Below are 1,107,305 nucleotides of genomic sequence, written 5' to 3'. Positions count from 1 at the left end.
CTTCTATGCCTTCTGAGGCTGGCCACTCGGCTCCCCCAACTCACTGTCCAAGGAACTTTCTGGTGAACGTCTATCTCTTGGGATTTGGAAGTGTCCAGAAGTCATTTTCTGGGACCTCTTCACCTGGCCCCAAACCCAAGTCCTATTAGAAGGTGGATGATCCACACTCTGAAAAGGCAGAGGGAGCCTCGCGGAGAAAGACCGAGTCCCACAGCCTCCGTCAGAAGCTTTTTGGCACAGAGTTCGCTCCGTGTTCACAGTGCGCCTGGGGCCTGTACTTCCATACTCCTTTCCTGGAGGAGGGATTGCCTCCAAGGGAAGCCAGGGGTGAGGAGAATCATGCCCCTGTCCCCTGCAGTCACTTCACCACCAAACAACAGGCCTGACCAATTCACCCCATACAGGTCGGGGAGCATATCGTAACCACCCGAGGCTGGCATGAGAAGTAAACTTGACCAGACTCCCGGCTAGACTACACCAGTCTCCCAGGTGCTCAAGGCAAGCGATGTATTCAGCCTTCAGTAAGACAGCGCTCAGGCTCATGTGTGAATTCACAGAGGTGCCAAGAACTCCACGGGTCCCGCAGAAATGGTCCTGGTCTGAGCGAGCCAAGACCCACCCTGCCTGGGTTGGCCGCCTTACCTGCTTTCCCTCCCTCCCAGCTTCCCAGTCCACAAACCACCGTCTGGCCTGCGTATTTTAATTATTTTGCTAATTGTGTCTCCCCCCAGTGGAATGCAGGCTCCACGAGGATGGGTAGTTCCTTTTGTTTTAATCGCCCGCTGTGTCCTCCAGGCTTAGCATGGTGCCTGGCACGTAGTGGGTGGAATAAAAGAAGTGGATTCAGTCTTGAATTCCCTCTTAGTAGTCAGCATCAAGGAGTGAGGCCCTTGGAGCCCAGCAGCCTGGATTTCTATCTCTGCTCACTTTGCAGCTTCCTCGAAGCTCCCCGGAGCCCCGAGCCCACAGGCCCGTTAAGGGTGTCCTCGCAGCAGGGTCTCTGTCCAAGGACTGTCCTCTCCCACTTTTCCCCCACCAAAGGCTCAATTCCACCTTTGCCCAGGGCGGGCCCCTCGCAGCGCGCTGGAGTGCAAGTGGCTGATGAGCACCTCCCCGCCTCCCATTCCTGTCTGCGGGCCTGGGCCCCAACCCTGGCCCCAAACAGAAGAGTCGGAGCCAAACACTTCCAGCATATACCACCATGGGTGATTTATTTAAGGGTCTCCAAATAATCACTTAAGTGTCACCATGGCAACCTGAAGAGTTGCCATGGAGATTGGAGCAGGAAACGTCCCCATGGAGACCCCTGGGAGACTCTCTAGGAAATCATTACCAGGTGGATGGGGCTTGAGAAGGGGGAGCTGGGCACATGAGGGAGCCCCACGGTTCTGTGTACTGGCAGGAGGAGGGGGTGAAAGGGCAGGGTGGGAAAGACCAGCCTGGGAAGGCAGGCAAGTTAATGATCTCCACCATGTCTAGGGTCCCGTGTGATAAAGAACTACCGTATGCACAGAATCCATCTGACGGGAAAGTCGGGAAACTAGAAACTTTGGTGGCCCCAAAGAAGGGGGTGAGGGAGAGAGACTTATTCGTCATGTGTGCTCCTTTGTGTCCTGTCGGACTTTGTTTTGTCAGGTATGTAAATATTAAATATTCCAAAACTAAAATTAAATAAGTTATTTACAGAGCATTTACTACATTCAATATTTATACCCTCAAAACAACTCCATAATGTTAGGTATCGATCCCACTACACAGATGGGCAAACTGGGGTTCAGAAAGCGGCCCACCATCACACAGATCAGTGGGAATTAAACCCAGGGCTCTCCAGCACCCCCAGCACATCTGAGTTCTTTGATCTGCCTCTGGCCCGCTGAGCACTGTTAGGTGACTGTCACACCCCTGGACCTCAGTGTCTTCCCCTGCAACAGTTGGGCGGTGGGGACTGGGTGAAAGCTAAAGTCCTGCTATAGCGCTGGCATCCTGTGACTGGGGGCTCTTTGGAAGGGTTTCTGAGAATGATCACCAGAGCCCTTCTCTTCCTCCCCCTTTCCCTCAGCCACTCTCCAGTCCCCATCCACAGCAGTGCATCTTCAGGGTTCCAAAGGAAACACTTCACTCAGAGAGCCAAGCCAGAAGGACCTTTGAAGAAGCTCTATATTCCCTCTTAGCAGAGGAGGAGGGTGTGGCCCAAGAGAGGGAAGGTGACCCACCAGGCAAATGCAAACCCAAACCGTGACCTATCTCCATGCACCCATTAGGGTGGTTATCATGGAAACAAAACAAAACAAACAAAAAAAAAGATGAACCAGGACAAGTGTCTGGAAAGATGTTGAGAAATTAGAACCTTCATACGCTACTAGTGGGGAGATTGGAACCTACATACACAGCTATCAAATGGTTCAGCTGTGTCTCAGCTCAGGCTGCTATAACAAAATCCCATTGACTGGGTAGTTTAAACAATAGACACTTAGGCGGCACCTGGGTGGCTCAGTCAGTTAAGTGTCCGACTTCGGCTCAGGTCATGATCTTATAGCTTGTGAGTTCGAGCCCTGCATCGGGCCCTGTGCTGACAGCCGGGAGCCTAGAGCCTGCTTCGCACTCTCTCTCTCAAAAACAAATAAACATTTAAAAATAATAATAACAAAATAAACAACACACACCTCTTTCTCACAGTTCTGGACACTGAGAAGTCCAAGATCAAAGTGCCACTATATTCAGTTCTTCATGAGGGCCCATGTACAGACAGCCACCTGCTTGAGGTATCCTCACATGGTGGAGGGAGAAGCTCGGGTGTCTCTTTTCTTCCTATAAGGGCTCGAATCCCATCATGGAGTTCCACCCTCATGGCCTCATCTAAATGTAATTACCTCCCCAGAGCCTCACCTCCTAATAGCATCACATTGGGGGTTATGGCTTCAACCATTAATTTAGTGGGGGGATGGACGCAAACATTCAGTCCATGAAAAAAATTCTAGAAAACAGTCTGGCAGTTGCTCAAAGGGTTAAACATAGGTATCACATGGCTCAGCAATTCTGCACCTAGGTGTATCCCCAAGAGGGTTCAAAACATGGGTTAATGCAAAAACAGGGACATGAATGTTCACGGCGCCATTCTACAAAATAGTCAAAAAGTGGAAAGGACCCAAATGTCCGTCAGTGGATGAGTGGATAAACAAAATGTGGCACATCCACAAATGGAATGTTATTTGGCCATAAAAGGGATCAAAGTATTGACCTACGCTACAATGCGGGTGATCCTTGAGAAGGTCATGCTAAGGGAAAGAAGCCATTCGCAAAGCACCACACAGAACCACATGCCATATATGTGATGGCACTTACATGAAACAGGGGTATCTGTCAAGACAGAAAGTAAGTTAGCGCCTGCTCGGGGCAGGGGGCGGGGGAGTGGGGTGGCGGGGAAGATTGGGTGGTGACTGCTAATGGGTGTGGGGTTTCTTCCGGGGTGGTGAAAATGTTCTCAAATTGACTGTGGTGATAGGTGCATGACTCTGAATATTCTAAAAGTCACTAAATTGTATACTTTAAGTGGGTACATTGTATGCTACGTGGATAATATCTCAATAAAGAGAGTGAGAGGGAAAGTACCAACCCAAGGTCACACAACCACTAGTGGCTGCTTTGGGGTCCCGGCTCCCGGCCAGCCTCCTCGCACCCGTTCTCTTTAGGAGGGCCAGTAGCGCTTCTCAGGCTGTTTCTGAAATGAGTGGGCGCCATGTGCTGGGGGCTTCAGATCGTGCCCTCCTCCCCATGGCCCTCAGCCAGACCATCATTCTTTAACAAATGGGACAACCTCAAGATTTCATTTAGAGAAAGGGGTCCACTGTCAAAAGGAAAGAAAAGTAAAAGTTTGAAAGCCACTGACCAGAGAAAGTATTAAGGAGGGATGGCAAAGTGATTAAGAACCTAGCCACTGGCCTTGTAGGAAGCCTGTCTTTTTATTCTGATGCTTTGATATGCTGGGGCCTTGCTGACCCTGGAGAGACTACCCCTTCCAGGACTAGCCAACTCCTGGAGATAAAGGGTTGTCCTGGGAGTGCACTTTTCATATGCAAACCAACTGATTTAGAGCCCATATCCCAATCACCCCCTTTTTTTTTTTAATACATATAAGTTTTTTGTGTTTTTTTTAGGTAATCTCTACACCCAACATGGGGCTTGAACTTGCAACCCTGAGATCCAGAGTCACATACTCCCATCAACTGAGCCTGCCAGGTACCCCAATAGCCTTGTTATTACACTCAGCCACTATTCCCCTGCCCTAATCACCCCAGGGCCAGGTACCAGACAACAAGGGACAGCTCCATGCCCCAGAGCCACTGACGCTATTCAAACTAGACAATCTTGAATGTGCTTACCCCACCTTGCCCATCCTTCCTGCAGAAACCACAACAAAGGGTCTCAGCCAAGTTTCCCCTTCCCCACCTGCCTTCTGGTGCTTCCCAGTGTGCCCCTGTATGGCACGTCCCCTCCTCTTGGGAACTGTGAGTAACATACTCTCTTTTCTTTTTACTGAGGAATAATTGACATATGCCATTATATTCGTTTCAGGTGCACAACATAATGATTCAATATTTGTCTACATGGAAAATGATCACCACATGGGGCGCCTGGGTGGCTCAGTTGGTTAAGCGTCCGACTTCGGCTCAGGTCACAATCTCACGGTCCATGAGTTCGAGCCCCGCGTCGGGCTCTGGGTTGATGGCTCAGAGCCTGGAGCCTGCTTCCTATTCTGTGTCTCCCTCTCTCTCTGCTCCTCCCTCGTTCATGCTCTGTCTCTCTCTGTCTCAAAAATGAATAAATGTTAAAAAAAAAAAAAAGAAAATGATCACCACAGTAAGTCTAGCTAACATCTGTCACCATGCATAATTATAAAACTTTTTTTCTACTTGTGATGAAAACTTTTAAAATCTACTCTCTTAGCAATTGTCAGACATACAGTACAATATTGTTAGCTACAGTCACCATGCTGGGCACACACACTACCTTTCCTAGGACAATTATCCCCCGATCTGTTGGCCTCACTATACCTAAATAAAAATGAGGTCTATGTTTTAAAGCAGGCCTCGTTCTGCTCTAAGTCTGCCTTGGCCCCCCGTGACCTCAGACAAAGTCCTCCACCTCTGTGTCTCCCTGTGCTCCTCCACAAACCCAGGTTACCAGCTGGGCCAGGCTCAGGATCCTCACAGACCGGTGTTGTGTTTATAATCCATTGTGGCTTACAAAAGAAGGCTGTGCCAAGGGCCCGAGTGGGCACTCCAGTCCAGCTCCTGCTCTGCTTTTCAAGCTATGGATGTTCCAGGAAAAAAGGGCATCGGTTCCTAATACATAAAAAGGCCCCGGTGGGTCAGCAGTGGCCCTCAGCCACCATATAGTGCTACTACCAGGACTGAAAGGGTTAAGAGTTGTGGAGTACCTAGAACAGCACCTAGCACGCCAGAAATAGTGTCATCATGGTCCCAGAAGACAGGACAGGGTTCCTAGATACCGTGATGGTATCAAGGAAGGGTTCCATTCTTAAATTTTTTTTTAATGTTTTTATTTATTTTTGAGAGAGAGAGAAACAGAGTGTGAGGGGAGGGGCAGAGAGAGAGGGAGACACAGAATCTGAAGCAGATTCCAGGCTCCAAGCTGTCAGCACAGAGCCCGATGCACATGGGCTCGAACTCACCAACTGTGAGATCATGACCTGAGCCGAAGTCCGGACGCTCAATCGACTGAGCCCCCCAGGTGCCCCAAGGAAGGGCTCCATTCTATTTTGCTTTTGGGGGATAAGGGGCCATGGGTGTACTTAAGCCGATGTCATTTAATTTTTTGAAAATTTTTGATGTTTATTTATTTTTGAGAGAGAGACAGAGTGTGAGTGGGGGAGGGGCAGAGAGGGAGACACAGAATCTGAAGCAGGCTCCAGGCTCCGAACTGTTAGCACAGAGCCCCACGCGGGGCTCAAACTCCCAAACCGTGAGTTCATGACCTGAGCCGAAGTCAGGACGCTTAACAGACTGAGCCCCCCAGGCGCCCCTAGCCGATGTCATTTAAATCTCAAAGGAAAATGAACTGAGCTGACGCCCAGTCTACAAATGAACACATATTTGCACACCCACATTCATAGCAGCATTATTCACAAGAGCCAAAATGTGGAAGCAACCCAAGTGCCTGTTGACAGATGAATAAACAAAATGTACACTATGAACACAATGGAATATTATTCAGCCTTAAAAAGGAAGGAAATTCTGACGCATGCTACAACCTAGATGAGGCTTGAGGACATTACACCAAGTGAAATAAGTCCGTCACCAAAAGACAGATCCTGTATAATTCTACTTATATTAGGTGCCTAGAAGAGTCAAATCCACAGACACAGAAGTAGAACGGTGGTTGCCAGGGGTTGAAGGGAGGGGGAAATGTGGAATTGTTGTTTAATGGTCACTGAGTTTCAGTTTTTACAGGATGAAAAAGTTCTGGAGATGGATGGTGTTGATGGCCACACAACAACGTGGATGTACTGAATGCCACCGAAGTATACACTTAAAAATAGTTTAAGTGATAGATTTTATGTAATGTGTATTTTACCACAATTTCATTTTAAAGGCACAGCCAAGTCATTTGCTAACAAATCCATACACAGGAGAGTAATGACCCTCGTCCTTTAGGAAAACTGCTCAGGGCAGTGGGGAGCGATCTTTAAAATGCTTCTCGACCATAGAGGAAGGGAAGGAAAAATAAGTTACCAACAGAGAGGGAGGGAGGCAAACCATAAGAGACTCTTAAATACAGAGAACAAACTGAAGGTTGATGGGGAGGTGGGGGGTTGGGGGCAGGAAAAATGGGTGATGGGCATTGAGGAGGGCACTTTTTGGGATGAGCACTGGGTGTTGTATATACAATGAACCATGGGAATCTACTCCCAAAGCCAAGACCACGCTGTATACACTGTATGTTAGCTAAGATAACAATAAATTATTAAAATAATTTTAAACCGAAGAAGGGAAAAATAAATAATAAGTAAGTAAATAAAGTGCTTCTCCACTAGGCAGGTGGTAACATTTGTTTGGACCCCTCAGAGCCCGCGGAGGCCGAGCTCTCTGTCCGTGAGGTGCCTGGAACGTGAGGTTTCCTGCTCACACCAGCTATTTTATGTTTTATTTTATTTCCTTTTTATTTGTATTCCAATATAGTTAACCTACAGTGTTGTATTAGTATGAGCTATTTTAAGTTAATCGCACGCACATAGATTCATGCTAATGTGACAGGAGAAAATGCTCTCTCTCTAATTTGCACTTGTCTGTTTTCTCCTGAGGTTCAACTTGTTGTTGACTGGTGGTTTTCATCTTTCACAAGTGGCCTGCTGTCAGTGCTCCTAGAACAACCAGAAACACAAGTGCTTCCTGGTCCCCCTGGCACCTCAAACGTCATTGCCCTGTTTTTGAGAAGTCGCTAGTCTTGGACGTCAGGTGTCTCAGTCAGATTTCCTAGTGACAAGAAATAGAAACCAAATCCAGCTCACGATGTGGAAAAGTTTTGTTGTGTTTGTTTTTGGAAACGTATCAGGCAGCCCACAGAGTCGTCGCAAAGGCTGGGAAGGCAGTGCAGGGATTCACGATGAGGAGATAAGCAAAACGCAAGGGCAAACAGCAGCAGAGAACCAACGGGGCCGCACCCCTGCATGGTCTGGTGAGGGCCCGGGGCGCCTTTCTGGGGGGCCTGGTGCCGCCTTGGCCCTACTGCTAAGACTCTCCATTTTCCCCTTGCAGGGCAACCGGTTGACCACACTGGCCACCAGGGACCAAGGGCAGGGGTAGTAAGGGTCTGTCATTCCTGTCCTGGGGAACAGGAGACAAGGAACTGCCTTCACTTGATGGAGGAAGGAGAGATTTAGATGCTGGGCCGTCCAGAAGATGAGAAACACCAAGTACTTTGTGTCCATAAGAGTAGCAATCAACAGCTGCTGTTTATCGGGTTTTGCTGATGCAGCAAGAACCCGGGTGAACATATCAAATGTTGTCATTAACTCTTCAAATGATCCTGTAACAGGTATGCTGTCCCTGTTTTGTAAGTGAAAAAACTGAGGCCCAGAGTGGTTCTTTCACTTTTCCAGGGCAGACATAAATGTTGGAACCAGAAAACAAACCCAGTTCCATCTGACTCTAAAGTCACCAGGCTTTCTACGTGGTTGACCAGTCACAACACCTGCCTCCCCAGGAGTGGCCAGAGGCCACCCAGAGAGCACATAGCAGAGTGTGACCCCGGAGCCTCCGGCTAGATCTGCTCTATCAGGATCTCTGGATGCTCTTCAAGGTCCGGGAAGGCTCCAAACACAACCACTCCCCACCTGATTGATGTAAGGAAGCTTTTGCCAGGGTGTTTTCTTCATGTTCTCTTATTTAGCCAGGAAAAAACGTATAGAATGTGTATTTAAAAAAAAATATTTTTGCCAAGGGGGTGGCGCCCGGGTGGCTCAGTCAGTTGAGTGCCCGACTTCAGCTCAGGTCATGATCTCCCTGCTTGTGAGTTCGAGCCCCACGTCAGCCTCTGTGCTCAGAGCCTGGAGCCTGCTTTGGATTCTGTGTCTCCCTCTCTCTGTCTGCCCCTTTCCCACTCACACTCTGTCTCTCTCAAAAATAAATAAACATTGAAAAAAAATTTTTTTAAATAATAAAATAAAATAAATATTTGGGGGGCACCTGGGTGGTTCAGTCTGGTTGAGCATTCAACTCTTTTTTTTTTTAACGCTTATTTATTTATTTTATTATTTTTTTTTCAACGTTTATTTATTTTTGCGACAGAGAGAGACAGAGCATGAACGGGGGAGGGGCAGAGAGAGAGGGAGACACAGAATCGGAAACAGGCTCCAGGCTCTGAGCCATCAGCACAGAGCCCGACGCGGGGCTTGAACTCACAGACCGCAAGATCATGACCTGAGCCGAAGTCGGACGCTTAACCGACAGAGCCACCCAGGCACCCCAGAGCATTCAACTCTTGATTTCAGTTAGGGTCACGATCTCATGGTTGGTGAGTTCCAGGCCCACGTCGGGCTCTGTACTGACACTACAGAGCCTGCTTGGAATTCTCTCTCTCCCTCTTTCTCTGTCTCTCCTACTTTCTTTTTCTCTCCCAAAAATAAATAAATAAACTTAAAAAAAAAAAGATATTATAAACTTCTGTTTCCAGGTATGATGGAATAGTTGGAATCACATGTATCCTTTCCTGCCCCTGGTGTAAGCAACTGTAGAAGTTGGACCAAGTATACGAAACAACTCTCTGCCCACATGAGACACCGAGTGTGGGGCTGTGCTTGTTAAGAGAAAGTTTGCCTCAGTGGTCACCTTGAGGACATTTTCTTTTTTTATTTTTCATTTTTTTAATCTTTATTTATTTTTGAGAAAGACAGAGACAAAGCATGAGCAGGGGAGGGGCAGAGAGAGAGGGAGACACAGAATCCAAAGCAGGCTCCAGGCTCTGAGCTGTCAGCACAGAGCCCGACGTGGGGCTCGAACTCACGGACCAAGAGATCCTGACCTGAGCCAAAGTTGGATGCTCAATGGACTGAGCCACCCAGGCGCCCTGAGGACATTTTCTAAACTGTGGAAAATAGTGTCCAAGGAGACAACGGCCGTCTCGTTTGGTGGGGAAAGCAGATCAGCGTGCAAGGCTGCCAAGGCAAGGGGTATGGTGAGGAGATACAGAAAAGGAGACTCTCCCCCGAAAATTTACATTACAATCCCCCTTGGGGGCATAGGAAGCTTTCTGAGGTGATGGGAATATTCTATATTTTGGTTGTGATGAAGGTCATACAGCTGTTTACATTTGTCAAGATTGTACTCTTAAACGAGCGAATGTTCTTGTAAGTAAATCAATATCTTGTATTTTAAATCAGTAGAGTTGATTATTTCAGAATCCCCCTTGAAGCTTGGCTGACCCCTAAACCAACCCACCCAGAGCGCCAGACTCGGGAACAGAGCAGAGAATCAGCCTCTGCAGCTGGACAGCTGAGTGGAGATTTCTAGCTGTCCAGCACCGGGACAGCTGGAGTCTGGCCCCAGCCACAGTAGACAGACCTTGGCAAAGACCTAAGCGGTCTTTCGGCTGAGACCCTACAAGGACCATGAACGTGTAGAAAGGGCCAGGCGTTAGGAATGGGAATGGAGCCTGGAGCCGGCAACACAACTCAGTTTTGGAAGCTGGAAAACTAATGAGTGGCAACGAATTCAGCAGATCCGTGAGGGCTGAATCCTAAATCGGCAGGGGGAGAAGCGAAAGGCAACTAGGTTTACTATGTGGAATCTCCAAAAGGCTCAGGAATCAGTGGCGCCAGAATTAGCAGTGAAGCTCGGGCTAAGAACAAGAGAATTGTTTGAGAATTTAAGAAGAGACTAGACGCCCCAAATACCCACTCCTATTCTACCATCTAAACTACTATGTAACACTAAAAGTTTATTTTCAGGAGAAAGTAAACCAGAGGGTCTCAGATTAGGAGATATTGGGTTAAACCAGGCGTGGGGTTCTGTACCTGAAGTGTGGGATTAAGCACGCTGACACTTTGGCTCAGGTCATGATCTCACAGCTCGTGAGTTTGAGCCCTGCATCAGGCTCACTGTTGACAGTGCAGAGGCCACTTTGGATCTTCTGTCTCCCTCTCTCTCTGCCCTCACCTGCTCGTGCTCTCTCTCTCAAAAATAAACACTAAAAAAAAAAATACTTGAAAGAATTTTCCCCAAATTGAAGGACATACAGGGGTGCCTGGGTGCCTCAGTAGGTTAAACACCCAACTTTGGTCCAGCTCATGACCACACAGTTCATGAGTGTGAGCTGTGCATCCGGCTATCTGCTGACAGCTCAGAGCCTCCTTCAGACCCTCGGTCCCCTCTCTCAGCTCCTCCCCCACTCTCTGTCTCTGTCAAAAATAAACATTTAAGAAAAAGGGGGGGGGGGGCCACAAAGGAGCACCCGGCCAGCTCAGTCAGTAGAACATGTGACTCTCGATCTTGGGGTTGTTGGATTCAAGTCCCACGTTGGGTGTTACTTAAAATAAGTTTTGTTTTGTTTGTTTGTGTTTTTAGAGCACAAGCTGGAGAGAGTGACGGGGGGGGGGGGGGGGAGAGAGAGAGAGAGAGAGAGAGAGAATCTTAAGCAGGTTTCATACTCAGTGTGGAACTGGATATGGGGCTAAATTCCACAACCCTGGGATCATGACCTGAGCTGAAGAGTTGAAGTGGGAGGCTCAACCGACTTAGCCACTGAAGTGCCCCCAAAATAAAATCTTTAAAAAATAAAAATAAATAACAAATAAGTGAAAAATAAAAGGACCTACCAAATACCTGACACAACGGATGAAAACAGAACCACATCAAGAAAAATCATCATAATCCAGAACACAGAAGACAAAAAGAAGGTTCTACAAATTTCCAAAGGGATAGAGGAACCGGTCAGATTTAAGAATGGCTTGGGGAACCTGAGTGACTCAGTCTGTTAAGTGTCTGACTTCAGCTCGCGTCATGATCTCACGGTTCGTGAGTTCGAGCCCCACATCAGGTTCTGTACTGACCACTCAGAGCCTGGAGCCTGCTTGGGATTCTTTGTCTCCTTCTCTCCCTGCCCCTCCTCTCACACTCTGTTTCTCTCCCTCGCTCAAAAATAAACATTGGGGCGCCTGGGTGGTGCAGTCAGTTAAGCGTCCGACTTCAGCCAGGTCACGATCTCGCGGTCCGTGAGTTCGAGCCCCGCGTCAGGCTCTGGGCTGATGGCTCAGAGCCTGGAGCCTCTTTCCGATTCTGTGTCTCCCTCTCTCTCTGCCCCTCCCCCGTTCATGCTCTGTCTCTCTCTCTCCCCCCAAAAATAAATAAACGTTGAAAAAAAAAATTAAAAAAAATAAAATAAATAAACATTAAATTTTGTTTTAAAAAAAGAAAGAAGAATGACTTGAATGTCTCAAAAGAAGCACCACAAGTCAGGAGACATGTAAGGAATGTTCTCAAAGTTCTGAACGTAAGTTATCTCCAACTTAAAATTTCATACCCAACCAAGTTATTAATCAAACTTGAAAGTAGAAAAAGGCATTTCCAGTCATTTAAGATCAAAAAAGCTTCTGGGGCTCCTGCGTGGCTCAGTCTGTTAAGCATCTGACTCTTGGTTTTGGCTCAGGTCATGATCTCATGATTCGTGAGTTCAAGCCCCGCACTGACCTTGTAGAGCCTGCTTGAGACTCTCTCTCTCTCTCTCTCTGCCTCTCCCCAGTTCATACTCTCTCCCTCTCTCTGTCTCAAAATAAATAAATAAACTTGAAAAAAAAATTTTAAAGATCAAAAAAGTTTTTTTTCTTTCCTGACAGGGCAAAGCCTGCTTGGGATCCTCTCCCTCTCTCTCTCCCTCCCTCCCTGCTTGTGCTCTCTCTCCTTCTTTTCCCTCTCTCAAAATAAATAAAAAAAAAAAAATTGTTCTCATGTACTTAGTTAGAAATGCTGCTGGAGGATATGTTTCACCAGAATAAGGCAATAAACCAAGAAAAAGACAACTGAGGGGAGCCCAGCTGGCTTAGTCAGTAAAGCATGCAACTCTTGATCTTGAGGTTGTGAGTTCAAGCCCCACATTGGGCCTAGAGATTGCTTTAAAAAAAAAAAAAAAAAAAAAGAGAGAGAGACAGACCAAGGAAACTAGGAATCTGACCCAGGAGAGAAGTGTAGAGAGAATCCCAGAGGATACTTCTGCAGGCAGCCTGACTACAGGAGGAAAGCAGTGTAACAGGCCTAGAGGGCAAACAGCCCAACTCAGGTTAAGTCAGAAAACTCCAGGAGAGATTTCATTAAGGAAATTAAACTGGGTGGGGGGTGGTGCGCCTGGGTGGTTCAGTCAGTTAAGCGTCCGACTCTTCATTTTGGCTCAAGTCATGATCTCACGGTTTGTGAGTTTGAGCCCACATGGGGCTCTGCACTGACAGTGAGGAGCCTGCTTGGGATTCTCTCCCTCCCCCTCTCTCTGCCCCTCCCCTGCTTGCTCTAGGTATCTTTCTCAAAATAAAAGCAAACTTTAAAGAAAAAAAAAACGGAAATGAAACTGGTAGACTATCATCTGAATTTAGTGAGGGAGATTTCAACAACTGATAGAGTTTGGCATTGAGTACAAAGAAAATGAAGCAAATGAGGGGGCAGGATGGATAATTATTCCCTCCAGGAAAAAATGAAAAACTTGTGCATGAAATGGGAAGTAATCACAGTCTATCCATAGCTCATGGTATAAACGCATGGGAATAGCGTTTATCTAGTACCAGTACCGTCAACACCTACTGCTGCTCTAACCGGATTAGCATATGGCGACGCTGGAAGAATGGGGGCCAAAAGAGTGAGTGGGTTGTTGGGAGTAAGAACGAGCCATAGAAATTGAAGGTGGCTTCGCCGATGAGGGAGAAGGCTCTTTTTCCTAAGTCTTGCGCCATCCTTTGACTCTTTGAGCTGTGTGAATGAATAACGTTACTAGAAATTAAAACCTTGCCCTGATTTTTATCTTGGAATATACAAGCTCAGGCAGGCCGGCCCAGGAAGCAATGCTAAGATATAAATGAAGAATCTAGGATCCTAAAAGAAACCTCTAGTGGTAGACAGGGACGGAAAGAGTACCTGCACGTAAAAGGAACAGTGGTGCTTCCAGATATGGACTCAGGGTAAAAGTGAGGCGTCCTTAGACGCACCCAGGAAGCTGGTACACAGAACATAATCTTTGAACTTGACCTTCAGGATGCAGCCCTGTTCTCTAGAGAATGTGGCACGGGATGCAAGGCGAAGCAGCCATGGCTCCCCACCCTTTCCTCCGCTCCTCTCCATCCTTCGCTCCACCCTCCGGCCCTGCTCCTGCCCCTCAAGACTGCCTGGAGGTGTTGACCTGTGCTCAGGCTTGCAGAGATCAGACCGGCTGTGGGGATCAGGATGTGCTTCAGAGCCAGCAGACAAACCTGGCTTTACTTTTGCCCCCCACCCCAACCCCCGCATGTTCTAACTCCCGTCATGGTCATGTCTACAATATCTGGGCACACCACTCAGCCGACCCACCTGCATAGCTTCACCAGACATTCCACACTCAGACAGTGGTGCCGGGAGTAAAGCTGCAGAGAAAGGGAAGGTATTAGGGAGAATTAAGGTGAGGAAGTGACTCAGCCCAGCAAAAGCCTGCAGGCACCCACAGGAGTTCTCGGGAGCAGAGAAGGCTGCCTATTTGGGCTTTCGAGTCAGCTTGGGAGTGTCCCTGAAATGTGGCTCTGCTCTGCCCCACTGAGCCCTGGGGTGGGAGGGTAGGGTGGGGGGCTCTTGCCCGTGCCCTCCCCTGGCCCCCAGAGCATCCCTGGTGGGCTGGGGGGCCATGGATTTGGCAAGCCTGCTGGTTTCTTTCTTCAGGATCTGTTTGCCTTGTGCAGAGTGGAGCCAGGTTGGGGAGATGACTCTAGGAGAGGCTGCTTCTCCCCACCACCTCCAGGAGCTGCTCCCCAAGAGGACTGAGGGTGGGCCTTTGGGCCTGGCAGGTGGAAACCAGCCTCTTGGGGCTCAGGGGAGAACCACTGTTGTATAGAGAATGTGTAGTCTTACAGTCAAACGATCCCAATTCAAGCTCTTGAGCTTAGAAAAGATATTAGCCTCTCGGAGACCTACTTCTTCATCAAACAAACCCTGGGAAACAAAACTACCTCATCCATTTGTGGTCAAATCCACTCATCCACTTGCTCCACAAACATTCTGATATGCCAGGGTCTGGACTCATTTAGCAAGAACTCTATAAAGGAAACCACCCCACACCCATCAGGATGGCCACTATTAAAAAAAGAACAACAGAAAATAAAAAGTGATCCAGCATTTTCTGAGTATATACCCGAAAGAATTGAAAGCAGGGTCTCATGTGGTGCCGGCATGGCTGACTCTTGGTTTTGGTTCGTGTCATGATCTCACGGTTCATGGGCTCAGTGCTGACAGCATGGAGCTTGCTTGGGATTCTCTCACTCCCTCTCTCTCTCTCTGCCCCTTCCCCACTCATGCTCTCCCTCTCGCTATCTCAAGGTGAGTAAATAAACTTAAAAAAAAAAAAAAAAGAAAGGAGGGTCTTGAAGAGATATTTGTACACCCTTTTTCATAGCAGCATTATTCATAATAGCCAAAAGGTGGAAACAACCCAAGTGTCTATTGATGGTTGAATTGATAAACGAAATGTGAAATGGGCGTATACTGGGATATTCAGCCTTAACGAGGATGGAAATTCAGACACATGATACAACATGGATGAAACTTAGGCACATTATGTTAAGTAAAATAAGCAAATTACAAAGAGACAAATATTGCATGATTCCAGTTATATGAAGTACTTAGAATAGTGAGTTCATAGTAACAAAAAGAATGGTGATGGCCAGGGGCTGAGGGGATGGGGAATGGGGAGTCGTCCTTTAAAAAGACACAATTCCTTCTACCAACATACCCAGATACAGCTGGGCAGAGAGATGGGAATATAGCTACACATAGGTACCGGTGACAGCTTTCTTGGAAAGTGCTGTAAAGAAGAATGCACACAGTATGAGCAAACACAGATGAGGAAGCATTTCATTTTGCTTGGGGGTGGAGATGGGGGGGTGGGTTCTGGGAGGAAAGGACATTTGAGCAACACCCTTTACAGGAAGTAGGGTTTGATCAGAACAGAAGATCCTGGTTATCTATCACACCAGTTTTAGGACTCTGGGAAAATTCCATGACTCCTTTGAGCCTCAGTTTCCTCATTCATTGTAAGGGTGCCATGAGGATTAAATGAGAGACTGTATATCAATAGTCTCACACAGGAATAGGCACAAAATACACAGTCATTTAATGGTAGCTTACAGTATCATTACTATTATCATCACCATTATTGTTATATTTTAATCCATGTTGGGAATGGTTGAAGATAAAGCCAAAACTTAGGTCAGGGTCAGATTAGGTCTTGAACAGCCTAGAAATTAGTCATATTTTCCCAGGAGTTAGGAGCCCTGGAAGGCTTTTGAGGAAGAGACGCTGTGGGATGTTAGAACTGAATTTGCTTGTAGCCAAGTTTATATATTTACCTTATATTTATCTGGGCTGGATGTGTGGGCTTCTAGGCCATCCCATCTGGGTTTCAGTGCCGTGTTTATGGATCGGAGAGGTTTTAAGTACCAGTTCCAGGAGGAGCCCAAGAGAAAAGCCCTAGGCTTTAAAAAAAAAATGTAGAAGACCTGGAGATGAGGGTGGTACAATTGTAACTGGGGAAGAGAACTTACTTTATTTTCACAGTGAAGCGAGGCTTTAATCAACGTTCTTGCAAGAGCGGGTGTCTGATGGACCGGCACACTGGGGCAGTCACAGCAGACAATTTATCTCCTAGCGCACAAGTCCCTGCCCTGGTTCCTCAATGGCTGAGTACTGCAGACACGACAGCCTTCCCTGGATGTTGCCTATGTCTGTGTAAGGCCAAAGTAGTCTGATTGGAATAAATGTACATTTCCTGAGGTGATGCAGACTTTCGGTCCCTCCTTTGTGCATTGGCACATGCCATTGCAAAGCCCACAAAAATAAGCCCTCAAAAAGGAGAGGGGAAGAAGAACCAGGAAGTGAACTCCATTATGCAGGGGTGGGGGTGGGTCATATATATTTCCAATAGGTTGTAAACCTACTGTTAACTAGACAGCACAGCTTTTATTTGGTAAGAAAACTTACTTTAAGGGGTGCCTGGGTGGCTCAGTCGGTTAAGCATCTGACTTTCACTCAGGTCATGATCTTGCGGTTCACGGGTTCGAGTCCCACATCAGGCTCTGTGCTGACAGCTCAGAGCCTGGAGCCTAATTCAGATTCTGTGTCTCCCTCTCTCTCTGTCCATCCCTTGCTCGCACTCTGTCTCTCAAAAATAAATGAAAACATTTAAAAAAATTAAAAAAAAAAAGAAAACTGGCCATGTGGGCACCACAGTTTCCTCAGTGAACAGATAGTATAGCTTGCAACATTTAAGAATGTGGCCTTGTTAAGTATGTAGTTTTCTCTCCAACATTTTATGTTGTGAAATATGTGTATGTGTGTATGTTTGTGTGGTAAGAACATTAGGCAGACCTGTTTGGAAGCGCTCTTCTGAGCAAGTACATCTTTGGAAGAGATTGTTCATTGTCCTACAAATGCATTCTCTCTCTTTTCTTATAGTTGGGCACATGGGCACAAAAATAAAGACTACGTTTCCTAGAATTACTTGCAGTTAGCCACTGGGATATGAGAGAAAGTATCTTGTGTCCCTTTCAGAAAGTATATTCAAAGAAAAAGGAGTGAAACGTTATTTTCCTTTCATCCTTGTTGGCTGGAATATAGATATGATGGCTGAGGTCACGCAGCCTCATGGGAGTTTAAGCACCTCAAGTCACGTGCAGAGGAGAGTGGAACAAGATAGAAGAAACCATGGAGCTTTATATCAACCTAGGTAGCTGATCTGTGGTCTTCATTTATGTGGGAGAGGAATATACTTGTAGCTTAATCTGCTATTATTTGTGGGGTTTTGTAACTTACAGCAAAACAATCTTTTTTGTTTGTTTACAGGGAGAAAGAGAGAGTGAGCAGGGGAAGGGGACAGGGATAGGGAGGGAGAGAATCCCAACTAGCCTCCACGCTGTCAGCACAGAGCCTCACACAGGGCTCAAACTCCTGAACCATGAGATCATGACCTGAGCCGAAATCAAGAGTCAGACACTTAACCAACTGAGCCACCCAGGTACTCCAGGGGGAGAGGGGCAGAGGGAGGGAAAGAAAGAATCTTAAGCAGGGTCCATGCTGTCAGTGCAGAGCCTGGCATAGGGCTCAATACCAGTACCCTGGAATCATGACCTGAGCAGAAATCAAGAGTCAGACACTCAACCGACTGAGCCACTCAGGAAAACACAGCAAAACAATCTTAACTGTCATAGCCAATAAACTCTGGGCTTATTCCCTTTGGTGGTCTTTCTGAACAATTTTTGCTTTTGACTTCCCTCAAACTCTCAGCCTGATGAAAGGAAATTCAATTGGTGTTACAGGCCCGTGTTAGAGAGACCACCCTGGTGTCAAGTGAGACGAACTCCAGATGAGATGCCTAGAAGCAGGTGAACCACTTCAGAAAACAGTTAGGCATTACCTGGTGAAGTTAAAACTCGCATACCCGTGACCCAGCAATTCCCCTGAAATATGTGAAAGAGATTTGTGCACATGTGCATCAGTCAGGAGTCACATCCAGCAGCCTTGTTAGCAATCACCAAAGACTGGACACAATCCAAATGACCATCAGCAGGAGGATGGCTGCGTAAATTGGGGTGTGTTCACACAATAGAATTGACCATGCAACAGGGAGAAAGAATGAACCACCTCAAGCATCGACATGGGAAAAACTCCAAAAAAATCATGTTGCAGAAAAGCAGTGGGCCACAGAAGAAAATGCACAATCCTAGAAAACCCAAAACCAGGCCATTCTAGACAATGTGTTGTTTAGTGGTATATATATAGTGGTGTATATATATATATGCACATATATAGGGCCAAACTTCAGAGAAGAGCCAAAAATGGTTCATACCAGATTCGGGATGGAGGTTGGAAGGGCAGAGAAGGGGTGATGGGCTGTCATGGAAGGAGCCCAGGAGGACTCTGAGGTCTGGTGAAATGCTATTTCTTGCCCTGAGGGGCAGGAGAGGGGGTGACTGTACGGGCATTTGCTCTGGCATGACACTGTAAACTATACACATACATTTTCTGCTCTCCTCTGAATGTGAGCGAGACAGGGAGGGAGGAAGAGTTAAGGCTTTATTTTGACAGCGCAGGGGAGAGAGGGTGAATGCCTTTCCCCTCTTCCTTCCCTGTCAGCAATAATGACTCATTCATTCCACCACCATTTAGCACTTACTCCATTCTGCTTGAATTACTCTGAGCTGTTAACACGTCTGTCTCCCTCTGTCATTAATTTATTCATTCAGCTGACAATTACTGAAAGTCCCCAAAGTGTCAGCAGGAGGGAGGGGGCGACAGGAGGGAGTCAGCCAATAAAGATGAACAAACCTGGCATCTGGAATCTGGCTGGGGACACACACAAGCCTCCAACAATGTGGCCATATTTGGCTCTGTGCCTTCAGGGCTGGGCTCCATAGAGGTGGCAGTGTTTGAGCTTGAAGGAGTGATCTACCTGAGAGGCTGGATGGGCCTTCCTGCAGCTCTGTGTCCCTCGCCTCCCAGCAAGGCCTCAGGGGCACTCCCAGCATTGGTCAGGGCCGGTGTGCAAGACAGTGTGAGGCTCTGTGAGCTTAGCCTGCACGATGCATTCAGAGAGTGCGGGTCCTGGGTTCTGTTTGCCAGACTGTGGTGAGATTCACCTGGTGTGCCGGTTAAAACGTCAGGTTGTCAGGCCGCTGCCCTGGAGGGCCTGGCCTTGCAGGTGTAGACTGGGGCTCCCGAGTCTGGATGTCAAACCCTCTCCTCTCTGTCCCATGTGTTGTCCAAAGAGACGTATGTTCTGCTTCCTTCCGAACGTAAGCTGCATTTCACCGCCTGGGAGGCCCTGAAGTGACTGGCAGGGCCATTAGCAGGGGGACCTCTTCATTCCCAGAAAGGTACTAGATCTCAGGTGGAGAAGGCCTTATTCACAACCGTCCTCTTGTTCTCTTTGGGGTTAAAGAGCGTGTGTGGAATCAAAATGATGGAAGAATGAATGAGACACAACCCAGCATATCTGTGAAACTAGAAGAATCCTGCTCCCAACTTCGGGAATCCCCCACAGGTGCTTCTGTTAGTATTTGTGTCCATGTGGAAACACGTAGAGGTGGTGCCGTGAGGTGCTGAAGGAGCTCGCCTCTTTGGATCTGGTTTCCATGGCTGTTCTACTTGCTAGTCAGTCATGTGACCTTGGACACCTCACTTGACCTCCTTGTGATTCAGTTTCCCCATTTGTGAAGTAGGCCCGCTAATAATGGCACACACTTCAGAGGGTTGTTCTGAGGATGAAGAGAGCTGATACATGGGAACCTGGTAAAATAGTTCACGCCCGGGGCTAAAAAAATGGTAACTATTGGGACGCCTGGGTGGCTCAGTCAGTTAAGCGTTCGACTCTTGATTTCGGCGCAGGTCATGATCTCACGGTTCACGAGTTGGAGCCCCTAGTCGGGCTCTGTGCTGCCTGTGTGGCCCTGCTTGGGATTCTCTCTCTCTCCCCCTCTCTCTCTGTCCCTCCCCCTCCTCAAAATGAATAAATAAGCTTTACAGAATGGTAACTGTTAATATTGTGCTCCTGTTGCTGCTGTCTTGTGGTGAGAAGCTGGGGCCAGCGGTGGGTGGAGCTGACCTCAAGAAAGGAAGAGGGACTCGGGAGTGAGTTACCTGAAGAAAAGAGGCTGAGAGAGGCTGGGTGGGGTGTCCCAAAACCAAGGAGGAAAATCCCCTCCATGTACAGGCCATGACTAGGCTTCCCTGGTTGGGAGGCTTCTACTAAGGCTCCTGGTAACTCACCCTTGGGTGCGTGGTTGCTCTCTTTAGCCTGCTTCACTTTCACCATAGGTAAAGGTTGACACCGGTGGAGTTCCTGCAAAGGCTCACGTGTTTGCTTTCACCTGGGGTAAGTAGGTACTTTCTCTCCCTGGGCTTCAAGGTCCTTCCTTGGGAAAGAAAAATGAGGGCCGTGGACAAGCGGATATGCCCAGGCGTGCTCAGAACAAGAGGGTAGTGGGTTATGTGCCTGCAGAATTGAGATCAGAGGTGACTTGGGGAGGGGGGAGTGTCAGGAGGTTCTCCCGGAACCCAAGGCAGTTTCTTCCCCAAAGATTCATACCCAGAATTATTATCCCATTTCACAGGTACGGGAGTCACAAAGCAACTAGGCAATGAAGAGATGTGGAAATAAATGAAGACCACCCAACTGAGGACAAGCAAAGGCCATCTACTCTGAGTGTGCAAGGGAGTCAGCCACCATCACCTGCTTTTTGGTGTGCGGAGAAGTGGTAAAGTTTTAGAGAGGAAATGGGGAAGACTTCAGGTACTACCATACCAGATTGGAGGCTTGGCAAGGGGAAGCCAGAGGCAGATTACCTAGAAGTGGAGTACCCTGTAGGACTGGCTAGGGGAGCACATTTGGCTTTCTCCAATTGGTCCTAAGCTGAAGCAGAGGCAGAAATTAGGGAAGCTGTCATTTCTGAAGTTCTGGCTGTTTGGGGCCTATGTGTTGCTTCAGGCAGTGAGGTGGCTGTTCAAACTGGTTGCTTCAGATTGAGGGTCAGAATTCTATTTTTATGTATGGTCTGGCCGTTGTCCATTTGTGTTTTTTTGTTTGTTCGTTTAAGTTTTTTTAAATGTTTATTTATTTTTGAGACAGAGAGAGACAGAGCATGAGCAGGGGAGGGTCAGAGAGAGGGAGACACAGAATCTGAAACAGGCTCCAGGCTCTGAGCTGTCAGCACAGAGCCCAACGCGGGGCTCGAACTCACGGACCGCGAGATCATGACCTGAGCTGAAGTCGGCCGCTTAACCGACTGAGCCACCAAGGCGCCCCTGTTCGTTTAATTTTTTAATGGTTATTATTTTTGAGAGACAGAGCGTGAGCAGGGGAAGGGGAGAGAGAGAGAGAGAGAGAGAGAGAGAGAGAGAGAGAGAAAGAGAGAGAGAGAGAGAGAGAGAATCTGAAGCAGGATTCCTGACCTTAACCGTAGTCAGTCGCTTAACCAACTGAGTCACCCAGGTGCCCCTGGCCATTGTCCATTTGCATATTCAGTCTCTTAGAGGTCTTCCTGGCTTTGCACTCCAGCGGCCACCTCTGCTGTGGCCCTGCTGCTGCAGATGCAGAAATGCCTGGGTGTGCATGCCTAATGAGGCCTCCCATGGAGGGACTTTCACCCCAGGGAACAACCCCAGGAAGGCTGCACGGAGCTGGATGCTTCCTGGCTGGAAACTGGAGGCCAGCGTTCCATCAGACAGCTGTTTCTTTAGCTGCTGCTTCTGCAACAAGGAGGTTCGCCCTGACGGCATGTTCCTAATGCCATCAGTGCTAACCCTGATTCTGTCGCGTTCTCCCATTGTGATCCTGAGCAGGCTGACTTCTCTGAGCCTCCATGTGGAGGAGAGGCACTGTTAACTGCCACGTGGCGGAAGGAGAGACAATGGAGAGAATGCGTGAAAGGATTCTGAATGCCCTAAAGGGACTGGCGCGCCCAAGTGGGTTTCTGATTTACCCAAACCAGAGTTCCCAAGCTGCACCGTCCCTCCTAGCACGCAGTTTCTGGCTTTGGTTCATTCTCACCACCTCCGAGAGAGAGTTCGCCAGGCTCGTGAGTCCATTTGCATTTGATGTACATATGTCTGCACAGCAGGACAGCTGTTGCTTTCTAGCCTGTTCTCTGGCAGTGGGGTTTCATTCCTTTGAAAGCAGGGGTAGTTTCCGGTGCATTTTCAAAAGCTCTTCTGAGACTTCTTGGCTGTTCCCTGGCAGTAGAGATTCTTTGCCCTACCAGATGAGAGACACACGCACACAGCTAGTAGGGCTGGGAAGGGTAGGAAACAAGACTCAGGCACCACACCTGTAGAATGGAGCTGATCGTGGTCCAGTACTGCCTGTGGGTGTAGTGGACAGGTATTGGGGGCTGGCAGGGAGACATTCAGTACAGTGCAGGGCATGTAAGGGGAACTGTCATAATGTCCTCTGTGGCTGGGGCTGTAGTAACCCCAGAGACCCTGATCCTCAGACTAGAATCTCTGGTCTAGACTAGGGAGACAGAAGTGCCCCCTAGGGAGTTCCTGAGCACAATTCCGGGCACCAGAAGCAGGTCATATCCTCACCTTCTCTAATTTGTTCTTCCTACACACAGTTCTGAGCCTCTATCATGCATCAGACTGGATGCTGGGGATACACAGGTGAGCCAGACAGGTGTTCCATGGAGCTTATAGTCCAGTGGGAGGCGGTCGCTAAGCACGGAGTCACATAAGAAATGATGTAAATTGTGAGGAGCGCCAGGAAGGGAAATTGCTGCTCAAAGGGGGTAGAACCCCATTTTGATAACTTGGGGAGATGCTGGGACTAGGTAGGCTTCTGCAGAAGTGACCTTTAAAATGCGATCTAAGGGGTTCCTGGGTGACTCTGTTGGTTGAGCGTCTGACTTTGGCTCTCAGGTCATGATCTCACAGTTCGTGGGTTCGAGCCTCTTGTCGGGCTCTCTGATGTCAGTGCAGAGCCCTGTTTGGATCCTCTGTCCCGCCCCCCCCCCCCCCCCCCGGCCCTTCCCCTGCTCTCTCTCTCTCAAAAAATAAACTTAAAAAAAAAAAACTGAGATCTAAAAGATAAAAATGTGCTTGCCCTGCTTTCCCTTGTCTGGGTTCTTTCAATCCTCAGGTCTTTCTGGGAAAGCCTTTTTTTTTTTTTTTTTTTTTAATATTTACTTATTTTTGAGAGACAGAGCACAAGTGGAGGAGGGGCAGAAAGAGGGGGACACAGAATTGGAAGCAGGATCCACGCTCTGAGCTGTCAGCACAGAGCCCGATGTGGGGCTCAAACTCACAAACTGTGAGCTGAAGTCGACGCTTAACCGACTGAGCCACGAGGTGCCCCAATCCTCAGCTCCTCTGAAGTGTCTACTGCAGGCCTCTACCTGCATAGGCCATATTGTGAAGGACTCTGAAAAGAGTAACAGTGCAAGGTCCCTGTCCCAGTGTGTTCAGGGTGGTGGAACTTACCCCCGGGAAAACATAAACAATGCAAGGCAGTGGATAATGGCCACTGGGGGAGAAGTGGTTCAAGGCATAAGCACCTCTGGACTTCTGGGGAGGGGGAGCGGGGGTCAGCAGGAAGCTTTCCTGGTCCTAAGGGATGGAAGGGGTTTGGACATGTAAAGAGGAGCCAGGAGGAGTGGGCTCCAAGGCGAGAGCAGAGAGGGTCAGTCACTGGAACATTGGGGGGTAAGGGTGGGTCTGGGATGATAGAGGAAATGAGGAGCCTTGGACGTCCAGCTAAGGAGGTACACTTGGTCCTGTAGGCCATGGGGAGCTAGTGAAGACTCTTGAGGAAGCGAAGAGGTAGCAGTGTTCTGAAGAGGGGAATCCTGCAGTTGTCGAAGCACGGATGGGAGACTAGGCAGCCAGTCCGGACCCACTGAGCTAAGGTTCATGAAGGTGACTGCTCACACCCGAGGCTCAGCAACATTGTTAAACTGACCATCCTTTGGGAAAAGTAACCAGAGGAAGATGCTATCACATGATATCAGAACCTTTCCAAATGTGGCTTTAAGCTGGTTTCTGTAGAAGGGACACACCCAGGAAGTGTTTTAATGCAGGGGAGGGATGAAGGGTGAGGAGCTGGGGCATGAGCCTTACAGGGTTGCTGCACACAAACTGTGTGGGTATGCAGAGGGACTAAAAAACTGGAGTGGAAGACTCCAGGGAGGGCGTGGACTAGTGCAGAAAGAGCGATGGATTTAGGTGATGAACTGGAATCTTTGCCCCAGTTCTGACAGTGTAGTTTAGGGCAAGCGACTTCCTGGCTCTTTATTTGCAAAATGAGGTGGGTAGCCTTAGGGCCTTAGCCTAGGGCATGGCACACAGTGAGCACTCAATAAATAGTTGCTAATTATTTATTTAATTGTTAATCATTAATTACTTCTTTCTAAGGTTCTCACATGCTTTGAATCTCTGATCTCAGAATTTTGCCTGGTCTCAGGTACCCTGGACAAGACTCATTATTAAATGAGACTCTCCCAGATTTCCTGCTTTAAAATTGCAGGAAATTTGCCCCTAGGCTATTCCTGAACTAAGAACGAAAGCCATCTGGAAGAAAAATGTCTTCATGATTTGAGAAGCTACCAAGAGCCTAGCTTAAGCTAATTTTTTTCCTAACAGGTATATAGTCCATTTCATTGCCATAGTATTCCGAAAAAAGTTGTGTGAAACATAGCATCATTATAAATAGAATTCCATTTTCAGCATCCTGGGGAAGTTCATTCTCTTCAAGAACTCTTCAAGGAAATCTAAATGTCACACCTCGGATGTAGGGCCACCTGCAATTTCGGGGGTGGGGGGCAGAGAAACTACTCTAGAAAGGGTTACTTCTCTAGTCACACACATCCAGGTGTTCATCCTAGTGCAGTTTGTACTCCCAGACACCCGCACTCACACCACAACAGTCCCGCACTGCCCTCACATTCTTGCTGTGCACACATGCGCACACACTGTCTCGCGTGCAGCCTCGTTTCCTGTCAAAGGAGCTGGGCACGTGGAGCAAAGCATCAGTCTCTGTTTCTCCAGGGAACAGCTGTTGCTTATCTATTAGAACATAAAATTCAGGGTCAGAAGCCTCTGGGGCCCCAGCTCACTCAGCCTGCAGACAAAGCTTCTAGGTTTCTTCATTTGAAAGCCTCCTCTCCAATTGTTGGTGGGGAACTGAATCTTGTTTTCATTAAAAAATTTTTTTTCATTAAAAATTTTTTAAAAATTTATTTATTTTGAGAGAGAGCACACACACACACACACACACACACACACACACACACGTGCAAGCGGGGGAGGGGCAAAGAGCAAGGGACAGAGAGAGAATTCCAGGCAGGCTCCCCATTGTCAGCATGGGAGCCTGATGTGGGCCTTGAACCCATGAACCTTGAGATCATGACCTGAGCCAAAATCAAGAATTGGATGCTCAACCGACTGAGCCACCCAGGTGCTCCTGGATTTTGTTTTTAAAAGATGGCATAAATAGGGGTGCCTGAGTGGCTCAGTCAGTTAAGCGTCCGACCTCGGCTCGGGTCATGATCTCATGGTTGGTGGGTTCGCGTGGACAGCATGGACCTTGAAGCTTGCTTGGGATTCTGTGTCTCCCTCTCTCTCTGCCCCTCCCCCACTTGCGCTCTGTCACTCTCTCTCTCAAAAATAAATAAACATTGGGGAAAAAAAATCTTAAAGATGCCATAAATGATTACCCCCAAACCAAGTCCTGCTGGAAGAGTAGTTTCCCATTCACTCATACATACAAGAGGGTTTGTTTTGAGTGCGTACCAAACAGCAGGCACCATGGTAAGTCCTGGGGGTTCAGCAGTGAACAAGAAGATATTGTTCCTGGGTCCACAGAGCTCAGAGTCTTTGGGGATTGTCAGTTTTCTGTTGCTGCCATAACAAAATTACCTCAAATGTAGGGATTTAAAACAACCTACATTTACGATCTCCTAACTCTGGAGGCCATAGGTCCAAGTGGGCTCAACTGTTTTCTACTCTCAGGGTCTCACAAGCCTAAAAATCAAGGTGTCAGCCAGCTGGGCCCTAACAGGGAGCCTGTTTGCTTGCTGACTGTCAGCTGGGGACCTTCCTTTGCTTTTAACAGCCCATCCTGGGTCTTTGCACTGGGACCTTACATCTCAGGGCCAGCAATGGCAAGTCAAGTCCTTCTTGTGCTTGGAATCTCTTGGACTTCCCCTTCTACTGCCTCCAGCCTGAGAAGATTCTTTGCTTTTAAGGGCTCATGTGATGAGACTGGACCCACCTGAATAATCCAGGCAGCTCTCCTGATCTTGAAGTCTGTAAATTCGATCACATCTGCACAGACCCTTTAGCCTTGTAACATAACATACTTCATGTTCACAGGCCCTGGGGACTAGACGTGGACGCGTTAGGGGGACCATTCTGCCTACCTACCGCAGATATATATAGGTAAGTAAACTGATAAGTTTAATACACACCCATAAATGTTAATAAGGGGGAGGTAAAAAGTTGCAAATGAGAGCACAGATCAGAGACACCTTTTGAGAGGTTGGTGAGGCATGTCTGGCTTCTTAAAGTAAATAACATCTGAGTTGAAATGTGAAGAACTGGCTCTGAATTGAAGGGTTAACACCCTCGGGGCAGGACTTAGTTTGCAGTCCTGAAGGGGAGCCTTGCCTTCAAGACTACCTTAGCTAGGGCATCTTCTTCTTCAGGGTCTGGTGGGTGGAGCTGGAAGCGGGGCGGGGGGAAGGGGAGGGGCAGACAGGAGAGGGTGGGAGGGGCTCAGCATCCAGGGGGTAGGAGGGCTCCGGAAGTGGGAGGAGTTCAGGCACCTGTACCCACTCAACCTGCTGCCCACTTCCGGGGATATCTCACTTTGCTTCCGAAGCTGCTCCTATTTAAGGCATTCTCCTTCCCATCTTTCTGTTTTCAGCAGAAATTATTTTTGAAATGTGGCCTCAACGCAAAACTCTTTAGTTGTTTATTCATTCATATGTTCACTGATTAATTAAAAAAGATCTATTGAGCACCTAACACATGCCAGGCGCCGTGTTAGGACAGTAAAGCAGAGAACAAGGTAAAAGGGGCCCCTGCCCCTTCCAGCTGAATACAAGTCAAGTGGAAGTCTTTAAGCCGGAGGCCACAACCTTCCTTCAGGAATCTGGAAACATCTGCTTCAAACCTGTCTCTACGTGCCTTGGAGAGTCTTTCAGACCTAAGAGAGAGTGGAAGCCAAAAGCACGGTGACATCTACTATTGAATGAGCACTCACTGTTATCGATATCCCTATATTAAAGATGAGGAAACCGAGTGTGTGCAGAGAGAGGTTTATCCAACAGCACCCAGCTAATAAGTTGCAAGGCTAATATTTAAATCAGGCCTTCTGACTGCAGAGTTGCCTGTTCAAGTGCTACACCAGGGAGGTTCTATGTCCACCAGACATCAAGCATTGTGCTAGGGCTTTGTATCAGCCCTATCTCTGAATCCTCCTAGCCCTGCCAAAGGGTGATGTTTCTTACCAATTTAGAAACGCAGAAATTGAGGCTCAGGAAAGTTAAGTAGCTAGCCCAGGGATACATAGCCAGCGAGTGTAGTGGGATCTCAGTGCATATTTCTGAGTGATTTCCCTTCAGGAGGGAAGGAGCTCGGGACACAAGAGGAAAGAAGGTGGTCAGCCGTGGGGAGAAAAGAGCCAGTGGGGGTGGGAGGGGTGGGGACAACAAGTTCTCAGAGTTGGGTGAAGCAGAGCAGAGTGGACACTGCAGGAGGTGTGAAGGAAGGGCCTAGGTGGCACCAGGACGTGAATGCCTGCCGGGAGAGAGCAGTTTTCTGTGGGGGGCTGTGCTCGGAAGGCGGATTGCAAAGCACCAACTAAGTAGTGAGTGGTCGATGAGCTTGTGGAGGTCTCTGTGTCTCCTGAGGACAGTAGAGAGGCAAAGGGGGCCTCTGAGAATGGGGAGACCTGCATCAGAGCAGAGGGAGACCGTGAGCACGCATGTGTGTTGAGAGTGTGGAGACTGTACCCAGAGCATGAAAGAAAGGGCTGTTTCCAAGGAGGAGGGAGCCCTCTGTTTCTAAGATCAGAAGAAAGAAGGAAAAATGGGTCCATCTACAGAGAAATTCCTAAGCAGTAGTAGTCAGGTGACAGGGTGACTTGTAAAATGGGGATGCCCAGCCTTGTCCTTCCAACCTCCCCCATCGTGATGGAACTGTGTTAGTTTCCTGGGGTTGCCAGAACAAGTTACCATAGACTGCAGGGCTTAAAACGACAGAAATTTAGTAATTCACAGTTTTGGAGTCCAGAAGTCCGAAATCAAGCTTCACAGGGCCGGTTTCTTCTGAGGGTTCTGAGGCAGAATCCATTCCAGGCCTCTTTACTAGCTTCTGGCAATCCTTGGTGTTCCTTGGCTGGTGGACCCATCACTCCAACCTCTGCTTCCATCTTTTTGGAGACAGAATACATAGTACATACACATTCCCTGTGTGTGTGTGTGTGTGTCTGTGTGTGTGTCTGTGTGTGTGTCTGTGTCCAAATTTCCCTCTTATAAGAACACCAGCCTTTGGATTAGGGCCCACCCTAATCCTATGTGACCTTATTTGAACTTGACTACCTCCTCAAAGGCCTTATTTTCAAATAAGGTCATGTTCATAGGTACTGAGAGTTAGGGTGTGAACATATCTCTTAGCAGGATACAATTCAACCCAGAAGAGGGCACAAAGGAAATAGTGTGTGAGAACGTGCCCTAAAGGGTATAAAATGCTACAGAAATACAAAGGCATTCGTTAAAGAAATGTTAAAGTTAAATATGTTTGTAAAGTAAACTATTTCCTCATAGGGATTTATATAGTGCATACAATGCTGTAGTTTCCAATAAAGGGTTTGCTGAAAGTAGTGTCTATCACTGGGAAATAATGCTCTTAGCAAATGAGCTTCCTCATTGCATCCCTTTTAGGGGGCACTGGGAGACTGGGTCTCCCTGCTGTCTCAGGCACCCTTTGGATCAGGACTTACTCCTACATGGTTCTAACCATAAGCCAAATTAGTCTCCAGCTTCTCCTCTCCCCTTCGTCTACCCCCTCCAACCCCTAGATTTCTAAGAACAAAGGGCCCATCCTTCAGGTGTGTCCTGAAGGATGCCTTTGTGGATAATTTAGTTTCTGCAGTTGCTGTGGAGGAGGTGGTGGCCAGAAGAGGGAACCATCTCTCAGGGGCAGGGGTGAAGGGACAGCTAGGGAGCCTGTCTAGACCCTGGCAGTGTGCAATAACCAGGCTTCTGCTACCCTAGAACCTTGCTTGGCTATCGAAGCTCAGAGTATCTGAGCAGGGAGTCTTCTTAAGAGTCTAGTTCTGCCATTTTTGGTCACGGAGGTCTCAAAGAATTTAATCAAAGTTATGGACCCCCGCCCCAGAGATACATACATGTGCACACAAAGTTTCAGATAATTTCAAAAGTTTCACTGACACCCTCCAGCTTATTTATGAACCCAAGGCCAATAACCCCTGATTAAAAACACCCTTCCCACCCTGTGTTTCTGAGGAGGAAAGTAAGATCATCCAGAGTAACTGATTTGCTCCCACACTGCACAGTTATTTAAAGGGAAATCCAAAAGAGAAGTGCAAATTCTGGTCTGCTCCTTTTTTTTTTTTTAAATTCTTTTTTCAATGTTTATTTATTTTTGGGACAGAGAGAGACAGAGCATGAACGGGGGAGGGTCAGAAAGAGAGGGAGACACAGAATCGGAAAGAGGCTCCAGGCTCTGAGCCATCAGCCCAGAGCCTGACGCGGGGCTTGAACTCACGGACCGCGAGATCGTGACCTGGCTGAAGTCGGACACTTAACCGACTGCGCCACCCAGGCACCCCTGGTCTGCTCATTCTAACCACTATGTATATATAGAGTTTGTTTCCATTAACTAAAAGTGACTCTTCCCTTAAAGAGGCAGAATTTGAAGAAAATTTTGCTTTTGGTGGGAGGAAAGGAAGTGGTTGGGGTAGGAGTGCAAGTCAGTAAGAAAAGCACCCTTGGCCCCAGGCGTTGGTAATTGAGATTCATTCACTCCAACACAGACTTTTGCAATGGTCCCAGGATCCCACTTTACACTAGTGCTGTGGGGTTACTGAGCCAACAGTTGGGATTCCAGCTTTAAGGACTTCCTCCTGCATTTGGGGGGTATGTGGAATGTGTCTGTGAAAGCCTATAAAGGAAGGCAGAAGAGTTCTTGGACTAGGAGTGGGACTGTAGATCCTCATTGAGTGCGTCAGGCTACAAGGTTTCTGTACCCGGTGATTTGCCTGGCTAGAATCTCGGGGTGACATCTAGGGGGTGCACCTCTCCTGTGAAAAACACCAAGGGCTCCACACCACAGAGCCCCCTCCTTCTTCATTTAGCAACACATCCCCTCCTCCAAAATCCAAACCCCTCTAAGACTCAGGGACCATCAACCCGTCTCAAATAGGGGTGAGGGGAAACATCCTGATGAAACCAGACTCAGGGGAGTCTACTGGGAAATTATCTAGGGGTTCCTGGGAGTGGGGGAAATCTCACATATTTAGAAGAGGTCTTAATTTTGAGACGTCCAAATTCAGGGGGCCCCCACCCCCTCATTTGTCTCCAGGCTTTATTTTGGAGTTCTCAGGTTGAAGACCCTGGATTGGGGACAGGGTTTTGTTTGAGGCCGGCTCCACCAGCCTGGGGGCTGGCCCTGTGCCTGGTCGAGGAGGGTAGGGGTAGCCTGCTACTTCCAGCGGGTTCTCTAACTCCGAGTCCCAACCCCGGCTGCGCTCGGGCCTCGGGGCCCCGGAGAGCGAGCGGGCGAGCGCGGCGTCCCCGCCTCCCGGGCGGGCCGGGGGCGGGGAGGCGGGGAGGCGGGGAGGCGGGGACCCCTCCCCTCCCCTTCGCCATCCCTTCGGGGCCGGCCTCCCGGGCGCACTGAGGGACCGCGGGGGAGGGGAGAGGGCGGAGGGACGGGAGGCGGCGGCGGCGGCGGGGCTCGGGCCTTGGCTGTCCCGGCGGCGGCGGCGGCGGCGGCGGCGGCGGCGGCGGGGCCCGGGTGAGCCGGGCCGGGGCGGCCGCCGAGCCGGGCCCGAGCCGTCGGGGGCCCGGCGAGCGCGGCGCCGGCGACTTTCCCCGCGGAGTTGTGGTCTAGTTTGGGGGGCGGCGCGGGGCCCCGGAGCCGGGGCGCGATCTCTCGCGGGGCCGGCGAGGGAGCGGCGGGCGGCGCGCGCGGAGGGGGCGGGGGAGCATGCCCGGCTGGAGCCCGGCCTCGGGGCGCGCCCCGGCCGCCGTCCCCTCCTCCGCCTCCTCCTTCTCCTCCTCCGTCTCCTCCTCCTCCTCCTCTTCCAGTCCCGCCGCCGCCGCAGCCAACATGGCTGCGCTCCTGAGCCCGGGAGGCGGCCGCTGCTGAGCGCTGCTCGCCGCCCGGGCCCCCAGCCCGCCAGGCTCCGGCCCATGGCCCCCGCGGCCCCGCGGCCCCGGGCGCGCTAGGGCTGCAACCGAGCGCCCGCCGCCCGAGGCCACTCGCCGCCGCCGTCCGCCCGCCCGCCCGCCGGCCTCGGGGAGCCGGAGCCGTCCGCGGGGCGGGGCGGGGCGGCCAGCCACCATGGAGCCCCAGCGCCGGGAGCTGCTCGCCCAGTGTCAGCAGAGCCTGGCCCAGGCCATGACCGAGGTGGAGGCCGTGCTCGGGCTGCTCGAGGCCGCGGGAGCGCTGAGTCCCGGCGAGCGGCGGCAGCTGGACGAGGAGGCGGGAGGCGCCAAGGCGGAGCTGCTGCTCAAGCTGCTGCTGGCCAAGGAGCGGGACCACTTCCAGGACCTGCGGGCGGCGCTGGAGAAGACGCAGCCTCACCTGCTGCCCATTCTCTACCTGAACGGCGTCGTCGGGCCGCCACAGCCCTCCGAGGGCGCCGGTGAGTGGCAGACCCCCGCGGCCCGGCCTCTCGGACCGTTTTCCACCATCTCTCTTTGCAGCTCTGAGTCGGGGGAACTCGCGAGGGCCACTCATCCACCTGGCGCCGGCCGCTCGGGTGGAGCCTTCCCTCCCTTAGCGGGTCTGGGGAGGGGGCCCCTGCGTGGTCCTCTACTTCGCACCTCCTCCCTCAGTCCCCGCCTGTCGTTGTGAACAATGCCCGGCACTGTGGGCCTTGACTCTCCGGGTGCCACGGCATCGGGGTGCTCCTGAGACCAGCAGGTCCAGCCGCGGGGCGACCTCGGAGGGATGTCGGGCAGTCTCTCCTAAGGCTCTTCATCATCCACCAGTCATTTTGGAGTCTCTGCTAGCTTTTAATCGGTGATACGGTCTAGAAGAATGGAAAGGGCCAGGACTGGTCCTCCTGAATTCTGGTCCCTGCCACCCCGTTTGATGATAACTGGTGCCGTTTCACTTTCTGGCTCTCTCTGCTCCCTTTGCCCAGAGCTCAGTCTGTTTGCTCGCCCAGACTTGTGCTTGATTATGCACAATGCCTGCTAGGTTTCTTTGGAAACTGTGGGCCTGGAAAAGTTGGGGAAGTTGCATTGCACCATGGGAAAATCCTAGTAGTGGCTGCTGGGGCTCAGATCCCTCCCTGGCGGTGCTGAGCTGCCTGAGGAGGGAAGGCTGGTGGCTGGTGCCCTTGGGTGATGGATTTGTGAGTATTCCTGTGTGTGTGTGGGGGGGGGGGGGGGGAGAGGGGGTACTGCTGGGTGTTTGTGATAAATGATAGGCCTGGCCTGGTTGGGGAATGTGGAAAGCCAGCCTTTTAGACAGAAACTCGAGGAAAAAGGCACAGCACTGAGGAAGGAAGAGAACCTGCATTTATTAGGCACCTACTGTTGTGGCAGGCACTCTGCCTAATTACATTTATTGTTACCATTCTGTGAGCTGTCTACTTATTACTTTGCCAGAAAACTCTGGCTTGGAGTGGTTAAAATGCTCACAGTATTAGGCACCAGGAGTTTTCAATTATGACCTATTGTTTTGTTTAACACGTTCAGAGCCCGAAAGTGGCAAATGCCACCTTTTCTATGTCTTGTCCTTGTTTTAAGAGTGAACGGAGAGGGCTGACAAAGCAGCCCTGAGTAACTGTAGGCCAGAGGCTGATGAAACCCATTTATTTGGCTGTTAAAAGCCTCACTTATTAAGGGGGTGATTTTATAAGCTGTTCCTGGTTAGAGCTGCAGTGTATATTGGCCATCTCAACCTCACATCTTGTAGTGGAGGAAACTGATATACAAGGAATAAGCTGCTGGTCACACAGTGTACATCATTTCATCGGTGGTCCTCTGTCTCCACTTTGGGATTTCTGACTCTAGCATTTATATCCCTCAAGCCTGCGTTCTGTCCCCCCGGTTTTGGTCGTATTTGAGTCGCTGGGCAAACCCAGTCTCCTGGGACGGTGGTTTGGAGGATGCTGAGGAGGGCTGTCCCATGTGTCCATGAGGATAAAGAGACAGGGAACTCTCACTGGGGTAATTGTTTTTCTCCTTAATTGCTTTCATCTTTCTATTTTTGAAGGAGAAAGTTTGTCAAGGAAGTGCATAAGTTAGAGTGCAGACCCACGTCCTCCCTGGGATGTGTTTGAATCAGTGCTAGCTTTAATCTCTGGAATAGTTGGACGGATTGCCATTAGTTAGTTCCCTCTGCTCTGTGCCTGGCAGAGGAGGTGGGGCCTCGCTTGGGCTGAGGTTGTAGGAGCTGGTCCTGACCTCTGAGGAAGGGATGGAATATGGTTTGGGTTTTCCTCCTGAGGGCAGTGATTGAAGACCCTAGTTTTACCACAGAGCAGAATTCTGTGGCTTTCCAGAGGGTCATGCAAGCCTCAGGAAAATAGTTGTCGGGGGGAAAGTTGTGTTCATTTTAGTTAACGCTTTAGAGAAAAATTAGGGCAGCATTTGGTATGGCAAAGTAGAGCTTCTGGGGAGGGGTGATGTGGTGTGCAAATAAACAGTAGCGTTGGGACCTTTGTAAAGGATGAGTTATTGTGCACTGGTTTTCCAACTTTTTTTTCTCTCTTTTAGCCATCGAGCTCTTCTTCTGGGGTAAAGCTCAGTACAGGGCTGGAGGCACCTTTCCGTAGGCACGCAGGTCCGTGGCTCTGCCTGTAGTCGGCCTCTGTGCAAGGCCCTTGCGAGAGCCCGAGAGACAAACCAGCTGCCTTCCAAGGATCCACAGCATCAAGGGGCAGCCAGTTTGTCATGTCTACTTTGCAGGTGCTGCCATCATCCAGTTAGGGACTTTCCTGGTGGTTTCCGCACCCTTTGTGGGCCCCTGGTCCAGAATGCCCATTCCCTGGCTGGCACCTGTGCACTGGGATTTTGGTCCACTGCAGGCAAATGATGGCTGGTAGCTCCCCACAAGGACCTGGAGCCCAGGGCGAAACTAGCCTGGGAGGTCCTGGGTAGGTGAGCCAACCACGGGCTCATGCTCAGAGCCCCAGACATTTATAACCCACCGTGCTCAGGCCTGGGGTATGAAGATGACTAACAAGCATACCATTTGTTTTATTTCGGGGGCATGGACATTCCTATTCCAGGGTTGATGGTACCTTGCTGCTCAGCATTTCGAATCTCACTGCATACTTCCATGTCTCACTTAATTCTGTAGCAACCCCAGGAAGATGGGGGTGGTGGTGCCTTATTTGCATTGCACTGGGTTCCGCACTCACATCTCTATGGTTTGAGGACAGGCCAGAAGTTGCAGAAAGGGGCAGAAAGGAGGCTGAGTCGAGACTAAGCTCAGTGCTCCTGGTTCCGTGTTGGGGTGTTTTTCCTGTCACCTGATTAGGCCCCCTCAGTACAATTTCAGGCCATCTCCTACATTCGGAAACTCTGGAATTATGAAGCCTTTCCTGTCCCAATACATGGATCTGTGAGGAAGAGGTGATCACCTTTGCCCCTGCTGGCAGTGGTAGTAAGAGGGAGGACTCTTGTTCTTGGAATGGCTCAGGTGTCTCATGTTTTTTCTGCAGGTGTACCAGGATCTTGTTTGGTCATTCAGAACCTGCTCGGTCCTTTGTCATTTGTTTCTCTTTGCTTCAGTTACTGACACCTAAGTTTTCTCGCTTGAAGACTTTGACTGCCTGTCCCTGGAGTGAGGGTCCTTTCCTGGCCGGAAGCCTCAATGTCTTCATCTGTGAGATGGGGCTAAGGGTGCTAGGCTGCCTGTCTCAGCCACTGGGAGGGAGGAATGTAATTGGGGAGGATGGAAGTGCCTGGTCCTGTGCTCTCCCCAGGTGGGGCTGCACTGCAGATGGAGACAGGGGTGGGTAGGATGTAATTCCAGCCCGCAGCTTGCCACCTAGTTGGGGGAATGGGTCACTCAGGAGAGTGACATTATGCGATAGATCAATTGAGTGATGTAGACACAGGTAGGCTTTTTCTTCCTTTTAAAACACTGATTAGCACATACTTTCCCTGAATACTCTCATCTACCTCTAGTGGCTCTAAGTACCACCCAAACGTGAAGGTCTTCTCAAACCACGTCACCCCAGGCGTCTCTTATGGGACAGAAGTGGCAGAACTTGGTAGCTGCTCCTGTGTGCTCAGAGATGCAAGTTTCCTTCTCATCCCCTCTATGTGCCTTCTCTGCAGCATCCTAGCGAGCTGCTGACTTGGCTTCCCCAGAGGCAAGAGACTGGAGACAGCGATGGCTGCTGGATGAAGGCCTTCGAGGAGGGACTGGGGCTCAAGCTGGGTGTCAGAGAGGCCGTGTGGACGTGCAGAGGCAAAGGAGGAGGACGTGCTGGTTCAGATTGTGGAAATGAGACCAGCCTGAGCAGAGGGCGGCCTAGGCTCTGGGTGGATAGGGGTGCAAAGGTGATCCGGAGGGACCGCGATGGCTAGGCTGAGCGAAGGGTTTGGATGGCAGTACAAATTTAGACACTGTGCACTTGTCAGAAGTTAAAGCTGGAGGAATTTTTTTTTTTTTTTTTTTTAAAGGATAACTTGCCAGGCTTTTCCAGCAGAATGAGAGCTGGTGACTGCCACTTGTCAGGTGTGGATTGTTTATTATTCATTAGAGATTTCCTGGGCCTTTTGTTCTCTATCTGCTCTCTTCAGGTACCAGTTACATCGTCTTCATCTACTCCAGCCTGGAGGGTCAGCAGGGACGGAGACATAAGTAAAAGTTCCAACCATTGTAGATTTTCTTTTGGTTCTTTTAACTGTGTTATTTGAGAGGAAGTGGTGGAGGAACTTGAAAGTAAGCAGAAAAGAGAAATTTATTGTATAGTATTCCAAGAGCTTGGGATGGATGTGAAAAACCAGCCTTGGGGTGATTGATCCCCGAATGTGATGCTTTTCCTGTGGGCCTGGAGCATGGTCTCAGGACCCCAAGGATTTCATCTTCATGGCCCCTGGCCGGAGACTAAAGGGAGCTCAATCTAATCAGCCCAGGCAGAACATCTTATGGAAGGGTTCTGCGTGGCCGGACTAGGGTCTCTGTCCATGTCAGGCCCAGTCACTGTGGCCAGGGCTAGGGGACTAAGACTGGCTCAGCAGCTGACACAATGAATAGAGTACGGTGATGGGATGCTGTCACTGGCAGCCCGTACAGTATCATGGTTCTTTCGACTGGGGGGAAGTGGTTCTCCAAAGGGAGGATGTTGGTGCGGCTAAAACATCAGATGAATATCCACCATAGGTGGTCCCATCTTTGTATGATGATGCAACTCGCAGGCGAGGTCATCACTGGAGTGGGGTGGAGCAAGGTGGCCATCTTTTACTAAGTTTTAGACTTTGAGCAGAACAGTTCAGCTTATCTCCTACTCTACAAAACAGTTGAAACAATAACTGCTTCAGTATGCTATTTGACAATCAGTAGCACGAAGTTATTTTGTTATTGTGGCGAGCAATATAGCCTGGAAGCAGCCTTAGGACCAGAAACCTGACATTCTCCTGATTTTTCTGAGAGCTCCTTGTAAACTGTGCTAGAGCTGCGTTTACCATGGCTGTGGGTCATCAAGAGTAGAATATAATCTCTCTGAATTCACTGTTGTATTCCTGATGCCTAGAATAGAGCCTAGCCCAGGATAGGTGTTTAGTAAATTTCTGTTGAATGGATGAGTGGTCTGCTGTGTGTAGAATGAATGGTGTCTCCTGCATAAGTCCAGGTTCTCTTCCGAAATGCGTTTATAAGTGGTGACTTCGCGGTGACAGAAGGTTGTGGGAGTGTAGGAAGGCTAGAGTGAGTCCCAGATGCACACACGGATGTCACTACCCACGGTACGTCTGTGATGGAAGCAGGTGGTGTGACATTGATGTCTGAAGTTCCCAAGGTTACCCATCAGGTATCAGCACGGTGGGGCTGGCTGCCAGGAGCCATGTGGAGTGCCCACATTGGCTGTTGAGGGATTGGAGAGACCTTTCCTTTTCACACTCAGAATTTGAATATCAGCTTGGTGTCCTCGAAAGAGACCTGGATAGGGATCTGCTTCTAACTGTGAGACATCTTGACCTTGGATGAGCTTCTTAGCCACCTGGTGCTTGGGGGTTTTTCCAATGTAGCAGTCAAACTAGAAGTTTAGCATTGACAAAGTAAGGGCTTGCTCAGTCCAGTGGGATTCTCAGCACTGCCAAGGTGGTATTAGGTCCAAGGAAACTTGGATTAGGAAACTAGATTCTGAGGCTTCTTCTAGGTCTGTACCATGGTTACTATTTTCTGATTTAGTGTTAGGGTTGAGTGATTTTTTTGATACTCTGGCTTTATATTTCCTGAAAAAGTGAGCAGACTAGGGGAAATGTTTGTCTTAGGTTTCTTTGGTTTTTTGCCCCCTACCTTGTTCCAGCCACTTATATATTCTGCAGACCAGTACAAGGGGCCTCTTCAATAAGTTCTGTAAACTTGGGAAGGCGTGAGCCACAGAAAAATTGGGCCTGGAGCAAGAGGGCTGAGCTGCTTATCAGTCTGCGCAGAGGGTGGCCCAGTCGGTTAAGCATCTGCCTTTGTAGCATCTGATGTTGTAGCAAATGTCAGAATTTCCTTCCTTTGTATGACTGAATAATATTTCATTGCATGGATAGACCACATTTTATTTATCCATTCATCTGTCAGTGGACATTTGAGTTGCTTCCACCCTTTGGCTTTGTGAATAAAGCTGCTATCAAAGTTGATGTACAAATACCTCTTGGAGTCGCTGCTTTCAGTCTTTTGGGGATATATATACTGGTAATTCTACATTTGATTGTTTTTTTTTTTGTTTTGTTTTGTTTTGGTTTTTTTTTGAGGAACTGTCCTGTTTGCTTTGAGTTTTAATTATGAAATCCATAAGGTCCAAGCATCTTGACTCAAGGATGAATGGCCTGGTTGGAGTCCAAGTTCCAACATTTTCTTTCCTTTTTTCTTCTAAAACTTGTAGATTTTTGCCTGCAGCTTACTTTGGAAAGTTCAGGACAGTTTCTTTGGACTTTAAAGAAAGATTTCAGTTTCAGTAGTTATGTCTGACTTTTGAGGCCAGAAGTTAACTACAATCCCAGCAACATTCACATCTGGCAGCTGAAGGGTGTTCACGCATCTCCGTCTCGTTTCCAGTACTAGTATCTCCATCCCCAAAGGCCTTGAAGTATGTTTGTTATTTCTGCTTTGTGCACACTTTCTCCTTACCCCACTCTGGGTTGGTTTAGTTTGCTTTCTCAGTCTTGGATCCAGGGTAATGGCTAGCAAGATTTTCTTTCAAAAGGCCTAGGTCAGCATTTCCCAAGGAAACGTCTTCTTAGCACTGGCCTGGTGGGATGTTAGTGGTGTTACTTGACGAGAGGGTTCTGTGGTCAAAGCATTTATTTGAGCAGTGCTGGTTTGAGCAGGTCATACAGGCTCCCTTACTGGGAGCCTCTTGAGAGCCCTAATAGGCCAGTGTGCTTGGAGATTTCACTGGAGTGGGTTCACCATGCAGTGTTTCCCGAACGGATTTGACCACAACATCTTTTTTCATTGAGCATCTTGCGACATCAGAATTCTGAGAAGTGTACTTTCTGGAAAATTTAGCATTAGTGCACGGAGCTGGAACATCAGTGTACGCCATCTTTTTTTTCAAACTTTCTCCCCGTTCTCTCTCTCTTGGGGTGCTGGACCTTGAACTTCCTCATCTCCTAAACTCCAGTACCAGCTGACGTAGGCATGTGCGATTCTGGGGCCAGATCTTTTGGATGTGTGGATAACTTAGATATGCCGTAGAATCTGGGACCAGAAGATGTTGAAGTGGTGTGAACCCTGACCTCTCTGGGCCTCCATTTCTCCAGTGTGGCTCGACAAGAATGAAGTTTGACTTCATGATGGCTGTTCTTTCAGGTGGTTAAACCTCTTGTGGTCATTGTCGTCTTTTTTTTTTTAAGTAAGTTCTATGCCCAATATGGGGCTTGAACTTACAACCTTGAGGCCAAGAGTCGCATGCTCCATCAGTTGAGCCAGCCAGGTGCCCCCCGTCTTGTGGTCTTCTTTAGGTCTGTTTTATTTTAAATATTTTTTTTTTAGTTTTTTTTTTTTTTTAACGACTATTCATTTTTGAGAGACAGAACATGAGTGGGGGCGGGGCAGAGAGAGAGGGAGACACAGAATCCAAAGCAGGCTCCAGGCTCTGAACTGACAGCACAGAGCCCAAAGCGGGGCTTGAACTCACGGACCGTGAGATCATGACCTGAGCCAAAGTCTGACGCTTAACCGACTGAGCCGCCCAGACGCTATTTTTGAATATTTTTGAATATTTTGAATATTTTTATTTTATTTTGAATATTTTTATTTTATTTTACTTTTTTCAATGGGCTCCACACACAACATGGGGCTTGAATTCATGACCCCGAGATCAAGAGTCACACGCTCCACTGACTGAGCTGGCCCAGCGCCCTGTCTTGTGGTCTTCTTTGGGTCTGAGTGAGTAGGCTTGGGCTTTGGTTCCCACTCAGGGTTTCCGGGGCCACCTGGTGAGCATGTGTGATCTGTCCTGGTGGTGTGACACCTGCAGGTCTGGGACTGGCTAACCGTTGGTATTGGACTGGGGAGCAGGAAGATAGTCTCTGCGCTGAGAGTGCTACGTCATTTCTGGGAAGACCGTTGACACAGAGGAATGAGCCAGGTGGCTCAAGCATTGGTGGTAGGTTTGGGGCCAGGGAGGGAGGCCATAAGACTGGAGATGGCTGGGTATCATGAACCGGTCTTGGGGCCTCCCACAGACTGGGATTTAAATCCTGGCTCTTCCATCTTAGGCTGTGGGACTTCAGCAAATTGCTTACCCTCTCTGGGTCTTCTTTCTCCTTACCTGTAAAAAGGCTAATAGTATTCTCCCAGGGCTTTGGTGAGGACTGAGGCGATTTATGTGAGATGAGGGCAAGCTACTGGAGCTGCTGCTGCTCTTGGGAGAGTCCTGTCCTTGAGAGGAGAGCCAGTGTCCCACCTGGGCTGGGAGTCAGGAGGTATCATAGGGCCCATGCCCTTCCTGGAGTCAGGGGAAGTCTAGAGTGTGCACGGACCAGGAGGCCCATCTCCTTGGGCTGCTCAGGACACACTTTCACGGTTGCTTTGGTCCTGGAGCCTACATTTGTTTTTAAAGTTTATTTATTTTATTTTTGAGAAAGAGAGAAAGCACAAGTCGGGGAGGGGCAAAGAGGGAGAGAGAGAGAATCCCAAGCAGGCGCCTCACTGACAACCCCAAGGCGGGGCTTGAACCCATGAACCATGAGATCATGACCTGAGCCGAAGTCAGACACTTAACCAGCTGAACCACCCAGGCGCCCCATGGAGCCTACATTTGGAGGAGGGCATTGCCACTGGCTTCACAAGGACTGTGGGAGTAGCTTATTTTGGAGGAAAGGAGACTTAGAGGGGCTTGGATACATGTTTTCAAATGGATACAGGGCAGTGGTGAGACCTGATTCTTCTGGACACCAGAGAGCTAAACATGGTCTGACAGGTTAAGGATATTGGGAAGTAGAACTGAGTTTGACGTAAGGAGGGACCTGCCCCCTTCCCTCCTTTCCTTTTAAACTTTATATTACACATCTTTCTTTTTCTAAAATTTTTAAGAGGTTTTTATTTTTAAGAGAGAGAGAGAGACAGAGTGTGAGCCGGGGAGGGGCAGAGAGAGAGGGAGACACAGAATCCCAAGCAGGCTCCAGGCCCTGAGCTGTCAGCACAGAGCTTGACACGGGGCTTGAACCCACAGACTGCGAAATCATGACCTGAGCTGAAGTCGGATACTTAACCAATTGAGCCATCCAGGTGCCCCCATATTACACATCTTTCAAACACACACAGGGACGGAGCGTGTAATGTAAAGTATGCTCCACTCTCCCAACAACTTTTGCTTTCCTCAGTAATGTAAAACAAACTCTAGACAGTGTACCACTTCCCTATAAATGCTCTAACAGATAATAAGGCTTTTAAAGAAACAACCAGAAGACCATTTTTACAACCAACAATATTCATGATAATTCAATGTTGTCTCCTACTCACTTGATACTCGGTTTTCCTTGTCTCAGAAACGCCTTTTTTGGGGCGCCTAGGTGGCTTAGTCGGTTGAGCATCCCACTCTTGATTTCGGCTCACATCACGACCTCAGGGTTCGTGGGATCGAGCCCCACATCGGGTTCTGCTCTGACAGTGCAGAGCCAGCTTGGGATTCTCTCTCTCCTGCTCTCTCCCCTCCCCTCCCCCACCCATACTCTTTCGCTCTCACGCTCTTGTGCTCTCTCTCAAATAAATAAACGTTAAAAGAAAAGAGAGATGCCTTTTTATGGATGGTTTGTTCAAGTGAGGATTTTAATAAGGTTCACACGTTGCATTTAGTTGATGTCTGCCTTCTGAGTCTCTTTCATAATCCCTGGCAGCTTCCCTGCCTCTGGTCTTTTGCTTAAGAAAGAGCCTGCCAGTGCCATCCAGCCATGGCATCGACTGTTCTAGATCTCTTCCCGGAGAGTCCACATAGGGTAACCACAGGGTGGTTACTAAGAGAATGGGCTGTGGAGTCCAACCATAAAGCTCTTTGGCCTCAGTTTCCTCATGGGGCTGTTACAAACAATTAAATGAAAACATAGGAAGTGTGAATGTTTATTATGACTTAAATTTTTAAAAAAAGTTTTATTTATTTATTTTGAGAGAGAGAGAGAGAACGAGCAGGGGAGGGGCTGAGAGAGAGGGAAACAGAGAATATGAAGCAGGCTCCACACCGTTAGTGTGGAACCTCAGGAACTGTGAGATCATGACCTGAGCCAAAACCAAGAGTTGGATGCTTAACGAATGGAGCCAGCCAGGTGCCCCTTAAATTTTGATTTTAAGCTGTAGGGTTCTTTTCATTGAGTGGACTTGTACGTGAAAGCCAGCTGTGTAAAGCAGACGAAAAGTGACGACAAAAGTGGTGAGTGTGCGTGGAGGCCTAGAGCGTGCCGGTTTTCCTTGTGGCCTCCCCGAGGCCCCTCTGCAGAGGTGCGTGAGGTTCTCCAGGGTTCACGGAACACAGCTTGAAAACCACTTGTTGGGATGCTTTTGTTTCAAGATGCTCCCCATGTGGAGAAAGAGAAGAGCCACCTTCCTTTGCCTCAGCTGAGCTGGGCTGGCGAGTCACAGCTGGGACCCAGAGGCTGCCATCAGTGACAGCTATGTTTCCAGGAGATACTCTTGTCTTTGTCTGCTTCCTCTGTTTACCTTTGTAGGTTTCCTTTTGGGATGACCCATGCTCTCAAAAATGACAAATGACCACAATGCGGCTGATAAAAAACAACAAAAAACAAACAAACCACGCTCTCTGCTATCCAAGACAGTACTGTGGTTAGGAGCACAGTGCAACCCCATCCGTTGGGGTCCCTTGTAGTGGGAAGTGAGTGCCGTTTTTGAAAAATTCTTATTCTTTTGTTTGCTTGTTCATTTATATTGTCACTAGCTGGCATTACCCCTACATTGCATAATAAGCCCCTGCTGATATGCATCCTGCAGGCGGAGTCCCTGCGCCCACCGCCTGTGTGTGAAGCAGCAGCTTCCGAGGTAATCAGCCACAACCCTGAGCTGCTGCCTTGGTGGCTGTCTCCAGCCAGTGCGTGTTCTCTCTGCCCACAGTGTTTTTCTAGGTGTGATGTGTCTCTCAGGCCTCTTTCTGAGTCAACCTCAGGTTGCTTGTCTGGATGGTACCTGTCTGACTCCTTAGGATGGCCTGGGATCCCCAGATGAGTCTTCTGAGACATCATTTTGACCGTTGTGAGTCTGCTGTCCACATGTGAAAATCTGTCCAGCCAATGGGGAGTGATGTGAGAACAATTGGAAAGAAAATTTTATTTTTATATTGTGATGTAAGAAGTCATGCTTTAAAAAGTTACAGTCACCTTTTTTTTTTTTTAATGTTTATTTCAAGAGAGGGAGAGCACGCGAGCGAGCTGGAGGGGGGAAGAGAAAGAGGGAGAGAGAGAGAATCCCAAGCAGGTCCCTTGCTGTCAGCATACAGCCCAATGTGGGCTTGATCTCATGAACTGTGAGATCGTGACCTGAGCCACAATCAAGAGTTGGATGCTTAACTGACTGAGCCACCCGGGCATCCCTGTAATGACCTTTTCAATATTCCCGATAATCTCTATTCTTACCCAGAGTAGCCTTTTTTTCTTATCTGACCAGAACTTTCTTTTTCTGTTTGTATTTCTTAAGCAGCTTATGATTGTTGAATGTCACAGTTGGGAAGGGTCTTGGAGACTACTTTGCCCAAACAGTAAATGAGCAACAGCAGTCCATAGACACAAAGGGACTCCACCAGGATCTTATAGCATGCCACTGGCAGAGCTGAACACAGGACCCAGATGTCCTCCCAGGTGGGGGCTCCTTCCAAGGCATCTCTGTCAGCCATAGGCTGGTTGGGGAGTTGAGGGAACCTTAGCTGGTTTTTCCTGATCTGGCCTGGCTTTGCAAGCACCGGCTTTCCAGCGAGGGAGAGCAAGAAGCAGGTGTCTCAGTTTGCGGAGCTGTGCTCTAGCTTCTCATTCCTGACCATTGAGAACAGCCTTTACCAGTCTGTGTGACTGATGTTTACGTTCTACAGATGGGCAGACTGGGCCAAGAGAGGCTCGCTGGCTTTGCTCCGGGCCACCAGCTGCTGCGAGGCTGGGCAGGCTTCGGAGTCCTTGTCAGTTTCTTTATAAAGACTGCATTTGTTGTGTGTACTCCAGCCCATCCGGTGCAGGTCCCCATTGAGTTGTCTGTGTCCTGAGCCTTGGACACTTCTTGCCGCAACACTCATTCATTCAGCACCTGTCACACGGGGGACTGTCTGGATGTAGACATAGGGCATGACATCTAAATTTAGTGCTGAGTCAGAGAATGGGTTTGGTATTGGCAGGAGATACCTCCTTGCCTCATTCTTTTTGTGACACAGCAAAAACCTCCAGTGCTGTAGCTTCTTATTGCTTAGTCACAGGACAGAGTTCAAGCAGGAAAATGACGCCACCGAGCCTCTTGCCCCAGAGGAGAAAGTTGTCAACAAAGATAAGAGGGTAGAGGCCTGTGGACGCTGAGTTGGGACCTACCTTCATGCCTAACATTGGTGGGAGCTGGATATAGGAAGAAGCAAGAAAGTAGATAAAACTAAAATGTGCTAGTTCTGGGTCTTTCGATGGAAAAAAATTCAGCTGAACCTGAAGCAGCTTAGAATTTAGGGGCTATGTGTGTGCGAGTATGTATATATGCCTTTCTGTTCACCTAGCTCATTTCTGATAGGAAATGGCGGACTGCCATTTTTTATAAATCAAATCCTGTCCTATTTTCTCTCCCATTTTATGAACCCAGCGGGAGGGAGCAAAGCAGTGAACAGTTGTCCTTACTTTCTGTGCCAGATTGTGGAATTTCGTGTAAGCTTGTTCTTCCATCAGCCCCCCTCATTTCAAGGCTTCTCGTGAAAACTCACTGGACGTGGCCACAGTGTCGTCTTGTGTGAGGTCACCTGGCTTTAGGGTGGAGCCCAGATTCAGACTCAGATTTTACCAGTGGGTCCATCCATCCATCTGCCCACCCATCATCCGTGCAGCATGTCCCTGGTCAGTGCTCTGCTAAGTGCTGAGTGTGAAAAGGTGAGAAAACCCTTAGCATCCTCCGTGAATGGCTCCACAGACTTGTACCAAACACTCCTTTTAGCTGCAGTATATATCCTATCGTTCATCGAAGGTTTTTCTTCTCTGTTGCTCTGTCATGGAGCTTTTAGGAATGCCAGAAAGTTATCAGCCCGGCTTATTGACTTCCTGTTCCTCACCTTCCATTTGGTGGTTTCAAGCAAATGGCATGGGTTTTTGTTTGTAAAAAGCTGTAAGATCCTCCGAATGATGAAGAAGATGGTTCCTGACCACTAGGAGTTTAGTGTCTCATTGGAGAGCCCCAGCGTGAGGGAGCAGCCGTCCAGCAGTTCACATCCCCCAGAGCAGATGAGGCTGCCTCAAGGAGAAGGGAGTGTACAGCGAGCTGGGTGTGGGCAGATGGCCGACAGGCTGGATGGGTGCTGGGGAGGCACAAGGAGGCGTGCGGGCCCCGTGAAGGCGGGACGCAGGGCAGGGGCAGGAGACTCAGAGGAGAATCCATTCTGTGAATGGTGGGTCTTTACGGGAATTCCGGGCTTCTGCTTGGGGTGTGCACTCAGCAGGCACTGGGAAGATGAGGCCAGGCCAACCAGGCCCTGGGAGGCACAAGGCAGGCCTGGTTGCTGCTTCCAGTCGTTCTTCCTGTGATCGGTTCTCCATGAGACGCCTTGAGCACGGGGCTGGAGAGAGAGGAATGGGTAGCGTTGGCCTGGGGTGGGAGGGTGCACTGCCAGAGGAGGATGGGGTGAGGGGAATAGGCCCAGCAGCCTTTGCAGAATCCCTGGAGATATGTGATTGGCTTTCTGTGATCTGTTAGCGGGACCGAAAAGTCAAATGTTTCCTAAGGTGCAAGTCTGAGAGTTAACGGCTGGGATATTTAGAAGTCAGCTCATGAGTAGTGTAGGGATTGCTGTCTCATGTGCTGGCCTGCTCTTTGGGGAGGAGACAGGGGTGATTAAGGAATGAGGTGGTTGAGGGTAATGAGTGACCACTGGTCTCTAGCTGTGCCCCCTGGCCTGTTCACATAGCCTCTCCAGGCCTCATCCTTGTCTGTCTGATGGGGTCCGTGACACCGCCTCCTTCTGAGAGCTGGTGCGAAAGTGTGCACATAGGTGGTTGTGTGCTGTGCAGATGGTTCACGTTTCTATTGCACAGGATGCTTTCTTATTTTTTATTGTCTCATTTCATCTCATTAGCAACCGCTTGTGGGGGGTGGTGCTTATGCCACCTGACAAATGAGGGAACAGGTTGGGGAGGCCATGTCCCTTTGGGAGTTAGTTCAGAAGAATGGTTAAGAGCCTGTATCTGAGCCAAGTATTGGGTTCAAACTCTGGGCAAGTCACTTTCCCTCTCTCTGCCTCCGTTTTCTCACCTGTGAAATGAGGATAGAAATCGTACCTTGTATAGTAAGGAGTAAAGGATTTACTGTTTGTAAATTGTTTAGAGTAGTGCCTGGCACACAGCCCTATGTAAGCAGCGGCTGTTCTTTACCTTGTTCTTAGTGACCCTGTCCCATGGCTGTTTAAGTGCCACCTTAAACTGACTTCCAGGGCAGGTTGGTTTGGTTTGTTTCCCCACACTATCCCACACTCAGGGTGTGGTCTCCAGACCAGTGCCGGTCTGTAAACTCTTGGTTCCTGATCTGTGATGAAGTTAGCATAGAGATCAGAATAAGTGTTTGGCAACCTTTAGAGCGATTTGACCTTGCCAAGACTCATTGAACAGGTATAGACTGCTTCAGGTGCTGTCAGATCACATGGGGAGTCACACGTGGGAGGAGCCGTGCATAAACGTCATCAGTAGTAGGACCGTGTGACTGCAGATAAAAAAGTGGAGTGTCGTGATAGTTGGGCTCTGTTGCTGCCCACTTCTGAACAGTTGGCTTCCTTGGGAGGAACCTCTGCCAACCGAGCAGACCAGGCGAATCCACAGCATTTTGTAAGCCAGTGCGTGATGTTTGTGCTTCGGCAGTCTGTGACAGCTCAAGGCAGTGAGGTCTCCCCGTGGAGATTTTTATTAATGAGCATTTGTTTCCATTCAGCGCCATTGACGCTCACAGTAGCAAATGCCTTTCTTGCTATTCTCTTAGCAAGTGTGGTTCTGGCAGGTTTGTTAAGAATCCACTGTGAACTCTGTCCCTTTCCACCTCTTAGGCTGGCAGCAACTAGAAAGCTGGATGCTGTCTGTGCACAGCAGAGTGTTGGGGGTGCAGGAGGTTACCCATGCTGATGTGGCCATCCTGAAACCTCCGGCAGGGCTCCCACAAAGCCGTGACCCTGCAGTTCCCCTCCTGGGTTGAGATCGCCCAGCTTCTCACACAGGTCCCTGAGGGGACAGGTTTAGATTCACTGCAGTGCCCTGTGGGGTGGCATCTGTCCTTGGGGGAGCTGGTGGGTGCAGCGGTGGGTCCTCTGCAGTAGTTGCAAATGGCTGGTGAGACACTCGTGGCAGTGGAATCGATCCTAAAGCATAGCATTCAATGAGAAAGAAATAGAGTAAGGTGGATGATGCGGTGCTATTATGTAAATTAATCATACAGATGATACCCATTTTGCAAGAACACAAGATAAACACAAAAGAACAGTTGCTTGTGGATGTGGGGGAGGAGAATGGGCAGGGAAATGGCAATAAGAGGAAATCAAGCGAGGGAGGAAAGAACATCACTTTTCCTCCAGGCTGCTGTCTTTGAGGGAAGGGCCTGTTGCCTGCTCTCTCGGCTGTGCTCGATTGCTCAGTTTCTGGTGGTGCAGCGTCTGTGTGTCTTCGTGGAGCTGGCAACCTCCAGCAGATGGTTCACCCAAAACTGGCCTCGGTGAAGAGTTATCCATCCTGGTACTGGGCCACCGGATAGGGGCGGCTGTTCATGGAACAGTGGACTCAGTAGGGACACAGGTGTTTTAATAATCATCTAGGTAATTGTGAGGAGTAAGAGGTGAACAATGCTTGCTTTAAACTTGGCATTGTGAACAATGCTTGCAAAACCCCACACTCTCATCTTGGTCATAGTGGGAAAGTATGGGCAGTTATCCTGTAAGTCAGTTCATTGAAAAACAGCTCTGTTCCATGTGTTTATTGATCATATGATGCCAGGTACTACCAACTGTATAGAGAGACTGGGGATTTTGGCTTTAGGAAGGTAGAATCCTGTTTAGGAATAACTTTTTAATTGCCAGAAGGTGCTGCTTTAGGGAAAGGGTTGACCTCCTGGCTGCTGGAAGTATTCCAAGTAGAACTTCAGGCAAGATAGAAAGAGTTCTGTCATGTTCATGGTTGGAATAGATGCTTCCTGCAGTCCTTCCTGTTCTGACTGAATGGGGCTTTAAATTTTAGGGCTCATGCTGATAATTAAAACAGAAAAGTTACTTGGTTAAAAAAATATAATTAGCCGTATGTATGGTCAAGAGTTTAGAAAAGGTAGATAATCAAAAGGAAAATAAGTTTATAGGTCACCTTACCAGCTGGACTTAACCTATGTACATTTTTTTCTTTTCTTTTTTTTTTAAATTGTTTTTTAATGTTTATTTTTGAGAGAGAGAGAGAGAGACAGACAGACATAGCACAAGCAGGGGAGGGGCAGAGAGAGAGGAAGACAGAAACCGAAGCAGGCTCCAGGCTCTGAGCTGTCAGCACAGAGCCCGACGTGGGGCTCAAACTCATAAACCGCAAGATCATGACCTGAGCCGAAGTCAGACGCTTAACCGACTGAGCCACCCAGGCGCCCCCTTTTTTTTCTTTTAAGAGTACGAAAGGAATCATCTTTAATGGTTGCAAGTATTATCCTATTACGAAGTGTATCACCAGTTCCCCCCGGCTGGAGATTCAGAGATTTCCCATTTTTCAGTATAAATCATGCTTTAGTGAATATCCCTATGCATAGATATTTGTGTACTTTTTTATTTCTTCAGGATAAGTTTCTGGAAGTGGTGACTCTTTTGGGTAAAAGGGTGTGGGTGTTTTGGGGGGCTGTTGATATACATTGGCAGGCTGATGGCACTGAGTCACTCCTAGGTTCTCTGGGTGTGGTTTTGGCTGTCTTCTTTAGAATCACCTGGGAAGCTCCTGAAAAATGAGACTCCAGGGCCCCACCCTAGGCCTCCTGAAACAGAATCTGGGAGTGGGCTGGTCTCCACATCTGTATGTTTCAACATACAGGAGACCCTTCCACTCAGTGCACGGCCAGGCCTCAGCCAGAAGAGCCAGTTCGAGGACCTACCTCTGGGCACCCTTTTCCTTACCTGTAAAGTGGGTGTCTCAGAGTGGTTTTGATGAGCCGAAATACTCTCTATGTGAATACATGTGTGAGTGTTTCTCTTACTGATGTCACAGGTGAGCAGGATCTTACTGGGCCAGGCCAGATCCGGGAAGGGAGCTCTGGGAAAAATGGGTCAGGACGCAGAGCTCCTCTTTCCGCCTCTTCCCCAAGGGGACCTGGGACTGATAAACTGTTGGAGCAGGGTGCTGCCAGCTGAGGCCCCCTCCAGGCACTGGTGTCTTTCTGTCCCGGTCGGCAGAGAGGAACCGCTTCTGCCCTTGGATTGCTGCCTCCTGTGTCCACTGGCAAGAGTGCCAAGAGGCCCAGGGCAGAGCCCCAGGGAGGATGGTGGTGGAGAAGACAGGGAGGTCACTCCCCAGCAGTGTGGCCCCAGGAGTCCCTGATGCTGCCTTTGACCACAGGGTCCCCATGTGGATGTGCTGCGTCCTAACACTGGAGTTGGCAGTCCCTATGGGGTTGCCCAAGCGGTCCCCAGCTAAGGATAAACTGCTTTGCCGTGTATAATCTCCAGCAGGTTACCCTAGACAGGCTGTTTACCAGTTGTCCCTGCAAAAGCCAGGTCCACCTCTGACTGCCCTCTGTTTCCTGGTCCGTAAATCTAGAAGGGAGATCATTCATTCACTTAAGCAAACACGCTGAGCTGTGGTGGTGTCAAAATAAATGATCTACGTTAGGAAGCAGGGAGCAACACTGCCAGCTTGGGGATTGCTAAGTTGTGCTCTAATGTGGTTAGAGACTGTGCTATGAAGCATAGCCAAGCAAGGGACTGATTTTGTCTGATGGAAGGGAGAGTCGGGCTGAGGGCCGTCTCATGGAGGACGTAACTAGACAGCTGGGCAAAAGAGCTGAGTAGAAGTTGTCAAATGTTGGATAGGTGCCTTCCAGGCAGGGGAAGAAAGAGCATCGAGTCAAGAAGGAGCCAGGCCTGCTGGGTAATCGTGGGCACCGTGGTGATTGGGTGGTCAGGGAGGGTCTGGAGGAGGCAGGGGCCAGGCCATGGACCTGGCCTGTAAGTCTGCTTCTGACGCTTCTCAGCTCTTTGGCTTAGGCAAGGTGCTTAATATTTTGGAGCCTTGACTTCCTCCCCTATGAGATGCAGTAATCAGACCAACCTTGGAGGAAATTATTAAGTGTGTAATACACATAAAGTATGTAGCCCAGAACTTGGCACAGGATCACATGCTCCATAAATGTTTATTTCCTTCCTTGCAATGCTAGGGTGAGACTTTTTGGCTTTATCCTAGTAGGCCAAAGGAGCCATGGAAGGTTGTGGAACACAAGGTTAATAAGATTATATCTGTTTACTTGGGTGTTTATGTGTTTTATTTTATTTTTTAAAGTTTCTTTATTTTGAGAGAATGTGTGCACGTGCGTGAACGAGTGGGGGAGGGGCAGAAAGAGAGAGAATCCCAAACAGGCTCTGAGATGCCAGCACAGAGCCCGACGAGGGGCTCAGTCTCACTAACCATGAGATCATGACCTGAGCTGAAATCAAGAATCAGACACTTAGCCAACCGAGCCACCCAGCCACCCTGTTTGTGTGTTACTCTGGTGGAGGATACTTTTGGGGTCTTGGGTGGTGAGGCTAGAGCCATGGGCCAAGACAAGGACGGGTGAGAAGAATCCTGCCCCACATGGTCTCCTGCTGAATTTCTTGTCTACCAGCTGCAGTGGGCTGCTGGGATGCCCTGCCCGAGCTCTGGGCAGAGACTTTGCCAGGAGAGGGTAGGGTTTGGAATGTGTCCCCAGGGAGCTGGTTAGCGCTAAGGGAAACTACAGAACTGGATACTTGGTGGGACTTGAGTCTGGTCATGAGAAAGTGGGATGAGTGTCCTAAGGCTGGGCTCGAGTCTGCAGAACAGGCCATGATAGTGATGGTTAGCATGGTGGCAACCATAGTATAGCCATAGTCGCATACACATTTACTGACCACTTTGGGTGTGTGATAGGGAGCTTATGGGCTCATCCCAACCACCAGATGAGGGGCTATTATTGTCCTCATTGTATTTTATTTTATTTTATTTTATTTTATTTTGTTTTGTTTTGTTTTATTTTATTTTATTTTATTTTATTTATTTTATTTTATTTTATTAAAATTAAGTTTATTTATTTTGAAAGAGGGAGAGAGAGGTGGGGGGGGAGAGAGAGAGAGAGCGAGAGCAGGGGAGGGGCAGAGAGAGTTGAGAGAGAGAATCTGCCAGCGCACAGAGCCTGATTCGGGGCTCAATCTCACGAATCGTGAGATCATGACCCAAGCCGAAATCCAGAGTCAGACGCTTAACCGACTGAGCCACCCAGGCGCGGCACGTCCTCATTTTGTAGATGAGGGAACTGAGGCAAAGAGAGGGGAAGTTACTTGCCCAGAGTCCCAGCAGGCTAGTGAGTCGGATTTCACCCCTGGTGGTTGGAATCTAGAGGGCATATCCACTGAGCTGTGGTGGGAACTGGAGCAGCTGTTAGGTTTGGAGTTTTTGGCTCCCAGTTCCTGGTGGTAGGTTGTAGTTGCCCACAAGGAAGCGCGCTGGGCACGAAGAGCTGGGCAGTGATGGGATGGTTACCTTTGGAGGTGGTATGCTCCCAAGTCCTAGAGGGCCTGGATGGCTGTGTGCCAGGGCCGCCGCACGCATGGGGGAAGGCGGGTCTGCACCTCCTAAGGAGAGGGGCTGCCCTACCCCCCCCCCCCCCCCCCCCGTCCCTGGCAGCCTCCAGACATCCGGATTGGTGTCCCCACCTCCCCCACACCTCCTTCCCCCACATCCTTCATAGACACAGGCACAGAGACAGCCCCTTGCATGGGGGTGGGAATAAACCCATCGTGTCTTAGTGTTGCTACCATATCCCAAATGACTGCAGGCCATGGGAAATCAGCCTTGCAGGTGGCACTAACTCCAGGCTGCTCCATGGGTTGTCAGAGTGCATGGAGGGGTGGCAGGTCTGGGGCGGTACCGAGTGGTCTTGCTGGCCGAGCCTGCCCACGGAATTCCTCTTGCCGTGAATCCCAGGCAGCCCGTCACAGCCCGCTGATAGCAGCTGTTCTTGCGCCGCAAACCTCGTTGCCACATCTGGATGGAAAGGAGATCCTAGGATCGCTGCCTCATCCCGGCATGATGCCAGCATGCTCATTGACCAGTGCCTTCCTTTGTTCAGTCTTTGCGTGTAGCGTTTGGTGACCTACAGAGTGCGGCAGCTTCCTGTACTTCCTCACCTACCGCCTCACCCTCCCAGGCGTGCACAGGCCTGTCAGCAGCCAGGCCTTGGAGGGGCAGGGGCCCTGCTTCCTCGGGAGCAAGGAGCAAGCCCCAGCCTGAAAGGAGAGACCCAGGGCCCAGCCTCGTGACTCGTGTGCCCTCAGGAGCTGCTCCTGGGCTGGTGCCAGATGGTGTCATCCGGGGGTTGGATTAAAAGATAACTCAGTTGGCAGGAGGAGCGGCCCCTTGCTGGCTTTAATCACCAGGCCCTGGTGAGCTCCGTGCAGGTGCTCCCAGCCCCTGCTGCTGGGTGCCTCTGCCTCTCCTTTTGCTCCCCTCTGGTCCTTTCCCTCCTGCTGCTGGGACTGCCCTCCTCAGATGGCACCTCTGCCCCCGTCTGCCTCTGGGGACGGGTCTTAAAATCCTAACGAGCAATTCAACAAGATTTGCTTTCCTTTGTCTCCCTTCCTCTCTGAGAAAAACAAAGTCCCCTGGAACTGCAGACAGAAGTGTGGTGGGGCAAGGTGGAGATGAGGAGACTGAGGCTAGGCTGGTGGGGGTGCCAGGTTGAGGGGGGAAGCGCAGGGCCACTGTGGCTGAGCTGGCAGCCGTGGCTCGACGTCACTGATGCAGGAGGCTGTTTGGCTCCTCGAGGACCTGTGAGTCTGGGGAGGTAGGTGCTGCTTCCCAGCTGGTGTGGCTGGGAGTGGGCTTGGGTGGGATCATGACCCTGGACCCCGGGGAGGTGGTCACAGGGCTCCTGAGGCTCTCTGGGCAACCCCAGGATGGCTGTACCACCTGTGGGCAGCGGAGAGGGAGAGGAGAGCCCTGCCTGGAGGTTCCGGAGCCTTCAGGTGACCCACAGGCAAGGGGTCCAGAATATTTTGGTAAAATATTACCAAGCTTCTTCCCCATGTCACCTGTCTTTGGACAGGCCCTCATTTTGGGAATCAAATCTTTTTTTCTTTCTTCTTTTTTTAATTCATTGTACTACTAAAAAATGGTATAATAGACTTATTTCTTTATGTATTATTTATTTGCTTAAACATTCATTTGTTAAGAGAAAAAATGCTCTCAGGGTATTTTCCCTCTGGGGTAGGTAAAACATAGCTGCGACACATGCAGCATTATCCACTTCTTTTTAAATCAGCGATTAAGTAGCAGTGATTTAAAAGTGTTGTGTAGGGGCGCCTGGGTGGCGCAGTTGGTTAAGCGTCCGACTTCAGCCAGGTCACGATCTCGCGGTCCGTGAGTTCGAGCCCCACGTCGGGCTCTGGGCTGATGGCTCAGAGCCTGGAGCCTGTTTCCGATTCTGTGTCTCCCTCTCTCTCTGCCCCTCCCCCGTTCATGCTCTGTCTCTCTTTGTCCCAAAAATAAATAAACGTTGAAAAAAAAAATAAAAAAAAATAAAAGTGTTGTGTAGGCAGTGGTCAGTGGCATCAAGAGGCATTTTATTTTTCTTCCTATTTTTCTGTGTGTGTGTGTGTGTGTGTGTGTGTGTGTGTGTGTGTTTTAAGTTTATTTTTGTGAGAGAGAGAGGGAGAGACAGACAGAGTGTGAGCACAGGAGGGGCAGAGAGCCAGGGAGACAGAACCTGAAGCAGGCTCCAGGCTCTGAGCTGTCAGCACAGAGCCCGATGCAGGGCTTGAACTCACAAACAGTGAAATCATGACCTGAGCCAAAGTCGGATACTCAACCGACTGAGCCACCCAGGTGCCCCAACCTATTTTTCTGTTTTAAAACAAATTTCTTAATGGTACTATTTTTACCCCCTGATACTTTGTTTTGCAAATTTTCTGATGCACGGAACAGTTGTGAGAACAGTACAATAAACATTTGTATGGTCTTCACCTAGATTCACCAGTGGGTAACAGCCTGCCGTCTTTGCTTTTTTCATTCTGTCACGTTCTATATTCAAGTACAATTTTTTTTTTTTACCGATTTGCTCGGACAAAAAATGGCGGGCATCAGGACACTTCACCCCGAAGCACTGACGCGTGTGTCATGTGTGAACCAGGCCATGCACCTACGTGACACATCACTATTACCAAACCTGAATTCCAGGCTGGCGTATATAGTATGTTCTACTACATGGTCTTTTCCAAGTCTTCCTGGTTGTCCTAAATATGCCTTTATCAATTTAAAAAAGTCTAGTCTCTAATAAACACGAATTTGGTTGTTAGGCTAGCGTTATTTAAAAAAACCCTGGATTATACACTTGATTATCCGTGATTGACATATGTTTGTTAGAACACAGTGCTGTACTGTGGATGTGTACATATACCATATTCATTGATATCCCCTAGGCGGTCTTAGAATTCTTGAAACTTGGGAGGGGCCCGGGAGAGATGCACCCTCTTCTTTTTTACAGAATCTGTGTCTGAACATCAGAGAGACCTTTCCGGTATCCCAATGTTGAGGTCTGCATATGTGTTCTGAATTTCTTTGGTTTATGAAATCTGACACCTCCGAGTCTGGACATTTTAAACTGTCCTGCTAAATTCTTTTAAGTACCCAGGGCTCAAATATACCATTGCCTGGAGGGTTATAGGTCATTTGACATAAAACAGAGAAAAACTGATAGTGTCTTCTACAAAGCTCAGAACCTCCTCCTCCCCTCTCCCCTTTTGGTGTGGGGTCACTGGCCTTCTTAGCTCTGGACACCCTCAGAAGGGTTGATTGCTGCAGTGGGGCTACCAAGGACCAAAGCCCAGCCAGGGGAGGAGGGAAATCCTGAAGAGGGAAGAGAAGGGATATGGGTGACAGGACGTGGAAGGGAGAGAGCAGAGAGAGGTGCCATGGTGGCCACTGTTGTTCTGCCCTTAAGGAGCTGGGCCACTCGGTTGACCCGAGGGTCTGTTAGCCGAGGGCCTGCTGTACGTCTCCCTTAGCACTGGGAATGAGTCCTTGGTTGGCATTGGTTGGACTGGTTTTAAGTCCAGCTGTGAGGCTGTTTCATTCCCTCCTTTCCCTGAACCCTTCATCCCCAGTCCATAGAGTTGTCATGAGGATCCGAGAGGAGATTTGGGTAAGTTCTTTGAAACTGCAATGGAAGGAGGTGGCTCTCCCTTCAAGACTGTCCATGGAGGAGGTGGGGGAGGATTGATAAGCTCATCCTCCTGGGGACTGTCAGAGACTGGTATAAGACCAGCTTGTGCTTGGGGGGCAAGTGCCAACGAGGAGGGGACAGAAGTGAGGACAGGTGGTGTTCCCGGAGAGGAAGGTTGCAGTGTGCGCCCACAGGAGGAGCTTCTGGCACAAGGTCAGGCCTGAGTCTTACTGGATGCGCTGGCTAGAGAAGAGGTACAGTGAGAGTCAGGGAGCAGAAAAGTCGGGGCCTGCCTTAGGCAGTAAGCTTCCTGCCCTAAAGAAGATCCTCCAGGGGCACCTGGATGGCTCAGTCGGTTAAGTGTCCGAACCTTGATTTTGGCTCAGGTCATGATCTCACAGTTCATGAGTTTGAACCCCGCATCGGGCTCTGTGCTGACTGCAGAGCCTGCTTGGGATTCTCTCTCCCCCTCTCTCTGCCCCTCCCTTGTGCACTTTCTCTTTCTCTCAACAACAACAACAACAAAAAAACCCCGCCCAAAAAAAAACAAACCCCCAAACATTAAGAAAAAAAAAAAAGATCCCCCCCCCCCCCCCAAACAGCCTGGCAATGAGAAGGCTGCTTTAGTACTGTGTGTTTCGAGGAAAGGGTTACTTGGGATTATGAGTTGTTCTTCCTACCCCATCTCAAAAAAAAAAAAAAACTTTATTCTTTGCTGACAATAAAGCATGCACATTCATGTAGAAAATTCAATTAATGAAGAAGAAAAAGGAAAGGCACACAGAATCCCAGAGGCAACCCTATTAACATTGTGCTGGGGGAAAATGGAGCTTTTATTGTATGCCAAGCATTGTGCCAAATGTTATCTCATTTCATCCTCACAAAAACCCTGGGAGGTAGGTACTTTTATTATCCCTCTTTTATGGGAGAGGAAAATGAGGCACAGAGAGGTTAACGAAGGTGCCCCGAGTCACTCAGACCGTGTTTGAGCTGGGATTCCCAGCAGGCAGGTGGGTCTGGAACTCATACTGCTAACCCCGCTGGGGTACTGACCGCCCCTGCACGTATCTGATCGCTGTGGATGTGCGCACATGTCCTTAGACACACAGCCTACGGTTCAGATTCGCAGTTTGTGAAGAGAGTTGCTAACCACCGTACAGAGGTGCGTATGGAGGGGCATCGCGGTTCTGTACCATCTTCCATCCCGTGGCTCCCTGTACAAAAGCCTTTGCTCAGCGGTCTGGGGTTTAGAAACGAAGGTTTTACCTACTTGGTCTAGTTGCCTGAGGGATAGGTAAATCAGTCCGTCGGTGGGAAGGACCCAAGATGGCCGTGTTGGGAAGAGGAGAACGAGGGGCTCCCCATCTCAGGCCTAGGGGCAGGTGGGGACTAAAGCTGTCCCCCTCCTCCCCCCATCTGCTGTTAATAATGTTCCTTCCAAGGAGAATTGGTAAACCAGGTAATGGTGTCTGCGGTGATTTCTAGGCTGTAGGGTGTGGTTCTTTTTTGGTTATTTTTTACTTGGCCATCTGAGCTTCTTTGGACTTCTGTCCTTCTGTCCCAAGGCATGGGATGGTCCACAGCTGGTACTTCCCTGTGGCATCCAGGGACTGGCTGTGGACTTGGCGGTTCACAGCCTAGAGTTGCCGCCCAGCGAGATGTGGGATGTGGGATTGGCCGCTGTTGCTTGCCTGGGGGCAGGAACTTCTGGAAACCTTCCCTGCCCCTGGGGCAGTTGTTCGAGCAGGAGCAATCACCCAGGCTTCCAGGGACACTGCAGGGACTGGAACAGCCTCTCAGTACCTCGTTTTCCCGAGGTGCAGTGGGCTGATGGTGTCTATTCTTGCTGCTTCCCAGAGCTATGGGAGAAATAATGAGCCGGGGGATCAGGGAGACGAGGCGTTGTTCAGGAGCTCAGTCCCACTGGTGCCTTGTCCTCAGCGCACGGGCACTTTCCTTCTCTCTCCTTGCTCTGGTACTGGCAGGCAGGCAAGGTGAGACTTGTTTCTCCTCCATTCAGAGTGGGCTGTTCATATGGTCACATGACCCATACACCAGTGTCAGAGGCAGGGCTGGAAGCAGGTGTGGCCTCCAGGCCAGTGCCCTAACCCTGCAGCACACAGCATACTGGTCTTGCCATTCTGAGTTTTGTGTTTCTTCACCCAGTTATCTAGCACTGCATTCAGTCCGAAGAGAGCGGGAAGCCAGGGGTCCAGACTCAGTCAGCTCTGTTTGCCCAACTCTGTGGCTCTGGGATACCTCTCTGGGTCACTTGTTCGTTCACTGGTTGTTCACTGAGCACAGATGCATGCCTCGTCCTGTGGGAGATGCTGGATCTGCAGACATGAAAGAGGTAACACCCTGGTCACAGGGAACTCACCGTCTGGTGTGGGTGACAGTTTGTAAATAGTCCATGCTAATACAGCAGGCAGGTGCAGTGTCCAAGCAGAGCAAGGTGGGACTCTGGGAGTACAGAAGTAGGTGGTTTGGACCCTTTTGGAGCCTCAGTTTCCCCATCTGTTAAATGGGTGCATTAGACTACTTGGTCTTTGGGGTCCCTCTGTCTTTTACATTCTGTGACTCTTTGTGAAAAGAGTGTAATCCTGAGGGTTAGAACACACCTAGCGTCAACCAAAATTTTATGTTAAAAGTGCTCCCGAGTCAGACGGAGAGAGAGGTGTCTCTTGGGTTCTGTATCTCTTTTCACAAACAATCGTGCATTCTCTGACGGGCCAAATACATTTGTTTTGTATGGCCAGGGAATGTTTTTCTCAGAAGTTGGTTTGGCTTATGGCTGTGTGTTGGTGCCAGCAGGCTGCTTATGGGTCACGGGGTAGAGAGGGATTGAGGGCACGTGTCAGATGTGCTACTGCGGATCTGAGCCAGGACTGGGTGTGATTCCATTGGCTGAGGTGTCCCAGGGAAGCAGCCGCCATCCCTGGTTCGTAAGGCCATGTCTGGCCCATGGGTGCGTCTGTCCTGAGTCTGGGGCTTGTGGGCGCCGCAAATACAGACTGTGAGCAGGGTGAGGTGGTCGGTGTGGCTCCGAGCCCCTGGACCAGGCTGCAGGAGGGGGGTGCTGGCTGGGGAGGTTTGGAGGGGCCCTGTCCTCCTGGGGCTCCTTTCTGGGCTTCATGCTAGGGAGCTGGGTCAAGGCTGTACAGTCAGCAAGGGGTAGAGCCGGATGACTCCTGAGTCCATGTTCCTGCGTCCTGAAGCTCCCCAGAGAATGAGCTTTTCAGCAAACCAGTGTCTCATTAAGATGAAGCCCCGAGATGCTACATCTTCAGTCGGGCCCAAAGAACTTTCTCATGGTTTCCCGTGGAGCGCTGTGTAGTAGGGACCAGAGGGGAATGTAGGTATAGAGAATGGGCTGAGGGGGATTGCTCCCTCCTCTGCTGTGTGAGTACTGGGGGCTGGGAGGGAGGGAGGTCAGCTTGCCATGTGCGAATGAGCTGCCCAGGATGGCAGGGATGTATGTTAGCTGTTCACACAGAGATACGCCCTTTCCTCCCTCACTGAATTCCCTGCTGTGTAACAGGTACTACTGTGTGCTGTGGGGAGTATAGAGGTTTGACAAAGCCTCTTCCTTGGGAAGTCGTCAGTAGAACTGGATACTTGATTTGTGGCCTGGTACAAATTGAAAATGTAGAGTCCCTGCTCATAAATCATTAAGAGTTTCAAGACGGTGACAGCAGAGCATGAAGCTAGGTGTGAAGTTCCTGAGACTGTACAGGCTGTGCTCCATGACACTGGTCCTGGTCCTCAGCCTCATGGGGAACCGTAGGGGAAGTACAAGCAAGATAATGGTAGAACAGTAATTTCCCGATGGAGGGATCTGGGAGGGCTCCTTGGAGAGGTCCCATTTAAAGCTGGAGCTGGGGGCACTTGAGTGGCTCAATCAATTGAGGGTCTGACTCTTGATTTTGGCCCAGGTCATGATCGTGAGATCGAGCCCCATGTCAGCCTCCACACTGAGCATGGAGCCTGCTTGGGATTCTTTCTCTCTCTCTATTTCTCTCTCTCTCTCCCTCCCTCCCTCCCTCCCTCCCTCTGCTGCTCCCCTGCTCACGTGTGCTCTTTCTCCCTCTAAAATAATAGTAATGGTAATACTAGTAAAGCTAGACCTGGAGGGATGGCTAGGACTGTGGTGGAGGTGGTGGTGAGGGTGGAGGCAGGGGCCCATGGGCATGGGCAGGGAGTGATGAACTCATGGCTCTGTAGCCCGGCTGGATGGCTGGGTGGTGGTGGGCGGCATTTGGGAGTGTGGACAGGCTGGGCTCAGCCCTCGAAGACCCTCAGGTGCCAGCCTCAAGGGAGGCTTTATTCTGCAACCGGCGACTGCTGGGAACTTGGAGATGGCACCGTGGGGCTCTGGGAAGCACTCTGGGGATTGGTCCTCGCTGATGTTCCAAAGCCTCGGAATGGCTCTGATGTCGATGCACTTTACACTTGTTCTCTCAGTCCTCCCAGGCTGGTGCAGATGGGGAAGTGGAGGTGCAGAGAGGTGTCACGAACCTTGCCTGCGGTCGTAGGCGGTAGAGTTGGGACCCTAGGGATGTGGAGGGGAATCGGGAGGCGGGCGAAACAGTTGAGCTGCCATGGGTACCAGGATGGTGGCAGGGGGGAGAGGTGACCAGGGTGAAAGGGGCTGCAGGTGGGTCAGGTGGACATGGGCACCCGAGCGCGTCTCAATGTCAGGAGTGCCCCGCAGCCGAAGATCTGCGGTCCTGGTGGGTGGCATCCTGCTGCAGCGGCAAGGGTGGGGGGGGTCCTGACTTTGAGAAGCTGCCTGTCTTTCTCATCGGTGGATCCTGCTGGTTGTTACCTCTTGGGTTTTGGCCCCAGTCTGTCTCTAAGTTTCTCCTTTTCCTCATCATCACCCTTTGGGCATGTAGAGACCACAGTCTGTTCCTCCAGAGCTTTTCTTTCTTTCTTTTTTGCAACCCCTGGTTCATTCCTCCCCTTCCTACGTTTGTTGTGGTTTTATGCTGCGTATGGTGGCTCAGGTGTGGTGAGCAGCTGGGATAGATGGGATTGACTTTCAGCACGTCTCAGCAGATGCTGTTGGGTTTTGGATCTTCCTGCACTTCTAAGATGTTCATTGTCTGTTGGCCTCCACCCACGGGGGGCTGGTGTGCCCCTTCCCATCATGTGTCTACTGAACCGTGTCCCCGCACATCTCCAAGCACCCCCTTGGACGACTATACTCTTCTACTTGGCACCCCAAGGCCTGCTGTGGTTATTCGTGTGACCTCTCCTTGTGAACACCTTTCTTCTGTCCCCAGTGTCGGAAGATCTGATGCTTAGTGTTGAGAGACGAGATGGAGATGAAATAGCCTGCAACTGACCCTGCCTGACCCTTCCTGGGTCTGGAAGCTGAGGCCTACCGTCTCCCAGCCTGGCAGGTGCTTGGTAACTTGACACTGCCTTGCTAATTGTCTGCTGAGATCACAGCGAGCCCTTGTCACCACCCATCTACAAGGACCACAGTCCCTGACTGGGCCAACTGGTTGAGCCACTGTTCTGGGCACTCATGGGAAACAAGTGGCCTTTGTGGTGAGCTGGTGGACAGAGTGGCCGTCAGCATGGGCGAGGTGGCTGCACACGCAGGCCTTCTGGGCTGGGTGGGGCCCGGGGCAGCCAGCTCTGAGCTGAGAGGCCCACAACGGGCCCCATTTTTCTTGATGTCGGGGGTGTGGGGTACAGAGTTGCCCGGACCACTTCTCTCCCCTTTGGGTTGCTATTGAAGACAGTATTTTCTAGTGGTTTTCTAGTGCCTATATGAAGAGACTTCATTGGTTCTTCTACCTGACATAGGCCTGGGAGGTCACCTGTGGGTTGTGACCCTTCTTCATGGCCGGGCTTTTACCATGTCTCCTTGAGATGCCAACAGAGGAGAAATGAGACTGTAGGAGGTTTGAATGTTTCAAATTTGGCAATTCTTGGCAGTCTCTGAGGGAATCTCTCTCTCACTCCCTTCCTCAACGCAAACCCCAAACATACCACACATTTCAAAAGACCACACACCTCAAGGGAACTCGGTAAGTAATAGGTGACGTGGTTTAATTAGCTTTAAATGATGAAACTCGAGAGGAAGATGTATTTAGTAACAGGGGCTGGGCTGGTCCTTACAGACGCTCTTGCCTCAGAATGCCACGTGCCCCACACGAGCTGATGGTGTAAAGGTGGCTTTGGGCACATGTCTGTCTGTGTGTTGAGACTGTTTGACGAGGCTCCAGTGAATGATCTGACAATGAAAAAGTGGCCGGCCCTTTAAAATGGTTCCGGAAGGGGCGCCTGGGTGGCTCAGTCAGTTGAGCGGCCGACTTCGGCTCAGGTCACGATCTCGCACTCCGTGAGTTCGAGCCCCGCGTCCGGCTCTGTGCTGACAGCTCGGAGCCTGGAGCCTGTTTCGGATTCTGTGTCTCCCTCTCTCTGACCCTCCCCCGTTCGTGCTCTGTCTCTCTCTGTCTCAAAAATAAATAAACGTTAAAAAAAATAATTAAAAAAAAAATAAAATAAAATGGTTCCAGAAGAATCAGTATCGTTAACAAAAACTACATTCAACAGTTTTGCCCGACCAACATGACTGATAGCTTTAAGCTGCTCGCCTAATCCTGTTCAGATGGGAATCCTGCTTTCCTCTGTCGTCCATCGTGGTATTGTCGCTGCTCCCCACCTTGAAACTTTTTTTTTTTTTTTTTGCCTGTTCTTTCACATTATTTTCCTCTCAAGTCATCTGGAGGCAAGATGTGCTAACACAGATGGGGACAGCCACACAGGAGCTGCTGAAGGACGGGCCCCGCGAGGTCATTTCTCTGTGACTGTGAGAGGCTGAGCAAAGGGGCTCCTGCTGCGTCTTTGCCTTCTAGTCATTCAGCCTGCTCTTCCTGCACTTTGCATTTGCTCTGCTGTGCTCCCAGCGCCCCCCCAACCCGCCTCTTTCATCTTTGATGTAGTCGCCTCGGACAGAGAGCTCAGAAAACGAAAGAACAAATTGTAGACTCACAATGTTTGCCCCCAAGGAAAGTGCATATTTGCACAAAATCCTGTCTGACGGTTTTCATTTTAGCTAAGAAGTTGGGGGCCCAGCAGGCTGTAGGAAATATGAAAACTGGCGCTTTATGGGCTGCATGCTGATGGTAGCTCCCTGTCGGAGCCCCGTCTGTCACTAGAGATCTGAATTTTTCAGATGAAAATCACTGGCTGGCCACGGGCGACCATCGCCTCGGCCGCAAGCACGCACACGTGCTGCGAGTGGCTTTGGAGCCTGCTTGTCTGCCCCTCAGGGTCTCCTCTTTGTTTTTCTGAAATGTGATGAAATGGAACGTGCTTTTAAAAATAGATATTTTCTGGGGATGATGTCCTGGCTGGGATTATTGGTTGTGGCGGTCTTCTTTCTGCCCCGTGAGTTCCTTATCTCATCTTGGCTGATAGGACACTGGCAATGGCTGCTTGTATCCCCCATACCCCCCTTTATTCTTTTTTTTTTAACATTTATTTATTTTTGAGAGAGAGAGAGAGAGCATGCACGCGAGCGCGAGTGGGGGAGGGCAGGAGAGACAGGGAGACACAGATCTGAAGCAGACTCCAGACTCTGAGCTGTCAGCACAGAGCCCTACGTGGGGCTTGAACCCCCCACTGTGAGATCATGACGTGAGCCGAAGTTGGACGCTCAACCATCTGAGCCACCCAGGCAACCCCCGCTTTTTATTCTTAATAGTCTTTACAAATATATTCCTTTTGATTACTTGTCTATTTGCACACAGGCCACAGATTCTATAGAATTCCTTAACTGTGTTACAGTGTTTTTCCTTAAGAATAATATATATATATATTTTCTGATTACCAAAGCAATGCTCATTAAAAAAAAAAAAATCAAGGAAAAGATTCCAGAACCATGTAACAAGATAGAAAGCCTGAGTTCCCTTAAACCTGAGTATCTGCTGGGGGCCAAAGGCTGGGGGAGAGGCTCAGTGGCCTCAGACGGTGGTCATCCAGGTGGACAGGGTGTTCTAGGGGATCATACTGTGACTGCTGGGTGGGTGAGGATGGGCAGAAGGGTTTGGTTTAGAGGCAGCTTAGCCATAGTTAAAGGTTCAGGGCTCGGAGGTGGGTGCTGCTGAGTCATCAAGGGCTTGTTCCTTAATTTCTCTGAGCTTCAGGGTCCTTGTCTATAAATAGGGGCTAATAACAGTACCTCTTTCCTGGAGTGCTGTGAGTTTTCAGTTACGATTTGATGGTTTTTCACAGCTGGCACTGTATTGAGTGTCTGTGTTAGAAAGGGCAGCACAGAGCCTGGCACGGTAGCAGCTGTATTAGTGCCGTGACAAAAAATGTTGATGTTGGGGGTGTGGGGCACAAAGTACCCAGGACAAGATGGCTCAAACCACAGCCATTTATTGTCTCACGGTTCTGGAGGCTGTGAGTCTCCGATCAAGGTGTCGGCAGGGTGATCTTGGGCCACTCTCCTTGGCCTGTAGATGACTGTCTTTGTGTCCTCATGTGTGTGTGCTCACGTCTGTGTCCAAATTTCCTCCTTTTATAAGGATCAGGGCCCATCCTACTGACCTCATATTAGTTGAATCACCTCTTGTTCCCTATCTCTAATGCAATCACATGCTGAGGTACTGGGAACTTAGGACTTAGACTCTGAATTTTGGAGGGGACACAATTCAGCCCTTCATAGCAGTTATTTCTATTATGCATGGTTCTGTAGTGATGAGGGGCCCGGAAGCTGGCCTTGGCACTGTCTCCAGCTCTCAGTGTGACCTGGCTCAGTCGTGCCTCATCTGGACATCTGCACAGCATCAGGGCCCGGCTGTACAGGGGTCCTTGTAAGCTCTGAGGCAGCTGAAGGTAACTGGGAAACGTGGATCTAACACTACTCTTCAGACTTTAACTGGGGACAGCAGGCAGAGTGACATAGGCTTGGGGGTGTCCTGTCCACTGGGAGGAGGCTGGGTGTGTTTGCTGTCGTGACGACCTGCAGATGGCCAGTAGACAAAGAGCTAGGAGAAGACTGTGACCTTTGGGGGCTGGTACATGCTGGTTTCATTTGTTGTACTCTGTGGTTGTGGATGTGGATTTTGGCTTTTTCTGCTTTGAAATATTTCCTCTCGTTACCCAAGATCTTGTTACTTTCTCTCCTGATGGCTGCCTGTGTGTGAAAGATAACCTACATCCCTGTGTGCATTAGAAATCCTCCTCTGATTTCTTCCCCCATTTCCTGGGGTTGACTTGGGGCACTTTGAAGACCCTGCGTGGCCAGATTTTGTCTTGGGTGGGTGGGGGGACTCTTCTTTCTGCGTTTGACGAAAGAATGACCATGGGCCTGTTTTCTGAACATGAGAATGTGAAATCGGTTATGCACTCAAGTTGAAGGTTAATGGGAGCACTAGATCCGCTGAAATAGGTGTGAAACTGGAATATGACGGAAGGGAGCCTTTGTTATGGGGTTTTTAGGGAGAAAGATGTTCGAGATGTTTCACCTTTATTTGATGGGATGTGGGGTGCCTGCCAAGGGGAACACTCACAGCCTGAATGTGTTGGTGCAGTGGGTCTGTAGCCCTAGGTGTGCCCTGCTCTGGGTGTGACAGAGGTGAGCATGTCATACCTGAGTGCGTTTCTGCAGGTGACTACGCGTAGCTGTCCCTTTTGTAATACAGTGTAAAAGGTCCCTGTGGTTTCAGGAATGGATTCTTTCCACCCACTTCTGGAGGTCACCTTTTCAAAATCCATACAAGGCGCTGTGAGAATAAGGAGTGAACCCTCCTGGACGGTGTCTCCTTATTCAAGAGGAAGTGTCTGGGGGCTCTTCTTGGACAGGAAAACCATCTGCTTTAGTCTGGGCTTCCTAGAACCCCTCTGAAAGGCCAAACCCTTCTTTAATGTTCTCTGTTTCTCAGGGCCTCAGAAGAAAAAAATACATAGAGGATCATTGTCCTTTTATTTTACTCTGAGGACCCTTTGGGTGGTCCTGGTCATTTAAAGAATCTTGGAGAAACAGATTGGATTATAGATTTAATTCCAACCAATAATCAATGATAGTAACCTTGCTAAGAGCTGAGCACCTTGTGTTTCTTGTTGGTGGACTTGCCCCTTAGGAACCACCCAGAGGGAGTGTGGTGCATGCCTTCCCTTCTCGGCAGACATAGATACATCCATCACGGGCTCCTTTTTCCACAAGCCCAGGTGTGGCCTCAAGCTCTTTTAGCACAGTACTTGGGGTAGTTCTAACAAGACTTGGCAGTTCTTTCAGGAAGGACCGAAGGACCGTTTGCCTTTTCTGGTCTAATCCCAGCACTTCCATTCTGATGGAGAAACCAGAGCCAGTCAGTTGCCTCACTTAGTTGGCAGAGCATTGTTGACCTCTGGATGATGAAATCAGATGTTTCTTTGCCTTCCATGTCCTACACCAGCATTTTGGTGCAGCAGGCCACCCCTCTGACCACTCTCAACCCCACTGCCATCTAGAAGATTCCATTCTCTGGCTTCTCTTGACTCCCTGAGTGGTCTCTGTCTCTTCCAGAAATTTTTATTCCTTCTCCTAGCCTCACAGAGTGTGCATGCCAGGATTTTGTCCTGTGTATGCCCAGAATAGTACTTTCTGTGTGGTTGCTCTATAGGAAGCGCTAGATCCCGCTCTCCCCGTTCCCTGGCTCCTTTCTTACCCAAGGGCTTCGCATTACCAGGTAGTGACCGTGGGCTTGTCACTTACGACCTCCAGTCCCAAGGGGACTGTGTTAGTCTGAAACTTCCCTCACTCCAGACTCCAGTTTCCCACCATCAACAGGCTGTGCGCACAGGGGTTTTCCTTAAGACATCAACTGCAGTACCTTCCCAGATACCCCAACCCAAACTCCTCGCAGCAACCTCCACTCCCCCTCCCCTCCCACATGGTCTCCTTCATCCCTTCCTCCCCACCCCTGCATTGTCCTCATGTTCCATCCCTGTCCATACCCTGTGAACACTGGTTCAGGGGAGCTCCTTGCGTGAGCATTCCAGCTGTTCGCCACACTTCCAGGCCCTTCTGCTTTATCTTCCTCATTCACAGTTGCTGGGGATGTTTCCTGAAGCTCATCCCTGCTCTCTTTTTCCTGTGCTCTAAAACAGGGGGTATCCTTAAGTTCCAGGGCTGAGGAGCTGGGGCCTTCGTTTGTAGGAACCAAGATTATTATAGGGTTGTGTGAAGCTAGGTGGGGTTTGGAGCACCCTGTAAGCCCAAAGAGTTTGGACAACTAACTGAGAGGGATATAAAGCCCTTGCCTTTTTTCCCCCTTCCTTTCTTTCTTTCTTTTTCTTTTTTTTTTCTGTGATTAAATACGTATAATGTAGCATTTGCCATCTTAACCATTTTTTAAAACAATGTTTATTCATTTTTGAGGGATAACATGAGTTGGGGGGGGGGCACAGACGGGGGACAGAGGATCCGAAGCAGGCTCCACGTTGACAGCGGTGAGTCCGATGTGGAGCTTGAACTCATGAACCACAAGACTGTGACCCTAGCTGAAGTCAGATGCTCAGCCGACTGAGCCACCCAGGCACCCCCTGTCTTAACCATTTTTTATTTTATTTTATTAAAAAAAATTTTTTTTTAACCTTTATTTATTTTTGAGACAGAGAGAGACAGAGCATGAACGGGGGAGGGGCAGAGAGAGAGGGAGACACAGAATCTGAAGCAGGCTCCAGGCTCTGAGCCATCAGCCCAGAGCCCGACGCGGGGCTCCAACTCACGGACCGCGAGATCATGACCTGAGCCGAAATCGGACGCTTAACCGACTGAGCCACCCAGGCGCCCCTTAACCATTTTTTAAATGTAGACTTCAGTGGTATTAAACACATTCATAATGTGCTACCACCCCCACCATTTATCTCCAGAACTCTTCAATCTTGCAAAATTGAAACTCTACCCGTTAAACAGTAATTCCCTATTTTTTCCTCCTTGCCCCAGCCCTTGACAACTGTCATTCTACTTTCTATGTCTATGATTTTGATTATTTTAAGTACTTCTATAAATGGCATCAAGCAATGTTTGTCTTTTTTGTGTGTGACTGGCTTATTTCACTTAGCGTGATGTCCTCAGAACTCATCTGTGTTGTAGAACATGTGTGGATTTCCTATTTTTTTAAGGCTAAGTAACATTCCGATGTATATATGCCCCACATTTTGCTTACCCATTCATCCAGCAATGGACACTTGTACTGCATTTTAGATATTATGAGATATTTAGATATTTAGTTGTGTTGTGTTTTAGATATTATGAGAAATGCTGTCAACATGGGTATTGGGATATTTCTTTGAGACCCTGCTTTCAGTTTTTTGGGGTATATTCCCAAAAGTGGACTTACTGAATCATGTGGTAATACTATTTTTACTTTTTTTTGGAGAAACCACCATACTAGTTACCATAGTGGCTATACCATTTTATATTCCCACCAACAGTGCACGAGGGTTCTCATTTCTCTACATTGTTTTTGTTTTTTGTTTTTGTTTGCTTTATTGGTAGTAGCCATCCCAAGGGGTCTGAGGTAGTATCTCATTGTGGTTTTGATTTGCATGTCTCTAAAGATGAGTGATGTTGAGCATCTTTTCATGTGCTTGTGGCTGTTTGTGCGTCTTCTTTGGAGAAATGTCTATTCAAGTCATTTGCCTATTTTTTTTAAAAGTATTTTTATTTATTTTGAGAGAGAGAGAGAGAGAGAGCGAGTGCAGAGGAGGGGCAGAGAGAGAAAATCTCAAGGAGGGTCTGCACTGTGCAGGGCTCGAACTCACAAACTCTGAGATCATGACCTGATTCAAAATCAAGAGTTGGAGGCTTAACCGACCAAGCCACTCAGGCACCCCATTTGCCTAATTTTGAATCAGCTTTAGAATTTTTTTAAATTTTTTATTTTGTTGTTTTAGGAGTTCTCTATGTATCTGGATATTAATCTTTTATCATATATGTGACTTGCAAATATTTTCTGCCTTTCTGTGGGTTGCATTTTTATTCTGTCAGTAGTGCCTTTCAGTACTCATTATGTCTTTCTCTTTTGTTGCCCATGCTTTTGGTGTTGTATCTAAGAAAATATTGCCAAGCTCAATGTCATGAAGCCCTATATTTTATTATAAGAGTTTTATAGTTTTAGCTCTGGGTTGGACTTGATGTTAGGACTTAGATTAATTTTGAGTTAATTTTTGTTTATGGTTTTAGGTAAGGGTCCAGATTCATTCTTTTGCATGTATATATCCAGTTTCCCCAGCATGTTTTGTTTTGTTTTGTTTTGTTTTGTTTGATTACATTTCATTTCATTTCACTTCATTTCATTTCATTTCATTTTATTTATTTTGGAGTGCATGCAAGCAGGGGAGGGGGCAGAGGGAGAGAGAGAGAATCTTAAGCAGGTTCCATGCTCAGTACAGAGCCCGATGTGGGGCTCAATCCTATGACCCTGGTGTTACGATCTGCTCTGAAATCAAGGATTGGATGCTCAACTGACGGAGCCACTCAGGTGCCCCTCCCAGCATCATTTCTTGAAAAGACTGTCCTTTCCTCATTGAATGGTCTTGGCACCTGTCAGGAGTATTTGAGCATTTATGGGAAGGTTTATTTGTGTTCCAAATTAGCTTTGAAATTAGGAAATATAACTCCTCCAGCTTTGTTCTTCTTTTTCATGATTGTTTTGGCTATTTGGGGTTCGTTGAGGCTCCATATTAATTTTAAGATGGGCTTTTCTGTTTCTGCAAAATAGGTCTTTGGGATTCTGATAGGGACTGCGTTGAGACTATAGATCATGTTGGCTGATGTTGGCATCTTAACAAAGCCCTTGCTTTTTTATTTATTTCCTTGTGTTTTGTTGCTGCAGTGTTGTGTTTTGAATAAGAGTACTGAAAAAGGAGTTTCCGGGAGAGGCCAGCAGTGAAGAGTAGGGGAGTTACGGCAGCTGGGGATGATGTACAGTGGAGTCAGGGAGCAGGGGGACTTGGATCTCCGGGGCAGGTTAGCATGTGTGAGCAGTTCCTGCCCAGTTACAAAGTACTTTCAGCATCTGTTACTTTATTTGCCCGGCACAATAATCAGTGAAATACAGATAAAGACTTTTTATAGCTCTGGCATATAGATGAGGAAACTGAGGCTCAGAAAAAATAATTTGCCCCTGGTCACCCATTAGGTGACCAAACCAAGGAGAGCCCAGGTCCATCCAGCTCCTGATCCTGTGCCCTTTGTCGTGTGTACTGTGCAGTCACTCTGTACCTCCCACCCCTGTGGCAGGGGTCTTGGTGGGTTCAAACTCAGCAGGAACATTGTGAGGAGGGAGAAGTTAGTGGTTCTCCATGGTCTCAGAGTCCTGGGGACCCAGGCTTGGTGGTCAGTAATCTTCAAGGTGCCCCGCAAAGCAGATGAGGAGGGTGCTGTTGATGCTGCTGAAGGAAGAGGGGCAGAAGTGGCAGCTCATTGCTGATGAGAGCAAGACCTTTCCTCTTTGCCCTTTGTGGACTGAACGTCCCTGACCTGTCCAGCTTGGGTCTCGTGTCCTTGCCTACTTTGCAGCTTAACGCCCTGAGACTTGGGCTGTTCCCAGAGCCATCATTTCCTCTGGCTGACTCCTCAGCCTACCTGATCTGAGATTAATGGAAAATGGCCATTTTGGGGGATGACGTAGCATTAAGGGGACGGTGGGAGGGAGACGTTTTGCAGTTCTTTTGCATTCAGTCTGAGCATTAGAATCATGAACAGGTTCCCCAAGCCCCATTGGTTCATTCTATTTCCTGCTGCCTTCTAAGCCAGGGTGGAAATACCTATCTGGCTTGCTCCAGAGAGGTCTCCCTTGGTGGGTCAGGATGAGCTGATGGCCAGAGGAGTGACAAGGTTGGAGGGGTCGAAGCCAGGAGCAGAGGACAAGGCTGGTAGCTGAGGTGTGGCAGAGATGACTAGAACCCATCTTTCTCTTGTTTCTCTTCTTCCTTCCCGCTGTTGGAAAGATAACCTTGGCCTCAGTGCCAAATGCTGGCGCATAAGCCACTTTTTGGCACAGCCCTGCCAGAGTTTCTAACCCATCAGTTGTGACTCCTCACCTGAGCATTGTCACTGAGTAGGGGGATGGCTGCTCACAGCCTCTGCTGTCTACTGGGGCGAGGAACTGGTGAGTTTTGTTTTTTTCTGATCTTATTGCAAAGGAAGTAATACAGGGCTGGTAGATAAGAGTCTTGTTTGAATCTGGATCCGCTTACTAGCTTTGTGGACGTGGGTGAGTTACTTGGCCTCTTTGAGCCTGTATTTTGCCATTTAGAAAATGAGGTGTTAATAGGCCATTTCTCATAGTGTTGTTGGGGTGATTAAATGAAATAATCCATATAAATAGTACTTATCTGCGAGAAGTACTTAATAAATGTTAGCTGCTATGAGTAGTCAGAACTCGGTGGTTAGTATATTCAAGAAAAGCTTGAGCCCAAACATGTAAGGTGGCAAGTGCTCGTTGGTAGCTCTCCCTGTCACCCTCTGACTCATGTCCATCGGTCTCTTTGATACCCAGGAAGTTCAGGCTGTAAGTGGAGTGCAGGTACAGTTTGCACTTGCTGTTTCTCTACTTGAAATAATCCTTCAGCATTCTGCACTTCCTTCAGGTCTCTGTTCAGATGTGACCTCAGAGAGACAACCCTCGCCCCGCCATTGTATCACAGTGCCTATCTCTTCACCACACCCCAGTCACCTTCCATTTTACTGTGTAGTATTTTTCTTGGTAGTACTTATTACCTGATGCAGTCTGCACTTGTTCATTAGTGAGGCTGTCCTCTTCCGCCCCCACTCCTGTGAGCTCTGTGTGAGCTCCATGAGCTCTCTCGTTCTCTGCTGCACCCCCAGGACTTCCTAGCACCGTGCTCACTGAGCATTTGGTGAATGAATGGGCTCCGTGCTCCCCCAGGGGCAGACGTGCCCGCCCACCAAGGGGTGGTGTCTGATGCAGAGTGCCCTCACTCCGTCTCTCTTGAGGTGAGCTGACCGGTGCCCGTGTGTAGGTAGGTGGTAGTGAGGACTGTGAGAAGGTTTGGGGCGGGCTGGAATGATGCCAAGCATGCAGAGAGCACTCTGGCTTGTTCCATGTGACTCAGAAACTAGAGACCCGCAAGGAAGGCCAGGGATGGATTGGAATTGGCCATGGCCAGGCACAGTGGTGGAAGAGGGGAAAAGAGGCCTCCTTATCCTACAGGCAAAGAAACAGGTGGAGTGTTAAGAGTTAGGGTTTATGGAGTGCGTGCCCTGTGCCTGGCTCTGTCCTCAGGGCTTTACCTCTCTTTACTCACTTAGTCCTCAAACCCATCATTCTTCCTGTTTTATTTTTTATTTTATTTTATTTTACTATTTGTTTTGTTTTTTTAAATTTTCTTTATTTTCGTTATCTCTACACCCAACATGGGGTTCGGACTCGCAACCCCGAGGTCAAGAGTCGCACCCTCCACCCGCTGAGCCAGCCGGGTGCCCCTTCCTGTTTTATGAACGAGGACGTGAGGCACAGAAGGTGGAAACAACTTGCCCAGGATCACACAGCGCAGGGGGCTTGCGCTGACACCCTGCAGTGGTGCAGGGCGGTGCCTCCTGGTTGTAGTCTGTGTAGAGGACGTGGCCTCTTCTCCCTTTACTGAGGAGTGGAGGGGGAGTCCTAGTTGAGAGCAGGAGGGAGCCTGCAGTGCCGGGTGCCTTGTGAGAGCTGCTTCCTGCCCACGGTTACTTAATTCTAGGGCAGATGTGCCACAGTGAGCTGTCCATCTGCAGCATCGTGGAGGCTCGGCTGCCCCTTAGGTGTTCGTGCTGTTCGTGCTGTGCTGTTCCCTCTTGCTGTGTCCTCTTGGCTGCTGTGCCAGGCAAATAAGCTGTCACAAGGGTAGCAGCCCTGAGCTGTGGTTTGGGGGATGCTGCTCAGGCTTGGTCACGTTCATTGGTGGAGAACATGCCCCTAGATCATTGTGTTTTTTTTAAAAAAAAAATTTATTTATTTATTTATATTTTTAAAATTTACACCCAAATTAGTTAGCATATAGTGCAACAGTGATTTCAGGAGTAGATTCCTTAGTGCCCCTTACCCATTTAGCCCATCCCCCCTCCCACAACCCCTCCGTAACCCTCAGTTCTCCATATTTAAGAGTCTCTTCTGTTTTGGCCCCCTCCCTGTTTTTATATTATTTTTGCTTCCCTTCCCTTATGTTCATCTGTTTTATATCTTTAAGTCCTCCTATGAGTGAATTGGTCTTTCTCTGACTGACTAATTTCACTTAGCATAATACCCTCTAGTTCCATCCACGTTGTTGCAAATGGCAAGATCTCATTTTTTTTGATTTCCGAGTAATACTCCATTGTATGTATGTGTGTATACATATATATATATATATATATATGTATGTATGTGTGTATACATATATATACATATATATATATGTATACACACACACACACACACACACATACCATATCCTGTTTATCCATTCATCCATCGATGGACATTTGGGCTCTTTCCATACTTTGGCTGTTGTTGATAGTGCTGCTATAAACATGGGGGTGCATGTGTCCCTTTGAAACAGCACACCTATATCCCTTGGATAAATGTCTAGTAGTGTAATTGCTGGGTCGTAGGGTAGTTCTATTTTTAGTTTTTTGAGGAACCTCCATACTGTTTTCCAGAGTGGCTGCACCAGCTTGCATTGCCACCAACAATGCAAAAGAGATCCTCTTTCTCCACATCCTCGCCAACATCTGTTGTTGCCTGCGTTGTTCATGTTAGCCATTCTGACAGGTGTGAGGTGGTATCTCATGGTGGTTTTGATTTGTATTTCCCTGATGATGAGTGATGTTGAGCATTTTTTCATGTGTCGGTTGGCCATCTGGATGTCTTCTTTGGAGAAGTGTCTATTCATGTCTTCTGTCTATGTCTTCGCTGGATTATTTTTTGGGTGTTGAGTTTGATAAGTTCCTTATAGATTTTGGATACTAACCCTTTATCTGATATGTCATTTGCAAATATCTTCTCCCATTCTGTCGGTTGCCTTTTAGTTTTGCTGATTGTTTCCTTCCCTGTGCAGAAGCTTTTTAGTCTGATGAGGTCCCAGTAGTTCATTTTTGCTTTTGTTTCCCTTGCCTCCGGAGACGTGTTGAGTAAGAAGTTGCTGCGGCCAAGATCAAAGAGGTTTTTGCCTGCTTTCTCCTTGAGGATTTGGATGGCTTCCTGTCTTACGTTTAGGTCTTTCATCCATTTTGAGTTTATTTTTGTGTATGGTGTAAGAAAGTGGTCCAGGTTCATTTTTCTGCATGTTGCTGTCCAGTTTTCCCAGCACCACTTGCTGAAGAGACTGTCTTCATTCCATTGAATATTCTTTTCTGCTTTGTCAGAGATTATTTGGCCGTACGTTTGTGGTTCCATTTCTGGGTTCCCTATTCTGTTCCATTGATCTGAGTGTCTGTTTTTGTGCCAGATCATTGCGTTTTAGTAGGAAACTCTTAACACCCATCCCAATCTCCCCCCTCCCCCCCATCCCTGCAGTGACAGCCTAGCCTCCTTCCCAGGGAGCCCACCAGACCCTGCTTTGGGCCACCATCTGTGCTTTCTAGGTTCAGAACTGTAACCCAGCCCAGCTGGGAGGTGACAGAAGAAAACAGGACTTTTTCTGTTGTTTTGGGTGACAGAAAGCCAGAAGCGAGGAGAAGTGTTCCCACCTGGTGCCAGGTTGATGGTCCCAGGTCCTCCCCCTGCTCCCATCCTGGAGCTTAGCCCCCCCCGACGGGAGATGACAAAGCCTCCAGGAGCCTTTTCCAGCTGATGAGGGGGAGCAAGCTTTCTGACTGCTGTTTTTAATCTCTGGAAAATCAACAAACTTCCATCTTCCTCTTGTGCCTTTGGGGCGGGGGAGGGGGGGGGACTCAAACGGTCCGACAGTGAGAGAAGCATCTTTACTTTAATCTTACTGAGTGATCAGTTCTGGGTGTGCATGTGTTGTTTTCCCTACCTGTTCATACTTTTGCTTTGGGGCATTTGTGGCAGGAGATGGAGGTGGGTCACAGATTACAACACTGACGTCTGAGTTTCCTCAGGATCAGGTAGTTCAGTTCCTTAGCTCCTTATCTCATGGATGATTCCAGAGTCCAGCGGGAGGGGGTTAAGGAGTGAGCCTCAAGCCCAGCAGGCATCCGTCTTCACACCCCCCATGCAGATCTCACCTGCACACTTGGATGTCAACCCTCCATTTAGCCAGGAAAGGAACACCCCCATTCACCTTTGAAAGAGGGGCTACTGGTTTTTATCATGACCCCAGGAAGGGAGAAGTAAGCATCCTTACTGTGATATCTTAGCGAGTTCATTATTCTTGTCCTAAACTTGGCAGAGAATACTACAGCTGTATCTCAGTGGGGAAAACTAAGTCTTCACTTACAAACCTGACACTTAGGGGGGTGGCTTATGTATACCAGAGGTACATCATCACTTGACCCATGACAGCAGGTCAGGGACAAGGTGAATTGCCTGTCCTGAGGCAGGCACGTGGGGTGCACGAAGCAGGACTTCCTTCACTGATAAGCCAGGCTCTGACTGCTCTATTCTGGGGCCTCTCTGACATATTGAGGCTTGCCAGCCTCTCACTTTGGGTCTCGGTATCCACAGCCTTGGGTCATATTTTTATTTTTTAAAGGAAAAGATTAAAAAAAAATTTTTAATGTTTATTTTTGAGACAGAGAGAGAGAGAGAGACAAAGCATGAGTGGGGGATGGGCAGAGAGAGTGGGAAACACAGAATCTGAAGCAGGCTCCAGGCTCTGAGCTGTCAGCACCCCCAACGTGGGGCTGGAACCCACGAACCACGAGATCATGACCTGAACTGAAGTCGGATGCTTAATTGACTGAGCCACCCAGGCACCCCACCTTGGCTCATATCTTTAAACGGAAGGAGAAGCTGAGGCCCTGGTGTGTGTGTGTGGGGGGGGCATTGCTGCACTGACCCGTGATTCTGCAAAAGGACTTCTCAGCAGCCAAAGTACCTCCCGCCAGCAACTCCTGAGGTCCTCAGAAGCAGGGGAGGTGTTCTCTGCACAGCACGAAGCACTTTTCGTGCTCTTGCCGCCTTCCTCATCTCTGCAGCTCACAGAGTTGGTGCCTCTTGAATGAGGGTGCCTCTGCTCTACGACCTGCCACGCACCCAGCACTGGCATGGCTGTTGGGGTGGACAGGAAGCAGCAGCACTTGTCAGGGCCGTGGAGCCATGACTCCTCTCACTCCCTTTCTTCCCAGTTTCAGTCCCCTCTCTGGCTTAGCTTACAGTGCCTGTTGAGTGTGTTCTTGGTGGGGGAAGGAAGGCAAGGAGGGGACAAGCCCACTGTAGGGGGCATCCAGGCAGTAAGGCCATGGGCAAGGCTGGCTCCACTCGGAGACTTTTCATTTGCACAGGAGGATAGGCTCTGCCTGTGTTGCTTCCAGGCTGAGTTGGTTTCTCAGGTGCTTGTCCAAGCTCACCATCCTCCAGGGCCAGCTCCAGGCTGCTTCCCCCATGAAGCCTCCCTTGACTGCCCTTCTACCTTCAGAGCCTGGCAGCAGTGTTGTGTGTAGGGATCAGGAGCACAGCCTTGGGGCTAGACTGGGTTTGTGTCCTGTTCATACCCTTACTCGTCCCTCTATCAGGACCTTAGGCAAATTTGTTAATTTTGCTAACCCTTAGTTTTCTACTCTGTAAAATGGGCCTAATGACAGCCTCAGGGTTGCTTTAGGAATTCCTAAAGTGCTTAGCACAGCTGGACACTAGTGCTCAGTGTGTATTGCTGCTATTATTATTGTTAGTGAGTACCATATAGTCTGGCAGTCTGTTCATCCTGCACTGTTTGACCTTGTCACTCTAGTACCGCTATGACTTTCAATAAGCAGAGGATTGAAAATGGCAGGGTTGGAAGGCCTGGTTTGACCACGGTGGCAGCAGCTGGCACTTTGAGCGCTGGCTGTGCCAGGTGCTGTCTCAAGTCCTTTTCATATTAACTCAGTAGATTCCTCTGTTAGGAAAGTAGTCCTCCTAGCCCATTTTACGGATAAGCACATGGAGGCAGGGAGAGCTGAGTGGCTTTCCCAAAGGCACACAGCGGCTAAGTGGCAGAGTTGGGAGTTCAGCCCAGGCAGGCTGGCACCGCTGTGGGTGTTCTAGTCAATACTGCCTTCATTTAAGGTCGAGGGACCCCGGCTCAGAGAGGGGAAGGGACTTCTGCACGGTTTCACAGCAGCTGAGTAGCCTCCTAAGCCCCTGGCTTGTCTTCTTTTCACCAGGCCTGGCCCAGGGCCTTGCAGGGCTCAGGTGTGCGTCAGGAACCTGGTGGACACATGCAAGCACAAGAGCGATTGGGTGCCCTCGGTCATCTGCCTGTGACCTGGGGGAGGGTTCCAGGACCTCCTGGCTAGAGCCCCCAGGAAGAGAGTGGCTCGCCTTCTCCCTCCCGCTTCCCAGGTGCTTGGGGGGGGCTGGTTGGCATGTCCTCCCAGCCTCTCCTCACCCTCCCGGAGCACAGGGAGGACTCTGTGTGCTGGCTCAAGGCTGGAACAAGTCCCTTCGGTGCCTACAGGTTTCTTGGGGAGGAAGCGTGAGTCACTGGGGCCTTTATGAGCTCCAGGTGAATGGAGGGGTGTATTAGGTGACAAGCTAAGCTTGTCTCTTTTGGGCCCCACAGGCTGCGGGAGGTGGCCTTGTTGGAGGGCTGGGGCATTCTGTTATCGCTTGGGTGATTTTACTGGAGGTTCTTTTGAAGTGGTCTCCCTGACCCAGTGGGGCTGAGTCACAGAGTAAACACAATTAGCAGGGACTGGGCTCTTGGGAAGGATGCAGACAATGCGTGGGTCCCACGGCTTGCTGGCTGCCTTTCGGGGCCTCTGCCACGGTTTGCATTGGTTTCCCATCCGATGACTCCGGTCATCCCTGCTGCCCTGCGTTTATTCTGTCTGTCGACCACATGCCCTTGGGGACTTGTTGGAAATGCAGAGTCTCAGGCCCCCGTCGTCTCCCCACATCAGAATCTACATTTTGCTCGGGTCCCCAGGTAGCCCCCATGGCAGGAAAGAGCTCCCTTGTGTCCCTCTGTGGTCTACATGTCCATGAAAAGCTGGGCTTATGCCCTGCTCTCCTTTCCTGGAAACGTTTCCAGACCATCGACTTCTGGGTCCTCTCAGTTTGTGGGGGTGCCCTGAGTGGTGGTGTCCTGCAGGGATGTGGGAGGGCACATGGGGAGGGAGTGGGGGCAGTGCCAGCGCGGGAGCCGGGTTGATTCTTCAGCCCTCACTGGCCTGGGCCTCTCTGCCAGGTTGGTGTATGCTTTAGGTTTCAGGGCAGGTGGGGTGTGAGTGCCTGCATGGAACTCCTGGGGGAATTGGGGGTGGCTGGGAGGCGTGTGCCTATGAGAGGAGGCTGCTGTTGGCCTCCAGATTCGATTGTGAAACCCCAGAGGTAGATGACGCCTGACACCCGCCCTTCAGAAGCCACCGGCTTTGAAAGGACACCGCGTGACTTTGGAGGAGAGTGACTCCTCTTGCCTTTTCCCGACATCCTGACCACACAGGCTTTTTAAGACAACAATAGCAGCAGAGACAAAGCATGACCAAGACAGCGTCGTCTTCGGGCCTTTTTTCCCTCTGAATGACGTCTAAGGCCCTGGGAACATTGTAAAAACTGGGCCCTGTCCAATTTTAATCACTCCCTGCCGGCCCCCAGCTCCTAGGAGCCCTGCCAGCTGACTCAGGGGTGGTGATGCCCAGAGATGCAGATAGAGATGTCACGCTGCCCCCAGGTCAGGCCCCAGAACCCCAGCAGGACTTTGGGGACAGAGAAGAGGGACAGAATGTGTTGGTTGGCCAGTTGACTCCCCCAGCCAGGGAGGGAGATGGGCGGAGAGAGACAAGGGCGTCTGCCAAGTTTAATTAACAGTGGAAACTGGCCGTGGAGGAGGAGGGAGGCAACTTGGTGAGGAGGGGAGCTTTACTGGAAGATGGGGCTCTGCCGATGCCAGTAGTGAGGAAGAGGCAAGGCGTTCCCGCGAGGAGTGGCTGCTGGAGCGCGGGGCCGTGCTGTTGCAAGCACGATCCAGCTCAGAGATCCGCAAGGTGTGAGTGGGAGAGTTTATTTGCGCCTGCTTTTCTGAGTGGGCATCTTTTGAAAACAGTCCACCAACATACCAGCTGGCTAGCCTTCCTCGTCCCCGTAAAGAAAAAAATAATTAAGAAATTGGCAATTGAGTTGAGAAAACAGGCATTGTGTTACGTTTATGTCCTTTGACATACCAGTGGATTGCCTGAATTGCATCTGACATTGCTTCGTGGATCCTTATGCAATGTTTGATGTTTATGGCGTGGGAAGAGAGATGATTTAAGAAACTTGTGGTGCTTGTTGTTTTGTTGGGACAAAAATGCAGAAACGTTGAATGGACAGCAAAATGAATTGTGTGGGTCGGACTTGAAATATGGGAGGTATTTCACTGAATGTTGCTACTCGTTTTTTGGTGGGATCAAGGAATTTCAGGGCTGAACAGGGTTTTCTAGTTCCTTTTCCCTTCAAGTGATGTGCAGAACCGTGCTGTGGTCTCCCTGCCAGGTGGGCACGGGACCTCCGTGAAGTGAACGCGTGTGTCGAGGGGGGCCCTGCCTTTCCTAGGTATCTGCAGACCGAGCCAGCCCTGTCCGTCAGGCGCCCCCACCCGCAGCTTTTCTTCGGCACCTACCTGCTGTGTCCATTTCTGGTGCCAGAAGCTGTGTTGAACAAACAGATCCCTTTGACAGTCCCATCTGAAGACAGAACATCTTCAATCCACCCTAAACACCTAAGGTCTTAAGAGAGTCTCAGAAAATTCGGTCACAAGGCCACTGGTCATCCTGGCCACTGTCCTAGTTCTTGCTATTATGAAAGTCCCTTTTCCTTGTGTTTTCTTTTTGCTCTCTGCTTTTGTCTCTTTTTCTGGTGGGCGTACCTGCCAGCTCTCCCGCCTACCATTATGCCAGGGCTGCTCGGCTGTCTGCCCTTCCTCTCCTCCCCCCAGGTTTTCCCGTCTGCTCAGGGTCATCTGTCACCCTGCTGGCCTCTCCCTTCCCCGCCCCCACGGGTCTCCTTCTTTCTCTCCCATGTTTACCCCCATCTCTTCATCCCTTTGCTGTCCCTTCGGGGAGTGTGCAGGTATCAGGTAGCTAGTCAAGAGTTGAGGTGGGAGATGGGGCGCCTGGGTGGCTCAGTCGGTTAAGCGGCCGACTTCGGCTCAGGTCATGATCTCGCGGTCCGTGAGTTCGAGCCCCGCGTCGGGCTCTGTGCTGACAGCTCAGAGCCTGGAGTCTGTTTCAGATTCTGTGTCTCCCTCTCTCTCTGCCCCTCCCCCGTTCATGCTCTGTCTCTCTCTGTCTCAAAAATAAATAAATGTTAAAAAAAAATTTTTTTAAAAAGAGTTGAGGTGGGAAAGAAGAAACTTTGACATCTGGCCCCCACGTTTCAGGTCCTGGAGCCCTAGATCTCATTAGTTCTTGGCTGCTTTCTCACATGGGAGCCCTGAGGCTTATGCAAAGGCTTTACTGCAAAAATCCCGTCTCTCGCTCACCTGCTCTGCCTGGTACACACACTTCTTCACTGTGTAGTTTTGTGCAGGACAAAACCCTGCATTCCTGCTGTTACCTTGTTTTCTTTGACCCACCGCCTGCGCATGGGTGCTTTTCTCAGCTCCCAAGGTAGTCTCGGTCGGCTTGCCCTCTTAACACTGTGTCCCCTGTAGCCATAAGCAAAGCACGCAGTCAGGGGGAACGTGTAATCCTGACATGGGACAGGGGAGAGGACCTCATAAGCTGTCTGGCTGAACCCCATCCTTGTTCAGGTCGGGAGCACAGTTCCAGGAAACAAGTGACTTGCTCAGTGGATGAGAGCTAGGTTCAGAAGCTGGGTTTCTTCACCCAGAGGTTTTACTGATGCCAGGCAGGTAACATCCTAGCCTTGGAAGCTGTGGTGTGGCAGTTGTGTGCCCACCTCAGGGGTTAACAACGTTAAGTGTTGGCCAAACAAAGGGCACGTACTGCTCCCTGGCTTTGGTGACCGTGTAATTGCTCAAAATTTTATAAGTAACTTTTAATAAGGGGGCAGGCACTGACTATATCATTAACGACTGAGCTTGAATATAGTCAGAACGCGAGAGCAGAACAGTCAGGCAAAAAGAACAAATAGTTCATAGATGTTTAGCTTCTCCTCTCTTGCTGTCTGCATGGAAGCCAGCGTCATATTGATAAAGATCTATAGGAAATCCCGAGACCCTATTTTAGCCTGGGGCATATGTTGCTCCCTTGCTAAGCTTTTCCCCAGATGTCTTAACAAGAAGACATCTGACTGGCTCCAAGTTCTCCTCTGTCTGTGCGTAGATAGGTCTCCAGGGCAGGAGGGTGGCGGAAAGGTGAGGTGGGACATCGGCAGAAATACCAGAGACTAGGCCCCGCTGACCACACCTCCCCTGCCCGCCCCTTAGATCCGATTTCTAGTCCCTGACGTGGTGTTGGTTCTCAGTTTGGCGTTGACTGAAGACCAGTTGGTCCGACAGTGGTTTGGGGTTAGTAACAAATGGTCTGTCCTTCTGTCCCCAGGCTCCACCTACAGCGTCTTGTCCATCATGCCCTCAGACTCAGAAAGCAGCAGCTCCCTCAGCAGTGTGGGTGAGTACCACCTGGACACCCTTCCTTCCTGGAGGGCACCGGGTAGGTGGGGGGTCTGGGTGGAGCTGAGGTAGCCCTGAGTCTATGGGATGGGAAATTGGCCTCCCCTGTCAGATCATTCATGGGGTCATCTCCTATTGACTCCATTCACATTTTCTCCATCAGCAATCTATCCTCTTCTTTAAAAAATTATTATTATTATTTTTTAATGTGTATTTATTTTGAGAGAGAGATGGCGCCATCAGGGGAGGGGCAGAGAGAGAAGAAGAGAGAATCCCAAGCAGGCTCTGCACCGTCAGCACAGAGCCCTATGTGGGACTTGATCTCATGCCCATGAGATCATGCCCATGAGATCATGACCTGAGCCAAAATCAAGAGTTGGACACTCAACCGACCTAGCTACCGGGTGCCCCAGCAATACATCCTCTTAACAGAGGAGGGCAGAAATCTGGATATGGTGTTAGAATGGAGGCGGGTGGTAGGGGAGGCTGTGCTTCACCATTTCTTCACTTTATCAGAGCGTGGGGCTTCTCAGTGAGCTGTTGTCCCCCTGACCCAGGCTTTGTACTTCAGTGACCACTGTCCATGAGAATGGCCCCTTTTGGGACTGTCCTTTGTAAGCAGGAACAGCCCTCTGGGCAGTGTACTGTCCTAGGGACAGGGGTAGCCAGTCCAAGTGTTTCCAGAAACCTTTACTTTACTGAAGATATCTCAGCAGGAAGGTTGTCATGGTCTCGTAGCCTTCCCACACCTCTGTTACCTGTTACTGTGTCATGTGCCCTCTGTTTAACACCCTCGTGCGGTTTCTGATGTCCTGATCTGACCTTGATGGATGCATACACCTTCAGTGGAGAGTCCTGGAGTTTCCGAGTCAGAAGGGCTCACGGAGGTCATCTGGTCCAATTATTTTATTTCTTCCACATAGACAGATGGGGAAATTGACACTGAGAGAGGGCAAGTCTCATGTCAGAGAGTCCAGACCCAGCCGGGGCAGACCTTTCATGTGTTAATTCGACTGACACTTACAGAACACCTCTGTAATGCCAGAAGTGGGCTTGGAATGCGGTGGTGAGTAAGGCAGACGGTGGTCCTAGTGCTTGTGGATCTTCGGGTCCAGGGGGAAGACGGTTTCATAAGTAAATACAACATGTGAGGTCAGTCCAGTAAGAGAGCTACAAGCAGGGAGGTACTGTATTCGTTTTCTAGGGCTGCCATAGCATAGTACAACAAACCGAGTGGCTTATGTAACCGAAGTGTATTCTCTCGTAGTTAGTCTGACGGCATCAGGCACGGTCAGTCCTAGGCACCTCTCCTTCCTTCTGCCCGGGTGCTGGCAATCCTTGGTGATCCTTAGCTTGTAGATGTATCATCCCAGTCTCTGCCTTTGTCTTCACATGGTGTTCTCCCTGTGTGCATGTCTGTCTTCAGATTTCTACTTTTTCAAGGGACACTAGTCCTACTCCAGGATGACCTTATCTTCAGTGTCTGACTGTATCTCTGATAAAGTCACATTCATATTTGCTGCCGTCAGGATTTCAACATTTTGGGGAGGACACAGAGCAGCCAATCAGTTTCCTTCCTCCCTGTCTGGGAGGACTCCTCCGGGACCACAGGACAGAACTTCAGTGTTTATTACTTTGTGCTGTCTGCTAGGAGTCCATCGACTCAATGAAGGGGTTGTTGGAATTTTGAACACGGGACTGGCTTCTGGGAATCCCGTGGGGTGGGGCAGTCAGGATGAATGGAACGCTGTCATGGGGCTTTTGTAAACCTGAGGGGGTTGAATCCTGAGTGCACCTCTCCTGCCTCATGCTCTGCTCTTTGGCTCCCTGTTCCCCTTGGAAACGAGGTGCAGTGATCTAACAGATACCTGACAAATTCGTTCACATCGACACTTCAGGGCTTACAGTGGTATCTTTCCTGGGAACATTTGCATCATTCTCTCCAAAGAGAGCGCGATTACTGAAACCACAGCAGTTATTGTTAGTAGTGGAATTTCAAGGAGGAGTAGGAGTAGGTATTTTTTATGCAGCCGGACTTCCGTAAACTCTGGAAGAAGCTTCATGTCACTGACCCGACCTTTGGTTCTATGCGTACCTGGAGCTGGTTCGGCCCTTGGGATGGAGGGGTGAACACTGTCCCCAGGTACTTGTTGACAAGCAGGCAGTGCTGTGCTGGATGTCCTGTGTAGGCTGAGCCTTGCTTGTTGGTGCCTGGATTTTGGATGCTGAAAGACCTGGTTGTATCCCTTTGGGTCAGACCCTCCTCAGTTCACCGGGACCCAAGTGTTGCTTTTCTTGTTCTTATGCCAGCAGTTGACATCATCCTTGGGGTGAGTGGCCCCATTTTTGTGCAGACTGTGTTAGCCTGGAGACCTTTGGCTGTAGAGGAGGGAATACCCTCTCACATTGCCTTAAACAGTAGAGAAATGTGTGATCTCACAGAAGCTGCTGAGGTTGGGCTGAGTACATCAGGATGTGGCTCTGTGATCCTCTCTGTGTGTGTCTTCCGCTCAGGCTGATGGCAGGGCATTTGTAGCAACAGTTCCAGCTGTCGCATCTAGACCTGGAAGTGTCCAGGGCTACAGTGTCCTTTATGGGAGCCACTAGCCACAGGTGGCTATTTACAGTTCAAATTAATTAAAATGAACTAAAATTAAAATTTGTAGTTTTTTTAGGTCTGTTTATTTTTGAGAGAGAGAGTGCGTGTGCACGTGTGGGAGGGGGCAGAGAGAGAGAGGGAGACAAAGAATCCCAAGCAGGCTCTACTCTCCCAGCTTGGAGCCAGATGCAGGGCTCAGTCCCACGAACAGTGAGATCATGACCTGAGGTGAAATCAAGAGTTGGACGCTCAACTGACTGAGCCACCCGGATACCCCTCTAGTTTCAACAGTAACACCAGCTACATTTCCTGTGCTCTCTGGCTACCTGCGTGGCTACTAGCTGCCATACGGGACAGAGGAGATAAAAGAACATCTCTGTCATCACATGGTCCAGAGGCTGAAGGGGGTTGTCTCCTCTACTGTCTCCTTGTCAGCAAAGAAGCCTTCTGCAGAAATTCCCTCGCAGGGTCTCCTCACACCGACTATAGTTGGGTAGCTTGTCTGTGCCCAAATCAGTGGCTCACACGGTATGGTCTCTGGACCAGCAGCGCTCAGGCACCGGCTAGAAATGCAGGTTCCTGAGCTTCACCCCATCCCTGTTACATCAGAAGCTATGAGGATGGGGCCCAGCATCTACATTTAACAGACTCCTGGTCTGACATGGGCTGACCTGACTTAGTCCCTGGCGAGGGCACTGGAGTGTCTGAGGCTGGCTTGGACCTGTCCCTTGGAGTGGAATGAGTGGTGGGGTTGGCCATGGGGACCACTGCTGTGCCTCCTGGAGGAGGAGGCTGGCCCGGCCTCACCTAATGACTGGCGGTGCTCTTTCCCTGCACCACAGCCCTGGCAGAAGGGGGCCGGTAGGTCAGATGGGGACTGGCTGTTTTGGTTTGTGCATGGTCTCTCTCCATGAACCTCAGGAAGGGCGAGGCAAGAGCAACGTCTTACGATAAAAATGTCACCTCCACTTTCCCACTCACGTCACAAACAACATTTGGGGAAAGAACGGCAAGTTACAGTCAGCAGAAGAGAAGACTGGTAGGGGAAGCCTTGCCTGTGGTGTCTTCTCTGTGACAGCTTGTGCCTGATCGGCTGCCCTGGCTAGCGTTCGATCTGCGGGTGGCCTGTCCCCTTCCAGCTCTCCAGCTGGACACTGCTGACAACTCCCCACACCCGTGCTAACCTTCAGGGTTAACAGCCCTAAGGATTGCAGAATTCTTCTGCAGAGGCCTTTTCAGGCAGTTTTCATCAGCTGAGCGCGTGTGGCTTCTCAGAGGCCTCCCCCATCCCATGCAGCCCGACGGTAGGTAACCTGCCTATCGGTAGGCCTCACGGATCTGCCCAGGGAACGCACATTCATGTCAGGCAGTGGATATTTTTCTTCCCCATTCACCCTGACCTAATTTCTCAGGTGCCTTTTATTTCTCACCTGGGACAGCTGGGGAGGTTTTAAGGCAAACAGACATCCTTGGGTAGCATGTATAAAATAAGCCTTAAATTTATGCAAATTGAAGCATAAAGGAGAAGTTTCTTCTTAAACAAAGAAGTCTCTTGGCTTGTCAGCAGGAGAAGCAGCCGGAGGGCTTCCTTCGTTTCCCAGAGAAGATTCCTTGAAAGTGCAGCTTCTGGGTTGGCACAGGAAGGTCGGGTGAGTCAGCCTGGAGGCCGGTTCTGCGTGCACCCTGACTCCTTGTGCCCTCTGACCCTTTCCTGGTCCTTCTGGAACAGGGGCCTATTTTCCCAGCTCATCTGCAGAATGTGGGCAGTTTCTTCTCTTGGAGTACGTGCTTGATGCTTGTGGGGGTCACAGAGAGCCCTGGCCCCTGATCTCACAGTCCAGCCAGATGTCCCAGTCTGTCCAAGCTGCCAAAGCAGAACACCACAGACCAGGCAGCTGGGAAACAAAGGATATTTATTTGTCACCGTTCTGGAGGTTGGGACTCCAAGATCAAGGCAGGTCCAGTGTCTGGTGAGGGCCCGCTTCAGGTTCATAGATGGCGTCTTCCTGCTGTGTCCTCACGTGCAGAAGGAGGGGAGAGCTCCCTGGGGTCCTTTTATAAGGACACTAGATCCATCCATGTGGGATCCATTCTTGTGGATCCCAAGATCGCCCCCTGAAGACCTCACCTCCTAATACCACACCTTGGGGGTTAGGATTTCATCATAGGGATTTGGTGGGGAGACACCAGCATTCAGACCATAGCATCAGAGAGTTAAGCGACTGGCCATTGTGCCCTGTGTAGAACTGAAGGAAACAAATAGCTCAAGGGGAGGAGCAGCTGTTTCTGATGGGGGGGTGTCAGAGCAAGTTTCAAGGAGGAGGTGGTCCTTATGTTGGGTCTTTTATGGATGGTGCTTTGGAAGTAGGAGCAGCTAGGAAACAATAGGCCATCACTGCCTCTCGTTTTGGGTTTCTGCAGAGCAGACCCTGAGTGAAGGATCTGCTCTGAGAGCAAGTGTTCTACCTAGGAGTTGGGCATGGCTGTAGCCGTTGCATTGTACTGTCAGTCCTGGGAGGAGCTGAGCTGCCGTGCAGTACTGACTGACCAAAGGGGGCATCCCCCTTGTTAGGGGAGGGCCCCTCCCTGCATGTTATCAGTGGGTGATGCCTTTAAATGGAGTGGCTCCCGGGCAGCCAGTAAAACAAGGGAGAAAAAAGCCACTCTGGCCAGCAAATGCAACTCCAGGCCAGAGGCTCTCAAACTTGATCAGGCATCAGAATCTTCTGGAGGGTTGTGCTGACTTCACTTTCTGGGTTTCTGACTTAGGAGGTCTGAGTGGGCCTGAGATGTGCATTTCTAACAAGTGTGTGACGCTAGGTGCTTTCAGAATCACTGGTTCACAACGTGGGACTGTGTCTCTCCTGATGGCGCTGGCTCTTCTGGGCTGGAGATCAGGATGGCTTGGTTTCACTTGCTGCTGCCTATGGTGACCATGTTCTGCTGCTGCTTTGATTCTCCCCCAACCGCCAGGGCCTGGGGGTAGCCAGGAAGTTTATCTGGGCATCGCCCCTCCACCCGGCAACTGCTGGCCCGTGCCAGTTTTCTCTTTGGCTCTGGCACCATGGATCCACGGAGCTCTGGAGCGGATTGTCATTTGTCTGGCTGTAAATAAGACATAGGGGGTGGCCTTCAGCTGGAGTGTGGTGGTGAGGGAGCTAAGGACAGAGGGTCTTCTGGCTAAGACCACCCAGCTGCTTAATTGCTCGCTGAGCCTGCAGAGGTGGCCGCACCGGCCATGGCGACTGGGAGGCAGAGCCAGGTCTTGTGGTGGTGAAAGGGGCCTGCCCAGTCTCCTGGCCAGACTCTGCTCCTGCCATCCCATTCACACCAAGGCCCGGTGAGTGAGGGCTCTTTGTCCAAAATCCAGGGCCTGTGCCTGCTCTCCTGGCATCTCCCAGCACCCCTGTTTTAGTACAGTCCAAATCCCTTATCCCTGGAGCCCCATTCTGGGCACAGAATGGAAGAAGGAAATCTGCCTTCCCCAGTGGTTCCCGATTTGGAAAGAGGAAGGAGCAAAGTTGGGGAGAGTGGACAGTTTTGCGTTTGAATCCAAAAAAACAGCTGTGCAGGGAGAGGAGAGCCAAGGGAAAGATGTGTGAGGTTTCTGTGGACAACTCACTTGATGTCAGTTTTTATTTTGCTTGTTCTTTATGATGTTTGCTGTTCCTGGGGTGACTGATGGGGTGGGGGTGCTGATGGTCCACAGGGCCACCAACCATGCCGCTGTTGGGACCCTGGCTTCAGTTTAGGGGCACCAAGGGTTTTGTTTTTGCTTAATTTTTTAGAAAGTCATGTCATTGAGATATAAATTGCCTACAGTAAAGTCTCTCCTTTTTATATCGTTAAGCGAGCTTTGACGACCACACGTTGTCCTGTAACCACCACCACAAGTAAGATACAGGACAGTTCCCTCACCCTGAAACATTCTCTTCTGTGACTTTGTACTTAGCCTTTCTTCCCTCGTCCCCCAGCCCCTGGCAGCCATTCATCTCTTTTCTGCCCTATATTTTCGCCTATTTCCAAATGTCTTATAAATGGAATCATATGGGGTATAGCCTTTTGAGTCTGGCTTCTTTCACTTAGCAGAGGGCTTTTAGATTCCCCGGCTGTCATGTGTCCTGGTGGTTTGTATCAGAGGCCTTTTCTTCCCGAGTAGTATTCTTTTGTGGGAAGGAAACGCTGCTGTTTATCCATTCGCCGTCTACCTTTAGTAGTTGTGTGTGGGTGTTGGTGTGCATGTACATTTTCTTTTGTCTTGTGTGAATACCTGGATGCGGGATTCCTGGGCGGTATGGCACGTGCATGTTTAACTTTGTAAAAGACGGACAGGGTGCCTGGCTGGCTCAGGCGGTCGGGCGTGTGACTCTCCATCTCGGGGTTGTACGTTGAGACCCCATACTGGGTGTAGAGATTACTTACGTAAAATAATAATAAACAAGCCCGCTAAAGTGTTTTCTAAAGTGGCCATGTTGCTTCATATTCCCACTGGTGATATTTGGGAATTCTGGTTTCTCTGTGCCCCTTGCCAGCATTTGGAGGTGGTGTTGTTTTAATTTTTTTCAAGTTTTTAAAAATTTTTAAAGTTTATTTATTTATTTTGAGACACCGAGAGAGAGAGAGAGAGAGAGAGAGAGAGAGAGAGAGAGAGAGATCGAGCACCAATGGGGGAAGGGCAGAGAGAGAGAGTCCCAAGCAGGCTCTGTGCTCGATCCTATGTACTGTGAGATCATGACCTGAGCCAAAATCAGGAGCTGGGTGATCAACCCACTGAGCCACCAGGCGCCCCAGTGTTGTCATGTTTTAATTAAGCTATTCTTTTTTTTTTTTTAAATTTTTTTTTTTTTCAACGTTTATTTATTTTTGGGACAGAGAGAGACAGAGCATGAATGGGGGAGGGGCAGAGAGAGAGGGAGACACAGAATCAGAAACAGGCTCCAGGCTCTGAGCCATCAGCCCAGAGCCTGATGCGGGGCTCGAACTCCCGGACCGCGAGATCGTGACCTGGCTGAAGTCGGACGCTTAACCGACTGCGCCACCCAGGTGCCCCAATTAAGCTATTCTGATAGTGATACAGGGACTTGGTAGTTGTCCTCAACACTTGCAAGTCTGTTGTGTAGAAGAGGAATTACAGTTGTATCGTGTGGCCCTTAGGAGTATATCTAGGTCATTGGGGGAAGTAGAGGGAGACAGATTTTAACTCTGTACAGAGCATAATTTTTATGGGGCAAGTTTGGCTGGGCTTTGCTGTAAAGTAGTGAGCTCCCTCACCAAACAGTCTTGGTGGCCATTTGGGGGATTCTGGCAATCATCTGGATGGAGGGGCTGTACCTCTTCAAAACATCTTTCAACCTTGAGGTGCAAGCAAAAAAAGAAAAACTTTATTTTTAATTGACTGGGGATGGAGAGGATTTTCTGCAACACTTGCCATTAATTTGGAACGTCCAGGCTTAGCATATCTTGGGAGTCTTCTTGAGGTGCCCTGTGGTCCTACTGTGCTTTCTACCTTCCTTATTGTGGAAGGATAGGCATTCAGGCAGCATTTTCCCCTGTTAGTCTGCTGTGTGTTGGCTTCTCAAGTCTGGGCAGCCTTATTTCTTGTGTGTTTCATGTATGTTCAAACCTTTGGAGCAGGAAAGGGATACTCCTGTCCGGAGACAGTGTAACGTAGTGGTTGAGGCCCTGGCTCTCCAGTTGGAGCCACGTTTACATGGAGGTGGACTGTTTTCCTGGCTGTACAGTCTTTGGGGATGTCACTTTCTCACGGGATGATCATAGCACATCCGTGGGAGGGCGCTCTGGGGGTTAATTGAGTAAAGACAGAGTGCACTTAGCACAGAACCCAGCACCTGGGTTGTGCAGTGTCCTCGCTCATTTCACTGTCTGTATGATTGGCTGTCCCTAGGTCCTCACATCTTCGAGCAAGTGTCCTCATTCTGCCGGAGGCTGGGACAGGCCGTAGCTGTGTGTGGTGACAGATCTGATGGCCTCTCTTTCTGTCCTGCTTCTCTCTCCAGCTTCCTCAGAAGCCAAGGAAGGGATACATTTTTCTGTTGCCTCGTTTACAAAATGGGGTGAAAATTCTTTACCTCCCGGGACGCAAGTTGCTGAGCCTGGTGGTACTTTTCATTTCCCAAACTCTAGATTTGCTGTTTCTGTGATACTTCTTGGACCTGATTATAGTACAGAGCACCTGTTCTCACATGGCATGGTGTCTCCGAGGCCCTTTCTGGGGGCCAGTGAGGTCAAAACTGTTTTCTTAATGATCGTAAGAAGCCACTTGCCTTTTCCACTGTCATTCCTCACACAGACTTTGCTGTAGGGCAGAGTTTTCTAGAGGCTCCATCCCTCGTGTGTGATATTACACAGAGAAAAGACTCTAGCCATCTCTATCAGGCCAGATGTCAACAGCATTGTAAAGATGCGATATCACTCTTCTTGCTACGTTTTTTGTTTTGTAATGGAAAGGGGCAGTTAACTTTTTCAGAAAGAAAATCTTATGTGAACACTTTTGCTTATTTTAAAATTAGATATTTAAAAATTCTTTCTTAGTTTTAATTTCTAATCTGGTAGACATCATCAGATAGATATAACCCATGTAAACAAAAGCTCTTGGGAGTTCTCAATCATTTTTAAGGTTGTAAAGAGGTCCTAAGATCAAAAGCTTTGTGGACTTTAAGGTTAAGACCTTGGGCTCTGGGGTCAGGTAGACAGAGGGAGGTCTAATTCTCAGTGGTGTCATTTATTGGCTCTGTGACCTGGACAATTTTTGTTTCCTGATGTGTGAAATGGGAATGACAGCAGTGTCTTCAGTAAGGGGATGGGATGCATCTCAAAAACTGCCAGGTACAAAGTAAGTGCTAGTCGTGGTGGTCCTGTGGGAGGCAGCGAGGCACGGAGGTGGAGAGGGCGTGCTCTGAATCCAGGTGCCTGGGCTCTCCTCCAGGGCATCACTTGCTCTTTGTGCAGGTTTGAGTCGGTTACCTAACCTTGCTGGGCCTCAGTTTTCTCAGCTCTGAAATGGGAATGATAATGTTAGTGCCCACCCAGGTTTGTTGGGAGATTACATTAATGCTTGGGACATCTGTGTTGGCTGCTCTTGTATGGGTTGGCGGTGGCCGTGAACATCGAAATTCCTCTCGCCCAGATGCTCCTTGTCTTTTTATCCCATTGTCTCGGGTTTGCCAGTCCTGCAGGGATCGTTGCCTGCTAAAGTTGTTTAGAGGGTTGGCTCATCGGCATCACTAGAAGAGGCATCAGACACGTGTCCAGAGGAAGCCCCACTTGTCAGAGAGCTGGCTGAGTTATTGCAGACTGGATGACAGTGTAGACCTGGCTCTGGGTTAAGGCTCATACAAGTGACTTCATTTGCCAGAAGAGGAAAAAGTTACAGCTTGCACAGCTGTAACCAGCTGATTTCTAAAACTCTGGGGACAGGGGTAAGGGTCCAGGGTCTTTTGGGGACAGGTGGGGGAAGGCTTCTTAGGCCGTGGAGTAGAACCATGTGGGGCAGGGGAAGTGCTCGTGGGAAATGCTGGTCCTGGGCCCCACCTCAGAGGGCATTCTGACCCAGAGGTCTGGCCTGGAGCACAGGAACCCCGGGTGTTATGGTGGTGATGGTTTTATAATAACATGCACTTTAGGGGGTACTACACTCAGGTGGTGGAGGTACCCACTTTGCATAATGCTGAACTGAGTGGTAGAGGCTCCTACCTCACACTGTGCTGTAGCCTGTCTCCCCAAAGTGTCGAAGTGCCCATCTTTTGTTGTGGGGGACACTTGGCTTGCATGAGCAGTCAGCCAACAAGGATCAGTCGGGGGCTGGTGGTCAAGATGGCACAGGGTCAGAAGACCTGCATCTTGCACTTTGCATGTTTCGGGGCTGCTGGGGAGACAGGCACTCTGTTCCCTGTGAATCACCCTCCCGGAGCACATCCATAAAATGAGATGGCTGCTGTGATTTCCCGTGACCCCACCTAGGATCTCGGAGGGGTAGTGGCTGTACTGGGGGAATATGTGGACAGAGTCGAAGACAGAAGCACCACTGACCTGTCTCTGTGTCTCTGACATTTGGGTGAGATGTTTTCTTCTTAGAAAAGGATTTGGATCTTGTCAGAGGTACTGGTGGTGGCCATTGCTGCGGCTGTTCCTTAGTAGTAGCATAAGGCATAGGATGCCCTTTGGGACACTCTCAGTCCTCGGCACAGGTGATGAGGGCCTGATATGAATGGACTGAGCAGCCAGAGGCCCCAGGACTTACCTGCAGCACATTACATTGACCTTAGTCGTGACCAGCTCTCTCTGAAAGCCTTCTAGGAGCCCATATACCTGGGCTGGTTGGGGCAGGTCCTTGGGGCATTTGGAGAGGTTGGAGAAGGAAGCTGTGCAGTGTTCGTTCAGCCCTTGTTGGGGGCAGGGACACAGACCTTGGGCCCCAGCCTCAGAGGCGGCTGCCTTGGGCCTCAGGAGCTTCTCTGGGTCCCTCCTGTCCCTCCTTCTGCAAGCCGTGTCTTCCATTCTGCTCAGGGCTCATGTTGGCGTCTCCATGCCCAGGCGTGGATAGCTGCTGTTTCCAGACTAGGCAAAGTTGTGCCAATCAGGCCCTAGAAGGGTTCTATCTTGGAGGTGTCAAAGCTGGGCTGGGAAGAGAGTGGGAATCCTCAGCAGGACCAGCAGAGTGGGTGGGTGATGCTTGGATTCTGGAGCAGACAGCCCGGGCTTGGGTCTCAGTTCCCCCTCTTACTCCCGACTCGGCGTTGTCATCTGAAAGGCAGATGCTAGCAGGACCACCTGGTAGGGTTGTTGGGCTTAGCTGACTCAGGCCAAGGGCTCAGAACAGTGCCTGGCAGACCCAGTGAGTGCTAAATGCAAGTTCACTTTGTTATTTTCCCCCTGCCAGGTACCACCGGGAAGGCGCCATCCCCTCCACCCCTCCTTCCTGACCGGCAAGTGAACGAGAAGGTGGAGAACCTCTCCATTCAGCTGCGGCTGATGACCCGAGAGAGGAACGAGCTGCGGAAGCGCCTGGCCTTCGCGACACATGGGACGACCTTTGACAAGAGGTGGTGATCAACACCTGCTCCCCTGCCCGGGCCCAATTGACAGGGGCTACTCTCCTGATGCCATCGTGCCCCCCCTTCCCCACCCTGCCCCCCACCGCATGCTCATCCTTAGCTCCCGGTGGTGCATATGGCATTGCCAGAGTGTCCCTTTGCCCCAGTCCCCACTGCACTTTGAAGCACTGTCCCCACAGCCCTGGGTGGGGGGGAGGGAACACAGGCTGCTTATACTTCCTCCAAGCCTGACTGGAGCTTGTGGCCTGAGTCACATACCACATGGAGATTGAGAAGTGTGGGCGTGTCTGTCATCTATCCGTCCTCTATTCGTCCTCTATTCATGATCATTTGATGGGTGGTTTTGGCAGCAGCTGGCGGGGCTGGGTCCCACTCTGGTGCCCCCTCACCGGTTTGTTAGGTGGTCTTGGGTTCATCACTGCCCCTCTCTAGGCCTCTGCCTTCCAGCACCAAGATGGTGTGCTTCCTCTCTATCTCTGTCTGCTGCTTGCATGCAGCCCCTGTCCTAATAGAGATAGTGATCCCATGGCTGAGCCCCCGACCAGTCCCAGCTACATGCATGCGTGTGTGTGCACGTGTGTGTGTGTGTGTGTGTGTCTGCATGTGCGTGTGCCGCTCCTCCTCACTGATACATGGGTCGTTATATGTTCACACATTAATTGTTCCCTGCCACATGTGTTTTAGGAGGGTATATTCCACCTGGCTTCTTTGTTGTTTTGAAGAAAATCTTTGCTTCTTTTGGGATTTAGAGGTAGATACCAAGGAAGGGTGGTCCATGGGGTGGGGCAGAGGGAGAGTCTTTACCCACCTGCACAGTCCAGGGGGGCTTCATAGAGGAGGAGGAGGGATACAGTGTGATTCATCCTTCCGGGAGATGCTGGTAGGGATTCTGAGGGGAGGGGGATTGCCCTTAGGGGCATCAGAGTTGTGTGCCTCTTCCTGAGGAAGGTTCCTCTGGGGTGACGTCAAGGCTGCAAAGCCTGTTCTTTCAGGCTGTGTTGATGACGATATGGTCCTCAGCACAAAGGGAGGGCCAGTGGAGACCCAGTGTGCTAGAGTCCATACTGTCCCTGGCTGCTTTCATGCTACCAAGGCAGAGCGGGTAGTTACACAGAGCTGTGTGGCTGGCAAAGCCTGAAGTATTTACTGCCTGGCCCTGTACGAGAAAGGTTACTGACGCCAGCTGTAGGGCAGGGGTTCTCGAATTTGTGCACTGGAATCACCAGAGGGCTTGTTAAAGCACCGCTTGCTGGTTAGCCCTCCCTCCCTTCCAGGTGCCTGATTCAGGGGTTCTGGGGCTGACCTGAGGTTTGCAGTTCTCACAGCATTAGGTGAAATGAACGCTGTAGGTCTGGGAACCCCACTCTGGGAAGCATTACTCCTGGCCAGTGTTCTCAATCGTGGCTGCACCCTGGAATCCCTGGGGGAGTTTAAAAAAAAATCCTGATATCTGGGTCACATCTCTAAGGATGCTGATGTATTTGGCCTGGGCCTTGGCATTTTAATGTGCACCCAGGATTGGCAGTCACTTTCCTAAAAAGAGGAGAAACTCCATCCTAGGTTTCTGGCGTGCCCACTGTGTGTGAAGGCCTGTTGCACGGTCTCCCGGGAGCTGCTAGAGAATAAGACAGCACCTTTTTAGCTCTCCAGGCTCAAGCAGGGAGCCCAGGCAACCAAGGCCCTCCATCCTAGGGGTCTTGTCGGTCTGGGGAGGCCAGGATGTCTGAGCAGAACAAACCCCAGGTGGTCGTGGTGTGTAGGAGCCAGTATCCGGGGACGCTGGGCTGGAGGTTTCCTGGGGCAGAGACCTTCCTTGGTCCGAGTGGTCCCGGAGCCCGTGTTCACTGTTGCTGTCTGGACCAGGCCCTACCACAGGCTGAATCCCGACTATGAGAGGCTGAAGATCCAGTGTGTGCGGGCCATGTCGGACCTTCAGAGCCTGCAGAAGCAGCACACCAATGCCTTGAAGCGGTGCGAGGAGGTGGCCAAGGAGACCGACTTCTACCAGTGAGTGGGCCTTCAGCAAGTGGGTTTGGGTCTTTGGGTCTCAAGTGGGTTTTTCTAAGTACAGGGCGAGGTGTGGAGCCTTCACACCATCTGGTGACAGCCTTGGAAGCGCAGCGGGCAGGAAAGGGATCAGGCCCGTCAGGTTGCTGTGCTCCTGGGTCACGGCCCAGGACCCAGCTATAGCTCCTGCAGTAGGAGAGGCAGATGGGCATGTTCCCCTTTGGTCTCCTGGGGCCCCTCTGAGACTGTTGGCTGGCCGTACCTGCCCATCTGCTGCCCTTTGCCCCGCCTCAGTACTCAGAGGTGCCGGGCTTGTACCAGGTAAGGGCTCAGCCCTCACCTTGGCCTTCATACGTGTGCCCTTTTTGGTGTCAGGTTTTTAAAAAGTGGTTTGGGTCCTCCTGGCATTTGGCTGATACCAAGCTTTGGCCTGCCTCTGAGTGCTGCTACCCTGGTTGCTGTGTGGGCTCCCACTGGGAGTCCTGGGACCTGGAGGGGCTGGAGAGGGTTGGAGGCTGGCTGGGGTTCACTGTGTGTGCGGGGATTATAGCACACTCCATAGCCGGCTCCTGAGCGACCAGACCCAGCTGAAGGATGATGTGGACATGCTGAGGCGGGAGAACGGACAGCTGTTGCGGGAACGTAACCTGCTGCAGCAGTCATGGGAGGACATGAAGCGGCTCCATGAGGAGGACCAGAAGGAGATTGGTGACCTCCGGGCCCAACAGCAGCAGGTACAGCCAGGCAGGGTGGCTGGGGGCAGATCGAGGTTGGGTAGCCTCCTACCCACTCGTTCATCCACTCATCCTCCATCTTCCCACCTATCATCTGTCTTCCCACCCACCCTCCATCATCCATCCTCCCTCCACCATCCATCCTCCCATCTCCCATGCATCTTCTCACTCATCAGCCATCCTCCCACTTATCAGCCATCCCCCTACCTCCCATCCACCCTCCCACTCATCCTCCATCCTCCATCCTTCCACCTCCCGTCCATCCTCCCACTCATCCTCCATCCTCCCATCTATCATCTGTCTTCCCACCCATCATCCATCCTCCATCCTCCCTCCATCATCCATCCTCCCTCCATCATCCATCCTCCCATCTCCCATGCATCTTCTCACTCATCATGCATCCTCCCACCTCCTGTCCATCCTCCCACCTCCTGTCCATCCTCCCACCTCCCGTCCATCCTCCCACCTCCCGTCCATCCTCGCACCTCTCGTCCATCCTCGCACCTCTCGTCCATCCCGTCCATCCTCGCACCTCTCGTCCATCCTCCCACCTCTCGTCCATCCTCCCACCTCTCATCCATCCTCCCACCTCTCATCCATCCTCCCACCTCTCATTCATCCTCCCACCTCTCCATCCTCCCACTCATCCTCCATCCTCCCACCTCCCGTCAATCCTCCCACTCATCATCCATCCTCCCACCTCCTGTCCATCCTCCCACCTCCCATCCATCCTCCCACTCATCCTCCATCCTCCCACCTCACATCCATCCGCCCACTCATCTTCCATCCTCCCTCCCTAATGTATCATCTGTCTTCCCACCCATCATCCATTCTCCTTCCATCATCCATCCTCCCTCCATCATCCATCTTCCCTCCATCATCCATCCTCCCATCTCCCATGCATCTTCTCACTCATTATCCATCCTCCCACCTCCTGTCCATCCTCCTACCTCCCATCCATCCTCCCACTCATCCTCCATCCTCACACCTCCCATCCATCCTCCCACCTCCCTTCATCCTCCCACTCATCCTCCATCCTCCACTTCCTGTCTATCCTCCCACCCCCTGTCTATCCTCCCACCTCCCGTCCATCCTCCCACTCATCCTCCATCCTCCCACCTCCCGTCCATCCTCCCACTCATCCTCTGTCCTTCCACCTCCCATCCATCCTCTCACCTCCCATCCATCCTCCCACTCATCCTCCATCCTCCCACCTTCTGTCCATCCTCCCACCTCCTGTCCATCGTCGCACTCATCCTCCATCCTCCACTTCCTGTCTATCCTCCCACCTCCTGTCTATCCTCCCACCTCCTGTCTATCCTCCCACCTCCCATCCATCCTCCCACTCATCCTCCATCCTCCTACCTCCCGTCCATCCTCCCACTCATCCTCTGTCCTTCCACCTGCCATCCATCCTCTCACCTCCCGTCCATCCTCCCACTCATCCTCTGTCCTTCCACCTCCCATCCATCCTCCCACCTCCCATCCATCCTCCCACTCATCCTCCATCCTCCCACCTTCTGTCCATCCTCCCACCTCCTGTCCATCGTCGCACTCATCCTCCATCCTCCACTTCCTGTCTATCCTCCCACCTCCTGTCTATCCTCCCACCTCCCATCCATCCTCCCACTCATCCTCCATCCTCCCACCTCCTGTCCATCCTCCCACTCATCCTCTGTCCTTCCACCTCCCATCCATCCTCCCACCTCCCATCCATCCTCCCACTCATCCTCCATCCTCCCACCTTCTGTCCATCCTCCCACCTCTTGTCCATTGTCGCACTCATCCTCCATCCTCCCACCTTCCGTCCATCCTTTCACCCATCATCCATCTTTCTACCCATCCCTTATTCTCCCAACGCCCCATCCACCCACCCATCATCCATCCTTCTACCCCCACCCCTTTCCATTCTTCCCCTGTATCCATGTGATCGTTTTGCAAGTATTTTTAAGGTGTCTGCCTAGTGTGAAGCACTGGGGTATCCGAGCAGACACTATACCCTTGCTCTGTTGAACTCTGCAGTCTAATGGGGGAGACTAAGGCTAGTCAAATAATCACACACATCTGTGTATCGCTGTCAATGGTACACATTGCAAGGGCTATCGAGGAGGTGCTGTGCAGTGCTGTTCATTGTGTAATAGGAATTTGACTTAGTAAGGGGACTTGGGGGTCTGTAGTTTCCTTCCTTTATATGGATCGTGTGAGAACACAGATAGAGAGAAGCTTGGAAATAGCGAAGCCCTATGCAGATTTGAGATGGAGTAGTTACTGTCATTACTTTTTGGTGGGAATGTGGCCTCTTCCTTTGCTGCTGGATTGCATTCCAAGTTAGTTTTTTCTCTTTGCTCAGCTCTTGTTGCACATGGGCGAAGGCATGAAGGGTGGGCCAGTCATTTCAGAAAACTGACTTGCTGTGAGTGATGTTGGCCAGTTCTTGTCTTGTAGCTTGTGGACTGGAGACTGGAATTGCTTGGTTTTATGGTAGGAGCCGAGGCCATGTTCTAGTCCATTGATGGTTGCATGTTTGGGGTTGGAAGGCAATCCTAGTGAGCGGCAGGGTGTCCTCTGAGCACTGTCACAGAACGCCCCGTCCCCATCAAAACCATTTATGGCTCCTGGAGTTAAAGCGGGACTGTTGGGGCTTGCTCGAGACAGAGCTCATATAGGATGATATGAACTCGTCTGATAATTTAGCATGACATTATCTTCTTCGCTTTTTTTTTCATTTACAATTAAAACTTTTTAAATTGTGAAACTGTCACAAACTTACAGGAGAGTTGCAAGTGTAGCACAAACAATTTTTCCTTCTTATTCCAGAACAAACTGCCAACCTGTGTGCTTTTCATGAACAAGGGTGTTCTCCTATATAACAGTAATACAAACATCAACGTCAGGAAGCCAACACTGATACATAATACCATCTAATCATCAGCCCCCATTTGAGTTTTCCCAGTCGTATACATAGTGTCTTTAATAGGAAGAGGATCCAGTCCAGAACAAAGCAGTGCATTTACTTTTCTGTCTCTTTGGTCTGCTTCAGTCTGGAAGGGCTCCTCAGGCTGTGACGTACGTAGCTGTGATGCTTTAGAAGATTACAGGCCAGTTACTTTGTAGCATGTCCCTCCACCTGGATTTGTCCAAGCTCCCGGTTGGATTCCATTTGTGTATCTTGGGACTGCCATAGAAGGGACACTGCCACCTTCTCCCTGTGTCTTAGAGACTGGGACTTGGCTGGATAGGAGCCATTACCAGTGATGTTTCCTTTGATCACTAAATGAAGGTGTGCTCTCTGGGCTTCACTGCAGAGTTACTTGTTTTCCCCTCGCCTGCCTGCCTGCCTGCCTGCCTGTCTCTCTCTGTGTGCACTCCTGAATCCCTGTTTTATTCGGTGTGTTGGGATTCATTGTGGCCAGTGGGAGCCTCTTTAGGACTGCTTCTCTTGTCTTTTTGACAGGTCCTTCCCACTCTTTGAGCACTTTTTTGTTCTTTGGCACAAGAAAATGTCCCAGGCTCATTTTATTTCCTGCCCCTGCCTTGGGAATCAACCATTTCTCCAAGGAGTCCTCATTCCTTTTAATAGAGGATGGCACTTAGAAGCAAGGTCTGAATGTTGGGTCTGCATGTAGCTACTGGGTATAGTGATAGTAGTATAGTGATACTACTGGGTATCACTGCTCCCAAGTCCTCTCAGTGGCCAGAGTAGGGAATATCTGAGTACTCCATCACCACCCCCCCCATTACATCTCCATTTCCATGACTCTCCCCCCCCCCCTTATATTCAATATGTAATATATATCTTGAAAATCTCACACTCCCAGTTATAGTCCAATACAACAATGTCCTAGGTTCATTGTACTTGCCTCCCTTTCTGTTTTTGCTAACTCCCTCTTATGGCAGTGTGAAACCACAGCAAGAGGCAGGGATGATAGCCCTGGATGAGGGTTTGGTGTGCCTTCTCTGCCCGGGGGCTGGGAGTGCTGGCCGCCCCAGTCTGAGGGCAGGCCGTCCCTCCCTGCCTTTACCTTTACCCCACTGTCTCCTTGCTCACTTATTTGTGGACATTTTCCCACCCTGGTTTAAATTTGGCTCAGTTAGCCTTTCACCTTGGGTTTGGCTTGGATTTTATTTTTCTGTGAGCGATTTCTCATTCCAGATGTGTTGCTGGCTCCATCTTAGCCTAAGGGGAAGCCCCATGGTCTTTCCAGAAAGTGGCAGAGGGGGACTTGTTCAGGGAGGCAGACCTCATCTCCTGTGGTCGTCTGTCCTGGAGGTTAGATGTTGCATATAAAGCAGTGGCACTGTGTACCTGCGTGTGTGAAGCTCTCCATGGATGCTTGCTATCGTCGCTTTTATTCTAGTCCCATCAGTGCTGGACTGCAGTCTCCTCTCGTGGAGGCTGTGGAGTAGTGGCCACGCCCCCATACACGGCTGGGCAGGATGTAAAAGGGGCCACTTTTGCCGTCAGCTTGGCAGCTCCTCAAAGTGTTAAACGTACAGTTCCCGTGTGACCCAGCAGTTCCACCTCGAGGTGTATACCCGAGAGAATTGAAAACACATGTTGACACAAAAACCGGTAATGGGAATGTCCATAGCGGCTTCGTTCGGAACAGCCAAGAAGTGGAAACAGTCCGGATGCCCACCGACTGATGCACGGGTAAATAAAACACAGTGTATTCTCTACAGTGGAATGTCATTCGGCATAAGAATGAATGACGTGCTGATACCTACTGCTCTACGGATGAACCTTGAAAACGTGGTGCTAAGTGAAAGAAGCCAGTCACAGAAAGACCACATGGTGTATGATTTCATTTATATGAAATGTCCGGAACAGGGGACCCCACAGGGACTGATCGTAGACGAGGAGTTGTCTGGGCCAGAGGATTGGGAGGAGGGAGGTGAGTGCTAATGGGCACGGGTTTCCTTTCGAGGGGATGACAGTGTTCTGGAATTACGTCACGGTCGTCACTACACAACCTTGTGGGTTTACGACGTTATGAATACACCAACTCCGCTGACTTGTGCACTTTAAAGGGTGAATTGTGCAGCATATGAATTACATCTTGAAAACAAGACTCCAGTTGCCACCTTGTCGTAAAAAAAATGTCTGCCCTCATGAGGCATAAAGTTTCATTGCCTCCCGTTCTCTGACTTTCCTGAGGACTTTTACAGCTTGAACAAACATCCGGACTGAGATTATTCTTTCCCTTCCTCCCCTTTCCTGTTCTTCCCGCAGATGACATGGGAAGGTTTTCTCCCTGACCCCTCCAGCCCATGTCTTGTTCTCTTGTCCTTTCCTACAGCTGTGACCCTTGCGGGGGGTGGAGGGGCAGTTTATTACAACAGTCAGTAGGTTTCCCCACTTCTGGCCAGCTGGACTGGGGTCCCTTGGCAAGTGCCACCTTGGGACCCCATCAGGAAAGGAGGCTGGCTGCCGTGGGGGTGGGGGTGAGGGGACATCTCTGAACTGCCAGGACCACCTGCTGTCCTCAGCCTGGGCTGCCTCACCTTCACCAGGACTGAGGCGAAGCTCATTCTTGGGTAGGCCAGCAGCTGAGGAAGTGGGGGAGCAAGGGACACGGGGGTGGCCACAGGTTTCCTCCCCACAGGGCCTGAGGGCAAAGGTTGACCTCGCTGGACAAGGCTGGTTTTGTTGCCTGGCTCCTCCCACGCCTTGTTAACTTGAAGAGGCCCTTGCGGGGTAAATGGTGCTGTTTGACTTGCGTGTTTGCTTGAGGGATTTGTGGGGCTCCCCAGCCCTCTGCATGATTTATCTCCGAGGAAATGAGGCAGGCCTGGCGGGGAGGGGCGGCACGGGCTCTCCCACTTTCCCTGTGCGCGTGCGTGTGTCCACATGCCTGTGTGTCGGGGGAGGCTTGCAGCCTGGCCGGCCCATCTCCAGGTGCCGCAGTCAGAATGCGCCATCTGGATTCTTCTTGGTTGCCCAAGAGATCCTGGGCAGAGGTTGCCAAGCCTTGGCTGGGGGAGCAGTGTCTGCTTTCTTTACTGCGGTGACACGCGCTCTTTGGTTAGAAAAGAAAAACTACAGACAGCAGTGAAGTCACTCCCCCCACCGCAGCTTTTGGTGACTCCTGAAAGTTGACTTCTTTTCTCAGATATCCCGAGAAAGGGGTATTTCTTAGTTTCTGATGGGCAGGCCTCACAGAAGCCCAGCAAAACTAGTGTTCCTGACCAGTGTAGAGATGAGGGCAGTTCTCTCATCGGCCTCCCTGTGGGGTGCAGCCCAGCGGCCTGGTCCTGCTGTGTGGATGGAACCAGACCCTGGCTTTGCCCCTCCCCTGGGCCACTTCCTCCCCGGTCCTCGAGGGCTGGGAGAGTCGCCTGCCTGAGACGAGAACATTCCTGCCCGTCTCATCTTAGAATGCTGGACTGAATTTAAGTATTCTCTCTCACTGGGAATTGCATTAGCCTTGCTGGGAAGCTAAGCACTGTGTGCGCAGGCGTGTACATAGGTCAAGCTATCTATCTAACAAGACCATAGTCTTCTGATTATAAAAAGGAAAAATTCTACACTAATAGATAGGATGGCTTTTCAAATTCTCTGGAGTTAACTGTGGCCATGATTTTTCCAAACTTCTTCAGAGGCTTTTGATCACATTCCCCCAGGCATGATTTTGAGCCTTGTTTGTAGAGGAAAGTTGAGAAGTATTTGGGGGCCCGCGAGCCTCTTTGAGTGGATGCTGTCTGTCGGGAAAGGAATTGTTCTACATGACTAGGGCTAGAACGAGAATGAGAGGGTAGAAGTCGAGGAAGGTGATTTCAGCTCATAATAAGCAAGATCTGGTCTTGCACAGTGGTCACCTGTGGTGCTGGGCCGCGGCTGAAACAACACAGCCTGGATCCCACCACTCAGGCTGGGAGTGAGCATCAGAAAGGATTCCGGGATCTGCTCGGGGTTTTCCCTGACTGACACCGTCTCTCTGGGAACTTGTGACCCATCCTGGCAGCCGGTTCACTGCACTGGACTGTCACACAGGCTCTCATCCAAGTTCCTTATGGTTAGGGCATTTGGGGGCTATTGCCCAAGGAAGAAAGGCCAAGCCACAGTGTCGACTCCAGATTCTGTTGCGGACCCGTGAAGATACCATGGCCCAAAACGAGGTCTTTGTGCTGTGCCAAGGCTGCCTTTAGAACTAGCTGCTTTCTTGAGGAGGTTTGGAGGACGAGGCAGCTGAGGAGAGCATGCTGCTGGTCTGCCCGGGGCTGCCACCTTGTGGGAAAGCCCAGGAATGGCAGCAGTGCCTTTGTTCGGCAGAAGCCACTGGATGCTTTTGGAGCCAGTGGGGTTCTCACCTGGCTGAGGGGATGTTGTGAGAGTAAAACGTTTGAAGTGATTTTTTTAAACTTTATTTTTTATTTTTTAAAATTTACATCCAAATTAGCATATAGTGAGGCAATGATTTCAGGAGTGGATTCCTTAGTGCCCCTTAACCATTTAGCCCATCCCCCCTCCCACAACCCCTCCAGCAACCCTCTGTTTGGTCTCCATATTTCTGAGTCTCTTCTCTTTTGTCCCCCTCCCTGTTTTTATATGATTTTTGTTTCCCTTCCCTTATGTTCATCTGTTTTGTCTCTTAAAGTCCTCATATGAGTGAAGTCATACGATTTTTGTCTTTCTCTGACTAATTTCACTTAGCATAATACCCTCCAGTTCCATCCACATAGTTGCAAATGGCAAGATTTCATTTTTTTTGATTGCCGAGTAATACTCCATTGTATATATATACCACATCTTCTTTATCTAGTCATCCATCAATGGACATTTGGGCTCTTTCCATACTTTGGCTTTTGTTGATAGTGCTGCTATAAACATGGGGGTGCACGTGTCCCTTCGAAACAGCACACCTGTATCCCTTAGATAAATGCCTAGTAGTGTAATTGCTGGGTCGTAGGGTAGTTCTATTTTTAGTTTTTTGAGGAACCTCCATACTGTTTTCCAGAGTGGCTGCACCAGCTTGCATTCCCACCAACAATGCAAAAGAGACCCTCTTTCTCTGCATCCTCGCCAACATCTGTTGTTGCCTGCGTTGTTCATGTTAGCCATTCTGACAGGTGTGAGGTGGTATCTCATGGTGGTTTTGATTTGTGTTTCCCTGATGATGAGTGATGTTGAGCATTTTTTCATGTGTCAGTTGGCCATCTGGATGTCTTGTTTGCAGAAGTGTCTATTCATATCTTTTGCTCATTTCTTCACTGGATTATTTGTTTTTTGGGTGTTGAGTTTGATAAGTGCTTTATAGATTTGGATACTAACCCTTTATCTGGTATGTCGTTTGCAAATATCTTCTCCCATTCTGTCGGTTGCCTTTTAGTTTTGCTGATTGTTTCCTTCACTGTGCAGAAGCTTCTTATTTTGATGAGGTCCCAGTAGTTCATTTTTGCTTTTGTTTCCCTTGCCTCTGGAGACATGTTGAGTAAGAAGTTGCTGCGGCCAAGATCAAAGAGGTTTTTGCCTGCTTTTTCCTCGAGGATTTGGATGGCTTCCTGTCTTACATTTAGTCTTTCATCCATTTTGAATTTATTTTCATGTATGGTGTAAGAAAGTGGTCCAGGTTCATTCTTCTGCATGTTGCTGTCCAGTTTTCCCAGCACCACTTGCTGAAGAGACTGTCTTCATTCCATTGAATATTCTTTTCTGCTTTGTCAAAGATTATTTGGCCATATATTTGTGGGTCCATTTCTGGGTTCTCTGTTCTGTTCCATTGATCTGAGTGTCTGTTCTTGTGCCACATTTGAAGTGATTTTTAATTGGAATGTTTGAGGTACTGTCCACAAGTCGGGACACTCCAGTCTAAAAGCTGGACCTTTTCCAGACACTGGTGGAGGCACTGATTGGCGCAGAAGTCAGAACTCTTCCTTTCTCTCTTTGTGTCCTGGGCCTGTGTGGGCATGAGTCCTGTGGGACATTTTTCTCACCCCTCACTTGTGGGCACCGCATTGGGTGATGTGCTTGGTGTCCTCCAGGCCTCACTGCCTGCACCTGGATACCTTCTGGTATCCTCAGTTTGTCCTGGACTCAGGGGCTCAGTTCTTATTTGGTGGCTTATGGAAAAGAATAATGTTATATCTCCATCTCACAATGTGCAGAAAAAAATTATTCCATGTAGTTGAAAGATTTAAATGTGAAAAGTAAAACTAAAACTTTTTAGTTAAAAATAATAGGAGAGTATCTTTGTGATCTCAAGGTAGGAAGGAGCTTCTTCAATAAAACAACCAAAGCCCAAACCATAGAGGAAATGATTGATAGATTTTACTGTATCAAAATGGGAAACTGTGGTATAACATAAGCCATATACTGGGAGATGATTTTGTAATAAATACAACTGGGAAAGAATTAGTGTCTGGAATTTAAAAATAAGTCCTACAAGAAGAGGAGAGAGGGGTGTGGGTGGGGAAGGAGGGAAGAAGGAAAATCAAAGATACAGACAGGCAGTTCATAGACAAGAAGATGTGTGTAGTCAGTAAGCAGGAGTCATAAGGAGAATTGCTCTGTCTTTCCAGTCATTTGGGGATGGGAGTTAAAAGAGCTCTTACTTGTCTATGAAATTAGCAATACTATAAAAAAATCTAACTTTCCCAATAGCCAAGAGGTAGAGACAACCCAAGTGTTTTTGACAAATGAATAGATAAACAAAATATAGTAAATATCTACCCTGGAATATTATCCACCTTTAAAAAGGAAGGAATCTCTGTCACATACTATGGCATGGATGAACCCTGAAGGCATTCTGCTAAAGGAAGTCAATCCATCACAAAAAGAGAAATACTACATGATTCCATTTGTATGAGGTGCTTAGAGTTGTCAGATTCAGAGAGAGAGAATACAGAAGGGAGGCTCCTGGGGCTGAGGGGAGAGGGGGATGGGGGGGGCTGTTGTTTAATGGGGATTGAGTTTCAGTTTTGCAAGATGAAAAAGTTGTGGAGGTGGGTCACACAACCGTATGGATATACGTAACACTCCTGAAATGGACACTTAAAAATGTAAGAAAATGGTGAAGACTGTTATGGCGGCCATGTAAACTTCCAACAAACAGGCAAAGAACGCAGATGTGTTCATGTAGTGAAATCCTACTTGCGTTGCTTGACCGCATCTCAAAAACAACATTGAATAAAAAGGAGAACACATGGTATGATACCATAAGAGATTTTTATGAATAATAGGGAGAATGAATAAAGTATTGTGCATGGAGATGGGTGGCAACAAATTTAGGGGAGTGATTGATTCAGGAGGGGAAGGGGGGGTGCTGGATAGAGGAAGAATGTGGTGGGGACTTTAGCAACACCCACAATGCTTTATTTCTTGGGAGAACAGTTCGAGACATGTGACAAGATAGCAGGATTAGAGCTGGGTGGTGAGTACTTTAAAATGGTGTTATATTAGGTGCTCTGCTTTTCTGTATGTTTGGAAGATATTCTGTTTTTTTTCACAAAAAAAGACTTGAGACAGTAGAGTGTGCTTAGGGGTTTTCTGAGTGGTTTAAGTGTGCAGCTCTTGTCTGCCACATTGAAGCATTTTTACAAAACAGTCAAGATTTTAACTGCCAGGGGCGCTTGGGTGGCTCAGTTGGTTAAGCGTCCGACTTCAGCTCAGGTCATGATCTCACGATTCATGGGTTTGAGCCCCGTGTCGGGCTCTGTGCTGACAGCTCAGAGCCTGGAGCCTGCTTCAGATTCTGTCTCCCCCTCTCTCTGCCCCTCCCCCACTCATGCTGTTTTTCTCTCTTCTCTCTCTCTCTCTCTCTAAAATAAATAAACATTAAAGTTAAAAGGGGCATGAATTCATGAGCTGTGAGATCATGACCTGAGCTAAAGTCAGATGCTCAACCAACTGAGCCACCCAGGCACCATCCCAATTTTTTTTTTTTTTTTAACATTTATTTATTTTTGAGACAGAGACAGAGCATGAATGGGGGAGGGTCAGAGAGAGAGGGAGACAGAGAATCATAAGCAGGCTCCAGGCTCCGAGCTGTCAGCACAGAGCCCGACGTGGGTCTTGAACTCACGAACTGAGAGATCATGACCTGAGCCGAAGTCAGAGGCTTAACCGACTGAGCTACCCAGGCGCCCCTATTACTGGTTTTTAAAAATGAGTTTGTATTTCAGTGTCCTTGCCTCGTGAGATTTCCTTTGCAGGAAAGAGTTTTGCTTGAAGAAGAAAAAAGGAAAGCCAACTAGGAAAAAAGGGAGCAACAAGAGTAACCGCCCCGAATGGGCAGATTTGTGGGGTGCCCTTCCTCTCTGATGTCTGTGATCCTGGGAGCTAGGGCTTACGTCTTAGGGGAACAGACTCACTTTCCTTGTCTCTGGGATTCTGACTTCTGGCTCTCATTTGTCATGTTTATTGAGAGTGGACATTCCCTTCCAAGGGAGTGTTCGGTATCTTAGCTTCTTCTGGTTCTTGGTGCTGCGAAAATCTGATAACCCTGGGTCCATGCTGAATAAGCAGATGACACCTGGTGTGTTGCAGTTGGAAGAGTTAAGCGAGCTTTTCTGGTTGAGTCCTATCATTGGAGGAGTAAGGAAACCGGAATCCAGAGATGTGGAGTGACCCACCCAAGGGCTCAGATCCCCTGTCGTGCTTAGCAGAAGTCAGAAGGCCCCTGGCAACTAATGAACTCATCTTGCTGTTTACTCTTTAGAGCAGCACCTCAATTGAACTTCAGTACCTGTAATTCAGAGTAGACCATCCTCTTGCTTACAAGCCTTGCATGGTTCCCATCTCGCTCAGGGTACAGTTTTTGCTTGCTGTGAGCTTTGGAGCTGTGCCCACTTCTGCAGCCTCTTTTCACTTCAGCCTTGTTTGTGGGGCTCTGACTGGAGCCCTGCCCTTCTCTTCTCTTTGTGCCTAGACCATGTGTGGTGGTCCCTGCCTCAGGGCCTTTGCACTTGTTCACCTCTGTGTGCTCTAGCTGCTGCTCTTCATTTGCATCTAAGCTCAGAAGTCACCTTCTTAGAGAGGCCTCCTTAAGCCTTAGCCCCTCTATATTTTCTTAGTAGCCCTGATTATTATCTGAAGTTATTTTAGTTATTATTTTTATAATAATAACTCTCTTTACCTCTCTACTTGTCTCTGTGTGTTTGTTTCTGCCCATGAGGATAAAAGGTCCCTAGGTCACAGTCTTTACATGACCTGTCCAGCATCACCGGCATCTAGGATATGTTAGGTACTTGTACTGGGGGTCCTCAACATCTCCCCCCAGGTTTGGTGATTTGCTAGGAGGATGTATAAGACTCAGCATATAATCACACCCAGGGCTAAAAATTTATTTCAGTGAAAGGATCCAAAGCAAAATCAACAAAGGGAAGAGGTGCATGGGACAAAGTCCAGAGGACTTTGCGAGTTTCTGAGAGTCCTCCCCTGTGGAGTCACATGGGACACCCTTAATTCTTCTATCATTGAATTGTGACCTACTCCCTGCCCCGGGGTTTTAGTGGGGTCTGGCCGTACAGGCACCCTCTGCCGAGCATGTACTGAAATTCTGGACTCCCAGGAGAAAACATGTGCTCAGCCTAAGCCACGCTCTGTCCAGTCCAGGCACGGGGAGCCCCTCTTACCGCCTTGAGGAACGTTTTACGTGAGTGTAGGGGACTGCTTGCCATTCAAGTTCCCAGCTGCCAGCCAAGGGTCAGCTTGTAAGCAGGTCTTTCTAAGGATAGACGTCTCGGGGCTGCAACAGTAACTCCTTTCTCCCTCTTCGGAAATATTTGTGAGTGAGTGAATTGGCCAGTGTGATTGAGAGGCCTGTGGAATCACATCTCGAGCCTCCCAAAGGCCAGAAGGTGTGGCCTCCCCTCGTTTGTCAGCAGTAATACCCCCGGACGGAGGACAGTGGCAAGCCCGCCCTTCCTTCTGTCCTCAGGTCCTTGGTAAGTGTGCCTCTCTGGTCCCCAGGTGTTGAAGCACAACGGGTCGTCAGAAATTCTCAATAAACTGTACGACACGGCCATGGACAAGCTGGAGGTGGTCAAGAAGGACTATGATGCCCTGCGGAAGAGGTACAGCGAGAAAGTTGCCATCCACAACTCTGACCTGAGCCGCCTGGAACAGCTGGAGGAGGAGAACCAGCGTCTGCTGAAGCAGACGGAGATGCTGACTCAGCAGAGGGACACGGCCATCCAGCTGCAGCACCAGTGTGCCCTCTCCCTGAGGAGGTAAGAGCCGCCCGTCCGCCCGTCTCCTGTGCGCAGAGAACGGCCAGAGGGCCAAGTGGGTCTTCTCTGCCTTGGGACCGCTCTCCTTTGTGGGCTTATTGTTATCTGCAAGGCTCTCAGCTGTTCCCAAGGAGTAAAAAAAAAAAAAAAAAAAAGGGAAGGCACAAGTGACTGTGCCTTTTCATTTGAAAAAAATTTTTTGGAATATTTTGGAAATGTTTTGTTGGCACTCACTGTGGCTTGGGAATTGCACTTTTTCCTCCCGTCTGAACAGCTCTGATGTGTTCTGACCACCTCGTTTCTTAGATCTCCTCATAAGCCTCTCCCTTCTGTGTCATCTACCCGCCCAGCATAGGAGAGTTATTCATCCTAGGCATTGTTCTAAAATTTCACTTTTTTAAAGGTATAAAATCTGTAGGGAAGTGACCCTTGCCCTCAAACACTGTTTCGTAAGGTACATTCCTGCAGAACGCCAGTTCTCTGGAGGGTTCACTGGTGTCCTATGCATGCTGTTCTCTGGATGTAAAAGGGATTAGGAGTTGCCAGGTTATACTTAGACAGGTTATACTTATACGGTTGCCAGGTTATACTTAGAAGTCTGTGGGACTTCTCAGAGCCTTCACTCTGATACTCTGTACTAGTCTCTCCAGGAGGGGGACACAGTGTTTCCCAATGTAAGGCCATCAGAGAACACACTTTTTTTTTTTTTTTTTTTTTGATGGCGCTTCATGAAGGATTGGCATTCTAAAGAACATGCATTCACAAATGCTTCTATAGAGCTGCAGGCTCTGATTTGCAGGGTTGCCTGTGTGGAAGGTGCCTCCTGGCCAGAAGGACTGAGCTGTGTCCTCACCCCAGTCACCCACACCCAGGCCTTATCATCTGTATCTGAAAAATGGGGTGGTCGGACTAAATGATCATTAAGTCCATGTTTACCTCTTATATGCTGCGATGCTAGCATCGTTTTGTTTTTATTTTTTAAAAATAATGTGGCTTGACTGTGGAAGAAATACACTGTTATTCCTAGTAGAGCAGAGGGCATGAAGTCCTCAGATCAACTTCTGGTATTTGTAAAGGCTGAGAAAAATTCCAGGTCCGGGGGCACCGGCACTCCGTGACTTTCCTCTGTCGGAGGTGCGGATGACCTCACTCGAAACTTCATGCTTGACTGTCCAGTACGGCGGCACGGCCTGGGCAGGTCCCCGCCCCCCGCATCCCAGCTGCCTCTCTCCCCCAGGTTTGAGGCCATCCACCACGAGCTGAACAAGGCCACAGCCCAGAACAAGGACCTGCAGTGGGAAATGGAGCTGCTGCAGTCGGAGATGACTGAGCTGAGGACCATGCAGTTAAAAATGGCAAAGGAGTCGGAGAAGTACAAGGAGGAGCGGGATGCCGTGTACAGCGAGTACAAGCTCATCATGAGCGAGCGCGACCAGGTCATCTCTGAGCTCGACAAGCTGCAGACCGAGGTGGAGCTGGCCGAGTCCAAGCTCAAGAGCAGCACGTCTGAGAAGAAGGCGGCCAGCGAGGAGATGGAGGCACTGAGACAGGTGGGTGTGGGGCGGCTGGCCTCCCGCCTCGGGGAAGGCAGGGCGATGGGGGCCACGGCATCCGCACTGGTAGCCTCCTCCTGTTTGGTCTGCGTGCTGGCTGAGTTATCGAATGCGGCCTGGGTAGCTGCTGAGCTCACACTTGGGGCCCGGCTCTAGCGTGCCGCAGAGCATGCAAAGGGAAGTCCGGCTGTGGTCCGGGCCTTGGAGCTTAGAGCATAGCAAGAAAGTCGCAGGACATGCACAGACAAGCGTGGGCTCCGCTCACAGGCACTCTCACACCCAAACCCTTGGTTAAGTGATTGTAGATCAGCCTTGTGTTGACGGTCAGTGTGTGTCTCAAAGATTTGCTCACTGAGAAGCAGGATCCCAAGGACAAGGGCTTAAAGCCATCCATACCTTTGGCCTTGTGAATTCAGGAGAGCACCCTCAAGGATTTTTTTCCCCTCTACATCTGAGGAGTCTGCTCTTTAAAGGGATCATCTGGACTCCGGCTGGGAAGATGTGATAGTAGGCTGAGCACAAGGCCCTTTTTTCTAAAGCCTTGCTCCCTGGGGCACATGGCCTCCAGGTTCAGCTGCTAGGGGTTGAGTAGCATCAGAACTGAGCCAGAAAGCTTGACTCCTGAGTGATCAGCAAGGAGTCTCTACATCTTTCCTACCTGAGCCACCTTGGCCTTGTTGCTAACACATTTTTCCCTCAGGTTCATGTGTGCGCTTCTGGGGCTTGTGTGGACTGGTGGACTCCTCCTATTTGAGATTCCCTTCCCATCCTGTTGGTTGATCTGCTTAGAGCCGCTGAAATTGATCACAGCAGACTTTTATCCCATTGAAATAATTCTCCATTCCTGCCTCTCCATTCTACTTGCTCTGCAGCTCTGTTAGAATGCAGTCTTTAAGACTGGTCTCTGAGAAGAGAAAAGCAAGGTGTTAAACGTCGGGCAAGTAGGCAGGGGCAGCATGCATTAGATCAGTGTACCCAGCGCCCTCCAGACTGAGCATGAGGCAGGGCTGATGCCTGAGGGGTGGGCCAAGGCCTGTGAGGGTCTCTGCGGACAGTGATGCCTCCTTATGCTCAGGCGGTGCGAGGGGCTGTGGGAATGCAAGGGACAGGGCCCTGTGCTTGGAGAGGGGCGCTCCTCAGTCATGGGACCTCCTACCTCTCTGGGCCTCAGTTTCCTCATCTACAAAATAGAGACAATAGCAGTGCCTCACAGGGTAGCTGTGACAGTCCAATGGATGCATGTGGAAAACACACTTAGAATGGTGCCCCGTAAAGTAGGAATGATTTGAGTGTTTACTTTATTGTTAAGATGATTATTATGCCTGTCTGGATCTTACTGCCTCTTGGGACTAGGGTGAGCACTATGAAGTTGTTTCTGTAGGCAAAAGTGGGCCAGATGGGAGCAATTTAGTATAAGGGGGGTGGGGGGTGGGCTGAGACTTATCCAGGCCGTGAGGACGAAAGCCTCATGAAAAGGAATATCTACTTTGATGAAATTTTTACAAGACCATGATGAAGGAATTTTTAATAAGCACAGATAACATATTAGGACTTGGGCATTGTGCCAGAGAAACCATCCCTTCGCTTTTTCATTCTGGTATCTGAGAGCTTAACTGTTGGGGGAAATGTGGATATTAAAGAAGGAAGACAAAACGATGAAGAAGGAAACTTTGGAAGTGACTCGTCAGTCACTGAACGAAAAGGTCCAGGAGAATGTGTAAAAGGCATGGAAGGTGGTAGGACAGCAGCCCCCTCGAGGGGTTTTCAAGGTTCTGGAGGTTAATGGTGCTCTTGTAGGGGTGTGATAGAGCTCCCAGTTTCCCGCGGTGCCAGCAGCTGGTGGCGGTCTGCCGTCCCCCCCCTTGCTCTCAGCACTCAGCATGCCCTTCAGCCTGGAGCCCAGTTTCTGGGCCTTCGCAGGGGGCATTGGCTGGATGCCAAGTCTGCCTGTCAGCTGAGGCAGGAATCTTTTCTAGGCACTGTTCCGAGTCAGCGGGCCGGACAGGAGAAGCTCTGCTCCCGCCCCGGCTGCTCCCAGAGCTGAAACGCTCTGTTCCTTCTCCAGTTTGTCTGGCTTCTCAGACAAGACCACTCCCCACCTGGCCAGAGGAGGCCGGGTCTGTGGCCTTGGCGGTCCTGGCCTTGAGGTGCCGTTGGGAGGGTCTTATCTCCCCCATGGTCTGATGAGGCCCCTTGGGATTGACCCCGTCTCTGTCCAGCAGCCGCCTCCTGGCAGGGTCAGCCAAGGTCGGCCCTCTAGCCAGGCTGCCTCCCTAATCTCGGAACTGTCTTCATTGTGCTCAGCCGAGGAGGGGGTTCCTTTTCTTTCTGACAGACTGTGTGTTCTCTACACTGTTCCTTTCTCTTTGTTCCTCCCTCTTCACTGACCCTCTTTCCTCACTCACCCCACCTCTGCCGTTCTACCCTCTTCTCTGGAGTGCATTTTGTGGTGAAAAGAGGGCTTTGGGGGGCCTGTTAGGGTCTTTGCCTGGCTCTGGATGCTGCCCTCTCTGCAGCTTCCCCCTCCCCGAATGGCCGTGTCCACAAGGGCCTCCCTGTCTAGGGCTGCTGCCCCAGCCTCTGGCCGCTGGCTGACCAGGTCCCGTGAAGGCTCGCTGCCCTCAGGATGGGAAGGAACTGCCTGGGGCAGCTGGTCCTTGCCACTGGGAAGCTGTGGGGCACCGCTGCCTATCACAGAGGTTCTTCTAGATGACAAGTTATGTCCCAAGACCAGCCTCTCTGGCAGAGCTCCTGTCCCATAGAAAGGCCAGCTTGGTCACTCAGGCTGGCAGTGGCTTCCCGTGTCCCTGCCTTCCTGCTGTACCTCTGACTTGCAGTATTGTGGAGCTGAGCTCGGTGCGGGGGGACAGAGTGGGAGCCGCGTGTGACGGGGGGAGGAAGTACCGTTGGACAGGGAGGACAAGCAGGGGAGCGGGAGGGCGTTCCAGGAACTTAGAGGCTGTCACGTGTTGCCCAAATAGAAGAGACCAGTGTGCTCAGGGCGGGCTGCCCGCTCGGGGAACATTGCCCTCTCCCTGGACCCTGGTGAGCCTCTGCTGGGTCTTTCTTGTTGGCTTCGTGCCTGGCCCCAGTGAGTGTCTCGTGAAAGCCAGTCCCTCTCCTCCTGAGCCTGTGGCCCCATGCTCCCCCAGGGCGGACAGGAGGTACGTGTTGGGGGTGCTGTGGCAGAGTAAGACCTGGCCCTGGCAGGCACAGCACGGTGCAGAGCAGGAAGCCCTGGAGTGGCCATGGGAAACCTGGGATGGAGTTCAGCTCCTGGCTGATGGGTGGGACCCGGGACCAGTCACTTCCTGGGCCCTGAGCACCCTCATCCGAATTATCCGGGGACCGGATGAAGGGACCTCAGCTCCCAGCTCTATTGCGCTTTTAAAATACTCCTTGTTCTTCTCCCCTCTCAGTAAAACCAAGTCTTGTGCTTCTTGTCTTTCTCACATGGACACGGTGTTTGGGGAGCGAATTCATTTTGGAGATGAACAATTGGGGGAGAGGGTGGGAGCTGCCTAACACCCGGGGCTGGCCTCCAGTGTGTCACCTCAGGCCAGAGTGCAAAGACCTTTCCGTGACACCATATGGAAACACACTTCTTATATCAAACTACTAACATATAAAACACCGAGTAAAGTGTTAATTTAAGTGTTCTCGTTAAACCTACTATTTATAATAAATTCTTGACATCTTTAATAGCAGTAACCAGTTTTCAAAAAAATGGCAAACTAGACAGACTCCCAACACTGCATGAAAGTGGGGAAAATCAAAACCGAAGTGCTTTGAACTGATGTTGGGAAATGTGAGGTCTGAGCACGAGCATACCAACCACCGTGTCACTCTGGGTTAAGGTGTACTTTCTGTGCAGACTTTTTTCCAGCTTCTCCTGGGTCTGTACTCGAGAGAGGAGGGGTGATTGTGAGATGACTCCGTGTACTTTCCTTTCTTTCCTCATCCTCGTCTGTCATCTGAACCTTTGGGATCTTTTTGAACGTGTCTATCAGGGGCTGCGCGTCCGGCTCCTCTGCGGAGGGTGAGCCGTGGAGTCCTCAGAGGCCTTCTTGCTGTGTTTGTCGTCTTTATTCTTTCTGCAAAGAGGGGAGGATTCCCGGCACAGACATCAGTGCCTGCCTCTTGTGTCCTGTTTGTACTTTGCTTCTGAAAGCCCTTGAGCCGAAGTGGGATTCCTCCTGCAGTAGATGCTCACTGTGTCCTTTGTCGTTTTCCCTGTGTTTTCTAAGGGTTAGAGAGACGCAGAGGGAGCTTTCTACACGAGAGCTTCCAGGCATTTGACTTGAAACTGTAGCAGAGCATGTAATGCTTTGAGGAGGTGTCAAGATGCAAATGTTTCAGATTTTGGCTTTTTAAACAAACTGAGAGACGCAGGATTTCACCAGCAAAGATGCTGGTATATGTTCAGATTTAAAAATAACTCCGTGTGCCGGAGCATAAAAACCAGTCTTGCAGACACAGAGGGTTGGGAATTATCATGATCGACGTCTACACCCTTCACTGCAGTCAGTCCTCGTGTCGTTATGTTTTGACAGGAGAGCTCTTGAGAGACACATGATGTGCGATGTGAGCCTTGCGAGTGGCAGGGGGGAGGAGCCTGGAGCAAGCACTCCAGGGGAGGCATTCCACCTGCGCCACTGAGACCTCGGCCACACCGCACAGGGGCTGGGGTTCTGGTCCAGGCTCTGCTCTGTGGGGCTGGGAGAGTTTGGACTGGACCCTACCTAATGTCACTAGGCGTCTTGAGTATGGCTGTGGGACATGGAGTCACCGGGGGTGCAGGTGCATGCAGGGGTGTGTTGGGATGGGCTCAGGCTAGGATCCCATGTTTCCCTCCATCCAGCTCCTGAGGGTTCAGCCCAGCCCCTACACCGGCTGGAGGGTGCTTCTCACCCGAAGGCTCACTAACTGCCCCGTCTGCTTGCCCCTTGACCCCACCAGATGAAAGACACGGTGACAATGGATGCTGGGAGAGCCAACAAGGAGGCTGAAATCCTTCGAAAGCAATGCAAGGCTCTGTGCCAGGAACTGAAGGAAGCCCTCCAGGAGGCGGATGTGGCCAAGTGCCGGCGGGACTGGGCCTTCCAGGAGCGGGATAAGATCGTGGCGGAACGGGACAGCATCCGGTACGGGGAGCCCCTGGGCTGGTGTGGGCTCTCATCTCTCCACCATGCTCTGGGTCTCTGGGGATGATCAGAGTCACTTGCCACATGTCCAGGTAAGGTGGGAGTGACCGTCGTTCCTCCCTTCTCACCTGAGGTGGTGCCCCAGCCTTGCTTCACAGCGTTAGAAGTGTCTGCTGCAACCTAGATGTCTGCATGTGCGTGGAGACTGGATGAGACCCTCCCCCTGCCATGAGGTGGCACAAAGACAGGGTTTTCTCTTAGGGGACTTCTGATGAAATGGACATATCAAAAATGCACTCTTTTAGTTGGTATTCTTTGGGCACCTGCTGTGTGCCAGGATGGTGGGTCCCTCATACAAGGACACCCTGGGACTCCCGGACAAGTGTGGTGCCCTTGAGGGGCCAGCGCTGTGGGGGCCACGGCAGCTTTGTCGGACAGGGCAGCAAGGGAGGGACACAGTTAGAATGGTAAATTCCAGGGTCACAGTTAGAACTGTGATGGGGGCTTGCAGGGCACTGGGGGAACTGGTGTGGAGTCTCCCCAGAAAGCATGAGCTTGAACTGAAGCTCGAGTGGAGGTTTTCCAGGTGGAGGAGGGGGATGGGTGTTACAACCTGAGGAAACATGAACAAAGGTGTGTGGTTTGCTCAGGGCAGGGATATGCTCGTGGACTTGGGGGAGTCCCAGGAGAGGTGGCTGATGGGGTTCCTGAGGACAGGCTGTAAGGGCCTCGAAAGGGAAGCCCAGGAGCGTAGCCTTAATTCTTGGCAGGGGTAGAGCCACGAGGGGCTGTGGTGGTGCTGGTGGTGATTTGGTCATTGAGAATTTGCGAACGATCCCTGCGGTTGGAGACTGACGTCTACCCAGGCTGCTCAGGAGATGAGGGTTCAGGATTGGAGGGATTGGGGGCCATGGAGAGATGGGGACCAGCCGTTAGGTGCCATCCTATGACAGGATGCAGTTCTGGAGGTGACCCAGAGCACGCGCTCCCTGGCTGCCAGGTCACCTATCCCTACCTTCTCTGAATGGCTGAGGTGGTGCTGGGGCCCCAGGAGCCACGCATCCTTTGGTGGGGGAGTTGTCAGGCCTGCACTTTGCACTCACCTGCACAGAGACTGCACAGGGCTGCAGAGACGATGGAGACATGATTGCTGTCCGAGTGGGGGGCTCAGTCTAGTTGTAGGGTGGGGGACAGCTCTAGCAAGGCCTGCATGGGGGTAGTTATGAGGCATGTGGTAGGTGATGGGATAGCAGGGCCTGCCCGGTGGGCTGCGGCTGGGGCTGGGGGTGGGCATTCACCCAGGCACGTTGAGGGCAAAGCAGTGGGAAGAGCAATGGATGTTCAGAACCCATTACCCAATAACTGCGGAGGTGTCTCCTTCCTGGTCCTCAGCGTCTTCTCTGTCCCTGGATGGGGTTGGCCTGGGTGGTCTCCTGTCCAGATTTTCCAGCACTCCTGTGCATTTGGAGGCAAGGCAGGCACCTGGGGTGTCTGGGGGATAGGCCGTGAATCCTCTGCACCCTTGCCCTCACGGTGACCTTGGCCTCTGCCCTGTCTGCCAGGACGCTCTGTGACAACCTAAGGCGGGAGCGGGACCGGGCGGTGAGCGAGCTGGCCGAGGCCCTGCGCAGCCTGGATGACACTCGCAAACAGAAGAATGACGTCAGCCGGGAGCTCAAGGAGCTCAAGTATGTTGGGGCAGGTGCCTGCGTGGGGGGACAGGGTGGGCACCTGCCTGGGGGTGTAGGGGCCCCTCTGCGGGCAGGGCAGGGCTGACTGTGCCTTACTCTGTCAGCCTGTAGAATGGGTCCGAATGCCACCTCCATGCTGAGAGGTGATTAGACATTCTTAGGCCATCACAGAAGATGGCAGCCCTTTTGTGAGCACACGGAGACAGACTTTGCACATCGTGTGCAAAGGTACATAGGAAGGAAACTCTCTGTTCAGAGGCAGTGCATTTGGGGACAGGCATGCATGTACTGTCCATTCATTCATTCATTTGTTCCCTTTCTACCTCATTCATTCACCACCTCTAGGATTTACTAAGCGCCTGCTGTGTATGGGCCAGGCCTGTGGGAGGCCCTGGGGGAGGCCCTGGGGGAGCGGAACAGAGGACCAGGTCTCCGTCTGTGGGGCTCACAGCACACAGGAGAGACAGACCACCATTCACTAGTCCGTTCTGCCTGTGTCGTGCAGATGCCCATGTGAGAGGGACTGGGGTGTCAGGCAGCCTCCCCTCGGTTATAGCACTGCACCCAGGGCTGTGATTCAGGACATGGTGACCCTGAGCAATGGACTGAAAATACAAAGATCAAAGTTAAAAGGAGAGATTGGCAGAACCCAGGAGCTGTCACTGTAGGGTAGAACGAGGCTGTCCTGAGAAGCAGTGGCTGTCTGTTCTGAGAAACTTGCTCAGCTGATAGAGCGGTATAGGGTGGTGAGGAGCATGAGTGTGAGTGTGCAAGCCTCGCTTGCTCGAGCAACGCCTTTCACACGGAGTGACAGCTTTCCCTCCCTCCCCATTCAGTAACCTCTAACATGAGCCAACAAGCTTTAGTTATTAGATGAAAACCCAGAACCTCTTGGGCTTGAGTACTCTAAAGAAAATCTCAGGGGCTAAGAGGCAAAGTGAAGCACTCTCTCCAGAGACCCACCTTGGGTCTAGCAAGTGATGGAATCAAATTAAGGTAAAGCCTGGCCCCTGGGGGCTTGAGCTCGGGAGAAAGTTTTGCATTTTAATTGCCTGGAGCTTCTAAGGAAGTCAAATTCCACTTGTTGTTCTGCACGTTTGAATTTGCACCTCCTCTTTGTTAAGCTTTCTAACTGGTGCTGCTGCTCAGGGACCCCCAGTCTGCAGAGGCAGCAGACATGCCCCGGCGGATGAGAGATGAGCAGGTGCAGTGAGCATTAAACACAGAGCTTCAGGCTGCACAGGGCTAGTGGGGGTCGTGTCCAGGGAAGAAGGCTTTGGGGCTCTGCCTTGAGGCTGGGTGGCATTCTGGAGCCGGCCAGTGAGAGCACAGCCCAGACAGAGATGTGGACCTGCAAGCCTGTCCATTTGAGAAGGAACCAGAAGGAGGTCATGAGTATGCCTCAGAGCCCAGTAGGCAGTACCGATGAACTGTAAAGGCTGGGTGTGGGTTTTAGGACAAAGGGTGTCAGGTGCAAGTTCCTGGGGGATAGTACAAAGTTTCTGAGTCTTTTTTCATCTCTTAACTGGGTCTTTCTTGGAGCTTAAGTGTTTGTATATTGGTCAAATCCAGCTTACTGATTTTTAATTTCTAATTTTTTAATTTTGTTGTTATGTTTTTATTTATTTTGAGAGAGAGAGAGAGTAGGAAAGGGGCAGAGAGAGAGGGGAAGAGAAAATGCCAAGCAGGCTCCACGCTGTCAGTGCTGAGCCAGACTCGGGGCTCAATCTCATGAACTGTGACATCATGACCTGAGTCGAAATCAAGGGTTGGATGCTTAACTGACTAAGCCACTCAGGTGCCCCAATTTTTAATTTTTAATTGAGTGTATGATGTCTAAGGACCCTTAATGCTTCATCTCAAAGATTTTCTCTTGTATTTTCCTTTTAAACGTGTTACAGCTTTATTTTATACATTTCAATGTGTGATACGTTTTGAGTTAATTTTTCTGTAAGATGTGATGTGTAGATTGGGGCTCAGTTTTTTTTGCCATGGGTGTGCAGGCGTTCCAGCGTCACTGATCAAACGCTTTCTTCTGCTGAAGTATTTTAGTACCTCTCATACTTTGTGGGGGTGTTTCTGGATTCTTCATTCTGTCCCAGTGATCTCTGTGTCTATCTTCCTGCAAATCTGCAATGTCTCAATTACTGTAGCTATAAAAAAAAGTCTTAAAATCGAGTAGAGTGATTCCTCCCACTTAATTTTTCATTTTCAGAATTGTTTCAGCTATTCTGATTCCTTACCTTTCTCTCCCTGTGTGTTTTAGAATAATCTTGTCTGTATCCACAAAAAAGTGTTGCTGGCATTTCTCAAGGAATTGCATTAAACCCTGGGTTAAGTTTGGGAAGACTTTGATTGTTTTTTGAGTAAACCTCCATGAAAATGCCTTGATAGCTAAGAAGCCTTGGCGTGTGGCTCCAGATTTATTGGGAAGCTGGCATGGAGTGTGAGAGGGAGAGGAACCTCCTTTGGCTCTCACGGTGGCCTTCCTGCCTTCTGAGCTGTGACTTGGGTGGGATGTGATGCCTCCCTGGGGACCATCGTCATAGCTCTTTCTGTTCCTAGGGAGCAGATGGAATCCCAGCTGGAGAAGGAGGCTCGGTTCCGGCAGCTGATGGCGCACAGCTCCCACGACTCGGCCATCGACACAGATTCCATGGAGTGGGAAACGGAAATTGTGGAGTTCGAAAGGGAGACGGTGAGCTGCCCTGATGTCTTTACTCCCTTTGAATGGGGGTGGGAGAGGATGCCCCCCTTGTGGGGTTCCCCCATTTCTCGGCTGTCAGTTTGGGGCTTCGGCTTTTCTTGCCAGGGTGCGTGCATCCTTTCCCTGCCCTTGTCCAAGCTGGGTTGTGACAGGTTGGTGTCCGTGGCCCCTCCAGCCACGGCTGGAGACAGTGCATGGAGGGCAGAGGGCAGAGCAGGGCTCTTCTGTAGGGACGTGTGTCTGCAGTAGCTGCAAGGGGCACATGGCAGCTGCTCCGGGCTTCATCCTGTGGTCCGAGTGCCCCATCAGACATGGTGAAGGAGCAGTCCTCACAGAGAAGCAAGTGGCTTGAGGTTTCAGAGTGAAATGTTTCTAATCACTGCTTTATAAAGTGTGTGGCTACTGCTCTTTTGACAGGAGGATATTGACTTGAAGGCACTTGGGTTCGATATGGCAGAAGGTGTGAATGAGCCTTGTTTGCCGGGGGACTGTGGGATATTTGTCACTAAAGTGGACAAAGGAAGCATTGCTGATGGCCGCTTACGGTAAGAGTGGAGGAGGCCCAGGCTCTGGAGGGAAGGGGGACCCTCTGACCCAATGCAAGGGACCCAGGGAGTCAGGTGGCTGTTAAGTGAGTGCACCCCAGGGTCTGGGGGACTCGAAGGCTCAACTGCTAACATTACCCTTAAAGGAGACTCTGTGACTCATGTGACTCTTGGGTCTGGCCTTTCCACAGGCCCCAGGTGCTGCCCTTCACTTTTCTAGGTAGGAAAAGGCTCAGGCAGTATGGGTGAGAGTTTAGGATGTGCGTTGCATGCCCATGCCATGAAATAGCAACGAGAATAAACTACCGTTTGCTAAGTGCTGGTTTAGGCCCCTTGTATAATCAATTCGTTAATTTTTAAAATCCAGTGAGGTAGGTCTGTACTCTGCTATTGGCCCCATTTTACAGATGAGGACACCGAGGTGTGGAGGCGCTAGGTCACACTGCTAGTAAGTGGTAGGGCCAGGATTGGCACCCAAGCAGCCTGGCCCCAGCATCTGTGAGTGTAGCCATTTGAGCCTGCTGAAGAGGAGATCTTTCTGAATGTGTGTGCGGGGCAACTGCTTTCTGGCACTCATCTCCTCAGACTAGAGCGGTGGGGCCTGCCCACTGGTCCCAAGGCCTAAGCAGGTGCTGACCTGGCTGTGCCCCTCCTCAGGGTCAATGACTGGCTGCTGAGAATCAACGATGTGGACCTCATCAACAAGGACAAGAAGCAGGCCATCAAGGCCCTCCTCAACGGGGAGGGGGCCATTAACATGGTCGTGCGGCGGAGGAAGTCCCTGGGCGGGAAGGTGGTCACACCACTGCACATCAACCTGAATGGACAGAAAGGTAGTGGGCCTGCCAAAGTGCACAGAGCACCTCAGATGGCGGGGCAGACCCCTTTTTTGTGCAGAGGGGATGTTTCTGAGTTACTGATGCCGTTAAATGCAGTGCATGTGCATCCCTGGCTGGGGGCCACCCGGGTCCTGGGTCTTGCCGGTCTCTGGGTGTTTGATTCACCAGACCAGACGTCACTGAGCTTCCGGGTGGTCTGACCTGGCCCGGGTGTTGGGACGGGCAGGTCGCAGTCTGCGAATGTTCCCTTCTGAAGGGAATGTTGCCTCCTGAAGACAAGGTGGGAGGACCAGAGGGCCCTGTGACCGGCGTGGGGGTTAACTGGATATTGCCCATGTCTGCCCTGTGGTTCACAGACAGCGGCATCTGTCTGGAGAATGGAGTATATGCTGCTGCCGTGATGCCTGGAAGCCCGGCTGCCAAAGAGGGGTCCCTCGCCGTGGGAGACAGGATTGTGGCGGTAAGCCTCAGGGCCGGGCTGTCTGCCCCACATGGAGAGTAGATGCGATTTGAGAGATTGAACAGGAAGTAACGAACAGAGATTTTATGTTAACCTTGTTCGTTAAATGGGAACAAACTTTTTTTTTTCTCATAGTGTGTTTCCATTGATAGTAGACAATCAGGAAATAGAAACTTTAGGAAGAAAATAAGAATCCTAATTGCTACCACCTATAGATAACCTTTATGAACATTTTAAATGTATTTTTCTGTAGCCTTTATTCTGCACATGAATCTGTATTTAGGTCAGTTTAAAGAAGATATCATCTGCGTGTGATTTTTTTTTTTTTTTTTAAATTTTTTTTTTTTTTCAACGTTTATTTATTTTTGGGGCAGAGAGAGACAGAGCATGAACGGGCGAAGGGCAGAGAGAGAGACACAGAATCGGAAACAGGCTCCAGGCTCTGAGCCAGCTCAGAGCCCGATGCGGGGCTCGAACTCACAGACCGTGAGATCGTGACCTGGCTGAAGTCGGACGCTTAACCGACTGCGCCACCCAGGCGCCCCATGCGTGTGATTTTTAAAAAAATCTTATTAAATATTATGTCCATTACTTTTTTTATTACCAAAGTAAGACTTATGTGCCATTAAATAAGCAATACAGAAATGTAGAAAGTGGTAGTCCCCTCTTTTCCTTTTAATCCTGCTCCTAGAGATATTCTTTGCCCCCACTTGCAAGATGTGCTCCCAGCAGACCGTATATCTCTTACAGATCTATATACACAGATAAAGATTTCTGGTGTTTGTTTGCTTTTTTTTTTTTTTTTTTTTAATTTTTAATGTTTATTTATTTTTGAGAGACTGAGAAACAGCACTAGTTGGGGAGGGGCAGAGAGGGAGACACAGAATCTGAAGCAGGCTCTAGGTTCCGTGCTGTTGGCACAGAACCCGACATGGGGCTTGAACTCATGAGCTGTGAGATCATGACCTGGGCTGAAGTCAGATGTTTAACCAACTGAGCCACCCAGGCACCCCAGGTTTTTGTTTGCTTTTTAAGCAAATCATTTTGCGATTCCACATCATGGATACCAAATTGATCCTCATTACTTTTATCTATCTCATGGTATTCAGTTGTGCGGTAGTTTAAAGCATGCCCCTGTTGTGGACAGATACATTGTTTTGAGTTTCTGCCATTGCAAACCACCCTGCCATGAACTTTACCTGTGTGCACAGACCTTTGGGGGACCCCCAGTGGCATCCCTGGTGGTCAAATCCCAGAATGCTGTAAGATTACGAAGTCTAATTTAGTATTTCTGACTAACTCATTAAGATCGAAGACACACACACACACAATCCCAGCTGTATAAAAGATGCATATGATGATAACATTTTTCTCTGGTTCTAGACTCCTCATCTACCAGTTCCCATTATTCTGTTTTCTTCCAGAAATATTCAAAACATTTATATCTCCCTCTTTTTTCTTTTGTTTTCTCTTTTGTTTTCTTCTCCTTTTTCTTTCTCTTCCCTTCCCTTCCCTTCCCTTCCCTTCCCTTCCCTTCCCTTCCCCTAACCCTAACCCTAACCCTAACCCTAACCCTAACCCTAACCCTTCTGTTCCCTCTTCCCAGGTGTGATCATAATATTCTCACTTGCTAACCTCATTTTTTGTTTCCCACAGCGTGCCCTGGAGATTCTTCTGCATTTACATCTTTAGATCTGCCTAGGTCATTTCAGTAACTGCATATTCCTTAGGGCCAGCTGCTCAAGCCATTAACCAGCAGACAGGACACCTTTGCAATGCAGCAAGGCTGTTGCTCCGTCCCTCCATGGGGGCCCATGGGGTGAATTCCTGGGTGGGGGATTGCCGGATCAGTGGGCATAAGCAGTTAGCATTTGACATGATCTTTTCCCATGTGGTCAAGGAGATCGTGGCCTTTTTGATCCCACCTGCAGTGTGTGGGGGAGTGCATTGCTTTGCATCTTTGCCAGTGTTTTTCAGATTTGGGGGGATGCCAGAATTTAAAAGCAAGATGGCCATTGTGAAAAATGATAAGATGTGGAAAAATTATGAAGAAAGAAACCAACCAAATTAATCCACCACTCCAAAATAATCACTCTGCCTATTTTTTTAACTTTTGATTTTGAAATGATTACAGAAATACTTCAGTTACGATATTAAATAAATAGTATTAAAAACTCAATAAAGTGGTGAAGATAGTGCAGGCGGGTCCTATGTATGCTTCATGCAGTTTTCCCTCATGGTTATGTTTTGCACGACTATATAATATCAAAACCAGGTGATTGATATTGGAACCGTGTGTGTTTATTTCCATGTCATTTTATTATCATGATTTAAGTGGCAAAAAATTTGAGCTACAGAGCTGTTCCACCGGAACAAAGATTTCCCTCCTGTTACCCCTTTATAGGAACATCCACAACCCTGCTCTCCACACCCCCCATACATAACACCTGGCAGTTAATTTGCTCTCCATCTGTATAATTCTGTCATCTCAAGGACATTATAGAAGTCAGTATGTGGCCTTTGAGATGGGCTGTTCCACCCAGCATGGTGCCATGAGATCCATCAGGTGGCTGGGGGCCCCGTCAGTGTGTCCCTGTTGTGCTGAGCAGTATCGCATGGTCTGGTGGCACCCCAGTCTAACCGTTCACGGTTGCACATACGTGTGTCTTAAAGATTGGGACACATCTGAGAGAAATGGGGTCAGAGGTTCAGGTCTAAGGGATTGTGAGAATCTTTGTGAACAGTTCACAAAGGCCTTTCACAGCATGATCTCATCTTCGGTCTCCTCCCGCCCTAGGGGGCAGGCATGTTCATCTTCCACTCTGTACGTGAAGGAGTTCTGAGCCGTGGTCCTTTGTCACACAGCAGGCAGCAGTGGAGCCTGGTTGATCCCCCAGGATGCTTGGTGTTCTGGTCCCAGTCAGACAAGCACGAGAGTGCTTGCCCCGAGCGCAATGCCCCGAAAGTGATTGTAAGGCTGCGTCTTTTCTTTGCCTCGGAAGCCGCTAAACTGGATTCCTCAGGCCTTCATCAGGGAGGGCCTGTCTCTCCTTTGCTGACTCCAGGCTTGGGCACCACTTGTATAGAATCAGGCCCACTGTCCAGAATGGGCTGGCAGAGACCCTGAGCTGGGGGTGGGCCTGACAAAGCTCTATGTTTGGCCCTAGATCAATGGCATTGCCCTGGACAACAAATCTCTGAATGAGTGTGAATCTCTGCTACGTAGCTGCCAGGACTCCCTGACCCTCTCCCTCCTGAAGGTAAGGGCCCCTGCCCCACACCAGCTGCTCTCATCGGCTGCGGGGCAGGCAAAACCTCAGCTCCATACACCCGAGCTGCTGCTCTGCATCCCTGAGATCCTTGTATAAAGGGTATTGATTTACAGAGTGCAGGATGTGCATGAACCCTGATCCTGGTCTCAAAACAAAAATGGGGCGACTGAGTGGCTGAGTCAGGCATCCAACTCTTGATTTCAGCTCAGGTCATGATCTCATGGTTTGTGGGTTCGAGTCCCGCATGGGGCTCTGTGCTGCAGCACAGAGCCTGCCTGGGATTCTCTCTCTCCCTCTCTCTGTGTCTCTTCTCTGTTCTCTCTCTCAAAATAAACTTAAAAAGAATTTTGTTAAACAAAAACAAAACAAGACAGCTATGAAGGACATTTTGAGGACAGTGGGGGACATTCAAATCTGGACTAAATAATTAGATGATCTTAGGAACTTGATTTTCCTGGGTACAGTGATGGCATTGGGGTTTATAGAGGCAAATGGCCTTATTTAGGGGACATGCTAAGGTTGTTAGGGGTGGGATGTCATATTTGTCACTTTCAAATGTTCTGCAGTATGGATAGATACAGTTTGGTAAAATACTATTGAATCTAAATGGTGGGTTTATGGACATTTGTTGTACTTTTCTCTCAACTTTTCTGCATCGTTGAAAAGATTTATAATAGAGATTGAGAAAAGTGGGCCCATCCACTTCACTGAGAGATGTTTTTAAAAATTAATTATCTTAAAATTAATAGACTTTTTTGGAGCAGTTTCAGGTTTATAGAAAAATTGAGCTAGTACAGAGAGTTCTCATATTCAACCCTTCTGCTTCCCCTGTTAGCATCTTGCATTAATGGGGTTCATTTGTTGCAATTGATGAATTATGATGAATTGATGTATATATGACATATATATTTTAAACGTTTATTTATTTTTTTGAGAAACAGAGTGAGTGGGGGAGGAGCAGAGAGACAGGGAGACACAGAATCTGAAGCAGGCTCCAGGCTCTGAGCTGTCAGCACAGAGCCCAATGCAGGGCTCAAACTCATGAACCATGAGATCATGACCTGAGCCGAAGTTGGACGCTTAACTGACTGAGCCACCCAGATGCCCCATCGATGAGCCAATATTAATATAATAGTATTTTTTTTAAGTTTATTTTTTTTTAGTAATCTCTACACCCAATGTGGGGCTGGAACTTATGACCCTGAGATCAAGAGTTACATGCTCCACCGACAGAGCCAGCCAGGCGCCTCTGTAATAGTATTAAAGTCCATAGCTGAAATGAGGAGTCACTCTTGGTGTTGTACATTCTGTGGGTTTGGACATGTGTGTCCACATCATAGTATCATAGAGAATAGTTTCACTGCCCTAAAAATCTTCTGTGTTCCTCCTAGTGCTCCCTTCCTTCCCACCCCGCCCCCCCCAGCCCAGCCCCTGCAACCACTGATTTTTATACCATCTCCGTAGTTTTGCCTTGTCCAGGATGTCATATTGCTGGAATCACACAGTATGTAGCCTCTTTGGATTGGCTTCTTCTGCTTAGTAATATGTATTTGAGTTTGCCCCATGTCTTCTCATGCCTTGGTAGCTCATTTCTTTTTATTGCTGAATAATTTAAAATCATGTGAATGTGCTACACAATATAGATTTTTAGTAACGAATCCTTTTTCATTTGACAATTAAAAGAGAAATACAGGCAGGGCACTGCGCAGGCAAACTGCAGATAGCGCTCCAAGTCCCTCTCTCCTGCGGGTTCACGGCCGGGCCAGGAGAGAGCGCCGGTCAGGGAGAGGTGTGCGTGTGCATGCGCCTGGCGCTAGCGGTCTCTGGGGTGTGTGTGGCCCCTGCGGGGACGGCGTTCGGTGGCAGCACCGGGCTCGGCGGTCTTACCCGCTATTTCTCACTCCCTGTAACCCCCACACAGGTGTTCCCTCAGAGCTCCTCGTGGAGTGGCCAGAACATCTTCGAGAACATCAAGGACTCTGATAAGATGCTGAGCATCCGAGCCCACGGCACTGAGGTACAGGCCCAGAATAAACGGAGTCTGTTGCAGCACAATAACTCCACGCAGACGGACATCTTCTATGCGGACAGGCTGGAGGAGAGAAGGGAGCCGGGCCCCCCAGGAGGCAGCAGCTCTTTCCTGCACAAGCCGTTCCCTGCGGGACCCTTTCCCGTCTCCCCCCAGGCCTGTCCCAGCGCGTCCGAGCGCAGCCTCAGCTCCTTCCGCTCAGACACCTCCGGGGAGCGTGGCTACGGGCTGGTGGATGTGCGCAGCCGGCGACCGCTGCTGCCCTTCGACACAGAGGGGGGCCCCTGCGAGGCGGCAGAGGCCCCCCTGGATAAGACAGAACCTGAGAGCTCCGGCAGCGGTGGGACCTGGCCCAAGGCTGTGCTCGGCTCCGCGGCAGGGCCCGAGAAGCTCTCTGTTTATAAGAAACCAAAGCAAAGAAAGTCTATCTTTGACCCTAACACTTTCAAACGCCCCCAGACTCCCCCCAAAATTGACTACCTGCTCCCAGGCCCTGGGTCTGCTCACTCTCCCCAGACCTCTAAGAGGGTGGGGCCTCTGACGCCCCCAAAACCTCCCAGGAGGAGCGACTCCATTAAGTTCCAGCACAGACTGGAAACCAGTTCAGAGTCTGAGGCTACTCTGGTCGGCAGCTCCCCGTCTGCCAGCCCCCCGAGCGCACTGCCCCCTGGCATGGACCCTGGGGAACTCACGCACACCTCACCCCCTCGCAAGGCCAGAGTCCGCATTGCTTCCAGCTACTACCCTGAAGGGGACGGGGACTCCTCCTATCTGCCTGCCAAGAAGTCCTGTGACGGGGACCTCACCTCCCAGAAGATGGACGAGCTGGGGCAGAAGCGCCGTCGTCCAAAGTCAGCTCCCAGCTTCCGGCCCAAGCTGGCTCCAGTAGTGATTCCTGCTCAGTTCCTGGAGGTAGAGCTCAATCCTGGGGTGGGGGTGAAGGCGTGGGGAGGGGCCCTGAACCGGTGTCCCCAGCTTCATGTTCAGCCCTGGCTCCTTTGCCTTTGTTCTAAGCACCTATTCCAGGATGGGGTGCCTGGTGGGTGCCATGAGAAGGAGCCCTCCTTAGGAGATTGGAAAGTAACGTAGGGGGCGTGCATGTTAGTGGCCATATGATGCCAAGACAGGAACACTTTCTTGGGTGTGGTGTTTGATTTGCTTTTCCAACAAGAAGCTTTTGAACTGCACAACAAAAGCGAGTGACATGGCCCTGCCTGGAAGGGTCTTGGGAGCCAAGACAGCACTTGTGAGTCTGTCGCCGGCAGCAGGAGGCGGTGGCCAGCTTCTTTGTGTGGGTATTGTAGTCATTTTCAGATGGGAGCGATTGCTGTGAGCTGGAGAACAGATCCATGCCACTCTCTGCGGACAAAGACCCTGGCACAGGCATGCATGTTTTGAGGAGCTGTCACATCTGTGCCAGAGGCACCTGTGCATTCCACCTCCTGCACATTATTTGTTTACTTGAGAGAATGGATTCTTTCTCTGGGGTTTTCTTCCAGTGTAGTTTTGAAGGAGGTTCTTCCCTTCTAGGTGTGTAAGGCAACATGAATGAGCAGTGACCTCTCCCAACTGTCCCATCATGTGTCCGAGTGGGAGAGCTAGTACGTAGGGGACAGACTTGCAGATGCCTGTACATTTCCATTTCCAGCCACTGTCTCTCATCTTTGGCCCTGTAGGAGCAGAAGTGTGTCCCGGCCGGTGGAGAACTCTGCCCAGAGCTTCAGGAATGGTCCCCTTACTCACCAGGGCACCCCAGCAGGCACAGCAACCCCCCATTCTACCCTGGCAGGGTGTCTGTGGGTGAGTTGTTGGGGCTGGGGAGGAGGGTCCATGGTGGGCTCGCAGGGCCCTGTATGAGATCTGTATGAGCATTCTCCCAGGGAGAGTGGAATCAGTCATGTCAAGATGCTGCTGTGTGTCCTCAGCCCTGAGGTCCAAAGATCTAGCAATGACTTCCCCTCTCTGAGATGTTTAATCTTCTATCAGGGACATTTCTTAGCTTTTCAGACCACCTCCCCATAGCAGCTTGGGAAATAGGAAGCCATAAAGTGAGTTCTCTCATTTTACAGATGCAGAAAGCCAATAGTTTGCACAGGTCTGGGGCAGGCTGGGTGCTTTGGGGCGATTGTTCTTACCCAGTCCATTTCTAGGTACTGTTCCCCGGAGTATGACCCCGAGCACCACTGTGAGCTCCATCCTGAGGAACCCCATCTACACTGTGCGTAGCCACAGGGTCGGCCCATGCAGCTCTCCGCCTGTGCCCAGAGAGGTTGGCCCCCAGGGTTTGCACCCCAGGTATGTGAAGTCACCCCCCACTTACCTGCACGCCAGCCGGCCAAATCTGTGTGCACAAAAAGCTACTGGTGCACAGAGTAGCCCATGGGCAGAGAAGCGTCCCTGCCAAGCTGAGAAGGGGCTGGTTAGAGCAGCGCTGGGACCCCAGGAGGAGTGAACTTTAAGGGTGCTCTCTTCATTCACCAACAAGAAGCTTGAAAAGACATTTAAAGGGCGCCTGTGTGGCTTAGTCAGTTAAGCATTCACCTTCCCCTCAGGTCGTAATCTCATGGTTCATGGGTTCAAGCCCCACATCGGGCTCTCTGCTGTCAGCACAGAGCCTGCTTTGGATCATCTGTACCCCCCTCTCTCTCTGCCCCTCCCCTGCTGGTTCTCTGTCTGGCTGTCTGTCTGTCTGTCTGTCTCTCTCTCTCTCTCTCTCTCTGTAAAAAAAAGAAAAGGCATTTAAAGAGAGAGTGATGGCAGCTGGTGCTTAAGTGCTCACATGCCAGGCACTGTGCCAGACCATTTAAACCTCGTCTCTTTTGGGGTGCCTGGGTGGCTCAGTAGGTTAGGCGTCCGACTTCAGCTCAGGTCATGATCTCACGGTTCATGAGTTCGAACCCCGCGTTGGGCTCTGTGCTGACAGCCCAGAGCCTGGAGCCTGCTTCGGATTCTGTGTCTCCCTGTCTTTCTGCCGTTCCCCCGCTCGCACTCTGTCTCTGTATCTCTCAAAAAGAAATAAACGTTAAAAAAAAAAATTAAAAAGAAAACAAACAAACCTCATCTCTTGTAATTGCCACAGTGACCTTGTGAGCTAAGGACTGTTGTTGTCTCTGGTGTATAGATGAGGAGACTGAGCCTTAAAAAGTGAATGGACTGGCTCAGGGTCACCCATTCCTTCATTCGGTTGTTTGACAGGTTTTAATTTTGCACCTACTATGTGGCATGGACTGTACTAGTTCCAGGAGACTATACAGTGGAGGACTAAACCAGTGAGCTTCTTTTCATGTGGCCTTTATGTTGGCGTGTGGGAGGCAGAGAGAAAAATGAACAGAGTGATACCAGGTGATGTTGAGTAGCTCTGAAGACTGCAAAACGGAGCGACCAGCTAGGCTGTGACTTGGAAGAGGGTGGACAGTTAGATTGGGTGGGTGGGAGGGCCCTGTGGTGGGGGCAGAGTGGGAATGCTACCGGGATCCAGAGGCTGAGATGAGGTCAGCTACATAAGACCTGGGTGGGGTCTCCAGGAAGGAGGGCCGTAGGAGCCACAGCCCAGGCACCTGGGAACAGTGCAGTAGGCTGGCACAGAGTGGGGAGCTTGGCACGGGTACAGTGAATCAGGAGAAGAGCACAGGTTATAGGGCACAGATCCTGTAGAGCCTGTAGCCATGATGCAACGTTTGGAGTTTTTCCTAGTTTAGGCTTTAGGCTGGAAAGAGAGATGGTCTCGTTACATAGCTAGAAAAGGACACTGTTGGGCCTGATTGGAGGCCCCTGATATGGGTGATACCTGGGCTCTCTGCCCTCCAGCGTCCTAGGCAGCTGTCCTGAGTGAGGTATATAGGTTCCTCTCCAAGGTCCTTGGTGCCCATCCAGCCTCCCCCACCCATCCTGGAGGAGAGACACCACTTCTCTGGGCACAGACAGGATTTTGAGCCTGTTTTTTCCCGGTAGAGCCCAGTCCTGGTCCAGGGCTAAAGTGAGTATGCCACTCCTCTACCTTCACAGCCCTTTCTCTGTAGGCAGGACCCTCGCTGGGTGCCGCCTCTGGGTATGGCAGTCTGTTGTCCCCAGCTAATGGCAGGTGGCTTCTGGGCCTCCCTTCTGTGGGCTCAGGGATGTGTTGGGCCAGGCCCGCTGCTTGTTTCTCCCCAGCGGCTGGGTCTGGTCCTGGTCTTCTCCTGATGCCTCACCTGTCTGCTTCTCTTGCAGCGTCCAGCACCAGGGACGCCTGAGCCTGGATCTGAGCCACAGGACTGGCAGCGACTACTCAGAGATGAGAACCTCTCATGGGTCCAACTCTCTGCCCTCCAGCGCCCGCCTTGGTAACTGTGCCACTGGAACCTTCTCACCTTAGTGGGGCCTGTTTTCCTCTCTGCCTGCATCCTTGTGGCCAGGCCTCCCGGTGGCCTGCCCCCATGGGCCCTTCTCTGCTCCTGGGGCTGAGGTTGGCTCCACATTGCACTCAGAGTCATCTCCCTTAGCCTTCTGTGTCTTTTAGGCCTTCCCTAGCAGCCACGTGGTTGTTCCAGGTGACCCATGGCCCACGAGCCTTGCTCTCTGTCCCTGAGCCTGTCAGCGATTCTGGGGGTTTGTATCACTGCTCACTTGTGGGAAATGGAACCCAGAGAGAGAGACTGGCAGTTCCCTCACATAGGCATTCCGGTGGTGTTGCTTCCAGCCATGTGGGGTGGAGACAAGCAGTCCCCTCTGTCACTTGGGTTACTGTCCTTGTCCAGGGCTAGGAGTGAGATTTGTGGGATTCTGCTCTGGAGCAGTCCAGGCCCGCAGTTTACTCAAATACTGGGTGTTAATATCTGCTTTCCTAGACCGTTTCACATTTAGCCACCCTCAGGGGTAAGTAGCAGGGCCTGCTTTGCATTTGTCCTGACTGTGCCTCTTTCCTAACTACTGAAGGGGTGGTGAAGGAGCAAGGGGTGGTGTTAAATCACAGCCCTGAAGTTTTGTCCCCTTGTGGAACCACAGGGTCTTCGAGCAACTTGCAGTTCAAGGCGGAACGCATTAAAATCCCTTCGACACCAAGATACCCACGGTCTGTTGTGGGCTCCGACAGAGGTGAGGACTCAGCATTCCCCTCCTCTCCTGCTAGCTGATTCCAGCCTCATTGTGTGCGATGTCTGGGTGCAGCGGGCAACCTCCTCCTCATCCCAGCCAGTGTGTGCATGCCTCAGGCCTGGTGACACGGGGGATAGAGAGGCCACGCAGAGCCCAGCACCTAAATTCGAGACCATGTGGTGTGGCCATGGTGTGGAGCCAACCATGTGCCTGGATCACGTCTCCCTCTTGGTCTCAGCTACAGGAGAACGGAGATGTGAGACTGCGGCCCGAATTACTTTGCACCTCTCCCGGCAGGTTCGTTGTCACATTCTGAGTGCAGCACGCCTCCCCAGTCACCCCTGAACATCGACACCCTGTCCTCATGTAGCCAGTCCCAGACCTCAGCCTCCACGTTGCCCAGGATTGCTGTCAACCCCGCGGCCCTCGGGGAACGGAGAAAGGACCGGTGAGTGGGACTGGGCATCCGTGCCATGGGCATGGCAGTGGGCGGTGTGTCCCCGCAGGGGGCGGGGCTTGTTGGGAGAGGCAGCAGGTGTGGGAGGGTTCTGACAGGGTCGATCCCAGGGCCAGGCTGCTTTGGGTCGCCTAGCATTCTCTGGTGTGTTGCCCCAAAGCTTCACCAGGAAGTCCTGCCACGGAGTGCCAAGAGCGGGCAGGTATGCGTAGGGGGCAAAGTGAGGGGCAGATAGGCTGCTTCCACTGAGTGTCCACAAGAGGTGGTAAGCTGCAGCAAGTGATACTGGACCACCTGGTGGTGATGATGCAGTGGCACCATTCACTGCTTCCCTGGCCCTTGATGAAACACTTCCGTGTCACAAGTCAGGAAATGCTCACAGTGACCCCATGAGCATCATTATCACCGTCGTCATCATTATTGGCTCTGTTTTACAGATAAGGAACTTGAGGCCAGAGGTTGGAGTGACGGGTCTGTGGTCACGTGATTGGTGGCCAGCCCACCTCTATTAGAATCAGGTCCCATCCTTACTCTTTGCTTTTTGGCCTCAGGACACACCTGCATCGCTTGCCCCCTCATTCCCAGGCTTTTTTTTTAAATTAAGTAATTAATTTATTTTGAGAGAGAGAGAGAGAGAGAGAGAAAGAGTGCTCATGCACATTTGAGCAGGGGAGGGGCAGAGGCAGAGGGAGAGAGAATCCCAAGCAGGCTCCGCACTGTCAGCGCAGAATCCGACTTGGGGCTCGATCTCACGAACTGTGTGAGATCATGACTTGAGCCGAAATCTAGAGTCAGACGCTTAACCGATTGAGCCACCGGGTGGCCCCCACTGAGCTTTTTATTGTGAAATAAAATATACACAGAAGAAAATATACATAAAGCACAGAAGTATAGCTTAGCCATTTATTGGTTTATTGTAAAATGCTGGCCAATCGGCTGAGGTTTCAGGTTAACTTAAGGCTGGTATCAGTCCAGACATGCTTCCTCTGAGGGGTCCCTCACTCCCCCCACAAGCTCTGCACACCTCACCCAACTCTCTTTTTCTTCACAGTAGAATTTACCAGGTCATACTTATAGTGAAGAGGTCCTATCCAGATCCTAAACCTTCAGAAGATCTGATCAAACTCAAACTTGGCTTTATTGAATCACTTAAAAGCAACAGAGCCACTCTCGTTCCCCTCAAATCCAAAATGCTGAGGGCGCTTGTCACTGTGAGCCTCGGAAGAGACCCTGCAGGGTGGGCCCAGCATTAGGAAAGTCCTTTGACTTGAAAATCTGAATTTGTAAGACAACCTAACAAGTAACCTAAGAACCTGGCACATACTAACTGGAGCACAGAAGTATACCTAAACGCCAACGCACCTCGGCCCACAGAAGAAGCATGTACGGTTCATGTGGGAGTGTCCCGCCCACATACACAGGAGTACTAACCTGCACTAAGTCCTGGGTCTGGTGGGTGGTTTTACCTAAGTCCAGCTTAGGTCACTGAGAAACTAGGTGACAACTGAAGTGAGTTCCCTGGAAGCAGAAAGGGCCTTGTCACCTGTAGTCGGGTATCCCCTCAGTTCCTGTAGCGTACGGAGAACTGGGCACTGCTCTGGGGAGAGAAAAGTGTCCACATTCCTGCCTGCACGGTGCTCTAGTTGGAGGCATGAGATTTAGCATGTGTAGCCTGACTGAAGAAAAAGCAGCCTCTTTCCCCTGATTCTAAAGTGCATTATCCTATAACTTCTTATTATAGAAAATGGGGAGAATAGAAAAGTGGAAGAGAAGTCACATATAATCTCCTCAACTGAAGATTCGGTTGCTGTTTCCCTTCTGTTAAGTGTGTGATGTACATTGTTTAAAGGCATGTTTTATTTGTATTTTCCATACAGAAATACTTGCTTCAAAGTATTTGTTATATCGTTAAGTATGCTTTGTTAATCTCTTTCACAACGCAGCCTTATTCTGAGAAAACTCTTGTGCCTACTGTAAGAAACTTAGATCATTAAGGGGATGAAAAAGTAAGGATCACCTCAAGTCCCTCACTTAGAGGTGCCATTGTTAGCATCTTGGTAGGGTCCTTCATAGAGACGTCTCCATGCGTGAGGAGACACGTGTACATGTACAGGTTTATGTAAATAGGATTACACCCACCTGTGTGCTCATGCAGTGTCTTCTCTGTCTTTCTGTGTCGGCAAATCCTGACTCATCGTTCATAATGGCTTTGTGCCTTCTGTTACATGGCTCTTACCTCCTGCTTTTTCGAGATAGAAGTATGTTTTGGAGGTGGAACACAGGAAGGGTGATCAGCAGGGGATGAGGAGCCCAGACCAGAAACGAGATCTGCCCGCACCTGCTGTGCTGTCCTCCGAGGCTGGCTGGGGGTGTGAGGATGGTGTGGTGGCTGCTGGATAAGGGTTCTTATAACTCCAGACTGCTGGTGCTCTGATATGTGTTGCGTCTGGAAGTGACCACGGGTGCAAGCCAGGGACTGAGGTGTCTGAGCTGCAGGGTCAGGGAGGGCATTGCGGCTGGGTGAGTTTGGGAGGAGGAGAGGGCAGGGAAGGTGAAGGGATGAGTCAAGAAGGATTGTGATCTCAGATCGCCAGAGGACTGAGCCCTGGGCCGTGGGGTCCCAGCCCGAGGCCCGCTGTGCTGGAGAGACTACTGTGCCTCTAGGTGGCAGGGGTAGGGTGGCTCAGTGGCCTGCCGGTCTGTCTGGCAGTCTGTCACGGTCTGTGAGTCTGCCCCCACCCACGTGCTCTGGAGGGGAGCCCAAGGACGTGGTTCTCCAGCTGGCTCCTCCCTGGACCTTTGGCTGCGGTTTTGTCCCGAGAGGAAGAGCTTAGGACAGCACAGTCCTCATGGGATGATTTGGCATCACCTGGCCATCTTTCTCTCTGTTAGGTTCCAGGCGTCTGTCATCCTTCTCTGAGCATCCCTCTTTTCTTTCTAACTTTTTGCACCTTCCAGATGTCTTCACCACCACAGATCCCTCCTGAGACTGCCCGTGGCCACCAGGCCCAGGTTTTCCTCCCTGAGGAGTCTGAGGTTGGCCTGACATGAGGCCCCCGCCTGAGCCCCCTCGTGCCCTTGGCACGGTGGACGGCTGCCCCCGGGCCAGCAAGTGCATGGTCACCGCCTTGCTCCGAGCCTCCCTGCTCCCTTTTTAATGGCTTGGGTTTGCCGCGGCTTAATTTCCATGGTCATTATACATCACCCGATACTGGTAAATATAAAAAGTGATACTTTATATTGTTTCTTCTGGGTGACTGTCATCACAGGAGCCATTTCTTTTCCTCCTGGGGCATCTTGGGACCCCACTGGGGTTTGTAAATTGCACATTCTGTTGAGGCAACTCACGTTATGAAACTTTGCGCCTTTTCCCTGCTATATCAGTGTTTATAATTCACATGGCCCATTCTTTGTGTCTTTGGGACTGGGTGCTTCTGTGTCCATTTGGGGGTGTCGTGCTTATATTGCATGAGGTTGTGGGAATGTGTATCACTGCCATACAAAGTGGGGTCATTGTGTTTTCATCCAGCTGCGTCATTATAGGAGCACCTGGCGATCCCTGGCCCTTTCTGCGTAGCCGATTGCATGCCTGACTTCAGATTTTCCCCATCCCTTTCCTTTGTGTTTGAGTCCCCACAACTGTTGGCTCTCTTCCAAGGCCCTATGTGGAGGAGCCACGCCACGTCAAGCTGCAGAAGGGCTCGGAGCCTCTGGGCATCTCCATCGTGAGTGGAGAGAAGGGCGGGGTCTACGTCTCCAAGGTGACTGGGGGAAGCATCGCCCACCAGGCTGGCCTCGAGTATGGGGATCAGTTACTTGAGGTAAGTGGGAGCTGGCCTTCTGCACTTTGTTCTTCCCTCCGCCTTTCATCCCCCGGTCCCCACCCCCCACCACATCACCAAGCGTGCTCTACATGTTTCCTAGTTCAATGGCATAAACCTGCGGAGTGCCACGGAGCAACAGGCCCGGCTCATCATTGGACAGCAGTGTGACACTATCACCATTCTGGCCCAGTACAACCCACATATGCACCAGCTCAGCTGCCACTCTCGGTCCAGGTGAGGGCCTGGCCTCTACGAGGGCCATCTGGGCTGGGGGAGGAGAGAGGGTGCAGCCAAGATGCTAGCTGTATGTTCTGGGCCGTTCAGTTGCCGTAAGAGGAGAGTTGGCCAGCCCTGGACTTGGGGAGAAGGACATATTGGGGGAGGATGTGAAGTAGGATACCCGAGGTGTGGGTTTGGAAGAATATGGCTGGGTCCCCCGGTGCAGCACGAAGCCCCACACAGGTGTGTGGTAGCCAGGAGCTGAGGCCCTGGAGGCGGGATTCTCATGCAGAGTGTTCTGGCCCTCAGTCCCCGAGCAGACGCTGCCTGTCTCTGCCCCCGAGCTGTGGGTTGCAGGGCACATGAGAGAAGGGGAGAACCTGCCCCTGCCATGCAGCACTGCGCAACTCAGCGAAGGGGGCAGGATGTACAAAAACAGTGAATGTGTGTTCCCCCAGGCCAACACCTTCAGAGAGGACCCCCTGGTTGAGGACGGGTGGGGAGGAGAAGACAGGCAGATCCTGTCGGGTGGATGACCCGAGTCCAAGCTCCCAGGAGAGCTACTCTTCTCAGGGCTCAGAGCCATGTGACCCAGTCTCTGTTCACAGCCCAGCCCTGGTCCCCGCCAGAGAGCGGGTGGCTGGGGACGGCTGAGGACTGTGTGCCTTTCCTTACTCTTCCTGACCTCGGTCCCCAGCTCCCACCTGGACCCTGTCGGCACTCACTCCACTCTCCAGGGCAGCAGTGCCACCAGCCCGGAGCATCCCTCTGTCATCGACCCGCTGATGGAGCAGGACGAGGGCCCTGGTGCCCCCCCGGCCAAGCAGAGCACCCCCAGTTCCAGGTCAGCAAATGTGTGCTGTTCCCGCATCTGCTCCCCGGCCCGGTGGGGTGGACAGGCAGCCATCGCTGTGGCCTGAGCGCATCCTGCCGGCGTCCCCCCGTGCCGCAGACCGCAGAGCAGCTTGTCAGGACCTGGGATGGGAAGCGTGCCATTCCTTCTTCCTCCCTCCGTCCCAACCTTTCCTCACTTTCTTGTTTTTCTCCTTTTTTCTCATTGACTTGTTCTTAGCTCTACCTCCTTTCCTTCCTCCTTTTTTCATCTACTCGTTTTCTGACTGTCTTTAGACAGAATTCCACAGTCAACACCCAACCAGGACCTGGGCTGTGGCCATCACCAGCAGTCGCCCCCAGGGAGCCGCAGGTTTAGAGGGTGACAGGCAGGTGTCCAGGCATGTGCAGCATGTGCTGGGAGAGCCACTATGGGCCATGACAGAGCAGTCAGTGAGAGTGTGACAGGGAGCTGTGACAGTTAAGTTGAAATGTTCAGGGTGAGCAGGGGTTAGCCACACAAGTGGTGGGCGTGGAGAGGGGTCAGTAGGAGGGTGTCAACTTTTGTGTAGCAGCAGGATCCAGAGGGAAGATGGGGAGAGGGCCACGGGGCCAGGGCACATGGCAGTCATGCTGTAGTTCTGGACAGAGCCATCCCCTTGACCAAGCCCCAGCCTCACCCAGGATGCAGCCACCTCTGTCCTCTGCCCTGGGTCTATCTCGCTGGAACCTGTCTGCAGTAATCACAGCCGGCCTGTCCCCTGGGGCCCCCTCATCGGTGACAGGCACTGTCGTGTTGCCTCCACTCAGTTTGCTGGCACTCAGTCTCCCTCCTACATTGTGAGTTCCTTGATGGCAAGGGGCCCTCTCTTCATGGTTTAGCATGGTCTCTGGGCAGAAACTGCTCAGTAAACATTGGTGAATGGTTTGTTTTGTGCCCTGAACCATGAGACTGGCTCTCAGTTCTGGCAGAACAAGGTCAGGAGAACACGTGCCGTCCAGGTGGGGAGAGACGCTGCCTATGGCGCTCGGCTGCCAGCTGGGCCAAGAAGTAGGGGTGTTGATTTCTACTCGATCCCCAGCTCGTTTTCTCAAGTGGGGCCACGTTTTCACCTCTACAAACCCCAGCAGCCGGCCTGTAAACCAAGTCACTAGAACCAGCACCCAGATGGGACCACCTGTCAGCTCCCAGTGGTTCTGAAACCTCATGGAGTGAGCGGAAAACTGTCCAGTCATTAGCCTGTTTGGTTGTTCATGCCCTGCTCCCCGCTGTGTACGATTGAGGAACTTTATTTTCCTAACCAAAAGGATGGTGGGAGAAGCCAACAAGAAGACCCCAGAGCCGAGACTTGTCTTCATCAAAAAGTCCCAGCTGGAGCTTGGCGTGCATTTATGTGGAGGGAACCTGCACGGGGTGTTTGTGGCTGAGGTGGAGGATGATAGTCCTGCCAAGGGCCCCGATGGCCTTGTGCCAGGAGACCTCATCCTTGAGGTGAGTTCTGGGCTGCCGAGCAGCAGGCCCGCCTTTCTCTGCCCACACTTCTGGACACTTGTGATCTCAAGTGGCCCAGGAGGCAGAGAGCACAGCTTCTTGTCTGGTGCCCCCTGTTGAATGCTTTGAGGATCCTCGGGGTGGGTCACAGGGATGTGGGCAGGGCCCTGGCTTGGGCGCTGGTGTCGGGAGGGAAGCAGGAGGCAGGATGCTCTGCTGTGTGAGCAGCAGGACTGTGGTCTGATGGAGTGTCTTCTCCCTCTGGCTGGGTCTCCCCTTTGATGGGGGAGAGGGCTCATAGGTGTTCAAAGACAGAAGTAGCACGAGTGAGATAAAGTGCCATGTTTTATAACCCTTACTTGCTGGGGAACTGGCACAGGGTCTCTCCTGGGAGAAGCTGTTGAGGGCAGGGCGGACACTGGCAGAGGACTGGCAGGTCCAGACTGCCTCTGGGCAGAGGACTAGGCCTTACCTGCAGAGGTGAGGCAGGCAGATTCCCAGTTGAGGGGATCTTAAATCTCTGCCTTGTCCCACAACTGCCCACTCATGGGTACCCAGGCCGTCCCGGCCCCTGTCCTCTGACCTCAATTCCCTGTCCTTGGTCAGTACGGCAGTCTGGACATGCGCGGCAAGACGGTGGAGGAGGTCTACGTGGAGATGCTGAAGCCCAAGGATGGTGTCCGTCTCAAGGTGCAGTACCGCCCTGAGGAGTTCACCAAGGTGAAGAGCCTGCCTGGTGACAGCTTCTACATCAGGTACGAGGGGCCAGGGCTTCTGGGGATTCAGGGCCAGGGGTGGGGCTTCCTGAGGAGACTGGTCCTGATGAGTGTCTCTGAAACACAGAGGGTGGGACCAGGGTCCTTGTTGCTTGGGTCCCAAACCACAAGTTCACGGTGAGATGCTTATGACTTAGGAAAATGCCTGAGGGTTTGCAGGACCACACAGGCTCCCTAGGGCTTGGGGCCTGGGAAATTTTGAGGCCACGGAACCCCATTTTCCAGTGGGCTGCACTCTTCTCCTGCCCTCCCCCCCGACCCAAGTCTGCACATTCATCTGCAGTGTGTGCCCAAAGTGCTTTATGACTTGTGTGTGGCTCAGACAGCAGGTGTTGTCTAGAAGGGGCTCACAGTTCCTTCATGTTCTTTAAGTTCTTAAGCCACAATGAATAAAAATGCCGATCAACTAACTGTGTACCATAAGGTACAGGTCTCTGTCTCTAGGACATCTTGCTTGGTGGGAGATGACATTTCCATCCTGAGGAGTTTCCATTCTATAGGAGCCATTGACCTTGACTCAGGGAAGAAAGTCCTTCCATTTGGAAGGGGCGATATGGTTTTCATCCTTGGCAACAAGATCTTTCTCTGATGGATGTGAGGCAGCCCTTGTCCCCAGGGAGCCCCCGGTCTCAGGGAGGCAAGGTGACTTTGTCCTGTTGTGTAAAGCCGGGGCTCCCTCCTTTGGGAATTGCCACCAGGAAGGGGAGAGGTGGGTCCTGATCGTGGCCTGGGGAAAGCTTAGAGCAGGGGGACTGTCCCAGGAGACTGGCTGCCAAGTTGTGTGGCTGGTCAGTCCTCCAGTAGTCAGCAGCTTCTGATCCCGGTCCTTCTGTCACCTGGTCCAGGGCCCTCTACGACCGGCTGGCCGAGGTGGAGCATGAGCTGAGCTTTAAGAAAGATGACATTCTCTACGTTGACGACACTTTGCCTCAGGGCACATTTGGGTCCTGGATGGCCTGGCAGCTGGACGAGAATGCCCAGAAGATCCAGCGCGGGCAGATCCCCAGCAAATACGTGTAAGTGTTCGTGTCTGGGCTTGGGGGTAGGGTGGGGCCCAACCTGGGGCTGTCCCACAGGATTGGGACGCATTCCGCATTGCACCCTGGCTCTGGTCTGTATGTTTTGCCCACACTGCTTGTCCAAAAAGCTGCTCCTAGCACAATTCAATGTTTGTAAGTCACTGCTATACGGAAGCACGGTGGCAACTCAGGAGACATAACTTTTTTATTTTTAACCGATTTATTGAGATATATTCATCCACCATGCAGTTCACCCCAAGTGTACGGGTTCAGTGGCTTTCAGTGTATTCACAGCCATGTGCCACTGTCCCCACCATCCATTTTAGAGCCTTTCCATCACCTCAGAAGCAGCCCTGTCCCCATTAGCTATTAGCTGCCTCCTGCCCCCGCTACCCGAGGTGGCCATGACTGTGCTTCCTGCCCCTGTTGAGTTCCCTGTTGTGGACTTTCATGCGAGTGTGGTCTTCCGAGACTGGGTGCTTGCTTGCACTTAGCATACCATTTTCAAGGTGCTTTCATGTTGCGGTGTGCGTGCGTGTCTCATTCCTTTTTTCGGCAGGAAGTGTAACTTGTCCTGTCACCAAGGGAGGGCTGTCCTAGCAGCTCCTTTTGACACTCACCTGAGTGTAGCAATTGTCCCGCTCTGAGAGCTCCCCCAGCACTGGGGTGTGTGTCGCCCCCACAGCAGTGGTCCCAAGGGGTCCTTGGTGGCATGGGTGGGTGATGTGGCCAAGGAACCTGGAGAGGAGTGTTGGAGGAGCCTGGAGTCCTGGCTCGCACCCTCTGCACGGGCAGGGCAGGATGGGCGGGCGGTGGTCCCTAGGCCCTTCCCAGCACCACTGTTCCCTGTGACCACAGGATGGACCAAGAATTCTCCAGGAGACTCAGCATGTCTGAAGTCAAAGACGACAACAACGCCACAAAGACGCTGTCGGCAGCTGCACGCAGATCCTTCTTCCGGAGGAAACATAAGCACAAACGCAGCGGGTCCAAAGATGGGAAGGACCTCCTGGCCTTGGACACCTTTTCCAATGACACCATTCCACTCTTTGAAGGCAAGGCTGAGCACACTTGCTCAGAATTAGGTTTGCCATTGACCGCAGAAACTGCACAGCAGTGACAGTGACTTAGACAAGATAGAGGCTTGCTCTGCTCCTGTGCAGAAGCAGTTGTCTGGGTTGGGGTGGCGGCGCTGCTGTCCCCAGGGCCTGCCCTCTGTGTGACATTACAGCTCCAGCCGTCACATCCGTGTCCAGGCAGCAGGAAGGAGGATGGGGCGAGAGTGTGCTGCAGCCGTGTGCGCCTCTTTAAACGGCTTACCTGGAAGTCCCACCGGGTGACTTCTGCTCACATCTCATTGGCTACTTGCATCGGCAAGAGACCCTGAAAAAGCAGGGTCTTAGCTGGCACTGTGCCGGCCTCGGTACCTAGTAAGGAAGAGAGGAAGGATAGGCATTGGATGGGCGGAAGCAACCTCTGCTCGATGCGTTGCTCCTGGTTTGTTTCGGGGTTATCATAGGCTGTTTGGTGTTAACCGAGAGCCACCAGTCTCTGTGGATCTTTGGCCTTTTCTGGCTTCACTCCTGTGTCCATTGATGATTCTTACAAGATCTTTCCAGGACCAGGCACCCAGCCAGGGCTGGAGTTGCATATTTGGGAGCGTCAGACATCCCCTGGCAGATTGCCCTTGTGGAAAGGGTGCACTTGTCCTGTAAAGCAGGAGGCCCTTGTGAATGCCGCTCCTGGGACCCGGGTGTGTGTCCAGTGTCCTAGAATGTCACCCTCACGGGCAGGCAGGCAGTGAAGGTGGCACTGAGCAGCAGCCAGTAGGATAGCTGGTTTCTTCCTTCCCTGCCTTCCTCCCCTCCTCCCTTTTTTATTTTTAAAATTAAGGCCTTAGGCACAGGGGGTTGAGTGAATCCCACCCTTGTTCATGGTCTCTGTCTCTCCCTGTCAGGACAGGGTTGGCAAACCCCAGTCAGTGGGCCACATCTGTTTTTCTGTGTCCTGGAGCTAAGAATGGATCTTTCTGTGTAGTCTTTTCTATTCTACTCTATTCTATTCTTTTATTTTATTCTTTTATTTATTATTTTGTTTTTATTTTTTTAATATTTACTTTTGAGAGAGAGAGAGAGAGACAGTGTGAGCAGGGGAGGGGCAGAGAGAGAGACACACACAATCTGAAGCAGGCTTCAGGCACTGCACTGTCAGCACAGAGCCCGATGCGGGGCCTGAACACAAACTGCGAGATCATGACCTGAGCCAAAGTCAAGCGATTAGCCCACTGAGCCACCCAGGCACCCTGATGTTTACGTGTTTAAATGTAAAATGTAAGAAAGACTATCTTTAGGTGCATGAACCTTTTGGCAAAAATCTTTGCTTGGTTTTGTTGATCTTTAGAGAAAAATCTGTTGATGTCTTAAAGCAAGGTTTTGTTCTTTAGTTTTTTTGTTTTTTTCCCCTTTCGTTTTTTTGATCTTTAGTTTCACATTCCCCCCTTTTCCCGTAGACACCATCTCTGGTGTCTTCCATGCGTGTCCTGGGGACGTCTTTGAAGAATAGAAATTTGTCCATTCTTCGTTTGGTTCTTCGGGGTTTTTACGTTACATATTTGGAAATTGTGTTTAGGCACACACACCTTTTGATTTATGATCCTTCCTTGGTAAATTGACCCTTTTGTTCATTATGAAATAATCTTCATCTCTATTAATGTTTCTTGCCTTAGAGTCTGTTTTGTCTGAATTGTGACACCCATTTTCTTTTTGCTAGTTTTTGCATAGTTCACCTTTCCTGTCCCTCTCCTTTAAACTGTTCCGTAGCTTTATATGTAAATGTCTCCTGTAAGCAGGTTGTAGGGTGTTTTTGTTTTTTTTTGTTTTTTGTTTTGTTTTGTTTTTTAACGTTTACATATTTTTGAGAGAGAGAGACAGACCATGAGCGGGGAGGGGCAGAGAGAGAGGGCGACACAGAATCCGAAGCAGGCTCCAGGCTCTGAGCTGTCAGCACAGAGCCTGACGCGGGGCTCAAACTCAGAGACCGTGAGATCATGACCTGAGCCAAAGTCAAATGCTTAGCCAAGTGAACCACTTAAGCACCCCTAGGGTTTTTTTGTTTTTTTGTTTTTTTTAAACCCACTGTGACAATTTGTCTTTTTTCATTTTTTGAAATATCATATATGTAAAGAAAGTGCACATACATTTACAGAACAGTGTACGACATGAGCTTTCACAGTCTGAGTGAACATACTTGTGGCAATCTTTATCATCTGATCAGAGTATTTAATTACCCCATTAAATATACTGGTAGGTTTGGATTTACTTTTACTTTCTTACCATTTGTTTTCTGTGGTTCTGCCTGTTTTATGTTTCTTTTGTTTCCTTGCTTACCTTTTTTTTTTTTTTTTGGCTGCATCAAGTATTTTCATTATTCTGTGTCCCCCAGTCTGTTCGTTTTCCTAATTGATTTTGTTCATTCCTTGGGGGGTTGCAGGAGGCCTCACGGCGTACGTGTCTGCCTCAGCACCAACATAAGTCATCACTCTGGCCATTTCCCTAAAAATTCTAAAACACGGGAACCCTCTGACTTCCAGGTACCTCCTCCCCGCCATTCCCATTACCACTTTCATTCGACGTGTATTTTGAGCCAGAGACCGTATCGTTGGTGTGCACGCCAGTCATTCACTTGTACGCGCCCTGCCTTCTGCTCTTCACGCCTGCCTGCAGCTCTGCCCCCCGCGCATGCTCCCTCCTTCCCGCCGAGCAGCTCCCTTTAGCGTCTCTTGTTTCCCTGCTTTCTTGAGATAGAGTCGACATGTAACCCTGTGTGGGTTTAAGGTCCACAACGTGATGATTTGTTACGTGTGTCGCGCAGTAGGTACCATAGTACCACAGCAAGGTGAGTTAACGTGTTACTTCACCTCACATAGTGGCTGTTTTGTTGTTGCTGTGGGGTGACCTTTAGCACTTCCTGTCATGCAGGATCCTGGGCGACACATTCTCTCCCTGTTTGCTTATGTGTTTTCCCATCATCTTTGGAGACTTTCACTCCAAATGGAGTGAAAAATGGATATGGATATTTTGGATATGGATATGCAAACGGATATGGAAGTTTAAACGGGCAGTCTTTTATTTCTGCGTTTTCAAGATACGGTCTTCTGGCTTTCGTGGGGCATTCATTTCCTAAGGCTGCGGTAGCAAATATCACAGGTGTTGTGGCTAACACAATGTACGTTTATTCTCTCACAGTCCTGGGAGCTTGAAATCCAAAATCTACCTTTGGGTCCAAAAAAAAAAAAAAAAGGCACGGCAGGCCCACACTCCCTCCAGGGCTCTAGGGGAGAATCTGTTTCTTACAGCTTCTGGTGGCTGCCAGCGTGCCTACACGTGTGGCCACATCACCAGCATCTTCACATCTCCCTGCTCCGTGTTCGTTCACCTTCTCCATGTTTGTCTGTCTCAGAACTCCCTCTGTCGCTCACAAGGGCCCACGTGATTGCGCTCGGGGCCCGGGCGATCCAGGATGAGCGCCTCCTCCGAAGATGCTTCACTCAGTTACTCTTCGCTCTGTAAGGGAACAGTCCCAGGTTCCGGCGCTGGGGGAGACTTGCTCTAGGGGGCGCGTTGCAGCCTCCCCCCACGTCGTTTCCGGTGAGAAGTCCTCTTTCACGTTGTTCTCAGTGCGGAAGGTAACGTGTGTCTGACCCTTCTCCATCCCCCCGGCTGTCTTGAAGATCTTCCTTGTCTGCGTTTCTCAGCAGTCCTACCATGAGGTACGAGGTGTGGTTTTATGTCTACTCGGCTGGGGCTTCGGTGGTGGCGGTGGGTGGTTCTTAGCGCTTCCGGAATCTGAGGCCGGACGTTTTCGTCAGTTTTGGAAAAGGACGGTCCGGTGTTTCTGGTAAGCTCCTTCTGTGCTGCTCTTCTCTCTCCTGTACGTCAGTTGTTTGGCAATGTCCCTTATGTTTTATATGCCTTTCCGTCTCTTTTTTTGTCTCCGTGCTTCAGCCCTGAGAGCCTGGATGTTTTCAGCAGACCTTTTTCTTGCTCAGTAATCCACATAACTTTATTATTATTTTTTTTTTTTTAATTTTTTTTTTTCAACATTTATTTATTTTTGGGACAGAGAGAGACAGAGCATGAACGGGGGAGGGGCAGAGAGAGAGGGAGACACAGAATCGGAAACAGGCTCCAGGCTCTGAGCCATCAGCCCAGAGCCCGACGCGGGGCTCGAACTCACGGACCGTGAGATCGTGACCTGGCTGAAGTCGGCCGCTTAACCGACTGCGCCACCCAGGCGCCCCTCCACATAACTTTAAATTTACCATCTTAACAGTTGTAAGTATGGTACAGTTGAGTAGTGTTAAGTGTATTTGCACCGTTGTGCCCAAGACCTCTAGAACTTTTTATCGGGCCGTACTGAAACCGTACCCACCAAACACTAATTTTCCCTCCCCCCCAATTCCCCACCTTGACACCCACGTCACCTTCTACTTCTGTTTCTATGATTTTTGACTACTTGAGACATTTCATATGAGTGGAATCATACAGCATTTGGCTTTTTATGATGGGCTTAATTGCTTAGCAAATATCCTGCAGTCTCATCCATGTTGTAGTATGACAGGATTTCTATGGATTTCTTTTTGTTTGTTTGTTTGTTTGTTTAAGGCTACATAGTATTCCATTGTGTATACCTACCCCAGTTTCTTTATTCATCTTGCAGTGAATTTGGGTTCCTTCTGCCTCTTGGCTATTATGAAGAAGGCTGGGTAAACATGGGTGTGCTAATATCTCTGCTTTGAATTCTTTTGGCTATATTACTGGAAGTGGGATTGCTTTATCGTATGGTTTCTATTTTTTTTTTTTAATGTTTATTTGTTTTTGAGACAGAGAGAGACAGAGCATGAACGGGGGAGGGTCAGAGAGAGAGGGAGACACAGAATCCGAAGCAGGCTCCAGGCTCCGAGCTGTCAGCACAGAGCCCGACACGGGGCTTGAGCCCACGGACCGTGAGATCATGACCTGAGCCAAAGTCGGATGCCCAACCGACTGAGCCACCCAGGCGCCCCTCTATTTTTAATTTTCTTGAAGGACCTCCATACTGTTTTCCATAATGGCTGCACTATTTTACATTTCCACCAACAGTGCACAAAGGTTCTGATTTATCTGCATTCTCGCCAACTTGTTATTTTCTGTTCTTTTCATGTGGCCATCCTAATGGGTGTAAAGGTCGTATCTGAGGGTAGTTTTTGATTTGCATCTCTCTTATAATTAGTGATGTAGAGCATTTTTTTAAAAAAATAAACTTGTTGGCCATTTGTATATCTTCTTTGAAGAATTGTCCGTTCTAATCCTTAGCCTGTTTTTAAAAATTATATGTCTTTTTGTTGTGGGTTGTAGAAATTCTTTATAAAAATAGAACTACCCTGTGATCCATCAGTTGCACCACTGGGTATTTACTGAAAGGATACAGAAATACTAATTAAAAGGGATACGTGCACCTTGATGTTTATAGCAGCATTATCAACAATAGCCAAATTATAGAAACAGCCCAAGTGTTCATCAACTGATGAAGGGATAAAGAAGATGTGGTATATATGTACAATGGAATATTACTCAGCCATCAAAAAGAATGAACTCTTGCTGTTTGCAACAACATGGATGGAGCTAGAGAGTATAATGCTAAGCCAAATAAATCAGTCAGAGAAAGCTACGTGTGCCATATTATTTCACTATGTGGAATTTAAGAAACAAAATAAATGATCATAGGGAAAAAAGAGAGGCAAACCAAAAAACAGTCTCTTAACTATACAGAACAGACTGAGGGTTACCAGAGTGGAGATGGGTGTGGCATGGGTGAAATAGGTGATGGGTATTAAGGAGGGCACCTATTGTGGTGAACATCAGGTGTTCTATGTAAGTGTTGAATCACTAAATTCGATTCCTGAAACTAATATCACATTGTATGTTAACTAACTGAAAATTTTTTTAAATATTTATTTATTTTTGAGAGAGAGAGAGAGAAGGAGCAGGGGGCTGAGAGAGAGGGTGACACAGAATCCGAAGCAGGCTCCAGGCTCTGAGCTGTCAGCACAGAGACTGATGCAGGACTCAAACTCAAAAACCGTGAGATCATGACCTGAGCCAAAGTCAGATGCTCAACCAACTGAGCCAACCAGGTGCCCCAACTAACTGAAATTTAAATAAACCCTCGAAAAATCAATTCCGGATGTTAGCATCAGATGTATGTTTTGCAGATATTATCTCCCATTTCAGAGGTTGCCTTTTCACTCTATTATTTGCTTTGATGCTCAGAAGTTTTAAAATCTGATGTAGTTCCATTTGTCTGTTTTGCTTTCATTGCCTGTGCTTTTTGTTCTGTTCAAGAAATCATTGCCCAGGGCGCCTGGGTGGCTCAGTTGGTTAAACATCTGACTCTTTTTTTTTTTTTTTTTTTTTAAATATAATTTATTGTCAGATTGGTTTCCATACAACACCCAGTGCTCATCCCAACAGGTGCCCTCCTCAATGCCCATCACCCACTTTCCCCTCTCCCCCACCCCCCATCAACCTTCAGTTTGTTCTCAGTATTTAAGTCTCTTATGGTTTGCCTCCCTCTCTCTCTGCAACTCTTTTTTCCTCCCTTCCCCACCCCCCCCATGGTTCTCTGTTAAGTTTCTCAGGATCTGCATATGAGTGAAAACATATGGTAACTATTTTTCTCTGCCTGACTTATTTCACTTAGCATAATACCTTCCAATTCCATCCACGTAGCTACAAATGGCCAGATTTCATTCTTTCTCATTACCAAGTAGTATTCCATACACATCTGACTCTTGATTTCAGCTCAGGTCGTGATCTCACGGTTGTGAGATTGAGCCCTGCTTTGGGCTTTGTGTTGAGTGTGGAGCCTGCTTAAGATTCTCTCTCTCTAGCTCTCTCTCTCTCTCTCTCTCTGCCACCCTGCCCCCCACTCTCGCCGGTGCTCTCTCTCTCAAATAATAATAAAAAGAAATCATTGCCCACACCAATGTCATGAAGGTTGTTCTCTGTTTTCTTCCCGGAGTTTTATGATCTTAGGTCTTCTGTTTGGATCTTAATTTCATTTTAAGTTAATTTTTGTTTATGGTGTAAGATAAAGGTCCAACCTCATTCTTTTGCATGTGGGTATCAGTTTTCCCAGCACCATTTGTTGAAGTCCTTTCCTGACTGTGTAATCTTGGCACTCTTTTCAAAAATCATGTAGCCATTATACAGGGTTTATTTTTGGGCTCTCTCTGTCTTCCACTGGTCAGTATATATGTCTTTACGCCAGGACCACACTGTCTGATAACTGTTGTTTCCTAGTACGTTTTGAAATCAGGAAGTGTGCGGCCTCCAACTTTGTTCTTTTTGGATTCTTTTGGCTATTCAGGGTCTCTTGAGATTCCATATGAATTTCAGGGTTTTTTTTTTCCTTTCTGCAAAAAATGCCATTGGGATTTTCAGAGGGATTGCATTGAATCTGTAGATTGATTTAGGTAGTGTGGACATTTTAACAATACTGAGTCTTTCAGTCCAGAGCATAGGATGTCTTTCCATGTATTTGTATCTTCTTTGATTTCTTTTTGCAATATTGTGTAGTTTGTAGTTTACAAGTCTTTCACCTCCTTGGTTAGGTTGGTTCCTAAGTATTTTTTCCTTTGTGATGCTCTAGTAAATGGGTTTGTTTTTTTAATTTCTTTTTCAGAATGGTCATTGTTAGCATATAGAAATGCAACTGATTTTTGTTATGTTGATTTTGTATTCTGAAACTGCTGAAATCATTAGTTGTAACAGGTTGTGTGTATGTGTGTGTGTGTGTGTTTGTGTGTGTATTCTCTAGAACTTGTTGCATAATTTTGTGTCATCTGTGAACAGATAATTTTAGTACTTGTTTTCTAACGTGGATGCTGTCTTTCTTTCCTGGTTTAATTGCCCTGGCTGGGATTCCCAGTAAACCTGTTGGATAATAGTGGCAAATGGGGGCATCTTTGCCTTTGTTTCTGCTCTTGGAGGGAGAGTTTTCCATCTTTTGCCATTGAATATGATGTTAGCTATGGACTTTTCATATGGCTTTTGTTATGTTGAAGTAGTTTCTGTCTGTTCTAGTTTGTTAAGTGTTTTTATCATGAGAGGGTATTGAGTTTTGTCGAATGCTTTTTCTGTGTTAATTGAGGTGATGTGGTTTTTGTCCTTCATTTTGTTAATACGGTGTATGACATTGATGGATTTTTGTATGTTGAGCCATCCTTGCATTCCAGGGATAAATCCCAGTTGGTCGTGGCATATGATGTGTTTTTTGATGTGTTGTTGAGTTCAGTCTGGTAGTATTTTGTTGAGGATTTTTGTGTCTATATTCATCAGGGATACTGGTCTGTAGTTTTCTTGTTGTGCCAAGGAATGAGTTTGGGAGTGCCCCTCCTCTTCAATTTTTGGAAGAGTGTGAAGAGACTGATACTAATTTTTTCAATTTTATTTTGGTAGAATTCTCTGCTGAAGAAGCCATCTTGTCCTGGGCTTTTTCTTGTTGGGAAGTTTTTTCTATTACTTGCAGTCTCCTTGTTATAGCTCTGTTCAGATTTTTAAAAATTACTTCATGACACAGTCATAATACATTCTATGTTTCTGGGAATTTATCATTTCTTCCAGGCTGTCCAGTTTGTTTACATATAATTATTCGTAGTAGTTTTCTATAATCCTTTTTATTTCTGTGAAATCAGTTATGTCCCTTTCTTCACTTACTACAGTTACGTTAGGCTTCCCCCTTTTGTTTTTCATTATCCTAGCTAAGAGTTTGTCAATTTTGTTGACCTTACTAAAAAGCCAAGTCTTGGTTTCATTGATTTTTTTTCTGGTTTTCTGTTCTCTGATTTATCTCTGCTCTCTATTTTTCCCTTCCTTCTGCTAAATTTGGGTTAGTTCTTTCTTTTCTCCCCCTGATTCCTCAAAACGTGAAGTTGGATTGTTGATTTCTTCTTTTTCAATGTCAGCATTTACTACCACAGATTTCCCTCTTACGACTGCTTTTCTGCATCCTGCAAGCGTCGGTATGCTGTGTTGTTTTCATTTGTCTCCAAAGTTTTCTAAATTCCTCTCTGATTTGTTTCTTTGACCCTTGGGTTAAGAGTGACTTGTTGCATTTCCAAGTATGGGTCTATTTTCCTTTTTTTTCTTTCTGCTGTTGATTTCTAGTTTCATTCCATTGTCAGAAAAGATATTTTATATAATTTCAGTCTTCTTAAATTAATTTTGTGCTCTATCCTGGAGAATGCTCCCTGTGTACTTGAGAAGAGTGTGTATTCTGCTGTTGCTGGTTGGAGTGTTCTGTGCCTGTCTGTTAGGTCCACGTGGTATGTAGTGCTTTGTGGTTCAGCTGCTCTTTCCTTATTTTCTGTCTGGCTGTTTTGTCCATAACAAAAGTGGGGCTTTGAAGTCCCTATGAATATTGTGTTGCTGGTTCTTCCTTCCGTTCTGTCAATGTTTGGGTCATGTATTTGAGAGTTCTGATGTTAGGTGCATGTGTGTTTATAATTGTTGTATCTTTCTGGAGAATTCACCCTTTTGTCATTATATGATGTCCTACTTTGTCTCTTGTGACATCGTCTGCCTGAGAGTCTGTGGAGGCTGCTAGAACATGACTACCTTGCTCTCTTTACATTCTCAATTGCACGAAATAGCTTTTCTCTGTTCTTTCCCTATTAGCCGGTGGGTATTCTTAGAACTAAAGTGAGTCTCCCAAACTGCATGTAGCTGGATCTTATTTATTTATCCATTCAGCCCATCCATTCACATGTAATTACTGATAGGGGAGGACTTATTTCCACTTGAATTGTTTTCTGTGTGTCTTATACCGTTTTTGTCCATCTCTTCCTCCCTTGCTGCCCGCTGTTGTATGCTTTGTGGGTTTTGGTTTTTTTTGTTTGCTTTTGGTAGTGACAGGTTTTGATTCCCTTCCCATTTCCCTTCATGTCTATTTTAAAGAGATTTTCTTTTTGGTTACCATTGAAATTACATAAAACCCCTTAAAGTCTTAAAGTTATAACAATCCATTTTAAACTGATAGTAACTTAATTTCAGTCTCCTGTAAAAATTCCATGTTACACCTCTGTGACCCCAACCCCATTTATGTTGTTGATGACACCTATTACCTCTTTTTCTATCAGTGTATAGATTAGCATAGATTTATAATTACTTTTATGCTTTCGTTTTTAAATATCTACACCAGATTTAGAGTGATTTACATGCCTACATCATGTTACTTCCAGATTCTCTATATGTATCTTTTCTCTTCCCAGGGAGTTTTATATTTTCTGTGGTTGGATTTAATGACTTGTGAGATGTTCTATAGCTCTCTGAATCTGTAATTGTGAGGACTCCCAACAAAGCAGATTATTCAGGGAGGAACAGGAATCTTCTAAATTGGTATCCCACTGTGTGGAATGTTCATAGTCATTAGGGTAGAATATGATTCTTGCTCAAATAAGTGAAGGCATAGTGAGTTGATGTCCATACACAGGGAAATGGAGGTGTAGACGCAGTGTATCCATGCATGGGAAGTTCAGAAGGAATGTGGGAGGGCAGTATGAATTTAACAGGGATGCCTTCCAGAAACATAACACTGACTGGAAGAGGGAGGTGCAGAATGTTTATAGTGTTGTGTCATTTGTGTTGGGCACATGCACACACACAGCATATTTACTAGTCTTTTTTGAGTATGTAAAAATCAACATGTGACAACAACAAACATCTGGAAGGATGTACTTCCAGCTCATAATAGTGGTTATGAGGAGGCTGGCGGGGACCAGGACTGGAGAATGGGTGTCAGAGCTGTTTTGCCCTACCTGTAATGTTCTGATTTTTAAAAGGGAAGATGTGTTCATCTTTTCGTGGAGGAGTTCCTTTGCCCCAGGACTCCTCAGAGGCTTTAGTCAGAAATGCATAGGAGTTCCCAGATGGTCATTGTGGCCACCAAACCCTCCCCTGCTGACCAGAACAGGTCAGCTGGTCACCAGGTTGAGAAATGCTCTATAGGAAGCCATGTAGATATACATGGATAATCTTCATGTATGGAGGTGTGGAGGTGTGGGTGAGGGAGGGGACAGACTTCCCCTCAATTCTGCCCGTGAGCTTGGTGTGCCCAGGACAAGGGGACTCTCCAGTACTGAACAGGCGAACCGTGCTGAGCTGCTCACTCCACCTGGCTCTGGATGTGTGGACTGAAGCGGGCAAAGCTGCCTGGGCTGAGAAAGGTCAGGGCAGCAGTGGGTCCCCGGCCTCTCTCCCTCCCTCTGCTCCAGGCACGGGCCTGTGACACTGCCCCTGTCTCCCACAGATTCGGTGAGCCTTGCCTATCAGCGGGTCCAGAAAGTAGACTGCACCTCCCTGAGGCCCGTCCTCATTCTGGGGCCCTTACTGGACGTGGTGAAGGAGATGCTGGTGAACGAGGCGCCCGGCAAGTTCTGCAGATGCCCCCTTGGTAAGGGGCACCCTCTGTGCCTACTGGGCTATGTCCACCTGTCCCCTGGGGCTGCGTTCCACAGTGTTTCTGAGTCCTCCTGACTTGGGTCACATTGCTGTGTGCCTTCCGGATCTTTCTCTGGAAGTAAGGATGGCAGAACTGCTCTTCTGCACAGTGTCCTTGCCCAGAATGTGCTGGGACAGCTCACCATGCCAGGGGGCATCCTCATTCCCGTGTCTGTGCTTTGCAGAGGTGATGAAGGCCTCCCAGCAGGCCATCGAGCGGGGCGTCAAAGACTGCCTGTTCGTCGACTATAAACGGAGGAGTGGCCATTTTGATGTGACCACGGTGGCTTCCATAAAGGAGATCACAGAAAAGGTACCTGTTGCCTCAGACCAAGGGTTAGGGTTTGAGCATTTGGGCTTGGATGCCTGGCCCTTTTGGATCTCTGCCTTGCGTGTTTCTTGGGCCTTCGGTGAACTTGCCTGTGTCCCTTTAGTCCAAGTTGCTCTCCTCGAGGGTTGCCCCCACTGCTTTTGTGTGCTTCCACGGTCACCAACAGGATGCTAGTCCCTGCGCACATGTCACCTCTGTCCCTCTGAGGGGATCTGATGGGAGCTTTGAACTCTAGGAAAGCCCCACACGGGGGATTCTACAGCAGGGTCCTGCATCTGCTCTGCTTATGTGCAGACGTGTTTATGTGTGCCTTACTCTGGGGACAGGGCGCCCAGCCTCCATCAGGGTCGCTGCCCCTGAAAGGATTAAGAGCCATTTCTGTGTGTCTTTAAGGCTCTTGAAGGTACTGGGGTTCGTTTGCCAGGCAGCATGAGGAAAAGTGGGGAAATCTGGAAGGGATATTGGAAAAGCAGCTGTTGAAGGTGTGGCTACTCCTTGGTGTCCTCCTCACTGAGTGAAGGAGATGGATGTGCTCCAGTTAGGGGTGCTCCAGGAAGGTGGAAAGCTGGCCGACGTTGGGCTCCCTCTCTGCAGCTTGCGGGCATCGGGGAGAGCCACGTGCAGAGGGCCCGTGGTCTTTCCTTGGCTCACACTCTGCCCGCAGGCTCAGGGAACCCCGGGGCACGTTTCAGTCACAGCCACTCAAAGACACGCACTCCCCTTCCCCGGGGCAGGCCCTGCTGAATCTCCATGTCTTCTTTTGCTCAGTCTGGCAGAAGTTAGGCTTCTGAGGCCCGGCTGCGGGTGGGCTTTAAGAAAGTTCCCTGTATCTGGGCAGAGGAAGGACAGAAGGTTTGGAAGTGGGCCGTCCAGACCCCACTCCACCCTGGCTCCGAGCCTTGACCACCATCAGAGTTGACAGCTTGTGGGGGAGAGATTTTCTGGGGTAAAGCTCCCCACGGTTTTTCCTACGTGGTCTTCGTGGAAGACTGGTCATGCTGCCTGGTTCACGGGTGAGACCTTCGTGTTTGTGTATGGAGTGAGGGAGAGCAGTGTGGGAGAGGTGGGACCCAGCAGTGGCAGAGAAAGGCAGGAGGTGTCCTCAGAAGGGTGTCAGTGTTTCTGAGGCCCAGCCCACCGCCCCCTGCCTGTCCCGGGGCACTTACTCTTCCCCCTCCCCCCCTCAGAACCGGCACTGTCTCCTGGACATCTCCCCCCATGCCATCGAGCGGCTGCACCACATGCACATCTACCCCATTGTCATCTTCATCCACTACAAGAGCGCCAAACACATCAAGTAGGTGCCCGGCTCGGCGGGGGCTCGGCAGGGGCCTTGCTGGGGATGGGGCTGCTGGCTCAAACGCTAGGCAGTGGGGGCGGACGTGGGAGAATGAGACGGGCAGTGTGTGTGGGACCCTCCCCGTCTCAACGCTCAGTCAGGCAGGGCTAACCAAGCACAGCCCTCCTCCCACTGCACCTTTGCCCTCTCTGGTTGCTGCCACGGTTCCCGGAGTATATGCGGCTTTGTCTGCTCTGCTTCCTGGGCGTCCCACCCCTCTTTGCCCTTCCGCCTCTCAGCTTGGTGCTCACGAGGACACGGTGACTAGCTGACCTGGGCTGGATCCAGGTCTGCTAGGAGCTGGCTTGGGTCATGGATGAGCCTTTGTTTTCACTGAGCTTTAGTTTTCACACTGGTTGGGCTGACAGCTCGTCAAGCCCTCCCCTCCATTTTGCTTTTCTGTGCTTCTAAGCTTCCGGTTCCTGCACCTAGGGACCAGCTGGGGGTCAGGGGGGTCTGTTCTCTGTGTGCCTGCAGTGGGGCGCCCACCTCCCCCCTACTGCCCAGAGCACTCCATGGGGCCTGCAGGCTGTCACTGTGCTTTACCAGAGGAGCGCATGGGGCCCTGTTGACAGAGGCCCTGTTACTCGGGAAGGCGGAGGGCCCGGGGAGGCAGGAGACTCAGCCTGCTTCTCTGGATGTCTGATAGGGAGCAGAGAGACCCCATCTACCTGAAGGACAAGGTGACTCAGAGGCATTCCAAAGAGCAGTTCGAGACGGCTCAGAAGATCGAACAGGAGTACAGTAGATACTTCACAGGTAGGTGTGGTCTGGCCTTGTCCACCCGGACTTTTACACAGGCAGCAACAAGCTCATCTCACAGCACAGGTGCCGAGCGTAGAGCTCTAGCATTCTAGTTGGTGGCTGTGGCCATCTGCCCTTCACACCCTCCGGGGCGCTCCACTCTTGCCGTACAGTTTGGCGAAGAAAAAGCTGCACTCTTACCAGCTTTGATCTTCGAAGCACCACAAACCGAAAGAAGCACTTCACTTTGTGGCTTTCAACCTCTGATGAAACCAGTCGTTTGTGGTGGGGTTAATGAACACTGGGCTCGCAGAGGCAAGGACCGTGATTCTAATTCACTTGTAGGGACTGTTGTGATCTGGTTTTGTGTTTCTTGTGCAAAACAGTGGGTCTCAAAAACCAGACTCGGAGCTTCTATGTATGTGTATGGGAGTTTCAATCTCCAATCTGTCACAGACCAGTATTTAGTCAAATATGTTAGTGATTACTAGAGAAATGAAAATTTAAAACTCCAAAACTTACAAAATATAACCTTTGACTTTCTTCTCTTAGTTTCAACAGACATAAAATTACTCTTGTCACAGTTCGACAGCAGTTTCTAAATGCTCCCTGTCTATTTCTGTCCATACCTGTGGGAAGTGGCCGGGGACCGTTTTGTCTACCGGTGCTGTTCCATGGAGCACACTGAGAGCTCTGGGCTAGTGTCTACGGGACCTCTGGTGTTGAAAGCCTGCAGGGCAGGGCTGGCCATAGCTGGGGACGTATCATCATCTTGCCTGGGAGTCTTCACTGGCCTATGGGGATGCCCCGGCTCCTTAAACTTATTCTTGTTTCTGGAGAATCCTGCTGCTGATTGAACCATCGCAACAGAGCCCCAAACTGCTTTCCCATGTGCCAGGCTCCACATTGCAAGACTAGGCAAGCCCCACCCAGGGCATGCGGTGAGAGTGTGCAGCTGGCGTGAGTGGGCAGATCCTGGTCATCCCTGTTACAGGGGCCCACGAAGCCTGGCAAAAGAAAAAAATTTTTTTAAAGTTTATTTATTTTGAGAGAGAGCGTGAGTGGGGGAGGGGCAGAGAGAGAGGGAGAGAGAGAGTATCCCAAGCAGGCTCTGCACTGTCAGCGCAGAGCCCAACGCGGAGCTCGAACCCACGAAACCGTGAGATCCTGACCTGAGCCAAAACCGAGAGTTGGACGCTTAACCAACTGAGCCACCCAGGCGCCCCTGAGCCTGGCAAAATTTGACACCAACCTTCATCTGAGCCCGCATTTTCAGCATCCTACTACTCAACAGCTGAGCAGAGGGACAGATAAAAAAACCAAAGTTATTTGCACTCAACTCTTTTCTTTCTCTTCCCCAATTTCTTGCTGATGGAAGAGAGCGAGGAAAGAAAACCAAGCAGCTCTAAACAGGCAGAAAACCAGAAAGAGTAAAAGATGTATTTATTTGCCACAAGCCTGGGGTCTCACTCACTCTGAACTCAATGATGTGTTTGGGGGCTCTCTTGCAGGGGTCATCCAGGGAGGAGCCCTGTCGAGCATTTGCACTCAGATCTTGGCAATGGTCAATCAAGAACAAAACAAAGTCCTGTGGATTCCAGCCTGCCCGCTGTAGAAGAATGCCACGCTAGAAGTCGCTGCGGCTTGTCTGCCGGCATAAACGTCTGGCCCAGCTCCTTCTCAGTGACTGAAAGTACAAGTCTATCTGTATATAAACATGGAGGGGAAGGACCTGTGCACATGGACTCCGGAAGCATCTCCTCTGTAGACCCAGGGCCACAAGTGAACAGGATCCGGGCCGGCCATTGGACTGCCTTCCTCTCACACATGTGCTTTAAGACGAAATAAAAAAACACAAAAGACTTTTCGATAGAGGGGTTCAACACCACCCTTTCTTTAGCCAGCCGATCAGAGATGCTGCAAAGACAACCTTTCAGATCACACGTTTACAAGCCTTTTCTAAGTATTGGTTGCTTATGTTTACTTGAACGGCTCCATGTTGTCGGTGCCCAGCCCTATCCCTCTGTCAGCCACCCCCCGTGTTGCTTTGGTGTTGGGTTTTGTTCCTGCTTTTAGCAAAATGACTCTGGAACCTCGCTGGGGCCCACTTTGCTCTGGGAGGTTCCTGTCGGTGGGACCAGAGCTTCAAGAAACTTCCCACTCCACGGTGGCACCTCTCCTGGAAGGGACACGGTGACTGCACAGGCTTAGCCGCTCTTGTGGCAGGACCAGTGCCTTTGTAGGGCCGAGTCACCAGCAGCCGTGTTCTCCCTTCCTGCGCCAGGAAGACCGCGTAGGCTTCCTGCACCCTCATTGCTCGGGCTTTCTGTCCTACCTTCCGTGTTCTCTCATTTCTTCTCCATCTGTGATTGTTGCGTCCGCATTCTACCTGGGGTCACCACCACACCGTAGTTCTGGGCAGGGTGTTAGTTAACCGAGGGCTGGTGTGTGCTACTGGGACCTCTTCAGCTTCTGTAAATAATGACCGCTTTATCAGTGCAATTTTTGCAGGGTAACTCTTAAACGCTGGGGGCTGGGGCAGGTACATCAGCTGTCTCTGATGTGAAGACACTCGTGTTTCAGACTTTGAACCCAGAGCGCTTAGGGGAAGCTTAATGCCGAGTGTCCTCACTGTCAGACATCTAGAGAGCGGCTGAGGACCTTCTTAGTCCCGGTGACCGTGTTCCCAGCATAAACACGACCCCACAAGAACGTCTTTGTTGGGGGTTTTGTTTTGGTTGGGTTTTCTTCTTTTCTTTTCTTTTTTCTTTTGGTTTTTGTTTTGTTTTGTTTTTTTTTTTTTTTGCACTTCTGATGCTGGATATCTCCGGCTGAAGATTTGATGTGGTTCCTCCTTAAACTGTGCGTCCTGTTAATAATAGGTACTGTACTGGGCTCCGTGGAAGTGTCACTGGGGTAGGACCTATATTTTAATACTATTCCTAACATTTCATTTTACTAGCAAGAAATCTTTGATTTCATTTTATTCTTTGTAATTCTAGACACTAGATTGTAGATTAGCCAAACTGACATTTTTTTAAAAAAAGGGATATATTTTCTTGCACAGTTGTTCAAAAAGAGACATGTGTCAGTCCTCAGTGCTGCCCTTTGTTTCACAGGTACGCGTCGTCTTCTAGCTCAGACAACCAAGACAGACGGTGGGCTGTCTGCGGTCCCACCTGGTGCCCTCTGGCTGTCTCTCTGGGTTGCGGCCCGAGTGGGACTGTGATGGTAGTGTGCACAGGTACTGTTCTGACAGACTGGGATTTTCTGTACTAAAACCTTACTTTGTATCAAAAGTTACACAGACTTTAGTACAATAAATAAAGGTCAATTTCCGTAACTTGTTGAAATGAAGATACCTGTTTTTTAAATTGGTTTTCCGTCTGTTCCCCGTCCTTTGGCTCTCTGCATGTAGCCGGAATTGTCTGGTGTGCGAGGTTCTCTCCAGCGCCTGTGATACTCAGGAGCCCCTTTGACCTGCTGCCTGCACCCTCAGCTGCTTACATTCAGAGCTGTGAAGAGCAAAGGAGATTTGAAGGACAGAGATCCCCTAATGTCCTCAGTAAGGGGAGGAGGCCCAGGTCAGGCCCGGGGCTAAAGAAGGCCGCGCCTGGTGTGGGGGCTGCACTGTGATAGGACCCAGCATTGCAGTACCACGTAGGGCTCTCTGGAGTTCTGGGGTGGGAGGAAGCCCAGACTGGCCTCATTAGATGCGCCAAGGTCTGGGTCAGAGCAGAGTCCTTCTCCTCTGCTCTTTTTGCCTGGAGGCCTGCAGGGGCACCGCACCATGCCGCTGCGGTGACCTGGCCAGCGGGGGCTGACTTGGTGTTGGTATCTCCTTGGTCCTTTCTTGCTGGGTGAAGTTCCATCGTGGACCTGCAGTCTTGGCCTCACCGGTGGCCACGAGAGTCACAGGGCTGTGTGGACTGTGGCAGCTGAGGTGTGGGGGTGGGGGGCTGGTGCGGCTGGCCGGGGCCCAGAGGGCCTCCTCTTTTTGTCCACGTGCACCCAGCCATCGGGCTGCCCGGAGCCAGGGTGAGAGCAGCAGCGGCTGCACAGATTTTGTCACCCACCTGGCAAATGGGGGCAACGGCCACTTGTTTTAGCAGTGGGTCTTTTAGACTTATCTGTATTTTCCAAATCTCCTATAGGAAACTTGGTTTTCTGTTATGATTACAAGGAAAAAAACTACTATGGCTTTTAACAGTGGAGGCCCGCTGAGTTGCTGAGAGCCCAGAGCGCTTGCTTCTGGATGCTACAAAGTACCACTGAGGGAATTGGTGCTCGCCTCTAAGCCATGCCGAGACTGGGGCAGCGAGGAGGGCTGCAGAGGCAGATGGGGCTCTGCCCCAAGCAGGTGTCTGTCTCGTGCAGGCTCAGATCCTTCTGGAAAGGCAGAGCTGACTTTCGTCCAGCCGTGAGGCCTTGGATGCATCACACTCGTGGCCTCAGCACCTGGGCCTTTGAAGACAATGCAGGCTACGTCATCTCTAAGACCCTTCCCGTGCTGACATCCGGGGTAAGTGTGGGAAATGGGGCTTCAGCAGAACCCCAGCTCCGGGTAGCCTTTTCGGAGGTCAGAGGAGCTGCTCGACACCTCGTGCTTACGAAACTGACAGGGTCTGGGCTAGGAGCCAGGCTCCTCCCCAGAGTCTTGGACCTCTCCTTGGCTGGAACAAAGGGTTTGGTGCAGGGAAACCGACCTGCTGCCCGCCTTAGATGGACAGGGCAGAGGGCCACCTGGATCAGATACCAAGGATGGAGAGAAATACAAGGACGTGCAGGGCGGGCCTCAGAGCAAGCCTATGCCACCGGGGAGCGTGTGGCTGGCATCAGAGGGCTGATCCTCTCACAGGGCCTGCGGTGGCACTGCCCCCTGCCACTGGTGTTCGAACTTGCAGGTTTCATTGACCTTGTTTCGTCTCTCTATATCCTCACCGGCTCGTACCTGCCCGAATTAGTCTCTGGCCCTTTGATGGCTCCCCTTGATGTTCTCTTTGCAATTATGCATCTGTCTATCTATCTATCTATCTATCCATCTATCTATCTATCTATCTACAAATATTTCAACTGTGAAGTGTATCCTACATATAGAATAGTGTGTGCAATGTAATCGTACAGCCTAAACAACAATAAAATGGGCAGGGTGTTTCTCTTCAGGGAACGCAACACTACCAATCCTTCAGAAGGCCTCTTAGGCCCAACATGGTCAAATTCTCTGCCTTTTCCACCAAAGGAAGCTGTGCCCTGACTTGTAGTTTAATAATTTCCTTGCTTTTCTGTTTTTATCCCTGACAGAGAGATCTTGAAAGAATATAGTTCAGTGTTGAAAACACCTGGCATCCAGTACCAACTTAGCTGTGTGGGGAGAGAACAATATTGCCGCCATTAGATGAAGTTGGCCAGGAAGAGTAATGTGATCTCTGGGTCAGAGTGACTCTCAGCCCCCCTGGGAATTTACCGGAGCCCCTTCTGGGGGAGTCAGCACACAAGGTCTAGAATGGGCCCAGGGGCGGGGGGGTCGGGGCCGCCAGTCAGGGCACGTGGCAGGGGTACCTTCCGTACACGAGGTCCTCACCGTCTGACAGAAATGTGATCAGAGGACTTGGGATGCTGCTGCTTGCGTGCTCACCACCGCCGTCTGGATTTTGCCAGCAGCTCAAAGAGAGACACTTCTGTGGGATGGAATGCTGATATCTCAAGGTGATCTGCAGGGCAGGAAGTTTGTCAGCTCATGTCAAGACAAGCCTAGTAGAAATGAGAATGTGCACCAGGGTCACCGGATGCACTGCTCTTAGCAAAGCCACGTAGAGAGAGAGACACTGGTGCTAACAGCCCTTCCCGTTTCTGTCTTGAGTCCCTGCCCCAAACCCGACTCGTTGCCCTTGAAGAAGTCTGGTGCCAGCTCTCGTGCCAAAATCTCTCCTCTGCTTTCCTGGGGATTTTCATCATTTCTTTCTTGGGCTCTCCTCTCTCTTGACGGATCTCTTGTTTCTGGTGCCACTTGTGAGAAGAAAAGGTCAATATTGGAATTCTTTCCAATATTGGAATATCGGAATATGCAGGGTGACTTTGTTTACCTTCTCCTGACACCGTCTTTTAGAAGAGTTCTGAATTAAAAAGAAGAAAAAAATAGAAGAGTTCTGAATTAAGAAAAGAGTAGCCAAGTCTGTATTCACCATTGTCTCCAGATCGGTACATCTGGGTCAGGAGGCCTGGGAGGCAGCACCTCGATGCTAAGAGCCCAAATAAGAAGGAACTGCATCGACAACTGGCATGGGGCCTCAGTTATTCGTGTGTCAGCTGTACTTGACTGAGTCTCTCCATTTCTGATCCCCTGTCAGTATATTTTGTCATTTTGCTGTTCTTTCACACAGATTTACTCAACTTTGTCAGTCGCTTCTAGTGAGTTCTCATCCTCGCCACCTTGCTTTTAATTTCCAAGAACTCTTTATTTTCTGAATGGTCTTTTATTTTTTTAATATTTATTTTTGGGAGAGTGCAAACTGGGGAGGGGCAGAGAGAAGGGGACAGAGGATCCGAAGTGGGCTCTTGGGCTGACGGGTTGACAGCAGCGAGCCCAATGTGAGGCTTGAACTCACGAACCACGAGATCATGATTTGAGCTGAAGTCGGATGCTCAACTGACTGAACCACCCAGGTGCCCCTGAACGTTCTTCTTTATGTCATTCTGGATTTGTCTCCTGGGTACAATATTCTGTCTGAAGATAGACTTTTTTCTTTTGTCTTTTCTCCTGAATCTAATTTCTCCATTTTTTTTTTTTCCTATTTGTCTTGGCCTCAGCCTTGCACCCCAGAGGATTTGACCTCAGGTGTCTGGGAATCCTTGGGTGTCTGCTGAGGATTATCATGGACTGGCTGTGCCACTCATTGGGCAGTGTCAGTGATGAGCCCCTTACGTCTGCAGGAGTTAGTCGGATTCCCCAGAGGAGTCATTTGGGCTCTGATTGGAAGGGCAGGCCTGGCAGCATGTGTGGCGGCACTTTGGCCGGGGAAGGCCGATACTTGACATTCAGCATTCAATATGGCAGCACACAGCCACGTACTCCTTTCGTTTTCAGTGTGCCGCCAATCCTCTGGTCTGTGCCTGCCATTCCCTTGTCCAGAAAACCTCTCTTACGTTCTTCAGGGAGAAAACTTGCTGACTTCTGCTGAGTTGAGGGAAGTGCAGGAGCCCTGGAGTTTGGAATCTAGGAATAAGTCTCTTTCTGGCCTTCCGAAATTCCTTGAGTCTTCTCTCCACCCCAGGTTCTAGAAGTAACAATACCTCGGTTCCTTGCATTCGAGAATTCCTTGTTTTCCCTTGTTGTTTTAGGATCGGGCATGCTTAGGTCTGCTACATAACTTGCCACTGGCCCATCTCCTTTTCATCTTCTCTTAAAACAATTTTTTTTTAATGTTTATTTATTTTTGACAGATGGAGAGCATGAGTGGGGGGGGGGGGGAAGGGGGAGGGGGGGAAGACACAGAATCCCAGGCAGGCTCCAGGCTCTGAGCTGTCAGCAAGCACAGAGCCTGACATGGGGCTCAAACGCACGAACTATGAGATCATGACCTGAGCCCAAGTCAGATGCTTAACCGACTGAGCCACCCAGGTGCCCCTCCTTTTCATTTTCTAAAGTGACTTGGTGGTGGCTATTTCTCTGCTCTCCCTGTGTTTCTGGATTTATAGTTTTTTAAAAAGAAATCCTTTTCCTATATTTACTTTGTTTTAATAGAGGAACAAAATGTAGTGTATGTATCATTCTGTTTTCTTATCCCAGAAGGCAGGCTTACACTTTTTCATGTTCCTTTACACTTCTTTTGATCTCACTGGGGGCCTGGAAGGACCTCAAATGCATGCCTTTCAACAGCAGTGTCTCTTCCAGTTGGGGGGTATGTCGTTCAAGCCTCGACAGGAGAGGCAGGGCCAGCAGGAACCAGACCGTGGGTGTGTGAACATGAACCTGTGACAAGATATGGGCTTATGGGAGAGTGAGTGCTGGCGAGCAAGCGTGAGGTCCACAGGGCTGGGGGTCCCGCCTGCAGGTCCCGGGCAGGTGGGGCTCCTGGGCAGGGGACTGACAGAGGGAAGAGTGGGCAGGTTAAACTCCTCAGGGGAGCGGACACTGTTGTCCACACATGCAGCTTCTTCCCTTATTCCAGGGAGGTCTCCCCTTTACAGGCCTTTCTGCTTCCAAGGTCTTTTGACTGAATCAGGCTCACCCAGACTATCCAGGAATACTCCCTTGCTGTTAATGTCAGCTGATTAGGGGCTTTAATCGCAAGTGAAAAATCCCTTCATGGCCATGCCTAGCTGGGTGTTTGAGTCATGGAGGACTGTGGCCTAGCCAAGTCGACACCTCCAAAAAACCATTACAGGGGCGTTTACCAATCATTTACCTAACCAGTTCCCCACAAATGGGTGTTCAGATTAAGTTTGTTGTTTGTTTATAGATTCACTTAATCTAATCTTCATAGAAGCTTCAGTGTGGAGTCTGTACCTCACAGATACGGACATCAGACATCGAGAGGCTTTATGCAGTTATAGGAGATTGCCTGAGCCCTTTTCTAACGCCAGGTTACCTTTGGGATAAAACCAGTCTCGTGCTTATTTTGGAGTTCTCTTTAGCTTCGTACAGATGCTACCCGCTCTGAGGATGTTAATCATCTAAGCCACTTCACGCCTGCTTGAGTCTGTGAAAGAGGGACAGAGGTTCTGAGAACCAAGTGCCTGTGAGGGTAAAGGAGGGACTGGCAGGGCCCCTGGGGTCCAGCCACAGACTGGGGCGTTCTGCCGCTCGCGGTGTGGCATGGCCAGCGTCTGAGAATACATTATGGTCAAACAGCAGAATCAGAAGGTCCTCTGAGTTCAGTGACAATGCATGCTGGTCTTCGTTCTCTATGGAAATAATGAAAGTAATGTATCTAAAATTGCAAGATATTTTACTGAAAACGGCGGTCTCTTGACAAACAGCTTACTTTGAAAGATTATCTGCTAATACTTAGCATGAAGGTAATTTATGTTTAACTTTTGCATTTTGCAAGTTTACGTGTCTCTTGAAGTACACTAACTTTTACATTTTTGTGTTTGGAATGTATTTTGATAGCATTGTATAATTTCTAAACAGTTCCCTTTGTTCTTAGAAATCAGTGTCTTTTGAAAGATTCCATTTTAATGGCATTCTCAATCTCTTTGCAGTGTTACAGGGTCTAGACTAAGCAAGCGCCTCTCTAAGGAGGCTGCTGCTTGAGGTCCTCTTTTGTGGGGAATACAGTTGTTTCTTTAGAACCAAAAATCTCAGAGTTGAATCTGAAAGGTGTGTGTCCATGTACATATCATTGAAGATCAGAAGGCAGGGCCCTTATTTGAGGTCAAAGCCCAGATAATTGGCCCTTAAGAATGCAGGGAAGGAGCCTCTCAAAATGTCTACAAATGCAAAAGAACATGGATGGAAGCCTAGCAGGAGGACTTCTCTGGGTCTTTAGGAGGCTGCTAACTTGTTTTCCCCAACAGTGCAAGGAGGAGGGCCCAGGCATGGGGGAACAGGAGCGTATTGGCCTTCGTGCCAAAGCAATGCCTCATCCTGACTGGAGTCCATCCTTCAATCCCGTAACAGCAGGCTTGATTTCCTATGCTGTGTAACAAGTGGATTATGTGACGCTCTTGACGATGGTGGTATTCATGAGAGGTCAAGGGCTACTGCTTACCATCCAGCCGCTCGGCCAGCAGAAGTCACTGTAGCAGGCGCTCTGCACAGGCTACTGCGATCAAAGTTGTGTCAATATGCACAAGTGTCCCTGGTACACTCTTTGGCATTGTGGCTGTGTGGAGAAGGTAACGCCGGTGCTGATCACCTTCAAAGAGGTTGAAGGCCTTTGTGGTGTCTGTCCATTAGCAGGAACTGAGTCTTTGATCTGATCACTTACAGTTCTCTGCGCCAAACACTGATTGGGCCAGTGTGCGGCCTTGGGTTGGATCCTCATGATGGCTGTCATCCTGAGGTCAATCAGGGAAGGAGTTAGCGGAGGAGCAAGTCAAGATATGTCTGAATGTGCCCAGATGACAGCAGCCATCACCATCGGGGGAGCCAAAACCAACATTGGGATTGCGGTCCGCCAAGTGGAAGCAGACATTCAGCCATTCCTGCTGCAGTAGAAGAGGTTAAGAAGGCTGACAAACAGGCTCCATCAGATACCCTGGAGGGGTTAAACTCTCACACAGAAGGCTTTCTGATGTCCCCACAGCAGCCAGTTGGTGATAGAGCACACACCATCATGTGCTGGGTTCAAAGCCTTAGAATGGACACCAGGAGCTACAGTCACAATACTCGGGCTTGTTACTACGTTAGCTGGCAGGATCAAACATGGGCTCTGACCTCGAAGACATCCTCTAGGATGCACTTGGTGTCCTCAGGCTAGTCGAAATAGTCCGGTATGACAGCCAATCTATGGGGGGAAAATGCAGGGATGAAAGGCCAGAGGCCCACAGTGGGGGAGGTGTATGTCCCCTTGTTGTGAGGCGGCCCATCTGTAGGAAGTGCTGGGGGGCGGGAAAGGCTTCTTGGACTCTTTGTTGTGGTTTTGCCCCTGCAGGCCTCACATGACCCCGGGGGACCAGGTGGAGATGTGAAAGAAAGGAAGTGGCCGGAAACACCTCGGGTGATGAGGTGGGATGGGTGAGTAAAGGATTTCAGGATTTCAGTGGGCGGGACTGGAGGTGCCCCCTTGGCTTAGAAGATCTCTCTCTGGAAGGATCTGTTGATCAGGGCTTCCTGGAGTATTTTTTATTTTTTGCTTCCAAAGTAGAAAAGATATAAAAATGTATATTTTTATACATGAGATGTCTCCTCTCAGGTTCATTCCACCCTTCGTCCCAGAAAGAGGACAGACTTTCATCCTTGTCCCTATGGCTTCTTAAAGCAGACACCAGCTAAAACAGATGAGCTTCCCCACCCGCCCCTCTCATCCAGAAGGAACACACCCTGTATTCCGTATCCTACTTTTTTCTGCATAACCCAAAACGCTGGTGTGGCCTTTTGCTCTATATTGCACACACTACAATGGCAGCAGATGGGGCTCTTGTAGTTGAGAATGCAAATGCAGGTGCCATCAGTAGAGGTGGGAAAGTACAAGCCCATGTAAAGTGGGCACAAGGTTCACATCCCACCACAGAGAGCCCATTTCCCTGACAATGCCCCTCCGAAGATGGGCCAGAGATTGGGGTGGTGTTCGGGGTGAGGGGCAGGTGTGTGGAGTGGGCATCCCTGGGGCTACCACTATCTCCTGTCTTTCTTAGGTAGTGGAGAACAGGGAATGTGGTTGAAAAAGAAAAAAAAAAAAAAGGTTTAAAGATGTTCCATGTCAAGCCAGACAAGAAGCTCTGCTCTGTGCCCACATGTTGGGGGTGGGGGTGCTAGGAGAAGTCTTGGCCCCTGCTTTAGGGTTTGTGGGTAGTAATTTCTGTGCTTGTAATAGCCCTGGGTTCCCTGGGGTCATGGGGGGGTGGAGGTTTTCTGCTAGCACTCAACAAGTTAGAGTGCCCGCCTTGCCTCACGCCCTTGATCCTTATAGAATATCCTGAGCCGGATGTGTCGTCTAGGACCTTGAGGCACGAATGAGGGACTTGGACCAAGGGACACTGAGTGTTCTTCAAGGGTCCCGGAAAGTGAGGAAATATGTGATGCTGTCCAGGGAGGAAAATGGTGCTGCACTTCCTTCCCACTGGGCACTAGGAGAGGTTGGTGGCCCTGTGGCAATGCCACCATGCCGTGGGGGTGGCAATGCGGTTATTAGGATGCACTGTGGATTGTGACCGAACATAACCTGACAGAAAAAAGGGCTGGTCATGAGCCATGTGCACCACCATGGCAATGGGCCCTAATATTGCAGGATACCAACTATGTGCCATGTGTTACACCAGGTGACTTTCAAAGGCTCTGTGCTCTACGTTTTTTCCAGGGTTAAAATTCTTTATTCTTTTTTAACAATCAGTATTTGTGGCATTCTTTTATTCAAATTAAACTAAACTCATTTTTAGGAGGTCAATTTAATTAACCACATGTCTAATGAAAAGAGGATGAAACCCTGTCATTTTAAAGCAACAGGACATTATTTTGCATTATTGAGCCAGATATGCAAGAGTTAAAATTGCCTAGTTGGAGGCACTTAGTTAAAAAGCAAAAAAACACAAACTTTCTTTTTTTAGTTTAAAAAATTAAATTGTAGAGAAAAAATTAAGCCATCTTTTTCTTGTAAATATTAACAGGCACGTGGCAAAAAATGCAAATGGTATAGTATTTGCAAGAATTGATGTTAGATTCCATTGTCGTTGACATTGTGAGAGGTCTGGCTGTTACCACATTAAATGTGATCCCACTTAGCATCAGTAACAATTGTGGAAATAAATAGGAGCTGCTCTGATGAGAACAAGCCAGGGCTACTCCCAGCTTGCCCTAGGAAGGGAGTCAGCCCCCAGCACTTGCCTTTGGTAGAGACTCAAAGGCAGGCAGGAGAGTGAGAAAGCTGTGTGGTGGAAAAGGAAAGGGTCAGGTGTGCTCTGATCAGTCTGTTGGCCTGGGAAGCTGGAGGCAGGCTAACTAGCAGGGGGGCATCCTGCGTGATCAGTTAGGGTGCTTATTCGGCTTTCTGTGGTTGGTTTTACTAAGCTAGATGCCGAGGCAAAAATTACAGAAGCTGGCAGGTATTGACCAACTCTTGACCATTTGGAGCCAACTGTTATAGAGGTTGTCTGGCCTGGTGGCTACAGATTGTGGGTCCAAGTCCTATTTTTATATATGTCCTGCTGTTGTCCATTAATATATTCAATCTCATAATGGAATCACCAGCTATTATGATGAGATGCAGTGTGAAGTAAGGACATAGCATCGCCTGTGAGGCGTTTGTGCCAAAAATGTTTCACCTGGATCACATCAAGCCATTAAATCCAGGCACTGGTTTACAGGAAGTTTAGGGAATGAAGAAATAATCAGATCTACGATGAGGAGTATTCCACAAGGTAATCACCTGGTCTCTTCAGTGCGAGGTATAGAAAAAGGTGTGTGTGGGGGGGCTGGTGCGGGCAGGGTGGATGGATGGAAGAAACTTTTAAATTCAAAGTGTCTTAAGGACATATAACCGACTATAAGAAAAAAAGTTATGAGACATTTGGGAAACTTGAGGTTTGGATATGGACGCTGAGTGAAATTATATTAGGGAATGGGTCAAGATGTTGGGGTGCTAGGGCAATGTGTTGTGGCAATGCTGTCTCAATTCTTCAGAGGCACGGCGCCTAGTGTCATTTCCTTTGAAGTGGTTCAGCAAGGTAAAGATGAGGCCACGTGGCAAAATGTAGTTTTAGATCTGGATGGTGAGTCCTGGGTTTTCATCACAGAAAAGTGCACTTGTCTGAACTTCTTCCTGTAATGCTTAGAAAAGAGTATTTTGACCTGCTCTCCGTTCTACTTCCTTTAAATAACCACAATTACAATTTATGTCTATACAAGGAAGAAACAGACTTGTGTTCTCCCTTATATGTTTACTTAAGTAAAACCATAACCTGGTCGCTTGATTTTTCCCCACCAATACCACGGAGACTTCTCCATATCAAAACATGTGAATCTGCCTCTTCTTTTTATGACAGTATTTATTTGCATGAATGAACCATCATTTATTTAATATTGGTACTTTTTATAAATAGTTTTTCTGCTGTTAGAAGCATTATCTAATTCTCTCAAAGAGGGAAAGAGGCCTGAAAGGAAACAGGCTTGTTGCTGTCCCGAAGACACATAGCCAAGTGAGAGAGAGAACCAGGCTTTGAAGCCAAGTTCATGTTTCTAGAGCCCTTGACACTGTGTTCATAAAACAAGTGCTTCTTCTAGCATCCCCCCCTTTTGGGACTGATTTGTCTTCGGCCTCTCAGAGACTGACCTGTCACCTGGTGTGTAATATGGGGGCATTTGATCAAGAGTCAAAAATACCTCAACTGATTTGTACCTAACAATGGATGCGTCACTTTAAGCGCTTATCTCTGATATTTAGTGTCCTTTTTTATAAATGGGCCTGCTACTTCCTTACAACCAATAAAATAATGCCTTTGAAGGATGAGGCACAAGCAGGGACCGCCCGGACCACTGCCTGGAAAGCTGAACATCCCCGTCGCTGCCATCAATAGAAGATGTTCCCCACACAGTACACTTCTAATTCAGGTTTCCTGTGACCGCTTCTGGTAGAGTCATCTGTCCGCACCCTAGCTGTAAGGGAGCCCAAGAAAGCAAATGTGGGTTTTTAGCTTGGGGAGGCAGGACCCCCTAACGTGAGGGATTTCCCATATGGAGGAAGGCTATTCAAAACGTGCTGGGCAGGGACACCTGGGTAGCTCAATCAGTTGAGCGGCCGACTGGGTCAGGTCATAATCTCACAGCTCGTGGGTTCGAGCCCTGCATTGGTCTCTGTGCTGACAGCTCAGAGCCTGGAGCCTGCTTCAGATTCTGTGACTCCCCCTCTCTCTCCCCCTCCCCCACTTACACTGTGTCTCTCTCAACATTAAAAAAAAAAAAGGTGCTGGGCAGCTTCAAGCAATAAATGTACAGCATGAGTCTAAATGCCTTAAGATAAATGTGGTGCATTCGTAACATGTAATATGCAGCCATTTCATAAGCCCCTTTTGAAGAACATTTAATGGCATGGAAAAATGCTCAAAATATAGTCAATGAAAAGATATAGAAAACCATTCATCGAGGGTGGTCTCATTATTTTTAAAAAGATGTGTAGGGGAAAAGCCTTGTAATATAGGTGCCCGTGTGGGTCCTCTGAGAAGCAGGTGCCAACATGGGATTAGACATACAAGAGGTTTATTGGGGAAACGCCTGTGAAGGGTAAAAGGGGAGGGAGTTGGCACGCAAAGAAGCCTTCAGCTGGCAGTGGGCCCGACTCCTGTGACAGAAAGAGGGAAGGAAGGACCGAGAAGGAAGAGCCTCAAACTGCAGTGCAATTCTGAGAAAATCTCAACCGGGCCAAAGGCCCCAAGCAAAGCTGCGTTTGGAAGGTGCTAGAAGAGCCCTGCATTTGGCAGGAGGGGGCCGGCATGACTACCTCTGCCTGGATAGCAGCCCAGGGGAAGCAGGGCCTCGGGGCTCGTGGGTGCAACAGCTGAAAGCGGTCAGTCTGGGGAGGAGATCTGCCCACAGCAGGTTCTCTTGAAGGAGAGTGGGTGATGCGTCTTCACGGCCACCACAACGTACTGACGAAATGAGGGGTGGCTTTTGAGCTGGATTCTTCGCACATAAGAAGTATGGAAAGCTACGGTTGTTAAAACTGCCCAAGTAACTCCTTTGCTGCTCTTTGAAATCCCTTACTACTGGGAAATGCCACCAGGCATGCAATGTACATCCAGCACAAATACATGTAACCAAGGTTCGGGTGGAGAGCCCAGCACTGCCAGCTCCGGTGGGGGGGGGGGGGGGGCACAGCCCCAAGCGGCCCCCTGGCTGGGCACGTGGAAGCCCCCGAGGAGGGGCCTGTAGCCGCTCTTTACAGCAGCTGACTCTGTGCTACCCGTCACGCTTTCCCACCCAAGTTTGTGCTTTTCCTCCACTTGCCACTTTTTAAAATGCAGTTTGCAACTTGGTTTTCCTGAAAATCAGCCTTAAAAGAGGATGCAGAAAACACCCAATTGTTTTCTTTCCTATCATTCTACAGTTTTGAGCTCTAAGTTTTGGTGCTTTTAGAAAAGTGAGGGTCCGTCATCTGGAAAACCAGCCCATATATGTGGAGAACTTCATTTCTATGATTTGGATGTCAGTCAACTCAGATTTTAAACCCTCCTATCTGCCAAGGGCGTCTTCTATTGGGCGTATTCCACGGTCCCTAAATTTAGTTTCGGCGGATTATAAAGACCCATGGGTATCTCAGGGACCCTTTTGAATAAGCCAGATCCTAAAATGTCAGTACTTAAAGAAAATTGGAGATTATCTGTTCCCAGCCTTATTGGTTCAGAGTGGGGAAACTGAGACTTGCCTGAAGGCTCAGCACCCTTCAGGGGCTTCTGCTGCCACGAAGATGCGCTCTCCCTGCCTCCCCGACATCAGCGTGACTGCAGGGTTAGTAACGTCAGCCTGCGGCCTCGAGGCCAGGGGCTGCCTCCCATCCCTGGTCAGCACTTCTCCCCCGAGACAAAAAGAAGTGGAAGAGAGCAGGGAACCTTGGTAAGGGTGGGTGAGTCTCTCCGGGCTGTAGGCGTCGAATGAGAGATTCTCAACTAGTTGTAAGCTCAACCGTGGGCAGCCGGAGGCGTGACGAACTATGATGTCCTGAGGCAGGCGGAGGAAAAACAGTAACGGTAATAGCTTGTGGCCCTTACTACATGCCACCCTTCCCTAGGTGCTTCATATATATTAACTTACAACACTGTTTGCTAGGTACCATTATCCCCATTTACAGATGGGGAAACTGAGGCACAGAGAAGTTGAAAAACTTATGCTTAAGGTCATAAACATGGCAATGCCAGACTCCATGCTCTTAACTCTTCCCCTAGAATGCCTGCCAGGCAATTGAGAAGGCGTTCATTCTCCTCCCAGATCTGGGCCACCCGGCCTAACCTGGGAGGAGGACCACTGTCTGCAGGAAATGGCAGGCATGCTGACCCAACAAGGCACATAGCTTTGCTAAGGGAAGTGGGAGCCAGAAGGAACGGGAACCCCCAGAGAACATGGAGCCTCTCCCCCATACTCAGCCAGTCCCAGTGAGGACCGTGGGCTCTGAAGTTATGCTTAGCTGCAGGACATCCTCAGGATAAAAACAGCTGCCTTTCTAGCCTCCTCATGCCCTACCTAGAGGGCATGTGAGCCCTTGGGGCTAATGCCATGGCTGGAGGCTCAAAACAGCCAGCCTTGCCACTGTCCACTTCAACGTAGAGGCAAGATTGGCATCGGCCATTAGGGCAGGACCAGAGAGGGGCTGTGGGACCCTTTACTACACTGTGACCCTAGGGACAGGTGTGGTTCAGTGTGTATTCCTTCGGAGAGGTAGGTTCCCTTGGAATTGTACTTAGCCTTAGCCTTTGCAGCTGAGGGCCACCCCAAAGAAAAGATACCCAGAGAGGCATTGTCATGGTGAGGAACCTGGTTGGCCCCATGGGAGAATCCTGAGGATGGGACAGAGCATCTGAGTGTATGTGGGATTGCAGCACCAGCTCGTGACATCAGTGGGGATCCGAACCATCGAGAACACCATCCTATTCGCAGGCAAGAGGGTGTCTCACTGTTTGGGGTCAGTGGTCAGCAGCAACACTGTCTAGAAGCAGCAGAAGCAATGCCAACAAAATACGGCTGCTGGTTCCTGGTGGTTGCCCCAGGCCAGAGGAACAGGCTGGGCAACTCCAGGGAGTCTCTGGCAGCTTAAGAAGTCCCCAGGACAGATCCTGGGCTGGCCTATTAATCTAGAAGGCAGAAGGTCAGGAGTAGGTCTACACGAAAATGATAGAAAACGTGCTGTCAATTTGGCCACTGGAGCAGGCAGAATGCTCACACAGACGTAAGATATGCAGTCAGATTCCCTGAGCCCCTGCGGCTGTCCCTGAAGGCGCTACACAGTCCAGCCCTGCAGCAAACCCTGAGGATGAATCCAAAAACATTTTAGGGGGAACGTGATGCCTGGCTTCAAATATCTGCAGGACTATCAGAACCAGGCCCAAGGACAGAAGTTCCCGGAGGGGGGTTACAGCTCAGTTTGGGGAAGAGCTTTCTGGCTACTGCTTCCATTGTGTGGTGTGATGGGGCACTGAGACACCAGGCAGGGCAAGTGACTTGTGGATTGTCTGGGCTCGTGTCCTCGATATTCCTCCCTTACTAACCCGGTCCCGTCCCAGGTTGCAGCTCCCTGCCTGCACGCAGAGCTAGTCTGGGGGTTCCCAAAGGATCCCTCCCCAGATGCTCCTGCATGGCTCTTTGCAGGTGGGCAGCCCCTCACCCTGCACGTGGAGCTCTTCCATCAGCTCTCTGGGCTGCCCAGTCCCTGGCTCAGGACTGCTTCCATTAGCAAACCCAGGAGGAGGCCAAGTTCAAGTTCTCTCTGCACTGACTCTTTGGAATGTATGTTTGGGTCCCTGTAGATGAACCCCGTTGGGAGGAGGTTGAGAATACAGCCTCTGATGGCCGATTTAACACCTACTTATTAAAAATGACAACCGAAACGACTTAACGAAGTCTCACTGACACTCCTCTCGGAACTAGAAGAAACAGCAGCACACGTCCGCTGAGACGTAGAATGACAGCTTCTGTCCCAGCTTCCGTAGAAAGCCTGACCAAACTGCTTGGATGTAGTTAGTGGGAATTCTGATCTGGCTTAGGGCATGTGCATTGAGTAAGCAAGCCATTTGAAGTTTCTTGTATGACGTGTTAAGTTCTTCTCCGAGTACAGAAATCTCTTCTAAGTGCCAGACTTTTTCTTTTTTTTTTTTTTTTCTTTTTCAAGCCAAGGGAGTCAGCATTAAAAGGGTCTGCCTCACTGTGACCTTGCCAGAGTTACCCAAGTTCTTTGGGTCTCAGTTTTCCCATCTGTAAAGATAGGTTTGGGAAAAGGCATTGTGGAGGATCCCCCTAGGAGAGCAGTCAGCCTCATAAGGAGTCCTCGACCTTGTGGTATTTGGGGAGGAGTCCGTGGCCACGCTGATGCAGGTTGCCCACCCTTTGGATAGGGCAGCTGGCACTAGATGATGCCTCTTGGCCTGGACTAGGATGGGTTGAATTGGGGTCATAGGAAAAGTTGCTCAGAAGTCGACTGCGTCTCAGAGTGTGGTCTGACCAAGCAGAGTTGAGTCTGCCTGTGGCTGTGGTACTCTGGGGCCGGACCTTCCTCCAGTGTCCCCTCTACTTGCCTCCCGAGAATTAGGGCAGGGCCAGCACCCCACTGCCTTCCTCCCCAGACCCTTTTTGCATTAGGGGAAAGGTTTCCACCCTATTGGCTAATTTTCTTCTAAGAGTGGGCTGAGTGAAAGTCTGATTATGACTCCTATACTTTGCGACTTAGACAAAATTTTGTCAAAATAAAACACTTCCCTGCCTAGGTCATACTGACCCATGCTGCATTTTGAGTCAAACATATTCCCCTGAACTCATAACAGTATGGCCTAAGCTTCAATTTGTCATTCTTTTAGACATTGGATTTTTAAATCACAGAGATAATATTTGCTTACTGTGGAGCATTCAACTAACACAGAAGCATATAGCATGAAGGAGGAAAGTCAGTCCCCTTTGTTCCCAGAACCTTTCAGCACATTCCTCTCCCACTGTGATTGTCGTAGGGTTTGGTGGCTACCTACCTGCCCAGGTCTTTCTCAGTACATTTACTGAGGAATGTAGTACATTTACTGAGGAATATATTGTATTACTTGCTGTTTAAAACACACACACACACACACACACACACACACACACACACACACACACTAAGTTTATGTGAATTCACTGCAGTAAGAAAGAACACTTTGACAATCTTAGCAGTGTCCCAGAAAGGGAAGTTTGGAAGTTGGATAATTTTGAAGCTTTGGATCTAGACTCGGGTGGTTTAAGGCAGACAGGAAACTGATTGAGATTAGCAAGTTTTAGGATACTATAATTTAGGATCGGTAACACTGAGGAGAGGGTCTTCTAGTGAGTCTTGATAAGTAAATTGTAAGTTGTTTACAACTGACTTGAATAAACTAACTTGCCAGAGTTTCCTTTATTTTCACCGTTTCTGGTGAAACTTTATGTTTCTTTGTGTAAATCCAAGTTTCCATCTGGTATCATACTCCTTCTGCCTGAAGAATTTTCTTTAGTATTTCTCAAAGTATAGGTCTGATGACAATGACTTTTTTTTCAGCTTTGGTGGTAAGAAAAATTCTTTCATATTTAAAAAAAAAATCAAGTGAATTTGTTATGTTTCCTTTGTAGTGATTTTAAAGCCAGCTGCTGTTTATTAATTAAGCTACCTTTGAGGGTGACTTTTCTATTGATTGCATGGCTATAGCTGTTTATAGAGTTCCACACCATACAGTGGAAGTGCCTGGACATAGTTAATTTAAAGCAGATAGTTATTTTTTGTCTGATTTTTTGGTGTCTTTTGTAAGAAATTGAGGTGAAATTCACATAACATAAAACCATTTTAGAATATCAGTTCAGTGGCATTCAGCATATTTAGACTGTGTGCAACCATCACCTCTGTCTAGTTCTAAAAGTGGTCCCCCCTCCCCTGTTCCTGCCACCCCCTGTAAACCACTAATCTGCTTTCCATTTCTATGGATTTACCTATTTTGGATATTTCATATAAGTGAGATGTTACAACATGTAGCATTTTGTTTCTGACTTCACTGGGCATGTTTTCAAGGTTCATCCAGATTGTAACATCTATCGTACTGCCTTCCTTTCGTGGCTGAATGATACTCTCTTGTATGGGTATACCACGTTTTGTTTATCCACTTATTCGTTGATGGAAATTTGGCTACTTCTTTTGTTTTGTTTTGTTTTGTTTTCTTTTCTCTTCTTTGTCTTGTCTTTTGTCTTTCTTTCTTTCTTTTTTAGAGAGAGAGAGAACAAGCGAGAGAGAGGCAGAGGGAGAAAGAGAAAATCTTGAGCAGACTCCATGGCTCAGTGCAAAGCCCGACATGGGGCTTGATCCCATGACCCTGGGATTATGACCTGAGCCTGAAATCAAGAGTTGGATGGATGCTCAACTGACTGAGCCACCCAGGCACCCCCAAATTTGATTGTTTCTACATTTTGGCTATTGTGAATATTGTTCCTATGAACATTCTTTTAACATGTTTGAATACCTGGTTTCAATTATTTTGGGTAGATATCTACTAAGAGAATGGAATTGCTGGTCATATACGGTAATTCTGCTTAACTTTTGATGAACTTCACCTTCAATTTTGAAAGATGCTTTCATTGTTATAAAATTCTGGGTTGACGATTTTGGTCTCCCCCCTACCCCCCTTTTAGTACTGTAAAGAAGTCATTCCATGGGGCGCCTGGGTGGCGCAGTCGGTTAAGCGTCCGACTTCAGCCAGGTCGCGATCTCGCGGTCTGTGAGTTCGAGCCCCGCGTCAGGCTCTGGGCTGATGGCTCAGAGCCTGGAGCCTGTTTCCGATTCTGTGTCTCCCTCTCTCTCTGCCCCTCCCCCGTTCATGCTGTGTCTCTCTCTGTCCCAAAAATAAATAAACGTTGAAAAAAAAATTAAAAAAATAAAAAAAGAAGTCATTCCATTTTCTTCTGAGGTACCTGGGTTTTTTTTGGGTGTATTGTTTATTGCCTTTAATTTTAGAAAATTCTTGACCATTAGTTCAAATATTTATTCTGCTTTCTATTTTGCAAGTCCATTTATTCTAGACTGATATTATCCCACAGATTTTGAATATTCTTTCTGGGTATTTTTTCTTTCACTCATTTCTCTTTGTGTTTCAATTTAGATAATTTCTATTGACCTGTTCTTTGAGCTCGGTGATTCTTTCATCAGGTGTGTATAGTTTGCTGATCAGCCTGTTAAAGTAATTCTTCATCTCTGACATCATGTTTTTTATATCGAGCATTTCCATTTGACTCTATTTTATAGTTTCCTTGTCTGCTGAAATTCCCCATCTACCTTTTCCTTTGGACTGTTTAATAGTTAAACTCTTTGATGGTTCCAAGATCTGGGTCATCTTTGAATAGAGTTGTGTTTATTCTTTATTTTTTGATAATAGATTATTTAACCTTGCTTTGTCTTGACATTTTTAAAATGTTTGTTTATTTATTTTTGAGACAGAGAGTGCAGGCAGGGGAGGGGCAGAGAGAAAGGGAGAGAGAGAATCTAAAGCAGGCTCCACGCTGCCCACACAGAGCCTGATGTGGGGCTTGAATTCACAAACTGAGATAATGACCTGAGCTGAAGTTGGGCACTTACCCAACCAAGCCACACAAACACCACCCCCCCCCCTTTTTAAATCTTATTTATTTTGAGAGAGGGACAGAGAGAGAGAGGGAGAGACAGAGAATCCCAAGCAGGCTCCACACTGTCAGCACAGAGCCCAATGTGGGGCTTGAACTTACGAACTGTAAGATCATGACCTGAGCCAAAATCAAGAGTCAGACATGCAGCCCACTAAGCCACCCAGTCAGTTGTCTTGACATTTTAAATTTAATGCTGGACATCATTTTGGAAAACTAGAAGAGACTAAGACATTCAGTATTTATGCCCAGAAATGAGCATGGCTCTTTTGTCAGGTTGTTAGTATAGAGGTGGAATCAATCTAGTCATGAGATGGTTAGTTTTTGATGTTTTTGATGTCATCACTCCAGAGCATCACAGACTTCAAATTCCTTTAGCAGTGGGTGGCTGTTAACTTGTGCTCAAAGTTGGGCCTGGGGGTGTCAAGAGGGTTTTTCTGTGTTCCTGATACACCACCAGCTTTCACAAGTGCACACTTATACCACAGAGAGGGTGTCTCTGCATGCTCTTGCCTCCCCTCCGGCAGTAGACTGTGGTGGCTTATTACTTGCTACTGCTCAGGTTGGGACTGGTAGGGGTTTTCCATCATTCTGGTCATCCTTAGACTTTGGCAGACTCTGTGTGTGTGGGTCTTGGGGCTGGGATTGTTTCAGCACTTCCTCTTCTCATGACAGCTAAATTCTGCCTTGTATTTCTGAAGTTGGGCCTTGGTGGAAAAGTGGTAACAGACCTGTGATTTGTATAGGCATAGCATCTGGAGTTCAAAAAATTTTGCTTTTTTGTTGCTGAATTCCAATAGTTTAGATGTGTCCTAATGTACTGTTTACTACTAATCTGTTCCCCTGCTGACGGTGGACATTTTTGCCGTAAAACCTCCTAAAAATGGTGCAAGTTACTTTATCTACATGTGAATGCTTTCCTAGGATAGATGCTCAGAATGGAATTTTTGGGTTGAATGGTGTACAATTTAAAGTTGTGATAAAAACCAACTTCCTTGATTTTTTTTTTCTTACTACATTGACCTTTCAAATTAGTAAAAAAAAAATTGTTATAGTAAAAGGTTCAAATAATAAAAAAAGACCTCTGATAAAAAAATTATTACATTATCAGTGTTTTGCAGTTGCCAAAAAATTGGGATTGCAGTTTGGAGAGGATTTTTGGGGGCAGATATACTAAGCCTAATATGAAAGCAGTAGACAGAAAAATCGCTGAAGAAGAGGGAGCAGTCTGCGTGATCTGGCCTAGCATAACCTATGGGGCGGGGGGCTCCTGCCACTTCTCCAAGCAATGCTCCCTTACCCTCTGGTGTGAGGATGTGCTGGTCGGGAAATCAGGACGGGGCAGCAGCATTCTGGAGCTTGCTTGGTCAGTGAGCACATGTGGCTGATTCTATTTGCTCTAACAGTGAATTGATGATGACCATATTGGATCTCTTCAGGGCCTACCATGTGCCAGTCAATTTACATGTATTATTTGTATCCTCACAATGACCTAGAAAAATAACTACTGAAATAATTAATTAATTTTAAGTAGGCTCCATGCCCAACATGGGGCTTGAACTCATGACCTTGTGATTAAGAGTTGCCTGCTCTACTGACTGAGCCAACCAGATGCCCGTAAAAAAAAATAACTACTTTTGACTCTCACTTAATAAATGAGGAAGCCCAGGATAGAAAGAGAAATAATTTGGCTCTAGATCTCATGACTACAAAGTAGTAAAGCTGGGATTTGAAGTGATGAGGCTCACCTTCTCTACCCTGCCCTTCACAGACAGATGTGGTAACCAGTACTGTAGGTGCCTTTTCCTTAAACAGGGAGTGGGGATCTATGGTAGGCCCATTTGCATTTGGGAGGCTCCCATTTGGGACCTTGCACCTGAGACAGAGGCCTGTGAGGCCCTTTGCTCGGGCAGTACAGTGACGCTTGCAGACTGCATAGCCCAGTCCAGTGCTGGCTGCTGTGGGGAGATGACGGAAGGGGAGATCGTGTTCTTCACCTCAGGAGTTTCTAGTTCAACTGTGGAAACAAGACACTCAAACAGAAAATAAAAGGAAGCACTGAATCCTTGGTTATTTTTTTTTGATGTTTTTTGTTTGTTTCCTGACATTTGTCCCATCTCCACATCTGAGTGGGCCATCTGGGCACCAGGCTCCAGGAGGTCAAAGGCAAGCTCCTTTTGTGAGGCAGAGGGAGTGGTGGTGTGAGGGAGCATAGGTAGGCTTCCCAGCCAAGGTGTGTTTGAAATAGGCCTTGACCTATGGGAAGGGCTCAGGTAAGAGCAGTGGGAGTGAGAGGCGGTCCCTGGAGACTATCAGAAGCCGGGTTCCTTCTGTTCAGTCTCTGAGATAGCCTGTCTTCATGTTGGGCTGGGTGGACCCAATTCTTCATTATCCCCTGAATCCCCCATTGCCCCTTTCAATGGAGGGAGAGCTCTAACTCAACTCCAGTTGAAGATGAAGGTTCATTCAGAGAAGTCCTTCCTCCTTAGGTGGCACCCTGACTGGTTTCTGGGTGGAACCATTTGTTTGCAGTTTCCATTCATTGCTTTTATTCATTTATTCATCGAGCAGCTGTGCATGCTGTGCACGGGGAAGCAAAGGTGAATAAGACATGGTCCCTGTCCCCAGGAGCTCACGGTCTTGTGGGGGACAGGCGTGCCAGGCGGCTGTGCATCGGTGCCTGGGTGCCATGGTGGAGCTCCATCCAGGCAGCTCCCTGCCCTCTTGCCTTCCCATGTGACAAGAGTTTTGTGTCCACTCCGTGGGGCTTAGAGTGCTTTGTCCCTTTCCTCAGCTGAATGTGGAGGATTGTTCCACTTCTGGCATTTTCCTGCTGTCCTCTTTATGCTGGACATGGGACAAGGCCCCGAAGGCCAAGGTGGCTTGTACCTGTGCATCTGGCACTAGAGGGTCTGCCACAAGCAGAGCATGGCGGTGGGGAACTCCTGGAACAAGGAGCCAGTGTGGCAGGAGGCAAGTGTTGGAGCTCTTCACTGCAGAGAGAGTCCTTCATGGCCAGCGCCATTTGAGGCGGTGGATGCTGTGGAGTTGGGAGAGTGCAGAGTGGGGATAAGATGGTGGATTGCTTGGCTGGGGAAAGGGATTCCTTGTGAGTTGGGTTAAGTCTTGGTCAAAACATAGTCAGCCATACTTAACATGAATCACCTTGAGAAATATATTTAATGCAACATCTTCCTTTTCTCTCTCTCTCTCTTTTTTTTTTTTGACATCTTCCTTTTAAGATAAGAACTCAAGAGGCTAAGAGCCCCAGGGCCCATGCTTAACCCCAACAGATACCCTTTACAGAAAGCTGAGGTCAAATTCCTCACTCAAAAATGTGCCAATATACTTTAACAGAGAGCAGCTGTAGGATTTGGAAGACAGTCACATGTGTAGCACCGGTATAGAGCAGGAAGATCGTTTAGATGCCAGCATCTGGTAGTGAGTCTTGGGTTTATTTCTCGTTTTGTTTTGCTTTGTTTTTGGTGTGCAAGCAGTATTCTAATGACAAAACTGGATTGGCCATAAGGAAATGTTTTCTAATAGAAATGATTGAAAATGGGGTAGGGGTTTTCGAGAGGTACTGAGCGTTTTGTCCTTATAGAGATTTAGATGGGAGTTCAAATGCTGGATGTGTAGGGAAATGACTACATTTCTCTGAGCTTCCCCAACCAAACAGGTTTAAAATTAAAACACTATAAAAAACAACCTTGAGAGGATACTAATTTTACCACTGTTAGAAAGGATTCCCTTTTTAGGATTATGTGCTGGAAGAGAACATGTTAATCACCCTCTGTTGAGGCAATGCATTCTCTACCTGATACATGGAGTTCTTCTTCTAGGAGTTACTTCTGAAAATAACCAAGCAGGAATATTTGCCCATTTTGTAAAGTAATATCACTATCAAATAATATTTATGAATGAAAAGTGCTGTGCTTGCTGTTGTACAGAAAGGAAAATCTGCTTTCTAGAAACTTGTGTTCTAAAACAAACCCTTTTGAAGATTGAGAAGTGTCATTTTTTTTCAGGTTCAAATGTGTACCAGAAAGCTAAGTTTCTGAAGGATAGAGCATGTACTGGTAGCTGTGGGTGAAGTGTTCAGAGCTTCCCCATCCCAGGTCTCTCTTCTCCTCCCCACTGACTGCCGGGAATGTGGGCTTGCCGAGCTGGGATTTGCAGGTTGTAGTGGGCCAGGGGAGTGGTGTCACTCATTACCTCTGGTCTGACCCTGCTCTGTGGCCCCGGTACTGCATCATCCCATTGACTTATTGATGGAGAGCTGACAGTGTGCCAGGTTCTCTTCTGAGTGCTCAGGATGGAAGGGCCCTGCCCTTAAGATCCTGACAACTATCTGGTTGGTGTTGGCAATAAGGGAGGGCCCATCACCTTCATACACAGAACGGTGGTGGGCACTCAGCTACTGCATAGTATTTTTCTCTTGGGCTTGTGGAAGAGTATCTAAAGATAAAGCTTCCCTTTGGGCTGTCCAATCAGGAGATCAGGAGGAATGTAGGAAAACAACCGATGCATAACTGAATGCATCTGCTTTTCTCCTTTAGGTCTGAGACCCTGCATCAGGAGCTAAATAGGGGCTCTGCCCAGACCCAGGTCCTGGAGCAGGGTATGGAGTCACTGGCGTTTGTGTACAAGAGTCTGGGGACCTATCTGGGTAAGACCCATCAAGGACAAGGAGAATCATAATGGAAATGGGGTGGTTTTTTGTGAACAGAGTTCAGACATCCCCAGCAGTGCACCTAGGTCCTAAATAGTCAGTGAAAGAAGCTTCAGCCAGAGAAGGCATTGTCTGGGTACCATCATGAAGAGCAATGTCTGTGAGCCTGAGGTCCACGGTGGGCAGGAGACTTTAAGATGGGTAGATGGGCTGTCTTGGGGCTTGGGATTGGGAAGTCTTTTAGCTTTCTTTTGCTTCTTACAAAAAGTCACTTGAGGCACCCAATGTGCCTTCAGTGAGGGGTATCTAAGCTCTGGGCTATATGCTGGCATGGGAGGAGCTAGGAATACAAAGATGAACAAGGCATAGTCTCTTCCCTAACTCCTTGGGTGAGGCAGATGTTACAAAACACGCAGAAATCACTAGCAGCATGAACAAAGCCCTGTGGAAGAGAAACTTCCAGGGAAAGTCTAACAAAGCTTCACAGAAGAAGTGACATTTGAGCTAAAACATGAAGAGTCAGATTTGGCCATTCAGAGCAGTGGAGGTGAGCCACCGGAGTGGCTGGTAGACAGAGCTAGTAGCATGGAGGGGCGGCCTGTGTTTTACAGTCAGGCCCACAGAGCTGGAACCAAGGGCCCAGGAGACAGGGGAGAGGATGAAGCCAGACACAGGATGTGATTCAGAAGTATATTACATTAGGAGATCATTTGGGAAGCTGTTGCAAATTTAAAATGAACATGGTGGCATCAGATTTTGGGAGGAGGAGTATTTCCCAATGGATTGGAGGTGAGGGACATTGGGTCAGAGGAAGGAACCGGTTAAGAAGGTACTGGTAAGACCTGCATAAATTGAGTGTTCCTAACGATGACACCTGAGGGCTGAACTTGTTTAGATGTGAAATTTCTTGTGGATTCAGGGTGGCTAGCAAATTTTCCTCCCTCCCTGGTTTCCTGGCAGTCCTCTTTCTCACCTATTTTCTCCTCCCCCCCTTTTTTAAAATATTTATTTTGAGAAAGAGAGAGTATAAGCAGGAGAGGGCCAAAGAGAAAGGGAGAGAAAGCAGGCTCTGCACTGTCGGCGTGGAGCCTGATGTGGGGCTCGGGCATAAGATCATGACCTGAACGAAATCAAGAGTCAGACACTTAACCGACTGAGCCACCCCGGCGCCCCTTTCCTTTATTTTTTTTCTTAATATTTCCTGATATATAAGCATTAAAAAAACTTCCTCTGAAAACTTCTTTCTTCTCACTTAAACTGATAGTATTTTTACTTTCAAAATAGTTGCTCATTGTATTCTTGATTTTGTTTATTGTTTTAGGAAAGACTTTAAGTCTTCCATTTCATAATTGTCATTTATCTTGTTTTGATGATGCTGGAACTTCAATTATTTATGACGAGGTCTGTGACTGTGGCCTGTAAAGATTTCTACATTTTGGAACGTCTGATTTTCTCTGTGGTTTGATATAGTTCTTTTATTTTTATTTATTTAATTATTTATTTTTTATAAATATGGATTTTTTTAACCTTTATTCATTTTTGATAGATACAGACAGAGCACAAGTGGGGTAGGGGCAGACAGAGAGGGAGAAACAGAATTGGAAGCAGGCTCCAGGCTCAGAGCTGTCAGCAGAGCCCGATGCAGGGATTGAACTCACAAAACATGAGATCATGACCTGAGCTGAAGTCGGATGCTCGACCGACTGAGTCACGCAGGCACCCCTGATATTATACTTATTTAAAAAAAAAATTGTGTGCATATGGTAAAAACCCAAACATTATGAAGAATATCCAGTTAAAGTAAGCTTCCCTCGGTTCCATGTGGTACCCAGCCCCACCCCTATCCCCCTCGCCAGAGACAGCCATGGCACCAGAACTGGTTACATTTCCAGGGAGTTCTTCCAGAGAGTACATGCAAAGAGCAACAAGCAGACATGTGCCCCGGTTTTTTTGGTTTGTTTGTTTTTTTGTTACTTAACTGTTGATTTTGTTTTGTTTGTTTCCTGACATTTGTCCCGTCTCCACACCTGAGTGGGCCATCTGGGCACCAGGCTCCAGGAGGTCAAAGGCAAGCTCCTTTTGTGAGGCAGAGGGAGTGGTGGTGTGAGGGAGCATAGGTAGGCTTCCCAGCCAAGGTGTGTTTGAAATAGGCCTTGACCTATGGGAAGGGCTCAGGTAAGAGCAGTGGGAGTGAGAGGCGGTCCCTGGAGACTATCAGAAGCCGGGTTCCTTCTGTTCAGTCTCTGAGATAGCCTGTCTTCATGTTGGGCTGGGTGGACCCAATTCTTCATTATCCCCTGAATCCCCCATTGCCCCTTTCAATGGAGGGAGAGCTCTAACTCAACTCCAGTTGAAGATGAAGGTTCATTCAGAGAAGTCCTTCCTCCTTAGGTGGCACCCTGACTGGTTTCTGAGTGGAACCATTTGTTTGCAGTTTCCATTCATTGCTTTTATTCATTTATTCATCGAGCAGCTGTGCATGCTGTGCACGGGGAAGCAAAGGTGAATAAGACATGGTCCCTGTCCCCAGGAGCTCACGGTCTTGTGGGGGACAGGCGTGCCAGGCGGCTGTGCATCGGTGCCTGGGTGCCGTGGTGGAGCTCCGTCCAGGCAGCTCCCTGCCCTCTTGCCTTCCCATGTGACAAGAGTTTTGTGTCCACTCCGTGGGGCTTAGAGTGCTTTGTCCCTTTCCTCAGCTGAATGTGGAGGATCGTCCCACTTCTGGCATTTTCCTGCTGTCCTCTTTATGCTGGACATGGGACAAGGCCCCGAAGGCCAAGGTGGCTTGTACCTGTGCATCTGGCACTAGAGGGTCTGCCACAAGCAGAAGATGGCAGTGGGGAACTCCTGGAACAAGGAGCCAGTGTGGCAGGAGGCAAGTGTTGGAGCTCTTCACTGCAGAGAGAGTCCTTCATGGCCAGCGCCATTTGAGGCGGTGGATGCTGTGGAGTTGGGAGAGCGCAGAGTGGGGATAAGATGGTGGATTGCTTGGCTGGGGAAAGGGATTCCTTGTGAGTTGGGTAAGTCATGGTCAGATGCACCCCTTTGAGACAGGCCTGTCTGCCCTGATGCCCTAGGGGAGGAGTCTCCCAAGGGCTCACAAGTCTTAGTGGTTTGTGTCTTTTCTTCAGTTTCTAAAAGTCACTTCAGGAACCTCCAAAGGACAAGAACTACAAATGGGGATGCTGACTGTGGTGACAGGAAATTACGTCCGTCTGACTGAGCCACCAGTAAAAGTCTTCCCAGGGGAGCTGCTACTTCCTGGGTGCGGGCAGCTCTGGTGGGAAGGGTGTGCTGTGCTGACAGGGCCCCCAGGCGAGGGTCAGTGAGGGCAGGACAGTGCCAGTGGAAGGTTAGGAAGGAGCAGAGTGGGTAAGGATGGCGGGACTGTGGGGTGTAGGAGGGAGAACGCAGGCTAATTAATGGTTGACAGAAATGTGGCTTTTTTCCTAGAAGTGAGTCTAAGGATTTCACGGTGGTGAGGGGGCTTCCACAGACTGGTGTTGTAGAAAAGCTCAGGCCAGGTTAGAGTTGATATTTAAGTTTGTTTCAGAACTCGGAAATACTGTCTCCTTCCCTCCCCAATTTCCTTCCTTTTGGCCTCACTCTCAGTAAACACTGTTTGGAAAGAGGCCGGGGTGTGCTGTGTGGCTGGGAGGGGCCGCTCCAAGGGCAATCACTCAGAGACTCAGTAGTCAGTGAGGGCTGTGGGACCCTGGCCAACAGTGTCTGGAATAGGGAGAGGCCCTGAACCCAAGCCAACAGGCCGGACTGCACTTGAGCCCACAGGCCCCTCCTGTCTCTCCAAGCACAGAGCATCATCATCTCAGTGATGGCCCAGTATCGTGGCAGTCAAAGTGGATCAGGGGAGGAGAAAGCTACAGGAGAGAAAGTTACAGCAGGTGCTGTCAAAGAGCTGGGGTAATTTGTAGAGAGTGGTGGGGACATGTGGGTCAGGAGAAGGGGCAGTGCTTTCAGTGTGATGGCTGTTCTAGGGTCTCCAGCTGGACTGCTGGCCCTGTAGCTCTGGGCCACAGCTGTAGAGTGTGGCCCTGTAGCTGTAGAGTTCAGAGCCTCCCACCTCCAGTCTCCCTTGCTTCTCCCACCTGCCTGCCTTGAATGTGTTGTCAGAAGAGTTGGGGATTTGCTGGTTATTATACTGGGCCAGGGGAGTGGCCTAATTCATCATCCAGTGAACTTTTTCATGGGCCCTGACAGGTGCCGTATATTGTTTTCTGAGTGCTCAAGATACAAAGATATTGAATCAGGCACGGCACGGACCCTGCCCTTGAAATGCTGACAACCATCTGGTGATGCTGATGCCAGAAGGGTCCCTCACCTTCCACATAGTCATGGGGAACACTGAGCCTCTGTCGGGACTCTGGGATGTGCACCTCATTTAGCAATGGGCTTCCAGCAAAACAGAGTCCTTGACTGATCCAGCCTCCCCTCCAGTCTTTCGACCGCCCCACCACCCCTGGGCTTTTCAGTGTCTGGGTGATTTAGTAGATCTTCATTGGTCATTTTTGATCACATGTGGCTTTATCCCCTCTTAATGGACTTCAACATGTGATCATGACACACCCCTCCCCAATTCTCTAGCCATGCTCTGGTGGACAGTCAAGTGACAATCATCCAATCAGAGATCATCTGTCTTGGAAATTGGTCACAGTTTTTAAAACAAACCAACTTCTCGGGTGCTTTCTCTCAAATATTGTTGGTGCATTATCAGAGAAATGAAGCGAGTTTTAATAATGCAAATATTGGCCGTAAGAAAGAGAGAAGCAAAATAGTGAATTGGAAAGAGTAGGAGCTCGGGAATCCATGGACCTGTATTCTACTCAATTCTGGCATGTGCTGATTCACACGCCTTTGTAATCGAGCATCATTTTCTTCATCCATAAGCTTGAGGTTGCAAACAAATATATGTATTACTTATGGACTCAGTGTAGTTTAAGATAATGCATGGGAATTATCAGGGATTTAGTGGTTGCTGTAAGGGAGGAAGGAACAAGATAGGGGAGGGGCACACAGTTCTTGGGCGTCATTTTGCTGCTAACAGGAACAGTATCATACAACAGGGGTGGCTTGTAGCTGAAAGGAATGGAGAAAAAAAATACAAGACAAGGGGAAAATTGTTCCCTTAAGCATTATTACCTCTGAACTCATCTTTAGAAGGGTTTTATCTGTGGGACCCCTGTGAGCCCTGGCTTGTGGGTGGGTCCTGTACAGAGATATTTCATTTGCTTATGCCAGGTAGCCAAAGGATATCACCAGCTCAGCGTCAATTTTTTTAGTTCCCCAAATATGAGTGGAGTGTATATTTAAACCCAGAAGCCAATGAGGCCTAGACATTGGTTAAGAATTCTCTGGGGAGACTTTTCTACCCAGAACTCAGACTCAGATAGACAAATTCCCTTGTCTTCCTGTGTGAACTTTTCTAATGTTCACTTTATCTGAGAGTTAAGTATTGCTTCTAGAAAGTTCCAACTTCGTCTGTGTGAGGAGTGTCTTACTTCCAATACCCCCTAACAAGGTCACAGTCTCTGCTCTGTGTGTGGGCATTGAAGACCAAGTCTGTGAAACATGGTCCCACACTCCCACACCCTCCTGCCTTAGGCAGCAACAGCAGCTGCTTATGGAGTTCCGTTCTCTTGCTGTTCTGGCCCAGGGGAGTTTCCCTTACCTTCTGCCAAGCTCCACTGTGCATTAAAATTCTCTTTGACAAGTTGTACCTAGTATTTTCTAGGTGTTTTGCTGCAGGAAGCCTTTCAGGTTATCCTGGTCTGCCCCGATGCCAGAACAGAAGCCCCATAGACATCAATCATATTTAACCTTCTTGAAAAAAGATCTGAACCAGCAAAGTAACATAGTAGGACTTGCTAAAGTTAGGTAGGGGGTATATGGGCATTCATCCTCAGTATTGTTCAGTTTGCTGAAATATTTCATGATCAGGGAACAAAGAGGTCTTTCTTGCTATCTAAGGTCCTTTCCATTTCCAGTTGGAAGGAGCTTTAAGTGTGAGCAAGTGTCTTCCTGCAGCGAGGAGGGTCGGATTCTTCCACGTGAGAACTTTGCAGGGGTCATGACAAGAAGCTTAGCTTCAGGGATACTGGCAGTTGAAGTTACAGGCAAAGCCCCTGGGGTTCGAGCCCCACCCCTTATCTCAGGTTGTGGGAGCGTGAGCTTATTCGGTACTTGGCGCAAATGGGAATGGGAGCCCCATTCCATCCGCAGAGAAGTGCCCAGCCTTCCTGCTACACGGGCCACTGGTCTGTCAGTATGGGGCTCCACCAGGGAGGGACTGCATGCCCTCATCACATTCGAAGCCTCAGCATCACATCATGGCAGGGCAGCTGAGCAGGAACAAGTGGCAAAATTAACTTGATTGCCACTTCTTCCTTTTTCTGATATTTCCTGTCTTCACTTTATTCATGGCAGGCAAAGAAAACTGGAGAGCAAAAGACAGCCAAGGAGACACAGAGTAATGATAGCTCACACATAGCATCTTTGGGGATACGACCATCTCTGAGGTATGTTCTGAAGGTGTGCAGTGAATGTTTTTTTCTTAATAGTGTGAGACGCACTGCTTGATTGCTAAGAGGGAAATCGAGCCCATGGATTTCAGATGGCCCTCAACAGTGGCCGTTTTGATCCGAGTTCCCTAAAGTCAATGTGTTACTTTTGAAATATGTATTGTACACATTCACATAGAATGCTCAAGAAAAGGCATAGTGAAGCAAGGAAAGTGAAACACACACACACTTTGGTGATAGAAGTTAGGGGGAAAAAAGCATCACCTATTCATTTTAAGGCACTGCAAAAATAGCTCTAGACAAGCTTGCTACCAAGAAGACATCTTCAGGTTCGAATTTGGGAGTTTACATGTACTTGACTGTCTTCGGGTTGTTGCCTAATTCCTCCCTGGACCTGGTGGCTCCTTCCGTCTGCCCACCTCTACTCATTTCCCCTTCTTTAGTTTCTTTCTTTCTTCTTTTTTTTAATGTTTATTTATTTTCGAGAGAGTGAGAAGAGGGGGACAGGGAGGGGCGGAGAGAGGGGGAGACACAGAACTCGAAGCAGGCTCCAGGCTCTGTCTGCACTGTCAGCACAGAGCCTGATGTGGGGCTCCAACTCATGAACCGAACCGCGACATCATGACCTGAGCCGAAGTTGGACGCTCAGCCGACTGAGCCACCCAGGCGCCCCTCCCCTTCTTTAGTTTCTGCCACTTGCTTCTTGGTGAAGCCATTCCAAATGGAGAGAAGAGCACAAGAGGAGTCAGGCAAGTGAGACCATGGAGATTATACCACCTTCGTAGGGGACATGGTCCCTGCTTTAACACGGCTGCCACGGGGAAGGCTGCTTCCTCCTCCTCCTAGCTGAGGTTTTACGGGTTAAAGAGGATTCGCCCAATACCAGGTGCTTCTTATTAGATGAATGAAGCCTTTTCTCTCTCAGGGCCAGGTCTTTTTCCCACTTCTCTTAGGCAAACCCCTCAACCTTTTGGGATTCAGATCCAGTATCACTGCCTCCAGAATCCAGGAGCGTGGCCTAACTGTCCCTCCTCTCCTAGGGATTTCTCCATCCTGTGAACTCCTCTCATTGTCTTTACCACCCATGTTACTCAAGGACCCTTGACCAGAGTATAGTTGTGGGCTCTGGGAACGTTGTTCTCATCAGACAAGTCTGCCTTCGGAACACATGTGGAGTTGGGGAGAAGTAGAGGGGTATCCACATGGTAAAGGCATCCACAAGTCAGTGGGGTCAACAGGGTGACTCGAGGTCACCTGTGGTAAAGGTATCCATAAGTCAGTGGAGTCAACAGGGAGACTTTCTGGGAATCAACAGGGTGACCGATGTCACAGCCAACTCCCCCACTTTTGGCTTGCTCATTCTATGCCCCACAGACCCTGCCTTACTCAACTGGTTTCCCCTCTGTCTCTTCTCTCTTGAGAGCCTACATTCAATTATGCAAAGGGAGGGAACACTTCATCTTTTACACCCTTCACACCCAACACAGGGCTGGTGTGCCAGAGGCTACCGACAAGTGCGTGTTAAATGAATGAATAAATGGATGCCCTGATTACCTAATGAGACTTCTCCATTCCTTACTTCGTAGGGGGTCAGATATCCATCTCAAAGTCCACAGGTCCTCCATCATCTCAAGTCTAAACATCTAAAATGTTCCTTCTATTCCCCCCCCCCCCCCCCCAGATCTGTCCCCGTTCTTGATCTTTGCATTCCCCTTCCTGGTACAGCCCTTCTCTAGCTAACACTCAGCAGAAGCTTTAGTCATCTTGGAATGCTTTCCCTCTTGGTCCCTAAACCACCACAGCCCATCAAGGTGGCTGTTTCCTTTTACTCCCTTCCACACAGCCACCAGCCCTTTTTCCCCAAACCTGGACTCTTATAATAAAACTCCCCCTGCTTCATTGCCTTAAAACAGCTGGGCCGGTCTTCCTAAAACATTTTATTCAGATCACTCAGGGGCATGTAAGAACAATGTCCGTGGCTCCTGTAGCCAGTGAAATACCAGTCAGGTCCCATGGTCTGCACTCAAGTTCTCCGCAGGCTGCCTTCCTTGTCTCTCCGCCTGTGCTTTGCAAAGTTCCTGTCCAGCTGGATGGGTCTGCCCCTGGCTCCCGAGCAGCTAGCTCTCTTGCATTCTTAAATCTCTGTTCATCCTGCCACACAGGCCTTTCCAAATCCTGCCTGTCCTTCGAGGTCCACCAAACTCAAATCCCATCTCATAAGCACCTGCACCAGCCACTTGCAAGACCACGGGCTATTTACCCTGAAGTTCTCAGATCTCCTGTTTTTGGAAACTTCCAGCCCACATAAAGCCTGCACCCCTCTCTGTTCCTGACTGTTGGTAACTCTCATTTGCTGCTTCACTGACGTGTGGGACTTGAGTGTGCTTACTAGTGTCTTATTACAATAGGACTGGAAATGCACTTGGAGTTTATTATTGGCTCCTGTGTTCTTTACTTCCATTCGGATCAAATCCCCAAGAGCATGTTGCCAGGTACTCTGCGCAAACCTTAGTAGGAGTTCCTGGATGGAGCAGAGAGATGTGGAGGATTTTAGCCTTGGCATCAAGGCACATATTACTGGGAGGATTAAGTCCAGAGGGCTGTGAAAGGAAGCACTTAGGTAAATGCCCCAAGAGAAGTAAGAGTGCTTCTGTGCCTGGCACTTAGCCCACTATCCCCGCATCCTAGCGGGGCATCCTGGTTATGCTGGGAGGGGAGAGAGCAGCAACCAGGCCTCAAGACTAACAGGAAGTGGGGGAGGCTAAGCTTAGTCCCGGTGGCTGACCCACCCTCCACCCTTGGACCCCTCCAATGAGGTATTTCTTGTGCTCCTGGTCCTGCCAGCCAGCTCTTCCTGTCTTCTCCAGTAATCTATGGTCTGAAAAGAGGTCCAGATGCTTCCCAGGCTAACTTTCCAACGTGCAGTGCTTTTAGGACAGCACTTAACTGCTTTTGCTTTTGTTTCTAATATAAATTTCCATCTGTGCCCACGAACCGATTTGAGTTTGTAAAATCAGTAAAAGCAGAAAATCAAATTTATACAATTTTCCCTAGATGGGCAGAAAAAAGGGAGAGAACTGGAGGAGAGGTCCTGTGAGTGTGGGGTCCTGAAACCAGGCTTCATTAGCTTCAAGGTAATAGCCTCCGGTCAACCTCCTCCTACCTTTTGAACTAAATCGTTCCTCCTTTGTCTTGATTTGGAACCCCTCACTGTCCTCTCTTTGAATGAAGAGTTTCCTTTGCTATGGATACTGAATCCCTATCTCAAGTGTAAGGAAATATGAGAAGCTCTGGCTTGCTGCCTTGCTCAAGAGTCAGGAAAGCAGTTTTCCTTCCTAAAAAAATCAGTACCGATGTGCCTTCCACTAGTCCAAGTGTCTGATGTCACCCATCTGCCCCCTTCTCCGTGTTTGCTGCTGAGAAGCTCAGAGCCACTTTCGTGCACAGTTACTCCGGCCTCTTGAGGCTGATTCTTTGGGATCATTATTTCTCTAACTCCCTCTCCACCACCTGACTCCCACCCTCCACCCCCCTTTTGTGCTAACAAGCTTTGGTTCTCTTGTATTTGAATATATCTGTATAGGTCCATTTGAAGCTTCTGCTCAACCTCCATTCTCCATTCCCCAGGACATTCCATCTGCTCTTCTGTGAGACACTGGGGCCCACCCCCCACCCCTCCCTGGGGACCCATGGTGGCAAAGCCTTCTTCCATTCAGGACTTTCTCCTTAGCGGTTGCCTCTGATGGCATCTCCTTCCCAGGCCTGGCAACAGCTCTGAGGCCTCCTTGTGACCCAACTTCTGAAAGACAGCTTCAGGAGGCTCCTGCATTTATGGGACTGTGTGCTAGAGCTCGGCTCCCTAAACCCTTGAAGGGACTGCTCCCCTTCACTTTCTCCTCAAGCCTTGTCCTGCCTCAGGGAGGGGAGCAGCACACCTGAGGGCTTCTGGGACATGGCCTGGTTGTCCTGGCAACATGGGCTGGGCTAAGCCTACCAACTGTCAACGCTGATGACAGTTATTCATAAAGGAACTTTCCGTTGGTCCTCACCAGCTGGAAAGGTTGACAGGGCAGCAAATATTTAACTGCATTTCTGAGACCAGGGGCGTGGCTTGATCCGTTGCTTAAGTTGGGGCTTAAGTTGGGATTAAAGCCCAGACATCCTATCTCGGAAGAGAGGATATCACACTCTCTGCCATGATAAGCTCCAGTGGCAATTCCAGCCCTCAACTGGAAATGCTTGTCGGGGGCGGGGGGGGGGGGGGGGGGGGGGCAGTTCAGGGCTTTTACCAGATTATCAAACATGGCATGATTCTGATCCAGAAGAAAAATCTACTGACATTTTGAGGACCACAGATACGGGGATTGTAATATATACAGTTAATTTTTAACGGTCAACTTTCTTGGGGCATCTGGGTGGCTCAGTCGGTTGAGCACCTGACTCTTGATTTCGGCCCGGGTCATGATCTTACAGTTTGTGAGTTAGAGCCCCCTGTGGGTCTCCATGCTAACAGCGTGAAGCCTGCTTCAGATTCTCTCTCTCTCCCCTTTTCTTTCTGCCTCTACCCACTTGTGCACTCTCTCTCTCGAAATAAATGAAGAAATAAAAACCTTCAAAATATAATTAAAAAAATCAACTTTATTGAGGTATAATTCACATACAATAAAATCTGCTCATTTAAAACCTGTAGTTCACGGGACGCCTGAGTGGCTCAGTAGGTTAAGCGTCTAACTTGGGATCAGGTCATAATCTCACAGTTCATGAGTTCAAGTCCTGTGTCGGGCTCTGTGCTGACAGCTTAGAGCCCGGAGCCTGCTTCAGATTGTGTCTCTGCCCACCCCGCCCCCCCCACTCTGTTCCAACCCTGCTTGTGCTCTGTCTCCCTGTCTCTCTTTACAAAAATAAATAAATAAATAAATAAATAAAATCTGTAGTTCGAAGAGCTTTGACAGAGGTTTATGTTTTTGTAATCATCACAGTCCAGATAAAGGACATTTTCCTCATGTCCCTTTGCAGTTAATGCCCACCAAGCAGCCCCAGCTGTACTGACCTGCTCTCTGATACAGTCAGTGAGCTTTAACCTTTTCTAGAGCTTCGTATAAATAGAATTATATGGTATGTTCTCTTTTGTGTCTGACTTCTTTTGCTCAGCATGATGGTCTTGAGTTTCACTTGTGTTGTTGCATTTACCACTAGTTCCTTTCTATTGCTGAGTAATAGTCCATTGTTTGGATACACAAGAATTTATCTGTTTACTTTGTTACCAAATTTTGGCTATTATGAGGAAAGTTGTTATAGACATTCTGTAATCTAGCCAAAGTTAATTTTTGGATGTGGTGTGAGGTAACAGTTGAGATTTTTTTTTTTTAACCCGACTACATAAGGGTATCTAGTTGTTACAGGATCATTTATTGAAAAGACTCCTCTTTCTTCCATTGAATTATCTTGGCATCTTTGTTGAAAGTCAGCTGACTTTCTGGACTTAATATTCCATCAATCTGCGTGGCTAACTTTAAGCCAATACCCCATTCTGCTGATTACTTTAGCTTTATGTTAAAACAAATTCAGGACCTATTATATGTCCTTTGCATTTCCATATAAATTTGAGTCAGCTTCTCCATTTCTACAAATGGGCTGCTGGGATAATGATAGGTATCACATTGGATCTGTAGATCAGTTTGGGGAAAATTGACATCTTAATAGTACTTAGTATTTTAAAAAAAATGTTTATTGGGCTGCCTGGGTGGGTCAGTAGGTTAAGTGTCTGACTTCAGCTTAGGACATGATCTTGCAGTTTGTGAGTTCCAGCCCTGCATTGGGCTCTGTGCTGGCAGCTCGGAGCCTGGAACCTGCTCCAGATTCTGGGTCTCCCTCTCTCTCTCCCCCTTCCCCACTTGCACTCTCTGTCTTCTCTCTCTCTCAAAAATAAACATTAAAAAAAAGATGTTTACTTGTTTTGAGAGAGAGAGAGCATGCGTGTGAACAAGGGAGATGCAGAGTGAGGGAGAGAGCGAATCCCAAGCAAGTTCTGCACTGTCAGTGCAGAGCTCAACATGGGGTTTGATCCCACAAACCATGAAATCATGACCTGAGCCAAAATCAAGAGTCAGATGTTTAACCGCCTGAACCAACCAGGCACCACTAGTGTTTAGTCTTTTAGTCCGTAAATATGATATATCTCTTCAAGTCTTTTTTAGGAATGTTTTGTAGGTTTTTAGTGTTTAGATCTTGCCTAATTTTAATGTATTCCTAAATATTTCATTTTTCTGCCACACTCTTGTGTCATTTTCCAGTTGTTTGTTGCTGATATGTAATATATGGAAATACAATATATTTTGTATGTTGATCTTGTATCTTGCAACCCTGTGAAACTCATTAATTCCAGTAGATTTGTGATACATTCTTAGGGATTTTCTGTGTGCTAATGATGCTAATGATGAATAAAGACAATTCTTCCTCTCTAATCTGTATATCTTCTTATTTTTCTTATCTTATTGTAATGAATAGGGTATTCAATAAAATGTTGAATAAAACTGGTAAGGACATTCTGCTGATCTTAAAGGAGAAATCATCTGATCTTTCACCATTCTGTGTGATGATGGCTCTGAGACTTTTGTAACATCTCACATAACCACAGCACAATGATCTAAACCAGGAAACTAACATCGATTCAGTATTATTTATGAATCTACAGACCTTATTCAAATTTTGCCAATTACCCCCTCTAAAGTTATGTTTTTGGTCCACGATCCAATCCGGGATCCCAATTTGCATTCCCCTATCATGTTTCCTTAGTCTCTTCCAATTTGAGACAGCTTATGACTTTGACACTTATCAGGCTTTGTCTGATATTTTCTTATGATTAGGGTTGAAGTTATGTAGCTTGGCGACAACACCACAGAAATCATGTTGTGCCCTCTGCCTGTATTTTTTCAAAGAGGTACAAGATATCAATATGTCTTACTACTCATAGTGTTAACTTTTAGCATTCACCCACTGATTTTAACATTCACTAAAAATTCTTGCCAATAATTATTACTGTGATATTTCCCAAGTGGTGATTTTTTTAATTTCCGTAATTTCTTCTACATTTACAAATTGGAATTTGAAGACAGGAAGAGCCAACCTTTCTCTTCTATTTATTCATTTATGCTAGTGTGGAATCATGGATATTTATTTTAGTCTATATGTTGTAATCCATCGCTATCATTATATTGTTTAAATTGATCCTGACCTAGTCACTGGGTTCTTCTTCAAGTTGGGTCTTAATCACTTTGATATGCTCCCATCATATATGTGATTTGGATTTTTTTTTTCCTCACTAGCTTCCTCCCCCCCCCCCCCCCCACCCCAGTTATGGGTAGCACTTTCTTTCCTTTTTATACCCAGTAATTTTTTATTGGGCAGGATATTTTTCATCTTACATTTGTTGTGCTATATTTTGTTGTATTGGATTTAAGAGTGTTGGCTTTGTTCTGGAAGGCAGTTAAGATACTGATGGTTGAGGGGTACCTAGGTGGCTCAGTCAGTTAAGCATCTGACTTCAGCTCAGGTCATGATCTCATGGTTCACAAGTTCAGGCCCCACATTGGTCTCTGTGATGATAGCTCAGAGCCTGGAGCTTGCTTCGGATTCTGTGTCTCCCTCTCTCTCTGCCCCTCCCCAACTCATTCTCTGTCTCTCTCTCCCTCAAAAATAAATAAAAACTTCTTATAGAAGTCTTTAGAAGTTTTACAGTTTTACATTTAAATCTATGACCCAATTGGAGTTAATTTTTATATAAGGTTTGATGTTCAGGTCAAAGGTTGTTTTTTTGTTTTTGTTTTTTTCTTTCTTTTTTTTTCTTTGTTTTTGCCTCTGGGTGTCAAGTTGTTCTACAATTTGTTGAAAAGACCATCATTCCTGCATTGGATTCCTTTTTTACTTAAAAAAAATTCAATTGGCTGTACTTATATGGGGCTATTTCTGGGTCCTCTGTTCTGTTGCACTGATCTATTGTGTCTCTCATTCTCAATATCACACAGTCTTGATTACCATAGGTATGTAGTAAGTCTTGGAATTGAGTAGTGACTTCTTCTACTTTTTTCTCATTTTCAAAACTGTTTTAGCAATTCCAATTTTATTTTGTCTTTCCATATAAATTTTAGAATAATCTTGCCTATATCTGAAAAAAAAAATCTTTCTGGGATTTTGATAGGAATTGCAGTAAACATATATATGTACTGACATTATGTTGAGTGTACTAATCCAGGAATATCTCTGCATTTAGTTCGAACTTCCTTAATTTTTTTCATCAGCATTTTGTCATGTTTTGCATTCAGTCCTGTACACATTTTGTTATATTTACACCTAAGTGAAACTTTCCCCAACTACAAATGGTACTATATTTTTATTTCACTTCCCACGGTTATATAGTAATGCAATTAATTTTCATATATATGGAACTTTTATCTTATAACCTTAATATCAGTTCTCAGAGTTGGGTATTATTTTTTGTTTTGTTTTGTTTTGGTGTATTCCTTGGGGTTTTCTTTAAGGTTTATTATGTCATCTGCAAATACGACAAATTTCTGTCTTAAAAAAAATCTTTTGGGGTGCCTGGGTGGCTCAGTTGGTTAAGCACCCAACTCGTGGTTTTGGCTCAGGTCATGATCTTGCAGTTAGTGAGTTTGAGTCCCACATCAGGTTCTGTGTTGGTGGCACAAAGCCTGCTTGGGATTCTCTCTGCTCCTCTCTGACCCCTCCCCCCACTCACACACACTCTCTCAAAATAAATAAATAAACTTAAAAAATTTTTAAACAATCTTTGTCTTTTATTTCCTTTTCTTTATGCTATTACACTGGCTAGAACTTCTAGCATTATGTTGACTGTCAGTGGTGAAAGCAGACATTTTTGTCCTGTGCCTGAACTTAGGGAAAAACAATCAATCTTTCATAGTTTTTCTTTTTTAGGTATTCTTTTATTTTTCAGCTTTATTGAGTATAATTGACAACTAAAATTGTATATATTTAAAGTATGCAATGTGATGATTTGACATATGTAAGCTTTGTGAAGTGATTGACACATCAAGTTAACACATCCATCACCTCACAGTTACCTTTTGTGTGTGTGTGTGTGTGTGTGTGTGTGTGTGTGTGTGTGTGTGTGGTAAGAACACCTAAGATCTTCTCTCCTAGCAAATTTCAAGTACATAACACAGTATATTAACTATAGTCACAATGCTGTGTATTAGATCCTCCGAGCTTATGCATCTTATAACTGAAGTCTTGTAAATTTGACTCAATATTTTCCCATCTCCCCCACTTTTCAGCCCCTAGTAACCACCATTTTACAACCTGTTTCTATAGGTTTGACTTCTATTTTTGTATTTTTAAGATTCCACATGTATGAGTTCGTACAGTATTTTTCTTTCTCTGGCCCATTAAGTCCTCTAGATTCATTCATCTTGTTGCAAATGGTAAAATCTCCTCCTTTCTCATGGGTAAATAATAGTCCATCATATAAAATCTCATATCTCTTTTTTCTGGTTCATCCCTTGATGGACAGAGAATTTCCACATCTTGGCTATTGTGCGTAATATTGCAATGGACATGGGAGTGCATATATCTCCTTAAGATACTGATTTTGTTTCCTTCAAGTACATACCTAGAAGTGGAATTGCTGGACCATATGGTAGTTTTGGTTTTTTGGAATCTTCATACTATTTTTGTCATGGCGGTACAAATTTAAATTCCTACCAGCAGTACCCAAGGTTTCCTTTTTATCCATATCCTCCCTAACACTTATCTCTTGTCATTTTGGTAAATGCCATCCTAATGGACGTGAGGTGATATCTCATTGGTGGTTTTGATTTGCATTTCTGTGATTAGTGATGTTGAGCACCTTTTTTGTGTCTGCTAGCCATTTGTATATCTTCTTTGGAAAAATGTCTATTCAGGGCCTTTGCCCATTTTAAAATTAGATTATTTGAGCTTTTTTGCTATTGAATTCTTTATATATTTTGGATACTAACCCTTCTCAGATATGTAGTCTGCAAATTCTCTCATCCATAGTTGCCTTTTGATTTTGTTGATTATTTTCTTTGCTGTGTGGAAGCTTTTTAATGTTTGTTTATTTTTGAGAGAGAGAGAGAGAGAGAGACAGAGCAAGCAGCAAGCAGGGGACGGGCAGAGAGAGAGGGAGATACAGAATCTGAAGCAGACTCCAGGCTCTGAGCTGTCAGCACAGAGCCTGACCCAGGGCTTGAACTCATGAGCCATGGGATCATGACCTGAGCCAAAATTGGACACTTAACTGACCGAGCCACCCAGGGGCCCTGTGGAAGCTTTTTAGTTAGATGTAGTCCCACTTGCTTATCTTTGCTTTTGTTATCTTTGCTTTTGACTTCATATCCAAAAAATCATTGCCAAGGCAATGCCAGGGAGTTTTTCCTTATGTTCTAGGAGTTTTACAGCTTCAGGCTGTATGCTTAAGTCTTTAATCCATTTCAAGTTAATTTTTGTGTATGGTGTAAGACAGGGATTTGGTTTAATTCTTTTGCATGTGGATAACCAGTTTTTCCAACACCATTTGTTGAAGAGATTATTCTCTCATTGTGCATTTTTGGTGTACTTTTCAAAGATCAGTTAACCGTATATACAGTTGGGTTTGTATCTGGGTTCTCTATTCTGTTTCACTGGCCTATGTGTACTATACTGTTTTGATTACTATAGCTTTGTAATATAGCTTGAAGTCAGGAAGTGTGATGCCTCTGGCTTTGCTTTTTTTCTCAAAATTGCTTTGGCTATTTGGGGTCTCTTGTGGTTTCACACACATTTGAGAATTATTTTTTCTATTTTTGTGAAAAATGCTTGTGGAATTTTGATAGGGGTTGCATTGAATCTGTGGATTGCTTTGGTTAGTATGTATATTTTAACAATATTAACTCTGCCAATCCATGAATGTAGGATATCTTTCCATTTATTTGTGTCTTACTTGATTTCTTTCATCAATGTCTTCTAGTTTTCTTAGGTCTTATAGTATATGTCTTTTACCTTCTTGTTTAAATTTGTCCCTAATTATTATTTTTATGCTATTATAAATGAGCGTATTTACTTAGTTTCTTTTTTCCAGTAGTGCATTCTTAGTGTATAGAAATGCAGCTGATTTTCTATATTTATTTTGTATCCTACAATTTTACTGGATTTATTCTAAAAATTTTTTCATAGATCCTTTTCATAGATACTTTTTTGGAAATTATAATGTTGCTGGATTTAGCTAACATTTTTTCATAGGTATATATTTTAAATATATATAATGGAAATTTCATTTATTTCTGCTATTACTATGATAGGGCAAGATAGGACTCAGTAAGCAGAAAGGGAGAGGCTAAGGCCTGAAGATCCCTGGGTGGGGAAAAACACATATTTTAAAACATTTCTTCTGGGAATGTCAGACTTGGAGCAAACTCCTTCAGGCGTAAAGTTCTTCTTAAGAATGTGAGAGCACCTACTCCCCCTCAGGTTTCCCTCAGGAATTTGACCAAAGACCTGACTAAAAAATATGTAGCAGACCATAAAAGGTAGGACCCACAAGGAATGGCCATAGACCACCCCTCATACAATGGAAATGAGCCAATCAAAAAGGAACGACTAGGCATTTAGAATTTCCTAGCCAGTAAGGGTAGAACCTGAGAAGAACCAAGGGAGAAGGGAGGGGACCCACCCAAACCCTATAAAACAAAAGCCCCTTGCCTATTGTTGCGGACATTCACTTTCGAATGCGCCCTCTCTGTAAAGAGAGCTTTCATACTATTCTTACTTTCTGATCTTATACTCTAATAAACTTTTGCCTGCTGCTCATTTTATTTTGTGTCCTTCTCTTCACTCTTCAAAGCTTCAAGACAACAAATCCTGGGCATTGAGGTGAAAAACATTCTTTTCCTAGTTTCCTATTGTGGGACATCAGACTATTGTATTGATTTGAAGCTTTTCCTCTTTTTCCCTATTAGTATGATAGGAAAAAAAATAGGATAAAATAGGCAGAGAAGGAAAGGATTAGGACCTGATGTCCCTGGGTGGGGAAAGATATATTATGGAACAGTGTTGGGAGTGTCTGACCACAGCAAACCCCCTCAGGTGACTCCCCCCCAGGTTTCCTTCAGGAATTTGACAAAAGACGTGACTAAAAATAAGTAGGCTGTAAAACCTATGACCCATGAGGAACTGGTATGGTCATAGACCACCCCTCATACAATAGAAACGAGCCAATCAGGAATGGACAACCCAGCACCTAGAGTTATCCAGCCAATACAGATAAAACCTGAGAAGGAACAAGGGGGAAGGGAAGGGTTAGGGTGACCAGAACCTTATCAAACAAAGGCCTTGCCTGTTGTCGGCAGGTGTTCACTTTTGAATGTCCCCTCTATGTAAAGAGAGCTCTCCTACTATCCTTCCTTCCTAATCTTATACTCTAATAAGCTTTTGCCTGCTGCTCATTTTGTGTCCACTTCTTCATTCTTCGAAGTGGCAAGACAACGAATCCCGGGTATTGTGGTAAAAAATCCTGCAACATTAGCACTGCTTTAGCTGCAGAACACAAATTCAGTTATGTTTTTCATTGTATTTTCATTGTAATTCAGCCTAGATGTTTATCCTTTGGATCAGAGACCAGCAAACTTTGCATAGGGCCAGATACTAAATACTTTAGGCTTTGTGGAATGTATAAGGTCTATATCATTTGTTCTCTTTTTTCTTCTTCTTTATAACATTTAAAAGGAGACTATTTTTTAGAGTGTTTTAGGTTCACAGCAAAATGGAGCAGAAAGTACAGAGATTTTCCGTAGATCATCTGTGTATCCACATGTGCATAGCCTCCCCCATTATCAGCATACCCCACCAGAATGGTACATTTGAGACGACTGATGAACCTACAATGGTAAATCATAATCACCCAAAGTCCATAGTTTACATTAGGGCTCACTCTTGGTGTCTTACATTCTATGGGTTTGGACAAACGTATAATGACCTGTATGCACCATTATGTTACCACACAGACTAGTTGCTCTGCCCTCAAAAGCTTCTGTGCTTCACCTATTCATTATTCCCTCCCCACTAACCCTCGGAAACCACTGATCTTTTTACTGTCTCCATAGTTTTGCCTCTCCCATAAGGTCATACAGTTGGAAGCATAGAATATGTAACCTTTCAGACTGGCTTCTTTAAGTTAGTAATATTCATTTAAGTTTTCCTCCATGTCTGTTCATAGTTGAATAGCTCATTTCTCTTTAGCACTAAATAATATCCTTTTGCTAGATGTACCACAGTTTATTTATCCATTCATCTACTGAAAGACATCTTGGTTGCTTCCAAGCTTTGGCAATTATGAATAAAGCTGCTGTAAATATCTGTGTGCAGGGTTTTGTGTGAACATAAGTTTTCAACTCCTTTGGTAGGAGTGTCATTGCTGGATCATATAGTATGAGTATGTTTCATTTTGTTGGAAACCACCAAACTGTCTTCCAAGGTGGCTATACCATTTGGCATTCCTTCCAGCAAGAATGAGAGTTCCTGTTGCTTCACATCCTCACCAGCATTCGGTATTGTCAGTTTTTGCGTGCGTACACACACACACACACACACACACACACACACACACACACACAATGGCTTGTGGGACTATAGCTTGCCAAGCCCTGCCTTAGACCTATTTCCTACCTTCCGTAGTCTTGACTGTGTGTCTCTAGGCTTGCATGCTGCATGTCCTAGCTGAGCGTTTGTACTTCAACACACACTCACACAATTAAAGCTTTCCCTCTTCTGCAAGTTTGTCCACAACCTTCTCCTTTTCCAGGACTCACTTCAGTTGTTATTACCACCTCCATGAAATTTGTTGTGTCCCATTCATTCTACCCCTGTCTCTTTTTCTGAAAACTTACTGCTTGTAATTTTGATAACACCATTTTGTGCTAAATGCAGACCATCATGGTTTGCTACTTTCACTGCTTCATGTATTTTGATTTGTTTCTGCAACTGGATTGTAGGGTTGTGGAGAGCTGACATTTAGCTTAACAACTACAATGATAACTGTGCTTTGTTTTAAAACAACTCTTTTGGAGTTATCAAGAGTTTGCATGGGCTTTTTGTTTTTAGTTCATTAGGAGAACCCTGTGAAGTAGTCTGGGCAAGGAATTTTATCTCAGGTTGACAAACTGAGGCTCAGACAATTATCATGGACCAAGGCAACATGGACGAAGGCTCTGGGACTTGTAAATGATGAAATCAGATTCAGACCCCCAGGGCTGGCCTGTTGCAGCTTCAGTATCCTGATATTTGTAGTGCATGGTCACTACGCCCTTGGCCCAGCTGGTTGAAAGGATGCCTGATGCTGAGAAGGTCCATGTGCGTTTCCCCGGCTGTGTTGTCTAGTCCCGTGTCCATACCCCCACTTCTTCCCCTGACTGTATGCACTGTTTTTCTGCTGCATGCTGCCGTTATTTTAGGGAGAACTTGGGCTATTACCCTTTCAGAAGACGTGCACCTCCATCCTTTCACATCTGGAAAATCTTTCTGCAGAGAAAGAGGACTCTGCCTGAAAATGTACTCATTTCCTGGAGCTGTTTTTGGCTGGAAAGGCCACGTTGCAGGGGGAGGACTTATCCCTCTGGAAGTCTAACACCTGTCCTGAGGAGAGACTATTCCCCACCATTGCTGTGTCCTCCTCTGTGGAAGCAGTGAGCCCGGGGGCCCAGGCCTGTTGAACTCTGGCATAGGAAACTGCCTCTTTTGTAGTGCTGTCTCTGTGTTAGTAGAGGAAGTGTTGGTGGAGAAACTAGGGCTAGGATTTTCATAGCCTCAGCAAGCATCATCGGGAAACACAGGAGTAAGTGCGGGCCCGTCCGTGGCTACTGTGGAACCAATAGCCCCTTCCTGTCCTCTCAGTGAGTCCAGGAATGTTACACTTTAGAGGAAGATCTTGGGCCTGACCTGGGATGTCAGAGTGGCCATCCTCCCTCTGGCCTCCCTAAGCCCAAGCCTAGACCCTGCCTGGTATGTGCTGGCCAGTGGCACTTGCTCTCTCCGCACAGGCAAGGCTCTCACAGGATTGCCCACTCCACCCGCACTCTGGAGCTGGATGCCTGGCACAGACACATGCCCAAAGTTGTCACTTTAAAGGAGAAATTTGGCTGGGTTCAGGCTAGGAGACTCCCTGGAGCACGTGACAGGGACACCCAGGTTCTTGGAGAGCCCTTTCTGTGGGGCTCAGCTCTCATTAATTCAAGGATAACACAGCCCTCCTGTCTAGAGAAACTCATTTTCCTTTAAGGCCCCTTCCTTGACCCAGTGCTCTACAATCAGTAGTTTTGTCATTCATTCAAGTCTTCATGAGTACCTGGTCCTGGGAAGTGATTGAGGGTTGGATACTTTGGGGAAGATGAATACTTGGTAACATTATGTACGCACCGCTCCTCATTAACTTACAGCAGCTTCATAAGGCAGATACTCTAGGGTCTGGAATTCAAAGAGGAGGAGACCTAGTTGCTTGCCAAACCGCACACGGTTTGGTGGGGCAGGAGCCCAGAGTTTGAGCTCAGGTGTGCGCTCTTTGACCTCTGCGTTCTCTTGTGTCTCCAGTTTGGACATTGGTCAGGAGTTTCAGTGCAGACGTAGGAACTGTCCCTGGCTGGGGTAATCAGAAGATGGATTTCTGAAGCGGTCAAAGATGGCTCACGAAATCTCGGAGAAGGTGGATTCCGGCTGGACGCTGCCCATCTCATTTCTTGTTCTCCGCCTACAGGAAGGCGAAGTTTCTCCGCTCACCTTTCAGTCAGGCCAGTGGAACATGGCAGGAAATGATATCTGGCATTTCCAGGCCCGGCTCTAAAATTTTGTGCCCGATCCTTGGCTTTTACTCTCATGTGAAAGAGGAGGAATCGGAGATGGTTAGAGCCACACCAGTGAAGCTGCCCGGCCTTGCGTCCCCACCTGGAGCTGTCCTGCTCAGGCCAGCTGTCCAGCCTGCATGGGCCTGCCTGTGACTGGGAAGTAAAGCTTGCTGCAGTTAGCTGATGAGATGTTGGGTTTGTTTGCTGGAATGGCCTAGGCTATTCTGACCAATAAAGCCAGAAAACTAGGCTTGGTGGCTCCAAACTCAGGCCCAATGCCCTGAATCATGTGCTCAGACTGCTTCGTCGGGACACCAGTGCTAGTACTGCTGACACAGGTGGCAAGGTCTGCCTCACCATCACTGCGACGCCAGGCGGCAGACACTGGGGATCGAGCCTCTGCTGAACTGTCTCTGGAAGGTGGGAGCTGGAGCCATGCCAGCTCCAGTAGGCTCTGGAGACTAAAAGATTAAAATATGGATCCTAGCGGCGCTGGGTGGCTCAGTCGGTTAAGCGTCTGACTTCGGCTCAGGTCATGATCTCGCAGTTCGTGGATTTGAGCCCCGCATCGGGCTCTGTGCTGACAGCTCAGAGCCTGGAGCCTGCTTCGGATTCTGTGTCTCCCCCCTCTCTCTGTCCCTCCCACATTCGTGCTCTGTCTCTTTCTCTCAAAAAAAAAAAAAAAAAAAAACAGTAAAAAAAAATATATGGATCCTACCCTTAAAGTGTTACCCATCCATTTGGAGGAGTGAAAAGCCATGAAAGGTCATTATAATGGAACAGAAAGTGGTAAGTGTGTTGGAAAAGGATGGGTACTGGACTCGGATTCCTGGAAGAAGTGAGGCATTTAGGTCAGGATTAGTTGCCTATGTGTGCTCGGGCTCTGGGTATAAGGTCTAAGGCTAGATTCAATTGTGTTACTATCTTTTGCAATTCAAGAACTTAAGGAAAAGTGTTGAAGATAAAGGTGGACATAGAATTTATTAACAACAACGAAACAATCCTACAACCCCAAAACATACACTCAGTGTATATGTACTTATGGATACATACGCTCATACCCTGCACCAGACTCTTGGCTCATAGTTAACTCTCTCTCCTTCCGGTATAGCCTTATTTGGCAGTGAAGTGAAAGGCAACTTTATTTGTTGTTTTAACTCTTAAGACATTGCATTTTTTGGGTCTTTTATTTATGAACCCAAAGTTCTACTCTTTCTATCACTACTTTCATTAATGTCTCAATAATAACACCACTAGTGGCTCTACTTCTACTCTTGATTGTTATTTATTGGGTTCAACGTCTCACACAGTTCTGAAAAAATAATCCCATTGTGTTAAAATGCTTTTTCACAGCCATTTAATGGTTAAGACACAGGGCTGCTAACATTGACCTTCCCATACACAGCCTTGTTTTTTTGTAACCATCAATCATTCATTTGCAAGTCTATAACCTACAATTTTGCATTCATTAGTCGTCATTTAACATATAACTCCTGACAAAATTATTGATGTATTAACATCATATTTTTATTATATGCTTAGGTTCCCAAATCATCCTGAGTCCCTTGAAGGCTGCTATTCTGCTCGTCTTAATAAAGTACAGCAAAAGATTGGAAATAAGCCAAATATGTGTAAAACAGAAACTACTTAAATAAGTCATGACACATCTCTCCATGGGATATTACACAGTTGTAAAGAATAATGAGGAGGCACTTCATGTCCTGTTATGCAGTGATCACCAAGACATGTTGTTAAGACAGCCAAATGCAGAGCCCAATGTAGAGAATGTTCCCACTTTCGGTATAAAGGAGACGTTAAAATGTGTGGGCTAACAAAGGCATGAAATACCTCTGGGAGGACATACCCAGAAGCGAGATAACATTTGTTACCATTTGGGAGGGAAATCATGTGGCTGAAAGGCTGGGTTAAGGGGGGAAAGTTTTCAATGTATATGTTTTGCTTTGTACCCTCAGATACTTCAAATAGGAAATACTGTATTTCCCAAGTGTGAGGATATTCTCGTACGTAACCACGGTGCAATGATCACAATCTGCCAATTTAACGTGAATGTACCATCATCTGATCCACAGTCCGTCTTGTAATTTCAGTTCTCAGTAATGACTCAATAGTCTTCCCCCCCCAACCCCCCCATCTAAGACTCAACTCAGGATCACATGTCATATTAGCTGTCACGTATTTTAGTCTCCTTTACCTCAGAATGAGTCCTACATGTTTCTTTGTCTTTCTTTCTGTCAATGGCAGCAATGATGAAGCCTCTTTAAGTGGCTTCTCGGGCAGTAGATGTAGACAGGAGGGAACTGGAAGAGGAGAGCCAAGGCATGGAGGCCTTAGGGATGGCTGTCAGCTTCAGCCTTACTTGTGGTCTAATACGTGGAACCCTTTTGAGGACTTGGTGGAATAATGGCATTTTGGCGAGGGTGAGAACGTGCTCCTAGGCTGCAGGGATGGGTGGGTGGGTCTCACAGTCATAAGTTGGGTCTACATAGAAATTTTGTAGGCTTATTTTGAAGGCTGGTGAGGCCAGGTGACATTACATTCTTAGGTACATTTATAAGGGGAGGTTGTCTGTAGCTTTCATCAGAATTTTTTAAGGCTTTTAATTCAAAGTTTTAAACACATGCAAAAGCAGAGAGTGTTTAACGAACCCCCATGTACTCTCTACAGTGGTTTTGCTGGCTGGTCAGGGACTTGGGAAGGCACAATTAAAAACTGGTCACAAGGCATTCTGGGGAAGAGGTGTGTGGCTGGACCTCTCTAAATGGCCACAGAATGTGAAGATCTGCATCCCAATGGTCACTCAAGAGTAGTTGCAGCCAAGAAGGGTTTTCATAATCAGATGAAATGATCCATTCTCTGGGTCAGTTAGCTTCTTTTCCAGGCATCTCTGTTCTTGCCCAAAGGCCTCAGAGATCAAAGTGGCCAAGACAGCAGTGACAGAGATGGTGCATCAGCTCAACATCATGGACTGTCCACTTCCTAAAGCCTAATCTCCAACAGCAGAGACCGACCCTGAGCCCCCCATGTAGCACTACCCTTTGGGAAAACAAGTGAGCTCCCACAACATACAAAGGATAGGATTTTGATGTCACTGACATAGATACTCTGGATATGGATTTGCTTTTCTTGTCTGCAGTACTTCTTCCAAAACTATTATGCGTGTGCTGACAGAATATCTTAGTCACCATGATGGTATTACGCCTTGCATCACTTCTGACCAAGGGACTCATTTTACAGCAAATGAGGTACAGCAACGAGCCCACGTTCATGGGAATCAGTGGTCTACCATATTATCCTGATTACTGTAGCTTTATAGGAAGTCCTGAAATCAGGTAGTGTATGTTCTACTTTGTTATTCTTTTTACAGTTGTTCTGGCTATTCTAGATTCTTGGCATTCTCTTGTAAACATTTAGAATAATCTTGTCATTTCCTACCAAAGAAACCTTCTAGGATTTGAATGGGATTGTGTTGAATCAGGAGATAAATTTGGAGAGAACTGACATCTTCACTACACTGAGGCTTTCAACTCCGAACATGGCATATCCCTTTGTTTATTTAAGTCTTCTTTACTTTCATTAGCAATGTCTTTTTGTGCACAGGTCTTGTGGTCCTGTTTTGTTAAATTCTTTCCAAATTATTATATGGTCTGTGATGCTACTGTGTAAATCGCATGTTTTAAATTTTAGTTTTCTGGTAACTTATTGTCAATATTTAGGAATACAATTCGTATGTTGACTTTGTACTTTTTTAAGGTTTATTTATCTATTTTGAGGGAGGGGAGGGGCAGAGAGAAAGGGAGAGAATCCCAAGCAGGCTCTGCATTGTCAGCACAGAGCTCGACATGGGGCTTCAACCTATGCACTGTGAGATCGTGACCTGAGCCGAAACCAAGTTATACACCCAACCAACCGAGCCACCCAGACACCCTGACTTTGTATTTTAGAATTTTTTTGTGAATTTTCTTATTTTAGTAATTTCATAGTATGTTTCTTAGAATTTTTTACATATATACATACATTATTATGTCTTCTGTAAATGGTTTTACTTCTTCTAATCCATAACTTTCTAATTTATTTCTTTCTATTTTGTTTTGTCATGTGGCACTCTAGTACAATACTGAATAGAATTATGAGATAGACAATTTTACCTTTTTCTTGATCTTATCATTAACTGTAATGGTAGCTCTGTGTTTTGTATTTTTTTCCTTAAGTTCACTGAAAACTATTATTGTGATTTTAAAAACGGCCTAATGGGTTTGTAATGAATTCGGCATATCATTCTGTTGATATTTTAGAACTGATACTGACTTTTGCTAGAGAATTAAAAAAATTCAAAAGTGAAAATTGTGTAATAAACTCCATCCCTGGCAAAACCTGCCATGTCACATGGTCACAACTCACTGTTCTGTACAAAAGTTTGTATTAATAAAGCTGTGATATAAAAATCAAATAACAAGCAGTGGTGTTTTAAGTGTAGACAGGTTTTCCATTTGTTCCATTACTTATAAGGCTTGAATCTCTCTTTAACAATGTAACATTAAATTCAGTATGATGACTTAAGTCAATTAAAAAAAACCCCATCCTTTTATACTCTGAAGGATTTCTTTCTTTCTTTCTTTCTTTTCTTTTCTTTTTTTTTCTTTCTTTCTTTTCTTTCTTTTTTTTTTTTTTTTTTTTTTTTTTGGTCATCTTTCCTCTTTTCCTTTTCTTTATCTTTGCTCTTTGACTTCTTTTTCTGTTTTGTGTGTGTGTTTGACTTTTTTTTCAATTTTACCTTAGTGTCCGCGTGCTTATTCATTTTTAAAAAAATGTTTCTTGTGTTTGTTGTTCTTGTTGTCCTGACGTCCTGCTGGGCTGGCACTGCCACTGTGCCTTCAGCCTTGGCTTCCAGGACTATGGCTTCCACGTGGGCTGCCCAGGACAGCTTGACTCTGGCTCCTGCTAAGCCCGTCTGGCCGATGGCTGCTGTGTCCAGGCCCTTTTGCTTCCTTCGTTACTGTGTTGTTCAGTTCCTTAGACATTTTGCTGAATTTTTTCTCTTCTTTTACAGATAGGTTTCTTTCGCTATCACCTTCTTTAGAGTCTGGTGCAAAGCAGGTTTATCACTTCCTTAGTTAAGTCAGAGGAAGGTCGAAAGGCGTAGTTAGCAGGGGTTTAGGCTGGCCAGCATCCTTATCATTTGCTCTTTTTTCTATCTGTGTGTCTAGTGGAGTAAGAATATAAATTGTTGCCACTCGATTCTTTGTTGCTCCTTGCTTCTAAGATGAGTGGCTCATGATCCTTACAAGGATTTTTGTCTGCCACTTAGTCTCCTCGCTGGAGCACGTGTTATCCTAAGTGGCTTTGTGATCATGGGAGTTTTTGATCTCTTGTGGTACTTGACCTACCTTTTTGGGGGAATGTCCTGTTTATTTTTTTGGCAACTCTCTCTTCCCTCAGCTTATTTTTCTGTTCAGATGCAGAAGCTGTAAGTTTTTTTGTAGACTCTTTTTATTAGGTTGAGGAAATCCTCGTCTATTTTCAGTGTTTTGCTGAGAGGGTTGGTTGTTGTTGTCTTTTCTCATAACCAGTTCTTTAATTTTTTTTTTCTGTGTCTCTCATGATGATTATAATTTGCCTCTTTTATTCTGTTAATGTTGAGGAATACAGTAAGTTTTCGAATGTTAAGTCAACTATGCATATTCCTGGGATAAACCCCACTAAGTCACATGTATTATCTTTTTTAATATTGCTGGATTCAACTTACTAATGTTCTGTTCAAGATTTGTGTTCAGGAGAGATAGCCGTCTGTAATTGTCTTGTAATAACTTTGTTTTTCTCATCAGGATAATGTTGCATTATAAAATAATGTGAGAAGTGTTCCTTTCACCTCTTTTCTGGAAGTTTTCGTGTTAAGACTGGTATTATTTCCTCTTTAAATGTTTGATAGACTTCAGCAGTGAAGCCATCTGGTATGGCATCTTCTTTGTGAAAAGGGTTTTTTTTTTTTAATGTTTATTTGTGTGTGTGTGTGTGTGTGTGTGTGTGTGTGTGTGAGAGAAAGAGAGAGAGAGAGAGAGAGAGAGAGAGAGAGAGAGAGGAGTAGAGAGAGAGGGATAGAGAGAATCCCAAGCAAGCACCATGCTCAGTGAAGAGCCCAATGTGGGGCCCGATCTCATAACCATAAGATCAGTACCTGAGCCAATATCAAGAGTTAGACGTTTAAACCAACTGATCCACCCAGGCGCCCCTGTGAAAAGGGTTTTTAAGAAGTTGTTATGAATTCAATTTCTTTCATAGATATAATATCATTTAAATGATTTCTCTCTCTTTTTTGACTTTACAAATTTGTAATTTGTATGATTTATTTTCTCATTTTATTTTATTTTATTTTATTTTTTTTTTCAACGTTTATTTATTTTTGGGACAGAGAGAGACAGAGCATGAACGGGGGAGGGGCAGAGAGAGAGGGAGACACAGAATCGGAAACAGGCTCCAGGCTCTGAGCCATCAGCCCAGAGCCTGACGCGGGGCTCGAACTCACGGACCGCGAGATCGTGACCTGGCTGAAGTCGGACGCTTAACCGACTGCGCCACCCAGGCGCCCCTATTTTCTCATTTTAAACAAACTTACTTTTGTACTTAATTCTGTATTAAACATCTATTTTTTCTATTTTTAATTAATTAATTAATTTTTAGTTCACATCCAAGGTAGTTAGCATATAGTACAATAATGATTTCAGGAGTAGATTCCAGTGATTCATCTCCTATGCATAACACCCAGTGCTCATGCCAACAAGTATCCTCCTTAGTGCCCCTTACCCATTTAGCCCATCCCCCCACCCGCAGTCCCTCCAGCAACCCTCAGTTTGTTCTCTGTATTTAAGAGTCTCTTATGTTTTGTCCCCCTCCCTGTTTTTATATTATTTTTGCTTCCCTTCCCATATATTCATCTGTTTTGTATCTTAAATTCCACATATGAGTGAAGTCACATGATATTTGTCTTTCTCTGACTTATTTCACTTAGCATAATACCCTCTAGTTCCATCCATGTTGTTGCAAATGGCAAGATTTCATTTTTTTTGATCACTGAGCAATATTCCATTGTATATATACATATATATACCACATCTTCTTTACCCATTCATTGTCAATGTATATTTGGGCTCTTTCCATACTTTGACTATTGTCAATAGTGCTACTATAAACATTGGGGTGCATGTACCCCTTTGAAACAGCATACCTGTATCCCTTGGATAAATACTTAGTAGTGCAATTGCTGGGTCATAGGGTAGTTCTATTTTTAACTTTTTGAGGAACCTCCATACTGTTTTCCAGAGTGACTGCACCAGTTTGCATTCCCACCAACAGTGCAAAAGAGATCCTCTTTCTCTGCATGCTTCCCAACATCTGTTGTTGCCTGAGTTGTTTCAGCCATTCCAAAATGAGGTGGTATTAGATGGTATTAAATGATTTCTCTTTTTATGTCAGTTTTTGTAATTTTCCTTTTTTTAAGGAATAGGTAGTTTCATTATGTTGATGAATGTACTGGAATAAATTTGCATATATTGTTAGTCTATCATTTTAGTGTTTGTAGGACCTGTAGTTATGTTTCCTCTTTAACTCCTGATATTGGTAATTTGTGTTTTTTTCTTGATAACTGTAGAGGTTTATCAAATGCATTACATTTTTAAAAGATACAGCTATGGTTTAATTGGTTTCTCTGTACTGTTTGTCCATTTTCTATTTCATTATTTTTTTAAGTTTATTTATTTATTTTGAGAGAGAGAGAGAGAGAGAGAGAGAGAGAGAGAGAGAGAGAGAGCATGAGCAGGGGAGGGGCAGAGAGAGAGAGAGGGAGAGAGAGAATCTCAAGCAGGCTCTGCACTGCCAGTGCAGAGCCTGACCCAGGGCTCTATCACAGGAACTGTGAGATTATGACCTGAGCTGAAACCAAGAATCAGAAGCTTAACCGACTGAGCCACCAGGCAAACCCTCATTATTCTTATTGTTGCCTTCATGTTTCTCTTCTGTTTTCGGATTAAGCTACTCTTTTCTTTCTGCTTTCTTAATGTACAAGTTTAGATGATTGCCGCAACAAAGATCCTCTCCTGTCAGCCCCCTTGTTTATTTTTCTTTGTGTGAAAATGCATACATTCTAGTTATACTGCAGTTTCTTTGGCAAGCATAAACTATCTTTTCAGACTCAGCAGGTATGTTAGAGAAACTGGCTTCTGAATTTGGTACCAGTCCAGCATGGATTAAGAAGAAGAAATCTACTGAAATGAGGATAAAGAGGATTTTAAATGATAACAGAAATTCTATTTGGTAAAATTGGAGTAAATTCTCTTTTATGTCATTTCCCCCAAATTCCATTTTAAAACAGGTGGCCTTTTAAAGACAGATGTTTCTGTTGTACTGGGCCTTGGATACATTAGCTGTCCTGGGCTTTCTCAGTAGAGATACGGACCTGACATGTGACCTGGGAGTGTTTTCCCTGAATCCAGTCAGTGTTAATTGGTTCCAGATATGGAGGGGAGATGGGTAATCTCATAGTCTACAGATGTCAGAAGCTTCTTCTTACCCTGTCTTTTCATATTTTCAATTAATAAGCCTTTTTGAAAAACATTTGGACTTCCGCTCACCTGGACTTCCAGGTGAGTTCTAGAAAGTTGTAAGAGACCATTTCTCTCACTGTAACAATGTGAGTAAGCTGTATAAGCTACAAAATCATAGTGGTTAAAAACCTACCAGAGAGCTGAAGATGCAATGAATTTAAAATGACCTAATTTACAAACTGAGGGTTGATGGGGGGTGGGAGGGAGAGGAGGGTAGGTGATGGGTATTGAAGAGGGCATCTTTTGGGATGAGCACTGGGTGTTGTATGGAAACCAATTTGACAATAAATTTCATATATTAAAAAAAAGGTACAGATAATATAAAAAAATAAAAATAAAATGACCTAATTCCAGTGTAAAGAGCCTTTTTTAGGAGAGTGATACATGAGGCTGCTTTCACATAGGAATATTGTGGATGGAGGAGGAATCCCTACCATAGATAGGGGATTTGGGAGATGCAATGAGAAACTAGCTGAACTGGCTGAAATTTGGATGAGCTGGTATGATGTAGTAAGATTCCAAAAGACCTAAATGCAAACGGCACCCACCTGCAAATTCTCATCCATAAGGCTCCACCAATGCATGGCTCTTGTCTGTCCCTGAAGGACAGGGAATGAGTGTGGAGAGAGATTTTCCTAGGAGCACTCACAGGTCGCTTTTTCTACCTGAGTCTCCACTGAGTACATAGCAACAGCACAGACAAGAAAGGATAGAGACCCCTTCAAGTCACACGTGCCCACCGATCCTTTCCAAATGAATACATAGTCAAAGATAGAAGACATGTAAAAAAGCAGGAAAATGTGACCCATAACCAAGACAAAAAAATGGCCAATAGAAACAGAACCAGAAATGACCCAGATGTTGGACCCAGCAGACAAAAGTTTTAAGGTAACTCTATTATTGTGTTTCGTGGAAAATATTGGAAAAATAAGTAAAAATAGGGGAAACTGCAGCAGAGAATCTGAAATTCCATAAATGAATAAGATGGAAATTCTAGAACTGATATGAAAATTTCATTTGAAGGATTTAACAGCAGAACTTGAAGACAGGTTAATAAAATTAATCCACATTTATGCATAAGGAGAGAAAAATTAAAATTAAAAAGGTACAACAGCCTCTCAGAGAATTGTAGGATAATATAAAACACTATAATGTATGTATATTGGAGTCCCTATGAAAGAGACAAAAGGAAATGCAGCACAGGGAATATTTGAAGGGATTAGACTTGAGAATTTTCAAAAATTAATAAAAAAATATCAATTCACGGATGTTAGAAGCTCAGGAAAAGCCAATTAGAATAGATACCAAAAAAAAACCATATCAAGGCACATCATAGTCAAAATACTGAAAATTAAAATTAAAGAGAATATATTAAGCACAGCCAGAGAAAAGTGGCACATAGGTTAATGATACAATAATAAGAATGACAACTAACTTCTCACCAAAAACTCTAGACTCCAGAACACAGTGGAATAGCTTCTTTAAAATGCTGAAATTAAAAAAAAAATCAATCAAAATACATACTTAAAGAATGAAAGAAAAAAAAAAGACATTTGCCCTCAGAAAAAAGCTAAAAGCACTTGACTCTGGTAGACTTTCATTACAAGAAATAAGTTCTTCAGGCTAAAGGGAAAAGGTATCAGATGACGCCCAGATCAATAGGAAAGAACACTAGAAAAGGGCAAATCCGTGGGAAGGGGTGGTGTGTGAAGATGTAATCATCACTTTTTATTTACCCAATAGGTATTTAGATTTACCCTAATTTCAGTAAACTCTTTGCTCCATATTAAAGAGTGAACACTGGTATATATGGTGGTGAACGCTCTCAGGTTTCATTTGTTGAATGTTATCTTTATTTCATGTTTATGGTCAATGGTTTTTCCTCTCTTGAGTAAAGTATTTTATGTTGAGGGTTATTTTCTTTCCGCATATGAAGATGGTCATTCCACTGTCTCTTAGGTTCCATTGTTTCTTGATTTTTGTTTTTTTTGTTCTGTTTTGTTTTTTTTGAGGATTCAGCTGTCAGAATAAATGATACACTCAAAAGATGTGGATTTCTTTTTAACACTCTCCCTGGGACTTATTTGGCTATATATATATATTTGTATTTATATATATATATTTATAGACACACACACATATATACACATATATATGTATGTATATACATTTTATATATATATACACATATATATGTACGTATATACATTATATATATATATATATATATATATATATATATATATAATTTATTGTCAAATTGGTTTCCATACAACACCCAGTGCTCATCCCAACAGGTGCCCTCCTCAATGCCCATCACCCACTTTCCCTCCCTCCCACCCCCCCATCAACCCTCAGTTTGTTCTCAGTATTTAAGAGTCTCTGATGGTTTGCCTCCTTCCCTCTCTGTAACTTTTTTTTTCCCCTTCCCCTCCACCCTGGTCTTCTGTTAAGTTTCTCAGAATCCATACATGAGTGAAAACATATGGTATCTGTCTTTCTCTGCCTGACTTATTTCACTTAGCATAACACTCTCCAGTTCCATCCACGTTGCTACAAATGGCCAGATTTCATTCTTTCTCATTGTTTATTTGGCTTTTTAAAGATGTGGTTTGGTATGTGTCTTAGTCTGTTTAGGTTGCTATAACCAAATACCACATACTAAGTAGCTTATAAGCAACAGACATTCCCCTCTCATAGACATGGAGGCTGGAAGTCCAAGGATCATGATGGCCCAGCGTGATGGGGTAAGGGCCCTCTTTGTGGTTGAGAGATGGCGTCTTCTTGCTGTGTCCTTACATGGTGGAAGGGGCTAGGGAGCTTTCTGGAGCCTCTTCAAAAAGGACTACTCCCATTCATGAGGCTTCTAATCTTCCTGGACTCAGCACTTCCCAAAGGCCTCATATCCTGATATCATCATTTTTGAGGGTTAGGATTGTAACATATGAATTTGGTGGGGGGCATATTCAGACCCTAGCAACATCTTTTATTGGTTCTGGATACTTCTCAGTCACCATTTCTTCACATGTTCCTCTGTTCCTATTCTCTTTTCTTCTGGGACACCAATAAAACATATGTGTTAGACCTCCTCACAATATGTTCTATGTCTATATCTGTTAGGAAGTGAATATTTCCATATCTCTGCATAGCGAGGACTTTCTGGATAAATGTTATTGATACCTGAGGGGAAGGCAGTTAGAACTGAAGCCACCTGTTCCCATTCAAAGGGTAAAAAAACTTATCTTCTCTGAACCCCCCACCTCCCCAAGCCAAATACTTATATTCTGGAGTGGGGACTTCCCTGTTTTGCTTATTAGGTTTTTTTTAAATATAATTTATTGTCAAATTGGCTAACATACAGTGTGTAAAGTGTGCTCTTGGTTTTTGGGGTAGATTCCCATGATTCATTGCTTACATACAACATCCAGTGCTTATCCCAATAAGTCCCCTCCTCAAGGCCCATCACCTGTTTTCCCCTCTCTCCTGCCCGCCCATCCACCCTCAGTTTGTTCTCTGTATTCAATAATCTCTTATGGTTTGCCTCATTCCCTCTCTGTAACTATTTTTCCCTCTTCCCTCCCCCAATGGTTTTCTGATAAATTTCTCAAGATCCAAATATGAGTGAAAACATATCTGTCCTTCTCTGACTGACTTATTTCACTCAGTATAATACCTTCCAGTTCCATCCATGCTGCTGCAAATGGCATGGTTTCATTATTTCTCATTGCCAAGTAGTATTCCATTGTATATATAACCCACATCTTCTTTATCCATTCGTCAGTTGAAGGATATTTGGGCTCTTTTCATAATTTGGCTATTGTTGAAAGTGCTGTTATAAACATTGGGGTGCATGTGCCCCTATGAATCAGCACTCTTGTATCCCTTCGATAAATTCCTAGCAGTGCTATTGTTGGGTCATAGGGTAGTTCTATTTTTAATTTTTTGAGGAACCTCCACAGTTTTCCAGAGTGGCTGCACCATTTTGCATTCCCACCAACAGTGCAAGAGGGATCCCATTTCTCCACATCCTTGCCAACTCTGTAGTTTCCTGATTTGTTCATTTTAGCCACTCTGACTGGTGTGAGGTCTTATCTCAGTGTGTTTAAAAAAATTTTTTTAATGTTCATTTTATTTTTGAGAGAGAGAGAGGGACAGCACGAGTCGGGGAGGGGCAGAGAGAGGGAGACACAGGATCGTAAATAGGCTCCAGGCTCTGAACTGTTGGCACAGAGCCTAACTCAGGACTCAAACTCACGGACTGCGAGATCATGACCTGAGTCTAAGTCAGCACTCAACTGATTGAGCCACCCAGGCACCCCAAGTGTGGTTTTGATTTGTATTTCCCTGATGATGAGTGATGTTGAGCATCATTTCATGTGTCTGTTGGCCATCTGGATGTCTTCTTTGGAAAAGTACTATTCATGTCTTCTGCCCATTTCTTTACTGTATTATTTGTTTTTCGGGTGTGGAGTTTGGTAAGTTCTTTATAGATTTTGGATACTAGCCCTTTATCTGATATGTCATTTGCAACTATTTTCCCATTACGTTGGTTGCCTTTTAGTTTTGTTGATTGTTTCCTTTGCAGTGCAGAAGCTTTTAATCTTGATGAGGTCCCAATAGTTCATTTTTGCTTCTAATTCCCTTAATTCTTAATTCTTAATTCTTTGGAGATGTGTTGAAGCAAGAAATTGCTGCGGCTGAGGTCAAAGAGGTAATGTTGCCTGCTTTCTCCTCTAGGGTTTTGATGGTTTCCTGTCTCATATTTAGGTCTTTCATCCATGTTGAGTTTATTTTTGTGGATGGTGTAAGAAAGTGGTATAGTTTCATTCTTCTGCGTGTTGCTTTCCAGTTCTCCCAGCACCATTTGCTAAAGAGACCGTCTTTTTTCCATTGGATACTCTTTCCTGTTTTGTCAAAGATTAGTTGGCCATGTTTGTGAGTCCAATTTTGGGTTCTGTATTCTATTCCATTGGTCTATGTGTCTGTTTTTGTGCCAATACCATACTGTCTTGATGATTACAGCTTTGTAGTAGAGGTAAAGTCTGGGATTGTGATGCTTCCCACTTTGGTTTTTTTCAATATTACTTTGCCTATTTGGGGTCTTTTGTGGTTCCATACAAATTTTAGGATTGTTTGTTCTAGCTTTGAGAAGAATGCCAGTGCAGTTTTGATTGGGATTGCATTGAATGTGTAGATTGCTTTGGGTAGTATTGACATTTTAACAATATTTATTCTTCCAATCCATGAGCATGGAATGTTTTTCATTTATTTGTGTTTTCTTCAATTTCCTTCATAAGTTTTCTATAGTTTTCAGCATACAGATCTTTTACTGTTTTACTTCTTAGTTAATTCATTTACATTTCAGAGGGGGATAAAACCTGGAATCGTGGAGACATTTGTTTACATTCCAAATGATAGTCAACTAGATAGTTAATTAGATACTAGATAACTATCTAGTAAACTAGATAGTAAACGTGTGACTAAAGTAAATGGTTCTCTCCCTCCCTACTCTCTCTTAGGAAGAGAGTGTGCTAGCTGGACATTGTGCAACCTATATAAACTGCTAGATTCATAATTTCAGGGTTTCTCTCCTGCGGTGTGAAAAACTCTTGGCTCATGCAGGTGTAACCTCTGGTTCTCATTGTGTGACCCTGAGGCAGAAGAAGTTGGATATAGGGAACGATACAGTTACTGCTGTAAATTATAATCTGCCTTCTCCCCAACTTAATGATTTTAGTCAGGATAACAGACATAAATAAAACCATTTAAAACTTATCACTTAGATTTTCTGCCTCATTTCCCATCTTCTTGTCTTGACTGTTCTTTGCATAGTTTCTTCCTACATTTTCATTCACAAATTCTCTCTTAGCTTTTGTAATCTACCATTGAGCCATTCATCAAAATGTTTTGGGGGTAATGGAAATGCTTTGTTTTTCTATTGTGGTGGTGGTTGCACAAGTACAGTTCACTAAAGTATGTACTTTGCATAAATGGATTTTATTTTATGTAAATTATACCTCAGTAATGTTAAAAAGATAAAAAAGGAAGATAGACCAGAAAAAATCTTATTCTTAATTTTCATATTATCATATTTTACAGTTTAAAAAATTCTATTTTGTTCCCTTACATATCTATTATGTGACTTTTTTAAATTTTTATTTTTTATTTTTTAAAATTTACACCCAAATTAGTTAGCATACAGTGCAACACTGATTTCAGGAGTAGATTCCTTTAGTGCCCCTTACCCATTTAGCCCATCCCCCCTCCCACAACCCCTCCAGCCACCCTCAGTTTGTTCTCCATATTTATGAGTCTCTTCTGTTTTGTCCCCCTCCCTCTTTTTATATGATTTTTGTTTCCCTTCCCTTATGTTCGTCTGTTTTGTCTCTTAAAGTCCTCCTATGAGTGAAGTCATATGATTTTTGTCTTTCTCTGACTGACTAATTTCACTTAGTGTAATACCCTCCAGTTCCATCCATGTAGTTGCAAATGGCAGGATCTCATTCTTTTTGATTGCCAAGTAATACTCCATTGTATATATATACCACATCTTCTTTATCCCTTCATCTATCGATGGACATTTGGGCTCCTTCCATACTTTGGCTATTGTTGATAGTGCTGCTATAAACATGGGGGTGCATGTATCCCTTCGAAACAGCACATGTGTATCCCGTGGATAAATGCCTAGTAGTGCAATTGCTGGGTCGTAGGGTAGTTCTATTTTTAGTTTTTTGAAGAAGCTGCATTCTGTTTTCCACAGTGGCTGCACCAGCTTGCATTCCCACCAACAATGCAAAAGAGATCCTCTTTCTCCGCATCCTCGCCAGCATCTGTTGTTGCCTGAGTTGTTAACGTTAGCCATTCTGACAGGTGTGTGGTGGTATCTCATGGTGGTTTTGATTTGTGTTTCCCTGATGATGAGTGATGTTGAGCATTTTTTCATGTGTCAGTTGGCCATCTGGATGTCTTCTTTGGAGAAGCGTCTATTCATGTCTTTTGCCCATTTCTTTACTGCATTATTTGTTTTTTGGGTGTTGATTTTGATCAGTTCTTTATAGATTTTGGATACTAACCCTTTATCTGATATGTCATTTGCAAATATCTTCTCCCATTCTGTCGGTTGCCTTTTAGTTTTGCTGATTATTTCCTTCGCTGTGCAGAAAGAAGCTTTTTATTTTGATGAGGTCCCAGTAGTTCATTTTTGCTTTTGTTTCCCTTGCCTCTGGAGATGTGTTGAGTAAGAAGTTCCTGCGGCCAAGATCAAAGAGGTTTTTGCCTGCTTTCTTCTTGAGGATTTGGATGGTTTCCTGTCTTAAAGTTCCTGTCTTGAGTTTATTTTTGTGTATGGTGTAAGAAAGTGGTCCAGGTTCATTCTTCTGCATGTCGCTGTCCACTTTTCCCAGCACCACTTGCTGAAGAAACTGTCTTCATTCCATTGGATATTATTTCCTGCTTTGTCAAAGATTAGTTGGCCATACGTTTGTGGGTCCATATGTTTCTGGGTTCTCTATTCTGTTCCATTGATCTGAGTGTCTGTTCTTGTGCCAGTACCATACTGTCTTGATGATTACAGCTTTGTAGTATAGCTTGTGTAGTATAGCTTGAAGTCTGGGATTGTGATGCCTCCTGCTTTGGTTTTCTTTTTCAAGATTGCTTTGGCTATTTGGGGTCTTTTCTGGTTCCATACAAATATTGGGATTATTTATTCTAGCTCTGTGAAGAATGCTGGTGTTATTTTGATAGGGATTGCATTGAATATGTAGATTGCTTTGGGTAGTATCGACATTTTAACAATATTTGTTCTTCCTATCCAGGAGCATGGAATCTTTTCCCATTTTTTTGTGTGTGTCTTCAATTTCTTTCATAAGCTTTCTATAGTTTTCAGTGTATAGATTTTTCACCTCTTTGGTTAGATTTATTCCTAGGTATTTTATGTTTTTTTCGTGCAACTATATGGGATTGATTCCTTGATTTCTCTTTCTGTTGCTTCATTGTTGGTGTATAGGAATGCAACCGATTTCTGTGCATTGATTTTATATCCTGCAACTTTGCTGAATTCATGAATCAATTCTAGCAGTTTTTTGGTGGAATCTTTTGGGCTTTCCATGTAGAGTATCATGTCATCTGTGAAGAGTGAAAGTTTCACCTCCTCCTGGCTGCTTTGGATGCCTTCTATTTCTTTGTGTTGTCTGATTGCAGAGGCTAAGACTTCCAATACTATGTTGAATAACAGTGGCAAGAGTGGACATCCCTGTCTTGTTCCTGACCTTAGGGGGAAAGCTCTCAGTTTTTCCCCATTGAGGATAATATTACTGTTGGGTCGTCCATATATGGCTTTTATGCTCTCGAGGCATGCTCCTTCTATCCCTACTTTCTTGAGGGTTTTTTTTTTTTTTATCAGGAAAGGATGTATTTTGTCAAATGCTTTCTCTGCATCTATTGGATCACATGGTTCTTGTCCTTTCTTTTACTGTTGTGATGAATCACATTAATTGTTTTGCAGATATTGAACCAGCCCTGCATCCCAGGTATAAATCCCACTTGGTTGTGGTGAATAATTTTTTTAATGTATCGTTGGAGCCAGTTGGCTAATATCTTGTTGAGGATTTTTGGATCCATGTCCATCAGGGAAATTTGTCTATAGTTCTCCTTTTTAGTGGGGTCTCTGTCTGGGTTTGGAATCAAGGTAATGCTGGCTTCTTAGAAAGAGTTTGGAAGTTTTCCTTCCATTTCTATTTTTTGGAACAGCTTCAAGAGAATAGGTGTTAACTCTTCCTTAAATGTTTGGTAGAATTCCCTTGGAAAGCCATCTGGCCCTGGACTCTTGTTTTTTGGCAGATTTTTAATTACTAATTTGATACTGGTTATGGGTCTGTTCAAATTCTCTATTTCTTCCTGTTTCAGTTTTGGTAGTGTATATGTTTCTAGGAATTTGTCCATTTCTTTCAGATTGCCCATTTTTTTGGCATATAATTGCTCATAATATTCTCTTATTATGGTTTTTATTTCTGCTGTGTTGGTTGTGATCTCTCCTCTTTTATTCTTGATTTTATTTATTTGGGTCGTTTCCTTTTTCTTTTTGATCAAACTGGCTAGTGGTTTATCAACTTTGTTAACTTTTTCAAAGAACCAGCTTCTGGTTTCATTGATCTGTTCTACTGGTTTTTTGTCTGTTTGTTTGTTTTGTTTTGTTTTGTTTTGTTTTTGGTTTCGATAGCATTAATTTCTGATCTAATCTTTGTTATTTCCTGTCTTCTGCTGGTTTTGGGTTTTATTTGCTGTTCTTTTTCTAGCTCCTTAAGGTGTAAGGTTAGGTTGTGTATCTGAGATCTTTCTTCCTTCTTTAGGAAGGCCTGGATTGCTATATACTTTCCTCTTATGACCGCCTTTCCTGCGTCCCAGAGGTTTTGGGTTGTGGTGTTATCATTGACTTCCATATACGTTTTAGTTTCCTCTTTAACTGCTTGGTTAGCCCATTCATTCTTTAGTAGGATGGTCTTCAGTCTCCAAGTATTTGTTACCTTTCCAAATTTTTTCTTGTGGTTGATTTCGAGTTTCATAATGTGGTCTGAAAATATGCATGGTATGATCTCGATCTTTTTGTAGTTACTTAGGACTGATTTGTGTCCCAGTATATGGTCTATTCTGGAGAACGTTCCATATGCACTGGAGAAGAATGCATATTCTGCTGCTTTAGGATGAAATGTTCTGAATATATCTGTTAAGTCCATCTGGTCCAGTGTGTCATTCAAAGCCATTGTTTCCTTGTTGAATTTTTGATTGGATGATCTGTCCATTGCTGTGAGTGGGGTGTTGAAGTCTCTTACTATTATGGTATTACTACTGATGAATTTCTTTATATTTGTGATTAGTTGATTTATATATTTGGGTACTTCCACATTTGGCGCATAAATGTTTACAATTGTTAGGTCTTCTTGGTGGATAGACTCCTTGATTATGATATAATGCCCTTCTGCATCTCTTGATACAGTCTTTATTTTAAAGTCTAGATTGTCTGATATAAGTATGGCTACTCCGGCTTTCTTTTGTTGACCATTAGCATGATAGATGGCTCCATTCCCTTATTTTCAATCTGAAGGTGACTTTAGGTCTCAAGTGGGTCTCTTGTGAACAGCATATAGATGGATCTTGTTTTCTTATCAATTCTGTTACCCTGTGTCTTTTGATTGGAGCATTGAGTCCATTGACATTTAGAGTAAGTACTGAAAGATATGAATTTATTGCCATTATGATGCTTGTAGAGTTGGAGTTTCTGGTGGTGTTCTCTGGTCCTTTCTAATCTTTGTTGCTTTATATATATATATATATATATATGATATATATATATATATATGATATATATGTTTTTTATAAGATATCTATATAAATGATATATATACCTTTTATAAGATATATATATCTTTTATAAGATATATATATAAAAGATATATATATCTTTTATAAGATATATCTTATAAAAGATATATATATATATCTTTTATAAGATATATATATATACATATATATGTGTGTGTGTGTGTGTGTGTGTGTGTGTGTGTGTATATATATATATATATATATATATCTTTTCTCCCCTCAGAGAGTCCCTCTTAAAATTTCTTGCAGGGCTGGTTTAGTGGTCACAAACTCCTTTAGTTTTTGTTTGTCTGGGAAACTTTTAATCTCTCCTTCTATTTTGAATGACAACCTTGCTGGATAAAGAATTCTTGGCTGCATATTTTTCTGATTCAGTATACTGAATATATCCTGCCACTCCTTTCTGGCCTGCCAAGTTTCTGTGGTTAGGTCTGCTGCAAACCTGATCTGTCTTCCCTTGTAGATCAGGGACTTTTTTTCCCTTGCTGCTTTCATGATTCTCTCCTTGCCTGAGAGTTTTGTGAATTTGGCTATGATATGCCTTGTTGATGGTCGGTTTTTGTTGAATCTAATGGGGGTCCTCGGTCCTTCCTGGATTTTGATATCTGTATCTTTCCCCAGGTTAGGAAAGATTTCTGCTATGATTTGCTCACATAACCCTTCTACCCCTCTCTCTCTCTTCTTCTTCTTCTGGGACCCCTTGATTCTGATGTTCCTTTTTAATGAGTCACTGATTTCTCTAATTCTTAAATCAGGCTCTTTTGCCTTAATCTCCCTCTTTTTTTCTGCTTCATTATTCTCCATAAGTTTGTCCTGTATATCGCTGATTCTCTGTTCTGCCTCGTCCATCCTTGCCACCGCTGCATCCATCTGTGATTGCAGCTGAGTTATAGCATTTTTAATTTCATTCTGGCTATTTTTTACTTCTTTTATCTCTGCAGAAGGGGATTCTAAACTATTTTTGACTCCAGCTAGTATTCTTATTATTGTGATTCTAAATTCTGGTTCAGACATCTTGCTTGTATCTGTGTTGGTTAAATCCCTGGCTGTCGTTTCTTTGTGCTCTTTCTTTTGAGGTGAATTCCTTCATTTTGTCAATTTTAAGGGAGAAAATGAATTAATGAGGTAGAAAAATTAAAATTAAAAAAACATTAAAATTAACATTAACACACACACACACACACACACACACAAATCGAATAAATGATGCTAGATCCTAGGTGTGTTTTGGTCTGGGTGTTGAAAGTAGTTTGACAGATTAGAGAAAAAAAAAGGGGGGGGGAGAAAAAAAAAAGGAAATCGTTTGAGAATTTGAAAAAATGAATACACTGAAGCAGACTAAAATGAGATGATGGAAGTAAAATAGAATTTGAAAAAATACACACGAAAGTAAAGAATATAGTAGAAAAAAATTAAAACTATTTTTAATAAAAACTAAAAATAAAAATGCATTTTCCTTTTTATATATTCAAGAAAAAGAAAAGAAACGAAAAAGAGAAAAATGAGAAAAATAAAATCGTTTGAAAATTTGAAAAAGTGAATACACTGTAGTAGACTAAAATGAAATGATAAAAGTAAAATAGATTTTGAAAAAAATTACATAAAAGCAAAAAATATAGTAAAAAAATTAAAGAAAAATATTGTTAATAGAAATTGAAAATAAAAATGAAGTTTTTCTCTTTCTGTATCCAAGAAAAAGAAACAAAAAAGAGAAAAAAGAAAAAGAAGGAAACAAAAGGAAATTGTTTGAAAATTTGAAAAGGTGAATACACTGAAGTAGAGTAAAATAAAATTATGGAAGCAAAGTAGAATTTGAAAAAATTTACAAAAGAGTAAAGAATATAGTAATAAAAATTAAATATTTTTTTAATAAAAATTGAAAATAATAATGAATTTTTTCTCTTTCTGTATTCAAGAAAAAGAAAAGAATTGTAAAAGAGAAAAAGAAAAAAAAAAGAAAATTGAATAGATGAACCTGCTAACACATGAAAGTAGGACTGAAATTGCTTCGTTTTCCCCTAGAAGTCAGTCTATGTAGCTCTTTATAGTCCTTAAATGAAGCCTGCGGTGAGACTTGTGTTCTTGAAGAGCGAAGTTGGCCCAGTTGGGTGGGGCTCAGTGTAATGGCTCCATTCTCCACTAGATGGCGCTGCGAGCCTACTGGGGTGGATTGTTGCAGGGCTCGTAGGTGCGTATGCGCATGCGCGGGAGGGTGAAAATGGCACTACCCAGTTACCCAGTCTGTTCTCCCAGATCAGCAATCGTGCACCCGTCCTCTGTCTTCAGCTCTCATCCACTCGCTGCTTTTTCACTCTCTGTGACCAGGCTCCAGGCAGTACCTCTCTCCCAAGTTTTGTCTCCGACGCGGCTGTTTTCCCCGGCCCCTTACTTCCGAAGGACTGTGGCTTTGACCTGTTCCGCCCCTCTGCGGGAGGGTCTCACCGAGCAACGGCCGAATGAGCAATGGCCGAATATTGGCTGCACCCAGGAACCCCCGCTGGACCCTGTTGTTGCCGGTGCCCCGAGACTGTGGCCAGGTGCCAGCCCATCCCAGAAAATGTTCGCGAGACAGTGTAGCAGCAGCGTTTCAGGGACTATGGAAAATCACAACACTCATCTGGCACCAGGCTTCGCCCTTAACAACCTTGTTCCAGCACCAGCGAATGCGGCCGTTCTCTGGGGTCTGCTGGGCCCAGGTTGCCTCAAGCCTCTACCAAATGTCCTTCCAGCAGTGGAACCGCTTTTCCCCGTGTGGCCCAAGAACCTCCCGGACCCCACTCTGCTCCTGGGGATTCGCCCTTCCCACCAGAGCACCGCCAGGTATGGAGCTGTGGAATTGCAGACTCTGTGCTCGCCCTGTTTACAGTTTTAATGGAGTTTAAACCCTCTCCTTTCTCCTTTCTGCCTTTTCAGTTTAGTCCCTGCAGCTGTTTCCAATTTTCTGCTTTCTCTCCAGCTGCTTTTGGGGAGAGGTGCTTTTCCCATATTCTCCCCCCAGCCAGTCTCCGTCCTCTCTCTGCTCACAAAAGCACCTCCCTGTGCCTTCTTGCTCCCCAAGTTCACCTCTCTGCGCCACGTACCTGCTGAATTCTGTGGTTCAGTTGTACAGATTGTTGTGTCAATCCTCCAGTCAGTTTTCTAGGTGTGTAGGATGGTTTAGTGTTGGTCTGGCTGTATTTCATGGACGCGAGACACACAAAAAGCTTCCATGCTGTTCCGCCATCTAGGCTCCTCCCTTATTATGTCACTTTTTATAGTTTCTAGTTTTCTGTACAAATTGTTTAGATTGGATTTATCTCCTTGAGATAAAATAAATAGTAAACCTTTATTTGTTTATTTATTTAAAATAGCAAACCTATTTATTTTATAGTCTCAGCTGACAATTCCATTATTTGAAATCCCTGTGGGTTGTTTCTTTGTGTTTTTTCTGCTTATTTTTATTTATAATATCTTCACATGTGCCTCGTTATCTTTGACTGTGTGTTAGACATTGTCATGGGAAAACTAATGTCTGGGATGTGTTCCATATTTTTCTGAGAGTGGGTTTTCTATTGCTTTATCCGGGTGACTGGGGAAACTACCAATCCAGGGTCTCCTTCATACCAAGTTCAGGCCTTGTTATTTTCTCAGGCACCCAAATTACCTGGAGCCAGATTTTCATCTGTGTAAGGCCCAGTCTACTTTTGGTTACTCTTACTTCTCGTGTGCAGCTTTTGGGGACCATAGCCCAAAGTCAGAAGTCATATATTGGGTCTCATACTTTGAGAGCTCTGGACTCCAACATTTTCGCCCACAGTTCCTTGAGGCCATCAAAAGCCCCAAATTGTAGCTTAGCTTCAGGTAGTAGAGCCCAGACTATCTCACTAGTCTCTCTGGTTTCCAGGGCTTTCTAGGATTTTGGACAGATAATTTTTTATTATCTTTTGAGCTCTGTGATACTTTCAAGAAGATTTAAAAAATGTTTTGTTCATCCTTTTAGCTATATTTGGTAAGAGTTTGGTCTGAATTACCTAGTCTGCAATTAGGGGAAGTAAGTCATAACACTGACATTTAAAATAAATATTTTATTTAAGTAGAGAAACACCGACTTCCCTAGTTAATAAAAGTTAAGCCTGCTTATTGTATTGAATTTTGAAAACTCAGAGAAATAAAAATGGGGAAATGTATGCCCTAGGAATACTATGAGATATATGTTAATGTTGTGGTGTATTTATTTCATTTCACTCTTCCCCCCCCACCCCCCGTATATTAAAGTATAATAATTCTAACACATATACATTTTTAGGGGTGCCTGGGTGGCATCTGACTTTGGCTCAGTTCATGATCTCGTAGTTCATGAATTTGAGCCCCCCATCAAGTTCTTTGCTGACAGCTCAGAGCCTGGAGCCTGCTTTGGATTCTGTGTCTCCCACTCTGTCCGCCTCTCCCTTTCTCACACTCTGTCTCTGTCTCTCTCTCAAAACTAAACACTAATGTGTATACATTTTTATATACTTTTTTCTTTCTCAAATTTTTATTTATTTAGTTTTTTAATGTTTATTTTTCAGAGAAAGAGAGAGAGGGAACGAGTGGGGGAGGGGCAGAAAGAGAGAGAGGGAGACACAGAATCTGAAGCAGGCTCCAGCCTCTGAGGTGTCAGCACAGAGCCTGACGTGGGGCTTGAACTCACCAACTGCAAGATCATGACCTGAGCCAAAGTTGGACACTTAACCGACTGAACCACCCAGGCTCCCCATCTCAAATTTTTATTCAAATTCTATTTCGTTAACATACAGTACATACAATATTGGTTTCAGGAATAGAATTCAGTGATTCATCACTTACATACAACACCCAGAGCTTATCCTAACAAGTGCCCTTCTGAATACCCATCAGCCATCCCCCACCCATCTGCCTCCACCAACCCTCAGTCTGTTCTCTATCTTTAAGAGTCTCTCATGGTTGGGCACCTGGGTGGCTCAGTCAGTTAAGCATCTGACTCTTGGTTTTGGCTCAGGTCATGATCTCATAGATCATGGGATAAAGCCCTTAGCACAGAGCCCACTTGGGATTCTGTCTCTCCCTCTGTCTCTACCCCTCCCCCATTTGTGCTCTCTCTCTCTCTCTCTCTCTCTCTCTCTCAAAATAAATAAATAAACATTAAAAAGAGTTTTTTAATTAACTCTTAAATTCCACATATGAGTGAAATCATATGGTATTTGTCTTTCTCTGACTATTTCCCTTAGCATAATAGATTCGACCTCCATTCACATCATTGCAAATGGCAGTATTTCAGTCTTTTTGATGGCTGAGTAATATCACATTGTATATATAAATATATACCACATCTTCTTTATCCATTCATCAGTTGGTGGACATTTGGACTCTTTCCATAGTTTGGCTATTGTTGATAGCGTTGCTATAAACATTGGGGTGCATCTCCTTGATCTCCAGATGCACCCTCCTTGAATCTGTATTTTTTATCCTTTGGGTAAATACCTAGTAGTGCAATTGCTGGATTGTAGGGTAGTTCTATCTTCTTCTTTTTTTTTAAGTAGACTCCACACCCAGCATGGAGCCCAATGCAGGGCTTGAACTCACGACCATGATGAGATCAAGATCCAAGACCTGGTCTTTGATCAAGAGTCATATGTTTAACTGACTGAGCCACCCAGGCACCTCTAATTTTAACTTTTTGAGGAACCTCCATACTATTTTCCAGAGTGGCTGCACCCGTTTGCATTCCCACTAACAGTGTAAGAGGGCTCCCATTTCTCCACACCCTTGCCAACACCTATTTTTTCTTGTGTGGTTAATTCCAGCCATTCTGACAGGTGTGAGGTGGTATTTCATTATGGTTTTGATTTGTATTTCCATGATGATGAGTGATGTTGAGTATCTTTTCATGTGTCTGTTAGCCATCTAGATGTCTTTTTTGGAAAAATGTCTATTCATGTCTTCTCCCCATTTCTTAACTGGATTATTTGTTTTTTAGGTGTTGAGGTTGATAATTTCTTTATAGATTTTGGATAGTAACCCTTTATCAGATGCATTGGCAAATACCTTCTCCCATTCCATTGGTTGCCTTATAGTTTTGCTGATTGTTTCTTCACTGTGCAAAAGCTTTTTATCTTGATGAGGTCCCAGTAGTTCATTTTTGGTTTTGTTTCCCTTGCCTCCGGAGATGTGCTGAGCAAGAAGTTGCTGCAGCTGAGGTCAAAGAGGTTTTTGCCTGCTTTCTCCTCTAGGATGTCTTACATTTAGGTCTTTCATCCATGTTGAATTTATTTTCATGTATGGTGTAAGAAAGTGGTCCGGTTCCATTTTCTGCATGTCGCTGTCCAGTTTTCCCAACGCCATTTGTTGAGGAGACTGTCTTTATTCCATTGGATATTCTTCCTGTTTTGTCGAAGATTAGTTGACCATATAATTGTGGGTCCATTTCTGGGTTTTCTATTCTTTTCCACTGATCTGTGTATCTGTTTTTGTGCCAGTACCATACTGTCTTCAATGACTATAGCTTTGTAATATAGCTTGAAGTTCAGAATTGTGATACCTCCTCTTTTCTTTTTCAGGATCGCTTTGGCCATTTGTGGTCTTTTGTGGTTCCATACAAATTTTAGGATTGTTTGTTCCAGCTTGGTGAAAAATGCTGATAGTATTTTTATAGGATTGCATTAAATGTGTAGGTTGCTTTGGGTACTAGTATAGACATTTTAACAACGTTTGTTCTTCTAATCCATGAGCATGGAATGCTTTTCCATTTCTTTCTGACCTCTTCAGTTTCCTTCATAAGTGTTCCATAGTTTTTAGAGTACAGATCTTTTACCTCTTTGGTTAGGTTTATTTCTAGGTATCTTATGGTTTTTGGTGCAATTGTGGATGGGGTCAATTCCTTGATTTATTTTTCTGCTGCTTCATTATTGGTGCATAGAAATGCAACAGATTTCTGTACATTGATTTTGTATCCTGCAATTTTGCTGAATTCATGTATTCTAGCAATTTTTTTGGTAGAATCTTTCAGGTTTTTTACATAGAGTATCATGTCACCTGCAAATAGTGAAAGTTTGACTTCTTTCTTGACGATTTGCATTTCTTTTATTTCTTTTTGTTGTCTGATTGCTGAGGCTAAGACCTACAGTAGTATGTTAAATAGTTATGGTGAGAATGAATATCCCTATCTTGTTCCTGACCGTAGAGGAAAAGCTCTGTTTTTCCCCATCAAGGATGTATATCCTGCTTCTGTTTCTTAAAATAATATTGCCAGTATGTTCACTAATAAATATTTTGTGAGAAAAATGGTTTTACTGCTTTGTCATACCCCAACATAAGCATATCAAAATTTATTTAGCCATTTTCCTATTGTTGGAGTTTTACAGAAATTATAATTTTCCTCATTTTTATAGTTTGATTAGCATCTTTTCATATAAATATTTTCCTGGACTTCTGAATATTTCCCTAAGATTTTTTCTCTAATTTGGAATTACTCGGACAAAGAGTATGACTAGAAATGTTATTTTGATAACAACAAGAAGGAACATCTGGGTGGCTCAGTCGGTTGAGTGTCCAACTCTTGGTTAAGCAACTGACTCTTGATTTTGGCTCTATGCTACAGCACAGAGCTTGCCTGGGATTTTCTCTCTCTCTCTCTCTCTCTCTCTCTCTCTCTCTCTCTCTCTCTCAAAAATAAATAAATATTAAAGAAATTTAAGGAAACAGAGTTGCAGAGAAAGTGCATCAGTCTTATTTCCTCTACCACTTCAGAAAAATGTTCTGCTGAATAGGCAGAAACAGACAATTCTTCACTTGAAGAAGGTACTCCTTAACCCCAGGTGCATTTTAGAATACCCTCTGGACAGTTTGATATGAATCCCCGGGGAAAACATGGGCATTTATATATCTATGTTTGTAATCCCTCAGCTAGTTTCCATGTGTAGTCAGGCTTAGGAACCGCTTCTTAAAAGTGAAAGTTTAGTCAGTGTGTAGTAGACAAATGAATTTTAACTATCAACTTCTTAGAATACCTTTGACCTTTGCTTGTTTAAGATGTGGGTTTGCTTCTGATCATGGCTGTACTTCAGAACTAGGGTTGATGGATAAAATACAGGATGCTTAGTGAAATTTGTATTTCAGATAAATAACCAAGAATGTTTTAGAGAGTGTATGTCCCAAATATTGCAAGCAATATGCTCATTCTAAAAATTACCCCTTTTACAATCTGAAATTCAAATTTAACTTAACTGGATATCCTGTGCTTTTATGTGCTAAACCTGGCTGCACCAATTATGGTTATACTTGAGGATGCATGTGATTTCCCACAGCATTCTCCTTCTCTTGCTGAGGATTGGTATTGGGACCATCTGTTTTATGAAGAGGTTTGGGTTTATAGTCAATTACAGCCTCCGATTCTCTCTGCCTGGGACCAAAAACTGCCTTCATCAGCCTTCTGAAATAACTCCACGAAGACACTGTCATGACACCCCATAAGGTTTTGGTGATTCCTTAGCCTGTCCTAATGTCTGTTGTGGGAAGCTTTTACTTGGTATACAAAAGGGTTTCTAATAGCCATAAAGTATATAATAGCTTCTTTAGACATAGTTGGAGAAAGAAGCTTCTAGCATTTCTGTATGTCAGTGAACAGAACTGTATACTGTGAAGTAAGCTTTTGTTCAGATAGCAGTCATTTGAGCCCCTGTTAGCTATGCATGGGTAAGGGGAGTTGACACCCATTATCATGGAAAAAAGGTACAACACACATGGTGTGTGTGTGTGTGTGTGTGTGTGTGTGTGTGTGTGTGTGTGTAGAAAATGCTTCATCTCTTTAGTAGTCAGTCTCAGAGGGGGTAAGCCAATTTGTACAAGTTGCCCAGGGGGTCTCGTGTGTGTAAATGCACTTAGACCACAAGTTCAGTCTCTCCTGAAACTTGAAGTTAAGGGGAACTGATGAGCTCAATTGACATGGCCCTGCCCATGGTATTCTGGTAGGAAAGAGCCCCAAAGGATCCAAAGGGAACCCGCTGGAAAGGAAAGGGGGGTTCTGAGTTAGTGGGGCTGAACCAGTAAGGAACCAGAAGCCCTGTTGGATTCAGAGTCCCCACCCCTAGCATGATTTGAGGAACAATATCTCAGCACGTGGTGAGAACTACAGAAAAAGTGAAGCCTCAGCTCCAGTGTAAGACACCCCTGTAGCTTAGCCCAGAACCTGAGCCAGTAAGGGCATCCCACCAGCAGACCTCCGGAATGAACCTTGCTGGATTGCCTTTCAATAGCGACACCTTGTGGCAGCATCTTACAATGGCAGCAGAAAGTTCAGCTTGTTCTTTATCTGCCTTGTTTGAGGAAGCAGGACCAAAGGAGAGGGATTCTTGAACCATACAGGGGAGGTGGGGGGCTCAGAGGGGAGAGCCTGGGCTTCCTGTGCATAAGGGTAGGTACATGCTTAGGCAGTTATGAGAGGGGGCTCTACTGACTTCACATCTTTGCTCTGTCCTAGCCTGTGAGAAGTTGACAAGTTACTGAATCTCTTTCTGCCTCAGCTTCTCTATCTGCACAATGAAGCTGACAATAGTACCTGTCTCCCTAAGGTGGTCGTGGAGACTCAGTGAGTTAATGCACGTTAGAATAGTACCTGGCACGTAGCAGGTGCTCAGTGAATGGTGGAGGCTGATGTCATTGTAAGGAGAGGTAAAAAGGGATGAGACAATATTGCCTGAACGTGAGCCACGGTCATAATGAGCTCAGAGGTAGATGTGGGTACATGTGGTGATTCTCACTTTGCAAATGATGTGACCTGCATTAGGAGAATGCAAGTGACTTGCACAAAAGCACAAGGGCATGATCTGAATGCTAGTCTTCTTTAAAATGAGGTTTTTTTAATGTTTATTTTGGAGAGAGAGACAGAGCACGAGTGGGGGAGGGGCAGAGAGAGAGGGAGACACAGAATCCGAAGCAGGCTCCAGGCTGCGAGCTGTCAGCACAGAGCCCTACGCGGGGCTCGAACTCACGAACCGTGAGATCATGACCTGAGCCAAAGTTGGACGCTTAACCGACTAAGCCACCCCAGGGCCCCTGAACGTTAGTCTTCTGATCAGACTTGTGTTTCCTGTCCTTGTGTTGAAATGACCTAATCTACCACCTGGGTCTCTGTGATTCTTCAGCCATGATCAGAGTTGTATCCAAAGCTATTTTCATGGCAAATGAACCTGCGGCCTAAGTGAACCCCACAGGGGAAAAAAGCCCTATTCACATCACCTCCGATTTCCCCCCTCAAATCCATCGTCTCTTTTCCAATATCAGTGCCTCTGCCTTGATCTAACCCTCTTCTCCTGCCCGAACCCCACACTCATCTCCTAGCTGGTTGTCCTCCTCCTGGTCCTTCACCCCTTCAGTCTCCTGTCCATGCAGCTAGAAGGGTGATCTTTCTAAAACACATCCCCGCTTTGAGGCTTCCAGTATCTCCCTGTCTCCTGTGAGACTGTCCAGCCTGGCTAGCTGTGTACAATCAGACCTCTGTCCCCAAGTGAGCCTCTCTTCCTGCTGTTCTCCCAAGAGCTGGGTTCTCTTTCTCTTCCCGAAGTATTTGGATACTTGCTGTACCACTCACCATGTTTAACTGTCCTTTGCACTCAATCTCTCCGGGAGATTGAATTCATTGAAGGCATTGAAGAGATCGTATGTGACCCACTGGTGTCTCCTTGGTGACTAGCAAGGCACCAGGCTAGGAAGCGTTGATACATGGGACAGATCATCCTGGGGCTCATTTAAGATAAGGAGGTGGCCAGTCCTTGGACTGAGGGTCAATGCAACTCTTCATTGCATCATGGGTAGTAAGAAACAAATGGGAAGGGAACAATTGGCCATTACACACGGTACCGATGTGCCAGTTCTCTGTCTCGTAAGAAAGCTAAAATATTGCAGACTGGCTATCCATAAGAGCTCTCTAATGAACAAGCAAAAGAAAAAAAAGTATTATTGCCAGAACTTATTAAGTACTTTGTGTCGGTATCAGCAGGAAATGGTTCAAGTTGGAAAGTTTAGTCAGGTCCCGAATGACAGTCAGAAGCCAGAGTCCTGAGGTACTCTGAAGATTGATACGGGCACGTTGGGGGGATATCTGCAGCCACGTGTCAATTCACCTGATCGAAGGTGGCACAGAGGAGAGCTTAGGCACTGCCAACCAGACTTCCTGGATTCAATTGTGACTGAGCTGCCAAGCTGTGTGACCTAGGACAACTTCCTTAAGCCTTGCTGTGACAAAATCGACTCTTATGTAAACTGAGGACAGGAGAGCACCCCTCCCTTATAGTGTTATTGTGAGAAGCTAATACCTACTCAGTGCTTAGAACCGTGTCTGGCAAACAGTAAGCACTACACGTGTATTAGCTCTTATCGTTACTGACTCAGGAAGTCCGTCCTCATTTTCTGAAAACAGCACCGTGAAATCGGGCGTTCCAGGAAAGCAGTGTCTTCCTTTCACCCACCCAGCTGCTGCACACCCACACCCCCTCTGTAGTTCTTTTGCACACACCTGTGTAGCTCTGGCTTGGAAAAGAGACAGTCCTCATTGCCCTTCCTCTGTAGAGCTGGTTAACAAGCCACCTTTCCTGTCAGAGTAATTGAATCTGAACCATCTGACCAATAGATCACCTTAATGCATTTGGCCCCAGTGCCCTGTCTCCTGAGGACTAGGTCCCTGGAGTCTGTCGCTGTTTGTCTCCTCTCCTTAGCATTGCACACTTAAAAACAAAAGCTTTCTGAGCTCCTGAGTTATATCTGCCCATTGTTTCTGAAGAATGTGCTGTCTCAGGCTCTTCCATTTCAAGCACTGAAGGTTTCCCCTGATGTATTGCTTACATCACATCATTTGCTTAATGACATATGTATAGAGTGCGTTGTCTGGCACTTTTTCTATTAGAGTCTCCTGAGGGCACTAGTTCATGAGCAAAATGTATCCTCTTTTCTCTCTCTCTCTATCCCTTGCCTCACCCACCTCTGCTTCTGGTGGTATAATGGACACAGCACTGGGTTTTATGGCAGAGGGAAGCTGGGTTCTGGATCCCAAATGCCCTCTACTAATTACGTGAACTTACTTCTTGGGGTCCAGGGTCTTCTGTTAAATGAGATGCGGACTAAGGTCATCGGTAAGGATGCTGCCAGCTCAGGGCTCTTTGATGCTTCAACTCTTCCTGCACTCCTGATTTACAGCTGACCATTCATAAACCCCTTTAGGGGAGTGGCAGGGGGAGCCCCCATCTGCTTCAGTTGGGGGAGGATCAAGCAGGGTGCCAGGATGTATATTGCACCATAGAGATACGATGCCAGATTGTGCAGCCTGTGTCTCCTACCTCCCAATACGGGCTATACTGAGACAGGGGATCCAAGTGTTCCTAATGGGATAGGTAATGATGACTCTTTGGGTGTCCAATTTGAGATCTGGAGATCTTGTCCAGTTGCCAGTTAACCAGCCTTTCATTAAGATGCTGGCAGCTCCTAAGGGGCTGAGACTGGCCTCTTGCTTCTCTTGCACCCGTGACACCCAGCACAGGGCTGGGTGCCCTAGAAATACTCACTAAATAATTTTGAATAATGACAATAAGTCAATGGTATGATGTGGCTGCTGAGAAACATAATGTCATCTCAGGCTGCATTAATAGAAGCACGTTAACTAGAATAAGGGAGGTGATATTGACAGCCTCACTGTTGCATGCTGTAGGAGACCTTATCTGTAGAACTGTTTCATTTTCATTTCATTACCCAGGAAAGCTCCATGAGAGTTGGGACAGTGTTTGCCTCGTTTGCTACTGTATTGCCAATAAACACATTGAACTGGTCAGATACCAAGCTTGCAAAAACATGTTGTCTGCCTGACCGAGAGCTTGTTCTCCTTCAAGGTTACAAGGAGGGTTATCAGCATACCTTGTGAAGAGCAGCAGAAGTACCTGGGGGTTATTTGAACCAACCCAGGGAAGCCTGAGAGTCTTCCCCAAATATTTAATGGTACACATCTGTGGTTTTTCCTGCCTCACTAACATCCATTCCCCTTTCAGTCATAGCATTTTGATTTTGTTTTGGAAATCCCACTGAGCACAGCCCTGTGGGACTTGCTGAATACAGCCCTGGAGGGACTGCTTCTCAAGGTGCCCCAGGATCCCCAGCTTAGAGAGGCACACAACCCAAGTGTGTGGCCAAGCCAAGGGCTGGCTCTCAAAGGATGGTCCCCACACCAGCAACACCAGCATTGCCTTAAAACCTGTCAGAGATGCAAAACTCCAGACACCTAACTCAGAGTCAGAATCTCTGGGTGTGGGGCCCAACAATCTACATTTTAGTAACCCCTGCAGGTGATTCTTAGGCCAGAGTGGGTCCCATTATTATCTGAGGGTTTGTTGATTCCTCCAAAACATTGAACACAACCGACACCTGATTGCCTACTGGGGGTGGAGGGGGAGCAGTTAAGAAGGCCCAAGGGGGTGACCCTCAGGAGACCGCCCAGAGATTCTTGCTCCAAAGGTCCCTGGGGTCTGTCCTATCAGGGACCCAGGTCTTCAGCTTTTCTTCAGTTATATAGGCTTCCCATCTTCCTCAAATTCTTTTTTTCAATTCAATTACATTAAAGTTTATTTAATTAAATAATTAAATCTAACTTAAATAAAAACATTAAATAAAATTTAATTAAAGTTTATTTTGAGAGAGAGAGAGAGAGCACATGCATGAGTTGGGGAGGGGCAGAGAAGGAGGAACAGGGAGAGAATCCCAAGCAGGCTCCACACTGTCAGCATGGAGCCCCATGTGGGGCTTGAACCCTTTGAACCATGAGATAATGACCTGAGCCTAAGTTGGATGTCTAGCCATCTGAGTTACCCAGGCACCCCTCTTCTTCAAATTCTTTAAAATTTTTAAAGAATTTTTTCTGGGGTGCCTGGGTGGCTCAGTCAGTTGTGCATCCGACTTTGGCTCAGGTCATGATCTCAAGGTTTGTGGGTTTGAGCCCCACATCGGGTTCTCTGCTGTCAGCACAGAGCCCACTTTGGATCCCCCGTCCGCACCCCCCCCCCCCCGGCACTCTTTCAAACTAAATACAAATTAAAGAAAAAAAAGGAAAAAAAAATGTCTTCAGTTAGCTAGAGTCAATTTCTGTTTCTTAGAATCAAAGAGCCCACCAACACTGGATGGGAAGGATTTGGTCAGATGACCTGTAAGGTCTCTTCCAGCCTGCACACTGTGAACGAGGCTCAGTACGTGACGGATGGATGGATGGATGGATGGATGGATGGATGGATGGAATGAAATGAAACCAGATCTCCTTGAGTTTGAGCTCTGAGAGAAAGTAAAATTGAGCAGGGGAGAAAAAGAAGGTGAGGAATATGGCCAGATTCTGACTCCAGGATGACTGGAGTTCTGGCTGGATTAGAATGAGCACCAGGAAACTTGTCTCCAGGGAGAGTTTCCTGGTTGACTTGTAACCTCCCTAGGCCCCATTTTTTTCTCTCTAAAGGAAGGATTATTCTGTGCTCTTAGCTCATCCCCCCTCTGTAGCTAAATTAAAATGCACGCATGACCAACAGCAGCCTTGGGGTGCCCCGCATGGGGTGCTGCCTGTTGGGTTGTGTGCGTTTAGATGAACAAGGCTTAATCTTGGTTCCTTGGGCCAGATGCTTCTGCATAGACCCTGCTGACGCACCACCAGCTCTGCCTTCCTGAGGGCTGGGCTGGGGGTCAGCTCCCAGCTAATACCATCTGCCTTCCCAGAAGCGCCCTGCTAAGATGGTGCAGTGGAGTAGGGGGCAGGGGGGCAGGCATTTTGGGAGAGCATGCAGGGGTTCTGAAGGACGGGGAGTGTTTTGTAGCCAGTATGAAGATGCATGGGAAGGGAGCCCTTTCTACGGAGAAATTGGTATAGATGAATGTCTACACGTGGAATTCAGAGGGCTGTGAAACTCACATGCATTTGGAACAGGAAATGTTCAGAAGTGCCAGCTCATGTTGTTTTTAGGCTGTTTTGGGACAGCCTGGGGACAGGAGAACCAAGCTCAGGAGCTGTGTAGTGCGAAGGCTGTGGCAGGCTGGGCCAGTAGCCCTCTCTAGCTCTGTGCCCCTCGTAGCTCTTCTGCCTCTCTTGGCTCCTCTTTGCCTCTCAGACAGTCTTCCTGGTCCCCCCATCTTCTGCTTTCAGCTTCTTGTTTCTCCATGTTGCCTTCTACGCAAGAACCCGTGTGGGTTGCAAGTGACTGACACCAACTCATCAACAACTTGGGGACCAGGGGGGCTTTATTGGCTTGTGGAATCAAATCCTGAATTTGAACGACCAGATCTTTGAAGGGAAGGGGTGCTGCTGGACTCCAGAACCAGGGCTCGAATCAGCTGGCAGAAGCACCACTTTGCTTCTCCCCATGTGATGGTTTCGCGGTCTCTCACCACACAGGAGCTTCTGGCACACGTGGGAACACGGCTACCGACAGAGCCCTCACTTTGCTGTTCACAGTTCCTACCACCAGAGAGGGGCTGGCTTTTACTTTCTGGGTTCCAGGTTGAATTAGAACACTCACGTGACTACAACTCGCAGCTCAGAATCATGACTGCCCTGGCTCGGCCAATGACTGCCTGTGCGACCTTGCAAAAGTGACTTTACCTCTTTGAACCTAGTTTTCTCATCTGAACAATGGGGATGAAGGCAGTGCCCAGATCAGAGAGGCAGCTTTTGTCTAGCAGTTGAGAGGAGGGGTTGTGGGGCCCGGCTGCCCCGCTGCAACCTCAGGTTTGCTACTTAGAAGCAGTGTGACCTTGGGTGTCCCAGCCTCCTCACCTCTAGAATAGGGGTAATAATAGCACCTGCCTGCAGGGGAGTGTTGCAAAGAGTAAATGAGATTGTGAATGCATCTCCCAAGCAATCGGCGCCAGCATTTATTCCCTGCTCTCTCCACAGCTTGTGATGTCATTTCTACAGGGTCTCTGCCTGGCTGCAGCATCGATAAAATAGACGGTGAGCTGCGGGCCATTCCCTCCTCAGCTGGTGGCCACTCTGCTCCTTCTGCTTAAGAATGCGAGTAGGAACCAAGAGGGTTCTTGTAGGAATGAACTTGAATCTGTTTTAATTTATGGTTTTTTTTTTTTAAATAAGCATTCTCAAGCCTTGGTTCCCTGTTATTAATGGATTGCTTTTAAGAATAGATTCTATTCTGAGCACTGTATCAAGTGCTCCGCATCCCGTATTTAATGTAATTGTTCCATCAACACAGCACGGCAAGTGTTCGTAACCCTCTTTCGCAGATTAAGGAAATGTGCCCCCGAGAAGAACAATGATTCACAAGGGATCACGCACCTGGTGAACGGAGGCGGAAGCGTGGGTATTTAAACCCCAGCTCGCCTGGCCCCAAAGCCCACACACTTGGCGCCTGTCTTCGAGATATCTTCTGCTGGAGGCTGAGCCTGTGTTGGGCTTGCGGATCCTGAAGATCTCAGCCAAGCCTTCCCGTGTGTGTGTCTCTCTCTTCCCCCTGAGTCAAGCGGGCCTGTTTGCCTGTAAGCTTCTCCTCTGCCGGCTGGTGTTTCAGCTTGTTCACCGTTGTGCTCCTCTGGGGGGACGTGTTTCACCCAGTTGTGTGGTGGACGTTGTGCCTGAACATCACAGCCAGCACTCTGGAAAAATCCCCGCGACTCTGGAGATTTTGGGGGAAGAGGGATGGAAAGGAGCGCATCAGTCCCGCTCCCCACCAGGCGGTGGCGCCAGTTTGCAGGCCGGGCCAGGCTCCCTGAGTGGCTGTGGCTGGGCAACTGACCATGCAGCCTCAGGCCTCCTCAGGACCTCCACCTGGAGAAGCACCAGTTACTGGCCGTTACCTGCAGAGCCTGTGGGAAGGAGAGGCCGCAGCCAGGAGTGTGGCCATTCATGAGTCCCGCCCTGAGGTGACCTGAGGGCTCAGGGGTCCTGCTTTCCCAGGGACAGCAGGATGGCCATGTGGCCCCCACCCTGCAGGACTCACAGAGCTGGGCCAGCCTGGGCTGGACATCCAGGCTTCTCTGAGCCCGAGATGCCCTGAGCACCGCCTGCACCCTGAATGTGGTAGAAATAATAGCTGAGGCCTATCACAGCCTGGGGCTGGGGATGTGTGGGGGTGGGGAGAGGGCCTTGGACCCGGCCACCCAATCACATAGGGCCTCAAACTTCCACTTGGGACATCACCTCCAAATTAGGGTAGGTGTGTGGTGAGGGAGGTCCCCTGACAGGGTACCCAACCCAAGGCCAGAACAGCTCCAGTTGTTAAATGTGAACATGTAAGAAGGACCATCATTTTTGCAAGCCAGAAATGCAAGCCATTTTGCATTTCTTCATTTTTGTACACGCCGGGGCTCTCAGATGAAAGAAGAGGTCTGCCCACCCCCCACCCCCACCCCCGCCCCCCATCCCCCAGCCCCGGGTCTCAGAGCCCAGTTCCACAAAAGGAAACCGGAGGCCTTGGGCCCTGGCCAGATTGGTCTGGGACGGCAGCTTCTCCCCTTGCCTGCAAACTGGCAGGAGCAAGCAGAGTGACCCCAAGCTCCTCTGTTGCTCTACTGCTTAAAAAATAAAATGTACAACCGTCCTCAGAGATGCGGGGCATCTGGGAGCCACCTAACTTAGGCTACTATTCATTCATTCACTCATTCATTCATTCACTGAGGATTGACCAATTTCCACCATGGGCCAGGGCCCCTAGCAGGCTGCCAAAGGCAGGGTCAAGAGACCCCGCAGACACAGCCCACTGCCTCAGTGAGATCTGAGGTTTAGTTCAGGGAAACAATTAAAGAGGCAGTTGCTAAACTGTGAGAAGTGGACATGGAAGATCAAGGAGAACTTCCCGGAGGAAGAGGCCCCTAAGCAAAGGCCTAAAGGTGAGGGGAGTTAGGGGCTCGAGAAGTGAGGAGTGGAGTTGGACACTGGGCCTCAAAACCTCATTGTTTTTCAGGAGGAGGGCCTGGCTCTACCGCCTCCCTTCCTGGCCACTCCCACTGCAGGCACCCATGACCCGGTGAGGCAGGAAGTCTTTCTATCTGTCCAAGTGAACTACAGTGTCCTCCGCAGAGGATTAAAAATCTGTTGAGAGCTATCAGCCTTCTTCACGGGAAAAATATATCTGTGTGGGTCTGCTCCCGTTATGCCCACAACTGCAGGGCTTCGTGGGTGTGCAGAGGGGCCCGGGGTGAGAGTCCACGGATTAGAGGCAGAAGAGGGGCGCCATGCACCCTTTTAGGAAGTGTCTCCCTTCCTGAGCCACAGCCCCCCAGCTGCTCCTGTCGTTCTGACTCTGAGAGGCCCTCCTGCTGACTTTGAACAAGGTGGGGAGGGAGCTGGAAGAGCCTGGCAGGGTGGGCCCTGCCCTGACTTCTCTCCTTGCTCCCCCCTTGTGTGGCTCTGCTGGGGTGGGCCTACTCCTCTCCACGATGCACTTGTGTTGTTGCTGGGGACCGACAAGCCCCATCTTCGGCCCACAATAAGCACCCACAGTGAAACACCACTTGCAAAATGCAGTGAACCCCATGGGGCATGGCCCTGCCGGCTTTCTCGAGCGGCGTGGCGTGAGCTGTGCCTGAGTGGGTCAGCATCCCTGCCTTCTTCATTCAGAGACTCCGATGGCCTCTCTGTCAAGAACAAGTGGCAGGACGGGTTCCCAGCACTCACATCTCCTGGACTTTCTCTCTCTGTTGGGCTGTTTGGAGGCCTGGCAGTTCATCTTGGCAGAGTGCTGAGGATGACCGTGGGTCTTCTTAGTTGTTGTTGTTTATTTTTATTTATTGTGAGAGACAGAGCAGGAGTGAGGGAGGGGCAGAGAGAGAGGGAGGGAGAGAATCCCACGCAGACTTCACGACGTGGGGCTTGAGAAATGAACCGTGAGATCATGACCTGAGCTGCGATCGAGACTTGGATGGGTGCTTAACCGACTGAACCACTCAGGTGCCTCAAAGTGGGTCTTAATAGCAGAGAGTCACAGTCGTCACTGCCAGGCCAGCGCCACATCCTCTCAGGGTCCGTGTCCCACCCCAGAGGACGGTGGGAGGCAGCACCTTGGAGTCTGGGGTGCCGGCCCCGCTGTGCTGTTACTAACTGCAGGGTTTGGGGAAAGTCCTCCAGAGGACCGTGTGAATCTACTTAGCTCTTGTAAAACAAGGTGCTAACACCCACCGTGACTTGGAGCTGGTGTGAAGATAGGAGATGGGAAGCAATAACAGCAGTAAGGATAGCGAGTCCTTGTCAGTGTGTTCCATGCCAGCTTCTGTGGTCAGGGCTTCCCATACGTGAACCGGGCACAGGATATGTGTGTGCTTTGTGAGCTGCCTACGTATAGCAGAGTACGCGGGCATGGGGGATGATAACTGTCCTGGGCTCCTCCGACCCGGGTGAGCCACACAGCCATCCCAAGCCTCATGCATGTGCGAATCTGGATGAGCCCGTGTCCCTTCTGGTCCTCTGTGCTTTGTCAGTGATCAGGTGGGGCCAGATGAGCCTAAGGGTCCATCCAGTGAAGCAGCCTGTGGAGATGCTGAGGGCAGAGGATACAGGAGAGCAAGGAGCTGGTTGGAGATGATGGGGGAGGACAGGCGCCTAATGGACCAAGATCTGACTTCCTGAGGAGCCCAAATCCCACAGATCCTCCTTGTCAATGCTTCTTAGCCCCACAGAGAGTGTGGTCCTTAGTGGTGAAGGGGCTTTTGCAAATGAGCACACTCTCCTCCAGTTGGTGGTGGGGACACTGCCTTCGGGAGTCAGCCACAGGGAGCAGAGGCAGTGAAGGTAGACGGCAGCCCCAGACTCTGTGAAAGCTCCGGAAAATCTCTTGATCCAATTGGGAAAGGCTTTGTAAGCAGTTCGTCTGCCCAGACCTACGTCTGGTGACCATTTCCTCAGTGTTGACAATGGTGTTATTAATGTTCACAAAATGCCCATGTGATCTTCCCTATCCACAATTTGCATTTTACTTGTCTACAATATTTCTCATCTCCTGTCCATGCCCCTGACCCAAGATCAGTAGAAATAAGGGCCACCATTTAATAAGCACTCTCTACGTGCCAGGCACTGTTTCAAGTGCTGTATATGTATTGTTGTATGTGATTCTCCCTGAAGAGCTCTGTAAGGCTGTGTGGTGAGTGTCATTTCTCTTTATAAATGAGGAATCTGCAACACAGAGAGTTTAAGTAGCTTCTGTGAGGTCACACTTAGGGAGTGGCAGAGCTCAGAGGCAGAAACCAGAGCTGTTGGATTCCACGGATCTTTGTTCTACAATGTAAGGAGAGATGTTTGGTTTTCGTTTCCTTATTGTTCCTCGTATTGATCTGATGCGGCCAGTGTTGTTCGCCAACTTCAGGTTGACGGTGATGTCCTCCCCAGGAGACTGGCAGCTCACATTCTGTTCCTTCTGCTCCTGCCCTTCCACCTAATGAAACTTGGGAATGTCCCCAGGAGACCCAACGGCATGCGAACTGCTTGTGGCATCCACCTTTGGCCCAGGGCCAGTGCCTTCTGATAACAGCAGGACTTAGCCCACCCCGCACCTGACATCAAATCAGACAGTGGGATGAAAGAAAGAGACTGAGGACAACAGGCCGAGATGGAAATGTTTCTTCCTGTTGGCATTTTTTTCTCCTCGGTGGTGGGGGAAGACCAGTGGGAGGAGAAGGAGTAATTCCTTGTAGCATCAGACCAGTTTAGTGGGCTCGTTCGCCTCTTCCCCGGGCCCACAGTGATTGTCCTGTTCCTGGTCAGACAAGAGGAAGGTCCAAGGACACCCGGAGAGCAGGTGTTCCCAATGCCGTGGAGACATAACGTTTGGGGATTCCCTCCTGTCTTGCCTAGGACTCACCCTCCGTGTCTTTCAGGAAAGGAGTGGTAGCCTGGTCACAATGAAGAGTAAGTGACTGTCGATGCTTAATAGCTCACTACTCCCCAGAGGTGCTGAGGGGTGAGATGGGAATTGAGGGAATGTCATATGTCAGTGAGTGGCCTGGGGGAGGGGTACCCAGAGGCTGGCCGCTGCTGCTGCTGTTCTCAGAATGGATTTTTTAGCTTTTTAGTTTAACTTACAAATGTCTACCTTCAGGCTCATATCAGTGGACTCTCAGCAGACTCCCACCCAATTTCCTTGATCACTGGGATCCCTGTGCCCTGGAAATACCTCCTTGCTTCCTTCAGGAGTCTCTCCATTCACAAGCACGATCCCCATCCAGATCCCCATTGTTGAGGGCTCAGTTTTGAGGGCCACCCACTTTGAGATCCCATGTCTGATGGGGATGGACGAGGGTGACTTGGGGAGACTGTGGCCACTGCCCTCTTTGATGTCAGCCCCAGAGTCTGGTTGTGGCCCTACTATGACACCTGTAGTGGAGACAAGCCTGCTGGGTGCTCAGAACACCTGCCAGGCTGCCTGCACGGGTGGTGTGGTCCAGCAGAAAGCTCGCTGAGCTTAGAGTAGGGACCCCTGGGTGTGCGTTCCATCCCTGCCTGTCACTTTTCCACCCTGTGACCTTGAGCACGTCATTTTACATTTGTGGCCATTTCCTCATCTCCTGTAACTCTGGACCACTGGGAGAGGATCAAATGATATAGATACAAGTAAAAGCACTTTTTATTGCTTTGAGAGGGAGGGGGAGGGACAGCGTAAGCGAGCAAGAGGAAGAGAGAGAGGGAGAGAGAAGTGGGGCTCACCTGGAGTGGGGCTCAAGCTCACCTGCTGCGGAACATGAACTCAAACTCACCATCATGACCTGAGCCAAAGTCAGATGCTTAACTGACTGAGCCACCCAGGCGCCCCAAGTAAAAGTACTTTTAAACGGAATAGAGATTGTGTCTGCTGGGATGATGTCAGCGAACAGGTAAAAGAGGGCAAACCCCTACCTGGCTGAAGCAATAAAGGATGTGTACTGGTTCCTGTAACCAGGCAGAGGCACTGGCACCTGGGTTTTCCTGTGCTTCTCTTAGCTCCACCTTCCTCCCGCGCGGTTTCTTCTGAGGCTTGGCTCAGGTGGCTGCAGGATGCACATATTCTCACCACAGCCACAGTAGAAGATTCTTGAGGAGGGAAATTTCCCCCGAGTCATTCGCCAAACCTGCTGCTGTATCTCACAGGTCTGAATGGGGCCAGGTAACCATGATGGTCTCTGAGGGGGCTCCAGTAAAGGCTCTCATGTCTCTGAGTTATAAAAAAATGTGATACATGAAACAAAAGAGGAAAATAGTACCTTTACCTTACTACTGTTGGAGACTGTTACTTAGGGCGAGAACACAGTGAGCCTTCTTCCAGAACCCCCCAGTTAGGACAGCCTGCTCACCCAGTTGGGGTCTCCCCGTGCGGGAAAACTGCCAGGTGAGTAAGCCTCCTGCTACGGAGAAGTGGAGGTGACTGTGTGCTCTCCGCACACACACTTCCTGAGGCTCTCTTCGATGGGAAGAAAAGCTGAGCTGGGCTGAACATGGCCAGTTTATTCTTCTCTGGTTTTCACTTAGAGGGATTACTGCGCCTCTGTGAGTAAAGGGGTAGTGAGAGGTCAGAAACCACATTATATGGATTTTCTAAGGGAAGGAAACATTAGGAGAGGGGAAGACACATTCCCCTCCCCCTTGCCCCTCAAGTCTCCATTCCAGAACTATCCGTTTGGCCAAGAGAATATCATGCACTAATTAGCTTAGCCCTGGTTTAACTGAACTAATCAGTATGGCCCAGGGTGTGGGGCTTGGAATCACATGAAATGGTTTGAAAGAATATGAAACACAGGGGAGCCCGGGTGGCTCAGTCGATTAAGCGTCCTACTTCAGCTCAGGTCATGATCTCGCAGTCCGTGAGTTCGAGCCCCGCATCGGGCTCTGTGCTGACGGCTCAGAGCCTGGAGCCCGTTTCAGATTCTGTGTCTCCCTCTCTCTCTGCCCTTCCCCCACTCATTCTCTGTCTCCCTCTCTCTCTCAAAAATAAATAAACGTTCAAAAAAATTATGAAACACAGCCAGTGTGAAGCTATAGCCGAGGTGACGTCTCCCCTCCCCTCTATCCTGTGGGTACCGGACGATGGGAATCTGATACAAGAGGTATTGAGAAGATCATGTTTGGCTCAGTAATACATAAAATAGTAACTTAATAACTATGATTTGTTTAGTGTTTATTACAGCCAAGCACAATGACAAGCTGGTTTAATCTCGAAAATCAAATAAACGAGATTTCCACTTCTGGCCGTGATAGAATAATTATACCAGAGTAACCCTCCTTCTATAAATAACTACAAAACTAGAAAAAATATATGAAAATAAGAGTTTTCAGACATTGGACAATAGACAGTGGAGCCCTGTGATCACCCTGGCTTTCTGCCTGGAGGCACTTAGCAGAACCCAGCACAAGGAAGGTTTCCAAGGGAGCTCAGCAGTCTCACTGAGCTGGGCACACAGAGTCTTGAGTACAGGGAGGCTGAGGCATCTGGAACTTGTGGGGCAGAATATTAGAGAGGAGAAGGCTCCAGAAATCTCCTGAAGGATCCCCATGCAGTGGTGAAAATGTCTTGGAGTTAGATGGTGGTGATAGTTACACGATCTTGTGAATATATTAAAAACCAGTGCTTTAAAAGGGTGGATTTTATGGTACGTGAATTACATCTCAATAAAGAAAAAGTGGGGGTAGGGGTGCCTGGGTGGCTCAGTCGGTTGGGCATCCGACTCTTGGTTTTGGCTCAGGTGCCGAGCTCGTGGTTTCATGGGTTTGAGGCCCGCACTGGGCTCTGCACTGGCAGCTCGGAGCCTGCTTAGGATTCTCTCTTTCCCTCTATCTCCATCCCTCCCCCGCTTGCATGGTCTCTGTCTCTCTAAAAATAAATAAATAAACTTAAAAAGAAAATTTTAAAAAGTTGGCGGCAAAGAGGATCCCCTTAAGTTTTTGGCTGAATATTAAGCTGCACATATGTAGGGTGATATCCCAGAGGGCCAGACAAAAAAACAAATACTTGGGAATGAACAAAAAAAAACCAAGGACCTACCCAAGCACATACAATATTGGAAGACTTTTGAGTTCTGACTGACCAGAACAGAGAAGGCTTCATGAACACAGGGAGCTCAAGGGTTAAACCATCCCTAAAACAAAGGCCATCCTAGATGTACTTTGACCAAGCTTTAAAAAAAAATTGCGTTGACAGTGGTGAGCAGATCCACAAGTAACTGTCAGAACACAACAACATTTTTAAAGGAAGACAACAAATTCTAAACATACCAATCATATTGTCCAGCATCTAATAAATTTTTTTAATCAAAAAGAAAAAAATACGGTTGATAGAAACAGACCTAGGAATGGCCAAGATGGTAGGTAGAAATAGCAGGTCAGAACTGCAAATAGCTTTTATTTGAAGAGTTACTGACTGAAAGTTCTGCAAATAGGATGAAAAATATATACAGATAGGAAAATTTCAACAAATGACAAGCAGAATAGACACAAAACCATACCAGGCACATCAGAGAATGGCTGAAAACTAATGATAGAGAAAAAAAAATCTTAAAAGCAGCCAGAGGAAAAGAAATTGCATATAGTGGAATGAAAATCAGGATGGCTATGACTTCTCATCAGAAACAACTAAAGCCAGAGATAATGGAAAAACCTAACCAATCTTCTTTCTGTAGACAAGGGAATTGTGGCTCACAGAGATGAAGATATGTACCTAAGTCATACTGGAGAGTGGAATTTAAACTCTGGTCTTTTGACTCTGAAGTCTGATTTTTTTTTCTTTTTCCCAGTTTGCCTCTTTTTAACTTATGAGAATTTCAGCAAAGTTTTTGTAAGAATTACCAGGTTGATTGTCAAAAATCAACATACTAAAGTGCTGAGAAGTAAGTAAAAACCTGAAGCTCCCCCACCCAGGATAAATCATTCATACACTGGTAAATATCTCCTAGTCATAACAATGCACAGGTACACATGCATGTGTATAATGTAGCGGTCATGGATCACACTCTGTGTAACTAAGACTGATAATCGCCTGCCATATATATATATATTCTCCTCCCTTGGTAATAGGGCTCTGGGCAACATGCCCGGTTTTCCAGGCTCCCTGGCTGAGAGGAGTGGCCAGGTGATGTGGTGTGGTAGGGCTTCTGGGAAAGTTATTATGGCCCCTTTCCAGGATTCCCAGATAATGGGAATGATGGCTGAAGCTCCAGTAGTCCTATTGTGGCCTTGAGGGTAGATGCCACCTTCCAAGCATGGCAGAACAGAAGGACTGAAGGATCCATAGCCTCTGATGATTTCAAGGAACTGTCACACCAGCTTGGACTGTGTGTCCCTAGCTTCTTTTATGTAAGAGAATAAGCCATTAGTCTCTTTAAGCCATTGGGCTTAGAGAACCATGTACCCCTGTGTAGATTTTTAAGTTGACATCTAAAATTTCTTTAAGGGTTTAAATAGTTGCAAAGAATGAACTCTGACTTATTGAAACTGTTAACATTCTAAAACTGTCATATCACTTTATTTATTTAAAAAAAAATTTTTTTTAACGTTTATTTATTTTTGAGACAGAGAGAGACAGAGCATGAACGGGGGAGGGTCAGAGAGAGAGGGAGACACAGAATCTGAAACAGGCTCCAGGCTCTGAGCAGTCAGCACAGAGCCCGACGCGGGGCTCGAACTCACATACCGTGAGATCGTGACCTGAGCCGAAGTCGGACGCTTAACCGACTGAGCCACCCAGGCGCCCCATGTCATATCACTTTAAACTGTATTTAAAGAAATAAAAACTTCATGGTAATCTAAGACCATCATTTATTTTTTTTTTTTATTTAAAAATTTTTTTTTCAACGTTTATTTATTTTTGGGACAGAGAGAGACAGAGCATGAACGGGGAGGGGCAGAGAGAGAGGGAGACACAGAATCGGAAACAGGCTCCAGACTCTGAGCCATCAGCCCAGAGCCTGACGCGGGGCTCGAACTCCCGGACCGCGAGATCGTGACCTGGCTGAAGTCGGAAGCTTAACCGACTGCATCACCCAGGCGCCCCTCTAATACCATCATTTAAAAAAATACATGAATAAATGTGATAGAGGTACACAATGGAATATTACACAGCCATAAAACAAGATGAGATTGTGCCATTTGTGACAGCATGGATGGATCTAGAGGGTATTATGCTATGTGAAATAAATCAGACCGAGAAAGACAGATACCAAATGATTCCACTTATGAGTGGACAAAAACAAACAAACACATAAATAAACAAAGATCAGAATCAGATCTATAAATACAGAGAACAAATTGATGGTTGCCAGAGGGAAGGGGGATGAAGGTGGGGCCAAATGGGTGAAGGGGAGTCGGAGATACAGGCTTCCTTATGGAATGAATAAGTGACAGGAATAAAAGGCACAGCATAAGGAATATGGTCAATGACATTGTAATAGTGATGTAACAGGACAGGTGGTAGCTATACTTGTGGTGAGCATAATGTTTACCCTTGTTAAATTACTAATATAACTTTGCATGTCAACTATAATCAAAAAAATCCATAAACAAATATTTAACAGTCAAATTTAGCTCATTCATTTTTTTTCTTGATCTCTTATTTCCATTCTGTGTCTCTTACAGAATTTCATCCTAACATGTTTTTTTTTTAACGTTTATTTATTTTTGAGACAGAGAGAGACAGAGCATGAACGGGGGAGGGTCAGAGAGAGGGAGACACAGAATCTGAAACAGGCTCCAGGCTCTGAGCTGTCAGCACAGAGCCCGATGCGGGGCTCGAACTCACGGACTGCGAGATCATGACCTGAGCTGAAGTTGGCCGCTCAACCGACTGAGCCACCCAGGCACCCCCATCCTAACATGTTTTTTATGCACGTGTTTTTTTATGCTTGAAAGTCTTTTATAGATTACTTTGTCTTTTTTTTTTTAATTTATTTATTTTGAGACAGAGAGCACTAGCAGGGGAGGAGCAGAGAGAGAGAGAGAGAGAGAGAGAGAGAGAGGGTGAGAGAGAGGATCCCAAGCAGGCTCTGTGCTGGCAACTTGAACTTGGAACTTGAACTCACAAACTGTAAGATCATGACCTGAACTGAAATTAAGAGTAGGGCACTTAACTGACTGAGCCACCCAGGCTTTTTTTTCCTTTTTTCTTTAAAAAAATGTTTTTTAATGTTTGTTTATATTTGAGATAGAGATAGAGCATGAGCAGTGGAGGGGCAGAGAGAGAGGGAGACACAGAATCCAAAACAGGCTCTAGGCTCTGAGCTGTCAGCACAGAGCCTGACGCGGGGCTCGAACCCATGAACTGTGAAATCATGACCTGAGCCAAAGTTGGAAGCTTAACCGACTGAGCCACCCAGGCGCCCCCCCCCTTTTTTTTCAATGTTTATTTTTGAGAGAGAGCACACATGTGAGTGGGGGAGGAGCAGAAAGAGAGGAGACAGAATCCCAAGCAGGCTCTGCACTGTTATCATGGAGCCAAATGCGGGGCTCAGTCCCATGTACCATGAGATCATGACCTGAGCTGAAGTCAAGAGTCAGGTGCTTAACCGACTGGGCCACCCAGGTGCCCCAGATTACTTTATCTTGTGTCTCTGCAATAAGATCACACACACACACACACACACACACACACACACACACACACTAAAATTGTGTAACCATGTATTTCTAGAGGTTGAAAATCTGACCTGGATTGAGCTATGTTGCAATCTTAATGAATATACAACTAGACAAAACAATATAAATTAAAATTTTTATAAATAATAAACATATAACTAAAGAATTGTAAATCCATTTCTTAATAACACGAATTGAGCATTTAAAAATTAATTGGTTCATTTATGGTTGAGTATCATTTATCTATGGGTGGGTATTATTATTATTAGCCAGTTTCTCTTCCTATTGATGGTTTTTGTAGCGTTAGACACTAGGAAACCTTGTTCACATAAGTAAATAAAAATGGAACAGGTTTTATTATAGCACTGTCATATAATTCTTTGAACTTTTTATGAGTTATATGCTAAAAATCACAATGATATACTATCAAAAACCATTTTTAACATTCTATCAGCTAATAGTTTGACTAAGCCCTTCTTTAGTTTTGTTGAGAGCAAAGAATTAGAAACCATTGATTTGCAAAGGATAGAGTAATTCACATTCTCAATTTCTGGGAAGTATATTATGAAGGCTTTGTACCAAGTCCTATGGAATGACTCTTAATTGAGAGGTAATCCATTAACTCTCATTCCTTTCCAGAGCAACATTTGTGTAAATTGACAGTCACAAAAAGAGTTGGGAAAATCCAAACGCATATTTCAATTTGCCCTTATCAACACAATATTTTTGATGAAATGCTTTTGTTTTAGTGCAAGCTTTAAACATATTTTCATCCAAACTTTGGAAAATGTCCACTAAATATCTGAGATGGCAAAGCTAGTTCTTATTGCCAAATCAGTTAGCCAAGTTTAAGTTTATTTACTTTGAAATATGACACACATGCAGAAAAGTCTACTAAGCAAAACTTTATGGGTCAATAAATCATAAAAAAGAAAATGCACGTAATTATCACTCTTTGACAGCATCTTCCAAGGCTTGCCACGTTCCTTTTCCCACTGACATCTCCCTCTTTTTCTCATAGAGGATAATGGGGCATCTAGCTGGCTCAGTCAGTAGAGCATGTGACTCTTGATCTCAGGGTTGTGAGCTCAAGCCCCATAATTGGGCATAGAGGTTACTTTAAAAATACTATCGGGGCGCCTGGGTGGCTCAGTCGGTTGAGTGTCTGGCTTCGGCTCAGGTCACGATCTCGCAGTCTGTGAGTTTGAGCACCACATCAGGCTCTGTGCTGACAGCTCAGAGCCTGGAGCCAGTTTCAGATTCTGTGTCTCCCTATCTCTCTCTCTGCTCCTCCCCCGCTCGTGCTTTCTCTCTCTCTCTCTCTCTCTCTCTCTCTCTCTCTCAAAAATAAATAAATAAATAAATAAATAAATAAATAAATAAATAAATAAATAAATAAACTATCTCTGCCTTTCTCCTAGAGGATACCACTGTCCCGACTTTTATGGTAGCTATACTTTTCTTTATAATTTTGCCATATGTATACTCATTCCTAAACAGTGCAGTTTTGCCTAAGTTTGAATTTTTATATATAGAATCTTACTGTGTGCGTTTTTTTTGAAATGTGTATCTTAACACTGAGAAATTCACTCATATACTTGTATGTAGCAGTAATGTGCTTCGATTTCATTTCGTTATAGTTGACCACTGTGCGAAATTACCACAATACGTTTATCCATCTTGTTATTAATAGACATTTGAGTAATTTCCAGTTTGGGACTATAAGAATCACGTTGCTATGGATATGTGTTTTGTTCCATGTAGAAGTGGAATCGCTGAATTCTAGTGTAAGCCGATCTTCAGTCACAGTACGTGGTGCCAAGCTGTTTTCCAAAGTGATCATACCAAAATTACACTACTCTCGATAGGAGAGCTCCCATTGCTTCCCAGCCTCACCCACCCTTGGATTCATCAGTTCAAACAGTGTGCACTGGTACATTTTTGTAACTCCCATATATTTGTCAGCCTTTGTACGTTTGTACTTCCTGGTACACTCTGGTGGACATATAGCACTATCTCACTGTGATTTTAATTTGAATTTCTCTGATAATAAATGGGGCTAGGTTCCTCCTGTGAATTGTTTGTTCAAGACTCTTGGCATTTTTCTCTTGAACCGTTTATTTCTTGCTGTTTTGGAGGAGTTCTTTTTATATTTTGCGTATGATCCCATCCTCAGTTATATGTGTTGAAAAGATCTGCTCCCACTCTGTGGTTTGTCTTTTCAACCTTTCAGTGCTTGTTTTTGGATGAACATGAAGTTCTTAATTTAATGGGGTCCAAGTAATATTCTTTTCCTTAATGGTTAGCCTTTTGTGCTTTGATTAGGAAGATTTTTTTTTTCTACACTAGGGCCATGAAGATAGTTTCGCATATTAACTTCTAGAAGCTTTATTCTTTTCTTGTAGATTCAGGTTTACAATATACCTGGAATTAGTTGTTGTGTGAAGTGTGAAATGGTTTCATTTTCTCACCATACAGATATCCAGTATTCCACTTTATTTATTAAAATACAGTCTCTTTTCCACTCTGTTGGAGCCACATTTGTTAAATTGTGAGTGTGTATGTGTGTTTGTGTCTAGTTGTATGTGTACACAGCCTCGTGCATTGCAAGGTTTCTGGGCCTTCCATTCTTTGGGTCTATTTGTCCAACCCGGTGTCAGAACAACACTGTTTTAATTATGATGCTTTATTAACAAGTATTGATATTAAGTCAGGCATGTAACCCCAACTTCTTATTGAACATCTTGGCTATTGTGCTAGTCTGGGTCCTCCAACGATCGGACACCAAGGTAGCACTAAAAATTAATAAATAAGGGTACCTGGGTGGCTCAGTCAGTTATGCACCTGGCTCAGGTAGTGATCTCATGGTTTGTGAAATAGAGCCCTGCGTGGGGCTCTGCACTGACAGGGTAGGGCTTGCTTGGGATTCTTTCTCCCTCTCTCTTTGCCTCTCCCCTGCTCATGCTCTCTCTCAAAATAAATAAATAAACATTAAAAAGTCAAATAAATTTAATTAAGGGGCGCCTGGGTGGCTCAGGTGGTTGAGCATCTGACTCCTGATTTCAGCTCAGGTCATGATCTCAAGTTTCATTGTGTAGGGCTCTGCACTGACGGTATGGAGCCCGAATGGGATTCTCTCTCTCCCTATCTGCCCCTCCCCCACTCATGTTCTTCCCTCTCTCTCTCTGTCTCTCTCTCCCTCCCTCTCTCCTTCTCTCTCACTCAAAATAAATAAATAAACACTAAAAACCAAATTTCATTAAGGGAATGGTTATGTGAGAGGAAATAGGGAGGGAGCTTGCTAAGGCTGGGAGAGCTGTCAGACTGAACAGCACAAGTCTGCTTACAAGTAAAGGGGAGAAGAGAAAATTGGGTGGAATTGTTCTAGGCAACTGTGTAGTCAAAGAAAGGTTTGAAAAGATTATTGGAAATTCTGGTGCCAAAGCTGGCTGTCAGAAGAGTCTCTTGTCTCCCAAGAACAGGTCTGCTTTAGTATCTCTAAATGCATTCAGTCACTGGGGTCCTTGGTCAGTTTTTCTCCTTATAGTTGGAGGTCGGCAAGACACTCTCATGGCTACCATAGTCTACCCTGTGGTGGGAAGTTTTACTTCTCCACACAGATTTGGAAAGCAGCTCTTATAAGATTCCTTATTAGGATTTGATCAAGATTACATTAAATATACAGATCAATTTGGGAGGAATTGTCATCTTTACTTTTTTAACTTATTTTAATTTTATTTTATTTTTTTACCGTTTATTTATTTTCAGAGACAGAGACAGAGCATGAGCAGGGGAGGGGCAGAGAGAGAGGGAGACAACAGAATCCCAAGCAGGCCCCAGGCTCCAAGCTGTCAGCACAGAGCCCGATGCAGGGCTCGAACTTAAAAACTGCGAGATCATGACCTGAAGTCAGATGCTTAATCGATTGAGCCACCCAGATGCCCCTAGAATTGTTATCTTTAAAATATAGGTCTCCTGGGGCACCTGAGTGCCTCAGTTAGTTAAATGTCTGACTCTTGATTTTGGCTCAGGTCATGATCTCATGGTTCATGGGACCAAGCCTCACTTGGGGCTTTGAGCTGACAGTGCAGAGCATGCTTGGGATTCTCTGTCTCCTTCTGTCTCTACTCCTCTCCCACTCTCACACTGTCTCTCAAAATAAATAAACATTTTTTTAAAAATTAATAAAATATCGGTCTCACATCCATGAAACTGGTATATATCTTTGTTTATTTTATATCTTCTCTTATTTATCTTCTTAGTCTTTCATTGTTTTCTGAGAGGTCTTATAGTTAGATTAATTCCTAGGTATGGCTTTTTTCTTTTTTTGCTATTGCTAGTATACATGAATACAATTGATTCTTATCTATTGACATTTTATTGAACAACCTAAACTTATTATTAATTCTGACATTAAAAAAAAATGTTTATCCAGAGAGAGAGAGAGAGAGAGAGAGAGCGAGCATGAGCAGGGGAGGGGCAGAGAGGGAGAGAATCCCCACATTGTCAGTGCAGAAGCTGATGTAGGGCTTGAACCCATGAACCATGAGATCATGACCTGAATCAAAACCAAGAGCCAGATGTTTGAGCCACCCAGGTGCCCCATTAATTCTGACATTTTATTTGCACATTATTTTGGATATTTTCTTTCTTTCTTTTTATTTTATTTTATTTTTTTAGTTTACATCCAAATTAGTTAACATATAGTGCAACAATAATTTCAGGAGTAGATTCCTTAGTGCCCCTTAACCATTTAGCCCATCCCCTCTCCCACAACCCCTTCAGCCACCCTCAGTTTGTTCTCCATATTTATGAGTCTCTTCTGTTTTGTCCCCCTCCCTCTTTTTATATGATTTTTGTTTCCCTTCCCTTATGTTCATCTGTTTTGTCTCTTAAAGTCCTCATATGAGTGAAGTCATATGATTTTTGTCTTTCTCTGGCTGACTAATTTCACTTAGCATAATACTATCCAGTTCCATCCACGTAGTTGCAAATGGCAAGATTTCATTCTTTTTGATTGCCAAGTAATACTCCATTGTGTATGTATATGTGTGTGTGTGTATGTATGTGTGTGTGTGTATATATATGTATATATGTGTGTATATATATATATATATATATATATACACACATACACACACCACATCTTCTTTATCCATTCATCCATTGATGGACATTTGGACTCTTTCCATACTTTGGCTATTGTTGATAGCGCTTCCATAAACATTGGGGTGCATGTGCTCCTTCGAAACAGTATACCTGTATCACTTGGATAAATACTTAGTAGTGCAATTGCTGGGTCGTAGGGTAGTTCTATGTTTAATTTTTTGAGGAACCTCCATACTGTTTTCCAGAGTGGCTGTACCAGTTTGCATTCCCACCAGCAGTGCAAAAGAGATCCTCTTTCTCCACATCCTCGCCAACATCTGTTGTTGCGTGGGTTGTTAATGTTAGCCATTCTGACAGGTGTGAGGTGGTATCTCATGGTGGTTTTGATTTGTGTTTCCCTGATGATGAGTGATGTTGAGCATTTTTTCATGTGTCAGTTGGCCATCTGGATGTCTTCTTTGGAGAAGTGTCTATTCATGTCTTTTGCCCATTTCTTCGCGGATTATTTGTTTTTTGGGTGTTGATTTTGATCAGTTCTTTATAGATTTTGGGTACTATTTATCTGCTTTGTCATTTGCAAATATCTTCTCCCATTCCATTGGTTGCCTTTTAGTTTGCTGATTGTTTCCTTCGCTGTGTAGAAGCTTTTTATTTTGATGAGGTCCCAGTAGTTCATTTTTGCTTTTGTTTCCCTTGCCTCTGGAGATGTGTTGAATAAGAAGTTGCTATGGCCAAGGTCAAAGATGTTTTGCCTGCTTTCTTCTCGAGGATTTTGATGGCTTCCTGTCTTACATTTAGGTCTTTCATCCATTTTGAGTTTATTTTCGTGTATGGTTTAAGAAAGTAGTCCAGGTTCATTTTTCTGCATGTCGCTCTCCAGTTTTCCCAGCACCACTTGCTGAAGAGACTGTCTTCATTCCATTGGATATTCTTTCCTGCTTTGTCAAGATTAGTTGGCCGTATGTTTGTGGGTCCATTTCTGGGTTCTCTATTTTGTTCCATTGATCTGAGTGTCTCTTTTTCTGCCGGTACCATACTGTCTTGATGATTACAACTTTGTAATTCGTCTTGAAGTCTGGGATTGTGATGCCTCCAGTTTAGGTTTTCTTTTTCAAGACTACTTTGGCTATTCCAGGTCTTTTCTGGTTCCATACAAATTTTAGGATTGTTTGTTTTAGCTCTGTGAGGAATGGTGGTGTTATTTTGATAGGGATTACAGATTTTCACACTTCTAGCCTCTGTTCATCTGTATTTTAACAAAGAGAAAACTGGGCTTCAGGCAGATAGTCTCTGGTTAATGTTTCATAAATTATTTGTTTTTCTCTTTGTGTGTTTTAAGTTATTTATTTATTTATTTGTTTGTTTGTTTGTTTGTTTATTTTGAGAGAAAGAAGAGAGAGGGGGAAGGGGCAGAGAGAGACAGAGAGAGAGAGAGAGAGAGAGAGAGAGAGTGAGAGAGTCCAAGCAGGCTCTGTGCTATTAGCACAAAGCCTGACATGGGGCTCGAATTCACAAACTATGAGATCATGACCTGAGCCAAAGTCAAACACTCAACTGACCGAGCCACCCAGGCGCCCCTCTTTGTGTGTTTTTTTGTAGTTATCTTCTACTTATGGCAAGGGATATGCCGTAAGTAGTAGCTAACATGTTCCAAGCAGTGTTATGAATGCTTTTTGATTAGTAGCTCATTTTATCTTCATGAGAACTCTGTGAGAAGGGTTCTAGTACCCCATTTTTCAGATCTAGAAACTGAGACGAGAGGGTTCTAGTACCCCACTTTTCAGATCTAGAAACTGAGACGAGAGGGTTCTAGTACCCCACTTTTCAGATCTAGAAACTGAGGTTCAGAGAATTTTAGTAAACCAAGAGAGTCACAAGTTGGAAAGGGCCAAGCTTGGCTTCAATCCAGAGCCCATATTCTTAGGAGTTGTCTCTTTTAGGATGGTGATACTTTACATTTAAATTTTTTTTTTAATTATTTAAGGGGCCCCTAGGTGGCTCAGTTGGTTTAGAGGCTGGCTCTTGGTTTTGGCTCAGGTCACGGTCTCAGTTTGTGGGTTGGAGCCCCACATTGTGAATGCAGAACCTGCTTGTGATTCTCTCTCTTCCTCTCTCTCTGCACCACCCCCTGCTCATGCACACACACACACACGCTCTCTCTCTCTCTCAAAATAAATGAATAAACTTAAAAAAATAAAAATAAAAAATATTTAAAGTGAGCTAATTTATTTTTAATTTTTAAAAGTTTTTAAAAATGTTTTTTATTTATTCTTGAGAGGCAGGGGAGGGGGAGAGAGAGAGGGGGACAGAGGATCCAAAGCAGGATCTAAAGTGGGCTCTGTGCTGACAGTAGCGAGCTGGAGGCAGGGCTTGAATTCATGAATTGAGATCATGACCTGAACTCAGGGCACCCAGGTGCCCTAAAGTGAGCTAATTTAAAGATAAATATTAGGTAAAGAATTAAAAAGTATAAGTACTATGTGAGTGGGACAAAAATTGGGTCCTTGAAAGATCCATGTTTGAGAAGCATCAGCTTAGCCTAGGCTCCATGCAAGTGTTCAGCTCTGTTCTGGGCCATGGGGGGGTGGGGGGGCAGTGGAGAGCCAGCCACTGGAGGAGAGAGCAGGGCACCATCTGGTTTCTATTTAGAAGCTGTTGCAGGACAGCTTGCCCTGGGTACAGCCTGACTTATATCCTTGTATCCTTTTGTATTTTTTACCGTGAAATTGTATTACTGATTCACACAATATGATGTGATATAACAATATAAACTAGGGCTTTTCCCAGCAAACCTAGCATGTGGTTAAGAGCCGTCATGAGTATGAGTGTGTTAACACATGACAGTATTTAGAACAGGCCTCACACTGCATCAGTGTGCTTACAGGGGGGTTGGGGGTGGGGATGGGTAAAGAGAGATGAGATGAGATTGTGCTGAGGGCTAGGGAGAGGGGGCTTCGAAGCAGTCCTGGAAGAAGCAAACCCTTAATGAGCTTCTATCTGAGGCAGCTCAACATCGATCTGCCTGATGTGTCTCAGGACTTGCTTCGTTTCAGGCAGTTGCACAGACCTGCCAGAGCCAGCCGGGAATACCAAACGTTCCGCCTGGGTGCCTGGAGAAGCAGTGTCTGATCTGGGCCCGCCAGGCATCACTAGTGGCAGGATTCTATTGCTACAGGGGTAGAACATTAATGGGTTCCCGTGTCAACATTCATCAAAACCCTGCCCTATGTTGAGGGCTGCAAAAAGCTGGCTGATGAATCAGGAAGTGTATGTTGCAGAGATGGGCACCATCAGGGAGAAGTGGGCTTTTAAAGCTGGACATGGGTTCTTCTATACCTCTGAGTCAGTGAGCTCAAGACCAAGAGAACAGGATTAGCCAGGAAACCAGGCTAACCCGTGAGACCAGGTGCTAGGAGCTGGGACACGTTTCCAGTCCTCTGCTGGGCCCTTGCCTTCTGCAGAGCTCTACAGTCTATAGGGCACCCACAGGGCCTTGTATAGAATGGTTGTGGGCATGCCACTTATTCCTTGTCTAACCCTGCACAAATCATTTGTCTCTCTGAGCCTCAGCTTCCTCATCTGTAAAATGCAGGCTGCAATAGTACCTACCTTCCAAGGTTGTTGTGTGTATCAAGTTAGATAAGGGAGGGATGTGGGAATGGTGGTTGCACATAGCAAGTGATCAGTCAGTGATACAGCTATCTGTTATGGTGTCCTCTCTGCTGAGCTGTGGAGGGCGGGGTTCTAGAGTCTAAGTGACAGATGTGGCTAGGCTGCAGGGGAGTGAAGGGACTACCCCAGAATTCACAGCTGCTCAATCACAGAGCCCCATTTCAAGCCTCAGGGCCCTCTACCTTAGGTGATATGTCCTGGGCACAGCATGACATCCAGTGTAGGGGCCCTCTGAACTGGCCACAAAGCGGAACAATGAAGTTCAAGACCTAGATTTCAGTCTTGGAGCCCTGTATGCTCAGATGGACCAAGATTTGGCTTATTTGATTTATGCCACCACTATGGACAAAGATGTGGGCAAAGTCTTCAGCTGGGGGTCAACAGAAGATTAGTAAACTGAGTAAAGAGGAACTTTATTTACACCTTTGTGGCTAAAGCTGATCAGAAGTGGGATATTTCACTTGGTGTGTGCTGTGTCTTTTGTAGCAAGAGACCTACACGGACAGTTCAGCGTGAGGCTCTAGAATTATACTGCTTGGGTTCAAGTCCTGGCACCACCACTCAGGAGCTGAGTTGGTGGCTTTCTGGCAAGTCTCAGCTTCCTCATGTTTAAGACTCTGGTAATAAGGGTGTCTATTTCACAAGGTATCTATCAGTTAAGGTGAGGTTTAATTGAGACTGTTCTATATATGGCACTTAGCACAGGACCTGGCAAAGAGGAGGTTCTCCCTAATGATAGCTATTACCATAATTAAGACACAGAATGTCACTTAAACTTACAAAGCATTATCTTTGCAGCCAAATATCAACAGATTTTTCTCTCCAGTTGCAGATGTGAATGATAGCTCAGGCTGGAGCCCTGGTGTCTAAGCAACTAGACGCCTATTACCTTTGCGAGCCTGGCCTCTGCATCATCTGTTACCACCTACCCCACCCCCAGCCTGCCGCAAGCACAGTGCTTAGCAGAGAGGTTCTCCATAATGGTCTGCCCACCAGAAGTGAATATGCCACCTATCAGCTGGGGGAACTTGTTCCTGAGGGGCGGCACAATGGCAATGCCTGGGTGTGGGGCCAGGGAAAATGAAGCCAGGAAGACCCCCTGTTGGACAGACTCAGCGATGCCCGTTCTGATTACAGGTGGTTCTTTCAGGGAACTTCCCAGACATGTAATAATTGATAGGATGCTGGTAATGATGCAGCTGATCGTTTGGCCCCTCACCCACTCCCGTTTGCGTTTGCATCTCAAAACCAAGAATAAAAAATACCTGCCCTTCTAGGATTTTATAACTATGTGATACTCTGCAAATGGACTCTCTCACACAGGTACATGCTCCTGCACATAGTTTACCAGTGATGGTTTTGCCCATCTTCCCACCCTGACGGGCTGATGGAAAGATGGAAGGGCCCAGAAGTCCCTTTTTTCTGCATTAATTTGATCCTGTAAACCTCCCCTCTTGACTGCAGCCTCCAGAGAGAAGGGCCAGGGTGCTGCCTGCTGGGCAGCAGGAGATGGACCACTAACTATGGTGGTGATGGTCCTAGTGATTCATCACCCCGGTTGGCTCAAGAAGAGCCATTTTTCAGGTGGGAGATTCACAAGCAAAAGGTAATTCCTCTCTAAGGGCAGACACTTCAGAGCCAAATGCAGCTCAGGTGTTTGCTCTGGGAGGGGAGAGAGGGTGCTGGAGACGCCATCCCCCCTCCTGTGGAGTCTGGACGGCTCTGCACCAACTCTGATGTGCAGGGCTCTGCCCTCCTCCTCCGGGCTTCTGAGCTGGCCCCTGGGGCCACCTGCGTTGCCAACACCGTCGTTTAAAGTGCGTGATGAACAGCAGCCGCGGCAGCAATGACAATGACAACGATGAGGGGTTCGGGTGGATTGTGGCATTTTGTTCTCGTGGCATCCAGCCAGGCATGTATTATTATCATTCTGATTTTACAGGTTGGGAAACTGAGGCACAGAGTGGCTAAGATGTGCCATGCCACAGATTCTTGTGCCTGGTAAACTGGAATGCCAATCCTGGCAGTCTCACTCAGAGTTTAAACACCTTATTTGCTGCCCATCACTTGGCTGGAAGGGAGGGAGGAAGGAGGGAAGGGGGAAGGGAGAATGGGTGTCTTCCAGGTTGTGAGGATGAAATGAGGGACTGTGTGTGAAGGCATACCATACAATTTAAAGTGTCAGCATGGACTTGAGTTTGTCACTGTTGGACCAGAAGTTGTCCCCAGAAGAAAGAAGCTTATGCTCTGAGGGTTAGGACTTCAGGTGCCTCTGGCTTCTGGCTGAGACTCCTAGGGTTTTCCCTCCACCCTTGGTGCTCCCCCCACCCCCACTCTGAGCCCTCAATGCTCTCCCTATCCAAGCCCCTGAACCCTCAATGCTCCCCCCCCACCCTTGACTCTGAGCCGTCAGTGCCCCCCCCACCCTCAACTCTGAGGTTGTTCTCTTCCTTTGAGATGCCAGGATACAAAATGTACACCTCAGAGACTTACAGCTCTCTGCCCTTGACCAGCTCATTGCTGCCTATGAATGACCTTGGGTGAGGCTGACCTTGTCTGTAATAAGGTGGTCCTGCCCTGGCTGGCCCAGGGGCTGTGAGGGCCCATGACAGCCCATGTACCCCAGCCCCCAATTCAGTTGCCTGATTTCAAGCGCTGCACAGCCACGGTGACGGGTGGGGACCGTGCTGGATGACACAGATACAGAACATTTCCTCCCCCTTGGAATGTTCTATGAGACAGCATTGCTTGAGAGTTTGGTATTTGTTTACAGTTCTTTTCTTTTGAGGGAAAACTTGCATACAATGAATCTTAACACCCTAGAAAGTTCCTTCATGCCTCATCTCCGTCAGTCTCCACCCCCCAACCTCAGAGGTAACTGCTATTTTGATTGTTTTTGAAAACTGTGAATTAGTCTTGCCTGTTCATAAAAGACTTGGGTTGTCCCCTGAAAACTTGCCCCATTTTTCTGTCCTCTCAGGAGAATGAGAGAGTCTTGAGACTGACGATTCCTGTCTTCCCTCCTCCTGGCTTCCTTGGCTTCTCCTACATGTGATAGACAACGTGGACTAGAGCCTGTCTTTGGGAACTTGCAGATGGCCTGCCTTCAGCTTCAGGGACCCTGCACCATTCCACCTGCCTCTGTTTATAGTTGACCGTGGGGACTGGGCTGTGTCCCTTTCTAGGCACACCTGACTGTCCTTCCCACTGGGGGCTTCTGCCACCATCGGCAGGACTGCTGGGCAGATGGGAGTGGGCAAGGAAGCAGAGGCTGTCACCTTCTAAGGACTGGCAGACAGGAGGTTGGCCTAGAGGACATTGGTCCAAGTGACACCACCTAGCCTGGCTGGCCGCTAGTGGCCCTGATCCCGTAGTGGGGGATTACAAGAGATTTGAGTCAACTTAGAGCTAGAAAGTGGGAAATTACTTTTGGCTTAGAATTCTGGGTAAGGAAACACATTTTACCTTTTCGCTTCAGCTTGGTTGAAGAAAGTCTCAAGTAGGAGAAGCCAAATCCATCTCTTTGCATTGATGTTGTCACCAAGGCTTGGAAAATTCCCAGGTGTTCACAGCCAGCCCCTGGGCCAGCCTCTCCCGGTGACTACCATCTGGCCAGGGAGGGCATCTGTGTGCTGAGAGCCAGCTAGAAGGACAGGAACTGTGATTCCAGGGACTCCTGCGCTGGTGCAGAATGACCTTAATTAACTTTTCCTGGGTGAGGGAAGGACCCCCCACTGGAGCAGAGGCGGGGGGAGGGATAAATGTCACAGCACAACGCTGGAGACTTCCTGCGCCATTAGAGGGGATGCGGGCTGGCTCTAGCACCCAGCAGGAGGGGCCTCTCTGCAAAGCCCAGAAACATCACCTCCTGCTGTCTGTTGGTCTGCTCACTTCTCACTTCTGTGTGCTGATTGGCAGCTGTGCCAGGATGAAAGAAAGGGGACTTGCGACCTGGATCACCGGAGGGGGAGGGAGGGCAGCTGAGGACACTGGGGCAGGGAAGGAAATCTGGAAGGTTGTGTCTGGGAACTGCCTGAGGAGGCGCTGGAGGCAACACATCCCTGAAGCCCACGGGAAGGAAGCAGGCGTAGGATGGTGAGGCGCCGGGGGATTTGCCTGGCCACAGGACCACGGTATCCCTGAAGACACACGGTGGCCAGGCCACAGAATGATGGGCCAGGAGTCATGTGAAAGGGAGACCTTTTTTGCTTCCTGGGCAGGGCCCCTGAAACGACTGTGTGTCTGTGTGCAAGTACGTGTGTGGCATGAGAACCTCGGAGGCTGATCATGGGCTTTAAGGTACCTCTGCATCAGGGGTGTCCACAGAAAAATCAGGAAGTCCTAGAAGTCTGTGTTTAGTGGGGTCCCATCCTCTCCTTCCTTCCCTCTCTATGGCTCCAGAATTCACAGCACTGCGTGTAAGGTCTGTCCATCCAGGGGTCACCTGGCCTGCTCGGTGCTTTCCCTTCCCTCCACCCAAGCACAGACTCATAGGAAATAAGGTTCTTTCCCTCCAGCTGGGACCTCAAGGTTATCAAGCAACTGTCACCAAACTTGAGACTGAAACCTGTATTGGGCACCAGTCACCCACAGACCTCAGCCCTAGGTCTGCCAGCCAGGATGGCCAAATCCTATCCATTCAATGAGGAGCAGCAATGGGGCTAGAGGAGGGCATTGTTATGTTGGGAATTATTAAATAAATGCTTTCTCATTAAAAAAAAAATTTTAATGTTTATTTATTTTTGAGAGAGAGAGAGAGAGACAGAGTGTGAGCAGGGGAGGAGCAGAGGGAGAGGGACACAGAATCCAAAGCAGGCTCCAGGCTCTGAGTTGTCAGCACAGAGCCTGATGTGGGGCTTGAACCCACAAACTGTGAGATCATGACCTGAGCTGAAGTTGGACACTTAGCCACCCAGGTGCCCCAACACTTTCTTATTTTGAATATGGAGTTGTCTGATACTCAATAGAAATGTAGTGAGCTCTCCATCACTGGCGATATTCAAACTGAGACTGGATAAGCACTTCCCAGGGATCGTGTATGTGTGTGTGTGTTTTTCAATGAGGAATGGCAATTTACATGATTGTAACTTTGCACTGGATGAATACTTCCCATTCATGTGCCATCTTACAGATTTTGGATATATCTGTGTCCTGTTTATTTATATACCATTTCTTTCTTTAAACAATTTACTCTTTGGTACATAAATGTATGTTTAAAGAAAACTTGAAATCCATATCATAAAGGAAAGCCAGAACTGCATGTTATAAATAGAAAAGAATGCTTAAAAATTCACCACCGCCACCACCACAAACTAAAGCAGTGTTACCAAATCCTAGCTGGATGCTGTTGCCTGCCATGTTGCCTACATGCAGATCGAGACAGCAAGGTAGACCTGCTTCCGTTAAGGCTTTCTCCTTGAGATCATCAGAACGGTTGGGAATGAATTGGAAAGTGAATAGCCACCTCCCTGGGTGATTCCATTTCATGCTCGCTCCCTCGACCTCACTCCCAATCACCCAGACCAAGTGCCCCTTGGCCATTTCCTAACCCCAGGCAGGCTCACATGGCCTAGGGAAGATACCCCTACCCTTGTTCCACCATGTGTGAAACAAGGTGTTTGATTGGAGAACAATTGCTAGGGTCCTTTGCAGCTCTAGTATTCCTTGAAGCTTCACTTTTAAGGATTTTCCACTCCTGTATGGTTTTTTAGAGGGCTTTCATGAGCCATTGCCCTGGGAAGGATATGGGGTCAGGGCCACCTTGGCTCCTCTGTGGTTCCACCAGAACCACCTGCCAGCCCAGCAGGAAAAACTTGCTTTGCTGTTGGGCTCCTGCTCCAAACACTCCTCAGAGCCTCTCTGAGCCCTCACCTCCCATCCTCCCTGCTTCCACGTCTGCTTCGCTTGGGCTAAATGTCGGTTTGAAAAATAGGATTCCATTAAAAGATTATTGTCTGCCTCCTAACTCAGGCCTCTGAGATGCAGCCTGTCCTCACTTGATTTGGTTCAGGGGCACTTTCAAAAGAGGGGTGGCAGGGGGTGGGAGGGAGCCAATTTATCATGGAGAGTTAGACATCGAGAGAAGAGGGTTTCATTTGGAACTTTGCTTATACTTGGAAAAGTGCTTCGAAATATTTTCACCAGCAGGCGGTCAGCAGGCGATGCCCTGTTAAGCACAACAACACCTGGCTTGAAGCAAGTTCACCACTTGAAAATTAGGCCAAAGGAAGGAAAGGTAAATTAGTAGGTAATTAGGCACTTTACACAGGACGAATTTCCTTAAGGAACCCTTTAAACAGGCATTCCCTGGTGACTTAAAAACATTTTTTTTTAAATTTAAATTTTAGTTAACATACAGTGCAATATTGGTTTTAGGAGTAGAATTCAGTGATTCTCACTTAGGTACAACACCTAGTGCTCATCACAAGTGCCCTCCTTAAAACCCATCACCTATTTAGCCCATCCCCCCACCCACCTCCCTCCAACAACCCTCAGTTTGGGTGTGGTAAAGACTTCCTAAGATGACCATGTTTCAACTAGATGCATTTTGGGGATGGAGTTCCTCCTGGAAACCACTAATCTGCTTTCTGTCTCCATGGACTTGCCTCTTCTGGGCATATCACAGAAATGGAATCCTATAATAAATATGTGGCCTCTTGTATCTGGCTTCTTTCACTTAGCATGTTCTAAGGTCCATCCTTGTTGTAGTGTGTATGAGAATTTCATTACTTTTTTTGGCCGAAGAGGAATATTCCATTGTGTGGCTATACCAGGTTTTATTCATCCACCCATCTTTTGATTGGCATTTCGATTGTTTCCACTTTTGGGCTATTGTGGATAATGCTGTTATGAACATTTGTGTATGGATGTTTTCACTTGTCTTGGGTATACTCCTAGGGTGAAATTGTCAAGTCATATGGTAAGTCTAAGTTTAATTTTTTGTTTGTTTAAGGTTTTATTTATTTATTTTGAGAGAGAGAGAGAGAGAGAGAGAGAGAGAGAGAGAATGAATCTCAAGCAGGCTCTATGATCCTTGCAGAGCCTGACACAGGGCTCAATCTCATGACCATGAGATCATGACCTGAGCCAAAATCAAGGAGTAGGACACTTAACTGACTGAGCCACCCAGGCGCCCCATTAAGTTTAACTTTTTGAGGATCTGTCACACTGTTTTCCATAGCAGCTGTGCCATTTTCCATTCTCACTAGCAGTATATGAGGGTTTCAGCTTCTCCATGTCTCTACCCACACTCATCACTGTCTTTGTTTTAGCTACCCTAGTGGGTGTGAAGTGGAATCTCCTTGTGATTTTGTTTTTTCCTTTATTTAATTTTTTTTTCAACGTTTATTTATTTTTGGGACAGAGAGAGACAGAGCATGAACGGGGGAGGGGCAGAGAGAGAGGGAGACACAGAATCGGAAACAGGCTCCAGGCTCCGAGCTATCAGCCCAGAGCCTGACGCGGGGCTCGAACTCCCGGACCGCGAGATCGTGACCTGGCTGAAGTCGGACGCTTAACCGACTGCGCCACCCAGGTGCCCCAATTTAAATTTTTTTTTTAATGTTCAGTGAGAGAGAGAGAGCATGCAAGATGGGAAGGGGCAGAGAGAGAGGGAGACACAGAATCGGAAGCAGGCTCCAGGCTCTAAACTGTCAGCACAGAGCCCAGCGCAAGGCTTGAACTCATGAACCGTGAGATCATGACCTGAGCTGAAGTCAGACACTTAACCGACTGAGCCACCCAGGTTCCCCTTTCCTTCTGATTTTGATTTGCATTTCCCAACTGCACATCTGGGACTTGAACCCAAGTCTCTTAATTCCCAAGTCACTGCTTGACCCACAATACCAAAGGACAAAGAGAAAGAGCAATGACTGGGGGAAGAAAACACCTTTTTCCACCATTCCTTCCTACTGTGTCTAAGGGAGATAGTTTTGTTCAAGCCCTCGGTATGAAGACTATATTGAACATAATATGAGGATGGGACAGTCTTAGATGATACATAAAGCTCAGAGCCAAATAGCCTTAAGAAGGTGAGGTCAGAGAGGACTCCATGGAAACATGGAACCAGTTTATTTAAGATGTAAGAGTAAAAGACAAAACAAAACCCGTAATGGTACCCAATGGACAATAGACACTGGTACCACCAACGGAGTAAACAAGCACAGTGATTCTCAAGGGTGTGAGTCCTCCACTCCTTCCCTTCCTCCCGTCCTCCCCCAGAGGCTTCCTGAGCTGTAACGCTCCCATCTCCACTTGGGCTGGGTCCCCTGGAGATGCTAGGGCCAAATCACTGCCTACAACCACTGCTCTTGTGGCTGGTATGTCACAGGGTAATGCATTTTATCACTTTACAAGTGAATTACCAGTCCACTTAAGTCTTTTCCAAAGGCTGATTACCATAGTTTTTAACCTTTGAATCCTCAGCGCCTGACATATACTAGGCTTTCCATAAATGTTTGTTGAAGTCATTCATCCATCCATTTAACAAATATTTATTCAGCATACTTTGTCCCAGGTACCGTTCTAGGCTTCGAGGATACGGCAGTGAATGAAACAATTAGGAATTCCTTGCCCTCATGAGGGTTACATTCTAGGGGATGAATAAATCAAGTGTACAGATTTGTGTTTGAGACAATGAATGTGAAGGGAATTTATAGTTTATACATGCTACATACAGTAAAGGATTATATTCATGAAGCAATGGTAATATACTAGCAACACAACAGTTATGTGATGCATTGGCCATGTGCCAGTCACTGCTCTAAATTACATTTGAAGATTATGTAAAATATACATGAGGGTTATATACATAATAATATGAAGATTATGTACATGAGTATTAAATGGAATTTTAGATGTACACAGACACACACAGTGTAAAAATCCATTAATCCTTAGAACAACCCTACAAGGTAGAAGTGATTACTGTCATTTCCATTGTACAGATGAGAAAACCAAGGGACAGAGAGGTTAAGTAACTTGCCCAGGGTCACAGTGAGTAGGTGAGAAGGCCAGATCTTGAACCCAGGCACGTGGCCACAGCACCTGTGTGCCTGACCGCCATACTACGGCCCCTTGCACTGGGCAGGAAGCAGATGTGAATTTGGCATGAGCTGGCTTCCTGTGCTTTGAGGACTGGATGCCACCATTTCTTTTCATTGATGTGGGCCTGGGATGTTTGGGTTGGTAGCAAGCTAGCCAGGCCACCAGAATGGAGGCAAGTCCTTAGGACACACTCTACCACCTCAGCCTGTGTGGCCCATGACCTCATGCCCCGGAAGGTGACCCTCCCGGAGTTTGCTCCTTCTAGCCCTCTTGCCGCCCTTCTCCTAGGTGTCCGTGTGGGAACCTGTACTCATTCCCGGCAACTGCTGAGTGACCTCACGGCTGTGGCAAAGGGCTAAGAGTCGGAAAGTTTACTTCCTGTGCTTTGCCTGGTTAGTGTCCCCAGGCAGGGCAGAGAGCCTCCAGGAAACTGCAGGAGGGAGGAGGGCGGGGAGCTGGGGGACTAACAGGTTCGCTCACATTTTCTCTCTGATGGGGTGAGCTGTGAGCATCCGGTGGGTTTCTCCCTGTAAAGGGTGGGTGGTCTGTCAAAGACTCCTCTCAACACCTTTGGTTTTGTCATTTAAAGACGGATGCTGGAAGTACCTCTGAGCACAGAGTCCGGGATGGAGGGACACACCAAGGTCCCTCCCCCTCCAAGAGCCTAGGCTGCAAGAGCTTTCTGCTAAGCGGCAAGCAGGTAGGGTCTGCCGAGTCCTGTTCACTGCTACACTCCACGGCCTGGGCCACTTGGCACACAGTAGGCGCTCAGGGAGTGTTGAATGAAAGGGCTGGAAAGGAAAATGAATCTACCGGGTTCAACCCTCTCATTTTATAGGCAGGAAACTGAGGCCCAGAAAGGGAAAGTGACTCAGCAAGCCAATATTTATAGCCACCAGGCCACCAGCTGTGCGCTTCAGAAGAGGTGTTCTTTCCATGACACCAGGGGGCCCAGGTCTGCAGATGCCTCTCCTAGAGGGAGAGAGCCTGCGCAGGAGTCCCCGCCTCTCCTCTCCCCCACACTCCCTCTGATCTCCAGGAACATCTGCTCATTAGCAGCCTGAACTGGAAAGCCAGGAGGCAGGGAGGAGCCAGTTAACCTTTGCAGTTGGAAGTATCCTCCTGGGAGGAGGGGAAGGAAGGTGAGTGGGAAAAAGGGAATAACGACTATAACAGTGTTGACCATAACTTACTGAAGACCTACTATGGGCCAGGTAGTATGAGCAGGACCTTTTTGTGTGTATTATTTTTAATTCTTTGACATTCCTAAAATATATTATTGCCCACAGTCAGATGGTCCTGGTGGCTACTTGCTTTTTTTTTTTTTTTTTAACTGTTTATTTATTTTTGAGAGGCAGAGAGACAGAGCACGAACAGGGGAGGGGCAGAGAAAGGAGACACAGAATCTGAAGCAGGCTCCAGTCTCTGAGCTGTCAGCACAGAGCCTGATATGGGACTCGGACTCACAAACTGCAAGATCATGACCTGAGCTGAAGTCAGATGCTTAACTGACTGAGCCACCCAGGCACCCTGGTCCTGGTGGCTACTTAAAGCAGAGCAAATGATGGAAACTTTCTAAACGGAATGGGAAAACAGTATGCATGGGCCCAGGTTCTACAGACAAGTGCTCAGGGGTCTTGTGTTCAACCTAGCAGAGGGCAAAAGCTCCCACTTCATGAGTTGTGGGCTGTCTGTGGTCTTGGGGCCTGCAGCCACAGGGTCTTGGGTTCCAATCCCAGACCCACCGCATGCAACTGAGTGGGGCCTTTCACATTGTAAAAGTAAGTGGAAAAGAATACCTACCTCCCAACAGTGTAGAGAGGATAAAATATATGTGATGAAAAGGATCTTGAGTCCATGGTATGGCATACAGTAGGAGTTTTGTAATTGTTAGTTCTCTTTTCTCTCCCACCTGCAAACCAATGTCTACTTCCAAGAAAGATGATGGCCTTGTGTCCTTTTCTAGGGAATCAGCATTTTAACTGATGATTTTTAGAAACCACAGGGTCTGGAAGCTCAAAGAAGTACATTTCAAATTAAAAAAAATTTTGTTTTTAATGTTTATTTGCTTTTGAGAGAGAGATAGGGACAGAGAGAACGAGTAGGGAAGGGACAGAGAGAGAGAGAAAGCGAGAATCCCAAGCAGGCTTTGTGCCATCAGCACAGAGCTCGATGAGGGGCTCGAATTCATGAAATGTGACATCATGACATGTGCCGAAAATCAAGAGTCGGACGCTGAACCAACTGAGCCACCCAATTTGGCTCACCCAATTTGAGTGCCCCAATTTCAGTTTTTTAAAATGTTTTAGTTATTCTTGAGAGAGAGAGAGAGAGAGAGAGAGAGAGAGAGAGAGAGAAAGAGAGAGAGAGAGAGGCAGAGAGAGAGAGAGGGAAACACAGAATCTGAAGCAGACTCCAGACTCTGAGCTGTCAGCACAGAGCCCGATGTGGGGCTTGAACTCATGAACCCTGAGATCATGACCTGAGCTGAAATCAGACACTTAACTGACTAAGCCACCCAGGCACCCCTCAAAGAAGTGCATCTAAAAAATAATTGGGAACATCATAAAAACTACTGACTTGTGTACAGTTAAGAAGAATTGAAATGTTGTGACATTTTTCGGCTAATATATATGAAAGAAACTTAATAGAAGTTTCTCCACATTTGGTAACAATTCTGAAGAATTGCCAATAATAAGTTGTGAAGCTGAAAAGGTCTTTAAAACTGTCAATGATAAAAAAAAAACACCCCAAATTTGGTTACAAAGGAAAAGTAACTGAGAGAGGCAGCAGGGGTGGAGAGGCTTCCCCCAGGTAGTCCCTGAAGGGCCTTAGAGCCCCGGTCCTGGGCTGCCTTTCTCTGCACAGGGAGAACGAGGTCTGGGGATCCCTGAGCAGCAGTTGGACAGGAGTCCCTCAGTGCTTGGAACACCCCCTGCAGGCTGGGGACAGAAGACATGGGTGTTGGGGGCTGCTATTTGGGAGCTGGAATTGAGGAAGGACACTGGTGACCTCGGGCACCAGGAAAAGGGAGTAGGGTCTGCTGCTTTAAGAGTCTTGCCATGTCTCATCACCATCTCGAAGATGTGGGGAGGGTTACAACAATCACTGGCTTCCCTTGATGGGATGAGGAGAAGTCCCAGAATGCCTGAGATTTACATTTTTATTACCTCTGTGGAGTAGGGACTCAGAACAGATTAAGTTTGGTTTCAGAAAAGCACTAAAAAAAAAAAAAAAAAATTGTTTCTTGCTCCTGAGTTTTGGGGCAAAATTTAAATATGCTACAGATGTATATTACCAGCATATTTAAATGTAATGTGATAATACTGGATCTATACCTTTTTACTTTTCCCCTATTGATAGAGCCAAAGCCCCCTTATCGGGTGCCATCACTTCTGGTTAAAGAGCAGATTAAGAGAATGGTTATAAAAATTTTATATACGTACTTTAAACATTTTATTCTAATTTATAAACATGAATATATATTAATCTGGTATTTTAAAACTTAGGGAAAATTCTAAATGTAGAATTTAGAATTCTAAAATAATATGCAAAATTAATAATCAAAATAGGCAGACTAGTATAATGAACCCTCGTGTGCCCATAATCCAACTTCAAAAATTATTGAATCACGGCCAAGCTTGTTTGGTCTATATCCTCCCAATGTACTGTTACTTTGAAGCAGATCCTAGGTGTAATTTTGCTTAATCCATGATATTTTAATCCGCATCTGCTATGGACTGAACTGTGTCCCTACAAAATTCTTATGTGGAAGACCTAGCCCCCAAAGTGATGGTTTTTAGAGATGGGGCGTTTGGAGAATATTCGGGTCAGATGAGGTGAGGAGGGTGGGGCCCTCATGATGGGATCAGCGCCCCTATGGGAAGAGACACTGGAGAACTTGTTCACTGTCTCTCTCTACCCACATCCACGGAGGAAAGGCCACGTAAGGACACGGTGAAAAGGTGGCCGTCTGCAACCCAAGAAGGGAGCTTTCACCAGGCACCCACCTTGCTGGCACCTTGAGCTTAGACTTTCAGTCTCCTGAACTGTGAGGAATAAATTCCTGTTGTGTAAGCCACCAGGTCTGTGGTATTTTGTTTTGGCAGCTTATACTGACACACCATCTTTAAAAGACAAAGATTCTTTAAAACAAGCAAATTGAAAAATAACATTGCAGCACCTACAAACTGGACCATTGACTCCTTCAGAGTGAACTTCAGATATGGGGCTAGGGCTCTTCTCTTGAGAGCACGTTAGCTCCCTGGAGGCCCATGTTGCCTTTCAGTGAAAACCGCATCCCTCATGCATGATCTACAGCTTGGAGCTTCAGTTTTTTATTGCGGGATGAGAACTTAGAGATACGTTGGGACATATGGTAACAGAATCCTTCCAGGTAGTTCTTACTGTCTCCTGCCATCTTTGATAGTTGCCTCACTCACACCTTTTTTTTAATAAACTCCCTTTCATTGAGCATGTCCAAAGCATTCACCTTAATTTTCATAGAAATGACTCTCATTTTCATCCTCATACTTACTTGGTATTGTGTAGTATTCAGTTATGAATTAACAATAACAACTGGCATAGATCGGTTTGGGAACACACACAACCGGTTCCTGCTGAGGATCCTACTCAGCTTGTGGGAGAAGGGCCTTGGAACGCTGGAGAGGGCCATGGTCATCCAATGGTGTGCTTACAGAGGACAAAGAGCATCACATGAGTCGGTCAGTCAGTCAGGCAGAGACTGATTAACCGAGCTTCTTCTGGCTTTTTCGGAAATCGTTTTATTTTAGTGCGTGTGGCTCCATATCGTTCTTTTTATATACTGCATCGTAACCACCGCAGGGTTGTGTCATATGCCTTAACTTACAGGCTTCTTGGTGGTAGATGTGGAAGTTGTCTCTAGTTCTTGTCTGCTCACTTTACTTTTTTGCTACTAATGAAACGCTTCAGTGAGCCTCCTTGCACGTATACTGGGATGTGCTTTAACCATTATATCTACAGGATGCGTTTCTTAGTGTGGAACTCTTGTCAAACAAAACATATATATGTCTATCTAAAATTTTTATCGATACCGCAAATTGTTCTCCAAAATTGTTTCACTGATTTATACTCCTACCAACAGTATGTAAAAGTGTGTATTACACACCCACTCACCAACCATTACCAACCTTTTTCATCTTTACCGGTCTGATAAACAAAAGGCGCTATCTTGCTGTCGATTTATTTTATTTTATTTTATTTTATTTTATTTTATTTTATTTTATTTTTTGCTTTGTTTTATTTATTTATAGTAGGCTTTAGTTTTTTTTTTCTTGTGTTTGATGGGTATTTGCACTTATTTTTCTATGAACTGTGAGCTCATATCTTTTGCTCTGCTTGTCTTTTTGAATAGCTTTGAGACTCTAACAGTACTTACCTTTTCCTTGTCTTTGTGTGACGTAAATTCACGGTGAAGGTTGGATGACTGTTCATCAAAGATGTGTGCTCTCTTCTGCTGTGTGGCGTTGTCTCTGGGAAGAGGTTGCCCAGCTACGGACTTCCCTTGGGAGCCCTTTCCAGCGGGTCAGGTGGAACCACGTGACTGAGTTCTAACCAATGGCTGAGAGCGTGGATGCCATCGGCCGGCAGCTGGTTAGAATTTCTCACTGATCCTTCACCATAATCCAAAGGTCAAAGTTGGCAAGGCTTCTGCCAGCCTAGTCTCTGGATGATGTAGAGGAGGAGTGTTAATTGAAACCACTGGTTAATTGAACCATTATGCATTTTATGGCTTATCTTTTTTAAAATAGTAGCCAGTCCCCTCTAACAAGTACACAAAACTCAGAGTAAGTAGCCTATTCTAACTTATGTATCAAATATGTGTAGTGTTTGTTTTTTGACCCTTTCTATGCTATTTATTTTAATAATACAGATCTATAATTTTTTTACATGGTTGTTTTTAAAAATGATGCTTGCATTTTGTGTTATGCTTGGAGAGAGGCTTTCTACCTCAAGATTATTTTTTAAGTCATTTATATATCTTTCTAGAACATTTAGAGTTTACATTTTTCATTAAAATTTTTTGCTTCATCTGTAAGTTATCTTAGTGTAAGATATAATGTGGGTTTCCATCTTAGAAACCGGCCCCCCCCCCCCCTTAAATGGTTAGGAATTTGTTCGAATTTGTTCCCATTCCATTTATTGAATAATCTTTTAAAAAATTTTTTTTAACGTTTATTTATTATTGAGAGACAGAGAGACACAGAGCATGAGCAGGGGAGGGGTAGAGAGAGGGGGAGACACAGAATCTGAAGCAGGCTCCAGGCTCTGAGCGGTCAGCACAGAGCCCAACGCAGGGCTCAAACTCACAAACTGTGAGATCATCATCTGAGCCGAAGTCGGTTGCCTAACCAACTGAGCCACCCAGGCGCCCCTATTGAATAATCTTTTAATCACTGATTTGAATCACACTTTTGTCATTTACCAAGCTCCAATATGTGATTGGGCTTACATAAGGATTCTCTCCTGTTTCATGAATTTGTTTATTAATGCATTGTGCCAAAGTATTTTCATTGCTGCAGATTTATAATAAATAGTTTAATATACCTAGTAAGGAAGTCTATCTTCATTTTCCCCTATCATTTTCCTCTTGGCTAACCTTATATTTATTTGCTTTTCCAGATAAACCTCAGAATAAGTTTGTCTAGTTGAAAGAAATTATATTTGATGCTTTAACTGGAATTTCTCTGAATGAGGAAAACTGAAATTTTTACAAAACTAAAATTTTGTCTTAAAAAATATATGTCTTTTGGGACACCTAAATGTCTCAGTAAGCTAAGCGTCCAACTCTTGATCTCAGCTCAAGTCTTGATCTTAGGGTGGTGAGTTCAAGTTTTGCATTAGGCTCTGCTCTGGGCATGAGGCCAACATTAAGAGAAAAAAAAAGAATATATGTCTTTTGATTTATTCAAATAATATTAAAATTCCTCATTGGAGGGTTAAAGCTTTTTTTATACAGATCCTGCACGGTTGTTGTAAAATTTACTCTCAGGTGCTTTAGGGACCTTTCCTTTGAGCGTATTCTCTAACTGGCTTGTTGTTTGAATAAGAAGAAACCATCCAAATCAGTTCTCTATGTTTTTAAAGTTTTTCAATTGATTTGGATATATGATCATATTATCTTCAAATCATATTAAATCTGCCCCCTCCTTTTGAATATACTGTATTTCCGTCTTATTTTGTTTTTTTTTTTCTTGTCTAATGGCACTGGCTTGTACTTCCAGAACAATGTTTAGCAATGCTGTTGGTGGCAAATTCCTGCTCCTGAACACCCTTAGAGGATGGTCTGTTGCTGTCGATTGGCTAAAATCCAGCTCTCTCAGAGGAAGCAGGGGGAGTTTGCTAGGAGATTTGGCAATGGCCCTTGCTAGAAAGGTCCTCCCTGACCTGCTCTATTCAGGACTAACCCTGGCTACCTCTGCCCACCCTAAGCCCCTAAGCTCCCTAAGCCCACCTGCTCCGTGCCCCTAGCACGGATTGCATGGCATAGGATACATACACTGTCTTCTCAACTAGAATGGAAGCTTTCCCAGGGCAGAAACAGGTTCTTTGGATCACTGCGGTTTCCCTGCAGCCTAGTGCCCTGCCTGTCACATAGGAAATACACAATCAATATGTGGCCAATGAAATGACACAATCAGATAGACTTTTGCTGTGTCCTATAAAAAATGCCCTTCCTAATAACTGCCCATCACATTTTTATAGCCTTTTCTATTAACAAAGCCCTTTCGAATACATTATCTTGCTTTACTCTCTCATTAAAAACCCTGGGCATTTTCCCTTTATTTATTTATTAATTTATAATTTTAAAATTTTTATTTATTTATTTTTTAACGTTTATTCATTTCTGAGAGATGGAGAGAGACAGAGCATGAATGAGGGGAGGGCAGAGAGAGAGAGGGAGACATAGAATCCGAAGTGGGCTCCAGGCTCTGAGCTGTCAGCACAGAGCCTAAGGCGGGGCTTGAAACCCACGAACCGAGAGATCATGACCTGAGCTGAAGTCGGACACTTAACCAACTGAGCCACCCATGTGCCCCACGTTTTTCCTTTAAAAATTTTTTTTTTAATGCTTATTTATTTTTGAGAGAGAGAGACAGAGAGAGAGAGAGAGAGTGGGAGAGGGGCAGAGAGAGAGGGAGACACAGAATCCAAAGCAGGCTCCAGGCTCTGAGCTGTCAGCACAGAGCCATTTTTCCTCCTTTCACAGATATGGAAAAGAGGTTCAGAGAAGTTAAGTGACTGGCTCAAGAATTGCTCAGCTAATGAATGGCAGAGCAGGATTCCGTCCTAGCCTCCTGGTTCTTTCCACTGGGCTGTGCTGCCGCTCAGTTGACCATCCTTTGGAAAGCAGCTCTGAAGATTTTCCATCTTGATAATGAAAAGTGACTTTTTTAAAGCTGTTGGCTTAGGAGGAAGAAGGGAGTGAGTGAGGGAAGTAGTGGCCCCCCAGAAGCTGCTACTAATTTTACCCTTGTCAGCAAAGGGTAGGTTTATGTGGGTGTCTGGCAAGGTGCGTGGGGCTGAGGGTGGTGAGGGTGGTGGGGGGTGGTGGCCGGCATATTCCTCAGCTCATTGTCCCTTGGCCTCAGCTGCAGTGTCTCAGAGCCGCAGCGCTGGCCCTTTGGGGCCGAGTCCCGTCCTCTCACTTGGTGGTCCCATGGAGGGTAATGCAGACCTCTGGGCCTTGGCTACTGGGTACTCGGCAGCCCTTTCTGCACACACAATCCTGTCTGAGCCACTTTGGGATGGTCCACAGGGGAGAACGAGAGCACCCAGTCCTTACCCTTACAGGCCCATGCTTTGAAGGGAGAGAAATAATTTAGACCTCCCGCATGCCAGGCCAGATGCTGGCCAGGCTCCCATATACCACACTTCACTTAGTCCTCCCTACAACTCAAGAGTGAGCTGTAATGATGTCCTTAAACAGAGTCTCAGAGAGTGCCCCAGCTCACCAGTGTCACGGCTGCAATTCCAGCCCCGAGGGACTCCAACACCCATGCACATTCTGTGGCACCTCCCACAGGGTTGCGTGGTCTAATGCCAAGGGACAAGTCCCTGGTGACACAGCTGGGTCCCACCAGGGGGCGGAATCAAGGACCCTGCCCGGAGGGTGAGTCTCCTTTGGCTTGTGAACAGCCTCAGGGGAAGGCAGAAAAGAGGTGGTAGCGGGCTCTGAGAGGGAAGAGCCAACAGTTTGGTCTGGCAGTAAGGAGAGACAAGAGGGATTAAACTCCGGCTCTGCATTAAAGGGTAACGTCTGAGTCAGCCATACTGAAGGCCATGTTCCCCTGAAGGGATGACCTTGGTGAAATGGTGAGGTCAGTAAGTTTCACTGACTTTTTCACCCCTTCCCCTGGCCTGGACTGCTTGCGACTCCATGAGGGGCCTTTCAATTGGCTACAGATCAACCCTCCACCACCTACCGCACCCCATCCTTCCCCCATCCCCCATGTCAAGATCCCCTCCTGTGCCTCTGTGGATATTTATACTACATAGAGGTTCCCAGAAACCTGAAATCCTCCCAGGCTGTCTGTGGAGAAGCAGCTGCTACTGTTGGCTATTTGGGTGGCCTACAGGCTGGCAGGAGGGTGTCCTGGCACCCCTCACTGTCGGGGGACCACCCTTTGCCTGTTCCACACATGTGTCCGTGGGTTCAGGAAGTTGGAGGGCTCAGTGAACACCTTCCTGTCCCATGTCGATGCTGACTTGGTGAGAAGTGCCACTGGTGGCTTGGCCTTGCCTGGCCCTCAGGTGGCATTGACTCCCCTCTACCCAAGCAAAGTGGAGCAGCAATCCCAGTGGCCGCCCATCCTTTGCGACTCGATTTCACTATCAGGATGGAAAATCTCCAGGGGCTATTATTTTCCAGAGGGCTGGCCACCTCCATTAGTGGCTCCTTAAAAGGCAATCCAATATCGTGGTGAATATCACTTTGAAACCAAATCTGGTGTCCTTGCCTTAATCCCCATAAGCTTCCTGCCCATCACTCAGAGCTGACCCAGCACTGGCCCCCCACGGCTAGATCCTAAAATGACTTGGCTTGAGAGGCAGGGGTGGAATAGAAGTGTCAGCTCATACTTACGGGGTGGATAATGAGGGGCAAAGTCTGAGGCCACTGCCCTTGGAAATTTGGACTCCCTTAAACAGTCAGTGACAAGTGATCCACAAATATATACACCTTCAGCAAGCATGAAAAATCCTCAGTCCAAAATAATATTGACATGTAAGGGTCTTGCCGTATTGGAAGGTGGGGTTGTAAGTTATAACACACGATTGTGGGAGCCAGTTTCCTTTAAACTTTCCTGAGGCTAAGGGCATCCTTCCCTGTCTGTTTACCCCCAACACTTTGGCCGAAAGAACAAGAACATCAGATTAGCGCTATGAAGACCTATCAGGTTTCTAGTCGAGATTTTCACACACACACACACACACACACTCACATATGCGCACACATGCACACGCACTCTTATCTCTCACTTTCCCAGTTACTTCTTAAAGGAAATTAAGATCCTGTGAGGTTAAACTAACTTGGTGAAGTTTCTTGGAAAGAACAGGGTTTTAAAGAATCTGTAAACAGCTCCTGGATTGACCTTCAAAAATACTTTAACTCCTGTCATCACTTTTATTACTCTTTGCTTAAGAGCCTAAAACGGCATCCCCATCTCTCAGTCCACATCTTATCTAATATTCAAGATCATTCTCTGGGCCTTCACTGCTTTGTAATCCTCCCCACCCCTGCCTCCTGTCTAGTGCTTGCCCACACACCCAAACACACACACACACACACACACACACACACACACACACACACACACCCTTCCTCCACACACAACCTTCCTCCTTGCTTCTCCCCCAAACCTGTGTGCCTAGTCTGGCCCATCCCTCCAGGCTCAGTCTGGCTTCTACTTCTGCTTCTCAGAATACTGGGAGCATTTAGGATATGATTCTAACCTTATTTTCCGCCTGCTGTCACTTTTTTAGCTTCTTGTGTTGTAGGCACTGAGCCTTTCTCCTTAACAAGATTAAAAAACTCCAGGAGGACATGAATTCTTGTCTACTCCCTCTTCCCTGTGCCTATAGCAGGTGCAGCACACAGTAGGCCCTTTGGGAAATATTGAATAATTGAATATTAAATAATTGAGAATTTTGGTTTCCTATCTCAAGGAATAATTCCTAGTTCCTTTAAAAAAAAACAAAAAAAAATGAAGCAGAAGAAATGTAATAAGGAAGCATTTGGACATTTTTCACAAGATGTTTTGAGAGTGCCTGCTTCTGTGTACGTGTGCACGTGCGTGTGTGTGCATGCATGGGTGTGTGCATACATGGGTGTGTTTGCCCTCATAGGTATACATGTGGTAGTTTGGCTCCAAGGCAAAATTAGGCTCATTAAGAAGATGCTTGCTGACCACCTGCATGTGGGTGGGTCCCCATAGTCCTTAAATTGTCCTCATTTGCCTTTTTCTTTGCACATTGTAACAAGCCCTCGGTAATGACAGGGGCTAAGGCTGGAATGCCTAATGAGCTTTGGATTAAGAAATGACGAGATAGCATCTTGCTGATTGTAATTAACACAAGGCCTCTATTGTGTCGTATCGGCACTGCATCTTCTCGCTGACAAGTAATTCCCCCAAATAATCACTTGTCTTTCAACATCTCGATGTGTGGACTAATTGTAAAGAGCTCCTGCCTGGAAAGGCCACCCAGAGCAATTTGGGGACAATTACACGGGCGCTAGTGGCTGCTGGGCACAATTACCTGGACTGGAAGACATGGTGAGTGAGACCCAGTGAGGGGAATGAAGCTTTGGCCGGGCGCTCAGACAGCATCTGCCCATGGTCGCTGGCTGCACAATGAGCTTTCAACAGAGCTAACATGCTGCCCCAGAATACGAGAATAAAGTGCTCATTGGGAATACCTGAAGGGACTTGGGTCATGTTTTGTCCCTTAAATGATACTAGTCATGATTATCTGTAGAAAAAAAAAACCCCAGAAAATATAGACAACAAAACCACTACCAACATCTTGGTGAGTTTAGTCATTATAATCACCGACACCACCATCATCACCATCATCCTCAGTATCTTCATCATCAAAGTGGCTACCATGTAGGAACAGATACTTCATTCCACATACTTTGGTAGGCACTTTAAATAGATCATCTCTAGATCTTATAAAAATCTTGCAAGGTGGGTCACTGTAATTCCGTTTTATAGATGGGAAAACCGAGACACGTACCCGTCTCCGCTCACGCAAAGCAATAGTTGTTGGAGGTGGAATTTCAATCTGGGTCTGTGTGTCTAAAATCTGTGTATACGCTGTTTCTCTACTTGTCTTTCAGACAGGATGGTGACCCTTTCTCTCCTGACTGCCATAAATAGTTGCTATGAATGTTGAGTAAGATACTGGATATGAAAGCTTTGCAAACTGTAAAGTCCTGAATAGACTCAGGACTTATTAGGCAGTGCCTGGCATCTATTCAGACATCATACCCAGCTGCCAAGTAAGTAAGAATATTCATTGAATGGCGTTTAATTAGGTTTCATTGAAAAGCTGAGACTGGGCAGGTCTGTGCAGTTTGGGTAAGGGGAAGGAGGGATTGGAGAAACTCTAGGTACATGGGCATGAACATCGTGAATTGAAGGGGAAGAGAATGATCCCATCAACTGGAGTGGGCATGGTGCTGGGCGGGGGATGCGCTCTCACTCCCATCGGCCACCTCAAACCATACTTCTTCAAAATCAAAATGGCATGATTATTACCTAATGGTAGCCTTAGAACAAGCTCCTAGCCCCCTTCCAACAAGATTGTCAAGTTCTTATATGAAAATTCTAGAGCCACCGGTTGATGTTGGGGAGCAGGAAAGGCAAGAGTTCAAAGATGTGAGGTCAGCTTGGGCAGGGGTCTGAGTACGAGGTGGGCCACAGCCAGACTAGTTACCAAGTTCTCTCTGCTTCTGTCTCTGCCTACCTCACCACCTCTCTCATCTCTTGTTCATTCTGACTCTTGACTTTGGGAAATAATGTGGAATTCTAAAGCTTTGTCCCTACTGCGTGTGTGTGTGTGTGTCCGTGCACATGTATTGGAATTAGGGACTATTCTCCTATTAAAAGGCAGAAGTTAAGAGTCTCCAGCATCCTAAATGTCCACCCAGGACGCCAGCCAAGTGCCCTGCCAGGCTTGGACGCTGAACTCCCCTCCCATGTTGGAGGTCCTGATGGCAACCTGAGAAATTAATTGAAGTTCTGTTGGGCAACTCTCCGCGAGGGCAACTCTCCAGCACCCTGTGGCTTCTGCATTTGTCTTGGAAGATGACCAAGCCAGGAGTGGAGTTTGACCAAAAGTAGGTGGAATTGACTTAGAAGAGCTAACTCGGGCCGTTGCTACCATCCAAAAAAGAAAAGAGAAGGTGGCTGGGATGGAAATCGGGCGGCGTCAATGAGGGGATGCTATTTTGCCAGCAACAACTTGCAGCCGCAGCCTGGGAGGGGGCAAGGCTGCCTACGTGCAGCCACACACAATCCTCCGCCTGGGGCCAAGGCAAGAACCGAGCCTGCACTTGACCTCCATATCCATGCACGGTGAAGGTGAATCCTCTCAGTCCCCTTGTGCCCTGTCATGCAGAAGTAACCAGGCTGGGAGACTCTTCGTAATGGTCACACTGACCAGGCATCTTGCAACTGACCGCATGACCCTGTCATCAGTGAACTGGGGAAAGTAGAGAGCCAGTGATCGCTATTCTGTTCGTGTTTGTGTGGTGGCACCCTTACAGGGGACACCAGTGACCATGAACTTTCTTTCCTGGAGTTGTGTTCTGTGGATCAAAGGCCACTTCTGCCTTCATTCTTGAAATTGCTGTTGGGCTTCATAGACAAGCAGATAAAGGAGATTTTCTCATCGGAAAGGAAGGAACAACTGTGTAAGAAGTTAAGCTATAAAGTTGCTGCAGTGAACAAGTTACTTGAATAATTTGAGCTGAAAAATCACATCGGACTGAAAAAGATGTGCATATACATACAACCTAATTGGAGTTCAACGCCTGGGTCTGCCTGCCTAGGAACTGCTTTCTGTTGGTAGGTCTTGTTGCTGATGCCATCGCTGCCCCACGGGCTCTGGAGTCCACAGGCATCTCTAGGGGAAGAGGGCAAAGCTGTCCCATGTGTCCTTCCCACCCTACAGCATGCAGCTCTTCTACTGTGTCTTGTGCTGCCACTAGGTTGATCACTGGGAACTGAGAGAGATCCTCCGGTCAAAGTGGTGCTTGACTCCTGAAACATGGAGTTCGGAGTTGTCGTATCACAGCTAATTCTACACCTAAAGATGGAGAAGGCGGCTTTTAGAGGGCATTGGGAACCTCCCTAATACCCTCTTTAGATGGGCCAAACCTCAGAAATACTAATCAGATGGAGCCCTGTCATGTCCTGGCGTCCCCTGGCCCAGGGCTAACTGAGCTGGTGGTCCAGTATTGGTGCCTCATGGATCTTCAGTCTGCAGTGAGACCTGAGGAACCACTCGTTTGAGCCTCTGATCCAGGGAGATCCTCATTTTTTGTCTTGTTTTCTCAGTCTCTGGGTCCATACAATTTTACCTGCTCCTTAGCTGCGCTCCATCTTCCTTGCATGGGATAGGACCACTCCCTCCTAGCCTTCCTTGCTTCAGTTTGTCAGAAAGCTTGATGAGACTCCAGCTACCAAGTTCTATAAAAGATATCTGAAGAATGATGGGATATTCAGGTTGGAGAAGAGGAGATCAGAAAGAACCACAGTCCCTCTGTTTAATTCACTGGCCCGAGTGTATATATCTGGAAGAATAGTCAGATTTTGGATAGCCCAAGAGGTGGAATTCAGATCCATGAATGAAAGCCGGAGGGGGACAGAGTCCAGGTCAGAATAAGGAAGTTAGTAGCTGCAGTAGTTAGGAGCTGAACCACCATTCAAGCAGCTGATACTGGAGGAAGCTTGTCCATTATCAACACAATCCCCATCATCATCTGCATCCTCATCACCATTTACTGAGCGCTCTGCCAAGCTCTTCACGGACATGGTCTCAGTTGGTATCTCTGCCATTTACTGCCACTTCCTTTTCTCTTGGAGGCTCATTCTCCCCACCTCTGAGCCCTCTGGCTTGTGGTCCTCGGTGGTTTACAGCTTAGAATGAAGAATCTTGACGAGGCTGTAGAGTCTGGAAAAGCGTGGTCCCGGTAGAGAGGTGCCCACCGGACCACAGGGCTTAGAAAACAAAGCACTTGCCTGATGCGAGCATGAATTCGCCCCTCTGTATCTGACAAGTAGGCGTTATTCTTGGTGGGTAAGCAGAAACACAACCTTCCTTTGTGAGCCTGTTCCCCACACCATGAGCACCCCCCCCACCCCACCTTGCATGGAAAGATTCATATAGAAATGAATCATTCCCAAGTTAATGTGAAATTTAAAGATTTTGCTTTCCTCTTCCAGGGCAATTTTTGATGTCAGGCTGATCTCTCTCCCAGTACAATGAAAATCTTTGTTCTCTTAACACTAAAGGAATGTTATGATTCTGAAAGCATGTAGGAGTATCTCAGGAGGCTTGGTTCGCCTCAAACCAGGCTACATGGACAGATAAAGATGGATAGAAGGTGGATTGGGAGTTACTGTTTAATGGGGACAGAGCTTTGGTTTGTGCTGTTGATAAAATCCTGGTGCTGGATAGTAATGGTGGTTGCCTGATATTGTGAGTGTACTTAATGCCATTGAATTGTGCATTTAAAAATGGTTACAGTGGGAAACGAAACAAGAAACAGTGGTTAGGCATGTTTGGAGACATGCGTGGGGAGAAGTGAGGAGGGGGGGTAGCTAGCAAAGAAACAGTGAAAAGAATTGAAAGGGAATGCTTCCTCTTGTACGTTGCTGGAGGGGGTGCCCAGTGGCACAGTCCCAATGGGGAGCAATTGGCCGTGTTGACCAGAATCACAGATGCCCATGCTCTTTGAGTCTGTGATCTCACTACTATTCAAAGGGTGTGCCTGCTTTTGTGCAAAATGATGGTGGGCGAGTGTCTTTACTGTAGTGGTGTCAGGACCAATACAAGACCGTCATTGGAAACACCTAGAGGGGCTGGCTAGACAAAGTATGGCAGAGCCACACCATGGAATACAATGCAGCTGTGAGAGGGAGAAAAGAGGGAAGAGAGAGAGAGAGAGAGAGAGAGAATGAGCTTCCTAGATACTAATGTAGAAAGGTCTCCAGGGGGACCCATCCACAGTAAAGATTTATTGTAAGGTAAACACATCAAAGACCAGAGTAGTGCAAATAGAATGCTACCTTCATGTAAGAAAAGGGAACATTCTGAATATATACGGACTGTGTGTGTAGAAGAATACTGGAGGATACACAAACTAAACAAAGTGGTTGCTGAAGGGGCCTCAGGTGTGAGGAAGGGACGGAGTGGACAGACACAGGCTGTATTTTGTATATTGTTTTGATTTTTTTTAAGTTTATTTATTTTAGAGAGAGAACGGGAGCAAGCGGGGGAAGGGCAGAGAGAGGGCAGGGAGAGAGAATCCCAAGCAGGCTCCACACGGTCAGCACAGAGCCTGATGTGGGGCTCGAACTCATGAACCATGAGATCATGACTTGAGCTGAAATCAAGAGTTGGATGCCTAACCAGCAGAGCCACCCAGGTGCCCCTGTTTTGATTTTTTTAATTGTATGAATAAATTACTTAGTCTAATTTTCTAGGAAGGAAGGAAGGAAGGGAGGGAGGGAGGGAGGGAGGGAGGAAGAAAGGCTAGGAAGGCCCTTTACAAACTCCAAAACATTCTACAGATATAAGCGCTTAATAATGAGAAAGCAATTATGATCATAATACTCTAACAGCTACCATTTCTCAAGTGTTTACCAGACACTGCATGAAATACTTTGTATCTATGATCTTCTTTGATCCTGACCACACAATGGTTTTTATTTTTATAAATGGGAAAACTGGCAATTGGAGGAATTAGATTGTCCAAGGCCACACTTCCGGAAAGGCACAGGGCTGGGATTTGAACCCAGATCCGTCTGCTGTTACACGTGGCTCTTGACTGTGCCATACTCCCATAGGTGCCATTGCCCTGCAATGGTAGACTTTCTTATGGGGAGGGGGCTTCTTTATTTCCCAACCTGCCAGAGCAGCCCCTGATACTGACATAGGCATTTTCCAGGGAAAGCTGGAAACCTTAGTAGGCTAGGTGCCGTTCTTGGAAAAACGGGACACCTTGACAGCGCCCGTCTGCCCCCGGCCATGTGGTCATCCTGTCTTCAGGAGGTATTTTTGGTCGCAGTTTTCCTACAGTATCCGGTTGAGTGCCGTGATGAGGCACAACACGTCTCTGCGGTTGCTCCTGGCCTTCCTGAAATATCCATCCAAGACCATGTTGGCTCCACCGCCTTGGATGGAGCCCAGAAGAAGGTTTTTATGGAACATGTCTTTAAAACTGGTTAATGATTTACGAATAGCTTGGCAACGAAGGCAACGTATGCCCAACAAAACCTTTTCCTGTGTTCAGGCAACCTCAGGGCCGCGTGGTTAAACCTGTAAGGAGTCCCAGAGGAGACCCAACAGTCAAACGAAAGTTTGATTGTAAAAATAATTAGATCACAGGATATTTAAAAATAAGGTCCAGAGGTGGAGCTCGAGCTCCATCCTGTTTGACTTCAGAGAAGGGCCCCCAAGTGGAAAGTAAGCTGAGAAGCAAAAGTACCAGTGTTTGGCAGATTGAAATTCTGGATTTCATGTCTCAGGGCCCGGCTCTGCGGCTGGTGGGATTGCCTGGTGGAAGGAGGAGCTTTTCAGTCACAATAATCCTGCCTCGGATAAACCTCATTGGCTATGATATGGCCACCATGCAAAGCTAGGAGGCGTTTTCTCAGAAGATTCCACTGGGGAAGTGTGCGGCCTGCGGGTTTCCTGTGTGTTTCCATAGGTGAATTGCACACCACCCTTTTCCTGGCACCATGCAGGATGACCTGTCCCTCCCACAACGCTTGATCCATTTTCTAAGTTAAAGGTGCTTGGTGCCCAGAGAGTGAGGCAACTGACGTGCAAGTGTTTCCCTAAAGGGGTGAGTGATGGGGTGTCCTGTGGAAAGGGGATCGCCAGTTTGTTTCAGGATAAATGGCCTCATTGTATTCTGTTCTTCCTTCCTTCCTTCCTTCCTTCCTTCCTTCCTTCCTTTCTTTCTTTCTTTCTCTCTCTCTCTCTCTCTCTCTCTCTTTCTCCCTCCCTCCCTCCCTCCCTCCCTCCCTCCCTCCCTCCCTCTCTTTCTTTCTCCTTCCTTCCTTCCTTCCTTCCTTCCTTCCTTCCTTCCTTCCTGTTTTTCTTACCTCAGTTGATTTCCCACAGCCAGCCTAGCACATTTAGGTGTAACGCTGGGGTAGGAAGAAAGTAGTGTTTGTTTTGTGTTTAAAGTTTATTTATTTTGACAGAGAGAGAGAGAGAGAGAGAGAGAGAGAGAGAGAGAGAATATGAGTGGGGGAAGGGCAGAGAGAGAGAGAGAGAGAGAGAGGGACAGAGAATCCCAGGCAGGCTTCACACTGTCAGTGTGTGGAGCCTGATTTGGGGCTCGAACCTACGAACTGTGAGATCATGACCCGAGCCAAAATTGGATGCTTAACTAACTGAGCCACCCAGGCACCCATCGTTTTTGTTTTTTGCCACGACCAGCAGCCAAGGTATCTTAGAAAATCACCTCCCCTCAGGCTATGTCATGGGGATCTGAGCAGGGGGTTATAGTTCAAGTCTCCCTGGCTAAATCCAGTTTCCTCTCAGGGTTTCTAGGCCTCTTCCTGGTAAAATTTGTTGATGGGAAGTTGGCTTTCGCCTTGGTGATGGATACATTGAACACAGTGATGCTTTCTACAGAAGTGTCAAGGGTGGCTATGTGGGGAGAAGGAACTCTGATGAATCAATAGGTCCCCGAAACTAGACTGTCTGGTCATCCCATAGGGGTTTGCATCAGAAACATAGGAAGTGCTGTCTCGTATGCTGCCCCAGCTATGGGCTGTCAGCAAGGCCTGGAGGTGTCCCCTGGTTAGTGACACATTTGGTAGTGGTTGTTCCCATTGGTCATGACATGGAAAGCTTCTCTTTCCTGTGGAAGCCTTCAGAGGCATCTCAGCAAGATGCTGCATGTGGAAATTCACAGGAAGAGTAGGAATAATGTATACAGAGTAGTTAGCATGATGCCTGGCACCAAGATGCTCAGAATATACATTTTAAAAAATAACAGAACATAACAGTACAATTAAGAATTTCTCTTTCCTCCTTATTTGAATTTGGGCCACTGAAATTTGCTAGGCACACTCTCCCTTTGTGTCTTTGCTCATGCAGTTCTGTCTGCCGTCAATGGCTTCCCTTCTTCCCCCGCCATTACATGTATGTCACTTCTGCTTATTGTCACCTTAAATTCTATATTGTCTGACCATAGAACAGCAACATGGTTTTCTTTTCATGAGAATTTATCCGGTGTATATTTCCCCAGTCCTTTACTTTAAACTTTTCTGGGTTCTTAAATTACAGATGTGTTTCTGGGACATACGCATTTTAAACAATTTAAATACAGTAATTCTTTTAATCGGTTAGTTGAATCTGTTTACATTTACTGTAATTTTAAATATGTTTGAATGCATTCCACCATTTTCTTTTTTTTTTAAATTGAGATACAGTTGACATATAACATTATATTACTTTCCCATGTAGAACATAAGGATTTGATATATTTATATATTATGAAATGACCACCACAATAATGGTTAACATCCATCACCACACATAGTTACAGAATTTCTTTTTCTTGTGATGAGGACTTTTAAGATCTACTCTCTTAGCAACTTTCAAATGCACAATACAATATTATTGACTACAGTTGTCATGCTGTATATTATATTCCCATGACTTGTTTTATAATTGCAAGTTTGTATCTTTGTCTCACTCCACCCATTTCACCCCCCCCACACCTCCAGCCTCTCATCATCACTAATCTGTTCTCTGATATTCTGTTTTTACAATTTCTTGTCATTTTAGATTCCACATATGAGTGAAATCATAGGGTATTTGTCTTTCTCCGCCTGACTTATCTCACTTAGCAGAATACACTCTAGCTCCCTCCATGTTGCGGCACGTGGCAAGATTTCATTCTTTTTTATGGTTGACCAGTATTCCATGGCATATGTATACCACATCTTCTTTGCCCATTAATCCTCCGATGGACACTTAGGTTGTTTCCATGTCTTGGCTATTGTAAATGATGCTGTAGTCAACATGGGGGTGCAGATATCTTTTTGAGTTAATGTTTTTGTTTTCTTTGGATACATACCCAGTAGTGAGATTGCTGGATCATATGGTGATTTTATTTTTCATTTTTTGAGGAACATCCACACTGTTTTCCAGAGTGGCTGCGCCAGTTTGCGGTCCCACCAACGGTGCACGGGGGTTCCCTTTTCTCCCATCCTTGCCAACGCCTGCTATTTCTTGTCTTTTTGATCATAGCTACCATTTTCTTCTATTATTTCTGTTTACCCTACTTTATGCTACTCCTCCTCCTTATTTCTGCCTTTCTTGCTTCCCTTTTCATCTTTTTTTGTTTTGGGAACTAGCTGTCCATTCCATTTTCATTCCTTCGATGGTTATCCCTAAATTATCTCTAAACTTAACAGGTTTACTTGATGTCACAATCTCAAGTTAATTTATATCTCCACCCTCTTACAAACAACTTGGAGAATATCGATATGCTTAAGACTAATGCCCTAACATGTTATTGTGTTTAGTATTTGGGTTCCATTTTGTTTGGTACCGCCCAGATGTCCTTAATATTATTGTTGTTGTTTTATAAATCAAGCTTGTTTAGTATTCCCCATCTGGCAATTGGTATATTTGCTCATCAATGCTTTTTTTTTTTTAATTTTTTTTTAACGTTTATTTATTTTTGAGACAGAGAGAGACAGAGCATGAACGCGGGAGGGTCAGAGAGAGAGGGAGACACAGAATCTGAAACAGGCTCCAGGCTCTGAGCAGTCAGCACAGAGCCCAACGCGGGGCTCAAACTCACGGGCCGCGAGATCGTGACCTGAGCCGAAGTCGGACGCTCAACTGACTGAGCCACCCAGGCGCCCCATCAATGCTTTTTTATTACTTTCTTCTGGGTTTGCTTCCTCACCCCCTGAAATTTATCCTTTAGAAATTCTTTCTGGGAGAGTCTATTGGTGACAGATTCTCTTAGTTTTCATTTATCTAAAAACATTTTATTTGAACCTCACATTTGAGTTAAAATGTCATTTGGCAAAAAATTCTAGATTGAAAGCTATTTTCATTCAGTCTTTTGAGGACTGCTGTCTGTGGTCTCAGTTTTGCTGTCGAGAAGTCTGCTAATTGTCACTCCTCTGTAGGTAATTTCTCTTTTCCCTCTTGTTGCTTTGACTATTTTCCTCTTTGACTTTGGCGAACTACCGTTTCTCTACAAGGCATCTACAGGTGGGATTTTATTTATTATCTTGCTTAGAACTTGTGCTTTCTGAATTTGTGAATTCTTGTTTTTCATCAATTTTCAGCCATCATCTCTTTGAATATTATCGATTCCCTTCCCTGTGATCCTTTTCTGGAACTCTCATTAGATACACTACAGGACAGACATTCCTCTTCCATCTGCTGTGCCTGCTGGGTCCACGCTCTTCCTTCTTTCTATTTTCTTTTCATACACTGCATTCTGGTTTATCTCTCAGATCTGTTTTTCTGTGACTAAATCTTCTTTTTTAATGTTTTTATTTATTTTTGAGAAAGAGACAGAGAGCAAGTGGGAGAGGAGCAGAGAGAGAGGGGGACAGAGGATCTGAAGTGGGCTCTGGGCTGACAGCAGCGAGGCTGATGTGGGGCTCGAACTCACGAACCGGGGGATCATGACCTGAGCTGAAGTTGGACGCTTAACTCACTGAGCCACCCAGGTGCCCCATTACTTGCCTAATTCTTAGAGTCCAACAAGTCTAATCTATTTAATTTATGCTACTCACTGAATTTTTTTTTTCAAGAGAGAGAAAGAGAGCGAGAAAGCACATGGAAGGGGCAGAAAGAGAATCTCAAAAAGGATTCACGCTGTAGCCTGGAACCTGATGTGGAGCTGGAACTCACAAACCGTGAGATCATCATCTGAGCCAAAGTCAGACACTTAACCACCTGAGCCACCCAGGCGCCCTGCTACTCACTGAATTTTAAAAGTTCAGTGACCATTAAAAAAAAAATTCCCATAAGCTCTTTTTGGTTCTTTTCCAAATCCACCTTTTTTGTTCTATTGTGGTTGTTCCATTTTTAGTTTTTTTTTTTCATTTTGTTTCTTTATACTTTTAATAATTTAAAGTCTTTACTTTTATGGTCTCCATCATGTTATTCACTTATCTAAAGTTCTGCAGTCTTATCTGATCTTGGCTTCCTTCTATCTATTGACATTATTAGCTCATGATGTGATTCTTTTCATGGGTTTTGAAATTTTTGGATGGTGAGTTCATTCTCAATGTGGCTTTATCTTTGGGAATCCTTCCCAGTCAGTTGAGGATGTGTATTTTTTCCCCCAGCAATTAATACACTTTCATGTGCATATTAGGTGCCCAACAAACATTCATCTTTGCTGATGATATGGACAAGCTACAAAAAGATAACTAAATCTCTTTACCCCTTTATTGGAAGGGGACATATTTCTTTTCCATGTGTTCCCTCCAAGCTTGTCTGCTTGTGAGTGTGTGAGATTTTCATTGTTGTTGAGACATATATTCTTGGGCCCAGAGAATGTTAGCTAGCCTTGGGATAAGAGAAATGAGCAAAAATTCTGGAAAGGGACATGGAACAATTCTTTAGTCACAGGAGGAGAGGCACCGTTGAGCAGCAAACAAAGATGGGTAAACAGGACACCATCATTCCTGGCTTGAGACAGGAGTGCAAAGACATGGTAACATGGCGATAGATCAGAATCTCATTTGTGTGCTTCAGAGTGTGGATGGAGCCTCTGAGAAAGTGGGAGTAGGCTTACGTAACCACTTTCTTGCTTTTATTAATAATAGCAAAGGACAGGGGCTCCTGGGGCGCTCCGTCTGTTGAGAGTCCGGCTCTTGATTTTGGCTCAGGTCACGATCCCAGGGTCGTGGGCTCGAGCCCCACATCTAGTTCCATGCTGAGTGTGGAGCCTGCTTAAGATTCTCTTTTTCTCCCTCTGCCTCTCCCCTTCTTGCTCATGCTTGCTCTTTCTCTCTCTCTCAAAAAAAAAAAAAAAAAAAAAAAGCAAATGACAGTAAAGGGTCAAGATATACCCTGTGCCAGGTACTGGGCTAAGAAGAGCTTTATCTGCGTTCTTTCATTTGATCCTTATAAGAACTCATGGAGGAGGCACTCCCGCCCACCCCCAACTATACAGATGACGTCACTGAAATTTGAGAAGCTGAGAAACTTTACCCAGACCCCATAGCCAGGGAGAGGAACAGAGCTGAAATTTGAACCCAGCTCTGTCAACTCCAGAGCAGGCACATGTAGCCACTGCAGGGCTGGACTAGCATTCCCACTGGGTTATGATATAAAATACTTTAATACATGTGGTAGGCCCTCCAGGGATTCTTCATGTGGTGGTGGGAGAGCTGCTATGCACAGGAAGACCCAAGTTATTGAAACTGTCAACAGCATACAGTGCATGGTATATGGTGGGTGCTTAATAAATATTTACCCAATAAATAAATAATGTTTTTTCCTTTGAAGAGTTAGGGAGCTGAGCCCTGGAGAAGTGGACTAGGGCAATTAGATTGAGACTGTTCCCTCTCTGGCTTCACCTTTGGCTTTAAAGTACTGCATAGTCAGCCAGAGAAACCAGTGTCCTGATCACTTTTCCTGACAAGGAGGCTGGGCTGGGTGGGATTCTTTAGAAACGTGTCACAGGGGCGCCTGGGTGGCACAGTCGGTTAAGCGTCCGACTTCAGCCAGGTCACGATCTCGCGGTCCGTGAGTTCGAGCCCCGCGTCGGGCTCTGGGCTGACGGCTCAGAGCCTGGAGCCTGTTTCTGATTCTGTGTCTCCCTCTCTCTCTGCCCCTCCCCTGTTCATGCTCTGTCTCTCTCTGTCCCCCCAAAAAAATAAATAAACGTTGAAAAAAAAATTTAGAAACGTGTCACATTACAAGTCAATAATGGTGATGGGGAGTCACAGCCTGGCTATTTGGAGCTTCTCTTGGCTGGGTGGCAGTTTCTAGATATTCATCCTGCTGAGTCTTACTGTCAGTCCTCATCTTGGTAAGGGCAACAGCATACATAATGAAGGGATTCCTTCCTTGGCTCACCTCCTACACACGCAGCCCAGACCCACCCCAGCAAACCAGGAGACTTTATAGAGCTGCAGGGTCTCCCTGGACCTATGCCCTGCAGGCAGACCCAGCATCTCAAGTATCTCTTCTCCTGGACAATGAGACAGCCCTGCCCAGAGTGAGGGAGGTTGGGGGGTTGGAGGGGACAGGAAGGTTCACCTGCTGAGATTTGCTACCAGGATCCTGCATATCATTCCTTTCTAGGGGAAATGACTTGTTTCTCACCGCTGAAGCTTTGGAGCTTTGGAAACCCCCTGTATTACAGCCACAACTGGCTGTGCTTTGCCAGGGAAGTGGAGCCCCCGGAAGAGCAACCGGCCCCAGGCAACTGTGTGTCTTGATGTCTTCTTTGTGTCTTGGGTCTCCTTTCTCTGTCTTTCTAGTTCTCTCTGACTTTGTCTCTGTCTCTCTCCCTGTTTTCATGTCCTTTCTTCCCTCTCCTTCTCACCTCCAAGTTCCTCTCCCAGGCCTCACACTTTTGTCCCTGTGAACTTCTGCACAGCTCTGCCCCCCTAACGCCTTCTTTCTGTCCCCAGGGACCCCTGTTCCTGCTCTCTGTCTTCACCCCTACTGGCCCCCCTGTGGCCTTGAAAGGTCCTGGCTTGCCTGCAACCGCAGGGCTCATCCCACAGAGGCTCTTCAGTGCTCTCATCTTGGCCTCAGGCTGTGTTTGGCCTCCAGCAAGAGGCCCAGGAGCTAGGCTGCCAGACACACCTGCCGAGTTTAAAGTCTCCCACTGGGAAGCATTTGCTGAGCTAACTAGGATGCCCAGCCCCTGCACGGTGTGTGGAGGCCCAGATGCCATGGGGGTGAACTTCTTGGTGCCAGTCACCAGCCTAGGGGACTTCTGAAGTCCTCTGTGCTGACCCACAGCAGGGGCTCTCTGGGCCAGTGGGCTCTCCATGGGATAAAGGGCCTCATGGAGCTCAGAGACCTAGATTAGCATTTTAAAGAAAGGTTGGCAAGAAGGAATTTCTGAGACTTGCTGGGAGCAGAAGGGGTGATGGTGAGGAAAGTTTACCACCCCCCAGTCCCCAACAGGCTGACCAGATGGCATTGGAGAGGGGCAGAGAAGGCATCATTGGAGAAGGGCAGACTTGGATTCGAACTTCAACTCAGCCACTGGTGAGCAAAGAGTTTGGGCAGGTTACTTAATACCTCCAAGCCTCCTGTCCTCCCTTCTCAAAAGAAAAAGACAAAAAGAGCTCTGAAGTCCTCCCAGCTCTACCATGATGATGGTCCAGGGGAGAGGTCAGGGGCTGGATGACCACCAAGGCTGCTGTTGTCCCCTGACCTGTAGAAAAGCCTCAACAAATACTAGCTTTTTGTGTGACTTCAGATGAGGTACTTAAACTCTCTGAGCCTCAGTTTCCACATCTACATGGTGAGGGTAATTCTTGCTTTGTACGATCCTGTAAGAAATACATCCAGCAGGAATGTACAGCGTGTCTCAAAGGCTGAGCGGTGTGGCCCCAGGCGGTGCAAAGGAGGATTTTAGCTCATACTCGATCCTGGCACTCAACGAGAAAGTCATACCCTGATCAATTCTTTCTTAAACCTAGTTGCCACGGAGACAGTTGGCATGTCTCTACCACCTCAGTAACACTCATCCGTTTCTGTATTTAGCAAAGGGAGTCCAGGCCTCGGGGTGAGGGCCTTCAGTTGACAGCCCTAACCTCTGATTTGATAACATCGTTTTTATTCATTATGTCTATTTTTGTACTTTCCTCTTATTCATTATTTGTATCCATATATTTTTATCTCATTTGTGGTTTTCATGATCATTTATTTACCTTCTATTTATGGCAATGCTAGTGTTCCACAAAGCTAGGGTTACAAAATTTCCTTTTGCAATAAATTTGAATAAATAATAGGAGTCAACTGGAGACAGATGTTAAATACTAGTAAAGGTAGCATGGTGATATAGTGAAATTGTGAAGATGACCTAAGAATAGGAGAAATGCTTGTATTAAATGTGGGGATGTGTCATGTGGCAATCATGGGGATAATCGTGACTGTTACTGCCTTAGAAGGAGGGGGCATGGGCTGCCTACATGCCATTTCTCTGCTTGTCATCTCAGCTCCCAGGTAGTGCAGGTGACGCCAGTCTCCCTGGAAGACCCATGGATGAAAGAGCAGAGTGAACCCTCTGGGCGGTGCAGTGTGAGAATAAATTCCTTCAGTCTCCAGATTGGTTCTGACTTAAATGGTCTCCCCCATTGAATTGAACAGGAAGCCATTTAAATAGCCACCAGATTGTGAACCATTGAACTTCTACAATAATGACAGAGGGGCTGGACTTCCCATCTGAGCCATTGTACTTTAAACAGAATATGTGCTGCCTTCTGAAATAAAAGCCACTTATGCATCCCAGCCAATCTGTCTCAGTAGAGTGCCACCAAGACAGATCTTGATAGAAGAGCCAAGAGCAAGTCAAATAAAAAGCTTTAAGTCCATGACTATCCATCACCCAGGGAGTTCCCAGGACTGTTAGGGCAGCTTGTGGGTTACTTTGTTCAACGCATAGCTTTCAATTTTGTTATAGGGAGGGAAGAGCGAAATGAGATTGATAGATAACCAAAAGGATGTTTTTGTAAGCCTCTGATTCAGTGTGGCACCTTGCAGGAAATTCATTTAGCACAGTGTCCGGATGCTCCTGGAGGCTTTCTGAAAGCAAAGACACAGCCACGTACCTGGCAGCATCTGCCTCTAACAGTCTGCTCCGTTCCAGCTACACAGTGCAAGGTGTTTTTCCAGGAGTATCTAAAGTATCTAAAGTTTGTGCTCATATAAGCCCATGTCAGAGGTCCCCAGAAAGAAGGAGCTGGTAAAGCACCCACGGGATGTTTGCAAACAGCAGTGGCTTCAGCACCTGGAAAAACCAGAGGTCACTCCTCTCTGGGTTTGGATTTGCTGGGATGGCCAGGCAATTGGCACTGCTTTCCTGGATTAGAACGGCCATGCAGAGTCCGCTGGAAAAACTTCCCTAGGTGGCGGACTCAAGGACTCAGGTTCTGGCCAATGGTGAGGATCTGCCTCTCCTTCTTATACTCAGGCTATATTTCTAGAATAGTGTTTCATAAATTCTGGAAATCTGTGTTCTTCTGCTGAAACATGGCAAGCCCCTTCCATAAATACCTAAAATAATTTGTCTCATATTTATTTATTTTGGAGAGAGAGACAGACAGACAGACAGTATGGAGGGGGGACAGAGAGAGGGGGAGACACAGACTCTGAAGTAGCTCCAGGCCCAGCTGTCAGCACAGAGCTCGACGCGGGGCTCAACCCACAAACCGCAAGATCATGACCTGAGCCGAAGTCAGATGCTTAACCACTTAACCCACTGAGCAACCCAGGCGCCCCCCCATAAAGACTTCTAATAAACTTTCCTCTTTCACTCAGTGGCTAGTTTATTGGTCTGTTGCCTTTATGTCTCATTCTTCTTCAACTCCCAGGGTATTGCTAGGTTGGGTTTTTGTCGAGTCTTGTTTGATTTTTGCAAAAATATTGCAGAAGCAGGATTTCTTGATTTCATACAGGTAGCTTTACCTCTTATAAAAATATCACCGTTTACAATTTTTGAAGCCATGAAATCATTCTCTCATCTTTGGGGAAGTAGAAAGCTTGACAACTGTGGGATAGATACTAAAGCTGACGAAGGGACGTGACCTCCAGGGAGGCCAGGTGTCAGTGTGAAAGGAAGGGATGGACCCTGCTCTGGATAATGTTGTGCCCAAAGTGGACACCGAAGGAGCAGTCGGAATTAGAAGTCAATGAAACCCACAGATATCTGACTTTCGACTCGTCTTTCCTTATTCTCAAGAGGGCTTCTGAGTGGGATGGATGGTCTCAGCATTGTCCTTGCGTGCCAATGTGACACAAACTTCCAGGCAGAGGCAGGAGGGAAGCCCTCAGCTCATCTGCACAGTCCCTTTTATGGTGCAGTCATTAGAGCGCCTTTTAGCATGAGAGATGAGTTCCGTGCTAGATTGCCCAGATCTTGAACCACTGTTTCTACAAAGACAAAATCAGGGACCTTCTCACAAAAGGATTAGAAAGTCTCTTGGTTTGGTTTGGGGCACCTGCCTGGCTGGCTCAGTCTATAGAGTATGTGACTCCTGATCTCAGGGTCGTGAGGTTAAGCCCCATGGTGGGTGTGCAGTCTACTTAACACAAAAACCAAAATCCTCTCTTGGTCTGGAAGTAGGAACGAGTTGGGTCGTATCGAGGAGTCATCTCTTCACTTTTGGCTCCTTCTTTCCCCACCAGAAAAATGGGTGGACTAGTTTTTGCCCTGCCTACTTCCCAGAAGCAAGGCCTGTAGTCCTGGCCTTCTGGTCTGGTGAGCACTGATCACAGAATGAAAGGGAAATGGGAATTTGCAGAATTGTTATCCGGAAACTCGGGAAGAATGCAGGTGGGAGTTGAATTCAAACCACGCCTCGGCCCCTGAGTTAGGTGTACTGGGACCCAGCCAAGGATGCAGTTTAGGGGAATGAAGACTATATTCTTGCAAGTTTGTATCTTGGCTGGCCCTGGGGACAATGACAGAGGAAGATATGACACTATTCTTCACATTCTTCACTCAGCATTGGCTGATATGAGGCCAGCAGTACAATGCAAGGCTGGGAGGTGTCCCACAGTTGGGTTGGCCCACACATGCACTCTCCCTGGAAGACAGGTACTGACTGGATCTAGGATGTACAGATATTAATGGCAATCTTCTTCAGGACATCTTTTTGGCTACTATGGATCATTTACACATAAGTTCTAGGACTTATTTAAAAAGATGTTACATTTCAGAATATGCCATCTACTGAAATATTAATCAATTATTTTAAAAAGCATGTTTTTTTGGTGATATTTCATGACATGGAGAAAAATACTCACAATTTAATTTTAAGGGAAAATAGGATAAAAACTAGATGTTCAATCTAACCCTTAGTTTTTCAAAAATACACCCCTGTTAAGGACATAATGTGAAAGAAATATATGAAAATATCAATCATGGTGGGGTGCCTGGGTGGCTCAGTAGGTTAAGGGTCGACTTCAGCTCAGGTCATGATCTCACAGTTTGTGATTTTGAGCCCTGTGTTGTCAGGCTCTGTGCTGACAGCTGAGAGCCTGGAGCCTGCTTCAAGTTCTGTGTCTTCCGTTCTCTCTGCCCCTCCCCCGCTCACACTTGGTCTGTCTCTGTCAAAAATAAATAAACATTAAAATGTAAAAAAAATCAATCATGGTTATTGGTAGGTTGTGGGATTCTATTCTTTTATGAAACATTTATTTTCCAAATTCTTTTAGTCTGAATTATTCTCATAAGCAGAAATAAACATAAAATAAATATTTATTATAAATAAATCCCTCCAAGCTTGTTCTCTGAGTCCCTCTCTCCATCCTGGGGACCAATGCTTCCTTCTGGACCTCAGAGGCTTTTGGGCATGGTTTCAGGGGTGGACTCTTGTTCATTTTAAGTCACAAAGAGAGACGTTGCTCCAAAGGTAAGGTGCTCTTGTCATGCCCAGTAACTTGACAGATCTAAGACTCAGTTTCTTACCTGTAAAATGGGAGAATGGCTACTGTCCTTTCTTATGGCACAAAGAGATTATAAAGAATGAAGGAAACAAGGAAGGGGAGAGTACTTTAACCATTTAGAACAAACCACAATGGTATTTTAAGAAGTGGTAAGTTGCCAAGGGTAGTTACAGCTTAGAAGATCTGACATCAAAGCATGGTAACAATATCAACCCTGTTAACCGCCTTTATCACAGTACTTTTATATGTTGGTAGGGCTGGAAATTGGGTAATTAATATTATTGCGGCTGCAGGATTTTTCAGGACTTTCTTCTTTGGAATTTTCACACCAAATTTCTGACTATTTTAATAGGTCCCCTTTGCATTCACCAAATAATGTCAAGTACCAGAAATGGTCACCAGAGGGTGCTAGATCACTTACGGTGTCCCCCTGGCTTCCGCATAACAAAATCATGATTTATTACGTGGAGTATTGGAACTGGGTCTAGGCAGGAAAAAGGTGAAATCTATACATTAACTATGATGTTGAGCCAACATTTCAGTAAATAAGCTTCTTTTTTCCTCCTTGGCTATTACTTTAGTTGCTCTGCTTTTTTCATTTGTATGTTAATGTACTTTTATTTATTTCTTTTAAATCAGTTGAGATAGTTCAGATTAGAATACTTTACAAACTTGAAACCCTGGTTTGCTTTGAAAGCCGAGATAGGCACATGTTCACATGGTAAAGAGGCTGCCCTCCCCCCTGAGAAGCTTATAAATGTATTTAGAAATAAATAAATGGCCTGTATTGTTTTTAGGAGAGGGGGGGGGTTGAAGTTTCTATTTGTGGTTAGCCTTTGAGTTCTTGTGCAGTGGCCCTCAGTTCCCAGCCTGCAGACACACCTACAAGAGGGGACACACACTGGGGCTGTTTGGAAGTGCTTCTCTATACTTTGCCCTGGAGTCCATCTGGGGACTGGCTGTGGGGCCCTCCAGGTCGTAGTGTTAATCGCTGCAGCAGAGAGCGGGAACGCTTTGCCTCAGTTCTCATCCCAACTGAGGGGACTTGTGGGGTGCGGAACAGCAAAGCAGGGGGCAGGGAGATAGTCCTATCTGGACCCCTCTCCCCCATGGCCTGGTGCATGTACACACACATTAAGTACTGGGTTGGGGTCAGAACATCTGGTCAGAGTTTGGCTATTTTTTGGGTCACAGCCAAGATCTGTATAATGTTTTCTTTTTCCCCTTACGAATAACCAATGTTATTTGTGGGTAAGTGGGTAGAGCAGTTCCTGTTTATATTCCAATTTTATGAACGAGGAAGCAGGCACCTAAGTTTCCTTTGAAGTTTGAGGTTCCATTCCATCTGTATATAACTTTTTCCTCAATTAGTGGGGCCAGGGGCAGGTTTTCCGAACCTGGTGCTGAAGTTGGTGGATGATAAGGAGGTAGCAGGAGAGGTGGGCAGGTGAGCCTGGTGGATGGTGGCACTCTTGCATTCGCTGCCTACCGGTCGGGCCATCCTGGGAGGTGGTGTGAGACTGGGGTTGTAGGATTGGTAGGGTATACCGCAGCGAGGGACCCTGAGGAATCCCAACTCAGCCTGGGTTTTGTATGACACAGAAGTTGCTAAAAGCTTCAACCAGCACAGGCAGAGGTGTGCAGAGAGCAGGAGATAGGGCCTCCCAGCACCCTGTGGAAGGATGATGGGGTGGTGGAGGTGACAGTGGAGGAGATACACTGGTGGGGATCCTGCAGTTGGGGTGACCGAAGTCATGGCAACCGGTGGCTTCTTGCTAATATCCCCAGACTGTTGTAGGGGAACTCAGGCTGTGGGGGCTGTTCAGGAAGGCCTGGAGGGGATTCACTGGTTTGCGGAAGCTCAGTTGTAGGAGGGAGGAAATCCATTCTGGGGGTTCCACACCCCCTTGGGCAAACAATCCTATCCTTCTCTGCTCTTTTTATGCTATGGGTGTTTTATTTTCAAAATTTAAATCTTGTACTTGCTTTAAGGGAAGTCCTTAGCGTTCCTGGCATATGCTGAGGCCCAAAGGTAGCAAAGTACAGCTGTTTAGAAGGCTAACAAATCAAAGGAATCTCAAGGTCACGGTTTACCTTCTTGCACATCTTCACGGCACTTCCGGGCCTGACCCCTAACCCAGTGCTGGGAAGAACCCAGGGCCTTTGCATGGACTGAGGCAGCACAGATATATTGTGTGGCTGCTGAGCACGAAGGAGGAGGTTTAACACTGTTTTTTGAGTACCAAATATTCAAGAGCTCTTACTCATTCTGTTTCCCCCTTTGATGCTGGCCTTGACCCTTTTCTAATGAGTGTGTGTCTTGAGCCCAGTGAACATATTCTGAATGTGTCTGGAGAAGCTGCAAACGTTCCCTTCAGCTTCTCTGTCCAGCTGGGCCTCCCTTCCCAGGTCCTCCCCAGCATCCTCCAAGGGCGGGTGGGGTGGTCCTCTGGCTCAGGCAGAAGCAGCACTTGCCTGCCTACACAGTTAAGGTTGCTAACTTGGCCCTCACCACAGGAAGGGCTGAAAGGAACCTGATAATTCCAATTAGGCTTAAACTAATGAGCCGGAAACTTTGGGGAAACCACTGAAGGGAGAATGTGACCATCTTCCTTCTAATTAGCACTGGAAAACCTTGTGGTCCAACTGGTAGCCAAGAGCTCTGAAGGGCAGTGTACAGAGGGAGCAAAATTTCCCAGAGCTTTGGAAGAGGTATTCCCCTGTGGTGTAGGGATAGAGGCTGCTGAGGGGGGAAGACCCTAACTGGGGAAAAGCAGGCTTGGATGGCGCCTAGAGTGCCCCTTCTCCCAGTGGCTCTCCTCCCACGATGAGGCTTGGGGCTAGATAAGAAGGGGAAGGAACACTTTGGGGAACTCTACTGTCTGTTGAAGCCTGCACCATCCCTGAGGCCAGGTCCCCACCCTGCTCATCTCTCCTCTCAGGCAGCCTCTGTCGCTTAAAAACAGGCAGAAAAACCACCTGCTGCTGTCAGGGGCCACAGACCACCCTCCAGCCTCCAGCCGTGTGTGGGGCACTGGGGCACCTAGGAAGAGGGGAGGGAAGAACGAATTAGAGGCCCGAGGTGGGGGGGGGGTCGAACTAGGGTGTCCTGGAGAAGGGTCCTCCTCACTCCCGAGGCCCGAGGATTTGGAGGTGTCCGGCCGTGTGTCGACAGCTGGTCACTCCTTCGCTCCCCACCGGGGGCTCCTTTGGTAAAAACAGCCTGCCATGGGTGCCCCGCCATCCTCCTCGGGGCCCCGCGGGTCGCTCGGGTGGGGGCGCAGCACCTTGGAGAGAGGCGCCCGATCCCGCGCCCTGACTTGGGGCGCTCTCCCTTGCTCTCGGGGGGTCAGGGGCGCGCGCCCGGCGGCCGCCGAGGGATCAGCCTGCCCCCTGCCCGGCCTCGAGCCGAGGCAAGCCGGCGCTGCGAGCCTCCTCCCCTCCCGCCTCGGGCGGCCTGAGCCCGCGCCCGCTCCAGTTGCTGCAGCTGCTGCTGCTGGCGGCTGCGGGGAGCGCGGGGAGCGCGCCGAAGAGGCTCGGGCGGCGAGGACGGGGACGAGGAGGAGCCGGAGGAGGCGAGGAGGAAGAGCGAGGGGAGGCCGAGGAGGCTCAGCGGCGTGGCAACGCGGCTCGGGGATCCCTGGGGGCATGGGCTAGCGGCCGCGGCGGCCTGGCAGCGGGACGCAGTGGACCTTCCGTGGCCCGGCGCGTGCAGGGGCGGCGAGCCGGAGCCGAGCGCAGCCGGGGACGGCGGGCTGGCGCGGGGGTGTCCCGGCGGAGGGGGCTGATTACCCGTTATTAACTAGTTGCCACCTAATAAGCCAGGAGCGGCGGGTGAGCGGCGCGGGCTGCGCGCGCGGAGGGTCCCGGGCCGGAGCGCAGCGCACTCGCGTGGCGCACGGCGGGCCGGCGCGCAGAGCCGGGGCGGGCCCGGGGGCGGCGCAGACCCCGGGCGCGGGCGGCCCGCGGCGCCCCCTCGCTCTCCGCGCTCGGGGCCGGCGCAGCCCCGGGCGAGCGGGGCGCGGGCCGGGGCGGGGAGCTGCCCGCGCGCTCCATCCCCTCCCCCCCCGGGCGGGCGGCCGGGGGGAGGGCGGGCGGCGGCGGCCCGCCGTATATATCTCGGCGCACCCCGCCAGGTCGCGCACAGCGCCCCGAGCCCAGGCGCCTCCCCGCCCCCTCCCCGCGCTCCGCGGCGGCGGCGGCGGCGGCAGCAGTAGCAGCAATATGGCTGTTGATGGGTGTTCGGGGTGGCGCTGGCGGCGGGAGGAGCTCCCCCGAGCCCCTGCGCCGGCTGCCCGTTGCTAGCTATGGCAAATGGTGGCGGCGGCGGCGGCGGCAGCAGCGGCGGCGGCGGCGGCGGCGGAGGCAGCAGTCTTAGAATGAGTAGCAATATCCACGCGAACCATCTCAGCCTAGACGCGTCCTCCTCCTCCTCCTCTTCCTCCTCCTCCTCTTCTTCCTCCTCCTCCTCTTCCTCCTCGTCCTCGGTCCACGAGCCCAAGATGGATGCGCTCATCATCCCGGTGACCATGGAGGTGCCGTGCGACAGCCGGGGCCAGCGCATGTGGTGGGCTTTCCTGGCCTCCTCCATGGTGACTTTCTTCGGGGGCCTCTTCATCATCTTGCTCTGGCGGACGCTCAAGTACCTGTGGACCGTTTGCTGCCACTGCGGGGGCAAGACGAAGGTAACGCGTGCCCCGGGCGCCCGCCCCCTGCGCCAGCCCACCTCCTCGCTCCTCACCGCGCCTTGCCGCCCTCCATCCCTGCCTGCCTTCCCCGCGTCGCCTGCCCTTCCCTCCGCTCTCCCCGCGCCCCGCTCGGCGCGGCGGGCGGTGCGCCCGGGCAGAGGAGTTGCCCCCAGCCGGTGCGCCCCGGGACGCGGACGCCCGGTCCCGCGTCCCCTTGTTTACGGTGGGGTCGCCGGCGACCGCGGTTGGGGCCGGGCGGGGGACGCGCGCCGCTCGGTTGCCGGGTGCGGGGTGGGGAGAGCCGAGCCCGCGGGCCCCGAGGCCCCGGGGGGCCGCCGGGTGCGTGTGCCGGGTGCGGCGGCCGCGTTCCTGGTGGTGGGCGAGGGGGAGCCCGGCAGCCCGCACTCTAGAAACCTGTTGGGGACAGGAGTTCGCGGAGTCAGAAGGAAGGGGGAAAGCCTTTGGACAGGGGAGAAAATCTTTTGGACTAGGGAATCCCAGGGGAGGAACCTGGCCAGAGGCAGTGGGGGATCTCGGGGACAGAGAGGGAAAGTTGGGGAGATGCATCCCAGTTTCGGAGGCAGCCCGCGGAGGCTGCCACTTTAGGAATGTGGCAAGGGCGCACATCTGATGTCACCTTCCTCTCCATCCCTTGGATATTCTTCTGGAATATACCCCCACCCCAAGTTCTTCAGCCTGTGTATTCTCGACCCCCAAGCCACCCCCTTTAGGTGCCCGGAAATGCCGCCAGCAGCGGGGAGCAGGAGCAGGAGGTCCGCCCGAGAGCCTCCGAGGCCGCGGTTTCGCGCGGAGCCTCCTCCCCAGCGCTTTTGAGGTGGCTGGATGTCGGCTTAAGCTATTCCTGGCGCATAGACGCCCACCAGCACCGAAGCTCACTACACCTTAAGCATGGTTGCTAGGCTGACTGCCTGGTCTGTCGCCGTGTCCCTAGAGATGTCCTCTGCCCTCCTCCTCCCCCCCCTTCCCCCCCCATCCTCCCAATGGCTGAAGGTGAGGGGCTGGAGTAGTTTTTCACAGAAAACTGAATAAGAGAGAGAGAGAGAGAGAGAGAGAGAGAGAGAGAGAGAGAACGAACTGGAAAAAAGAGGGACCGAGCTGCTTTGTGTTTGAGTAAGTCCCACCCTAGGGGACTTCACAGCGCTAACATTTTCGGAGGGAGGGGAGATCGAGGGGAATTGGCGAACAGTGCGAAGTGGAGGCAGATCTTGGTCGGGATATTTCACACCTCTTTTCTAGCAAAGTGAATCCCAGGACCCCTCAAACTTCCATAGGACTCGGCAACTTGTCGCAGTCTCCTTAGTTGCTATGGGAAGTAGGGAAGCCGGGGGCTCTGGGTGAAATACCGAGGACGAACCCAGGCTCCCTCTCCTGATCATTAATTATACACGGCGCTGGGTGCTGGAGATCAGCTGAGTTTTGTGGCAGGCACATTTGTGTTTTGGAAAATACTGGTGTGTTGGACATAAGGGAGAAAAATAAAAGCCATCTCTGTCTTTTCTCCTCCCACTTCTCGGGAGGCTTCCAGATGTTGGCCAGCCAGCTTTCTTTGGAGTTACCTCCTCTGCCATGGGGGTTCTCCTTCCTTGTCCAGGTGAGAAATCTCCCACATTCCTGAGAAGCAAACAGGTTAAGCAAAATCTGAACCACAAGACCCTGAGATGGTGCTTCCTGCCTTAGCCTTTCTCTTACCTGTGTCTTTTTTTTTTTTTTTTTTTTTTTTAGTATTTATTTTTGGGAGAGTGCAAGTGGGGGAGGGGCAGAGAGAGGGGGACAGAGGATCCAAAGTGGCCTCTGAGCTCACAGCAACAAGCCCGATTATGGGGCTTGAACTCACAAACCACAAGATCATGACCTGAGCCGAAGTCGGAGGCTCAACCGACTGAGCCACCCAGGTGCCGCTTACCTGTTTCTTCAACATCTTGACCACACATTCCCTCGTCTCCTCCTTCTGTCGCAGTCTTTCGTCTTGGAGGGTTTTTTTGTTTGTTTGTTTGTTTTTTCCTTTACTGAGGGTCAGTGTCTGCCCTTAGGGGAGAGAGAACTCCTGGATTTGTGCATCTAAAATGTTCTCTAGACTAAGTGGTTTTGGTGAAGTTTTTTTTGTTTTTTGTTTTGTTTTTTTAAATTTCTTTTTAACGTTTATTTATTTTTGAGACAGAGAGAGACAGAGCATGAACGGGGGAGGGTCAGAGAGAGGGAGACACAGAATCTGAAACATGCTCCAGGCTCTGAGCTGTCAGCACAGAGCCCGACGCGGGGCTCGAACTCACGGACCGCGAGATCATGACCTGAGCCGAAGTCGGACGCTTAACCGACCGAGCCACCCAGGCGCCCCATGTTTTGGTGAAGTTTTGAACAGCCTCCTCATGCTTAAGAAATGGGGCCTTCTTGATCGTAGTGAAAACTTTTTCAGCGAGTCAAAATAAGTTTTGGTATTTTTGTGATCCTGGGGTTTTAAACACGGCTTCCGAGTCCTTTTACTCTAGGGGTTCATGGATGCCACTGCAGTACCTCTGATGAAATGCTAATTGGATGGCTCACGTAGAGAATCTCTTTCATAAATGATGACCAAGCATAACTTCTGTCGGTCTTCTTAAGTAAATAGGTTTTTGGCAACAATCATGAGAAAAAATAATCCCTATATATTTTAGGCTTTATTTTGTAGCTCCAAGACCTGCTGAGTTGACGTCACTGCAAGTTTCTACAAAAAAATCAACCTGGGATGAGAGACACTTGCAGTTGGAGGGAGGATGTGAGGCCAACGTAGCACGAGGTCGGGTCACTTTTGATCTCATTAGAGTCCACTTTAAAACATTCCCAGAGTTACTTAATAACTGCCCCTTGATTTGCTCACTTAAACCATGTGTAGCTGGCTCATTACACCCATTAATAGTAACTTAGGCCCCTTCTAAGCTTTACTTTCTACCCCTGAGGTCTGTATTTTTACTGCCATCCTGGTTTTTTGTCTTATATTCTTTTTGTTTTCCAAGTATTTGCTAGTTGTTGAGATGCGGTACAGAAGAATGCATTTGGCCTAAGTTTGGAATAATTATTCCAGTGCTGGGCTTCCCAAGCAAACGTAGACTGCTGAGGCATAGAATTCTGTCGGCCCTCAGATGTGCCCACCCTCACCCTCATTCAGTCCCAAGACGGTTTGACCAGCAGCTGGGGTCCCATGGAGGCCTGGTTTTTTAGCATCTGAAATTCCATGGGAACTAAATTTCATCAGGGCACTGTGACATCACAAGTATTTGGCCCCTAGGACGGCATCTCCCTTTTTGATCAAAGGAACCCAATCTTCCTTTTTGATCAAAGGAACCCGAGACTATGGACGTGCCTCCCGGGGCATCTCAGCATTAGTACCTTTGGCCTCTGAATTGTAAATGGTGAGTGACTTTACTACTTTGAAAAGAATGGCGAGTGGACTTTTTTTTTTTTTCAGGAAATGAGAGAACTAATCACATTGCCCCCTGTTGGGAACTTGGGCACAATCATCCGGTACTGTGTTCTTTGCTATACTTTTTCACGTCATTGTTTTTTTCTCTGTTGGGTTTCATCAGAGCTCTGTGTTCACCAGGCTGTGATGTTTTGAGGTCTGATCCAGTTGTGAACTGTAGTGAACAGCGAGCAGCTCAGGCAGCCTGGATAAGGCCATGACCTTGAAGAAGTCATTTAACATCTCTGGTCTCTTTTTCCTTGTGTTTAAAATGTGGAGATTGAATTCTCTGACTTCTGATGCCCCTTCCTGCCCCGTGACTCAGTGTCAGAGGTTGGGAGGAGTTGAGAAACTATGGGTAAAGTTTCTAGCTCAGAGTGTGTTTTGTAATTTTCTGGCAAATTCTTTAGGAATTCAGCCTTGGAGTGCCTCTGTGTGTTTCCTCTTCCAACACACAAGCTGCTTCTCTTTAGATTAGCCTGGGGAAACTGAGTCCAGCTTTCAATGGAGCTGTGGCTCACTGGGGGACCTGCATGTGGCCAGGCATAGGCTCTCGCCTGCTCTCAGTTTGAGCTGTCCTCCCTGTAGAAGTTGTGCTTGATCGAACCTGGTCTGCATGTAATGAATTATTGAGGTATTGTCTCCATGGTTGTGTCTGAGAAAACAACACATTTTCTCTGTCAGGTTCGTGACTAATATAAACATCAGATCCCGTTATGGCTTGGTAATTACCCAGGGTCTGGCCCGATGCATCCAATCAGGACTGGAGCTCCAGTGCCTCAGAATTCTTGATTCCAGATCAGACCTGCAGCCTCATCTCGTCTTGGGGATTGCCTGCATTGGATGACCTTCAGATAATTCTCTTTGATCAGGTCACTTAGGGTGGCCTTGGAGAAGCTCTCAGGTCCCAGTCATAGGGGAGTTAGAGCTGACCTTCCCTCGTGCAGAGAGATTTTTGCTGCTCATTCCTGGCTCTCTTTGTGCAAATGCACACTTCAGTAGAGATTCAGCAGTCAGACCCAAGTGCAAATCCTGGATCTTATTAGCAGGGTATCTTTGGCTGTTAGCCATATTGCACCTTGGTTTCTTCATCCTTAAAAAGAGCATAATGATGCTTACTTTGTAGGATGCTTATGAGGAGTAGCAATAATGGGTATACAGGACCCAGCAAATGCCTGGCACTAAGCAGGCTTCCTGTAAATAGCTCACAAAGTGGTGAGTTTGTTTTCTCTTTGATTCCTTGCGTGTTTGGCCCCAGACGGGCACAGACGACAACAAATAGAACTTTTGAACCCAAAGCAACCTCTATACTCTGAAGTCTACCGTCTTTGGGTCAAACAACCAGCTAGGGTGACACTGAGACTTGGGCTCATGGCTCTTGATTGTGGCAAGGCTGGAAGATTGGGGAGGGGCAGCCAGGGAAGTGTCCGTGGATGGGGGCCTGCCAGGACAGCTGTCGTTTTGATGGTGGGGACATCAGTGGACTAGCGTTGACCAGTGTTAACGCTGTGGGGCTCTGGGAATGATAGACCGAGAGGGTGTGAAATGTTTGGTAGGAGAGCAGGGCTGGCCAACGTCATACCATTGAGAAGGGAGGACTTTCATCCCGTTACCCCAGTCCAGAGCTCGTAGACCTGTTCCCCTGACAATGCCACAGTTTCCTGGGCAGTGTTCTCTGTAACAGGACCAGCTTTCCTCCCAGTGCTGTTTCCCAAAGTGCGTTCCGTGGAGCACTTGTCCTTGCACTTACCTTGCGGAAAATGTTGTGAGTCTTGGCATACCTGAGCACCCCCTTGAAGAGTCGGATCACAGGTGGGGAGAAACCCTGTAGTAGAGAAATTGGTCAAACTGCTCTTAACCGGGCTCACTTCGAGCAGCCTTGCCTTGCTGTCAAGACTGCTGTGTAGTACCTGAGTCCGCCTGTGACCTTGGGCAAGGACTTCACTGCTCTGCACCTCAGTTTCCCCATCTGCAAATTGGGGATTGTAACAGAGCACAGCCCTGTGGGGTAGGTTCTCTCTCTAGCCCTATTTTGTAGACTTTCCTAGGAGGACACTGGTGACCTAAAGCCTTGGGCTGACTCTGTATCCAGGTGCCCTGGGGACTTATCCAAACATGTGTCAGGAGGAGAGGAAGAGCTGCCCTATCACGTGGTCTGGGGCAGAGAGAATTCCAAGGCCAAGGCCGAGTGGGCCCCTTCTTTGCCTTGCTCCTGTCCTTTTTCCTGGAGGGGAACATTCATTGGGTGTCTCGTAGCACGGAGTAAGTCCTTGCTTTGGGTCCCTCTCTCTGTCTCACCGGGGCAGGAGAAACGTGCTGCTGAAACCGCCTGGCACTGGATTGCAATGCCGGGACCTCTTTCCCAAACTGGGCAGCAGGGGGGCCCCAGCTCACAGTGGCAGTGGCCATATGCTAACTTTTGAAACACAGCAGGCAACACCACCATCTTGGGACTTCAGAGCTGTGGAGTCCCTGGAGGGGTGCCCCTGTGCCTCCAGTGGAAAGGGCTGTGTCTGTGCAGTGATTCCGAGCTGCTGGGCTGTGCGGGAAATACTGGCCTTCATGGACCCGTGTCTGGGGGTCAGGCAAGGCCAGGCCTCCTGCAGCACCTCTGAGATTCCACAGCCTTTCAGTGCATGGCAGGGAGCAGATCAAAAGTGCTTCCTTTTTTGAAATGCTACTTAAGTAGGTGGAATCCTGGCCCTGGGCACACAGAGAAGGACTCTCCCCCTCCCAGGCAGAGGTGTCTTAGCATTCTGGGTAGAAGTCTCAAGGAATGTTCAGTTGGGATATCAGATCTCTGCTTCAGAGGGCTGGAGAGAGTGTTTGTCTGGTCCCGGGGCTTGTCACGTGTTAATATGCATAAGAATCACCTGGGGTAGCCATTAAAAATGCAGCTTGTGATTCCGACAGCAGGTCCAGGGTCGGGTCTGAGATTCTGCACATCTGACAAGACACGGGGGAGGGCGGGTGCCTATGTTGTGCAGGCCACACTTAGAGTAGCAAAGATCTGGATCATTCCCACCCTCCAGTCAGTCCCTCCCTGAAAAAAAAAAAAAGCCTATTTTTTTTTTTTTTGCTTTAATTTAATTTTTTTAAATTTACATCCAAATTAGTTAGCATATAGTGCAACACTGATTTCAGGACTAGATTCCTTAGTGCCCCTTACCCGTTTAGCCCATCCCCCCTCCCAAAACCCCTCCAGTAATCCTCTGTTTGTTCTCCATATTTAAGTCTCTTATGTTTTCTCTTCTTCCCTGTTTTTATATTATTTTTGTCTCCCTTTCCTTATGTTCATCTGTTTTGTCTCTTAAAGTCCTCCTATGAGTGAAGTCATATGATATTTGTCTTTCTCTGACTAATTTCACTTAGCATAATACCCTCCAGTTCCATCCATGTTGTTGCAAATGGCAAGGTTTCCTTCTTTTTGATTGCCGAGTAATACTCCATTGTATATATATGCCACATCTTCTTTATCTAGTCATCCATCAATGGACATTTGGGCTCTTTCCATACTTTGGCTGTTGTGGATAGTGCTGCTATAAACATGGGGGTGCAGGTGTCCCTTCGAAACAGCACACCTGTATCCCTTGGATAGATGCCTAGTAGTGCCATTGCTGGGTCGTAGGGTAGTTCTATTTTTAGTTTTTTGAGGAACCTCCATACTGTTTTCCAGAGTGGCTGTACCAGCTTGCATTCCCAAAAAGCCTATTTTTAAATATGGAAATTCCCAGCTCTTCAGCAGTGGGGAGGGATCCTGTGCCAGGACAGCCAGGTCGGGACGACTCCGCACAAGCCCCTTGGAGCCTCTGCGGTTCAGACTGGGCCCTGACTGCTAACACCCAATGTTCGGGTGCCTGCTCCCAAGGAACCCACAAGAGCTGTTGGTGGAGGGTTGGGTTGTGGTGGCCAGAGCAGTGGTCTGCAGAGATACAGGGTGGGGTGTGTGCGTTCCCTGCCCATCAATATGCGGGTTCCCCCTCTCGCCAGTTGGTCACACTGCAAGGGGGTAGGCTTCTCGAGGTCCAGGATGGCAAGTCTGCCAAACCAACTTCTTGCAAAATTAAAGGCTGGTGGCGTAGCCAGGCCTGCGCCGTGGTGATGCTCCAGGAAGCCAGCTGCTGGCCATTCCCTCTGGAGTGTTTGAAGTCCGCGGACAGCAAGACCACCAGCCCGATTTTCCACAGGGACCTGGGTGGGTCTTCCCAGATGGAGGGTTCAGCTTAAAAGGGTTGGACTCAAGACCGATGCTGAGTGTGGGGAGATGGGTGGCGCAGCACGGTGCTGGGCCCCCTCAGCTGCTCTTCTCAGGGGTTCTGTCAGGGGAAGTTGAAAGTCGTTCTTTTGTCACCCTAGCGTATTAGGGTTGTTTGCAACTCACACCGCCAGGGACCCTGTCCTGGAGCTGTGCTGTTGATGTGGTTGCACTGCCAACGAGGAGCAGTCAGACCAAGCTTTGAGCCCTGAGCGTCTTCAGCGGCCGGAAGGAGGAAGGGCTTAGTGCAGTGGCAAGCACACAGTAGGTCCTCCGTTGAACGTTATGGTTACGATTGTTGTTGATTTTGCTTTTACCACCTGGTGAGTACATACTCTGTGCGCAAACCAGGCTGGGTGCTAGGGGAAGAATAAGACCCAGTTGTGACTTTGTTTTTAATGTATATTTTTGAGAGAGAGAGAGACAGAGCATGAATGGGGAGGGGCAGAGGGAGACACACACACACACACACACACACACACACACACACACACACACACACACAGAATCTGAAGCAGGCTCCAGGCTCTGGAGCCCGACACGGGGCTTGAACCCATGAACTGCGAGATCATGACCTGAGCCGAAGTTGGATGCTTAACCGACTGAGCCACCCAGGGACCCCTTTTAATGTTTATTTTTGAGATACAGACACAGAGTGTGAATGGGGGAGGGGCAGAGAAAGACACACACACACACACACACACACACAGAATCTGAAGCAGTCTCCAGACTCTGAGTTGTCAGCCCAGAGACAGATGTGGGGTTCGAACTCATGAACCATGAGATCATGACCTGAGCTGAAGTCAGATGCTTAACCTACTGAGCCACTCAGGTGCCCCCCGGTACCCCCCCACCTGCCCCACTTGTGACTTTCATCTGATAGGACGAGAGGGAAAAAAACAGTTATCTTCTCATGGGGTGTGCAGTGTCTGGTCTTGGAGTTGCCTGTGAGCCCCTCCCTCAAGGGCAGGAATTGAGTCATTTAAATACATGTTGGAAGGGCCCTTTCCATCACAGTTAGCTGGGGGCCGGGTGGGAGTGTAGTAGGTGCAAATATGTTTTGCTCTTTTTTTCTGGGTAATTTGTTAGGAGCTGTGGAGAAAGTCTGGGTGAAAGGGATGGGCTTGATTTGGTGACATGATGTTTGAGTCATTCCTGGCTTTCAATTATTCACGCCACCCAGGTCTCTCTTGGCCAGCGGATAACAAGGATTTAGTTCATGACGAGTAGCTGTCTGCGAGGTGGGTGAGTCAGGCAGGGGACAGGAGGGGAGCTTCAAAAGAATGGAAATGGAATTTGGTTTGTTTTCAGCATTATTTGGTGATTGTCTTTGTCTCATTGCCAATTTGGAAATGTAATTGACACTCCAGGTCCTGAATGGATGTACTTAACATCCTCATCTCCCTGTAAGATCTCATTACCTGTATGACTAATGCTTCTTTACCTGGCCAAACGCGAAATTATTTAAGACATCTCATTTACTTTCTGTTCTCTGTGCTGTTTCACTGGGCTCCCTACCATGTTTTCTGAGGGACCCAGATCTGGCTTACTCTGGACATGTGAAAGCTAATCAGCAGACATGCCTGTATTCCTTTCTTCGTGCCTTCCTTCTGCTTTTCACCCTTTACTTCTTTTCTTCCTTCTGTAGTGACTTTTGCTAAGTCTGGGAGCAGAGAGACTGAAGTTGGCAGGTTAGTGGACAACAAACAGGAACTTGGTCTCACTAGTTGAGAAGCACGTGGTATTATGAAGTCACAGAGGTGGAAGGGAGATTTGGGCCTGGATTCTACTTACTCCCCGGTGCCGGTGCTGGGAGCCCTGTGCCCCATCATCATTGGGGATGGGGGTGTTCATGATCTCCTGAGGCCACTGTTTCATGGAGGACAAGCCCACCTTAGAATGAGTGGAGAGAAAGAGTTTTCTCCTTGCACTAGCCCCTCTTTGCTTCTGGTCTGTTTCCATGACACCCAGAGCCAATCTCAGTGGAGAGTAGATTTCAGATTCTAAATCCAGCCCAGGGAGGCCAAGAGCTGGGTGGTGGTTAATGGCAGCAATGTTGTGGAGGGGTAGAATGCCCATAAGGGTGTTGCTCCTGTGCAGGCCACTTTCTTTTTCTCTTAATGACTTCCTGGTATCCTTCACCTGAGGTAGTGAGAGTTTTCCTTGTCCTATGCTCCGAAGTTGGGAAGGTGGCCCATTCTGGCCCTTGGTTCTGATAGTTTGCCCTCCAGGATGTGTCTGGTCTTGTTAGACGCTGCGGGTGGAGGTTTTGGCTGTCCCCGGGCTATCGCGTCACCTCTTTGTCAATGGTACATGCACTGTGTTCCAAACTTCAGCTTCCTTCATAGTTTAGTGCTGGTCTTGGCTGGGAGCAGATGTGAATCAGGGGCCATGCCAAGAATCCAGATGTAGAGTGTGGATCCTTTGTTAAGAAGCCGGAGGCGGACTCTGCTTTCTAGGTGTCGGCTCTTCCCAAAGGGCAGAGAGCAGATAGTGATCTGGGGCCTCTTTTTGTACCATTTAAGGACCGCTGCTCCCTAGAATCAAGGCTTGTCCCTCCCAACTGCTCATCTTACGCCTCTTCTCTGGGCTTCCATATACTACTTCTGCCATTTCCCCTGGTCCGTGGAACAGAAGGAAACCAGAAAAGGAAGGAGAACATGCAAGAGGAGAAGGTGAGGGAGAGTAGGGGGGAGAAGGAGATGTTCACACCAAGAAGAATATAATTTCTTTTCTGGGAGCTAGAGGTTGGGTAAATATATAATTGGGTGGATTTTGTTTTTAGTTCCTTCACCTTTGTCTTAACGAATAAGTCATGACAAGTGACCTCACCCCCAAAGAGAGAAATGTTATATAAAGACCGGTAGAAAGAGTGTTTTCACTGTGGGAAGATTTTGGCTTCTCCAGTGAAAAGCATTGTCTGGTTAACTGATAGCATGGGGCCCCGGGTGGCCTGTGGCCCAGATCCTGGGAGTCACGGGGCTCCGTGGGGGTCTTTTCTATGTACACGTTACACAGGAGCAGAGTTCTGCCCCTCTTCAGGAGCAGTTGCTGCATTGATTTATTTTCCCTTCATGTGACTTTGGAGTATAGACCCTTTATAGCTCTGGAAGGGGAAAAAGTGGGCGTCTAATGATGATCAAGTGGAAAACTCAGAGAAAGGACTCTCAGGCTTGGAGGAAGGTTTGGAAGATGACAGGGTTTATCCAAGTGCTGGGGAGTTTCGTGACCAGTATTAGCTGGCTACAGCTTTATATACATTTTTTTTTCTTTTCTTTTTGCATCTGGGAGCATTTTCCTCATAGTGTTTAAAGGAATTGTTTTAGCTACCCATGCATTATGGCCTTTTGTCCTGTGGATTGTGTCAGCCACAACTGATCAGGTGTAAGATTCTCAACGGGTATAGGAATGGTGTCTTTAGCTGAACCTACAAGAGAAGTCAGTGGTTTGCCTCAGTATTAAAAATGGCATCCTTTCCTTAAGCTCGGGTGCAACCCTATTTTCCTTGTAAGATTTCTTTTTTTTTTAAACTAATATAGTATTATATTAGTTTCATATATACAACATAATAATTTGATTTTTGTATATATTGTGAAACAATCACAATAAGCCTAGTTAATATCTGTCACCTTACAGAGTTAGAGATTATTTTCTCTTGTTCTGAGACCTTTTAAGATCTACTCTTTTAACAACTTTTGAATATGCAATACAGTATTATTGATTATAGTTGCTTTGCTACACATTATCCCCCCATGACTTATTGAGGTTATAAGTGGAAGTTTGTATCTTTTGATTCCCTTTACATCATTTCATACACCCTGCATTCCCAGCCTTTGGCAACCACCAGTCTGTTCTCTATATTTTTGAGCTTGGTTTTCTTTCTTTTTTTTTTTTTTTCCCTTTCTTTTTGGTTTCCACATATAAGTGAAATCATATGGTATTTCTTTTTCTCTGTCTGACTTATTTTACTTAGCATAGTACCCTCAATAACATCCATGTTGTGGCAGATGGCAAGATTTCATTCTTTTTTTATGACTAAATGATACTCCATTGTCTGTGTTTTCTTTCTTTCTTTCTTTCTTTCTTTCTTTCTTTCTTTCTTTCTTTCCTTCTTTCTCTCTCTCTCTCTCTCTCTCTCTCTCTCTCTCTGTCTAAAATCACATTTTCTTTATCCGTTCCTCCATTGATGGACACTTAGGTTGTTTCTATATATTGTGTCTTGTAATTAATACTGCAGTGAATATGGGGGTGCAGATATCTTTTTGAGTTAGTGTTTTTGGTTTCTTTGGAGAAATTCCCCAAAGTCGAAATGCTGCATCATGTAAAATGTAAAAATAGTAGCTCTATTTTTAATTTTTTGAGGACTCTCCATACTGTCCCCACAGCGGCTGCACCAGTTTACATTCTTACCAATAGTGCACGAGGACTCCCTTTTCTCCACATTCTCGCCAGCATTTTTATTTCTTGTCCTTTTGATAATAGCCATTCTGACAGGTATGAGGTGGTATCCCATTGTGGCTTTGATTTGTATTTCCCTGATGATGAGTGATGCTGAGCATCTTTTCATGTACCTGTTGGCCATCTGGATGCCTTCTTTGGGGAAGTGTCTATTCAGATCTGCTGCCCATTTTTTAAATTGCATTGTTTTTGTTTTCTTTTGTTATTGGGTTATATAAGTTCTTTATGTACTTTGGATATTAACTTCTTATAAAATACATGATTTGCAAATATTTTCTCCCATTCAGCAGATTGCCTTTTTATTTTGTTGATAGTTTCCTTTGTTGTACAAAGGTTTTTTTTTTTTTTTTTTTTTTTTTTTTTTTTTTTTTTTTTTAGCTTGGTGTAGTTCCACTTGTTTATTTTTGTTTTTGTCGCCTTTGTTTTTAGTGTCAAATCTGATACATCACGACCAGGACCGATTTCAAGGAGCTGACTGCCTGGGTTTTATGGTTTCAAGTCTTATATTCAAGTCTTTTATCCATCCATAAGATTCCTTTTTTAACTTCAGTGTTTTATACTTTTGTCCTTAATCCTAAAGGCAATGTATGTTCATTGTAGAAATGCACAGAGAGGCATTAGGAAAAAGAAAAAAAAAGGAGACCTCACACCTACTAGGATGCCTACTATAAAAAAAAAAAACAAACAGAAAATAACCAGTGTTGGCTAAGCTTTGAAGATTTGGAATCCTTGTACACTGTTGATGGAAATATAAAATGATGCAGTCACTGTGGAAAAAAGTATTTGTGGTTCCTCAAAAAAAAAAAAATCAAAAATTGGACTGCCATACGATTCAGCAATTCCACTTCTGGAGACCCATGTTCATAGCAGCATAAAAGGCAAAAGGTGGAAGCCGCCCACATGTTGATTGACAGATGAGTGAGTGAACACAATGTGGTCTGTACATGCAGTGGAGAACCACGCAGCCTTATAAAGGAAGGACATTCTAAAGCATGCTACAACGTGGATGAGCCTGGAGGATGTTACGCCAAGTGAAAGGGGCCAGACACAAAAGGACAAATACCATATGATTCTACTTTATGAAGTACCCAGAATAGTCAAAGTCATAAAGACAGAAGTAGAATGGTGGTTACCAGAGGCTTTAGGAAGGAGAGCAGTGCGGGCAATGGGGCGTTGTTTAATGGGTACCAAGTTTCAGTTTTGCAAGATGAAAGCATTCTGCACAACAATGTGAATGTACTTAATACTACTGACCTGTACACTTAAAAATGGTTAAGATGGTTAAGTTCTATGTTAGGACTATTTTACCACACAGGAAAAAAAAGAAAACAAAAGGAAAAAGAAATTGCTCCAAATCCTCCCTCCTGGAGATGACCCCCCATTATCTTCAGGTACATTTTCCTCCCAGACACATTCTCCACCGTGGTGCTTGTGTTTGTCATTGGGGCAGCTAGTAATTTTCCTCTAAGGGTTGGTAAGTGGGAGTCCCCTGAGAAGTGCCCAGCCTGGCCTTTTTTGCTTGAGGTGCTGTCCACACTGACAGCAGAGCAGACAAGACAACTGTCCCTCTGCTGGCGGAGTCTGATTTGATGGTATCTGTTCTGAGTGTGAAATTTTTTTTATTAAAAAATTTTTTTAGGGGCGCCTGGGTGGCGCAGTCGGTTGGGCGTCCGACTTCAGCCAGGTCATGATCTCGCGGTCCGTGAGTTTGAGCCCCGCGTCGGGCTCTGGGCTGATGGCTCGGAGCCTGGAGCCTGTTTCCGATTCTGTGTCTCCCTCTCTCTCTGCCCCTCCCCCGTTCATGCTCTGTCTCTCTCTGTCCCAAAAATAAATAAACGTTGAAAAAAAAAAAATTAAAAAAAAAAAAATTTTTTTTAATGTTTATTTATTTTTGAGAGACAGAGAGAGACAGAGCAGGAGCAGAGCAGGGTCAGAGAGAGAAGGAGACACAGAATCCAAAACAGGCTCCGGGCTCTGAGCTGTCAGCACAGAGCCTGATGTGGGGCTCGAACCCACGAACCATGAGATCACGACTTGAGCCGAAGTCAGATGCTCAACTGACTGAGCCACCCAGGCGCCTCTGGATTTTTGATTTTAACACACGAGTGGCTCTGGTGTCTTAGGCAAGTCATTGTCCCTGGGCCTCAGTTTTCACTGTGTAACATGTTCTCAGATTCAGTGATTTCAAGAGATAGCCATTTCTTCAGTCAGATTCTTTATCATTTGTGCCTGATAAAGAACCCAGTGGTAAATCATTCAAGGTAAATGGGCAGTTCTGGTTCTATTATAAATCACAAGATTGAAATCTGACTGATGTGTCCCCAAAACATTAATATTGACTTCGATGAGATGGCATATTTGAGAATTACAATCTGAGGACAGAGGCCCTTTTGGAAATATCATCAAACTTGTCATTAAAAAAAAAGTCTCAGAAATAGTATTTTGTGACTCTGCTATTACTTCGAAGGAAATAGCCACATCACTATTGAGGTTTTAGTTTTAATTTTGGGGGTGGAGGCCAGGTTGAAAACATCTTAGATTATAGACTGTAAGTGGTGTGCCATGATAGGCTGGCTTGGTTGAGGTTAGGCATAAAAAGAAACATCTCATTAAAGAGGAGGTCACACAAATCAACCTACTTTGATGCTTTTCTTTGACTTGCCCCAGAAGACAACCCCAGGGTGAGAATGTTCATCTGGGCTCTGTTCCATGGAGCATTTCAGCCACGAGAAGTGGGAGGAGATGCCCAGAGCTTCTGTGGCAAAGGAGCGAGTGTCTGAAAGGATGATCCCCACATCCCAATGATTTCTGAAATAAAATCCTCCCCACCCCCAAATCGTAAACAACCAGCACATCAGAACGTACTGAATAGTCTTAGGTTACATAACATCAATTAGATCATGCTACAGGGGCCATGTATTACATTTTAACTCGTCACAGATACATTACGTTAGCACTTCACAGATCCACAGGGTCCCAGGCAGCTTTGGGGTATTATTGAGTGAATTGGTGATTGTGTAGGACTTGACGAAGCCCAGACAAAAATACTTCTTTAGATTTTTCCGTATTGTCGTTACACTCTTATTAGGGGGTGCAGACATCCTGCAAATATTTCTTACAGAATAAGCTAAAAATTTAGACAGTGGTTATTGTATCGGTTGTACTGAATGGTTGATTTATGGCTGTGAACCAGATACGACAGATTTTTAAAACTCCGGGAACCTTTACATTTTCCAGTGACAGGCAGTGCAAGCACTATATTTTTAATTGGTCCCTTCTTTTAAGTCAGGAGCTGAAATGTTATCATGCAAATCTCTCCTGAGTTGCATGGAAACTAATAAAATCACAAAGGTTTCTATTTGTACGCTATGAACACAGACTGTAATGAAGCCGAAACAGCGATCTCTAGGGGATGATGCTATTTAAATGCTAGGCAGGGCTTTGAAACGATTCTAATGGTGAAGAGAGAAACCAGCAAGGGAGTGGGTCCCGTTCTTTCCTCCCCACCTCTCAGTGCCTGTTCACCCACGCTCCTCTTTACTTCCTGACCTCAGAAAGAATTAACTTAGAACAAAGACCTCTAATCTCTAGTACATCCTGTCTGTTACCTGTTGTAGCAAACAGCAGTGAATTCTCAGACATTCTCTCTTAGCCACTTTCTCTTCCTCCTTAGTCATTGCATTGATCCTACACTTAGTGGTGCTTTTGTTTTGGTAAGTCTATGTGAACTGGAGTAATTGACTTCTTAGGGGAAAAAAAAATGGTAACAAACTTTTTTTTTTTTTTTTGAGTAGTTACTATGCATCAAGCACTGTCTTAAGCTCCTTATGTTTATTATGTTATTTAACTTTGAAAACACTCCTATGGGGGCACTCAGTTGGTTGAATGCCTGACTCTTGAATTCTGGTCAGGTCATGGTCTCATGGTTTGTGAGATCGAGTCCTGTTGTTGGGCTCTGCACTGAGCATGGAGCCTACTTGGGATTCTCTCTCCCCCACCCTCTCCCTCTCCCTCTCCCTCTCCCTCTCCCTCTCCCTCTCCCTCTCCCTCTCCCTCTGCTCCTCCCTGCCTCATGCTCTTGTGCTGATTCTCTCTCAAAATAAACTTAAAAAAACAGTCGTATGGAGTAAGCACGTTTATAATCCCCGTTTTGTACATCAGAACAGTGAAGCATAGAGAATATGTGTGAATTTGGATAATAGATTTTGAGTCCTTACTATGTGTCTGATGGTTTCTAAGCCCTGCGGGCATTATCTTATTTTAATCCTCACAACACCCCAGTGAAGTAGGTGGTGTTATCAGATTAGGAAACTGAGGCATGGAAAGTAGAGTAATTTTCCCTGGGTCACACAGTAGTGAGGGGCCAAGCCAGGTGTAAGTCCTGGTGGGCAGGCAGTGGACCTTGCACATCTGACCCTTGCACTGTCCACATGCAGGTGTACCACCTGTAGTGGTAGATTGGCTCTGCTTAGCTCATCTGTGCCACAGAGTGAGGGAAAACATTAGGGCATAGATAGATAGGACTGAAGAGAAGGGTTGGTGTGTGGAGACTCATGTACCATCCCTAGATGAGGTGTGAGACCCCTTGCACAAATTCCAAGAATTCTGTACTATGACTAGAAATGAACCTTAAAGATTATCTAGTCCTTCTAATCTTTCTAACTCTTGCTTTTCTTTGCTGGAACAAAGTCAGGTATGCTGTGTGCAGTTGTACAGGTTGCTCACTGCACAACTCTAGGGCTGCTATGAGATTCATATCAGATAATACATAATTAGACTTTTAACTATGGCCCATGTGCCATACATCTCTCTATGTTGGGGGGTATTTGGAGGCACAGAATAAATATGGGGCATTTTTCTGAGTATCAGTCTTCCTTTAAGTTTTGAATAAAACCACTTTTTTTTTTTTTTTTTTTTTTTTTCCCCTGAGGTAGGCTCCACAACCAATGTTGAGCTGGTGCAGGGCTTGATCTCACAACTGTGAGATCATGACCTGAGCTGAAATCAAGAATCAGACACTTAACTGACTGGTCCACCCAGGTGCCCCCAAAACCACTATTTTTAATATTTACACATACATGGGAGATATCAGGACTAGGATGCAGAATTCAGGCATATTTTTAAAAGCTCGAGGTGTGTGTGGCGTGTGTGTATTTGTGCGTGCATGTGCAGGAGGGCACGGAGGGTGGAAGAGTCTGACACCCGCAGTAAAGCCTGATCATTAGACTATGAACCTGAGCGTCGTGATGTGGAATGAGTCCCTATTCTTCCCACATACAGTTTGCTCATATCTCAAACTCTGAAACTGTGTTATTAAAAGAATGGGACTTCTATGAAAAGCACGTAACTATATCTGAATTCCCTGATCTGTTATAAATAAAGTGCATTTCAGATGTCGGTGGGGCAGAGAATTTAATCTGTGCACTCAGAAGAAGGTAGTGCTAACTCATTCAGTGGTTATGAATCTTCCCTTGCCTTAGAAAGATCGATTCCTTGCCGCTCTCCACCTCCAAAGCCTGGAAATACATTATTGTATCACAACATGGATTTCTTTCTAGACCATGGGGTATTGTGGCCTTGCGTCTGCCAGACCCTGTGCACGATATCTGGAAGCAGGAGACGAGCTGGTCAGTCTGTGAATCTTTATTATCCTGGCTATCCTCTTCCCAGGGATACAGATTTGCATAAGGCATTGTTTCCTCTCGGGCAACGCCAATAGCCACGTTGTGTGATTCCAGGGCCGCCATCCACATCATAAGTGTGAACAATGCCCCTGGAATTGTGCAGTGTGCGCCTCACATGTCCATACATGTGACTTTTCTAAGTGTCTAGCTGGGCTGGTATACACTTACATAAGAAATGAAGAACAGGGTAAGGCCCATAATTCTTAATGGCCAAATAAGTAAGAGAAACATTAAGAGCTTGAGATCCAGAAAAGGTGGAGAACACTGATGATTGGTCAGAGAGGAGGTGGCCAGACAGGGACCACTGGGGGGATGTGGGGGTGTGAAGGTGAACCCAGCCTTCCGATCCCTAGGCCCAGCTCCCGGGACAGGCTGTTGCCATGACTTCTGACGACGGTGCAGCTCCTGACGTGATGTAGGAAGGCTCCCAGGCCCCCACGTTCGTTCTCAGCACGAGCCTTTGAGAAGAGTGAATGCTTGGGTGCCAGCCCGTGTGTGCCCCTAGGGCCTGTGCACGAGGAATAACAGGACCCAGAGGATGTGGAAAAGGCCTCTCCAGTGCCAGCTGTGCTATTTTTAGCTCCCTCCCACGGCCCCTGCTGTCCCCAGGTGTTTGTCAGCAGAGCATCCGCACCTATATGGAAAATGGCAGTCGGAGCCCAGGCTGGCCCGGTAGGCCGCGGCAGTCTTGCTCCTGGGCCCAGGCGGCCAGGCCGGATCTCTGGGGCTGGCAGGCTGCTGTGAGGGTGGTTGCATAACTGGCCTTTCTGCCGGTCGTGGTGCCTGCTGGTTCTGGGTGAGGAGGTCGGGCCAGAGTAAACAGGTCTACACTCCATTGCCCCTCCCTGAGCACTGGTGCACTGGACAGGCTCACGGGCCTGGTGATGAGCTGGCATAGTCAGTGGCTGCTTTGGCTCTGGAGAGCTGCCTGACCCTTGCCACCGAGTGCCCAGGGCTGAGCGGCATGCCTGGACTGGGAAGTGTGCAGACGGCCTGGTCTGGTCCAAGGGCGGTCCAGGTGTGGTGGAAGGCTGGGTGTGACCTCAGGGATGGCCCACTCCTTCCCTTTTAACTCTCCACGTTGCCTCCCCCATGCTTCGAGGCGCGCGGTGCACTTGCCGGCTGTGTCAGCTTCCTGCCAAGCCTTCCTCGCTCAGCGAGCCAGGCCTCGCTCTGCCTCTGACACTCTCCGCCGTTTGTCCTCCCTGTCCTGTGTGACCACCACCCATCTGATGTTTCTTGTGGATGGGGCTGGGGGTTCTCCTTTTTCGACCTCCTGTGCCTCTTCTGGGCGGTCCTGGATTGTGGGCGGTGAGCGTTGGCCCATCAGTAATGGTGTGGTGGCTTGTCCTCTAGCAAGGTCCTTGACAAACCAAGGCTCCTGGTATTCATGTTCTTGGGTGTTCCCTTGCTTTGAATCTGGACCGTGACTTGCTCATCACCAGTAGAATGAGGTGGGGATGACTATGACTTCTGAGATTAGGTCAGAAGAACCCTTCCAGCTTCCCTCTTGGTCCCTCGGAACACTGGCTTTTGAGAAGGCAGCCATCGGGTATAAGACATCTGATTGTCCTGAGACCACCGTGCTGTGAGGAGTCCGGGCCACAAGGAGAGGCCTGAAGGCTGAGATGCTACATGGAGGTGGGGACGGGATGGAGAGACAGACTCTCCAAGGAGCACCAAGGCACCAGATGTGGTGGGAAGAATCCGTCCTGGAAATGGGTAGTTGAACCCCAACTGACATAATCAGAGATGAACCAGCTAGCTCATTCCTCCCTGAATTCCTGACTTAAAAAATTATAAACAAAATAAAACAATTGTTTTAAACCACTACATGTTGAAGTGATTTGTTATGCAGCAATAACTAGAACAAATAGCGACCATTTAGGGTGGTCCTTCTGCGAGATCCAGTTCATAGTGCTTTCTCTGGGTTCCTCTTAGCCTCTCTTCCCCAGCCTCTGCTGGCCAGCCACACAGGACTTCCTGCATGTCAAGGATGACCTCCGCTCCGCCTGGAATTCTCTTTCCTTGTCCCTCCTCTCCTGTTCCATTTATCTGGCACCTGTTATCCAGAGATGTGCTGGTAAGTGTTTAATCTCTAGGAAGAAACCCCTGTTTGTAGCATTTGTCCATTCCTGTGGTGTAAATACACCCACCGTGGCCGTTTTCAAGATACCAGCGTGATGTCGCAGGACACGGAGGCAGGCGTCGTCGCCCCCATTTTGCAGGTGTGAAACTGAAGCTCAGAGGGTTTTCCTTTCCTAGAAGTCGTGGCAGGCATGGGTCCTGGGGTCCTGGCCTCAAAGACCATGCTGTTTCCAGTGCCCTATGCTGTTCTCGTGAAGAGCCTGTGCTTGACCCTGAGCCCAGGTAGCATTGCTGCTGGGCTGTCTGGTGTCTTTTAGACTAGTGGTCCTTCCACTACTTGTCGTGAGCTGCTGCTCGCTTTTCCTCATGCTTACCACGCCAAACCAGTCACAGCCGCCAATTTCTCTCTTCAGCCATATTATCACATCTAGACTCTGTGATGCAGGCAGTGGTCATGGAAGCAGTGAGCTAACAGGGACCTGGGAGTCCACCTTGGGGGCTTGGTTACTTGTGTGCATTTGTCAGGCGAGGCCAGCTATGGGGTGTGTGGGGTGGGAAGAGGTGGGGGCTTGTTTCACACAGTCGTTCAGAGACCTTGGCTCCTTGCACCCGTGGATGGCCCTGCCGTCTTCTAGGGCACTCTGACAGTCTCTGCTGAATCCCCTGTATCCAACTGACAGCTGGGGAGTGAGAAGTGAGGATCCTGAGGTGTGGCTTTGTGGGAGCAGTCCTGGAAGCCGTTCACATCACTTCTGCCCACATAGTCCGTTGACCAGAACTCAGTCACATGGTACCCTAACACCTTACCAGCGAGAGATCCTGAGAATTGCAGCAGGGCACCCAGGAGGAGTGGGAAGTAGATCTGGAGAATATCCAGACCGCAGAAGGGGCTCCAGAGTGCCGTGCTGGGGGGGAACTGGGGCAAGGGCTTCTAGAACTTACTAATCACACTGGATGTTTCCTGGTGCTGCTAAGGGTCACGAATGGTGTTAAGCACGCCACATGCTTTATGTCACTTATTCCTCTCAAAAAGCCCATGTTGTGGGTATTATCCCATCCCCCTCATCCCCGTTTTATAGGTGAGCAAACACCGAGCCGTGCAGTGGTTACGGCACTTGGCCGAGGGGTGTCACTGAAGAAGTGGCAGGGCTCCATTCCAACCCAGGGATTTCTGGCTCCAGAAAACCTTCTTGTCCCTGCCATCAGCTTGCGAGCCACTCTCCTTCTTACACACTAGAGCAGAGGAGCCAAGGGGCTAGAGTGCCCCATCTCTCCCCCTTCCAAAGAGGACAGAGAGCTCAAAGGCATCTTGGCTGTTGCCAGATGAAGTTATACCTTATTCTCTGCCGTGGTGACGTGGAGCATTGACAGCGGTGGCCTGTGCTCTGCCCTGTGACCCGGAAGCACCGTCTGCCCCTCAGTTCTCTTCCACTTGGAGTATTACTCTGAGTGGCTCTGTGCCTGGGACATCCAGAGTGTAATGGAGGCAGAGGCTGGTTCCCAGGTCCCTCATCGTCCCCCCCCTGCAGTGAAGTGCTTCACCCTTGGAAATGTCTCTTCCCTTTAGCCCATTCCACACAGTTCAGATTTCGTGTTTTAGCAGAGTGAGTTCAAGTTCAAGAGTTCACTGCCAAGACAACAGGGGATCGGACGTGAGTAATAAGGAGAGTAATGTGGCTGCTTTTCTCAAACCCAGTGGACCAGAGTGTACATGTCCACAGGAGCATCTCTCATTCCACTAAGTGCAATGTTGTCGTCAACATCATGCCCTCTGGAGCCAGACTGCTTGGCCTCAAATCATAGTTCTGCCACTTGATGACTTTTAGACCTTTGGTAAGTTCCTGAATCTCTCCGCACCTCAGTTTACTCGCCTGGAAAGTGGGACTAATCATAGTAACCACTTTGTGGATTTGTTAGGAGGATATGATATGTGTTAATTGCTTACAGTAGCACCTGCTATGTGACAGGTGCCATATAAGCGTTCATTGTGATTGTTACTTCGCTTTGGTTACCTTTGGAGGCTGTTTTCCTAGCATGGACCAGGACAGTAGCTTATGCAGTCACTCTGTCTTCCGTAGTTCTCCACTCTAGGGGACCCAGCTTCCAGAGGGATAGCTGGCATGTCGGGCCACCTGCTAGAATGTAGCCTTCCTGAAGTCTGGCACTGTATGTCCATCTTTGCATCCATAGTATTTGGGGCACTGGAAGGCTTCTGCAAAAGTTGCCTGAGATATTGTCCCCATGCTGAGAACTCCAAGACAGGCAACTTTTTATGTTTATCCCTGTTTCCTTAGCAACCTGCAACACTGTCCAGCATCACAAAATGCTTTTTGAATAAATGCAGGACTGGAAGAACAAACGGTTTCATTCTTACTTGGAAAATGAGGGTCTGTCTTTGGCAACAGGCTTGTTGATAGCATCCGTGCATTCTTTTGAATGTTACTGGGGTGACATCTCTTGGCATTTGAAAGTCAATATGATTTTAGGAAGCTGAGGTAGTTTGCAGGCGAGTATAATGAATAAGAGAGGACGCCAATGTGGATAATGTATTTCTGGTCCCCCAAATGTGTAATTATGTTGTACTGAATCTCAAAGTTCTGGGTGGCATGTAATTGACCTCTGTAGGTGACTTCCAAAGAAAAGTTCCAAAAATGCCTCGAGTTTTGGCAGCATTGGAGTAAATGTGTGATCCCTCCTCCCCTCTCCCCACCCCAGAGGGGCAATACTCACGCTGCATGTTAACTTTCCTCTCTTAAATTTAGGCTTGTGAGCGTTATAGCCTAGCCTTGGAGTAGGACAAAGCCAGGCTTGAATTCCCGCATTACTTTGCACTAGTTTGGTGGGTTTGGACAGTTCACTTAACCTTGCCAGGCTCACTTTCTTCATCGGTAAAATATGAATACTAAAAATATCTGCTTCATAGAATTTTTGTGTGAGTAAAATAAGGTGGTCATTATGAGCACCTAGCACCTCCTAGATGCCCAATAGATGCCTTCTGTTCAGTTGGGGTTGAGTTATTTTTGACCTCTCTCCTCCATCAATAGCCACAGTGAGGATGCTACTGAGGTAGGAGGCAGGGATTCCTTGAGGGAACATGGTAGCCAGGGGCCAGCGGAGTACCAAGATGGTATCTCAATGGTGAGGTGGTGACATTTCCTTTGGATACTACATATGATGGTAGAGCTTAGGGTGGAAGAAAGGTTATTTTCCCACAATCACTGAGTTAAGCAAATATTTTTATCATTAGCAAGTTGTTCCACATTGGGCCAGGCTGTGAAGAGGATCCCAGGGACATTAGTCATGGTGGGACTTCCTTGGGGGAGCCCCCAGTTGAGTTGGGACTGGGCGAGGGGCAGACATGGGTGTTCTTTCCTCTGCTTGCCGGGTGACATGGAGGGGTATGGGATATGGGGCACGAAGATCTGGGCTTAGCTCTCACTAAGTAAGTGGTCCTGGGCAAGTGGTCTACCCTCCCCAAGCCTCAGCTTTCCTTGCCTGTGGGATGCAGACCACAGAGAAAGTTCTACCTAGCACATGAGAGATACTCAGTATATAAAGGCCACCATTTTTTTTTTTTTTACAGAGCGAGGTGGAATTATACTATTTAGCAGAAGTAGATCTATTCAAGTCTTCCGTTGAGCCCTCCTTATACGAAGTACTATGTTAGGTAGAGGGTAGAGATGAGCTCTGGAGGATTCCACATTGCTTCACTTGCCCAGCTCTCTGGCTAGAGTGTCAGCTCCTAATAACGGATCCTTTAGGCCTGGGCAAACTGTGGGCCTCATGGTAATCCTCTGTATCCCCAGAACCAAGCATGCGGCATGACGCAAGAGAGCCACCTGGTAGACATTGGTGAATGAGTGAACAGATGGGCGTTAAACTCTTGCTGATGAGCTGACTAATATTCCACACTGGCTAAAATTGTATTTTGGGCACTGAATCTCTTTCTTGTCTGTGGCTTCTTGAGCACTGAGGGTATTTAATTATCTCTGGAAGCTGGGATGGAGCCTTCCAGGCCACCTTCCCCAGGCCCTGAGCAGACAGGACGCCCATCCAGTCTGGGCGGTGGCAGGGTGTGGGTGCCTGCAAAGGTAGCCTCTCCCTGCTCTGTTTGCCAGCGGCTTGGCCAGCTTCCCCTAAAGAAAGGGCATTTTGTATGCTTTGTTTGTGTAAGTGTTGGACAGCAGCTTCCCACCTGCAGACAGTCTTTGCCTGTGTTTGATAAAATGACAGATTTGTGCTTTTCTTCTGCCCGCTTTCCCCCGTCCATCTCTTTCTTTCATTCCCTGTGGGAAGGGGACTCTGTCGGGCCAGCCACCAGCCATCAAGAGAGGAGCCAAGTCCCTCATCCCACAGTGCTGAACCGAATTGCAGCAAATTGGGTGGAGGAGGCAATTTTAGCTCAAATGCAAACATCCTGTCAAAGAACAGAACGGTTATAGTTTTTGCTGCACACAGGGAATAACAGCACAGAGGTGAATCTCGGCATCTGTTTATTGCTAATTAACCCCTTGGTGCACACTTGCGTTCCGTGTGAACCGGCCTGCAGCCTGGACGACCTCCTCTGAGGAAGGCCCCTTGGCAGCCAAACTCACTTGGCCAAGGTATCTTCATGGGCTTCTTGTTTTACATGCTACCCCCTTTGGCTCTGACTTCAGACAAAAGCATTGTTTTGGGACCAGATAGCTTTGAGTTGTTTAACAAGGCACAGGGTGTATTGGAAAGAGGCACAGAGTACCCCCAAGGGTGGGGCTGGTCAGTTCCAGTGAACCAGAATTTATTGGGATCCTGGAAGTTTTAAACCTTGTACTGTGATGGGGCTGGGGGGAGGTTGGGGCAGAAGGGCTGCCATTTACTGAGAGCTTAGAATGTGTCTGCAGTGTGTCATATTTCTGAGCTGGCCACTTTGCGTTGCAGCTGGTAAAATTCTCACAGCAGCCCTGAAGGGCAGGTGTTTGGGAGGAGAGACCCAGAGAGGTTAAGTAACTGCCCCAGGGTCACATAGGCAGCCCAGGCGGTAGAAGACACAGAGTTTGAGAACTTACAGTCCTATCGTATGGGCAGAAGTCCCAGGTTGTAACTTAATTCCTGCAATAAACAATAATTAGGCACCTATTGTATACCTGGGCACAGGGCAGGGGATCCAGAAATAAGTCAGCCTCTGCTTTGTCTTCTGGGATGGTCTCTAGAGAACTCCTTGAAGGATAAGAAGAAATCTGCCAGTCTTTGGACTTTCAATTTCTAAACTGAGGTCTAAATACATATAGGGCATACACAGAACTTAGTGTAGAGGTTGGTGTTTTTTTTTTTTTTTTTTACATATGTATGCACCTTTCTAACCACCAGTCCTTGGAGGCAGGAACCCCACATTACGTTCTGTGTTCAGGCAGAGCGATGAGATACAGACCTTGGGCGCTCTGAGGGATTCAGAGGAAATGGAGCTCAATGCACCCGCACAAATTTGGTTTCTATCATAAGGGGAAGGAAGATGAATATTCATGTATCTTGATCTCTTTTTGCATCATTACATCTTGCTTTCTCTGGATTTGAGGCTCCCCACCTGCCCCTGGGTTCTGTGGAATAAGTGTTTTATGCATCACATCTCTACTGCATTGGGAAGAAAAGAAACTGGGGGAAGAGGAACTGACTGAATCCTTGAGTAGTTTAGCCAGCTTGCTGTGCATGACCGGGAATGGGTCTGGGTCTCTGGCCATGTACGTGGAATATGGACATGAACTTTGGCATTTGTAGGAGCGAGGCAAGGCCTGGGGCTGGGCTCTGGTGTGCTGTTTAGTCTGTACGTTCTTGGATGGCGGAGGGAGTGTGTTTGGATCTGCGTAGGCCCCTGTGTGGGAGCAGAGGGGGCCAGGAGACACTAGAAAGCCACCAAGACTGTCATCTCTTTTTCCCTCAAACTCTTTAAGCTTTCACTTTGAATTGCTTAAATCATATAAGGAGGCAAATACAGGCTTTACTGTCTTGTGGCCCTGGCTCTTGCCTTCCAGATTAGGTTATAAACTCCTCTGTCAGCTTATAACCATGGTGCCTTGTTCTTACACCTTCCTCTTGCCTACCTTGTCTTGTCTGAGCACACAGTAAACCACCTCATGAATAATTGTTGTGTGCATTGATTTTAGGGTCTTTGAGGGAGTTGTCTATGGCTTGCCATCAACAGGGATGTGGAATTGAATTATAAGGTTATAAGCCGGTATCTGCTTATAAGCTGGTAGTGTTCATCTTTAGACATCAGGATGAATAGCATTGACCTTGGTGAATAGCATAGGAGAAGTTTGGAAAAAAAGTCACAATAGCTCACACGTTTAGGGAACCATGTGCCAGGCCCAGAGGGAAGGACTTTATGTAACTGAATGAGTTGTGATGCTTTTGATAGTAAGTGGAAGGAATCCTGACTTTAACTATCTTAAACATGAAAGGGACTTCATTAGTTCATGTAACTGAAAGGGTGGGTGACTTCAGGTGATGCTTGATCCAGTGGCTCAGTGTCTCCAAGGACTCAGTTTCTTTCTGCCTCTCCGGTCTACTTTCCTTACAGGTGGCCTCATCCTGAGGCTGCATTGCCTCTGGGTTCCCAGATGGCTTCCACAGTTTTGGAGGGCACGTGCTCTTATGTTCACACCTGCAGGAAATAGAACACCTTTGTCCCAGAATTCCTTGCACTGGTCCTGAGGGTCACTCTCACTGGTCAGGCTAAGGCAAGGCTGTGTGGTCAGTGTCCCTAGAACCTTGATGACCTCTAAATGGAAAACAGGGTCTGCTAGGAAGGGAGAAGACAGACATTGGGAAAGCAGTCAACCAAAGTTTTCTACAAGTGATGGTCGAATTTCATCCTTACAACACCTTTTTGAGGCTGGCACAGTTATTACCCCCATCTACACATAGGGAAACCAATGTACAGAGAGACCAAGGAATTTGCTTGAGTCCATACAGCCCGTGGCTCAAGCCAGGAATGAGGCTGGGCAGTCTGACTCCAGAACCTGCAGTTCTGACCACTCCATTGCATTATTCCATGGGTCTTCTCTTTTTTTAGTTGAGATAAAATGTATCCTTTTAGGGCGTACAATTCAGTAGTTTTTAGTATATTCACAAAGTTGTGCAACCGTCACCACTATTTGATCTCAGAACATTTTCATCACCCTAAAAGGAAGCCCTGTACCCATTCAACAGGCACTCCCCCATCCCCTCCTCCCTCTACGTCATCTACTTTGTAGCTCTGTGGGTGTGTCTAATCTGGGCATTTCATATACATGGAATCACAGAATGTGTGGCCGTTTGTGTCTGGCTTTTTTCACTTAGCCAGTGAGTTGTTTTTGACTGGGACCTGCTGTGCTTGACCTTAAGGATTCTCCATTCCCATCTTTTCTGTCTTGAAGTGGATGGGGCTGTTGGCCGGGGAAGAAAGAGATTCTGTGCTAGTGAGAGGCTCTCACTCTGCAGGTGGGCTCTTTTGGGGGAGCCACCAGACTAGGGTTTTGTGAGGACAGTAGTGGGCCTTTGTATCCCTGCGTCTCCTGGATATGCACAGTGAGGGTTCATTCTGCATTCTTGAGCACCCCCATGTGCCAGGCACTGTGTGAAGCCCACCCAAGGAGAACAGCAAGGAAAAGGGCTGGGGAGGTGGGGAGCAGGGTGGGGGGGTGGGTCAGATAATCAACAATCAGTCAATAAATGAATGAGATCATTTCTATGGCACAGTGGAGAAAACAGAAGAGGGCGATGGGGTTGAGGGTGTTTGAGGGGCCCCCTTAGTTGGTGACAGGGAAGGCCTTTCTGAGGAGGCACTCACTGAGCTGTGACCTGCCTTAGGGGAGAGGTGGCCATGCAGGATTGGGGCAGCGTGCCCTAGGTCCAAGGGGTTGGGGCCTAGCCCAAGGGTGGGGACGTGGGTGGCAGTCAGGCTAATTGGAAATGATGGTGACTGCCACCTCATTTCTGCTTTTCCTGAATGGTTCCTCCCTCTTTGGGACCTTTTCCCTGCAGCTTCTGCCCTGGAAGGGTTTGATCACTGTCTAAAGGTCATGGCGACATTCATCCTTGGAAGGCTTTGGAATCTGGGGCTTTAAGCCCCTTCTGTGTCACTGAAACTTGAGCCCAGACTTCCTCCTGTTTCCGACTCAGGCCTGAGAGTGCTGATCACCTGTCTTTTTTTTCCTTTTTTTAAACAATTTTGATTATTCAAAGACCTTCATGCTCTTTTTAAACGTCGTATCCGCCAAATTTCAGGGACCATAGACCTAGTCCAGATGGACGCTGTCACTTGCGGACGGGAGCCTGGTAGGCTAGTGTTTGTTGAGTCTGCTCTGGTGAGAGTGCAGGTAGGTAGGAAGACAGATCATTGCCCCCTTGGACGCACATGTGCACACGCGTGTGCGTACACGGGAGTCCAGAGTGTGATGATAGTCCGCGGAAGAGGGCAGGGCTCGCGGAAGGCTTCTCTGCAGAAGGAAAGCCTGAAGGAGAGCAGTATTAGTCAGGCCTGGGCGGGTGAGGGGTGTGCCCGAGGGCCCAGTGCCGTGAAGCCTCTGTGGCCCCAGCAAAGCTGCTTGGAGGCAGTGGACTGGAAGGGAAAGGGACGGGGAGACTCTGAGAGGCAGATGGCAATGTACTCCAGGCCCTGGGGCCCCAGGAGGAAAGATGGAAGAGGAGGAGAGAGTAACTAGAAGCTCTAGGAGGCCAGGCATATGTCTGTTTTGTTCATTTCTTAGCCTGTGGCCAGCATGGTGCTGAGCAAGGAGAGTACGTCCTGACTTCTCAGATGGGGGGAGTGTGTTTCCGTTTCCGATCGCCACTGTGATAGATTACTGCAAACTTTGTGGCTCAGGACACCGGTGATTATTCTCCCACAGCTCTGGGGGCCAGAAATTTATAATTGGTTTCACTGGGGCTAATCTCAAGGCATCCCCTGGGCTGGTTCCTTCTGGAGGCTCTGAGCTGGGGGGGCCTCCTTCCCTTGCCTTTTGTAGCATCCAGTGGCCAGTCATGGTCCTTGTCTTGTGGCCTGTGCCCCATCTTCAGAGCCCATCACTGTGGTCGCTGTTTCCACCACCATATCTCCTACGTTCTCATCTGCAGTCAGATCTCCCTCTGCCTCCCTCTTCTCCGGACCCTTGTGTTCACATCTAGGGATAATCCAGGACACTTACCCCATCTCAAAATCTATCGCTTAATGATACCTGTGGGACCCCGTTGGTCACATAAGACATTCTCACGGGTCCTGGGGATTAGGACGTGGACATGGTGGGGCCATGTCCAGTGTGTCCGCCAATCAGCGTGTCCACAAATGGTGTTCTTAAGGGGTATTGAGGGTAGGGGAGTCCATAAGTACATTCAGCAGGGTAGCCGCGGGGAAGGCTGTCCTTTGCTTGGCTGGTGCGACTCTGCAGTACAACCCTTCGTCCTGTGTGGCCACTCCTGATATCCCCCAAGAGTGACATGAGGTTCCTCAGTCTCGCACATTCCACTCACACCCTTCCCTGACTTCCGTTCCTTCCCTAGCTGGCAGCTCCTCTTCTCATCCCAGGTCTGGCATGGCACACGTCCCTCCTGCCCCATCCGCCTAGCTGAGTCAGAACCCCAGGCCTGGCCAGGGTGAGTCACTGTAAGCACACAGTCATGGGGAGGGAGAACAGAGCAAGGCCACTGCCAAGGTGGGGAGAGGATCTCTGGAAGATCCGCTTCCCCTAGAGGTCTTGTAGGGTCTTCCCCATGGTCAAGGTGCCCAAGGTGGCTCTGAACAACCAAGATGGCGCCCTGTAAGGGTTTGTTGGCTGAACGTGGTGAATCCCTGATGGCTCTGCCTGCTTCAGGAAGGGGGTTCCATGTCATCAAGAGAGAGCTAGTGATGGGGCAATACTGCCTGCTTAGCACCCCTTGGGGCTTAGGAAGAAGGGACTGCCAGGTGCAAACATCTTTCTTGACTCTAGGTTGGGGTGCTGTTTTAAAGACCTTTGGGGTTTGGGTGTTTCTCTGGAGGAGGTACTTGTACCTGGCTGACCCATCCCTCCTTCCAATTGGAAGTGGGATGAGGGGCAGGGCTGGGTGACCCTAAGCTTAGAACCAACCTGAACTTTCAGCAGCCTTACCTGCAAAGGGCCTAGGGCACAGGGAGTCAAGAAAGGCCAGGGGATTTGAGGGAGGGTGGAAGGTGGAGTTTGAGGAGAGGATCCAGGTTGCAGCCATTTGTGTGTCTGGGAATATGGTGGCCAAGTGGACACCTCTGTGGATGTGATCCCCGAGAGGTGAGGCGGTATGGTGAGGACTGAAGATTCACTCCCAGTTCTGCCATCTGTAGCTGCATGACCTTGGACAAGTTGTGTAGCTACCATAAACCTCCATTTTCTATAAAAGGGCACTTGCCTCGTGGAGTGTCTGCATCCATGCAGGGACCTAATGTGGGTAAGGTACTTACACGGCACTTAGGAAGCACCTACTAAAGGTGAACTACTCCTGTCATTGTTACCATGTGTTGGCAGCCCGAGGGCCTGCGACATGGCAAACCTTCCCAGAAGCGGGAGTAGGAGATGGTACCCACCCCTGCCCCCAGCCGTGGCTGATATGGGAGGCTGCTTGGGCCTGCTCCCTGAGACACCACTGGGGACTGTCCCAGCAGATATGGGAGGGCGCCCTGGAAGCCCACGTGCCCAGAGTCTGGAGGCTGCTTAGCCGGGAACCCCCAGACCTCCTCTAGCATCTCTGGCAGCCTGTCCCCCGGTCCCTCCAGGAGCAGCTGAGAAAGGGAGGTGGGCAGAACCCATGTTTGGAGATAGACCTGGCCCGGACCCAGTGCGGTCACTTCCTGGTTGTGCAACTTCTCAGAGCCTCGGTTTCCTCGTCTGGAGGACAGGAATCATGCCCAACTTGCTGGGCACTTCTGGTCTTAGGAGAGATGAAGGGTACTATTTACGGAGTCCTTGGCTGCAGGCGGGGTGCCGGCTCTTTCCTGCATTATCTACTTGACCTCCTTCGGGGAGGGCATCCAATGCAGTCCCCGGCAGCTAGTGAGCACTCTGTGAAATGCCTCTTCTGCCAGGTGGCTTCCGAGGATCTTACAATCCTGTGTCCCGGGGCTGCAGCTGGGTGGAGTGCTGGGGAGGGAACATCCCTCTGCGGTTCACAGGGAGCCCAGCAGCTGGCTTCTTTGCTCCGGCCGCGGGGTGTCTGCTGTTACAACTGTGGGTTTTATGGCTGTTCCTGGTGCTCAGCCTTGAGGCTGTTTTATGGGCCACTGTGTTCTTGGAGCCACACCTCAGACACGGTCAGGCCTTGAGATCTCCCAGATCCTCTGTGGGCCACAGTGGCCTGTGATAGGTACCACAAGCTGCCTGTGAAAGGGAGGGGCTAGGGGAGTGCTGGGCTGTGAGGCCAGGACCTGGGGTTTCCGGTGACCCCAAGACCTTCAGAGGAAAGTGTTGGCTTTCTGGTTGTCCACTTCTTTTTTTTTTTTTTTTAATTTTTTAATGTTTATTTATTTTTGAGACACAGAGAGAGAGAGAGACAGAGTGTGAGTGGGGAGGAGCAGAGAGATAGGGAGACACAGAATCTGAAACAGGCTCCAGACCCTGAGCTGTCAGCACAGAGCCCCACTCGGGGCTCGAACCCATGAACCACGAGATCGTGACCTGAGCCCAAGTCGGACGCTTAACCAACTGAGCCAACCGGGCGCCCCAGTCTGGTTGTCCACTTCTGACGAGAGCTGTCTGCTCATCTTTAGGAAGGGAATGACAGCCTGGTTTCTGTGCTGTGGCATAAGAGACTCTCAAAAGACCTGAAGAGGAGAATTTGGTAACTTAAAAATGAATAAATGCCATGCCTTCTGATTGCTTTATTTTGTTTTATTTTTTTCAGTCCTATTTCTTTGTTGTCTGCTGTCCTTGAGGAGAAAGGGTTTTTTTTTTCTTTTTTGTGCCCAGCATGGGCTTCAGAGGAGGCTGCTTCGTGTCAGTGGTTAAAGGTACAGGCTTAGGGTACACAAATGTTGGTTCAAACCCTGTCCTCACTGCTCATCCATTTTGACGGTCACCTGGCTGGAGAAGCACTGCCAGCCTTTGCTTCCAGGGCCCGGAACAGTCCATGTCCTGCCACGTTGAGGCAGCCCTAGACAGGTAGGATCTGCCCTTCCCCCAATGCCAGTGGGTTCCCTGGAGAGATTGTTAGTGGCTCCCCAGTGATGTCCTGCATTTATTGTATGCCTTTTTGCGTCAGGCAGTATTGTAAGAGCTTCACATGAACCCTGTTCATGTGTTTCAGCTAGGAAACATTATTATCCTTGTTCTAGAGGTGGAGAGCTGAGGATCAGTAACTTGTCCAGGGTCCCGCTGCTGCAGGGTAGGGCAGGGATGGGAACGAAAGCAGCCGATGCACAGTCCGCACTCATGACCACCCAGCCTTCTTGCTCCTGAGGCTGCTGTGTCTCTGAGAAACTACGGTTCTGCGTGAGTTTGGGGCAGCCCTGGGGGTGGGAGTGGGGGTCTGTGGAAGGAGCCAGAGGGGACACCTCCTGCCATGTAACAGGAGGGAGTTGGTGTGGGCGCAGGCTGACATATTGCCCCAGCTGTCCCCCTGTTTGCACACTTAAAACAATTTTTTTCAATGTTTATTTATTTTTGAGAACGAGCGAGACAGAGTGTGAGCAGGGGTGGGGCAGAGAGACAGGGAGACACAGAATCTGAGGCAGGCTCCAGCCTCTGAGCTGTCAGCACAGAGCCCGACGCGGGGCTTGAACTCATGGACCGCAAGATCATGACCTGAGCTGAAGTCAGACGCTTAACGGACTGAGCCCCCCGGGCGCCCCTGCCTGCACATTTTTTGTTCCTTCCCCTAAACACCTGCCAGAATACTGGGGGGGGGGGGTGGGGTGGACGTGGGCTGTCCCATTATTGAATGGATCTGTTCCCTTACCCCCACTGACACACATGCCCACACCGTATTCTCTTGAAGGGGTGTAGCACCTGTCCACATGTTCGGTTCTCAAGCCCTGGTGCACATCCTTGAATTGGGACATCAGAAGGAAGTCTGTCCCAGCCTTATTTCTGTCAGTCCTGGACTCCCCCCACCCCCGTGCTATAGCAATCCATGGTGAGGTGGAGGAGAAGGGGAGGCAAGGAAAACTGAAGGAAGCCCAGAGGGAGGCCGGCCCTGTCGGGCCTCCTGAGAACTCTGGCATCACAAATACCAGGGCCCGTAGCTTTATTTTTAGCAGTATGAGGGGCCCTGAGGGCAACAGGGGGGATGTGGGAATCCTATTTTTTGCTCTGTCTTGCTAATGGAACCTCTAGCAGTTTTTATGCCTGATTTGCTTTCCTCTGAAGTCTGTCACGCTTGCAGCCCCAAAGTGTACTTCTCCTTCGATGCAGCTTGGAGTAACACGGCGACGGTGTGGACTGTCGGGTGCGTCGCTTCCTCCCTGCCAGCCCCAGCTTCCCGAGAAGGGAGGTGGCGGTCTGTCTGGTTTCACATCCCTTCCTCATCCTGGGCTCGGTTTTCTGAAAGCAGCCGGCTTCCCTACCAGATGAATGAATATTCCCAGAGGTGTTTCCTGTTTCCTGGGAATGTTCTGAGAATGTTCCCATGCCAGCCTTGGTTGCTTAGAACCCTTGAGTGTCTGGGGGGTTGGGGGGGTGGGGGCTGTCACTTGGTGGAAGGGGCCTGTCTGCTGAGGGCTGGTCGATGGAAGGGCAATGTGTGGGGTGCTGGTCCCAGTGCTGTAGGGCTGCTAGGAGTGCTTAGGATACGAGGACCCCTATCAGTGCAGGAGGAACAAATGGGAAGATGTTGGAGGGGAAGAACCTCCTATTTGGTACTTTCGGATTCTCTCTCCCCACCAACAAAATTAAAAAAAAAAAGCTTTATTGAGATATCACTCTCATACCATAAAGTTTATCCTTTCAATAAAGTCTTTAACGGGGCACCTGGGTGGCTCAGTCGATTGAGTGTCTGACTTCGGCTCAGGTCATGATCTCACAGTTTGTGGGTTCGAGCCCCACGTCGGGCTTTGTGCTGACGGCTCAGAGCCTGGACGTTGCTTCGGGTTCTGTGTCTCCCTCTCTCTCTGCCCGCCCCCCCTTGCACTCTGTCTCTCTCTCAAACATAAACGTTAAAAAAAAATTAAAATAGTCTTTAGTGTATTCACCGAGTTGATGGTGAATCCATCGCTATTATCTAATTCTAGAATGTTTTCATTACCCCAAAATAGGCTCCTTACAGCCGAGCAGTCACTCCCCACCCCCTCCCCCAGGCCTGGCAGTCACTGACCTGTTTTTGGTCTCTGTGATTTGCCTGTGCTGGCCATTTCATATAAACGAGATCATAAAATACATTATGATCTCCATGTCATGCTATGAGAGTGAATCTCTGTCCTTTTCTCTGAGCACTTTTGTCTACAATGGATGCAGGAGTCACCCGAGTCTGAAAAGTTACCACCGCGAGGGTGTCTCTCTCAGCCTCGGTGCCTGGGTGGAGATGGGAAGCCTGGGTTGTGTGCCATCCAGTTTTGATGTCAATCATTGGTAGATTTCTTGTGCCCTGGAAGTAGGAGCAAAATCAGAAGGCCGCTCCCATTATCTGGGGTGGTGATAGGTGTAAGGGATGGCCTCATTTTCAGTGCCCTTTAGTATAGTACAGTTTTGGTGAGAAGCAAGGTTAGTTTCTTAGGTTCAAAAGGGTCTCCTTGTAAGCAGAGGAGCAAAGGGGGTGCATCTATTAAACCGCTTGCTCAGAACTCAACATTTCCTGGAACTGAACATTAGCATGGTCTGTGCCACCTGCTTTGGGTTTTGGTCCAAGTAGTTTGCTACATCCCTTGACCAGCTTGACTTTGGCCAGGTCCTTGAGGGCCAGGAGGATGCCTTGGGGTCCACATGGTTTCTGGTTGAATCATTAGCAAATAAATTGGCCTTGATGCTTACCAGGACCCGGGGGACAGGAAGGCACCATGGTGATGACCTCTGATGGTAAACAGACCATTGGAACTGGACTGTGTCCTCCAAGGGCTTGCTGCCTTCTGTGTTGGGATCAAATGCAGGAGCTTTTTCATCCTGGGGCTGGTGGGAGGGAGCTGCTGATAGATATTTTGGCTCCCAGATTTTGAAAGGAGAACAAATGTATGTGCCAAGGCTGTAAAGGTCATATGGTCTGAGCCTAAGGCAATGGCGTTATCTGTGCTCGATTGGCCAGATCATGGGCTTACTGCTTCCTCATTCATGTCACCGAAGAGCTATGGAGTGCATATCACACTCTAATCGACATCACAAATTGGGATGTGAACATAGGTTTAATTGTAGCTCTGCCTTTAATACAGTTTATGAGATTGCCCTGTGTTTTCATCTGAGAGGCTTTGGTTGGGATGGAGATAAGGATGGTCTCTGGTGTCTCTGGACCTGAGCATGATGGTCCAGCCATGGGACCTATGGGACCTGCAGCAGAACTTCTCATGTGAGCCTCGGCGACCTCTGTCAAGTCCCTGCCTCTCAGAGCTGTGAAGCTCAGATGAAAGCATGTGCCTGAATATGTTTTGAAAAAGTGGGCTGGCCATAAAAGCCACACAGTCAGACCTTCCTGTGCACGAAGGGCCAGGATGCGGTCTCCCCTTTGCTTCGTAAATGAGAAAATGGCCCTTGCTGGGTGGCAGGCACCTTCCGGCATCTCCACCTGGGGGGAATCGTTTAGTGCCCATTATGTGGCTGTCACTGTGTTAGGCAGTTTAACAAGAAGATTCATGCCCTGTAGGGAGGCAGAGTAGTGTAGTGGAGGGAGCATAAGGGGCCCCTGGTGTATCCCTGGGCCCTGTCACATGCTGGCTCTGTTACCTTGAACAAGGTGTGTGTGTATGTGTGTATCCTGGTGCAGAAAAGCTCTAGTGAGGACTAAGTGAGGAAATGTGTGTAAAGTGCTAGGAAATGCTCAATATATCCTACTTGCTGCTCAGCCCTCTGGGCCACCACCGCCTGCCTTCTCCCCCTCCTCCTTTTCCTTTGAACTGGTCTGTCACCCTCATTTTACAGATGAGGAGATGTGGGCCACTTTTTATCTTGTGTGGAAAAGCCTTCTGTAACAATATCATGGGAGGCATTCCCACCTCTGTTTACATACCCCCAGGAGCGGGGAGCTCACTACTCCTGAGGCATACATTTTGTTCCATTTTGGAATAGTTTCATGTGAATCTTAGAATGTGCCAGGGGGGATCATGAACTATTTACATCAAAATGATGTGCTGTTCATCTTGAGAAAATGGTAGAATCAGCCTATATCCCACAGTATAGCCTAGGGATGATTTTTCTTGACATGAAGATAGGTTGGCAGTGACTTTCTCTTGAACCCCCCCCCCCCCCGACACACACACACACAGGTGAAGGCCAGTGGTGTTTGAGGGATTAGTGAGGTGGAGATTAGCCCAGAAAGTTATAGGGTTGAAGAGTGGAGTGGACCATCAGGACAGCTCTGGTTGCTGGTTGTTGAGGTAGGATGATACCATTATGTCCAGGGTCACAGGACTTGTTGCCCCTGACCTTGAAAGTCAGCATTGGGGTGGCTATCTAGTGCTGAGTAGTACTCTATTAAAACAGATGGGGGTGGGGGGACAAATATGATGATCTCTGTAGTTGCAGAAAAAATATTCAAGTGGATATTTCATGAGAAAACATCCCAAACTTGGCACAGAAGGGGACTTCCTTATTTGATAACAGATAGGAGCTAGAATCTGTAGCAAATCTCATTTTTAATAGACAGACATGAGATGCATTCTCTTAAAGTTAAGAACATGACAGGAATGTCCATGATCACTTCTCTTGTTCAACATTGAACCCTAGGTCCAAGCCAGTGCAGTAAGACAAGAGAAAGGCAAGAGAGACATAGCATTGGACAGAAAGAGAGAACAGTGTCATTATTTGCTGGTGATCCAGTCATCTGGCTAAAGGAGATCCTAGACTCTGAATCTATAAATTATTAGAAGTAACAGAATTCAGACAGGGGACCAAAGGTCAAGTACAGAATGCATAGCTTCTCGTAGACCACGAGCAACTGACTAACTGGAAGCAAAGGCGAGAAAACCTAGGGTCTCTGTATGGAGGCTCCGGGCATTATCCCATGTGGCATCCACAGCGGTGATGTCTCCTAACGAATATTTGTGCAGTGTGGCAAAGCACTGTCACACGCATCCAGCCCACCAGGGCAAGACGGGTAACTTTAGTTTGGATTTTACATGGGAGGAACCAGTGGCTCAGAGAGGTTCCAGGGGCCTTGCTCAGCATCCCTAAGGGAGCAGGAGGAGAGCAAAGGCTCCTTGCTTTCTGCTTCTCTCCACCTGCCTTCTTCAGACCTTACTGTCTCCAGCACTTGCTCTTGTCCTTTGTTACTCATTTCCAGGAGCAGCAGAGCTTGGTGGGAAGGGCGTTCTGGGCGCATTTATGTTGGGGTGAGAATGTACACTAGGATTGCTTTTATGAGCAACAGCTTGTCCTCGCACACTCGTGCCTGTGATGTTGGGACGAGCTGGCTTTCTTCTGAGGGCAGCTGGCCTGAGATGTGATGAGGCGAGAGAGGGTTTAGTGGTTGTTGGGCATGGTCTAGGCTCCCTCTCTCTTCATTTTGGCCCACTTCCTTTTAGTCTGATTTCCATCTTTCCCTTTTTGTTTTATCAAATGCCTCTTTAACAATTCTAACAGTAACACGCGTTCACCGCAATTGGTGGAATAATGACATCGCAGACAGTGTAGTTGCAGAAAGTTGATAACTTTCTGCTGCAACGTACTTCTCTCCTTTGGTCTCACCCACCAGTGAGTGGTAAGAGCCCAGTGTAGACTCTTCCACTCATTTCCCCAGGCACACAGCAAGATGTGCAAATGGGTTTTCTGCTGATTTGGCAAGAATTTATAGGCATTGTGCTAGGTGCTGGGGGTACCACAGTGAACAGGAGATAAAAATCCCTGCTCTCATGGGGCTTACAGTCTAGAAAGTTGAAGTATCCAATAACAAAATGTCTAAAGTGCCAGCCAGTGATAAGTTCTATAGAGGAAAATAAAGCAGGGGAAAGCTCCCACCCACCCCCCATTTCATAATTTTGAATCAAGAGGTCACAGCAGAATTTACTAGAAGGTGAATTTTGTACAGAGACCTAAAGGACATGTGAGGGAACGCCGTGAGATCTCTGGGAGTAACTTTGAGGCTGAGGGCAAGTGCAAAGGCCCTGTGGCAGAGTTGTGCCTGGTAATATGCTCTGTCAACTGGAGTAGGGCGTAAGATGGGAAAAGAGGTAGGAAATGAAGTCGTGGAGGGAAGAGGAAGGAACTGGATGAGGGAAGATTGCTTAGGGCCCTTTGGGCGTTGGATAGGGCTTTACAGTTGTGTCATGAAAAGGGGATCTCGTCATATTTTTTTCCCTTGAAACTTGCTTCTCTTGTTTAGTAATACATCATAGACACTCCTCCGTGTCCATAGATAGAGATCTCGTTTTCAAAAATATTTGCAACATACTCATGTACCATAATTGATTCAGTCATTCTTTTTTGATGGACTTCTAGGTTGCTTTTTTTTTTTTTTTTTTTTTTTTGCCCGACTACATCAGTGCTCTAATAAATATCCTTGTATTATGTTGCCTTCCATACTGGTGCTTTTATTTTACATGTTGGAGCGTGGGATCTCAAGGGATGTGCGTATATTTAATTTTAATAGGTATTGTTAGATTTCTCTCCAGAAAGATTTTTTTTTCTCTTCATGATTGAACCCTTCCTCAGTCTCAGATGGCTGGCTTTGTCCCTGAGTTGCTAAAGAGCTACCCTGCAGAGAGGGGAAGTCACACCTACAAACAAGGACAGCTGTGGAATCCTTCAGCTGGTGGGAAGGTGTGTGGCCTTTTGGGGTGTGCTGCCGGGAACAATGTCATTAGCTCTTTTTTGGAGCTTGTATTTGATGCTGGTGACGTCAAGATAGCCCAGAAGATGAAAACACAGCTGCTGCTGTGTTGTTTGCATTACGGCTGATTTTCCGTCTACTTAAAATAAGCACAACAGCGAGGAGCCGCCCGGATGGAGATTCACACCTTGTCAGATATTGAAGCGTGTTCCTGTAGCATCCGAAGGATGAGGCTTCGTCCCAGCACCGGGTCTTGGGAGCTTTGGGAACGCCGGTAGAATGGCGGTGGGCATGTGCTTGCCTGGCCCCCCTTCCCCCACGACATTCCAAAGTGGGATGTCGTCAACTTTGAGGCCGATTCTCATCTGTTTAATAGCCTGTATGTACTTGTGTGATTTGTACTGTTGGACATTTAGGCTGTTTCCCATCTGTTGCAATTCAAACAATGAATAATCTTGTGCATGAGTCTTTTTGCACATGTATGGGGATATCTGTTGGGTAGATTCCTGAACTGAAAGGGATCTGCTGCTTAGGTGGTGATAGATACTGTCAAAATGACCTCCCTTGGGAGAGGGACCAGTGTCCCCATCCCCAGGTAGTGCAAGAAAGCGCCCTCTCCCCAAACCCCCTGCGACACGGGGTCTTGTCACACATTTTGATTTTTGCCAGTCGGCTGGGTGAGTTGAATCCCATTTCTATTACGTATTTATTTCGTGTTGTATTTATTTCTCATGTGTGGAGACGAGCTCCCCTTCAGATGTTCAAGGGCTATTTCTGTTTTATGTTTATGGGCTTTCTTGCAAATCCTTTGCACTTTTTTATTTTCCTGTTGGATTATTTAGTCCCTTATCTGGCCTCCTCCAGTGTGGTCTGCCCACGCTGTGAAGACATTTGACACTGATCAGATAACCTAACCTGTCTGACTAGTTACAGGTCGAGGCGCACTGTCTTTATTTTCAGGGGTGAAGGTCTAGGTGTTGGAGAAAAAGAAGTAAGCCTCAAAAACAAACTGTAGATCACAGCTGTGTTTTGACAAATGTGTTACACTGACTGTTCCTCAAACAGCTTAAACTCAGATATAACAGAACTGTGGGGCCGGGGAGTCCATCGGCCTGGGCACATCTTTTATATGGTCTCATTTTTATCCCATCATTGGTTTGAGGAAATATGAAGAAACTTAGCCATCTGCTACTATAATTTCTCCCTTTGCTTGAATTTACAACCCCACTGTGGGAATTTTCAAAGCAAGGACTGCCCTGGGTCATTATGCTTGTCCAGGTAGCCTAACAGCTCCTGGCCTTATAGCACAACATCCAACTTCAATAACCTCACACAATACAAGGGTTACAGCCAACATGGGTGTTCCTCACGGGGCAGGCTCCTAGGTGTCCAGTGAAGGATCCAGGCTTCTTTTGTCTGTGGCTCTGCACTTTCCAGGTCCCAGAGGCCTCCTCTGGGTCCTCAGCTAGCAGAAGGGATGGGAGAAAAGAGGATTATGTGTGAGAGGGCTTCATGGGCTGGAGGCTGTGCCCATGCTCCTCTGGCCAGAACTTGGTCTTGTGTCCCATCTAACTCAAGGGAGGCTGGGCGGTGGAGGCCAGTCTTGACTCCAGGAACTTGCTGCACCATAGTCTCTTAGCGCCGTGTGGAACTTGTAAGTTTTAAGTGTCTTCTTTTTTTTTTTTTTTTTTTTTTTAACGTTTATTTATTTTTGAGACAGAGAGAGACAGAGCATGAATGGGGGAGGGGCAGAGAGAGGGAGACACAGAATCTGAAACAGGCTCCAGGCTCTGAGCTGTCAGCACAGAGCCCGACGCGGGGCTCGAACTCACGGACTGAGAGATCATGACCTGAGCCGAAGTCGGCCGCTTAACCGACTGAGCCACCCAGGCGCCCCTTAAGTGTCTTCTTAAGTGTGATCTCACTCCGTTGTTTGACAGCTCTGTGAAAGAGAGGTATGATGAATGCGTTTACCCCTCATTTGGATCCGAGGAGGCTAGGGCCCAGGGAAGTCAGTATCCTATGCAAGGTGAGGCACTCAGGTATGGACATAGGTGCCTGTGGAGAAACCTTGAGAACAAAGCTCTCACCTGGCCTGCCCTTTCTAACGTAATACAAGAGCACTCACCCACTCTGGGCATGCCTGGGTGAACCTCTGCATGTGGGAGAACAGGCTGTTTGGTTAGGGGACGGTAGAGGCTGGTCAGAGCGCATCCTCTACTCTTGAGAGTGTCTCTTGCCCTTTATAAATAGTACCCAAATGGCGAAGGGTGGCGGTTCTCTTGCTGGTAGGAAGGTTGGCCAAGGTGTCCTACGTAGGACAGACTCGCCATAAACCTGCACCTTCCAGGGGAGCTGTTCCTCGCCTTGACTTTGGCCATCATACCTTTCTTGTCATTTGCATGGGACACTAGCATTGAAATCGGGGCTTTTTTCTTCATGCTCCCATTTCCCTTTATTTAATGAGTTGAAAGCATCTGATGTTGCAGCGAGATCAACATGTGAACTGTGATATCTCATCTGTTCTATTTCGAGCGGCAGGGAGACAAGTGTGGGATGCTCTCACCCACCCTCTGCCTAAGGACTGTTTCTCCGAGAGCCCATTATTAGATGGGTGGAGCCAAGGCAGCTCTTGGCACACTTTGGATGCTTTCCCCTCCAGGGTGGACACCTGGGTTTCCTTTTAGTGAGAATGCCTTCAACTAACCTAGTCAAAGCCTACAGAGACAGAATCATAGGTGATTGCATGGGTTGTTGTGGTAGCAAAGTCAGCACCGAGCAGCAGAAGGAAGAGGCATCCACAGGCCATTGGTCAGGGCTCCGGACTGTCACTTCTAATTGCATGGCTGCAGCACTCGGTTTTCTCACTTGTGCGACAGAAAAAACATCTTTCTTACCACTCCCACTGGGCTCTTCTGAGGATCACACAAGATAACGTGTATGAAAGTGCTTTGTAAATAGGAAAGCACTCTGCAGTATAAGGCATTATTATATTAATAGTAACAACTGTCGTTTGCAACCCTGGTGATTCATTTGGGGCAGGAAACCATAGATGTCATCACTGCTACCATTGCTACCCCATGTGGTACTCCAAAGCTGCAATTACCATGGGCAGTTTCACTTGATACTTAATGATCATGTAATGTTAGTTCTGGAAATAATTTGGGGGATTAGCTAATCCAGCCCTATCGGTTTATAGATGGTGAAGCAGACACCTCGAGTGGAGAGACTTACCTGAAGTCCTTAGAACCCAGGACTGCAGACTCTGAAGTTCCTGAGAGTGGGTTGTTTTGCTTTTTGGGTTATGATGGCCTGTGCTTCTGAAAACGCTAGAAACCAGGAGGTTGGGTGGGACGCTTAGCCTTAGTCATTAGGTGGAGTAGCAGCTCTGACTCATGTCTGCTCGCTCACACTGACCCCACTCTGAGCTCTACTGCACAAGGTTCTGGGCAAATTTGGACAGTGCTCAGAGAAGCTCAGATACTTGGGCACAAGGTCCAGGAGAGCAGAGAGTAGGGACTGAAGTAGTTTGCTAGCAAGCAAAGGAGACGAAGGTAGTTCCAGAACTCCAGAAGGCAGAGGTGCCCCTGCTCCTGAGCCTGGCCCTCGTCAGGCCCCACCCCTTGTGCACCCTCTGACTGCCCTCCCCAGGAGGCGCCAGCTACCAGGGCCCCTGCAGCTGTAGGACTCCCAGGGCCCTCTGGAGAGAAGGCCGGGGGCATCCAGTGATGCTTTAGGTATTCAGAGGGCTATCAGGCTTGCTCCAGGTAGAAGAGGGACTAGTGAGTAGAAGTCCGGGAAAGGCTGACTTTGGCCTTCTATTCATTCACACCTCTGGTCAACCCTTTACCTGCCTCGGGTCTTGCTCACATGTCACTTTCTAGATAGGTCTACAGGAACCTCTCTATTTGAACATGTGACTTGCGTGCCCTCCTCCCCCCGGAATATGTTGACCCCCTATTTCTGGACTGGATTCACCATCCAACATATACAAAAAGTTGCACCTTAGTTCAGGGAGTTCCTGTCTGCCCTCTGCCCAGCTTCGCCTCGTGTGCACACCTCAGGTAACCACGGGCTGGGAGGGCTAGAACCTGAGCAATGAACCTGGTATACTGCCACTCCCTAACCACGGACCTTTGGATGTCACCAGCTCTTCCACTAATGTCCTTTTTCTTTTGCAGGATACTGTCCAGGATCACACATCGCATTAACGGTCTTGTCTCCTTGGTCCCCCCTCCAGTCTCCAACAAGGCTTTATCTTTCATGACTTTAACATTCGTGAAGAGCAGACTGTTTAGTTGTTTTTGTAGAATATTCACCAGTTTAGATTTGCTTGATATCTTCTAATGGTCAATGTGTATTGATTTTATTTGCTGTTGATTGGGTCTATCTATCCCAGCACTGGATTGTGGGCTCCTTCAGAGCAAGTGTCCTCATCCACCTGGTTCACTGACGTTCCCCAGGCCCACACATGTGCTCAGTCAGTGTTTGCTGAGCGAGCGGATAAGGCTCAACACTGCCCAGCATTAGCAGAGCGTCTGACCTGAAGTAAGAGAGAACCAGAGCAGCTGGGTAGTGCTGAGCCTTGGTAGGTGGCTGGGCTGGATGGACCCTTAAGCCTCTTCCAATATTCAGATTCCAGGATAACATACCAGATGGTGGTATATGAGCTCAAACTCACATTCCAGTGTTAGCTGAACGTGTGCTTGCTGTGGAGCTCTGTGCTGGGTACCTGGGATCCAGGCTCTGAAATGGGTTTATTTTCCTTGTAGACCAAGAGTCCAGGGAAATGCGTGGGAAGAGCCGGTGGCCATGCTACAGACAGTCAGTCGAGCATCTGGACTCTAGATCAGTGGTTTCCAAACTCCAGTCTATATCATAATCACCCAGTGGACTTGGTTAAAGCACAGATTATTGGGTGTCACCGACAAGGTTTCTGATCCACTTGGTCTGGGGTGGGGCCCAAGAATTCCCAGATGCTGCTGCAGCTGCTGCTACAGTGGCCCTCCTTTGAGAGCTACTTCTCTAGATGTTCAGAGGAGAAAGAGGCCACTGCCAATTAACACAGGCCAGGAAGCCTTCATGGAGGAAAAGGACAGGCTTGAATGGGGCAGGGTTTACACAGGTTGGGGTGGGGCTTGAATACACAGCTCCCTTGCTGCTGCCATATGTAATCTGTGGTTGCCTTTTGCCTGCCTTTGCCACGTTGGCCTCTGGCCTCACTGTGGACTTGTTCAATCCTCTTGGTAGCATGAACCGTTTTGACCAGGGGAGCCTGAGCCCCCAGAAGAGGAGGCTGACTAAGCCTGTGACAGGAGTTGACCTTGGCTGGCTTGGATGAAGTCACTCTGAGGCCTGGATGTGTCCGTATTGCACAGGCTGCCTGAATGTGTTTATTTGCCTGGGCCTAGCTCTCTGCCTGCTGGCACCGTGCGAGGTGTTGCTGTTGAGCTCCGTGGCTCTATTTCTGTTTTCCTGTCTGGCACCAGCTCAGCGGGGGCAGATGAGGTATGTGGCCACCCTTGCTTTCTTCCTGGCTCCATGTTCTTCTTGAGGGCAGCATTTGGTCAAGTCGAACATCTGAGTCTCACTGGAGTGTCTGCTGGGGACGGATTCTTTTCAGGAGAGAGACATTCTCTGATGGAGAGACGAAACCTTTCGGGAGATAGATGATTGAATTATGTTTGGACTTAACACACGGCGGTGGTAGGAATATTTACACGTGTGCATAGGTGCTTAAACTTCCAGGTTCATTTAGAAGTTTTTATTCCTTTAAGTGGCCTTCCATAATCGGTGTTAGAGGGGAGCCGGGAGGGATTAGCAAGCTTGGGAGAAGCGGGGCATTGTTTGCGCGGCTGGAAGACCCCGGGCAGGGGGGCAGTGTGTCATTCAAGTCACACAACGTTGGAAGGAGAGGGACATCGGTGAGCTTCTGGTTCAACCCCTTCATTTTAACTGAGACCTTCAGAGGCTAAGTGACTTGCCCTACTCAGATGTCACCTCCTCAACCGTCTCAGGCCACACCAAATTGCTCTCTTGTTCCTTTCCGTTCCCAAGTTGTTCTATCTGTAACACATCTCTCTTGTTTTATAAGTAGTCATGTGTGGGTTTGTTTGACCCTCTAGATAAAGAATCAGCAAATTACAGGCTGCAGGGTCCGATCTGGCCCACTGCCTGTTTTTGTAAATAAAATTTTATTGGAACACAGCTGTGCCCATTTGTTTATCTATCGGCCATGGCCGCTTTTGCATTACCGTGGCAGAGCTGAGCAGTTGTTACAGAGACCAAATGGCCTAAATGACCTAAAATATTGACCATCTGGCCCTTTACAGAAGAAGTTTGCCAGCTGCGGCAATAGAAGGTGCATTCTTTAAGGGCAGGAGAGGAGTTTCATTTATCTGTGCATCTTCCGTTTCTTGCTTATAGTAAGCGCTTCATAAATATATGTTGGCCAGACTCGAAGTGCAATGGGCCCAGTTGTCAGAGATTAAGTGTGTGGGGCCGGAGCCACCACCTGGCTGTCCTGGCTTCCCTAGCTTTCATCCCCTCTGTTGGACCTCTCTGTGACACAGTTTTTTCTATAGAAAGATGATAGTATTGTCTGCCTCCATCAATATGTGGTGAGGTTAGAACAGGATATTGAAATATCTTAATAGAACCTCAGGCCTAGATTCTTGTGTTCCTGATCATTCTAAACCAGCTTGGCACTGGATTTCTCTTTCTGAATCTCGGCGGCTCCCCTGCCACTCGCCATTCTCTGTGGCTCCCTCTTGCCTACAGGCTATGGTATGCACTTGGCCTGTCATTCACCACTCTCCTTATTTTGGCCACTACTTACCTGTCTTTCACTTCTCCAGTGCAACCTATTGTTGCATCCAGAATCTTCTGCATGGTGTCTCCTACATATTGCCTGGGACCCTGCGTCCCACCCTGATCTTTACTTTTCCTGCTTCTCTGCTGCCTGCCCTTGTGGGTCCCCCTTGTGTCTGACCTTGCTGGAGTCTTTGGACCTTGGCCAACATGAGTGACTGTCTCATTTGCCACTCAGGGTAGTGTTTTGGTTGCTATTTTTTAATCCTCGTGGAGACTTGTTAAAAACAAAACAAAACAAAACCAGAAACCTAGACCCCAGACCCGTGGAAGTAGAATCTCCAAGGATGGGGCCGGGTCTCTTTGGTTTTTAACAAGCTCCTCATGTGGTTCTGATTTTGACCAAAGTTTGAGGAACATTAAGTAAAAACAAGGTACTTTGCAGTAGTATTTATCTTTTTATGAGACTCTTCTTATCTCTTCCAATAAACTGGAAACATTTTGAGGGCAGATCATTTTTTTCAGAGTAGCACACATATACATGAAGATTAAGTCTGTGAGATGATTAGCTCCTGCATCTGGTAAGCGCTCAGAAAATGTTTGCTCATTGATCGGTACAAGATATGACAGTGCCCGGGAAAGCAAAACAGGATCTGTGAGGCAAGGGATTATTATCGGGAGCAAGTCCGACTTGTGCCTTTCTGCTAAAGACGTCCTCCAGCTCTAGACATAGAAAGTCACACCCCCCTGAGAAACGCTCACCACGCAGATATCCTGTGCTTCTCCAGAACTCTTTTCTTTACTCTGATGTCTCTGGGCTTATGCAAAAAGGCTCCTTTTTCCTTCGCCTTTGGTTTATCCCAATAATGCAAAGCTGTAAGAAGCGCATGCTGCCGGGGAGAAGTTTGTTTGGATACCTGGGAATGTAGAAGATGTTTAGCTTGTATAATGAGTTTGGCGTTCCCATTGAACACGCTCAAAGAGAAGTGCAGTGTTTCATCTCTGCCTAGTGAGTTATATCGCCTGTTTACACAACAAGCCTGTACTCTGCGGCCTCGGAAGGGGCTCCTTGCCTTCTTCAGGGTGTGATGGTACCAGCTTGGTGTTGTCTCTGGGCAGACACTGTGCTTGGGCCTCGTGTCTTTTATCCTGTTGCACGGTGGTAAGATTGTCTTTCAGAAGAAATAATTTCAAGCAGCGCTTTGTTTAGAACCATTGTGCGAGGTTATTCAGAGCACGAGCGTACCATCATTGAATTGGTGCATTTACTGAGTGGGGAAAAGAGAATGGTGAGTAGACCACCCATCAAGGTTGTCAGCCTGGGTTCTGGTCAGGGCGCTCCCTAACTGGAGTAGAAAATTCTCAGTCTGTAATGGAAAGAGATAAAATAACAAAGGGAAGAGAAAACATAAAAACGGAGGTAGGTTAGTAGTGAGGGCTGATTTAGGAAAATTCTCTGTGTTTTCTTAGAAATTTTCAGCCATCTAAGCCTAAATGGGAACCTTGGCTTTGGCAAATGAGTGCTCCAGTTATTTGAAGAATAAAAACTTCTCTCTCTTGTTTCATTAGCAGCACGTTGTATACGGGGGAAAAAATGTAGGTTCTAGAACTTACTCCTCTCCTCCCTCATGATTTCACTAATTCATTAATATTAGGCCTAATTATTCCAATTTATTATATTAGAGGCTTCTTGCATAATGTAAAAATTGAATGGATTATTAGCTTTTTATTAAACAATAACATTTACTATCTACTGTGAGAATTCTAATCATTTAATTGATGACTGCACCTCTGTTTGTTCCCGAAATGGAGCAAAAACTGTTACCTATCCCAAACTGGATTTGTTGACCATGAATGTGGACAGTGGGAGGTGGCCCGCACAGGATTCAGAGCGTTCTCCCATGGAGCACGAGGAGAGGCTGTCAGACATGAGACAGTGCAGCCTCTGTCTACCTGCTAGAATCAGTTTTCCTCCGTTGTCCCCAGAGTCAAGAGCATGGGTGGGACTAGCTCAGTAGAGGGATTGTGTGGTCCTGTGTAACAAACGAAGATAGATCTGGCGTTGTCTCTCAGCAGCGATGACTGTGAAACCAGCTGGTTTCAGATTTGGAAATGGACAGTGTTACCTACAACGTCAGATTAAATTGGGGCCCTTTGCTATATAGAGGATAGAAGGCGTGTGTTGTAAATACACTGTTTGGTTTGGATGTCCAATTTCATTGTGATATTAAGCGTGGTGGGTCAAATTGGCTTCTATTTCTGATAAAAATGAGGTTCCGGAAGGCCATTCTGGCCTATGTGCTTATGAGAAAGAGGCCTCAGAAGGGAGTTTAGGTGTGCTCCCCCCCACAGAAATAGCACTGCTGTAATTATTCTGTCACTAGAGGCTTGGCACTGGAGAATGAAAGCATGAGTGAACTCAGTCTTCTCCTGATGGAGCTTGCGGACTGGTGGGAGGACACGGCACCCCTGCAGAGAAGGCCGTAACTAAATGCAGGTGAGGACCTGCATTCCTGATTGCCAAGGAGATCCCAAAACAGGGCAGGGAAGCTGTTCACTTGGGGACTCACGAAGCACATAAGCCTACTTACGGAGGAGACATGGAGCTCACCCTTGAAGACTATATATTTTACAAACAAAGAGAGATGGAAGAGGTAAAGGGAATGGAGGAAGGCGATAAGGTGCGGAGCTCGTTCACGGCAGGTTAATGCACCTTTTTCAGAGCCTTCTCTCATCAATGGAGCTCCCATCCGGTGAAGGGAATCAGGTAAGAGCTTGGTACAAAACCAAGCAATATTCCTTGCGCTTATCTTCACTCCTTACAGTAAGGGATTGTTGAGTGTAATAATCATCTTCAGTTGTAGTAACTCGTTTAATCATGAGCGCAGCTCAATGAAGTAGGAGTCATCATCGTTTTCAAATTCTGGAAGAGGAAACCGAGATGCATGTAGTTAAGTGATTCGCCTGAAGCGTGCGCAGTTAGTATGTCAGGGAGCAGAAACTCCCACCTGCTGGTTGGACCCTGGAGCTCGTGCTCTTGGCTGTGGCACCACACATGGTCACTTCTCACCCTGCGCGGCAGGGAGCCACCTCTCTGCCCCCTCCCCCAGCCACGCGCATGCAGGTTGTGAGCAGGGGTACATCTCACCCCTCAACCCGCTCATCCAGCCAACTGTTGGCCTGTGGTCTGAGCACTCGAGATTTGTTGTGGGGGCTTCAGGACGGGAGTGATCACATCTTCTGGGTTTTGAGGGACAGTCTAGAGAAGGCGAGGGAGGGCACTTCAGGGTGAGAGAAGAGCGTGAGCCAAGTGCCGCAGTGGGTGAGTGGCTGGTGGGGGGAGAAAGTGGTGTCCCCCGGGCGGGAGTGTGGGGTGCATCTAGGAAGCTGGAGGTGACCTGGGAGGTGGGGTGCGGGTGGTGGGTACCGGTGAATGCTGGCTCGGCTGCGGGACTTCTCAGGGTCTGAAGGATTGGGTTGGACCTTGGGCCTCCCAGGGGATATCAGATGACCAGGCTGTCCCCCAGCTCACCGTTTGGTGTCTGTATCAGAGACAGAGTGTGGGACTGAACGACCCATGGCCTGGATTCCAAGGAGCATTTCCTTGGCTAAAAACACGTATTGAACAACTTCCACGTACCACATTCTGTGGCTAGCGGGACAGATAAGGGTTGCTCATAGGCTAATGCTCTTATCTGTATGTTGGGCTCTTGGTGATTGTTGTCAGGGAAGAACTGGGTGGGTGGTAAGACCAAGGCCTGACCCAAGGGAGTGGGGGCTTAGCAAGGAGCCAGGACTGTGGCCTGACAGAGTTTCTCTGACCCTGAGTTGCTGACTAGCAGGGTACCCAAGTCCTGCTCTCTAAGTTTTGGTAACTGGACTAAGCAACTGAAGGAGTCAGCAAATCGTCACCAGGTCAGGTCCTGGATAAGGTATGATAAAGCATGACATATGAAGGAGACAGAGGGTAATCATCCCCCACCCCCACCTCAGACCCCCGAAATTGCATCATTTATGAATGAGATTTTACTTTTCAGAAATGGAAAATTCCTTTTAAGTGAATGTATGGCTATTCCTCCTTAGTGTCTCCTGCCTGGGCATGATCAGGGCTTGGGGCTGGAGACCAGGCCTTTAGGAAGTGAGTCTGGACATGGCAGTCTTTCCTCCTGAGCCAGCACTGAGGCTGAGTGTGAGAGGTGGATGAAAGGATGGGTGGTCTCGGGGAAAGCCCCAAAGCCATAAGGAGTCAACACCCCATCTTCTCTTCTCTTCTGCCACAGAACCAAAGGTGTTACCCCAAACCCAGGACAAACTTTGACCCTGCTCTGCCTGTATGGAAAGTTAGGTCACTGATCGGAGAAGGGTGGACAAGTTTCCCTCAAGGATGGACTTTTTGTCATGAAGCTGATTGTGATGTTACTCAGATTTCAGGTCTCAGAAAACTGTAGCAGCATAGGCTCCAAGGGCTAAATGTTTTCCAATCATTTCTTCTTGCGATTAGACTCTCCCAGGTGTTAGACCAGTCCCTGGACGTATCGTCTCCTGAACTGGTGCCCCTGTGTGAGAAATGATTCCCGCCCAGGCTCTGTCAAGCCTGTGTTTGCCAGGACCTGGATTCCAGTAGCCATTTCTCTCCCCATCCATCTTTCTGTGAAACTGGGCCAGTGATACATTGACCTGATTTCTGATGATCTTCAGTTGCTCAGAGTGGAATTAGCTGTGGTCAGGGCCGGGATGGGTCTCACCTGGAAGATGTCCAACCTGGGAGTCCAGGGAGCAGAGGCAAAGGGTCAGGACCAAGGAGGAGTGGGCAGAACCCCAAGGGCCAGGCTCTGAGTGTCAGAGGTCAGCGAAAGCAGCCCTGCTTATGAGTTTGGCACAGAGGTATGCAATAGCCATGACAGTCCTGGACGTGTGAGCAATATTTGTAGCCAAAAGAAGGTTGGAGGCCCACAGTGCTGCTGACTGAAGCAGGAGGGGTGGAGATGCTGGAATTATCTCACCTCGCCCGAGTCAGCTTTGCCCTGCAAATTGGCACATGGGGCCGGTCGGTGGCTGGTTATGGGTGCAGACAAATCACACAGGAAGTGGGGCCTCCCTTGCTGGCTGCTTGCCCTATGCTTTGGGTCCATGCCCATAGCTAAGCAGTCACATATCTCTTAAATAAAGTCGGCTGAAAGTTTCATCTGGAAGCTAATATGGAACCAAACACCTGGGTGTCTGCCAAGGCCTCAACTGCTCAGGTCAGGAAGGCCCCCAGGGGGGCATGGCTCTGGGAGCTGCTGGGGACAGGCGCTTCCTTGCAGCTGGTCAAGAGAGGGCAATACCGCTTGTTTGTCTTAGAGATTCTGGAGGTGAGAGACTTAGCAGAGGCTGCTTCCTGATGTGTGAGCATTTCTTCGGGGTCTTAAATTCCAGCTGGAAGATGATGTTACAAATACGAATTGCTAGCAATTGTTACACTCTTATTTCACATGCATTAACGTGTGCATGCCCCATGTCAGCCCTGTGTGGCAATAACCCATTGTTACTTGTTTTATAGAGGAGGAAGTCGAGGTGCAAGGAGGTTAAGTGACTCACCAAGGCCAACCAGCCAGTGAGTGTCAGGGCCAGGGATTCGACCCCTGGCCCACTAGTTCCGAGCTGGGCTTAGTGTCAGTCACGGCGTCTGGACTCTGATCTTTCCCCACTGGGGCTGGGGTGACATGCATTTGATCTTGCCGGAGAAATCGCCAATCTTATCAACCCTTAGAAAGTTTGAGAAGTAGAACCTCAAAGCTGTATCCCAAGGGCATGTCTTCTGGTTTGCTGAATTTTTAAGAGAGATTTTACTTTCTTTTTTACAGCAGGCTTTCTTGCTTAGTTATGGGAAACTGATAACTGCTTGTAGAACCGCCTCTGTCCTGACTCTCCCATCCCTTGAAGTCCTCTTTGACTGTCAAGGGGCACGTGCATCTGTAGTCAGAGCCAGACAGCAGGGCTGGGCCAGGCAAAGCAGGGTGGCTCTTCTGAGGCCAGTCCCCATGCAGCGCCCGTCACCAGCCCAAGGCTGCTGTGTGGTAAATGGAGACGGCCGGCCCTGTATTCCCCAAGGAGGGAGAGAGTGGCAGGAGATGGTAAACTGTGCTCAGGCTGATTGGCCCAGGCCACCGAATCTTTGTCCTGCCTGGATTAAAAGTCCAAACTTGGGTGTCAAACAAATCCTGGTGTCTCGCCTGGCTTTGCCTCTTAAGAGCCTGGAATCAAGGAGGCACTTCATGAATGTAATTTCTGACCGTGTTGTGGTTAGGAGGGCCGGTGCTGGAGGCTGACGGCCTGGGCTCACTGGCGAGCCATGTGATCTAGGCCACTTTCAGCAGGACTGGCTACCTAACTTGCGGGGGCCCGTGCCAAGCGAAAATTCGAGGTCTCTTGTTCAAACATTATTAAGGATTTTAAGGTGGTGGCATCAGGGCATTAAACCAAGCCTGGGGACCTGTGGGCCTGCACGGTTTGTACGTCAAGCCTCAGTTTGCTCATCTGCAACATGGAGATAATAGTAGTATGTCCTTCTGGGGCTTGTCATGAAGTTTAAGCCTTAGGCCACAGGGTAAGGGTTCGATAAATGTCAGCTTTGATAAGTGCCATGCCAGAAATTTACAGCCTCGTTTTGGGCCATTGGCAAAGGGCCATAAGGCAGCATGGGCGTGGACTCTCAGTAATGGCACAGCTTCAGGAACATTTTGGGCTTTGTCCTCTGCTCTCACCTGCTTGTGGGTCAGGACTTTCACCTTTGCCGAGCACAGATGTCTCCTCTGGGGGAGCAGGCCGTGTCCTGGATTCCCCAAGCTGTGGGCTGGAGGACGACAGGAGAAATGGATGCTGTTTTCCTGTATTCACTTTTATTTCCTAAAAAAAGTCAATCACTGACATCACAGAATTTCATCCCAAAGATTGTCCTATTCCTCTCTGAAAAATAAAGGCATTTTTCTGTTTTTTAGATTAAAAAAATTTTTTTTAAGTAACCTCTATGCCCATCATGGGGCTTCAACTCATGACCCCGAGATCACGAGTCGCATGCTCTACCGGGTGAGCCAGCCAGGTGCCCCTAAGGGCCATTTTCCTATACGTGCACAGTAACATTATTATAGACATCAAGGTTTGTTTGTTTGTTTGTTTGTTTGTTTTTAGCAGCATTTTATGCAAAGTTTAGCTGGGTGTGTGTGGGGAGCTAAAGCGATTAGTGTAGATTTGCTTTGCTAGGATGAAGGGCTGTTATCCAGATTCAAACTCAGCATGCTTGTTTACGTTTAACTGCCATTCATAGAAGGCAGTGGCTCACTGTTTTGGTAAGAAAGATCCTGGGACACCTGCCTCACAGCCTCAGTGGGTGAGTATAAAGACTACTGTCCAGGAGGAGGCTTTATGTCTCATTTCCTCTGCTGGGTTCTTTTATCTTTCACCTAACCCATACCAGGGGCCTCCTGAAGGGTCTCTTAGCCTTTGGAAAAACACCCCCATTGGCTCATCCTCCACAAACCAGGAGAGAGATTGAAGATGTCACCATCTTCACGCAAGGTCCAGCTGACATTCTCATTCGCTTAACTAAAACTTTTCAACACCGCCCCCCCGCCCCGCCCCCATGGCTGGCCACGTCTGTCTGTATGGCCCATGAGCTGAGGATGGTTTATATATCTTTCAGTGGTTGGAAAAAAACAAAAGAAGGATATTATTTTTTGACACATGAAAATTCCGAGAAATTCAAATCTCAATGTGTATACATAAAGTTTTATTAGAACGTAGCCATGTGCATTCATTTACATATCTTCTGTGGCTGCTTTTATGCAACAGTGGCGGTTGAGCAGTTGCACATATCATTAAAGAAAAGGTTGACAGCGCGGCGTGCTGAGAAGTCACAGCAGGCTCTCAGGTCAGAGCCCTCCCTTGTGGGTGGCCTGCACCTTCCCTAGGCCCTTCTCTACAGCCTCCTGGGATCTATCTCAGCCCCAGGACAGCAGCAGCGGTGGCCACTTGACATATGCAAAATGCCCCGGAGGGACTTCAGAAATGGACTTGTCCTGGCCTCTGCGTTTCAAGAGGCAAAACTGAAAGCCAGACAAGTGGAGTCTCTTGGCCACTGGGCTGATCAGAGGCAGAGCCGGGACCAGAATCCTGGCTTCCCGACCCTCAAAGAGAGGGATTACTCATCTACTTTTGACTTTATTAGGGGGTACCAGGAGAAATCAGCCCCCAGAATTGAGATCAGGCCACTAGAGGCCATTGGGAAACCCTTGGATCAAGGCACCATCCAAGAGAAAGGCCACTGGCTGGGACTCCTGTGCAGCACCAGTGCTCTTTGCTGGAGGTGTCCAGAGGTGCTGTGCGAGGCTGTTGCTTCTAATCCCACCGGTTTAATTTAGCCACGGTCCTGAGGGAGGCTGTGCTAATTATAGCCAGTTGGCCATGCTGGGAGCTATAAATAGTGCAGGAGGCACCTGTTTGTTCATTAGTAGGCATTTATCAAGGCACCTACAAAGGATTCGGCGTCGGGGCTGGGCATGGTGTGGGCATAGAGAGCACCTAGAAGCCTCGAACTGTGCTCTGAATTTGTAGTTGAGTCAGAGGAAGCCAGTGTGAGCAGTGGAGTGGGGCGTCAGGAGGATGACTTGGGAACAAAGCTGTCAGGGTTCAAATCCTGGCTTTTCACAGCTGTGAGCCCCTGGGGAAGTTGCATGAACTCTTTTCATTCACTTTCTCATTTGGAAAAGAGAGAACTTAGTATCTGCCTAATGAGGATGTTGTAAGACTAGAGATACATGGGCACATATGTATACTCATTTTATATATTTATGTATTACAATGACATATTCTGTTATACAGTATAACCATATATTAACATGTGTAAGTAATTAATCTGTATATATGTATGCATTATTTAGAGTAGTCTAGTATCTTGAGTAAAATGAAATGGTTAGTTATTACTGCATGGAATGGCATGAGGACAGCTCCAAAAGCAACCTGCCCTTGCGTGACCATCTTTCAAGGAACACTTGATCTTGGAAGAGTGCTGAGTCTAAGGCGTCTCCCAGCCTTCGATGTGGCAGTTAAGAGTGTAGCTTTTTCAACCTGGAGTTAAATTTTAGCTCTCTAACTTCCTGGTAGCCAGGTTACCTCCTCATCCTGTCTCCGTTCCTCCTCTGTAAAATGGCATACCATGGTGCTGAGCATTTCTTGGGGTTCTGGGAGGAGTAAAGAGATAGGATGTATAGAGCACTTGAGAACACGATGCCAAGCCCGTGGTAACTGTGAAACAACCTAAGTCATTACTGTTAACCCTCTTCTTCTTGTCCGCCTCTGGCAGCACCTTCCAGGCTGATGTTGTCCTATCTGGAGAATGGGGCCGGTGCCTCAGAGGGCAGGGGGCTGGCCCTGAGACGTCCTGGCCTCAAGACGGGCGGCTGAGGCTTCTTCCCTTGCAGTCCTCTGGTTCCAGCTCTTAGTGTCCCTTCTCTTGAGGCCTGTGGCACCCCCTCTTACGATGGTGTTTCTTCCTGTGTCTCTGTCCTTATGCCCCAGACACGGCACGGCACACAGTGGGCTCCTAGGAAGCACTCTGCTAGTGGAGAGCGGTGTTTGCCATGACAGTGGAAGAAGAGAAGAGGGGGTGGGGTTTGTTAGATTTGTATGGAGAGAGGTTGAGAGTCAGAGGGAGGGACAGGATACCTAGGGGGTCTTCTGGAGGAGAGGCATATTCCCTCTATCCCGTGTCATAGGGCAGGGACGTCAGAATGGAAGTTTCAGGAAGACACATCTCTGTTAGGGAAAGGCCGAGTTGCCTGGCCCTAAACCTGCCTGAAGTGAGAAGCATGGGAAGAACATGGAAGTCAGGCACGCTGGTCTGGGCTTGCTGCTCCCAGTTTAGTTGTAGGACCTGGAGCATGGGTCCTACCCCAGATCTGCCGAGCCCAGGCCTGGAGTTGAGCAAGATTTCCCAGGCGTACGAATGGAAATCTGGGGAGCTCAGCTCCAGACCAGAGCTTCTTAAGCCAGGAGTCATTCTTCCCAACCCACAACTGAGAAAACTGAGGCTATCCCTGGGCCTCACGCACTGATTCTCGAAGTTCCGCTTCTCTCCCTGGACCACCAGGGAAGCACTAGGTCTTTCCTTGGACCAGCGGCGTCAGAAACAGAAATTGTCAGGGTGCGCTCCGGAGCCAGTGAGTCAGGACCTGTGGGGTGGGGGCCTCCAGGTGGCTCTGAAGCACGGGTGAGATCGATAACTAGGAGCCAGAGCACTGGCCCGCAGTGCTGGCTGCACAGTGGAATCACTCGGGAAGATAAACAAAGGATCACTGCAGAGCACGTGCATGTGGCAGGGCCACTGGGAAAGTCACAAGCTCCCCAGGCGATTCTTTTTTTTTTTTTTGAACGTTTATTTATTTTTGGGACAGAGAGAGACAGAGCACGAACGGGGGAGGGGCAGAGAGAGAGGGAGACACAGAATCGGAAACAGGCTCCAGGCTCTGAGCCATCAGCCCAGAGCCTGACGCAGGGCTCGAACTCACGGACCGCGAGATCGTGACCTGGCTGAAGTCGGATGCTTAACCGACTGCGCCACCCAGGCGCCCCTCCCCAGGCGATTCTAATGTGCAGACAGCGTTGGGAACCAGCGCTTTAGCCCCATGGAAAAATAGACCTCAGTTTTCTCAGCTGTACATCAGGGGGAATTGGGTAGAATAACTCCTGTTTGCCTGCCAGGTAAAGGAAAGTGCCTTCGGCCTTTCATTTAGTTCCCTGGGGCCTGGAAAAGTGCATCGGGAGGCGGCTTCCACCTGTCAGAAAGGTGCATCGAGATTCCTGTGCCTGTAGAGGTGGGGTTGGATACCTGCTATGGGCTGAGGGGTGGAATTATAATGCAGTGGCTCACAGATCCAAGTACTAAGTGTTATAAGGAAGATATGCTGCTGTGTTCCGGGGAAGGCAGTCACTAGCTCCTTGCGAGCCTGGTTCAGGAATTCTCCTTGCCCTCCCTCTGCCACCAGTGCTTCATGCTGGAGCTCACCCTTAGTGGGGCCCTTTGCTCTGTGTTGTGAGATAATGAAGTCTGCAGCATCCCAGGCTCCCTTGGGTTAGAATCGGGGGTTGTTGGGAGCCTGGCCCCCTCGCCCTGAACACCGGTGGTGGCAAGAATGACGTTTAGGGAAATATTTACCCAAAGTAATCCCTCTGCTATGCCACTGCCCGTCTCCCAGGAGGCTGGGTAACAAATACAGAGTTCTGGTCATCATTTATCGAGGGGTTGAGCTGAGCCTTCCGTGGGCTAAGATGAGGCAGGAAAGAGGGTGGTGGTTATGGTCTCCAGACCCAGGCTCTACAGCGGCCAGCATTTAGGGCCTCTGAAAGTAGCCATTTGTACCAATCACGGGGTGACGCTGAATGTGCATCATAAATGCTGGGTTCAGAAGTGTCAGGAAACACTGTATGTAGAAAGTGATCATAATTTAATCTTACAAACGAAATTATATGGCACTTACCAAGTGCCCGAGGCACTATTCCTCATGGGATCCTCATGACCCATGATGTGTATAGCATTGTCTGGGAGGAGGCTGAAGCTTTGCCTCACATTGCGTGTCTCTTAGTCGCAAATCTGAGACTCGAATCCAACTGTATTGATTGCCACCATCCACCCTGCCCCAGCTTGACTTATTGAACCTGAGACTTTGCTAGGGACCTTTTGGGGCCATTTCATGACATGTTCTGTGGTTTTGTGCCTACAAAGCCGTGGCTTCCGGGCCTGGCCAGGCTCTCTCTGGCCATCACCCATCTCAATGCTTTCTCTTCTGGTCACTGTTCTTTTTTTCTTCCTCTTCTGAGAACCAGAACATGGATTTTGCAACTGAGTCCTAAGGACTTTTGGACTGGGGATCTAAGTGTGAGGGATTTTGAGAGAGAACTCATTGATCTGAGTCCACAACTCCTTGCTTATAATTCCAAAATCCCTAAAGCTCCAGAAAGTGAGGGTTTTCACCGAACTCATTGGGGAGGGAGGCAATCCTTCCCCAAACTTATGTGAGGCTGCTGATGGTCTTGATTCATCTAGCTTAGTCTGGAGAATCATATGTGAGTGTCCCTGAAGAAACTGTAGTGTGTGTGACAGTGATTTGTGGCCCAAACCCCATAGATTCACCTAATTAATTTTCTAAATCTGAAACAGTTGGAATTCTAAAACACATCTGGCTCCACAGTTTTGAGTAAGGGGTTTTGGACCTGCAGATAAAAATTGAAGTGTGTGTGTGTGAGTGTGTTATTGATTTAGTCAGTGGATGTCTTTTGAGAGGAAAGAGTGGTAGATGGAGGAAAGTGGGGAAGACTAGTTATTAGAGAGTTGTCAGCAACCTGTGAACAACAGAGGTTTTTTTTTTGTGGGGATGATGTAGGTGAAGGGTTTGACAGTGATAGAACTGTTGTGGTCTGTACCTATATCAGGGGTTTCGTGTGGCCTGGTTTCTTTAGAAAATTGAATTGTAGAGGTGGCTGGGTGGCTCAGTCGGTTAAGCGTCCGACTTCAACTCAGGTCATCATCTCATAGCCTGTGAGTTCGAGCCCTGCATCGGGCTCTGTGCTGACAGCTCAGAGCCTGGAGCCTGTTTGAGATTCTGTGTCCCTCCCTCTCTCTCTGCCGCTTCCCAACTTGTGCTCTGTCTCTGTCTCTCTCTCAAAAGTAAATAAATTAAAAAAAAAAAAAAAGCATCTGACTTCAGTTCAGGTCATGATCTCACAGTCCATGAGTTCGAGCCCTGCATCGGGCTTTGTGCTGACAGCTCAGAGCCTGGAGCCTGCTTTGGATTCCGTGTCTTTTTGCCCCTCCTCTCTTTTTGCCCCTTCTCCACTTGTGCTCTCTCTCTCTTTCTCAAAAATAAATAAAGATTAAAAAAATTAGAAAACTGAATTGTAGTCTCTAATGATGCACTTATTTCCAGCTTTAACAAAGGCCCATGTCGTGTGTGTGTGTGTGTGTGTGTGTGTGTGCATGCACAGAAAAGGTGTCACTGTTATTTTGCTGTGCCACAGATGAGGAATAACCAAGCAAAATAAAAAGACAGGAATGTCTCTGCATTCTTTGTATATTCCTTTCACATCTACTTGGCTCTGTTCTAATATTTCGTTCTTCTTCTTTGTTCTCTCTTCTTTAGAAGAGTTCAGATGCCCCTTAATAGAAACTGCTGACTTCACAGTGGAATGCACTTTTCTTCATTACTATTAGCTGTTGTAGGTCATTAAAACCTTGCTGTGGCTGCTTTTTTTTTTTTTTTTCCTAGTAAAGGCTTTAAAATTTTAAAGTTTTTAAAGCTTCTGCCGTAGAGGGCTCTGGGAACTGTGGGCTCCTGAGACAAGAGAAAGTCATTCCCAGCCTTCAGTTAAGTACAGGAGAGGACACAGATGCAGGCCCTGAGAGATACTTTGATATGTCTAAAAAGAATCATTCTAAAGGAGTGTCAGACTTTAAGCCAGGATTGAAAGCATGGGCTTTATGAAGGCCCAGGAGACCAGACCTTGGGCCCTTGCCAGGTGGGAAGTTGGAAATGAGATTCCTGCATAAAGCCTGACTTTGGGGGGGGGGTGGTGGCTACATCCTCAGGGAACAGGTGATCCAGCAAACATTTAGGAGGGGGTGGGGGGACAGCAGGGGCAGTGCAAAGGGAACAGACAGGGGACTTTACCTGTTTCACCTTTGGCTTGGTTGAAGGAGGGTGAAACAATGTTTTCTGTAAGAATTTATGGTCATAGATCTGCCTTCATGAGGGTTCAGGTTTGAATTTATACTACCTGCATGACCCAGGACACCCCAAGCTTTGAAATTAACCTGATGTAGTTTTGGGTTGATAACACTCCATAGCATCTGTCAGAATCAAATGACAAATTCCCTCTAGAGGGACATTCTCATAGCTCGAGCATTGAAAGGTTCCTGTAGGTAAAACCCTTCAGACATGAGCTTTACCCTTAAATAATGAAACAGGGAAACTAGTCACCATGAGTGAGAGCACAAACAGATACAAGAATCGGATCCAAGGACTTCACGTATAAGACCAATTGGATACATAATGTATTTCAAATGTTATAAAAATAAGTTGTTGGAAAAAATGAGCAAGAAGCACTATACTAATTTAAAAAGTACAGACATTTGAAGAAAAAGAAATAGAACTTCCAGAAATGAAAAATGTAACCGCTGAAATTGAAAATATGATCTTTAGTGTTAGGCTTGCGCTTTTACAGGCTATTTTTATTAGAAACATTAAGATAGCAATTCCGAATAAGGGTACATCAAAGATAACATTAAAAAATGTGCAGTTTTGCAGGACTGAATGCATTATAATGTATTAGAAAAACCACATGGGACCCAGGCATGCTTTCATTTTTTGGCTATGTAACCTTGGGTTACTTCTTAACCTCTCAGATGCAGTTTGATCTTATGTAATCAGACTCCACAGATTTGCTCTGAAGGTTCTATTAGGTAGTTTTTGAATAGGTCTTGATTTCCCTTTTCCCTTTATTTCTCTTGCTTCTGAAGAATACATAGTCTCTCCCATTTCCTTCTCCTTTGGGAAGGGTCCTATAATTTAATAATTATAATTGCAACCAGGATGACTGCAAGGCAGGCTACCAGTCAGAAGAGCTGGTCTCAGGTAGCGAGGCTCTGGTCAGGCCTCCCATCCTGAGGTGGGAGTGGATGGTGGGGTCCTGACTTTGAGAGGGGCCTGAATGTGGTTAATATGGCGACAGATATAGATCTTGGTCAGGCAAAGCCTACAAATCCTATTCCCAGTTAATCCAATCCCAACCCTTGGGAAATCTGAATTTTGCATTGAGCTTGGACTCTATTTTGGGGTTGGGCCCAATCTGTTACATTGCTCTGCAGACATTGTGCACCCTGTCCTCTTGGTCAGCTCTACAGGACAGGACCTGAGTTCCTGAACAGTGGGGAGGAGGAGGGGGATGGGAGGTACCTGTAGAGGAGCTCAGAGGCAAAAATAGCCTCACATACAGATCCTCTCCCCCTCTTTCTTCCGCTTCCCACCTTCATTTTCTCCATGTCCATTCTTCTCCTTTGACTTTCACTCCTTTTTAAAAAAAGTGTATTTCTTTTGAGACAGAGAGAGAGAGAGAGACAGAGATAGATAGAGAAAGAGAGAGAGAGAGAGCAGAAGAGGGGCATAGAGAGAGACACACACAGAATCCCAAGCAGGCTCTGTGCTGCCAGTGTAGAGCCTGACTGCAGGGCTTGAACTCACGTACTGTGAGATCATAACCTGAGCTGAGGTCAAGAGTCAGATGCTTAACTGACTGAGCCACCCAGGCACCCAACTCCTTTTTTTCCCTTTCCCTTTTTATCTCTGTATTTTCTCCTTCTCTCTAGCAGAGGAACACAGCTCATTCTTTTTTTCTTTCTGTGAAATGAGTACAGTGAGAATTTGGGGAGCAGGTCTCCTCTGGACTTGCCTGGACCCACAACAATGCTTGGCATATACTAAGATTTTAGAAACTGTCTAATGGGGTTGTCCCGGACCTTGGAATAGCTTCTGGACCTTTCCTGGTGTGGATCCAAGTCATGACAATGGAATTCTCCCCAGGAAGGGAAGCAGTGAGCCTGAGTAGAGCTGGCTTTCAGGAGGAAATGGCAGGTTCCCCCTCCCCAGTGACATGGGCCCAGCCCAGCCTTGGAACTCAGCACTGTCAGGCCTGCAGATGACGTCACTGGCCTTCCATGGGACAGCTGCAGCCAGCAGCAGGACACTCCAGAAATGCCAGCAGTAATTGGAAACTTTATTTTCAAATGCTTCCCACAGCATTCATGCATGGTGAGAGGTGCTCGTGCTGCTAGGCTATTCAGGTGGCCACCCTGAGCTGGGCCCTGGGGGATCAGGAAGACCTGAAGCTAACCTCCATCTTCTCTGGGGCAGGGCTCTGGGGGCGTGGGGTGTGGGGATATTCCCCAGAGGGTTGCAGCTTCTTGTGGAAGGGATTCCGTTCATATAAGCCTCCAGAACCGATGGGATGCAAATCATTTTCAAAGCCCCCCCCCCTTTTTTTGCTATTCCATCTAAAAAACATTTTCTTCTTATTTAGCTATCTCTGATGCCTCATCTTCTCTGTGCCGCAGGTGAATGTTAAGAGAAATGAAAGAGGAGAAAAACACAAAGATCTTTGGGAAGGGACTATTTTGTGGAGACACAGCAGCCGCCTTCCCGTGTCTGAAGGTCTGTGATGGGGAAGAGGCGTCAGCCTGTTCTGTGTGCCCCCTGATAAGAGAACCAGGTTGTGGGGAGGCACGTGTCGTCCTGGAATTCCGGTGAGAGCAGGGAGCTCACAATGAGGCACCTGCTACAGGACATCACAGTGCAGGGGGCTTGCTCCTAAGCCATGGGAATCAGAGCCAGTTTGTGCTGGGGAGCCGGCCTCTGGCACAGTACCCGCCCCCGGCCTCCCCATCAGCCGCGTTACTGGCCCACTTATCAATCACAGACCAGCGCCAAGTACTGATCAACCATTCAGTTCTCACTCCTGCCCCAGTGGGTGGGAGCTATCATTAACGTCATTTTACAGATGGGAAACTGACTCACAGAGTCCATGTTCCCAAGGTCACAGGCTAGGAAGCGGCAGGGGCTGGATTGGAATCAAGGCAGTCTGTCATCAGAGCCCACTCCCACCCCATACCTCCCGCCCCAGCTCTTAACCAGCAGGATTTACCTCTCATCGTGGTTTTAATGTGGCTTGAACCCTCCAGTACTTTCTTTCATACTTTTTTCTCCACCTCCTTTTTATCGTAGTCTTCAGTGTCATGTCAACATAGTGCCTTATGAAATCGTTGGGAAGATACCTCTTTGGGACAGTGCGCTCAGCCGTGGAAGCTCTCTCCCTGCGCCCCCACCCCCCACCCCGCCTCATCCCTGTTTATCTCCTTTAAGGGAGAGTGTACTATGGGAGCTGTCATCTAAAAATGGACTGGCTCAGCCCTGGCGGGATCCAGGAGGGGGAAGGTGGCCACTTGCAGGAAACCGGTGCCGGGCATAGCCAGCACCGGCTGTCAGGCGGGAGGACTGGTGGACATTGGAGGTGCAGTCTAATGGGGACAGTCGCCGAGTGTTGCCCTTGATGGCGCTCCCGCTGTCGTAGAGACGGTGGCTGCCAGAAGCGTGATTCTGCCTGGGAGGCAGTGGCTCGCCGGCCCCTCTCACCACCTGCTTGAATTATTGCAGTTGCCTCCTGGCCGCTCTGCCAGGTCTCCTGTGCTCCCTTCCCCAGCCAGTCCTGCGTGCAGCTGCCAGAGTTATCTCCCCAAATACTGATTTTATGACATCACTCTGAACTCCCTTTGCTCCTCCATGTGCTCAGAAGCCTGACCTCCTCCTGCACCCCGCGGTCGAGGCCTCTGCCCTCAGACCCCAGCCCGCCTTTCCAACCTCCCCTTCCTCATCTGCCCTCTGTGAGCCTCACTGCACCCAAACTGGTCTGCGGTGTGCCCCGAACAAGCCTTCACAACCTGCCTGTTCTTATCTGGGACTCCCTCCTCTTCCTCCCAGGTGTCCGAGTTCCTAGTTCGTTCAGGCTTCCCTTCACTCAACACCCATCTACTATGAAGTGACTTAGTGCCAGGGAGAGGCTGGGAAAACTGAGACATATGAGAGAGGTGCCCTGCCCTTGAAGAGCTGTTCGTCTTTGATCAGCGTGGTGAGAGCCACTCCAGGTTTGGTAGAAAGGCTCCTCTTCCAGGAACCCTTCACTGATGGCTTGTCACTGTGAACTTGCCCTTAGCAGGAGCCCTATAGATCCCAGTCTGTGTTCTTCTCTTTTAGTGCCTTGTTTTCTGCCTGGTGTTTTTCACTTAATGTCAGTATCTGTTGGACTTTATTCTAAAGGAACATACCACACTCTACTGCACTATGTTTCTATTGATAGGAATACACGTTTATGTCGAGGGCTGAGTCCAAAGTGCGCCCACTTCCGTGATTCCCCGAGATTCTCATAACAACACTATGGGGCAGGCAGGACAGATGTGATCAGGGCCAGTTTGCAGAGTGGATGCGACTTGCTCACAGGCACACAGTTAATAAGTGGCAGAGGCAGGACTCGGCCCTAGGGTCTTGCCAAGTGTATGGCACACAGCAACCCTCCCCCCCCCCCCCCAACGGAAGGGTAGATGGAGGCAACCCCATCACTGTGGGCTCTCCCCTGGGCCTGTAGTTGTGTATGTTAGGGTAGGATGAGAGAGTAGAGAGAAGAATCTTGTGGCTGAAATCCAGGGGATTCATCAAGGAGAGGGAAGGTACATGGGGTTATGGGGCTGGTTGGATAAAGGGTGGTTTGTTCCCCTAATGCTTCTCATGCAGGTGTTCTACCTTCCTCTTCCTCCATGGAGATGGGAGTAGCTGGATGGAACTCGAGGAGAAGGAACAGTGTGGGAGGGGGCTACAGTGGATAGGATGGATGGGAAGAGGGCAGGGGAGCAAGGTCTGGGGACAGAGGCAGTCAGGTGACCTATCCCTTATCATCCAGGAAGAGCTTCAGGCTCAGACACCCAGCTAAAATATTTCAGAATTCTACATCGTTCTTGAAGTATTTAGTAGAACTGGGGACAAGGTATACAGAAAGTGGAATCCCAGCTCCCTGTTACGCTGGCTATTGATTTTTGGCTTTGCAATTATAGCAAACGTGCTATCACTGTGAACACTAGCTAGTTGGGATGCTTGGGCATTTGAAGCTCAGTTGTTTGAGCTACTTAGGTGTTAAAAAAAATCTTACCTTGCTTTAACAAGAACAAAGTGTGTTTCTTTAGCCCAGGCATGAATCAAAAATAGTTGAACTTTTTTTTTTTTTTTGCTTAAGTTTAAAAATAAAAGAGTCACCTTTGGGCTGAGATCAAGAATGGAAAATTTCAGGGCATAAGAGTAATTTTTTTTCCCCATCTGTTCTGGTAAGGGACAATAAGGTGTTTTGATGGAAGGTTGCATGTCAACGTGGACTCTGGGTCCCTCTGCAATGTTGCTTTGCAGGGTCTACATGGTTAAGATGTTTTCAATGAAAGGCCCCTCCCTGTCCCGGCCCCTCCCTCTCCTGAATATGCAGAGGCCAGGGGAGCCACGTAATTGAATATAAGCAACGAATCAGAATAGACAAAGGGGGTGGTGATTAAAATGAACAGGCTCTTCAGCTCCTGCAAAGGTGGTATTGTCACAGAATGTGCAGGTTGGCATGCCAGATGATCAATTACTAAAGCTCTAGATTGGATAGTGGCAGGTATGTGGTGATGGCTGCCAGGCCTAGGGAACTGTACTGGCAAGTGAGAGTAAGGATGGGGACTCTTGTGGCTTTTCATTAAAAACAAATCTGGATAGTCCTTGACTACTGTGGTTAATTTTGAAGGGCATTGTGGTTAAAGCGTTGTTTGTTGGAGATACTTTATTTTTACAGTTCAGTATTATTAAGGTATGAAGAAACTGTTTTATGTATGTCAACTTTACTGTTTCTGACGTCTTCTGAGGAAGTATACATTCGTGCAATAGACTGCCTGGGATGTTCATTCTATATTTAGAAGCCGCCTCCAATGGGTACTGAAATCAGTCACACAGAATTCAGGTGCTTACTCAAAAAATCTACATATGCATGAGACTGGCATCATCACTGGTGGAAATTTGGGCAGCCGAGCCTGTGTCTTAGGATCCCGGGATTGTCAGGGTGTGCCCTGTCAGCTGTGGGCTGGGCTCATGACATGTGTGTTAGTGAGTATGTATTGAGCAGAGTCAGCATGGATGGAGAAAGGACAAGCCACCATAGATAAACCCTGAAAGCTCCAGTTCAGGAGCCCTAGGTTTTCATCTGGACCCTGTCACTTACTAGCTGTGTGACCTTGGGCATGACACTTCACATAGCAGCCCTGGTTTCCTCATCAGTCAAAGTCGGGGATTGAATCATCCCCAAGCCTGTAATTGACAACACAGAATTCAAAGATTCCAGTAAGAACTTTAGTTCTCTTTTATCTGGGCTGTTTGTAGTAGTGAAAAGTGATAACATAATTAAAAACTTCCCTTCTGGTTAAATATCCATAGTCAAATAGGGTCAGTGTTGTAGTAGTTTTACGTGGGGACAGGTGGTAGCTACCCTTGTGGTGAGCACAGCCTCACACACAGAGAAGCTGGACCACTGAGTTTCACACCTGGAACTACTGTAACATTGTGTGTCAACTATTCTCAAATAAAATCACATTTTAAACGTGAAGTAAAATGGCCTTTGTGCTAAGTTGTGTGAGTATCTTTGTCATTCTGGCTTTTTCCCTGAAAGCCTCTGGACCTTCTCAGGAGGCAGCTATTAACGACTCAAGGTTTGGCACCGAGAGGGGCTTCAGCCTAGGCCCTTGTCCATCCTGATGTTCATGGTCCTGCCTTACCTGCTGTTAAAAATGTTGGACATTTCCCTGGCTTATGGGCAGTCTCTGGGTGGAGTCAACATAATGATCGAACTTCTCTGGGTCTCTGTTTCTGCACCTGGAAATGGAGCTAATCATGAACAGTAGAAGTAGTTATGAGGGTGGGCTCTGAAGCCTGACCACCTGGGTCCAAGTCTCAGCTCTGTCATCCGTTAGCTGTGTGATCTTGGGCAAGTCATGTAGCCTCTCTTACCTCAAATCACTGCCTGCAAAATGGGGACTAGAATAGCACCTAGTGTATAGAGCTGAGGCTGACATTAAACAATATGCATGAAATGCTTAGAATAGAACAGTCATAGTGAAAATGATGGCACTATGTATGTGTGAGATATTAACATACAGGGCTTTATCATATGCCAAGTGAGATAAAGTAATTATACATGGAGGGAGAGGATGCGTGTAAGCCCCTTACAAAATAGTTGCCAAATAGTTAACTTTTAGTCATTGTTAGCTGTTATCTAACCAGGTCCTATTGGAAAAAGAAGTTTTTTTTATTAAATATAATTTATTGTCAAATTGGTTTCCATACAACACCGAGTGCTCATCCCAACAGGTGCCCTCCTCTGTGCCCATCACCTACTTTCCCCTCTACCTCTCACCCCCCATCAACCCCCAGTTTGTTCTCAGTATTTAAGAGTCTCTTATGGTTTGCCTTCCTCCCTCTCTGTAACTTTTTTCCCCTTCCCCTCCCCCACGGTCTTCTGTTAAATTTCTTAGGATCCACATATGAGTGAAAACATGGTATCTGTCTTTCTTTGCCTGACTTATTTCACTAGCCATAATACCCTCCAGTTCCATCCACGTTGCTGCAAATGGCATGATTTCATTCTTTCTCATTGGCAAGTAGTATTCCATTGTATATATAAACCACATCTTCTTTATCCCTTTGTCATTTGATGGACATTTAGGCTCTTTCCATCATTTGGCTATTGTTGAAAGCGCTGCTATAGATGACATGATATTATACATGGAAAACCCGATAGACTCCACCAAAAGTCTGCTAGAACTGATACATGAATTCAGCAAAGCCGCAGGATACAAAATTAATGTACAGAAATCAGTTGCATTCTTATACACTAATAACGGAGCAACAGAAAGACAAAGAAAGTGATCCCATTCACAGTTGCATCAAGATCATAAAATACCTAGGAATAAACCTAACCAAAGATGTAAAAGATCTGTATGCTGAAAACTATAGAAAGCTTATGAAGGAAATTGAAGAAGATACAAAGAAATGGAAAAGCATTCCATGCTCATGGGTTGGAATAATAAATATTGTTAAAATGTTGATACTACCCAAAGCAATCTACACGTTCAATGCAATCCCAATCAAAATTGCACCAGCATTCTTCTCGAAGCTAGAACAAGCAATTCTAAAATTTGTATGGAACCACAAAAGACCCCGAATAGCCAAAGTAATATTGAAGAAGAAGACCAAAGGAGGAGGCATCACAACACCAGACTTTAGCCTCCACTACAAAGCTGTAATCACAAGACAGCATGGTATTGGCACAAAAACAGACATGTAGACCAATGGAATAGAAGAGAGGCTCCAGAATTGGACCCACAAAAGTATGGCTGACTAATCTTTGACAAAGCAGGAAAGAACATCCAATGGAAAAAAGACAGTCTCTTTAACAAATGGTGCTGGGAGAACTGGATGGCAACATGCAGAAGAATGAAACTAGACCACTTTCTCACACCATACACAAAAATAAACTCAAAATGGATGAAGGACCTGAATGTGAGACAGGAAACCATCAAAACCCTAGAGGAGAAAGCAGGCAACAACCTCTTTGACATCAGCCACAGCAATTTCTTACTCGACACATCTCCAAAGGCAAGGGAATTAAAAGCAAAAATGAACTATTCGGACCTCATCAAGATAAAAAGCTTCTGCACCGCAAAGGAAACAATCAACAAAACTAAAAGGCAACCGACGGAATGGGAAAAGATATTTGCAAATGACATATCGGACAAAGGGCTAGTATCCAAAATCTATAAAGAACTCACCCAACTCCACACCCGAAAAACAAATAATCCAATGAAGAAATGGGCAGAAGACATGAACAGACACTTTTCTAAAGAAGACATCCAGATGGCCAACGGTCACATGAAAAGATGCTCAACGTCACTCCTCATCAGGGAAATATAAATCAAAATCACACTGAGATGTCACCTCATGTGGGCCAGAGTGGCTAAAATGAACAAATCAGGAGACTGTAGATGCTGGCGAGGATGTGGAGAAACGGGAACCCTCTTGCACTGTTGGTGGGAATGCAACCTGGTGCAGCCGCCCTGGAAAACAGTGTGGAGGTTCCTCAAAAAATTAAAAATAGAACCACCCTATGACCCAACAATAGCACTGCTAGGAATTTACCCAAGAGATACAGGAGTGCTGATGCATAGGGACACTTGTACCCCAATGTTTATAGCAGCACTTTCTTTTTTTTAATATGAAATTTATTATCAAATTGGTTTCCATGCAACACCCAGTGCTCATCCCAACAGGTGCCCTCCTCAATGCCCATCACCCACTTTCCCCTCCCTCTCACTCCCCATCAGCCCTCAGTTTGTTCTCAGTTTTTAAGAGTCTCTTATGGCTTGGCTCCCTCCCTCTCTAACTTTTTTTTTCCTTCCCCTCCCCCATGGTCTTCTGTTAAGTTTCTTAGGATCCATATAAGAGTGAAAACATATGGTATCTGTCTTTCTCTCTATGACTTATTTCACCTAGCATAACTTTCCCCAGTTCCATCCACATTGCTACAAAAGGCCACATTTCATTCTTTCTCATTGCCACGTAGTATTCCATTGTGTATATAAACCACAATTTCTTTATCCATTCATCAGTTGATGGACATTTAAGCTCTTTCCATAATTTGGTTATTGTTGAAAGTGCTGCTATAAACATTGGGGTACAAGTGCCCCTATGCGTCAGCACTCCTGTATCTCTTGGGTAAATTCCTAGCAGTGCTATTGTTGGGTCATAGGGTGGTTCTATTTTTAATTTTTTGAGGAACCTCCACACTGTTTTCCAGAGCGGCTGCACCAGGTTGCATTCCCACCAACAGTGCAAGAGGGTTCCCGTTTCTCCACATCCTCGCCAGCATCTACAGTCTCCTGATTTGTTCATTTTAGCCACTCTGGCCCGCATGAGGTGACATCTCAGTGTGATTTTGATTTATATTTCCCTGATGAGGAGTGACGTTGAGCATCTTTTCATGTGACCGTTGGCCATCTGGATGTCTTCTTTAGAAAAGTGTCTGTTCATGTCTTCTGCCCATTTCTTCATTGGATTATTTGTTTTTCGGGTGTGGAGTTGGGTGAGTTCTTTATAGATTTTGGATACTAGCCCTTTGTCCGATATGTTATTTGCAAATATCTTTTCCCATTCCGTCGGTTGCCTTTTAGTTTTGTTGATTGTTTCCTTTGCGGTGCAGAAGCTTTTTATCTTGATGAGGTCCGAATAGTTCATTTTTGCTTTTAATTCCCTTGCCTTTGGAGATGTGTCGAGTAAGAAATTGCTGTGGCTGATGTCAAAGAGGTTGTTGCCTGCTTTCTCCTCTAGGGTTTTGATGGTTTCCTGTCTCACATTCAGGTCCTTCATCCATTTTGAGTTTATTTTTGTGTATGGTGTGAAAAGTGGTCTAGTTTCATTCTTCTGCATGTTGCCATCCAGTTCTCCCAGCACCATTTGTTAAAGAGACTGTCTTTTTTCCATTGGATGTTCTTTCCTGCTTTGTCAAAGATTAGTCAGCCATACTTTTGTGGGTCCAATTCTGGAGCCTCTCTTCTATTCCATTGGTCTACATGTCTGTTTTTGTGCCAATACCATGCTGTCTTGTGATTACAGCTTTGTAGTGGAGGCTAAAGTCTGGTGTTGTGATGCCTCCTCCTTTGGTCTTCTTCTTCAATATTACTTTGGCTATTCGGGGTCTTTTGTGGTTCCATACAAATTTTAGAATTGCTTGTTCTAGCTTCGAGAAGAATGCTGGTGCAATTTTGATTGGGATTGCACTGAATGTGTCAGGAGGTCAGGTGCTAAGGTTTAGTCTTCTTTTGAAAGTCACAGCCACACTAGAGACCACTTAAGTGCAGCTCTTGGGGGCTGAAGAGCCTGGCTCCTTAGCATCCAGGAAACCTGATATCAGGTTCCAGAGCCAGAGTCACCTCCAAGAGAAGTGAAGGCTGCAGGCCACGTGGACTGTCAGTCACCTCCATGTGCCACGCTCTCCAGTGGCTTTCCTTGCATGGGTCAGTTTCCTCATCAGCAGTAGGGTGGAATTAGCTAGATTGGGGCTTTCAAACTCTATTTTTTTCCCTTGAGACCCCAGGAAGATGTGTTTCCTCTCTCAATTCAATATCTACATCTGTGAAGATAATTAAGCAAAAGTTCCACATAACGGCACCTTTCTGTAGGCATACTTTCTGTTTTCTGTGCTGTTACATGCTTTTCTATTTATTGACAAATGCCAGTTGTGAACCATGAAGTTGGTTCTGTGAGCTGCTAATGGGTCATGACATGCACTTAAAACACATGAGGCTGAATGATAGCTGAGGGCCCGTGTGGGCTGTTGTGTCGTGATTCTGCTGGGACAGTACTGGGGGGACATGTGGCTTCTTTCCTCATGGGCCAGAGATGGTGTGAAATACCAGCCAGATTTTCAATTCCAGAGGTGGAGCCAGCTGCTGGTCCTTTTTTTTTTTTTTTTTCCCTTTCCTCGAAATCAAGTGGATATTTCCATAAACTCACAGGTATGAATTAGAACACATGTGGGACTATAGTTCCTTCCCTAGCCTCCAGTCCCAGTGGGAAGGAAGGGAGGCCTATCGCCATATGGAGGACAACAGACAGTGGTTTCAAATGGTTCTTGGCATAGCGGGGTCCTCTCGCCCTTCTGCCAGGGGAGCGCAGTGGGTCAGGCTGAGCCCCGCCGACAGCGTACGTGGGGAGGGTGTTCACCTCATGTGGAAATTGCACAGCCCGAGCCCACGTGCAGTCCCGGAGTAGCACCCACCTGCTGCTCCAGGTGCTAACTCTTGAGCTGCAGGATCCTGAGGAGGTCTGGGGTCCTGGGGTGGGGGTGGGTGGGCAGTGTGATGGTGGCGGCGGGCACGCCAGAGTTTGGAGGAGCGGCTACATACTAGCATGTACAAAGTCGTTCCATAATTTCACGCCTGTGGAACTGCACCAATCTTAGCCTGATTGCGGCTGTCCCTGAGAGGCCACCAGTAGGCCGGCATGCATGTTGCCGGGCAACAGGGGCTGGGCTGACCAAAGGCAAGGGGAGGAGCTAGCCTCTGAGGCTGACATAACCATCAGGCCTTTTCCAGCATATGGCCGGAAGTCAGGCCCTCGCCTTCCCCGGGTAGCATTGGAGCCTAAATGTCCCCCGCTGCATTATGATGAAGTTATCTTGTGGGCTCGCCACCTAAGGCTTTTGGGCCACAGTGGTTTTAAGAGCACTCATTAGAAAGGGGTGTTGCTTGGAGAGGCCTTGAGGCCCAGCAGCTAGTGACTCTGCCAGGGGTTCTACGGTCCAGATGCCTGGCGTGATGCTTACTTCCAAGCCTCTGCTTCATGGCTTTATTTTGTGCCTGTGCCCTTTTCCATCTGGACAAGCAGAGACCTTACTGGAATTTCAGGACTGCTGTTGAGGCCTTTCTTGAGATGCAGCAGCGTTTCTGACTAGTGGAGGCAGGACTGTGGACAAAAGGTGCATAATTGATAGCAAATTTATTGTAGGAACCTATCTCCTTGGGACTCTTCTTCCTTAGGACACCTGTTATCCAAGGTCCTTCCTGGAACTGCATTTATGCTGGTGAACCACGGGCCAGAGTGCTCAGTTCCTTCTGTGTGGGCCTCGGCTTTCCCTCTCTGCCCTTCCCTCCCCTAGTGTCACCCTGGTCAAATAGTTCTTATGAAATAGTTTTCTACTCAGGCTCTGCTCCTGCAAGTCTGCACTCTGAATGTGGTGCCTCTTCGGTGTCACCTGACTCACGATGCGTGTCCTGACATCTGTGTTCTTATTTTTCTAAGACCAGAATTATGAACATTCCAGGAGTCATCTGGGGGGAATCTGGAGAAGCAAGAACCCACTTTGTGAGCCTTTTTCTTATCGGTACCAGGGGGATAAGAATGCGTGCTTCACTGGTTTGCTGTGAAGATCATATGAGATAGAACTTTGCAAGTTATTCAGCTCAAGGTGAAAGAAAGAATTATTAATTAATATATCGCTATTATTAAGAATTTCCTAGAATTTGTACACTCAGTTGCTTTATTTGGTGCAATCTTTCTACAGCTGTAGATTGGGATATTAGTTTCCTTGCATACAGAATGGTGTAAATAGAAACAAAATCACTCTTCCCTGGCAGTCTGAATTTCTTAACTTGGCAAGACAGCTTAAAGTTTTTTGTAAATGCTGGGGAGGGGGACCCAGAATCACCCAGCCCCCCTGCTAATAGCACATTATTACTGTGTTTTCTGTATCTCCTGTTTATCTCTGGAAACCCTAAAGAGCATGAGAATTATATTCTCTGTCACTGCTCAAGAGTCTCCTATGAACCATATAAACGGTATTGAACTGCACACTTGTTTCTCATAAACCCAGTTGGGCTAATATTGTAGACCGTTTCTGTCACCTCTGGCTGTCTGGCTGTATTTGTACTTAGCCACACATCCTTCACGCCCAGGGCACATGCTGGGTAGGAGAAGCCTGTGTCCTCCCAGCTGGAGGGTACTCATAACTCATGAACTCAACATTGAATGGCTAACCATGGGCCGTGACTCATAGTGTTCCTGAATGCTTTGGGGCAAGATTAAACTGCCTTTTGGCAGTGATTGACAGCTGCCAAGATTGAACTAATGAGCCCGGAGCCCCTGACTCCCTGCAAACTACTCTGGAGTCGATTTCTTTGCATATAGCTCTCCCTACCTTTCAGAAACCTGCCTCTGTAGCTCCTCTGTGCTCAGTATATGTCACATCCATCTCCTGCTGTTTTGCCAGACTTAATTGCCAGAATTATCTGAGTGAGTTATTTGTATTAGTCTCCAACCAACCAGTAATTACAGCTAGAGGACCAACAAATAGAACACATGCTTGTCTTCCCTGGTGACTTTCGGTCTCGGTCCTCGCAGGGCCCGTAGAGATGAGTTTGAGGCATTGGGGTGTGATTGTATCTGTGGTTGATGGGGGGCTGGAGCTGGGGAAATGCCCCAGTGATTGCATTCTCCTCGTGTGTTTTTGGCTCACAGGTGTGCATCACCATGGCATGACCATTGGGTGTCAATGAAAGATGGTTCTCTGGTGGTGAGCAGGAGGCACTTGGTTGGGTGTGTTCGTGACCCTGGGATCCATGCTCATTGTGATCCTCGGTTTTGGATGGATCTGGTTTATATCTCCAGGGTCCTGGATTCTTCCTGGTGCAGCGTGATCATGGCTTTGAGATGTATGAGCAGTGGCCTTGTTCTATCACTGTCTTCACCATCATCTACAGCACTGACACTTCTGTAGGAGCACGTCAGAGGTGACAGAGGTCTGTCACCTGAATTAGGACCTTCAGTTTCTCCCAATCACTTTGAAAAACTATACTTCCACTTTTGAAAGATGAAGAAACCGACTCAGCAAGGTTGGGTGACTTGTCCCAAATCCCCCAGATGGTAGGTAGTAGAAAGGGGCTTAGTACCTCTGTCTGAAGCCCAAGCTCTTTCTCTCTGGTCACACTATGTGTCTTTTGGAGAGGAGCAAAGAATGCTTTTTGAAAACCTGCATTTTGCTTTTGCTGCTTATAGAATGTCAGTGTTTGCCTAAGTTAGTTCTTAGGTAGTGGTGACCAAGAATCTTATTGCTCATTGGGATTTGCCTAGTTGACTCCAGCACAGAACCAGAGGCCCCAAAACACAACCAAGCTTCCTGGCTTCTCCAGCACTAACTTCATCTTGAGATGCCACCGGTGTGAGGTCTCTGCTGTGTGCAAGGGGATGGCGGGGGTGGGGGAGCTAAGTTTGGATCCCTGTACTGTTCCCTTTTCATCTGTTTAGTTTAACCTCCAAAGTCTTGTACCATGCTGTCTGTGCCAAATGGAAAATGATGTTTTTATATTGCCTCATACATCATTCTTACTCTGGCGTGGGGGCTGGGATCTTGGAACACTTCAATATACTCAGCATAGGACTCTGCTTAAAGCTACGAGAAGCTGTTAGATTTTTTTGTCGTGAGGTTGGCTGAACCTGAATTTTACAACTAGTTTTTATGTTCTGTTCAGAAAGACAAGGTTGAAAAAAACAGGTGACACTGAGGTATCATTTGAGTAAATGATTTTTGTCTTCTCCTAGAAGGGAGGTTGGCTATTCCTTGATTCTAATTTTCAGGTTATTTCTCCCAAGATATATAGTTCTTTTTTTTCCCCCTGACCTATGGGATCTTCATCCCTTGTAATAGTCAGAAATGGCCCTTGGTCCACGGGTTTATTTGGGCTCAAATCAAGTCTCCAGAAGCACAAAAGGCCTGTGACTTTGTCATATAATCACCCTGGCCTGTGAGGAAGGGCCCTGCTGATCTCTTTCCTGAAGTACCTCAGACACATGTGTCCATCTCTCTGTTCCCCCAGCTACCCTTCCTGAGAATGAATGTCCCCCTCTTCCTGATAAGGGGAGTTCTTTGTCTGCTCCATGTTTCTATGGTGCACACCTGTGTGCATGTGTGTGTGTGTGCAGACGTGTGTGTCGGAGAGAAGAAAGGGTGAGGGAAGAGGTGTTGAAGATGAAGTCCTTGTTAGCGGATGTTTTTTCTCAGAAGAGATCACCTTCACAGGATGTGGGGAGCTAGTAAAATGTCATCACCAACCCCACTCAACCCCCCTTGTGATCAACACTTCCTGCATCTTCCTTGTTTCTCACTGTCCCCAAGTCCCCCAGGAACTGCTGGTCCAAGAGGATGCACCGTGGTGGTTGACTGTGGGCTTTGTGCCATGACCGTGAAGTTAGGGCCTGTCAAGGCCTGCCATCTTTGCAGATGGCAACGTTTCCGGGAACAGGAGGGCCTTGGAAAGTATGTGTGCTCGTTAGATGGAGGCAAAGACTCGCTTGGAATCTTCCGTGGAGTTTTCCTCACCTCATCAGAGAGGACTTGGTTCTCAGGAAACGTCCTCAGGGCGCCTGTGACAGTTTTTCTGTTGGGCTTTCAGAGGGTTAAAGAAATAGCACACTCACCCCCAGTTGTGCAAAATCCGGCTCTGAGGATTGCTGGGGAGATTGCTCAGCTTGCTTTGAGAAGCTTGTGTTCATGCAGAGGGCTCTTGTGGGCTTCTCTTCCTGGTGTCTGTAGTGAGTGGCCCAGGCCAGTGCTTCCTGGTCGTGGCCACAAGGATCACCTGTTAGAACCTAAAAAAATAAATAAAACCCCACTCCAGAACTACTGAATTGAAACATCCAGGAGTGGAATATGAAATGTGTGTTACTTAGACCAGCCCTACAGGGAATTCTGATGACCTTCCATGCTTCAGAAACCACCAGACTCTTTACCCGTCCACTAGACAGTGGGGGAGGGCAGGAGGAGGGGTGAGGTGACACTCAGATGAGACCTTGTGTCTCTGTGGTTGCCTTGAGCTCACATCCTGGACACCCACCTTCGTGGTAACAGCCTGCTGCTGACATTGGGCCCTGGGAGTGAGGTCAGCAGGACACCCTGGTCCCCAGCGTGGGCATTTCCCTGGGAACAGCCCCGAGACAGAAGCTGCTTTCTAGGAGTGGGGTGTACCTGAGACATCACAGGTGGGCTCACTGCTGAACAATTCAGTGGTTCCTCCCGGCCACAGGGACACTCAGGCTCTGGGTAGGTGTGTGTCATGGACGAAGGGCTTGACTCGCAGTGCAGGGGGCCTGGAAAGGGCCCAGCCGGAGGCAGGCACACCACCGGACAGGTGCTCACCCTGCACCCAGTGGGGGGAGCTTTCATTCGACTGGGGAGTGCCATCCTGCCCTTGTCCTCTGTCACCTCATCCCCCAAGGGCCCCTTTCTTCAGTGTAGGGGGAGGGGTAAGCTTGGGCATGGGAAGAACCATTTATTTGTGAGGGCAGATTCAGGAACATTTAAAAGATTGATGGGCCGCATTTTCAAGAAATTCAAAGCAGAAGTAGTTTTATGGAGACCCAAGGGGCAAAAAAATGAAAAAAAAAAACCATTTAGATTTCATCTTTCACTCAGTAATGGAACTCTATTGAGAAAATTGACCTCGCCTTTTTGTCACTAAAATGTTAATGTGTGTGCTGTTTGGGGAGGAGTAATGATGCAGAGGCTGCTTTCTAACTTTTTGCCTTCTTAAGCGAACTCAAGGGCTGCATGGTGGCCTGCCGGTGGTGTTCATGACAAGAGAAAATCGTGCACAGCATGGCTCATTCAGGAAGAGTAAAACTACGCCCTCGGGAGTGTCTGATCTCAGCACTTCTTGGTGGAAGTCCTGTCACAGTGGATGCATACATCAAATCACTATAACGCACACCTAAATATCTTAGAATTTTATTTGTCAATTACATCTCAAGGAAGCCGCAAAAAACAAAAGCAATTGTGAATACCCACATATGTTCCTAAAGAAAACTCCTAGGGCACCTGGGTGGTGCAGTTGGTTAAGCATCTGACTCTTGGTTTCAGCTTTCAGGTCAGGATTTCATGGTTCATGAGTTCGAGCCCCACACTGGGCTCTGTACTGACAGCGCAGAGCCTGCTTGGGATTCTCTCTCTCCCCCTCTCTCTCTGCCCCTCCCCAGAGTATGCACTGCTTTATCTTTATTTATTTATTTTAAATAAATTAAAATTTTTTTTATTTTTTATTATTTATTTGTTTTTTCAATATATGAAATTTATTGTCAAATTGGTTTCCATACAACACCCAGTGCTCATCCCAAAAGGTGCCCTCCTCAATACCCATCACCCACCCTCCCCTCCCTCCCACCCCCCATCAACCCTCAGTTTGTTCTCAGTTTTTAAGAGTCTCTTATGCTTTGGCTCTCTCCCACTCTAACCTCTTTTTTTTTTTTCCCTTCCCCTCCCCCATGGGTTTCTGTTAAGTTTCTCAAGATCCACATAAGAGTGAAACCATATGGTATCTGTCTTTCTCTGTATGGCTTATTTCACTTAGCATCACACTCTCCAGTTCCATCCACGTTGCTACAAAGGGCCATATTTCATTCTTTCTCATTGCCAAGTAGTATTCCATCGTATACATAAACCACAACTTCTTTATCCATTCGTCAGTTGATGGACATTTAGGCTCTTTCCATAGTTTGGCTATTGTTGAAAGTGCTGCTATAAACATTGGGGTACAAGTGCCCCTGTGCATCAGCACTCCTGTATCCCTTGGGTAAACTCCTAAGCAGTGCTATTGCTGGGTCATAGGGTAGGTCTATTTTTAAATTAAAATTTTTTTAACTGAATTTTTTAAAATCTAAATTTAAAAAATTTTAATGAACTTTTAAAATTATTTATTTTAAATAAACTCAAGAACCTCCCCCCCCGCCCCCCCCAGTACTTGATATTTCAAACATAGAAGGGGAGCGGAGAGCTGTAGCATGGGTATACATGGGCTGTCTGCCTGCCCGGTAGACAGAGGCCTCCATGGGGACTTGTTAGAGCTGCCACCTAGAGAGTGCCCAGTGCTCAGCCTGTATCCTCCTTCCCCTCCTCCCTGTACCCATGCTATTTGTACACAGTTATTGTCTGTTCTCTGGTGAAGAAACCGACCCCTATTGCAGTCACATAGCTGGTAAGTGGAGGAGGTTGGATTCAAGCCTGGAGGTCCCTGGGCTAACCACCACGTGCAGAGGCTAACTAGGGTCCCATCCTACACGGTGCTGTCTGCTTTCCTGCCCCACTTTGTCCTGGCAGGGCTCTCTGCTCCTAGGACATTGCTGTCTCTTTGAATGCAGTGTCTCTAGCCTTCTGAGTCCAAACCCTCTTCTTTTTCTTCCGGGTTTCAGAAATGCCTGGAAATTGCAGATTTGTCCAGAGCGTGTTTTCCCACTGAGGCTCCAGGAGGCTTGCGCTTCTGTCGCTGACAATTGACTTCCTCCTTGCCGCTTGTGGCCACTTTGGTGGACTGTGCAGGTATCTATCATGTTAGAATTGTGGAGGGTCCCTTTGCAGAATTAACTTCCCGGAATCTCTAGAAGGAGAGGGTGACTTCTGGGTCCCCTTCTGTCATCTTAGCGATGGCTGGAATAGACGTGCTGGCCAGGCTGGACGGTAGGGACTCTGTTCTACATACACTGTGCTCAGGGGAGAAAGGGTTTTACCTGAAAGATCAAGTCTATAGCATCAGCTGAACCCTGGGTGGTATCTCAGAGCATCCCAGGGCTCAGCAGAACTATTTAGTTAAGGATGCAACTTTGTAGCATGCTGTGCCAGTCACAGGGCAGGATGAATTACATTGGAAACAGTTCCTGGCCTCCTGGTGGGGCCCCGTAAGGTTGCTCGATACTTTCCTGGAAAGAGCGTTTGATTGATTATGGGGTTCAGGGGCTTCGGATTCCCGTTGGTTTCTGTTTTTTGTTTTTTTTTGTTCTGGGTCTCAGTTTTCTCATCTGTAAAATGGGGCATTAGAAACTGAGTACATAAGGTGATACTTTATTTACTTTTTTAAAGTGTATTTATTTATTTTGAGAGAGAGAGAGAGAGAGAGAGAGAGAGAGCGAGCAGGGGAGAGGCAGAGAGAGAGAGAGGGAGAGAATCCCAAGTAGGCTTTGCACTGCCAGCACAGAGCCCGAGGCGGTGCTCAAATTCATTACCCGTGAAATTGTGACCTGAGCTGAAATCGCGAGTCTGACGTTTACCTGACTGAGCCACCCAGGCGCCCCCTAAGGTGATAGTTTAAACTCACACAATGTTATATGTCAATTATATCTCAGTAAAGCTGGGGGGAAAAAAAAAACTTAGTGCATTTGAGAATTTTCTACTGAAATTCTTTAATTTTTTAAATCTTTATTTTTGAGAGAGAGAGGGAGAGAGAGTGAGAGAAAGTGCTAGCGGAGGAGGAACAGAGAGGGAGACAGAGGATCCAAAACAGGCTCTAAGCTCTGAGCTGTCAACCCAGAGCCCGATGCAGGGCTTGAACTCACAAACCATGAGATCATGATCTGGGCCGAAGTCAGACACCTAACCGACTGAGCCACCCAGTGGCCCCTCTACTGAAATTCTTTAAGGGGAGAAATGAATAAAGGTGAATGGGCTCCTCCTCTGTTACTATATAGGAGCATAATCTGAAGTCACCCTCCATGCACATGTTTACTTGATAAAGTTGTGCAGATTTTCCCGGTCATTATGTGATGTTTGTTTTTTATTTAATATGTAAATAGTATTCTCCCTACAACTTTGAATCAATTATGCTCCATTCGTAAATTCCCTGAGTGGTTTTATGTGCCCTAACACCTTAAGTCTGGGAGGCAAAGCTCAGGGAGCAGGCTTGTGTCGTGCTCAGGTTGGGGGGCAGCATATGAAAGTGGTGCCCCACATGCACCACATTTTCTGCTCATCTCAGGGTCGTATTCTCACACTGCTTCTAGCATCTTTTCTTCACATGGAATTAGTGACGATGTCAACATCTTACCTTACAAATGCTCCCCTGTTGCAACTGTGCTCAGAAGATGCACACCCGGCCCTCACCAGTCCCCAGCCTTGCCTCTGCCTAGACGCAGCCCGGTTTCCGGGGGAGAGAGGCGTGCCTGGGTCTGAGATGCTTGCTTGGGAATGTTTTCCAAGGCCCCTTCCAGCTCTTATGTTCTGTGCATCTGCATGAGGTCACAAAGCTCAGATGGGCAGGCTGACACCCACATCGACATCACAGCAATATGTTAATCCAGGAGATAAAAGAGAAATCGAGGCAGGAGAGAGCAGTGTGAAATCCCAGAGGGAGCCCGAGGCCCCAGGGAATTCCCATGGCTTCCAGCGGCAGAATGAAGATAGCTCTGGGTGCTGGCACCTCTCGGGACCAGACAGCCCCAGGTCTACACTACAGGTGTTGAGAGAGAGGCAGCTCCAGCCAGAACCAGTATCAGATGGAGCCTCTGAGGAACCATGCTCCCATCTGGCCTGGGAAGTCTTCTGTCTTGATGCTTTATCCTCCCACCTGGATGTACCAGGACTCACCGAAGAGGGGGCCCTGTCTCTGCCTTCATTTCCTTTCTAGTCTGCTCCACCGTGGCCCTGGTGGTGAGCACACCAGACATGAGCATTATTGCGAGGCTCAGGAGAGTCTCTTAGATGGGTGGGGGGGGGGGGGGGGGCGGGGGGGAGGGAATCCTTGCACAGTCCCTGAACCTCACACCTTTCCCTCATCTTCCATTCTCTGCCCCTCTTAGCATCCTCCTCTTCCAAAAAGGGAGCTATTATTTGCCCAAGTTACCTAGGACTTTCATCCTACACATCGGCAGTGGAGAAAAACTCCACGTGGCCAAAGGGTAGCTCATCCTGACTTTCTCCAATTTTTACCTTTCTCTTGAGGAATTTCTCATCTGTCAGTACTTTCATAAGATACTAGTTTTAAAGGGGCACCATTTTCCTCTAACCACAGTGGCCCCAGCTTGTGTACATGGCTTCTCAGCCTTTCCTTAAATTCCTCGTGTTGCTGGACATCTGGCCTGGGACACTGAAATGGGACTTGATGGAAAACTTGGGGCTGACACTAGGGAAATAAACAGAGGGTCACAGAGCCAGGGGACTGCCTTACAGGGTATAACGTATCCCCGCCAGCGTCCTAGTCTGGGCCTCCTCCTCCATGCACAGGGGTCACTGCTCTCACTGCAGCCCACAACTAGATATCTGCCCTTCTGGAGATCCCTGGCCGGGAGGTGGCCCAGAATGGGAGATGCAGGGACCAACTCCTTGTCAGTTGAAGGCCTGTGTCCTGGGTGCAGCTGTCCTCCCCCATCGTCTAGGAGACGAAAGCTTCCTTTCCTCCTTCTGGGGCACTCCTGCTGGCATAGAGCAGCATGGCCTCACTCCTCTAGGTCATGATGGGAGAATCCAACATAGAAAGTTCAACACCTCCAGCCTGCACAGGAGCTATCAAAAGGGGTGGCCACTTGATTTCCTTCTCAGTACAAGCAAGACGACGTAGTGGTTATTAGATATGTACGTCCTCAGCATCAGAATGCCTGCATTTTAATCCTGTCTCTGCCTTTTACTGGTTGTGTTATCCTGAAAAAAACAAAAAACAAAAAACAAAACAAAACAAAAAACCCCAACCAACCAACCAAACAAAAAAAAACGGCTTCGCTTCTCTGGGCCCCAACTTGCTTGTTTGTGGAGTGTGGGTATTTATAGTGTCTTCTTCCTTGGTGTTGGGGCTGCTTGTGATTGTAGGGTTACTACATGCAAATGCCTGTGGTCAGTGACTGATTCCCAGCAGGTCTGCTGTGTGTGTGAGTCCGGTCCATAGTTGGCCCGGAGCGGAGGATATCTCCATCCATGCTGCAAGTGTGGCAAACATGGTTTTTCAACCCATTCCTGCATGCATTCGTATTAGGTTCTGTCCCAACCCTACAGGGTACACTCCATGAGGAAGGGCTTTTGCCTGTCTTGTTTGCCACTGTATCTCAGGTGCGTCTTGAGTCAATGTCTTGCCAGTAGTAGATGCTCATTAATTGCTTGCTGAATGACTGAGCTCTGTGAGTTAGGCATAGCAGGTAGTATTAGTCCATTTGACAGGAGGACAGGCTGAGGCCCTGAGATAGGACATGACTGACTCTTCTGAGGCTGTATGAGGCATTAGCAGCAGAGTCGGGGCGGGACCCCAGTCTCCTGAGTCCTGGTTCCGTGCACTTGCCCCCGTGTGCTGTTGCCTTAACTAGGAGTAGGTTGCCTGGAACAGGAGCGAAATAGAAGGTGGGTAGCTTTCAGGTCAACTTCCTGGATCCCCGTCCATGCCGCTGCCTGGGGCCCCTCTGTGTGCACTTACATGTGCGTATCCTGCACGTCGAAAGCTCTGGAGCTTGTAGGCCAGTGGTATCTGCTGCATGGAATCCTGATGACGGACAGCTTCTGCCCCTAGCTGATTGGGGTGGTGCAGATGACCGCTTGCTTTCCGGAAGCAGGCCTTACCTACGTGAGGCTTCAGGCTCTGCATGTGGGCGCAGGGGGAGGCTTTGTGGTTGCACCGGGCATGTCAACCTGGCTTCCCAAAGGTGGTGCAAAGATTGCCCTTCTGTAAGTAGGATGTCTTGTCATGTGAGGCACTGGGTACCAGGCATCTTGTGTCTTTTTTGGCTTCCTATGGGGCTGCTCGGGCCCTCCAGGGCTATTTTTTCCATCCTTTCACCTCCATGCAAGACTGTACCAAATATATTCTAGAGATGTTTTGCTTTTAAAGGGACTCAGGAAGCAGGCCCAACTACTTCTGAAAGTTTTTCTAAATTGAGGGTTGCAATTTTTTTTTCTTGTAAAGGGCCAGGTAGTAAATGTTTTAGGTTTTATGGGCCATGCTGTTGCAACTACTCAAGTATGCCTTTGTAGCATGGAATCAGCAATAGGCAATACTTAGCAGATTAGCATGGGTTAGTTCCAATAAAACTTTATTTACAAAAACAAATGTCAGGCCAGATTTGGCCCGTCGGCTGTTAGTTTGGCAACCCTTGTTCTAAATGATCATCTTTAGGGTCGGCCCATTTCCTTCGGTCTTGCTGGTCCTGGGTACTGCCTGAGTCAGATAATCCAAAGGGAAGGCAATTCCATGTTGATTTCACTTCTCAGTCTCTGCTTCCAAACCCTTCTCAGAATACCTGCCCAGGAGAGGTCCTGGAAACATGTGCCTTCCATGCAGAAGGCTTACTGCGTCTGGAAAGCCTGGCTCTCACCCCAAATTCCAGTTGATCTGGAAAAGCCACACAGGGGTGGGCCTGGATGGGGGGTCCAGTCTGGGGTGAGGATGGATTGCTGTAAATGCTCAGACACTTGGGTTGTTCGTTCCATACCTCCTCACTGCCTTCCTAAAGCCAAGAAAAATGAAAGGCAAGGGCTCTGTGATCTTGGGCATAATATTTAGGGTTTAATGGGTAGGGTGAAATGTAACTGACCAGTTCTTTTCCTTTAGCCAAGCCCTGCATGGTTCCTTAATAGTTCATGGTGGGGATTGCAGGTTGGTGGGGAAGCAGTGGGGCTCTTCGGTGGTCTTGGGATAGAAGTCTGGATTCCAGGAGGTACTGGCTTATAAGAGGCAAATTCAGCATGATTTTTTCAACACATCTTTGCACAGGGAGATTTTTATGGAAATTCGAACACTCCCAGCTAAATATCCCTGCTATTAGCATCTTTCATTTTGACAGAGGAGTTTTCTTCTTCTGCCCTGATGGATTATTCAGGCCGGGCTGGGTTCCTGTGTGGAGTTATGGGCACTCTTTAGGGGAAACATTTGGTGTGGTAGGAAGATCATGGTTTCTGGGATTAGATTTATGTCTTGGCCGTGTGCCATTACTTGTAATGGCCTCAGGCAAGTTCCTTAACCTCTCTGAGCTGCAGACCTCACCTGCACGAGGGCGTGATGATCCTATACCCAGTGCTGCTGGAAGACTGAGGACCAATGTGCAATGTACCGAGTACAGTGCCTGACACATAGTAGGTGCCCTATAAAGGAAAACAAAAATTCACTTGTAATGAGGTTGGCTTCAACTATCCAGGTCTGGTTCAACATCTTTGAGGTTGTCCATGTGCTACCCTGAGTAGCCACCCAGTAGTAATGTTTTAAAGTATAGAGGAGGCCCTGAAAGGACAGTCTACTCCCTGGTGAACATCCATTTCTGAGAGTACGACCGTCCTTTCCTCCACCCATTGGAAATACTCAGCCAGTATGGGGCCAGGCAGCACCAAGGCGAAGGGGGCACATGTCTTTGCATCTTGGGAAATAATCTTCTTGTGTGAACTTTTCCAGAAGAAGGAGACAGGGGTGGCCTGGGACCCTGGATATTTCATGCTATCTTGTCTTGCCTCTCTCCTTGTCCTGGTGTTATTGTAGATTTGTTGAGGCTGGAATGTTCCTGCATGGTTCCTTTATACGAGGCACCCTCTGCCCAAGCATAGTCTAGCCCTGCTGCTTCCTGCGTGCCATGTATCCATGCTGGGCAGTGGTGGTACTCTTTCCTGCTGGGTGGGCCAGAGCTGTCTGCAGGTTCTTGTCAGAGCTGGGTGCCCTTAGCACACTGTGAGTTAGGGGGAGGCAGTAAGCTGGGAACTCAGTGGAGGAGGGAGGCCTTGAAGGTACAGAGAGGGGACAGGACAGGGAGCAGAAAAAAAGAGGAGGAGGAGGAGGCTGTGGAGATGGCTCTCTCATTTACGGCAGGGAGTGTGTGATCACAGCCAGCCCTATGCAGACTTCCCTTCAAACGAGAAGGGAGTGAGAAAATGTAATTTTAGTGTCTGGCTTTTGACTGATTCCCTGCGGAGGTTCCTTCTGGGCTGCGGTATTGGGTGTCTCCCCTCCCCTGCAAGGGACAGACGGGCTATGATAAGTGAGTTCAGATTTTGCCTGGGGAAAAGCCATGGGGAGGAAGAAGAGAGCAATGCACATGCCCAAGGGGCCTGGGGGGCTTGGCTTTGGGGACCGGGAGGTGAAATTAAGGACACAGCAGGAGAGGATTTAGGGACAGGCTAGTGGGGTCAGCAGCTCCACTCAGTCTGGGCTGAGCTATATTGGGTCTCTGTTCCTACGCCGAGGCATGAAGCCATGTTTTCCAGGCCCTGTTCCATGGCCCCACTGCCAACACAGGTGTGCATTTTGGTGGAGGCCTGCCGACCTCTGTGCAAAACCAAGGCAGCAGAGTCTTCCCCTGGAACAAGGTCCTGCTGAGAAGTGTGTGTTCTGGGCAGGGCCCAGGGGGAGCCCCTGTGCCCAGCTGCCCCATGGCCCCTGGCGTGGAGATGCGGCTGGTGGATCTGCGTGTGAAAATCAGACCTGGGGAGATTATCAGCCGGTGACAGCTCTCCACCCCAACCCTACGGCCCCCTCCCAGCCCAGAGAGTTCTCAGCCAGGGCATAGGGAAGGTTCACACGTGGTGGAAAATCTTAACATTTTCATCCCGCTGTCCCTCCCCTCACTGCCAGTCTGTGTGTGTTAGGGGAGCAGAAACTCATTTAAATACGAGTCTATGAAAAAAATATAATTAGGAAGATAGATTGAAAAATGCATATAATATGCTTCCGTGCAAGATATAAATTACTTTACCCACACCACTACACCCATCCATTAAACTGCAGAGTGGGGAGTTGTCTGTGGTATGAAAGTCTCCTGGGAGATTCTCCCAGGGAACCCAACTATTAGGAACTCCTTAAAAGTGGAACTTGAATGATAGCATATAGATAAGAGCATCTTGGAAGCTTCATGGTTCCATTTTAATTCATCATGCAGTGGAAAAAAATAAATAAATTCATCATTCAGTGACTGCATCATAGGTAAGAAAGAATGTGGTTTCTTTTTTTTTGCCCGTATCATTTGCACCTGGTGAGGGATCACCTGGGGAGGAAGAAGGCTGGGCAGATGAGGGTCATGGGATTTTTGTCTTCCTCTATTGGAAGGCCGTGCCATATGGGAAGCGGCTAGCCTTTTTTGGTGAGTCCCCAGAGGGCAGATTTTTTAAAAAAATTTTTTAACGTTTATTTATTTTTGAGACAGACAGAGACAGAGCATGAACGGTGGAGGGGCAGAGAGAGGGGGAGACACAGGATCGGAAGCAGGCTCCAGGCTCTGAGCCATCAGCCCAGAGCCCGACGCGGGGCTCGAACTCGCGGACCATGAGATCGTGACCTGAGCTGAAGTCGGACGCTTAACCGACTGAGCCACCCAGGCGCCCCTCCAGAGGGCAGATTTAAGTGCCATTTGTCAGAAGTTATAGAAAGATGGGTCTTGGATCAATGTGAGGGAGCACTTTCTAGAAAAGCATTTTGGTTCAAAACACGGACTTTGGAGTTATGGAGCCCAGACCTACCAGCTCCTGGTCGTGGGGCCTCAGGAAAATTCACTTCTCCAGGGCTCCATCTGTCCTGCACGAAATGGGGAAAACTCATGAAACCTGTAACCTCATAAGGTTGCTTTGAGGATTAAAGGAGAAAGAAGAAGGGTATGAGTAGCTCATAGTGAGGGCAATTTCATAAAAAGTAGGTATTCTTGCCGGAAGACATGACCACCAGGGTGTAGTGGCAGTGAGAAAATTAGCTGTGCTGGGCAGTGATGGTGGCTGCATTCAGTGGTCCTCAGATTTGGCAGTGATCATTTCAACCACCTGGGAGTTTCTTCCTCTGCAAATAACGGCAATTGTTTTTGGAAATAATCACTGCAAAAAACTCAGAGAGAGATTTTGAAAATAAGTCCAAATCTCACCACCTCGGAATAATCGTCTTCAACAGTAGGAGGAAATCATTAAAGAATCTCTCTATGGATATATACAGCTGGGAGGATACATAGACCATAGATTGACAGGAATACTTTTAGAATAATAGGATCACACTCTCTGTTCTAATTTTAACAAAGAGTATTCACTTACTTTGCTTGATTTTCTAAGAGGAAGCATCTGAAGGAAGCGCTGAGCTCTGGATTAATATTCCTTCCTTGAAACATAGTTTCTAAAAGATCTCACCGAGGTTAAGAAAAATATTAAGAGGCTGTAGTCATTGCTTTCTGTTAACAACTGATTTTAATTTTAGACTTGTAAGTGCATGCTATAAAAGATGCAGAAAGATGCGCTCATACTTTCTCCTACCACCTGTCTCTGCCTTATTTTAGTGCTTACCATTGTTTGTACATTGTTAAGGTTGATGATTTCTAGTAAGTCCCAGAGCTGTCTGGCCTCAAGCCTTTCCCCTACGTAGGAATTCAGTTTTCACTAGTATTCTTTCTGTCTCCAAATTGTGCAGCCCTCTGAAATGCTGTCATTTTGGTCTTTAGTTTGTTTTCTTTGCTCTCACTTCCTGGTAATCTAACTTTTCTTGTTGTATTGAATATATATTCTGATTCGTTTCTCCTATACATTGAGCACTTGTAAAAAACTTCCTCTGTTTCTTTGGTTCCGTTTTCTTCAAGACGGAGCTCTTCATGGTCTGTACGCGGTGTTCCTTATATTTCCCTCTGTTCGTGTATGTATGCAAGTACCATGGCATGCTGACCTTGGGTAGCTTTGTCTGGTCCTTCCACTCCGATATTGGGCAAAGGCTCTTTTAAAATGTCTTTTCATGCTTTTTTGAAATGACTCTTTTTGTAGCTTATTCAAAACCACTGCTTTGGAATCTGAACTGCGGTTTGAGGTGATTTCTGATGCCTGAGAGCATTGTAGGGAACTTGGGGATGAGGGAAGGTCGGAGCTCAGAGCTGTGTGTTCCTTTGGTAGGACTGTGTGCTGCTCTCCCTAGATTTTGTCCAACGTCCCGTTCCAAGTTCATGCCGCCCATGGTGAATGTGTTGTCTTCTGTGAGGGGATGCCCTTAGACGATCCCTTGAGTTAAGCACTGGGTCTCAGAGCCTATGCTCATCTGAGAGGAAGGCGGGAGGGGGACCCCGAGTTATTGAAACCATGGCTTTATAGCTGCCTTCTAGCAGTTTCCAGTTTATCCTTTCGACAATTTCCCATCAAGTCAGAAAAGGGGAAAAAATAATAATGCAACTATGGTCCACTTTTTTCTAAAGAGTAGGAATAGTAGTATAATGATGGAAGTATGATTAGTAGAAAGTGTGAGGATTGTGGCCTCACCAATAGTGCTTCCAGGGTGGGGATAGGAGATTTACAAGGCACACTGAATCCTACTCCCCTACCCTCACCCCAGGACTTCTCCTTTAGATGTTGATAGCGTTCCTTGTTTTTTTGTTTTGTTTTGTTTTGTTTTTTTAAAAAATTTTTAATGTTTATTTATTTTTGAGAGAGAGAGAGAGACAGAGCACGAATGGGGGAGGGGCAGAGAGAGAGGGAGACACAGAATCTGGAGCAGGCTCCAGACTCTGAGCTGTCAGCACAGAGCCCGATGCGGGGCTCAAACCCACGAACCATGAGATCATGACCTGAGCCAAAATTGGACGCTTAACCAACTGAGCCACCCAGGCGCTCTGATAGCGTTCCTTGTTTAATCACTGCTGCCCCCCCCCCCACCCCCGCCGTCTTTTTTGAGGGAGGTACGTGTTTTGTTTTGTTTAATTAATGTGTTGGGACATGGAGGTGTGTGACATGTGGCTTCACTCCACTGTCTTTCTCCAAAAGCCTCTCTGAGTATCTTTTAAAAAATAATTGTTTCTCAGTCTTGAGCCATGTACATGGAATCTCACTCCCCTATGAGTGGGACACAGAGATCTTTAGTGGACCCTCGAACAGTGCAGGGTTAAGGGATGCCAACCTCCAGTGCAGTCAAAAGTCCAGAATAACCTTTAACCCCTCCAAAACTTAGCTGCTAATAGCCTACCATTGACCAGAAGCCTTACCAATAACACAAATAGTTGATTGACACATATTTTGTATGTTATACGTATTATATACTATATTCTTACCATTAAGTAAGCTGGAGAAAACATTATTTTTTTTTTTTTTTAATTTTTTTTTTTTTCAAAGTTTATTTATTTTTGGGACAGAGAGAGACAGAGCATGAACGGGGGAGGGGCAGAGAGAGAGGGAGACACAGAATCGGAAACAGGCTCCAGGCTCTGAGCCATCAGCCCAGAGCCTGACGCGGGGCTCAAACTCCCGGACCGCGAGATCGTGACCTGGCTGAAGTCGGACGCTTAACCGACTGCGCCACCCAGGCGCCCCTGGAGAAAACATTATTAAGAAACTCATGAGAAGAGGAAATACATTTACAGTACATGATGTAAAATATCTGCATGTAAGTGGACCAAAGCATTCAGACCCATGTTGTTCAAATGTCAACTGTATATTTTTATGAAGTTCCCAAGGCAGTTCTAACAGTTGGCCAAGTCTAGGATCCATTTTAAGTTTCCTGTAAGATTCTTTCCACCCCTAAGATTCTGTGATTCATTCTGTTCTCTTTAAGAAGGAAGGAGGGTGTATTAGTACAGGGATTCTATCAGCTCTTTCCCCAGATATCCCCAGATGTGGTTTCCCTCATCATGTGGTTTCCCTCATCAAGAAGGAGTCATGCATCTCTCCTTGTTCTGATCGTTTCTTTTTTGAACTATGTATGTTGGAGGGATGAGGTTGAAGGCTTATCTAATCTTTGCTTTCCACAGTGACTTGAAAGTACCCTCTTTTAGTAGGCTTGTCCTTGAGTTTGTGTAGATAGATTGTTCTCAACCCTTTCTGTGTGTTACAGCGCCTCTGGAAGATTTTTGAATACTCATGCCTGGGCCTCACCCCTGGAGATGCTGTGTTAATGGGGCCCAAATCACTAGCCTTTCTTAGAGCTCCCTAGATGTTCTAGCTAATCTACTTCCATGGTTGAAAACCAGTAGATTGTTCTTTCTTCTTAACGTTTATTTATTTTTGAGAGACGAGTGTGAACAGGGGAGGGTCAGAGAGAGAGAGGGAGACACAGAATCCGAAGCAGGCTCCAGGCTCTGAGCTGTCAGCACAGAGCCTGATGTGGGGCTCTAATTCGCAAACTGAGATCATGACCTTTTTCTTATTTCTTTAGTGACTCATGATCCTTTCCCCATTTCCTTTACTCGTATTCCAACCCTTGGTTATGGAACACGTATTTTCCGCTCACTAAATAAGATAACGTTACTTAGAACAATATAGTGTGTTGTGGTAGCGAGCATGGACTTTCGAATGATAGAAACCTGAATGTGGATCCTCTTTCTGTCCCTGCTGCTTGGGTGACCTTGGGCAAGTAACCTAACTTCTCTGTTCCTCAGTTTTTCTCGTGCAAAATAGGGATTTCATATCTAGTTTGCACAGTTGTGAAGGCTGTTTTGAGGACCTGTAGTAGTTTTGAATGACATTAATTACATGTTACACCAGTTTTCTTTTTGTTACTGTTTGCCTGATAATATTCTTTTCTGACCCTTTATTCTCAATCTTTTAATAAGATTTTGTTTTAGATATATCTCATGTAATCACAACACAATTGAATTTTGTTCAATGTTTTAAACAAATTTGGTAATTTCTGTCTTTTAGTAGGTAAGTTTAATCCATTTATGGTTATTATAATCACTGGTATAATTTCTGAGTTTTTTCTCTACTTTTTTCTTTTCGGTTTCTTTTTTACCATTCCTTTTTCTTGCTCCTTTTTTCCCTTTTCTATGTTGATGGATATTTCCACATCCCCTCCTTTTTTTCCTTTGCTGGTTCACTATTTATAGATCATATTCTATTCTCTTAGTGGTTATTCTTAATATTTTAAACATACAGACATACCTTGTTTTCTTGCACTTTGATTTATTGTGCTTTGTAGACACTGTACTTTTTTTTAATGTTTATTTATTTTTGAACTAGAGAGAGCACAAGTGGGGAAGGGACAGAGAGAGAGAGAGAGAGAGAGAGAGAGAGAGAGAGAGAGACAGAGACAGAGACAGAAGATCTGAAGTGGGCTCTGCACTGACAGCAGAGAGCTTGATGTGGGGCTCAAACTCACAAACCATGATATGACCTGAGCCAAAGTCAGATGCTTAACTGACTGAGCCACCCAGGTGCCCCTGTTTTTTGTTTTTGTTTTTGTTTTGTTTTGTTTTGTTTTTCCAAATTGAAGGTTTGTGGCAACCCTGGGTAGAGTAAGTCTATTGGCTTCATTTTCTCAACATCATTTGTTTGCTTTGTGTTTTCATGTCATAAATTGGTAATCCTCACAATATTTCAAACTTTTTCATTATTATTATATTTGCTATGTTTATCTGTGATCAGTGATTACAACTCACTGAAAGCTCAGATGCTGGACAGCATTTTTTAGCAATAAAGTACTTGTAAATTAAGGTGTGTACATTGTTTTTTAGATAATGTTATCGCACACTTGATAGACTGCAGTATTGTATGCATATAACTTTTATATGCACTGGAAACCAGAAAAGTTCATGACTTGCTTTATTGTGATATTGACCTTATTGTGCTGGTCTGAAACCAAACTTGCATTATCTCCAAGGTATGCCTGTACGTACGTAGCCAAAAAATGTTTCTGGCAACATTGAAAGTGATACAGGATTATTAATAAATACTATATGTAAAGTATCCAACATAGTGTCTAATAGTCGTTAAAATGCATAATAATTTCCAGTTACTAGTGCTTCTCTTACTACTGCCAGCACTAAAATTAATATTAATTCCATCATTTTACCCAGAGAGCTGCTAAGCAGTAGTTTTACCCGTGAGTATGTTATCAAGAAGCTGACTATTGTGAAAATTATGCAGAAAATCTGTTAGTCTGAGTAGTGACAGTTTTTCCCAAAGGAGGGCCTGCCTGTTAGGAAAGATAGCATTGTGTCCTGGTGTCTTTTGTCCCTGGGTTCATGACTGCATCTTTTTACAGGACTTTTCTTATTTGTAAAATGTTGCACTAAGTATTCAATGAGATACATTTTGCAAAGCACTTAGCACAGAGTAGGTGTTCAATAATTGGTAGCGTTTATATGGGCGCACAGCTGAACTTCCCCTTTCCAACACACTAGCCTTGATGCATTACCCTGCCTCATTTCCCTGAAAGCCAGTTCTTGGTGTGGATCCCTCTGGCTCTGACCTCCTGACCCCACAGCTCCAGTGGGTTGAGCACGGATGTAACCGCTCAGCTCCACCTGCTTCGGGCACAGCCAGGCAGGAGGCAGCCCAGCACTGTGAAATCAATCATGATGATTCTAGGAGGAATTATTGGTGAATTAGTGGAATGCTACGAGGGACGGGCCAGATGGAGGTAGGTGTAAAGCAGCACTTTGCTGGATGGAGATGTTTTTGCACAACATATTGATCTCCTTGGGGTGGGAGAAAAAAGAAACAGCAGCTCCTCGACACCCTCCCAGAGTGGCGGGTGGGAGAGGACAGGTGGGAGTCTGTGGGCCCCCTCAGCTGGCTTTTTTTGGATGTACCATCAGGTACTGGAGCTGTATTCCCACTGCTCCCCCGGCAATGCAAAGGGCAGATTACTAAGCAGGGCTGGGCTGGCAGCGAGCTATGCTTTGTTTTCCCTTCACGGCTGCAGTGTTCCTGGAGGTAGGTGGTGCAGATACTCTGGGAGGGGGTGATGCTCATGCCTGGTGCCACAGGCTGAGCTCAGAACAGAGAAGTCTGCCTGAGAGTCCAGCCCCTGGTGCTCCTCTGATGGTCCCGGGAATAGCAGGGGCCACGAGTAGGGTAAGCCGGGACGGCTGAGCACGAGGGACCCTGTCAAAGCTGGGTCCCATCCTTGAAGGTGTCTTCCAGATCCACCCTTGACAGGACACGGTTCTGCCTCAAGTATCGGTTTTGCTTCCCTGCCACAATCCATTATCTTGCCAATCCTAGGCCACTTGTTCCCCACCTGGACGTCTGTTTCCCAACCAGTAAAATTAGAATTGCAGGTGTTTTAGCGGAAGGGGTCAGAAGATGAACCTAGGTTTTAATTCCATCACCATCACCACGTGATCTCGGACATCTGGCTTGGGTGATTGACGGCGTGATCTTGGACTTCTGACTTGGGCGATTGACCATCTGTAAAATGCCCTTGCTTCCTCTTGGGAGCTGGGAGGTATGAATGAAAGAGTGGCCTAGTGGGCTCTGGAGAGGAGAGAGAGTTAAGAGAAGGGTTCCTTGGGGACATCTGCTTCTTTCATAGGGCAGGGGAGCTGGTGTATGAATGGTATAAGTCTCGGGGTCCCCAGCCCCTTCCAGGGGGCCTCCTGGACCAACCAGCCTATACTGGAATCTTTTTAGTCCCACGGGTAGATGCAGGACCGAGACTGGCGGCATGAGGGGAACAGGTCACTGCTCAGCAGGAGGAGGGACCTGATCTCGGAGCAGCCCAGGCTTGGAGGTAAACTTGTACTAAGCAGGGACTCTGTGCCAGGTCCCGTGCAAACCACTCCCCCTATATTAGCCCACTTACTCCATGCCTTCACGACAGGCCCCTCACAGGTGTTGACCAATCAGATTGGGTGTTTTTTATGGAGCTGTAACAGGATCCTCCTGGGTTCAGACTTTAACCTCTTAGTCATTAGGTTGTGGAAGATCCAGGGGGCTCTATGGTGGGGGGGCAGTTTGGGGGGTACCGGGGGGTTGATAGACTTGGGACTCATGATCTGGCTGAGCTGTTGAGGATGGCTTCATAACTAGCTCTGGAGTTTGTGGTACTGCCACTCTCCAGGACACAGGAGGAAGTGGAGGTCCAGAGCACTTAAGTGACTTTGCCAAGGCCACGCAGCTTGTAAGCTGGGATCTGAACTCAGGTCTTCTGGCTAACTAAGGAGTCCAGGTAGGGGTAATGATACCAATGAAGGCTCTAGAGTTGGAAAGGGTGAGAGGAAAGGGCTCATGGGGCTGCTTCAGTGGCCAAAGAGCTTGGCAGGTTGTCCTGACCCATAAGACCACCATTGGGGTTCCTGGGTGTTGGGGGCAAGAGTGAGAGCGTGAGTGTGTGTGTGCACGTGTAGGATGTAGGGTGTGGGATGCAGTATACATACAGAGTAGGTAGGGGCGAGGAGGCTGCAGAATGTCGCTTGTGTATAGTGTGGGTGAGTACATATGCAGGGTGGGGACTGTGCGTGTGGGGAGCTGGTGTGAGTATGTGTGTGTAGAGTATATGGGTGTGTGCGTGTGTGTGTAGAGTATATGAGTATATCTGTGTGAGTGTGTGTGTGTAAAGTGCCTCCTCAAAGGCCCCACTCTGCTAGCAGCCAGCTCATCCATCATCATAACAGAAGTCTGTTGCGTTCCTGCTGAGCCCCGCCAAAAAAAATTAGGGGGAAGGAGAGTCATAAAGAATGTCCGGGCCAACGGGGGGACATGGGCACTTTATGGTCTGAATGGCCCATTGTGATGAATTGGGTGACAGTGGGGCCAGCGTTGCCACTGGGACTCATAATGGCTCCTTAGGAGCGGCTATATTCTTAATAACAGATTGTTCCCAGTTTCTCATGTTAGGTCATTTATTTTTCTTTCTTCTTAAAATTATTTCTTCTTTTACAGGCAGAATAGAAAGAGGAAGAGGGGGATACGAACAGCAAGAGAGACGGAAAGATTTCAGGGATCATCGAGTAAATTCTGACACTCTAAGCCAGAAGAAAGAATTCTGAGTGATTTTTATTTTTTTGCCCTCCTGGGAGGGATCTTAACATGGAAGGGACTCTCCAAGCCAGTTCACATGTCTCAGACTGTGGAAAAGCCCTTCTGGGGCTCTCTTCTGGAAATTATCTGCAGTTTGGGGAAGGTGGGCTGGGGGAAGTTGGTGAGGATGAGAGTTCTCCTGTAGCATGGCTTGGGCACTGCAGACTCACCTTGATTCTGCTGAGTGAGTGGCTCTTGTGGCAGAAAAGTATGTCCCTTGAGCTGGCATCTGATGAGGAGTGGTTTAGGATGGGCCAAAAGGAAGGCATTTCCTGCCAGTGAAGTTAGAGGGAAGTCCTTGGTTCTAGAGAGAATTCAAAGATCTTGTGGGGGTTGGCGTTAGAGGACCCGGTCCCTCCCAGCCCTGGGGTTCTGTGTGTTCCTTTGGAGATTTTAGAATCAGTGATACCTAGTGTTGAGTGCTGTCTCTTGGAAACAAACATGAACATAAAATAAGAGGGGGTGCCTTTGGAGGAAATGAATGGAGGGTCAGGAAGCCTTTTGGATTTCCTGCTCTGTGCCAGGATTTCTACTGGGTTGTGCAATGGCTCTGAGATGAATAAGACAGCCTTTGCCCCTAGGACCTCACTCTTTATGTAGTGAACTGTGACTTTTGTTTTGTATTTCCCTGTCATTGACTGTGTTGAATTATGCATCCTTTCTGTATCTAACAGGAAGCACCATCATGATGGCTGTTGAGTGAAAGGTACAGAATTTGGCATGCTGGGAGGAAATAACAATGCTACTATTTATTAAGATGAAGATCTACTGTGGTATTTTAGATAGTTGGCTTTTGAAGTCCAGAGGATGAACGTGTCAAGTGGGCATTTTTTTCCCCCTCCAATTGACAGATATTTTAGAGTAAATGATAAGAGCATAGGGGACAGATCACCTAGTTTTAATCTACTACTGCCAATTAGCCATAGGACCCTGAGAAAGTTACCTACCTCTCTGTGCCTCTACTTCCTTATCCCTAGGATGGGGGTGATATAATAGTATCTATTGCTCTTCTCATAGTAGTGCTGTTGCAAGGAATAGGTGAGTTCTTAGATGCAAGCTTTAGTATCTAGTACATACTCAGAGCTGAAAAATGTTGGTATTTCTATTACCAGTGAGGAGATTGAAGCTTGGTGAGGTGACGTGACTTGTCCGTGGTCACTTACCTGTACCTGGTGGGGCTGGAAGTCAAATCCAGTCTCAGAGGGAGGCAGAGGGTGGGGGTCACACACTAGCCTTGGCTTCCACCTTTTGTGATCTTATCAACTAGATAAGGGAGAGGAGTAGAGTTCTTGACTTTTGAAGTGATATCTGCTAGAGAGAGAAGAGGCCCTTTGTCTTAGGGGACTCTTGAGTCTTGGTCACAGTGTCTTCGCTGAGAAGAAAGACCCCAGCAGGATGTAGCCCTCTGGGAAATCCTGTGCTCTCTGAGCCCAAGAAAGGGTTCTGGCTTCCTTCTGCCCCTAGATGCCCACTACTATGCCCTCACCTGGGGGAAAATTCTAAACCATTGTTTCTAGGCCAAGAGTAGTTGGGAACCAAATAATTACACAAAATGTACCTGCCAGTATGTTTCCTTTTTTTTCTTTGCCCCCCCTTTTTTTGAAAGCCTGAATTAAACCTTCTTCTATGTGTACTTTTCAACAGGATGATAAACTCTTTGAATCAAATTTGTTAGGCCTTGAGAAGTATTGGGTAGGTGAACAGGAGTCACATGGTATCCATTTTGACTTTGAGCCCTGATAAGAATTTTCTGGTGTGTTAGTGTTTCCTCCTGGAATTAAGACCCACCTAGTGAACTGATATGTTGTTGATACTGTAGTGTGTATATGAGTGTTGATGTCAAGAAATCCTAATTGTTTTATGCCTTACCTTCCTATAACATCTTCATGTGAAGACTGGCACTTGGGTGAACCCCACAACTCTGACAGCAACCCTGTAGGTTGCAGATTGAGGCTGTAGGTGGAGGTGTTGTGCGGGTATAGTTTGTAGATGTAGTTTATAAGTGTAGGTTGTAGATATGAGTTGTAGGTTATAGGCATAGTGTGTAGGTTGTAGGTATAAGTTGTAAGTTACTCAGTGAGAGCATGTAAACAAGAAATAGAAACAAAGGGCTTTTCACTTCACAAGGTCACATGCCATTGGAAACAGCCCTGGACCTAGAACCCGGATCTTTTGGGGCCAGGATCCCTGGTCTTTCTGAGTATATATTCCTCCATGGAAATGATGACTCTTTGCCCCTCCCCTGCTCATGCTCTGTCTCTCTCTCTCTCAAAAATAAATAAACATTAAAAAAATTAAAAAGTGGGCACCTGGGTGCCTCAGTTGGCTAAGCGTCTGACTTTAGCTCAGGTCACGATCTCACAGTTTGTGAGTTTGAGCCCTGCATCAGGCTCTGTGCCGACAGCTCAGAGCCTGGAGCCTGCTTCGGATTCTGTGTCTCCCTCTCTCTCTGCCCCTCCCTGCTCATGCTCTCTCTCTCTTTCAAAAATAAATAAACATTTAAAAAAATTAATAAATGATAAGGTGTATTTCAAAAGTATTGTTTATATTTTGCTATTATAAATATACATAAACATAGACAGAGGAGTCACCTTGTCTCTGGTCTCTTTACCTAGAGATACTCATTGGTTACCATTTGATACATTTCCTGTAACCCTCTTTACTTTGTACAGATTTACAAATTATTTCAATTTCCTTAGCCATGATTGTACTCTATCTAATTTTGTATGCCTACCCCCAATTACTGTAATAAACATTTTTTGTGCTGTTATCAGTCTGTAAACATTTTTATGACTGCATGTTATTCAGTATGGCTATACCACCATTTCTTTGTTAGCCTTTCTCCAGTGTGGGATATTTAGGCTGTTTGTAGTGTTTGGCTTATCACTAAGATAACAACAATCATCTTTAAAAAAATTTTTTTTAATGTTTAGTTTTAAGAGAGAGAGAGAGAGAAAGACAAAGCACAAGTTGGGGGTGGGGGGACAGAGAGAGAGAGAGAGGGAGACACAGAATCCGCAGCAGGCTCCAGGCTCTGAGCTGTCAGCACAGAGCCCAACCCAGGGCTCCAACCCACAAGAGCTGCAAGATCATGACCTGAGCTGATGTCAGGTGCTTAACTGACTGAGCCATCCACGTGCCCATCAACAGTCATCTTTGAGCTAAGTTTTCTTGAAGATGATATCGTTAGGTTTCCAGGGGAATGTGGGGCTGGGTGTTTTCCACACTCAGGAGAGGCTGGGGGAAGCCTAGTTAGTCCCTGGTGGGAAGTCTGGCCTGGGGTTACACGGCTGCCTGGCTCAAGTGTTCCCTTGGCAAGGGGCTGCCTGGCCCAGAGGCCAGCACTGGGCAGTGTAGTGTATATAGAGGGAAGTGTTCTGCTTTCTTTAGACACGAGTAGGATATGCAGGTACAGAGCTAAGGAAAATGGATGCCTTTCAGAGACTTGGGTTTATAGAGCCAGTGGAGATGGGCATGGGGTGGGAAGGGGGAGCCATACTCCTCTGGCATTTCTGCCCTGAGTTGTCAATAAACAATAGGCAGTTTTCTCCCACAACCAAAGCCTAAGCAGGGAACAGTTGACCCTCCTTTGTCAGGGCTTGGGAAATGCTACTAGGTAATCCTCAGAGGGATCTTGGAAGGTCAGTGGCTGGAGGAGTGGCCAGGGAGTGGCATAGGGTTGGGTGAATCTTGCAAGGGGAGGGGTGGTAGAGGGGAGAGAGAGGGGCAGAGTCTGGCATGAAGACCCAAGGGTAGGGTGGATATGGAAGAAAGACTGGCCCCTTCATTTAAGGAGGTTATGTTCCTTGGGAGCCCTTCTTCTAGCCCTGGATGTCCCCAGCTTTGGGATGCTTTCCTCCTTTTGTTTGTGTTGTTTTTGCAAATGAAACAGTCAAGTCTTGGAGAAGTTAAAATATTTGCCCAGGGCTGGGTAGCCATTGAATGGGGATGGGAAGCTAGACCAGAGAGCTCCAGCTTTCCTAGTGACCCATCCACTGTGTGATGTAGCCCCTTACATGTATGGGCTTGTATTCGCTTGGGCTCTCTGCTCCTTGGGGGTCAGGGTATTGAATCATGTGTGATATGCCCTTGTTAAGACTCAGTGGACATGTTAGCAACCCTGAGTGGTTAGCAACTGCAAGGGCCTCTCACAATGTGGATGGTCAGCCTGTGTTTGGTGACTGTTCATCCATCCATCAGAAACGCACATGCATTCGTTCTACAAATATTTTTAAGTACTTACTTTGTCTGTTCTGAGCATAGCAGTAGACCTTCTATTCCTGCAGAGGACAAAGTTGTCACCAAGAGTTAGAGAATTAATTAATTACAAATGGTAGGAGAGCCAAGGAAGAGAGTGGTTTCAGGTTGCCAAGAGAATGTATGTAGAGGGGGCACACCAGAGTTTGGGAAGACACCTTTCAGCATCACCCAGATGCCCTGCCCAGAAGGCAGGGTCCCGTAGGGCCAGAAGAGGGTTCTGTTAAAATAACTAGATTTTTTCCGCTTGGACTTTGGTTTTGTTCTACTATGGACCAGCTGGGTTACTTTAAAAAAACCATTTGCCTTTTTACATCTTGTTTGCTTTATCTATAAGCAAGCGTATATGAATGAAGAGATTGTAAAATTCTGCTATAAATAATCAAGCCACCTTCTCGCCTCAACCACCACCAGCATGGTAGAAACACACCGAGGAAATCCTAACCCTATCTTAAAAATAGTCAGTACATGTAATATTTTAGTGTTTGTGTTTTCTCTTTTGAGTGGAGTTTGGTCACTGGCTGGTTCCTGGTGGGTAAGATTTGGAGGGAAGCGTTTTCCAGGCTTAAATGCATTAAAAAAAAAAAAGATCTGGGAAGAAATATACTAACCCTTGCTCCTTCTTACTCAGTGAGAGCACGTTTTCCACCTCCTTCATTTTGGTCCCTCATCCGCTGGCAGCCTCTTGCCTTCTTTGCTTGGTCAGATGATGTTCCAGAGAGCCCAGTGCCCAGCAGGGGGGAATCTGCCCCTTTTGCACATATCATGGGGAGGCTCGAAGGCATCTTGTTGGACTCAAATGACATGTTATCACATGCCTGCTTGGAGGATCCTTCTGCATTTGACATATTGCATGACACTCAGGGGGTTTTGCATCACGCTGAAATGCGTGGCAGGCCTCCTCTCCCTCTGAGCACCAATTTAGTGCATTTCCTCCCCTGTTGCTGCTTTTTGTAGGAGATTATTTCTGACGCATATTGACTTGTTAGTGGAAAATGCTTCAGAGGGATAATGAGCTGGGTAGTTTGCCTCTTCATTTTTCTTTGTTATTGTTGTTGAATTCATACGGGCTCTCCACTTACACTTTATTGATTCCTGAGTTTAGGGGATGGCCCTGTAATTGACAATTTCCTCCAGAGCAGAGAGAAGGGCTGTATCTGTGGATGCTGATTCCACCAGAAGCAGTATGCTTCCAGGACCGAGGTTCTTGCCTGAGATAGGGGCACTTCTGTCCAGCCCTGGCCTGACACAGCTCAGTGCCCTTGGGCAAGTCCCTTGCTGTCTCTTTCTTGGCTCTGGTGTTTCCTTGCCATCCTACCAGGGATCAGACCAGATGACAATGGGTGCTGGCCATCCCAGTTCTCACATTTGCCAGACTAGAATGGAAGCCCTTTTCTCTGGTGGTTTAGTGTTTGAAGACCTGGGCTTTCCTGCATTCATGGATGACACCGCTGACCCCATGTGCTCTTGCCATTGGTTCCCCAGGAGGCCTGATGAATGTGTGCTGAGTCACACACACGCACAGCCAGAGTCCCTTGTGACTAAGCTGTGCATTTTCAGGAGGGCTGGCAGGGCCAGTCGTGCAGCCTTTGGACTGGGACAGCCTGAACTCAGTGTTGCCCAGATGGGGAATAACCATGACCTTGGTGGTGTGGGGGAGGGGCACCTGCCCATGGAGCTGACCAGTCTGGGCTTGTGCGTTGCTCTCTCTATCCCAGTACTCTGGCTGTCAGCTTTGCTTCTGCATAGATGAATTACTCTTGTTTCAGACTCTCATGGAAAATCTTACTGTCAAGTTCTTAGGACAGGATTAAGGAGAATAGGTGATAAAGGTCATCAGCATTATTTACAATCTCTTGACTTTTATTCACCTCCGTGGCCTGTAGACAAGCTGAGTGCTTACATGAGTGGCAGAGACTTGGGATTTGGAACCAGGCACACCCGAGTTTGAAGCTGGCAGTGGGGCTTTTGGCCGTGTCACCTTGGAAACCAGCCTCCCGAGCCACGGTTTACCTTCTCTAACATGGGAGAAGGCGGCATTGACCTAAGCGGTTGGCTGGTAAAGACTAAATCAGTGGAGGCTGTGTTTTGCAGCACCCCCACACTGGTGGGATGCTTTTAGGTGGGACACAGACGGATTTCTTATTATAAAAATAGAATGAGCACATCAGAGCTTGTGCTTTCGCAGATACAATTGCTCAGGACAATGCTAATTTTAAAGAAGTGAGACAAGTTGAAGTTGACTCAAAGAACAATGTGCAGTGAATTTTAGTGCAGGACATGCAGACGTGGCAGAAATCAGGAAGGTGGGTGAGTAGGACAGAAATTTCTGGGCACGACGGAGCTATGTTGTCCTAAAAATCTCAGACAGAATAAATACGTGGTGGGAGCAGGGTCAGTCAGTGTGTCTTTGCTTTCTTGTCTGGTACTGGTGTGGGGAGGGCGAAGGGTGCTGGCTCTGGTGTGAGGAAGGCATAGGGTGCTGGCGGAAGAAGCTCAAAAGAGAAAAGTTGTTGGTAACGCAACTTTGTGCATTGACTCCACCTGATTGGATGCTGTCCTCTCCCAGCTCCCAGCTGTGAATTCCACTAAGTGATTCTGGATGAGATGACCACTCTTCCAGATTTTTCCAGGGCAAGTGTTAGTCATTTCAGAATGAGAGCCCTCCAGCTAAAGGAGATCTTGGCGACAATCTACTCCATTTTATATGAGACTCACGTGATTTCTTTAAAAAAATGATTTTATATAAACAAAAGAGAACACAGAGAAGTATAGAGTTACTCAGGGACACACAAATCGCACAGTGGCTGGGACAAATCTTTACATGTCTTTCCCTGAAGATCTTTCTTTCCGCTCTCCTGCTGCCCATCATGGGCATAAGCCTCATTATTTGGAGTGTGTGTTCTGAGAACAGAACCCACCAGGCCTCAGGTGGGTAAGCCCAGAGGGTCTGCTCTTCAGCATCGCCTGTGTTTCTGTGTTTCTCCTGTTGGAGAGACTCTGTGCGAAGAAGAGGAAATGACTTTTAAAATTTTGGTTTTTGTGTTTGCACTGTTGCAAGCTGTGTGGCTTGGGCCTGCAGCCGACCTCCCAGGGCCTGAGTTTCTTCCTGTATAAGGTGCTTTGATGTCTGTAGGTTTAAACGAGATAAGAGATGTGAGAGGCCTAGTGCTTGGCGCCCCAGGTAAATGTGGTTGGAGCTGGGGTCAGGCTGTTCACTAAACTAAGCCCCCAGCTCATGGCCTTCCTCAAAGGGGCTCCTTCTGGTGCCTTGAACTGGCCTGGTCACTCTGCCAGCTTGGGTGCTCATGCTTCTTCATCCTGTAGAGCTTTTGGTGTGGGGGGTGGGGTTAGAATATCTAGGAATCAAATCTCCCTTTTTTAAAAAATTTTTTAATGTTTATTTTTGAGAGAGAGAGAGAGAGAGAGAAAGAGAGAGAGAGAGAGAGAGAAAGCAAGCAGGGGAGGGGCAGAGAGAGAGGGAGACACAGAATCCGAAGCAGGTTCCCAGCTCCGAGCTGTCAGCATAGAGCCGGATGTGGGGCTCCAGCTCACGAACTGCGAGATCATGACCTGAGCCAAAGTCTGACGCATAAACAACTGAGCCACCCAGACATCCCTTCCTTCTTTACACTTCTTATTTCCTTTTTCATGATTTCTAGATCGTCGTCTGTAATTTTATGTCATGTAGTTATTCTGTGCTAGGTTCTACGGATCCACGAGTGAATTAGATATAACCCTTGCTTGGAACAAAGTGACAGTCATATGGGGGAGCTGTGTTGGGAATGCATAGAACACTGCTTGAGAAGGGTGAGTGTAGCATGCCAGGTGAGATCCCAGAGGAGGAGGCCCCCTGACCCAGTCTAGGAAGGGGCAGCTGGAGGGAGAGGCTTACACAGTAGATAGTACCTGAGCTGGGTCCCAGGACATGCGGGGAGTTAGTTAGGCAGCATCCTTGGCGGGGGGGGTGGGGGGGGTGGGGGTGGGAGGCAGGGGTGCAATCCTGGTGGAGAAAATAGTATGAGAAATGTCCGGGGTGGATAGGCAGCATGGCCCATGTGAGAAACTAGGCAGTGTGGTGTGGGGAATGAGGGGGCAAGAGCACAGGGCTGGAACTCTGCATGTAACAGCAGCCCCCCGCCTTCTGACCCTGGTCCCTCTGTCCTCCCAAACCCCTTCCAGGTGAGAGGTCTCGGCGGAGAAGGGTCTGTGTGCTCTGCCTTTTCTGGGTCCTTTTTTTGGTGTGTGGTAAATTATATATACCATAAAATTGACCATTTGAACGATTTTGAAATATATGCTCACAGTGTTGTGCAGCCATCACCACCACCTGGTCCCAGAACTTCCCCATCACCCCAAACAGAAACCCCATACCCTTTAGTGGTCACTCCCCACCTCCTCCTTCCTCCAGCCCCCGGAACCACAGATCTACTTTCTGCTTTCTGTGGATTGGCCTGTTTTGATATTTCATAGAAGTGCAATCATACAGTATGTGACCTTTCGTATTTGGCTTCTTTCATTGAGCATAATGTTTTAAGGTTCATCCAAGTAGCACTGTCTCATTCCTTGCTCTGGCTAAAGAATCCTCCATTGTATGGGTATTCCACCTTGTGTTGATCTGTTCATCTGCTGATGGACGTTTGGGCTGTGAATGATGCTCCTGTGAACATTTGTGTGCAAATGGTTGTTTGAGCGCCTGTTTTTAATTCTTTTGGGTACATGCCTCGGAGTGAAATTGCTGGGTTACAATGGTAATTCTGCATTTAACACGTGGAGGAAATTGCTGGATTCTTGAGAGTACATTTAAAAATTTTTTTAATGTTTATTTTCATTTTTGAGAGAGAGAGAGAGACAGAGTGTGAGCAGGGGAGGAGCAGAGAGAGGGAGACACAGAATCTGAAGCAGGCTTCAGGCTCCGAGCTGTCAGCACAGAGCCCGACGCGGGGCTCTAATCCACGAACTGCGAGATGATGACCTGAGCCGAAGTCGGACGCTTACCTGACTGAGCCCACCCAGGCGCCCCCAGGGAGTTCATTTTAGCTCCACCCTGTGCTTAGAGCCAGGCCCTTCTCATGTGTGCTGTTGGGCACCAGCTCTGGAAAATGCACTGAATAGTTACCAGGTGCCAGGCATGGTTTTGCATCCTTACCAGCAATCCCAGGCGATGGGCACTATCCTTGTTCCCAGATTTCTGATGAGGAGACTGAGGTGCGGAGTGGTTAAGCATGATACCCAAGGTCACACAGCTTGTGAGTAGTGGACTGGGGATTTGAAGCTAGACAGACAGTCTCCAGAGCCTGGTGTTTCTCTGATATACCACAGGATGCCTCAGAGAGGCCTAGGAGTGGTCTGGGAGTGTTCACAGACGAGGCTGCAGGCTGAGCCTGGGAAGCCTCCTGATGTGCGGTGGGAGGCTGTGTGTGCAGCATGGAGCCCACATTTGCCCTCGGGGCCCCTCAGCTGCACCCCCACCCTTTGGTTCTTTTTTCTACCTTGCCTCTCCCCACCACCCCACCGCAGCCACCAGCCTCTACTCTTTCTCTTTCCATAAAGGAGAAAAGTTGATGGGCTCTTCTAGAAATAATACCATAGAGAGACCCTGCCCTCTGGTTAGCCGTGGGGAAGGTCCAGGAGAGAGTGCTCCTTCAGCTGATCTGAGGGGAACCCACGGGACCATCCAGCCCAGGGGTTTTCATGGGGCTTGCGGGTTGCAGAGATGACCCTGAGTTGGGCTCAGGCTCAGGTGGCTAAGGGCACCCCCCGCTTGTGACTGCCACAGGCTGGTCTATGTCATCTGCTGTGGTGTAAGCCGCACCCACAGAGGACGCTTCATACTGGGCTGCTAGCTGCCTGTGGAAGAGCCTGTGTATGTTCCCTTGGCTGAGGCTGAAGGTGGGGAACCTTTGGGAAGGGGTGGCTGGGCCTTGGGGAGTGGGAAGGCCCTCCTGGAAGTTGAAGATGGAGCCCCAAACCAGTTTGTCCTGTGGGAGCTGGCCCAGATGATGGTTTACAATGCAAATTTGGGAGCATGCCAGGGCCATATTAATACCGCATGAGGCAGTAAGGGGACCGCAGACTTGAAACCGGAGCTCTGCCCTAGAATGGAACTGAACAGTGGGCCTTGTCTTAAAGGGACATGACGTGCTCCCAGAAGTATGTGCAGCATTATTTCCCTCTAATGCTGTATACTATATTTGCACACAATGCCCCCGAAGGGTTTAAAAAGGAAATGGCATTGTAAGATGGGAGACGTTTTTTATTGCACATGGTGGCACCATTTAATGCTCACTGACTTTAATTATTGTTTCTTTTGTTACCTTGGTGAGAGGTGGGGGGGAGTGGAGAGGGAGATGGAGAGACAGAGACAGAGACAGAGAGAAAGAGAGAGAGAGAGAGAGAGAGAGAGAGAGAGAGGACAGACCGTAAGTCTTTCCCTGATATCGTGCTAAAATCTATCTCAGCTAGTAAGCAGGTGGAGAAATCTGGGACTCTTTCACAGGTAAAGCAAAATGAATACTAACACTTTGAAAGCTTAGGATCACTAATGACACATAATTCTGCCTTCAAGGTGCCAATTTTGATTCTTCTGCTCTTGGGGTTGAGTTCATGGCTGTGCTCATTGTTTCCATGGAGAAGGGCAAGTCCGTGCTGTTTCCTGTTGGAATGTGTGGGCCACTTGCATTTGTCTGGAAACCAAGCAACTCCAAAGTGTCAGTATCTGGATGCCATTGGCTTAAGAGGAAGAAATGGAAGAGATGTCAGGAATCTGTCTGAAAGGGTAGCCTCCGTTCAGATGGTGGCCTAGAGCGTTTTTTCCTTGACATGAAAGGAAGAGCTAGCTCTGTGTGGTCTAGTATCAGTGTTAAGCGTGTTTCAGAATATTTTCAGAAATACTGCATTTCACCAATCTTTTCAGAGTCGTGGTCTGCTACAGTAGCTATCATGCTTTTGGATGCAGGTGATGGGAAACACGGACTCAAGTTGGCTTATGTAAGGAAACATACCTGTGGCAAGTAGGACAGAGATGGCTGGGGTGGGGGTGGGAGCTCTCAGGTGTGGATGGTTCTGGCTGAGTGATATCTGAGGCCTTGGCTCCTCCTGTTTCTTTACTCTATGGCCCTTGGTGACAGCTTCATCCTAAATCTGGTTCCTCTCATGGCTATGAAATGGCTGTGGCAGTTTTGGGCATCACATCCGGTCATGGCAATGGCCAGAGGCATGGTGGGATCATCTCTTCCAGTGAAGACTTTATGGAGAGAGGAACGTTTCCCAAGGCCCCCAGCAAATTCTCTATCTGTCCTGTTGACGAGAACTAGGCCAATTGCCCTGTACAAGTATCCAGTAGAAGAGAAATGACCTTAGACTGGGCAGGACTCAGGAGCTGGCAAGGGAATGGGCCCAGCTTACTTGAGGCCCAAGGCAGTATAGAAGAGAGGTAGGAACCTGAACAAAATGAGGCTGTGCTATGAACGAGGAAGGGGGTGATGTCTAGCTGTCGCTTGCATTCACAAATAGCAAAGGGCAGCCCCCATGTACTTGGGTGCACAAGGCATTAAGGAATGCTTGAACCTGGGAGAGAAATCAGAGGTGAGCTGCTCCAGTCTCTTCATTTCACAGATGAACAAACTGAGCCCTGGGAGTGGGGGCGACTTGCCCAAAGCCAGCTGATCCACCCTGGAACCCGGCTCCAACTGTGTGGGCATGGCTGGCGCTTGGGGGGTTCTGGCTGATGTTACACAGCTTATGGAAGAGTACCGGAACCCAGGGTGGGAGGATGTTGTCAGGACTTCTAGAAACCATTTGTAGGGCCTGTTATATTCCTTTACAAAATGTATCAATCGACCACTGTGTCTCTAAGCCTGCCCTTGCTGGGTGTTATGAGTGTAAATGCAGTAAAGAAGTCTCAAGGCATCCACAAGAGGACAAAGTTCCAACCCATGAAGGCATAGTCAAAGCTGGGTATGTGTTCTCTTCTGGGGAGAGTCCTCATTTTTCGTATTTCACTGCCTATTCCAAGGACTTACAACAGTGTCTGGAACACAGCTGTTAACCCCACAGATAAATGTCAAATTGCATTGATGAAAAATGCATGAGGCCATGAAAATGTTAATTTTGCATTATTTTAACCTGATGAGGTGGGTATAAAATTAAGTCATGCTAGTGATTCTCTAGACCGGATTGTCCAAAGAAAAATATGCTCTCCTGACAGCAAACATGTCTGGCCTTATTTAAGGAGTGTGGTCTTGATGGTTGGGTATTGATTTGGTGAGGGAATCAGGCGGTGATGGTGGCACAACCCACTGGTGCTGAGGGAAGCTGGAGGTCGTGTCCATGCGGGTCATTCGTGACTGCCCTGGGCTGCAGGGCCAGAGCGAGTATATCCTCTCCTGCCTCCTGCACAGCCCTCGGGACACTTCCTGGAGCCTTGTCTTACCATCAGGGTGGCTCTGGTTGTCTATTATGGTCTGATGTCAACTGCCAAAAATGTGGGTGGGGAGTAGTTTGTGGACAACTAGACCCAGATCCCTTGGTCCCTAGATGCCACCCTAAATAAAGCCAAATGAGTGGCCTACAGTGTATCAGTGTGCCTGGCATTTTTGTTTTCTCCCCCAGAACCGAGTCACCAGGGCTGTAAATCATTCAGAACTCAGAACACCACACACACCATGTCGAAGTTTCTAAAATCAGGCTCTGTTTCCTGTGCCATCTTGAGAGTGTCAGAAACTCCAACACATTTGAAGGTTCCCAGAAGAGAAAGGAATAGCCTTCTTATTATTCTCAGAGAGTACAATGTGCACATTCTTGGCTTCCTCAACATTTGGATTCTTGAGCCCGTTTGGCGTGGGGACAGAGAGCAAACTCCACCAAATCTTCTCCTCTTGTCATGCCGATGGAAAGTTCTCCATATCTGTTTTATTACTCAAGCATTCCATGTCCCCTTTCGACATCTCCTATACCCTTCCTGCTTGCCTTTGTGCACTGGAGACTTATCTTACTTTGTAGGTGGTTACAGTGGAGTTCTCTGCAGAGTGAATTTTTGTAAAGCAAATCCTATTCTTGCATTGACTTCACTTGGGCCGTGAAGATAAGTTTCCAGGAGGAAATATTTTAATAATTTCTTTTCTACTTTTTAATGGAACTATACTATGGTACGGAAAAGTGAACATACCATAAAGTCTATGCATCTATGCAAACTGAACCCACCCATGTAACCAATAGCCAAATCAAGAAACAGAGCATCTCCATAATTTCTTGAAATAAACCCTTCACTAGAGGTATGTTCTTTCGGTAGCATTTCTGCACTCAGTATCTCCCCTCTGACACCCCTCTGAAACATCACCAAACTGAGGGAGTTTCTCTCCCTTGCAGGGGTTACCTGGGTTTTGTATTTCTTATGTGTTAGCTTTGGTCTTTGTTTTTATTTTTTATTTTTTATTTTTTTATTTTTTTCAACGTTTATTTATTTTTGGGACAGAGAGAGACAGAGCATGAACGGGGGAGGGACAGAGAGAGAAGGAGACACAGAATCGGAAACAGGCTCCAGGCTCTGAGCCATCAGCCCAGAGCCCGACGCGGGGCTCGAACTCACGGACCGCGAGATCGTGACCTGGCTGAAGTCGGACGCTTAACCAACTGCGCCACCCAGGCGCCCCTGGTCTTTGTTTTTATTTTTTAATGAGTATCTACCTCCATGTTAAATACACCCAACCTGTGAACAGCCATATTTACCAATGAGACCAACTGGGGACAATCTTATTTAACACTTTCGTTGTTTAACCCTTTTGCTGTTTTCTTTTCTTACATATTTGCTGCTTTCTTTTTTACTGTTCCTACTTGATTGTTCCTTCAATTGGGTCAGCTCTCCTTTTGCATTTATAAAGTGACCCACCTTAACAACCCATAACTATTCATCAAGCTCCTACTACGCGCCAGACTTTCTGGAAGACAGTGTGTGTGTGTGCAGTGGAAATAAGATCCAAGGCTGAGTCATGACTTCTCTTCTCAAAGATGTGCTAGTCTTGGGGTGGGAGTGGGGGCACAGATGTGTGCTAGCCTGACCATGAACTTGCCACATCAGTGAGATATCAAAGAGGCTGAGAGATTTGGGGGGGGGTGGTCACCCCCATCTGAGGGTGGGGAGGAGGATTCAGGAGGACTGTGTGAAGGAAGGGACATTTTACATTGCCTCTTGGAGACATGATGCCTCTTGATGGGACCCATGCTCACAGTTATGATGTGAGCGACAGGGAAAGGGATCTTATTGTGCTTTGATAGTAGGTCCCGCTATGTAATGCATGAAGCTGACTCAAAGGGAAGATTTTGGGTTTATTAAAGGAAATTAGAGTTCTCTGTGCTACCAGTTCTGTAAGTTCAAAATGCCATCCAATGGGTTTGCTTAAACAGTTGGTTGCCCTGAGACTTGTTTCTGGTTCACTTGGCAGCTGGGCAGAGCTGGAACCTTTGAAGGTTGCCCTCCGAAGGTAGAGGCCAGAAGCAGACCCTGAGCCAGGCACCCCAAACTGCCCTTACCTGTCCCACTGTCTTGCCAGCTTTGCTGGAACCCTGCTCTTGGGCAGCGACAGCTGGGAGGTGTGGGTGAGGGGCTGTTGCTAAGAAAATGATTCCAGCTTGCCTTGTGTGGCGTGTGTGTTTAAATTAGCATCTTTAACTGCAGTTCCCAGCAGTTACTCAATTTTGAAACTACTGGGGGTTTGGGGATGGGGGGGGTGGTGTTGAGGGGGAGGAGAGGTGATTTGAAAAGGCAAAACATTTGGAGGTGTTTTTTTTTTTATGAAGTTAAATAGAAGAATATCAGCTGGGTGAGTGCAAGTCACAGGCATGGTTACAGAAGTCCTCTGTGGGTCACAGAGTCCCCCTACTCTTCCCCAAGAAATTGAAGGTGGCCCCATGGAGCCGTTTGGAATGGCTCTTGGTCCTAAGTCCTCTTAGGGTCCCCAGAAATCATGGTATTGGGTGAGGATGTGGGGTGGGCACATCTGATTGATACCCAACCCCAAGGCAGGGGGGCTCGGGCATTTGGGAACGACGTCCTGGTGTGGGTGTCATCCACCCACCCAGTCATCTCTCACAAGGGGCCGGGTGGAGAAGGGGAATCTAATAATAAAAATGAAGATGTTAAAAACAGGCAGTGATAGTGCTCAGGTTTATTGGGTGCCTCCCATGTGTGAGGGACTGAGCTGAGAGCTTCACATCCTCTGACTTGTCTGATCCTTACAGTGCCTCAGAATTGGCTCCCTGTTATCCATGGTTTGCACATAATGGAACTGAGGCATGGAGAGGTCAAGTAGCCTGCCCCAAATCACTGAAGCAGTAAGTGGCAGAGCTGGGGTAGAAATCCTAGCTTTCTGGCACTAGTGTGTAGGCCTCTAACCTTGCGTTTTGCTGCCCTAGGAATTAGGAACCAGGAAACTGAGGAAATGAGGTGAGAGCAAGAATGTGTAAGTAGAAGACAAGAGAGGGGACTCAGAGATTTGCTGGGTTGAAAGTAGTGCCTCCCGTGGCTTTTTAAAGGTTGCTTTTGGATGAGGGTGACACAAAGATGTCAGTCTCTCTTGACCTCAGGGCCTTTGCATGTGCTATCCTCTGTGGCTAGGATCATTGTCTTGCCTGCTTGTTGTACGCCGGCTCCTTCTCATTTGTCAGGTCTTAGCTTAAAGTCATTGGAGCAGAGAAGACTTCCTGATCATCCAGTAACACTCACTCAGCAAGTATTTATTTTGTGTCCGTACACACCATTCTAGGCATACTGCACAGCTAGTGAACAGACATAAAACGCTGCCGGTGAGGAGCTTAATTCTATTTGGGAGAGGGAGAAAATACACAATAAACACAGCATATAAGGACAGTTTTGTACTGTGTGATTTTGTAATTCTCTGTTTCAGCATTCTGCTTCTTTCAAAGCCCTTACCACAATTTATAATGATTTTCTTTGTTTCCTTGATCATCGTCTGCCTTGAGTGTCTTGGTCAGCACTGTGTCCCAAGCACCCAGCCCAGAGCCTGACACAAAGTCGATGCTCAGCAAGTGTTTGCTGAAAACATGAGTGAGAAGTAAAGCTCTTGGACTTTGGGGGAATATCTAGACTGAGAAGTTTGGAAGAATTTTCTGCAGTTGAGCCTTTTGAGATGTCTTCCAAAGGCCAGTGTTGCTGGGAAAGATGGTGCCCACGTCAACACAGGGACCCTGGCTGAGCCGCTTTCCATGCCTTTCCCCCAAGGCAGTCTTTGAGAAAGTCTCTTGGATGCCTCGCCGCTGTCTCTTTAAAATAGGGAGGGCGGTGCCCTTTCCTCTCTGTGGCAGACGGGAGGGAGGGCGAGGGATGAGCTGGCTGCCAGAAGCAGTGGACTGTGTGGTACGGGGTGACCCGAGGCCTGCCCCGGGTGCCGCACATACGCAGGCTGAGGGACAGTAGAGGACACGCCATTCCCGTCTCCATACCTGGGTCCCCCCCTGATGTGGGGACCAAAGAGAACACATCATTATCATGAACAATTAGGATTAGAATAGGAGCTAACATTTAGGGAGCACTGCTATGGGCAGACTCCTTGCCAAGCCTTTTAAGGGCGCCCTGTTGTTCAGTCTTTACGGGTCCCTGTGTGATGTTGGGAACGTGCTGGGGGAGTGACTTGCCCAAGGTCACAGGGCTGGTGGAGCTGGGAACCCCACCCAAGCGAGCCCCAGACCTCACACTGTACAACCTCAGACAAGTCCATTTGTTCATCGTTAGTGTCACCACGCAGAAAGCTCTTACATGGTCAGAAGATTCCTAGCTTGAGCCCTAGAAAACATTTTCCACTCTGCTTTTCACCAAGCGAGGCCTTCACTGTGGAGGTACTTGCAGACTTCATGTACTTCGTAAGCACTGGTGTTATTTATTGTTCTTGCTATTATTAATGAAAGCCAAACTAACTCAGTCTTTGGGCTCCAGAGGCAGCAAGAGGGAGCTGAGTGACCTTGGTTGGGATGTTGATACTCTTTTGCAGTCTCCTCTCGATTATCCAGGCTAATGGAATGGGAAGCCGTGCCCACAAATAGTCATAAAACAAGAAAATCAATTATCTGCTCACTGGGGTGTTGACTGACAAGTAGGTACTAAGCCTTTTATGAGGCTGGCCTTCAAACATGACTCCCCTCTCCGGTGAGCTTTTAGAAAGTGCGAGCTGGGAAGTAGTCCGTGCTTTGCAAAACAGGGATGGAGACACAGCTTTTGCTCTGGCCTTTGATCTCTGGGTAGAGATAGTGTGTGGATAGCGTCAGCAGCCAAGGTGGGGCTAGTGATGTTTTCCCCTTTCCTAAAGCAACTTGGGTGATGGAGCAAGTTTTGTTAATCCCCGCTGAGCATTTCTCTGGCTGGTGCAGCCGCATGGAAAATGTCAGCGTGCTGTCCGAGCCAGGCACAGGCCAAGGCCGGCGTGTCTTAGAGCTCTGCGGGGCTGACGTGGCGTGCAGCTGGAAGGGAATGGAAAGGTCACAGAGGCCTGGGACAAGGGAGTGGACGGAGCCAATGGCACTGTCCGGTAACATTATATGGAAGATGAAATTGTAGCGTGGAGTGGAGCGATGCCGGGCTGGGGAACGAAACCTCAGCATTTTCCATGATTAACTTTCTAATAGTAACCGTGTGTGTACAGCCGGTGCTTAGCAACGGGGAGATGATCTTCACTGAGTGTGCATTAATACAAGGGCACGTGGCTTCTCACCATTGTTGGGTTTTCCCCACTTTGTTTCTGCCACCGTCCTGTGGAGAGCCATCTGGGAGGCCAGCCCGCAGACCTGTTGTCCTTGATGGCAGAGCGCGGAGGCCGTTGAATTTGTGTCCTTTCCCCATTGATCTGTCCCTCCCGCTGGAATCCCAGGCCTCAGGTGACCACATACTGCCTCTCAGCTGCAAGTCAGGAAGGGACGGATGCTTAGCAAGATTCACCCAGAAGCTGGGGCAGGGCTGGGTACCAGCACTTCTGTCCTGTGCTCTGGAAAGCAGTTCTGTGCTCTCAACTTTCTTTCCTCAGTCCCCTCCCTCAAAATCAACACTACATCTTAGATTTGTAAGCACACCCGAGAGGGAAATGGCGGGTTCACATCAGCGTCGATGACTTCCTGTGTTACCACCCAGGAACCCCCCCCCCCCCGCCACCCGCCCGGAGAACTTAAGAAAAGGTGCCTGGGGAGGGCATTGCTTATCCCAAAGGAAAGCTGGATGGCAGAATTTCAGGCCCTGTGTGGCCTGCTGGGTGTTGGGTGTTGTAGGTGTAGGTGCTGGGGATAGAGTGGTGACACAGACCCAAATCTTCTCTCCTTTTGGACCTTAAATTCCAGTTGGGGAGGCAGGAACGTCATAGGTGGATAATTCTTTAACCTTAGATAAGTGGTTTAAAAATATGAAGCAGGCTAAGGGGTAGTGAGTGGTATGAGTGTGAAGGGGCATCTGCTTTACATAGGTGGCCATGTAGAGGCATGATGTGTCCAAGGAAGTGGCTTTCACAGGGAACCAGAGGGACCTGCCTGGAAAAGGAAGCATAGGGGACCTGTGGGGGAATAGTGCTTCAGGCATGTGGAACAGCAGCTGTGAAGTCTCTGGGGAGGGAGTGAGCCCAGCTGCTGGAGAGATCCCCTCACTACTCTAAGTGCCTCCTTTCCTGCCTCTCTCCCCAGCTATATCTCTTCCAGAGAGCTTGTCACCATCCAACGTATCTTGTATTTATTCCTTGCTTTGTTGCTGTGGCTTCTTGTCTGCTTCTCCAACTGCAGTGTCCCTGGTACCCATAAGAGTGCCTGGGAGGTACTGATACTCAGTACCTTCTTGCCAGATGAGGAACGGATGGAAGCCCGTGTTTGGAGCCAGTGAGCAAGGTGGACGGTGGGAGGAGATGTGACCGGCGAGGTAGGCACGTAGGGATGAGGAGGAGAGGCTGGGAACACCCCTTAGGTATTTGTATTCTTGTCTTACAGCCTGCTGGATGGGGTGGTCAGGGAACAGACCTTCTTGCCCCATGAGCCCTAGCTCAGCAGAAAGACCGGCGGGTCACCGTACCTCCGAGCCCCCTGTTCCCAGAAGCTGAGATGTTCATTAAGTGTGTAGCTAATGAAAAAAGTGCCAATACTGCAGTGATGCCTCTGTTGCGTTCCGGAGTCTCCAGGGAATCCAGATCTACACGTTCAGCCATGGTGCAAAATCACCAGGAGCCTGGGCTCCTTCTGAGGGATGCCGGTGACCCCATCCCCAGGGACCCTGAGGCATCCGTGCTCGGTGCTGGCTTGTGTTTTCCAGGGGCTGCTTTGATTGTCTGGTTGCTGCTGTGTAATTGCCTTCTGGTCCGTTAATGGAGGAGGCCTGGGTTCCCATTACGTTGTGTCCTTCCCATGCAGTCTGACATAGGCCAGGCAGCAGGCAGCAGAGGGAGCGATTCTTGCTGAAGACCCAAGGGCAGTGCCCACCTGGTCCCCATCTCTGCCTCTGCAGCTGGAGTTTGCCCTTGGGAGAGGAGGCACCAGCGCCTTCTCCCAGCAGCACGCTTTCCCTGCGTTCACACGCATGCAAATGCACCCAGGTGAGCACGTGCATACGCCCACCCTGGCATGCCCGCCTCCCCTCACCCTCGCCTGTTTTTACACATCCCCATGAACTCCCTCACCCCTCACCCACCCACTCAGGCCCACACGCTTCCACTCCCCCATCCGACACATTTGCTCACACACCTGTAGCTCCCCACACACGCCTCCATGGGTGGACCCTCTCCACCCCTCAGTCTACCTCTGTGCACTCAGGATGCTCACCCCACATCACCTCCCCTGGCACCCCCTCATCAGATCCTCTTACATTTAAACAGGGGGGTTCTTGACTTGCTTTGTGGCATCGGAGCCACAGAAACGTGATGAGGTGTGAGGAGTGGAAAGTTCTGCAGGTGTCCTGCTTACTGATAGCAAAGGAGGAGGAGGAGGAGGAGGAGGAGGAGGAGGAGGAGGAGGAGGAGGAGAAGGAGGAGGAAGGGGTCCCAGCTGCCTCTTGGGTACAGAAGGGGCTCAGTGCAGGCCTTTGGGGAAGGATCTTACTTTCTCCTTCTCAAATTCATTCACTTAGCCAGCATTTATTGTGCCTGTTGGTACATCAAGCACTGTTCTAGGCAGCAGGAATACACCAGAGAACAGAGCAGACACAGGCTCTGCTCTCTCGGGCTACATTCTAGAGGTAGAGCAGATCACAGACAGGATAATGAAGTAGACAGGGTCAGTCAGATAGTGTGGGGGCAATAGGACAAATAAAGGAGGGAAACAGGAAAGGAATGATGAGGAGGGCACACTTTCATACGGGGCAGTGAGACAAGCTCTTCCAGAAGCTGAGTTTTGGGCAGGTGTCTGTTCAGAGCACAGCCGGAGGGACGAACAGCACTTGCAGAAGTGTGGAGGGGTGGCGGGGGGGTGGGGGGCTGCAGTGGAGAAAGGCCAACAGCGTAGCCATGAGCGGGGATAACAGGGAGTGGTGGGGAGTCCCTCCGATGGAAGCTTCTTAACATCGGTCACCCCCAAAAAGATTGTGATGCCCAAAATCCCCTGGATGCATGGAACTCATCTCAGTGGTCTTGTGTGTTCCTCTCATGGTGCCTGGCACCGATCCATCCCCAGAAAATACTTGCCCCTCAACACATTGCTTTGTTCAGTTCTACACAGAATTTCTTCTGTGTTATGAGATATCTGCGCTGGCTGCTAGGGATGACAGGATGGAATGAGCCAGCCTTCCCTTCGAGGGGCTCCCAGCCGGCGAGGCGGGCAGCTGGACAGATGCGTGAATATTAAGTGCCCTGAGAGGGATGTGCCAGGGCTCTTTGTGCCAGGCCCCTGTGCCAGGGATGTGCCAGGGCTGGTGAGGGGACCCCGTGTAGGGGACAGCTCTTTGGAAAAGCTGATTCCTGAGCAGAATCCTCAGGAAGGAGAGGAATTAGCCTAGAGTGAGAGGGAGGAGTTGGAAAGAGACATTGCAGGCAGAGAGGTGAGCTACAAGGATTAGGGAAGTGATGCCTGGAGAATATATGCAAGCGGACTCCCGGCAGTTAGGGGCTCGAGGAGTGCCGTCTGCTCTTGCCTTCATGCTCTGTTTGTGCTGGGCCAGGAAGGAAGCAAGACGGGTCCCAAACACTTCACCCTTGCGTTGATGCTGTCATGGGGGTGAGCCCTGTGGCCGTGTGCCCCCCTCCCCAATCCCTATGGCTGAGAGTACCTGAGTCACCTGTTCCCTGTGCCTCGTGGTCATCCTCCTACTTCCCCCCTTAAAGTGGCAGGAGCCAAATTTCCTGGCTTATCAGTCAAGCCTCACCTTCTGGCTGGTGCTGCTGTTTGAGGGGCAGGCCAGGAGGGCCTCCCTGGGGAGAAGCAGAGAAGGAAGAGGTCCTTTGAACATGTTGCCCAGAATCCAGTCACTGCACCCTCCCTTTCAGAGGGAACAGACAGACTGGTGGTCTGCAAGTGTGTTTGGATTGGCCTGCATGCTTTAAAGTTTTGTCTTGTGTGTGTGTGTTTTTGTTTTTGATTTTGTTTTTGATTTTTGTCTTTGTTTTGCATTTACTGCCTACATTTACAAAGTGGGAGGTTTGGGATTTAAAAAATGGGTTTTGGGGTACCGGGGTGGCTCAGTCGGTTGGGCATCCACCTCTTGGTTTCGGCTCAAGTCATGGTCTCCTGGTTTGTGGGATTGAGCCCCGTATCGGGTTCTGCGCTGACAGTGAGGAGTCTACTTGGGATTCTCTCTCTCCCTCTCTCTCTGCCCTTCCCCCCACTCGTGCCATCTCTGTCTCTCTCAGAATAAATCAATAAACTGAAAAAAAAAATGGGTTTCTAGTTTTTCTTGAAGAAAAGCTTGTGGGCCTGAGTACCATCATGGTCATGACTGGCTGGGCAGAGTTGTGGCCCTTGCTGTGCACAGGCCCTTACTTACCATAGCAGCCTGGTTCCCACGGGCATGTAAGCTTGGACCCCTTCTTTTGCGTGTAGGAAACAAACACAGTTTTGTGTTTCTGGAAGTTCTTGGGGATGGCTTTTGAGTCCTTAAGCTCTTCTGGGTCATTCTCATTTCTCAACTACAAGCCAGTAGGTGGGAGCCCCCTCTCTGTTTTCATTTGCTCCAGGACAGCTCGGCGTCACTGTATGTCAGAAATAATGGGGGATATTGTTGGAAGACACAGGTCACATCACCCGGCGTCTGTAAAAATGGTGTGTCCAGATGTGGGTGAAGAGGTAGAAGGTCTGAAGTTCTTTGGAAATCTCAAAGGCTGAACATGGAGAGCTCATGGGTGCAGAGGACAGGGACATGGCCAGGGACTCCTTTTCTGTGCCCTCACTCCCCAATTTCCCTGTCACCCAGGCTACTCACTGAGCCAGCTCCTTAGTGAGTCTTTATAGAAAGAAAGAAGACATGACTGATGTGGTCAGGGTCTAATTAGATGGTGACCCCTTCCCCACACCCCATAACACCGTGTCCCCTTCAGCCCCTGGGATTCACACATGGTCATTTCCGGAAAGCGGGAAGCCTTGGGGCAGGCTGGGAGGAGGCACTGGGAATTTGCCTCTCGAGGCTTTGCCGAAGTAGGGAGTCACGTTCTGTTGTCTCACTTCTGGTCTGTGCTCCGAGGAGACTGAGCTTACACCACCTGGGCGAGCTGCTTTGATGGGGCCACACGTCGATTAGGATCGGATGACCACCTGGGGAATGTGCCAGCGGGGGCAGCCAGGACACAGAGTGGTTTGCTTCCCTTTGCCAGTACTTTCCAAGGCCTGGTGCTTGCCCGCGGCTACTGGAGAGGCCTGGCCTACCTCTGAGGGCAGGTCAGCGCACCCTTGGGCTCACAGGTCTGCGAGGCGGCACTGCCGGGGGCGGCATCAAGGCCCGATGCGCCAGGCGGGGGGGAAGCCACATGCCGCCAGCCACTGATGGTAGTGGGGAGGCTCCAGGCCCAGGTGCCGGGCGGGTAGATTGAGTTTTCAGCCTGCGGAACTTCTAAAGATAGGCCTGGGTGGCGCTCTGGTGGCAGCGGGAGTGATGGGCCATCTGTGTGAATCACAGGCCCGCCCGTCGCAGTGAGAAGGGCCCAGATGCAGGAGGGGGAGGGCCAGTGCAATGAGGGCGACTCAGTCCCGGCCACCCTCAAGGAGGGGCTTTTGCTGCCTGGCTCCTGGAGGGCTGCAGCTGCCTGTCCTGTTTGTGGTTTCCCGTGGGGTGTGGGAGCAGGTAAAGCACGAGTGGAGTGTAGACGAATCGTCAGTGTGATCTGTGCTTCTCTGGCCTTGCAAGCCTCACATCGTGAAGCACATGGGTTGCTTGGTTTCTTTCTTTCTTTCTTTTTTTTTAAATGTTTATTTCCTTTTGAGAGGGAGACAGAGACGTGAGCAGGGGAGGGCCACAGAGAGAGGGAGACACAGAATCCGAAGCAGGCTCCAGGCTCTGAGCTGTCAGCACAGAGCCCGATGCGGGGCTCGAACTCACAAACTGTGAGATCTTGACCTGAGCTGAAGTCGGCTGCCTAACCGTCTGAGCCACCCAAGTGCCCCTTGGTTTACTTCTTACATCACCACTGGGAGTCCCTCCATGTTCACCACTGCGCCCCCCGCTCCCCGCCCCAGCCCCTGTTTTCTTTGAATTATTTGGCTGGCTCTTCGGGGTACTTGTGACACTTTCTCACATTCCTGCAGCACTCTACAGTTTGCAAAGCAGGTGACCCATATTTCTTGAGCTCCTTCCAGGTGCTAGACCAGCGCTGGGGAAGCAGCAGTGAAGGGGCAGGAGTGGTGCCCGCTCTCAGGGACGCAGGAGACGCTGATGCTCTCCTCTAGGAAGATAATAGTGTGAAGTGCTCCCATAGGCTTCTTTGTGAGAAGGAGAAAGGCCTCTCTGAGGAGGAGACATTTAACCCAAGAGGAAGGGAGCTGGGCAGAGATTTGGGGGAAGATCATTCCAGGAAGTGGAACAGCTACTGCGTAGCCCCTGAGGCAGGAATAAGCTGGTCTGAAATAGCAACAGAGCCACTCTGAACAGAGTGTAGGGTGCGGCGGGGGGTGGGGGGGTCGGGTAAAGTGCTATGACAGGAGGTTGGCAGGGCCGTATCTTGGGGGGCGTGGTAGGCAACGGCGTAGAGTCTGGATTTCCTCCTCAGTGTGACGGAGTGTTATTGGAGGGCTTTAGGCAGCCGAGCGTGTGATGCGATGAACATTTTTAAAAGCCTGCTCTTGCAGCAGCGAGGCCAGGAAGCGGGAGGCAGGAACAGAAGCAGTAGGGCCTGTTAGGAGGCCACTGCATTTTTCCTGGTGAGAGCTAAGGGTGCAAGTGTGGCTCGGGCTCCAAAGCGTAGATCAGTTATGCTGCTTCTAAGCTTAGAGCATCCGCGTTAGAGACAGAGGGAGACACGGAGGTTCGGAAGGTGCTGATGGCTCGTCCCATGGCCGGCAAGCAGCAGGGCTGACAGCTGCAGCCAGAGCCCCGGTTTCAGGACTTAGGCACTCCCCCCACCTCAGCTGTGGTGTCTGAGGAGGCCGCCTGCCTCTCTTGCATGGTGTGATGCTGGCATGTGAGGTGAGGGTGGTCCCTGTGGGTCCTTGTATCCGCCTGCTCCGGCTGCTGTAACAAATACCCTGGACTGGGGCGGGGGCGGGGGGCAGGGCTGAACATTTTCTCACGAGTCTGGAGGCTAGAAGTGTGAGATCGAGGTGTTTGGCAGGGTTGGTTCCTTCTTCTTCTTTTTTTTTTTTTTCTTAAGTTTATTTGTTTATTTTGAGAGAGACTGAGAGTGGGGGAGGGGAAGAGACAGAGAGGGGGTCAGAGAGAGAATCCCAAACGGGCTCCGTGCTGCCAGCACAGAGCCTGACGCAGGGCTTGAACTCCCCAAACCGTGAGATCATGGCGTGAGCCAAAATCAAGAGTCAGACGCTTAACTGACCGAGCCACCCAGGTGCCCCTAGGGTTGGTTCCTGCTGAGGCCCCACTCCCTGGCTTGTAGCTGGCCGCCTTCTCCCTGTGTCCTCACAGGGTGTTCCCTCTGTACCTGGCTATATCCTAATCTCTATATCTCTGAGGGCACTGGCCATATAGGTGTCTAATGACCTCATTTTTAACTTAATCACCTCTCGAAGGCCCTATCGCCACTCACAGTCACCTTCTGAGGTGCTGGGGGTTAGGACCTCATATACGAATTTTACGGGGGACACAGCCCTACCAGCCTGTTTCCTCACAGGCCAGCACGGTGGGTGGCATGCAGTTACTGCATGGTGCTGACCTCCTTTGAACACTTGGGACCCACACTTGGCTTGTCTCCAGGACGATGGGCAGTGGTAACAGATATTTGCAGGTGGCCGTGTGCAAGAGTTCAGCCCCAGTGCCACGAGTGCGCGGGGGCCTTGGAGGTCCACTGAGAGAGCAAGTGCACTTTGTGCGAGGCGGTGGGTGGAAGAAGGAGTGACAATAGCATCTGTCCTAGCCACTGACTTTATGGTGCCACCTGAAAGCACACAGACGATGGGCTGTTGGCCAGATCAGGTGGTTAAATAACAGAGTAATTGAAAAGAGTGACCAGTATTTATTGAGCACTTACTAAGTGCCAGGCATTCTCCATAGCATCCCGCCTGCTGGGATGCAGGCTTTTGGCATAACAGAAATTCTGTGAACTAGAAGATGAGGAAGCTACATCTTAGAAAGTTTCAGTAACTTGTCTGTGCTTGTTCCAGGCACTGGTGGAGCTGGGATTTGCAGACGTGCTCCTTCTGATTCCAAAGTCTGGTTATCCACCATAAAATGCTTCCTTTAAGAATGTGTCCCAGAAGAGAATGGCTGTTTCAAGTTCTGAATGAGACTTGATTTCTTTGGTGTTGCAGGAAGGGCAGTTGACCCTAGATCCATGTGAAGGTTTGGATGCCAGCCGTCCCTGCCTCAGTCAAAAATCCATGCATAGCTTCTGACTTACCCCAAACTTAATACTAATAGCTTACCAGAAGGCTTACTGGTAACATGAACAGTTGATTAACACAGTTGATTGTGTATGTTATATGTATTATTTGCTGTATTCTTACCATAAAGTAAGCTAGAGAAAAGGAAATGTTATTAAGAAAATCATAAGGAAGAGAAAATACATTTACAGCATCGTACTATAAAAAATCTATGTATAAGTTCAAAGCCATGCTGTTCAAGACTCAACTATATACAGCTTTCATCTGTGTCCCGTGTTAAACTTGTATGTAAGGAGTCTTTTACTGTTTATGTCAGTGGTTATAAAGGTGGGGTCCCTAGATCAGCAGTATCTCCTAGGAATCTGTGAGACATGCAGGTCCTACCTTGGATCTCCTCAATTGGAAACTGGGGCTGCTGTCAGTTTCCTGATATGCTCACGGGGAGTTTGCACTGGGAAATCCAGGGCTGAATGTCTTCAGGAGCCAGATTTCAAGGCTGTACGTGAGATGAGGAACAACACAGCATCTCTCAGAGCCAGTCCCATGTGACGCTGACAGGTGTTATGCCAAAAAGGTGTCGGTGGTCGATAGGCTTCTTTATTGTGGATCTTTAATACGGTGATTATTCTTTCACTCTTTTTGGAGATGGCGATATTTGTATTTCCCAATCTTACTTGACTGTTAAATGCCTTTTGTGGGGAGCAAACAGCAGGACTAATGTTTGTGAAACATGACACTCCATAGGGGTTTCGGGGGGAGATACAAATGATCGAATTGGGATCTTCACAACGAGTTTTTATCAATTAAGTTGTATTTACTAAGAGGTATGCAGTGTTCCTTCCTGTGGCAGAAGCTATGAACAATGCCAGAAATGAACAGGGATCATTATTTATCAGATGCCTTTTTTGTGGCGGGCACAGTGCAAGGCCCTACAACCTTAACGGGTTGATAGCCTGAGTCCCAGTTAGCAGATGAAAAATGGAGGCGCAGAAAGGTAAAATTGCAGGGAGTACAGTGGGTAGGTGGTGGAGCTGGGATCATACTCCAGGATTGTGTGAGCCCCAGATCTCTTCTCTTTCTATTTCTGCATCACCTCCTGGAGCTTGGGGAGGGAGACAGGGAGCACTCGTGGAACAGAGGACCAGACCTGCAAGTTGCACTGTGAGATGATGCTCTGCAGTGCTTAGGGCTGGAAGAAGGCATGAGCCATTCCCCAGCTCAGTTTTAAAATGACAACAATGACGACGACCACAGCAACATTGTTTCTCAATGACAACGACCACAGCAACATTGTTTCTCTGAGTATACACATAACAGGAAACTCTGAAAATAGGTAAAAGTATAAAAATGCATACCCGTTAAGATGGGTAACAAGTAACAAGTGTCAAGGGAGGATGTAGAGAAGTTGGAACCTGTGTGCATTGCTGGTGGGAAAGTGAAACGGTACAACCTCTGAGGAACACGGTATGGCAGTTGCTCGAAAAATTAAACATAGAGTTACCGTACGATCCTGCCCTTTCCCTACTGGCTGTATACCCCGAAGAAATGCAGACAGGGACTTGAACAGATATTGGTACGCCCATATTCATGGCAGCTTGATTCACAACAGCCAAAAGGAGGAATCCTCCCAGGTGTTCACTGACAGAAGAATAGAGAAACATACACCCTGGGATATTATTCAGCTCTGAAAAGGAAGGAAATTCTGACACGTGCTACCACACAGGCGAACCTTGACTGACGATAGTGTGCTCAGTGAAAGAAGCCAGTTACAAAATACTGTTACGGTCCTACTTTGAAGAGAGGCCTAGAGTACTCACATTCAGAGAGACAGAAAGGAGAAGTGTGGCTGCCTGGCGTGGTGTGCAGAGATGCTGGGAGGTGTGGGGAGACTTTAATGGGAGCACTGTGTCAGTCTGGAAAGATGAGAAAGTGCTTGAGATGGATGGTGGTGAACCGTGCACAACCACGTGAAGACACTTAGTTACGCCACAGAAACGTACACTTAAAAAGAGTTACAATGGTAAATTTCATGTTATGTGTATCTCAGAACACTTAAAAATAGCTACAGTGGTAAAGTTCATGTTGTGTGTATCTCACCGCAGTTTTTAAGAAAGTATAAAAAATGAAAGCAACTGTTAACATCTCAGAGATGATTGCTGTGGATGTTTGGGTATATTGCATATCAATTGTTTCTCGATGCGTTTAGGTGCACGTATGGATCTTTTCCCATGCCATCAACAATTCGTTGAAAATATACTTTTTAGTATATCATATAGAGTATATCACATAGAGTTACCGTACAACCCTGCCCTTTCCCTACTGGCTGTATACCCAGTGCACCCGTGTATACAAATGTGCATCACATTTGTTTGTCAAGTAGATGTGCTGCAGTCTGTTTAACCATCTCCCTGGTGTTGCTTCTGGAAGTTATTTCCAGTTTTTCACTGTTTCAGGCTGTGCTATCGTTAAGGTCTGTGTATGTCCATTTTTATTCACACCACAGATTGTTTCCTTAGGACAGGCTCCTAGAAGTGGAATTTGCTGGGCCAGAATGCGCATGTTTTTAAGATTCTCTGTACACATTGCCAAGTTGCTTTCCAGAAAGGTCATGCAGCTTTCATGCAATCTCACCAGAAGTGTGTAAAGAAAGGGTGTCTTTTTCCATTACCTTCCCTAAAGGGAGCCTAGAGGATGCAGAGAGAGAAAGAGAGAGGTAGCCTGGTCGCTTTGGATGCCAGAGCTGGGTCTCAGCCTGTGCATTTTTCTTTCGGGCAGTAAGTGGGCGCCTGCTTAGCCAGCCAGGACAGCACTGATTTGTGCTCTGGCCAGCCAAGGGTTCGGAGCCTGCCTGCAGGAGAGAACAGCCAGTTCAGGGATAATCCCTTGATATTGGTGCTCTGGTTCCAGTCTGGAGATTTTTATCAGGGCTGATTGCCAGTCCAGCACTGGGCTGGGGCAGCCAGCAGTCTGCTGAGCTGCCCAGGCAGGGTTCACTGAGCTTCCTGATTGGGCCCTCAGACCTCATTTCAGGGGGGAAAACGCTCGAGAGTCTCTGTGTTGCTTTCTTCCAGTATACCCTGATAGAACAGGTGGCCGCTTTCTAACAGGCATTTTCCTGTTCAATGGGGAATGGAACTAAGTTGGAAGAATATATACTTCCCTGTGGGCTCCATATAGCCATTTACCTTTTGAATGAAAAAAAAAAAATTTAGAGGCCGCAAAGCATTTTCTGTTTTTAAAAGTTGTTTATTTTTTTGTGGATCGTAGAAACAAATGTTTGCTTGTTCTTGCCCATTTGGGAAATAGTGTGCTGCTCTTTATTCTGAGCTGACGGCATAAACACAGGTCTGGAATGAATGGCCTATTCCTCCGGAATTAAGCTCCACCGGTGGTGGGAGGGGCTTACAGCTCTGAGCCTGGGACTCCCCTGAAGGCTTCAGAGGAAGCCATCTCTCTTTCTGTTTCCCTCTCCTTTTTTTTTTCTCTCTCTCTCACTCCACATTTAAAAGCTTTCCCTCCGTGTCCGTCTGTCTGTCTTTCTCTCTCTCTCTCACACACATGTGCACACATGCTGCTTGGGAACCTCCATGTCCGTCTGTCTGTCTGTCTGTCTGTCTCTCTCTCACGTGCACACATGCTGCTTGGGAACATCTACTGATGTGTTCTTGGTTTCTCTCTGGTGTTGTAGGAAGCCCTGATAAGGTTCCCTGAAGATTCCTACTGATTTTGGACTGTTCTTGAAAGGACACGTTTCCTGGTTCTCACCATTCCCAGGGGAGTGGGGCTCTCTTGAGCTGTACCCCTTGGGTGTGGAGGTGATAGGAAGAAACAGTTATGGGCCTGATGGTGAGGGTCTGACTGAGGAGGCTCACTGTTGATGGTTCCAGAACTTTCAGAAGAAAGTCTGATTAGCTCTACACATGAACCCGTGGGGTTCAATTCACCAAAGAGGGATGGGGGAGCCGTGCTACAATTCCCTGAGAGGAGAAAGAGTGTGTCTTTCAACAGGGACTATGGTTTCAGGGACCGGCTTTCCCTGCACCTGTTCTAGTCTGTTGCCAAATGCTAGTGATTCTCTCTCAGTCATTGCCTGCATGCACCCCCCTTCTCCATTGCGGCTGCCTCATGGCTTGTCTAGTGCGGGCTTCCATTGCCGTTTGCTTTGGACCATTGCAGTGGTCTTCCAGTGGGCCGCACAACTCTCTCATTTCTGATTAGTCATACATCTGGCTGCCCAGTTAAACATTCTAAATGTTAGCTGATTATTTCACTTTCCTCATCAAATACCCTTTCATGGCTTCTCATTAGTTGAAAGGAAAACAAAAAGTCCAAATATTTTTTTCTTGGTGATCAGAGAACTCCCTATTTCTTCCCTGTCTTCTCTCCCCTTTATGTCTCTGGGTACCAGCCCACAAAATTACTCCCTGCCCCTGCCTCACGTGGTAGTTCATTTTATCCTTTCTGCTTCCTTGTCTATGCACTCGTAGGTCCCAGTAATTCTTTATAGCCTGGGGCTAAATCCTTCTCTTCCAGGATGCCCCAAACTAGAAGTAATCCCTCTCTCTCCTCTACCCAGTACCCTCCTCCCCCATTCCCTCTCCTAAAGCACTGAATTTTTGTACTTTCTGTTAGAGTTTCTTGACTGCTAGTCATATGTCCACAGTCTTTGTAAGACTCTGATTTGCTGTTGAGTGCCCACCTTTCCAGGGTTTGGCGTCTTGCACATTCACATGGCAAATACGCGGCCATATCTGGTGAATAAAATGAACAAACGACCCGGGGTGTTCAGTGGTGTTGGGCCTGTCTTTTCACCCTGCTCTGTTTGCCCTCCCCTCCCCTGCACTGGTTCCTGCTGGTGAGCAACTCGCAGCCCAGGGACCACTTCACTTAAGCACTCTCATTTATTTCCAGGCACGTAGCAAGGGGGCAGCAGGTTAGTGATTCATGAGTAGGTGGAGAAGGTGAGCGCCTTGAGAGCTGCTGACTCAGCCACCAGCCGCCAACCTGGGGCTCCTCTGGGCGATGAATCAATGAGTGGATGGTATGAATGAACAGATGGTCACGGAGTCTCAGGGGACCTGGGTCTCCTGGATCTGTGCTTCCCAGCTTTACAAGTGCATGGCCCGGAGCCTCATGGGGAGTGCTGGAAGCCTCTGTATAAACATGGCATGTTTTCCTGGAGAACCAGTTCTTTCTGAAGGTTTGGGAATAAATGTTCTTTAATATTCAATCACAGTTATCATGGGAGAAATGCAAATGTATTAAGAGATAAAATGTAACACTTTAAAGCAGCTTCCTGCCTGCTGAAGGCTTGCTTGAGGTCCCAACCCAGGATCCCCTTGGAAAGTGGGAGGTTGGTGCCTGCTCTTCTCGCCTTCAGGGGCTGTGCTGGAAAGTTTGCAAGGATCCGGGCTAGTTCAGTACCCCCCACCCCACCTGTTGCTAGTTTCCCATCACTGCCTCCTCACCCTATGGCTGATCTGAAGCAGGGTGTAGACTGTTTCTTGGAATTGCACAGAGCTGGGTTCAAATCCCTTCTGCTGTGTTGACATTGTATCCAGAGGGCGATGGGGGAAGGGATGCTCCCATTCTGTCTTTGCAGAGGAGAGATGTGAGTGCTAGAAACCATAAGACTGAACAGTACGTGTGGAATAAGGTGAAGTGTAAGCCCCTGGGGATCAGTGTGAGAAACACACTCTTTCAGGCAGGAGTATAACCAAAACAGGGGACATTTGGGAGCACTCCCACTGATGATGCTACCTGGCTGTACCCCCTTGTGGAGTGACCCTGCAGTGCACACCCCAGCAACCTGTGTTCCTGCCCCTCCCTGCAACATGCCCCCTTTCATCAGGATGAACATGGTTTAGCTGTGTGACCTTGGGCAAGTCATGTGTTGTCTCCCTCAGTGCCTGACTTTTTTTTTTTTAATTTTTTAAATGTTTTTTTTTTTTTTTTTGAGAGAGAGAGAGAAAGAGAGAGCATGAGCAGGGAAGGGGCAGAGAGAGGCAGACACAGAATCTGAAGCTCACTCTAGGCTCTGAGCTGTCAACACAGAGTCCGACATGGGGCTCGAACTCACGGACCATGAGATCATGACCTGAGCTGAAGTCGGACGCTTAACTGACGGAGCCACCCAGGCACCCCTGTGCCTGACTTGTTACATGAGGAAATGACATGCTCCAGAAGGTTGTTGTAATGACAACTCCTGTAAGATGGGTTGCAAAGATTTTGGGTCTGATGCTTTGTGACCAATATGGCAAGGACTCCATTCTGCACTAGAGAATACAACAGCATTTTTGCAGTTCAAACATGGGAGTGGCCAGTTACTTGCTCCCTAGGGTTTCCAGAGAAGTAGTTTAAAGAATGCCAGCCCCATGCAGGCACGGACGTGCCTGACTTGCCCTCATCTCCTTACCTGCTGGAATGGTGCTGGTACTTAGTAGGTCTTGGACCAGTGCCGGATGGCTGGATGCAGGAGGTAGATCCATTAAACACCTGACAGCAGACAAGCACCGGAGGATGTGCTCAGAATCTCTGAGAATGTTAGTTGCTAAAATATTGTGAATTTAAGGACCTCTTCAACTTGAAGTAAAGCTACCAGGCTTTTCTGGATCTTTCTTTAGGAGCCTAGAACTAAACTCTGGGTCACATGGAACGCCCCGGCTGGGTGGCATATGGATATGTCTAAGATATAAGTGAAGTGACCTTTCTCTCCAAGTCACTGGTGCTAGAGGCGAGGTTGGTGTACTGTCTCTTTAAGGGATTGAACTGACTCTTTGAGCCTTGGAAGAAAGAAAGGGAAAACCTTGACGTGTATTAAAACAGTGTTTGAGGGGATTGAGAAGTCAGTCTGTGGGAAGCCTGCCATGATTCTTCTCCAGGTAGATTGCTTTACCTGGGCCAGTAATTAGTCTTAGTTATGAGGTCTTCCCCTGTTTACTAGTGAATTACTGTCACACAAGTTGTACATTGCCTTTGCTATGTTTTGCTCATATGGCTTGAGCATACTTCTCCAACAGACTTAACACCCCTAGATATGACGTGTCTCTTGTGCCTTTGTGTAAACTGTATATTCATTGCTTCAAAAAAAAAAAAAATAGACATTGATTCCTAAGATGAAGAGGTGATAGTTTGACCTTTAAAGTACCCTCGTATACTTCTCAGGGATTCTTGAGGTGGCGAGGTTAGTTTTTGTTTGGAAGGTGGATTTTATTATTACACCTTTAAACCAAGAAGTTTGGGGGCGCCTGGGTGGCGCAGTCGGTTAAGCGTCCGACTTCAGCCAGGTCACGATCTCGCGGTCCCTGAGTTCGAGCCCCGCGTCAGGCTCTGGGCTGATGGCTTGGAGCCTGGAGCCTGTTTCCGATTCTGTGTCTCCCTCTCTCTGCCCCTCCCCTGTTCATGCTCTGTCTCTCTCTGTCCCAAAAATAAATAAAAACATTGGAAAAAAAAATTTAAACCAAGAAGTTTGTTACCACCCCACTCTCCATCTCTGACCTAGAGGGTTTAGAGTTACTGTATCTGCAACATTTTTGCCCCAAAGCGTATGATTTATCTGCATTTCTTTGACAGTGTTACCAAGTGGTCTCGGACAAATCAAACTAAATTGAACAGTGTTTATTATGCACTAATACTATTTACCATCAACATTATCATTTTTTTATTATAGGGACTTCAATTTGGTATCTGTTGGGGATACTTGGAACTTTACACAAGTAACCTCATTCAATCCTTGCAAGAACCTAGGAGGAAGGTGTCATTGCTATTTTAGCTTAGAGGGTTCAAGTGGCTGTCCACAGGTGGGTGAGTGGGAGTGGTGACATTTGACCTCGGCGAGGTGAGAGTTCAGGCTTTGCCATCAGACAGCCCAAGTCCTTCTAGAAGCATAGGGGGTGGTGCTGTCTCCTAGACCAGATAGAGCTGGGAGTTTGAGGACCAGCCAGATGGTCTATAGTAAGCCGGAAACTGATTCCTCTAGGGCTAAGATGAAGTTCCGAGGGATGGCGTCCTGGAGGAGAGCGCCCTGGAGGGGCCCGATGTGGAAGCTTTGGGGCAGGAGGAGGGGCAGGTGTGTAGGGTGAAAGAAGTAACCTGAGAAACGATTCAGAGGTAATTGGTTCAGTGTTCTGGCCTCAGTCTCCCCACCGTCCTGGGCACATTTAACTGTGAATGAAGCAAGGCAAGATTCATCGTCTCCATGTAAGACAAGTGCTGGAGAGAAGAGGCATTCCTGGTATCAGGAGCACAATTCTCAGTGGAGTATCAAGTAGAAACTGCTTTTTCTGTGATTTTTTTCTCTCTTCCCAGTTACTGTGGCTGCTGTGTTTCATGGCAACTTGATGTCGTAGAAAGATTCTTTTGGTGCCCTCAGATGTCCTCAGTGTGTTTTCGTCCTTTCTGCTAGGTTTTCTGCTCTCTGACCTTGGGGTTGCCCCAAGCTTCCCTGTGCCTCATGAATCTCACCTGGCAGAGGAGGGGTTACACCGGTTGATTTCCTTGGGCACTTGTAGCTCTAAAGCGCTTGAGCATATGATCTAATCATGATGACACATAGAACAGTGGAATTACTGCCACATCTCAAATTTGAACGACATCTTTATGAGTGAAGAAATTGTCTCCTGCCTCCTGGGACATTTTCACTTCACTGGGACACACCTGACTCCAATCTGCCTAGGGATACAGAGAATTTGCTACGTGGCCCAAGGCCTCTGCCTGCTCCTGCTCCCTCCTGCCCGGGGTAGCGGTGCCTGTTTGGTACCTGAAGGCCGCGTCCTGGGACATGCCTGGGGCTCCCCTGTGTGCTGGCTTTCTCTCCTCTGCAGAGACTAGGGCCTGGGGTCTGCATCTGCCTCTGCCCAGCTCTGCAGACTCTCCAGGAGGGGGAGGTGGAATAGGGCCCAGAGGCAGGGAGGGAGGGTGGTGTGGGCGGGGGGGGGGGGGGGGGGGGGAAGAGGCCCCGAATGACAGGCTCAGTGACTCACAGAGCCTCTGCTCCAGCCCAAGGGAGAGAGAGAGAGAGAGAGAGAGAGTCGGGGAGGGGTTTGTGGCAGTGCCTCATGCAGCTGGGTAGGAACCAACCCCGAGATGCATAGATTCATTGTCAGGGGTGGCAGTCCTCCCTGGGCACAGGAGTGGACACCGAGCTGGGGTGGGGGGCAAAGAGCAGCGCGGTCCGAGGTGGGACCTGCTGTGCATCCCTGGATCAAAGTGAGAGCCGTCCACGAGTGCTTAGGCCGCAGGCACTGTGGGTGCCTTACAGGAGTGATCTCATTCTCTCCTCACAGCCCTACCAAGAGGGAGGCATTCTTCTTCTTCTCAGTTGGTGGATGATGAATCTGAGGCCCAGAGGGGTTAAGCATCTTGTCTGAAGTCACCCAGCAATGACTAACCAGGGTCTTGGGAGCCTATGGGCTGAATCACTGCATCCTTGGCATGGAACCTGCCTCAGAATCACCTGCAGGGCTGGGCCCCACCCCCTAGTTTCTGATTCTGGTTAGGTCTGGGATGGGCCTGAGAATGTGCATTTCTATTCCGTTCCCTGGTGATGCTGATGCGGGGGCAGGGGGGGGGGGCAGAGCCATACTTTGAGAACCACTGTTCTATCCTCACATCTCCCCCCATCCCAGGCTCCTCCCCCATGAAACAAGAGGGATGGAGTCTCCTGCCACGAATGCCGTTCTTCTAATTACTCCTAATTATGGTTAGTTTTGGCCAATTTAATTTCTGAAAGAGCAGTGCCGTTTGACAAACTTTTGCTACTGTGTTTCTGTCCTTGTCTCTTTTTATTTTTGAAAATTTGCCGCTGGGGCGCCTGGCTGGCTCAGTCAGTGGAGCATGTGACTCTTGATCTCAGGGTTGTGAGTTCAAGCCCTACACTGGGCACAGAGATTACTTAGAAAGAAAACCAAAAGAAAATTTGCTGCCCTCTGTTTTGAGCTGCTATCTTAGTGCATAAAGCCCTTGACTTTTAGATATCTACTTTGGATTGCACTCCTTAGCAACACAAAATCTCCTGAATTGTCCGATGTCTTTCATCTTGACTTTCTCTTGATCTGGATACCAATGCCTCCAACCCGGCATCATCTCTACTGTGTGTATGTGTGTTACATGTATATGCATTTGTTATTCTGAAAGCAAATGTATTTTGACCCTCTGGCTTTCTTCTGCTTTTTATGTTTCTTGGCAGTCTCTTTTGTCTTGCGATGATGAACCATTTTCAAATTTAATTTTATATTTTCCTCTGATACATCAGAAGGTTAGCTCTATCGTTGTTGCTTCTCAGGTATTTAAAATATTCTTCATCCTTGGGGCGCCTGGGTGGCTCAGTCGGTTGAACGTCCGACTTCGGCTCAGGTCATGATCTCGTGGTTTGTGGGTTCGAGCCTCGTGTCGGGCTCTGTGCTGATGGCTCAGAGCCTGGAGCCTGCTTGGGATTCTGTGTCTCCCTCTCTCTGTGCCCCTCCCCTGCTCATGCTCTGTCTCACTCTGTCTCTCAAAAATAAATAAATGTTAAAATTTTTTTTAAATATTCTTCATCCATCTTTTGCTGATGGTTAATGTACAGAGTGAAACAGCAGCTCTTGGCTCTCTACCACGTAAGGTAAGTGACAGTAAGTCTTCCCTCTTCTCATTCCTCTACTCCTATAATAGTACAATCATATTTTTATTATATCTTCTGGTATTTTAAGCCTCTACTTAATTTATTACTGCATTACTACTCTACTAAATGTATTACTGCATTTTATCGTTTTTACATTGTATCTTCTCTTTAGAAAAGTTTAATTTTTAATTTTTATTTTAATTTTGATATGTCCCAATTATAACAATTATTGAGACCTAATGGGTCTTCATGTTCATTGCCAGATGTTTATTACCAGGGGCCTTCCCTATTATTGAATTCTTTACTTTGATTAATGTCTTTCCTGTAAATATGAAAAGCCTAACACCTATAGAAGCTTTCTGAAACATCTGTTCTGACTTATTGCACTTTGTTTCTCCTAATGTCAAGGACAGCTTGGCCCTGTTGGCTGAGTTTTGCCGGGGAGCAGTCGGCGACCAGCCTGAGTTTTCTCCCTTCCGTGGGTCATCTGCCACCTTCTTCACCGTGAAATAAATAAATACATATGTATCCATTTGGTCATCAGTGAGCCTTTTGATCTTCAGACGTGGGTGTGTCTTCGGTGTTGGAAACTTTTCTTGGCTTTTCATAATTTTTCAGTTATTTTTTTTCTGAACTGGCGGCCTGCCCTCGCTAACTGTTATCTTTTTGTATAGCCCAAGGTCTTAGATGTCACAGCATTTGTGCTTGTGTCTTTCTTCCTCTTCATTTTGGGAGTGCTTTTTAAATTTGTCCTTCACAACACACCTTGTTTCAGAGATAAGGTTTCTTGGCTTTGATTGCAGACAAGGAGTAGATGAGTAGATGGTGTCTCGGTGCTTCAGCTATCCTCAGAGTTCTCTTTTAGTGAGCATGTGCTGTGCTGTAGGCACTGTGCTAAGCATTTTGTGTGCATTACCTCTGAGGAGCCTTAGAACAAGTCTGAGAGGCCTGTGGTTTGAATGTCTTCAGTCTACAGATTGAGAAGCAGGTGCTGAGGGCGACTGAGCTCTACTCAGCCTCACCCAGATAGTGAGCGCTGGGGCCAGGGTTCAGGGCCAGTGCTTTCACAACAGAGCCCATGCCCTTGGCCATGATGATAACGCTGTCTTTCCAAGCCGTGATTCTTTTCCAATCTCTTCTTCACTTTGAGGGCTGTATTCTCTACTTTCTGTGTTTAAGAACGCTTCCACAGGTCTGGTGGGAGGTTTATTATGCTTTTCATCTGTGAATGTGGATAGTGTTTGCCTATAAACAGGAAGGATCAGTTCTTCCGGGTCCCCATGCCATCCACTGCACTGCTCATAGAATGCTCCTCCTCCTGGCTCTTACAGCAGATCATTGGTTGATGAAACGAAGTCTTACATGACCCAGCAAACTGTAAGGCAGGGCAAGTGAGCTCCTACCATGAGGACTTCCAGAAGGGAAACTTAATCCCCATGATATTTCTTCCCTGAGTTTGGTGAACCCATTGCACCGTGAGCCAACTGTTTGCATCTGGCTGGCTGTTTGACCTGGCCACCATGCCAGGTACAAACTGTGCTTGGATCTGCCCTTCCTGGAGCTGCCACCTGCCGCATCAGGGACAAGTTCCTGCCCCCAGCCAGTTTTCTTCTTGGTGTACCTGCCATGTGATTCCTGGGGCTTCCCGTGGCGGCTGCTGACACACGCTGTTGTCGCTTCCCGGTGACAAGAGGGAGCCAGGTGTGCTCAGCATCTCTGCCCCATGCTGGGCTCACTGTCCCGTTCTGTCCTCCTGATCTTGGTGGCTCTGACGTGCAGCTCCTCTGCGACCTCCATTTCTTATTGTGTGTTCTTCCTGCCACTTCTCACAAAGCAAGGCTCTCCCAGGGGCCTCATGGCCTTCTCTCTGTCTTCATCATATTTTCTTCAGACATTCTTTTAGGTCGCTGGCACAGGAATGGCACCTGTTCCTAGCTTCCCACTGCAGGTTTGCCAGGCCTGCTGTACTCGTTTGCTTGCGACAATAGGAATCCAGGCAGGAAGTTGTTACAAGGCTGTGCGCATGTCACCATGGTGACTTATAAATGGACAGATCCCTCCAAAGCCAGTGGCAGGACTTTTGTCTCTCCACTGCCCAGGCTCCTGAGTGTGGGGGTGGGGGTAACTCACCACCTCTTCCTGCTGGTGGTACCTCCCACTTTCTACATTTCTCCCCACCTCAGATCTCAAGTCTTAGCAGGGGAGGACTGGGGCCCCTGGATTTGACATTGAGTTGGATGAGCCATTGCAGCTTCAGACTCTAATGACTCTGGTGGCCCAGGTCAGGTTTCTAAACTAAGCTCTCAGGAGATGAGAGACTTTGTAATACAGAGTGGGTCCTCTACTACTGTAATCCTTATTCATCACATGGTTTCAGGCTGGGAACTCAGGTTTTAGAAGACTGTCTGGAGGTCTGGAACTCAGAGGTGGACACAATAATGTGGCACTGATTCACTGTCAGAAGGTGAGAGACGCAGTGTCAGGGATAGGTTGGGTATGTGAGCTCACTCACCCTCAACCAGCGTGGACTCAGGGTATCACTTCCAAGTCCATCTGTGTCTGGTGCTAGGCACAGTCACATCCTTGAAGTTTACATGATGGACAGTCACTAAGGTAGTTGACACTCTAGAGGCATCAAATGTGGTTTGCAAACTAACGTTACTCCCAGGCTAAGAATGATGATCCCATTGGACTTTGATTATTCATAAATGACAGTTGATAATAAGGCACGCTCTGTTTCAGAAAACTCATTAAGGGGGGGCGGGTCACAGAGTTTTTCCAATGAGAGCTAGGATGGAAAACCAAGAGAGGACACATTCAGATGAGTGGTTAATCCCCCAGGCGAGTGTGAGGTTTGCTTCCTGAGATGTTGCTTGCTCCCATGCATTGGCTTCTACAAAGACCTTGGAGGACACTGATGTTTTCATCCGCATTGCCAGTGGAGTAGATGGTGATTTCCTAGTGAGAGTACAGGAAGAGCAAGGTTGGGTGGGAGGCTGGTGAGGGAGGGGGGCAGGAAGCGTGAGGAGGGGAGGACAAGGAGTTGAACTTTGGAGAGGTTGGGTTTGAGGTACTCATGGGATACTGGGTAAAGACAGCCAGTAGACTGTAGGGGTGGAGAGAATATTTCCATGGTGTTGCAGGGGGTGGCAGCAGGCCTCTGCTTAGCTCTGTGTCTTGGGAAACTCACTTAACCTTTCGGAGCTTCAGTTACCTTACCTATAAAATTGGGATGTTCGTAACTTACTCATGGTGCTGTTGTGAAATCAAGTAAGTCAATAAGGGTGGTGTTGCTGGTCTGACAGGGTAGTCAAAATCTCTTCCTAGAAGGGTGCTTTTTCTGGAACATTCTGTGTAGCATTCATGAGGTGCTCTCCTATCTGGAAGGCCTGTCCCCTGGTGAGGAGGGCCTTGATTAGAAAGATGACAGTTGGATAGGATTTTCTTGTCAGTGAGGTGGTAAGGAAGGGTCTGGAGTCCAGGATGGTACTGAAGGCTGGCCAGGGTGTGCAGTGAGATGATTCGAGGGCCCTGGGGTCAAGGAAGAAGAGGTGGGTAAGAGAGTCCTCAGGCAATCTTCGTTGGAGATGAAGAGTGTCCACACCCGTGGAAGCCTTCTGCCTCCTTCTGAGGCTGGGGCTTTTCTGCCTCCAGAGAGTGCTCTGCTTCTTTATCAGACTGATTTTCACTGAGGACCTCTGGCCACCTTGGTGCAAGTGCGTGTCGCAGGCAGGATGACTTCCAGAGACTGGCAGCCTTCTGTGAGAAACCACAGGGAGTGAGGCAGAGGCCGCTCGGGAAGATGTCTGTCTCCAGTCTGAGGGTATCCTTTTTGCCTCTGCAGAGTGTAGGGCTCCTTTGCTCTTGTGCCCACCCCTTGGGCCTGGGGCCAGAGCACTGCCACCTGTGTCCACGTGTGCCAGCCTCTGAAACAGCAGCCTTGTCTTGGGCTCCAAGCATGCTTCCTTGCCGGTGTCTCAGGGGGACATTCCAGGAACGATGCTTGGGGAGTTTGCATTTTCTCCTTTCATGAATGTGACAATGGCCTGAGAAGTCAAGGAAGTTCAGCTAACTTTCTCACTGGTGCACATCATCAGGGGTGCAGAGGGCAGCGGGATGGGCCACATTCTGTTTTCTGGGGCTATAGAGCAGGATAGGTCTTGTTAGGGATGACACTTGATGCTAGGGTTCAAGGTCGGGCTGCAGCATGCTGGAGGGGCAGTGAAGGGAGCCTGACCTTAGTTAGACCAACTGTAAAGGAGTCCATCTCAGTGAATGGAGACACGAGGCACAAAGGCTGGGGCTGGGCTGGAGCCAGGAAGTCCTTTCAGATGTCTAGCCTACTTCTCGGGACTCTGCCCCAGTATAGGAGCAATGCTAGGAATTCCAACTTGACTGTTTTTTTTTTAATTTTAATCAAAAAACTTTTAATGTTTATTTATTTTTGAGAGAGGTAGAGGGAGAATGCAAGCAGGGGAGAGGGCAGAGAGAGAGGGAGACACAGAATCTGAAGCAGGGTCCAGGCTCTGAGCCATCAGCACAGAGCCTGATGCGGGGCTCGAACTCATGAACCGTGAAATCATGACCTGAGACGAAGTCGGACGCTTAACTGACTGAGCCACCCAGGTGCCCCCCAACTTGGCTTTCTTAAAAAAAAAACTTGTTTTTTCTTTGCGGAACCCAAGTATTATAGGTTGAATTATGTCCCCTGAAACAATACTGAAATACTAGCCCCATGTCTCTATAAATGTGACGTATTTAGGAAATAGCATCTGCAGATGATCAAGGTGAGGTGAGGTCATTGGGGCTGGCCCTACTTCAATATGACTGGTGTCCTTATAAAAAGGGGAAATTTGAACGCAGATGGGCACACAGGGAGGACGCCGTGTGAAGACGATGGCGGAGGTTGGGGTGAGGCATCCATAAAGCTAAGGAATGCCGAGGACTGCCAGCAAACCACCGGCAGCTAAGGGGGAGGCACAGAACACATCCTCTCTCACAGCCCTTAGAAGCATCTGACACTGTTGACACCTTGATCTCAGACTCTGGCCCCCAGAACTGTGAGACACTATGTTTCTGTGGTTTAAGACCCCTAGTTTGTGATACTTTGTCATGATAGCTCTTGGCAAATGAGTATACCACACTTTCCAGATCCCATTTTCCCACTTCCTGGAAAACTGCTCCCACTGATGTCAAAGGACTGTGTGTATGACCATCTGAGCCCGAGGAGGTCACCAGTGGTAAGTGCAAGCTGCTCTCTGATCTGCAGAGAATCCAGTGAGCTCCTGTGTTCACAGGCTGCCTCTGGGACTTTGTTCCCCATTTCCTCCCCATGCACCTGCCTGGCCAGCCCCTGCTGCACCCCCTGTGGGGCCGGGTAGCAGTCGGAGCTGCCCCTGCCAGGGAATGTGTGTGTCGAGCCCAACCAGGCAGCCGGGATGGACTCCTTCTGCACAGCCCCACTGAGGAATTTCCCCAGCACCCATCCTGCCCGTGGCCCTAAGCCCTAAGGGTAAGGAAGACGAGGTCCTTGTCATTGGGTCGCTCACGGTCTGTTTGGTGAGACGCGCAGACTGAACAGAAACCACCTTTCATTTATTTATTTTTTATTTTAATTTTTTTAAAAATAATTTACATCCAAATTAGTTACCATATAGTGCAACAATGATTTCAGGAGTAGATTCCTTAGTGCCCCTTACCCATTTAGCCCATGCCCCCTCCCAAAACCCCTCCAGTAACCCTCAGTTTGTTCTCCATATTTATGACTCTCTTCTCTTTTGTCCCCCTCCCTGTTTTTATATGATTTTTGTTTCCCTTCTCTTATGTTCATCTGTTCTGTCTCTTAAAATCCTCATATGAGTGAAGTCATATGATATTTGTCTTTCTCTGACTGACTAATTTCACTTAGCATAATACTCTCCAGTTCCATCCATGTAGTTGCAAATGGCAAGATTTCATTCTTTTTGATTGGCGAGTAATACTCCATTTGTGTGTGTGTGTGTGTGTGTGTGTGTGTGTATACACACACACCACATCTTCTTTATCCATTCATCCATCAATGGACATTTGGGCTCTTTCCATACTTTGGCTGTTGTGGATAGTGCTGCTATAAACATGGGGGTGCACGTGTCCCTTCGAAACAGCACACCTGTATGGATAGATACCTAGTAGTGCAATTGCTGGGTCGTAGGGTAGTTCTATTTTCAGTTTTTTGAGGGACCTCCATACTGTTTTCCAGAGTGGCTGCACCAGCTTGCATTCCTACCAACAATGCAAAAGAGATCCTCTTTCTCCGCATCCTCGCCAACATCTGTTGTTGCCTGGGTTGTTCATGTTAGCCATTCTGACAGGTGTAAGGTGGTATCTCATTGTGGTTTTGATTTGTATTTCTCTGATGAGTGATGTTGAGCATTTTTTCATGTGTTGGTCGGCCCTCTGGATGTCTTCTTTGGAGAAGTGTCTATTCGTGTCTTTTGCCCATTTCTTCACTGGATTATTTGTTTTTTGGGTGTTGAGTTTGATACATTCTTTATAGATTTTGGATACTAACCCTTTATCTGATATGTCGTTTGCAAATATCTTCTCCCATTCTGTCGGTTGCCTTTTAGTGTTGCTGATTGTTTCCTTCGCTGTGCAGAAGCTTTTTATTTTGATGAGGTCCCAGTAGTTCATTTTTGCTTTTGTTTCCTTTGCCTCCGGAGACGTGTTGAGTAAAAAGTTGCTGCAGCTAAGATCAAAGAAGAAATCACCTTTTAAAGTCAAGTGCTGTGTGGTGAGTTTCTGCGGTGTTCAGAGTCCTCTGCAATGGTTATCCTGTTTCACTGAGTGGCACGGTCAGTTGTAGATTTACCCCCCGGCCAGTGGTTATTACCTTTGGAATGTTTGAGTCCACCCCCTTCATATTACTTCCAACTCCCAGAAGGTGAAGACCTCTCCCTGTCCTGTTCACCTGGCGTGGGGGAAGCCAGCCTTTGCCTAGGGCTTGTCATTTTTGGCCGCATTCAGCAGGCCTGCGTGGGATGTTCCATCAGTTCATCCTTATTATGCGGGGGAGGAAACCAAGACTCTGGAGTGGAGTGATTTGCTCAATGCTACACAAGCAGAGCTAGACCAGGGGTCCCCTGGCACATGGTAGGGCCATAGGAAGTATGGTAACTTCACAGACACCATATCAGCGTTCTGTGTTTAATGGCACCTTCAGTGTTCCGTAGGGGCCAATCTTGTGTCTTCAGCTAAGACAGTGAGCCATCCGGGACAGGGATCACCTCTTTCCTGCAGCCCCCGGGCTCTCAGCCCCAGCTTGGGCACACATTCCCCTCCTGTGCTGATTGACGAGCATGGTGTTAAACGTGTGGCCTTTTGCGGGCAACTCGAGGAGGGCGATGAGCTTTATAAATCTGCCTGGTGCCTAAAATTGAACCACACACATAATTCACTGACACGTACTTTGCTCATTCGGGCTTGCATTCTCTCTGCCATCCTGCCTCCAGCTCACGCTTGACGCCTTATGGTTTTGGACTTCGCCAGCACACAGTGGCACGTCTGGCTTGTCCCAGATTCCTGACCTTTAGGCCTTGGGTCCGCATGGGCAGCTTACTGCTATCCGAACACCAGGGCCTGGCCCTCAGTGAGGCTTCATCAAGTGTTCTGCTGCTTTTCCTCTGCTTTCGAAGCACCGTGCCTGCCTGGGGGTGGGTGGAAATGGGGGTGATAAACTAGGGCACCCTGGGATGGGGAAGGGCTCCTGATCTGCAGCCAGGGTTCCCCATTTAGAGAGACTTGCCAGAAACCTGGAGTTGTTATTGAGTCCATTTAAAGGGCCTGATCCAGGGCCAGGAACTTCGGGGAATGTGAAGACACAATCACTGTTTCCAGAGGCTAGACAAGCAGCAGAGGATTCTAGTTAAAACTTGGATTTGTGTTTAACTACCAGTTCAGATCCCCAGTTACTAGCTTTGACCTTAGGCAAATGATTTCATTTTTCTTAATTTAATTTCTTTGTAAACTTCTATGCGGTTTTCATGAGCATTAATGTAGTGCATGACACGTTTCAGGTACCCAGTAAATATTAGCTTAAAACACTGGCCCCTCCACCTCCGCTGTATTGAGAAGAACTGACCCGCAGACCGTGCCTCCTGTGAACCGCCTGGGAGGCACTTTACTGGCATTAGCAGATTTCATCTTCTCAGGATCTGGGAAAGACTGAGGCACAGACTGTTGCAGGGAGCTGTTTGAAGTTCAAGGTATAGAGCTGGGGTTTGGTGTAGGCAGTCCAGCCCCTGATCTGTACCTTTAATTGCCATGCTACATGGCCTTGCTTAGACCCACTTATGAAATCTTGGACCACTTCCAGGTACCTCAGTTTCCTTGTCTTTAGAATTGGAATGATGAGGGTGCCAGCTAGGACCCTTAGGAGAATCCCTTGAGCTTTGTGAAGGGCTTAGCAGGCAGGATGCCTGGCACATCATAAATAGTCAGTCAATGACAGCAATTTCTTGATAGGGAACACATGTGCACAGGTGACCAACAGTGCAAGCTACACGAGGCAGAATGCCAACAAGGCTATACAGCTCTTTTATTATAGGTGTTTAGAGTGTAGAGCTCAGCATGGGCTGATTAGGAGAGATGGGGAGGGGGTGGCCCAAGGGAGGAGGGCAGTTTGGACAATGGGGAGGAGGTGGGAAAGTGGAGGGTGAGGAGGCTGGGTGCCAGCATGGTTGGGACAGTTGGGGATGTTAGGTGTGAGGTTTGACCTGTGGGCGGTAGGGAGACACTGAGGGACGGCAGGCTCACGGGGATTGCTTCAGAGTCTTCTGGCCTGTTAGAGGCGTGGCTGTCACAGACAGGAGGGACCTCTCATTCATTCGAATCCAGCTGCCCATCCCTGGTAAACAGAGCAGTAGTCACAAAGGAAGGGACCAGCTGGACACACAGGATGCTTGCCCAGTCCTTCCATCTGCTATCCCAGGGGGCTAGCCCTGGACCCTGCACAAATCCAAGGCCCCGAGTTTATTGACTTTCAGCTGCTGTTTGTGTCACAAATGCCTGTCCCACAAGGGGCATTAAAAATAACCCAGTGGCTAATAGCATTTCTCAAAATAACTGCTTGCAGAGTGCGTTGCTAGAGCGAATGGCTACTAAAATTAGACTCCTGGAGCGTGTGTGTGTGTGTGTGTGTGTGTGTGTGTGTGTGTGTGTGTATGCATGTGCATGTGCATTAGTGTGACTTTTAGACCCATCTCCCCCAAGGTGAGGTCCACAGTTTGTGCCTTTTTGTTCTCTGGCTCCTTCTGTCGTCATTGGGTGTCCCAGGGCTGTGGTTACCTCTCATCCTTGCAATGCCCTGTTCTATCCCCCAATCCTTGGCAAATTGGGGCAGCTGCTGCCCTACATTGCCCAGTTGTGCTGCCCCAAAGAGCAGGATTTTGAAGAATCTTGGGGGGTGGGGTGGCCTCATTGTCGCAGTGGCCTCATTCCTTGGTGTGCCAGGTAATAATAGCACGCCGTGGGGGGAATCTCACTCAGCCTGCTGTCCAAGGGGGAAACTGGGCCATGGAGCAGTGAGGCAGCCCCACTCAAGGTGCCCTAGTAACTGAGGGCACGGACACATGATTTGCCAGCCCTCGTTCCAGGTCGAGTCTCTAGAATTCTTCAGTGGTCTTCTGTGACAGTCCGTTGGGCCACCAGACAACTGGGTCAGTCAAGCCCAATCAATTCTCCATTCACTCATAACAGAAAAGGGAATGTGGGGATCCTTAGAACAAGTTGCAAAAACAAAGTGAGTCAGCACTGGAGGGGGTAGGGAATTTGGATGCAGGACAAACAGAATCTGAGAGCCAGAATTTGATTTTCCCTTAGGTAATGACTCGCACAGAAAGAGGTGGGCCCCAGCGTCCCCATCTTTGACATGGAGGAACATCCAGTGATTCATTAGCGTGTGTTTATTGAGCAGCTACTGTGGGGCTGACTCTGTCGTAGGCTCTGGAGTTACAGTGAGAGGTGCAAGGTAAGAGCAAGCTCAGGACGCACAAGCCAGTGGTGACCCCCGAGGGCCTGGTGTTCTGTGTGGCCCAAGGGAAGAAATGCGTCCTCTGTACGTTAGCTACATCCCTTTGCCTATTGGCCTTGAATTGCCCCTAGAGATTTAGGTTCTGGAGAGGAAAGCCTGTGAATTTTTTTACCTGCAATGGAGGCCCAGGAAGAAGTGAATTTCCCATTCTCTGGGGGACCTGCATGTGGCGGAAGGTGTGTATAGTGGAAAGATCATAGGCCCTGGAGTCAAGTGGACTCTGTGACCTTTGACAAATTGCTTACCCTCTCTGAGCCTGTTTCGTCAGCTGCTAAATGTGAATCAGCGTGGCACGGACATCCAAGGGCTGTTGTGAAAATTAAAAGGCATAATCGATCCAATCCAAAGTGCCTAGTGTTGCATCAGTATTAAATTAATAAAAACTGTGTTTGCCTGGGAAGTTTCAGTAGTCATTGCTTTCAGTCAGGGTGACGGTGATTTCATTTTTGAGTATTAGTAAGTCATTGCTGTCTGTATGGCCATCAAAAACCTAGAGTCACTTGCTGGAAACCAGTTAGGCCAATTTCTTTTCTTTCTTTTTTTAATCTTTATTTATTTTTGAGAGAGAGACAGAGCGTGAGCAGGGGAGGAGCAGAGAGAGAGGGAGACACAGAATCCCAAGCAGGCTCCAGGCCCCGAGCTGTCAGCACAGAGCCCGACGCGGGGCTCGAACCCGTGAACCGCGAGATCATGACCTGAGCCGAAGTCGGATGCTCAACCGACTGAGCCACCCAGGCGCCCCAAGTGAGGCCAATTTCTAATGCTAGAGTCAGGGTGAGGGGGGGATACAGTTTGAAAAGTTTACATGTATTCAGACCTTGATAAGTCACATTCTATGGCACATTCTTTTTGGGCACTGAGTGTTCAAGAAGAATCTTTTCCTCAACCCCCCATGTAAAGTTGGACCCTAGACATCAGGCCAGACTGTCTTCTAACCCAGTGATTCTTGGCCAGGCATGGCTTGCCCCTCCCCTGGGATGTTACTAGTATCTGGTAGGCGGAGGGCAGGGGTGCTGCTAAATATCCTATAATGCACCAGATGCCCCCACAACAAAGAACTGTCTAGATCTAGTCAGGGCTGTGAAGCCCTCATCTGAAGGTGAGGAAACTGAGCTCTGGTTGGGGAATTGACTTGCTAAGGTCACCTGCACATCCAAGCTAGAGCCGGGACCCAAAACTGAGTTGACTGATCAGAGATCAGGCCCTTTTCTAATGTACCTTGGTGCCTTCATCTCATTGTGTGAAGCAAATCATTAACTTTAGTCGCGTTACTGAGCTCTTATTCTACGCTTGATCACTTTCAAGGCACTTTGTCTTGTCATCTCCTGAGTTCTGCTCTGGGAAAGCCAGGTTTTCCTATTCCAGGCTTGCGGATACAGAGGGTTGTTAGATTTGGCAAATAGAAATAGAGGATACCCAGTTACGTTTGAATTTCAGATAAATAAGACATAGTTTTTAAGTTTAAGTATGGCCTCTGCAATATTTGGGGCATGCTATTTCAATACATTATTTCTTGCTCATCTGAAATTCAGATGGAACGGGGCATCCTGCTTTTGACCCTGCAACCTTTTAGTCTCTACCTGCTGCCCTGAGATCACACACAGGCCATGGGACCTTTCCGCTCCTACTCGAGGCTTCCGGCATTACTCATAGGCCCTCTGCCTGGAGGGCAAAGGTAGAAAGGGGCAGGTGGCTCTGAGAGTTGAGCAGGCATCCCTAACTCCTGGTCCACAGGTGTCTGGGAGAGACTGGCCATCCATTCTGGGTTAAAGAGCCCATAAGCTGAGAGGGTGGTCGAGCTGTCCCTTTTTTATAACTTCAGCTGAAGTGTCAACAAGTGAGCTATGTCCCTGGAACACCAGGTTTGGGGAGAGGTCTGGCAACTTTGCCGCTAAATTAGGAGCAGTGTCCTTTCCATCTCGCTGGCCTCCAGAGAATACTGCTACCTGGGCCTGAGGAGCACCTGGGCTGCAGCTATGCTCCAGCACCTTCCAGGACTAAGTACTGTCCCTGCATGGTCCCTGGCTCTGGGCCTGCCCTTGGGGCTGGGGCTGGGCAGCTGCAGTTAACTCATGGGGAGAGGACGAGGGCAGGGGATGATGCACCCACAGCACTGCCTCTGAGCCAGTGGGCCTGGCCACTGGAAACCCCTTTGTTAACAAGCGAGGCGAGAAGGGGATGCTGGCCTGGCTGCTCTGCCCTCTGAGCCTCACCCTGACCTGCCCCCTTTGGCAGCCTGCTACTTTGTTAGTCTGGACACGGGGTCCAGAGCGGTTCGAAGTCAGGTGCTGACAGCCCATGTGGAGGGTGGTGCTGTCGCCCTGCCCCACTCCTTCCACGAAGCTCACCCCCCGCCAAGGTCCAGGCTTGTTCCTGGGTGTGAGGATGCCATCTGTCCCCTCTCCCCAGAGCGGCTTCTTGCTGGGGGAGCTCCTCCCCACAGTACTTCCTGAAGGGCACTCAGCTGGCCAGTGCCTCAGCACGGTGGCCTTTCTTCACGTGGACTGGGAATAGCTTTTGAGGGTCTTCGGGGGTAACTGCTTAGGGAATTTTCCACATTGCCTGCCATCTTGTGGACATCCGTGGGCCACCAGAGAACCAGTGAATATACCTGGCCTTTGCTGTATGTATCTGTGCATAATAATGCGTTTTGAGTGAATACATGAAAGAGAAGAGAGGGGTAGTTCTGTTTTGTAGAAGGTGTCTGATGATAAAGGCTGAGGCCACTGCTTCTCAAACTTGAGCGGGCATCAGCATCACCTAGTGGCCTTGTTAAGCCAGAGACCAGCCCCAGCCTCGGGATTCGTGGCTCTGTAGGTCTGGGTAGGGACCAAGCCGTTGCATTTCTAACAAGTTCCCAGATAATGCTTCTAGTCTGGGGTCACGCTTTGAGAACCACTGGCTTAAATTATTGCCTTTCGCAAATGCCTTGTTGCATTTCAATGTTACTTTTATTAAAATAATCATTCATTCATGAATTACACATGTCTTTATCGAATACTTACTATGGCCCATAGTAAGGGCATAAGGTGGGGGCATAAAAGGATAAAAAAGGCCTCAGGAAACTCACCGTGCAGTGAGAGAACTGGACGCTGAAAACAATGGTGAACGGATGTAAGTGCTTTTACTGGGGTACTGTGTCCAGAGTGCAAGAAGTGAATGCCTGTTGGTGGAATTCAGGCCCAAGGATTTGTGAGAGTCTTACTGATTTGGATTCCATTACATATGCCTGCTTCTTGGGCTGCCTGGATGGATTCTTTACATATGCCTACTTCTAGGGCCGTCCTGGATGGAGACCCTCCTTGGATAGAGACTATCTTAAGCAGGAGAGCACCCTTCCGGGTCCCTAGTGTCAACTTGCTGCCTGAGTTTGTGGGAAATGCTGCTGACATTTACCTCCAGGGATTCTTGGAATCTGCCATGCTCTTAGAAAGCTAATTTCCAAGAGTCTGAAGCGGTCCTGAGCTGATGCTTAGCCAGGGACTTGTCATGGCCCAAGGAGACATGTCCTTGCAGCAGGGGGAAGAGGCCTGGGTACCTTTCTTCAGAAGTTGGGGGGTTGAGGAGGGAGGGAAGCCCCCCACCATGGTGACTGACTGCTCAGGGCTACGAGCTCCAACAAGAAACTGAGGAAGGAAAATGTGCTGCCGTTACTATCATTAGTAACAAGAGTATTCGGGACAGCTCATACTACTGGATTGTCTGCTGTGTGCAGAGCACTGTTCTGTACAAATACCTTGGATTCGTAACAGACTGAAAGGGTCGAACGGTTAAGAATAGTCAGTGCTGGTGGAGCACACACCCTCAGTGTTCTGAAGCACTCTGCACGCATTACTTCATTCAGTCCTTGAAACAGTCCTCAGAAAGGGGGCTTTCACTGACTCCATTTTAAATGAAAGAATACTGAGGCGTGGAGACAGTGAGCCCCCGGAGCCTAGGCTGATTGCACTGCTCTCCTGCTCGAGCTGATGGTGGTGAGGGGTGGGAGGAAGGTGAAGGTGAGGGTGAGGGAAGGGCATATTTCCGCTTGTACTATTAACTCTGTCTAGGTGAGATTGCAAAGCCCTTGAGAGCAGGGACGGGCCTCAGACACCTTCCTGCTCTCCCAAGATACCTTACAGGGTGTCTGATGAAAGACACAGCCTCACCCAGAACTGCTGTCTGGTCTACACCTGGGGTGACCAACCGTCCCGGTTTGCTTGGGACTGCCCTGGTTGTAGCACTGCAGGTCTGGCATTCTGGGAAGCCTCGTAGTTAAACTGGGCTGACTGGGATGGTTGGTCACCGTATCCCTTATATGATAGGCAAGGCCACTGGTGCCAGCGGGGAATGCCATGTGCTCCGAGCCTCAGCCTTGGTCATTGGTGGAGACGGATCCTGGGCCTGCTCTCTGCTCACAGTGCAGTGCTCTCTTCTCCCACAGCCTGTAGAAATGAGGCTTGGTCCGTTCTGTGCCCGGGAGGTGCAGTGTGGGTAGGTAGCCTCTGTCTTCTCTCTGGGTTCCTAGGTGCTTCTCAGCCTCTGTTGGAGAAAGGACTCTCATTATCAAGAGGCTTTGGCTCAAGGCTCCTTATGGGGCACTCATGCTCGGTTGGGAGTTATTAGGGTAACTCTTTGAGGGGCAGTGTCTGCCCTAGGGGCTTACAGTCAGTGAAACGGAACATGCTTTTCCTGAACAAGAGCACAGCCATTCTTTAGTGGGAACGGGGGTGGGGGGGGGTGGTGGAGGGGCAGAGCAAGTGACAAGTTCCCAGCATCAGATGTTGAAACTGGGATCCCTTCCCGTGTTTGGTGGGGACACTGAATTCTAGACCCGCGGTCTTCAAAGCGGTATGCACAAAACCATTTTTTTTTTTTGGAATACAGGAAGAAAATATTAAAACATCAATTTTACTTACTTTTTATCATCCTTTTAAGTGGCTATTTCTGTGTGTATTTTATAGCATATCGTGATAAACGCAGTATCGCACCTGATATAAACATACATGTACACGTGTGGGGGTGCACGTGGATGGGGGCTGCTCATGTGGAAGTCTCTCTCTGCCTCTGAGGAAGAGGTATTTTAATGATAATGGGATCTCTTGGCTGGAGGAGAGATGTTAGAATCACTTTCCGCAGGGGGAGGTCCAGATGAAGAGCAGAATGAGTTTTAGTGGAAATTGGCTTAGAATATCCCTTGGTTGATGTTCAACTGGTGCAGACGGCACTTAAGAGTCTCTGTGGATGATGTGTGCTCTACTTGTGGTATCAAGTGTCAGGAGAGCGGTCCCTGCACTGGGGAGCTGGCTTCCTGCAGTCACGTTCTGCCCACCTTATTTTATCACGTCTCTAGCAGGATGGACGTGTCAGCTGATGAGTGACAGGAGGCAGTGTTAGATCAGCGGTTCTTAGAGTGGGGTTCCTGGACCAGCAGCAGGAGCACCACCTGGCAACTTGTGGGAGAGCACCGCCTGGCAACAACACTGTTTTGCTTCATCCCAGACCCTGGGAATCAGAGAGTCTGGGCTGGGGGCCCAGCGTGCCTTGGCTTAACCAGCCCTCCAGTGATTCTGATGTCCAGGGGAAACTGAGAACCACTGAGATACAATGGAGTTTGAGTCTTGGTTCTGTCCTTGCTGCTTCTGTGGCCTTGGGCAAATTACTAACACCCGGAGCCTTGGTTTCTCCATCTGATTAAATGAGGACTCTAACCTCTCTCTCGCAACTTCAATATGAGGATCAAGAGAGGAGATGCAAAGTGTTTACCACAAAGCAAAGCATATAGTGCCAGTTAATTGTTTTGCTCATTAATTGCATTGTGATGGGGCAGCAGTAACTTCTGTAATGGGGGAGGGATGGAAATGTCTGACTCCCCATTCCTTCACGCACTAGCGCTGTGACCTTGAACAGACCGGTCTCCTTGTCTGTAAAGTGTGACCCAACTAACAGGATCAAATGAGACGAGTTGCCTCAAGTGCTTTGTAATTTGTAAGCTACCAGGCAAATATGAGAAATTTCCGCATAGTTGTTGACTGAGGTGGCTTGTACTTTGTCCCCTTGGAAAATATTTTTTCTCCTCCCAAATAGTAAAAGAAAGTCAGGAATCCCACCATGCCAGACCTCCACTCTAGGCTGGGTCACACAAGGATTTTATTGCCCCAGGAATCATTATTGCTCTATGCCATCTCGTTCCCTCCTACTCTGACCTTCTTAGGCCAGATCTTGTCCTCAGCTTGCTTCCCCCTGTGGTCTTATGTTGATCCTTTATTAAAACGTCAACTGCAAGTCATGAAAACTGCCTGGTTTCCTGGAGGAGGTGAAGGTGGTGGTGACTGTCCAGCGTGCCCTTTTGTCATTATGATAATTGCTTGGGTGGCCATGCCAAGACATCAGATAAATTGCCTCCTCCCCTTAAATGCCTCAGTGCTGTTTTTGCAACATGAATTTTCCAAGTGTAAAGATAAGCTTTGCTAGTAATTTCACCAGATTCTTAAACGAGGGAAATGGGCAAACAGCTTTCCTTTCTCCACACTCTCCCACTTTTTCCATGGCGGTGTCCAATGACAACACATCCATCACTAGAGAGGCCCCGGGGCCAGCCAGCACTGGCTGCTGGAAGGCTCCCGTCTTCCCAGAGAGTACTGAGGGCCCCGGGGAGGGGGGGTCTGCAGAGCAGAGATAGAGCCGGAGGGCCCGGGGGGAAGAGAGCCCTCACCCTGTTATTTACCATCAGCAGGTCTTGTCTCTGGGAGGAGAGGCACACCTCTTCCCTCCTCCTGGCCTGCCTCAGTGAGCCACACACTGATGAAGTGAAAGTATATGTCACAACCACGTGTCCTCATTAGAGGCTGCTGATGAATAGGGATGGCAGGAAAAATGAGTCGAGCTCTGCTGGGGCATTTCTTCACTTTTCTAGCAAACTGCCAGGATGTCCTTCCCCTGTAAGAGTGAAGGGAGCGGAGGAGAGAAGAAGGGTCAGAGCAGAGAGACTTCTGATATGCTTTTAGTGGTGCAGCCAATTAAAAAGAAATTAAAACAGAAATCTCTGATGGCTGCTGGAATGCAAAAGTCTTCTCTCTTGGCCTCTTTAAACCCTTGAACAAATTAATTGGATGGATGTTGACTGGGTACCAGCTGAAGGCTTAGGTACCAGTTCTTTCTGTGGTGGGTAGAGAGGAGTGTGTGTGTGTGTGTGTGTGTGTGTGTGTGTGTGTGTGTGTGAGAGAGAGAGAGAGAGAGAGAGAGAGAGAGAGAGAGAGAAATGGAGGGAGGGACTCAGGGGTTGTGGGGCAATTTGGGGATTGAAAGCATGCTGCATGTGATTTGAGCATTTTGGTATATAGGAGACAAAATCTGCTGAAGTTTCATTTTAAAGATAATCAGAGGACTGGGAGAAAGACCTTCTCTAGCCTTGGAGAAAACAGTTGGAAACTGTGAAGACTCTTGCTTCCAAATGCTGCTTTTTCCCCTGTAGACACTAAACCTTGCGAGGGCTCCGGTGAGCTGTAAGGAAGACCCATGTGGCCGGGTGTTGCTGGGACGGGCAGTGGAAGGTGTGGGGTGGCCCCATGGTGCTAGCAGTTGGCCAGGGGTCGGATGGGATGACTTTACCCCTATGCTGACATACACTTGTCTAGAAACTTTTTCCGCTGTGCGGTTGGGTGGTCTTGGAAAGAGACAGGAGGATGCTGCCTCCCCTTCCCGGGACCTGGACATTTGGGGTCACCCAGGTTCCTCCCTGACCTTGTAAGGTCCTCAGCCCTGCCTTCTCCACAACTTCTCTTTCCTTTTTGCACAGTCTGCTTAAGAACTTAGAAAATGGTGACTGTGGCCCTTTGACCCAGAGATCCGGAATGGTTGTCTTACCGTGGTCAGGGCAGACGTGCAGGGATGGAGCAGAGCCCCATTGTGCCTCTGTTTCTGGCCCCTGGGCCATCTCTGCTCCATTGCAGGGACAGGGTTGGCATCCCTGGGAATGGTTCCCACCACACACTGAGCCATAAAAAATTAATCTACAGGGCTATCAAATATTTAGTCGGTCTGGTGAATGAACACTTGCAGATTCTTATGAATTCTTTGCTTTGATTAAATAAAATTGAAGGATGGGAGTTGTCTTTTTCAGCACGTTAGCAAAAGGCAAGTCATGGCCGTTACTCTCTGCCCGGGATCCGGTGCCTGGGAGCAACTGGAATCCGGCAGAACCCACCTGCTTCATGTTTTAGCCCTGACTCTCTGTGCTCCAGAGTTTTGGACTCACCCCAGTTGTGGCCAAGAAGGGTAGTGCTAAGACCAGCGAGCGGCCCTTTACACTTTATGAGGCATTATCCCAGCAGATCCCAAGTTCAATATTCTCAACCTTGGGTAGCCCTCTGATCTTCACAAAATGGGAATCATAATAATAATTGATAATGCTGCCTTACTTATGAGATTATTGTGTGAGATGTATATCAAGGTCCTTGTACCTAGCACCTAGTAGGTTCACAGAAAGTATCACTATCATTATTGCTTTATTTCTACAATACTGTGATTGAGTCGCATCACTCCTTGGATTTGGGAAGGCACGATTTGAGGGGAGGATGTACCTCTGGAGGCTGCAGCCAGCAATTTCTTGGAGTTATAAACTGACCATTTTGTTAACGAGCCTACTTGTTCATCTGTTCATTTATTCAAGGCTGTTGGCTCATGCTAGATACAGGAGGTGTAAGCCATCAGACCCCGCTCTTAAGGAAAATATGCTTCCACTGGGGGGAAATCACATGTACACGCTAGGTATGTATGTACGTGTTTGTGTCTTAATATGTTCATCATACAGGGAGAAAAAGGTTCCTAAAAATCAGGATTATTATGGGTAGGGTTCTTAGGGAGAGCTTTCTCAAGAGGTAAAATCTATGCCCGGGAAGGGGTGAAGAAGCCTATGGCAGTCCCTGGGGTTTCAGAAGAGCTCAGAGGGGGCTCTGAATGCTCAGCATGTCTGGGGCGAATTTAGGCTTAAAGGATGCAATTGCTCCAGGAGAGGGGACTGTCTCCTTATTTGCCTGGCTGCTTTAATAGTAAAGGAAAAGTAAGCGTGGCCCTGTTTGAGTGCCTTTGGCTCAGCCTGAGGAAGAACCACCCTGCTGCAGTTTAGTGGGGGGCACTGTGGATTGGGTCTCATCAGACCAGAGTTGTACAACTGTGATCTGCCTGCTGGAGCCCTGGGTCACTGCTGGAACCTGGAACTGGACCCCTGCGGCTGGATGGGAGGCAGGCTGAGCCAGCCCTTCCCTGTCAGCCCTGTAGCTAGCCCAGGTCTGGTGGGAAGCGAGGGACACGTCCTGATGTCTGGATGACCTGTGGCGTATTGCTCAGTGGCTCGCACTCGCGGGGGCAGATACCAACGTCACAGTCGACATGTGTTGAGACATCCTGGTGGGTGAAGTCGGCAGGTCCTGAAGGAAATGCACCAGCTTCTGTCTTGGTTGAAGGCCGAGGTGCCCCATGGGACCATTCTTCTCTTTAACCTATCCACTTAGTCAGTCGATGAGCAAGGATTTCCTGAGATTTGAGGTGTCAAATATTGAAAAAATCCCTAGACTTGGCTCTGTAGGGGTGCATGGAATTGTAGCAGAGCAGGGACTCCCTCCTCTGCCCAAGGAGCTCCCAGTGCAATGGAGGCAAGCAAGAGAGAGACACACACGAAAGGTTAACAACTTGTACTAGCCTCAGAGACAAGACCGTGGGCAGGAGTTCAGGAGATGTCCTAAGACAGCATCTACTCAGTGACACGAATGTCTGGGGTGGGGAGTGACTGCTGGGCACGGTGGGGAGAGCTGCCTCCTTGGTCGGCCTCTGTGTCTTTCTGCTTCATGAACTTGTCTACGTGAAAAGAGAGAAATTCCATTTCTCTCCAAACTCCAACGAGGATGAAGAATACCTCTGGACATTCTTTTCTATTTCTCAGTCCCCCTCTACTGCTTATGAAAGTCCTTTGGACACACGGTAAAATATTTGCAAAGAACAGAAGCCTGCAAAGAAGCAGAAATAAATTCACCTGTAATCACATCAGAAACATTGCTACTAGTCATGTTTTGCTTTATTTTCTTCCAATAGCATTATTGTACATTTTTTCTTCACAGTGCTGAGGTCACAGAGCGCTTGCAATTTAGTGTTCTGCTTTCTTCTTTAACGTTGTCATATTATCGGTATTTCCACATGTTATTGGGATCCGTAAACATATTTTTAAATGACTCATGTCCCATAATATGGATACTCACCTCTTTTCTTTCATTTCCCCTCCTTTTTAAATTACAAATAGAAATGCACTGAATATCTTTTTTCATAATTATATATATTACCTCATTTGTTCATTTACTTTAGAAGCCTTGAATCCCTGCAATGTGCAAGACAATGTGCATTGAGCCCTGAGAAGGAAAAGGCTTTTAGGCATAGGTAATTGAGAATGTCATAGGACAACTTAGGAGGACACCATCTGGAATCACAAAACATATCACACAATCACACAAATCACAAAACGTATCACACAGTTTTGTGATGTTGTCTGTAGCCAGTTCCTGGTTTGCCCTAGCACCATGGGCAGGTTGATTGTTCTGGGCCTCAGTTTCCATATCTGTAGTCACTAGATGGGTTTGAAGCTCCTTCCTGCCTCCAATAATCTGTGATTCTAACTGCAAATGTAAGATCACGCAGGGGTACCTCTTCCCTGAGGACTCACTGAGGCCTGGTGCACAGGTGCTGCTGTGGGGCCTGTTTTCTTCCCCTCTCGGTCATGATCATGGTGTCCATTTGCCCAGCTCTTCTTCTGCACAGTAGTTGAGGGCTTGACTGCAGCCTGGATCTGTTTGGAATTAGCACGGACATAATAGAATTTTATAAAACTGTGAGCAGAGCAACCAAGGAAGGAAGACTCTTGACCAAATGCTGACATGCCCAGAGAGGTCCCCTTTGAAACTTGAGCAGGATAAATGGGAGGGATTCTTACCCCATCAAGCCCATGATAATATCAGAGAAAGTATTGTCCTGAGAAGTGTTGAAGGCGGAACACTGCAAAGACTTTGGAAACATGCCATAGAATGAAAGGCCAGAGGATAGCTGGTACCTGCAGGGTATCCTAGCCCGGTGATTGGGTGTGGCAGTGCCCCAGTTCCGCAGACCCCAGATAATGGCATTCAAATTCATGACCTCTTATTCTCAGTTTATACATAACATAGATTGAGACAAGCCAGCACATTTGGATGGGGACTGAGAGACCAGCTCATTTATTAAGGATAGCAGTTTCTTGCTGGGGTCAAGCCTTTAGCTTTGCTGCCTCAATGAACTTAATGTTAACAATTCATGCAGAAGGAAACAGGTTCAGAGAATTGACCACTACTCAGCTAATTCTTTAATGCCTGGGGGTACAACTATAAAGGTGGGCAACAAGGAGTGTGGGGGGGGGGAGGGAGTATCATCCATCTAAGTGATAAATGACAAAGTGCCACCTCCTGTCCCTTACTCATGACAGACATCCTCAATCTCTCAGGATATTCTTTCCACATCAAGGTGGCTTGATAAGTTGCTGTTCTGAACTCTAGGGATGTTTGTTCAAAGAACTGGGTACCATCTTGAGTAAAAGCAGTGAATGTGGAAAAACACAGATCTCCCTCGTATTGTCAGCCTCCAGAATGAAGATTGGTTCATGTTATGATAGCGAGTTCTGTTGTAGGCATTTCCCAAAGGACTTGTCTCTGTGCTTTGTCGTGTGTTCTCCATAGCAACACCTGTGGGACGGGCACGCTTGGTATTATTTCCATGGAACAGATGATAGAGGCTCAAGGAACATAAATGGTCTGCATGAGGCAAGTCCTGCAGCTGGGACTTCCCCTGGAAACCTGGTGTCCCTGCCTCCAGGCAGCAGTTTCTTGGGTGTTCCTTTTTAAAAAAAAATTAAGTTTTTTTTTAACCTTTTGAGTTTGCACTAACATGAATTCCTCTAGGGTAGGGTCATGTCTTACTTATTGCTGTATCTTTGACTACTTTTCCTCCTCAATCTCAAGTACTGTGACTAACACAGGAAGTGATTAAGAAAGTATTTATGACATACAAGTCAGCAGAAAGCTCGCTTCCTTCCTTCCTTCCTTCCTTCCTTCCTTCCTTCCTTCCTTCCTTCCTTCCTTCCTTCCTTCCTCCCTCCCTCCCTCTAGTAAGAAACCTGTTCCCTCCCTCCCATTCTGGCCTTTCCCACTCTGGGGGTAGGGGAGTGCCCTGAGCTTTAATCACAAGAGCGGCTCTGGCTGTGAGGCTACCCGGGGAACAACCACACCTGTGCAGCAGATAATGACATTATCACTCCGCTGGGGCTTTCTTTCCCACAAACAGGCTAGTCATTAAACCCTTATTTGCAGCCCTGACAGCAGGAGCCACAAGCCTCTAACCAGCTTAAGACTGGGGGCGGGGGGGTGGGGGGTCCTCAGTAGAGGGATCCCTGTGCAGAAAGCCTTCCAGGACAGTGGCAGTACCTACGTTGCAAAAGGTGGAGGGCTCAGGGAGCAGGTGGCCCCATGGGTGAGCTCCGGGCAAGGCAGCAGGAGAGAGGCCTGAGCTAGGAGGAAGTGGGGCTTGGAGGGTGGGAAGTAGATTGGATTTAGGGCTGTAGGGAGAGGCGGGAGGCCGAATAGCCTAGCTCCCCAGTCCCCCTCTGGACCATCTTTGTTTTCTGATTTATCATGTGTCCCCTTTGGGGATGGCCTTTTGACATGTGCTAATTATAAGCTGTCCTTCGGTGCATTCTGAGAGTTCTAATAATTAGAAATTCTAATTCCAGTCCTTTGAGCTACTCCCAGCAGCCTTATCCGGTGAGAGGAGCACTTGACACATTTGCTCTCCTGCTCAAAGTCACTGCAGGAGGCCAGCAGCGGGCTGCCTGGAGGAAGGATGCAGATTTGGGGAGTAAGGATGGAAACTTCTCTCCATAACCCAATGTCTCAGAAGAACATCTCTATGTGGTTTGTTCGTTTTTAAAGAGGAATATTTTCAAGGCAAACGGGACGGGGCCCCCCTGGGTTCTGATCTTAGCCTGGTGGAGCCTCACTGTGGGACCCTGGACAGGACACTCTTGGATCTCAGTATCCTCGCCTGTATACCGAGGGGATCAGATCTGTGATTGCCCAGGGCCCTTCCAGTGCTGAGATTATTTGAATCCATGAAATGTGGTGATAGTGTGTTCGGGGGTGAAGCCCCTGGCTCCCCCAGGGCCAGCTACAGGACTTCATTTGCATGTCGTTTGATAATAAGATATTAAATAACTTCATTCAAGGTCAAAGTAAGGGCCCAAGCCCCGTGTTTTTTTCTGCCTTACCACACTGTCTGCTTAATCTCCCCTAGCCTTGGTTTCTTCATCTGTAAAATGGGGACGATACTACCTGGGAGATGGTACCGGTGAATCTCTGTGTAAAGTGCAAAGCACTGACCGTGGGGAGGGATCTCCATATGGTCACCCTAGCCTTGCATAGATCCTTTGGAAGAGGTGCACCGTGGTTTCTTCACGGCCTCATCCCACACAGGGTCACAATCTGAGAGCATCTCCGGGGCCTTGTAGCAGTATGGCGCCCAGGACTATGGTAGGGAGAAGATGGGCACTCCAGCTCCAACTTGGACCGAAGACTCCCCCTCCCTTGCTGGGGAGTCACCCTGTGGGACTGATAGAGGTGGACGTCAGTCCTCGGGGTCCACCCTTCCGTCTTGTCCACTAGTGACGGTGAGTGTGCTTGGTGTGGTAGGATGTGTTACTGGTGCACAGAGTGTACACTCACGTTGTTTCTTCACAAGTGCAGGGTGGGCGGAGGGGGCTGCTCAAGGTCTTGCAGCTAGGGGACTGAGGAACGCGACAGGGGCAGGGAAGGAACTGAAGCTTTGAGCTCCAAGAATCAGCCCCACTGCCACACCACAGCCCCCCTACCCCTGTGAGCTTCTCCCACGGTTTTGTCTCACTCTGCCATCCAGAACCTCCCTGTCTGGGCTTGGGCCCCAAAGCTGTCCCTTGCTAGTGGGCATCCTCAAGCCTTAGAACTTAGTGCTGGAGAGACCCTTGGATGTCATCAGGTCTGACTGTTTTAGTTAGTTGGTGCTGGAGTGGGGGTAAGATGATTGAGTAGTTCCCAAGGCCACATAGCTTGTTAAAGCAGTCTGAGATGACCATCTCTCCCCACCAGGAACACAGTGCCCTTTACCCCCCACCCTACTGCCTTTCTTGTCCTGAAGTTCCACCAGCGGGTTGTATACTGGTGTAGTGAGGCCCAGGGTTTCATTTTATTTAGCCGATCTTTGAGAGAGAGGGAAAAACAGAATGTAAAGCCTCTGCGTGTGCCCCGTTCTCCCTGTATTTGTCAGCTCAGGCTGCAGCAGCAAATACCCCGGACCTGGGGGCTAGATGACAGACATTTACTGTCTCACAGTTCTGGAGACTGGAAGTCTGAGATCAAGGTTTCTGTAGGGTTGGTTCCTTCTGAGGCCTCTCTGCTTGGTCGTCTTCTCCCTGGGTCTTCATGTGGTCTTCCTGTGTGTGTGTCTGTGTCCTCCCATCCTCTTTTTATAAGGACACCTGTCAGATTGGCGTAGGGCCCACCCTAGGACCTTATTTTAGCCAATCACCTCTTTGAAGACCCTGTCTCCCAACACGGTCACCATCTCAGGTACTGGCAGTTAACACTTCAACATATGGCTTTGGGAGGGTGGGGGGACTCGCCAGCCCCTGACATTCCCCCTCATGTCACCTTGTGTCTGTTTGGCCCCTGTGGGCATTTGCGTTCCCAACTCTATCTTCTACTGGGAGCCTTGGTGAATGATCAGGAGAGACTCCAGAATGGAAGGAATGTCCCGGAAATGCTAAAGAGGGGGAAGCAGAGGGGCTGCCTGTGGCCACCCCCCACATTCACCCCACAATGGCTGCTCCCCAGACTTGCCTGGAGTAAGGGTAGGAGGACCAAGCCTACTCAGAAAACATTCAGGGCCGAAGAGGGGGGAGGTAGTTCTAGGGAGTGTAACCGATTAAAATAATCATATCAACCGGCTCTCAAAGAGACATATTTATAGCCATGGTGACACATTTTTGAGAATCCAATTTAGATCAGACTCCAGGAGTCTTATTTTTAGGCCCAGAGGAGATCCCTGTAGGCAGGTGACCTGGTCTCCTGTGGCTTTGTGTCCATTCTGTCCAATTGGAGACTCTCAAAGCTGGAAGACATTTGGAAGGTCCTATCAGCCCAGCCTTCTACCTGACGCCTGTATCACTGTTCCCGTGGTCCCCCTGAGGGACCATTCCACCTCTCTCAGATGCTTCTAGTGCCAGGGAACACCTTTGTATCCAAGGGGCCCATCCTATCCTAGGAAAGTCAGAAGGAACTTTCTTCTTTCTAAATCTTCTATCTGCTGGTCGGGTCCACCTTTGGGGTTAGAATGTGTCTAACCATTGGGCAGCTCTTCACAGGTCTTGAAGACAGGGCTGATGGCCTGTTGGCCTTCCCTGCTCCAGGCTATGGGCCCCAGTTTCTCCGTCAGCAGCTCCTCTCAGGATTTCATTCTACCCTGTTTTCTGATGAATGTGGATGTTCAGTTCTGGGGTGTAGTACCTTCCTCAGTGCCCTCCTCATGGGGCCGGCTGTCATTCTGGGTCCAGATAAAACTTGGCCAATTGTCGTCAACTGGTCTTTGATGAGAAATTGTAGGAAAACAGAGTACTTCTCAAAAGGAATCACTCAACAGACAGCTGTGCTATCAGTTTGGCCAGGAGAAAGGTAGAGGCTGAGTATTGATAGAGGGAATCTGCCCTATGTGAGGGGTGGCACTATGCCCCTCTGGGGACCCAGGTCAGGCCACAGGATGGGGGGATAAGCTAGAGGACGCTGGTCAGTGGTCCTGCTGGGAAATGAACTTTTGGGTATCTTTGGTTTGCATACCCTACCCTGCCAGGCCTGAGAATGGGGTGGGGTCCTTCCAGCCCCATCTGTGGGTGCCCTGGACAGGGAGAGCTTGGGGGGGGGTCCCTTGTGCAGGGCCATGTCCCCTGGCTCACAGAAGGCACACCTTCAGTGTCACACTGAATGGAACATGTACATCCAAGACTCAGCTCTGTGGCTGACCTACCCCTTGTGAGACCTCGAGCAAAGGTCCCCACTTCCCTTATCTTCAGATTCTATCTGCCTCCTTTGCTGTTCTGAGGATGAAATGGGGTGACGCCTGGGAAAGAACACAAGCCCCAAAGCTCTCCACAAGTGTCACAGGTGAATGGTTAGGCAGCTGCCTCCACCTACACAGATATTTATATCATAGTGCCCAACACCAACAACAGAACAGAAAGAAGTAAGTTAGTTTTGAGAGGTGGAAAAACTCATACTTTAGAAGGTACTTCACTGGAGCTGTTAGAGTAAGATTGGCCTGATTGTCCAAATACCAGTTTTTAAAAAAAAATTTTTTTTAACATTTATTTATTTTTGAGACAGGGAGAGACAGAGCATGAACGGGGGGGGGGGGCAGAGAGAGAGGGAGACACAGAATCTGAAATGGGCTCCAGGCTCTGAGCTGTCAGCACAGAGCCCGACGCGGGGCTCGAACTCACGGACCGTGAGATCATGACCTGACCTGAAGTCGGACGCCTAACCGACTGAGCCACCCAGGTGCCCCTCCAAATACCAGTTTTTATGTTTCCTTCTAAAACTCTATTTTCTGTTAAAGGCAAGAATACAGTGTGCGTGTGTGTACATGTGAGTGTGTGTTTTTATTCTTTGGACAAATGAGGGGTGTTCCTCTGTGAACGGGGATGCCCACATAACGTCTCCCCCTCCCTGCCCGAGTCTGCCCCTGCTCACCTCCTCAGCTGGCATAGTTGTGTTTATATTACCTAAAGGAACACAACAGAAGAATCCAGTTAAGCGTCTGATTTCAGCTCAGGTCATGATCTTGCAGTTTGTGAGTTTGAGCCCCACGTCAGGCTCTGTGCTGACAGACAGCTCAGAGCCTGGAGCCTGCTTTGGATTGTGTCTCCCTCTCTCTGTGCCCCTACCCTGCTCGTGCTGTCTCCCTCTCTCTCAAAAATAAACATTAAAAACATATATATATATATATATATATATATATATATATATATAAACATTAAAAAAAGAAAAGAATCCAAGTTTGGGGACAAACAAATGCCTAGAAATTACACCTCTCAGGGAAATCACTTGCTGACTCTTCTAGAGAAACCCTCGTTGCTTGAAACAAGATGAGAATTTCCCAGATTAGACCCTGCAAGATGGCAGATTCTGTGGGCAGGCTTTTAAAAATGATGAAATTACTTGTTCACTGTGATCAGGATTATAGTCGAGTGGCTTATTTCTACTCTTCTGCCTGGCTTGCAGCTAAAAATAAGATTCGGGAATTGGGTTTTTCTCTTTTGTCCTCACCACAGAGCAACCTCTGTGAGCACTGGCATTATGCAGAGGCCTCATGTAGTGACCAAGCTCTCAGGCTCTGGGCGCTCAGGAGAACGTGTATGGCCTTTGGTTTATGTTTCTGGAGGATCCCTTCTCCTGACTCACCATTTCTCCGTGTGGATACTCCATCTGGTGTCTTCATCCCACGTCTTCCCTTTGTAGTGTCCAGGGAGGGACCTTAAAGGCATAATTCTGTGGCATCACCTCCTTGGTATGCTCAGTCAGAATCACTGCTGGACTGTAAACCCCATGAGGGCAGGGACTGGGTCCATCTTGGCCTTCAGAGTAGCCGTGGCATTGTGTAGGCAGTCCATAATCATTTGTGGGATAAGTGAATAGATTTCCATTTCTAGGATCCTTTCCAGAACTGGCACGGGGACAGAGAACTTCACTTGCTTCTCTTTCCCAGTTCCCTCCAAACAGTGGGCGACTAGTGGAGAAGCTGGCTCCGGGTGTTTCTGCCCCAGGCCCCAAATCCTGTGCCTCTCCAAATGAGGCTCAGAGAGCAGAGAGCCAGAGGCACAAGTAGGCATCCAACCTTTGCCTCCTTGCTCTCACTGTGACTGATGGGATTAAAGAAGTCTGGCAGCATTTTTAGGTCTTCATCTGCTATTAGCTGATTAAAATGAAAAAAAAAAAAAAAGAAAGAAAAAGAAAAAGAAAAATCTGCATCCTGGGACCTCCTGTTCTCGAAGCAGCTGAAGAAAGACTAAGGAGCTATCAATGACTTCCTGGCTTATGTGGCCCTATTTTTGGCCTCAAACCCATTGTGAATTGCTATCTTTCCCCCCAATCGTCAGCAGGAAAATCCATCAACAAATTAAAATTCCCTTCAGAGTCAGAACGGCTTTGGTTTCTGGGTTTCTAAATGACCTTAATTTTAATCACCAATGCCATGCAGGTTTGGAAGCAACCACAGCCACTGAACCTCTTGCTACTTGCTGAGGCAGCAACGTGCTGGGGTTTTCACAGTCTGCAAGCTTCTGGGTTCATGGGTGATCCCTCTGGAAGCCTTATCGATTTCTAAAGAGCTTCGTGCCCCTGCTTTCATTGGCCTGACCCAAGCGGTTCTCGTGCAGCTTTTATAGCTAAAGTCACACACCCATGGCAAGTTTTCCACCACCTTCCAGTGAACTTGTCCTAGGCCCTCAGAGGACCCCTTCTGGCGGCTGTTGCATGCAGGGGCCCTTTGCAAGACAAACCAAGAACCAGACACAGGTCTCAGGCTGCCACGATAGGCTGGGTTATCCTGGGGTGGCCGGGAGCCCTGTCCAGCACCATGTCAGCTCTCCAGCTCATTTTGAAGTAGGCCGTCTTGACCAGGAATCCTCGGTCTCCAATAAACCAAAATGGAGGCCTCTGCTTCCCATAATGTGGGGATTCTGATAGCCTGTAGATGTTTTTCTGTCATTGCCATTTTCTGGAGCCACATCCTATGTTGTCTAGACATTGATAAACTGGAGGAGAACCAGGCTTCCTACTTAGGCCTTCGGAGGTGTTGGTGGGGAGAACGTGGCGATTGACAGGCAGGGCCCTGAAACAGAGATGAGCAGGAGAGGCAGCCGGATGAATGGGAGGAACGCAAGTGGACCGAGTGCAGGTCTGGGAGTTTGGACTGGTCTGCTGTGAGGTCCTTGGGGTGAGGGGGGGGGGCCGTGAAGAGATTGGGCTTGCCTGCAGAGTTTAGAGCTATGTGTGTTCATTGTATGCCCCTTTGCTCACACAGTAAGGTAATCAGTTTGCCAAGACTGGGTTGGGTTAATGCTACTTGTTAGTAATAAGAAGTGTAAGAAACATTTACTGGGCACTTACTGAGTGCGAGGAACAGGGCACTCGTCACAGCTGTGTGAGGAAAGGACTATTACTCTCCGCATTTTCCTGATGAGGGAAGCCAAGCTGGCCAAAGTGTCATAACAAGTACCACACGCTGGGGTTGGGCGGGGGAGCTTAAAACTACAGACATTTGTTTTCCTACTGTTTTGGAGGCTGTCCGAAGTCAGGCAGGGTTGGTTCCTTCTGGGGGCTGTGAGGGCCTTAGCCTCTAGAAGGTCGTCTTCTCCCCGGATCTTCACGTCATCTGCCCTCTGTACCTGTGTCCGGATTTCTTCTTCTTGTAAGGACATCGGTCATATTGGATTGGAGCCCACCCTAACAGCCTCATTTTAAAGACCTTATCTCCAAATACATTCTGAGTTACTAGAGATTAGGAATGCAACATGAGTTTTTTTGAGGGGTGACACAGTTCAGCCCGTAACAGGCACAGAGGGGCTAGGTAACTTGCCTGAGGTTGCACAGCTACAGGATCAGAAGTCAGGGGTCTGTCTCCAGAATCCCCTGGTGTTGCACATACTGAAAAAAATAATGAAGAAACGCCAAAGCAAGGTAACGCAATTGTGCACAAATGCACGTTGCATTTAAAACAAATATTTTAAGTTTAGATGAATTAAATAAAGGAGCTCTTTTAAAAAGAAAAAGAATCAAATACATTATGATTCTGCCATTCAGAGGACAATTACTTAATATGTGAACTTAATGTTAATTCTTTGTGTACCACCGGGGATGAGATCTGGTAACAGGATCAAAGTGGAGACTTGGTGGAAAGTGGGATCTCTTCCCATTCTGTGTGGCATCTCTGTGGAGGTGTACATAACCCCGTCAAGGATCGCTTTGAGGTCTAATTCTGGGTTCTCTGTGAATGTAGACTTGGCTAGTGGGCCCTTGCTCCTCCCTGCCTCCTTGGGGTAGCCTTTCTGAAACTTTGGGGCTACCCAGTCTCTAGTCTTGGACTACTGTGCTCCACTTCCTCCCAAGTCTGGATACCTGGGTTCTGAACTCTCCAGGGAAAAGTGGTGACCTTGGGAAGGTCATATACCTTGAGCTTACCTTCCCTGTCTCAAATGGAGGTGTTGTAATAAAAGGTGACCTTTATGGGTCCCAGCAGATCCAAATGTCCCCACAATTTTGATGCTGTGACTGAGAGCTCTTTCTCCCGATTCTGTGGCTGAATGTTGTGCTAAATGAAATTGTAGTGCCTGGAACCCTGTTGGATTGTACCCGATGGCACCCAGATGCCATCAGGGACAATCAGGGTCTTCTGATCGCCTGGCATTACATCCGCTGAATGCTGCTCCCCCAACATCGTTGCAGATGACCGTGTGGCAGGGTGCCGTTCCATGGTGAGGGACTGCAATCAGGAAGGAGGAGATGATTGAAGTGTGGTCGTTTGAGCTAATGTGGAGCCTGCTCAGTCCTACCCATAGTGTAGCCATGGCCTCTGCAATATAAAATTGGTTTTAACAGATGGATCTGTAAGGCCAGGAGCTATGGGAGGTGATGCGTGTCAAAGTGAGGTGGCAATAGCTTTGTAACACGGTGTCCTTCACCGTCTGGCCTAGAAGTCACCCTGAGATCTTGGGACAGGCTCTGTGTTCTTCCAGCTGTGTGTTCCCAGCACAGCTTTCTAGCTTTCTTTTTCTTTCCCTCCCCTTCCCTTTTATTCCTCTTTTCTCTATCTCCCTCTCCTTCTTTCCTTCCTTTTTTCTTTTTAAAACTTAAAAAAAATTTTTTAAGTTTATTTATTTTGAGAGAGAGAGAGAGAGAGCGCACAAGCAGAGGAAGGGCAGAGGGAGAAGGGAGAGAGAGAATCGCAAGCAGGCTCCGCACTGCCAGTGCAGAGCCTGACATGGGGCTTGATCTCACAAACGTGAGATCAAGAGTTGGACACTTAACCAACTGAGCCACCCAGGCGCCCTTTTCCTTTTTTCTTTTAAGTACTGTTGATCAGAGCTTTCAGATCAAAGGTGATAGTTTGCCTCCTGTGGGCATTGCCATTCTGTGTGACATAACATGCATGCCCTTGGTTCTGTGAATGGGCACCAAAGTGCACGTAGAAGGGTTATTTGCCCATAGTCTTTCCTTTCTCTTATCTTTCTGACCCCTTACTATCTTGCCACAGCTAGATTCAGCCCACCTCGTGCATTATTATTTCTCTGACTATTGAAGCCTCCAGTGACAGGTTGTAAAATGTAATGACTCTTTTCTTGGAAGTTGTCACAACTTAACATACCCGTGCTATAAATAATAGGTGTGCGTAATTGATTTGCTTTGTGTCTCACTGGAGGATAAGCTCTTTGAGGACAGGGACCCTGTCTGCTTTCACTGTAGTACTCTCAGAGCTTAGCACACTGTGTGGATTGCAGTAGGTCTCAATGCTTGTTTGTTGAGTGAATGAGGGAGGTGGGGGGTTGGATAAGTCTTCCTTTGGGGCTGAAGAAATGGGTTCAAGCAGGTAGTTGGTTTGCCCAAACATCTCTGGTTGCCATCAGATGACATAGACCTGGGCTCTGCCATTGCAATCTGTTCAAGGGGACCACAGCCACACCCATTACTCTCCTGCCTATGGGGAGCCTACTGTCTAGTTGGAGAAGCCAGGGGAAGGTGGGGGAGGGTCATGCAAGGAAGTGTGCTAGGCTGTATGACAGGTGAGACACAGGCAGCCAGGATCCAAGAGTCAGGGAGCTCTGAGCTAGGGATGGGTGGGTCACCCTGAGCCACACAGCTGGTCTTGGCCTCCACCTTCAGCAGCTGTGGTTGGCTCCTGATGTTCCTGCCAAGGGTGTGCCTTTGCTGGACTTCTCACCTCCTTCCAGCTGTGCTCCTGCCAGGAGCACTTTCTGGGGGTGGTCCCGTTCCCTGCCAGGGTGGATTTGGGTCTGTCTTTTCCCTCCCAGCATCCCATGGGCATCTCCATAGACTGAGGAAGGGTGTGGACTATCTAGCCCCAGGGCCACAATATGGGCAGGGCTCTGCTGTAGTTGTTTGGTGGCTAAGGTATGGAACTGGGAATCTGGGAGGGCCTGGCTCACTCTCGATATAATATATGAGGGAAGAGCTCGTTCTCCAGAAGGGCCCATCCCTGAACAGTTTTTGTTTGTTTTACCTTGGAGGAAGGTGTAAACAGTCATTAGATGCCTGTGTTTGCCAGGTGCTAACAGGATGCCCTATATATGGTGTCTTATATAATCTTCCCTACAGCTCTCTGAAGGTGGTATTGTTATTATCCCCATTTTACAGATGAGAAAGCTGAGGTTCAATGTGTTTAAGTGGCTTACCTAAGGTGGGCACAGCTAGTGAATAGAGAGTCCAGATTCAATCTCTGGCTCCCCAACGCCGCCTCCCAAGTATTTCTGTGTTGCCGTGATGAATTCTAAGACCCAGGTAGAGCCAGGGAGCTCCAGAGACAGGTGCCATAGAATGGAAGACCTAGCCAGGACACCTTTCTTTCCTGCAGACTGCCTGGTGCCCCTGGGTCAGGGGCCCTTCCCAGTGCCTGGAAGGCCAGGGAGTTTGCTCTTGGCGCTCTCAGGAGTCAGCAGTGGGCAGGGAGCCCGGCTTCTGCTGAGGTCTCCCTGCTACTCCCAGCCTCACCAGAGACTGTGACTGGGCCCCAGGTGAGGGCTCAGGAGGACCCAGACCTGGCCTTCTCAGAGCAGACCATCTGGATTATTGGTGTGTGCATGTGTTCCATTTTGGGTGTACTGAAGTCTCTCATCTGTTTTTGGTTTAGAATTTGAGCCCTGTCTCTTTGTTACCACCCCTGTAGATTTATACACAACCATAGTCCCGTGTAGAAGACAGGTGCTTGGCCGTCTGAGGCCCTGGAGCTGATGGAAGGAAGCAATGACTTTGATGAAACAAGATAAGCAACAATTTAGAAACTTTCTATCTAAGCTCTGTGATGTAATTTCCTCTCATGGCAGATTTATCTCCTCAATTCTGTGCAACTCAGACCAGTACTGGAATGGCTTCCCCCTTCCTGTCTGCACACCCGTCTGAGTTGACTGTCAAGGACACGGGTGCCCTGAAGCCGTGAAGAGAGTTTGCCTTAGAAGGCAGGGAGCCAGGCTCTGGATTCTGGCCCTGCCTGTCATTGGTTGCATGACTCTGACCGACACACTTAGCCTCTCTGAGCCTAGGAAGCCTCGTGTCTCAGAGGAGAATTCAGTGGTGATACCTGAATTACCTTAAGGCAAGGGATGGTGCCAGACTGGGGATTTCTGGGTGCAATTCTCTGCCTTACTTAGCATGCCTCAGATTTGCTGCTTTCCCATTAGCAAGAGGCAGTACCTTTTTCTTTTCTTTTCTTTTTTTTTTTAATTTTTGTTTTTGTTTTGGAATTGAGAGCCATTAAGGTTAAAGTGGAATTAAGAGACCATCTTCCTGGCCTCATTGTGTCCTTCAGGGATCACCTCCCCACCTTCCTATCTGTGCACTAATGGCCTAAAAAAAAGGGAGGGGAGCATAGCCGGGTAAGAATGGAATCAGTTTATTTGTAGAGACCCTCCCCCTTCTCCAAGGGCTTGAAGACGGAGTCTGACTTGAGCCTCCTGGAACTTATGAGAAGGAAACGAGGCTCACTGGCCCAATAGCCCAGATGAGGAAACTCCAGCACCCAGAAAGGTCAGGTAGTTCTCAGAAAGTCACACAGCAATTTGAAGGCAATAGAACTCAGGGATTTTGACTCCCATCCAGTGTTTCTCAAACTTTATTATGCACAAGAATCTCCTGGGAATCTTGTGAAAATGCAGATCAGGAGATCTGGGGTGGGGCCTGGACATTCAGTATTTCTGACAAGGGCCCAGGTGTTGCTGATGCTGCTGGTCTGGGGACCTTGCCAGGAATAGCAGGGGGCTCGCTGAAGCTAGGAGGCTGGGGTCTTTGCAGTCTGGGCGAGTGGGAGTGAGCCCTCTGTCCTGTGTGAAATCTCTCCTACCTCCTTACTGATGTGTGTGCCCCCAGCTTTTCCTAAGTTTTCTTTTTCTTGTGCCGTCAAGGCCTGGGCTGCTGCTGGGGTGCTTCCCCGGCCCATTTTCTCCTGTCTCATCCTGCTCTGTGTTTGAAGTAGACGTCACATCTTCGCTGGTTTCTGCGAGGCCCCCGGCTTACAAGTCTGCTCTAGGCTCATAGTCCCCGTTCCAGGGAGACTCGAATGCCTGAATTAACTCCCTCTGGAGCACTAAACTGCCCTGAGTGCTAACCCAGTTTGTATTTTTAGAGTGTGCTCCATCAATTACCTCACTCGCAGAGCCGCTCTCTCTGCTCGACAGGGAGGGGCAGCAGAGTTCGTCCTCAGGCTTTCCTGAGTTGCCCCTCCTGGTCCTCATCCCTCATGAAGTCATCCTTTTCCTCTCGGCACTGTATCCTTAGTGCTCAGGATGGAGAGATTATCCACCCCATTTGGTAGATGTGGCGGAAACGCAGGCCCAGAGCAAGTGACAGTCCCCAGGATTAGGGCCCCTACGCCCTTCACCTTCCTGCTCGGGCGAGGTCATGGAAAAGGGCCATTCTCCCATGTCAAGCAGGGCTGGGGACTCTCTCTGAGCCACTGTTTTGCAAGAGGCTGATCTGAAGGGAAGCCAGGTGGGGGGCCATGACCCATGCCACCCTCTGGTGGACTGGTCTTTATTTATAAAGTTCAGCTGGAAAATCCTCATGCCAGAAAAGACGGCCAGGGCCACTACGCTCCTGCCCCCCCACCCCGGGGACACCTTTGACCCGGGCCCCAGACAAGTCTTGCCAAATGACTGGGTTTGTGTTTCAACCCATTTTCTCCCACCTGTGGCCAAGGCGTTAAAGAGCAGTGCTGCCCCCAAGCTGGGCCGGGTAGGACAGGGCCTCTCCAGGTCGGGGGGGGGGGGGGGGGGGGGGGAGAGGGGGAGGGGGAGGGCTGCTTCGAAATTCAGGGTGACACAGTGGCTGGCACTTCTTAACCAAGCTCTGTCTCTGGACCCAAGGCCTGTGGATTGGCAAGTTCATGACTTCTTCCACCAATTAAATGTGAGCGCCGGCTGTGGTCAAGGCCCCAGGTGGGGCTGCCCAAGGGCTCAGAGCCAGAGGGGAGTGAACAGAACACAGTCCCTTTCTCAAGGACCTTGGACCTCTTCCTGGGAAAGCATGCTGTATACATCTGTAAAAGTGAAAGCTGAAAGCACCAGGAAGTGTGAGAGTGTGTGTGTGTGTGTGTGTGTGTGTGTGTGTGTGTGCCTGTGTCTATGCCAGTGTGTGGCACACGAATCTATGTGTGCTTGTCCGTGTGTTTATATGTGTATATCTGTATGAGTATGTATGTGAGTATGTGTTTGACTTTGTGTGTCTGTGAGTGTGCTTTAGGCTGTGACTCTTTGAAGTCCACCTTCAGTGGGGAGCAGGCAGACAGCCTCAGGACCTGGCTGCTCTGGAGTGTGGCCCTGAAGCCCAGCATCGTGGATGGGACAGGGACATGTTCCCTGTGGAATATCTCTGTTTGGCTCTATCCTGGATGTTCCTCCTGCCCAGAAGACAGTGGGCAGCACTCATAGTGAAGGGAGGGGAACAAAAAGGAAGGACTAATTCCACTTCATTCAGCACGTGCCTGGCCCCCCGCTGGGTGACAGACTCAGAAGTGCACCAGATTTGCTCTAGTGTGGGGGACAGTCCTCGCCTGTGCTCTGCCTGGAGGGAAACTGAGCAGGAAGTGAAGAGCCTTTGGAGGACCGGTAGCCGAGCCGAGTCCTAGGTGGAGGTTAGAGTGGCTCCTGGAAGTGAGGAATCTATGCCCTCTTGCCTTCACTGCTGCAGCCTTGGTAAGCCGAAGACTACACTGAACTGAGATTCAGGATACCCAGTGTCTTGTCCTGATCCTTGCCGTGTGATCTTGAGAAAGTCACTTGGCCTCTCTGGGCCTCGCTTCCCCACCTGTGGAACGAAGACCCTGGATCATCTCATCTTACAGGAGTTATTAGATTCTGCAGCTGAATGAGTCACTCCACAAAATGCAGTCTGAGCTATTTGGCCCGCAGAGCCTAAGATACTTACTATTTGGCCCTTTACAGAAGAAGCTTGCCACCTGTGTTATAAGTGCTTTATAAATATGGACTTATTTAATCCTCATAACAGCCCTATTGAGATGGTATTGTTATTTATTATTATTATTTAAAAAATTTTACATCCAAGTTCGTTAACATATAGTGAGAAGGTATTATTATTGTGCCCACTTTATGGATGAGGAAACTCAAGCGCAGAGATATCAGATACCGTGCTTAAGGCCACACAGTTAGGAAGTAGGAGATCACACATGAACCCAAGCAGTGGGGCCCAGAGGGCTGGAGCTCTGGCCACCCCGTAGTACCGAGAAAGGACCCTCGGAGGGAGGATGGGCTGAGAAGATTGAGGTGCTGACCTTGCCAGGCTTTTGTCCGGAGTAGTGATGTGTCAATGCTCTGCTTCAGAAATTGTCATAACGCGGATGTCTGGGGACCACCCTGCCTCTGGGGATCCTCAGTCTCCAAACTGTTTCTCTTAAGCTCTAGATAGTTCTTAGAGGCAACACCTGCATGTCATTAGCTGGGCCCTGCTCACAAGAGCTTCTCCATAAAGACTTCCTAATTTAGATTATTGGTCAGTGTTTGTACAGTTGCCACGTGCTGTGGTCTGTGTCCTAGCTGCCTGCTCTAGCTCATAAATGCTTGGAAGGCCTGGGTTGTGTTTTGCACGGTGTATTGTTCAGGACAGAATGGCGTCTCGTCAGGCCAGAGGATTCTGGGGCCACAGTGCTATCAGAAGGGAGCTGTCAAATTGCCTGCACCTCGAAGAGGGTTCGACCAAAGCCAAGAGTTATGTGCAGGGAGGATCAGTGATGTAGCAGGTGCTGTCCGCGCCCCGTCCCCCCCCCCCCCCCCCCCCAGTGCTCTCCATTCCTATCCTGTGCTCCCGGTCAGTGCCCGCCCTTCCTCCTCACTTCTCAGAGCCAGAGTGAGCCCAGAAAGAGTCAGTGCCTGCAGGAACAACCCCAGCCACAGACCCCCCAGCATCTGGCCCCTCAAGTGGCACAGCCACAAGGCATGTTCTACACCAAAGCTTCTCACAGAACTTTCTATGATGATGGAAATGCTCTACACCTGTGCTGTCCAATATGGTAGCCACTGGCTCATGAAATGTGGTGAGACTGAGGAACTGAATCTTCAGTTTTAATTTAAATGCCAGTAGCCAGTTGTGGTTGGTGCCTGCCATGTTGAGCAGGGCCATTCTGCCGTTTCCTGGAGGTCCCCAGCAGGACTGAGCCTGGCTCCGTTGCCGTTAGCTGTGTCCTCACTGTTAACAAACCCTGCGTTGAATTCCTCACCTTCTCCACTCCCCAGCTGATTCTTCCCTGGAATTGCCATCCAAATAAACTATTCATTCCAGCCATATGAAATTGCCATTTTTTTTACATCAAAAAATTGTTGAATGTTAGTACTTTCATATGATTTAGTTTGCACCGAAATCCCCAGCTTGGGTCTGCTCTCTGGGTGAACCCAACCTCATGAGGTATTGAGGTTTGTATTGATTTGTGTGCATAAGCTAGGGGAGGGAGGTTTGAAATCATTCCCTGCTCAGGCTAGATTCTAATCCCAACTGTGCCTCAAAGTGGCTGTGTGGCCTCGAGCAAGCCACGAACCCTGTCTGTGCCTCAGTCTTCAGTGAAGATAATCCTGCCTGCACCTTGGCCCGGTTCCTGCCCTTACCTGCCTTGCAGGCTGGTTGGAAGGAACAAGGGAGCTTGGAGACGGGACTAGTCATAACAACGGAGCACAGTGAGGATGAAAGGTGCCTTTCCAAGATGCACTGCCCTGGCTGCACCCTCTTTCTGGCTGCAGGGATGCTTGCTCATGGCTGATGGAAACCGGACTGCATGTGTCTTTGATAATAGGATGGGCGTTCCTGGCTGCCCTGGATGCCAGTGTCCTGAAGCTGTCTTTGCATACTCTGGTCTTCTTGGCAGGGTGAAGTTAGCCTCTAGCATGAGCTCCTGAGCAGGAACACTGGAAAAACTCACCCTGGCTGCCATTTGATCAGAGCAAGAGCATGATTTAATGAATGGCTGCCGAGGGCCTCACATTTGTTTCCCTTGTCCACAAAGTGGCAGTAAACAGTTTAGGTGGTGACTTGAAGGCTTATCCTTTTTAGATTTTTCCTGGAGTGGAACTATTGGAATGGACGGGCTGGGAGCCTTGCACTTGTAGTCAATGTGGATTTTCCTAGTTCCCTCGATCTTCTTGAACTTCCTAGAGGTTTGTTCTTTCAGCTTGGGTTGGCCTTTTCCAGAAGCTCAGAGCCCCCCAGAATATGCTGGAGGGAGGCTGGTCCATCAAGAGACCGTTCAGGAAACCAGGGCTCATGCTAACAAGTGCAGTAGGAGTTTATATGGGGAACTAAGTACAGAGGTAGTGGAAGAGATAACAAGCTGAGCATATGATGGGGAGATGACCCCCAGAACAGCAGTAGCAGGAAGCTGCTAGCATCCCTAGGGCTGGGGAAACAGGGAGAGCTGGTTTCCTGGAGCTCAGAATCCAGTAGCATCTGGGGATGTTGGAATTTTGGAAGGCCTGCTGGGTGGAGCAAGATCACAGAGGAAGTGACTCCTTGGGGATCCAGGGGACCCAGAGGGGGTAGAACCACTGTGGAGACACCACCCAACACACAGAGAGAGGGAGAAGTGTCCTGGTGTCTCTTCTCCTTTTTGCAGGAAGAAAAACAGTCTTCTGCCTGTATTCCTATTGGCCAGATCTGCCAGCAGGCAGAGGGCAAGAGAGTGGGGTGGGGGAGGGGGAAGTGCGGTTTGTAGAGGGGGAGTCAGGAGTGGGTCAGCATGGGGGCCTAAGAGAGCCTTCAGAAGAGAGGTTCTAATCCTGGAGCCTGTGAATGAGCTTCAGGGAGGCCAAGCACCTCTGGGGAGTGTAGGCTCTGTTTTGTGTCCATGTATATACACCCGTTTTCTAGAAAGAGAGCCAGCATCCTTCTTCGGATTCTCAAGTTGTCCTGCGCCCACCGAAAGATCTAGCACCACTGATAACACCACCTTGTCTTACTCATGGGAAATCTATGCATGCAGAGAAATACACTTGACCTCGTGGACTAGGGTCCCTTCTGCTAACTGGCTATTGTCCTTCAGTTGTCCTGGTCGCGTGAGGATGTTAGGAACGTCCCCTGTCTGCTCTCTGCCTCTCCAGAACTAGCTGTGTGTCTCTGCTTGCCGGTCGGCCTTCCTGATCTCAGGCCCACAAAACCGCTCCATCTAGCATGTTCCTGCAGCTGTGGCATCCATGCCATTGATCTAGATCCTGGTCTAGGTGCACCACACAGTGAATGAGGCAGGCAGAGCTGGCACTGGGAACAGACTCCAGTTCTCCTTCATTCAGTCTCCCTCATTCAATAATGAGGATGGACCTTGCACCTACCATGTGCCAGGCATTTTGCTGACCATGGGGGAGACAGCGCCAATCAAGATAAATGATGACCCTGCTGTCATGGAAGTGGAGGTGGCATTAGAAAACAAACAAGGGAACAAAGACACAAACAAGATAATTTCCGACCGTGATCAGTGCCAAGAAGATAACAGAATGGGGAAATGGGATAGAGTAATGATGGTTGAGTATGAGAGTTATTTTTGATGGAGAAGGCCTCTCCTAGGAGGACAGGTTTAAGTAGAGATGTGAGAGATAAGGAGTCAGCTCTCTGAGAGAAAAAGCATGGCGGATGAGGGCAAGAGCCCATGCAAAGGCCCTGGGGTGGGAATGAGGACTCCAAAAACAAAAACAAAAATACACTGTGCCCATGTGGCTGAAGCCAAATTAGAGCTCCTGCCATGACAGTCTGATTCTTCGGACTAGCTCCGCCAGGCCTCCTGCACGCTCTTCTTGCTTTAGTGGGTGAATGGGCGGCAAAGTGCCCCTTCCTTCGCCATGCTCTATTCTCAGCAGGGTGTGTGGCAGGTGGCTGGAAGCTGGCGTTCTGCTCCCCAGAACAGTGGCTGAATGTTTTGGTGTCTCTGAGATGTCAGGAGGATGGCAGATTGTTTCTCTTCAGTCCATCAGTCACACAAAAGCCCAGGGAGCAAAGAGCACAGGCTTAATTTATTTTGTTTATTTTGCAGAGGAAATAGCACTTCCTTGGAGTGAAAGCTCTGAAGACTAAAAGCTGAATGGAGAGGGGGAGTCTGGATTAAATGAATGGGCTGACCAGCTCTGACCCACTTTCTACCCAACACAGCAGTGATGGAGAGGAAATTGCATTCTGGCTCTCTCTGCACTGGCCCAGGGGCCGGTCACTTCTCTAGCCTGCCCTTCCACAGGGGACGGGGCTTCTGTGCAAGTCGGGCTTCCTGGAAGTGTTCTTGAAGGTAGCTCATGAGGGGACGGGAGGGTTACAATGTGCAGCGGCCTCATGCCCTGCCTGAGTTCATCTTGCACCCTTCGAGCCTGCCTGATATTACTCCATCACCTCAGCCGTGAGGGCAGGTGTACATTTAGGTGAAGGTCATTTTAATGGTTCTGTGATGTAAATGAACTGGGAGGGAGAAATCGCTGCTCTTCTGGACTCCAAAGGAGTGATCAAAATGAGGAGTTCTGAGGAGGTCTGGAGCAGGCTGGGCAGGGAGGGCAGGGGACATTCCAGCTCATCTCTGCGAACTAGTGCTGTGATTGCAGTGAGCAAAAGGTGTCCATGAAGGGCTTGCTGCAAGGACTCCTGGGTTCACATTCCTGGCTCCACATTTCATTATTTGTGTGGTCACAGCAGGTTCCTAAGTCTGTTTTAGAGGCCGCAGCTTCCTTACCTCTAAAATGGAGGTGTTGATACTTGTCTGTCCCACCTCTCAAGGTTGGTGTGGGGCTCCAAAGGGAGGTAGGATTTGAAAGTGCTGCCAGGCACATAGTAGGTACTTAGTAAATATAGTTTGTTTAATTGCAGGAATACATGAATAACTGAAAGAGACCAAAGCTGGTATATTACCTGGAACTTTACGACTATAAAGAGCGAGCATTGAAAAACCAGTGATGGGGGTGCCTGGGTGGCTCAGTCAGTTAAGCATCCGACTTTGCCTCAGGTCATGATCTCATGGTTTGTGAGTTTGAGCCCCTCATCGGGCTCTGTGCTGACAGCTCAGAGCCTGGAGCCTGCTTCAGATTCTGTGTCTCCCTCTCTCTCTGCCCCACCCCTGTTCATGCTCTGTCTGTCTCTCTCTCAAAAATAATAAATAAGTGTTAAAAAATAAATATAATGAAACAACAGTGACAAAGAGGAAGTTAAGGTGGACTTTTGCAAATCATCCATGAAGCTCCATCATCCCAGGGGCCTGGCCAGCTCTATCAAGTACCCTCATTGCAGGAAGAACAGTGCTCTGGACATAATGCAGGTTGTCCTGCTCTCATCGGATCGATGACCACAAATCACAACCCTGTTCTTGGGCCTGTTTATGGACTTCATTCTCCTCAAGGTTGCTTTAGACAGCTGGTCGTATGAAGATCTTAAAAGGGAATAGAGCCCAAGAGTGAGGGAAGGCTCTCACTGTGGCATTTTGAGGGTGCTTCACTAGTGAAATAATCCCCAAATGAAGAAGGAAAGGTGAAGGCATCAAAGAAAGAGCACGTGTGCATATGCAGTGATCACTGACAAACTCTGATTTTAACAGACCCTTATGAAGAGGAATGAAGAGTCATCTTACTTAGGACTGATCAAAAGAGGTTTGGGAGGGCTGAAACACAGAATGAACTAAAGCTAGTAAAAAGAGCTAAAGATAGCCACAGGCCTTTGTAAAATAATAGCCCCAGAGTTAGAACGTGAAGGAGACAGGATAGTATCACTACTCTGGAAAAGTGATACTGTTAGCAGACAGAGGAACAAAATAGAAAAGTGAGCATTCTGTTTTTTCTCTCTGTCTTCTCCACCTGGAATGAACTCTCTTTGGAAGAAAGTGTCTTGCAAGGAACTGGAGAGTCATTTTAAAATGCATTTCTAGGATCAAGTGGGTTCTATAGCAGGGCCTTCACATGCACTTTGGATGTGACTGCAGAGTTGTGAGGCAGACTCTTTCGATTGATTATTATTTTTATTATGGATTGTATTTTCCTGCTTCTTTGCATGCCTGGTAATTTTTGATTGGATGCTAGACAGTGAATTTTACCTTGTTGGGTGCTGCGTATTTTACTACTACTATAAATATTCTTGAGCTTCGTTCTGGGACATGATTAAGTTCCACAGAAACAGTTTGATCCTTTTGGGTCTTGCTTTTCAGCTTTATTAAGTGGGACCAGAGCTGTCTTAATGTAGGGCTAATTTTTCCCCACCGTAGAGGCAATACCATTCTGAGTACCTGTATTAGTTTGCTGGGGCTGCTATAAGAAAACACCACAGACTGGGTAGTTTACAACAAATTTATTTGCTCACAGTTCTGGAGGCTGGAAATCTGAAATCAAGGTGTTGGTAGGATTTTATTTTTCTTCTGAGGCCTCTCTGTTTGGCTTGCAGATGGCCATGTTCTCTCTATGTCCTCACATGGTCCCTCTGTCTGTGTGGTCTGTATCCTAATCTTTTCTTAAAAGGACACCAGTCATACTGGATGAGGCTCCTGCCTAAGGACCACATTTTGGTTTAATTACCTTATTAAAGACTCTGTCTCCAAACAGTCACATTCAGAGGTTCTGGGGGTTAGCATTTCACCAGAGGAATGTTGAGGGGACACAATTCAGTCCATAACCTGGTGACTCATGAATTTTGAGGTTTTCTGTTCTGGCTGATTGGACATGACCTATTTTCAGCCCTATGTGAGCTCCAGGCTGTTCTCCGTGTCCCTTCAAGATGTTTCTCTCCTCCACCTTGGGCAGTTTCCTCACAGGCCTGTGCTGATCAATACTTAGCTGAAGACTCAGGAGGCCCCTCTGCGGATCTCTGGAGTGTTGTCTTGGCAGCTTTCTCCTCTCTGATGCCTTGCTCTGTGAATTCTAGCCGCTTTGGCCTCCCTGGTATCCCAGCTCATCTCCTCAACTCATTGAGAGTCCTGGGCTCTTCCTCAGTCCCCTTCTCTGTGCTGTGGCCTGGACACTCTCCAGGTGGCTGGCCGGGGCCATCGTGGGCTCCTCTCATTTGTCTCTGCCTGAACTCCAATGTCTGCAAACCCTTGTTTCCAATGTTGCTTCTGGTTTTTTGTAGTTGTTTTGAGGAGGGGGTTGTTAAATCTGGCTCCTCTTACTTCCTTTGGAGAGTGTTTGAAGAGTGGGGAATACCCCTGGTGTTCTGGAACTTCTTGTCCTTGCTAGTATTTCTCAGTGTGTGTTAGAAGATGGGTTCTGGAATCTCCATTCTAATGATGCTGTGGCTTATCCTTGGGAATATTTTTTTTATTGGATTATTAAGCTGAGTGCTTGTGAGCCCTTAGAGATGCAGGTGGTGGTCACATTGGGCTCCATTCATGCTGGAACCACCAGTTGTTAAAGAACTGATGTCAACCCATAGGGCTTCCTTCACCGTGACTTAACCTTACTTGGTCATGTCAGTGAGTTCTTGCTGCACACCAAGATTTCCTTTTGTCCTCATAGCAACCCTCTCAGGCGGGTTCTATCATCCCTGTTTTCCAGATGGGAAAACCACAGAGAGGTTAAGGAAATTTCCCAAATCTAGAGTTTGAACTTAGTTCTGCTGGCCCTTAAATGAGATGCTATGTTGTCCAATATCTTCATCAGCATTTTGATTCAGGAGGCTCCAAGAGCTGGAATTTCAACTCAATCAGCAAAACAAAAACAACAGATTAGATGCAAGAGGAAGGATGCTTCCTGATCCCTGCTTTGAGATAAGAAAAGATCCCCAGAAGCGGATGGAGGCTAAAACTTATTCCTGCAAAAGGCCTCAGTTTTAGAAGGGAACTTTGACATTATTCAGTCCCCAGGTTACAGCTGGTGTTAGTGGTGGCCAGTGGCCAATCACTTTTGTGATAATATCACACTCACAAGTAGACAGGAAGCTTCCGGGCAGGACTTTCCCTTAATTGCCCCAGTCTCTGCTGTGTGAAGGGCTTTTCCTCATGCATTTCTCAAGTGTACCATTATTTCTGGATAATTGGATAGATGAATACAACCTTGGATGGGTACAACCTTGTTAATTGTAAATAAATCATCACCTCACCTCTCCATCACCATCAAAATGTCTTTCATGCTCCAATTAAATTAACCTACTTACTTCATTCTCTAATGAACTTTTCCAAAAGATAACCCTCTGACTCCATCTAGAGAAGAACTCTGGTTAGATGTCAACTACACTTTGCTCCCTTGGGTGCCCACCTCGTTCTCCCATTCGAGTGTGGCTTCCTCCATGTGATCATCAGTAGGTAGCAGGGAGGGGACAGTCTTGATGAATTTGGTTAAAAGAGTGTTTTGCTGGGGCACCTGGGACCTCAGTCAGTTAAGCATCCAACTCTTGATTTTGGCTTGGGTCATGATCTCACAGTTTGTGAGTTCGAGCCCTATGTTGGGCTCTGTGCTGACAGCATGGAGCCTGCTTGGGATTCGCTTTCTCCCTCTCTCTCTGCCCCTCCCCTGTGCATGCTCTCTCTCTCAAAATAAATAAACTCATAAATAAAAAATGAGTACTTTATTGTCTTGGAATGCCAGCCTGTGTCCAGAGCAGTGATCAAATATAGGATCTGTACTTTTATTTCCACTGCTGTTAGCAAAGCTTTGGTGGGAAGGAGGCTCTGGGGGAAGGGGTTCAGTCAGACCCAGAAATACTTGTCAAGCCTAGTTTCCTGTGGCAAAAAAAAAAAATTTTGTGGATTTCAAAAGCGTTATGTGAACATCCGCAAACTTTTATTTACTGTGGGCTTGGAATTGAGTGAGAAAAAAAAAAAACCCAAGCACATGGGTCCTGGAACATACAGGTGCCCCACATGGGGATGGCTGGTGGCCTTGCCCATAAACAGGAGGGGCAATCACTAGAGCATGTGGTCCACACACTGTGGAGACTGACCACACCCGGGTCAGGTGGACACCCGGCCTCTATTTGAATACACCCAGATTTCTTTTCTTTCTTTTCTTTCTCTTTTGGCCAAAACAACAGAAATTTTATTTTCCACAGTTTGGGAGGCGGGGAAGTCCAGGATCAAGGTGCTGGCCAGTTTGGTTCCTGGTGAGAGCCCTCTTCCTGGCTTGTTAGATGGCCACCATCTCATCACATCTTCACGTGGCCTTTTCTCTGAGTGCACACAGAGAGAAGAAGATCTCTGGTGTTTCTTCTTATAAGGGTGCCAACCCTATCAGATTAGGGATCTGCCCTATGACATCACTTAACCTTTATCACCTCATCATGGGCTCTCTCTCCAAATACAGTCACACTGGCGACTGAAGCTTCTACAGTGAATTTTGGGAGGATGCAAACATTCAGTCCAGGACAAAGGGCAATAACAGTAACAATAGTAAATTGACAACTTAGATGTTGTAGCACTTTACAGTTTGCAAATACTTGCAAACTGTTTTCGTTTTAACCTCTCAGCAGAAGGTAAGCCGTGAAAGGATTATTACATCACATTTGCAGATAAAAAAGTCTTGAATATGCCCAGATTTCTAACCCACGTCCCATGTCACCTCTACAAGAAGCCACCCCTGTACCCTAGCTGGAAGTGAGCTTCCCCCTCTGAGCCCCAGTTGCCCTTGACCCATATTTCTGCTGTTAGGGCTCTGGTCACTTTCTGTCTGGGATTTGAGTTAGTTTCTTACCTTCTTACTTCCTCAGCTGGACTGCACCCTCCTTGGAGGCCAGGGTCTGGGTCCGAGTTAGCTTTGTGACCCCTTCAGTGCTTTGCACAGAGCAGATGTGACGTCTCATTAGTGGTTCCTTTTGATCTGCCTAATCTTCTGCAGCCCAGTGTATTGCGCAGGGTGAAAATTAAGGAAGGTTCTTCCCCTATTTAATTCAGGGCTACCTCTGGGTCCACCTGCCCTTGTATTTCAGGGACTCAGGGGTTCAGAGCTGGTAGGAAGTGGCTTCAGCTGGGAATCAGGCTAAACTGTTCAGAGTTTGGGTCTGCTACATTAGCTGACCTGTTGTCCTGGGTCTCCTGCCGCTCCTTCCCTCTCCTGGACTCAGGACAGGGTGACCCTTTGGGTGGGTCCGAGGCAGGCCATGACTGGTGAAACTCTGAATTCTCTAAGATTTTTATCCTCTTGCTAACTGGATACCTTAAAGTTTAAAAAAGAGGTTTTTTTTATGAAAGTGACTTTATGTTTTTATGGTAGAAAACTTGGGAAATAACAGAAAGTTATAAAGAGCAAGCAATTTCTTCTAATTTTACAGCGTAGCAATCATATTTTGGTGTATTTTATTATTACAGTGAAATGTTATTCTGAAACAAGGATTGGGTCATAATATATATAAAGCTTTAAAAATATTGCTTTTTGGGGCACCTAGGTGGCTCAGTCAGTTGAGCATCTGACTTTGGCTGAGGTCATGATCTTATGGTTTGTGAGTTCAAGCCCCGCAGTGGGCTCCGTGCTGACAGCTCAGAGCCTGGAGCCTGCTTCGGACTCTGTGTCTCCCTTTCTCTCTGCCCCTCCCCTGCTCATGTTCTCTATTTCTCTCTCTCAAAAATAAATAAACAACAAAAATTTTTTTAAATATTGCTTTTTAAAACTAAAAGTAACATCTGTGGTATTCAAATAATTCATAAAGAGAAAATGAAAAATATAAGCTTTCTGCTAATCCACCCTCCCTGATCCCTGAAACCTCTCTCCAAAGGTACCTACTCTTCAAAAATTCTTTTGTTTCTCCCAGGGGTAGTGGTGGTGGGGAGGAGAACACATATACTACCTTTCATATGCATGACTAGTTAGGCTTAGAGGCTAGAAACAGGTAATGAGCATTTCCTCCTTGCTAGTGATATTTCAAAGATATTTAAAATTTTTTTAATGTTTATTTATTTTTGAGAGAGACAGAGACAGAATGTGAGTGGGTTAGGGGCAGAGAGAGAGGGAGACACAGAATCCGAAGCAGGCTCCAGGCTCTGAGCTGTCAGCACAGAGCCTGACGCGGGGCTCGAACTCACAAACTACGAGTTCATGACCTGAGCCGAAGTCAGACGCTCAACGGACTGAGCCACCCAGGCGCCCCTCAAAAAATAGTTTAAAGGGCACCATTCCAGTCTGTCATGAAGCTGTCTCATCTTCCCATCTCTATTCTCTGTTGGGCATTTAGCTTCTTTCCAGTTTGTTATTAAAAGTAATACTTTAAAATAAAAACACTTTTTACGTATAAGTTTGCCCCCCCGCTTATTTTTTCTCAGGACAGAATTCCAGAAATGGAATTCTTGTAGCAAAGGACAGAAACTTATGGCTGTTGGTAGATACTGTCAAATTGTGATACATTTCTTCTATGGAAATAGGACCATTTCTCTTGCCCATAAATTATTTTTGCTGCTTTGAAGATTAAAAAAAGTAGTACAAGAAGACCCGCTCTTTATAAAAAATTCAAACAATGTGGAAGTACATGGAGTGAAAAGTAAAAGGGGCACCCTCTTCCACCTCCCTCTTTAACTCGGAAATAAGCCCCGTTAGAGCCGGACCAGGCTTGGACAGACCTGAATTCGAATTTGGATGTTGCCGCGTGATGGTGGGCTAGTTATGCAGTTGCCGGGCCTTGGTTTCCTCATCTGTAAAATGGGTGTGCCAAGAATCACCTCGCTGGACTGTGAGGATGAAGTGGGCATGTGCAGGGGGCCTGGCCAATGGTAGGCACTGTTACAAGCGTCGGCTTTGTTGAATGGCTGACGGATGCTGGCCCTTCTCTGTGAGACTGCTTTCAGCCTGGCCTGGTAGAATCACAGTGCTGGGAGCTATGCTAGCAGGAGGCAGAGAGTTTCCAGCAGCGGCTACACTGAGCTTATGTCCTAGTTTGTTCGTCTAGGCTCTTTGGGGAGCGGGATATCATCATCCCTTTATTAGGATGGACACACCCTGGATTACTTTTCCTGAGAACTCTGACATTGAGGAGAGAAGAATCAGGCAAGAGAAGCCCCAGCTTGGATGGGCATTGACTGAGTGTCCCCTTGGAATGTCAGCCTGCTCGAAATTGTAGGCATGACACCATAAACCGTCCTATTTATATTGCACTAAACTCTGCAAATATCTTTAGTAACACTAAGCCTTGGGTTGTTTTAACAGCATCTCTAATTATAACCTTTTTCACATTTACCACACTGTCACACCACCCCGATTAAAGCAAGGCTGTTCGCACCCAGTGGCAGCATTGCTGATGAGAAGGTGCCACTAAAGCTGACCTTCCAGGAAAAAAGGCTGAGCCATCACTTAGAACGCTAAGGACCCAGTGAGCTGTTGTTCTGGATCCTGGGCTCTGAAATGTTCCAGATGGAGCATCTCCCGGTGGTCCTCAGGCTGCATGTGAAAGATGGAAGGGAGCAGGTGTGCTATGCGAGTTTCAGGGAGCCAAAGGGACTTTCCTAAGGTGGTGGTCTGTGTTTCTGGCCTCAGCAGCCTTTAGTTTACCTGCCAAACAGCCTGGAGGAGGGGCTGTCTGTGTGGGAGGTTGGTCAACAAGTTGGGCATTAAGTGGTTCTGTGTTTGTCAAACATTCATGGGATATCTTTGACGGGAGGAACCCAGGTTGTACTGATAATGGCCAACCAGTGAGTACTAAGAGGGGATGGGCACTGGTGCAGACTGGCTTTTCTGGAAACAGACCTAAGTTTGGCCATAGGATGTTTGCTGGGGATCGATACCTGTGAAAGGAGGGGCGGAGGCAGGCAGCAGTGGCCACAGGGACAAGTGGAGGGCTGGTGCAGGCCCCACCAAGCCCCCACCGGCCCAGCCGGGAGTTCAGGGTAAATATTGCCCAACAGAATTGATTTCTTGTGGCTGCAAGGGCTGGGCCTCTATACCCCACCTCAGGCACTCACCAGATGCTGACTAGCCCGGGAATGGTGTGACCTTGGCTGAAGCCACCCCCTGCAGCTGAGGCTGAGCCTGATGGAGCCAGCTGGAGGCCGCCTGCTTCACTCCATGAAGCTCCCCTGAAGGGCATGCCCATAGGCAGGCACAGCTTGATGAAGGAGCCGGAGCTCCTCCTGAATCCTGAAGGATACCTCAGGCTTTGGTAGTCACAGAGGAACAGGGAGGGCTTCCAGGTGAGCACAACAGTGTGAGCAAAGGTGTGGAGGTACAATGATAGGGTGTCATAACCAAGAGCCAGAATGCACAGCATCAAAGTTTCCGGCCATTGAGAAGCAGCCCAGGGGGCCACCCGTGTGAGTGACCCGCCTTGTTGTTTGCCTTCTACCCCTGCCCTGAAGCCCGTTTTTCCCGTCACCGTTAGGGAAGCCAAGCCAAACGGGTGATGTGTCTTCCCGTGTGACCCAAAGTGGCCTTTCCTCTGTGTCCTCCAGCCTCTTCACCTTGGGTGACTGGGGAGATTATCTGCTTCTTCCTGCACAAAGCCTGGATTTCCAGGGCTCATCTCGATGAAGGTGGAGGGGACTTCTAGGGCAGCTGACCAGAGCCTTGAGAACCTCCTTGAGCCAGGTCACCCCGTTCTCATTACAGGCTCTTCTGAGGGGGGTGCAGGGATAGAGCATCCCAGCTCCCAAGTGTAGGGGCCATCGTTGGCCTCTTACCAGCATCTGGGAAGGTGGCAGCCAGGCAACATATATTTACTGGGCATCTTGGAGCCCCTCTGATGAAGAAAGGCTGGTCTTTGGCCTGACAGCTTATCTGTTTAGATTCCTGAGCTAGCCCCTGAGGCCAGGGAATTTTCATAGGCAGTGACTCTGTTCAGCTTCACTGGTGGTCTCTGTGTGTGTGTGTGTGTGTGTGTGTAGCAGGGGGGTCTCCTTAGCCAGGTGTATATGACAGCAGGAGTTCTATGAGAAGAACACAGAAACAGAAACATCATCCCCAGGAAGGCAGGTTACCTGGGTCCAGCCAGCTCTCCCCCGACACCTGCCCTACCCATCAGCATTTCCCTCTTTTCACATGTGCTGTTCCAGTCCCCTGCCTTCCTCTGCTGCCACTTGCCCAACATGGGCCACACCTTGAACATCAGTCCCTTGAAGTTGGATTCCCTCTCGAGTACTCTCAGAGGCCCCCACTTGGGTGTTGTCCTGGTATTTTGGAATTTGACAACAGAGCAGAGCTAGAATGGCCTCGTGGCCTATTTGGGTAACCTCCCTCGGCCTTGACTAATGACGGCAGTGACATCTGTGGACAGTAGGCAGGTCCCTGGTGCAACCCTGTGTGATTGAGTTTCCTGAGTTATTCCATATCAGCAGTCCAGCAGCCAGATCGCTGGCTGCTGATTGTGCTCGCTCGTACCTGGTGCGGAGTTTGGGTTTCAGGTCCCTCCCACTCAGTACCGAGTCGATTAGGAAATACTGCATGGCTGAAGTAACAAGTACTCTACAAGTATAGTGATAGAAGTGTCCGAAGGTTAATTAGAAATTTTCATTAAAGGAGCTTGTTGAAATTGGTCACTCGTCAGTATCGTTCTCATCTGCAAATTAACCATAGGGACCTGTGTGTATTTTTATTTTCCCACATGTGCTTGCATTGTGTGTGTGTATGTGTGTGTGTGAGAGAGAGAGAGGAAGAGAGAGAGAGAGAGAGAGAGAGAGAATGTTTCTGCAGAAGATCTAGAGGTTTGTTGTTCACTCTAACCTCCCTAGCAGAGCAGAGGGCCTGCACCAGTTCAGCACACAAGATATTCTTGGAGTTTGCCTTGATAGAAGGCTAAGATAGCAGCCACATTTTCCTGCTGTGGTTTTCTTGGGCTTTTCTGAATGCAGACAGATGCTGCTGGGCTGTATCGGATGTTGGGATTCCAGCATTCCCACCCTGTTTGGGGCAAGCCTTGGGTCTCTCCTAGTTGTGTAGCTATAGTTGGTTGCTATGGAAACCAAGTCTCACAGTATGGCATAGAGTCTGTTTATTTCTCCACGTCCTGCCCCTGACCTGGGAGATAATGGTGATGGTGACACTTCTGTTCGTGGCCCGTTGGGAATTCCCTATGCCACCAGCGAGGCTTTTCCAGGCCCCGCCTGTGGCAACCACAGGGAGAAGCTGGTGATTCTTGGAGGGGTGGCTTTTCCCTTGTGCGGGGCAGGTCTTTACCTTTGGACGGGCTGCCCAGCTGCTCCCGCAGGCTCCACAGTGCTCGCTGGGGCAGGGGGGCCTTGGGCCTTTGGGAATTACTGGGAAGTGCCCAGGATAACCTCTGGAGTGTCCGGGAACAGCCTCTGCCTCTTAGCATGGAGACACCCAAGGCAGATTGCGTGGCATTTTACATCTCACGGATCAGCCGATAGGATAGTGGATATAATTGCCTTGTGGCAAGTTAAAGTGGCTCCAAGTCAGCTAACAGGTGCCTTTTCATTATTAATTCTCATCAAGGACATTAGTTGCTATTTAAGGATCTAGCTGCTTGGCCACCTACACCATACTTCCTCTGGATGCCTGCAGTTTTTGAAGAAGAGAGAGAAAAAGTCTTTTTCTTTTCCTTGCTACTCATCCTTGGAGAATTCACTTTGGTGAAATGTCAGGTGATTCTCAGGACTGTCTTTTCTCCAAGCAGAAGGAGTCTGGAAGTCACCACAAGAATTCTTTGTGCTGGGAAGTCTCAGTTCCATTAAGCAAGCTCCTACTGTGTGCCTGTTACCCTTTGAAATTACATCCTGGTGCTTCTCAAGAGTGCCTTGCAGAAGGCATTTTTAAAATTCTCCTTTCTTTGATGAGGAAATTGAGGCTCAGAGAGGTTAAATGTATCACCAGATTCGCCTAGCTAGGAAGTGGGACAGCTAAGTTTTGGCCCTGGCCTCTGATTCTGTGTTCCACCTGAGTCAGTGCAGGGCCAGGTGAGCCTGGTTCATCATGTGCTGCGGTCTCTGCACTTCACGAGGGCTGTTATTTTCTCTGACGAGTAGATGTTTCACCCTGTCCTCTATTGTCCCCAGAGGCCCAGCCCAGATCAGCCTCCCTAAGGAATTTTCCAAGCCATGACCACAACCCATAAGTGGCTCTGAATGCACATGAAGCACGAATGTCATGGGGCTTAGTGATGGATCTGATGAAGGTTGGTGTCTGTGGCAGACTCCGTGAATGCAGTGGCTTCGAGACCAAGAACATCTGGGCCCCTGTGTGTAGGAGTGTCCCGGAAGCCTGCTGGGACCATCAAGAAGACCATTCTTTGGGGAAAACATTCATGTAGAAGCAGTCTGGCCCCTCAGTGGGAGACCGGTGGCCTCTAGGGGCTTTTTCTGTCACCCAGGTTCTCATCTGTTGTGTGTACCCACCCACTCCTGGATCTTGGACAGCCTTGGGCTGTCACCATGGTATTCGTGCCGCTGAGCAAACACGTTCTTTGAAAAGCAAACATGTGTTAGGCAGGAGGACTCTCCTTGCACCTTGGTCACCTGTGTGGAGTGAGGGCCCCCTAGCTAGGACAGGAGGAAGGATGGTGACAGAGGGTAAGCTGTAGGTGTCAGACACGTATGAAAACATGTTCAGATTCACACTGGCCGGGATCAGGAGTCCCAACTACAGGAGCTGAATGTGTAGACTCCTGTTGTCACCTGGCCTTTTGCTGGGGTGTGAATGGGGAAAAGGGGAAGGGCAGAACCCAGCCATTTATGGAATGCTTGCTGAGTCTGATGCATGCTGGGGCTGGCGACTGGGTTTTGGTAAAAGCAGCCCAGTGACACTCCTGTAGGGAGCATTGCCATGTGCTAGGCTCCAGGTGAAACCCTCTACATGCTCTCTCTTGCTAGTCCTTGTAAGCATCCTGGGAGATCAGTACCATTGTTGTGCCCACTGTACCGTTGAGCCAAGGCATTGAGTGTTTCAGCCCCTTGACCAAGTTCTTACAACTAGTAAGGTAGCAGATCCAGAAGGCAAAGCCAGGCTTATCTGACTTCAAATTTGGATGCCCACTGTGGTTTCAGGGTTGGGAGGACAACTGAAGAGTTAGTTGGGGCAAGAGAAGGCTCATGTGCAGGGCACAGGAAGTCCACTTGGAAGGGGAGGAGACCAGTGGGCAGGACTGATGGCTGATGACAGGTTTCAGTGTGGCAGAGGTCTAAGTGTCAAGGGAAGGGGGGCTGCTGGGGTGTCAGGCTTCCTCTCGTGGGCACCAAGAATCCAGAACAGGTGTTCCTGCCCTTGAGTTATTCGCTGAGCTCACCTCCTGGTTCTGGGTCCTGAGAGTCCAGTCCTTGGGGCATTTCCTATAGCTGGGAGTGCAGTGGGGCTTGAGTGATGGCTGCACATAGGCACAGTGGGTGGTAAGGTAGGAAAGGCTCTGGCTGACTGGAGCTAGGTCAAGGAGACACCTCAAAACAGACCTTTTGAGTCTTCTGGATGGTCTCTCTCCTGACCCCGTGGCCCCTTCTAAGAACTGTGAGTGGTCACGCAATCTCCATGTCTGGCTCTGCTGGGAGAGGCAGGTCCCCAGCAGACCTAGGGCCTTTTTGAAGCTGCCTTCGGCTTTCTGGCTCACACAGAGGGCAAATGGCAGGGATCGAGTGTGTGAAACCCTCACCCTCCTCAGTCTGCCGCTTGGTGGCCCTTTCTTTGCTTGTAAGACAGAAAAGGTCTCTGCTTATTGTCCAACCCTTCTATTTATAGTCACCAAATGATTAAGCAGATCAACGTGTCTGGGATCAGAAGGGGCTGCCTGGCTGGTGGGCCATATGGTGAGTCTGCAGGGTCGCCGTGTGGCTAATAGGAGGAGAGAGGGGAGTTTGGAGAGCCTCTTGTCGATGTTCATGCTTCATTTCTTCCCAGTGTGTTTCTGGTCAACAGAAGGATTAAAAATAGCATTAAAAAAATTCTGTTCACTGGATGTGATCCTCGGGGGGCTCTTTGGATCACATTAATCACTTCCCTGATGACACAGTGTGCTAAATTCTGAACAGCCCGGGGAAGACTTCCGATGTCCCCCTACCTGGTCAGTGTCAGACGTGTGTCATGACCTTTCCTTTGTCAACACCTGTGACAATTCACCAGGTTCACCCCTTGGCACCCCCTAGTGTATCCAGTGGGTCACCTGTAGACACTTTGGTCATGATACGTCTCTACCCTCATTCCAGTTCTTCCATGGCTCCCTGTTACCTACGGGGTAAAGTTTAGGCTTCTTTGCCTAGTGTTTGAGGCCTCTGAGGCCTGGCCTTAGCCCATCTTTCTAGCTCTGTACCCTGTTCTCCTGAGCCACCGTCAGTCTTTTAGGGCTCCTTTCCTCTCCAAATATGGGGGCTGCCTCTTTGAACTTTGACTCTTGCTAGAATGTTTCCTCTTTGCCTGTTTAAATTTTCCTCACCCTGCAAAAGCCAGTTCACATTCAGTCTCCAGGGCTCCCGACAATCTCAGAATGATCTCACACTTTTTTTTTTTTCTGGACCTTTAGAGCAATTCTGTCTGAACGCTTTCATTTGGCAATTAATCATGTTCTGCCTAGCAGTGTCTTTCCCACTATTATCTCAAAGAGTTATTTAAATATTTCATCAGCATTTAAGTCTTGATATTTGTCCTGCCACCTCAACCAGACTGAGTGTCATTGGAGGACAGAGGGAGGGTCTTAACGTCGGCTTCCGCAGCAGGCGGTGATGTGTGGTGGTCACCCGCACAGGCTCCAGAGGCTGCCTCTGCCTTTCATTCTCGCTCTGCCTCTTACTAACCACATGACCTTGGGAAAGTCTCAGCATCTCCGTGCCTCAGTTTCCCTACCTGTAAAATGTATATTAAAATCACACTTGCCTCAGAAATGTCCTAAGGATTTAGCGAGTCAATACTTTCAGAGAAAAGGCCTAGAGCAGGGCTCCGTGGTGCCTGCTGAGATGCCTATACTTGCCGTCCACCCAGCCCCTGGCCCCTGCCTTGGACACAGTACATGGGCCAGATTTGCTTATTCTGTTCATTTGGTATAACATCATTTGTACAGATGGGAAAGCTCTGGCCTGGAGGGGGTGAGAATGTTTCCTGTGGTCACACAGCAGGAAGTGGTGGAGAGCCAAAGGGGGCAGGACTGGGATCTCAGGGCTCCAGGAGCCCCAGGGCCTTTCTTTTCATATGCTTTCCCATTGAGGGTCTTTACTATGCCAGGGGCACAGAGACAATTTTTTTTTTAAATGATTGAGCATCTTTTCCAAGGAGCAGATGCCATGGGGGCGTGGCATGGAAGTCGTGGCCCTGCAGCAATTCCAGGGAACCATTCACATTTAGTTCTTTGGGATTGGCCTTCCCTCGAGGTGCACAAAAGGGCCTTGGGATGGGAGGTTTCCCTGACAACCTTCCCATCTCACTCCTGGGCCTGGTGATGGAGCCTTGAGGCCACCTGCAGCCGGAAAACACAAAAGCGTCAGAGCCAAGTGTGCTTTTGAACCCTGCTTGAACAGGTTGAAGGCCTCTGAAGGTAGGTACATCTGCCCCTGCTGTATGCTGCCCCTCCTGCTGTCTCCTGGCCACGTTGCGAAAGACCCCTCAGGGTTCGGGAGGAGGGGTGTCGAGGACCTATTTACTCTCCCTCCCCGTTTCGTGCCAGGGGAGAAGTCGTTTTGTCTGGGACACGTGTTGTGATGATGTGCACGGGTGTTCCAAGATCAGTGCTTCCCTTCTTGCCTGCCCCAACCCACCCCTAGTCCGGGAAGAGGGGAGGGGTGAATGGCCAGAAAATGCCAAATGATTTCTAATTCAGAAATGGTAACATCTGACCTGAGCCTCCAAAGTGCCTTCCAGGCTGCTTTTCAGATAGAATCAAAGGTGACAACCTTTGGACAGGTTTGTGATAAAACAAAATAGTAAAATGTAATAATGTTCATGTAGAATCTAGGTGATGAATATTCATGTGTTCTCTGTGAAATTCTTTCAGCCTTGCTGTATGTTTGAATTTTTTTATAATACAATATGGTGGGGGGAAGGAGTGAAGACTTTGCAGCTGACTGCCGGGGTAGTCAGTCCCAGCTTTGCCCCTGTCTAGCTGTGTGACTTTGGAGAAGTTACTTAACTTCTCTGAGCCTCAGTTTCCTCATCTGCAAAAATGGGGGATAATCATAGAACATATCATAGGTGGTAAGATAATGCATTTGAAGTCCTTCTTAGGCAAGGGCTTGAGACAGTGTGTGATACACTTATCTAATTGATAAGCACCAGCTATCATTATTATCACTTGTTTGGATAGGGTCTTAGAAGAGGACATTGAATTAGGCAATGAGAAGGCCATTAGTAATGTGAAAGAATTATTCTAGGACTGTGGTCTGGTACGGAGGAGAAGCTGATAAAGGGGTTTAAACAGACAGGGGGTAGGTGGAGAAGTCAGAAGTCTTGTTAGAAATACGAGGACAGGGGAGGGAACCGGGGGGATGGAGGAGACTTGTCTGTGGGGCACAGGTGGAGAGAAGGGGCGGGAGGGAGGAAAGTGCCGCCTAGCTCCTCAGAGTGTGCCCCGATGAGGGCAACGCTGTGTCACCTGGCAGTTCGTCTGAGAAGCAGAATGCTTGCCCTCAGTGACGTCGGAGAAGTGTGGGGCTGGAATCCCCAGTCCAACTTCAGGACCGGAAGGGCCCCGCCAGCCTCCGGCAACATGCCCAGAGGCACAGTCACACAGCCTGTGTCCGGAGGCAGAGGCAAATGGTCCAGCCAGGCACGTTGTCGCCTTCCCCTGAGGTCAGGGAGCCTTAGATGGGACCCCAGCTGGACTTTGGCAGAAGCTCTTCCTTGCTCTAGTGACTGAATTGGTTAGTTCCACCCGGCAGCTTTCTGTCACCCTTCCTCTTGTCCATCTCCTCTGACCGGTGGTGTCTTGTAGGAGCCACGGGGCCAGTGAGGCCAGTGCTGGATGGTAATGAAGCAGGGGCCACACAGCAGGCCTACTGCACACCCTACGATCAAGGGAATTTCTGGACTCTGTTAACCCAGAGAACACGTCCAGGTTCTGTGTCACCCTCGGGGTGTTTACATTTTTGAAAAATTAGATGCCAGCAAAATATTAAGGGTCCACATGAAGGTGTAGATTTCTAGCTTCTCTTGAACAGCAAAAATCGACTGATCAGTCAGCCTGGGACCTAGCAGTTACCTGGGTTTGAGTGGCAGGTGCCTGTGATCTCTAGGTCACCACAGTCCCTGGTGGCCCTTTCAGTCTTACATTCCAGCCTGACTCTTCAGACCATTTGAGTTTGTCACCCTGGTCTAATGCAGGAAGTGGACACTGGCCAGCCAGATTAAGGGATTTGCCTGAAGCCGTCTATTTTGTCCACAGAGCAGGCCCCTGGCTCCCAGGGCAGGTCTCACACCTCTGTATGGGTGGTCCCTCTCTCTGTAGCCCTCTCATTAGAAGCCTCATTGAGACTCTGAGAAATCCCGTAAGCCTGGTCCAGTGTTGTTTCTGGCTCTCAGGTGGCCCCGGGGCAGCGCGGTGGGGGGGGAATGAGATAACTGTAGTAATAATAAAATAATTTATAAAATTATCACAAACCAAGCTCCCCTTGGTGAGTCGTTTTGAATTTTCTACCCATGAATGTTCTTAATACCTTTTCACCCCAAAATTTTAGCTGGTATAAAAACTATATAATAAGAACTTGAAAAGACATTTAGGAAACCAGTCATGATCTCACCAGCATAGCCCAGCAGCAATCTCTGTCTTTGATATTTAAAAATGCTTTAAATCACGGAAAAAAAAATTCTTATTCTTATCTTATGCCACTGACAATAATTTTAACCACCCTCCCTTCCTCTGTTCCACCTCCTCTGTTCTACCTCCCCTCCCTGTCTTTTCTTTTCCCTTTCCTTCTATTCTTTCCCACCTGATAACTGCAAGGTAACACAATGCTTCTATGTCCAGAGTTTATCACCTGACAGAGAATACAGTCGCCCAGTCCCGCTCAGTCAGCTGCCTACGCCCACCCTTGGTAAAGGAGTTCTCTGCTGTCTGCTGTCTGGCTGGCCAGATAAGTTCCAGATCCCGGGATGCAGGAGGGGAAAGCTAGGCAGGCATCATGGAGAAGCCGGAAAAGCCTCACTAGCCCTTGCTTTTCCATCTACTAAAGTAGAACATTTTGGCCGGAGGTTAGTGTGTGTGCGTGCACTTGTGTGCGTGTGTAAAGAGGTAGGGCTGGAATGGTAGACTTTTAGGCACCAGGAATCCTCTCCCTTTCTAGCCCGGTACACTCAGATCTTTTGATGCCTCTGACCGGTAGTAAGTTTGAAGCTTGATACTGTCATCTTTGTTGTGCCTGACTTTCTTGGCATTTATGTGTATTCAAAGAGTGGAGCATGTTTCAGTGTCTGGTGATACCAAAATATCAATGGTACTTCCCTGGGAAGACTATGCCGAATGCTGCTGGTAACAGCCCGGGCTTTTGGTGCCATAGTAGCTGTGTGACCTTGGGTCAGTTACTTTACTTCTCTGTGCCCAGGTTTCTTTTCTATAAAATGGAGATGATCATTCCTAACCCTGCCGGGAGAATTAATTTAATGAGATACTGTATGTAAAGCACTTAGCAGAAAGCCTGGCAAACAAACAGAGCAGGGATTCCTGTTCCCTCCCCCTTCCTTTCCCTGCTAATTTTCTTTAGAGCTTGAGAACCTGCCAAGGAGTTAATAATCTGTTAACAAACACTAATGTGTTCCAGGGAAACTCAGACTACAGCGGATTGCTTTTGGAGAGTCAAGAATATTCGTGTAGTGTAAATAGTCAACTCCAGTTTAGGTCTAACTTTGGTGAGCCTCTAGTGTTGCCTGTTTAGGGTTTTGTTGCTCAGCTGTACCTGGGATTCTGAGAACTCTGTTCTCACCTCGCTCACCCTGCCAGCTGGGTGACCTGGGCACATTCTCTCCCCTCTCTGGTCTTTGATGTCCTTGTTTGTAACCTGAAGACCGTAGGATATATTTAACCTTGGGGGAGGACGGGGCAGAAACTTGGGAACCTAATTCAGCCAGCGGCCCAACGTTGTTTGAGCATTGTCTGTTTCCCTTGTGCCTGATTTCTTTGGCATAAGCCACGTGCTTATGCTGTTACAGAATCTGGACATGGACAGAAACGCTACAGTTAGGTTGAGCTTTAGGGTTTCCCCAAGGGTGGGAAGCACACCGTGGGGAATGTGCCAGAGAACTTCTAGTTATATGCTCACAAGACCTTGAGTCTCCAGGAGGAAGTTAGTTCCTTTTCAGCTTTCTTCCAGTTCTTCTGGTTACCTGAGGGAAAAGTCTCCTTGAGGTATTTTGAGCACCTCTCCACCCTCACCCTTGTCCCTTTGGAACAAAGGCACAGCCACCCTCAGGCGAGAGCCTTTGTCAGCTGTAGCAGCTAGTTGGCATCATGTGACCCGGTTGTGTTTTGCATTGTGTTTATTTTGAAGGCTATCTTCTAGGTCTCTTTTATAAGTAATACCAGCTTTTTACATATGCCAGTGTTACACAGTTTCATTAAAAATACTTACCTAGGGGTGCCTGGGTGGCGCAGTCGGTTGGGCGTCCGACTTCAGCCAGGTCACGATCTCGTGGTCCGGGAGTTCTAGCCCCGCGTCAGGCTCTGGGCTGATGGCTCAGAGCCTGGAGCCAGTTTCCGATTCTGTGTCTCCCTCTCTCTCTGCCCCTCCCCCGTTCATGCTCTGTCTCTCTCTGTCCCAAAAATGAATAAACGTTGAAAAAAAAATTTTAAAAATACTTACCTAATATGAGTCCACTTAAAGAAACAGCCTGGGGCGCCTGGGTGGCTCAGTTGGTTTAGTGTCCGACTTCGGCTCAGATCATAATCTTGCAGTCTGTGAGTTCGAGCCCCGCGTCAGGCTCTGTGCTGGCAGCTCAGAACTTGGAGCCTGCTTAGGCTTCTGTGTCTCCCTCTCTTTCTGCCCCTCCCCTGCTTGCTCCCTCTCTCTCTCAAAAATAAATAAACGTTAAAAAGAAAGAAAGAAAAATCTAGGTCATTAATAGTGTGGGTGGCATGTGAATAGGGCAGAGGTTGTGAGGGGGCTGTGAATAGTACTGACTGAGTCAGTCTTCTGGATTAGCCCCCTTGACTCCATTGCTGACCTTGAGTCCATTTCTGATCTCAACATTGACAAATAACATGGGCGTCTTCTACCAGCCTACCAGTTCCTTGAAGTCAAGGGCAGCATCTTTTTCATCCTTGTTGTCCACGCATGACATAGAGACGTGCCACATTACTATTTTTCGTCTGCTTAACACACATATTGGTGGACTGCCTGATTTCCAGCAGTCTTGCGGTGGGCCCTGGGGTCTGGGAATGGGGGCCAACATGCCCCAGTCTCTCGGGGTTCTGAAGACACAGGTAGATGCAGTTGTCGAATATGGAATGTCTTCGTATGAAAGAATTCACCTTCGTTATGACTCAAAACCCCACCTCACGCAGACACATTGGCCTGTCACCGAGAAGAGGGTTGAGCTGGCATCCCAAGGTTGGCATCAAGATGTGTGTGTAGAGAGCAGTTCCAGTAATGGCCGCTTCTCCAGAGAATGCTATTTCTCAGTTCTTCTCATAGGCAACTCTATTCCACACTGTCCAGAATCAGGATCCTTGCCCGGGAGCCCGCCGTGCTCCCCGAACCTGGCGGGAAGGATACTTGGTCTGGTGCAGCGCAGTTTCCTAGTGGTCAGCACTTCTGTAGGGGAAATGGCCCAGATGGTAAGAGATGTGCCCTGTGGCAGATGTTAGAGAGCATGCTTAAGAATATGCTGCCCCAACCGTGGCCACCACGGCTCGATGACTAGCCTTTGTGTGTTCCTTCCAAGAGGCAAGTGTATGGTTGGGGGAACAGAAGGAAACTCGAAGCCAGCTGGTGATGGTGGGGAGAAGAGTCCCGTGCTGGGTGAGAGAGGGATACCTCTGAGGCGATGGCATGTTGGTGCCAGAGGAAGTGTAGCTGACCTTAGCTAGTAGGAGGCATTCTGTGGCTGGATGTGGCTCTGACTGCATTGCTCTTAACGTTGTAGTCTGGGCTTCGGGTTTGGGGTGATTAAGACATTGTGCTACGCTCTGCTTGCTGCCACTGTGTAGACTGGGATGTCAAAACGATCTGTCAAAAAGTGAAATCACTTTTTTATGAACAGTAAAACAGATCTAATGATTGTGGCCTGATTTCCCAGCACTTGGCCTTCCTTAGTTTTGAAATATGAAATATCGTCACTTCTTTCTTATCACGAACAGACTTTGCTGACCTTTTCTCAGCCCAGCACTACCCCATCCTTGACCTTGACCCCTCCGTGACCCTAGCTAATCCCCTGCCTCACACCTTTCTTGGTCCTCTTCTCTTTCTCACCTCACTCTTCGTTCCTCTGTGTCTCTCCCACCAGGTATAGAATAGCAAAGTCAGTTTTGCATCTTGCTTGGTAATTTAAAAATTGTTGAAACTTTACGAATTTGTTCTTTAAATTGTATCAGAATGTTCCAGCTTTAAAATGACAGGGCAGAGAAAATTCTGGTTTGAAAATGGGGGCCTTTGAGGCGCCTGGGTGGCTCAGTCGGTTAAGCATCCGACTTCGGCTCAGGTCATGATCTGGTGGTCCAGTCCGTGGATTCGAGCCCCACTTCAGGCTCTGTGCGTAGAGCTGAGAGTCTGGAGCCTGCTTCAAATTTTGTCTCCTTCTCTCTCTGTCCCTCTCCTATTCTCGCTCTCTCTCTCTTAAAAATAAATAAACATTAAAAAAAATTAGAAAGTGGGGGCCTTTTGGGTTTTCTGCCTCCTGGGCTTGGCTCAGCCACCACCTCCCCACGTGATGATACCTTTCACTTTCCCGGGACTCCTTTTTCTCATTGGCCGCCAAAGGGATTTGGGCCAGATGAGCGGGTCTCTTTATTTCTGGATGTCAGTCTGCTCCTTGGTGTGACAGTGACGCCCAAGCTAATCTCCAAGCCCTCTTCTCATTTTGATGTTCTGTGTCTGACCCTTGATGACCGTACTTGAAACCACTTGTGGGACTAGGAAGTGAAATTAGGACACCTGCTTGTTTTAGATGCACTTTTTAGGGATGGCATCATAATAGAAGAAGATCAACAACTGAGCAGAGCCCTTCTCTGTCTTGTTCACCACCCTCCACCCGGTGCCTGGACTAGTGTGAGTAAAAATGGGTTGAGTGAAAGAACACGAGGCAGTTGTGCGTTTTGTTCAAGGCGATAAATAAGGCTCCAGAAGGCAAAGTCCCTTTGGCTTCACCTTAAGCGTTACCATACTGCAGTAACTTGACGGTGCTGGGAAGGGGAGAGAAGGAGTGAAGGTGTGGCTTTCAGAGTCTGGAATCCTGCACGTGGGAGAGACCTGCCATGTGCTTTCCCCATCCCGAGGGCCCCAGCCTCTGAGTCCTTTGCTGTCAGTTTTCTAACAGCACAGACTCCAGGCAGAGCTGCAGACATCTAGCAGTTGCTGCTGCATTCATGTTGCAGCTGTTGGCTGCAGCCGCCCTGTGGCTGAGCTCAGTGGCCTGCGGTCACCTTTGTATTCTTCAGACTGCCTGGAGCCGAGGTAAACCCAGAGAGGGGCCCCAGGCATGCCCTCCGGCTTAGACCCTTCCCCATTCCCATATACTTAGGCTCTTCTGCTTGGAAAGTCACAAAGAAAGTCTTCTGCTCCCCAGGGCTGAAAGAGTATCCCTGGGACACCAGAGGCTTAGGGGTGGGATTCTATTTCAGTCCTCATGCAGAATTATAGAATGTCACACCATCAACACTTTCCTTCTGGATATTATTTTGATTGTTTTGCAATCTGAGAACGGGAGCTGGTCTTTGGCTCCTCCAGTGCTTGGTCTTGGCAGCTGAGCCCATCAGGGGAGTGAATGATCACTCATTGCGTGTGGTTGGGCCCACAGTGACAGGAAACTGGTACCTTGACATGCTGCTTCTAGGAGAGTCACTGGACCAGCTGATCTGAGCTGGGAATTGATCTCTTATCTCTTGGAACTGATGTTAAGTGCAGAGATGGACAGTGGACACTTCACTGGAGATCGAAGTTGCTGTTCCTAAAAAGAGTAGTTCTCTGCTGTCTGGAAAGGCCAGGGTGGAATATGACCCAAGAAAATCATGAGACAGGATAGAGGGGAGAGTGGAGAGTCTTTACTATGCTATTGACGATCTGTGAATTTTAATCAAGGCATGGCAACAGTGGAGGCCTTGGCTTTTCTTCGCTAACATATTCCTCCCATCAGCCTTCATCGAGGCCCACTCTGTGCCAGCCACGATACAAAGGTGCACTGTGATACAGAGATGGGTTGATACAGAGATGAGTTACATCGAGCGACGCTAATGGGGATTGCACTTTGATGGGCTGGCAGGGTTCACGGATGTGATGTTGCATGGATGGCACCTCCCTGCACCCTCCTGTGGTTATCACCAACGTGAGGTCCTTCTCTATCTGCCTGCAGAAAGTACTTGCTTTGTTTGCTCTCCTGGGGGATGTTCATGCTAGTATTTGACTAGCTCTGGCTTCCCAGGTGGATGTTCTGAATGTTGGTGTAGAACCACATTGTCCCATGATCGTGAGAAGATGGACTCCAGTCTTGTAAATAACATCCAAGGCATTTATGCAGGAGGCAGTAGACTGGGGCTCGGGACTCCAGACTTCTAGACGTGGCCCTGCCACTCATCTGTTAATGATACTTAGAAACATGACTGGCTTATTGCCTCCATTCATCTGGTCAATGGGGTGGATAGTTGCCCCTGCACACGTACACATTAGCACATTTATAAAAATCTCACAATATAGTCTTTGAAACATTACTCTGGAAGATGCAAATAGATAATAAAGGAGTTTGTTTGAGAAAGTTTGCAAAATACTAGATTAAACGAAATTGTCCCATGGGTTTTTTGCTACTGCAGAAAATTTCAGGGTGTTTAATATACTAATATGGGGAATCACCACCCCTGGGGGGGTATAGTATGCAGTGATTCCCAATCTTAGTTGACCATGCAATACTTGTGTTATAGGGGAGCTTACTGAACTAATGTTCCTTGGAATCTACTTTGGAAATTGCTAGCCTAGATCGGTGGTTCTCAACTGGTGGTAATTTTGCCCCCTTGAGGACATTTGGCAATGTCAGGAGATATTTTAATGGTCACAACTAGGGAGGGAGGCAGAGTGTCACCAGCATCCAGTGGAGAGAGGCTGGGGATGTTGCTAAGCATTCTACAGCACACAGGACAGATGCCCACCATAAAGGCTTATCCGGCCCAAATGTCATAGTATGGGGTTGGGAAACCCTGGCCTAGGGGGTCCCTAAACCACCCCCCACTCCTCCCAGCTCTAACACTTTAGGGGATTGGCTGGTTTGGTGACAGTCTCCAATGTGGTACACCAGTTTATCTGGAGGGATCTTTGGCCCTTGAATGCCATTGCTCTCTGGAAGGCAGAAGAGGTGAGGCCATTCTGCCTTATCCTTGTAGATACTTGCACACTGCTGGCTCAGGAGCTGCATATCCGTGTATCCATATGTTCAGTAACCATGGTCTGGCATTTCTGGCAGCTCAGAGGCTGGTGGCGAGGTGAGAAGAACACGAAGTCTCCCTTTCCTGGGTCTTGTTTTCACCCTCAGTGGCCAAGCTGGGGGAGCTCACTTTGCTCTGTTGCCCAAGAAACTTGGATTTCAAAACCTGCTGCCTGCCAGGAGCTGTTCCCGCAGATGGAGCTGAGATTCCAAGAAGAGTCTCTAGCTCACACAGATTCATCATCTTTATGAAGTTTTAAAATCACAGATGGTTTTTATGGATACTCAAGGTATTCCAGCTTTTTATGCTTTCTCTTGACCCCCTTCCCCCGCTTCTCCAAACACACATTTTTCTCCAGTAACCAAAACACAGTAAGTAACGGAAATTCCATCACAGGCTGGCCCACAGAGACCTGAATGGGACCAGTGCAATTATATCTGAAGCAAGGCACTGTCATGACTAATTAGCCTCTTACAGAAGTGAATTTTCCTATGGACAACGTCAGGGAATCAGCCTGCCATGTCCTGAGGTACACTCTTTGTAAGCTTCCCTTCCTCTCCAGGCTTCGGAGGTACATGGTCTCTGAGGACTCTCTGCCATTCCTGCACCATGTGAATGGTCCAACCCAAGGTGGAAACTCATTACCCCCCTGCCCTTCGCCCCATCAACCATGCGCTTGTTCTCATAACAGTGGACCTCGTCATCATTAGGGGTATGAGCCATGTTTGGAGAACTTGCTGCTTCATCAGAAGGCAACGTAGGCCCTGATGAGTGGGCTCACAACCCCAGCTCTGTCACCAACGGTAATCTAGGAGGCCTTGGGGAAACCGTGTTGGGATTTGCCATCTATGTCTTTCCCGTCTGTAGCAAGTAGAGCATTATCCTGTGTCCAGAGATATCAGATGAGATTGAATGAGTGAAATTTAGGCAACAAACTTTATTAACCACTGGCCCCAGAGGGGATTGTATGAAACACGTTTTTCAAAAGGACACTCCGTGATGGATGACTTATTGGGGGAAACTCCAGACCTTTGCTTACTTGGTTCAGATATTTATTGAATGGTAACCATGTGCTAGAGAGTGCTGCTCTTTGTTCTGAAGGTTGCAGAATCTGTAAAATATGGAGACACAGAGAAGGGCAGAGAAAGCCCTTGTGGGGTTTTGGGTCAGGCTTAAGACAGAGCAACAAAGACCTCCTACTGCTGGTCAGCACTGATTTAGTATTATGAGTCCTGGAACTTTGCCGAGTGCTTTTGGCGTCTCTGCTGACCCTCATGACCTCCCTCTGTGGTGGATATTAATAGTCCCCTTTCCAGGTGAGGGAACTGAGGCTCCTGGGAGGTTAAGAACCCATCCAAGTTATTAACTAGAAGAGTTGGGATTTGAACTAATTTCCAGCAGATTCTAAAGCTGTGCTGTTACTTTCTTGCCTCCCATGAGTTTTGAATCTTGAATCTTGAGTCCTTAGCTTCTAGCTGGTACCCAGACTCCATGCCCTAGTGCCCCAGTCAGGCTCCAAGTTCTAGGGGAGGGTCTGAGGGACCATCCAGGCTGTGATAGCACCATGGTGCTCACATGCAGTAGATGAGCTGTCTAGCTCTTCCTTTGGAAAGAATTGCTGTGCACTGTGCTCAGAAATCTCATGTACTACGTGTTAGAGCTGAACTCCCCCAAGAAGAATTTACCAAATCCTGGCTGCAACTCATAGGTAGACTATAAAGTCAATTTAGCAGGTTACAACCAATGCTTACAAAAAAAAAAAGATATAAAAGTACATCCCTGGTAAAAAGGATGACTTCTTTGCTGCAATCACTTATGTACTAGATATGTATGGGTCATGATGTAAAACGTCTTTCTCACTTTGGGTGAAGGTCACGGGTTTGAAAGTACTGCCCTGGAGGGTTATCGGGGATGCAGCAGACACTCCAGAGGGAGGTTTGCTGTGTTTGCTGTGGGTCTTTGCTCGGGGGATGGGTTGAAGGAGCAGGTCATGACAGGTTGGTCAGTGGGGGTTGGCTGAGAGCCCACTCTGAGCCGGGCTCTGTTAGGTGCTTTGGGAGCTTCAGGCATGCTGGAGAGGAGGCCCCTGCTGATCCTCAATCTTCTTCCTTTCTGTCCAGAGAACAGACGTCTGCCCAACCAGACAGAAGAGGTAACAGTCAACACCTAAAGAATAATAACTGAGCTGTGCCGCGTAGCCATAGTTAAGAGCCTGAACTCCAGAACAGCTGGCCCAGGCCTAAATCTTAGGCCATCTCACTGCTTATAGCTCCCTGACCTAGGGTGGATCACCTTACTTCTCTATGCTTCAGTTTTCTCATCTGTAAGATGGGCACAACAATGGTCCACACTGGGCAACATTGTTGTGTGGATTGAGTTAGTATTTGCAGAATGCTCAGATCAATGCCTGGCACAAGGCCACCAACATACCTACACTTATGTACTATATACCTAGTTTGCCATATGAGCTTTATTGGAGTGCCTAACAGAAGGCTTTACCAAGATAAGACCTGAAGCAGGCTTGAAGCTCACCGCATTTAATATCCTTTTTCTCATCATGATCATCATAACTGCTCTTTTTCATCATAAATATATTCCAGACACTGAATAGAGTCCTGCAACCCAATGGAGTGGGAATCATTATGCCCATCTTACAGATGGGGGAAATGAGTGTTTAAAGAGGAGCCACGCCAGGCCCCAGACCCAGGTTGGTCTGGCTCTGAAGCCTGTGCTCTTGAACCACTGGACACATTCTTTCCTTGACCTGCTGCCACTGCTTCCTTTGAATATGTGGCAGATTAGGTCCTTTCCTGGTCCTGAGAAAGGGTAGCATCCTCTCCACTGGGCAGAGGGAGGGTTGGAAGCCCGGTGTTCCTGGGGAGTGCTCAGGTCTGCCCTGAGAGGCAACTCAGACATTCACTACCAAGACTTGGTTTCCTGATGGCTCCTGCAGCTACTTAGCCTCCAGATGGCTTTGTCTGGTTGTGCTGATATCAGAGATGTGTCTCATGCCCCATGCCTGGCTCATCTTCTCTCAGTCTCAAGAGCCAAGGCCCTGACGGGACAAAGAGCCCGTGACAAACGCTGGCCCCTATTTGAAGTGCTGTGTTAAAGAGGGTTCCAAACAGGATGCACGGCCCTGCAGGGACTCATGCATTTTTAAACGCCCCCCCACCCTGCCTTCGGAAACTACCGGAATCATTAGGGCTCTTAGTCATCCGGTTCAGCACTGGGGAACTAAGGATCTTGGCTCTGTTCTCAGCAGGAGAAGTCCTTCCACCTGGGAAAGGCAGAAGGGCAGCCTACCCTGCCTCGCCAAGTGAACCCACCTGAGGACCCATGCTTCTTGGTGGGTGTGGGCTGATTGGCAGCTGACCGATGGCAATAAGTGAGGACAGTGACAATGGCTCTCAGCTACAGGCCATTGATGGACTTAGACTTAGCACCCCTTGGATGTCCAGGTCTTTCCCAAACACTGTGGACAAATATGAAGGAGGAGGCAGGGCTGGGGAGACACCCAGCCCACAAGCCAAAACCTGAATACTGTGGGAACTGGAGGAGAGGGGGCTAGGAGAACTGTCATGGTCTTGAAAACTTCCCACAGGAGAGGAAACTCGGGTGAGGGGAACCAAGGGTTTGGAATTACTACATAGGTAGGTAGGTCTGGGCATTGTCTTTACACATAACATTTACTCCTTCAGGAAGCAACCCCCAGCCCTCCAACACTTACCCATTCATTCATTCGTTCGTTCATTCATTCATTCATTTGTTCTTCAACAAATATCTCTTAATGTGCCTGCTGTGGTCCATGCCTTGGCTATACCATGGTGCACACTCTCCTCCTGGGCTCGTGGTCTAATGAGGGACTTCTGTGTTAAACAAATAAATCTGCAAACATCTGTGAAATTAAACCTATAGAGAGTCTGACAGAGGAAACCAATGGGATGTTGAGAGGCGAATAAGGGGGACCCCACTGAGACTCAGACGTGCTGCGTGTGCCTGTCATAGCTGTGCCCACCCATCAAGGCCAAGCAGAAGCCCTCTGCCTTCATGACATCAGCCTCTTCTATGAAAATTATCTCCCACCGTTTCACAGGCTTCTGCCATGCTCTGTCTTCCACTCCGGTGTCATATTCTACCTTTATTTAATTTCGGGCACTTGTCTTTTTTGCCATGCTGTGTCTTCAGCTCCTGGAAGGAGAGGCTATGTTTTATTGGATGAGAACCTACTGTGAGAAGTCCCTCTATGAGTGTTGTACAGGTAGATTGTTGTTGAATGAATGAATATGGGCCTCCATTCCTATCCCAGAGACGCCCTAGGGGATGTGTCAGGGCCCTGTGATGAGAGCACAGGTTCCATAGCCATCCTGCCTGGGTTTGGCTCAGCTGCTTACTGGCTGTGTGCCCTTGTCAGGTACCTTGACCTCACTATCCTGCTGGAGTCTCATCTGTAGAATGGGCAATGTTAGCAAGGTTGTAATGATGAAAAATGTTATGACATGTGTGCTGCTTAGATTCGTCCTTGGCCACACTCAGTGCTTTAGAAGTTAGTAGTAGTGTTCCAGAAACGTCCAGCATCTCACAAAGTTCTCGTAACCTCCTTGCAAAGCATTTATTATTTTTATTTTATAGCCCAGAAACCTGAGGTTTTGAAAGTTTGACTAACCTGCAGCAGTTTGTGTGGCAAATGAGATTTTATTTTATTTTATTTTTTTTTTTAATTTTTTTTCAACGTTTATTTATTTTTGGGACAGAGAGAGACAGAGCATGAACGGGCGAGGGGCAGAGAGAGAGGGAGACACAGAATCGGAAACAGGCTCCAGGCTCTGAGCCATCAGCCCAGAGCCCGACGCGGGGCTCGAACTCACGGACCGCGAGATCGTGACCTGGCTAAGTCGGACGCTTAACCGACTGCGCCACCCAGGCGCCCCGCAAATGAGATTTTAATACAAAACAAAACAAATGTAAAAATGAGGCAAACTTGCAAGAAGACTTTTGTCTTCTACGACAGCGTACTATTTATCTAACTGGCTTAATTCTTAACACTAGTTGGAGGCTGAGATGTAGATGTTCCAGAAGTCTGCTCTCCTGGCCAAAGACAAATGTGCTGTTCATGGACCAGCTGGATACTTGAAATTAGATGCTATCCTTGGAAAGGATGAAGGAAGGAATACTTAACTTCTGGTTAAGTGTGTGTGTGTGTGTGTGTGTGTGTGTGTGTGTGTGTGTCTGCTCCACCCTGTCTCAGAATCAGACCCTTCTCTTATTTTTCAGGGACCTTGAGGTGGGAGACAGCATCCCGAAAATCTCATGATCTGTTGTGGCAGAAAACATGGCCTTGGCCCATCTCTAAAACATTCAAAGTCCTTCAAGTTCACACAGACTCCATGTGAGCAGTCAACCCTGGGTTGGCATGAGTTGGAGAGGCAAGGAAAGTGATTAGTTCTGATTTTTCATTCTGTGGCTTCTGAGCTTGTGGAGTCTCCATCCCTTGGTCCTCTTTCTCTCCATCAGCAATGACAAGCTGTATCTACATTCCCTTTCTTGGCTCCCTTAAATGCTCCTTGGGCACATAACTGTGTCTGCCTCTTTTGAGAATAAACATTATGGCCCTTATTTTTTCAAAAGGAGAGGGGTATAATTTGTGGCTAAAACCAGGGCACTCAGGCTGTGAAAATATCTACTGCTTAGTTGTTTTCATGTTGATGAGAGAAGGCATTTCTAGCTCAGACCTGGAGGAAAAGAAGCTCTTTGTCATTGAGAAGCTCTTTGCAAGTGTCTCTCAATGAGAAACAGGACCAGTGGAACCAGGATGGGGGAAAGCCAAGTCTCCTTAATTTATTCATTGACTTTTTTTTTTTAAACTAAAAAATAATCACACGCTTTTTGCCACAACAAGCCCTGGGGCAGGAATCCAATAGAATATCATACCAATACTAATTAGATAATCTAATTTCCAAAGAGAGACCCCAGCTCAAGCTCCTAACAGCTCGCAGTGATGCAGAGGTGGCCACCAGGATCAGAGAGCTGAGGCCCGTTGTTCCCCTGAAGTTCTGTGCACATCCACCAAGGTTAGGGCTTGGCCAGAGTTTCATATGTATGTGTGTGTGTGACTCTCATAATCTGTGATGGCAAGAAACACCCTATTTGTGGGAAAGATTGCTACATAGTGGGTGGTTTGAAACAAACAAATTTATTCTTTCATAGTTCTAGAGGCCAGAAGTCCCAAATCAGGGATTTGCAGGGCTGAGCTGCCTCTGGAACCTGTAGGGTGGAATCTGCCCTGCTTCTTCCGAGCTTCTGGTGGTGGCTGTCCATCCTTGGCATTCTTTGCCTTGCAGCTGTAGCACATCAGTCTCTGCCTCCGCTGTCATTTGCCCTTTTCCCTGTATCTCTGTGCTCACATGGCCTTCTCCTCCCTTGGTCTCTTTCTCCTCCTCTTGTAAGGACACCGGTGATCCTGATCACTTGATTACATCTGCAAAGACCCTGTTTCCAAAGAAAGTCACATTCACAGGCACTGACGGTTAGGAGGACTTAAACATATTGGGGGGGTGGGGGACACAGTGCAACCCATTATGTGCTCCTTGCACTGATGCTGGGAAGATGGTTCAGGGTTTCCTGTACCAGTGTGAGCAAGTGGGCGGTTCTTGGGAATCAGGTCCTTGGAATGAGGAGGAAACCTCAGGTGGAGGATTTATGCCTTGAAGGTCTTTTTTTCCCAGATCAGTGTTTCTCAGAGTGGGGACCCTCAGCATCAGCTGAGCACTAGTGAGAAATGTAGACTCCAGACCTCCTGAAGCAGTGACTCAGGCAGGGGCCTGCAATCTCTGCTTTAACAGGTCTTCCGGGAGATTCTGATGCACCGTGAAGTCTGAGGACTATTCTAAGTTCTTACCTTTTGTCCTCACTGTCGTACTTTCTAATGGGGTTGTCCATGGACAGTGTTAAGTATTTTGGGTTAAAGTGGAAAGTTCTTTGGTCAAGTGAGTTTAGGAAGTACTGTATTGGTCTAAGCCAAGCAAGTTCCTTGACTAGTTCTGAGCTTTTGATATGCTTTACGCACTAGACCTTGCAAATTTCCAGGAAGAGGAACAGTGGCATTTCCAAATTTCATTGGTGAAAGAATTATCCTCCCTTGAATGGAGTATCCCATTGGACTGGCATTCTGCAGAGTACACACTGGGAAAAACTGCTCTCATCCACATATCAAGGCATTCAACACATTTTTATGAATCACCTTCTAGGAATCAGGCCCTGTGCTAGGGGAATACGTCCATGAACAAGACATAGTTTCTCTCTCCATGGAACTTATAGTTGCATGCAGGAGCTGGCAAACTACAGGCTGTGGGCCAAGTCTGGCCTGCCATCTGTTTCTGTATGGCCTGCGAGCTAAGAATGGTTTTTGCATTTTTTAAATAGTTGAAAAATTTTTAAATGAAGGATATTTTATTTATTTTAAATATGAAATTATATGAAATTCAAATTTCAATGTCCATAAATAAAATTTTATGGGAACACAACCACTCTTTGTTTACATATTGTCCATGGCCACTTTTGCTCTATAATGACAGTTGAGTAGTTGCCATAGAGACCGCACCACGTATGGCCCACAAAACCTAAAATATTTACTGTCTAATCCTTTGCAGAAACAGTTGGCCAACCCCTAGCTGAGTGAAGCAAAGAGGCTCTGAACAAACATTTGCAGGTGCCTTGAGTGTTACAGAGGACTACACAGAGATGGAGGTGGATGGTGCAGTAGGGAAGGCTCTCTGGAGAAAGATCTTGAGGATGAGTAGAAAGCCTAGAATATGACCAGGCAGAGAGGGTTGATATAAGAAACTGTACCTGCAAATCCAAGAATCAGAAAAGAGGACCACCCACTGAAGGAGTGGAAGGAAGTCCAGTATGGCTGGAACATAAGGAAGGTGAGCCAAGAGTGGTTCCATATGTGACCAGATGGATGCCAGGCAAAGGCCAGACATACGAGAGCATCTGTGAACGTCATGCTGAGGATTTTGAGTGTTACCCTAAGAACAATGGGAATGAATTGGAGAGTTTAAGCACTGGAATGATATGAGCGATCTAAACTTTGCGAGGTCTCTCTGGCTTCGATGTGGGGAACGGATGGGGACTGTAACAAGAGTGGCAGTATGCAGATAATTATGAAGTTTGACTGTCCATCACGGGAGAGAGAATGGGGCTGGAGAGAAGCGGATTTGGGATGTGACGGCTCTTTATGACATCTATGACATTTACCCTCCCTCCTGCAGGTTCTGTGCTCTCCTTGACAACCTAAAGAAACTGTCTCCTTGGTTCTGGGCCTGCCTCCTCTTAAAGCCTTTTTATTAATCACCATGGATTATTTGTTGCACACCTACTACATATGTATCTGGCATGGTGCCAGAGATAGAATAAGAATATATATATATATGTACATATATATATGTGTATATATATGTACACACTATATACACATATATACATATGTATATATATATATATACACTTACTATAGAATATGTCCTACAGATAATATAACTATATTCTATATCTATAAGAATTAATAAGGTCAGGTTTCTGACCTCAAGATTCTTAGCTGGGAGAATGATGGATGTATCCACAGTGCTTGAATGTAGCGAGGGCTCATAACCAGGGGAGCAAGTAGTTCTCTTAGGGAGCAGAGAGTAAGTGTTGAGTGAACACTCATGGCAGATATTAATTTTAATTAAGAGATCTGGAGAGGCTTCATGGTGGAGGTGGCATTTAAACTGAGTCTCGAAGAACTTGTAGGAATTGGGAAGGAGGCGAGGGATAATGAATCCAACACGAGCGAAGTGATGGGTTTGTGATGGTATGAGGTGTGTACAGGGAAGGGCTGGGGGAGCAGTGCAGGGTGGTGGAAGGCTCACTCTTTGTCTGATGGCTAGGGCCCTGCCTACGTCATTTCATGACCTTCTGAAGCAAGTACAACTCATAAAACACACCCTTCCTCCCCATGACCTTGTTTATAGGCACAGCCTTTAACCTGAGCCAATAGCAACTGTTGTATCAGCAAATCCTCTTGGAGGGTTCTAGCCCTTCCCTCCTATGGCTATTTCTGATTGCCTTTGACCTCTGCTTCTACTTCTTTCTTCTGGCTGGTGCCTGGCCCCTGGCTGTACCCCAAGACCAGTGACTTTCAATGCAGTTTGCTTGGTTCTCGGTTCTGTTGTCCCAGGCTGTGACACAGAGTCATTTGTAATCTGGTCTTCTGTCCTTTGCCAAAAGATACTTAATAAATGAGGGTGATGATGATGGGTCCCTTAAGAACAGTTTGGCTGATTTATTTTTAAAGTCTTAAAAATAGTGAAATGTAACAAATATACAGAAAAGTGTAGAAACATAAAAGTACAAAATAGTGAATAATCATTACAAAATAGTTATAACCAACTTGGTCCAGAAGTAGAATACTGCCAAGTATCTCCAGAAGCTTCTCTATGTCCCTTCTCCTTGGCCAGCTTCTCACCTCTGATGTGTCAATGCTAAGAAATACTAACAGCTACCTCTGTCAGGCTCCTGGTCAGAAAAGCAGCTGTAGAAGGAGAAGAAAACCAGAGACTTGGGATTCAGACAACAATACGACCTTCCTTCCAGAGCTGCCCACACAAAGGAGGTCCCCTCTCAGGGAGTTGTAGGGGCTGGACTGACAGTTGCTATGGAAACGTGGGGCTCACAGGATGCCTGGTCAGGTGAGGACCACAGCGCTCAGGCAGGGGCCCCTGTCCTCATTGCTGTAGTTAGATCTGTACAGTAACAAACTTGGGAGATATAAAAGAAGCTTCCCTTTCGTGTTATCTTCGTCCCCATGCCTGCCTGATATGACATACTGTCTCCTGAGCACGGTAGATGGAGCGGAGCACTAATGGAAGGAAGGCATGTTTCTTTTTGTCCAAGGGAGATTGTGGGTCCTCAGGGGAGAATGTGCAGAACTAACAACACTTCAGTAGTAGTTCATTAGCAAACCTGACATTCAGGTTACAGACATTTTTGCAGACTGCATTTTCTAACAATTGTCTTGGGCCCCCCTCTGGTTACAGTCTTATTTATAGAAGGAGGCTAGTCTGAACAGGCAAGAGAGGAAAAACCATTTCCATTGGAAGAGAAGGCTAAATGAGTTTGCCCTCTCTACCGAGAGAAAGGTGTGTGCCTTTTGAGATTTCAGTTGTTGAATCACCTTCCCCATTAGCTCCTCAATATTTATACTGGGTGCATTGCAACCAGATTTGCAAATTAAGAATAGCGGGGTGGGGGGGGGAAGGGAGGGATGCTGTAGGGAGGGAGCCCCTGTGTATGCAAGTGTGTGAGCAAGACCTTTCAGCTTCCTGTTCACTTGTTTCCTATATCTAATTTCATCTTTGGGCTGGACCTGCCACTTTCTCAACTGTGCCCTGCTGACTGAGGTCGGGAGACAGGGAAAGGGTGTGGGTGCCCCCAGGGGTAGTGAGCTGCCGTGTCCAGACACTCGGTGTTCTCTGTCTGGGTGGAAAACCTCATCTGAAGCCAGACTGAATCACACCAGTTTCTAAGACATTCCTCAACCATGTTAGGCAAAAGAGTCCCCCGCTGACAAGCTGGGGTAGAAGGAAACCTGATATAATTTTGGAAAAACCTTCTTTGAGAAAGAAGGTTCTCACAGCTGCTGAGCCTCTCTCCGCCGTCCAGGGTTGGAGGGGTCCCAGGCCACAGCGAGGAAGGAGATTGATGGACCTAGGGGTGCCAAGTAGAGAGCTGAGGCTTTGCAGTGCTGGGGTGCTCACCAGTCCTCACTCCCATCAGGGATCTAGGAGAAATAGTCATCTGAACTGGTTAGAAATAGAAGTCCGCTTGCTTCTCCCCTGGCTGTGAGTTATTGCTGTTATTTCACATTAGCAGCTGGTCCAGACTCTCTTGTATTTGGCTGCCGTGTTGGAAACCTAGATCCAGACTTGGGTTGTGGGAACTCAGGAGCATAGGAGGTTGAGGTTTCGGAGTCCAGCCCAGCTTCCTGAGGTGGGTGCCGAATCAAAGCATGAGGTGACCGGCAGCTGTGCAGAGCCCTGGACGTCTGAGCCCGGGCGGCCACACTGGGCAGCCGATTACATCGCGAGGTCCAGAGTGCATGGTGTGCCTGGTAACCTGGCCATCTGTCTGCCTCCCGAGGCCTTTCTGACCTGCTCAGCCTTGGTTTCCTGAATGAGGGTCATGCGATGCATTGGGAAAGGCAGTGGGGCGACCTAACTGGGACTGCTCTTTTGACCTGAAGCCAAACCCCATCCCAAGTTCTGCAGATGGAAGAGGCAGAAAGATGTTTAGTCGGTGAGAGGTCCATAGGCACAGGCTGGATTAACTCCTAAATCATGGTGGAAATTTTCCTGGACTGGGACAAATCCTTTTGTAAACAAGAACATTCATCTTTTTTTTTGACTGACGTGTCTGGTGAGGCAAGTGCCTCTCAGAAGCCCCATGACATCTGATCTTGTTTGGGATTTGGTGTTTGTATTTGAAAGTGTAGCTGCACTGGGGAGCAGCAATTCTGGAGGCAGGACTCAGTGCTGGCCTCAAGTTGGGGAGACCGGCCTGGTTTAGCCAGGATATCAGTGGTGCCCAGAAAAGGGCTTGCTTTTCCAGTACCTACTAAGCGGCGTTTTAATTTACTCAATCATTACATACCTATTAATCGCTTGCTGTATGCCTAACACTCGGCCTTGACTTCAAGTTGCTTTCAGGCTAATGGGGGCGATGGGACATACATGGATAAAAAGACAACTATGGCTCCCAGCCTGTGTCTGTCCAGTGACAAGTGAGAGGAATGGATAGTGAGCCTTGCATTTGGGACAGGGGGAGCTGTGGGGGTTGTAGGCAGTAGAGGACCTCACTGGGCCCCTGGATTTGATTGACGGGGATGAAACCGACTGGAGAGCAATGGACTAGGTGTCCCAGGAGTGGGAACAGCTAGCACAGAGATTGGCACTAAGGAGGACCAAGTTCTCTCAGAGAAATCCAGTGAGAAAGCAAGCTCAGTAAACAGCAGGAAGGGCAGCAGACAAGCCTGAAGAGCAGGCCTTGAGGGATAACTCAAACCCCTCAAGTTCTGTGCAGCGGGCAGTGGAGATGGGGGAGGATTTTGAGATTCCAGAAAATATGAACAGAGGGAAAACAAACACAACAAAACCAAAACCAGCATTTGCCCAATAATTCTTTCAGCACATCGTTAAGTCCCCTCTGTGTGCTAGGCAGGTCCCGGGCTCTGAGGATGTGTGAACAAGTTGAGCCAAGACCCGGGCCTCTAGGAGCTCATGCTGTCGTGGAGGCTGATAGAGAGCGAGCCCACTCGTGCACAATGTTAGGTAGTGGCAGGCGTGAGGAGGAAAAGTGGGTCAAGCCAAGGGGATGGAGGTGGTCTGTCCCATTCGGGACATTGGACTGTCCCTTGGAGTGTTCACAAGTTAATTCACTTTGTCACCTCATGTTGCTTCTGTCTGTTGACTTAGAGAACAATGTTCAGCCACAAGCAGTTCCTCCCACCTGCAGTCTGCAGGTAAACTTCTTCTCCCCACTTGGCCCCTGAATGGTGGCGTGGGGCCCTGGCTACGGCTGCGCTGGTAGTTTTGTGCACTTCTTCCTATAGTCGTAGTGAAGCCTTCAGAAGTGGTTCAGGACCCTTCAGTATGGCCCTGAGCCCTGAAAACGAACGCATTCCCTTCTCTTCCTGCTCTCGTGACCAACCGGCACTGGCTGAGCTGAGGGACATTGTCTCTGTCCCTTGGGCCCTACATTTCCTGGCCCTGAGGCTGTCCCTGATGGGCGTGACGGACACACCCTAAGCTCCATGTAGGGGACTGCGGCCATTATGAGCAGGGCCTCTCTGGGCCTTAACTTCCCATCTGTAGAATCAGGAGTAAGTGAGTGGTTCCTAGACTTTCCATGGGATACTCAATTAAACTTAAAAACATAGAGAATATATCACAGGGTTGCCAGGTTTTTATTTTGAGAAGCAAGGACATAAAAAAGAAACTGTCAAATGCCAGCTCTACCATCATTGTCATTTCATTAAAAGGGCATATTAATACCCAACAAAGGAGTGATGACATAATGTCAAAGAAAAGGACACTTCTTCCCTGGAGAAGAATGTTGGCTGTCTTTCACTGACATACATCATTACATTGTGCTGTTGCTTTTTATTTTCAAACTCCCTCCTGGAGCAGCACAGTCATGGGCCCAACATGTGGGGACCTTGGAACCAGAGGGCCTATGAGCCAACCTCCCAGCATCCTTTGCTGTGGAGAAGGAGACCCCATACAGCCAGATCCACAGGTGGCAGTGGGCTCCCTTCCTTCTCCCCTCTCAACCCTCTACTGTTTCCCTCTCAGTACCTCCTTTGTGGAAGTAGGGACATTCCAAATGGTCTCGGGCTGCCTTTCAGAAGCCGGGTGAAGGTGAGAGACAGGAAGAGTCCATGACCTCACTGACCAGGTGAACCGGTCCCTCCAACATCTAAACTCCTTGTCTTTGGGAAGCATTCATTTTTTCCCCAACCATGTCCATATCCGTGTTTTGATTCACTTGTCTTCCTCTCCCCCTCCCCAATTAACCTTAGTCATAAAAGTTAACTTGACTGTGATGTGGAGATTTCTGCCTTCTTTTATGAAAATGAGCGTTTGGGATTTCCTGTGGGTCTTAGTTATGCATCGCCAGTCTGTCTTGACTAGAAACTGGATTTGGCCTCCACTTTGGTGACGTGAACAGGAATGAGGTTTGCGGTTTAGAAAATATGGATTCACATTCTGATCAGCTCTATTAGCTGTGGGACCTTGAACAGGTCGTTGGGCACTTAGCTAATAATAATAGCTGCTGTTTACTGAGCCCTCACCAACTGTGTAGCATTTATCTTGATGGCTGATCCTTACAGGTGTTCTCTTGTGGCAGGTATTTGTAAGCCTGTTTTTCCAATGAGGAAACTGAGGCTAGGATGAGGTTCCAGGTTGCAGAGTGGTAAGAGGGGAAGGCTGGAGTCAGACTCTGGCTCTCAGACAACAACACTCGTGCTTCCCACACTTCTCATGCCCTCTCTCAGCCACGTGGGGTTCTACATAGTCTCTTATATGAGCAGGCTTTGGGGGTGCCTGGGTGGCTCAGTCAGTTAAGCATCCGACTTCGGCTCAGGTCATGATCTCATGGTTCGTGGGGTTGAGTGCCGCGTCGGGCCCTGTGCTGACCAGCTCAGAGCCTAGAGCCTGCTTCGGATTCTGTGTCTCCCTCTCCCTCTGCCCCTCCCTCACTGGCACTCTGTCTCTCTCAAAAATAAATACACATTAAAAAACAATTTTGAATAGGCTGTTTCCTTGAAAAGGCCCTCCTCCTTCCATGACCCTAGACACTTCCTTTCTGAAGAGAAGGAATCAGACTGCACAAGTTATGAAGTTGCTTGCAACCTTGACCTCTGTAACCCTGAGATTCATTTCATTAAAAAAAAGTTTTTTTGAAGGGTTTGAGTACTCTCCTTGAAGAAAGAAGTCATGCTAGATTGCCTTCCTATAAAATGCAAGATTCTTCCTACAAAAAAAAAAAGAAAAGGATTTATATTGAGCTCATGGTCCTCACTGGGATTTGTAAGGTTGTCGTGCTAACCTCAGACCTTCAGAGAGCTTCAGTGCCTCAGTTTCTCATTTTCTTTCTTCTTCTTCTTCTTCTTTTTTTTTTAACATTTATTTATTTTTGAGAGACAGAGAGACAGAACATGAGTGGGGGAGAGGCAGAGAGGGAGGCACAGAATCCCAAGCAGGCTCCAGGCTCTGAACTGTCAGCACAGGGCCTGACGTGGGGCTCGAACCCACAAACCGTGAGATCATGACCTGAGCCGAAGTCAGACGCTTAACTGACAGAGCCACCCAGGTGCCCCTCAGTTTCTCATTTTCAAAATGGGGATAATAGTGTCTAACCTGCAATCATGTTAATAGGATTAACCAAGACACTACCTTCAGAAAATTACCTTTATTATTAATCCTTCTGAACTTCTAGCCCTGCCTCAGACTTTCTGGGTGTGATTACAAATTATTCCTCAACTAAACACGTGTCATTTTTGTCTTCCGACTGGGCCCCTGTGACGATTTTCTTGTCTGGATGGTGCATGAGCCATTCTCCCATTCTGCCTTGCAGACCAGAAGTCCGGTGGCCATGTCTTTGCAGGTGAATGCACTGACTTGGGCCCAGCCTGGGTCAGTCTGGCTGAGGGATCAGAGCTGGGGTCTCTGCTAACACAATTCCAAGTCTCTGAGGTCCCAGTAGCGAACTCTGGGCTATCACATATGTTGTCATTTTGTTAAGCTAATTGAAGGAGAAGGAGATCGTTAGTCTGCATGTATGGTGTAGTGGCTGAGATATAGTTAGGGGTTGACTTACTGATTTTTAAGCAGCTAGTGTGGCCATTTGAGAACATATCACACCATGGGACATTATGTCTAATGGGTCCTTCTGTTCCCAGGTTGGAACCCCCTTCTCTGGGCCATTTCTCCAACTCCCTATCCGTATATGGCATGACCAGATTTAGATGTCTGAGCTACAAAATTTTGTTAGTTAGAAGCCACCGGGTGTAAGATGATAGTTTCAGTAGTAGTAATAAACAGCATTTTAGGAGGAGATCCCATCTCTTTGTACATTTTGCCTATCTTGAGGCAACAAAGAGTAGAGAAAAAACATGGCTTTTAGTCTTAGAGTGAACTGGATTTAAATTTCCGTGCTGCCACTTAGGAGATGAGTGATCTTGGAAATTACTCAACCTCTCTAAGTCTTATGACATTCCTACCTTGCAGGCTTATTGTGAGAATTAAATAAGATGGCGTAAAACCGTCAGTAGAGAACACGGCCTGTAGATGCAGGAGGGAACCAAGGACTTCCTGAGGGCCAGCTGAGCCCCCTCAGTGCCTGGGAGACTAGCGAGCATTACAGTGTTCTCCTGACAGGAGCCAGCAAGGGCCCCAGGCTCCCCCAGCACTTCATATTCAGGGACTCATGCAAGGGAGGGGCTGACAATCCAGACCTCAAGGTCAGGCGGTTTGCAAGAAGACAGAGCCTCGGGGAGTGTTTACACAGCCCCTTTGAATTCGAGACAAAGAAACCTGAGGCACAAAGATGGCAAGTGCCTTGTTAAAGGTCACCTAGCCTTTTTCTTCTGTCACCTTTTTCTCCCACAAAGACCTATGAAGAGCAGTTATTCACACACAGCCCAGGGGACTCCTAGGAGTGAGAAACTGGACAGTGCACCCGGGAAGCAGTAGCTAAAAATGCCCGTGATGAACAAGTGTCTTATGACCAGCAGAGAGACCCAGTAAACTCGGATGGTTTTCTGACATCTCAGAGCACTTGGCTTTGTCCAGCCTTCTTTTTAAGCTCCTGTGGCCTGCGTCCGTGGGCGCTGTATGCCTTCCCTAGAGGTGTAGCCTGTCGTTAGCAAGTGTAATAGCTCCTGGGTAGGCTCATCTGGCATGGGTGTGGGTCCTCCTGCCCCTGTGGGCTCCCGGGGGATGGATGGGGAGGCTGTGAGGTGCGGGACGCTCTGAGCTGCAAGGGAGGGGTGTGATAATTGGAACTTCTCCAGGGTAGACACCAGTCTCGCTGCCTCCTCACACCAGCTCCAGGTGGGGCCCAGATCCTCTGCTGCCCTGTTGCCCCCACCCCTACGTGTCGGGGCTACCCCCTCTCTGTGCTGCAGAGCAGTGCGCTCCTCCTTTTCCTTTCTCTGCAGAGCTCTCACCATGAAAATCCCAGCTGGTGGTGCCCACATTATGCTTTATTTGCCTGAGCTGCTTTAGGTAATCGGCCTAATCCCTAATACATAGGATTATCAGTACCTGAGAGAATCCCTTGCTGGGCCACACACCCAGGATGTAAAGGAGGCTGCTGGAGGGATTTCCTGTGGGCCTGTTTGGAACAAGCAGGGGTGTCTGGAGGACCGTTCCCCAATGTTTAGGCCTGAGGCAGAGGAGCTAGTAGCCTGCATGGAGGTACCGCTAGCCCTGTGGGTTTACAGATACTAAAGTTCAAGCATTTCTGGGTCTTAGGCCAAACTGTGCCCCGGAATGTCATAATCATCGCCACAAAATAAAGCATTTTTTAAAAGCTAAAATGGGCCTATGGACTTTGACTCAGTGGATTTCAAACTTTTTTTTTTTTCCCCACAGAAAACCACTTCATTCAGACCCAGTCTAGCACGGGACCTTACTTGGTGAAAACGGCTCAATGCAGAGATGCTTGGATTTTCACGGGGGGCCGTAGCCTTGCCTCCTCTACCCTCCTTTGCTAACCTTCTAAGGCGTGTCACAGATTATGCGATGCTGGGCCCCAACGAACAGAAAACTATGGGCTTAACCCATTGCTCCCTCTCATTTCTCATTTGAGGGCTCTGCTCAGAGAGGTTGGATGACTGGCCAAGGCCACACAGCCTATTCCTGGAAAAGCTGGGGCTAGAATGCCAGCTTCCTAACTTGCAGCCCAGAGCTCTTCGCCTGCCACCACTCCTCTAGTGAGAGAGAAAGACTCTTGTGTTCAGCTGAGGGCAGCTGCATGCAGGGCTGCTGGGTCAGTTTTGAGGACAAGAGGGTGCAGGAGAGGTGGGGAGCTGCCACTGGAGAGGGGGTGAGGGTTGGGGTTCCAGGTGGATGAAAGGGATAGTTCAGGAGCAGAATCCTTCAGTATAGGCTCTGGGAAATGGGTTTCTGACGATGACCAGGGAAACGTGAAGAAGAGTGGGACTCAGAGTGAGACCCAGAGAGAGGACAGACGGAGGTTTCTGGATCCTTTCTTCCCCCACAGCCCTGTGGAAGTTGAACATCCAGGAAATAGCCTGTGGCTCAAGACTCTGGGCAGGGGGCGCAGCTATGGGACTTCGAGGGATGGGGCTGGCTCCCGTCCCTGCGGTGTCTCCCGATTCCCTGTCACACCCCAGAGGTGCCTCAGGCCTTGCGGGACTCCTTGAGGATTTGCCCGCTGAGGCCCTCCAAGGATGCAGAAGCACCTGGGAAGCTTTATCTCCACCTTCAGCCACATCTGCATAGGACACCTTAGTGCTTAGGAGGAAGGCTTCACGGCCTGTCAGCTGGCCATGTTCATTTCCAGTTGGATGCATTGCTCTGTGAAGGGTGATTTATGTCTCCAAGCTGGTTCTTGGCCAAGAAAGGAACCATGTTTCTCTGTCCTTGATTTCATCACCCTCTCGAGGCATGGGGACCTTGAAGAAGGGTCTCTGCGGTACCCGTGGTACCCGGAAGTGGGGTGAATCGAGTGCTCAGAGTGGTAATAAACCCTTCATGGGCACTTTGCAGTAGTTCATAACCCTTCTGCACACATCATCCCCTTCACTTCTCACGCTGTCCCTGGAAGGATGTCAGGACAGGTACTCGCCTCTTTGTGGTGTCAGACAGCCGGGTTACAATTCTGACTGTGTCTTCCTGGGCCAGCCACTCATCCCCTCCTCTGCTGCCAGTGCATTCCTGCCTGCGCCATAGAGTTACTGCAGTGGCGCTCAGCCGCAGTGGCCCGTGTTAGTGTCGTTACCCCTCGTTAGTAATACCACCCGTTCCAGATGCTATGCGGGCCTGGAGCCGACTTCCCATTTGCTGCAGCTGTCCTTCTTCCCTCCCTCTTCCCTTCCTTCCTGAACCCTTGGCTCCTGTCTCTCACCCACATGGAGCAGGTGCTTACTCAGAGCTCACAATGCTCCACCGTTGAGGACAGGGCAGTGGACAAAAGAAATGTGAAGTGTTTCCCTTGTGGAGCTTATAGACCATAAGGGACGATCGAAGTCGGCAGGCTAGCAGATAGCATATAAACGCTCTGAGGAGGAATAGAGCAAGGGTGGGGGTGGTCAGGGTGGGGAGGGTGTCATTTTCAGTAATTACCTCTCAGTAATAAGGTGACAATGACCTGAGAATGGCGAGGGAAGCAGCCAAGGGGCTATCTAGGCCAGGGGGAGCAGCCTGGAACATTCTGGAAGCACAAGGAGGCTGACTGGGCTGGAGTGAGTGAGTGAGTGGGAGACTAGGAGGGTGGTGGGAGGCGCGGACAGATTGGGTGCGTTGGACTGTGTTAGGCTGTGACTTATCCTCCCAAGTGGGACGAGGAGCCACAGGAGGGTGTCGGCACAGCCGCAACATAATCTGACTTACATTTTTAAGAGTAGTTTTCCTACCAGATGATCACCGTTTAAGCAACTTCCCAGATCTGGGATGAGGAGCCTGTGTCCAAAGAACCCAGATGAAATCAAACTCGAGACAGATGTGGGCCTACTGGGGGCAGTCCCAGCAGGAGCAGGAAGGGAACTCTGGATTCTTCCCAGCAGCTGACCCCCATCCCTTCTGTAGTCATGCAGCAGGTGCGATGCCCAGGGTGGCCTCACCTGGCTCTGCCTGACAGGTGTGGGTACGAGTGTACCTGGGGTGAGTGAGCCTGGCCAGGTGGGAGCAGGTGTGATGTGTCTCACAGGAGGGTGTGGCCAGCACAGTGGGCCACCTGGCAGCACCTGGCAATTGCAACATCCTATTGGGGCTCAGAGAGATAATGGGGGCCCTGCCCTGCAAGATGCAGCTGGGTGGGGATCTGATAGCTGAGCCATGGGCTCTGTGAGGCCTGGCTTTGGGGTCTGGAACCCCTTTCTCCAGAGCAGCATTGCTTCCTGCCCAGGAGCAGAGAACAGTGATGCCACCATTGCCCATCCTACTCGGTGCTTTCAGAAAGTGCTATGCTCCACCTTATCAGATTGCAAGGCAGCACTCCTTGCTGTTTACAGAAGAGGCTCTTAGAAATGGACTGACTTGTCCAAGGCCATCCAGAAAAACCGGACTTGGATTTGAGTATTTTGATCCTCGGAGCTCTTCCTACCACACCACAAACCCAAAGTTTGCAGTATACTGGGTCCAATTCAGGAAGGAGGAGAGACACAGAGGAGACCTAGATTTGAGGACTGGGGGCTGTGGGATCCTGGGATTAGAACAGGCTTATTCTCCAGTGAGGGGCCAGGGCTGCCCCCATTGCTGGGGAAAGCCAGGCCCTTCGAAGACAAGAAAGGTTGCTTCCTACCATGGCCCCTGACTCAAAGCCTGGACCAGTCGTTTCTGCCAGTGCCAGGAACACCTGAACGCCAAGCTGCAGGCTGGTGCATCAGAGGGGTGTGCTAGGGAGTGGCTGGTTCCTTTAGGCTACACTTGGGAGGAAGAATCATCTTGTCCAGGAGGCAACAAGCATGAGAGCCACAGAGCCGCTGGGGCTTCACTTTTGGCTGGGCTGGGTGGGACTGGGCATGTGGCTTCCTCTCCAGCCACCCCCCACCCCTGTGTTCCCATCTGTATAGTGAGCGGGGTTGGCATCCGAAGGGATTGCCGAGGTCCCTTCTCAGGTTTCCGTCTTTGATCGTATGATTCAGAGGCAATGCCTAAATATCCAGCAGATGTGTGTTCTGTATAGTGAGCACCAGGGGCCTGCGGTCCAGTCAGGCCCTTGGCCACAGGTGACACAGGAGGTGTGAGACCCGTGAGAGGCTGCCTGTGTGAGCAGGCGGGAGGAGGGGACTGCCGGCCATTGTGCTCTCCAGTGTACCCCCAGACCCCTGGACCTGCACTCTTGCCCGGCAGCCCTCTTCGTCCTCCGGGCTGGGCACTGAGATTAGATGTTGTCCTGTGCTGTCTGCAGGAGGTAGCGTGGCTTATTTTACGTAAGACTCTGGTGGAGACAGAAGGCAGGGCTGGAGGGAAGAGTGGCCTCCAAAGCAAGACTGAACTCCTTTCTCAAGGGGTTGGCTGTTGCTGGATCTGTAGCTTTCAGGACATGCTCACAGGCCCTACCCACTCGCAGTCTCTTCAGAAAATCTATGGTGTCCTGTCTGAGGCAAGGGTAGCTGGAGCCTGTAACTTGTGGGGTCTCTTTCTCTCTCTCTGTCTCTGTCTCTGTCTCTGTCTGTCTCTCTCTCTCTCTCTGTCTCTGTCTCTCTCTCTCACACACACACACACACACACACACACACACACACACACACACACACACACCCAGGGGTGCACACACACAGAATGAGTGGGGATCAGGGTCAGATTGCTCCTGATGCTCAGGGAAGCCTGCCTGACCCTGCTCAGGTGTCTTCCCTGAAGGGTAGCTGGGTCCTTCTCTGCAGTGGGAAGTGGAAGGTTTGATGGATGCCCACTTTGCCATTCAGAACAAAGGGCTGCCTGCCCCCCCCCCCACACCAGCAATGTCCTGGGGGCATTGGAGAGAGAATGATGTCCTGGGACCCAAGCGGCAGCCTCCTTCTGGCCCCCAGTCTCCTCATCTCCAATGGGAGGCTGATCTGAAGGAGTTCAGAATCAGAAGGGATCTAAGAATCTAAGAGGTCACTTGGTCCAGGGCTCACTCTATGTAGGAATCCCTGCCCCTGCTGCCCTGGGGGGACGCCACACAACTCCTGATGGAACCCCTCCAGAAGTCATGCTGCCTTCCTTCCCAGGGGCCCATCGCCTCATTGAATAGTCATAGCTGTTAGAACCTACATGCGTTTATCCTCCGTTCTGTAATTATTTGTTAAAGTTCCTCTCTGGGTCAGTGTCCCCGCCTAGTGGGTTATTAGCGTCCCTCTCAGGGCCACCAAACAATGAAGTGGTGCCATTTTAGCTGAATATCCTTAGAGGCCAGTCCCATCCGTGGATGCTGTCTGGGCAACGGTTACTGCCTGGCACCATACCACGTGCTGTGTATTGTCTGTCTCACGTAAGCTTTGCCACCACCTGGATGGGGCCAGTGTGCCTGTCCCCATTGTATATGGAAGCGGCAAGGTTCATGAGTTACCATGCCCATGGTAGCCAGCTTGTAAGTGGCAGAGCTGATCAAGTCCTCTCAAGCTCTGTGTCTTCCGCTAAGAAATACCTGCTCTCAGTTACCCTGTCTGTAAAATGGGGATATTTCACCTGCCTGTTGGATTTATTATAAACCCTAAGCAAATTGTATATGGAAAGCACTAAAGTTTTAGTTGCTGGCACCCAGTTCTGGCTTGATAAATGGTGGCCAGTGACTATGATACTGGGCACTGTCCCTTCCTGTTCCTTCCCTGCTGTGTGTCTCCACAAGGATACAGCCTCCTCCCTGGGCCTCTACCCTCTTTTCTCCAGAGCATGGGGCCGTACCTGCTCCCAGCAAGGAATGTTTTGGCCAAAGTAAGGTCAGAGGTGGCGGGGGCCTTTCCCCCAGGCCAAGCATGGCTAACCTGGACGGCTGGTAGTGTCTTTGAAGAGCTGCAGCGTCCTCGCTGTCCTGCCACTGCCCTAGTCCTGCCTCCCACACGTGGTAATTAAGCCCACAGCATCTAGTGTAAGCAAATAATAACAAGGGCATTATCTTTCTTTAGTCTCTGTTTGTCCTTGCCTATCATAAAGTAATTAAAATAATGAATGCCTTGTAAAACAATAGTTAAGAGGGCTGGCAAAGGGCATCATGTGCAATATATGTCTTGTGCTCTGAATTATTGATGCGTTGAAACCACTGTGACTGGGGAAGACTCCCTGCCTGCCGGCCCTTTTCCCGCAGGTTCTCTCTGCCAAGGTCCGAAGGCCTGCGGGGTGGCTGTGGGCCCTGAGCCTCCAGGGCTGAGAAGTAGCCTGTGGCCATGGACCAGCTTTGATACATTGCCGGGGGGGGGGGGGGTGTTCGCTGCTCAGAGGGAGACTCAGGAGCCTCTGATTGGAGGGCTTTTCCCTGTCCTGACCTCTCCCTTGTCCACCCACATTCTCCAGTTCTGAAAGAAGCAGGTGGTTCTGTCCTGGGTGAAGGGGAAGGCTGGGAAAGATCCATGTCCCATTTTAGATCAGGGCAGGGATGATTAAGCCATGCCGGCACGATTAGGAACAGTGGTTCTCCAAGTGGGGTTCCCAGAGTGGGGTGCCAGACTGGCAGCATCAGTGTTCTCTGGGAACTTTTTAGAAATGCAGGTTCTGGCGTGGGGCCCAGCACTCTGTTTTAACAAGGCTTCCAGGTGGTTCTGATGCCCACTTGAACTTGAGAAGCACTGCTTTAGAGTGTCGTGGCTCAAGGACAGGCGGGAGGTGGTAGGACTAATGAACTGAAAGTGCGTTGGGTGCATCTATGGGGCAGGCCCTCTTGTCCCCATCTTACGGGGGGGGGGTCCCATGCGCAGGAGAGCTGAAACTACACCTTCGGTTACTAAGGCTTTTAGTGAGGGCCCCTGGGTCAGGACCATTGTCATTTCCAGAACACCCACTTGTGCAGAATTTCCACATAGTCAAGACATAGGGTCCTAACAGGCCACTGAGATTGGCTCAGGCAGCAGACTCCACAGATGTCAGTAGGTGGCCCCAAATATGCCTACCCTGTGACTCCCTTACCACAGCCTCCTCTTAGACGATTCTAGCTCCCTGGGGCCGAATATACTTGGAAATGCAACATGAGCACCCAGTGGTGCTGATGCTTCTTCTGGCTTCCCGCTTCCCTGAGCCACGGGAGGCCGGAAGGGGAGAACCCTGTGTCAGGAGCAGCTTCCTGCCTGCCTGCAAGTCCCCAAGAGGATGAGTCATCCCATGCCTCTCAGCTCTCCTTTCCTCACTCGCCCCATCCTCACTCATTGCAGCCAAAGGTTTTCACCTCTGCTGTGGTTTCTCTCCTGTGCTGTAACTCACAATGTCCCCAGGGTCTGTTTGCCTTCAAGATTAATTCCGTTTTTAAATTTTATAAAAGTTTATTTTTTATTTATTTATTTATTTATTTATTTATTTAGAGAGTGGGCAGTGGGGATGGGCAGAGAGAGGAAGAGAGAGGGAGAGAGAAAGAATCCCAAATGCATGGAGCCCGATTCAGGCTCAAACTCACGTTCTGTGAGATCGATCATAACATGAGCCAAAATCAAGAGTCAGACGCTTAACCAACTGAGCCACCCAGGCGCCTCTTGAAAATTAATTCAAAGGTTTTAAATGGTGAATATAATTTGCTGGTATCTTTTTATACATCCGTACCTGCAGAAATGATATCAGTGGGTATTTGAGCAGGGGGGCCCACTTAAATTTAAATTTAAAATTTATATAACGAATGTGTTTAGTATAACCATGTGCCATGTAAAAAATATGTTGTCTATCTGAAATTCAAATTTCTCTAGGTGTCCTGTATTTTGTTTGGTAGCCCTAAGCACATTGAAGGGCTGGCTCTTATAACCCTTTTTATTTATTCATTCATGTTTATAGAGCCACCTATATACAAGGCACACTTTTAGGCACTCAAGGTACAGCATTTGGTAGGGGAGGCAGACTGTAAGTAAAAAATAAAACTGAAAGGTGGTGCTGTTGGAAGGAAGGTTGGAATTAAAATTTTTTTTAATGTTCATTTATTTTTGAAGGAGAGAGGGAGAGGGGGAGAGAGAGAGAGAGAGAGAGAGAGAGAGAGAGAGAGAGAGCGAGCTAGTGGGGGAGGGGCAGAGAGAGAGAGAGAATCTGAAGCAGGCTCTAGGCTCTGAGCTATCAGCACAGAGCCTGATGAGGGGCTCAAACCCACCAGCTGTGAGATCATGACCTGAGCCGAAGTTGGATGCTTAACAGACTGAGCCACCAGGTGCCCCATAGGGTTGGAATTTTCAAAGGGTTGCCAGAGAAGATTTCACTGAAAGGTGGTATTTGAGCAAAGACTTGAGGGAAGTGAGGGAGTAAGCCGTGACCTTCTGTGGGAGAAGAGTGTTTTAGGCAAAGGCACATTGTGTACAAAAGTGTGCAGTTTAGGGCCCCATGTGGGGCTCGGTTATCTGAAGAGGTCAGCCTTGTTTCCTCAAGCATGTTTTTAGCCATGAAGGGAGATTTATTCTCTTTTGTAATTAAAAAGGTCTGCGGGCACCTGGGTGGCTCAGTCAGTTGAGCGTCCGACTTTGGCTTAGGTCATGATCTCGCGGTTTGTGAGTTCGAGCTCCACATCGGGCTCACTGCTGTCAGTGAGGAGCCTGCTTTGGGTCCTCTGTCCCCCTCTCTCTCTGCCCTTCCCCCACTTGTGCTCTCTCAGAAATAAATAAAACATTTAAAAAAGTTATTGAAAAAGGTCTTATGTGGATTTCAGACACAGCTGGATTCAGGTGTTCCAATGATGACACCAGTATTCTATCACTTCTCCTAGGTTCCTCTGTGGTGGCTTCATTCTCAGGGAAGGGTTGCCTTTCCTGTTCTTTACAGCAAAAGTCCCAGGCTTGAATTGTATTGGGTTGGCATGGGTCATGTGACCGTCACTGGCTCAATCTCTGTTTCCTGAGGGATGGGATGGAGTCTCCATTCCTGGGACAAGTGTGGGCCTTCAGTTCCTTTTGAACTATATGGATCGAGATGAGCAAATGGAGATTTCCTTCAGAAAGACAGGGTGCTCCTGTGAGGACGGTATGAATGGTGGGCGGCATGCCAACCTTGCCTCCTTGTAGTCACTCCATGACCCTAGACAGGATGGATGCTCTCCCTACTGAACTTAGTGTTTGCTTTCTTTAAAGGGGAAAAAGAATAATTTCATTCTTCTTTCTTTCACAAAGATATTTTAAAAGGAAATAAAGAAAAGATTCTTTTAAAAAAGATAAAAAAGAAAACCAAAGCCATAGTCTATCCCACCTCCTCGCCCCTTGTACCTTCAAGCCGGCATCCACGTCAGCCAGGACCTTTCCAACTTTGATTCTTTTGGGTAGGTTGTGTTTACTAAATCCAGTTGGTTCCTGTTCTCAACCCTGTTCTCTCTGTTGCCAGGAGGCCCAGAAGATTAACAATGGCTCGAGCCAGGCGGATGGCACTCTCAAGCCAGTGGACGAAAAAGAGGAGGCAGTGGCAGCCGAGGTCGGCTGGATGACCTCTGTGAAGGACTGGGCGGGGGTGATGATATCTGCCCAGACACTGACTGGCAGAGTCCTGGTGAGTCCCCAACACCTTCCTCCTCAGGGAGGCCTGCTGTCTGGTCCATGATTGTACCATGTTTCCCAAGTCTTCTCTAAGCTACCCATTATTGGGGAATGGGGGTGAACAGCGGGTCATGGAGTAGAGGCTGGTTCTCTGTGCATGTAAGCCAGAGGTATGAGGGAGGATCTGTAGAGTGGGCCAGTACCTGGGGTGAACGGGGTATGTTGGGGAGGATGTAGGGCATTTCCTCTGCCAGCAGAGTAGGTGTGTGCATGCACACATACACCATGTGCACACACACATACATACACACACACATACACACCTTGATAATCCTGGAGAGGAGAAAGGAGTCAAAGAAATTTGTGCTCAAAATTCCACAGAGAACCCATAAATGATAAATGCCAGGATCCATAGAGTTCTCGGCACGTGTCCATTGGCTCTGTCGGGTCTGCTCTGGGTCAGAAGTTTCCCTGAGAAGGATGCTGCATTCCAAATGATTTCTTATTACGATTCTGGAAGCTGTTTTGTACGGGCTGGCCTTCCTGGGCCTGAAGCTGGGGCTTGGTCAAGACTAATTTGACTCAAAGAATGAATGGGAGTGTCCTGACAGCTAGGTGAACCAAAGATAAGGCAGGGCCATTGGAAAATAGGTGCCACACCCAAGGTGTTTCATGGTGAGAGCTCGGTGAGGAGGTGACATTAGATGTGGGGAGATGGTAGAAGTTTCACCCGTCAGAATCCTTCTTGGGGACAACTCTACGTCATGTTTGGGATGACTATGCCACAAACTGCTTGAGGGAGGGACTATGACACTGAATGTCATGCTCGCATCACAAAGGTGGTGGCCAAACAGCCGTCAAGGAGGACAGGGTTCTGTTAACTGAGGGAGCTTTCGGGAGCAGAGCTTTCTGGAAAGTCCAGAAGCTGTGGTTGATGTTGATTGCTGGCACCATAGAAATGGGAGAGGTTTAAAGCTGTGGTTCTGGAGAGGAGGAGAGGGAAACTGACGAGGCCAGATGCGGCATGGAGGAGGACCTCCCGGGTCGGTGGGACCCAGGAGAGACCGGGTGGCGCGGAGCGTCTAATGTGAGATTGTAGGTCGCTTGCCGCAGGCTCTGCTCCGTTACCAGCCTCCTCACCTCCCTGCACAGTCTTCTTCAGCAAAGGCTCCATTGCTGTTTCGTGCTTGTGTATGAGTGGATTCTGTGTGGGAAGCTGACGGAGGGTGAGTTCTGGGTCTGGGCATTCATGGGGAAAGAAATGCAGGCAGTGCGTGCTATACCTGTGGTGGTGATGGTGGGTGAGGAACAGCAGACAATTTGGTTGCACAAATGTGACGCCTGTCGCTTCTGCATGGCCACTGTCGACAGCTCTGATTTTCTCCATCGGCATCAGCCGAGAGTTACCAGAATGACTTGGCTAGGCATTTTTTGCGGCCCTGTGGAAAACAAGGGATGATCTACTTCCATTGCACCGTGGATGGAAGTTATTGAAGGAATGTGTGGAGGAGAAATGCTGAGTACGAGCATCGTGTGGGTGTGCGTAGGGGGCGCTGAGTGTGGGGACACAGGGGCCATCAAGAAAGCCTCGTGGCGCTTCACCGGGTGGAGCCTTTGAGCTAAAACTTCCATTTCAAGATGAACTGAGCACATGCTTGATGACAGAGAAGATATCAGAGATGGAAGCATCCCTGAGCTTGAAAATAAGAAAGGGACCACTTAGTGGGCCAGAAGCGGAGAAGAATACCTAAATAATGCATAATAAAACAGAGAACATTTGAGATGAGCATTGAACTGTGAGCTAGCATCATGAATGTTCACACAGTAGAGGGGGTCATCCCAGAGTGAGGGAACAGTGGCGGCAGAGAAAGGGCGCGGAGCGTGGAGGGAGCGAGGCCCGGGCGGCGAACAAGGAGGCACCTGAGGGGATAGAAGACCCGGAAGATGGGCTGGTGGCAGCTTGTCAGATCTTTAAATGCCCAGCCAAAGAATGCGGACTGAATTTTGTAGGAAAAGGAGATTTTGAGGGAGGGGCATCACGACTGGTGGTTGTGCCGAGAGAAACACAAGGAGACAAAGTAGGGAGCAGATTGGTGAGGCGGGAGCGCGACGTGCTAGGATCCGTCAGGACAGTGAGCTACCCCGCTGGGACAGGCCGTGAGCAGATGACCACAGGGGACCCGCCGCAGCCAGGCCTGAATGAGCACCACGCGGTGCAGGCAGGTGGGTGGATGTGGGTGGTGCTAGGGAAGCAGAACTAAGAGGCCAAGGGCACCAGTAGCCATGTTGATGCTACCGCTCATGGTAACGTTATCAAGAGCCTCCCGTGAGCCAGGCACTGTGTGAGGCGCTATGCATTACGATCAGGTTGAAGGGCAAGGGCCGTGTTGTATTTGTTCCGTCTCTCCCATTTTGCTGTTGTGTTGTCGGGGTTCATTACAAGGAAGCAAGCAAGCGGGTCTTATCGATGAATTTGTCTCCAGTTTGCAGTTGAGGAACCTAAAGCATAGGAAGGGCAGTAACTCGCCGAAGAGCATGCAGCCTTGAGTGACACAGCCAGGCTCGTACCTGCAGGCCTCTGGACTCCCCGTCTAGTGCTCTTTCTGTGTCATTACTTCCCAGGCGAAGATAATGCCTCTTCTTTTTCTAAGCCACTGTCAGCTGTCGCTTTGGCTGTGACATTTTGACATTACTGTCTGAGCCAGTTAGATCCTGAGGCTGTTTGGCCTGATTCTCTTAACATTTGCATGGACAAGCACAGTCTGCCTACGCCTCTTTGCCCCTGATGCCAGCTGCCCTCTGAAGGTCTCCTTGGAGAAAATCCTGCCCGGGCTGTTCTGGCTCCATCATAGCAGGCCTGGTCCCGCTGCACAAAGAGAGCAGGCGTCTTGGTGCCTTCGGAACAGGCCTCTCCTTGAGGAGAAGGCGGGTGTCTGCTCTGAGTAGGGAGCAGATTTCACATAGAAGTTTCAGTGTGCACGAGAAAGCATCTCTGTCTGTTCCGAACCCAAAGCTGTGTTTGTCTTGAGCTGTCCAAATGTTTATCCTTGCAACAATGGGATTAAAGCAAGACTAGACACCCAGCTGTTCAGAGTTTCCCTATTTAATGTTTAATTTTTTTTGACACCTGGCACAGGAGCTTGGCTGCCACACCTGGGCCCCTTTCTTACCTGTCTCATTGTCACAGGTGAGAGTCTCAAAGCTAGGCATTTGTGGGTAAGGCCCAGGTTGGGGAAGATTCTCCAGACGACCCCAGCACATCTATTGACTCACCTGCTATCTGAGATCTCTCAGACAAGCACACCATTCATTCAGTGAGTGCTTATTTCTGACCTGCCCCAGACACTATTCTAGGCCCTGGGCATAGGGGATGAGTAACAGAGATCTAGGGGGTGAACTATTTGTATCGATAGACTAGGTATAAAGTTGTTGAGCTCAGTGTGAATAAGAATAAATGATAGTCACCACTCCCCAATGCTTTTTATGGTTCACACCTGGAGCTTCAGCATTGGGGCTCGGAATAGCCTGCCTGGTTCTCCTGCCATGGTAGTCAGGCTTAGCTTCATAAAAATAGCAAGACTGGACAGAGTCTTGGAGCACATGGCTGAGGGGTTCTGCATCAAAGTGGACACCAGGCTGGCAAGGGTTACTGCTTCCTTTATCTTTCAAATTTTTTTAAATGTTTATTTTTGAGAGAGAGACAGAGACAGAGACAGAGAGCAAGCAAGGGAGGGGCAGAGGGAGAGGGAGACACAGAATCCAAAGCAGGCTCCAGGCTCTGAGCTGTCAGCACAGAGCCCAACGCGGGGCTCGAACTCACCAACTGTGAGATCATGACCTGAGCCAAAGTTGGACGCTTAACCGACTGAGCCACCCAAGTGCCTCTCCTTTATCTTTTTTAAAAATTAAAAATATTTATTATTTTCTGGCTATAAAAAGGATGCATGCTTATTTCAGAACTGGGGAGTATATTGGAAGAATTGGTGACAAAGTCCACTTTGGGACTTGGGGTTGGCCCACACTGAGGGACATTTCAGGGGCAGTAAACGCCATGGAGATAACTCCTAGCTGTTTGGGCGTTGCTGGGACTTTGTTCACTCCATGGCATGTTTTCCCTTGTATGCACAGACTCCGGGGATAAGTGGTTCTCTGTGCCAGGGATTGCTGTGGTCTTCCTGCGGACCTTCAGTGAACACGAAGTCGGGAAAGGGATGATGGCCCTCTCCTTGTAGTGGCTGCTGCGAGTCACGTTCGTGGCCCACTGAAAACACACAGCATCTCAGGATTTACATGCCACGTGTTCACATCCCCTGGACTTCACGTCTGTGTCTCTTTGCTCATTTCCCCTTTGTCCTGATTTCCTTATTCTCTCCTATTCAGACTTTACAGGTATGTGGCTATGTACTCCATTACAGTTTTGGGAGCTAAATGAAATCTTTCTAAGAATAAGGCAGTACATTTAAGTAAAGAGGGCAAGAAACAGAGTAGGCTTTTGTATTGTTTGGTTGTACTTTATAAAATCATTCGCAAAAATCAATATTAGAGACAGTCTACTTCAGGGTTGGTAAGGTGTTCAGTCAAGGGCCAGATAGTAAAGATTTTAGGCTTTGCAGACCATAGGGACTCTGTCCCAGCTACTCAACTCTGCCATTGTAATTTGAAAGCAGCTATGGACAATACATGAGTGTGACTGTGTTCCAATGAAACTTTACAAAAACAGGCGGTGGGCCAGATCCTTTTTCATAGTCACAGGTTTCCGATCATGGTCTATTCAATTCCTTATTTAATAAATAAAGAAATTGAAAGGCAGAAATTGGAAGAACTTCCTTAGGAAGGAATTTTCCAAGGTAATACAGCACAGGACTGACAGTCCCAGAGAACCCATTTGTAATGAGAAAAGTTACAGACACACAGATACACCCATGGCTAAATGTGGACACACACATACACTCACCCCACCTCTGTTAAACATCTTGTTTCCGAATATTCATATTAATTTCTACATTGATCTCAGAGAGGCTATCTCCCAAAGAAAAAACTATGCGTCATGGCCAAGCATGGCCTCACCTCTAGGTGTGAGTCGTAGTATCTACGTTGCCTGCACCGGACCTCAGTCCCTTTACACGGTCACTGCTTTGTGCTTCTCTTTAAAGACTACTTTTGCCCATACAATCATCAGCTCCTTGGGCAAAGATAGAACTCTTAGAATTCACTCTGTTTGGCTATTTTCCCCCTATTTCCCATGCCACTACATTTAAATATTCCTCCGGGAAACATGTAAATCGAATCCATGAACTGAGAAGATAGGCTGTACTTGCTTTACCGTCTTTGGGATGATTTATTGAAGAAAGAGAAAGAAAAACACCAGTCTTTTCCTTTATCTTCCCCCAAACATCGCATGTGTGGCATTTTACATTAACATTATATACGTAGGCTGGGCCGTCCATCTTTATCTCCTAGAGCCCAAAAGAAAATATGTATCAACTACATCTTTCAAATAGAAATAATCCTATTGGCTTAATAGAGTTAAATAGACACGTTCTCTGCGGTGCCATTTGCACATGAAATTGGACTAGTTGAACAAAATGGGGGTGCGCATGGGCATACGCTTAATCGGATATGTGACATTTATTGCCTTCATTTCTCCCTTTAGGTGACTCACAGTGCTGCTGACACATCTCATCAGCATCTTCTCCTTTTCCGTTGCAGGGCTGCCTGGTGGCAAATTCACGCACAGCTCACATTTCCATCTCTGTCTTCCTCTCATTCATGCCCCCTCCCCCTTTTTATTGCATTTTAAGCAAATCTGCATAAAATTTTTCTATCACCTACAAATGTCCTATGTGGCGGAAAGACCTGAGGTGTCATGGGCCTGCATTCTTAGTAAGAATGTTCTCATAGTAAATAGATAGACCCCACTGTCTGTACACTTGGAGGTAAATTGGGATTTTGTTTGAGGTTTTTTTTTTTTTTAAACTCCCCTAAGTGAGGCTTCTTTTAAAGGAAATGCATGGCAGTCCCTCTTTGGGACTTGATAATGGCTCTTCATTTTATCCTGTGCAAAGAGTTTATATTTTGGATATGAATCAATAAGTCAAGGAAGGTGTGCTTTCTTTATATCATTAAACATGAAATGTTGTCTTCACCTGTTGAAAGATGCACTGGCTTGCCCTAGATTTGTTGCTGGTGATGCCGCACCATTGGGTGAGAAAACGTGAGTCACAGAAGTCACTGAATCCAACAGGCACTCATGATAGGTGGTGAGCTGCCTGTCACCGGAGATGTTCAAAGAGAGGCAGGATCACATTTGGTGCCGTTTGTGACAGTTGGTCGGACTTCATCCTCACTGCTTTAATTAGGTTCTACAGAAAACTGGATCTAGGAGATGCTCTAGGATAAAAATGGTTCCCTGGAACTTGGACAGACTTCATTGCTCTCCCCTTCGTGAGATTGTCAATGCATAGCAACGTGTAAAGCTCAAAGAAGTCCTGCAGTAAGAAGGCAGACTTTGCTTTGCCCAGCGTTCCCCTTTCCTGTTTCACCAGGGAACCCTTTCCTCGTGAAACACCTGTAAGGCATCATAAAGAACGCACTTTGGGAAACACTTAAATAGCCCAGGGATTGGCAAACTCCAACCCATGGGCCAAATCTAGCTCACTGCCTGTTTTGTACAGCTCACAAGCTAAGGGTGGTTTTTACATTTTTAATGGTGTTTTAAAAAATCAAGAGAAGAATATTTTGTGACATGTGGAATTATATGAAATTCAAATTTCAGTGTTCATAAACAAAGCTTTATTGGGACACAGCCATGCTCACTCATTTACATATCGTCTGTGGCTGCTTTTGCAACGTGCTGCAACGGCGGAATTGAGTAGTATCCACAGAGTCCAAAATACCCGCCAGCCTAAAATAGTTACTGTCTGGCCCTGTACAGAAAAAGCTTGCCAGTCCCTGAACTAGATCATTAAGTTCCCCTCTGCTCCAGGACTGTCTCCAAGTAGTCAGCGAGACTTGCCCTATGGTTCCTCAGAGCACAACGGATAAGGGGTACCATCTAGCCCCTCAGGGAGACATTTATTTCACAGTCTAAACCAAATGATGTGGTAGAGATGGGGAGACGGAGGCCAGAGCCAGGTGGGCCTCAAAGCTCTACAGCAGGTTCCCAGCTGGCTCAGTTTATGGATTTCCCCTTCCCAAGGTCAGTGGGGCGTGTCTGGGAATTCTGTGGCAGGGCCACTCCCTGTAACTCCACCTGCCTTCATTCCCCTGCAGTCGAGCCCACCCCAGCCCCTGCCCAGCAGCCCGGAGTCCGGTTCCTACCATGCAGGACACCCCCAGTTCTGGCCTGCGGGCCAGGTGCCTCGGCCACACTACACTGGCTGCTCGTATGCACTGCTGGTCTGTGGGCCACGTGATCCGTGAGCCGGCCTCTCCAGTGCATTCTGTAAGGAGCAGCTGTTAATTTTACTAGCTGGTGTGTTGGCTCCTCTGGCCTCCCCTGTGAAAATGAAGGAGAGTTTCAGAAGTGAATCCTCAGACGGCTCTGGGAAGAGGAAGAGCCTTCTGGCCCAGGAGCAGCCTGCTTCGTCCTGGCTGTTTATCTCTGACTCCCAGGGGCCTCTGGGCTCTGGTGGGAAGCACTTCTGCCCCACTGCCTCTCTCCTCTGGAGTTTCTTGCGGGCAGTGGGTACCCATGTAGTCCTCCCGCATTATCTGTCCATTCCCTCATCTGTATCCCTTCATCCGTCTGTCCTGTCCAAGACCTCTATTGGTGTTCCCAAGCACATGGGATTGAATGCAGCACAAAGTGGGTGTCTGGTGAACAAGGCAGGGCACTGCAGGACTTTCCCTTGCTAGTCGCCCTTGCTTCTGCTCTTTCTGTTTCAGCCTCCGTGTCTGGGCTGGGAGACAGGAGCCCCGCCCCTTTGCTAAGCCAGCATTATCTGACCTGGGGCTCCTACTCTCTTTTGATCTCCATCTGGCTCTTTGTGTCTTTTTCTCATTTGATTGGAACCAACAAGGAGGACATGTAGAGCACTCAGCATCCCCAGCATTTCCACCTCCTGCCTTCCTCCCTTCCTGGGACATGCATCCTCAGGAAAGGATGCTGAGGGCTGTTGTGTGTGGTAGGAACCCAGCCTCTGCGGCCATTCTACTGAGTCCCAGATCTGCCACTCTCTAGGGCTTTTACCCTGGGCTGGTTGCTTCCATTTTGGTGCCTCAGTTTCCAGTGGGTGTCATAATAGTCCCTGCTTCTTAATGTTGTAAGAATTTGATGCATCAGTGCATATTTGATGTTTAGAAGAGTGGCTATTATGTGGTGGGTGCTTACTAAGCATTAGCTATTATTGTTTTGGTCATTGTTGTGTAAGCCCAGTGACATGCCATGGAGGAAATGGGCTGGTGTTGGAGACACACGGGGTTGGAGAGTGGAGGATAAATCCTTTCCTGCAACAGACATGGAGCAGCTTTCGGCTCTCACCAGAGTCAGATGTCCTCTCAGGATGCCGAGCCAGCTCTGGGCATGGTCGTTTGAAAGGGGTCTGAGAATCCCAGGCAGGCCCTGGTTTGGGTCCAGCCAGCTGATGATGTTTGCTCCACGCACACAAATTCAGGCCCTGTCATTTCTGAAGCCGGCTCATGGCAGCCTGACTCACTAATGTCAAGTCGGCCAGGAAATTCTCACTTCGTGTGGCCTCCCGGAGCTGGCTGGGGTCTGGAGGGCAGGCTGGGCCCACCCTGGGATCCATACATTATAGGTGTATGTGCCATAGGAAATGCCTTGGTAGGATGACACATAGGTCTTGTGAAAAGAGGGTCAAGTACACTCACTGCGGTCCCCATGTCTGGTCCTTCCTGGATGTGAGGCGAGGCTGCCAGACACAGAGCTGGTTTCAGAGAACACATCAGCCCCAGTATGTGGGGAGGTGTCTTCCACATTCACTTTGTCGGGCAGCGACCACAAATCTATTGAAAGGGTGTAGAGAAGTGTGCTGTCACCAGGAGAGGACACAGATTCTGCTGTACATGCAAGGCATCTCCTTTGAGCTATTCATTCATTCCTTCAAACATTCCTGGAGGATCTGCTAGGTGTCAGATGTTATTTAAGGCGCTGGACACATGTCGGTTCTTCTAGCAAAGCTTGCAAAGTGAAATCATCCAAAGTGTTGAAAGTGCAAATGTTATGTCTGCATTTTGCTACAATGCTCTGGGTGGCAAGATTTTTGAAGTAGTTTGGTCATAAATCAGAGCCCATGACCTCTCCATCAGTCCTTGGACAAGCCTGGGAGCCCCACACTTCTGGTCCCGATCACACATCCTGTGCTGGACCCAAGGGGCCTGAGCAAATGTGTTTCTATGACTAATGTTAAACTAGCTTCTCCTTTCCCAACCGGTAAAAGCTGGCACCCCCTGGAGGCTTTGTCGGAAATGGAATGTCTGTATTTGGAGCCCACCATCTTGTGCTGGGAGAGTTTTCTCACTTGGCTCTTCTCCCAGGGCCTTTGGAGGATGCCAATGGTTTAGCAGACCCTATTTGCCAGAAAAATACCCCAGTGGACTGAGACTCTCCTTGGAGCCTCCCTGTCAGCTGTGCGGAAGTTCGTTCAGCAGGGAGGCCCCAAAATAGAGATGATGCTGATGACAAAGTCGCCAGCCGTTGTCGTTGCTGGGGGCACGTGCTTGGAAAGTCACACTCAGGACCACACGCAAGCTGATGCTTCCAAGTTTAGTTTACTAGGCTATGTTTAGGAGGACGCAGACTGACTCGTGCCTACAGGCCCCACACATCCCAATTTGGTGCGCTAGAAGCCCCATTTTTAGGGTGTGGGTCCAGAATGAGGCTTTCCTCAGAAAAACAACTACGTCAGGGGAATGACAACAACAGAAACCCACCATTTACCCTAAAATTTTATTGCAAAATATGTCCTCTAGAACTTGAGTAGTGAGGGAACTAGGGCAGGACATTTGCTTGTCCTTCTTTCTTAAGGAATCAGGCCAGTCGAAAACTCCATTAAGTGCACCCAGGCCCATCTCTTTGCTCATCCAGTTAATTTTAATTCATAAAATTGGCCTGATGCTGATGTGGAAGATCACGACTAAGCTGGGAGGCTGGGGGCCTGTCTGAAGGGAAGCTTGGTTCCCAGTTCCCAAGCCTGACGGGACACAGGTCTTCCCCTCGGGCACCAGAGTTTACCTGTCAATTATATGTGCCTCCTCCCTGGGCAAGCAGACCTCTGAGCCTTCGTTGTTCGTTGCACATGGGTGAATCCAGAAGTGAATGGACTGGTCATACTGGTTTCTTGCACCTGTGGAGAATCCGGGGTCTAGTGGATTCCTCTGAAGGGTTGAGAAAGCCTCAGCTTCCTAGAACTATTCCCAGCCAGCCTTAGCAAAGAGGCTGAATTTTGACCTTTCCCCATTTCTCTTTTTAGCTTTTTTCTTTCCTTCTTCTTCCCTCCCTCCCTTCTTTCTTTCTTTCTTTCTTTCTTTCTTTCTTTCTTTCTTTCTCTTTCTTTCTTTCTTTCTTTCTTTTTCTTTCTTTTCCTTCCTTCCTTCCTTCCTTCCTTCCTTCCTTCCTTCCTTCCTTTTGGCTCTTGGTGAAGTGGCTGTCCTATGGGAAACGGAGAGCAACTCATTGAAAGAGGGAGAAGAAGAAAAGGCCCTGTTCCCACACTACCTTCCCTCAAATTCAGGCTTCACTTAACATTAAAAATAGCTTGAGACAGAGGCTGAATCACAATAGGGTGGCGTTTCAGAGGCCAGTCTGCTGGCTTCCCGGCTGCCACATGAACCTGCTAGGCTTGTCGGTCTCTGGGCCCTGACTTGCACAGGAAGGCGTGGGGTTTGGAATCCCACTGGGAGGGATCCAGACCATTCTCCTTGTGTGTCATGCTAGATCTATCTGGAGCTAATTATATCCGCTGGGCGCTCACAGAGCCTTCTCTCTGCGATTGTGCCCTGGGGTGGAAAAGAACTTCCTGCAAAGGAAAGGGGCTGTTTTCAGGGGCTGTCACATCCCACAGGCACCATGTGGGCTCCTGGGGAAGCTGCCATGAGGTTATTGTCTCTCTCTGAGCTGTGAGGTGGGCAACTTGGTGACCTTAGACCTGTCCAGGAGGAAAGCTTGGATCATTAGAAAAAAAGGCAAACAGTTTGCTCCCCTAGGTTCATGTGGTGTGTGTCTCTGGGCTTTGGGGGCCATTGATAGTGTTGGAGATCAATTTGAGAAATAAGAGGAGAGGTTGCAATCACTTTCTTTCATCTGAGGAACTGTGGTCAGTGGAAAACTAACTGAGTTCTTATCCTGGCTCTGCCGTAACCTTCCTGGTGACCTTGGGCAAGTCAATTCCCTTTTAAGGTCTTGGCGTCTCCATGAACAAAACAAGAGGGTAGCAATAGTTTATTCCCTTGCAGCCCCAAATGTTTCTATGTTTTCTCATTCCCTCTACTGTCCTTCCATCCATAAAGGCAGCGAGGGTTGGCCTCAGACCTTTAGTGCACCTGGCAACGTGCTAGGCACTGAGAGCTTCAAAAGGAGAAAGAAGCATAGTCTTTTTCTCATCGGCTGGAGTAAGTGAAGAGAAGCAAGAGATAGTCCAGCAGCGTGGTGTCCCCATGTGGCCCTTCCCTGGCTTTGTGTTTTGTTTATTTATTTATTAGTTTATTTACTTATTTTGAGAGAGAGAGAGAGAGAGACAGAGAGAGAGAGAGAGAGAGAGAGAGAGAGAGAGAGAGAACGCACAAGCTGGGGAGGGGCAGAGAAAGGGAGAGAGAGAATCCCAAGCAGGCTCCGTGCCATTGGCTCAGAGCCCGATGCGGGGCCTGAACTCACAAACTATGAGATGGTGACCCGAGCCATGCTCAAGAGGCAGACACTTAACCAACGGAGCCTCTCAGGCGCCTGTCGTTTAAGATAAAAATCTAAAACTCTTCCTTTGTGATAAGGCTTCTGCCTCACACTCACCTAAGGTTCTTTTCTTTCTGGACTTCTTTCCAGGTGGATGTCTGTGTGCATAAAGGGAGGCTTCTGGCCTGTGAGTGTGGAGTCAGGTGGGAGGAACAATGCAGTGGGAACAGGGGTCACATCCTGAAGGCTGGGCCCTCCCAGGGGAAGTGCAGGCTTCTTTTAAACCATTTCAGTCTTGGATCCTCCTTGAGTTAGCTTTAAACAGTCGGAAACCCCTGAGGGGATCATGTTCCGACTTGGTAACCACACTAGCACCAAAACTGACTTTAAGAAAAGCCTTCTTTCCGACTGAGCAGCCTCTGGTTGGGAGACCTTGAGTGAGATGCAGCCTCCGTCCTTTGCTTTGGCAGAACTGCTGCGGAAGAAGTCACCGTGTTCCTGGAAGTCTGTTCCTCTTCTGGAGGTAGAAGTGCTACCTATAAACAGAAGAGGCACATTTATTTAAAGTGGTTAGTGGCAGAGACACCCAGGAGGGGCTGAGCAGTAGGGAAGATTACTGTGGTGAAAATCATTGTTTTATTTCTGGAGCAAGGTGGTGCACCCCGGGGGCTGAAGGGAGCCGCCAGGCTAATCCCCAGATTCATAGCAAGGGTGTCAACGCTATGGGTGGTCGATGGACTTGACATGGTGCGAGTTCCCCAAATGAAGCTTCATTTTAGGTGAACTTCAGTGAACTTACAAAACAACCACAGCAAACCCTCAGCTGACTATTCCAAGTATTCCTGATATAATTAACATGATTGAAGCAAAGACTGTCTGAATCCTTGGGAGTAAGGACTAAGCAGTTTCCTAGAGGCTAAGTTATAAAACACCACTGTTCCTCTGACCTGTGCCCACTTTGCAAACCAGTGGGTTTGTCTGGTGGTTTTTCCAGAAATTTCAGTGCTAAAGCAGGTTTCCATAGCATCCTGGCCCAGAGGGAGTTGCTGTACTGGGGGATCAGGGACATCTCCAGCAAGCAAACCTTGTGGAAGCAGCTAGGTAAGCCATCCTTCCAGCCCCCAAAGATACAATTCCTCTTCCCTGGGGCTTGATAGAGAGATCCAGATAGAGAGACCAGAAATAAATAAGAAACTAGATTCTCTTTCATTTAACTTTCTTTCAGACACAGCCTCTGGTGCTAATTATTTCTGCAGTAGATTTTGTCAGGCCTCGAATCCCTTTCCTTTTGCCATAGGTGGTGTAGAGATGCAAAATGACACGAGAAACAATCCGCTTTCCTGAAAGATAATTTTGTGTACATTAAACAGACACATTAAGCCATTTATAAGTGAGCTGTTTGTTCTTAGGGAGCTGGAGGAAATCTGAATTTCTAATTCCATGCTCTTTTAATAATTTTCAAAAGAACCAACGGTAATAATTAAATGTCTTTGAACTTCCCTAGGCTGTCTTCTATTCCATGATCTCAAAGCATATGAAAAGAAATAGAATTCTCTACCTTGATGAACTCCTTAAGAGGGTGGAGGGGATGTTGGCCCTGGAAAGAGCTTTTTAGCAGAATTGGGGGGGGGGGGGGATTTAAGGTAAAGAGGCTCAAGGGAAAGGCCCAAGGTCACTCTGAGAGCTTCAGGCATGAAGTGAGGACCTAGAAGCCAGTGTTTTCTTAGTAGCCTTGTTTGCCCAGACTTGGAGCAGGGCAAGGAGAGAGAGCTAGAACTTAGTTAAGGGTATTTATAATGAGAATATGTGTGACATGGAACATTTTTTGGCTTTGGTGTTCAAGGATTAGAAGAGATCTGATCCAGGGGTTGGTGAACATGTCAGTTCCTGGGCCTGCTCTGATTAATTGGTAGTGGTTCCGAGAATGCTTTGCTGAGGATTCAAGGCTCAGCAGCAAAGCCTAATTGGGGCTCTGCTCTCCAGAATGCTGTGATTGATTAGTGATTTCTGCCATGAGCAGTGACTGGGAGGGGGTGGGGGTGGGGTGGGGGGTGCAGTACCAGTGTTATTTACACCTTACTATGCCTTAGCTGTCTCTGTTCTAGATCATTTTCCCTAAAGTTCACTTCATGTGTGATTAAAGTGAGGCTTGTCCAAGATCACACAGTCAGTCCCAAGCAGCATATGGACAAGAGCCCATGTTTCCTGACTATGTCTAGCATTTGATACCCCAGCTCCATTGGTTAGATCTCAGAGAAGCAGAAACTTGTCAGCTTCCTGTAAGAGCCTTCTTTTTCTTTTCCTTTTTTTCATGTTGTAGCCTGATTTTAGTTTCTTCCATCTGGAGACTTGCTTTAGTGTTTGGAGAAGAAGAGGGGGTGGATTTCAGGTCCACAGTGATTCTACGGATAAATAGAAATGCAAGCACAATTTTCCCATTTGTTGGGACCATTCTCAAAACTCTCTTAAGCACAGAGTATGTGCCGGTCGCAGCCTTTCTCACTTCAAAACTTTGCCCTTGACGCACTCCTGGGTTCCGCTCTCCCAATCTCTGAGGATGCCCGACCCCTGCTCCACTCTCTGGCACTCTGTGAAACGCTTTCAGTGAGGGCTGGTGCGTCATCATTCCTTCTCTTGCTTCAGAAGCCTTACCTTCTGTTTCTTCCTGTCTTCCTGTTTTCTCCCTCACTGTTTTATCTCTTCAGGTATTCATGCTCACATCTTAATGGTTGCGATTACAAAGATAAATACATTTTGCCTCTGACCAAGAGCAGTTTCTGCCCAGACTTGAACTTAAAAGTCTGCAAGAGTGGCTGGATGGGAGCAAGGGTAGAGTCCTCAGCTGTATCCTGGGAGCCATAAAAGTTTGATAAGATCTTATTGCCTCCATAAAGAAGAAAATAGGATTCCAAGGTTTCAAATATGATAGATAAATAATAAGGAAAACTCCAGCTTTTGTCAAAGCAAAGTTCTCTTTACTAGGTTTATGAGTCTTCCTATTGTGGCTGCACCTTGGAGCCTATTTCATTCTGATGCCAGACAGAACTTTCTTCAGGAATTTATGCAAAACTGGGGCCGGATAGAGGATTTCAGACAATTGGTAAAACTCGGAAGAAGGCGATAAATTGTGCTCACGGGCCATAATTCACTCCTAAACTCATCCATTCCTCAATTCTTCTTCCTCCCCTTCCAGCCTAATGGGGATTGGAATAGAGTGCTGCATTAGCTGTGAGATCCAGGCGGGGATTGGATTCTGGGGTTGTGATCGACAGGGCAGTATAACAAACAGGCCTGCGGTTGCCTGTGCCAGACAATCTTTCATGCTTGGGGTGGCTGGGATCTTTTGTCAGTGTTGAATTTTGTCTTCAGTGCCTACCTGGGCACAACTGCAGAAGGCTTAACTTCACATTTCCATGCACTGCTCAAGAGATCCCCACGTCTCGCCTTCTTTAGAACCAGATGCCGTGTTGGGTGGCTAAGAAAGCACCCTGTGAGTGCTACCTAGAACATGTTTCTGATTTGGGTGCTTGGCGGGAAACTGATACACACACCTTACATCCTGGCAGTAGCAGAGTTCTTTGGACTTGCCCGCGACACTCCTGCCTCCATGTCCTGGTTGAAGCCCTGTGACCTTCCTTCCTCCATTATAGCAGCTTCTGTGTCACTCTCCTCTTTTGGCCCACCCCCTCCCTTTGGCCTACCTTGCATGCTGTTCCCAGATGCCATTTGCATCCTTAAAGCCAGCTTTGCTTTGGTTCCCCCATGGCTCAGGGACCATTAGTAGCTTCTCATGTCCTAAAACCCAGACTCCTTATGCAGATGGTCAGGGCTCACCCTCCGCGGGCTCCCGCTGACTTACCTGCCAGGCTTCCCACTTTTCTCCTCCATGTGCTCCATGTGTTCAAATCCTGTTCACCTTCATGGTGCATTGCAGGGTCCTTCCTCCTGTGTAACCCACTGCTCTTGTACACCATTCACTTACACTTGTGCATGTGACCCGTGTGCCCTATTAAAGACAGCAGCCAAATGGCTAAGGGCACTGGCTGTAGAGCCAACCTGGCTGAGTCTGACTTTTGCTTTGCCATGTACTTGTGTGACCTAGAACCAGTGACGGGGCCAATAATAGTACCTACCTCATAGGGTTATTTTGAGGATTAAATAAGCTAATATTTATAAAGGGCTTAGAACAGTGGTTGGCACAGACCAAATATTATATAAATTGTTTGTTAAATAAATACCGTAAACCTCAAATTCCTTGAGAACAGGAAACACGGATTTTAATAATCACCTTTGTCTTATACTGAGCTAAAATAATCCTGAACCAGATTGATGTGAGGATGAAATTTAAGGGGGATAAAGACAGAGAGAGAGAGAGAGAGGGAGAGAGAGAGAGGTGGAGAGAGAATGAATATGTGTGAAAGCACTGTCATGTCTTCGTTCAACTGATATTATTGAGTATCTGTGCTCATATTATTGATCGGTGCTGATATTATTGATATTATTGAGGCTCTGTGCTCAGTAGTTGTTAATGATCAAAATGGAATGAGATATGTCTTCAGTATTCAAGGAGCTCACAGTCTAGGGAAAAGGACAGAGATGTAAGTCTGTATCTAAACTTGTTGGCTCTAACTATATGGAAAACAAGTAGCAGGTATTATTTTGATCTCAGCCCCATGTTATAGATGCGAAAACCAAGGCACAGAGATTTTTTTAGTAAGTTAGATAAGACCACACATCCAGTAAGCATCAGAATTGGGATTTAAACGTAGGTTCCTGTGACTCAATGGCTCAGGCTCTTTCAACTCTACTATGGTGCTTCTCATTCAAGAACAAGTGAAGGAGGAATGCCTAAAATACAAAACACAGCAAACAACAGGTGTTGGCAAGGATGTAGAGAAAAAGGAACCCTCGTGCACTGTTGGTGGGAATGTAAATTGTTGTAGCACTCTGGAAATAGTATGGAGGTTCCTCAAAAAATTAAAAACAGGACTGCCACATGATCTGTAATTCTTCTACTGAGTATTTAGAAAACACTAATTCAAAATGATATATGTACCCATATGTTTATTACAGCATCATTTACAATAGCCATGATAAAGAAGCAACACAAGTATCCATCAATAGGTGAATGGATAACGAAGATGTCACACACACACACACACACACACACACACACACACACACTGGAATATTACTCAGCCATAAAAAAGAATGAACTCTTGCCATTTGCAACAACATGCATGTACCTAGAGGGTATAATACTAAGTGAAATAAGTCAATCAGAGAAAGACAAATAGCATATAATGTCACTCATATGTGGAATTTAAGTAACAAAACAAATGAATAAACAAAGTAAAAAAAAGAGAGACAAAAAAGCAAACTCTTAAATACAGAGAGCAAACTGGAGGTTGTTAGTGAGTGCTGAGGGGTGAAATAGGTAAGGAGGATTATGGGTACACTTATCTTGATGAGCACTGAGACATGTGTAGAATTCTTGAATCATGATATTATATACCTGAAACTATAATACTGTATGTTTGTTATACTTCAATTAAAAAAAAAAAAGGATGAGTGAAGGAATGAACAAAGGTGTGAAAGAATGAATTGGAAGATCCCAAAGACATGGCTCCAGGAAGAGAAGATCAAACCAGGGATTTGCCGTGTGTCCCATGTCAGGTTGGGCAGGTAGTAAGCCCCTGAAGCCATAACCAGTTGCCCAGTCAAGCATTTACTACGGTGGACAGGCGGGACAGTTTCATTGCTTCCTTTTTGGGGGCCACCTCACCCCTTTTGTCATACCTTGATGCCCTTTAGCCATTTCTCTCTGAGGAACAGGTGGTTTTATTTCCTTCTCCTTTGGGTAATACTGAGGACAAGAAGTGGATGTGATGATGGATGGAAAAAGTACTTAACTCTTCACTCTTCGGTCTACTTTCATCATAATGGGCCCATTTGGAAGGCTTCCATAGGTACGGGGACAATGTTCACTGGGCTTCATCAGCCACTGAATGATCAAGGCATCAGAGAAGTCTGGAGTGAGGCTGGCCGGTTTCCATGGAAACTGCTGCTTGCCTCAGCCCCACACACACGCTTTTCTTTCCACGTAGGCATGTGTTTATTTATTATTGGCTCAACACGGGAGTGCCGAGTGGCCGTGTAGGTGCTGTCTGCACCTCCATTGCTGAGGTCACTCTCTCAGTTTGGAGATGGACCCACAGGTTGGGGGGTAGAGGCACAAGATTTGTCCCAGCAGGAAGAGCTCTCCTTTAGGACCCTGAGCTCCCGCTGTCTGTAAGCATGATGACGGAGATCCCTGGGGTGGGGACATTAGAGATATGTATCTAGAACTGTTACAGTCAGACACTGTGTAGGGTCCTGCAGTAAATCCCAGACTACCCTGGAGAGCTCATGGTGACGCACATACCTTTCATAAACAGATTGCTTGCTGCTCTGTCCTGGGGATGCCCGTGATCTGGCTGAGTGTGCCCAGGCTTGACAAGCTCTAGACCTAGGCCCTGTCCAACATGGGGGTCAGTAACCTCAGGCGGCCACTGAGCACCTGAAATATGGCCAGTCCAAACTGAGATGTGCTATAAGTATAAAACTTAGCATGAAAAGAAAGATGGCAAAATATTATGAATACTTAATAATTTTTGCCTTGTTTGCATCTTGAAATGATAACATTTCGCACAATCTATCTAGAACCTAATTTAGGTTAAATAAACTTCCTTATTAAAGTTAATCTCACCTGTTTCTTGTCATTTTTAAAAATATACCCCTTAGGTGGACAGTGGTGAGGATTGTACAATGCAAATGTACTGAATGCCACTGAACTGTTACTTAAAATGACAAGTCTTACATTATTTATATTTTACCACAATTGAAAGAAAGCAAAAAGCAAAAAAAAAAAAAAAAAAAAAAAAAAAGTCTGATGGGAAAAGAACCATCTCTTCCAGGCTTCTTTCTTAGGAGTCTGGATCACTTTCCCAGAAGCCCCCGGGACACTTCCCTATTTATCTTATGGGTCAGGACTGAGTTCCCTACAGGCTTGGTCCTAAGCCAATTACTCACAAAAGAATGACACCACTCAGTTGTCTCAGATTAACTAAGTCTACACAGCAGTGAGGCCAGGGTCTCTTGTGATGAGGTACCCGTATCCTAGAACAAAACCAAGGCTCTCTGAAGACGAGAGGGGGAAATGGCAGCCAACACTGCAACCTTAAAGGAAAATGTATGAGCAAATCGATGTATCTGAACATTAGGTGAAAGCAGTTTGAAGATTTCCTCCCCCACTTGGAATATTACCGTCTTTAAATCTGCTTATGGTTGTAAATAACTCAGTTAAGCATCAAACAGATGTGCCTCCTAGGAAATTTTAAATTACATATGTGGCTTGTATTAGATTTCTTTTGACAGTGCTGCTCTGTAGTATTAGTGGTGAAACGCAGGGTCTGGGATATTCTCTCCCACTTAAAACTTTGTGCTGCGTTACTATGTCTTAATTGCTGTATCTGTATAATGTGAATAACACCTACTTCATAGGGCTATGGGTTGAGGTGACACATGTAGGGCACTTACAATTGTGGGCACGTAGGAAGAATGTAATGACGATCAGAGCTTCCAGACCCTCCCCAGCCTGCACACCACTGCTTCTCTGGCAGGCCGAATGCCGACTCAGAGACACAGAGGAATCACCCCAAAGGGAGCTTTTAATCAGATGTGGTGGTGAGTGCTTGTTGGATGGGTTTCTTTCTCTGGATGGTCCCAAGATGACTTTTCCTAGATAAATGGCCATCTCCTGAGGCTTGTATCAGCTCCACTAGAAATAAAGAGGGAATAAAAGTTCCACAAATAGGAAACCCTTTGTTGGGTGCCACCTCATTAGGGCGGATCTGACTTAATTGAACTCACGCCTGCTGTGCTCACGTGTGTGGCTCTAGGAGAAGCGGGTGTTTGAAGCCAGGTTGCCCAGCACCCTTGCTCTCAGAGCCCCACTATATGCCCCTCTGTAGGGGTTTGTGCCTATCAGCAGGGTGTCTTGAGCTTATCTGAGGGGAACAAAGGCCTGGATTTAAAGTTGTTTCTAAGTCAACAGTTGAGGAAAATAAAATCACAAGTGAATTCCTGATTGTCTTCACAATTATTTGGGACCAAAGGCACCCGTGCAGGATTTGTGGGGATCTCCGGGGGATGTGGGATGTTCTTTGTGTCATTGAACCTTAGATTGCAATCATTAGATCTTGGCAGACTCTCGTCTCCATTGCCATCGCTGCCTTTTGCTTAGGGAAGTGCAGTGTCAGTGCTAGGAGGTGGCTTAGGGGGGTGATGAGCCTGAGCACTGAGCAGGGGAGGTGCCCAGGTTTGCATAGCAAATTAGCGCCAAGTGTCACGCTTTTTCTGAAGGAGGCTTCCTTGTATTTTCTGTAACTTTCAATAATTTCTTAGCAAATTTTCTCCCTAATTTAAATTACTCCTATTTTCCTATTTTCTTTTTTCCTTGTAACGTTCATCATTCTCTAATATAGTATATACTCTGCTTATTCATCTTATTTATTAGGTATCTTCTCCCATCCCCACTAGAATCCATACTAGCTCTGTAAAAGCAGGGATTTTTTTTTTTGTCTCTTTGGGCCACTGGTGTATCATTAGCATCTAGTTGCTGGAATAGAGTAGGTGCTGACCGAATGAATGTTGAATAAGTGGATGAGAGCCTAATCGGGTCTCAAGATCCATCCTGGCGTAAGTCAGCTTTCCTTCGGTTGTCTAATTCAGAGTCCCTTAGAGAGAAATATGAAAACCGTTTCCACCCCAGTGGAACTCTAAGGTCAGAAAAGCATAGAGTTGCTCAGGACTAAGCTATGAATGTTGACTTTCTAAGAGGTCATAAGGTTTGGGACTTAGTGCCTTCAAGCCATCATGTCATCGTGCCCACTATGCTGCTTGAAATAAACAGACAGGGTGGATACTTGGTGCAGCCTTCCTTCCAGATGAAGTCATCTTTAAAGTTGTTTTTTTTTTTTGTTTTTTGTTTTTTGTTTTTTGTTTTTTCGAGAGAGAAAGTGAGCTGGGGAGGGGCAGAGAGAATCCCAAGCAGGGTCTACAATGTCAGCACAGAGCCCGATGTGAGACTCGAACCCATAAACTGTAAGATTATGACCTGAGCCGAAACCAGGAGTCAGACGCTCAACTGACGGAACCACCTGGGCTCCCCAAATGAAGGCATCTTTAATATGAAGTACCAGCAGGGTCTCGCTAGGCTAAGGCGGGAGAGGAGCAGGCGTTCCAAACGAACGGACTGCCGGAAGCAAAGTTGTGAAGGCAGACATGATCCTTCATTCCGCTGACAATCGTCTTGAGTACACCTTAGTACACGCTAGGCTCTGGCTGGATGTGGCTCTGTGGCTTGGTTGTGAGCACGTTTGACGGAAGGAGCAATCGGGAGTAGGCCACTAAGGGAGAGAAGGATGCACATTTTCCGCCTGTTCCTGAAATGTGCCTTCATTCTTCGGTGAGGTAGGCTGAATAAGAAAGTAATGCAGGAAGACAGTCTCTTCAAAGGAGCTGTGCCTAGGGGCTCCAGATGAAAGGACTCCTTTGTGAGGGAAATGAAGGAAGGAAACAGAAGTGATTCTGTGGTTGAACCGTGGGCTGAATGAAGACCTGAAATACGGGAAATGCTTTAAAATTAGATTCCAGGCTGGGCTTTCAGAAGAAGACGCGTAAGGGGGGGGGGGGTGGTCCACCGAGACGGAGGGCTCAGTGCGGAAACCCAGAGGTGGGAAGGAGATGCCGTGTGTAGATCTTTGGTAGAGATCGGAGAATGTTTTTTTGTATCGGGTATGAGAAGAGCATGGTGCTGGGTATGATGCCTTTCACCTGATAAAGAAAGAACTTTCAGGTGATAGTATCAGATTTCCAAATAGTTTTGTTTATACACACATTCTTTTTCTCCGTCCGTCTGTAACCCCAGCCAATAACAGATGGCAGTATTTAGTAAGGATTTACTAAGTGCCACCTGTGGTGCCAGGTGCTCTCCCTACATTACCTGTAATCCTCACATTCCTGCGGTGGCGTGGGCACCGTGTTCATCCCGAGTCTAAGGACTCTTCCAGGTGAGGAAATTGCCCTGGTACGTGGCAGGCCTGATGGAAATGTTGGCTCTTGTAGACGTCAAACGTTTTCTGTTGAAATATAACGTAGCATGGTGTTCTGGGGCAGGGATGAGGGGCCGCTGGCCCGAGCACTGGATGTGATGGTGATGTGATTTTACCACATTAAGGAAGCAGACAGCAAGAGGTTCCATACCCTTTAACTCCTGTAATCGTAAATCTGTAACATAGCTTTAAAAGCTTTTAGTGATAATCTGCCAAATCAGAGGTCACTTTAGGGCGGTTTCTCTTTGTTTCTCATTTTATGGTTGTTGTTTGGTTGGTTGACTGTTTTCTGCCCATGTCTGGTTTTCTCTTCGTCTCTACCTCCTAGATGTCTTTCCTACCCATTCTCTCTCTTTTCCAGCACTCTTGTTTTCTCTGCCTATATATGTATTCATCTGCTTTTTTTTTTTACTTTTCCTTTTTTCTCTGTACCTATTAGTATTCCTTAAATGCCCACCAGAAAGAATTCTTGTGTTCTTATTGCTTATTAGAGGAGAATTTTATGCTTTACTTTAAAAATTGTGGATGATTTTAATACTTCTTTCTTTAAAATGTCATAACTTTAAGTTGCTTTTTTACTTCGTTACTATCAAAAGGATATTCTGATTCTCTATTGGACAGTGGTCCCTGGTGGGGGTGGGTGGATTGCAATTCTCTGTTAATCACTTGTGTCGAGGAATTCTTCTTTGGTCTGTTGTCTCTCTTGGTTATTTATTACTCAGTTTAACATAGAAATCATTAAACAGACAGAGTTTTCTATCTACAGTGTCAGGGGAAAGCCTTGTCATTCCCCAAACATCAAATGAAACAATGCTTATGAACCAAGAACTTCTCAATAGAAATCAATTACCAAGGTTGTCATCTGCACCTCATCTTGGTGTTTGTAATTGAACAATGAAAATGAAGGTACATGTAGGGGCTTTTAATTTGAATCAGAGGATGGGGCCAAGAACTGTCATTTACAACATTACACAAATAGTCCTACAATAAATAATAATTCTGTCTTGAAATTACTTTCTTCCATCCTTCCTGCCAAGTGATCACCATAGATTAGTTGGTTTATAATGAGGATAATAGTGCCTTGAATCTGCATAGAGTGCTTTTCAGTTGTCAACATGCTCTCTCATAATGCTATCTTTTTTAGCATTTGAAGATCTCAAATATCCTAAAAGTAATGAGACCTGGAACTAAGATCTTTCCTTACAATTGTGGAAGCTGGGGATCAGAGAGGTAATGTTAGTTGCCTTTTGACACACAGCATACCAGTAGTGACAGTTGACCTAATCTACATCTCTAGATTCCAGAGCCAGGATTTTTTTCCTGAGTGCCTATGGCCAGAGGGAGACATCATGATATCCATTGTACTGAAGGCAGAAAAGGGAGAACTTGGCAGAGTGAGCTCTCCAGCTTGGTGGCCCTCACCTTACTTGCTGAAGAGTCAAGACAAAGGCAAACTTTTCGTAGCTAAGCCTTTGCCCCAAACATTGTGAGGTGAGGGTGGTGCCATAAGGAAATGCAAACATGTGGTCCACAGAAAAGCAGCAGCCTCACCACCTCGCCAAGGTCCTTGTGACACCCTTCCAACTGGAGGGGCGAGTCAGTGCCTTTTATTTTCCCGGCTCATTGGCTTCTGGGCACCCTGGGACTGTGCTGACCAGTGTTGCTTCAGGTGGATAAAGACGGAGCGCTTTCAGAACAGTTTCTTTTCTCAGACTTTAAGCGGTTTTAAACACTGGGGACTTCTTTAAATTTAGGAAAAGAAATAAAGCTCCACTGCCTTTGTACCCTAGAGTTGACTGGAAGCTCACCTTCTGCTTCAGGCACTAAGAAGGGCAAATGCTCATTTAAAGCAAATTTTATATGCCACCAGTGACTTCTTCACATTTGTTGAGAACTGACTGTGAGCCAGGTATGGGGTGAAGTGCTTAGTGGGCCTCTTTTAACCCTTACACCCAGACTACGAGGTAGACACTGTTATAATCGCTGTTTTATGCCAGGTTCAGAGTGGTAACTTGCTGATGGTTGCACAGTCACTGAGTGGTCTGACTTATAGCCTCTGCTGCCCAGGATCTCCAGTAAGGGAGATAGTTTAAGGCCATTGCTTTCATACTTGTAAAGGCTCAGAACTCTGTGTAAATTGACAAAAACCTAGCCGCTTTGATGACAGGGTGGGGGAGACTGGTGCTCACCTGTGCCCCCTTCTCTGGAAACCCAGGCTGGCCCGTCTCAGTCAATGCTGCATGTCAGGCCTCCGTGTGCCTTCCCATCTTCTAGGTGGGGAAGACCAGCAGCCATTGGCCTACCTCTCTCTCTCTTTTTTTTTTTTGCAACAGGAATTGCAGAGGGATTGTCTTTGTCTTTGGAAGTGGGAAAGGGAGTAGGCCTTCTTGATGAGGCTGCAGATGAGGGTGCTGGAGATACGGGTCCTTCTCAGCAAGCCCCTTGCTCAGAAGAAAGCCCAGGTGGGAATGGGGCAAAGCAGAAAATGCTGTTCTCCCCTGGTGGCTGCAGGCTGGGAACAGGTGAGCTGGGACTTCTAAGGCAAGGTGGCTCTGACCAGACGTAAGCCAAGGAGGCTGCCCTGAGGGCATTGTGGACAGACATGTCTACATCTCACTCGTGCCCCCTTTTCCAGGCACCTCTCTGTGCCTGCCGGCTCTGAGCAGGCCTGAGGGCCTGTGGGCTCAGCCAGCTCCCGCTCTTCTTCACCTCACTGCCAAAAAGAACTTACCGGTATTTTAAATGTACATGTTCCAACTCATTTAAAAAGTGAAGCATTTCATGTTTAGGTTTTTTTTTAATTTATTTTAATTTATTTTTTTTATTTCTTTATTTTTCCATATGATCATATGTTTATTTTTTTTTAATATGAAATTTATTGTCAGGTTGGTTTCCATACAACACCCAGTGCTCCTCCCAACAGGTGCCACCCTCAATGCCCATCACCCACTTTCCCCTCCCTCCCACCCCCTATCAACCCTCAGTTTATTCTCAGTTTTTAAGAGTCTCTTATGGTTTGCCTCCCTCCCTCTCTAACTTTTTTTTCCCTTCCCCTCTCCCATGGTCTTCTGTGAAGTTTCTCAGGATCCACATAAGAGTGAAAACATATGGTATCTGTCTTTCTCTGTATGACTTATTTCACTTAGCGTAACACTCTCTAGTTCCATCCACGTGGCTACAAAAGGCCATATTTCATTCTTTCTCATTGCCAAGTAGTATTCCATTGTGTATGTAAACCACAATGTCTTTATTTTTTAAATTGAAACTTACACAGCATTGATAAAATAATTATTTTCAAATTGACCATTTATCTTCTAGCAAAAAAAAATGTTTCTGGTTCTTTTGCTATTGGAAAGAGCTTCCTTTTCCCTCAGGGTGACCTTCCAGATAATGCCTTGAAGCGACCAGCCTTCATCATTTATGTTTATGTTTATCCTTCATCATTTATGTTTATTTATGTTTATGTTTACTCATATTTATGTTTATGCCCTCAGGGACTCTGTGGATAAAAAAGTGGGCGCCGTCCCATTGCAGGGTCCCCTTGGCATGTTTTATTGCTTTATTTGCCTCCTTGTGTGGGACCGACTGTTCCAGCTATGTGGGGAGAGTGAATCTTGTGGCTTTTGGAGTGGAGAAGGTCTACAGAAACCCTCCCTCTACCTGAAGCTTCCTAGACCCTGTTGGAAGACAGGCATCTGATTTTCTGATTTTGCTGGAAGGGGGAATTGCCCTTTGTAAGTGTGGCCATCGGGGTGGCCACAGCCTACCACATGCCATTTTGCTCACCCTGGTCTCTTGACCATGCCAGCAGCAAAAGTGCCTCGGACATACAGGGGCCAGGACCACAGCCCGGCTGGGTACATGGGACCTGGGGAACACTCTGGATTTAGTAGGCAGGGAGTCTTGTTTTCGGACATTTATTCAGTCAACAAATACAGGGTTTTCTGCAGGTAGGGTTCTTGGGAAGCAGACTCTGAGGCAGAGTCGAGTGTGTGCAGGATGTTGATTCCAGAGTATCCACGGGACCAATGCCCACGCAAGGGGTGGAAGGAACCACATTGCACGGAGGGTGAGCAGTGATGCAGCTCCATGAAGATTTCCCCCTATTGCAGCCTCGGCCAAACCTATGGAGAGAGCTGGATCTAAGATGGTCTGCCAGTGTCGTCCTGGGATGAGCTGGAATGGGCCTCTGTTCCCTAGCCCCACTCCACACAGCCCCACAACCGCAGGGAGTGGGCTGCCCCCCAGAGGGCGTGACCTTGGGCCCAGCAGTTCTCTGCGGCTGCGCACGCCTTAAAGAACTGCAGACAGTTCTCCCAGCAGCTGGGCGGTAAGTCACTCCTGCGATTATCATGGTTTTCTCACAGCTGAGGCACTATGTTAAGGCACTTAAGATAGAGTCAAAAGGATTGTTCCCTATCTTTAAAGTGCCTGCAGCCTTGTGGCCCAGACTCTAGTGTGACGGGTGCAGGGGTGGAGGGCTGCACCTGGGACTGTTCAGCAACCCCAGCTGGTCTTCCACAGCCTCAGAACTCCCCTTGGTACCGCTAGGAGGTATATGCCAGCACCCTGTTTGCGGATGAGGAAAGCAGCTGTTGAGTACCTTGCTGGGTAGCTTGCTGCTTGAGACAGCCAGTAGGGAGACACCAGGATCCAAACTCAGGTCCAACTCTGAAAGCTGTGTGCTTTTCTTTATTCAAATTTGCCTCTGATGTGCGGAGCAGGGCCAACAGGAGCGATGTGACTGTGGGAGATCAGTCCCCTCTTGCTAGCCTTGCCCGTGCCCCGTCTCACCTCTGTGCCTTTGCTCCTGCGGTTCCCCCACCTGTGATGCCATTTTTCCATACTTCCTCCATGAAGATTTCCCCCTTCTCCGCCCACATGGCTTCCTCCTCACCTTGACTTTTTGCAGTTGGCCCTAGTTATGTTGTCTAGTCGCTGCACTGGAAGAGAGACCGCACACTTCCAAAGGGCAGGGCTGTTGTATGTGTGCTGATGTAGGACTTCTGTGAGATTTCTGTGCTCGTGGTCTAGGAAGTTTGGTGTGGGTGGCTTCCTTCTCCCAACAGAGACACTCTAACCCTCCTCTCTGGGAATCAGAGTGTTGTAAAATGCTGGCAGCCACTCAGCCCTAAGGGTCGTGGGGGAAGCCAACCAGCTTTCCCACCAGAAGCCCAGCTGGCAAAAATTCTCACATCTGTGCCATCTTGAGGGGGTCTGTACCTGTCCTACCTCATGTATTATGAGAGGAGGTGCAGGGGAGGCCAGGGTGTCAGCAAGTCTGAAGGACGGACTCTGACAATCCCCATGTTTGCTGAAGGGGGAGGCTGGCACAGAAGCCATCCAAAAGCAGGTTTGGACAAAACCCAAAGGTTCCAAGCCCTTGACATCCAGCCCCTGTGACCTAACACTCAATCAGATGGCCAGGGATGTGTTAAGTGGGAGAAATCTGTAAATGTTTACAGAGCAATGGGTTGCGAGCTGTAAATGGCCTTGGCATATTTATAAGAAGTGAGCAGGCCAGAAAAGAAACCCCAATAGCTTTCCCGCCCCCCTTGGATACAATTACCAAACTGATGGATGGAGGGAGTATTCTGGTTGTTAAATATTTGGGCCTCAGGAGTCTTTTGATGTAGCTTCGTATGACAACTGCTTGCAAAGTGAGCTCAGACTAGCTGAAATTAGCTCAGGGCCATGTGTTGGGAAAGAGAGGCTAGTGGTTGGAGTAGATTCCCTCCATGATTGTTTGCAAGTCTGCTAAGAGTTCGGGACTCTGGTTTGTCTCTGCTCATTTACTACCACACTTGGGTCTGGGTGAGTGCATAGAAGCATCAGGTCAAGGAAGATTATCATGATTCTCAGTCAGGTATTGATACACATTAAGACCAATCAGTCTGTCTCTCCATTTCCATCTGCTGCCCTCTGCCCTTCCCATAGCCTTCTCAGCAGCCCACCACAACTGCTCCCACGTTGCTGTGCATGACCCCCTCCCTCCTGCTTCTGGTCCTTTCTGCTGCCCACCCACAGTTCCTTCAGCTCACATGACCTCTTTCTAAATAGCTCTGCTTGAACCTTCAGGAACAAGCTCAAAATGGCATCTCTGCCACCAAGTCTTCCTGGACGCCATAGCTAGAAGCAACCGCTGCCTCGTCTAAATGTCATTTTAGCCAGTTCCACAGATCTAAAGTGAAAGTGGGAGCCATCTTTGTTTTGTGTTAGCTAGCTGGCTGAGGAGATAGGGAAGAGACGAATGGAAGGGAACGTGGATGGAGGGATGAATGTAGTGTCTTTCAGTTAAAAAACACTATGCTTCAGCTTGCTTAACCTCCTCTGTGAGACTAGTGGTGCCAGCACCTACCTCAATGATGTGTGAATTAGATGGAATAGTGCATGATACCTGGGGCTGGAGACATGTTGGCTGCTGTTATCGTTGCCATTGTTTTTGGAAATAACTCCGGAAGATGGTCAACCCTTTGAGGAGAATATTTGAGGATTCTGTATTAAACTCAAAGATTCCCAGGGCTTGTAGTTAACCATCTGGGCCCACTTCCTTGTATTACTGACAAGGAAACTGAGCCTGAAAGAGGAATGGGAGAGACTTGCCCACATTGTCAGAGTTGGTGGCAGGTTGGTGTCAAAGTAGAATCTTCTGGAAGCTAAAAATGTGACTCAGACAAATATAGAATGTGCACATGTCAAAAATTGCATTTAGCTCCTTAATGAGGGAATCCACAGGATAATCAAGTGCAGTTACATAGGCACTGGAGAATTTTGGGATGAGATTGCTAGATTAGATACAGATCTAATTAATGTTTTATAGGGCAGTAAAATCTTAACTGGTATTTTTTTTTCTACTGAACAGAAATCATTTGTCTTCTTACTGGGAAAACCCCACACATGGACATGCACCTTCACTGATTCTGAGCTTTTTAACAAGCCAAGCAAAGGTGCTCTCCTCTAGATAATGAAACATCCCCTGGGAGTGCTGTCAACCCACACCCCACCTGTGACGTTGAAAGCATGTGCTGCCCTTCTGGTGCCTCAGTCCTGACAATAGCACCAAGTCTTCCCACCAAACTCATCACCTTCCTACCTCTTTCGTACACATGCATGGAGCATGGGTCCTTGCTTCCATTCCCTCATTGGTGATGTGAGGATCACACCACCTCCCTCGTGGGCTGGGGGTGCCAACTTATGGTTTGGTGCCGGGCAGGCAGGAGGTCTCATGATCCTGGCAGTCGAGGAACTTGATGTCTACTGGAGAGGCAGACTTGTACAAGTAACTATGCCACCATTTGGTAATGGCTGTGAGGCAAGAGCAAAAGGCTGCAGGAGCCTATGCAGAGGGGTGCCTTGGCAGAGTAAGGGAAGAGACAGGAATGTTAGGGAATCTCCAAGCCCCACAGAATGGAGTCATTGGTGGAAAGGAGAAGGGCACAGGGCAAGCTTGGCTAAGTAAGCAGCATATGCAAAGATGTAAGGAATAAAATGTAAGATGGTTGTCATTTAATGTGTATTTGTTGAGCTTCTGTCATGTGCCAAGTTCTGTGCTTGGTCTTGGGATATGTGTAGGGATTGGAGGACATGGAGACATCCATTCATGGAGCAGAAGACAAGCCCTAGTCCTTTTAGGGGTGTTTTGAGGAGACTGGGGTCTTAGGTACATTTGGGAGGAGGAGAAGGGGAACCCAGCAGAGTGGATACAAATGAGGCCAAAAGAAGTGGGAGAGCCCAGCCGTTAGCTGACTGATGATATGGATGACAACACTTGACCATGCAATTCATCTTTGTCCAGAGCCTTCTCTATGCAAAGCCTGTGGCTGCCCCCTGGGCAAGGCAAACAAGTGTAGTCACCTGGTGAACTCTTCAAGAAGCTTATGATTTGGCTGGGAAGACAGGCCACACTCACCAGAAGAGCTAACCATATGCAGTGGTGGATAAGATAACTGTTTGCTCAAGGCTTTGGGAGAAGGAGAGCTCTTTGTGGCTTGGGTGGTCAGGAGGAATTTGTGGAGAGGAGTCACTCAATCAAGAGTTGAGTAAACAAAAGAGCAGAGAGAGCATTCTAAGCAGTAGAGTAGCTCCCAGCAGAGGCCTGGAATCAGGGAGATTTTCTGCAGTTCCTGGGAGAAGAGTTTGAATAGGTGCAGTGGGCCAGGTGGTGAAGCACCTTAAGTGTCCAGCTGAGAAACTGGAAGTCCATATTGTACCAGGGATTGAATGCTCAGATGCTCACAGGGGCTAGGAAGCTCATGCAGTGAGGGGAGAGGGCTTGGTTGGGGGAGCTTGGTCAGCACAGTGAGAGTCTTCCTAGCTAAGGGAAACTGCCTTGGAGCTGTGGCTGACTGTGGCTATTTGGAAAGTTGCTGTTGTGATATTTCAAGGGAAATCAGAAATCTTCATTTGTGTGAAGTCTGCTGGTTTTTTACATGTTGTCAGTAAAAAAAATTACTCCATGGGTCAAGAAACAGACATGTGACTTCTCTGTAGGCAGTGTGGTCACTGAAGGTCCTTCCAGGCTTGGGCATCACAGGACAGATGGCAGAGGGAAGGTGAGGGTGTTCACCTGGAGAACTGAGCAAGGAGTGGGCAGCATCATAGTCAGGCTCTTGTGCAATTATGGCCAGGGATAACAATTAATGCTGAGCAGGGCTCACCCTCACCAAGAACCAAAGACCTAGAACAGAAGAGTACCTAAAGGAAAGGGAGCAGGGTTGGGTTCAGGGTTTGGTGGACAGTACAAATCCAGTTTCTTACTTGCTGTCTTTAAAGAAGCCTGGGTGTTGTAAATAATGCTGCAATAAACAGGGGTGAATATATCTTTTTGAATTAGAGTCTATATATTCTTTGGGTAAATGCCTAGTAGTGGAAGTACCAGATCATATGGTAATTCTATTTTTAACTTTTTGAGGAACCTCCATACTGTTTTCCAGTGTGGCTGTACCAATTCACATTCCCAGCAACAGTGCATGAGGGCTCCTTTTTCTCCACATCCTCGCCAACACTTGTTGTTTCTTGTGTTTTGATTTTAGCCATTCTCACAGGCTTAAGACGATATCTCATTGTAGTTTTGATTTTCATTTCCCTAATGATAAGTGATTTTGGACATCTTTTCATTATTGACAATAGCCAAGATATGGAAGCAACCCAAGTGTCCATCAATAGATGAACAGATAAAGAAAATGTATGCATATGCAACGGAATATTACTCAACAATAAAAAATGAGATCTTGCCATTTGCAGCAACATGGATAGACTCAGAGGGTGTGATGCTAAGTGAAGTAAGTCAGTCAGAGAAAGGCAAATACCATATGATGTCACTCATATGTGGAATTTAAGAAACAAAACAAATGATCAAAGGAAAAGGAGACAAAAAATTGGGCTCTTAAATATAGAAAACAAACTCATGGTTGCCAGTGGTGGGTGGTGGTTGAGGGGAGGGGTAACATAGATAAAGGCAATTAAAATCATTGTTGAATCATTATATTGTATACCCAAAACCAATATAACACTGTATATTAATTATACTTCAACTAAGAAAAAGGAAGTATGGGTGATGCTGGCCTGTACTTGTGAGGAAGACAGGGAAGTTAACCCTTAGCCTAAGTGGGCTTCCTGGAATGGCTCAGGGTCTTCATATGGTGGGACTGAAAAGCACACTGGCCTGGGATTCGGGAGATCAGGCTCATAGAAGTCACTGCTATTTACTGAGTACCGTCTGTGTGTCAGGCACATTATGCACATTCTCATTAATTCTGCTAATTCTCCAAGCTGCCCTGTGAAGTAGAGAACACTGGGACTCCACTTGTTGGTGGCTCCTTGTTTGATAAAGCTGGTCAGTGGCAAGGCTGGTGTTGGAACCCAGGTCAGTTGAATTCCAAAGGCCAAGTTCTTTCTCATGGACCCTACTACTGCTGCGGCCTATACTGAATTCCTCCTTGAGCTCCAAGTCTAACCCATTGTGTGACCTTGGATAGGTCACGTCCATCTACTCACAGAAGAGCAAGAGAGGAAACCTAGGGCTTGTCTGCAGCATGTTGTGGTTCTGCAACTTGAGGCATTTGCCTTTTGGAATGTTATGATTCCAAAGGTCTTTGAATGTTTAACTTCAAAGAGTTAGGAATCAGAGATGTGTCATCCCCAGATAGTTAGGGGCAGCAGGGTTGAGAATGAATTTGGCAGAGTTGTGGGAAAGGATGCATTCTCATCATTCTTGGAAGGGCTTTGTGTATGAAATAGGCACATGGATGTGTAAAAAATAGTCATTCTAGCATGTTTGTCACTGAGGCCCCCAACCTAGAGGCCTAGAATGCAGCTTTTTCTGTTTTCACGTATTTCTGCCCTTCTATCCTCTATGAATGTTCACAGTCCCCCCACCCCCAGGACCTGCAGCTTCAAAGAGAAATATTATTGATGCACTGAGTCTATTTTTGGCTGGCTGGGGTTGGTGCACATCCAAAATGGAAGCATTAAGTTTTACATCCATTTTTATCTACATCTGCTCCTCTCTCCCCCAAATCCATCAAAAGATAACAGAAACAGAACTTTCCTCACACCACATTCAATTGGTTCATATTTTGGGGGCCAATATGTCATGCCCCACCTTGCTGTAACTGAGAAATGCATTTAACATTTCCAAGGAGCCACAGAGAAAGAGAGAGGAAAACTTCCATTTGCCCTTAGAGATTAGAGGAGGGCTTTTCTCTTGGAGCTGTTATATATGGAGCTGTTTTTTCTGACTCAGCAGGGAAAGGAGGTGGTTATGAAAGCAGATGTTCCCTTGCCATGAAGCAAGTATTTTGGGTCATGAATCTTATTGATCAGACCTATGCGATTGAATATTTCTCTTATGCACACACATATTTTCTGTTTCCTCTGTCTTGTGCTGTTTCAGTAACTTCCTGAGAGACTTCTGAAGACTAGAGACAGCCAGAATGTGGGCTTCTGGAATATTGCTCCTATTCTTGGGTTAGGTGGGGAAAGGCAATCCTCAAGTTTAAGAGATGTGTTGGACAGACAGAGAGAGTTTGGTAAATCTGTTAATCAAAATTCCTCCTTGAAAATTCTCAGTGAAATCACCCCTGTCCTTGGGTGATTATAATGTGCAATGGGATTGGGAAGCAATGAATCTATGCCCTTAAGCAGACTGATGCAGGGGGCCAGAGTCATGGGAGCCCAGATTCTTATAAGCCTTTGTATGAGTCTAGAGTAGGGGTTCACACCTGACTGCCACTTAGAATCACATGAAGAATTAATGGTACCTTAGCCCAGCTTCAGAGATTCTTTTTCAGTTGGTCTAGGTGGAACCCAGGCATCCATATTTTATAAATCTTCCCAGATGACTTCCTATGATTTCCACTTTAGAGAAGAATACTTCTCAAACTCTGATGTTCAGGGAAGTTATCTAGACATGTTAACATAATAATTCTGAAGACCTGAATGAATAGAGGGACATACTATGTTCATGGACTAGAAGACTCATCTATAAAGATGTCAGTGCTCCTCAGATTTCTGTATAGATTTAGTACAATTCCAACTAAGATCAAAGCAGGACTTTTTAAGTCAATTTCTAAAATGCATGTGGAAAGCCAAAGTAACTAAAATAGTTAAAATAATTTGGAAAGAATATATTTGGAAGAATCACACTCACTACCTGATTTTGAGACTTACTATAAAACTATAGTCATCAAGACAATGTGGTGTTGGCAGAGGAATAGACACAGGTCAATGGGACAGAATAGAGATTCCAGAAATAGACTCACAGCAAATATGGCCAAATTGTTTTTTGACAGAGGTGCAAGGGCAGTTCAATGGAGAAAGGACAGTGTTTTCTATAAATGGAGTTGAAGCAATTGGATATTCAAAAGCAAAACAAAACAAAACAAAACAAAACAAAAAGCTTGACTTAAACATCACACTCATGCAGAAATATATTCAAAACGGACCACAGAAACAAAGTAAGAATGTAAAACTTTTAGAAGAAAACAGAAGACAAAATCTCTGTGACCCGTGGCTAGGCAAAGCATTTTTAGGCATGACACCAAAAAGATGATCCATGAAAGAAAAATGGATCAACTGGACTTCATCAGAATTAAAAACTTTTGCTCTGTGAGAGACACTATTTGGGAATGAAAAGACAAACTACATAGTGTGAGAAAGTGCCTAAAATTCACATGTCACACAAAGGACTTTGTATAGCCAGGATATATAAAGAACTCTCTAAATTCAACAGCAAGAAAACAACTCAAGTGAAAAATGAGCAAAAGACTTGAACAAACACTTCAACGGTTGTTGGTGCCTGACAGTCTGAAAAGGGCTTCCTTGGAACTACAGAAATTAGGAGGGTCTTAAGGAAGATACACTGAATTATTCACCTCAGCCCAGTCTGCCAGTTTTATTCTTTTCTCCAAGAGCTTATGGATTAATGTTATTTTTTTAGATACTGTACATTTATGTGGGATCCTAGGCAGGGATTATTCTCCTTTCTTGCAGGTAATATCACTGACACCCCGGGAGGTTATGGTTATAGAGTGTGTTAGCGAAAGAACAAGGAGGAGGCTGATTTCTTACCCACCAGAGTGACCAAGATTCCCCACAAGAGTCAGGTCAAATGGCCAGAGCAATCACGGAGCGCCAAACATGGGAATTAGGTTCTCAGGACTCTTTTGGGGAGTGGGCTGCAAGCTCACACACCAAGGTGAGGACGGCAGAATAAAATACTGTATGGAGGTACAGTAAAAAGCAAGGGGAGGGAAAAGAAGAGAGAAAATAAAACCATGACTGTCAAGTATAGTTTTAAATACACAGTGAAGGACTGAAGGGTGCATCTTTGTCAAATGGTGGGTCTGTGGGAAACCATACTATCACTTACTCCTAATTACTTTTTCTCCTCCCCCAACCAGAGGAGGTAGTGCATGAACATTCCAGTGTTGAGAGTCTTTTTAGGGTCAGAACACTTGGGCTTCAGTTGGCTTCTGCTGACACCTCGGTTATTGAGAGATCTTAAACAAGTCAATGAAACCCGGGTCTCCGGAAGGTCCCAGGAAAGGGTATCTCGGTTGCTCAAGGTTTGGGAGTGGAAGAAGATGTCTGTGAATGATGCTTCAGTGAGTTGTGGTGCCTTTGAGTGAGGCAGTGAGAGGAACCAAAAGACAATGCCTAGGTTGGGCTGTTGGGATGTGAGGTTGTGACATCTCTGTCATTTGTTTCAGGCACCCCTACCCTCAGTTGTGCTTTGTTTGATAACCTTAGTTATTCTTCTATGCAGATGGCTCTTAAACCTCAATTTTCCTGGCAATTACCCCCTCGACAGTACCTTCCCTACTGCATACAACTTCAATTAATCCTCAGTTACAATGCCACAGAGACTGAAAGGCTTTTTTTCCCTTGTTCCCCTTTTTTCCTTCTGAGCAGATTGGATTTTGTGCAGCTCCATTGGAAGAGGAGTCAGTTTTGAAAACAGGTTCAGATTCTAGCCCAGTTCCTATTTATTTATAGCCCAAGTTATTTCGGCAACTGCTGTCAAGTAAAAACTCTGTTTAATCGGAGGCAGGTAAACATGCCAGTTCCATTTCATTGCCTAAGCTGCCCTCTCTGCTGGGGTGGGGGAATGAGGCCATGATGAGTCTGACCTTGGCTGCCAGAGGGTTGAGGACCAGAGGGTTGAGGAGCTGCTCCCCATTCAGACCTGGGCACCCGGTTTATTGCCACTTCTGTCATTTGGTAGAAAAAAACAAGAGCTTAGGAGCCATTCTGGTCTGGCCACTTGCTGACTCCATGACTTATAAAAGTTACTTAGCTTCTTGGGGTCAGGATTTACTCATTTTAAAATGGCAATGTTACTAACTACAAATAAAAATGAGCTAATATAAGCCTCCAGTATGGTGCTTGGTAGACAGTGGTTTCTTACTTCCTGGCTCATGGAAGCTCTTTGAATGAATGAAATCAGACATTGGGAAATTGAATGAATAAATGAGCACATTTGTTCAGCAAAGATTTGTTGAGAATCTGCTAGGCATCAGACATTATGCAAGCTGGTGGGGACAGTAAGATATTGTCCCTGGCTTCACAGAGCTTATGTGGTAGAGAAAGAGAGGGCAATGTGCACAGAAATGTATACTCGTGCACATTAATAAGTTTGTTTTTAAAAGATCTAGAAGAGAGAGGAGGTTGGGAATAACTTGCACTGGAGAGCTGAGACCAGAATGGGAGGCAGGAATTCACTGGGCAAAGAGAAGGAAAAGCATGTGTCCAGTCCTGAGGCAAGAGAGAGAGCTTCACATATTCAAGGAAGGAAAAATAAGGCCAGGGAGGCGGAAGTGTGGTAAGCAAGGAGGGGTCTGGCTGAAGGAGGCTGCAGAGGAGGGCAAGAGGCCTTACAGGCCACAGGAAGTGTTTTGCATCTTTTCTGGGCACCAGGGAAAGCCATAGAAGGGCTTTGAGCAAGGAATTAATGCAATTCTATTTATTAGGACCAGATGAGGTTGAAATGAACACAAGGTTACTGAGAACACAGATGCCATTTTTATGGGAAGAGCTTATTCACTCAGCGCTGAAGGCTGGCATAAGGCAAGGGTAGCTGTTGATGGTCATTTTTGTTTCTTTCTGATTCTGGTCCCTGCTGTAGAGTGGGAGACAGGCTGATAGATGCTACAGTCTCTAGAGTCAGCGGGGTTCTGCCTGCCTGAAGCCATAGACTTTCCCATGACCCACTCCCATTATGCCTTTGGGTATGAGAATCCCCAGGAGTGGGAATCCAGAAAATGTCAGCTGTGTGGCCTGATCTGGAATTCCAACTTGATTTAAATCCACTATTGTTTGGAAGAGAAACAAGGAAGCTGTGGTATCGGTTGGAATAAACTGGATTGAGGAAGCCCCCCATGTATTTTCCAGGAAAAAAAGTTCTTAAGAATCTCAAACTACTCTCAATATTGTAAGTCACCTTGGCAGCACAAGGATTCAATTTGTCTACTGCTTGTCCTAGCCACCTTGGTGCTCTTGGGCACGGAGATAGTTCAAGCGAAGCCAACCATGTCTCTCTCTTTCCACTGACAGGAGGACCATAAAAACTTGAAAAGGGGACATCTGTCCCTTGTCCCCACTTCTGCCTGACCTGGAGAATGGCAGGAACCCTTCATAGCATTCCTCCTCTATATAAACAAGTAGCCTGGGGAGAGATTTGTCAGAGGCCCGCTTGACTGATGCATGTATTTTAAAAGCTAACCATCCAGGGGAGAGTCTTTCTAAGAGGGCCATGGCAGAGAAAGCTAATGGAAACTCAGGCAAACAGACTGAGGCTCCCATGTCCTGCTGCCCTGTGAGCTGGGTGGCCAGGTCTGAGGCAGGGTGTAAGGCAAGGTCCATCCAAAGAGCATCTCGAATTTATCGAGAGTCTGCTATCTTTGGAGCTCTGCCTTTTCCACATGCCATGCCATTTACCCTTTCCAGTGATGCTCTATGTATTCAGATGAAGCAACTGAGGCCCAGAGTGGTTACGTAAAGTACCCAAAAGCAGACGGGCAATAAGTGGTTGATATAGACTGAATGTTTGTGTCCCCTCTCAAATTCATATGTTGAAATCTAACCCCTAATGTGCAGATGTTTGGAGGTGGGACTTCTTAGAAGTGATTGGGTAATGAAAGGGGAGCCCTCATGGGGTTCATACCCATATGAAAGGCCCCAGAGAGCTCCCTCACCCCTTCTGCCATGTGAGGGCACAAAGAGAAGATTACTGTATGTGAACCAGGAAGTGGGTCCTCACAAGACACCGAAGCTGCCAGTGCCTTAAGCTTAGACTTCCCAGCCTCCAGAACTGTGAGAAATAAATGTGTGTTGTTTAAGCCATTCCGTTTGTGGTACTCTGTTGGAGTGGCTCAAATGGGACTAAGACACAGGTAGAGCTGGCTCTGAATGCAAATCTTTCTGGCTCTTTCCACGTTGTCTCACAGCCTGCCCCAGCTTTCTGCATGCCCGTGCATGTCAGGAAGAGGGTCAGTGATGCCCTTCTCCGAAGCATGTCTCCTGGTGCTAAGTCATTGTCCTTGGTGGGGGTGCAATGAAGGGTCACTGGCTAGGGCATGTCCCAGCATGGACTTGTCAGCAGGCCATTATTTTCTCCTCTGTGAAGCAGGGTCAGGCTGCCCGCCTTGCAGGGCTGCCCTCTGCCAGCCTACCGGGAGCCTGAGTGAGATAATGGGTGTGAAAGGTCTTTAGGGAAGGGAGAGCACAGGAGAGGAGGCTGAAGTGCTAATGGGCAGCCAAGACCACTGGTAGCCTGCTGAGAGAGACCTTGGGCTTGTTTTGGCTACATATGTGCTGAGCTCCCAGGGAACAGAGAACTGGGCCATGGTTTGCCCAGGCTGGGTCAGAAACAGTGTTTCCTGAGCCCACGTCACCAGCCTCCTTTTGCATGGTTGAGGAGGTGCCTGGGCGTCCTGTTCCCTGCCTGGCTGCATGTGTGGGCCCTCTCATCCTGCTGCTTGGAGCCCAGTGTTAGCCAGGAGCAGCTCTTGGCCCACAAGGTAGACCATGCAGGCTAGCTGTGGGCAGTGGTCACCTGTCCCACCTGGCCACAGAAAGCCAGTGCTCCTCTTTGTAGCTGGTGGCCTGGACCACCAGCTCCCCCAGCCCTGCCCCTACTTCTGTCTCACCTCGTCTCTGCAGTTACCCTGCAGTTGCAGTGGGAGGTGTTGGAGCAATCAGGTGGAAACATCCTTCCTGCTGCCTAGAATCTTTGAGCTCTTGGAATCTTGTTAGTTCCTGTGATCTTCTCTCTGCCTTCCTGTCCTTTGCTAAGAGCAAATCCAAGGGCCAGGCACCTTGTTTCTGGGGGGCAGATGGAATCTCTGGCAAGTGGCCTCCCTGGGAGGAAGGTCTCCTGGCTACAGGTGCACACTGTGACTTCTCTAGGCCTGTTCTACTTCTGGGCCCACTTTCTCATTCTTGTCTGCTAGAACAGAGAGGGCTCTGGATGCAGACTTAGGAAGACTGGGGCCTGGTCTGAGATATGTCTAATCTTGCTGATGGTGGTACTAACGGTAATAATAGTTAAAATTGGAATTTACCAAATGCCAATTTGCACCAGAAGTCATTTAGACCTGCAAGACACATATTATAGTCATCTTACAGATGAGAAAATTAATGTTCAGAGAGGTTGAGTGACTTTTCCAGAGTCAAACAGCTGGAAGGTTACTGAGCTGAGGTTTGTGTCCACGTCTTGGTGACTCCAAAGCCCAGCTCTGTTCACCAGGTGCCCTGACACATGACTTTGTGAGCCCTGGGGTCACTCACTCAGAAACCCCCCAGAGCTGTCAGGGTTCCAGATCATTTTGTCACCCTGGCGATGAGGGGGTTCAGGCCCCTGACTGCACTAGCACCTTGGTTCCTTAGTCCCTCCCACCCACCCAACTCTAAAATTGCCATGGCTGGCCTGGGTGCTTTGGAAAGTGCCGGGTAGGAAGAAAATTCAAAGTGGCTTGACTCAGTCTCTCCCCTGAGTTTCCCTTTGGAGCCCTGAGAAACACATCTGAAAAATGAATGGGAATATGAAAAGAAGAAAGCAGAATAGGAAAAAGCAGAATAGGAAAAAGAAGGCTGAAGACCTCATATATGAGGAGGGTGCCCATCTCCCTAAGCACTTAGGCATGCATTTGTCTGGAGAGTGGCCTGGCATCACAGAGGTCAAGGTGGCGTGAGACCCTGCTAGTCTTGATGCTCTACTTCCCTGAGACAATCAGAGAACAAAGCAAGGAGGGCTTCCCCAGCCTGAAACCTCATGCTCCAACAGGGGCTGGCCTCCCCAACCCTGGCAGGGCTGGGAAGCCCAGTGGCTATCTGTGCCTAGGTTCGCAGAGGAGACAGTTATTGGAAGCTCTCCTGTCTTTCCTCATTGGTTATCCTGCTTCTTCCTAGGCTCCCATCCTTTCTCCAAGGCTGACATTGACACCTCCTGTAGGAGGTCTTCTTTGGCTGCCCCAGAATCAGGGCTCCACACCTCATTCTAGAACAGCTATTGCATTGTGGTCTAAATGCTTTATATGTTTCTCTTCCTTTTCTGCAAGATAAGTCCACAAGCTCTTTGCAGCCTGGGGTGGTCTCCTTTCTGGATAGCCAGTTCCATGAAATATTTAAAATACTGCTGGCATAATTTAGCATGCACAGTGAGTTTATACTCTTGGGTATTTAGATCATTTCCCTTTTCTTTGTAGTTGATATTGTTAATTATTCTTATTATCACTTTGCTCTACTTAGGTTTTTTTTTTTTTTTTTTTTTTTTTTTTTTTTTTAATTTTTTTTTCAACGTTTATTTATTTTGGGGACAGAGAGAGACAGAGCTTGAACGGGGGAGGGGCAGAGAGAGAGGGAGACACAGAATCGGAAACAGGCTCCAGGCTCTGAGCCATCAGCCCAGAGCCCGACGCGGGGCTCGAACTCCCGGACCGCGAGATCGTGACCTGGCTGAAGTCGGACGTTTAACCGACTGCGCCACCCAGGCGCCCCTGGTTTTTTTTTTTTTTTAACAGCTTTGCTTTCCACTACTTTTTCCTATCTTGGCATTTATTTACTCATTCACCAAATAGTCATTGAGTACCTACTATGTGTCAGACAGTCTTCTAGGTACTGGGGGTACAGAGGTGAATGACATATTTATTGGCTTATGCAATTGAAAGACACAGGATTAGGATTCACTTAGGCTCAACAGTATCACCCCTGGAGCTCACATCCTGTGGGAGCTGACTTTGTGGGTTGAGTATCTGGGGACCCTTTCCTGGACATGCCTCAGGTCATTTTTGAATGAGTATTTCATCTGGCAATGAATGAGGCCACCCAGGCTCACACACACTTGTTCCTGGAGTTGGAGCTACTCTCCAAGGTTTCATAATGAGAACACGCTTTTTTTAGGGGAACAGGTGTGTGGTAGATTCTGGACTCCTACGCGGCTGTCTTCTGATTATTCCCGGAGAACTGCACCTCTCTGATCTGGTTTGGCTGAAGCTGTTTTTGTCACCCCCACAGGGCTGTGTTGCTTGTTCCTAGAGCAGAGAGACATCTGTCATCCTCACTGAGCCTTGACAGATGCCACAGTCAAATAAGCAGCACCCGTTTAAACACACACAGCAACAGTAGTTCTGTCGTTGCCACACTGGCTCAGACTCCGCACCTCATTTCCGTATTCTGTGGCCTGCCTGTCCTCCTGCTGGGCACTCCTTCCTGCACCTCCCTGGCAGCCCGTGTGCCCACATGGCAGGTACAGAACCACCAGTACCTGTGCACATTATGACACCCAGCAGACCTGAGCAAGAGGGTTTGAGCCAATGAGATGTGAAGGAGGGTCTCACTGCAGACTTCCAGGTTGTAAGCACCTGCTAGACAGTGAGCATCTCTCGGCCTCTGGGTTGGAACAGGGGTTGGATGCTTGATCGTGAGCATGATGGGGAAAGCAGATAGGACCTCACCTCCTCTGGGATATGGACGAATCTTCCTTGGGAAGTGCCACACTTGGCCCCTGTTTGCTTCAGGAGTGAGAGGTTGGGGAAGTGGTGTGGGCACAAACCAACAATGGGGCTTGCTCCTATTATCAAGGGGAAACTGAGGATGCTCCACCTGTATTATAAGAAAGAGAAGGCTTGACCAAGGATGGCTTCTAAAAAGAGACCCAGAGAGATGAGGGAAGACTGGGGGTGGTGGGTTGAGAAGCCAAGGAAGAGCCAGGCACGAAGTCTGTGTAGTTGTACGAAGGCCTGGCATGTATTTTACCACGATGTAGAACATTTCCTCTTACTTTATAAAATTGCCCTAGCTTTTGTTACTTTCTCTCTCCCTCCCTGTGGGTCCTAGCAGTGTAATCCTGAAAGATTTGTGGACTTGTTTTGGAGAAGGCTGTGTTAAGAAATGTAGAGGTGGCAGGGAATATCCTTCTTTTTGGCAGGTTCCTGTAGGGAGCGGGTGGCCTGGGGAAGGATGCTGGAGGGCCAGGACCCTGGGGCCTGTAGAGAAGATGAGCTCAGCGGTGTCCTGGGGATGGACAGGGGGACAATCAGTGGTTAGGTTCTAAGCAGTGTCCTGGTGCCGTGTCCCAGATGGGAGCATAGATAGATACCATCCTGCTCTGTGGTTAGACTTGGGAAAGTGGGGCAGGAGACTGTTCTGTATATTTAACAAGATCTACTAGAGACAAGCCAATACGATAAGTCCTACTTTTTACTATGTATGCTTATAATAGACCACTAGCTGAAAAAGACTGGTCCAGTCCTGGAAGCTTCCCGGAAGGACTTCTGCTAGTGCAGCCCCAGCTAAGCTAGAGGTGTGAGGCTCTGGGTGCTGGAGAATGGGGCGGCAGAAGACCAGGTCTGGGGCCACCAGCTGGGCCGCAGGCAGTCCTGGGGGTGGTTCTCAGTTGACCCTCACTGCTCCTTCTCAAACCTCCCTCTTTGAAAAAGCAATTCTTGTTTTTCCGACTGGCTCAGTTGGTTAAGTGCCTGATTCTTGATGTCAGCTCAGGTCTTGATCTTGGGGTTGTGAGTTCAGGCGTCATGTTGGGCATGAAGCCTACAAAAAAAGAAGAAAGAAAAAGAAAAGAAAAAGTACTTCTACTTTTATATTGTGCTTGTGCTTAAATATTGTATTTGGAGAAAGGCATCAAGAGCTGAAATGTTTCTCTGTACCCTGAATCTGATCATCTGCAGCTCCCTTGGACTCTAAGCTGATTTTGTGATGTGGTGTTCCAGAGACCCCAGCCCACTTCACTTCATCTTGCTTTTTGTTTTTAAGCTACTCATTCTTTCTTAAGCTGACATTTGAAATCTTAGGTTGTTCTTTTGGGATTTTCCCAGATTATATTTGTGACTGATCCTTCTCATGATGTTTTAAGTGATGAAGAGAACCTGACTCCAGCAGTAAAACCAAAGGCCTTCGTCATAACTGTAGAAGTTTCTGGAGCGTATAAAATATCGGTCTAAGAAAGACAAGCTTTTCCCTTAACTGAAATGACTACATCTCATGGGAAATTTAATTTTTAAAATAAATCCCACATTCCAATAAAGAGGAAAGCCCTGCTAGATAAACAATGAACATGTTTGCTCAGAAAACGGTTCTTTATTCAACTAGGGAGGAACCATGGGAATAGAGAAAGATACAAAGTGCTGAATCAAATCTAGAGGATTGGATTTTGAAATCAAGGCTGAATTTATCATCTCTCTTTTTCAGTGGGATCTACCTAGGCAGAACCAAGCAGATTTTCTCCAGATGCGTCCTGTCCTGGTTCTAGGACCACGAGAAGATGCTGCCAGAAAGGCTGTCCCAAAGTCCATGAGTGTCAGGGAGCAAAGACAGGGTCTGTTACCTGATAGAAAGCCTCACCAGTGTGACTGCATGTATCATCCAGGATTTTATGTATACACATGGGAGAGATCTGGTTCCAGCTACCTAAGCAAAAAAAAAAAAAAAAAAAAAAAAGTGGGTGTGGGGTTTGATGGCTCCAGTAACCAGAAAGCCCAACGGTTAGGTTTGGCTTTCGAGGTAGCTGACTCCAGGCACTTAAATGATGTCCTAAGGTCTCTTGCTGTCACTGTTTCGCTCATTTCTCCTTCTGTCTCATACTTCTGCTTTCTTCTGTGTGGGTTTTCCACCCAGGAAGGCTTCCTCCTCAAATGCATATCCTATTTGCTCCTTACCTTGAGCTCCAGTGGAAAAATGACTTCCGTTTTGCGTACAGAAGTTCCAGCAAAAGCCCAGAATCAACTCCCATTGAAACAGGTTGGTTCACATGCTTGTTCCTGAGCCAATCACCATAGCCAGGTAGATGGGTCTGATGCTCTTACTGGGGAAGCCTGGCAGGACCTGCTCCCAGAGCTAGAAGGTGGGGTCGGGGTCCTTCTTGAACCAGATGGAATGAGAGTGAGGGAGTTTTGTTACTAAAGGGGCAATATATACTAAGCAGATAAAGATAATAGGTCTCCATTGTGATGTGGTTTGGTCAGGTGGATTTGAGGGACCAGCCTCGGGGTGGACCCATGTTTGCCAGATGATCTTCTTAGGTGATTTCTTCTTTGGTTTCCTATAAAGTACCTCAGTTGTTTGAATGGTCCTTTTGCCATCTTGTTCCTTGACACTGAAAGGGTGTGCAGAGGCTAATTTACCACCTTGGACCTGCTCTAGAAGACAAGGCAAAAGCTCTGTGCCCACACTTCTTCCCCGACTACAGATTTGAGAAATCCTTCCACCCTCTAGGCTTGCTATTAATTTCTGGCCATCAATTGAGAGCTGATAGCTATTGGAGATTGAAAAAAAATCTTTGTCTCTCTCTTTCTCCCTCTCTCCCTCTTTCTTTGTAATTTTACTATTGGAACTATTTAATTTTATTAATTGAACAAGTTTTTGTTAAATATCTGTATCTATCTGTTATTAAGTACTTACTACGTACCAGGCAGTTGCATGCTTTATAAATATTAAGTCACATGTTGGCAGGAACCCTGTGAGATATATTATGAGTCCTCTTTTGCAGGAAAGGAAGCAGGGTCAGGGTGTTATGTGACTTATCAGAGGCCATGTAACCTGGAGCATCCTACACACTTATGTGGTTGTGCTGGGTTTAGTGCATATAGGGATGTGTAAGGCATGTTCTGTGCCCTTGAACAGTATGTAATTGCTGTGTGTTTACAGTTACATAAAAGAATGAGTAATACGTTTCAATGGGAATAAATGATACACCAGAAGGAAGTGATTAATTTTCCTTGAGTATAGTCTCGGGGGCAGGAAGGGACATTTGAGCTAGGCCTTCATGAGTGAGTAGGAGTTTCCAACGTGGGTATGGTGCAGAGGGAATTTGTTCTTTAACTGAGTAATACATGAGTTTTTTTTTTTTTATTGTGATGGAGTTGCCACCCCCAGAAGATGTAATATCACTTTGTACTCTGCCTTCTCATTTTACTGGATGGCCAAAGTGATTCTATTTAGTTCAGATGCTTTCATTTGCAAAGAATGGAAACCCTAGCACAAGCTGGTTCAAATAATAAAGGGGGTTTATTGTTTCATCTAATTGAAAAGCACTGAATTAGGGCTGGTTTAGAGTAAGGCTTAATCCATTGGGTCACTGATATTGCCAGGGGTCTGGTTTCTTTCCATCCCTCTCTTGTGTCTTAGGCAATGGTCTTATCATCCAAGGCTGGCTCCTTTTAGGGTGTTAAGATGGCTGACACCCTCCTTTGCCATGCTCATCAGGAAAGAAAGGTGGCTTCATCCCAGGATTCTCAGCCCAAAACCCAAGGCACTCTGACTCTAGATGGAAGGGAGAAGTGGACAGTGGATGCTGGGAAGGCATTAAAGAAATGTTACCACAGCATTTAGGTTTGTATATTCCTTTTGTCTTTAGCAGTAAAGGTGGCTTATACCTACTGCATATAACCTTTGATGCTCAGTCTGGGGTACCTCAAACTCCAAGCTTGACCTTGGGTAATCCAGCCATTGAACCTTTTTTCTCCATGTTGTCTCTTCCTAGTTTGTCTCCTGGACCAGCTTGCTTTGACTTTGTTTGAGAACACCCAGAACACCTACTCTCTAGTAGTATATGGTAAATTTTGTGGATAGACCAGGATACTCTGGGCATAATGACAAAGTACCACACAGGATGGTCTAGAACTTGATAGCAGCTAATCTCTTAGGCCTTTTACAGAGCTGCTTCAAAGAGGGTAAAAAATCTGACACACGGTGCCTGGGTGGCTCAGTCGGTTGAGCATCTGACTCTTGATTTCAGCTCAAATCATGATCCCACAGTTGGTGAGATTGAGCCCCACATTGGGCTCTGTGTAGACTGTGCAAATCTTGTGGATTCTGCTTGGGATTCTCTCCCTTTTTCTATCTGTCCTTCCCCTGCTCACACACACATTCTCTCTCAAAATAAATAAATAAGCTTTAAAAAATCTGTCAAAGTATTTTCTAAAACTCTTACCACATTCTAAGACCACTACTTTCTCCATTCTACTGAGATACCTAAATTTATCCTCAGTCATGGAATAGCAAAAAAAAAAAAAAAAAAAAAAAAAAAGCTTCCCAAGATGTCCTGCACTGATGAGAGGAAGAAATACCCAAGGCTGTTATTAGCCAGAGCTGGTCAATCGTATGTGGATTGTAACAACAGCAGGATGGCTCTAGGAAAGGCTGACTATTTGGAAGTGGGTAGTCCTGGGTTTCAAATTCTGATGCTGTCACTTTTGAAGAGGCAATGTGTCATGAGGATGAAGAATACAGGCTGTCATCAGACTGCCTTGAGTCTAAATCCTGGCTTTTAGGATTTTGTTTACAAGCTGTGCCTGGGTTCCTGTCCCAGCTTTCTCATATATTAGACCTGGATCAGGAAATAGGCACCAGGTCCTAATCTTCCATTCAGGGGATTGTTTTCTGATGTGTTGTCTTGTCATCCGACCTTCCAATTTAGTTGGGAGGGTGATGACTGTCGCTTTATGTCTGTGGTCTCAGTGCTTCATTGGTAAAATATGGATACAAGTAATAGCCGCATTATAGGGTTGTTGTGAGAATTAAGTGAGTTAATATATGGTAAACAGTTGACCTGGCATCGTGTAAGCACCAACAGTATGGATAATTAGATATATCTTGTAGTATTGCTCTAAGCCCTAGAGACATTGCATATATGCTCTCTGGTGTATTGCAGACACCTGATAAATGTTAGCTATTATTAATGATAATTATTTTGATCGAGCTGCTTAATAATAATGTGAGTCATCTGAGTAGAGCTTTATCATTGCCAGAGTGCCTGCTGCCAGCTTTGTCCCCCCTGGACCTCACAGCTGCTCAGTGATGGGGCCCCTTCTTCTGGCCAGTGGGTCCCAGAGGAGGGTTGAATGCCTTCCCAGGGTGTCCTGGCCAGGTGGTCACTCTCAGGATGAGGACAGGACCCATTGTGAGGAGCTTCCTTGTCCAGGGCTCCTACCACATCCCCTCTCTCTCCATCCTGGAGGCTTCCCAGCCATTTGTCACAGCCTCTTTTGAAATGCATGCAGTTCTCATCAGTAATATCCTGATTGCCCCATTAATCTCCTTTAAGCTTCATGAAAAATACAAAGGGCTGGATCAGGAAATAGTCACCCAGTTCTAATTCCGCATTCAGGGGATTGTTTTCCGTGGACGTGAAGAGACTGATGTTTCCCATTTGGCAGTTGGATTTCCAACTAAGTCGGAGAGAACTGTCACCTTCTAAATTATCAACCAGTTTACAAGGTTGCATCTATATTTTGCCCCTAACGTGTCTGTACTTTTTGTTGTGTCTCTATCTGCATGTGCTTTTCTTCCTAATGGATGTTTTTCTATATGCCCAGAGGGAGTGCTAAGGAAATTTCTTTTGATAAGACCTTAGAGAAGCGAGACGTCTGAAACTTCCACTCACCTCCCTGTGCATATTCCTTAGACTCTGACCATAGAGCATTGTTCACTATGGAAGGAGCAGTGTTTGCTTGGTTAAAATGTGCTCATACACACACACACACACACACACACACACACACATACATTACACACACATATATATACACACATACTCAGATACATATACACATGGGCACACATACACACACAGACATAGACACACACATACACATATTACACACACATAGACACATTATATACACACACACACACAAATGCAGACACACATATATGTACAGAGGCACACATACACACACATAGACACACACATATTACACATACATATACACATGATACACACACACATACTCAGACACACATACACACAGACATAGACACACACAGACACACACACATTCCACACTTGATATTAGCCAAAAGGCCGAGAAGTGATCACACACACATTCCAGGGCCCTGAATTCTACACTCCTTTGCTGTTTAATGTGGTAGCGACTCACCACATGTGGCTTTTAAAATTTCAATGAAGTGACCAGTTTAGCTCTTCACTCTCATTAGCCACATTTCAAGTGTTCAGTAGCTACATGTGGCAAGTGGCTACTGTATTGGACAGCATTTCCATTCATGCAGAAAGTTGTGCTAGACAGCCTTTGGTGTAAAGGAGAAAAGGAGAGGGGACTAGCCCATGAGTGTCAGCATTAGTGACATAGTGCCCCAGACCAACAAATATTAAAATATTCCTCTTTCTTCACTCTGTGTGTATTTCTCTTGTGATTCCAAGGACACTTACAACCAGGAGAAATAAGAGCCTATATTGTTCTTCGATCGAACACATTCAACGAAAGCATTCACTGAAAATTGAGTTATTTTAATCTTATGGAGAAATATAAATGCCTATTTTGTTACTTCATATGAACAATGAACTTGGACAGCACATTATGTATGTTTCATCCCTTTGGTGACTGGCAAGGGGGTGGCCAATGTAGTTAATACCTTGTTTGTCTTGGAGACAGTGGGGTTCAGGAAGACTGTTTTTGAACATTGCTTGGCAGGTCTTGAACTGGCCCAAGACTTTTAAATACTCCTGTCCAATTTGAACTTTAACATTTCTGGCTGGGGATTACTCTGGGGGTACAAATCCACTTAGGAATAATCGAGCCTACTCGTTTGTCTCCAGACACCAGACATCAGAAATGACTGCAAGAACACACTTGCTTTTGATAATATCAGAATGGCGTCTGCTGTTGTTTTGTTGTTAAATATCAGTAGGTTGCCCAGTAGTACCATCCAAAGAGATGAGCATCACTGCATGAATATTGCAAAAACGTGTGGACCTCGTGGGGGCCGCCCAGACCTGGTTTTGAGAATGACTAATTTAATCAGATTGCAGAGTTTAATTCACATACGGGACAAAGGTTCTGAATCCTTCAGTCCTTTGTGTGGCGTGGGTGGGGGTGCAGGGAGGGGAAGAAAAGCAGAGAGTGGTCACTGGCTGTCTGAGCTAACAGGAAAGGTTGGAGAGGCTGCCCCCAAGATCTGAGGTCTGATTGACAGAGCATGTGTGGGAAGGGGTTGACGTGCCTGCCTGAGATGGGCTTATCCAGCAGCATCCTAAGCCTCTGGTGAGTATGGGGGGCAGGGGGGGTGCAGGTCATTGTGTTCCAAATTGTGGGCAGCTGGCTTACCAAACAGGCTGGAGAATATCTGTAGTATTTTCGAAAGACCAGAAGTCCCAGGACAAGAGGATGCTCTTCCCCAAATATCTTTGCAGTCTTTTAAGATTTTTTTTTTTTTTGCGAGAGAGACAGAGACACAGAGAAAGAGAAAGAGAGAGAGAGAGAGCGCATGTGTGGGGGTGAGGTGGGGGTGGGGGAGGAGAGGAGGGAGGGAGGGGGAGAAAGAGAGAATGAGAGAATCTCAAGCAGGCTCCACAATCAGCACAGAGCATGCTGCAGGGCTTGATCATGACCTGAGCTGAAATCAAGAGTCGGACACTTAACCTGCTGAGCCATCCAAGTACCCCTGTCCTTATAGTCTTAATAATGGCATCCTGGGAATTTCAACCCATGTTAGGGGTCATCTTTTTGGTGCCCTTTGACCTTTAGTTCCTTCAGAGTTGACTGGTGACATTGAGAATTTTTTAACTCCTGTCACTGATAAAAATATTAGAAGATTTATAATACTCTAAACATATCACAGTAATAAGTGTAATAATACCTCTTTACATTTCTGTACCCTTTTGAATAAAGCCCCCTGGAAGCATCATCCTAGCCATTCTAGCCATCGTTCCTTGGCTAGAATCCACCAGGCAGTCCAGATATAAGTGGAGCGGTGACTGAGGGGAGAGAAAAGGTGGAGCACAGCTCACTGAACCTGTGCCCCCCATACCCTCCATCAGTCTTTGAGCCAGCCCCTTGGTCACCAGTATGCCACCTCAGAGCATCACCCACCAAGCCTTGCCAGTGTGTCTTCTGATCACAACAGCAACCCCGTGCTACCCCTGGAGTTAGGGTGGCAGCCAGAGAGAGGAGAGTGGCCCCTACACCACTTGGCCCAGTTCAAGGAGGGTCTATAGTGACGGATGCAGGGGGAAGGGACTCATCCAAAGTCACTGGCAGGGTAGGGACTGGATTCTTCGCAGGCTGGATTGCTTATTTATTTGTTTGTTTGTTTGTTTATTTACATTTACATCCAAGTTAGTTAGCATATAGTGCAACAATGATTTTGGGAGTAGATTCCTTAATGCCTCTTGCCTATTTATTTATTTTTTATTTTTTAATTATTTATTTATTTATTTATTTATTTTTCCGGATCAACAAATACCATTTTATTTTTTTAAATATTTTTTTAAAATTTAACTTTATTTTTTATTTTTTTAAATTTACATCCCAATTAGTTAGTATATAGTGAAACAATGGTTTCAGGAGTAGATTCCTTAATGCCCCTTACCCATTTAGCCCATCCCCCCTCCCACAACCCCTCCAGCAACCCTCAGTTTATTCTCCATATTTCTGAGTCTCTTTTGTCCCCCTCCCTGTTTTTATATGATTTTTGTTTCCCTTCCCTTATGTTCATCTGTTTTGTCTCTTAAAGTCCTCATATGAGTGAAGTCATATGATTTTTGTCTTTCTCTGACTAATTTCACTTAGCATAATACCCTCCAGTTCCATCCACTTAGTTGCAAATGGCAAGATTTCATTCTTTTTGATTGCCGAGTAATAGTCCATTGTATATATGTACCACATCTTCTTTATCCATTCATCCATCGATGGACATTTGGGCTCTTTCCATACTTTGGCTGTTGTTGATAGTGCTGCTATAAACATGGGGGTGCACGTGTCCCTTCGAAACAGCACACCTGTATCCCGTGGATAAATGCCTAGTAGTGCAATTGCTGGGTCGTAGGGTAGTTCTATTTTTAGTTTTTTGAGGAACCTCAATACTGTTTTCCAGAGTGGCTGCACCAGCTTGCATTCCCACCAACAATGCAAAAGAGATCCTCTTTCTCCGCATCCTCGCCAACATCTGTTGTTGCCTGAGTTCCTTAATGCCCCTTGCCCATTTAGCCCATCCCCCCTCCCACAACCCCTCCAGCCACCCTCTGTTTGTTCTCCATATTTAAGAGTCTCTTATGTTTTGTCTCCCTCCCTGTTTTTATATTATTTTTGCTTCCCTTCCCTTATGTTCATCTGTTTCGTACCCTAAAGTCCAGGCTCTTTTCTAGAGTAGCACATATCCTCATAGAACTTGGCTCATGGTTTCCCAGGCAAAGCTGGGGATTTTGAGCACTGGCCTCCATGTAGCCTGTCTTCACGGTGACTGTGTGCTCCACTCAGGGATTCTGCTGGGAAGACCCTGAGGAGGGTTTTCAACTTAGCTCAAACTCTGGGTTGATCCAGTTTCTCTTGCTTTGCAAACTCAGGTGAGGGCACCCGGAAGTCCTGCTGTGGTCTCCACCCCAGGCTCATGAGACCCATTGTGCTCATTCTGCCTTGCAGACTGTCACCTGTAATAAAACAGCTACAGAGTGTCCACAGATGCAATTGATTCTTATACACGGATGAACGAGCACTTGTCCTCCACGGACTCTTGTCTCTACCTATTGGCACGTGCCCAATGCCTCAGTATTCTTGCCTGCAACATGGGCACATAAATAGATCTACATAAGACTCACTAGAAGATTAAAGCTCCTAAACACTTGGCTAATGGCAAATTTTCCCAAATAAATGTTGGTTGTAGGACCAGAGAGTAGGAATAGTTGGCCTTCATCTCAGAGACTGTTACTTCCATGCTCCATAAAATTTCATTACTCTTCTTGTTCTGAAAGCAAAGAAACTAAAGCTGTGGCTTCTTGTCTACCCTTTGCTAATGGTTTTCAAATTGACTCTATATGCAGAACTGCTGATCATTTTCTTATAGGGGAAAGCAGATGATAGGGAGAAAAGGAACTGAATGTATTTTCTAAACTTGGTTTCTATGCTGACTCACCCAGTGGGTTGGGAGCAACTTTCTACGTGTCTGCATCCACCATAGAGATGGGGGAGATGTTACCCTTTTGCCCAAGGGAGGGGGGTGGATGGAGAGAATTCCAAGGACTGCATTAAGAAAGGGAGCTTGCAGAGCAAAGAACTCCTCTTCAAAGGTCAATACAATCTTAGTAATCTTATGAAAAACCTTCCTGGCTTTAGAATTAGCTCCAAGGAATCTGGCACCAGATTTTAGATTTGCTCAGAGAGCGAGAGGGAAGGAGATGCCGCCTTTGTCTGGAACTGCCGTACCTTCCTCTGCAAGGCCAGTATTGCAGAGATATACCCCCAAAGAACAGTGGCAGCTTATAGTTGGGACGGAAGCACTTAATTTGTTTTAATCGTAGCAATTTCTAGGAGTCACTGGGAAATTCAGCAGCTAATGAACGTGCCCCTGTTCTGTCAGATCCCTATTATAATATTCAATATTCTCTTTTTCATACTTATCAGCTAGGGGAAGTACAGAAATATATCTCTGGAGCCTGCTGGGGATAAAAGCAGGGATGTAAAAACCTCCTTCCTTCCCACCAGATGGGTCCCAGTAGCCCAGGTGAATGTCACACCTGTGTTAAAAAGGCCATTGATTGATTCCTAGCAGGCTCCGACCAGAGCCTCCACTTTCCAGGAGGGTGCCAAGTTGACATCTTTTCCCTTGTCCTACCCCTTGCTGGAGTCCTTGAGGACCTTCCATTCAGTGTGTGGATGTCCAGGTCTGGAGGCAGACACACTTCAGATCTGGACAAGAGGACAAAAGACATAGGATGAGGGACTATTCATTTTTGGGCTGTTCGCTTTTTTCTTCTCTCCCTCTGCCCATACAGTAGTCCCGCTTCTCTGCAGGGACTAGTTCCAAGACCCACAGTAACTGTCTGAAACTGTGGATAGTGCCCAACCCTACAGATACTATGTTTTTTCCTGCACACACATATACCTGTGATAAAGTTTAGTTTACAAATTGGGCACAAGAAAAGATTAACAATGATAAAACTAGCACAGATTTCTTTTTCCCGTTTTACAGTTTCACGGAAAGAAGATTTGTTCATATTGTAGATCTTAGCAGCCTCAGCACATGATTTTTACCCTCATTAAGTTGAGAAGTTCTACCTTTTCACTTAAAGGAAGCACTTTAGGGCTTCACTTTGGCATCTGCAAATCGCCAGCAACACTAGCCTTGTGTTTGGGGGGGCATTATTAAGTAAAATAAGGGTTACTTGAACTTAAGCACTGTGATACCACAAGAGTAGATCTGATGCCTGAGGTTGCTGCTACATTACTAGTGGGCAGGCAGTGTATAAAGCATGGATATGCTGGGCAAAGGGATGATCCACATCCCTGGTGGGATGGAGCAGGATGGCACGAGATTTCATCACACTACTCAGAATGGTGCCTGATTTAAAATGTATGAATTGTTTATTTCTGAAATTTTCCATTTAATATTTTTGGACTGTGGTTGACCGTGGGTAGCTGAAACCATGGATAAGTACTACTGTACTTAGTGTTTCCAACAGCTGATGGGAGGCTGTTCTGTCTAGAGTAAATGACTCAGGAGTGGTATTTATGAAATCATATTTCAGGACATACTGGCATCCCTCAAATTTGGAAGAAGCTTGCATACTCTGTCTCCCACTTGATGATTTCCATGCATATTTACATATTAAAGACCATGGAAGTCTTATAGTAAAGTGACCTGGACAAGCTTGCCTCTGTTTATCCTGTGAGACCAGGATGCTGATATTCTGCAGGGCACAGTGTACATGTGCTGCTTACCTGGACTGATTCATCCTTTGAATGAAGTTTGGATGCAGCCAGATGAATAGCAAGGCGGTAAGTTTTCAGCATCTAGTTCCGTGCCCTGGTGCAAGTTACCTGTTTCATGCCTCCATTTCCTCATCTGTAAAAGGAGATAATAAAAAGTACCCACTTCATAGCATTGTCATGAGGGTTAAATGCTTTAGTGAAGCTTTTAGCACAAATTCTGAAATATAATGTGTTCTATATGTTAGCTATTGTTATTACTGATATCTTTAATTATGGTTTACTGAAAGCTTTTGTGCTAAGTTGTGTTAATGTCTCCTCCTCATGTTGTAGAGCACAGGATAGTACACTACCTTGGATGAAAGATTACAAGGCACCCTTGTTTTATTAAGCCTCATGACAATCTTAGAAGAAAAATGTTGCTGTCCCTCTTTTATGCTGGAGGACGGTGAGGCATACGTGAGTGGTGAAGAGACTAGTCCCAAGTCCCCCAACACATAGAGGGCACAGTGCAAAGCAGGCTTGCTGACTCCATGCCCGTAATCCCCAAGCACCTCTAACTACCTGTCAATCAGACCCTGATAGAAACCCACAGACATGGACCTGGTGTCAGCTCTGGTAGGAGGCACCCTCCCCTAGATCCTGGTTTCGAATCTTAATTCCACCCCTCTCTAGTTCCTTGCCTTTGTGCAGGTCACTTGACTTCTCTGATCTTCAGTCTTCTCTGCTGTAAAATAAAAATGGGAATACCCATATCTGATGGACACAACAGGGCTAATGATACAGTGAATGTGAAGGTCAAGCATAAAGCCTGTCATATGGCTAGTGCCCAATAAGTCTTAGATCATAGTGATGCTGTACATCAGCCTTTGTGCCAGGTTGCTTCACATGCATGATCTCCTGTAATCCTCACAACTCCAGCAGGAGATCTGGACTCTTCATTTTTCAGATGGGGAAACTGAGGCTCTGTGTAGGTAAGTGACCTGCCCAAGGTCATAAAGCCACAGACTGTGAAGTTGAGGTTCAAGCCCTGGCAGCCTTCCTCCATGGAAACACCTTTCCCGTTCCTCTTCTGCAGAGCCATGTGCTGGGATATATGCAGGATTTGTGCATGACCATGTTACTTGGTCTGCCCAGTAGTCTGGCAGTGGACATTTTAGCCATGTCTCTGTAGGATAGTACTGTCATTTGGGCTTGAGGACAGTGTTCCTGAGCCAGGAGAATCAGGCAGAAGTTTAGTGCAGTTTCACCAGGAGGGATGTACCAACTCCAGTCTTGGGTCCAGCAGTCACCTCAGAGATGGTGGCCCATTCATATGTGCATGCTTGGCTGGGGTTAGAGTCTATGCCATGGCATAGGACACACTGACCCCAATGAGTCCAGTTACCTACTTAACCGTTCAGGTGACCAGAAGAGATGATTTCCTGCAAGATGAACCGAGAGAATACCCAGCCAGTTTTCCAGCTGATTGGGGGATGAAATCCAATGCATTGCAGGACAACAGAGTGTTTGCATCTTCCAGATAAATTCTAGTTAACAATTTCAAAATACCCATCAGCCTGAGGGACAAGAGCAAAACAAAGGACCCAAGGTACCAGATGCAAGACACTAGAATAGGGGGAGGAAAGGAAGGCAAGGGAGAGTCCAAGATTTTCCTATCATGCTTTTCCTATTCAGTTGGCATTGAGAGTCCAGGAGAAGAGCCAGGATGGGTCTTCAATACTAAGGAGTGTTAATTTTGATGTGCTGAGCAGGTGGAATGTTTTTGTTCCCAGGACATGAAAATGCACTTGGTTTTGCATGATTTCATTTAAGTTTTCAGTGGAACATTACTTGGCCTTGGCCCAGGTCTACAAAATCCCACAGTTTGGAAGGACAGTCACTGCAGCACTATTACACTTCAGGGTTGTTCATGGGGAATAATAGCAGGTTCCACTGTTCAATTGCAGCACATTTCCCAGGATATCCCTATTTTTCCTTCCTTGGCTCAGGGTCCTGTAAGCATCAATGTGGGGGAAAGGGAGGGTGTGTCCATCCAAGGTTGGTGGCCAGTACATGAATATGCCCAACACTTGGGTTCAAGAGAATGGGTCCAGGTGTAGCTGGGCAGTCTGGGAGTGGAGATAAAGGCAGGTCCAAGGCAGGGAGGACATTAGGATCCTTCATTCAGTCACCCAGTCAACATTGACTGAGCACCTGCTGTGTGCCAGGCATTGTGCCAGGCAAGGGCATAAAGCTGTGATTGGTGCAGCCAAGCACAACCACACACAGTCATGTCACAGACAGTGTGGGCAATGGGGCCAACATGGTGGAGATGGGAGCACTGGATTGGGAGTTGGTCTGTGCTGTATGGTGATGCTTCCTTACTAACCTACCTTATTAGTTCTTCTCCACTCTCAGTCAGGACCAACTTAGTAGGAACAACACTTTACTTTCCTCCTCCCCCCCACCCCCATTCCTAGCATCTCACAATTGATACTCAGCTATTTATTTTGCCTTTGTCCCGCAGGCTGAAAGGTGAACATAGATATGAGGTCCATAACTTCATCTCTCTGGGATTCACTTTCTGGACAGAGGGAGAGGGTCTTCTGAACCGGCTAAACTCTGCCACATGCTTCTCAGGGGAAATACCTCCTCCTGAATCTTTAGTTTGGTTTTTTTTTTGAAGGAACTGAGTCCATGATTTCATATCAGGAAGGTACCACCTGGCAAAGGGGGAGATGATAGACCTGATGGGGACAATGAGATGTGGTTCAAAGTTCAAAGACTTGGGGGAAGGTGTCAGGGAGAGCCGGCTAGATGTGAGGATTCAACCAGACAATATGAATAGAGAATTTAGGACCATGCCTGCTACGTAGGGGGTCCAGTAAAGTCCCAAATAAGCCTGGGAAGGAAAGCAGGGAGGCAGCCATTCACCCAATCTACAAATATTTTTAAAGTATCTGCGTCCAAAGTGCATGGATTCTGGAGCCAAACTACCTGGGTTCAAATCTTGGCTGTTTTATTTACTACCTTTGTAACCTGAGCAAGTTAGATAATTATTCTCTGTGCCTCAGTTTCCTCATTTATCATATGAGAATAATCAATAATAGCAAATGGAGGTTTTTTGAGGACTATAAGAGATTAAGAGCTCCATGTATTCATTATAAGTATCTTTTTGTTTATTTATTCAATGGCTATTCATTGGTTGTGTTAAGATCAAGGCAGTGGAGACTAGCAAGTTCTCTGCTTTGCCCATTTTATATTCCAGTGGAAGAGCCAGATTATTCAAAAAGCCAATAAACAAACTGACAAATGATGCATCTTAAGGTAGTGATAAGTGCTCTGAAGGAGACAAGAGAGAACACCAGGAAGTGAGGGAGTAGAGTGAGGACCAGTAATACAGGGAGGACGGGGAGAGGGAAACAGGCATTGCACACAGAGATCATTCTGAAATAAATTCTTTGGAATTTACCAAAAAAAGAAGGTGGGGGGAGCACTCTTTGAGTTTCCAAGAGAGGCAAACAGGATAAGCAACCAAAAATAAATATAGTTAAATAAAGATTGATTCTGGGGCCAAACAAGCTTCAAGATAATTATTTTACCCTGGAGTGAATCATTATGGCTCACAAATGAATTCATCTTTTCGTGTTTTCAGTACCAAAGGTCCTTGATAGATGGATTAATCCTCCTTTTCACCTGGCTTCCTTCACCTGGTCCCCTTACTTCATTGAATTGAAATTAAGGGCCATTCATTTGGAAAAACCTATTAACTCCCTGCTCCTCGATGGCTCACTATCCAGTCAGCCTGGCTGAGTTCCATCTCTTAGGGCATGAGTCCTCGTGCATCTCTGCTATCTCCATTAATGTCCCCTTTGGGCCTGTGGCTGAGGCAGTTAGGCTCATTGAATATTCTAGTCTCTTCTGTATACTTCCCAGCTCCTACGGTTAGGCAGGACACAGGAACCCAGGAGATGGGCATCACTTCTGGTCTGAGGCAGGGAGTCCCCATGTGGGGTACTCCAGCACTCCCTTCCCTGTGATGGCACCCCACCACAGGTTGGGTGCTTTTGATGGTGTGATGCAAGATGGCAGAACTTCCATTAGCTCCAGCCCTGGAATGGGTGGGCGAACCCTCACTGTCTGTCGTCATGGGTCTCTGACTTCTGGCTTCATAAGGGCCTCAATGACTGCTTGTTCCCTGTATTTTGTAGACATGTGCAAACCTCTACCCAATGAATTTATTCAGCTTCAGCTAGGCCTGCTTCTGCTTCTATTAAAGTTAAATTTACCTCCTCTAAGATCACTTCCACACCTCTTCCTGCCCTAGTCACTCTATCTGACTGTCCTGTGTTATTTCTTTATTGTATTTGCCATTCTGTGACATTATCTTATTTATGTTTATATATTATCTGTGTCTTTTCACTAGACTATAACCTCTCGTCTGCTTATACTCCGCTATACCGTCAGTGCCTATAGCAGTGCCTGGTGCAAAGAAGGTACCTGATAAAAATGTGAATGAACGAATGCCAGTCACCAGGGAGGCACCTCCTCTCCTTCTCCATAACTTCTTCCATCTGCTCTCCCCTCCCTCAGGGCCTGCTGAAAGGTTGACTCATTGAGGCTGTAGAATGTCTGATTAAAATGATGAACATCAGACCCAGCCTGTCTGGGCTTAAATACAACATATGTGTGACCTTGGGCAAGTTCATCTATGCCTCACCTTCCTCATCTATAATCTGGACAGTAGCACTCCTTTTTGCATAGGATTATTTTTCAGATTAAATGAGTTAATATTTGTAAAACTCAGGAAAATTCCTGACTCCTATGAAGAAGCATGTAAGAATTACCTTGTTGTCAGTTGTTGGGAGAGGGGAGGGGTCTATTCCCTATGTGGCCTCCTAGGCATCCCCTCAGCAACCTGCAGACTTGACCTTGCAGGTCACCTAAGGTCCCCTGGGGTCCATTCAACAAGGAGGTTCAGCCCAGTTTTTATGCCCAAGATACATAAACCCACCCAGCCCAGAGGAGGGGTCCCTGAGGAAAATGGCTGACGGGGTGAGGATGGAAGGTCCTTTTCTCAAGGTTGAAGCTCCGAAGGCTTCATGAGGTCCCGTCCTCAAGGCTCTGTCCTTCCCAAAGTCCTTCAGCAAGATTTCCATAATGTTATTAAAAAGCCACATATGCTGGCCAGATGAGTGACACTTCCCAGTGATGGGGCTTTGCTCTGCTCCTCTGGGCACGAAGAACTTGTTCAATTATGTGCCACCCCCATGATGGGCCCAATCACGAGTGCACACATTAGCTTCTGATTATACCCTTGTTGAGTTTCTCTTGACAGGAGGGAAATGAATTTACCTCGTGTCACCTCTGTAGTTTGCAAACAGCCTTGGCTTCTGTGATAATAGCACTTTTTGAATTTTGTGAGATGAAGGAGGAAACATTCATTTGGTGACCAGTCCTTAATGACCCACATGTTCAAGCCTGGAGGTGGCTTGAGCTCATCCATCTCCAGGATGATTGCCCCTGGGCTTGCATGGAGAGCAGAGCCCCAAATTCACACTCTTAGGGTCTTGAATCACTGAGGCCGGAGGCAAATGATAACCCTCCACTTCCTTTTGTAAAATAAGCATAATGCTAGTAGTTATTTCGCAGGGTTGGTATGAGATTAAATAAGCCAATACACATAAGCATGTAGAACAGTGCTTGGCATATGGTAAATGCTACATAGGTTTGTCTTTTGTTAAAAATTATTTTAGGGGCACCTGGGTGGCTCAGTTTGTTGAGTGTCCAACCTTGGCTCAGGTCATGATCTCACGGTTTGTGCGTTCAAGCCCCGCATCGGGCTTGCTGATGTCAGTACTGGAGCCTGCTTTGGATCTTCTGTCCCTCTCCCTCTCCCCCTCCCCTCCCCACTCTCTCTCTCAAACATAAATAATCATTAAAAACAATTATTTTAAAAAATAGTTTTGCCCTTGTTACTATTATTATCATCATTGTGAAAAAGCCACCCCCAGAGTTCGAATACATCTCTGCCATTTAGTAGCTGTGTGGCCTTGGACACATCTCTTATCCCTGTGGGTCTTCATCTCCCCATTTGTAAATGAGAAAAGAGTAATGCGTTCCTCAGTAACTGTGAGCCGTTCAGTGAGGGAGTGCATGGAGAGCATTGAGGACAAACACTGCCGGCACAGAGAAGTGCTTAGTGAATATTAGCCATTGCCAGTTGTCACTGGTGATTTGCCTCCCTCACCAAGGGGGAGGTTGCATGCTGTGCAAGCCAGAAGGGGCAAGGGAGAGGCGACTCCGCACGGTAGCTTGGTATTATGTACTGAGGTCTTGCTTCCACTTGGGGCAGTGAGCTTCTTGAGAGAAGGAATTGCCCCAACCCTAAGCTTGAGTTCTGCTGAGGGATCCTGGGACAGGCGCCAAAGGGTGATGGGAGTTGTCTGTGGATCCGTGATTCCAGCTCTCAGACTGGGCTGGTCAGTGCCACCTTGAAACAGTGCAGTTCCGGTGAGGGGCAGCAGACCCCTCTCTTACAGCCCCATCCCCTCTCCCTTAAGAGCCCTGACTCTTCAGGAGCCCATCCCTGCAGAAAGCCACCCCCTGCCCAATCACTGGGGAGCATGAAGTCCCTAGGGACTCACCTCTGAGTGCCTGGGAAGGGCTTCTCCTGCATCTGGGACAGGACATCTAAAAAATTAACTAACAACCTTTCCTCAACCATTCCCTGGGAGTTGTTTGTGGTTTGATCTCTTAAGTTGACACTTTTCCTGTCCCTAAGGAATTCCCAGTGGCACAGTTGTTTGCTGGGGAGAGCCCCTGTGTGGATGAGGCCCTGAGGTCCCTGAAAGCACTGACATTGTGGTCTGATCTGAGGTTCCAGGGCTTAGTAGGGCACCACCTCTGGGTTCTTTTCTGCCCTTCATGGCTGCCCTTGCTCACCTCCCAGAACATGAGGCTCAGCAGCAAAGCTTCATTCTCAAAGGGAGGCCATTGTGGCCTCATTGAGGTTCAGGGTCCAAAGTCTGGGGCTTTCACCCTGCTCCCCGAGCCCACAGCCTCAGCCAAACCAAGTAGCTGTAACGAGAGTCCCTTTTTCCAGAGGAGCCTGGGCCTGTGATGTGCGGGGACCTGGTGCTACGTCTGCCTGGGATGAGCTCTTCAGAATCATGGGCCAATGAGGCAAATTGCACATGCCTCCACTGTGAAAATGAATGGGATGGGGGAGAAGGGAGAAGAAGCCAGAGACAGTCAGAGTCACTGCAGGGCACTGGAGAAGGACAGGACCAGAGTGAGACTGGGAAGTGAGAAAACTCTTGGAAACATAAGGGAAAGTAGAAAATTGTCATGAGAACAATCCAGCACTGAGAACCTAGTGTGTACCAGGCACTGAGCTATGCACTTTGCATCTCATTTAATCTTCCCAACCCGAGTATGACGTAAGTATTATTCTCAACTTTGTTTTATAGTGGAAACAACTGACATTTGAAAGGGCCAGGCATCTTATCTAAGATACACAACTTTTGGTGGAGAGTCAGGACTGGAACCCAGGCCCAGGCGACTGCAGAGTGCATGTGCTTATCCTCTGCAGAGAGCCAGCACCCCACAAGTGTGGCAGTGTGGCAGAACACCCCTGGGCCCCCCTACATGCCCAGACACTGAGAGGCACAGGCCTTCTCTTTGTAGTTGAGATGAATTTGCCAAGAGACCTCAGGAAAAGCAGATGAGTGTTATGCATCTCACCCTCGGCTCCTGTGTTACTTAGGGTGCTTTTGGCTAATAACAGAGAAAAGCATTTTTTTCTGCACAAAAAGAAATCCAGGCACGGGTGGTTGCTGGTGCTAGTTCAGGTGCTCTATCATGTCAAGGTTGACCTCTCTCAGATGCCAAGATTCCCTTGTCTTTTTGCTCGTGGCTACAAAACAAATGGGCAGCTTCAGATTTTGTGTGTCTTTTGAGGTAGGAAGAAAAGGGGAAGAGGCAACATCAGGTGATGCTTGTTCGCTCCTCCTTCTTGGACTTCCTGCCATGCAGACTTCGTGACATGGCCATCCATAATGGCAAGAGGAGCTAGGAGGGATTTTTCAGCTGTACAGCCTCTAGCACGGGCAGCCTGGGAATCCACCTTGGGTAAGCCAAACTGTGGGGCCGGCCCCACGTTAACAAAGCAGCCAAAGCTCAAACCCACCAGGGACCCTCATCCCCGGGGCAAGGCCATTTAGTTCTCTGGACGACACAGGCAGGCCTTGACCATTTTGAGTGGAGCAGAGGGGTGGACGGCACGAAGAGGAAGGGGCGCCCAGCTCCCTTCTGCCTTGTGGCTGCTGCAGGTGGCGACGAACACAGTCACGTCTGTGGTGTCTGCAAAACCCAGCCCGGAGTCTCTCAGCTCTTTAGTGCCTGCTTTCTCTGCAGCCAGCTGCACCGCTCACGTCCCCGGAGAGGCGACAGATTAGATCAGTGGAGCAGTGGAGAGGCTGGGGAGGGGGTGGAGGAGGAATGAATGTGGATTCGACAGAATTTTCTAAAATATCATATTATTGATTTGGGAGAGACACAAGAGAGGAAATGTAAGAGACGGGTGCTAAGAGGCTCAGCCGAGATGGGCATGAGAGAGGATGCCTGTTTTCTGATTGGAGGTGACATTAGACCAGTGATTCTCAACCAACTTCTTATTAGGGCCTGTTTGTGGAGCCTTTTTACACATTTTTTTCCCTAATCATCCCCCCACCCACCCATGAAATTTTAATATCACAGATGTCTGTTTATGTGCTGTATGGATACCTGTGCTTATCTATAAAAGGAGTAACATTGTTTAGATCCCCCAAATATCAGTTGTGCCCCCTCAGAGGAGTTATTGATAATACATGCGTTAGACAAATCTCTGGGGGGCACATCTGGGCTTCTCTGGGGAGGGGAGTAGCTGGCCCTGCTCAGACCTTTTTATAAAGATGGGAGCTAGGAGGAATCTCACATTTCTTGAGCACCTGCCATGTGCCGGGCACAAAAACAGGCACTTTAAACACATCATCTCACCCGATGGGAGGTCAGAACTGTGACCCCATCTCATAAATAGGGGCATCAAGTTTCAGAGGCTCATCCCTCCTTTGAAGAGACCGACTTTGTCCAGATGAACGAGGTGACACTGTTTCTATGGTAGGGTATGACTGTGCGTCGAATGGGTTCAGAGCTGGTGGGATTAGGAGAACAGAATGGGCTTAGTTCATGGTGGTACTTTCTGGAGGGGAGTGGATGGGAACAGGCTTTGAAGACCCAGAAATGAGAAGGGGGAGGCAGCCCAGGAAGTGGGGACAGGAGCTTTGAAGGCTTAGGACTTGTATGGGGCCCTTCCTGAAAGCCGAGGATTGGGAGCTGAGGGAGATGTGGGTGGAGCCATCAGGTCACCAGAAGAAGCCACCGGGAAGCCTGTCACTCTCTGGGCTCTAGTTAGAGTGTGGTATTGAGTGAGTGACCCAGCCCGGATACTTTGCCCAATTGCCATGGGGCACAAAGACATTTTCTTCACAGGTTAGGGAAGGAGATGGGGTTCCTAACTCATGGGCTTTTGGAAATTGAGCAGTCTTTCCAGAGTGTCTGGAGGGAATCTCTGAAAGAAAGTAGCAGAGTGTATGACCAAAGAGAGACTAGAATCTTGTTTTCTTTTCACTCCCAAGACCTTTGTGTCTCCCTCACTCCTTCCCTGACAGGTACTTTGCTGGAGCTGGACCTCCTATGGACATGACTGTATCAATGAAAACAGACTCTAGTAGCAAATGGCCCCCAAATCTCAGTAGGGCAGTGCAACAGTGGTGTGTTTCCTACTCAGGCTTCCTGCTTTTCATGCTTCATATTGGAACCCAGGCTTCTGGAGCCTGCATTTCCCCCACCCCTTCATTTTTGCATGTGCTCCCACTATGGCTATAGCAGGGCATGATGACGTGAGGAACTCTGTACAGCTCCTAAAGTTTCTGCCAAGATGTGACTCATACCACTTCTTTTGACATTTCATTGGCCATTGTAGGTTACATGGCTTAGCCTAACTTCAAAGGGAGCAGAGAAATGTAATCCCGTCATGTGCCCCGGATGTGAAGAGCAGGAGATACTTGTGAACAGCTTTAAAGATGACCACAAAGATAATAATAAATGATGAAGATATGAAATTGATTTTTCAAGATCAAGTAGAAATCTCTTTCCTCTGTTCTGTGTAGCTCTCTGAGTATCTCTCCATTAGTGCTCATAGTATGCTGTTTGGTAAATATTTATTTGTTGCCCCAACTAACGTCAAAACTCCTAAGGGCAAGAAATATGTTGAATGAGAGACCTACAAATACTTATTGAGGACCCACATACTATATACCAGGCACAATGCTGGTACACCGAACAAAATCCCAGTCTTCCAGAGTGGTGGATCGGGGCTGGGGGGGGCGGTGCTTTGCATTGCTTGTGACTTCCAGAACACCCTGGACATGCCTCCATCCTGGCACTGACTAGTCCAATGGCTTGTTGATTGACTAAGTTAGAAATGGGAGAGGTGGTGGAAGAAGCTTCCAGAAGGAGGTGGTTTGTGAGTGATGACCTCGCCCAGGCTCCACATGGGGCAGGTATATCATACATACTTGGCCTTCATCATATACTTTGCTTTTAACAATGGTTCATTTATCCTCTCATCCCATTTGTTCCTTTAGGTGGACAGATATCATTGCTCCCATTTGACAGATGCGCAAGCGTTCTCAGAGTTGGCCCTTCAACCTGATCTGCTTAGTTCCTTATGGATGAGAGCTCATCTCCTCTCTGGCTGTGTTAACTGAGCTGGACCTGCCGAGTTTAGGCTTCCCATCATTCAGCTCCCATCATCATCAATCAAACATTCTCAGATTGGTGGAGCTTAAACATGACAGCCATTTGAAATTGAGTACAATTCAGTATTATTAAAATAGCATTCTAAATTTTAATCTTGTGCATCGACTTTTTAATAGCTTCTACTTTCACTAAAAATTATGAGCCATGCTCACGACATTCAATTTAAATACTGTCAGGCACGACTGATTTCTCTTCCAGTATTACCAGATTCCTTCCTTCCTTCCGTCCTTCCTTCCTTCCTTCCTTCCTTCCTTCCTTCCTTCCTTATTTCTCTCTTTCTCTCTCTCTCTCTTTCTTTTTTTCTTTCTTTCTTTCTTATCCCTACCTCCCCCTCTCTTCCTTCCTTCCTTCCTTCCTTCCTTCCTTCCTTCCTTCCACACACTCTCTCTCCTTCTCCTTTTCTCTCTCTTTGCTCTTTTATTCCTTTTATAAATTAAAGTACTGAGTTAATTTGTTACTACTTGGTGATTTTACAAGGTAAGAACTCTAAGAAAGAGGGCGTGTCTTTGCTTATGGCTTGATTATTCTTACTCTTCTATTGTTTGGCCTTCTTTCTGGTCTAGCCATTGATAAGGGAAGACAGGCTCCTCCATTGTGGAAACTGGATAATGTTTACTTTTTTCTGGGGCATCTCTTCTTCTTATTATCTCATTGTCATGATACCAAACAAGTGTACTCAATATTGGTACCCTCCCCCATGTGCTCTTTCAGTACTCAATCTCTTCAGGACTTGCAAGTCTCCCAGGGCCGTAGTACCCTCTGTTATGCATCTGCTACTAGTTTTCTCTCCTGCCACCAACCGTCTCCTGCCTGGTTATCTTCATCCTCTCATCGCCATCCCAGTTTCTCACCTTGAACCGAGACTGGTGTAGGGGAGATGGGGAGCAGGATTGATAACGAGGACAGGCATGGATGGATAAGAAGAGATGAGAGTGGCTTTTGGAGTCAGACCTGGTCTGGATTTCTTTTCTTGCCAATTGCTAACTGCCTGACCTTGGAAAAGCACTTAGCCTCTCAGAGCCTCAGTTTCCTTACCTGTAGAATGGGGTTAGTGATACCTCTCTCATGGGGTGATAGTATGGATTCAATGAGAAAATGTACACAAAGCCCAATGCTCAGCGTTGTGAGCTATGACATCGATAGCTAACAGGCCATTCTTCCCTGTCCTCCACCCCAACCCACTGCTTCTCAGTTAAAGATACACATTAGAATCACCTAGGAACCTTTAAAAGGTGCCCAAATCCCCAGGCTTCACTCCAGACCAATTAAATCAGAATCTGGGGGTATATGCTTATAGCATCTTCACTTTAAAAATTCTTTCCAGGTAAGTCTGATGCATGCGAGGGCTGAGAACAACCCTAAGTCCCCAGGGTTGCCTAAAGCCTGAATATACTTTTCTTTTGAGATCAGAGGAAACTTATTTTCGTGCTTGCGGGCAAAGACCCAGATCTCTCATTAACACTGGAATGGGGTTGTACTTTTTCTGACTGTGCCTGAGAGAATAAAGAGAAGAGGTGGCGTGGAGTAGGGTGGGGATTCTCAGTGGGTGAGACTAGGCACACCCTTTACTTGTTTTCTTTTGGGGGTGCCTATGTTGTGCCTGTAGCCATCACTCTTGATTCTGAGAGGTGGGCAGAGGGGGAGGGGAGGAAAAGGAGGGAGGAGGGTGACCCTCATGGAGTCTTCTCCAGACTCCTCTTCCCACTAAGGTACTCCTCTCGTATATACTCTAAAAACTTTTGGTCTAACTGCCAGCTGTCCAGTATGGTGGCCACTAGCTACGTAAGTCTGTTAGACACTTGAAATATAGCTAGTCTGAGTTGAGATGTGCTGTGTCATATACATATTCAAAGAATAACTATAAAAAGATAATGTAAAATAGCTTATTGACAAAATTATTTTAAATATTGGGTATATGTTGAAATGATAATACACAAATTTTTAAAAAATATTGGGTATGTGTTGAAATGATAATATTTTAGATATGTTGGGTTGCATAAAATATTACTGAAATTAATTTAGCCTATTCCTTTTTACCTTTCCATATGGCTACTAGAAAAATTTAAGTTCCCTAGGTAGTTTGCATTATTATATTTCTATCAGATGGCACTGACTTAACCTCTCATTTTCCACTCAGTATATGTTTCATATATAAATATGTCTTGATGTTTCCATCAGACAGACAGTCTGAGGACAGAGACCTCAACATCCTATTTGTTTTATGTCCCCCAAACACCTATTATCAAAACACCCTGTACTCAGCAGGCAGTGACAAATGTTTTCTGTAATTGTTGACGATGGGGATGGTGTTGATGGTTGTGGTGGTGAGGGTGTTAATAAAGCTCAAATGGTCTTTTGGGGCCAAATTGCAAAGATTTTTGAAAAAGCGTGCAAGGTGAAATGGTTATATTGTTTAGAATAAGGGTCCTCAAATGTATCTAAATTGTTTGATTAATTTACACATATAAAGATCCTTAGTACTTGGAGCAGAAAAATCTTCAGTCATTTCTGTTTAGACCTGGAGTACTTCTTAAAAGTCTAATGATCAAAACTCTCCTAAAATGTTTAGTGAACTGTACTAGGTGATGGGGATATAGCAGTAAATGAATGGGCTAAAAATCCCTGCTCTTTGGAAATTCCTTGCATGTATGCAAGTAAAATAAACACATTTCCAATAAAATGTTTATAGGTTGGATGATATAATTAGCAGCCTGGAGAAAAGTAACACAAGGCAAAGGCAAGGGGGTATGGTGGGTCAGGTGGGTGACCTGTGAATCTTCCATGGGAGCCTCATCAAGAAAATAACGATCAAAAGTCTGGAGAAGGTGAGCAAATCTCTTGAGGTTCACTTTATCGTATTGTTTCAGCAATTCACCTCACATCGTGTTTCTTTCACTCTTATTCATTCAGTACATATGTGGATTGAAATTCTTTTATGTTCTTTGGGCATTGGTGAGATGAGGAAGTAGGTTCTGCCTCCTAAGCTCACAGCTTAGTCTCAGAAGTATGGAAAATGTGCCAATTATACATCACACTTGCATCCTCTTCAAAGTCGATCCTCAATTAGACAGCCCTCCAGCAGCTGCAGTCACTGTATGGTATTCTCAGGTAACAGAAGTACACCTCATCTGAAGTATCATCTGATGCAGGATATGCCGGGGCTGTAGCCTGGGAAGATCCCTCTCAAGGAACCTGGGTCCTGCAAGCAAATGCTATGAGGCTCTGGCTGGCATTCTGAACCCAAAATGAGTTGAAATGCTGCAATTTCGTTGCAGTGTGGTAGTGTGAATTTAGGCACAAAATTTGTTTTGAATTTGATTCTAATCATGGGGCTGGTTTGTGGTGATGTGGTTTGAGAGGACTGTGGGCTATTTGCCAGGCCATTCTTGATACATGCTGTGTCTCACCTGTTTAGTCTATTAAGACCAGAGCCAACAGGGAAGTCCAAGATACTGTGACTCACATCCTGCTTTATACCATCTATGCCATTGCTGGTTTAGCTTCTGGAATTGGCTGGCAGGATTGAGACCTATCTTGACCTTGTGAGGTCATCGTGGAGCTCCAGGCAAAAAGCAGAATGAAAACTTGTATTTATCTTATTCATGGCTGATGAGTCTCTCTGTTGTAAGGGCCCCCAACTTGGTGAAAGAGAAGAATCTCCTTTTTGTAAATTTCATCTTTGAAAAAGGTTAACATATAGACTACATTTGCTAAGTGAGTCCAGTATCTCTCTGAGTTTGAAGTTTAGAAGCTGAGCTGAGGCTGATTGAATGATTTCCTTGAAAGTCACGTGTTTCTGTTATTTCCATTTCTGTCCTTTTGATTGCTAACCTGTCTTTGCTGGCTTCCTTGCTGCATCCCACGGATGTGTTCATAGTTCCCTATCACTCCAAAAGTCTGCTACCTCCTCCTGGTGACCCCACAAATCCCCAGTGTTCCATGTTCAGTGCTCTGGGGAGGGAAGCAGATGGCAAGACTGTCCATTCCGCCACCCAGGGAGGCAGGTGGAAGGATGGCTAGGGTTACAGCAACAGGTGGGGAATTGAGGTTTCAGGGCTGAGCCTGAAGGAGACACTGAATCATCCATGACCCCTGGGCAGCTCAGCTCACCTGGAGCCAGCCCTGCTGGCAGAAGGTGGCAGCAGGTGGGAGTTGTTTCAGCTCTTGAACAAGTGAAGAACAATGTTGGGTGGGTGACTGGGAACTACTGCCTTTATGGATGATCACTTGCCACTCACCACCTGGGTGCAGTGGCTGCACTGAGGTCCCCAGGTTCTGTGACAAATGGGTTTTTGCTCCAGTGTTTTCTGATCCCAGGCAACATCCTCCTGTTTCCCCTCTCTCTTCCCTCTCCTACCCTGCCCCCCTTTAGTTCCCAGCTCTGAGCTAAATGCCTCCAGTTCAGGGAAAGTGCCCTTCCTCTATGCTCCCCCAGCACCAAGGACTTGGTCCACTGCACGGCTTTGTAATTGCTTCTACAAGCTGTTTCCCACACTAGGTGGTGGCTGGGATTGCGTCTTGACCCACAATGTATTTCCAGGGCCCAGAAAATTATACCCGTGCTACAGTCTGGAGTCAATGCCATCTGTGTGCATAGCATCATTTAATCTATTAGAGACATCTCTTGATTATCCACTGAATGAAAAAAAAAACTAGCAGCGTAGAAAAGCCAGAAGAAGACTTAATCCAAAATTTTCTATTTTTAAGGCTTTGCAGTGCTCCATAGGGCAATTTGGGGGAAGGAAACAGATATGGTAGCTTCTTGATCATTTTTACATTTATTAAATAAAAATGAGGATTTTGGTAGTGTTTGAATATTGATAGTATAAAATGCCTTTCACTGACTCCCTCTTCAGCATTGTTTCATCCTTATTGGTTCTACCTAGTGAAGACAGGAATAATTGTTTATGGAAATGGATATGTTTCATCGACCCACTGTTGTCCTGATGGTGTATATCATAAAGTTGTATTGTATAAATTGAACATAAGCTTGAACAGGGTTTTCTAAGTTATTAGTTATTATATTCCTCATGCTCAGACCTGCTGTCAGTCATTGTTAGGAGCCTGGGGGTATGCCAAGTGGGGTGAGCCAAGCCAGTGTAGGATTTACAAGTTTTCCAGATAAGCCACATGTGATAACTGAGCTCTCTGTAGTTCAGGCATGTGACTGGCAAGTACATCAGAGAGGGTGGGTGGGGAGGGGACAGTAGGACACTGGCATTTGTTTGAAGCCAGTATATGTTACGGCCTCCTTTAATTCAGATTCTGTGTGTCTTTGCACATTGGAAAGAGACTTGGCTGGACACTGACAATAATGACAAGTGTCTTCTTATTTAACCCCATCTCTATGCCAGACAGTAGGCTCAGTGTTTTGCTCACCCTCCCTCCCACATCCTGAATGGAAGATACTATTTCCATTTTACAGATGAAGAAAGTGAGTCTTCAGAAGTTAAGGTCACCTTCACCAAGTCAATCAGCTAGTAAGTGGTGAAACTTGTTTTCAGATTTCTCTCTGGCTGCCTTTCCATGCTTTTATCACAAAACCTTCCTGCCTGAAGAGCCAGCCTGGCTGTCTTGAATTTTCCATTCACTAGTAGCTATATGACTTTTACCAAAACACATCAGTTCCCAGACTTAAGCTACCTTTTCTGTATAGTGGGGATAACACTAAGTGCCTGCTCTGGAAGGATATGAAGAAGATTGAAGGAAGTAAGATACATGGAAGTATTTAGGAAAGTATTGTGAGTTCAATATCAGATGGGTTCATTATCATTGTTTGTCTTCCATCATGACTGCTAGAGTTTTGGGGTCATGGGCTGGGAATGTTGAGTTAGCATTGGCCATTCCTCAAAGAAGCCATGCAACTGGGGCCTTGGTTTTGGTGATCTACACAGCTTGTGTCAGCCCTGTGAGCCTGCTGGGCTCCTCTGGAAGCTGACAGACTGATGGAGAAACAAGTGGATGGTGGCCTCAAACATGGGTGAGCAAGGGGTGGAGAGTGGCTCTCTTGTAATATGGACTTGGCTCTCCATTGCTTTTAGGGGAATTGTGGCATTTGTGTTTTTATGTCTCCCATTTTAAGGAATGTCTGAGTTCTCTTTATGTTGAGTTCAGGGGATGGGTGAGTAACCTTTCCTTATTTCTTTCTTACTTGATCTGTCTCCAGAGTTTGCTCAGCAACAGGACAGAAGAACAGGATAGCAGTTAATAGGAAAGAGAGAAAGAAGGGCATCCATGCAAACCAAGATGTAGGAGGAAAAAAGAAGGCTTCATCTTTGTTAAGTCTGATTTGAAACAGTAATGACAATAAACACTATGATAATAATAACAATGATAATTATACTTAACTCAGTTCTTACATGCCCTTTCTAAGTAATTTAGAGCATTATCTTAATTTTAAAAATAACTTTATGAGCTGAGGACTATTTTTGTGATTGTTTTTATAGATGAATGAGCTGAGACATGAGGAGGTGAAGGAACTTGCCCAATGTCGCCTCCTGATAAATGAGGAGTTAGGATTGGAATCTAGGCAGTCTGCTTCCAGAGCCTCACTCTCGATAATGTTCTCTGCCACCTCTTTGCAGTAGGTAAATTAGAGAATAGAAGAATTAACTCATTTCAGGATAGAAGATCCATGTTGTTCAATTTCTTATTATTCAGGCCAACAGAGGGGAGCCAATGACTCCCCAAGTAATTTATGTTAGCTCTGGTCTGCATTATGAGGGTTTTTTTGAATGATATGTTTAGAATCAGGAGCACAATAGGTGAGGAAGCTCAATTGCTAAGCTGAAACACATTTATTCTGAATAATTGTTTTTATTTGAATGATTCTAAAGAGTCTCTCTCTATCCTCCTTGGCAATTTCTTAGAAGTCATGACTCCCATCAGCCTTTGTCCACTTGTCTATTTCAGTACCATGGACAGGGTCCTGGGTGCTGGAGTGGGCAAACATTTTAGTTAGATTATGCCTGTGTTTTTGACTCAGTTTATTTTCCATCTTCCATAAGACACATTTCTAAGCATTGTAGTAAGTCACACTAGCATTGTCTGAATACACACATGCTGACATCAGAGTGTATAATGCTTCAAACATTCTGCAGAGTTGGTACTGGTCCTTTTTTGCTTTCTCTGACCTTATTGGGACTTCATAGGCTTGACAGTTTGTTTTCAGTACAGCCTGCCTATCTGAAATTTTGGTCCCTTAGTGTGGTTGGTGCCAAAATAAAGAAATTCATTTACCTGTTCTTCAGTATCATTACATGATAATGACATCATGGGTGATGACAATACATATTTATTGAGTGCTTATTTTGAGCCAGCCTCTGCCCTGAGTGCTTTGCATGTATTGTTTTATCTAATCTCTCACAACCAAAACAGTCCTAGGCAATGTACTGTAGTTTTACAGAGGAAGAAAATAGGACACAGAGAGACTAAATTGCTCAAGATAACCCAGTTAGGTCATAATTAGTGGAGCAGAGCCCACACTCTGAACTTCACGGTAATCCTGTATCCACTCACAAGGGGTCCTCAGGGTGGAAAGAGAGGGATAACCTTTTCCGAACAGAGATGTAGGAGATTTGGTTGGCATTTGATAGGATTTGATGCTCAGTCCCTTATTCTGCTTATGATCCAAGCTTGTTTAGACAAGAGGGTAGTGATACTCTAGAAGCCAGAGATGGCAAGTGAAGCTTCCTTAGGAGTCATAAAGTGTGGGCTCAGAAGTAAAAATGGGTGTGCTTTGCAGAAGGGATAATAAGCATCTACAGTCTGGATCATTTTGTCACAACATCTGCTGCTAACCCACTGCTGGGAGGAGGAATGTCAACCATGATGCTGTCTGGAGTAACCTTTAAAACAGAAAGCATTTGCATGTCCTGTGAGCACTGGTGTTCTGTTGCTTGTCTGACATAAATCCCAGTTTCTTCCATCTCCCCACTGGTAATCTTGCATTTGTGTATCAAGTCATATTGGGTAAGGATGACCATAGAGATGGAGGGCAGGCTTGCTTTGTTGTCAACTAATCTCATTAATGACCACATCATTGCAATATCATCACTAGACTGAACCTCAGATCCTTATAGAAAACACATTCTTATATAGCAGAGGACACTGAGACCCAGAGTAGGAAAGCAGAACTAAAATTCAATATTTGACCCCTAATCCAATGCTTTCTTTGTGACTCTATGCTGCCAAACTGCAAACATGATGAATATTAACAACGAAATATTTTCAGTAGTATTAATATTATTGATAAAGCTTCTACCAAGGGTAAAGCATTGGGATTAAGATTTGAAGTTTGTCAAGACAAAGTAAGCAATTGTCTTTCCCCTGAAAGAGGGGATTGACAGCCTGGGATTTGAAATATAAAAACAGATATTGCTATCATCATCACCATCACTGTCACCATTTTCACAGAAACCCATTGTGAGCACTTACTATGTGCCAGGCACTGTACTACATGCTTTATGTTATGTCTTAATTTAAAATGTATGGCAAAGCTATTATTAAGCATGCTTACAGATTAGGTTCTGAGGTGTTAAAATAACTATTACAAAGTCTTCTATTATGAAGCTCCATATGGGGGACACAGCTAATCAGGTACAATAGAAGCTTAGAAAAAACCAGAACAGTATAGAGGCTTCATGGAGAATGTGAGACTTTCAGGGGGCCTTGAGCTAAGCTGCAAAGAGAGATAAGGACAGTGAAGGTGAACGGATGGGGAGGACACCTGAATGGTTTTGGAACGAAGAAGGTGGGAGATTAGAAGAGAACAATGTGTAGAGTGGTCTGAAGAATAAATGAATGACCTTCTAATTTTCTGAGCACATTCTCTGTTCCAGGCCCCATGCAAAGTGGCACTGGGCATGCAGAGGTGAGGGACACAGACCCCGCACTAATGAGTAGGGGAGAAGACCCCAAAATAGGCAACCATTATTGTGGATAATAGGGTTGGGCAAGGGACCATGTGAGTTCAGTGTAATGGGGCCAACCTCTCCTCTATTTGGGGGTATACTACTGATACTGTCAAGAGTAGCCTGGAGACAAAGAGACCTGGGGCAGTTCAGATGAACACATGGTTCCAGCTGGTAACTGGCCTTGAAGGTCATCTTCTCTCCTTGCCTGCCTATTCCCTGCCTGTGAGCAGGACGGGGGGAACTTCTGTTAGTGCCACTCCCTGGCATGGTCAGCTGCCAGAGCTGCACCCTGAAGCCCAGAGCTGCCCACAGCCAGAGCTTGGGGCTGTCAGAGGATATCACTCCACACAAAGGCTGTTTCCCCTCTGCTGCTGGACTGGGCATGTTTGTGTTTACTGTGCCAGCCACTCCTGCCCTCCTCAATTCCCAGTGCTGAGGCTGGGCGGCTGCCGAAGGGCGGGCTTCCGGGAGGCCAAGCTTGCTATGGGGGGAAGGAGGGGGAGGAACGCAGCTGGTGCCAAGAGAAATATTAACTTGACATTTAGCGAAAGGGTGAATCCATTTATTGCACTGCAACAACGAGGTGTTTACATCCTGAGTTGCCTTCTGTTTTCCTATTGTCTTTCCTCCTCAGTGGTCTGGCCAGGCCCTAGTCTTGGCAGTTTAAATCAACACAGTAATGAAGGGAAGCCTCCTGGTCAGTTTAAAGTCAGTCTCTTTGTGTCTGTCTCTGTCTCTGCTTCTCTCTCTCTCTCTCTCTCTCTCTCTCTCTCTCTCTCTCTCACACACACACACACACACACACACACACACACGTGTGCAGAGTCCCTAGAGCTGTACTGATTGTTCAGAAGTCTGTTTCTCCTTGGTTCCTTCCTTGCTAACCCTACAGCTGCAGCTTCAGTCCAGACAACTTGGGCACTTTGAAATGCCTCCATCCTGGCCTGCCTTTCCAGCTACTGACAAAAACCATTTCCAGACAGGATGAAACATGGATCAAACTCTTGCTATGTACATTCAGGAATGCTAAGAACATGACAAAAATTCCTTACATAGCCACAAGGATGTTAGTATTTATAGGGCTCTTGCCTTTTTATCATCACCAGTGTCATGGTGAGATGGGCAGGGTTGGTGCCATTCTAGGTGAGGAAGCTAAAACTTAGGCTCTTGTAGGGGCGCCTGGGTGGCTCAGTCGGTTAAGCGTCAGACTTGGGCTCAGGTCATGATCTCACAGTCCGTGAGTTCGAGCCCTGCCTCGGGCTCTGTGCTGACAGCTCAGAGCCTGGAGCCTGCTTTGGATTCTGTGTCTCCCTCTCTGTCTGACCCTCCCCAGTTCATGCTCTGATTCTCTCTGTCTCAAAAATAAATAAACGTTAAAAAAATTAAAAAAAAAAAAAACAAACTTAGGCTCTTGTATACTTACAATATGCCAGGCTTGGTACTGGACTCTTTAACTGCATTACATCATTTAACTCTCACCAGTGGGATGGGTCTAGTTGTCCCATTTTATTGATGAGGGGACTAGAAGGTTTGAGAATTTTTCAGCTGGGAAGCAGCCATATAAACCTGACCTTAAAGCCACCACACTGCTACTTTAGGGGGCATGGGTCAGTTTGGAAGGTGGGCAGGGTCCAGTGGGCACTACACCATTTGGTTTTCTTTCACTCCCGTAGCCTGTAGTGGTCTGAGATGGGATCACAGGTGTTCTAGAGAACCATTTCTTTTGCTTCATTGTTCACCTTGCCCCCAGAATCTCCAGAAGAGACACTGCTTTTACCCTCTTGTCTTGTCCAAACAAGATCCAGTAACTCAACATCTGAATATCTAACCCAGGACAACTCAGAAGTTCATAGAATGTTCTCTCCAGAAATGTCCTTCAGGTCTCACCCATAACAGCCCTAAAACTACAGGATGGTACTATTGCTTTGAGCCCAATCTCAGCTCTGAAACACTCTTATCCTTCAATCCCCTTTCCATGAATTTACTTGCCCCAGGCCCTTCATTCTATATCAGGAGGGAGATCCCACTGGCCTGACATGATAACTTGACCTCTAAAATTTATAGTGATACATAAAGCATGAGAGAGAAGTGGAAAACACATATAAATACATCTACTATTTATTATGCAACTTTTCTTCAATTGCTAAGTTAACATGCTCAGCTCACTCAAGCTATCTATGTGTTCATATTACCCCTCTCACAGCTCAGTAGGTATGACAAATCTCTTGCCACAAAATTATGCTCTTTTATAGTGATGGGCCTGACCACATTTGGGGAGGGGAAACCCATTGATCCAGAACGAAATTCTTTTCTTTTAGACCCATCTATGTGCCTGTGTCCCAGTAGTTCCCAAACTGACATGGAATGGAAAAGCCAGTGCTTACCATTGACAAAGGCTTTATTCCCATCTCAAACCATTCTTCCAAGCCTATAAACATTCTTCTAGGGAGTTCCATTTGTCTCTAAGAGCCTTGTTTCCAAATGAGAGGACCAATCACTTTTTTGATGTTCTAGTCTGTTCTCCAGTGAAGACCCGCCTCAGCCCTTTTGCCATCTATCAGATATTGAATGGAGCCCAGTGGTCTGCTGATCTCGGTTGGTTTCAAATCAATTACTTGGTCTTGGCTCTCATTTTAAGACTGAGTAAGTCAATCCTGGTGCTAGGGAAACCTTATATTTTTCTCCAGGGCAATAGCTGTCAAATATGGCTATGTATCACATGACCTGGGGCTGTTTGTTAATAGGCAGATTCCTAGGTTCCACACTAGATTGACCAAATTAGAATTTCTTGACTGTAATTTTTAACAGCCAGTCCTCCTTCCAGTGTTTGGGAACAACAATCTCATTTATCTACCAGTTCCCAGGCAGAGGAATATTTCCCAGTGTGGATGCTCTTGTCTAGTCTTCATTCCCTTCTCCACCCTGATAGCTTTTATTCTGCTTTTGAGGAACAGAGCTATCATCAAAAGCTCAAGGTGACCCTGCTCTGGTCCATTCTTCTCTTGCCAAAGCACAGGAAGTAGTTCCATCTGGCATACTCAGAGGACAAAAAGAAGAAAACGTTGGGTTCTAATAAACATACCTGTGCCACATACCCAGTGAACTGCACAGTATTCTGTATCCTTTTGTCACCTCTGCTGATGATTTCATGATGAACTTGGAGCACAAATTTTAAGGGCTGGAATTCCAAAATTGCTAAGTAGATTAAGTGTCCCAGCACTGCACACTGATAACCAGTGAAAAGACATTCAGTTACCACCAAATAACCATGGACTCTCTCACTCCTCCAAGTGGACTATGAACAGAAATGACAATGTGTCCCTTCCAGCTTGAGTCAGTTAAAAGCCCCTGTCTACTTCCACGTACTCTTCCTTGCCCTGTCATGGTGATCACAGAGACCATGTGTTGAGATGGTAGAACCATGAGGTAAAACCAGCCTGGATGTCATCTTTTTAAAACAAGTTACCTTGGAGAGCCACCAGACCCAATATGACTTTTAATGAGTGGGAAATAAATGATGAAATATTAAGTCTTTGGAATTTTAGGGTTTCTTTGTTACTGCAGCATAACCTTGTATATCCTGAAAAATGAGGTTGATACAGTCCTGAAGCAGACTTTCCTGTGCATGAAACTTCTAGTTCTTGGCATTTGTAGCTTGCTTCACCTCTTAAAGACTGAATGAAACTAGAACTTTCTAGGAACCCTTTCAAACTGCAGTAGTGATTTACTGAAGCAGAAAGAACATGGTTATTTTGAGTCCCAGAAGAAGAAGAAAACAAAACAAAACAAACTTAGAGCTGTTGTCTTCCTCCCAGAAAGGAATTAAAAATAGAGGCATATTGACATGGGCAAAATACAACACTGCCTGATGTCGTGTGGACGTGTTCTTTGAAAGTATTAATTACATACTCATACCATTTAAAAATATTAATTTAAATGCACACAGTTTGCAAATCTCTTCTCTGCTGGATGACTTGGGACAAAGCTAGCTGAGAATTAATTGATTAATAACAGGCTGAAGCCTGTGTGTGTTTTCACTGACAATATCCTCAGGACTTGGGTTTCTTAGAGTTGCTTTTCTGTCTGTGGGAGAAGTGATTTCTTCTTTAGTGGACTTTTACCACTCAGCAGAATTAGCTAATCTGATCCTTTCTCTTCTGTCAATGGCAAAAGTCACTTATTTGAGAATGGACACTTATGTCGTATTTTCCTAGTTGTGTGTAAGAGGCTTATGTGGCATTTATGATATATAGAATGACAAAGAGGGTGCGTACTCAGGAAAAGGTCTTTTGTCCATCATGACATCAAAAGGGTCTTCTGTCCATGGTGACTCACTGTGTACTGAAAAATTCCATTATGAGTAATATATGCCTTTCCATTAAAGATGTCATCCCAGAAATGGTTTGATTGAATATATATTCCTTCGTAGGGAGGGAAAAGTAGTAAGTCATTAACAGCATAAATATGACTTCCTTAGAAAATCCTTGAGAGAACGTGACATTAGTCAGATACATTTTGATGGGACGTGTGAAGTAGAGAGATGAGCCACTTAGGACAGAGGATGGCAGGGTGAGTGTGGGCAGTATGATGTGGCAGAGGACCTGGGTGGCCCAAGAGCTCTGACCCTACATGTGGACAATGAACCGGGTTTGGGTGGTAAAAGGTCAGCATTTGTTCAGGGTTGGTCATGAGTGCCTGCATTGGTATGTCCTGTGGGGCTGATTTCTTTCACATTAAACACAGGCTTCCTGAACGTTTTAATTGTGTTTGGGTTTTTTCCTGTAACTCTTAGGTTGGAGTCATGTCCTATCATATATAGGTCAAGTGATCTGTCTGCCAACCTCTGATGTGGTGGGGTTGGCAAGTGTGAATGAGAGAGAAGTGAGGGAGGGTCCAAATCAGGAAATACCTACCTACCTTTATGCATCTTGGCCTGGGGAGTGGGCTGAGAGGCAGGCAGGAGTGGATGGGCCTGCAAAGGCTCTGACACTTGTATGGTGAGGAGGGTTCAGCCCAAGGATGCAGGGCCCTGAAAGCCACTGGAATTCCTTCTTCTTTCTTCAAATTTGCCTGGAGTCTCAGCCTCAGCTTTAGCCTTTGGAGCCATGTACACATTTGATTAAGGAATTGTTCCCTTTTTTTTCTTTCAGAACAGCCTTCATGAGGATTTGGAGGATATCACCTCCCTCATGACACCCACCTTTCTAATAGCACTTAACAGAACATATTTCTTTTGCACCAGTTAGAAGGTCCTTCTCCAGAATTCCTCTTGGAGTCTCCACCATTTCGTTCAGGAAATATATATATACATGTATATATATATACACACATATATATACATGTATATATATATATACACATATATATGTATATATAAAAATGTCTTTTATATGTATAAATTTTATATATTTTATATATTTATAAATGTCATATATATATATATATATATATATATATATATATATATATGTCTTTTAAGGGCAAAGGGTGAGATCTCAAGGAGAATGTTCAAGCTATCAAAAGATGTCATAAACTATCTTTTGCCAAATGTGGATTCGCTTACCTGGAGGATCTATTTTGTTTGGTGAGTGACATCATTAGTTGCATAGAACAGTTTACCTGGAGATCAGGGCAAAGCTGAATTGTTCTGCATCAAGCAGGCTCTATCAGGTTAGGCCATATTATGCTATAGTAACAAGCAACCCTGACAGTGACATAACACAAGAAAAGTTTATTCATGCTCCATACATATATAATATCAGTCAGAAAAGGCAGGGAGTTGGAAAGAGGGAGGCTCTTCATTAAAGTCAGGCAGTGAGCCAAACTGATAGAAGAAGTTCCATCTTGGCATTTCCTTCCAACGTCATCCTGGCCCAACACAATGGTGCACCTCTCTGGCTGAAAGCTTCCATCTGGAAATGGCACACATCACTTTGCTTCTGATTCATTGGCCAGAGCAAACCACTTGGTCACACCTAATTTCAAAAGAGATAGGAAATTATTCTACCAATTTCCCAGAAAGAGGAAAGAATTGGGATAGTTGTGAATATCCCCTGTGATGTCCATAGGGGTGAATATGCTTACTCTAGTGGGAGGGTCAGGGTCAAGGGGCTTTTTCAGGGAGAGTGAGGGATTTTGGCTTATCAGGACTATGTTTCTACATGGAGGGGCTGTGAGGGGAAAGGTCAGGAGCCTTGGTTGTACCATGGCCAGAAGGAACTGAGGTGAACTCAGAATGTCCTATTAGATCCATTTGTGCAACTTATATCCCTTTTCCGCCTTACCTGTGAAATCTTCAACAGTTTGTGTTGTTCCTTATTTGCCTGTATCTGGGAACATGGGTGGAGGTGGGGGCAGGCGGGAGGGTCTCAGACAAGCACCACATTCAGGGTATAAATCATTCAGGGCAAAATCAGAGGCAGAATATCTTGGCCTAGGTGCTGAATGAGCCAGAGATGGCCAACCTCTGAGGTACTATACCTGTTATTTTTCCTCCTAGATCATAAATTCCTCATGGTCAAGTACTGTCTCTTATTTATATGTATGTCCTCTGCAGAGCACAGAACTATTCTGGTCTCAGTAGGTGCCCAATTGCCTGAGGCATGTTTGTGGGTGAAGGAATAAATGAGTGAGTACATTTCTGCCTCTTCTGCCTTGTGCTGGGAAGCCTCGTGGTGGGCAAGTAGCCAGGGGAGGGGAGGGGTGGGCCAGCACTGTCTTTGCTCAGAAAAGAAACTCTCCTCACTCTGCATCCAGCATTGACTTCCAAGCCTGTTAGAGGAACAGAGGCTCCAAGGGCTCTCAAAGTAGGATGTGGAAAGTTTCCTTGACCATTTTCACTTGTGCTGATGAACCATTGGCCCTGGAGAGTAGCCCCACCAATATGCCCAAAGGCAGATGGCAGCACAGGAGCCCTGGACCAGGAGATGGTGGGGGGATGGCAGGCAGGGGAGTGAAACACCTGTGAGGACTGAGGAGTGGGTGTTGTGTGCAATGGACTGCACACCAGCCTTGGAATACCTTCACTTGCCCACTCATTCATTGGTTGACTCACTCCTTCACTTATTTACTTGGGACTTCATTCATTTCCTCTGTCATCCACAGTGACAAAACAGAGTGTGTATGGAGCTCCTGATACAATGCCTGGCACATAATTAGTGCTGAGTTAATGTGTTTGCTCACTCATTCCACAGCAATATTTTTTGAGTGCCTGCTTTGTACCAGGCACTCTACCAGATGCTGGGATAAAGCAGAGAAGAGACTAAGGTCGCTGCTCTCATGGAGCTTGCATTCACGTGGATGAATGGGAGTTGTTATTATTACTTTGGCATATTTATGACGTTCTGGGAATCCATAGAAATTGACAATATGGTCTTACTCCTTGGGGAGATGAAAAACTAGTGGGAGACACAATACACATACGTGTAAAATAAACACAATGAGGCAGTCTGTGTGGGGTGGGTTTGGGGAAAACAAGGGCTATATATTGGGCCATCAGGCCCCAAGTGAGGGGGTGCTCTGGCGGGGCAGGAAGAGAGGGAAGACTCTGACGGGGTGGGTTGGAGGTGAGGGATTGAAGGGGATGGATGTGACTGCAGACTACTCTACTTCTTGCTAGCTTTGTGACTGTGGACGAGTTACCTAACCTCTCTGTGCTCCTTTTCCTCCTCTGTAAAACCTCATAAGGCTGGTGAGAATTAACATCTTGTGAAGCTCTTGGAACATTACCAGCAACAGATAACTATTATGTACTGGTTTGTTGTGTCAATACATGAATAAAAAAGGAGGGTTGGAGGATCCATACTAGAAGGTGTGGCTGGCCATGTGAATGAGAGCCCTGAATAGCACAGAAAGGTTATGAGTAGACTGGAGCCTGTAAGGTTGCCCCTCCCCGAGGAGACACTTAATTTCCTCCATTTATGGCTGTCTTTCTTTCTCCTCCATCTTTTTCTCTTTCTCCCCAGCTATGTGCAGTGTCTGATTTGCCTCTGCACCCCCAGCGCCTAGCACAGTGCCAGGAAGACAGATGCCATGTATATATTGTTCAGTGAACCAATGGGTATTCATTTCTCAGTGCCATTGGAGTTCATGAGGTTTTATTCAGGAACTGACCTCTGACTTTCAGGTCCCTAAACTCTCACATGGGACCTTGAAGAGGCTGGCAGCCTAGAAATCCTTATATTCCCAGACTCCTCCATCTCCCAAATGTCCTCTCATCATTGACCTTCAGCTGTTGGTCTTTCCTCTGAGCCTCCCCCAGGGACCAGAAGGGAGGCAGGTCTGTCCTCAGCAGGACTCCTATGGCATCAGTCACTGCAGGTAGGGGGTGGGAGGTGGGCTGAGCTGCTGAGCAAGAAGGGGTGTCCATCAGCTCTTGCCTTCATTATCCTTGGATTGTTTCAGTCTTCTTTCTTGTCCTCCTGAGTCCAGCAGTAGAATAGTAATCGTCGTCATCATGACAGCAAATAACACTATTCCAAGTCCTTAACCTGCAGTGAAGCAGAAGTTCCCAGTGCCCCACCCATATCTCCATGGCCAATCCCTGAGGTTACTTGAAGGTGGATCCTGACCGTGGACCTCATCATATAGATGGCTTCCTGCATCTCCCTCCTGAGGGTGTTCTCTGTCTTCATAGGGCCAGAGCTGAAATGCCAGGGAAACCCCTAGTAGTGACCCTCTAGCAATGATGGGCGGGTTGGCAGAACAGATAGCCCACCTTCCTCACCCTCACCCTCTTGGAGAGCCCCATTTGCTCACAGTGGAAGTAACCTACTCATCAGTGCACCTGTAACTGGTTTCCTCCTTTCCCTGTCTCACTTCTCCATGGGTTATGGTGTTTCCCTGAATATCTTCCAAATAAATTTCTTGCACCAGGTTTTGGCCTTCAGGCCTGCCTATAGGAAGAACTCAGCTGAAGACTCATGTCATCATCCCCATTTTATACATGAAGTTAAAGAAGTAACTTGCCAAGGTGGCACAGCTGGTAAGTGGTTCAGCCAGGACTGAACCCGCCTGTTTCCAGAGCCCCTGACTCTAATGACTTTCAGTCCCCCCTCTCCCCTTGACCGTGACTTTTAAGTTAGGTGCTGCAGTCTGTTTGCTCCAAGTCTTGGGGGCTGAGAACAGACCCCATTGCCCCCACATCCCTAGCATGGTATCCTTGGGAACAGCCAGGGCAGTAACACTCTGCCTGGTTCAGGCCAAAGCTCTGCCCCCTCCCTTTTTTTTTTTGTCAAGGAGCTGCCAACCCCTTTCCCCTTAGTATTTGTTGGCAAGACACAGTAAAAGCATTCCTGAATTAAAGGCACAGTGAAATGACACTTGAATTCTCTGGGGAACAATTCTGCTATGATGGATAAACATGTTAATTACTCAGAATTTAACCTCCAGCTGCTGCATATGTCATGCTTTTTCCTCTCAGCCTGAGCTTGGGGCCTGGGGCGGTGGACTCTCAGAGATCTCTGTCTGGCCCAGGAGAGCTTCCCCATCCCTGCACACAACCAATATCTGGGGTGGGGGGGGGGAGCAGTAAGTGAAGAGGTCGAGATCACAGGCTCTTGTGCTAAATGGCTCAGGTTCGAATCCCAGCTCTACCACTCATGACCTGTAGGCCCTTGAGCAAGTACTTCAACCCTGCTATGGCTTACTTTTTCTATCTGTAAAAGGGTTGGCATGAAGATTAAATATGTTAACAACTGTAAAGGACATAAAGGACTTAGACATGTCTGTGCTATTACTATTATTACAAGCCCTGTGCAGATGGCCACCTGGGTGCTCAGCTCTCCCCTCCACAGGATTTTTTTGGGTTCCTTTCTCTTTATTGTCCCTGCTGCCTTGTTCTAAGGTCTCTTAGTGAACTTTGCAACTCACTTTTTTTCTGAGCCTAATTTTAGCTCTCCCAAAGGAGAGTGGAGTGAGGCACATTTGTAAAGCCTTCTAGGACATGAGTGGGGACTGCCTATCCATTGATTTATATACAGAAAACTTAAAGAATGCCTACCATGTGCCAGGCCCTCTACCAAAAGCTGGTGCTACTGTCTCCAGTGAGATGTGGCCAATAACTCGGGTGGCTTTCCTGTGGGAAGGCAGGCAGAACCACAGGCAAGCCATGTGCATCAGCATGGAGCAGTGATAGGATGAGAGGCTAGAGGGTCCCCTCTGGTGCTGTCCCCTACACACCCCCTGTAATGAGGGTAGCACGTGGCAGCATGGCTTTCAGAATCCAAAGACATGGAATCCAATACAGGCTAAGCATCTTTGCTGTGTGACCTTGAGCAATACATTTAACTTCTCTAAGCCTTCAGTGCCAACTCGGAAATGGGGATAGCAGCAGTGTGTAACTGGCAGTATTGTTGTGAGGATGCAGGCAAAATCCTAAGTTCGGTCACCTAGAAAGCATGCAGTAGGTGTGAGGCATTACAATGATTGGCCTATATTGCTAATGATAACGTCTTCAAGTTGGAGTGTCCTCACCTAAAAATAGTACCTCCCTCACTGAGCTTAAGAAAATTGAATGAGATGATTGATACAAAACCCTCAGCACTCTCTGGATACAAAATAATGAGGGCGACATTTACTCATGGCTTTTGTCAGTGCCTCTCCTCCCTCAGCTCCTGGTTCACCTGGGTGCATGGGGGAGCCCCCTCTATGTTTGGGGCTCTATGAGCCCCAGTAGGGCTCAAGATTCCCCAAGGAGCCAAGCAAGGAGATTCCAGCCTTCAGGCTGCCTGCTACAGAATTGTAAACTTCTCGACTCCTCATGCTGGAAATGTCTGGCTGCTGATGGGATCATTAAGAGTGCCAGCCAGATCTGATCTCCACATCAGAAGTTTATTAATAACACCTCGAATTTATCTTCCTTGGTGGGGAAATTTTGCCAATATCTGATAAAAGCAAAATGCACGGTGGCCTTGTGTGTGCCAACAAGAGTCCTCTCCCTGTCATCAGCTGTTAGCAGAAAGCTAGCACAGCAGGCTGAGATGGGACTAATGAAAGTACAGAGGGGGGAAGTGAGTTTTGTATCTTCAATTCAGAGTTTGGGCTTCAGATGTCCTTCTGAGACCCCTTTCCCCCACACGGGGTTGTGAAAATAAATTTCAGACCTGCCTCTTCCTCTGAGAGTGTGTGCCCCATCTTCCAATACCCATCTGAACACAGTGCTATCAGCGAAACCAGTCTCGTCATCTCTGAACTTCCATGAGTCCCACTTATCTTTCAGTTGAGAATGCAAGCACAAAAGAATATCAAGGAGTGGTGTAAGTGGAGCTGGCTGCAAATGAGAGAAAACATTGTGGTGGCATGATAGGGCTTTAGAAACCAGAATCCTGGGTTAGACTGTTGAGGAACTAGACCCCTTAGTTTATGTTAGCTGAGTTAAGGAGGGTACAGCTAAGTGGAAGGACCCTCCAGGACAGAGGATTCAGGCCGTGATTCTGAGCAGTCTGAAAACATCCTGCAGGAGACCTGGCAGTGGGAAGCCTGAGGAGCAGGGAGTGTTTGGGGAGGCTGGCCTGATGTATGGTGCTGAGTGGTAGGCGAGGAGCAAAGGGCTTTGGAAGCTTCTAGCTCAAAAGGCACCCTCAGTCCATTATAAAATGTCCAATGCGCTGATTTTACTAATGAGGACATGAAGCCTAGGGAGGGGAAGCCATTTGCCCAGGATCCCACAGCAGTGGTGGCAGGGCCAGAACTGGAATGGATGTCTGGCTTCCCCGTCCAGCAGTCTTTCCACCAGACCTTTCTTCCTTGTGTGGTTAACTTTAATTGAGCCCTTTCTATCTGCCAAGCACCCTGCTAAGCAACGGATATTCTGTGTTGACTTTCACAACAACCTTGTGAGAAAGATGCTCTTGGTGCTTTCATTGGACACCTCGAGCCATTGGCTGGGAGAGTTTAAAGGACTTACTTCAAGTTACAGACTATTAAGTGGTGGGTTCAGCGTTCCAACGTAGACAGCTTGCTCCAGAACCCTGCTTGTAATGAGAAGTCTAAACCAGTGCTTCTCAAAGTGGGGTGCCTGGAGAAGCAGCATCACCCAGGGAACTTGTTCAGAGATGCAGATTCCCGAATCAGAAACTCTGGGAGTGGGGCTAGCTTTCTGTGTTTGTAGAAGTTCAAGTTGGTCTAAGCCACAAATCTATCAGCTTTAAAGCGAGTCTTTATTTCCATGCTTTGTAAACCAAATTGTTGGCTTCTCATGCCTCAGGAAATTTACAAGGTCATTGCTACTTCTCAGCATCCCAGCTTCTGGTGGCCTCTTTTAACAGTGGGATTCTTCAGGAAGCCTGAGATTGGCACAGGTTTTCCTATAGCCAGAGGGGTTAAGTGTGTCTCTGAGCTTGAAGACAGCAAAATTGGCATGGCCGAACCTTCTGTTGGCCAGAGGGGATTTTGAGAGTCCTGACTGCTTTCATGTGAACTTGGACAATTTGGTTCAGTCAAGTGGAAAATTAACAAACCAGAAAGGAAGGGGACATGATTTGAGACCAAATGTTCTTTGCAACCAGGGTGCTGCCAGACTTCTAAGCATTGCTCTCGTGAAGCCTTGATGAATCCCACACTGGAGATATTTTCTCCTTGATTCAACAGATATTTATCCTGCACCCACCAAATGCCAGGCACTTTGCTTAGGAGTGGGAATAGAAAGATGAAGGGATGTGATCAGCCCATAGGAAACCCACAGTCTATTGTGATTATCTAGTGATGGGATTCTCCATTGGGGAAAATACAGTGGCTTTTAGTTGATGCAGTTGATGATGTCTGGTTAATAGAATGTCATAAAAATAAATCCCCCGATTATCCCATTGGCGATCAGTGACACTGCATACTAATGAAGGCAGCACTTCTTTGGTGGTATGGGGTAAAAGAATTGCAGCCCAGTGAAGGAGAGTCTGATGAAGACTTCATTATTTAATGAACCATGTCCTTATGAACAGCTGTGGTGTTAACTAGCCAGGACAATTATGCAAGTTGGATTATGTCTCCAGTAAATTGATTCTACTTTATTTGATTAGGTTGGTTCTCCAAAGACAGATTCTTCCAAGTTTGGTTGGGGGAGGGGGGGGAAACACATCATTTAAACTTTGCTTCTAACTTTTAATCTTTGAAATGCTTTTGCTGACCAATCTTAAGAGGAAACCCATGATAGCTACTGTGTTGTCATAAGCAAGAGAACCAAGAATAATCATGCATTTACAGTAGCTCTTAGCGTGCTCTGTACAAGACTCATGCAGGCTTCTCTCAATGATCTTGTCCACAGGGGCAATAAGAGACAGGCAGAAGCTGTGACTTCTCCTTTGTGAGCCCCCAAAGTAGCCGGGCTTTAGTTCACCAAGCACTCATCTTCCTTAGCACATAGCCAATTGTAGGCACACAGCTGAACATAATGAGAAGAAATGGGATTGATGTGAAAATTTTCCTAAAGCCTCACCTTGCCATTTTCAGATTATTAGGCACCATCCAGTCCAGTGTTACTGTGGGCCATGATGTATTAGCAGCTTGTAAAAATCTATTTAATGGGTTATCACCAACATAACTAAAAAATGAAATAGAATAAAATATAGTGCATCTTATTATGTGTAGTAAGTATTGCCTCATGAAACAGTGCTTTGGTTTGGTGTATATACATGTATGAGTGTGTGTCTGTGGTGTGTCCTGAACCGTGTTGCTATTCCACAGCCAGACAGTCTCTGAGTAGACAGACTTCTCCTGGATGAAAGTCATTTCCTATAACAAGAAGAGGCTGGAAACTGGAAAATCACCTTCTCCCAGATGTGGTCTCTGAGGTCGTGAAATAACTGGATGAAAGTTGGATTCATCAGTATCTTTTGGACTTGTTAGGACAGGGTACATCCAGCACACACACCCCTACCCCACAAACACATGTCTGGCTGGTCTATACTGACCCTTACTACATGTGATACATTCTGATCTATTCTATCCCGTTCTTCTGTACTCTGTTCTATTGTACTCTGCTGAACTCTACTGAACTCTTCCATTCCATTCCATTCCATCCCATTCCATTCCATTCCATCCCATTATTCCTTCCCATCCCATCTCATCCCATCCCATCCCATCCCATCCCATCCCATCCCATCCCATCCCATATATCCCATTCATTCCATTCCCATTTCATTTTTAAAATGATGGCCAGGACTTATTAGGTGGATCCATTTCATGATCCATTAATGGGCTGCATTAAAAAGTAGCACTATATTAGGTTATATTCAAATTCCCTTTTAACACCCAAATTCTGTGTATGCAATGTAAATCACCACCATAACATTAGGATGCAAATTCTGTGTATAGCAGACTCCCATATAGAGTTGTTGAGTGACTGAAAACCATCTGATTAATCACTCATTGATTCACTTGCTCATTCATTCTATTCATCACTTAACATGTACCTGGTACTGTCTAGGCTACAGTGATGTATAGTAGATAATACACAAACCCTGCCCTGGAAGAGTGCCTACTTATAGGGATCCCGATTAGGCTTCCTGGGTTTATGAGAGTCTCAGCAGTTCCCTCTCTTGGGAGGGAGGGACCTTGGAACTTCATTTCCACACATTCTCCTTGGTCTTTCTGGGTGAAGTATATAGCCCTAAAGTCTTAGTCCAATAGCAGAGAATTTAACATGCTGCAGTTAATAAACACCAAACTCAAAATGAACTTATGCTACAAAAAAAGGCCAGTGGAGCTGTGGTGGCCCTGTCTTCTCTTGGACATTGTCACAGGTGTTAGGAGCCCTAATTACTTGTTGTGTATTGATTAGTGTCCCATATAGACTACTAATCCAGTGGACCGATTTGCAGGGACTAATAAATGAGATTGCTCAGTGTTGGGAGCTAATCATATTTTTTATGCTTAGACCAGCTTTTTGCGGGGGTTTAAGGAAGTTTCTGACTCAAGTCCCAGAAATGCTCTGTTTGACCACAGAGGTTAGAGGTAAACTGGGCCCAAGGGAGTACAAGGGGCTAGATGTTCCTTAAGTCTCCCCTATAATGAGAAGTTTTCATTCAGTGTTGATTCTTCCTGAGCTACTGGACTTCTGAGGACATAGGGAGGGTGGCCACATGACAGTTTAGTATGATGCGCTGATTTTTCATTATGATTTAATTTGCTCCCCAGCTAGATTGTGTACTCTTGGGAATGGAGCAGCTGGCTGATAGGACCAGTCACTCCATAGCTCTGAGTTGCTCTTTCTTCATGCATAAAACAGAATAAGTATGTCCCCCAGCAGGCCTGTGGGAAGGGCTAAGTGAAAATCTGGCCCTCATAAGGGCACTTGCCTTCTTTTCCAGTCCCCCCGCTACTCCCCAAAGCCAGTACTGAGCAATGGCTTGTACCTCCAACCCAAGACCCCCTGTTCTACCCTCAATCCAGCCCTAGAAATACCACCATGTCATTAAACCTCCTGATACTCTTCATCCGTGTTTCTATCCTTCCCTCCTACACTCACATCATGCTACACCCTCCATTCCACTTTACCCAATCAGCCAGAATTATAAATACTTCCCCAAACCTGAGGGGCTATTGGACTGACAGCTCCCTACTTCTGCTCATAGTTTACCCTTTGCCTGGGGACCTTCCCTTACACCCTCGACAGTCACCCCGTCCAGCACTGTCTACGCCAGATAGAATGACCTCTTAGGGTATTCTTCTGTCTTGAGTTTCTTTACTTGAGCATCATAACAGGGACCAGAACCTAGTAAGCTGTGCACACTGGAATTTGAAGCTTGAACCCGTGATGTCAGTGAGGTGGGATGCAAGTTGCTGGCTGGGGGACCGTGACATTCTGACTCACCTGCTGTACCGTGGCTTAAGTGAACCCCCAGAGGCCTGTGCACCCTCAGGAATGTGTGATAATGTGTGTGTGCACTCTCAGGAATGTTTCACGGAGATGGTTTCTTCCAGAGCAGATCCTTAAAGGAAAGGCAGCATGGCTTGGAGAATGAATAAGGTGTGGTTTCTAAGTGAGGAAAATGGATTCCAGTTCTACGAAATGCCACACTTCTTTGTATCTTTTACACTGAGGCCTGCAAAGATGAGGCAAGGCCATTCCCAGTGACTGGTCTGGTGAGACGAGCCACTGGATCCTGGGTCTTTGGAGTTGAAAAGGTTATGCTGATCCTCTCTTGTCTAGTTCTCTCCTTTTACACCTGAACAAACTGAGGTCCAGAGCTGGGTCATGGCTTGCCTGAAGTCAATGAGAGCTATAACTGCCAACACGTGGGGTGACAGTTGCCTGAGCTACAAGGAAAGGGGGCCCGTTGCTACTTCTCCTCATCCTGGTTGCCACTGTCATCTCTTGGGTGTCCTTGTCTTTCCCTGAAGCCAAGAGACAGGGAGGAAGGAGCATCCATTGCCATGGAAACCAGAGAGCGGGCTGCTCTCCCCACTGACTATAGCTCCTCTCACAAGACTGCTGCTGGTTCTGCTGCTGGGCCTTGATGGTGGCGCTGGGACCAGTCACCTTATTTGCCAGGAGAGAAAGCTGGAGGAACAGCAGACATCTTCTAACACCAGTTGCACAGGCTTAGCAAAGAGGGCCTACGAGTACATTGCGGCCATCCTCTTTGCTTTCTCACATGACTTTCTCCCCTGCCAGAGACTCCAACAGAATTTAAGAATCTTTTTCAGAAAGAGATCCGTCTTGAGCAGACTCTGGTCTTCAGATGCCAGAACTAAGCTTTTGAACTGACAGCAGCTCTGGCTGAAAAGGTTCTGTTTGTCAGACCTGCCAGAAGAAAATCTAAAATGAAGAGCTGGAGTCGGGAAAAAGAGGCAAAAGAGGACATTTGTTTTGCTTTCAGACATATTTCAGTCTCCTCAATCCTCCAGGAGGTAAATTGGGACTTTAAAAATCAATAGGCTTTCCTGTTCATATAGGACCAAGGAGTTCGGGGGTTGGGAAGGGCCTTATTAGGCCATCTCATCCATCCCTCGGCCCCCAGCCTATTCTAATCCCTCTTGTTTATAAAACTCTCTGGAGGAGGTGATTGCATAAGCTCCCACAATAATTTGTTCCACTGTCTAACAAATCTTGATCTTAAAACCATCTTCCTTATAGCAGGGCCAAATTCCTCCTGCTGCCTCCAAAGCTTGTCTGTCTATGGGTCCAGGCTGCTCAGGGCCAGCGAGGGTTTTATGAAATGAGCAAGGACTTGGTCCTATCATCAGTGTTCAAGTCTTGCCATTTCCACTCATCGGCAAAATGACCTTGGACAAGTCGCTTAACTGTTCCAAGACTGTTTCTTAATCTGAAGGGGCTGATGTGAAGGTTATAGGAAGTAGTAAGTGTCAACGTGTCCAACATGGTACCTGACACTTAGTGATGTTTAACAATGCGTCATGTTGCTCTAGGTTGGCCTAGGGGTACCATGGTATGGGCACCTATTTGATCAAGACCTCAGGCATTGACCTTTTAGTTCTTGGATCTTGGGGTTGTTGGAGGGATGGGAGACTGGAGCAGCAGGAGCAGCCAAGGGGCCACTCATGTGGGCTTGGCCATTGCCTGTTTGCCAACCAGTACAAAAGGTTTCACTATTTTAGAAACCTATTTGGCTGTATCAGCGCATATTGTCTAAAGTATCAGCCCTAGTGGTTCCTTCAAAAATGCCAAGCAAATCCCTACCTCCATGTCTTTGTTTGTGCCACTTGACCCTCCATGTTTTACTGACTTTTCCAATCTTGCCCACCAATAAGATCCAGCTCAAACCCAACCTCATACAACACCATGATCCAGCCCTGAACCTCATGCCCTGTATTTTTTATCCAGAAGAGAAGAAAGAGGATGAAATTTTTTCCTGCATGGTCAGTTGAGCCATTGACTGAGTTCATCACAGAGAATTCACCCTGAGAAACATAGATGAGGAAACAGGTCAGAGAAGGGCAGTGACTTGCCCTAGGCCATCGCAGTCATCAAGAACAGGTCTAGAACTTCAGTCTCCTGACTCACTGCCCAGGCTTCTTGTCCAGTACCCCATGACTGAGGCTGTTCCTTGAGCTTGGCATTAGATCAGAGTCAGCCCCCACCCTGCACAGCACCCCTCCTACCCTTGCACATGCTTGCTGAGTCATTCTGAAGGGAGGTGGGTAGGGGGAAAACACACTTTTTTTTTTGGAGATGGCATCCACCAGTTGGGAAAACTGAAGCCGGAAAGTCAGTGTGAGTGAGGTCTCCTATCTAGGTCCCCATCCCAGAACACACACCAGGGTAGGAGTTCTGGGGAAATGGAAAACATTTGTGTCTTTCTTTCTTCCTTTCTTTCTTTCTTCCTCCCCTCCCTCCCTCCCTCCCTCCCTCCCTCTTTCTTTCTTTCTTTCTTTCTTTCTTTCTTTCTTTCTTCATGTTTGTTTATTTTTGAGAGAGAGAGAGAGAGAGAGACAGAGAGACAGAGTGCGAGCAGGGGAGGAGCAGAGAGAGAGGGAGACACAGAATCTGAAATAGGCTCCAGGCTCTGAGCTGTCAGCACAGAGCCCGACATGGGGCTCAAACTCACAAACGGTGAGATTGTGACCTGTGCTGAAGTTGAACACTCAACCAACTGAGCCACCCAGGTGCCCCACATTTGTGTCTTTCTTACCCACCTGGTGTTGGGCAGGGGGACAGCTAACTTTAAGCCATGTGCTGGGAGGGTGACGTTTTACTATTGATACCTTGCTTGGCTTAGCTTTTACAGGACTTGCTTTCAAATGGAAATTCCTTAGTCAGACTTGTTCCACTGTCAGGGAGATGCTGGCCAGCCTCTAAAGCACCTGGGTTATAGAAACATCTGGAGGGGTCATTTAGGCCAAGAAGCTATGAGGTAAATGTTTGTGTGTTTGTGCATGCATGTGTGTCTATGACCCCCTTTGCTGGCACATTCTGTCATTGCATCATGGAAAATTCCTTCCTAAGTAAAGAAAGTAGCAGGTGCAAAGATGCTGATGTTGGATCCATTGAGAAAACACAGTTTTCGTCACAAAAATGGTATTTATGCATTGGGTTGGCACGTGGTTGGCCCAGATGGGGAAAATAGTGTTAAGATGGCCAGGCTCCTTTGGGTAAGGGACTTAGAGTGGCACCCAGAGGAGTAGGGAACAATGTAGGATAGGGAAGCATGGTGCTTTGGAGTTTATAGGACCAGAGTTCAAATCCTGACTTTGCTGCCTTCCAGCTAAGGGGCCTTATACAGCTCTCCACCACTTGGGGCGGTTTTGTGGGGAGGGGCTCCATGTTAATTCCAGGGTCCTTTTCACAGGGCTTTCACGATAACTGCAATGGATGTCTTAGAGGCTGCTGACTTTAGGCATCAATGTGTTTTGAGTCTGCTGGCTTTAGGCATCAGCGTGGACTCAGGTCATGAAAGTCATGTATGGTGACGAAGAGACCCACACACGAGATGACCCCATGGGCTGCCATTTTAGCCACATTTCAGTGTTAGAAAGCTGCCAGCTGGCCTGCTTCATTTCCTGAGCACTGACAGGGGAGCAGCTGGAGTCATCTTCTTTGCTGGTATCTGGAACAGCTGCTGGGATTTAATAGTGCACTTAGAGGAATTACCTGGAATCACGGCAGGCATTAAGAAATGGGAATGCATTTCTGTAAGCCAAGCTAATGTTTGAGAGTAAGGGAGCAAGGTCTTTCCTTCCGTAGTGGTGAGACACGGAAAGGCCTGGCCTGTGATTACGCTCTAACTACAGGCAGTAATTTCATCTGGGTTGTACTCAGCATGGGACGCAGGTTGGATAGTGTGTGAAAATGAAGGACTGGCTCATTCTGGGGGACCTCTTTTCAGATCAAATGCTCAAGGAAGCCACCATCTCTGGGCACCTAGGGGGTGACAGCTGTCTTGGCCAGTACATGAGGACAACTGGGGATAGCGCAGCACTCTGAGCCCGTTCCCCTCCTTGCTCCCCCCTGTTTATCTGGCTGCATGATTGTCCCATGAAATATCTTCTTCCAGACCCAGCTGTTCTTCTCTCAAGTCAGCTGGTTCCATATCCTGATATTTAGTTGGCACTCCCATGAGGTAGCACGCTGCTGGGTATACTGTGCTTATTTTCTAGTGGTTTATAGTCTTCTTGGGAATTGTGATGAATGAACATGCAATTATTAGACAACAGTAAAGACAGTACAAATTATGGTTTTAAATGGAGTCTAAGCAAGATAGATATGTTTAGGGCCAATCTAAATGTCCTTGGAGCTTACAAGGTAGAGAAGCTCCAGAAAGCTGAAAGAGTTTGGCTTCGGATGAGCCTTATGGGGCCAGAGCCCTGCACAGCCTATTGGGAAATGTACCCACTGCAGGGACCCATGCCCTCTCCGTTGACTCCCCATTTGGGCCTGAGGCAATAGCAGAGCCTGGGTAAAATAGAAGGAAGAGAGTTCTGCCTCATGTGTCCTTTTGCAAGCTAAGAGTTTTGTCTAGCTTGGGGACCACTTGGGGTTGCCGTACATCTGCCATGGTGGCCAGGATAAATGGTCACTTGACTTAGTACCAACACTGGTTGATGAGTGGCTTCCAGCTGTGACCCTGGCTAATGAGATTGGACTCAAAGAATGTTGCAAATACCGAGTCAGTAAATGACCTCCATTTAGCTCTTGTGCACCTCCTTAGTGCCCTGCCCTGTGTCATGCTGAGCACCAGCAAAGCCCCAGCCAGTCTGACCTGCTAGGTGTTGCTGTGGTCCCTTTGCTTCTTACCCAGTTCAGGCAGCCATCACTTCTTGCACAGACAACTGCAACTGTGGTCTAAAAATCTACTGATATTCCCTCCAAGCCACACCCTCCCCATCAAATCCATTCTTCCAACAGTGGCCAGGGGGGGCCTTTCTAAAATGGTTTTCTGATCATGGTAATTCCATTTCAAAAGCTCATTGCTTGCCTCCATGGTACATAGAAGAAAATCTGATCTCATCATGGATTGTCTGGTCCTGAACTTTTCTTGTTCTGTAAGTGCTATTTATAATGCAACTTAAAAACAACAACAACAACAACAACAACAACAACAACAACAACAAACAACTAGCCTCTACCCATGTGGATTCCTCTCCTGGGGATGTCTTCCCTCTCCATTCATGTGTCCCACTTGGGCCTCGCTCCCTCCTATTTGCTCTTTGTGGACATCATCTCTTACCAGACCGGGATGGCTGCTCCAGTTCCATACTTCACAGCTTGCTGTGATTTTTCTTTGAAGCACCTTTTGAATTACCATATTATCTGTGCAGGGTTTTTTGCTGGTGTTTGATGTTTGACGTCTGTCTTTCCTCCAGGCATTCACAAGGTTCCCAAGGGCAGGGAGCCACCACCCCCATCTTGTTGGCTACTGCACAAGACCTAGCACAGGGCCTACAATTCAGCAGGATTCAGGACATGTTTGCAGAGGTCGTAGGCCTTCTAGGTTTCCAAAGCTTCCTCAGGGTTTCCTGTCGGGTGTCCTACTGACCAGGGAACCACTGGGGGTGAAAGGAGCTTCAGGCAACTCAGCCAGATGTTTCCGTCTTTAGATGTGCTTTAGATGCCCAGGCGTGTAGCAGAAGAAACTATTATGACTCATAAACAGAGCAAATTTATAGTGGAAATCAGTGGGAGAGAATAAATATGAATCCCCATGATGTCATTTTATGGGCTGCTTTATAGATTGTAATCACCCATTTAGAGTTTGCAGGCTATTAATTTTGTTTGTGGAGAGCCAGGACTCTTGGGGACAGAATTTACAGGGCTGTGGTGTCAGACACGTGGATCTAGGCCTTCAACCCCTGAAAGGTTTTGGAAAGAGAAGGATAAACAGTCTTTTGAGTGGTTAGAGACTCGGGAGACTTGCCTCTAGCTCTCCTCTTGAACCACAATTTTTAAAATATTTTTACAAATATTTGTTTACTGTTTTATTATCTTAATTTTACCCTGGTCTCCAGGCCCCTCCTTCCTGTAAACGAAGTGACCATGTAGAATTTTGCATTCCGCATTTGGCAGAGAGAACCCCGCCCCCTTCTTAGAGTTTGAGGAGGCCTAACAAGGAGCAGTTTGGGGGCAGGGGAGGGGTGCCTGGGTGGCTCAGTTGGTTAAGTGTCCAACTTCAGCTCAGGTCATGATCTCACAGCTTATGAGTTCGAGCCCCGCATTGGAATCTGTGCTGACAGACAGACCTGGAGCCTGCTTTGGATTCTGTGTCTCCCTCTCTCTCTGCCCCTCTCCTGCTCCTGCTCTCTGTCTCTCAAAAATAAATAAACATTAAAAAAAAAAAAAAAAAAAGGAGCAGCTTGGGTTGGACAGAGCATTGTGGACTCCAGCTCTACCCCTTAGCTTGCAATCTTGAGCTGAGTTTTGTTGTTGTTAATTTCTTGATCCTTCCTTTTTTCCTCTATAAATCGTGACTACTGTCCCTAACCTGAAAGGGTGGGTCTAAAGACAAAGGAAATGAAATAGAAAAAGCACTTGGTACTCAAAAGAATTGTAGGTAATAAAATGATAATTTAATTGCTGTTTTACTGTAAGTCTGGTATGGGGGGGGGGGGGCAAAGTAAAAACTAAGAATCAGGACACTTCTGCCACTGACATGCTGGGTGACTTTGAAAAAATTAGTCAGCTTTTCTGGTCCCAGATTCTATGTTAGTGAAACGAGAGGTTTAGCTCAAATGATCTCAATGGTGGTGCTACTCAAAGTATGGTCTGTGGACCATCATCATGGGGGAACTTGTTAGAAATACAGATTTTCAGTCTCCACTCCAGGCCCCCAACTCAGAAACCCTGGGGGTAGGGTCCAACCATCTGCATTTTAACACATCATGTCCATAGCCCTAACATCATGTCTGATGTTGGTGCCCTAAGCAGTAGGCATCCCTGGAGCCTTCCTCCTCAGGGTCTTGGACCCTTTGGCAAGAGGAGAATGCAGTGAAATAGAAGAATGAGCACAGGATCCTAAATCAAGACTCAGTTGGGATTTGAACCCATTCAGGGTGATACAGTATTTGTGTGTAGAGCCACTACTTGGTCACCTCTCAGTAGTATGGATCTGCCTCATCCTTGCCTAGTGACCTTGACCAAGTTATTCAAACTCAGGCTCTTTTTCCTTATCTGTAAATGGGGAGGATGCTAGGACCTATGCTAATAGGGTCATTGTGGGGATTTCATGAGTTACATGAGAAAAGTGCCTGTAGGGCCTGCATGTGACCAGTATGGCAGGTGTTAGCTGCTAATGTCACATTAGTGTCCTTGTCATTCTCATGGTCCCAAATGTGACTACATGGGACTTAGAATAAAATGGAAAATGAGGGACCAGAACTCAAGTTTCCTAATTTGCTCTGTGACCTTGAGCAACCCGTTTAAGCTTAGAGAGGTAAAATTTCCTCATTTCTAAAATGGGAGTGTTTATTTATTTATTTTTTTCTGCTGGTATTTATTCGAATGTCTATAATGCGCTGACATTGGGCAAGCCCTGACGGTGCATCGTGAGGAAGGCAGACGCAGTCCCTACCCTCCCTCTACCCACTTGCTCTGAACCCTGGGCTCATTTTGGGATTTGATGAGATAATACATGAGTAGGCCTATCGTGGTTGTTAATTATCATCATTTTACTGACACAGATGTCTGCAAAGTATGTTGTGGGGTTAAACAGTGTTGACCGTTCTTGTGCTGAATGTTTTGGAGATTTCTTCCTATAAGTCAGGCCCTAATAAACCCATCAGAGAGAGGAGGAGGCCTTGCCTGGACAGCGCTAGATGCCTGCTTCCTGATAGCCTGACCGACTGCTGTGCCCTCCAAGGGGAGGGCTCCCCCTCCGTGTTAGGGGCAGTCATTCGACATATCCCTCAAACAGCTGATGTGGAGGTAAGCCCACCTCTGCCTTTACCAGGTCTTTTTTGAAGTTCTTATTGTCTGTCTGCACGTGCTGTATCCTGGAGGGTTTTTTTTTTTTTTTTTTTTTTTTTGAGACCCAATTAGGTACATCTGGAGACTTTGTATCAGGCAGGAAGTTGGAACTGCAGAGGGAGAGGGGATGGGTGGGCAGGTCTTTTAGGGTGGTGTTGGTTGGATTGGTCTCTGAGAAGTTGCTTTGAATATTTACTGTGAAAATTGCACTTGGCCCTCAGCCTGACTATATGCAGATGAGGTCTGCCTGTGGTTTAAGTCGGGGCAGCTAGGAAGCAAAGGTAATGATAGTCCTCCAGAGCTGCATATGAGCTGCAGCAATACTCCCAGTCTCGGGGGTCCTTGAGAGCCCAGCTCTGTCTGGGGAGAGGGGCGTGACTGTCATAGCTCCTCTGCCCCAGCTCCCCTTCCAAAGAGCACCTTCTGCCTTCAACTTTGGACTCCGTGCTCTGAGTAGTGGTCTGTTCCTTCCATCAACCTAGGGCTTAGTGGATGTCTCTTGCAGGCCCAGCCTCCTGCCAGGCGGAGGGGAAGACAGAATGATGTCTCTGCTTCCTGGGAATTTGCTCTCTGGCTGCTGAGGTGAATCTAAGTCACAGGAAAATGCCACTGTTTACCGGAGGTAGAATGTAATTTATGATTTGAGAGGCACAGGCAGACGTGAGAGGAGAGAACCGTGAGAGCTGGGTATAAGGGAGGACTCTGTGGAAGTCGTGGCACTGTGGCGGGGGCCTTGAGGACGGAAGGACGAATGAGTGGGCTTTTTGAGGAGGAAGGATACTTGGACAGACACTCAGGCAGACGCGGTGGTTGGTTAATGCACAGCTACATAGCACTTGTAGTGGGTGACTCGGTTCACAAACCTGCGTGTGCTAACAGTGTCATCTTTACTTTTTAATCTTCTAATGAACCAAAATCTGACTCCTGAGTTTTCATGTTTTGGGGGGATATTTTTCCCTACTCAGGGCTGTGCATAGCTGTTGTGTCTAAGAAAGAGCCCAGCCACAGGTTTCTGGCCACTAATGATGTGTGCACCTGGTCCCTGCTGAGATGCTTGTTGTGTGACATCCGGGTCATGCTGAACACAGAGCATGGGAGTCCCACAGGAGGCAGGAAGTCTACACTGGTGGTGGTCGTCCCCAGGACATGCAGCCACCCCCTCTGAGGTCTTGCCCTCTTACTGGTACTGGGAGCGTGTGACTTGCTCATAAGCCCAGCCTCCTACTTCTCTTCAGTCTGGAGAAAATCTCTCCCTTTCTCCTTTGGTGTCCCGCAAAGGCCATCCCTAGCACCCATCTCTCCCATGAACCCCACAGTGTGAACCAGATGAGGAGCCTTTGTTTTCCTGTCTGCAGAAATCCCCTCATTTAGGGGTACCTGCGTGGCTCGCTCAGTTAAGTGTCCGACTTCGGCTCAGGTCATGATCTCACAGCTCGGTCGTGAGTTCAAGCCCCACGTCGGGCTCTGTGCTAACAGCTCAGAAACCTGGAGCCTGCTTCGGATTCGGTGTCTTCCTCTGTCTCTTCCCTCCCCTGCTTGTGCTCTGTCTGTCTCTCCTTCTCTCAAAAATAAAATAAAAACATAAAAAAATTTTTTTAAATCCCCTCATTTAGACAACCTGGTTGGTATGAGCCACCCACAGTGGGGACAGACATAAATCGGTGTTTCTGGAAACTAGCTCACCATGTATTTTAGAACCAGCAGAACAGGAGTAACATTTTTAAGTAGCTGAAGTCCATCTTGCCCTTTGGGCACCTATTAACTGGTTGCTCAGGGCTGTACTGGATTTAAATACTGTGTTACTCAGGGGCCAGGAAGGACCAAAATCAGGCAGCTGGCAACCAGTGACTCGCCTCTGGGTGACTTAACACAAAAGCAAACATTTCTTTGACCATTCACCCCAAAATGCTCTCCCCATGCCATTTCACCATAACAAAACACGTTGGCCCTGGAAGTCCCATTCTCCAGAACCAGGCAAATAAGAGAGCCCTCTTCCATTTGCTATCAGAGTTCCTTGCTCCTGGCCTCCGGGACTGACTGCTGACATCTGAAGGACCAGGCCAGAGAGTAGGTGGGGACCCTGATGCCCAGGGTAAGTGCTGTGACTCCTAGTGGATGGGGACTTCGGAGGGATCATCTCTGGAAAACCCAGAACCTCTAAGGTATGCTTATTGGCTATTACTAAGCAATAACAGATGGCAAGATAATATTCTTTTCCCAAGTCCCTTGCTAATAAACATTCAATCATTCTCAAAGACCTTCCCTATTGAAGAAGATACCTGCAGGGTGAAGATCATGGCCTCATTTTTTCTTTTTTCCATTTCCCTCTACTTTTTTTCTTTTTTCCATTTCCCTCTACCTTTTTTCCATTTTTCCCTTCATGTATTTCTGGAAGGTAAGTTGGTCCAGCTTCATGAACAGAAAACTGGGCAGCTGGGGTGTGATTTGAGGGATCCATTATGGCCCTGTGGACCATCATCATGTTCCATTGATTCCTTAGCATTGGCCTGAAATGTCCATGTTTGTCACTTCTTTGGGTCAAGGCTTGAAGACATCTGTCAAACTACCAGTCTTATCTCAGATATGGAAGATAAGAAGCGATGGTTAACTAATTGAATAGGAAAGGCTGATCATGTTTTCGTCAATAACCAGGGCTGGAAATGAGTTGTAATCCTCCATTTTATTGCTGATAAAAAGAAACAGCATAGTTTACTGCACAGTCTTTGGAGCAAAGCTCATGGGCTCCATGTCTGAAATTTGCTGAATTGGACACGTTACTTAGCCTCTTTGTGTCTTAGTTTTTTCACATATAAAATGTGGACAATATTAGTACTTATATCTTAGGGTTGTTAATAGTTAAAATTCTTGGGTTAACATGTACTTAGAACAGTTCCTGGAACATAGATCCTGCAGGGGTGTTTGCTAGAATTCTTATTCCCCAAGGTTACAAGATCTGGCTTTGAAAGTTCTAAAGCCAGAACTGTGCATGTTGCTAGGACCACACAGATTTTCAGGTGACTGAGATATGAAGGAATGTGACCAAGACCTTTTGATGGGTCAGTGAGGACCAAAGATGGCTAGGTGAGAAAGGTCTCTATCCATGTGCACTAGAACACTTAGGGAAACTTTTAAAACCCCAATGCCTGCATCCCTCCTTCCCCCATCAATTAAATCAGAATTTCTAGGAGTGGGACCTGATCCTTAGTATTTTTTTTTTAAGTAGGCTTCAAGCCCAACACAGGGCTCGAACTCACAACCTTGACACTTACAGTCACATGCTTTACCAACTGAGCCAGCCAGCTGTCCCTGCTCCTTAGTATTTTAAAAATCTGTCCTGGGTGATTGCAGTGTGCAGGGTGTTGAACTAGTGGTTGACAGCTTCATGACTCTTCTAAAAATTATCCCATAATCTTGTTCAAATAGCTTCCTGCCTCAGTCCCAGCTGTTTAGATTCCATAGTTGGGGCCTAAGAATTGACATTTCTAGCCAGCTCCCGGGTGCTGATGCCCCTCATCTGCAGGCTGCACCCACTTAGTGGCGAGAGTAGAGCATAGCAAGGGAGGGAATGTGCTACTTTGGGTCCACACTGCATAGTTGTGGAGGCCAAGAGGTAACATGGGATTTAGCCTACTTACATCACTTATGGATTCTTCTGTAATGGGCGTTACAGGTGGGGGAGTGGGTGGCCAGGGTAAGTAGTAGAAGTTTGTCAGAAGTTCCTTCAGTTTAGGACAATCCCATTAGTAGTCTTCAGAATCCATGATGAGACAATGATCAGTATGCATTTGCAGTGAGCTAGGCCTGGGGGGATGAAAGAAAAACAAGACTTGCCCTGAAAGGGTTTCTAAGACACGCACCCTCCAAAAGGAAGATAATGGAACTGTGAGAGACATGTAGGTATTATGAGTTCCATCTCATCCGTCTCAAAGATGAAGAAACTGGGGCCAGAGAGGTTGCCCAAGGTTGCACACCTTATAAGTGGTGGGATAGGGACTCGAACCCAGGATTGGTCATAGGGCAGCATTACCTAAGTGCTTAAGGAGTGGTATAGAGGTGGCGGGGGTTGGGGGGCACTGATACAAAGATGCAAAAAGTAGAATTCTCAGTCATGAACTTCTGGAATTGAGAGAAACATCCTGTTACCCAGGTCTGGATCCATGGGTTGGGAGTAAGTTGCTCTGCCTTTTGGTGGAAGGGGGCTTGGAAGTCAGAGGGATCAAGGCTGAATCACGGGTCTGCTGTTTATTATCACTATGACCTTGCAGGAGCCTGAATATAATCTCCACCTCCCTATGACTGTGAGAAGGACTTTAAATGAGATAGTACACGTGAAGGACCCAACCCGATTTCTGGCATTCGGTGCGCCCTCAAAACTCGGTAGCTCTTCTCCATGTGGACAGTTGTGACTCTGCTCCCAGACCCTGGAGCCCAGGCCGAGAGCTCATCCTATCTGCCTTCAATTGTCTTTGATTTGCCACCATGCTCCTAGGTTCACTGAGAATCTGCCTTTCGATGGGTTGAAAACATCAAGCCGTGGTGAGATGTCCCCATTATTGTGATTCAAAAGCATCTTGGATACTTAGTGTAGCTTTTGCCAATTTCTTAGAGAATTAAACATTTAGTGCCCAACTGGATAGTTTCCAGTGCTGAGTACAGGTGGAAATGTATGTGCACCCCTCTAGGGGGTCCATTAAAGTCCAGTTGAAACTAACACTAATTCTCCACATATTTGTGGTAGGCAAAATAAGGAATGTGTGTAATCTGGTGGAGTTCAGCTCCAAAAGTAGAAGGTGGAGGGCAATAGAGGTCTGCAAGAAAGAGAAAAGCTTGGCATGGTTGCATGAGAAAAAGCAAGGGGGAAAAATACCTCAAAGGTGATTCTAGTTTACTTAGAAACAGATCTGGTTAACATGTTAGAAGAAATTTTCTTCTGACGCTTATTCTCACCATTTGCCATTTCTTGTGGAATCAAGCCAGCATAGAAGTTATTTCTCATTCTCAGCATGATTGGCTTTGAGAATTAGATCATTTGTAAGTCAAAAGATTTCTACAAAATTCAAAATAGGTGACTATCCAGGTATCTGAGTTTAGCCGGCTAGGAAGAAGGGATCAAATTAAGGTAGGTTTCCTTATTTCCCTGCTTAAAATTGCCTTTCAGGTCTCACCCCTGTCTCAAAATAACAAAGGCCCTGGCTGGGGAAGAACCTCTCCTTTTTCATGGTGTTCTATGACCTAAGTTAGTAAGGGCTGAGATTCTGCTGGAACTCAAGTGGAGGCTGCCAGCTACTTGTAAGCTGCTGGGCTGGAGGGGAATTCAGACAGGGGAATGAGACAAGACTGGCTGGGGCCGTAGTTCTCAATCCTGGCATCACATTATAATTCCCTGGGGAGCTTCCAAAAATCCGATGTCCGTGCAGCATCTCTGGGGGTGGCCCGGGTCCCTAGGATCCCAGGAAGCAGTCAGGGCTGAGAAACCTGGCCCTCCAGGAGGGCTCCTTAGAGTTTGGGTTTGAGAGACAGGAAAGAGTTAGAGCTGCCCGGGGAAGAAGGAGATGTTGGCTTGAATGGACCTACAACCCCAGGGGTGGTCGTAGTGAGGAAGCTGCAAAATTCTCTGAGAAGAAGGGTATTGTGAACATTGCATTTGTTGCTGTACATGAAAGGGTTAATTCAAAATTATATTTTATTGATTCTAAAATACATCGATTACGGGGAGCCTGGGTAGCTCAGTCGGTTAAGCGTTTGACTTTGGCTCAGGTCATGACCTCGCAGTTTGTAAGTTCAAGTCCCACATCAGGCTCTGTGCTGACAGCTCAGAGCCTGGAGTCTGCTTCGGATTCTGTGTCTCCGTCTCTCTCTGCCCCTCCCCTGGTCATGCTCTGTCTCTTTCTGCCTCTCAAAAATAAATAAACAGTAAAAAAAAATAAAATAAAACATTTAAAAAATACATTGATTAGTAAGATGCAATGTTTCTTTGGAACATAGGGACAAGAAAAAAACCCTATATTAAATGTTTTAAAATATGCATTGATTGTAAGATATCTTTTAACTTCAAACTTATATGTTGGAAAATGTGACTCTTCGAATTGATCTAGTAACATAATGATACAGTGCTTTACATAAATGTGCTCATTTAATCCTCACAAGATTAAATGGTTGCTACTGTTGTCCCCATTTTATGGGGGTCTCAGGGATTGAAAGCACAGAGAGGTTGAATAATCTGTCCAGTGCCACAGAGCTGGTCAGCAATAGAACTGGAACTTGAAGTTGCTTTTCAGCAGTAACCCAGGAAATGTAGTGAGAACCTGGGCTGTGTTTTCTCAGAGCCCAGGAAGGTGGCTTTCCCATAACCAGGGTCCTGATTCCCCCAAGAACAGGGACATCTTGTACAGTTGCTTCTGTTGAATACTGCACAAGGGTGCCTGGCCGAGGAAATGAGCGGGGATGAAATCCCACTTGAGACCCTCACCAGGTCCCGAACTCGAGCGGTTGCTCCTTCTAATTCCACAAAAGCTCCATGTAAGCTGGTGGAGCCCTGTCAGAGGGACCAGAGGCAAGGTGACATGGCTGAGGAGAGATCACAGAGCAGTCAGCAGGCCTCCCCACCACTTCCAAGTGTTTCTCTGACCTCTTGTGCATGGCTTCATGAGGAACCATTGTAGGGGACCTGTTGGTGAGGGAGGATGGGGAGAAGGAATCTGAGCGCCCTGTAGCTCTGGGGCCTCTGATGCTTTTCAGGACCCACGTCTATGCTTTACATTATAGTTTGGTCCAACCAGCCAGCTGAAAATGGGAGAGGGGAGGGTGGACCGAGCAGGAACCACAGAAGGTGACCTCTCTGAATTCCTGAACCCAGCCTCGCTTGTGCTTGTGCAGGTTCCCCCTCCTGTTTTTCCTTTCTCGGGCTCCTTGACGGGAAGGCCGGCTGCACCTCTCAGGCGCTGCATTCCAGAACAACCCGGGTAATGGAAAGTACAGAAACAACTTTAACTGCTTTCCAAAGCCTGATGGGCTACACCGACTTCTCAGAAAGCATCCACTTGGACCCGGAATGAGAACTAACGTTTCGTGGCTCCCTGGAGGAAAGCCAGGGTTCCGCGGCTCCGGGCAGGGGCCAGATGGGAAATCCAGACGCTGGCCTGGGGAAGGAGGTCCTTTCTGCTGCTCCTCTGGGCTGTCAAAGCAGCAGCCTCCTTAGGACCCTCACCGCAAGCCTTAAAATATTGCTCCGTGGGGAGGCTTTCAGATGGGAGGAAAGGTGTAATAAGTAGACAGCACATAGCTGGCGTTAGAATGACGGCTGTTTAGAAGAGGGGCATACGTGGGTGGCAGCAGTAAGTCAGGTGCGGTGGGGGCGTGAGGGGCTTAGGCTGTGGTCTGTAACTCTTCCTCTCTATCACATTCCAAAGGCCAATTCCATTTCAGCACGCAGTCTAAATTAATAGTCTGCTGGCTCCGCAAATGGATGTTCAGAAAGCCCCCGAGCGTCCCGTGCAGTAAGATCGCGTGACTGTAGAGCCAGCGCTGGTAAACGTATGTGTGCGGAAAGAGCAGCAACAAAATCACTTGTTCCAAAGATGGACTCATTATTCCATGAGCAGAGAGGCCCGTCTGACACTTGGGGTGCAGATTCCTTGAGTGCCTGTAGGGTGGGTGTCCAGGATTGTCTGTGCGCAGGCCAGCCCCTGCCTCAGCCTCTGCAGGAAAGACCTCCTACGCTCTCCTCCCTGCCTCACATGCAGTAGGAGCCCGGTCAGGCTGTGGGGCTAGTGACCACCACTCCACTGGCCCTGGAGAGGACACTGCTAGAGGCTGAGGGCCATTCCTCTCTGCACTTGCTGGCTTTCAGGCAGGGGGTGGCAGGGAGCCTCAAATTGGGAGACCTTTGGGAAGTCACCCTGTCATGGTAGAGAATAAACTCGGCGGGTAGTAGAATCATCTTGGGATTTTTTTTCACTAGAGCACACCCTCTTTTCCATTATGGCAGGTTTGCCATGGAGCCCAAACATCCATTTTTAATAAGCTCCTTGGATGTTTCTGGTGGTTCTAGTTAACGCTCAGGTAAACCCCTTCCCCCTGACTCCCCCTGTGGGTAAACCCCTTCCCCCCTGAGCCACAAATAGCATTTGTGGCTATTCTGTTCTTGTTGACAAGCTTTGTCTCGTTCAGCAGAGCCTGCTAGGGTACAGTTATTGTTGAATCCTTGCGACTCAATTCATGATGCAGGTTTGGATATACAAGTAGAGGCTGCTAGTTTCTTGACAACTTCAAGGGCCTGCCTTAGGAGGAAATGGTAAGCTGAAAGCCTTTGGGATGGATACCAATTGCTGCCCTGAGGGTTATCAGCATTGTTTGGTGTTGCTACTGAAAACACAATGTGCACTCATTTGGGGGCCAGTTAATGCACAGATCTCTTCATTGGAGTTTTCCTCTCGGAACCCAGGAAGGAGGAACTAACCAGGGAATGTAACGCATCTTCCTTTCTCCCCGCCTGTGATGTTCAGATCTTGGGAATAAAGAGGCTCAGGCATGAGAGAGCAGATATTACCTGGCTGCAGAAGGAAGTGTGTTTTATTTTTTTCTCTCCCCTTCCTCTCATAGGTAAAGGCTGTCTCTTTTGTACCATCTGTCTTAGAATGCAGCCAAATTAATTATGTGTGTATTTAGAGCTTTACTAGCCTTGCCACCAGACGTGTGTAGCACCTTACAGTTTACAAAATGGGTTCACATACTGATCTCCTTTGACTTAATGAGATGATGATTCAATGGGTTATAAATCACCAGAGCAGCGCCACGCACCATGCATGACAACCACAGAGCTAGGACGAAGCTGTCACTTCAGTGAAAGAGAATGATAGAGGCTTGTGTTCCCCAAGCAGAGGGAAATAGCTGTAAAGTTCCATTGAGGTCCTTGCGATTCTGTCTTTAGCTCTTTAATAACTTCTTGTTTTCTCGTTTGAGATACCAGGAATTTTCGCAACAACATCCTATAGATGAAATGTGCGTTGAGACAATTGATTTGGGCTCCACGTTGCATAACGTTGGGTGTGGTAGGGCCACCTGGTTTGGCTCTGTTCTTGCCACAAGAGACGATGGCATTCTCTTGGTTTTGCGGCTCTCCAGAAGCCAGAGGAAGGCCCTGATTATAGACCTCACCTCTCACAGTTTGTTCTGTATCTCACCAGAGCCTTCTTCATGGGGACTAGGTCTTCTGTCTTTGTAGTGGGGGATGGTCTTAACTTCTGGGGCAATGAGACAAGTCTACATCCTCCTCAGATGTCTTGGGCACAATCAGGTGAATGGTTCAAAGGCAGAGGGAAGTTCAGGCTCACAGTGGGGCTTTTCCAAAGCCCCAGAAAGAGCTTTGTCCCTCTCTACATCAGCTTCCTAGACATCCTCTTACACTTTATAGTCCCCATTAAGCAGGTTGGCAGGTAGGGCCTCTCATCTGTTCCCTTCCTATTGCCATGTCACCTGCCTGAACAAATGGGACTGACACATGCTAGAATAGAGATGCCATTCTGTTCAGAGAGTAGCAGTTAGGCCAGATGGATGCTGAGTCCATCCCAGCATGGGGCTGGGCGGGTGGCTCTGTTGCTATCAGACCAACCAAGGGAGAAGTTTGTCATTTGTCAGATATTATTGTAAGGGGAAGTGTTATGGAAAATCTGTGTGTCTCCAGCAGAATTTTCAGTCAGGGCTGATGAGCCATAATTTGAGGCAAACCTACCTGATTGTTCCCCTTCTGAAACATGAATGAGACTGTTTCAAAGATGTGCTCCTGTGTGAATCTCCAATTGCAGCTATAACAAATTACCACAGTCTTAGTGGCTTAAAACAGCACAATCACATTGTCTTACCATTCCGGAGGTTATAAGTCTGATCAGTCTCACTAGGGTAAAGATTTGGTGTTGGCAGGACTGAGCCTCTGGGGTAGAATCCATGTTCTTGCCTTTTTGTCCTTCTAGAAGCCAGTGCATTCCTTGACTCCTGGCCTCTTCCTCACATCACTCTGACCTCTGCTTCTGTTGTGACATCGCCACTGATTCTGACCCTCCTGCTTCTATTAAAGACCCTGTGATTATATTTAGGACCCACCTAGATAATCCAGGATAATCTCCCCATCTCAAGGCCCTGAATCACATCAACAACATTTCTCTTGCCATGTAAGGTAACATTTACAGGTTCTGGGGATAAAGGTGTGGTCCTCTTTGGGGAATGGTTGGTCTTCCAATGAGTGATTTCTCCTTCCCTCTCTTTCCTCCTCCTCCTTCTTTCTTCTTTCTTCTTCTCCTTCTTCTTCTTCTTCCTCTTCTTTTGAGAGAGAGAGAATCTGAAGCAGGCTCTGTGCCCAGTGTGGAGCCTGACACAGGGCTCAATTCCACCCATGACCATGAGATCATGACCTAAGCTGAAATCAAGAGTCAGATGTACAACTGACTGAGCCACCCAGGTGCCCCTCATTTCTCTGTTTGATTCGCCAAAGCCTCGGGGAGCATCACATTTGCTCATTAAAAAAAAAAAATTAATAGGGAAAATATACATTTGCAAAAAAAAAAAAAGAAGAAAGAAAAAGAAAAAAAGAAAAGAAAAGAAATAACCTGTACAAAAACAGAATTTTAAATGTTTCTTCACCCTTGATTTCTAGTGCTTTGTTCCCCTCCCTAGAGAGGAAAACTATGTTCATTAACACTTTCTGGTGTATCCTTCCAATCAGAATCCATGCATAGACAAGCATATATACACACATGTGTATATGTATACAACTGTCCCGTTTTTTAAAATAAATGATAGCTAATTTTTACAGAACTATGTTTGTTAGTAATCTGTTTATATCAAGATTTATATACATGTGCCGTTTTTAACAGCTACATAGTACTAGTTCCATTGCATTGCTCTATCAGAATATATGTAACCAGCCCTTTATTCAGAGAGCCTATCATTATTGCTAATCTTTTGCTGGAACGAACAGGTGCAATGGCAAGCTTCTTCTCGCATTTGTCTTTTCACACATGTGCCAGTGTATCTATGGGGTAAACTCCTCTGGGTGGCATTGTCCAGTCTCAGGTTTTGTGCTTCTTAAACCTGGAGAGTTATTGCCACATTGCCTCCCAAGAAGAATATATCAGCAAGCACTTGGAGACTTCGCTCACCAGAGCTCTGCCATGTTACTCACTGATCACCCCTGGGGCACCTCATCATCGCCCCGTCTCTCACCACATCTACCTTCACTATGAGGGGGTTAAGTCAAGGATTATAAGTCCCCCCCTGCTGGGTGAGCCACTGCAGTCCTGGACCCAGAGTTGCAACCAGGACAGACATGTTCACTCAAAAGGATGTTCATGAATCATCACATTCCAAGATCCTGTGTCAAATGCTGGAGATTCGATAGTGTGTTTCTCCTTGAAAACCACAGATTCCTTTTGTCTCCCCAAGTTATTGGAGGCAGAGAGTGTCGAGACTTTGACCCGAGTACCGTGGTGGCAGGCTGTTTTGGGAGGGATGGGTCTGAAAGATGCATTGCATTTGCCAGAGATGGCAGCCGTGCTGGCCGGGACCAGAGTGCCTGGATGTGACAGCTATTGTTTGTGAAAGAGATTTGATGCTTCATCAGAGAAAAACTGTGTACAGAATCCTGGCAGAGATTTCTTAATGGCATTCTGATTAAAGGAGCAAACAACCTAAATGCCAGATTAGTAGCATTTGGGGGAAGAATGCACGATGGGGAGTGCGTGTCTATTTTCTCCTTTCCCTCAGCCTTGCTTGGCAGTATACATTTGTCACTTTGAGGAAATGAGAAAGGGCCGGCTGACATAGCAGAGAAATAACTGGAAGCAAAGCATGATACTCACAGCTCTCTGGTCGTCCAAGGGCACAGGTGGGAGAATCTGACTCCTAGAGTCCTGAAATAAAAGTCTGGGTAGCCCAGTGGACCACCTCAGAATGCAAAGCTATGCTGGTATGCACTGGACGTTCCACCAGGAACCTTCTTGAGTGGTGGAGGATGGGACCACCAGGGCCTTTGAGTGATGGAGCTGTCATGCGCAGGAGTGGTTACCTCTCTTCTCCTTTGGCCTTAGAACATGGTGGAACTGTTATCAAGGGAACCAAGCCATCTCCCCAAAGCCATGCTTCAGGAGCTGTGGTTGTCCCCTCTGTCCATCTTTGAGCAAGTTGATTAGGGAGATGGTTAGTTCCCTCTTAACCCTTTAAAGTGAGGTGACATGTGGACAGGGATGCGATTTTGGGGAGGGGCATTGAGAACTTTTTTCTCTGTGGACAAAAGGAAAATTCCCTATACATTGGCTCAAGTGATTTTTTTCAAGTGTAAATCAGGTCAGTTACAGAGTCTAAACTCCTTCTCATGACTCCCAAGGACGGCCATGGTCTGGCCCTTGACTGCACGTCCAGTTTCATTGTTTACCACTTGCTCATATGGCCCAACCACACTGGCCTTCTTGTGGCACCTTAAACACACCTAAGGTAGTTCTTGTCTGTTCCCACTGCCTGGAATTCTCTTCCCCTGGCCCTCATAGTTGGATACACTTGTATGCTTCGGCTCTTGGGGGAGACATCCCCTTGCCCTCTGACGCAGTCAGCGACCCCCCGCTCCTGCCACTTTGCTGCTGATTTCCTTCATAATCCTTAATATGGCCAGGAACGAGTATTTGTTTGTTTATTTGATTGCTTTCTTGCCCTTTAGATTTCTCCCCACTAGAATGTAAATTCTAAAAGGGCAGAGATCTGGTTAGCCATCTTCAGTGGCTGTAGGGGTCAGAGTTCAATCAGGAAAGCAGGGGTTTCAAGAGAGGGAATTCAGCATAGCGAGCTAGTCCCTGGGCTTAGGAAGAGTGGAGGGGCCAAACAGGCCACTGCAGGGCAACCCAGAGGTTAGGAAAAGAAAGGAACCAAAGGCAAAGGGACGAGGTGGTGTTATGGAGTTCTCATCACTGCTGGAGGCACCACCTGAGGAAGAGAGAGGGCAGAGAGCGACAGAAGAGCAGTCCCCCTAGCTCTCCCCCTCCTTCACCCTGCAGCCTCCCCCAGTGTTCCCATTGGTGGAATCCAGCAGTGACCCACTTGCAAGTGTGCTGCCTGTGAGGGTTAGCCTCCGTAACCAAGAACAGAGCAGAGGTGGGGAACAGGTGTTAGAACAAGCAGGTGACTGGCGCCTTGCTCTGTGCCCAGCATCTCCATGGTCCTTGGCATGTAATAGGTCCACAGTAAGTAATTATTGAATGGATGTATGAATACACCATTCCACACAAGTCCGTTCCAAAGTCACTTCTAAAGGGACCGACTCCTGTTAAAATAGTGGGACCTGATGGAGAGGAGCTCTGGGCCTGGGCTGGGCCATCACGCCCTGTGACCCCTGGCAGGTTCTGACTCTGGTGTGTCCTCTCTCTGCCACCTAACCCCTGGGGAAGGGAGAAGGATTCTTATTTCTGAAAAGAACATTCTTACACGATCCCTTTAATCTGAGCTTGCTGTCGATTTTATATGTGTGGGGTTACATTGCTTGAGGAATTCCTTTGAAGACAATATTAAACCTCCATTTCTTCATTCAGTTTTAAAATTTGTAGTGTTTGGGACCCTTCCCAGGACCCTGGATTTTATTCGTGGCCTTGGGGTGCTAAGGAACTGGAGCTGAATTCCACATTCTTTATGGCCTGTATCTGGTGACCTAGGAGAATTGATTCAGTATATTGGAGCCTCTATTTGTCTGTAAGGTGGAGTTATGAACACCTTGGAGGGAACGTGAAATGGTGAAAAAAAAACAACCCAAAATAAAGCACCAGCACATTTGAGGCCTGATGATGTCGAATGCTTTCCTATAACTTTCCCCAAACGCTGGCAGGTGGCTCAGATGTCCCTTATCCCTGCTCCCACCCAGGGCTCAATGCAGCCCCCCCTGTGGATTTTCAGGTTCCCTCCTGCTGATTACCTTCCATGGAAGAGTGTGGTTGTGGCAGAGGTGGGTAATAAGTTGGCCACTTATGACTACATCTCCTCATTTTGACATTTTGTCCTGTTAAAGGAGTAAATGCAGGTTTACTATAAATTTTCCCTTACAGGTTGGCTGTGTTAAAACACAAAATTGTAGTCTGCCTGGACTGATTTATTTGAGTAATTATGGAGTACCTGTTTCTCTTTTTTCTTTTTTTTTCTTCTTTTCCTTTCTTTTTTGCTGCCTTGTCCCCAGAGTTTTGCTCCAGGGTTGAATTTTGAGCTGCAATGGTTTTTCCCATTTCAGTGTTAGGGTTGACTGCTGCTTTGTCAAAGCTGTACCTTGTATTATTGGAAATCTCAGCAGGTTCGAAGCCAGGGACTTCTATTTAAACCTCTAATGTAACAGTGACACCGACCTGTTATTAAACATTTCTGGAAGTTACTTCAACTGAATTGCAGAAAGGAAGGTAATAGCCCGTGGGGGGCTGGTGCTAAATCCTGGGGAAGAAATGCTTGGGCAGCTGTGGGTGTGGTGGTGCGTTTTGGGGGGGGTGGCGCACGCATGCTCACTTCCCAAGATTTCTGTCTGAGTTGTTAATACGACGGTAGGTGAAGGGCGCCTTTCAGAAAACACCGCGTGTCTGGTGAACATCCTGTATATCGAATGTCCTGGTCTTCTATCCACTGCCCCTCCCTGTCAGCCACATGAGACACGGAAGAAAAATATTCTGCCAGTTTCCAAACAGTTACCCTCTTCCCTATCATTTCACAGAACTGGGCTTAGTCAAGCTTGTGATGACATAGAATTTTCCTTGCTTTGAAAAGTACTGGTTAAGTCTTTTTTGCTCCTGCTGTTCAAAAGTGGAGTCATTGTGTTTTTCTTCTTCGGAGGCACCGTCAGGCTGTCAGAAAGTGGAATTTCCCCCAAGACCAGAATTCCATCAGCCTTCATTCATGACCTTAGTACTTTCAGTTTTGAAGGACAAACGTGCCCTGTTTTGAGTGTTGAAGGAAAGCAGCCAGCTCCCAAGGATGGGTCTGTGCACTTCAGTAATTGTGTGGTGGATTTGACATGCACGAAGAGACGGTCCCCCTTGAGGTGCCCCCTTCAGGTGTCCCCTTCTCACACATGAGGAAAGTGAAGTTCTGAGGACAGAGGCCGGAGTCTGAGTGGGGGCGGGGCTCAGACCCTTGTCTGGGACAGGGTCAGAAAGCCTGATTTGACTTCTTTCTCTAATCACTACCTCTCCCCTTCTATATTCCATGCTCTTTTTATTTTAAGAGCACTCTCATGTGTTACTTACTTAATATCCACTGCAACTATATCCACTTTAAGTTTTTATTAGATACTCCATAATATTCTCAGTATGATCCAGTTTTTAAAAACTAAGAAAGGGGAGCCGGAGTGGCTCAGTCAGTTGAGCTTCTGACTCTTGATTTCAGCTCAGGTCATGATCTCACAGTTTGTGGGTTCGAGCCCTGCATGGGGCTCTGCCCTGACAGCATGGGATTCTCTCTCTCCCTTTCTCTTTCTCTACCCCTCCCCCTGCTTGTTCTCTCTGTCTCTCTCTCAAAATAAAAAAAAAAAAATGAAGAAAAGTCACCTTCTGTAGAAAAATCTACTCATGGGCCTTTAAACATGTTTACTTTTTTTTTTTTTTAATTTTTTTTTCCAACGTTTATTTATTTTTGGGACAGAGAGAGACAGAGCATGAACGGGGAAGGGGCAGAGAGAGAGGGAGACACAGAATCGGAAACAGGCTCCAGGCTCTGAGCCATCAGCCCAGAGCCCGACGCGGGGCTCGAACTCACGGACCACAAGATCGTGACCTGGCTGAAGTTGGACACTTAACCGATTGCGCCACCCAGGCGCCCCTAAACATGTTTACTTTTTAAGTTATTGTACAGTAAAATAGACTTTCTTTCCCTTTTGTATATAGTTCTATAAATTTTAGCCCATGTATATAGATGCATGTAACCACCATCATAATCAGGATACAGAACTGTCCCTCACCCCATAAAACTCCTGCCCTCCACCTATAACCCCTGGCAACCACTGGCCTGTTTTCCATCACTATAATTTTGTCATTTTGAGAATGTCAGATGTATAGAACCTGCAGTATGTGACCTTTTGAGAAAGACTTTTCTTGTGGATCTTTTTTGATAGAAGCAGATATTCCTCCTTTGGAGTCATCTGTATTATTTCATTATTTACTCCTTTTGTACATGCTTGGAAGAGTTTGAATGGTTCCTTAAAAGAGAACTTACCTCAAGGAAATTGGTGGCAGGGACTCAGGGGCAGCTTTGAGACCTTCATTTCTGTCCCAGACACGGACACCTAGTAGTGTCTGGTAACTTCCGGCGGCTGTCCGTTTCCTGTACATAAATGCAGGTGTAGGTTGTGTGCCTGCCGAGGGGCTGGCTAGAATTCCAGATGCCTGCTGCTAATCAGAATATTACCCTCCCCACCAAGTGTGCCGGCACCGCGGGGCCCTCTCAAACACTGACTGAACACGGTTGTGGTGGCAGGAATCACGTCACGTCCTCGGGAGCCCCAAGCTTCTGGGGCTGGGCCCTATGAGAAGAATGGGGCTGCTTGCAGGGGGGCAAGAGCTTGCTTGGTTCAAGGTGGGAAAGGAAGTGCTCCAGTGTAATTCACCCGCCAAGGAGGTAATTGGGAAAATCGGTTTGGTGATCTCCATCTGACAACCCACAGGAGACATCCCAAGGAGCTGGAGAGATAAGCCTGTCAGGATCCTCTCTGCTGTTTTAGGTCCAGGATTGTCACTGCTGCGAGGCAGGGCTTTGGCCTACCAGAAGGGGAGCCAGTAAGATGCAACATTTTTCTCAAAGCACCAAGGGATCACAAACCCCATAAATAAGCTGCATGGAACCAACCACGGCAGTTGTCTGGTCAACCTTTCTTCTCGTCTAGCCGGTGGGTGGCATTCACTTTTGAGAGGCCTCAGGTTGTGTTATGTTGTTCTATCCCTTTGTCTTTCAAAAAAAGCATGTTGAAATGGGGGGTGAGGATATGCTTTTAAAAAAACTTTTTTTTAACGTTTATTTATTTTGAGAGAGAGAGACAGAGAGACAGAGTGCGTGCAGGGAAGGGGCAGAGAGAGAGGGAGAATCTGAAGCAGGTTCCAGGCTTTGAGCTGTCAGCACTGAGCCTGATGCAGGGGCCAAACCCATGAACCCTGTGATCATGACCTGAGCCGAAATCAGAGGCTTAACCGACTGAGCCACCCAAGCACCCAGAGAATATGCTTTTTAACTTAAGCCTCCCCTCTTCTCTGATCAGCCACTTGTCAGTTGATTGGCTAGAACTGATAGCTGTTATTTACCATTACTGAGAAGCATTATCGTGGAGTAGGTAACAGCAGAGCCCTGGAGCCAGACCACAGGGATTTCAGGTCCCACCCTTGCCTCTGGCTGGGTGGGGGACCCTTGGACAAGTTGTTGACCTTTCTGAGCCTCAGTTTCCCCATTTGTAAAGTGCGGATGACAAGACTGTCGCCTTCACAGGATTGGTGTGAAGCTCAAATTAGTTGATACATATAAAGCAACTACCAAATAAATACCAGCTTTTCATTGTAAGTTAATTTTCAGGGCTCCACAGGTAGACTCTTCCACTAGTGTGTTACCCGTCCAGTTTGATCACTGTTGATTAGTCTATTAGTCTCACTTTACGGAGAAGAAAGCCGAAGTCTACAAACACTTAGTGCCTGCTGTGCCTCGTGGCAGAACCAGGGCTAGAGATCTCCCTTGGCTCTTAATCCCCTTGTTGTCGTGCTGCAAAGCAGACAGCAGATGATCTGTATAAACTGTTTGCTATTGGGCACTTTATTAACTGGAGGTCTCTAGTAACTCGGACCCCCATGCCTTGTCAAGACCATTGTAACTAATTTGCAGATCAACAAACCCAAGTCACTGGAGAAAGATGTCGCTTCCTGCAGTAGAGTTTTAGTGTTATGCATATTTTTGCAGTGCTTATTTATTGGCATCATGACCACCTTCTGTGGTACGTGGAGTAGTCTGTGGTGACCCAGAATGGTTGCTGAGCAAGAATCTCTCGTTCGTGGACCAGGAGAGATAACGAAGCTTATTGCTGCCTGATCTTGGCTAGCCCATCTGGGTCAACTTGTTTCTCTTTGGTGTTCGCTCTTTCCATCAAAGTGTTCCAGTGAGTAACAACCCAGTTTAGTGATGACAAGTTTGTTAATAGCAGAGCTCAAGATAAGGCACTGTTAACTCCCAGTGCCCTGAGAGTTTGCTGCCTGCCTGTTGAGTGATCCAGGGACTTGTCAGCCCTTTGAGCTGACGTGTTAGGTGCTGGGAGTGGAGAGAAGCCCTTGGTGTGCTTTCAGCTTGCACATGTGTCCCTGTGCTCAGCCCTTAGCCTGCCATCACCCCACCCCTTTCAAGAGCACTCCCTTTCTCCTTACAGGTGATCCTCATGCCAACTCCCATCTAGAAAACATGCCTTTGATTTAGAAATACATTTTCTTAGATGTGCAGAAGGTGTTTCAAGCTTTTGGTTTTGCTCAGGCCACAAATCAGACGACTCCCATTGTCTGTCGGAATGACCTGTGGTCAAATTTAAGATCCTAAGTTGGGATTTCCTGTCGCTGATTGAGCTTCTGGACTAGGCAACATCCTCTGTCATGATTCATTCACCTCAATGTGACAGGTAAGAGAGGATGAGCCAGCACTGGTTCGGAGCCTCTCTGTGTGGGTGTGTCGTGTGCACTTTCCTGGTACAGGCTCCCTGAAGGCGAGGATTGTTTGTGGGGTGCTTCTGAATTATCTGTGCAATACATCCACTCTTTCAAGTGCAAGGAAGCCCAGGTTGATTGTACCCAATCTAAAGGGACTCCCTCCATGTGTACGTCTTTGCTTTTCCATTCATCTTATTAGAGTGGCACACATCCTGAAGTGTGAGTTAGCTGGGTCTGTGGCTGAACGAGTTCAGATTTGCTGAGCAGGGGGATTCAGGAAACCACCCACAATGGTGCTGCCGTTTATGGTGTGCAGACACCCGTCCTAAGTGAATGTGGCATTTGTATTGGATGAAGGCCGTAGCTCAGTATGAAACGTGATTACATGTCTACTCTAATCCTCAACAGGCAATGCTTTCCACTTAAGGTGTTTTAAGAGCCCTATGCACCGGTGGACTCACATAATATTTGGGTCAAAGGCATTAACAGACAGAGTTGGAAGATATGAACCATCAGCTTGGAAGCCTAACCCCAGGACAGTAGGGGTCTGACTGCAGCTGCATAAAGTTTAAGTAGCACCCCTATGCATATAGATATGTGGACATGTATGCATAGATGTATACACACACACACACACACACACACACACACACACACACACCATCTCCAGTCAAATTTGCAAAGGCTTACTGATGAGCTAATTACGTTGTTGCATGCCAGGGGAATTCACAGGTCTACAAATTCCATGAATTCTAATGTATCACTCTGCACTTTTAGAAATGAATAGGCTAGAATTCATTGGGAACCTTCCTTTCAAGGGGATATTGGAAGTATTCTTCACTGCCGTGGAGCACTGTTTATCCATAAACCCCCACAAATTGCAACAGGAGTCACTGTAGATGACATTGTGAGAGACGGGTATTAACAGGACTTTAGATGATGGGCTGACCCAGCATCAGATGATACAGGATACAGACTCATGTGGTGAGAGGGTTATGTTGCCTTTTATATTCCATGTACCACAGGGAGAAAGTCTCTGCTTGGTTCTACCATGTCTTTAACACCTCTGTAAACTGTGGTAATCAGCCTTTAAGCCTCAGACTCTTGAGTCTTTGCTGGAGTAACAGTATCCAGGTAGAATCTACGTTATCTGGGTTTTCTTTTTGGTCGTATAGGATTACTTTCTAGTTATGGCAAGTGAGACGGGCTTTCCATTTCTGGTGATAATATAAAGTTCCATTTAAGAAAACCATTTGGAAGGATGCAGTTTAAAGGAAAAAAAAAACCACTACATAATTAATTGTGCAGGTGGAACCCAGTTAAAACATGTAGTCTATGGGGACAGGACAAGTTAGGAGACCCTGGGGTAGGGGATGGTAAGTGCTCTGACTGTGGGGAGGCAGTAAGGCTGGGTTCCTCCTTCACTTTGTAAATCCTGCCATCATTTCCGACAGAGCAACGCAGATTGCTAACCTTTAGAGACTAAGCAAGTACCTTTCGTACGCCTCCTATAATCATCCAAACGATTCACAAAACGTGTATTCTTATAATCCCTTTGTTAAAAGATGTGGAAACTTAGGGGTGGTGGCTGGCATTTCCAAGGGCACTGGACTGGCAAGAGGCAGCACCAGCATTTGACCACAGGCAACCTGACTCCAGAGACTGGCACTTCCCACTTATGCCACATTCCATTTCACACCTAATAACGTCCCCCGGCAAATGACCAAGGAAACAGAATAAGAGAAAACTGTGCACATTCCAGTTTACTAACTGTTGGCAAGTTGAAATTCTACTGAGGAAAAAGAAACACACATTTTTTAAAAAGAGAGCGAGAGAAGACACCAACCTAAATGTAGGCAGTTGAGACCTGTGTGTAATCCCCATGTGACACTGTAATTGTCACCTCTGTTTTGCTGTCCACCCTCTGCTTCCCTCAAGCTGACGGCCATTGAAGATCCATGGATGTTCTTAACATCCCTATTGGGCTCATTAATGATTAGATTTTGTGATTCTTTCTCTCACAATCTGGATCACCAAAGCCTCTGGATTTGCAATGCGGATTTGGCTGTATGCCAATATTTATACACTGATATGAAGGTTTTTTTACATTAAAGGAGGGATCCGTTTGCAACTAGACTTGATTTAGAGTCCATCTAGGACTCTAACAGTAGTATTCTTAGCACGACCACTGTAGCATAATAGATGCTGTCTGTAAGTACGTATGACGTTCAGCTCAGCTGAATGCATTTACTCCTTGTTTGTAAGTTTTCTGGGTAAATTTCAAGACCATCAGGATATTCCTTAAGTTGGTAGATTTTATTAAACCTCCGAGAACACAATTAACTCATTTTACAAATTGTTAGTGCTTACAGAAACTCATGATAAATGAGACACGTAGTGCCGTTTCGGGAGAAAACAGGAAAAGGCAGTTTGTTAATGCTGGTCCCATTCTCTGATCTTGTGAGATATGAATGAATGTTTATCACTAGCTGTTATACCCTTCATTTGAGAATTATTTAAAAGGCAATCACATATATTTGCAGAGAAAAAAAAGGGCCGTTTAGTGCACTGTGTTCAGCTTCACAGAGTCTCCCTTGAAAGAGAATTACAAAACGGTGCCAGGTGAGAGGTGGTTCTGCTCTAATTTTAACATTTTACTATGCCTGTATCACTTTTAAGAAATGAGACAAATAGAGCCGTGCTCAGTCTCCACCCCTGTTCAGTGGCTGTTGGTTCCGTTCGGCAGGAGGCCTGCAGAATCTTGTTCTAGGTACTTTGGTTGTAGTGGCTTACTGGGGGGTCCATCTCCAGCACAGCGTACCTGTTCCTTCCGATCCCACCCCGTAAGCAGCCACCCCTCCACAGCCGTCAGGAACTGTGCCCCGAGTTTCACTCTCCGCCTCCAAGTCTGGGCTCCAGTCCTGTAGGTTCTGTCTCATCCCCCGACGTCCGGAGTCTTTCTCGTCACCGGCTTTGCGTATGCTGTGGCCTCTGCTGGGATACTCCTTCCTCCTCCGGTCTCCCTTCCCCGGCATTGCACGTCTTTCACCCGGATGGTATCTACTTGCCCTTCAGACGTCCACTCACGTGCTACTTCCTCCGGAAGCTTCCCCTCACCCTGTACCTCTGCCTGCAGCTCCCCCGGAGTCCCGTTCCGTCCTTCCACGCTCTTCTTTCAGTTTCGGTTTCCTCGTTCGCTGGGGGTGACTGACTGTGGGACGAGTGTCTGCCTCCTTGATAAATTGTGACGTTCCCTGAAAGCAGCTGCCACCTGCAACATTTGCTACAGTTATATCCTCAGCGTCCGCCTCTGTGCCCGGCACCAGAGCACTCGGTGAAGTATTTGTGGCAGACCCACACGGACGGAAGCATTCGCACACCTCCATGTTCTGCAACTCTGCCCTCGATGCCGAGAAACCCGGCACTCCACCACCCTTCTTGAATTCTCACTGACGTGGCCTCCGATTCTGACCCCACACGACAAGTGCGTGAAGGGATCAGAGACTTCCTGGCATTGGTGGAATCTATCAGGAACCTGATAGAGAGGTCTGCCGGCTCCCCTGGTGCTGTCAGTATGCACATGCGCACATCACTTTTCCTGATAAGCGCGGTCGGAGCAAGCTGGGGTGGGGCCGCCAGGGTTTCTTTACGGGCAGCAGGACTTCCAGGCTGCAGTGCACTGGCCGATCTGGAAATGAAACAGGTGGCATTAAGTTCTATTTAGACAGCCTGGACACTCGAAGAAGAGGGAATAGTCTTGTAGAAATGATTGACAGACAAAGAAGTTGCAGGTGAAGAAAGAAAACGGACATTTATTGACTACTCGCTGTGCTGCAGGCACTGTGCCGTGTCACACGTATACATACCCATTGTCTCCTCCTTGCGTTCCTCCATCACCACAGACCAGGAAACTGAGGCACCAACATATAGGGAAAGGGCTGGTGGGGGAACCTAAGCCTGTTTGGCTCCAAGGCCTATATTTTCCACCACGATGTGCTTCCACAAAGGATCTTTGGCCCTTCCTGGTCTGACTCCAAAAGTAGGGAAGCTCATCCTGCCAGAGGTGGGAATATATTTGGCCTCAGGAGCCTGAGCCACGCAGCCGCTTGTGTTTCTCATCAGGCCATCTAGCTGTCTGCTGAGGCTGGGCCACACAGGCGATTGTCATGCTGCCAGAGGGCAGAATGGATGCAAACCTATTCCATAGAAGACGTCTGTCTTCCACGGATTCCCTGGGCATCGTTTAGTCAATAGAATCCTGCAATCGTAAACTGAACTTACAGGACTCAGATACACGTGCCTGTGTGCACACGCACGTGAGAAGTGTTGCTGTGAGCACCAATAGATTGAAGGTGAGAAACGGCTTTTGGGAGTAATACTTGGCTTGACTCCGAAGGATGCATGAGAGTCGTCCGTTGGAAGAGGCTTAGATGGAGGAGGGTCAGTGAGAATGTTCCAGACAGAGGAAGTAGCATTTGCAAAGGTCTAGTGGGGGGATGGAGGAAGGCACATCCGTGTCACTCTGAGGAAAGGCCAGTAGGGCTGGAGCTGGTAGAGGGGGAGGAGCCTGATGCCACATGTCAGAACAACAACAGGGATTGAGTCTGTTGCCTTTTTCTAACCCAAAACTTCGTCAGGGGTTCTGGCAGCTTTTTGGTTGGCATTCTGCCCTGTTTTCGGCACTTGTCAGAGAGCTGTATTGACAAGATAGAGGATCAAATTACAGATGTTTTCTAACGTGTGGATTTGTGCCCGTTAGAAAATTGTTCCCTACCTTGTGTTCAGAGATCTACAGCTCTACCATGAGCAAGGGCAATTTTCACATTTTCTGTTTTCTCCATCAGGTCTCTTCTGAGTTCTAGCATCTCTTGCTGTTCCCATCTGTGTTTCTGTCTTTGGGATAGAGCATTTCTGAGGTTGAACTGGTGTTAAAAATCAATTTTCACGAAAAGGGTAGAATCATGAATATCAGATATCAGAATGACCATGTGGTAAAGATTTTACTCTCCTTAATCAGTGAGGGGATCATTTGGAAAGAGCACACATCTATAGACCAGGAATCGTAGAAGAAATGTGCCAGTGGAAGCAGAGCTGTTTGCTCCACAAGGGGAGGGGGAACTCAGTCGAACCTGTCTTGGACAGGGCAGAGTTTATGTGTCCATAGACAAGAATTATTTGCGTTGCTATCACATATCTACAGTTTACAGAATGGTGAAATCGTTTCCATACAGTCAGAATCAGGTAGCCTAAAGAAGTATTCTTGAGTCTGACAGTGCAACTTTTTCTATGAAACCACACATTTACTCCTACGCTGGTGATCAGTGGTGTCTCTAGCACATTAGTGAATAAGGTATTGTTGTTCCAGTTGAAATTGCAATATGAGAGAAGGATTTTCAAGGGTCTTTGATATGCGATGTCCTCTACTGGAGGAACAAGAATCTGGACATTTTCAGACACCGTAGTTGGTTGAAATAGCAAAGGTGAGATGCACTCGGTGGGGGCGGGGGGGGGGGGCTTGAAGGGAGGAGCCTGTTAGACCAGAAACTGGGGGAATAAGGTCTGAATGTTATTCTTCAAATCATTACACACTTTCTGTGTGACCTTTGGGCTTGCCATTGAGATGGGAAATAAGTGTTATTTGTAAACTGTGTTGAGGTTCCCTGATGAAAGGTACCAGTTAACTCTGAGTGGTGTTATTAATTTGTTCAGCTTTGCCCTTTGTATTCCTGCTGGGATCTTGATGTCCTGGGTAGATTTGTCTTCCATTTCTTTGCTCTTCCCACCATTAGTTTCCACTGGAGCAGCTGGGTCCCCCACCATGAGACTAAGCATTTTCAATGGCTGCTTTGGGATATTTCAATTTACTCTGAAAATATCTGTTATATAAAAAAAAAAAAGCCTAAAATATCCACCCCAGTTTCTATCCTTTCCTTTAAAATGTATAAGTAAATAGTTAATGGGATAATTATTCTAAATGTAGTAGAGCATCACGTTGTCTTATAAAACTTGCTATAAATTTAAAATTAGTCTTGTCAGAGCCTCACGGAAATCTTTGGCTGTGCCAGGCACGGCTCCAGTGACCCAGTGTTGCAGGTGGTGGAAAAGAAAATGCTGGAGCTTCCAGAAATTAAAAAATAAAAAAGTATGGGAACATTTCTGAGATCTGTATATCTAGAATTGACTCTATTCCCATTAATCATGAGGGGGGTCTTCAGGAATATTTTCACTCTATGAAAAAAAGCCATTTATATAGGAATTTCGCTAACATTTACAATGTAATACATTGTGTGACTGCTCAGCTTTTCTTCTCAAAACTGACTGGCCGTGGGAACGCACATAGTGGCTGGAAGACTTATTTTTCCTTTTAGCTGTGACATCTTAATGACTGCACTATCCCTCTGTTTCTCCCCTGAGCTGAGATAATATTCTTCTACAAAATAAGACATGCAATTCTTAACTTCTACTACACCAAATCCTCCATCCCTTGCTTCAACTGTTGAGTTGCTTTGGGTGACCCAGTATAGCAGGGAAGATTATTTTTGTCTTCACCGTCATGACAAGTTTCTATAATACTCACACAAGGCTGGGTTTTGGAGACTGCTTTGTTATTTCGAGACAAATGCAGGAGCGGGGAACAGCAGCAGCTTTTCAGTCCTGGGCACTAAATATTTGTTGCTTTTCGGGATGCAGTGCTAGGACTCAATTACACTTCACACATTTATCATTCCACTTACTTTTGATACATTTTTTCCCCAGCCATTCTAGCCACACGGATCTTCTGCTTCTCCATTCCTAAGGTTTTTATTATCTGTCCTACTGATAGCTCCATTTAGCCATAACAATCTGATATGATTGTCAGTCTATTTGTTGGGTATTCCTTTTGTCTCCCCACAGGACATACGTTTTTGTTAAAAGAGAAAATCCTTTTTTTGCGTTTCTCTTTTGTCCTCTGTAACACCGAGCAGGTGGCCAGAGTCACTGTAGGTGCTGAGCAAATTCTTTCCACTTTCCTAAATGCAAATGGCATTGACTAGACTTGAACTAAGTTGCGTAGATAGTCACAAAGATCTAAACAGAGCACGCTGATTATATACATATAACCAGCAGGACTGACTTGAGGATGGGGGTGAGCACAGTGTGATCTAGCTGGATGGGCAGCCCCTGGCATTGATTAATGGAAGGGTATATCCCTTCAATTGGTTGGAAGGGACACATCTCTAGCATTCTTTTCCCCCTTGGATGAACTATTAGAAACTGAAAGATCTAAATAGTCCGTTTCCCTGGGGATAACTGTAGACTTTTCAGGTAGCTTTGAACACCAGCACCCCGCCCCCCGCCCCTTGACCCGTGGTGCTTCAGGTCAAGTGTTGAAGCAAGGAGACGAGTTAGAACGATGGTGTAATAATCTGGTGGAAGATGATGGTGCCTTGGACATGGTTTGGTGCTATGTGAGTTTTGAGAAGAGTGGCCTGCTGAGTCCATTTAGAAGGCAGAGTCAGTTCTATGGATAAAGTATCAGGACCCTTCTAGTGATTCCAGAAAGTCCAGAGAATGAGTCCCAGGAGGAATGCCACTCAATTTTGGAGACACTTCCTGTCCCTGGAGGTGAGCTCTCAGAGGTGGATCTTGGGCACTGGTATCTCTGTTATGGTCTGTGCCAGCTTCTCTGATGGGTTGGCATTAGGACCATGTGATCCTTTTAGCTAATTCCTCTCCCTGGCGAGGCAGCATCAGTCATTCAGAAGTTGGAAAAATGCGTCCGGTGTCTGGACAGGCCCCCCATCCTGGCCCTGGCACATCATGGAGAAGCTATCTGGGGGTAGCCTCTGCCTCTTGCATTAGTGGGCCTCTTTATTGTGAGGGGCCCCAGAATCTGAACCACAACGGGCACAGGTCCAGGGGGGTGCTCCTTCTTGCCAGGATTTGGCCTGGAGCTCAGCCCCGAAAACACTGCCAATGGAATGGGCTGTGCCAGTAGCTCCTCACCCCTCCTGTCCTTCCCTGCATGAGGGAGGGATTTTTCCAGGGCGAGGCAAGGATCTCTATAAGGCAAGGATGGCTTGCTGAGAAGATCTCAGCAGGTCCCAGGGCAGAGACAACAAAGAGAAGGGATAAACCGGGCAGCCACCAGATATCTCAGGAAGGAGTGGCAGTTGGAAGATTCCCAGCTCTGTGCCATTAACTGCTGTGGGAAGTTGGGCAAATGACCCAGTAGCCCTGGGCCTCAGGTTCCTCAGCTATAAAATGGGGATAATAGTAACAATAGCTATTTTTTGTGGGGATTAAATATGTTATTGTAAGTGAAGTATTTAGGATAGTTCCTGGCACAAAATGTGTACCATATACATGTTCGCTGCTATTAACATTATATTATTAATTTGTTATATAATATGTTATATATTATATTAAGTTATTATATAGTTATTATGTTATAAGTATCCTCCCAAGCCAGGGCCAGTCAATAGCTTTTTGATTCCCGCCTGCTTTGGATTTGGTTCAGGTGAGTTGCTGGATCAGCCTGTCCGAATCCTGCATAGACCTCACTCCTAATTCAAACATCTTGAACTGAGTACCCACTAAGCCTGGATCTGTGCAGGGAACTTCACACACACGAGCCACAAGCCTGCGACGTATGTTTCAGAGGTGAAGAAACTGAGGCCCAGAGGATTAAACTCTCATGGGACCAGACGGGTCGGGTTAAAATCAGGTTCCCTGAGTGTAAGCCCAGAGTCCTCTCCATGACCAGTGTAGACAGTGCCAGGTTGGCAAGTTCTCCCTCATGTCTGCTGTATATACCCGTTGCTGTGGGAGGCACTCCCAGACAGTTATTCTTGACCTGGATCAAGAGTCTGAGTTTGCAGGTCTGGGGCCAGACTGGGTTTGTGCATGTCACCAGGCGCCTCTGAGAGCTTCCGGTATGGCAGGTGTACAAAGGGTGACTGCTGAGGGGTCTTATTATGGAGGTGATTATCAAATTAAATCAGAGTGCATAGTAGGCACCAATTCTGTGCATGTCTGCTATGCCCACTCTGAGCAGCAGCCCGGTTAACCATGAGACCCATGATACACATGTTGCCCGTAGGGACAGGAGTGGCTGGGACAAGCTGGCAGGATTTGTGACTGTGGAGAAGAGTGAGGATGGAGCATGGAGGGGCACCATTTGAGGAGGCGCAGAGGTGGAAAGGGTAGCACGTGGCAGGGATGGTAAGGACTCCCACGGGCACTTTCCCCACTTTCTGTGCAGAACTGAGGGCCTTTTCCTGCAAAACCAGTGGCTTTTCCACGGTGCATTCTCAGCTTTCACCAAGGGACCCTTGGAGGGGACATGGGAGGTGGCATAACTTTTGGTAAGACACGTGGGAGAAAGGGGATTGTATGAATGGGTGGGACGTTTGTGGGCGCCATTCTCTTTCTCCTGGTGGCAATGTTGCCCATTCCTCTCACCTCCTTCTTGCCCTTCTGCCGAGTGATGATGGCTGTCAGCAGTATAGCCTGCTGAGAACTTCCTGCAGGAGTGGCTGATGTCCATCTGCTTCAGGGATTTTTTTGTGGTTTTATAAGTCTTGGGCTTGTGAGTAGCTTGGCCAGCTGTGCCCTCTTTGAGGGAACAGCCACTGGGACTATGACAAGTTGAAGGCAAGCCCTTGGGCTTTTCCTTCCCTCCTTGTCATCCAGTCTCCATATTTTGCCTTTGCCTCTGCTTATAGTCGGGCCTTGGGCAAGTGATTTCCTCTCTGGGTCCCTAAATGCAAGCCCAGTGCTAGATGTCCTTGATGATTCCTTCCCAGAATAGCATTCAATGACTTTTTGGAGTTCTTGGAACCATCCTTGGTGTTCAGTTCTCTTGGCTTTAATACCTTCACTATTAGGTACTATCAGAGCTCACTGTCTGAGCAAGGGCCCAGATTCCTGGGTTCATTCCCCTTTGAACCTTTGAACCTCCTGCTAAACTGGAGCTAGTCCCAAAGTCAAGAAGGGAATCCTGATGCCTGTAACCATTCTCAAACATCTGTTTATGAACTTTCCATTGGTAAAGGCTCTCTGAGGTCAAACCCTTCCAAATAGGAAGAACCCACTGTCTACGTAGTTGACCATCCATTAACCACCCATGAAGGAGATTCTCAGATGATAAACCCTTCCGTACACCTGATAATCATTGCCAAGGTTTTTCACTGAAGCACATATCTGAACAGGGACCTTAGGGTTAATCACTGGGTGTTGGGGCACCTGGGTGGCTCAGTAGGTTAAGCAGCCAACTCTTGATTTCGGCTCAGGGCATGATCTCACAGTTTGTGGGTTCGAGCCCCACATTGGGCTTTGTGCTCACAATGCTGAGCCTGCTTTGGATCCGCTGTCTTCCTGTCTCTGCCCCTTCCCTATTTCTGTGCTCTCTCTCTCAAAAATAAATAAATGTTAAAAAAATAACAACAACAACACTGGGCGTGAACTGAAGAAAAAGCAACAAACATCACCCTTTCATGTAGAGGGAGACAGTTTCCTGGGACGGTGGACACTGTGGCAAAAGCCAAGGCCACTGCTATCTCTATCTCTATCACTTCTTGTCTCAGCTTCTCTCCCTACAAAGCTCCCCATGAGCTTGCTTGTAGCAGTGAGGTTTACCATCCAGTAGAAAAGAAACCCTAGGTCATTTGGTTAATAGACCAAACTTAGCTCCATTTCCTCTGATAATCAGTAATTATCAATCACCTGCATTCTCCCCAAAGCTGTATACAGTCCTTTCTTTTGTATCTCTGGGACAGCAGATGAAACCAGGATTAGCCAGCCAAGGTTTGTGATGCCTGGTATGCTTGCGTTTGTGTTTTTGGCTCACAGGCTGCCTTTGCTGGGATGAAATTGTGGGCCTTCCGCTGGGCATGGCTCAGCAAGTCTGCTAGTGTCTGTGCTTTATTGGGCAATAAATTAATACAGAGCACTGCCAAGGAAAGAGATAAATGGATAGGACAGCAAACACATTTTTAACAAGGAAAATGGCTTTGTTTCTCAGTAGCATCATTTAAATGATTAGCTCAGTAATTGTGCAGGTTCCTTGATTGGGAGTGGGGGAGGGGATCCTGATTGAACGCATCTCTGGGAGGAACTGTGCGGGCATCCTCACTGCCTGTGGGGTTTTGCGGAGAGGAGGAGGTTCCTGGGTCCTGGGAGAAGCTTGCATTTTCGTCACGAGTGACACAAATTCTGCCTGGGTTTTCAGCCTATAAATAGCATGTGGTTCACGGAGGGCTGTACCTGCAGGCTATAATCAGGATAGTCACACTTGAAGGAGTTAGGAGAAATCTTTTATGATTTGTCATGGTCATTAACTGCATCCTATGGTTAATAATGGCGAGAGGGAAGGAGCAAGGAAAAGATAGACCCTGAGAGAGGAGGCTTCTTGTTTGCAACAAAGATCTCACAAAGCCCGGAGAAATTCTAGATTTCAGCATAAGGCAAGACCCTCAAGACTCAAGTGAAAGGCAACAGAAAAGAGAGAGTAAACCCCTCCCTTTCCTGTACGTACATGTAAGCACCAGATTGTACATGTCTTGTCATAACTAATGTCTAGGAAGGGTGTTCTCCCCACCAGGACATCAACTGCACAAAGGGTCTTTGTGCCTTGTTCTCTGCAATTTCCCTTGTGCTGGGAATGTCGCCCAGCTTATAGTAGGAGATCAATAAACATGTGTGAACAAAATAAATTATAAGTGGACTGTTTTCCACCCTCCATATTCTACCCATTATTCCTTCACAGCTTAATTATACTTCAATCATCTCCTTCCCGACAGCCCCGGCCTGAATGGCCATTCTCTCCTCTGCTTACTTGATTAACAGTACTTTTCTTTTTGGAAAAAAAAAAAGAGTTGGAAATTGAGTCCTAGGTTTGGGCCATCTTTTCTATTGTCTCAATTTGGTATTAAACTCTTACGGTATTGATCTTTTTTATATCCATTTCACAAACCTTTTCAGGTTGCTATAAAATTTTTATCTGCATTTCTCTAGGAATAGATGAGTTGCATAAATGTGAATTCAATTTATCTTGCAAGGATAATAGCTTATCATAATAGACCCTTCATGTAATAAGTACATCAGAAAATAATTTTTGCCTTTATAGGATTTTTTTTCCCACTTCAAATGATTGGTCTATATGCTTAATCGCTCAAGAACTCAGCTTTCTGTAGAAATTGAATTTATGTTTGCATGTGACCAACCTGCTAATTTTTGTTTTAGAAAGACAGGGAGAGAAAAAGAATGGGAAGGAGGCAGAGGAAGAGGACAAAAGAGAGAAAGAAAATATGGATGTATACTGATGCCCATAGCTTACTTTATTGTGAGTTTTGAGGGCTTACTTACAGCTATCTTATAGAAAATATTTACAAAAAGTAAGTGCCATACGATGTAAATTGGAGAAGAGGGAAGACAAATTTAATGCTTCTTCTGCCTTAGGGGGTATATCTTGGTGACTTCTGATAAAGGGAACTTTTCAAGCTTTTCCGTCTCTGGCGCTTATAATGTTTCCATGTATCTCTTCTTGGTAGGGGGTTTAGAAGAAATGGCAGCTCTTTGCCAAGGAATTGCTTTATTGGAACAAATCATTTGCAATAGTAATGTGTTTACTAAGATAAGTGCCATTTTAAATGTAGCATGCTGTACCCCTGGCAAAGAATCTTAAAGATGACTCAAAGCTTTTTTGAAACACTGCCATATAATTAAAGACAACCAACTTAATGATCTAACATTTAGCGTTGTTTTTTACAATTTTACTCCTAGACTGGAAAATAGTTACAAAAATAGCTTCATTTAATTAGAAGGAGAAATATGACACACATATAGATGCAGGTATATGTATGTATTTACTTCATTTTAGAAATGATTATTTGTAGAAATAGTCCACTATGTGTGACCAAGTAAACTAATTTAGGGACTCTGATTTATACTTCCCATTAATTCATCAACAAGTATTCATTGAGGATGTGCCTCATGCTGGGCATTAAGAAGGAGAACGTAACATTCAGGACATAACCTCCAGGGGTTAGTAGTCTAGTTGAGGAGACAAGACATATACACAAAAATAGTTAACCATATGTATCAAGTACTATGGAATGGAGTGTCCTCAAAATATGAAAAACGAAATGTGCTTTGGAATACCAAGCAGAGAGAAGTGGGGAATATATACATTAAGGAGGCCATTCACTCGTTTGTTCATTCATTCAGCAATTCCATGTAAAGCATTTGCTATGTTCCAGCCACCGACCTAGGTGTTGGGGTTATAGCAAACACAAAACAGACCAGGCCTCTGTCCATACAGTTTATCTGATCTTGAGGTTGGACAAGCAATAAACAAGTAACAGGAAATAAGCAAAGTGATTCCAAGGAATGATAAGCCAATGAAGGAAATGAGGTTGTGCTAGGGGACAGGCCAGCGCTGTGTGCACCTGTGTGCACACATGCACGCTCACTTGCACACCCATGACGCAGCTTCAATAAGGATAGTCAGGGAAGGCTTCTATGAGGAGCTGGCCTGAGATCAGGCCTGAAGAAGGAAAGGGAGCTTGCGAATGGGGTGCGAATTCTATCCTTGCCTTGAAGAACCAGGAAATATGATTTGGAGGATGGGAAAGGGATAGACATTGCAGAACATTTCAGAATATCTGAGCTCCTTTTTCCCTAAGGTCTGGGGTTGCAGTCCTCTGCAAGGTAAGGACTCAGTGAATATTTCTCAAGTGTATCTGCGAATGACTCTGGTAGTCAGAAAGTTGGTAGCCATTGACGGGCAAGTGATATATGTGTGTGTGTGTGTGTGTGTGTGTGTGTGTGTGTGTATGTATGTATGTATATATGTATATTCATCTTTCAGTAAGATCATTCTGGAATAAGAGATATCAGTGTGCTAAGTGCCAATTGGCAGGCATCCTGCTGGAAATGTACTTATTTAACATTTATTTATAGAGCACTTACCACATACAAGACACTGTCGAGTGCTTTACAAATATTAATTTATTTAGTCTTTAGAACTCTTTGAAGTAGCCACTCTTGTTACCTCCTTTGACAGATATGGGGACCAAGCTATAGAGAGTGGTCTACTCAAGGTCACATGGTTGATAAGTGTCTGGGTACACAGTCTAGCCCTTAACCACTGTGCTTCCTTTCCATAAGAGGAGGGGCTACCCACATCACTGAGAACATTTCAAAGTGTCCTCATCCTGGATTGGTAAAAAGAGAGGTGGGACCTTTTCAGTTGGTTAAGGGCCCTAGAGCAATACTGCCCAGAAGAACTCTCTGTACAAAGATAAGAATGTTCTCGCTGTGCTATCCGGTACAGTAGCCAGTAGCCTGTGTCTGTCGAGCACTTGAAGTGTGGCTAGTGTGACTGAAGAACTAAGTTTTCCAATTTTATTCAGTTTTGGTTCATTTCAATGTGAACCTCAAAACTGAAGCAATCTGAACTATTTTTCTGTTAAACACAGCTATGTTGTTTCACTAGGACTAATTTTCACCGAATGCCACAACCATTGCATCACATAAGACACTGTTGTGTTGTAGTAGGTGTGGTGGGTGCACAGGGTGTTTCTAGAAGCCCCTTAATAACATTCAACCTTGACTGCATTGTTGACATTAAAGTATTTTGCCCCTGTGGGGTTAAATGTGAAATATATTAAGCATAAATATCACCTACTTTTTAATTTTTTTAATATGTGGCTACTAGGCAATTTAAAACGACAAATATATGTTATATGGAAACCAATTTGACAATAAATTTCATATAAAAAAAAAGCAAATGTAGTCATTTCTATTGGATGCCACTGGCCTGAAGTTCACCCTCAGGCCACTGGATCAGGTGCTCAGTCAAAGGGAAGTACCTATTATGTTTTCGGTGGATACTGAGCCATTGTCCCGATGGCTAGTTCTCCATGGACCCCTGGGCCCTCACATCTTCATTCCATTTCCCAGGGACCAATGGGTGCTGTTGTATAGGTTTTGCAGATGGAGTGCCAGGAGACAGAGGTTTGTGGGAGCTCATACATTGCATGTGGCCCCCATTTTGCTAAAAAAGATGTGGATTTGGTTGGAGTTGCAGGATCTTTGAACCAGATCCTACTCCTGCTGTTCTGCTCTTGCCTGTTTCTTTAGCTGGGACGGAGGACTGCATTGCCACTGGCAGGAAGCAGCTGTCCGCCCCTTCCCTCGCGTGAGGGCCCAATGCTGCACCTGGACCCAGAGGTGCCAAGGAGCAGGGGTGAGGTGGCTGTGCTTGCAGGAAGCCACTGCCAAAGCACTTGGGCTACTGAAATGCAGGCAGCAGCAAATGTTCCCATCAGTGAGGGCCTCTGGCTCAGGCCCAGCCCCTGCATGCCATCTGTGTCCCTAGAGGTCTGGCATGCAGCAGCCTCCCCGTTAGCCTTGGTGTCCAGGAAGGTTGTGGGTGTGTGTGAGAGAAGTGGGGGTCCTCAGCAACTGGGTTAACTGAGGACCACTCTTCTAAGGTCATCCAAGTGGAGATTTTGGAGAACTGGGTAGTTTCTCCCTTTGCCAACACAGAACCCTGACTCTCTGTGTTGGGCTTCCATTTACCCAGCCTCCTGACTGGTGCATATTCTTCCCCAATATCTTAAGATCCTTCCAAACCACTGTTGAGGTTACTGCAGTTCTCATATACATGTAATGAGTGCTTTTACCCAGGCTGCACATTGGAATTACCTGAGGAACTTTATTTTATAATATATCGGAAAAATACTGATGCTTTGTCCTACCTCCCAGAGATGCTGGTGTCATTGCTCTGGGGTATAACTTGGTGATCTGGGTTTTAAAAATTCTTAAGTTCTCCTTTTCACAAAGGAACTGATGTATTAAATGGACCTTTCTCAGAATGTGTCAGAATTTACAGGGAAGGGGGTACAGTGTGTTTGTTGAAAATGCAGATTTCTGAGTCATCTCTTAAGCCTTTGGAATAAGAATATTTAGAGAATTTTAAACAAATGTTTAACAAAAACAGAATTTTTGACAAATAGCCCCAATGCATCACAGGTACACTGTGTTGTCAACATCACTATATTAAATCATTAACAACTTCATATGGATTTTTTTGTTATCCCTTGTGCATTTTAAAAGGGCCAAGAAAGAAGGTTAATGCAAAATTCAAAGGAAGTAATCTCTAATGATTCTCACTGTTAAATTTAGACTTCATAAAAGAATTTTCCATTATGGGGGATAAGACTGGAAAATATGCCAATAATGTATACATAAAGCAGTAAACATACAGTTTCCTTGGGGATGGGAGAGAGGGTTGCTTATGGTTTGGGGAACAAATGGGATTAGTGCTTACCTTTTGTGTCCCGGTTGGCGGCAGGGGTGGGGGGCGGGGGTTCTGCCATCAAAGCTATCCAAGAAAACCTTCCAGCCTTGATGCTTCTTCACCAAGGAACTCCAAGAAAGCTGATGGAACCCCACAAAGTTCCACCAGGGGAAGGTTTGGCAGTTGCTGACAGCCTCATAACCTGAAATTCAGAAACTTGCTTTGGTATCATGGATTAAAAGAACAAAGGTAGAGAGTCAAGCCTGGATTTGAGACCCAGCTCTGCCTCTTGCAGAAGACATTTAAATTCCCTGTGACTCAGTTCCTCTATCTTCAGAAAAGAGCTACCTCTTCCTGCTTGAGAATAGCGGGTCCTCATTCAGTTCAACTCAGTCAGTGTTTAACCCTGCCTGCACTCTGCCCTGTCACAGTGAGTGCATAACAGCACCTTGGTCCCCCCATCCACTCAGGAAATGTTAGTGGGACAATGGTTAAGAAGCTTTGGATGTGCTGTTTTCTGTGTGTAAAATGCTTGTCGTCTTCTAGTTAACTCCTTCTTATCCTTCTTCCCTGGGGAAGCCTCCTTGGACCCCACAGTTGACAAAGCTCTCCATTCCTTCTTTTCAGAGTCCTCTTTGCCATGTACAGTTTTTACTCTGTAGTGTGACCATTGGTGGAGTGTCTTTCTTTCCTCTAGGTTGTAAGGTTCATGAGGGCAAGGGTCCTCTTTGGTTCTCTGCTACATATTCAGGCCTAGCACAAAGCTTCGCATGCAGTAGTTACCCAAATAAGTGTTTGTAGAATGAATGAATGAATGAATGAATGAAAGGTGGAGACACAGACACACTTTCTGCCCTCAAGGAGATCATGGACAAGAGGCTGAGAAGAAAACTGACGACTACAGTCAGGAATGTGAGACATGATTTGATAAAGTCTGCTCAGAGTCTTTTAGGAGTTGCCTTCAGTGAAGCATCAGATGAAGTTAGGGAATGCTGAGAGTTGTTACCTTGCCTGCTTCTCAATGGTTTGATTTTTCAATAGAATAAATGGAAGGAAGGAAGCGAAGGAGGGAGGGAGGGAGGGAGGAAGGAAGGAAAAAGAAACAAGGCTTTAAAAAAATCCAATCACCCTGTGTAGTTGAAATAACATTTGAAACAAAATGTGGAATGGCAATGTAAAATGACAATTGTGGCTGCTTCCGGAGAGAACGTGTCAAGAGAACGTGTCAAGCAGACCTGCATTCTTAGGAAGGTCAGTCAGCCCAGAGCACACAGGGAAGCCAAATTAGTGCCAGACGTTTCTTGCAGGGAGCTGGAGCTTGAACCAAGGGAGTTGGTTTGCCTTCCCTCTGTCTTAGACACATCTGGGGGAAATGGTCAGAAGCCTTATCTTTGGTTCCATTGATTTCAGAAGCTTTGTGGGCAACTAGTCTTTAACGCTGCTTCATTACAACAGTAAAGGAAATAGTTTATTGATAAGCTCCTGTGTTCCATTTGTGGGACTTGTGGATTACTTTGTCTAGAAACAAGTCTTCTCAGCCACATGGTTACAAGTCCTAGTTGAAGCACGTCTTCAGAAATCTAAGCTTGCATATTGGAAGTGGGGGCTTTATTAGTTTTATTAGCAGTAGTGGTATATCTAAATTCTTGGGATTCCTTTCTATGGAGAGGATTCATCAACTTAGTTAAAAACAGCAAACGTGTTGCTGGCATTATTGGGTGCATTTAACTAGAGTATGAAAATTATTTTGAATAATATTTCAAGATAGAGTTATCTCCAGTTTTCTCCCTTTTGGAAGGCTTCAAAATTTATAGATATTTTAAAGGAATTTTGTCCATATAGCACGTCCCCAAAGCAATTTAAAGTGTTTTTACAGCCATCTTCAAAGAAGACAGAATGTCTTCAGAAGAGTGACTTTTAAATTTTTTTCTGATGGTTTAAAGCAATGATTCTTAAAATATGGCCCCTGAACCAGCCACATCAGCCTCTGCTGGAAGATGTTACAGATGCAAATTCTCAGGCTCCCCCAGACTTATTGAACTGGAATCTCTGGGATGGGACTCAGCAACGTGTGTTTTAACATGCCCGGCAGATAATCTGATCCATGCTCCTATTTGACAACCACTGTTCAGCTGCCACACAAATGTCTCGAAAGGCTTTTGATGCTGGGAGCCTCATCTCGGCACTGTCATCCTACTTTGCACAAAAGTCAAAGCTAGAGTTTACATTTGATAAAGCAAATTTGACCATTGTCTCCTACTCTGTACCCCATTCCAGCTCAACCCTGAGTCTGTAGTGGGCACTTGGCAACCACGTGCAATGATGAACGAATGGATAGCCATAGAATGGTGCAGGACATTCAGAGGAATGAGTACTTGTGCAGGAAGATCTTATAATGGAGCGGACAAGGAGGGGAATTTGGTGATCAGGCTGAGGCAGTGCTGAAATGCGTGGCCGGATTGTGGCAAGAGCTCCCAAAACCCTGAGAAGGTGTTGGTACTCCCCCAGGTATAAATTGAAAAGTTGGAAAACCCGTACGAAGACTCAAGGACATCCACCTTGATTCTGATTTCTCCTTCATAACTGTGTCAAAGCTCTTAAAAATAGGAAATAAAGGGGCGCCTGGGTGGCGCAGTCGGTTAAGCGTCCGACTTCAGCCAGGTCACGATCTCGCGGCCCGTGAGTTCGAGCCCCGCGTCAGGCTCTGGGCTGATGGCTCAGAGCCTGGAGCCTGTTTCCGATTCTGTGTCTCCCTCTCTCTCTGCCCCTCCCCCGTTCGTGCTCTGTCTCTCTCTGTCCCAAAAATAAATAAATGTTGAAAAAAAAATTAAAAAAAAAATAGGAAATAAAAAGTTCTTCCCATGTTTTCTGGCTCCTGCCTTGCTGAGGACAGACTGTGTGCCTGGTCTGTCTGTAGAGAGACTGAAGTATGAAGGAGACCTGAACATCATACACATGCTCATCCTCTTTTTTTTTTTTTTAAGTTTGTATTTATTTATTTTGAGAGAGAAAGTGTACACGCGAGAGAGGGCAGAGTGGGGGGGGCGGTGGTCGGAGAGAGAGAATCCCTAGCAGAATCTGCACCATTAGTGCAGAGCCCGATGCAGAGCTTGAACCCACAAACGAGACCATGACCCGAGCTGAAACCAAGAGTTGGATGCTTAACAGATTTGAGCCATCTAGTCACCCACTCTTCCCCTTTTTAAATGGCCTTGAAAAGACAGTAAATGGCATTACATAGACAGTCCTCTTTCTCCTCTTTTGTATCTAAACTAAGTGTGAGGCTGAGAGAGGCAGGAAAGCTATATTACCTGATCATGCTCCCATCCCTCCATCCCTAACATGTGCCCCATGGGAGGGGAACTTGCGGTTTTCTGATTGTTGGTGTCCTGTAAGCCAGAGCCGCAGTTATGCTGTGTGCAGTATTAGCACCTGATCATCACTGGGTAACAGGGAGATGCATGAGATGTTGCAGGAAGTAGGGCGATAGCTGGGGCTGTGGTCCAGCCTTTCTAAATTAACAGCGATGCAGTGTTTGGTGGGGCATCCACCCCCATGCAGGGCAACCATAATTACATATGGTGACATTTGTACTGGTGACCCTTGCCTTCTGATCTTCCATGCTGTTGGGGTGGGAATTTGTGAGTGTGAGGAATGCTATCTTGTGAAGATTCCTACTTCTTTCAGGATAGGTAACTTCTTTGTAAGAATACAATAGTACTTTAAATATATATATTATATATATATTTATAGTATAATATAGTATATATACTATATATAGTATAACAGTATGTTATATATATAAATATATATTTCTTTTTTTTTCAATATGAGGTGAGGGAAGGAGGGAGATATATCAGAGGTGGACAGGCTAGAACCTTCTCTTTGGAGACTTGGGTCTCAACCCACTATAAACCTTAGTAAAAGGGGCCTTGCTGGTTTCATTCTCATCTAGATGGCATTTGCCAAAGCCAACCCCTTTGTTATGGTCCCAAAAGAGGAAATGGAGTGCTTTTGGAACCAAGTACATGAACATGAAACTTCATGGTCAGGCCCAGTGTGGGGTGGGTGACTGATTCTGAAGCCTGGCCAATGTTGGTGTCAATGTTTTATTGTCAATTGAATGGTTATTTATCATCTTTGGCCAACTTTCTTGATGTGGAGGGCTTTTGCTGGCCTTGCTTTCTAGGGTGCATTGACAATCCTTTTTAAAACAGCACTTTGGTGGCAATATCATAATTGTAAAAGATGGCAATTTTAGGTTGTTCTGGGATGACTTTAAGGTCCTACTAAGGACCTTCCCTTTTGTGGTAAAGAGCAAATTCTTTTAAAACTCCCAGTCATATCTGGGACTTTAGCTACAGTTACCAAAAGACAAAGTTGGTTCTGGCTCTAGTTAGAAACTCTGATCCCTGAGAAATTCTTAGCCCCCTTTTTGTATCAGTACTAGATGAGTCTGGAAGTGGGAAGAGAAGGTAGGTAGGAACCCATGTAAGTTCTCTGTGGCTAAATGGCAATAGATTCTGGAACTAAGGGAGAAATTCCAGCTTACTAAGGGATAAGAGCAAACATCCCAGAGAGGTAAGAGTCACCTGCACATAATACAAGTTTCTCAGAGGTACCCTCTGCCATTGAAAGGAGAGATATTAGTATCCCTCTGGAAAGGTGATTATGTTTGAATTTTGACATTTAAATATACTGCTGGATTCTGCTCGCAGATTCTCAGAATTTTCCTTCTATTTTTATTGTGATTAAATTTATTGTGTGTAAAGTTTGCAATTTTAGCCATCTGTAAGTGTACAATTCAGTAGCGTAAGTACATTCACAGTGGTGCACAACCATCACCACTCTCCATTTCCAGAAATTTTTGATCAGTCTAAACAGAAACTCTATACATATTAAACAATAACTCCCTGTTCCCTCCCCCGGGCCTGGCAACCACCATTGTACTTTGTGTCTCCTTGAACTTGATGACTCAAGGGGCGGCATGCAAGTGAAATCATGCAATAATGGTCCTTTTGTGTCTGGAATATTTCACTTAGCATAATATCTTTAAGGTTCACCCATGCTGTAGCATGTGTCAGGATTTTTTTCCTTTTCAAGGCTGGTTTCCCATTGTACATATAGATCACATTTTGTTTATCTGTCATCTATCAATGGGCACTTGGGTTGCCTCCAAAGCTGTTAGGAACTTGGGTGTACAAGTATGTTTCAGTCCCTGCTTTTGCTTCCATTTTTTGCCTTTAATATAAGAATGGAAGGATTTGAGAAGTAGGGCAAAGGTGGCCATAAATGTAGTCCTTGGTGATGGTAAGTGGCAACTGGTGACCTGACAATGCTCCAGAAGTTTTCTCATCTTGTGAAACTAATTAAATTAAAAATCCGGTTGGCCAGCCCCACATGCACTTAAGCCGGGACAATTTCCCCCAAAGCTCATTAGCTGCAAAGTTGGGAGCTTCACCAGCAATTGGAACTTTTTCCCCTGGATTTTTCAGTAATTAGACAGGAAAGGTCTCTCAAACTTCGACCTCGAATGGAACATTTTATCTTGCTTGCCAGTGCGCCAGTTTAATGCTGTTGGTAAAAATATGTGAAAATCAACCTTTTAAGTTTTGTGATGCAATGATATAAGATTTCAGTGTCATTAAAGTTCGATTCTCAGGAAGGTCACAGGCTTTAGGGAAAGTTTTCTGACTCAGTGTTACAATGGCTTTCCATCATTTCGGTTTTTTGTTTCAGTTATTTATAATAAGTTGAGACCTTCAGAGGAGCACATTTGAGCTCTTCTGTATTTTGTGTTGTGCAAAGTGAAATGAACATGGTCAACAGAACCCAAGATGTAAGATAGTTGACAGCTTCATGGCATTTGGGAAACACTGACCTGCAAAAATTCACACAACCTGTGCCCTGGAGTTATATCAACATGAGCCCCCACGAGGCAAGAGATTGGGCAACTGACTTATAATTAATGCCCCTGATTCTTCTTTGGGGGGGGGGGAGAAAGAAGGACCCAGACCCTTTTTATCTATTCCATACTAGTCAAATTCTTCTCTGCCTTCTGCAAGAAGCTCATTATTGTACTTAGTTTGTCTATATACAAGCAGGCATATGATTTACACTAAGATTGTCCTTAGTAGCTTACATTAAGGAGCCCTATTATTTTCCAAGGTTTCTTTTTATCTACGGTCATTTTGAAATTAGCTAGCTTGGAAATGGACAGAGACACATTACTAGGAATGTAGTTGGTTAATAAATATTAATAGAGACCCAGTATTTGTGATTAATTAGTGGAGTATAGGTTTATCTCCATGTTCCTTACAGCATGTATTATGTATACATATACATCATACAGATATTCATGTACTACTTATACACTTATCTTTACATTAGTGTGTGTCTCACCTCCTAATGACATGTACTTCATTGTGTCCCCACACATTCCTGGTCCTGACCCTAATTTAAATTCTCAACTTCTTCATGTAGCATTCCTGACATCCACCACCTTAATTGAACCTGTTATTCACAAAGACATGGTTTCCCTCTCTTCTCTCATGTGGATGGCTTATTTCTTCACAGTCCAGGGACCCCCTAGACACTCTGATCCTCCATAGCCTCTTCCATCTTTGTGTAAAGCCTTTTCTCTTGAGGCTCCTGCTGTACAACTGAACCCTCACCCTGTCTGCTCTCCCTCATGCAGGCTCCAACCCACAGGCTCCTCTGCCATTCAGGGTGGTTCCATCCCCGTCCCTTCTCCCTGCCGCAGCCCCAGCCATCCTTGCTGGGCCTGTGCACATGATTCTCCTCGCTAGCCCCCGTGCATCCTAGATCCTTAATTTCTTCAACCATGATGCTGTCTAGCCCCGCTCCACTCCAGCCACGTGTCCCTTGAATCCTGCCTTCACAGGAAACTATACCTCACCTTCTTCTGGGGTTTGAAACTCCACAAAGTCTCACTCAGTGAAGGTCCATGTCTTTCCAGCTTTCTTTTGCTTTCAGTAGACCTGTTCCCCAAACTTATTCTCCAGTCTTTTCTCCAAATACACATTTATTTGACAAATATTGATTGAGACACTTTGCCAGCTTCTGGGAGTTTAATGATGAATAAAAATGGACACGTACCCTGTCTTCATAGAACTTGCAGTCCAGCAGAGGAGAGAGAAATTGATCAAATGATTGCACACAAAAAATGTAAAATGGTTGCTGTGCTAAGTGCTACAAAGTACCCACTGTGCTTATGGGGGACCTTCTTGCATTAAGTGACAAGAAAGTGGCAGCAGAACTGAGATCTGGAGGATGAAAAGTATATGACCTGAGGTAAGACTTCCAGGAAGAAGAAAATGCTTGTGCAAAGGCCCTGTGGTAGTTGGGAGTAGGGAGGCACACATGGTGAATAAGAAGAACTAAAATTTCTGTTAATTGGAATTTATAGCAGAGGAAAGAGGCCAGAGTTTTCAGAGTCTTTTAAGCTGTGTTAGAGATTTTCTTTTTCTTCATACTAAAAGCCATGGAAGTCATTTGAAGCAATATAAGGGGGGAGGGCCCTCTCTAATTTTTTTATCTTGTGTCCTAAAAATCCAGTCCATTCTATGGTGAGTATGGTTTTAAATATTGTATTTTTGGAAGGACCAGATTTAAAAATGCCCCCAAAGGCATCGACATTTTCACTAGGCTTCCTAACATTTGAATAAAACACAGTTTTCTATTATCTGGAAGTCCTATATGTATTTTATAATTCTAAATACTGACTACTGAAAGCACTTCTTTCTTCTTCCTTTCTTTCATCTTGAATACATCTGTACTTAAACTGTTGTTTGGAGTCTTGGCTTTCAGTGAATCAATTTACCGCATTTTTTGGTAAGCACTTCATAAGTCAAAAGTATTGTGCCAGAATGTTATTTTGGAAACTTAGGGGACCTTTGGATGTTTAAACGACACTGTCAAAATATTGGTTTTATATTTTACAAATCTTTTGTTATTTAGGATAACAAAAATATCTTGAGAGATTACATCTCTCAAGATTACATCTTCTCTTGAGAGTGATTTAAGGGTGAGGCAAACATTACTGACCAGATTGCAAAGAAAAAAAAAATATCCTTCTTTTTTTTCCCTTAAGAAAACACTGATACTCAGAGTGTGAGTTTCTCTGGGCAAAACCTACAGAAACATAGGCTTTTCGAAGAATCATAGGGGCAGGAGGAGAGGAGACTGGGTGAGACCACCCCTCAATTCCGTGTAGCAATAGCAGAAAGAAGCACAGAGCCAGGAGAGAGCTAGTCCGCGGCCCCTCCAGATTTTGTTGTAGTTTTGTGGGATGGCAGGCTGCACGAGCGATTGATTGTGCTCCTGGAAACACAAAACTATGAATCCAAGTGTCCATGGTATTCCCACTTGTGATTATCTGAAAGAAACATGCCCTCTGACACGGATTAGTGACACACATAATGGCCATCAGGCTGAATTACAGTTATGCACGAATGGCATCCCACTGACTTCAAAGAGCTCTGCCTTTTCAAGCCAAACCTTTTTTAGTTCTTTTGCTGTGTGCCATGACCTGGCAAGGTCCTGATCTGATAATCACCTGTTCCAATTCCCCATTTCACAGATTGGGAAGCTGAGTCCTGGAGATGTTCTGTGATGTGCTCAAGAGCACACTGCTCTCTAAAAACAAAAAAATTAAAAAAAAAAAAAAAAAAAGCGCGCCTGGGTGGCTCAGTCGGTTGAGCGTCCAACTTCGGCTCAGGTCACGATCTCGCAGTCCGTGAGTTCGAGCCCTGTGTCGGGCTCTGGGCTGATGGCTCAGAGCCTGGAGCCTGCTTCCGATTCTGTGTCTCCCTCTTCCTCTGACCCTCCCCTGTTCATGCTCTCTCTCTCTCTGTCTCAAAAATGAATAAACGTTAAAAAAAAAAAAAGAGCATACTGCTCTCTGCAGCGGAGTCAGGATTCAAATCCAGGCAGGCCTCCTGATGGGAGGTCTGCGCCCTCTGTGCCACGAGTCTGTCTGCCAGTGCACCTGGCACCTGTCCTTCACGGCAACAGACAGGTGGAGCCGGGGTGTTGGGCATTTCTTTTCTTCTCCTTTGGTTTTCCATTCTCCTCTTCCCCTTCCACTTTGGGCATTTGTGATGGTGGTTCTGTTCCTTCTGCATCCTCTCCTTCCTTGGACATCCCAGAAGTGTTGGTTTATATGTGTGGCATTTAGCAAAGCCACGGGGGACTCCTGAGTAATTTAAACTTCTGGATTCCTTGCTTGTTGAGAGCAAAGACCAGGCCTGACTTTGCTCTTTAAGTTTCCTATTTCCCTCTCTCTCCCTCCGGGCTTTGCACATAGGAGTCCAGTAAATGTTTGTCGGAGTTGTTAAATTCACCAGACCAAACATTCTAATTTGGATGCTGGAATGATGTGATCACTCATCAACAAAATGTCCCCACGTTGTTTTGCCTTGGGAATTCTTGGGTCTATTGTTTTTATATAGTGAATTTTATTGTATATAAATGGTACCTCAATAAAAAAAAAAAGTGATGTGCCCTAGGGATTCTGTGTAGAAAATGGTCCATTTTCGGAGGGGCGGCTGCTGCCAGTAGCTGGCGACAGCCCCAGTCAAACATGCAGAATCATTAATTAGGGTCATTTGTTCGGCTGTGAGCTGAGCAGAATGTATAAAACCTGCCCAGGAGAGAATTGATTCATCCCCCTCTCTGTACTTTTCGGAGTACTTCTAACACGATCCTCAAAGCCTGCAGGCCTCATACATATGTTCTAATGGGCTAATTGTTAAGGCGACATTTGTAAATTAATCCCTGACTTGAGCTAAGTGGTTTCCCCTAATGGCTTTAATTCAGTGACTCCCATTCTTGGCCATACATCAGATTCACTGGAGGAGCTTGTGAAAAATAGAGGTGCCCGGCTTCCCCCTCCCCCGAGCTCACCGTTCTCTGGTTCCAGGGCAGGACGGGGGCATCTGTTTTTTTTTGTTTTGTTTTGTTTTCTTTTTTTTAGAAAAGCTGCTCAAGTGTTAGGATTGTGGTGGTAGCCACCTTTATGAGCCTCTGCTCCAGTGTCTGGAGGCCCTCGCAGACTTGCGTCGACTGGAAGCACTTGGGTCCAACTCAATGACTTGGGACCAGTTTCCAGAACAGGCAACGTGCCTAAGAGCCCCCCTTCCTGATTCGTTCACTCTGTGTCCACCACACTGGGACTGTCCTTTCCTTGACGAGCTCCAGTGACCTGAGGGGAGCTATTCTGTGCGTTGCTATCCTGTTTCCCGTTTTTTGAACTTTTGAGACATTTGGAAGATCTTCGGGGCCTGCTGCAATGTCCATCATGAAAATACCTGTGAATACCCCCTCTCTGTTCTCCATTTATCATCACGTTCCTGGTGCCAGCCAGATGTTAAGGACAGACTTATTTCTTTTACATTTTCTGCCTCTGTGTCTCTGTGTGTCCGTGTTCCTGGCATTCTCCTGTGCAAACACATGTCATGTTTGATCTTGAAGTTTTGAAAAGCAATGATGCAAGGGCACCATTGTTTCAATTATATTTGTCAAATTGCTTTTGTTTTTAGGTATCTGGCACTCTGTAACTATCACAACGTACTTTGTATCAGCACACAACATGTGGGTATTTTCAGTAAACCTAAAAATACGGCAGTTAGCACCATCCCCGGTAGCCAAGGTGATTTGGTGAACCCGGCCTAGGAAAGCTAGAAAGCCTCTGGGAAAGGTCAGCACGCAATGTGCCCTGAGAGGGAATGCTCATACGTCCCACATGTCACACTGTGCTTACAAGATCTTGTTTGCGACAGTGCTTTGTAAAGTGCTTGCTTGTTATAATATGTCTTCTGTGACCCAGCTGCTGGAGGGCTAGTGTTTTTCTGTCTTAGGAATTATGCTTTTCTTGGCCTCTTCTTACCATGTCCCTTGGGCTTCAATGTCCCTTATTCCTGGGACCATCGAAGCACATGGAAGGACTCCCAGTGGCCTTCCCCCTTACTGAAGGGATATTAGAGTAGCCGTTACGTGTAGGAAGAAGGAGCACTTTGAGGACAAAAAGTGTATTGAGACAAGAGCCCCTGTTGTTCTGCCTGTCCCTAGCTTCTTCTCCCATTTATATCTCCACCCAGTCAATACCTTATTGCATATTGACCATACCTATGCCATACAGTTGAGCACTGATTGCATAATAGCATAGCATTCATCTATGTAAGGATCACTCTACAGAAGAGTGTATTTCATGACTGTAAGTGGACTTCTTTCATTTTTCCTAGGGCCTTAGGAGATGTGACATAAATACTTAAGATAATTATTTGGGGGTACTCTATAACATAACCGTCATAGCATTTAGGCAAAAAAAAAAATCTAATCATTTTGTGTAGTTGGATTGAATTTTTTCATATTTAAGCAGAGTTCTCAGACAATGGGGGATTTGTCAGAGAGGGAGAGGTAAGAGATGGAGAGAACAAGAGAGAACTAGTCCTTGGCCAAGGCCCTCTAGAAGACAAGTCCTTGTTGAATCCTTATTTTCATGGCCTAATTCAAAGGGTTGATTCCTTTTCTGCAGCACCTGGATCCAGGGTGACAATGTAATCAAGCCTGACATGATAAAGAGCCATGTGGCAAGTTTCAAAATCACATGCACAGCTGCCTTAATACTGAGAAGCAGGTACCCCCCGCCCCCCACCATTGATCATTTTATTCCTGGAGGCAGGTGGGTGGAAGAGTTTGGACACCCTGAACCTCCTCATGAGAAAGCCTTCCAGTGGAACATGTGGACCCGAGAATAGGTGCACCCAACAGCTTCAGTTCTTGGGAGCTTTGGAGGTCATTTTCCTCCTGGATTTCTTCCCTCCCTTACCCTCTCAGAGAGATGCCGCTATTTGAGTTTGCATCGTGAGAAGATAGCAGGAGTCCTCTCCTCCTGTCACTGGCCGATTTGCTTAAATAAGCTGCACATTATTCCCTGTCACAGAGGCCGAGCGAAGGCAGCTGGGACAAATTAGTGTCAGCTACTTCGTCTGGCCCCCCAATGCTGGGAAACCCTCGCCATTGCTGGAGAGCTTAGATTTTGAGCTCATTTCATAATGATGTAGATGCCATTTTCAAGGACTTCCATCCTTTTTCCTCTCCTCTCCCCTCTGTCCCTGCCCTCCCCTCACTGGCCTGGATAGCCAGCTCTGACCAAAGCTCAGCATTCTCACACACACACACACACACACACACACACACACACACACACCAGCTGACAGAGATTACTCTTGGGTCAGCTGTTTATGAATGAAGAAGAGGTCCTTTTCCTGTGTCCTGGCCACGCCCCTTCTCTTTGCAGCATTTTGAGAATGAGGTCGGGGCGGGGATCTAACTGCTTATGTCTCAGAAATAGCAACACAGATAAAAATTAATCTTAAGCTATTTGTTTTGCTGCCTCATTCGGATAATGGAAGGAAAAGCTGAGGCCTGTTTATGCTTTTGTTTGTTTGTTTTTGTGCATAACTTTGCAACGAATGAATGAGTGAGTGTGTGTGAGGGGAGAGCCTGGGGTGAGCCTGTCAGGGGGATTAGCACCCGGTGGAAGGTACTTGCTAGCAGACTGCATGCAGGGTTTCCTTGCATTCAGCTGCAGCGTGGTTTAGTTTTTGAGACAAAATGGAAGAATAAAATAAGCCCCAGTGGTGTACTGTTTTACCACTTCCTTTTGTAAAGATAATCTGTCAGGTGCTATGAGGCTGTGTCTTCCTTCCACAGTGTCCGGCAGTTTGTAACTGTCAGTGTTTACTGTGTGGTCCGCTCTCTGTCCCAGGAGCTCTGTGGGGTTCTGCAATGTTTTGAATGAATACCGTATGCAGATTTCACTTCCTATTGGCCACTTTGGTGCACACACACAGTACAGCATGATCCTCTCTCTCTCTCTCTCTCTCTCACACACACACACACACACACACACGCACACACACACACAGCTCGACCATGCCCAGCCATTACATAAACTGAGATTCATCTCTATTCACCAGCCAATGCCACAGTGATGTCAATATGTAGATACTATGAGGAGGCTGACGCTTCTCTCTGTCTATAGACCCTTTAGAATATTAGCATGTCTGAAGGTATTTGTTGAGCCCTGGCACTGTGTGTGGTCGTGGTGTTTACTTTTGTTTTCATTCTTAATTATTGGCTCTCCACGTCTTTATTTTTGAGACCATTAAGTTGCCCTCCCGGTCTCCTCTGTCAGACTAAATAAACTAGGATGTGGAGTGGGGACACAAGTGTTGGTATTGGCCTCCGCTGCTACATGTGCATTGGATGGACTTCAGTGTGACAGGTATCCTTTGAAGGAGATGCCAAACTGTCTTTCAAATCAGTGGTGATTAATTTTGAGTGAAGAGTGTAAAGATGAACAAGGATTCTTGTGTAGCTGGCCTAATGTATTACCTAATTTGGCTTCCTGCACTTGAACTATTTCCAGAACACTGAGAAGTGTTGTAACCACACACAAACCCACACACACACGCATACACACACACATGCACAAATGTATGTACACACATTTGTACAAGCAGAAAATTTATGTTTTTCAAATTGATGTTTCTGGTATGGGGACAGGAAGTAAATCAGGGGTTGTATAGGGCTGGGGGTAGGAACGAGGATTAACTGTTCATGGGCGTGAGGGCTCTTACCGGGATGATGAAAATGTTCTGGTACTAGAAGATCATAGTGATGGCTGTACCACTTGGTCAATTTACTTGAAGTCATCGATTGAATTGTACACTTACGATGGGCGAATTTTATGGTATGTAAGTTATATCTTGGCAGAGCTGCGAAAAATGGATATTCCCATATCTGAGTTCCTCCAGGCCCAGATTACACATAAGATGACCAATTGTATCACCCGGAATTTTTAAAAAAATTTTTTTTTCAACATTTATTTATTTTTGGGACAGAGAGAGACAGAGCATGAACGGGGGAGGGGCAGAGAGAGAGGGAGACACAGAATCGGAAACAGGCTCCAGGCTCTGAGCCATCAGCCCAGAGCCTGACGCGGGGCTTGAACTCACGAACCGCGAGATCGTGACCTGGCTGAAGTCGGACGCTTAACCGACTGCGCCACCCAGGCGCCCCTCACCCGGAATTTTTATTCACTCTTCCCATTGGAGTGTGCTGACTTCATTGCAGAGAACCGGGACCCTGTGCTAATAGGGCTAGATGAGACCCAAAGCCATAGATATAAAAGTCTACCCTGACCCCTGTTGGCCATCAGTGAGGTTGCTGCCTGCTGCAAGGTGCGGAGTCAGCATCAGGGTATCCTGGGGAGTGGGGTGGGGCAGAGTGGGCGGCAGCTCGAGGGGCTGAGATTCCCAAGCGGGCCCCAGAAAGCAGTTGGAACCCTGCTTCCCAGCTGCTGCTGCACCTGTGTCAAAAAAACCCCGAAGCTTCCCAGTGTCGGCTCTTAAGTGATGGCATTTTCCTCTTCTTTTGCAGGTTGTCTTAGTCTTTGCTCTCAGCATTGGTGCACTTGTAATATACTTCATAGATTCGTCAAAGTGAGTATTCAAATACATTGTCTTGCCCTCTTTCCTAAAAACAATCATGAGCCTCTACATTGATCAGTTTATTGACTTTAACACCAAAATTTGCAAGAGTCTTTTGAGTGTGGAAGGCTTTCAGAGGACGGCAGGGCTACTCTGTGCTGGTTTTCTGAATGGGAAAACAAGTTCTCACAAGGAAGGTTACTTTGATTCTGCTGGCCTGAGAGGAGGGGAGAGGTATGTGAGGGTGTTATTTTTGTTTGCTGGGTATTATTTATTTTGAAATAGCTGTTTCCCGTTGAAGTATTTGCACTGAAGATGTCAAGAGGTTAAGAGGGCTTTGGTGTGAATGTCCAACCACTGGGAGGGCTACAGGTATCCAGCCAGTGAGGGTCTGAACTATTCTTGCCATGGTGGTAAGGTCTTCTTCTCATTAGGGTTTCGGATGCTTTAACCTTATTGGAGGTTAGATTAGGAAGCACGGCTCTATCCTTTGCAGCTACCAAGCAGAATATTCAGCAGAAGCATTGCTCGCTGGTGCTTCTTCACTTGTGAAGGTCACAGATGGGACGGAGGAGTTCGTGATGACTCCCAGAGGTGGAGACCCATGGCCATCTAGGATTTCCTAGAGTGGACATTTGTGCAGACCCCTAAGGTGCCAGTTGAGCGAACTGGTGCTCTAGGGTGACCCTGAGGTGGGGTGTTGCGACGTTGTAAAGGCTTCATAGGAGGCAGGAGAGGTCACTGAGCAGAGCTGCTAGGTGGCAGCCAGCTCTGCTCTGGTTCCTGCAGGTGTCACCCTGGTGGGTGGTGGGGGAGGAAGGGGGTCATTTATTCCAACTATTCTATTGCGAGTTTGAGGCTGACAGCATCTGGGAAACTGGAGCTGAGCTGGTCTGACACGCCTTTTTGTGGCAACATGTACTTGAAAACTGGGCAGTGGACTTGAGCTCTTTTCCTACATAGTCTACTGTGAGAGTGTTTTCAACTCTTTGAACTCCATCCCTGGTATGGCCGTCTGCTAGAGTTTGATTCCAGGAAACCTGCTTTGTGTCCTTGTTGGAGCAGACCCTGGGGTGCCTGAATTCTGAGCCTAGTGCTCTTTTCCTGTGGCTGAGGATGGTAGCAATGTCATGCACGCCTGAATTCTGAATTTCTCAGAGGCATCTGGTCACCAGCCAAAGGATTTTGTGCAATTGGGTGCTGATGTGCAATTGGGTACTGAGGCCAAGATGCCATGTCAGGGAAAATAAAGAAAACGTCCCCTTTAATCACTTGTCTCTGGGCGTCAGCCAAGTCTGAGAGTATCAGAGGTGCTTCTGCCCATTGCCACATATGAGGCTGGACTGCCTTCACCTGTCTCAGGTGGAGGAGGGTCCTTTAAAAGTCCTCCAGGAGACAAGATTCCACACACTCCCTCCATCAGCTCTTCCTGGCCAAGAAAGAGAAGAGCTTTTTAAGTCTGGAAAATTCCAGCTGGTATGTCATTGAAGGTAAGCCTCTTTTAAGTATCTATTCTTCATAATTCTGGACCATATTTGAATTGAACCAAAGATCTCCTAAAGCCCTGGTCTTATTTCTCCATTCCCTTTCAGGAGTGAGGAGTGTTCTCACATGTCAGGGGATGCATAGCCTGTCAGCTTCCATGGCAGGCTCAGGAAATGGGTTTGGGCATGCATTTGTGTGCCCCAGACAGAGCAAACCCTTACATGAAGGTGAGTGTGGTGATCAGTTAGGAGAGATGCCTCGGCACCTTCTTTCCCTTACCCACCCTTTCTGCTCCTCTGTATTTCTCAGAAATAAAATACTCTTGTTAGATGGATTTGACTTGTGTCCTTTTTTACAGTGTTTATTAAGAGGCAATCTTTCATCCTGGTGTTCTTGGCTCCATGTGAGAGGATGGAGAGGAATGAAATTCTCTAAGACAAAAGAGCCTCTTCCCTGGATACCCTGCACCATCTCAGCACCCTAGATTCAGTTATGATTTTGCTAAGCCTTGGGAAATCCAGCGTTGGGAGCCCTCTCTGGTTCTGGTTTCTTTTATGGACTTGCAAAGAGTCTATTCCATAGATGGACAGGCGACCCTGTTCTCCACTTTTTTTCAGCAAAAATGCCAAAAATCTTAGAACCAAGCTTGCCTCCACTCTCCCTGGAGACTGTCCTAGCTCAGTCCTTCTTTGTCCCTCAAACCCACACATGGTTGGGCAAAGCGAGACTTGGTTTATTTATGTAGGCCCTTCCATTTCTCATTTGCATTACTACCTTTGGTTCTAAAGCCATCTCCCAAGGTTCTGTACTGTGGGTGACCTGATCGGCACAGCCAATACCAAGAAGGCTTCCATCTTCCTGGGGAAAGACCAGCAGAGCATGTGCATATCAAGCAAGGGGAAGAAGTAAGGTTGAGTCTGTAGAGTAACCTTTATGGCAAGTCCACAGATTCCCAGGAATAAACAAAGAACCTGTTAGACATTGTAATCAAGCACAGTAAACAAGAGAAAATGAAGTTCTGTCCACACATATGATGCAAATGGAAAATGTGTAAGAAAGCAGGATGTAAATTCCCCAAATCCATCTATTCACTCAAGATTCTCATCGATTGTACACACTGGTGGTTTGGCTGGCCATTTGGGCATCTTGGAATGAGAGCTTTAGACTTCTCTTGGAAGTTATACTATATCATCACCCAGTACTGGGAAAAAAACACCTAGTATTCTTCCAATGAATTTTAGTTAACATTTATGCCCTTTGAATAAATCAATCTGTAGGCTTTCCCTTGCATGAGCCTAATTGGGCAGACATTGTCGTGAAGTGGCTTGTCTCAGTGAATTTTGATCAGAGCTGGCCTCCCTCACAATGGTGGGGGATACTCCAGCAGCACAAGCTCAAGATGTGAGGCTCTCTGCACCCAGCCCCTTGCAGAGTGGGAGGAATGCAGATCAATATATGAGGTAAGCTCCTGGGTCTGCCCTGCTGGCTCAGTGTCAGGCAGGCCCGTCCAGGCTGTGCGAATGGGCAACAGGTGGGGAAGGCAGTTCAGATAAATGTCGTGAAGGGTGGTTGTCTGATCTTTTTAACCTTTCAAAGCTGAGTTTAGTATCAAGGCAGTGGGTAAGTCATTTCCAAACACAGCCTCTCCTATGCATCTTTCCTTTCCCATTGTTAGGCCAAGATTGATCCCCAAGCAGCTCTTTTTCATTCAAGGGTTTGAGGAGCCCTTCTTTGGGTCTTAGTTTTCCTAGAGTGATCGCCGCAGAAGAATCACTCGTGCAGCCTCAAGTGATTGCTGTCTAGCTAAGACAGATTGTGCTCAGAGCTCCTGGAGTTGAAAGCCAAAGAGGGACATTAAACTGTGTTAAAATTATGCTTCATCATCCCAGCAGTAGACTCTCTAGAAACACCCAAGCAGAAGGAGTTGTTCTACCAAGTCTTTGGATAGGCACAAGTGCCGATTCCTTGCAGACACAGAGGAGCACTAAGTCCTCCAAAGACAGTCATCCCGTCCCTCAAAAGATATTAAATTAGCCACATGAGGCAGACATTGTTCAAAAGAACTCCATTTTTTTTCATCCCTTTGAAAGATGTTCTGCCCAATTTAAGGCATCTGCCACTCCAGCTCCTAATTCTGATGTCTCTTGATGTCTATTCCAAGCCATTCCTCCCACACACTCTGATACTCTGTGAAGCAAAGATTTTTAAAAAATTGTACAACCAAGTCAAAAGTGCCCCAGACACCCTGTGGGTGATAATGTCACCATTGCTGGTTCCATCCCTGTCTATTTTCTGTCTTTGACATAGGAACAGTAATTCTTCTCTAACAGATAAGAAAAAAAAAAAAAGACCCAACGATGTCAGTGTGAGGGCAGGATTCATGGATTGCATAATGCAGCAGTTCCTGCTGCTTCTAGAATTTCAAGAGAAAGTTGGAAGAGACAGAGGCTCCAGGCCCTGGGTATTTGCATTTTTTTCCAGGGGCATTCTTGGAAAGGATGACTCACCTGTGGGGAGATATTTATTCCTTTGATTCATGTTTAAACTCAGCTGCTTCTTATGCTACAGTTCTGTGGGTGATGAATATTTAATACTGCGTATACTGAAAATGAAGGTCAAGTTCTGCTTACTGGTGACTTCAGTGCAGGCTCATGTCTCTGCAAGGCAAGCTACCTGCTGTTACCAGAGTAAAGCTGAAAGGTTATACATTGTTAAAATTTTCCTTAATGACTTTATCTGCTCCAAAATTGCTGGCACACAGTGGGGACACCCGCTGATTTCACCAGCCTTTGCTCTTGGCTTCTCATACCAGCAGTGAAGCTTTGGGGATATGGACATTAGCAAGGAGGAGGGAAGAGTGGTGCAAAATTTGGAGAGCATTTAATCCAAGGGCTGGATTCCAGGATAATGGTGGTATTATGATGTGGAAATGGCCTTCCCCTGGTCTTTAACATTCATTTAACAATTTATGTTTGTATTCATGGATTCATTCATCTTGTATTCATTCACTCATCTGGGACCTCTTCGGTGTGATAACGTGGAAGATTTTTTACACTGTAAAATTGCTTAGGGTTAGGTATGGTTCAGGAAGGTTATCTTGAAGACTGCAGTAGAAATAGACCAGACTGTTTCCATAGTTTCTGAAAATAAAACTGGTACCCTTTATATGATGGGGATACCCACAGCCTTCGCAGAACTGGCCAATCACGAGCTATTTTTCCTGCTGAGTGTTCACACAAGCCAGACCTCTCGTCCCTCAGCCTAGAAGTTCTCTTGAACAAGGGAGAGACAGGCAGGTGGCCAGGAGAACTAACATTCCCTGATCATAGACTTGTGTGAGGTATAGTGTCAAGCACATTACAATACACACCACATGGGACCTCACTAGATTCCCCCAACAACCTGATTGGGTGGTCTTATCACCTTTCCCACTGTACAGGTGAGGAGGCTGAAGATGCAACATTGGTCCCAAACCATGTTGCTCATGAGTCGGAGCCAGGATTTGAACCCAGCGTTATCTAAAGGCATCTCTCTCCCAAGTATCTAGAAGTGAAATTCCAGGTTGTAGAAGTGACCAAATGGGTTAAGTGACATGTCACCAGAACGAGATATGGCTTAGCCTCCTTAGCCAGCTCCTCTGTCCTGTTTTCTCTTTTGTTCTCCATCTTCCCATTTCCTACCTTTGGGGCCAGGCCTGCAAGTCAGCAGGGGCCCTATCACAGCTTCCTTCCTAGGACATGAGAGACATGGTACATGTCTGTGGGACATGTGCTGTTTGATGTCTGGTTATGTCTTGATTCATTTTCTCCTACATTATAGCTTAATAAGACTCCCTTCTCTTTTATCTCAACGGACGGGCAGCATTTGGTGATGGAAGAGGGTCATGTTTGCAAAGAACAAGGGAAGTTGATTGTTTCTCAATGGCTTCTCCCAGTTAAGGGATTCATTCCCAGTAGAAAGACCCTTTCCCCACCCCACCCCCCCCATCCCCTTGCTTACCTCCCCCTCTGCGCCTATCATTTGGCACACTAGAGTAGATAATGAGAGAAGCCCTGCTTCTCCATTAGACAGATTCTTTTATCTCTTATCTCTTTAGAAAGTTGTACAATTTAGTTAATTTGTTATAATTTTGCATGATGTGCTAGAAAGTTAGTATTACTGGTGGACTTTAGGAGAATTTGGTCCACGAGAGGTTTCTGTGGAGGTCTTTGTAACAATGTAAGATATCCCGATCGCCTCCTCTAGTCTTGTTCTTGCTGGCCATGAGCACAGGTGTCGACCCAGTGCTTCACACGTGGCAGCTTTGTAGCAGGTGCCTGGCAGAGCTGTGAGGACAACATCACCCCCTCCATGGAAGCTCATCGTAGACTGTGAAGTACCATGAAGTACTATGGAGTACCTGAATGTGCCCCCTGCCTCACAGCAAGAAGAGCTGGGTGACCCATGGTATAGGGAAGGAAGCTCATCACCTTCCCTTGTGCTCAGCTCTATGGAACGTGGCCTTTCTAGCTGGCGTTCTGAGAAATTCACTGCCGTTCCCTGCCTTGATGCCCTTTTTGAGGAGTCACGGTATGCATTTAGCCTTTGTTGAAGAAGTCAACACAAATCACTGTCTGTGCAAAGCATCCTCCTATTCTTTTTTTTTTCCTTTTTACATACTCCCCCCAATTTTCTCTGTCCCTCACTGACATTTTTATTGCCAGGCTTTGGTCTGGAAAATTATGGGTAGGGAAAGTTCAAGGGCAGGATGTTCAGAACAGCACTGCACATCTGTGAAGGGGAGCACAACAGGAGCGCCTGCAGCTGTTGAAAGAATGGAATGTCAGATGGTGGAGGAGCTGGGCCCACTGAGGGGTGGGGGAGGGGGGTGCCTTCAGGGCAAAGAGTCTGTAAATAACTCCCAATGAGAAGTCCTTGTCCCCTTTCAGGATTTAACCTTTAATGGCAACACTCAATTCTCCTATGTGGGAACAACCCTAACTCAACTGTGCTACTTGGTCTAGCTTTCTGAAATGCCATTTTTTCATCAGGTGGCGCATAAACCTGGCAGAGAAGACAGGTGGAGGAGGTGCCCACAGGGTAACCTTCCCCCTTCCATCTGGGTGAGGCGGTCTTGGCTTCCTCACTTATTTCTCATTGTGCAGGTGATGCCTAGGTACCACACGTGACAGCAGCTGGAAGCATCAGGATGAGCTGCTCATCTTTGGCATTTCCTTGGGAAAAATCAGGGACTGTGTTAGGAGTGGGAGGGAAGAGACAGCTAGACCTACTTCCGGGTTTGCGGCAAGGGACAACTGGAGAGAATAAAATGTTAGAACTTGGAGAGATTTCAGAGTCCACTTGGTGCCACTGTTCCCTGTGCCTCAGCATTCTCCCCTGCCTGATGAGGGTTAAGTGACCTTCTCAAGAACACCCAACTTGCCAGGGGCTGAATTGAAGACAGAGCAATCAATGCTCCCCCATCCAGGGCCCTTTCTCCTTGATCTCTTGGGTTCTTTCTACCACATACAAAATCAACAAAGATGTGATGGCAAATATTATCCATTGAAGAGCAAAGCAAATAGTGGTTTTTATGCCCATTTTGGAGTTTTAGTCTATCATCATGGGGGCAACTTTAGGGTCATGGATAAGAACAAAGATAATGCCAGATAGATGCTTGGGATTCCTTTATTTCATCCCCCTTGGCAGGGAGGCCCTGAATTCCTTGATTTTATGATCCTTTTTTTTTTCTTTTCCTTTTTTTTCTGTACTATTTCAGAAGGGGAGTAAGAGTTCAACTGTGTTGTGGAAGGTGAACAAGGCCGAATGCTTTGGTTTGGCCTGTTTGGAATTTGTTATGCATGACCTTTGAGGACACGTTGCCCAATGGCTCATTTGTTTCCCTGTGAAAACCCTATCCGACAACTATGTCTATAAATCCACATTTACTTTCCTCTCCAAAAATTATAATGAATTATTTCTTCTTTCCTCACCACTCTCCAGAATTTCAAAAGAAAACTTTAGATTCTCTGACGCATTGAAAAGAATGCTTATTTCAGGGAAAATAAAGAAAATGCATTCCCGTGGAGGTTCAGTTAATGTGTATGTCTTCTGCAATTAGCGTGTGTTTATGTTGCACGAGGGCCGGATCTTCTCCCTGTTGCACAGCAATGGTCTTCTACCTGATGTCCCAGGCAGACATGCATGCAAAACTCTCAAGGGATTGGGGTAGGAGCCAGCTGGAGAGAAGGTTAGCACTCAGGGCGGTATAATCCAAACAGAAGGGCAGGGCTTGTGCTTAACACAACCTGGATTGTGCTGAGCTTGGTGGAGACGGTTACAGCTTTATGATGGGTTTTATGGGCTTCAGATGAGGATGGAGATGTGACCTCTGTCTTTGCTTTTTGTCCCCCCTGTCCTTCTTCCTGACAGCCTGACAAATTGTAGCTTTGGGGAGACCCTGGTCAGTGATGAGTCATTTGTGTTTTAAAAATAGAACTTCTTACAGCAAGGATGCCCTTGGGACTTTTTTTTTTTTTCAACGTTTATTTATTTTTGGGACAGAGAGAGACAGAGCATGAACGGGGGAGGGGCAGAGAGAGAGGGAGACACAGAATCGGAAACAGGCTCCAGGCTCTGAGCCATCAGCCCAGAGCCCGATGCAGGGCTCGAACTCACGGACCACGAGATCGTGACCTGGCTGAAGTCGGACGCTTAACCGACTGCGCCACCCAGGCGCCCCTACCCCTTCGGACTTTATAATGCACTTGTGACTACTCATAGAATTTGGGAGTGTGTGTGTGTAGGGGACAATCCCTGTCCCACCTCTAGATTGATGGGAAAGTATAGCATGGGAGGACTGGCCACCAATCTTACCATAACAACAGAGATGAAGCTGAGAGCCATGCACCCATGACCTTAAAGGTATCAGTCAGGTAAGAGATCCCTGTTAAGTACTGACTGTGTGTAAGACATTTGCAAGGTATGGAAGGTTTACAATACTATGTGTAAGACTCAATCTTTTTCATTAAGACTTTAAAGTTATAGATATTTTTACAAGGGTCAGGAAGTCTAGCCATCATATGGGAAATAGACGGAAAATGAACATAAACATAGGAAAAAGAAAAAAGATACAGGAAAATGGAGGCAATAAAACAAGGTACCAAGGAAGATTTCAGTATATCATCAGTCTCTAATATAAGCATTGCTAAGGATAAGGGCTGAAGTTAGAAAAGCCAAGCAGACAGCTGGATCTTGGGAGTGTTGGCAGTCTGGGGAGGTTTTGAGTTGAGGAGAGAGAAAACTCAGTCTCCCATTAATTCTAAGAATCCACAAGAGGGGACTCCCATTCTGGCCTGTGCTGTGTCCTCTGGCTTTTATTTTCAGTACGTGCTGAGTCCAGCAAAGCCCCGCCTTGAAATGAGCCGCCGAGATAAAGGACTGAGATTGCTCCAGAGGTGGCCTAACAGAACCAGAAAAGCAAACTCTCCCTGTTGGCGGTAATGCCTGTTCTACACTTGCACACAACAAAAATCTTTGGAGACTTCTCTTTGGAAAATTCCAGAAGTGGCTGACCGAAAGGCATCCACTCCATCTTTCTGAGGCCAAAGTCAGGGTGTAACGTGCCTTTCAGAGGCCTAGTTTATGAACTTGCCACATGCGGAACGTCCCGCGATGTGGTGGGGAGGAAAGTTATGGCTAAGGGAGGCAGTGCTCTACTGACAAAGCGGTCCCCACACGTTCCAGGATGTTTGTCTGGAGACCATGGTTGGCCTGTAGGGACACACGATGATTTTTGTGGGTATAGGTCCTTATGCCTTCTTGGGTCCCTTTCCCTGTACAGAATATTAAAAGTCACATTTTGCGACTACATTCACATAAAGATAAATATAATCCAGGCTGGATTCATTTTTACGTGTTCGTTATTATTATATTTACATTTTTTCTTCTGATTTTAAAGAAATGAAAAGTAAGACATTTTTGCAGGTCGCTAGAAGTCTGGTGGGCCATAGACACAGTGTCTGCTGTTCCTGATGGAAAGCTGGCTCTGTTTCCTCCCTTCCTGTCAGCCCCATCCATCTGGAAATTTTCACAGATAAGAAAACATGCCCAGAGACAGAAGCCTAATATCCCATTCCTCCCAGCATCATCTAATTGTTTCTGATGAGGGTATTTAAAAAACAAAACAAAACAAAAAAACCAAAACAACAACAAAAAAAACACATTCCATTTCAAACCATGTGTTTTGACTTGGCTTTGGGAAATGAGAACTTCAACAGCCCAGCCTTAAAAAGAGTGGCACCTATAGATAAGTCCAATTTTGTCAGAAAACCTAATAATCTTCTGATGAGTTTTAGAGAGAAATGTGTGCTTTGTCTGTCCTTATATCTGAAAAGAAGCCTCGCCAGTTTAGGAGATCTGCTCACTAGGAGCACCATAGTGAAAGATAACATTCCCTACAGCAAGGTCTGCAGCAGACGGGGTACAAGGCTCTAGTAGACGGGGGCGGTTGGCCAGATGTTAGGAAGGAGGGCTGGAGGTCTGGTGAGGACTGAGCTGAGCTGAGAGCTCAAGCCCTCCTGAAGTGACTGCCCAGCTCCAGCTGCTCATCCCCAGGCAGAGTGCAGGCGCATGTGGCCAGATCTTCCTGTGTTTCAGAGAGAGGAGAGGCAAACCAGGCTTGATGTTGAATCTCCAGGTTTAAAATACTGCCCACGGCTCCAGATCTTTTAAAGCAGTCTGCAGGCCAAACAAAACACTTCTGCAGGCCAGATTTGGGCCTCCCGTTTTCAGTCTTTATTCTAAACCGTCTCTCTTTCTGGTCTTGAATTAGCTCTGCTCTCTGAGTGCCAGAAAAATCTTCTTAACTCTTGATTTTCCGTCTCCCAGAAAGGGCCCCTTCACTCTCCAAAGTGACGAGACCCTGGTCTTCAGGTTCTCTGTCTTGTTTCCCATCTAACACACTTGCAAATGCTGCTTTAGGTAAGTTTCCACTTTTCTCTAGGCATATACTGTATGTCACAGTAATAAATTACCCGTAACTTACTGTAAATCCCTAAAGCTACATATCAAAAACTCTACGTCATCCCTGAAAATAACGTCGTTAGGACCTCATAAACATACGCTCTGTTTGTTTAAGAACTGCTAGAGCTTTTTAAACATGGTTGCTAAGTCACAAGAGTGTATTTTCCAGGACATAAATGGAAGTGAACACAACCCCCTTAAATTGTCAGATTCTTTATAAGAAAAGAGGCCCAAGTCTGTCTGTTCTGCTGGTGTATTAACTTGACCAAAACCGAGTTGATTATACTGAGCATGTGTGTTGATCATTGTTGGGATCTATCCTCTCACTTGTCTAAATGAACACATTATGGGGCGCCTGAGTGGCTCAGTGGTTAAGCGTCCGACTTCAGCTCACATCACGATCTCGCGGTCTGTGAGTTCGAGCCCCGCGTCGGGCTCTGGGCTGCTGGCTCAGAGCCTGGAGCCTGCTTCCGATTTTGTGTCTCCCTCTCTCTCTGCCCCTCCCCCATTCACGCTCTGTCTCTCTCTGTCTCAAAAATAAATAAAACGTTAAAAAAATGTTTAAAAAAAAATAAATGGACACATTATATGAAACTTGGTTTAATTTCTAGCATATGTGGGTATAAAAGCATGGGTTAACATAGATAAATCTTGGCTGTATTTTTTATCAACTTTAAAGTTTGCAATTTGCTGAGCATTCAGTTCAACACTTAGTGATGAAATTCTTATGCGATGGCCCCTTTAAAAACAAAATCCGAAGCATCTCTGGACCTTTCTTCCTAGATATGGTCCCAAGTCTCAGCTATATCTTCATCCCCTCATCTTTCACTTTTTACATGGAACCTTGGCAGTTAATGTTAAGGTAGTGCTATGAGGCTGTCCTTGAATATAGAGGGCTCAAATATTTTCAGAGCTATGAAAAAGATGGCCGTTCTATTTGATAACCCTGATTCCAGTAGAGCTGCTTCATCAGTCTGGTTTCCAAATGGAAAATACCACCTTTCACTTATCATGATACTCTCAGGAAGAAAATGGAGGTAGGACTGTAGGGCCTACCAGTTAGATGTTGGAATCTACTATAAGGCACTTGTCCTTCTTAAAGATATTCAATCCATGTTCCTATTTATGCCCAGGCAGAGAGCCCCCATCTCTTCCTTTGAGAACTGGTATTTTCACCTTTCTCTCTCTACCTCCCCCTACCTCCCACCCGGAAATGAACCTATGGCCCAGTTTGAGATACAATTGATCTTGATGTCTTAGAGGGAACTGCAGGGACTGTATGTAGAGAAAGATGAAGGACAAGGGTGCCATTGGATGACTCTGCCTGGCATATGCTTTTCCTCTAGCATCAGGAAGAAGGGTGGGGAGTGCATGAAGGATTTTTCCCTCTTCATAATAACATGAACAGGAATGATAAGACAAGGTCTATAAAGAGCAGCAGTAATAATTGAGATGTGCTCCAGGCAGCCATGCAGTCTGTCAGTGCCTTGGAGCACAATCTGTTATCAAGTACTTAGTGAGGCTGGGGAGTAGACAAGGATGGAGCATTTGGTGGCTGTGTGTCTGTGTGCACTCATATGCATATGCTCAGAGGAGGCATGCATGAGTAAGAGCTGGTACCTAGAGCAAGTAAAATTATGGAAGGCAGTGTGCATGATTACTATGTGCAGTGGTGGTGGTTCTCCTGTGGGTCAGGCACCCCTTTGGGAATTTGATGAACGCTATGGGAATTTTGCTTGCCAGGGACCCTAAAGTTGGTCCATGTACCCCAAGTTAAGGATTCCCGCTCTGTAGGGTGGGTTCATCTGCCCACACATGGTTGTTTCTTCTGCCATGAAGATCACGTGACAGACAGAGGGCAGTCCTCATACCCAAGGGCTAAGCAGAGATTGACTGACAACCCTCCCCTCCTGGCATATAAAACACATCCAAGGGCAAGTCTCTCTGTAGTGTGTTTTCTCATCTCAAGCAGTCATACATACCTTTTTCCCCCCACTGCATTTGAAATCTTGAAAATGGAGGGGCAGTGCTAACAAAACCAGGGAAAGGAGGCCCCTACCCAGGAAGTACGTAAGGTGAGATGGGTCTACAGGGCAGAACTAAACACTCTTTCTTTTCTGCTTCTCTTATACACTGTCGGTTAGCACCTATATTTAGAGGGAAATCTTCTCCCTGGGTTGCAATCCAGGGATACAAACCATCTCCAGCCAAGAGCATTTCATCTGAGACACAGCTCTGGCGCACCAGAACCTGGGCATCTGTGGGGTGCCCAAACAGACGCAAGCAGCTGCCACTTCTCCAGAAGGCTGAGTCTTTCACCTATGGCTGCAGAGTCTCTGGGGAACCTCTGTGGGCTCATCTGACCAGTTTTCAGACCAGTTTGACAGAAAACTGAAGAGCAGCTTCCCAGAGAAGCCCCATCTCTCCTGAATTCCCTGCTTCCTTCGGATTTCTTCCTGCTTGCACCTGTCTCCAACCCAGCCAACTGAGACAGTTTAATTGGTGCAAGGTGGGGGAAGCAGTCAGGGGTGACTGACGTTCCGGAAGAAGGAGACTCCCCTGAGATGAGTGAGGGGAACCGTGACAGACAGGCCTGGCAGTGCTGTGTAGGGGCAGGAGGTCAGTGACCCTTGCTTGGAAAGAGTGCTGGCTGGCAGAAACGTTTGCCAGCTTCTTCCACCCTGAGTTGCTTGGCCAGTTTTATGTATTCGTGTGTGTTGTTGCTGCCTTGTCCATGGAGGGCAAAGAGGTCTCTGGGGGGCTCTGGCCCAGCATGAGAATGGGTAGAAGGGAATGGGCAGCACCACCCAATAGTTAGCAGCAGGGTTTGGACTCAGGCCCTCCTGGGCTTATCCTGCTCTACACTCCGTAGTCCTTGTATTTGGGTGAGCTAGTTAACCTTTCCAGGCTGTAAGGTCTTTTGTGTGGAGTGGGGTGAAAATGGTGATGAGGGACAGCGATAATACCTACCTTGTGGCCGTGTGTACAAGGCATCGGATCATGCCTGTAAAAGCTCTTAGTAAAGTGCCCAGCATGAACGTGGCCCCCCAAATTTATTTATTTATTTTTTATTTTTTTAATATATGAAGTTTATTGTCAAATTGGTTTCCATACAACACCCAGTGCTCATCCCAAAAGGTGCCCTCCTCAATACCCATCACCCACCCTCCCCTCCCTCCCACCCCCCATCAACCCTTAGTTTGTTCTCAGTTTTTAAGAGTCTCTTATGCTTTGGCTCTCTCCCACTCAAACCTCTTTTTTTTTTCCCCTTCCCCTCCCCCATGGGTTTCTGTTAAGTTTCTCAGGATCCACATAAGAGTGAAACCATATGGTATCTGTCTTTCTCTGTATGGCTTATTTCACTTAGCATCACACTCTCCAGTTCCATCCATGTTGCTACAAAGGGCCATATTTCATTCTTTCTCATTGCCACGTAGTACTCCATTGTGTATATAAACCACAATTTCTTTATCCATTCATCAGTTGATGGACATTTAGGCTCTTTCCATAATTTGGCTATTGTTGAGAGTGCTGCTATAAACATTGGGGTACAAGTGCCCCTATGCATCAGTACTCCTGTATCCCTTGAGTAAATTCCTAGCAGTGCTATTGCTGGGTCATAGGGTAGATCTATTTTTAATTTTCTGAGGAACCTCCACACTGTTTTCCAGAGTGGCTGCACCAATTTGCATTCCCGTGGCCCCCCAAATTTAGATATTTCTGTTGTCCTTTTGAAGTTTGTTTTGAATCAGGTCTTTAGAGGGACAACATGTGAACACATTCAAATTAGGAAACAAAACAAGAAGTTGCAAAACAGGGATATGGTTAATTATCGAGGTGGTGCAAACTACAACCCTCAACTCATTAATGGTTTGGGAAGGCAATAGAGTGGGTCACAATAAGCACTTTTAAAAGATGAGATTGAATAGCCTTTGGTGAAAATACTGCTCCGGAAGGCCACTGTGATTTGATGAAAATTTGTCTTGGTTATGTACGTAGAGCTGTGTGTACTATGTAAATGTATGTCTGTACTGGCTTGTGATGTAAAATCTGTATCTTACTATGTATGGGTTTTGTGAAAAAGTAGTCTGAGCAATGCTAGCTCTGAGTCCAGAAGAGAGCATGTTCTCTGAGCTGCAGTAATTTAGGGCACCAGGGAGGTGGGGTCCAGGCATGGGTGGAATTTAGATAGTATGGAAGGAGGGGATAGGGTGAACAGTCCACAAGATCACCCTTACTTCCCACACCAGCCCCAAGCTCAAAGAGCTCCCCAAATTACCCCCAGCTTTGATAATTCACTAGAAGGACAAAACGATTCATCAAAAGCTGTTAGGTTCAAAGACAGTTTCCTTCAGGGAAAAAATACAGATTAAACTCAGACAAGGAAAGAGGCACAGAGTACCATGAAAGTACCAAACATGGAACTTCCATTGTTCTCTCCCTGGGGAGTCATGGGCAGTGTTACTTTTCCAGCATTCATATCTGACAATACACAAAGAATATTGCCAGTGGGGGAAGCTCACCAAGGTAGATGTTCAGAGTGTCTTGGGGGCTCCGACACACAAACTTGAGTGACTGTCCATATGGCTGACCTCCCAGTCTCCAGCCTTTTTGGAAGCTGCAAATACCACATGACCCCGAGCCCCCGCTATACATCACAATGTGAGACTTTCTGGTATGGTTAGCCACTCCTCTCCATCTTGCCAATCTCGTTGTTACTCTCCGGGCTGACACAAGACACTCTGGCAAAGACTTTTAATTGGGCATGACCCCCCAAAGGCTTAGAGATTGCCTCCCAAAAGCTGAGGGCCAAGGCCAGCCTTCTTTCTGGGCAAGGTTAACATCTTTATACCAGAGTCAGTGAGGGAACTAGGCTGGCTGGAGGAGGGGTCTCTCCTGGAAAGAACTGGGGGTGGGTCCTTTGATCACATGCATGAATAGCAGGGGAGAGGGAAATGCTAATTCACAAAGTCTAGTGTTTACAGGGTCTGTTAATGTCAGTAAATTACTGTTGAGTACAACAGGATTTATCTATCCCCATGTACATCTAAGCTGAATAGCTTAACAGGTGAGCCTGCTGTTGTTAAGGTAAAGCTGGGCACAGGGGACAGGAAAGGGGCCGCCTGGATGCATGCTCCCCATGTGAGTGAGTTGCCCTGTGCACAGTGGGCTTTTGGTTCAACCCCATTGCTGCCATTTCTAGGTGACCAGGACTCTTCTTGTGCCCTGTTCCTTTGCAAACCCAACGGATGGGCCTCCAGGTGCCCTCGACAGCTTTGGTAAGGAGAACATCTGCCCCCTGCTCCAGTTTAACTTCCCCACAGTAAGGCTTGATGAAGTCAAAACCAGAAAATGCCGAGGCCTCAAGCTGGGGATAAAATGCAGATCCAGCATGCCATCAGGCCATGCTGCCCCCTTGCCACCTGACAAATGAAACCATGTCCAGCCAGGGACAGTTTGTAATTGTGCAATCAAATTAACTTGGATTTCAGCTTAATGAAGTGCTTAATGTCCTGAATGAGGCCGAATCCTAATATTTAGAGAAGCAAGCTAGACCCTAGGAAAGGAAAGAACAGACTTTGGTGGATAGCTGCTAGTATTAATTGTACTTGCAAAGTTATCCTTTTCAGAAATTCATCCTTTTATGTGAGGCAATCTGTTAGCACCCAGTTCTGCTATAGTTTTGCTAAGGGGTTTCCCTGCTATGGCTTATAAACAGGACAGTGGAAAGAACGCTTTACTGGAAATCTCTGCTGAACTCTATGTCCCAGGGCATATTTCTTCACAGGATCTCAGCTTTCTCAATTTAACAATAAGAAAAATCTCTTTTTTCTCTGAAATTCCGCCCCCTCCCCCGCCTCTTTTTTTTTTCTTTCCTAGAATTGTTTTGTTGCAGTTAAAAACTGAGGCAAGTAGACCTGGTTATAAGTGCTGATGCTGTCGCTTACTAGCTGTGTGCCCTTGGCAAGAAATTATCCTCTCTGAGACTTAATATCCACAACTGTAAATATGGATCATAATGATTTCTGCTCCTTGGTACTGAGAACCGTAAATGAATACTCCACATAACCGTAAATGAATACTTCACATACTCCACATAAAGTATAGGGCATAGACTGTATTGCCATTTATTAAATCTGATGGTATGAATATGAAATTATTTTTGGTGTGAATTGTACATCACTAACTTGGTACCAGTAGTTTTCATTTTTATTAAGCTGATGGTTTAGCTCCTGTTTAGAAAAATGACTGATGATTTAGTAATTAGCTTAATAAATATTTATTGAATGGTAGTTATGTGCCAGGCACTATTTTTAAGCACCAGGCACTTACCAATTGTAGTGTCAGAGGAAGACTGATAATAAACACATCAACAAATGAATAAATAAGATAATTTCAGTTGATGATCAGTGCTGGGAAGAAAATAAAACTGGTAATGGGAAAAGCAGAGTTTCTTAACATTTTTGTGCTGAGGACTTCTTTGGCAGTCTAGTGGAGACTATTACTCCCTTTTGAGAATATTTATAAATGCATAATGTAAAAACACTGGATTATAAGAAAACCAGTTATATTGAGATATAGTTATCAGAATACAAAAAAACAAATTCATGATAATGCATGCTTCTTTATTCATATGTTATTATCAAGATCAAGTGCAACAGTTCTAATACACGCTTTAATTTTAAAGTAGGATTAAAGTAAATGATATCTTGAGGTATCTGTGTCAATTATAATCTTATATATAAATATCTGATACGTTTATTGCTGATAGAGTCAGAAGGTTCATTAATTCTATCATAGTTTGTTGCCCACATTTATAATTAAAGAACATGCTGATTGGAGTTAGAGGCTGATAAAAGTAAAGATGTAATTTTTCTCATCTAAGGTCATGGAATCCCTGAATATTGTCCCTGAATCTGTGCCACCAAGTAAAAACCCTTGGAATAGAGAGTGACTTGTGCTGGGAGTTGAGCTGTTTTACTGAGGGATGAATAATGTGATTTCTACTTTAAAAAATCCATTGTGGACATAACAGATTAGTGGAGTAGAATTGGGAGTCCAGGTATAAACCCATATGTCTGTGGTTGACTGGTTTTTGATAAGGGTGCTAGGATCATTCAATGGGGAAAGAATAACATTTTCAAAAGATGGTGCTGGGAAAACTGGATGAGTCACATGCAAAATAATGAAGTTGGACCCCTACCTCACACTATATGCAAAATTGACTCAAAATAGATCATAGACTTAAATGTAAGAGCCGAATCTATTAAACTTTTAGGAGAAAACATAGGAATAAACTTTTTTGACATTGGATTTGGCAGTTAATTCTTGGATATGATGCCAAAGCATAAGCAACAAAAGAAACAATACATAAATTAGACCTCATCAAAATTGAAAATTTTTGTGTTTCAAAGGACACCACTAAGAAGTGAAAAGAGTCTACACAATGGGAGAAAATATTTGCATATCATATATCTGATAATAGACTTGTATCTGGAATATATAAAGAACTCTGAGTACTCAGTGATAAAAAAGAACAACTCAATTAAAAATGAGCAAAGGATGGATATTCATCAACACATTCATCATAAGGGAAGTACAAATTAAGACCACAATGAAATACCACTTCACACTCATTACTATGGTTACACTAAAAGACACTTCATAACAAGTGTCAGCAAGAATGGAAATATCAACAGATTGAAACCCTGTACATTACTGGTGGGAATGTAGAATGGTGCAGCAGCCTTGGAAGGCAGTCTGGCAATTCCTCAAAAAGTTAATCATGGAGTTACCATAAGACACAACTATTCCACTTCTAGGAATATAACCAAGAGTAATGAAAGCTTATACCCATATGTTCATAGCATCATTATTCATAACCACCAAAAAATGGCAACAACCTAAATGCCTATCAATGGACAGTTGGATCAAGAAAATGTGGTATATCCACTGAGGGAATATTATTTGGCCTTAAAAAGGAACAAAGTACTGATATATGTCACAAATGGATGAACCATGAAAAAGTTATGCTAAGTGAAAGAAGCCAGTCACAAAAGATTACATATTATATGGCTCCATTTATACGAAATATCTAGAATAGGCAATACGGAAAGACAGAATAGATGAGTGGTTGCCTAGGGCTTGTCAGAGAGAGAAGATTGAGGAAGATGGCTAAAAGGTACAGGGTTTCTTTCTAAGGTGATCAAAATATTCTAAAATTTACTGTGGTGATGGTTGTGCAACTTTGTGAACGTACTAAATACCAAATGAATCATATACTTTAAGGGGGTGAATTGTAGGATATATGAATCATAACTCAATGAAGCTGTTACCAGAAAGTCACTCTGATGTGATGTGAAGAAGAGAGTGTGGGCTGCAAGATTAAAGGAAAAAAACACTTGGGAGGCTGTGTCATTAGTCCAGTTGAGAGAATGATGCCTTGGGCTGGGATGGAGGCAGTGGAGGGGGCGAACACACACTGGAGGTACCGTAGACAGACCATGCTGTTTAGTTGAAAATAGAGAAAAATGAAGAGTGACTTCTGGGTTGTTGACCTTAATAACTGGTATTTTCTTCCTAGAAGACTTGAGTTTTAGTTACAATCTACAGAAGTGTTGAGAGGATTTTTGATAGACCTAAACACGACACAATCTTTGGAGAGTTGGATCTCAACATGTCATGATTATCAATTTCATTGGAGCTTTTAACAGAGAAAAATGATCATTATACACGTGTATATGTGCACACACTCACCGCATTTTCATGCACACTTTCATGCATGCAAAGAAAGAGCATAAAAACCACATGCTTTGGAAAGCCAAGCCAAGGGAGAAAGAATGAATCCCCAGCCTCATGACTTCTCATGCCAATGCTGAATTTGTTCTGTAGAAAGAGAGATCTGTGATCAGAGCAAGTAGGAAAGAATCTATTCAAGAATTTATGTTTCTTAAACATGTCCATCAAGCATAATTTTCTCCTAGTCACATGTACAAATAGTAAGGGAGAGGAAAATGTCACTTTAGGGCCTTGAGTATTACAGGATTTTGATACTGTTAGCAAAATAATGGATAAAATAACTGATTGCTTCAGTCACCAGGTCCCAACTGAAGCCCAGGCAAAGTAAATTGTCAGTCCGGGTGTGTTAAAATCCTTGTTACTTAAGGCCTTTCTCTGGGGACAGTGTGGCTTCAGTAATGAATGAGCTCTGGAAATTAAAGAAATAATCAGATTGTTAATTGAGGTTATTTGCTTCACCCCAAGCAGAAGCAAATGGAACAGACTCCTGAACGTGTTGTGGGGAGTCAAGGATTTTCCATGATGCTGAGTTCTTTATGGCTCATGTTCACATGAAACAGAAGGCATTTTCCCTAGGGTGGGGGTAGAGGAAGACTTCCCAGGAACCTTAGCCTTGAGCCAGAGAGGCAGGAGTTGATATACACTCAGTTATGCTCAAGGAAGATCTGTTTCCCTCCATATTTTTTCCTCTTCCTCCAGTGCCCCTTGGGAGCCCGGACGTCCAACTCCATGAAATTAATTGACAGAGGGCTCATTTCTAATCTTGACTGCGCCGAAAGAACTTGACTTTTTGATGTGTAACTCTAGGCTAGATGGACTCACGGGCTTAGTGTTCTCATCTATAGAGGATAGAGTTGAATAGAGAACTTGTAAAATCATTTTCTATACTTTACACCCTTGGTTGTTTTTTCAACTTGGGGTAAAATTCACATAGCACAGGATTAACCATAAGCCACATTAAAGGGTACAATTCAATGGCATTTAATATATTCATCGTGTTAGGCAACAATTACCTCTTTCCAGTTCCAAGACACTTTTATGACCCCTAAAAGAAACCTCATACCCATAAGCAGTCACTTCCCTGCCCCTGGCAACCAACAGTCTGCTCTCTGTCTCTAAAGATTTGCCTTTTGTGGATGTTTCATATAAATGGAATCATATACCTGTGTCTGGCTTCTTTCACAGGGCATTCTGTTTTCAAGGTTCATCCCTGTTGGAGTATGTATCATTACTTCATTCCTTTTTATCACTGAATAATATGCCGTCATATGGATTTGTCACATTTTGTTTATCCATCCGTCAGTTGATGCGCATTTGGGTTGTTTCTACTTTTTGGCTATTTTTAATAATGCTGCTGTGAACATTTCTGCACAAGAATTTGTTTGAATCCTGCTTTCAGTTGTTTTATACCTAGGAGTAGAATTGCTGGGTCATCTTATTATTCTGTTTAACTTTTTGAGGAATCACCAAATTGTTTCCCATGGACTTCGGACTCAGAGTTGGGATTCAAATCTAGGTCTGCATCTTTCTAGGAACGTAACCTGTTATAATATGTGTGAACCTTTCATCTGTACAATAGCCATGATACCACCTACCTTAACACTGGGGTGAAGGGATGAGCAACTTCCCAGTACATTCCTGGCAGGTCCTAGGCTGAAAATTGTGTTGTTCTTCCTTCTCAATGGTGTAGACAAGCAGAGTGAAAGAGCTGGATTTTAAACAACCTGCTTTGAAATTCTTCTTATTGTTTTATTTTTGCTATTGGACCTTATCATAGAGTGTTTTCTTTGCAGTGGACTTCCTGCCAAAGTACACTTGATTAAATTATTATTTTGTTTTATACATGAAGTATTTATTAAATTTATCAATTTATTTTACACATAAAATATTTGTATTATTTATAAATTTATTTTCTACATATATGCCAGTTGATGGGGGCATGGGAAATGCCAAATCCGGAAGATAAACTGGGCTAACTCTTGATCTTGAGATTTCGCAGGTGGATGATGCATTGTGTCCATGTTTGAGGATGGACTTGGTTATTGGAGTGGTTATTGATCTCTGTGTTCCTTCCATAACATGGCCTTCTTATCATTTAAAAAAATGAGCATCTATTGGCCACAAATTACTTCATTAACTTTGGAGGAGACAACAGCTCTTTATATTACTTATGATGTAATATGATCCCTACATTCAAAGCTCAACCACATCTCCCGAATAACACCCACTGGTAAGTCACAGTGGTGCAGTTTTCATGATGAGTTGTTTCTTTCTTGGTCTCAAGCACTGTAGGTCCTCAGACAGTGAACACTGAGGACCACTCCTCCCTTGGGGTTTGGCCCCAATGATAGTGAGGGTTTGGGGCTGGTCCCATGGGAAGTGACTCATGAGGGGTCACTGTGTGACTACAGGTGGTCTGAGTTGGAATTTCTGCTCGCTAGAGGTGGTTAAATAATGGTTGAGAATGAGAAAAACCGTGAGAGAATGGTAGACCAAGGAGATGCATAGGCTGGCTAATAATTTTGCATCCCTTCAAATTGGTTTTCTTTACATATTTATTAACTATTTAGTGGAGAGACTGAGCCTTGTGTGAGCAAAGAGAAAGAGGAGGAGGAAGAAAATGATGATAGAGGTGTGTCAGAGGCCCTGGCCAGCTGCCTTGGCAATTCAGAGAGCCTCTGGTCTTCAAATTTGCCCTTATAGAGTCTTACCTCCTCACAAGTGGCTTTTCCAAATATTCACTTCCTGATCATGTGTAATAATGATTCTCCATGAAAATCCCATTTTTCCAAATCTTGTTACTTTTCCAGTGATCTCTTGAGCACCTTATAGATGGACACCCAGGAAATTGCCCAGCTGGGTCATTCCCTCATTCACCTGTGGCTGAGAGTTTAACAAACAATTTGAATTAAATACTCACTCTGTGACAGGCATTGTGCTGAGCCCCTTGTATTACCTCATTTGTTCCTCGCAACAGTTCATAAGGTATGCACCTGTCCCATCCTCATGGAACAGGCAAGGAAACCAACACACTGGGTGATGATAGTGGCTTACATAAGGTGACAGCTAGGAGGTGGCAGAGGAGGATTTGAGCCCATACCTTTAACTTTAACCCCTACATTTTTCTTGGGCAAAATCACCTATTATTTCTTCTAAAGTCAGACCCCCTGATAATGACAGTGAAATGAAAGCCGTGTGGGGATCATTTGATACTAAAATATCACATGTACCAATGCTTGTGAATTATCTAAGAATCAAAATTGTTATAAGCATGATGTATAAGGATCTGCAATGTGAATCTTTCTGAGAACTGGAAGGAGCTGCCCATCTAGGAAGGTGGTTCTGTATAGCGTTTATGCCGTAACTTGCATTTGGCAGTAACTTCCAAGACACTGACGGGCCAGAGCTTTAGAATGATGGAACTTTGGAGTTCACAGGCATTTTCTGGGGCCTGGTGAACCTCAGAACCAGAACCTGGGTTTAGTCAGACACTCAGTAAGGAAAGTGATTGATCACTTTTCCTATCTGTAACTAATTGCAAAAAAATGCCCAGAACTTAACAGGGAAATTTTTCCGTCTTCTGCTTTTCTCCATGGGCCTCAAATTGCTTGATATTCTGGCTGTTTCCAGAGTATTGACGTCAGTGGAAACGGCATGCACAGAATAATTATCTAACATGCCATAAACTCCATGCTATGGTCTGGCAAAGGAAACACTGCTCCAGGCAAAGGGGAACTTGGATTGTATAAAATAGCAGTAAGTCTTTCCTCCATTACTCCTGAGAAAGGAGAATTCTGGCTTCTAGGATGGACTGAAAAATACAAAAAGAACATATTTTGTAATGGGGGAGGTGCACCTCTCTCTCAGAGTACCGAGGTTATTTTTTCTGGACGTTGGCTGTTAGTAAAATGGAGACCATAAAAAGTGTCCAGCGACACACCCTGGAGTGTGTGTGGTGGTCCTGATGGCTCCTCCTTTTACCTGAAGCCCCTGCTTGCAGGGTGAACAGGTTTCCTTAGAGCTGATGTGATTTATTCCTCTTCTCTCCTCAAAGCATCCAGTCCTGGGCTGGGCGAGGCAAAGATAAATGAGTCCCAGTGGCCGTGTTGTAGATTACTTAGTGCCAGTTGTCAGTTCTTTTTTCCCTGGGAAGGGTTTGAAATGAGATTGTTTTCGACAGACTGTCCATGATAAATGATTTTCCGAGTAAGAAATTGCTTTCAGTGCTGAACCTCACCAAATCACGCTGACAAATGTTTATGGTGGCAGGGGGCCTTCTCCTTGCCACTTCATGCTCAGGGAGGGGTTGGGGGGGTATGGGAGGCTGAGATGGGTCAGACCGGGTGTCTCCTGGATGCAGACAAAGAGAGGTGGGGGGGGGGGGTCTCTGTTTCTGGGCTCTGCATTTGTTCAACTCCTTTCAGCCATTGCTGAAAGTCCAGAATATTCCAGATCTGAGGGAGGAAGTAGGTAGGGGAAAGGGCTGTGTACATCTGTTAAGTCCTGGATTACTGTGTTGTTTCCATGTGTAACTGTTAGGGTGAGGCGACTGATGCCAGTTATAAATAGAGCAGTGATATGTACACACAGCAGGGGCAGAAACCCTTCAGGCCATGTTCCCAAACTCTTACTGGTTCATGACCCCTCTGAAAAAATCATAAAAATAGCATTCCCTCTTTCAATATTATTTGGCATTTCAAAAGAGATTAAATACCATGTCTGAAGTCACAAAGGACTGTTAGAACACACCTTTTCCAGCTGTACAGGGCCCCCTTCCTCCTCTAGATTCCAGGAGAGCGGGGGCTTCCTGCCTGGCAGACATATAGGGCTTGGTGACGGAGGCCTCCAGGGCATCGGCAAGAAGATACTTCTTGAGCCGGAATCTGGAGGCTGGGCCTGCGTCACAGGATTGTTTAGTCAGAGCCCAGGTAAGGTAACGGGCCTGCAAGAGGGGCCCACAATGCTGTCTGAGCTGCAGATGGGACCTCAGCAGTCCCAGTTTCAAAGGCCATTGTTACTCTCATGCATTTGGGCATGTGGCCACTACGGCTCCTTGGCTGCCTGCCAGGTCCCAGCCCCTGCCTCCTCTCAGGGTCACAGGAGGAAAGCCACAAATGCCTCTTCAGTGATGGTTACCCAGGGGCCAACAGCCCAGGCCAGCTCTGTGGGTTGCCTGTGAGCAGCCGCAGGAGTGTCACAGACTTCCTGCCACGTGGATTCAGAGAGAGGCAGGGCGTGACACCGCCCAGGGCCTGTGATGGGGAGAAACTGGCTCTTACGTTGGTGACAGGAGCACTGGCCAACCCTGGACAATTACTGGGGACACCAGTTGGCTTCTGCTATGACTTCAGAAGCAGGGTCTGTTGAGAGCTTGCTGGTTTTCCTAGTCATGGTGGAGTCTCCTGGGACAGGTGGAGATAGATGGGTCATGCTCTCCCTCCCCACCTTGTTCTTCCTGAAATAATGACCCAACCTTCCTAACAGTTTCAGCCTGTTTAGGCACACCATTGAATGGACTGAGGCCTGAGAGCAGACACACGTGCCCACGAACACCCAGTTGGCCAACGTTAAGGCTTGTCTGTTTTGCTGCCACGTTCATCCCCTCCGTCTGTCTTCACCTCACTCAGATCCTGTCTGTCTGGTGTACTCCATGACATCCTCCCTTCACTCAGGATACTGCAGAGAAGGACTCAGTGGGGCAACCGTGGTCTCATAAAACTGAGTGTCAGTGGTCCAGCACAGCCTACTGGATTGACATCATTTATTCATCCATCAAACATTTAGTGAACCTGTGTACCATGCTTTGTGCTGGGTATTGGGGGCCGCAGATGGAAACAGGAAAAGCTTTCTGCCCTCAGGAGCTCACAGTCTCATGTGGAATCTGACAAATAGTAGTGGTGGTAACAATAGCAGCTTACTATGTTCTAGTATGTTCTAGTCCACGTTCTAAGCTTTTTCTTCTTTCTAACTCATCTGAGCCTTACTACTATCATCATCCTCATTTCATAGATGAGACAGGCCTTCACACAAGCAAGGGAGCTCCCCCAGAGTCACATAGGAAATGATCTGAATCCCTGGAGCTAGAGCTCTAGATAGATGCTCTAAATTAATGCTACAGTGAGGTGAGTCTAGGGCAGTGTGGATGTGAGGGAAGGGAGTGGTCAGCACTTCAGTGGGCTAAGGGAAAGCCTCTCTAGGGAGCTGATGCTTGAGCTGGGTCCTGACTCTTCTCAAGGCATCCTGGTCTTCAGCATTGGTGAGAGTAGCCATGCTTTCCTGATCTCTGGGCTCAGTCTCCAGGTGTTAGGACTATCCTACAACCCTTTCTTGTAGTGTGAGGACCTTTGCAAAGGAGGCAAGCTCACCAGTGCTCTTCATTTGGATCCAGGGACTTGGGAGCTATATGCAAAGGGGCGAAGGTATGTACATAGATCGATGTGCTCAGCTCCATCTTCAGATGGAGCTTCAGCTTTCAAAGTTACAGTCATGTGGGATAGAAAGCCTATTAGGAACTGTGCAGAAGGAATGTGGTTCCTCTCCCAATTTGGGTCTATGAGCCATGGGCCCAGGCCATGCCTTGTTGGTTAGAGCAGAAATTAGAATAATTAACTCTCTATTTTGGGAGCAGACACATCTAAGGCTAATTAGATCAGCCAAACTCCAGGTGCGTCTAGGTCCATGGAACTGTAACATCCCAGATATTCAGCAAATTTGGCAAAAGGAAAGAGATAGAGGCAGGGATTAAGATCAATGGACTCATGGAAAACACCCTTTCTTTGTGCCCTGACTTCAGCAGCAAGCCAATAGCAGCACCATGGCAGGGAAATTCCCAGCCCTTCTGTAGCCATCAAATTCATGCTGAGAGAGGCACAGTCGGCTTGCTCAAGGACTGCTCTGTTCTGGAACTTCTCTGATGTCAGGCAATATTCCAAGTAGTGGAGACTCCCACACACTTCCTTACTGCCCCAGATCTCTGGTTCATTGGGCTCTTTGGTTCTGCAAGTGAGCCAGCATCAATGCGGCTTTTCACCTCCCTCTACATATCACTCACGACCTCTGCTAGGTGATCATGTTTGTGGCCTGAGCTTACCCTCCTTGAACCTGTGGTATCTGAAACTGTGTTGTCCAGAGGAGCTATCCTTGGTTAGGGGACTGGAAAGAGAAGAAGACATGACAACCAGTCAGAACAAGGAGAAAGGGCAGAACACCCACATTTGAGAAAATGGACTTGTAGCCTAGGGATCTTCATTAGCCATGACAGTGGCTCTTGAAACCATCAGCCCAACCCTCTTCCCTTCCCTTTCCCGCCACTGCGTCTGCAAGTCCAATCAAGAAGGTATCCCAACAAAGCCTCCACTGTTATGAGGTTCTCCTTTTTGGTTCATCCTAGTCATGTTCTAATTTTTTTGTGCTTTCTTTTAAATTTGCTTTGGGTACAAATAGCTTCTCTAACTGGGGAGTGAGGCTGATAGTAAGAATTGTAAGGATGACAGTACAGATGGGCAAAGATCACCTGAGAAGGCCAAGATGAGCAAGTGGCTGGGTCAATGTCATCTGAAAAACCAACACATTCTGTGTTACAACATAGTCTGATGAGAAAAAACTATGATCGCTCTAAATGGCCTCCAAATTATAGTTCTTTAAAGCTGAAGAGCAATGGCATAATTATTTAAGTGCAGTTCAGTCCTGCAGTAGGATACCACACAGTCCAATTCATAATGAAAAATCAGTTATCTAGAGAATGGCTATCAGCTCCAATCCCTGACCTAGTCTCAGCTAATTAGGCTAAAGTTCTTTTTTTTTTTTTTTTTTTTTTTTTTTTACTGGGGGTTGGGGCAGCTTTGCCTTGGGAAGCAGAAATTCAGAAGGTGGGAATCCTATTTTCTTCAGTGTTTTCCTGGCTCTATCTCCCTGAAATCTGGAATTTGGCCAATAAAACAGGAGCCAACTAATCAAGATGTTCCTGGGATCATTACTGCTGTCCTGGAAGTCCCAGCAGCCAAAGCTTCTAGAGTCATCCCATTGGTATTTACCCCAGAGCAGCCCACTGGCCCAGGTAGAACCAGGCTGCTAACTGGGATAGAGAAAATGTGGGTCTTGCAGCAGGACCCCTGGTGGCTGACTGTGTAGGCTCCCTCAGGTCATTTTAGTGCCCTTATAGTGATGCAACTCCACATTTTACGTGATTGAAATATTTAGACCTCACTTTTCATGTTACGTTGGGGGTAGTGGACAGTGGGTAAAGTGGGTGGGGAAGCAGAGTGTTGGAGGTTTAATTTAATTTAATTAATTTTTTTAATGTTTATTTTTTGAGAGAGAGAGAGAACGTGAGCGGAGGAGGGGCAGAAAGAGAGGGGGACAGAGGATCCAAAGTGGGCCCCCTCCTGACAGCAGAAAGCCTGATGCAGGGCTCAAACTCATGAACTGTGAAATCACGACCTGAGCCAAGATCAAGAGTTGGACACTTAACTGACTGAGCCACCCAGGTGCCCCCAATTTAATTTTATTTAATTCAGATTGGACATTTCAATATGATGCTCAAAAAAAGTGCTCCTACTATCTAATTCTTGTGGATTTCCCGGAGACCATACCAACCTGATTGTCTTTGTAGAACCCTGAGCTTCACTAACAAAGCCTAAGATGCACCTCCGAAAGATCAGGGAGCAAGTCCATTACTAATGAGTCTATATCTACCTTTCTGTCTTTCCTGTAGAGACGACTTTCATGTTGCCCCTTTCGTATATGAATGCTATGTGCTTTCATGTATATTTTGTTTAATCGCCAATAATCCTGTAATGAAGTTGTTTTTAGGATCATCATGGTACACATGAGGAAACAGGGGCTCAGGGAAGTTAAGACACTTGTCTAAATTCATATAGCATGTCAGTGACAGAGCTGGGATTTGAACCTGAGTCTGTTTGGCTCTGAGGTCCAGACTCTCCCACTCTGCATCATAAATGTCCTTATGATGCAGTGGTTAGGCAGGTATGGATTGGTTTTTTAATTTATAATGCTCTTTTTTTGGAGGGTGGTGGAAGATGCAGACCTCTTTGAGAATTTTATGAAAACTGTGCCCCTCTGGGTGGGCAGAGAGGCAGGGACACCCCAACTTCACAATTCTGCATACAACTTCTAAGGGTCCATGGGGTCTCTGAAGCCCATCTGGGGATTATTTAGGCCTAGGAGAATCTTGGATCCTAGGTTAAGCTAGTTAGGATCTTGGGAAGATTTATTATAAGTAAAAGAGTCATTAAAATTTTTTATTTTTTTATTTTATTTAATTTTTTATTTAATTTTTTTTTTCAACGTTTTATTTATTTTTGGGACAGAAAGAGACAGAGCATGAACGGGGGAGGGGCAGAGAGAGAGGGAGACACAGAATCGGAAACAGGCTCCAGGCTCTGAGCCATCAGCCCAGAGCCCGATGCGGGGCTCGAACTCACGGACCGCGAGATCGTGACCTGGCTGAAGTCGGACGCTTAACCGACTGCGCCACCCAGGCGCCCCTCATTAAAAATTTTTAAAGAGGTGTGTCTGGGTGACTCAGTCGGTTAAGCGTCTGACTCTTGATCTTGGCTCAGGTCATTATCGTGTTTCATGAGTTCTAGCCTCATGTTGGGCTTTGTGCTGACAGCATGGAGACTGCTTGGGATTCTTTCTCTCCCTGTCTCTGCCCCTTCTCCTCTCTCTCTCTCTCTCTCTCTCTCTCTCTCAAAATAAGTAAATAAGCTTACAAAAATTTTTTTAAGAAAAAGATAGGGTGATTGGAAGGCCATTTCCAGAAATTTCTGGAATTTCTTCTGGCTCTTCAGGAATAAAGAACAGGGATGAGGATGGGAAGATGGAGAGGAGAGGAGTGAGAAGAGGAAGCAGGATGGAAGGCATTAAGGAATTATACAGCAAGCAGTAAAAGCAATTTGCATTGTGAATAATTAAGGCTGTTCAGACCCTACGGACTTGGTTGAAGCACTATTCACAAGCATTTTCTTTTCACGTTAAAATTAATTGGAGTGTTGGTTTATTTATCTTTTCCCTTGGTGAACCAAATGACTCATCCTGATTTATAAACCTTCCACCTATCCACTCTCTATTAAGATCAGTGGGGGTGAGTGATTGACAATCTTACTGAGCTCCCTGGGGCCATTATTAGTAAAACCCAGATGCTGGTGGCCAGGTCAGTGGCTGCTAGAGACTTCTCAAGAGCCCCTCCCCCCCCCCCCCCCCCGAATCTTCAGCTTCTACGAAAAGAAAAAACAGGTAGCCTCATGAAGGTGGGCGTGATTTCTGTCCTCAGGTAGACTTTTAAAAAAGAAACTGGAATACATGGCTAAGTGGGCAAGGAGGATTAGATCCAAGAGCTTGGGGATCTTTCTATTTCAAAACTAGATGGAGTTTCAAACCCACCAGCAAGAATACCTGATACAAGTTCCAGCTCCTTCTGTTTAAAAAATACCCCCTGAGACCACTGTATATGCACAAGAATGACCCAGAATTCTTTCATGTGGCTTATCTCCTCTGCTAGACGTTTTTAATCTCCTGAGATTTCAGAAAAAAATAATATAAGGAAACATTTTTCCCAGCCTAGCTCTGAGGTAGCTAGAACATCCATCCTAGACCCTGTCGGCCAGTCTTTGGAGACACTGCAGAGGCCAGAGCCCATGGCTACTCCTCTGACTCTAGATTGTGACCACACCAGGCATGCTTCCAGCCCCGATCTTGAGCACTGGTGTGACCTTGAGCAAGTCAGCCTAGAGGTTAAAGCACAGTTTTGGTGTCAGAGTGCCTGCCATGTTAGAGGATTAGAACAGCGCCTTCAGGAATAGTTACGATTATTCTTTAGGCTCTGAGCTTCAGGCGCTCCATTTGTAGAAAAGAGCTGCAAATGCAGGGTTGTCATGAGGATAATGAGGTGCTGCAGCGAATGTGCTTAAAACAGTGCGGGGAAGATCGCGCATGCTCAGCCAGTGTTCGGCGGCAGTAGGTCATAGCTGGAAGGACAGGAAACAGACCTGGGGGATCTTGGCAGTTTCCACATGGATTGAGGTTGCTGAGAAACCTCAGAGTGGGTAGGAGCTTCAAAAATGCTGCTCTTCGCCTGCAATGCCCCATGTAGCTTCCGTCAGTGTCAAAGCATAAGAGGCCCAGAGCAGCACATCACTTGGTACCCAAGCGGTACCTACTTGGCAGGCCTGCCTGGATTTGGGATTTGTCCCCCTCTCATGGCTCCCCATGTGAGCACAGTGAACCTGAGCACCTGTGCCTTTATGTATTGAGTTTCTGGTTCCAATTTACTGCTAATAGTGCTTCGAAGAAATGAAAGTATTAGGCTCTTCTTAGAAGGATGGCATCAACATTGTATTATGCTAATGGAAAGCAGAAAAAACAATCAGTGCTTCTCTCTAGGCCCTATGGACTAAAAGGGTAAAATTAATGCATTAAGAACGTCTGTGGAGCAAAAGCTCTGGAAGCGTGACTCCAGCGCTGATTCTGGGGACGGCAGTGATAATAGAGTCCTGATTCTCACTGGACAGAGTGAACCAGGCAGGCAGACACTTTAAGACCAGAGGATCTAAAAGAATTTGGGGTGGATCTAAAAAAAAATTAATACATTTTTTTGTAAAAAAGGAAAAAGAAATGGTCTCATAAACGTTGAAAACGGACATGATGGTAGATACAGGTCCTGCGTAGTGCGTGGGATTGAGTGAGAGTGGAACTGCTTCTGGTCTGATGTGGTTGGACCACGTGGTGGGGATTTAACTCTGAAGGGTCTCCCTCGGGGGTTCAAGCGAAAATGCCCACAGGAGCCAGGCTGGACGCAATGCAACAAGGAGTAGTAGAGCCTGGGGAGACTGGTCCGTAGGTCAACTCTAAAGAATTATTCCCCAGTGGGAACATGGAACAGGTCCTCCAGAAATTCTGGAAATTGAATTTCTGTTTTAATGTGACACTTCTGATTTTAAAGAACCGTGTGGGTGGCTATTTTGCAACCTTTGACCTTAGAAGAAGACCAGGGAGATACTTGCTCGGTATGTGCAAGGAGACCAGAGGGGTCCTCTGGCATCGGGGTGCTGGACTCCTTCAACTCTGGTCACCTTCCTCCAGCTGTCAAGAGAGAAGGTCTCACAGCTTTTGGGGACTTGAGGGGTATACTCTTCTCCTCTAAGCCTTCTGTCTCCCCTTCCAAGTCTAGGTGGCCCTAGAATTCCATTCCTGAGCTTACACTTCTTCATCTCTTCCAGAAAGCATCTTCCAGCTCTCCCGTTGTGTTGAAATATACATTTAAGATGAGCATTGTAAATATGGTAGAATCCAGGCATATTTTTAAAGTCTTCAAGCAATCTTTTTGTCTCATGACATTCCTGTCCACCAGAGGTCCAAGGGGGTTATGGCATGTATGTTAGGTGGGTCCCACGTGAAAAGAAAAAAAAAGAAAACTGAATTTCAAACAGAGATTGGGAATTGACTGCTCTCAGCACAAAATGAGTTTTCTCATTATAAAAGTTCCATTGCAAGGTTTCATCACAGTGCTCTTGTTGAATTTACAATAGGATTTAGTTTATAAATCAATTTGATCTACACATAATTTTCAGGAAAACATCAGCAGCATAAATTGAGGAGCACCTGCTCTTCATATCATTTTTTTTCTCATTGTGTTTTTCATTTTCCACCTTGTTCTGTCTGTGTCATCTTTAAGTATCTCTGTGTTTTCATTTCTGCAGCTCTTGGAGACTCCACAGCAAGCCCACTTATTGAAGGTAGGGAGCTCAAGAGTGGCCCCAAACACTCTCCATAAATGGATAATAATTCCTATTCCTTTAATATATACCAGTTGATGTTGAGAGGAGGTGACCAAGAAAAAGTGGGGGATGATGGGATGGATCTGGGTGTCTACATCTGTATAGCTGATGCAGATGAATCAGCTGGAAAAAATAGAGTTCGTTTTTAAAAAACCATAATGAAATCCTCCAGTCACCAGGTTTTCTCATCTGAGCTTTTCATCCATAACGTGGCAGAGTGAGAGACATGCCTTAGAGTCCTGGCCCTGCTGCTCACTAACTGTGGGACCTTTCTGAAGCCCATTCCCTTGTCTATAAAATGGGAGCATCATGCTGGTCTAGATAGTCGTTGAAGACTAAATGAATGATGTATGCAAAGCCAAAGTCACACACACATGCAGCCAATACCTACTTCATAGTACTTGTTTGATAAATGTTAGTTCTTTTTTTGTTTTTTAATAAGTCAGTTCACAGTTGAAGGAATTCTTTTTTTTTTTTTTTAATTTTTTTTTTTTCAACGTTTATTTATTTTTGGGACAGAGAGAGACAGAGCATGAACGGGGGAGGGGCAGAGAGAGAGGGAGACACAGAATCGGAAACAGGCTCCAGGCTCCGAGCCATCAGCCCAGAGCCTGACGCGGGGCTCGAACTCACGGACCGCGAGATCGTGACCTGGCTGAAGTCGGACGCTCAACCGACTGCACCACCCAGGCGCCCCTGAAGGAATTCTTTTAAAGAAGTAATTCGTGGGGCACCTGGATGGGTCAGTTGGTTAAGCGCCCGACTCCGGCTCAGGTCATGATCTCACGGTTAGTGAGTTTGAGCCCCGCGCCGGGCTCTGTGCTGACAGCTTGGAGCCTGGAGGCTGTTTCGGATTCTGTGTCTCCCTCTCTCTCTGCCTCTCCCCTGCTCACACTCTGTCTCTCTCTCTCTTCCTCAAAGATAAATAAACCTGAAAAAAAAAGTAATTCCTATTTAGAAGGCACTGGGAGCTGATGCTTAGAACATAAGAAAGCTACTATATTTCGTTTTAAGATACAAAACTTAAATCAATATTTTAACATTTCCAAAATTAAGAAGAGTCTTTACAGTTGATGGCTTCATAAGGCTATAATTGGCATTATTTGTTTTCCTTCTTGGCAGTACATAAAACAGTGGTCCTTCTTATTGATGGCAACTTAGATTCAATAAACTGGAGTATTTATATTTTTAAAGGTGAGCCTACTAGACATTACATGTGTAATGCATAACTTCTCCTCCTTCTCTTTTCTCTTCTTCCTTATCTTCCTTCTTTCTTTTCTTCTTCCTCTTTTTGTTCTGATTAACAGCTTTTTTAAGGCATATTTCATATACCATACAGTTTACCTGTTTAAATGGTTCATTGGTTTTTGGTATATTCACAGAGTTGTACAACCATCACCACAATCTAATTCTAGAACATTTTCACCTCCCCCCCAAAGAAACCCTGTATCCATCATCAGTCACTCCCCATCTCCTGCCCTCAATCCGCCCAACCCAAGGCAACTGTCAATCTACTTTCTCCATGGATTCGCCTGTTCTGGACATTTCACATAAATAGAATCTTAGAATACGTGGCCTTCTGTGACTGGCTTCTTTCATTTAGCATAATGTTTTCAAGGTTCATCCATGTAATAGCATGTATTAGTGCCTCATCCAAATAATAGTCCAGTCTACGGATATGCCAAATTTTGTTTTCCCATTCATCAGTTGATGGGCATTTAAGTTAATTACACTTTTTGTCTATTATGGATTATGTTTCTATGAAAATTTGTGTTTAGGATTTTGTGTGGATGTATGATTTTCATTTGAGTATATATCCTATAGCGGAATTGCTGGATCATATGATGTTTTAGTCAGCATGGGCTGCCATAACAAAATACGCTGGATGGGTTAAATAGCACATCTATTGCTTCTATTTCTGGATGCTGGGAAGTCCAAGATCAAAGTGCTAACATGGTGGGCTTTTAGTGAGAGTCCCCTTCTTGGTTTGCAGACCTTCTCCCTGTGTTCTCATGTGGCAAACTCTCTTGTGTCTGTTTTTATAAAGGCACTAATCCCATAGTGACAGCTCCACCCTCATAGCATCAGCTAAAGCTAATTATCTCCCAAAGGCCCCATCCAAACACCATCACATTGGAGCTTAGGACTTCAACATAACAGTTTTGGAGATTCACAATTCAGTCTATGGTATGGTATCTCTGTGTTTAACATTTGGAATAACTTTTGGCTTCTTTTGTTACGAGCTCTGTTTTGGGCCCAGCTTTTCTAGTGATCCTTATGAGTTTATTATGAGGCAGTGACTCTGCAGCTATGCAAACACTGTGGCCATTCATTTATTCATTCAATGGAAACTTAATTACCTGATCAGTGCTGGCTGCTGTAAATCAGCAAGCCAGTAAATGTAATCAGGGGGCATTTATAATCTAGTAGGGGAGAGAGGCAAAAAATAAAAAGCAAAATAAAACAGATGAATATTAAAAGCCAATTTTAATCTATAATCATGCTCTGAAGTGAAGAGAGGACGCCAGTCACAGATAGTGGTGACTTGACTGAATGGGTGGTAAAGGAGAGAAATTAATGAGAAAGATATTTTGAGCAGGACTCATTGGTGAGCTAGATGTGGAGTGAAGGGAAAGAAGGAATCCTGGACCTTGTGGGTGTTTGGTTTGAATAACAGGTTGAGGGTGCTGCTACTTCCTGAGAAAGGAAGGGCTGCACTGGAAGGTAAGTTGGGTGAGAAATTAGGATTTCATGGATGTGTTAAATTTGAGAAGTCTGTGAGACATGGAAGAAGAGATGTCAAGAGGAAGTTAGAAAGTACAGAACTTGGAAGAGAGTCTGGGCTGGTGTTAAGTTTCGTCAAATGTAAAGATGATTTTGAACTCATGGGAAAGGATTGCATTATCTAGGGGAAAGAGTTTGAGAAAGTGACCAGGGCAGAGGGAGGAACATCCCCAACATGTAGAGGCTGGGTAAAGTAGGAGCGGCCATGGGAGACAGAAGGTGCAATCAAGATAGCTGGCAAGTGGTCCAGTAGTGGGGGAGAGCCGGCAAGAGCCACAGAGATAGGAGAGAGCTGACAGAGCATCTATGAAGGCCATGGCCTTTTGTGGGAGGAGGAAAACCGGCCCTGAAGAATGGAGGCACTGAGGAGGGGCCCATGCAGGCTTGGAGGGCTGGTGGGAGGAAAAAGGGTGGAACTCGATTTGACTTCACATGGGATTCTTTCTGATAACATTATGAAGCAAGTCCACGGGCCGAGCGTGATGGTGCACAAAGGGCGTGGAAGGTTAGAGGAGAAGAGAAGCTATGAAATACTGGCCTTGGGGAATTGGAAAGCAAATAAATTCAAGAAAAATAGCAGCTGGCCAGTCAGCCTTGAGTGTCAGTTTGCAGTGTGAGATCATGAATTTAGAGTAAGAGTGGTCGTTTCAGTTGTGTGATTTTATCCAGGGGTTGTTGCTACTCAGGGACCAGGAGGGAGCAGGGGAAGAGGAGGAAGAGTCCAGTCCATCATGGGGAGGCCTTTGTTAGGGATGGAGGATGGTGACAGAGGGTGGTGATAATGCTGGGCTGGGGGAGTCAGGCTGGACAGGGAGGGTTGGGAGATGAGGCAGGGAGCAGATGATGGCTTAGTGGGGTGGTTGACGATTTGGAGGTTTCCTGGAGGCCGAAGAATGATGCCAGAGGGGAACTCTTGAGCAGGTGAGCCCATAGGGTAAGAGGCTGTGGTTGAAGAGCCGGCTCTTTGAGGTGGAGATAGCAGATACTTTGCAGTTGCTGGGGCTGACCAGGTCCAGGGCATGACCCTGGGAGCGGTGGGTGGCATGCAGTGGGGGGATGGGTCACGGACAACGAACAGAGCAAGAAACCAAGAGTGCAGCATTCCCTTGGTTCATCAATGTGACAATTACCGAAAGATGATAGGAGGTGGAGAGCCTAGGCAAGACTGTGAACTGGGAGCTGGGGCCCCAGCCATAATCTAATGATTATGGCCCACTTGGTATTGTGTGCATGGTTCTTGTGTCGTGGTTACAATTTTGAATTCGAAATTTACATGTGGGAATGAAAGTGTCAGAGATTCAAGACTGTCCCTTGCAGCTCCTGCTTTATGTTTTAAGGATGATTGTTTCGGTGACCTGGTTCTTGAAGATGTGGGTGTTTCTGTTCTCACAAGTACCTTCTTCATTTATCCTCTGCTGCTGCCTTCAATTAGCACAGAGCATAGGCATGGGGGGTAGATTAATGCAATAAAGATGAATAAGAAGTCCAAGCCTTGATGCTGACAGCCACTTCCCAGGTCTTGAACCTTAGCTGCCTTTCCCACATGCAGAACGAAAGCTGTTCTCCCTCTTCACAGGGTACCCTGTGAATTATACCGCATGGTGACACATCATAATTGTATCATTGCACGTCATAACAATGGGATTTCAACAGTTATTACTGCACATTCTAATTATGTGATTACTCAGTCTTTCACCAATTATGTAATTAGATTTAATTATACCAATTGCACAAATAAACCATCGTCAACTACGAATTACTTAAAATAAAATCCAGAACTATGCATACGTTGGCAATTGCCCTGAAAACAAGAACACAAAACAAGAAAGGAGGAAGGCTTAGGAAACCAATTAGCAAGTGAAAGGAACAATATGATCCGGACAGATCTTTAAGGATCATGGCAGGGGATCTGGAAGTTTCCTGTCAGTTTTCTGTCCAACAGAGCATGGTGGTAGGAATTGAGGTTGTCAAAGTCAAGGATACTGATGCACCGTTGTCATGCTTGGAAGAGCAGATGGCTTTTATTTCCTTAATAAAGAAGGGGAGAGAGAAGGAGTGAGAAAAAAACAAGGGACATAGATGAGAGAGGGAGGGAGGGAAAAAGGGATGGGGAGAGAGGGCGTGGAGAGAGGAGGAGAGAGGGGAGGGGAGGGAGATAGCCAGAAGAGGGCAGGAAGAGAACAAGTTTGATATTTAGTAATTATAAGTAGTACAGTTATCACTTAATGTGGAGCGTAGAATCCATGTTAAGAGATTTCAGATTTTTTGTTTGAACTTTAGTCCTTATCTGATCCACTCTGACTTTTTCTTTCTTTACATTTTTAAAAGTTTGTTTGTTTGAGAGAAAGACGGGGGTGGGGGGGGTGGGCGGGAGGATGAGTGGGGGCGGGGTAGAGAGAGGAGACACAGAATTCAAAGCAGGCTCCAGACTTTGAGCTGTCAGCACAGAGCCCAAAGTGGGGTCCAACTCATGAACAGTGAGATCATGACATGAGCTGAAGTCAGACGCTTAACCGACTGAGCCACCCAGGTGCCCCTCTGACTTTTTCTTTCCTTCACCCCTGGTTTAGTTCCCCACACTCCTTCTGAGTTGTTATTTGAAACTAGAACTTTAGGACCAGGCACCTGTCACGCTCAAGACTAAATTTACAAGACCAAACTTAATAGGAGAGAAACACAGCCTTCGGAACAGGGAACAAATGCCATCTTCATCATGGTTCTTCATGTGCATTGTCCTTGGTTGTTGGATGATTGTGAATTGGGGTGCCTGTGAGAACTTGGGGCTGTATCACAGGAACCAGTTGTTTCTATGGAGACATCCCAGAGGGGCGGTCTTGTTTGGGAGCAGGTTTTCTCCAACTCATGTCTCAGAACCAGAATTGAAAACAGTGGTAACTGCACCCGTCACAGTTTTCTCGACTCTTCTGTGCCTGGGAGAAGGGCTACCCTAATGTTTCTGGAGAGGGGAGGCAGAGAGCCCTCTGGGGAGGTGGGACCATGCATGCATCTGGGGGAGTGGGTCCACCGCATTTGTGCTCTTACAAAGAGATATAATTGGTAGGTGCCATTTAAGCACATATATACTTAGGGAAAATTACCTGCTGGGCTTGGCTGAGGAACCACTGAGCACCAGAATTGCTCAGCATCTGCCCCAGGATCCTACACCAGTTGACAGGATGAGGATTACTTTAAAAGTACACATAATGGTTGGTGTGAGTACTTAACACTGCTATAAAAATAAGTCTCTGTGCTGTTGAGGGTCAGGTTGGGGGTTCAGTGTACTTGGTTAGCTTTTGCCTGTACATTAAAAATGAACAAAGTGCATTGCTGCAATAAACAAATGAGAGCAAATGTGCTTTTAAATGTAAAACGAAGGCATATTCCCTTCTCCTGTGGGTTTGCCTATAGAAGCCCCTGAGATGGACAGTGGAAGCTAACGGACCTTAGCCTATATGCACCTGTCTTTTGGTTTCTCCATGGCTCCAGGGCTGTGTTTCACTTTTTACTCTGCTATCATGGGTATTCATTCCTGCACGGAGGTTTAATGCATATTGTGGCTAAACCACAGCTATCGAAGGGGGTGCCTAAAGTAGGGTGGTCCAGTCATGATGGGAATTTGAGCGAGGGAATCCTGTGAAATTGGAACTAAGAGAGGGGAGTTGGGCTGGAACTCTGTAGCCCAAATCTCTCTTTCCTCATCTCCCCAAGTCCACCAGATTGAGTAAGGTTAAACCGATGCTTATTAGCAGGTTTGCCACAGCACCGAATTTCACTCTCCACTTCTCTTGTCAGAAACTTGGAGCATGTAAAACGGAAGATGTGCTGGTCATTAAGCAGCCAGAGCTGTTTTCTACATGAGCGCAAAAGAAGCCTAAGCAGTTTACACAAACAAGTCAACTCGCTGAGCTGCTATAATCTGCATTCCAGATTCTTAGCGCAGAGCTGGCCACTCCTGACTTGCTCTTCTAAACAAAATGCCAATGCGAAGATTAAAGTGGAATGTACTTATGTATAAAGGCATAAGCTGGAACTGGCATCACAGTCTTACAGGGGCGCTTCCCCACTTAAGCATCTCCGGTATGCGTGCAGTCCTGGTTATAATGGGCTCAAGGAAAGAGATTCTACAAAATGCATCTCATAAGTGTACGGAGCACCACACAACTTGAATAGTTGTCAGCAAAGGTGGTAGGGGAGGGCTGCCACGTGGCCGGTCACCAGGAAGCAGCCATTCATTCAGCCAATATTTATCAGATGTTCACGAGGTCAGGGCCTGGCTCAGCTAGCTATTAGTAAGGGATTCTGGCTTTAGTCCTGGTTTGCTCTCTCTAGGCTTATAAGCAGTTTCTATATTTATTGAGAACTTACTATGTGCAAAGATAAGCCCTTTACAAACCTATCTTATTATTCTAATCAGTTGCACTACTGTGTTTTTCTCCATTTGACTGATGAAGAAAGGGAGCCTCAGAAAGTTTAAAGAACTTGCCTGAGGTCACACGGTTACTAATTGGGATCAGAATTTAAGCCCCTGGTCTGAATCCAGAGTCTTTTTTTTTTAACTCCAGAATTATACATCCTGCCATATGCCAATATGTGTGAAGTCCTGAACCATTTCCTCCTTGTCAGCACACTTGAAGTGTGGGAGATTTGCATAATGGGGCTCAAATTTATTTAGGGGCATTCCTTTATTAATATACATAATAAGGAGAGCTTTGGATTAACATGAAACAGGCTGTCAGTTTCTTATTCACATGACCCAGAAAAGCAATTGACAAGAAAATGTTCTGTTTTGCCTTCAAGTGTGATTGGAAGTATATGGCTAAGTGTAAGTCAAAAATTAGATGTTAAACATCCTTCCAGGTTGTTTGCAGAATATATTATAGAATATTAACTTATTATAGAATATTAAATTATCAAGGGACTCCTGTTGGAGTAAGAGATGAAAATCCTTTGATGTGGGTATGTAAGTCATATATATGTAGGAACTGAGGTGGGAGCAACCTCATGCTAATGATCATGGTTTGATGAGAGAAACATGGCAAACTAGGTCCTTGTTTGCTTTTATTCTCTCCCTTGATCCTTCATTTATTTTTAAATTTCATTTAGCAAAGATTATTGAGTACCTACCATGTCCCAGGCCCCAGGTTAGGCTCTGGTGAAGCAATAAACAAGACACGTGGGTTTTCTGCTTTCATAGAACTTGCATGCCAGGGGAGATGGACAAACACTTGGGATTTGGAGGAAGAGAAAGGTGAGTGTGGTTGGAGTTTTGTGGCAAGAGGGAGAGTGATGTGCAGAACAGAAAACTTCCCTAGAAGCAGAAGAGATCCAGTTTTCAGTGAGACTTACCCAAGAGCAGACAGGAGCTTGGTTTGTGGTGTTACATTTAACAACAATATCAGCAGGTAGCAGTTAATGAGCCCTTACTAGGTGCCAGCAACCTAAGCATTTGTCGTACTTTAACTCATTTAAACATCACAACTCCACTCCAGGAATTTTAAAACACCTCTACTAAGTCGAAAAACAATGAATTCACTGTCAGGTTGATCATTCTAAAAACTCTTTAACTATTCCGTGAGTTAGGACACAATGACATTAAATTATTTTTTTCCAGTTTCAGTGATGCTGTTGTTCTAATGTAACTGCATTAGCACTAATAGGTAACTTTTTAACTGAGGAAAAGTATTTTTATATTTGATGGGATTGTTTTTAAGCTTTAAATTTAACTGGTGTTGTCCCTCCTTTTGTTGAAACTGGCTCATTAGCAAATGGGTCCACTGAATGGCTTTATTTTGCTCTGTTCACACGGTGATATCACGTTGTTCATAGCTTCATCTGAGTAAAAGCGGTGTTTTGATGCATACAATTTTGTTGCTACTCATAATAAACAAATATTATTACATCTTTGCTTCTCTACTATTAGTTAGCTCACACAGAACTACAGATAGTCTTTTTAGAATTGTTTACACAGAGCGTGGTGTTTTAGAAACTAGTGGCAACTTAGAAAATTATTATAATATCATGCCATTTTAGAAAATAATACTGATTTTTTTTATCCACTTAATATTTAGGGAGAATGATGACTAGAAGGAGCTGTCCATCAAAATATGTGCTGATTTGAGAGGACAAATTAAAGGGAAGTCAATGTTACGTGATTTATTTATTTATTTATTTAAATTTTTTTTAACGTTTATTTATTTTTGAGACAGAGAGAGACAGAGCATGAACGGGGGAGGGGCAGAGAGAGAGGGAGACACAGAATCGGAAGCAGGCTCCAGGCTCTGAGCCATCAGCCCAGAGCCCAACTTGGGGCTCGAACTCACAGACCGTGAGATCGTGACCTGAGCTGAAGTAGGAGGCTTAACCGACTGAGCCACCCAGGTGCCCCAATGTTACATGATTTAAATGTTTGGTTTAGAGATGGTCTCGAACGGAACCTTCATCACATGTGCAACATAGGGTAAAAACTGTGATAGAACCCGTCTTTACCTATGTAAGATTGCATTAAACATTACTGTATTTTTTGGAAGGTTAGAATGTATTATATTCAGCATTACTTGAACAGTGGAGCATGTTGGTTCATATCTAGTAAGACTGGTCTGTTTATAAGCAGAACTTTTAGGTTCAAATGCTCATCTAAACTCCTGCCTCCTGTGTTTTTATGGGGACCCTCTAATTTGTTGCTTTCCATTATTACTTCAACACTTGATTCTCTGGGTTGGTTCCTGGAGAAGTGGATCAGCAAGAGAGAGCCAAATTTACGTCCTAATATCTGATCCGGAGAGATCTCTAGAGTTTCAGTTTATGCTGCTTATATGCTTCATGTCAAGTTCAGATTAAGCTTTCTGATCTACAGTACAAAAATATATTATTTGAAGAGAAGAGAGAAGAATGAATTGTGACTCCAGTCATCTGTATGTATTATTTCCATCCTGGCCTCCCAGTGGTAGAAGATAACCCTCACATAAAGAAAAAAATGACACATCCATTACTTTAAGAGAAATGAGTTTTAATTTGGCTTTACACATTTAGTTTTGTGATGTCTAATGACACAGAGGAATCAAATGCCCGGGTGGAGATTCCCCTATTATAGGATTCAACTTCTCCCATAACCCTCTGAGGGCTTTGGCTTTTCATGGGTAGAGGTCAGGTGGCTTCACCAAATGTGACACTTGCTATCTCTGAGACCCCCATTTAAGGCTTAGAACTTTCTCGCAGGTGAGAATTCCATCTAGATGAGATCACCTGTAACTCTCCTGGGACACAAGAGGAGTCCATAAATCCATCCACTGAAGACACTGCATCCTTTAGAGATTGTAGTATTATCATAGCAGATGTAATTGTCATAATGATTTAAGTTCTCAATCTGTAAAGGACCCTGGGATCATTTAAAGTTATGTCAGAAGATGGTATTTCTCTCATAGGGTTGGCCCCTCATCTTGATGCTGTTGGATTATAATCAGTTTTCCCTAGATTCTTCCATTTCCTCCCTCCATCCATTTATTTCTCTCCTCTTCCCGAAACATTTGTTGAAGACCTCTTGCACAGGCACAGTACTAGTGGAGACAGATGTAAAGAACAAAGTACATCCCCTTAGGGAGCTCGAAGTCTAGCAGGGAAGGGAGGGCGACTAGCAAACAGATAAATGACCACTGCATGAATGCTAAGTGCCACAACAGAAGCACTCATAAAGAAAGGGAAAACCCAGAAAAGGGCTCAGGTACCCCTAGGTGAGGGGAGGATCAGGGAAGTCTTCCTGGAGGAGGTAGCCACTGAGCTGGGTGTTCAAAGGTAGATGAGTAAGTTTTTGAAGGAATAGCATGGGTGTGAAACATAAGAGTGAGTTCAGCAGCCCGTTCTTGCTTTGCTGGTGTTCATTCTTATGGATGCCATATATTTCTGTGAGTCTTTGTCTTCCTCTGGTTAAGAAATACCTAAAAAAAATATTGCAGTCAGGATAGGATCCTTCTTCAGAGTAGGATTTTCCCAGCTCTTTGGGAAAGAGGTTTGAATAACTTATTTTTTTCCAGTGTGAGCTGATCTGCTTGTTTATCCTTTAAACAGCTAGAGAAAGGTGGAGGTTCCAGAATCCTTACAACCCCAAACCACCTGCAGGTAATGACAGTGTTGAGTTAACGGCAGTGCCACATCTTCTATTTCAGGAAGGATTGAAGTGGCTCTTCCTGGATATTCATTTGTGAGGCTTCAGTTCCAGGAGATTTTATTCTTTGCACATGTCTCCAATTTTCTTTTGTTCCTAGTAGAGGAAGCTTCTCAGAAAGATAAAGCAGTGGACATGTTCCTTGTAAAGTCTTTGGCATTCTAAGGATCCTTCTTTACTGCCTCATCTTGGTATTGACTTTATTTCCCATAGAATTGCCCTGAACAAGCATTATTTTAGTAGGTGGAGTGGATGGGTTGCTACCCTTGGGTGATTTTGAGGTGCTACAAAGACCCCTGTACTCCAAATACCTCTCTTTCTCACTTAAAATTTATATGAAAATTTACAATTATAAATCCATTCTTGAAGCCTATTTGGTTGTTTTTAAAAATCTAATTAATTTTTATCATTCCCTTGTACCTTAACTAAGCAGGTATCAGATACTGGCTCCTTACTAAGGCAAGCATTGAGCTCTGGGAAGATAAGGAGAGGGAAAAACACAAGATAAAGAACAGCTTAGTCTAGGACCAGCTTTATGCTACATGGGGAGGTCATTATAACATCAGTAGCATTATTCAACACAGCTTGTCACCTGATATCTGTTTACCTGAGGAGATTGCTGTGGGTTAATTCTAGGAGTTTCCTTATCACATTAATGACCTATATTTATTGACAGTTCGTTCTGTCTTGAGAGATTGTCTATGATAATTTGCAAAGTAAATAAACAGCATCTCTGTCTCAATTAGCATTCCTCTGAGAAGGGAGCAAGATAGTTAATATCGATTGGTATTTCCAGTCTATCTTAAACCTCTTTTGTATCTTTTTGGATTGAACGCAGTACTACTCACATAACAGGTGCCAAATAAACACTTTTTAAAGAAATCAGTATATATATATATACATATATATGTATATATATATATACTGATATATATATATATACTGATATATATATATATGTATATATACTGGCATATATATATATACTGACACACACACACACACACACACACATATATATATATTTGATATATTTGATATATTTGAGGCTCTTAATTGCCACTGAATAGAATACTAACCTGATACCTGGTTAAAATAAAACCATGCAGGCAAAGTAATTTATTATGTTGTTATTATAGCTTTATTTTTAAATAATTTAAGATTCTCAAGAAGTTGCAGAAATGTTACAGTTTCTATGCACCCTTCCTCCAACTATAGTGTTGTATGTTACATAGCCGCAGGTCGTGGTTGGTCGAAAACCAGGAAACTGATGTCGCCACAACACTGTACTCGGGTGTGGAACTTTTTTGATTTTTTTCCCCCAGGTTTTAGAAGCACTTTTTTTTTCTGTATCACTTGAGGACATTTTATCACATGTGGATTTATGTTTTTTTCCTTCCCAATCAGAAGATAGAGATCTTCCATCAGCACATAGAAACTCCCTTGTAAGGGTACAGGAATCCTGGTGCATAGGGGCACTTGTACCCCAATGTTTATAGCAGCACTTTCAACAATAGCCAAATTATGGAAAAAGCCTAAATGTCCATCAACTGATGAATGGATAAAGACATTGTGGTTTATATACACAATGGAATACTACTTGGCAATGAGAAAGAATGAAATATGGTCCTTTGTAGCAACGTGGATGGAACTGGAGAGTGTTATGCTAAGTGAAATAAGTCATACAGAAAAAGACAGATACCATATGTTTTCACTCTTATGTGGATCCTGAGAAACTTAACAGAAGACCATGAGGGAGGAGAAGAAAAAAAAAGTTAGAGAGGGAGAGAGCCAAAACATAAGAGACTCTTAAAAACTGAGAACAAACTGAGGGTTGATGGGGGTGGGGGGAGGGGAAAGTGGGTGATGGGCATTGAGGAGGGCACCTGTTGGGATGAGCACTGGGTGTTGTATGGAAATAAATTTGACAATAGATTTCATATTTAAAAAAAAGAAACTCCCTTGTGAAAAAACTAAATTTTTAAAAGAGAAATAAACAAATTGTAACATATACAGATTTTTATAAGGTGCCATTGAATGAATTTTTTAAATGACATTAATTTCAAAATGACTTCGATTGAGGTTTAAAATCAACTAAAAACCAATCGTTATTCAGTAAACTACTTGTAAATACAGTATGTATGTGTGTGTTTTAAATCACCTGTTTTCTTTTTTTAGCCTCTCTAAACATAAGCATCCTCAAACCTTGGTCAGTTCTGTTGATCAAACTGTTAACTTGCTACCTACTGAAAAGTTACTCTCAGTCTGTCAGGCTCATCTGAAATCACACACAGATGCAAACATATGAAGGTGCACATGATCAGCACATTTCTTGGCAGGAGCACAGGCTTTGAAAGGAGCAGGTGAAGCAGATCTACTTACCGAGTCACTGGGAAAGACGTTGGGGACTGGACACATGCTCTGAGCTCTTACAAATTCCCAGTCAGTTTCTGTCCGATAAGTACCAGCAGAGCAACCTGGGGAGGTGATGAGACCCTGCTGCATGATATTGTCAGCTCTTTGGAATTCTGTTTGTGTGTATATTTTTTTACCTACTGGGGCAGCAGGAGGGAGAAAACAGCATTTGTTGGCATCCATCTTTTTACCCAGCTGGGAAAGAAAAGGAGAGGCATTAGGTAGCTGAGAAATATTCACCCTCTTTCCAGACAAGACATGCTCCTTCCTCCATTCTTCAGAGGCAACAGCTGCCTGGGTGCAATCTTTTATTTTAGCTTTAGTTAAGACCTGTTACACTCTTCTTTGAAATCGGTCCCTGCGGCAGCGGCTGCCCCACAAAGATGGCTTCCTGCTGAGCTGACCGGTTCCTTGAGTGTCTGCTAATTGTGCAGCAGCAGTCATTTTAGATAGTACCAGTCTGGGATTCTGCCACGAGTTCAGCTCATCATGTTTTCTTCTCACAAGTCCAAGTGCAGAGGGTTCATTCCCCCCCCCCCCCCCCCCAGGTCAGCGTGTGTACTCTGGTCCTAGCTTCAAACTAGAATGCACTTAGAACAAATGAAAACCCACCAGAGAAGTATGATCACATGGTCACAGCAGTATATAAGCAAACGTCTCCTGTTCCTGCCTCATCAGCTGAGGGTACAGAGTTCCACTACATTTGTCCTTGAAAGTTGGGCTAAGTGAGCCTCACACTTAATAACTTTTTAAATTTTTTTTAACATTTATTTATTTTTGAGACAGAGAGAGACAGAGCATGAACAGGGGAGGGTCAGAGAGAGAGGGAGACACAGAATCCAAAACAGGCTCCAGGGTCTGAGCGGTCAGCACAGAGCCCGATGCGGGGCTCGAACTCACAGACTGTGAGATCATGACCTGAGCCGAAGTCGGATGCTTAACCAACTGAGCCACCCAGGCACCCCACACTTCATAACTTTTAGCAGGAGAGCACATTCTCACAAATGGCCCTCTCCCTCTTGCCTTCTTGACTGCAGCCAAAAGAAAGCTGCACCCCCTCAAAATTTGTATTCTCAGCAGCCCTCTGGGATCTGAGGAAATCTAAGTCTCTAAAGAAAAACTACTTCGTCATGCTCATAGAAGCCTAGACACACGACACATAGGGTTTTATAGAACATTTAAAAGGCATTGGAGTATGATGCTTGGTGACAGCGTTAATCAAGGTCTTTAGACAATCAGCAGAGAAAGTGTTAGCTGTAACTCCTCTGCATGCCTAGGTATGTTCACATGTTATTTGTCTATAATCGTTGGCAAATATTTAGTATGTACAGATGGCCTTCCTCCATTCAAGGTACTGAAATTTATCCAATCCATGTAGATTCTAACTATAACTTACAGACTGCTCTCCAAAAAGCAGAGAGAATGCCTTCTTAATAGGGTAGGTCCTTTCCAAAGATGAAGAGACACATGTCCTGTGACACAAAGACTGTAATGATGGAGAGGGCTGTCTTAGAAGTAGACACATGGTGGGGTCTCAGGGTGGCTCTGACGGTTAAGTGTCCAACTGTTGATTTCACAGCTCAGGTCATGATCTCACGGTTTGTGAGCCTGAGCCCTGCATCAGACTCCGTTCACAGAGCCTGCTTAGGATTCTCTCTCTCCTCTCTCTGCCCCTCTCCCTCTCCCCCTGCCTCAAAAATAAATAAATAAACTTAAAAAAAAAATAGCCACATGGTTAGGTAAGGGACAATTCCCAGGATCTTAGGATACTTAGTGCTGCAGTAACAGTTTTTATCTTATTATCTGTATAGGTGACTTTTTTCCTTTAGAATTTAATTTGACTGATGATCCTCTTTGCCTCCACATGTTCCTGCTTCTGATTCCTTCTCCATATCCTTACCTGTTAACGTCCTACAAAAGATAATGGCCTTATTCGCCCGCATTGAAACTTCTATCACCTCGCTGTTTCCTATAGGATAAAGACTAGACATGCTACCAAGGCACACAGATGCCTCACAATCTCCATCCAGCCCCATTTCTTGCCGATCCTACAGTCTACTGAGGCTCCAGTCATACAGAGCCCCCCCCCTCCATTCCCAGAATGCACTGTGTGCTCCTGTGCCTCCAAGTTTCTGTCCATGCTTGTCCCTCTGCTTCAGTACCTTATCCTGCCTCTGTCCCTGACGGATTTTACTCATCACTCATAACCTATCTCAGAAGTTAGGTGGAGGCCACCTTCTCCAGAGCCCTTTGTTTCTTATGTGTATTGCAGTACTAATGACCATAATAGCTAAAATGACACAGCATTTTCCATGTGCCAGTCACTAACAAAACAGTTAACATTTACTAACTCATTTATTCCTCTCAACAACCTGAGGAGGTGGGTATTCTTTGCATTTTATACATGAGGAGACTGAGGTACAGAAAGATTAAGTAACATGCCTAAGGTCCTATAGTAGAATTTTGAAGCAAGGCACTGTTGCATATATGCTTCCAGAAATTAAAATATGGGTAGACTCCTCTACTAAATGGAAAATGACTCAAGCAGAGGAACCATGTTTGATTGAATTTTATGTCTCCCCAAACTAGATAGTGCCTGTCTCAAAAGAACCTTGGAGAAATTTGTTGAATGAATGTACAGACTATTATATTTTCATTGCAAACTATAATCTTTTTGAAAACATGTCATTTAAATTAAGCCTTTAGGTTTTTAATCCATGAGAAAGGAATGAGTTGCGACCAAGTGGAAACAGCTGCATTTTGAGGTGCGGAAGCTGGTGTGGGAAGCAGCCCTGGGTTTCTTTTCTACCTGCATCCTGTAGTGTTGGTGGATGGTCAGCTCTCAGGGAGCACATGAAGCTGAGATAGCACCCTGCCCCTTCCTGTGGAGTGTGTCCCCCATCAGGGCCGTGATCACACCCACAGGGTAGGAGGAGGCTGAACTCCAGGAGCGCATGTCAAGAGGTGCCTGCTTTTCTCCAATCAGAACCAGGAAGGAGAAATTGGAGGGAGTTAGACCTAGACCACACCATCCTTTAGACCATACTATCCTTTGCGTTGCGTTCACTGTGTCAGAGATCACAAGAGGCAAAGGGGGAGGAGAAAAGAAAGCAGATGTTAAGCAGGCAGTTCTCAGATATCCTGTGTGGATTTGACATCAGAGGGGTGCTTGGTGGGATCCTACTGAATCAGTACTATTTTTATTCCTTTAGGAAGAACTTTAATTTTTTTTTTCTGATCACTTGATTTTGATTAAAACACCTTTGGGGAGTCTCACCTGTAACTAAGGTTTTATGAAATGGTCAAGGTATATGTTGATGAACTCACTTCTAACCTGCCATGCATGCTGAGATGAAGAAAACATGGCTTCCCTTGGGAGTGGGTTTGAAAAAGGGTCATAAGTGGCTTCCTGGGGCTATAGTTGCATAGAGTTACCTACTTTGTGCTGCCCCAAGCTTTCATGACTATTGGGTTGCTTCACTGCCATGTTATACCTCGGGAGTCACCATGAGTTCTGTAACCCACAGGTTAAGGATGTTGGCACTTAACTGTCTTTTATTTATCTGACCAGCTCAGCTCTGCTTGTATAATGAATTGTAACCACAGGAAATCATGGTGTGTATCTTTATGTAACTGATGCCTTGCTTTTCCTGAATTTTCAAAACATCTTAAAAATTATGGTTGATGTTAAAGACTCTAATGAGGTTATTTGTTGAAGCAACATACATTATAATAAGACATGCATTCGAAAGGATGGCCGGGGAAACCATCTCATCAGAGTGACTGTCAGAGGTTCTGTCCTCACCTTCCCTCCTCTGTCTCTCCCCTCCCCGTCCCCAACGCTGCCTCTTCTCACGTGTAATGCCAGTGCTCTGTACAGTGTTCTGTTTAGAGTGGTTTGAACATTTTTCTGCCCGTGTCTTTCATTGCTGAAGTAACTCACCTCTCTCATATCGACTCTTACCCAGGAGCCGCACTGCAGACTCTTTGATGTAGGTCTTTTTTGCATGGCAGCTAAGGCCAAGCTGTGGTTTTCATTGCATGATGCAACTTCACCCTTTCGGTTGTCGCCTCCAGGTTAACCAGATCCTTTTCCCGCACTGTGCATGCATGCCTCGAGCTTTCCCCCAAGGCCCGGACCTGAATGTAGTGAGCACTGGGCGCATGCATGGAATTGAAGCGGCGAGCATTCCAATACACTGAAGCACTGGGATGTAGGGTTCCCTTTGGACACCTTTGTGGATCTCCAGTTTGCTGTGATACCACGAAGGCCATTCTGTCCCTTAAAATCTCAAGACTAAAACGTTGCGAAAGAGAGAAATTAATCTATTTAGATGTATGCTGAGCAAAGGGTAACAACAAGGAATTTAGAAACAAGGGTCAGTTTTCCAAATAACCACTTACCTGATGATCAGTCCTCCAAATTCCCAGATCTGCATGGATGTGCTCCAAATGACCAGTTATTACATTATCTTATCACATCTTTCTGAACACTGTGACCTAGTTTGGTTTTGTTTAGAGCTAATAAGATTAATAAATGTCTGACTGTATATACTTAAAAAAAAAACCAAAAAAACTTTCTTAGGCTAAATGGCCTGGGAAATACAGTCATCGGCCTTTGTCTTAGTTTATCGTGTAAACAGGAGTACCACTAATTCAACTTTAAAAGAGTAAAATGGTAGTACTATGAAGGAATACCATATTTATCGAAACATGTTGGCATTGCATTCAGTATTACTGATTAGTAACTGTGATCGTTTTTCACTCATTGAAATATATTTTTGCCTTAGGGTGTCTAACGACTCCTTTTAAAACTGCTTTTCTTTTTTTAACATGTCTTTTTTTCTCCTTTTTTCATGCTTTTATTTTCAGAATAAACTTTTACAAAAAAATTAATTGTTAGGGTCTTTTTTTGAGCTGGATTTTTTTTGTTATTTCACATAAACAGTAGATGCTTTACATTTTAGAAATACCTTGGCTGTAAATAGAGAATGATGACAGGTTGGTGTTACCAAACTCTGATAATCCTAGGGCAGGAATAAGAGTTCCTAGAGTTCCAAGAATTCTTGGTAGAATCAGCTTTCCAGAGCCTCTTAGATTGAAACTCCACACTAAGCAGTCATAATGACACAAAACTGAAAGCTTCATATCCTGTGTTTTATTTTTTCTCATGAATCCTGATTTCCTCATATCTGGGGAATTTAGTAGATTGAAGTTCTTTCCATACTTCTTTTCCCCCCATTCTGTTAAATATATCCTGTTCACCCTGTAGAAATAGACTCTGCTTAGAATTTTATAGCATCTTCTTTTGGTAACCAGTAAAAAGGCTCTTTACATGGAAGTGTTTCCTCTTTTGAAAGGAGCTTAGATGGAATTTTAGTGTAGACCAGTGCAGAGCAGGTGATCCTGACCAGCATGTTGACATGCTCTCACTTTACCAGAGTTTGTCTTCATCTGGGGGTTTGGTAAGGGAAACAACTGATTTTCCTCCTTGGGGTTCTTCAGTAAAGGAACCCACTTCTCTTTCTCATAAAAACACAACGCTTCCACATAAAATGAAAGGATTTCTGAAACCCAACACAGAGGGGGGATAAATGGATTCCATTCATGAAGACAAAAGAGAGAATCATAAGAAATAAGCTTCCTAGGGGCATCCCCCTCTTACAGTGAGGGGGAAAATGACTCTAGAGAAAATCAAAGATATGGTCACAGAATTAAAAAGGGGGACATGCGGAAGGTAGCAAGGAAAGAGAAGCTTTTACTCCAGTGAGCATACAACTCACGTCATTACTTTCTGAATATGGATCCAGGAGTCAGGTAGACACCATTAGTATGGTGGAAAGAGCTATTGTTTCTGAGGTATGAGCAGGACAATTTTGATAATAAATGATTTGCCCCGCTAACCAGAAGCAAATGGGAAAGGAAGAGTGAAGGAAAATAAATGTTCCTCGAGGTAAGAAGTTATTTTCATGAAGTAAAGAGGAAATTGAGAGTGTATACTTGAATATATGATTGCATAACCATAGGATTTAACAAGCCATTACCGTTTTCCCTGTTAATGATGACAATTTGTCTCTAAAGGTAACTTGTCACATCTGATTTTCCATGGTGATGTTGGTCCTCACTGCCCAGGTCACTTTATGGCATTCCTAAGGAGTGATTCCTGCTTTGGACTCAGCAGACTCATGACTTCTAATCAGCAACATCTCAGACTCTCCGTTTTGGCTGTGAGGCTGCTGGGCTCTCAACAAAACTCCTAAATAGGAATACTTACAAAACTTCCACGACTCAGCTGTCAGCCAAAGACAGAGCTAAGACACAGCTATTTTATTTTCTTGTGTAATATAAAGGTGCAGTTGTTTTCTATGCCAGATGTCAGAAGGACTTGTACCAGGTCTCTCTCTGTCTTCTTAAAAAAAAATTTCTCAACAAAAAAAACCACCTCAGGATGTCAGAAACAAAACTATCATAATTATCCTTTAGCATCACATATAAATTCACGTGTAGCTTTTAACAAATGCCGGTGTCTCGGCGGTGAGTATGTATGTTATGTGACAGTGTTTTCTATTCTTCAAAGTGAAGCAAAGCAGACAAATGCAACAACTGTTTCTTTACCTACTGAATTTTTCCCTCATGCTCTTGAGCCTCCCCGTATTGGTACCAGGCAGGTTTTCAGCACTGGCAGTCTTTGTCATTGTAGCTCTTTGGATGAGACCACCGAGGAGATATATGCCATTGTGCTTGGATCGGATGTGGCTGGCAGATAGCAGGATTGAAACCGTAGCAGATCTAAGTCTCTTAGGCTACTGGCAGGAAATCGGAGTTCAGTGAAGAGAACAGGGAAAGGATCTGTCTCATGCATCCTCATTACCCTCACTTGATTAGGCTGCCAGTCTGCGACCCAGAGCAGACTGGGCCTGGCTGAGTAGATTTGGTAGTTTTGGCTTTCCCACTCGAAATCCTTGCAGGCAGACCAATAGCAAGGAGGCATTGCCAAGGTCAGGCTGTTTTGGTGTGTCAGGATTACGTGAAAGCCAGGGAAGCGGACAGAGATGGGAGCATAGGGAGGTAGCTCCTTAGCATCTTAGTATCCTTAGCATACTAAGTAGGAGACTAGTAGGATGGTCAGGGAATGCCCAGAAGAATCCAAGACAAATAGCAGGAGAAGGCCCAAACAGGAGAATTTTAAAGTCTGCACCCAGTAACAGTTCAAAGAGGTCCCATGGTAATTTGAAAGACTGTTAAACTATGGAAACCCCAACCCACCCGCTCAACCTTTGGAGCCCCTCCCATTCTCTATGCAATTATGAGAACTTCATAGTTTATTTGGGAAGCCTTGAGGCCAAAGCACCTAGAAACTGTGCCCCCAGGCTGCTTCCTTATGGTTGCTCTCTCCTCCAGAAATGGTGACACCAGGCAGTTGCCCCCCAGTGTCTAGGAGCTGACTAGTGATTATTACTGCTAGGAGATGATTGTCTATGGGCCTCTCAGCACATGTGTGGTGTGGCAACACTTAATATCCAGGAGTGTTAGGATGAATCCTCATTTCTGGCTTCTTCAGGTCTAAGTTTTTGTAGGCATGAGAGTAGTTTGGCTCCAGGGGTCAGAGCTACTGTGTCCCCCACACCCCTGTCCCGCCCCTCCATGCCAGGCATTGTGTCTGGATTCCCTGCTCTCCTTTCAGACCTGGAACTTATTCTCGCTTCCCTCTTCTCCCCATTTCTACTCATCTCACCCAGGCCATCCTGTTTTGTGGATGGTCTCAGAGTGCGGTTGGGGTTGGGTAGAGAGAATACACTTGTGCTGGAAGGCTGTGGGTGTGTGTGCACATGTGTATGTGGATGTGTACCCTCTCACATGTACCACTCGATGACTGTACATGCTCATTGACCCAGCCCTTGAAGAACTCTCAGTCTGTTTTATAGTATTTGTGTGTGTGTGTGTGTGTGTGTGTGTGTGTGTGTGTGTGTGTATTTGAATTATCTACTTCATCCTATCCCTCTACTAGATAAATAGGAGTTTACTCAGTGAGAGTTGGCTGTAGTCAGTGGAGGTAGAGGAATAAGAGTAAGAATTAATCTGTCATGAGTCCTCAGACAGTTCAGTGAAAACCAAAGCAGCACTCATTTGGCGAGACTCTGTTTCACGTAGTAGCTTAACTCTGATTTATTACATAAAAGTTGCTGGCAAATATGAACACTAATTCCACTCTGGTAACAACAGTGATTGAAATAATTGTAGTCTGTGGACAAATTGGAGAAAACAAGCATTAGTGGGTAGGTTGTCTTGGACCTCATTCCAAGAGTCCAACAGTGATCTTACGGATGTAGAGTTGGAAGAGATATTTAGAAGACATATGACTGGTTCGTCCCCCTGCCTCTCCTCCAGATCCATACTAAGCCAACTAGGCAAATGAAACTCTCTCTTCTGCTAAAGACCCAGGAAAAGAATACTCAGCCTCCTGTGGCCACTCATTAAAGTGACTCATGGCTCTCTCTGTCAGGAAATCTTGGTTAATTATTTAGTATTTATGAGACTGTGTGGCTGCCTTCATGGAAATATAATTTCCCTGGTGTTTCTTCTTTAATATTACCCAAATGCAATGCTCTAATATATAGAATCACACCAGATGTTAGCTCACTGCACAACCTATTGGGCATTTGAATTATATTGCAACACCCGATAAAGAGGCAATAAAGCCGGTACAAATAGAAAATTAAGTGTGAAATAATCGATTCTATCAGGTTTTTGTTCATTTGGATGATTGCCCTTTTTTTGGCATTTTTCTACAAACAGTAATTATTATCACTACTGTTATTACCTTAGTTTTAAAAATAACTATCACCTTTTCAGTGCTTAGTCTTTACTCATCTGACTTTATGCTCGCAACAGCCTGTGAGGTCTGTATCCTTATCTCCAGTTTACAGATGAGAAAACCAAGGCATGGAGGTGAAATTATTTGTCCATGACTGTGTAGCTAATAAGTGATAGAGCTGGGATTTTAACTTTTTCATCAAATTCCAAAAACTACCTCACTGCTATTTGTGCTTGAGGTCAACTTGTAATGCCCACATTTTGCTTTCGACTTACTTATGTGGGTACATAAGTGGATAAACAGATATGGAATGAAGATGAGGAGACCCTAAGTTTGGATAGCATATTGAAATCTCGTGAGAAAATTCAGAAGAACTCCATAAAAAAGTGACAAAGATTTCACCATGTGAGTTTTATGAAAACAAATTATCTGTGTGTTTCATTGAGAAATCCAGTGTGTAAGGAACTGATGTATTTTGTTCTCTTCGTCAGCCATCTATGTCATATTTTTGTCTCTTGAGAATGCTTAATTATTAGGACCAATTATTCAGGTAGATACCCTGAGCCATACAACTGCTCTGAAGTCTATGGCTATCATTGTTCCAGGATTCTCCATAACAGTCAAAGCTCAAGGAGACAGAGCACATAGGATTCCAGAGTAGTAAGGGTTTATATATCACCTCTCCATTTTTTCCAGTTCATTTCAGCATGACCCTAATGAGGCATGTGTTTGTGGCTATTGGATCACATCTCATCAATTGAGCAGAGGCATAATTGGAACTCTGATGCTGTCAGAAAGATTAATAGGCCTGTTGATACAAACACGTAACTGAAGATTTCCCAACAAGGCCATTTAACCAACTGGCTTGGGATCAAGTAACAAAAAGTGTTTGCTATTTGCATTAGAACCATTGCAAGGTCTAAAACAAGTGTCTGAAGATTTAGAAAAGGCTCCTTTTGATGCCATTGTCGTTAGTATTGATTAATGACTGAACACAAACTGCCCCCATCAACAATAATGTCTTAGAAGATAGCTACTCAGATGTTCTGGGATAAGGTAAAAATGATGGTCAACAGAAGAAGTTGGGTTCTGTTTGATAAAAGTAATAAAGCCTACACAAGTTATTGAATATATGCTTCATTCAGTGTAAACACTAAAAGCACCAACATTAGAAAGATAAGCTCTTAAGTACATAACTCTGACAATGTAATTATAATGGGAGCACTAATGATAGCTAAAGGATAGAAAGCTTGCAGCTTGGATCCATTCAAGACCTGGGGTGCTGTGCAGGTTAGAAGACAATGTTCTATGTGAAGAATATTATTTTCTCAATGATTAATTACTGTCATGTCATTTGCACTAAATCCACTTTTATCATTAACTTGCAACGTATTTTTCTGAGACCTAAAATTATATGTTATATGAATAATAATATTGATTTCTAATTTGGAGTATATTGCAAAGACTTGCATTCCTTTTTAAAATTTTTTGGTCTCATATTCTGATTAGCTAGGTGCTTTTATTCCCATTTTGGGGGCACCTGGGTGGCTTAGTCAATTAAGGGTCCGACTTCAGCTCAGGTCATGATCTTGAGGTCTGTGAGTTCGAGTCCTATGTCGGGCTCTGTGCTGACAGCTCAGAACCTGGAGCCTGCTTCAGATTCTGTGTCTCCCTCTCATTCTGCCCCTCTCCTGCTTGCACTCTGTCTCTTTATATCTCTCAAAAATAAATAAACATTTAAAAAATTTATTCCTATTTTGTTGGCAGGAAAACTGAGGTACTTTGCTTATCCAGTATATCCAGACATTGCTAGGAAAACCTCAAATCACTTAGATTGCCTACCTCTTGATTGCAAATAGACTCCATAGTATCTGCGACTGTATGAACTTATATTTTTTCTTTATTTCAATGGAATGAAATGAGATGCAAAATTTACAGTCTGGTCCATAATTAGAAGTGTTCAAAGTATCTAAACATTATTCCATTAGTATGTCCATTCTTGTTCTTCTAGAATAATAGAGGGTGAGAAAAAAATTGGGTTATCTTGAAGGTCATCCATCTTTAAGCAGATGGATACCTAGGAGTTATTTCTCAAGAAGCAGTGGAACTTATCCTCAGCAGATGGGGTCAGGCTTCCTGATGCCACTAGCCCCCTCAGGGGCCCAGGAAGCACTTCTGGGGATTAGTAATGTCCCATATGACCATCTTTACAGAGCAGGGTTAGATACAGGTTGGACAGATCAACTTCCTTTGGATTTTCCCAAACCATTTGACAAACACATTATATTTTCTAGGGCAGTTTTACCTCCTCTGTAAATCAGTCAGCCCTCCTCGTTTTTACATAAGCTCCATGCCAGGGTCTGTGGATATCAGAGGCTACCTCTTATGTTTCTTTTACCTCTCCAAGGATGTTGCAGTTCTTCTGGAACAGTAAGTGGCATGGCAGAAGGGATATTGGGTCTCTGTCCCAACTCTTCCACTTACCTACATGATCTTGGGTAGGTTTCTGAGACTCTACTTCTCAGAAGCCTGCAAAATGGGGTTTATAACAAAATATCTACTTTATTTTGCCAAGTTGTAAGAACCAAATACAATAGTATGTGCAAACGTTATACAATTGACAGATATGATTCTATTGGATTGGATGAAAATCAACATTACGAGATGGTTTAGAATCCTCACTCCTAACGCTATAGGAATTGACACATGGGAGACATCAGCTAGGGCATGAGTAATTCACTGAGCTGCACCTTTCTGTTGGTTTTGAAGGCTGCAAAATGTTTGAACACAAAGAGGGAGGAACAATTTGAAGAGGCCATGACAAAAGCATAGATTTAGGATTAGGAATGTGTGGGTCACACTCATGAAATAAGGAAGGCACCAGCTCCTGGTAGCAAAGGGCTTGGCCTGGAGCATGTGGTCAAAAATGGGACATGTAGTGAGGTTGGGTTTTAGAGGTCCTTCACAGCCACGGTTAGAGCTGATGCGGGAGGCAGGAGGGAGCCATGATGGTAGATGAATGACATCTTTTAATTAAATTAATCTGGCAACATTGCAGAGGTGAGACTAGGAGAAGAGCCTGGAATCATTAAGCTTACTCTATTGATTCATGTCTTCGGTGCTTTGGGCACTCCGGTGGTCCATAATCCTGGTGGGAATTGAGAAGGCTCCATCCAATTTAAAAAGGGACTAGCCACAAAAGCAAGGAGAGTTTAAGTGTTGGAAATTATTTCACAAAGTGCTATTTTGTTCCTCAGTTAGTCCCTTCCCTCTCATGTGATTATTTATTAAATCACCTCAGATATTTGCTGCTGTTGTTGTTGTCCCTAAACTGCTTAACATTTTGTTATCTCTTATAAATGATGGTCTCCATAACCTCTCCCCATATATACCTTATCATTTTTCCTTTTAATCTTAAACAAAAATGTGCTCCTCAGGCACTCTGTTAATTAGAATGTCGTTGGTAAAGCTCGCATGGTGGTATTGTAATTACTTCTCTGTATTGTCTTAATTTTTGTTCCCATATGAAACTGAAAATATCTGTTCAACCTCTTGATCTCAGCAATTAGTTAAGTGGTATGCAGCTGGTTATCCGGGGGTGGGCTCAGATCTTTAATCACCTCTGTTCAGGTCTGAATGGGAATCTTCTCAAGCAGCGACACCTGTAATTAGTGTGTAGTTGCAAGAAAGTTCTTCTGGAACAGTGGCTCTCAACATGTGGTCGCCAGAAAAGCAGCAGTGTCTGGGAAACCGTTAGAAATGCCAATTCCCAGGGCCCCATCCTAGCCCTACTAAATCAGAAACTCTGGAAGGGCCTGCCAATGCTTTAATAAGCCTTCTAGGTGCCTGCTAATGTTTGAGAACCACTGTCCTGGAAAAATACCTTCACAAGGTTAGGAAAACAGACTTCAGAAAACACCAGGGGAGTTGAGAGGCTGAGAAGAGAGGGCAATCACTACCCTCTTGGAGATGATGCAGATTTCCAGAGGAATAAGCATTGGAAGTGAGATTTTTTTTTTTGTCCTGAGTCCCTGCTCCTGGAAAGAAAACCTGGCTAGCTATTGTTTGCCCTATGCTTTGGGAAGACAAGTGTTTTTCTTTGTTTCTTTGTTTTGTTTTGTTTTGGAGAGAGAGGAGAGGAGAGGGGCAGAGGGAGAGAGAGAGAGAGAGAGAAAGAGAGAGAGAATCCCAAGGCGGCTCCACATTCAGCACAGACTCTGATGTGGGGCTCGATCTCACAACTGTGAGATCATGACCTGAGCTGAAACCAAGAGTAAGACACTTAACCAACTGAGCCACTGAGGCTCAGAAAACTTTGTCTTTGGAATGACATGTACGTAAGTCAGTTTTTAGGAAGGACTATTGGATCTTCTGGCTCAAGGGTCTTCATTGGATATTTTAATGTTAAATAGATGAAGAAAGAGATCTATTTGCCACATTGAGTGAGTCTCAGTTTCCTCTACAGACACCTAAATACTGAAGATATCTTTATTTGATGGTCAAGAGGAAATAAGACCTCTATCCTACACTGAACATTTAAATAAAAGAAGCAGGTCTTTATTGAGATTCTTTTGAAGGTGTCCCAATCACAGAGTCCTGGTCAAAATGCTAAGCTTGCCTAAGGTTTTAGTATCACCTTTGATCCATGGACTGTGGGAGTCTAAAAATGAAGAGTCCATCAGCTTACCAACTACCTTGTATCATCTAATTGATAAGTCATTAGTTAACCAGGAATAATTTAGGGAAAGTCCATTTTCTACTACCACGATCAGAACCAGTATACTTATTTAAGTTCTTAAAACTCCACTTTGTTTTTTCTATTGGCAACATATATCCACATAAAACCTATTCTGATATGGTCATGCCTCATCAGAATGCCAATACAAATTTAAGTGTGTAATTCAGAGTTTCTTTTGTGTTAAAAACAAAGCGATTTGTTTTCTAGCTCTTGAAACTTCTGTGTGTCTAGACAAGGAACTCTCTTATTTTACATAGGAAGGAAGAAGAGTTTGTGTTTCATTTTCTATCCTACAATGAGCATTAATCATTTAGATAAAAATCTCTTTGGGAGGAAAATAAATCCTCGTTGATATGGCCAACCCTTTTATTGTTGAATTATGTATTTTCTTTTTATAAGATCAATGAACTTCTCCATGGGTTGTTTCCATTTGGGGAATGAAATGATGGGGCTTTAGAATCTCCACTCTGTGGTCTCTGATTGTTGGAGTTTGTGGACTGCAGGCACTCGGAGGATTTAACTCAGAGGGGATCCTGATAAAGGGTTCTACTGCCACTTGAGAAAACTAGGCAGGACATTTCTCCTTGGGCTCTCATGTAAGCAGGAAAGAGCTAAAAGTGATAGAAAACAGACTTTCTGATCACTCTGGTCCTACAGGGGTCCCAGAGGCTGGCCCTCTTTTATCCCAGAGTTTTCTGCTTCTCTTTCATCTTAGCAGAATATGCTCATATCATTGGTGAGTTCCAGCCAGAGAAAAAGCTGCATAATTTGCTCCTTTTCTTACTGCAGCTCAAAGTCTAGGACTCAAGGAACAAGGTGAAGCAACGATTAAATCAGGTCTGAATGTTTGAAAGAAGTACAAAAGAAAAGGTTTAATATGGTTTCAACATTGTCTTCTGCAAATTAGGGATGCTGTTGAGGTATATTTTTCAACACTGTGTCCTTTAGCATCAAGCCCTCTCATTGTTGCCATTGGGTATGGACAATATAGGAGGGGACAACAGAAATGACAAGGAAGGAAAGGATCAAAGGAAAGAAGTTGCTACAGTCTAGTCTGATTCCTTATAGTTCTGCTTCTATTTATACTGAGCCAAAATATCCTCAATGGCATTGAGCTAACATCTTTTCCCCCACTCCCATTCTCTTCCACAGCCTAGCAAATCTTTTCCCTATTAGATACAATTTAAGGTTACTACCAAATTAACCACAAAGGCCATGGCATTAACAGGAGCTAGAAAATTCACAGGAGCCCCAAATAAGCCACCAAAAACTATTGTGTAGGCAATTGTAAGGTTATTGTTTGGTCTTGGTGAAGTGATAGTGGGTTTTCCATGATAGACTTGGGAGCAAAGAGTTTCTCTCTGTCCCTTTGTCCCATTAATCTTGATGAATATGAATTTCCACAGCTAAGTCACTACTGGTACAAGTAAAAGCTGAAGTGCAGTATTTACAAGTGGAGCTGCCCACCCTCATTCTCTTGCTCACTCTCTTACACACACACACACACACACACACACACACACACACCTCATTCATTCTTCAGTAGCATATCATACCAGTGGCTTATGTAGCACAGAGATGCATTGTCTCTTTATCCCTTGCAATCTACAGTGGATTTCTGGTCAACCTAGTTCATGTACTTCTTTTCACTGCAACTAGAGTAGCTAAGAACTCTGACACCTTTGAACCTTATGGGTCTTGTTTTTGAAATGAAACAAAACACCGTCATGGCTTGGGAATTGCAGAAATGTCACTTACTAACTCTAGGCCTGGATTTTTTTTTTCATTTAAATTAATACCTGTGTAAGGGAGGAGGCAAATAGCAATGGTTTGGCTTTTTGTGCTTCTGCCTCCTTTCAGCATTGGACTAAGCAAACTCCATGCTGTCTCCCCTCCCACTTCCCCACCTTAGTGAAAACCTAGGAGTTGTCATTTCCTTTGTAAAAGAACTGTTTTTCAGTGTTTGCTCTTTGTTCAGTCTGCGTAGTTGGTAAATGCAAGTGTAGATAACTCTTAATGCTTGTCTGGAGGTTTTTCCGCCTATTTGTGATTTGGGAGATGACCAAGGGCATGTTTGACTTGTAATAGAGATGAAGAATGGATAAATCCAGTGCATGTAATATGATTGGAGAGTCCCATAGACTGACCCACTCTGCATTCCCATAATGCCTGTTGAACAACCAAGCATTGCCCTTGCAGAAGTACAACTATACTAACTGGTATTGCCTACAGTGATTTCCAAAATGGTGGTACTCAGAAATCCGACATCCTGCACTTCTCAAGGGGGCCCTCTCCTGGCCCGGAGGTCCATGTTGCTTCCCATCCAGGGAAGGTATTTTGCTTCTCCCCATCCTTCCTCCCCTTTCCCTCCCCTCACTTTCTTTATATTCCTGGCCTGAGTGTTACCATTTGCTTACTGATAAGAGTATACTATGAATTTTCATTTACAGCTTTGAGATACTTATGAGGCTTTCCTGCTTCCCACTCAGCCCCAAACTTGGGACTTTTCACACACTGATCCTCTGATCAGTTTGATGCGGGAAAGCACATGGAAGCCATGTACCAGTTTGTATAGTAGTACCGTTTTAAACTGTGTACTCTTGAACAAAGTAGAGTGTGCTGGGGGTTCGCATTGGCTGCTTGACACACACAAAGCCAATTAACTTGCATGCCAAAAAAAAAAAAAAAAAAAAGAAAAAAGAAAAGAAAAGAAATTAACCCTTAGAGTACTGCTTCAATATTTTGGTTTAAGGGTCTTGAACTTTACCGGTTAGGCAATGCTTCTTTCTCCAGATCCGAGTGCTGCACTTAAAGTCCATACTTAGTCTAGCCAGAACATCAGCCAGGATCCTCTCCTCCACAGTTTTCCTGAGATGCTCCTGGGTCCTTTATTATTAATCAACTGATGGCATTAAAGAGGTCTAAAACATAGCCACTGTGTTTCACTGAAAATGGGCTCCACTTCCAGTGTGCTTGAGGGTGTGAGGGACTATTTTTAGCTTTGGTACGTGTCCTCTTAAAGAAAGAAGTCAGTTCTTTAAGGGTTAATATGAAATTAAGGAATTTGATGGTCTCTCTTGCTTGTCCTTCCTCCAAGGTGTCTGCATGATCCTTTTTAGATTCTTAGCTCACCTGTTGAATGATGGTAAAAAGTAATATATATATATATATATATAATTGCAAAAACAAAAGAACAAAAGACTGAATGGTTGAATGAAAAGACCCCTTGGCAATGCTTGCTTGATTATCACAGAGGGTAGAAAGACCAAATGTTTTAGTTAACAAATATTCATTTTGTCCTCTACCCCGAGCACCACTGCTACACAGTGTTGTGGAAGACTTGATGATGCTTTTCATTTACCTCTTGCTTTTTCTTCTTCCTGTCTAATAGCCCAATAGAATCCTGCCAGAATTTCTACAAAGATTTCACATTACAGATCGACATGGCTTTCAACGTGTTCTTCCTTCTCTACTTTGGCTTGAGGGTAAGTCTGATCAGTGCCACCCGGTATCATAATGGGGCATCTTGGACCCAGGGACCATCCTTCACCAGCATCTGTTCTCACAGAGATGAAGCCCATTGTTTCCAGGGGAGACAGCAGACCTGCGCTGTGATTTTCAGTCTCTGACGGAGACCTTTCCTCAACTCAGCATTTTCTGAAGTGCATGTTAAAATCTTGTTCCAAGGAGGAGAAACAGGGATTGAAATAACTATTTTGCTTTGCTGGCCTACTGTTTCTCATCTCTCTAAATATGAATGCATTGTTGCCTTAAATAGGAACAAAAAAACTTCTCTTAAAATTATGTTTATCAGGGTTCGCTTAACTGAATCCTAAGACAACAGGTGTGAGGACTGAATCAAGGGGGTAGATTGGCCGAATTTGGGACTTGGGCATTTATACTGGAGCCTGTTTACGGCGATGGCGGGGGCGGGGGTGGCTGCATAGAGTGTGTATCACAGAGATTGTGTGTGCATGTGTGTGCACACGTGCATGTGTGAGTGGATGCATACGTGTATGCCTTATTTACAGTTATATTTACGTTGGAGTCTAACGAAGATGAGACCACTCAAGCTTTCCGATGACACTATTGAAAACCATAGGAAAATAGATTGCCGGGTATTTCTCCAAGGTTAACATAGTCTACAGTCACTCTCCAGAAAAAGCTGTATATCCAAATTCTAAGACAGAAACAGCCTGTGATTGGTATAGATATGAGAAGGACATAACATCTCCCTCCAGGCCCCCATGAAAAACCAAAACATAGCCTTTGGCAAAAGAACATAGTTAGAATGCCAGCATCATGCTTCTCATTTTTTTGTCTCCTTTTCTCTTTCCCCAGTTTATTGCAGCCAACGATAAGCTGTGGTTCTGGCTGGAAGTGAACTCTGTGGTAGATTTCTTCACGGTTCCCCCAGTGTTTGTGTCTGTGTACTTAAACAGAAGTTGGCTTGGTAAGTCAGTCTCTCCTCCTTTCTTCTTACTGGTTCCCGAACTGTGGTGGATCAGAGGCCTGGGCTGTCCCCACGGAAAGAAAGTTTTGTGTGAATGTGCACAACTCTTGGAGTTTGGGGGTTAGTGAGGACAGTTCTCTTCAGAGCACTAGCCCAGGAGGATTCGCGCAGTGAGTGCTTCAGGTAAGGCAGTTTTCTCATTGTTGAAGCCTACGGGTGACACTGTCACAGCCAGGACCTCTGCCTTCGTGCTTCTGTCATTTTCATTCAGCCTGCAGTTAGAACTGGACAAAGAAGAGCCTGGTACGAGGCCAACTTTCCAAGTAACTGATTCAGGTGCCCCAGAAGGCCTGCCTGCCGAAGTTAGCTTCTGTCTGCTTCTCGGTTTTATGACAAATGGTTCCTGCCTGGTTTATCTAGAGCTAAGAGTTCCTCTGTGGGACAGCGTACAGGAAGGCATCTGGAGCCACTGTCTCCTTGAAGGAGGTGGAGCTCCCCTCCCGTGCTAAAGGAGGGGCTGTTGCAGGTGCTGTGTTCACATCTTACTTCCTGTATCTGCTCAACATGTCACTTCCTGTCTGTCCCTGGCAGGTGACTTCCTGCATTACGAGCAAGACAGTTTGGCAGGAGAAGTAGTTAGCTCGAGGATGGTCATGGCAGCCAGAGGCATAGAGAGACAGCTTTGAGCTTCTTTTTGTTGCACTGAATAATTCTCAGAATGTTTCTGCTGCCGTAGGTCTACTGGGGGAAAGGGAGGCTGAAACAGGATTCAGAGGACTATTTGTGCGTCCAATCTGTATTTTTAGAAATTTTTGGTGTTACCTCAATTTTTTTTCAAAGTAATAGAAATAAAACCTTGGATTGCAAGTAACCTGTTCTGCGAGTGTTCCGCAAAGCAAGCAAACATTTCTAAGAAATTTTAACTTGATAAACGAATGATGCCTTGCAATATGAGTTGTATGTGAGGCTGAATGTCACACGATCACAACTGAACCAACGGTTCTTGAAATTTGCTTTGATATACAAATGCTTTGGATTACAAGTGTGTTTCTGGAATGAATTATGCTCGCAAACCAAGGTTTTATGTATATTACATTCAGTATAAACATTTAAAGATGTATAAAGGAAATATCAATCATGTCTTCCCCGTTCTCACTGCCTTGTCCCTGGGATGCTCAATGTTCATAGACTTCCATATCTTTCCTTCATGCCCCATTGCTACAAACATGGATGTGTACATATATATGTTGTAGAGGAGGTGGTCTTTGTACAAATACGTGTGTCCATGACATTGCACTGGAATTTGGTTTTCTCACTAACAAATAAATGATGGACATCCCTTCAGCTCTGTAATAATTCATTTTATTAGAGTTACACAGAATTCTACAAATTGTTGTATTGCAGTTCATTTGGATACAGCCCTAATGATGGACCACCTGATTATTTTCTTTTTGCACTGTAAACAATGTTTTAATAAACACCCTCATCCACACATCTGTGCAATTTTATTTCTCTAGATGGTTCTAGGTTCCTGGAAGAGTAATTGCTGAATCAAAGCATGCATATATTTTAGTTTGTACAGAAATTGATGGTTCACTTTTCAGAAATGTTGTGTCAAGATATGCTTCCACTAGCAGTATGTTTTTGATGTCCTTGCTAGCACTGTGAATTTATTACATGCCTCATATCAAGTATTTAAAAAAAGAAGCACCCTTTGTATATGATGTATGCAATAATCACATACACACATATCTGTGTGTATCTATGTGTGTATATCCCATAAGGATTCTATTTTGGATGGATTTTCACATTAGAATTGTATTCATTCACTCAATGGAAAAGTCATCATCCTTAATTTGAGACCTGCTTGCTTAGATTGGGTTTTCCAGCCAGCTTGATGAAACCATCAGAGCCACTCACAAATCTGAGAAGTAACCTGAATATGTTCTGGTACTGAGGGTCCCAGCTACCTCAGCTTGACTGTTAACTGGCTTTGTGACCTGGGGAGCTCACTTTTCTTTCACTCAGCCTGTTGTTTATAATCTGTAAAATAAAGGTTAGGTTAGATGATTTCTCAGGTACTTTCAGCTCAGAATGTCTCTAGGATTCTTGCATTGTTCATGGGAAATTTGGCATCTAGGTTGTTGGGAAGGACTAGGAAATTGGTGAAATCAAACCATCAACATTCCTGAGTCAAAATTACATATGGGTTGCTAACTATGGTTCATCCTAGACCATCCTGTTGCAAAGAGTATACACACGCATGTGTGCACACACGCACACGCATGTACCCATGTACCCGTGAGCATGCACAGACCCTGAAAAACTCCAGACAGACAGAGAAAGAAGGAAGGGGAAGAGGAAAGAAGAGAGGAAGGGAGAGAGAAGGAGGGAGAGAGGGAGGGAGGGAGGAGGGAAAGGAATCTGCCTTCTCTTCCTGCCTTCTCTTCTCTTCTAATTATTCTGTACGCTGGAACAACCACTTTGCTTCTGGGCCCTCAGTTTTCCCTTCTGAAAAATGGGAGGTTTGGACTTAAATTATCATCTAGTCCCCACACTTCATGAGTTGGAATTTTATGTCAAGCTCCATTCTCTCTTGGTCCCTTGTGGTCCTAGGTGACTGAGGATAGTCCTTCATGACTGGTGGAGACACCCTCCTGTGCAGCGAGCAGATCTCACCCCAGGGTAAGGGTATAGAGCCAAGTCTCCTTGTGAGACTAAAAGCATCTTTGTGTCAGGAGAACTTGGATGTTTTAAAAATTCATGCCTTCTTGGGAATGATTTAATCCTGACTTTTGGCTTGGTGTTCTCATCTAGTGAAAAATCCACCAGAGTGAACAGGAAAGGGGGAAGAAAAAGAAAAAAGAAGAGAAATGAGATATACTTTTGCATCTGCTATGATTTCTCTTCAAAAATTAAACCTTTAAAATGTGCTTCAATTGAACAGTATTTATTAATACCTACTATGTGCCAGGCACCTTTCCAGATGATTTGGAAACAACAGTGAATAAAATAGCATCCTACCCCATAATGTTGCAGTGAGGGAAGAACAGGAAAAAAATGAGCCTAGTAAATAGGCAAATTATACAGTGCGTTAGGAAGCATAAGTGTATTGAAACTGAAAACAGACCAACAAACTTTTGGGCTATAAAATGATAATAAAAATACCAACAACAAATAACCTTTCCCCCCTTGTAGGAGAAGGCATCCTTAATGAAATGCTTGTGGTTGTCAGCCCCTTGGGTGAGCTCCACCACTGGTCTTCCTGTTATGGAAGAGAATTCAGTAGAATAATATTTCAAGGAGGTTTCCGTGTCTGATTTAATACATGGGTTATTACATCGTGAAACAATTATTGTGCTGATGAGCTGCCAAATATAAAATGAACATTCCCATGAGATATGGCTTATACAGTAGAAGGAATAATCCCATTAAACGGGGGGCATTTCAGGAAGTGCTACCCTCCTCCTGGAAAATGAAAGGGTGCTGCCTTTACTGGTTGAGGTTTGGCGTAAGCTGGGGAAAAGTGCAGTCTGTTCTATTTCTCCTGCACACACCTGCTGAGCTCTATGACACAGGGGGCTGCGCTATAGCTGGAGTCATGTGGGTGCAAAACAGAACAAGGGCTATGACCCCCATCCTTACCTTTGCCAGAGCAAAATGCACACCACATTTGACTTCTTATCATAATGTATGGTTGCATATCATATAGTATTGTATTGGTTTACTTTATGTATGTATTATCTTAGTGCCTTTGATGGTGTATTGATAATAACAGCTAATTCCAGTTCTACCATGTGCTGGGAACTCTGATCAGCCCCTTACATATATGAACTCACTTACTTCTCAGAAAAGTCCTGTGAGCTGGGAGTTACTTTCCCCATTTTGCAGATAAGGAAACAGATTCAGTGACGATAGCTCTTGTCCCAGGTTGCGTAGCCTTGGAAGAGGTGGAAGGGGTGATTTGCCCCAGATTTGATCTGATTTTATGTCTGTATTCATGCTGTTCTTCTGCCTCCGTCCTTAGCCTCGAAAGATTGGGGGTTTTGAGGACTGCGTTGGGGTGACTGAGCTGATTTGGCTAATTTCTGTTGGCACTTCTCCATCTCTCCTTACTGAGAGAGATTCACTTCAGGCAGGCAGGGAGGGGAAGAGCTCTTATTTAAGAACACACGTCCTCATGACTCCTCATCCCCATCCCACTCGTCTTGCCCACCTTCAGTTTCTAGAGTTGTCACTAGGACCTGGGGAACACATAGAGCTTGTCTGGTGTCTCCCGAGTCCCAAGGTACCTTAGCACCTTGGGGATCAGATCTGTTCCACCTGAGAGAGAGGGAGAGACTAGAGGCTTCCACACATGCTGTCAATAGAGCAGAGTGGGTCAGAGCCAAGCTCTGGGCTACCACCTCAATTCACATCTTGGCTTGGCCAATGGGTCACCTTAAGCAAGGTTGTTTTACCTGTCTTAAACTCAGTTTTCCACCTGTCCAATGAATGGGCAGTACTCACCTCACAGGGTTGCAGAGGGGATTTTGTGAGGCAGTGTAAGGAAAATGCCATGTACCTAGGACGGGGTTCACGATGATCCCAGGCTTCTCTTTCTAACCTACCTATCATATTTTAAAGCACCAAGAAAGAAAACAAACCAGAATGGAACCAAAAATAAGGCAGCGGGATGTGAGGACATCCACGTTGGCAGGCGGCAAGTCTCTGCTTATTTTAATTCCTGTTCCCACACACACCAGCTTATTCATTTTTGTTTCTCTCACCAAATCCTTATCCTACCTCACTAAAATAAATGTACCTTGAAATGAGAGATGTATTTTATTTTGAGACTAGAATAACATGCTGAGGAGAGCTCTTCTGTCTGTCTCATTTTGGGGGGAACTCTATCCCCAAGGTAGGTCAACAGACTGTGCCTCCTTTGTGTATTTATTTATGTGGTTTCATTGAGGGTCATTTTGTGTAGTTAAAAGGAGAGAGGAGAGAAAAAATAATGATGCACTCACTGGCCACTCATCTCGCTAGCTTTTATTGAGTGATTACTGTGTATTCAGCACTGAGATGAGGGGACCATGTCTGGCCACCCTGTTTTCCTATGATCTCCAACACTGCCCCTCTTCTCTGATTAATGAAATCAGGGGATGGTAAGGAGCCCCAGGCCTTGAACCCAGGGTGGAAAAACTGTCAACTATAAACGTACCTGTTCCTCTAACCCATGTTAGACTTCAGCACCTCTGGAAAACACTGCTAGAAAATAGAGAACTCTGATAAAAAATAGAAAAATGAGTTAGTGCCCAGCCACAAGGCAATTAAAATGATTTAAGATATCTGCTTATAAATATATGCCCGGGCAGTACCTTTTTTGTGTCAAAAGGTGATAAAAACAGGATTTAAAAAAAAAAAAAGTTCAGATCCTCAAAAACAACAACAAAAGGACAAAACGTAGTTCCTGTTTGAGACTGAGGTTTCAATCTAGTTTTAGAACCAAAATAAACACGCATGCAGCAACAGCAAGTAACACTGCCCGCTGTATAATTAAGTCCCAAATTGTCAGGTACAGGCTGTAAGGGCCGTGGGAGTTCACAGGAGAAAGAGCTTATGTGGGTGGAGGAACGCGAGGAGGCTTCTGCAAGGCACCAGCTCAGCCCGGCTTGCCGTGGTGGGTGAAACTGGGGAGCAGTGGCCCGCTTCGAAGGGGAGAGGAGACCAGCCTACCCTGTGCAGAGGATAGCAGGTGCCCACCAATGATAATGCCGTCCTAGAGAAGAAAGCACCCTTCCCTGCACCAGGCATCAGCCCCACAGCCCCGCAAGATGGATGTGTTTGTTTCCTCTTGCTACAGTAACAAGTGAGCACCACAAATGGCGGTGGCTTAACACAAGTTTCTTTCTTTTTTTTTAATGCTTTATTATTTATTTTTGAGAGAGAGACACAGAGATAGAGAGCGAATGAGCATGAGTGGGTGAGGGGCAAAGAGAGAGGGAGAATCCGAAGCAGGCTCCAAGCTCTGTCAGCACAGAGCCCAATGCGGGGCTTGAACTCATGAACTGTAAGATCATGACCTGAGCCAAAATCAGATGCTTAACCAACTGAGCCACCCAGGTGCCCCAACACAAGTTTACTTCTTACAGGTATGTAGATTAGAAGTCAGCTTGGGTCTCTCTGGACTAAGGGACAAGAGTCTTCAGGGCTGTGCTCCCTTCTGGAAGCTCAGAGGAATGTTCTCTTACCTTGCCTTTTCCATCTTTCGCAGACCACCCACACTCCTTGGCTTGGGGCCCCTTCCTCCATCTTCAAAGCCAGCAGCCCTGGGTTGAGTCCTCTTACCACGTCTCACTGATCTTGCCATCTGTCATCACCTTCCTCAGACTGTCTCTCTCCTGTCTCCTGCTCCTACTTCTAAGGACCCTTGTGATTATACTGGGGTCCTACATGGATAATCCAAGATACTTACCCCATATTAAGGTCAGCGGGTTAGTAACCTTAATTTGTCTGCTACTGTGATTACCTTTTGCCATGTAAATTACCATATGCCCAGGTTCTGAGGATTACCATGAATGTTTTGGGGGGGTGGGGTGGGCATTATTCTGCCCATCAAAAGCGGTATTATTATTAATACTCCTATTTTGCTGAAGAGGAAACTGAGGTTCAGAGAAGTTAAGTATCTTTCCCCGAATCATGGAGCCAGTGGCTCTGCACAGTCTTTTGGAGTCCAAAAGACTTAGTAGGCATTCTGGGCCCTCCACGCCCTTGCCTTGTCATATGTTTCTACCCTGTTATGGGAGGAGACCTTTGGGGAAATCTTGCTTGGAGCCTGAGAACTTCCCCCCTCTCCTCACTTCCACGTATTGTTTTTCTTCTTCTTCTTCTCTTCTTCTTCTTCTTCTTCTTCTTCTTCTTCTTCTTCTTCTTCTTTTCTTGGGACCTGGTGAATTACTAAGCTGATATGCCTACTATTCATTATTCTTAAACATTTGCTCTGGTGGGGGGGGGGGGCTTCCCATGTGGCTGCAGCAATTGAGGGGAACATGTTAGGTCTACATGCCCCCTGCTTAAAAGCTTCCTTTCCTTAGAATTCATGCTTTCTTGCTTTTTCTGGAGCTTATTTTAAAGAATGGAGAGAAACCAGAATTTTAGAATGCCAGATGAGGCGACAAGTTATGACGACGTGTTCCCAGGGAAAGCAGCGTGTGGAGTCACCTTTCCTCTCGTTATTCTCTCAGGGCACAGCTGCAGTCTTAGGAGGCTTTCCATTGCCCTCTACATCATAGGGTGTCTGGCCCCAGGGCCGCTCCCTTGCTTGAAGAATCCCACAACGGGTAAAGTGAGGTGCGGTTAATATCTAGCCTTCTGTTGACTGGCCTCTGCATTTGGTAAAAGTACTCAACAGTGAAATTCCTGTTTCCTGACATCAGGAATTTTCAGTGTATTGAAACTTAAAACAAAACAAAACAAAACCATAAAACCCCGAATATGATTTGGCCAGAAAGTAGAGGCAGCCCCTTGTGGGCAGCCCCAGGCACACAGACTTGACTCCCAGCCTCCCCTGCCCCTTACAATTCCTGCCAGGGGTCTACCAGGCTGCTAATTGCATCTACCCTGCTGTGTGTTCCCTCTGCTGAGGGCAGAGTGAGTTTCTGCCCCATCTCACTGGCTGGCATCCCTCTCCCTGTTAAGGCACAGCCCTAACTTCACCACCCATGTAAAGCCTTCCCATTTTTCCAGTTGGAATGAATTCCCTGACATTTTTCTCTTTTGCTCTTACAATTAGTGCTATAAAAGCAGTATTATCATCTGTGTTATATTATCAGTTAGAATACAAGTTCCATGATACCTTTGTGCAGGAACATTGACCGTCCTGTTTTTTTTGCTGTGTCCTGGTGCCTGGAACAGTGCCTGGCACATAATTTGTGCTTGTTGAATGAATGAATGAATGAATGAATGAGTGTGTTTTCTTTCAAGGATGATAATAATGAACAATTACTTGCTTATTAAAGGCAGACACTGGGCTCAGCATCTCATATACGTTATCTGAATTAATGTTCACAGCAGCCCAATGAGTAAATGCTATAGTCTGATTTTACAATTTAGAGAACTGAGGTTTGCGAGTTACGTAACTTTCTCAGGTAGTAAGTGTGGCTCCAGGACTCAGCCCAGTTCAATCTGATTTCTGAGCCCATGCTTTTAAAATTACTAGTCCAGTGGTTCTCAAGGTGTGGTTCCCATACCAGCAGCATCAGCACCACCTGAAAATTTGTTAGATATGCAGATTCTTAGAACCCAGCACAGACGCAATGAATCAAAAACTCCCAGAGTTTAATCTGACAATCTTTGTTTTGCACATCTTCCTGGCCACGCTGATATTCACCCAATTTTGAGAACCACTGTCTTAGGCTATTCTGGGATGCTTATACATTTGGCTGTCCACAAGAATCCCCCAGAAGGTTTTCAAAACTCATGATGTTCAGACCAAACCTCCAATCAATTAAATCAGAGTCTCTGGGTTGGGGGATATGACCCAGGTTCAGCATTTTTTAATGTTCACCATTGCATCAAAAATGCAATAAGGTTGAGAACCATGTATATACATCTTCTAATTGTGAACGTTGAGTTAATTTCTCCCTAGAAGAGTGCTTCCTAGTCTTTATGTGCATGTGAAACCCTGGGAGGTCTTAGAATGCAGTTTCTGATTTGGGAAGTTTGGGCGGGACCAGATATTCTGCCTTTCTACATGTTTCCAGGTGAGGCTGGTGTTTCTAGTCTGGGGACCGTATTCGAAGTAGCCAGGCTTTCTAGTCTGGACTGAAATGTCCAGTAAGGTAACCACTAACAACATTGGGCTACTTAAATGTAGGCTAACCAAAATTAAATAAAATCTCAAAGCTCTGTTTCTCATTCATACTAGCTACATTTCAAGCATTTGCTAGCACCGTGTGGTTAGTGGCTGTGGTGTTGGACAGCACAAATGCAGAACATTGCCATCATCACAAGAATTCCACCTGATCACACTGCTCTAGAATGTGTCTTGTGAGAGAGGTGCCTTGGTGGCTCAGCCGGTTGAGCGTCCGACTTCAGCTCAGGTCAGGTTGTGATCTCACCATTCGTGACTTTTAGCCTCGCGTTGGACGCTGTGCTGACAGCTCAGAGCCTGGGACCTGCTTTCGATTCTGTGTCTCTGTCTCTCTACCCCTCCTCTGCTCGTGCTCTGTCTCGCTCTCTCTCCTTCAGAAGTAAATAAACATTAACAATTTTTTTTAGACTGTGTCTTGTGATAGAACGTACCATGAATTTTTACTTTTTGTATGTCTGGGACACCCTTGTAAACCGTGGAAGCTTAACAAATGTTTACTGAAGTGATTTTTAATGAGAGGACTGATGTACAGATGTACACCATCGAAGTGAGACTCCCCACCACCCTATCCAGATTACATTATTTAAGGCCTCAGTAGGCAACAACCGCACAAAAGAGGCTCTGGGCCTGGCTCCAGCTCCAGCTTCTTCCCCGGGACTCTACTGCTGCATTTTGAAATGGCCTTCTGGGCTCTGAAAGGAAAGGTCTCTGGTGCCCCCTACAGGACTGTCTTGGACTTTGCTGGATCAGAGTGAGATTAAGTAGGCTGGAGGAGGGTAGATAAATTGGCTCAAAGTCAGTGGATACTTGGCAGTTAGTCAGAGGTAAGGATAGGCTCACTTTGCATTCCCACAAGGTGTTTGACATCTAATAACTTGACTTGAGTCAGCCGCTATGACCATAAACTCCCCATTCTTCCCCCCACCACCCCAAGGGGTCTCCTGGTCCCATTGCCCAGGGTCTAGAAGGAAGGGCCTTTGAGAACCACCAGAGGTGACCTGAGGCAGTTGGACACAGATGCTCTAAAACCCAAAGCCTTCTATGTAAACCCTTCCCTGTAGTTAGTGGTTTAATTTAAAATAATAACAATAAAAGAAAAGTGTGGCTTCCCTTTTGGGGGCCAGATGTCTTTAGAGATGGAGAAAGAGAGAGAAGAAGTATGTGCTCTAAAAGAGAAGGTGCTTCCATAACTAGGGTAGTGTTGGATCTGTTCACATCTTACATCTTTACATGTGTGTATGTATATGTGTGTTTGTACATGTACAGGTACAATTTGTAATTATCCCAGGTAGTCTTCCAAACACCACTATGAAATAAGGATCATTTTTAGCCCCATTTTCCAGATGGGGAAACCAAGGCCTAGAGAGGCTCTGTAACTTGCCAAGAGTCATATAGTGAATAAGTGGCAGAGCCAGGCTTTGGAGCCAGGCACTCTACCTCCAAGGTTTATGTTCCTCAGTGGTCTATTATGCTAGCTTTCAAGCTATAAAATTAACTCGCCATTATAGTTTCACTTACAAAAAATTAATCTAACAGCCCTGTCTAACCAGAGCAAATACTGAGTGCAGCTTCCTCCCATTCCAGTCTCCTAAGAAAAGGTGAAAAGCCCCCTAAACAGAAAGTTCTTTGGTACTCCTAGGTAAGAAAGGAAATTTAGAAGAAAAATAACCCAATCCATTTTTTTTAAAAAAACTGAGTTAATACAATTTCTATAACTTAGTAGCCTCCAAACTACTTTTGGTTTTGGCCTTAAAACACCTTTTCCCCTTTTCCCCAGCCCCCTTTTTCTGAACCTCTTGGTTTATTCTATACAAGTAGCCAAATAAATAAAACCAATCTATGTTACCACCATTGGTCCATCTTGAAATAGTGTCAGGTTAGAGTTTATGGGCTGTACTGTTTGCCTGAGCTATTTTGGGGTGGAGAGGGCTATTAAGTGGTGCCATGCGCCTTGGGAAAAGCATTGGGACTGCATTGCTATTGTGTGGCAAGAGCAATGAACTCACTGAGTTCCGTCCCTTTGGGCTCTGAAGGAAGGCAGCCCCAGCAAAGTGGCACGCAGAAAGTTTAGATGTGTTTCAGGGAGCTAATTGCTGCTCTGGTAGCTGCTCTGGCTGAAACTGCTTCTAGAGAAATTATTCCTCTGTAAGAGATTTCCGACTGTATTCCCTTGATATTGCTTTGTCAGGGCATGCTTTAAATAAGATGCCCTCTGTAGGTAGCAGGGATTCTAAATCCTCATTGACGTGTACAGCTCTGCTATATGCCAAATTGGAAATAACATCTCAAAATGAATGTCTTCAAGGAACAAATTCAGCAGTAGGTTTTCATAGATGCCAAAACCTCTCCAGGTGGCTGTACTTCATCTGGGGTATTATTGGAACAGCCTTCTCAAGCAACCTAAATCTCTAGGACTGGACGTATATTTACCTTTGCATCATCTTGAAAAAATAGATGCCTTGATTCTTCTCGATGAGATAGGGCCGTGATGGATCGACTTGGCTGGCAGACCAGGTAGGGAGAAAGTGGACACGGGAAGCAGCTCTGAGACGCTATTGCCAGACCTCCTCCCTCCCTGCGGGACAGAGCCTCTCAGCTCCCTTTTCTGGAGAATGATAGAGCCTGACTCCTCTCCACCCCCAGGATAATTTATTCTAGCAAACACTCTTTCCCAGTCATCCTACCTGCAGACACCTAGATGCCCCAGCCTGGACCCGGGCCTGCTGGCAAAAGTAAGGGCAGATGACAGGTGGTGAGCAAAGCTCCATTTTTCATGAGCCACTTTATATTACCAGAAATAAAAATCAAATACCGGCTTGACGACACTTTGCTCTCAAGTAACAACTGCTCAATTCAACTTCTGTCTTTAAGGCCAGATAAGAATTTAGCAACCCACCTCACAGAGGGTACCGCTCATTTATTATTTCCTGGGTGGATTGCAGAACTTTTCCACGGCCAGACCAGGGGCAGAACAAATTCGTCCTTTTTGTCAAAACTCATTCTCACAATCTTTGCCTTTCATATTCTCACGCGGCCTCCCTTTCTACCTCTCTCGGTGAATTTCTTCCCTGTGGTCACCAAACAGCTTACTCACCAGCCACCCCGATCCCCGCTGCAGATATGCCCCAACTCCATGACTCTGGTAGAACCCAGCCCCTGACTAACAACTGATGCTCATCCGTCCTCTGTGCTCACCTGAACGCAGCCAGTTACGATCTCGCCCCTTCTGAAACCGCCATCATCTGAATCATTCATGGCCTCCCTTCCAAAGTTGACTATATTTTTTATAAGTCATGTATAAAGTATTTTTATAAGTCCATGTCCTGGCTGATGAACTAGATCAGAAACTGGAAAAGCTGGCCCATTGCCTGTTTTCCTAAAGTTTTATTAGGACATAGCCACACCCACTTATTTACATCTTATCTTGGGCAGTGAGCCAGAGATCTAGGGTCCCCAAAGCCTAAAATCTTCACTATCTGGCTCTTTATTGAAAGTCTGTGATGTGATCCCTGCTCTAGAATAACAGCTATGTTATGTATTCCTTTACATTCCACTAACTGTTTGCCACAGTGTTTTGCACGTGGTCCCTACTGATCGGTTTTGATAAACTGGGCATAAACCTTCCTCTGAAATCAGTAAGAAATGTAATAGTAATAAAGTAACATCCTATTTCTGCCCATGCTATTGCTGTTATTTCTAGAGCTACCTAGTATTGTGCAGCAGGTGTTGGACTTTGCTCTTTATCTGCATGTCTCATTTGATCCTCCCAACAGCCCTAGATAAGAGACCTTGGAGCTCTGAGAGGTGAGCTGTCTCCTTTGCTGTGTGACTTCAGCAAGGATTCAAACTCGGGTCTTTGTGATCTAAGAGCCCGAGATTTTCATTCCTGCTAGGTACTCCCGGTCCAGCCCTAGCCCCTCCAGGTGCTTGCTCCCTGCACACCTCACTCACCTTCTCTGAATCTCGGTTCTAGTGAAGAGACTCCATTAAATGCCACCATTGTTACTGCTATTATCATCCTCATTCATTCATTCCACAGATCTTAAAACAAATACACGTGTTAGTTGCTGTACGGGGCTTGGTGTTTAGACTGTGAGTGAGGTATCTTTCCCCTGCTGTGGGAAGGGCAAGTCTATAAACCCTGGCTTGTAAACCCAGATGTTTCCAGGGATGGGAAGATAACAGATGAGTGAAGCCTGCCAGATGAAGGCTATCTCTAGCTGGGGAGTGAATTTCCCCCTTAAAACGTTAGCAGCTGATCATGTTTGGCAGATTCTTGCTATGTAGACACATCCTCAGTGTCCAGTAGGGCCTTCTCCTCTCCTTTCCTCCCCCTCCTCCCCCTCCCCTCCTCCTCCTCCTCCTCCTCCTCCTCCTCCTCCTCCTCGAGAACAGTTATCTTTGGCCACAGTGACTTGCCCTTTAAAAACTGGTCTAGGCTGCAATATTATCTCTCTGCTTGGGACACAGAAATTCTTCTCTATAGGAAACAGTCATACTAGACTGTTTTCCCACTTACCACATCTATTGTCCAGCATCCTTACAAAGACTATGTATGTCCTGACATCGGCTGACAACACTAAACAGGTTACAGCAGATTCACCAATAAATATCCATAATGTGGTGGGTGAGTATCTTAGGCGACTTAAAACACTTAACTTGAGTTTGCAAACTGGGACAGAAATCCCTTTTCCAATGTTCTTGCATTTGGAGCAAAGTGCACGTTGTCTCAGGACTTCTCATTCCTATTTTTGGTTTTTGTTCATTTTGAGCAATAGCCTTTGCTTACTACCCACCCTACTCCCTTAGTAAAAGCGCTTCTAGTCTGGTGGAGAGGAGGGATCCAGTGCAAGCACGAAGGGATCTGAGGGAAACCCAGGTGTCACACGTTTTTTCCCTACAGTGACCTGCCCCAAATGTCTATTCTCTTGGCCCTCAGAGACTCTCTCCAGTCCCTCACTGTAGCAGGACCGCGTTTTCTAGGCCACGCTTCTGAAAAGATTTGTTGTGTGGTTCTGCCCCCTAGTGGGAGAAATTAGGAATGAAACACACAGAAGCTTCTGTCCTCCGAATTCTGCCTCCTTCAATCCTGGTGAATGAACCTCGGCAAATGTAAGCTCTGTTTTTGACTCTTCGAGATAGCATATCCCTCAAAAGGTGCCTCAGACTATCTGTGAAAGCTTGAAAAAGACAAATGTCAGGCCAATAGATAGAAATTTTAAAAAGTAGGCGTATGTATTAGGCTAAACATGTGCTAAGATGTCCCAGGAAGGCCAAGGAAAGGAGATACCCTAGCCTGACTCCAGAGTGTTGCCCTAAAACAAAGGATTCTCTTCAATTGTTTATCTAATCGTTTTAAGCCTTCTGTCCTTTGGTGGAATATGTGCCTTCTGTCCTTTGACTGAATTGGTTTCGGATTTGAAAGAAACACTGAAGGACCTGTCACTTTCCTTCTTGTATGTCAAGCTGGCCAGCTATGAAAAATGGAAGAATGTGCAGATCCTGAATAGATATGTTTGTCAAACCTACACAGAAATAGGAACTTTATTAATAAACTCGAGTGTGATCATAATACATGTATCCCAGTAAAGCAGCTCTGATAGATGAACCAGAACTATAGTATTTAAATAAGGCGTGTACTGTGTTAGTGTTGTGTTAGTATTTCATTCCTTCCTCCTGCGAGGTGAGTTAGCATGATATTACCATTAACTGCCATTGGGTGGGTCCCAAAGGTCATTTCTGGGGAAGATAACAGAGCTTTTCATATGATATGCTTTCAAACCGCCTAGCAGATGCAGAATAATATGAAAAGAGGCCAAAAAAAGTAGTGAATATTTTTATCTCGAGTTGTCATTCCTTATATCAACTCATTTTTAGGGAAGAGAAAGCCTGTTTTTTTCTGTTATGACATTTCTGTCATTTTTTTTTTTTTTGACTGTCTGGCTGGACTTCATCTCAGCAAAGTTGAAAAAATATTCTAGATGAGGGGAAAAAAATGATGGGAAGAAACTGGAAGAAGGGAGAGAGCCACAACACAAGGAGAAACAGGATTCTGATGTCCTGTTGCCAATTGGAAAGTTTAGGGTTTTCAAGAAGGAAATGTGTTATTCTAGGGCTAACAGGAATCCCAGAAGCATTTGTGGTTGCTCAAGGAGTACTTCAATGATCTGACGATGGCAGCCGTGGAACTAGGCAGTTAACAGAGCAAGAGAAACAGATGACCCTTGGGTGCAAATGTGCGTTGTTCAGACCACCTCTATTGGGTCTAGATACCCAAGGGACACAGCTGCTTCCAGAGGGGAAAAGAGCTACAAAGTAATCCGGGAATCAGGTTTTCAGAGCTCCTTATGTTCCAGGACCCTTAAAAATGATCAGTAGCATGTGTTTGTGTGTGTGTGGAGGGAGGACAACAAAAGGGGTAATTTGTGTGTATGTGTTCATGTGCTTTACAGTGGCCACCCGTGTTGAAGCTGCAATTTAAAAATGGGTGTGGAAAGAAAAGCTTCATGATTTTTAGCCCTAGTGGGTCAATTTAAGAAGCCAATGTCAAGTCTCTTCTCTGCTGGTGTGTGTTCAGCCTGGCCATCCTTTGTACCAAAGACCTTGAGCAGACCTTGGCTAAAACCCCAAGGTATACTCCTCATTCACTGTCAGCAGTCATCTGTGGAATGGATTGGTGTGGGCTGCGTTGCCTTGGGCAGGGTGCGTGTGTCATTCAAGAGACGATGCATCAGGCTACAGAGGCAGAGGGAGGCTGCCGTATGTCCACAGAAGTGAGTGAATCAGAAAGCCAGATGGGGACCCCCTCTAAGGACATGAGGAATTGCAGAGCACAAAACTAGAAGGGCTTGGGAACATCTTGTCCTTTATTTCACTTACGACAAAAACTGAGGCCCAGGGATGCCAAGGAATTTGCCTACATTTCTTCCACTAATTAATTAATTCCTCCATTTATTTATTCAGTGATGATGCCTGAGTGTCTCTCATGTGCCAGGCTTTGTTCTGGTGCCGGGGTTTTATAAAGAGGATGCGTGTCACACGGGGAATAGAAATTTGTTGTTAAGTCAATTTAAGAGAAAAAGCTGGCCGAGGATGAAGAGTCTCAGGGCAGAAGCAAGAGAGAAGGGAGAAAAGAGAACCACGTTTGTGCTGTGGATGTGAACACAGATTTGACAGTGTTTGATAATTACAGTAACCACCAGTGCATGATGGGAGGTTACCCCTGGTACCATTTCTTGGCAACCATCAGCACTGTAATAGCAAAGGTACTTGTAAGAGGGTTTGATTAGTTTTTATCTCCTGCTGCAGGCCCAGACTGTGAGTTCCATCATGCAGGTACCTTTGTTGGCTCTATGTTTTATCCCCAGAACCTGGGAAAACACTTGACACATGGTAGATACTCAGTAAATATCCACTGAATGAACAATGGAAGGAACAACAAAATGATACGGGTGCCCATGTTCCATTCTATAGTGTAGGGATCAGCCAACATCAGTAAAGGGTCAGCTAGTAAATGTTGAGGCTTTAGGGGCCATATAGTCTCCAGCACACCCATTCAACTGTACCTTTGTAGCAAGAAAGCAGCCATAGACAATGTGTGAAAGAAGGGGTATGGCTGTATCTCTACAGTTTATTCATGGATACTGAAATGGGCATTTCGTACAGTGTTCCTGTTCCATGAAATATTATAATATGTTTTAACTATTTAAAAATATAAAAAATAAGGACACATGGGTGGCTCAGTCAGTTAAGTGTCCGACTCTTGATTTCTGCTCAGGTCACGATCTCGCGGTTTGTGAGATTGAGACTTACAAGGGCTCTGTGCTGGCAGCGTCGAGCCTGCTTGGGATTGTCTCTCTCCCTCTCTCTCTGCCTGTCCCCTGCTCATGCTCTCTCTCTCTCAAAATAAATAAACTAAAAAAAAATCTTAAAAAAATAAAATAAAAATGTAAAAAATAGACATTCTTAGCTTACAGACAATAAAGAAAGGGGTGACAGGCCAGATTTGTCCCATGGGCTCTAGTTTACCAACCCTGCTATAGAAGTAGATAAATTGTTAAAGGTCTCATGAAAGTTTTAATTGATTGATTCATTTATCTATTCTGAGCCAGGCTCTGTATCAGGCACTGGGCATACGCAGAAATAAGACACAGTATCTGTCCTCAGTTGGTCTAGTGTCTAACTGAAGAAGATACATGTAAAAAAAAATAAGTATAATAAAAATAAGCTTGGCACAGGGAGGGAGTGGTCAATTCTGTGCTAGAAGGATGAGAGAGCTTCATGGAGATGGTGTTGCTTCTGTTGGGGCCTGAATGATAAGTAAGTAATGGCCAGGAAAAGATAGGGAAGGCACCACGTGTGGAGAGGTGCAGAAGCAGTTTTTCTTTTGAGAGTCAGCTATGATGGGGGCAAGGCCCTGGAAAGGTGTCCCGGGAGGCATGGGCCATATCTGCCAGGACTTGGGGTATTATGTGTCCGAATTTGAAATGTGCAAGTCTGATCTTGGAAGTGTCTCCCTGAAAATCCTCTAGAATTCTGTCGTCTGCAGAAAAGAGTGTAAAGAGCATCCTTTGGGAGAAATTGGGACTGTGTTGGCTCGAGACAGAGGACAGGACTGCTTGAGACCACTTCAGAATCTAGGGAAGAAGTCATAAGGACTTGTGGTAATTAAGGCAGAAGCAGAGTCTTGGAGAAGAGGCAAAAATCAAGAGAAATATCAAGGAAGAAGACCCTAAAAGACTTGGTGGTTGATAGATATGTAGAAGATGAAGGTATAGGAAAAATCTAGAATGACTGGCTTTTGGCTTGGATATCTCCCCGTTAATGGTACCATCCTCCACACAGAAAACAGTGAAGGAGGGTATGTTTTAGAAGAGGGTGATTAGATCTCTGGAGCTTCCTTCTTTGATAATTTTTAAAGAGTTCTCCTTATGAGACTTAATCCCTAAATCTATAGAACAGGAATAATAATTTTTGTACTTCTTTTGGAAGGGCAGAATTGGTATGGCTAGCCTCTCTTGGCCGTCCTAATGATGATTAGTCACCAGCACAAAGACAAGGTCATTATGTTCAGCAGGTCAGATCTTCGAAGGATGAGTCATGACTGTGTAGTAAATAAGAACCTCACGGCCCATCTAATCAATGTATGCAAAGCGCTCTAAAGTTAATTGGGGATTTCTAGACTACACCTTCCAAACATCACAAGCATCTTTCAAATATTCCCTATTTAAACACACACACACACACACACACACACACACACACACACACACACACAAATATTCCCTATTTACAGATTGGAAAATCAACATAGATGGAGTGATTTCTCCACTTTCTTGAAGTCAATTTGCCTAGTCTCTAGTGCTCAAAAACTTTCTGCTAATTCGCTTTCTCATTCCTTGCCCATTGGAGAGGACCCGTGGATTTTTGGATAGCTTCCTTACAGATTAGAAAGACTTAGAAAAAAAAATTCCCAGTTTTTCTCATTTGGTGAGGACCTGCCCAGTTTTTAATCTTGATCAAAACGTAGATGGATCTCTATACTGTGGTCAGAAAACAACAAAACTCCCTGTCCATTTTATTTCCTGACAATAGAAAGTGGTCCAGGAAAATACTATTGAACATAGAAGCAAGGTAAAATTAGGACCTTGAAAGGTTTTGCATAATACTTTACTTGTTTGTCTGTTTCTGGTCTGTCTTAATTCCATAATCTATTGTATCCCAGCCAGTAGTTTAGTTCTTCATCACTAGCATTTTGTACTCTTTCAGAATACCTTTGGGGAATTCCAGAGCAAATAGCCTTAAACAGCAACTTAATTGTCTGAGAGATTTTATTTGCTTATTGAGAACTGTTGGGAACACAGCGTTATCTGCATAGGGGAATAATTTCCTTAGCTGCTGTCAGTTTTTACAGCTCTTTGCCCAAAGGATTATAGTTGTTTTTGTATAAAAGGGTGTTTAGAACAGGCACACCAACAGTATCCACTTTGGGTGCTTGTAACTGGGCCCAAAGTGATAACAATTTGAGTAGAATCACTGTGTCTCCTGAGGCCTGGAAAAAAAGGCAGAGAGAGAGGAGAACAGGATTTGGGCATGCAATTTGAGAGTAATAAATGATTCATTCAACAGATAACGTATTGATTACAGCACTGTGCTTGTCATGAGGGTTATACTGTGAGATGTAAGACGGTTTCTGCCTAGAGTAGCTTAATCTAGTTATGGATATGGGAATTCAAAATACCTTGTCTACCAAGGGAGATTGAAGTCCTTGATGAGTCAATAGAACAGTTCAATAATAACACTGATGAGTAAACATGAGAAGATATGCATTGGAATGCATGCAAATGCACTCTTTACTTTGGACATAATTCACATGTTGTCCATGTGCTGATTACATGAGACATATACACTTATCTATACACATGATCTATAATGGTAGAGTAATTGAACAAGACAAGCTGGTGTGCCTGACTTTCTTAGAGTGGGTATGTTGTTGGCACAAGGCAATAATTAATACTAAGACCGGTGGAATTTCCCAGTGAGTCCAAATGGCAAATCCTCCCTGTCCTGCTCACCTAGCCCTGAGTGAATGAATATAGGCATCTGTTAAACAACTGATATTTATGTACCTATTTCACATCTGTCCTTGAGGGCCATCACGTGGGCAAGGACTGTGGAACATGCAGACAACGTGTCTGTCAGTGGACTGACCATACTGAGTAGATGAAAGAGCCTTGGAGGGATGGGGCCTCCTCACAAAATAGGCTTGTAAGTCAATAGCGGGGTGTCAGCACCCTGTGTGTATTTCATGGTGAGAGCGAAAGCAGACATAAATTATGAGTTGTTGAGTCTCCTGCTTGAATGTTCAATTCTTAATTTGAAAGGACACTCAGTGCCAAGGGACTATAACATAGAAAAGGAGTGGCCTTGATGCCTAATAGGAACTGGGGCCTGTCAGGGCTGCTTGAGTTTATTTACGTATATTTGTAAGACATACAGCCTTTCTACAGCTCTTCAGCTCTGTGAAAACATTTTGTGAACATTATTGTATTTAATCAACTCTGTGAGGTAGGTGTCAGTGTTCTCCAGGTTTGGCAGATGTGACCAAGGGTATTCCAAGAGGCCTATGTCCAGTGTCACATGACCAGTAAGCAGCATGACCAGGGCTAGAATTAGGAGGTCTTTCCATCAGTCATATTCCCACTATGATACAAGAGCTGTATCATGACATGAAGACATGTCCTGCCTTCTCAGTGCTGATCACTTAATTTAGGTATATGCTCAGATCGGTTGAATTATTCTCTGGTTGGGAGCCACATGTGTAGTCTGCACCGGATTGTGAGTTGAAAGCAGGGAGTTGCTGTACCGTGGAGACTCACTGGGGGCATAGGGTTTGAGCTGAGCTTCCAAGCATGGGTAGGGTTTGATCAAATGGAGTGGAGAGGAAAGGGCATTGTAGACAAGAGTAAACCTGGGGAGAAATCTGCACGCTGCTTTGGGAAGCCAGTCAGTAGACCAGTGTGGATATTTCAGTGTTTGTGTGGATGGATCTGCACTGGTGGTAAAAATAATTGGAGTGGATTTACCTTGGGAAAGGCAGGATAGCTGAAGCTCTTTGGGGAAGATCGGGGAACGGGGAGGAGAACCTGAACCTGATACCCCATTATGGTCCTTCTCTTTGACCACCTCTTGCAGATGCATAGTAGATGGAGTTCATCCACCTGTCCATCCACCCATTCCTTCATTTCACTTCATTTTGTTTCCTTCAACAGACATTTATTATGTACTTGCTGTGATCCAGGCACTGCATTAAGTCTTAGTGAAGTGACTGAAAGGAACCCTTAATGCTTGGTGAATTAATACATAAATGAATCAACAAAAGAAATGGGGTTTGGGCTGGTGAGCTCATTTGTTGGGGAGAGAGAAGTAAATAGAGGGTTCCAGTGTGTTGGGCTAAGTATGGCAGTGTGGTGCTCTGGGAACATATAGAGAAGCACCAATCCATGGAGCCAGGGAAGGCTTTCTAAAAGAAGTGACATTTTTGGTGACTTTTGGAGTCGGAAGTTGGACTTTATCAGCTACAAAAGGGGTGGAGAGTCAGGTCAAACTGAGTTAGTGTTTGCAAATGAACAAAGGCCTAGACACTGGAGGGAAAGCAAGAAAGTAGGTGTTATCCAAGCTGAAGGGGGGAGGAAGGTAATGGCAGATGATACAGGAAAAATGTTTCTGTGAAAAATGTTACTGGACCACCTGGTCCAAGGTCAGGTCTGCATCCCCTTAGGCAAGTCCTCGGTAAAAATGGTACTGCTCTGGGAAGTTTTCTGACTCGTAGCCCAACACTCATCTCATCTTTCTCACAAGAAGGCCTAGGGAACATCTGTCTAAGGCTAGACACCCAGCAATTTAAGACGAAAGAGAAGAGGCAGCACTACACTGTAGAAGAAAACAAAGCGAGGAGGGCATTGGCGGTACTAGACTATTTTTTCCCTAAAACAAAAGGAGGAAATGAAGTGTCTTTTAATGGCCGGCCTAGAATACCATACAGGGGACTTAAGGAAAAATCAAAATGTATTAGAGCTCTCTTCAGACCTTGGATGGTTTATGGCAGCATCTAAAATCACTGGTAAAATTATGACCTTGTAACTCACAGCTGTGTCATATATTCTCTAGCACACAGTGTGATTTATAACCAAGCCAGTTGCTTTGAAACAGCATGGATAAAAAACTCACCCAACAGGAAGTTTATAAAATGTTGTTGTTTTTAATGTATAATGCCTTTTGCTTCAATCTGCACTGATAGGACGGGTGGCATGCTGTTGGTCAAGGTTATCGGCCCAGTTCCTGCAGTGGGGTGGGGTGCGAGGGTTACTTATCACACTCACATGCCAGCTGGCCAGGCTGCAACATCCAGGATGCAGAATTCTACCCTGCCTCTCCCCAAAAGAGAACAGTCACTCTGAACCCCTTCTTCCCTTGAAATTATACCTGGGCATCCACCGAAGCTTGAACTGCATTACCTTGATTCATATTAAACCCCAGCAAGAAACTGGAGCCCCCCTAGGAGTCCTTCCTTCCTAGGAAATGAAGGGGCTCTGCAGGACAGCTTGTTAGAAAGCCATAAATGGGATTTCCACCAAACTCTTGAAGTCAGCATGGTTTTGACCCCTGTTATGGAGCTAGGGAGGGAAGGGGCTGGGGCAGGCTAGGGGCTGGTGATACTGGACTGTGGGGAATATCAGATTCATCCAACTCTCACTTCTGTGAGAAGGTGAAAGGAGAGAGAGAAAGAGAGAGGACACCCCACACAGCCCAGCGATCAAGCAAGAAAAGCCCCAGATGTGAGTCCAGGGACCCAGTTGTGGTTCAGGCTGGAGCCAGTTTGGTTGACCTTGAACAACTCACCTGCAAAATGGAGATGAGCTCTTGCTTTAGCTACGTAAGAGAGTTATTGTGAAGATCAAAGGAAATGTTATAACTTTTAATCCTGAGCCAGTGGCTAGGTCGTTATTTTTCTCTTGCTCTGCCTATTTCATTTTACCCTCTCGTGGCATGCAACCTTTTTTTGCTCAAAGAAGATTCTTGAGGACAATGACCTCAGACTTCCTTCTCTCTGAAACTATTTTCTTCTGTTGAGTCTCACTTCTGTCTTTCCAGTTATTCCTGATTGCTTTCTCGGAGCTGTTAGGAATCTGATCACTGGGGACCTGTGTACACTCTTTCTTTGATGTGACCACGTGCTTCTCTAGATCAGATTCTTAATGTTCCTGGTTCATGTCCTGCCTGACCCCGACCCATGGGGGAACCCAAAGCAACAAGAAGGGAGGCATCTCATGGCTGAGCAGAAGGATCTTGCTAGGGCATCTGTAATGCAGGTGACCAGAAGCCAGAGCTCACTGCAGTGGTACCCGAAAAGGTGCCAGGACTCTGTTCCCATTGAAGGCAGTGGGGCTTAGAGGACACTGCAGCCCCGTAGTCAGGACCTCTCAGACTTTGGCCACAGCGAGGAACTTTGCCTAGCCCCAGAGCAAGATGAGGGGATTTACTTTTTGTTTGGTACACTGCATCCCAGAAACCATAAACATGCTTTGAATCCCTCCAAGATAAGGGAGCTCTTATTTTATTCCAACACAAGAAGATTCTATTTTATGGGGCAGAGTAAAAGAAGTCTGGACATCTTAATTATGTGTTTTCAAAGTAATTCTTTTATATTTTTTATAAAAATGACACATTTTAATTTTATTTTATTTTTAATTTTTTTAATGTTTATTTTTGAGAGAGAGAGAGAGAGAGAGAGAGAGAGAGAGAGAGACAGAGCATGAGTGGGGGAGGGGCAGAGAGAGAGGGAGACACAGAATCCGAAGCAGGCTCCAGGCTCTGAGCTGTCAGCACAGAGCCAGACGAGGGGCTTGAACCCATGAGCTGTGAGATCATGACCTGAGCCAAAGTCCGACGCTCAACTGACTGAGCCACCCAGGCACCCCTACACATCCTCATTTTAAAAGAAAGTGAGCTAAAACAGACACATGCAAATTTTGATAACTAGGTGAAGTTCATGTTAGACATCTTTGTATGCCTTAGATACTTGAGTGCTAACTAAACAGAAATTTATATGAGTTAACATTATCCATACTGTTAAAAACTAAAATGTTAAATTTAAGTTTGTTTGGAAGTAGCAGGAGCAACATTGAAGACCAGGGAAGGAATTGCTAAACTCCTAACTTGTAGCTCCTGAGTCCGCTGGTGTGGTTAGGAGAGCAACAATTCACCAAAGGAGTGAAGGTGAAGTCATGTTTTCTTTCAACTCTATTTTAAAATGTGTTGTAACAGGGGTGAACTCTGTGCTGGGAAAGGAGAGAACGTGGCCACGCTTACATTTCCACCCCATCCTTCCCAACCCCTCCCCCCATGAATTGGTTCTTATTTCCGTTTTGCCAAGGCTTCCTAACACTGTCTTCTGGAACTAGAGTTTTCCATGTCATTTAGTCTTAGTTAAGTATTTCAAAGTGTGAAGTCCTCACCCAGGTCCTGTCTTTGTAGCTTTTACTGTTAGTTTAGAGAATAATGGTGGAGAAAACTGCTTCCGTGCCACGAGGAACCCCAGCTCCATCCTCAGGGTGCTGGGTGAGCTTGGGCAAGCTGTGTAACCTCTCTGTGCCTCAATTGCTGCATCTGTAACATGGGGGCAACTAGAGCCACCTCATATGGGGTTTTGTGGGGATGGAATGAATTATTTATCTATGTACCTAGATAGGTAGCCATACAGGTCTTAATAGATTGATCTATCAAATTCTCTTTCTCCTTCTCCCTCTATAGCTACCTATCTATAGGTCCATAGGGACACACACACACACACACACACACACACACACACACTTTTTTGGAGATCAGAAAGTAACAGGCAAACTTTATACAGCTATAGATAGTCACTAAGTGGCTTGAATTATTCTGGCAAATTATTCTCATGATTCTATCCTCTCTTCCCATGACAGTCCTCTAAGTCAATAAGAACTTGATTCAGGGTTCTTGTGGGAGTGGCTAGAAGAAGAGATTTGAGGGCAGGTACGTTCAGTACATGTGCTGCACAATACTGGATGCTTTGTGCTGTATTTTCAATTTTTTTTTAAGTTCATTTACTTCCTTTGAGAGAGACAGAGAGCTAGCAGAGAAGGAGGGGCAGAGAGAGGGAGAGAGAGAATCCGAAGCAGGCTCCGCACTGTCAGTGCAGAGCCCGATGCGGGGCTTGAACTCCCGAACTGTGAGGACACGCCCTGAACTGAAATCAATAGTCAGATGCTTAACTGACTGAGCCACCCAGGCGCCCCTGTGCTGTGTCTTGCTCAACTTTTATAGCAACCTGTGAGGTAGACTCATTTTCCCATTTTACAAATGATGCGGGGGAAGTTATTTAGTCTCTCGCAGTTAGTAAGCAGTAGAGCAGGACCTGGAGACTCCCCTCCATCGGTGCTGCCTGTTAAAGAAATGTCACATGGTAGTCGCTAACTAACTTCAGGCAGATTGCAGGGAGTCCTTCCTTTGGAGATAAGAGCTATGCATATGGGTGCCAGAGAGAGGAATTTCATATTGCAAGTTCGTGCCAGCCATAAGCCTGAGAAATGAAAAGTAAGGGAATCATCACTGTGGGTTTGGATTCATCAAGAAAGGAGGTAAAAGCAGAGGATATGGGTGGTGCTAAGAAAACACATTTGGCGGCAGAATTTTAGGGGTGAGCTGGAAGTTATGGAATGCCTTCCTGGGGAAAACCCACCAGCCTCAGGCCTTCTTTTTTTGAAATGTGCTTTGTGGAATTTTGGATTACACAGAAAGTTAGTAGGCATTGTGAAAAGAGAGCTCTATGGTCAAGTAAGTTTGGGAAATCCTAGTTTAATTAGAGGATTTCTTAACTGGAGGAATTCTCAGAACCTTGAGTATGCTGGCACACATTGTCAGTTTCCGAGGACAGGATGAGGCCTATCTCTGAACCTGTGGTGTCTTCAGACACCCTTGGAACAGTGTTTTTCCACCTGACGTGGCCTCCCAACAGTAAGCCCTCAGTCATTGCAGGCACAGTGCGGAAAGTAGTCATAGTGACAAATACTTCCCTATACAGTTTCACGTAAGCCTCACAATGACCTAAGAGATGGGTTTTACTATTCTGGTGAGGCAGGCCCTTCTGGTGCCCACCCACACCCCTTGTCCTCACCTTTATGCAGGTGGCTGGGTTTTGAATCGCCAGCATCAGCATTTCTTTGCCTGAGGCTTTTCTCCAGTCACCTAAGCCTGCTCCCTGGCCTGCCTCCAAGATACCATGCTAGGAATTTAGTGCTCCCCTCAACCAATGACCTACTGGGGGTGATGGATCCTTACCATGGTCCCTTAGTGAGAGATCTCTGCATCCCCCTCCACAGGGCTGCCCAGGCCCCCGCTGGTGTTCTTCTCCAGTTGTCCACAGTGATGCTTGCTTGATGAACTCTTTTTTTCAATGTTTTTTTAATGCTTATTATTTGTTTTTGAGAGAGAGAGAGAGAGACAGAGCACCAGCAGGGGAGGGGCAGAGAGAGAGGAAGATGGAACGTGAAGCGGGCTCCAGGATCCGAGCTGTCAGCGCAGAGCCTGATTCAGGGCTCGAACTCACAAAGTCGTGAGATCATGACCTGAGCTGAAGTCAGACACTTAACCGACTGAGCCCCCGATGAACTCTTTATTGCTACCTTCTTTCCTGTCCCTTTCTTTTTTTAAAAAATAGAAATTACTGTCAAATTGGCTAACATACAGCGTATACAGTGTGCCCTTGGTTTTGGGGGTAGATTCTCGCGATTCATTGCTTACATACAACACTCATCCTGTCCCTTTCTTAAATCCCTGCTCCCCTGCTTGTGTTCCCTGTTATCACCTCCCAAATAAACTATTCACAATAGAATCTTCTGCTCACATTCTGTTTCCAAGGGAATTTACACTGAGATACTTCATTTTACAAAAAAACAAAATGCAAAGGAAAGATCCTCCAGAGTCTCTAAGAGGCTAGAGAAGGTACCCCAGGTCACAGTTTACAAATGGTAAAGCCAGGATTTAAATTTAATCAACACTTTTACTGAGCACCCACTGTGTGCCTGGCACTCTCCTGGATGACAGGACAAGATGCAGGAAAAAAAAAAAAAACTCACACAAAAAACTCTTTGTCTTGCACAATAGACAGAAATAAATTAGTCCAGGCCTATCTTCCAACTGTAACCACAGTACTCCAAAAATTCACTGAGGTTGGATGCTTGGCCCCTTCTAAACTGAGAGTCCCTTTCTCTACCAGACCCATGTTGACCTCTGAATCAGAAGCTGGAATATTTAACTCCTGTACTGCCCTCTAGGCCATACAGAAATGCATCAGACGGAGGATTTTGCTTCATGATAAATGCTGGAGAGAATTGCAGGATTTGCTTACTCCATGATTTTCCTGCCCACTATAACATCTCTCTTAATTAATGGGTTGCAATTAGCATTTATAAAAAGAAATCATTCCACAAGGTGAGGTCACTGAGATATGACATCTTCTTCCAAAGCTGTCCCCCTGGTGTGAGTGGGAACATTCAGAAATTAGCATCTCAATAAGCCCAGCACTCTGGCATTCAAATGCATGTGGTCCAGCTGGGCAGATGGGTGGATGAAGGCAAGGGAATTCACTGGAGTGAGTCAGGCCTACTGTGCAGTAGCATTTCCTTCATGGTTACAAAGTAGCTACGGAAATTGCAGATTTATGAAAATAATTTTTATTTTTTCTCTTTTGGCTACTTTTAAAGTATTACTTCTTTGTTCATGAGTGACCTCTAAGAGCATAGAGCCACATAGTTATAGAAATTTGATTTGAATAAAGAAGATGTGGTTTATATATACAATGGAATACTACTTGGCAATGAGAAAGAATGAAATCTGGCCATTTGCAACAACATGGATGGAACTGGAGGGTATTATGCTAAGTGAAATAAGTCAGTCAGAGAAAGACAGATATCGTGTTTTCACTCATATGTGGATCTTGAGAAATTTAACAGAAGACCATGGGGGAAGGGAAGGGGAAAACATAGTTACAGAGAGGGAGGGAGGCAAACCATAAGAGACTCTTAAATACAGAGAACACACTGAGGATGGGTGGGGGGTGGGGGAGAGGGGAAAGTGGGTGATGAGCATTGAGGAGGGCACCTGTTGGGATGAGCACTGGGTGTTGTATGTAAGCGATGATCCATGGGAATCTACCCCCGAAACCAAGAGCACATGGTATCCATTGTATGTTAGCCAACTTGACAATAAATTATATTTTAAAAAAAGAAATTTTATTTGAAAGGGACATTAGGGATTACCTACTAGTAAACTCTCCCAGTTCCTCCTTCCTTTCCTTTCTCCCTCCCTTCCTTCCTCTGTTCCTTCCTTCGTTCCTTCGTTCTTTCCTTCCCCCTTCCCATGAGAAACCATTTAGGTCAGGAAGAATAAACATGACTTGTCTAAGGTGATGGGCTGTGTTGGAGTACTCCCAAAACTAGAACTCACTTAGTTTTTCAAATTGTCATACAGACGTTCTTTTCATAGTCGCCAGAAGTCTTAAGAATTTTTAAAAATTTTTATTGCCCTTTTTGTCCCTCTCAGCAGTTTTCATATAAGAATTATGAAAGGAAGCTTAATTTGCCAATCAGTGTAAGATTTTGCATTATCCAGAGATGTCTGCCTGTGGACCGTGCTCTCAGTACTCTTTTTTTTAATGTTTGTTTATTTTTTGAGAGAGAGAGAGAGAGAGGAGAGAGAGAGGAGAGAGAGAAAGCAGCCAGGAAAGGGCAGATAGAGGAAGAGAGAATCCCAAGCAGGCTCCGTGCTGTCAGCACAGAGCCTGACATGGGGCTCAAAGTCACAAACTATGAGGTCATGACCTGAGCTGAAACCAAGAGTCAATGCTTACCTGACTGAGCCACCCAGGCGCCCCTCTCGGTGCTCTTAAAAGCTCGGTCTGTTCCAGTAAATCGTTGTGATTAGTTATGTGCTATTTTTGATTTCTGATTTTTTTTTTGTTGTTGTGTTTCTTTAGAGACCATGTCTCATAGTGTTTCTGGCCCTAACCGCTCCCAGAAGAGGACCAAATATGTAATAGGGACACGGTGACTTATCGCTGATTAATTCACTCCGTTTATCTACTTCTACCCTTTGTTTGCTGGGTTTGCAACTTGCGCCCATTTGTCTCCTCTGGTGCCCCTTCATGCAGTTAGTGAAATGGCCACAAGGAAGGCATCTGATGGAAGAGGAAAGGGCTGGCCTATTTTACCCCCTCATTAAACAGTCAGTCCAAAAGAATGGTTGGGATGATTTCGTTTGCAAACCCACACCTCAGGCAGTTGGTGAAGAGAAAAGGCCTAAGCAACAATAGGTGTGTGTGGTTCCTTTACATCCTCGCTTTGTGGTAGGAAGAAAGAACCCACTTATTGCTAATGATAAAGCAGTGACCCACCTTATTTATTTTCACATAAGTCATGTCCTGGCAGGCATTTTCATAGTCTGAGACCAGCTCGGCGCAGTTTGTCTTATCTGTGAGATTGTTCCTGTGCCGTCTGAGCCATTTCGTAGAGATCAAGAATCACTGCTTAAGTGCGATCCATCTTTATCAGTGAAGTAATATGCTGTAAGGACGTTCCAGACATTGTCTGTTGCCACGTGACCAATAAGCAGATGGTTTGGTGCCTCCTGTTCTGGTTCTGTGAAGGGATGGAGATTTTAGTGCACATCCCCTGTCGCTCAGAAGGGGATGCGGAAATGGATGAGGCCAGCGGAATCGGCAGGCCAATGAAACCTGCCATCCAAACTCCGATCAGTGACCCCCTTGTACTCGGGGACAAATTGGGGTTAGGGATACAGGGATACAGGATCAGTCCACTAAGCAGCGTCAAGTGTGGGTTTCAACTAGGTGGCACAAGAGTGCAAAATCTTGCTTAACAGATTTTGCTTCCTAAACTAAGCTGGCAAAGGCCTCTCACATAACAAAGGTTCTAGGAGCTAAACCCAAATCATATTCATTTCATCATTTCTTCAACACATATTTATTGAATGCTACCATATGCTGGGCATTGGCGACAAGCATAGAAGGAGACAGAATTTTTATCGCCATTTATTTATAGGAAAAAAGACTGAAATAAGTACATGAGCTGAGGACTTGGGTGTCTCAAAGTGGGACTTGCTAACTTGTTTAGGGTCGGAGCAAACTGGTTTACGCCTTTAACATAGCTTTATTCAGAACTGATTAGAAACAGGATGCGCATGGGGAGGGAAGAAACTCTCAATTGTTGGGTTAGAAAGATCTCCAAGTCCTCACATACCGAAACCAGAGAGGTGAACTACATCCCTTGTGGAACAAGGGAAAAATCTTAAACAGATGCAACATGCCCGACTCTGCTAGATGTTACAAATTATACACAAAGAAGAGGGACTGAAACCCTGACCTCAAGGAGTTCATAGTCTGAAGTGATTTATAAATATCTGGATTAGGCTAGGAAAACAAAAACAGCATATCAGGTGTTAAAATGAGTGTCACAGGAAACAGAAGGAACTAAGTGTTACCAACTTGGAAAAGTGCTTGCTGGCAAATTAATCATTCCTCCCTCCCTCTGAAGTGTCAGTGGATCAGAGGTTGGCAAGATTGGCCTGCAGGCTAAACCTGGCCCGCCACCTAGTTTGGGAAATAACATTCTATTGGAATGTAGCCAAGCTCGGTTTCTTACATATTGTCTATGGCTAGCTTTCACGCCACCGTGGCCAAGTTGAGCAGTTTCAACACAGGTTGTACGACTCCCAAACCCTGAGGTATTTATTATTGGCCCTTTACAGGAAAAAAATGTGCTGAGCCCTGGTTTCGATCATCCAAGTTTATCCTGGTGTTAATTGCGAGCATTAGAACAAAACGTAACTGAGATATGCCTGGTCGTGGATTAATCCCCCCAAAACGAACACTTCATTTCCACCCTCCGAGTTTACCTTAAATTAATTTTGAGCATCGGAATTAAACATCGCTAAATCCTGTGGCACCTGAGGCCCTTGTGAAAATGTTTTTACTGATCCGAGATTCAGTGTTCTGCTTCCTGCCTTTATAGAGAGCTAAATCAAGAGCACCCGTTTGGAAGGAGCGCCTCTGTTCTTTGTAAACTGTAATTGAAGATATAATTCACTGTGTTCCTCAGTCTTTATTCAAAGCTGCTGGCACAGAAATTCTGCTTGAGATTAATTTTAGGATAACATTGATCTCTGCATTGACTTTATAGGTTTTCCCAGTTCACAACAATCATAACCCAGTATGTTTCTCTCTTGCCACAGGTGACAGAAAAGGCAGAGCCATTTCCAGAGATGAGCTTAGTAACAGATTCATTGCAAGTGCCGGGGAGGGGACTAGGGTGAGGCGAGAGAGGAGTATGGGGTGCAAATTGAATGACTCACTCTCAGGGCAATGCAAGGGCAAAGTGGGCGTTAACAAAAGGGGGCCTCCTCAAATTTTGTGTGCTACGTGCCTCTCTAACCTCACTCTTGTCCCGAGCCTGGCAGGTTCCTGGTAACATTCCTTGCTGCTTCTTTTAGCTGGCAGGAGCCCTGTCCTAGTTTATCCCTAGGTATGGGTTTTGTTTTGATGTGATTTTTGACCATGTCAACCGATTCAGGTCCTCCCTACAGTAGATGGGGCTACAAATCTCAAAAACCAAACCTGCGTGCACTACAGTGACTGGGGACACCATCTGTCTCCTGTGGGTCCAAATGTCAGGCAGGAGGGATGCTCAGGGCCATGTGTCAGCTTTCCAGCCAGGGCTCAGCGTGGGAGGTGGGATTAGGGAGGATTATTCCAGTTCTCATCATTGAGCTCGGGTTTTCATATTGGGGAAAAGGAGAGGATGTTGGAGGTAGTTGGATTCACTTGTCTGCAGCATCACACGTGGTGTGTCAGGACAGGCAGAGGCTGTCACTTTGGAGATGAGAGGGCAGGACAGGGACCAAGAAGATAGTGATGTGCACCGCTAGCTAGTGATGATGGGGAGGGAAATGCACAGAGTTACAGACTCTATCCCTCAGATCCTCAGATGGTTAGTTCTTTTTTTTTTAATTTTTTTAAGTGTTTATTTATTTTTGAGACAGAGAGAGACAGAGCACGAACAGGAGAGGGTCAGAGAGAGAGACACACAGAATCCAAAGCAGGATCCAGGCTCAGAGCTGTTAGCACAGAGCCTGACGCGGGGCTTGAACTCACGGACCGTGAGATCATGACCTGAGCCGAAGTCGGACGCTTAACCGACTGAGCCACCCAGGCGCCCCTCAGATGGTTAGTTCTCAGGAGGGAGGGAGAAAGAGGGGAGAAGATGAAGTGGGGTGGGAGGAGGCAGATTAACTGGAGATTAGGTGATATTTTCTTGAATAGAGAAACCAGGGACCAAAGTAAAGCATCCTTTTCCCTTGTGACTTGAGGCCTGTGCAAACGCTGCATGCTTCTGGTCTCCAGTTTTAAAAAGAGTTAAGAGTGTGGGGAGGTGACCTGAGGCACTTAACTCAAATGGTCTGGGATTTGGGGAATAAACAGTAGTATGTGCCCGATCATAGACTCAGCTTTGACTTTTTATTTTCCCTATTTCAAATCACAGATGTTGGATGGCTCTTTCATCAGCTATAAACAGGGCCATGACTTGCCAGCCAGTGGAGTTGGTTCAGTTCGCAAGTTGGTCCACAGTTTGCCCCTCTCTACCCCATTCTCGGCACCTGCTCTCCTCCCCCATGCCCAGGTGGCTTCATAGTTTTCCTGTAACCAAGACTTATCTGGGGGATCGGTGACTCCTAGGCAAATGTGCATTTTCATAGGGAGCAGACCATTAGATCCTAGGAGGAGAGAGCAAGAGCAGGGCCTCGGAGGAGACAGGGAATGAGTGTTCGTGTAGCACGTTCTGTGTGTCCCCTTAGAGGTGTAATTATCCTCTTTATGTGTATGTGAGGAGGGAAGTTTGCAGGTTTCATGTAACCAGCCCCCGTTCTCATATTGCAGGAGGAAGGGGCAGGGTTCAAACCCACATCTCTCTGGACTTTCTTACTATGCATCACTGCCGTTCCACCAGTGGACTTTCAGGCATCAAGGAGCAAGTGAGGGAAAAGAGCTAATTTGGGGGTCTTCTCCTAAAATAAAATGATGCAGGCAGTCATCTCTCCTTTCTAGCTAAATAGAAGTGTAGATTGTACACTGCCCCATAAAACTATAACTTCCTTCAGGATGGACTTAGAGTTTGTGTCCCCAGGGCGCCCAGCTCAGTATCTGGCTCGTAGGTATAAAAACAGCAAACCCTCAGTGGCACTTACTTGTACTGAAGACAAGTTTAACTGTTAAAGATATGGTGATGTATTCCTCTAGGAGGTGGGTTACTATTACTACTCCCATTTTATAGTTAGGGAAACTGAGACAGTGGGGGTTGAAGGAACTTGCCAATGTTCATTCCCTACTAATGGCGAGGCTGGGATTTGAATCCCATCATTCTGGGTTCCAGAATTCTGCCTGTCTTCTACATAGGCGCTTAGTTATTTGAACAAATGAATAACTACAGGATTTAGGGAATTGGATATCCGTTCATTTCACTGAAGAGGTTAACTGCATCGGAGTTAATTGCTTGGTTATGTTTTAAAAGTTTTCACTGAAGAGGTTAACTGCATCGGAGTTAATTGCTTGGTTATGTTAAAAGAACATTCTCATGTTCTTCTTTCCTCACCGACTCCCCCCCCCACCTCCACCCCAAGAGAAATAAGCCTGTTGCAGAGGGGAAGGAGCAGGGTGTTTCTGCACAGTGAGTGTGAATGAAGGGCAGTAACTTCATGTTGGCAACACTGGGCTCTTGAAGACAAATGAAACCCCCACTGAATTCCTTGGGGTCTGATGGTATAGGGCAGCAACTGCGGGATACACTGAGGGGTGTGTAAAATGTGGATGTGGTCTAGAACAATTTTTTGCAATACACACGTGTCCAGAGAAATGAGCCCCAATTTATTTGAGTGTGTGCATATGTTTACATAGGATTCTCTTTAAATTTTTAAAAATTGTTTTAAGAAGTACTTTCTTGTAGTAAAGAGGCTTGTGTTGAGATGTTTCTACCATGTTAAGAGTCAGGGACTCAAGGCAGGGTTTGAATAACTTTTCCAAGATCACATGGCTCATAAATAGAGATGCCAGGACCCAAATCCCAGCCGTCTGGCTCCAGGGTCCAAACTTGTCGTGTCCACATCAGTGAAGTCTTATGAAGCAGCTGGCAGGCCTGCTGTGTGGAGACAAAAAGGGATTTGGTTATTGACACTCTGTGGCCAGGTTGCCCATCAATGATGGGGTATTCTGTGAGCAGAACAGAGACCAGATGGGCTGTGCCCTAGAACTTTGGTAGTTGGATGGAGGGGAATTTGCTGAGTACAACCTTGTGTAGGTACCTGTGCAGGGCTTTGCATACATGTTTAAATCTGGATTGTCATCTGTGAAGTAGATATTAAAACCTCTATTTGAGAAATGGAGAATCTGAGGCTAGGAGCATATAATTTGTTCTGCCCCCACAGCAGCAATGGCAGAGCCTAAATATGTAAGTCCTTCACTCTTTCCATTAAACTGATCCTCTTTCAGATTAACTGGAGTTTCATGACTCTGCCGTCTACCCTGCTGTTGGGAGGTAACTAATAGGGTTAGAGCAGATGATGATCTCTAGTGAGACACCAAGCTCAACTTCCATGTTCATTAAGTTGGTACAAACAGCCACATTTCGGACACCTCTGGTGACCAGGAGGTCGCCATCATCAGGAGGCGTCCATCTCAATATTTTTAGTGAAGTATATGAGACTTACAATAAAATACAAAGACTTTATGGTGCAGTTCAATGAGTTTTGACGTAGGTATTATTGTGAAATAGTCTATCACCCATGTCAGGATACAGAGCATTGCCATTATCTTGAGAAGTTTCCTTCTGCCATTTACAGTCAACAGCTGCCCTCTTCCCTCAGTCATAGGTAATCATTGTCCTGATTTCTATCAACACAGTTTAGTTTTGCCTGCTTTTGAACCTTATACAAATGAAAACAAACAGGTTACTCTTTCCTGTGTCTACCTCTTTTTATTCAAAGTAAGATTTTTGGGATTCATACATGTTGCTGTGTACATGAGTAGATTGTTCCTTTTTATTGCCAATACTATTCCATTCTGTGGGCATGCCACCAATTTGTTTATCTGCCCACCTGCTGATAGACATTTAGGTCATTTCTGACTTTGGGTAATCTTGAATAAAATTTTTATGATCATCCTGTACAGGTGATTTTGTGGACATGTGTTTTGATTTTTCCTGAATAACTACTTAGAAATGGAACTTCCGGGTGATAGGATAGATGTTTAACTTTTAAGGACCTGACAAACAGGTTTCAAAGAGATGATAGCACTCTATACCCCTCCCTCCCATTAATGTATGAGAGCCACAGTTGCTGTTTGCCTGCTAACAGTTGCTATTGCCAACTTTCTCATTTTAGTCATTCTAGTATAGTGATATTTTATTAAGGTTTTTTTTTTTAATGTTCATTTATTTTGAGAGAGAGAGGGAGAGAGAGAGAATGCATGCACACAGGCAGGAGAGAGGCAGAGAGAGAAGGAGAGAGAGAATCTTAAGCAGGCTCCATGCTCAGCACAGAGCCCAGTGAGGGGCTCAGTCTCACAACCCTGGGATCATGACCTGAGCCAAAATTAAAAGTCTGATGCTGAAAGGAAAGAGCCACCCAGGGGCCCCTTATTAAGGTTTTAATGTGCACTTCCCTAAGTTCTTTGTTGGATAAGTGTATTGTAAATATTGTCCCCAATTCTGTGACTTTTGTTTTAAAGTCACTAACTGTCTTTTGATGAGAAGTTTGTAGTTTTAATGCTATTTAACTTATCAAGTTTGTAACAGTCAATGCCTTTTGTGTCCTACGAAATCTTTTCCTACCCCAAGTGTCCTCAAGATACTGTCCAATATTCCTTTTTAGAAGCTTTATATTTGGCTTCTACATTTAAGTCCATGATCCCTTTCAAACTGGTTTTGTATATAGTGTTCGATGAGAGTTGAGGTTTGTTTCTTTTCTGGTACAGAGATCTCGTTTTTTTTCCAGCACTGTTTGTTGAGAATTTCTTCCTTTTCCCATGCAATTGTATTGGTGCTTTTGTTGTAAATCAGTTAACTTTCTCCTTCACCCATACATATGTATATTGTCCTCTATCATCACATATATATATGCATCTATTTCTGGAGTCTGTTCTCTTTCATTAATCAATGTATCATTGTTTAGGCCATAGCATACTGTCTCAAACTCTTATTACATGTAGCTTTATAGTCTTTATAATAAAGTGCATGTTGTATTTAGTCAATTTTTTTCTGATGTCTATTAAAATGGTCATAAGATTTTCCTCTTTTAACTTGCTAATGTGGTGAATAACATTATTGGTTTTCATTTGTTAAGCTAATCTTGTATTCTGGGGATAAACTCCTTTGGTCATGATGTATCATTCCAGATTACTTTTACTAGTACTGTATGTATTTAAGAATTATTGTGCCTATGTTGATAAGGTATATTAGTCTATAATTTCACCCTCTCCTTCTCCTCCTTCTTCTCCTTTGCCCCCCCTCCCCACTTCTTCTTCTATTACCCTTGTCACATTTTGGTGTCATAATTAGGCTAACATCCTAAAACAATTGGGAAATGTTTCTTCTTCCTCTATTCTTTAAAAGAGTTTGTTTAAAATAGGAATTATTACCTTCTTAAATGTGTGGTAGAATTCTCCAGTGGAAACCATTTAGACCTGAAATTTTCTTTCTGGGGATGCTTTCCATTGAAGTTTCAATTTTTTTTTTTTTAACAGATACATGGCTGTTTAGATTTTTCATTTCTTCTTGTGTCATTTTGAAAAGGTTGTATTTGTAACAGAATTTATCTATTTCATTTATTTTTCAAATTTGTAGACACAATATTGTTCATTATTTTCCTTCATTATCCTCTTGATGTCTGTAGGGCCTATGGTTACACAGATCATTTCAAGAGAACTGTAAGTTTTAAAAAGTCTCTCATCAGTTATTTCATTTTAGACACAGTGAGTTCCTTTCAAGTCAGGAATAGGCCATTTTTTCCCCTCTTCAGGACATTTGTCATGCTGCTCCCTCAACCAAAAAAAAAAAAAAAAAATTCCCCTCACCACTGTTGTCTCAGCTGGCTGTCTGCTGTTCAACTGTTAGGATTCATAATCAATATGAAGCCCTTTCTGATATACACACCCCAACATGTTCCACACATTCCTGTCCAGATACACATATATGCATGCGTGCACACACACGCGCGCACGCACACACACACACACACACACACACACTCATTCAGACAGATGGCTACTTTTGCTTTTCCTTTGCAGCACTTTACTCAAACTGTTAGTTAGATACATTTATGATAGGAATTTTGTATTGCTTCTCTCTCCTACTAGACTGTAAACTCCATTACAGCTGAACTTGTATCATTCCCATCAGTTGCTGAATAGCCAGTACCAATCACAATTCTTGGCATGTGATAGAAGCTTAATATGTCATGGTTGGGGGGATGGACAAATCTCTACTGAGGAGAAATAAATTGCCCTCTCTGAAAATTCCATCTGATCACTTTAGCCTTGCTAGAAGGCAGCGTGAAGCCTGGAAAAAAAAGGTGGGGGCCAGATTATGGGGAGACTTAACTAATAATTTATGAATCTAGGTATTTCTCTGTTTATATTTTTAATACTTTCTCTGTCCTGCTATATTTTTGTTTACACTCAGTGCCCTAGGGGAAAGAGGGGACCGGTGTTGGTAACAAGACGAAGTGCTGAGAACTACAAGGTAGGGAAGCACAGGGGTGAGGAGCTCTAATGGAATGTCTCCTCCTGCCTTCTGGAAAGCCCAGAGTCCCTCCTCAGTCCTACACGTGATATTAGCAGAGGATTTGTGCATCTGGGTTATGTTGGTAGTAGGAGGTGGGAAAGAAGGAGTGGGGCCATTCAGTCTTTCTCTCTAGTTGGCATCATATCCCATAAGGGAGTCTTCCCTGAGAACTTAATCATCAGAAAAAATCACCAGAATAAAAGGAATGGCCCAGTAGGACCCAAACTGCAGCCCCCCTCCACACCCCATTCTGTGCTCCTTGATTTTGAGGAATTATAGCCTTTTCTCCTTCCATCCCCCTAAATCATGTCCAAAGGAGCTTATGTGGTAATTTCCAGAGTGAAGCTGATTGATCAGCTTGTAGGACATAATGGATCAGACTGCTCCCCCTCCCTTCCCAACAGCCTCTCTGAGGAGGCCTCCTGCAGCTGCCCAGAGCATGCTGGGGCTTTTTCAAGGGGGCTGGTGAATGAGAGAGGAGGAAGTCTCCATCGGGACATAAATGCTGGTAAGCCACACCGTGCTGGACAGGAGGACCTGTCTGCAGCACAGGTCCAGGAAATACAGGCTCCTCCAGATCCTTGCAGGACATCAGTTTGTGCAAGACGTGAATTGAAGGGAACCTGGAGCCCGGTCCGGCTCTCTGCCCCCACCATGATCCCCAGTAAGATTCTGGTCTACCATCACCCACCCAACGGCACCAGCACAGAAGATTGCAAACCTACCAGGCGCCGCAAAAAGTCCCTGGGGGACTTGTTCCATAATGGCTACCGGGTGAGGTGTGGGCCCGCGGCCCCTGAGAAGGAGGAACGGCAGAGCTTCTGGCAGTCATTGGTGTCCTACAGCAGGGTTTGCACCTCTTGGGGTAAGGTCCCTCCCAGCCCCAGAAGTTATCCCCCAAAGTTATCCTGTGTGTTTGGAGGCTGCCCAGGAAAGAAGTGCCCTTCTCATAGGCTGGATTGAGGGTGATATCCAGAGGGCAGGTGATAGCTTTCTCCATTCCCGTTTGTTTGATACACCCTTGAACTCAGATGTGCCAAGCCAGGCAGAAATCCTATCTTTTTTTTTTTTTTTTTAGATGAATGTGGCTGGCCTCTAGTGTTCCCAAATGTTTTTGAGCTATTAGAGAATATATTTCAGAAATGTTGGGGAAAGCTTGGCAAATAACAGCAATAGCCTCCTTCTTATTTATTAAGTGGTAACAATTTCCAGTGAGTCAGCGTTTTCTAAAGAGGCTTTTGGAGGTATGAACAATATTTGTTTTCAGGGACACCAGTGCCATTTCTGTTTGCTTTCTTATGTCCTCATATTAGGCCATGGGGATGCTGTCTTGCCTATCTTGGGTGTTACTTCATTCTTCTTACCCAGCAGAGATGAAAGAGACATCCTCTGGGAAGATTCTTCTGTCTCAACAGTTTTCTGAGGGGGATTTGATTTTATTTGGGCATCCATAATGTATAGGAGTTTGGAATTAATGGCTTAAATTTACATTTCTGGACCTAAAGATCCCAGACTTAGGAAGAGATATCTTTTATTTCCGGAAAGGTTAGTAGTACGAGGAGCTTCTTTAAAATAAAGTATCATTCCTTTGGAGCCCAGTTTAGGATTCTGATGTGGATAGGCACAGCTTGAACTACCTCGGCATTATATAATTATGCATGGTGAAATTCCAATTAGCAAGCAAGTGATAGGTGAATTCTAGTCAATCCTTCTCATTAGAACTGGCCTAAAAGGCTTCCTTGGGTTAAACCATCTGCATGGACTTCACCTAGAATCTAAATATTGATGCCTCCTTTCTGGAGCCCTAGATCTGTTGATCAGATTGTTAAGTTCCCTCTCCCTTCACTTCAGGAAAGAGCTGCTTCATGTTTTAAAACATCCAGCATTGGCGAGGACCGCCATTAAAGCACCTAGAGATATGAGCAGGAATGATGGGATTATAAGCTAAGAGAAATAGACCATTTCCTGAGTAAGAGTTGAGTAACTGAGCAATACTACAGGTTTAACTCAGTATCTAATCTTCTTCTTACTTTCCTTTGGAATGGTTTCTCATAAATTCATTCATTCATTTTCAGCAGTGAGTGCTTACTATGTGTCAGTCATCACTGTGCTGGAAGATGATAAACACAGTGGTGAGCAGGTGTATGAGGCAGCTGCTATGATGGAGCACACATTCTATGGGAGAAAATGGGCACATATACAAGCAAATAAAAGGTCGTGGTAGAGAGTTAAAGAAGGACAGGGTAATGGGAGGGGGGCTACAATTGGCTGGCCAGAAAAGGTCTCTCTAAGGCAGTGTCCAGTTGAGCCTCTCTTACAATGATTTAGGGGAAGGACATTCTAGAAAAGAAGGGAAGGGAAGGCTGAGCTGAGAATGAGTGGGAAACGCTCAAGGAGTAGAGGCACAGTGTGGAGGGTATGAGGATGGGGAGAGTGGAAGTGAAAGGAGAGATCATGGAAAGCCTTCCAGAGTAAGATAAGGAATCTGAAATTGATTTCTGGTGAGACAGCTCTTGGCCGGTGGCAATGTGACCTGACTGATGTCTGGAGAATGGTCCTGGGCAGGGTGGGCTGAAGGAATAAAAGTGAGGCAGGAAGAACAGCTTGGGGCTGTCGGCCAAGCTGGAGGTAACAATGGCTTGGCCCATGGTTCTGGCAGCGGAGAAGGAAAAGATGAGTTAGTTCATATATATTTAAGGGATAAAATCAAGAAGACTTGCTTGTTTACACACACACAAAAAATGTGTTCCTTTACTTTCTGCCCCTCCCCATTTCAAATAGAAGACTCTTGAAGCCAGAGCATCACCCCTGCTGCCTTTAGTGTTTCAAACAGTGAGAGACTGGTATAGAGCACTCGTACTGTACATGTTACGGCATGAATGAATGAATGAATGAATGAATGAATAGGTGACAATCCCAGTTGCATCTCAACTGATGTTTCGTATCTGTCACACAGGAAGCGGTACTGGGATGAGTTGGGGAACAAAACAGCCCAAACAATTACCCAGGGAAAAGGTTTGAAAAGGTCAGACCAGCAGGCACTGTTTGTAAAAGCTCTGACTGGAGGAACAAAAGCCCAGGGGCATTTGAGAGCAAGAAAGACAGTCCTCTCCCTCCAGCTCAAAAGGAGAGGCTCCCGTTCACTCTGTGCTGGGGCTGAGAAGCACGTGAGGTGAGCATGGGAGGTGGGTCCTGGTGACAGCAGTTGGGTGACTACCCTGGAGAAGGGGAGCACCTTGGAGAAGCCTCCCTGTGCTTGTATCTGCCCCCCCCCCCCCGCCCCGTTACCCTGAGAACTCCTGGCCTCAGTTTGAGCTCACTGGCTGCAAGGCCAGATGACTATGACCTTGTCAGACACCACAAAAATAATTGCTCTTCAGGATTTACGTGGGGGTGGAGGGATTGGAAAGGACAGAGGTTTATTTGAACCTTTCAGCTTTTTGGATTTAAAGATTAAGGAGTTAAAGGGAATGGAGAATAGCAAATTGGAAAACCCTGGCAGGCTTTCCGCCACAGGCTGGGATGTGGTTGCTTTTGTGTTTTCTCAGTCTTCTGCTCAATTGGGAGCTTGTTTCTGCCCCAGGGCGGTGGGAACCCTGAATGGTGAATGACTGATCATTTGCCTCCACATCCCTTAATGTCTGTCAGAATAATAATGCTGCTTCCCTCTGAGAAAGAGTTCCTAATCACTTATCTGGCTAACTGCCCAGTGGGAAATGCCTTGGTACCGGTTGGCAGGATGACCCTAACCTGGTTGTTCAGGCCCCAGGCAATAAGTTTGACCCTCTGAAGGAACAGCAGTGGCCTGGGGTCTACCCTGCCTAGAGCTGCTGGCTTCAGGGTCCTGACATTTTGACAGGGACACAGGGCTCAGAGCCAGAGGACCTGTGCTCAGTCAGTCTTGACTTGCCGTCAACTTTATAACAGCAACAAAAAATTATGAATAAAAAGAGAAATTTATATATATATGTTACAGAAAATTTTTAAAAACTTGAGGAAATTAAAGAAATTCAAAACCCTGCCTCTGTAACACAACCACTGTCACCATTTTATGCTTTTCTTCTAGTTCTTATTTTTCATATAGCTATAGTTTTTAGATTGATTGATTGATTGATTGATTGATTTTGAGAGACAGAGAGATTGGAGGAGGGGCAGAGAGAGAGAGGGAGAGAGAGAGACGATCCCAGGCAGGCTCTGCTCTCAACGCGGAGGCCGATGTAGGACTCAAACTCATGAACCATGAGATCATGACCTCAGCCAAAACCAAGAGTCAGACACTTAACTGACTTAGCCACCCAGGCACCCCCTAGTTTTTATAGTTTTATTATAGAGAACATACATGTTATATACTACTTTTTTTTTTGAGTTTCCAGTTTGCTTTTTTTTTTTCTTTTCTAAATTGTGATTTAAAAGCACAGAACATAGGGACACCTGGGTACCTCAGTTGGTTAAGCATCTGACTCTTGATCTCAGCTCAGGTCTTGATCTCAGGTTATGAGTTCAAGCCCGTCATTGGGTTCCATACCCAATTTTATGTTTTGTGTGTTTTGTTTTGTTTTGAAACACAATTTTACGTTCTGTGTTGTTTTAAAAAACAATAACATAGAACATAAAATTTTCCATCTTAACCATTTTTTAGTGTACAGTTTAATAGTGTTAAGTATATTGGCATTGTTGTGGAATGGATCCCCAGATGTCATCTTGCAAGTCCGAAGCTCTTTACCCAGTAAATAAGTCCTCTTTCCCTCACGCCACAGCCTCTGGTAATCGCCACTCTGCTTCCCACATCCCGCTTCTTTAACTTAACACTGTCTCATAACATTTCCTTTGTTATATTATTCTCAAACCTGTGTAATAGCTCATAAAGAAGATGGACTGTATTGAAGAAAACCCATGTTTAGGTATGAAGCTGCTGTCCTATTTTTCTTGTTTAATGAGTAATTTTGCAACGAGCATTTCCTGTAGCATTTTTCCATTTCCGAAATGGAATTAGTTTGATTCATAATGTGGAATAACTTTCTGAAAATTCTGAATCATTGGACAGTTCCACCCTCCAACTATAAAATTATCTCATTTGTAGAGTCATCTCTAGGAGGTGAAACTCAGATGTGCTGCTAGTTAAGTAGAATAAACACAATGTTACTGTATTTTTGGTTAACGTGCATTTCTCTTGTTTCAACCAAGTCTAATCATTTCTAATCGTTGCTTACTACTTATACTTACTCTTTTATGATGTGTTTCATTATGATTTTTTGCCTACTTATGAACTAGGGATAAGGTATTTTCCATACATGCTTTTGACATTACAAAAGGTCCATCCTTATATATCATATCCTCATTATATCATATCCTCATTATATCATATTACATTATTTTTCTTATAGGCTATCATCTTATCTTCAGTACTGTTTTTGACATGTAGAATTTTGATAATTTTATGGTGGCTGATCTGATATTTAAGAGTTTTTATGATTCCTTTCATATCTGAGTTTAGAAATTCTTCCTCTCTGCAGAGAGCTAATAGATACATAATTATATTTTCTTTAGCTTTTCTAATGCCTTGTCATTTATATTTCATTTTTAATTTATCTCAAATTAATTTCAATTCTGGTATGAGATGGCTGTTTATATTGACCATTGCTGTTAACCAATTGTTCCATCATTTACAATGCTCATGTCCTTTTAATTTGTGATAACTCCCTTTTCATATATTCAGTGCTTCTCTCTATAAGACGGTCTATTTTGCCTATCTTTTTGTGATTTTCTTATTCTATTGCTTTGGGGTAATTGGCCCCTATGATTTCTGCATTTGGGAATTTGGTGAAGTTTCTTTGTGGCCTAATGCATGGTCAGTTTTTGTGACTATTCAATAGTTGTTATTAAAGAATGTGTATTCCTAGATTAGTGAGTAGTATATATGTCTGTCCATCCATTCTGATAAACTTATACAAATATATCCCAAGGAATTAAATGTTATGCATATATTCTTTATTTGTGCTTATTTTTTGGCTAGTTTCTGGAAAAGGAACATTAGCATCTCCCATTGTGATGTGGCATTGTCAACTTTTTTTTGTTTGATGTATTCTTATCAGATTTTGTGTCCTGCATCTCAAAGTTATATTCTTAGGTGTGTAAAATTTCTTCATTGCTACACATTCTTGGTGCATGTTCCTTTTATCAATATGAGGTATTACTCTTTACTTCTCTCATAATTTTTCACAGCAGTTGCCACTTTAGTTGATATCATTGTCACTTTGTTTCCCCCTTTTTTGTCAACATTTGTCTGATATCTATTTTTCAGCTTTTAATTTCTAACTTTTCTTTGTGTTTTGTTTTTGGTGTCTTTCTTACACACAGCATGCCTCTGGAATGTGTTAGTGATGGTTTTCTACTACCTGAGAGTCATTGTATTTTAATAGGTGAACTTAACTTACCTAGTTCTATTGTGATGACTAATATATTTTTGGGCTGTTTTTGCTGTTACAATAGTATTTTCTAATTAATATGCTTTTCTTTGGTTTCTTTTTTCACAACTGTTTTCCTTTAGTTGGATTGGTCTTTTTTTTGTTCTTTTTCCCCTCCTAAGATTTTGAATTTTTAATTCCAAATATATTCTTAAGTTTTTTTTCTAATTTTTTTAATGCTTATTTATTTTTCTGAGAGAGAGAATGCGTGCACACACAAGTGGGTGAGGGGCAGGAAGAGCCGGGGACAGAGGATCTAAGGAGGGCTCTGCTCTGACAGCAGAAAGCATGATGCAGGACTTTTAACTCGTGAACCCCTGAGATCATGACCTAAGCCGAATTCGGACACTCAACTGACTGAGCCACATGAGAGCCCCTATTTAAGTTTTTGATACACATACTTAAACATAATTTTTCTATTAAAATGTATAATTAATAGTATCTTCCCCTCGGGGCACCTGGCTGGCTCAATCAGAAGAGTTATGTATCTCTTAATCTAGGGGTCATGTGTTTGAGCCCCACATTGGGTGTAGAGATTACTTATAATAAATACACTTAAAAAATAGTATTTTCTCCTCAAGCAGGACGGGAGCTTTAGCACACCTTTCTTACCTCCACTGCTGTCCCATCTCCATATCTCTATCTTACATACAGTATCATCTAGAGATTTTAATTTTGGGGTCGTTGCTATTATTTATTATGTCTTGTAATATTCAGCCAACACATAAACCAATCAGTTACTTTTAATTCTTTTCCTACATTGGTTCTTGTATCTCACTTCTTTCAGATTTATTTTTCTTGAAGCTGGCTAAGTATATCTTTCTTGGTTCCAAATGATTTCTCCCGAGAATTATGAAGATATCCTTCCTTTGTTTCCTTTCACCCAGTGTGGCTAGGGGAACTGTGACAATAAGTTTATTTTCACTGCTTTGAGGGGCTTAGATCTTTACACTGATGTTCTGAAATGCCACCATGATATGCCTAGATTTGGACCTTTGACAATGCAACCTGCTGGATACTTAACAGACCTTTCCAATCTGAGGATACAGGTCATTCTTCTGGCCAGGGAAACTTGATTCTAATATTATTTGAGTTTTTCCTGCTTCCAGTTGCCTTTATTTTCTCCTTTTGGAAATTCCACTACATAAATGTTAAAAATGCTGTACTTGTTTTCCATGCCTTGACTTTTCCTTTGTATTTTTTATCCTTTTGAAGGAAGAGATCTCTATTTGATAGTTCAGCCCTCCGGATTGTATGTAGCTATGTCCACTCTTCTGTTTTGTTGACTTTTTAATGCTTTGATATTCAAATTTTAATTTCTCAGCTATCTACTTGACTTCGTAGTGTTGACATATTTTGTTACAACTCTTTATGGTTTTCAATTAAATTTTTTCTGAAGCTGTTGCTTTCATGTTGTATTCTTAAATGTCAGTTTGCTAGAATATGCATTTTTCTTAAAAAAAAATTTTTTTACTATTTATTGGGTTTTGAGAGAGAGACAGAGACAGAGTGCAAGCAAGGGAGGGGCAGAGAGAGAGAGAGAGATACAGAATCTGAAGCAGGCTCCAGGCTTCAGCTGTCAGCACAGAGCCCAACGTGGGGCTCAAACCCACAAACCCTGAGATCATGACCTGAGCCAAAGTTGGACGTTCAACTGACTAAGCCACCCAGGCACCCCTAGAATATGTATTTTTTTCAAAGGAAACTTGATTTTCCTCGAAATGACTTTCTCAATTCTGTGTTCCTCTTTGGATTTGAGATGTGTGCTGTGAGTGCTGTCTTTGCCTCTGGCAACTTGTCCAGTGAATGCTGGGCTGTGCGGTGCTGCCTTCCGCTCTAGTAGCTGTTCTTATAGCTGTGGTGGCAATTTCTTTCTAGGACTTACCTGTTCACTCAGTATTGCTTAGCAACTAAAATGCCCACACTTATTGCTGTGTCCTGGCTGCTCCCATTTGGTGCCCCCCTCAGTCAGTGTCACTGTCCCAGCCTCCTCCTTCCCAGTGTCAGTCACCCCATTTCATTTTTTGGACAGTTGTTTTCTTCTTTACTAAAATCTCCCCATCTGCCACCTCCTCCAACCTCAGTCTTTGTGGAATTCCTCATTGAAATTTGTTGACAAAGGACATTTCATATATTCTTTTATCATTATGGTTTTATATATATATATATATACATATATATATATATATACACACACACACACACAGTTATTAATATATATGTTAATATATAGAGACATATAACAAATGTATTCAATATATATACATATACGTATACATATATATGTATATGGTTGTTCTATGTGTTATACAAATGTGAAATTAGGTTTCTTAGTTCTGTTGAGTTAATTTCCAACCAAGTATCCACTTTTCACCTGCCAACATTTTGTGCTTTTCTCTTATGTGCTATAGTCTCTCTTCCCTTCTTTTTGTCCTTGGGGATTTTACCATTTTCCCCCACTAGTATTACTTTAGTGAGGTTTTGAGAGGGGGCAGAGATAAAGCATTGTTTTCAACCTGCTAAATTTAACTACAATGCTTTGGAGTATTATTTGATCCACTGATGAATTATATATATTGGTATTTTATGTAGAATGCAGCATCTCTAACATTCATGAGATTATTTTATTTTTGTGTTTTGAAAAGTCAGTTTTTCATAGCAGGTTGATGTTTATTTTCTTAGTAGCTTTCTATCTTTTTTGTATTATGGGATAGTTTAGAATTTCAATAAAAAATGTTTTAAAGAATTTAATGATAAATTATATGGTTGCAAAGCCTTTGAGAGGAAGGTATTAGTACATTTTCCTATTTACATACCAGCTACAATTCTGCAATGACTTATTTCCCCATTTGGTCATATCAACTTTCAAGGTTTACATTTTGGAGAAATCATCCCCTATTACTGAGGTTTTCAGTTTTATTAGTATATAACTGTACATGAATTGTTTTTTCTATTTGCTTCTCTATTGGATGAGCCAGTCATTTATTTTATCCTTTGTTTGACTGTTGTTATTGTTTGTCCCCATAAAATTTTTTTATCACTTTTAATCTTTATTGGTTTTCTGAGTATTCAGTTATAAACACTAAAATAGAAATCATCTACCTCCTAATGTTGTTAAGACTACTTTTTTGCTAAGATCTTAAGCTGAATGTATTTTTTATAGGTAGTGTCTTATTATACTATTGATTTCTTCTAAGTTATAGTTAGCAAGTATGCTCTTTAAAATTAAGTAGCGAGGCAGCATGCTTAGTGGGTATACTAGTGGTTTTAGGTTACTCAAGTGATTACTCAGGTAAGGGGAAATTTGCTAACTATTTGAGAACAAAAATGAAGTTTGGTTCCTTTGGTACACTATTAACCAAAATAAATAAATACATCAAGATAGAGTAACAAGGTTAAAAGAAAAAAAAAGATATTCTCAACCAGTGGTTCCCAAACTTGGTTGCACTTTAGAATCATCTGGGGAGTTTAAAAAATTCTGACACCTAGGTTGTACCCCAGGCCAATTAAATCTGAGTATCTGGGAGGGGGAGGCAGGTATCAGTATTGTTTTAAAATCCCTGGAGTGATTGCATTAGCAGCAAAGTCTGGGAATTACTGCGTTCCAGCCTTGATTTCTCAAAGTGTGGTCTCTGACCAAGAGTATCTGCATCATTTTAGATCTGGTTAGATATGTAGAGTATCAGGCCCCATCTCAGACCCACTGAATCAGAATCTGAATGTTAATAAATCCTAGGCAGTTCCTGTGAATGTGGAATTTGATAGTAGGTCTCTAATGCAGGTGTAGCAAACTAGGGCCCTTGGGCTATTATTTGAGTAAAACTTTATTGGAATATGGCCACGCCCGTTCATTTACATATATTTACAGCAGAGTGGGAGTTGTGAGAGAACCTAAAATAATTGCTATCTGCCCATTTACAGAAAAAGTTTGCAATGCTTCTCAACCTTGACAGCTCCTTAGAATCATCTCAGAGCTTAAGACTCCCTCTGCCTGGCTGTACCAAGGCCCATAAAGTCAGAATGGACACAGGTATCAGTAATTCTTAAAGCTTCCCAGGTGTTTGAAATGTGCAGCCAAGGTTCAGAACCACTGCCCTAAAAGTATAAAGAGGAAAGGTGGATGCATTTAAAAAGTCTGTTTTTATGTTGGAGGTGGCCATTGTTGAATATTAAAAGAAAGAAACAATGATGAAAGATTGATGTATTTGACCATATAACAAATTTAGAATTTGAAAAGAAAGAAAACAAAATTTTAGACTTAGAAAAAACGTTAAGCAAAATTAAAACAAGAATGACGAACTGTGGGAGATACTAAAGAACAAAATGTCCTCAGTATAACAAAGCCCAAATTTATTTATAAGATGAAGACACAGGTCATGTGGCAAAGGCCACTATAAAGCACTTTAAAGAAAAAATACAATGACTGATAAGTATGTGAAAAATAATGAACTTCATTTGTTGACATAGAAAAGAAAACTAAAATAGTGATAAACTCCTATCTGGGGCCCTTCAAATTCAGAGGCTTAGTTTCCCTTCTTCCCTCCCTTCTTTTCTTTATCAGGGTATCAATCTGGTGGGGTTGTGGGCAGATGACCATTTACATAGTGGTGGCACATTGTTAGCAGACTCTGGCAAGAGGATCTCCATGTTGAAAGTGCTTACTTGAGTACTGATGTTTGCAGTTGGAACTGACTGGCTGAAGTCTGTGCCGGGGCAGTGTTTCCAAGCTTAGGCTTTGTGCAGGTACACAAATTTGGGTTGAGACTTGGCTCCATTGCTTACAAATTGTGGTGGACACACTGCCCAGTCTGTTTATTTTTAGCTATTTTCTTCTGTTGTATGTGTAAACAATAATTAAGGATTTTGGCATAAAAGAAGTGATCGAGAATAGTAGACGACTGGGGCATCTGGGTGGCTCAGTCAGTTAAGTATCTGCTCTTAACTTTGGCTCAGGTCATGATCTTACCGTTCATGAGTTCGAGGTTCATATGATGAAATTACCATTTATTGAGTACCACCAATGTGCCTGCATGTATTATCAGAATACTTATTCTTCTGGTATACAATCTCCAGGGTATTTTTTAAAAATTGAAGTATAGTTGAGATATAATTTCAGGTGTACAACATAGTGATTTTACAATTATATACATCCTGAAATGCTCGCCATGGTAAGTGTAGTTACTATCTGTCATCATACAAAGTTATTACACTGTACTCTTCAGCCCTGTGACTTGTTTTATAACTTAATCTACCTCACCTATTTCTCTGATCCCCTCCCCAGCTTCTCCTTTGGCATTTGCCAGTTTCTTCTCTGTATTTATGAGTCCATTTTTGTTCGTTCGTTTGCTTTGTTTTTAGGTTCTGTGCATAAGTGAGATTATGTGGTATTTGTCTTTTTCTGTCTGATTTATTTCACTTAGCATTGTACTCTTTCCTTCCATGCATGTTGTCACGAATGGCAAGATTTCATTCTTTTTGATGGCTGAGTAATCCATTGTGTGTGTGTGTGTGTGTGTGTGTGTGTGTGCGCGTGCACACACGCGTGCACGCACATATGTGTGTATATATACATCTTCTTTATCAATGGATATATAGGTTGCTTCCATATCTTGGCTATTGTAAATAATCCTGCAGTAAACATAGGGGTAAATATATCTTTTCAAGTTAGCGTTTTCATCTTCTTTGTGTAAATACTCAGAAATGGAATTACTGGATCATATTGCATTTCTGTTTTTGAGGAAACTCCATACTGTTTTCCACAGTAGCTACACCATTTTACATTCCCACCAACAATGCATGAGGGTTTCCTTTTCTCCACATCCCTTGTTAATACTTGTTATTTCTTCTATTTTTAATTCTAGCCATTCTGACAGGTGTGAGGTCATATCTCATTGTGTTTTTGATTTTCATTTTCTTGTGATCAGTGATGTTGAGCATCTTCTCATATGTCTGTTGGCCATCTATATGTCTTCTTTGGAAAAATATCTCTTTAGGTCCTCTGCTCATTTTTGAGTCAGATTACTTTTCTTTGTATTGAGTGATATGAGTTCTTTATATATTTTGGATATCAGCCCCTTTTAGATGTGTCATTTGCAAATATCCTCTCCCTTTCAGTAGGTTGGTTTTTTGTTTTGTTGGTGTTTTTGTTTGTTTTGTTTCACTAGTCCCAAATGTTTATTTTTTCTTTTGTTTCCCTTGTCTGAGGAGACATATCCAGAATAATATTGCCAAGATTTATGTCCAAGAGATTACTGTCTACATTTTATTCTAGGAGTTTTATGGTTTCAGGTTTCATATTTAGGTATTCAATCAACTTTGAGTTTATTTTTGTGTAAGGTATAAGAAAGTGGTCCAGTTTTATGCCTCTGCATGTAGCTATCCCAGCATGTAATTTTCCCAGCACCATTTATTGAAGAGACTGCCTTTTCCCCATTGTATATTCTTATCTCCTTTGTTGTAGATTAATTAACCATAGATATGCATGGGTTTATTTCTGGGATCTCTATTCTGTTTCATTGATCTATGTGTCTGTTTTTGTGCTGGTATCATACTGTTTTTATTACTGTAACTTTGTGGTATATCTTGAAATCTGGGATTGTGGTATCTCCAGCTTTGTTCTTTTTTTCTCAAGATTGCTTTAGCTACTTGGGGTCTCTTGTGGTTCCATACAAATTTTAGAATGATTTGTTCTAGTTCTGTGAAAAATACTATTGGCATTTGATAAGGATTGTATTGAATCTGTAAATTGCTTTGGGTAGTATGGGCATTTTAACAACATTAATTTTTCTGATCTATGAACATGGAATATCTGTCCATTTATTTGTGTTGTTTTCAGTGCCTTTCATCAATGTCTTATAGTTTTCAGAGTAGAGGTTTTTCACCTCCTTGATTAATTTTTTTCCTATTGTTTCCTATTTTTCCTATTGTTTCCTATTGTTCCTATTGTTTCCTATTCTTTTTGATGTAATTATAAATGAGATTGTTTTATTAATTTCTCTTTCTGCTATTTCATTAGTAGTGTATAGAAACACATCAGATTTCTGTATATTTATTTTGTATCCTGTAACTTTACTGAATTCATTTATCAGTTCTAATAGATTTTTAGTGAAGTCTTTAGGATCTTCCATGTAAAATATTATGTCATCTGCAAGTAGTACAGTTTTACCTCCTCCTTACGAACTTGGATGACTTTTTATTTCTTGCCTGATTGCTATGGCTAGGACTTCCAGTACTAGGTTAAATAAAAGTGATGAGAGTAGACATCCTTTCTTTTTCCTGATTTTAGGGGAAAAACTTTCAGCTTTTGACCATTGAGTATCATGTTAGCTGTGGGTTTGTCATATATAGCCTTTATTATGATGAGGCATTTCCCTTTCTGCCCACTTTGTGGAGAACTTTTATCATGAATGGATGTTGATTTTTTTTTTAAAAAATGCTTTTCCTGCATCTATTGAAATGATCATACCATTTTTGTCATCCCTTTTGTTAATGTGCTGTATCATGTTGATTGATTTGTGGATATTGAATCATCCTTGCAATAAATTCCACTTGATCATGGTAAATGATCATTTTTGTATGGTTTGCTAATATTTTTGAGGACTTTCGCATCTAGGTTCATTTTGGATATTGGTATGTTTTTGCCTTGTTGAGACTGCTTGTGCCAAGGGACACTGGTACATAATTTTCTTTTCTGTTATAGTGTCTTTGTTTGGTTTTGGTATCACAGTAATGCTGGCCTCATAGAATGAATTTGGAAGCATTATTTTCTATTTTTTGGAATAGTTTGAGAAGGATAGGTATTAACTATTCTTTCAAAGTTTGGTAAAATTCACCTGTGAAGCCATCTGGTCCTAGACTTTTGTTCATTGGGAGTTTTTTGATAACTGATTAAATTTTGTTCTAGTAATCAGTCTATTCCAATTTTCTATTTCTTTCCTATTTAGTCTTAGAAGACTTTTGTTTCTAGGGACTTATCTATTTCTTTTAGGTTGTCCAATTTATTGGCATATAATTTTTCATAGTAATATCTTGTAATTCTTTGTATTTCTGCAATATTAGTTTGAAACTATGCTTTACTTTTTTAAAGTTTATTTATTTCTTTTAGTAATCTCTATACCCAATGGGGGGATTCAAACTTATGACCTCAAGATTAAGAGTTTCATGCTCTTCTGACTGAGCCAGACAGGTGTCCTTCCTCTTCTTCATTTTTTATTTTATTTATTTGACTTCTCTCTCTCTCTCTCTCTCTCTCTCTCTCTCTCTGAGTCTGACTAGTTTATCAATTTTGTATATCTTTTCAAAACACTGGCTCCTAAGTTTCATTGATTTTTTTTCTATCTTTCTACTTAGTCTCTTTTTTTTTGTTTGTTTCCACTCTGATCTTTATTATTTTTTTCCTTCTAATTTTGGACTTTAAGGTCAGATTGTTTATTTGAGATTTTTCTTGTTTTTGAGATAGGCCTGTATTACTATATACTTCCTTCTTAGAACTGCTTTTGCTGGATCCCAAAGATGTTGAACCTTTGTATCTTCAGGGTATGATCCGAGAGATAAAGGTAATAAGACTGGGTGGAGAACTCCAGCTCTAGTACGGTTGCAACAGAGCCAATGCCACATAGAGCTCTGCAGCTGGATGGCTCCTTAGGGTTATCCCAAATGGGGCAGGGCAGCGAATTTTTGTCCCCACACTTACTGCTCATTGGGGGCCTCCCATGGCAAGGATATAACCTTAGGTGAAGCCACTTCAGGAGTCAGGGGAGAATAAAGACCTCTGTGATTCACAACACCCACTACAGCTCATGTGTGTTATTCATTTAATATAGTCTCAGATATGATATGATAGTGTTTTATTTAGGATTCTTGTAGTTAGTCATTATGTGATGAGTTTGCCTTTTTTTCCCCCAATGTGTGGAGTACCTGTGTCCAGGTAATTCCAGCTTTCTAAATCAATACAGAGCGCAGGAAAAGAAAGAACAATCCATTTTAGGGGCTCCTGGGTGGCTCAGTCAGTTGAATGTCTGACTCCTGATTTAGGCTCAGGTCATGTTCTCACAGTTCATAAATTTGAGCTCCATATCAGACTCTGTGCCAACAGTGCAGAGCCTGGTTGGGATTCTCTCTCTCCCTCTCTCTCTGCCCTCCCCTCTTCTTTCTCTCTCTCCAAGTAAATAAACTTTAAAAATTTTTTAAAAAGCCAATCCATTTTAATTAGTTGACTATATAGTATAGAGAAGTTTGCTATTTCTTAATATTTAAAGGAACTGACTTGAACTCATCTGGATCTTTGTGGGGGGATAATTCATGTTTTTTGGTACACACACATTTGCTTCTTTCCAACTGTTAGAGTCATTTTATATTTTCCTAGAATATCATTTTATTCCAGAGATTTTCAGTCATAGGAAACACGTAGTAAGAATACAGTATCATGAAGCAAAGAAGACAAATGGTTTGCCATTTAGGCATTACCCATCCCACCTGTCCCTTTTCTTGGCCTCTTGTATGTAATTTGAGTTGCTGTCTGTACCTCTGTAGGATCTCTCTGGGTGCAGCAGAGTGGCCACTGGTTAAGAGCTTTTCCTGTATTAGGCTGCTTTACATTTCCTAAGGGTGTCAGCTCTTAGCTCATCAGGTAAGCCCTCAGTGCTCATGACTCTTTTCTTCAGGAAGCTGGGTACATACTCCTGAATGCAGAGTATATACTCTGGAGCTGTCTGCTCATTCTTTCTCAAAAGTCTGATTCATTTATTCAGTTCAACTGAGTATTTATTGAGCTCCCACCTTGTGCCAGGTACTAATTTACATCTATGAAATAAAGCCACGAGCAAAGCAGACAGCAGTTCCTCCCTTCATTGAGCTGATGCTATACATAGGGAGTCAGAAAGTAAATGACATAAGCAAGTAAGACACTAGCGCTTCTTCGTGCTGAGGAGAGAAGGAAAGTGGGCATGAAGAATGAGTTAGGGGGATGGAGAAGGAGGGGGCTTGCATTTGGGGTAGAATAGCAGGGGCAGGTCTTGCTAGACGGCTGCATTAGGGAAACACCTCCAGGAGGTGGGGGAGTAAATCCCGTGGCCACGTGGGGAAGAGCCCTCCAGACAGAGAGAAGCGTGTCCAGGAAGGACCCATGCACAGGAGCTTGCCTGTACTGGCGGGGATGATCACTGAGGAGGGCAGCCAGGTTGAAGGGAGAGTAATGTCAGGAGTGGGGGAGGACATCAGATCCAGAAGGAAATGGGTTGCCTTTGCTTTAGGCTCTTCAAGGACTTTGACTTTTACTCTGTGTGAAATGCGGATATTGGAGGATTTTGAGCAGAGGAATGGTGTGATCTGTTTTACCTTTTAACAGGTTCATTCTGGCTGCTATGCTGAGAATAGGCCCCCAGGGTCCAGGGCAGAAAGTAGTTAGGGAACTGAAGGGTATGTCCTTCAAACCACTATTTCTTCAGACAATTTGGCTTGACCTAAAGATAAAATGTAGACTGATTTTTTTTTTTAATCCACATAGAACTTTGTTTGTTCATTTGCATTAGTGAAAGCCAGTGCCATGGAAATGACCAGCATGAGGCAGTCAAATAAAAGCCCACTGTTGTTCAGCCCGTTCTTGTATTACCTACGGTCGTCGCTTTTTCAGGGAGACAGTTCTGAGACAGTTCTCTCCTGTCTCCATCCTGGAAAACCTGTTTTCCTAAGAACCAGCTTGCTTTTCTCTTCTGGACATCATTAATCTTCTGATGTTGCATTCCTTACTTTGTTGACAAAGTGCTCAGAGCTAGATCTACAGTTTGCTTCTAGCAAGAGCCTAGGACCTTTGGCTGCTGAATTCACTGTTTTTCCTACCCTTGTTTTCATACAGCTCCATTAAAAGGGAAGCTTTTATTCTATTATTATATTTTTGTGAGTCCCTTTAAAATGTGGCAAGCTACAGACAAATAATATAGGATACAAATAGCATCACCTACAGTAGAAAGAAAGAAATCCAGTTCAAAGCTTGGGTCATATGTATCCTATTTTTGTTTTCATAAGCGTAATATATATATATATATATATATATATATATATATATATATATATACTCAAACATGCACACACAAGCTTTTCAGGATGAAACCATTAGCAGCTAATAATTACTAAAACATCATTATTTCCTGAGTGGTTTCTGTGCTACTGGGTTTTTTTCTACCTCAAGTTTCTAAATTTGGTTTTTCATCTCCCACAAGTGCATGCCAGTGGTGCTGGACTAAGACCAGCCATCCAGGTTGGGCTGGATGCTTAGGACCAACAGTAGAGTTTGTTAAAAATACACCTTCCAGGGGTGCCTGGGTGACTCAGTTGGTTCAGTGTCCAACTTCGGCTCAAGTCATGATCTCACAGTTTGTGAGTTCGAGCCCCACGTTGGGCTCTGTGCTGACAGCTCAGAGCCTGGAGCCTGCTTCGGATTCTGTCTGCCTCTCTCTCTGTCCCTGACCCGCTTGCACTCTGTTTCTCTCTCTCTCTCTCTCAAATATAAATAAACATTAAAAGTTTTTTTAAACTACACCTTCCAGACTCTGCTACTCACTCCAATTTAATAAGGCTTGCTAACTTTGAAAATATTTTGCACAAACAATGCATTTTCTGGGATCCTGGATTTTTAAAATTTTTTTTAATTATTTATTTTTGAGAGAGACCGAGTGTGAGCAGGGGAGAGGCTGAGACAGAGGGAGACACAGAATCTGAAGTAGGCTTCAGGCTGTGAGCTGCCAGCACAGAGTCTGAGGCGGGACTTGAATTCATGAATCGCGAGATCATGACCTGAGCTGAAGTTGGACGCTTAATCAACTGAGCCACCCAGGGACCCCTGAGATCCTGGATTCTTTAAGACATTTTTTGTTGTCTTTATTGTTGAACAAGTGCTAGACTGTGCATAAAAGTCTTGGATCATATTCTTCTCATCTTCAAGTTCTGAGTGTTGCCCCATTGTCATTTATACTGACTGTTACATCTTGTGGTCTTAGTGGCATTAATGGTGACCCTCTCCCCACCCTGACACTTTGTTTTTTAATTTATTTTAATACTTGAAACTTGAAGAAAAGAAAAGGCAGATACTTCTCAGCATGGGTTTCTAAGAGCTGGTCATTCATTTTGCCTTTTAATCTCAAATCCTTTTTTCTTTTCTAGAAAGTTCTTTTCTGTTATGTCTCGGCCATTACTTATGAACTACAGGTTGTTTGTACTTCCCTTCAGAACATGTTTTATTCATAGGTTGGATTTCTGTGATCTCCCCTCCATTTCCATTTTCTTAAGTTTTATCCTTTTTCTCTGTCTTTTCCTTATGTTCTCTGTGTTCTGGGATTACTTCTTAGTTTTGTCCTCTGCAACCAGTGCAGTGTTCAGCTGTGTTAAGTGAACCTTTCATCAGTTTGGTTAAGACTGTGTTTCAGCTCCTGGGCCTTCAGTTCATCAATATCCCTTCTCATCTCTGTGCTTTTTGGTTTAATAAGAGTAATATAAATATCATTTGGCATAGAAGGCCAATGTCTTTTGAGAAAATCTTCTGTTCATGAAGGTAAATCCTTTTTAGATGAGAAATTTCCCTTTTGAGCCATTATCCTTTTCTCCCTCTTGTGCAGTGGGAGTTTTTTCCCTCCTGGGCTTTGTGTTAGTTTTTCCTTGGTACCTAATGCTTGAACAAGGCAAAATGTACCTGGGCCAGATGTGGAGCTATATGGGGAGGGGGGGACTTCCTGTCTGTCTCCTTTCCTTGATTCATTCCAGTGAATCCCTGGAGCTTCTTCCCACCAGTTCCTGCCTTATGTATGGAGGCAGGATAAAGTCTCACCCACCGGCTTAGAGCAGCCTGTCAATAATTTAGCCCACTCTCTGCTTAGCACTGCTCTTGGCACGTGGGGCTGCTTGACAAAAGGCTTTCAGAAAATCTGTCGAAGAAAACCCCCTTAGCAAAGGGTGTGATATTGAAAATATCTTGAAGCTGTGATAATCAGTATTTTGTATGTAATTCTCTTATATGATGACCAAGCATGTAAGCAATTCTCTTACATGAAGCCCTTTGAGTGACTCAGATTGTTTTTAACTCGTGAATTGGATCTTAATAGAAATATATTTTACCCTGGTCTATTAAAACAACAATAATTCGTGTTTTCTTTAATCCTTGATTGTATTTTCCTTTCAGGTATTCATCTCTCTTCTGCTGTCTGGAAATCTACCTCTTTGTTTCCGTTCAGCAGCTCTTCATTACCGATTTAGAAAGGACAAACATTTATCTTGATACTTAGTAAAAGTGGAAATATACACATTTTGGATCCTGAAGTTATGGGGAGTGAGATCTTACTGATGTGATTTTTTTTTTTTTTTGATTGGGAGAAAAATATAGAACCTTCTAGAAAACAGATAATGCCGTGGCCTATACTCTTCATTTTATCAGGACTGAAGATAAAGTTTAAAAAAAAAATCCATCAAAGACATAAGATTATCCGATTTGTTCCTAATCTGCTCCTAGCACAAGGGTTACCCTGTGCTATTCCTGGTATTTTGCAGAGCCAAAAATCCTCTCAGACCAGTAGGTAACTAGAAATAGTGCTTTAAATCCAAGATGGACAAAAGAGAGGCCTCATTAAACTGGGCTCTCCCCACCAGACCTTCCTCTACAGGGGCTCAAAACAGGCCTCCTTTAATGAGAAAGTTTACCAGCTGAGATTAAAGTCAAGAATCAGAATGAAGGACCATGTCCAAGGTACCGGTTGGTTTAATCTCCTGCAAAAACTTCATATCCCTTCAACCCTGGCAGCTGTAGATCAAACGGCAGAGTGTGAACATTAAAACCATGCGGTGAGAATAATGTGTCTCTATTTCATTTCTCTTTCCAGGTTTGAGATTTTTAAGAGCTCTCAGACTGATACAGTTTTCAGAAATTTTGCAGTTTCTGAATATCCTTAAAACAAGGTAAGATGTTCTTATTCATATTTTTTTCTTCGTTCTGGTTCCCAAGGCCAAATTATAAATAGCAGGTGTTTTTGTTCATCACTATAAAGTTAGAGTTCTGTTATTCTCAGAAAAAGTGATCTAACACAGAGATCTGGAGAAAGCCCGGGGTGGGGTTTGAACTGCTCTCTTCTGCAGGGCTGGGAACTGTCTGGTAAGAAGAGAAACAGCCGTGCATGTGGAGAAGTAGATAGTTTTGGGGGGACTGTGTGGGTTGCTTGGAAATCAGCCACAGCATCCTGGAGAGATGGTGCACAGTGGATGAGGGATCAAGCAGCTCATTGATTGGGAAGTCCTTGCTCCTAGGTTCTGAATCGCCCCTTTATTACATCACTAAATAAGAAATTGAACCTAAACCCAAAAGCAATGGAAGCAGTGCTCTTGGAGAGGCAATCACAAACCTCATATGGCAAACAGAAAATCATTTCATTTCAAAGTACATTTTAGATGTTCACTTTCTTGCCAGTGTAGTCCCTGGGGCTTGCTTTGTGAATTGCCTTTTGGGGAATACCTAAAAACCTTCTGCCGAATGTACTGTGACTGCTTCTGTTAACTGTGTTATGATCTGGAAAACACTACGGGAGCAGGAGGAAAAATCCCCCAGAGATGCCTTTCCTGATGACCTGTGGGTTTGCAGAGCTGGTCTGAGACCAGGCTGCCTTGATGAATAAACTAATAAAAGAGGTTAGACGTACTCTAATGGAGAATAAGTACAGGCCATAAATTTCTCTTATAGGAAATTACACTTTAAGAAGCTCACTCCTAATGTTCCATTTCCTCTTAGGTTGACATGTTTGATAAATGATTAAAAACAGGATGCTTCTGGATTTTGTGATTTATAATTAATATACCTGAATTTGGGGTGGGGGAGGGCCCTTGGATTTGGCATTGTTTTCCCAGTAACTGAGGCTGGGACTCAGCTTCCCAAACCTGTCGTATCCAACAAATGTGATGGGCTGTTGACTTCCCTCTTTGGGGTTAGTGCTTTTTGTTTGTTTATTTTGGTTTGTTTTAATTCTAAATTGGTTTTTCCTTGCTAACTATTCATCTGTGTGCATGTGGGACAAATTCTCTTTGTGTTAGCCAAGTTAAAAAGCAAATGAGCATCTAACGTAATAGAAGCCCTCTATAGTGTGTCCCCCTACTCTGCACCTTCATTACCCTGGGGTCAGAGTTTGTTGATGTTGCACTTAATACTATGTAATATTATTAATATAGAATGAATATTGTTATTCTTCCTATTTCTTCTGAGTGACAGTAACCCTCGTTTCTACCTTTTTATGACTCTTCTGTGCAATGAACTCATATTACTTTTGAAATTAAGATTATCCATAAGCCCGCAATCCTCAATGCTTACCTATGTCATAATTGTTCTGCTATATTTTTTAGGGTAGAATTGGTGCATACCCAGTGCCAAGCACAGACACTGATTTAAGAGACACTTGTTTTTTTTCTAGTGCGGAATGTGTCATGTGGAGTTAACCACACTCTCTAACATGGTATAGTGCCCCTGGTTCCCTGTTTCATGTTTACATCATAAATTAGGGGGTTTTAACTCTCTGACACCAGTGTTTTAAGAATGTGCCATTACTCCAAGGAATAACATGGCGAGAACTGTGTTCTCATTTTTCTTGCATTCCACATGGATCCTTTTTGGACTTGGGAGAATGTTAAGCCATGTGAATAAAATATCTTTTTCTGGACCTTTATCAAGAGACCCACCGATTTTCTAATCCTTGGAGAAGATTCTTTTCCTTTAGGTGCAGGAAATAGCACTAATGTCTGTGGTGCACAATTCACCAAGAAGGCCACAAGTATGGGTGAGGTTCATTCTCCCAAGGCACAGGGGAAAGAGCTGAAGCAGCCAGCAAGGGACAGAGGTGACTATAAATCAGGAGAGAGTGGCCTTAGGGAAGACTCATGGGGTGGCAGGATGCCAGGTGTCTGCTATCTTGAGCCCCAAACAGCATCTCCCCATCATCCTACTTCCCACTCAGTTAAGCTCTTTCTATGGTAGAGCGGGTTTTCATCACAACCCCCCCCCCCCTTGGATTGTCCCTGTTCCTGTTGCTTAGGTGGGTGACTGAGTTAATTCAACAAGCCTGAACTGACCATCTATTCGTACCAGCAGTGAGATGGGTGCCAGGGTAGCGTCCTGCTATCAGAGAGTGCATGAGGAGGGAAGAGCCAGCTGGACCTGTGGTGTGGTGGTACTGGGTCACAGGTATATCCAGGGGTGGGAGTGGGGGGTGGTGAGGCATGGAGGAGAGGAATGAAACCAGGCTTGACATGAATGTGGGGCAGTCAAGGCTCTTTTCAAGAAAAGGTCTTAGGTAAGCTTCCTAGAAAACTAGATGTCATCCAGGCAGGGGTGGGCTTGGGCATCATCCAATCATAGAAGCTGCAAAAGCACATGGGTGAGAGAACATGGCCCTTGGGGGTGCTTTGAGTAGTCTGGTGCTCCTGGAGACTAGGGGTTCTGTGGTGGGAAAACAAAAATGACATTATAGGAGAGCAGGTAAAGGCCAGACCCCAGGCACAGAAGAAAACTTGACTTAATTTATAAGAACTCTAGAGGCTTTAGACCAGCTCTTTGAGCCTATTCTCTCCTCAGGTGCCTGGTTAATCTCAGCTCTTTCCTTCTGCACACCCCCAAGCCCAGATCCCAAAGGCTCTGATTCAGAGAAAGGGAAGGCTTGGTTTTTATAGGGCTTTGGACTCAGAGCGATTTTTCTGGTGACTCCTCTGTACTCTGCTGTGTTCATGGTGACCTTCCAGAAGGGTGGGTGCAGCCCTGTAATCATCTTTAGGGAGATTTTGTCTGGTTTCCTCGGGTGGCCAGTCCCTACCAATCTGTGGCATTAGGTAGGCATAGAGATATTGCAAATGTGATTTGAAATAATGATTTGAAATTGCAGCTTCATTTTCTGTCCTTTGGTTGCCTTGCTTGGCAAAGAGCTGGAAGAAACAGAGCAGGGAAGTATATTGGGGAGAGAGAGAGGGAGGGAGGGAGGGAGAGACAATTAAGAGGGCAGCAGAGTGAACAGGATGACAGAGAAAACACAGAAGAAAGAAACAGTTCACAGTTATGGGACAGCATCAGGGCCATTTCTGCCAACTACCAGCCAAAAGAGGGTCCTAATGTGCTCCTTCTCTGGAAAATGGCATCTTGAAGGGGACAGGTTCCCCTCCATGTCATCGTCTGAGCTTTGGCGGTGCCTCAGTGGCTCTGAAAACTGGCGAACAGACTCCCAGATGAGAGCAGACTTATTCTACACTCAGAGCAAAGTAAGCATCTCTGTTTTAAAGGCTGTCATTCTGATCTCATTTCGTGTGTACAGGCTGATGATAAAAACATGGGTCATCCCAACAATTTGTTTTAAGTGGCAACGGCCTTGCTAATTATCAAAGCAGACTATAGCTCATTGTAAACATTTCAACAACGTAGAAAAGCATAAAGGATAAAGTAAAACTTCCCCAACCCTTATGAACTTCCAAGGTTAGGTTCTTAAAAAAAAGAGTATTCCCTATGGAGACTGCAAGGGCTTGTGCAGGTGGAGGCCACATCGTGAGGGCTCTCAGGTGTCATGGATTTAACTTGGAGAGCAAGAGGGAATTGCTGAAGGGTTTAAGTAGGAGAGGAATGTGGTCAGATTTACATTTTAGAAAGATCTACTAGTCCACCAATTGTTTGATGGGTTTGAAGCATCTAAGACTGTAGAGCATTAGACCAGTCAAGGCAGTTGTCCAGGCGAGTGGTATCAGGAAATGGCCTTAGGCAGGGCAAGTTGGGGTGGAGAGCAGGCAGAGGCGCAGAGAGATTACTTAAAGGGGAAGAATTGCCGGAACCTGATTTTGCTTAGAGTTCAGAATATTCATCTCAAAGTAGTATAGTCCAAGTGACTTTTCAGGGGTGGATATCTTACATCTGTCTGGCAAAGGTAATAATAAAACAAAATAAACCTATTGACACCTGGCTGTAACTTTAGCCAGAACGGAGGAAAATAGTGGACAAGCTGAACAGGGACAGATCTGCCCTTCTTTGTAGAAAGTGGATGATATTTTTAGTGTTAACCAAAACATGTCTTGTTAAATACACTGAGGGCAAAGATGGCTCGTGTTAGCTCTGGGTTTATAGCTATACTTTCAAAAAGAGAAAGACTTTCTCTCTTCCAGTATCTATGGGGTCCTGGAAAGGTCTCTGATCTATAGGAACAGAAAGATATCTGTGCCTGCCCTTGGAAAATTCACTGTATCCAGTAATGTAAATTTCTCCAATGGCTATGGAGAACTCATGAGTTGGGGAGGCAGCAATGAAAATGGACAACATAGAAATGATTTCCTTTATGAGTTAGGTTCTCATAAGGTCATAGTCCCCTCCCTCAAGGCATGGGAAAGGGGCTTGAATCCGAATGGTTCCAGTCATTCTCGCCATTGGGAAGTTTGTGTTTGGCTCAGACCCATGGCTTTGGCCAAAAACCTATGCTTATTTCCAATGGCCCCCTTTTGCCATGCAGAGTGCACAAACTTGGCCCTGCTACCCCATGCCTCCTCCCACGGAGCCCTGTGCAACCTGGTGAGGTTCAAATTTCAGAATATGCAGTAAGTGCACCAAGAGTTAATTTTGCATCTTTTTCACAGAGCTTTTAGATAATTACCTGGTTGTATAGTTTAATTTGGAAAGCAAATTCCTAATACTAGCGATCTGTAATGATGATAATGCCATAAAATAATCAGATTTCAGCACTGAATACAGTCTTTCATCATCAATGATGAACTCCACGCACAGCAAGAACTCCCTTAAGCACTATTAATATCATTGTGACAATTATTTAGAAATTAGTAATCACCATATTTAGGTTGTTTTTCCAAAGCACCAAGAGGCTCAAAGGCTGCAATAGTTTTAATATCTCAAGAGCGTTCCACATGGTGGTTGGTGGGACACTGCTTTGTTCAGGTTCCAAGGATCTGGAAGTTTGTAAGTGAATCAACTTGGTATTTAATTACCCTTTGAGAAAATGAACACTACACATTTTCCTTGACTTACGATGGGATTATGGCCAGATAAACTCACTATAAGTCAAAAATGCATTTAATACTCCTAACCTCTCACACAGAGCTTAGCCTAGCCTCGCCTTAAATGTGCTCAGAACGCTTAAATTAGCCTACACCTGGACAAAATGATCTAACACAAAGCCCATTTTATATTAAAGTGCTGAATAGCTCATGTAATTTACTGAATACTGTCCCGGAAGTGAAAAACAAAATGGCTGTGTATCGATTGTTTGCTCTTGTGATCGCGTGGCTGACTGGGGGCTGCATCTCGCTGTCACTACCCAGAGTCGTGAGAGAAATCATGCGGCATATTGCTAGCCCAGGAAAGGACCAAAACTCAAAATCTAGTTTCTACTGAATGCAGATGGCTTTCACACCATTGTAAAGTCAAAAAGTCATAAGTTGAACTATTGTTAAATCGAGGACTATTTATACACGCTTTTCTGAGATCTCTCCCTTTGCTACTGGCTACCTGTTCCTCAACTGCTTCTCATGCTCCAATGTTAGCTCACACCTTGGAGGACTCACAAGGTAGAGACAGGGGGTTTTGCTCTAGTTTGGCTTCCCATTAAGAAACTAGTTGGGAACAAGACATAATGGTGTTTCAGCCACAACAATGTTCATTTCACTGATTGCCAGAGTTGCTTTCCCCAGTGGCTCGTTGGGTGGATGCCTTATATCTATGTTTTTGTTTTTTTTAATTTTTTTCATTCGTTCATTCATTCATTCATATAGGCTTCACGCCCACGTGCTTTTTGGCTATCAATCCCTTCTGTTGTAGGCAGATGGCTTTAATTGCAAGTGACAGAGTCTACTTTGAACCAGCCTTAGTAATGACTGGGATTCAAGAGAGAATTGAGCATGTGTGGATCCAGAGGTTCAGATTCTCTCATCAGGATTCTGCCTCTCTCTTTATTTCTTTTAGGTTACATTCTCAGACAGAGTTTCTCCAGGGCAGATGGCCTTCTAGAGCTCCAGACTTAATATTTTCTGCACCCAAATCTCAGAAGGAAAAAGATTATTTTTATCCTGCTCAGTTTCTGAGACATGCCTCTGATAGGCCTTACTTCGGAGCCCTTTAGAGCTGGGAGCTCCTCCATCAGCCAGTGTGGCTCAGGCCACCCAGATAGAGGGAGAGGTGGGAACCTTTGAGCGCTAGAGGCTGAGGACTGGGCTGTCCTTGAGGAAGAGATATGGGACAAAACAAAGAACAATAAAAACAGCTGTGTACTGCTTCTCCGAATTACCGTGTTAAATAGGATTTGGATCAGACAGGCCTGGTTAGACTATTAACTCCACCATTTACATGGTCCGACCACGTCTTCTCAGGCAAGCTGCTTAAGTACACTAAGCCTCAGTTTATTTGGTTAGTGAGGACAGTGATTGTACCTATATCAAAAGATAAATGGTAAAAATCTGAAGAAAATAAAGAACCCAACAAAGTGCATAGCACATAATAGGGATTCAATAAATATTGGCAATTTTTATAGGCAATTCTCATAATCTGGCAACTCTAGAAATGACCAAGAATGACAGAGTAGACATTTGTATTGTTTTTTCTGTTTTTGAACCAGAAAGGAGTCATTCCACACATTTCAAGAGATCAGTATCAAAATTAAAAATATTTGGTTATTCTTTCCTTGAACTGTTAGAACCAACTCTAGAAAACTAAGACCATGGGTTCCTCTGCTCAGTTACTTAAAGAAAAGAAGATTGAAGAAAAAGGCAAACTGGACCCTGGTCTCGTGCCTGTCCTAGAGCCACTGATCTGACCTCCACTGAGGGGCTTCTCCTTCAACCCCTGTGCTACCTTGGACTGCAGCCCACCCCGCCTTCCTCTACATGGTGACCCCAGTGTAGATGTAGTTATCAGAATTTTTCCTTTCCATTCTCTTTTGTGGCAGTTCAAGAGGTTAATCAATATGTCTACATAGTCTCTCTCCTCCGTGGAGCAGCTATCTCTGACCTTCTCCTATCCTATGCATAGAGCATGGGGGGAGACACAGCTTTGCTTTAGCAATCAAGGAAGACTTTCTGACAGATGCCAGGCTGTGACTGTGTAGCGGCCAAGAGGGCAGACTCAGCAGCCAAGCTGCCCCAGCTCAAATCCCAACTCTGGTGCTCACCATGTGAGCTTGGGTTTGGATGACTTCACAGAGTCATTGTGAAAAGTAGAGGAGTTAATACACTCAAAGCACTTAGAACAGTGAGCTAATGGTAAGCACCATAAAGGAACCAAAGAAGTGTAAGCCATTACTATTAACTGTGATCTTAAACTCTCAGGATTTACATCATCGGATCCCTGTGAGGAAGAGATGGGAGAGGGCAGAAAACAATCTGTCAAGGATAATGGGCTGAACTACCCTGTGGGTGGCGTTCAGCCACTATAGGGAGACTGAAAGAGGCAGAAGATAGACTTTGTTTCTGCAAGATGCAGTCAGGAACATGAGACAAAAGCAATCCAAACAACATTACAGAAGATGTCTTAAGACACTGGGATCGATTACCAACGAGTGCCTGAAAGTAAGAGCCATGAGGAGTCACCTTGTATTGCAGGTGGGGGGACCACATTAATGAGGACATGGGGATTGAACCAGGCTCTGAAGAAAGGGAAATATTTGCATTGATGGGAAGGACCATCTATGGTAGTAGCATAAACAAAGACGTAGTACCCGGGTTTGGCTGCTACAGAAGTTTCAAGAGTTTATGTGGAAGAGGGTGGTGGTTAAGCCTGCAACTTTAGCCAGTGTTGAGGATGGAAGGAGTTTGGACATAATAACATTTAGCCAACAGGGAGTCTTTGGACAGAGAAATGACCTGCTGATGACAGCGTTCAAGGAGCTGTACTCCAGTGGGAGTGAGCCTGGTGAAGCTAAGTATGGAGAGTGCAGAGGAAGGGACCAGTTCATTCACTACTTATGCATAGAGGCCCTATTATGTGCCAGGGACTCATGTTCCCAGGATCCAGACAGACAAGGCCTATGCTTTCAGGATGCTTAAAATGTAGTGACTCCCAAATGATCCACTCAGGGAACACTGATGGATGCTGAAATTATTCAGCATGAGGTTTTTAGAGAATAGGATGTTCATATAGTCTCAGATTCTTGCTGCACAGATGACATATTAATTACAAGGAAGTGGGCTCTTCTTGGTGGCAAGATTTGATGTTCCCACCTTAACCAAATGACTGGGCCTAGTGTAATTGAGTTGAGATTTTCTCATGTGATGCCATCCCAGGTAGATACTCTTAACAGAAGCATATAAACAGAATCTTGTCATGGGGGAACGATTAGACAAATCAGAATATGGGACATAAATAAGGCAGCTGACCTGAGTGTAAAGAAAATTAAATGTCTTTGAAAACAAACAGAAAGAGTTGGGCGGTGTGTGTGGGGGGGTGTAGATTAAAGGAGAACAATGCAGGGATTGGCAAATGATATAGGCCAAGGGCTAATCCAGCTCACTGCCTGTTTTGGTAAATAAAGTTCTGTTGGAACACAGACACATTCGTTCTCCTGCTTCTATGCAACAGCAGCAGAGTAGAAGAGTTGCCACAGAGACGCTGTGACCCACAAAGCCTAAAATATTTACCACCTGCCCCTTTATAGAAAAACTTTCAAGACCCCTGGAATACAGAAAGCAACATAATAACCAAATGCAGTCCCTGAATCTTGGTTAGTTCCTGTATCAGGGTGAAAAAATGAAAGCATCAATAAACAATTTCAGGGCAACTGGAGAAATTCAAATAAAGAGTGCATTTTAGATGACGTTCCTGGATTCATGTGAATTATTTTAGGTATGACAGCTGTAGTGTGGCTGTGTTGCACGGTTTCCTTATGTTTTTTAATTTTAATTTTAATTTATTTTTTTAAATATGTATTTATTTTGAGAGAGAGAGAGAGAGAGAGAAGAGTGCAATTTGGGGAGGAACAGAGGGAGAGAAGGAGAGAGAATTCCAAGCAGGCCCTGCACTGCCAGCATAGAGTCCAATGCAAGGCTTGAACCCACAAACCGTGAGATCATGCCCTGAGCTGAGGTCAGATGCTTAACCGACTGAGCCACCCAGGTGCCCCTCCTTATTTTTTTTTAAAGTTTATTTATTTTGAGAGAGAGAGGGAGGGAGAGAGAGAATCCCAAGCAGGCTCCGTGCTGTCAGCACAGAGCCTGACATGGGGCTTGAAGTCACAAACCATGAGATCATGACCTGAGCCACGATCAAAGTTGGATGCTTAACTGACTGAGCCACCCAGGTGCTCCTAGAGACAAAACAAATGTACAAAACTGTTAATTGATCAATCTATATGAAGGGCATATAAGTGTTTATTATACTTTTCTTTCCATATTTCTATAGATATAAAAATGTTCAAAATAAAATTTAATTAAAAAAATTTAAACCCAACAGAGGGGTTAATTTAGGGGTCACTTTTAGTGGCCCAGATGTCATGTTTCTGTAGGCTCTGGCCCTACCTAGCTACTGATGCTGTCTTCTGGGACATTTCTTTATGATGGAGGAAACACTGGAGAGTGAAGGTGGGCTGCCTGTCCCCTAAAGATTGCTGTCACTCTGGAAGGCAGCCCCCAGCATGGTCTTTTTTTTTTTTTTTGTAACTTGGGGATTTTGCTTATTGTCTCTTTTGCACAGTAATTCCATCAAGCTGGTGAATCTGCTCTCCATATTTATCAGCACATGGCTAACAGCAGCTGGGTTCATCCATTTGGTGAGTATCCTTGAAGATGCTTCAGTTCTGGCTTTTCTGCAACAGGTACCCCCCCTGTGTCATTTCATTACCTGAAATTTTTCTCCCTGAAGAGAAACTTCAGCCTAGCTGAAGAATGTAAGAGAAGGAGAGGCAACTGCACAATTGTCTGGGTGTCCAACCCTATACCCCAAACTAACTCCGAATGGTGAATGATGTTCGCTCCATTAACCTGCATTTTTCGGCTCACCAGGTTGGGGGATTTTTCATTCTGTCTGCAGTAACTCCAGGCAGCCACAAGATGGCAGTGCTTCCTCAGCCAACACTTGAAAATGTGTTGGTGACAAGGTTGAAAGTTTGACCCACATCTCTTAATGAACAACAAATTCAGATCCCTTAATTTCCCTCCACTTCCCCCTTACAAAAAGCTACCTTCGATTCTTTTGCCTGATTGCTTGTCAAGTTATTTTGTATCTCAAAAATGTTAATTCTTTTAAATTAATGACTCTTTGAAAGGCTTATATTATTAAGTCAAGCTACTCTCACCTCCTGGAGGCCGACTTTTATTCCTGCTTTTAGGGAACACAGCTTTTGTTGGAAGCATGTTTCATACAAACACAAACTGTTAAAACTGGAAGGAGCCTCATCTAATTCTGAAGATTTGAGTAAAAGTGCCTTTCCCTTGCTGAGGAAAGCCTCTATCTGCGTTAAGTGAGGGGAAGGGTGCATTTAGTTACCTAACATCACTGGGGTTTATATAATTACCATGCAGAGGAAGGCAGCCTGGCATGGAAGCCGGGGCTCTCACTCGACTACTAGATCTGATGGCTCCCCACCCACCCCTTTGTGTTGATGGAATTCTTGGCTGAAATCACTCTTAGTAGGTAATCACCCCAATCACAAATGTGGTCTTTGGTAGGCCAGTGAACTCACCTTACTATCTTGTGAAGTCGCTTCTGCTTCACCAGGAAACCTCCACGAAAATGGCACGTTGGGATCAAGAAGTCATGTGTGAAAGAGGCTAAGTTCTGGACCCTTTCTGCAGAGGAAGAGCGGGAGGCCTGGGCGATTGGAGGCCTGGAGGCTCACTGCCCACAGGGGCTGTGCTGGTAGAACACTGGCACGGTTTATTGCAGGGTTGGGATCTGGGGTAGACCTGGAGGCCCAGCCCACCCATCTCCCTCTCTCCCGAATTATCTCTCTTGCCTACCTCACAACTTGTTGGTGGATCAAATTCGATGGGAAGTGTTTTGTAAAGTCTAAAGCAGAGATGGGCAGCCTGCACCCCTGGGGCCAAAGGGCTCCCAATTCATCCACGCCCCTTTAGTGTAAGTATTGCTTCTGGCTGATTCACCTTCTGCAGAGTTGAGTTGTTGCTACAGAGATCACAAACTGTGTTGCGCAGAACTGAAAATGTTTACTATCTTTTGCTTTACGGAAAAAGCTTGCTGACCCTTGGTCTGACGAGTTGCACAAAAGCAAATTGTTCTCATGAGCTCGATTTTCGTGCTCTCAGGGAAATTCCTGCCGGTTGCAGGGTAGAGCCATCCCTGACATTCTGCAAAGTCAGGAGAGCGAAGTCAGACTCCGAGAGATGCTGTTTGGGGTCCGGGTGTAAGATCTGCATGAGGGAGGCCCACCGGGCAATTGCCTTGGTCAGAATGATGAAAGGATGAGGCCCTTTGTGGGAGAGTTTAGAATTTCTTTGGGAGTGCATGAGCCAGGCCCTCCGAGACTGAGCAGGAACTCACAGAGAAAGGTCAGGGCAGGGCTCTCTGGCTCTTCCCTTGAAGAGGATACTGTAAAACGTAGCCAGGGGCAATGCCTTAAAATTCAGCTGGCTTCAAATCTTTAACAATGAGAAGAAAACCTGGGGATATTTACCTTTGTTTCTTCCCCTCTTTGTCCCAATCAGCTAGGAAGATATGTTTCTGTTACAGCCTCTCCACTTTCTCTGTTACCTGTCTGGGGTGGGGGAGTGGGGCAGTAGGGGGATGGGAAGCTGGATTCTGAGTCATCACTACAGAACTTACCCGGGCAGCAGACACCTTGTGTTGAGGTGGCCGTGTATCCGGAAGCAGCCCGCTGGAGTTTTTGTGTCCCTGGTTTATCATATGTATATAATGTCATCCTTTTTCTTCCCTGTCCCCTTGCTTTAGGTGGAGAATTCAGGGGACCCATGGGAAAATTTCCAAAACAACCAGGCTCTTACGTATTGGGAATGCGTCTATTTACTCATGGTCACAATGTCCACTGTTGGCTATGGGGATGTTTACGCAAAAACCACACTTGGGCGCCTCTTCATGGTCTTCTTCATCCTCGGGGGACTGGTAAAAGCTCTTTATTATGATGTTGATTTTTATGGTCATTAATATTTTCCATTATCCATTTCTTTAAAGCTTTGTATTTTGACTCTGTTTCTTCATTGCAAGCAAGTGATTGCCTTAGTGTTACAATCAGACCGAGTACATCCAAATGCAATGGTGGCTTTACTGCATATTTCTTTGGTATATGAGACTTGTTCCCCAGAGACCCAGGCACACTGCCCTTGTCAGGGTCAGCCTTTTCACCAGGAGGAAACCTAATTGTCTTAAAGTGATGCTCACTTATTAAGTGAGAGTGTCTGTTCTTTAGTAATATGATTCAGTAGCTGATACCCTCTGCAAGGACAGTTGCTGTCACCTGACCCAGTAGATGCTATAGATACTCGGTAGACAGTTTGCGGTTTCAAGAGCTCCCCCACATCCTTCACGATCCTCTCCTAACTTCCAACAAACACTGTGGCCGGGGCCTGCCCCAGAGAGTAGGGTCCCGGCAGAGGATGCAAAGCCTACTGGTCTTATGCAGGTGGACATCATTAGGTGAGCCGAGGGTGGTTTTGTAAAGAACCAACCAACTCCATTATGCAGCGACACATGGGATATTTTCCCTCCCCCTTTGTAAGTCAGAAGGTTCTGCTCTTTGCTTTTCTGGTCTTTGCAGGTCATAACAGTCAGTTAGGATGTAATTTTTGAAAGGGGGATTTCTGGCAGCATATTGGGGGTTGCTGCATTTTTGTCTTTCAAAGTAACTTAGGTGAAGTTTAGATGTTTGCACTGTTATGTGGTAAGTGATTAGAATCCTACTTCACACACAGCTTTCACATGTGTCCACGGCACATACATTTGTACTATGCATATACATCTCTCTGTTCTGTATGCATACGACATATATACATTTTAAAAATGTATATTAAATGTACATGTGCGTGTGTAAGCTAACACAAGCATTTCCTCAGCATCAGGGAGGTCCCTGTAGGTAATGAGGCCCACTTATCCAGCCACAAGCACAATGTTTGTTGGGCAAAACATGGCAGTTTTGTGTTTCTCCTTTCTTCTCCACCCCCCCACATGATTTCCTAAATTTACCTTTTGTGCTTTTTAGTGATTTTTTTTTTTTACTGATAAGTTTATATTATTTTAATCTTCTTTTGATGTTTATTGTCTTTCATCACTCATAAAGGCATTGATTCTCCTGTGAATTTTAGCTAGAAAGAAAGTCTTCTCTTGCAGTTGTGTGTGTGTGTGTGCGTGTGTGTGTGTGTGTGTGTGTGTGTGTGTGATTTCACCAGCATGCACCCCCTTTACTGACTTTCCTTTAGCAAGAAGTGCTAGATGTCAACTTATTTATTCCTGTCTCTTTTGTATTTTTCTCGACTGCGATTTTTTTATTTTTGTTTTGTTTTTTTTTTTTTTTTTTTAGTTGTCCGGGTTGGTTAATGTTTGTTTTGTCCTGTGTATTTTCAGGAGCTTGCCCTTTTTGTGCCTTTATTTTTACAACCCACCACAGTGGTATATACCTTTGCAGTTCTAACCCCTTTGTGTTTTCGGATCTTAGTGTTCCGACCCCCCCCACCCCCTCTGAAAAGGTCACCCCCTTTCTTTGGCCTGTCTTTTCAGTCTCTCTTCTGTCTCCTGTCTTCTCCTCAGGCCATGTTTGCCAGCTACGTCCCTGAAATCATAGAATTAATAGGAAACCGCAAGAAATACGGGGGCTCCTATAGTGCGGTTAGTGGAAGAAAGTAAGTATGCCAAGAGGTTTTGCTGCCTCTGCTGCGGTAGAATCCTCTCTGCATGCCATTTTTTTTTTTGGCTCTTGTTTCTTTGTTTCATGCATGTAGGCAATGTTTGCCCGCTACGTGCCCGAAATTGCTGCTCTCATCCTGAATCGGAATAAATTCGGCGGGACTTTTAACAAACATGGAGGCAGAAAGTAAGTCAGTTACATCAGAAAAGATGTGGTTGAGTGACTTTCAAGAGGCCCTATGGCGGTGACACCTGAATCCCGCCCCTCCCTCCTCCTACCCAGGTGCTTCTGTGAGGGAAGGGCCACATTCTGTGTGGGGTGTGACGTCACCTGTGGACTGACTATCCAGACCTGTGCCCACCCGTTCGTGCCTTTCTTCCCCACCCGTCTTTCTGAGAGACCCACTGTGTTTCTCCTGGAACGGGTTGTAGGTAACTGGGCCTGTATCTTCTGTTCTAATCCCTACCAAGTAAACCAAGCTCATTCAACTGGCTTAGTGATTACATTCTGGTGCCCCAGACTAAGGTGATGCCATACTATGGGGTTGTTTTTGTGCAGCAATAACATGGGATCATACTCCAGCAGGGAAGTCTTAGGGAAGGCAAGAAAAAGGTCACCTTGCCTGCTGTAAAGGCATCGTGGCAGCCAGGAAACCAATTCTCTTTAGCCAGGAGGCACCGAACGTGTCCTCAAAGGGACTCATTACTCAGCTGAAATTCCTTCTGGGCAAGACATATTACATTTATGGTATGTTAGGGTACCACATGCTATTCCTGATGGTCTTTTGTTTGACTTCCCATACATCAATGCTTTCTTCTTGGGGACTATTTCAGTTTGTGTTCAGATCATTTTATTGATATCAATACCAGTGTCTGGGTTCGTTATCAACCTGAAATTTGACTCCTAAGTAAATGGCAGGGCCTTACCATCTCTGCCTTCTGCCAGAGCACTGTCTTGGGAGGAGAAGGCCTCCAGAGAGGCGGGGCTGGTGGCAACCATTCTTTACTTTTTTTTTTTTTAACTTTTTCTTGGGCACTCAGCCTTGTTTTTGTTGTTTCTGGGTTTTTGTTTTAACGTCCACAAAGTAAGAGGTATATAGCTTTAAAGTACAGCTCAAGGGATTTGTACCTATGTACACAGCCAGTAATTACCATGCAGATGAAGATGAGAATATTTTCATCACTCAGGCCCCTTCCTGGTCATAGAAGCTCCTATCACATAACTAGGTCCCCCTCCCCCAGTACATTTTCAGGTGAACTCTTGAATAGCCTATTTTGCTTTTTAAGAGAAAATAAAACTATAGCATTGCCCTTCCCCATCCTCCACCCCCATCTCCTCTGGGCCCAGTAATCATGTTGGATGGAGCAAACCTCATCTCCTGTCGGTGATTCCAGTGCATCCTGAGCTCAGGTGTCCTGTCCTTCCTTCAGAAAATGAAGAGGTGGAAAATAAAAAGACTCATTTTCTTGAACTGCCCACAGGACACCAGTTTCCTTTCAAAGGAACAAAGGACAGTGAGCGAGAGGAGGCCAGTTGGCGTCTCGTCTGTAGAGGCAGCACGTTCCTCCACCTTTCCTCTAATGGAGCCCTCCTCTCCCTATTATCTTAACAACCCTGGATGAGATTAGAACCAAGCTGTTCTGATTTCTGGGCCATTGGTTGGATCCAAAAGGCCAGATAAGTCCAGAGATTCCCATTGGTCATTTATTCCATTGCCAAGAGAAAAACAGCTCCTCTGTCCATTTTGCCTTTAAGGTGTGAACAGGTCGCCATAAAGCAGAAGGCATTCTGAGGCCATGGGCTCTCTTTATTCCTCCCACCCCATTGCCTCGGCCAGCATTTCCTTGTCACTGCCCCCGAAGAAGCCAATAAAGTCAATTGCCCCCAAGTCTATGCTGAAAATACTTCCTGACTCTCCCTCCAGGTAAAATTTTTTTTTCCTCTAGTTTCCCTAGTCCAGTGCGGGTGGGCCTGGTGGCGGGTGGCTTTTGTTGGTGGGCAACCCAGATGAGGACTGAGACCAGCAGTCACTCACCCACCCCTGGTCTGATCCCATCATCTTTTTGCCCTGGCACCTCCACTCAAACCCCCGAGCGCTGATGACTTCAGATCACAGACTCCCCGCAGCTTTTGTTCTGTCTCCATCTCTGTCATCTTTTACCACCGGCTTTTAGCCTGGTGTTTTCTCTGTCTCTTTTTTTTCTTCTCCCTTTAGGAAAATACACACTTTGCTTTTAATGTTCTCTTTCGGTCTCTGATGTCCCCCGACCCTGAGGACAGAGAGTCGGTCCTGTCATCAACACTGGGACCGTTCACTTTACTTTACGCATTGTTTCCTGGTTCAAAAGCTAATTACTAAGTAGTTTAAAGAAGCCCTTTGGTCACTTAGATCTTTCATCAGAAAATATAAGCTTGGGAAAGGAACGGTAATAAAGGGCCATTAGCACCCTTTGTTTGATGTTGTTTTTCCAGTCAGTAGAACAAGATTGATGAAATGTTATGTTTGGCCAAAATTTGAGTTTTCATTTGGAATTCAGCGTTGAGAGAATGGGCTGTCAGAATCAATAAGTTTTCTTTCGCTTGGGATATGGGCATGTGGTAGTAATTAGCAATATAAGGTCTTTAGTTGAGCAACCAAGCATGGATTCTGGCAGCAAACATAATGAGAAACTACAGTTGTTCTATTTCTAACGTCAAAAAGTTTCCAGATAAAATTAAATGCATTTGCAAAGGGAAAGCAGCTAAACTTTGTTGAAAGATAGAGCTCAGACTCTTAAAATAGCGTGCTTTGCCCTGTGTTTTTGTGTATGCAAAAATACATGTGCTGTATTCATGGATACACGTATGTACACTCTTCTCCCCAGGATTTCATCAAGTGAATGCCCAGAATGTAATTAAAACATACACATAGTTAAGGGATTTGTTTACACATGCATATCTTACTCAGAAAGACTCTAACAATGCATTAACTTGTCAGAGAATTTAAGGTAACTTGTGACCCGAAAGCTTCGGAGACACACAACTTTGAAATCTAAAGATGATTTAAAGTAAACACACACACACACACATTAGGCAGAGAAGTTCAGGGTTTTGTTTACGCAACACCCAATTTCAGGATATTGGAGAACATGGAGGTTTTGTTGGCACCTCATTTTCGGTTTTGATCAATGTGTTTGACATAATGTGAACACTTCATATAGCATCCCCGGCACGTCCTCACCGTCAACATGGGATCAAAGGCCTGGCCTGGCTTCCTCCAACATTCGCTTCAGTATTCCTCACTTGACCTCCCACAGGACATCCAGAGCCAGCAGTAGATGTGGGGACATGTCAGCTATTCTCTATCTTATTGTGATGCATCAGGGCTCCTAAGAATAGGAATTGGGTGTCAATAACCAGAGGTTCAATGAGTGGCCTCGGCAGGCAGTCTCTGTCGGTTGGAGGTCTTGGGGACAATTGTCCTCTCGGGCTGAGACCCCAGGTCTTATTCAAAAGGGTAGCCTGCCTACGGCCCAGCTGACCCCCGGGGCTGATGCCTCCTCCTTCCCTTCATGTAAGGCCAAAGCTGCTCAGAGGTGGGGGAGCAGCGGGGTGAGGCTCCCATGGCCTTTGGGTCCCAGCTTGCTCTCCTTCCTCCCACGGCCCTTGCCGTTCCCCCCTGAGATTTCCTCTCTGCGTGTGACTCAGCCACTCCTGGTTAGTTTATGAGAACGGACAAGATCATGGTCTGAGGTCACATGGCCAAGGGCCATGGAAAATAATCAGCCACAGAGAGGAATCCATCTGTTGTAACCCCCTTGTTAGAGGTGGCCGGGCCAGGGAGCCATCCAGACCTTGTGTTTCCCATGATGGGCTTCTGGGGCCCCCAACTGAGGCAGTCCTAGGCCAGGTGTTTGGGACAAGGAAGAATGGGATAGCTTTGGATTATTCTACTGACTTCTGTAGCCAAATGCTGAGAGGACACACAGAGAGGACAAGGTATAATAGACGACAAGGAGAAGGCACAGGGGACCAGGGAGGTGAATGAAGTCTTCTTGAAGGAGAGGTTCTGTGGCTGAATGAGGAGGCTAGGCCTCTCTTCTGGTTGAGGGAACCATTGTCACAGACTAAGCTAGCTCTAATTTCAATTCAGGAAAGTTGTTTGTGAAACTTAAATACTGTGGCTTCTCTTAGAACTCTTCTTTATATAGACAAAGCTTGGGTCACAAGCTTTTGGGGGCACTTGTAGATGAGAAATGACTCGTTATAGCCCAGAGCCCTAAGACTGCCTTCTCTGACAGTAAGAATACCTACAGACTTGCATATCGCTTAATTCTCACAGCAACCACCAAAGGGAAGTATTATCATCTCCATTTGCAGTGGGCGAGGAAACTGAGGAACAGAGAGGTTATGTGACTTGCCTGATGTCACACAGCTAACAAAGGGTGCATCTAGGGTTTGAACCAAGGGGCAGTCTGCTTCACTGGGCCGTGCTGCCTCTGAAGATCATCTCCTGAGACCCCTTTTTGTTCTGACCTCATGATCCTATGGTTGTTCTTCCACCTCTACCCATAAGTGGGGCCACAACACCGTGCACATGATGGAAAGGAAGAGAAATGCACGAGTATCACTGTGGTCCTGTGTTTTCCTTCTGCTCACCTACTGCCTCTAAGGATCCTCGCCCCACCCCAAGGACAAAAAGGTGGGGAGGGGACTGAACCATCTCTTCCTTGATTTTTCTCATTTGGTTAGACTAGGAATGTATTTACCTCTTGTACACTTGTAACAATGAGGGGCTCTCAAGGATAGACAGACGGATCATTGACCAAAATTGTGCCTTATTTGTGGGTCTCAACACTTTCAACCTCTTCCTGGGGGAGCTCACTTCCTAGGTTACCAGCCATGGCAGATTGTAGTGATCTGCCAGATGCAGACACCCTCCTAGGCAGAGTCTACCTGCATGGCATCTTAAGAAGAGCATTCCCTGCCCTGGCAGACATATCCACCTGCTTCCTTTGGTTGAGAGAACTTCTTTGGTGGTGGGTTCTTAACTGTCAGTGAAAATTAGAGTAGCAGGACCTCCCTCCCTCCCGCCTGCCCCGAAAGTCCTCTGCAAGATCCAGTCTCTAGGTTTATTGCAGAGCTGTAGGTGGAAGTGTTACCCTCAGGAGGCTGGGTCTTCCTGCGGGGAGTAAGGCAGTCTGCCTTCAACATGGCCTCAGGATTGTAAAAGGGAGCCCTAAAGCCATAGAGGTTGGCAGAATGTATCATGCTTTTCCATTTAAAAATGAAAACAGAGTACTTTATTATGTTCTTTAATGTGGTGGTTATATTTTAAAGAGTTTTCAATAATTTAGTCAAGAATTTCAAGAGCTAAGAAATACTAGAGCACAGTTAGTTTCCTGCCTCACTCTCCATTCCTGTTATCATTTCCACTTGCTCATTTTCAGTCCACGGATGTTCACTGAGCGCCTCTGTGCCCGGCACAATGAGGGTTGTGTTGGATGCCAAGGAGGTGGTGAGCAAGCGACCCGTGGGACTTGTCCTCAAGGACATTACAGTCGCCAGGAGGTTACAGGCAATGAGCAAGGCTATGACTGAAGAAAATACCAAGTACAAATGTTCATACATGTGGCAAAAATGAACATGAAAAAGACTAAGATCCTATTATAGAGCAAAACAGGGGTGACTTACTGTACAGAGGTCCTGGGAGGTGACCTTTCAGAGGAGGAGATGTCACAGCCTGTTCCGTGGCTGTGCACCCCAGCTTTTGTTACTCCTAGGCTGAGAGGAGTCAACACCCTAGTTTTAAAATTCATATCATACGGACTCCGCTTACAACCATTGGTCTTTGGTCCTACTACCGTGGTCCTACAACCATGGGAGTAAGTCTTAAAATCTTATTTTCCTTTCAGGCTCTATTTCGCCTGTATAGTATACTCTCCACAGACTTACCAGGAGAGGGTACCCTGCGTATCTTCCCTGGTTCCTTATTAGCGGGTTCTTATTAAATTCTGTGTCTCCTCATATCAGAAATGGTCTCCTCATCCATCTCTCTCTGTGGCCTTTGTTCCTTTATGAGACCACTTTCTATTCCCTCCTGCCTGGCTGTCTTGAAATTCCGCTCCATTTTCTCCACCACACTCAACCTTTGCCCGCTGTGGTTCTAGACCAATTTTTGTTTTTTCAAAGAATTAGAATCGTAAACGATCTGCTGTGCCCAAACAGGCATTACCGGTGACCCTTGATCAACATGGTCTTGAACCGCACAGGTCCACTTACACGCGGATTGTTTGAGATAAATACAGTACAGAACTGTAAATGTGTTTTCTCTGCCTTAGGATTTTCTTAACATTTCCTTTTCTCTAGCTTGCTTTATGGTAAGAATACAGTCTGTGCCATATGTAACACATAAAATAGGTGTCAATCGACTGTTTATGTTATTGGTAAGGCTTCCAGTCAATGATAGGCTATTAGTAGTCAAGTTTTTGGGGAGTCAAAAGTTACATGTGGAGTTTTGACTTCACAGGGGTCGGTGCCTTGACCCCCATGTTGTTCAAAGGTCAAGCATATTTCTTTATAAAGACTCACTCAGTCTACCCCATAGCCATCCCCCCAACCCTAGCCTAGGGGAACTAGCGTGAGTCATGCCTTCACCGTCCATTCCACGTGTGATTATTGAGTGCTTGCTACACACAGGCACTGGGTATAAATGAACTTCTTCAAACCCATGAAGATTTCCAAATATGCCACATCTCTCTTGAGCTGTGCATTAATATTATTTGGCCACTAAAGTGGCTGGGGAGTTCAAAGTCAGAGCTTATTTAAGCCTCTCCTCTTGGTTCCCAGAGGTGACCGTCTTCCTATAATAACATTTCCATGTGTACTTTTTCTGATAAGGGCTGACTCCAGCACTTGGGAATAGGATGTGGGGTTAATTCGTGTGGTATTGTCTTGGGCCAAGTACCATGGGCCTCCTTTCCTTTCCCGTCTACGTACAGCTTGGGCAACACTCACTCTTGCTTCTGCAAAGCCTGACGTGGCGGGTGGGGGGTTACTCCTGGAGAGAGTGTTTCCTATAAGGTGCCATTTATGATTTCTAGATCACAGACATCACTCTGGTTGAAATGTGACTGAGGCTTTGCATTTCACACAAACGTCTGTCCTTTGACAGGGAAGCCATTCAGTCCTCTCCTTGCATGGCCCATGTGATTCCCAGCCTGAACTCCCAGCAATGTTTTCAGATTCCTAGATTTTAAAAGCCATAAATTAGCAAATCATCAACATATCACCAGGAAGGATCATCTGGTAGCCATTCTAGTCAGAAGGAAACACAGGCCCCAATAAGTGATCTTCACAAAGATAGGAAGAACTGTAGACAGACAGATACAGTAAATAGGAAGACAAACAGATAATTCAAGTTGACAGACCATCTTGGACTGATTAGACATTCTGCTTTGATTAACATTAAACTTTTGGGGGAGGAAAAAAGAATTGAGATTGCCCTAATACTTTGGAAAAATGACCCCTTTACTACTTCTGAAATTCAGAACCGAGGGGCAGATACCGAAAGCAAGTGTCATTAGATGCTGTACTGTATAATGTAACATGCTAGGTATTCCTTTCTGATGAGAGGGGTCTTGGTGGGTGTGGATGTGGGCGCTTCTTTCTTTGCATCTGCTTTGGATTCTTGTAAGCCACATCTTCAGCCCCTTTCAAACTTGAAGCTCTATTTAAAGAGACTTGGATGCATATTAAATCAATTTCCTGATAATACCTAATGGAGTGAAGGCTTGCCCCACCCTCCCCCCTCCACTTTCTTGCTGTCTCTCTTCCTTTCCACACACTTTTCAAAATGTTCCAGCTATTGTTCTGAAAACAAGAATAGAAATGTAGGTGGGAGATGAACTGTGTACCTAAAAAAAAAAAAAGTCATATTCAAACCTAGACTTTTGCTCTCAGATAGTCTTTCCTCCATAAAAAAAAAAAAGAAAGAAAGAATTTTGAATATGACTTTTCTAATTATAATCCCTAAAGAATCTTTCTGCTCAGCCTCATGTTTGATTGGGTGAATCCTCCCTGGGTAGTTTCCAAATCTAAACAACAAACACCACCATCCGAGAGTAAGTTTCACCGTGTTTTCTGTCTTCCTGCTATGTCATTTCTTGTGTTGGAAGCCTTTCCAGAGCCACACAAAGTGGTTCCTAGTAGACTTGGGTGTGGCCCACTGCTGCTGCCATCATACACTGAAAATAAACCAGGAAACTCTCTAGCTGTCCAAGCCCAGTGTCTCCTTCTAGTAAACTTACAGGCTGTTGTAATGTGAAACTCATGAAAACCTGATTCTGTGTCTCTCAGGGTTTGGGCTCCCACATCTAGTACAAGTGTTGCATGACAATGATCTGTTCCCACCCCGGAACCATGGGGACTGCTCCAGATGTGGTACGAGTTGTCAGTAAAAGCAATCTCATCCCCCCTTTCTATCCCTTCTTAACTAGGGGACATAGAGGCAGTTCGGAGGTAGATTCATGCCCATCTCTGGCGAGGCTTTGCAACCTTAGCCACTGAACTCAAAGGCAAATGCTGGCTAGGATATAGAACAGATTTAGGAAAGTTGCCATCCCAGCATGTTTGCTCAGCTAACAAGTATGTGACCCCCTGCTATGTTCCAGTCACTGCGCTAAGTGCTGTGGCTAAAGAATGAGCAAGAAAATGTGGTTCTTGCTCTCCTGGAGCTTACCTGAGACTTTGACCAATCAGAACCATCCAAGGAACAAGCGGCAGCTAAATAGAGGCTTGATTATGTAGGGGAATCATCCCAGTGAAATGCTCTTTGGCAGGAATTTTGTTCAATAAAATCGTAAAGACTGCAAACATTTCAGAGGGAGTGCTTCCAAAAGCATTGGATAATTCATATTGTTAAAATGTACCCTTTGGAGCGGTTTTGGGCAAAGGTAATAGCGGGGTGACTTGTGCACCTAAAAACCTATGGTTTTAATGATGGGCCCAGTAAAAGAGGGATATGGAGAGACTTGGGAAGGTGGGGGAGCTGCTGACGCTACCCTGAGTGCCCCTGTGGTGTATTATGTCTCAGCTGACCCTGACACCTGTAAACTCCTCCCAGTTCTTACCTGTGTAACAGATGCTGGAGGCCAGTTGAGGCCTTTGCAAGTGTGCTGGATCTACTCAGAGGGGATTGGATAGCTAGCAGCATATGCTAGCAGGGACAACACCCTTGGGTGTGGCTGGGGAACAAGGCCAGGATGTGTCAACTTGATTGTCATTATGGGAAGGTAGTCCCAACAACATATGCTCTAGGGCCATGATGCATGATTTACCCGGAGTGTTAGCAGGGAGGTGGGGCTCGCTTTGCACATCAAAGCTAACAGACCTCCCCTTTACCAGGGCAAAAGTAAGAGCCATTTCTGTGCTTGGACTCATTATCCCCCCATTCCGCCTTCATCCCCGAAGGGTATGGTTGACCTTGGCCTTAGTCTTCTCTTCTCTTGGTGCCTCTTATTCAGAAGCAGCATTACCAAGTAGAGACAGGCAAATCTACTTTGATGTGCATAGAAGAAAGTGCTATTCAGTGCCCTGATTTCTCTTAAGATTGGAAGAACCAGGTCAAAGGAAGATTGACTTGCTTGAAAATGGCCAAAGCCTACCAAGTCTGCAGTAAGGGGATGAATAAAATGTGGAAGGGCAAGGGTATTGGGAAGAGACACAGTGTAATTTGTGAGAGAGTCAGGCAGTTATGGAATTGCTTACTTAAGATCGGTGTATAATTCCTCTTGGGGGAAGGAAGGAAAGAAGGGTGGGGAGAGAAAGAAATCCAAACAATACCAGCATACTGGGTTGTTGTGAAAATTAAGTGAGAAATTAAGGTTAAGGTAAACAACTCTTCCAGTTAGGGGCTCTTTGATTATAGGCAACAGAAACTGGTTCTTGCTAACCTAAGCAGGAGAGGAATTTTTTTGGAAGGTTAGAGTACCTTATAGAATTCAGAGAAAAATTGAAGAGCAAGATCCCAGAAAGGACAGAGTTGAGCCAGGCAAGCAGCTCTGGGACCCAGCAAGCAGAAACTCAGGGATAGTCATTATAGGGTTTTGCAAGAGGATGGATCCCACTGTGAACTTAGTGTCACTCCATTCAAGGCTGAGAAGTATTGATTGGCTTAGTTCCGGCAGGGAAACTTGATTAAAGTTCCCAACACTATATCTCATTGGGGATGACTGGTTCCCCAAATTAAAAATGAGGTGCCATTGACAGAAGAGAGGGTGTGGGCTGCACATGTCAGTACAACCAATGCCTCCTGAGGTTCTCAGAATTTATTTTCAAGACGTGGACTGAGGCTTCCTTTAGGCAACAAGCTACAAAAGATATTTGATCATTCCTTGGGCATGGTCTAATTATGGAGATTAATTGTGATCTAGGATGGTGGAGGTATAGATATAGACCCCTCTGGCGTTGTTTAGGTCCTGACCATCTGCATATGATCAGATGCACCTACTTTGTGCAGAAAATTCTGTTCTGGTCAGGACATCTCAGTATTCACTGTTGGCATTCCCAATAGTCTGTCCTGTGACCTTGCGGCTCTGTTTTATAGAGGTGCCTTTGCTGCACTGTTGGGATCTATTTGCTCAGCCTTCTGCCCCTTTTTAGGGAAACTGCAAAATAGCCTGTGTCTTCCAGAATAGCTCTATTGACAGCTGGATAAGATGATTACTTTATTCTCTTCCTCACTAGGAGGGAGAAGGCATTTCCTTTCTTTGTAATTAGCCAAGTACTAGCTGTGGCCCTGGGTAGGAAGTCTTATCTCCAAACCTCCTTGGGCTTTTTGTTTGCTTGTTTTGTTTTTTCATTTGTTCTAACCAGAAATGACTAAAGCCAGCGTTTGGGATTATGGCCTCAAAACACACTCACAGTTGTTTTGATTTCATTTTTGCCCTCCTTACATGTACTGTTCTCTCACAAACTCGAAACAGATCTGGGGTAGCAGAATCAGCCAATGATCTGACAATCTTGCAGTTAACTAATGGTTATGTTTCTTCTACACTTACAATGGCATCAGGTGTCCAAGACAAGCACACATTACCAACCAGTCCATTGGTCAGTAGATAGTTCTGGAAAGTCTAGCAAGCTTTGGAGGTCCTGAGCCAGGTCCCTAGGTGGAATGGAAGCGATGGGTCCCTAGGTGGAATGGAAGTGATGGCTTTTGGAGTGATGGGGGTTCAGAGCTGATGACCAGGAAAGAATTCTTGAGACATCTTTGGTGCAAAAAAGTTGATTTTATTAAAGAGTGGGGACAGGACCTGTGTGCAGAAAGAGTTGCACTGGGCTTATGAGGAGTGACTGGTTATATATACTATGGAGTTGGGGGAGGTGAAGTCAAGAGGAAGTTTCTTAAAGGGATTTCCATATGCTAAAACTCACAGATTACTGAGGGCCTAGTTTTGTCAAACTAAGGTAAGTTTTTTTTTTTTTTCCCTCTAACAAAACATCATTAAGATAGTAGGAGTTCCCAGAAATTAGGCTATTGATAAGATTGCCCCTTTCTGGTAATTTTACTAAGATATTTGTAAACTGATAGAGACTCTGTCAATGTAACCATTTGTTTTCTGTCCTTTCCTTTGTTCTGGGCAGGCAGAAGTGCCTAAGGAATATCACACATATCCCACCTGGGTGTGGGGGCCGTGCAGGGTGTCGGGTGGCTTGCCTTATGCTCCCTCATCAGAAGGATGGGACCTGCACAGTCTGGAGCTAGCTTTTGTTGGCCATAGGTGAACTGCCCTGCACGGACGTCAGTTCCTTTGGGACTGGCTGTCAGTACAGGAAGAAGTGGGAAGGCAGGAGTTGGATTAGTCTCCTTCCTTTTAGGCAGTGGGGTCCTGCACTTCACAGGAAAACCTGGTTAACAGTCATCCTGAAGGACATGATCCAAAGTAGGGGAAGCCGTGGGACAAAGCAGTCACAGAAAGCACCACCAGGTGATACAGAAGGTCAAGCCCAGAATCTGCCTAAACCTTAGCTTGTGTGAGAGTCTTGGAGAGAGAATTCTGTGGACACTGAATGGTTCAAATTCAACCTTGGAGGGATAACTTTAAATTTTAGTACTGACCACTGTGTGCTTTGGGTTGTGGGGTCTCTTGCTGCCCCCAGCCTGCTTTCTATGTGATAAAATGCTGCTGAATTTCCCTGACAAGTCCTTCTTAAAATTCATTCCCACCAAGCCAGTGGCTACCATTGGGGTATGGGCGGGGGGCAGGGGGAGGTTGGGGGAGGTTGGATGGAAAGAGCATGATTAGAAGTCTCAGCAGAAAGACAGAAGAGATTCTAGCATATGTATTTGATATAAATATTATAGTTTTACAGAGACATCTAGATCAATATATGCCACATTTCATCTACCTCTCTGACAAAGTGAGCACAATGTATTCAGGGAAAGCTGTATAGGATTTTCAATTTACTCTGTGTGATTTATTGTGACAGGATAGCTATGGGTTTTTTAAGTTCTTTATACTTGTTCCAGTAAAAATGGATATAGTATCTTTAAAAATAAACAGCCCAGAGCTGTGCATTTTACATTGTCTTCCTAGAATGAGGCTCTGCTAAAGAGCGATGTGAGACCTCCCTGCCCCCAGGGGGGACCTGATGCAGGCAGATTTGCCTCAGTCCTTGCTCTTTAGCTGTTTTGAGGGGGGGGGGGGTGGTGTGGAGGGTGAACAGGGAACTGAATTAGGAAGTACTGCCGACGTCTAGACGAGATGTGATGGTGGCCTGGACTAGAAGGGCAGAGAGCTAGAACTCTGTGGGGGGATCCATCAGTGTCGGTGGGAACAGCCCAGTCAGTCTGGGCTCCTTCATTTTGTAGTGACTGGCCCCAGTCTCCTGACTCCCAGCCCAGCGGCATCAGCCCTCCCTCTATCTAGAAGGCACCAAACCAACAGGGTAGGACTGCTCATGCTCTGCCATTCACCTTGTACTGAATCTCTGGGCCTCAGTTTCCACATCCAAATAGCAGGTACTAGACTGAACATTCACCAGGGGCTATTCTCATACTAAGATAAACATGAGACTGTGGAGTGGAGCCCATTACTTTTCAGGCTCTAAGAAACACTACCTGAATCTTCAAAATGTGTAGATTTTAGTTTTCATTAGCTAACTTCAGCCTCAGCGAGTCTCTGAAGGCCTCATTCACTGGAGCCTTGAAGAGTTTGGGGGCTCCCTCGGCATCCTCCTCTTATGCCTCCTGCCCTTGGTCACCTCCCCTAAGTTGTCCGTTCTGAGAAGCTGCAGTGGAACTAAGCTCAGAAACAGGTTCCAACTCAACTGGGGCATCCTGGCTTCCCTTGGACAACTCTAGGAAGGATAGGAGAGTGATTGAGGAGAATGTGTGGGATTGCATTCTGGAGGCAGAGATGCTTACTGATGAGAGAGGCATACTCATGGTCGTTTAGTGAAGATATACCCATTTAACAAGCAATTGGCAATTTTCTGGTGAGCCCTGATAGAGTTTGTAATAGTCCAGCATTATTCTTAAGGTTGTCACACTCATCCACTGATGCCACACTTGCTCATGACACATCAGTCCAGCCTGTGTTTATGGAGCCCTGTCCCCAAACCAGGCCTGTTTGCTTATACTGGATGAGTAACTCTTTTCCACAGAATGCCATCTGCTACTATTTTGGCATTTAAGATGCTTCTTCATGCATCTGAGAGGAATCTTTTGATCCAGCCATTAACATTAGTTTATCCCAAGAAAGATTTGTTTACAGAACTTGACAAAGTTTTAAAAACCCAAAAGTCCTATCCGATCAGAAATCGTTATTGATTTAAGCTTGTTGGCCATCTTCACAAACCATGCGGCCAGGCCCTGTAAATATCAGTCATTAAGACTGATAAGATTGACATTAAGATAGACTAATCAGTAGTCTGAAGAAGTTCAAATCTAGAGCCACATTGGGAACAGCATTAGTTACCTTCATAGTGTAACTTTCCTAAATATTCTCCACTGTACATGGATCATTTAGGTTTTCCGTATCTTCAGGATCCTTGGACTGGAGAGGCAGTCCTGGGCCGGACATAGCATACAATGTTTAAAATGGATATTTGCATCACTTTGCCATCCCTTGACTGGCCAAATTGTGTGGCTTAAGTTTAAAAACTTGATTTAGAGTTTCTGCCTTCACTCATAGTATCTAGTGATGCTGCAATACTGTGATGTTTTTAAAAAGAAAAAATTTTTTAATGTTTATTTATTTTTGAGAGAGAGAGAGAGAGAGAGCTCGAGTAGGGTCGGGGTAGAGAGAGGGAGATACAGAATCAAAAGCAGACTCCAGGCTCCAGGCTCTGAGCACCTGCACAGAGCCTGATGTGGTGCTTGAACCCATGAACCATGAGATCATGACCTGAACTGAAGCTGGACGCTTCACTGACTGAGCCACTCAGGTGCCCCAACACTGTGACGTCTTAAGTGAGAATGATCTTCGTCCATCCCGGTCCCCGGCTAAGTCTCTCTCCTGGTCCAGTGAGGACCCCTCCATCATCCCCTCCACTGTGTGATGAGGAGGGCATCCTGCTGGCCCAGCTCTGCCTGCCATAAAGAGCGGAACCCGGAATACTCCATCCTCTGCTCTCTGCCCTCTATCACCTTCATCTGAACAAGCATTAGAGTCGGGGACCTGGGTCACATCCTGGGCAAGTCACTTTCTTGCTGTGGGATGTCAGGCATGCGGCTTACGGAAATTGAGGTTAAGAGAGGTTATCTGCAATGATATAGGTCGTAGGAACATAGGGTTGTTTAGGATTAGGTGAGATTCCAGGGGCCGTAGAGCACTTTACATCTGTTACCTACTGATTTATAGATATCACATGAATCCCACCATTTAATAATGCTTACAATGGCCCAGGCCCTTTACTAGGCTCTTCGCATGTATTATCTATTTAAATAAATCCTCAAGATAACCTCATGAATCAGGAACTAGCACCAGCCCCTCAGAGACTCTGACTTTATAGTTGTAAAATGCAGAATTGGTATCTTGCCCAAGACTATTCAGTTATTTAGTGTCTGAGCTGAGCTAACACGGGGCTATCAAAGTACGAATCTCACATGGTAGATTTGTAGGTGTCATGGAATCTGGCAGAGACAGTTTTGGATGAGGATCTCTTTGGCATTCTTCAAATCATGCACCATGAACAACCATCACTCTATGGACAAGGAGGACACGCTCTGCTCTCAGTCTTGAATATTTTCAATTATATTTTCAATCACGGAGGACATAAGAAATTCTGCTTCTCTTCTCCCTGAAATAACATCCTTCCCCAAACTACTGTCCCTGGAATTTTCGAAAGTCTTGCAAATGTTTCTGGAAAATAAATTTCCCTTTTTGCCATCCATCCCTTGTACTCCTGCAGGCCCCTGGTGCTTCCTCAGATGTAGGCTGGTGAGAGCAGATCTTCTAATGCAGATGCTGAGTTAGAGAGGCGACTTCTCCCCATCCATCAACTCTAACTGCATTCAAACATGTTCAATATGTGGGCTTCTTGATAACTTCCACTGTATGGAAAACAAAATGGAGGGAAATGATTATTGGCACAAAAGGAGGAAGTCATAAATCTTCAAATCAGATATAGGACAGATTGGAACAATATGGGTCCTCCAAGGTTGCCATGATAATGTACCTAATAACTCTCCTTGGGCAAAAAGGCAATCTGCTTTCAATCAATCTCGCTTTTTCTGAGCAAAAATACCAATTATGTTGAAGGAAGATTTTTTTTCTTCCTTTTTTGATAAAGGCTGCTCTCCACCCCAGAAATCATGCTGTAGCTAAAAGATATATATTCTCAATTGTCTAGAATGGTATTGGACAGCTAGCATCAAATGAGAAAAGTCAATCCTTTTTTTCTCCCCTCTCCTGCCTGCATTTGTCTACTTCTTAAGAGAAGTGAAAGCTAATTAAAGGCTTAAGGGATAATATTGATTGCATTGGAATATATTTTATATGTACCCAGCACATTTTCAACTGAGAGAACCCTGACTCTTTCTAAGGCTGAATAAATCAGCTGGCAGGGCCTTTGATTCAAGGGTGAGAGGGTGAACTCATCTCCTTCCCTTCCACTTCTTGCACATCTGTCCTAGAGATGAATGATTTCAGAAGAGGGAGAGGCAATGCTGGCCGATGTTCATTCAGGCCTTTGTGTACAGGATGGGAAGGATGGATGTTCAGGCATTTACCCAGACCTATCATTGATTTGAGTCCAGCTTTGAATAATCACCAGGCTTCTACTGGTATAGAACTTTGAGCTTTGCAATGCCTGAGGCGGGAAGCTAGCTGGATGGTATTAGCCTCTCAGCTCCCTCATCTATTGAACGGGGATAAGGAGCTTGCCCAGGATCACACACATCTTTGGGGGCAGAGCAGGGAATCCCATCTGGCTTATTTTCATATCCAGGTGAGAGGAAGTGCCCAACCCAGAACTGTCCTGTGGAGGCGCCCGTACATTGGATTCATGCTGGGCTTATTCTCAATCATAGACGTCTGTAGGCAGAAAGCATTAGAATTGCCCCATGCAGCCCCACATGTCAGATCAGGAGGGAGGTCCTATTTCTCTCTCACTTTCTGAACATACTTGGCAAATTCAAAATCAGAGATCTTATGCAAAACATGCAAATTCATTTGCAGCCTGTTTCGTCCATATAAATGCACGTGCCACAAGAAATATTTTAAGATATGACATGATAAAAACGTATATAACCCGAGTGTTCTGTTTACGTCCTATAGTCTCACACGCTGTGTGTTTCAGGAGGGAGTTAGTCATGTGGGTTTGGGGCATTTGGAATGGGTGGCCAAGGGACCTCCCTGTACCTGGCTGGCACTTGCTAGAGAATAAAGTGATCATGCTGGGATGTCTCTTCTGAGGCAGCCACTGACAATCTTTCCTCCCTGCGATGGCCTCCGCTTGCCCGGCCACTAAGTGCAGCACCGTAACAATAACAGTCCATAATGGTGATATTATTAACTGCATTGTGCATATTATTGATTTACTCTTTGTTCTGCATCATTATCCTTTCACCAATGAGTTTACTGCCTTATTCTCACATACTTAGTCAAGCACCAAATTACAACGAAAGGGCAGGCTCTTGTAATGGCATCTAATGGAACATTGCATAAGTGATCATCACTTCCTCCCATTATGCGCTGCCTCCAGCCAATGAGCTTTCTGCCTTATTGGAATGTGCACAGAGCAATTATGAGGTGCAAGGGACCTAGCCATTCTAAATTTTTTCCCACGAAATTACCATGCTTCGATGTTCACCACCTACCCATGCCTCAGAGCCCAGCCAGGGATTCAGCCTCTGTCGCTAGCAGCTTGAGAGGCACAGGGACCTGGGCTGAGCCCCTTGCTACAGTCTTCTTATTAGAAGCCAGCAGGTTTCATCTCCACAGTGAGGCCCCTGCTTTGGGTCATGGGGCTAACTCGTGCACTGAAGTGCTTATTCCTGATTGAGCATTGGATAGCAAATGTAAGTGGCCATGGTACAGCCAGGTTGGTTCAGATTCATCAGATTGGTCTGGAAGCCCAAAGATATTGGGGGGACTGTTATCCCGGCAGTTCTGGAAAAGAGGCTCATCTCCTCAGGGGGAGCCACCATCTCCAGAAACAGAAGTCCACACCTCCCTGGATCAAGGCAAACAGTTCAGCTTCATCCCTTTCTAGCTTCTCCCCATCTTGAAGTAAATTCCTTCGGCTCTCATGGAAATCCCAGGCACCCTGAGGAGGTAGCTATCTGGGGATGGACAGCCTGCTGCTGATCTCCGATTCCATAGGCGTCCCATCCCCATTTAGCCCTGAGTAATGCTCACTTACTGTAAAGTGTTACATGCCCCCATTGTCGGAGGAGTTATGGCGGAAAAATGCAAAATTTCCTTTTTACTGCTTATGGCCAGCAGAGCCCATAACGTGTCAAGCCGCACATTAGCCACCCTGATAAAAGTCCGCTTTCTTACACACAAAATCATCGTTTCAGCAAGATTTGTTATCTCATTACCTGATAAGCTCTATGTCATAAACCAAGACCCATTCGGTAAATCTCTCAGGAGGACGCTTTGTGGGCAGAAAGGGAAAGATCTGAATCTGCAAGGGACTTGATAATGCAGCATTTAAGCGCACGCATAATGTCACTTATTGTTAAAGGCATAAAACCACTTGGCCAAACGGTTGGGCTTTTAATAGGATATTGTGCAGCATCAGGTGAGAAGCCATATGCCTTTTCTGTCTCGGAGTCTCTGAACACCTGCCAGCACTGCTGCTTTGCCTCACAGCCCTCTGGGGATGGGAGCTGGGCTTTAATTGAGGCCTCGGGAGGAGAAGAATGCTTCCCCGCAGCTGTGCGCTTCCTCTGTCTTGCCTGGGGTGGGTGCTGGGTCCTCGCTGGGTTGGCCCCATCTAACTGGCTTCTCCTGTTCAGGCACATTGTGGTCTGTGGACACATCACTCTGGAGAGTGTTTCCAACTTCCTGAAGGACTTCCTGCACAAGGACCGGGATGATGTCAACGTGGAGATTGTCTTTCTTCACAAGTAAGGGGCCCCTGCTGTTTCAAGACCCTCCACTCAACCAGGCTTCCTGAGGAGGGCTCACTGAATATCTGTGGAGTGGTGGTATGGGGGCAGTGTTGGAGGGCAGTGCAGAGTTGAATCAGCCATGTGGCCTCCTTAGAGAGGACAATCTGGAACCAATGGAAAGGGAACATTAGTTCAGTGGTGAGAACACCACCTGCCTCTGTGGAGCAACTCTGGCAAATAACAGTGAAGTTCATTATGGGTCAGATATGTCATTACCGTCCCATCAGCTGTCTGAATCTATTTGATCCAGGTGTGTCCACAGTGTCTGGTGTGGAAGATTAGCTGTCTCGTGTGGATTCTTTACAAGTGCAGGAGGGACATAGTGGCCAGGAAAGACACAGACATAAGAGGAAGCAGGGTATAATGTAATGGAAACAGTTGCAACAATAATTCCCATTTCTAGAAACCTCCGCTGTAGGACACTGTGCTACTCCCCGTGCATAAGTTCTCTTCTTTAATCAACACAGGGAGTAAAAGTACATGCTGTGAACTCAGAGTGCTCCATGTGAATCTTGACTCAATCAGTTACTCCCTGAGTAAGTTACTTAACCTCCCTGGGCCTCAGTTTTTACATTCAGTAGATAAGGAGATCACAATGGTTTTGATCTCCTTTCTTGGGCTGTAGAGAGAATGAAAAGAAGTAAGCCATGTCAAGAATGAATCAGGCACACAGCAAGCGTTCAATAAATGTTAGCTAGTATTATGAAAGATAAAATATATTTGGCTAGATAAACAACATAGAAGGTGGGTCTTATCATGTTTGTTGTGCAGTGGAAGAAAGCAAGAGATCTCCTTCTGCTCAGTGTTGTTGGGGTTTTAAGCTTCATCTGACCCCCATTTAGGTAAAAGGTAGTCAGCCACAGGGATAGAGAGTTCTGGGACTCAGGCATGTTGATGTGAGTGGCACTGTTTTCTTTTCTGATGGAAATGGGCCATCATAGGGCCAGCACTAGCCCCAATTTACCAAGAGACAAAGCTCATGTGTGGTGCTAGCTCCATAGGGGGTTGACAGCCCACAACTCAATCCTGCTCTGAGATCCCACAGAAGTTGACTTTCCTATAAGCTTCTGTTCTGTGCGTCTCCTTCCTTTTGACAGTTGTTCACAGAATACCAAACTGGCTGCCATGTTTGAGCACACCAGCATTTTTTTCTTCTCAGCACTGAATTCTCCAAGTTCTGAAAAGACCGGCCAGGCTATGAACACAGGAGCAGAACTCACAGATCAGTTCAGTGCTTTAGCCTCTCATTACCAGCTGAGGGGCCCATCCTCTGCTGAGCACTATGGAAGGTTCAAGAGAAGTATAGTGTGTAGGTCCTGCCCTCATTGGGCATTTCAAGATGAGCATGTGTGCAACAGCTAGAGCTCAACATCCATGCTATATTCACTGACTGAGGTCAGTTTAGTCAAATGGCAGAATCGCATGGGGCATTTGCATCAGGGAGAGACCACCACTTCTTACATGACCAGGCAGACTTTCTGAGAGGGGCCAGACCAGTAATGGATCTTGAAGACTGGTTGGATTTGCACAGGCACCTGTTTCTCATCCACTACTTGAGTCTGAACCAACAAGCTGGCTGCTAATGCCTCACTTGCTGGGATTCACCTCCACGTCCCCAGCATCTGTCAGCGTCAGCTTTGTCGTAGACGGCCCAGTTAATTAACCTCTTGAAACTTTGGGTTAATAATATCCCTTCCTCTAGGGTTGTTTTGAGGTTTAAATGAGTTAATACTTGTCAAGTGCTTAGAATGGTATCTGCCACATAGTAAATGCTCAAAAACATGAACAACTCTTACTAAGTACTTAATGAATGTTAGGCAAGCATTGACCAACACAGGTCTTGGTACCTAGAAGGTTCAAACGAAATATCATCTGACATCTAGCATAGTACTTTATAGAGAACAGATATTTTTCATCTTTGCAGAAGTAATAAATGAATGAATAGGTCAATCAGTGCTTTAGTCCTTGTCCTCCAATGGGAAAGGTATCTGTATGGCTCACACTAAGAATGACGAATAGCATACACATGTGTGAACCAAGAACAGTGCCAAGAGTAAATTCACTCTGTCTGTGGCTGCTCAGAGGTGACATGTTTTGATCCAGGCCCCAGGAGATGAGAAGTCCATAGGGCTGAGAAGCAAGGAAGAGGCTTTGAGGGAGGGAAGAGCGGTAGGCTCTGCCAGGGGCACCTTTGACTAATCTCTGAGGTCACAGCTCGGTCTCTCTATTCGTAGAATAGCGATTCCATTCATAACAAAATGAAAGACATTTTGCCCCATAGGCCTCAGCCTCTGTGAAGATTGTGAACTGCTTCATTTTACCTTGGTACTGGTTTGGGTTTTCAGTGGGCTGGGGTTTTACTCCTCTTGAGTGTGACCCTTTCATTTCTGCAAGAAACGGGGCTGCTTTGAAAGTGAAAGCCTTTTCCTAGGGCTTTCTTTTTGGAAGTCAGAGAGAAAGGAGGCCATGGAGGCAGAAATACCTAAGTCTGTTATATTAATGGCTGTTTCTTCTCTCCCTGCCAGCATTTCCCCTAACCTGGAGCTAGAAGCTCTGTTCAAACGACATTTTACTCAGGTGGAATTTTATCAGGGTTCAGTCCTCAATCCACATGATCTTGCAAGAGTCAAGGTAAGAAGGAAGAGGTGACTTCTGCTTTTACTCCATCTGAGAGGGGGACTGACTCTGTGGTGAGGGCATATGCCTCCCAGGATGGCCAAGAGTCACCCCCATTCCCCTAATGCCATAAGTCAGTATGCCACCAGCCTTGACATCACCCTTCCACTGGCCCCAGGGCTTTGTTCTCTGGCACCTGCCTTCTTTCACTTGAAATAGTCGTAAAATTAGTTCCCTCAATATCCACACTCCTCAAGGAAGCAGACTAGTTGTATGGACTAGTAGACTCATATACAACATGATAATAAAGTAATTCCCATGTTAAATACTGAAATTAGACTCAAAGTAGCTCTGAAATCTATTATTTACATTGGAGAGGAACATGAAGGGTAAAGTATAAATAAAATGTGACCAGGCCATAAAACATTTTGAGCTTCCTTTTTTTTGGCCCCCACTAAAGACTAAAAGTGAAACACTAAGCATGCAGATATCTGATATCACTTAGTGATAGGCTAATCTTTCATTCCCAAATCTGCTAAGTTAGAATCTTCTTATAAAGCAGACCTGAGGTTTATAAAGGAAAGGGCTATAGCAAAGTGACATCTGGTACTTTGCTCATTTTGTATCGGTTTTGTGAGCACATTCGATATTTGCATGGCAGTGGGTATAGATTAATATTGTGAATCCACTGACATCTAAATGCTCACTGTGGTCCCAACATAATTTAGTAAATCATGTAATTGGCAAACATGAATAAGCCAGAAGGATTTGGGTAAATTCTTTGGGTTATTAAAGAAAACTAGAGACAATTTGTGACATACCATGGAGGAAACCGTGGCCCCCCACCAAATGCAGGGATGGTCTGTTAAGTACAACAAACCAGGGAGGACGGATTGCAGACCTGAGCCAGCACGAGAATTCTTATGCTTATAGAGTCTAGTTAATCTTAATATTATCCAGACAGGATCCAAGTTATGACTTAATGTGAAATCTAATGAGAACTTGGAGAAAATAGTTACTGTTCAAGGACCTAATTTAGATGCAAGCAATTATTAGCATAACTCATCATTCCCTCAAAGGAATCAATCTTTTTTTGGCTCATGTTTAGATAAGTCAGTAGGTTTTGAGGTCATCTGGAACACATCATTTCATACACATGGATGTGTTGTCTTTTGAGTATCTGAATGCTAATTCAGTACTAAACGATACCGAGCTGTTATCTGATTTAGGGCTCTTATTGCCTTCTATGCCACAGTTAAGATGTGAACAAGATCAAATGAAGGACTTTGGAGTCTCAATTTCTGAATCCCCGACTACTCGGTTAACTTGGTAACCTGAGAGGAGGGGTTTAGTCTGCCTAATGCCATTTCCCGACTAGAAAAATTAGGATGATGGTGTAGATCCGTTGGTTGGGAAAGGAGGCAGGGAGGGGGACTGAAAGCCTTAATTAATTGTTATGTGAAGAAATCTGGAAAGATTATACCTACATGACTGTGCAAAATGAAAAGTATAATTACCAAGGTACATGTCGTACCCTCTAATGGCAACAAGATGAAATGTTTATACCATAATAAGAATTTGCAGCCTATACTTTTGACAAAAAAAAAAAAAGATAATCTCCCAGGATTATTTTTTTTCTTTCCTTGGAAACTACCAGGTTCCCCAAAAGCTGTCAACAGAGAAAGATTGCAAACCAAGCATGGCTATTTATATGTTTGTGTTCTGTGATCTTCCTTTTGGTGTCTTAGATAGAGTCAGCAGATGCGTGCCTAATCCTTGCCAATAAGTACTGCGCTGACCCTGATGCTGAAGACGCCTCCAACATCATGAGGTAACGCCGGGGAGGCCAGGGAAGGCTCTGGGGTTGGCACTCTGCAGCCCATTGGCTGCACTTTGGGGTTCTCTGCAGAGCACCATCTCTGTGGGACCTTCTTTCCCCCATAAGACACCCTACACCTTTCCACAAGCATAGGTGTGGGGGGAGCTGAGCCACTGGTGGCTGTGGAGGGCGATGACACAAGACAAGCTTATCCTTGGCGAATGGGAGCCCTGGGACTCACAACTGGTTTTGGGATTGAGATATTTTGGACAGGACTGGGAAAGGAAAGATAGATTTAGATGGGTACAGGCCTGAAGTAGGGTACCATGTTCCCTAAGGGAGAGTGGACCTGGGATGTCTTAACTGTGGGTGATTTTGTCCCTCAGAGGAAATTTAGAAGTATCTGGAGATGTTCTTGGTTGTCATAACTAGGGGATGCTGCTCACATCAAGGGGGCGGGTAGAGGCCAGGGATGCTGTTCAACATCCTACAGTGCACAAGACAGTTACCCACAGCAGAGAAGTATCTGGCCCAAAATGTCTAGTGCCAAGCTTGAGAAGCTCCATGTTAGAGCTTTTCGAGCTTGTCTGTAGCATGTTGATTAATAGCCCCACAAAGAGGAGTTTGTCGACTGATGAGCTTTTGTTTCAACCAGTTTTCAAAATGAAATCCTGTCTTTACTGAGAGCCTTCTCAGTGCTTTTAACACTAATATGAATTTCTAAGAGAATGTTCTACAGAGAACGTATCAAACCTATTTAACTCCAATGCCCCCTTTCTTACAGAACACCTTTGGGTGGGTGTGGGCACACTCTGGAAAACATGGCTCAGTGCCCTCCCTGTGAATGGGCGAGGCCCATAGAAGGCCCTTCCCTGCCGACTCCCCACTCCTTATTCTTTTTGCATTTCAGAAGAACACTGTTCTGTGACAACAAAATGATGGGCGGGTTAAGATATTTGGCTCCAGAGAGTTAAAGCCCCTTAGGATTCTTCTCCCCTCCCGTGTACATTGCAGAGTAAAGAGAACTGGGAGGGAATCATAAAGAGACACTTGCGGAGAAGAGACCAAAGAGAAGACATCTCACTCCCACTACATTCCCAAGAACGCTTGCCTAATTGTGAGCAGCCGTCCTTTGGTCCAGACAGACTGCCCTCTCCCCACATCCTGGTTTGCCACCATGTCCTGGGAATTTACCTGGGGTGAGGGCTTAGGGAGCTGCTTCCTCACCAGGCTCCCATTGCCCTTCCTTTGTTTCTCATCAGTGGCCCCCAAGTGACATGAGCTCTCCCATCGCTGAGTTGGGGGAGCTCCTCCAGTGCATTTGGGATGAGCGTGTCTTTCCCTCAGCATCTGGACCTTGTGTCTGGCAAGCGACAGCTGGCACAGTGTTCTCTTTCCTCCCGCTTCTCTTTGGCAATATGCTCAGTGCAGTTGTTTTAAGGAAGTTGATGCATGAACTCTTGTAAGCATGGGACTTGCCAGCCTACGGGGAGATGATGGAATGGGGACATGTGTCCACACCTCGGTCCGCCCACTAGTCACAGCTGGAAAGTGACTACAACAGCTCAGCAGAGAGTGCTTCAGTGAGCCTTTCCTTGAACTAGGATTTCCATCCTTCCCTGCGTTTTTGTGTCATTTGAAATGATAAAAATGTCCCTTTTAAGGAACTAGGCTTCATTATCTTCAGATTTGCAAACATAAAAAACAAAAGAAGATAAAGCTTAATGTTTTGATCCCCCCAGAGAAGTTTAGGGCTAGGGCTTTTTTTTTCCCCCAAAAGTGAATAATTGAAATGAATAATAGCTTTGAAACGGGCAATTCTCTTAATCGCAGTATTTTACTTAAGTGCGGTAGGGCTAATATGAAGACATGTAAGTTATCAGGGTGATTGGCATGATGCCAAGACATAAAACTTCCCGAACAAAGTTACCATCATAAGTTTAATGATGCCATTCATTAACCAGAATCAGAACTAAGGCGCAGGCAGCAAAAGGGAACAGGAAACTCAGGGTTAAAAATGGGCTCTGTCTTTCCCTTATTTGTATAATCCTCCTTTCTCCTTAGTTTAATGAGACCAGTCTGCCCCTTTTGAAATTAAAATGTCAAAGATCCATTTGAAATGAGCTAATGCAGAAAAACTGGCTGATGCTATGAGCAGAATTCTGAGGGCTGACTGAGGCTCAAAGTCCTTGAGTTATTAAGCATGAGCCAACACAACACTTCTTCAAAAATAAAATGAATTCCTTCAAGTGCAAAAGCCCAGGATGAATTTGTGCAGGCAGAAGCTTACGAGTGATCCATTTCCTAAATTCACAAGTTGTAGCTTTTCAGCCGAAATGGCTCCCTGGCTGCCTTCTCTCCATTTTTGCACAAAAAAGGCATGGAGCACAGAGCAGTTTCTTGGTGTGAAGTTTGTGAGGGTGGTCACAATAAACGCACTTGCATTTCTGAGTAGGCTTGGGAGGTGGGCCTTTCTGTGGAATTCCATTCCTTCCTTGTCACGAAGGAAATGTATAATGTCACCTCTGACAGAGTCGGTAATGACAAAAACCATAACTTACACGTGGAGAGAGCTTTTAATGATTTCAAAGCATTTCCACATCTGGTCTTTCATTTGCTGCTCATACCAGAACCTGTGAAATAAATAAAGCAGGTACTGTTGCCCCCAATGTCCAGATGAGGAAACAGTCACAAAGAGCCCAGGGATTTCCTGAAGGTCACCTAGTTCCTTCGTACAAGACTGGGACTGGAATCCAGGTGTTTCTCTTCTTCCACCTGTAGCCCAGTGACTGTGTCAGGGAGCAGAAGCGAGCGTTGGGGGAGGGGACGGGCAGTGGTCCATAGAGAGCATGGACTGAAGGCGGTTTGAGCCGGGCGATTTTCTATCAGACTGTGACCCCTGCCAGGCCTCGGTACTTATCGCCAACCAGCATTAAAGTTGTCATTTAGACACCAGTATCTATCGAAAGCTGAGTCATTGATCCTGTCTTAAGAGCCCGGCTCAGAAATCATTTTTGTGAGTGGCCATGTGTGTGTGACAATTAGCATCATTTGTCAGACTGCTTGTTTGATTTGTCTTCGTTGTCTCAAGTTAACTTAGAGAATTGGACTCAGAGAAAACGGTTTCTAGGCTCGTCCCTAGGGTATGTGAGATTGTAAGCCGTCAGCCCCATGAGTTGGCTCCATGAGTTGAGCTTCCTTTATTTAGACGCCTAGCCCACGACCCCTGCTCCAGAGCCCCCACCCCAGTGCACACATACTCACATGCCAACACCAAGGCACCACAGGACCACTTTCTTCTTCTATGCCCAGGACACAGTCTATGGCCGTTTTGTGATTTCTTTTTCACACCACCATGGGGTACAGCAATGGACACACAGTTTAACTTGGCCCTGTGCCTCAAGCTCTCTGGATGGGCCTGGCTGCTGGCCCCACATTCACTCCATTTGGGTGTAATCAAATCAATGTTCCCATCAGACTCCAAGGGTTAGGCAGATCCTGCCTCAACTCTGGTTCTTTCTTTTTCAGAGTAATCTCCATAAAGAACTACCATCCGAAGATAAGAATCATCACTCAGATGCTGCAGTATCACAACAAGGTAGGTCAGCGAGAGCCTAGCCCAGGCTCAAATATGCACATGTGTGTCCAGCTACACACGCGCGTGCACACACACACACACACACGTATGCACACACGTGCACACATATGCACACACATGCTGCTACAATCCAAAGCCCTGGAAAAGGGGGTGGTGGGTAAAAACCTCCCTGGGACTTTTTTGCAGTGCAAACACCTGAAAGGAAGTTAGTCACTGAAAGGAAGCATGTGTTCCTTCATGTTTCCAATAGGAAGCATCTATTAGGCCCCCATCTTCAGAACATTGATGCGATCTTAGATCCCATTTCAACAACTCCCACTTTCATGTGCTGCACGCATTTCTTCATTCGGTATTTACTGACTACCTACCAGGTGGTCAACACGCTACCTTGACCTCCCTAACCCCCCATGGGGAGTCCTATGTTGTACCCTCAGGGGCTTCGCAGTCAAGGTGTAGAGAGTGTCCTGGGCAAGTGATAGGACTTTTCTAACTGGCACCATGTGACCTGGAAGAACAGATCACATGCTGGGTGGAGACTGTGGAATCTGGCATTCTCACCCTCAAGATGAGAACTGGCATTATTGAATTCAGGAACATAGCTGCTCTCCAGAGATTAAACATAAAGGAATTTTCCTAGTGTTTTAGTTTACAGGGGGACTGGAAAGAAAACAAACGGAGTCTATGTTGTTTCCCTTGTGATTTCTTCCCAGTCTCTCATTCAAAGGCACTGATCCTTCACCCGGCCTGTCATTAAATTCCCAGGAAAACAGCTTTGGGGGAGGGAAGGTGGCACCTTTCTCTGTTCGATATGGAACCGGTTATGCCCGTAATGAGGCTCAGAAACTGGAGGCTCAGTACCTGGAACCAGGTGTCCTGTCTGAACAGAATAACTCCCTGCTGGGTTATGAGTGAGTGCGTGTCCCATCTTATAGGCCATATTCCCTACGAAATAGGCAGTCAGGTGACCCAGAGAAGACCCTATTCTGCCAAATGCACCAGTGCCATGCCATTATTTCTCAATTGCTGGCAAGTGCTGTCCCATTTTGCTGTGTGGAGGCTCATCAGAGGCCATTGCTGAGTGGAGCCTGCTGTCGGTGACCGGCCTACCACTTGGGTCTGCTGCCCACTGCCCAACCCTCGGCAGGTGGTTCCACTGTAGAACGTGTTGCGTTCCAGCCAGTGGGGCTTGGTGATGAGCACCCAAGGTCACATTGTCCTGTTTGTCTTGGGAAAACCCAAGGACATTGAAGAGATAAAGTAAGATATTGGTAACTCACAAGGATTAGGCCAGAGAAGTTTTTATTGACAGCAGCCCCTGTAGGTAGAGGTAAATTTTATTAGCCAGGCTGTGGCTGGTGACAGCTCCTAAGGCAATAAACTCTTCTTTCATTTATGATATGAAATTTCATTTAGTGTGAGAGTGTTCTAAGCTGTTGTTTAGATTTTTGGCTGAATTTAGATTGAATAGGAAAATTAATGTTATATGTTTAGAAAGGGATGTCGGTTCCTTTTTTTCTCTCCTTCCAATGAGTGCTGATTCAGCATCTTCAAGAAATTAAGGAGGATTTCAGCGATGCGATTCATGTCAACCTCAAAGTAGCAAAGTAGCTCAACGGACCTAGGATCCAGATGGTACCTGGGCAGTACTCATGTAACCGTAGCAAGCTGAATGACTTTTACAAACTGCTTCATTGTAATTATTCAGAAATAAGGATGAATGGCATCAACTGATCCATTATTATTTGCTTAAAACACATTTTGGGGGCACCTGGGTGTCTCAGTCGATGAAGCATCTGACTCTTGATTTTGGCTCAGGGTCGTGGGATTGAGCCTGGCATCAGGCTCCACGCATCAGATTCTCTCTCCCCCCCACTTCGCCCCTCTCCCCATTCCAAATAAATAAACAAACAAATAAATAAATAAATACCCCACACATTTTATTTAGAACCACCCCAATCTATTTGGGTTTCAGAGTAAGGCAAAATCACATATAAGACTTTGCCCCTGTAGGATTAGTAAGGGTACAAGGAACAGAGTGACCTTGACACAGGGCATTTTTCTCTCTCATTTCATTTCTCTCTTCTAGAGAGAGCAGCATGTCCACCGGTGACTGTCATGCCGTTCCTCATGGAATTGCAAGTGGACATTTGTCACCCTGCTTTATAATTGTGCTGTTCCATGAGATGCTTCTCCCTAACCTTTAATATGTTTTTCTTCCCATTACCTTATAATAGTATTTTTCTTCCTCTGCCTGTACTTTCTCTTCACCCATGCCTAAATGCCCAAAGATGTCCACCCATTAAAACTCTCTTTCTTGAAAGAACCTGGTATGTGTATGTAAACTTAAGTTACATTGAACGTATTTCAAGTGATAATTAATTCTGTAATTGGATACTGGACTTAAAATATAAAGAATTTTAATTCCCTGCGCCCTAATGATGCTGGAATTCCAGGGATGTAGGGAAGCTGCGTACTTTCTTTCTGCATGTAAAACTGGTCCTGAGTTTGTCATCATAGTAATCTCAGACACTCATGTCCTATTTTATGGTTTTAAAAAAGCTTGACATCCATTATCGCGTTTAGTTCTCATTTGACCATCTGTGCATGTTAGCATCCCAGTGTGACCTCAGATGGGGAGTCTAAACTGTGTCTCAGACAGAGAAGCTCTGGTAGATACAACTCATGGTCACTTGGCAGGCAGTGAGCTCACATCAGAACTGCCAACTGCCACCTTCTCTTTAAATAGAGCCACACCCCACTGAACCAAACTGTGGTTCCTCACAGTAGGCCTTAATGAAAGACTGATGTTCCCTAAAGTGGATCTGAATTCATGGAGAGAAACACTCGGCCTAGCCATCTCTGAACACAGAAAGACGGTACAGGACATTTTTGATTTGAGTGTAAATGTCTTGATGCTTTTCAAGGAAAGAACAGTTTGTGATATCTTAGAAAAGTGTCACTTCTGACTTAGCTGTTAATGGATTTTTTTTATTTTTCAAACAGCTTCTAGAAAAAGAGGTCTTTGCCTGGGACCTGGAAGCCAAGTCCCAGTGGCCCAAAGGAGATGCAAGTTCTTTGCGCTTCCTCACTAACAACCCTTACACACTTAGGTAGTAGTGTTAAAGTGTTTTCTCTGAAATGACCTTCTTTGTTCCTTATGGTGGCTTCCCCAAAGTTGTGTGTGCAGGGAGAGCTGGAACGAGGACTGGAATTAATCTCTCCTGGTTTCCCGTTATTATATGTCCTCACATTTTCACGTTCCTTCTTCTTGAGATGAGGAATGGTTCAGTGGCTGATCAGAGGGAGACCCTGGTCCTGCTAGGCCAGCTCTTTCAGGCCTCATTCTCCAGGTCACAGAGGATTTGCCTCTAGACTTCCGTGCAATAATGCTGGCATTTTCCACTAGATCTGAATGTCCCTCATATGAAGGACAGAGTTGCCAGGGGAACTCTGGGGAAATTTCCTCTCTTCATTTCATGCATACATATGTCCCTCCCAGCCTTTGGTATATCCCTCCCTGCTCCATGTTCCACAATTGGAGAAGTTATGATGGCCAATAAAAGGAGGCCATATGGAATCCTGAGAAATGAAACAAACTTGACTTTCCTGTGTAATAACGTGTAAAATCTATCTAAGGAACTCAAACCAGATGGGGACATGGGGGACCCAAGGCCCAAAAACCTGGACTTCCATACCTGCAGAAACCAGGCACATGGGGATATGAGAGACTCTGTGGAAAAGGTTTTGTTTGTTTGTTTGTTTGTTTGTTTGTTTGAAGGTGCCATGAAGGGTATGTGTCCTTCGAATCTCCTTTCACACTTGATGATTTACTTGTTCATTACGTAGATCTCATTTGTCCTCAGATGATGTGAGTGCAAATGAGGATTTCTCCACTGAGACTGAGGTATTCTCTGTGGTGTCAGTATTCTCTATGGCCTTCATAAGCCAGTGAAGGGTAGGGAGGAAAACAGGGTAAAGGGCAAGGCTACTCGCTGGAATCAAGCCTATGGGAGAATGTCTCTGACACTCAGCTTGACAGAAATTCCCTTCCGCGATGGCCCACACACCAGACATTTTTAACCATGCTCTCATTAGGGAGGATAGTCTTCTCTCCCAGGAGTCACTGCTGGATTAGGACTGTGAGACTGTCACAGGACTTTGCAGGAAGGAATTTCACAAGAGTGGTATTTCTAAAAGCAGAGCAAAGAGCCATTGGACTTGCTGTTTGTGTCCACAATGGCGTCTGTCATCTCTTCTAGTAGGTACAACTGTAGTGTGTTGTCCTGACAGTGAAGGGAAACCTCCAGGGGGTTCCTTGTGTTTGCTGCTCCATGGAGAGAAATAGTAATTTCTGGGCCATGAAGTCTTGGCATCAGCAGGAACCTAGCAGGGCTCTCTGCTTCAGCCTCCCATGCAAAACAAGAGGTCTTTCCATTGTGACTTGGAAAAACACTTACTGAGTTTTTGGGACAAAGACCTTGCATTTTTGGAGGTAGCTTTCTCCATTTGTTAGACACATTAGATCCGTAGAAAGTTCCTTTATAAAACAAGTCAAAAATCTTCTTTCTTATAATATACATCAGTCAGTCCTAATTCTGGCCCCTGGAACGAAGCAAGACAAGCCTAATCTCTCTTCGGCATGGCAGCACCTGTGGTATTTGGAGGCAACCATCTTGTCTCCCTGAAGGCGTGGCCCTTCTTCCAGCCAAACACGGATGGCTGTCTTAACTGTTTCTCCAAAAATGTTTTCCAGAACCCCCACCTCTCCTTGTGCTTGTCATTTTTCTCTGGAAGTTATTCAGTTTATCAGTTTCCCTCTTTAAATCTGACTGTTACAACTGGATCAAGTATTCTGGAGTAGCCTGACCAGTTCACAACAGAAGGAAACATTCATTTCCCTTGATCTGGAGACCATTTCTAACAAGCAAGCATTGGACTTCTCTGTAATCTGTCACACGGTTGGCCTCTTTTTCGGGTTTGAGTTGCCCACACACTTAAGTTTTTTTCTTCTTTCCCCTCAGCTCTGCTGCCAAGTTAGGTCTTCTCATTTTGAATTTATACGGTCGATTTTTTTTTTTTTACCCTAAATGCTGTACTTGACATTAAGGCCTTTAAAATCTTTTCTGGTTGGTTTTCTGCCCATTTTTCCAACCCTGGAGAACTTTTTGAATCTTGATTCTTTCATCCAACATATCATCTCTGGCTCTCTACTTCATGCCACTTAAAACTAGTTGGATGAGCATACATCTGGGTCCTTATCTCAGGGTGTGACCTAACTGTTGAATAGGATCAGTCCGTCTGCAAGAGATTGTACCATGTCTACACTGTGAGTTGCCTGATAATTTAGGTCAGTGCTTCTCAAAGTGTGGTCCCCGGATCAGCAGCTCAGAGGCACCTCGAACTTATTAGAAATGCCAATTCTCCAGCCTCACCCTGTACCCTACTGGCTCAGAAACTCTAGGATAGGGGCCAGCAATATGTGTATCAACCCTCCAGGTGATTCTGATGCCCACTCAGCCTTGGGAGCCATTGATCTGGAGTATTGGGATTGCAGATAAAAAAGGAATCTAAAACACACAGACATCTGATAGTCTGAGTCTGTTTAAGGAGCCAATTTATGAACAATTTAACCAGACATCCTAGTAGCATAGGCTGATGTGTCTGTCACAAGAGGAAATTCCCTCTGGACTTTGTTTGGCTACATGACAAACCAGAGGCGGGGGACCTAGGTTTGGGAGGTGCAGAAGCAATGATCCAAAGGGAAGACTGAAGACTGAAGTCTGCTGAATGGGAGAGTCAAATAAAACACCAAACACCAGACTCAGGAGAGGGAAAGAAAGGATGAGTCTGAATGCCTTCTAAGCAGCTGGGCAATGCTGCATTTCCCAGAGGAGCTTTTCAACAATTGAACATTTAGGAATGAAAGGTCTCATACCTTGCTTTTGCTTCCACAGGCGCATCTGCTAAACATCCCAAGCTGGAACTGGAAAGAGGGGGATGATGCAATCTGCCTCGCAGAGCTGAAGCTGGGGTTCATAGCCCAGAGCTGCCTGGCTCAAGGCCTCTCCACCATGCTCGCCAACCTCTTCTCCATGAGGTCATTCATAAAGGTAACGTCTTGTCCTATTAGAGCACATTAGCCCCGGATTCAGTTTGTCGTGGGGTTGAGTAGAGAGCACAGCTTAAACTCAAAACAGATCGACGGGCTTTAACCACTTTGGTTAAAGAGAAATTCCTTGTTACAGATTTGGGCACAAGGCCAACTTCTTTCAAAATTATGTTTTTATTTTTATTTGGCACATCCACGGCCATTAAATGATTGTTCAAAGCACAATCCTCTCTTTTTTTTAGATAAACCACATGTTTATCTATCAACAAAGCCTCCGCTGTTAAAACAAAAATATGATTTATATACATTCCATATGGCACCAGAGCGCCTAAAGAAAAGAATTATCATTTTGCTCTTTTACATCAAGTGGCTGGTGGACCTCTCACTGTGCGGATAAATGCAGACCATGTGTTTGTGCTGAAGCCCAAACCCCAACAACATAATTCATTTATTTATTTCTGCACAATCAAGGAGGCCAGCAGGGCTGACATGCCATGGTTATTTGAATGGAGAGTGAATCTATGAACCGAACCCTCAGCAGCGGCGCCCTGTACCCTGTGACACGGGCGGTCTGGGTATGCTCCTCGTCGGCCGGCTCACCCCACAGAGCTTACTGGGCAGCCACCCAGAGCCTCCAAAGTGGACCCTGCCTGTTGGACCAACCCAGGCAGTGAAAGACCCAACCCTGTCCTCACAGGCCAGGCCAGGACAGTTTCCAGGACACTGTGTTTAGAGTCCAGGCCCCTACTAAGAGAGTTTGGAGACTGTGGGATAATGGTAACACCAGTCCTTATCCTTGGTTTGTTCCTGGCCTAGACCATCAAAGAGGCAGACCAGTGCAGTAAAACCTGCCTCGTTTGGGCCTTTCTGACTTGGCATTCATGGCTATTAGCTCAGCATCTGGGCTTACATTCATTCCCCTTCCTGAATTTGTAGTGATTGGAGTGGGAAATTAATGAGTTACCAGGAGGTCCAACAAAGGGGGGCTCAAAGCTCTGCAGTCAAAGGTGTAAGACCTCTGGCCCTTTGCCACCATTACTGCTGTGTCTGGTACCAGTGTTAGTCATTTGGGGGAGTTGAGGAAATAGCCTTGCACTCAGTGAGAGGGATGAGTGGGAAGGGTGGGGCTGGAGGTGATGGACCAACTCCATGTGCGTGTTCACCCTGGGCATCCATAGCTGTGTGATTAGAGCAAGGCTTTTTTTCTAGGTCCTTACCCTCTGTACCCACCTAATTTACATTATTTAGCCAATTTATAGATAATAATACTTTATATAAAAGAACAAATTGTTTTGGAGTCCCTTCAATCACTTTAGCAAAGGATGCCTTGATCAAAAAATTCCTGCAACTCACTATGGTCCCAAAGACCTCATCAACTCCACAGATCTCCAGGCACAGACCCAGCTCACAAATAAGGACATTGCTTTTTTTTTTTTTTTTTTAATGGCTTCTTTAATCCAGGCTGCTGTTCCCCTGCCTGGATGAAACTGAATGCAGGCAAAATGGAGTTGGCAGGGGAGTTCTGTGTGGCTGGACTTAGAGGCATGCCCCAAAGCCAGATGTAGCCTTGTGTCTCCCACGGCTCTTACATTCAACACAAGGAGCCCAGACCCCAGGATAGAGGACTGTCACCAAGAGAGCTCTCCTGGCTCATTCGACCAAGTTCTGGTGGTTTCCTCCAGCAGGGAATTACCCACAGGCCCAGGCACAAGGTCTGAGACCTGGGCTCTGCTTCCTTACGTTGACGTAACGTGGTCTTGGCAGGGCCCTACCACACATGGGGCGCTTGACATGCGTATGTTTTGATTTTGTGGTGCCTGCATGGAAACTAGAGCTGCCTGTCAATAAAATTAATAAAATGGATGTGACGCTGATTCTTCAGTGTTATTACCAGCAGGGAGAAAGAACTTCTGTCCAACTTTCCTCAAGACCCTGAAGGGCCTCACCTCTGGAGCCAAGGACGTCCCCTCCAGCCCAGCTAATCCCACTGCCAAGTTCCTATTTAGGAAGAGCCTGTGGGAGAGGCCCAGCCAGGCCCTGGTGTAACTGAAAACACATTTCCCTCCTAGGGTTATGTTACTGTGTTATTTCTGCCCGGGGCCAACTCCTCTGTGTTTGGAGGTAGCTCTCTGAACATGGCCTCTTAACATTCAGGTGGTCTTTGTGTTGGAATTTGCTAAGGCACATGACCTGGAAATAACAAGGTTTACCTTCATATAGGTTTTTTTAATTTGAAATAAGGACAGTGTTAAGCATGTGCTCCCGTTCTGTCATCATCGTGTACTTACCCTCCAAACCCCCGATCCTTGTCTCTTTTAGGTCATAATAAACACCATGATGATGTTCTCCTTGGCATGTTTATGTATTATCTCTCATTCCATAGGTCACAAAGCCTTCACTCCTTTTTATTTGGCAGGTGGGAAGATGGAAAAGAGAATCTATAAATGGATGAGTGTTTACAGAAACGTGCTTCCTTCCCCAGTGTCCCCCACGTCCTACAGCAGACAATTCATTAGCACTTCCACAGAGACAGGCAGGCCTTGAGGATGGAGGGAGGTGGGACGAGGCTTTGGCACATTTGATCCCTTGAGAACACTTAGCGTTTCTGGAAGCCAAACGTGGAGTGTGAGCTCAGCCTGTCCCTTGCCCTGGGCAGGTACAGCGTCTATTTCTTGGTTCTGCAGAATGCATTGTACTCTGCCCCTGTTGAGCAGAGAAGAAAGAGGAACAAGACTGAAATTATGATATATCAAAGGTAGAATCACGGTGGCTTCCCAATGGGATTTTCGTGTCCATGAGACCAAAAGCCAAGGTTGGAAGTAAGGACAACAAAGCTCAACAAAAGAGAGATGGGGTACTGGTATGCAGGGGTTACAAAATAGACCCAGCCCAGAGGTACCAGGAAAATATGAGGAACACCTGTTTATCTCCTGAACAATGTCACTTGCAAAGTTTCTTACCCTGGGGCCTCATTGCTCCTGAAAGCCTAGCTTCCATTTTGGAGATGTCATCTCATAATTGATCTAAACTTTTGGGGAATCTATATTTTTAGCCAACATCCTTGGGGGTAATGAATTCAAGTGTGCTAACTACTGTTAAAGACTTTCTCCTGGTTATTTGTATTTAATTTGCTCCGCTTAACCCTCAAGGCATGCCCTCCGCAGTTGCTTGTGTGCTGGGATTTATTTAACAAATTCATGCTAACCTTATAGCCAATACCTTCACAAAAGAGGCATGGGTTGGCCAGTCAAGGGTCCTCTGACCCAGCAGCCTGTTAATGAGAGGCTAAGCATTTTCCCCAGCAGCACCCAGATTTTGCCCTGGGTTCCTTTAAGTAGTGAAGGTGATCGTCTGGTTCCTTTGACTTGTCTACATCTATGTGTTAACCAGGTGATCCCATCCACCTGTCAGGTTCAAATGAGAATCTTCCTAAGGTCTTCCGTAAAGACAAAGACAATGAACTTATTTAGCCTGTCTGCCATTGCCTCATAACGGACCACACTTAACCCTCTACTTGGCTTCCTCCCTTGGATGTATTTTAAGATCCATTGATTTTTTTTTTCTTTTTCTTTTGGTTTTAGAGTTCTAGTATGTAATACTTAAGTTTCTCTTCAGCAGATGTGGTTTCAAGTTGGGGCTTGACCTGCCATCTCTGTGAATTGTGCTATTATTCTTACTAGGATTAGCTGTCCTTGGACATGATAAGTTGTGTGTGTGGGTGTTGTATATAATTTAGAGAGTGATTAACTCTTAACATGTCGTTTCACTCTACACGGAGTCTTCAGATTTAGCACATTTAAATCATTCTCGGGATTGCCAACTATTTTAACTCTGCTAAGCTACCATTTATGCGTGCGCACGCACACACGGACACAGCCTGGAACATGGCATGCACTCCGTAATTATTTCTTGGTTGAATGAATCAATTAGGAAACCGGAAAAAGTATGTGATGTCCTTCTTGTATTTTTTCTCCCTGTTTTACAAGCTTTGGAATTTGTGGGTGAAATGTTACTTAATATTGATCACAACACGGTCTCCTCTGTCACATTTTCTATTTCTGAGTGAGGAAGCCATAGGAAAATCAGGTCCATGTTCTTCAGAGCATATCCTGGCTGCAGTGGACTTTGCTGGACATGAAAAACGTTTGTTCATTATTGATATTACCATAGTAAGATTAATACATAGTCCTGGTGCTACTTGTAGCCAAATGAATCATTTTAATACCTTTATTTTGGGTTGTGTTTATGTGCAGATGTGTTTCTTATATGCATGTGTGAATGCATTATGGTTTAGGAGCTAGAAATATAAATCAAGACTGTAATAATGGCTGAACTATAGTGAGTTCTAACTGTGTGCCCAGCCCTGGGCTAAGTGTTTTATGTACATCAGACATTTACTTCTCACAGTGACCGAACCCAAAACTGGCACTATTATCATCCCCACTTTCCAGTGGCAGACGCTGTGGGTTATGAGAAGTTCAGCAACCTGTATGAGGGCAGAAAGCCTAGAATTGACAAATTCATGTCTCAGACCAAACAAACTGTCTCCGGGTCCTTGGGTACACCAAGAGGAAATACGGTAAATGGTAAGGGGGACCTTCGCTAGTGCCAGCATCATAGCTTTCTGTAGTTTATGGAAACGGTTGCTTTGGTAGAGATTTCCTGAATACCTCCTGTATTACAGACAGGGTGCTAATCTCACTGTCATCTTCATGGCTAGGAGGCACTCATAAGCTTCAGGAAGCTTCTGTTATGACTGGGATGTATGGGCACACATTTGCAAGCCCCATTCTCTGGGTCTTGATGGCCTTTCTCTCTGGCCAGCTCTATAAGGGCAGAATTCACTGCATCAAGACATGTGAACCTAGGCTGGGATGAGTCAGGCTGGGGAAATGCCCCAGGCTTTCCAGAAGGAAGTGACATCACTCACTGCTGTATTCAGGGGGTAAAGCTAATTGGCTTCAGTAGATGCTCCTGGGAGAAAACAAACAGTTCTTATTGGCTGGTAGGTATGAGCTCTGCAGATCTGAGGTGTTCACCCAGGTGAGGGAGACATACTAGAAACAGGGCTCAACCCTGTGTGGACAGGAGCGAGGTGGGTGACAGGATCTCTTAAAGGGGGCCAGGGCTGCAACGGATAAGGCTGAGGTCAAGGTGGCTTTCTGTTTCTAGGAGGGGAAGCTAATGGTGTCAGAGTAGAGGGTTTGTCTGGCAAAGTAAATCCACATAGTGCAAGTTAGATAGTGAGAGCCAAACTGTTGCCTATTTCATACCCTTGGGTGTCATCCTAAGCACAAATGGTGTCATGACAGTGGACTTCTGCAGATACCCTCACAGTGGAGAGAGCAGCTCCCAATACAAATATACTCACATGTTTATTCTCATAAATCGTAGATATATAGAGGATTCCCATTTTTTAAAACGTTTATTTATTCTTGAGAAAGAGAGAAAAGGCAGAGAGAGAGGGAGAGAGACAATTCCGAGCATGCTTGGTGCTGTCACCATAGAGCACCATGCAGGGCTCGAACCCACAAACTGTGAGATCATGATTGGAGCCAAATCAAGAGTCAGATGCTTAACTGACTGAGCCACCCAGATGCCCCAAGGATTCCTAAATTTATTTCTCCATCCAGAACCTCTCCCTGGATCCAATGTCATCTGTCTAACTGATACTCAGCATCTCTATTTGAATGCCTTATCTCATCTGAGACCTAACATATCCGGAATTGAATTCCAGTTCCTTGTCTGGAAACCTGTCTCCTCCCATTATACTGTGGGTGATGCCATTACTGAAATATTTGGAGTCATCCCTAGCTTCTTTCTTTTTCTCCTGCACCACATTGAATCCAGCAGGAAATCCTCTCTGTTTGACTTTCCAAATATGCCCAGGATCTGAGCGCTTCTCACCACTGCCACTCTTCCTGTCAAATCCACACCACCATCCTCGGTCTCCTCCAGCATTATACCAGTCTCCTAACATCCTCCCTGCTCTGTTTTTATCCCTCCCCCACTCCAGTGTATCTTCAGTAAAGCATCGAGGACAATCCTTCGCAGGTGTGAACCAGATCTTGTCACCCTTCTGCATGAATCTTACCAAGGCATCTCATCTCACCAAGATAAAATTCTTACCAAGGTCTCTAGGTCCTAAACAATCCTCACTGGCCTCATCTTGTAAATGCTCTCTTGCTCCTTACTGTCAACCACACCTGCTTCAGCTAGTCTGCACGTTTCGCACATGCTATTCCTCTGGCCGAAACACTCTTCCTTCATGTAGCTTCATGGCTTCTCCCTAGCAAATCCTTCATGTCTCTGCTTAGTGTTCATTTCTCAGTGAGACCTTTCTCTAAAACAGTAGAAGTCCATTTTTAAAAGGGCTTGAAAACAAATTTTTAATTGAAATATAATATACAAACATAAAAATGTACATCTAATAAATGGACAGCTTATTAAATATTCACAAACTCAGAACTCTCATGTAACCAGCACCCAGATTAAGAAGCCACACATTATCAGAACCTCAGGAGCCCTTTTTTTTTTTAATGTATCAGTGTATGTGCGGGTCTGTTTCTGGGCTCCCCTGGGGAGAATTGACATCTTTACCATGTTGAGTTCTCCAGTCTAATATGGCATATCTCTAATAAAGAGATGCTTTGCAGTTCAACAGTTTTCCTGTAAAATGCAGGAGAATCAAGAAGAAAGTGACTAAGTTCATAAATTTCTCTGGGGCTCCTGAGGGTCCCTACAGGGAATAAATGTCCCACTTCACCGCATTCTCCAGGAAGGATTTAGAGGTTCTCCTTGGCTTCGTGGGGTGAGTAAAGTTTCCATAGTAAAAGCATCCGGATAACATTTTCAAGATTTATATCACTGTCCCCTCCAGAACCCCATACATCTATGGCCTTATCTATGCTTCTGGCTTTGTTTTCCTCCGTGGCATTGTTTATTGCCTCTTTTCTCTGAGACAGTGTAAACGCTGTGAAGCCTATGGCTACTCGCTGAATCCCCAATGCCTGGAACAGCGCCTGATGCCCAATAGGTACTCAATAAATGTGTCTTGAATAAATAAATGAATAAATTGGCCTTAGCCTTTCCTGGCCAGAACTTTATGACAGACAGCTGGGTGGGGCCAGGATCACAATTACAATTTGGGGTGATTTTGGTGCTGAAAACTTCTTCCATTGCTACTGTGTAGGTAGTTCCCTTGCCAAATTAAAGAGCTTGGACTCCATGTAGAAACTTGAAATACAAAGCTTGGCAAGGACGCAGGAGGCTGGTTACATTTGGTTACAAAGCATTTCGACTGCCAGAAAATCCAGTCAGTGTGTTGTTTAAATTCACAAATCAAAATAAACACCCATGCACTGAAATGAATTTGCTAAACCTCAGTATCCCATCTGGGTCAGCATCATTGTGCATCCTCTTTTTCCCTCCTCGAATCTCGTCGGCTCAGCGGCTCAGCCTGCCTCCCCTAATGCCATCCACTGTGCTCAAGATGACTAACGCCCACCTGAAAACAGGGCAACTTCCTTGCAAATGATTTCAAATAAAGAGAGAATTAATCCATGAACTATTAACAGGGATTTCGTTCCCCCCTGGCCCTGGTAATTTCTAGAACATTGAATTAAAGAGTTCTTAGACCTTTACAAATTCTCAAGGCAAACATTATTAGCAAAGAGAAGCCCATACAGCATGTTAGAAGATTGCCAGAAAATGTCAATGGAATTTCTGAATAAAATAAAAAAGGCTTATGCTTCCCTCCCGATTTTCTCTCCTTCTTCCTCCCTCCCTCCCCCTAACATGATTAGAAAGTCATTTCATGTGTCTTATATGTTTGGTCAATCAAAGGCAAACGTACATGATTGATGATGACAGGGAACACATTTAACTCATTACTCTTTACTTTGCAGCAAAATGATTTGTGTAAACTGTCTGCCTAGCATTAAAGGTAAAACAAACTTAGAAACCCCAAAATGTTAAATTTTTGTCTAATATTTTCCTTTTGGTTTTATAGCCGTAATCACATATGGATTCTTTTATTTGGCTCTTGGCACAGACTGAACAAAAGGGAAAGGCAGCACAGAAAAATTACATAACATAGAGACAGAACCCCATGCCCAGTGAGGACAGAGCCACAGGAGCTGAGGTGGCCAGGACTCACCGTGAAAACCAGGAGAGGCTACAACTCACCCTGGCTTTTATCAACTGCCAGTATATTGTCAATAATGTGAAATAAGGCCCTCTTGACCACAAACATCAAAACTATCCACTTTGGAGATGATCACCCTTTAATTAACTACGTGTATTCACAGGCTGCATCCTCCTGGCCTCCCCCACTTGGAATTTTCTCACTTAGATTTTATGGATGCCACATACCATTGGTGATTTTTCAAGCAAAAGCCTCAAAACGCTATGAAACCATGAGGAATAAAGTTGCAGATTCCTTTAGGAAATCTACTGGCTATCATTGTCCTAAAGTGATACCGAGTATAAATCTGTGCCCAGAACAAGAACGAGGAATCTCTCTACTACTCTACATACCTAGGGGGTGCAAATTAAAGACACATCAGTGATTTGATACAGTGGTATTTTATCAACTTTAAAATTATAATAGTATCCTAAGTTTGCATAGCACCTTATAGTTTATAACGTATACATTTTTACTTAAATTATTTTTTATTTGACCAGATACAAAAGCATCTTATTGAATATCATTTGGGCAAAGGAGCCAGCATTTCTGACCCTTCCTCATGTGTAGAGTAGGAAGACAGGAAAAGAGGAAACAGGAAGATGGCTGACTTGTAGTTGCACAGCCGGATGGAAAATGGTAGAGCAGGGCCCAGAACTCCACCAGACCCAGTGCTCAGTGCTCAGCTCAGTGCTTTTCCCATTATTACGTGTTGCTTCCCTGAGAGAAATGTCTTGATATACACATTGTTTGGCTTTGTATTCAAATCGATAGCTTCTAAGAGTAGAAATCACTTTGCAGTATTCGTGAAAGTGGTATCCTCCATTTTCCCCAACCATGCCAAACTATGTAATATGAAAACTCAGATAGTTTTCAATGGTAGGCAATACCTATGTCTGCCCCATTCCCTCCATGATCTGAAAAAGGTACTATCATCCCTAAAGCCTTGGCATGTGGGAGACTTCATTGCCCAAGTCAAGCACTGTGGCTGCACAGGGGAGGGAGAGGATGACTGGTTGGTTGAGGGAGGAACCAGTGGGTCAGAATGCACTATGGTGATTTCCAACACGGAGGTGGTATCAGTAAAGAGGGCGTGAGGTCCAGGCTCCTTCTGATTAAAGTACAAATATTTAAGTAACACAAACCACTTGGGCACAGTGGTAAGGCTCTGAATTTATGTCTTCAAGACTGGGACATAAATCCAGTCACATTTACCTAGCATTTCTTCTGGCCATTTTCCATTACAGGAAAATGCTTCAAGTATGTAGCCCCACCAAGATTCAGAAGCAATTTTAATTGTCTGGCTATCTTGTTCTTTCATTTTATTCCTAAAATTAACTTCCAGTAAAATTGATGTGTGTGCACATGTGTGTACACAGCTCTGTGCATTTTTTTTTTAATTTTTTTTTTCAACGTTTATTTATTTTTGGGACAGAGAGAGACAGAGCATGAATGGGGGAGGGGCAGAGAGAGAGGGAGACACAGAATCGGAAACAGGCTCCAGGCTCTGAGCCATCAGCCCAGAGCCTGACGCGGGGCTCGAACTCCCAGACCGCGAGATCGTGACCTGGCTGAAGTCGGACGCTTAACCGACTGCGCCACCCAGGCGCCCCACAGCTCTGTGCATTTTAACACATATGTAGAGTCGTGCCACCACTACCAGAATCAGGGTACAGAACAGTTCTAATACCCCCCAAATAAACTCATGCTCTCACTGTGCATTCATATCCTCCCCAGCCCCCTAGCCCCTGACAACCACTGATTTGTTCTCTGTCACTCTCATCATGTGATTTTGAGGAAGTCTTGTGAATAGAATCATACAGGATGTAACCATTTGAGACTGGCTTTTCTCATTCAGTATAATTCCCTTGAGATTCACCCAAGTTATTGTATCAGTATTTGATTCCTTCCTGTGTCTGAATAGCATGGCGTTTCATGGATGTGCCACAGCTTGTTTGTCGCTTCATTCCTTTGATAGCATTTAGGTTGCTTCCAGTCTGGAGAGATGATGAATAGAGCTGATATAAGCATTTGTGTAGAAGTTTGTGTGGACATTAAGTTTTCGTTTCTCTAGAGGAAATACTAGAAGTAGGATCGTTGGATTAGAGGGTAAGTGTGGGTTTACCTTTAAAAGAAATCACCAACGTGTTTTTCCAGAATGGCTGTACCATTTGTCATGCCCTCCAGGCAAGTGTAGTGTTCCTGTTGGTCTGCATTCTCGTCTGCACTTGGGATTGTCAGTTTGTTTTTTTTTTTTATTTCAGTCATTCTACTGCATGTGCAGAGTATCTCATCGTGGTTTTAATGTATATTTCCCTAATGACTAATGATGTTGAACATCTCTTCATCTGCTACTCTATTATCTGTCTGTCCTTTTTGGTTTTTGGCCCATTTTTAAAAATAGGCTTATTTTTTAAAGCAGTTCTCAGTTTACAGGAAAATTGAGTGGAGGCAGAGATTTCCCAAATACCCCTTGCCCCACACCTGCATAGTTTCCCCCATTACTGACAGTGGGTACATTTGTTACAACTGATGAAGCTTCCTCCTCGCTAATCCCTGGCTAACACTGATGTTTTAACCATCTCCATAGTTTTGCGGTTTCCAGAGTGTTACATAGTTGGAATCACAGTCTGTAGCCTTTCAGATAGGCTTTTTTCACTTAGTAATATTCTTTTGCATTCTTATATGCCTTTGCGTGGCTTAAGTGCTCATTTCTTTTTAGTGCTGAATAATATTCCCTATGTCCATTGTCTGGAGGTTCCATAGTAAATTCATCCATTCAACTATCTAAAGACATCCTGGTTGCTTCCAAGTTTGGGCAATTATGAATAATACTGCTGTAAACATCCATGTGCAGGTTTTTGTATGGACATACATTTTCAACTCTTTTGGGTGAATATCAAGGAGAGCAACTGGTATGGCAAAAATATGTTTAATTTTGTAAGAAGTCACCAAAGTGTCTTCCAAAGTACCCTATCACATTCCTACCAGCAATTGCTCCACATCCTTGTCAGCATTGGGTATTATCTGTGTTTGGCCTTTTTTTTTCAATTGGGTTGTTTGCTTTTTACTGTTAAATTTAAGAGCTCTTTATATATTCTGGATATCTTGATGGATTTGTAAATACATTCTCTCGGGTCTGTATCTTGAGTTTGCGTTTTCTTAACACTGTCTTTCTTGGATAAAAGTGTTTAATTTTGAAGATTTTAGGGGTTTTCTCTAAATGTTAAATATGGAGTTTCCACATGACCCAAAAATTCCACTTCTAGGTGTCTACCTAGAGAAATGAAACCACATGTACTAATTTTCCATGGCTGCTATAATAAATTACCAAAAAAATTGCCTGCTTAAAACAACACAAATGTTTTTTTCTTCCTTTTCTGGAGGCCAAAAGTCTGAAATCAGTTTCATTGGACTAAAGTCAAGGTGTTGGCAAGGCTGGTTCCTTCTGGAGGCTCTAGAGGAGCATCTGTTTCCTTGCATTTTCTAGTTTATGGAGGCTGCCTGCATTTCTTGGCTTGTGACTACTTCTTCATATCCCTCTAGCATTTGCTTCCAATATCACATTTCCTACTTCCTCGTCTTTAATCAAATCCCCATCTGCCTCCTTTTTTTTTTTTTTTTATAAGAACACTTGAGATTATAATTATGGCCATCTTGGACAATATAGAACCACCTCACATCCCAAGATCTTAATTGTATCTGCAAAGTCCCTTTTGCCATGCAAGGTAACATTCACAGGTTCCAGGTATATCTTGGGGGGCCACTATTCAGTCCACCACAGTCTGCCCTTTGGCCTTAAAATTCTGTATCCATCAAACATGTAGAATACATTTACCCCATCCTAATATTTTAAAAAGTACCAACCCTGCAGCACCAATTCAAGTTCAGAACCCCATCTAAATATCAGCTCTAAAGTCCCAAATTTTATCATCAAAATTAGTATGGGTACGACTCCGGGTATGATCCATTCTGGGGCAAAATTCCTTTCCATCAACAAATCTGTAAAACTACAAGACAAGCATTCTATCTCCAAAATATAATGATGGGACAACCATAGGATAACAATTACAGGCATTCCCATTCCAAAGGGAAGAATATGGAAGCAAGAAAGTCTCTATGAGCCCCAATTAACTTCAAAATCCAATCAGAAAAATTCCGTTAGTTTCACGTCTGGGCATAATCCTCTGTGGCTTAAAATTGGCCTTAGCTAATGTGATTCCTCCAAATGTATCATTTTTCAAATTACTTTGGCTATTCTAGTGTTTTTGCCTTTTCTTGTAAATTTTACGATCAGCTTACCTATCGACAGAAAAATCCTACTGGTATTTTGTTAAATCTATATACCATTTTGGGGGAGCACTGGCATCCATGAACATGGATTCTAATCCATGAGCATTGTTTCTCCATTATTAGGTAATCTTTAACTTCTTTCATCAGTGTTTGTAGTTTTCAGCAAACAGGTTCTGTACATTTTTGCTAGATTTATACATAAATTATTACAATTTTTGGAGCTACTGTAAATGGCATCTTAAAAAAATTCAGTTTGCAATTATTCAATGGTGGTATGTAGAAATACATGTTATTTTGCTATGTGGCCTTGTATCCTGCAACCATATTACACTGACTAGCATTTCTTGAAGGATGTTGAATAGGAAGAGTGAGAGTAGTGGTCTTTGGTTTTTTCCAAGTCCTAGGGGGAAAATATTCAGTATTTACCCATTAAGTATAATGCTAGCTATAGGTGTTTTGTAGATGCCTTTATTTTGAGATTGCGGGAGTTCTTTTCCATTCATAATTTGATGAGAGGTTTTTTTTTTTCTTTAAATCATGAATGCATACTGAATTTTGCTGAAGGCTTTTTCTGCATCGATTGATATAATCATGTTATTTTTCTTCTTCTGACTGTTACTATGGTCAATTATGTTGACTGATTTGAGAACATTGAACTAGCCACTGTGCATTCCAAGATAAACCCCCCTTGGTCATAATGTGATGTATTCGCTAATATTTTTATGAAGGTGTTCTGTGTATGTGTTGTGAGTATACTCTTGTGAGTATACTGTTCTGTAGATTTTCTAATACTGTCTTTGTCTGGTCTTAGTATCAAGGTAATGGTTGACTTCATTAAATGAGTTGAGAAGCCCTTCCCTTTCTTCTATTTTCTGCAAGGGTGTAGAATTTGGTGTAATTTTTTCCTTAAATGCTTAGTAGAATTCACTAGTGAAAATATCTGGGCCTGAATTTCTTTTTCCAAAGGTTTTTAAAGACTAATTCAATTTCTTTAAAACTTATGGCTCTATTCAGGTTATTTATTTAATCTTGGATGAATTATGGCAATCTGAGGTTTTTGAGGAATTAGTCTAATTTATCTGAGTTACACAATTTATGTGCATAGAGTTGTTCATAGTTTTCAATTTATTTTCCATTTAACATCTATGGGGTCTATAGTGATATCTTCTCTCTTATTCCTGATTTTGTAATTTATGTTTTTTTTTTTTATTGTCAGTCTTACTACATGTAAAGTTTGCTGGTGTTTTCAAAGAATCAACTTTTGGGTCTATTACTTTCTTAATTTTTCTGTTTTCTTTCTGCTTGCTTTGGTTTATTTTATGCTTCTAGCTTCTTAAGATAAACCTTAGGGTATTGGTTTGAGACTCCTTTTTAAAAAATATAAACATTAAATGCTATATAGTTCCTTCTAAGCATTGCTTTTGCTACATTCCACAAATTTTGATATGTTGTATGTTGATTTTTATTCAGTTAGAAATACTTTTCAACTTCACTTGAGACTTCTTCTTTGACCTGTGGATTATTTAAATGTGTGTTGCTTAATTTGGATATATTCCTCTTACTTTGATATTACTGATTTGTGGTCTGATTCCATTATGGTTAAAGAACCTACTCTGTATAATTTCAAGTCCTTTAAATTTGTTAAAGTATGTTTTATAGGATCTATCTTGATGAATGTTCTGTGTGACCTTAAAAAGAATGTATATTCTGCTATTGTTGTATAGAGTGCTTTATGAACATCAAGCATTAATCCGTGCCACTTGGTGGTGTTGCTCTGTCCTTCTACACCCTTGCAGATTTCATGTCTGCTGGTTCCACCCATAACCGTGAGAAGAGTGCTGCAGTCTCCAAAGATAATTGTGATTTGTCTATTTAATTCTGTCTGGTCTTGCTTTGTGTATTTTAAAACTCTGTTAAATGCATATACATTTGCATTCTTGTTTTTTTTCTTTCTTTCTTTTGGTGAATTGATCCTTTTTATCATTACATATTGTCCCTAATATTCTTGGTAATTCTCTTTTTCTGAAGTCTAGTAGACTTCAGATCTGATGTTAACAAACCCACTCAAGCTTTCTTTTTTGACTAGTGTTTTCACAGGGAAAAAACCTTTTCTCATCATTTTCTGTCTAAACCAAACTGTATCTTTAAATTTTAAGTGATTTTCTTCTAGACAGCTTATAGTTGGGTGATTTTTTTTTAAATTCCATTCTGTGAATCTGTTTGTTAAAAGGTGTGTTAGACGATCTATAATGTAGGTCTAATATTTTGCTATTTGTTTTCTGTCTGTTTCATCTGTTTTAATTTCTTCTTTGGGGTTATTTTGAACATTTTTAGTATTCCATTTTATCTATTGTATTTCTTATTGCATATATATATGTGTGTGTATATATATATATATATATATATATATATATGGCCTTGTAATTGATTGGCCATGGGATTGTAATGTACATACTTAACTTCTCAAGTCTACTTAGATTCAGTGACTTACCTCTTTAGGTGTAATGTAGAAACCTTATGAACCTATAGGTGTCTTTACCCTCCCCATTTTTGTTGTTGTTGTTGTTGTTGTTGTTGTTGTGTTATATCTATATACACTGACAACCCCATAAGACAGTGCTATAATTTTTTTTACTTTCAACCATGAAACATATTTTATTTATTTTATTTTCATTTTTTCAATGTTAATTTCTTTTTTGAGAGAGAGAGAGAGAGAGAGAGAGAGAGAGCGAGCACAAGTTAGGGGAGGGGCGGAGAGAGAGAGGGAGACACAGAATCCTAAGCAGTCTCCAGGCTCCAGCTGTCAGCACAAAGCCTGACACAGGGCTGCAACTCATGAACTGCAAGATCGTGACCTGGCCAAAGTCGGATACTTAACTGACTGAGCCACCCAGGCACCCCTCAACCATTAAACATATTTTAAAGAACAGTATCATCTTTTATATTTATCCTGATATTTCCCCTTTCTGTTGTTCTTTCTTCATTCCTGATATTCCAGCTTTCCATTTGTTATTCTTCCCATTCTGTCTGAACAGCTTTCTTTAACAATTCCGTTAGAGCAGTTTGCTGGAAACAGATACTATTTTCCTTCATCCAAGAATGTCTTTAATTCATCTTAATTCCTGAAGGTCATTTTTGGTGGATACAGAATTCTGGGTTGACAGATCTGTTATTCCAGTACTTTGAAATGTTGTTCTACTTCCTTCTTGCCTCCACTGTTTCTGATGAGAAATCTGTAGTCATTTGAATTATTGTTAACCTATAAGTAATGAGTGATTTTTCTTTGCTTGCTTTAAAAATTTTTTATTGTCTCTGGTTTTCTATCATTTGATTACACTGTGTTTGAACATTATTCCCTTGGGCTTATTCTGCTGGAGCTCACTGAGATTCTTGTATCTCTAGGTTTGTCTTTGGTAAAATTTGGGAGGTTTTGTTCATTATTTCTTCAAATATATTTCCTGCTCTATACTCTCTCTTGCTTTCATTCTGGGATTCATATGACACAAATATTAGACCTTTTCTAATACACCACAGGGCCCTCAGGCTGTATTCATTTAAAGAATTTTTTTTTCTCTCTGTTGTTCAAACTGAACTATTTATGTTGCTTCAAACTTCAAGTTCATTGATTCTTTCTTCTGCCATCTCCATTTTGCTACTGAACCCATCCAGTGAGTGTGTTATTGTATTTTTCAACTCTAGAACTTTCATATGATTCTCATTTTTATCTTGTTTCTTTACTAAGGCTTTTTGTCTTTTAATTCTTTACAAAAGTTTTCTCCTTTAATTGTTGAAGTGTTTTTAAAATAGCTGCTTTATGGATTTTGTTAGATAATTCTAATATCTGTGGTGTCTAGGCATTGGATGAATGCAAGTTGAGATTTTCCTGTTTATTCATAAGCCAAGTAATTTTTTTTTATTGTATCCTGGACATTTTGATTTTTTTTTTTATTTTGAAACTTTGGGTCTATTTTGATCTTAGAAAAAATGTTGATAATTTTATTTTGACATGTAATCAACCTGTTGGATTTTAGGCTGCATGTTCTGACCAGGCTTCTACGGATTGTGATTCCAATGTCAGTTGAATTTCAAAGCATTGGCAGTGCTCTTTGGATCTGTCTCACATCAGTCTCAGACTGGGCAATAGTCTATATTATAGTTTGTTCTCAAAATCTATATATGCTGTATATAGGGCCAGCTTCATCCATGTACAGCTCAGGGTAAGCCCAGAAGTTCAGAAATGATTGTAAGAGGCGACTTTCCCAAATCCTCTTTCTCTGTGATCATCCAGGGAATTGTCAGCCTCCATGGCTGTCAGCCTCCTCCTCTTTTTAGCCTCTGACCAGAAAGCTGGGGCTTTACTTTCCCTGCTTATTGTACATTTCCTGCTCCTATGTGCCCACCCAGGGGGAGACAATGACAATGACAAGAAGCAACAGGGCTTTGTCTCTCACTCTTCTGGGACCTCAGATCCTCTAGCCAGTGGAGGTTCTCCTACCGCTCATGTCCTTCCAGCTCCCATTGCCACAGCTGCTACTGCCACCACTGGATGCCTTAGGGGTACAGGTGCTAGAAAAGAGTAGAAAAGAAAAAGAAAAAAAAAGAGAAAACATGATTTCTCCCATTCTTCCTGAGTATTAGGAATTCCTTCTACTGGTGTTTGAGCCGGAACCGTAGCTTCTCTTGGAGTTTTCTGTCCACATCCTGGTCCTCGCTTATAGGTTCTGAGGTCAGGCTGGAGGATGGAGAGGAAAAATAATAGTAAACTCATTGCCGATTTGGTGATACTTCCAATTCTGGTCATTTCCTCTAATCTGCCTGCTATTGTTCACTTGTCAGGGTCTTCAACTGGCTACTGCATGCATTCTGTCAAGGTTTAAGAGATGCATTCGGTGAAATATGCAGGGCAGAGAGTACTTATTCCACCTTATCCAGAACCAAAAACCCAGATAGTGCTTTAGATTGTCTTTTACAGTCAGACCCAGGAGAATATTGCCTATGGGACGGTATTGTCATCATCGGGTCCTTTTAACATATTCAGTAATCATTCTCTTTGGGATGGGTTTGAGATTATCCACCTTTTCATCCGAAGCTATAGATAACATAATATGGCAAGCTACATTACGGCAAACTCCTGTGCCTCTCCTGGTAGAACAATATGAGGTGGCTATTTCAACTTCAAACTCATTTGGCTGATTTAGAGAAACTTTGGGACAACAGTAAAATGACACTGAGATCAATTTAGGCATCCATCTGCCATCTTGAAAAATGGTGTGCAATAAAACCTTTCAACTGGGTATAATTTTTTTAGTTTTTATCATTAATGCCACTTGTATTTCAGGGTAACAAGAGTGATTCAGGCCCACTTATTAGGGTTTGAAGTTCTAAGAAATGCAGGTTCCCTGCCTCAGTGCTGTGCTTTATTTGCCATAGGGGATGGGAAGTAGGGTGGGAAGCAGATGGAATTAGTTGACATATATGAGTAAAAGATAGCATTTCCTCCCTTTTTCCCATATTGTATCAGTAGATAGGCAATCTCTGCCCATTGAGAAATAACATCTATATCTGTGCCCATTGATCTTGGTGTGCAAAAGCTCCTTGCTGGCAGTCTACCAAGAGAAGTCTGTGTTTATTCCTAGCCTTCATACTTATGGCATTGCTTTTTAGTACGATGGATTTAATCAGTTTCTCCTTTCTCTAGACTGTGACAAAGTAAGTATCATTTAAGAAAGAGTTTCTGTTGGGTTTCTTATTTTAGTTAAAGTTTGTCAGCAAGAGGCCATTTCTTTCAGTGGTTGGGTATTTCTTCTTCTTGAATATACTAGTGTGGAAGGAAGCAACAAAAGAGGAATACTTGGTGCCCCTTTCAGAATTCAGATTAAGTATTAGGCTTGTTTGGCCAAAGATGTTGGGTAGTGTCTCCCTATGCAGATACATCCATGGACCACCATGTTCCAAATTTTCCAGCATAGCCCTCACTCTGCCTTTTCTCCCTCACTTGTGAAATGTGAAGGGACTTGTATAGCTGTGTAACAAGTAGAGGGCTGGGCAGTGAGAAAGCTGTAAAGACTGATTTAGGACATAATTTGTTGTAGGACCTTGGACTGCTTATTCAACTTTTCTGAGCTTCATATTTTCCCACTGTAAAATGTGTGAGAGTATAGATGATTATTGGAATGATTGCCAGTGTGTTAAGGCCCCTAGCCTCTTTCTTCCTTCTTAGGAGTGGGTGGTACTGTTTGGGCTACTATTTGCCATGAGACTTGAGACTGGGTTGGGCTTGAATCACTGATGGGAGAAGATAGAGGGGTGAACCTAATATAAAACCAATCTCAAGGGTGGCATAAAGGTATCCCTCCCTATATTGCTTACACTTTTGTGTTGCCAACATCTTTGTAAATGACTGATGTTGGGGGAGGTCTCCAGAACTCTTTGTAGTGAGATACAAGGTTAGCAGAATTTTCTGCCTGAGTACACTTTCCAGGACAGGAGCATTGTTCATTGGTCTAAATGACACCGCTTCCTTCAACCCTTTCAACCTTCCTGTCAAAAACCCCACCCCCAGCCCCCTAAGCTAGAAGCTTTTACAGGTGAAAACTGGGTGCCTCTGTTTGGTTTTTCCCAGGCCTCTTCTGTGAATGGATACTCACTGACTGTTGTTCCCCATATGTAATGAAAGCCCAGCTAGCTAGTGCAGCCTTGCCCAACACAGAGCCTTACAGTGGAGTGACCTACAGGAGAAAAGCTGTGTGCTAGAGTGAGTTACCTGGGGAGAACTCAGAGAGACTAGCAACCTCCCAGCTTGTGCCTGGAGGCTTGAAATGTACTATTGACTTGACCTTGCTTATGGGACCAGTGAACTTAGAGGCACAGAGAGACCTGTCCCTGCCCAAACAAGGTCATCACAAGTCTATACCAACTGCAGGATGAGAGCTAGCCTAACAGTTTTGGGGGAATAATGAATTATAATGATTGCTAACATTTTCCTAGAAATACAACCAGAAGGAGAAAACATGCCTTCCAGAACTCTTCTCAGGAGGCATGAAGTTTGCAGTTGGAAGGAATACTTTGGTAAACAATTTGGAGTGGAAGGGATGGGCTTTCTCCCCCCAAGTGACAACAGATATTTTTTTTTTTAATTTTTTTTTTCAAAATTTATTTATTTTTGGGACAGAGAGAGACAGAGCATGAACGGGGGAGGGGCAGAGAGAGAGGGAGACACAGAATTGGAAACAGGCTCCAGGCTCTGAGCCATCAGCCCAGAGCCTGACGCGGGGCTCGAACTCACGGACCGTGAGATCGTGACCTGGCTGAAGTCAGACACTTAACCGACTGTGCCACCCAGGCGCCCCGACAACAGATATTTTCTAAATTGCCTACTAAAAAGGATAAATCCACTTAACTGCAAAGCTTTTTTTTTTCTTTTTTGAGGGAAGTTTGCAAAATTGGGGCCAGAAATAGATTATAAGGGTAGTAGAGGCTAAAGACTCTGAGCAGTTGATCATTCTTCTCTCTTATGTCCCCACAAGTGCTTAGCCTCTACTCCAAATATGAGTTGAGCAAGTATTTTTAAAAAATAATGTTTGAAGGGTGCGTGAGTGGCTCAGTCAGTTGAGTGTCTGACTCAATTTGGGCTCAGGTCGTGATCTCATAGTTCATGAGTTTGAGCCCTGTATCCACCTCTGCATTGACAGTGCAGAGCCTACTTGGGATTCTCTCTCTGTCCCTCTCTCTCTGCTCCTCCCACACTCATATGCACTCTCTGTCTCAAAAAAATAGACATTAAAAAAATAATGTTTGAATAAACACCAGTTTATTGGTATGCCCATCCTATGGACCAAGGATACTCCAGGTATCAGCTCCAAATCCATCTGGAAGGTGAGGCTGGAAGTAAGGAGCAAAGCCATTTGCTAGGAAGGAGAATGATAAATAAGAGTACGGTATAGAGATTCCCCAGTTGAGGCATGTGGGCAAAAGTCAAGTCCAGGAACCAGAAGACTGGGGTAGCCCAGTCTACCCATCAGGATCTTGCTGGCTTGGGTATCCATTCCAAAGGCCAGGCTGGGTCTTCCTCCATCAGCTTCAGGCTCCATCCACATGTGACCCATCTCCTATTTTAGGGGACCATTATTTTCTTCAAATATCTAATCTGTCTTACCATCGTATTTATTTATAGTGAACTTGCTGGCCACTAGGAAAGGTGAGGGATTGGGAGGACCTCTAGGTCATTTCGGGGACAAACTCAAGCTTCTTAGTTTTTCTCCTCAATCCAGAGGATCATTTGATAGTCAGCAGTGTTCCAGGCTCTTCTAGCAGCAGCTAAGCAATAGGAAGCCATGAATCACAAACCCAACATCCAACTAACTGACCTCTGTTTCTTTGTGTGAGCTGGAGAAATGTCTTTATTATCACCATCATCATCATCATCATCACCATCACCATCACTGTTATAACCATCACCATCACCGCCATCACCATCATCACCATCACTGTTGTAACCATCATCACCACCATCACCATCATCACCATCATCACCATCACAGTCACTCATTACTTATAATGATAGCTGACATTTATAGAACTTTACAGGGTACACACTCAGTAAATGCCATCTTTTAGTGCACAAGGGCACTTGACACATTTGCCAGGCACTTTACATGTGTCCCTTCATTTCAACTGTCTTCCTAGGAGGTAGGTGCTATTGTTGCTCTCATTGTGCAGGTAAAAGCATTGAGCCTGGGAGAGGTTATACAGCTTAGCTCAGGGGCACGCAGGGAGGTTAGGATTTGAACCCAGAGCCTGCCTGTGCTTTGGTACTTCCTACACTGCTATGCCAATGAGGACCATGGCCCCCCTTAAAAGGAAACTGCTAAGCCCAGCTAAATGCCTCGGCAACTTATAAGCTGCCCACTTTCAATCTCTGAACCAAATGTCTTTTTGATGAGGCCTAAAATCCACTCCAGGAAGCCACAGAGGGGAATTTCTGAAGTCATTTCTAACTTCCTGTGAAAATATTCTGTAGCTGGCAAGAGATGTTCCAGATAACAATGAATACACAATAAAGCGGGTGCCTCTGCCTTGGATACCTGGCTCACAAATAACCCATTTGGCTTCCCAATCACCCTGATACCTAAAACTAGCAGAATTTATGCTTGCGGCTGGAATGGCTCTGTTCAGCCAGAAAGCAAAAGTTTATGGCTGAACCCTTTGCTCTGAAATGAAATCTAGTCTCTTTGGCTCGACTTTATTAGGCCGTATTGTACAGCGATAGGAGACATAAGTATCCAGAATCTGCTGTCACTAAAACGGGACTGAGTTGGCAAGCGTTTTCGTCCTCACACTCGATGCTGTGTCCTAAAATGGGGAAGTTGAATAGAAATTAGGGATCCAAATCAGGGCCATTTTTTGAAACTTTATTTTTAATTGAATTAAATATAGCCATCTCATTGTTCTGTCTTTACACAGCCCACATTGAAATGGAAGCTAAACTATCATTGGGGCCACTGAGTCAATGGAGAGAGACTAAGTAGATAAATCTGGACTCCTGGAATATTGTTTAGACTAATTACCAAAACAACCCAAACACTTGGATACTCAGTGCTTAATTAGGTTTAAGCTTTCTCTGTAACTGGCTCCAGTATTTAGTGATATTCATGGAGAACATTCTTTTTCATCTGTAATTTAAAGGATTGTGATTGATTCTCCTTAATCTTTATTCTTCAAAGGCATGATGGAGAATACTTGTTTTCTGTTCTTCACTGTCTTAGGGAATAGACCTTTGCTACTCAAAGTGTGGTCTATGTCCGGGCAGCGTCGTTGTTGTCTTGGAGCCTGTTAGAAATGCAGAATCAGCCCCCACCCAGGACCATGGCCTCAGAAACCACATTTCAGTAAGAACCTTGCATGACTTACATGCACGTCAGAGTTTGGGAAGCTGTGGACTCAGAGCCTCAGAAGACTTTTGTTAAGTAAGCCTCAGAAGTGCCCCCTGGTGAGAAATTATCCAGAGTGATAGCAGCAATAAACCAAACCATCTAAGATACTGAAGATCCTGCAAAGGCATAGGCAATGCTGTGGTGGTTTGTCTCTTCAAAGCAAGCTCATAGTTTCTGTGATGGAGAATGCTTTTCTTTTCTAATTCCCTTCCTATCCATCCAGTAATCAATCAATCAATCAATCAATAAACCATTGTTTCTCAGAATTTGGGGGTAATGGGATTGCCAAATGTAGCCTCTTCTGGGCTCAGTCTGTTTCCTGTTGAATTGTTGTTTGACTTTACATTGCAATCCAAAAAATGATGGCAAAGAGAAGACAGAAGGCTAAGTCCCATGCGGAAGACAGTGTGGTCATGAGACAAGGACACAAAGGGGGCTTCTTTCCTCAGGGATGGCAGTGAGACTCCTAGCTAGTGGGAAGAAGAACATTAGTTGGATTGATGGCAGTATACCAGCTCTTGAGAATTCCTTCTTTCAAACTCAAGCCTCCAAGTTAATGGATTTAGAATTTAGAAAACCATAAGCCGCTTGTTAAGTAGCCAAAGAAGTTCTGTGATGACAAAATTTTCCAGAAAAATATTGCTCCTAGTATGAAGTTTTCTGGGAAGTTTAAAAATGACTCAGTTCTACCCATTCCTTATTAGAACCTAATATAGAATTTTTCAACATTTGGAAGCAGGAATTGGTTCGTTGCATGGTCCGACACTAAATGCTGTGAAGTCATCAGTGCTGACTTGTGATTAGATACTTAGGAAAACTGCTTGTTTCATTGTGTCTCTTTCTCTAGCTTTTGTCTTGCTTAGTTCAATGCAGCAAATATTAATTGAGCACCTCTTATATAAGCACCTTAGAAGGTAGTATGTTGCTTGTTCTGGAGGATACAAAGTTGAGTGCCTAAGGAGGGGCTCATGTTCCAAATGCTACATTGCTGTAGCTCTCGTCAGATGTTAGAAGACTTGAATGCTATGATGGTAGCTAATGATAGTTAACATGCACTGAGCGCTTACTGTGGGCCAGATAGTGTTCTAATCATTCTGTACTGATAACCCCATGTAGCCCTCCCAAGCCCCCTAGAAATGGGCTTGATTAGCATTTCCAATAAGGCAAAGAAGAGCATGTCAACCTGGGAAATGAAAAGCCTCACCAGTGAAGGGGCATATGATGCAAACTTTATAGGAAGAATTGGATTTGACAATTGAAAACAGGGATTTATATATATTTCCAACAGAAGGATCAAGGGAAACAAAGTGGTAGGGAAATCAGAAAGAAGGAAAGTTTTTAGATTAGCATTACGTATCTCCACGAGCTACTCCTTGAAATAAAGGATCGTGTGACTAAATGCCATGTTTGCAGATTTACAACTACTATTAACATGTTAAGTCTCTAACCATTGCAAAAAAACAAAAACAAAAACAAAAAACCCAGTTTGGCTTTGTGAATTCCAGTCCTTCCCAAATCTACTTCTTCCAAATATTATTGAGCTACTGCTGGGTATATAGGCTACACTGGAGATTCAGATAGAATTTTCTGCCCTCAAAATAACCTATATTTTCATGGTGACCCTCTCTCCACTCTGTGCATTCGAGATAATACCTGTTAGTAAGTTCTGATGCGCTTACTTTGGGAAATAGCTGAGAATGCTCCTACTTTGCCAAAACTTGGGGGGAATTGTGGGAAGTTGGGTTGTAAGAGAAGGCCAGCGCATCTGTCAGTGAGTCCATGGATGGGTGCTGTGAACTGTATGCTACTCATCCACGAGGGACAAAGTACAGAAAATGAGAGCAAGTTCTTAGGAACTTTGAGAGCAATTTGATAGATGAATTTTATAATGGTTGAATCGGACAAGAAAAATTTGGGACCTGTACTTTGCATATCTTTTTCTTTTTTTTTTTTTTGGAATTCATTTCTGTTAGATTTTGCAGAAGTTTGAGTCTGCAAAAGAGTGGACGTTGGAAATCAAAAGAAAACCTGGTCCCCTACCTCAAATGGATTGAGAAGCTCTGTCCTGGATAATCCTGCATGCCGGGGGCTGAATCCCCATGAGGATTGCTTTCTCATGAGGATTGCTCAGCAGGCATCTGCTTGAGAACATTTACTTCCTGCTTGCTCTACCCAGATTAGAATTCTTTTCATGATATTTTAAGAACCTTATTATTTGAAGCACAAATGAGGATGTTCCTAACCATTAGCGAGATTGCAAAGCCAAAGTCCTATTTGGACAGAGAGTGAATAGGCCAACCTTTAATGAGTTCTGACATCTCTTAAGCATAAGATATCCTTTCTTCACTGGAGAGAAAAATAGGGAGAGAGTAGAGAAGCCTTCTAACATATTGAGAAAAATACCAATTTCTGGCCACACAAGCAATACTTTCTTAAATCATTTCTAAATAATAATTCCTTAAAAAAAGTTCTCCTATCAGGGCGCCTGGGTAGCTCAGTCAATTAAGCATCCGACTTTTGATTTCAGCTTAGGTCATGATCTCACACTTTGCGAGTTGGAGCCCCTTTTGGGACTCTGTGCTGCCAGTGCAGAGCCTACATGGGATTCTCTCTCACTCTCTCTCTGCCCCTCCCCTGCTCATGCTCTCTCTTTCAAAATAAATAAATAAACTTTAAAAAAAAAAGTTCTCATATCACTCTTTGCACTAAGCCCTTTTAGCTTTAGCCCCTCTGGCACTCTTTGTGTTTTCAGAATAATCTGGGCTGGAGGTAATATAGCAGAGGAAACACCATATATTCTTACACTCTTGCATGCTGTGTCTGTCAGTCGCTCTCAGAACACTTCATGTGGGCATTTTTTTTTTTTTTCTCATAATACCTGATGGAAGAAATCTCATTTGATAGTCTGCAGCCCACTAGTCTGGGTCTAAGAGATTTGGCTCAAGTCCACCCAGAATTAATCTTCGGAGTTGTTTATTTATTCGTTCAGTGCTGAAGCAACCAGTTATCTGGCATTCCATCAAATCCCAAATAATTTGTTTTAATTGACATTGTCCTGAAGGCTTTGGACGAGTCTGAAATCCTTTCGTCCTGCTCTCACATTCTGGAGAATGCAATCTGAAATAGGCCATAATTGTGGAATGCCAAATCGTTATGGAGTCCCTGAAATCCCATGCTGCTCTCAGAAGGGCAGCCGACCTGAGTCCACATCCAAGAAGTACAGCACTGAAGTGCAATTTGGCATGGAGAAGAAATACATTCTGAAAAGGTGCAAATCACTGTTCATTCCCCCCGCCCCCATCTCCTCTGCTTCTCTCCTTTGGTTTCAACTTTATCACCAGTTTATCCCACCCCCAGAAAGCTGTGCAGCGAGGCATTCTCTGTTCTGGCACCTGTGAGGACATAAGCTAGCGAGATGCAAAGGCTTTATTTTTTTAATACCACGAGTTGGTCTTAGGATTTGTCATTATACTGAAGAACGTTGAGGCGAGAAAGGGAAGGCGAAAGAGGTAGCCCTGTGCCCATTGATAAAAACTGGGACAAATACGTTAAGATTGGTGTGTGGAGGAAATGAGGAGAGAGAGAATCCAAAAAGCCCAATGATAAAGCCTTCTTAACACTCAATTGTCCTTAACATTGTTCGTTCCAGCAAGAAATGATTAGATGCAACATTAAATCAGATTTTTCTCAGTGACAGAGCATGCTGTTAAAGAATGGGGATAAATGACCCCACACATTTTAATAACCACCCATACACTCATCAGCCTAGAGACCATAAATGCTGATCCTGTGTTTATTATTATAGTCAAGGGCTTGACACTTCCTGTGGGTTCTTTCTCTTTCGTTCTTTCTTTCTCTTTTTTTTTCTTTCTTTTCTTCCTTTTTTTGTTTGTTGTAGGAATTAATATGTTTAATGGTATCTAAGGCACTTGGTCGTCAGTTCATGTCATTGTCACAATGACAATGTATTGTGTAATTTATATGTACAAAGTTCATTCAGATGTGACTAGTTAATTCTTTTTTTTTTAAGTATTTTATTTATTTTTGATAGAGAGAGAGGCAGAGCACAAGTGGGGGAGGGGCAGAGAGAGAAGGAGACACAGAATCCGAAGCAGGCTCCAGACTCCGAGCTGTCAGCACAGAGCCCGACTCAGGGCTCAAACTCACAAACTGTGAGATCATGACCTGAGCCGAAGTTGGACGCGTAACCGACTGAGCCACCCAGGTGCCCCATGACTAGTTAATTCTTATCAAAGCAGTTTGATGATTTAAAACTGTGCATTCTTTAGAGAAAAATATTAACTTAAAATTTGGATAGATTAAAAAAATAGTAATGCGTTGAATACCTGCTAACACACTAGTCTCCTACTACGAGTTTGGGGCAATGTTAGTGTGTGTGTTATGACTCCCGTCTTCTTATTGCAGCCATTAACATAATGGTCATTGGTTTTTATAATTTCCTTTTAGTTCATTATTTTTGATGTGCATAATATCAATATATTTGGATTAAAATAGTGTACTTGTTTTCAGTTAAATAAGAATTGGCATATTAGATAATCTCCGGAATTATTTACATGACTCCAGAGGTGGGGACAGACGTTAGCAAAATTATTTGACCGTAATCACCACGGTCGTTCAGACTCTTCGCTGGGAACAGAAATCACCGTGGTTGTAGCATACCCCAGCCAGGATGGTTGATTTTTCACATTCACTGGGTTGTTAGCATTAGAGAAACACAGTTTCACTCTAATCAGGGAAAGCATAAAAAATAAAAGGTGTCATTACCGACCCACCATTAGTAACACATGCAGAATCTAGGATCAAGAAGGTGTCACTTCCTTCGAAGCCAAGGCTCATGTTTCCAGTTGGCAGGTACCCTTTGATGGTGGAGCTGTCTGCCCATGAGTTGGTGTACAACCATTCACTCAGGGGGTTGAACTAGACTGGTTGAAAAATTAGATAATGGAGAAAACATAAATAAGCCCACAAGCAGTGTAGACGAGCTAGCCCAATGGCTCAATTTCCCTTTCTCACTGAAGATTCTGTGAGTGAGTATTTGATGAATCAGGAGCCACAGCACATCACCTGCTCATCTTTGCTCTTCTAAAACAGCTGGAGTTTGATGTGACAGCCAAAGGAGAAATTGCTGCCTCAGGAAATGCTTTGCCTTTGACTGATGGCTGCATGGCTGGCAAATTAATTTTGGCACCTTTCCTTAAGTCACTTTGGTCCCATTCCTTCATTTTTCTGCTGGGAAGTGTGTACATTACATTACAGTTAAAAATACCTTCACAACACAAATGTGGAGAATAGCATGTACTATTTGAGGAAAGAAGTTGTAGGCTGAGATGGTTCCATTTTGTAGAGTAGAAAGGATGCTGTCATGCTGTGAGAGGAGGCCCACACTCTCAGTGCAACTCAAAATTTGTTTTCCATTTTCATTTTCATTTTTTATTTTTTTAAATATAATTTATTGTCAACTCGGCTAACATATAGTGTGTAAAGTGTGCTCTTGGTTTTTGGGGTAGACTCTTGTGGTTCATTGCTTACATACAACACTCAGTGCTCATCCCAACAAGTGGCCTCCTCAATGCCCATCACCCACTTTCCCCTCTGCCCCACCTCCCATCAACCCTCAGTTTGTTCTCTGTATTTAAGAGTCTCTTATGGGTTTGCCTCCCTCCCTCTCTGTTTGTAACTATTTTTTTCCCCTTTCCTTCTCCCATGGTCTTCTATTAAGTTTCTCAAGTTCCACATATAAATGAAAACATGATATCTGTCCTTCTCTGACTAACTTATTTCACTCAGCATAATACCTTCCAGTTCCATCCACATTTCTGCAAATGGCATGATTTCATTCTTTCTCATTGCCAAGTAGTATTCCAGTGTATATATAAACCACATTTTCTTTATCCATTTATTGGTTGATGGACATTTAGGCTCTTTCCATAATTTGGTTATTGTTGAAAGTGCTGCTATAAACATTGGGGTACATGTGCCCCTATGAATCAGCACTCCTGTATCCCTTGGATAAATTCCTAGCAGTACTATTGCTGGGTCGTAAAGTAGTTCTATTTGTAATGTTTTGAGGAACCTCTGTACTGTTTTCCAGAGTGGCTGCACCAGTTTGCATTCCCACCAACAGTGCAGGAGGGTTCCCGTTTCTGCACATCCTCGCCAGCATCTATAGTTTCCTGAGTTGTTCATTTTAGCCACTCTGACTGGCGTGAGGTGGTATCTCAGTGTGGTTTTGATTTGTATTTCCCTGATTATGAGTGACATTGAACATCTTTTCATGTTTCTGTTGGCCATCTGGATATCTTCTTTGGAAAAGTGTCTATTCACTTCCTCTGCCCATTTCTTCACGGGATTATTTGTTTTTTGGGTGTTGAGTTTGGTAAGTTCTCTATAGATTTTGGATACTAACCCTTTAGCTGATGTGTCATTTGCAAATATCTTTTCCCTTCCATTGGTTTACAACTCAAAATTAATGTTACTCCTCATCAACCTCTCACAAGGTCATGGGCTCCAGGGTTTAAGAATTTGAGTCATTGGTGAGCTTCTGTTCTGATATTTCCCCTCTTAGGTACTCATATACAGCAAATCCATCCTGCCCCCCAAGATCCTAGCACCACTCCCTCCTTATATATTTACTCTGTCATCTCTAGCAAAAGGTGACATGGTGGGTGGTTAAGAGTATGAACTCTGAATCTTATTCACACCAACAATTGGCTTTGTGACTATTAGTGTGTTACTTAACCTCTCTGTGCTTCAGTTTAGTCCCCTGTAAAAGGGAAATCATAATGGCAGTAACTCGCTCCACCTTTTCTAGCTCTCTTTGTTCACTGCCATCTTCTCTTGGGTGAAGCACAAATGTTTTCAACTCAACATATATTACACTTATTTTTCCTTTCTTAAGAATGCATTTCTTGGGGCGCCTGGGTGGCTCAGTCGGTTAAGCTTCCAACTTCAGTCCAGGTCATGATCTCACAGTTCCTGAGTTCGAGCCTCATGTCGGGCTCTGTGCTGACAGTTCAGAGCCTGGAGTCTGCTTCAGATACGTTCTGTGTCTCCCTCTCTCTCTGCCCCTCTCCTGCGTGTGCTCTGTCTCCCTCTCTTTCAAATATAAAAATAAAAATTTTTAAAAAAATTAAAAAAAAGGAATGCATGTCTTTACTGCTGACAAAGGTAAAAGAATATGTCCTTTCAGTTTTGTTTTTTCAGCCAGTCAAAGATGCCAGGTTTGAGACTTAGAAAGGTAAACCTTGGTAAGAAGTGATAGATAGTTTGAGCCCTTGCCTTGGGATGAAGATTGAGGTTCTCTTGTCTGAGTCTGCTGTGTGCTATGGTGTCAGTGTCCTGGGTTGGGGCTCATTTCCTGATTCTCCTGATGTGATTAGCCCGTTCTTATTGTTGATCTGTCACAACTTGTCATTCTTGCCCTTAAGGATTAAAAGGTCTTAGGATTCATTATAATTACTGGTTCTTCTGCCCTTACAATTATAGATATTGCACTGTCAGCACAGAGCTTGACACGAGGCTTGAACTCACGAACCATGAGATCATGACCTGAGCCGAAATCAGGAGTCGTATGCTCAACTGACTGAGCCACCCTGGTGCCCCAGAACACCTTTGTTAGGAATCTCAAAAACATGTTGGCTTATCTATATAGAAATAGTGTTAAAGATGTGGCAATCTTAAGCAAAAATCTTAAGCAATGAAGTGAAACCTCTCAGTGTTTAAACAGTCCCTTCAGTGCTACTCTATCTAGCATTGTAGGTACCGTCTCAGAATCCACAGATAGATGTAGAAGAGGCATTTTGCTTTCCAGAAAAGTTCCGTATGTTTTTTTTCCAGTTATTTGACATTGAATCCCTTAAATGTTTTTGATCAGCCACAAAGGCAAAACCTGCAGAAAGAAAAATATGGGAAAAAATCAGGAAAAGGTATATCTGGTTATATATCTTAGCTAGACATCTGGCACTTCTTCCAGCAAAGAGAAAAAAAAAAAAAGGCAAATAAATACCAGTTTAAATAAGATCTAATCAGCAACTGGAATAGGTCCTGAATAGATACTGAATATGCTCAGTAAGTCTTTGCTGAATGAATAATTGAATGAATATTTGCTATGTTCAAAACAAACATGAATAATACTATTATCCTGCAAAAATTTGTGTCTACTTAATAAAAATATTTAATGATTAACTTACAATAAAATTTGGTCTATAGAGTAGTTGCAAGGGCTGCTGGGTGGCTGGGTCAGCTAATCATCTGACTCTTGATTTCAGCTTAGGTCATGATCTCTGGGTTCATGAATTTGAGCCCCATGTTGGGCTCTGCACTGACAACGCAGAGTCTTCTTGGGATTCTCTCTCTTTCTCCCTCTGCCCCCACTCTCTCTCAAAAATAAATAAATAGGGGCACCTGGGTGGCTTAGTCAGTTGAGCATCCAACTTGGGCTCAGGTCATGATCTCACAGCTCATGAGTTCGAGCCCCGTGTCGGGCTCTGTGCTGACAGCTTGGAGCCTGGAGCCTGCTTGGGAAACTGTCTCCCTCTCTCTCTGCCCCTAACCCACTCGTATTCTGTCTGTCTCTCTCAAAAAAATAAATAAATATTAAAAACATTAAAAATAAATAAACATAAATAATTAAATACATAAATAAAAATAATTTTTTTTTAAAAAAGGAAATGTTGAAAAAAAAAGAATAGTTCTATTAGGATACAGAGGTATGAAAATACTGGCCATAACTAAAAGGACCATGTTAAAATTATATTAACTGAGGAATACCACCACCAATCAATAATAATCGAGATAAAGGCTCCTATTTTCATTGTTTTGAAAATCAGATTAAACTAGTAACATAACACATTATAAAGGGAATGTCTCTGCTGAAAGAATAGGCTGAATTCTTCCATTTCAAAAACACTATTTTCCCATGAAGCTCTACCATGAGGATTTATCATTGGCAATTCTTCATATAGTATCCTATTTACCAATAAAACAAATTATGGTACTATAATTCCCCAACTATTCTATATTTCAAATTATTTACTAATGCAGACTAGGCTTTCTTCAAATTAGTTAGAATTAATGGCCTTTGCTTATAAAGTCAAAATGTCTTTTATTTGAAAAAAAAGTTGAAATCTTATGATTCAGGGAAATTAAAAAGTTTATGCTTAGTTAAACACATTGCAGTTAATTTTTAAAAATCATACAGTTTAGCAGTAGAAATGGTTGAGTGCTTTTTTTTTTAAAGACCCCACTCTGGGGAAGACCAATTTGTAGATAAACAGCCCATACTCAGCAGCACTGCATAGCTAATGTCTAATGTGTGGGAGTAGGTTAGAAGCAGCTCAGACTAATGAGGTTAACCCACATACTCTAATCACCCAGACTTTCACAAAGCAGGCAAATAACATAGAAGCAGGGAGCATTCAATTTATTTCTAAGTGAGTCCTGCCTTTTTTGTATTCCAGGGTGTCACCCAGTAGATGGTAGGTGTTCATTTCCCACTGTTTCCAAGTCTCTTTCAACTTCTAGCATTGCATTTCCCCTAGCAAACTGATTATGGGCCATAGGCAAGATGCCTTCTAATTCAGCATCAGCCCAAGAAATTGTAAGGAGTCACTTCCTGTTGGCTGGGAAGGTGCCTCTCATCTCCTCACCTTATGTAGAGGTATACATGGGAGGCCACAGCCTACAGACTCCCAGGGACTACTCAGTCTGCCTGCCTTGGGAATCCCAAGGTCTTTGACCTCCTATAGGGGCTCAGCATTCTTGTTGTTATTCACTCTATAATTTTTAAAGATCACTTCCAATGTAAAATCCTTCTAGAAATGCTTAGCATGAAGAGGGTTGTTGGGAAAACCAGTAGAGCTTGATAAATTGGGAAAAAAGACACATTTTAATGAAATCTGGGGTAAGGCCTGTCTGAAACAACATTTTACTTTTTGTGATACTCAGGGTGTGGTTGGAAAAATCTTTTTTTTCCCAAAGTAGAAATATACGTATTGTTCTATTGTGTTATTGTTTTATTTTTTACGTATATATATATGCATACACACACACACACATACACACTCATTGTAAAAGCCTTCAGACAACTCAGAAATCTATAGCGAAAAGTGTTAGTCTTCCACTCAGAGATAGTTAGTGTTAGTGTTTTAGTATAAAGTTTTCTAGATTTTTCTATGGCTTTACAAGAAATGGTTAGTGTTTTAGTATAAAGTTTTCTAGATTTTTCTATGGCTTTACAAGCATTCAGATAATTATAGGGCATTTTAATAGGGTCATTAAATTACTAACATTATTTGGTAATTTTTACATAATTGCTATATGAGCAGATACACATTTTCACCATCATTTTTAATTATTTCTTTGTATTCCATTGAAAAATGTACCATTTGTGTTTTTTTCCAATTTTTTATTAATAGGAAGGATGTTCTTATACATATGTCTCTGTATATGTGTCTATTTGTTTCTTTGCTATGAATACTTAAAATGGAATGGTTGTGTAAGAGAACATGTCCTTTAAAAAATTTTTATAACACTTGCAAAATTGCTCTTCAAAGCACTTGTATTGATTTACTTGCCCACCAGTATTGTGGGTGAATGCCCATGCTTCACACCCTTGAAAAGCATACAGGTTAGAAAAATGGTGCTTTAGAGAGGATGTACTTCCATTCTAAGAGCTTAGGAGCATGGAAAGCTTCACGTGGACGATGTGGTTGTGGTCCTGGTTGCTGAAGACAGTCACCATCACATAACTAAGGCATTCATTCACTTGCCAGATGGTAAACTCTGGTTTTTCTTTTATAGTGTGCTGTCATATCTTGAACCTCCTGTGTTCTTCTCTCTAGATTGAGGAAGACACGTGGCAGAAATACTACTTGGAAGGAGTCTCAAATGAAATGTACACAGAATATCTCTCCAGTGCCTTCGTGGGTCTGTCCTTCCCTACTGTTTGTGAGTAAGTGACCATTAACCATGTGCTCTTTGGCTCGCAGGGGTATTTAATGTGCCCCTTTCAGGGAAGATACCTTACGCCTGCCCAATACAGCTGGGGTACTCAACAATTACTGAGGGTAACCTGTGTGCTCTGTCTTGTGTGGTGAACAGGAAGGTGGGTCATTACATGGTCTCTGCCTTGGGGATTTCTGCTGGCCCTACTTTTCCCCACAGCTCTGAGAACCTTATACTTAGGTCCATTATTTGCATTAAATTATGAACCACAGTGTTCCTGCATGTCTTGAATTAGGCTCCTGTGGTGTAGACACAGTATGATGGGTGGCAGGAACCCATGTCTTTTTACCAGGATGAAAACAAATCTTGCCTGCTCCTTAATGAAAGGAATTTTAATATCTTTCAGTCAAATCAGATCATAGAGACATCCGAGAAGCCATTATTCAAAGTGCATTCAAATACTGCTGAGGAAATGTGGAACCAAATGTATGGAAGGAGGCCTTGAGAAGCTCTTAGCAATTTAGCTCCTGACATGAACAACCACCATGTTATGACAATGAGAAGGCTTAGCTTTTCCTTATTATTGGCTCAGCAGGATGGATTTGAACAAGAGGCAGCCCCAGCTGGCCATGGCCCCTCAAAGTAGCATAGGTGATCATTTAAGGGATATGAACTCAAGAGTTACACGGGTCCTGGATCCCGAGAAACTTCCATCATGATGATGCCTTAGATTTCCCACTTGGAATCTCAAATGTTGGGTGCAAGTCAAACAGGGGTTTTGTCCCCTATGAAAGCATAAACTCCCTGGGAATGTTGAAACATTAAGCCTTGTTAATCCATTGACACTTTAGCAAAAGATTTGATAACCTCAGTCTTGCTGATAAAAACTGGGCAGAAATAGGGGAATCTTGGAACCACTGGGCTGAGGATGAATAGCTATTCCCTTGTGCTGAGTACCTACAAATGAAACCCACCTTCTGGAAAGGGAGGTCTAAAAAGGATAGTCCTGGGGACCCTTGGGCTCTTCTGTCTTCTAGCTTTCTGTTCTGTGCACAGCAGAGAGGGGACAGAACACCTGGGAGGTGGTGTTTATCTGGAGACTCCTGTCACAGGACACAGCAGGTGTACTGTGTCTGTCCCTGGGCCCAGACCCTAAGCAATCCAAAACGGTTTGGCTCTTTACTGAAATTTCCCACCCTGTCTCTAAGCGAAAGTTTAAACGCTAAATGGACTGGAAAAGTGAATAGGTAATTGATTCGGAAGGAGTTATTTTCTGAAAATGGATGCCCTATTGTAACTCCCATGTGTTCCTTTCTGTGAGAGCTATTTCTCTTTCTGCCACAGAAAGAAGTTAACCATTCAGAGGCCTCAGGTCCTGGAACATTGAGGCTGTCCCAGGGGATTTTCTCCACCTTGGGGTTTGGACTGCCTAGGATAGAAAGCCCAGGAGAATTCAAGACTTTTAATAGAGGCTGGTTCTATGTTAAAAAAAAAAAAAAATGGAGGCCTCCTATATAATGTAGGGGTGGTCTGAGCACACGGCAAAGCTGCCAGTGCCCAGAGGGGTCCTATGGCATTGGGGGCATTAGCAGAGGTGTGTGTGAAGATGCCCTCCTTGGCTGTTGATTTTCCCTGGCTTGACCAGTGTTTATATCTACCATGAGTGCTTCCTCAGAAGCCTGCATTCCCACTGCTTTTCTTACTCTGCTGCGGAATACCAACCAAGTCAGTTTGTTTTAAGAGCATTAAACCGCAAGGTTAGAATTGCTCCCCCTAGAGGCTGCAACTGGGATACCCACAAGGTAAATTTGACTCCCTTAAGTGCCCTGTGCAGTGTTTCATTTCTTAACAGTTAATTGCGAATATTTCAAAATAGTGGTATTTCACATAAAAACCAGATTTTTGGCCTCTCTTGAAAACCTGATGTGCACTTGCATTTCTACCAGACGCTAACTGGCTCTAATTTGTTGTAAAGAAGGGGTTAGTGTAGGTCCTCCCCTCTCTGTTGTCTTAAACCAGGCCAGATCTGCATTGATACCCTGGGCCTGGCCCCACTGCCATGTGATTTTGTCAAGAACTCCCTGGGTGGTGTGAAACTTCACTGCCCTTCGGAGCCAGCTCAAGAGCTGGATGGACACTAGTGGCTGCTGTAAATATTTCCTTTGATGGATTTGCATGTTTAGAACATGTCCTGAGGAGGAGAGAATCTTTCAGACACACCTCGTTGTCAGAGAATTTAATATTTGTTCAGCACAGCTTCTGGAATACCAAAAAAAAAAAACCCCACAAACTTCTGATGTGAGTGAGAATGTGTTCAACTTAGTGCTATTATTCGTTTAACACAATGATACAGCAGAGGTAGGAATAATCAATAAAGAAAGGACATTTAATGAGATTTAGGAACATCCCAAAACATTGAAGCTCTCCTCAAGCATTTGATTATCTGGAGGCTTAATTATCTGTGTTTTCTACTTTAAATTAAAGAAAAGCCATAACTCAAAGTTACCAGCAGTTTAATGATAACACTCTTCAATTCAGGTTAATTAAAGCACAGCTGTAATTAGAGTGTAGTGTTGTATATCACCGGGCTGGCGCATAAGTATTTTCATTACAGTAAGAATTGGCTATTCAATTTCGAGATGACATAAAGGACGCTGAAATATATTTTAAGCTGGTTCATGTAGAAGAAAAAGAATTGGGGAATATTCTGGGGACAATAAAGCACAGATAAAATATACAGATTTTCAGAGTGGTTTCTGTAATTATGTGCTGCATTAAAACAATATGCAGCCAATAACGTCTTAAAGCATGAAAAGAAATAAATTTGCTCTTCGCCTAGCTGGCAGTATGCCCCCTTGCAGGGTGGGATCACCGCCCAGGAGAGCTTGGAGTTTTCTCAGAAGCCAGGAGAAACGTTCTGTGGAAAGATAAGGGAGCAGGATACACAGATGAAATTTGAAGTTATTTCCCCAGAGAACAGAGTGGGGAAGAGGAGAGGCAGGAGGGCCGGAAGGCCCCCACAAGGCAAGCTTTTTAAAAATTTCTAGTGGAGAGGTGTTCCCTCTTGCCCGGGGGAGACTCACACCAGCTATGTCCTCAGACTTCTGGGCACCGGCCTTGTGCCCTCACTGCGTGTGTCATCAGAAGATGCACCTTTGTTCCGTGTGTCACTAACTTAGACAAAACACGGTACCATTTCTAAATATTTCATTTACGTCTTCTCATTTTATCCACACAACAATCCTGTGGTTTCTATTAATGCCACACTTCCTGGTTTATGAACAAGGACACTGGGACTCAGAGGATGTTGGTGCCCCTCCAAAGCCACCTAGTGCACAAGTGACAGAGCCAGGGTTCTGATGCTGGGCCTGTGTAATTGAGAGCAGCTTGGAGGAGCTGCTGGAGGAAAGCTGGCTAATTAAGAATCTCCTGGGGAGTGTACTAAGTGGAGAGATTTCTAGACTCCATCTCCAGATTTTAATATCTGGGGGAGTCCCCCACATCTGTACTTTTTTTATAAGCAAAGACAGGTGATTCTGATTCAAAGTCTGATGCCTGGGACCTCCCCCTACCCCCTCCTTCCTCATCCCTCTACACCACAGGCTGGAATAAACTCCCCTTACTCCGCACTTTGGGCTCAGTCACTGGAATGTTTCTCTCTGATTTTAGGCAAATCATAGAATATAGGTGGGCCATATTTGACAAGCTAATGTTAACATTTGGGCCTTTGTGTGAGTTTCCTTGCCACCATTCCTGCTTCACGTTTTCTTCAATCTCCCGGAAGACAGGCTGAATCTACACTCTGCCACGCCAGGCACACTCCTGACTGCTCTGCCCTCTCTCCATCCCTTATCCAAATCAGTATAGGAAAAAAGCATTGGGGTGCTGAGCCCTTTAATGCTCTTGGTGAGGTTTCCACTGGACATCGTGAGAGCAACTTCAGGCTGCAGAGAACAGAGAAGCGCTAAATGCCAAGATGCAGAGGAAATAAGGACAATTCAGGATGCAACCCACAAAGGTGCCTCTTGGCGTTGTTGGCAAGATCATGGTGGCTATGTCCTAGACCTTCCCCAGGATGCCCTTAGGGTGTTCCTTTTAAGAGCCAGCAACTCCTAAGCAACCCCCCTTCATTTTGCATAGCTGGCTTGCCCCTGGGTCTGTGTGACAGTACGATCAAGGCAAAGGAGCTTTGGGATCTGAAAGAGAAGGTGCCATCCATTGTGCTCTGAACACCACAAAACCACCTGCTCCCTCTCCCTCCCATTCCCCACCTTCCCCAGCAAGGGACCATGGAGGGTGCGAGGGGCCAGCACCAAGCCTGCAGGAATCAAGGAACTGCTGTCTGAGGCCATGTTTGCCACTAAAGGGTCTTGTATTTGACCCATCCCCATAATAGGATGATGCTTGATATTGTAGAGTGTGACCTTGGAATCTCAAACCCTCAGAGCAGCCACTTGGTGGATGTGTAATTTGGGACAAGGTATTTGATTTCTCCATACCTCCTTCCTCTGATAGTTACCAGCTGCCTGACTTCGGACATGGTGTTTACCCCAGGATCCTCATCTCTGAAATAGGAACATTACTTATCTCTCAATAGTGCCGGTATTCTTTTCCCTCTCCCACCTCCTCTTTTCCCACCTCCTCCAGTCCTGTCCCATCAAGTACAACATAAGCACCAAGAAAGAAAGGGATTCCATTGTGGCATTTCCAGGTTATATTTACTCTTACCCTCTAGAAAAGTTCTGCGGTCAGTCAGTGGTCTGTCAGTCACCAGCCAGTCAGTCGACTAGATATTTAATAAACTTAGGATATGTGTGCAGTGTGCCAGGCATGGTGCCATCTCTAAAGGAAACTGCGATTAGATTTAATCAAGTATGCACACCTTAAAGGATTAATGACAGTACTTATAAGTGAAAAGTAAAGAACTCTGTTTCCCTACAGTGGCTGCTTTTAGAGAGTTTTAAGTCTGGCGAAGAAAAATAATACCCAGGGCACCTGGGTGGCTCAGACGGTTAAGCATCCGACTCTTGATTCGGCTGAGGTCGTGATCTCATGGTTCATGAGATTGAGCCCCGAGTCAGTCTCTGTGCTGACAGCGTGGAGCCTGCTTGGGATTCTGTATCCCTCCCTCTCTGCCCCTCCCCCACTCACATGTGCGCATGTGCTCTCTCTCTCTCAAAATAAATAAATAAATAAACATTTGGAAAAAAAGAAAGAAAGAATACCCATCCTCAGAGAGAACTAAGCACCTATGGAGAAGTATTTGATGGGTGCACACTGGAGGACAGAGGCTGAGAGAGGGGGTGAGAACTCCCTGTAGGCTGGGGGGTGAGCAGGAGAGGCTTCCTAGAAGAGAAGACACTTGAGCTGTGTCTTGTAAGGAGATTGGATTCAGAGAGGGAATAAAGAGGGAAGAGGGAATTCTAAGCAGTAAGCAGTTGGGAGGCTGGGAGCCACATAGCATCTCTTCGATTTTCCAACAAGAGCAAACTGATTTCCCTTTTAGATGGGAGAAAGAGACAAATCAGATTTCTTTTGACGTGTGATGTTTTCAGGGGGAAACAGCGACAGAGTTTTTTTTTGTCTGCCTCCAGACAAGAAAGTGAAGGCAGAGGGGAGACCAGAGAAGTGGGGAAGGAGGAGCAGGAGGAAACCACAGGTTCTGAGGTTGGGTTATGGCAAGAACACCATGTTCCAGGTCCTGGCTTTCTCAGTGAGGGTATTAGTCAGTCATTCATCGCTTGCAAAATATAAAAGCTTAATTGTATTGGGTTTTACAGCTCAGAGGGGATTAGGACAAAAGATGTATTTAAAATACAGTGTGTCTCTCTCTGTCCCCCTGCAGCTGATGGAGTAGTTAAAATTCAGATTTGATGTGGAGTATTTAATGCCTGGGTAACTTGGGGGAACTCTGGTCAGATCTTCGCGGTACTACAGGGCAGGAGTTCTGCCCTCGGTCTAGATGTGAGCATGGATGCTTTTGTGATAACTGAAGACAGTGTGGAGGTTGGAGGGGGCTTCTCCATCCCCTCGTCCACCTGCATTCAGGGCTCCTAAACAAGAAGAAAATCATGCTCTCGTGCTGTGTTGTACTGCATGGACAGATCTTTCCAGTGAAGCTGCTTGAGGGAGATTTAAGACTACCTGGGGAAAGCTGGGTCTCCTGTAAAATGAAAACTAGAGGCACTTGAACTTGAGTTCTAGCAGATCAGTAGATTTTAGGGAAGGATTTCTGAATTTGAACATTGAGCAGAGAGAAGCTGGCAAGCCTGATTGTCATTTGATGGATTCATTTAGCCAGGCTGCAGAAATGAGAATTTTGTTAGAAATTGTGGAGGGACTCAAGTCTCATCTTTAAAAAATATTTTTCCTGAACAAAGTGGCCCTATTCATCTAATTATTTGAGGGGTGGTATTGTAGTTAAGACAACATTTATGAACACAGATAGGAATACAATATTTATGATGATTTCTACTACAGAGACCCAGAGATGACCAGTAATCTTTCTACATGTTAGTGAATAAACAAATGACCCTAAAAACTGTTAAAACTTTTTTTTTAAGTTTTGAGGGAGAGAGAGGTGGGGGAGAGGGGAATAGAGAGATGGAGAGAGAGAGAGAGAGAGAGAGAGAGAGAGAGAGAGAATCCCAAGCAGGCTCCACAATGTCAGTGCAGAGCCCAATATGGGGCTTAAATCCATGAACCATGAGATCATGACCTGAGCTGAAATCAAGAGTCAGATGCTTAACTGCCTGAGCCACCCAGGTGCCCCTAAAATCTGTTAAACTTTTTTTTTTTTATGAAATTTATTGACAAATTGGTTTCCATACAACACCCAGTGCTCATCCCAAAAGGTGCCCTCCTCAATACCCATCACCCACCCTCTCCTCCCTCCCACCCCCCATCAACCCTCAGTTTGTTCTCAGTTTTTAACAGTCTCTTATGCTTTGGCTCTCTCCCATTCTAACCTCTTTTTTTTTTTTTCCTTCCCCTCCCCCATGGGTTCCTGTTAAGTTTCTCAGGATCCACATAAGAGTGAAACCATATGGTATCTGTCTTTCTCTGTATGGCTTATTTCACTTAGCATCACACTCTCCAGTTCCATCCACGTTGCTACAAAAGGCCATATTTCATTTTTTCTCATTGCCACGTAGTATTCCATTGTGTATATAAACCACAATTTCTTTATCCATTCATCAGTTGATGGACATTTAGGCTCTTTCCATAATTTGGCTATTGTTGAGAGTGCTGCTATGAACATTGGGGTACAAGTGGCCCTATGCATCAGTACTCCTGTATCCCTTGGATAAATTCCTAGCAGTGCTATTGCTGGGTCATAGGGTAGGTCTATTTTTAATTTTCTGAGGAACCTCCACACTGCTTTCCAGAGCGGCTGCACCAATTTGCATTCCCACCAACAGTGCAAGAGGGTTCCCGTTTCTCCACATCCTCTCCAGCATCTATAGTCTCCTGATTTGTTCATTTTGGCCACTCTGACTGGCATGAGGTGATACCTGAGTGTGGTTTTGATTTGTATTTCCCTGATAAGGAGCGACGCTGAACATCTTTTCATGTGCCTGTTGGCCATCCGGATGTCTTCTTTAGAGAAGTGTCTATTCATGTTTTCTGCCCATTTCTTCACTGGGTTATTTGTTTTTCGGGTGTGGAGTTTGGTGAGCTCTTTATAGATTTTGGATACTAGCCCTTTGTCCGATGTGTCATTTGCGAATATCTTTTCCCATTCTGTTGGTTGCCTTTTAGTTTTGTTGGTTGTTTCCTTTGCTGTGCAGAAGCTTTTTATCTTCATAAGGTCCCAGTAATTCACTTTTGCTTTTAATTCCCTTTCCTTTGGGGATGTGTCGAGTAAGAGATTGCTACGGCTGAGGTCAGAGAGGTCTTTTCCTGCTTTCTCCTCTAAGGTTTTGATGGTTTCCTGTCTCACATTTAGGTCCTTTATCCATTTTGAGTTTATTTTTGTGAATGGTGTGAGAAAGTGGTCTAGTTTCAACCTTCTGCATGTTGCTGTCCAGTTCTCCCAGCACCATTTGTTAAAGAGGCTGTCTTTTTTCCATCCAATTTCCTGCTTTGTCAAAGATGAGTTGGCCATACGTTTGTGGGTCTAGTTCTGGGGTTTCTATTCTATTCCATTGGTCTATGTGTCTGTTTTGGTGCCAAAATCTGTTAAACTTTTAATCGAAGGCCACAGAGACAGTGGCACATCTAGAATTCTCTTCAGGAGGGTCAAGGAGGCAGTCCGTTGGAAATGAGATGTTAGGGGCTTCACTTGATAATTAGGTCCACATAACAAACACACAGTTTACATTTTGTTTCTGACTAATAATAGTAATACAGTTTTCTAAAATGCATTTATTCATGTTTTAGGCAAATGCTCGCTGTCTATATCAAAGAATGTAATTATTAATAAAATCAAGTGTCTCAGGTGTGGTAGTGGAGATATTGTGAGTGTGTGTGTGTGTGTGCACGCATGCGTGTGTGTTTGAGGTGGGGGTGTTCTGATGCCCGCTCCACCTCTATCAAAACTATTGGGAAATGAAATCTGAACATCTCCATGAGCATTTTAAATCACTTCCTTTTTCTTGGTCCTGAGTCTTATAAATCCTGCTGTTTCAAATTTCCTTTAACTAGATGTTTCCATTTCGAGAGCCTATCATTTTAAATCAAAGCTCCTAAATCTGAATCTTTTTCATTCTAGCCCCTAGATCCTAAAGATCTGGTTTCCCAATGCACAGTATTTACATCCACATCTACTCTGATTACATGCATCAGCCTGACATTGCCAGGGTCCCTCTGGATCGCAGAAGAGGGGCCTGTATTTCAGGGGAAGCTGGGTTTGCAGGGCACAATGAAAGCTACCTCTTCTCTCTTCACCCACTCACTCCTAGGTGACTCATTTTCAACAGCCCCAAACCACATCTTCACACACCCTTCTTGGGCACATTCGAAAGTACAGGTTCTGAGACAGGTTTCTTCGCTTAATTCACATCAGCAAGCAATCTTTCTAGTCAAGGAGGCTGATTTAATGGCAAGAACAATTTATGTCCCTCTGGGTAGGTAGAAACAGTTGGACTCTAATTCTTAAGAGCCTTTGTTCAGGAACATCTGGGTTGAAACTACTGTATTTAACAGATGATGCTAGCACTAAAAAAAAAAAAAGGCCTTATATAATGTCATTGTCAAATTTGGTAGATCTCTACTTAATAATTACCAAGAAAGCAATCTAACTTGTTATTACAACAGTTTTATTGCAGATTGCTGGTTTAAGACCTTTTTGTGACAAGTGGCATTTTTTTTTTCTGGAAAAAAGTCATTTCTGTTCCCCTGTAATTATTTTCACAACCAGCAGCAACTTCCTGCATTGGACATATTGGGACATTTTATTTTAGAAACAAGAATTGAATTCCTGCTAACTTATGGCTGATTTTATCCTGTTTTCCATTGTAAAGGCGGTCTAGCTTCTCTTTCTTATACCCTCCCTCAACCTAAGCCCCTTTCTCATCCACCCCCAGTCCTATCTATGTGGAGACACTGAGTAAAACCATAAGAAGGACTATAAGAACTGGATAAGCAAAGCTTATTTTGCTTTACCAAAAACAATGGTATCAATGATACAAGTAAATATTTAATCTCAGGACATCAATCCTGGCTGGTCTGAAGACGTGTTCTGAGAAGCACACCCCTTGTAGGAGGATCTGTAGAGATTCCCAAGGATAAATTGCTGTCTGTATCTTAGAATTGTATTTGCATTTTGGCACATTGATTCAAGGCGAATGTGAGATCCCCAGAGTACATCGCTGCTATTCTTTTTTTCTATATCCTTCTTTTCCAGTCTCTTTGCTTCTAATGAGCAAGTTAAGAGGCACCTTGTTTCAGGATTTGATACTCGACTCCCAAGCCTTCCCTGCTTCGACTTTCCTAGTTTACCACTTTATCTCTTATGTATACTTCCAGCACCTCATGAGATTCTGCTCCCCAGTCATTCCTGCATTTAATCATCGTTTATTAAATGCGCCTTGCACTCTTTGCACTTTGCAGAATTCCAGGGAGACAAAGCATGTGTCTTGCACGGAAGAAGCTCAAGTCGAGGGCAGAGAGATGAGTAAACAAGTGATTACCACACCCCAGCACTCCTGTTCCTAGCCTTGGTCTGTTCTTACCTCCAGGACCCCCCAACAGAGACTGTACCTCTGCTGCAGCCTTGAGCCCACCACCCTAGATTGGCTAACTCTCTGTGGCAGGATCTAACAAAAAAAAACCCTGATGTTTAATAGGGGAGATGTAGTTCTGTTTCTAGTGCAAATTGCAAATTACTCAAGATGTGCTTTTTGCGGACATGCAGAAGATACTAGTTAGAGCAGAGATTAAAAACGTAGGTGTCTGTAGGAGGCAGGAGTGAGCAACAAAGAGTGAAGAATGAGGAGGTAGGGTAAGGAGTGCAGGGGACCTTGGCATAGTGGAGAGCACATGTCCCATCCAGAGGTACAAGGGCATCAAGCTCGCGTCCCTTTTAGCCATACAGAATGTGGCTCCAGTGTGGCTATTTATGATTGACTTATCAAGGAAAGCTGAAAGGCTAGTTTTTATATGAAATCACCTGTTGGTATCTCATTCTGAATTTTTAAACATGCTGCACTGCCTAATGCTCCATGCTGGGCTTCCGGCCACCACTGAGATTTAATTTCCACTTTTGGCCTTTCTTCATAAACGCCATTTGACCTTGAGCAAGTTGCCCCTCCTTGTCATCTCTGTGAGAAGGGCGGGCCTGAATCCCATAATCCATGGTTGTGGCACTATTTGCATATGATTACTTTGTTGACATCACTCTGTCCCTGCCCTCTCCCCCTTTGACCAGTGAGTAAAGGCTGGGTTTGGGTCAAAGAGCTTCTTAAAAAGAGGCTTCTGTAAAGCAGTGCACAATCAGTCATCTTAGATACGGATTTGGAAGTCATGAAAGAGGACTCAGAGATCTCCTTGGTCCACCCTGCTAGGTTAAGGAACGTGCACAAGGCCGTGTAGATTTTACTGACTATCCTGCATTGGAAAACTCTCTTTTTATACCTAGTTGGTAAATGATATTGTAGTACCTAGGAAGACATAATTCACCATTACTGTGGACTATTTCTTTGCTTCTACCAACAGGATCAGGTCATTAAAGCAATTAAGGTCCATGATCCCATGAACCACAGAGACCCAAAACAGAGTGGCCAGCTGCTCATAGGGTATCAGCATATCAGCCTCTTCGTGACATGTGCTAAGAGCAGCTTTCTCCTTGAGATTTTGGCATTTAGCTGTTATTTACATTAGAAAGTGGTTACCTACCCCGGTAATTTGGTTCAACAAATATTGCATGAGCCATCTGATATTTTAAACAATTTAAGCTCCACAAGTAACAGCCCCATAAAGGGTGCATGTTAGCAGTTCTCTATGGGACATAAATTAAGAAGAGCGTTTTTCCAGCTGTAGTTGGATACCTGGATTGGTGTTTCAGCAAACTGCGTAATCAGCACAAAGCCCAGGTCATTAGAGTCTGCTGGCAGGAATCAGCAAACCTGCAAATCACCGGGAGAGCCCAAATGTGCCTAGATGAAGTGGTCCTTTGAAATCTGTCTGTTGAAAGCAATATGAAGACCGTGACCTCACATGTAGGAATGAGCAATTCGGTCTTCTTCCCACAGGAGAGCATGAGGCCTTCACCAAGCCCTTACCTGCAAGCAACACAGCCACAAAGTCTCACACATGATTATGTCACTTTTCTATTTGAAACCAGCCCAAAGCCTCCCATTTCACTTAGAATAAATGACAGACCAGCAGACTCATTGCTGTGGCCAGCAGTCTTCACAAACTTGCTCCTGCCTAGCTCCCCGACCTAATCACTGTCACTTGTGACTTTGCTCACCCTGCTGCAGTCCAGCTGCCCTCGTTGCTGATCTTCAGACACCCCGAGTTCCTTCCTGCCTCAGGACCCTTGCACTTGCTGCTGCCATTCCCTGGAAAGATTTTTCTCCAGATCCTCATTGCCTGCCTCTTCTCATCACCTCCAGGGCTCAGTGCTCTAACTTCACTTTCTCAGGATGGTCCTCTTGGACCACTGCAGATAACACATCTTCCCAGTTGCCCTTTTTTGTTTGGTTGGTTGTTTTGGTTTTGGGGGTTTTTGTTGGAGGAGAGTTGACACACAGTGTGACATTAGTTTCAGGTGTACAACATTGGGACAGTTCTGCGTGTTATGCTGCATGCTCACCACAGGTGGAGCTACCATCTGTCACCATACAACGCGATACAGTACCATTGACAACACTCCCTATGCTGTGCCTTTCATCTCCTGACTCATTCAGTCCATAACTGGAAGCCTGTACCTCCCACTCCCCTTCACCCATTTTGCCCACCCTCCTCCCACTCCCCCTTGGCAACACCAGTTGGTTCCCTGTATTTATGGGTCTTCCCAGGTACTCCTTGTCCTCTTCAGTTGTTTTGTTTTCTGCACAGTGTTTTCCTCCTCTGGAAATGTATTACCACTTGTATATTTGCTTTTTATCTATCTCTCCCAGTAAGAAATAGGCTTCCCTGGGGCTAAGGATGTGTATCCTGCCAGGTATTAGTTGGGGATCTTGGGCAAGTTAACATGGGTGTTCTGAGCCTCAGTTTCATCACCCGTGATACAGAGATATAAGTAGATGTTGGAATAACTGAGGCCATCTCTCTCTCTCTCTCTCAGGGATATTGTAGGGATTAAAGGAGAGCACCAAGGACGGCCCTGACTTGTGAACCGGTGCACCCCTACCCCCTTATGGGGCTGCAGCCATCAACCCATCAATAACCATCAACTCACTTCTCAATCTATCAGTCAGCCAATGTTTTATTATCCAGAAAGTCCTTAAAACATATGCTCATTGTTGATACTTGTCATATAGAATGTATGTAATTCTTTTGTGTGTGCTTTTATTTCTTTGAGTATATAAATATGTATTTTCACCTAATTGTATCAAATAATTTAGAAGTTTGTATCTATATGACAATCATTTATTAATCTTATACCTTGAAATATTCTTTAAAAACTCATCTTGAATGCTAAAACCATATTGTACCATACTTTAATTAACCACTGCTTCATTATTAGACATTTAGGTAACTTTTTTTTTATTCTGTATAAATATTACCACCTTGAACATCTTTACCCATAAATACTTTACTGGATCTTTTATTATTTTCTTAGAACCCCAGTAAGCAAAACCTTTCATTTATTTAGCTTCTGTGTGTCAGTGGTTCCACGGACAGTACTATGGGGAATTCCAAATGAGTCCCAAACTTTTTTTTTTTAAGTTTTGTTTTTATTTATTTTTTGAGAGAGATAGAGAGCAAGTGGGGGAGGGGCAGAGAGAGAGAGAGAGAGAGAGAGAGAGAGGGAGACAGAATCCCAAGCAGGCTCTGTGCTGTCAAACCCAATGCAGGGCTCGATCTCACGAACCCTGAGATCATGACCTGAGCCAGAGTCAGGAGTCGGAATCTTAACCGACTGAGCCACCCAGGAGCCCCTAAATAAGTCTCAGACTCTTGAAGAAGTCACACTGGTTGAGGAGATAAAGTTCAGACACAGAATGCAATGGGGAGCAGCCACAGCCAGTGTGTGGCTGACTTCGGGTTGAAGGAGGTTGTTGCAGGTTGTTGCAGGTTGTGGCTCTCTGGGAACAGAGAGCCAGAGGGTGGCGGTGGGCTACAGAAGAGCTGCACAGAAGGTTGGACTTGATGGGGGCCTGGGAGGAAGGGCTGGAAGAAGAGAAGGCATCTGGGGGAGGAATCGAATCAAGGCAGGAACGAGGCTACCTCAAAGCAGGCTGGGCTGCAAGCGAGAGCACCGGGCAGATGAGGTGAGACAGCTTGGATGAGGCCAAGAGTGACGGTGCCACAGTCATGTGCTGGGCAGTTACACGGAGGCTAAGGATTATTACCATCATTCTGAGCACACAGGGGTCTGCTCGGAACAACAATATGAGCCATTTGTACAAAAGACCGAAATGGAATCCAAATAACAGGTCCAGCTGCTCCAAATACCTCCCTCCTCCTGCAGTTAACATTTTACTACCCGACTGAGTAACTAATGAATCTGGCCCAGCATAAATCCCCAGGCACAAATCCCTGCTTGGGGTCTGTGTCTAGACATCCAGACCTGAGTGCAATTTGCACTTTGAACATTCAGCGCCTTATCACTTGCAAGAAATCAGATTTAATGGGGAGGATGGGGAGGTGTCGCTCCCACCCCCTCCCTTTGGCACAGTGACTATGGAATGGAGGTCCCTGGAATAATGAGTGCATTGGGCGATGGAGAGGTCGTAACAGTGTCGTGTGGCTCTGGTCATTCAGAAGCACTGACTGGGAGGTTTCTCCATCTCATTGCAGGCTGTGTTTTGTGAAGCTCAAGCTCCTGATGATAGCCATTGAGTACAAGTCCGCCAACCGAGAGAGCCGGTAAGTTTGCCACAGCCTGGTGGCCGGCCGACATTTACGAGATGTGAGAGTGCACTAAGAGTCTGGGTCTCCCCACTTGTTTTTTACACGTTATTGATGTACTTGGAACCCTGATGCAGCACATTTCGGGCCCTCGGGCACTTCTCATGGCGTACCCAACCAGATACTGCCACTTCCATCTCATGCCCCAGTGGGCATTCAGAAAGTGTTTCTCCGGAGGAGAGTGATGAGGCATCCAGATCGCCAGCTGATCATGCCAACTTGCACTTTTTACCCTCTGTGCACAAAATCGGGGACAGCCCCTGTCCTCAAACCCCTTTTTACTGCGGTGAGCGTGAAGCAGGTGGATTCTGGCCTCCTTCACAGCAGGGATGGGGCAGGGCTGTGATGGGACACGCCAGCTCTCCCGATAGCCAAATTGCAAGCAGCCTATTGTGTACCATATGTGCTTTTCCCGGTGCAACCGAAATCCAGGTGGCAGAGTATCAGCTTCATGCAAATTAGTCAGGAGAGCAGGCTCAGAGGCAGGAGCCCTCTTTATTTATTTATTTTGCACTTAATTATGTGCAGATCAGACTGATGAGGGACTGGGTCTGGTTGAAATAGATAACAGCCCAGTCAATATATGAGTTCACACTGGAAGAAGGAAGCATCCCATTAACAGGGGATTTTGTTGATGAAGGACTATATGTATTACAGATAAAATAGAGTTGATTTTTTTGCTCCCCAATTTTTATCAATGGGTTTGGAAGAAAGAGCTCATTGAGAAATGCATGGGCTTTTGTCCTCTGAAATGACAAAACCTATAGCTAGGTTTCCTCCTAGCTATAGTAAATAAGTCTTCCTATGGATGCCCAAGTGTAGAGTGCAGATACCCTCTGACATATGCCTTAATACGGTGAGTGCAGGGCAACAGTAGAAGATGCCTGCTATCACCATCTAAGGAGTTTTCATTATCTGGATGAATAACTCAATGAAGCCAGACTTCCAAATGTATGGTCTGTCTCTGACAAAGAACAAACAAAGCACAATGAAGAAACACTGGATTGTAAGCAAGTCAATCAATCCAGTGTTTGCTATATTACCTTAACCACCAGATCAGATTGCTCACAAAATCTGATCAAAGGCTAAGCTATTTTGAAAGTCCAAATCAACCAAGAGGAAGAAAAAAAAATGGTGGATTTGGTGGCCACATGTAGAACACGGCCATAGCAGTTAACAAGTATGTATATATACATTTTTCTTTTCTGTGTTGGCAAAGTGAAGAATATTATGTGCAAAAAAAAAAAAAACAAAAAAACAAAAACAAAAAACCCAGAGTCCTGGCTATTTGCTGTTCAACAGATAAAGTGGATGTTTCTGGAATTACTGCTTTCCCACATGGAGGCCAATAGTCACCGGCACCTGTGTAGGGAGAAACATGTCTCCCGGGTTTTTGCAAATGATATTCTTCATGTTGCCACGTCGGTAAATCTGTGTAATTCAGTCTTCTCTCTTTATCACTTCTGTGCATCTCTCAAAGAAGTGTCATGGTGTGGGTGGCACTAATGCTGTGTATTGTTTCTTGACCATTCTGGTATAATTTCAAAGCAGGAGTCCGCACCCTGAACCTTGACCTATCATCTCCCACCTGCCACATTTTGGTCACAAGGAGGGAGAGAAAAAGCCTGTTAATGGTTCAGTGTGAATCTGCTGTCACTATTCTAAGAAAAATAACTAACAGCTATCCCTGAAGACAAAAATCTTTTCTTTGATGGACCCTCCAATTAACTCACCAATCTGAGATGTTTTCAACAAAGCCATATTTATAGATACAGATTTTTAGTTTTTTTTTTCTTTCAGAAAAGAGTGAAAAGAACTTGTTTGGGTTTGTTTTGGCTTTCTGTGTGCAGTTACCAACTTTAATCCTCACATGTGGCTTGGTCTCAGTGTGGAAGCACATTGGTTCTTGTGGAAAAAGGTGTGTTTGAGGGAATGTGGATCACGCCTCTGAGAAAACACTGAACTTACCAAACACAATATCCATGTTAAAAAGGATTGAGTTTCTAACCCTTCCTGAGATAAGGATTTTGTTTTTCATCTAAGAATTTCCCATTTCCTCCCCTCCCCCATCCTCCAAGCGGCTGGGTGTGAAAATTCGGAGAACCCAGCTTCTTCTCTCCACCCCTTTGCCTCCAGCCTGTGTTGAACTACCTCCTCTGTTGTTTTACCCCATGACGCTGTTTCCATGCTCTGCTGAAAAACCTTGTTTTCACATGCATCCTTCAAATAATTTGAAACAAAGGTTTTCTTCCTTCTCTCCTTCTGGTGTCAGTCAACTTATTATCAAATTGTTTGATTTTAAATTCTTTTTCTTGTCGTTTTGCAGAAGCCGAAAGCGGTATGCGCTCTTCGTTAACCTTCCTCCCAACCCCCACCCTCTATCTTCACTGCTCACCACAGGACTAACCATTTGCCAAGAATTCAGGAAGATAGAGATTATATATATGTATACACATACATATAATCTCATTCCTTTGTCTAGTATATATATGTATATATATGTACTTATATATATGTATATTTATATCTAAACCCCTCTCCAACTAGAGCACATAAAAATTGGAAATAGCATATTGCTTTTCTTGTTTAGTTTGTTGATTCTTTTGGATGACGCACTAACTTCTTTGCAGGAAACCTAACAAACCAACAGGTACAATCCCTGTTTTCAGTCATGGCACCAGTGATGGGAACAAGTGTTATCGATGTTGAGAAGGAGGACGCTTCTCTCCAGCCCCTGGTGTCTGTTTCTGTCCTGTCCTGATGTGTCTTGGTGCCCACCAGACTCTGTGCCATTTGTCTGCATACCACGTCCACATTCCCAGTGACTTCCTCCTCCCCATGTCCCGTTTCCAGTTTGTAGAGCAGGATCCGTGTCCTTTTATCCACAAAACAGAGACCAAGCTCTTATACTCAACTTTTTTTTTCCCCTTACACTTGTTTTGATGATACCATTTTGCATATTTTATTTCTTCGACAGTACTCAATACATAGAACACTGCTACTAGATTGCCAGATTACCACATTCAACTCAGTGAATGAGTACTGCTTACGGAGATGAACTCATGGCTTTATTTTTTCCCTAGCATGTTTGGGCATATTTCTTCATGTGAAGTATCTCAGATTTCACCAAGTGACATCATCCCGTTTTGCCGCTGTTTTCTGTTGCATGAAGCATGACCAAATCTTCATCGATAGCATTTTTTTTTAACTTTTCCAGTTACTGTTTCCAGCGTAGTTTTTTGATAATGTGTTCTCTAAAACAGTATTGTTGAAAACATACTATTGAGAGGCCCATGTGTTCATTTACTCAAGAGTTGTTTTTCTCCGTGGTTGGAATCACTGTCACATGTTCGTGTTTGTAATTGTGTGTGTGTGTGTGTGTGTGTGTGTGTGTGTGTGTGTGTGTGTAGTGGGGGATATTCGTCTGGAACTCTTTCCAAAGTCAGATTCTTCTGTGGTTTTTGGTGTTGATGTGTGACCATGAGGTGGCTTCCTGTCAGTTTGGTATTGTTGTTATGATCCAACTGCGAGAAGTTACTGCAGCACTTTGCATCTTCAAAGGTCCACAGTGGCTGCACCTCTGCTGTTGGCTTTTGGCCTTTGAGTCCTTTTATCTTGTGGTGGAGGCATGTTGTGACATAGCATGACTTGTCGTAAAGTGTACCAGAAAGTGACACAGCTTGCTCCCAGAGCCAAATAGCCACCATTGGCCTTCCCAAATGAATGATCTCTTCCCCATCCCATATGGCTACTGTTTTCCTTATGTGCAAAGTATATCTTTAAGTGCCATTTCCAAAATCATTGCGATGGGTTCGGGCTAATCAATCCCTTGCCCATATCATTGGCGGACCACAACGACAGCCATTTGAGTCTGACCAACTGGGAGCAATCTTTATTATGCTGTCTCTGTGTGGGTGAACTGGGCTCAAGTATATGGAAGCATGGAATACACACTGTGTCTCCTCTGTATATTCTATAAGTAAAAGTGTGTGTGTCTAGTTGTGTGGGACTCCAGCAACATCTATTTGAAAGCCCAGAAGAAATGAAAAATTCCAGAAAAGCAAGAAGATTTGAGATTTGGGGTTTCTGTAGGCTGTGCCCTAACACAGCCCGTAAACTGCAGGGCAGTTGTACTTTTGAAAGAAGAAACAATTAGTTCAAGCAAAGTGCCAACCAATAGCAATCATATATGACCATGGATGGTCAAAGAGGCCACCTACCAGTGGCCTGATTTATCTGGGCACAGCATGAACTGAAGTCTTACATGGTTCTGATTCCCTTGCTGTAGTTAATGAAGTCCCATTAGCTTGCTAGACACAGATATAATTATCATGTTATCAAGTACAAACTATATTCTCATGTGAGTGATAATTTTGTAATTGCTCAGGGAATGGTACATTACACCTACCAAAAACTGAGGGGTGGGGTGGAGAAATACAGACCTATCATATTTATCCACAATGGATAAAAGATTCCTTTAAAAAATAGGGTTCAGTTGAGCTATTCATCATTGGTTGTCTCCAAAAACAGCAAACAAGTAAAGTTGATGATGATTGAAGAAGGAATAAGTAGATGTTTCCTAGTTGTTATCCCTAAGTGGTGGAGAAAAAGAATAAATCATGTTGCCTCATCAAGCCCCAATTCTCCAACCTGACTGAAGTTCAGCAAGACCTACACAATGAAATGCATTGTAGCTTGAGCCCTGGAGTTCCCCTTCCGGAGGAATCTGGGAGGAATATTTCTCTGTTGAACAAAGCCCTGCTAGCCAGTTCTGTGTTTTTGCATTTTAGTTGAGAAACACATATTTTGGTTCTAAGTGAGTGGTTCTTTCAATGTTGAAATTAATTGCTCCCATGCCTCAAGTGACTAGCTGTTTATATATTTGTACATGTACATTTTTGTACTTAGTGCGTCTGGGAGATTGTTCGCTTATTTGCCAACCCCCTAGAAAAGGTGTGGTCACTCCTTTGGTAGGGCTGACTAATAAGAATCACATCTTGGTCTTTGAAAGAACAGCTATGGCTACCTTTATCCTTCTACGAGAGGGAAAGGAACACTTTTTGAACTGAGACCAATGGTTTATATTTTTCATTCATTCCACCAGTAGTTGAAAAGTATCTATTGCATACAGGGCTTTAAGCTGGCTACTATGAGAGACTTATTTACAAAAGCAAATAAAACATGATCATGCTTTTCACCCCTTTATTCAACTATGGGTTTCCCACAGAAAATATATATTTGTTTCACATGTGGGAAAGGAGCCAAAGAATCGGTCTAGATACAAAACTAGTCTGAGGGCAAAAGAAAAAGGGAGCGAGCAAGAATCCTCCGGGGAGGAGCTACATAAGCCCTTTGCCTCCAGCTGCCACTGAATGTTTTCTGTTGAAATTCGCAAGGTCATAGAAGAAAGAGGGTAATTTATAGGTTCCTTGAAATGAGGGAAAGTCCACCCTTGCCAAGAAGATATCCCTACTGGAATTCTGCTAATTGATATATAGACTTTTTCTTAGAGATTTTCTTGATTCTTCACATGACACATTTTGAAGTTTATCTCTGATAAGCTAGTGAATTAGACAGAATTGGAACCAGAGACTGATTTAACGTGATGCATGGGGAGGGAGACTTCTGGCAGGTCATTAGAACAAAACAAACCTAATGTTGGCTATTCTTTTAAGAGATCAAAGACCTTTGGAAAGATTTACATATTCCCAGTAGGAGGTCAATAACATATTCTGAGGGTAGTAGGCACTTTACTGGGGAAAAAAAATTACTTCTGTCTAGGATCCTTATCTTTTTATATTTTCAAAAAGAGGAGGATTAATATTTTATTTAAATTTTCTAGATATGGAATGTGGATAGAAGACTTAATGTCTACCATATTAAAGAGAGTAACGTATTTCCTCAAAGAGTCTTTGAAACGTTGAACCCTTACCTAGGGAGTATTACAAGCAGTGGCCCCCTGGAATAAGGGACACAAGCTTCTCTATCAAAACCTTAAATGTATGAGTGGAATCCAACACAATGAACATTCATATGTATCTAGATTTCTTTCCTTCGTTATTCTCAAGATCTAGGCTCATTCTTTCAATTCCCACCCAGAAGGCTTCCTTAGCCTGATCTGGATAGCTGCAAAGGTGAGCATACAGCCTCACACATGATTTAGAGAGTTGATTCAAAGCCTCTTATTCACGTCCAAAAGAAAACACACAGTCAGTGATGTCCTTGGAACTACACAAGGCTTGAGGAACAGAGAGATACTCCACTCTGCAACCAAAAGTCAGTCCAAATTAGTCTGTCACCAGATGTTGTACGGGGATATAATGTTTTGGATCCTGCAGTCAGTTACAAAGGTCTTTCAAATGCTATTAGGGTACCTCCTGGTAGCTTATTAGCACCAAGGACAAAATGGAGAGCTGAGACAATGTGAGAGATTATTTGCTGCTCCTTTAGTTGTTTTAATAGCCTTGCTTACTATTAATAGTGACCTTGCGTTCAGGATCTACCATGTGGCAGTCACTCAGCACATAGTATATACTTTAATTCTCTTAGTGACACTGTAAGCTACAGATTATTCACTCCATTTCATAGATGAGGAGAGTGAGGCTTAGTGGCACCCAGGGTCTGAACTCACAGGCCCGACACATGTACCTGCTTGCTTAACCAGCATCGGCGCTGAAACAGATTTGAACACAAATCTGCTTTACATCAGTGCCCCAGATCTTTCTTCTCTGCCACGCTAATTTGACTAAAGCAGCCTTGAAAGCTGTAATAAATGATCTCAACCCGCAGTGTCTGGAATGACAATCCCAAATTCTCATCGTAAGCCAATTCTTGTTCACTGTTGATAAAGAACAGAGGAAATGAGAAGAAACTTTTCATTGATAGGAACCTTGCTATCACTGTCGTCCCACCATGACACAGTGGGCTTGATCACTGGAGTGCAATTAATGAAGCACATAATGTAAAAAAGAGTTCTGTGCAAAGCTTGTTGTGCACATAGGTGTCACCAAGACATTGATGAGTGTCAAATTTCCTCTTTTGAATTGTATCATTGAAATCATGATAGGATTTTTTTTTCCTCAGAAGCTTTTTTTACACTCTTATATAAACACATATCAAAATGTAGATTTTTCCAACTTTAAGGAATTAGCTTCTTTTTTAAAGTTTATTTATTTTGATAGAGAGAAAGGTGGGGGCAGGGAGGGGCAGAAAGACAAGGAGAGAGAGACAATCTCAAGCAGGCTTTGCACTGTCAGCTCAGAGCCTGATGTGGAGCTCAGACTCACAAACCATGAGATCATGACCTGAGCCAAAATCAGGAGTCAGCTGCTTAACTGACTGAGCCACCCAGGTTCCCTGAAATTAGAAGTACCTAGAATTTTTCATGTATGTCCTTATGCATTATTCTGGAATGTACAGTTCTTCACTCTGTAACTTTATCTCTTTATGAACAGGATATTTTGATAAGGAGCCCTGTGTTCCATTCCATTAGACCAGCTAAAGAGAATCTGATAATTCCATTAAAGATGAAATATACTTTTGTCTTTTTTGCAATAATAAATAATACGAGTAACAATAAACCAATATGCAGTGAGCCTTCTGTGCATTATCTTGCTTAATCCTCTGAAGCCAAAGACTGTCATTATCATCATGCCCATCTTGTAGGTGAGGATATGAGTCTGAGGGAGATTTAGTAACTTGCCTAAAGTCAGACAGCTACTAAATGGTTGATGCTGGAATTTGGGCCCAATTTCTGATTGCAGAGCCAGGACATACGAGAACTGCCTTGTAGCAAAGGGGTCAGAAAGTGTGCAGAATCCAGAATTCTGCCCTTCTAAGACATCACATTTAATTGGCTTTGAAAACGGAATCCATCTAAACTGTATAAGCTCTGACCCTTTCCCCCTGATGATCATGAGAAGTCAGAGGGCTGTTGAACCAATGTAAAGAATTGGCAGAGGGGTAATTAGGAGGTGCCTGTACAGTGCCACTGTCCATTGCAAGCTGTTGCTGTTAGTGTGGCCTGCTGCTTCCTGATTTGTGAAGAATGTCATTGTTGCCTGTAGTTCTAGGACAGAACAGTCCAATCATCCTGGTCTCTTGCTATTATTCAGTGTTAATGACAGTGATGACACAGGATTGGTTTCCTTCTGTCAGGTCTCATTATGGGTAATAGTGGATGTTCTTGTGACCACAAACAATTATTTTGCAATAATGATCCACTCTGGGTCCTCCCAACAGAACGAAAGTTCACCTGGTCCTTCCCGTATTGCTACAGACACATCACCCTGTTGTCCACAGCGCCTTTCTGGAATTGTTTTGCCAGCAGTAAAAATTTCCATGTTAATTACCATCCTCCATTTTGGTTATTTTAGACAGTTGAGGACTTCCTTTAGCTGGATTCCAAACATCTTTTACCTTAAAGCCAGCTTTTCAGATCAGAGAATACCTCTGTTGTATCTATTGCTACATTCAGAGGGTCTAAATTCTGTGTCCATTAAGCCCAAAGCCTCATCTTAGTCTGTTTGTAATACATTTCTGTATTCTGCTCTTGATCAGGAGAAAATTTAACTTGTTTGTTTCACCCATTTATTAGATTGGGATGCATGTATCTCTTTTGTCAGTCCAAACACAACTTGGTCAGCTAATCTATTTATAACACTTTGAAATAGGACAGTGTATATTTAAGTGTATACTTCCCTGCCAGGGGAAGTTTTTTTTAAGGCATAATTTGCATGTTGTTTTCTAATTACAATTTGCCCCAATCAGGATGTACTAGACACACACTTTATTCAAACACTCCCATGCATTCTGGTAAAAGCAGACTGGAATCATTTCCAACTGCTGGCATTTTTCTTTTTCCCCATTCAGGTAGATCCAATTCTTTCTACATAAGGCTGCACGTGGAATCCACTTCCATGTCTTTACCGATGTCGTGCAGATATTATGTTTGCTTCTGCATTGGTTACAGGTGTCGTGTACCATTCCTTGCAGTAATACATGTATATATGTATGTTTCTGGATGCATATAGGGGTCCCATTAATGCTCTGCCATGTAATGGAAAATTGGTGTAGCAATAGGTTTAATAGACCAATCACATTCAATGTTGACCATCAACAGAAGTTTCCAAGGGGCAAAATTATTAGGAACTTTGCTTCAGATGAGAAGCCCATGATGGCAACCCCATTATACACGCCCAGCCCTAAAACCTAGATGTGCTTTGATTTCTGCAGCTGGGAGTATGCCAGCCTGGGAATTGAGAATCAGAGCTTTATGATGGCATTATCCAATTAAATGTTTGGGACTCTGGACATCAGGCTCTAGACAACATCTTTGGGAAAATCATTAGACTAGTGGGCCCCCTATAAAATTAACAGTACAGTGTAGCCTTCAAGGTTTTATTCAGAACATGAACTCACAACTGTGTCTTCTTTGTTTGTTTTTGTTCACTGAGCAGTATATTAATTAATCCTGGAAACCATCTTAAGATCCAAGAAGGTACTTTAGGATTTTTCATCGCAAGTGATGCCAAAGAAGTTAAAAGGTAAGAGTTTATATTCATCTGTCTTCCTTTCTGGTCCAGCCACATACGTCTTGATCCACCACAATGGGCATAATTTCAATATGTATAGGGCCCTAACCCCTAAACTTCTTAACATGTCTGTGGATATCAATGGTGCTTCATCTTAAGAAAAGGAGACTGTGCTTTCAAATGCTTCCATGAGCTCCTCTTCACATCATTGATTCCACATCTTTCAACTGGAATAATAACATTTTAGAACTAGGAGGGCCTTGGTAACCGTTCCTTCATTTTCCAAGGGAGGAAAGTGAGTCCCAGAGAGCTGAAGTGATTGTTCGAGATCATCCAGATTCTTGATGACCCAGAACAACATAACAGGACAACTGGTTCCTTGTCTAATACTCTTTACCTAGTATCATCCAGGAAAATTTACTTGAGATTTATCAGCTTTCCACTTTAAGTGCCGAATGGAATCTCAAAAGGTTTGGATTAATTTCAGATGAAATACTAAACTGGCTGTATTTCTGTTTGTGGGCTACTAGGTAAGTAGGCAAGGTTGTCAGGTTCAATTCTTAGGCCTCTGTAGGTACAGCCCACGAGTTCATTGACCTCGGTGTTTTACGACACTTTCATCAGTATCCTTAAACCTGTTTAAACAGCTGGGAATCATAGGGCTCTTTGGAGAACACCATGGAATATCATTATATTTGCTTCTATCCTTGATCTATGAAAAATTTATGAGCAGAAGATGTGACTCGAATGGCCAGACAGGTCACTCACTCTAACAATAATGTTACACAAACTATTTAAAATAGATTATTACTTGTGAAGGTCTGTAATTATTTATGTAAGCCTATTGTTTTCATTTAATGAGCTTCCACTCAAAGCCAGGCCTGTGTTAGGTATTCTACATTCTTAATTGTTAGTCCTCAAAATAACTTCGTAAGGTAAGTCTTCTAAAACCCTCAGGGCTTTGGTCTCCTCATTGGTCAAGTTGAGATAAATGATTTATCCGAGGTTATAAAGCACAGAAGCAAGTGGCAGTGCCCAGATGGGAACTGGTCTTTCCTTTTCCAAAACCCACACTTTCTACCAAATTTAATGAAACTAGCAAATTCTTATGTAGAGTTTAATATGTGCCAGCACTGTTCTATGGACCAGGTACCCCAAGTATTGATGAACTCATTTCATCCTCTCAACAACCTTATGAGATAGGTATCATTACTATTTCCATTTTACACATGAGGAAACTGGGGTGCTGATTGGGTAACCAATACCCAAAGCCCTACTGCTTGTGGGTAGTAAAGCCAGTATGTCCAGTGCCAGAGCTTACGCTCTTAATTATTCGTCATGATGTGATCCTGGCATGCCGAGCACAGAACTATATTTGATAACTGATGTCTATTACTTTCTGCCTCTTCACCCACTCCTACAGTCTAGCCATACTATTTATGAAAGATTTTAGGAGGAATAATGGGATGGGGAAGCAAAAAAGCAAAAACAAAAATTCTTTAAACTGAGCTCTCTAATGGCTTAAATTTATGTCTACAAGTTGGGAAAGAATTGCCGTTATTCAGATCGGGACAGGAAAACCTCATCCAGTTCATGGATCCTGACTGTTCTTCAGGAGTACCTCAAGAACTGGGTTCACCTGAGAGAGGAGAGGGGGCTGGTGAATAGGACTGAAGTACCCCTGCCCACATCCCCCTGGAAGAGAAGGCTGTGCTCACATCCAGAATGTGAGACACAGAAGCAGCATCTCAACACCACGTATAGGGGGTGGGGGGCTGGGGAGCACAGCGGCACCATAGATCACGTGTACCTCCCAGATAGCAAATATAACGTGAAGCTCCCATTTGTGTAATTCTATTTCCTATTGCATCTCTTGCTAATGAATGTCACAAATACCAGGCAGTCCAAAAAACAAATTACCTCCTATATTAGGGAGTGCAATATGTCTCATTTCAGTGCTTTATGGTGTTCACAAATACATGCTGACACAATCAGCAACAACAGCAGCCTGTAATTTTCCGTGGTGTGTGATGTGTCGGAGCAAATGCTGTCAGTTAGGGGACTTCAAACAGATGAAGACGGCAGAAAACCACAGAAAGGGCCTTGGAGATTTGAATGAAACTAAACAAGTTTTGTAAAAATGGAAAAGTTGATTATGACGATCCAGTATTGAGTATGCACCCTCTCCTACAAAAAAGCCACAAAAGAAGTTAATGGATTTTTAGCTCACAGAAACTTTCAGATGCAGTGTTTTAGGAACAGAGCAGTGAAACCACCATTCCAGCCTTAGGCCACTTTGGGATGGGCATTCGGTCACTTGTCCACTGCTCCTTGCCACTGAGTATTTTCCTTTTTAAATAATGTTGGCACATAGTCTTTGATGTCAGGGTCACAAAATGGTGCCTCGCTGACTCGGTGTGGCTTGAAGACAGGCTTCATTTGATTCATAATTTTAACAAATAAATTATTTGCCAAGCAGAAGACACCATCATCCTTATTTAAAAATCCTTATTTCTGGTTTCCCCTGAAAAACTTGCAGATCTGGCATTACTTGGCTGCATTCTCATACTCATTCATGCATCAAAGGTCACTCACTTTCTAGAACACTCTGTACCAGGTGCCAGGGAAGCAGTGGTGAGCAATGAAGTCCTTGCTCTCATGGACTCATGTTCTAGGGAGGAGAGAATTACAGTTTTGTTTATTCATGGTACATTAGTCAAAGAATTAGTGCAGCCAGGTCACTGATTTAGATTGTGCACAAGTGAAGGCTGCTTGGAAGGAGTGACATTTGAGCAGAGGTGGAGGTGATGGGAAAGAGTCCATCATACAGAGATGGGAAAGGAAGAGGAGACAAAGTAGGGACAGTTTTGTTGTGTGTAGGGAGCTGGGGGAAGGAAAGTGTGTCTGAAGGAGTAGTATGGGGAGATGAGGTAAGAGAAAAAGGCAGGGCTGGCTCCCATAGGACTTGATATGTATGGGCCAGGTTGTTATAAAATGGAGTCACTGATGGCTTTAAGCTGGGAGTGATGGAGTCTGATTTACATCATTGAAAGGTCTTTCCTCTCCATTATAGAGAATGGGATGTGGGGCAACAGGAGTGGGAGGCCCAACAGATGGAGATACTGCATAGTGTAGGTGAAGATAAGCTTGGGTAAAACTGGTGAGTGGAGGTACAGAGAAGGGAGACCAGTTCAGAATATATTTTAGAGAGTCTATATATAGGACCCACTGGTAAACTGCATATAAGAAATGAGGGGAAGAAGAGGAATCAAGAATGGAGCCTAGATTTGGAGCCTATGAAATTGGGTGGGTGCTGGCTTCCCACTTTACTGAGACTGGATTTAGCTGGAAGAGGAGCAAGTTTGGGATGTAGGAAATTAAGAATTCTATTTGGCTATGTTAAGTAGACAGTCAGCTCTAAGATTCTGGAGTTTGGGGGGAAGATGAAAGCTGGAGGTGTCATTTTGGGTGCTATATCAGGGAGGATCCTGGCCAGAAACAGGTGACACACCTAAATGAGAAAAGGGAGGAGAGTTTTATGAAGGGAACATAAAAAGTTGTGGGCAGAGGGTTAAGGAGAACCAATAAGGGATGCAAAAGCACCCCGGAGCTGGCAACAGAGTGGAGCCACTCTCAGCCCTAGATCTGCAGAATCAAGGGGAAGGAGAGTTATCAGAACCTGGAGAGAGAGACTGTAGTGTAGGAAAGGCCACTTGGCAGGAGCTGAGTCCTCTGGAATATAGAGATGTGGCCACCACCATTTCATGGCCCTGCAGGGAGGAATTCCTCTCTTCCCATCCTCCAGTTTCCAGCTGGCTCCTCCCATTGGCTAAACACAACAGGAAAGCAGAGGACAAGGAGACCCTGAAGATCAGCCTTGCAGGGTGTGGATCCGGTCTTCTTGATGATGTGTGTGTCAAGGTCACCAACACAGGGCCACTTGGCGAAGGGGTGGATGAGCAGGAGAGGAAGTGGGGAGGAGAGCAGGGAAGGTTGAGGTGGAAGGAGGGGATATGGAGTAGATCCTGAGGTGTGTGAAGAGGCCCCTGGCATCCGTGGCCATGGATTTGAAGTGAGATTAGTCAACACAGTTGTGTTTCCGTTCCTCAGTTCAGCTGCTCAGGTGCAGGTGTGCAGTAGGGTGGGTGCTTTGCCAGGTGAGTGTGAGAGAGGCAAAGGTGAGTGGAGAAGACAATGGTGCTCTCAAAGAAGTTCCACTTGGCAAAACTCAGCTGGAGCTTAGCTACGGTGCTCCCTCTGGTTGGGAGATATGTCTCCAGGTCACAGACCAGAGACCACCCCCACCAACCTGGCCCCATCTCAGTCATTAGCTTTACCTGTTTGGCCCCCATGGGGCCACTTTCAGAATCCACTTTGAATTTGTGAAGTAATCAATTTTATCTTCTCAACAGTCCACTCAGGCTCAGCATGGTTTCATCATCTCAGCAGTAGAGATGTGTTTAAGACCATGGACTTTAGGACTAGACTGTGTGGACTTGAATCCGGGCTCTGTGAGACCTTGTGCAGGTCACATAACCTCCCTGTACTTAAGTTTCCTGTACACTCTGTAAAACAGAGATAATAATCATGACTCCTTCAAAGGATTGTTTAATGATCCAATTCATTGATACTTATAAATGCTTAGAATAGTGCTTGGCCTATAGCCTTGCCCTACAAATGTCTGTTATCATTGTTATCATTATTATTATGTATAGGAGCATCAGATAGGGAGAGAAAATGGCCAAAGGATGTGGACACAAAAAGGCTTCCTCCTTTCCTGTCATTGCCTTTTCAAGGAAGGTCACCATTGATTGGCTTCTTAGCCACATTGCCACTTGCAGGGCAAACAATCAGCCGCCTTTTTTCTTTTTCCTTTTTTCACAACATGGATGAAAACTGGCATTTAGGGAAATAGTGAGTGAGATGCTGGTGTGGAAAGAGCACTGGGCTTGGATTTAGAAGTTGACCAACCCCAGCACAGGATACCTTTGGGCAGGTCGTGACAGCCTCCTCATTTTACAGATGAGGACACTGAGTCCTGGGGACTTCCAAGATCTCTTCCAGATCCCACATTGGTTTTCAGCTGGTGTCAGTCACGTGTGCAAATCCTGCGAAAAACATAAAAAGGAACCTGGGAATTGAATCGCCAAGAATTGTGTTTCTTTATAGTCTTGGTCAAGGGAAGACCGTGTTTATCCCTGCCATTCAATTTCACGTTGGGAGTGGTGAAACCAGGGATTTTGTTAGCTCCCATATCCGGAAGCTTGTAAGGCTGTTCCAGTGAATTTTGTCCCAGTAATCCCCCGTCCTGAAAAGATGTAGGCCTCCAGTGCTGTTCTTCTAGGTCCTATGCATTCTATACTTGAATGATCTTGGTTTGTCGCTTGTCTGGACACAACCAATGTGCTTTATAATCACAACTTGACACTTAAGTCAGATGAGGGGATTTTCTTGTTGATCGCTGCCTCTGGGTATCCAGCCCTATAGTGCCTTCTGCCCATCCCATTCCAGTGCTCGGTTGAGCTATGCTTCACCATGAGAAGCAAGCCTCCATTTATTTTGTGTTCTCGGGGCCGAGAGTATGGGAGTTGATCGTTCCAGCTTGGGAGCAAAGTATGGGCTATGAAATGCCAGAAGAAATTTGACAGAGGACCCCCCCCCCCTTGACTCATCACTTTTGTATTTCCCCCTCCACCTTCCTCCTTAACCTCTCTCACTTTGAAAAGAAATATCCTTTCAGAGGGGCAAGGCTAATGATTTTATTTGACTGTGGAACTTTATCTTGGCTTTCCCTTCAATAAATATCTGACCAGACGGCAAGGGTTTCGGAGATACATTCCACTTCCCCACCAAGGGCCTGGGGCTGGTTGCCTGCATGCTTTGATGAGCAGCCCTGAAGGCTGTGCTCAAAAAACGAAGGATGAGCAGGCAGATGCAGGGGGTCACCTCAGCAGCCATTCACCCCGTTCCTGTTCAAAGGAAGGTTTATTAAAAGAAGCACGAACTCCAATTGCAGAGTCCTGTGTTTGAAATAAGAGGTCTTGCAACAAACATTTCCGTCTGTAAAAGTCTAAACCTTTCAAAAGATGAAAGGAAATTAGTGCTGGCGTGTTTCATTAATTTGGCACCACGGTGGAGGAAATGTGGTATTCATTTCATTCGGGTGGATTATGAAATGTGTCAGTTTTTCCATTCTCTTTCTCCAGGGCATTTTTTTACTGCAAGGCCTGTCATGATGACATCACAGATCCCAAAAGAATAAAAAAATGTGGCTGCAAACGGCGTAAGTAGTGTTTCTTTCCCCCTTCCCTCCCTCTTTCCTTTTCCCCAAATTTGTTTCCCTTCTCCTTTTCCTAGTAAAGAAACACTAAACATCAAGAGGTTTCTTGGATATGTTTATGTTTCGCCCAGCAGTTTAAAGAGACATGGAATAAATACTTGTCCTCGCTTTATTAGAGCAAGGATGAAAAATCACCACCATCAACACCTTTGAGTGAACCTAGTGCCTAATCCCCACCTCTGGACCTTAAAGGGATGCCGAGGCGCTTGTGCCCACTTGAACATACTCAGTACAATATATGAGAAGGAGGACTGCTAAGACCATGGAAGAGGGAGTATTTTTTTTGCATAGTGATTTCCACTGGATGAGGGGCCACCAAGTGTAAACATGGGGACTAGGGCTGAAAGGGAAACCGAGTCTGAGGACTGTGTCTCCCAAATGGGAGCTGCTGCAAGGTTTGATACCAAAGTCCAGAGTTTTCACTTGTGGTACCCTCCAGCTGGCCCAGGAAGAGAATTTGACCGTGACCAATCAGCTTTGTTTGCCATTGCTCCAATAACCAACCTCAAACTCCATTGCTCCTTGGGGTAGACTAGATTGGTCTCCATAGCTTCTGGCATATCCTGTCTCACATCTCTTCCAAAGCAGCTTGCCAGTGTGACCTCTTGAGAAAGATATGGTAAGTCAGGAACGTTGGGTCGTGAGCTCTCCAGAAACCAGGACCTAAAGTGGATTTGCCTTGAGAAGGCCGTGCCTTTTGCAGTAATCATGTTGCATTGCCTAATAGAAATTGTTCATGGCCGTAAAGAAAACAATAATAATGATGCCTTCCTTCCTATGGTGATTTAATGTTTTCAGAGCTCCTTATTTATGGTCATTATTTTCTTTGATCCTCACCATAACCCTGGGTAATTGTCAAGGGATGTTATTAATTCCATTTTACAAAAAGAGGAAACTAAGGCTCCAAGTTTAGTGGGAGGATGAGATTGCTAAGAGTCACACAGACCCAACAGACCAGGGCTTAGGCTCACACAAAAGCCTCTCGATGCTGTGCGCTCAGTGCCCTAATCACATCTGCAAGAGAGAAGGGCAAGACAATGACCTTGACTCTGATGAGTAGAAGCACAGTTATGAAAGATTGCCCCATAAAATACTTTTTTCACAAGCAGAAACCAGATAGAAGAGCACTATTCCTGGGATAGGCCAACCAAAGAGGGGGCTTTTTTTCACTACAATCCTAAAGGGGACACAGTAATGTAAACCAGTAAGATATAAATATCATTCTGCTGGAGCACGAAGACACTCGAGCTCTTAGGCAAATACCCAGGGGAGCACTCTTGGTCGAGAGCAGATTCTGTAGAAATCCTCTGAGGCTGGTTCCCAAGTTTGGGGCAGTTGAGGCCCACTGTTTTGCTTTTTCCATGGCCCTGTTCCCCCTAGCTCTGACACCTTACTAAGATGAGTATTTATTGATGTCTCAGACAAAGAGATCCAGACAAAAGTCTAGAGGTCTAAGAATTCTCTGATTCTGACAACTTAACAGGAAGAGCATCTAAGGCTATTTGTAGGTCCAGAACAAACCCACCTCACTTCCAGTCCCCTGGACTCCATGATACAAAAGGCCCTCCTTACCAGGCCATGCATCCCAGCATGGTTGGTCGCGAACACAAAAACACAGCTCAGCTGACCAGGCATCCCTCAGATTTTTTCCATCAGAGGAACATGTATCCCAAGGTGGAAGTAAATGAGAACAACAAATACAAAATGGTTAACTCCATTGTAAGGAAACTTTTGTAGTAGAGGAGGTTGGGAAATGCAGGAGAGTGTCAAGGCCAATAATCCAGAACCAGATAATCTGTCAAAGAACCTGGTTCCACGGGGCATCACTAAAAGTTACTTATGATTAGGCAACCACATATTTTTGAGTACTTTCTTTGTGCCAAGTGTACGCTTGGTGCCAGGGATGGAGGGGTGAACAAGATAACATCGCTGTTCTTCTGAAGCCTTCACAGTAGTACACGGAGACAAACAATGGTCATAGAAACCATTAAATAGATTCAGGTAGAGTCAAATGCTATGAAGAGAGAGGAGACTGCCTGAGGGTATGGGGAACCTTGTAGGGACGCTGCTTTAGCCAGAAAGCCTCCCTTGGGAGGTGACATTGAAGCTGAGACCCTGTCGAGGTTAGTAGAAGAGCAAGGGCAAAGGTCAAGAGGCAGGAATAAATTTGAAGTGCTGAAGGAAGGCAGACCAGTGGGGCTGGTGGGGCTGGGGAGAGAGCAGAATGAAATGAGTTCAGAGAGGAAGACAGGGGCCATGAGGAGAAACCTGGGTTTTAGTCCTGTAACAGATATAGCCTTTGGAAGATTTTGAGCAAGAACTCAATAGCATCAGTTTCTATATTAGATGACCTCCATGGTGACTGGACAGAGAGTAGACTCTAAGAAGGCGAGGGTAGAAGGCAAAATGATGGAGAGAAAGTGTCTCTGATCCCTGCTCTGATACTGGAATGTTCCTTGTAGGCACTGCAGTGGAACTCAGCAGAAAGTTTTTTAAGTCCCTAGAAATGAGGATTTGGCCTCTAGGTTATTTTTCCACCCTGGTTCCAGGCAAGCACCCAGCAGCTGACTTTTAACTTCATCCTGGAGGGAGAGCCACATAACTGAAATAATTTTATTCTCTTCATTCCCCTTAAAGCTGGTTCCAGCTAGTGAAGGGTGTGATCTCTCACCATGCATGGCATGGATTGCTTCAGAAATACTGCCTCTGAGCTGAGCCAGCATGACAGGGGTCTTGCCCCTGTCTCTCTGTACCCCCTTCCCTCTTGGGCTCATCTCATAGAGGCCCCTGGCTGTGAGGTTAATGTTTGATAACGATCAAAATTGTCCAAATATTGTTCTTCCTAATTAAAAGACCATAGCCGCCTGTGTTACAGAGGGCAGGATGCAGATGTGTATGTGTAAGGAGTGGTCAGAATAAAGTGAACTATTGAACATGGACCTCCCCATGCATACCAGGCAAGTCAGGAAATTGGAGAAGATAGGTTTTGGTTGCAAAGAAATTTTCAAGAGAAGGAGCTAAGGTTGTGAATAATGCATTGGGGATGGGGATGGGGGTGGGGTGGGGGTGGTTCCTGTGCCTTTGAATGCACATTGCCTGGTGCCCCAAGTTGGAGAGGGCAGCTCACCCACACAGTCATTTGTCCAAACCTGTTAGGCCATGTGATCATAATTCACCCTGGAACAAGGGCAGAGCTGATGACATGAGGGCAGAGCTGATCTCCATGAGGGCAGAGCTGATGACAGTCAGTGGTCTTTATCCACAGCTTCCTAACCCTCCCCTCCCAACCTAGCTCTTCCCCTCCCATCCCCACCCCCACCCTCCCCATTCACCTTGAACATTTCATGCCATACTATCTGGAGCAATCTCGAGTGTGGGCATTCCATCTGGAAATCCTGTGGTAGTATAGTTTAACTTTTGCATTTCTTTCTATTTCTTCATAGCATTCCATCAAGGAAGAGAGTCAAATTCAGCTGTCTGGCCAAGGAGCAAGCTCTCAGAAACTACTATTTACCCATTTTCTTCTTCTGTATAACAAACTTGGTCTAATGATTTACATTTTTTCCCCCAGCCTGTAAAAGTTTGCCAAAGGGTGGACTCCTAGGGGACAAGTCATGTCTGAATTGATGTGTTTGAAGGAATTTTCTTGAACTTCTAATCATTGACATATTTTTGATTTATTTTTTTTCCTCTTTGCTGCCTTGGAATACGGCCCCTACTCTATTTTAACTGCACACTGGTAGTGATATATTGTGAGTAAAACGGGTTCCCAGGAGCCCGGAGTCCAGTTCCCCCTGTCTTTCTAGAAGAGATACTTCTTTTATTTTCTGTACAGTTTCAGTTTCTTTTTTTCTTTTGGTATTTATGTTGCATGTAGCAGTGACATCATGCCCCAACTCCCTCATCCAACATGGTCTGCAGAGTAGCCTGGAGCTGGAGACCCCTGAGAGCAGGGAACCGCCCTCCGTTCATCTTCCCATCCCCCCAGCCTCTTGCCAGCTTCTGGCACTGTCTTATTTTTCCATTTGAAAATAAGACCTTGACAACAGTGTTTCTCTTGAAGGCCTTGTCTCGGACCTTTAGGGGACGCTGAGTAGGCTGAGGTAATTACCACTGTAGCTGTAGATGCCTCGTCAATTGGGGGTCATTGTCATGCTTGCCTTTGATAAATTTTATCTGGTCTCTGCTACTGAGCTTGAATTTCTATCCTGAAGGAAACACACATGCTACATATATATTCCTGTGTTGTGATATATATATGATATGTACCAGTACTTTATATGTAAAAATGAACATTTTTATATATAAGCACAGAAATATTTTATAGAGAGAGTGATGTATTTATTATAATATATGTACCTCTCTATATGAGAAAGTGCTTGCTAAAGAATTAATTGGACATCAAACTTTGGGAGTGTAAGTATCTTAAACAGCCTTACTGGAGACAAGTATTTCCCCAGTGGTAATTATTTCCTACAGTCTATGAAGTTCCCTTGCTTTAAAGTTTCTCTTTCAATCAGTACCCACTAGGACATACCCAGTTCTTCTATGGGTGTTAGGCATCTTGGAAGATCCATTGACTTGTTTAAGATGGAAAAGATGACTCAAGGAAAGATGACTCACGGAGAATGTTCCATTTCATTAGTGAGCTATATAGAAGTCTGAACAAGTAAATGTTAAGTCTCTGAGCCTCTAACTTACTCACAGAATAGGACCCCTCTCACCCACAAGATGTGGCAATTTTAGGGCCAGGGTTTCTATGTGTGACTCAAAGCAATGCTGCGTTCAGTGGCACCAGCAGTGAGCATCGTCGGATCTTTACACATGCTCATGAGACTCTACTGAAAACGGGACCCAGCCTGCAGACCAGTTGAATCCAATGGTCCTGGAATTTGGAGATGTCTCAGCACTCAGAACTCTCATTGCCTTTGTACCATGCAAATGGGTCATCCGGTTCTGGCTAGTCTTCAGAGTTTGAGGGTACAGAATGCTCAATGTACAAACAAAACAAATGAATGACGTCTTCAGTTCATCGCACAACACTGCCCAAGTTGACTGTGTGGCTCCCTTCATCTGCAGAACATCTGGAAGGGTGGCTCGAAGGCATGTGCCACTTTCATACCTGCAGAGGCACCTCCTGTACCTAGTGATCCTTCAGAATCAGACAGAAAACATGATGTCAATCAACAAACAACTCTAGTGCCAAATTCCTCTGCCTTCCGCAACCACGGTGTGGTGTTGAGGGCAATATCAACTAATTCCATATACTTAGTGCTACTGACATTAACTAGCTTTTTCTTTCCCCTCTTTCTGATCTTGGAAAACCACCTGGAAGATCTTTCTCCCTGCAGAAGCTAATAGGAGGAATTTTGCATAATGAAGACATTATTCCTCATTTACAGGACTGGAAAGAATGCTCTCTGATTCCCAGTATCACATCAAACAAATGTCTCAAACGCTATGCCTCAGTGGACTTTTTGTTCCATGGATACTTTTACGTATCACTTTAGCTGCTGCTGAGCATACGAAGAGCAGCCTCAGGGTCAGGCTTCAAATTAATCCTTCCTTCATTGGATTGATTTTAACCCTGTGATTGCAGCCTAAAAAATATCTGTGAAGTGAAAGGCAGATTATCTCTTTTTTCCTTCCACATTAGTCTTCCTTTGAATCTGCTCCATTTGAACCTAAAACACTTTTTCTCCAGCAGCTGGAAAACTCTACCTGAACCTCTCAGTCCAGGGCTGCTTTTCCTGACCCTTCCAACCCACCCTGGAAATTAAGATTCTGCAATTGGAAATTGGCTGACAATTTGGTCGCTGATGCGGGAGGCAGATGGTGCTGAGAACAGGCTGGAGTCCAACTCCTTCTTCATTCCACGCTTGGCGCAGAAGGGCTAGCCAGCAGAGAACCTGAGTTTGACAGCTGATTGTCAGTTTGACACAAGGACAGAGCAGTAACCGAGCCACATCTACAGCAGCCACTTCTCTACAGGTTTCCTTTCTCATGATCACGACCTTTGAAAATATAGGAAAACTGCTCCAAGAGTACGTCTGAGCCATCTTCCATTTTTAAACACTTTAGGAGTAAACAGATAGCTTTGATGATGTCCGTTAGGGAAATACTTGTATTTTATCTCTACAAATAGCACTAGGAAGTCATAATGGAAATATTGGATGAATATCCACTTCATTGTGGTGAAGGAAAGCATATAAAAGCTTTTTCTCAAATTGTAAAACTGCTAAGACAGGGTTCTTTGGAGGAAGGTGAGACCCAGGGTCTAATTCTTGGCAACCGCATAACCTCTTTGAATCTGTGGCACTGGCCCAAGAACAAGAACCTTGTGATGTGGGCCAAAGAGAAAACTGAGTCCCCAGAGGCTGATATTTCTGCTTTCCCATAGTTAAGGTGGCCTATGGGGCCAATTAATTGAACATAAAGTTCCAAAAGCCCTAAGACGGAATGACAAGTAGCTACAGTATTCACACCTACCAGAGACACGCTCTTGTCTGTTTTCTGTCTCAGGAAGCTGCAGCAGAGCTTTGAGGAGACCCAGCCAACTGATGGTGAAGTGGTCCCACTCTGCTGGCCATGGCTACAAAGCCAGTGTGTTTGCAAGCTGCTACTCTAGACCACTCTGAAACCATCTCCTAGAACTCACTCATCCCCCACTGCCCCCTAAACATCCACTGTAATTTGTAAGAACCACTGGATTGAAATGCACAGATTTCAATTGTTGGAGACACACGGGGTCCCCTTTCCGCTCCCTTTCATAGAAAGGCCAGCTGGTTCAGGTGATCTGTCAACTAGCTGCTCTTCCACACAGATCCACTAGATGTCCTCATAGATCCACTTTGTATATTGAAATCCTGGGGAAAAGTCCCTTTTCTGAGGACTGAGATTTGGGAAGAGAGCATTGGGTGACTATGTAAAAAAGAAAACCAGCAAACGCCAAAGGTGAGAGGGCACTTTGTGTGTCCAGGGAGTAGATTAAGAAACTTACTTCTGTTTTGAATAAATACCAAAACTTTTAACGTTGTTCTTTGAAACCTAACCTTGGTAGTTTTAAGTGGCATTCTGATATCTGAAATTAACCTTCTAACCTACATCAGCTCCAGAAAAGGAAACAATCATGGAGAAATGGAAATAAAACACCAGCGGTTCTGAGTATCCATGATTCACTAAAACAAACCTGGAGGATTAGGAAACCAGAGAAAGTTGAAAGGGTGGTATTTTCCAAATCAGGAGGTCCAAGACTTAATTTTGATATAATTTTATTTTACAACTTGAGAGTATAATTTTACACACAGAATGCCCACATCTTCTGAAACAGCTACCACTAAGCAGGGAAATCCTCAAACGTTTTTAGTTAAAGCATTTGTTCATGTTCATGACTCGTGTAAGGGCACAGAAGAAAGCTCTTCCTGGCTGGGATGCATACCCGTCAATCCTAATGAATCACTCCACCAGTAGGGAGGTCAGATGGGCCTTTCCTTTTAAGAAGGGGGACCCGGAAGTGTATATAGGTGAAGACATCTGAGGGGCGGGGGTGTCCATGAAAATGGACTATTCCAGAAGTAGAGCGAGAGCCACCCTCCCAGTCGGTGGCACCTTGGTCTAGACATTGTAATTCACAAAGGTTTGTCAACACGTGGGGCTCAATCGTTTTTAACTGTTTCTGTCTTGTCTTTTAGCCTCTCATTGATCATTCTTGCTGGTTTTTTTGTGGTGGTGCTTGTGTGTCTTTTGAGATTTCTATTTTGTATTTGGTGTGAGTGTAAAAATGATGACTGGGGAGGAATGACGAGTAATAGCATGTTTGCTTTTTTTATGCATATGCTGCTTTGGAATGTGACTGCTTATAATTAACATTTAATCTTCTTATAGCAAATGGTTTTTTGCTGCTTCGATTACCAGTTTCAGCCTGTTCCTGCATGCTAACAATATGAAATTTTAGAACAATGCATGGTCTCCAGAACAGCCAGCAATAACAGTTGCAAACAGTTCCTGAGAGACACTGGGTTGAGGTTCTGTTTCCTCCCGAAGCCCTTATCAAATACGAGGCTGAAAATCACCCATTAGGATGGATGGGCTTACCTCTGACAGAATGATTTCAAAAGTTATCCCGCCTCATTCTCCCTCCCCTTGTCCTTAAAGACGGGTATATGGAGAAGAACTCTCTTTCCCTATAAATGTGTCAGATTCTATTATTGTGTATGACCCAAAATGGCAGTATGGAAATGAAAGCCAGGGACTGCTGCTAATAAGAAGCATAGCGTTTCAGAGTTTGATGGGCTTCTCTTCTGCTACAGCATTTGATTAAATTTTTTTCAAAACAATTTATTTACAGTGAAACAAAAAATCATCTTTGTTTCCCTCCTCTGTGTAAATCACAAATCAATATTTCCAGTAAAAGAACTAAGCAAGAAACAAGTGAGCGGTCTACAAGTTGTACAACAGATCTGGATGCATGTAAAATAACTTTATTTTTATGTCTTCCGCTGAAGACTTTTTCCTCTTTCTTGACTTACGCTACTACTGTCTGGGATGTCTGGGCATTCACACCATGCCTTCTAAAGTCTTCCAATTCAAATGCTATAGTGGAACTTTTTTTTTTCTTTTCTTTCTTCCTTTTTTTTTTTTTTTTTTTTTGTAAAAGCTCAGCTCAGGAATGATGTGCCACGCACTGAAGAGGGCTGGGGCTGCATGGTGATGATCTGAACGGCCAGCTAGTGAGGATGCTAAAAGAACATGTCACTAAAAATGGGAGCCAAGTTTACAGGAATGAATCTCTCATTCATCTCCCCCAGTGCCTGTTCTTCACAATCATAACGTTACCCCTGCTTGACAAATATACTGTATGGCAAGTCATAAAGGTCTTAGAACAGGACTTGACCCATTTGAGAGATTTAAACCCCTCTTCCTGGTGACTGTAACATTCAAAGAGGGCAAAACCACAAGCCATATTTTAAAGTAAGAGTGCAACCATTCTCCACAAAGAAAAAGAAAAAGGGGGGGAGAATGACTTTTAAAATGGAAGGTGTAGGCGCGGGGAGTAACACCTCTCCAGTTCAGCCTTGCTATTTGGCTATGATGCTTGGAATAAACACAAGTTATTCTCCAATCCTGTGAGAGAAGCAGGCTGGGTCATGCTAAGTGATAAGCAAACATGTTTGCCTGTTGTAGCATCAAAATGAGGCACAAAAAGGCTTCGTGGACTGAAATATAAATTGGCTTGAAGGATAAGGGTGAAGTGTTTTTGAGAACCACTACAGTGATGTCCAGCAAGTTTTGTAGGTCAACACTCAAGCTGGATCCCCAGGCTCCTACGATACCAGTTTAGAAGAGCTATCAATGTTACATGTAAATATAAGTAAGATATTTTACATGGGACCTAATCTCTTATTTCATGTTTTATAACCTCTGGTCTATTTTGGCCGATATTTCCTATATTAGAAAAAATTATGATTAACCAATAACCCGATGGCTTTCTGAATTTTGGGGGGTAGGGGAGAGAAAAGCAGATGCGATTTTCAGATTCTCCCGGCTTTAAGCAGAAAATACACCCATGAGTAGCTAAATGCATTCCAATAGACCAACATCTCATATGCTTTTGGTGATTTCTTATTTGTGAACTGCCTTTAATGTCAAATACGCAGCGTTAGCCTTGAGTAGCTGCATTTCTTATATGGACAGATTTGGATATTTGTTCTGTCAAGAGTAAATTTAAATTCCTGTAGGCATCATGTAAACTCACTCTGGGGAAGTTCAGCAGAGGCATCCTCAGATTCTATATTAACATGTAATCGTTTCACATCTAATTTGATGAAAGCTTGTCCTAGGCTCTGCCTAATGCCCAGAAATGGAGGGAAATTAGAAAGCCTACATATTACATATTTTGCAACTCGCAAAAACCATTTATTGTACCAAATAAGCGATTAATTGATTGGCTGTGTGTATATTTTGACCTCCTGTATTAATTGCGCCAGGGGAAAAATGTCGGTTACATTTTTGCTGTCTTCTAACGTGTTGTTCTTCTCATCCGAGAACCCGATTGTAATCAGCCATGCCCTTTTCCTGTAGTCACCCGCTTTACCTAGGGGAGAAAAATAATACACAACAGCCTTGGGGAACTATAAAGGCAATTTATATTTTCGCTGCTGTTTTTGATGTACAACCAAACTGTTACCAGCAGTCACTCTGCATTTTTTTCTGGGTCAAGACTGTTAATGTGAACTAAGACCTGTGTTAAATCCCTTTAGCTCCCTTCCAGCTGCCTTGCTGTGTGTGACCTTGCCATTAACTACCGCTCTTCCTCTCCTCCCATCCAACCACATGGTTATAGCCAAGATGTCCATCTACAAGAGAATGAGACGGGCATGTTGTTTTGATTGCGGACGTTCTGAGCGTGACTGCTCGTGCATGTCAGGCCGTGTGCGTGGTAACATGGACACCCTTGAGAGAACCTTCCCACTTTCTTCTGTCTCTGTTAATGATTGCTCCACCAGTTTCCGTGCCTGTAAGTTTAACCCCGACACACGGAGTTCCATGTCTGTGCTGTCTGTGGTATCATCCCTGTCTTGTGTCGTGCCCTGTGGTTCTGTGAGTCCGTCGAGCTGGTGTTTTCTTCCCAGTGTGATCTTGTGTGGTGACTGATATGTTGTCCTCTCTGCCTGTGTCCCTGTGTACATGCTGGGGAAGGCTCCCTTCCCATTCTGTTAACTTGTTGTGCTTCTCCCGGTACTGGTGTGCAGAACTGTGATATTCTAGTCTAGTGATATTCTCCCTCTCTCTGTCCTTTAAATAAATATAAATGGAAATTAATGTGACAGCAAATCAAATACCCTATGACTACAAAGATGTGTGGAAATGCCTATCTTCTTATTTGGGTAAAGACTCTACACTGGATTGGGTTGCAGGGAGGAAGGAGAGGAAACACGTAGAGAGAAGAAACCAATTCGACCATTCAATTGCTTTTAGTGAGCTTAGATCATTTCCAAAACACAACAGGGCTAGGATGAATGTGGATTTCTTTCTTCTTTCTTTCTTTCTTTCTTTCTTTCTTTCTTTCTTTTTTCTTTTACCTTGTCTTTTTAACCTGTATCTCATTCTTCCAGTGCCAGATTGTGTCCTATGTTCTAGGAACAAGTATTCTAAGTCTGTAAACCTATATTGACTGATGAAGTCCAGGGCTCTTCTCAGATGACTAGTTCAAAGGATCATCAGTTTCCCCCAAATAGAACCCTCTGTTGAACTAAGGTCTCCTGTAGCCATTGTGATTTCAAAAAACAAAACCTGAAAGCCATGAACCGCCATGATTTCCCAGAGTCCTTTGCACCAGGCTTTGAGGTCAGTCTTCTTTGTCACTTACAATTTCAGAGGTGTTAAAGAACTGGCCAAGGTCTTGCAGCTGGCAGCACTGAGATACACCAGATTTCTGAGATCTCCCTCTTCCTTGTTCTTCAGCGTGGTCTTTGCCGGTATTTCACTGACATGGTTCATGGGTGATGTTACTGGAAGCTCCAGTCTGTACACCGAGATGCGGAGATATGGGTCCTCATCTAAGGGCAGAAGAGGTTGTATTTCCTTGTGAGGACTTAGATGTCTTCAAGTGTGGCTCTAACTTTATTTTCACATTTTTGGTAGCATGAGAGGTAGAAGATAATTCTGTGTTCTGTACTTCATCCCTTCCTCTTGAAAGCACCCGACACATTTATTGGTAACCATGTTGCCACATGTTCTCTCTCTTTCTTAGTGCCCAGAGCTGGTTGAAATAAACTTTCACCAGCAGGAGTAAATTCATGTTGACCATAAGGGGTTGAGGGAAAGGGAAGGGCACTTCCCTCTTGAGCATTTCGCGAAGAATTTGCTGATTCACCTGCGTGGGTGTTGAAGATGGTCCCAGCATGGGGTGCTTGTGGGACAGTGATCCATAGAGGCTCCCAGGGCTGAAGGAGTCCTGACTTCACTGTATACCCTGGAGCGGTGTGCCATGTCAGGTGCTGGTGTTTGAACTTGCTATTCAGGACTGAGGCACAATCTGTGCATTGAATTGTTTTAGAAGGTATTTGGAAAAGTTGTATCTAGGACTGAGCTAATCATCCTTTCTCTTTCATGATTCAGTTCTTCCAGACCAGTGCCAAGAAACAGGATTCATTTTTAAAAGTGATACCTAATGGAGGTTGTATCAAGAGGGATTTTGGACTGTGCCAACCACATTAGCCTAAAATCCTAGGAAGAAAGTTTCCTTTCATACAAATGCCACAGTGTGAACCTTTACCCCTTTATTCTCATTGTGAGAATTCTTGCTAGTTCCCATGACCCTGCAAGGTGAACTCGGTCACAACCACACAAGGAATTTGTTGGTCTACTATGTGTGGCAAGACACTGGGTTCAAAGACAGGAGCTAGTGGGGGAGGAGCAAAGGAGTGAGCTATGGTGGCACAGTTTGGCCACATCTTTGACTGATGGCAGCAAAAGTAACCACCAGCCACTGGGGTTACCCGTCTGCGTAAGGCACCACTTTTTCTGTGTTCAGATAACCACTAGGCTCTAAAACTTTGGCTAGAGAGTCAGTGGAGAAAAGGAAGGAGCCATTCGGGCTGTATGCGGTTGTGTCTTGGCACTGGCCACCCATACCAATCACAGCAAAATGTGTGTCCCCTGTGTGGGGCTCATGATACCCAGTGTGTGTAATTTCCATTTCATACAGGAGAAACCATAATTGGAGGGATTGCTCAGCTCTGCAACTTAATCCCAGCATTGATGGAGGCCAGGGGAAGAAAAACTTAGGGTGGGATTGTCCCATCCTCTCAGAAACATCCTGTGCGTGAGATTGTCGTCCTTCCCGCCCTCCCAAATGAGCCCCACCGTGGAAAACATGGAGCTCTGGGCTGTGTGTTGAAGCCATAACTGGTACTGACAGCTCGGGGGTGGGGTGTGGGGGTCGCCTCCTCTGATTCATCGGTCTTCCCGCCGTCCTCACACCATCAAACAAAAGAAGATTTCATCCACCCCGTGTGAGTCCTCGCACCTTTGACCATTAACAATAAGTTAGAAAAACCCATTCCAACCTGAGCCCTTTCATGCGCCCACATAAACCCTTCTTCTCCAATTAAAAAATGTCTATCTCTACGCAGAACTCCACTGGCAGAGCTCCAATAGCAATCCCTGGGCTTCCCTTGCTGGTGGTGGGGCTGGGTGGTGCCCGTTTGACAGAGCTGGTGGACTCAAAGAGCAGTGGCGAGAGTGGGCTTTTCATTAAATATGAGCAGATGTGAGATGTAGAGGGTTTGACAATTAGAAATGGCAGGAGAAGGGCCCTTGAATCAAAGTGAGGTCAGATGGGCGGATCAGATTACTTCTCTTACATTCTTTAGTTGTTCTGAAAATCATTTTGAATTAGTGTCAGCAGAGCCCTGATGGGTTTTGCCCTTTGTCTTTTATGCTAGGGCCGTATTGTTTCCCAAGACACTCATTAAAGGTCATTATATTATTATGGAGCTTTGCTTTGGTCGCAGTTTCCCAGTTGAGCCAATGCTCTTTGGAGACTGCCTAATTCACTTCTCTTTTGCCTTTAGTCTCCCTCCTTGCTGTTTTTTTTTTTTTTTCTCATAAGGGGAAAGATTTCCGTTTTCAAGGGACGTTAAATTGAAACACAAAGTCCCATTATGTGTTTTCTGAAGTGGGAAGAAAAGTAGCCAGTTCCCAGAGGAGTAGTAATATTATTAAAATGTTCACACAGTTTTAAAAATCTGCCTTCTAACAGCAGGGCCTGCTTGCTCGGGGCACCTCTCCTTGGAGGTGTGGCCCATCATCGAGGATCTGTTGTTGCAAAGTCACGTTCTGTTCCAACAGTTGTCTTCTTTTGAATTCGAGAGATGTAAGGTCAGACTGTGCAGACAGAAAGATCTTCAGAGAAGGAGGACTCCTTTACAAAAGGCGTAAAAAAAAACAGTGTCAGAAAAGTAAAGCAAATAGTGACCAGCAAGAATTCATCCAAGACTATGTTTTCGACAAGACTGAATTGTTCCATATGGTAGGCTAGAATTGGTGCACAAAACCTCATTTTCTGATCATCCTGGTTTTGTTTCTATTCTGGCTGATCCTGGGCAGAAGAACCAGAAAAGGACACCAGAATGAAATGGGCCCAGAGTTTTTACAGAGTTTATATATATATATATACACACACATATATATATAATATATATGTGTATATATATAATATATATGTATATACATATATATATAATTATGTCTAGCAACATACACACATACACACACACATAAATATAGATGTAAGTTCTAATCAGGGCCATTTTCCCTCCCTACAGGTTTATAAAGTAGTGCTTTTTCTCTGTTCAGAATTTATTCTTTTATTTCAGTCTGCCTCATGTGATTGCTAAGTCTAATAGAGAGGGACAATGGAAATTATGATGCAGTGTCAACATATAGGACCCTATTGATTCAAACCTCCTGAGACCTGTGTGACACAGTGCTGGCCACAAACCGTCAGCAGCCCTGGCACGAACAAATTCAACATGTGCTGGAAGAGAAACAGATCTTTAGACTTGCACTTGGAAATAGTTTTAGCTAAAGTACACATGTGATCACTCACACCCACTTTTCAATCTACTAATAGTTTAAACCTGCGCAATTACATACACCCTTTTGCAAACTACTGTAGCTAATTTTAAATGGCGTGTGACTTTTATTTCGGGTATAAATATAATACAAGGAGGCATTCAACTCCAATGGTTAAGCTGAGAGGACAAGTCCAATACCATTAGGTTGAAGGGATACATACCAAAATCAGTTTAGTGTATTCTTGAGTCTTGTCAGATAATAAACAAAAATCAGCTTATCCCGAGTAGCCTTTGGTTTGTACAGGCAGAGAATTAACATTGTCAATAGAACTAAAGTCACTCGAGTGAACTAATGGCATTTTGAAGTACATAAAATCAGATACGAGGGCAAGGGGTGGAAATAGCTCTAGGAAAATGTCTATAACAGGACACACCCTGCACGGACAGTCTCCAATGCCTGTTAAGGAGGGGTTTGAGTTAATAAGCTGTATTTAAAAACCAACAGCCTATCATTATCTGATTCTTTTTGTGTGTAGTTTTGGGTGACTCCCTCAAGCTCCCATCAAATTGTATTTGTAAATGTCTCCTATGAATCTACGTTCACTTCTGGTCCCTGAAACCGAAAACTCTTCCCACCACGGCCATCAGTGATAGAAAGATAGAAACAGGAGAGTCGTAGGAAACTCAGCTAAACATAGTATTCCATGCATTCTTTAAGCCCATTCATTCTGTGTCTGTAATTTCTCCTATTTTTCTTGTGCATGCTGGTATGATCTGTCTCTCTGACTCTTCCTCCCTCTACCCCTCTCCTTCTCTATATCCATGACAGTAAATATGGAAGCAGCCTTTGGATTCCTCTCTAGTTCTTTGTTACCCCAGTGCACACTCCCTGGTTTGGCCATTTGCACTTCATTGCAGTACGTGAAAACAGGAAGGCAACTAGGGCCAGACAGCCATTTAATCCTTCCAAGAGACTGACGATGTACCTGGGAGGGTGTCTTCGGGCACTTTTGTTGGTAGCAGGCAAGGTTACAGAATCCAATGCCTCTCACTCGATTTTGTGGTAGCCCCTTTAACAATGGGTTGATTGGAAATATGCCTTCCACGTGCTTCCACAGTGGTCAGTTCGTTAAATCGGCTTTGCAAGGCAAGAAATCATACATGGGCAAAATTTCCTTTGAAAAGAATCCTCTTCAAATGCCTATCTTTAAAGGGTTTCATTCATAATAAATAGATGCTTTCTTTAGTTTGATGTCAGGTGAAGTAGTTGACTTGTACTCGGGGACCTCGTGCTTCTCCCACAAAAGGTGTTGTTGAATTCTTTATGCTAAATATTCTATGAAGAACCACTTCATACAGATAAAGTAGAGAGGGAATATTTGGGCAAAAGGCAGCCAACTTTTCAAAAGAAATACTTTGAAACAGAGTTAGGGGACAAGAAGTAGAAAGGTCAGAATGAGGAGAGACGGAAGGGTCCCTTGTGTGTCCCTCTGTCACTTGGACACCTCCCTTCCCAGGAGTATGACACTTTAATAAGTGACTCAGCTCTTCAAGGACAAACTAGAAACGACGTTGGCATGCCACAAGTAAGCTGAGCAGAGGTTCTTTTGCAAGGTGACGTGGAAATTATGTTTGCAATTTTACTCAGGACAGTGGCCGCTTGTCACGTTACTCAGCCTGACAGCCCCTACCACCGGGCAGCGGATTCTCCATCTTTCCTCCATGGTGGAGGACAGATGTGGCCAGTTAGCTCTCCATCTCCCTCCCTCCTCCACTATCTTGGGCGACAGATGCCAGGGCCAGTCCGCCTTTCACTTGAGCTTTCTTGTCAAGGCTCTGCCTTGAGCCCAAATGCTGACCTTTACTGTATGAAATAAAGTACTGATGAACAAGCAGAGGTTTGAATTGGAGCAGGCTTGGAGCAAATGTCAGGTCCATCTCTGCCTCCCTCCTCCACCTGCACCAGGAGCCCGGATTAGACCCAGTCTGGAGTTTGCAGTGCCTTAGGCTTTATGGGTCTGGGGAGACATAACTTATTAACAAAGAGTTATTAAATTTTTATCAATTTTACAACACAATGTAAATGCCTCCTATGAATCTACATTGTATTCATTATCATTTAAAACGTTAATTAAGTCAAAGTTGCATTTAATTTCTCTCTAAATGGGCCTCTGGGAAGAGGCTTTTAGAAACATCTGTGGGAGCGTGCGGCTCGTGGAGACAGGGAATCCCCCAGCCGGTGTTCAGGATAGCCCCCTGAGTTGATTGCCATCGCGTGTCTGCAGTTAATTTGTTGTGATGCGATTGGGCATCGTCTCAAATTAGTATCAGACCAATAATGGTGTTAAGTCACTGAAGAGAGTCTTGTGGGGCGGCAGCACGGGGCCCCACCACACCCTGCCTTCAAGTCCCATCCAGAAGGAAACAAGCCCTAGATGTGCAGCTTGCCTGGTCTCAGTCACGCCTGGGATTCCCCCTCCTCAGATGGTGCCCATCGCTTCACTTCATCTGAGCTGGACGTTTGTCATCTGGCCCAACAGATTCAAGACATTTGCCTGCATGCTCATAGGAAAGATCTTAGCGTTTGGGATCTTTGATTCAGGTTTAAGCCTAGAAGCAATGAGCATAGGGGGAACCATTTTCAGAGGGGAGTGGATGTGGAGATTATAAACAGATCAGGCTTATCGGTGAGGAGAGAAGGGTGAAGCTTGCTAAGGTGTGCTGAAAAATTCTTCTCCCTTTTTGAGAAGAGGTTGATGCTTTTGTCTTATCCAAGTAAAGGTCCACTCTCCAGGCAGATCTATTGTTATATTTGTCCTCCGTTGCACAGAACCCGGGTTTTCTTAAGGTGGCAGTGGTAGGAAATAGCTAAAGCTTCACTTAGATTCACGTTAAGACTAGGCTTTGTGGAAGGTCTGCTCTTAGTGTGCAAGGTGCTCTGCCAACACAGCCAGGGTGTGTGTGTGTGTGTGTGTACATATATATGTGTGTATATCTTGTTAAATCTAGCACATAGCATTTTCTGCATTGTAGACACTATGTCCTTTATATATATTAACTAAATCCTTTTCTCGAGGTAGTAACTGTTATTGGTGGTTGAGGTGGCTGTAAACCGAGGCGGCTATAAACTGTGCCGTTTACAGATGAGGCAACTAAGGCACAGAGAGGTTCAATAACTTGCCTCAGGTCTTGCCTGAGTCAGCAGGTGGGGCTGGGATTCGAAAGCAAGCTGAGTGGCTCCACAGGCTGTGGAGCAAGTTGAGTTACTCAGATACTTTACATAGTTGAACAGCTGGTCACCCAGTTTGGCTGGAGTCTATGACCTGTTCCCTGGGGGAGGAGCCCTGAAGGGGTTTTGTTCTTAATCTGCAATACAATAGAAAGCATTCAGAGTGTTTGATCTGGGAAAGGACCACAGAGACTTTGTTTTAAGAAGTGTAGTGGTGGGGCAACTGTGGAAGCAGGGGCCAGCCTGATGAGACAGTTGGGAGACTCCCCCTGAGGGTGGGGAAGACCAGCAGAGGGGAAGCTGTGGTCGCAGGAGACCTGGAGAGCTGCTCTGAGAAACCCTAGGAAGGAAGGCCGGAGCTACAGTGTCCAGGACTCTGCAGCTGAAGCACATTATCCAAATGCAGATCCGAGAAATTAAAAATCTTTTTAAAGAACGTTTAATTAATGACTCTGAAGCAGTTGAGTTGCATTAGTTAAATTTCTTGAGTTTAATTCTCCCCAGATGACCCAGCAGTCATGATTCTTATTTGGACTCAGTGGAGTTTTCTTCTGTCGGAGGGGAATTTACTAAAGCCTTGGTTGGAACTGGAGACCTACCAAGCTGCATCCACTATCCCCAATCTTGGGGGATCTCCATCTCTTTTCCTTTTCTAACTTCGTATTTCTTCTTCCTCCCTTGCCATGCTCTCCATTTCCATTAGGGCTCACATCTTTTGAGTGTGTTGATGGGGACAGAGTCAGGTAGCTCTGAACTGGTGCCATGAACGGTATTGGCCCAGGCTGGGCAGAGAAACAGCGTAAGTGAGCACCACCAGCAGGGACATGTGACCGGCCCGGAGGGCCTTGGCTTAAGCTCCAAGTGGTAGCTTCAGCCTGACCTCATGAAAATTATTTTTCAAATCCCTTGTATGGCAATGAGACTTTTCTCTCCGTGTCTTTCTCAGGGAGACAGCATGTCTCCTTACATCCATGGAGGAAAAACAATAATAAAGTACTTCACATCCCATTCGCTGAAAATTCACTGTAGTTTTCAACCACTTACCCCACTCCAGTGGAAATACAAAACACATTTCCTGTGAAGTGCTGCCACACAAAATCTGGGAAGTCATGTGGCATTTCTAAGTACCATGGTACAATTTTCTTCTCTGTTCACAAGACCTTTTTTTCATCGTGGCCGTATATTGGCCATCCTTGGCTGTAGGATTTGTACACGCCATTGACCCCAAAAGGTCATTAAAACAACACAGAAAAGCACTAGAGTCCTACATTTCCTGACAGTACTGGGGCATGCGTGCTGAGAATGCCAACTTTGGGGGTGGAATGAGGCAGAATGTACCCACTCAATTGGCTGTATGTTGTTTTCCTCTCTCGGAGGCGTTCTCCCAAACCAATATGTTGAATTACCTAGATAATCAGGGAATCCTTCATCCCCATATTTACTTACAAGGGTTCTGCTTCCCCAGCCAACCATTTTCCCAAGAGGAATCTAAATGTGCAGAAACAAAGCCAGCATTTTCAGAACCTCACATTGAAAATCTCAGCATTAAAGGGAAATTTTTGTAAATGGCTAGATGGTGCCTAGTTTCAAGGGAGATTCTAGACATGCCCATAGATTCTTGTTCTGAGGAGACATTCTTCTGGAGTCCAGCTCAGACAAACTGGGTGAAGGGTCTGGAGACTCAGAGACCTTTCTTCTCTGACCATCTCACTTGGTCATCCTCAGAAGGAGCTATCCTCCCACAAACAAGGGAAATAGCAATCAAGAATCTCTTCTGGTAAACCTAAAGGCCCCCCATTCTATCCCCTTCAATATAGCAGGGTGAATACTGCAAATACTCCCAGAGAATATTCCAAATATTCCTAGAAAAAACCCTATGCAAACTCAAAGTGGAAGCTTCTGAAGCAGATCAACATTAGGGATGGTCAGTTGCACTGAGAGACCAAGCAAAGTGAGAAAGACTGCTTCCTGGAGCTGGAGTCACTCAAGATGCACCAATAGTGTGTAAAGGGGCATCTGTAGGCCACAGAATGTGGGCCATCTTCTGGGAGTGGAGCTGACTGCTTGCAGTAAAAAGTGATCTCCACTTTGGCCAATGGCATCTTTCTGGGCTGGGGCCTATTGGATTGCACTCAGTCAAGAAAGGACATAGAGGCTGCCTTCCTTCCCTCCAAGGTCAGAAATGCAGTATGCTGGCATCATTGGCTGGGCTTCAGGTGTTGGCAAGAATACCTGAGTAGGAAATGGCCTGAAGGATTCCAGTTGAGTAAATATTTGATGAGTAAAAGAATGAATAAATGAAAGGATTCTCAACCATCAGTTAAAGGAATAGATGGTATGCCAGAAGCAGGATCACATGGATCCATGAAGTTCCCTAAAAATTTCTAAACAACTTTATAACATATATATATATATATATATATATATATATATATCTCAATCATCCCTTATCTTATTGAAACTGCCATATATATATGATATATATATATATATATCATACATATATCATATATATATGATACAAGAAGATTACAAGGAGGAAATGTAGCAAGAAAATCAAGGACATAACTGGTGACCCTTGAACATTATCAACTAGTAGGTACAATCCCATATTCTTTGTGAAGACTAAAAATTGGGAAAGAAGATCTAGAAACAATGAAATCAGATCCAGATTAAAACAGATCTAGACAGAATTGAATCACAATAGGCAAAAATCCACCAATGAGCCAAATGAGAGAGATACCACCATACAAAGGGTATGTAGAGCATATCTCCTCAAAAATTGAGGACTTGTGGCATTTGCATTCAGTGAGACTGATCATTTTCCTGTGAGTCAGGGTGGCACAAAAATACTGATGCCTTGGGTAGGGCCAGTAGGAGGAGAGGGACCTGTTTGCGGAGAGCTGTGACCATTTGCACATGGCTGCACCAATCTGCCCCAATGTGGGGGAACATTTAAGTCCACTCATGACTATTAGAATCATTGACTCTGACTTAAGGTAGGCAGATCGAATCCAACAGCACCCAAGTGGGAATTCTTCCCACCTCAAGGTATCCAAAGGCTGTGTCTCATGGCTATTTCCTATTAAGTGTCATTATTCTGTTTATTCTGCTTGAGACAAGGAGGGGGCAGAGAGCTTTCCAGATTGCTTGCAGAGCTCTCAGGTTGCACCAAGCATTCTCTTACCTTTGAGTGGCTTTGAATTACTCTCTGCATTTTGTCAAGGTCTATCTGGCCATTTCTTCAGTGCAGATGAGTAAATTTCCACATATGGCCTGTAACATATGCAACTGAGAGAACACATCCAGCAGTGATGCTTCAAAGCCAAAGCCCTAAACAGGTGTTACTGAAAAAGAAAGTATGGTGACCTGCAGAGTAGAGAGACCCTGTGAAAATGACAGAATGAAACTTGCTAAGAATGCAGAGGGTAGAGGAAGGGGCTACGATCACGTGGCCTGGAAGTCTTGGGACATGGATATGAAATGTGCAAGCGGCTAGTTGCTGGAAGAGCCATTCCTTCGCAGATATCCTCAATGAAGATAAAGATGGATGTCCGATAGTCAGACATCTCCTGTCTTTTCTCAGCTATCTCGCTGGGGATTCCCAAGCCATTCATCTCACTGTGCAATGAGCTAAGTGATTCTCCTTGGCAATTAAGGCCTGAAATTCTGGGGAACCTCAGAGCAGGGAAAGGGAGGGAAGCGGTGGGATTTGTGTGTCTTCTGCAGACTTTGGAAATCAGTACTGGAGCAGTCGTGTTTTGATATATTCACCAAATGGATGCTCAGTGCATGCCAATTGCTATAATAAGAGTAATGGCTTACACATGTATGAATCTTTATTCTTCTCATTTCGTCTAAGGGAACCCAGGATAGACATCCTCCCTTACTACTGTGGGACTTTGGGCAAGTATTAGAACTTCTCTATCCCTTTGTTTCCCCATTTGTAAAATGGAGATAATAATAGGACCTGTCTCATAGAGCACCGGTGACTGTGGCCTTATCATCCCTTATCTTATCGAAACTGCCTTATGACTTTTCCATTTCTACCACGGACACGGATAGTGTGTTACTGGAAGATGGAAGGGATGTTGGAGAGCAAACGAGGGGAACAGAGGGTGGGGAGGGATGACACTTCTTTCCTTTCAAATTCTATCAGAATTTCTTTTCTTGATGATGGTCTTGATCTCTACCCATCTTTGAGGTCTGGTTGTGTTGATGCTTCCCATCATCACCTTTCCTAAATTGCTTTATAAGTAGTCGAGTTCTGCTTCTTGTTGATTTTCTCATTAGTGAGATTAGTGTGAGGATCTGGGCCAAATGGGGCCCAAATCCTTTAGCTAAGCCCTGCCTTCCTCCCAACCTCCGGAATGTTATCAGCATGGTAGTTTTGCTTGAGATCAAATCAGGGCAACATAGGAACTGTCATTTTTCATTTGCTGGAGCCCTTTGATCCCATTTGGGGTTTATTTGTTTCAACTGAAAAATACGATCGCTCTTGCATACATCTATCCCGTAGAGTACTTTTTTTTATTTTTATTTTTTTTTTCTGTTAGAGATCAAATCAGAGTTGTAAGTTGTGTGGTCATTACTTATCACCACCAGATTTCACAGCCTACACCTTATTTCTGTTCTTACAAAATCACCAGCCTTCTCTGCTGTATAACGAGCACTTGCGGGGAAGCTAAAACAATATGCCTTCGTGGGTGCTTGGGTGTTAATTTATTTCACAGTTTCCTTTGCAGATATAATCAGAGTCACCTATCACATCCCTGTTTCTTCCTTTTATTGTGTTCCTTTGCTATCACGGTTGTGTGATCTTTTTCTGAAAAATGACAGGTAGTGTTTCTCTGCTCACTGTATCAGTGACTTATATTTTCCACGACTTCTCTATTGCCGTTTTAAAAATATAACATTTTATAGATGTAATCTTAGTTATTTATAACTCAGGTTTTGTTATATGAGAAAATTTCCTAAATGACACCTTGCTTTAGGTACATTTTTTTTAAAGAAAGGGAAAAAATATTCACAGCAAAAAGATTTTCCTCCAAATTGTAAATGAAGGAAAAGCTCTCAGTTAGTAAGATTATAATGCATTTTTCCTGATTTCTTAGCACGTTGAAATGCATGAAAATTATTTTTATGTAAGTGATCAAGTTGTGTTGTTTAATAACACGTTGTTAGAGGAAAAAGAGGTATCCCTTTCGATTTATTTGGATATTTACTGGGTGACTTACAGTGCTTTACATATTAGAATTGGTTTGTCAACAATTAACATTCTAGGTTTTTATATAACCCATACTTCAGGTAATAGAGGATTATTAAACTGCAACCAGTGTGTTAGAAATCTGCCGGCTGGTAATAAAATTCTTATGTATAACAGCAGCTGAGAAATACTGCTGTATATTTATGCATAGATTGCAAGATAGATGATGGCCAGCAAACCACAGAGGGGCTTGAAATGCAAATTGACCAGCAGGTGGCACTGCTTTTCTAGAAATGAAACCCTCTACCTGGATGTATTCTAGGTACTCCCCCTCGCACCCCCCACACACTTTCTGCCTTTTCCAGATACTCCTTTATTTCTCCAAAATGAATTTCTAAAACTGAGTTTGTGTGTTTGTTTATTGAGGAGATATACCTCCACTAAGACACCACCTCTCAATTGCTAAGATTTCTTTAAATCCAACTTGCTTGATTTAAGGCTCATTTGGAATAAATCCTAGTTAAATAAATGTTATTATATTTTTCAAAGGTAACTACTCAATGCCAGATTCTTACCCCTAAGACTGGATTACCTCCACCATCTGATTATTGTTATGTGGCAAGTCCCCATTTTTATTTAATACTTATTTATACAAATTAATTCCCTAGGCTTCATTCCACACCAGACCAAGGTGGGTCATTTTTACAAAGGTGGCTTAGTTACTGGATTAATGTACTATATAGAGATAATTTTATCATGATGCCCTTTCATCAAGAATTACTTAAAATCCAAGTTAACGAAAGAATGTTGCTTTCTCACTGGGACAAAACTAAATTTCTGACATATAGGATCAGAGGTTTTCGCGTTGTCTTTTTAAAACAAAGTTATCCACACAAAGGCTGATCAGCTTTTAATTTGGGCATCAATGAAGCAAAACAAACATATAAGGAAAGCTATTTTGGGGGGTTCTTTTGTCCACACATAGCCTATTTTTCATTTTTTTAAAGACAAAACTATGTTTTTGTTCCTTTTTTTTTTAAACCTACACTATTTCTTTTATACAGGGTGTTTGGGTGTAAACATGGACCTACAGAGGGGCAATGGATTTATTGGGGTTACTGAAGGGGAGAATTAAAATACATCCCAGGGCGACTCATTTATATCTTCATCTTATTCATTATTAAGTGCTACCTATCAGACTACAAAGAACTTTGAATGCAAGTAATTGACTTGTTTTCTAATTTAAAATTTCAAACCCACTAATCTTGAAATGCCAGTAAGAATCTTCTCCCTCTCTTTTTTTTGTTAAGTAATTTCTACCCCCAAAATGGGGCTGATCTCATGACCCCAAGATCAAGAGTCTACCGACTGAGCCAGCCAGGCACCGCAAGAATTTTCTCTTTTGAGTTTGTAAATTTCTTTTGGCATTCTGGCCTAAGGGGTGCAGGTCAAGGATCCAGATAACATAATGTACATTCTTCTTTTATTCACTTCTATGCTTTTGACAGAGAAAATGCTGAAGTGTTATTGATTAAGTGAAACCAAGGAGTAGAGGTGGGGGAAACCTTTCTTTCTCAATGAATCCACTTGAAATCACTAGTTTTGTTGAAAATGTTTTTCAAAGTGTGGACTGTAATCAGTTTTCTTGTTGAAGCCAAACCCTGATGATTTTCCTTCCAGTTCTTTTTAAATGGGACAGGATCATCTCCAGTAAAGACAGGAAATACTGTCCTAGAGTCAAGGTCAGATTTACCTGGCCAGGCTCTGAGGGAACAGCCTTGTGAGTTTCATAGGACCCCCTTTCCAAGGCCATAAATAACTTTATTTTGCTCTCAGATACACTCTCCAGAGTAAAAAACGAGACCTCCAAGGGAACTGGACCACTGCCAGGAGCCTCTTTCTCCTGTTTAGTTTTATGCACACACGTGTGTATCTCATTTTTGGACCCTTATAATTTGGAAGTGGGCAGAAAGAAAGCTGAGTGAAGGGTTTTTGATAGACTCTGCCTAGATGTAAACCACCGGCCTCCCTCTTTGAATTTGAGTACTTAAATTCAAGGAAAAGTAACTTTCAGAGGATTCAGATTAGTATCTAATATTCATAGTTTTGTCTTTGGGAATTTAAAGCCATACGCTGTCTTGTCCCTTATGCTCCCAACTGTGCCATCAAATAGATCTGCCTGCTTTAGCCAAATGGATTTTCCTCTAGTTCCCTAGCTTAGTGCCCTCCCATCTCCTTGCCTTTGTTCAAGCTGTCCCCTCCATGTAGCATGCCCTTCCCACCCTGGGCTGCTGCCCACCCTTTCTTCAGCATGGTGGCTTTGGTGGCCTCAGTGTTCCAGGGGCCATGTTTGGTTCTGAGGATATGTAGCTCAACGAGGCTAACATCTCTGTACATCCAACCCTTGTTTCAAGCCTGACTTTTATTTTTTTTTCTTGACTACCCTACGCCTTCTAGCATTTACCATATGAGGCATTTCTTTTAGCCCTCATCTGACCTTATCATGTGGCACCTTTGTACTGTTGTTTCATGTAATATATGTAAATTATTTCATGTACATTTCATTATATATATAATATGTTGCAGCTATATATATACACATATATACATACATATATACATATATATACATATATACATATATATGTGTGTGTGTGCATATATATATATATATATATATATAGTGCAGCTGTATCATCTCTCCAGCTAGGCTTGTGGTTCTCTCCTACTATGCATCTTTAAAACAAGAAAAAGCAAAAGCAATGCCCAGCCTCAGCCTCTGCCCTCACGATTTTTGTTGAATAGGGTGTGAAGTGGGACTCAAACGTGTGCTCTATAAAGTTTTCCAGGTCATTTTATTGAAAGGCAGTGTTGAAAGCCACTGAGCTAGGCCACTTTTCTTGGACCAGGAATTCTGTTTTCTGACTATGTAGTGCTTTAGGATTGAGTCTGGGAGGAAATGCTGGATAATTATTTGGGGCTGGAGAGTTATGAGGCCTTCTGACCATGGCTGGCTCCTGTAGTATCTGTCAATTGACCTAAGAGAGCATGGAGCCCAGAACCATTGCAGATTTGAGCTGAAGAGGCCCTTGTGCTTAGTGAACACCAATCCTCCAGGAGGGGAAGTGTCTTTCCAAGGCCACACCTTTGATCCAAGCCCAATGAACTTGGCCTCCGCTTTGTGCTTCTTCCCTCTGCAACACTTACTGCTCTGAACTAGGAGCTATTTATTAGGAACCTTACCAGGGGCCCAGGACTATGAGACATTCAGAGGTTTGTAAACTATAGTAAAGAAGTGTATACGTCTAGTTGGGGAATAGGATATATTGAAATGGAAAACCAATTGTAATGCAAAAAAAAATAAATAAGGAGATGTCAGAGGGGTGTGGGATGAGAAATGCCAAGGGGTTTGTAAAGAAAGGAGGGATTCTATCTTGTTACACTTGCCTAGAAGGACTTCCTGGAGGAGGCAGGCTAACCTGTTTCTTGAAGGGTGGACAGAGTAGGTATATGGAAAGAAGACCTGTGGGAAGGAATAGTGGAAGAGTCACTGCCCCTCTGCCCCATCATTCTTCTGACCTGCACCATTGCCCACATGCATGCTTCCATCCCATGACCTCCCACTTGAAATCAAGGGATAGAGTCCCTCACAATCAGCAAGAATTTCCTGTAATTTAGAGGGAACAGTAGGGTTTCTCCACGTTTCCATCTGATTTTCATTTGTTATTGCTCTGAATGGTCCCAGCCTTCTCCAATTGTGGCCCATTTAAACATTTTCTGGCTTTTTGTTTTTATGACACTTGGCATAGCCTAATTATTTTGACCTGAGCCATTCCTTGGGGCCATGCGAAATATAGGACAAAGGTGGTAGTCAAACAAAAGCAGAGGATGGGGAGGGGGTGTTGAATCTCACCCTGTTGTAGTGCTCAGATACCAGATCAGTTACTGGGGGCAGAGGAGAGAGCATGAACCCATCTGAGCAGAACAAAGTCAAAAGAGAGCAGGTTGGCAGTGCAGAGAAGGACCCAATGGCCAAGAGCTCTAATTACTTTGATTACTCAAAGCCGCAATAACAATGAAGGGTAGCATTTATCCAGACCTTGCCAGGAACTCTTCTAAGCACTTCTTAGATTTCCAATCCATTGTCACAACAACCTTGTGAGGATGATACTCTGAGGATTCCCGTTTTACAGGTGAGAAAATTGAAGTTAGGTAATTTGCCAATACCTGGGTTCAGCCCCAGAGTGTGGCTGCAAGGCCTCTGTGTTAGCTCTTTCTCTTCTTGCAGCCCAATACGAGTTGACATATGTAGAGGGATTTCCCATACCTTGTAATCCTTCTCGCAGGGATGGTGCATTTGAGTGTCACTGGAGCCAGGGCCAGAGATGTCAAAGAAGGGTGCCTGCCAGGTAGGTGAGGTACAGTAGGCAGCACTCGGGTGTTTGACTAACTGGTGAGCCCATACCCCATGAGACACTCACCCTTCTGGAATGGGAGCCCAGTCTTCTGCAAGCTGTTCAAACAGACATTAGAAATGCATATTTTTATGGACAGTCTTCAGACTTAAAGATTGCCCTACACATAAAATCCTGTGGAGCAGCAGTGTTAGGCAGAGCACATCGGGACAGTATTTGGTCCTCAGGCTGTTAGCATGTGGCCCTGATAATCTCTTTTAACTCTATAGCCTCTCTAAATCCTGGTGTCCACCTCTGTCCAGCAGAGATAATAGCTGATCTTGTGACATTGCAGTGTTGAGTAACTTGTCTGAGATCAGAACAGTAATGAGGGTCACAGGTGGGACTTAGGCATGTGGCCTGACTCTAGAAACTTGTAACCTCATACTACTCTTATAAGAGGAATTCTGACAGCAATTGGTCTGGATTAGAAGTCAGCAGACCTGGGCCCTGGTTCTGGGTCTGCATATTACTGTAGTCTTGAGCCCAAAGAGAATGAGACCAGAATATCTCTAAATCCCTTCAAACCCTACTCCTGCATCCTACATCTTGTTTTCTATGTTGACCAGAAAAGGGGCCCACCATGCACTAGCATTTTAAAATGTTGCACGGGATATGTCTGAGGATAAATTATAGTAGAGTACAGATAATGATTTTGTAGTTCAAGAGCATCTTTAGAAGGTGACTATGCCCTTAAGAAATATACTAAATGCTGTGTTTAGCGTAAAATCACAATCCAGACTGGTCCTTACCTCCCAAGGTTAAAAACATACAGTATTTCTAAAGTGTTCTGGCAGAACATTCTTCATTGGGCCATGGAGGGTACCTAGCTTGCACTAAAAACCCATGCATTTTACCTTTATCTGAGCTTCAGAGAAAGTATCAGTGCAACCATCTGGAATACATATTAGAATTCTAGGTGGCTCTTGTCACAACCACCTCAATGGAAGATATGGTGTTTATGGGTGAACCAGAAATAATAGTGATATTAATAATAATGATGGTCCTAATCTGCATAACATCTTATGGTTTAGAAAACAGTTTCACATACCCACCATTAGACACTAGGCTGGTCTTCAAGTAGAATTATTGGGGAAAACATTAATTTTTAAAACATAAATAGTACAATGAAAATATGATGGGCATTTTCTGCCAGTCATGTTTGCTTGAAGCTGTTTAGGGGGAAGAAACACTAAAAGAGAAGGAAGGTAACATCTGAGTCAAAACATATAAGCAAATAAAAACTTTTACCCCAAAGTAGAAATGTAAATCAACATTGTGTTAACCAGAAGAAGTTGATGTGAAGTGTGAAATTAAGTCCATGAGAGACCTGACCCTTTCTCTCTGTTCTGTTTCTCACCCCAGGCAGGTGGCAAATCTCAGATTCCTGAGGCAGTATGATCTTTTCTCCACTCCTTTGGATGTCTGACAATTTGTAAATCCACAAGGAAACCTTTCTTGCAAGGGTCTCCCTTAACAATCTCATGCAAACAGCATGAAGTGATCAAAAGAATAACTCTGGTTTTATATCTGCCTTGCCCCGTTCTGAACAAGAGAGTGTGTAGACACACATGCAGATACTAACTAACATAACGTCTTGGTAATGACAGGCAGGGTGGGCAGACCCAGCAGGTTCTTGAGAACACTCTTGAGAAATGGGCAGGGCAGGGCCAGGGTTTGAGGAAAGAGAGTGAGGTACTTGCCTTGGACACCGAATTTAAGATGGCACCAAAACTCTCAGTAATCAAGATAAGTGATAGTTTCATGCAATATTTTTTTTTAAATCAAAGTGCAAAAAATCCATGATGAATAAAATGTCAGAATTTTAAATAAAGGTGGGATAGATAACAATTTTAATGCTGGCTTTTACATACTGAATAAGCACAACAAAAAAATGGCAGCACTTTCCATGTGCCAGGAGCAGTGTTCAGGACCTTATAGTCATTTTCTCCAGATACATTTCAGTGGGGCCTGATTTATCCTACAGTAAATCCAAATCTATTTGATAATAAACCATATTAGAGAAAGAGTTCCTTTACAGGCTCCATAAATTCCATTACAGTCCATTTTGTCTTTGTTAAACATACGAGTTGAAAATTACAATCCCTTTATTCACTATGATCATTTTAGACACACAGCTCAAAAAGATCGGCATTAACTTAAAAAAAATATATTAGCATGCTTGTGTCTATGAAGTACCATTGTTTTCTGGGATCTAGCTGATGATTTTATTAAGTATCCTGAAAGGAGGGGAAAAAATCAAAGATAATTATAAATTTATAAATACATAATTCATCAGTATAAAGTGATTTTAATGGGATGGATACAGAATTATCTATTTCCTCATGAAAATAACAGAGATGTTCTGATTAAGCCCATAATCTACTATATGTGAAATTCTAACCAAACTGATGGGGCACATTTTCTTTTCTGAAACTACCTTTGATAAGAAATGCATTACAAACTCATCAGTTTGGCTTCCTGTTAACAAAGAGACAGCAGCCGTCTGGATCATTCTGGATTCACAGTGAAACTGCCACACCATGTATCCTCCAACTAAAGCCGTGCAAGTTTGACAAGGGGCAGATGAATCCAGGAGTTATTGTGCAGGGGTTTAAATCTATGCGGCAGCTGACGGTTGAAATAATCATCTATATATCGCTCTGAGCTAGCTGGGGAAAGGTTGAAGCTGTATATTTTCAACATATCTAGTCTAATGGTTAATCTGTTGTCTTGTGCAGGCTCTCTCAGGGTGGATTTGCAGCACATACTGACAGCTTCAAGGAATTGCTCATGGTCGATGTGGATTCTCAAAGTGCAGGGTAGATGAATCTGACTCCGCTTGAGTTGGAAAATGGGAAACTCACCTGACTGGTTTCCCCAAATGCGAGGGGACCTGCCAGACCCCTAGCAGGTTGGATAGCAGGGACCTTCGAACTACTAAACTACCTCTGCCCCTCCCGACTTACCCAAATCTGTGCGCTTGAAGTGGGCTCCATGTGTGTTCCTTTTGTTGTCTGGCCATCGTGGCATATGGGGAAACACATTGTCAGTTTTGGAAACCGGACGGCTAGGAAAATGTGAGAACAGTAATGAGAGCAGAGATCAGCAAACTTTTTCTCTCAAGGGCTGGCTAGTAAACATCTCAGCCTTGGCGGGCCACTAGATCTCTATTGCAACTTCTCAACTGTGTTGTACAGTGAAAACAGCCATAGACAGTAGGTCAATGAATGTGGCCATGCTCCAACAAAACTGTATTTATAGCCATTGAAATTTGAGTGTCCTGTCATTTTAATGTGTTACAAAATATTGTTCTTCATAGATTGTCCCCCAACCATTCAAAAATGTAAAAGCATTTGTAGCTTATGGACTATACAAAAACGTGTTCCAGAATATAGTTTGCTGACCCTGGAACTCGAGAAATATAAGAAGAAAGCAGCTCTTGATGCTGGGCATTTGGCAAGTCTCATCCTTACTCTGAAACTTGTCTCCCACCAACAGTTACTGCACATGCCAGGACTACAGAAAGGAGTCAGATACACCCTTTGGCTTCAAAGCCATGAGCATCTCATTGGTGTTAGAGTAAAGAATAGGGAAAGAAGGAAAGGAAAGTTGAGAAGGGGCTGTTTTGTTGGACTCCTGTATATTTTTTTCACAGTTTGATTCAAAGTAAAAGTTATCTTCCATCTTCTACTACCTTCCCGATCTCCAAACTCCATAGCATTAATTCAAGGAAGTTCTTGCATTTCTCATTTTAGTCATGTATTTGCACTTAGAATTCCATTTGTTTACCTTTGTGTTTTATCTCTGAGAAGCTAATATCTAGTCTTCGTTTGAGACTTTTCTTTGCTCTTGAGATGATAGAAACAATCTGTTCCAAGGAAAAAAAAGAAAGAGCCAAAGGCAACCAGATCTCCAAAAGGAATTTTCTACCAAATGCCGAGCAGAGCAGAGCATTGGGCAGGTTATTACAGCAGGTCAAGTTTTTAGCGAAGATATACGAGCTGAGATTCTAGATACAAGGCATTTTGATGAATGTTGGACTCCTACCAGGATGCATATAGAACATGAGGCTTATGGTTTGAGATGGGGAGGGGGTGCATGGGTTCGGGAGGTAACATCTAATCCACCCTGTTTGATTTTCGAGGATCCATTAGGTCTGCGGTGTTTCCGTAGAGAACATTGCAATCCAGGTCATGTGGGTTCTGTTAGTATATTTATATAGTATTTTTCCTCTCTCCCATGTAGGAGCTGAATTCTTTCATTACTCTGTGTTGATGGACTCAAACTTACACAATTCAGGTTTCCCAGGCAGTGAATAGAGCCAGAAATACACCCTGTGATTAGCTTCTACATAACCTATTGTTCCTGAAAATCTCCCTCCCCATCCTCCTATTAGCTCTACAAAAGCCAGAAATGAAAAAGCTCCAACAAACCTCCCCTCCCTGCCCCCCTCAGCCTACCTGGGGGCAGGTGCTCCTGTGCCTATGCTGGGGCTGCAGGGCCACTTGGAGATACTTTCCATCTTCATTTTACATAATGACAGGTTAGTGTTATTTTCAACCCACATCCTCTAGATTTTCCAAATAAATGTATTTCCTGTTCCTCGGCTAGAAGTCGTGAAATTATCCTGCCTGATAATGTAAATGATAAAGTGATTGTTCAATTATAGAGAATTACATATGTTATGTGTTGGAAATATTATTATTGTTTGCGTTGCGTTTGAGAGACAGTGTCCTTCATCCTTTCGTATTTCATCTGTGTATCAATATTCCCCATGATCTTTCAAAATATAGGTTTATGGATTGGTCTTATCAATAATACTGCGAAATGTTCACCAGTTTTCTGGGGGCAATGAATGTTATCCCCAGGTTTTCAGACCAGAAGCCCTCATTCCAAGGATATCACCCACTATAACTTCCCCATGTTCATGACCTGCTTATGACCCTCTAGGCATAAAACTTGGCTCTGATGCCTGCCTCACTGTGTCCTAGCCTCCTTAGTGGCTCAATCTCACTGATGGGCACATGACATTTCCCGCTTATGGGATTCATCCTGAACTAACAGTCAAGTGCTCCTATACAGCAATTATAAAACCAAACTTGCAGTGTGGATTATTTATCTGGCATTTGTTGTTCTTCTTGTTTTCCTTCATTGCTTCTGGAAGCATCTGCACCTTCTCACCTATCTGTTTTGTGTGACAGGCAGCCAGGGTTCTGGTAGTCTATGATTACAAGACAGGAGACATCCTTCCGGAAAGCAGGGGCCATTCTGTGCTCCTGTCCATGGATTGCTCTTTCGTGGCCACATTATAAGACCTTGAGAGTTAACTAGCCCATATTTTCTGGGGAAAGGCTAAGGCTTTCCATCATATTAGAGAGAGGTTGGGTCAGCTTAGGAGTTTTGTCCATTGTGAATTACCTGTTGGGAAATTACGGTATTACTGTAACTTAACATGATTTTTCTTGGGGAGAAAGTTTGGTAAACATACAGAAAGTAGGAAGCACACTGTTACCATCCCTAGTCTGGCAATTTTACCCTCTCTCCTTACCCTGGTTTTATTTTAGTTCATTTTTTACCTGTGCCAAATGTTTATTTTCATTGTAAACAGTCTTAAATTTAAAATACACACTTTAAGGGGTGTCTGGGTAGCTCAGTAGTTAAGTGTCCGACTTTGGCTCAGGTCTCACAGCTCATGGGTTCAAGCCCCGCATTGGGCTCTGTGCTGACATCTCATAGCCTGGAGCCTGCCTTGGATTCTGTGTCTCTGTTTCTCTCTCTGCCCCTCCCCTGCTCACCATCTGCCTGTCTGTCTCTCTCAAAACTAAATAAATATTAAAAAAAACTAAAATAAAATATACACTTTAAGTCCGCTCAACACTTTTTTGCCAGCCTCTGTACGTCTCTCTCCCATCTCTACCCCATCCTCAAAATTAGACACATACTAGAAGCAAAATTTCCTATTTTCCTTTTCTTAGAAAACTTTATTTAAATTCAAGTTAGTCAACATACAGTGTAGTATTAGTTTCAGGAGTAAAACCCAGCAATTCATCACTTACATATAACACCCAGTGCTCATCCTAACAAGAGCCCTCCTTACTGCACATCACCCATCCAGCCCAGCCCCACCCACTTCCCTCCAGCAACCCTCAGTTTGTTCTGTTTCAGAGAGAACAAACTTATGTTTTGTCTCCCTCTCTATTTTTCTCTTAGTTTTCTTTCTCTTCCCCTATGTTCGTCTGCTTTGTTTTTTAAATTCCACATATGAGTGAAATCATATGATGTTTGTCCTTCTCTGACTTATTTTGCTAAACATAATACACTCAAGTTCAACCCACATTGTTGCAAATGGCAGGATCTCATTCTTTTTGATCGAATCTCAGTTTTAGTCAAACAAGATTTATATCTTGAAAGATGGAAAGCACACACCCACTTTTTTTTTTTTTTTTTTGTCATTCATGACACGAAGAGATGCTACACATCCTTCCTTCTTAGGAGTTGCAAACCTGTGGCATTTAATACAAATTAGGCAGCAATCATGGCCAAGTGACCAAATCTGCGGTGTGGGACGAAAATGACACTTTAACATTGAAGATTGATAACTTGCAATATAATGATTAGTCAGTAGGATGCATTCTAGCAGACTTCAGGAAATAATGGGTCTGGTCTTGCGGCTAAACTAAGTTTTTGGTGTCTGTGTATTATGTCATAGGGGAGAAGGGTCCTCTGTAGGTTTTTGGAAATTATTTCACAAACAATATTGTTTTCTGACATATTATCCCTTCTGACGTTGATGACAAAAACCCAGCAAAAAGAATTTCAACAAGCCATCGGGGTAAAAGAAAAGAAAAAGAAAAACTGCAGTTCAGCTGTGAGGAAGAAACTTCCCTTTTCATGTAAAGCGATCATTCTATTTAATGTTAAAACTTGTTTGGAACTTTCCTAATGAAAAATTTTGCAGAGGATTCATTTCCGTTTTCTTTTTCTCGTTATTGTTTGGCAGTCAAGGTTGCAGCTAGATCGCGCTATCCCAAAGACCCATTTGAGTTCAAGGACACAACTCACAATTCTCGGCTTGTGACCGAGCCAGGTGAAGGAGTTCTGGAGCCCGTCCTTATTTTAATAACTGCACCCCTTAGTGTTCTAGCTTAACATGCTGAGCTCAGTTGAAGAAGAAAGATGTACTATTGTTGATTTCAGCATGCCTTCAGCTTGTTGGGCAGCAAAAGACCAAAGAGAAAAGCCATAGAAAACAATAAATAACAATTAAAGTGACCCTGCCCTCAAACTAGCAGCTTGCTCAAGACTTTAGTCGGAAGCCCTGTTAGCTAGATGCCTTTGCGTTCAAGCCACTTTGCATGCCGCTCACTCTGAGTGATTCCAGTGTGAATATGACATTACTAATGACCTGCTAGGTGTGTGCAGATGTGGGTTTCTCCAGATGTGGTGATTCATAACGTAATGGAGATAGCCAGTCGACTCATGTTTATGGGTTGTTTGCCTTTTATTGCATTTCCGAATTTATTCGCTTTGAACTGTTTTTTAACTCCAGCCAACAAATTCACCTTTAAGTGTCAAAGGGCCTCATCCCCCTAAACCCTGTGGAGGAAACAGGGAAGAAGGAATGTGCCCCAGGCTGGAGCTGAGCATAAGATCCATCACATGTCAGCACTGGGCTATTTGGGAAAGCTGAAAGGTGGAATCCTGGCCCCATTTTACTCAAAAGGCCCACAAAGAGGCGTTGGTAACCCTGACACAGTGTTTGCAAGCTGGCGAGGCCAATAAAAAAAGAGATTTCTGTTTTAAAAAAAAATCCAGTAAAATATAGGATCATCTTGAAATAAGCCCAGAGTTCTGGCCAGTGTTTCTGGAAGATGTTGCCTTGCTTTCGCTTGAAAACAGAATGCCGATGAAGAGTCGAGTAAAATGTTGTTACAGATGTTCGACTCTGCGTTAAGGCTGTTGGAATTACCACCACATCTTAAATCAATTCCCAGAACATTGTCTGGAGGTTATGTCATTGAAATAATGAATCCTCTTTAGTCAAGTATAAGCAAACATGTTAAAACATCATTGTAACTTTAAATTAAACTCTAGCGCAAACCAAGGGATCTGAAGCCTCATTAGACTTGCCTGACATTTTTCTAGCACTGAGTCTTCCCAAACTGTAAAACTGTTAGATTCAGTGCCTATTAGACAAGTGAGCTCTGGGAAGTTACAACAGCACATTAAGTGTTATACTTAGGGATGTGCAAAAACAAGCCCTTGAATTTTATGAGGACTTGGAGACTGGATGGAGTTCAGCTCCTATAAAAATTCCACGTAAGATTCCTGAACTTGTTTGTGTTTTAAAGAAGCTGGCAAGTCAGGTTCCTTTCAGAGATCATATCGTCCACAGTGTGGTGCAGGTGAAAATGATGGAGACAGAGGTGTATTGTAATTAGCCAGATTAGCCAAAACGCAGTCTAACTAGGAGCCTGAAAATGTGCATTGACAGGAGGTGCTGGCCAATTACTTCAATACGTTTGTCTCTCGTGAAAGTAAGTAAATTTAAGTCTCCTTTGTAATTCAATTTTTACTCCTTTCGTGTAGTCACAGAAGCCATGAAATGAAAATTATATTTTATAGCTTAACTAAAAGTTTTTCTAGGTCTGCTTTCTTTAAATATGCAGAAATTGATAGAATCCATAGAAAGGCTAATAATTAAATATGGTTTATAACCTACTTATGAGAAAGAAGTTATCACTACTTCTCTCATGGGATCTAAGCCATATGTAATGGTCTCCATTACCCAACGTTCATATATTTAAGCTGAAGACATTTCCCCCCCCACCCCATTTCTTCAGGGAACAGATCTGCATTTCTACGCCTGTGAGTGCAGGAGGAAACCTTTGAACATGAGTTTCATTTAAGAGAACAAATCCCAGTTTAAATGCAGCATGATTATGATGGATGATCTTTGTGAGTTGCAATGAAAATAAATAGTTTCCTTGCGTAGAAGGAGGTATAATTTTAGCACTAGAACGAAGTGTCTCCCTGGAGCTGGGTAACTTACATGTCTTCCATTTGAAGATCGCTGCAGGTAAACAAACAGTGACAAGGTGCAAGGATAACCCACGCTTAACCAAAGTGGGTTATTATAGGTCCAGGGCCAATGGGGAAACAACAGTTAAGCAGAGGTATCCAACAGAAACGCCAATGAGTGTGACTTCTGTTCAGGTCTTAACTAAAATAGACTCAGCGTATAAATTGGACAAAACCATGGTAACATCTGGGGTCCTTGAATGAAGCTAAGTCATAGTAGCTTAGGTTAGGTGAAGAACCTTTTTGGATATGTCACTCCAAGCCTAAAGAGGCCTGTGTGATAGAGAAGCAAGGACACTCACCCCCACTAGACCCACTCACATGCACACATTATTTTAGTCTGTCCTGTGACTCGACGAATCGATGTCACCCTGAACACAGTACAACAACTGTAAGCGGTCCATATTAAAAGGCAACCTTGTATTATGGGTGGAATCAATGCAAGACTTTCTACCCCATCCTTAGATGCGGAAAACGCCAAAGTATACTTAGACACACACGTCTCTCTCTCTCTCTCTGTCTCCCTGTTCCTCCCCCTCTCTCTCTGTCTCTCTCTCTCTCTCTCTCACTGCCTTTCTACCCCATTATTAACCTGGGATGCCTGGCCTCCTATCCTGTGAAAGGAAGATGAATTCAGGTCAAGCTCAGAGTGCCTGTTTGCTTGCCGAGAGATGCATATCAACTCTAAGTGATTTTTTTCAATAGCATTTATGTGGCTTGTATTTATTTCCTTTAATCTTTTAAGTGCTGTTTAGTCTCTGTGTGATTTGCTGTGGATACTCATTTCTGATAAGATGCGATATCCTCCCAGCCACATAGTTCCTGCCTGGAGCCCTAAGTGACTGATAGGGTCGCAGCCTGAGCCTGGGCCTCAGGGGGAATGGGGCGGGGGAGCAGCTGCTGGAGTGAGTGGGCTGTGGGCATTTGTAGGTGCTTCCTTGCCTTCTGGAATCACTCTCACCTCAAACCGCGTTCTTGCTCCCTTTCCACGTGTCAGCCAGAATATAGACGACCCCAGACTAACAGTGGATTAGGGGAACCTACGAAGTGGGACACTCTGAAGCAGGTTTGGAAGATAGTTGGATTATTATGATCCCTTGGAACCATGTATGGTAACACTAAATTTATTTAGGGTTTTCAGGAAAGTACCATATAATGCATGTCCTGATATGGGTCTTCCTGGGCATTCTCGAGTAGCTGAGGTGGCGTTGTCCCCCCACCCGAGACTTGTACACCATTAACGTATGTCAAGCTTCTTTTGATGTCATCACTGCTAATATTTCTCTTCTTAGCTTTAAGGTAACGGCCGTGCATTCTGAGTTTCAAGGGTGCTTCCTCCCAGTCTGTGTTGCAGTCAACTCTAAGAATCCAAGGAACCTATTTTTCCTTCTTGACATTACAGCTTTAGCCTGAATTGTGGGGGTGGGGAGAGGAGGGCTAGACTTTTGCCGCTGATGCCCTTGGGTGACAGGCTGGGTGCGCATCTGCTAATTATCAAGCAGTTCTCTTAAAAAGAAGCATGATGCAGGCTAATACATCTATAAAGCTTATTAGCGGGTGTCTTTGGGCAAAAGCAGTAGAGTGTGCTGTGTTGTTTGTGAGCGAACCTTCATATTGCTTAGCGATCTGTGTGGTTTAGACATTTGGAAAACAGCCTTTGGTTTCCAAACCCCTATGCTGCCCTCCCTCCCTGCCCCCACCACATCATCCGAGATACCATTCAATGGCAACCTCCTCCTTCATGTGGGTGCTCTTCTCCGGCCTGGTTCTCCAAACTCACAGCCCAGTCTTAATGAGTTAAAAAAGGATCCTCTGTGCACGACCCCACATGCTCTCCCTCTAGGGAGGTACAGGGACAAGAGCCGAGATGGGCTATGGATCCTTGAGCCAGCATGCATCAGTGTTCCCAGCCCTGACTGATTGAAACATTGGCTGTCAAGGCCTCAAATCCTTGCCTCTTTCCAAGGCTCTTCGTCTGGCGTGCAGGGATTAGGCACCAGCTACGTTGGTTTATTTGTAGAATCAGCTGGTTGGCGGCTACTATGCTGCTATTTCCCATACAACTTTATTTCTGATTTTGCTTATGAGAAAACCCATTCGATTACTCAACAAAGTAACTAAAATTAACTCTAAGAAAAATGATTGAGTGTTCCCATATATGTAATATATTTTATATACAGATAAATCATGCGTTCTTTCCTTTCTTATGGTAGGGCTTTTACAAACTGGTTTAGTCTGTTTAAAGTGCATGTTCAAAGGCTGGAGAGTTAAGGGGTGATGGTTTCACCTTTTAGAAGCCGGCCTCTTTGACTAACGCATTTGGTCTTTGTCACTGGGTCCTAAAAGACAGCCATGAATTCCTAGTGAGTGACTGAGCCGTGAGTGTGTGTCCTTTGATAGCTTGCCTGTATTTCACGGTCTGCCCTCAAACTGTTCATAATCTCATGAGCTGCCTATATTTCCAGTTGAAGATGAGCCGCCATCAACACTGTCCCCCAAAAAAAAGCAACGGAACGGAGGCATGCGGAACTCACCAAGCTCCTCACCCAAGCTGATGAGGTAAGAAGAGGGGCCACGGGCCATGCGGGTCCCCCTTGAGCGCCTTCTCCTCCTCTCCTGGCCCCCTCCCCGCCTTGCCCAGGCCCAGAGCCGCCCCTCCCCAGCAAGCACGAGGCGGGGGAGGGGACCAATCGTTAGGTGGCTTCTTAAAGGCTGGAGTATTTATTCTGTCAGCTTGTCAGCAGTTAATGATAGAGCTGAAAAAATTCTGTCATGAAAAACAGTTTGAAAAGCTGTTTGAAAAATACATAGGCTTTAAAGTCTTAGCTGTCACCATGTCCTGTCTATGTGTAGTTCCTAAACAGCAGTGGCACTAATGACGGCGGCAACCAATCAGAGGAACTCATGTGGTTAGTTTGCCTCCGGCAAGTCTCTTTCTGCTGGAGTCCCTCCGAGGACTGTTTTCTGTACTTAAGGCCATATGTGAGATGTATCATCACAATCAAAAATGAACCTGAAGATTACCTTCCTTTTATCCTGTCGATTGAAATCAAATTTCTGTTAATTGATTTTGACTGATAAAAAAGTCTAATAATCTGTGGACTTGCCAAAGCAAAGTTCAAAAGTAATCCAGTTCTGCTCAGGCTAAAAGCAGTATTAATTATGAAATACGGCATGTGTGTACTCTTTCTCTGTCTTCCTTCCTCCCTTCCTTCCTTCCTTCCTTCCTTCCTTTCTTCCTTCCTTCCTTCCTCTCTTTCCTCCCTCTTTCCCCCTTCCTTCCTTCCCATCCTTCTTTCTGTCTTGACTATGGCTTCCTCTCAGAAATGGCAAATGAAACCAGATTTCGACAGACTTCTGCAGGTTTCTCTTCCAGGCCTCTTCATCTTTCATTTCCCCAGATTGTCTGCGACTCATGTGCCAACCCTGTGCTTATTTTCTCCAACATCCTAACTCTCCAGCACCCCAGTGATGAAACAAGAGTGACCCCTGAATGATAACTGCCTTGGAAATACCTGCCATCTTGATGTTTCTTCTTTTCATTGCCATTGGCTGCTCTCCTCCCTTTGATTACTGAAATACAATTATGGCCACTTCCCCCTACTTTTCCCTCCCTCCATTCACTTGCATCTTCCTGGCTTTCCACGGCCACCCTTCTGGGACACAGACGGGGCAGTCCTCCATGCGGTCCAGGGCACAGGTTCCCATGGAAGAAGCCCCTGGCCCCATGTCCTTTTCCGTTATGATCATCTCTTCCTGTTAAATGTTTCCTTACCAGTCCTCTGCCTGCCCATTCGCTCAATCTTGCTGGGGTGTTGCTGATTTACATGCTTGTTTACACTTTATGAGGAGCAATGAAATGCACCAACTGCCAAGCTTCTCATTTTTACGATGCCAGTTGTCATGCTACCATTCATTTCCTATTTACTCACCTTTAGGTAATCGCCTTATCTAATGCTAATAGTTTTATCCATTTAAAGTAGAGAAAAGCCCGGGCGCTTTCTTTTGCCTAAATTTAGAGAAGCAAATAAATAAATAAAGAGAAGTCTGAAAAATCTGAAACCTTTGGAGCCAAATTCCCTGTCCCTGTTTGCTATGTAAAGTATGGCTCATTTCTTTGATCTTGAGTAATAATAATTCTGAGGCGTTATACTGTTTTCATATGCTTCAAAGCTGTGTCAAAGTTTTGCTGCTTAAGGGTACTTCTTTATTCTGTTGGCTCTTGGGTACCAAGATGACAGGTCTTCTGTACGAGGTGGAAGCTTTTTTAAGTCGTAGCCTTCAGCAAAACATCAAATTACCAAATCCAGGGTAACATACTTCTACACAAATGCCTTTCCTGTAGATATATTATACCATATATATTAAATACTTTAGTGTTACACGCTACATTTTATGTGCAATAGAAAGTGATGGTTTGAGGTAGCCTTGGGGGGACTTTTTTTCCACAAGCAGAAAAAGCTAGTGTATACCGTATCAAGTATGGTTTTTACAGGACTTTCTGCCCGAAGGCCTTTGTAAATAAGTAATGATCAACAGATTGGCTGTGGGTTTTTGAAAAGCATGCCTATGTCAGTTTGCATGATGGGGGAGAATTTTCAAAGTGGGTCTTGCTTTCATTGCCTGTTGGAGAGGGGCTGAGGGAGCAGTCATCCCGGGCTGGAGCTGTCTGCTCCGTGGTACATCAGAATTGCTAAACGTGGGTCAGGCGGTGAGCCGAAGCTTGCCAAGCTACGGAACTTGGGTTTCTGGTATTGGTGCCTTTGGGCTACCGCAACGGCCACAGCTACTTCTGTTCCCACCTGCCCACCGCGGTCTCACTTGCGGCTCAGCTGAAACAGCCTGTCCCACGAGGAGTCAGAAAGTCTCAGACACTCCTTCCTTGCCATGACTTTCTGTGTCCCAAGTGCTCTGGAGACAAAGACAGGGTGCTGAGCCGTCGTTTTCCCTTCACTTCCAGCACGTGCAGTTTCGTTTGGTTGGAATACCTGGCCCTGACAGTGAGGTTGCCAGGACCTGTTTCTGTTATACGTCTCTTGTTGACTGAAAAGAGAGAGGCGCTCATGCAGCATCTGGTGGCTTCTCCAGGTCACCCCACCTCTTCACATACTCCCTTTCTCCTCTGCAGAAGATAGGGCTCCTAGGTCCTATTCCTCATGACCTGAAAAATCCATAAAGGAAGCTAATGACTTATTTGAAGTGAGTTTTTCGACATGAGTTTGCGGCTTGCTTGTTTGAGCGGAATCAATCATTCTGAACGTGGAAAGGTTTTAGTGGCCTATGGGCAGTGATAGGAACAGCTCCAAGAGAAACCGGAGAGCCCAGAATGGGCTAGGATGGGCTTTAATTTACCACTGTGGCTTCTGCAAATAAAACAGGCTCTGCGCGAGGGTTTCTTGCAAACCATCCGCCAGCATGAAATGCTGCCGGGACTCTGCACTAATGGTCTTTGTCTCCCCTTTGTTCTGGTATCAGACATACCCTGGTTTTTCAGTGTCACTTAACTCTCGGCACAGTCATTAGGTGAACAGCTTCGTTTTGTGTGTCTGGATCCTGATGCACTATGTTTTTTAGTCACCGTGACAGACAACAACTCTCGCAGCCAGACTGAGCCAAATGGCAACCGTCTGTGCTCCAAGCCAGGCATTCCTGTGTCATGACAGATAACCTTTGGCTTCCCATCCCCCGAAGGAGGAGTGGGCCATGGAGTTTCCCAGATTCTTGTTATTCGCGTTCCTTGTTGGTCTCTTAACATGGAATGATTTAAGGAGCTTCTCCTAGTTTCCCTTTAAAATCAACAAGCACTCATTGTCCACTTGTCTCTGCTACTGAGTCTGTGCCTTGGGAGGAGGGCTGTGTTTCCCTTCCATTGCAAGGCCGTAGAGGGCAAGCATATTGTCTCTAGATACCTAAGTCAAGTGTTCTTAATTTGGGGGTCTCACAGACCCCAGAGACCATCAAATGAAAGCTCTCTAGAAAGACTCTCTAGGGGGGAAAAAAAGGACACTGGGCACCACTTTGACTACAATTGAAGCAGATTCATGGACTGCTTCAATCCCTGCCCAGCTTACAATCATATTCAGTTCTTTCCACAGCCACCTTCACGTAGTTGTATTCACAAATGCTGTTGGATCCTGGGAATATTTCTCCATTGGGTAGGCAGTACAGAGTAAACGTCTGGGCTCTCGCACCATATTCTCAAATGGGACCCAAAAACACTGTGCATTTCAGCTGTTTCTGTTCCTTTTCTCAGATTAATTCTCACCCAGCAAAGGTTTATCGAAGTCTACTGTATTCAAGGCCTAGAACGTCTTTGAGGAGTGAAAAGTAAGACGGGTTACAGTAGGTCTCTGTCTTCAAAATGATCACAGTTTAATGTAGGAGACAGACAAGCGTGTATGGCAAAATAGAGTAGAAGGAGCTTGGAGATGTACTAGCAGAGGCCGTGAGAACAGAGAGAGATGTCATTACCCCTAGTTTGGGAGGCTGAGGCTGGTTTGTGAAGGAAGGTTTATTAAATCTACCCCTGACTGATGAGGAGAGTTCTCTAGTAATACCAATACCTACCCTTGTTCATTGTACTGGATGCCAGGCATCATCATTCCCAGAGTGTTATGCCTTTGAACACACTGAGTCCTAACTATAACTCCATGAGTAAGAATTATACTTTCCCCCACTTTACCGATGCAGAAGCTGAGTAACTGAGATGTAAAGTCTAGTGAATCTGGTGAGTCTTGCCTAATTAGGAAGATTGAACCCGGGTGGTTTAGCTTCTAAGCCCATATTATGAACTCTTTCACTGTTCTGTCCAATGGAGGAAATAAGGAGAATGCTCGGGCCATTGTAAGAGGCTTGGTGTGGTTGGAGCAAGGGGTCCCTGGGGTGACATAACTGGAGCTGGAAGTATGAGAGTATTCTTGCACCTACTCATGTAAGCCTTTGTCTGTCATAGGCATTGGGAAACCTTTGCAAGTTCTTGAGGAGGCAGTGTTTTGGGAGGATCACTGGTGACATTGTCAGGAGACGTTTAGGACTCTCCATCAGGGCAGCCTTGTGAAGACACACGTTACAGAAATAGAGAGGTGTGAAGGGAAGGCCCAGCCAGCCCCAGCCTCTGCCAAGGTCCTTTGGGTGCCACACCACTCAGGGTCTCCTATAGAATAGTGGAGCATAAGTGGGCCCCACTCTTCCCAAGAAGGACACACAGCATTCCTGACATCAGTTGGTGTTACACCTGCTTCTCCAGGACCTAGGAAACTTGGAGGAGTAAGATAGAGGGGCCATGAGCCATGACGATTCATGTAGGATGTGTTGGGTAGACAATTTACCGAAGAGATGGCCCACAGCCAGGCTAGCAAGGATCACTGGCAATACTGAAAACAGAGGAATTGAACAGGTGAGGGGAGTTCATGTCCCGAGACCTAGAAAATATTAGAGATCAGTTTGCTGAATAGGAGGGGAAATATGATTTGAGGAAAACAGATTATCTTCTTGGGCATTTACTGATCATCAACTGAAATAAACTCATCTGCTTGTTAAGGCCCATTTCTCTCTTTCACCTCATACCTTTTATAGGGTCTTTGGTGAGGACTGCCAACTTGAGAGGTTCTCGTAATAGCAAATGGCAAAATTTCCTGAGCCCAGTCCAAGTTGGGGACAGAATGCCACTCTTGCTGTTCTTTGCAACTGGCAGAATGAAGAAGGAAGGCAGGGACAGCTTAGCCAAGTAAATTCACCTCTGAATGCACAAATAGCAAGTGACAGGCCCTCACAGGACTGGAGAAGAAAGAAATAGGGGGGCTCATCATACCAGGGCTTGGGTGGATTTGACACAGGTCTCTGGACAAGTTGCATGTGCAGCAGAGGGTTATTATCCCAACCTCTCGTTTCGAGAGCATCGTGCATGCTCTCCTCTAGGATGGAAGAATCTGTCAGTCCTCCCAGGTTGTCTCCCAGACACAAAGGCAGTAATTTCCTTCTTGCTTTTAGAGTGGTGGCTGCCTACCAAGAGATGACGTATTAGGTGGCAGTAGCTCTTCACTGTTTACTTGTTAGGCAGGGAAAAAATGTATGTAGATAGATACAGAGAAGTTGAAAGGGACTTTAGTTTTGACAGAGTGGCTAGAGCCTGGTTTTGTCAAGGTGGCTCCAGGGATGGCCATCTAGTGGGGGATGGGGGTTGGGTGGGTGGGGGGGAAGTGGGGGCAGCTGTGTCTCAGGAGAGATGCTCATTACACAGGAGGGCGGGGGCAGTGTTGAAGGATGAGCCAAGGTAGGAGCCAAAAGTCAGTATCCTTGCAACATAACAAGAAATAGTATCCACCCAGAAATGAAATACACCCCAGAATGAGGCAGATTATTTATGGTGCTGAACACCCAGCTATGAGCCCTTTTGAGGAGGTCCGCCTGAGACACTCTTCAGCACAGTCAGACACTCACTTGCATGGCCTGTCGTTCTTGAACAGGACTTAGTTACTAACTGCCTTGTTTCTTTCGTGGAGTGGCAGAAAAAATGATGAGAAAGGAGACTAGAAAACTGACTTTTAAGCGTACTTCACAAGAACTAATATTCCATTTGCCTTTTTATGTTTGCTTATTCGCTGATTAGCTCATGGGAGTGGAAGTCAACAACAGAGAGAATATGAGTGTGGCATCCATGTTGGGAACCCCATCAAGTGACACAACAGTTCAGGTTCCAGAGAGTCACAGAGAGGCAGGGTGGGCAACCTGGATGTGTTTTTGTCATCTGTCCTGTAATTATCCATTTAGATAAGAGGTCCAGGACTAGGGTGAGCCATATGAGGTGCCTCCTTAAATTCCACACCTAGACACTTTGCTTGCATCGCTCTGTCCCTGGCCTTGCTGGATAGAACCATAGCCTTTTAGTCGGTATGCTGCAAACTGTTGCTATCTCTGGTAGGACTGACTCAAACCATATAGTTTCTCCATCTGGGCAACACTTTATAGCAATGGTTCTCAAACTTAGGCATGCATCAGAATCATCTACAGCATCTTGGTAAAACAGCTTGATTCGGTAGGTCTGGCTGGGCTTGAGAATTTGCATTTCTCTCCAGCTCTCAGGTGATGCTGATGCAGCTGGTATGAGAACCACTGCCTCCGTAAGTCAGAACAGTGAAAGAAACCTGATGTCATAGGGGCTCTCCTTACAGAAATGTTCAGACTTGCAGTGGAGCACTGAATAGTTGCTTCGTTCAGAACACTGTCTTGACCACCACTGGCGATCAAACATGAGTCCTCCCCGCTGATCAGCTACAGCATCTGGATCCAGGAACACTCCAGACAGCGGGGCCGGTTAAAGTCCTGTTTTCAGAGTCTCCCTTTAGATCAAGATGCCCTGTTTCAAATATAGTCCTTGAAAAGCGAAAAACAGTGCAAAAACCTTGGTTGTTCCCACAGCAAACTGTCTCAAGATATCAAAGGTGAGTAAACTGTCACTGGGCACATTTTCTGGTCTCCCTAAAAGGTCTGGTGAGTTTGCATTGACTGGCTTAAGAGTCAAGGAATTAGAGTCAGACTAGAGATCATTCATCAGTTCCTCTTGTTAGTTGGTTGTTTATTAAGCATCTGCTGTGTCCTCTGCTGGGTTCTGGAAATTTGCTAAAGAGTAAAATAGGAGTTCCTTGCCCTCAGGAAGCTCCACATCTAATGGATGAGACAAAAATGCAAATTATTATCTCTGAAGGAGCATCTCTCACTTCTATAGGAACTCCTAGGAAGGGAAAACAACTGTCTCTGGTTATGGAGGAGGGAAGCTTCAGGGGGAACATATGAGACAAACTGTGAGGCCTCAAAAATATCCCAACAGTTCCACAATGGCACTTGACATTGATAGATCCACCCCACAGAATTAGTTTTTGCCACCGGGACAAGAAGCCTGCAGAAGGCTGAGAAATTCTCTCACGTTTTATCCAGCCTCTGATCTCCCAGGGAGACCACTGCAGGGTGGGGCCTCAACCTACATGGGATGCGTGGAATGACGAGAGAGCCTCTATGAGATGATAAATGAAGCCCCAAAGCTCAAGCAAGTAAAGGGTACAATTCAGAAACCATATTACAGGGCACCTGGGTGGCTCAGTTGGTTAAGCATCTAACTCTTGATCTCAGGGTCCCGAGTTCAAGTTCTGAGCTGGGCTCCAGCTTGAACCTACTTAAAAAAAAGAACAAAGAGCATGTTGTAACTTTCCTTTTTCACCCCCCTCCGTGTGTGTGTGTGTGTGTGTGTGTGTGTGTGTGTGTGTTTTGGTTTGTTTACTTATACTTTAATGTACATTTCTGAAGGCCAGTGTTGAACCCACTGCCACAGAAAAACTGGGATTTGCTGTATTTGCCTGGAAGGGGAACTGTGCTCTTTAAAATATAATACCGGCTTCCTCACAGCAGGTTTGCTAGAAAAGGGATTTGTGGTTTTGCTTTAGGCACTTGTCTTCCAGGCAAGCTTTTTGTGTTTCTGCTGTAGCAGGGCATTTAGTTCACTTCCTCAGATTAATTGATGGCAAGTGGCATTCCTCGCTCTGCAAACCCTCAAAACAATGATCTTCTATTCTTTATTTGAAGTCAGGCATACTTAATTTCTAGCTGTGGACTTTGGAGGTGTGAGCGAAGATTCAAGAAGCATAGATATGAAAAATTTAACTCACTGGAGCTCCTTGGTTGCTATAAAAATGAGGGTATTCCTGCACAGAGCCTTCAGATACCGGGACAAGGCAAAAGCTGTCCCAGGCTTAATCGATTATTGAGGCTCTCCTTAGCACGTTGTCCTGACAAAGGCTCTTGGGGCAATTTCCTACTGATTATTCACACAAGCTGTGCATTTCATGAATGCCCGCCATGCTGGTCTGCCTGTCTTTGCAGCTCAGGCACTGTAGTTCAGGGCTCTGCAATGGAGAAGGAACAAGATCCAGGTGCCTCCTGTAAGTGGGAGGGGGTGGAACGGGGCCAAGTGGCATTGGCTTCCGGTCAAGACCTGTCTGTTCAAACCTTGCCTCTCCTCTCTCTGGCTGAGCCACGTTAGCCATGTTACTTATCCAGTCTCTTTCCCAGGCACACAAATGTGTAGTCACAGCAGAAATTACATGCAAGTGTTACCTTGATGAGTAAATCATAAAAGGTAGGTAAAAATTTCAGCCCTGCAACATTTGTAACAATTCAACTCACAGTGGCTAGCCACTCATAGTAGCAACAGTAGTAGAAATAATTGTAGTAACTCTGCATTTGTATTATTGAAGTGCTCTACCTTTACTGTCTCCTTTCAGAAGAGCTACAAATAAATGGGTGGGTTGTTAGCAGAGTATAAAGAATGATAATAATAGTGGTAGTTAACACTTCTTGAAGGAAAGCTCTGTGTCAGGTTCTATGCTAAGTGCATGACAGGACTTTACTCATGGAGTCCTCAAATGGAGTCCATTAAGTCATGATGGTGATTAACACTCATTTTACAGATGAAGACATTGAGGCAAAGCACAATGTAACAAGTGGTAGATAAGCCAAGATGTGGAGCCACTGTGCCATATCATCACTAAGGAAATAGGGGTTTCCTGCCCTCAGTGATCCACCCCCAAAATGTACCCTTTGGAGAACGACTCTTGGTTCAGATGAATGCATTAACTAGCTGGTGCACAGGCTTCCTTTTTCTTTTGAGCTGGGTTGTCATAGGTATTGATCCAAAAATGTGGATACAAGTTAAAGACTAGAGAGAAGTTCCCTCTTAGATCTAATTATATACATGTGTTGGGGTGAGGTGGTGCTGAGGAGGGAAGGGACATGGCCCAAACTCTTTGAATAAGATATTGTGTATTTCTGGTATAATTCCATGTATTCCTAAACTGGTGGCAGGATGCTTTTCTCCATGAAGTGAACAGGTGAGACTGAAGCACAAGAAGGGCAGCTGGGGTTCCTTCTAGGGACTGATATCTGATACTTCATGCTCCTTTTTCAAGGTGGACTCTTGTATGAGTTTCCTAAGGCTCTGCCATTTACTATTGTGGTCTTAAGTAAGATATTTACTATTGTGGTCTTAAGCAACAGAAATTGATTTTCTCATAGTTCTGGATTTTGAAAGTGCAAGATCAAGGTGTCAGTAGGGTTGGTTCCTTCTGAGTAGGAGAAGGAAGACTCTGTTCCAGGTCTCTCTCCTTGGTTTCTAGATGCCTGACTTATACCACTATCTTCACATGTCACATGTCTTCCCTCTGCACATGTCCATGTCTAAATCTCCTCTTCTTATAAATTAAGCAGCCATATTCAACTAGGGCCCATCTTAATGACCTCACTTTAGTTTAATTACTTATTTAAAGGCCATATTGTACAATATAGTGACATCCTGAGGTACTGAGAGTTTACAGGCTTTGTAAACTCAGTGTACAGACCTTGTGGGGGACAAAATTATGCCCATTTAACAACTCTGCAGCAGATAGACCTCACCTCATGGCATTCCTGTTATCCTAAAATAACGCATGTACATGGCTCAGTGATAAATGACAAATGAGCCTTGAATCAATTATGGTGCATTTTATGGGAGTCGAGATTACTTTGTGAGTTGGGGAAATGTATAAATAATTAAGATAGGAAAGACAATATCTAGTATTGCCCTTGATTCCAACTAAGTGGTTATTGAGGAATTGTCTGAGGACATTTGAATGGGTTCTCTTAATCATTTTGTGAATCAGTGATGCTGGGATGCTTTGTTCAGAGAGGTTTCTGGTGGTCTTCCTTTCTGTGTACAACAAACTGCCAGGTCTTCTCCTGGGCCTCCTCTGACCATGGCAATGTTGGTTGTTGTGCTCAGTGGCAAATGCTTGAACTTTCTTTTGTTTATATAAGCTCCATCAATCTCAGTTTAGCAGCACATGTTCCTGTAGCCAACTGGCTCTTCACTGTTCACCTATGTCAGAGACCTCTCAGGAGTTCAAGTCAACCTAAGCCACTTGAAGTTACTACAGGAACAGACATGGTAAAGAAATTTATCCTGTCTGGCTCAAAGTGGTTATGGATGCTCGTGTTGCTGGAATGAATCATATTCCTCCCAGATGGAAAAACAGTTATGGTCCTTCATGGAACTCTAGAGTGATCAGTCTTAATTCTTCCTATCTCTCATCTTTGCTCCAACAACAACCTTTCTTCAGTTATTTAGTGCCTTCTGGCTTTTTGATGTCCAGCAGTGGCCAAGTATTTCAGAATCCTAGCCTTGTCTTCCTCAGTGAGAGAACAATGCTTCAAACCTTGAGAGTCTTCTAGGTTCACCCAATGTTTTGGATGAAATCTCTATATCCCAGCTTTTCTGGAATGTCTCAAGTGATGAGAAATCCACTGCCTTGGGACACAACTCATGTCATTTTTTTTTAAACCTTCCATTTTTATAACATTCTTTGTGTTTGGAAACTTGATTTTTGTTCTATTGAAATTCCACACATGGTTCGTCGCCTGTTCTGAATCAGTTGTACACAATCAGTGGATTCCATCTTCCATTCGATGACCACCGTTGCACATCAGAAGACAGCTACTGTATGGGGCGCCTGGGTGACTCAGCCAGTTGGGCATCCAGCTTCGGCTCAGGTCATGATCTCACAGCTTGTGAGTTCGAGCCCCACATTGGGCTCTGGGCTGACAGCTCGGAGCCTGGAGCCTGCTTCGGATTCTGTGTCCCTCTCTCACTGTGCCCCTCACCCGCTCATCTCTGTCTCTCTCTCTCAAGAATAAATAAAACATTTTAAAAAAATTAAAAAAAAAGACAGCTAATGTGCCTGGCCTGAGTCTTCTATACCTCAGGTTGGGCCAATACCACAGCCAACATCTTCAACCGTGGTTGGGGGTGCCATGTGTGGGCTCATTTGGGCCTCAGTTCTCTGAGCAGGTTCTAATGGCTGCTAGTGGATCAACACTAAAATATGCTTAGATTGCTCCTCACCTTTCAGGGCTCAGATAAAATGTTACCTTCTCTGGGAAGCCTTCCTTAATGTTTCTCAAATACCAGGCAATTAACAGTTTCTTTCTTGGTATTATCATACCACCTTGCATGATATGACACTCATCACGGTGTATCACAACTATTGATTGACATTTTCTCTTTCTTGCTGTATTATGACCCTTCTTTTGACTAGGGACTGTGTCTTCATCATTAGGATATCTCCCATTCATGAATCAAAATAGAAAATTTATGTTTATTGGCTGTTTGACGATTTAAGAAATCAAAGTTTGAATTCCAGGTACCCTGCTGGTCAGAAAGGAAAATATCTTTGTTTGAGGAGATTTTTAATGTTCTTCAGATAAAACTTTTTGAGGAATATCTTGGATTATACATTTAAGTTGTCCAGGCCAGGGTGAGAGGTGTGTAGGGAGTACCTACTGCAACAAGGCATACCACTGAGACTTCTCTGATGCTTCTAGATATTCCAGTGCCAATCATGATTCACAACCCTAGTGTCAAACTGCACCTGAAACTAATATAAAATTGTATATCAACTCTATTTCAAGAATAAATAGGATTTTTTTTTGAAAAGAAATTATACCTGCTTCCTCCAAACCCCAGCCCCAGTTTAATGAGGATTGACATTAAAAAACTATCTTTTTGGGGCGCCTGGTTGGCTCAGTAGGTTAAGTGTTCGACTTCAGCTCAAGTCATGATCTCACAGCCCGAGAGTTCGAGCCCCGTGTCAGGCTCTGTGCTGACACCTCAGAGCCTGGAGCCTGCTTTGGATTCTGTGTCTCCCTCTGTCTCTGCCCCTCCCCCACTCATGCTCTGTCACTCTCACTCTCAAAAATGAATAAATGTTAAGAAAAAATAAAAAGAAAACAAAAGGCTGTCTTTTTTCTTCTTATTGAGGGACGACTGATCATCAGCCTTGTTTATTTACTTTTCTAAGATGAAAGTTGGAGGCCTTTGTGACCAAAGAATGATTCTTTCCCAAAAAGGTAGGGAACCCAAATGTATGTTCTTCCACCCAAGACACATATTTTCTAGAAGGAATTTTGGCCAGCTTGCTATATCATTTGCTTGCTTGCAGATTTTATGTAAATATTCTCCTGGCTGTCTTTTAAATCCTGAATGCATTAGGGGCAGTACTCAGACCTTCTTGAGATAATACTTCCTCTCTAACCAATAAACTGGGCAAGAGAATTTGAACCTGGCTCTATTTCTCTGAGGTAAATTTATTAAGATCCTCTTGCAAAATATGTTCTTCTAGGGCTGGGAAGAGTTCATTCTGTTCATTTTCTTAAATCTCTTCTCTTGGTGATTTCTATCCACCTACCTATCCCAGATGGTATCTACAACAACTATTGAAGATTCTTTAAGGATAAAAAAAATCAAAAGTTGCTCTTTCCCTGATCTGTGACCAGTTCTTAAGAGAAACTGCCATTTTATTTTAGCAGTTTTGACCGAGTTCAGTATTTGAAAGGTGGCCTGGTAGTTTACAACACCTTAAGACCTCCCAACAGCTTAGCTACTGAGACGCTATTCCAAGGTGGAGTGTTTTTCCCCTTTGAAGATTAGATATGACAGTTCCTATAGTAATCCAGCATGTTTGTTGAAGGTAACTTTGCAGGATTGCCTCACAGGGTATTTGTCATTTGGTATAGCCTAAAAGCAAATTCTCAGGAATAAATAAATGCAGCGAGAATTTTCCCATCTTGAGTGGGGGTGGAAGGAATATTGAAGGGAGGGGAATCACAATAGATATCTTGAAAGATTAATTCTAGGTATGTGGACCATTCCTGTCCCACTCTGTGTAGTGGATATATAAGTGAGAAGCATCAGAGAAATTTCAGAGGGAGAAATACTGAAAACTCAATAAAGATTACCCTTTGATGCTTGAAATAGATAACTTAAAAGGTAAAATCACTTTATAGTAAGTTTTTGGAATTTGAACCTATTTATATTTTCTGTCTTAAATCGGCAGTGTTATTTAGGGAAGATAGTTCCCCTGCAATGAGAGCTAGGTATTCCTGGAACATTGTCCCAATTATATGCAGTCAATGTTGTAGAAGCCCAAATGACCTCCCCTCAAATGGGAATATGAAATCACTATCACAGATGGAACCTGACAATGGACATAGTCCTAGCTGTAGGAGTATATTTCTTATGCTGTAAGCCTGTTAGACCTGCCTGATTTTATTATAATTCCTAAGGTTGTTGGCGAAGATCTGCCAACCCACTGGAGGGGAAGTCTCTAGAGCAGCATCTTCCCTTTCCACCAGTAAACAAGGCAAGAGAGCGAATTCAAGACAAGTTTATTAAGATGCACCTGAGCGTGAGCTCCCATCCAAGGAATGCTGCAACAGGGAGGCGAAGTGGGGGTGGGGGAGACCGTCATTGGACCGTTAGTGCAAATACAGTTGTCACGGCAAGGAGAGAGGGTGTTGTTTGGTATTGAAATCATGTATTCCAGATGTGGGCATTTGGTAGTCAATCTGCTCTGAAGTGACATGCTGCTGAATCTTTAAAGGGCTTCAGCCGGGGAGAGCAAAATCTGATTGGGCAAATTGCTAAAATATTTAAAGTGCAGCCTGTTAAAGCTTTTACTGCGAAGAGCATCACGTCAGAAGTTGTAGTCAGAAAGAGCAAGTAATTGGCTTTCCATCCTCATGCCAGTCAGTCAGCATGAGGCTCTATTCCTATTCCTTCCTCTTCATTGCCAATGCTAATAACAACCCTTTGGTGTGAGTGCGTGCGTGTGCGTGTGCGTGTGTGTGTGTGTGTGTGCATGCGTGCGGTCACTGGGGAGATTGGATAGCTGGTAAAATGAGAATAGGAGGGAGGGATATCCATGAAAAGGAGGCTAAATCCACAGAATGACGTGAAGGCCATTTTAGAGAAATAGGAACAGGAGGGGAAGGTAGAATTATTAGCTGATAAAGGTCACCTGCATTTCCAAGTGGCGATGGCAGTTGGGGTAGTTGTCTTTCAAAGAATGGGTTCTGTAAGCAAAAGAATGGCCTTCAGTGACAGCCACTTCCTGTGCATCTTTCAACTCCTCTGAGATCTAACTCAGGGGGCACTTTCCATTTATAATTTATTACATTTTCCACTTAGGTTTTCTTGTCCTTTTCTCCCCAGGCATGACCCCTTGTTAATTCCTGGCAATGATCAGATTGACAACATGGACTCTAACGTGAAGAAGTATGATTCTACTGGCATGTTTCACTGGTGTGCACCCAAGGAGATAGAGAAAGTCATCCTGGTGAGTGACGGGCCACAGAATCCATGCCGTTCACTTCTGTCCCAAACTACATTTGCCAGGAATGGGTTTCCCTAACTGGATGTTGGGAAGATACAGTCCCTGGTCCTAATTATTTTTGATAATTAAAATTAGGGACACATCGAAACAACTAGAACCCTCATCAGAATATGAACCAAGGATGGAATTCTAAATCTCTGAATATTTATTGGCTCATCATGATAGGGGATGGTCATATGCTGTGTGAAAGGCATCATGGGAGGCAGTAAGTACGGTCATCCCTACGAATGTGGCTCTGCTTGGCTTCTTTACACCTTAGTTCTCTTATATCTAAGAAGGTGAGATGAGATTGACCCTAACCCCTAGGGTTGTACTGAAGAGTAAAACCCACATGGGACTCAATAGTTACTTACTATTATTATCATTATTATTATGAAATGCCATGAGGAAATGTGAATGCTACCAATATAGTAAACAATATCATTTGTTTATAACAACATCTTGCATTCTTCTAGGTAATAGCCTTGCGTATTTGGGATCCTGCCTAACGCATGATGCAAAATGCATTTGGCGATGATGACAACGATGACCCACGCATGGGTCTATCTCGGGGAGGTGGGAGCTCAGAGCCCCGTTTTGTGGTTGTGTCATCTCGGCAGCAGCAGTGGGCTTTTTCTGGTCTGTCCTAAGAATGTCAGCCTAGAGAACAATCCATCTACTCTCCAGACTTGTCTTGTTAACAGCTTTAGGTTTGAATGCCCACACCAGCTTCCCTACAGTTCATTGTCTTGCTAATCCATGAAAAATGGATTAATAGGAAGGTCAGGTGGAAGGGTTCTTTCTCTTTTTCGCCTTCTCATTGCAGATCACTGTGCCCTGCTTCTTTATGTCAGCGGGGAAAATCCTATCATTTCTGATGTCATGGCCACCCTTCTTAGAAAAGGAGTCCCTCAGAATGGCTTTGTACTCTAATCCACTAGACTTCCCTGCGTTTTACTGGAATGTGTGTATGTGTGTGTTTTCTCAGTTTAATTATAATCAAGCAATTAAGAGCCAATACAGGGTTGTGCTAGAGACTGTCTTGGAGGTGTGAAAGTCACAGACAAAAGCACAGAAAGTCAGAATTCTCAACAAACAGCAATTGTCCAATTTACCAGGAGCGCAAATGGTTCTAATCACAAAGGTGCTCTGTGTATTTACATCCTGTTGTATTCACTGCACTTTTGCCCTGGTGAACCAAACTCAGAGTGGCACTACCCATCTGTGGCAGGTAAAAGGGCTTGGTGCTCTATCTGGAATCCGGGGTCTTAATGGCTTGCCTATATTCCTGAAGAGCATATGGCTAGTTGACATCCAAACTGAGTTCCCTTCTGGCATGAAAGAGTTTAGGGAAGTGAGTTACTACTACCTGTCATCTGAAAAATAACATCATTTAACAAAACATTTTTAACAGGCCATTTATGTGCTAGGCACTGCTCTTGTTGCTGGGGGTACAGTCCCTGACTAGCTGATGTTCTAGTGGGGCAAAGAGAAGATCTCCAGGTAGATGATGAGTATAGAAAAACATTTCAGATACTGCTACAGTGCTATGAAGACAATCGAGCAGGGCCATGGGCTAGAAAGGGACTGGGAGGTGCTAGTTAGTGTGGTCCAAGAAGCCCTTTCCAAAGTCACACTGGAGCAGAGATGAGCATACTCAGAAGAGCCAGCTGTGTGAAGATGCTTTGGGGTTGCATGTACCCCCTGGATGCAGGACACTAACTGCTCTGGGGGTTAGAAAATATGAAATGGCCTCAATCTTGAGGAAATGATCATTTAATTAGAAGATGTAAAATGTAACCATGGAACAATATATTTAAAGCTGTGTTATGAGGCACAAGATTCAAATCTAGGGGAGAAGGACTAGGATGTATCTAAGTGGCCAGAGAAGTCTTATTGGGTGCACGCAGATTGTGCTTTGAAGGGGTTAAGGCGATGAAGGCCCAGACTGGGTTAAGCCTTCAAGGATGTGTCAGAAGCACAAGATGTGCATGTGAGTTGCTGTACTGGGTCTTAAATCTGGCAAAATCAGACTCTCCAGGAACTGGGGTCTTGACAAGATTCTGTGGGTCATGTTACTGTGGCCAATCTAAAGATTGGTATTTTGGTCCCCAGAGCTAAGCTCCTGTGGTCAGCCACTTTGCTAGATGGTGCCTTCCTCACCTCCCAGTGACTTCCTCAACTCCCCAGATTTCCAGCCCCCACTCTGAACCCAGGTTGTATTCCTGAGGCTCACTGAAGAGAGCTAGACTCCCAGGTGACCTGACCAATTAAAAGTAATTAGAAACCCCATCACAGCATGTTACAGACTCACTGATGCTCTGTTGGTGGTACCCAGGCACTCACACTTCCAAGCAGCCAAGATAACTAACTCCAGGTCTTGTCCATGAAGCGGTGATGTGGGATGTGACTTCCCAGTGGGTCCTTCTTGGTCACCATTTATAAGACATTTCTTACAGCCCCTGTCTTAGGTATAACTGTATTATCACAGAGGGAAACCGATAATGGTGACAGCCCCTGCTTTATTGTAACGATCAGGGAGTGAAAGCTAGCTTCTTCTTCTCCCTGGGGGTTACTGTAATAACCCTGACATTGTCGTGAATTGCAATATTGGCATTTAAACAATCAATACACTGGTCAATTCTAGGGATTAAATCAAGCAGAGTTTGATATGTGCAGTGAACATTAATATGCCTCCCCCAAAGCATTGTGAGCCACATGGGACCATCCAGGCATGCAGTGAGTGGAGAGGGAGCAAGCAAGGCAAGAATAGGAGGCATTGGACCAGAAGGAGAAGCAGAGAAAGGCCCACTAACTGGCCTCCTGCGTTATTCTCTTCACTAACACAGTGGGCAAAGGGGCAGCAGTGGCTAACCATTTTTGTGGGAAGCTGGGGTCCTCCTCTCACTGGAGCGATTTTATTCGTTTATTTGTCTCCTTTGTAGATCCAAACCTAGGGTTGGGAGAAGACATGGGCTTGTTTCTCTGGCTGACCTTTCTCTAGATCCTTTTAATTGTTATTTGGGAATAGTCTTGTGACTAAAGTAATAGTCTGATGACTTTCACAGGTGGGCCACTCCAGGCAGTCCCTGGAAAACGCAAGGCAGCAGTAGACAGGGGTCAGCAAACTCTTTCTGCAAAGGATCATATAATAAATAATTTAGGTCTTGCTGGCCATACGCTCTATGTCACAGCTAATCAGCTCTGCCATTGCAATGTAAAAGCAGCCATAGACAATACCTAAATGAGTAAGATTGGCTGAGTTGCAATAAGATTTTGTTGGAATTTAAATTTTATATAATTGTCCCATATTATGAAATCTTCATTTTTATTTTTTTTGCAACCATTTTAAAATGTAAAAACCAATCTTGGCTCACCAGCCATGGCCATACCAAAGCAGGTTGTAGACCAGATTTAGCCTATGAACCATAATTTGCCAGCCCCTGGCTGAGGATGTGATGTTCTACCTGTTGATGTGATAACATAGTGTGAAATCCCTTTGATGAGTCTGGAACTCAAAACTGAAACTTCTCAAGCTGAGACTAGCATAGGATCTGACCAATTTCATATCATTTCAGCAAGAGAGACAGCAAAGACAACTCCTTTTATCAAAAATTTCATGTGAACTAAGACTTCTCTTTTTAAAGAACATAAATATTACTATTCTCTCATATTTCCCCCCACCTAAATATCATCAGGAAAGACCACCTGCTCATATGTATGAAGGTATAACTTTCTTAAATCTTGTGACAAAGAAGGTCAGGTTATATGTGGGTATATGTTTACATATATTTGTGACCCCAGTATAATGCACACACACATACTCAAATTGTAAGTTTATGCGGCATACACATAACATTGATGAAATAAAAATAATAACACAGAGTAAGCACTCAGCAAATGTCTATCTTTATGAAAGTGTTTTTTTTAAATACTTACCAAAACACTGTGAGGTCTTTTCTCCAATGCTGGTGCGCTTTTCCATGTTGCAGACTCGAAGTGAAGCCGCCATGACCGTCCTAAGCGGCCACGTCGTGGTCTGCATCTTTGGTGATGTCAGCTCAGCCCTGATTGGCCTCCGGAACCTGGTGATGCCACTCCGTGCCAGCAACTTTCATTACCACGAGCTCAAGCACATCGTGTTTGTGGGCTCCATTGAGTACCTCAAGCGGGAATGGGAGACGCTTCATAACTTCCCCAAAGTGTCCATATTGCCTGTAAGTCCAAGGTCACATTATCGATGCTTTTTCCTTCTTTTCATTCACAAAAGAAAATCCCAGATGGATATAATAGCTGTAGCTTTGATCATGCCTCTGCTTCTTCATCCGGTTATGGGCCTGAGGACTCAGCCCTTCCCTTATGCTCTGTCTAGGAATATCTAAACCCTGGGAGACCTTATTAAAAGGAATTTGCAGCCAAGTTCAGCTGCTCATCAAGCATGAAGTTTAGCTGATACCAAATGTATTAACCATATCGATGTCTATACACTCTCTCTCTGTCTTGCCTACCCAAACCTAGTGCTTTGAGATATTATGATGCTCATAGCAGAATTTACTTATGGAACTATTTTTAGCATTTTATTTATGATATTATTAATGCTTCTGTGAATCTTGGTCATATTGCTTTCTGTTTTTAACTAAGTGGATTTAACAGAGTTCTTTCTTTATTTCTGTTGTATGGAAGGCCAGGCCCTTCCTCTGGCCACTCCCTGCCTCCCATTCATGTAGAAGCCAGCAATATTTTCATAGGCTTGTATGTGTACGCACACATATGTGCATGTGATATTCTTGATTGAAAAATATGCTAGGGCCCAAATCTAAAAGGAACAGTTTGAGACTCGACAATTTAGTGTAAAGATGCAGGATACATGATCTAGGAGGCACGTAATTATTTCCTGATCATTAATCAATATATTTTTCATAAACTTTTAAACAATTCTAGATTTAGGAAACTAGTAAGCTGATTTAGTAAACACATGTAGTTAAAAATAATCGCCTGAAGAAAAACAAATAGTCATACACATAGAAGAGCATAAGCAGATATATACCTTGCTAATTTCAGTCATGTTAGATTTGATTATGTATTTCCACAATTATTTTTGTACATGTGCTTTTACACATGGTCCCTTGGAACACATGGACTAGGTCTAAAAGTGTTTTGTAAAGAGCTTATTATTTTGCTGGGCTGTGTGTGTGTGTGTGTGCGCGCACATGTGTATGTGTATGTGCATGTGCACACATGCACACGAGTGTGCATTCTGTATGTATGGGTGTTGGGTGTATAGGTAATGTTTGGTGTGTGTGTGTGTGTGCATTCTGTGTGTGTATATGTGTGTGTCTCCTGTGTGCTCTTGTATACATGCACTCACCTGTTGGCCTACATATGAATGAGCTCTCATATTTGCTGGTCCTTTTTAAACCCTCCGAAATTTAACACACTCAAGCACAGCATATTGTACAAATGGGCCTTCCTCTATGTCTTCACATATTTCATTGTTTAAACAGTGCCCCACGTATGGAGTCAGTCCAGAGAAACATGGTGTTTCTATATATGTCATCAGTATTTCTTGAGTTTTGAAATCGTGTGTATACAACTATGCGGGGATTGTCTTATATCACAATTACTGCTGGATTCCCTACAAGGTGAAAATTAAAAGAATATGAATGTAGGCAATTGAGGCTTATGCGCTGGCGAAATGATTCAGGAAGTTGGTCAGACTTACTTTGTACCAAGTGATCCCTGGAAAAGAGGGATTCTTCTCTCAGAAGATACTGCTCCAGAGGCTGGAATTAGTAGCTTCCCAGCCCCGAAGCACTAAATGCCTCTTGCTCCATAATGCCACTTTGCAGCAGTATTTTGGGGCCTGAGAGCAGAATCATGTCTCTCACTGAGGCATCAAAGGGGGTTGATGGTCTCAATCTGAGCGGCCAAATTCCATCATCCCAAAGCCCCTTCTCCAGGAAGGAGAATGGGAGGAAGGCATCCGGGGATATATGGGGGTTGGCAAACCCTCTCCCTACACGGTCAGTGAGTTGAAGGCAACTCAAATCTTCACGTAGGCAGAGCAGAAGCTGGATCCAGGCTGAAGGACCAAGTATGTGAACTCCAAAATGATGCCACATGGTCCCTGGGGAGCCCTGACATGGATGGCCTGATTAGTTCTTCTCTGATCCCTCCTGAGGGCACAGAGCGTGTGGAGGTCATGCCTCTCCCCTCTGACACTTAACCCTTCTTTGCTACCTGTGCTTGCCTTCTCTTCCTCTCTGTCATTACCTCCTTGTTCTGGGTTTTTTTTTCCCCCACTGCTTTTTCGTTCTTACGGGATTTTAAAAAATCTGTTTACTGGCTTATTTATTTTTAATTACACCGGTAATATACAAATACGTTCTTGTTATAAAATATTCAAACAAGACAGAAGTATGTAAAGTCAAAAACAAACTTTTCCCTTTACCCCCAATCTTATTCTCCTCCCTAGAGGTAATTACTGTTATTAGTTTAGTGTATATTTTTCCTGAAATTTCTCTCCAAATGTACATGCATTTACGAGTGCATTCATAAATATATAGCTTTATTTTGTGGGTTTCTTTTTACATAAATGAAATAATACTTTTTAAATGATCTAGGACTTGTTTTTTTGTGTTTTTGTTTTGCACTTATCCCACTATTTTAGAGATCCTGCCCAGGCTACACCTACATGGAGAGCTGTTTTGGTCTCTTTACCTGCTGCATAGACTTTCCTTGTATGTATGTCCAGTGGTGTATTCAACCATCACTCTGTTGTTGGTCAATTAGGCGATTTTCTTGTGCTTTTTTTTCTCTTGCTGAAAATTTACAATAAAATTATATGACTTGAAGCTTAAGTTCTTCCCCCCTCCCCTTTACAAGATGCACATTAATTCCATCCCTCTCACGTCCTCCAGGTTGAGCAGTGCTATCAGTCCCACCTCATCATACCATGCTCACTGGCTATTTCCCCTTGGCTGCATTGGAAATTCTAGTCAGAGCTGCTGTTTTTGCCCGAGACAGAAGTGACCTGCTATTAAATAAACAGGCATTTGAAACCCACCCCCTCGTTACATTCTGAAAGCCAGAGGTTGCCACAGGACAGTTTCTTAAATCAAGACAATTTCCAGGCAGGAAGGAGATGTAGAACCCTGGCATTATTCCTCTCCCTCGTTTGTTAGCAACGGCTTGATTGAGTGTGGAGAGCAAGCCTGAAATGCCGCCATCAGCACCGACTACCCTTTAGATTAGCACACAGCTCCTATTCCCTTGAATGTAGTTAGGCCAGCTTAATGTCAAGGCATAAAAAAGATACTTGTTAAATAATTTCCCAAAGCTCCGGCTCCATCTTTAATTTGTTTTTATTTTTTTTCCCCCTCTTTCCCTCTCGTCCCTCGGTCTCACTTTTGCTTTTTCTTTCTTTTTTTTTTTTTTTTCCCTTTCCTCGATGCCAAAGGGTACGCCATTAAGTCGGGCTGATTTAAGGGCCGTCAACATCAACCTCTGTGACATGTGCGTTATCCTGTCAGCCAATCAGAATAATATTGATGATACTTCGCTGCAGGACAAGGAATGCATCTTGGCGTCACTCAACATCAAATCTATGCAGTTTGATGACAGCATCGGGGTCTTGCAGGCTAATTCCCAAGGTAAGGACAGCCTGTAATACTTCTCTGCTGTGCCTACAGGGGACAGGGGCTGGCAAGAGGGATATCCTTCACTCAGTAATTCAAAGAGGCTCACACCAGCCTGCTGGCAGTAAAACCTGTGGTCCGGGTGATGGCTTTCAAAGGGGCATCTGCCGCGTCTTCTTACCATCTCGGGAAGCAGGCTTGAGAACACCTGAACACCCACACTCCGAATAGCCTGCTTTCCCAGAGAGGAAAGCAGCCTTTCAATTGCCACTGCCCTCAGTCTTCCCAAACAGTGGCTCTGTGACCCGGGTCACCAGCTAAATGTCAGGCACTGAAAAGATGCTGGCTGAACAATTCCTAATGTTTCTCTGCAGTATATATTTTTGCCATTGACCTATGTTAAGCGTTGCCATTGTTATAGCTGCATGGGGGTGTTAAGCTTTACTTTGTTATCCGCTGACCTACGGATGGTGACCCCCGGACAGCGGGGACTATAGGGACACAAAAAGTCATTTAGCAAGAGGTGATGCTCGTCAGCCCACACGTTCTCTACAGCAGGCATGCCAGAGTGAAATGATGTACATCCACCTTCTCTGCTCTGCCCCCATCTTCCCTGTCATTTTCTCTGGGATCCTGGGCAGATAGCTGCTAGTAAAGATGTCATCTAGAAGTCTCAGAGAGGCAGCACAGCAAAACCTTGTAACAAACAGCCTGACTAATCTGAGCCTTGGCAGGACTGCTTCTGCGCAGGCTTGCCATGAACTGCAGGATCGTTGTCATAAATGGTCTGCTGGATGGGTGACATTGGGTGCGTGGTGGGGGCCTGAATCCCATCATTCCAGGACCAAAGGTGGAGGGAGCACAGCCGTGAGAACTCTAGCTGCTGGGATGTGAAGCGCGACCTTATTGACGGGATAAAGTTCAGCCCCATCTTGCAGCCCAGACATGTGCTGCTGGATCTTTTGTCACCTCAGCACCAGCACCACCTCCTTCCAACATCTGCTCAACAGTGCAGCAAAGCTGGGAACGGCAGTTCCTAGAATCCTCTGCCCTGCACAGTTCTGGGCTGGAGTCTGCCAATGAGAGCCGGGCACTGGGACGAGAACTGGAATTTGGAAGAGACAAAGAGACCTTGATTCTTTGGAGGCAGCGGCAGCCAGACCCTGAGCAGATGCGAGGTTCAAAGCAGCTTTTAAAGGAGCTTTCTGAGAATCACTGGCTTTGCTGCTAGGGACTGAGGGGCGTGGTGTGGCCTTCTTCGAGCTGCCTGGAGATCTGCAGTACCTCCTGTGGGGCTTGCAACTTGGTGTTTCGAGTGCAATGGCTCGTGGTGGCCTCTTTGACTTTTGTTCCTACAGCCCTTCCGATGGTGGCATCCACATCTAATTTTCTTTATACTTGGAATAGAGTGGCTTCTATTCTTGACGCAACCCTGACTGCTATGGTCTGAAGCCTGGTTTTCACCTCTCCACTCTGCCATCCTCTGCCTCTCCCCCAAATCTAAATCTTGGTATCCACTTGATCAGCTGGGCCTCAGGTCATAGCAACATGCCAAGGCTCTAAAAGAGAGTCTTACCTACCCAGCTGTGTACTGGAGAGCCAGAGACTGCCTTCTGTCCTGCCTGCTCAGGGAGCACAGGTGACAGAGGATATGAGGAGACAGTAAGTTGGCCTTCTGGGAGGTGGAAGAGGCAAGCCACCATTTGGTTCCTGCCTTTAAGTAGTTGTTCTTCCTCATGTGTCCTCCCAACTCCGTCCCAGCATGGGCGTCTCCTGGGGAGCTTGTTAGAAATGCAGAATCTCACGCCCACCCCAAACCTCCTGGGTCAGAATCTGCATTCTAACAGGGTCCCCAGGTGACTCGTGTGCACTGCTTTAAGGCACAATATTCTGCACGCTAACAAAGCCCGGTCCAGTGAACACGCTGACCAACCCGATTAGACGCTCCTCTTCTCCTGGCGGGAGCTAGCAAGGGGAATGGAAAGAAGTGGAAGCAGGAGAAGCTCTCCCTTCGGGCAGGGGGTGGGGGGCAGATGGAACTGAGCAGGAGGGGCCGGAAAATGCTCCCTTTCCCCAGCATGTCTGTTTTCTCCCAATTCAATAATTGTGATTGTCAAGGTCCATAGATCAGAATCTCAATGCCTGATTGAGTTACGTGTGTGTCTGACATGGGTGTTCCTTCCAGCTCTCATAAACCTGACCCCAGCCTCTCAGATCCTGTATGATGGCCATGCTGATAAAAAGGCTTCCCCTCCCCTCCGCACATACCTGATTCTCAAAAGCCTTCTTTACTGTTTTAGGACAGGCATAAGCAAGGAAAATAGGCTTTGGCGGGAGATAAGGAAGAAAGGGAACGGGAGCATATTTTTCCTGCACAAAGAAGAGAAGGGCACTCCTTCTTTAGTACACCCACCCCCCAGACACACACACATGCACACCAAAGGAGGCCAAGGATGTACCCCATGGCCAGTGGCAATTTTCAGACTCTAGGTCAGCAGTGGTGTGGAGCCCATGCCCCCCAGCAGCCAGCAAGCACTTCGTTCTGCTCTCAGTGAGAGACTGCTAAAGCTACCGGCACACTGAGCCCATATTTCCCCTTGTTTTCTTACTCTGTCTGCCCTTCTCTTGTCCTTGGTTTCTAACACCCTCCTCTGGGGACACTCTGACCTTCCAAAAGTCCAGCGGTGGCCATCAGCACAGGAAGTGACTTTCTCTCTGACGGGCAAGTGCTCTGTATTCATCTTGGGCTGCTCATCACACAGCCCACTCCTTGGGTTTGTCCCAGCCCATGGGGCTGGAGGGACGAACTAGGGTTCCCTGTCACTGTCCCTCCTTGAGAACTGTTTGACCAGCTGGAACGCTCATTGGCCTCAGATATTTTAATTACCCTTCATCTAGACATTTGTCACGACCACGTTCCAAGTAGATTGGAATTACAGGGTACAAAATGGATTTCGTGTTACTCTTTGCATGTTGGGAAGCAAATCTAACTTCCCCTGAGGGATAGCAACGTAGATTTCTGGCCACTGCTACCCACTTTTCATCACTATTTATTCTGAAGTCCTTATGAAGCTGCATCCTTGGCTTTGTCTTGAGAGCTACATTACCATTTCTCCAAAACTCAGCAGGACAGAAATGTGGACTCAGGGCAAGCGTGTGTGCTCTGGGGCGAAAATATCCGTGCATCTCAATGGAAAGTTTTTCTAGCATGATACCATGTAACATGAAAAATGTACCTTAACATTGAGGAGGTAGAGTCTTTGTTGAGATTTGGGTTCAGACACTTGCCAGTGTGCATTATCTGGTCTCTGAGACTAACAAAGCCTCTTTTTCCTCTTCTCTATTCACATTCCCTTTTGGTGCCACTGTTCTAGCCCACATGGTGTCAGAACTGACCCAGCCTAGGGACTTTGGACCAGACGCTTTCTGAAAAGATCTGAGATGTGATGGCTGGTTGTCAAAAACAATTACAGAGAAAGGTGGCATACCCCATGCTGGATGGTATATCCGATGTGACAGTTGGGTCTATGAGATGCAGTTTTAATATACAGCAGGCAAGACTGCAGTGACAATTATATAAAGCAGGTGAAGCTGCTTCTTGCTGGTCAGCAAACATCAGCTCAGAACCACTTTACAGCTCTTTACCAGCAACTAAGTGCCTTTATTTACAGAGCGCCTGTCACTTCCCTTTGGCTGGAGAGCTGGTATATTATTTAGCACGTATTTATCTGGGGAAAACATTTCAATTTAAATCAGCTGGTACAACAGTGGCTCTTGCCAGACTGTTTCCCTGTGGTTCTAAAAGACAAGAACTGAGCCTGGTCTTGAAAGGGAGGGTGGGTAGAGGAAGGAAGGGCCCATTCTCAGAGAGCCACTTGAGTCAGTACCTGAAAAGAGGGGGCATGTGATTGAGTTTCCCTTTGTGCTTTTGAATCACATTATGAAATGAGCATCTTATAGTTTCTTCCTGGCTGACCTCCTCGTGAAGGCAACTCTTAGAGAAAGAAATAGGAGTAAATGAGTGTCTGCTATGCATCAGGCACTATAAAAGCCCAGAACACAAAGATGGCATGGATTCAGCACTCGCCATCCTTGTGGGGCTCAGGTGAGTGGATGAGATACCCCCATAAACAATTACCGTGCAATGAGACAAGGATGAGGCTAGAAACAAAAGAGCTCCTCAGTTTATATACTTCAAGTGGTTGCGAAAGTTTCCAAGAAGAGGTGACGTTTGTGGATGAGTTGAATACATGTGGCTCTTGAGCACTTGAAATGTGACTAGTGTGACTGAGGATTTTTTTTTCTCCCTTTTACTTAATTTAATAAATTTGAATTTAAATACTGGCATGTGGCTAGTAGCTACCATATTGGATGGCACAGGTCTAAGTCATCAGCTTGTTGCCGTTTTAAGGGCTGGGATTATAGGGCTGAGATGACAGGACAGCTATAGCGATGGCAGTCACAAGGGCCAGGCAGAGATTGAGGTGGATTTGTAACAGCAAAGATAGCCCATTGAAGGCCAGTCAGGTGGGATGGAGGTGTGGATGAGCAAGGATGAAGAGCTGGTAATGAGTTCTGAGGTTGACTACTAGGTGGATATAAAGTAAGCTGAGGGCTCAGGAGGAGAAACAGGCTCGGGGAAGATGGCAAAGAATATGGTCCTGGTTCATTTGAGTTGACAGTATATGTAGATATCTAACAAAAAATACAACCATACCCTGACTATATAGGGATAAAGTCAGGTTTGAGGTTGCAGACTTGGAAATCATTGGTGATGGATGGTGTATAGGCCTTGAGAGTGGATATTTCCCAGAGAGAGAAGGCAGAGCAACCAAGAGAGAAGGGCCAAACCTGGAACCTTGGAAATGTCAACACTGAAGTGACAAACAGAGGGAGAGAACCCAGTGAAAGGGCCTGAGGGCAAAGATTGAGGAAGTAGGAGTGGGTACTATCAAAAGTAAAGGAGAAGAGAGTTGAAATTCCAGATAGCAATTTAGGGTGTATCCTAATTAAATGTTGATGCATATGTTTTCTTGAATAGACTATGAACTCTTTGAGAGGCGAGGACCATTCTTCTTTTGCTCATCTTCATGTCCCCAGTGCCTCTAGCACAGGATCTGACATAGAGTTGACATGCCATAAGAATTTGTTGGGCTGCACTGATCTGAAAGAAAGCAATGATTAGCACTGTCAGATACTACAGGAAAGTCAAGTAGATGAGGTCCGAAAAGAGGCAATGGTGCATTTGACCCTCAGGAAGTTGTTGACGACCTTGGCAAGAGCAGCTTGAGTAGCTTGTTGCCAGTGGAGGCTGGCGTTGAGAGGTCTGAAGCATTAATGGGAGGTGAGAAGTTGAAACCGTATATTACTCTTTCAAGTGCACATAGGGAGAGAAATAGGGTATTTCAGGGGAATCTTGTCAAAAAAGAGATTTCCTTTCTGTTTTTAGAACGTGGAGAAATCCACCATATTTGTTGGCTGCAGTAGACTGAGGTGAAACCCCATTGAGAGGGAGAGTTTGAAGCTTTAGGAGGAAGTCATTATATGATAGCGTAACAGAGAGAAGCAGGAGAAAACTATGTGGCCTTCAAAAGGAGAAGGAATGGCCCTGGTCCCTCTGAAACGGAAAACTAGATGAGGAAGATTATAAGCTGGAGGCAGTCAGATGGCTCTCCTTTCTTCACGAAGCTGCCAGTTTGGTTTTCCTTGAAGATCTGAGGGACCGGGACAGTTGGGACTAGGAACTGATGGTGACAAAGGTTCAGGGCAGACATTACAGTAAACATGTAAGGAAGCTGGCTGGAGTGAGATGAGGGTGTGAGTGAGTGTTGGTGAGGGCCAGCTGGGGTTGGAATTATGAAGGCGTCATGGTGCCAGTCAACACAGCTCTGCGATCTTCTCTGCAGCTCTTGGCAGAAACAGCAGAAAATGTACAAAATGGCTTGAGTTTGGGATAGCAATTCAGAGGAGGCGAAGGATTCCATGGAGCTGTTCAGAGGATATTAAAATGAATGGTCGCCAGGTCTAAAATGGTAGATGGGGAAGTCAAACCAGTGTTGGGGCTTACAGACTGAGAGGCCATAACAAAGCAGGCAATTAATCCCTGTGATCAAAGAACAGGGTGTGAAGCAAAAACGTGGGAGAGCTGAAGCATGGGAGGTTTGATGTGAGAGAGGAGTGTGTGATGAGCTCGGAGAATGAAATATTGCAGATCCTGAACAGAGTTTGGTGGTATTATGCTCATTTTGCATGCGGATTCTGGGTCTAAGGCAAAGCCCATCTGACTACCACCAGCACCACCAACAACTGTAATAATAACACTAATGCTTATGAAAGTTTGCTGCCATTACATGATAGACATTTTGCCAATTGAGACGATAAGGTTTTCACCCTTGGCCACACATTGTATTCATTTGAGAAACTTAAAAAAAAAAATCGATGGCTGGGTCGCACCTCAGCAACTGTGGTTTCACTGATCTGGGGTACAACCTGGACATTAGAAGCTTTATAAACTCCCAGATGGTGCAGCCAGAGTGGGAACCACTGCCTGAATTGGTCCTCTGAGGAGGCATATGTGGTAAGGAGGTTACCATTTTGATTGGAAAGGGAGGAAACTGAGGCCTTGAGGGGTGAAGTAATGGTTTTCACCTGGGCCTTCTGGTCTCCCAGGGATCCTAAACTTTACTATTTTACTTCCTTAGGACAATGCTGTTGGCTCAGCTTGTTGGTCTGCCTTCTTTCTTTCATATTTTCTGGATGGTCATTAGCTTTGTAAGACTAAAAAAACCTTAAGTGGAGAAAAAGGGGCTTGGGGTTGTGCTGGAGCCCAGGTTCTAGTTTCTACCAACTGGCTGCATTTGTCATCTTGTCTCTGTCACATGTCTCATGGTGATAAGCGAAGGATATTAGTTGCCCAGTGGACAGGCCTTCCTCCTGACCACAGCTTTTGACAGACGGCCAAGCAGAGATCCACCACTATGCTGCTACTAAACAGCAACGTCTCTCACCCCCAGGGCCAGCAGTGTGCTCCCTAAAGAGCTTGGGTCTCTTTAAGAAGATGGAGTGTGTGTATTTCAACATCGGGGTTCATTTTGGATGTGGTGTGAAGGTTTCTCTGTGGTTCCCTTTCCTGTTACATGCTCCGCATTCCTCAGATGCATGCTCCCTGTCCACAAACCCTTATTAAGCACCTGTTGTGTGCTCGGACTGTGCATGGCAGACACTGTTAGAGAGACAGGGATGCGTGAAGCACATTCCCTATCCTTGCAACCTCCAATGCAAATGTGCAACTGCTTCTGAATGCTGGTATATTACCAGGAAAGAATTACAGTCCATGGAGGCAAATATGGGACAGGAAGAGAAAAAGGAAGAGAGTGGGTTTGAGAGACACTTTGAAAAAATGAGTAGGATTTCAGCTGGTGGAACCAAATAGAGCTGGCTGCAGTCAGAGAAAAGAATTGAAGTAAGGGGCAAGAATGCATGGAGATGTGTTCGAGGGACAGTGATGAGTACAGTTTGGCTGGAAAACAGGGTATGTGTAAGACAGCAGGGAGGCCTAAGGCAGAAATGTGGGTTAGGCACTGAGGGATTTTTTTTTTTAATTTTGAGTTATGAAGCTATAATTATTCAGTAGGCACTGGGGAGCTACAGCAGGTTTCAGAGCAAGAGAGTGATGGGATCAGACCTGAGCTTCAGGGAGATTGATCTGGCAGCCTGTGAAGCACTGTTTGGAGTGGGAACGAAGAGAATGCAGGGGTCTGGGTAGGAACTGTGGATATCCAGGAGATCAGGAACCTTGAGCTGGAAACAGAAGGGGAGACTATTTTACTGTGAGACATAGTAGACGTAAAACAGATTACGTGATTGTCAGCTTCCTTCTCAGTGACAGAGGATAGTGATGAGCTCACAGGAAGAGGCCTCAGGAGGCAGGGCCTGGCAGCGGGAGAAAGTGGTATTGGTAATGTTGGGTTCTAGCCATGGTTCATTTCCATGTAGACTTGGCAGAAAATCCAGGTGACCATGAAATGCAGATGGCTGGAAATAAAGTCCTGCATTCAGGAGAGGGTCACAGCTAAAAGTCTGCCCCATGGCTCATTCTCTATCAGTGGAGTAGAACCTTGGAGAGAGGTATGAGGAAAGAAATGTGAAAAGCAGAAGGATGCGAAGCACCTTAGAAAGGGCAGAGAGGCACATTTGTAGAAGCCAAGGAACCACAACCTGAGCTGGGCTCCCAACTTCCCAAGGGATGGAGAAACATATGTCACAAACCTGAAATGAATGTCCCCTGCCTGCTTTTCTTCACCCCTCTAAAGTTATTTTTCTATATTCTGTGCCTCTTTATAGCTACAAGTTAAAAAATGTATAATGGCTCACACAAACACTCCAATAGACACACAAGCATGCATGTGTACACACACCAGCACACATGCATGTGGGCACACACACACACACACACACACCCAGACCTCCAGCCCTCCGTGACCCTCAGCCACGGTGACACTAAATGATGTCCACACATAAGCAGATGCTCTCCCTTGACTGCATTTCAACAAAAGTTAAGAGCCTCAAGTAGGGAATGACCTTTTTCTTTGGAAGAATGGCCAAGGTTCTTAGAGAGACAGCATTAATTGGGGGCATAGGGCATATCCTAAAGTCTGAGATTTCTTTTCCTGTTCCAGAGAAGAAAATGTGACTTCTCTTTTATCTTTGGGGGAGGCTATGTGGGTTAGGACCTCTAAATTATGGCAGGATTCAAAGGGTCAGGATTCAAAAGGACCTTCCTAAACTAGAACTTCAGGACAAAACCCACAGGATGGAATGTAATGAAGTCCACTGGGCGTTCAGTTTCAAATAATCACTGAAGACGGGTTGCATAAACCTGGCTGATGGAAGTGTAATTTATTTTGAGTAGTGATTGTTTCATCCTGGTTGGTCTGAGAGTGAGTGTGTCAGGAGCTATGAAGATTTGAGGGGAAAAACTAACCAACTCAAGAATGCAGCCAAGGAGATGGTCAGAATGGGGAAGCACTAGGACAGCCTATCCCTTGCCAAGCAGTTAAGAGAGTGGGGGGTTAGTGGACTGAAAGGGCCATTTTACCTTCTGCTCCACTGGAAAAACCACGGCCGATGGCTAATGATTAAGGAGAAACAGATTTTAGCCCTGCATAAGGAAGACATTTCCAGAATAGAATGGGCTGCCTAAAAATGTACTGAGCATTCTGTCGCCACAGGTCCATTTGCCAAGGGAAAGGTACTGACCTGATCTTTGTGATGAGAGGGACATCAAACCAGATGAGTTCTTTGGTCCTTCATAACTGAGGGTCTTTGGTATGCTTTTTATGTTTATTACATGGGGATCTGTGTTTTTGATGATCTACATTGTTACTCCAGAGAGAGAGCTATGGCGTTTGGTAGAATTGGGGTTATAATGGGTCTTTTGGTGGAAGCTTCCACATCCTTCCAGAATGGCACTGTCTCTGTGTGCAGTGCGGTAAGCAGTGCACATCTGGCTTTTCCGTTAATCTGACGACCACCCCATCTTCAACTCCCATGTCACCCTCAACTTCTGTCCTGCCAGTGTTTCCCCTTTGTGTCCTCCCTGCCTCACGCCTGCACACCCAGGCCACACACCTCCCCGCCCCAATCTCAAACATACCTATGCACATATCCTTACACACATTCTCCCTTCCTGAAACCAGAGAAGCATTTTTTTTCAGCGGCTCCCATATGACATTCATTGCCACAATATGGTCTCTCAATTCTGAAAGGGTTGGGGTGGGGGGTGGGGGCGGGGAGAAGCCATTTCTCTCTACCCGCCGAATGAACAAAGCTCTGTGCTAAAATATTTGTCTTCGGTTGTAACTGAAACTGCGGTTGGCTTCAGTCCCCCAAACCAGAAAGACAATTATACTTAACTGTTTCGAGATTTATAAATACCACACTGGAATAGCCTCTAGGTAGTAACTTTAGATACCCAGCCCAATAATTTTCTTTTATTGGTTTGTGATTTAGATCTTATTTTGAGTCCTCTATAATAAGAGTAGTACATTTCATTAAAAGAGCTTACTAACCAATAAAGAAAATCTGGCTTAGGGCTCGAGCAGGTCTCGAGTACAGAAAGGGGCCTGCCCCGTTATGTTTCTGTGGCGGACATTACAAGACTAATCTCAGCACAGGAGTGCACATGTATTACAGCAAAGCAGCATCTGCAGCTGCTTTCTTCTAAATGACTTCAACTTGGGAGAATTTTTCCTACACAGCATATTTTACCACATGAGAGATCCTCTGAAGACCGCCGTTTACTATTCTGGTAATAGATTCCCAGCGACGAAAACGAGGACACACAAAAAAACAAGAATGGCTGTAACAAGAGATGGGAAAGCCTGGACTCTTTGCTCACCCGGTGGTGGTTTGTAGGCCTTCCCTAGATGGGGCTCTTCCTTGGGGAGTGGATGTGGGGGATTAAAAATAAAAACGGACAAAATAACGTTTTCCTTTCGACTACATGCAGAGCAGATTGAGTTCCTCTCTCAGGTTGTGCCCAGCTTGGGACAACTGCAGTGAAGGAAAATCTTAGCTTCGGAGACAGAAAACAGATGTGGGGTGGTGCTGGGTTTGGGCTGAACTCATCGTCCTCACATCAGGCTTTACTCCTTAAAACCTGCGTGTGTAGTTAATGCCTCTTTTTAAAAATTGTAGGCCCTCTTTTTTTCAGTTGAGTCATGCACCAGGCACACTCATATGCACTATCTCATTTACTCTTCCTGATAACCTGTTAAGGCGGAGGTCATCTATCTCCATTTTACAGATGAGAAAACTAAGGCCGAGGAAACTTCAGCAGCTTCCCCACAGTCTCATAGTGCATCAAGGGCACGTGGAGTTGATGCCCAAATTGTGTGATTCCAAAGCCTGTGCTTTTCTTAACGCCTCAGTCAGCCCCATAGAAGAGAATAAGTGTTATTCTCATGAGAACAGGCCTCAATCTGTACGTCTGCTTTTAACGGTCATGGAAGCATCCCCGGGCATGCTAAATGTCTCTTTGCACCCAGAGACTCAAGGGTCTTTTTAACATTCTTATTCTGTGCATCCACATTTTGTGGGTCCCTGGCCCTCCTCCCCTCAGCAATCAGAGACCCTGGGATTCTCTTGGTTCTGGTCTTCCTTGCTACAAGAGCTAAACAAACAAGAGTAGAGTTGAGAGAAATATCAAGAACTCTGCTTAGCCTGCCTCTGTGAGCAGTTTAATTGTTGCAGCTTTTTCCCTGTTATTATAGATTTGCTTTTGGAGCTGTCAGAACAAAGGTGGAAAGTTAGAGACCCCTGATATTGCTCTCTGTTGTCCAGACACTTACAAAATATTTCCAGGTTTTATCGATTCATCTCACTCTCCAGGTGGAAGTTTCCGTAAAAGGCAGTAGATGAGAATAAACAGACCACTCTAGCCCCCAAAGCCTAGGATTTCACATGGTGTGTTACACTCAGAAAATGGTCCAGATAAATTGTCCTTTGGGAGGAAAGTGTGACTGTATAATCAAAGAAAAGTAAAAGAAGTCTTGTCATCCCGTGGACTCTCTAAGGCCCCAGATGAGATTCTGGATAAGGATGGGTCCATCAAGAGTTCTTTTCCTGAGCATTACTTTGGTTTATACCCCATGGCTGAGATTAGTGTCCCCACTCTTTCCATGGTCATGCTGTCACGGAGCTAATGGGATCCATAGACAGAAATGACACAGACATATAAAATAAGTTGTATGGCACAACTTGAATACACATATTTAACGATATGGGGCCTGCATCATTCCAGAGTAGCTTGTAAAAGGTGTGAGTCATTTGTAATTTTCTGAGGCATGAGTTTAATCCATATGCTGTAAAGATAACGTGCGTGCCCCGAGCCGGTAGATGAGCCTAACCAACCATCCAAGGGAGTTTTGTCTTCACCCATCTATGTGTAACCAAAAAACTCATATGAAGTCCTAAAACCTTTATTTCTTGTCTTAAAAATGGCCTTGCAAAGAAACACTGATCTATAAATGACCTTAGTTCTGGATTTATAGAGTATTTAGGAGTGTGGATTGTCCTTAAGTATTTCAGTCAAACTTCATGGAATGTTCTGGTGGAAATCATTCCAGAAAAGCAGTCATTCTAGAAAAGTCTAGAAAAGCAGTCACTGAGCATCTTGTTACATATCCCCAGTAAAGAGTTTCTACCAGCTATAAGAGCCACAGGGATGTCACCACACAGTGTGTTAAGAGAAGCCAGGGGCCGTTTTGGGCTGCAGTGGTTGGGGGCAGGGGCTCCAGAACAAGTGAAGTTCAATTTGAAAATAGGTATGATTATCATAAGTAAAGGGGCTACAGGCAGGTGGAAGGGGCTGAGGCTGAGTGAGAGAAGGCACATAAACAAGAAAGGCCAAGTGTAGTTCAGGCAGGGGCACTTAGCTATCTGTCTGCTGATGATAGAACAGAGGGGCCTTAATGGTCTCAGGGCGTCAGAGGAAAGGAGGTAGGTGAGGTCACTGTTAATTTGGGTGGGACCTCAAAAGAATGGCCTGGTCTATCACCTTACTGATCTCCCCACTCCCACCAACTGTCAGAAATGCATTTAAATGCTTAGCACAGCACCTCCTACTAGATGCTTGTAGAGGTTTGTGGAGTGAACAAATGAGTACTCCTAATATCTGTTGTTTGCAGCCTGCCCTATCTTCGTTTGCCCTCAAATGAGACAAAGCAGCTCGATACTTTGTTAAAAACCACATACTTTCCTCCCAGGCTTCAGTCACTCTCCATTCCTTTGACTGCTGAGCAGTAGGCAAGGGCTACAAAGATCCAAGGTGTTGAACTTGTCAGGCTTGTCCAAACGTTCTCTAGTAAATCACCCCAATCCTTGAACCTTTACTAATAGCTCCTGATCCTCAACCTTGCATTGGCCTCACTGCAGGTAGTGTTGCACAATACCAGCCCAAGGCCTAAGGAGGCTGTAGGATTGAGACCTCCAAAGTTTAACGAAGGGCAGAAACCCTCTCTACTTTCTGCTCCAGGGAGCTTTGAATGGTTCCTTAGAGCTTTCCTGGCCACGTGGAGATGGGCACTCCTTTTAGCAGCAGAATAGCCCATGTCGCCCTAATACCTGGGCAGGGAGAATTCAGCAGATGGGTTTTGTCACTCTAATTCATGGTGGCGAGTCACAAATGGGGCTGTCAGAGTGACGACACAATTTTTTTTCAATATATGACACAATTAAATAGGGTCAGAAACCACGTCCTTCACAACCACACATGGCAGCCCTGAATGAATGGACATAAAACACTTAGTAACTGAGATGTAGTAAGAGATCACGCAACATCAGCTACATTTATTACTATTATTTTTGGAGAGTTTTACTATTTTCTTTCCTTTGCTCCCCCAAGATAACAAATAGCAAGAGAAGAATTATCCCTTTGTACCTAGCAGCCAGAATAGCTGTTGATTGTGCTTGTCAATAAATAACACGTAGAAAACAAAACACACCTTTGGGAGGTGAGAAATCCAGGAACAGTAGATTTACAAAAGCCTACAGAGGAGTTGAGGAAAAACTGGGACACATTGACAGTGACCACTGAGATTTTTCCTCCATAGACAGGCTAGTATGGCGCCACATGATGGGGCTTCTCTATGAAGCAGAGAGGCTAGGTCTCAGCTCACTGAGGTTCTGGTAAAATGAAACTATCCAGAGTTGCTACTGTCAGAGTAGGGCCCATACTGCTCCGACTAGATGATAGGTTATACCTATCATTGCCCCTTGGCCTCTTTTCACCTCAAAAAAACTAATTTGGGCTCTCAGCCAGAAGATCTGAGGAACTTTGAGTTTTTAATTGGGGAAAGGGTCTTGGATCCCTTTAAGTGCCTAATAAAATGATGTATCTTCTCTTTGCCCCTTCCTTTACCTCCCCAGAGTTTATGCAGAAATATTTGCATATGGAGGTAACAAGTTACCTAGCCTAATGCGTTTTCCACCTTAGCTTCACATTACAATCAACCAGGAGTTCTCAAACCTCACTCAAGCCACATCCCAGAGCGATTGCACCAGACTCTAGACATAGGATGCAGGCATCAGAGATTCCAAGGTGCAGCCTGCATTGAGAAGTACAGACTGAGCCTCTTTACTCAAGGTAACCGTCCATGATTCTCACATGGGACTGCTAGTTCAGTAAGCTTCCATCTCCATGGAACTGGCAGCCTCCCAGGGTTGCTTGCGGGGAAGTTTGGAAGGCATATCATGGACATTATAAAAATAGGAACTATGGGAGAAATGAACTTTGACTCGTGAACTTCCAGGTGGTTCCCAAATATACACCATCCTGATCAGCAAGGATTGGGGAAAATAGACCAGGGGAATGTGCATGGGAGAGGTCAAGGCAGGTAGGTGCAGGTAGTTTTCGGGATGCTTAATCAGCAGTATAGGAAATGGAAGAACTTTGAAAATCAATCAAACCCCTGGGTATAATGACAGAGAAGCAGACTAAATAATGGGAACGTCATGGTTGAAGTTTCAAACTTAATCTATAAACCTACTTTTAATGGGCCCCCAGGTGATTGTGAATTCAGGGTGGCTTTCTTTGTATTGGATTACATGAGGCTGTTCCATATTTCTAAGAGAAGTCCAGGTGTGTGTCTCATTTTATTTATTTATTTATTTATTTATTTATTTATTTATTTATTTATATTTGCATTTAGGATACCATAGACTTTTTTTTTCTAAAGTCTTCTTTTTATGAGCATTAATTATATACCATGCAAGGAAGCAATTGCCTCTATGTTATGAAATATTAAATCAAAATGCTTCCTGTTCCCAGATGTCCCAGAGATAAATACGGCAGTATTTTGAAGCCCCTCTTGGAGCTGTTTTGCCTGCAAATTTATTGTTTTGTCTCCATTTTCAGAAAGCCCTGTTTTCTGTGAAGTATAGCACTCTAGGTAGTTTTTAAGGCACAAACTCCTCTGGAGTTGCCTGTGTCGGCAACAACTCTTATGTAGATGGCACACGAGGGATGGCGCACTGATCGGCTCCTTTAAGATGACAAATGGGCAGAGAGTGTTATTGTCTTTGATTGCACGCCTTACATCATCTGTATGTAGGAATAAAAGGGCCATACTTTATCTTTAGCCATTTTATAAATATTTAAGCCCTTATAGCTGCCTAAAGATATTAAAGCATATTTTACAGTAGTCGGAATATAAATATTATATATAGCACAAGATACCAAAGTAGTTTAATGAATTCATAATTTTCTGTTCACATTTATTGGAATGTGTTTTATGTTCCAAAAGTTCCATTTAAAGAATAAGATACCATTCTGCTTCCTGACAACACACCAAGTGTGGCCACATTTCGGGTGGGGTCTCAGTTCCAGTGTCTACAGAGGCTTTCATTAAAGAGGCAGAAAGGCAGGAAGTCAGGGCACTGGGATATATTTCCTCAATCTCTGCATTTAAAAAAATATATATATAAATAACTTTGAATAAACAATTCTGGTGCTTATTTAAATTACAAAGCCTTCCAAAGAGAAAACTTTTTATAGCCCCTTTCCTCTATTTCAAGGAGATTAATTCAAAAAAACCTAAGTAAGAGCAATAAAGATGTAGTTTGCAATTTTCCTGTCCTCCCAACCCACCCCCTTTTGTAAACCCTGTCGGCCAGGATACAGCCTGATTCAGGGTATTGATTTCAATAGTGACTTCCCAGTGCTTTCTGAACATTTCTCCTTAAGTTAAAGAATTCCTTCCAGCTTGCTCCTTCCTTCTCCTAAACGCAAGAGAGTGACAGGGAGAATATCACTGCATCTCGTTTCAATTTTCTAGTGAAATATAAAGACTTTCCTCTTTAATATTTCACAAAGTTTCTCCAGTTCCCAGTGGGAGTCCATGCTGGGTAATGTTTGCTAATTACCAACAACAAAACTAGACATACAACGCTGGTAAATTACCTGACCCTTTCCATTTTAATGAGACAACAAGGATTTCGCGAAGTGATGTTGTTTCACTGGTTAATGGTGTCAGCAATGTTGTAATTGTGGGTTGAGACGCATTAGCTGAACAACCACATGTAGAAAGGGCTTTCTCTTGACAAGCCCTTTGGAGACTAGAACCATATTATCATTAAGCCTTTGTCATTTGCATGCTGCTAATCACTTACTTTATTATCCAGAGTATCCATTGTCTTTCTTTAATTGCTCTTTAAATTAAAATTAAAAATAGTTCTAAAGCCCACAATGGCTGGGATAGCATCTTGATTATGAAGATAACTTCAAGAAAATGGAACAACTGGTAACATATTGCTGGGATTATGAGAGAGTCCCACTGTTTCGTACCATGCCTGCAGGCCCCAGGAGCCTAATTGTGGCGGTTTCTCTTCCTTTAGCCCATACTGTTTGTTTAATAAATGGTTATTTATGGCCTTTTTGGCCATTATAGCAACTTTGGAGAAAGTACATCCTTCTCATTGGTTTGAGCACTGCAATTTCATTCTCCGGGCAAAGGTATAAAATACAACTGAAAGGCAGTTTCTGTACCAGAGCCTCTGAAAAGAGATCCTCTTGATTCTCCTTGCTTGTTTATTCTGTCTGTACACACTTACTTTTAAAATTTGGGGTCATGAAAGAGACCTAAACCTTGGAGCTAAGAAGGACCTTAGAGTCATCCCCATTTCCCAGGTGAAGAAACTGAGGACCAGAGCAGTTGTTATAACTATAATCACAGAGCAGGAGATGAACCGGATTGTCTGTTACTGAGTGGAGTGGATGCAGGGCTCCTGATTGGAAGATCGTGCCTTCTGGGTTACTCCTGAAGAGGATATGATGTCATGTTGTGAATTGTGATGTGCAAGTGGCAGGGTTCTCATGGTGCACTTAGTGTGTGTCTCTTGTATGCATCTGTCAGTATGTTTGTTGCTAACGGACTGTGTGCTAGGATACTGGAAGAAAAGGCTCATGTCTTCCGCATCCTTAAAAAAACAACCCCATGGGGGTGCCTGGTGGCTCAGTCTGTTAAGTGTCCAACTTCAGCTCAGGTCATGATCTCATGGTTCGTGAGTTTGAGCCCCACATCAGGATCTCTGCTGACAGCACAGAGCCTGCTTCAGATCCTCTGTCTCCCTCTCTCTCTGCCCCTCCTCTGCTCTCTCTGTCTTTCTCAAAACCGAATAAAAACATCTTTTTTAAAAACCCATGAATGACTCTGCAGTCATTCCTGAATACCAAGGGATTAAACCCAGAGTTATCATGGTTCCATTGTCATATACAGTGCCCTCAGAATTAGGATGATAGTTTTTGAGAACCAGAAGGGATTGGGCATTGCCTTATCTGCCTCAAATTTACAGAAGGGAAAACCAAGTTTAGATAAAACACTGAGTCCTTCTAAGTTCTCATAGGGAGTTAAGGATTGACCTTCGATTCCCTGTCCATTTCTTTGTCAGCATTACCAACCTATTGTTGACGACATTCATCATCATCATCATCATCAAAGTTAGTATTCATAAAGTGCTTACTCTGTTCCAGGCACTCTTGTAAGCAATTTACCTGTATTATTTAACTTATTTAATCTTCATGACGTACTACTCTCCCACTTTACAGATGAACAGACTGAGACACAGAATTTAAGAAAATTTCCCCAAATCACAAACTAGAAACTGAACAAGGTAGCACTCACACGAACGCAGTCTAGCTCCAGAATTCAAGTTTTCAACCACAGCGTTACGGTTCATTTCAGATTATGGTCAAGGGATATTGATCATGGTGTAAATGACTTTTCAAAATCAAATTAGCACCAATCAACGTCTTCTTTAGTGAAGATTGGTGTGGATTGGGAATACCTGATCCTAGTTACATATTCATCTGCCAGCCTGAACTTGTATGCAGGAAAGCCTTTAAAACTTAAAAGAAAAAAGTTTACTGTGCTTTCTTTCAAAGGACTTTCAAATGTTTAGAACGTGGGCTGTTCTCTCAGGCCAGGCGTCCTGTCTTGAGAACCTTTCAGAGACAGCTGTCTCTGACAGAGAAAGTTGCCAGAGATGGGATTCTGCTTTTCCTGAACTGTGTTGCCTTGGATCACTTGGCAAAGCCATCTCTTACAGCTCCTTAATTTTCTGTGCTCTTAAGATACGGATGTTTTAGTTTGCCTGTGATTTCCTAGCTCTGGTTTTTGCTATGCTGGCCATTGGTTCCCATTAAACCAAACAACTGGGGCCCATTTGGCATTTGGCGTTTTAAAAGTAAACGGACACTTGAACTACATGACAAATGCTGAAAAACAAAGCCCATAGCATTGAGAACATAAAGAAACTGTTTATAATGTAAAGGTGGTTACATTTTCAGTCAATCTATCACTTTAATGAGCTCTTTGCATTTCTTTGATTAATGCTCACAAAAGGGGGAGAAAAAAATTGATGTAATGGAAACAAAATGAGAAAACACAGGGGAGGTTTCTGTGTGTTTTATTAGTATCCGCTGCATATCACTGTCTCACAATGTATACGTCTACCTTTTCCCTGGCATAGCACACATCTCGTTTACTAGAAACAGGATCCGGCATGAAAGAGGGAACCCTGTATTAGTGGCAAAACAGCCTTTGACCTATTGTGGTGGCAGCAAAGAGGGAGGGTCCAGAATAGGAATTAGGAATTAATAATAGTAATAAAGAAAAGGCTGACATAGTCCATGCCATATTGAAATGAAGAATCTGATAAGTAGGAAGACTAAAAATAGGACACATTGAAGACACTTAAAAAACATTTAAACATTAGAATGTAGTGATTAGTTCATAATTACTAGTGATTTATTTGCTCAGTTTACAATAATAAATAAAGAAAATGGGAAAAGTACTGAAAAGGCATCTTCAGGAAGTATCTGAAGGGGGGAGAGAAGTTAGTCAAGGCAGGCTCCCTGGAGGAGGTGAAGGAGGGGTGGGAGCTGGATTGGGAGAGAAGAGAGGAGACGGCATTTCTGAAGTGAGTGAGTCTTGGTGGGAGCAGGGATGAGAATCATCAGGTGCCACTGTGTTGGAAACACAGTTTCCTCTGTGATGGAAACCAGTTCTGACTGTTCCTCACCTTGACCATGAGTCCCGTGCTCTTTAGAGCCCCGTGAGTATTAGCCATCCTTTCTCTGAGTTTGAGTGGCTCTTGTAAAGTGATTGGAGGTTGGCATAGCAGAAAACGGGATCCTTGAAGACTCGCTTTTTAATGTGTAAACTTCAACTTGTTATTTCCACCCCAGAACCTCCGTTTCCTCAAACTGAGGATCTCAAAAATAACATTTAGGATCTGTGTCGCTCAACAGGATGAGTCCATCTACCATATCCAGCCAGCTGCTCTCAACTCATAAAGATCACATGAAGTTTTAAGGTTTCAAGCTCTTTTCTTTTATCAATCTATAATTTTGATAATTATCAATTGATCATTTTTTCTCATTGCACAAATAAAATATATCCATTTAAGAAACTTTAGCAACTACATCTAAGCAAAAAGAAGAAAACACACATTCTTCATACTTTACCACTTGGACATGTTAGTATTGACATACTAGTCTTGCTTCTGTAGATATGACTATTTCCCCCTCAAAAAGGGATCGTATATATTAGTATATGACCTGTGTTTTTCCATAAATATTTTACTATGACCATTTTCTATGTTAGTAAATATTTTTCTGCTCTATGTTTAGTGGATCATACTTCTCATAATCAGTTTCCTAATACTGAACATGCCTATTGTTTTCAACTTAACATTGTTACTTAATAACCACAAATGAAGACTGTTGTAACCAGATCTTTAATGTGAAGAAATTATGGCTGTATGTGCATATTTTTAGAAGTGAAATTGCTTAGGCCAAAGGGCACATAAAATTTTAACTCATTTGATTCGTATCGCCAAAGTTAATCTTATTTTTAAGTTGTAAGATGAATTCAGAGAGGGTAAAAAGCAATTGAGAAGTTGTGGAAAATTCACTATGACACTATGAGCTCAGGGGCAAGTGAAGACATTAGACCATATGAATCTTAGATTTATTTCCAAATCTGTGGTCTTAGTTGTGTTTGAGTTGTGACTAATTTTTTCCCCTCCCTCTCTACTTCCCTCCTCCCTTCCTTCCTTCCTTCCTTCCTTCCTTCCCTCTTTCCTTTGAGAGATAGATACTGGAAACAGTAAGCTCTTTAGGCTTATTTTAAAAAGAAATTGTCTGCATAATGAAACTTAATGAGCAAACAGCTATGAGAACGTGGGTTGGTTGGTTGGTTGGTTGGTTTAGTCTGCTTTGGTTTGATTCAGACCCAAAACACAAACTCTAAAAAAAGTGAGGTATTTTACACAATGGGTGAGCCAACTGCCCAAGGCATTCATTGAATACGGTCTCTAGAAAAAAGTACTGTTAAAAATATCAATGTCACTTACTGTGAATAGAGGAAATGGAAGGTGACGCTGACCCACGTCTTGTGCTTGGTCACTGGAAGTGAAAAGGAAAGCTTGAATAAAGAAAGATACAACCATTTGTTTTAATACAACATCAGACATGCATGAGCTATTTCACCATGCAAACAGATATTTGGGTACTGTACCATTTGGAGCATTTTGGTTGGAAAACATAGAGGTTCAACTCAAAAAGGCTTAAATAGAAAGGGAGTCATAGAACTGAGGTGCCCATGGCTTCAGACATGTGAGCCCATGAGCTTGAGTGATGTCAGAACTCTGTCTCATCCTCTTCCCCTCTTGACTCATTTGCCCCATGGTGGGCTAAATGGTCACCCACAGCCCCATACTTACCTCCTTCTGGCTTTGCAACCACAACATCTTTAACATCTTTTACATCAGGGAGAGATGGGGAGAACATGGCTTGGCCTCAGCTCGGGGGACAGGTTCATCTTAAACCAGCTGTGTCCCCAGGATGATGGGCCTGTGAAGTCACACTGTCTGGCTTCATGTTGTCACTTCTGTGCCAGGCTGGGGACAGGGTTGCCCTCTCCCTCTCCCCACCAAACACTGTGGAATGGGTTCCTTATGTGGAGAAGGACTTGGAAGAGAGCAGATAATCAACTGTCCTTCTTCTGCCACCAACTGGTTCTGTGACCTTGGGCACAGTAACTTCTTTGCTCTGAGCCTTGGTTTCTTCATCTCTGAAATGGAGAGATTGATTAGAGGATTTCTAAAGCTCTTGAATCTCTAGCATAGAGCAATTGGTAAAGAGGCAAAGGAGACCCAATCGACTCCAAGCACGTGAGTTTTTGGTTGAAATTTCCCCCCCATCCCCGCAGCTCCCCAACATTGCCCTCCAGCGCCCTGTCTCGGGCTAGCACACCTCAGGCTCCGAAGCGCAAAGTAAGGGTGGGAGTACCCTTCGGACAGGGTCAGAAGATGCCGCCTTAGTAAATCATTGTTTTTTATTGCGTCAACACTGGTCAGCTGCCTGGTCTTCATGACTCTAGGACTCCAACTTTGTGGGAAACCCTGTTGCAAGGTTAAACTGAGGCTTTCTCTGGACAGGTTGCTCTTGCAGACTTTTCCAAAAATCTATCTTCCAAATCAAGCCTAGGCATGTAGATTTTCCCCCTACAAGTTAGAAAGCAATTGTGCTTCTGTAGGTGGAATTTTCTTGACTTCAGCTGCTGAAGAATTTGTTGGAATACATACTGCAAAATCACTGCTGTGGCTATTACTGTTCTTGCTCAGGGGAGCTATTCAGATGCCTCATTTATTGGAGCTTAATAGATTAAAAGTCCAAATTGAGTCTCATGATATAAGCCTAATCAAGTTCTAATCTGCATAATTTTCCCATAAGCAGCAATGGGAAATTTGGATAATTTATGTTTCAACAGTTGCCAATCATGTGTTAAATAGCATTGTTGCATTTACTTATCAAAATATTTTTATTGATCTTCACTTCATCTGACATTTCACTTTGGGATTTTTTTTTCTTTTTTTTTTTTTTTTCGCCTGGCATTAACAGGAAATTTAATTCATCTCATAGATGATGTCATATGAGATGTTTCTCTTGATTTTAACATGTCTTTATAGATCATTTTTAACGGTGGTCTTTTCCTTTTACAACTTCATATTGAATACCTGTCTCAGCAAACCTAGATGACTTGGCCTAATTTATTTCCCTAGTTTAACGTAGCATATGGATTTCTAACCATCATTTATATGCACACAATAAAAGATAATTTGGCCCACCATTTGAACCAATTCCTTTATGTTAAATCTATGGGGGCGGGAGAGGCACTTACCTTCATTTCTCCCATCTATTCTAGGGGAGGTGATTGATAAGAATTTCCATCTCTCTCTCCCTGGAAAGGCTTGGGGATTTAAGTAGGGGAGATTTAGAAAGTACTTTGTGTTTTCCCCCATGGAAAAGGACTGTAATAAAGCATTTATTATATGTACCGAATTGTGCATGCTACTGTACCAAAGCAAGTTAAGCATAACTACAATGGGTCCCAGTTGTTATCTGCTATTGTTTAAAAGTGAAAACAGCGAAAGAGTAGGACTGGCTCGGGCCTCCAACTTACCTGCCTGGATCAGCCCCTGAGAAGGAGGGAGCATCTCACACAGGGAGAAGGCAACATGGGCATGGTTATCCATGGGCTGTGATGTCAGACTGCCTGGCTCAACTCCCAGAGCCTCCATTTCTCAACTGGTTGTGTTTGAGGAAGTTCTTGGACTGTTCTGAATCTTATTTTCCTTATCTACAAAACGGGGATGTTAACAGTGCCTACATTCATAGGGTTGTTCAGAGGAGTAAATGAGGTGGCCCATGAAAAGCTCTTAGTGCAGCTATAACACATATTGTGAGTCATGGCATTTCATTTCAATTCCCTTGGGTGCAAATGTGAGATCTGCTAATTCCTAGATGTGTGCCCCAGGGCTGATTACTTACCTTCTCTGTGCTTCGGTTTCTTCGTCTGCCAAATAGTTTTATCTACATAAGATGGTTTTGAGAACTAAAGTTACTCCATGAATAGAGTTTAGAATATAGTAAGCACTCAAATGTTGGCTTTTTTTTTTCTTGAGGTTCTTTTGAAACTTATTTTCTTCATGCCTAGTTATCTTAATCAGTCTAAATCTAGAACTTTGTTTTGAGTTCCATATAGACAGTGATGTTGAGTCTTTTCTCATTTTCTAATGCACTCACCTCTGCATTATCCTGGAATCCCACCCATTTCTAGCATTCCCTATGGTAGATCTTGTCTGAGCCACAGCTTTTTTTTTTTTTCCCCTACAACCACATGGTGTCTCTTGGATGCTGCACATAGATGCATGCATGCAGCAGGTACCCAAAACAATTGATTTTTAAAATGACACCTGGGTGATCTCCTTTTTATCCCCTTTCTGTCTCTTCTTCTTGAGCTTCTTAGGAATAGCCCAAATGTTTGTTAAATTCTTTAACTGGAAGCCACCCTAACTGAAATGGCCTTGTCTAATTTAACTAAATGTCACTTAAATTACTTAAGATAACTTCCCTGGCAGGGGCTGAGTGCTGCCAGCTCCTGGAATAATTAGTAACACGAAAAGAACATCACACGCTGCTGATTCTGTTCATCTGAACGTAACAGTAGCACATATGGTTAGGAACACAAATACTGGAAAAGAAAGCAGAGAGTAGCAAAAGCCATTTTAGGAGCCTTAGAACTCAAGAGAGGAGTTTATATCCCTAAATAATTAAGAAAAGTGGGAGGGGCACCTGGATGGCTCAGTTGGTTGAGCATCTGACTCCTGTCATGATCCCAGGGTCATGGGATCGAGCCCTGTATGGAGCTCCATGATGAGTGTGGAGCCTGATTAAGATTCTCTCTCTCTCTCTCTCTCTCTCTCTCTCTCTCTCTTCCCTCTTTCTGTCTCCCTCTGCCCCTCACTCCTGCTTGTGTTCTCTCTCTCTAAAACTAAAAAATATATAAACATAAATAAAAAATAAGTGGGAGATTACATCTGGAAAAAGAAGTCTCCAGAGAGATTCTACAGTTGCTATAAGGAGTTAAGAAACTTTCCTAGTCTTTCTTATCAACTAGCCCCCAGTTTTCCCCATACTTAAAAAAAAATCCTAACCAGGGTGCCTGGGTGGCTCAGTTGATTGAGCATCCGACTTTGGTTCAGGTCGTGATCTCGCAGTTCGTGAGTTGGAGCCCCGCGTCGAGTTCTGTGCTGACAGCTCAGAACCTGGAGCCTGCTTCAGATTCTGTGTCTCCCTCTCTCTCTGCCCCTCCCCCACTCATGCTCTGTCTCTCAAAAACGAATAAACGTTAACAAAAAAATTTTTTTTAATAAAAAATAAAAAAAATCCTAACAATCCATACACAAAATCTTCATTCCTTAGATATATTGGAATTCATTTTTATCACTGAATTCATCTGATTATTTCTACCAAAATGTATTCACACTGCTCATTGCCTTCCCATTACTTTTCTATGGTTTTCTCTATGTGAAAATTCTTTCTAGAAAATATGTCAAAAGCTTCCTCAATTCTTTATCCATAGGGAACAAGGGGCAATGGATGCTGCACCTATCCACAAATATTTATTGTGTACCCAGTGAAACAGTAACATCAGTTGTCCAGTGTTTGAGTACTTGCTTTATACTAGACATTATACTAAGTGTTTTTAATACACTATTTCATTTTATCCTTCTAATTGCCCTATGTAGGAGACACTTCCAGTGTATATACAATGAAACAGAGGCTTACAGAGAGTCAGAGCTATGCTCACAGTTATGTGGCTCATAAGTAGATGAGTCAGTACTTGAACCCAAGACATCTGACTTCAAAGTCCATACTTTTAACTGTTCCACACTGTTTCTTGTCTACAGGCCAGGAATTCCAAAGACGATCTGGGAAAGTTTTATTTATTTTTTTTTTTTAATATATGAAATTTATTGTCAAATTGGTTTCCATACAACACCCAGTGCTCATCCCAAAAGATGCCCTCTTCAATGCCCATCACCTACCCTCCCCCTCCCTTCCCCCCCATCAACCCTTAGTTTGTTCTCAGTTTTTAAGAGTCTCTTATGCTTTGGCTCTCTCCCACTCTAACCTCTTTTTTTTTTTTCCTTCCCCTCCCCCATGGGCTCCTGTTAAGTTTCTCAGGATCCGCATAAGAGTGAACACATATGGTATCTGTCTTTCTCTGTATGGCTTGATCTGGGAAAGTTTTAAAAAGATGGAAAACCCAGTCTCTGGGCTAAAGTTCTCATACAGCATGTGAAGTGAGCATGTTTAGCAGAGGGGCAATGTTGGTCCCATTTATGCCTAATGCCAAAAGAATGGAAAGGTAACATAAGGCCCTTACATCTGGCCCTGAGGATTAGAATGGGGAAGGGCCTTCAATTTTAGGAGATCAGGTAATCTTTGGAAGTCATTTGTAGCCTCAAACTTGCCTCTTGTGGCCATGCTTAACAGAGAGAATGGGGGCACATCTAAAGAATCAGAAGACCATCTTGGTAAGAGCATGGGCTGTAGGTGATTGAACTCGAATCCTTTCCTGGTTGAGAACTTCTCATCCTATCTCTCTGATGCCAATATTCTTAGTCACCTCTTCTGGCAAAATAAGTGCTGGTTTCTAAAATTAATTTCACAAGTGTTAGTTTAACTAATGAAAGGAGAGTTTGCCAGTTTCACTCTTCTCCAGGTGTAGATTATGATCCCTGGAGTAGGTTCCATGTGCCAGCACGTTCACATGCATAACTGGAGCACTGTTTTATGGAGAGAGACTTCAAGTTCAACCAAAGATGTATCCACTGCAGCAAACAGTAATGGTGGGGAGCAAGACAATCAAGAAACGTGGACACAATTTGGACCTGTCCCTTTATCAACTGCTGCTATGATGAATGGGGTAGATGCCATCAAATGTCATTAAGGGCCGGATTGCCTCATCTCTTCTGAAGGAAGGTGTCTGAATTACTCTTTTCTCCAAGGTCATTTAGGGAATCTGGGTCAGTCCTGCCATTTCAAACCACAATTTTCCCATATTAGGACCTCTGAGAGAACAATGTTAATGAATTCTGTTTATCTTCAACACAACTCTACAGGAAAGGAACAGGAAAAAGATGAAATCTGTTTCTTTTGTCTTTGCTTTTTGCTTTCAAAAATGTGTGGCTATAAAACTAGCAAAAGAAAAAGAGACATTATCGTTGCTGAAGTTTTCTTGCCAACAAAAACACCCTGTTCTTGGGGTTATGCATAGGAGAGAGAAGGACTTTTAATGGAGAGATGTCTTTGGATACCCACCATAGTTTGTCAGTTGCAGATGCTAATGGAACCAGTCTTGGCGACTGAAGGGGAAAATGGAATATGAAAGCAAAATGGAATAGGCCTATGAGGCAAACATGTCATTTCTAAATGAAGGTTTCATGCAAAGGAGTTGAGTCTTTTCACAGCTGAAAATGGAATCTTTAAATAAGATAGAATAAAAGGATGCTTTGGCTTGTTGCAGGTTCTGTAATGAAATACAGTTTTCCTAATACTGTGTGACCTGCATTTCTCCCTGTTTTATGGGTGCTATTCCTTGACGTACAAACCCGTATTTTCTCAAGTCAGCATTTGATGATGGATGTCAAAATACAGGCCATGTATTATGCATATAGCATTACCGATTTAAAGTGTTTACTTGTCAAGTTGAAGAAATTCAAAAACGTCACATCCACTGAATCCGCACAGCTGCCACTTGCAGTTTTTCATGCTTTTGAATGAAACTTCTGATGAAAACAGTTTAGTTTTCCCCGTCGCTATTCTGGGGAAGAAAACAACTAGCCTTTAAAATGCATGTTCTCGGTGATGTGGTTGGCTGAAAAGCACGCATTCCAAAGTTTAGAAAGATGGACACTGCATTGTCACTTGAAATTACTTCCCCTGTGCACAGTCTATCAACACAGAGAATAAAATTAAGTGCAATCAGAGAATGAAGAGTAAATAAAACTTTTTTTTTTCCCTTCTGAAAGTATGGCATTCCACAGTGTAAAATTTATACACGAGCGAGCAGAAAATAGGAAAAAACCCTTTCATATTTTTCTGGCATTTCATGCATTATGCACCTCCAAAACAACAGGCAATTATTGAGCACCTGTCATTTCATTCCTGATAGATAGAGCTTCACACATACCATAAACCAGAGTGAATCCAACCTTGCTACGTTCCTGGAGAGTAAGTTGGGCATCTTGCCACACAATCTTTTTGGAATTTTGTCCTTGGGAACTTAGCAAGTGACTCTGTATCTATAAGCCCCTAATTCATTGATAAGTCTGTATAGCCAATCCACCAAGGGCAAAGAAGAGAAACCAAAGAAAATGTGAACGTCTATCTGCCTGTCCTGTAAGGTTGGGGAGGAGATTGGGTCTCAACAACCAGCATGGAGCTCTTGGTACCACTTACCAGGTGTTTTACTTGATAAAATTAATTTTCACCAAATGAATATATTGAGGTAAATAAATGTCTCAGGTTTATAGGTCTCTATGCACATCCTTAAAGAGGCAGCCATTAAGCCTAGCTGGGATGATTTCTCACCCTCACTAAATTTGAACTTATGGTTAGGCCAGGCTCATTCTTTTTTTTTTTTTTTTTTTAATTTTTTTTTTAATTTTTTTTTTCAATGTTTATTTTATTTTTGGGACAGAGAGAGACAGAGCATGAACGGGGGAGGGGCAGAGAGAGAGGGAGACACAGAATCGGGAACAGGCTCCAGGCTCTGAGCCATCAGCCCAGAGCCCGATGCGGGGCTCGAACTCACGGACCGCGAGATCGTGACCTGGCTGAAGTCCGACGCTTAACCGACTGCGCCACCCAGGCGCCCCATAGGCCAGGCTCATTCTTGTATGTACTTGGGATTTGGGTCTGAGAAGCTCAAACTGCAAAAATCAGAAACCAAGTAGGCTACTTTCCAATTTACTGTGCCCATGTTTACCTTATGAAGTCTGTGTTAGGCACGCTGGGAGGTTCAAGGGTCCACTATAAGCTCGTGGCATATGCAGCAGTCAGGATGATTTTAGCTGCAAGTAAAAACAAAACAAAACCAAATCCCTCATTTTTGGCTTAAACAAAAAGGAAAAAATATGTACAATTGACCTTTGAACAATGAAGGAAGTTTAGGGGTGCCAGCCCCCCTGCACAGTTGAAAATCCTGTGTAACTTATGAGTCCCCAAAAACTTAACTACTAATAGCCTATTGTTGACTGAAAGCCTTACTGATAGCATAAATAATCGATTAACCTACATTTGGTATGTTATGTGTCTTATGTACTATATTCTTACAATGAAGTAAACTAAAGAAAAGAAAATGTTATAAGAAAGTCAGGATCTTAAATTGTGTGTGTGTGTGTGTGTGTGTGTGTGTGTGTGCGTGAGTGAGTGTATATACAAAACCAATCTACCCTACCTCAGGATATTTTACCATAAGAAATTTTATATATATATATATATATATATATATATATATATATATATATTTATATATATATATGTGTGTGTGTGTGTATATATATATATGTGTGTGTGTATATATATGCATATATATATACATAAATATTATATATAATTATTATATATAAAATACATACATAATCTCATTATCATATTGTATATTAAAATCTCATTTGTATATACTGTGTATAAAGTCTCACGTAGTAAGAATCCTGAGGTCAATTGGTTTTGGCTCTAGGGCTGGTTAATTTGGGAACTCAAGGATATTTCTTTCTATCATTAAGGCTGTCCATCATTCAGTTCAGCCAATGTCATTTAGTTGGTCCTCAGCTGGTGCCCATCCTTGTTGCAAGGATAGTTCTAGGCACTACAGGTACCAGAGCAATGTCTAGTGAATTAAAAGAGAATCTCTTTGTATGTGACTCTTTTTAATAGCAAAGAAACACTTCCTTAAAGTCCCCGACAAATTTCCTCCCATTTCCCTTTGGCCAGAACCTATCAAAAACCCTGGCTTGAGTCACTCACTGGCAAGAGAATAAGTAATCAGTTGGTTTAAGATAATAGTCAGGATAGGTTAGGTTATGCTGTGGTAACAACAACCACACAAACCCTGGTGTCTTAAAGCAACACAGATCACCTTTTCACTCACTCCGAATGCTTTTGGGTCTAGGTTACTGTCCAGGGCTGCTGCCCAGCCTTCATCTCCATAGTAACCCGTATTCCCATGGTTGCCACAGTCTGGAAAAAGAGGCAGAAAGTCAAGTCAAATATTTGTAACAGAAGTGATGGTGTACATTGTTCTGTTCACTTTTCATGGGCCAAAGCATCTCCTGTGTCACACAGAAGCACAGAGTACAGTCTTCGTGTCTGCCTAGAGGGAGAGGGGAACAAAAATCTATGAGCAAGATCAGTAATTGGTGTAGAGACTCATTTTTTGGGAACTATAAGGCAGGTTAGAATTATTTATAATGGCCTCCTACTTTGTGCTTCATGAAAGCAACACATCAGAGCTTATCCTGGGAGTGCTAATTGTTGACCTGTAAATAAAACATAAGCTACTTTTTTTATTATGTATATACATAATATTCATATCATTCCCAAGCTTTCCATGTCTCTGACTTTTCTTCCTTCTCTTTCTTTTTCACTAGGGTTCACACCTCCAGGAATGGACAGATCCTCTCCAGATAACAGCCCAGTGCACGGGATGTTACGCCAACCATCCATCACGACTGGGGTCAACATCCCTATCATCACTGAACTAGGTAGGGGTGAAAGTCAGCTTTGGGTAGATTTTTTTGTTCTCTTTTCCAACCATGTAGGATATGAGGAAGTTGTCCTGTTTCTTAGCTCCTTCAGCATAGTGGGCTCTAGTAGGGCTTATTTGGGGGGAGGTGGAGAAAGGTATGAGTAGCAATGTGACAGATTACCAAAAGGAAAACTGATCTATCTTTCCTCTGAGAAGAATAGACAGTTTCCTTCGTGCTGGTCACTATTCTCAAAGCAGTTTGAGATGATGGATTTGAGATTGGGGCATAAATTAGGGAAGGAGGAGGAAAGGAGGAAAGGCATAATCCATGGACTCTGCCTGGTGATTTTCACTGGAAGCACCTCAAGACAGCTCCCACAATCAGAGCCCTCCCACTGAGGTACAAAGCCTCAGGACTAAGCCAAACCCATTTTGAGAACTGGGTGCAGGCGTTGGGCTAATGTGTAATAACCCTCCATTTAATCTATCCTGGTTGAACTTCTCAGCTAAAGGTCATTTTCAGTGAATGTCACTCTGGCCTAAAGTAGGATGGGGTTTGGAGGGCCATGATTATTGGCCAGTGGAACCCAACTTTTAACCTGGCTGTGACAGTTTTTCCTACCATTTGTGAATTTACAAAACTGCTGAGTGGTGTCTTCCCCCCAAGACAATACTAACCACCTAAGGTGCTGGGTCTCTTTACGTTACAATGTTTCCTCTGTTATTCCCTCACTCTCTTCTTTTTCTGTACTTTCCTCCACTCCCTTTCCCCGACCCTTAAATGCTGTATCCAATTAGCTAAACCTGGCAAGTTGCCTTTGGTATCAGTCAATCAGGAAAAAAACAGTGGGACGCACATTCTAATGATAACTGAACTGGGTAAGAAGCACTGTTTTCCTTCACATCAGTATCTCCTTTTGTTCCGTGGTTGGTGTTTCCAACTATCATCGGCTTGTTTTTTTATTTCACCGGCTGTAACAGAAAGACTACCCCATGGCACTGCTTTGAATGTGTTTTATTTGTGGCTCTGGTTGGAATCGACTGTCTTGTTCTGGCCTTTCTTAATGATTTTTTTCCCCACACAGCATCAGTAAACCTTTGATCACACCCATCTGACCTGGCAGTTGTTTCCAAAGCATCTTTGCTCTAATTCATTTTCTTTGGCCTGGGCCTTTTTTTTCTTTTTTTCTTTTCCATGTGTCCCCCTGCTTCCCCGCCTTCTCCCTCATATTCCTCTTCCAACATACTGTCAGTTTGACTGACATGTCTTCACAGCTCTCAGAGGAAGCCAAAGGAGAAATATAAAAATTTTAAGATAAGAAACCTAAGACGGAGCCTTCCCTCCAGCTGTTTATTTTCCTTTATTCTGACTTTATTTGCCTTCCCCCTCTCCTCCCCCCCCCCCCCCCACCACAAGGCCTTTTCTCAGAACCTCTGGTTCTGAAACCATAAAAAGCAGCCAGCTTCCAGGGGACCTTTTCTTACAAAAGGCAAGATTTCAAGAAGGGTGCCAAGGCTGAGGTGAGCCACCACTGAGGCACAGTCCTGCTCTCTGACCCCCATCCGGCCCGGCCCAGAGCCTCAGGGAGATTCAGAGTGGACTCACCGGGAAGATGAAGGGTTCTGGTCATGACTACATTTGTCAGGCCCTTCACACTTCCCCATGACTTGGTTAATAACTCTGTAAAAGGCACCCATCAGCACAGGTCTCAGAACTGGGGATTGATCTTCTAAATAGAGACAGCAAAAGTGCCGCTCTGCAGAGGGGTGGATAGAGAGGTGGGGAGCACCTGCCTTCGAATGACTCACGAATGAAACGAACATGCCATTCTCGTGGCCCCCAAATATATTTCAAAATAAGAGAGCAGGCTTTTAACACAGTAATCTTGCTTGTGAGATGTCTGGAAACTAAGGAATAAATTGTCCACCATTCAGCACTGCATTATTGGAGACGTAGCTATTTATCAGGACAAATTCACTCAGGTCAAGGAGGATTGCACTATTTTCTGTTTCCAACAGTAGGAGAGGTGTCTTTTTCATGTTTAGAGAAGTTGGCTAAAAGCCTGGGTTTCGGGATTGCTCTTCTCAGAACCATAGGGTTGTAAGAGACCCAGAGAGCGTGTGCGGCCGGGACGGCAGGTTGGAAAATTCATCCAGATATCTCCATCTCAGAAACCTTTAGTGGCACTTCAACATCATCACTGCCAGGAATTTCTTTTTCTGTTTGGAGTTCATGTGCCGCCAGCTAACTAGGATATCTTTATTTGTGATTAGTAGGAGAGAAAAGAAAAGGCTGGGTGGCCCAAATCGGAGGCAACAATGCAGGCATTCAGTTAGCATAATGGAATCTCCTGAGCCTTTGTTCCTCACCAGATCTCTTCTGGGAGCTCAGAGAACCTTCCATGTGTTCACATCATCCTTACCTTCTGCCTTAAGCCTTGTTTTCCTAGTGCTCATACCACGTTTGCAAGTACACCATCATCCACCAATCACTTGGCCTCCCTGCATCCCCACACATATCTACTATTTACCTTCATGTTCTGAGTCACGTTCCACATTATGCCAACCAGTAGAATGCCTTCTAAAAAGCACAGGGGATGCTAGCACCAAACACGTTTTTAAAACTGTGTAGTATATTCCAGTCTTCACCCACTTGGAGAGTTTCAGTTGATGTTAGTGGATTGAAGGCTCCCAGAAGTTCCGCAAGAAGGAAATTTGTTTAAAGCTATTTCACCTGCTTTCCAGTTCTAGGAAACTGTACAACATTTGGGGAGGGATTAAAAAAAAATCCCTCTTAGCATCCACATAATGACTGTTCTGTGAAATAGGCTTTGGATAACACTGTCTGCTCTCCCTCTGAGACTATCCCAGAACAAAACACAGGATTTTCAGGGAACCCTGGTTCCTGCCCTGGAGCTCTTTCCCAATGACTGAAATGCCTGGCTCGCTGACAATCTACTCGTGTCTCCCTACTTGTGGCCACATCCCCTCCAAGTCTAGTACCTCCCGTTCCCCGTGGTCTTGAAAAGAGGTAACAGATGCTATAGCTTTTGGAGTGTCAGTGCACATGCTGTCCTTGGCTATTCTAAGTAATTGAAACCACACTCCTCTGAGTATTGTCCAGAGTTCATATTTCTGATCCACAAAGCAAGAAGCCTATACTGTAGCTTCTAAGATACTTTTGGGTAAATGGAGGGAAGAGAGGAAAAGCTACCATATGGCCCCAGTAGGGTCTCTCAGCAAGGTCTTACTTGCTTCTGAGAGAGGCAGAGGGAAGCTGGGAATTTTCATAATGTAGTGAGGTGGACAGAACATTGACTCAGAAAGGCAATCATGAGAGCAGCTGATGTCTATCAAGGTCCTGGGCCAGGCTCACCAAACACAATCTTATAGGAGCCTCCTGCCAACCTCATGAGAGCGGCTATTATTTCTCCCATTTTACAGACAGACAAACTACGCCGTGGAATGATGAAGTGCCTTGCTTGTACAGGGTTTATACAGAGCCCAGATTCAAAGCTGACTTGTCAGATCTTGCATTTTGCACCTCAACCCACTAGCCTGTAATTCAAGTGTTGCTGAGCAAAAATGTTCCCCCATTAAAATTTTTCTGTAGGGAAACAAGATGGTGTCACTTAAAAATAATTCCATGCCTAGCCTCTTAGCCTATTATCATTTATTCTGCCTCATACAATAAACAAACAAAAGTTAAAAAAAGTTACCCAAAAAGTAACTTTCAGGAAAAAAAAATTAAAACAATAACTCTAGGAAAGAGAATTAGCAACTGATACATTTAGAAAGGAATCAAAAAAAGGAAACCTCATCTATTCTTTTCCTAAAAGCACCATAATTATTCCAGAAATCATGAGTGCTCATCTCCTCCCCCACCCCACACTTTCTTCCCTATTACTTGCTCTGCAAAACTGATAATTTCTGAAGCCAAGATGGGAATGGAAATTAATTTGTCATTTAATTTTTAATAAGTTAAAGACATCTCAGTGACACAGCCAATCAGTCTGCACGTGCCTGCCGGAGGAGTCCTTGAGGAATCCTCAGATGGAAATGAACTACAGCATCAAATGCTGCATCTACTTTAGCTGAAGCACATAAAAGATTGAGCTGTTTAGAAGGGGAAAGGGAGAACGTGGGCGTCCCCATGCAACTCGGAATGCACAGCAAGTCTGTATCAGCAAGCAGCTGGAGACAGCCAGGAATCCATCCCACCTGGGGTCACCGGTCTGTCAGACAGGGCCTGTCAGTGTGTGCCTGGATTCAGGGCTAGGGACACCAGGCTCTACCCAGGCTGACCCCCGGCGGGCTAGGTCCTGCCTGCAGGTGAATTCCTTGCTATGTGCCTTTGCTGTGTTCCCAGTCTATCGCTCTTCAGTCTTAATAAATTGCTTTCTTTTCCTGTGGCTAAACTTAGCATCCCAGCATGGCTACTCATGGCTACTCATCCTTGAAATATGTTCATCTCTCAAAGGACTTGGCTACCGAAAAACACTTCAGGGTGTTCTTCGGTCATGATTCTAAAACCATACCAAAGGACTGACCAGCACTGTCCAGCAGTTCTCCGGCAGCCTGCCAGGGAGCAAGGCTGCTTGAACTCATTGCTCTCCAGGCCTGAGAAACTTGAACAGTCACGTAGAAGCAGTCCATTGAGTCTGCTGGCTCCCACCCCAAGATTCATTTACAGCTTCTCCCATGCTTTTCTTTCTTTTTCAGTGACTTCAGTGTTGCTAAACAAGTAGCCTGCTCTTTCTCTGGCTTCACTGTTTGTGTATGGTCTTTGGAGCTAATTCTCATTTTACACTTTTTCTAGTGAACGATACTAATGTTCAGTTTTTGGACCAAGACGATGATGACGATCCCGACACAGAACTGTACCTCACGCAGCCATTTGCATGCGGGACAGCATTTGCAGTCAGTGTCCTGGACTCGCTCATGAGTGCGGTGAGTGGGTGCGGGATATGGGACTGGAGCACCTCTGACCTCCAACGTTAGCAGCCTAGGCCCGGAGCTTGAGCTCCCAGGGAGAGCATGACCACGCAAAGCTTGCAGTCTAGAAGGGGATACCGATGTTAGACTGCTGTGTAACTAACACAATATTTGGTTATGAATTCTTGAAAGTGTGAGGAAGGTAAGGAAGAGGGGAGATTTTGTGGGAAGAGCATCCCCTGAAGAAGAAAAGCAAATGCAAAGGCCTGGCGGTGAGGGAAACTGACAATCTTAAGGAGGCCAAAGAAAGCCTGTGTAGCTGGGCCACAGTGAAAGAGGGAGAGGGGAGGGCGAGGCAAGTTTGGACCTGCAAGACCAGAAAACTCATTTTTATGGCTTTGCTTTTTATCTCAAGGTAAATGAGGAGGCATTGAAGGGTGGTTTTAAGCTGGCAAGTCATGTGATCAGGTTTATGTTTTAAGAGGATTGTCCTGGCTGGTGTGTGGAGGATGGCTTAGGAAACAAGATGGTGGCAGGAAGTCTGAGCATATGAGGCTATCAAAGGTTGGACGGGGATAGAGCTGGCAGAGCTGGAGGGAGTGGATGCATCTGAGTAGTGTTGGTCAGGAAAATTGATAGGACTTGGAGATAGATTGAATATGAGCAGAAGATGGAAGAGAACAAGGTGTCAAGGGTGTCTCTTCCATCCCTGCCCATCACTGAAACGCAAGTCCTGGGAGGAGACCTCGCATGAGGGCCAGGCCTAGCCGGTTCTCTGCTGCCAGGAAGGAATGAAGCAGTGGCAAAGAGAGGAGGACGGGCTGGCTCAGGAGGTCAAAAGCATCATTGGTTTCTTTTCTAACTTGATATGCACCAAACAGTCAAGGCATTATTTTTTCACTTTTGAGACTAAAAACAAATAACAATTAAAAGTAGGCCCGGTTCATGAAGCTATCTTGAACCAGAAAAGGCAAAAGCAGACACTAGAATAGGTTATTATTGAGGATTGTGAAGTGTTCCCACCGAATGTCTTTATTTATTAGAAAGCCTCTTTATTTTGGAGCCCTCAAATTCACAATTTATGAAAATACAGACACAAGCTGGATAAAAACTGACCTTTGAGGAATCCACGAAAAAGTGTTTTATTGAACACATTAAAACCATAAACATAGCTCAGTGAGTTTTTATACACATGCATTCCTTAAAGTGCTTAAGAAGGCTATTCTCCTGAATGTGTTAAACAACTGATATGCTAATTATGCATTATTCTCCTCTATTCATTAAAGCTGATCCCAGAAGAACCTCTATTTGAGGAAAGAAAAAAAACATAAAGCTTTTTAAGACTAATTTAGGTTATTCGGTATTTCTGAATGTGGTCCAACTGCAAGCACATCTTATTTAAAAAATTAGAATTATGGGTTTAAAAATAATTATGAGACAATATTCATCTGAATTAAGCTTGACTAGGCATCATGCCATAACTTAGCTTTCCAAGGCAAGAAGGAGAGAAAACTGTCCCTGGAGAAGGTACTCTTGGTTTCCCAGGACCTGTGATTTCTTTCTGACTGCCTGCTGGTTCCAGGCGTAACCTTTCTACCTGCTAGTGATGTTGGGCTCAGTTTGGGCAAATACCTTAAGCAAGCCAGAAGATAGAAGCTACAGGATGCGCTCATACAGTGCCGAATTGTCTGTATGGTCTTCAGTTTCAGCCGGATTTCTGTAATTCATCTCTTTAGAAATCTCATTTGACTTCTGATCCTAATTAGAGAGATTACAGAATATTGTTGTCACTAAGAGATGATGAAACTGTTTACAGTAGATTTTTTTTCCTAGAACTACAAAATACTCTATCAACAATTTATAAAAATCCAAATTTATAAAATTATTTATGTGTCTACCTGTCAGACATTCAGAATAGTCCAGGCAAGACCAGCTCTGTAATTAGCAAGCCCACCTTTTCCTAGATTATTAAGAATTTCAAAATGATGACAGCAGAGCTTTAAGCCAAGTGAGGGGCTCTCCTGAGCCTGGACCCTGGGTGACTGCACAGGCCACACACCCATGAAGCCAGCCCTTCGTACCGATAAAACCAATAAAGTTGATTTTAAGCAACAAAGAACTTCACCCCTACACAACTGAAGGGGCCCACGGTAGCCACAGGACGGGGGTAGGGGGCACATCTGGATCTGAGCTGCACAACTGTCTGTCTGTAGCACCACCAGGGAGTCAGTTCTTGGAAACTCAGATGAGAAATCAAAGCTTTTTTAAAAAGCCGTCTCTAATCTCCTTTGAAATGCAAACTGAAGTGTCTGGGAGAGAGTGGCTAAGGCATGTATGGATGCTACGGTCTGCCAGCAGCATTCCTTCTGAATTCCATCCTGGGAAAAAAGGGTATGAAGAATCTAGTAACTGTCATTGTACTCATCACCAGCTTCATCCGTTGAGGGCCCAGAACCGTGAGAGGCACTTCAGCTCTAGCGTCTGATCTTTTGGGCAATAACGTGCACAAACCTGAAGCAGGACATATTTAACCAATCTACTGACAGTGACTTTTCAAATCATTAGTCAAAATGCGTATCCAGTTATTCCAGGCCTGGTTTTCATTGTCTGGGACGAACAAGTTGCACAGTGAGGTCTTGAATTGAGTCGGGTTCCTCAGACCCAGTTGACAAAAATGTTACCTGTGATTCCTTTGCATTCTACCTCATGTATGAAAAACCAGGAGATTAGTCAAGAACCAAGGCAGTAACTAGAAGGAACTGAGAGGGTTGGCAGGAATGTAAATTGAGAAACTGAGGCCTCTCCAAGCAGCGGTAGCCAGAGGTAAGCTTCATCCCAGGCACTCGCTTACAAGCAGCATGCCGACGTTTACACACACACCTCCTCAGATGTCCATGATCTCCTTTTTCTAGCCCCCAAATTGCCATTTAATCATGTGTCCAAACATCCCCTGAATATTGTCCTTCATAAGTCAACTCCTGCTGCTTCCTGCTTCATTTGTTAAAAGAGTAATGTTTTGAATCATCGCAGGCATTCCTGAACAGATAGGGATGTTGCAGACATGGCCTCACGGCTGCCTCCTGCTAATCAGCAGCAGAAACACATGATGAGAGGGAGTAATTACGCTTGTGGGTGGATGCCTCTAGCAAGACGACCGCAAAATAAGAAATGTGTTTTTCAGAATGGTACCAGCTTGCCAGTCACACACAGACGAGAAAGATGAAAGGAAGCCTCTTTGTATTTAGAGCTAAAACTGGCACGCTAGTATTCAGACTTCTTTTCCACAGCTACATACTCTTCCCATCCCTCACCCCCAATGTGAGTTCTACCTGGACCCTCCCTAGACAGAAAAGATAAGTCATGAACTAAGAGTCCGACTGCTTGGATCCAGAGCCCAGAACCACCATGTACTGGCTGTGTAACCTTAACCTCTCTGTGCCTCAGTTTCCCTATCTTTAAAATTGGGATCATAACAGTACTACCTTGGCTCAGTTGGTTAAGTGTCCGGTTTCAGCTCAGGTCATGATCTCACGGTTTGTGGGTTCGAGGCCTGGGTTGGGCTCTGTTCTGACAGCTCAGAGCCTGGAGCCTGCTTCGGATTCTGTGTCTTCCTTTCTCTCTCTACCCCTCCCCCACTCACGCCCTATCTTTCTGTGTCAAAAATAAACAAATATCAAAAAAAAAATAATAGTACCTTCCTCACAGAATTGTTGAGATAATTAAATGAGTTAAGATTGTAAAGTGACTAGTGCCGTGCTTTGCACATGACAAGCTCTATATGCATTCATTGTTACTAATCGATGCCCTCACTGGGCACTTAACTAAATGCCAGGCACTATTTTGATGCTGAGGATTCAGTAGTGAAGAAGAAAGAGGAAGACCCTGCCCTCCTGTTGTTAGAACTTTCATTCTAGTGGGGGATAACTATGTAAGTGACAGCAGCTATCATTACTGCTAGTAGTAGTAAATGAATACTATGAAATGGGCAAGACTGATTTGAAGAACATAAAATAGTTTGCATGGGTGTAGAGACCTGTGTTAGCAACCATGGTCAGAGCAAAGCTATCTTAACAGAAAACTTGGAAGCTGACACCAAAAAAGCAGAAGAAGAAAGCGCCTGGGGGTGAGGGCGACTAGCTTTCCAAGGCAGAAGAAAGAACAGGGCAAAGGCTGAACAGTGGTGCTGAGCTGGGTTTGGTTTGTCTGAGAGAGTAGTTGAAGGCCATCATGGTTGGAAGATAGTGGATACCGGGGAGGGACATACAATAAGCAGTCAGACAGGCGAAGCTGTCGTCCGTACTGTGAGTATTCTGCGTCCAAAAGGTCACACTCCGCAAGGTTCTAAGTCCGGGGTTAAACGCTTCAGTCCTGGTTAGAGGATGCTTCTTCCTTCGGATGCCACTGGCATCCTCCTAAGGGCACTGCTTCCTGTGTGTTCTGGATGGAAGGACAAATCCATCACTGAATTGAGTCCTGAAGTAACCTCTGATTATTTTTCTGTCCAGTGTGCCATCCTAGTGCACTCATTTTAAGAGAAGAAAGAAAGAGAAACGGCACAATATTTTGGCACGAGTACCTGGACTGATGATATTTGGCTTGTAATGATGGGTCTATCACAGAAGTCTCAAAACAGCACATAGCAGGCAGGCAACACCCATCCCACAGACAGGTTCTGCATTTCCAAAAGGTTTTTAATGTTTAAATGGAATCTGCTGCCAATGTTTTAAAATTACAAGATTACACATAAAATATGGGTTTCCAGCTAATTTTGATTGGAGTCACAAAGCAGATTCCCAGATGCCCACAAAGCAGCAATTGGTTAGAGCTGAGCGATGGTCCCCTTAGCTACAGCCCACACTATTCCCCATTGGATTCTACCAGGCCTGTTTTACTCGTGCCACTGGTCCCTGCCTGTCCATTCTGCCGAACCAGACTTACAGGCCTGCTGCTTCTAATTTTGTGAGCCCTCACGACTGTCATCAGAGAGCATCCTTGGTCTTCTGGCCATTTGCCTGTCCTTTGAGTCAGGAGGTTGAACATGTGATGTCCATTTTCTTTGAACCCTCAACCTTAACCAACTTAACCAACTGAGCCAAGGTAGTACTGTTATGATCCCAATTTTAAAGATAGGGAAACTGAGGCACAGAGAGGTTAAGGTTACACAGCCAGTACATGGTGGTTCTGGGCTCTGGATCCAAGCAGTCGGACTCTTAGTTCATGACTTATCTTTTCTGTCTAGGGAGGGTCCAGGTAGAACTCACATTGGGGGTGAGGGATGGGAAGAGTATGTAGCTGTGGAAAAGAAGTCTGAATACTAGCGTGCCAGTTTTAGCTCTAAATACAAAGAGGCTTCCTTTCATCAGTGTGGTATAGTATACCACACTGTACCATCGTTATCAAAGGAGTGCTGAGAAGACAACCCCTTCTGGGGAGAAAAGAGGGAATCCTGTAATGAGAGCTGATGAATTCCACTGCACAGTCGCAGTGTTGTTGCTTTTTTAGAAAATAAGATTCCCTGAAGTTTCAGATTTGTACATTCTACCTAACCCGGAAAAAAAATACAGAGAAAGACATACCTACCAGTGTAAAGGGAAAGGGCAGAGGAGAACCAGAGGCCCCCTTTTCCAGTGTGTTATACATCCAACAAGCATTGCAGGTACAACAGAGGATGCCGTCGTATTGAGGGACCCCCACTGCTGAATCCCTCAGGAGCCCAAGAAAAACTTCAGTATGAGCATTTTATCCCATGTGTACCTCTGCTTTGCCCACTGCACCAATGCCCAGGGTGAGTGTTTGCATGTTCAATAAGTTAGTATTTCATAAAAAAGGCAAGGACATAGAGGAGAAACAGTGTGGCACCAGCCCATGAATTAGGACTTAGAGCTTCTGGTCCCAGCTCAGCAGCATCCTGTGTCTGTCTTTTCCACTGTCTGGGGCTCAGTTGGGTCTAACTGTTAATGAGAATGATATTAACAGCCTCTTACCACATTCAAGGAATCAGGTAAGGACAAAGGTAGATGAAAATCTTTCACAGAGCTGACAAATATTTCTTAAGATCAAATGTAACTACAAAGAAGTAGATTATATATGTGTGTGTACATATCTATGCATGTACATATATGCATATGTGTATGTACTCACAGACACATATATGTTATGCTTCTGTATTCTATTATCTAATATCAGAGAGCTGGTCTCTGTTTGCCAGAAATTACCGAGCTTATGTTGGGAAGAATGAAGAATGTGACCATCTGGAAGATGGACCCACATGATTTACTCTCTGGGTTTTTTTAATTATTACTTTGTAAAATTTATTTTGAGAGAAAGAGAGAACAAATAGGGGAAGGGCAGAGGGAATGCCAAGCAGGCTCTGCGCTGTCAGCACTGAACCCGATGCAGGGCTCAACCCTACAAACTGAGATCATGACCTGAGCCAAAATCAAGAGTCAGTTGCTTAACTGACTGAGCCACCCAGGCTCCCCCACATGATTTACTCTCTTAGTTGTACTTGCATTAAGGAGGGTGTTTTGGAGGGGACAAGTTCTCAGTCAGCCCAAGCTAATCCAGTGCCACGTTAACATAGACAGATTATTCCTCCATGGCCCTCTTCCTTACATTCCACCCTAAAGCCTCACTTCCTCTGCTCACTAGGTGAGAGACAGCCCGTGGGCCATCCTGAGGGAGACCAGCTAGCGCCAATGTCTGTGTAGCAAATGGTAGTGAGCTGTGTTGCACCTGGAACATACCACTGCTGTCACATCAGGCCAGGAAGGCCTGGGATTGGGAAAAAAAAAAAAAAATCAAATCGTTCTCATCCCTCATGAAAGAAAAATACTAAAAATAAAAATCTACACCATGCAAACTAGCAAATATAAAAAATGGCAGCTATGGCATGGAAAATGACAATTTTAGAGCAATTATAAACGAAAGGCAAAGTGCCATTAAAGTTAAGGCAATGTTATTAAAAGATGTGTTAATTTTCAGTTAAATTTTCTATAAAAGACCAATTAGTTTAACAGGCTTGACAGCATTAACTGTGAAACATAAGCTCTGGTAATTATACTTTAAAAAAATAAAAAGAGGAAGATGCTCCAGTGTGTTAGAAACACAGGCACAGAGGGGTGTCTGCAGAGCAGGCTAGGTGGCACTGTGGCCTCAGATTTCTCTGTGCAGTCAGGTCCTCTGCCCAGGGTTTCTCGGCTTCCTCGAGGCCTGTTACTCTGTCTGTATCTGAGAAAGGTCAAAGTTCTGAGGCCAAGGAGGTCATGCACGTGGTCCAGCTCTCTGATAGGAGAGTTGAGAACACAGAAACATAGGGAGACGGAATTTTCTAAATTGCTTGCATTGCTAGTTGGTTGTTACTTTTATAAACTACCATTTTTTGAGTATTTGTTGTGCACTAAAAGTTACACAAAGTATCTCATTTAACACTGTAATCTGGCTCATACTGGGTTTTCTTGGATTCCGGTTACATGGATGAGGAACTCGAGGCATAGTAAAGTCAGGTAACTTTCCCGTCGTCATAGCTGTTGAGTGGCGAATCAGGGATTTAAAGCCATACCAGCTGAATTCTGAAGTCAGGACCATGTTGTCTTACCTGGAAGAAAAGCTTTCCTGACTAAGGATGGAGTCCTGACCTTGGTAGTAGGAAGAGGGGCTCCCCTATTCCCTAGACAACATGTGTGTGTGTCTCTCTCTCCCTCTTTTTTTTTTTTAACATTTAACCTTTATTTATTTTTGAGAGACAGAGAGAGAGAGAGCATGAGCAGAGGAGAAACAGAGAGACAGAGAGGGAGACACAGAATTCAAAGCAGGTGCCAGGCTCTGAGCTGTCAGCACAGAGCCCGACCCGGGACTCAAACTCACAGACTGTAAGATCATGACCTAAGCCAAAGTTGGACGCTTAACCAATTGAGCCACCCAGGCGCCCCTACATGGGTCTCTTTATTCCAAGCACAAGAAAGACCCTAACTTGGTTCCCATAGGCTTCCCAAAGCCCATGTGACACAGGAACAGCCATGGCCTCTGCCCATAGCATCCCTGAAGACTAGTCCGGCTAAGTCTGGAGGCTCTATACGGAAGTCCCTCACAAGGCTTCTAGCAGAAGTAAGATGAACACAGTCACAGAAAAGGCCAGCAGTACAGAAGCTTAGGAGGCACAGGATCACACTTCCATACTGCAGTCCTCCCTCCAGAAGTTTGTGTTTCTTCAGTTCTAGTGTTTCTATTAATCCAGAAAAGAGTTGTGCCTTCTGGGTCAAGGGAGTTGTACGGAAGTTTGCTGTAGCTGGCGCATCCTCCACAGGAATTGTCTGTGATGATTGGTATTTGAGGTCCTAGCATCTGGTTTGCCGTGTGGTGCAGAAACAGCCACTTTCTATGCAGAAAGGTCTGGATTTGGTGCTTAGCTGCAGACCGATGTTATGCTTCCTGCAGACCACAGGAAGAAATCTGTGCCTTCCATTATGACCAGCTGGATATCCTTTTTCAAGAAAAGCATGGTCTTTCCACCAAGTCACTCAGATCACAAAGAGACCTTGATGCATGCTTAGAACACACCCATACGCAATGCTCAAAGTACTTCTCTGCAGGCTGATTATTGAGGCAGCAGAATAGGAGCAAGAGTGCTCTGCTGACAGACAGATGTCATTATTCTCTGTCATAGCCGGTATTGTTGCCCGCAGTGCCGCTTCTTGATGCCTGCATGGAAAAATCAAGGAGAGAGGTCTGGGATACAGAGCCAGGTCAGAGGGCAGAGATTTGTGTTCAGAGTTATGAGTGAACTCTGTGTTGTTCGGGCACCCATGAAACCCTGTGGCCTGCCCTGAAATTATACCTGTGTGATGGGAAATTTTGAAAGTGACACACTCTGAGCAGCATACAATTTTAGGCACAAACCAAGACCCAAGGATTAGTAGATGCTCAATAAATGTCAGTGACTGATTGATCTGAAGTTTGTGTTGTTTCAGTGTAACTGGTTTCAACACAGAAGGGGAAAGCCAAATCCTAAAGATTTAACAAAACAATAATCTTTCATGTTGACCTTCTAGACTTTGCAAAACAATTTATAGTGGTTTTTGTTTAAAAATCATTGACTGTTTTCATTAGAAATGTTATTCATACTCAGTGTGGGGTATTTTGAAAGCACAAGAAATATATAAAGAATATATATAAATATAAATATATATAAATATATAAAGTGAACCATATTTTCAACACCCAAAGATAAGCATGATTAATACTTTGGTATATTTCCAGGGTGCCTGGGTGCCTCAGTCAGTTAAGCCTCTGACCTCAGCTCAGGTCACGACCTCACAGCTCGTGGATTTGAGGCTGCATCGGGCTCTGTGCTGACAGTTCAGAGCCTGGAGCCTGCTTCAGATTCTGTGTCTCCCTCTCTCTCTGCCCCTCCCCTGATCATGCTCTGTCTCTATGTCTCTGTCTCTGTCTCTCTCTCTCAAAAATGAATAAACATTAAAAATTTTTTAAAATATTTTGGTATATTTCCTCCCAGATGGATAGATAAGTATGGAATCATTCAGTTTTATTATGTTGGGTTTTTTCCCTTTTATTTTCACAGTAACTATTTTTTTTATTTTTATTAATTGAGAGAGAGACTGAGCGAGCATGAGCAGGGTAGAGGGGTACAGAGAGAGGGAGAGAGAGAATCCCAAGCAGGCTCCATGCCCAGAGGAGCCCAATGTGGGACTTGATCCCATGACTGTGAAATCATGACTTGAGCCGAAATCAAGAGTCAGACCCTTAAGTGACTGAGCCACAAAGGCACCCCCACAGTTAGTATTTTATCCAGAGCACTGAATCATGTCGTCTTATTGGGTATCATGATTTGCAAAGCCTTCATAGGATTTCATGAGATTCTAACATATAGCTATTCCAGAATCTATTTAACAATTACCTATTTATTGTGGGGCATTTCACTTAAAATTTTTGTTGTTGTAATAATAATTAACCCTGTGATAAACATTATTGTACATAATCTTTGAACAAGAAGCAGTTTATTATCTTGAGGCAAACTTTCTGAGTTTTTAACAAATATGAACATTTAAAGCTCTTGATGCTTTTAATATTGCCAGGTTATCTCCTATTAATTTGCACTACCATAACTGTTATATAAATGACATCCTATGCACTCTAGTGGACACTATCATTTTCTCTTTTAACTGCGTTTATGATAGTTTTGAAGTATATAAACTTCTAATTTGTATGTAGTCGTGTAAATGCATATTTTCTTTTGTGAATTATTCTATACTGGTTTTTTTTTTGTTTTGCTTTATTTTGTTTTGTTTTATTCTTTTCTATAGTTTTTATGCTGAAAAAGTGCTTGCCAAACAAGCGAACTCTCAGGTATCCTGATATCAGTTCAGTATTCAGCTATATTTTCATCAGGTTGTTTGTGGCTGTGTTTTTTTGCCTTTAACTATTTTATAAACATTTGCTTCCTTTCTTTTGCCTAGTTTCATTGAGATATAATTGACTTTTAACACTATGTACATTTAAGGATACAGTGCAATGATCCAATGTATGTATTATACTGAGAAATGATTACCGCAATAGGGTTAGTGGACACAACCATTATCTCACATAGCTACATTTGTGTGTGTATGTGTGTGAGAACTTTTAAAATCTACTCTTAGCAACTTTTAAATATGTAGTACAGTATTGTTAACTGTAGTCACCCTGCTGTACATTACATCCTTAGAACTTACTCACCTTATAACTGGAAGTTTGTATCCTTTGACCACCATCCCCACATCCAGCCCCTGGCAACCACCAATCTGTTCTCTGTTTCTGTGAGACAGTTGCTTGCTTATTTATTTATATTTATTTGGTTCCACATATAAGTGAGATTATACTATATTTGTATTTCTCTTTTGGACTTATTTTACTTAACATAACGCTCTCAGGATTCATCCATGTTGTTGCAGTTGGCAGGATTTCATTCTTTTTATGGCTGGATATTATTCCATTGTGTATATATATATACCACATTTTCTTTTTTTTTTTTTTTCCTTTTTTTTTTTTTTATTTTTTATTTTTGGGACAGAGAGAGACAGAGCATGAACGGGGGAGGGGCAGAGAGAGAGGGAGACACAGAATCAGAAACAGGCTCCAGGCTCCGAGCCATCAGCCCAGAGCCCGACGCGGGGCTCGAACTCACGGACCGCGAGATCATGACCTGGCTGAAGTCGGACGCCCAACCGACTGCGCCACCCAGGTGCCCCTACCACATTTTCTTTATCCACCCGTCTGCCAATGGGCGCTTAGGTTGTCTCCATGTCTTGGCTATTGTAAAAAGTTCTGCAGTGAACATGGGAGTGCAGATGTATCTTTAAGATAGTGATTTTTCATCCTTCAGGTATATACCAAGAAGGGGAATTGCGGGATCATATGGTAGTTCTATTTGTAAGTTTTGAAGAACAATCATGCTGTTTTCCATAGTGGCTGCACCAATTTACGTTCCCACCAACAGTGTACAGGGGGTTCCTTTTCTCCTCATTCTCATCAACACATGTGTCATTTCTTGATTTTTTGACAACAGTAATGCTAGCAGGTGTCAGGAGACAGCTCATTGTGGTCTTGATTTGCATTTGCCTGATGATTAGTGATGTTGAACACCTTTTCATGTATCTGGTGGTCATTTGAATGTCTTCTTTGAAAAAATGTCTATTCAGTTCCTTTGTCCATTTTGTGTAGAATGTTTTTTGTGGTTTATTTTTGCTGTTGAGTTATACGAATTCATTCATTCATTTCCTTTTTTTAGAAATTGAATATAAATATAAATACATTTTCATAGTCAAAACTATATAAAATAAATAAAATTACAGGAAAAAATTGAAGTCAATCAGAATTCTAGCACCCATAATTAATTACCAAGTAAAATTTGAGAATACAATTAATTTTACATAAATAAGCCTTTATCTGTTGAGGTCTACACTTTTAATGTGAATTTTAGATCATGGCGTTTTTTTGGATACTGCTTTTATGAATATTTTGCTATTATATCGTATAATTGTTACTGTGCCATTATTCTCTGAAAACATAATATTAATATCTGGACAATATAACTAATGTAAATGTATTGTGACTTGTTTAATCATTACCATATTGTTGAAGAATTTTTTCCAGATAGCCAGTTGCCCCTAAATCATTTGTTGAAGAAACATTTTTTCCCTTTAGTATATAATGCTTTCCGTATCATATTAAAGAACAGATTAGCAAACTTTTTTTTGTAAAGAGCCAGATGGTGAATATTTTAGGCTTTTGAGAGCCATACATACTCTGTAAGTACTTGACTTCTGTCATTATTGCACAAAAGCCTACTTGTAAACAAATGGGCATGTCTGGGTCCCAACAAAGCTTTATTTAAAAAAAAAAAAAAACAACAGGGGGCAGACTAGATTTGGCCCACAGATTTGCCAACTCCTGTATGAAGGTTGTATAACTACTAGGCTCTTGTTCTCACTAATCCATTCTGGTTGATTGATCTTCTCGTTTTTAATATTGTCTACAGTGTTTAATTATGAAATATTTAATATATATTTTAACACTTGGGAGGACAACTTCATAAACTGTTTCCAGAGGAAATTTAGCATATTCATATCAAGTTTTTAAAAAACCCAGTTGAATCTATGATTAGGCATATATCAAACTTAAAAATTTTACTAGAGGGGCGCCCGGGTGGCTCAGTCGGTTAAGCGTCTGACACTTGATTTCAGCTTCAGTCATATCTCACGGTTCCTGGGACTGAGTGCAGCCTCAGGCTCTGGACTGACAATGTGGAGTCTGTTTGGGATTCTCTCTCTCTCTCCCTCTCTCTTTGCATCCCCCCTCAAAATAAATAAAGACACTTTAAAATAACTTACTAGAGAAAATATGACATTATAACATCCAGTTTACATGTTAAGGAACATGGTCTTTTTCTCTATTTTTCTCTTTTTCCTAATAATCTTATCTGTTGGTAGATGATCATTACTTTGCTTCCTATTGAACAACAGTGGCTGTTCTTCTTACTCATGACCAGTAACTGTGACATTAAAGAGAGCTTCTGGAATAGGAGAGTTAATTCTCAAACATGTATGACACTATATTCTCTTTCTTATTTCTAATTTTATTTTTTAGTTATATTTGTCATAGGCTTGCTTATTTTATTTTTTCCAAGAATCATTTATGGTATTTATCAATTTAATAAATATCCTCCTGCAGTTTCATTAATTGATGCCTTTTCATTTCATCCTTCTGCTTTTCTAAGATAAAAAAGAACAATAAAAGACAATTCTTTTAATGCTTAGCATTATTTATTATGATTCTTTTGTATTTAATAATAAAATCATTTAAGGCTCTGAATTTGTTTCTGCAGCTTTGGCCTCAGTCTATGACATTTTTACATACCATTTTCAAATATTTAATTTTTAAAGACTCTATATTCTAAGTTTGATTTCCATCTTGACCTATAGTTAGGTTTTAGAATACTTTTCTTTTAAACTTGGAGATGCTGGAATATTTACTTTTATTTCTATTATTATCTTAACTTTTTAAATGTAGACCCTACAGCTCATACTTTATTTGTATATACTGAGATTTTATACTTTGAGCTGTAGATCTTTTTTTTTTTTTTTTGGTAATTATTGTTTGAGAGCTATCTAAAAATGTCACAAAGTTTAGCACAAATCTACTAAATCACTTGCATTATATCCTTAATTTTCTTATATTTTGGTTTGAGCTGTGGAAGCTAGAAACACAGTGATATTTTACATACCACCCTTAGTCCACATTTATTTTACTCTAATTGCTAATTAGTTTTGCTTTCTCCATTTCAGTTATATTATTTTGTCCATGAATAGGTAATATCTTTATTGTAAATTTTAACTCTCAATATAAAGTTAACTTGCTTAATGTAACATTTAACATTTTACTCTTGAAATACAGTTTTCAATGGCTGTTTTATTTTGTTTTTTCATGTTTCTTTATGAAGATATCAGAGTTTGATTTTCATTTTGGCTTTTGAACAAGTCTGAGAATCTTTGTAATTCAGCCAAATCACTTCGTTCGTATCTGTTTAGTTATTAACATATAATGCTATAGTTTTGCATTATGCTTTACACGTGCCTCTGTAATTGTGTCTTTTATTATCCATCTTTGGGTGTATGGACTATATTTTTGTATGCTCATTGACTCTAGTGGTATGTGAACTATCTATATTCTATTTTTGATTCTAGTTAGTGGTTACGAGGCATTCTATAAATATGTGTGAAAGTATATTTTCTAAGCATTATTGTCTAGAAAAATTTAATTCTTGATTCTTCCTTCTATAAGATCAAGGAATTCACATGCCTTTATATCCATCCTCCTCTCTCCTACCTCATTTTGTGGACTTTTAAAAAGTAACGAATGTTACTGTATTAACAGATAATTTTATGTCATTTTTTTCCCTCAAGGATTACTTTTGACATTTGCATTTAGTTTAGTAATAAAAAACACAACCATTTATTAAATTCCACATTTCAATACATTTCACCAGTATTTTTAAAACAAATTTGCTCATTTTTTAATTTCTAAAGTTTAAAATGATCTTAAAGGATGCAAATTTTTTTTCTGAGTTTTTTTTTTTAATGTTTATTTATTTTTCAGAGACAGAGACACAGACAGAGTGCGAGCGTGAGCTGGGGAGGGCAGAGAGAGAGGGAGACACAGAATCTGAAGCAGGCTCCAGGTTCTGAGCTGTTAGCACAGAGCCCGATGCAGGGCTCAAACCCACAAACTGTGGGATCATGACCTGAGCCAAAGTCAGATGCTCAACCAGCTGAGCCACGCAGGCGCCCTTTTTCTGAGTGGTTTTTTTTTTTTTAAATGAAGTAAATCAATAAATGCTTAGGTACTCAGAGATTCAAAATATTTTTTTTCAAAAATATTTTTATTGCCTTCACAAATGATTGATAATTTAGCTGTATGTAGAATTCTTGGAATAAATGTGTCTTTTGAAATCTCAGTTGGCATTGTTCTTAAGTTTTCTAGAGAAGTCTCTGGCTAACCTGATCTTGTACTTTTTATTTTTGTACAGCATTGTGTTAGGTTACTTTTTTAATTTATTTAATATATATTTTTTAGATGTTTATTTAATTTGAGAGAGAAAGCAAGCAAGAGCTGGGGAGGGGCAGAGAGAGAAGGAGAGAGAGAATCCCGAGCAGGCTCCACACTCAGTGCAGAGCCCGATATGGGACTTGATCCCACGACCCTGGGATCATGACATGAGCCAAAATCAAAAGTCGGACACTTAACCAACTGAGCCACCGAGATGCCCTTCTTCATTTCATATTTTAAATTTAAATATTTGCCTAATACAGATTTAGGTGTTAACCACACTTACTTGGTGAGCCATTTCAATCCACATCCTCAGTTCATTCTTCAGCTCAGGACAGGTTGTTTTCAACTGTTTCCTTGCTTGCTTACTCATTTTTACCTGCTTGAATTTTGTTTACAACATTAACTTGTGAACACTTGCTATTTATCAATTTGATGTCTGTTGTCTTTCCTCAGTATCTACCAGCATTCTCACAGAGACAGACAGATGGAAGGAAGAAGGAAGGGAGAGAGGAAGGAGGGAGAAAGGATGAAAGAGAGTTTCTACATGTGGTTTTGGCCAACTTCTTAGTTTTACTTCCACATCACTGACTATGTGATTTTAGTTCTACAACATACTGTGTATTTTTTGTTGTTGTTTTGGCAAGAACACTTCACATGAGATCTACCCACTTAAATTTTTCAGTGTATCATATAGTACTGTTAATTACTGTTTCTTAATGGATAAAAATCTGGCCATTACAAGTTTAGTTTACCTTTTAGCTGTTTCTCTTGTTTTAGGACCTTTGCTGAGATATGATTAATAATCCTGCAATTCTCCCACTTAAAGTGTGTAATTCTGTGATTTTTAGTATAATCACAAGTATGTACAATCATCACCACAGTCAATTTTAGAACATTTTCATTGTCTCAAAAAACAAACAGCAACAACAACAACAGCAACAAAAAACCCAAAAAACCTCCATACCCTTTAGCAACCGCCAGTAAACCTCCGTCTCCCTCCCTCAGCACCAAGCAACCATTCATTACTCTATCACCTATATTTCTTGATTTGGCTCTTCTACATATTGCATATAAGTGGAATCATACAGTATGTAGTCTTTTGTGATTTTCTTTCACTTAACATAATGTTTTCAAGGTTCATCCATGTTGGAGCATGTTTAGTACTTTGTACCTTTTTATGGTATGAATAATATTCATATAACTGAATGATACTCATGCATGGATATCAGACATTTTACTTCTGCATTTATGAGGTGATAGACATTTGTGAATAATGCTGCTGTAAACATCTGTATACAAGTTTTCATATGGACATATATTTTTTTAGTTTTTCTTGGGTATATACACAGAAGTAGAATTACTGAGCTATATATAACTCTGTTTAACCATATGAGGAACTGTGAAACTGTTTCTCAAAGTGGCTGTATCATTTTATATTCCCACCAGTAGAGTGTTGGTGTTCCGATTTCTCCCCATCCTCAGTCTTTTTGATTATAGTCATCCTAGTGGGTGTGAAGAGATAGCTCATGGCGGTTTTGATTTGCATTTCCCTGATGACTAGTGATGTCTTTTCATTTATTTTGTTGGCCATTTGTATCTCTTTTTTTTCAGAAATGTTTGAGTCTTTTATCCATTTTTTTAAAAATTGGGTTGTCTTTATATTGTTGGGTTGTAAGATTGTATATATATTCTGGATACTAGGCCTTATCAGATATATGACTTGCAAATATTTTCTGTCATTCTGCAGGTTTCGTGGGTTTCTTTCACTTTCTGGATAGTGTACTTTGTTGCACAAAAAAGTTTTAATTTCGATGAAGTTCAATTTATTTATTTATTTATTTTTGGTTGCCTTAACTTTGAGTATCATATTTAAGAATCCATTTTCAAATCAAAAGTCATGACAATTAATCCTATGTTTTCTTCTAAGTGTTTCATAGTTTTAGCTCTTAAATTCAAGTCTTTGATCCATTTTGAATTAATTTTTATATATAGTATGAGGTAGGAGTCCAACTTTATTCTTCTGAATGTGGAAGCCCAGGTGTTGTAGCACCATTTACTTAAGAGACTATGTTCTTTCTCTATGGAATAGACTTGGCACCCTTGCTGAAATCAATTGACAAAAGCATATGAATTTCTTCCTGGACATTCTTTAATCCCATGTCTGTCCTTCTGTCAATACTACACTATCTTGATTATAGTAGGCTTCTAGTGTATTTTGAAATTAGGAAGTTTGAGTCCTCCAACTTTTCCTTTTTTTAGATTGTTTGGTCATTTCGAGTGCTTGAAATTTCATGTGATTCTTAGAATCAACTTTTCCGTCTCTAGAGAAATGGTTTTGGGGATTTTGCCAGAGATTGTACTGAATCTATAGATTGTTTGGAGGAATACTACTGTCTTAATAATATTAAGATTTCCAATCCATAAACATGGGATGCCTTTATATTTATTCAGATTTTCTTTAATTTCTTTCAACACTATTTTGTAGTTTTCATTGTACTAGTCTTGCACCTCCTTGGTTAAATTTATTCCTAAGTACTTATTCTTTATGATGCTAATATATGTGGAATATCTTAATTTTATTCTTGTATTGTTCATTGCAAGCATATAGATATACAAATGATTTTTTTGTATATTGATTTTGTACTTGGAAACTTGCTGAACACATTTATTACCTATGATTGAATTTTAATAGATACCTTAGAATTTTCTGTATATAACATCATGTTCTCTGTAAACAGAAACATTTTGGATATGGATACCTTATTTTTTTCTAGCCTTGGCTAGAGCCCCCAGTGCTCTGTTGAATAGAGGTGGTGAGAGTTGACTTCCTTGTCTTGTTCCTGGTCTTAAGAAGGGTATTGGATTCTTTTAATCATCTCTAATCATATCCATTTTAATTTAAATATCTTACATAAAAAAGTGATTGGGTAAGTTGTATGAAGTCAGCTTTCTTATAATCTGATCTTTTACTTCTTATAGAAACCATATTTAAGAAAAAATTATTTTGATTCCAAAACAGATGCTTTGATCTTTTCCTATTACTTCTTCCACTAACAATTTAATCAGTCAAAATGATGCTTTTCCTTTATATCTTAAATGTTATGGTTCCTTTTTTAAAAATATGTATACTGGCTCTTTTTACTTCTCTCTATCTTTGAGCAAGGAGAGGTCTGTTTTTCAGTATTTGAGGTCTTGACTGTTCTGCTTCCCACCTCGCTAGCTGTTAGATTCCTCCTCTTGGTCTTGATCTAAAAGGGTGATTATAGTGCAGAGACCCTTGTCAAAGTTCTTTGCTCAGCACTCACTCATTTAATGTGCCACAGGGTTAAGTAGGGGTCTTCTGCTTCTCATGGTGGGTTATATGACTGTAGGGCTGTGGATTTACCTCCGAAAACTTCGGACATGTTTGTGGATTTTCCCCAAGGTGACCCCTACTAGAACACAACTCTAGTGGCTCTTCCCATTGCTGCTGTCCCCTTCCAGGATTCAGCACCCTGGTGACATTTGCTGTGCCACTGCTGAGTCCAAATAGGGTCTTAGAATGGGGGGAGATTAAGAAGTGCAGATTCAGGGGGGTGCCTGGGTGGCTCAGTCGGTTAAGCACCCAACTTCAGCTCAGGTCATGATTTCGTGGTTCATGGGTTCGAGCCCCACACTGGGCTCTGTGCTGACAGCTCAGAGCCCGGAGCTTGTTTCATATTTTGTGTCTCCCTCTCTCTCTGCCTCTCCCCCACTCATGTTCTGTCTCTCTCTCTGTCAAAAATAAATAAACATTAAAAAAATTAAAAAAAAAAAGAAGTGCAGATTCAGGGATGATGTAAACAGCCTTGGTTTGCCTACCTCTCACCTCAAGTGTAAACGATTTTTAAAAGGGAAGTTTGAGGATGAGCTGAGTGTCCCTCTCACCAGCAAAAGCTGCAAGTCTCTGATATTAGGCCAGAAGTATTTATCAGGGCTTCCGGTGCACCAAGCACTTTTCTATGTGCCTCACATGTATTAGTTATATTATCCTCATAACCACTCCATTATTACATTTCATAGATCATGAAACTGAAGAACAAAAATGACAAATAACTTTCCAGGGTCACGCAGCTACTAAGTGGTGAAGCCCAGCATTAAACCCACCGCCTGGCTCTTATCTCTTGACCACACCAGCAACATTTCCTCCTGTACCTGCCCTGGTTCTGCTTCTGTGTCCCCGGCGCCCATCTAAGCTTTAGTAGAGGATACATTCATTCTCTTCAGGGTGTGACTCCTTCTGAGTAACATTCCTAGTTTCCTTTGCTGTTAGAATTTTCTATCACTTTGGGTGTTTTGCAAGTATTTCAGTAAGGAAAGTGAATCTTGCCCCGTGAACGGCTATCATCTGAACTCAGAAGACCTCATGGAATTTTTTGCATATGTGCTTGACCCTAATGTCTGTGCTTATTTTATGGATGAGAAAATCAAAGTCTAGAATGGTTAGTCCACCTCCCCCAAGCCATAGAACTAGTGATGGCCAAGCAGGATGGGAAATTGTCCTTCCCTGGCTTGTTCCCCACTGTGTTTTGCCAGGTAAACCGAGAAATCACTGAAATGAAATTTAGCTATCTTTCCTAACCCACTTCCAAAGGTCCACATGCCCTCAGAAGACACAGGCAAACTTTGCTTTGATTTCACTTCAGCCTGCTTGATTTCTTCTTATCTTGGAAAATGGAATGCAGACCCTCACTTGAGACTTTTCTCAAATTAGGCTGGGTGACATATGTCTTTTTGAGCTCTTTGATTTGACCCCCTATTAATGTCTTTAAACCCTAATTGTTTTGTTCCTGACAGACCTGTCATGTTTAATGTGTGAGAGAAATGTATACATAGAAGGAAACTTCTGTCATATTCTGTATTTGCCTCAGACTATTGAGATTATTAAAAACAAAACAAAACAACCAAAGTGCACACACGAGGGCATCTTCCTCCTTGCAATTTTATCTGGCATATTTAATTGATAGAGACTTCTGGGTTAGATTGTTATCAAAGGTTGTAGTAAATTGTTGAGCGTGTGGCCTTAATGATGCTCTCGGCATCTCCTTCCAACACACAAAGAAGTTTTGCCACATTGGGGAAGGAGGCTTCCTGGCATAGGGTGATAGGACCTCGGAGGAGTCCTCCTTGGGTTAGCAGCCTGTGCAAGCTGCATTTGTGTCCCAGGTCCAAAGTCCCTTAGTAGACACGTGGGATTCGAAGAAGGGGAAGCAGTATTTGCATCCCTACTGACACCAATTATGGTAAACACCAACTGTTTAGACATCAGCCCTTTAATAAAAGTTCCCTGAAGTGGTTTTTGAAAGTCAAGCTCTCATGGCAGAACCAAGTAAGAGAGAAAAGAATGGAATAATTGGAGGCTGCTGTCTTTTCACTTCCCACATAAAATTATTTGAAGAGACAGGCCAGAACTTTAAACAGGAGATACCAAGAAAAGTTGTAATTTGGATGTCTGTTGTCGTGACTTTAGGGTGTTTGCTTAAAGGAATTTTTTTCTCCCCTACCCCCCAACTCTCTCCCCAGACATACTTCAATGACAATATCCTTACACTAATCCGGACACTGGTGACTGGAGGAGCCACGCCAGAGCTCGAAGCTCTGATTGCCGAGGAGAATGCACTTCGAGGGGGCTATAGCACCCCCCAGACGCTGGCCAACAGGGACCGTTGCCGCGTGGCCCAGTTAGCGCTGCTGGATGGGCCCTTTGCGGACCTGGGGGTGAGTTCATGGTGCAGAGGTCACCTGAGCCCACTGACTGGGAATGGCTTGGCCAGAGTGAACTGGGTGCCAGGGTGAGGAGCCAGGCACCTGTCTTTTCTGTCTTCTGTGGTGATTCACTAGAGGTGATGTGTATGGTGTGCTGTGTTTTACATGCAGTCCTTCATCTTTATTCCCACGGCAATCCTTCGACATAGGTTCTACTCTCAGACATTCTAAGGAAACTGAGGCTCAGAGAGACGGAAGACTGGCCCTATCAGGAATTTGCACCAGGAACCCTGGCTTCAGAGCCTGTGGGCTTTACTCACTCCCCTAGGTATCTTCTACCACGAGCTAGGAGGCATCAGGTGATTCCAGCATGTGACCGAGGCTGGGACCCCTTTCCACAGGGTCTTAGCCTACCTCAGGGCCACTTCACTCCCAAGGCACATTAATAGCCCATGAGGAGCTTTTCAAAACCACTGATGGCCATGTCCAGTTCCCAGGATTCTGACTTTTTGTATCTGGGTATATGCCAGGCATTGGAGGTTTTTAAAACACCACCAGTAATTATGTGCATCTCGAGCCACTGGCCAAACAAATGGCATCTCATGTGGACCATTTGATGTCTCTAATTCCAGACCTAGGTCTTTGCATCTCTGAGGCTGCACCCAGTTAATCTCCCCCACGCCCTCCCTGCCGCAGAGGGGATGACCAGTGCCTCCCTTTGGGCTCCACACACCAACTGGGTTCTCACAATTGGGCAGAAGTATGCAGTCTTGACCCTTATTCACAGCCCTATACCGCATCCACGGATGGGTTCAAGGGGTGGAGCCACAAGTCTTGGCAACCAATACATTTATTGCACAAACAATAGCGTCGCCCAAGGAAAGGGTCACTTTTTCTATTTCTTCTGAAACTCTGATGCTGACTTGCACCATATTTTAGTATGGTTATGGATAAGGACCTATGTTAGACTGGGCTTTTTGGAAAGGCAGCTTCTGTAGCTCATGGCTCCTTTCATCTATCACCGACTTACTGATACACTTTAAAAGGATAAAGACTTTAAATGACGGTAAGATATGGCCCCATTTGTGTTCTGTAATATGATGCCCATTTGGAAATTCCAACGACAAGAAGGACAAAGGCAGCCACTTTATTCCCAGTGATGTCATTCTTCAGTGCCCTTCCTACACTCACACCCACCTGAAGCCACCTGGCTGTGTGAAGCCAGCATTTCCAAGTGAGTGGAGTTGCTTTCACGTTCCATGTCGGGCACCAGACCCTCTGGGAGGTGACTGTGAACTGATTAGGACTGTGAATCCCACTTATTCAACCTGCAGCTCTCCACCTCCTGGGGAAACACATTCTCTTCCACCCGCGCCATCTCTGAGGTCTGTAAATTGTGCTTTTCACACAGTCTTTTCCCTGAAAGAGTCTTTCACCGTAGCACCTGGTGGGGTCTTTTCTCCTCGCAGTGATTTTAATTATCACTCGAGCAGTTTTGACAACACGGTCAGATCACAGTGATTACAGCTGAGCTGGGGCTAAACATAATCGCCATTTTGCCCAGCTGGTTTCTTCTCTGCCAAACATGCATCTGAGAGCTTTGAGCCTTACACAATCACTTAGAATGAGGGAGAGGCCCATTCTCTCTAGGGCTCTCATTGCTACAGATGGAAAACTGGAGAGAACCGGAGGAGAACCCCATCATTATCTGATCCCCCAAAATTACCAGTATTGGATGTAGGCTCTTAATCACATTGACTTCTTTAGCCCCAGTCCCTTGGGACAGACCCTCCAACTGAGGAGACACCAACACAAGCTTTCACGAAAAGGCTCTGTTCCCCCTGGACCTCTACTTCCAGGCAAATGAAAATGTTTCTCTCTGTTCTTTCCTTGTCTCCCAGGATGGTGGTTGTTATGGTGATCTGTTCTGCAAAGCTCTGAAAACGTATAATATGCTTTGTTTTGGAATTTATCGGCTGAGAGATGCTCACCTCAGCACCCCCAGCCAATGCACGAAGAGGTGAGTATATTTCCACTCTCCTCTCCCACCCCGAATGCAGAGACAGAAATTCCCTGTCTTGTTTCCCACTGTGAAGGCAAAGGTCCAAGTACATGCTCTCAACATGCAAATGACTCTGCCCGCATTAAATCCAACACTGGGTTTGGAGGTTATGGGAGGCTTTTTTCTTTAATTCCTCATAGCAGATGTAAAGACATTATGGGAAGAATTCAAGTTTTATAGAATAGTTCCTGAATAGGAGCATCTCCTCCAAACTCTAGCTACTGGGATTATTCTGCCGGTACCTCGTATAGAGATATTTCATATTGCTAGTGTTTAAGATAGATGTTTCCTTTGCCATATCTTAGATGCCTCTGCTTTTACTTAATATATTTTTAATTGACTCACTTTTTAAACTTTTATATATTTATTTCAAGAAATTTGTGTGTTATCACCTTAAGCAGAAAACTATAATAGTTTATGTGTGCTAGTTATATATTTTTAATTGCACTAAAATAAATTCATAGCAGCCCCAAATTAAAAGTATATCATAGAATTACCCAAATCTGTGCATTTGCATACTATATCTCAAGAAACAATGCTACAGAGATTAGTATTTCTCAGCTTTGCTTGCACGTTAGAATCACCAGGGGTGCTTTTTAAAAATATTCTGCTTTCCCTTATTTATCTGGTCTGGCTTGAAAGTGTAGATAATTTCTTAGTGCCCAGAGATTACAGTATATAGCCAGAGTTGCGGCTAATTGCTGTAGACTAGTGAGTTCTCAAAGTTTAGAGAGCAACAGAATCACCTACAAAGCTTGTTAAAACACAAATTGCTAGACCCCACTCCCCAGAATGTCTGACTCTGTAGGTCTGGAGTGAAGTTGCTTAAGAATTTGCATTTTAGGGACACCAGGGTAGCTCAGTTGTTTGAGAATCCAGCTCTTGATTTCAACTCAGGTCATGATCCCAGAGTCATGGATCAAGCCCTGTGATGGGCTCCATACTGAGTGTGGAACCTGTTTATGATTCTCTCGATTTCTGACTGGTGTGAGGTGGTATCTGAATGTAGTTGTGATTTGTATTTCCCTGATGATGAACGATGCTGAGCATGTTTTCATGTGTCTGTACAAACACAGAAAGAAGCAAACCATGAGAGACTCTTAAACACAGAGAGTAAACTGAGACTTGATGGGGGTTGGGGGGGTGGGAAAAATAGGTGATGGGCACTGAGGAGGGCACTTGTTGGGATGAGCACTGGGTGCTGTATATAAGTGATGTATCATGGGAATCTATGCACACTGTATACACTGTATGTTAGCTCACTTGAGAATAAATTATTTAATTTTAAGAAAATAATTTTAAAAATTAAAAATTAAATTAAAAAAGATTATATCTCCCTCTGCCCTTCCCTGTCTCCCTCTCAAAAAAAATAAATAAAAGAAGTTGCATTTTATTTATTTTCAAATGTTTACTTGTTTTGATAGAGAGAGAGCATGCACAAGCAGGGGAAGGGCAGAAAGAGAGGGAGAGAGAGAGAGAATCCCAACGAGGCCCTGCACTGTCAGCACAGAGCCCGACACAGGGCCAGAACTCACAAACTGGGAGATCATGGCCGGAGCCGAAATCAGGAGTTGGACACTTAGCCCACTGAGCCATCCATGCACCCCCAAGAAAATGCATTTTAAGTGATGCCCCGGTGTTGCTGATGTGTCTTGGCTTGAGGACCCACTTTGGGATCTCCTACTACTAGAGAGGAGACGGTGGGGTTTTTTTGGTTGTTGTTTTGTTTTCTGTTAGCAGTGTCTGGTGTTAACCAGAGAAAGCTTGATGGGATTGAGAATAGTTAAAGCAGGACTAGCACAGAGGCCCGGAGGGATCTTATCTTCTCTCATTTAGAAAAAAATCCCCACCAAAATTGATTTGTAAAAGGTAAAGAGTGAGAAAAGGCTGAGAAGATGTTAGGTCATGGGAAACAAAGACCCTGTAAGGTGTGTCAGAACATTCTCTAGCAAAAGAGGCGGTGCAGTCAGTGAACCTCCTGCACGTATCTGGGCTACTCGGGATCAGAAGTGAACTCGAACTTCAGTGGAAAGGGGTGGGGACCATCAGAAGCACGGTGTGGTTCCCCCACCTCGGGCACCAATTGAGCCTCTGGTGCCAGGGCTCACGGCTGGCCACCTGCGCTGAGCTGAAGAGAGGAAGAGCTAGATCAGCTTGGAAGATAATATTTAAGGTCTTGGACCAGGTAGAAGCCTTCCAGATCCTCTGCAAGACCTGAGGATCCTTTTCGGTTTGATGAGAGGTGAAATACGCACCCAGTTGTCCTCATTCTGTGACCCATTTGCTTCCCTGTCCAGGTACGTCATCACCAACCCCCCGTACGAGTTTGAGCTCGTGCCGACAGACCTGATCTTCTGCTTGATGCAGTTTGACCACAACGCCGGCCAGTCCCGGGCCAGCCTCTCCCATTCCTCCCACTCGTCCCAGTCATCCAGCAAGAAGAGCTCCTCCGTGCACTCCATCCCATCCACCGCAAACCGACCCAACCGACCCAAGTCCCGGGAGTCCCGAGACAAACAGAAGTACGTGCAGGAAGAGCGCCTCTGATATGTGTATCCACTGCCACCGTGTGTGAAACTGTATCTGCCACTCATTTCCCCAGTGGGTGTTTCCAACAGTAACTTCCCCCCTTTTCCCCTGTAGCCACCCCCTTTTTTTTACACATATTTGCATATGTATGATAGTGTGCATGTGGTTGCCATTTTTATTTCACCACCATAAAACCCTTGAGCACAACAGCAAATAAGCAGAAGGACCAAAAGTTATTTATGATTCTAGGGGAAAAATAACCCAAAGGCATGCTCCAGACATAAATAGCTCACTGCAGGAAGGAGTTCGCAGAGTAGAGGAGCGTCATTGTCATCCATGTCAGTTATGCAAAGCAAGTTTAGTTAATGTAGAAGAAAAGTTTGTTCTGATTGATCAGGATTATCAGGGTGCTTCGGGTTTTGATTTTGTTGTTGTTTTCCTTTCTTTCTTCTTCTTTTTTAATACACACGCAATAATATACACATACACATTTCTTTGAAGCAAGCAACCAAAAAGCAACAAAAACACATCGATTGTTTCCACTCTCACTCTCTGGGCTGAAGTATCGCGAAGCATTTAAGAGGCTTTCGCCATTTGTGTAGACGATTATTAAGCATCTGCTTTTGTAAGAGAACATCCTAGCTTTTTTTACTCACCAAGGCCTTTCGTCCCAGATCTAGCTTCCTCTGGGAGTTCTTAGGCACATTTCTACCCTTACTATGGAGGAAAGAATCGTATCCCATTCGTGGATGTATCAAATTCTAGTCATCTAAGTGAACAGAGGTTTGATTGCATATTAAATTGTTATTCTGTCTCCTTATGCCATATGACTAGCTATTTTTTTTTCTTTCACTTTTGACATTTGGGATGAAAAGCCATATGTATCATAAATATCAGATGTAAGTCATTAAAAACTGCCTTCCTGGGACTTTTACATCTTTTAAAAGGTGAATTACTTACCTTATGTACAGAATAAATAATGCTCAGGAAAGAGTGAGTATTTTTCCATGCATTCTCAGGGGACCTTTTTACTCCCCTTTGTTTGATTAGCTAAGGCCCCAGTGCCAGGCAGGAGCAGGGGCTGGGGCCAAGCTAGAGTGTGAGGAAGATAAACCCAGCAGCAGATCATGTTTTTCTAGGAGCCAACATGCTAAATAAATCAGATTGTGGGGGGATCGAGCCACAGTTGACTCGACAGAGACAAAAGCTAGCTACTACTTCAAACTGTGGGCACAGCTGCATGGCGCTGGCTGTCCCAAAGCAGGAAGCTGGTGGGAAAATTCCTCCTCCTCAATTTCTTGAACACAGCCAATTCACTTAGGCAGGTGAATGACGGTAATAGCGAACCACTCCTTATCGTCATGAGACGGGGGAGAAGAAGTGTGCAACAGTGAGCCAAACACATTTTGGTATAATTCTTGGTTTTTTTTCTTTTGTTTTCTTTCTTTCCTTCCTTTTTGAACAGTTAGTAAAGCATGAGCTGAAAGGTAGAAAAATCCCTTTTTCAGCATACAGTTGTCAGATGTTTATGCATGCTGTAGGCGGTGCCTTAGTTCTTATGAATCGGCAAACTCCACCATAACCGAATTATCCTGTGTGTGGACTAGCCCTGGGCTGGCGTATACCTGTTTGAAGTGTCTACTTGAGCAGATTCCACCAAACAGAATAGGGGTGGAGGGGAGGAGAAATATGCCACAGTGGTACCATCTCTAAAAAGGTGTTTTTATGGTGAATGCTTTGAGTTTAGATTTCGGATCCCCTCTCTCCCCTAAGCATGATAGTTTTGGAGATTTGCTTGCTGTGTGAATTGACAAGCACTTTTACTGACAAAATGGTGAGGTTCAGTCTGCACCTGTGCCCCCACACCAAAGACAGGGCAGTATTCAGACCAGGAATGGGGTGGGGAAAAATTGTATACATGTATATTAAAAAGCCCTACGAGTGGAAGAATTTTTTTTCAAATTATTTTTGTCCCCATATATATCGATTTCTATATTACGTATAACTATCTATCCTTTTATATAGAACTATATCTATATCTACATATATGTACACACACACACATATACATGTGTGTGTGTGTATATATATATATATATATATACACACACATATACCCCAGTTTGGGATCATGAAGAGCTTTTCATGCATTCTTTGCAAAGGAGGTTATAAAGTTGTGCCCATAGAACATTTATAACTATAAGAATGTGCCAGTTAAAGTGCTCGACAGGAAATATGACAGTTTAAAAGCATTGTAAAACTCACATAGCTTACTTCTCTCTCTAAAGTGCAACAAGGATGAATAGAATGGGCCAAGGTATGACAATTAATGGTTCTGCATGACCTAGCCACTGCTGGGGGTTTTCTTCTATAACGTTGTCCTTGTGAAAACTTTTGTGACATTAAAAAAAAAAGGAGTTACAAATTTTATTCTGTTATTGGTTTGTTTCTTTTTGTTTATATTGTTCTGTTTGTGGTTTTCTTTAGTTTGTTTTGCTTTTTTTTTTCCTCCTCCCCTTCCCCCTCCCCTTCCCTCCCTACTTCTCTTTCCTCCACTTTCTAAATTGCTCAGCGCAATGAGGCTGTGCTGCTGCTACCGCTAGATCCCTTAGAGTTTGTTTTGGTGTTCTTGGTTTTGGGGCTGGGTAATTTGGGGGGAACTTCTCTCCATCTGGCTTGCCTTCAAATCTGCACGTGGCCTCCCTGCCCACCTTGGTACCTTGCTCCAAGTCCAAAAGCCTTTTGCCATCAAGAAACCCAGCTTCCTCCACTTCCCCCCATTACCACTACCCCAACCCGGCCCCCCCATCAGTCTGTCCACATCTCTGTGTTTATCTTGGTAAGACCTACTACAAGTGTGATGCCAGGTGATAAACTTCGCTGGAAAACATTTGCAGCTATTCCATTTGGCAAACCTGCTTCTTGGTTAATATTTTGTCCCTCTTTTTAATTTAGACCAGGAGGTTCATTAATGACAGAACATTGGTCTCCTTTATGTTTGATCAGGATGACCCCAAGTTAAAACTGTTCAGTTATGTGTATCAACTCATAGCCCACACCCAGTGATCTGAGGTTTCATGACTCAGTCTCTGTATTTTCCAGGTCTCTCCTGTCACCTGCCTTTGTTCAATCCCAACCAGAGATTGGGCAGATAGAAGTAAATCCAAAATGCGTGTTATATACAGTCTGTTAGCAGCTCTGAGATGATGCTGTGACAGGAATGGAGTGGGAACAGACTATGACATGAGATGTAACTTTGGAATTTTCCCTGGACTTAGGGCACACACTTGAGAGTTGACTATAGTATTTGGCCAATGATATATTCAATGATGAAAAGGTATCATTGTGACCTCTATTCTGTTAGCTAAAACTACTGTATTATACTTTCCTCAACAGAACACAGAGTCTCCTCCATTGTTTTCCATGTGACCCCAAACTTCCCCATTCCCCCTCAGGTTCTCTTAGGAAGTACACAGGGTTCTCATATTATGTCTCTCCCTTTCCTGCTCCCCATAAAAAAAAAAGAATAGAAGAGGAAAGAAAAAGAGAAGAAAAGAAAGAAAGAAAGAGAAAAGAAGAGAAAGAGAAAGAAAGAAAGAGAAAGAAGTAGGTAAAGGTAGAAAGTGAAAGAATTATTTGAAGAGAAGGTCTATACATTTTAAAAGAGCAATAGCTAGAAACTCAATTATCTGTACCATTCTAGAAGAGAAGCAGTCTGTGAGCCATTCAGTCCAATTTGCTTTAGGCTTTGAAGGGCTGAACCTTAAGTGAGTGGGTAGACCGGGAGGTGCAGTGAAGCTTTCTCGGCCTCAATGTTCACCCAGATGATCATAAAATCATCAACACCCCTAAGGACTGCTACCCAGGGTCCTTCCTGAAGCCAGTTCAGATGTATAAAGGGAAAGATGGACCCATATACATAGAGTTCTACCACAACTGGAGAAGTATCAGATTCTGTTATGAATATTAAGGATTGTGACCCAGAACATTACAATAACGCTCAGTAATATTTTGAAATAAATTGACCTTAAATATTTGTATACCATTCATCATGTTATACATTATCTTTACTCCTTTGGCTTATCAAAAAAAAAAAAAAACCGTGAATGCCTCTAGGTGCTTCCCGATGCTACTGTGCTATTGGCACTTTCTTCTGAGAAGGGGAACACCCTCCTAAGTTCCATGAGACAGAACTGACTGTGCCTCCAGCCAGTATTGTCAAGATCTCAGATGACCAGAAAAACCTTAGACTGGCTCTTCTTCAGCATGGGAAAGGCCTAAAGGTATCTGCATCCCAATAGGGACAATTAAATCAACCTGCCAGGTTCCTATAGCAACAGGATCCTATCCCTCAGGTTTTGGAAGGATAAAGAGGATAGTGTAGAAACTTGGGGGGCCACGGAAGTCAAGACAGGGTAAAAATCAGTGTCTCCAGCAGCTTCTTCAGCCCATCCCTGTTTTGTCATAACATGATGAAGAATAAGCTGTGGGCACTTATCACTAAATTGGTTGCCTGTCTCCCACCAGATTACATATCTATTGCCTAGGGAGGTGAGGGGGCCTACCCCTTGCCATCCAAAAGGGAACAGTGAAGAGTCTGTCCTCAGGGTGCAGCTGAATCAAGGCCCCAGGAAAGGGCCAAAGGGGGAAGTTTGCCCAGCGAATGGCAGCATCAGACTTTCAGTGAAAAGAGGAAACTAGAGCCATGGCGGACAATTGCAAATGACAGTTTTCATAAATGGAAGCTGCCTTGGTTTGGGTACAAATGACTTTCATTTCTATGAAATAGCCATACTTTGCCCATGGAGAGGAAAGAAGGCAGTATGCATGGGTGGGTCCACTGTGGGCCTCAGGGTCTGCCAGGCAGAGGGCAAAAGCCAGCCTGCCTCCGGAAAGGTGATCTGTGAAACCATACAGCGTTACCTTTGAAGGCATCAGCTCCTGGTTAGGGCTTACTGATCTCAGCTGTTGTCTCTACCCAAACAGCCTTTTTCTTTCAAGCCCTCTCTCTCTAAACCTCAGCTTGTGGTACAGCGAGAAAAGGACCAATTATTTCAAATACGTTTGCTGTATTATCATCTCTCCTTTCGTGTACTCTTCTCTGGGGAGTAGTTATGTGAAAAGGCTAAATCCCACAGCACTGACAACCCACAGAGACAGCGAGGCTCAGTTTTCATAGTGCAGCCTATTTCTCTGCTTGCAGGCATCCAGGCAGTCAGGTCTGCCCAGCTCTGGCGTTCTTTCCCACCCATAGCCCACTCCTCCAGGCTCCTTATGGCTTGGGGAAGTCCTCACTCATACCCTGGACCCTTCTGTCTCAGTGATGAAAATAGCAATGGAAGACGCAGATGGTTCATGGATGGGATAGGGCACCTGTTGAGTATAAAGTCATTTCAAGGATACAGGTCCCACAGCAGGGTAGCATCCTTGAACCCCCCAGAAAGAACACTGGGTCACTCCTTCCTCTCCTTACCTTCCAAACGAAGGTAGCCCAAGTGAATCCTCCTCTGTCATCTCTGCTGCCAAAATCCCCATTCTGTGGGCCAGCACCCCAATTTGTGTTCCTTAGTTCTCCATCCCTGGTTCATTTGCAGCCACACTGAAAAGTACCGCCCATTCTTACGTAACCCTTTAGTACTGAGAATATTCACGTTAATGCTAACGTGTAACATAACCTTATGTGACAAGCTGACTGACACCTTAGTGCTTATTCGGTGCCAGATACTTTTCTAAGCACTTTACATACATTAACTCATTCAATCCTCACACAAGCTCAGATGTACATGTGGTTAGCATCTCTGTTTGAAGGATGCAGAATCTGAAAGATTTGTTCAAAGGCATCCAGCCAGAAAGTGGCAGAGTGGAATTTAAAGCTGGGCTATGAACTCTGCCACTATGCTGTGATGTGGCTACTATTACTAACAGACGTACGTGCTCACGTTTATTTACCGTATCTGGACCTGCAGTAAGTGCTTCACCAGCACTAGCCCCTTTCATCCAGACCACATTAGGAAGACTTGATCACTAGCCCATTTTACAGAAGAGAAACTAGCAGAGATCAATTACATAGTGACTTTCTTGGAGCCATGCAACTACCATGTGAGACTCCAGATCCATTTAGACTTCCCCACTGCCCCACGCCATCTCCTTAGCCCACACCTCATCACTGGTCCATGGTGGATAGCTCATGGCGTGGCTGGTCTTGATAGGTGCCTTCTCCCGATGGTAGTGCCAAGTCTTTTAGAGGCATCTCTTCTGCAGTCACTATGTTGTTCTAGCCCACTTGCCAGAGCCTAAAATGCCTTCCTTTCCTGATCTGGGCAAGTCACGCACTGTACTTGCAGTGATGATGTCATGCTTTGCATCCTCAAGAGACTTAACAAATAGGGCTGGGGTTTTCTTGTTTGTTTGTTTTTTGTTTTTCTGACAGTGAGGAGCTCCTTGCAGCTAGATCCATTGCCCCTCCCATTTTAGGAACAAAAATGAAGCTCCCGGAAATCTTTTTGGCATAGGGGATGAGGCAGGGAGAGGAGATAAACCCAGGGATTTGGATTTATCCTGGACCACTTCAGCACCCATTTAAATCCTTTCCCTGAGTATTCTTCCTATAGCCAATGTTGTAGCTTCCCATTGGCACAGTTTCTTCTTTGGAAGATGAGATTCAGTGAACCAAAGTGTCATCATCATGCTCAACGCACTCTCTGTCGAAGAAAACGACTGGCGATCAGTTAAGTGTGTGTTCCTCTGATGCCCTGTGGGAGAATCTTTTCATGAAATACCTTTGCCCCTGGATATTTTACTAGAATGCTCAGAGCATTGATATATTTCCATTTCCTCAACATCCTATCCAACCAAGTCTCCAACAACATATATATCTTACAAGGTACCCAAATTAAAAAGCATGTTTCTCAGGCATAACAAAAACCTCAACTCATCGCCAGGATGCACTTTAATACAAGTCCTTCTTGTGTGGAAGTTCAGTGGCCAAAACACAGGGGCTACTCTTCTTAGATTTTCTTTTTTGGAGAGAAATTTAGAAAGAAAGAGAATGAAGCTTAAATGGGGAAATAATGCTCTCTATCTTACCGACAGCAGAAGGAAATTGATATTCTCTCTGCCGTGAAAGGTCAAAATGCCAACTTTGAATTGAACTGTAAAGACTAAATTCTGAACAATTATTCTCTGCAGCAGTTGTAAAAATTTCAGCAAATTGCAGCTGTCTTAGGTCTTTCGCCCAAAAGACCTACTCGTTTCCATCAACAGAGTTCAGTCTCCTTTCCAACCTGGCATGTCCAACCCAGCACTAAATCCCTTTGCAAAATCAGTCCACACAGTGGCACAGCCAAAACCAAGGGCAGCTCAGGCAAACAGCACAGGCGCTAGGTTCAGCTCTTCTGAAAATCATCTTTATACATAAACCGTTGGAAAAAGTCGTAGTTTGAAATTGTTTCAGCGGCCTGGCAATGCTTTTAAAACATGATAACCATCACACTTTACTCCTCTCTGAAAGGTTAGTTTAATCGTAGATCACAAAAAATTGGTTTCCACAAATGCATAATGGTTCATCTATGTCACACTTGAACTAAATGGTTTTTTAAATGGAGCTGAAATTATTTTGATGTGTACACAGTCCTGGATTTCTATACAACCTTTTTTAACCAGTCCATCAGGAACCTTGCCTCTAAAGCCTCATTAATAATTCAGATGTGCTGATGACTTTAAAAGATCTATGGAATTGAAGCTTAGGAAAAAAAAAAAAACTCTGCTTGACAAAAAGATAAATGAATGTAGAAAGAAGCTGTAGGAGTCTGGCAAGCTGTAGATCATCTCAGAACAGATTGTAACTTTATCATTCTGTCAGGGGGAATAATTTAAAGCACTTAATCAGTTAGCTTCACTGTGAGGATGTAGCATTATGAATTCCTATCGTCCAATCTGTTCAAATCAAAGTGAACTTAATTATAATAGGTGAGAGAGCCAGAGCAGGAGAAAGGGGAGTGGAGAATGATCCAAGAGAGAGACAGTAGTTTCCTGGGGGTAAACTGAGCTGCTGAACAAAGGGTAGTGAGCAAGCTCTCACTAACCCATTCCGGTGACAGTGTTTACATTGAGGGCTCAGACTTGACACAGCAAGAGAAAGTATAGATCAAGGAGAAATAAGCAGAGCGATCGTGAGCTGATCACAGATGCTGAATTTGTAGATCATTAGCCCATCCGACAGACGCACATGCACACACATACACTTCTCTATCAAGCCAGGTGAGCAATTTTTGTTACGTATCAGTCCAGAACCATGAACAGGGCAGTTGTGAATTGTTCTGATAGGTAGAAGAGAAGCCATTGTCTCTAGAGCAGTGGATGTGCCTGAAAGCTTTTTCCTTTTTTCTTTTCTTTTCCTAAGCCACTAATATGATTCCCAAATTAGAATGTCTTATTTGCCCAGTCTCTTCATATCTGTACACATAGCCGATTATGCAGAAAGTTTCAAATCCTAGAAAAAGGCGGGGGCAAGGCCTGAATCCTGTAAAATACCACTGAAGTGCCACGAGGATACTAGGCCATTTTCTTCCTCTCCCCAGCCCCCGAACGCTCTGACTCAGCGTTCTCCCCCAGCCATCTCTGTGTTTAGGGTGGAAATGAAATGCCAAGATGTCGTCAAGCTCCCTTGTCAACAGCTTGGATTATTATAGTCGGTTAAGATATTGCCAGTAGGAATTCTTTTCATGACTGTATACCAACACAGAGCTTTCTTTCTTGAAATAAAAAGCCATCTCAAAACCGTCTTAAAACATTGGTCACCATTCTGATTTTCAGTCTCATTACCCAGCAAAATCTGTGGGCTTCCTTTAAGACCCTCAAAACTGGCTGCAAAAAAAAAAATACAGAAGAGTGGTATATTGAGATATAACTTCAAGTATGTCTCGTACAAACAAAGCTAAGTACAGGTTGGGAAGAGGAGATCCTGCATAAGGTTCCAGATCACTGGCTCTGTGTCGGGGACGACTTCCTTCATGTTTCACTCAAATCAGTGAACACACAAATCTTTCCTCAGGCACAGTGTTTATGCCCAATATTTGATATATTCAGCATCTCCTTCCCACCAAAGATTCCCAGTCCACTAAAGGAACCCCAGAGAACATTGCTGGAGTTCCTCTTCCAACCCCTCTTTGTTCTTAGAGGTCCTACCCATGGTCCTTGCAAGTCCCAAGGGCAAGCTGGTCATTACTTGCCACAGGCAGCAGAGCTGTCCCAGGTTCTGGAATTCTCCCTACACTGCACTCCCTCTTAGCAACTATATTCACTGTCAGCTTCTATCGATTACATTTTTGCATTTTTTTTTTTCAAGGAACTTTCCAAAGGCTTTACCCTAGGACTAATTAAGCTTCTCATTTCTCCTTCTTGTTCTCTATCCGTTTTGCCCTTTAGCAGAAAAGAAATGGTTTACAGATGAACCGGATAATGCCTATCCCAGAAACATTCAAATCAAGCCCATGAGTACCCACATGGCTAACCAGATCAACCAATATAAATCCACAAGCAGCTTGATCCCACCAATCAGAGAAGTTGAAGATGAATGTTGACTTCCAGGAGACCAGAACTCTTTTTTTAAAGCCTGACAAACTTCATAAATGGTGATGTGACTTTTCTTCCTCTTACATGCTGAATCACTGGTGGAAACGTTAGGATAAGCGAGAATTGCAAGAAAAATAAAGTAGACAGATCTTTCTCTTTGTCTGCCTTGAATATTGCTTCCATGTATTTTGGAAAAGAAAATGATTTCATTTATAAATGAACATATTAAAATAGTCATGTATAGCCTCTAGCATTTTAAATTATTTTTATTTATTAGAAAGAAAATATATTTTTTCTTTTTTTTTCATTGTCAAATATCTTCCCTGTATCTAAACAATGCAAAATCAAAATGAGTAAGTGGCCAGACTCCTTAATATGTATTTCTCTTCTTTCTGTCTTTTTCTTTGAGGAGAATGATGGTCACCACCACAATTGATGGTAATGAAGGCAAATGGATTGCTAAAACAATTTTAAAATGGTCCAATGATATAAACATGTATTTTAGTAAATTCATATAAGAAGACAAAAGGGGGCAGGTGAATTTCCTGGATGGGTGTGTATTTTAGCTGCACTGACACCAGCTCTTAATAAATGGAAACTTATTTATTTTCACAGTTGAAAGTCATATTTTTGTAGTTTTAGTTTTCATTCTGTATTTCTCCTCCCTTTGTTCGTATATTTAAAGGGAAGACCTTCTTGCAGCTTTGCTACAATTGCCAGATCAGGTTTATCCAGCCAACTAACGATGCCAGGAGGGGTGTGAGCACGCCTGGGATGTGGAAGTTGAGGACCAGACTCACACAAGATATTGCTCTGTTTGTTGTTCTGATGGTGGGGACTCCTCCATGCTGTTATGCTTCCCATTCCCTATCTCCAAACCACCTGCGCAAGTAATTTCAACTCTGGGAGGCTCTGGTGGGCTTTCTCCCCACTCCTCAAATCTCAGAGCTTCTAGCCTGAAAGTTTGTGAACACCAATGGGTAGTTCCACTTAATAATAGGATATGATAACGCAATCATTCTTTTCACTGAGTTTTTGTTAAAAAGTCAGAACATTTTCATGATCAAAGAGACTACTTTTGCCCAGATTTTACTTTTTCCAGCCTTCCTTTAGTTGCTGGGACAAAACACTCAAACTAGCTGCAACAGTGTAAAACATAATAACGACAAAAGGAAAGCAATGAATGCGCTCAATACAGACTGTTAGAAAAGGCCTTTGAAAATGACCAGCAATGAAATCAAATGTATCAGCCACTTCCAACTGTGCTCAAAGATTTTTCTAGCCATCAGACACAATTACCAAATCTCAGAGCTCTGCTGTGGCTTGCATGCTCTCTGTCCCGGCAACTGTTACGTTCCAAACGATTTAGCAAATCTTTCAACTTCAAAATGATCAATCTTTTATACAATCATCAGGGTCTATGAGAAGCATGGATGTGATAGTGATTTTTCTTTTCTTAAAAATGTCAACTGTGGACACTCAAAGAATCCAAACTTACTAAAATATCCCCCAAAGTCCCATGGTATCTATTCCATTAATTCTTTAGGCCATGACCCTGTGGTACTTAGTACATTAGTGCAAATCAGATCAGAGCCAAGCAACGAAATCACCATGAAAACATATGTCCACTAAGTACTCCAATTACCAGTGTAGGCAAAATGGCTTCCACCTCCGTCTATTCCCTGCAGAGCCAATGTAGTTGTGCTTCCGCCTTGTAGGCGCCGTCCTGAAGTGACTTGTCAGACTGTGGTTACCCTGTCGTCACATTTTGTAGAACTAGTTCTATAAAAGTATTGTGAATATAATGTATGTCCAATTGGATTGTTTAAAAACTACTTATAACCAATCACTAGTCTACACAGCAGACTAAAATGACGTCAGCAGTCTATCTTCAGGCTTATGAATATTTCCTGGTTTCCAACAGAAGTAGAATGGGTTTGTGGGGAGAATCCCTTGTGAGGATTTTACCACTTTCCTGAAAGCTATGCCTTCTTCTACATAATGATTTTGCATTGGGGTCACCTTAGTACATTCACAGCAATCCACGCTCTTCTTTCCTTCATGAACCTTGGTGGACTCTTCTTCACTCTTCTTCCTGATAACCATTTCTGAATTTGTTATAACTATTTGGTATCCTATGGGGCAGGTGATGGTGGCCACCTAAATGATCTTTCCTTAGGGAAACACAGTGTCCCATGCCTCTCAAACCCATCTCTTCAGCCAAGTCGGTCTGGAAGCAGACGTGTAAACTCCGTGACCATCATGGCCAGAGATTTGAATCTAAATTTCTTTTCTTTTCTTTTCTTTTCTTTTCTTTTCTTTTCTTTCTCTTCTCTTCTCTTCTCTTCTCCTCTTCTCTTCTCTTCCCTTTCCTGTCCTTTCCTTTCCTTCCCTTCCCTTTCCTTTTTTCTTCTCTTCCCTTCCCTTCTCCTTCCTCTTCTCTTCTCTTCTTCTTCTTTCTTTTCCCTTCTCTTCCCCCTTCCCCTCCTCTACCCTCCCCTCCTCTCCTCTCCTCTATTCTCTTCTTTTCTTTTCATTCAAGTATAGTTGAAAGAAATTTTTTCTCTTGACCAAAATGGCTAAGATGTTTCCCACCAGCAAAGAGCTGCCCCCAAAAAACTAATTGGTAGGAATCTATTTTTTCTTCTAAGGTAGAGCAGCAAGTTCATGCAGTTTTGCTTTTGCAATAATGAACTGTTCTCAAACAGAAAATAAAAGCAAGCTTTACTTTTTTATTGAGAAAGTGTGCAAAGTGACTGGTTGGTGGCTCCTTTGGCAAAAACTGGTGCCTAGTAGGTTAAAAGTGACACAAGAACAGAAACAAAATTGTATGACCACTGAAGGGCTCAAGCCAATGCTAGAGCTTCCTGATTAGCTTCTATGTGTTGAGCTCTCTGACTGGGAAGAGGTCATCATTCTACCCCACTGTGACAAACCCGCTCCCACATTTTCTGATTAAATTATCAGCAGCCAATGATAGTCATCATTGGTACAGTCTGTCTTGTAAGACTATGATCTCCCATCCCAGTTTAGCATTCCATAAAAGTCCTTTACCCAAACTAAAGACTCTTGGGTGCTTTGGGAATCAAAGACTCACCAAGAGGCTATTTTAAAACCACCTATTTATAAAACGTCATCACCACCATCATCTTTCTTATTAAGAAAGCTTTTATTTTCATCTAAGCAATTTTATATTTAAAAATATCACCTTGAACCAATATAAAGTAATTCAAATGTAAGTGATCGTGACTAAGGCATGTTGGGGGACACCCAGAGCTCTTTCTTTCCAAAGGTTGGGCATCTTACGATGTATTTTGTGCAAAACTTTATTCAAAACTTTAAAAAAAACAGGGAATTAGAACTGTTCAGTTAGGATTGGAAAGAGGGAAATTGAGAAAACATTAGAAAATTAGAAAATTGGGAATGTTTTCTTTTTTAATATTTTTATGTATTTTGAGAGACAGAGAGAGAGAGAGAGAGAGAGAGAAATAGAACAAGTGGAGGAGGGGCAGAGAAAAAGGGAGAGAGAGAATCCTAAGCAGGCTCTGCACTGTCAGCACAGAACCCAGATGCAGGCCTCCATCTGTTGAACCATGAGATCATAACCTGAGCTGAAGAGTCAGATGCTTAACCAGCTGAGCCACCCAGGCACACCTAAAATTGAGGTTGAAAAGAGAAAAAGTGCAACTCCCTTTCTTGTGGTTTGAGTACTCAAGAACTATATCTACAAATAACCAGCTATGTGAGAATGTTCTTGAAACCCCTGGAGTCCCAGGGACCTCATTTGGAAATGAGAGAGATTCATCTAAATGGCCTCCCTTCCAGGTCTGGGAAGCTGTGAGCTTGCTTGGGAGTGGGAGTGTGGGAACAGCCTGTGGAGACAACCTTGTCTTGTGCTGGAATGACGGTCCTCTTGCTGCAGTACTCAAGTGATACTCCTGCGAGTAGTGTGCAGTTTCTGCTCTCGAAATGTAGAAATTAAGTTCATTCCTCATTCCTCCATCTTACGGTTTGGAGTCTCCTTAGGTTCAAATGCAATTTCAGACTTCAAGTTCTCTTGGGTCATGGTGTGGTCCAGACTTTTCTCTGTGTTCCCAGGGTCTTCTCCATCTCATCCCTACCTACCTTTTCTCTTGGCACCAGGCTCAAGTTCTAGTCAATTCCTTCATCTCTAACCCATCTCTCCACTTTTCAATATGTAGTGACAAGCTCTGACCCCTGGATTTCTGGGATTTTTCCTCATTTTTTATTTCCACAAGTGGATCTGGGCTTTAGGAAGCAACTGTCTCACTTCTCACTTCATTTCCTGTCCTGTTTATTTGATTTCTTTTCTTTCATCTTAGTATTCCTTTCTTGGTATACCATCTCTGTTACTTACATTCATAAGTCTAATTTTGATCTATCATTCTCAATTTTCAATGAGAATCTCAGTAAAGGAAGAAAGGAAGGAAAAAGCAAAAGGAGGAAGAGAGGTAGGAAGACAGAGAAAAAAAGTATCAAACCAACTGATTTGAACATGAGCCACCTTACTCATAGAAGAACAAGCAAATCCACTCAACTTGGACATGGTGGTCCATTGCAGAATCTGTCAGTTTTCTATTCAGTCCCTAAAGTCTATTTTCTATTCTGTTCCTCTTTGCAGCTTTTGGAATGATGGTAAAATCACCAATCACTGTGGTCTTTGAAAGGGACTTTTTTATTTAGGGCTTGACTCATCCTCTTTAAAAAGCAAAGGGAACTGAGGTTTCATTTGAAACTCACCTGGTAAATTCCCTTTCTGCTCCTCCCCTACTCACCCCATGTTCTCAAAGCACGTTTATTTTTCTATTCAGCAGAGATGATTTGACACTCAAATCCCATGGTCATGTAAGGCAGTGATACAGCCCTTTGGATTTGTTAATGGAAAGTGGTAAATAGAAACAATTTCCAGCCAGTTTGTATGGGTGTGGCCATATTGGATCTTTAAGTGAAGTCTACTCTGATTGGTTGTTGCCCATGCAATACCAGTTGTTCATATTTTCAAAATTGCCATAAAATAAGACAGTTCAGAGAATACTTTTATGCTTAATTTTATTTCCCAAGGAACTACAGACCCTACTTAGCCATTGCTTGGAACACATTCGGAAAGTAGCCTGTCTGCCCTGATGCAGAAACCCTTTAGCTGCACACCAGTTGGAGACTGCATTATACCACAGCCTCATGTGGTTAGACTGGGGAAGGAATGTTGAATTAGACTATCTGTACTAGGCCTTCTTTTTTTGCTTCATTTTTTGAAAAAGGGCCTGAGACTCAAGTATCTTAAGACAAGCCAAGTCAGGACATGCATCTAGGAGCTAGGAAGAATGAACAAAAACAAAATGATATAAATAGGATTTTCAAGCACCATCAGCCAGGGGCAGGTGTGTGGTGGCAAGAGTTAGTGCTTTAGAAAGGAAGGAAAGGTTGCATTGAATTATACGGGTTGGGGAGAATACAGAGTGATATAATGCTTGATGGGTTTTGGAGGTATTTCAATAGGAAATAGATGCCTGGAGAAATCAAGAGAATGAAGGTTTTCCAGGAAGAGGTGATTTAATGGGCCATGGCTCATTGGACGGAATGTGATTTCAATACACAGTCTATTTTGTCTACGGTGACACGATTGTGTAGGGGAGCTGAAGAAATCTAAGATGAGACCTTAGGATGTACACAGTCTTAAGGGCCAAGGGTTGAGACTTGATTTAGAAAGCTACGGAAAGCCGCTAAAAGTTGTAAATGGAGTGATGAACACCTATGCCTGTTCATTTTTTAGGTTGAAAGTTTTCAAATGTCAGTTCCTCCTGGAAGTCATCATGAGGACATATGCAGAGCTAAATGTTTTCTCAGCAGCAATGAGTTCTCAAGGGTGCATGTTCCAAGTCAAGAACTCAGTATGGGAAGCGCCTGCTCTCCTCAGATGAGTCTTATGGATCATACTAGAAGTTTAGTTGGGGCTGTTAAGGGCTGGTGGGTGCACTGGGTTTTGGGGCAATAACTGGTTCTGGAAAAGGTTCTTTGTGAAAGGGACACTGCCTTTGGACCTCAAGGGAAGAATGATGTGGAAGACTAGGAAAGAAAACAAGAAGACAGGAAGGGGAGCCAGCAAATGTAGGCAGCTGAGCAATGTCGTATTGGATTCATTCAGAGTGGAAGAAGCTGAGAGCTTTCCTTAAGGAGGACCTTGAAGGCAAAAAGGAGTGGGCAAGTGGAGCTGGGGAGAGGGTTCCAGCAGGCCTTGTGCATTTGGAAGTCAGAGCCACTGAGATACTTGTGAAGTGGGGGGCATGGCTGAGTCTTCCAAGGGAGGAAGCATAGGTATGGAAGGTCATCTGGCGGAAGACTGATAGGGGGCTACAGCCATGCTTGTAGGAGCTAAAAGGAATGAAATCGGTAAATGCCGTTGTGATAGGGGATCCAGAGTACTCTAAAAACAGAGAAATGGCAAAAAGGAGAGAGAAACTCTAAGAAAGAAAGGTGAGTCACCTTCATTGGTGCTGAAGGGTATTGGAGATGATGACTCAGAAGTAAAAAGACTCACATGATAAGGGCGAGGACTTTGTTGATGTGTCTTTATCTGCAGAGCTTGTCATGAGGCCTGGCTCAAGGTGGACAGTCAGCTGGCCACTGTGTGTTATTTTGGATGCCATGGGAAATGCAGGGTGGGCAGGACTTCCTGGAGAAGGACTCAAAAGAGAGGGATCTTGAAGTGGGCGTCTTCTTTCCCCTCCCTGTTCATGTCACTCCATTATTCTTCATCCGTTCCTGAACACCACACACACTGGAAGCTTTGGTTTTAGCATTCTTAAAACAAATGTGACCATCCCTTTGCCTTGGTGGCTTTTCTGGACAGGGAGCAGAAGGGGAGAGGTTCTTTGGCCCAGTGAAAACTGACCTTAATGTTTAGGTAGATTTTAAGTTTAAAAAGGTTTCATTTGGTCTGCTTATCCCCTTGAGGACATCTGTGTTTCTTCTCCCCTACCTTGCAATTCAGCAGAACAGGGACAAACGTGACACCAAAGCTCTCCAGTGTCCCTGCCTCTGGAAGCGTTACCGAGATGGCTGTTCAGAATCTTAGATGGAAATGTATACACCGCACTGACACACGCCTGCCAGAGCAAACCAGAGCTTTCCTCACATGGGATTCAGGGTCAGTGTGAGAGGCAGCCAGCAGGCAAGGGATCCCTGCCAACAACGTTGACAGAGCCCCATTTCCACACTAAACCAAAGGCTCGCTGCCCCAGAGCGGCGCACCCCCTTTCCCTTCCTTCCGCTTCGCACAGCCCAAGACACGTTTGACCAGAACTGCAACATTTCAGACATAAACCAAACTCAGCCTGGAAATCCTAATTAAAAACATTCCATTCCCAGGTGGCACGATTGCATCCTGCCTAAAACTTCTGGCCCACATCCCACCACCCAGATGCTGAAGCAAAAGCTTTCCCCACTTAACACCAAAACCTGCACTCAATGTTTCTTCAGGGACAAAGGAAAAAAAAAAGTACACTTACACAGAGGTCAGCCTACATATTCATTAAGGAAAAAGAGCGTGGCTTATTCATCTGTCTTTCAAACTTTTGATTGCTGGCATTATGATTATGATTATGATTAATTACCATGACGGATCAGGAATTGGAGGAGAGAATAAATGCCGGTGCTCTGAAATGATCTGCCCAACTCTGTCATCTGTAACAACCAGTGATAACTCTCTTGTCTTGTAAAAAGGGTTTGTACATAACTTGTACATGGTTTCATTTTGTATTTTTCGCAGATTAAAAATTTATGTATTTGTGTTCTAAAACAACGAGTGTTCCTTGTGTTTCTGTAGCACCCGTGTCTGTGGGGGTTTTGGGGGTGGGGTGGGGATGAGGTTGGCAAAGTCCCTGAGTTCCTGCCAGATAGCTTAGCTCTCTCGGATGAAGGCAAAGTTGTAGACTGATAAGAGCCACGGGCTTGCCTTTCGAGTGCCTTTCCAGCTCGGAGTGCACACACAGACCCTTACAGGTCCAAGGAGATGGTCAGCGGGTGCCCGGGCAAGGCTGCGATGCACAGTGGGCGAGAGGGAGAGCCACTGACATTGGATGTGGTGCCAGAGGGACCGCATGCTCGTGCAGAGGTCGTCCGCATGAAAGCCTGTAAAGACATAGGTAGCCTTTAAACAGGACTTTGGAGGCTAGAAAACTTTTCTCCTCAGCCGCATGCTCCCAAGCTGACTACCCTTTCTTGACATCTGCAGAGCCAGGCAATGTTCTTTCCCCCTGCATTTATATCATCAAAACCCAGGACAAGTTTCTAAAGTTTTGACTCACACTCACCCCCAACGGAGCAATAGATGAAACTTTATCTCAAGACAAAAAAGACCTCTTCAAAATTAGCACTGTGGTTTCAGGGCCATGATTTCCCTCTTCTTCAGAATCCTGAGAGTTTAAACTCTTTGAGGGAGGCTGGACTCCCAAGGTTAAGTCTGGTCTAGCCTGGAGAAAGGGAAGGAACTGGGGAGAGGAGAAAAGCCATCCAAGTTATATACATGCAATGTATATAGTGTAGCGGCACTTAATGTATTCTAGAGATTACTTCATTGTTCATCAGCCAAATATTTACTGAATAGCTATTGTGTTCACATTTCTCTACTGGGAGCTGAGGATACAACAGTAAGTAACAACATCATGATCTCTGTCTCCAGTCTGGGAGCGGATGGAACCACCGGATAAATAGATAAGAGTCATGTATTCAAAACTGATCTAGAGGGGTCAGCACAGTATGCCATTGGGAACACATAAGAGGCACTCAGCCTCCTTGAAAAACAGTCTACCAATCGACTGATACTTCCACAAACAAACCCCAGTTCTGCCTAAGCCAAGACCAGCCCACACCAGAACTCACTCACAGGGGTCAGCAAGAGCAGGTTTATTGTCAGGATGTGCCAATTCCTGACAGTCTTTGCACTTCAGTTTCTCAACTTGCCTTCTCCAATATTTGCTAACAAATCTGAACGTTGTTGGGGAATGTAATTGCAGAGCATATGGTCCCCATTAGTTAGGCAAACTCCACTGCCAAATTCGGCTCCAAGGAAGGAGTCTGCATAAAAGATGAAGTATTAGGAAAAGATCGACAGTGACAGAGAAAGCAAATAAAAGAGACGAGACAGTGAGTTACAAAAGAGCAGGCTCGGCATACGCGGCACAATGAATGTGGAACATATTTTTCTATTTGTTTAGAAAACAATATATGTGAATTTGTGCTAAAATCTCCCTGTAGCAAAAATCAAAGTAGACCATTCACCAGAATCAATGTTAACTGCTTTGCAATGTCAGATAAGATAGATTCTGCCTGGGAGAAAAACTGGGGGGAACAGAATAGACAGTGTGCAAAAGAAATAAAGCATGAACGATATCAAAATGTAAATACCAGCATAGGCACTATTTTAAATGTTAATGGACCGGGCCTTTGAGAGAAGAAGCAGAATCTCATGCTTACTAACCTTTCACAGCCAGAGAGTCTGAAAACGTAAGCTAAAAATCAGAGATAATAGGTCCCCCAAGACCTGGAAAAGATGGCTGGGCAAGGTGGGAGTGTGGGGCGTCACTGGGCAGAAGGCAGTTCCCCTGCCCAGTCCAGCCTCTGAAAATTGCAAGAGGAAGCAGGACAGAGTACCTGTGCCCAGATGCACCATAATAGCAGGGCCTATGCTTTCCAAAGAACTAACGTGGGGCTTTCACACCCACTGCCCAACTCATGCTCCTTGGCTTTTCTATCTGTTCTAGTTATTTCACCCATACCTCATTTGACAGATTAAAATTTTTTTATTTGTTTGTTTGTTTATTTATTATTTTTTAAGTGTTTATTTAAAACATGGGGCAGAGGCAGAGAGAGAGGAAGACACAGAATCCGAAGCAGGCTCCAGGCTCTGAGCTGTCAGCACAGAGCCCGATGTGGGGCTCGAACCCATGAACCTTGAGATCATGACCTGAGCCGAAATGGGACACTTAACCAACTGAGCCACCTTGCAAGATTTGTTTTTAAAACTATTTGCCTCAATCCAGTCTTTTCAAAAAGACTTTTGGTTGGAATCAACAATCTCTTTCTCAAGTACTTCTGTTTCTTCAGCTAGCATACTATTGAATTAAAATCCATTCTACAGGAACAAGTACAAATGTTTAAACATGCCTGGAGTTGCTGGTAAGCTCAGCTGGTGAAAGCACAAGGAGACAAGTGCAGTAAGGGGCAGGCATAAAATGTCAGTGTGCCAGGGAAAGCAGTGAGCAGACGGATGGAGAGAGTATCAGCTAGTTGATAAGCAGTGCTTGATTAAGAGAGCTCCTAACAGAAATAGCTGTAGATATCTTTCAACAAGGGATTTACTCATCCATTCAATGGAGTATTAGGTACCCAGTAAAAGAGATGAAGTGTGTGTGTGTGTGTGTGTGTGTAGGCAAATTATGTCTCTGAGGCCCAACGTGGCCCTGCTGCCTGTTTTGTAAATAAAGTTTTGTTAAATCACAGTTACATCCATTCATTATGTATCATCTGTAGCTGATTTCCTGCTGAAATGGCACAGATAAGCAATTATGACAAACTGGATGCTATGTAAAGCCTAAAATGTTTACTATCCTACCTTTTACAGAAAAAGTTTGCTGATTCCTGGCCTATGTTGCATACAATGGGAAAACATAATGCACATTAGGATCATACTTTTGTCAAAAAAGTAGGTATATTTAGAGTCATTAACATTTGGGAGGAAATAGGGCAAACCATAGACATGATTGTCAAGGTAGGGCAGGAGCAGAGGGAAAAACTGACAGGACATATGAGAGACTTTTATTTTCACTTTACATTTCTGTTTTGTTCAGGTTTGTTTAGATTAAACACACATAATTACATTAAGAAAAGTGCTTCAGATACTTCTTTTTAGGAAAAATGAATAAGTAAGGGCCTAAGGTCACAAAGGATATGTGGCTTTACCACAATGGGAAGGAATGCAGTTTGCCTCACTCCAATAGACCATTCTAGGGCTCTGCATCTCACTGTTCCCTATTTGAAAGTGTCCCGTGTACAGCAGGCAAGCCTGAGACACAGGGACATTTTCTCTACTGCTGAGTTTGTTGCAAGTGTTGAGCTCCGGACCTGTCCAGCTAGCAAGCACATGTCTTAGAAGCCACTCAAACTGTTCTTCCTGTCACTTGCACACTCAGCACCAACACAGCGCCCTCTGCACACTGGCAGGAGGAACTGCAGGACCCAGCTGGTTAAGTCTAGCCCCAAGGCTGCCCTTTTCCTCAAGCCTCAATTGGGCAGCACCAGTCTGGACCGTGGGCTGCTTTTGTTTTGCACAGTCTTTTTTATTTTTATTTTTTTTCAATGTTTTTACTTATTTTTGGGACAGAGAGAGACAGAGCATGAATGGGGGAGGGGCAGAGAGAGAGGGAGACACAGAATCGGAAACAGGCTCCAGGCTCTGAGCCATCAGCCCAGAGCCTGACGCGGGGCTCGAACTCACGGACCGCGAGATTGTGACCTGGCTGAAGTCGGACGATTAACCGACTGCGCCACCCAGGCGCCCCTTGCACAGTCTTTTTTAATCAAGGCATCTTGCAAAGAAAGGATATGCCTTTCAAAGGTCTTTCACCCCTCAATTAATGCAAACGCATTATTAATGTTTTGTTTATTAACATTATTAATGCAAAAATTAACGCATTAATTATAATAGAACATGTATACTAGTTGCACAAATTTTAAAGATGGGAGATAAGTAAACAGTGCAAGTGATTCTTCTGCCTGGTCTCTCTTAGTCACCCAGTTCCCTTCCTTACAGACAATCATACTTTATAGTTTCTTCTTTATCCTTCCAGAAATAATTTCTGCACATACGAGCATAATCTGAACACAGTATGCTTTAATTTATACATACACTTTATATATTTTTTGTATATCTTTTTAAAATCAGTATAACGTGTGGACTGTTTTTTATCCATCCATCAATCATTCTTTTTAAAATTGTTTTTTAATGTTTATTTTTGAGAGGGAGAGACACAGAGCATGCGTGGGGAGGGGCAGAGAGAGGGAGACACAGAATCCGAAGCAGGCTCCAGTCTCTGAGCTGTCAGCACAGAGCCCAACACGGGGCTCAAACTCACGAACCACAAGATCATGACCTGAGCCAAAGTCAGACGCTCAACCAAGTGGGCCACCTAGGAACCCCCATCCATCAATCTTTCTAAGGGCTACATAGTATTCCATATAATGAGTATTTTATTTAGCCTTTCTCATACTCATGAACGTTTAGGTAGTTTTCAGCTTCTTTTATTTCCCCCAAGGCTTCAGTGAACATCCTATGTGTATATCTTTGTGCACAGACATAATAGTATAGGATAAACTCCCAGAACTGGAATTGCTCTGTCATTTTTGAAAACGTTTTAACTGTATTTGATACTGCCAAATGATTCCCCAAAGAGGGTGTCTTAAAACATTCTACCACCCATCACTGAGTGCCTGGTTTTCCACACTCTCTTCAAGGTGGAATGTTCTATTAACCAGGATGCTTTGACTGTAAGTATCGCAATGCCCAGCTAAATGTGGCTGGGACAGTAGGTGGTTGTCACCTGATAAAATGAAAAGCCCAGGGGACGCTTAGTCACAGGATTGGTTGATGCAGGAACATGCCATTTTACTGAGACTCTGGGTGTTTTCCCTTTTGTGCCTGTTCCTTCTGTGTGCTGGCCACCACTGTGTTTGTGGTCACACAGTGGCTGCCATTCTTTTAAAAGTCACGTGCAGATGTAGCAATGTCCTGTGAAGAAAGGCCATTTTCTTTGATGGCACTCTTCCCATTAGAGAGGAAACCTTTTCTAGAGGCACCTTGCACACGGCCCTTCAGGTCCCGTCAGTCAGGATGGGATCCTGTGCCCACACCCAGAATGATAACCAGAAAAGGACTGATGATTAATGTGTTTGACTTAGACTTTCGTGGTCAGTCATGATTTATCCATGTTAGACTGGGGAGTGGGACCACGTAGTAATAAACCTCAACCTTTAAGCTCATCACTGTCTTTGTGGCATACCAATGTCTACAACAGTTTGTCTTTAAAAAAAATTGGGGAGGCACCTGTGTGGCTCAGTCAGTTAAGCGTCCGACTTCTGCTCGGGCCATGATTTCATGGTTTATGAGTTTGAGCCCCACGTCAGGCTCTGTGCTGACAGCTCAGAGCCTGGGACCTGCTTCCGATTCTATGTCTCCCTCTCTCTCTCTCTCTCTCTTTACCCTTTCCCACTCTCACTCTGTTTCTCTCTCAAAAATAAATAAACATTAAAAAAAATTTTTTTTTAATTGTAGAGCTTGTTTAGTTCATCAGTGGAATCTTTGGAATGATATACCAGTTAGTATTTATCAGAAATAAATACACCGTCTTTGTCTTTTGACAAATGGGTTTATGATGTTGTACATGACATTTTGTTTTTGATATGAATATTTTTAAATGATTTAGTTATTTACACAAATGTTTTAATGTATGCCTTTTGAATATTGTGTCAGTTAAAATACCTTCCCTAATCAGAGAATTACTTTTCATGCCTGGTATATTTTCTTCTGTTACTTTTTCTTTTTAATCCTTCTTACTTAATTATATTTTGTCGCAATAAGAACACCTAAAATGAGATCTACCCTCTTAACAGAGTTTTAAGGGTATAATACAGTATTGTTAATGATAGGTACCCCTTTTTTATCCTTATTATTGGTAGTCTGTGTCTTGTTTTCAAGCCTCACCTTTTTTAAAAAATTCTTTTTAATGTTTATTTATTTTTGAGAGAGAGAGAAAGAAAGAGAGAGAGAGAGCATGAGTTGGGGAGGGGCAGAGAGAGAGAGGGAGACACAGAATCCAAAGGAGGCTCCAGATTCCAAGCTCGAACCCACAAGCAGTGAGATCCTGACCTTAGCCAAACTGAGCCAAAGTCCAACACTTAACCAACTGAGCCACCCAGGGGCCCCTAAGCATCACCTTTTTAACTGTCATTAGGAAGAGTCTATCGGTGATGAACTCTTTTAGTTTTTCCTTGTGTGAAAAGGTTTTTATTTTTCACTTGAACTTAAATGATAATTTAGTAAGGAATATAATTCTAGTGTAGTTTAAACAGCTTCAACCGTCTCATTGTCTTCCCTTCTCAGGTAATATCTGGAGACATACAGGATATTCTCTTTGTCTTTGGTGTTCTGTGATGTCACAATGAGTGGAATCCTTCTGTTTCAAGGAAAATTTAGAGATTTTTAGGATAAAGTTAATCATACCTTTTTTAATATTGGGAAAATCTAAAGAGATGTCTTTTTTATTTTGTTATTGGTCATTTGTGTCCTTTTTTTTACTTTTTTTAGATTAATATTATTAGTTTATTAGTTTCCCCCCCCCAAAAAAAAAACCCTTTTAGCCTGGAATAAGAAAAATGATCTCAAAAGGAAATTGTAAAATACAGAAAGAAGGGTGAAAAAATAAAGTAGCAAATAAATCTAAGTGAGTAAATTTAAGGAAACAATTATTGAAAAAAAAAAGGAAAGCAATATAAGCTAGGAAAAAATAGATAAACAATATTAGAGGAATAGATATAGATTGGTGATCAGAGTTAAACCATCCAAAATTGTTTGAACTATTCAGAAGTGCAGAAGTATTCCTAGTACTTAGACATTAAGTTTAGTGTGCAGCAGTAAAATTTAAGAGTAGCCATTTAACAGAAGAAACAGTGTATAATTTCCAAATCAGCAGAAAAGAAAATGCAACAAAAAATATATCAATGTGAAATAAGCCAGAAAAGATTTATAAAAAACTAAAAAGGCAGCACAAAGTGGTAGGAGCAAGTCAAAATAGATGATAAATAGACACACAGTGAGCTGAACATTAGTTAAAACATTGTCAGTGGGAGGCAGCCTGCGTAACATTGGAATGCTGTACCTACCTGGGAAGTTTTCAACAGTTATTTACTTAAAAATATTTTCGAGGGGGTTGCCTGAGTGGCTTAAGCATCCCACTTCAGCTCAGGTCATGATTTCGTGGTACATGAGTTCCAGCCCTGCATCGAGCTCTGTGCTGACAGCTCAGAGACTGGAGCCTGCTTCAGATTCTGTGTGTGTGTCTCTCTCTCTGCCCCTCCCCCATGAGTCATGACTGACTCAGGCTCAGTCTCTCTCTTTCTCTCAAAAATAAATAAACAATAAAAAAGAAGGTATTGTCATCATATCTTCCCTTACATCTGTAAGGGTGGTTTGATTCAGTTCTTTGAAATTGTTTTAAGTTTATTTATTTATTTTGAGAGAGAGAGAGAGACAGAGAGCTGGGGAGGGGCAGAGAGAGAGAGGGAGAGAGGAGAATCCCAAGCAGGCTCTGCATTGTTAGTGCAGAACCTGATGTGAGGCTGAAACTCATGAATCGTGAGATCTTGACCTGAGTCAAAATCAAGAGTCAGATGCTTAACCAACTGAGCCACCCAGGGGCCCAGTTCTTTGAATTTTTAATAGCTGCTTTGAAATTGTGGTCTAAGTCTGACATCTTGGCCCTCTCACGGCTAGTTCTGTTGCATGTTTCACAGACTCCTATTCCTTTTCATGTCTAATAATTCTTGGTGAAAACTGCACATTTTATTTTTATTTTTATTTTTTTAATATATGAAATTTATTGTCAAATTGGTTTCCATACAACACCCAGTGCTCATCCCAAAAGGTGCCCTCCTCAATACCCATCACCCACCCTCTCCTCCCTCCCACCCCCCATCAACCCTCAGTTTGTTCTCAGTTTTTAACAGTCTCTTATGCTTTGGCTCTCTCCCACTCTAACCTCTTTTTTTTTTTTCCTTCCCCTCCCCCATGGGTTCCTGTTAAGTTTCTCAGGATCCACATAAGAGTGAAACCATATGGTATCTGTCTTTCTCTGTATGGCTTATTTCACTTAGCATCACACTCTCCAGTTCCATCCACGTTGCTACAAAAGGCCATATTTCATTTTTTCTCATTGCCACGTAGTATTCCATTGTGTATATAAACCACAATTTCTTTATCCATTCATCAGTTGATGGACATTTAGACTCTTTCCATAATTTGGCTATTGTTGAGAGTGCTACTATGAACATTGGGGTACAAGTGCCCCTATGCATCAGTACTCCTGTATCCCTTGGATAAATTCCTAGCAGTGCTATTGCTGGGTCATAGGGTAGGTCTATTTTTAATTTTCTGAGGAACCTCCACACTGCTTTCCAGAGCGGCTGCACCAATTTGCATTCCCACCAACAGTGCAAGAGGGTTCCCGTCTCTCCACATCCTCTCTAGCATCTATAGTCTCCTGATTTGTTCATTTTGGCCACTCTGACTGGCATGAGATGATACCTGAGTGTGGTTTTGATTTGTATTTCCCTGATAAGGAGCGAAGCTGAACATCTTTGCATGTACCTGTTGGCCATCCGGATGTCTTCTTTAGAGAAGTGTCTATTCATGTTTTGTGCCCATTTCTTCACTGGGTTGTTTTTCGGGTGTGGAGTTTGGTGAGCTCTTTATAGATTTTGGATACTAGCCCTTTGTCCAATATGTCATTTGCGAATATCTTTTCCCATTCCGTTGGTTGCCTTTTAGTTTTGTTGTTTGTTTCCTTTGCTGTGCAGAAGCTTTTTATCTTCATAAGGTCCCAGTAATTCATTTTTGCTTTTAATTCCCTTAAAACTGCACATTTTAGATAATATATTGCAGCAACTCTGAGCACTAATTCTTCCTTCCAACAATACCTTGTTTTAATTATTACTTTATATAATTCTATGTCTTATAAAGAAGCCAAAAGAAAGAAAAGCACAATAATTTTCAAAGTACTAACCTTATTAATACAGCTCCTCCTTAACACCTTCTTGCTTGCTTGTTAATTCATTTACTGACTTGTATAGACTATTTTAATAGACTTTATTTCTCCCTGAAATGTGAAGCCTCTGATATCGCTCCTTAGGGGACTCAACCTAATGCATGTCACCCTGGGATTATGGCGATTTTAGCAGGGTTTTATGACTGTCTCTTTCTCTGTTTCTCTGTTACACTGTCTCTCTTGGTATCACACCCAGTTGTTTAGTCTTCATGAATTGCATACTAATTTCTCTATTGTTTTTCAATATACCCTAGGGCTTAAATTGTTCCATTGTTTGATCTAATGAAATAAAAGTCTTTGATAAGAGTAGTTTTTGAAGCAAGTTGTCCAGGCTTGTTTTAACCCTAGGGTGGCTCTACTTAGCCGTCTCTTCCCTGGTTCTTTGTAGTGATCCAGCTGGCCTACGGTTTAGCTGATGCTCTCATGCAGCTACCAGCCCTCTCTTAATTGTTTGCCATCAAGAGTACTCTTAGTCTTGAACTTTCCCACATTCTGTTCCAAATAAACTAAGTTTTGTTGGGGAGAGATATGCAGTTAGCTCTCTGTTCTTCAACTGAGCGAAATTTCAAGGCCACTGCTGTGAAGCTAGGGGTGGAGACAGTGGCACGCTTCTCTTGAGTGACACTTTTGTCTTGTGAGCATGGTGCTAGATAGAGGCAGTAGCCCCTGGCACTTTTTTGCTTTCAAAGCATGGAACTTTTGCTTTCTAATCATGCTCAGTAAAGGTGATCAGAGCAACCAGTATTCTTTTTGGGGAAAGGCAGGGGCAGAGGGAGAGGGAGAGAGAGAATCTTAAGCATGCCCAGCACGAAGCCTAAAGCAGGGCTAAATCCCACAATTGTGAGATCATGACCTGAGCTGAAATCAAGAGCCAGATGCTTAACTGACTGAGCCACCCAGGTGCCCCAGAGCTATCAGTATTCTTGATCTAAAGCCTCTGCCCTAAGAGTAAGACTTGGTTGAAGGAAGGGAGCTCTTACATCTTGGCCACACTCACCTGGAAATTGGTCTCTGCTATACGGAGGCAGAAGGGGGACAGCAAACACTGGTGGCTTGCATTTCTTACAGAGACTCGGTAGTCCTTCATTGAGAACTTACGGGAGAGGGAGCTTCATATTCTTGACCAAACCCAATCAGAGTATTGCTTCCATCAGGTTGAGCTGGGAAAGGGGAGGTGGGAGGGTCATGTCTCTGGTACCACAGATTCACACTGTTTTTACCAAGACTTTCTAGATGTTTTGGGATAAATGTTCTTCATTTACTGTATGTCTTAGAACATATGTCTGGAGACTTCAAATGGATGTTATTTTCATAGTTTTTATCAGGTATAGTTATTTTACTCAGGAGAGGGTCTGCAAGTCTTCTCAGACCTCCACTTAGGAAACTTTCTCAGAAAGTTTTTTTCGAGACTCAAAGAGGTATAAACTATAAGAGAAATAAAAAATATATTTAACTGCACTAAAATTAAGAACTTCTCTTAACTAAAGAGAGTATAGCAACAATAAAAAGACAGGTTACTTATAGGGAGAATTTTTTGAAACAAATATAGCCAACAAAGAACAGGTATGCAAAATACATAAAGAATTTCCCAAAATCAATAAGAAAGACCACAGTCCAATGGAACAAAATGAAAAAGAGATATGAATTGACAATTTATAGGAGAAGAAACCCAAATGGTAAAAACACTCATACAAACACTCAATCTAAGTAATCATTTAGGTAGTACAAATTCAAACCAGTGAGGTTTTACAGATTTATACCATTATATACCCATCAGACTGATAAGAATTAAAATATATTATGAAAAAACCTCAATGCCTAGATTTTTTATTCCAAATACCATTCTCCACTAAAAGAAACCAGAGCTTCTTCAGGGGAATAGATGATTCCAGGTCTGGAGAGATAAATACAAGATAATACATGGAATATCTTGTCAGAGTAGATGTCAAGGAAGATATCAAATTGTCAAAGGCACACAGGATCCAATTCAAGAAGGTTCCATCAGCCACAACTGAGAACTTTTGAGTATTATAAAGACAAGAAGCAGTATACGTTGAAACCCATCAAATAGCCTTGAATTCATGAACTTTTATACATTTTTATCATTAAAAATAGAAGATAATGCAAAAATGAATTTATTAATTGTCATTGAAGGATGGTTGTAAACCAAGTCATTTTTTCAAGAACTGGTAAATAATGAAGTGAGTCATCTTTGTCTGATCTTTACTATATGAACCCTATCACCAAATAAGTTAATAGCAGAGGAAGGAACACTTTTATCAGTATCCCAGCTAGTCAATTAAGAAAGAATGAGAGAATCAGAATGCCGTATTTTGCAACACCAAATGAATCAATGAATCTAGAGATTGAGCATCAACTGCTAAAATAAAACCAAGTGAGACAGCCAGACATTGTGGTGTAAAAATACAACATCAACCCTCCAATCTATAGATGAACTAGCAATTTACAGGAACATGTCAAAAGGCATCATAGAGAGGCGAACAGCAAAATTTAGTCTACGGGAATTTGTACAAGACAAACCACTTAATTTCTTTTCTTAAAAAATTTTTTAATGTTTATTTATTTTTGAGAGACAGAGACAGAGTGTGAGAGGGGGAGGGGCAGAGAGACAGGGAGACACAGAACCTGAAGCAGGCTCCAGGCTCTGAGCTGTCAGCACAGAGTCAAACGCGGGGCTTGAACTCACAAACTGTGAGACCATGACCTGAGCCGAAGTTGGATGCTTAACCAACTTATCCACCCAGGCACCCCCAAACCAGTTAATTTCTTAATAAAATAAACACAGAAAGGGAAATAAGAAAGTGGAAATTAAATCTCTAGTCTAAAAAAGATATGAGATGTATCGATCAATTGTGATACGCAGATTTCATTTGATACTGGTTAAAACGAACTGCTAAAATATTTTTTTTTTTTTTAAATTTTTTTTTTTTTTAATTTTTTTTTTTTCAACGTTTATTTATTTTTGGGACAGAGAGAGACAGAGCATGAACGGGGGAGGGGCAGAGAGAGAGGGAGACACAGAATCGGAAACAGGCTCCAGGCTCTGAGCCGTCAGCCCAGAGCCTGACGCGGGGCTCGAACTCACGGACCGCGAGATCGTGACCTGGCTGAAGTCGGACGCTCAACCGACTGCGCCACCCAGGCGCCCCGACGAACTGCTAAAATATTTTTGTGATGACTATGCCACTGTTGGAAATGTACTATTAGGAAATATTTTTTAAGGTGCAGCAATGCTATTGTGGTTATTCTTTAAAATACTTCTTATAGTTTTAATGTAATAAATAATTACAGATTAAATGACAGTAAGACCTTTGTCTGATGTTTGTTTTAAAATGATGTATGATAGGGGCGCCTGGGTGGCTCGGTCGGTTAAGCATCCGACTTCGGCTCGGGTCATGATCTCACGGTCCGTGGGTTCGAGCCCCACGTCAGGCTCTGTGCTGAGTGCTCAGAGTCTGGAGCCTGTTTCAGATTCTGTGTCTCCCTCTCGCTCTGCCCCTCCCCTGTTCATGCTCTGTCTCTCTCTGTCTCAAAAATAAATAAATGCTAAAAAAATTTTTTTTTAAATAAAATGATGTATGATAGAAAGGTGGTGGGTATAAGTACCAATGAAGTGAGATTGGCTTTGAGGTGATAACTCTTGGAACTGAATGATGCATACATAAGGTCTATTATACTCTTATGTCAATTTCTTATATGTTTGCAGTTCTCCATCAAAAAAAGGAAAATTTTTGACAACATAAAATTTTGGTAAGGATTTGGAGTAACTAGTACTCTTATAGACTGCTAGTAAGAGGGAGGAAATTGAATGCTTTTGGGTAGGAATATAGCAATCTCTAGAATATCTGAAGATGTGCATAACCTGCAACCAACCAATTCCTGACCTGTATGTATACTGTGCAGATACCCTCGCAGATGTATATGAGGATGCAGGCAAAATATTTTCGGAGCAGCACGTCTCTGCATGTGAAAAAAATTGGAAGCAACCTAGCTGTCCATCAACAGGAAAATAGACAGATTGTGGTATATTCATCAAATGTATTTCAATAGAGCAGTAAAAGTTAATGAGCTATAGCTACATAAATCAACTTTGATGACTCTCACAGAGGTGAAAAAAAGGAAAAGGAAAAAAGCCAATTTCAGAAGAACCCATATATTTTACATAAAGTTTGAAACATATTTAACAATGTTATACCCACATATATATATATAAGAATAATTGCAGATGATATAAAATAAAAATGAAATGCAAAAGAATGACAGGTGTCAAACTCTGGGTAGTCGGCATCTGTAGAGGAAGGCGTAATGTGTTTGGAAAAGGGTCTAAAATGGGCGTCAAGCGGTGCGTGAGTGGCTCAGTAGGTTAAGTGTCCAACTTCAGCTCAGGTCATGTTCTCATAGTTTGTGGATTCAAGCCCCACGTTGGGCTGTGTGCTGACAGCTCAGAGCCTGGAGCCTGTTTTGGATTCTGTATCTCCTCTCTCTCTCTCTCTCTCTCTCTCTGTCTTTCCCCTGCTCTCACACTGTCTCTCTCTCTCTCTCTCTCTCTCTCTCTCTCTCAAAAATAAATTAACATAAAAATGGGCATCAAATGTGTTGGTAATGAATTAACCAACATGCTTGGTCTTACACATTTTACACAAGCGCTTATTTCAGTAGTTTTATATCATTTTGTAATGCTGAAGTTTCATAATTTTTAAATGTCAAAATGTATGAAGGAATAAGGTAAAGGTTATGAGCATGCTGGAGTAGGAGTAGAGAAGAGGGAGCATAGAGCCAGCCTAGGCAGTGGGCAAGAAGCTCCATGGCAAGGTTAACCTCTGTGGCAAGGGGATATTTGTGCCGAGTCTTGCAGGATGGAAATGAAATGGCCTCTTTCTCTTAAGACACAGAAACTGAAAGAATGCTCAAAGTAAGATGTGTCATTTTTGTTGTTGTTGGGCCTGCAGGCTAAATCAAAGAGGCTGACTTGTTTCTTTTTATTTTTCTTTTCTTTCATCCCTTCTTTCCTTCTTTCTCTCTTTCTTCCTTCCCTCTCCCTCTTCTCTCTCCCTCCTTCCTTTCTTTTTTCTTTCTCTTCTTTTTTCCTTCCTTCCTTCCTTTCCCCCTCTCTCCTTCCTTTCTTTCTTTCTTTCTTTCTCTCTCTTTTTCTTTCTTTCTCTTCCTTCTTTCCTTCCTTCTTTCTCTCTCTCTTTTTTTTCTTTTGGCCAGGGAGATAAGAATGGTTTTTACTTTTTTTAAATGGCCACATTTTAAATGGTTATATAAGTAACTACATAATGTTTTCAGTGTGGTTTCTTGGCCCAAAAAGCTTAAAATACTTTTTACCTTGCACTTGCAAAGAAAGATTGCTGATCCACGGAACATTAGATGTTTGTTTCATAGTAACTTTGGGTGATCCTGGTTCAGAAACAAAAAAACACTTTTAGTTATAAAAATTCTTATGGCATCAAGGCAGTAAAGACAGAAATAGAACTAAAACTCCTTTAAGCAAAGGGAGCAAATTATTGGCTTATGAGTCTGAAAGTCTAGGGTGATGGCTTCAGGTGCAGTGTGATTCAGGTGTTAACATGATATCATAAGAATTGTATCTCTATTTCCCTAGACTCTTCTTTCCTCAGTGTTGACTTCATTCTCAGATTGAATGAAGCTGTCTCATTGTGAAGGAAAAGATGGGCAATAGCTGCTCCAGGCTTTTAACTGAGCAACTGTGCAACCTCTCATTCACGATTGTTTCAGGAGAATTCTGAAAGTACATTTTCTCTTTCTTGGCTTGAATCAGTTGTCTGCCCCTGAATCTGGGGGTGGGTATTTTGTCTCCTTGGAACACAGGACCCCAAAGTATTAAGAAAATGACAAGACTGTTCCACAGAAAAAAGGATGAATTCAGATGCTCCCTGAGCACCTAATTGCAGACACTATTTCCCATTACTCCCACCTCTGCCTCAAGATCCCAAGGCCGATGTCAAACCGACTCTCCCTGCACTGTGGGTATAACACATCCTTCCATACTTTCTATTTAGTTCGCTCTCTTCTTGGGGTACCACATGTCTGGATTGCCTCTGTTTTGGTTTCAATGCACAGCTTGGAGTTGACAATTTCCATAATCTTGTAACTCTGACTTTTTTAGCTTAGTTCCTCAATAACACTTTTGAAAATTTAACTCTTTAGACTGTTCTTTTTCTATCCATAGTGGAAATTAGTGGGACTCGTGGCACATACCACAACAATTAACTGACATTGGGAACCCCTACAAGACAAAAAAAATCCTTTGCCTTATGGCATTTTCAATATACAGTAGACCCTTGGATTGTGAGCAACTTGTTTTGCAACTTTTCTGCAAGATGAGCAAACATTTCTAATAAGTTGTAACTTGATAAACGAGCAACGCCTTGCAATACAACTAGTACGGGATGCCGAATGTCACATGATCACAACTGAGCCAATGGTTCTTCTCTCTCTTTCTCTCTCCCTCCCTTGCTGTAAGATTGTGGGTGATCATCTCCCATGCTCAGATGCTTGGTCTCAGGCTTCAGCGTTTGGCAGAAATGAGCAATTTCTCAGAATGTTGGAAGGTGCCCACAAGTGTATTTTTGTCACTTCAAAGTGCCTGTGGACAGTCCTTTGCTCTTCCATACAAGAGTAAGCTTAGGAATACTTTGCTTCATTCTAGGTCAGGCTGCCTGCAGATATAGATCCTTTCATCTGCTGCCTTCCTGTCAGTTACATTAAATATAGTATATGACAAGAGTTCATTAATACTGTACTATAGTCAACATCCATCAGTGACAGTGAAAGTCGTCCTACACAATAACCCTCCTCTCTCTTGTCTCCCTTACACCATCCATGAAGATTTTTACTGTAATTAAAATGTCTTAGGATGCTAATGTAACTTTTGGCAATTTTACCAAAGCCTGATTGCCCACTTGGGGTAGGAATGGGAAAAAGAAAGAAAGGTGAAGAAGTAACAGTTCTACCATATTCACTGTGCAAAACTGGTTAAAAGCACACTTCCTCAATTCTAGGTAACAGCCTCAGTTATTGTCATCCACACACCATCTGATTAAATCACACGGTCAATAAGTCATGCCAGGGAATCAGGCATGGGCAAAACTTACAGGTTCTGATAGTCTTCCTTAAAGCAGGATGTCTACGTAAATGATACATTTTGTGGAGGTGGAGGGAGAAGAAAAAGAAATGCATACAGATATGGTCTACCCAGAAAAGTTCCTTAGACATCACATTTGGAAACAGAGTTGTAGAGATTTTAGAAAACTTTCCCATTTGGACTGAGCCAGACTAGAACCAGGGCTCCAGGACCAATCATTTTACAGCCAGCTCCAAAAAATGTCTGCCAGCAACCATCTCCCCAGCCCGGATACAGCCGACCAAGCCTCGGCCCATATCCCCCATGCTCTTGAGCACCTCCCAGGGGCATAGAGCCACTTATATGTGGGCCACTACTCCATCACTGCCATTGGGACATCCAGTTCTACACATGCACGATTTTCTAACCAGAAGCTGGTCGTCCCTGTCCCGGCTCTAGGGGTCCCTAATGCAGTGAGTCCTATGTGACCACTTGATACTGCTGTCCTTCCAGAACAAGCACCGAGGGACAAGTCTCAGTGCAACCTCAGAAAGTCCAACTCCATTCCTCTAACTCGTGACTATGTACACACATCCTCTACCCACTTCTAATGCCAGGCACATCCTCCACAGAGCACAGCACAGCCAAAAAGGCAGCTGGGGGATCTCTGCAGCCAAACTGCCTGAGTATGAGTCTTCTTCTGCTATTATCTGTGTGGCCTCTGTTTCGTCCCTGTTCCTCACTTTCTCTGTTTGCAAAAACGGGGATGATCGCGATAGTACCTCCAGTCATTATTATAAAGACTGAGAGAGTTAATACTGGTAGCCGTGCTAAGACAATACTGTGCACATGGTGCTGTAAGTGATCAAAATCACTGCCCATCAAATGCTAGGTCTTCTTTAGACACAGCTGTTCAGTTTCTAAGAAGTTACATCTGCATTTCCAAAACCAGGAAAGGAAAACTGTCAAAAGTAATGACAGGCTGAGAAGGAGCTGAGCAAAAAGGACACCCGGAAAGGACCAATCAAAAGCCTACGACCTCGCCAATCCCAGGACACAGGCTTTAACCCACGCTGGCTCCCACGAAGCCCGCATCTAAAACCTTGACCCACTCACAGAAACGGAGCCAGAGCCAACAGAGGAGGACACACAAGGCTCCAGCCAGCAAATTAACAAGCTGCTGTCCATTAAAAAAAGAGGAGAATAAAGAATGAAATCAGGCACAAGGCCCTAGTTGTAGCTACTGAGATGCTTCCTGGAGGAAGGTGGCTGACTTTTTATCAGATGTGTCACTCGGTGAAATAATTGCTGGCAATAATGGTGCAATAGCAGTCTGCTCAGAGTACTATTTATCCATGTCTGTTCTATCTTTCAACTTCAAAGCTCCCACTGCCTCACAGAGCACATCAAAATGACACCACTGTTGTTAATGACAGTGGCCTAACGCAATACACAGAAGTCAAGTGATTTCTCTAGATAGGCAAAAGAAAAAAAAAATCTCTCATAGAGCACCAAGGCTTGTGTGCACACACATTCTGATGCTCCACTTTAATTCACAAGTGGGGGAGATGGAACTGGATTGCAGATTTATTCACCTTTTGGAAACACTAGAATCCCAGGAAGGCAAGGGGAGGGGAGGCATAAAACCAGTCAGGCGGTTATAGAAAGAAAATTATTTCTCTGGTTTTCCCGGTAATTTGTCCCCGTGTTGCTGATGACTGGGCCTCATTGTGATATCAGAAAAAGCATAGGATCGATTGTGAATGAGAAGAAAAAGCTTCCATTGTCTCTTAGTTCCTTTCCATGTCAGCAACCTACTTGTAGCACCACACTTTTATCTGACCACCTCGTTCCACCTCTCCTGTCACATCCTGCAGGAAAGTGACATATAGACATCATGGCATCCTTAGATAAAGCTACCCATCAATTGTCTCCATCCTGGGATTATTTCCACCCTACCTGTGTGGTTAATGTAGTTTAATCAAATCAACTATACTCTTAGACTCCTCAGTTTTATCTTCTTCTTGACCTTTTGCTTGTGTATGTTGCAAATTGCATGTATTCTGGATGAACACGGCCAACCCTTTTCATTGAATCTATCTCTAAGCTAACTACCAAGAGCACACACTGAGAATATAAGAACCATGGTGATGGGATACTTCCCACACTTGTAATTTCTAGGCTCGCCTGATGATATATTTCTCCATAATCCATTTCCTTATATCCAGTCATTCTTTTCATATTTCTACAGCAGCCCTTCACGAAGTTCAGCATGCATGAGATCCAGTGGAGGGCCTTATAAAACATATTTCTGGCACCCATTTCAAGAGATTCTGGTTCACTTGATGTGGGTGGGGGGAGCCTAACAACTGGTAGTTCTAACAAGCTTCCAGGTGGCATTCATGATATGGGCCAATGGGTTGTACTTTCGATAGCAGTGATATACAGCTCCTGGCATATAGTAAATTTTTATTTACATTATTGCTTTAAAAGACCTCAATCCTTTCCTTTCCTCACTTCAACAGACCTCTTCTACATGGCAACAATAACAAAATTACTCTAAAATAAAAATTCTTTTTCACTTACTTTGTCCCTTCTGAAGTTATGTTCTTACCCAACTCTAACTCCTACCTTAATGTGCCAGAGAAAGTTGCAGCTTCACTGCCAGTTTCTTAGTAGACGGGACAATGGGATGTTTACAGATGAAGAGCTGAGTCTGGTCTTTAGCTGACTGACTCCATCATCTGTTCTCAGCAGTACAGGGAAATAAAAACACAAAAGGTTAGGGATCTCCTCCTGGCCAGACCCCCAAAGTCTGACACAGCTGACCATTTTTCTCTTGACTCTTGAAAATGGGAATGCACATTACAAATGGAATAGGTACCAAGAGCAAGGATCTTGGGGCCAGGCAGACCTAACCTCATATACAAGCTGCATCACGGCCTACCTACAATGACCTTTGGAAGTTCCCTTAACATTTTCTCCTAAATACAATTTTACTGATGATTGTAGATACGAATCTTTGACCACAAATTCAGCAGTGCAAGGAATAGAACTTCCTTTATTTTTCTCCCATGCTTAGATCCCCCATTTGGCTAGGGGCAAATATTCAATGTCAGTCATTTCAAGGGTTCCCCTTTTGTTTTCCCTAGGTTCTTTCTTTGTCCCGTGGACTCGTACAGTTCTATGGGTTGAGGATTTCTGATCCTGGATTAGTCAGGCTGTACCCACACTGACATCTGCAAGATGTCTGCTCTCATCTGATCTTGTCTGTCTGTCCATGCAGGTTGCCCTGAGTCGTGCCTCATTCCTGAACCCAAAGCCTCATCAAGCTTGTGTCTATCCAAGCTAGTTTCATACCCTTCATGAGTGTACAGGAGCCACTTCCCAGATTTATTGGGGTGTAAGACATGTGATGGGGCTCTTTAATACGTTTCCCTACCTCCACACCACTCCCATCTTGAACCCTTCCACTGCCCTTGCATGCCACTGAGACACGAGGAACTCTTTGAGGTTGCCCATGGCCCATCCTGCTGGACACCCCTACCTTCTCGCATTCCGGGGCTCTAACTGTGAATCAGAGACACAACTCTCTTGGTTTTCAATTCTCTAAAGCTACTTATTTTTGAAAAATTAAAGTTCTAGGCTCTTTAAAATCAGAAGGGTTTTTCTCTTACTTTCTTCTGTGATATTCATTCTATGAATTAACGGGCGCCACATTAAAAAGGCTGATGGGTACAAAGAGAGACTGCAGGAAAAGTGTCAGTTAATATTTCAGAACATCTTAACCACATGTGTGAAGTGGGATGAGATTATTTTCGGGCTTCTCTGAGGACTAAATGACATCACACAGGTTAAGTTCCTAGCTATGTGTAATTTGAAACATACTAGATAAAAATGAGTTCTCTTCCCTTAGTTCCTCCTATCTCCCTGTCTTTTTCTCACTGGCTTTTCTTCTCCTACCCCTTCCTTACCTTTGCTTTAAAATCTAGTGGGTTCTTAGTTGTTATGTCTTCAGATCTCAAATCTTCCTCATTTTGATAATCCTCCTGAGCAGCCAGAGATAATCCTCATCTTGCCCAGAACTGCACATGGTGTAACCTCCCCACATTTCTCTTTCTTCTTGGATGGTCTAAGTCAGAAACAGCACAACGTTCACACCCCCGCTTAAAGGGGAAACCTGAGCACCGATCTCGATGTCTTCCTTCTGTGCCAACACCTCACACATCTAATCAGCTCTCAGTGAATGAGTGTTTCTCCATTCTGACCCTCCCATACATTCTCACAGCTACTGACATAGCTGTGTTCCTCAACATCTCATACCTCACATCTTATGCTCTGAACTGGCCCCCCACTTTCTTGGCCCAGGCTATCCCTTGACAGAACTCTATTTCCGATACTCAGATGTCATTATCACATCACACCCCCAAGCTTAAGTATTTACAATGGTGCATCATTCCCAACAGGTAATGGCAGCAAAAGGCCCAGGGTGTCCAGTGCCAACTTTCACATCCATCTTTACTCCTCTCTTCTTCCCTTTCTCTTCTGTCCTTCACACACTTTCCAAGTCAGTGCTCAGCAATGATCTTATAAAAGTAAACTTGGTGGGATGACCAAACTGTGATGTGGCACAAGGACTTTATTACTGTTTAAAAAATTAGGTTTGGATATATGTGAAAATTGTATAAATATAAATAATTATTAAAATGTATATTATGTAAACATAACTATATATACATAAGTTATTCATATCATATAGCATATATATTATGTATATGATATAATGTATATATACTAAATACATTATTGTTTTAACGACCTCAATCCTTTCTTTTCCCCCAAACTTGAACAGACAGACCTCTTCTACTTGGCAGCAGTAATAAAAATTACTATAAATACAAACTCTTTAACTTATTTTTTGTAAGTTACTTTCTTATATACATAATAGATTATATGTAATATATTTAATATAATTAGATAATATATATGATACATATGATAACTTATATAGTAGTGAGTTTCTATAATAGTATCAAAGCAGATAAAAAAAAAGAATAAAGAAGGGTGCCTGCGTGGCTCAGTCGGTTAAGCGTCCAACTTCAGGTCAGGTCATGATCTCACAGTTTGTGGGTTTGAGTGCCACATCAGGCTCTCTGCTGACAGCTCAGAGCCTGGAACCTGCTTCAGATTCTGTTTCTCCCTCTCTCTTTGCCCTTCCCCTGCTCACACTCTGTCTGTCTCTCTCTCAAAAATAAATACACATTAACAAAAAAAAAAAAGAAAGAAAGAAAAGAAAAGAAAAAAGCTAACCTCAACATCCTATCCACATCACCATGGCGTTTATTGCAGTCCAGTACTTGGAATATAGCGGATCCTCAACAAACAGTTCCTGAGTAAATGGACATGCCCTTGGAGACTTTGTTGATGCTCTGCTCTCCTCTCTGCCTTCCTGGGAGCTCCTGATGGGTGGAGATCATATGACACCCTTCCTTAGGCAAACTACTGCTGGGAACACCCCTTTCCCACCTGAGCCACTGTGTTTTCCACCCCCACCTTCATTTTTCAAGATGAGCTGAAATATCAACTCCTCTGTGAAGCCTTTGTTGGCATTGTGTGTCATTTCTCCCTTCCCAGAGAAATGGACTGTTTTTGTGGACTTCTACACCATTTGGTGAGTGCAGTTTCCAAGTGCTTTAGCACTACGGATTCGTTGTTATATGTATTCTAACCTATTCTTACAGTGCCAAGTGAGCTCCTCAAAAAAGCCTATTTTCTTTTGATTCTAGCATCAGAATGCATAGCAGACACTAAATTCTTGTGTAGTTTAATTGGGTAAGGAACTTGAAGGCCAGAAGACTAAAATCTGTTAACCTAAGCAAATACATTGAGCAGGTGTGCCTGGATTTTATTGTTAAGCAACAACATGATGGTTTGCCTTTCTAGGATATTAGAATCATCTTTACCTAGTAGTACTTCCTTCCTCCTATTGGCTCATCTGCCCCAGACACAGGAAAAATCCAGGTCTTTGTTCCCCAAGAGACCGCAGTCTATAAATCCATGGATTGCTTGCTTCCAAAACTTCCAGCATTCCAATGAACAAATATGCATTTGAAAACCCTCTGTCCAAACCAAAACAATGTCATAGAGCAAGTAGCAGGACCAAATGGGGTTCGTCACAGAAGGTCAGGGAAATCTTCCCCTTCTTGGCACACAGAACTTTAGAACATAGCGGGATGCCCATTCTGCAACCCTTCCCAAGCATACCCATTTGGTTACAATGTGTTATAATTCTTGAGATACATCTTCTCCTTTCCCAATGAATGGTTGAAACATATGCTCCGATTTTTTTTTAAGATAACACAATTCCCCACCTGTTTGCACAACGTCTCTGCAAAGACAAAATCTTGTCTTTGGCAAATTTCCTTCCTCTAGCTAGAGCTTGTCTTGCTGATTCACTATAAACCTTTGGTTTCCATTTATGTCCCTCCAGGAAAAAAAAAAAAAAGACACTCCAGAAATTTTGGAAATCAATTTTCAAGTTGTTTGCACTGACTCAACTGGAAAGTTATTTCGCTCTAGCCCCCAAAAGAACTCTATCCATGGTCCACCTGGTCTCTTTTCCCAAATGTGGAAGCTAATTATTGAAGCCACATCCCCCCGATTTAGTATCTTTTAACGGACAGCTGAAAGCTTGGCCATCACGTCACACCTGCCATAGTGTCAATCAGTTGGAGAAAAAACCATTTTTATGTCAATCATGAAATCCTTGGGGATGTTGTAACCTGTTATGATGCATTACCCTTTGACCACTGTGACTCAAAATCTCTAGCATCAAAGAGCATGCGCCAGAAATAATTAGAAGCTAATATTAATTGTGCTCACATATGAATGAAGCATTTATCTCTGGGGTGTTTATACTGTCTGGACAAGAAGGCTGGGGAGTCCATCTTCCTGGTGCTATGATCAGTATTGCTATTAATCAGATGTAGTGGGTTGAGATTCAAAGCCACTGCCCTAACACTGCAGATATTTAACACCAAATGCGATTACTATTATCCTGTATTAATGTCCTGACACAAGAGTTAACAAGGCCAATAGAGCAAACTGACTAATTTTCAATGCCCCTAGCACCCTGTGGTGAAAGAGATAGATTTTTCAGGAAACAACCATTGTGGAAAACAGCAATATATAGGGCTAAGGCTGGCCTTACACATTTTAGTGGTTACAAAAATGTCTCCCCCCCACCCTTCGTGAGTTACAGCTCACTAAGGTACAACACTGAATCACCTTATCTCTCTCAGTAACTGTTCTGTTGTGCCTGGCTCAGGGGCATTCATCTGAATGACACTGACCTCAAAACCGGAATTTGGGCTCTAAATCTTGAGCGTGTGATATTTTTCTTTATGGGTCAGATTTCAGAGAACCCCCCAAAAAGAGAGAGAAACACCAGCACACATCTGACTTGCACTTGTTCACAACTCATCTTGGCCATTGCAACATCCTGTCCTTAGAATGACCTTACAGAAAAGGAGAGCTAAAGGGAATAGCCACAAAAACGAGAATGGCTAAGGAGTAAATAAAACAACAGGAAGGCAGGCAGGGGCCGTGGTGCCCAGGCTGAACCGGAATAAAACAAATTCATTATACTGTAAATTGCTCACGCTATATGGGAGCCTATTATGAGGAGGTTGTGAGAACTGGAGGAGGGGTTGGCTTTCTACTATATTCAAGGCTGTTGATCACTCCAAAATCCCCGGAGACAAAGAAATCTGGCTGCTAATGGATTGCTCATGGTTGTAGAGGGTGAGTGGAGAGTAGGTAAATTAAGACCCCAGATAACCCTATTTATGGCATGAAGAACATTACAAGTCTTTCTTCTGCATTTGGGCTGTGGATGCTTGCAGGTAATCTGCCACATCCTGAGGGCCCAGGACAGGGCTAGGCAGAGTATCTGAATGCTCAGTATATTTCTACTGACCTCGAGAGGATTGTCATGAAGTGTTAAAGCACTTCACACGTAGTAAGCACTCGCTAAATATCAGTGATTCAGTAGCTGCACAATCATCTCCTCCATTGAAGCTCCAGCTCTACTGTGGATGTATAATCCAATTCCAAGATACACGAGCCTTCTCGTTCTCATGTTACTGCTTCTTTCGTTCATTCATTCAATGAATATTGATAGAGCAGTCATTCTGTGCTAGACCCTATCAATCACATGCTCTGAAGGTCAGTACAGGCTTTGGCGTCAGATGGACCTGGGTTCAAATTCTGGTTCTGTGATATTAAGTTCTTTCCTGTCTCTGAGCTGGTTTCCTCCCCTGCAAAGTGAGCTTAAAAGTAATGCTTCCTTCGGGTTATTTGTGAGGATTACAAGAGCTTGGGTTGTGAGATATTTAGGACAGAGCTTAACACATGGTAAGCTCCATAAATGTAGTGTCTTAAAGGCCCTGGCTAAATCCAGGTGTCACTGTGACCCCCTCCCCGGTCTTACACAGCTCTTGTTAATTTTGTCTTCCCCTGAAGTCAATTAGTACTTGTTATTTGTTTTTGTCAAGTTTAGCTCTTGACTTTTAAGTTTACATGGTAGTCCTTCTTGGTTGGCCTATTATTTCATGAATCTCTACCTTTGGCATTTCCCATGGGGAAATATAATATAATTCTGATATAATTAATGTGATTATATTAACATTACATTAGCCATATATAATATTATATAATTAATACATAATGTTAATAGACCATAATTAAAATTAATATAATATAATTATATTGCAAAGGAGCCCAGGTTGTGACCAAATTATGATCTGGGGACTGGGGCCAGATAAAGGTCAATGTAGGAAAAAGCTCACCTTCACACAGGCAGACTGGGGCTGAAGGAAAATTAACAGAATCCTTGAAGGGAAAAGCAGGATAGGGCTCAGAAAGGAGAGAGACTGATGAGTACCTGATGACTATCCCAAAGAGTCGGGGGCACATTCTGTAGTGTGGGGACTCCCCTAAAGCATGGAGATTCTGCGGGGGGACGTTGGGGAGGACAGTGGTTCACAACACCTGGGTGAGGAAACAGAACATTTACCATATGAATTATTGCTAGGGGCCATCAGTAGTCATGTTTGCTCTATTTCTTCGTGTCTAATCTTTTTTAAAAAATGTTTATTTATTTATTTTGAGAGATAGAGATAGAGATAGACATAGAGAGAATGCAAGTGGGGGAAGGGCAGAGAGAGAGGGAGAGAGAATTCCAAGCAGGCTCTGTGCTGTCAGTGGAGAGCCTGACCTGGGGCACTATCCCATGAATCCTGAGATCATGACCTCAGCCAAAATCAAGAGTCAGACGTTTAACTGACCGAGCCACCCAGGCTCCCCTTTTTAACTCTAATCTTTAACTTTACTTTCATTGGCAGGAAGAGAGTGTCCTGAGCCCCTTGGCATATCTGGCTGTCCAGTCACAGGGTGGGATCCAATAACATAATGCTTAAAAACAGGCTGAGAAATAGCAGAGAGATGAGAAAGAGACTGTTATGGCCTCTGAATTGCAGTGTTTCTGCTATCTATCTATCTATCTATTATCTATCTATTTATTTATTTTAAGTTTATTTATTTATTTTGAGAGTAGGGGAGGGGCAGAGAGAGGGAGACGGAGAATCCCAAGCAGGCTCCACACTGTCTGATCATGATCTGAGCCAAAATCAAGAGTCAGACACTTAACGGACTGAGCCCCCAGGCACCCCATTTCTCATAAAGAAATAGTTTCTGTGGCACCTGGGAGGCTCAGTCCATTAAGTGTCTGACTTCAGCTCAGGTCATGATCTCGCAGTTCGTGGGTTTGAGTCCCGTGTTGGGCTCTGTGCTGACAGCTCACAGCCTGTAGCCTGGTTGGGGTTCTGTGTCTCCCTCTCTCTCTGCCCCTCCCCTGTTCATGCTCTGTCTCTCAAAATGAATAAAAGTTTAAAAAAATTAAAAAAATAAGTAGTTTTGTCCTATAAAAATATGTAAAACTGATCAGGGAAAACGAAGAGTAGGATTATCTAGCGGAAGTGAGTCCTTTAGTTTGTGCATCAGTCTGCATCATGGTAGACAGGCATCTTGTCACACGGAGCCCAATGTCTTCTCAGTGTCTGTCTGCAACCTGATCTGCAACCACACCATGTACTTTATACTTTATTGATTTCCCAACTGATCACTTCATTTCTCATTTTCTTCTTTCAATTCTTTTTTTTTTAAGTTTATTTATTTTGAGAGAGAGAGAGAGAGAGAGAGGAGAGACTCTGCTAGGGGAGAGGCAGAGAGAGAGGAAGAGAGAGAGAATCCCAAGCACTGTCAGTGCAGAGCTGGACAAAGGGCTTTGGGCTCGTGAACCACGAGATCATGACCTGAGCTGAAATCAAACGTTGGACGCTCAGCCAACTGAGCCACCCAATCGCCCCTTCTTGTTTCCATTCTTACTATGTCCATATATTTTTCATGCATTTAATTTCTGGCAGCCACCTTGACATTTCTCAGGGTGATTCTGTTTCTCCACACCAGCTATGCAGTCCCAGATCTCCTTAGGAAACACTTTTCCAATTCAGTCCAGCCCCCAGTCTCTCCAGGCCTCACTCTCACATAGACAGCATGCCCACTGGGTTCACTTGGCCCTGGGTCCTATCGGATACTTACCATGCTTTAGAAAATATAGCCACTGCATAGAGATAAGTCCTTTAGACTCCACACCCTTCATTGTGTCTTCTGAAAGCCAGAGGTCTTCAACTCAGTGTCCATCCAAACATCAACCCACAAGTGCAGCCCATTGCACTGCATGGCTGCCTGGAATGTTCAATTCCTCAAATTTGAGTATACAGAAAATGGAAAACAAACTTATATTCACAACAGTAGAAAGATGGTCAAATGTACTGTGGTATATGTGTTCAATGTGATGTTATGTGGACAATCTTATGAAAAAGTTTTAATGACATACGAAAAATATTTATGATTAAATCCTAGATGAAAAAAGTAAAACCCAATTATACAAAAGCTTTCTGATAAGTGATGAATAAAAGGTGAATTATTTGAGTTGTTACAGGTCTTTATGATTCTTCTGGTGACTTCTTTGTTTTTTTAGTTTATTTATCTTGAGAGAGAGAGAGAGAGAGGTGGGAGGGGCAGAGAGAGAGACACAGAGAGAGAGAGAGAGAGAGAGAGAGAGAGAGAATCCCAGGCAAGATCCACACCATCAGCGCAGAGCCCAGTGCAGAACTTGAACCCACAAACCATGAGATCACAACCTGAGCTGAAACCAGGAATCGGATGTTTAACCAACTGAGCACACAGGTGCCCCTTTTCTGGTGATTTCTGATGCTTACAAGGTGGCTGCTATAACTCTAGCCATCAAGTCAACATTATAGCAGCAACAAGGGGAGAGGAATAGGAAGAAAGGGTACTGCCTCAATCAACAAAGCAAAAACTTTCCTGGAAATCCCACCACACAGTTCTGCTTGTGCCCCATTAGGCAGCACTTCCCCCCATGACCAGGTCTATCTGAAAAGTAGAAAAGAAAAGGATGTTGAAAGTGGGGATTACGTCAGCCAGTCAGCAAGTGCCCCAGGTGGTAAATGAAAAGTCTCCCTGTCTACCTTCTGAGTTTGAAATAGTCTATCACAGCAACCGCTGAACTAAGGCCAGAATATAAAGACAAATATTCTTTTGTTGTCCTTCCTTCCTTCCTTCCTTCCTCCCTTCCCTCCCTTCTTTTTTCCTCCCATCTCCCTCCCTCCCCTTCCCTCCTTCCTCTCTTCCTTCCCTCTCTCCCTCCTCCCTTCTTCCAAGCCTACGTGCCAGGCACTTCTCCAGGCACTGGCATTACAACAGTGAACAAGATATACTTGGGCCTCACTCTCAGGTTTACCATCTAGTCATAAAAATATTTGCTTGTATTCTGGGTTTGCTTCTCCAACTACTAGGTAGATTACTGTGGGGATAAATGGCAGGAACAACAAACTAGAGCGGAGTGTATGTACCTACATCAGAGAAGTCTGGGGTAAGAGGGAGCAACCCAGGCAGAAGGATTTGAATAGTGCAAGAGGGATTTTTAAATTCAGCATGGCTGAAACTGCGGAGCTGAGAACATTGTAGAAAGGAGGCAGTACAAAAGAACTGGCTGAAGTAAAAGCTGGAGAAGAACACAGAGGCCTTCTCAGGAGAGTGAAGAAGTTCAAACTTTCACGAGTGAGCATTGGGATGCTGCTTTCACAGGAATACAGGCATGGACATTGTTTTTTAGAAAGACCTTGATGGCATCAGTGTAGAGCTTGGGGAGCACAACAATGGAAAAATGAGGGGGGCTGTGGCCATGGTCTAGGCAGAAGATCGTGACCTGGACCAGCAGAGTGGCAAAGTATGGAGAGAAGTGGAGACAGTGTCTATGAAATCCTAGACCAGTAGAGGGAGAGAGATGTGTGTGGCCTCAAAGTGACTTTACACTCAAGAAGTTTGTTCCCACCATCTTTGTGAAGGGTAGGAAAGTAAAAGTGACCTGCTAATCCAGCATGGTGATAGGTAATATAGATGTGAATATATACGTGCATATGTAATAGTACTTATTACCTGGTCCCAACTACACATGGCACAAGTCATACCAGAATTGTCTGCATTTGAGAAGTAAAAGAAAATACAACTTCAGAGGCTTACACAAACTTGGAACTATGTTTTTTACAGAGAGATGTAGTTGGTTTAAAGATGTTAGAGCAGATACCACTTTTGGAGTTGTCCTCATTATCACAAGATGGCTGCTATAGCTCCTTCCATCATGCATTCAAGGCAATAGAAAGATTAAGTGGGAAAAGCTGTGCCAGCATTATGTGTTCTTATATCAGGAAAGGGAAATATTTTATGAAAGACTTTTCCAAGAAGACTTTTGTTTATTCCTCGTGGGAACTGGCTACCACTAGCTGCATGAAAAACTGGTTGGCAAGTAATAGTCTTCAAGACTCCATGGGAAGAGGAAGAAAGGGAGAAGGGGACTGGGAATGGCTGTTCGGCAGCCAATCAACAGTGATTTGCCACAAATGCGTTATAAGCTTGGGTTATATTTGAGGGGGAAGGGGAAGTGGTGGAGACAAGCATGTATCAGAGGTCAGTCACAGTCATGAATTTTCTGAAAGGTTTGCTGGGAAGCTACATTTAAGAAAATATATATGGTGACTATGATTCCCCCGACAGCACGACCGAGTGATTTGCCACATACTTGCATTTCATGTCCCTTGTTCCAAGTACTGTCACTCGCTTTCATGTCAGACACTTGAGTTGTTTCAAAATCACCAGCCTGGCCCACTTTTAAATTACACACACGTGCACACACACACAGACCCTTTAGGAGCCCCTGGTGTATGACGAGAAGTGTGCTTGCTCTTTTGATGGCTGTGGCATCAACACTATTGATTTGTTTGGGCTGGAACTCCAGGAGGATTAAAACTACCCTCTGCCCCAGGTCTCTTGACAAAGGTCTGAAGTCTGAATTCCTTTAAAGCAGTTTTATGCCCCTGGTATCATTTGGTTCTCATGGAAATCTTGCAAAGGAGGCTTTGCTCATCATTTTACAGAAAACTAACCCCCTCCCCCCATGAGATGATTTGCTTATGATCCCCTAGCAGCATGTGAGGGTCAACAGCTCTGCTTTAAAGGAAGACTTTCTGGGTTCAAATCTTAAGCCCTTACAGTGCTTGATGACTCAGAAGAATTTCGGGGAAGTAGCAAAGCAGGGCCACTGAGGAATGAAGGAAGACCAGAATTAATAAGCTGAATTATAATTGTAGTTTAGGAAAATCTGGAAAGATGTCCTGTTTATCTCTGTGCTAACAAAGCACCCCAGAACTTAGTCACATAAAACGCTCACTGTTTTATTTTGCTCATGGATTCTGGGGAGACCACTGTGGGGACGGATGATATCTAGAGCCTCAGAAAGGAAGAGTTGAAAAGTCTGTGAGTTACTCCAGGGCCAGAGGCTGGATTCATTTGAAGACTTTCACTCACATGCACAGTTCCTGCACTGGGATGACTCCAAGACTGGGCTCAAATGGGACTATCAACTTAAGAACCTATGCACGGCTTCTCCATGTCGCTTGGGCTTCTTCACAGCATGGCAACCTCGGGGTAATTTGACTTTTTTATATGGCGGCTCAGAGTTCTAAGAGATTGTGTTCCACAAGGGCAAAAGCTGAGTCACCATTTACAGTCTCACCTTGGAAGTCACATAGTGTTACTTTCATCAAGGTCTGTTGGTTGAAGCAGTCTCAAATCCACCTTGCTTCAAGAGGAAGAGATTGCTCTTGATGAGAAGCATGTCAGAGTATTTGCAGCCATCTTTTCAAACCAATGTAGAAACCAATCCATATCAGTTACTTTTATTTTGAGTTGAAATTGGGTAGGAGAAATGCATTATACTTTCTTCACAGAGCTTGTAATCTCTAAATGTACCTTTTTGGCTCTAATACGAACACTTACTAGCTGTGTGACCATAGGAAACTTACCTCGTTTCTCTGAATCCCACGTTCTGTAGGGATTTAAATGTCTTTAAAGGACATCTTTTAAAAGAAATCTTTAAGAAGATTTCCATACCTTCAAAATACATATATTACCTCTCTGGGCTTTTGTGAGAAAAGAACGAGACAATGTATGCAAATGCTAACCAAAGACTTATTCCACATTTACTCAACACAGACATCTAGCAGTTTCTATGTGCCAAGCTCTGGTCTAAGTGTTTCACAAAGACTACCTCATTTAATCCTTATGTACCCCTATGACACAGACAGTTATTACTTTTGTTTGTATTTATTTACTATTTGTTTATTCATATATTTAGAGAGGGAGAATGAAGAAGGGGCAGAGAAAGAAGGAGAGAGAGAATCTCAAGCAGGATCCACATGGTCAGCACAGAGCCCGATGTGGGGCTTGAAACCATTAACCGTGAGTTCATGATCTGAGCCCAAATCAAGAGTCGTATGCTTAACCAACTGAATCACCCAGGCGGCCCATTATCTCTGTTTTAAGGGTGAGGAAACTGAAGTGCAGACAGGGCAGTGACTTAGTTCATGGTCACAAGTCATATAAGTGGCCGACCAGGACTTGAACAAAGCAATCTGGCTCTAGAGTCCATATGTTGGACTCTAGACCACTCCAATGTTCTGCCTTTCAGGAGATAACATAGATGTTGAATATATACATGCATATATAATCTCTTGAGCATCCACAAGTAGCAGTGTGCACCCAGGATTCTGATTTGTGCAAAGATCTGTTTATCTAGACCAGGGGTCTAGACCAGGGGTCTGCAAACTATGACTGTGGTTCAAATCCAGCCACTCCCATTCATTGTGTATTACCCAAGGCTGCTTTCACACTACAGTAGCAGAAATGAATAGTCGTGACAGAGACTACATGGCTTACAAAGCTGAATGTATTTGTTATCTGGCTCTTTAGAAAAAGTTTGCCGACCCCTGCCGTAGACTTTACCTGCAACAACTCTTTATCCTGGATTTCTTGGAATATCACATGTATTGAACTTTTGCCCTGATTAATTCCTTGATTTAACATGTGTTTATTGAGTGCCTACTATATGGCAGCCATTATTGTAGATCCTCGAGACTCTTGGTCTCGAGACCAAGAGATATGATTTTTGACCCCAGATAGTTTATGTTCTGGTTGAGGGAGATGAAAAAAACAAAACAGTACACAAAAACCCAAGTGATTGTAGACTGTAATGATTGCTAAAGAAGAAATAAATAGGATAACAAGTAAATCAAGTTAGAGAGTGGATTTATTAGATAGATAGATAGATAGATAGATAGATAGAAGGCATTTTAGTAGGGAACTCTATTACTGCAGCTAAAAGCATTCTAATAAGAAGACACATGCAGAGGAGAAAGTATGAAATAGTCATGTCTGAGAGAGGAATAGAAAGCTTTCTAGGAAATGTGGAAGAATGGCTTCTCGGTGCAGAACGTCCACCTCAGGATGTGACAGAGACTTGATAGTGAAGCTGACCAGCCCTCTGGTACGATTTTTCCCTCTTGCAACGTGAGGTAATGTGGATGCAGACATGGGGAAAGCAGATAGTGGGTTCAACAAAAGTTGAGGTTTTAGAGGATAGCAATGAATGGAAATAAGGTGAGAAACAAATGGATAAATTTAGCTTGAAGACAATTTTTGGGGTTTGAGCATTGTATTGAAGCTATGCATTTGAATGCTTTTAGATAGTGCACAATCCATCTGGTTCACCACATCCCTGCACCTTCTTGCAGAGTTGTGCTTTGCCAGTTTCGATCATTAACGTCTCCTCCTTGACCCTGTAAGCTTCTGAGATCTCAAGCACTGAATTGTAGTAGTGGGTGACAGTCTCTTAGCTGCATGAGGAGAGCATGGAAAGAAAAGTAAAGGATTATGAAAGAGTGGTAGGATTAATTGGAGACTGAAGTTTTGATGAGGTCAGGTGAGAACTAAGGGACTATTAAAGTAAAAACTGGAGACATAGGAAGCTTTCTTAAGAATGAAATATTAGGATTCAAGAATCTGAAGGTAGTAGACTAATGTTTGCAAGCTAGGGAATGCGACACTGGGAGGGGGTAGCTGAGGCATATGATAAAGTTGGTATCTTAAATCAGTGGGGCCAAGACGAACTTTTAATAAATGGCTCTGGGACAACTGGGTAGCCCATTCAATAAAGGTCAAATGACATCCATACCTCACACCATACACAAGAATGTTTAACACACAGACCATTTATGTCAGAGATTTAGATCCAAAGAAATTCTATATTGTGCTAGCTTCTGTGTAAGACCTAAGAGAATAAAACAAAATATACACATGAAGCACAGAAAACTTAGAAAGGGTAAGTCAGAATCTTGTAGACAACATAGAGAATAAGAATTCACTAGTACTTACTGTTATTAATAATTAATTGAATAAAATAAAAAATGGGGGAGAAAGGAATTGTTTTTCCCCTCACAGTTGAATTCCAAGCAATGAACATAGAAGGAATGATGGACATAGAAAATCACCACAGTAATGATCATTTCAGGTAAGTATCATCAGTGGATGCTAAAACTGGAGACGGGGACAAAGACAGACTGACAAACAGGATTTTAGTGCAGTCTTGAAGGAACTTGTCAGAAGATCCACAAAAAGAAAGAAAAAGTGAAATAACTGGGGAAAACATCACTTCAACAAAGTGATCAAAGTTAGTATTACCAGTTGTGGGACAAATGGACTGCTAAGAATTGGTCCAGAAGAGGTAAAACTTCTGAATTACACACTAGGAAGGACGCAGCATCACTTTTTTGTGTGTGTGTTTTTGTCCCAAATGCATAACATCAAATGAATCAAAGAAATGTCAGACAAACCCAAATTGGAGGACAGTCTATAAAACAACTGACCAGGACTCTTTCAACCTGTCAAGTCATGAAAGGCAAAGATTGAGGAACTGTTTCAGATTAACGGTTATTAAGGAGAGATAATAATTAAGTGTAATGTGTGATACTGGGTTGGATCCTGGACCAGAAAATGGACATTGGTGGGCCACCTGATGACATTTTAATAAGCTCTGTAGATGGATAATAATACTATATGAACATTAATTTCTTGATTATGATAATTGTATCATTGACATTTTCAGAATCTGGGTAAAGTTTGTACAGGAATTCTTTACTGGTTTTTTGCAACATTTTTATAAGCTTGAAATGATTTTGAAAGAAAAATTAAAAAAACAAACAAATCTGATCATCGAATTTCTGTTTTGTGTCTAGTATATGCTTATATGCATATGCTTATATATATGCATATATGCATATGTGCCACAACATTTGTTTCTTTTTCTTTATGTAATTATGCTAGAAACAGCCAGATGTAGTCACTGGTTCCTTCAGTGTTCTTGTGATACGTAGCAGTTAGAAAAAAGAAATGAAAAGTACCCTTTGTGCATTCAGCTTTCCAAGCCAAATAGACTCGTCTTACCCTTTGTCCAGGGTAATTATTGGCCATTTGCTGATTTCTACTCCAATTTATTATTGAAATAAACATTACTCCTAACTGGCACATCTTCTTTTTAAAAAAAATGTTTAATGTTTATTCATTTTTGAGAGACAGAGTGTGAGGGGGAGGGGCAGAGAGAGAGAGACAGACAGACAGACAGACAGACAGAATCTGAAGCAGGCTCCAGGCTCTGAGCTGCCGGTACCTGTTCTTTTAATAATAATCTTACTGATGTCTGTTAGCCAGAAAGGAATTAGTAAAGGCTCAAAGTATCACCAAAAACTTTACTTACTCTTTTTGTGGGGTGAACAAGTCAAACACAAGATTCCCTTCAAAAGCATTTTTTCAGGATTCTGGGAGCGTCCTCTTGACCCCTTTATCTGGGTTAACCGGAGGGTCACAATTAACCAAAGTATATGGTCAGCAAATATTTCTTCTTGGACACAACAAATGTTTCTTCTTCTTTTGTTATCAGTGTTGCAAGAGACAAATTAACCAGCCTAAGGGCTGGACTGGAAATTCCAAAATGTATGTTTAAACAAAGTTTCACCTTCTTAAAGCACCTGAGTCCTCTTAGTACTGGCTTTGCCCCTCCTGGAACACTCCAGCCCATCACTACAGCGTAATCAATAGTTGTGCTGCGTATAAAGTTATGTCTTACAGGATGTCAATATTAACCTTTCAAGTGTTCATCTTTTATGATTTATTCATCAATAGTTCTACTAAATATATTTTATATTGGGCAAACAGTTATTTTTTACTGGAAGGGAAACTGACATTTCAAAGCTGACTACCTGACACAAAGACACTGTCTTCTGGAATCAGGGTGATGTCTTGCCTACTTGGGCTGGCACTGACCGAACCAGCACTCATCCACAGAAGCTCTAAGACAGTTCCCCACTAACCACCTTAAGGGTTAGTGTTTTTAAACCCTCCATGGCACCTAAGATTATCCTGAGCATTGAGTAAATGCTCACTAAACACTTCCAAATGGACTTCAGTATGAATCTAACTGTCACCAAGTTTGTCATCAATTATTGAACTATTAATTGTTCAATGGTTGTGCTTTTAAAATCAGTTGCTACATGGCAAACACTGACTTCAAGGTTTTCAAATTTTAAATAAATTCATTCAGTCCTCAGACAAAACTGGAAAGGCAGATAAAGTTATCCCTTTTGCTATAGATGAATAAGAATAGGTAGAGTAACATCTCCAAGTCACTTGGCTCAATAAGACTGGGAGGGCTGGTATTTGCAAGGAGGTAGAACACAAAAGTGGCATTCAATCTTCATGTATTGCATGCCAGCACCACCCACGGGTGAGTAGAACTTAGAATTTAGGAGCCCTTCCCAGGATGTCATGTCTGTCCTATAGTTAGAAGCAGCATGGGCTCTTAATCCACCCATTCAAATAATGCAGTTTTCTAAGGGCATTTTGTGCCTGAGTAACGATATGCGAAATTTGAAATTCTGCCTGAGGCACCAGGATACCTGTATTAGTTTCCTGTTGCTACAGTAACAACTTACCAGGGTCTGGAGACATGGACGTATTTGCAGGGCAATTATTTAGCCTACAGCAATACCACAGGTATAAAACTTCAAAGTGAGGTGAGACACCAAAATGCAGATTTTCAAAGCGAAGAACAGGGCTTGTATCACCACTCTTGAAACCCCTCAGCTAATCTGAGGGCATAACATTGTCAAGAATGGATTATTAGAGGAGGATTTTTAAAATTTATTTTTATTTATGTATTTTGAGAGAGAGAGAGAGAGCAGGGGAGTGTCAGGCAAAGAGGGAGAAAGAGAATTCCAAGCAGCAGGCTCTGTGCTGTCAACACAGAGCCCAACGTGGGGCTTGATATCAAAACTGTGAGATCATGACCTGAGCCAAAATCAAGTGTCGGAGGCTTAACCTACAGAACTGCCTGGGCACCCCTTAGAGGAGGATTTCTTTAGAGAAATCTTGACTCTGTATCCTTCCCAGGGAGAAAGGAGAGGATACACCTATATTGTCACTTTACATGTTATGGGAAGCCACCAGGAGAGCTGATATATATCTGCTGGAGTTTGACCCCTGTCAGACCATGTTTGGGAATCTCAGAGCAAAGGACTGTGGCTGCTGACCCAAGCAGCAGGGCTGAAGGAAATAGAGGTCTTCATTTAAAAATAATCTGGGACGCCTGGGTGGCTCAGTCAGTTGAGTGTCTGACTTAGGCTCAGGTCATGTTCTCATGGTTCATGAGTTTGAGCCCTGTGTAGGGCTCTGTGCTGACAGCTCAGCCTGCTTCGGATTCTGTGTCCCCCTCTGTCTCTGTCCCTCCCCTGCTTGTGCCCAGTCTCTCTAACTCTCTCAAGAACAAATAATAAACATTGAAAAAAAAATTTTAATTATCTTGCACCCACCAAAATAGGGTATCAGGTGTTTCCTACAGACCAAAGGCAGGCCGTAAAGGAGAAAGAGAATGAATTTGGGGCTATTTAAATATTCTGCAATTGGGGCTCCTGGGTGGCTCAGTTGGTTAAGTGTCTGATGCTTGGTTTTGGCTCAGGTCATGATCTCACGGTTTGTGAATCTGAGCTCTGCATCGGACTCTGTGCTGACAGCATGGAGCCTGCTTGGGATTCTTTGTCTCCCTCTCTCTCTGCCCCGTCCTCTGTGTGCTCTCTTTCTCTCTCAAAATAAATAAATAAACATTTTTTTTTTTTACAATTCTGCAATTGACAGATGGTATAACTACACATATTGTGTTGAGCATTTTGTAATGTATACAGTTGTCAAATCACTATGTTGTATACCTGAACCTAATATAACACATATCATGTTAACTATACTTCAATTTAATTTTTCAATTATAAATACATAAAAGGAAATAGATATCTCTTTAAAAAATTATCCTACATATATGTAAAATTCTTCCACTGAGTAGCACCTCGGGGGGTAAAGGATTCTAACAGACAGAGATCTATGAGGAGTTCTCCAACAAACTAAGGCTGGAGGAAGGTGTAGAGGAAGATGTACATGTCTCACACCGCAGGATTACAGTCAGGGAAGCCCAAAAAATATCTGTAAGAGAATCATCCCTTTAAACTCCACTCTACCTTACCTGTGATGGAAGAGGAATCCTTGTTCAGAAAAAGTTAGTATCAGCTTGCATTGCTACGTTTTTATTATATATTTATAAAATAAATAAATTGTTAGAATGAATGGACATAAAAGAAGACACTCAATACTATTAGATATACCAAATAAGACCATTATAAGAAACTGTTACATACCCACGAGAATGACCAAAATTAGAACTGATCATGTCAGGTGTTGGAGATGAGGTAGAAAAACTAAAATGTCTAATATCTGGGAACGCCCTAAAGGCTTGTGAGTGAGAGTCAGGCTGTACTTGCACAGGAGAAGGGTATTGGAAACCTTCCAGAAAGCAGGCCCCACTGAGATGAGAACAAAATATTTAGTAAGTTATTTGGAAATATCTTCTAAAACTAAAGCTCCACATACAGTCCTCTCTACCCAATAGACATGAGAGCTTACATGTTTCAAAAGTCATGTACAAGAATAATCATAGCCACCATATTGCAAATCCCCCACCTGGAAGCAACCTCCTTGTCCATCAGAAACAAAATGGTAAATACCATGTGGCAAATTAAGACAATGGAATAACACACACAAGGGGGAAACACACGGTACTGATACACAGAATGGCACAGCATGGATGAGACTAGAGACATCATAAAGTGAATGTACAAAAGAGAACATAAAATGTTATTTCATTTATATGAAGTTCAAAAACTGATCTGTAGAGACAGAAACGAGAATAACGGTTACCTCTAGGAACTAGTGACAGAGACAAAGTACAAACAATCCTTCTACAATTCTGAAATCTTCTGTGTCTTAATCTTGGTGATTGCTTATTATATATGTGTAATAATTCATCAAATTGTAAACTTAAGATTTTTCCAGTTTTTTTGTATGTGTTATATACCTCAATTAAAAAAAAAAAAAACTGAAGGGCTACCTAAATGGTTCAGTCGGTTAAGCATCTGACTTCAGCTCAGGTCATGATCTTACAGTTCATGAGTTCGAGCCCCGCATCGGGCTCTGCACTGGCAGGGTGGAGCCTGCTTGGGATTCTCACTTTCTCCTCTCTCTGCCCAGAGGTGCTTTCTCTCAAAATAAATAAAAAAAAAAAAAAAAGAAGCTTTCTCTCTTTCTTTCCTTCTGCCCCCTCCCCTAAAAGAAATAAAAGATAGTTAAGAATGAACATAAGTTTGGAACTGGGCATTCCTGTCTTTAATACTTACTTGAATTAGAGAAGAAATCACAAATAACTTACAACATACTTAGAAGCCCATAGGAATATTGCCTGTGAAAGCTTATAAATAAGCTGCAGCTAAAGTATTACTCAGAGGTCAATTTATGTGCATATGTGAAGATACGTTAAAATAAGAAGATACTGACTATAAGAAAGGTAATCATGCCACTTTTGCAAAAAAAAAAAGACAAAATAAAATAATGTCAAAGTTAAGTGAAATGAAAACAAAAATAAAATAAAATTAAAAAATTATTATGTTTATTTATTTTGAGAGAGAGAGAGAGAGAGAGAGACAATGTGAGTGGGGAGGGGCAGAGAGAGGGAGACACAGAATCCAAAGCAGGCTCCAGGCTCTGAGCTGTCAGCACAGAGCCAGATGTAGGGCTCGAACCCATGAATGTGAGATCATGACCTGAGTCGAAGTCGACGTTCAACCAACTAAGCCACCCAGGCACCCTAAAACCAAAATAAAATTAGATGCAGAAAATAAAATAAGAAACAAAGATGTGACAGTAAGCACAATACACTGTAAAGCTTTTTAGAAAACAGATCAATATAAGAGACAAATCTTAGATTACATAGATCAGGAAGAGAAAACAAAATAAACAGTATTAGGAAAGCAAAAGAAGACTGAATTCTAGATACTCTGGAAGTAAGAAATCATTTAAAAGTGTGAGGAACAATGATGACAATAAATTTGAAAAATGTATATGAAATGGACAACAGACAAGGAAATTATAGATTGCTACAATTGTCTTAAGAAAACTTGAAGACCAGAGTAAATCAATCAAAAATCGAACCAATCTTAAGACGCTTTCCTTCCCAAATGGCAACAGCAGAATAGTTTTATGGGAAATTTGCTATCTTTCAAGAAATGTATATCTTATAAGTTGTTTCAGACACTAAAAGACGGACAAATGTCTTGCTCACTTTCTTAGGTTAGTATAATGAATGATATAATCAGACAAGGATAAATTAAAATAAAATTATAGGTTAAGGATAAAATTATTGGGTAATGTAATCAGACAAGGATAAAGAAAAAATAAACATAGATAATAAGAGTCCCATAGTATATAACATTATTAACTATATGTCAGTATTGTATTAAATGTATATAATATCAAATATTTATATTAAATACAGTAGTTTTGATGTGTTTGTATACATAAATCAATATATGTGGTATATATATTTTACTTATTTACTTACAAAATCTATGTTAGTATAGCTTATTATGAAGAAAGTCCTACATAATCTGCCCTATTACCATTGAATACATTAAGTATTATATTTAGGTATGAAATATGTAATATATACTGTCATATTTTATTAAATAAAATCAATACATAAATTAAGACATCTATGTAGCTGTATGTATACCCATATTAACCAAGTAAGGATAATTCTGTATCAGGAAATCCCTCCATGTAAATCACGAGATTATAAGTATAAAGAGAAGCAAAATGGTCATTTTAATAAATACTGAGAAGGAATTTAATGAAATTGAACACTCATTGCGGATTTTAAAAAAGGGAAAGATCTTATCAAGATGCAAAATGGAGTTTTCCTTCTGAAAATCTACTGAAAATATCTTGCTTCATGGTGAAACTTTAGAAACCTTTAAAGTTAAAAGCAAATTTAGGGAGCACCTGGGTGGCTCAGTTAATTGAGGATCTGACTCTGGATTTCAGCTCAGGTCACGATCCCACCGCTGGTTGATTCAAGCCCCAAGTTGGGCTCTGCGCTGACAGTGCAGGGCCTGTTTGGGATTCTCTCTCTTCTTTCTCTCTGCCCCTCCCTCTCTCTGTCTCTCAAAATAGATGAAAAAACATTGATTAAAAAAAGCAAATTTAGAATTCTTGCACTTACAGCCTCTAATATTTTATTGGAGTTCCTAACCAACACAATAAGAGAGAAAAAAAACAAAAAGAAAAGTATAAGTATTGGAGAGAAAGCGGGAAACTCTGTTGTGAGAATATTATTTTCTACAATAAATAATCCAAAAGAATCTACAAAGTATTAGAAATAATAAGATTTTCGGGGGGCCTGGGTAGCTCAGTCAGTTAAGCATTGACTCACGATTTCAGCTCAAGTGGTATCTCCTGGTTTGTGGGTTCCAGCCCCACTGTGGGCTCCACGCTAACAATCAGTGTAGAGCCTGCTTGGGATTCTCTCTGTGCCCCTCCCCCATGTGTGTGCGCTCTGTCTGTCTCTTTCTCAAAAGTAAATACATAAACTTAAAAAAAAGAAATAATAAGGTTGTTAGAAATAGTAACATTTTGGGGCGCCTGGGTGGCACAGTCGGTTAAGCGTCCAACTTCAGCCAGGTCACGATCTCGCGGTCCGTGAGTTCGAGCCCCGCGTCAGGCTCTGGGCTGATGAGTTCGAGCCCCGCGTCAGGCTCTGGGCTGATGGCTCGGAGCCTGGAGCCTGTTTCTGATTCTGTGTCTCCCTCTCTCTCTGCCCCTCCCCCGTTCATGCTCTGTCTCTCTCTGTCCCAAAAATAAATAAAAAAATAAAAAAAAAAGAAAGAAATAGTAACATTTTTATATGCTGGCAATGGCCAATTAAAAGTACAATTTAAAAAATATAATTCTCACCAGCCACAAAACTTAGACCATCATAGACAAAAAAGAATTAATTTTAGTGATGGACATGAAAAATACCTAAATAAATACAGAGATGCGCTGTGTTTATTCTTTGGAAGTTTCAATATTCCTAAATTTTTCATATTCTCTAAATTTATGTATAAATTACAGGCAATTTCAGTCAAAATGCGTGAGGGAAAACAACTTCTATTCATGCTGGAAAGCAGATGGCTAATAAAACGATCAAGAATGCTTGCTGTGAACCTGCTTTCAAGTGCCAAGACGGGCCAGTGTGAACAAATACTGCCTTGGATGGAAGCACTGAATTTGCTTGCCACGTGATGACATCTTCACGCATAAAGACAAAGTAGTGCGACAAGAATTTAGTGGTTTTGGGGTTTGGCAACATTCCCAATTGCACACTTTCTCAGATTCATTGGTTGATATGCCGATAACCACCTGACTTCTGTTACATTTCTATATTTTTGGGTAAACAAATCAGGAACTCACAGTGCCTAGGTATGGTTTCCCTTCCTAAAATAAAGCAAAATTGAAGCCACGACCTGTCATGGTACTTAACAGGATGGCCCTAAAATTTATATGAAAAGTAAAAAAGATAACAAAAATATAAAAGATAAAAGAAGATAAAAAGATAAAAGATTAGAAAGTCAATTTTAGAAATAAAATGGAGGGTTGTGCCTGGGTGGCTCAGTTGGTTGAGCATCCAACTCTTGATTTTGGCTCAGGTCATGATCCCAAGGTCGTGGGGTCGAGCCCCATGTTGGGCTTCATGCTGAGAAGAGAAACTGCTTACATCTCTTTCTCTCCCCCTCTGCCCCCTCCCCTGCTCATGCTCTCTCTCTAAAATAAAATATAAAATAAAATAAAATAAAATAAAATAAAGAGAACTGAATGAGGGGGAACACTGAAATAAAAATTTTCCATAGCAAAGGAAGCCATCAATAAAATGTCAAGGAATCTACTAAGTGGGAGAAGATATTTGCAAATGATATAACCAATGAGGGGTTACTATCCAAATTTTATTTTCAAAAAACTTATACAACTTAACATAAAAAAAAAGAAAGAAAGAATGAGCAGAGGACCTGAATAGATTATTTTTTCCCCAAAGACATCCAGATGGCCAGCAGACACTTGAAAACATGCTTAACATCAGTCATTATCAGGGAAATGCAAATCAAAACCACAATGAAATATCACCTGAAACCTGTCAAAATGGCTAAAATCTAAACACAAGAAATAAGTGTTGGTGAGGATGTGGAGAAAAAGGAACTCTTGTACACTGTTGGTAGGAATGCAAATTGGTGCGTAAACTGTGGAAAACTGTGAAGGTTCTTCATAAAATTAGTAGAATTACCACATGATTCAGTAATTCTACTACCAGGTATGTATGAAAAAGAAAATGAAAATACTAATTCAAAAAGATATATCCACACCTATACATATTGCAGCATTATTTACAATAATTGGCAATAATAGTCAAGATATGGAAACAACCCAAGTATCCATCCATAGATGAGTGGACAAAGAAGGTATGGTATATATGTGCAGTGGAATATTACTCAGCTATAAAAAGAATGAAATCTTGCCATCTGCAACAATATGGAGGGATCTAGACAGTATAATACTAAGTGAAATGAATCAGTCAGAGAAAGACAAATACCTTATGATTTCACTCATATGTGGAGCTTAAGAAACAAAGCAAACAAAGAAAAAAAGAGACAAACAAAAAACAGACTGTCACAGAGGACAAACTGGGCTGCCAGAGGGGAGGCAGGTGAGGGGATGGGTAAAATAGATAAAGGGGATTAAAAAAATGAGGGCGAACTTGCCTACTAAATAATAAGTCTTATTAAAGTGCTAGTTGTTGGGGCATCTGGGTGGTGCAGTCGATTGAGTGGCCAACTTCAGCTCAGGTCATGATCTCATGGTTCGGGAGATCAAGCCCCTCATCGAGCTCACTGTTGTCAGCACAGAGCCCGCTTCGGATCCTCTGTCCCTCTCTCTCTCTCTCTCTGCTCCTCCCCTACTCTCTCTCTCTTTCAAAAATAAATAAACATTAAAAAAGTCCTAGTTGTTAAGGCACTACAATATTTGTGCATAGATCAAAAAATTAACAGTAGTTCAGAAGAGCCCAGCATCAGAGCCACAAATATACATAGGAACTCCATATGTGACAGGTGTCCCAATACAGATCAGTGGAGAAGGGACTCACTACTAAGTAAATGAGGTTGAGATAACTGGTTAGTCACATGGAAACAAAATCAGGTCCTTACCTCACACTTTATATTTTTTTCCCCAGAAGAGTAAAATTGTGGCAGTCAAAACTTTATTTTTATTTATTTATTTTTTAAGTTCATTTATTTATTTTGAGAGAGACAGAGAGTGAACAACAGCCAGGGAGGGACAGAGAGAGAGAGGGGGAGAGAGAATCCCAAGTAAGGTCCACACTATCAGCTCAAAGCCTGATGTGGGCCTTGATCTCACCAACTGCGAGATCATGACCTGAGCTGAAACCAAGAGTCAGAAACTCAACCGACTGAGCCACCCAGGGACCTTGAAAATAAAAATTTTTAAACTTTTAAGTAAAAGTACACGAAATCTCTATAGAATTGTGGAAGGTATCCTAAATAAGACACAGAAAGCACAGATCATTTAAAAAAAAAAAAGGTTAGTTAAAATCTTCTGTTTCACCAAAGTCTCCAAAGGTGGAAAGACAGCCACAAACAAGAAGACACTCGCAACAAATACAACTGACAAAGTTTTAGAGTTCAGAATATATTCAGAATACACAAAGAATTCCTACACATCAGTAAGAAAGCGCTACTCCACCCTGCTGATGTGACAAGCGGCAATTTAAAGAGGAGGCACGAAGGTGACCAATGCCTATGAAGAGATAGGCAATCTCATGAATAATCGAGAAAATGCAAATGTTAAAATCAAGATACTCCGTGATCATCAGACTCAGAAGCTTAACAAAATGACGTGCTGGCAAGGAGTAAAGAAATAAGTAACTCACGCACACTGCTAGGGAGGTCAAATGAATTTAATGACTGACGGGTGTTTTGGCAATTCTCCTTGTAAGTACACTTACCAGATAAGCAGTTACATGTGTTTTCAAGGAGATGTGTTGAAGAATAATCGCCGAAGCATTGTTTATGATAACAACAAATTGAAGATGTCCTAAAACTCCATCAGTTAGTAAATTAAAATAAACTTGGTATACCCTGCAATGGCACATTATTTAGCAGATGAAACGAATCAACTACAGCCAAATGTGATAAATTTGGATACACTGTAAATTGATATATTGTAAAAGCTTAGTTAAAAGACAGGTTACAGACGTATCCCTGTAATGAGATGCCATTAATATAAAATTTTAAAACGCATAAAACAATAGTGTGAATTTTATGGATATGTGCACATGCATTACAATTTTAAAAATATGCATGGGACAAGTATACAAAACTCGCTGATAGTGTAATCTCTTGGTTGGGAATGAGAGAGGCTAGGATTTGTGGCGGGGGCGGGGGGGACCAAAGGAGTCTCAATTGTACCTGAAATGTTTTATTCCCTCAAAAAAGGCTTAAAAGATTTTGCAAAAACAGCAAAATGTTAAGGTTTGTCACATCTTGGTAGTAGGTACGTAAATGTTCATAAATTATATTATTATTTTATTCTTTCTACTTTTCTGAATGTTTGAAATTTTCATAACAATAAAAAATGAAAAAAGTGAATTGCAAAATTTAATACTCTGATCCACCTTTGCTGAAAAGTTTTAAAAATTGGCTCTATGTGTGTATATGCACATGTGTGTATTATTAGTTTGCTAGGGCTTTCATAGCAAATCCCACAGTTCTTCACACTGTTCTGGAAGCTACAAGTCCAAGATCAAGATGTTGGCAGTTTTTCGTTCTGAGGCCTCTCTCCTAGGCTTGAAGATTGCCATCTGTTCCCTGTATTTTCATAGTCTTCCTCTCTGTGTGTCTGTGTTCTAATCTTCTCTTTTTATAAGAACACCAGCCATGTTGGATTTGAGCCCACTCTGATGACCTCATTTAACGTTACTTATCCCTTTAATAGCCCTCTCTTCAAATATGGTCACATTCTGAAATAACGGGGATTTGGGCTTCAACATACAAATTTAGGACGGATTCATTTCAGCCTAACAGTATGTGAGGGCACCCAATATTTTCCATTGTGGTCCCAGTCTTGATGCACATGATTAGCTCAAGCTTGTCCTGCCTCCTTCTCTTGGGAAGCCAAGTCATACATACATAGGCATCTTCTTTGAGGATCCCATTTCCTTCCCCATCCATGTTACTCACAAACACCTCTGTCTCGTAAGTGGGGACCTCCTTGGAATTTTAGAACCTTCTTGTTCTCCTTTGAAAGATTAGCATAACACTTCAGCCTGAACCTGACCAAAAAAACAAACAAAAAACAAACAAAAAAAAACTATGCCATGTGTACAGTATTGACAGAGAGAGATCAGATCAGACTGCTGGTTCACTCCATATTTTCTACTTTATGTGGGTCTCCCCGTAAGGTTGGGCTTGTTTTGTTTTGTTTTGCTTGATTTTGGCTTGAGTTTTGGTTTCAGAGTTTATGCCTAACAAAAGGAAACAAGTAATCATTAGTGGCTAAGAAGTAAGAATCTAAACTTTATAAACAAATCCATTTTTTTAAAAAAAAGGCAAATCACAAAGGATTAAAAATGTTGCAAACAATCTTTCTTTGCATCTAACTACAAACTTTTCTGTTCTACTCCAACTCAGTATTATTGTTTTCTCATTCAGCATCCGTCCACACTGGAAATGAAAAAAATTCATGTCATTGACCTGAAGTGGTACAGACTCATTTACAGGATAAATACATTATTAGAGATGATGCCCGATGACATCCAAAAACTGACTTAAAAATTATGAACTTTGCCTGTGGTGCCTATGTCTTCCCTCAAGTGGATAAAACAGAGGTGGACTCATTTTTGGCAAAGCTTATTGTTGCACAGATTTGGAGAAAAACTCACGTCAAGTCATGGTCCTTGACATTGAACCACTATGAAACAGATCAGCTCTGTGTACCATACTAGAGCAATTAAAAAGTTCTGACCTTCAGGAGGAAATTGGGTATGGGGGGAATTAGACTTGAGATTCCTGACCCCGTCTATTGAAAATCCACCTCATCAGCAATCATTTGCTTAGATGGGGCGCAAATCCCTACGACTATATTTAATGGCCTAAAGAAGACTGGGGGAAATGTAATATGCATTCATGCAACCATCCTCAGCTGTCTTCAGGATTATTAAGTACCCAGAACTGTAAACTCCTCCTTGTTTCTTTAAAAATTGTTTAAGCAGAAATGCCAGCATGTCAATAGCAGAGTAATATCCAAATCATATATTATTCCTTCCAAGAGGCTGGAGAAAGGCAATGTGCATCCCCCAATGAGGACAAGACTAATCATAGAGCTAGTGCCAGGCCCCTGGAGATTTCCCCAGGGAGCTCATCATTTTATCACATGTCACGGCTTCTCTCGGTCTCAACATGCTCTCCGGAGAAGATGCCCTTCCCTCTACAGGCGCCGCCATTCCAGGGAAAGAGCTTCCTATAAAATCTAACTGGGACAGGGCTGGCTGGCTCAAAGGTCCATGGTACTAGCATACAAAGAAAACAGAGAGATGCAGAGGCCCTCTTCCAAATGAGGATGGTGGCTTGACTCATACTTAGCATCTAGACCAGCAACGGGTAATACACGGTGATTACTTGATTTGAGTACTTACGTGAAACAGTGCTGGCTGCCAATAGCCTACATGTTGTTCCTCCTGACACTGCTGTTGGTCTTCTTCATCCCTCCATATTCCTACCTATGATGGGCTTTGGAAGCATGAGCATGCTAGTGTGCATGTGCACACACACACACACACACATCTAAAAAGGAGGTTGTCAGTGCAATATGAGTGTCTGCTTCTAAAATCCTGCTTACCCAGATGAAGGCATATAACTCTTATAATGCAAAATCAAGATTTTGCCTTTCCCTACATGTGTATTGTTCAAGAAGGGTTAAGCCTGCCACTTGTCTATCATCTATAAAGCAAAATATCCTCACAGCTTTGCTCATTTTGACCTAGTCCTGTAAGTCCAGAGAACTGTGTTAATGTATCCATTCAGGACAGGTACTGTTAAACCTCACGATGGCAGAGAACATCCAGCTATGCCAGGAGGCAAAGTATGGCCAAATCACAGTAGCATGTTGGTTGACCTGGCCCATGATCACCAGAAACCAAGAGCTTCCTCTAGTGACTCAGACCTCAGGCAGATAGAATGAGAGAGAATTGATCCATATGGAGCACAAAATTGGCCATGGGGTCAGAGAACTCTGAGTTCCCAGGCATCCCTAGGGGCATGGATGGAACTCTTCCTAGGTCTAACACACCACAGTTGTGACTCAGAGTTGCCTTGGTCTTGTTAGCAAAGCCAAAAGCAACAACAAAAAGTTAAATGTTCACTGAGTGACATTGAATTGACCTGACCAGAGATTAAAATGTTCTTTTTGTCCTTTATTGTCCCAAGTTACCCTGCACTCTCTCAGCCCATACCTCTGAGAGGGCCAAGATGGACGACAAGGTGCTGTTAAATATCTTGCTGACAATATATAGAAATGAAGAGATTGTCAGCAAAGACTCCTGTGAAGGTTACAGGGACGGCAGAGGGCAATTGTTTTCTGAAGTACGGTTGTCACTCTGTGTTAATAACTGCATCTGACCTTTTCCTGACAAAGGTTCTTTGCTGGGTTCCACATTGAACGGCCAGAATGATTTAAAATTTAAGCCCTGACAACAGGGGACAGTCCATTTGAGTGAGCAAAGCACTGCACTTTGTTTTCTCCAAAGCCTTTGCCTGTCATGGAAACTCTGCGAAAGGCAGAGAAGAAGGGTGAGAAATAATGACAGGGCCACTCCTTAGAGCATGTGCTTGGTAACTAAAAAGCTTCACACTTAAAAAATACAATTCAAGTACTTTTTAAAAATCAACTAAGGCACCATTTCTTCTTTTGCCTCAGGGATAAGTGACTAAGTGATCCCTTTCCACCACTAGACCTAGCCTAACCTCCCACCATAGACTCCCCCTCCATTAAAACCAATCTTTCTACTCAGCTTCAACTCTTTTTTTTTAATGCTTTTTTTAAATTTATTTTTGAGAGACAGAGAGAGACAGAGACAGAGACAGAGCATGAGCGAAGGAGGGGCAGAGAGAGAGACACACAGAATCTGAAGCAGGCTCCGGGTTCTGAGCTGTCAACACACAGCCCAAAGCGGGGTTTGAACTCACAAACCACAAGATGAGGCAGAGTTGGACGCTTAACCGACTGAGCCACCCAGGCACCCCCAGCTTCAACTCTTAAATTGACGTCTTGGTCCAATTAGTGCTTCATGTGCCTCCTACCAGCTTTCCCACAGCCTCATGTGCACTGACAGCCCACTGTTCCCCAAGCTATTGGCACTAATCATGGGCTCTCTGCAGAGATTTATGATATGTTACTCTCAGCTGTTATTTCACTAGGATCTTCTTTTTCAGCATTAACCTATCAAGCTTGCCTCACATCTAGAAGTAATAAAAATTAAATAGCAAAGTGTTGATTTAATACTGGGACCTATTAGTTGAAGATACTGTATTAGGTCCATGGGAAAAGCACAGAAGAGTCAACTGTGAATTTTATCCTCATGGTACTTCTGGTCCAGCTGTGCAGAGACACTTAGGGTATGAGCTGATGGAAGTGGCCTTTGAAGGTTGAGGAGGTAGCTTCCAAACCAAGGTCAGCTGCAGTGTAAAACCCAAGTTCAAGTGAGTCCTGATGCTGAAATTCCTTCAATGTACATGTGGCTAAACTAAGGCCAAAAAGGCGAAATGATTTGCCATTGTCAAGAGTTAGCAGGTTTGGGATGGTATGTTTCTAGTAAGAACCAATAATAATGATGACCCACGTTTCATGAGTACTTGCTAAGAGTAAGGCCCTGTGCTAGCAGCTTTCCACGCAGTCATTCAGGCCATCTTCACCACAACCCAAGAGGATGACCCTATTGTTTTTCTCCATGGTAATCCAGGCAGAAACTGAGAGATTAAGAGACTTTCCTGAGGTCACGGAGTTAGAGAGCTGGGGAGCCAAACTGAGAACCCAGGGCTCTGCCATCATTGCCTGTGTACCTTTGGCCTTCTGTCTTTGATCTAACTTCCTTTCAAAAAGGAAGAAAATAATATACTAAATTCGAGTTAAGACTCCTTACCTGTGTGCATGATTTGTTTGCACTTTGTGAATCCTGACCCTGGTCTCTTCTGGTTCAGGGCTCCAGGTGTCGTTAAAAGCATTAGTCACAGACAGAATCATTCGCTAAAGGGCCTTGGTTCCCTCACTTGTAAAATGAGAGGGTCGGACCAGATAATCTCAGAGGTCCCTTCTGGTTCTTACAGTCTATGATTCTATGATTCCAAACAAAGATTGCCATCCTCAAAGCCTGTAAATTTCAACTCCTTTCACAAGCCCTAAAGAGGAAGGAAAGGAAAGAAGAATTGATTGCATGCTTGTGCAAATTTAAGTAATAGAGAACAGAGATGCTACCCTTGTGAATTCCTGGGCGATATGCATGACTTGGAAAAAGAAGAAAAGTATTTCATGCAATACCACAGGGCACCCTTAGCTCAGCCTTTCTTCCTGAAATAAAAATACAACTGAGTTTTTCAAGTTAGTTGGTTGATGTATCACCCTGTTCCCCCTCATCATTCTCGTATGATTCAACAAACATTAGAGAGAAATTTTTCTGCTTAAATTCCTTCCTGCAACAGAAGTAAATATCTTACTTTTATAAAATACATTTCTTAAAGATAAAATACAGTTCTACAATGCTGTTTCAGATAGATTTGCCATAAGTCAGATACCCCCGTTCAAATAATGGACTATGAACATAATCCATCTTAGGGAGTCAGGAAGTACAGAACTTGGTCTTATTAAGGTGCTCTGTTATGAGGCCCAGTCACTGATACAATGAATTGTTTTTCAACTGGGCTGTGGCTGCCACCATAAGTCTTCAGCTTGAATGAAAAGGCAATTAAGAAAGGAAGTTGGAACAAGAAACTCAAACCAAATACTCTTCTTTTTCCAGTGCTAACTTAATTAAAATGGTGTTTAAATGCCAGTTGGCTAAAACTAAATAAAAATGTGCAATTAAGGATACCGGTGAGACTATAGCTCAAAACCTCTGTCTCCTACTAGTGCCATTTGATTTTTATTTTTCTTTCTTGCAGAAATTTCTTCCAAGATGGAGTAAACTCTGCATGCGGGCAATGGAAAGGTTACATATTCCAATTCCCCATTTTAGAACCCTTAGCTATTCCAAAGTTGTTTGGCCTGAAGGACACAATATACTTTCAACCATTTTGTACAGGGGCCACGAGCCTGAGAGTGATCAAAACCCGCAGCCTAACATGCTTTCTTATGTGATCATCATGAGAAAAACCTTAGTCTCCTAAGAAGGCAAAAATTGTATTCCTTTAAGGACTGTATATAATCAATATATTGCTGTGAAACAGAGGACTGCAAAACTTAGTGGCTTTAAAAAATACAGAATGATCATCTCACAGTTTTCCTGGGGCAGGAATTTGGGCATGGCTTAGCTGAGTCATCGATTTGAGGGTCTCTCACAAGGTTACAATCAAGGTATAAGTGAAGAAGGAACTGCTTGCTAGCTGACTCAGTAATTGTTGTCAGTCTTCAGTGCCTTGTGGGCTGTTAGTTGGATACCACCCTTAGATCTTTGCTACACGGCTTCTCTAGTACAGCACCGTGTTTCATTAAGGTCAGCCAACCATAGAGTCTACTAACAAGACAAAGTCACAATCTTTTGTAACCTAATCATGAATTGACATCATATCACCTTTCCATATTCTGTTGGTTACAAGTAAGTCATTAGGTGAGTCAGTACACACTCAAGGGGAGAAGGTGGCACAGGGTATGAACACCAGGACATGGGAAACATTGCGGGTCATTTTAGAGGTCAAGGACGGATGGGGTTCCAAGACTTGACCAATCTCCATATGATAATTAGAGGCAAGGTTTCATCAATTAGCATCCTTTCTAATTTTTACAGCAAAATCATCATTCTAGGAAAAGTATAGTCATGAGTTATAGGTGTCTCTCTCATTTCCACCACCAGTTACACATGTGTGGTCTTCATAGCTATTACTTGAAAATGGAATGTTTTCCTGTAATTAAAGTTACACTGTTAAATTATTGCTCTCAGAATTTACAACAGTAACTCTTATAGTTTAGTTATTGTTGATACCAATGTGACCTAAGTATATAAAGCTGTTCTGAGTCTACAAATCCCTGTGGCAACTTGGCTGAATTTCTTATGGTCAATATGGCCAGCTGATTGTATCCAAGGTCTCTCTGTTGGGGTTCTCTGTTCCAAGCAATGGAAACTGACTCTGACTAGCTTAAGTTTAAGGTAATGGTTTGAGGGAGCAGGACTTTATTGGGAAAATGATAGAGGATAATAGACTAAAAGCAGAATAATTAGACCAGTGGAAGGAAAGGAGTCAAAGCCTCTCCAGGGTTTGCAGCAGTATCTATCTCTCTGGGACCTTTCTATATTAAGTTATGACACCAAATATCTCATATTCATGTACGTATCCTCTGATTAAACCAATATTTAGATTAATAAGAGAGAGCTTCTGATGAGTTTCACTTGGATTATCATCCTACCCTTGCAGTGAAGGGGAAGGAGTCTTATGATTGGCAGACCCATCAGAACCACATGTGATGGGGGAGGAACATTTCCCTAAAAGAGGTGATGTTGAGTAAATTAAAATGATTGACATCGCTGGTTTCAGCCAACAGAGCTTGATGACAGTGACACTGTGTGACTTCCAAGGTTAGACCGTAAAGGACTGGGACAACGGATATTTGTGGAAGATAATCTAAGAATATGTTATCCACCCAAGTTTATTTATTTATAGTATTTTTATGAGTCAAGTTAGGCTGCAGACAATGTCAAGATTAAGCACATTAGTTTTGTTCCAAGAATGCCTTCATCAATCAGTGATACTTACTGTAATAGTACTTACTATTCCATTGGAATATATACCCTGTAAGGGAATCTTGGGTTTACATCACAAGTGCCTAGAATAGGGTGTGGCACATAGTTGACTCTCAATAAACACTGGCTAAGTAAATGCACTGAATATACATTGCTGGCAAAATTGTACACTGATACAAGTAAATGATATCTCCCATAGATGTTAATTTCTAAAGTCAATTTGTAAGGAGAGCCACGTGTTATAGAAATTACTGCGTGGCAGATATCATGGGGGCTTTGTAGGCTACATTGAACTTTGACATTTTAGACCATTTTTCTACATAGTAACTCCAACAGGGTTTTTTTTCTTTCTGAAGTTTTCTTGGGTGACCACCATAAAAAGTGATTCCTTTGCATTTAGTGGCCATGATGTATAAAATGTGTATCACAAAGCATTTCATGACAGACCTCAGGAACCAAGAAGGGCTGAGCACCAGCAGGTTTATTTGTCCCACTTGTGCTCCATCCAAGATAGACACTTCCAATTATCCTTTTTGGGAAGTGCCAATATCCTTAAAGGTGTTCACACCACTGGATCTGCTGTGACTACAACTTGGATGTTACCACAGGAAAATAATCAGAACTATGTAGCAACATATATTGCAGTGTTATTTTTAATAGCAAAATTCAAAGTCATTAAAATGTAGAATAGTTAAAAAAAGGTTAAGTAAGCATGATACGTGTATATAATCAAATACTCTGCAACTTTATTTTTTTAAATTTTTTAGCATTTATTTATTTATTTTAATTTTTTTTAACGTTTATTTATTTTTGAGACAGAGAGACACAGCATGAACGGGGGAGGAGCAGAGAGAGAGGGAGACACAGAATAGGAAGCAGGCTCCAGGCTCTGAGCCATCAGCCCAGAGCCGGAAGCGGGGCTCGAACTCACGGACCGTGAGATCGCGAGATCGTGACTTGAGCTGAAGTCAGACGCTTAACCGACTGAGCCACCCAGGCACCCCAGCATTTATTTATTTTTGAGAGACAGAGACAGAGCGTGAGCAAGGGAGGGGCAGAGAGAGAAGGAGACACAGAATCCAAAGCAGGCTCCAGGCTCTGAGCTGTCAGCACAAAGCCCAATGTGGAGCTTGAACCCATGAATCATGAGATCATGACCTGAGCCAAAGTCGGGCACTTAATCAACTGAGCCACCCAAGTGCCCCCAAATACTCTGCAACCTTAAACACACTTGCTTATTGGTAGTAAACAGGTGTTTGGCAGGCTTGTTGCCACACCTACGATACCAGTGGGGAAGCTAATGTTAGCGATTTTCAGATCCTTGTACAATGTCAAAGTGTCACATAATGTCTATGCTTGAAAGTTGACCTCTGGTTGTTTAGTCTTACTCTAGTTTAAGCGAGAGCCTTCTCTATACTGCTCTAAGGGGTCTTCCTAACTGAACCAACTCCAATGAATGCTGTGATAGGAAGAATAAAGAAACTCCCCCCCCCAAGATGTCCACCTTCTAATCCACAAGCCTGCAAATATGTTATTTTACATAGCAGAGAGGAATTAAGGTTGCAGATGGGATTGAGGTATTAATCAGCTGACCTTAAAATTGGGGAATTTTCTTGAGTTATTTGGGTGGGCCCACTGTAATCACAAAGTTCCTTAAAAGTGAAAGAGGCATGAGGCACCTGGGTGGCTTAGTTGGATAAGCGTCCGACTTCAGTTCAGGTCATGATCTCATGGTTCATGGGTTCAAGCTCGCGACAGGCTCTGTGCCGACAGCTCAGAGCCTGGAGCCTGCTTCAGATTCTGTGTCTCCCTCTCCCCCTACCCCTCACCCTCTTGCATCTGTCTCTCTTTCTCAGAAATAAATAAACATTAAAAAAGAAAGTGAAAGAGGAAAGTAGAAGAAGAGAGACAGAGGGACATGACTGGAAGAATGGTCAGAGGACATGGACATTGCTATGTTTGTAAATGGAGGAAAGGGCCCACAAACCAAGGAATACAGGCAGTTTCTAGAAGCTGGAAAAGATGAGGATAGAGCCTTCAAGCCTCCAGAGGAATATTGCCCTGCTGATACTGTGATATGAGCCCAAGGAGACCCATTTTGGACTTCTGATCTCCAAAACTCTAAGATAATAAATTTGTTTTGTGTAAGTCACTAAGTTTGTGGTATTTGGTTAGAGCAACTATGGAAAACTCATACAGATGGGTAGCTTGTCACTTCTCAAAATTACTTTCACATTTCAGATCTTGTAAGGCAATGTGGAGGAATGCACTAAATATTTACTGACCAGCATAAAACTGAAAGATAGACTTGGACATACATCTCTGATGTCCCACCTCAAATCTTAACATAAAGCCACATTCCAACCCATTGGAATTATATTCTATAACGGACCTTAGCATGCTGTCTTGCAATTATATGCTCCTTTGGCTATCTCAGTTTGGATTAGTTCTCAAATGTGGTGGTAAAGAGTGTCTTGAATTCCTCTGCCTTCTTAAAATTTTCAGATGCAGATCCAGTGAGTAATTAAATTTCTTTGAATAGGTGAATAGACTATCATAATTGATGAAGTTGATGACCTGCTCAAAGTCTAACTCATGACCTATAGCCTGGGCTTCTCAGGAGGGATTTCATAAAAGAATGTTTTCCTCTTACCCAGTTTACCAGCCTTGAATTGTTAGAGAGGAAATAAAGGAGTCATCAAGTTATATGGTGAGATATTAATCATTAGATTTCATAGTTGGTCACAGTATTTTATTTATTACCATTTTATGCATCAAGTGCAATATTCAGAAGCATATAGACAGTTACATATATTCAGAGGCTTATAACCTATGAAAAGGGGGTTTGGTTTCTCTGTGTCCTTTGTTTACTTGCATGAACCAAAAGATGCATTTCTAATTATGTCAGGACATCACCCAAAGATGAGGCTGTTGTTAAAAGATCACAAATTAAATGGCAAGAACTGAAGGCAACGCGGAGTTTTTTGAGAGCAATCTTACAGCTTGGAGAATTCATAAACCAAGTAAACCTTCTGACATAACTATAAAATGTGGTATAAACCCTAGAAAAAAATGGCCATCTTGAAAGGGTAACAGCACTTTTATGAGAATTCCAACCGCACCATGGCAACATCAACCCGTCAAAGCAAATGAAGGGTAGTAAAAGTAAAATTAAACATGATGAAGGGGACACCAGCTTGCTAACAGCTTTCCAAGCAGTAAAGCTTTCAAATGTTATCTCTTCATTGGTCTGTTCAATCACACATGCCTGCTACCAAGCTTTATCATATTATGTATCTTTCTCATCACAGCAGCCTGCCACGGGTTTGATGGACTTGTCTGTATGTTCACAAAGGAGGGAAAGAGAGCGCTCCCCTCCCCCCCACTGCAGCCCCTCCTTGTGCACCCTCATCTCTCTTCTGTAATTCTCTCCCACCGTCCTCTCTTGCCCTTGTTCTGGTGTCCAACATGAGTCTCCCCGGCATAACAAAGGTTGCCTTGCAGCTCTGAGCTTTGGGGACTAAATATAGATCAAAGCCCCATCCTACCCTCAGTCATCCAAAGGACAGATTCCAATGTGCATCTGACTTTGTCCTCTCTGTTTGCTTCCAAAAATCAGCATCCTTGTTTCCTCAAGGTTTTCCCCTCCCCTCCCAACTAATCCCTCTTCTCTACCCCTTCTCTAACCTCCCATGGGGAAAATTGTGAAGGCATTTTCTTGTGTTAACTAACAGACTAGCTAATCCCTTGGTCTGAATGCCTTAGCCCTGTTTGCAGGGACCCAGAAAACTCAAGGTTACATTTATTCTCTGACCTACGCACCCACCAGGGAGTCAGGATAAATTCTAGCCTTTTCAGTGCTTTCAAACTTCTTCCCGACTCTATTTCCGTGTCCTAAACAAATAAGGTTCCCATTCATTGTGTGTGTGGTGTTGCACATGCCAAATTCCTCAGCCTGTGGACCATATGCGTTATTCAACTGTATGGGAAAAAAGAAAAAAAAGCAAATGGCTTATCAGCCACTGGAGGCTTCCCATAGCCCACACAATGATGACGAGATTGAGGAAAAAATGAAAAAAACTGGGATACCACACTGTGGTGCTTACAAATAGTCAATAGGGGGTGGAAATGGAAAAGAGAAACCAAGGAAAGAAAGACAAAGTTGCCGCAGCCAAGAGTCTCATAAAATTGCGATGTTTTAGCCTGAGTTTACTGTCTGTTAGTGTTGGTAATTGAATTGCTTTCTCTACTGTGGGCTAGTACGTGAACCCACCTCCTTTTCCGATGATCAACATTCAAGTGTGTTCCCAGTTAAATCAGCCCTTTGATTCATTCATCCATTCAATGAATACTTATTGAGGCTTGACAGCTTGCAGAGAAGGACTTAGAATGGATACGAAGTCTGAGGAAGAGCAGTAGAACTTGTCCATGGGCGCTTAGGGAGAAGATCCCTAAATTTGCTTTGATGACTCCCACTGTCTGTCTCTTCCCATGTTTCTGTCCCTGTGTGCCCCAGATGGGTCCAGTGGCAGGCATTTGGTTGTCCTAGCCCTAACCTTTGCTGATTTTCCATCTCTTATTCTGTTCTTGTAGGATTAACATATCTTTCCCCATCTCCTGTCTACAATTGTTGCTCAAAGCACAAGCAAATATTTGGGAAAACGCTAAAAATATGAATGAAATCATGGTTACAAAAAGAGCCCAAGAAGATTCTGATAAGTTTAATCATGTTGTGTGATTGTGTGCATACACAAACACACACATTAATGCATTCTTGTGAGCACACACACACACACACACACACACACGTTTAACTTTTGTTGCCTTATTCTTTACCTTAATCGATCCTAATGTAATCAAATCAATCAGGCATTTCTCCCAAAGTGTAAGAACTTATTTATGTGGTTTATGATGTCAAAGCCAACACACTGTACTTCTTGGAGGGTCCTGATATTTGGAGTTGAATGCAGGATAGTGATCTTGATGAGCAGAGGTCTGCTTTTGTAACCACAGTCTGTTACCAATTTGCTCTGTGGCCATGGACAAGTCACATTTATTTATTTATTTATTTATTTGTTTAAAGAGAGAGTGCATGTGTGCACTCATGAGTGGAGGAGAGGGGCAAGGGGAGAGGGAGAGAGAGAGTCTTAAGCAGGGTCCACACCCAGCACAGAGCCCTACACTGGACTCAATCTTACGACCGGGAGATCATGACCTGGGCCGAAATCAAGAGTCATATGCTCACCCAGCTGAGCCACCCAGGCACCCCAAGTCACTTTTATTTTAGCATATAGATAGAAACATAAAATTATAAATATAGATATGTATCTACCTCTATGTTTAGCACCAAATATATATAAATGCTTTATACTAGGTGCTTTAGTTTGCTCAAGTTTTGTATTACAGATTGGGTAGCCTAAACAACAGGCTTTTCTTTCCTCCCAGTTGTGGAGTCTGGAAGTCCAAGAGCAAGGTGTCCACAGGGTTGTTTTCTTCCGAGGCCTCTCCTTTTCTTGCAGATGGCCATCTTCTGGATGTGTACACATATGGCCTTAGCTCTGTGTGTGCTCATCCCTGGTGCCTCCTCCTCTTTATTTTATGTTCTCATTTCAACTTAATCACCTTTTTAAAGACCTTATCTCAAAATATGCTTACATTCTGAGGGACTGGGGGTTGGGATTTCAATATAAGAATTTGGGAAGATGCATGGAGCACCTGGGTGGCTCAGTTGGTTAAACGTGTCCAACTTCGGCTCAGGTCATGATCTCATGGTTTGTGAGTTTGAGCTCCACATTGGGCTCTTTGTTGACAGCTCAGAGCCTGGAGCCTGCTTCAGATTCTGTGTCTCCCTCTCCCTCTGCCCCTCCCTTGCTCGCTCTCTGTCTTTCTCAAGAATAAATAAACATTAAATTTTTTTTTTAAAAAGAATTCGGGAAGATACAATTAAGCCCATAACACTAGGTTGGGACAACAAAAATAAATAGGAAAAGTCCCTGCTTTTCAAGGATCTTGTCACTGAAACAGAAATAAAGTTGATTATATGGCAGTGTAAGAAGTGTAGCAACTGAGGCAGATCCTGCATGTAGGGAAGTCATATTGAGAAATTGGCAGGTCTGCTTGACAAAATCACAGATAGCATCAGGAGGAAGATGGTATTTGTTCTGGATCTTGCAGTCTTAGTAAGAGTTCTCCAGGCCAATGGGGAAAGGACAAGGAAAGGAATGGGCATTTTAGTTATTTAGGGTTAATCTAGTGGCCCACGCAGGCCAGTGCTGTCTCATATTAAGGATTTTCTGTGACACTTGGGAGAAGAGAAATGTGCCCAGCTGTCCTCAGTCAATTAGACTCCTAACTATTTAAATCTCATTTGAGTTCCATGTGAGTCATGGTGTATTTTGTAGGCCTCTCTTCTGTGCAGTGCTGTCCTCGGTCCCTGAAGGATAGAAAAGATACTATCTCTGTCTGTTCACAATCTGAATAGAGAGAGCAGGTGAAGTTACTGGAATAACATCATAAAGAAATGCGTGAATAAACCCCCAAATACTCACCTATTCCCCTCTGGGCTTAAGTTCCCTCTTGGATAAAAAAGAATAATGTTAGACTAAATCTTCTCTAAATTCTGCACAAGGAATCAAATGGACTATGACAGTGAAACTTGAATAATATATTAAAAGGAAAACAATTCACAAACCTGCCTCATGTTAGCTTACATTATTAATGTTATTTAAGAACATAGACTCAGGAGCCACAGTGCCTGTGTTTGAATCTCAGATCTGCCATTTACTGGTTATGTGACCTTGGCCAAATCACTGAACTTCTCTTTGCCTCATTCTCCTCATGTGTAAAATGGGGATAATAACAATACCTATATTCATGACATTGTTGTGAGAGTTAAAGGCATTAATATTTGCAAAACACATCAGGTGTTATGTAAGTGTTCAATACAATTTTCTATAAATGTATGAACATGAAATCAGGAGTGAAATCCTTATGTATACAGCTCTTACTCAACTAGAAAACAAAGTGATTTGAAAACTATCTGCTATAAAGAAAATAATTTAAAGTTAAGTTGAAATAAAACTATTAAAACAAATAAAATTCAAATTTACATTACTCCAGTGTGATGTTTTTGCTGAAACTAAATCATAGAAGTTGTCATTAATTATAGAACGATTTAGCTTCAGATTTATTCCACGTTGAATATTTTTTTTCTGTGTTTTGACTTAATAATACTACTGCAGAGGAAGTCTGCATTGCTTTTCAGAATTCTATGAATACCATCAAGACTTAGTTTGCTAGGTCAGGACAATCAGACCTCATTCTTTATCAGTACAGTCCTGGAATGCCTATTTTAGTGAAAGATAACGTCAGAGTACATTATTAGTGAAACCTGCATGAAATTGTTCCCTAAATCACGAAGTTGCACAAGTCAGAAACTTGGAGACCATTCATGATTTCAGCTTTTTCCTTCACCCCTTCACTGAGCAAGCTTGCCTCTAAAATATTCCCTGGCTCTGTCATTTTTTTAAACCTCCTCCTAAATGGATGGTCTCCTGAGAGTACATATTCAGACCCATGGGGCTAGAGATCCTGGTTTGACTAACATAGTATCCCGTGTATGCTTATAATATCTTGAGGACTGTGTAAGAGGATTGTCTCCTGGGAACGCTGCTTATGAAAGAGGGGTACAGGGTCTCATACGTAAACCTATTAACAAACTCTAAATTAGTAATGTAGAGTTACCCATTGGTATGATGAAGTTCTCCATAAGTGAAGGTTTCAGAGCAATTGCCCTACGGCTTTCTGAGTTCCAAATTCTAGGTTATAGCCGAACCTAACCTGGAAGCTCCTTTTTTCATGGTATCTTTCCAGCCTAAATCAATACATTTTGCCATTAATGAGATAAAGCCTGTAAAGAGCCTTGCCTTTCAGCTGGATTGGGGTTGGGGCTCCAAAAGAAATGCCTTGCTGTACTGGTCTGTGGGCCACTGGCCCTTAATCAAACCATGCGGACTCTACGTTTAAAGCACAGAATTATGGAACTCTGGCATGCATTAGAAATGACAATTTCGACCACCTTGTTCTAAATGTTGAGAAACCAATGCTGAACTTCCCAATGAGAACAAAACACGTGAAAACATCACACTTCTTTGAGTACCTGTATTGAATAGGAAGTGTGAGTGTGGAAAGGCTTTTTTTTTTTTTTTCCAGAAGCACTGTGGTCTGGTTAAAAGTACTCTTAGATGATCCCAGTGCTTCCATCATCTGGCTAAGTGACCTTGGCTCAAATCAAGTGACTTTCTTGATCCTTGGTTAATGCAGAGGTAGGTCTGACCCCTCTGTCCTCTCTGTGCTTAGGCTGCTCAGGCTAACCACTGCCCCAGCCTTTGTCACAGGCCATCACCGTGTTTGCATGCCTGTGCCCCTCTACTATCAATTACCCAAATAATGTGAATGCATGTCTTGCTGGCAGAGAGATCCTGTGGTCAAATCATTGTTGGAGTGCAGAGTTGAATAAACAGGTTTTCCTAGGACTTCTTAGAACATTTGGTATACCTCCTGTGCATTGAGAATCTCCACCAGGGGAATAAGCAGGAGGTTGAAATTCACACAATGTTTTTGAACTAGAAACTTTTGTTCAAAAAGTTTGGGACCTTTTTGGTGGGACCTCAAAAAATATGATTTACCTAGATTTCACTTCCCTATACACCATTAGAATATCTGAGGCTTTTTTTTTTTTACCCAAAACATAAAGCACTACACTGAGCATATGATAGATCATCCAACAAGTTTAATGAAAGGATGAGCAAAGGTACATATTTTTCCCAGGTTCTTAATTTGCTCATCTATGATAGTGTAGTTTAGATTACATGTTATTTCTCTTGATGGTTTTAAAGTGTTCAGAAGGAACACTTCTGATTTGAAGGAACGTAAAACATTAAACTGGCAATATTTTGTGTGCTTTGTGTTGCCATCAACCTTCCTACCACCGATACCAGTCTTACTGTTATTAAGTGCTTCATAGAACATTGTTTCTTTTAACCCTTGCTCTACATGGGGTGTTAAATAGCCCATAAGCATTATTACTGTAATATGTATCACTTTTAAATAGAATCAGGTAGAATTAAGTAGAATTTACCAAACACATGTGAATGGATCATTGGCTGGATTTATGCTTTCCTTGTTACCTACGCCTGAAAAAAAGGGGACTCATGTGCTTACATAAATATTCACCTGCAGCCCTTATTCATGTGGTTACAGTTTTTGGAGTTATAATTATTCCTATAACTATAGCTATGTATATGACCATTATTACTACAGCTATATGTATGTGTATATGTATGTTTTATACATATATGTATACATATATGCACACACATGTACGTGTATATGTGTGTGTGCTATATATGACATAGATATTGTATATACATACATAATAGCATATATAATTTATTGAGCAACTAGTATGTGCCAGGTATTGAGCAACTTTACTATACAAAGGGACAGGCATTTTACATATATATTGTCCTTATCCTCACAGTAACTCTGCAGAAGCTGTCATTATTATTCCTGTTCTAGGAAGAGGAAGCTAAGGCTTCGAAATGTTAGAGATAACTTCCCAGAAGTGTGGGAACCCTGTGCCTTAATTCTCTGAAAGAATCCTCAAGCAGTACTTGCTCAGCCTAAAACAAACGAGCTCGTATCTCTCATTTATACCGCTTACCGTGATGAGTTATGGCCCATGCCCAGAACAAGAATAGCCCCATCCTGAATGGAGGGCAGACAGTAGCCACGGCAGAGTACTATCTGGAGCCTAATAACGTATCACTGTAACCCAAGACCATCCAGGGCCCAGAGGAGAGGCAGTTTGCCTCCAGTCACAGTGAATATTTACATGATGCCATCACATGGTTGGCATTATTCTCAGCTTTTTACTCCACTCTCAATCCTCATAGCAACTGTATGTGGGCTACAGTTATTTAAACCATTTTGCAGATAAGGTAAAAGGCCTGGAGAGTTGAAGTAATTTGCCCATGGTCACAGAGCTAGTAAGTGGCCAGCTGAGACTTGAACTCAGGCAAAGCTAATTTAGCTGTCGGGTGCTTCGCTCCTACACCAGTGACAGTGGTGTCATCGCACCTATGGCCTCCTTAAATCCTGTGCCACCTCGGTTGCCAAGTCCTAATCAATCCAAGGTTCCTTCTAACCACGTTATCTTGTCACCATTACCTTGTGATGTTTCATTACCATAACTGTCTCCCCAGTGAGTTTAAGCTGGTTCTCCCATCTGTGCGTCCACAAACCCCCGCTGAAGTGGATGGGCCACAGGCATTCAGCTGCTCTCCCTTGCAGTCCAATTTTACTCCTCCCCACTGCTCAAACTACTCCTGGAGTTTTGCCTTCTGATGCAAGGTTTACAAGGGAGTCATCATCACACAATTACTCTCAACCATGCAGCGTTGACAATGCAATCATCTGTCAGCAAATGAGCTGAGCCATTCCTGCGTGAGGCTGTCTGGACCACACTTGGCAAAATCAGGTTATTACCTTCATGCCTTCTAACCAAATGCAAACAATAGAGCTCTCCATTACCCAGAATGGGAGCACAGTGTTCTTTGGCTTTCCTGCCCACGTACTGAGACTCAGATAGGAGCCACAAAGGTAGGGGAAAATCTCTCAAGACAAAATGCCTTTGTCCCATCTCTTTAACTAAAAAGAGTTGAACGTGTTTTGTAGAAAGCTCTTGGAAACTGATTATAAGACTCCCTATGCGTCTTTTCACTGAGGAGTGTATTCCCTGTGTTACCTGGCAGGTTTGTTTCTGGAGAGCCAAAATTTACTCATTTTATCTAGCCGGTGGAAAAGGGTAAAGGACATTCAGACAGGGCACAAAGCTGTCCAGGTCATGACGTGGACCAGGTAAGGCGGGCCCTCCATCTCATCTCTACCCCCCTCAACACTGTTTTATGAAGGTTTTCCAGCATACAGAAAAGTTTAAAGGAATTTACAGTGAACCACCAACCCACCCCTACTTAGATTTTATTATACTTATTTTATGCCATATCTATCCAGTTATCCACCTTATAGTAAAGTACATGTTAAAGTAAGTTGCAGACTTTGATACTTGTCACTCCAAATACTTCAGCACACATATCATTAATTAAATTTAAAATCTATTTACATTTCTCTCTTACTCTTGAGAAGTACCATATAATGTGGAAATCTTAAGTGGACCCTTTACTGAGTTTGGACATATGCATTTACCTGTGTAACCCAAACCCCTGTTAAGATATAGAATATGACCGTTGTTCCAGAAAGTTTCCTCATGCCAATCCCAGTCAGTCCTCAACCCCACCTCCCCAGAAGCAACTACTGTTATGATTTTCTTCCCTACCATAGATTAGTTTGTGCCCTGTAGAGTACCAGATGTATGGAATCATACCATCAGTACTCTTTAAAAAAAATTTTTTTTAATGTTTATTTATTTTTGAGAGACAGACATAGAGCACGAGTGGGGTATGGGTGGGGAGAGGGAGGGAGACACAGAATCCAAAGCAGGCTCCAGGCTCTGAGTTGTCAGCACAGAGCCTGACGTGGGGATTGAACTCACGAACCACGAGTTCATGACCTAAGCTGAAGTCGGATGCTTAACTGACTGAGCCACCCAGGCGCCCCACCATCAGTACTTTTTTGTGTAAATTTCCTCCCTTGGCATGTTTTTGAAATTCTCCCATGTTGTGTGTACTAGTAATTCTCTCCTTTTTATTGCTGAGTAATATCCCCTGTGTATGGATATACCACAGTTTGCTTATCCATTCACCTCCTGATGAACACCTGTGCTGTTTCCAGATTTTGGCTACCATGAATAAAGCTGCTGTGAATGTCTGTATACAAGTCTTTGTGTGCACTATGTTTTCATTTCTCTCGGGTAAATATGTTGGAGTAGAATTGCTGGTGATAGGCTAGGGTATGTTTAGTTTTATAAGCAATTACAAACCTTTTTTTTTTTTCCAAAGTAGTTATCTTGGGTTACACTCTGGCCAAGAATGTTTGAAAGCTCCATTTGCTCTAGATCCTCACCGACATTGGGCATTGTCAGTCTCTTTAATTGTAATCATTCTGGTGGTGCTGTACTTACATCAGTGAGGTTTTCATTTACGTTTGCAAAATGACTAATGATGTTGAGTACTTTTTCACATGCTTATGGCTGTACATATATCTTCTTCTGTGAAATGTCTATGCAAGTCTTTTGTACATTTTTTTTAAAGGGAGGGCCTCGTCAAACCTTGGGCATTATTCCAGGGAGACAAATTTACAGCCTTGTGCATGTGCATGTGCATCCATTAGGAAGCCCCAATGCATCCCTGCTCCTCCACCTCCTGTCCAGGCTCAAAAGAACCTGCAGAGATAATTTTTGAATAAATGTTGCTTGCC

General features: G+C 45.4%; 2 protein-coding genes and 1 long non-coding RNA gene across 11 annotated transcripts; all 3 read left to right on the top strand.

Moving 5' to 3' along the window:
- Positions 1-4,199: 4,199 nt before the first annotated feature.
- Positions 4,200-7,669, top strand: LOC125147738 (uncharacterized). Its single transcript, XR_007145290.1, has 4 exons — positions 4,200-4,236; positions 4,405-4,505; positions 6,471-6,541; positions 7,322-7,669. It is a non-coding gene; the product is annotated as an uncharacterized LOC125147738 (long non-coding RNA).
- Positions 7,670-31,697: 24,028 nt separating this feature from the next.
- DLG5 (discs large MAGUK scaffold protein 5) lies at positions 31,698-159,194 on the top strand. Of its 3 annotated transcripts, XM_047825585.1 has the most exons (32): positions 31,698-32,118; positions 81,313-81,381; positions 92,882-93,044; positions 94,920-95,063; positions 95,614-95,797; positions 108,708-108,967; positions 110,205-110,517; positions 115,480-115,664; positions 117,227-117,352; positions 119,921-120,053; positions 120,480-120,607; positions 121,265-121,440; positions 121,803-121,906; positions 125,074-125,166; positions 127,100-128,119; positions 128,884-129,007; positions 129,358-129,502; positions 131,417-131,529; positions 132,191-132,280; positions 132,578-132,728; positions 136,396-136,558; positions 136,662-136,795; positions 137,478-137,624; positions 138,920-139,103; positions 139,710-139,858; positions 140,725-140,895; positions 141,757-141,953; positions 153,247-153,390; positions 153,623-153,750; positions 154,956-155,065; positions 155,757-155,866; positions 157,363-159,194. In XM_047825585.1, the coding sequence occupies exons 1-32, from the start codon at positions 31,815-31,817 to the stop codon at positions 157,464-157,466; spliced, it is 5,766 nt and encodes a 1,921-aa protein (XP_047681541.1). In that variant the 5' UTR covers positions 31,698-31,814; the 3' UTR covers positions 157,467-159,194. The 3 variants fall into 3 exon arrangements, with proteins under 3 accessions (XP_047681541.1, XP_047681542.1, XP_047681543.1); XM_047825586.1 differs by lacking the exon at positions 81,313-81,381; XM_047825587.1 differs by lacking the exon at positions 125,074-125,166.
- Positions 159,195-303,319: 144,125 nt separating this feature from the next.
- Positions 303,320-1,035,394, top strand: KCNMA1 (potassium calcium-activated channel subfamily M alpha 1). 7 transcript variants are annotated; one of them, XM_047825367.1, is made up of 29 exons: positions 303,320-303,846; positions 525,428-525,589; positions 672,294-672,355; positions 734,729-734,822; positions 735,679-735,790; positions 793,395-793,470; positions 803,207-803,282; positions 805,421-805,591; positions 807,230-807,321; positions 825,775-825,885; positions 828,456-828,561; positions 830,295-830,377; positions 833,894-833,963; positions 839,918-840,073; positions 873,345-873,454; positions 887,860-887,928; positions 897,429-897,515; positions 903,710-903,786; positions 942,864-942,957; positions 957,470-957,593; positions 961,622-961,846; positions 965,089-965,281; positions 994,832-994,945; positions 999,749-999,879; positions 1,020,508-1,020,702; positions 1,022,592-1,022,710; positions 1,025,050-1,025,274; positions 1,027,570-1,027,598; positions 1,034,711-1,035,394. In XM_047825367.1, exons 1-29 carry the CDS (start codon positions 303,469-303,471, stop codon positions 1,034,860-1,034,862), a joined length of 3,693 nt encoding a protein of 1,230 aa, XP_047681323.1. In that variant the 5' UTR covers positions 303,320-303,468; the 3' UTR covers positions 1,034,863-1,035,394. The 7 variants fall into 7 exon arrangements, 6 of the variants coding, with proteins under 6 accessions (XP_047681323.1, XP_047681318.1, XP_047681320.1 ...); XM_047825362.1 differs by lacking the exon at positions 1,027,570-1,027,598 and having other exon boundaries at positions 1,034,708-1,034,843; XM_047825364.1 differs by lacking the exon at positions 1,027,570-1,027,598 and having other exon boundaries at positions 1,034,711-1,034,833.
- The last annotated feature ends 71,911 nt before the right edge of the window (positions 1,035,395-1,107,305 follow it).

The sequence above is a fragment of the Prionailurus viverrinus genome, chromosome D2 (genome assembly GCF_022837055.1).
Source record: "Prionailurus viverrinus isolate Anna chromosome D2, UM_Priviv_1.0, whole genome shotgun sequence".
Lineage (NCBI taxonomy): Eukaryota > Metazoa > Chordata > Mammalia > Carnivora > Felidae > Prionailurus > Prionailurus viverrinus.
The sequence above is the reverse complement of the archived record's forward strand: the minus strand, read 5'-3'. Positions and strand labels throughout refer to the sequence as shown.

Excerpts from the sequence above, each read along its gene's own strand:
- DLG5 (XM_047825585.1), top strand. The coding sequence starts at position 31,815 with ATGGAGCCCCAGCGCCGGGAGCTGCTCGCCCAGTGTCAGCAGAGCCTG. Across the intron at positions 136,559-136,661 it reads ATGGGGATCAGTTACTTGAG|TTCAATGGCATAAACCTGCG; the intron begins GTAAGTGGGAGC and ends CATGTTTCCTAG. Across the intron at positions 139,104-139,709 it reads CAGGAGACCTCATCCTTGAG|TACGGCAGTCTGGACATGCG; the intron begins GTGAGTTCTGGG and ends GTCCTTGGTCAG.
- KCNMA1 (XM_047825367.1), top strand. The coding sequence starts at position 303,469 with ATGGCAAATGGTGGCGGCGGCGGCGGCGGCAGCAGCGGCGGCGGCGGC. Across the intron at positions 734,823-735,678 it reads TTCTCTACTTTGGCTTGAGG|TTTATTGCAGCCAACGATAA; the intron begins GTAAGTCTGATC and ends CTCTTTCCCCAG. Across the intron at positions 830,378-833,893 it reads GACGCCTCCAACATCATGAG|AGTAATCTCCATAAAGAACT; the intron begins GTAACGCCGGGG and ends TTTCTTTTTCAG.